Source organism: Fusarium poae, chromosome 1 (genome assembly GCF_019609905.1).
Source record: "Fusarium poae strain DAOMC 252244 chromosome 1, whole genome shotgun sequence".
Taxonomy (NCBI): domain Eukaryota; kingdom Fungi; phylum Ascomycota; class Sordariomycetes; order Hypocreales; family Nectriaceae; genus Fusarium; species Fusarium poae.
Window position 1 is genome coordinate 4316046 of NC_058399.1, and position 1089414 is coordinate 5405459.

The 1089414-nt window shown below is 48.3% G+C and overlaps 337 protein-coding genes and 14 non-coding genes across 351 annotated transcripts; 176 read left to right on the top strand and 175 right to left on the bottom strand.

The window, feature by feature from the left end:
- Positions 1-1261: 1261 nt before the first annotated feature.
- On the bottom strand, positions 1262-2938 carry FPOAC1_001400 (uncharacterized protein; the record flags this gene model as incomplete). The annotated part of the gene is made up of 2 exons (XM_044846004.1): positions 1262-1703; positions 1791-2938. The coding sequence occupies 2 exons, from the start codon at positions 2936-2938 to the stop codon at positions 1262-1264; spliced, it is 1590 nt and encodes a 529-aa protein (XP_044711920.1).
- A 2043-nt stretch (positions 2939-4981) lies between these two features.
- Positions 4982-5540, bottom strand: FPOAC1_001401 (uncharacterized protein; the record flags this gene model as incomplete). The annotated part of the gene is made up of 2 exons (XM_044846005.1): positions 4982-5399; positions 5464-5540. 2 exons carry the CDS (start codon positions 5538-5540, stop codon positions 4982-4984), a joined length of 495 nt encoding a protein of 164 aa, XP_044711921.1.
- Positions 5541-7273: 1733 nt separating this feature from the next.
- On the bottom strand, positions 7274-9666 carry FPOAC1_001402 (uncharacterized protein; the record flags this gene model as incomplete). The annotated part of the gene is made up of 2 exons (XM_044846006.1): positions 7274-8287; positions 8365-9666. 2 exons carry the CDS (start codon positions 9664-9666, stop codon positions 7274-7276), a joined length of 2316 nt encoding a protein of 771 aa, XP_044711922.1.
- A 3574-nt stretch (positions 9667-13240) lies between these two features.
- On the bottom strand, positions 13241-14260 carry FPOAC1_001403 (uncharacterized protein; the record flags this gene model as incomplete). The annotated part of the gene is made up of 4 exons (XM_044846007.1): positions 13241-13393; positions 13443-13593; positions 13766-13886; positions 14041-14260. The coding sequence occupies 4 exons, from the start codon at positions 14258-14260 to the stop codon at positions 13241-13243; spliced, it is 645 nt and encodes a 214-aa protein (XP_044711923.1).
- A 4942-nt stretch (positions 14261-19202) lies between these two features.
- Positions 19203-20771, top strand: FPOAC1_001404 (uncharacterized protein; the record flags this gene model as incomplete). The annotated part of the gene is made up of 1 exon (XM_044846008.1): positions 19203-20771. One exon carries the CDS (start codon positions 19203-19205, stop codon positions 20769-20771), a length of 1569 nt encoding a protein of 522 aa, XP_044711924.1.
- Positions 20772-21562: 791 nt separating this feature from the next.
- FPOAC1_001405 (uncharacterized protein) lies at positions 21563-23779 on the bottom strand (the record flags this gene model as incomplete). The annotated part of the gene is made up of 3 exons (XM_044846009.1): positions 21563-22496; positions 22545-22941; positions 22993-23779. The coding sequence occupies 3 exons, from the start codon at positions 23777-23779 to the stop codon at positions 21563-21565; spliced, it is 2118 nt and encodes a 705-aa protein (XP_044711925.1).
- Positions 23780-25998: 2219 nt separating this feature from the next.
- Positions 25999-27331, top strand: FPOAC1_001406 (uncharacterized protein; the record flags this gene model as incomplete). The annotated part of the gene is made up of 2 exons (XM_044846010.1): positions 25999-26778; positions 26834-27331. 2 exons carry the CDS (start codon positions 25999-26001, stop codon positions 27329-27331), a joined length of 1278 nt encoding a protein of 425 aa, XP_044711926.1.
- Positions 27332-31973: 4642 nt separating this feature from the next.
- On the top strand, positions 31974-35607 carry FPOAC1_001407 (uncharacterized protein; the record flags this gene model as incomplete). The annotated part of the gene is made up of 6 exons (XM_044846011.1): positions 31974-32196; positions 32301-32396; positions 33053-33114; positions 33171-33294; positions 33344-34267; positions 34430-35607. The coding sequence occupies 6 exons, from the start codon at positions 31974-31976 to the stop codon at positions 35605-35607; spliced, it is 2607 nt and encodes an 868-aa protein (XP_044711927.1).
- Positions 35608-36279: 672 nt separating this feature from the next.
- FPOAC1_001408 (uncharacterized protein) lies at positions 36280-38359 on the bottom strand (the record flags this gene model as incomplete). Its single annotated transcript, XM_044846012.1, has 2 exons — positions 36280-37776; positions 37850-38359. 2 exons carry the CDS (start codon positions 38357-38359, stop codon positions 36280-36282), a joined length of 2007 nt encoding a protein of 668 aa, XP_044711928.1.
- Positions 38360-41800: 3441 nt separating this feature from the next.
- On the bottom strand, positions 41801-47613 carry FPOAC1_001409 (uncharacterized protein; the record flags this gene model as incomplete). The annotated part of the gene is made up of 2 exons (XM_044846013.1): positions 41801-47080; positions 47131-47613. The coding sequence occupies 2 exons, from the start codon at positions 47611-47613 to the stop codon at positions 41801-41803; spliced, it is 5763 nt and encodes a 1920-aa protein (XP_044711929.1).
- Positions 47614-47783: 170 nt separating this feature from the next.
- Positions 47784-48242, bottom strand: FPOAC1_001410 (uncharacterized protein; the record flags this gene model as incomplete). Its single annotated transcript, XM_044846014.1, has 1 exon — positions 47784-48242. The coding sequence occupies one exon, from the start codon at positions 48240-48242 to the stop codon at positions 47784-47786; it is 459 nt and encodes a 152-aa protein (XP_044711930.1).
- A 4406-nt stretch (positions 48243-52648) lies between these two features.
- FPOAC1_001411 (uncharacterized protein) lies at positions 52649-54032 on the top strand (the record flags this gene model as incomplete). The annotated part of the gene is made up of 5 exons (XM_044846015.1): positions 52649-52805; positions 52869-52956; positions 53013-53399; positions 53532-53900; positions 53948-54032. The coding sequence occupies 5 exons, from the start codon at positions 52649-52651 to the stop codon at positions 54030-54032; spliced, it is 1086 nt and encodes a 361-aa protein (XP_044711931.1).
- A 436-nt stretch (positions 54033-54468) lies between these two features.
- On the top strand, positions 54469-56355 carry FPOAC1_001412 (uncharacterized protein; the record flags this gene model as incomplete). The annotated part of the gene is made up of 3 exons (XM_044846016.1): positions 54469-54679; positions 54780-56007; positions 56061-56355. 3 exons carry the CDS (start codon positions 54469-54471, stop codon positions 56353-56355), a joined length of 1734 nt encoding a protein of 577 aa, XP_044711932.1.
- Positions 56356-57694: 1339 nt separating this feature from the next.
- FPOAC1_001413 (uncharacterized protein) lies at positions 57695-58065 on the top strand (the record flags this gene model as incomplete). Its single annotated transcript, XM_044846017.1, has 2 exons — positions 57695-57760; positions 57823-58065. The coding sequence occupies 2 exons, from the start codon at positions 57695-57697 to the stop codon at positions 58063-58065; spliced, it is 309 nt and encodes a 102-aa protein (XP_044711933.1).
- A 616-nt stretch (positions 58066-58681) lies between these two features.
- FPOAC1_001414 (uncharacterized protein) lies at positions 58682-61296 on the bottom strand (the record flags this gene model as incomplete). The annotated part of the gene is made up of 3 exons (XM_044846018.1): positions 58682-58806; positions 58861-61044; positions 61101-61296. 3 exons carry the CDS (start codon positions 61294-61296, stop codon positions 58682-58684), a joined length of 2505 nt encoding a protein of 834 aa, XP_044711934.1.
- A 1129-nt stretch (positions 61297-62425) lies between these two features.
- Positions 62426-63238, top strand: FPOAC1_001415 (uncharacterized protein; the record flags this gene model as incomplete). Its single annotated transcript, XM_044846019.1, has 2 exons — positions 62426-63115; positions 63167-63238. The coding sequence occupies 2 exons, from the start codon at positions 62426-62428 to the stop codon at positions 63236-63238; spliced, it is 762 nt and encodes a 253-aa protein (XP_044711935.1).
- A 2334-nt stretch (positions 63239-65572) lies between these two features.
- On the top strand, positions 65573-68341 carry FPOAC1_001416 (uncharacterized protein; the record flags this gene model as incomplete). Its single annotated transcript, XM_044846020.1, has 4 exons — positions 65573-65694; positions 65811-66858; positions 66921-68099; positions 68153-68341. The coding sequence occupies 4 exons, from the start codon at positions 65573-65575 to the stop codon at positions 68339-68341; spliced, it is 2538 nt and encodes an 845-aa protein (XP_044711936.1).
- Positions 68342-69112: 771 nt separating this feature from the next.
- Positions 69113-73260, top strand: FPOAC1_001417 (uncharacterized protein; the record flags this gene model as incomplete). The annotated part of the gene is made up of 2 exons (XM_044846021.1): positions 69113-69748; positions 69802-73260. The coding sequence occupies 2 exons, from the start codon at positions 69113-69115 to the stop codon at positions 73258-73260; spliced, it is 4095 nt and encodes a 1364-aa protein (XP_044711937.1).
- Positions 73261-73981: 721 nt separating this feature from the next.
- On the bottom strand, positions 73982-76634 carry FPOAC1_001418 (uncharacterized protein; the record flags this gene model as incomplete). Its single annotated transcript, XM_044846022.1, has 4 exons — positions 73982-74293; positions 74360-76003; positions 76083-76469; positions 76536-76634. 4 exons carry the CDS (start codon positions 76632-76634, stop codon positions 73982-73984), a joined length of 2442 nt encoding a protein of 813 aa, XP_044711938.1.
- A 661-nt stretch (positions 76635-77295) lies between these two features.
- Positions 77296-77815, top strand: FPOAC1_001419 (uncharacterized protein; the record flags this gene model as incomplete). Its single annotated transcript, XM_044846023.1, has 4 exons — positions 77296-77345; positions 77408-77442; positions 77498-77612; positions 77710-77815. 4 exons carry the CDS (start codon positions 77296-77298, stop codon positions 77813-77815), a joined length of 306 nt encoding a protein of 101 aa, XP_044711939.1.
- Positions 77816-78454: 639 nt separating this feature from the next.
- On the top strand, positions 78455-80897 carry FPOAC1_001420 (uncharacterized protein; the record flags this gene model as incomplete). Its single annotated transcript, XM_044846024.1, has 2 exons — positions 78455-78539; positions 78604-80897. The coding sequence occupies 2 exons, from the start codon at positions 78455-78457 to the stop codon at positions 80895-80897; spliced, it is 2379 nt and encodes a 792-aa protein (XP_044711940.1).
- Positions 80898-81590: 693 nt separating this feature from the next.
- On the bottom strand, positions 81591-81985 carry FPOAC1_001421 (uncharacterized protein; the record flags this gene model as incomplete). Its single annotated transcript, XM_044846025.1, has 2 exons — positions 81591-81656; positions 81725-81985. The coding sequence occupies 2 exons, from the start codon at positions 81983-81985 to the stop codon at positions 81591-81593; spliced, it is 327 nt and encodes a 108-aa protein (XP_044711941.1).
- Positions 81986-83094: 1109 nt separating this feature from the next.
- Positions 83095-83509, top strand: FPOAC1_001422 (uncharacterized protein; the record flags this gene model as incomplete). Its single annotated transcript, XM_044846026.1, has 4 exons — positions 83095-83097; positions 83153-83200; positions 83261-83273; positions 83334-83509. 4 exons carry the CDS (start codon positions 83095-83097, stop codon positions 83507-83509), a joined length of 240 nt encoding a protein of 79 aa, XP_044711942.1.
- A 673-nt stretch (positions 83510-84182) lies between these two features.
- FPOAC1_001423 (uncharacterized protein) lies at positions 84183-88322 on the top strand (the record flags this gene model as incomplete). Its single annotated transcript, XM_044846027.1, has 6 exons — positions 84183-86193; positions 86244-86514; positions 86565-86674; positions 86726-87009; positions 87579-87766; positions 87821-88322. 6 exons carry the CDS (start codon positions 84183-84185, stop codon positions 88320-88322), a joined length of 3366 nt encoding a protein of 1121 aa, XP_044711943.1.
- A 314-nt stretch (positions 88323-88636) lies between these two features.
- FPOAC1_001424 (uncharacterized protein) lies at positions 88637-89821 on the bottom strand (the record flags this gene model as incomplete). Its single annotated transcript, XM_044846028.1, has 2 exons — positions 88637-88899; positions 88960-89821. 2 exons carry the CDS (start codon positions 89819-89821, stop codon positions 88637-88639), a joined length of 1125 nt encoding a protein of 374 aa, XP_044711944.1.
- A 5588-nt stretch (positions 89822-95409) lies between these two features.
- FPOAC1_001425 (uncharacterized protein) lies at positions 95410-97050 on the top strand (the record flags this gene model as incomplete). The annotated part of the gene is made up of 2 exons (XM_044846029.1): positions 95410-95753; positions 95811-97050. The coding sequence occupies 2 exons, from the start codon at positions 95410-95412 to the stop codon at positions 97048-97050; spliced, it is 1584 nt and encodes a 527-aa protein (XP_044711945.1).
- Positions 97051-98280: 1230 nt separating this feature from the next.
- Positions 98281-100667, bottom strand: FPOAC1_001426 (uncharacterized protein; the record flags this gene model as incomplete). The annotated part of the gene is made up of 2 exons (XM_044846030.1): positions 98281-100580; positions 100652-100667. The coding sequence occupies 2 exons, from the start codon at positions 100665-100667 to the stop codon at positions 98281-98283; spliced, it is 2316 nt and encodes a 771-aa protein (XP_044711946.1).
- An 837-nt stretch (positions 100668-101504) lies between these two features.
- On the top strand, positions 101505-102901 carry FPOAC1_001427 (uncharacterized protein; the record flags this gene model as incomplete). The annotated part of the gene is made up of 5 exons (XM_044846031.1): positions 101505-101799; positions 101852-101868; positions 101999-102090; positions 102152-102644; positions 102695-102901. 5 exons carry the CDS (start codon positions 101505-101507, stop codon positions 102899-102901), a joined length of 1104 nt encoding a protein of 367 aa, XP_044711947.1.
- Positions 102902-103096: 195 nt separating this feature from the next.
- Positions 103097-103908, bottom strand: FPOAC1_001428 (uncharacterized protein; the record flags this gene model as incomplete). Its single annotated transcript, XM_044846032.1, has 2 exons — positions 103097-103712; positions 103901-103908. The coding sequence occupies 2 exons, from the start codon at positions 103906-103908 to the stop codon at positions 103097-103099; spliced, it is 624 nt and encodes a 207-aa protein (XP_044711948.1).
- Positions 103909-104693: 785 nt separating this feature from the next.
- Positions 104694-106129, bottom strand: FPOAC1_001429 (uncharacterized protein; the record flags this gene model as incomplete). Its single annotated transcript, XM_044846033.1, has 3 exons — positions 104694-104714; positions 104775-105622; positions 106033-106129. 3 exons carry the CDS (start codon positions 106127-106129, stop codon positions 104694-104696), a joined length of 966 nt encoding a protein of 321 aa, XP_044711949.1.
- Positions 106130-106262: 133 nt separating this feature from the next.
- FPOAC1_001430 (uncharacterized protein) lies at positions 106263-106875 on the top strand (the record flags this gene model as incomplete). The annotated part of the gene is made up of 4 exons (XM_044846034.1): positions 106263-106265; positions 106329-106452; positions 106504-106532; positions 106588-106875. 4 exons carry the CDS (start codon positions 106263-106265, stop codon positions 106873-106875), a joined length of 444 nt encoding a protein of 147 aa, XP_044711950.1.
- A 162-nt stretch (positions 106876-107037) lies between these two features.
- On the bottom strand, positions 107038-110167 carry FPOAC1_001431 (uncharacterized protein; the record flags this gene model as incomplete). The annotated part of the gene is made up of 4 exons (XM_044846035.1): positions 107038-107802; positions 107859-108327; positions 108392-109566; positions 109619-110167. The coding sequence occupies 4 exons, from the start codon at positions 110165-110167 to the stop codon at positions 107038-107040; spliced, it is 2958 nt and encodes a 985-aa protein (XP_044711951.1).
- A 369-nt stretch (positions 110168-110536) lies between these two features.
- FPOAC1_001432 (uncharacterized protein) lies at positions 110537-112634 on the top strand (the record flags this gene model as incomplete). The annotated part of the gene is made up of 6 exons (XM_044846036.1): positions 110537-110723; positions 110781-110821; positions 110875-110965; positions 111023-111105; positions 111157-111286; positions 111337-112634. 6 exons carry the CDS (start codon positions 110537-110539, stop codon positions 112632-112634), a joined length of 1830 nt encoding a protein of 609 aa, XP_044711952.1.
- Positions 112635-112982: 348 nt separating this feature from the next.
- FPOAC1_001433 (uncharacterized protein) lies at positions 112983-113700 on the top strand (the record flags this gene model as incomplete). Its single annotated transcript, XM_044846037.1, has 5 exons — positions 112983-113004; positions 113065-113226; positions 113304-113413; positions 113465-113582; positions 113648-113700. The coding sequence occupies 5 exons, from the start codon at positions 112983-112985 to the stop codon at positions 113698-113700; spliced, it is 465 nt and encodes a 154-aa protein (XP_044711953.1).
- Positions 113701-113805: 105 nt separating this feature from the next.
- FPOAC1_001434 (uncharacterized protein) lies at positions 113806-115332 on the bottom strand (the record flags this gene model as incomplete). Its single annotated transcript, XM_044846038.1, has 4 exons — positions 113806-114298; positions 114353-114592; positions 114645-115189; positions 115246-115332. The coding sequence occupies 4 exons, from the start codon at positions 115330-115332 to the stop codon at positions 113806-113808; spliced, it is 1365 nt and encodes a 454-aa protein (XP_044711954.1).
- A 1313-nt stretch (positions 115333-116645) lies between these two features.
- FPOAC1_001435 (uncharacterized protein) lies at positions 116646-118966 on the top strand (the record flags this gene model as incomplete). The annotated part of the gene is made up of 4 exons (XM_044846039.1): positions 116646-117038; positions 117091-117521; positions 117574-118202; positions 118254-118966. The coding sequence occupies 4 exons, from the start codon at positions 116646-116648 to the stop codon at positions 118964-118966; spliced, it is 2166 nt and encodes a 721-aa protein (XP_044711955.1).
- A 76-nt stretch (positions 118967-119042) lies between these two features.
- Positions 119043-120520, bottom strand: PLRG1 (Pleiotropic regulator 1; the record flags this gene model as incomplete). The annotated part of the gene is made up of 3 exons (XM_044846040.1): positions 119043-119128; positions 119182-119346; positions 119398-120520. 3 exons carry the CDS (start codon positions 120518-120520, stop codon positions 119043-119045), a joined length of 1374 nt encoding a protein of 457 aa, XP_044711956.1.
- A 384-nt stretch (positions 120521-120904) lies between these two features.
- FPOAC1_001437 (uncharacterized protein) lies at positions 120905-122037 on the top strand (the record flags this gene model as incomplete). The annotated part of the gene is made up of 8 exons (XM_044846041.1): positions 120905-120956; positions 121014-121039; positions 121091-121219; positions 121279-121381; positions 121437-121450; positions 121519-121750; positions 121810-121904; positions 121981-122037. 8 exons carry the CDS (start codon positions 120905-120907, stop codon positions 122035-122037), a joined length of 708 nt encoding a protein of 235 aa, XP_044711957.1.
- Positions 122038-122162: 125 nt separating this feature from the next.
- On the bottom strand, positions 122163-124906 carry FPOAC1_001438 (uncharacterized protein; the record flags this gene model as incomplete). Its single annotated transcript, XM_044846042.1, has 3 exons — positions 122163-123110; positions 123166-124637; positions 124714-124906. The coding sequence occupies 3 exons, from the start codon at positions 124904-124906 to the stop codon at positions 122163-122165; spliced, it is 2613 nt and encodes an 870-aa protein (XP_044711958.1).
- A 1260-nt stretch (positions 124907-126166) lies between these two features.
- FPOAC1_001439 (uncharacterized protein) lies at positions 126167-136066 on the bottom strand (the record flags this gene model as incomplete). Its single annotated transcript, XM_044846043.1, has 3 exons — positions 126167-134421; positions 134590-134631; positions 134920-136066. The coding sequence occupies 3 exons, from the start codon at positions 136064-136066 to the stop codon at positions 126167-126169; spliced, it is 9444 nt and encodes a 3147-aa protein (XP_044711959.1).
- Positions 136067-142569: 6503 nt separating this feature from the next.
- Positions 142570-143163, top strand: FPOAC1_001440 (uncharacterized protein; the record flags this gene model as incomplete). The annotated part of the gene is made up of 1 exon (XM_044846044.1): positions 142570-143163. One exon carries the CDS (start codon positions 142570-142572, stop codon positions 143161-143163), a length of 594 nt encoding a protein of 197 aa, XP_044711960.1.
- An 836-nt stretch (positions 143164-143999) lies between these two features.
- On the bottom strand, positions 144000-146194 carry FPOAC1_001441 (uncharacterized protein; the record flags this gene model as incomplete). Its single annotated transcript, XM_044846045.1, has 2 exons — positions 144000-144967; positions 145018-146194. 2 exons carry the CDS (start codon positions 146192-146194, stop codon positions 144000-144002), a joined length of 2145 nt encoding a protein of 714 aa, XP_044711961.1.
- A 3162-nt stretch (positions 146195-149356) lies between these two features.
- On the bottom strand, positions 149357-150544 carry AOX1_1 (Alternative oxidase, mitochondrial precursor; the record flags this gene model as incomplete). The annotated part of the gene is made up of 3 exons (XM_044846046.1): positions 149357-149566; positions 149625-150023; positions 150092-150544. The coding sequence occupies 3 exons, from the start codon at positions 150542-150544 to the stop codon at positions 149357-149359; spliced, it is 1062 nt and encodes a 353-aa protein (XP_044711962.1).
- A 2033-nt stretch (positions 150545-152577) lies between these two features.
- Positions 152578-154090, top strand: FPOAC1_001443 (uncharacterized protein; the record flags this gene model as incomplete). The annotated part of the gene is made up of 4 exons (XM_044846047.1): positions 152578-152596; positions 152737-152840; positions 152947-153638; positions 153721-154090. 4 exons carry the CDS (start codon positions 152578-152580, stop codon positions 154088-154090), a joined length of 1185 nt encoding a protein of 394 aa, XP_044711963.1.
- A 448-nt stretch (positions 154091-154538) lies between these two features.
- FPOAC1_001444 (uncharacterized protein) lies at positions 154539-156215 on the bottom strand (the record flags this gene model as incomplete). Its single annotated transcript, XM_044846048.1, has 2 exons — positions 154539-155935; positions 155984-156215. 2 exons carry the CDS (start codon positions 156213-156215, stop codon positions 154539-154541), a joined length of 1629 nt encoding a protein of 542 aa, XP_044711964.1.
- A 1077-nt stretch (positions 156216-157292) lies between these two features.
- On the top strand, positions 157293-158176 carry PNO1 (pre-rRNA-processing protein pno1; the record flags this gene model as incomplete). Its single annotated transcript, XM_044846049.1, has 3 exons — positions 157293-157365; positions 157427-157563; positions 157619-158176. The coding sequence occupies 3 exons, from the start codon at positions 157293-157295 to the stop codon at positions 158174-158176; spliced, it is 768 nt and encodes a 255-aa protein (XP_044711965.1).
- A 2300-nt stretch (positions 158177-160476) lies between these two features.
- On the top strand, positions 160477-161968 carry EMP7 (Enolase; the record flags this gene model as incomplete). The annotated part of the gene is made up of 4 exons (XM_044846050.1): positions 160477-160600; positions 160662-160915; positions 160978-161120; positions 161173-161968. 4 exons carry the CDS (start codon positions 160477-160479, stop codon positions 161966-161968), a joined length of 1317 nt encoding a protein of 438 aa, XP_044711966.1.
- Positions 161969-162493: 525 nt separating this feature from the next.
- Positions 162494-166282, top strand: FPOAC1_001447 (uncharacterized protein; the record flags this gene model as incomplete). The annotated part of the gene is made up of 3 exons (XM_044846051.1): positions 162494-163471; positions 163557-164073; positions 164124-166282. The coding sequence occupies 3 exons, from the start codon at positions 162494-162496 to the stop codon at positions 166280-166282; spliced, it is 3654 nt and encodes a 1217-aa protein (XP_044711967.1).
- A 438-nt stretch (positions 166283-166720) lies between these two features.
- FPOAC1_001448 (uncharacterized protein) lies at positions 166721-168194 on the bottom strand (the record flags this gene model as incomplete). Its single annotated transcript, XM_044846052.1, has 3 exons — positions 166721-167127; positions 167177-167788; positions 167843-168194. 3 exons carry the CDS (start codon positions 168192-168194, stop codon positions 166721-166723), a joined length of 1371 nt encoding a protein of 456 aa, XP_044711968.1.
- Positions 168195-168719: 525 nt separating this feature from the next.
- On the bottom strand, positions 168720-170385 carry FPOAC1_001449 (uncharacterized protein; the record flags this gene model as incomplete). Its single annotated transcript, XM_044846053.1, has 3 exons — positions 168720-170081; positions 170150-170259; positions 170343-170385. 3 exons carry the CDS (start codon positions 170383-170385, stop codon positions 168720-168722), a joined length of 1515 nt encoding a protein of 504 aa, XP_044711969.1.
- Positions 170386-171573: 1188 nt separating this feature from the next.
- On the bottom strand, positions 171574-173418 carry FPOAC1_001450 (uncharacterized protein; the record flags this gene model as incomplete). The annotated part of the gene is made up of 1 exon (XM_044846054.1): positions 171574-173418. The coding sequence occupies one exon, from the start codon at positions 173416-173418 to the stop codon at positions 171574-171576; it is 1845 nt and encodes a 614-aa protein (XP_044711970.1).
- Positions 173419-181654: 8236 nt separating this feature from the next.
- Positions 181655-183021, top strand: FPOAC1_001451 (uncharacterized protein; the record flags this gene model as incomplete). Its single annotated transcript, XM_044846055.1, has 2 exons — positions 181655-182926; positions 182977-183021. 2 exons carry the CDS (start codon positions 181655-181657, stop codon positions 183019-183021), a joined length of 1317 nt encoding a protein of 438 aa, XP_044711971.1.
- A 1424-nt stretch (positions 183022-184445) lies between these two features.
- Positions 184446-186290, top strand: FPOAC1_001452 (uncharacterized protein; the record flags this gene model as incomplete). Its single annotated transcript, XM_044846056.1, has 3 exons — positions 184446-184665; positions 184720-184767; positions 184828-186290. 3 exons carry the CDS (start codon positions 184446-184448, stop codon positions 186288-186290), a joined length of 1731 nt encoding a protein of 576 aa, XP_044711972.1.
- Positions 186291-188094: 1804 nt separating this feature from the next.
- FPOAC1_001453 (uncharacterized protein) lies at positions 188095-189603 on the bottom strand (the record flags this gene model as incomplete). The annotated part of the gene is made up of 1 exon (XM_044846057.1): positions 188095-189603. The coding sequence occupies one exon, from the start codon at positions 189601-189603 to the stop codon at positions 188095-188097; it is 1509 nt and encodes a 502-aa protein (XP_044711973.1).
- Positions 189604-192472: 2869 nt separating this feature from the next.
- On the bottom strand, positions 192473-193612 carry FPOAC1_001454 (uncharacterized protein; the record flags this gene model as incomplete). The annotated part of the gene is made up of 2 exons (XM_044846058.1): positions 192473-193099; positions 193160-193612. The coding sequence occupies 2 exons, from the start codon at positions 193610-193612 to the stop codon at positions 192473-192475; spliced, it is 1080 nt and encodes a 359-aa protein (XP_044711974.1).
- Positions 193613-193920: 308 nt separating this feature from the next.
- FPOAC1_001455 (uncharacterized protein) lies at positions 193921-194424 on the top strand (the record flags this gene model as incomplete). Its single annotated transcript, XM_044846059.1, has 3 exons — positions 193921-194133; positions 194188-194287; positions 194345-194424. 3 exons carry the CDS (start codon positions 193921-193923, stop codon positions 194422-194424), a joined length of 393 nt encoding a protein of 130 aa, XP_044711975.1.
- Positions 194425-194686: 262 nt separating this feature from the next.
- Positions 194687-197032, bottom strand: FPOAC1_001456 (uncharacterized protein; the record flags this gene model as incomplete). Its single annotated transcript, XM_044846060.1, has 1 exon — positions 194687-197032. The coding sequence occupies one exon, from the start codon at positions 197030-197032 to the stop codon at positions 194687-194689; it is 2346 nt and encodes a 781-aa protein (XP_044711976.1).
- Positions 197033-197648: 616 nt separating this feature from the next.
- On the bottom strand, positions 197649-198890 carry FPOAC1_001457 (uncharacterized protein; the record flags this gene model as incomplete). The annotated part of the gene is made up of 1 exon (XM_044846061.1): positions 197649-198890. One exon carries the CDS (start codon positions 198888-198890, stop codon positions 197649-197651), a length of 1242 nt encoding a protein of 413 aa, XP_044711977.1.
- A 2298-nt stretch (positions 198891-201188) lies between these two features.
- On the top strand, positions 201189-203795 carry FPOAC1_001458 (uncharacterized protein; the record flags this gene model as incomplete). The annotated part of the gene is made up of 1 exon (XM_044846062.1): positions 201189-203795. The coding sequence occupies one exon, from the start codon at positions 201189-201191 to the stop codon at positions 203793-203795; it is 2607 nt and encodes an 868-aa protein (XP_044711978.1).
- A 206-nt stretch (positions 203796-204001) lies between these two features.
- Positions 204002-204427, bottom strand: FPOAC1_001459 (uncharacterized protein; the record flags this gene model as incomplete). The annotated part of the gene is made up of 2 exons (XM_044846063.1): positions 204002-204292; positions 204362-204427. The coding sequence occupies 2 exons, from the start codon at positions 204425-204427 to the stop codon at positions 204002-204004; spliced, it is 357 nt and encodes a 118-aa protein (XP_044711979.1).
- Positions 204428-204859: 432 nt separating this feature from the next.
- Positions 204860-206192, top strand: FPOAC1_001460 (uncharacterized protein; the record flags this gene model as incomplete). Its single annotated transcript, XM_044846064.1, has 5 exons — positions 204860-204914; positions 204983-205024; positions 205079-205614; positions 205674-206064; positions 206116-206192. 5 exons carry the CDS (start codon positions 204860-204862, stop codon positions 206190-206192), a joined length of 1101 nt encoding a protein of 366 aa, XP_044711980.1.
- Positions 206193-206651: 459 nt separating this feature from the next.
- Positions 206652-207135, bottom strand: FPOAC1_001461 (uncharacterized protein; the record flags this gene model as incomplete). The annotated part of the gene is made up of 2 exons (XM_044846065.1): positions 206652-206862; positions 206945-207135. 2 exons carry the CDS (start codon positions 207133-207135, stop codon positions 206652-206654), a joined length of 402 nt encoding a protein of 133 aa, XP_044711981.1.
- A 2043-nt stretch (positions 207136-209178) lies between these two features.
- On the bottom strand, positions 209179-210888 carry FPOAC1_001462 (uncharacterized protein; the record flags this gene model as incomplete). The annotated part of the gene is made up of 6 exons (XM_044846066.1): positions 209179-209431; positions 209501-209801; positions 209852-210114; positions 210174-210253; positions 210309-210363; positions 210425-210888. The coding sequence occupies 6 exons, from the start codon at positions 210886-210888 to the stop codon at positions 209179-209181; spliced, it is 1416 nt and encodes a 471-aa protein (XP_044711982.1).
- A 2321-nt stretch (positions 210889-213209) lies between these two features.
- FPOAC1_001463 (uncharacterized protein) lies at positions 213210-214402 on the top strand (the record flags this gene model as incomplete). The annotated part of the gene is made up of 4 exons (XM_044846067.1): positions 213210-213226; positions 213327-213361; positions 213420-213974; positions 214032-214402. 4 exons carry the CDS (start codon positions 213210-213212, stop codon positions 214400-214402), a joined length of 978 nt encoding a protein of 325 aa, XP_044711983.1.
- An 891-nt stretch (positions 214403-215293) lies between these two features.
- Positions 215294-215893, top strand: FPOAC1_001464 (uncharacterized protein; the record flags this gene model as incomplete). Its single annotated transcript, XM_044846068.1, has 2 exons — positions 215294-215359; positions 215498-215893. 2 exons carry the CDS (start codon positions 215294-215296, stop codon positions 215891-215893), a joined length of 462 nt encoding a protein of 153 aa, XP_044711984.1.
- An 803-nt stretch (positions 215894-216696) lies between these two features.
- On the bottom strand, positions 216697-216981 carry FPOAC1_001465 (uncharacterized protein; the record flags this gene model as incomplete). Its single annotated transcript, XM_044846069.1, has 1 exon — positions 216697-216981. One exon carries the CDS (start codon positions 216979-216981, stop codon positions 216697-216699), a length of 285 nt encoding a protein of 94 aa, XP_044711985.1.
- A 1044-nt stretch (positions 216982-218025) lies between these two features.
- FPOAC1_001466 (uncharacterized protein) lies at positions 218026-224557 on the bottom strand (the record flags this gene model as incomplete). Its single annotated transcript, XM_044846070.1, has 5 exons — positions 218026-218524; positions 218581-218670; positions 218726-220494; positions 220547-222913; positions 222968-224557. The coding sequence occupies 5 exons, from the start codon at positions 224555-224557 to the stop codon at positions 218026-218028; spliced, it is 6315 nt and encodes a 2104-aa protein (XP_044711986.1).
- Positions 224558-225069: 512 nt separating this feature from the next.
- Positions 225070-227457, top strand: FPOAC1_001467 (uncharacterized protein; the record flags this gene model as incomplete). Its single annotated transcript, XM_044846071.1, has 5 exons — positions 225070-225234; positions 225301-225395; positions 225447-225564; positions 225627-225720; positions 225782-227457. 5 exons carry the CDS (start codon positions 225070-225072, stop codon positions 227455-227457), a joined length of 2148 nt encoding a protein of 715 aa, XP_044711987.1.
- Positions 227458-229194: 1737 nt separating this feature from the next.
- On the top strand, positions 229195-230747 carry FPOAC1_001468 (uncharacterized protein; the record flags this gene model as incomplete). The annotated part of the gene is made up of 3 exons (XM_044846072.1): positions 229195-229356; positions 229411-229482; positions 229530-230747. 3 exons carry the CDS (start codon positions 229195-229197, stop codon positions 230745-230747), a joined length of 1452 nt encoding a protein of 483 aa, XP_044711988.1.
- A 433-nt stretch (positions 230748-231180) lies between these two features.
- FPOAC1_001469 (uncharacterized protein) lies at positions 231181-231644 on the top strand (the record flags this gene model as incomplete). Its single annotated transcript, XM_044846073.1, has 2 exons — positions 231181-231236; positions 231287-231644. 2 exons carry the CDS (start codon positions 231181-231183, stop codon positions 231642-231644), a joined length of 414 nt encoding a protein of 137 aa, XP_044711989.1.
- Positions 231645-232253: 609 nt separating this feature from the next.
- FPOAC1_001470 (uncharacterized protein) lies at positions 232254-235308 on the top strand (the record flags this gene model as incomplete). The annotated part of the gene is made up of 6 exons (XM_044846074.1): positions 232254-232729; positions 232807-233035; positions 233082-233212; positions 233276-233687; positions 233744-234173; positions 234221-235308. 6 exons carry the CDS (start codon positions 232254-232256, stop codon positions 235306-235308), a joined length of 2766 nt encoding a protein of 921 aa, XP_044711990.1.
- A 1079-nt stretch (positions 235309-236387) lies between these two features.
- FPOAC1_001471 (uncharacterized protein) lies at positions 236388-237190 on the bottom strand (the record flags this gene model as incomplete). Its single annotated transcript, XM_044846075.1, has 2 exons — positions 236388-236820; positions 236904-237190. The coding sequence occupies 2 exons, from the start codon at positions 237188-237190 to the stop codon at positions 236388-236390; spliced, it is 720 nt and encodes a 239-aa protein (XP_044711991.1).
- Positions 237191-237831: 641 nt separating this feature from the next.
- Positions 237832-238791, bottom strand: FPOAC1_001472 (uncharacterized protein; the record flags this gene model as incomplete). The annotated part of the gene is made up of 1 exon (XM_044846076.1): positions 237832-238791. One exon carries the CDS (start codon positions 238789-238791, stop codon positions 237832-237834), a length of 960 nt encoding a protein of 319 aa, XP_044711992.1.
- Positions 238792-241019: 2228 nt separating this feature from the next.
- PAB1_1 (Protein phosphatase PP2A regulatory subunit B) lies at positions 241020-242824 on the top strand (the record flags this gene model as incomplete). Its single annotated transcript, XM_044846077.1, has 6 exons — positions 241020-241063; positions 241140-241180; positions 241259-241356; positions 241445-242096; positions 242161-242741; positions 242801-242824. 6 exons carry the CDS (start codon positions 241020-241022, stop codon positions 242822-242824), a joined length of 1440 nt encoding a protein of 479 aa, XP_044711993.1.
- A 1161-nt stretch (positions 242825-243985) lies between these two features.
- FPOAC1_001474 (uncharacterized protein) lies at positions 243986-245484 on the top strand (the record flags this gene model as incomplete). Its single annotated transcript, XM_044846078.1, has 5 exons — positions 243986-244225; positions 244304-244329; positions 244406-244422; positions 244510-244850; positions 244915-245484. The coding sequence occupies 5 exons, from the start codon at positions 243986-243988 to the stop codon at positions 245482-245484; spliced, it is 1194 nt and encodes a 397-aa protein (XP_044711994.1).
- Positions 245485-247721: 2237 nt separating this feature from the next.
- FPOAC1_001475 (uncharacterized protein) lies at positions 247722-250945 on the top strand (the record flags this gene model as incomplete). The annotated part of the gene is made up of 4 exons (XM_044846079.1): positions 247722-247728; positions 247841-249309; positions 249374-250494; positions 250564-250945. 4 exons carry the CDS (start codon positions 247722-247724, stop codon positions 250943-250945), a joined length of 2979 nt encoding a protein of 992 aa, XP_044711995.1.
- Positions 250946-252008: 1063 nt separating this feature from the next.
- On the top strand, positions 252009-255577 carry FPOAC1_001476 (uncharacterized protein; the record flags this gene model as incomplete). The annotated part of the gene is made up of 4 exons (XM_044846080.1): positions 252009-252206; positions 252276-253668; positions 253752-255497; positions 255552-255577. The coding sequence occupies 4 exons, from the start codon at positions 252009-252011 to the stop codon at positions 255575-255577; spliced, it is 3363 nt and encodes a 1120-aa protein (XP_044711996.1).
- A 617-nt stretch (positions 255578-256194) lies between these two features.
- On the bottom strand, positions 256195-257242 carry FPOAC1_001477 (uncharacterized protein; the record flags this gene model as incomplete). The annotated part of the gene is made up of 2 exons (XM_044846081.1): positions 256195-256704; positions 256760-257242. 2 exons carry the CDS (start codon positions 257240-257242, stop codon positions 256195-256197), a joined length of 993 nt encoding a protein of 330 aa, XP_044711997.1.
- An 826-nt stretch (positions 257243-258068) lies between these two features.
- FPOAC1_001478 (uncharacterized protein) lies at positions 258069-259349 on the top strand (the record flags this gene model as incomplete). Its single annotated transcript, XM_044846082.1, has 1 exon — positions 258069-259349. The coding sequence occupies one exon, from the start codon at positions 258069-258071 to the stop codon at positions 259347-259349; it is 1281 nt and encodes a 426-aa protein (XP_044711998.1).
- A 232-nt stretch (positions 259350-259581) lies between these two features.
- On the top strand, positions 259582-260611 carry FPOAC1_001479 (uncharacterized protein; the record flags this gene model as incomplete). The annotated part of the gene is made up of 2 exons (XM_044846083.1): positions 259582-259618; positions 259716-260611. 2 exons carry the CDS (start codon positions 259582-259584, stop codon positions 260609-260611), a joined length of 933 nt encoding a protein of 310 aa, XP_044711999.1.
- Positions 260612-260728: 117 nt separating this feature from the next.
- Positions 260729-262478, bottom strand: FPOAC1_001480 (uncharacterized protein; the record flags this gene model as incomplete). Its single annotated transcript, XM_044846084.1, has 2 exons — positions 260729-260965; positions 261039-262478. 2 exons carry the CDS (start codon positions 262476-262478, stop codon positions 260729-260731), a joined length of 1677 nt encoding a protein of 558 aa, XP_044712000.1.
- Positions 262479-263381: 903 nt separating this feature from the next.
- On the bottom strand, positions 263382-263908 carry FPOAC1_001481 (uncharacterized protein; the record flags this gene model as incomplete). The annotated part of the gene is made up of 3 exons (XM_044846085.1): positions 263382-263541; positions 263619-263785; positions 263879-263908. The coding sequence occupies 3 exons, from the start codon at positions 263906-263908 to the stop codon at positions 263382-263384; spliced, it is 357 nt and encodes a 118-aa protein (XP_044712001.1).
- Positions 263909-264664: 756 nt separating this feature from the next.
- FPOAC1_001482 (uncharacterized protein) lies at positions 264665-264898 on the top strand (the record flags this gene model as incomplete). Its single annotated transcript, XM_044846086.1, has 2 exons — positions 264665-264752; positions 264804-264898. The coding sequence occupies 2 exons, from the start codon at positions 264665-264667 to the stop codon at positions 264896-264898; spliced, it is 183 nt and encodes a 60-aa protein (XP_044712002.1).
- Positions 264899-265729: 831 nt separating this feature from the next.
- FPOAC1_001483 (uncharacterized protein) lies at positions 265730-268852 on the top strand (the record flags this gene model as incomplete). The annotated part of the gene is made up of 3 exons (XM_044846087.1): positions 265730-266007; positions 266065-266945; positions 267003-268852. The coding sequence occupies 3 exons, from the start codon at positions 265730-265732 to the stop codon at positions 268850-268852; spliced, it is 3009 nt and encodes a 1002-aa protein (XP_044712003.1).
- Positions 268853-270156: 1304 nt separating this feature from the next.
- FPOAC1_001484 (uncharacterized protein) lies at positions 270157-270492 on the bottom strand (the record flags this gene model as incomplete). Its single annotated transcript, XM_044846088.1, has 1 exon — positions 270157-270492. One exon carries the CDS (start codon positions 270490-270492, stop codon positions 270157-270159), a length of 336 nt encoding a protein of 111 aa, XP_044712004.1.
- Positions 270493-274226: 3734 nt separating this feature from the next.
- Positions 274227-274553, bottom strand: FPOAC1_001485 (uncharacterized protein; the record flags this gene model as incomplete). Its single annotated transcript, XM_044846089.1, has 2 exons — positions 274227-274296; positions 274354-274553. 2 exons carry the CDS (start codon positions 274551-274553, stop codon positions 274227-274229), a joined length of 270 nt encoding a protein of 89 aa, XP_044712005.1.
- Positions 274554-275616: 1063 nt separating this feature from the next.
- On the top strand, positions 275617-277416 carry FPOAC1_001486 (uncharacterized protein; the record flags this gene model as incomplete). The annotated part of the gene is made up of 1 exon (XM_044846090.1): positions 275617-277416. The coding sequence occupies one exon, from the start codon at positions 275617-275619 to the stop codon at positions 277414-277416; it is 1800 nt and encodes a 599-aa protein (XP_044712006.1).
- Positions 277417-278280: 864 nt separating this feature from the next.
- On the bottom strand, positions 278281-278905 carry FPOAC1_001487 (uncharacterized protein; the record flags this gene model as incomplete). Its single annotated transcript, XM_044846091.1, has 2 exons — positions 278281-278693; positions 278749-278905. The coding sequence occupies 2 exons, from the start codon at positions 278903-278905 to the stop codon at positions 278281-278283; spliced, it is 570 nt and encodes a 189-aa protein (XP_044712007.1).
- A 658-nt stretch (positions 278906-279563) lies between these two features.
- On the bottom strand, positions 279564-280938 carry FPOAC1_001488 (uncharacterized protein; the record flags this gene model as incomplete). The annotated part of the gene is made up of 3 exons (XM_044846092.1): positions 279564-280597; positions 280672-280726; positions 280783-280938. The coding sequence occupies 3 exons, from the start codon at positions 280936-280938 to the stop codon at positions 279564-279566; spliced, it is 1245 nt and encodes a 414-aa protein (XP_044712008.1).
- Positions 280939-281777: 839 nt separating this feature from the next.
- FPOAC1_001489 (uncharacterized protein) lies at positions 281778-282809 on the top strand (the record flags this gene model as incomplete). The annotated part of the gene is made up of 3 exons (XM_044846093.1): positions 281778-282030; positions 282099-282227; positions 282286-282809. The coding sequence occupies 3 exons, from the start codon at positions 281778-281780 to the stop codon at positions 282807-282809; spliced, it is 906 nt and encodes a 301-aa protein (XP_044712009.1).
- Positions 282810-283259: 450 nt separating this feature from the next.
- On the top strand, positions 283260-283331 carry FPOAC1_001490. Its single transcript has one exon. It is a non-coding gene; the product is annotated as a tRNA-Thr (tRNA).
- Positions 283332-283414: 83 nt separating this feature from the next.
- On the top strand, positions 283415-283486 carry FPOAC1_001491. Its single transcript has one exon. It is a non-coding gene; the product is annotated as a tRNA-Thr (tRNA).
- A 629-nt stretch (positions 283487-284115) lies between these two features.
- NOG2 (GTPase required for pre-60S ribosomal subunit nuclear export and maturation) lies at positions 284116-286403 on the bottom strand (the record flags this gene model as incomplete). The annotated part of the gene is made up of 3 exons (XM_044846094.1): positions 284116-285138; positions 285483-286227; positions 286306-286403. 3 exons carry the CDS (start codon positions 286401-286403, stop codon positions 284116-284118), a joined length of 1866 nt encoding a protein of 621 aa, XP_044712010.1.
- A 328-nt stretch (positions 286404-286731) lies between these two features.
- Positions 286732-287640, top strand: FPOAC1_001493 (uncharacterized protein; the record flags this gene model as incomplete). The annotated part of the gene is made up of 1 exon (XM_044846095.1): positions 286732-287640. The coding sequence occupies one exon, from the start codon at positions 286732-286734 to the stop codon at positions 287638-287640; it is 909 nt and encodes a 302-aa protein (XP_044712011.1).
- Positions 287641-287970: 330 nt separating this feature from the next.
- On the bottom strand, positions 287971-291371 carry FPOAC1_001494 (uncharacterized protein; the record flags this gene model as incomplete). The annotated part of the gene is made up of 4 exons (XM_044846096.1): positions 287971-290645; positions 290700-290990; positions 291049-291161; positions 291220-291371. 4 exons carry the CDS (start codon positions 291369-291371, stop codon positions 287971-287973), a joined length of 3231 nt encoding a protein of 1076 aa, XP_044712012.1.
- A 1731-nt stretch (positions 291372-293102) lies between these two features.
- On the top strand, positions 293103-294406 carry FPOAC1_001495 (uncharacterized protein; the record flags this gene model as incomplete). The annotated part of the gene is made up of 3 exons (XM_044846097.1): positions 293103-293413; positions 293471-293639; positions 293690-294406. The coding sequence occupies 3 exons, from the start codon at positions 293103-293105 to the stop codon at positions 294404-294406; spliced, it is 1197 nt and encodes a 398-aa protein (XP_044712013.1).
- Positions 294407-296148: 1742 nt separating this feature from the next.
- FPOAC1_001496 (uncharacterized protein) lies at positions 296149-297683 on the top strand (the record flags this gene model as incomplete). Its single annotated transcript, XM_044846098.1, has 2 exons — positions 296149-296461; positions 296518-297683. 2 exons carry the CDS (start codon positions 296149-296151, stop codon positions 297681-297683), a joined length of 1479 nt encoding a protein of 492 aa, XP_044712014.1.
- Positions 297684-298219: 536 nt separating this feature from the next.
- MEF1 (Elongation factor G, mitochondrial) lies at positions 298220-300741 on the top strand (the record flags this gene model as incomplete). Its single annotated transcript, XM_044846099.1, has 4 exons — positions 298220-298386; positions 298445-298556; positions 298611-300637; positions 300687-300741. The coding sequence occupies 4 exons, from the start codon at positions 298220-298222 to the stop codon at positions 300739-300741; spliced, it is 2361 nt and encodes a 786-aa protein (XP_044712015.1).
- Positions 300742-301129: 388 nt separating this feature from the next.
- Positions 301130-302264, bottom strand: LYS12 (homoisocitrate dehydrogenase; the record flags this gene model as incomplete). The annotated part of the gene is made up of 2 exons (XM_044846100.1): positions 301130-302175; positions 302240-302264. 2 exons carry the CDS (start codon positions 302262-302264, stop codon positions 301130-301132), a joined length of 1071 nt encoding a protein of 356 aa, XP_044712016.1.
- Positions 302265-304302: 2038 nt separating this feature from the next.
- On the top strand, positions 304303-306604 carry FPOAC1_001499 (uncharacterized protein; the record flags this gene model as incomplete). The annotated part of the gene is made up of 2 exons (XM_044846101.1): positions 304303-304399; positions 304641-306604. The coding sequence occupies 2 exons, from the start codon at positions 304303-304305 to the stop codon at positions 306602-306604; spliced, it is 2061 nt and encodes a 686-aa protein (XP_044712017.1).
- Positions 306605-306987: 383 nt separating this feature from the next.
- On the bottom strand, positions 306988-307491 carry FPOAC1_001500 (uncharacterized protein; the record flags this gene model as incomplete). The annotated part of the gene is made up of 1 exon (XM_044846102.1): positions 306988-307491. One exon carries the CDS (start codon positions 307489-307491, stop codon positions 306988-306990), a length of 504 nt encoding a protein of 167 aa, XP_044712018.1.
- A 33-nt stretch (positions 307492-307524) lies between these two features.
- On the bottom strand, positions 307525-310112 carry NIC3 (Kynurenine 3-monooxygenase; the record flags this gene model as incomplete). Its single annotated transcript, XM_044846103.1, has 6 exons — positions 307525-307579; positions 307646-307675; positions 308363-309078; positions 309133-309555; positions 309609-309826; positions 310001-310112. 6 exons carry the CDS (start codon positions 310110-310112, stop codon positions 307525-307527), a joined length of 1554 nt encoding a protein of 517 aa, XP_044712019.1.
- Positions 310113-311214: 1102 nt separating this feature from the next.
- On the top strand, positions 311215-312595 carry FPOAC1_001502 (uncharacterized protein; the record flags this gene model as incomplete). The annotated part of the gene is made up of 5 exons (XM_044846104.1): positions 311215-311355; positions 311410-311440; positions 311492-311808; positions 311881-312427; positions 312480-312595. 5 exons carry the CDS (start codon positions 311215-311217, stop codon positions 312593-312595), a joined length of 1152 nt encoding a protein of 383 aa, XP_044712020.1.
- A 1072-nt stretch (positions 312596-313667) lies between these two features.
- ERV14 (COPII-coated vesicle protein) lies at positions 313668-314293 on the top strand (the record flags this gene model as incomplete). The annotated part of the gene is made up of 4 exons (XM_044846105.1): positions 313668-313771; positions 313881-314036; positions 314086-314152; positions 314201-314293. 4 exons carry the CDS (start codon positions 313668-313670, stop codon positions 314291-314293), a joined length of 420 nt encoding a protein of 139 aa, XP_044712021.1.
- Positions 314294-315188: 895 nt separating this feature from the next.
- On the top strand, positions 315189-316754 carry FPOAC1_001504 (uncharacterized protein; the record flags this gene model as incomplete). The annotated part of the gene is made up of 1 exon (XM_044846106.1): positions 315189-316754. The coding sequence occupies one exon, from the start codon at positions 315189-315191 to the stop codon at positions 316752-316754; it is 1566 nt and encodes a 521-aa protein (XP_044712022.1).
- An 855-nt stretch (positions 316755-317609) lies between these two features.
- On the bottom strand, positions 317610-318867 carry FPOAC1_001505 (uncharacterized protein; the record flags this gene model as incomplete). Its single annotated transcript, XM_044846107.1, has 4 exons — positions 317610-317916; positions 317974-318384; positions 318440-318657; positions 318709-318867. 4 exons carry the CDS (start codon positions 318865-318867, stop codon positions 317610-317612), a joined length of 1095 nt encoding a protein of 364 aa, XP_044712023.1.
- Positions 318868-323446: 4579 nt separating this feature from the next.
- On the top strand, positions 323447-324437 carry FPOAC1_001506 (uncharacterized protein; the record flags this gene model as incomplete). The annotated part of the gene is made up of 2 exons (XM_044846108.1): positions 323447-323527; positions 323583-324437. The coding sequence occupies 2 exons, from the start codon at positions 323447-323449 to the stop codon at positions 324435-324437; spliced, it is 936 nt and encodes a 311-aa protein (XP_044712024.1).
- A 694-nt stretch (positions 324438-325131) lies between these two features.
- Positions 325132-325676, top strand: FPOAC1_001507 (uncharacterized protein; the record flags this gene model as incomplete). The annotated part of the gene is made up of 2 exons (XM_044846109.1): positions 325132-325320; positions 325371-325676. The coding sequence occupies 2 exons, from the start codon at positions 325132-325134 to the stop codon at positions 325674-325676; spliced, it is 495 nt and encodes a 164-aa protein (XP_044712025.1).
- A 523-nt stretch (positions 325677-326199) lies between these two features.
- ALTA7 (Minor allergen Alt a 7) lies at positions 326200-327015 on the bottom strand (the record flags this gene model as incomplete). The annotated part of the gene is made up of 2 exons (XM_044846110.1): positions 326200-326787; positions 326989-327015. The coding sequence occupies 2 exons, from the start codon at positions 327013-327015 to the stop codon at positions 326200-326202; spliced, it is 615 nt and encodes a 204-aa protein (XP_044712026.1).
- A 1667-nt stretch (positions 327016-328682) lies between these two features.
- FPOAC1_001509 (uncharacterized protein) lies at positions 328683-330114 on the bottom strand (the record flags this gene model as incomplete). Its single annotated transcript, XM_044846111.1, has 3 exons — positions 328683-329679; positions 329830-329957; positions 330019-330114. 3 exons carry the CDS (start codon positions 330112-330114, stop codon positions 328683-328685), a joined length of 1221 nt encoding a protein of 406 aa, XP_044712027.1.
- Positions 330115-332014: 1900 nt separating this feature from the next.
- Positions 332015-333410, bottom strand: FPOAC1_001510 (uncharacterized protein; the record flags this gene model as incomplete). Its single annotated transcript, XM_044846112.1, has 3 exons — positions 332015-333084; positions 333146-333312; positions 333373-333410. 3 exons carry the CDS (start codon positions 333408-333410, stop codon positions 332015-332017), a joined length of 1275 nt encoding a protein of 424 aa, XP_044712028.1.
- Positions 333411-333996: 586 nt separating this feature from the next.
- On the top strand, positions 333997-335973 carry FPOAC1_001511 (uncharacterized protein; the record flags this gene model as incomplete). The annotated part of the gene is made up of 2 exons (XM_044846113.1): positions 333997-334194; positions 334252-335973. 2 exons carry the CDS (start codon positions 333997-333999, stop codon positions 335971-335973), a joined length of 1920 nt encoding a protein of 639 aa, XP_044712029.1.
- A 156-nt stretch (positions 335974-336129) lies between these two features.
- On the bottom strand, positions 336130-338464 carry FPOAC1_001512 (uncharacterized protein; the record flags this gene model as incomplete). The annotated part of the gene is made up of 2 exons (XM_044846114.1): positions 336130-336884; positions 336937-338464. 2 exons carry the CDS (start codon positions 338462-338464, stop codon positions 336130-336132), a joined length of 2283 nt encoding a protein of 760 aa, XP_044712030.1.
- A 2584-nt stretch (positions 338465-341048) lies between these two features.
- FPR2 (Peptidyl-prolyl cis-trans isomerase fpr2) lies at positions 341049-341885 on the bottom strand (the record flags this gene model as incomplete). The annotated part of the gene is made up of 5 exons (XM_044846115.1): positions 341049-341284; positions 341348-341421; positions 341481-341522; positions 341576-341633; positions 341708-341885. The coding sequence occupies 5 exons, from the start codon at positions 341883-341885 to the stop codon at positions 341049-341051; spliced, it is 588 nt and encodes a 195-aa protein (XP_044712031.1).
- A 3526-nt stretch (positions 341886-345411) lies between these two features.
- FPOAC1_001514 (uncharacterized protein) lies at positions 345412-345745 on the top strand (the record flags this gene model as incomplete). Its single annotated transcript, XM_044846116.1, has 2 exons — positions 345412-345562; positions 345627-345745. The coding sequence occupies 2 exons, from the start codon at positions 345412-345414 to the stop codon at positions 345743-345745; spliced, it is 270 nt and encodes an 89-aa protein (XP_044712032.1).
- Positions 345746-346925: 1180 nt separating this feature from the next.
- On the bottom strand, positions 346926-347423 carry FPOAC1_001515 (uncharacterized protein; the record flags this gene model as incomplete). Its single annotated transcript, XM_044846117.1, has 3 exons — positions 346926-347108; positions 347170-347225; positions 347291-347423. 3 exons carry the CDS (start codon positions 347421-347423, stop codon positions 346926-346928), a joined length of 372 nt encoding a protein of 123 aa, XP_044712033.1.
- A 1840-nt stretch (positions 347424-349263) lies between these two features.
- On the top strand, positions 349264-353013 carry MYO1 (class II myosin; the record flags this gene model as incomplete). Its single annotated transcript, XM_044846118.1, has 3 exons — positions 349264-349266; positions 349329-352629; positions 352682-353013. 3 exons carry the CDS (start codon positions 349264-349266, stop codon positions 353011-353013), a joined length of 3636 nt encoding a protein of 1211 aa, XP_044712034.1.
- A 399-nt stretch (positions 353014-353412) lies between these two features.
- PFA4 (Palmitoyltransferase) lies at positions 353413-354705 on the bottom strand (the record flags this gene model as incomplete). The annotated part of the gene is made up of 1 exon (XM_044846119.1): positions 353413-354705. The coding sequence occupies one exon, from the start codon at positions 354703-354705 to the stop codon at positions 353413-353415; it is 1293 nt and encodes a 430-aa protein (XP_044712035.1).
- Positions 354706-355955: 1250 nt separating this feature from the next.
- On the top strand, positions 355956-358289 carry FPOAC1_001518 (uncharacterized protein; the record flags this gene model as incomplete). The annotated part of the gene is made up of 1 exon (XM_044846120.1): positions 355956-358289. The coding sequence occupies one exon, from the start codon at positions 355956-355958 to the stop codon at positions 358287-358289; it is 2334 nt and encodes a 777-aa protein (XP_044712036.1).
- A 5107-nt stretch (positions 358290-363396) lies between these two features.
- FPOAC1_001519 (uncharacterized protein) lies at positions 363397-365391 on the top strand (the record flags this gene model as incomplete). Its single annotated transcript, XM_044846121.1, has 3 exons — positions 363397-364035; positions 364100-364749; positions 364797-365391. The coding sequence occupies 3 exons, from the start codon at positions 363397-363399 to the stop codon at positions 365389-365391; spliced, it is 1884 nt and encodes a 627-aa protein (XP_044712037.1).
- A 1963-nt stretch (positions 365392-367354) lies between these two features.
- FPOAC1_001520 (uncharacterized protein) lies at positions 367355-369688 on the top strand (the record flags this gene model as incomplete). The annotated part of the gene is made up of 2 exons (XM_044846122.1): positions 367355-368920; positions 368972-369688. The coding sequence occupies 2 exons, from the start codon at positions 367355-367357 to the stop codon at positions 369686-369688; spliced, it is 2283 nt and encodes a 760-aa protein (XP_044712038.1).
- Positions 369689-370378: 690 nt separating this feature from the next.
- Positions 370379-371236, top strand: FPOAC1_001521 (uncharacterized protein; the record flags this gene model as incomplete). The annotated part of the gene is made up of 3 exons (XM_044846123.1): positions 370379-370823; positions 370885-370977; positions 371031-371236. The coding sequence occupies 3 exons, from the start codon at positions 370379-370381 to the stop codon at positions 371234-371236; spliced, it is 744 nt and encodes a 247-aa protein (XP_044712039.1).
- A 321-nt stretch (positions 371237-371557) lies between these two features.
- Positions 371558-372636, bottom strand: FPOAC1_001522 (uncharacterized protein; the record flags this gene model as incomplete). Its single annotated transcript, XM_044846124.1, has 3 exons — positions 371558-371592; positions 371652-372478; positions 372539-372636. 3 exons carry the CDS (start codon positions 372634-372636, stop codon positions 371558-371560), a joined length of 960 nt encoding a protein of 319 aa, XP_044712040.1.
- A 1058-nt stretch (positions 372637-373694) lies between these two features.
- FPOAC1_001523 (uncharacterized protein) lies at positions 373695-375084 on the bottom strand (the record flags this gene model as incomplete). The annotated part of the gene is made up of 2 exons (XM_044846125.1): positions 373695-374875; positions 374931-375084. The coding sequence occupies 2 exons, from the start codon at positions 375082-375084 to the stop codon at positions 373695-373697; spliced, it is 1335 nt and encodes a 444-aa protein (XP_044712041.1).
- Positions 375085-376717: 1633 nt separating this feature from the next.
- FPOAC1_001524 (uncharacterized protein) lies at positions 376718-378454 on the bottom strand (the record flags this gene model as incomplete). The annotated part of the gene is made up of 6 exons (XM_044846126.1): positions 376718-376873; positions 376923-377582; positions 377637-377996; positions 378055-378138; positions 378203-378257; positions 378405-378454. 6 exons carry the CDS (start codon positions 378452-378454, stop codon positions 376718-376720), a joined length of 1365 nt encoding a protein of 454 aa, XP_044712042.1.
- A 1520-nt stretch (positions 378455-379974) lies between these two features.
- Positions 379975-380515, bottom strand: FPOAC1_001525 (uncharacterized protein; the record flags this gene model as incomplete). Its single annotated transcript, XM_044846127.1, has 2 exons — positions 379975-380369; positions 380434-380515. The coding sequence occupies 2 exons, from the start codon at positions 380513-380515 to the stop codon at positions 379975-379977; spliced, it is 477 nt and encodes a 158-aa protein (XP_044712043.1).
- A 2649-nt stretch (positions 380516-383164) lies between these two features.
- Positions 383165-385479, top strand: FPOAC1_001526 (uncharacterized protein; the record flags this gene model as incomplete). The annotated part of the gene is made up of 3 exons (XM_044846128.1): positions 383165-383597; positions 383720-385307; positions 385374-385479. 3 exons carry the CDS (start codon positions 383165-383167, stop codon positions 385477-385479), a joined length of 2127 nt encoding a protein of 708 aa, XP_044712044.1.
- A 993-nt stretch (positions 385480-386472) lies between these two features.
- Positions 386473-389894, top strand: FPOAC1_001527 (uncharacterized protein; the record flags this gene model as incomplete). Its single annotated transcript, XM_044846129.1, has 3 exons — positions 386473-386727; positions 386786-386920; positions 386976-389894. 3 exons carry the CDS (start codon positions 386473-386475, stop codon positions 389892-389894), a joined length of 3309 nt encoding a protein of 1102 aa, XP_044712045.1.
- A 605-nt stretch (positions 389895-390499) lies between these two features.
- Positions 390500-391620, bottom strand: YHM2 (Mitochondrial DNA replication protein yhm2; the record flags this gene model as incomplete). The annotated part of the gene is made up of 4 exons (XM_044846130.1): positions 390500-390554; positions 390611-391283; positions 391343-391439; positions 391492-391620. The coding sequence occupies 4 exons, from the start codon at positions 391618-391620 to the stop codon at positions 390500-390502; spliced, it is 954 nt and encodes a 317-aa protein (XP_044712046.1).
- Positions 391621-393501: 1881 nt separating this feature from the next.
- CIT1 (citrate (Si)-synthase) lies at positions 393502-395218 on the bottom strand (the record flags this gene model as incomplete). The annotated part of the gene is made up of 4 exons (XM_044846131.1): positions 393502-394544; positions 394602-394795; positions 394922-394986; positions 395108-395218. 4 exons carry the CDS (start codon positions 395216-395218, stop codon positions 393502-393504), a joined length of 1413 nt encoding a protein of 470 aa, XP_044712047.1.
- A 3536-nt stretch (positions 395219-398754) lies between these two features.
- On the top strand, positions 398755-401316 carry FPOAC1_001530 (uncharacterized protein; the record flags this gene model as incomplete). The annotated part of the gene is made up of 6 exons (XM_044846132.1): positions 398755-398874; positions 398967-399212; positions 399383-399482; positions 399586-400576; positions 400630-400798; positions 400849-401316. 6 exons carry the CDS (start codon positions 398755-398757, stop codon positions 401314-401316), a joined length of 2094 nt encoding a protein of 697 aa, XP_044712048.1.
- Positions 401317-411153: 9837 nt separating this feature from the next.
- Positions 411154-411487, top strand: FPOAC1_001531 (uncharacterized protein; the record flags this gene model as incomplete). Its single annotated transcript, XM_044846133.1, has 2 exons — positions 411154-411175; positions 411219-411487. The coding sequence occupies 2 exons, from the start codon at positions 411154-411156 to the stop codon at positions 411485-411487; spliced, it is 291 nt and encodes a 96-aa protein (XP_044712049.1).
- Positions 411488-415445: 3958 nt separating this feature from the next.
- PMA1 (plasma membrane H+-ATPase) lies at positions 415446-418641 on the top strand (the record flags this gene model as incomplete). Its single annotated transcript, XM_044846134.1, has 5 exons — positions 415446-415835; positions 416071-416179; positions 416272-416658; positions 416709-417888; positions 417939-418641. 5 exons carry the CDS (start codon positions 415446-415448, stop codon positions 418639-418641), a joined length of 2769 nt encoding a protein of 922 aa, XP_044712050.1.
- Positions 418642-418976: 335 nt separating this feature from the next.
- Positions 418977-420671, top strand: FPOAC1_001533 (uncharacterized protein; the record flags this gene model as incomplete). Its single annotated transcript, XM_044846135.1, has 7 exons — positions 418977-419007; positions 419063-419470; positions 419528-419582; positions 419631-419761; positions 419813-419854; positions 419905-420600; positions 420661-420671. The coding sequence occupies 7 exons, from the start codon at positions 418977-418979 to the stop codon at positions 420669-420671; spliced, it is 1374 nt and encodes a 457-aa protein (XP_044712051.1).
- Positions 420672-420877: 206 nt separating this feature from the next.
- FPOAC1_001534 (uncharacterized protein) lies at positions 420878-421278 on the bottom strand (the record flags this gene model as incomplete). The annotated part of the gene is made up of 3 exons (XM_044846136.1): positions 420878-420885; positions 420960-420989; positions 421041-421278. The coding sequence occupies 3 exons, from the start codon at positions 421276-421278 to the stop codon at positions 420878-420880; spliced, it is 276 nt and encodes a 91-aa protein (XP_044712052.1).
- A 100-nt stretch (positions 421279-421378) lies between these two features.
- FPOAC1_001535 (uncharacterized protein) lies at positions 421379-421786 on the bottom strand (the record flags this gene model as incomplete). Its single annotated transcript, XM_044846137.1, has 1 exon — positions 421379-421786. One exon carries the CDS (start codon positions 421784-421786, stop codon positions 421379-421381), a length of 408 nt encoding a protein of 135 aa, XP_044712053.1.
- A 1132-nt stretch (positions 421787-422918) lies between these two features.
- On the bottom strand, positions 422919-424902 carry FPOAC1_001536 (uncharacterized protein; the record flags this gene model as incomplete). Its single annotated transcript, XM_044846138.1, has 3 exons — positions 422919-424264; positions 424316-424522; positions 424779-424902. 3 exons carry the CDS (start codon positions 424900-424902, stop codon positions 422919-422921), a joined length of 1677 nt encoding a protein of 558 aa, XP_044712054.1.
- A 2452-nt stretch (positions 424903-427354) lies between these two features.
- On the bottom strand, positions 427355-430903 carry NIC96 (nuclear pore complex subunit; the record flags this gene model as incomplete). Its single annotated transcript, XM_044846139.1, has 2 exons — positions 427355-427675; positions 427730-430903. 2 exons carry the CDS (start codon positions 430901-430903, stop codon positions 427355-427357), a joined length of 3495 nt encoding a protein of 1164 aa, XP_044712055.1.
- Positions 430904-431419: 516 nt separating this feature from the next.
- On the bottom strand, positions 431420-433457 carry FPOAC1_001538 (uncharacterized protein; the record flags this gene model as incomplete). Its single annotated transcript, XM_044846140.1, has 4 exons — positions 431420-432520; positions 432599-433168; positions 433219-433344; positions 433434-433457. The coding sequence occupies 4 exons, from the start codon at positions 433455-433457 to the stop codon at positions 431420-431422; spliced, it is 1821 nt and encodes a 606-aa protein (XP_044712056.1).
- Positions 433458-435786: 2329 nt separating this feature from the next.
- FPOAC1_001539 (uncharacterized protein) lies at positions 435787-438593 on the bottom strand (the record flags this gene model as incomplete). The annotated part of the gene is made up of 5 exons (XM_044846141.1): positions 435787-435874; positions 435926-436857; positions 436919-437100; positions 437153-438314; positions 438513-438593. The coding sequence occupies 5 exons, from the start codon at positions 438591-438593 to the stop codon at positions 435787-435789; spliced, it is 2445 nt and encodes an 814-aa protein (XP_044712057.1).
- Positions 438594-439792: 1199 nt separating this feature from the next.
- Positions 439793-442211, bottom strand: FPOAC1_001540 (uncharacterized protein; the record flags this gene model as incomplete). The annotated part of the gene is made up of 3 exons (XM_044846142.1): positions 439793-439867; positions 439920-441499; positions 441557-442211. The coding sequence occupies 3 exons, from the start codon at positions 442209-442211 to the stop codon at positions 439793-439795; spliced, it is 2310 nt and encodes a 769-aa protein (XP_044712058.1).
- Positions 442212-445697: 3486 nt separating this feature from the next.
- On the top strand, positions 445698-447205 carry FPOAC1_001541 (uncharacterized protein; the record flags this gene model as incomplete). Its single annotated transcript, XM_044846143.1, has 3 exons — positions 445698-446085; positions 446163-446462; positions 446577-447205. The coding sequence occupies 3 exons, from the start codon at positions 445698-445700 to the stop codon at positions 447203-447205; spliced, it is 1317 nt and encodes a 438-aa protein (XP_044712059.1).
- A 723-nt stretch (positions 447206-447928) lies between these two features.
- GLT1 (glutamate synthase [NADH]) lies at positions 447929-454425 on the bottom strand (the record flags this gene model as incomplete). Its single annotated transcript, XM_044846144.1, has 4 exons — positions 447929-448064; positions 448119-450750; positions 450805-454199; positions 454247-454425. The coding sequence occupies 4 exons, from the start codon at positions 454423-454425 to the stop codon at positions 447929-447931; spliced, it is 6342 nt and encodes a 2113-aa protein (XP_044712060.1).
- A 6571-nt stretch (positions 454426-460996) lies between these two features.
- FPOAC1_001543 (uncharacterized protein) lies at positions 460997-462131 on the top strand (the record flags this gene model as incomplete). The annotated part of the gene is made up of 2 exons (XM_044846145.1): positions 460997-461032; positions 461079-462131. 2 exons carry the CDS (start codon positions 460997-460999, stop codon positions 462129-462131), a joined length of 1089 nt encoding a protein of 362 aa, XP_044712061.1.
- A 397-nt stretch (positions 462132-462528) lies between these two features.
- On the bottom strand, positions 462529-463203 carry FPOAC1_001544 (uncharacterized protein; the record flags this gene model as incomplete). The annotated part of the gene is made up of 3 exons (XM_044846146.1): positions 462529-462735; positions 462795-463101; positions 463193-463203. The coding sequence occupies 3 exons, from the start codon at positions 463201-463203 to the stop codon at positions 462529-462531; spliced, it is 525 nt and encodes a 174-aa protein (XP_044712062.1).
- A 777-nt stretch (positions 463204-463980) lies between these two features.
- Positions 463981-464450, bottom strand: FPOAC1_001545 (uncharacterized protein; the record flags this gene model as incomplete). Its single annotated transcript, XM_044846147.1, has 3 exons — positions 463981-464156; positions 464214-464226; positions 464289-464450. The coding sequence occupies 3 exons, from the start codon at positions 464448-464450 to the stop codon at positions 463981-463983; spliced, it is 351 nt and encodes a 116-aa protein (XP_044712063.1).
- A 798-nt stretch (positions 464451-465248) lies between these two features.
- Positions 465249-466012, bottom strand: FPOAC1_001546 (uncharacterized protein; the record flags this gene model as incomplete). The annotated part of the gene is made up of 2 exons (XM_044846148.1): positions 465249-465306; positions 465363-466012. 2 exons carry the CDS (start codon positions 466010-466012, stop codon positions 465249-465251), a joined length of 708 nt encoding a protein of 235 aa, XP_044712064.1.
- A 439-nt stretch (positions 466013-466451) lies between these two features.
- Positions 466452-467565, bottom strand: FPOAC1_001547 (uncharacterized protein; the record flags this gene model as incomplete). Its single annotated transcript, XM_044846149.1, has 2 exons — positions 466452-466905; positions 466958-467565. The coding sequence occupies 2 exons, from the start codon at positions 467563-467565 to the stop codon at positions 466452-466454; spliced, it is 1062 nt and encodes a 353-aa protein (XP_044712065.1).
- A 2689-nt stretch (positions 467566-470254) lies between these two features.
- FPOAC1_001548 (uncharacterized protein) lies at positions 470255-473360 on the top strand (the record flags this gene model as incomplete). Its single annotated transcript, XM_044846150.1, has 3 exons — positions 470255-470549; positions 470609-472344; positions 472395-473360. The coding sequence occupies 3 exons, from the start codon at positions 470255-470257 to the stop codon at positions 473358-473360; spliced, it is 2997 nt and encodes a 998-aa protein (XP_044712066.1).
- Positions 473361-475043: 1683 nt separating this feature from the next.
- FPOAC1_001549 (uncharacterized protein) lies at positions 475044-476062 on the top strand (the record flags this gene model as incomplete). Its single annotated transcript, XM_044846151.1, has 3 exons — positions 475044-475166; positions 475232-475524; positions 475591-476062. 3 exons carry the CDS (start codon positions 475044-475046, stop codon positions 476060-476062), a joined length of 888 nt encoding a protein of 295 aa, XP_044712067.1.
- A 5909-nt stretch (positions 476063-481971) lies between these two features.
- Positions 481972-484642, top strand: VEL1 (velum formation- protein; the record flags this gene model as incomplete). Its single annotated transcript, XM_044846152.1, has 4 exons — positions 481972-481974; positions 482722-482734; positions 482893-483114; positions 483171-484642. The coding sequence occupies 4 exons, from the start codon at positions 481972-481974 to the stop codon at positions 484640-484642; spliced, it is 1710 nt and encodes a 569-aa protein (XP_044712068.1).
- Positions 484643-486127: 1485 nt separating this feature from the next.
- FPOAC1_001551 (uncharacterized protein) lies at positions 486128-487561 on the top strand (the record flags this gene model as incomplete). The annotated part of the gene is made up of 1 exon (XM_044846153.1): positions 486128-487561. The coding sequence occupies one exon, from the start codon at positions 486128-486130 to the stop codon at positions 487559-487561; it is 1434 nt and encodes a 477-aa protein (XP_044712069.1).
- Positions 487562-488672: 1111 nt separating this feature from the next.
- On the bottom strand, positions 488673-492956 carry FPOAC1_001552 (uncharacterized protein; the record flags this gene model as incomplete). The annotated part of the gene is made up of 3 exons (XM_044846154.1): positions 488673-488843; positions 488897-492268; positions 492327-492956. The coding sequence occupies 3 exons, from the start codon at positions 492954-492956 to the stop codon at positions 488673-488675; spliced, it is 4173 nt and encodes a 1390-aa protein (XP_044712070.1).
- Positions 492957-498530: 5574 nt separating this feature from the next.
- On the bottom strand, positions 498531-500019 carry FPOAC1_001553 (uncharacterized protein; the record flags this gene model as incomplete). The annotated part of the gene is made up of 2 exons (XM_044846155.1): positions 498531-499801; positions 499863-500019. 2 exons carry the CDS (start codon positions 500017-500019, stop codon positions 498531-498533), a joined length of 1428 nt encoding a protein of 475 aa, XP_044712071.1.
- An 856-nt stretch (positions 500020-500875) lies between these two features.
- Positions 500876-502233, bottom strand: FPOAC1_001554 (uncharacterized protein; the record flags this gene model as incomplete). Its single annotated transcript, XM_044846156.1, has 2 exons — positions 500876-501911; positions 501983-502233. 2 exons carry the CDS (start codon positions 502231-502233, stop codon positions 500876-500878), a joined length of 1287 nt encoding a protein of 428 aa, XP_044712072.1.
- A 6726-nt stretch (positions 502234-508959) lies between these two features.
- On the top strand, positions 508960-511598 carry FPOAC1_001555 (uncharacterized protein; the record flags this gene model as incomplete). The annotated part of the gene is made up of 4 exons (XM_044846157.1): positions 508960-508990; positions 509345-509711; positions 509840-510674; positions 510726-511598. The coding sequence occupies 4 exons, from the start codon at positions 508960-508962 to the stop codon at positions 511596-511598; spliced, it is 2106 nt and encodes a 701-aa protein (XP_044712073.1).
- A 941-nt stretch (positions 511599-512539) lies between these two features.
- Positions 512540-513877, bottom strand: FPOAC1_001556 (uncharacterized protein; the record flags this gene model as incomplete). Its single annotated transcript, XM_044846158.1, has 1 exon — positions 512540-513877. One exon carries the CDS (start codon positions 513875-513877, stop codon positions 512540-512542), a length of 1338 nt encoding a protein of 445 aa, XP_044712074.1.
- Positions 513878-514333: 456 nt separating this feature from the next.
- On the top strand, positions 514334-515467 carry FPOAC1_001557 (uncharacterized protein; the record flags this gene model as incomplete). The annotated part of the gene is made up of 3 exons (XM_044846159.1): positions 514334-514396; positions 514466-515034; positions 515086-515467. 3 exons carry the CDS (start codon positions 514334-514336, stop codon positions 515465-515467), a joined length of 1014 nt encoding a protein of 337 aa, XP_044712075.1.
- Positions 515468-516109: 642 nt separating this feature from the next.
- FPOAC1_001558 (uncharacterized protein) lies at positions 516110-517102 on the bottom strand (the record flags this gene model as incomplete). The annotated part of the gene is made up of 2 exons (XM_044846160.1): positions 516110-516820; positions 516935-517102. 2 exons carry the CDS (start codon positions 517100-517102, stop codon positions 516110-516112), a joined length of 879 nt encoding a protein of 292 aa, XP_044712076.1.
- Positions 517103-517785: 683 nt separating this feature from the next.
- Positions 517786-519304, top strand: FPOAC1_001559 (uncharacterized protein; the record flags this gene model as incomplete). The annotated part of the gene is made up of 2 exons (XM_044846161.1): positions 517786-517903; positions 517968-519304. The coding sequence occupies 2 exons, from the start codon at positions 517786-517788 to the stop codon at positions 519302-519304; spliced, it is 1455 nt and encodes a 484-aa protein (XP_044712077.1).
- A 3016-nt stretch (positions 519305-522320) lies between these two features.
- Positions 522321-523088, top strand: FPOAC1_001560 (uncharacterized protein; the record flags this gene model as incomplete). Its single annotated transcript, XM_044846162.1, has 1 exon — positions 522321-523088. One exon carries the CDS (start codon positions 522321-522323, stop codon positions 523086-523088), a length of 768 nt encoding a protein of 255 aa, XP_044712078.1.
- A 384-nt stretch (positions 523089-523472) lies between these two features.
- FPOAC1_001561 (uncharacterized protein) lies at positions 523473-525093 on the bottom strand (the record flags this gene model as incomplete). Its single annotated transcript, XM_044846163.1, has 3 exons — positions 523473-523796; positions 523905-524663; positions 524722-525093. The coding sequence occupies 3 exons, from the start codon at positions 525091-525093 to the stop codon at positions 523473-523475; spliced, it is 1455 nt and encodes a 484-aa protein (XP_044712079.1).
- A 432-nt stretch (positions 525094-525525) lies between these two features.
- FPOAC1_001562 (uncharacterized protein) lies at positions 525526-525897 on the bottom strand (the record flags this gene model as incomplete). The annotated part of the gene is made up of 3 exons (XM_044846164.1): positions 525526-525530; positions 525578-525617; positions 525685-525897. 3 exons carry the CDS (start codon positions 525895-525897, stop codon positions 525526-525528), a joined length of 258 nt encoding a protein of 85 aa, XP_044712080.1.
- Positions 525898-526406: 509 nt separating this feature from the next.
- FPOAC1_001563 (uncharacterized protein) lies at positions 526407-527700 on the top strand (the record flags this gene model as incomplete). Its single annotated transcript, XM_044846165.1, has 2 exons — positions 526407-526409; positions 526681-527700. 2 exons carry the CDS (start codon positions 526407-526409, stop codon positions 527698-527700), a joined length of 1023 nt encoding a protein of 340 aa, XP_044712081.1.
- Positions 527701-528288: 588 nt separating this feature from the next.
- On the top strand, positions 528289-529404 carry FPOAC1_001564 (uncharacterized protein; the record flags this gene model as incomplete). Its single annotated transcript, XM_044846166.1, has 2 exons — positions 528289-528759; positions 528814-529404. The coding sequence occupies 2 exons, from the start codon at positions 528289-528291 to the stop codon at positions 529402-529404; spliced, it is 1062 nt and encodes a 353-aa protein (XP_044712082.1).
- Positions 529405-531702: 2298 nt separating this feature from the next.
- FPOAC1_001565 (uncharacterized protein) lies at positions 531703-533517 on the top strand (the record flags this gene model as incomplete). The annotated part of the gene is made up of 1 exon (XM_044846167.1): positions 531703-533517. One exon carries the CDS (start codon positions 531703-531705, stop codon positions 533515-533517), a length of 1815 nt encoding a protein of 604 aa, XP_044712083.1.
- A 2982-nt stretch (positions 533518-536499) lies between these two features.
- FPOAC1_001566 (uncharacterized protein) lies at positions 536500-537014 on the top strand (the record flags this gene model as incomplete). The annotated part of the gene is made up of 2 exons (XM_044846168.1): positions 536500-536605; positions 536671-537014. The coding sequence occupies 2 exons, from the start codon at positions 536500-536502 to the stop codon at positions 537012-537014; spliced, it is 450 nt and encodes a 149-aa protein (XP_044712084.1).
- A 544-nt stretch (positions 537015-537558) lies between these two features.
- FPOAC1_001567 (uncharacterized protein) lies at positions 537559-538365 on the bottom strand (the record flags this gene model as incomplete). The annotated part of the gene is made up of 3 exons (XM_044846169.1): positions 537559-537963; positions 538033-538194; positions 538243-538365. 3 exons carry the CDS (start codon positions 538363-538365, stop codon positions 537559-537561), a joined length of 690 nt encoding a protein of 229 aa, XP_044712085.1.
- Positions 538366-539883: 1518 nt separating this feature from the next.
- Positions 539884-542903, top strand: FPOAC1_001568 (uncharacterized protein; the record flags this gene model as incomplete). Its single annotated transcript, XM_044846170.1, has 5 exons — positions 539884-539932; positions 540036-540442; positions 540494-541043; positions 541095-541631; positions 541684-542903. The coding sequence occupies 5 exons, from the start codon at positions 539884-539886 to the stop codon at positions 542901-542903; spliced, it is 2763 nt and encodes a 920-aa protein (XP_044712086.1).
- A 1689-nt stretch (positions 542904-544592) lies between these two features.
- Positions 544593-545128, top strand: FPOAC1_001569 (uncharacterized protein; the record flags this gene model as incomplete). Its single annotated transcript, XM_044846171.1, has 2 exons — positions 544593-544727; positions 544787-545128. 2 exons carry the CDS (start codon positions 544593-544595, stop codon positions 545126-545128), a joined length of 477 nt encoding a protein of 158 aa, XP_044712087.1.
- Positions 545129-546856: 1728 nt separating this feature from the next.
- Positions 546857-547540, top strand: FPOAC1_001570 (uncharacterized protein; the record flags this gene model as incomplete). Its single annotated transcript, XM_044846172.1, has 1 exon — positions 546857-547540. One exon carries the CDS (start codon positions 546857-546859, stop codon positions 547538-547540), a length of 684 nt encoding a protein of 227 aa, XP_044712088.1.
- A 5369-nt stretch (positions 547541-552909) lies between these two features.
- Positions 552910-554247, top strand: FPOAC1_001571 (uncharacterized protein; the record flags this gene model as incomplete). The annotated part of the gene is made up of 2 exons (XM_044846173.1): positions 552910-553039; positions 553106-554247. 2 exons carry the CDS (start codon positions 552910-552912, stop codon positions 554245-554247), a joined length of 1272 nt encoding a protein of 423 aa, XP_044712089.1.
- Positions 554248-554732: 485 nt separating this feature from the next.
- FPOAC1_001572 (uncharacterized protein) lies at positions 554733-555542 on the top strand (the record flags this gene model as incomplete). The annotated part of the gene is made up of 1 exon (XM_044846174.1): positions 554733-555542. One exon carries the CDS (start codon positions 554733-554735, stop codon positions 555540-555542), a length of 810 nt encoding a protein of 269 aa, XP_044712090.1.
- Positions 555543-556576: 1034 nt separating this feature from the next.
- FPOAC1_001573 (uncharacterized protein) lies at positions 556577-558760 on the bottom strand (the record flags this gene model as incomplete). Its single annotated transcript, XM_044846175.1, has 4 exons — positions 556577-558233; positions 558287-558477; positions 558534-558614; positions 558674-558760. 4 exons carry the CDS (start codon positions 558758-558760, stop codon positions 556577-556579), a joined length of 2016 nt encoding a protein of 671 aa, XP_044712091.1.
- A 608-nt stretch (positions 558761-559368) lies between these two features.
- Positions 559369-560739, top strand: FPOAC1_001574 (uncharacterized protein; the record flags this gene model as incomplete). Its single annotated transcript, XM_044846176.1, has 4 exons — positions 559369-559519; positions 559583-560015; positions 560069-560498; positions 560548-560739. The coding sequence occupies 4 exons, from the start codon at positions 559369-559371 to the stop codon at positions 560737-560739; spliced, it is 1206 nt and encodes a 401-aa protein (XP_044712092.1).
- A 433-nt stretch (positions 560740-561172) lies between these two features.
- FPOAC1_001575 (uncharacterized protein) lies at positions 561173-562309 on the top strand (the record flags this gene model as incomplete). The annotated part of the gene is made up of 1 exon (XM_044846177.1): positions 561173-562309. The coding sequence occupies one exon, from the start codon at positions 561173-561175 to the stop codon at positions 562307-562309; it is 1137 nt and encodes a 378-aa protein (XP_044712093.1).
- A 161-nt stretch (positions 562310-562470) lies between these two features.
- Positions 562471-563123, bottom strand: FPOAC1_001576 (uncharacterized protein; the record flags this gene model as incomplete). Its single annotated transcript, XM_044846178.1, has 2 exons — positions 562471-562952; positions 563015-563123. The coding sequence occupies 2 exons, from the start codon at positions 563121-563123 to the stop codon at positions 562471-562473; spliced, it is 591 nt and encodes a 196-aa protein (XP_044712094.1).
- Positions 563124-563807: 684 nt separating this feature from the next.
- FPOAC1_001577 (uncharacterized protein) lies at positions 563808-565008 on the top strand (the record flags this gene model as incomplete). Its single annotated transcript, XM_044846179.1, has 2 exons — positions 563808-563989; positions 564039-565008. The coding sequence occupies 2 exons, from the start codon at positions 563808-563810 to the stop codon at positions 565006-565008; spliced, it is 1152 nt and encodes a 383-aa protein (XP_044712095.1).
- Positions 565009-565124: 116 nt separating this feature from the next.
- On the bottom strand, positions 565125-566366 carry FPOAC1_001578 (uncharacterized protein; the record flags this gene model as incomplete). Its single annotated transcript, XM_044846180.1, has 1 exon — positions 565125-566366. One exon carries the CDS (start codon positions 566364-566366, stop codon positions 565125-565127), a length of 1242 nt encoding a protein of 413 aa, XP_044712096.1.
- A 1669-nt stretch (positions 566367-568035) lies between these two features.
- FPOAC1_001579 (uncharacterized protein) lies at positions 568036-569074 on the bottom strand (the record flags this gene model as incomplete). The annotated part of the gene is made up of 3 exons (XM_044846181.1): positions 568036-568492; positions 568568-568898; positions 568954-569074. The coding sequence occupies 3 exons, from the start codon at positions 569072-569074 to the stop codon at positions 568036-568038; spliced, it is 909 nt and encodes a 302-aa protein (XP_044712097.1).
- A 560-nt stretch (positions 569075-569634) lies between these two features.
- Positions 569635-571144, bottom strand: FPOAC1_001580 (uncharacterized protein; the record flags this gene model as incomplete). The annotated part of the gene is made up of 2 exons (XM_044846182.1): positions 569635-570921; positions 570980-571144. The coding sequence occupies 2 exons, from the start codon at positions 571142-571144 to the stop codon at positions 569635-569637; spliced, it is 1452 nt and encodes a 483-aa protein (XP_044712098.1).
- Positions 571145-571454: 310 nt separating this feature from the next.
- Positions 571455-572009, bottom strand: FPOAC1_001581 (uncharacterized protein; the record flags this gene model as incomplete). The annotated part of the gene is made up of 1 exon (XM_044846183.1): positions 571455-572009. The coding sequence occupies one exon, from the start codon at positions 572007-572009 to the stop codon at positions 571455-571457; it is 555 nt and encodes a 184-aa protein (XP_044712099.1).
- Positions 572010-572403: 394 nt separating this feature from the next.
- Positions 572404-573115, bottom strand: FPOAC1_001582 (uncharacterized protein; the record flags this gene model as incomplete). Its single annotated transcript, XM_044846184.1, has 5 exons — positions 572404-572547; positions 572603-572725; positions 572781-572846; positions 572899-573013; positions 573081-573115. 5 exons carry the CDS (start codon positions 573113-573115, stop codon positions 572404-572406), a joined length of 483 nt encoding a protein of 160 aa, XP_044712100.1.
- A 346-nt stretch (positions 573116-573461) lies between these two features.
- On the top strand, positions 573462-575606 carry FPOAC1_001583 (uncharacterized protein; the record flags this gene model as incomplete). The annotated part of the gene is made up of 1 exon (XM_044846185.1): positions 573462-575606. The coding sequence occupies one exon, from the start codon at positions 573462-573464 to the stop codon at positions 575604-575606; it is 2145 nt and encodes a 714-aa protein (XP_044712101.1).
- A 1694-nt stretch (positions 575607-577300) lies between these two features.
- On the top strand, positions 577301-580996 carry FPOAC1_001584 (uncharacterized protein; the record flags this gene model as incomplete). The annotated part of the gene is made up of 4 exons (XM_044846186.1): positions 577301-577317; positions 577374-577492; positions 577556-580752; positions 580808-580996. The coding sequence occupies 4 exons, from the start codon at positions 577301-577303 to the stop codon at positions 580994-580996; spliced, it is 3522 nt and encodes a 1173-aa protein (XP_044712102.1).
- Positions 580997-594823: 13827 nt separating this feature from the next.
- On the top strand, positions 594824-596236 carry FPOAC1_001585 (uncharacterized protein; the record flags this gene model as incomplete). The annotated part of the gene is made up of 4 exons (XM_044846187.1): positions 594824-594898; positions 594951-595142; positions 595193-595272; positions 595324-596236. The coding sequence occupies 4 exons, from the start codon at positions 594824-594826 to the stop codon at positions 596234-596236; spliced, it is 1260 nt and encodes a 419-aa protein (XP_044712103.1).
- A 1293-nt stretch (positions 596237-597529) lies between these two features.
- FPOAC1_001586 (uncharacterized protein) lies at positions 597530-600156 on the top strand (the record flags this gene model as incomplete). The annotated part of the gene is made up of 4 exons (XM_044846188.1): positions 597530-597556; positions 597615-597761; positions 597812-599668; positions 599716-600156. 4 exons carry the CDS (start codon positions 597530-597532, stop codon positions 600154-600156), a joined length of 2472 nt encoding a protein of 823 aa, XP_044712104.1.
- An 823-nt stretch (positions 600157-600979) lies between these two features.
- FPOAC1_001587 (uncharacterized protein) lies at positions 600980-602180 on the top strand (the record flags this gene model as incomplete). Its single annotated transcript, XM_044846189.1, has 4 exons — positions 600980-601001; positions 601057-601077; positions 601136-601366; positions 601426-602180. The coding sequence occupies 4 exons, from the start codon at positions 600980-600982 to the stop codon at positions 602178-602180; spliced, it is 1029 nt and encodes a 342-aa protein (XP_044712105.1).
- Positions 602181-602400: 220 nt separating this feature from the next.
- FPOAC1_001588 (uncharacterized protein) lies at positions 602401-603788 on the bottom strand (the record flags this gene model as incomplete). Its single annotated transcript, XM_044846190.1, has 3 exons — positions 602401-603403; positions 603451-603484; positions 603542-603788. The coding sequence occupies 3 exons, from the start codon at positions 603786-603788 to the stop codon at positions 602401-602403; spliced, it is 1284 nt and encodes a 427-aa protein (XP_044712106.1).
- A 2525-nt stretch (positions 603789-606313) lies between these two features.
- Positions 606314-606395, bottom strand: FPOAC1_001589. Its single transcript has one exon. It is a non-coding gene; the product is annotated as a tRNA-His (tRNA).
- An 819-nt stretch (positions 606396-607214) lies between these two features.
- On the bottom strand, positions 607215-610766 carry FPOAC1_001590 (uncharacterized protein; the record flags this gene model as incomplete). The annotated part of the gene is made up of 2 exons (XM_044846191.1): positions 607215-609168; positions 610255-610766. 2 exons carry the CDS (start codon positions 610764-610766, stop codon positions 607215-607217), a joined length of 2466 nt encoding a protein of 821 aa, XP_044712107.1.
- Positions 610767-615027: 4261 nt separating this feature from the next.
- Positions 615028-616389, bottom strand: FPOAC1_001591 (uncharacterized protein; the record flags this gene model as incomplete). Its single annotated transcript, XM_044846192.1, has 1 exon — positions 615028-616389. The coding sequence occupies one exon, from the start codon at positions 616387-616389 to the stop codon at positions 615028-615030; it is 1362 nt and encodes a 453-aa protein (XP_044712108.1).
- A 239-nt stretch (positions 616390-616628) lies between these two features.
- Positions 616629-616726, top strand: FPOAC1_001592. The gene has a single exon. It is a non-coding gene; the product is annotated as a tRNA-Leu (tRNA).
- A 629-nt stretch (positions 616727-617355) lies between these two features.
- Positions 617356-618702, bottom strand: FPOAC1_001593 (uncharacterized protein; the record flags this gene model as incomplete). Its single annotated transcript, XM_044846193.1, has 3 exons — positions 617356-617598; positions 617646-618530; positions 618619-618702. 3 exons carry the CDS (start codon positions 618700-618702, stop codon positions 617356-617358), a joined length of 1212 nt encoding a protein of 403 aa, XP_044712109.1.
- Positions 618703-620631: 1929 nt separating this feature from the next.
- FPOAC1_001594 (uncharacterized protein) lies at positions 620632-622639 on the bottom strand (the record flags this gene model as incomplete). Its single annotated transcript, XM_044846194.1, has 2 exons — positions 620632-622015; positions 622065-622639. The coding sequence occupies 2 exons, from the start codon at positions 622637-622639 to the stop codon at positions 620632-620634; spliced, it is 1959 nt and encodes a 652-aa protein (XP_044712110.1).
- Positions 622640-623295: 656 nt separating this feature from the next.
- FPOAC1_001595 (uncharacterized protein) lies at positions 623296-627619 on the top strand (the record flags this gene model as incomplete). The annotated part of the gene is made up of 5 exons (XM_044846195.1): positions 623296-623434; positions 623485-623721; positions 623771-623899; positions 623949-627041; positions 627090-627619. 5 exons carry the CDS (start codon positions 623296-623298, stop codon positions 627617-627619), a joined length of 4128 nt encoding a protein of 1375 aa, XP_044712111.1.
- A 2740-nt stretch (positions 627620-630359) lies between these two features.
- On the top strand, positions 630360-632153 carry FPOAC1_001596 (uncharacterized protein; the record flags this gene model as incomplete). The annotated part of the gene is made up of 3 exons (XM_044846196.1): positions 630360-630450; positions 630534-631309; positions 631368-632153. The coding sequence occupies 3 exons, from the start codon at positions 630360-630362 to the stop codon at positions 632151-632153; spliced, it is 1653 nt and encodes a 550-aa protein (XP_044712112.1).
- Positions 632154-632907: 754 nt separating this feature from the next.
- Positions 632908-633957, top strand: FPOAC1_001597 (uncharacterized protein; the record flags this gene model as incomplete). Its single annotated transcript, XM_044846197.1, has 3 exons — positions 632908-633165; positions 633224-633532; positions 633583-633957. 3 exons carry the CDS (start codon positions 632908-632910, stop codon positions 633955-633957), a joined length of 942 nt encoding a protein of 313 aa, XP_044712113.1.
- A 370-nt stretch (positions 633958-634327) lies between these two features.
- Positions 634328-635737, bottom strand: ARO8 (Aromatic/aminoadipate aminotransferase 1; the record flags this gene model as incomplete). The annotated part of the gene is made up of 1 exon (XM_044846198.1): positions 634328-635737. One exon carries the CDS (start codon positions 635735-635737, stop codon positions 634328-634330), a length of 1410 nt encoding a protein of 469 aa, XP_044712114.1.
- A 1093-nt stretch (positions 635738-636830) lies between these two features.
- Positions 636831-637154, top strand: FPOAC1_001599 (uncharacterized protein; the record flags this gene model as incomplete). The annotated part of the gene is made up of 1 exon (XM_044846199.1): positions 636831-637154. The coding sequence occupies one exon, from the start codon at positions 636831-636833 to the stop codon at positions 637152-637154; it is 324 nt and encodes a 107-aa protein (XP_044712115.1).
- A 456-nt stretch (positions 637155-637610) lies between these two features.
- Positions 637611-641084, bottom strand: FPOAC1_001600 (uncharacterized protein; the record flags this gene model as incomplete). The annotated part of the gene is made up of 2 exons (XM_044846200.1): positions 637611-638178; positions 638230-641084. 2 exons carry the CDS (start codon positions 641082-641084, stop codon positions 637611-637613), a joined length of 3423 nt encoding a protein of 1140 aa, XP_044712116.1.
- A 1146-nt stretch (positions 641085-642230) lies between these two features.
- Positions 642231-642609, bottom strand: FPOAC1_001601 (uncharacterized protein; the record flags this gene model as incomplete). The annotated part of the gene is made up of 2 exons (XM_044846201.1): positions 642231-642413; positions 642466-642609. 2 exons carry the CDS (start codon positions 642607-642609, stop codon positions 642231-642233), a joined length of 327 nt encoding a protein of 108 aa, XP_044712117.1.
- Positions 642610-643590: 981 nt separating this feature from the next.
- On the top strand, positions 643591-644505 carry FPOAC1_001602 (uncharacterized protein; the record flags this gene model as incomplete). The annotated part of the gene is made up of 1 exon (XM_044846202.1): positions 643591-644505. One exon carries the CDS (start codon positions 643591-643593, stop codon positions 644503-644505), a length of 915 nt encoding a protein of 304 aa, XP_044712118.1.
- A 262-nt stretch (positions 644506-644767) lies between these two features.
- Positions 644768-646314, bottom strand: FPOAC1_001603 (uncharacterized protein; the record flags this gene model as incomplete). The annotated part of the gene is made up of 6 exons (XM_044846203.1): positions 644768-645520; positions 645568-645603; positions 645662-645763; positions 645819-646086; positions 646151-646215; positions 646273-646314. 6 exons carry the CDS (start codon positions 646312-646314, stop codon positions 644768-644770), a joined length of 1266 nt encoding a protein of 421 aa, XP_044712119.1.
- Positions 646315-647988: 1674 nt separating this feature from the next.
- On the bottom strand, positions 647989-648687 carry FPOAC1_001604 (uncharacterized protein; the record flags this gene model as incomplete). Its single annotated transcript, XM_044846204.1, has 4 exons — positions 647989-648252; positions 648324-648369; positions 648425-648457; positions 648512-648687. 4 exons carry the CDS (start codon positions 648685-648687, stop codon positions 647989-647991), a joined length of 519 nt encoding a protein of 172 aa, XP_044712120.1.
- Positions 648688-649306: 619 nt separating this feature from the next.
- Positions 649307-650227, bottom strand: FPOAC1_001605 (uncharacterized protein; the record flags this gene model as incomplete). Its single annotated transcript, XM_044846205.1, has 1 exon — positions 649307-650227. One exon carries the CDS (start codon positions 650225-650227, stop codon positions 649307-649309), a length of 921 nt encoding a protein of 306 aa, XP_044712121.1.
- Positions 650228-651203: 976 nt separating this feature from the next.
- On the bottom strand, positions 651204-652055 carry FPOAC1_001606 (uncharacterized protein; the record flags this gene model as incomplete). The annotated part of the gene is made up of 2 exons (XM_044846206.1): positions 651204-651864; positions 651925-652055. The coding sequence occupies 2 exons, from the start codon at positions 652053-652055 to the stop codon at positions 651204-651206; spliced, it is 792 nt and encodes a 263-aa protein (XP_044712122.1).
- A 1280-nt stretch (positions 652056-653335) lies between these two features.
- FPOAC1_001607 (uncharacterized protein) lies at positions 653336-655105 on the bottom strand (the record flags this gene model as incomplete). Its single annotated transcript, XM_044846207.1, has 2 exons — positions 653336-653447; positions 653553-655105. The coding sequence occupies 2 exons, from the start codon at positions 655103-655105 to the stop codon at positions 653336-653338; spliced, it is 1665 nt and encodes a 554-aa protein (XP_044712123.1).
- A 4937-nt stretch (positions 655106-660042) lies between these two features.
- Positions 660043-665372, bottom strand: FPOAC1_001608 (uncharacterized protein; the record flags this gene model as incomplete). The annotated part of the gene is made up of 2 exons (XM_044846208.1): positions 660043-660427; positions 660481-665372. 2 exons carry the CDS (start codon positions 665370-665372, stop codon positions 660043-660045), a joined length of 5277 nt encoding a protein of 1758 aa, XP_044712124.1.
- Positions 665373-667007: 1635 nt separating this feature from the next.
- On the top strand, positions 667008-668998 carry FPOAC1_001609 (uncharacterized protein; the record flags this gene model as incomplete). The annotated part of the gene is made up of 3 exons (XM_044846209.1): positions 667008-667037; positions 667090-668464; positions 668514-668998. The coding sequence occupies 3 exons, from the start codon at positions 667008-667010 to the stop codon at positions 668996-668998; spliced, it is 1890 nt and encodes a 629-aa protein (XP_044712125.1).
- Positions 668999-669638: 640 nt separating this feature from the next.
- Positions 669639-670862, bottom strand: FPOAC1_001610 (uncharacterized protein; the record flags this gene model as incomplete). The annotated part of the gene is made up of 3 exons (XM_044846210.1): positions 669639-670109; positions 670159-670557; positions 670626-670862. 3 exons carry the CDS (start codon positions 670860-670862, stop codon positions 669639-669641), a joined length of 1107 nt encoding a protein of 368 aa, XP_044712126.1.
- Positions 670863-674256: 3394 nt separating this feature from the next.
- On the bottom strand, positions 674257-677907 carry FPOAC1_001611 (uncharacterized protein; the record flags this gene model as incomplete). Its single annotated transcript, XM_044846211.1, has 2 exons — positions 674257-677638; positions 677786-677907. 2 exons carry the CDS (start codon positions 677905-677907, stop codon positions 674257-674259), a joined length of 3504 nt encoding a protein of 1167 aa, XP_044712127.1.
- Positions 677908-680315: 2408 nt separating this feature from the next.
- On the top strand, positions 680316-681200 carry FPOAC1_001612 (uncharacterized protein; the record flags this gene model as incomplete). The annotated part of the gene is made up of 2 exons (XM_044846212.1): positions 680316-680348; positions 680400-681200. The coding sequence occupies 2 exons, from the start codon at positions 680316-680318 to the stop codon at positions 681198-681200; spliced, it is 834 nt and encodes a 277-aa protein (XP_044712128.1).
- Positions 681201-681693: 493 nt separating this feature from the next.
- FPOAC1_001613 (uncharacterized protein) lies at positions 681694-682885 on the bottom strand (the record flags this gene model as incomplete). Its single annotated transcript, XM_044846213.1, has 3 exons — positions 681694-681930; positions 681980-682652; positions 682704-682885. 3 exons carry the CDS (start codon positions 682883-682885, stop codon positions 681694-681696), a joined length of 1092 nt encoding a protein of 363 aa, XP_044712129.1.
- Positions 682886-683744: 859 nt separating this feature from the next.
- RPL31 (60S ribosomal protein L31) lies at positions 683745-684291 on the top strand (the record flags this gene model as incomplete). Its single annotated transcript, XM_044846214.1, has 3 exons — positions 683745-683837; positions 683918-683992; positions 684088-684291. 3 exons carry the CDS (start codon positions 683745-683747, stop codon positions 684289-684291), a joined length of 372 nt encoding a protein of 123 aa, XP_044712130.1.
- A 445-nt stretch (positions 684292-684736) lies between these two features.
- Positions 684737-685377, bottom strand: FPOAC1_001615 (uncharacterized protein; the record flags this gene model as incomplete). Its single annotated transcript, XM_044846215.1, has 3 exons — positions 684737-684839; positions 684893-685225; positions 685280-685377. 3 exons carry the CDS (start codon positions 685375-685377, stop codon positions 684737-684739), a joined length of 534 nt encoding a protein of 177 aa, XP_044712131.1.
- Positions 685378-686096: 719 nt separating this feature from the next.
- On the top strand, positions 686097-687933 carry FPOAC1_001616 (uncharacterized protein; the record flags this gene model as incomplete). The annotated part of the gene is made up of 3 exons (XM_044846216.1): positions 686097-686103; positions 686307-686373; positions 686430-687933. The coding sequence occupies 3 exons, from the start codon at positions 686097-686099 to the stop codon at positions 687931-687933; spliced, it is 1578 nt and encodes a 525-aa protein (XP_044712132.1).
- Positions 687934-688461: 528 nt separating this feature from the next.
- On the bottom strand, positions 688462-690244 carry FPOAC1_001617 (uncharacterized protein; the record flags this gene model as incomplete). The annotated part of the gene is made up of 3 exons (XM_044846217.1): positions 688462-688832; positions 688909-689195; positions 689244-690244. The coding sequence occupies 3 exons, from the start codon at positions 690242-690244 to the stop codon at positions 688462-688464; spliced, it is 1659 nt and encodes a 552-aa protein (XP_044712133.1).
- Positions 690245-691182: 938 nt separating this feature from the next.
- FPOAC1_001618 (uncharacterized protein) lies at positions 691183-691661 on the bottom strand (the record flags this gene model as incomplete). The annotated part of the gene is made up of 2 exons (XM_044846218.1): positions 691183-691232; positions 691520-691661. The coding sequence occupies 2 exons, from the start codon at positions 691659-691661 to the stop codon at positions 691183-691185; spliced, it is 192 nt and encodes a 63-aa protein (XP_044712134.1).
- Positions 691662-692356: 695 nt separating this feature from the next.
- On the top strand, positions 692357-693428 carry FPOAC1_001619 (uncharacterized protein; the record flags this gene model as incomplete). The annotated part of the gene is made up of 2 exons (XM_044846219.1): positions 692357-693312; positions 693368-693428. The coding sequence occupies 2 exons, from the start codon at positions 692357-692359 to the stop codon at positions 693426-693428; spliced, it is 1017 nt and encodes a 338-aa protein (XP_044712135.1).
- A 651-nt stretch (positions 693429-694079) lies between these two features.
- Positions 694080-695118, top strand: RPS2 (40S ribosomal protein; the record flags this gene model as incomplete). Its single annotated transcript, XM_044846220.1, has 4 exons — positions 694080-694167; positions 694226-694395; positions 694532-694789; positions 694861-695118. 4 exons carry the CDS (start codon positions 694080-694082, stop codon positions 695116-695118), a joined length of 774 nt encoding a protein of 257 aa, XP_044712136.1.
- A 721-nt stretch (positions 695119-695839) lies between these two features.
- FPOAC1_001621 (uncharacterized protein) lies at positions 695840-701207 on the bottom strand (the record flags this gene model as incomplete). The annotated part of the gene is made up of 2 exons (XM_044846221.1): positions 695840-698125; positions 698172-701207. 2 exons carry the CDS (start codon positions 701205-701207, stop codon positions 695840-695842), a joined length of 5322 nt encoding a protein of 1773 aa, XP_044712137.1.
- Positions 701208-702221: 1014 nt separating this feature from the next.
- On the top strand, positions 702222-703785 carry FPOAC1_001622 (uncharacterized protein; the record flags this gene model as incomplete). The annotated part of the gene is made up of 4 exons (XM_044846222.1): positions 702222-702336; positions 702386-702462; positions 702539-703626; positions 703680-703785. The coding sequence occupies 4 exons, from the start codon at positions 702222-702224 to the stop codon at positions 703783-703785; spliced, it is 1386 nt and encodes a 461-aa protein (XP_044712138.1).
- Positions 703786-705433: 1648 nt separating this feature from the next.
- On the bottom strand, positions 705434-706011 carry FPOAC1_001623 (uncharacterized protein; the record flags this gene model as incomplete). Its single annotated transcript, XM_044846223.1, has 2 exons — positions 705434-705882; positions 705939-706011. The coding sequence occupies 2 exons, from the start codon at positions 706009-706011 to the stop codon at positions 705434-705436; spliced, it is 522 nt and encodes a 173-aa protein (XP_044712139.1).
- Positions 706012-706382: 371 nt separating this feature from the next.
- FPOAC1_001624 (uncharacterized protein) lies at positions 706383-707075 on the bottom strand (the record flags this gene model as incomplete). Its single annotated transcript, XM_044846224.1, has 1 exon — positions 706383-707075. One exon carries the CDS (start codon positions 707073-707075, stop codon positions 706383-706385), a length of 693 nt encoding a protein of 230 aa, XP_044712140.1.
- Positions 707076-707798: 723 nt separating this feature from the next.
- Positions 707799-709922, top strand: FPOAC1_001625 (uncharacterized protein; the record flags this gene model as incomplete). The annotated part of the gene is made up of 1 exon (XM_044846225.1): positions 707799-709922. One exon carries the CDS (start codon positions 707799-707801, stop codon positions 709920-709922), a length of 2124 nt encoding a protein of 707 aa, XP_044712141.1.
- Positions 709923-710109: 187 nt separating this feature from the next.
- RPL20A (60S ribosomal protein L20A) lies at positions 710110-711114 on the bottom strand (the record flags this gene model as incomplete). The annotated part of the gene is made up of 4 exons (XM_044846226.1): positions 710110-710268; positions 710330-710506; positions 710569-710753; positions 711111-711114. 4 exons carry the CDS (start codon positions 711112-711114, stop codon positions 710110-710112), a joined length of 525 nt encoding a protein of 174 aa, XP_044712142.1.
- A 608-nt stretch (positions 711115-711722) lies between these two features.
- Positions 711723-713531, top strand: CSN12 (COP9 signalosome (CSN) subunit; the record flags this gene model as incomplete). The annotated part of the gene is made up of 6 exons (XM_044846227.1): positions 711723-712007; positions 712054-712346; positions 712403-712634; positions 712683-712744; positions 712794-713205; positions 713448-713531. The coding sequence occupies 6 exons, from the start codon at positions 711723-711725 to the stop codon at positions 713529-713531; spliced, it is 1368 nt and encodes a 455-aa protein (XP_044712143.1).
- A 1151-nt stretch (positions 713532-714682) lies between these two features.
- On the bottom strand, positions 714683-715703 carry FPOAC1_001628 (uncharacterized protein; the record flags this gene model as incomplete). Its single annotated transcript, XM_044846228.1, has 4 exons — positions 714683-714716; positions 714769-715000; positions 715053-715462; positions 715516-715703. The coding sequence occupies 4 exons, from the start codon at positions 715701-715703 to the stop codon at positions 714683-714685; spliced, it is 864 nt and encodes a 287-aa protein (XP_044712144.1).
- A 1462-nt stretch (positions 715704-717165) lies between these two features.
- Positions 717166-718367, bottom strand: FPOAC1_001629 (uncharacterized protein; the record flags this gene model as incomplete). Its single annotated transcript, XM_044846229.1, has 2 exons — positions 717166-717869; positions 717923-718367. The coding sequence occupies 2 exons, from the start codon at positions 718365-718367 to the stop codon at positions 717166-717168; spliced, it is 1149 nt and encodes a 382-aa protein (XP_044712145.1).
- Positions 718368-719117: 750 nt separating this feature from the next.
- On the top strand, positions 719118-720336 carry FPOAC1_001630 (uncharacterized protein; the record flags this gene model as incomplete). Its single annotated transcript, XM_044846230.1, has 2 exons — positions 719118-719358; positions 719414-720336. The coding sequence occupies 2 exons, from the start codon at positions 719118-719120 to the stop codon at positions 720334-720336; spliced, it is 1164 nt and encodes a 387-aa protein (XP_044712146.1).
- Positions 720337-720780: 444 nt separating this feature from the next.
- On the bottom strand, positions 720781-722131 carry XYL1 (NAD(P)H-dependent D-xylose reductase (XR); the record flags this gene model as incomplete). The annotated part of the gene is made up of 3 exons (XM_044846231.1): positions 720781-720816; positions 720875-721668; positions 721987-722131. 3 exons carry the CDS (start codon positions 722129-722131, stop codon positions 720781-720783), a joined length of 975 nt encoding a protein of 324 aa, XP_044712147.1.
- A 2257-nt stretch (positions 722132-724388) lies between these two features.
- Positions 724389-726972, top strand: FPOAC1_001632 (uncharacterized protein; the record flags this gene model as incomplete). The annotated part of the gene is made up of 6 exons (XM_044846232.1): positions 724389-725139; positions 725193-725366; positions 725419-725465; positions 725518-725628; positions 725681-725830; positions 725884-726972. 6 exons carry the CDS (start codon positions 724389-724391, stop codon positions 726970-726972), a joined length of 2322 nt encoding a protein of 773 aa, XP_044712148.1.
- A 199-nt stretch (positions 726973-727171) lies between these two features.
- Positions 727172-728339, bottom strand: FPOAC1_001633 (uncharacterized protein; the record flags this gene model as incomplete). Its single annotated transcript, XM_044846233.1, has 3 exons — positions 727172-727206; positions 727268-727839; positions 727894-728339. 3 exons carry the CDS (start codon positions 728337-728339, stop codon positions 727172-727174), a joined length of 1053 nt encoding a protein of 350 aa, XP_044712149.1.
- Positions 728340-729353: 1014 nt separating this feature from the next.
- FPOAC1_001634 (uncharacterized protein) lies at positions 729354-731938 on the bottom strand (the record flags this gene model as incomplete). The annotated part of the gene is made up of 4 exons (XM_044846234.1): positions 729354-729646; positions 729699-730152; positions 730200-731255; positions 731309-731938. 4 exons carry the CDS (start codon positions 731936-731938, stop codon positions 729354-729356), a joined length of 2433 nt encoding a protein of 810 aa, XP_044712150.1.
- A 3808-nt stretch (positions 731939-735746) lies between these two features.
- On the top strand, positions 735747-737310 carry FPOAC1_001635 (uncharacterized protein; the record flags this gene model as incomplete). The annotated part of the gene is made up of 3 exons (XM_044846235.1): positions 735747-736745; positions 736800-736949; positions 736999-737310. 3 exons carry the CDS (start codon positions 735747-735749, stop codon positions 737308-737310), a joined length of 1461 nt encoding a protein of 486 aa, XP_044712151.1.
- A 1256-nt stretch (positions 737311-738566) lies between these two features.
- On the top strand, positions 738567-739192 carry SBH1 (Arf guanine nucleotide exchange factor sbh1; the record flags this gene model as incomplete). The annotated part of the gene is made up of 4 exons (XM_044846236.1): positions 738567-738569; positions 738730-738937; positions 738994-739089; positions 739158-739192. 4 exons carry the CDS (start codon positions 738567-738569, stop codon positions 739190-739192), a joined length of 342 nt encoding a protein of 113 aa, XP_044712152.1.
- Positions 739193-739898: 706 nt separating this feature from the next.
- On the bottom strand, positions 739899-741081 carry FPOAC1_001637 (uncharacterized protein; the record flags this gene model as incomplete). Its single annotated transcript, XM_044846237.1, has 4 exons — positions 739899-740393; positions 740455-740526; positions 740791-740964; positions 741028-741081. The coding sequence occupies 4 exons, from the start codon at positions 741079-741081 to the stop codon at positions 739899-739901; spliced, it is 795 nt and encodes a 264-aa protein (XP_044712153.1).
- A 618-nt stretch (positions 741082-741699) lies between these two features.
- Positions 741700-742474, bottom strand: FPOAC1_001638 (uncharacterized protein; the record flags this gene model as incomplete). The annotated part of the gene is made up of 3 exons (XM_044846238.1): positions 741700-742071; positions 742126-742206; positions 742259-742474. 3 exons carry the CDS (start codon positions 742472-742474, stop codon positions 741700-741702), a joined length of 669 nt encoding a protein of 222 aa, XP_044712154.1.
- A 354-nt stretch (positions 742475-742828) lies between these two features.
- FPOAC1_001639 (uncharacterized protein) lies at positions 742829-746881 on the bottom strand (the record flags this gene model as incomplete). The annotated part of the gene is made up of 6 exons (XM_044846239.1): positions 742829-743934; positions 743984-744792; positions 744841-745586; positions 745655-745895; positions 745947-746610; positions 746701-746881. 6 exons carry the CDS (start codon positions 746879-746881, stop codon positions 742829-742831), a joined length of 3747 nt encoding a protein of 1248 aa, XP_044712155.1.
- Positions 746882-747610: 729 nt separating this feature from the next.
- FPOAC1_001640 lies at positions 747611-747708 on the top strand. The gene has a single exon. It is a non-coding gene; the product is annotated as a tRNA-Ser (tRNA).
- A 473-nt stretch (positions 747709-748181) lies between these two features.
- On the top strand, positions 748182-748280 carry FPOAC1_001641. The gene has a single exon. It is a non-coding gene; the product is annotated as a tRNA-Ser (tRNA).
- A 2089-nt stretch (positions 748281-750369) lies between these two features.
- Positions 750370-751576, top strand: FPOAC1_001642 (uncharacterized protein; the record flags this gene model as incomplete). The annotated part of the gene is made up of 2 exons (XM_044846240.1): positions 750370-751488; positions 751544-751576. 2 exons carry the CDS (start codon positions 750370-750372, stop codon positions 751574-751576), a joined length of 1152 nt encoding a protein of 383 aa, XP_044712156.1.
- A 1122-nt stretch (positions 751577-752698) lies between these two features.
- Positions 752699-754180, top strand: FPOAC1_001643 (uncharacterized protein; the record flags this gene model as incomplete). Its single annotated transcript, XM_044846241.1, has 1 exon — positions 752699-754180. One exon carries the CDS (start codon positions 752699-752701, stop codon positions 754178-754180), a length of 1482 nt encoding a protein of 493 aa, XP_044712157.1.
- A 508-nt stretch (positions 754181-754688) lies between these two features.
- FPOAC1_001644 (uncharacterized protein) lies at positions 754689-757025 on the bottom strand (the record flags this gene model as incomplete). The annotated part of the gene is made up of 2 exons (XM_044846242.1): positions 754689-756958; positions 757013-757025. 2 exons carry the CDS (start codon positions 757023-757025, stop codon positions 754689-754691), a joined length of 2283 nt encoding a protein of 760 aa, XP_044712158.1.
- Positions 757026-758853: 1828 nt separating this feature from the next.
- FPOAC1_001645 (uncharacterized protein) lies at positions 758854-759621 on the top strand (the record flags this gene model as incomplete). The annotated part of the gene is made up of 1 exon (XM_044846243.1): positions 758854-759621. One exon carries the CDS (start codon positions 758854-758856, stop codon positions 759619-759621), a length of 768 nt encoding a protein of 255 aa, XP_044712159.1.
- A 483-nt stretch (positions 759622-760104) lies between these two features.
- On the bottom strand, positions 760105-762535 carry FPOAC1_001646 (uncharacterized protein; the record flags this gene model as incomplete). The annotated part of the gene is made up of 5 exons (XM_044846244.1): positions 760105-760748; positions 760798-761557; positions 761607-762159; positions 762213-762343; positions 762398-762535. 5 exons carry the CDS (start codon positions 762533-762535, stop codon positions 760105-760107), a joined length of 2226 nt encoding a protein of 741 aa, XP_044712160.1.
- A 649-nt stretch (positions 762536-763184) lies between these two features.
- On the top strand, positions 763185-763256 carry FPOAC1_001647. The gene has a single exon. It is a non-coding gene; the product is annotated as a tRNA-Arg (tRNA).
- An 8650-nt stretch (positions 763257-771906) lies between these two features.
- FPOAC1_001648 (uncharacterized protein) lies at positions 771907-773807 on the top strand (the record flags this gene model as incomplete). Its single annotated transcript, XM_044846245.1, has 3 exons — positions 771907-772676; positions 773213-773301; positions 773374-773807. The coding sequence occupies 3 exons, from the start codon at positions 771907-771909 to the stop codon at positions 773805-773807; spliced, it is 1293 nt and encodes a 430-aa protein (XP_044712161.1).
- Positions 773808-774220: 413 nt separating this feature from the next.
- FPOAC1_001649 (uncharacterized protein) lies at positions 774221-774565 on the bottom strand (the record flags this gene model as incomplete). The annotated part of the gene is made up of 3 exons (XM_044846246.1): positions 774221-774292; positions 774355-774432; positions 774494-774565. 3 exons carry the CDS (start codon positions 774563-774565, stop codon positions 774221-774223), a joined length of 222 nt encoding a protein of 73 aa, XP_044712162.1.
- A 434-nt stretch (positions 774566-774999) lies between these two features.
- On the bottom strand, positions 775000-775836 carry SPC25 (kinetochore-associated Ndc80 complex subunit spc25; the record flags this gene model as incomplete). Its single annotated transcript, XM_044846247.1, has 2 exons — positions 775000-775547; positions 775611-775836. 2 exons carry the CDS (start codon positions 775834-775836, stop codon positions 775000-775002), a joined length of 774 nt encoding a protein of 257 aa, XP_044712163.1.
- Positions 775837-776335: 499 nt separating this feature from the next.
- FPOAC1_001651 (uncharacterized protein) lies at positions 776336-779476 on the top strand (the record flags this gene model as incomplete). The annotated part of the gene is made up of 1 exon (XM_044846248.1): positions 776336-779476. The coding sequence occupies one exon, from the start codon at positions 776336-776338 to the stop codon at positions 779474-779476; it is 3141 nt and encodes a 1046-aa protein (XP_044712164.1).
- A 481-nt stretch (positions 779477-779957) lies between these two features.
- Positions 779958-780686, top strand: FPOAC1_001652 (uncharacterized protein; the record flags this gene model as incomplete). The annotated part of the gene is made up of 2 exons (XM_044846249.1): positions 779958-780211; positions 780263-780686. The coding sequence occupies 2 exons, from the start codon at positions 779958-779960 to the stop codon at positions 780684-780686; spliced, it is 678 nt and encodes a 225-aa protein (XP_044712165.1).
- A 359-nt stretch (positions 780687-781045) lies between these two features.
- Positions 781046-782047, top strand: FPOAC1_001653 (uncharacterized protein; the record flags this gene model as incomplete). Its single annotated transcript, XM_044846250.1, has 1 exon — positions 781046-782047. The coding sequence occupies one exon, from the start codon at positions 781046-781048 to the stop codon at positions 782045-782047; it is 1002 nt and encodes a 333-aa protein (XP_044712166.1).
- Positions 782048-782244: 197 nt separating this feature from the next.
- FPOAC1_001654 (uncharacterized protein) lies at positions 782245-782947 on the bottom strand (the record flags this gene model as incomplete). Its single annotated transcript, XM_044846251.1, has 2 exons — positions 782245-782729; positions 782782-782947. The coding sequence occupies 2 exons, from the start codon at positions 782945-782947 to the stop codon at positions 782245-782247; spliced, it is 651 nt and encodes a 216-aa protein (XP_044712167.1).
- Positions 782948-783280: 333 nt separating this feature from the next.
- On the top strand, positions 783281-784053 carry FPOAC1_001655 (uncharacterized protein; the record flags this gene model as incomplete). Its single annotated transcript, XM_044846252.1, has 2 exons — positions 783281-783380; positions 783431-784053. The coding sequence occupies 2 exons, from the start codon at positions 783281-783283 to the stop codon at positions 784051-784053; spliced, it is 723 nt and encodes a 240-aa protein (XP_044712168.1).
- Positions 784054-784205: 152 nt separating this feature from the next.
- NUC2 (anaphase-promoting complex subunit Apc3) lies at positions 784206-788325 on the bottom strand (the record flags this gene model as incomplete). The annotated part of the gene is made up of 7 exons (XM_044846253.1): positions 784206-784388; positions 784449-786238; positions 786293-787085; positions 787148-787198; positions 787264-787386; positions 787816-787900; positions 788267-788325. The coding sequence occupies 7 exons, from the start codon at positions 788323-788325 to the stop codon at positions 784206-784208; spliced, it is 3084 nt and encodes a 1027-aa protein (XP_044712169.1).
- Positions 788326-790705: 2380 nt separating this feature from the next.
- On the bottom strand, positions 790706-792063 carry FPOAC1_001657 (uncharacterized protein; the record flags this gene model as incomplete). Its single annotated transcript, XM_044846254.1, has 2 exons — positions 790706-791658; positions 791712-792063. 2 exons carry the CDS (start codon positions 792061-792063, stop codon positions 790706-790708), a joined length of 1305 nt encoding a protein of 434 aa, XP_044712170.1.
- Positions 792064-792599: 536 nt separating this feature from the next.
- FPOAC1_001658 (uncharacterized protein) lies at positions 792600-794685 on the top strand (the record flags this gene model as incomplete). Its single annotated transcript, XM_044846255.1, has 2 exons — positions 792600-792821; positions 792871-794685. The coding sequence occupies 2 exons, from the start codon at positions 792600-792602 to the stop codon at positions 794683-794685; spliced, it is 2037 nt and encodes a 678-aa protein (XP_044712171.1).
- Positions 794686-797666: 2981 nt separating this feature from the next.
- Positions 797667-799958, top strand: FPOAC1_001659 (uncharacterized protein; the record flags this gene model as incomplete). Its single annotated transcript, XM_044846256.1, has 3 exons — positions 797667-797857; positions 797931-799664; positions 799715-799958. The coding sequence occupies 3 exons, from the start codon at positions 797667-797669 to the stop codon at positions 799956-799958; spliced, it is 2169 nt and encodes a 722-aa protein (XP_044712172.1).
- A 3553-nt stretch (positions 799959-803511) lies between these two features.
- On the top strand, positions 803512-804918 carry FPOAC1_001660 (uncharacterized protein; the record flags this gene model as incomplete). Its single annotated transcript, XM_044846257.1, has 1 exon — positions 803512-804918. The coding sequence occupies one exon, from the start codon at positions 803512-803514 to the stop codon at positions 804916-804918; it is 1407 nt and encodes a 468-aa protein (XP_044712173.1).
- Positions 804919-805978: 1060 nt separating this feature from the next.
- On the bottom strand, positions 805979-808135 carry FPOAC1_001661 (uncharacterized protein; the record flags this gene model as incomplete). Its single annotated transcript, XM_044846258.1, has 2 exons — positions 805979-807639; positions 807730-808135. 2 exons carry the CDS (start codon positions 808133-808135, stop codon positions 805979-805981), a joined length of 2067 nt encoding a protein of 688 aa, XP_044712174.1.
- A 1679-nt stretch (positions 808136-809814) lies between these two features.
- FPOAC1_001662 (uncharacterized protein) lies at positions 809815-810345 on the bottom strand (the record flags this gene model as incomplete). Its single annotated transcript, XM_044846259.1, has 3 exons — positions 809815-809972; positions 810023-810082; positions 810132-810345. The coding sequence occupies 3 exons, from the start codon at positions 810343-810345 to the stop codon at positions 809815-809817; spliced, it is 432 nt and encodes a 143-aa protein (XP_044712175.1).
- Positions 810346-810660: 315 nt separating this feature from the next.
- On the top strand, positions 810661-812816 carry FPOAC1_001663 (uncharacterized protein; the record flags this gene model as incomplete). The annotated part of the gene is made up of 3 exons (XM_044846260.1): positions 810661-810709; positions 810788-811217; positions 811265-812816. The coding sequence occupies 3 exons, from the start codon at positions 810661-810663 to the stop codon at positions 812814-812816; spliced, it is 2031 nt and encodes a 676-aa protein (XP_044712176.1).
- Positions 812817-813191: 375 nt separating this feature from the next.
- FPOAC1_001664 (uncharacterized protein) lies at positions 813192-813914 on the bottom strand (the record flags this gene model as incomplete). The annotated part of the gene is made up of 3 exons (XM_044846261.1): positions 813192-813320; positions 813373-813783; positions 813846-813914. The coding sequence occupies 3 exons, from the start codon at positions 813912-813914 to the stop codon at positions 813192-813194; spliced, it is 609 nt and encodes a 202-aa protein (XP_044712177.1).
- Positions 813915-814287: 373 nt separating this feature from the next.
- Positions 814288-818075, top strand: FPOAC1_001665 (uncharacterized protein; the record flags this gene model as incomplete). The annotated part of the gene is made up of 2 exons (XM_044846262.1): positions 814288-814356; positions 814434-818075. 2 exons carry the CDS (start codon positions 814288-814290, stop codon positions 818073-818075), a joined length of 3711 nt encoding a protein of 1236 aa, XP_044712178.1.
- Positions 818076-818491: 416 nt separating this feature from the next.
- On the bottom strand, positions 818492-821130 carry FPOAC1_001666 (uncharacterized protein; the record flags this gene model as incomplete). Its single annotated transcript, XM_044846263.1, has 5 exons — positions 818492-818639; positions 818691-820363; positions 820420-820686; positions 820749-820868; positions 820924-821130. 5 exons carry the CDS (start codon positions 821128-821130, stop codon positions 818492-818494), a joined length of 2415 nt encoding a protein of 804 aa, XP_044712179.1.
- A 3447-nt stretch (positions 821131-824577) lies between these two features.
- MBZ1 (BZIP-type transcription factor mbz1) lies at positions 824578-826342 on the top strand (the record flags this gene model as incomplete). The annotated part of the gene is made up of 2 exons (XM_044846264.1): positions 824578-825469; positions 825522-826342. The coding sequence occupies 2 exons, from the start codon at positions 824578-824580 to the stop codon at positions 826340-826342; spliced, it is 1713 nt and encodes a 570-aa protein (XP_044712180.1).
- A 748-nt stretch (positions 826343-827090) lies between these two features.
- On the top strand, positions 827091-829174 carry FPOAC1_001668 (uncharacterized protein; the record flags this gene model as incomplete). The annotated part of the gene is made up of 3 exons (XM_044846265.1): positions 827091-827672; positions 827736-828816; positions 829155-829174. 3 exons carry the CDS (start codon positions 827091-827093, stop codon positions 829172-829174), a joined length of 1683 nt encoding a protein of 560 aa, XP_044712181.1.
- Positions 829175-829358: 184 nt separating this feature from the next.
- Positions 829359-831170, bottom strand: FPOAC1_001669 (uncharacterized protein; the record flags this gene model as incomplete). Its single annotated transcript, XM_044846266.1, has 2 exons — positions 829359-830610; positions 830665-831170. 2 exons carry the CDS (start codon positions 831168-831170, stop codon positions 829359-829361), a joined length of 1758 nt encoding a protein of 585 aa, XP_044712182.1.
- Positions 831171-834096: 2926 nt separating this feature from the next.
- On the top strand, positions 834097-838841 carry FPOAC1_001670 (uncharacterized protein; the record flags this gene model as incomplete). Its single annotated transcript, XM_044846267.1, has 5 exons — positions 834097-834489; positions 834539-836634; positions 836692-837666; positions 837718-838198; positions 838254-838841. 5 exons carry the CDS (start codon positions 834097-834099, stop codon positions 838839-838841), a joined length of 4533 nt encoding a protein of 1510 aa, XP_044712183.1.
- Positions 838842-839869: 1028 nt separating this feature from the next.
- Positions 839870-840520, top strand: FPOAC1_001671 (uncharacterized protein; the record flags this gene model as incomplete). The annotated part of the gene is made up of 2 exons (XM_044846268.1): positions 839870-840100; positions 840167-840520. 2 exons carry the CDS (start codon positions 839870-839872, stop codon positions 840518-840520), a joined length of 585 nt encoding a protein of 194 aa, XP_044712184.1.
- Positions 840521-841647: 1127 nt separating this feature from the next.
- On the top strand, positions 841648-843134 carry FPOAC1_001672 (uncharacterized protein; the record flags this gene model as incomplete). Its single annotated transcript, XM_044846269.1, has 5 exons — positions 841648-841712; positions 841769-842101; positions 842150-842319; positions 842369-842584; positions 842638-843134. The coding sequence occupies 5 exons, from the start codon at positions 841648-841650 to the stop codon at positions 843132-843134; spliced, it is 1281 nt and encodes a 426-aa protein (XP_044712185.1).
- Positions 843135-844025: 891 nt separating this feature from the next.
- Positions 844026-848234, top strand: FPOAC1_001673 (uncharacterized protein; the record flags this gene model as incomplete). The annotated part of the gene is made up of 3 exons (XM_044846270.1): positions 844026-844210; positions 844266-846464; positions 846512-848234. 3 exons carry the CDS (start codon positions 844026-844028, stop codon positions 848232-848234), a joined length of 4107 nt encoding a protein of 1368 aa, XP_044712186.1.
- A 2003-nt stretch (positions 848235-850237) lies between these two features.
- Positions 850238-852737, top strand: FPOAC1_001674 (uncharacterized protein; the record flags this gene model as incomplete). Its single annotated transcript, XM_044846271.1, has 7 exons — positions 850238-850394; positions 850670-850692; positions 850903-850920; positions 851058-851406; positions 851550-852328; positions 852430-852626; positions 852686-852737. The coding sequence occupies 7 exons, from the start codon at positions 850238-850240 to the stop codon at positions 852735-852737; spliced, it is 1575 nt and encodes a 524-aa protein (XP_044712187.1).
- A 536-nt stretch (positions 852738-853273) lies between these two features.
- FPOAC1_001675 (uncharacterized protein) lies at positions 853274-856435 on the top strand (the record flags this gene model as incomplete). Its single annotated transcript, XM_044846272.1, has 8 exons — positions 853274-853331; positions 853387-853913; positions 853959-854639; positions 854747-854787; positions 854845-855308; positions 855602-855919; positions 855972-856147; positions 856217-856435. The coding sequence occupies 8 exons, from the start codon at positions 853274-853276 to the stop codon at positions 856433-856435; spliced, it is 2484 nt and encodes an 827-aa protein (XP_044712188.1).
- Positions 856436-856919: 484 nt separating this feature from the next.
- On the bottom strand, positions 856920-858983 carry FPOAC1_001676 (uncharacterized protein; the record flags this gene model as incomplete). The annotated part of the gene is made up of 1 exon (XM_044846273.1): positions 856920-858983. One exon carries the CDS (start codon positions 858981-858983, stop codon positions 856920-856922), a length of 2064 nt encoding a protein of 687 aa, XP_044712189.1.
- An 8196-nt stretch (positions 858984-867179) lies between these two features.
- Positions 867180-868241, top strand: AAH1 (adenine deaminase; the record flags this gene model as incomplete). Its single annotated transcript, XM_044846274.1, has 1 exon — positions 867180-868241. The coding sequence occupies one exon, from the start codon at positions 867180-867182 to the stop codon at positions 868239-868241; it is 1062 nt and encodes a 353-aa protein (XP_044712190.1).
- A 347-nt stretch (positions 868242-868588) lies between these two features.
- On the bottom strand, positions 868589-872090 carry FPOAC1_001678 (uncharacterized protein; the record flags this gene model as incomplete). The annotated part of the gene is made up of 6 exons (XM_044846275.1): positions 868589-869480; positions 869533-869898; positions 869948-870040; positions 870087-871250; positions 871300-872003; positions 872058-872090. 6 exons carry the CDS (start codon positions 872088-872090, stop codon positions 868589-868591), a joined length of 3252 nt encoding a protein of 1083 aa, XP_044712191.1.
- Positions 872091-873078: 988 nt separating this feature from the next.
- On the bottom strand, positions 873079-874671 carry FPOAC1_001679 (uncharacterized protein; the record flags this gene model as incomplete). Its single annotated transcript, XM_044846276.1, has 1 exon — positions 873079-874671. The coding sequence occupies one exon, from the start codon at positions 874669-874671 to the stop codon at positions 873079-873081; it is 1593 nt and encodes a 530-aa protein (XP_044712192.1).
- A 2690-nt stretch (positions 874672-877361) lies between these two features.
- On the top strand, positions 877362-880297 carry FPOAC1_001680 (uncharacterized protein; the record flags this gene model as incomplete). Its single annotated transcript, XM_044846277.1, has 4 exons — positions 877362-878348; positions 878396-878697; positions 878745-879060; positions 879107-880297. The coding sequence occupies 4 exons, from the start codon at positions 877362-877364 to the stop codon at positions 880295-880297; spliced, it is 2796 nt and encodes a 931-aa protein (XP_044712193.1).
- A 1087-nt stretch (positions 880298-881384) lies between these two features.
- On the top strand, positions 881385-882864 carry FPOAC1_001681 (uncharacterized protein; the record flags this gene model as incomplete). The annotated part of the gene is made up of 3 exons (XM_044846278.1): positions 881385-882439; positions 882490-882647; positions 882701-882864. 3 exons carry the CDS (start codon positions 881385-881387, stop codon positions 882862-882864), a joined length of 1377 nt encoding a protein of 458 aa, XP_044712194.1.
- Positions 882865-883303: 439 nt separating this feature from the next.
- Positions 883304-883389, top strand: FPOAC1_001682. The gene has a single exon. It is a non-coding gene; the product is annotated as a tRNA-Ala (tRNA).
- Positions 883390-884664: 1275 nt separating this feature from the next.
- FPOAC1_001683 (uncharacterized protein) lies at positions 884665-886972 on the top strand (the record flags this gene model as incomplete). Its single annotated transcript, XM_044846279.1, has 2 exons — positions 884665-884756; positions 884809-886972. The coding sequence occupies 2 exons, from the start codon at positions 884665-884667 to the stop codon at positions 886970-886972; spliced, it is 2256 nt and encodes a 751-aa protein (XP_044712195.1).
- Positions 886973-889522: 2550 nt separating this feature from the next.
- FPOAC1_001684 (uncharacterized protein) lies at positions 889523-891566 on the top strand (the record flags this gene model as incomplete). Its single annotated transcript, XM_044846280.1, has 4 exons — positions 889523-889926; positions 889992-890019; positions 890234-891460; positions 891513-891566. 4 exons carry the CDS (start codon positions 889523-889525, stop codon positions 891564-891566), a joined length of 1713 nt encoding a protein of 570 aa, XP_044712196.1.
- A 365-nt stretch (positions 891567-891931) lies between these two features.
- On the bottom strand, positions 891932-893338 carry ARG8 (acetylornithine aminotransferase; the record flags this gene model as incomplete). Its single annotated transcript, XM_044846281.1, has 2 exons — positions 891932-892957; positions 893021-893338. 2 exons carry the CDS (start codon positions 893336-893338, stop codon positions 891932-891934), a joined length of 1344 nt encoding a protein of 447 aa, XP_044712197.1.
- Positions 893339-894094: 756 nt separating this feature from the next.
- ATG27 (type II membrane protein) lies at positions 894095-895243 on the bottom strand (the record flags this gene model as incomplete). The annotated part of the gene is made up of 3 exons (XM_044846282.1): positions 894095-894290; positions 894341-894929; positions 894982-895243. 3 exons carry the CDS (start codon positions 895241-895243, stop codon positions 894095-894097), a joined length of 1047 nt encoding a protein of 348 aa, XP_044712198.1.
- A 947-nt stretch (positions 895244-896190) lies between these two features.
- On the bottom strand, positions 896191-899352 carry FPOAC1_001687 (uncharacterized protein; the record flags this gene model as incomplete). Its single annotated transcript, XM_044846283.1, has 2 exons — positions 896191-898967; positions 899019-899352. The coding sequence occupies 2 exons, from the start codon at positions 899350-899352 to the stop codon at positions 896191-896193; spliced, it is 3111 nt and encodes a 1036-aa protein (XP_044712199.1).
- A 648-nt stretch (positions 899353-900000) lies between these two features.
- Positions 900001-901330, bottom strand: FPOAC1_001688 (uncharacterized protein; the record flags this gene model as incomplete). Its single annotated transcript, XM_044846284.1, has 3 exons — positions 900001-900400; positions 900449-900645; positions 900695-901330. 3 exons carry the CDS (start codon positions 901328-901330, stop codon positions 900001-900003), a joined length of 1233 nt encoding a protein of 410 aa, XP_044712200.1.
- A 622-nt stretch (positions 901331-901952) lies between these two features.
- On the top strand, positions 901953-903764 carry FPOAC1_001689 (uncharacterized protein; the record flags this gene model as incomplete). The annotated part of the gene is made up of 3 exons (XM_044846285.1): positions 901953-902133; positions 902235-903593; positions 903649-903764. 3 exons carry the CDS (start codon positions 901953-901955, stop codon positions 903762-903764), a joined length of 1656 nt encoding a protein of 551 aa, XP_044712201.1.
- Positions 903765-911124: 7360 nt separating this feature from the next.
- On the top strand, positions 911125-912269 carry FPOAC1_001690 (uncharacterized protein; the record flags this gene model as incomplete). Its single annotated transcript, XM_044846286.1, has 2 exons — positions 911125-911981; positions 912035-912269. The coding sequence occupies 2 exons, from the start codon at positions 911125-911127 to the stop codon at positions 912267-912269; spliced, it is 1092 nt and encodes a 363-aa protein (XP_044712202.1).
- Positions 912270-917464: 5195 nt separating this feature from the next.
- Positions 917465-919339, top strand: FPOAC1_001691 (uncharacterized protein; the record flags this gene model as incomplete). Its single annotated transcript, XM_044846287.1, has 1 exon — positions 917465-919339. One exon carries the CDS (start codon positions 917465-917467, stop codon positions 919337-919339), a length of 1875 nt encoding a protein of 624 aa, XP_044712203.1.
- A 3258-nt stretch (positions 919340-922597) lies between these two features.
- FPOAC1_001692 (uncharacterized protein) lies at positions 922598-923630 on the top strand (the record flags this gene model as incomplete). Its single annotated transcript, XM_044846288.1, has 2 exons — positions 922598-923329; positions 923379-923630. The coding sequence occupies 2 exons, from the start codon at positions 922598-922600 to the stop codon at positions 923628-923630; spliced, it is 984 nt and encodes a 327-aa protein (XP_044712204.1).
- A 933-nt stretch (positions 923631-924563) lies between these two features.
- Positions 924564-925008, bottom strand: FPOAC1_001693 (uncharacterized protein; the record flags this gene model as incomplete). The annotated part of the gene is made up of 2 exons (XM_044846289.1): positions 924564-924571; positions 924639-925008. 2 exons carry the CDS (start codon positions 925006-925008, stop codon positions 924564-924566), a joined length of 378 nt encoding a protein of 125 aa, XP_044712205.1.
- A 2131-nt stretch (positions 925009-927139) lies between these two features.
- Positions 927140-928226, top strand: FPOAC1_001694 (uncharacterized protein; the record flags this gene model as incomplete). Its single annotated transcript, XM_044846290.1, has 5 exons — positions 927140-927357; positions 927410-927499; positions 927554-927780; positions 927834-928018; positions 928074-928226. The coding sequence occupies 5 exons, from the start codon at positions 927140-927142 to the stop codon at positions 928224-928226; spliced, it is 873 nt and encodes a 290-aa protein (XP_044712206.1).
- Positions 928227-928797: 571 nt separating this feature from the next.
- FPOAC1_001695 lies at positions 928798-928879 on the bottom strand. The gene has a single exon. It is a non-coding gene; the product is annotated as a tRNA-Ser (tRNA).
- A 173-nt stretch (positions 928880-929052) lies between these two features.
- On the bottom strand, positions 929053-930657 carry FPOAC1_001696 (uncharacterized protein; the record flags this gene model as incomplete). Its single annotated transcript, XM_044846291.1, has 1 exon — positions 929053-930657. The coding sequence occupies one exon, from the start codon at positions 930655-930657 to the stop codon at positions 929053-929055; it is 1605 nt and encodes a 534-aa protein (XP_044712207.1).
- Positions 930658-931596: 939 nt separating this feature from the next.
- On the top strand, positions 931597-935524 carry FPOAC1_001697 (uncharacterized protein; the record flags this gene model as incomplete). The annotated part of the gene is made up of 3 exons (XM_044846292.1): positions 931597-934568; positions 934623-934940; positions 934990-935524. The coding sequence occupies 3 exons, from the start codon at positions 931597-931599 to the stop codon at positions 935522-935524; spliced, it is 3825 nt and encodes a 1274-aa protein (XP_044712208.1).
- A 213-nt stretch (positions 935525-935737) lies between these two features.
- On the top strand, positions 935738-936124 carry FPOAC1_001698 (uncharacterized protein; the record flags this gene model as incomplete). The annotated part of the gene is made up of 1 exon (XM_044846293.1): positions 935738-936124. One exon carries the CDS (start codon positions 935738-935740, stop codon positions 936122-936124), a length of 387 nt encoding a protein of 128 aa, XP_044712209.1.
- Positions 936125-938300: 2176 nt separating this feature from the next.
- On the top strand, positions 938301-939565 carry FPOAC1_001699 (uncharacterized protein; the record flags this gene model as incomplete). Its single annotated transcript, XM_044846294.1, has 2 exons — positions 938301-938644; positions 938707-939565. The coding sequence occupies 2 exons, from the start codon at positions 938301-938303 to the stop codon at positions 939563-939565; spliced, it is 1203 nt and encodes a 400-aa protein (XP_044712210.1).
- Positions 939566-939893: 328 nt separating this feature from the next.
- Positions 939894-940379, bottom strand: FPOAC1_001700 (uncharacterized protein; the record flags this gene model as incomplete). The annotated part of the gene is made up of 3 exons (XM_044846295.1): positions 939894-940166; positions 940219-940309; positions 940366-940379. 3 exons carry the CDS (start codon positions 940377-940379, stop codon positions 939894-939896), a joined length of 378 nt encoding a protein of 125 aa, XP_044712211.1.
- A 112-nt stretch (positions 940380-940491) lies between these two features.
- FPOAC1_001701 (uncharacterized protein) lies at positions 940492-942054 on the bottom strand (the record flags this gene model as incomplete). The annotated part of the gene is made up of 4 exons (XM_044846296.1): positions 940492-941183; positions 941592-941658; positions 941729-941925; positions 941982-942054. 4 exons carry the CDS (start codon positions 942052-942054, stop codon positions 940492-940494), a joined length of 1029 nt encoding a protein of 342 aa, XP_044712212.1.
- Positions 942055-943226: 1172 nt separating this feature from the next.
- Positions 943227-944618, top strand: FPOAC1_001702 (uncharacterized protein; the record flags this gene model as incomplete). The annotated part of the gene is made up of 2 exons (XM_044846297.1): positions 943227-944118; positions 944173-944618. The coding sequence occupies 2 exons, from the start codon at positions 943227-943229 to the stop codon at positions 944616-944618; spliced, it is 1338 nt and encodes a 445-aa protein (XP_044712213.1).
- Positions 944619-944901: 283 nt separating this feature from the next.
- FPOAC1_001703 (uncharacterized protein) lies at positions 944902-946098 on the bottom strand (the record flags this gene model as incomplete). Its single annotated transcript, XM_044846298.1, has 1 exon — positions 944902-946098. One exon carries the CDS (start codon positions 946096-946098, stop codon positions 944902-944904), a length of 1197 nt encoding a protein of 398 aa, XP_044712214.1.
- Positions 946099-948214: 2116 nt separating this feature from the next.
- FPOAC1_001704 (uncharacterized protein) lies at positions 948215-949484 on the bottom strand (the record flags this gene model as incomplete). The annotated part of the gene is made up of 4 exons (XM_044846299.1): positions 948215-948253; positions 948310-948655; positions 948711-949271; positions 949324-949484. 4 exons carry the CDS (start codon positions 949482-949484, stop codon positions 948215-948217), a joined length of 1107 nt encoding a protein of 368 aa, XP_044712215.1.
- Positions 949485-951152: 1668 nt separating this feature from the next.
- Positions 951153-952430, top strand: FPOAC1_001705 (uncharacterized protein; the record flags this gene model as incomplete). The annotated part of the gene is made up of 1 exon (XM_044846300.1): positions 951153-952430. One exon carries the CDS (start codon positions 951153-951155, stop codon positions 952428-952430), a length of 1278 nt encoding a protein of 425 aa, XP_044712216.1.
- A 2059-nt stretch (positions 952431-954489) lies between these two features.
- FPOAC1_001706 (uncharacterized protein) lies at positions 954490-955630 on the top strand (the record flags this gene model as incomplete). Its single annotated transcript, XM_044846301.1, has 4 exons — positions 954490-955026; positions 955076-955271; positions 955325-955438; positions 955488-955630. The coding sequence occupies 4 exons, from the start codon at positions 954490-954492 to the stop codon at positions 955628-955630; spliced, it is 990 nt and encodes a 329-aa protein (XP_044712217.1).
- Positions 955631-956123: 493 nt separating this feature from the next.
- Positions 956124-958355, bottom strand: FPOAC1_001707 (uncharacterized protein; the record flags this gene model as incomplete). Its single annotated transcript, XM_044846302.1, has 2 exons — positions 956124-958083; positions 958141-958355. 2 exons carry the CDS (start codon positions 958353-958355, stop codon positions 956124-956126), a joined length of 2175 nt encoding a protein of 724 aa, XP_044712218.1.
- A 2432-nt stretch (positions 958356-960787) lies between these two features.
- FPOAC1_001708 (uncharacterized protein) lies at positions 960788-962929 on the bottom strand (the record flags this gene model as incomplete). The annotated part of the gene is made up of 1 exon (XM_044846303.1): positions 960788-962929. One exon carries the CDS (start codon positions 962927-962929, stop codon positions 960788-960790), a length of 2142 nt encoding a protein of 713 aa, XP_044712219.1.
- Positions 962930-969686: 6757 nt separating this feature from the next.
- On the top strand, positions 969687-969993 carry FPOAC1_001709 (uncharacterized protein; the record flags this gene model as incomplete). Its single annotated transcript, XM_044846304.1, has 2 exons — positions 969687-969715; positions 969783-969993. 2 exons carry the CDS (start codon positions 969687-969689, stop codon positions 969991-969993), a joined length of 240 nt encoding a protein of 79 aa, XP_044712220.1.
- A 3204-nt stretch (positions 969994-973197) lies between these two features.
- SDA1 (Severe Depolymerization of Actin) lies at positions 973198-975479 on the top strand (the record flags this gene model as incomplete). Its single annotated transcript, XM_044846305.1, has 2 exons — positions 973198-973244; positions 973301-975479. 2 exons carry the CDS (start codon positions 973198-973200, stop codon positions 975477-975479), a joined length of 2226 nt encoding a protein of 741 aa, XP_044712221.1.
- Positions 975480-976520: 1041 nt separating this feature from the next.
- Positions 976521-977326, top strand: FPOAC1_001711 (uncharacterized protein; the record flags this gene model as incomplete). Its single annotated transcript, XM_044846306.1, has 3 exons — positions 976521-976753; positions 976804-977021; positions 977073-977326. 3 exons carry the CDS (start codon positions 976521-976523, stop codon positions 977324-977326), a joined length of 705 nt encoding a protein of 234 aa, XP_044712222.1.
- A 23-nt stretch (positions 977327-977349) lies between these two features.
- Positions 977350-978069, top strand: FPOAC1_001712 (uncharacterized protein; the record flags this gene model as incomplete). Its single annotated transcript, XM_044846307.1, has 1 exon — positions 977350-978069. One exon carries the CDS (start codon positions 977350-977352, stop codon positions 978067-978069), a length of 720 nt encoding a protein of 239 aa, XP_044712223.1.
- A 404-nt stretch (positions 978070-978473) lies between these two features.
- On the bottom strand, positions 978474-980253 carry PHO4_1 (phosphate-sensing transcription factor; the record flags this gene model as incomplete). Its single annotated transcript, XM_044846308.1, has 2 exons — positions 978474-979730; positions 979789-980253. The coding sequence occupies 2 exons, from the start codon at positions 980251-980253 to the stop codon at positions 978474-978476; spliced, it is 1722 nt and encodes a 573-aa protein (XP_044712224.1).
- Positions 980254-982875: 2622 nt separating this feature from the next.
- Positions 982876-982946, top strand: FPOAC1_001714. Its single transcript has one exon. It is a non-coding gene; the product is annotated as a tRNA-Gly (tRNA).
- Positions 982947-982992: 46 nt separating this feature from the next.
- FPOAC1_001715 lies at positions 982993-983074 on the top strand. Its single transcript has one exon. It is a non-coding gene; the product is annotated as a tRNA-Gly (tRNA).
- Positions 983075-983608: 534 nt separating this feature from the next.
- Positions 983609-988090, bottom strand: FPOAC1_001716 (uncharacterized protein; the record flags this gene model as incomplete). Its single annotated transcript, XM_044846309.1, has 3 exons — positions 983609-987194; positions 987248-987406; positions 987459-988090. The coding sequence occupies 3 exons, from the start codon at positions 988088-988090 to the stop codon at positions 983609-983611; spliced, it is 4377 nt and encodes a 1458-aa protein (XP_044712225.1).
- A 2962-nt stretch (positions 988091-991052) lies between these two features.
- FPOAC1_001717 (uncharacterized protein) lies at positions 991053-993509 on the top strand (the record flags this gene model as incomplete). The annotated part of the gene is made up of 7 exons (XM_044846310.1): positions 991053-991217; positions 991269-991748; positions 991795-992041; positions 992092-992469; positions 992518-992919; positions 992967-993105; positions 993464-993509. 7 exons carry the CDS (start codon positions 991053-991055, stop codon positions 993507-993509), a joined length of 1857 nt encoding a protein of 618 aa, XP_044712226.1.
- Positions 993510-994238: 729 nt separating this feature from the next.
- On the top strand, positions 994239-995991 carry FPOAC1_001718 (uncharacterized protein; the record flags this gene model as incomplete). Its single annotated transcript, XM_044846311.1, has 2 exons — positions 994239-994327; positions 994380-995991. 2 exons carry the CDS (start codon positions 994239-994241, stop codon positions 995989-995991), a joined length of 1701 nt encoding a protein of 566 aa, XP_044712227.1.
- A 958-nt stretch (positions 995992-996949) lies between these two features.
- FPOAC1_001719 (uncharacterized protein) lies at positions 996950-997717 on the bottom strand (the record flags this gene model as incomplete). Its single annotated transcript, XM_044846312.1, has 3 exons — positions 996950-997126; positions 997204-997599; positions 997712-997717. 3 exons carry the CDS (start codon positions 997715-997717, stop codon positions 996950-996952), a joined length of 579 nt encoding a protein of 192 aa, XP_044712228.1.
- A 1130-nt stretch (positions 997718-998847) lies between these two features.
- On the top strand, positions 998848-1000197 carry FPOAC1_001720 (uncharacterized protein; the record flags this gene model as incomplete). The annotated part of the gene is made up of 1 exon (XM_044846313.1): positions 998848-1000197. The coding sequence occupies one exon, from the start codon at positions 998848-998850 to the stop codon at positions 1000195-1000197; it is 1350 nt and encodes a 449-aa protein (XP_044712229.1).
- A 2127-nt stretch (positions 1000198-1002324) lies between these two features.
- FPOAC1_001721 (uncharacterized protein) lies at positions 1002325-1004094 on the top strand (the record flags this gene model as incomplete). The annotated part of the gene is made up of 1 exon (XM_044846314.1): positions 1002325-1004094. One exon carries the CDS (start codon positions 1002325-1002327, stop codon positions 1004092-1004094), a length of 1770 nt encoding a protein of 589 aa, XP_044712230.1.
- A 305-nt stretch (positions 1004095-1004399) lies between these two features.
- On the bottom strand, positions 1004400-1004490 carry FPOAC1_001722. The gene has a single exon. It is a non-coding gene; the product is annotated as a tRNA-Pro (tRNA).
- A 442-nt stretch (positions 1004491-1004932) lies between these two features.
- On the bottom strand, positions 1004933-1008370 carry FPOAC1_001723 (uncharacterized protein; the record flags this gene model as incomplete). Its single annotated transcript, XM_044846315.1, has 4 exons — positions 1004933-1005542; positions 1005590-1007518; positions 1007572-1007739; positions 1008132-1008370. The coding sequence occupies 4 exons, from the start codon at positions 1008368-1008370 to the stop codon at positions 1004933-1004935; spliced, it is 2946 nt and encodes a 981-aa protein (XP_044712231.1).
- Positions 1008371-1009164: 794 nt separating this feature from the next.
- FPOAC1_001724 (uncharacterized protein) lies at positions 1009165-1012194 on the bottom strand (the record flags this gene model as incomplete). Its single annotated transcript, XM_044846316.1, has 1 exon — positions 1009165-1012194. The coding sequence occupies one exon, from the start codon at positions 1012192-1012194 to the stop codon at positions 1009165-1009167; it is 3030 nt and encodes a 1009-aa protein (XP_044712232.1).
- Positions 1012195-1014562: 2368 nt separating this feature from the next.
- Positions 1014563-1017289, bottom strand: FPOAC1_001725 (uncharacterized protein; the record flags this gene model as incomplete). Its single annotated transcript, XM_044846317.1, has 2 exons — positions 1014563-1015585; positions 1015634-1017289. The coding sequence occupies 2 exons, from the start codon at positions 1017287-1017289 to the stop codon at positions 1014563-1014565; spliced, it is 2679 nt and encodes an 892-aa protein (XP_044712233.1).
- A 6937-nt stretch (positions 1017290-1024226) lies between these two features.
- PSMC5 (26S protease regulatory subunit 8) lies at positions 1024227-1025451 on the bottom strand (the record flags this gene model as incomplete). Its single annotated transcript, XM_044846318.1, has 2 exons — positions 1024227-1025161; positions 1025217-1025451. 2 exons carry the CDS (start codon positions 1025449-1025451, stop codon positions 1024227-1024229), a joined length of 1170 nt encoding a protein of 389 aa, XP_044712234.1.
- A 1965-nt stretch (positions 1025452-1027416) lies between these two features.
- FPOAC1_001727 (uncharacterized protein) lies at positions 1027417-1030890 on the top strand (the record flags this gene model as incomplete). Its single annotated transcript, XM_044846319.1, has 3 exons — positions 1027417-1027615; positions 1027672-1030412; positions 1030462-1030890. The coding sequence occupies 3 exons, from the start codon at positions 1027417-1027419 to the stop codon at positions 1030888-1030890; spliced, it is 3369 nt and encodes a 1122-aa protein (XP_044712235.1).
- A 512-nt stretch (positions 1030891-1031402) lies between these two features.
- On the bottom strand, positions 1031403-1032530 carry FPOAC1_001728 (uncharacterized protein; the record flags this gene model as incomplete). Its single annotated transcript, XM_044846320.1, has 1 exon — positions 1031403-1032530. One exon carries the CDS (start codon positions 1032528-1032530, stop codon positions 1031403-1031405), a length of 1128 nt encoding a protein of 375 aa, XP_044712236.1.
- A 1458-nt stretch (positions 1032531-1033988) lies between these two features.
- Positions 1033989-1035356, top strand: FPOAC1_001729 (uncharacterized protein; the record flags this gene model as incomplete). Its single annotated transcript, XM_044846321.1, has 1 exon — positions 1033989-1035356. The coding sequence occupies one exon, from the start codon at positions 1033989-1033991 to the stop codon at positions 1035354-1035356; it is 1368 nt and encodes a 455-aa protein (XP_044712237.1).
- An 800-nt stretch (positions 1035357-1036156) lies between these two features.
- On the top strand, positions 1036157-1037686 carry FPOAC1_001730 (uncharacterized protein; the record flags this gene model as incomplete). The annotated part of the gene is made up of 1 exon (XM_044846322.1): positions 1036157-1037686. The coding sequence occupies one exon, from the start codon at positions 1036157-1036159 to the stop codon at positions 1037684-1037686; it is 1530 nt and encodes a 509-aa protein (XP_044712238.1).
- Positions 1037687-1038447: 761 nt separating this feature from the next.
- On the top strand, positions 1038448-1039964 carry FPOAC1_001731 (uncharacterized protein; the record flags this gene model as incomplete). The annotated part of the gene is made up of 6 exons (XM_044846323.1): positions 1038448-1038648; positions 1038790-1038839; positions 1038895-1039121; positions 1039205-1039626; positions 1039675-1039759; positions 1039819-1039964. The coding sequence occupies 6 exons, from the start codon at positions 1038448-1038450 to the stop codon at positions 1039962-1039964; spliced, it is 1131 nt and encodes a 376-aa protein (XP_044712239.1).
- Positions 1039965-1041389: 1425 nt separating this feature from the next.
- Positions 1041390-1042262, bottom strand: FPOAC1_001732 (uncharacterized protein; the record flags this gene model as incomplete). Its single annotated transcript, XM_044846324.1, has 1 exon — positions 1041390-1042262. The coding sequence occupies one exon, from the start codon at positions 1042260-1042262 to the stop codon at positions 1041390-1041392; it is 873 nt and encodes a 290-aa protein (XP_044712240.1).
- Positions 1042263-1042682: 420 nt separating this feature from the next.
- FPOAC1_001733 (uncharacterized protein) lies at positions 1042683-1045958 on the bottom strand (the record flags this gene model as incomplete). The annotated part of the gene is made up of 7 exons (XM_044846325.1): positions 1042683-1044032; positions 1044079-1044414; positions 1044459-1044692; positions 1044738-1045385; positions 1045435-1045554; positions 1045609-1045860; positions 1045947-1045958. The coding sequence occupies 7 exons, from the start codon at positions 1045956-1045958 to the stop codon at positions 1042683-1042685; spliced, it is 2952 nt and encodes a 983-aa protein (XP_044712241.1).
- Positions 1045959-1046515: 557 nt separating this feature from the next.
- On the bottom strand, positions 1046516-1047780 carry FPOAC1_001734 (uncharacterized protein; the record flags this gene model as incomplete). Its single annotated transcript, XM_044846326.1, has 2 exons — positions 1046516-1047639; positions 1047747-1047780. 2 exons carry the CDS (start codon positions 1047778-1047780, stop codon positions 1046516-1046518), a joined length of 1158 nt encoding a protein of 385 aa, XP_044712242.1.
- A 710-nt stretch (positions 1047781-1048490) lies between these two features.
- FPOAC1_001735 (uncharacterized protein) lies at positions 1048491-1051164 on the top strand (the record flags this gene model as incomplete). Its single annotated transcript, XM_044846327.1, has 3 exons — positions 1048491-1048722; positions 1048775-1050904; positions 1050953-1051164. 3 exons carry the CDS (start codon positions 1048491-1048493, stop codon positions 1051162-1051164), a joined length of 2574 nt encoding a protein of 857 aa, XP_044712243.1.
- Positions 1051165-1051835: 671 nt separating this feature from the next.
- On the bottom strand, positions 1051836-1052851 carry FPOAC1_001736 (uncharacterized protein; the record flags this gene model as incomplete). Its single annotated transcript, XM_044846328.1, has 2 exons — positions 1051836-1051983; positions 1052061-1052851. 2 exons carry the CDS (start codon positions 1052849-1052851, stop codon positions 1051836-1051838), a joined length of 939 nt encoding a protein of 312 aa, XP_044712244.1.
- A 1312-nt stretch (positions 1052852-1054163) lies between these two features.
- FPOAC1_001737 lies at positions 1054164-1054235 on the bottom strand. The gene has a single exon. It is a non-coding gene; the product is annotated as a tRNA-Asp (tRNA).
- Positions 1054236-1054543: 308 nt separating this feature from the next.
- FPOAC1_001738 (uncharacterized protein) lies at positions 1054544-1056641 on the bottom strand (the record flags this gene model as incomplete). The annotated part of the gene is made up of 2 exons (XM_044846329.1): positions 1054544-1056429; positions 1056476-1056641. 2 exons carry the CDS (start codon positions 1056639-1056641, stop codon positions 1054544-1054546), a joined length of 2052 nt encoding a protein of 683 aa, XP_044712245.1.
- A 2965-nt stretch (positions 1056642-1059606) lies between these two features.
- On the top strand, positions 1059607-1059678 carry FPOAC1_001739. The gene has a single exon. It is a non-coding gene; the product is annotated as a tRNA-Asp (tRNA).
- A 308-nt stretch (positions 1059679-1059986) lies between these two features.
- FPOAC1_001740 (uncharacterized protein) lies at positions 1059987-1061696 on the bottom strand (the record flags this gene model as incomplete). Its single annotated transcript, XM_044846330.1, has 4 exons — positions 1059987-1060247; positions 1060301-1061331; positions 1061390-1061517; positions 1061575-1061696. The coding sequence occupies 4 exons, from the start codon at positions 1061694-1061696 to the stop codon at positions 1059987-1059989; spliced, it is 1542 nt and encodes a 513-aa protein (XP_044712246.1).
- Positions 1061697-1063255: 1559 nt separating this feature from the next.
- Positions 1063256-1064308, bottom strand: FPOAC1_001741 (uncharacterized protein; the record flags this gene model as incomplete). Its single annotated transcript, XM_044846331.1, has 3 exons — positions 1063256-1063849; positions 1063965-1064168; positions 1064225-1064308. The coding sequence occupies 3 exons, from the start codon at positions 1064306-1064308 to the stop codon at positions 1063256-1063258; spliced, it is 882 nt and encodes a 293-aa protein (XP_044712247.1).
- Positions 1064309-1064858: 550 nt separating this feature from the next.
- Positions 1064859-1067372, bottom strand: FPOAC1_001742 (uncharacterized protein; the record flags this gene model as incomplete). Its single annotated transcript, XM_044846332.1, has 1 exon — positions 1064859-1067372. The coding sequence occupies one exon, from the start codon at positions 1067370-1067372 to the stop codon at positions 1064859-1064861; it is 2514 nt and encodes an 837-aa protein (XP_044712248.1).
- Positions 1067373-1068745: 1373 nt separating this feature from the next.
- On the bottom strand, positions 1068746-1069871 carry FPOAC1_001743 (uncharacterized protein; the record flags this gene model as incomplete). Its single annotated transcript, XM_044846333.1, has 2 exons — positions 1068746-1069302; positions 1069352-1069871. 2 exons carry the CDS (start codon positions 1069869-1069871, stop codon positions 1068746-1068748), a joined length of 1077 nt encoding a protein of 358 aa, XP_044712249.1.
- A 673-nt stretch (positions 1069872-1070544) lies between these two features.
- Positions 1070545-1071646, bottom strand: FPOAC1_001744 (uncharacterized protein; the record flags this gene model as incomplete). The annotated part of the gene is made up of 3 exons (XM_044846334.1): positions 1070545-1071223; positions 1071273-1071409; positions 1071455-1071646. The coding sequence occupies 3 exons, from the start codon at positions 1071644-1071646 to the stop codon at positions 1070545-1070547; spliced, it is 1008 nt and encodes a 335-aa protein (XP_044712250.1).
- A 937-nt stretch (positions 1071647-1072583) lies between these two features.
- Positions 1072584-1073078, top strand: RSM19 (mitochondrial ribosomal small subunit component; the record flags this gene model as incomplete). Its single annotated transcript, XM_044846335.1, has 4 exons — positions 1072584-1072683; positions 1072737-1072752; positions 1072808-1072990; positions 1073045-1073078. The coding sequence occupies 4 exons, from the start codon at positions 1072584-1072586 to the stop codon at positions 1073076-1073078; spliced, it is 333 nt and encodes a 110-aa protein (XP_044712251.1).
- Positions 1073079-1073318: 240 nt separating this feature from the next.
- On the bottom strand, positions 1073319-1073937 carry FPOAC1_001746 (uncharacterized protein; the record flags this gene model as incomplete). Its single annotated transcript, XM_044846336.1, has 2 exons — positions 1073319-1073723; positions 1073770-1073937. The coding sequence occupies 2 exons, from the start codon at positions 1073935-1073937 to the stop codon at positions 1073319-1073321; spliced, it is 573 nt and encodes a 190-aa protein (XP_044712252.1).
- Positions 1073938-1074503: 566 nt separating this feature from the next.
- FPOAC1_001747 (uncharacterized protein) lies at positions 1074504-1075313 on the bottom strand (the record flags this gene model as incomplete). Its single annotated transcript, XM_044846337.1, has 4 exons — positions 1074504-1074997; positions 1075047-1075113; positions 1075165-1075223; positions 1075286-1075313. The coding sequence occupies 4 exons, from the start codon at positions 1075311-1075313 to the stop codon at positions 1074504-1074506; spliced, it is 648 nt and encodes a 215-aa protein (XP_044712253.1).
- A 3597-nt stretch (positions 1075314-1078910) lies between these two features.
- FPOAC1_001748 (uncharacterized protein) lies at positions 1078911-1079295 on the bottom strand (the record flags this gene model as incomplete). The annotated part of the gene is made up of 2 exons (XM_044846338.1): positions 1078911-1078918; positions 1078986-1079295. 2 exons carry the CDS (start codon positions 1079293-1079295, stop codon positions 1078911-1078913), a joined length of 318 nt encoding a protein of 105 aa, XP_044712254.1.
- A 1370-nt stretch (positions 1079296-1080665) lies between these two features.
- On the top strand, positions 1080666-1081619 carry FPOAC1_001749 (uncharacterized protein; the record flags this gene model as incomplete). The annotated part of the gene is made up of 1 exon (XM_044846339.1): positions 1080666-1081619. The coding sequence occupies one exon, from the start codon at positions 1080666-1080668 to the stop codon at positions 1081617-1081619; it is 954 nt and encodes a 317-aa protein (XP_044712255.1).
- A 538-nt stretch (positions 1081620-1082157) lies between these two features.
- HTZ1 (histone H2A.Z) lies at positions 1082158-1083029 on the bottom strand (the record flags this gene model as incomplete). Its single annotated transcript, XM_044846340.1, has 3 exons — positions 1082158-1082346; positions 1082408-1082539; positions 1082916-1083029. 3 exons carry the CDS (start codon positions 1083027-1083029, stop codon positions 1082158-1082160), a joined length of 435 nt encoding a protein of 144 aa, XP_044712256.1.
- Between the last annotated feature and the right edge of the window lie 6385 nt (positions 1083030-1089414).

Below are 1089414 nucleotides of genomic sequence, written 5' to 3' on the forward strand. Positions count from 1 at the left end.
GCACTCAGCACAGCCCGGGCAGGCAGTTTTGTTTCTTTGAATCTTTGATCGTTTCTGGGCTTTATCAGCAACTGCGCCACAGCTATTCGTGCCGGGCCCGCATTTATTCCACTTCAACCTCGCTACGACGGTCGGCAACACCGAACATGATGTGGTTGATAGAGTCTCTTCTCCGTTCTCTTGCGGTAGTTGACCTTGGCAATTGACTGAGCCACTGGACACTCCGTGTAGTATTTTGAGTTTAGCTCTGTCCTGCCGAGTCTCTCCCCAGCTATCACTCCTAGCAGTAAAGATCATCTTGAAACGAGGTTCACAGGCCGTTACCCGAAGTGATAGGCCACGATTCGTGCAACCTCGTACAAGGGAGGATATCTGCATGTTGACGATCCTCGATAAGGTGCTTGTCCTAGGTTTTGGAATCGAGTTTGCCACTTTTGATGAGTTGTCTGTTGGTTAGTCCGAGTTTCACAAAAGTGACAAGTGTTTCTAGAAGAGAACTATCTAGGAACTGACAAGACAAGACAAACCGGGCGGAAAGGTAGAGTACCCAATCATATATTCTCCTTTGTGCCACCAACTTGAGCTTCGACATGATGACATTCGCAACATGTGACGCAAGAAACGGTGCCTGCTGATGATAGTTCATGACCGTCTTAGCCACGTTTTCACCGCAGCAACCACATCGTTCTATCAAATAGGATGAAATAAAAATGCTGTCTCTGCATCCGAGTCTGACTATCTACCTACGTGATAATAGTGACATTCCTTGCGAGACTGAACCGAGGGTGGTTTCGGCGGGGTCACAAGGCAATCGTGCGATGGCTACCGACTCTACAATTCAGCCTTATGGTCACTATGACTTTGACAGTTACCCAATAATCGGGCACATAGTAGTTTGTATTTGTTTTAGTGGGTGCCCCCGATTTCGAATAGTTGGAGGCAAAGAACATTCGCAATTGCACTACACACTGATCTTCCACAGCGAGAACCATTCGTCTGAGTTGTGACATTGTAAGAATACAGATTACTTGAATAGCGTAAGATACTATACTACTTCATACCAACAAAGCCATAAAAATCGAATATGTGCCAACACAAGGCACTCTAGTCCAAATGTCTCATACATGGATGCTTTACAAGTGCCACATGAATAAACCCACAACTCCTTTCAAAACGAAATAACATCCATACAATTTCCAATCCCAGAGCAGCCATGGTTCGTAGAAGTCCAGTGACATAATTTGTGATGACTCTTGGTCCTTCACGCGCTATCAGAGCGCTTGTACTGAGGTTGGTCCATGTCACCCACGTGCTGACTTTCTTCGGCTTCGACGCCATAGTCGGTAGGATCAGCCTCCTCGTCCAGCTTCTCCATCTGATCAGGCTCAACAAGAGCGTACTTGCTCTTCTTTCGGATGCGAGCGCCATACCAAAAGAATATGAAGGGGATAAAAGCCAGTAGAGTTGCGACTCCTCCGATAAGAGAACCCCCGCCACCAACACCAAGAGCGGTAAACATCTGGGTTGTAAAGAGGGGAGCAGCAGCGCTACCAGCAGATCTAGCAACAGTGTTGGCGGCGATAACAGACGCTGCGTATGAGGCGTATGTGTCGGTAAGGTAGTTGATTATGGCGACATAAACAAGCATCAGGGCGGCAGAGAGGAATGTGCCCGCAAGAGTTGGGACGATCCAGGGGACGGCGCTTCCTTGTTGTTAGCTATCGCTTGCTATGTATATCCAAAGCGGGATAACCAGGAATAATAGAAAAACCTACTTATAATTGGCTGACCATGCAAGCCAGAACATGGTAATGGGGAAGGCAACGCCTCCAAACATGGCCATGAGAAGTCGGTCTTCAGGCAATAGAATCTTCCCTGCTGCATCTTTGCTTCGTCTTCGTTCGCTATCGACGAAGATGACAATAGTTCCGAGAACGGCCCCAACAACCTGGCCAAGCAAAGGCAGTTGAGAAACGCCAGCATTCCATCCTCTCATGTCTCTGAAAACAATAGGGTAGATACTAAAGAGCATGAACTGAAGAGTGAAGACGATACAAGTGTAGACAGAGCAGAGGAGGGAAATCAGGTCAAACATGAGAATCCAGGGTCGTGTAAGAGCTAGCTTGTAAACGTGGGCGAGGCCAGGCGCATCCTCTTCTCCCTCCGTGACGACGTGCTCGTATCCTTCGATGCCAGACTGCCGAGCTCGCTTGGACTTCTGGGTCAGAATAGTAGGCGTGTGTGTCTCGGGAATGAGAAACATCAGAAGAACCGTCACGCCTCCAAGCCATAGAACAGAGTACATGCCCCATCGCCAGTCCTTCTTCAGCTGAACAAAGCCCGAAACAATGGGTCCTAAAGAAGATCCCACCCAGGAAGCAAGACTGAATATTCCGGTAGCATTTCCTCGCTCGATAGGATCCCAGAGATCGACAAGAACTCCCGGGGTCGTGCTTAGTGGGGCAGAGATAAAGACTCCAGCCAAAAATCTTCCAACGAGGAGCGATCCGAAGTTTGTGGGGAAAGCGCAGAGAAAGTTGAAGGCCATGTAAGCGATGAAAGTGATGTAGAAGATCCATCGACGTCCATAAAACTCAGAGAGAGGTGCAAATACAAAGGGTCCAGCACAGAAACCGAGCAGGAAGATGGAAGTCGTCAAGCTTGCAGCAACTGTTGAGATACCAAACTCCTCCACGACAGAATCGACACTCCCTGAGAAAATGCTTGATGCAAAGTTTCCGTTCATGGCAAGGAAGACAGCAATACAAGTTATTCCCCATCTTCGTTTCTTGGACCAATTTCGTGGATTCTCCTTGTCATCTGGGGAAAAGTCGACATAACCTTGGTCGTTGATATAAGGACCATCGTGCCTGTCGTGGCTGGTATCGGGTTTGAATGTCATATAGGACATGGCCCTACCCGTAATCCGGGCAGCCATATTTGTGAGTTGTTCTGTTCACACAGATCTAGGAGATCTAGGAGATCTAGGAGGGTAAAGGAGACAAGCAGTGCAGTTGAAGGGGATATGTCTGTATCAATGGTGATCTCGAGAGCCCGTCCGTCTTATATTTATATAGATTCGTTTGTTTTCTAACCTTTTCAGCCTTGGCATCATTATGAAATCGTTTACTTTGCCATTGTGTATGAGTGAGGTGAGGCATCCCCACCATAGTGGCCTTGATTGTGTTAAGTTGACGTCAAGTTCTCCAGGTGAGGGTATACTTACTGTGAGCATTGGGCCCCCTTTCCCCAGACCAGCCGGAGGTAAGCTCCGGAATGTGTTTTGGATACCAGATTCAGCTGCTTGTCGGTTTCTTACCCCACGGATAAGTGTTGATCTATCCGAGCTGAATATTATATGGAAACTCGCCTCCCAAGCTTTCTAAGCCTGTATCCACAAAAGAATATATATCGAGCCGAGCAGCGGTTGCCAACTCGACGAATTTTGCACTTGGAAGGACAGGGCAAGTTTATGAGATGATCAGAATCGCACTCAGAGTACCACAGTTAGGAGGAAATCTTGTTTCATTGAACATCATGAGCTGGGGAGGCCGATAATCTGTCTGTGAAGTCCGGTGATGATGAAGCATTCGAGTTCAACCCCTGTATGTAGATCAGTCACTTTAGTCAGTGTCAAGGCCGGACCCACGCGGCTATGACATGGCGCTACTGCCAATGACGAATCAGGCGTGTTATATCGAGATTTAGAGTAGAATTTGTATAGAAGATTCGATGCTCTTGGCCCTTCTGTTGGAGGGCGCAGATGAAATTCTGTTGTTCACTTACATGGGAATGGAGCTAATCTGATCATATCGAGTCAACACAACACATGCCGATCATTTGTGTCCTTCGTTTTGTGAGGGCCGGAGGGTTCATTCCTTATCAAAATGAATACATTCATACAATTCTTTGGCTCTTTTTTCTGAATCTCTTCTTCTATTGTTAGCCCCCCCTCCCCGTACCAGGTAGGCACCGACTTCCCCGCAAGTCAATCCCGCAAAAACGTCCAGCACTGTACTGAAAATTTATTAGAGGTAGGTACCTACCTAGCCACGAGAAGAAGTGTCCACTGACGTTCACTTTAACTTAATAACTTTATAAGGATCCTTCTTCCCGCCATCTTTACTTTTACTCTCCGGATTGGCGCTTGACGTAATGCCATATTCGATGTCCAATGTTCAATGAGAGCACAGACGTCTGTCTGTTCGTTCTGCAGGTCTTGTTCTGGTGTTTCCTTTTCAGGCAATTTCTGGGGTCCCCTGCCCCGGCTTTAACACTCCTGCAAGGCACCCTCTGCTCGTTCTTTGGCCTTTGTTGATGCCCAGTTGCTGATCTATCAGTCTACCCTTAGAAGGCAGGTAGTACATGATAGCCATGTCTTCACGATAGCTTCACTTCTTCTCATTTTCTTCTTATCTCTCCCCAAAACGAGAGCAGTTGCGTCCTTGTACCCCACCATTCCCCTTGTATTCCAGTCAAGACCGAGTTGCATCGTGTGACACTGCTTCTCTAACTTGCCTTGACAATGTCTTGAAACCATAAATGTGAGATTGGTTCAGTAATTCACGATAGCCTTACACCCATGGCACGAGACAATATATCTCACGATTCACCATCGCGATGCTTTACTTGAAGCATGGGCTCACCATGACTCACCGGGACAGAACCTCCGTAGAAACCACAGTAGTACCTTAGTAGGTAAGGAAGGGTGTAGCAACTGTTCAAGGCAAAAGACATCTGTTCTCCACCATAAATGCGTTTTGCCAAGTCGGTCCCCGGTTTTGGCGAAGAAGTGGAAAAGGGAATACTCCGTGCTCTCCGGTAAAGGCCGGCACATATGTATTCCGGCCATTGTTCGAGGTCGAACTAAGATATCTCATTTCAATTTAATGTGTATTATCTTCTATGCGGACGTCGTTCACTTGCATTTTTTCAACAATTTGCCAGATACGCCGTCGATTCTGTAACCCTTGCAGAACCACTAACCGAACTCGAGTGTATGAGCTCTAGGTAACGGTGGCACCACATCCGGATCGACTACATCCATCGGCTTCAGTACTTGTCGCGTAAGCTTCTCCCAGTCATACTGCTTAGCAACCTTCTGGCCATCCGACGACTCGCCAGAGACTTTCGCGTGCACCATTGCGAGGTCAAGGTCCCACAGGAACGGAATTTGCACAAGTAGAGTGCACCAGTAGGACTGATCTAACAGGTATATGCATTCCAGAGGAATATCGTATGGCAGAAAATGCAGTATGAGGGCCTTGGTCTCTCGAGATAGCGCCTCAAGATGATGTTTGAAACTAGGTAGGCAAGAGGTTTGGTGTTGCTTCATACTCGTCGAGGTTTGAAAGGAGGCTGTGCGTTGGGTTGGGAATATGTTCCGGGTCGGAATTCCACTAAGACAATAATCAGTTTCGCAACAGTTGGTATAATATAGGCAGTATTAACTCATCCAGCTACCTGTAGATGGGTGGGCCATGAACGTCTTCCTCCCAATCACCATCAACAACCACGCTGTTGGTGTCACGAAAGCACATCTACACTAAATCATTCGGGTTTGGATATGATTATAATTTACGCCGAACACACGTATCATTTGAATTCACGTCTAGCCGGCATTCTAATCTCACAATCAATGGATATGTTCTCCCAGCACGACAAGCCACAGTTGTGTTTACGCATACCGACTTGAACCTACAAACATCCTTGTTGATAGAGATACAAGGCCAGATAACTAGAGATCAAGAAGTCGGTCCATGAGAGGGATTTTCTCCATCTATATACATCAAATTCCTCCAATTCAATCTATTCTGCCTGTTTCAGGCATCTTCTGCGTGTCTGGGCCTTTGTCATGCAATCAGACAATCCACCTGTTGTTTAGTAGGTGTTTTCCAGCATCATAGCCAAGTTACCCTACAGTCAAGTGGAGAACCCCTCAATTTAACCCCGCCAACATGATAGACAATCGTCATGACAGTTACAAACGCGCAAGGTCCAGCTAAACTCAGTCGACAGGAAATATCTTCTGCCGAGAGATAACTTCTCGTCCATGGCATATCTTATATACATCAGTGAGCCCTACTTACTTACATATGAGACACAGGGTAACTAGCTACACCAAATTGCATCTCCATTAACCCTTGTGCAATATCATAAAACAAAGTCAAATATGAGAAAGCAACCAGTGTTTTTTAACAAGTTTTTTTTTTATAAAATCGAAACTATTGTACATTTTTTTTTAAATGATAGCAAAACTCCGTATGTGTTTTTTTTTAGCAAAATTTGGAAGGTGTCCTCTAGTATCAGATCCTCTGTAAAGTAAAAGAAGAAAAAGATTCAACACCGAAATTGTAGCAAAACCATCCCTGAACCCCTTCAAATGCAGTGGAGAGTAAAAAAACAACACAAGAACCAAAGACGTCCGTGTACCGATGTTCATACAATGTGCATTTGCCTTTCTTCCACGTCTGATTTCGGAAGCTTCGAATCTGCTTGCCTTCGACATACCCCAATTCAACCATCAATTGAAATGCCTGTTGTTTGGTATTTGCAACCGTCCAGCTTCCCACTAGACTTGGTCAAATTTGATGGCGTGGGCATCTCGTGGCATGTCGTTTCCAATACGTCGCCGACGCCCTCCAATCAACAAAACACCTTCCCTGGATTACGCCACTAGAAATCAATACTTTTGAGACAATCATGTGTCGCCCATATGGACCCTCCTCAGTCATGCTGGCAATCGACTTTTGCATCGCTCAACAGGGTATCAAATGTCTGGATCGTATCCTCGCCTCCCTCTCTTTCCGTTCGTGGCATATGAAAACTCAAGTGTGGCCATTTCTGCGCCTCGGTGCCCCTATGACCATGGCTGGGTGAACCATAAACCACCTTGAGACCCATCAACCCAGTCGCTGCATATTTTATTGTAGTTGAAGGTCACACCTGTTAGAAGACCCGTCAAGTAGTAAACGCAACCGGACAGCTCCGGGCTCGTGAACCCCTCCCCCTTAGAAAAAAAAACAACAACAAAAAAACAAACCCAAACCGCGACCTGCAGAGTGTCGTGGCCAATGATGGGTTGGAAGCGAAAGAAAAGTTTTGTTCAGCAACTTGAAATCATAAAAAAGACATGTTAAAAGCTGGGACGCGTAAACTCGTATCGACCCAGATCAGGGTGTGGCGAAAACTGGGATATGCTTCATACTACAACGCAGGGAAATGCAGACCCAGTACCCCCATCGTAAGCGACGTCTCCATTTTGCAAAGCAGCTCAAGACTCAGTGACCTGAGATGCCTCAGCATGCACACCATTGGCAAGTGGGGTAGCATTCTCAGCATAACCGTTGGTGAGAGCTTCAACGCTGGTAACCTGGGTTTGACCATCGGGGCCAACGAGAGGAATTGTTCCAGAAGGTGAGAAATCTGGGACTGCAGCTGAAAGCTGGCTGGCACCGACGGGGGTATCTCCGTTGACGTCACGAGGCTGGAAGTGCTGGGGAGAGGGGTCATGATGATACATGGGTGTACCGTATGGCATGTGAACGGCAGCATTGTACTGGCCATTGGTAAAGTTGTAGTGTCTGTTTTTGAAAGTAACCTGGGGAGGACCTTCCCTACGGGCCATTTCATCTCGATCGCCGATTGGCAGAACAAAGGCTTGCCAGCCATCTCGACGACGAAGAAGTTCAATACCGTCGTCCGCAACAGCGTAGTCAATCTCAGTTGAATCTTCACAAGCAGCACGGACGAGGTTGATATCTTCAGTCATTTCCTGTAAGCGTCTGAATGAAAGGACGAAGTGTAGAGAGACAAAGCCGTGTGAATCCATGTGCCGCCTGAGAAAGGTATCCCTGATAAGGTTGTCGATAGAGAAGTAGTATTCGACTTGATGCTTTAGCGCGGGCAAAAGAAAATGACCGAACTGATTTTGCAGGAGAGCTGCATCCATAGGGACGCCCATAGAGTACTCGACGGGAGCGAACTGAGGCTGTACCACAGGCATGCGGTTACCACCGCTAGGCGCAGACATACGGTGGAAATTGTTAGCGCCATTGCGGCCACGGCCTCGCTGAGAAGAAGGCGTGAAGCTGCCGCCATGGCCACCTTGTCGCATAGGAGGACTGTAGCCCTGAGTTCGGGAAGCATTGGCACCTTGGCCGTGATACCCAGATCCAGAGATAGCATGCTGGGACTGGGAATGGCCGTGATGAGCACGTCCACGGTAGCCGCCGCGACCTCGCTCACCACGGCCTTCAGGACGATCGCGGGAAGCTTGAGGAGCTTCCTGTTTGAGAAAATTGTTAGCATACTGGAGACAAAGGGTAAAGATAAGAGTTTTGTTTCTCGATGCACGTTACTTACCGAAGTTTGAGCAGAAGGATCCTTGGCCTTATCAAAGTTTGCATTGGTTGAAGCCTTCTTCTGACCATTGGCAATATCGACAGATCCACGCTTGGTGCTTGGCTGTGATGCGGCGTTGTTAGAGGCGTCACGGGCCTTGTTGTCGCTGGCCCTGTTCGCAAGGGAGGCAGATGTCAATTTCTCAGCAACGCCATTGATTGAGGCTCGGTTGGTAGCATCACGACTACCACGAGCACCGCCGCGAGGCTTGGAGTTGCGAATTTGAGGAAGCTGAGTCTCGAAGTTGACTGTGGGAACGTAGTTGATGCTGACCCATCGACGAGCTTTCGACGAGCTACTATCCTCTTGGCTGTCCTTATCAGAGCGGTCGGATCTCTCAGGCGTTTTGTCGGTGGCCTTCTTCTTGCTATCCTCCTTAATGGTAGATATAGCTGTCTCGGGAGTAGGCCATGCCGTAGAGTCATCGACAGATGGGGGGACTTCGCTCTTGCCATCCTTTTCATTCATTCGCGAGCCCCGAGGACCATTTCGCTCTGCTCGGACAGTGCTGGCCTGCCTTTGATGAGACTTGACGCCATTTGTGAGAGGTGCAGGAGACGATTCCATCTTCTTCTCGTCCTTCTGGCTTGAAGTACCGTTTGTTGTAGCTTCCGCAGGTGTGGGGGAAGGCTTGGTGGACTTTGCTTGACGGGCCTCCTTTCGCTTGTGCCAAATGTTGACGCTAGGAATGGGTGCTTCGGCAAGTTCAACCTTTGGTTGTTCGGGTGCCGTCTCTTGTTCCTTGTCTGTCGCTTGTTCGCCAGCTTGTTTCTCGGAGGCCTTGCCCTTCTTACCTCGCCTAGCCTTTCGGGAGTCCTGCTCGTCGACAGACCTTGTAGCATTGCTTGATGACCTTGGCGTTTTGTCGTTACGTCGCCAGGGACGATCCAACCTTCCAGTATCATCCTCACGCCTTGACTCGGTTCGTCTGCTTTGTGTAGACTCGGAGCGGGCATCGCTCTCAGACCCAGGAACACTCTCGGTATCATGTTTTTCTGTCACTGCTGTCTGAGGCCCAACGGTTTCAGGAGCTTCGGAAGTCACCTGCTCAGCCAAAGGTGCGTCCGTTTGTGCGTCCCCTACGGGAGCGGCAGTGTCAGTATCAGCTGCAGGGGCCTGGTCATCTTGGATGGGAGCAACTGCGTCAGCAGAAGCAGCGTTATTTGAGGCAGTGATAGTGCCCTTGCCCTTCGCAGCCTGTGCGTAGGAAAAAGTTGATTGAGCGGCCATGTTGTTGGCCTCAACGATAGCTGAGGGACTCATTTCAAGGTGAGCCGTGTTGCAGAGGCTTATCGTCGTGGACCAGATGGCAGGAGTAAACAGAAGCTGCTAGATTCACCTAGAAGGTAGGAAGTAGAAAGAAATATTTATAGAGATAAGAAAAATCTCAGAATGTCTCAACCCCCTCCAGATGCTGGGAGAGACACAAAGCAGCTGTGTGCAATACAGTTGCTCGCTGTTCGTATGCCCCCAACTTTCAAGGGTGCCGGTCGTCGCGAAACTTCGAGAAAAGTCGAATATTGAGGGATGTAAATCGAAGAAATGATTTTCAAGATTGGTATTGAAGCGTCGGTTAAGTCGAGGGTCAGACCTAACGGAACAGCGGCTAAATCGAATTGTGCGCGGATGCTGGGTGTTTGGTGATTGAGATCCTCCAGATGGGAGAAGCAAACAATTTTGCAATGTTGGAAGGTGTTTGCTTGACTGGGATTGGAGGCCTGAAGAAGTAGGCGGCGGTGTCTCGACGAAGGAGGAAGAATGAGAAAGCACAGGTTTTGCTATTCCGGTCTTGTCGTGCTTCTTGCGTCAAGTACAAAACTTGTGAGAGTAGGCCTGATGGAACAAGTTGAGCACCAGTTATAAAAGGCTAATAAACCCCGATCGAAGCTGAGAGTATTTGCTCGTTCCGTTGCGATTTCTCGTCCGTCACGAGGGTACCAGGAGAAAGCCCAGAAATACCAGACAGGCGAGGCGGGGTGGTTATGATGATTGTGTTGATGACCAAAGAGGAAGAAAGGAATCGGATAAGTAGAGGTAGGTAAACCGTAAAACAAGGTTACGGAGTCCCAGCTTCAATTCCCTTTAAACAAAATTGGAATGGAGAGGAAGGTGTGGTTTACAGGAAGAGCGTACCGAGACCAGGCAGAGAAAGAGAAAATGTACGCCGGAGGTTATTTTTTGCGTTGTGTGAACAATAAATTTTTTCCCCATGCGTTGATTTCCCCCTCTCACACTTGCAGCGCGGGTAGGCTCTAGTAAGTTCAGTTAACGTGGGTTCTGTTTCTGATCCGCAGGCGGAAGGTACCACGCAAATGTACTGCGGCTAACTGATCGAGAAGGTACCGATGCGCCGAGTGAGGATCCTTGGTCACTGCCCATGTAGAACCAGATGATGGAAGGAATGAAGGAAGGATAGACAGATGGCTTTCCTTCCCACTCCAATTGAGTACTGGCTTTTACTTTTTTCTTCTTTTTTTTCACTTTTCTGAAATATCCTCGCACAGTGATATCGATATCTTACTTTCTGATAAGCTTTGTTGACAATTTCAAGGATTTTTATTTTGCTGAATACAACGATCTAGACAAAATTACGTAGTCGATCCATTTCTTCGATGCAGATGATTGATGCACAGCAGAGCTTGCAAGCCAATACTGGACTGCAGTTACCTACCTACTAATGTACCAAGAAGTACTAACCTGGGTGCTCAATCACTGAGTAGGTAGTTCGTTGTAACCTTGTATCGAGTTACATACAAAGATCAAGTGATTCCGTAAGAATCCCCAAGTACAGAGCGCCACCCTGCCTCTGACTCGAAGTCTGGAAATCCCTAACGAGCCAACTACCTAGGTACTAAAGGAGGTAGGTAGGCACGGATGAATTTGCAGAGTTAGCATGAGGTAGGGCCTTGAGTGGCCGAGTCCATCAGGGCAACTCGCAGATAATAAGCAACTTTATTATGTACTGTTAACCGAGCCCCACATGCACTTGCTCACTGCAAGGAGCCATCATGAATCCAACCTAAGATCCCGGAGTGAGAGGCCATCAGTCAACCGAACCCGAGCGACTGTGATAGGGTGGGGATGCGCGAATATAAATCGGCTTTTCCCAAGTAACCTACTGAGGTTATATCGCAACATGAGTTTGGAGTATTATCTTTCCACATTGTTTCCCTTCCCAAATTGACAACCAGAAAATACAGGCGTACTCAGCAAACTCCATTTACGTCGAGGTGACATGGATGCACAATATAGATACCTAGCTAGGTAGGTACCTGTAGTCAATTATTGTGTATTTCGTGCACGGCAATCTGGACATTCAGGCACGGATTTCAGGACAACAAAATTCCTTCATACCCCGATAAAGCCTGATCCATGCATGTAGTTGACCTGGAAGTCAGGAAATGGGGCGCCCGGTATGTATAGTACATACATACGAAGGGCTATACCTGTTGGGGCACAAATATCCAGTCAATCAAAGTCTATTACGTTCTCAAGCTTTCTTTCAGTTTAAATTTCGTCTTGTGGCAAGATATTCAACTACGACGAGTAGGCTTGGTTGTGTTGGGGAAAAAAAAACACAAAAAAAACCCATGCTCTGCCCTTTGCAACAGTAACAACAAGCATTGAACCCATCATCAGATCTGGGTTCCCTTGCTAACTACCTTAGTAGGCAGGTAGTAATAATTACTGTAACATCCATACCTACCTAGGTACCACCTAGGTACTATGTCTGTCCAGGTAGGTAGGTATCTCAAACATGTCAGGCAAAGAGTCAGGTGGATCAGCAATTCCAGTTCTAAAAAATTTGGGACAGCACTGATGAATGTGATACGGGCTGGTTAGTAGGCATGCATCTATTACGTGCCCCAAAAGAGGGCACAGCAACCCACAGCCTAAATACCAGTGTCACGATTATGGAGTAATTATAAAACCCCTTCGCCATTATAACGATGCGTACCCTGCCTACGTAGGTACTAAGGTATCGCTGGCTAATCGAGACTGTCAAGTCCGTTGAGTTCTTTCTCAGCCCAACGTAAATCTGCGGTGGCTTTGCTTCATTAGTACCTTGAGCACCGAAACAGAAGCTTTAATGAGGCGACGAGTCATTTCATCGTCGCAAGAAGAAACGAGATGCTCAAAACAATATTCTTCCAATAAATGAATAAATGAATAATATCATAAGGCCTCGAGGCTATGCTTTCAAACCAGATTCCAACAAAACTCTATATCACAATTAAAGTACGGAAGCTTTAATACACACTACATTGGCTGGATCTCGGATACTCAATCATGACAAGCTGAAATACCTACATTTAACATTTAATTTGGCCGCCATCATCGCAAATAGATAAGTAATCAACTTATAGGTAGGTAAGTTAGAAATACTGATTACCTTATATTGCCCAGGTGTCAGCCGAAGCCACCAGTCGTTCATTGGGCACGGCACATGATGGCCTACCATTTTGGGATAACAGAATTTGCAGTTCCTATCTTATCTTATCTCATTTAGTATTATGGGACGGTTGGAGGCTGGAGATAAATCATGTATCAGACTTCAGTGACAACCTGACTGATATTCAAACTGTCTTGGCGACCACCTATCTCAGTAACAGTGGCCAAGAATTTTTTACTCTATGTACACATAAGACACCACACCTAGCATGCTGCCAGAAGAGTCGAGAACTAAGGTCCCTGAGCTTTAATTTGAGCGAGGAGTGCTTGGTAGTGTGCATTATACTTCCTGTTATTCAAAAACGACAAATTTCCTTGCAAAAAGCAATCCACTTTTGTGCCACTCATTGCCAGTATTACATAAGATACGCAACAAAGCTACTCCCTACCCGGTCATCCAAGCTGTTGCTTGTCTCGCTCCAAATGATGTGGCAAAGCGCAAACCAGTAGATCCCATTGGGAAGTAACTGATCAAGTACCAGATCAAGCATGCAAGTTGGATGAGGGAAGAAAACAGGGTGAGAAGCGTACTATGAAGCTGACGGGCTGTCAGTATGCGTAGGACTACGAGGATATCTTAAACTCACTTTCAAAGCAAACACAAGTGTTAATGTGATGGAACCGAAGTAGGCCGCTGTGAATGGTAGTCGAGGGGTCGAAAGAAGATGATAGACGTAGTTCATAGGACCCATAACAGCGGCAAACGACGCCAGAAACATTAGAGATCCCACGGACCACCTGTGTAGCCCCATGTCAGCTTCTATGCGATTTCAAGATTCACCATGTCGGATCTACGACATCACAGCATGGGCAAAACAAGTCACACAATCAAAACGGCCTCGCAGTAGTATGGCCGCGTGACTGCGATCGGCAGGAAGAACAAGGGACGGTGCGGAAGCCCTCAACTTACAAGATGGCAAACTTGCGTGGTCTCAATGAGAGGACAGGGAATAGAGTGAAGCAGATGACGAAGCATGCCACAGCAGCGAGATTGCAAGCTCCAAAGATCAACAATCGATCCCATCGACTAACTGCCAGTCGGGTTAGTGTCTCCTAACCACAAGGCATGTCACCTTGTATCACATGCATATTCAGGACATGGCTCAGATGCAATGCACATGTCCCGCTGCAGGGGTGCTGAAATGCAATAGGTGAATGTGAGAAGACATTTCAAGGTTGACTTACGAACAAACCAGCCCTCCTCCTCCTCGCGTCGGCTGGGCGCAGGCAGAGGCGCACCGGCACTCTCGGTGGTGGGAAGGCGAACATAACCACTACTTCCCTGGAAAGGGTTCAGACTCTGGATGGAAGAGAGCAGGCCGCTTTGCTGCGAAGTGTTGACTGGCTCATCGCGACGACTCCAGCCAAGGGAGTTTATAGAGTCTCGAAAGGAAGAAGAAGCCATGGCGGTAGATCCAGAGGGGCGGGAACGTGAGGGACGGGTTGGACAACGACAGGACAGGGACGGAGCGGATACGTCGATCGTGCGGCGCAGGGTCAGGTTCGGGCTGAGATTCAGATACGGGCTCGAGCTCGTGGTAACGATAAGGGTGGGAGGGTCGTAGAGCAGCTAATAATGGGGGTTTCGTATCGACCCAAGTGTAGAACTTGGAAGAGTAACCTCCAATTTCTTGAAAGGTCTGGCATGGTGGTTATTACAGTCGTTCAACAGGTGCCGATAATATAGAGGCAAAGTCAGAGTAAAAGAAGCAGGCAAAATGGCTGCCTACTGCTATCTGTTACTTACAGAATCTGAACTGGGCGCTGACGACGCTGTCTTGCGCAAAACGGCGATGTAGAAACGGAGGACTACGAGTCGTCGGGGGCTTGGAGCCAACCTAAGGGGGTGCAGGTTCAGTTGCAGTCGCAACTAGCTGCAACCTGGCAACCGCGCGTGCCGCTGGAAAATAGCGGTAAGAGGTATGAGCAAGGCGGCCTGTAAGTTAGCCGATAAGAGCAACAACAGATATGCGACGAAACAAGCGGAGTATTTCGCGCGAGAAAGAGAACAAAACGGGTGCAGCTGGGGCGTTGGAGAGGAGTGAAGTTGATCGTTGATAGTGGAGGGCGACACTAAGCCAGGAAGTTGATGGGTTGGGGTTGGGTGTGTGGTTGCTTCCTTGGATTGAATCACATCAATTCCAAGCCTTGTCTGTTGTCGTCGTCCTGTTAGAAGTTGGGTAGATGAGGAGATTATATGATTGGCTCATTTAGAGGGGCCACTAGCTTGGGGTAGGTCTGGTGCCACCTGTGTTCTGTGGCTCACCTTTCCCAGCACGGCCCGTCCTTGATCGATGGAAGCCTCAGCGGGGACGGGAGGGATCATGCATGACAGAGAAGCATGGCATATCGCCAGGGAGTCATAGCTTGTATGTACAGTGCCTAGCTCATAGGACCTACCTTAGCAGATAGCTCAGGGCTGTTTCGGAGCTGAGCTGAGTTCGGAGCCTTGCAGGACCAGACCCTGAGGCGGGACAAGAAGGTTTCAGGACCTCGAGGCTGATCAACTACTGCCTACCTACCTCCCCAAGTGCTAAGGAGCCATATCGCACTCTATGCGGCGGTACCATATCGACATTATGTATCACTAAGGTTTTCACGCAGGAACCGTGTCCGACATGTCCCTTCTCCAAGGGACGGGGTAAAGACGGGAGAGGTCTTGAGCGGGTTCCATCCTACCTGATGTTAACCACTTGAGGAGCGGACCGTAGAGGGCCGGACACGATCCGTAGGGAACTAGGTAAGTCGGGAAACCGTGAGGACAATCTGACATACACCCTCCATTGGTGATGAGATGAGAAGCAAAGCACAGTGCAATTCAACATTATGCCACATCCTCGCTATGGAGCAGCCCAGCCTCACATTGGCACTGGCATCAGATTCAGATTCAGAGTCAGAGTCTCGTCAGGCTGACGAAGATTGATTCTCACTGACTCCGAAACATCCCGTACATAGCATTTGATGAGGCACAACCGTGTCGAGATATTCTGTAACAAGGTGGTGGTCTGTAGTTTGGGCGCGTGGACAGGGAAGACCAGGAAAGATGGGAAAACTTTCAGCGCATGACCGAGGGCAAGAGGAGGAAGCTAGGACGAGATAGTCGATTGCATGTAGCAATTCCCGATCAGCCCTTCGAGTCCAAACGGAGACTTGGGCTTGGTGTCTTAAACCTCAAGTCACGTTCAGCGTGGCGCCCACCCACACAGCAACATTCACACCCTCCTCCCTTGACTATCAGTTATCGAGGCTACTGAACACACTGCAAAACAGAACGGAGATAGCAAAAGACCATGGCGGCCACCATTACCGCCAACTTTCTCGATTCATGTCCAAGTCTAAGCCCAGTTTCCACACAACTTCAAGGGGCCAGTGACCGCTGCCTCCACGTTTCGTCTGAAATACTTGGTGTCAGGCGGGGCAAGGACGATGGAAGTTGTACATCTGACTTGATGGCCATGGCTAGTATTGTTTAGCTCGTTCTTGGAAGTATAAATTAGAGGATCTTTGTGCCCATTAGCATGCGTCAAACGATCGAAGATAGATCTTGCAGCCGTGGTAGAAAAAGACCTCATTCTTTGACTTGGCCTTTATAGTCATCAACAACTGGACCTGTATTCACTCACAATTGAAGTGGACATTTGAAGGAGTAAGCACAGCCAAAGGGGACGAAGAAAAGGACGAGCAAGGTCATTGTGATATAAAGAGCGAGGCTAAGAACAGAACAAGAAGATATTATCAATCTACCTACCTTACGAACCGAAGCTCCTCCTACCATTTGATCGTCATTCATACCTACCACGTTCGTGAGAGTAGCCACTGAGAAAGACGGGAGACCCTTACATTGGTGTACGGGCCTTGTTCGCATCGGATCTAATCAACCCCCCTTCAGCCACGGCCGAGCGTTTATTGTGTTAGACCCTTGACCGACTTATCGTCACCATTAAGTGGTCTGAATTACTTCCAACACCCTTCTCATTTCTGCCCTAGGCTATCAATCACCTGTCCTTGACCTCTAGGCCCCTCCAGTTCACTTGGGCGGCGCCAGAAATACAATAAAACCGCAGACCGCCTACCTTGGTCCGATAAATTGAGGACGCCCATCTTGCCTGACCTATCTCATCATTCCAAACTATCCGATCCTGCCGCCAGTCTTACGCCATACCTGTCACAGTGGAGGTCTACAACGGGCAAACCCTGGACATCAGACCGTTTTGATAAATTGAGACGTGCCCCCATCGAGAAGCCTTATTGTCCGGAGTTATTTTCTTTATACTTTCAATACTCGCAAGTAAACCCTGTGGGCACAACAAGATCTGTCTTCGCCTCTTTCTTCTGTTTTGGAGCCTCGATCACATCATCCCGAGGAACGACATCACCGTGCCTTACGGACCTGAACCCTGCATTTCGAAGCCCCGCCATTACCCTATTTCCTGATTAGGACTCTCACCCTCCCCAACCACAGCAGTACCTACAGTTCAGCTCAGCGTGAACAATACAAGACTTGGCTAAACTGCATCTCATACGCTCTTCAAGTACAATTCGGGTACTTCATCCAGCCGTGTCCGTTCTATTCGACCTGGCTCGTCATATCATCCTCTAACCTATTATAGAAATTAGTAGGCATTCTCGCAAGACAGATACTCTTCTCAAACCAACATCAGCCTTTACCAGCTCTATACCATCACACCAATACAAGTGCCAAAGCGCCTGTTTCCATGCCTTCTGCGCATCACAGTGCTTTTAGTATTTCTGGTGAGTCAAAACAAACCCAAAAATTAAACCTCCTTCGGTCTTCCCTCTCTTGTCTTTTTATCGACATGCATTATACCATATCTGCCTCTGGGCCCAGTCTCTTTTGCCCAGAGAAATAAATCCCCACCAACCATTGGGCCTTTTATGGCAGCATGTACGACGCATCATAACCTTCCGTCATTGTCTAAGCCCCTCCCTTGTTTGGTTGCTTCTTTGTCCCGCAGAATGTTTGCCGCACTGTTTTGTTCGCATTTCCTGCCCTTCTCATATTCTTCAATTTTCATCTTATTTTTGCGAGCGAGCGGTTCGGTTTGCCTCATCTTGTTTTATCATGAGCTTTACGAAGCCTCCAAATCGAGGTGCGCTTCGTTATTGGGAACCTTTCCCTGGCAAGCTTAGTACTAGCTGCGAAGGTACAAGGGACATCCAGTGGCCTGCCTGCTAGCCTAGTGCCCCCCCCCCCCTCTTTCTTATTCGGGTGGCACCCACATATCGCCTTTCACACTCTCATGCCCAGAATCAAAAGCACCATCATCATCATCTCTCATACCACGACTCAGACAATCGTATTTGAGAATTACATTGCTGACTGGTCATTTCACCATTCCAAGAACAGCCACTGCAACCTTGAAAAATATCTTTTCACCGCCTACCTCGACCGAGTACACGTTTCAAGTTACGACTCAGACAAGGACAAATAACAGGAATCAGAACCCCTCGACCGCTGCTCCGACCGCCGTGACCCCCGCACTGCACATTGTAAAGGACAGCATCTCCAGACTACTGCTCATAGTACTGGACTGGGGCTAGTACGCGCCTGAAGATAACTGGACCTTTCCGCCCGTGCGTTACCAAGTACTCCAGCCCAAGCGCCCAAGACCATACATACTCTCTGTTCTTTTGACCTGTGGAGTACCTACACGCCCAGGAAACGCCCTCAACACTTAACCCCTTCAAGGTACCTGTCATAGGTCTACCTGGAGGCCCTGCTCTGCGCACTCGGTACCCGCCATTTCAACCCCCTCCGACCCCGAACTTCTCCCTCCGACTCACAACTGCTATCTATCTCCCCTACAATTCAATCTTCTTTTGGTTTCCACCTATTCGACAAGCCGCCAAGTTGTCGTGTTTGACCACCTAATTACTCGGGACTGGCGATCCGTTCATGGACGGCAAATAGTGCTTGTTCCATCTCCATCTGCTCTGTTGCTTCCCGCAGCCAACACTCTCTGCCTATCTGGTGAGTCAGGTCTGCAAGCCTCAAACCCCCGGCTCTCCGCCCGCCACTTTTCTTCATCAGTGTAACCTCCGCGGCGGTGGGCACTCCATCCATATATGGATGCCGCTCCCCATCGCCGAGCCGGTCTCCCTTACTATTCCCCCGCTCTGTATTCCGCGCTGTTCTGACACGATACTGACTCGAACCCTCAACAGGCCAGTTCCAGCTTGATATCCAGATTCTGAACGTATCATCATCTATAACCGAACTGGTGGACGTCCACAATATTTCGCCCACATCCCCCCTTCGGCTAGGGCATCAACTTCCGACTCTACATCCTTGACACAACAAATTCACATTCGCCATCTTCGTCACAATGGCCCAACACGGTTTTAATCAGTTTAGTAACGGTCACAGCGGGGCGAGCATCGACCCAAATGATCTCGCCATGTCCGGTGGCTACTCACCCTCCTTCAACAACAACTTCAACAACAACTCTGGGAACGGCACCAACGGCTTCACAAACAGCTCCGCCATGTTTGATGATGATGAGCTTCTCGATGGCCTCAACGGCCCCCCCGTTACCCAGTCCGGCATGGCCGGCGGCCAGGACTTCTCAGGATTAAACATGGGTGGCTTTTCTCAAAATGCATTCTCCCACCGCAATTCCGGCTTGCAAATTGACCAGTCCCATATGAACGGATACTCAAGTACCCCCGATGGAGATCCCATGCAAAGCCCCTTCAACACTGGTTTTAACACTCAGTACCGACAAATGCCAAACCACTCCCTTGGAACCTCCCTACATTCGCCCTTGTCGTATTCTGAGTCTCCTCTGGCTGGTGCCATGAATGCTGACAGCAACGACCCTAACTACCTCAACGCCAAGGCCAGAGCTCGAATGTCCCAGCAGATGCAGCGAAAAACCTCCAACAATAGCCGTAGTCCCATGTCTCCAATGACCCCTAAGACCGCTACTCTCCATGGGATGACAATTGGATCGCAAGAATCGCCCGGTTTCGGCGGTCAAGCCATGAAGCCAACTAATGGCCAGTGGCTCAACACCCCTGCTGGAAGCATCCCTGCTTCTTACAACTCAGGCTTCTCCTCTCCCATGCAGCCAGGAATGAACCAGATCAGTGAGGTCATGATGAAAGGCGGTACCTCGATGCCTGCGAAGCTTGGCGTTGCCTCAAACGCTGTTTCGTCCCAGGAGATGAAGAGGAAACGCCGTCGAGAGTCTCATAATCTCGTCGAGCGTCGCCGACGAGACAACATCAACGAACGGATCCAGGATCTCAGCAGGCTTGTCCCCACACATCGTCTCGAAGACGAGAAGATCCGAAAGCTGATCCAGAATGGCACGCCCCTGTCACCTTCATTGACTGGAATCTCTAGCCCTCAGGCGACCTCAGGGCTTGCTGGACCAGGCGCTAGAAGAGCCACTGGAGCCACTGCAGGCAACATCACAACAGGTCTTCCTATTGAAGATAAGGACAAGGGCCCCAACAAGGGCGATATACTAAACGGCGCTGTCAGCTGGACCCGAGATTTGATGTGGATGCTCCATCTTAAGCTTCAACAGCAAGAGGAGATGATGAACACTATTGCTGACCTCGGTGGCCACTTCCCCTTTGAGATGACAGAGGATGAGCGACGTATGCAGACCGAGCTCATGGACGCTTTCAACAAGAGCGAGAATGGCACTTTCTCATACTCTCGCACAGCTGGGACTGGTCTGCGAGTGCCTCATCATACCGATTATCGCGGCGAGTCCCTGTCGGGTGGGGGTGGCAGCCTCGACCCTGTTGCTATCAGCCCAGACGACAACCTCGACCTGAACGATACAAATCAATTCTGGCATGACCCTGATGACAACAACAGTGGCCATGCTTCCGTCAATTTCAAGGAGGAAGACGAGTACGGCATGGATCTCACGCACTAAATTGTGGTATTGTCTGGCCAATCTTGTGTCTTCGGAAGCATGTCTCCTTGGACACATATTCGGACCCCTCTCAATGGACGGCCCTCACTTGTCGGCGTTCTCAATATCATTGGTGTTGTTGTTTCTATTATTGCATATCACTCTCCTCTTCTGCCTGACGTTCCCAATGCAGGCCTCTTGGAGATGTGAGTATTATGGTGTTTGGCATTACCCGGGTGTATTTTCATTTTGTTTTCTTTCTCTTTTTGGGGTGCACCCTTGGTGCGCGTAGGTATGGGTGGGATACATCATATAAGCTTACAGGGGCATGTCACTTCGTTCCACATTGTGCTGAGGGGTTTGCTACCCGGTTTGATATTGCTTGGGTCAGGTTGGTCAATGGCGTTATTGTTCTTCATGTTGCGATACCTCGAGGTGATTGAGTCACCGAGTTCGAAATGAATGACGGATGGATGGATGCAAGGTCAAATACCGATTGTCTTTGTTTTGGGAAACTTCACTTCTCTCTCCACTCTTGTTATCACCTGTACTTGCGATTTAATACGCACATTGCAGCGTTTCCAAGTTTCGTTCACCAGGCGGATGGGAAGTAGATCTTTTATTTGTCTGGCGGAGTGCCTGGCTCGATGTGTTCGCCACAATCCTGCGCCTTTTATTTCGTCGTTATTTACTGCCTAGATACCACCAGCGAGATTTCTATCATTACAAATTTGTCGTCCGTGGCTGTATCTGTATCCAGTGCCACAAACTACAAGCGCTATAATACCAGCCACATATGAAGTAAAATATGGTCACCAATGACGAGTGCAGAGAAGATACTCGCTCATGGCTGTTAGTGTGTTCCATACCAGCTTCCGCTTCATTTCCTCTTGTAATGCGATGCGTTCAAGCGCACAACGTCCATCGAAATACTTGCACATAACTTGCCAGCTGTTTGCTAACTTTTCGTCGTTGAAGCGACGCGCGATAGTCGACAGGTAGCGAGACTCTTTTCCAGTGGCCTTTTTGGCATCTAGTATGATGTATGGTACCAGTCCTTGAAGATGTGGATGGTCGTTAACGGATGGATGCGCAGTTGCAACTGGGATGGGTTTTCGGGCGTGCGCAGTAGCCTTTTCCGCGGCGTCACGCTGGGCTTTGGAAGCGATACGCTCCAGGCGGGCTTTTTCAGCAGCCTGCTCAGCAACAGTAGGTATATGGGAGCCATCAGTACCGGAGTGTCCTTCGGAAGACTCGGATGTGCGGGGGACCGAAGTGGCCGTGGAGGAGTCGTCTTCCTTGGAATCTTTGTCTTTGCTTGGATCTGCGGCAGCTCTGAGCTCCTCGGCCTCTATCTCGTACTCGACCTCATACAGAATCTCAGGCCAGACAACAACATAGGCATAGGTACATAATTGAGTAACCCAGCCGCGGCGCATGAGCCAGGCAAGCATAAGTAGATAAGTGGGACGATGGGCTTTGCTGGGTGAGAACTGCTTGTATGGCCGGGGCGCCTGAGATAGCTCGGCCAGGAAGTTGGGGAGTGGTGGAGCCAGGGGGAATGCCCGCTGCCATTCGAGAGTGTCAAGGGGAAGGCGAGAGAGGTCGCTATTGGGAGACAGGATGTACTGGTCCTTGGCATGAAGAGGAGGAATTGCGATTGCACGGCGCCAAAAGATAAAATGCTGGGCATACTTTCGAACTTGGCCTAAAGTGAGGATGTCGCTTTGACCAACCTGATAGAAGCTAGAAGTCTGTCAGAGGTGACCTGGGATTTAACAGTGGGCGACTCACGATTGTGTTGGTTTTGACAACCGCACAAACTCGACCATGGAGGCTGTAGTGGGATCCGGATCAGCTTGAAGCTCAGAAATGATCTTCTTCTCGTCGTCTGTCAGTAACAGAGCAAAGTTACGATCGAGGAAACCGGGCTCCTCGAGGGCATCTTGGCTGATGAAAGTGTTTGCTGTTGTCAGCCACAGGCCACGCTGAGTACCCTCTTCGCCTTGTGGGAGATCATCGATGTAGAAGGGCACAGGAATCTGAACGGAGGGGGTCAAAGCACCGGATGCAGTATCAAGATGCAGAGCTGCAATCCTGTTTTGTGAGACTGCCTCGTATATATCGTGCATGGCAGCGGCCAGTGACGAACTTTGTAATATCTCCTTCCAAAGGACACTCATCCGTTTGCCTAGTATTGTGGTTAATTTCTATTTATCGCAGGAGCCTCATGGTAACGTACGCTCCTCTCGCGCCTTGTCCTTTGCGACAAGTATCCGCTTCGATTCTTTCCAGACAAACTCGCTATGTTGTTGGCTGTACTTGAAAGCCTTGCTAACTTTCTTTATGATGTGATCGTATAAAGACTCGATAACATCCTTAACCTCGTTGCTGCTAGGATTGAGGATAAAGACAAGGTTGAACATGGTCATTGAGCTACGTTTCTCGTCGTCCTTGTCTTTGCCTTCATCTTTCTTGACCTCCTTCTCTTCGGCAGGCTGTTCAGTTGCCTTTCCTGTCGTTGCAGGACCAGCTTCATGTGGAGCTAGTTGTTCATCGTTGTAGGTAGAGCGCTTTTCGGCGCGTGATGCCTTCTTAGGCTTCTTCCACCTGCCGTTCTCAGGAACATGAATGGGATACGATACACAATACAGTGGATCTAATGATAATTGAAAGAGCCGTTTGTGGTATGAGCGGGCAGGCGTCAGAATACCGGCTAGATCGCGGGCAGGGAAACCCGCCACACGCTCCCAAGGTACGATCTGCGATCCCGACTCTGTGAAGGAGTGTTCATCTGGATTCCGTCCCTGCTTAGAAACAGGCGCGTCATCGGCAACATCTGAGAAGCTCTGCTGCGATAGGCGTTCGAGCAGGATGTCTTCGAGCTCGTTCCCGGTAACTGAACTCGACTTTGAGTGAGGCTCAACTTGCGCAGGATAATGAAACACGAAAGCTGGACCATCACGCGAACGGTTAACTACGAGGGCGACGGCGAGGAAGTTGTCGCTGGTGACACTGGGCACAGCCATGGTAGCGCTTGTTACATGATATGACGTGCTGGAATATAAGATGTCGTAGCCCCAGCGGTCGGTGATTACATGTGTACAATGTTGTTTATCGTTTATTGTTGTCTCAAACGTCGGATGAGGTTGGTCGTGATGAAGTCAGGCATTCAACAGCCAGAGCCTCATGTGGTTGTGGGGGGAATGAGCCTCAAGAGCGCCACATTTTTAACGATGGAGGGGTTCCATGGAAGGTACCTGAGGAAAGTGCCTACTACCTACTAGGAGGTAAGTAGAGTAGCACAGTACTGTAGCTTCGCATGGGCCGAGCGTAGGTTTAGAAGAAGACGCCTAATACCTACAGTGATGTGCCATTAAGTGTGGCGTCCATTATTTGTTTGATGACAGATCACTGTGCAAGCCGACGATTGATCAAGAAGGGTAGGCCAATTTTTATCGACTACTATTGAATTTAGTAACTACCAACATAGTTGATTACTACCTACTAGTTAATGTACTTCTCTCGTCGTTATCCGCGGTAGCGTAAAGTAGTAGTCCTGTCAATCTAAACAAGTCGGTGAAGGAAGCGGACAATAAAATGAGAGCAGAAAAAAAACGGAACTATTCCTCACAGCAAGCAATGTGCCGTTATCCAACATGATCTTTGGATGGATGTATAAGAATGCATTGGCTGTTTTATGAATTACTACCTCTGTCAAATAGTAGAGAGGTACCTAGGTAGGTAGGTTAGTAACCAATGCCTGTCTTGTGAGTGCAAATCGGTCAGAAGAAGTACACGACAACGCATACAGTAAAAAAGGGAAATGGAAATCGCATATCAGTGGCGGGGGGTCGTCGTTGTTGAGCCTAAAACGCAATTGACGTATCTTCTAAACAAAATCACTTCTCACTTTTCATTTACCATTTCACCTTACCTTAGTACCCATGTTATTTTCTCACTTCTGTTTGCCCTTTTCACCGACCGACACTTACAAGGCTGCTTTCTCCACCCAGTCATCAACACCATTTTAGTGGATAGTTTGAGCACCATAGGGGCGAATCAAATTAAAAAAAAACCAAAACCACAAACCACAAACGCAAGTGAATCAATCATTGGACATGTGATTTTTGGGTCAAGAAGCTGTTCCTGGATTAGTTATTATCATTTCTTTGTTGGAGAATTAGTTCTTTACTTTTCTTTAATAAAAGACACATATGGTGTTCAGGTAGTCCACCACCTTACACTTGGGTTTCCAATTTCTCAGGTCAACCAGCTGAATTGCTTTGCGCATGACACGAGACAAAGAGCCCTCGTATTGTCTGAAAACTCTGGCGGATAACGGCACTGAAATTCTTCACATGGAACCAATGACATAGGCCGTCCCACTCGAAACTCGTTCTTCCATTTCTGCTTGCCCACAAAATCAACACCGCTTCGTCCCGCCTGTCTTTAGCTCTACACTAGGTAGGTAGGTAATTATTCAATTATTACTGCCACCACACTATCCTACACGAGTTGAGGCGCGGTGTGCTCACTGTACCTAGTAGTAGTACCGCCGACGTTTGACTGGAAGGGCAAAAGGTCGTGTGCTTTCTTTCTCTTAAGCCCCCCATCACCGTCACCCTTCACTGTCACTGCCACAATATTCTTTATATCAACGAATACACTCCAGGCATATCCTTTTCTATCCTTCCGTGCTCGCCGACCTCTCCGTTTAGCTTCCGGCCGAAACTCTCTTCTTGAGCCTCCGATACCCCTTTCCCCACTGTCTTGCGGTACGACCTGACTGTCCAACTACACCGTCGCCGGCGCCGCCTTATCTTGGACATCCCCGGATTTCCATTCCGCCCCTGAACCCCTGGAAGAAATCAAGCACCCTTTTTCCCCCCCTTCCCCTCCATCTGGTTTCCCTCTACGACTACCCTCAAAAACTATCGTCAGCCTTGAGATCTGGCCTCGCTTGATTGTCAATTGGAGTAACAAGACCGACCGACTTTCCTCATCCGCTTGTCTATTCTCTCCTTCCTTTTCAGACCCGCTGCTCGACCCCACCATAGTTTGTGCCTCGACCTCTCGCCTCTGCATTTATCCCTATCCCCTCTTTCATCACTTATTTTGCCCCTTCCTCCTCAGTGCCCATCTATCTAGGGTACATACCTGGTGTCCGTACCTGCCTACCCTTTGCAATCCTGACAGTCTCACCACCCTACCTATTCTTCGCACAGCACACTGCGCTCGCGTGACCATGACATCCTCACCGGCCAGCCTCGATTTTGGCCATGTCCCTTTCTTGGACTTGACCTACGACAACAATGAATCACACGACTCGGCCCTCAAACTCATCTTAACTCTCATGCCGGATTGGGCTAGCGAAGACTCAAACATTGAATTTGTGCGCTTCACTGATGGTATCACCAACACTCTTTTAAAAGCCATCAACAGCCGTCCTGGCATGTCAAAGCTCGATGTTGACCGAGATGCCATTCTGCTGCGTGCTTATGGTCACGGAACTGCCGTTCTCATTGACCGTGAACGTGAGGCTGAGAACCATGAGCTACTCATGAAGCACGGCCTTGCTACTCAGTTGCTTGCTCGTTTCAAAAATGGCATGATGTACCGTTATATCCTGGGCAAGCCTGCCCGCGCCCAGGATCTCAGTGAACCTCTTATCCTATCTGCCATTGCCCGACGTCTCGCACACTGGCATGCGACTGTCCCTTGCCTACCAGACCCAAACCACACCCGGGATGATCAGCACGTAAACGGTAATGCCAGTACCAATGCTTCTACCAACGGTCATGCCAATGGCTGTGTGAATGGAGACAGCGACAAGTCCCGTCAAGAACAAATTGATAGTACTGCTCCGGGCAAGCCTCCGCCTAACATGTGGACTACCATTCAAAAATGGATCTTTGCTTTGCCAACTGATACGGATGCTCAGCGAGAAAGGCAAGCCCTTCTACAGGCCGAGTTGAAGGAGATGGTACACAAGTTGAGTCAACGGCCTGGCCTTGGCAAGAACGGGGTATGTAACGAGCTCCACACCTTGTGTAGCATCAAATAGCTGACAATTTTGGTAGCTTGTATTTGCACATTGCGATCTGCTATGTGCCAACGTTATCATCCACGAAGATGAAGATGCAGCACCTACAGTCGACTTCATCGACTACGAGTATGCTACTCCTTCGCCTGCCGCGTTTGATGTGGCGAACCATTTCGCAGAGTGGGCGGGATACGACTGCGATTACTCAGCCGTCCCTAGACAGGACCAGCGACTTGCTTTTGTGACAGAGTACATTAAGTCCTACTTTGCGTTAACAGGCGAGAGTGTCAACGAGGAAGAGGAAGTGCGCAAACTTATGGTTGAAGTCGATGCCTACCGAGGAGTGCCAGGCTTCTACTGGGGTATCTGGTCACAAATCCAAGCTGTCATCTCAAAGATTGACTTTGACTATGCTCAGTATGCTGAACTGCGCCTGGGCGAGTACTGGGCATACAAGGCTGAGGAGGATGGTAGCCGAAAAGCCTCAGGCCAAGATATGCCACTGAGGGAGCAGACGTGGTGGCGCAACGAGTAGATGAGTCCCACAGGACCCGTAGGCACGGCACGGCATGGCATGGAGACAATCGAAGTCAGGGATTGAAGTCGGTGACATATATGCTCACCCTTGAACGACAAGCGACGACAACGGCTTTAGCGGCCAATGCAGGCGGGGAGCCGATTAAATGGGTAGAAATGGGAACGGTCATAGGGAAGGCGAAATTTCCTCTTCGTCCTTCCCACGGATCCAGTTCTGGTTTCTTTACTCGGCAAGTGTGGCCTTGTCGTCTCCGTTCCAAGCCCGCATCTCCCATTTTGGCATCTCATCGTTTGATGGCATCCCCTTGACAGCTACCGAATTCCGATGCCCATTTCCGGTGCTGGTCACGCCTAGACCCCATCTTTCAATTTATTCTCTCATCTTTTTGGTACTTGTTTATTGGGTCACGACAATAGACAGAAGAAAGCTCAACAGCGGGATATGGAATGGCATAGAGGGGTAAAGCCATTCAACATGAGCTGCAGCTAGCTACGACGACTAAACAAACGGGCAGGAGTTCATGAACCAACTGTCCTGTCTTCATGACTAGTATGATTAAGCCATTATTTTAACTGCATTTTTTAATATAGACACAAATCTTGACGCACAAGTTGGCGATTCTTTAATAACTCAAGTACTTGTGTCCTTTCCCTCCTCATCTAGCTACCCACCTTGCCGTTGTTGATAATGAAGTTGTAATATCTACCGCATGACTCTGCCTTGCCTCTTCTCATTACCGAGACGTTTCAGACCGTGCCTGTCCACTTACTGTACATGTGTATCTTGAATCCATTGGCGAGAGTCCTCTTACCGGCGGCAGCACCCTTACAGGAGAAAGCACGAGGGACAGGTGCATCACCAGAAGCAGCATCTTGCGTCCATCACATCCGCTTGACCAACCGGGGCGTTATCCCAAGATGGCTAGAGACAACAGGCGGTTGTCTGCGGTGCGTTGCCTTGCCTTGGTCAGGTATAGTAGCAAGGTATATACTTGTATGGTGTGGCTTGTAGGAGGCAGACGTGGCTGGCTCAGGAGAGATGAGAGATAAAGGTACATACCTACCTACTGGTTTGTAGCAAGCCAGGTAAGGTACGACGTAGTGTTGCATCGAGCCTGGGGCAGGCTGGGGCAGGCTGGGGCCGTTAAATGTCTACCTACCTTAGTAGGTAGACAGCGTGCATGCACTCATGTACATACAGAGAGGTAGACACTTGTTGCATGAAGGTACCACGTACCTAGAAAGTAGGTACTAGGCAACATGTTGCTGAGATGTGAAGTCTACCTATCTACCTACCTACCTATCTACCCTTTTTCTAAGCTACCTACCCGACTACTAACCAACACATGCATCTGGCGGCCAGACTAGTTCTTCTACCTACCTATGTATCTAACAAGACAAGTATGCAGCAGGGGCTGGTTTTCGGATCAGCATACGCAGATTGTACATGTTCAATTGCAGGTTTGTTGTTTCTCTGAGGTCATCGAGATTAACTCAAACCGCATGGAGCTTTTCATTTGCTCTGAAGAGGACAAGGAAGGAGCTTGTAGAGCTTGATTATGACCCATGCTTGTTCGAGCCAGGCAGGGAACAGGTCCGGTAATAAGATAAGGAAGGGACGACTGAAATTATCTACCAGCGCAGAGCAGTCGATTGTCCAGTCCGTCCCAGGTGTAGGTAGACATGCAGCTGTTTGTAGGTAATATGTCGCACAAATCTAGACCTGGACTTCTTTTCTAGGTACTAACCTAGGCTAGGTACGGGCAAGTATCTAGTAGCTTCGAACATCAACGAGATGAAGGGTCAGCCGGGGTTATTTCCAAAACTCGTGGCTTTACGACGGACAGTTGAAGAAGCGGGGGCGCTTAGACATTACTGAGCTGGGCTGTGGCTTGCTTTCCCCCCCTTCTCACTTGGGTTCTTCATCTTCTTGGCTTGTCACTTTCCCTGTCCTGCACTTTCCACTCACGTTCGATTGCACTTGCACTTGCGATGCACGCGTGGCCGCTAAAATACTGACATCCTTGCAACTGCCTAAGAACCGTTGATGTGGGCGTCTCTTTGCAGGGTTCAAGAATCTGCTCTCCCATTGGTTGCTCCTGCCAGTTTCAAAACTTTGAGTTCCAGTTGGGAAGGAGTACGGCCCATTTCTTACAATTGAAGACTGGAATTGGAACATCCACATTGACTCGACTCGACTCAGCATCGACATCGACATCGACTTTTTGACATCCACAATTCCCACTTTACTCTATCTCCACAGTCTTGTTCCTGCTGCTGTTACCAGAATCCGAGCCAAATTCAGAGTCAGACAAAGCTTTTCATCAGCTCACTCACTGTGCTACACCGCAATGCACCTTTGTTTACCTAGGTATTCTCACCTGGACTTGGCGAGGGACGCTAAGAAATAATGGTAAGACCAGATGCCTGAGGGAATGCTGGCTCACTGGATGAAGGGGATGGTTAAGCCAGGCCCCTCCCGTTCCGATTGATTTATGACAACCTCTAAAAAGAGCTTGGGCCAGGGCCAGGGCCAGGGTATCTAAGCTACCCAGGCCCTCCTTAGTAGCATCCAGTATTATCTCCATCACTCACTCACCTAATTTTGTACCTGCTCTCTGCAGCACAATGGGCCAGCTCATTGCCATGGAGCTGGGTAAATTGTCCCGGCTATGTGCTGGACTCGGCCCAGGATGTGGCATGTCGCCTCAGCCCTCGCCTCTCAGCTTCAACTTTGTCATTTCGGCAACCAAATACTCAATCAATCCTCCCCAAGGACACAAATTTCCGTTGATCTCGCAACGTCGTAGCCGATCACTTATAGGCAGGGAAAGACCGTATCTTTGGAGACACATGACAGACCCAACACGCTACCGAGTTGCAGCATAGCACACCACAGCGTATCGCAGCCCAGCACAATTCATACCTACAGCACAAGCTCCAGAGCTGCAGTAGCGTTGATCGCAGGGGCGAACTGGGTGACACCATCAGAAGTAGCCATTACTGCTGTGTGGTATTCTTGTCGTCAAAAAACTCTCGCGTTGTCCATGTTGTTCCTCACTCGTCCCATTTCTGACCTTGCTTGCTTGCTTGCTTGCATTTGTTAGATGTGTTTGCTGAGTGTGAGTGTGCTAGTAGACTAGCCAACCCCGAAGGTTTCGGCCGGAACTTTTTAGACGCATTTGCCACATCATCCTGGTAATCTTTCTCCCTTGGACAATCTCAAACCCGGCCAAGCCCAGTCTAGAGCAGAACAGAGAAGACAAGAGTTCTATTTTGTCTGGCAAACTGGCCCTGTTCCCTCGCCAAAAGTTCTGTGATTCTTACCGCCATAATGAAAGACAACATCGGACCCACTAGGTGTTTTCAATGAGAGACGAGATGAAATAGAGGGCTGATTAAGCGCGTACTGAAGCTGTCCACGTTGCGACGAGACATGGCGCTGCGACTCAAATATGAAAAGAAGCAATATCAAACAAAGACAGGACCAGCGCTAGGGACCAACGTGCGTGTGCATGCACCTTACCTGCCATGACAAGAGCACTTGCTGCACGTACACAGCCACAGCAACGGCTTGAGCTACGCCTAGCTAGTCTCAGTTCCTGCAGCCTCTCTACTCTATTCGTAATAAACAATGGTATCGAGCAATAGAGAGCCACAGCTGGCTAGACCAAGCTCAGCTCTTGACCCTCTCATCAGCAAACGCTTTTGCATGGTTGCCATAGCTTGACCACCTTCCGAGACAAGGTTACGGCCGAGACGGTTGCTAATATCTCGACAAGGCTACCATGACAGGGTCGCTCTCTGTGATGGAGCACAGTTTACAGACGAGGGGCGAGCTGGACCAGCAGGGCGAACGGGACGAACAGCTCGCGCAGGGTTGTGGTGTTGGAATCGTCCTTATGCCTGGGCTCGTGGCTCTTGCCAGGACCCGGTTGGTGGGTGATTCCCCGCTGTCTGTCATTGAATTTGTCCTAAGAGTACTTCGAACAAGAATGATACGCTTATGTACGTACTGTGTTGCATTGAGACGAGGAGCCTGCAAGTTACTGTGCCAATTCCAGTCAAGTAGCACGGCCATATCTCACTATATCGTCCTGGGACACACAAGCACCTCCAAATGAAGTTCCAGCAACCTATTCAAGGTGCTGTACTGTATTGTACCCAGGCGCCCTTGCAACCTGCAGTTCATACCCGGTCTACTGTGGGCTCCAGCCGGATCCAGGCCTAGAGACCGCACCGCATCGTTGTCGGCACTATCTCCAAATCTGCCGCGACGGGGGAGCTCTGCCCCACCTGGCTCACTCTTTGCCCTCACTCCCTCGCTGTGCCTCACATGGCCGGGGCCATGGGGGGTGAGGGCCCAGCACAATGTAATGTCGTGCGCTCGTGCCGGGGGGCCTCATCTCTCGTCCTGTTGATTCTTCTTTTTCATCTCTTCTCGTCCACCTCCTACATCGGGCAACGGTTGCCCACCTTCTGTTGTGTACCACCGACAAATGGCTACTGGCATGTGTGAGCAGTAACAGGCCAGCGAACTTCTTGGGATAGCGACCAGTCATGCTCAACATCTCAAGCCGATATAACAGGAACTCATTAAAAAGTCGACTCTGGACGAGATGAGATGATCTGGTCTAGATATGAGCCGGGATGACTACACTCCACGGGGCCTATCCGACCTGGAGTCCCATCTTGATATTGCCGGCGAACGTCAGCGACCTCACTTTGATGTTGGCACTGGGTCGGAGCCAATTGCACCATCACCAAACCAGCAAGGCCAACATGTCACTCTCAATGCCGCTCTCGAGGTCGATATGCTGCGGCACAAACTCCGCACCCTCGAAAATCTTGTTGAACGTTACGGTACGTCTGATTTAGCCATCCCTTTCCGAGCGCTTTCAACATTACTTGTGTCTTGCACTTTGGGCGTCTGTTTTGAGATGTGTTCTGATTGCGTTCTGTTGTAGGAATTTCGCCACACGTTCCCTCTCTTTCTGAAGCTGAAGAAGCCCGAGCTCTTCAATATCGTTGCGAATGCCTCGAGTCCGCGTGCAGGCAACAGAGTAAGCCATTGACCCAGCCTTGCTTGATCCATCATGCGAGTCTAGTCTGCGATTAGAAGAGAGTAAAGCTAACAGAATAGACATGGACGTTGCGCGTACTCTAAAAAGTTCACCTACATTCCCGCCACCACAGGGATATTCATCATGGCTCGATCATCATCTCATGCATCATGACCGAGTGACTCGCTCTTTACCCTTGACAGATTCTACTTCATTGCCTACCCCCGCGAGGGCCTCTTTTAAGTGTGTGTATGAACAATGCGTTCACTATATTTATGGATTCTCGACCCAGTTGGAACGAGACAATCACCTTCGGTCACACTCGAAAAATAGCACGAGTGATTCGGAACTAACTATGCGAGCCGAGGGCTCTTCAAACACCTCCGAACTCCTAGGGAAAGGCGGCGGCCTTTTGCCTCGGGATCGATTACCGCCTATTCACCCGCCTGCCACACTTGTAACGGCTAACCTACCACCTCTCCCCTTTCCGACACCATCAACCGCCTCCACAGCGACGAGAAGGGACCACGGCTCGAGTTTTTCATTTTCGGAGCCTAAACCTGTCCTGCCGAGAAGTAACGAGGAAACGACTGCTGACCCTCAGCTGCCTCCTTTAAAAAGAGCTCGTGTGGGACATGATCGCCTAAAGTCTATAGGCGAGCTGAAGCTCATCCGCAATAACGATCCTTGTCTCCGGTGTCGAGCCTCGAACAGACCAGTAAGTACCTCTCCTCTGGCAGTTTTCCAGATAAAACTGGGTGCTTACCATCCTAGTGTGACGCAAACAACCCGTGTTCCCGCTGCTCGGGAGTGTCCTCGTCTGACTCGGAGATACATTGGAGCGTCCTTGGATGCTATCGTGGGTCTGTCACATCCCTTGTTGATGTTCTGCTCCAAGGTATGAGTTGTTTTCACCAGGCTCGTTGCTCTAGCTAATTTCAGAGTAGGGTCGTTTGCTTGGTCACAACCTCATACGCCGTTGACGCCCTCTAACCCCCGTCGCGGCAGCATTAATGATAAAATACTAGCACAGAACCCTGCTCTTTCAACTGTCACAAGGTCTGCCTGGAGAGTTGATTTCCAGGATACGTTCTGGTGGCAAGACGGAGAGCCTGGTCTTGGTGAAGGCGTTAACCATCCACCGGGACCAGGTTACCACGATCAAGGAGCTCCGCCGCCTGTTCTCCAGCTCATTTCTTCCAGCCCGAGTTTTCGGGGCGTTGCCTTCGACATTCTTGAGATATTGAGTCTGAGCGGTCAACTTTCTATTTCGCGAGAAGAAGAACAGGCGGTACATCCCGCTCTTTTCCGCGCAAAACAACTACTACGAGAGATTGTGTACTACGATGCATCTCAGCCGAAACCCCTCTTACGAATCGAAACCAGCTTTCCTCCCCGGACTCCTATTGATGTTCGTCCTTCGACTGAACGGAACGTGCTCTTGAGGGAATGCACACGGCGGTACCTAGTCTCATTGGATTTCGCAGCCTCAAACTTGCAAAGCATGAGTGCCAGGCAATGGCTAGGAGTTTTTATCTCCCTTTGCATTTTTAGTGCTGTGGACACTATTTTGGTAGATCTTGCTTGGTCCTTCCAGGGAAATGACCCGTCACAAGCAGGTACAACACCGACAGAAAGGCCTGACCAAGTTATCCGAAGCGTGTATCAGGTGCTAGTTTCTCTATTCAGTATTTCGAGCGATCCCTTGGCGAACAGCTCGGAATCCGACGACCCAATTGTCCGCAACATCGCTCGGATTATCAGGCGCGAATATTGGCCTCCTAGGCACCTTTTCTCAAGCATCGACTTTCTTATGAGCCTTGGTGCAGGCGAAACGCCTAATCATGGGTTTAACGGTTTTGTCATGCCGAGTAGGCATTCTCTCGGATTCAGAAGCTCAAGAGCCTTGTCTTCCGCGCAGTCAGAAAGTATGCTTCGGCAACCCTTTTCGAAACCTCCACTGTCGATGGGCTTGGCAAGTTCATCGTCGCAGTATATACCCCCTGGAATTAGGCCAGACTTTTCTTTACCAGGCCAATTTGCACTGCCGAACGATATAGCGGGACGTGCTCGCAGACACACAATAAGTGATGACATGTCGCCATATCCAGAATCGAGACGACCTTCAGGTGGCGAGCCCATCTCACCGTCGAGACTAAAATCTTCGTCCCGCCGAACCTCGTTACGGCGTGTCTATTGCGACAAGTGCAACGAGCATCCGGACGGGTTTCGGGGTGACCATGAACTGCGGCGCCATATAGATGCTAAGCATTCAGCCACAGTGAAACGATGGGTTTGTAAAGAGCCGAAAACCCTGCTACCTTCTTCACCGCAACCCGTCATACCATTGTCGAGGTGCAAGGCATGCCTAGCACAGAAGCGCTACGGGGCATACTACAATGCCGCCGCACATCTTCGCCGAGCGCATTTCCGGCCTCATAGGGTAGGCAAGGCCAGTGGCGATTGGCCATCCATGAGTGTTTTGAAGGATTGGATGCGGGAAGTACGCCAATCAGTTGATGTACCGGACGAGCATATTTCCAGTGGCGAAGACGATATGGACGAATTTCCTTCACCAGCCAACTACAGAGACTCAATGTCTCATCAAGCTCCCATGATTCCCGAAGCCCAACCGCCTGCCGCTGTACTAGGGCCACTTCTCTCCTCGAGTACTATTGACCAGTCGATACCGATTGAACGAGCTAGCCCATCTCGACGACCCGCCGAAAACCGAACGAGGTGTCCCCATCCAGACTGTGGTCGAGAATTCCGTGACTTGGCATCTCACATGCTCACACACCAAGAGGAGAGGCCCGAAAAGTGCCCGATTGTAACGTGCGAATACCATACGAAAGGATTTGCGCGCAAGTACGATAAGAACCGCCATGCCCTTACTCATTATCGTGGGTCAATGGTGTGCCCATTCTGCCCTGGAGTCGGAAGTCCTTTCGAGAAGGTGTTTACGCGTGCGGATGTCTTTAAACGACACTTGACTGCTGCTCATCAAGTTGATCAGACGGGTCATAGCAGTGGTCACAGACTACCTGGAGGTGACGATCCGGTAGGCACAAAAGCAAGGTGTTCCATATGCAAAAACGGGTTCAGTACTGCTCAAGACTTCTACGAGCATCTTGACGACTGTGTACTGGGCGTCATTGTGCCGTCTGGAAGTACGTCAAGTCAACAAACCCGTTTGCAGGGATCGCCATAATCACATTGATTCGTCGTCATACGGGTCGTTCAACGTAAAAAAATATAAACCGCTGGTGTCAATGAGAGCAGTTGCACGAATGAGATGGTATTGATAATTCTGATGGAACAGGACAGGACGCAACCTTTATACCACTTATTCTTTTATAACTTCTTGTTCCTTTTGTCGAATTTAACATCATATAGAGATCATGTGCCTGGCGCACGGGGAGACCGGACTTTCGATTCTAGATACCACCAGAGTTTTGGCGGCAGTCGCCGCGGTTTTGTCTTTTTTGTATTATGATCACGCAACCTTGGATATATAGTATATCGATATACAACAAGCAGTTTCGAGGCTGAGCGAACATCAACTACACAGCATTACTTCAACGAAAGCCATGTGACACTGGATAAGTTCTCAATCAGATATTAGTGGTACGGCACAGATTATTAGATAGGCATGAGTGAATACTGTTCTATTCTGGCTGCGTAGTTATTCTACAACCAGCTACCTATGAGTTTTGTATCAAAGCGATACAGATCGAACTTTTGGATTCTCCATTAAAACCAACAATGCATTGAATACCGTTAACGCCAAACCCATGCTATCAGCCGCACGCTCCAGTAAGATGACATATGTATGTGATAGTGATTCTTTCGAGTGCTATCCCGTAGAAAAGACGTAATGGAATTATTTCGTAATGGAATCATCAGAAGGCGCGGCCGTCTTCTCGTTCACTGAGTCTACCATGAGAGATTCATCTCGTCGACCAATGTGCTTGGGGCTAGAGCGCTTGAAGAACTCGTGGATCTCGGGAGAGAACTCGCCATCTTCGGGCATGGCGCCCTCAGTCTCCTTGGGGCCGCGGTTGGCCTGGACAAGCTCCCACTCGGTGCGCATGTCCTGAACCTTGGCGCGCCAGTCAGCCTCAGGATCGTAGTTCTTGCCAAGGCCTCGAAGACGCTCCCAGAGGGACAGATGGATAGGGTTAACAGCGACACCGTGGTACTCGCTCTCCTTGCCGTCGCGGATGTAGTGCCAGCGACGCTCCTGCTCCTTGAGGTCGAGACCAGTGGTGTCAGGGAGGAAAACCCAAGTAAGAAGCATGCCAGCAAGACCGAACCAAGGGACGAGGTAAAACTTGGTCTGGTCGTCGATGTAGTTGTAGAGAACGGAGGCAAGGAGAGCGCCAGATTTGCCGATGCAGGCAGAGAAACCGTGGGCTGTGGCGCGAATGGGTGTAGGGAAAACCTCACCGGCGACGAGGAAGGTAACTGAGTTGGGACCAAACTGGTTGAAGAAAGAGGAGATGAAGTACATGGCCTGGAAGGAGTGTATTCCGGCAGGGCTGGTGTAGTAGTCGTACTTGAAGGCGGGGATGACGAACATCAGGAAGCACATGAAGAAGCCAACCTGCTGCATCATTTTGCGGCCGTACATCTTGTTGTCAATAAGCAGGGAAGCGAGGTAGTAACCGGCCAGAGAGACGGTGATGTTGACAAGGTTCCAGGTCCAGGTGGTGAAAATGGAGTTGCTGTCGGGAGAAATGACCTTGATGAACTGGCCTTGGAAGAGCTTGTTGCCGTAGAAGAAGACATCGTTGCAAAACCAAGTACCAGAAGTAGCCAAAAGGCGGCCACCAAAGTTGGTGAAGCAGTGTCGAAGGGCGTTCAGATCGTAACCAGTGACGTTTGAGCGCTTCTTGGCCTCGGCGAGCTGCTTACCAGCGCTGCGCATGCGGTAGGTACGGTAATAGAGGAGCCAGAGCGTACCAATGGCGGGGAACGCAAAGGACAGGCGGAAGGTGTACTGTGCGGCAGAGGCGCTGTAGGGGGGCGAGCTTTTTCCGTTGTTGAAGATGGCGAGGAGAGCAATGAGGACGACCTGGTTGACGAACTGACCCCAACCCTGCATCAGGAAAGCTGTGGTGACACGGCGACCACGGTGCAGACGATCCTCACGAGTGGAAATTCTGCCACCGGAGGAAACACCCTCGAGAGACGAGGTAGCTGTAATGGGGTACTCGCCTCCAACACCGAAACCGTAGAAGAAGAGAGACCAAGCGTAGCAAATAACCCAGCCCTGAAGGGTAAGTCCCCAAGAAGCCGTGAGCATAAGGAGACCGATAAACATGATGGCGGCATCTTGAATAAGACCCCATCGGCGACCAACCCAGTCACCCATAACCTGCGGAGAGTCAGAATCGATTCATAAAAAACGATATTTGAAGTTGCCAGTGAGATGCTGGGGGAAAACTTACACCAACGACGGCCTGACCAACCATGATACCGATAATCTCAAGGTACGTCACAGAGGCAACCCAGTTGTGAGAGCAGGTAGTGGGCTCCTTGCCCCAGCAATCAGGCCAAACAGCCTTGAACAGAGGCTCGAGGTTACCAATGGAGAAGAGGACATAGCCCTCAAGACCAAGACCGGCACCGGGAATGACAGCATGGCGAAAGTACCAGGACAAAGGTGACAGAGGGTCTTCCTTGAACATTGCCCAGGCAGTTGCAGCCTCTTCCTTGGCAGCATCGTTATCGACCTTTGAGACGAAGCGATAGCGCTGTGACAAAGGCAGGTCGGCCCAGTAAACGCCATCCTCGTTGTAGGAATCATCTGGGCGTGTTACATGACTGAAGATGCGGCGCTCATCAGCAGTAGCATAAGCAATGGGCTCGTTTGAGATTTGCTCAGAGTCGCTGTCGGCAGGACCGTGCGGAACAGGGATCACTGCCGGCACCGCAGACTCGTGATGCCTGTGAACCATTGTGACAAAGGACGTAGTGAGCCTTTGGCTAGCTAACAAACTGTTTTGCTGATGATGCTTGATTAGAGATGTAGGAATTGGAATATGCCTGGAGTTTTGTAGGAAGGCAGCTATAGGAAGGAAGTAGGTAGGTAGGTATGTATAACTCAAGCCAGGCGCAAATACCTAGGTACTAAGTGGGAAAAGCACAAACCACCAGAGGGGGGAAAAGTTTTATACTGGAGGCAAAGAAGAGCCGAGGGGCCCAATTTTGATGGGGCAAGAAATGAATCGAGAGATTCAAAGACAGGGAAATATCTTGTCTTGGATATTTTGGGATCTGGGAGAGGAAAGACAAGAGACCAATTCCAACGATTTGAGAAGGCGAGGAAGGGCAGTATTTGAACTACATCAACTACTATGTAGAGCTCGGATATCCAAAACGACAGTGACGAGCATCGTGAGAAAAAGTTTAGCCAGTAAGAAGACGCAAATTAACCTCGTGGGAGAACGTGTGGACAAAAGTCGATCTCTGGGGTCGATTAGGAGAGGGTGTGCGCGTGTGTATAGTATAGCTCCCGTGCGCCATCTGTTGCTTGACCGAAAGAGCATGTCGCCGCCGCCTCGTTTCTAGCATGACCATTGTGCCGTTACCTTTTTTCTGGCATCAGGGACCAGGAGCTCCAACTTCCAATAAGAGAGAAACAAAGCGGGCTATGGGTTTAGCTCTGGAACTATGTAAGAAACGTCAGGGGTGGGTGACATGGCATTGGATGGTCAATGGGACACTGCATGCTTTTGATCCGTCAGAAGCAGAAGCAGAAGCAGAAGCAGATGCAGATGCGGATGCAGATGCGGATGGGGTGGGACCTTCCAAATGTCTGGATCATGTACCAAGATACGTACAGAGTACACAATCGTACCATGGCCATCAAACGCCGAGAGATCCTATCAATATACAGTACATTTTAACCGTAGCAACGTCTGGAACGGATGAGGCATGAAACATGATTTTGATTTAGATTCAGATTAGATAATCAAAACAATGACGAAATATCAATAAAATGGCTGACGTCTTCATTCTGCGCCGTTCCCGTTGAAAAAAAGTATGCTTCAAGGCGTATGTATTCAGACTTTAGATAAGGCACGTTTTTTCGACTCTGATCCGCAAGAGGCTGGACGGCCTCTGTATCTTTTTTTTTCTTTCTTTTTTTTTAATTCGGAGATGGAAAAACCTGGGGTTCGTTTATTCGCAATGGCAGTCGCACACGCGAGCAAAAGAGACAAAAAAAGATATTACATATGTATACAACAAACTCAGTCGAGTAGGAGCAACCCGGCTAAAACGGCATCTTCAAGACCCGCCTGACCTTGCTTCGGCCGACGCCGTTGGCAGGAGCAAGGCCGATCTCTGCTTAGAAAATCTCCATTCATGGCATTCTAAGGGACTATGACCCTCGATTAAAAATGGATCTGGATCCTTTTGTTGAGAGATAATTCGGCCATTGAGTTTTCTGTTACCATGCAACTGCAACTGCATCTGCAACACACACACCACAATGCGGCCCGTTTTCTATTTGTGGTGTCAACATATCTATTCTTCTTCTTCTTCTTCTTCTTCTTTAAACCTTCGGTATCCTAATTGAGACACCGGGAAATTGTCCTAGATTCTTGTCGGTTATTTTTATGCTTTGACAATTGTCGTTTCTTTTCTGCTGCCAAGATCTTTTGCTTTCTGCTATTCTCATCATCCCGGCTCGGCGCTGTCGGGAGCCGCAGATGGGTGGCTCGGCACTGGCGTTCTAAGCCTAAACAGGGCAGAATTATGAAAAATTCGATGCACGAGATAAAAGGTGGAACCGACTCTGTGGGGTCCTTCTCAACGACATCCGCCTAATGCGGAAAGAAGTCGTGTGATGTTGACAGAGAATTCATCCATCAACTCTAGGTACATAGGTATGTACTATTTATTAACTCTTTGACTCTTTCTCGCTTCACATGCTAAAGTATTGCCTATCAAACTTAAAATTATTCTTTTCTTAACAAGATCAACGCTAAAGAAAAGCTTAATCTAGCTGTGTTTTATGCTGGTTTTTAATCCATGTCAATCAATCCTACTCTACTTTTGTACTCTATCTTGATCCCCTCGCATAAACAGTTCATACCTACTCTCAAGTATGTAGCGTTTTTGCAAGGTCTAGCCCGTTGCCGACCCCGCTTGTCTTTTCAACACCGGGACCCTACCTTAGTAACTACCTCTAAGGTAGTAGGTACGATTAGTACTTACGTACAGGCTACCGTGTACCCTCAGCTCATGCCAACGTCAACTTGCTACTACTAAGGTAGCTTGCCATGCATGCAAGACGCCCGCCATCCGCATCTGAGGCGTGCTTTGGTGCTGAATTCTTACTCGTTCGCATCCAGCAATTGATCGTGTGCTCGCTCTCGATGCTCACTGAAAGATTGACTACCTCGTGCTAAATTTTGCATATCATCGTAAATAACCAACATCTCTCAAGTCTCAGCCCGTTCCGCCCCTCTTCGTCTTGTCTGGCCTTCCCCATCCCATAATAACCATAACAAATATGCATACTAAGTCGGTGGATAATACTCCAGCACCCCCAATCTCCAATCCCTTCTCCTCCCCTCCACATTCTAAACTGTCCTCCTGGCACTCTTGCAGATGGGGTTCATCATCTCTGATTTGCGCTTCATGCCACCTCGACCGAAACTTCAATCCCAGCCCCTCCATTCTCCAGAGTCTCGTTGTTGGTCCGGGGCAGGCCCCCTCCTTTCACCTCTGTTTTCCGAGAAATGATTGATTGCCGGTACATGTCACTGTTCTTGTTCACCAAGTCCTCTCAATGCGTAAATACTGCTATCAAGTTAAGTTACTAAGCTGACCGAGTGCGACTACATTACTGCGGGTGATAGATACACTCGTTTCAAGTTCACAAAGATGTGTTTGCATGGCCCCAGGACCGCCAAGGACATCTCAGCGCTCGCAGTTCCCGCCTCTTCTTCCTCTTTCACAACTGCGAAGTCGACACATCTGCATCTTGATGGTTTTGGTTTTTTTTTCTTCCCGCTGTCTCCAATTCCATAATCCACTTCTCGTGTTTATATGGCTCAGGGTCCCAGGGACTGTCGGATCAACTAGGGCGAGGCGAGGAGGCTCCAGTTTCTTTTACCGTGAAAAACTTGAAGCATCCTACGTTCAGTCTGTTCGCCGGACGGCATCTCTCTCCTTCCGCATTAGCACATCTGCGCTCAATGCTGCTCGTGTGCGACACCGTCATCCTCAGTGCAACTTGACTCAGTCTCCGCTCAAACGCCACGCTGCATTTCGTAGATACAAAGAAAAATGGACATGAAAATCAATAAAAAAAGAATGCTTCAAAACAGCTTCCCACATACAGTGGCCCGAAAGCTTTCTGGTGTTCGCCCAACTACGGGTTAATGTTATTTCCCGATCGGTCTTGGTGTTGCTTCCTCATCTTCACCGCAACCACCGTCTCTCATAATGACCGGGGGGCGGGGCGTTGCATCTACGCTGCCAGTCCCATCCTTGTCGGTTTTGGGTGTAATATCCTCAACTTTCATCTCTGAATCAGGAGGTGTACGCGCTGTAGTCTCAGTGACAATTTCGCCATCCAAGATTCCCGCTTCCATCTCCTTCGACGGCGTCGTCACAACTTGGGTCACAGCTTCAGGCGTGCTCTCCGAGCCCACCGTCAAACTGTCATGGCTGTTCGCTCGCATCATCTCTATGCCAAGCTTGGAGCTAGGTAGACTGGCTTTGCTCAGCATTTGCTGGCTATTGCGACCATGATGTTCGTGATGTTTCTCTCTGCCGCCCCCTAGCTCTTCATCCTCGTCATCGGCCGATTCAGTGCCTTCCAGCGTTCTTTGTTCAGAGCCTTCGCGCTTCACTTTCACCTTGTCATTGCCCCTAGGGCGGTGTTCCATCTGGGCTGGGGCGGACTGCTGGGCCACAAGTTGAGGAATTACCTTTTTTGTAGGCTCGTGGGCATCGTTATTTTCAGTAATGTTCAAACCCCCTTCGTCCCATTCGTTTGTGCCTTTGCGGCTTACGACGACCGGTAACTCGTCCGTCGTCACCGACTCTGAATCACCAAACAAAGACGACGTAATCGAATCTTCACGGCTGGACATCATCGCGGCTCCCAGGCGGCCAGCGAAAATGGACGAGCCCGATGTTGGGCTATCTTCAAGGCGAGAATTAGCCTTGCGAATTCCCAATGGAACCGGCCGTGGCATACCCGATGGATGTCCTGGTGACTCAGGCCGCCATCGACACAAGCCTTGCAGGACCTCAGTGAGCTTCGAGGAACTGATCGGCTTCTCGATTAGCGAGTCGAAGTAATGCGGTGCTTGTAGCTCCTTCAGGTAAGCCGTGATAGCCACAATGGGCGTGTGGGAATTGGCATTCTTAGTCTCACGGATCATCCGTGCTACGTCAGCACCGTTGATCTGAGGGAGCTGATATTCAAGGAAAATGACATCAAACTTGATTTCACTCATTGAATACCGAACAGCCTCGGATCCATTCGGCACAGAAATAGTTCGACATCTCAACTTCTCGAGCAGTTTTTCCATAACCATGCGAGATACTGGGTGATCCTCACATATCAGCACGTCCAATGGCCGGAAAGTAGGTCCTTCGTCAAAAGCAATCTGCGAAAGTCGTCTCGAGCTCTGCCTGCGCCTCTGCACTCGGAGAAGGGCGTTATGCTTCTCGCCTTCGTTATCTGATGAAGATGGGGACATATCAAACACTTGACTTCTCCTGTTCCGATGATGATGCATTATGTCAGAAGCAACAGGGCTGCCATCTTGAGACTGCGAACCAACAGTGAGTGACCTTGAACGCCCTGCGGATGAATTGCTCGATTGTCTTGGGGTCGAGATAGTCTTCTGAGGCGACAAAGACAAGGGAGGTGGTGCTGCGCTACGAGTCTGCACAGGAGACGATGCCGCGACTGTGGTGGCGGCCTTTTGTAGGCTCGGCGGCACCTTGGGTATTTCAAAAGCTGAACTTGGCTGCAGAGTCGCAGCAGCTGACTGATGTGACAGGCTGGATGAGTTGCTCGATGCCTTCCGTCGACCTTCGGCTCCTTGCCCCGCAACAAATGACACAAGCAGTGGTGACGAAGGCTGAGAGGCCCGGTTAGGGGATGCGCTTACATGACCAAAGCCAGAGGGCGATTGTGCTCGGTTCGTCGCTTTAGCATTGGAGATAGTTCGGGAAACAGGGTTGGATAAGACAGGACTGCCTTCGAGAGATGGTCCCGGTGACACAACGCTGTTTACCGCTCCGGGGCTGGTGGAGGTTCCTTTGCTCTGCGCAGCCAGCGCCTCAGCTCTTAGTTTTTGAATAACGTCTTTGTTAGCTTTCTCCAGCACAGGAAGGTTTTTGAACGAGAAGGAGCCAAAATCATCCATCGCAACGGGCTCGCTCAGACGTCTCGATTTCAAATCACGGACGTGAGGTGGGATGTGCAATGGCATGAGTTTCCGATTAATAGAGTTGACCTGAGACCGAACTCGAGAAAGAGCATCGTGTGGTCGCTCGGCATATTCAGAACCCGCCGCGGAGGATTGGGGAGACGCTTGGTCTTCCATTTCCTCAGCAAACGACTGCAGGACGGCTCCTCTAGCATCGAAATATTCTGTGTCTTCAGGATTTTCGGGCTGTGGCACAAATTGAGCCTCGTCTTCCAAAAGGGTGTCCCAGTTGACGTCCTGAAACCAAGGGTGGCTGCGAATCTCGTCACCTCCAGATGGGAACTTATCTTCCCGGTTGGAGCCCAGTCGCTGGTGAGGCTCCATGCACAGTAGCTTGTTGATTAAATCTTTGGCTTCCTCGGATATCGGTTCGCATTCGTTCTCATCTGGCCATTGGATCTTCCGTGCGAGAATATTCTCAAACACATGCTCAGCCTCACCAGCGTGAAAGGGAGGGACTCCGTAAAGAAATTCAAAGAGGATGCAGCCAACAGACCACCAATCACTTGTCTCATCTTGCTTGTCGCCCTTGATAGTTTCCGGAGCCAGATAGTCGGGTGTTCCCACAAAACGTCGGTTGGTGTCTTCGGGGTTGAACAGAGCCATTGGTGGGGGCATCATATTAGAGAGTGGTAAAGAGTTTCTGGCATGGCTATCCATACTCATCCTTGAGCCAACACTCATGGGCAGATCTGGTGATCCTTGTGTTATGACTTCCTCATCCAGCGGTGACTTAATACTGTTGGCTTGAGATGCCGTCTCAGTGTCATTCAAGGAAAAGTTGGTGACCATACGAGCCAGCGTCTCGCTACCGCCGCTATCACTTCGGTGAGTGCCTGATATTCGGCGAGGTTCCTGACCAAGGCTGAAATAGGACGGTTGGGCTAAGCTGCCAACCTCTGGAGTCATTTGAGGTGTCTGGCTGGGAGACTGAGCATGGCCATGCAAATCGAGAGATGCTGATCTCGAAGATGCAATAGATGCAGATCGAGCAAAAGGGCCTTGTTTGAGTAGGTCTGGTGTTCCGTCCGAGATCTCGCTGTTCAACGCGCGCTTCTGTCGGCCAACTAATCCTAGTCGCGAGAGACCAAAATCCGTGAGCTTCAGGTGACCCTTTTGATCAATGAGAAGGTTATCTGGTTTCAAGTCGCGATGGATAATGCCGCGACTATGAAGGTGCTCGACACCCAAGACGACCTCGCCAAGATACTTCTTTACCCATTCCTCGGGAAGTCCTCCAAGAACCTTGATCAGAGACGCGCAGTCACCGCCGTTGAGATACTCCATCACAAGATAGAGATAATCTTTGCTTGAGAACGTCCAGTAAAGCTTGGCAACGAAATCACTTTCTCCTTGCCACATCATGATGGCACGCTCCGCCTTGACGTTGCCAACTTGGTTCTTGGCCACCATGTCAGCTTTCTTAAGGACTTTGATTGCAAAGTATTCTCCCGTGGACTTTTTCTTTGATAGATATACACTGCCGAAAGCACCCTTGCTGATAGGCTTAATGATCTCGAAATCTTTAATCGACGGCTGAGTTGGCCGTTGTTGTGGAGGAGCTTGGTTGGCGCCCAGGCGAGGGGATGGCGGCGGCTTCATGACAAAGTCAGATATGGCTGCCGACGACTGTCTACGATGGTGCCTGTGGCTGTGGGCAGCAGGGGAGCTGAAATCACTACCTGGAAGCATGGGCGATGCTTCTGGGGACACCACACCCTCCTGGGACAACGGGAACCCCCTAGCTTTGATCCGTAAAGGGGAGGATGGTTGCCCAGGGCGGGAAGGCGACTCCTGGCGGTGAGGGGATGAAGTACCGGGCAAGATGAGACTTCTTCGGTGACGTCTCCTTGTACTAGCAGCACGTCGAAGGTCGCCAAACTCTGAGATGGGCGACTCGGTCCTGGGGGCATTACGAGACGTAACTGAAGACGACCTAAAGCCGCCTTCGCTATCCAGGAAGTCCCCTTCCATGTAGATGGAGTCTCTACGGGTATCACGAGCTTGAAATCCCAGATTACTCTGCCCACTAAAGTGCGACCGTGGTGTTGGGCACTCCTTTGGACTGCTAGATCTAGTAGAAGCCACAAAGGAGGTTGGTCGAGATCGGTCCCGGTTCTCGGACAGACTCATTTGGCGAAGAGCCGTGGCCAACACGGATGGACTGTTGAGGGGTCCCGCCAAGCTTTCGCTGTCCCGTTGCTCGAATTGCTGAGGCTCGGGCGCCAACGGTTCTGCAGGAATATCTTCATCTGCTTCAACCGCCTCGTCGCATGAATCGCACTGCTCGTAGTCAGAGTTCTGTCTTCCTTCTTCAGTTGAGTCTGTCAGCTCGCCATTGGCTATGCGAGCTGCCTTCCTCAATGCCTCGTCAATACAGTCTTGAACAAGGCATGCGAGCTCGATACGGATACGTTCGGCATATTCAATAATCTTCCTGTGGCGAAAAACGGCATCGACTTTGGTTCTGGCAACCTTTTCTGTATCAGCACACAGTAGAGCCAACCCTTGTTCTTGTTCAAGGGTGTTTGTGCTTGGTGACTGCCATTGTAGAACCTGTGATATTCGCGATTCAGATTGCGGCGATTGCGTTCTAAATTCGCCGTTGTTTTGTTGTGTTGTGGACTCCTTTATGGCAGGAGTGCTGACCTCAATGGCAGTGTCACAAAGATCCATTAGCAACTCCACGATTCGAGCTTGCGGTCGACGAATAGCGAACGAGCGTGCCCTAGTATGCCCAAATCCTCCAGAGCGTTCCCGAGATCGGGGTAGTGAGCTGCCAGGAGATGACTGTGTTGACGGCGGCGGTCCAATCGGTAAGCCCTTGTACTCAGCAACGGGTACAGGGGTTTGATCACCGGCTAGAGACCGGCTCTTACGGGCCTCCAGGGCATCGAGGACCTTGACGATCGAATGTCGATGTTCAGTCAGGTTTTCTTGGGCCATTTGGACGTCCATCTCAGCCCGATGTTCTTGAAGACATAAATCTGTGTGTTTCTCAAACCACCAGCGAGGAATTTGGCGCTCGCAAATCCGGCAGAGGACAGGCGGTGGGGGTTCTAATTGTTCAGGATCGTCGAGCCCGCTCTCGGCGAGTTGGGTCAAATAACTTGCCAAAACTTCAGCACCAGAGCCTAGCGAATCGACAATAACGCTGGGCAGATCGATCTTGATCTCTCGAGGAGCAACCCAGGGACGGATCATCCACATTGTCTGCGAAGAAGATCAGCGCTGTAGATAAAAGTAATGTTCAAAAATCTCACATGGCTCTCACCACCCGAAACACTATCATAGACCATAATTCCCTGAGCTTCGAGGTCCACAACATGGAACGGCTGGTCTTCGGGATCTTGTTCAAGGTCGTCAATAGGTAATAGCTTCGAAAGGGGTCCCAGTTGGACTGTAAATCGTACTCGATGACTTCGAGAGTCATCCTTCTTCATAGATTCGACAGCTTCAAAAAATACGTTCTTGTTGTCACTGACTATCAATTCTGAGATATGTACGCCATTGACAGTCTCAAACTGAGTGCCCACGACGTCAGTCCAGGAAGGACTGACCCATTTAATAGTTCCATCGAAATTGAGATCGACGATTGTATTGAGAGTCTGTTCAGCGGCTTCGCGAAGCTCCTCACGTTCTTCCCTGATGTCCTGACTCAAAGACCTCTCCATGGCAGTTGTTTGTTGTGCCCTGAGAGAGGTAACTGCTGGGGGCGCCAATGTGGCGCCGGACGGAGAGTCCATGAGTATCTCGAAGGTAGAAACCACTCAAGCTAGAGACGGGTGAAGTAAATCGATGTTTCGTAGATATCGTCGAATCGTGGTATAATGGGCCGGTGCCGGGGGTTAGAGTAGTTGCGGACTCTAGCAGAAGCACAAGTGGGGAGACTCGGGGTCTGGCAAGGGCGCCAGAACTATAAACCCGCGAGACTCGGAGACATGACTGAGGGTTCGACAGCGAAGAGGATCTCTAGCTGACGCTGTGCAAGTCGTGGGTGTAGGCTGTGAAGAGGAGTCGAGCAGACGGCCCTGAAGCCTAGAAGCCCAAAGTCGACTTGTACGAGCGAGATTTGAGGTGCAGCCGAGAACAAGCCAACCGTGATGGTACTGGACCGTGCCTTGACCGTGACCGTAGGAACCTGCTCGGTCGAGTCGAGTCGAGGCGAGGCGAGACGAAACGATGCGAGGTGAGGTAAAGTAAGGTGAGGGCTGTCGAGTCGAATTGACGGTACAGTTGATGGATCTTGTTCTTCCTCTTGTCGTTGAAATTGGTAGAACAGGGTGCAAGAATCGCCGTTAAGGGAAGAAAGACAAAGTTTGGCCCAGGTGAGCCATGGCGCCTTGGGGCCATCGTGAAGGCGCGTTCTTCTCATGATACAATAAGCGGGGGAAGGCATTTCTTGACCAATCACCGCCCACCATCTCCGGGAATCAAGCTCCTAGCCCTGCTAAGCTGCAGCGTTGCGGGTATGGATATCTTTTTTTTTCTTCCATCTTACAGCGCTCTAAGTCTAGGGAGAGCCTAGAGGGTTCCCATGGTACGGAAGCTACGTGCGGGCGGGCAGCCACCTAACTTAGGTACCTACTAGAGCGCGGGCACAGTGGGTGCCCGCTTTCCCATGCCCGTCTCTACTCTACCCAATCTAATACGCCTTATTGTTCCTGAACCCTGTTGATATCGGTTGAGTAGGTAAATAAGTGTTTTGCTTCTTTTCTCCTTCGTTCTAATATAATCCGTACTGAATCGGTCCACTATCGTTCGCTATGGTCGCCAAAACTCGAATTATGCACGACGCGAGTGATTTTCTATTGTCCCATGTTTCAGCCAAAGATCCATGGGATGGAACCATGTTCACGTCACTAGGAGCCTGCCCCTCTCTGCGCACCTACTATGTTACCTGAGTAGCGTCCTATGGTACCTGAGGGGTGGAGGGTTAGAATGCGCAATCCTCTTGTGAAAGAAGAAACGACTCGGTATCAACTATACCCTTGTATACATTTCTCTTTACAAGACATGAGTCATTGTACCGAAATTGGCTGTTTGTTGTCTATGAGAAAGGCGAGACAATTCTACTCGGAATTCCTGGTGTCCTCAAAACTAGATCTGACCCCCTACATGAGTCTACAGTATCTGGGTAAGTGAGTAGTTTAGTAGTAGGTAAGTGGGTATGTGACAATGGAAGCAAGGATGATGAAAGGGTGGAGGATGGTTGGTTTAGCTTCCGAGCTGTTATCAGTCTTTGTGAATAGGCTCTTCTCTATTCTCGTTTTTCATGGAGTATCGTCTCACTCTAAATGTATCAATGACCCCGCTTCCCGCTCATGTTTTATCACTTTCTCATCCAAGCTTGTATGCCATGTTAGAAAACAAAGCAACGTAGATGAGACCCATGTGTGACTGAGAAAAGCCCGGTGTTCATCCCCTCCCCCACGTGCCATGGGTGTACCGGTTGGTAGATTGAGTTGCTTGGTTGTCCTGTCTATACAGTAACTAGAAATCTAGAGGTAGATCGAGATTATTCCCAACCCATCATTCGCCTTTAGTAGAGGTAACCGAATGCCCTTGACTGTGTGTGCTATGAAAAGTGGAAGAGTTGAAAAGGGAAAACTATCCTTCGTCAGGTGCCTCTTTGGGGCTGCAGCACAAACACAGGTATTATGTACTAACCTAGAGAGAGTGCACCGCAGAACTGATGATCTCAGCCTGCTGTGGTCGCATCCCCAAATTCCTTCAACCAATCGATGTCATTTGATGTACGAGACGCAACTGTCTCACCCGACCTGAGGGGGGCGCAGACGGGGATGCAGGTGTAGAGAGGCGAATTTATTATTAATGTTACTTGCATCCTGTGCCTCGGTGATCAGATTGCCATTGGAACGAGCATGGAGGCTACAGCACAGCGGGCGTCGCGGAAACGGGCCGGGTTCGATGAAGCATTGACAGGTTGCAGAGCAACTTAAAGCAAAGCACTTGGTTCAATACACAGATAGACACAATGCTTATGCTGCTGTTTTGGCATTGTTCGCCAAGCCTTGGCTCTTGGTCTGCTATTGTAGATACGACTTTATTTCCACTGTCATCGCATGAAAACATGAATAAAATATCATCATTCTTACCTGCCTACCTACTAACCTATCAATGCATTGATCTTCAGCGACAACAGTGTTCCCTAAATGTATGTACCAGGCCTCAGGGTATCAGAAAAATTGGTCGTTGGAAGCATAAGGAGCAAAATCAGTATGTCACTTTCTGCTCTTTAGACTATAGCTCTTAGACTATTTATTTTTGTAACCTAAGACTTGGGAGGTCATTTTTTCTGCTACCCACTAGCCAGGCTGTATCTATCTACCTTGCTACTGTAGGTAGTTGGTGCACTGTCACTCGCATTATGTGGTTCCTATTTGCATGCCTAGTGTCGCAATGAGTTGTGGTTTGGGGTCATAAGTATTATCAAATTTATCGCTTGGTCACTTATCCATCCGCCCATCCATCCATCCGTTCATGGCTGCCTGTGTCCATGGGGAACAGCATGATGAATAGCACAGATCACATTGGCTTACTAAGTAGTATGTTTACTCTATGCATCCGCCAGGGCTTGGCTGCTTTGCTTTGTTTCCGTGTCTAAACGAGTCACGTTGTTGTTGCTGATGTTACTATTCACTCTATTTTGATCTCAGCCTGAGCTCCGGGGCAACAGCCTCATCTCACACTGCCCAGTGTGCATGTGACCAACAACATGATTCACTGCAGTAGTGACATGATCTTTGTATTGGTTGTATTGTAACTTGTTAGTGCAGTGCGATCCTATAGGCTCATTCGTTCGTCTAACAATTCGGTCGAGTGTTTCTACATACAAGGTAGGGAGTGGTGAGATAGGCACTCGAACGTCCAGCCTGACCACCTGGCTTAGTAGTGGTGGTGTACATACATACCGACCGCTTCACCCGACGCCATGACTGACGAATATTAGTCTCTTTCGGGGGCCTTGCATTCGCATCAACTGCCGGCATCCAGCTATCTTCTTAACACATGTTTTCGTTTGGCACATCTTACAGTAGGTACCTATACTTGGACGCCCGCAATAGATAGTCAGGGACACAGATATCAAGACACATGGGGCGGTATCATTCAGGATGCCTAGTTCGAAAGTGAGGCCTTTAAACCACCGCTACATCTCTCGGAAGTTCAGGCTTACGCTATGTTGTCCTACACAAACTTTCCCTACAACCCCTTTTCATGTGAGCGATTGTGCGATCGCCCTCGCTGAAACTGATCGGCTGCTGACCTCCGTCAATATGACTATACAGTAGGCTCATGTTTGAAAACGTTTCTCGCCATGGCGGCCATCCACGTCAATACCACTGTGATCTGAAGCAAATGGATGACGGAATCCTGTGGCCCGTTTGTCATTGACTTATTTAAATACGCTAGGTGTTTCACTCTTTGTCCCTTGAATGTGAGGATTTGGTGACAACGCAAGTAGCATCTCTCAGCTTCAATTTGTTCTACATGGTCTCAAGCCTTCTCGTTAGCACGCATGCTGTAGCAACGCTCAAACACAGATGGGTGTCTCCATAAATAGCCGAGAAATCCTCCATTCTTTGTGATGTAACAACATTGTCGGTCAACTACTTGTAGATATTATTCCAATCATATTGAATGGATGGTATGGGTCGGCTGACAAGAAGGGATATAAAAGAGACAAGTATCTAGAGTTAAGTTTGTTTGTATTTTGTCTTCAGTTGTGTACATGGTATATAATCAGTGATAGGAAGGAGTAATTGTTCAAAAGCCAATGCCCGAGACTGACAGCGGATCTACTCAAGACCCGAACTAACAACCGCATCGGGGTTTTTGGGGGGTCTAAGCGGAGAATGTGGGGCCGTCCACTATCAAAATCAAAGTTGGTTCTCATTTCTCGGTTTACGGACATGAGCACTGGGTCAAGAATTTAAATTCAATGATTAGGGTAGTTTATAGCATGAGAAAACACATGTTGATACTCTTCTAATTGTCTAACTTATGATACATGTTAACAATCTTTTTCGTTCTTATTCTTGTTCTTATTGTTGTTGACTTTGTCAAATACATGGTAGCTGATATGTGAGGTAATTTGGACTGTAGGCGTTCAATGGTTGTGACCCAACAATTCATCATTCCGAACCACTGCAGCTTCAGCTCACTTCGGTATCGTGGTATCTTACTTATCACATTAGTCAACTAGTGGTTTCCGTCGCAATAGCACAATATGTAAAGAAAGTACTCTAGACGGCAGATCGAGCGACACGATTCGGTCGTTACGACTCATACACAGTCATCCCAAGTCCTGACTAATCCATTGATGATTTGAGTTGCCCCGGTTCTAGTCTAGAATCGCGCCCTTCAGACATTCCCGTCTTACGAAGCAACCAGCCTCCGGCTTGTCCCTACAATTATCTCAAATCATTACCTCCAGCAAACTAACCACCTGCCCATACCTAGACCAGCGGCTGTGCACTGCGCTGCGCTAGTTTGGCGCGTCCTAATTATCGGGCCCTGCACAAATTATCTGGTCCGAATTGCCTACGAGCAAAGTGACGACACTCGCAGCTCCAGCATGTCCTGCTTCTAAGAGCGGCACGCTATAAGCTTCTTGACTTGACTTTTGCATATCATCATTCTGCATCTTTACACTTTCATCCGTCGGGAAGGCCTCATAACTGCCGGCCTATCTTGTGCCCAGTCATCGTAACACTGATACAGATAGGTGTACGGCAGGCAGGCGCCTAGTAGTCAGTCATGTCTGTCTTCAACAACCACCTTGCGGGCGCAACTGAGCGCTCCTTCTCGTCATCGCTATCACCAGACCGAATCATCGCAAGCTCAGAGGACGATAACACAGCAGCCCTCGACCCCGAAATCTACAAGAGTCTGACCGACAAGAGAACAACGCGTGGTATGGATCCCGCCTGACCTGGACTTGAACATTCCTGTTCAAAATGCTAATCCGTAGAATCAGATGGAAATCCACCCAAGAAGAGAGGTCCCAAACCCAATAGCAAACCTGCTTTGACTCGTCGTCAAGAATTGAATCGTCAGGCCCAGCGGTACGTCGTCTCAACTGAAGCAAGACCTTACTCTGACATAACATCTTATCTACCAGAACACACCGAGAGAGAAAAGAGCTCTACATCAAGGCCCTAGAAGATGAAGTCCTCCGCCTCAAGGAGGTTTTCAGTAATGTTTCTCTGGACAGGGAGAGACTGGCTGATGAGAACAAACGCTTGCGGGACACCTTGGTACAAGCTGGGCTTCAACACAGCAGCCCACATGTGGCGGGGAGTGCCACCAGTCGAGGCTTCGACTCTAACAACACGGGATCCTCTCCTCTAACCTCACAATCCACCGCTCCGTCGGTTGGCTCACCAATGCACCTTCCTCCTGCCGCAAACCAAGGCTTCATGCCCAGCCAACAACAACATGGCATGTCTCAGCCTCTTTACCGTGGAAATCCCGAGTTGGAACAGGCAGGCATTGATTTCGTTTTAACGTACGATAACTCCCACTCGAAAAATACCCAGTGATGCTTCTGTGCGATATATCGCGAATGGCCTATGCCATGGTGAGCATTGGCAAGGCAATTAATCGATCAAGCCGGCTAACAGATTTTAACTGCGTGTAGTCTTGAGCGGCCCTGCATGACACATATTCAGTTTATGGTCGAGAGAGCCTCTGAACCTGAGGGCGAGCCTTGTGGGCACGCGCTCATGGCATCCTGCCCGCCTGATCCATCCCCTGAATCGCGACCAGGCTTACCCTTTGGTAAAGCACACATTCCCGTGGATGGCGAACCCAGCCAGAAAACATGGGAAGTCCCCAAGGCAGATTTAGCCACCCTCTTAGACCTCAGTAAGAGCATCGACCTTGACGGAGAGGTAACTCCCATCATGTCATGGGGTATTCTCATGTCGCACCCAAGAGCGAATGAGCTTGAGGCGGCAGACTTTCGAAAGTTGAGCGAAGACCTCGTTCGCAAAGTGAGATGCTACGGGTAAGTGATAATGCCAGCACCATGTTACCAGTACTAACATGTAGAAGCTTCGGTGCTGTAATGGAGGAGTTTGAGGTGCGCGACGCAATTGACAATGTATTCAGTGGCAAAGATGGCATGATGTATGAGTGAACGAAGTCGCACACGTGTTGAACGTTGGTAGTTGTATTGATTTCAGCTTTATTGAATGATTTGGGTAGTATGTTTAGAACTGGACGCCGTTATCGCGTTGCGACATCTATACATAATATCATTCAACTTTGTATGGTCACATATAAGTTCATGATAGTTCAGCGGCCCAAGTATGTACCAGACAGATTACCCTAGGCCATCACTGTTATCTGTGGCTGAGTGGCTGAAAGCGCACAATCAACTACGCGGGGCTTGGTTTTTTTTCACGGCCCACTCCACCCCACCACAAATTCATCGTGTATGTCCAAATTCTAGCATCGCCTGTGAAGCGAGAGGTTGATTGACGCATCCCCCGCCTCCGATCCCGACGCCGAATACCTTTGATTTCTTCCCAAGCGCAACCGAACGCGCACAGAAATCATATAGATCGTTCAAAATGACGGATTCCCTCGACTACATCAAGATCTGCGAGAGCTGCCCCGCCGGTGACGGCTGGGGTCCCTCAGTCACCTTGGAGACTACCCTCAACGGCGTGCCCTATGCGCCCTTCTCCAAGGGAGACAAGCTGGGACGCATGGCCGACTGGACCGCTGAGGGCAAGGATAGAGATCGTGGTGGACGGGCACAGTTCAACAGAAACTTCCGAGGTAAGCTACGCTATATAATGGTTTTCTTTCGTTTTTGAGAAGGAAAGACCTTTTGTCATTTCTTTGGTGGACTCTTGGCTTATTTGAATTTCCTACGCAGACCAACAAGTCTACGGCTCCAGCCACGCTGTCACCTTTAACGCACCTCCCGCCGAGGACGAGTCTACCTTCTCCGTCGTTAGCAACGTACGAGATTCGACAAAGTCAAGATACGGTCGCGGCGCCGTCTTCACTCGTGGCCGTGGCCAGCGTGGAGGCCAGGCTGGTGCCCGAGGCGGACGAACCACACTCCAGAGGGGCGGTGCCAACACTGCTGGCCGGCAAGGCTACGACCGAGGTGGCCGCAACAACGCTGGTCGTGGAGGTCGTCGCTTCGGCTGGAAGGATTATGACAAGCCTGCTCGCAACCGCGATGCCAGTATCAACGTCAAGGCTGAGTGGAAGTTGCTCGAGGAGATCGACTTCAACCGTCTGGCTAAGCTGAACCTCGACACCGACGAGGGTGAGGACATCGACGACTACGGTTTCCTGTACCACTACGACCGCTCTTACGACAAGCAGCCCGTCAAGGGTGCTGAGAAGAAGCTCACCCCCATCGACCGCGCTGCCTACAATGTCACTACCTCATCCGATCCCGTCATCCAGGAGCTTGCCGAGAAGGACGAGGCCACCATCTTCGCTACCGACAGCATTCTCTCCATGCTCATGTGCTCCCCTCGATCCGTTTACCCCTGGGATATTGTCATCTCTCGACAGGGCAACAAGATCTTCCTCGACAAGCGTGATAACGCCGCTCTTGACATGGTCACAGTCAACGAGAACGCTGCCGACGCCCCTCTCGATGCCGCTGATGGCAGCAAGGACACCATCAACCAGCCCAACGCCCTCGCCGAGGAGGCTACATACATCAACCATAACTTCACCAACCAGGTCGTTGTTGAGAACGACTCCTCAAAGGTCAACATGGCCCACGGCAACCCCTTCTACAACTCCTCCGAGGACACCGATCCCCCTGCCAGTAAGGCCTACAAGTACCGACGTTTCGACCTGTCCACCAACGAGGAGGAGCCCGTTCACCTTATTGTTCGCACAGAAGTTGACGCTGTCCAAAAGAACGCTATCAGCGGCGAGGACCAGCACATCAGCATCCACGCCCTCAACGAGTTCGACAGCAAGGCTCAGGGAAGCGGTGGCGCTCTTGACTGGCGAAGCAAGCTCGTCACTCAGCGTGGTGCTGTTGTTGCTACCGAGATGAAGAACAACAGCTGCAAGCTCGCCCGATGGACAGTACAGAGCATCCTCGCTAGCGCTGACGTCATGAAGCTTGGGTGAGTCCCTTTGCAGGCACCGCATAAGTATCCTAGCTAATCTATTTTCACAGTTTCGTTTCTCGTGTGACTCCTCGTTCCAACGACAAGCACGTCGTGTTGGGCGTTATCGGCTGGAAGCCCCGAGACTTCGCCAACCAGATGAACCTGTCCCTTAACAACGGTTGGGGTATTGTCCGCACTATTGCCGACATGATCCTCAGCAGCGGCAGTCAGGACGCCAAGTTCGTCCTTGTTAAGGACCCCAACAAGTCCATTCTTCGATTGTATGAGGTGCCCACCGGCAGCTTCGACGATGAGGAGGAGGAGGAGGAGGCTGAGGAGCCCCAGGGCGAGGAGGAGCAATAGAGTAGATAGACTCGAAGACAAGCATTTCACGTTGTGCATATTTGGTAGTTTCAAGACCAGGGGTTGCGGGACAAGAGGAACGAGAGTTGCAGATAGTCCCATGCTCTAATGATTTGAAGCAGTGGATGCAATCTCTATCGGATCCTTCATTTTCAAGGGTACTGTACTTAGTTGCAGTGGCGGTCTGGAATAAAAAAGAATACTTGGTTTATTTGGTCACCTTGTGTTACCTTTCGGTGTTGAGTCACAAAAGCAGATATTTCGCTGGTGTTGATTCCATGACGGTCCTTGAATTGGCGTGAGCTTTAGATTCATATAGGAAAGATGGAATCGCTGTTGTGAGTCAGTTTAGGTTAAGGCAAGGCATATCTCACTTCTGGTAGAATTCAATACCTGACGTTGCCTCTCAGGGATACACGTGACTTTGATATGTGTTAACCCATGGCTATGTCCGCTAACTAACCCTTGGTTAAAATAGTCTAACAAGCAGGGGTAGCGGGAAACTCGTGGTATTGAGGTAAACTGTAGAGAAGCTGAATTCAGCTCGTATAACCGACCCGAAAATCATCTCCTCATAGAGTCCCTGAGGCCAGTCAATAAGTAGTACCTACCTAACTACTAACCTAGAGGTATCATTGAAAGTTAAAGTGGCGGTCGAGGAAGTGGCTCTTTCTCGGTAAGAACGGCACGGACGATCCGGGCGCAGTTTACGCGTATGTCGAGGCAAGAACTCGGCATGACTTGCAGCTTAGTACCTACCTACCTAGTTGAAAATACAGCTATCGAGCGAGACATGGTCCATGGAACGCTACTGAGGCTGTGGCTGGCCACGAAGATTGCGATGCTTCACTTCATTAAAAATAGGTAGCATCAATTGATTGATTATCATTGCCCTAGTGCATTCATGTACCTACCGGCTACCTACCTACCTAATATCCTTCCATGTATTTCGTACTGCGAACAGCGATGTCTCTCATTGAGTTGCCGTCTTACCGACCTTCGAGGACGGACTCCCCGCAGAAAGACCCTTAGCGCAGGAGGTGCTTGCAGCATTGTACATATGTACAGCTTTTCGCAACATCCTTGGAAATTCCTTGATTGGATGATTTGGTCTTGTGTGGCTGTTGTTGCAGTCTAGCTCCGTCGCCCGTGACCTCATTCTTCTACAGACCTACATAACATTTCGCGGGCGCAACACGCTTTCTCCTCTCATCCAACGCCTTTCCCTTCTTTTCTTTCCACTGCGGGCGGTTATCTCACCTTCTTCCCTATAGAACCGTTGACCACGACATTCAGCGCATCCCAATCGCATCAACAACAGCTCTTTCTTTTGATAATCATGTCTGCTCAAGATTACTACGGCGGCGGCGGTGGCGGCGGCGGCTACCCCCAGCAACCTCAACCTGTATGCCATCCAGGCGCAATCCCTCAAACTCAGTCGCAGTTGCTAATTGTTCTTTTCAACAGTCCTACGGCCCCCCTCAAGGCCAGTACGGCCCTCCCCAAGGCCAGTACGGTCCTCCTCAAGGACAATACGGTCCTCCACAAGGACAATACTATGGCCCACCTCAAGGCCAAGCTCCTATGCAATATCAACAAGCACCCCCTCAGCAGAGTGGTGGAAAGGGAGGCGGCGGCGGTTGCCTGGCAGGTTGCCTAGCAGCTCTGTGCTGCTGCTGTGTTGCTGAAGAAGGATGTGAATGCTGGTAAGTTATTGACAATAATCATTGGCGTCATCAGTGCTGCTCGCTAGCACCAATTCGGCGTTGCGCGCTGCCCATGTTGAAGTTATACACGTTACTAACAGGACTTTCTTTTTTCTTTTCTTTTTTAGCATGGAATGTTGTGATTGTCTCTGCTGAGCGTCCAACATCGATCACCCTGGATACGATTTTTACGATACGTTTGATAGGTCTACTCTAAAAGAGTTAAGACCAAGAATGAACCAAAAATAAACGACTCTTATTTACTGAAATTGAAAATGCCGTTATGAACACCCTGTTTGTTGGATTCTGTAATATGCATCGATATGAAAATGGATGGCGGATATGAGAGCCCATGGCCGTGATAGGTGAATGGTCGATATTCCACAAGGCCGATTGTCGGCTGTGTGTGATTTACTAATGCATGCAAACAAATATATCACAAATCAACTGTAAACGCAATCGAGATTTTGATGAAAATCCAATTTATATGGATATAGAACAATGAATCATCTGTTGAATCTGTACGCCAGCTGATTGCGTCAAGTCGTATCTACTGTCAAGTTTTGTAAGCTGAACCCAATCAATGCGCTCAACCATTGCTATAAAAAAAAGAGTTCGCTTTACTGGTTAAGCTGGACGTAGTTGGCCGGGAACAGGCCAGTCTGGCCGTTATATTGACCAAACCACCAATCCTCGTCAGGGAACTCCAGGTTGGTAATTGTGGCGTCTTCGGGGAAGCTTAGTTCTACAAGCCATAGTTAGTAATAGTTCATGACCAATTTTGGGTAGTTATTCTTACCGTTATCTTCCGCAGCCTCATAATCGTAAAGGGCAACGGCCGTGTGACCGGCATCTGCCTGAGCAGCGGCGGGAGCCTGGGGCTGAGGCTCGGGCTCGGGCTCGGCCGCAGGGACAGGGGGAGGAGGTGGTGCCGCAGCAGAAGCCGGTTGCTCAGTCTCGTCGTCTCCGATCAACTCGACGTAGTTACTAGGGAAGAGACCACTCTCGCCTCGGGAGTTGGTGCCCATCCACCAATCCTCATCCACCATCTCAATGTTGGTGACGATGTCACCCTCAACCAGTTCGATCTCATTGTCCTCGGCCTTCTCGTAGTCGTACTGAATCACAGCACGGTAACCGCCCTGAGTCTCTTGGGCTGACTGAGCAGCGGGTTGAGGAGCAGGTGAAGGAGCGCGTTCAGGCTCGGGCTCGGGTTCATGCTGGGGTTCGGGGCTGGGCTCACGATCGAAAGCACCAGCGGCGGCAGCGACTCCAACACCAGCAGCAGCTCCTACAGCAACACCGGCAGCTGCGCCACCAGCGAAGCGGGCCGTTGTGGAAACTTCTTTGTCATCAGCAAGTTCTGACTCTTTGGGCACATCGATTTGGCTAGGGGGGAGCGGAGGAGGAGCACGCTGCTCAGGATGGGTGCCAATGTCAGGCTCGGGTCCACGGCTGACAGGGACAGCGACGCGAGGGGGTGAAGGGGATCGTCCCCGTTCTGCTGCTGTCTCGTAGGCTGAGGGGTCCTCCCGCTCGTCATCCGACTGCTCATCTTTGGGCATGGGTCGGTTGGGCAGACCAGGGAGAGCAAAGCCCCCAGAAGGCCGGGAATCACCAGGAACTGGTGGCGGTGGTGAATCGTCTTCCGGTGCAGGACGGGCTGCAGGAGGGGGAGGAGCTCCAGCACTGATGGGCATAGTGTCCTTGAATCTGTCTCGCAGAGCAGACACCCCCGATGGTGATGCTGGCGTGTCCGCCTGTTCGCCCGTGTTCTCTTGACTTATCTGTCCAGGAATACCCCTTCCATAATCTCCAGTCTGAACAGGAGCCCAGCTCTTACCAGCGTATCCACTCTTCCACTCATTTCCGCTCTTTTGAGGCTGGACGGGAGAAGCACTTTCAGTCGAAGCCGGAGCGTTGTTGCTACCGACAGATTCTCCCCTCTCCCTAGCCTTTCGCTCAGCCCACAGCTGGGCTGGAGTCTTTCCACCTTGGTCCGCAAACGTGCGGCTCGCAGCACCGATAGGGGCGGATTTCTCAGGAGCAGGAGCTCCAAAGCCCAAGCCACCAGGTGTGGGAGCCTTGGTACCTGAAAAGCTTGCTGCACCTCCAAATTTGTTGGCAACTTTAGGTTTGGGGAGCGATGTCATGCGCTCAGATTGGGACGGTTGCGAGAAGGCAGTCATGCGCTGGGAAACGGGCCGTGGCTCACCCTCCTCGGGCTCTTCGGAAGCGGCGGGCTTCTTTGCCTGTGCCCGGATTGCCGCAATGTCGACCTTTCCAACAGGCTCGTAAGAACCCTTCACCGGAGTCGGTCTGTCGTCCTTATCCTTCTGAGCCTGAGCGCGAAGAGCGGCGATGTCGACCTTGCCAACGGGTTGGTAGCCGCCCTTAACCACATCGCCAGGTGTCTCATCACGGTTGATAGAGGTACTTCCACTGGTAGTCGCGGTCGGTTGTTTGCTGAGATCGGCAATATTGACCTTTGTGGGTTTGTAAGCGGACTCGACTTTTTCAATCTGAGTCCTTGTGACGGGAGGAGCGTCAGTACCCCAGCCATCTTCGTCCACGTTCTCATCCTTCTTGGATCGAGCCGCGACAATGGGGTTGGCTCGGCTGGATGTGGTGGGGGTGAAGACAGGCTTTGTCTTGACAGGAGGAGGAGCGCTGGAACGAGGACCGTCAGAGCTACCGGCCGAGTACTTGGCGCCTGAAGCATCGGCCACCTTTTGCATGATGGAGTCAACCTCAAGATCTCTGTCGGAACGAGCGGTAATCTGAACATGGTATCCGTGGAGGACCTTTGAAACCGCGGCAAGATGGCTGGTGAAATAGCCCTTGGTTCGTTCGGGAACACCCTCTCCGCACCATGCGATCAGTATGCTCTTGGGGAGGCCGCTGTTAGGGTCCTTGACTCTGGCAAAAGCGAATTGAATTCGGCCTTCGCTGAAGTCCTCGATCAGGTCTGCAAGCTCGCCATCTGTTGTACGTGTTAGCATGTGGTCGTTCCAAGAGATACTATCATGTCTTCCATACCGCCTGTGCTTTGGACCTTGAGAATGCTCTCCTTGGCACTGCTGTCTTGGAAAGCACTCATAAGAGGGGCCTGGACTGAGAAGAGTGCCCAATGAGCATAGGTGGGAGAGTCGGAGGATGGCGGGGGACCGTTAACGACGCCATTGTAGCTGCTCTTGATGGACGGGCCGTTTATGGAGAGATTGAGGGACGCCATCTTGAGGGAGCTTTGAGAGATGACAATTCAAAGTCAAGAAAGGAATGGGTAAAGAAGGATAAGGAGAGACGAAGCTGACGAAGGTCAGGTTTGATGACGGGGGTTGGGGGGTGACGTTGACACCGTTGCTATTGTTGCGGTGGCAGCTCCACAGGATATAAGTTCCGGAGGCGTAGCCGGAGATGGGTTTAGGCCTAAATAGCTTGGTATCGCCCAGCGTCACCTAATTTAGGTAAAGGAATTGCTGTACAGTGGGTGGTCTCGCCTCGTCTTTTCAGGGTTCAGGAGAAGCAGAAGTCGAAAATAGGTTAGTAGTAGGCAGGTAGGGAGTTAGAAGCTGAGAGCAAGCCAGAAGACGGTGGGAAGTTTGGGTACAACAGAAAGTGGGTTACTTTGAGTGTGTGGCTGATGATGCCCGCAGGTAGGTAGGTACCTACCTAGCTTTCGTGTGCACCCAGGCCCAGGCACCATAGTCTAGAAAGCTTGGAGATGCCCAACTTTGGGGCGGTCTAGGATCTAGCTGGTCTATGGTGGATTGAGCGGGGTTGAGCTGTGCTGTTCATGCTGTAGGTATGAGCTGTACTCTATCTCTAGTTAGGTACTGCACTGCTTGTTCCCCTCCCCTCCACATGTCTGATCCAATGCTGGAGTTTAGGAGGTACCTTAGCAGATGGTACCCAGTAGTCGTAGGCGGGCAGCATCTCCAATTTGGTTATAGCGATGTGAATTCCCAATAAAAGGTTAGATGTCAGCATGACAGATGCCAATTCACTTATTGAGTCGGATGCATCTATCCGGCCTCCGGCAGCGGAGTACTGCCGTCGCTGTCCACGCCGAGCCGACCGACAGCGAACGATGGAAAATTGAATGGAAGCCAAACGAAATGACGCAACATTGGCCAATTTTCCATTTGCATCAATTGTTGCCCCTCCCTCTTCTACCAGTATCACAATACCCCGCCAAACTTTGAGAGAGACGAACTTTGCCCCCCCAGTCGCGCGCGGATCTACGCCAATTTCTACCAAACGCAGACTATACCAACCTCAGAACTACTGTTTCTGTCTCTCTTTTCTCTTCTTCCTTCTTATCAGATCGAAACCCTGGCAGCACCATTCAATAACCAACAGAAATGCCGACCATCACAGAAATCACCAGCATCCCTGAGTGGGAGCAGATGCTCGCCTCTGTCCCCCCCACTACCCTCGTCGTCGTATCGTTCCACGCTCCTTGGGCTGCGCCATGCGCGCAAATGGCTACCGTCCTGTCGACACTCGCTTCCGAATACCCAGACACTGAGCCTCCTACCACTAAGTGGGTATCTATCAACGCAGAGGAGTTGAGCGACCTCAGCGAGACCTACGATGTTACTGCTGTCCCCTTCCTCGTTCTTTTGAGGAATGGCCAGGTTGTAGAGACAGTCAGTGGCAGTAGTGCTGTCAAGGTGCGCACGGCGATCGAAACACAGGCGAAGCAGTCGGGCGAAAACGCCGCAGCAAGCGGCCCTAATGGTGTTGGTGCGAACGATGCTGTCGCCGAGGAGGAGCAGGACCCAGAGAAGAAGAAAGAGGAGCTTTTCAAGCGTCTCGGAGACCTTGTCAAGGCCGCACCTGTCATGCTCTTTATGAAGGGCACGCCCAGTTCACCTCAGTGCGGTTTTTCTAGGCAGCTGGTTGGTTTGCTACGCGACAACTCAGTCAAGTATGGATTCTTCAACATTCTTGCCGACGACGAGGTCCGACAGGGACTCAAGGAGTTTGCGGATTGGCCAACATACCCTCAACTTTGGATTGATGGTGAGCTTGTTGGCGGCTTGGATATTGTAAGTTTTGCTTGATGTAGGGCTTTTAACCTCATGCTGACAAATCCCCAGGTCAAAGAGGAGATGAGCAACGATGCCGAATTTCTTACCAAGTACAGCGTGAGCGCTCCAGCAGCGCCTTGAAACGGAATATATGCATTGCAATGAGATTGATGATGCACGTTCTGTTTGCATGCGTGAATGTGGCCCTGCAGTCAGTTGTTTTCGAATGCCGTGCTGCCTAGCTATTAGTAGACTTTGGCCCTTCAAGTGGCGACGTTCAGCGGCGCGACGTCGAGTATCCATTTCTGAGGGCGATGGATTGGAGGGCGGTTTATGGGTGTATAGCCACAAGAAAATTCGAAGTTCTGGGGAGGCTTGGGTGTTGGCTGGTGAACAGGAATTGTTCAAGAATACCATGGCTATTCAAATAGAGGCGATGAGGTTTGAGCATACCCCCCGTATGGAAGTATCGGCTATCGACGAACGATCTGAATTACAGCCCTCAAACCTCATCGAATATGCTGTGGCGAGTAGCGAGCTGCGTGGAATAGGTATCAGAGATAATGGAAGGCACGATAAGTAACAAATGTAGAAAAGGCGAGCAATATAATGAGTCTACCGCACATCAATCGCACTCTTCTCGCTCTGGCTTCTGATGTGTTGTAGTCTTTGCATGTAAGTTAACACTTGTGCACCCCAGCATTGTCATAAAACCCAAGGTCTGGATTGTTGACAATCTAATGATCGACAAACCAGAGAAGATATACAGACAAATATTATTGGACAGATAACTATTATAGAGCGACCCGATTCATGAAGTAAAAAAGGGTGGAGTGGCTGAATATGACAAATATCGGTGATAATCAAGCTCCAGCTCCGAAGTCCGAAATATCCATATGATGAGCGAGAAAAAGAATGAGTCACAGGCCAACAGGCTAGAGCTATAGAGATAGATACGAAGTATACCTGCCTTTTTGCAGATTTTCGGCTCTTGTAGCAGTAGTTCTTTTGGTAGAGGAACTTGTTTTACGCCCGTTGAATGACGAGACTGCAAATGGCTAACGCCATCGGTCACTATACCCAGTCCAGCAACGAAAGTAGAAGCTCTTTGAATAACAGGGCTACGGTCTATCGTAGGATATGTAGAGGCGGGGTTTGGACTGTTGGATCTATTCATGAGAGCAGAAGGCAAAGGAGCGAAAAACATGAGTTTCCTCATCTATACAACCAACCCCACCATGATTAGCAGGTATATCGTCTAATCCCAATGCATGTTGGTGAGGAGTACGCAAACCTTGGCCCAACCATGGTGCCTAATTATTACAACAGGTACATGCTCGAGTAGGGGCATCAGTGCTCTAGGTAGCTCCTCTGATCCCGTCTACGGGTTAATAAGGCTGATGCTGACGTTTATACCACAAATTCAGACTTGGGTTCGTTCAATCAATATCTACTAAGGTATTACTACCTCCTAGCTAGCCCATTTTCTTTCATCTTTTGACTCAGAGACCTTCTCCTTTTTTTTTCTATAATAGAATTGAGGCACTCGGAGGCCCCGAAATCATCTGCATTACTGCACTACGCCTTTATTGTCAAATATTTTGACCTCCTGTGGTTGGGATTCGTCGTCTGTCCCTCGTCATCTGCTCTCTGCTGACTGAGCTTACGTCCATTAGTGAGGAACCCTGGCCCCAAAACATCCCGCCATTCTGCCTTACTATAGCCCCTCGCTTCTCTCTGTATTTTTCGCCTCTCGCTGCCCGTCTCCCCCAATAGAGAGACTCGCGCTTTTTTTTTTCGCTAGTCGCAGTCGTATACAGCGATTCCCGTCTCGCTCAGCATCGGGGGAGAAAGAAAGAGCTGACCGCACCACAACTTGGGAGTTTCTTTAGCCCCCGAACTCTACACGGATTGCCGCCGTCCTATCTAAGATATCACTGTCTTGTACTGTACTGCACTGGGGAAGAAGGCTGTTCCATACCGTGCTATTCCATCCTGCGTGTACCTACCTACCTACCAACCTACTCTTTGCCTTACTCTGTAGCTCTAAGGCGGCGCGGACGTGTCGGACTTGACTTGACCGACGCCACCTCCAGGTTCCTACCATAGGAGCTTAATTGGTGCGAAACGGCTCCAGTTACATTGGACTGGACTTTCTGTTCGGCCATCAACATTGGCCCATCCCGGTGTTTGACTGAATCTTGGAGCCGCAAGTCCCGGTCCGGTCTATTCTGGTCAGACGACGACAGTCTTCCCTGACCGGGTTGCCGTAGTTGCGGCAGTGTTCTGTTATCCAGCCATTCATAATAGCCTACTCTCTCTCTCGTGCAATCAACCGCTTGAGCCTCGATATATTGGTGCTGGTGCTCCCTCGACCTGAACAAGTCTTGTCTCAGATCTCTTGTTTCTCCGACACGAGACCAGATCCCCCACCTCATCCATCGAGACATATCGTCTCGTTTCCCCTTGTTCAGAATGACCCCAACACCTCCTTCGACCAACTCATCTCAGGGAGGCCGCTCTCCCGAGGAGCAGTTTCGTGTTGTGAGGAAGAGGAACCGTGTTCCTCTCAGCTGTTATCCTTGTAGGACACGAAAGTACGTTTGTCTTGATCCTATGATACCTACGTATGCTGGTATTCTCTACTAACCGTGCTGACAGATTGTGAGCTTGACAAGCCTCCCATGAGATTCTTATCACTAACACACAGTAGAAAATGTGACAGAAGTCATCCTTGCAGCAACTGTACAAAGCGTGAGGGCATGAACACGAGCTCTTGCTCTTACGCTACACCAGTCTCTCGCAAGAAGAATCAAAGTCAAGGAGACTCAAGTCCTGATGACATGCAGAATCGTATTGACCGTTTAGAAGGCCTAGTTTTATCCCTCATGCACGGAGGTGCTAACATAGATGCTGCGTCCGCCGCAGCTGCTGGAGCGGCAACACGTTCCGCCACAGACAGCGGGTCTTCCGCAAAGGTTGAGAGAGAGGACGAAAATGCAATGACGTATGACGAGGAGGAGAACAGTGACGAGGAGGACGGGCTGGCCACTTCTTTGGGTTTCCTCAAAGTCGATACAGACAAGGGGAAATCATTATACGTTGGCCAGGAACATTGGCACACCATCCTTGCCGATATCTCCGAAGTGAAAAATTACTTCACTTCCCATAAAAAGGAGCTGGAGTCGAGTTACGAGCGAGTCAAATCATCCAAGCCCCAGGCTGCGCGAGAAGGACCTACGCTGCTGCTGGGGGCCACGCCAGCATCTGAAATCGAAATACGAGCAGAACTCCCACCCAAATCAGCTGTCCTAACGCTCTGCAGTCGTTATTTTAATTCTATGGATAATGCCGTTAATATCATCCACGGACCAACCTTCCAGCAGCAGTTAAAAGATCACTGGCAAGATCCTAACAAGACGCCCATCATGTGGCTTGGTATGCTTTACTCAGTTCTCTGCCTGGCAATGTTGAGTTATCACAAGGTAGGCGATGAACCTCCCGAGTGGCGAGGCCGAACCCTGGAGCTGGCAAATGAATATCGGCTGCGGACAGTACAGTGTCTCGTCAAATCAGATTATACAAAGCCCAACGAGTATACAGTTGAGACCATGATTCTCTATGTATTTGGGGAATATTCGTCCAGATGGGATGCCGACTTGGGTCTATGGTTGATTGTCTCCTTGATTGTTCGAATCGCCTTTCGAATGGGCTATCATCGAGACGCCAAGTGGTTCCCGACAATTACACCATTTCAAGCTGTAGGTTCCATCCAATTAGACGCGCAGATGGAATAGAATGATTTGCTCACTGACCGTTGTAGGAAATGAGACGGCGAACGTGGGCTCTTGTGAGAATGTCGGATGTCATCTTCTCCCACCAAGTGTCTCTACCCAGCATGATTTATGAGAATGATTGCGACACTCAATTACCCAACAACATCTTCGACGACGAATTTTACCCCGACATCAAGGAATTGCCGCCTTCCCGGCCATCCACGGTAGCCACTCCAATAGCGTACATGATTGCCAAGTCGAGACTGTGTAACGAGCTTGGGAATATCCTCCAATCGACGGGTCAAGTGGGCAAGCATGTGCCTTACGATGAGGTTATCCGTTTTGATGCTAAGTTGCGTCAAATCATGCAAGAGTTGCCTCCACACTTGAAATTGACAACTCTGGAAGGGTCTCATGACCCAGTGACATTAATCATCGCCAGGTTCAATGTCGATATCCTCTACCAAAAGATTCTCTGTCTATTACACCGTAAGTATCTTCCTAGGGCAAGGCAAAGCCCGAGATACGCGCACTCTCGAAGGGCCGCAATCGAGGCGTCGTTGACAGCCCTTGACCACCTCGCGGTTCTGCACCGGGAGTCGCAGTCTAATGGGAGGTTGCGGTCAGTGGGTTGGTTTGTCAAATCCATTGCCACCAAGGACTTTACCCTGCCTGCCATGCTGGTTATTCTTGATCTACACTTTGACAACATCGCCGCGCAGTCCTCGGTTCGTCAAGACGACGAGGGCGCTGCAATGTGGAACGACGACCAGCGATCAAAGATGATTGGTAGTCTCGAAACCGCGAGGAAGATTTGGAACACGCTCGCCGACACGTCTATGGAAGCGTTCAAGGCAGCCAAAGTCATCGATATTATGCTGGAAAAGATCAAAGATCCTACCTCGAGTAACGCAGATATGCCAGGCGTGCCATCTCCAATGCCCGGCTTGATGCCAGGTCTTGGAGCTGACATATCGCCGCCTATGGCTCCCGGTTTTGTTTCACCCAACAGCCTCCCAGAGTTCAACGCGACAGCCAACCCCTTCTCTACGCCTAATCCAGCGGCATTCATGGGTATGGATTTCGGCATGCCTGGCCCCGAAGGTATAGATTTTCAGACAGATGGCTTCGCAGGGGCTGGCCCAGCTTCTCCTTTCTCGTCCATGTTCGGCAATCTGGGGGCCAGCAATAATTCTGGGATGGACATGGCCGCCAACTTTGACTGGGTAAGTGTCCTCATTGTACAACTAGAGAGGAAGATGTTCTAACTTTAAGGTAGAATGCCTTCGAGAATTATACGCAGATGGCCAATTGGGGAGCCGACCAAAGTTTCCAGATATATGGCTCCGGGGGAGATCAATCGTCCCCTGAACAGTCCTCGTCGATGGGCGGGCGTAGCGGGAGCACCTCACAAGGACAGGGACTGGGAGGAGGAGGAACGAATGGAGTAGATGCCAATATGAAATGATGATCAAGAGGGGGTCAATTTTGTAAGATAGAAGGTGTCAGCACCCTGTAGTACGACATGATAAGTGGGACAAATGCTAAAGGCAGGACTAAGCAACTCTACTTTGTTTTGAAATACTGGACACGACTCTGTATCATTTATCTCCGATAAAGTGATATTCGCATTCCCACCTACATTAGTACCTAGGTAGGTAGGTAGGTAGGTAGGTAGCTAATAAGTCTGGAGCCTGGTGTGATGCCGTTACAAGGTGGGCCCGTTCCCAAAGCGCTATCGATAACCTGCCCAACTTTTTAGTAGATAATAATGACCCACAGGTTCATTCATTCATTCATCTCATCCGTTATTCTTGCCACCGGACAAGTTACCTTCTTCCTTCACCTGGTCTTTAAAACACCAGACCACGTCGCGAATATCTTTCGCGCTTCCCGATATACGAGCAAGCTCCGGTTTGTATATAAAAAAGGAAAAGATACACGAGCATTTAATTCTTTGCTGCCTTTTATTGCACTGCAACGCAGAATTTCTACGTTGCCCCGTACTCCCTACGCGCAGACAAGTGTTTACTCCCCTATATCCCCAGGCTTGATGTTTATCAAGCCAATTCATTTCTTAAGCGTCTCCGAATCTTCCCTTGTCATACATCCTGTCGCTTTTCTGCGGCGCATTTGGTGAAGGATGTCTTTCATCAAAGATCAAGGGGCAGGACCCCCTAGCTTAACTCCGACTCAAGCAGCATCGACAACCAGTATTTCACAAAAGGACGACGTGCAGATGGCTGATGAACCCGATTATGAGCCCTCAGAAGCATCTAGCTATGATCCTGCGGCGGCTTTACTCGACAACATCTCCCAGCCTTCAAAGAAACGGCGCCAGTCGCTGGATTCTACGGATGCCCAGCAACCCAAGAAAGTGAGGCTTGGGGGAGCTGGAGCTGATCCTACTGTTCCCAAGGAGTACCACGAGCTGGCGGTGAACCGAGCCAAGCAGCTTCCAGGAGAGATATGGCAACATATCTTCACCCTTGTACCACCCAGGGACCTGGGTCGTTTGTTGATTGTCAACAAACTTTTTCATGTTTTTCTTAGCCCTTCTGCTGCTGGTTCTACCCAGCAACCCAGTGATGTGCCGTCCTCCCTTCCGCCCCTGAAGCCAGATGCCATATGGCAAGCTTCAAGGAGGCTTTTCTGGCCCCGCATGCCTGCTCCTCTAAAAGGGAAGTCCGAACTACAAATGTGGCGTCTTGTCTGCTCTACATCTTGTCAGTTGTGTGGTACCAAGGGCCAGAAGAACCCCCGATCTTCAAAGAGCGAAGCATGGCGTAGTGGTCCTGGCCCAACTGATGTTTGTCCCATTTTTCCATTTTGCATCTTCACCTGCGGCAACTGTCTGAAGAAGAATGGGGTCAGAGTAGGTGTTGCGAAATCCCTTTTGGTCAGATGTTTATCTGACGTGTGGTGCAGGAAATTGATCTCTTACTTTCTTCGATCTTCCCTTCCTTTCTTCTTCCTGCTCTTCCTCCTATTCTGGTGGATACAGATATGCATGTCATACTTCCCCGTGCCATGCAGATGGGAACACTCCCTCCCGACACTCAGGTCACTAAACTATTCTGGGCAGATCACGTTGAACAAGTCAAGGCAGAATTCACAAGCGTCAAGGCACTGGGTTCTGCTGCCGCTGAAGAGTGGATCAAGGGTTTAGAAATTCGTGGGAAGCAGGTTTTGGTAGACGCCTCTCGCTGGGAGAAGTGGGCTGGCGCCGGCGGAATTGCTCATATACGAGAAGAACATGTTGCAGCCGAGGTTGATATCTCAGCCTCTGCTACATTCTTCCCTGCCACTTCTTTTTCTGATAAGCCTTTGTTAAGTGTCACCCCGAAGACTGACAAGCAACAATCGCAAATATCCAACAATGTTGAGCGGAATGGTTCTTCGTTACTCCTGGAAGTAAACTCCCAACTACCACAGGCTCCAGCGCAACAAAAGCGGACCAAAGAAGAGGCTGCTCGGCTCAAGGCCCAAAGGCGAGCTGATATCGAACGTCGGGCCATGCTGCTTGACCCTCCACTGACTGCAGATGTCCTGACCCACATTCCATCTTTTCAAGCAGCTCTCCAGCTCATCACACCACTCGATGATGGCGCTTGGGAACTATTGAAGCCCCGCCTGCTTGCCCAGAGAGAGGAAGCTGAGCAGCGGGCAAAACAGACTAGCACAAGCACCCAGGGCCCTCAGGGGGGACCCGGCAAGAAGGAAATCGAGAAGAAACCTTCTAGGGAATCAAGGGAAGTTGCTGATGAGGAATGGGATGAAACCCAAGGTCCTGTTCGAACTCGCATATCAGAATATGCTGACGAAATCATCGAGAGTTGGAACAATGGTGCTAAGATCAAGAGGAAGATCTGCCCTCAATTTGCTGCAGATATCTTGCTCCATGTTCGCAAACGATTTTACGCCGAGGTTGCAAAAGACAGGGCCGCATTGGTCGCTGCCGGGAAAAGGCCAATCGTTGAGCCTCCAGAAGGTCCCTGGACTCAAAAATTAACTTTGGAAAATATGAAGTGGGTTTTTGACGTTAAGGTCAAGCCTCGTACCGAGTCGCTGCGTAAGGAGTTGTTCCTTTGCAATGGCTGCCCCGGTGGAACCGGAATGCTCAAGTTCTTCGGGTTCGAAGGCGTACTTCAACACTATGCAGCAAAACATACGACTGCTCTTAGTCTGGGCAATGTCGTAGTGCATTGGAGAGCAGAATGGCCAGAGGTGCCACCCTTCTGTCCTGACCCTCGAATGAAGGAAAAGACCTACTATGAGAAAGGTCCGTCCAACTCTCAGCAGTCTAAAGACATTCCGCTTCAACAAGCCTATCCGGGCTTCCAATCGGGTCCGCCAACAGGATATCTACCTCCTGTCTATGGTGCAGAAGCACCAACTATGCCACCTTACCTTGCTGAACCTCGTATGCCAATACCCCATGTGACTCCATACGGTCAAGCCGGAGCTCATGCGTACGGTGGGCCATACTTAGGTCAGCCTTACAATGATACTGCGACATATGGCTCCAATCCTCAGCGGTTCCCTCTAGAAATGCCCCACGGCTCCCATAACCACCCGAACGATTACTCTATGCCTGTGCCTCCAGTCTCTGGTCACCTTGATTATGAGCCATATCCTAGTCACAACGACATCAACGGTGCCACATCAACCAGCATGCCTCAGCAAACCCAGCCTGATACCATTACCAGATCTACTCATTCTGCATGGTCTACGGTCGGCCAGAACAAAAAGATACCTCCCCCAGTCAGAGCCCTTTCGGTGATCCACCACGCTGCCAAAACTTTCAGAGATACGCATCATGAGCCATTGTCATTGGGTATGTTCATCGATGCCATAGCGAAAAGTAGAAAGCTGCGTACGTTTCGATCGCTCAACGGAGTCGCATGTAGAGCGTGTGACAGTGATGTCTTTCATCTGCCCAAACTGGCCAGCCATTTCAAGGCAGTACACGAAGACCTACCCATAAGTCAAGGACTGGCATCAATGAACTGGCTAAAAGACATGATTAAACTGCCGGAAGAAGAGCGTTTGGCTGGGTTAGTGGGCATACTACGCGAGGACACGGCTGCATACTCTTTAGTAGAAGAGGCTATCCCCTGGGTATTTGAACAGGCTTTTGTGGACAAGTATGGTTCAAGGCCTTCGCAGACAAGGTCCAACAATACTCTTTCTGTCCAAGAGCCGAAACAGCTCCCTCCTCAAGCTACGGCTTTCGTTACAGACAATCCACCCCAGGAGGGGCGTTTACAGAACACTGCTGCGCAGGTAGACAACACGCAACAGCCTGACCATCTCCTTTCCTCAACCCAACCCCAGTCAGCAATGCCACCACCATTCACTGCGTCTTTACCCGCTCGGTTACAAGTTGAGTCTGGGCCAGATATAGCGCCTCTTCGCCCAGCTAGTGAAGTTTACGGTCGTAAAACACACCAAGCTTCAACAGTCAAGTCCAGGCCTGTTGATCCCGCAAAAATTGATGTTTCCAGAACGGATGACCACCCAAAGTCAGAGCTTGAACAACTACGCGAGTCAGCAAAGGAAAGAGGAAACCGTGGTGCCAGAGGCAAGACTGAACACAAGCTCGCAGCTCATCGCCCTTCCCACCATGCAAAACCCCGACATTGGCGTGACGAACTGTCATCTGATCACCGAGATGCACGAGAGCAACGATATTCGGGCACAGAGCCGGTCGGACATCGCGACAGGAGCGCCTCAGTAGGAAACCGGCCGCACGAAAGCCATCCTCCAGACAGTATGAGGGTGAATGCAACACTCGGTTACGTCGAGGTTGAAGAACTTCCACTCGTTCAAAAGCAACAAGCAGAAGAAGAGGAAGAGGAAGTTGTGTATGTGGATGAGTCTGGGCGCGAGATTGGTCGAGGCCGCAGAGCTCGAAATACCCTTCCCCGAGAACCTAGATACAGTGTTCCTGGCGAGCGAGGGTTCGGTGACTATGATCACCCTTTATGGTATGGTGATCACCTCCGCCATCAGGAGAGCAGTCCTCGGCCACGATACACACAGCCAGGGTATCACTATAGACCCGAGCCACCCAATGCCCCTCACCGAGCTTACTATGACCATCGCGACACCCGCCCTCCTACGGAGTACCCTGCAGAGGTATACGAGCTTGTCGAGGTTCGTCACCCTGACGGTGACTACTTTGTCAGACGTCCTATCCGACGGGATGATAGACCTTATTATGCCTTTGAATCTCAGCCGCCCCCAAGGGAGCAAAGCGTTTATCCCACACAGCGATATGTTGAGGGTCCACCCGGTTATAGGGTTGGTTCTCAAGGAAACGCTCCCATCCCTCCATCAGCACCGAGGCCCACATACGATGATTATGATCCGCGATATCCTTAATCTATTGCCAGAGAACCACCGGTCTATCGTGGAAATCAGTGATGATACCACCACTAAATTCTGGTGCTTTGCCACATTTCAAAAAAGAGAGGACACAGAAGATTGTTTAATGTATACTAGTTTAGTAAAATCTGGTGAAAGGGAGTTGCAGGTACATAGAGATTTCTGACTATATCTACGAGACCAATTTATGCACTTGTGTTTTTAATAAGTATGACGAAGTAGTACATAGTACACATTCTGCTAGACGAGCCGAGTTTGATTTACTTTTTTACATACATACATACATCCATCAATACATACGTACAAGCCCTCCTCTTATGTTCCTTCTTCTCGTGAGAGCCATCCATCATCAGGAACAAAGCTGAGTATGGCCGCAATTCCAATGCCGGTTGGTGATGTACAAGATGAGAGAAAAAATGATGAAATAAGAAGAACAAAAGTACAACGCTCTTTTCTTTCTTCTCTCTCTCTTCTCCTTCTTCTGCCTATTTGGCGAGCAGTCAAAAGTGATTCAAGAGCCCAAAGCCCTTTGCCAAAAGTGATCGACATTGGCCGGTCTCTCCAAGTTATGTTTCGCCGTTAAGTCTATCCATCCATCCATGTATGAGTGACTGTTGTCGATTGGTCTTCCTTTTCTTCATTATTGTCGGGTTCAACTCGGCACGGTCACGTAATGGTGTGACTTGTACCATAAACCAAGAGAAAATCATTGCTGGCTTTACAGCACTTCACCAATAATCTTGGCAGCCTCTCGGTAGGTCTGGAGCAGGCGCTCACACTTTTCACGCTCCTTCTTGACACCGTCGTCCTCGTAAAGTAGCTCCTCAAACAGAGTTTCCTTGTAGAGTTCGCTGACAAGGCGATTCTGGACGACATCCTTGCAGTGGTTGACGAGAAGATGCATGACAGCCTTAGGGACCTGGTCGGCAATGGACTCGCGAACAATGTTGAAGTAAGAAGAGATAAGAGCTCGGATGAGTTCTGTCTCCATAGCCTCACGCTCTGTCATGGCCGGCTCCGCGGATTCACCCTGGTGGTGGGGGTTAGTTTGGTGTGAAAAGAGGAGACCAGGCACCTGTAGATCCTCGGGACTTACCATCTGGGAGGCCAAACCGTAGTTCTTCCCTGTCCTATCGTACATGTCGTCCTCGGGAGCCATTGTCGTTGCCGTAGATGGCCGGCCAAACTCTCTCTCACGGCGTATAATGGGAAAACTGGTTTCCGAGTTCTGGCTGATATGTCGTCCATTGGGGATTGCGCCAGGGCTAGGGAGAGGAGCGCCAATGGTCTGGCCATCCTTACCGAAGAAGTAGTTAAGGAAAGAATCTCGAGCGCCGCCGAGTCCCTGTTGGTTAAGTCGAGCAGGTGAGGCCGATCGCAGACCATTGAGGTGTGTTGCGTTCATATGGGCAGCAAGGCTTGAGGTTCCGTTCTCTCGAACTGAGGCAGCAGGAGATATGCTGCGGTGAGGCTGCTTTGTGGGCCTAGTCCTTCCCCCTTTCGTCTTCTCAGGCTTCTCGGAGGGTCCGTTGACGCCGTCCTCGCCTTCTGGGCCATCACCCTCGACCTCAAGCTCCTGGAGGCGCCTCTTCTCCCGACGCTCACGCTCCTCTTGGATCAGCCTTTTCCGTTCTCGTTCCTGCTTAGCACTGACTACATTGCTCATGGCGGCGGCAGCGCCCAGGAAGTTAGGATGGTTAGTATTGATGTAGGCGCGCTGAATAGAGATGAGTGATTCGACATATGATGAAGCAGGGCCAAGTCGTTCTCGGAGTAAATCCGACACTGTCTCGATAAGCTTGGCCTGAAGTCGGGGATATCGTGAAAGCTCAGTTGAACCACAGGTGTGGCAGATCTTGATCAGCTCCTCATACACAAGCTCAACACAACGTTGGCTGGGAATTTCAAGAAGCTTGATCTGAGGCTTAACTAGGAGATCGAAAGCCATCTCAGGGACAAAAAGACTAGGTCGAGGACCAGTCGAGTTTCGGATCGCCGTCCGGATGTCAAGGGCGGACAGGTTGGAGGTAGGATCGATCGTGTCAAGAGAGCTACCAAAGACGGAGTTGAAGATATAGTAGATACGAGCACCGCCACAGAGCTCTTTTGTAGATATCTCGGTCGAGGTACCGTCGATGGAAGAAATGAAGGAGTTCGCGAAGCGTGTCATTTGCTGGAGGATGAGAGAGCCACGGTGCTCCTTTCCACTGAAATGCATGTCGCCATAGCTAGCCAACTCCTGCTGCGTTTGGCCCATGAGGGTGTTGAGCCGAGCCTTGATGTCGGGCAAACGCTCACGGATGTGGCCCATGAGAGTGGTGTTAAGGGTCTTGGCCAGGTAGTGAGTGCCGCATCGGGTGGAAATGTTGCGATAGGCAGGGTGGTGCTTGAAGAAGTCTGTCTCGGCCTGAAGAGCATCCTCCATGGGCTTGTTGCCTTGGATATCCTGCTGCGATCGGTTGACCACGCCGATGAAACCAAGCTTCAGAGGGTAAACCCGACCAGAGAGAATATCCAGAGCATTGGTGCCGTGGTCCATAAGATCAACCTTGGTCAGAACACCAATGGTCCTTCGGCCAAGAGGGTCGACATGACGGGCGAGCTTGAGGGCTTCAGAGTTGACGATATCGACGTTGGCGGGAGAGACCGCAAGGACGATACTGTTAGGCTTGGCGATATATTCGGATATGAGGTTTCGGGTCTGTTTCTCAATATCGGTGGGTTGATCGCCAATAGGGACCTGAGATAAACCACGATCAGTATGGATTATTAGAGACAAGCCAAGAGGCCAGCAAGATCGCCAACACAAGGATTCTCACTTTAGTTAGACCAGGAAGATCCACTAGGGTCAAGTTGAGGACGTGGGGAGAATAGATCTTGAGGTTGATGGGTTGTCGGTTAATACCCTTGTTGTTACCGGCAACCCGGGATGTCTCATTCTCAATCTCGCGCTTGACATCGCCAAAATCGTTGAATCTCCGGTTGGGGATATGGTGGAACTCTGCCCACTCAGAACGGCGAGCAGCGCCAGGGGATCGATAAGGATCGGCTGAAGGGTCGGGAGCATTTTCATCGTCGGTAACGTTGATGAGTTGGAGAATCAAAGGACGACGAGTACAGATACCGGCTCCGCGCGGTAAAAAGTCTCGACCGACGATGTTTTCGAGGACGGAAGATTTGCCCGCGGACTGGGAACCGACGACAACCTAAATATGCGGTCAGTCATGGCCAGAACGATCAATTCGTCTAGCAAGAAGAAGATAAAAGCATACAATCTGAGGGAGGTCCAAAGAGTCACTGCCGATGGTGTTAAACACCAAATCCTGCAGCTTGTTGACCGTAGTGAGCAGATCCTCGCCGAGAGCAGCCATGGTGGTTGGGAGGCCGAATTTGTGACAGGCGGTCGAAGCGAGCGAGATAGGGAGATACCAAAAACAACAGAACAGAACAGATGATTCAGAACTAAGATCTGTTCAGGAGTCCGTCACGAAACCCAGGACAAGGACGAGGAGACGGAGGAAGTCTTGAATAATGCGCGCGTCGTCGCTAAAATTCAAAAATTCGACGTCAATTCCGACAGTTCATGCGGTTCGGTCTGGGACTGGGACTGGTTCAGGCTCAGGCTCAGGCTCGGGTTGGTCTGAGGTGGCTTTGCTTTGCTTCTGCGCGGGCGGGCAGGGGAGACACTACTAAACTAACAGACGGACGGTGCTGCAGAACCCATGGTTTTACAATATTCACGTGTATTTGCATAATGGCCCCCCAAGCGTTTTTTCTTGGATAGGCCTTTGTGATGCCTGGTTCCAGGCGGCCTTTAGTGCACTGACCACTGTCGCAAGTCGTAATTGGCTAGTAAGTTCGGGGAGAGGCCGTGCCACGTCACTAGCCACACCTTAAAGCATGTTGTTATCCATCAGAGACGTCTCTATCGGGGTTTGCCACAAGTTGCCTGACTTTTCTTACTGTGTTGAAGGACATTAAGTGAAGTTGATATATGCTGTAGGAATCAGTCAAGAGTTACAATACAGAGACATGAGTACTTTTGGTAGTCCCGGCCCTTTGCCGACCACTAAGCCTACGCCGTGAGTCCTTGCATACCGTCCGTCGTTGGTAGGATCTGACTGAAATGTGTTCTTGTGACCAGACCGCAGCGTGGAAGCTTTCCTCTTGATCATGATGGTGAGGAACCTAAAAGAAAAAGCATATGGTTCACTCGATAGTTAACCAACCTCAGGCGAGTGCAAAACTGTCATGACAAAATACCTTTCATGCATGAAAAAGGTGCGAGGCATGAATGACGACGAATGCCGCGACCTAGCAAAAGCATATCTTTCATGCAGAATGGACAGGTGAGCTTCTACTCCAATCTTGAAGAAAAAAAGGCCCATGACGCAAATCTCTCGGTGTCGGACGGAGCAAAGGCGCTAACAACAACGGGTATTTTAGAAACCTGATGGCCAGGGACGATTTCAAGAACCTTGGCTTTGCACAATCTCCACCGCCTTCGACTGAAAAGGCAGCGCCTTCAACTGAAAAGGGTGTCAAGGAATGAGAGGCTGAGAAATAAAGCGCTCTCTCCCTGTCCGATATGTAACATATGCTTGGAATTTAAAAAATGAGACACCAACAACAGCGAGTGAGAGGCTGATTGTACATAGGTAGCGCGAATACCTTGCCTCTCATTACTAAGAAGGTTTTTGAACAAATAAGAGCAATACACATCAAAGCTCCCCGCTCGAAAACTATGTACCTGGGGTGCTAGCTGTCCCTCATAGTGGATGGGAACCTGACACAGATGGCGGTGGAACATTCTGTACAATAAATAGCGACTATCAATTCAATGGCCTCTCGCAACCAACTACAACGAACTCACCTGAAAGAGAAAATACCGGACCAAGTCTCGTATTCTTAGACAAAAGCATTTTGTTGCTGATGGTGATACTCTGACGCAACCCAACCACCATTCAACTTTCGTTGCCTGGTCAACCCCAGCCAGCTCGATTTGCGACCGCCCGTTAAAACTATCACGCTCGTATCTGCTAAACGACCTGTTATCGTTCCCTATACCTTGTCAAATACCTTGTTATTTACCATCTAACCTCAGTCTTGACCTCTTTTTCTCTGCCGGGCAGGATATTCTTCTTCAGCATTCATTAACTTTACCATCATTATCCCTTACGGCACGGCAAAGATGCCTACTACGGCGAGGGCGAACGAGCCCAAGCAGCGCAAGGTGACTCCTCCGTCGCCTTCTTACATGACGGATGATCAATTCGGTACGGTGTTTGAAATTTATGACAAAAGCAATCATGGTTGGCTAATTTGACCTCTGCTGGATAGCTACCTACCTCGCGGGTCTACGGTCAAATCGAGTGGCAAGACCTGGAGGTGCACGACCTCAACCAGCCGGTGCACGTCCAGTACCCAGCCGTTCAAGTTTGAATCGCAATAGCACAGGCCGATTCACACCTGATTTCGCTTCTCTTCCAGATAGCATACCGCATACTCTTGATCGCAAGGAGTCAATGAGCCCCAGCATCGCCGGCGGCAGTGTCGCCTCTCGGTTATCTATGATCAGCAGAAAGAGTCCCGACTATTATTCAACATCACCAGCAAACCCTTTGAAACCCTCCGATGTCGTTCCTTCAGCCACCTACATGGAGCGAGGCCAAAGATGGATGGAGAAGGAGGAAGCAAGCTCATTGCGTGACGCCATGGAGGAAATGGACATAAGGAAGGGTTCGAAATCGCCTGTTCAGGAGACGCCAGATGACGATACTCGACTATATAATGCTGCTCTCGACGAAGCTGCCGAGCTTGTCTGGCAGCACCAACATGGTACACCACCTCCCCGTCCCGATGGGCCCTATCGCTATAAGCCACACCTTCGAAAGAATAGCTACGCCCATGCTCGTACTGCTAGTATTGGTCCATCTGAGAGCAATCTTTCAGAGGGGGAAGGCGAGACTGAGAGTAGCATGCGTAACAGCCGTTGTGATCCAGAACAGAGAGAACCAGTGGAACGATCGGCCAGCAAAAGCAAAACCTACGGCAACATTGGCCGCAGAACACCTGAGCAGCGTCGTCACAGCCTGAAGAGGAACATTAGTGGGGAGGTCGGTCGACCCTTTTCCGAGGACCAGATATGGGAAGAGCCTGAATCTACGGTGCCTAATGACATTAGCTTCTCCGGTCGTGCATCTCCAGAAAAGCTCAGCAACCGAATCCAGACCTCGGCGAATCGTGTCCGCTTTGAGGCATCTCAAGAAGAGGTCGAAAAGCCCAAGCCTTTGGAACGGGTTGAAATATACCGCAACCCTCCGACGCGGTCCCGTAACCCGCTATACACCAGCAATCACTCGAGTGAGGGTATTGTCCCTGTTGAAGATAAAGTAGAGAGAAAGAACGGCATGGAAGTCAGAAGCAATGACATCCGTGCGGCTACAAGCATGCGTTTGAAAGATCGCAGTCCCAATCTACCGGAACCCACCGCCGTCAGTGACAGTCCGGGACGGCCCATTGTAAGCTTTGACGCCAACTGGCAAGCCCCGGACCAGTCCACTGATACCACCCCAGACCGGGCGCTCCCGGAAGCCCCCAGCAGATCCTCGTCCTCGTTCGCCCAGCCTGAGAAACCCATGGCGATACCTAGTATCGTTGTGGCGGCGGAAAGTACGCCGATGCCGCGAGCGTCGACGGCAGCGCAGATCCCGTCTATTTGCGTAGATGAGACGCAGAGCGATCCCCGAGGCTCGGTGCCTTCAATCAACGTCCCGAGCATCGCTGTAGAGGGCCCTCCTACCAACGGTGGAGGCATTCCCGCCATCGTCGCGCCTGAAAACGAATCGATCTCACGACCTCGCCCACTCCCTGATCCAAGAACTGCTGCGGCAGGCCCTCGAACCGCACAGAAGCCTCGCGGGCATTGGTCTCCAGCACCCGGCAGCACCAGGCGAGCTGTGACAATCTGTCACGAATGTGGTTATCCCATCGAAGGGCGATTCGTGGCTCTTGCGGGCGGTAACGAACGATTTCATCCGCAGTGCTTTAGGTGCTATACTTGTGGTACTAACCTACAGGCGATGGAAATCAGCCATGAGCCTGACCATCTCCGTCAAGAGCGGCTTGATCGCATCAAACGCCGCGCCGCTGGCGAGACTCTCGACGAGGAACCAGGCAAGACCATGGCTGAAGACGGAGATGAGCGTCTCCGGTTCTTTTGCCATCTTGATTGGCATGAGCTGTTCGCCCCGCGCTGTAAGCACTGCCAAACCCCTATTCTCGGTGAGCACATCGTCGCTCTCGGTGCTCACTGGCACTACGGCCATTTCTTCTGCGCCGAGTGTGGTGACCCGTTTGACCACGGCATGACGCACATTGAGAAGGACGGGTACGCATGGTGCATCAATTGCCAGACGAAGCGTACAGAGCGACGCGCACCAAAGTGCAGAAAGTGCCGTATAGCTGTTATTGGACAGTACATTCAAGCCTTGGGCGGAGAATGGCATGAGCATTGCTTCCGATGCGCTGAGTGTCAGGGCAGTTTCGACGACGGCCAAATCTTCACCAAGCATGTGCCCGAGGGCACCATTGTGCTCTGCACTGGCTGCCGAGCAATGGAACTCAAAGCGTAATGATGATGATGTGTGATTTTTTTTGGCGTGCGTGTTTTGATATTTACCAAGCATTGATTATTCTTCAGTAGTGTGCTTTAATGAACTTGGTATTTCGCTTCTCAATTTCGCAGGAGCAACAGTTCGGGTTGTATTTTTTTCGTTTATACTTTGAATGTTGTCTGCAATGTTGAAGATGAAAAGGAGTGTTGACCAAAATGAAGTCTCATTATAACGATTGCCCGGCGTAGTCAGTGGGAATAGGATGTGATTCCAGGCGCATATCGTCGGCGAACTTTAAATCGGAATACTATCAAATACATAGTCCAGATCAATATGCTTCATACCACTGGTCTTGGTTCTTTGGGCGTGGCGTAACATCGCGTGGATATGATAACCCCCAAGTCTTACGAAGGACAAGTCAATCATCGACGTTAGCACGGCACGTCGCTTGAACTTAACGGAAACACACACAAGCATATGGAAATCCACCGCGTCGAGAACCAAAGATGGGTAAGTTAATCAGGTTGTATTATCCCAGTCGTAAATAAGTTGTCGAGCTGGCCTTAGTCTCGCTATCATCAAAGGTACGAAAAGCCAATAAATCGAACCTGTAACAGTGGGAATCCAGTTTCAAGACCAGGCAGTTTGGCTAATTCGCCCATTTGATATACTCCGCTTGTAGTACATCCCTCGCCCAACTTCCTTTCCTCTTTAAAGTGAAGATCCTCCGACCTGTTCCTGGTGCACCTCGAGGGTATCGCCGTCTTGCATCTCGAGCTAGAAATAGTAACATGTCAGCGCGCTTAAGATCTTCCAAATGGCCTGCGCCATGTGTATGCAGGAACAGGCGTATGGTGGACAAAGGCATAACGAACCGCATCCGGTGTGTCTGTGGGCTGAACTCGCGTCCCATCAAAGAGGAATCGGACAGAGCTTGTGGTCTTGCCCTGGCGTTCGCAAAAGGCGGTCATCAGCTTCTCAAGCTTTGTAGTGCGCTTGATCTTAAAGAAGACCTCGTTGTTATTGTCGGTGACTTTGATGTTGAGGTGTTCCGAGTTGGCAGCAGCCTGCTCGCCGGGGGTACCGTTCGCGTTCTCGTCAGACATTGTGAGTGATCTGTTCTCGTGCTTGCGTCTATGGCGAAAATGTGAGCAGCGGCTCGGAGATGAAGTGGGAGATTGGCGGCGTGACAAGACGTCACGTAAATGGGACAGTACCTTTGCACGATGGTGGTTGACAGTGGTGGGTGAGGTCAAGCAAGTGGGGTTGACGACTTCGTCACGTTAAGTGCTTGGGGTGCTGGAAGCCTATTGTACTAAGCCACGCTGTTGGGTAGGTACCTAGTAGTAGTGACGAAAGATTGTGTGTGTAGTAGAGATGGGAGGATGGTGCAAGAGAAGAGATAGAAGAGAAGAGGCGTTGGCGGGAACTTGGGGGAAAAAAGATAATCGACTTGAGTGAGTGATGCGCCTCGACGAAGTGAATCTATGCAGCCTGCCCAGGCGCGGGACTCTTTCATTTCAGCTCTTTCAGCACTCTTCACGTAAATCCGGCACTGTAACTATAGGAGCTGTTCAGCGGGTGGAAGGTTCTTCGTAAAGGTAGGCCCCGGATGAGGTGGGGGGCAACAATTCTGATTGGTGCCTATGTCTCTGTCACTGCTAAGCCGTTGAAAGTCGAAAATTGGGCCTCCGCATACCCTATACTAGATAAATTATTGACACATCCATAAGACTTAAAGAGTCAACCCGTCGCTACTAACTACCTAGATAGACTAGGTAAATAAACATACCTTTTTTCAATTATCATATGTATTTTCAACTGTTTCCTTTTCTCGGTGTAACCTACTATGTATGTTCGTATATTCATAATGTGAAACTTGTCTCCTTTGGCCCCTGCCAGTCTCAGAGTCGATGATTTTTTTCGATAAGGACGATAGCGTGCATGACATCAGTCTTCCACGGCATCGGGTACACGACCAACTTTCTTGCTTTCATGTCCATGAGAGTAATTTAAACTTGTGCATTTTTTATCACGTACATATACGCATATCACACTGCTTCAGCCATCTGCTATATTCTCGCCTAGATAGGTGGACCAACAAGAGCCGTCATTGGGTACCTTCATACTGTCGACAACATTCGCCTACTGGTGTCTACTATCTAACTACCTAGTAGTCATTGCATATTTCTATCATCTTTGACACAGGACAAACATGGTAAGAATGTTGACTTATGATTTCGGCCAGAAACCGCTGATAAATATGAATCAAGGCTCCGAAAGACGATATTGAAGCCAAACCGGCCTGCCATCCTCGCGCAGTAAGTTGTAACATCCTAGAAGATTGCATCACAAGCTGAACTAATTTACCACTGTGGCAGTGTGCTATTCAGAGTATGGCCTCCATTTGAAGAAAAGCACAAAAACCTTGGTAGCTAACCTCGCTTATGCCAGACTGTCTCACTAGCAACGGATACAACGAGGCCAAATGCCAATCAGCAATCAACAAGCTCTATGAATGCTGCGAAGCCTTTTACAAACGCTACGGTGAAGAAGCATCTACTGTGAGCTGTCCAAAGCCCAATTTGCTGAAGCTCAAAATGAAGCAACTCCGGGAGGAAGGGAAGTGATATGTAACGCTCGTCTTGTGGTGTGTCCGCCGGTTTGGGTAACGCTGGCAACTGAAATGAAAAGCGCCGAATTTCTTCTAGGCGATCCTTGAGCACGCAAGAGGCCTCATGGACCTGAACAAGCATTGAGTGCTTATTCCGAGACTCTAATAGGAATGCCGATGACATTATGATAGAGAAGAAGAGAAAAAGAAATCAAATTTGCTGCTGAGTGGAGACGTACTTGAAGCATAACAGTGTCGCGTGCGAATATAATTATATACACTGTATAATACACACGCGCCCAATCGCGGCTGTTTTAGCGTGGAAGTTGGCTGCAGTGCAGCTGAGCTACTAAGGAGGTACGTACCGCCGAAAAGCTAGCTCTGAGCAACCGCGCCAGTGAAAGGAACGACCAAAACAATCTAGCAATTCTTTGCCTTGGAGCATCAAAGTTGCGCGAGCTTCCTCAACAACCATCGCGAGAACGTTATATATTCGATCTCGACAACTGGAATACACGCGCTATCTCCATACTTGCCCCCAATTTGGGTATGCACGCGACCTTGAACGATTAACATATTTGACCCGACGGCCAATCCAGCCGAGCAGGGTCGATTGCCGTCTTCCTTCAGTCTACGAACACTCATCTTCGATTTGATACCCCACGACAATAGAACCCAACCCTTTCAATATGGCGCCTATAGAACCCGAAAACTTTTTGTCGTACGAGGCTGGCCCTGAAGTTGAAGAGTTCGCCAACGCGCTTGATGACTGCCTCTCTCTCCCACTTTCCACCGAAGAGCGACGAGAACGGATTCTCGACCTCCCACGGCGGTACTATGAGAATTCCATCAGACGTCTAGCCCAAGTGCGGCCGCGCATGGCGCGCGATGGACAAGACGATATTGATATGGATGCGGATGAAATCGATCCTGTTAACAACAATCCTGCATCAGCAGAGCTTATCAAACGTCTTGAGAAGGAAGCACAGACATGGGATCTACTACGGCGGCTTCTTCCGCTTAGATATGCAAGCTCTGACATCGACGGAAAGACTCCCGGTACGAGAGATGGCCCCCGGGACCCAGAAGACCTGCTTGGGAATTTCCTCATGAGCGATTCCTCAGCGCGCGAACGACAAGCAGTTATACAATGGCTTCAGAACAATGCCGCTTCTGGCCCAGATATCGACGAACTTGCGCGCGAGCTTCAACAGAATGCCGACCGGGGAGATATTATCGCCCATGGTTGGCTTCATACTCGCTCGCAAATCAAGCTTCGAAAGAGTGTCACAGCTTGGCCACATCTTCTGGACCGTCAGTCACCAGCCATTGCGACCTCGTTTCACAACTCCGATGGCTCACCTCTAGTGACGCAATTGGATCCTGATGCTGCGACTCGCCAAGGACGCAAGCTAGAGCCTCAAGACGAGTATTTTGAGCGTGCTATCTGGCTCGGCTGCTTCGAGCATCTCCGACGGGGGTCTAGTCTAGAGACTATCCGTGAATGGTGCCAGGAGAGAACGGAGATGTGGCGAGCTATTTCCACATCTGCTGTGCTCATCTCGGCTGACGATACTCAGACGTTTTCTAACACGAACCCAGCATCGCTCGCCCTATGGAGGCGAATGTGTTTTAGTCTATCTCGATCCGGTGGTTGTGATGACTACGAACGTGCAGTATATGGTGTCCTTTCAGGAGATATTTCCACTGTCGAGAAGATTGCACTGACATGGGACGATTTCCTTTTTGCCAACTACAACGCTCTCCTGCGTACCCAATTAGACAACTACATCCTTGGACAATGCCCACCTGATCTGGCCTCGAACCTGACACAGTCTTTTCCCTCCTTCGACGCCGTTCAGTTCCATGGCGAGCCAGAGACAGTAGATAAACGTCTGATTCGGGCCTTGGAGTCCAACCCCCAGATACGGGCTGAAGCCCATGAGCCCAACAAGGCTTTGCAAGCATCGTTGGTCTCCAAAGAGATTGGTCAGCATCTTTATGAGCAAGGTGTGATCATATCTTCAAGCGCAGCCCAAAGCGAATCAAACCTGTTCAGATGGGAGCCTGAAAATATCGAGCTGAATAAGGAAAGGTTTTTCCAAGCTACTCAACACCACGGACTGAGAATCGTCGCACATATTTACCTTCTCATCAACCTACTGGACAAGTTGCACTCTAACGATGATTCACTCGCCCCCCCGTCCTCCCAGCCTGGAGTGAGACGTGCTCAGCAGAACCTACTTGCTGGTTATGCCAACTACCTGCGCCTCGCTCAACTCCAGGAGTTGATACCCCTTTACTGTTCGATTCTGGAGCCCCCTCGGTCATACGAGGTGCTGAGCTATAACCTCATTACCGAAAGCGACAACCAACAACGCCTGCTGCAGCTGAAACTTATCAAGAAGGCGGGTATCGACGTGCTTCAGTTTGTCAAGACTCAAGCGTGGCTGATGTATGATGACCTGGGCCCACCTCAGCACGGATGTCCAGCCAAGGGATCGTTCAGTATCATCGCACCCGGTCCACCCACGGCAAGACGAGGTCGACCCGTGAAAGCGGATTTCTTTGGCGATGACGAAAAGTTCATTGACACAGCACATGAAAACCTAATCCGATCACTAGAATGGCTCCTACTAGTGCAAGAAACATGGTCAAGTGTCTTCTCAATGGGAACTAGAATTTACAAGTTCTTCTTGCGTAAGTTTTTTCTATTGCACATAACGATATGGCCACTGATGGTGTGGTAGGAAACATGCACCTCAATGCCGCTCGCCAGTTGATGAAGCGGGTATCCTTTGCGGATGTTTTGCAGGCAGCCACAGAAGACAGCAGTGATGAGATGGATATATACGAAGACATCCCTGAGTTCTGGGCTAAGCAGCTTGAACGGAGAGATATTCGTGACGTGACACCTCAGCAAGCACTCTCGGACGCCCGCAAGTTCCGCGAACTGGAGAATCTAGTACGAGCTCTGGATAGCCTCGAGACAGTTGCATCATTGGCCGAGCTCACAAATGAGTAAGTTGATACCTCAAGATAAACGTGAATTTGATACTAACGAGGCGCAGGGAACAAAAGAAGAATGCTGGTTTCTGGCCTGCAATAGGAGAGGAGGTTAAGAACACTAGAGAGAACATGCAGCCCTTGCTCAAGGGCTGGCTCTTGGTGGGCATTGAGGGTAAGCCGGCTCATTTCACAAAGCCATTACTCAGATCTAACAATATTGTAGAAGGCGATCAAGAACTACGAGATCTTCGCCAGGCGTATCTCTCTGAGACAGTTCTGGCATACATCGGTACGCTGCACTTTGCAGGCACTGGCTTGTCTCGGGACAACCTTTTGGAATGCATGGAGCTCGCCTCCATTGTCGCAGAGCGCGACTCGGATCTCTCCACAGCATTCGTGGAAGCCAGGCGAATGAAGGAATTAGTGGAGGTCTTTGCGGCGTGTAGTAAGGCATTGGCTATTAGCACTACTGGCGAGCGAAGAACGACCGGTACCAGTAGCAAGAAGGTACGAGAGTTGGGTTGGTCCCGAGACTTATGGTCTGTCAAGCCATAAAGAGAGCTGTTGCTTCTTCTATTTCGCAATTGATTGTCCTTCGTCTGAGTGACAGTCGATCATTTTATTCGTTGGGCGTTGTATATTGATTGAATATGTCTTTTTGAAAGGTGGAGAGGGACATGGCTTGTAAAATATTCGGGGCGACGGGTTTCCATAGAATATGAGCCGGACGGCATTGACCTAATGAGAAAACTACTCACATGTTTGATACCTAGGAAGCTGGTGTCAAGACTGCTATGATTTCATAAATCCGTATCGACGATTGCGTTGCTGATGTTGAACTTATATGAGCTTCCCCAACCGGACCCCCACGTTCCGGGCCTGCAGACGTCCATCTAAAGCCACCCAAGTAGCTCCCCCACATTCGACTTGCATCCTTGACGTCTCAACAACCTCACAGAAGCAACAACGTCATCAGATACTTCCTCTCTCAATAGTTACCGTTTCTCGAGAAAATCTGTCACACGCACCGAAGACACGCAACAATATTAATGGCAAGCTTCGCGTCAGAGCTACAGGGTGCAACGCCTCCTGTTCTACCTCCTAAACCTGGCAGCCATGAGGCGAGTCGCATTGCGACCCCAACATCAGCCGGCGTTCCTCCACCATCTGAAGGCCGCGTTCCCTCTAGCAATGTGAATCCAGCGTCAGCATCTGTACCCGACCCAGGCGACCAATGGCTGCCTCAGATTCTACAGGACAAGTCGTACGCATTACCGATATAACGAACAAGTGCCGTTGCACTGACTACATGGAATAGAAAACAAGACCTGGCAGAGCTGCTCGCGAACCCAGATCTCCTCAACGCTCTTACACACTCTCCCGAGTCAATCCACCCATCTCTTCAAGTGTCACACCAGGCTCTATCCGCCGCACTCAACGAGAACATCGAGTTCGCGAACCAACTTATCGATATGGAAACACGATTATCGCATCAACGCGCATCAACACAGGCTCAACTTCTCGCAACACACACGCTTGAACGACAATGGCGGCAAAAGCAATCCAATATGGACCACGCGCTGGCACCGTTCTCGCCTTCGGCGCTATACCAACAATTAGGACAAGGTGTGCAAGAGCAAGCGTTGGTATGTGAGGCTATGGAGGAAAGCTTTCTTGAAGGAGAGGGAGAGGGTGTGGCAGCAACAGAAAGAGAGGTTACAGATTGGGTTCGCAGGTACCGAGAGGCTAAGGTTCAGTATTACCTACGGCAGGAGAGGAAACAGAGATGGGATGAGGGTCGTGTCGGAGGATGGAGATGAGAAACAAGATTTTGGTGCAAATCATAAGCTTAGCCTGCTGATCAAAACGTATCACGCCCAAGGAAATTAGAACTGAGGTTCTGGTATTGAAAGACACAGTTACTATGTACCGGTGTACGATTTATATCATTCATTGGGGTTTTATGGTTGCAGAACCAAATGATATATGTATCATTGTACTGGCAAGCGCCCTACTGGTACTATAATCAACGCTTGCTTCCATAACACGGGTATCGATCTCTTGTGCCCTAAAGCCGCTTAAAATCTCCAAAATCTCCATCGAATCTAGATGCAACGATAATCATGTCCTGGTATCACAAGGCGCTGAACGGACTCTTCTTCATGTCCGGGCTACGAGGGCTCATGGGTAGAGCAAATAGATCGTCGTCGTCATCTCGCCTTGTGGGCCTGGCAGGTGCCGAAGCAACTGTGGTGACGTCGCCATGAAGTGCAGCATTAAGTGAGATAGGGCCTGCAGACGCATCACTGGCCATGGCCTCATGGGAAGATACAGCGATATCACGCCCCCTGGGCTGAAATGGGTGAGACTGGCTTATTGGGCTCATAAAGGTGTTGGCTATAGGATATTGTTAGTTCAACTACTGCAATAAACACAAACAAAGGAACATGTTGGTACCTGTTGTACTGGGCGTTAAATCAGCAGGCGATGTAGCCAGCTTAAGACCCTTGAGCTTATCTCCCAAACGGCCCGTTGGGGAACGCGTGGCTGCCGGTCGAGAGAGCGAATCAGTAGGCAACTGCGGAGGGTTGATGAACGTATCAAGGATCCATTTCCTCTCCTCGAGCGCCATTTCGACACCCACACCCTCAGCATTGTTGCGCAACTCGTCTTCTACTTCGCGGTCTATTGCTGCCAGCCGCTGCCTGGCCCACAATGTATGCAGAACCCCTCGATTTCCTGGATCAGCGGCGAGCCCGGGAGGAAAGATAGCCGGCAGTGGCTTGAGGTTCAAACTGGGTGCGCCGGGCGGAGTGATGGTAATAGTAGAGGGAACAGTGGCATTGGCTGGTAGTAGAAAGAAGATACGGCGACGACGTTGACGAGTCGATGAGCTAGGAGTAGTTCCCGCCTCCGGCTCAGTCTCGAGATCAGCTGCAGGAAGATTAGTAGACTTCCCAGGCCATGACACTTGCCACGAGGTGCTGTCGGTAGTGCCTATCTTGACACCCGGATCAGAGACCGAAGCCGGCTCCGCTGCGGAGACTTGATCGGTAGTGGGAGCGGAGCGTTCACCGGAGGAGTCGGCGGAAGGATCGGCAGATACAGCGGGGCCTTGGACGGCATCGGGATACCATTCCACCATAAGAACCTTTGTGCCAGCATCACTGAACTCGAAGCGGGCCAAGTGCTGGATCTCCACAGTAGGAACGATAGGGACTTCCCCGGCCGATGACGATAAGTTTTCTGCCGGTGCTGTTGACTCTGATGCAGATAGAGTTGCAGGCCGAGAAGAGCCCGAAGACGGGGCCGTCGTCATGATTTAGGGCGACTCGTCGTTATCTGGTGTCTGGGATGGTGCTTTTTCTGGGGGTCACACGGCAGAACAGAAAACAACAAGCTCCAGAATAATCGCAAGTGGGAATTGCAATGGTGGCTCCGTATCTATGTAAGCGGTAAAGTGTTGAAGAAATAGTAGGTAGGGTATGAACCGTGAGGTAATAGTATGAATGGGTATGGAGATGAGTATGGGGATGGGGGTCAAAGATGGCGGAGACGCGATGACCAAAGGCTGGGGCACTTTTGATATTAGCCCGAAAGCTTTGTTTTGACTTCGTCTCCCTTGCTCTTTCTCCTTTCCTCTCTCACTCTCCTCAGTGCGTGTTGTGCTGTCCAGCAATAATAGTATCCGGATGCTTCTTCTCCTTGTTCTCCTTCTCCTTCTCCTTCTCCTTCTCGGGCTTTTGCGTTTTTGCGTTTCCAGGGTCCTGCTCCTTCTCGGGCCGAGACAGTTATTTTGGTCAACGTCAGAGAGTATTAGTTTAGTTACTGTTTAGTAGGTAGGTACTAAGTTAATGAGTTTAGGTCCAGGCAAGGCTATTGCTGTGCGAGAAGGAAACCCGGGCACGTTCCGCATTCAACCGGTGGGGGGACGGGACCTAGTACTGAGAGCTGTCTCTAAAGATTGATTTGAATGAGAATGCCCTAAAGGTGACAAGGTCGAGTCAGCCAAGTAAGGAAAGAATGCGACGGCGACAGTATCTACCTAGATGGTGGCGGGGGGAATTGCCAGTTTCGGGACATTTGAGAGAGAAAAGAACATAATTGAGTCGATCATCGGATGACATGATATTTGTTCTGACCGTTAATTACATCTGGCGTAGGAAGGAAAGAGGAGAAGCAGAGGGGAAAGAAGTGGACTGGGAAGCGGGATGAAACGGAATTAACCTGGGGAAGTGATCAGATATCTTGGTAATGAGACCGATACTAACGAATTTACAGGGAGATTTTCCAATCGGAGTACGCAGATGAGGAAATTGTTTGAGAAAAGAGTTTAATATCCAATCATCATCCAGGGTTTGATCTTCTTAACTGCTGTTGGAATTGAGGCAGTGCTACAACTACTGCGTAGACTACTAACTCACCTACTACTGTGTTGCCTTGGTACATAGTAGCAGTTGTGGGCATACAGAGCTTGGCTTCAATCGAGCTACGGATAGCATTTACGCTACGCCGCCATCCTTATCGGCCGATTCAAAGTGAGTGAGCTGATGCAATCACTGAAACTGGTCATGTCACCAACACATTATATAGCGTTCGGCCGCTGAAGCTCGAGCCAACCTGAGTTTGACATGTGCTGCTGATCCCTTCGCAAATGCCGTTGTGACGGATAAGAAATGATGTGCGATCGCATCAAAGTATCGATCAATACACGTCCTTTCTTTTTACCTGTACATACCTATCCATACCATTACTCTATACTGTATGTTCGAGATTGCCTCAGACCAACACGGGGCTCCATTGGAATAGAAGATTCTTAGAATCTTTAAACAAAGTAAAGAAACGTTGCAGATTCTACTGCCAAGGCGGCAGAGTTCCCAAAACGAAACACTCCAATCGGCCTTTCTATCTTTTCTGAGCAGTACTGCAGCTTCTACTAACTACATGCAATAAGTGCTGTCCATACTACCTTTCGAGTACACCATCTGTGAAACAAGACAGCCCGACTATTACTAACATTAACTGTTACTGCTCTGCTCATCGTTGCGCTGTACCGTGCTATAATGTTACTACTCGACTTATTACTGTACGGAACTCTCAGGCTCGTCTTGTTTTCTCAAACACAACAGCCAACCAGAGATAAGTGAATTCTCTTGATCGGCGTCGACGAGACACTGAATATTGAGCTTGTCACGGATGGGCCAGGTCTTCTGCCCAGAATCACCGCAGTAAGGCCGCGTCTAATAAGAACACGCCCCCTCCCCTGCTGACTAGGAAGACTAGGAAGAAAAAGAAGGGTGGTGTCTGTCTCGGGTCCATTCAGCTGGTCCTCGCATCCACAACCATATTCAGACAACTCCAGTTATTTGACTCTGCCTTACTCGCGAACTTATCAACTTTCAACTCTACTCTTTTTATGTCATGCAAGTGTATCAAAGATATCGATAACATCATTGTCCATTAAATGAGAATATTAAATTGTCGTGATCTGAATCTATCATCAACTAAAAGCCAGCCTGTTTTAGGATGATCAACCGACAATTACTAGAAATATATCCGTGACCTATACATAAATCTCGGTTCTTCACGGGGAGAACAAGAACTCTCAACTTACAGACTATATCGTCAACAAGTGCTATAGACTAACCTGTTGTATTCGAAAAAGAAACATACCAAAATCGCATTTACGAGCCTCTAGAGATATATAAGATAGGATAGGATAGGCACACTACACACATATGCCGTGACACCTTAGGGTTCCAATTTGTCGAAGGCCACGGCAATTAACAACACTGCATACGACATATATCAGGTTTGATGGAGTTATCTGCGTCTCAAGCTTATTCCACAAGCCACGCGATTCGCACGGCAAAAGCTCTCGCCCACTTGGACTGACTCTATCACACCTCACTTGATCTAGCTCTCGGCCGGGGAGAGGGTCCTCGGCTTCTTTCTGTGACAAGACACGGATCGGATCCACGCGACCCTGGGGGAGTCATGGCCAAAGCTCCGTGCCATATTATTGTCAAGCTGTGAATACTACCAAGACTTGTTGCTCACTTTGTCTTGGAGTGTTGACTTCTGGTTTGACCATCACGACAGTTCTGCATGAAAATCTATGCTAGGTCATATGAGTTGATATCTCGGGATCGGGGGGCACTAAGTGGCATCTCCTCCGTCCTATGTGTACTCCCCCAAGGCAAACAACAACAACAACATCATCATTCTTCAGCCTATCTGTTATCAATTGCAGTCTGATGTGATGTCATTCGTCAGTGAAACATAGACGTTGTAGATACATACTTCAACAAGTGACGACCAAGATATCACGAAATCTTTGGACGCTTGCCGATATCCGCGTTGGTTTTAAAGCGTTATCATCTGCCGTCGCTGCTATAGCGCAATCGAATCGACTGCTTCGAGGTTACAAGAGCCAATAAAACCTGACAACCTCTGTTTGGTCATAGACTCGGCCGACAGTTGAGTAGAACATGCGGATGACATGCAATTCGCTACTGACTCGGGCCTTGTCATCTCATATCTCTCGCTTGACCAGTTCTCGATAATGACAAACTTGATGAGCATGCCCACACAAAAAAATCTGCCACCTAATCTTGTATAGACCCATCTTGTTGGACCGGCTAAATGCAATTCAGGTTGAATAGACCGAGATATGAACGAGCGGCGGACCCGGGTCTTGGAGAAGAGCCAAGTCTCAGCCGGGTCAGCCAAGACAGCCTAACAAGAACGCTCTAGCCCCAAGCCTTCAAGGAGAAAAGAGAGCCATTATCCGTAGAAACGTAAGAAGGAACGAAAAAGAGGCTGTAGGGGCCGAGTAATTCTCCTTCTTTCTCTCCCCCGAGGAAGAGAGGTATTTACCGTCCAGTGCTATGCCCGGGCTTACTGTGCCTTGTTAGTGAGCGGCTGTAAAAGTTTGCTGGAAGATGGGATCTTTGTTGAAGGTATGTACATAACCTAGCTTGATTAGAGTGTCCATCGCCATGACAGCCAATGCAGAGGCGCTGCAACGTTGTCGATAAAACTTTCGGGAACAACTTCGGGAGAGCCTTTGATGGGATCGCGGCGGACGCCACAGAATATTACAGGCAACTCGAGATATAGCTGCAAGCCAACCGGTAGACGCCGCATGGTTATGTAGAATATGGCCGGCCAATTGGGCCGACTCGGGAATTTCATTGACGATCTTTGTGGTGACTTGCCGTGCAGCAACCGTACACTACACTCTCTCTGTATGTACATTATCTGCTACATAACTAGGTTGCTACTCAACGCACCAGCGGTTTTCTGGAGTGTTGGAGTGTTGGACGGATGCATCAACAACGTCAGCTGGTCACTAAAACTACTGGAGGATCGCGGGCATTTCAGGGTCAAGAGGAATACTGATGGTAATAGAAACTGCTGTTTGTCCAGACTGTGGGGAGATTTGCGTAAAGCAGTGGAGGGCTTTCATCGTCATTCTGGGTCCTTCCCTGACGGGACTGGGAGGAGTCTGGCTGCCCAGATTTTCTCTCCATGACGGGAAGCCCAAAGCGCTGGGGGAGGGTTCCATTTAGGTATGTACCTCACGCGGTTTCTCCAGAGCAAAAGGGGCCCCAAAGTCACCCCCACAACTGCCAGAAACTCTCCACAGTTTGGCCGGTCAAGCGCCGCGTGGTAGGTCCAAACCGAGCGTTGACATTGGGCGGCCATGAGGTGTCTAAAAGCTGCAAAACTGTTCCTTTGCTGTGATGTGCTGTAGCGTTAGTCTATAAGAATAACCTAGCCCAGACTAGGTAGCTTGTCCACTGCACACCCACAACCGGTCGGTCCGTCCCCCCCATGATGGTGGCCTGGCCTGCTGGTCGGCTCGGTGTTAAAATTTCTTTTCTTTCTTTCTTTCCTTCCTTCTGCGTGTATTATCCTACTATGTAACTAGTGGGCAGTACCTACCTGTCTTTAGAGGAATCCGCCTTAGTTTAGTAGTACTATGTACCTCCCAAGGTAAATGCCAGATGCTAAGGCAGGCAATCTCCATCTCCAGAAACGGAAAGTATCCAGATAACTGGGAGATTCTCGCCAACCAGCTGGTGTAATATCATCATCCATGGGTATATGCAGAGCAATGCTTCGTTCGTACTTTTATCCCAATTGTCTACTTTGTGCCTAAATTCATATCCAAAGTTCAGTGATCAATGGCTGTAACTGCAATTAAGAGAATGCGGTATCATACTAATATACTGACTGCATCTGTCTCTCTTCTCTTCTCATTAAATTCATTACCTATCGTCCCGTCTGTGGAGTTGCTATAAACACACGCCCCTTCTTCACTCCTGCCCGCCACTCAAGAAGCGCTTACACCCATGTCCTGCCCCTCCGTGCCTTTCCTTTCCCTCTTCCCCCGGATTCGTACCTCCTCTGCTCGGTACCCTTGTACCTGAAAGTCCCCTTCCTTCCTAGGTAGTCATCACTACGCTCGCTCGCTCTTTCTTTGTATTCCCACTTTCCCGTCACTTTGCCTGAACTCATCCCATCCTACCCCGTCTTGCTATCCTTTCCTATCCAAGCCAACTCGAAACACCACGACTTCGCATTCACGATATCGACCGACTCAGACTCAGACGTATACTTTTCCTTATCTTATTGTGCCTCTGACCTCGATTTCTTTGCGTCTCAAATCCTCGGCATTGGATCTCGGTATTACCGATCCCTCCGTCTCATCAAATCGCCCTCCCGCTCGCCATGTCCAGTTTATTCTCATTCAGTGCGCAATAGAGACGGACGTCTACAGCCATCTGGGCTCGCCCGACCAAGGCACTATCGTCCTATCGTTGATCTCGAAGGTTTCGCGCCGCAATCTCGCTCGGTAGCGTTCAACGTCGCTCATTTCTTCTTGGATAACCTATTACCATGGCGAACCATCCACCACGTACCATGGCGATGGACCCGCCACATATAACCGAATTCGCCTCAGAACGTTATTTCGAAAAGCTAAACCAGCTCAACGCGCATCAGCAACAACATCAGGCTCCCCCGACTCACACAGGTCTTGACGCTTCCACGCCATCGCCGTCAAGGTTCATTCTTCCATTACGAGAATCCAAAACCGTTGATACTGAACCCATCAAGCCGGGTGAAAAGCGTGACAAGTCTCGTTTTTTCGGTCTACGTTCCAGAGTTTCAATACTTCATTCCAAGTCCAACTCTCCTTCTGCCAGTGCACCTCGTGTTTCTGCCGAATCAACACGGAAAAGGTAATTGAATATATACTGACACCCGTACTCGTTCACCCAGCTGACTTGTAACACTAGTGCCAGTTTCGATCAACTTTTTCTTGGACTACCCAACGAGTTACAGATTCAAGTCATCTCTGCTTTACCTCTAACCGATATACTCAACCTCCGACTTGCTTCCAAGTCATGGCATACCCTCGTCACATTAAACGAAAACACCATTGCTCGATACCATCTTGAACACCACATCCCTGCTTATGCCACACGCCTATATCCTATTACCGATTCCAACCAGATCAACTTTCAACATTTATGTGGTCTGTGGCATCGATTGCATGTCGCTGCGAAGCTTGCCTTCCTGATGTGTGAATGGATTACCAAAGATATTTTTCTTCGCCAGACCGAAGCCCAACGAATTGCTTTTGCACCCCAAAACGAACGCATGCGACGACGACTGATTCCTCTTTTATTCACCATCTTCCACTTTTTTGAGACGTATCGGAACCTCTATCTCAAACGCATGGCCCAGAACGACGGTAAAGGTTTAAGACGAGAACCTTATACCATTAATCCCATCGAGGCCGAAATCATGAGCATGTATGACGACCAAACCTTATTACGGGTCCACGAAGTATTTCCGCTTGTGATATCATCGTTCTGTCGAAGACTACGTCCACCAACATACGTGGGTAGAGTTGAGAGATCGCTTCGTGGCTATATCCGGGAGAAACCGTCGGACGACGTGCATGTCGCCATCTTATGCATTGGTGGACTCCGACAAGTAGAGAGGCTTTGGGAAATCAAAGGATACAACAGTCGCCGTGGCGCCGTTGACACATGGTTTAATGCTCTTACCAAGGACGCGTTTTCTACTGAGTCGGCAACGTCGACATCGAAGCCTAAACGAAGTCTCTTTGGACGCAAGAAGTCTACAAGCGAAGCCCGGTCATCTGGTGCCGCATTAAACAAGGTTCGAAGCTCAGGCTCTATAGATGGGAACATGGACTGGGATGCTGGCCTTGTCTTCAACACGAGCTTATCTGCTGGTGCGCCCATGTCTGCTCTGAGTCCACAACAGGCTCAGGCTCTCCTCAACGACCTTCCTGTACTGCAACAAATATGGCTCACATCAGCTGAGGCTCTGGTTCTTCAGCGGCGAATCGTTGAACGCCCGCAGGACATCAAGCGCAATCAACAGGTCATGCTGGATTTGATCCGAGAGGATGGGCTTGACGAAGAGGACGAATGGTGGTACGGCCGCAGCATCCCCGATTCCGTGCGGCCTCCCGTCAGTGTCACTGATGACGATGCGGATTGATCACACCCAATGGGCATTTTTCGTTTCATATATTTGCTGTTGGCGAGCGTCCTTTCAGGAAGGTATACCATGACTATACTACTTTTACTTGGGTACATGCATGTGTCAAAGAAGGGGCTTTTGAGCATTTACACGGCGTTTTTCTTTTTCTTTTTATTGCTATTCGACTGCAGGGGAAAGGACTGCTGCGTTGTCGAGTATGGTACTGCATGGAGCATTGGCTGGCCATTACATATTGATACCGACTGTCTATACGACTATTTCTTTTTTATGTCACTTTACTATTTACCTTTTAACCTGGTGGTATTTGACCCAATTCAATATCAAAAGTTTCTTGGATCAACGGATTTTAATGCTTGTGCTGTTATGTTTTGGTATATATTTAAGCAAATATTAGCTCATAGCCGACAGATGACTCCTGGAGGCCTGGCTTAGACATCTTAAACTTATTTATCCATTGTCTCAGCTGTTGTAGCCAATTAGCATAGCAAGCTTTTATACATTTCAGTCGTAGGCGCGAAGTCTTTCTTTTTCTTCAAATCAAAAGAGAAGTGATATAATCACATTAATATATGAGATGTCCACTAATCATAACATGCGCTCCGTGAAGTGTGTGACCTTGCCTAATAAGATTTACCCGTTGAATTTTACGATGATCCATATTAGATGGCATGCCAGCCAGCGTGCAATACTCGCGTTACGTCCGTCTTTCCGTACAAACAAACATTCCACTCGCGCCGTTCTGAGCCGCAAAATATACAATCTCAGATCTACTTAAAGCCAATACACTAAATAGTTAGGCCACACGAATAGCTAAACGAAGCCAACCCTGCGCCTGTGTCCCGTCCCTCGTCTGTTTTCATTGTTATCTGCACATGGTGCGCTGTGTGTAATTGCACGTCGCTTTTGATAAGAAAAGCACGGTTGACCATCCGGTTCTCGGTATTGTGCTGGGAATCTCGATATTTTTATTTGTGCGAGTGCTTTGAATCGGACTGATCAGCTGGTTCGCCATCAGCTGTCGTGTTGTTTCTGCCTTTGCTTATTACCGTCTTTGACAGATGGCCACCATCGACATGTTTGGAGGCTTACCACCAGGAGCTCTGACGAGCCGATTATAGGGCATACATATTGTTGAAGCTTATGTGTTTCATCAGCTACTGGGATTTCCATCATTTTTGCCTCCAACACATATTAGCCAGAGGAAAAGACGTTTGCGATGAACAAACTTCATGTTCCAGATCCCGTATTTCGTGAAAGTTGCTGTGGATTTAACTGGTGCTGCAGGTGAGGGTGCAACGGAGATTGAGGTTGTTGCCCCTGGTAGAGGTGTTCTATATCCCAATTTTGAGTTTGATGCCGTGGCGCATATGGTGACGGACGAGACTGAGCTGATTGGAATCCCATGCTTGAGTTGCTCTCAAACACATCTGACAGCGCCCGTGACCCAGAAATGCTTGATACAGACAACACAGGATCTCTGTGAATTGTCTCGCGGGATAAACGACGCCGTTTTGCTTGTTGTGAACTGCTAGCTTGTGGTGCAGTCGAATCAGAGGCTTGAGGCAAGATTGTGGCTGGGCCTTCTCTTGGAGCTTGTTGCAAGGTCCTTTGTGAGTCGGGATCAACCTTCCTTCTCTTCTCTTTGATACTACCAAGTATGCCTAGTGCATTTGCCTGAGCTGTTCTTGACTCAACAGTATCTGAAGAGCCGCTATTTGGCTGGAGAGGCCACAATGTTCCAGATTGTGGCATTGAGTGGTTTGACTTGCCAGGTCGCAAATCCTGTTGGCCAGCCTTATCACTTTGTGTTTTGGATATCGACTTCGACTTGTTTTTCGATCCAGGTGGTCGACCGCGAGGCCTACCTGTAGGCTTCTTGCGCTGTACTGGTGTCGAGTTTGGCGCAGATACTTCTGGAGCTGGTGCCGTTGATGGAAAAATCGACCTCATTCGTGGAATAGCAACAGTCCGGCTTGAAATATCTGCTATGGGCTGTAGTGACAAGTCTTCCTGTCCCCGCGAGGTCGGTACAATGATAGCTGTAGGACTTTGAGCGGTCGGAACTGGCGACAACACTACTTCTGGCTCCTGGGCGCCTTCAACGGCCTGCTGTAACTTGCTCGATCCGTCTCTAGTCAATGTGATTTGCGTGCTCGTTGCTCCATACGGTCCAAGCGACCGAGGAATGAAAGCAGTACTCGCATTCTGCACTAAATTCGTCTGATTGTTGTAACTGGCGATGCTTCCCTTTGGCCTGCCTCGTGGCCTCCCTGTTGGAGGTTTCTTCATTTTATGCGATTCGAGAGGGATGGCAGGGAAAATTTCAGAAAGCCAGGAAACGAAGAGATTGCCGGGGCCATTGTTAGAAGCACTGTTAGTAAATAAAGCCATATCGTTCGGAGGCTCATCAGGTATTGTCCCAAAGTGAACCAGCGCTTCCACAAGCTGGTCCAAAATGAATCTTGGTTGGGCATATCGAAAGAGCGTGAGGATGCGGGCCTGTTCTGCCTTGACTACAGCAGGTGATAGAGATTGGGGCATAGATTGTTGCTCAGTTGTTTGACCTGCGTCGGCCCCTTGTGAATCAACTGTTATTTCTCTTGTTTGTTCCCGGTCGACTTCTCTTGTGACCTTTGTTATCCCACTCGTGCGTTCTGATCCGATTCTTTGTGAGTCTACTGTTATGAATGGTTCATCTGAGACTTCTAAATTTATGTCTTGCATAGGATCTTGGTCTGCGACTGTGCCATCTGCTTGTGCGACATTGCCCTCTCGTGTAGTGTCTACAGCGAATTGCCTGCGAGAATACTCTGGACTCATTGGATGCAGACCGTGTGATTCTGCACAAGAATCACTAACTTGATGTGAATCAATATTCAATGTAATGTCCGCTACCGCTACCGCCTGTTTCTCCAAGTATCGTTCTTGATATGTAGGTGAAGTGGTGATATGAGGTAGAGGATTTGGTCTAGGAGTGGGTGGAACGACAGATGGGAGTTGAGAACGAGGTGGTGAGAGCGTATGAGCGAGAGGTATCGCAACAGGAACAGAGGCCGGAGAGGTAGTGGCAGGTTGCAGCCGAAGTCTCCTTGGGTGACGATATCCTTGAGAACTCGCGAGCTTTGCAGCAGCAGCGGTTCTTTCACTTGTACGCTTGGCCGCAAGGTCACGCGCCGTCATCTCTGGCTTCTGAACTTGCATTTGCAGGACACTGAAGTTGCCTTGGTTCCCGATTGTCTTGCCCTTAAGCTTGCTCGGAACTGCAGTTCGTATGCGGCCATCATGATATGGGTTCAGGGTTCCGGGCAAGGTAGCCTCTTTCTGTACCAGAAACCCATCCAAGTTCTCTGGTTTATCTCCAGCTCCAATGTGTGAATTCATTTGTAGATCAAGCGAAGTTCTTGCTGAGGAGGGTGTGAGCTTCGCCGCGGTCCTTGATGTAGCTGTAGACAGGGTGTTGGCATTCGTAGAATGAGATACTCTTGGTGCATTTCTGTCAGGATTGGTCACGAGTGCGATGTGAGAAGCTTCGAGACGCTTGTTAGTTCATTTATTGATTCGGAAGGGTAAAGTACCAGCTGTTTCGGAAAATGCGTACGAGATTCAAAGGGCATGGCACGGGTGCAAGCCTGTGGCCACCACAACTACTAATACAGCGCCGTGCCCCTGGGCCTCGGGACTACGCTACCAGTGATCCGCAAAACGCGAGAACATATGCGCCAGGCTTTGCGATATCGATGATGAGCGGACCAATGGGTAGTAGGTAGGTAGCTTGTGGTTTTTGGTGTTGTCGCAAGTCGAATTCCCGTGTTAGTGGCTCGATCTTAGTGGATGACAACCATTTGAAGGCCCCTCCCCCGTCATTCATAGAGACTCAGAAACCTGACTTGGTGGGGCAGGGATTTAGCTATAGTGTAAGGGAAAGGGAATAGTTAGATGTGCTTATGGTATCCGTAGAGAGTTAAGGTACTTTAGTACTGAGGGAGGTACCTAGGTAACGGCCGAAGCTCAACAGCCACAGCATTCGTCATACTCTGGAGCCACTACCCACAAGCCACTTTGAGTGGTTCCAAGGTCAACTGCTGTCCAACCCAACAGCAATACCTACCTACCTCCTACTAAGCTCTAACTACTAACTAACCAGTGCTAGCAACTTCAGCGACGCTACGCTACCTATCTACAACACCTACCTACCTATACACCACACACGAGACAATACCGGCCGATATCATCTTAATTTCTTCCAACAGCGTGAATATCATCAAGCGCTGCTTGTAGATGAGCCTGTGAATTTCAGCCACCGTCATACGCCAAAGCTCTCACCGAGTTAGAGCTGTCCAAGTCCTCTACTGGCGTTCCTCCCGATCTACTCCGCAGCCCGTTTCAATAGACTACCTCAACAACCTTGACATAGCCGATCCTATCCAGCTTCTTTGCGTCAACTCGTAACCATGTCGACAAAGTACGCTTTCTTATCGTTGCCGCAAAGCGTCTTCGACTCGGGCAACCGCGATGATGCCGTCTCCTCTCTGCGCGGCACCATTTCCAACGACAATGGCTCCGTTCTGCCGTTCAACATCCCCGATTTCAAGATCGGCACCCTCGACGCTCTCGTGCAACAGGCAGACGAGCTCACGAAGCTTGAGGCTTCATGCGAGGCTGTTGTTTCCAAGGTCGCCGACTCTCTAAAGAACGTGCTTGAAGGCGACGAGGACCGCATCGCCCAGTACAAAATGGTCAATGATAGTTAGTCGCGCGCATTATACAAGATGGGCTAGCTGCTAATGACTCACAACAGAGCCGACAGACCAGTATGTGAGCACCTTCAGCTGGAACAAGATTCGATACCGAGCCGACAAGTCTCTCGCAGAGCTCATCAGCACCCTGCAGAAGGCATGCTATTCTACTGTCTGCCCCTCGCGCTTCAACTAACACATATCATTAGGAGCTTGCCAATGTTGATACCGACGTGAAAACAAAGTTCAATCAGTACAACACAGTCAAGACAAATCTTGCAGCGCTGCAGAGGCGCCAGACGTGAGTACCTGCTGTCCCTGGGGCCTTACACTGGCTTGTATTGTTGACATCTCGAACGTAGTGGTAACCTTTCTACGAAATCCCTGACCCCTATCGTTGATCCTGCTCTTCTTATTCAGGATTCTGAATACATAGAGACACACCTTATCGTTGTCCCTGGAAACGCGAAGAAGGACTTCCTTAAGGGCTATGAGACATTAGCCCCCATGGTCGTTCCTCGCTCGGCTGTTGAAGTCGCCAAAGATGACGAGTTTGTCCTCTATGCAGTTGCGACGTTTAAGAAGCACAGTGCCGAGTTCCTTGCCAAGTGCCGAGAGCAAAAGTGGACGCCTCGCCAGTTCAAGTATGTTGAAGGTGGTCGACAAGAAGAGCAAAGGGAGCTTGATCGAGTGACCAACGAGGAGCGCAAAGTCTGCGGAGAGGCATTGCGCATGGGACGCACAGGATGGAGCGAGAGTGTCATGATCTGGATCCATGTTATGACCCTACGAGTCTTTGTCGAAGCAGTTCTACGATACGGTCTGCCTCTGGATTACGTGACAGCACTGGTCAAGGTGAGTGATCCGATCTAGTGAACCCGAGACATCACTAATCGAATTTGTAGACGACATCCAAGTTGGCCCCCAAGGTCAAGACAGCACTTGACTCCAACTACTCGTACCTCGGCGGCAATGCTTTCGGAAGAGATAAGCGTGGAAAGATTACCAAGGACGACGCTGCGCTGAGCTCAGAGATGGCGGCGGCTGGTTTCCAGACCGGAGAGGGACACGAATACACGGCATACGTATACTACGAGATTGAGTTTCCTTAGCGACCTTCACTGGTAGAACTAGGACGAGGAGGAAAGCAAACTGGGAAGCAGAACGATAGAACGATTCGCATGCATGAAGAGACACCTGTACTCGATGCTTTGATCATATCTGCATGTGACGACGTCCGTAGTCGATATGACATTAATACCCTATCTATCTTGTTGAAACGCAAAACACAATCATCATTGACATATTTATTTCTTGTTGAGATAACCCTTCTCGTTGAGCCACTCGACGATCTGAGCTACACACTCCTCGACAGAGTTCTCGTGAGTCTTGATGGTGATCTCAGCTTTCTCAGGCTCCTCGTAAGGAGCAGAGATGCCAGTGAAATCCTTGATTTCTCCGGCACGAGCCTTCTTGTAGAGACCCTTGGGGTCGCGCTGCTCAGCAACCTCGAGGGGCACATCGACGTAGACCTCGATGAAGGGGATAGGCTCGTCACCACCTTGGGTAGCCTGCTCGTGTAGCTCACGGGCGACCTTGCGATCCGCTCGGTAGGGGGAGATGAAGGAGGTGATGGCGATGGTGGAAGAATCGGCAAACAGCTTAGCAACCTCGGAGATGCGGCGAATGTTTTCGTTTCGGTCAGCCTCGGAGAAGCCAAGATCCTTGTTTAAGCCGAAGCGGACGTTGTCGCCATCGAGACGGTAGGCGGCGACGCCCAGGTGAAGAAGGTGCTGCTCAAGAGCAGTGGCGACGGTGGACTTGCCAGAGGCAGAGAGACCGGTCAGCCAGATGGTGAGACCGCGCTGACCGCGAGTCTCGTTGCGCTCCTTGCGCGATAGAGAAGGGTGCCAGGTAATGTTGCTGTACAAGACATTGTTAGTAATTGGTGATGTTTACACGGGTGGGATTCTGAAATGATGGCGGGGTAGGTAGTAATGATTTTTTTTGGAGGGGGAAAAAGGGCGTTGAAGGCTTAGAGGGGGGTAGGTAGTGAATGCTTTTTCCCATTCATTTAACGTGTAAAGACAGGAAGAAGGACATGAACTTACGTAGCCATTGTGTAGGTATATATAAAGACAATATCGTTAGAAGATGAGGAATGAAAAGAGGAAAATCTTGTATAAGAGGATAGGATGTATCGGGCATCTACCAAGACCAACTTAGTACTAACAACTTCCCCACGACATGAGAGATAAAAACCTGTACCTTTGTTCCCTCCCGTAACAACGCCGCGCGATGTCGTGATCGGACCATCGGTCGGTAGTAGACTTTGCGACAGACTCCCCGATAGGTGCTCCAGTTTGGTGTTGTCAACCTATGAATGATCCTGTTCCTAGATGGCGACATCAGAGGCCTTCTTTCTATACAAGCTGATTCGTTGCGCAGCTGCTAGTCCCTGGCGTAGGCCCCGGCTTCTCCACGGTCTCTGTCCAACGCACCGGAAGTCGGCCTTTAATAAAGTGACCTGCTCCTACTGTAGAATCTGCAAGAACATTAATTACTAGGTACTAAGGTACCCCGTTTATATCCGGCGTAAATAGCATACACTGACTGAATTTGTCTATTACACTTGCAGTGGCCAACTCTATTCCGAGGCTCATCTTTGCTGGGGAAACGTGAGAAGTAGGTAGCTCATCAACATGTATTTATATCTAAACTCTGTCTATCAGCAAACCGTGGAAGCGTAACCATGCCCTTTATTATTACAAAACGTTCTTGTGAAGCCACATCATCCATCGCGCTCTATATGAATAAATACCACAACTCTAAACCGCTCACTTATATCCATCACTCGCTCGCTCTAAAAGGTCATCATTGGGAGTCATCTATTCTAATCTCATCTTAACCAATTTTGGGCATCACCTATCAAATCGGATTAGGGTATGGTTCTCGGACGATATCAAAAAGACGGGCATCACTTACCGCAGCATATTTGGGTGAGATAAAGAGCGCTTGCGCCTCTGCCAATATTGTTGGCTTCTCTCCGGGGTTGGCCAGCAATTCGATATGTCCTCTAACCCAGGCCTTGCGACCTTCCACCTTGTAGGTCTCTGCCCGCAGAACCAAGAAGCTTCCCGCTGGTGTCGGCTTGCGGTAGTCGACGTTCAGGTTTGCTGTCACGGCAATATTATGAGGAAGGGCGCCAAAAGAGCATCGTCCGAGACCTTCATCCAGCATCGTCGCTAGGAACCCGCCGTGCACGATACCAGGATGGCCGCACAGATCCTCTCCTACATATGCCACCGACACGAGCTGCTTGCCCTCTGGCGCAACCCACGCATAAGGTGGCACTGGCATCTTTCCTTCGCCAATGAGCGCTCCGCCAGTCAAGCTCCGACTTCGGTACGATCCAGGCATCTTCATGTGTGGTCGCGATTCGGTGAGTTCGGGGTTCGCGCGAAGCTCTGCGATCAGAGGGTGGTTGTTGATGGTCTCTTCCACCATTCTTGCTTCCTCGTGGTTAGCGACGAAGCGTCGCAGGCTCTCTTCGTCGGAGTGGAAACCCATGCCGTTCGAGTGCATCGTATACCAGGTCCCGACACCCCCAGCCGTGCTTGCACCTACGCCGGCAACCAACATGCCTGCTGCTCTCTTGAAGGCGCCGCCAGCTGCTGCTGAGGCTGCTATAACCCAGTTTATCAGCATGCCGTTGCTTGCACGTGTAAGTGCTTTTTGAGTAGTGAAGAGGGGGTTACAAACCTCCTGTCGCATAACCACGGAACGGTGTAGAGCGGGCAAACCGTTTGAAGGATTGCGCTGCAATACGTCCGCTACGACCAGCTTGTTGAGAAAACATGATCAAATGTCCTGCGGTGAATACCGAAATGAACAAACAAAGAAAAAAAGGGCGGAAAGGGAATCAGAGGAAAAGAAAGAAAGAAAAAAGTCGTTGTTGCGACGCCCCCGACTTTTGATAAGATTTAAAGGGTAAACTAAAGTTATCGGCGACGCCGCTTTGCCTCGGATAGGAAGTCGACCTCGGCGTTAATGCAATTAAACGGCGCTTCAGCCACAAACCGTTTTACTGTTCTACATACTGTTTAACTGTCTTACCTTAGTAGCTACCAAACACGGGCAGTGACTGGATTCAGTACTGTACACGCGCCAAGTGCGGATGACCCTGATAATCAACTGAAGATGCCATGGATATACTGAGTGCTAGGATTAGGATTCCCCGTACCTGTGACGTGGACGTCGCCCAACCAGAATGGCTCAACAAGGGCTGTGAGACTTGATCTGTGTGTCTGTACAGGTCGATCAGAGGCCGCTGACGACATATGTGCTTTATACTTGTATTGCCTTGTATCGAGTTGGCTTATACTGAATTGTATTTAAACAGTTGGATTGCCCTTCTTGTAGCTTCAACAACTTTTAACTCATTAATCAACTATAATCACCAACAACTCAACAATGGTATGGCAAATAAAGCAACGGTTGGACACGGAAACCATGAGTCCATATTAACATGCTGTACAGGCCACCGCTGAAACCGTCGATCTGGGCTCTGCTCACCCTCCCAAGGAGGATGCCATCATTGCCTTTCAGGAAATCCTGCCAGAGCTGAAGAAGAAGCTGGTCCACCTCCGACACGACTACAACAGTACGTGTTCAGGAATAATAATTGTGCAATGAAACTAACAATATGATTCAGAGCACGAACCAGAATACTTTGCTGCTGCTGTAAGCCATTCATCTTTATTGTTCTCATATGGCAAGCAACTGACAGGATGTTTAGGAACATCTTTCAGATCATGATCTGGTTGGTTTCAGTGCCGACGATTTCGAGTCCGTCCGTGTTGCTACTTCAGCCTATGGGATCCATCTCTTTGGCAAACTTCGAATCCCTGCCATGCCTGACCCTTCAGGTCCAGCTTACATTCATTTCCGCGTTTTTATCGGAGGCGGCGATGAGCCCCCCAAGCTTCATTGCATTCACACTGAAGAGCGCGATGATTCTAGTGGTGGAAAGGCGTACAGAGCCATCTTTACCAAGAACGATGAGCTAGAGTGGTTTGATACCTAGGTAATTAGAATAATAATGAGAATTTTGTTTGCGAGTGGCATAGTACTTTGCCAAATAGCGTATCTGCCAATTTGCCTTTTTGACTCCTGAACCAATGTGTGTTTAGTACAGTCATATTTATCAAAACAAATGCTCTGCCCATACCATCTTCGGCCAACTTGCCTACATGTCCTCCTCTCCAGCCAAGAGCTCCGCATAATCGTCGACCGAGGCGAACATGGGAAGATCCTTGAGCTTTCTGCGCTTGGACTTGGGCTTCTCGCTCACTGCCTCCTTAACTTCAAATCCTTCTTCATCCTCACTGATCAGGGCACCGCCCATCTCCTCATCGGATCCCTCGATATCCACGCTCATGTCATCATCATCCTCATCCAGCTCACCATCCAGGGACATCGCCGGTGAGTTATCATCATCATCCGAGGCCATATCCTCATCATCCAGATCGAAGCCAACATCAGAGCCATCATCATCAGGATCAACACCAGGCTGGGTTGATACAAGTGCCTTCCAAACCTCGTCCTCTTGCTCATCATCAGATTCAACATCCATGCCGGCCTTGGCCTTTTTCTTGGTCTCCTTGCCTTCCTTGTCAATCTGTTGGAAGTACTCATGGAAGAAGACATCCTCAGCGGCAACCTCCTCTGCCTTCTTCTTCCAGAAAGCAGAAGAGTTGACAGCAGTCGTGACTCCTCCTGCTGCGCGGCTGCCCAGCCAGATGTCGCCAACATCCTTGGCAACTCGGAGAGGCTGCATGATAGACATACCCTTGGATGAGTCGGTAGACTTGGCGTTTCGGTAAACAAACTTGTCCAAGAACCGAATGAGCGAGTGACTGTCTAGGTCCGGCTTCAGTGACTTCTTGTTTCGCTCCAATATGGCCGCTGCGTAAACTGTAACTGAAGGATGATAGTGACCTTGAAGGGGAATCTGATGATCATTAGCATTTCCGTCTCTATTCTCAGTTTGCAAGTGTCTGAACTCACCACCTCCCACAAGCAACTTCGGTTAGCGTTACTGTACTCGGGGTCTCGCTTTCGTCCATCGTATTTCTGGTTCTCATCCATAGCATCATCACCCTCCTCCGGTTCATCCATCAGTGTTGAAATATCGGGGAAAGTCTCACGCAAATGGTCAACAACGTAGAGTAGTCCACACGTGAATGAAGGCTGGTGAAGGCCGGTGATCTGAAGGATTCGTTTGGCGAATGCCTTGACCCGGCGGCCGTCTACGTCGTTCTTTAGCGCACGTAAAAGGAGGTTCAAGTAAAGCGCCTGTTTGGACGAGTTGACCAGTCGAGGGTCCAACAGAGACTCGTATAGGGTTCTGTAGAATCTGTCGTTTGCGATACTTCGCGAAGAGGATATTTGTTGGATCAGGAGGAGAGCCTGAATGCCCGTATTGAAGTTGCCAGAGTGAGCAATCTTGAAGAGGGTGTCAAGATGAGATTCCATGCTATCGTACAATGCAATGTTATTATCACGCTGGAGATAATTTTTGAAAGGGTGTTATCACTTACACAGTATCGTTGCCCACCATGAAAGGAGCTGCACGATTGACACCAGTCAAAATAGCAGACACGAGCTTGTCGGCGGCCTCGGTTTCTGGCTCTGAAGCAGCAGGCTTTGCGGGCTTGCCGCCTCGCGGCCTTGGAGGTCGTCTACTAGGATGCCTGTGATCATTCGGATCCTTCTCTTCAACCTTATCTTTGTCCGGTTTCGAGCCGGTCGGTGCACTGATACCTAGAGACCCAGTCTTCAGAATGATGGTGAAGAGATCAAAGAAGATTCGCATGAGAGCCTCAGCCACGGCGGGCTCCTTGCTGCTAAGAATCGTCTGGTTAAGAGTGTTGATGGCGTAGTACTTTGATCGATGGTCCTGGGACGGGTGCAGCAAAATCTGCTGTTCTATCATTCGGACAATAATTGGCTTCATACCAGGGTGCGAGTTTTGCAGCTGAAGAAGCAGGTATGATGCTCGCGAAGAGATCTTACGGTCTCGATCACCCAATTTGTTGACCAACAATCGAAGAAGATTGGATTCCTGCTCTGGCTTATCTTTAAGAAGTCCATAAACAAAGTCAAGTGCTCGAGTACGCGAATACTCAATCTCGTCTGAGCACAGCTGTTCGAGGACCTGAATGAGCTTGAAGTAAGTCGCCTTCAACCAATCTTCATAAGCCCAGACGATCAGATGAGCGGGTGTAATCTTTCCAGGCAGTGCGTTACCAGGGGCCCAAGGCTTCCCAGGGCTTCGCTGCAAAGTACCAATAAGGCCTGGCTGGTCGTGGAAAGCTCGAAGGCGACGATCGGAAGGCAGTAATGAACCGGGACCGAGCAAATCAACCAGAGCCCCGATAGCACTTAGTGCTTGTCCTCGACCCTTCTTCTTGGAGGCCAAACTCATGAGAGCATCGAAAGCTCGGGTGTTGTGGACTGGAGATTCCTGAACGGCGAGAGTGAGTGCCGAGACCTTATCACTGAGAGTACCACTGGACATGATTGTAGACAAGAACTTGTGAGAAGACTTCGCAAAGACACTGGTTTCGTAATTGGTAGCGTCGTTTGTCAGAAGTGTCTGGGCATGCTGCTTCAGGGCATCAAAGGCGAATCGGGGAGGGTTGGGCTCATCAGTGGTCGGGGTAGGCAATTTGCGCAATTCGGCAGAATGCCAGTCTGCTCTGGGCTCGAAGGCCTATATTACTGTTAGTGGTCAGAAAAGTCACTCTGAGACAAACTGAACCTACCATGTTGCCCTTCTTCAGCGCGATTTCCTTGTGAGCATCGTCCTCGTCCTCCTCCTCATCATCAACATCTTCGAGATCGTCCTCCTCGTTATCATCATCATCATCATCATCACCATCTTCTTCTTCTTCTTCTTCGCTTGCCTCGCTCATCTCAACTTCAGCAAAGCCAAGCTGTTTGGAAAAGGCAGCAAGTTCGTCCTTCAATCCCTTGTCAACAGCCTTGGAGTCCTTGGGGTTTTTGACGTCTTCCTCATCATCCGAGTCGATACCCTGGATGAGCGCCAGATCGCTTTCGTCGCCGCCGAGCGCTTTGATCTCCTCCAAGAGAGTCTTCTCGTCAATTTTCCCACTCTTCTTGTCGCCGGCTGTGTTGTCGGTGTTTCGTTGTCTCTTTTGGTGCTGGTCGCCAGCAGCCTTGGTTGGAGGCTGTTTTCGCTTTCCTAACTTTTTGTCTAGAGCAGAAGTCAGGTTCTCCAAGGCATTTTTGTCGAGATTCGGGCCTTTTGATGAGCTGCGAGGCGCTTTCCCTTTCTTTGTTGGCTTCGCCATCGTGCAAGTTTCCTTTGGGAGTTGAGAACCTCGAATGAAAATTCCCAATTCTTGATTTTGAAATGCAAATGCGCGCTTCAGGGACCTCGAACTTTTTTTTCTTTGGGCGGGCGGCGCATTTTTCTCAGTGCCCCACCTCCACTCTTCCGGGCGTCTAGCGCGTTACGGGCGCTAGGTAGTAGTAGGTCAGTAGGTAGTTGCCCGAGAACCTCCTACAGTACAGAATAAGGCTCTTAGGCGATGACTAAGCTCCACTGTTGTCAGTCAAGAGGGCCCTCCCGAACAGAACGTGGAAATTCATCAAACAGGGTCTTGAATCCATTATGATCGCTTAATTAGGTCGATTATTGGCCGGAAAAGCTTGAAATCATGGTACTCTTAGGACTCACCCGGACAAGTGGCAAAGATGTCTGTAGGAGATCTTTGGGTATGCAGTTGCGAGCTTTCTCTGTCTCAAGCATAACTCGAGCCGTCTCAACTCGAGCCGTCTCAACTCGCTCCACCCTCTCGACAACATGGGTGCCAACTGGTGGCCTCGCTGCCAACGACAATGAGTGTTAGAAGGCTTTTGATCATATTTTTTTACATTTCATATGAGCTAATTGAGTTGTAGTCGGTCATGGAAAGCTCATCCGGGGTGGTTTTCTTCGTCAAGTATTTTCAACCATGCTGCCCTATCAAGCAGACACTGATACGTCTAACGGCAGGCTCACTCCGGCATCTTTCAACTACTTCCTCTAGGTCTTCGAGTCCAGGACAAGATCGAAAAGTTAATCGACAAGCATATGCACTCAGTTGGTTCGTGCATTGTCATCAACTTGGCATACACTACTCTGTACTAAACTATCCATGCAGGCGCATCTCGCTTGTCACTCTCAACTATTTCATCGGAGGACCTTTGGCGAAGGAGCAATCGCCTTGACTCTGTTGCCCCCGAAGTAAGAATTGGAGGTATCCCTCAATAGACATAGACTGACTTGACGACTCAGCTCTTTCGACTCAAAGATCGTAAAGACACTCCATTAATCCTGTCTCCCACTCATGAGGAGGAAATCACAACACTTGTTGCCGGCATCGTCAACTCGTACAAGGATTTGCCCATCAGGCTATATCAAATAAGTCCGAATGCCTGTGATCGGTTCCAATTTCGGCCTGCTGACCGGTCGTAGCTCGGAAATATCGCGATGAGCGTCGTCCACGCCATGGCCTACTTCGTTCTCGAGAGTTCCTCATGAAAGATCTCTATACGTTTGATCTCACAACGAGCGAGGCTGTTGAGACCTATCGCCAGGTTTCTGCGGCCTATCGAGCCTTCTTTGCTGAACTCAAACTGCCATACCTCATCGCTGAGGCAAGCTCTGGTGACATGGGTGGTGATCTCAGCCACGAGTACCACCTCCCAAGTGCCGTTGGCGAAGATTCCGTTGTCAGCTGCGACTCTTGTGATTACACTGCTAACGATGAGGTCGCTACTGCACGAATACCACTTCCCACAGACAGTGCAGCGAGTGTTCCGGCATCCCAATTCCGTGTTTGGCGAGGCATTTCCAAAGACCGAAAAATCCTTGTCAATGCATGGTATCCTCAGCCGTCTGAAGGCTCTTCTGACAGCGGCCCAAGCCTTCATGCTATCAAATCAGTAGTACCGGAACTGGATACTGCCATTGAAAATCCACTATCATTATGGGGAGAAGAATTGAAGAGTGGCGATGTTCAGATGGTCAATGTCATCGATGGCAGCCTTGTTTCAAGCTTCGAAAGTGTCCGAAACGAGTTGCCATTATTGACCGAACCTCTCAAGTGTCACGAAGTGAGCTCTTCTACGATTGTAGGCTCAGACACTGGCGCGGGATTGAACCTAGTTCCTATTTCTGATGGTGACAGTTGTCCCCGGTGCGACAAGGGTACTCTAAAGATTCATAGGGCACTGGAATGTGGTCATACTTTTCAACTGGGCACTCGTTATTCGCTGCCTCTTGACGCCTGTGTTGATCTTCCACGATCAGGGCTGCCCGAGGTGGCTGTGCGAGAGGGCCTGACACCAGGGAGCCGTGTGCCCGTTCAGATGGGCTGCCACGGCGTCGGCGTTTCCAGGATCTTTGGCGCTGTAGCTGAAATTCTTGCCGATGAGCGAGGGCTCAACTGGCCTCGCGCTATCGCTCCTTTCGAGGTTGCGATCATACCCTCAACTAAATTGGCTGACGAACCTTTGGGCATCTACGACACTCTTTCCAATACTAATGGATCACAGTCTGGTTTTGACGTTGTCCTCGATGACCGCAACCGATCATTTGGCTGGAAGATGAAAGATGCCGACATGGTGGGATATCCCGTTTTAGTGATTCTAGGCAAATCTTTTAAGGAAAATGGTATTTGCGAGGTCCAATGTCGACGACTGTCAGTTAAAGATAACGTCAAGGTTGATGTATTGCCCGAATTCATCTCGAGTCTGTTGAACAAGCTATGAGCTGTTGGGTGTAGATTACTGTATCATTACTGAGGCTATAGGCACATGTAAACTGTGTACGAGAGGAGTTATCAAAATTATTGTAAAGAGTATTTTACGCGCCGAAGCCAAGTGAATTTTAATGTTGGGCTGACGTGGACAAACGTGAAGCTATGAATTGTGCTGGTTATTGCCTCGGTGCCTATTATCCCATAAACACTGGTGTATCACACCCCCGTTAGTAGAATTCAACAACCCCACGTCATAATATGTACAAAGTGAGACCATGGAGGGGGGGGCATCCAAACGAACAATCAATTTACGACTTCAACAACGACCTGTACCGTAATCGATCGATAACATACCAAAATGTCTGGAAAACAAGAACAAAGTAAGTTCTTATTACTTGACTGCATCTAACAGACTCGGTCACTAACCTGTCGCACCATAGTCAATCTGGATACCCTAGAGCCCCAGCAGCTCGCTCAAGTGAAGAAGCAACTCGATGAAGAGCTCGAACATCTGACGACGTCGTTTGCGCAACTTCACGCCGCCCAGAACAAGTTCAAGGATTGCCTCCGATGCGTAAAGAGCAGATCCGATGCTCCTGAAGGTGCGGCATGTTCCTATCTCATCGATTTCCTCGCCTAGCGCTCGACACCCACGACAACGACGACTAACGCATTCCAGGAGCCAACTCTGTGCTTGTCCCCCTGACCAATTCACTATATGTCCGTGGGGAATTATCAGATGCCGACACTGTTCTGGTCGATATAGGTACTGGTTTCTTGATTGAAAAGGTGCGCAATCCGCAACTCTGTTACCGTGCTCACTCACCGACCGCAATATAGAAACTCAAGTCCGCCGAAAAGTTTTACGAGTCTAAGGTCGAGGAGCTTGGGACCAATCTGAAAGATCTCGAAGTCATCGTGCAAAGAAAGCAGACAAATGCACGAACGATTGAGGAAGGTAGGTCACGATACGCATATATTCTTTCTTTCAGTCAACACATAGCTAACGCAAGCTTTACTCAGTCCTGAGACAAAAGATAATGGCTAGTCAAGGACAGGACGAACAACAAGCATAGGCGAAAATAAGTCAATGATACTGTCTTCCTGGATTCTGCAGAAAAACAAAATAGACAGGCCCACGGAAACGTCCCAGTCGACACAGCGTCGCCTTTGCGTGCCCACTACGGCGAGACGGCACCAGCACTGGCATCAGCTCTGTTCAGGAGGGCTTGGACCTCTAATATGGTCCGCATGAAGCATCCGAGCCTCGACTTGAGATCATTACCCTCCGTCCAAATATTCTCGAGTTCTTTCCCCCAATCTTTTCGTCCCCCACTAGCGTAATTCACACTTTCTTCCCAGTGAGGAGCGTACAGTTCGATACCCCAAGTGACTTCAGGCTCATTATCTTGAAGTCCCTTCAATTTCTTGGTGACATCGATTTTGATCGCATAGCTAGACTCCTTGAACGGGACTGTTGCCCAAGATCTTGTATAAATCTCGGTGATCTGCTCGCCCAAACTTGCAAGTTTAGCGGTATTGACGTTTGGAATGGGGAGAAAGCTGTCATCATCTAGATTGAGGCTGACTGATACCTTCTTCGCTAAATCCCCAAACTCGGGTGGCACTTCAACTTGGTCCCAAGCATCAATTCGAAAGTTCCAGTCGTACTGCCTGTAAGACAAAAATGTCAGCAGTTTATCCCCAGCCATTTTTCAGGTGACATACATGTCAGGGGCAGCAACCATCCAATTTAAAAGGGGGGATTGCTCTTGTCTAGTAGCCCGGACCATGGCAAGCTGCACGCCTTTCCCAGAGGTGTAGTCTCCTTCGGCCTTGATGTCGAGCCCGTCAGCTTTGACAACCACCTCGCAGCCTCGCTTCATGTCGTTTAAGTCGCTGCAAATCGCCTCTTCAGGCTGCACAAGGAAACGTATAAGCTGCTCTGGTTTTCCATCATCTTCAAGTCTGGTTCAAGTTAGGTATATTGGACAGATTCTGGGGTTTCAAGCCACCTCACCTAGAATAGAACATCGCGCCTCCACGTCGAGAATAGCCTTGCATGAGTTTGACGAAGTCGGCATAAGTGGACTCCTCTTGGGTGCCCTTCTTTCGCCTCATAGGGACCAGGAGACCAAAGTTGACACGTAACCCCATGGTTTTGTTGAGAGCCATGAGGCCTTCTGATAAAGAAGCAACATCCGAAGCTAACTGCGGCAAATGGTGGTCCATTGCGGTTGCATCACTGACACGTTTGGGACTTCGTGAGTGAAAGGAAAAGCGAATGCCAAGTCCAACCCGTATCATGTCGTTGATGTGAGCATCATTGGGTTTCTGAGAAAGGAAACAAACATCGGGAGTGCCTTGAGACAAACGCATATCGCGGATTGCCCAGTTGATTGCTTCAAGTGCTTTTTGGAGACGGACCATAGATTCGCAACGGATGTCGAGTATGTTGGGTACATCGCGGGTAATATAGACCCGGTACTGCCTTCGGATATCATTGAATACCCGTGAGTCTTCAAGCCCACGGGGGAGTGCTTTGCTTGGGAGTACGTGAGTTACCTAAAGCAACATGTCAATATTGGTTGCTTGAAGTGAGGCCCGTACTCTAATCCTACCTGGATCAGATCTTTGTCGGCCGGTGGGCGATCAAGATACTCTGTATTTTCAGCCTGTCGAATTCTCTCCTCCCTATCCTGTCTCATGGATTTGCTAGTTGGCAAATTGTCATTTTTTGTGGATGCGAACTTTGCAGTTCTAGGAGGCCCGACTGGGAGAGGAAGGTTTCCCCTGCCACGTCTGCCTCCTCCTCTGCCTTTTCCCCGATACATGCTGCAGTGTCAAAAGAGGCCCGTTGTGTTGACCTTTGAGCTTCGTCTTGATGAGAATCCCGTCGTTGATTGTTCGGGCTTCAAAGGTTGCGATGGGAAGATGGAATGAACAGGCGCCAAGAAAGGGGCGAGCAGGAGCATGATATAGCAGTGAATCACGCCCAGTTCCTGCCTCAAAATGTGCTTGGTACCTGCCTGCAGCTGTCCGTCTTAGCAGGAAATCTCTCCGTTTGCCATCTGCATGGCACTTGCACTGCTTTCGGGTACTTGCTTTCTTGATTGGAAAGTTCCCGCTCCAACTCAACAGTTTATTTCTTTTTGTTTTCTAGGTGCTTGTTAACGTATCATCGTCTCTTGTAGAAACGAAATATAAAAAAATAGCCCAACTACCACTATCTTCGGGGGTATGGGTTAAATAAACACCTTAGTATTTTGCTTGAGATATGTAGAGTAATACCATGTAGCTTGCAAAGACAATAGTTCTTATCCACTCACATTCTCACCAAGCTGCCTTCTTAAATACTTCGAGATGCGTATGTATCAACATACATAAACTCAGTTGGTTGGGCTTGTAAAGAAAAATGTTGCTGTTTGTTAGATCCAGTTGGCAAATAAACCGGTGCTGTTTTATTATCCAACAACTGGGTACATCAATATGGAAGACAGTTTCAATTATGGATTCAGAGCATCTTGACTTGGCTCGACAAACATAAAATGGTCGTAACAAATGAAGCTGATGGATATGCGCTTTTAAATTCTACCCAAGCCACATGATTCTGTTTATATATTTTGATATTGTTGATGTTTTAATATAGGGAGTGGTTAATACTGGATATAATTAATCACAGAACAAGGCAGTGATTTCACAACGATTAAGAAAGAAGAAAGAAATTAATCTCCCATCATAAAGTAAGTGCTAAATTTCAAAACATCATATGAAAAAAGGGTGAATACTAACGTCAGTGGAAAAGGGGTCGCATACATACTCTAGCGACCCTCATAAGTTAACATGTGGGTTAGATTAGTAGACTAGACTAGATAGTAGGTATATGTCTGGCACGACCCCCCGGTATGTGCATATTCCCTAGCAACCACTTTTATTCTTTACTTCCAAAGGTAGGGTTCGTCGCGTTTCCCACGACGCGTGCATCATTGCGACAGCATCTACCCTCAGCGACGGCTAGATAATGGCACGTATCACTTCAGCAGAAAAGGTGAAACGCCAGTTACCTCAAAACTCCCAAGAATTATCCGACGACGAACTTGCAGGCGACGAACCGAGCTGGGAATGGATCTATAACTCCACTCCAACGACCGAACGGAGTGAAGAGCCTCAGAGTGACAGAAAACGAAGAAAAGTGGTTGGTGATAAAATCGTCGGAGCTAGAATTGGCCAATTCGAGTGCCGTATCGGAGATGTTCTCATGCTCAAGGCCGATGGATCTAATGAAGCATGGGTCGCTCTGGTTTGCGATTTTGTCGAGGATGACGGAGAGGGTGAGAAAGCAGCCAACTTCATGTGGTTCTCAAGTGAAAGGGAGATTCGAAACACGGACAAGAAACGAACCGACTTCTATCCAGTAAGACATAATATTTGCAAGACTGCTGGGCTCAACTTAACCACCTCTCTAGAACGAACTCTACCTTTCCCCATCATGGGACATCAACCCCCTGGCGTCCGTCAATGGCAAAGCCAAGATCATGTCTCTCGATGCCTTCCTTTCCAGATATCCCCAGGGTCGAGTTCCCAAAAGCCACCCAGACTATGGTAAGGCCTTTGTCTGCCGAAGAGGCTGCAACACTCGTACTGCAACATATACGGACGAATTTATATGGGAAGAAATATATAGCGGCGAGGATGACCTCTTTGCTTTGATGGATAGGATCAAGGCCGGGACAAAAGCTACACGACGTCGCCGTAAAGCTCGTAGTCCATCGCCTACCGACGACACATATCTTCCTCCCCAGGCCCCACAAACTCCGACCAAGACCGGAAGGGGTTCCGTAGCAGCGACACCGACTTCTCGGAGAAGTCAAGCGACACCGGGCTCCCGTGTCAAAAGGTAGGCCGAATAGCTACATTTGTCGGTTTATATTACTAACAGCGCACTTTAGGAGTGCAAGCAAGAGACTTGAGTTTACACCATTGGCAACGCGTAAATTGTCGCCAAGTCAAGTCGAATCTTCGCCATTTCAAATAGCACGGTCTCGCCTACATGTCTCCTCAGTTCCTACCAGCCTTCCGTGTCGAGAAGGGGAATTTTCCCTCGTTTACTCTCATCTTGAGGCTGCTATCTCGGATGGTACTGGGAATTGTATTTACATCTCAGGTACGCCTGGAACAGGGAAAACAGCAACAGTCCGCGAGGTCGTCTCAAGACTCGAGGAATCTGTGGGGTCTGATGAGCTCGATGATTTCATTTTCGTCGAGATCAATGGTATGAAGATTACGGATCCTCATCAATCTTACACTCTCCTTTGGGAGGCCCTCAAGGGGGAACGAGCTAGTCCAGCTCAAGCTCTTGATCTCTTGGAGAGGGAGTTCAGTAATCCTAGTCCTCGCCGTATTCCTTGCGTAGTGCTCATGGATGAGCTTGACCAGCTGGTTACGAAGAACCAGGCTGTCATGTACAACTTCTTTAACTGGCCTACTCTACGCCACAGTCGTCTTATCGTCCTGGCAGTCGCCAACACTATGGACCTTCCGGAGCGAACGCTGAGTAACAAAATCAGCAGTCGTCTAGGTATGTCTCCAAATCCACCACATATGATATAGTTCTCACTCACATGCACAGGTCTCACACGTATCACTTTTCCTGGTTACAACCACGAGCAGCTCATGAGAATCATCCAGTCACGATTAGAAGGAGTACCTGGGAACATCGTAGACCCAGATGCCATTCAGTTTGCTAGCCGAAAGGTAGCCGCAGTCAGCGGTGACGCTCGAAGAGCCCTTGACATTTGTCGACGAGCCGTCGAGCTTGCCGAGGCGGACGCCCCCATAGATCCTACAACTCCAAGCAAGCGAGACCCCCAAACACAATCAAAGGGCTCGGGCCGCGTCACCATTGCAACAATTAAAAAGGCCATCAACGAGGCCACTACTAATCCTATTCAACAGCACCTTCGCAGTCTCCCCCTAATGTCCAAACTCGTCATGGCAGCTCTCTTGCTACGTATCCGAAGAACGGGGTTGGCCGAGACGACATTTGGCGAGACCCTCGACGAGATACACAGGGCCAGTCTTCGACCTCCCCCAGCCCTTCCTGGCGTTGCGGCAGTCCTCAACAGTGGTTTGAAGGGCACAATGGCGAGTGGACAACGCCCGATGATCCGCCCTGGACACATTCACACTGCGGCCCTCGAGTTAGTAGCGGCCGGTCTGATTAACCTCGAAGCTCAACGTGCCGAGCGATCGAGCAAGCTTCGCCTTTCCATTGCAGACGATGAAGTAAAATTGGCCCTCCGCGACGACGGGGACTTAAAGGCCTTGGGTATCGGTGTATAAAAAAACTGTAATATAGAGCCAACAAAGCAGCGTCTCGGGACAATACGTCATTAATTGAAATGCCACTTTATGCGCCTTAAAATTTCCTCCTAGCCAAAGTTGGCTTCCATTCGAGAGGATGCGATTCTTCTGTCGCTGTCTCATCCTGCTTCCAGATTTTGACTATACGTGTATTAGCAAGCGAACAATTAACATTTGAGAAACGTGGAGCATACTTGTTTTATCAGCTTCACCGCAAATCAGACGTAATCCGGAGCGGTCGAATGTTGAACTCATAATGCCTGCCTCAGCGTCTAAAGAGCCAGGCTGGGCTGTGGTATCGAGAGACTGAAATCGGTGTCCAGTCTTCCAGTCCCAGAAGCTCATGGATCCATTATCTCCTAGTTCCAAGGTTAGCTCATGAGTTACATTTCCCGAGACAAAACACTAACCTCCCGTGAAAAAGACATTCTGCTCATTGACGCTCATAGTGTTAATGATGGCATTGTGGCCCTCGAAGTTTTGCATGAAAGCTCCTTCAGGGCACTTCCATTGCTTCACGCTGCCAGTACTGCCGCTGGCAAATGTAAACTCTGAGGGATGTGTGGCCAGGGCTCGAACACCCTTTTTGTGGTGGGTGAGCACACCCATGGTCTTTCCGGCCGCGAGGTCCCAAAGTCGTACTGTTGAGTCCAGCGATCCGGTAATAACTTGAGGATCCGCCTCTTGGCAGACAAGATCGGAGACAGTCTGAGTGTGGCCCGAGAGGACATGAATGTTGCTCCTGGTCCGCATGTCCCAAACACGAGCAACACCATCTCGACCGCCAGTGACAAGAACATCAAGTGTAGGATGCAGAGCCAGGGTGTAGACACCACTCAAATGGCCATGGTAGTGGCGAATAACCTTGTTTGTCTCGAGATCCCAACATTTAACCATCTTATCTTCACCGCAAGAGAAAAGATAAGGGTGTCGGGGAGACACAGCCAGGCCACGTACTGTGCTAATGTGACCAGTGAGTGTCAATTTCAACGAGCCGGTTGCCAAATCCCAGATCTTGATTGTTCGATCGCCAGCACCGCTAGCAAACCACTTATTTCCAGGCTCGACGGCCAGACTGCGCACCCAACCCAAATGTCCTGATATGACTCTCATCAGCTTCCATGGTGCGTGCCATTCGGGCTTTTGTTGCACCATATTCTGAGTTCCCCGTGTCGTAAGCGACATATTCTGTGGTGTGCTCTCGTTCCTAGCTGCGGATGCAGACGCCTTGCCTGAGCCGGGCGCGCCCTCGAGGAGCTTCATGGCAGGTCGAGCCTGCGCTCCAGCTTTCGTCTTCTTTCCAGGTTGTTTAGTCGGAAGCTTCGCAGTGATTGAGGGCGGTAGGGTCTCAACATCGGCGTACTCGTTGCGAAAGCGCCGTTTCATGATGGGATCTTCAGACGCGTCGTCTAGTTTCTGGCGCTTTGTGTTGGTCGCTTGAGCGTGTGAGTATAGTGTTCTCGAAACGGTGGCATTTTGCGCAGCGAGTGCGCCAAGCTGCAGCGCATCTTGTGGTACTTCTGGTGTTTCCATTACGTATGTGCGGTGGTTCTTGCGACCGAGTGAAAATGTGAATGGTTGTTGGAAAAAGTTGTTGTTAAAGTCTAGAGATGTCAAAAGTTGCGACTGGAGCGTGTAAATGCTGGATTACCGCGTGTGGCGCAGTAAGATAAACGCCACGGTTTGTGGCTAACAGCTTTCCATAGCTCTGTACTCTCGCTCTTACAGCGACTGCCCAGGCCTGTGGTGTACGTAAGGTGTTGCACTGCGTAGGTATGTCTGTACCTTCCCTAGGTTAGTCGGTACTAATGAACAAGCTTTCTATTGAGCGATGTTTTTAAGTGAGATTTTTATCACACCACATACCTTTTATTAGTAAAACTTCTTTGCTTTTGGCTACCTATCAGAAACATCAAAATGGAAAGTGAAGATAAATACCCTCTCCATACAGCTGCTCGTGAGGGGCGAGGTGAGCTACAGCTCAGGTCCAAGGCCGAGATTGATCAACACTTACTGACAAGCACAGTCACTGTAGCTGAAGGATTGCTCAAGGTCAGCGTTCAAATGTTTACAGACGAGACATGATATTCATTTAATTGGTAGTCGGATCCCAAACTATCGCAACGCAAGGATAATGATGGTCGATATCCTATTCACTGGGCGGCCTCTTCCAACAACTTCGAAATTGTCCAATTACTAGCCAACCAACGCAGTTTCGATGCTGACGTACAGGTAAGTTATACACTGCGACATACTCGTCGTACAGCAGAAGGCAGAGTTGACGATCAAAGGACGGAAGTGGATGGTCTCCTCTTATGATTTCAGCCAGTGTTCCCGAAAGTGAAGCTGTTCTAAAGCTTATCATCTCCAAAGATGCCGACGTCAACCTCAAGAGTAGGACCCCGATCTGTGCTCCGTATTTGATATTGCAACTAACTGTACCTCGCAGATTATACTGGCCAGGTAAAGCCTCCAAACCTTCTAGTCTAAGCCATTTTGCCAAAGATCTAATGCATGTTGAATTCGTACAGACCGCCCTTCACTTCGTCGCCTCCAAAAAGAACCTCGATATTGCTCGTATTCTGATCGACAACGGCGCATCTACTCGGGTCCGCGACCAAAGGGGCCAGTATCCTATTCATCGTGCAGCCGCTGTTGGCTCTGTGCCAATGGTGACCCTCCTTCTTAAAAACAGAAGCCCACTGAATCCTACTGACAACGAGGGTTACACTCCTCTTCATCATGCTATTGCAGAAGGTCACGGTAAGTTGAAGCCTCACTGTTACCCGCGGCATAAAGCAACTTCTCACAAAACTCTCCAGGAGATACTGCAGTCGCCCTTCTCAAGGAAGGTGCAGACTTTACCCTCAAGAACAGCGCAGACGAGCTGGCCTTGGATCTTGCTCCTGACAAAGAAGTATGTAAGAAACAAAGTATTCCAGGCTTTTCTTCCGATAATATATCAAAATCCGCATCTAACATCTTGTCAACAGGTACGCCGATATATCCTGCAAGGTGCCGAACGTGAGGGTATCGAGATGTCAGGGTAGTTAGGAATTAATGTTGGAAAACGAAGGACAAGGCAGACACTACAACCAACGCAAGTTCAAATTGCGTTCCGAAGCACCAAGACCAGAAAAGAAGAAGAAAAGAAACAAAGGAGTCCACCTTTTTCTCATTTCATCACTGTCCGCTCTACCAGCTCGCGATACATATCCTTGACGTCCTGAACATCGGCCTTCAGCTCCTCTACAAGCTCGCTCTTCTCACCCAACATCTCCAAAGTTGTTTGGTATCGGGAATTGATGTTCTCCACCTCTGTTTCTAATTGTGTGACTCGTGCTGTGGCTCCCTTCTGTGTTTCCAACTCCGTCATGAGATTCACAATGTCAGACCGTGCCTCGTCTCGCTGACTGCACACACGAGCCATCTCTTCCTTGGCAGCTACCTTCTCGGCCTCTAGTCGTCGAATTGCCGCACTCATTCTCTCGACAAGCTGCACCGAAGGGCCAGCGCCAACCGTTGACACTGAGATCATGTCCTGCGCCATATTTCGAGGAGAAGAAGGATCGCCATCCTCGAGATCGTCGCGGTCTGGCGGTGGTGACGCTGCGCGAGGAGACTCACTAGGTGGCTCAAAGGGTGAGAAAGGAGGTGGTGGAGGCATCATGGGCCCAGTTGTGGACAAAGCACTTGGCCGAGGAGGCTGACTGGACATTCTTCGGCCAAAAAAGAAGCCTTCGCCTGCACTATCAGTTTGGCTTCCAGGGGTAGGTACCCGACGGGGCTGTCTGCCTGGCACAGGGAGGCCAATGAGGTCTGAGCTGAACGTCCGGGCTACCGAAAGTAACGGAGAGTCAGGTCTGCTTTGAGACTTGGGTGTACTTATGGCAACATCATCTGCCCATTGTCTTCGTTCAGCCTCAGCGGACACCTCTCTACTGGCAGCTCGCTGAAGCTTCTCGAGGTCGCTACGGGCCTGCTCGAGTGCTGTTTCGGCACTCTTGTACTGAGTTCTGAGGGTAGTGAGTTCCTCATGGCATGCCTCAAGCTCTTGTCTAGCAGTTGCAAGAGCCGGACTGACATCTTGCAATTCATCTTCAAGACGCTTGCAGCGGCTGGCCTACGGGTTGTTAGAACCATCACTCCTCGCTGTTCGAGCCTAACTTTCAACTTACCGAGTCGCGAGCCTTCTTCCGCATTTCCGACTCTCGCCGTTGCGCCTCGTCTCTCTCCTTTTCAAGATTGGCCGTCTTTGTCAGAAGTGATGTTTCAATGCCTTGCCAGTTCTCACTAGCTGAGGCATACTGTGACTGAAGGGTTTCAATATGTCGTATCAACTTGATGTCACCTCCGGATCCTGCAGAAGCCTCCTCCGCCGCCACTCGCATGGCCTCGAGTTTACTCTCAGCTGCTCGGAGTTCTAACTTTAATTCTTCCTCGACATTGCGGCCACGCTCTACTGCCCGATCAAGCTTCTCTTGCCACTCAACTTCTGTAAGGCGTAGCCTCTCAACCAACGCCTCCTTTTCTGAACGCAATGTAGCGATGCTACTTTCAAGTTCCTTCTGCCGTTTCTTTTCAACGTCTAGAGCCTTATTCAGGGTCTCAGTATGAGCGGCCTGGGCTTGTTCGGCCTTTGTTTTAGATTCCTGTTCCAAGCGTCGATAGGCTTCCTCTCCGGCCTTCTTGTCCCTTTTAAGTGTATCAATCTCTTTTTGAAGTACGGCACTGGCCTTCCGAACCTCCTCATTCCTCTTCTCTTGATCTTCCTTGCTGGTAATTTGGCCGCGTAGGTTGTCTGCCTCAATCACGGCTTTCTCCCTGTCCTTTTTAAGCTCATTGGCCTGCTTCTCGTTTTCGGCTATTTGCAGCCGCAGCTTACGGACGGTTGTGCGGAATTTCTGCTCCGAGGTAGAAAGCTTTTGTCCTTCGTCCATTAAGAGTGCGATCTTTTCGTCCTTTTCCGCCAACTTGCGCTCGGTGCTACCCGCAGCGGCCGAATTTGCAGCCTGCTTAGCTGCATCCGCAGCATTCTTGGAAAGGTATTGTAGCTTAGCCTGCAAGGAGTCGATCTGCTCGATATATTCTTGAATTTCTCCCGAGCGGGCTTTGTCAGTTTGGTTAGGCTCTGGTTCTTTTTGTGGTGGTTCCTCGGACGCAGCGGTAGTCTGTGTCGTCTCCGTAGCTTTAGGAACATTAGGTTCATGGTCCAGAGGCTGTGGTTGCGTTTCAGTCTTGTCTATGCCTTGCTGCGCCGAAAAAGTTTGAGGCTCTGTGTCGGACTGTGGTTCTATTATAGTTGGCGACGGCGTGATTTCTTGCTTAGCATCTTGTGCGTCTTGGTTCGTATTCGGGGTATCTTTGGAGTTTGTTGGTTGCGATTCTGCGGAAGTAGAGGATGGCTCGACGACGACGACAGGTGTCGGCTCAGCGACCGGGTTTTCGCGTTCAGTAGACTTCGGCTCTGGCGTATCTGTACTTTGTCCCGACACAACAAGCTCGGTGCTGGCAGGCCGTTCCTTGTCTACGGAGCCGCGAGCAGTGTCAACGGAGCTACGTGGAGAAGATTGTGAAGTTCGCGATGCGATTGCTTTGGCCAGCCTGGCCTGTAGTCGATCATTGGCTCGATTCGTCTTTGGAACTGCAGCTGGAGTTGTTGCCCAAGTCAGCATGCGACAATAGCTCTGGTGTTTGAAACAAGAATTCGAAGGGAATTGACGCACCATGGGTGGTAGGTTTGGGACTCGGTGATGGGACTGGCGGTGCGGCCTTCATTCCCTGTTGCTGTTCATATTGTTGCGACGACTGTGTGGCCTGTTGTTCCTCGTCGAGTAAGTTGTCAAGACGGTTCTCGACGCCTTCAAAGGCTGAGGAGAGGAAGGCACCCCAGCGCGACCCCTTGCCAGGCGCAGTCATGACGAGAATGGCCAAGTCGTTGGGCTACAGCTTGTCGTTCGTCAACTGACTGCGTATCTGCTAGTCGTCACCTCATCGATTGATTGGAGGCGTCTATATATGGGCGGGGTGAGCGCAAGTACTTGAAGGTAATTGTGATAGTCGGGCTGTATTTTGTTGTAGCTTTCACTGAGCGTGGATGTTCACAGGGAAGCGTTTGTACCAGGTTGAGGTGTCGTCAGCAGGAGTGTCATGTACTGGGTACCTAGGTAGGTAGGTAGGTACCTAGCGGGAGGATGGGGGGTCTAGGTTATGATTGCTGGATCATAAAGCTAGGCTGTTTTGGCCTCTTGTTGATTTTTTGGGTATACCTCTGACCTCTTTATGTATTATATACAAGCTTTTAAGAAAGAATAGGTTATAAGGTCTTTAGACTGTTATTATGATATTAAATCTGTTAATTGACTGTTCTTCTTGAAATCTGTTATCTATTAATATCGTTCCTTCCTAAGAGAGTGGTTTCATTATATCCAAAATCACCTCTGCTCCAGACCCCCCCTCCTCCCGGTAGGTAGGTAGTGGGTGGGTGGTGGGCGAGTGGAGTGAGTAAAATAGACAGACGACAAGGGAGGATGCCATTATAATTTGGATGAGACAAACAAATACCAACTAGGTACCTAGGTACTGTATAGCATGGTATCTGCGTTGCAGCACGCTATGTAGTAAAAAGTGATGTTGAGTGAATGATCCAATGCCACATTATCGTATAAGTCGGCAGCTGTCAACCGGGAATTGGATGGGTTTCGAAACTTAAAACTACTAAGCCTTGTTACACTCTATGCCTACAACGATATTAGGCGCTCTCACGTTTGGAACAGAAAACAATAGCATTGCAAAACACCAGTACGCTCTTTTCACTTTAGATAAACAAACTATTTTTCCAAATCCCTACTCTGCTTCTTGGGGTATACATGGGTCACTAAATACAACAAGATGGATAACAAAACCGAATACATACACCAACAGCTACATCGTACTTCCGCATAAATATCCAATATCCAATACCCAATATCCAATGCTGGGACATCCTCGATACTCCGTTCCCATGTGTCGCTAGTAAAACCACGCCAAACCCAAACACCAGTCGACCATGTTGGTGTTATATTTCGCATATAACGTGGTTGTGTTATTAACAAAGAGCAAAATAAATAGATAGAAACACGCTCGCTCGAAAATGACTCTCATGCAATGTTTGTTCGTTCAACCGTCATCCATCGTCCATCATCTCTTGATCTTCTTCCACCAACTCGTGCGGGGAGCCGCGGCCGTATCCACAACGTTCGACGGCCGGCGGGTATGGTGTCGTTCATCGCTGCCTTCAGATCGCCTGTCGCGATGGCGACCACCTCGATCCCGTTCTTCACGCCTTGCACGTCGCTTTCGCCTTTCTTCAGCCTCATCTGGCGTCTCGTCGGAGTATTTGGATCGGTGTTGAGCTCGTCGAGCTTCACGTCGTGCCATCTCGTCGTCCTCGTCTTGTCCTCCGCTGGCATCATCAGCTTGGGGAAGATCCGGCGGGGGCGGTGCATCAACGTGCTCTTGAACCCACGAAGAGGTTCCAAGATGTGGCCAAGCTGGCTGCTGCATCTCCTCATGTCGTCGTGGCCTTCGCTGATGACCTTCAGCTTCATCAGTAGCTCGAGCGGCTCTTTTGGCTTCTCGACGACGACGACGCTCATGCTCGTCTTCGGATGGACCGACCGGTCGAGGCCGCCGACGTTCGCGTCTTGCGGCTCGACGTGCTTCTTGTTCCTCTTGCTCTGCAGCAGCAGCAGCCTCTTGTTCTCTGCGCAAGCGCCTACGCTCTGATCTTTGGGCCTCCTTCGCTTCTTGTGCTCGCTGCAGTTCCTCATCTGCTTGCTGCTCCTCCTGGGCTCGTCTTTCCTCTTCGCCACGTTGTCGAGCAGCACGACGCTCGGCCCTGCGTTCATCTTGATCCTGCCTTTGAGTATCCGCCCCCTTCTCACGTTGTCGACGTCGCTCTCGGCGCGCCTCGTCCTTGGCCCTGCGCGCTTCTTCTTCAGGATCGGCTCGTTTAGCTTTGCGTGCAGCCCGTCTTGCTTCTCGGTCGGCATCGACGATTACTGCGTCACCATCCATTCTCGCAGTGCGCAGGGCTTCATCGTCAGTTGTCGCGTATGTACTGCGACGTCGGAGAGGGTCAGGGCGCTCGTTTTTGGGTGTTCTCAGGCCACTGAAGAGGCCAGCAAAGCCCTTCTTGGAACCTCGTGGCAGAGCATGGTCAGTGGGAACGTCGGGTTCCACCATAACAGGCTCCTCATCCCGAGATCTTCTATCTCGGCGGCGACGATCGCGCAAGCCAGGCGTGATTATATCATCCGCCATAACCATATCTTCGTCTTCGCGGGATCGTGTCTTATGAGACCGGCGGCGCTCGCGTCTATCATTTGCGAGGTCAGGATCAACCATGATGACATCGTCGTCTTCGCGCGATCGAGTCTTGTGTGAGTGGCGGCGCTCATATCTCTCTGGCACAGGGGCAGCGCCGGACATCATAGCACCATCGTCCTCACGGGATCGTGGTTTACGAGATTTGCGGCGACTGCCTGGCTCTTCGTGCACAAGCATCTCTTCAGGGGGCGGTGAAACAATTCCACGAGCGGTTTCAGAATGACGGCGCTTGCTGCTCACACCATCTCTTTTCTCGCGAGTTGAAGCTGAGCGTGAAAAATTCGGTTTGCCGAATGGAGCAGTCGGCCTAGAATTCTTCTCAACTTTGTCGGACGACGACCCCTTCGATGATGTCTTTTCCTCCCGCCTTCTGTGCCTGCTATACTTCTCCTGATAGTAATCGTCTGGTTCTTCACGCGGAGTCGCTTCCCATTTGCCCCATGGCGCCCCTTCGCGGGCAAGTTTTGGTCTTCGAGACTGCTTCGGCTCGGGCGGAGGCGTCAATGGAGGATCTGGAACTGGTGGCGGCGGAGGAGCATCGCGTCGGGATTTGCTCTTTCTGCTCCTTCTGTCCTTCTTTGGCGACAAGTCAATGACTTCAACAATCTCATCGTCCATAGGCGCTTCAGCTTCAACTTCTTCAGGGGCAGCCTCAACCTCTTCTTGGCCAGACTCTTCAGCAACGTCGTCATTTGCGACTTCAGTTGGCTTCTCAGCAGCGTCTTCTTCTTCATCTTCATCTTCATCTTCACCTTCATCTTCATCCTCATCGTCTTCCTCCTCTTCAGGTGCCTTGTCGGCTTCGGCTTCTGCTGTAGCGGCAGCCTCCTTTGCAGCAAGCTCTTCGGCCCTCTTTGCAGCGCTGTCTTCGAGAAATTTAAGTCGATCTGTATCCTTTCTGCTCAGCCTGCCTTTTCTCGACTTCTTGAACCGAAGAGAATCAAGCTCTGCTTCCTCGGCCTCGGCAATAGCGGCAGCCTCAGCGTCTCTTGCTGCAGCTTCTTCGGCCTCGCGAGCTGCAGCCTCTTCTGCTTCTCTAACCGCTTCTTCTTCTTCTTCTTCTTCTTCTTCATCATCATCATCATCATCATCAACGGCACCGTCTTCATCTTCTCCCTCTTCGCCGTCCTCCTTCTCTTCCTCCTCCTCCTCCTCCTCCTCTTCTTCTTCATCCACGTTGACTTCGGCCTCGGCCTCAGCGGCAGCAGCAGCGGCAGCCTCCCTAGTAGCACGTTCCTCAGCACGACGAGCTGCGTTCTCTTCCAGTATAACAAATCGCTCTGTGTCCTTTCTGCCTAATCTGCCTTTTCTGGCCCTTTTGGCTTTTAGTGACTCGAACTCGTCCTCTTCAGCCTCAGCAATGGCTGCTTCTTCTGCTTCTCTCGCTGCTGCTTCTTCTGCCTCTCTAGCTGCTGCTTCTTCTGCCTCTCTAGCTGCTTCTTCCTCCTCAACGGCAGCATTGTCTTCTTCCTCCTCCTCCTCCTCCTCCTCCTCTTCAACTCCATCTTCATCTTCATCCGGTTCGTCGTCTTCGGCAGGCTCATCGTCTTCGTCTTCCACAGCAGCAGCTTCCTTAGCAGCACGTTCTTCAGCGCGACGGGCCGCGTTTTCTTCCAAGACCGCGAACCGTTCTGTATCCTTTCTGCCAAGCCTGCCTTTTCTTACCCGCTTGGCTTTCAAGGACTCCAACTCCTCCTCTTCAGCATCGGCAATTGCGGCCTCTTCAGCTTCTCGAGCTGCCGCCTCGCCATCCTCAGCTTCAGCGAAATCCTCACCCCCTTCCTCATTAGCAGGCTCGTCGGCCTCTGCAATGGCATCAGCTTCAGGATCCCCTTCGGCAACTTCGAGTTCGGCTTCCGCAATGGCAGCAGCCGCCGCCGCAGCTTCTTTGGCAGCTCGCTCATCTTCGCGTCTAGCAGCGTTTTCTGTCAAGATCTCAAATCTTTCAGTATCTTTCCTACCCAGTTTACCCTTCTTGGCCTTTTTCTTGATCAACGCTGCTAGCTCTGCCTCTTCTTCAGCAATTGCGGCTTGTTCGGTTTCATCGATCTCATTTGAATCATCTTCAGGCTCTTGGTCGGCTTCAAGCTCAGGCTCAGGCTCAACTTCGGGCTCGGCTTCTGATTCAACTTCCGGTCCAGCTTCAGCTTCAGCTTCAGCTTCTGGGTCTGGTTCGACTTCGGCCGCTGCAGCTTCTTCAGCTTCTCGGGCTGCTGCTTCCTCAGCACGCCTAGCGGCATTGTCTGTCAAAAGCTGAAACCTTTCCGTGTCTTTGCGACCCAATTTGCCCTTCTTGATCTTCTTTTTACTTAGCGATGCCAACTCTGCCTCTTCTTCAGCAATAGCTGCTGCTTGTGCCTCTGCCTCCGCGGCGGCGACGGCGACATCCTCTTCATCGAGTTCAGCAGCTTCCTCAGCTTCAGGCTCATGCTCCTCAGCCAATTCATCCTCGCCATCTTCGGCATCGACAAATTCGTCATCCTCTTCCTCTGCTACCTCTGCTGCCTCTGCTGCCTCCTTAGCTGCTTGCATCTCAACACGTCTTGCTGCGTTATCTATCAGGATATTGAACCGTTCTGTATCTGAACGGCCTAGCCTGCCCTTCTTTGCCTTTTTCTTGTTCAAGGCAGCAAGCTCTGCTTCTTCCTCTGCAGCAATAGCTTGTGCCTCTGCCTCGGCGGCTTCTTCTGCAGCAGCATCCTCATCGCCGAGATTCTCCTCAGGCTCGGGTTCGGCAGTATCTTCAGTCTGTTCAAGAGCTGGTTCTTCCACCTCGGCCTCAGCTTCCTTAGCAGCCTGCTCCTCCTCACGCCTGGCTGCGTTCTCAGTCAGAACATCAAACCGCTCGGTATCCTTTCTACCAAGCTTGCCCTTTCTAGCCTTCTTAGCAACAAGCGCAGCTAATTCGGCTTCTTCTTCTGCAACAGCAGCGGCTTCAGCTTCGGCAGCCTCTCGTGCAGCAGCATCTTCATCATCGTCCTCGGCAGCATCTTCTAGTGCATCTTCAGCTGCAGCCTCTTCAGCTGCAGCCTCAGCTTCTGCTGCTGCCTGGGCTTCAGCTTCCTTAGCGGCTTGCTCTTCGGCGCGTTTCGCAAGATTCTCGGTTAAAAAGTTGAATCGTTGTGTATCCTTGTTCCCAAGTCTTCCTTTGCGCGCCTTCTTTGCTTCAAGAGACGCAAGCTCTGCCTCTTCTTCAGCAGCCATAGCAGCGGCTTCATCGTCGATATCCGGAGCTAGATCTTCAGGAGCCTCTTCAACAGGTTCCTCGACGTCAGGAGTTGGTTCTTCGGGTTCTTCTAGGGGTATTTCTTCGGTAGTGACCTCCTCGGCAACAGCCTCAGCTTGGCGAGCAGCTTGTTCTTCGGCTCGTTGGGCAGTATTTGATATTAGCTGATCAAATCGCTCCGTATCTTTACGTCCCAGCTTGCCCTTTCTTGCCTTTTTAGCAGTTAATGCAGCCAGTTCAGCTTCTTCTTCGGCAGCAATAGCAGCACTCTCGGCTTCAGCAGCCTCTCTTGAAGCTATCTCTTCAGCCTCTGCAGCTTCAGCAGCCTCTCTTGCAGCAGCTTCTTCAGCTTCTTGAGCTGCCTGCTCCTCGGCTTCTTTAGCTGCCTGCTCCTCAAAAGCCTGGGCATCTCTAGCGGCTTTACTGTCCATAAGAGCATTAAGGCGATCGGTATCCTTGCGTCCCAGTTTGCCCTTCCTTTCCTTTTTAGCTTTAAGCGCAGCTAGCTCCTCTTCTTCTTGCGCGATTGCCGCTTCAGCTTCAGCTTTTGCAGCCTCCTTTTCAGCCTCCTCGGCAGCCATAGCTGCACCGGCTTCTGCGGCTTCTCTTGTAGCTATCTCTTCGGCTTCCGCAGCAGCAGCAGCCTCTGTTGCAGCAATCTCGTTAGCTTCCGCAGCAGCCTGTTCCTCGGCCCGTTTGGTAGCATTTTCGGTCAGGACGTTGTAACGGTCGGTATCCTTTCTACCTAACTTGCCTTTCCTTGCCTTCTTTGCATCTAAGTCTGCCAACTCTTGTTCCTCAGCAGCAGCGGCAACATCATGTTCTTCGGGGGGCGCTTCCTCTTCTGGATATGCCTCTGGAGCACATTCAGGGGCTGGTTCTTCAATATCTGCGGGAGGGTCTTCAACGATTTCAAGTTCGCCCAAAGCAGCAGCCTCTTCCTGAGCAGCCTTCTCAGCTCTCTGGGCAGCATTGTCAGCCAGAATAGCCAGCCGGTCGCTATCCTTCTTGCCTAGTTTGCCCTTTTTATTTTTCTTGGCAATAAGAGCTTCCATCTCTTCCTCCTCCTCAGCGGCGATAGTAGCAGCGATAGCAGCAGCCTCAGCAGCAATGGCGGCTTCTTCATCATCAGCTTCAGAAGCAGCAGCGTCATCAAACTCATCCACAAGGGGGTCCTCAACTTCAGGAGGAGCCTCTTCCTCAGGTTCAGGTTCAGGTTCAGGCTCAGGCTCAGGCTCAGGCTCAAGCTCGGGTTCAGGTTCAACTTCGACCGCTTCAGCAGCCTTCTCAGCTCTTTGGGTAGCGTTCTCAGTAAGGACAGCAAATCTATCGCTATCCTTCTTGCCAAGCTTGCCTTTCTTGTTTTTCTTGGCGGTCAGAGCAGCCAGCTCAGCTTCCTCCTCAGCAATAACTGCAGCCTCCGCCTCTGCAGCCTCTCGAGCGGCGGCTTCCTCTATAGCAGCGGCCTCGGCGGCGGCTGCCTCTTCAGCTTCGGCAGCGGCGGCCTCGGCTGCCTGTGCGGCTGCTTCCTCCTCGGCTGCTTTCTCTGCCCGAGTGGTTGCGTTCGCAGTAAGAAGATTAAAGCGGTCAGTATCCTTCTTCCCAAGTTTGCCTTTTCTCTCTTTCTTAGCCACCAAAGCAGCAAGTTCACTTTCTTCTTCAGCAATAGCAGTAGCATTTGCATCAGGATCATCACCTTCAACAGGTAACTCATCCACTGGAGGTTCTGGGGGGGGTTCCTCGGCTTCTACTTCAGGTATAGTCGTTGGATCTTCAGGCTGTTCAGTGACTATTGCTGCTTCCTGAGCTCGCCGTTCTGCATTTTCAGTCAAGATTGCAAATCGTTCAGCATCTCTCTTGATAAGCTTGCCCTTCTTGGCCTTCTTTGTCGTTAATGCAGCTAACTCAGCTTCCTCTTCGGCAATAGCGATGGCCTCGGCTTCACGAGCCGCTAAGGCTTCTGCTTCGGCGGCTTCTGCTGCAGCAGCAGCTTCTGCGTCTTTAGCAGCCTCTGCCTCTGCCTCAGCTTCGGCGGCGGCGGCAACAGCTGCCTCTTCTGCATCTCTCGAGGCTTGTCGTTGTGTGGCGTTCTCCGTCAGAATATTAAATCGTTCCAGATCCTTCTTGATGAGCTTCCCTTTCTTAGCCTTTTTAGCAATAAGAGTGGCTAGCTCTGCCTCTTCGTCAGCGATAAGGACAGCCTCAGCTTCGCTTGCTGTTAAAGCTTCAGCTTCGGTAACTTGTGCTGCTGCTGCCTTGTCTGCAGCTGCAGCTGCAGCTTCCGCTTCAGCAGCCTCTCGTGCAGCTGTCTCCTCAGCTTCTTTGGCGGCCTGTCGCTGAAGGGCATTTTCGCTGAGAAGGTTATATCGATCTGTGTCTTTCTTGCCAAGCTTGCCCTTCTTCGCCTTCTTCGCCTCCAGACTCGCCAACTCTGCGTCTTCCGCTGCGATGACCGTGGCATCTGGCCCTGGTATAGGCTCTGGTTCTGCAGGTGCAGCATCAGCGTCCACTGGCGGATCTTCAGGGGCTGGCTCAGGGGCTGGTCCGGTTGGTTCATCTGAGATTTCGGGGGTTGCTTCTGCGTGCACCTCAGTAGCAGCAGCTTCAGCGTTCTTGGCTGCTCGTTCGGTGACTCTTTGAGTAAGGACGTTGTAACGATCTACATCCTTCTTCTTAATCAAATTACCACCTCGCTTAGTTTTTAAAGCATCTAACGCTGCAAGCTCCTTCTCTTCTTCGGCAGCGATGGCCGCATCAGCCTCACGGGTGGCTGCTTCTTCAGCTTCACGAGCAGCCTTCTCCTCAGCCTCACGGATTGCAGACTCCTCGGCTTCACGGACAGCCTGTGCCGCAGCAGCTTCTTCAGCCTCTTTAGCAGACTTTGCTTGGGCACGTTTGACCGAGCTCCCGACCAGAGCCATTAAGCGAGCTGTTTCAACTTTAGTGAGCTTCACCTTTTTAGCCTTTTTGGCTTTCAGAGCAGCCATTTCTTCCTCTTCCTTGGCTGCTTCTTCGGCCTCGGCTGCAGCTTGAGCTGCTGATTCGGCTTCAGCAGCCTCTATGGCGGCGGCGGCGGCGGCATCCTCAGCGTCCTTGGCTGCCTGTTCCTCTGCCTCTTTGGCTGCTGCTTGTTCGGCTCGCTTTGCTGCGTTATCTATAAGAATATTAAGTCGTTCTTGGTCCTTCTTTATTAGCTTGCCTTTCTTGGCCTTCTTTGACTTGAGGCTCTCTATTTCAGCCTCTTCCTGTGCTGTTTCAGAGGCCAGTGCTGCTTCTGCTTCTGTAGCTGCTTGTGCAGCTGCGTCTGGTTCAAAACACTCAGGGGGGGGTGCCTCGTCGAGAGGAATGTCGTTAATAACCTCGACTGCCGCCGCATCGGCAGCGGCAGCAGCAGCAGCCTCACGAGCAGCCTGAGCTTCAGCTCTTCGACGAACATTACCTTCAAGCAGAGTCAGGCGCTCCTGGTCCTTTTTCAGCAACTTCCCCCCTCGTTTCTGTTTTTTCGCTAGCAATAGCGCAATTTCTTCATTTTCCTTAGCTGCCTCAGCATCTTCTGCGGCTTGCAAAGCAGCAGCTTCGGCATCTGCAGCTGCCTGGGCGTCGGCCACTGCTTGCGCTTCTGCTTGGGCGGCCTCAGCAGCGGCAGCCGCTTCAGCTTCCCGGGCTGCCCGAGCTTCAGCTCTTCTAGCAGCATTGTCTTCGAGCAACGTAAGTCGTTCGCGATCTGACTTGAGAAGTCTCCCTCCTCTTTTAGCCTTCTTTTCTGCAAGACTCGCAATTTCCTCATCTTCGCGTGCAGCTTCAGCGTCTTCAGCTTCTCGGGCGGCTTGCTCCGGGTCTAATAATTGGCGTATTTATTCAGTAATGCTCAACAGATGGGAGCGTTGATGTTGGAGACAAAAGGTTAGTCAAGGCACCGATCAGACGTTGGCACAGTCCCAGTTGTCATCTCAATCGTGAAACTTTGACTTCCCATCTACTTCCACATCATCATAGATTATCTTACCGGTGGTATCGATAAGGAAATCGTGTGCGCCAGGCTTCGTGTCTATTGAACCCCAAAAAGCATGGTTAGGATCATTGGCGTCGGAAGTTTTAAAATCGAACGGGTCGGCGGCCGGTTTCTTGGGTTTTTTGCCAAACCCCCAAGAATCGAGGAAGTCGTTGGTACCAACAGCCTCGACGGGATCTGGGGCTGGGGGAGGAATCTCATCTTCTAATTGAATCAAGTCGCCAGCTTTCTTCTTTTTCTTACCTGTTCCCCAAAGATCCCGACCGTCGTCTTCTATCTTAGGCGGCTCTGGGATTCGATGAGCGTTATAGAAATTTGACTCACTTGTTATATCCTCACCTGTCTTACTGATTCCCCACGAACCCCATCCACCCGGGTTATCTTCCACAGGTTTTGCTTTGCCTGAGCCAAAAGTGCTCCAAAAGTCATCACCATCCTTATCCTCAAATGATGGAGGATCAGGAGCTGCAGGTATTGGGTCCTGGGCTCCCCAGAGGGAATTCTGTGGCGATTTGTCATTCTTGCCAGACCAACCACTACCCCATTGGTCGTCCATTGAGGGGGGATCTGGGGCAGCCGCCAAAGCAACCTCCTCCATGATGCCTTTCTTCTTCGCCCGATCTTTTTTAGATATTCCCCAAGTGTCCCATATATCCTTCTTTCCACCAGGGGGGCCTTCGGGTTCTGTGTCGAGGGCAAGTTCCTCCAAGATTCCACCGGGCTTCCCCTTCTTCTTTTGGTTACCCCAGCCCCAAGGATCGCCAGCATCTTTAGGTTCCTCCTCGGGCTCGGCACCCCATAGCGCTGATGGTTTCTTGTCCTTTTTGGTTCCGAATCCCCAAGCATCATCGTCGTCTTTCATCCCTAAGTTGCCTGTACTGCCCTTCGGTTTGTCCCAAGGATTGTCTTCGTCCTTCGGTTCTGGCGGCGGCGGCGCTGGTGCTGGTTGTGGTTCGTTCTTCGATCCCCCTCCCCAACCCCATCCACCACCACCGAATCCCAATTTTGCGCCCCAGCTAGATATGCTCTTGTTTTCTGGGGGGCTGAGTCCGAGATCCAATTTGCTCGCTCCGAGGCTGATATTATCGAAAGTCGTAGGAGGTTTCGGTGGTGCGCTTCCACCGTTACTGTCATTGCCATCACCTGCGCCGCCCGCGGCACTGCCTCCGCTTGCTCCTCCGCCATTCCCATTCATATCATCCTTTTGGCCGTCATCTGCCGGGGGAGCAGCAGGGGGTGGCGGCGGCGGAGGAGGAGCGGTCGGAGCCTTTGCCTTCTTGCTCTTCTTCGCTGCTTCGTGAAATCCTTCGCTCGAATTGAAGTCGATGAGAATGTCGGAAGCGGGATCGCTGAGGATTTTGTCGTTTGGTTGGCGACGCTCTTTCTGGGCATCTGAAGGCGGCAAAGGAGATGAAGTGAGCCACGATGGAAGCCGCCTATTGGCGTTACGGCCGGTGCCATTGGTAGGCATTGTGGTGTCTGTTGGAATAGGGGCGTCGCAGGATTTAGGTAAGCGCCGATACCATCGTGGAGAATGATCTGGGATAATCAATGGCCTCTCGGCCACTTTGCGATGTGGCAATGAAGAATAAGCCTAAGAAAAATAAATGACGTTAGATAAAACAGATTGATGGACAAACTTTCAGATGTGTTACGATTCCGGAGCAAGATCACTTGACAGGAATGGGTGGCAGCAGGTTTCCCCTCAAAGCTGGGGCCGGCGCCGATCGAGGGGCCGGCCGTTGAACGCCACCCATTAAACTTGCTAAGCTTTTTGCTCAGAAACATGGGAGAATAGTGACGAAAGAAAATAAAAAACAACGACGACATGTAAATTGCAGCTTCGTGATATGTCGGATGACAGTATAACATACATTTTGTTGTAATGTTTGTACGACCCAAGCACGAGCAACAAGACTCAATCGGCATCGTAGAGAATATTCAACCGGCGCATTTGACTGGCACCTCGTGGTTGGCAAACCAATCGCGCTTCTTGTCCAACTGTCTGTGGACGCCAGAATATAGGCTGTGGCCATTGTGGAAGACGAAGCTCGTGCGAAGACAGAGCGACGTCACACACATGGAAGCTATGACTTGAAAACAAGCGAGGACCAGAGGCGACAAGGTATCGATGAGTGAGCCTGGGCGCCAAAGTGATGAGCCAATACTGTGCTGAAGGTGGCTAAGATTCGGTATCAGACGGATTGGTGATATTGTGAGATATTTCGTGTAAGTAGTAACAGGAGCAGTATTGAAAACGAAAGGTGAGGGGTCTTGTTTGTTCCAAGGGTATCAAATGCGACGTCGTTGTGAGGATGGAAGTTATGGTCGGTCTTGTTGGGGGAAGTGACGATATGACGCGCTAGCAGAGAAGTGAAGAGGGCAAAAAAAAGTTGTTTCGTTGAAAGACGAAGAAGGATCGAGACGTTGTAGGTTCAAAGGAGCGTAGTCGAAAGATAGCTCATGGGGTAATTGATTGAAACCCTGGGTGACCGACTGTCCTGTCCTTATCCTGTCACTTTTTCACCAACCACCCCCAGTCGTTGGATGAATCGTCGTTGGGTCTTGTCCTTGAGCTGCGCGCTGCGTAAAATAAATAAGCTTCAGCTCAAAATACTCGACCAGAAGCCGCACTAGGCAAGGCTAAATACACAGACAAGATTCAGTGTAAAATGAAAGGAAAGGAGGGTGAGAGAGAGAATTCACGGTGATGAGGAAGTGAATGATTTGCAATGGCAATTGGACGAGAGAAGGGAAAAACACACGCATATGGATAACAAGTACAGTGCCTTTTGTGTACCTACCTAGGTACTAACCTTCCCTTCTGTTTGGACACTTCAGGCCAAGACAATGGAATGGCCAAGCTGGGGGAGCCAATGACGCTAGATTTGCTCCTTTGGATCGTCAGGCAGGCGAATTGCTCAGATGTTGTACTTGTTAATGCTTCAAGGCGACTGGTTAATATGTAGAGTGAGTCGATGGAATTGACAGGGAACAGCCCCATTAACAAGCATTCAGTTTACCAGTCAGGCAAAAGGCGGGCGGGCAAACGCGGGAGCAACGCAGGATCCATATCCATACCTAGGTGGTAGCTAATGGCCGTACAGCGGGAGTGAGTACGCTACAATGTATCAATGCAGGGGGACGTGCCCTCTAGGTTGGCAGTTGTCCATTGCACGTTGAAGCCAACCTAACGAAGTGCCATGGAATCTACCAATATCGCCGCCACCAGATGCAAGCCAGAACCAGAGGATTTAGAAAGGGCACGCACTACTGTAAGAACTTTGCAGAATTTTTAGGTTGCCCATGCCTAGATGGGCTGAAATGAACATGCGCGGATACACATAACAGACAATTTGATTTATACTGCAAACGCCAATATTGCCTGGTCGTCGTTCCATATCACTATCACTCAATATCACCAGACCACACGATCCATAACAAATGTGCACCCTCTCTATAGAGTCCCCCACACCCTCTCACAACTCCCTCGAGAACCCGCATCGCTTGAAGAGGGACATACTTTTAAATCTCGACCTTATTTTAGGTCACTCACTCACTTACCCGTGGTCTCAACCTCTATCTCGAGTTTGAAATCTCTCAATACAACTGTTTTCCTCGCATATACTGTACTCTGCAAAGTATATAATAAACACCATCCATCATCTATCGTGTTGTTGCACATGCACGTACGATCCACCCGATCCAGTTCAATCCAGCCAACCACACAAAAGCCCGTTGGTATTGATACAGGTCTGCAAGGTCAGGCCGCAGCGTGAGCGCGTGGTTGGATCAGATCCCTTCAAGGTACGTGTTGGTGAAGCCCAATGGAGTATCGAGCCCAGCCACCCTGAATCTCACATGCGCATCCCACTAATGGAAGCATAGGAAGGCTAGAAGGTCGCAATGCCTAAGCCATCCGCTATGCGCGCCCAATTCTTACAGTGAAGCAATAGGGAGAAGATATACGACTCATAAGTTTTCGTACAGAGAGTGATCCAGTATCCAGTATTGCACTATCCATTCCGCCTCATGGCTGCAGTAGACGATGATCCGGTGGTGCGATCCCCGTGACATCACAAGGGTTGTCTGGCTGTACCACGGCAGGCAAATGCCAACCTCGACTCTGAGACAAGGTGTGAGATTTTCTTCTTTTGTGCATTACCTCGACTCGAGGCTAGAGGGTGAAGGCGAGGGTGAAGGCGAGGGGCACCACGATGTGTCTCACTAGCACAACTCGGGGTTTCTCTACATGCTGTTATGCTGAGCTCTAGTTAGGTACCACTGTGAAGCACATGCAGAAGGGTACTCTGCTGCACCCTTCTTTTTGCTGCTAATACGGGAGGGTAAGGCAAGTTCTCTCTCAGCTTTCGAGAATGTCCTGGTAAAACGAACGATTCGTTCCCGTTCCCGTCCCCCACGTCTTCCGGGTTTGATGCCATATCTCAGCCTTGCGTAACTTTCCTACATAGCACATAGAACTTGTTATGACATTTGGTTCCCATAACGACCACTAAAACTAAGAACCATGTGATTGTAGAGATCACTAGGTTCTGCACAATGGCAATTAGGGGAGCGGGTATGGAATGGCCCGAAGGAGGCTAGAGTTGGACAAAAAGACCGCCAGGTGTTTAAAGTCGCAGCATGGAACGCACCACATAGTATGTAAACAACGTACTCTATACTTGGATCAGCAGTAACCACACGCCCTGTGCTAAGGTGTTTGCTACACCACCCCGGGGACACCCTTTCACCATAAGTACATTAGTACCTAGATACCTACCTCTCTACCTACCTCTAGGTACTAAGGTAAGAACCTCAATACACACAACATCAACTCTTCTCTTATTGCATTCCCAACTATTGGGGCAGATAATTGTAACGAGCTAACCACATCGATTCCTAGAAGTAAGTTTTGGTACGACTTAATGGGCAAAAAAACTCGCTGGACCTTGTCGACTCACTTCAAACTCTGCCGATGACCCTCCAACCCTTCAAGACCCTGCGCCTTAGCTCTGTGCATCATTCCAGGTCTTGACTCGAATAGGCATCGCCAAAACTCTCACCGCCTCCATCTTCCCGCACTTACATTGCCATGCGCCGAAACCTCGTTCAAAAAAAGCCCGCAAATTCAATGCAGTCGATGCCACCTGCTTCGGATGAACCAGGACTGACGACGACACCAGCAACGTGTACGTACGTGGGCCGCTGAACGACTTGATGGGGCCGCTTTTATGCACATACATGCGTACACACATATACCGGACATACGCCAAAGGTCTATCTAGTATATACAACTGGTAGGTAATAAACATTTCATGTATCCGCAGCAAGCAGCGAGGGAGAGAATCGTTCGTTCATCCAGCCCAACGCCCCCATGGCGGTCAGACCTAAGAATCAGAGCAAGAAAAGGGCGAGTATCGTGCAACGGTAGTTGCGTGAGGATTTCTACCCAAGATGAGCAATAGCGAAGTCGGCGATCGGCGAACGACTCATACTGAGGGTCGATAATTAGTTCCTGTTACCCCGATAACCGCAGCAAGTCAGTCATGACCGGAGACACTGCCATGCCATGCCATGCCATGCATAGGCGACTGATGTGATTTTATCTAATGCGAGCCTTGTCCGTAGATCACTGTTCCTGACTATGGTAGCTGCAGGCAAGTTGACCGAGATAGCCCTGCACTTTAACCTGCCGCAACCTAGGAGATTGTCTTAGACTTGGCCCTTGACTGCCGGTATAATGCAAAGAATGCCAGTTTACCTGTTCCAAGGCCTGCAACCTGCAAGGCGGGCCGCATCTCCATCACGGCTTTGCTAGTCTACACTACCTAGCTTTGTAATGAATGCCCTTACCATTTGATGTGGGTGTTTTTCGAAGTCATATATCGAAAAACACAACCTCGTCACGAAAAATAGGGCTCTTAGAGTAACCTTATATAATAATGCCCTTGCCATATAAGTAAACTGAGTGACAGATGCAACTTCACTCACTCGGACACCTACCGGATCGGGCCGTGGGGTTGGTCTCGGATATGAAAACTGACGCCGACCATTAATTAGCTTTATTTGTTCACAAGTGAAGCAGATCTTTTTAGCCTCGAGATTTGAATTTTCGAGGAGAGATGAATGCGACTCTGGTCAATTTTCAAACGCAAAGAAAGAAAGACTGTCTCTGTTTGTCCAAGCTCATAGTTTCCTTGGGAATTAATTGATAAACTCGCTACAACACAACTGCTAAGGTACATCGGATGGCAACAGCCGTGCTCATAACTTCTTCAACGGCAACCAGTCAGTTCCTTTGTCTTGGCCTCCTCATTTTCGGAGCACGCTCTCTTGTTCTGGCAGGTGGTTCCGCAGGTCTCGGAATCTCCCAGGCAGCCCTGATGGGCCGGACAAGCGACTCGACCTGGCGATAGATAACCTCCGGGCCTCCATAGCTGAGGGGACTGTAACTACGAATGCGACTGCGAATGTAACTGTGGCCGTCGCGAACTGGAATTGCATCCATAATAGTAGGCACGTCAGTGATAAAAGTGAACAATAAGAGTATCAAGGTATTCCAAATACCTGGATGAGTGAGTGATAAAAGGTTTAGCGCATGGTTAATCGACTTTATTGACCAAGTTAATTAAACCGTTTATCATTCGTATTTTAACCTTGTCCGGAGACATTGAAGCACACAGAGACTGTCCCCGCACAGGTTAGTAGTAATTAGCAGGCTTTACTAAACATTACAACCTGTCTTTCACTTTGATGATGATACAGAGTAAAGCGAGTCCAATTACAAGTAATAAAATTTTTTGATTGAAAGCCAGCGCTAGTCTTTCCATTCCACGACATTTGAAAGTACCCAGCTTGGCTAGGAGGTAGGTACCTACCTATCCCATTGTCTGGATCTTTTAAGCATCTCTTTGTTGGTCTAGACCGGGCCTCCATCTCCTCCTTTCCCGTCTCCATACACTCGCTGTAACAGTGCCCCATCAGCCACTACTATGGACATAATATCCTTCCGTCCCCGCCTACAGGGCTAGGTTAGGTAGCACTGTACGGTGCAGGTACAGCCTATACCCAGTATATGTATACCTGTGTATTTTTATCCCATCAGCCACCGTTTAGTTTAGCCTCAACTCATCTCAACTCAACCATCTCCAAAACGTAACCCAACCATACTCATCCAACACAATCCTTCATTATTCATCCTCCTGCTATCGCTCACATTCACACACCCTCAGCGTTCACCCAAGTGCAGCAAACGGGTAGAGGCAGAAGCAGAAAGGCGAGCTGTAGACTAAGTCTTCATAACCAAGTTGGCTGTCCTGTTCCTTTTCTGATACGCGCGGGCGCCTATTCGCTTCTCATCTCGTGCATGCATTAGAAGCGCAGTGCACATCCGCTTCCTTGTTTGCTCGCTCGGTCGCTCGCTCTGCTCCGCTTGTCGTCGGATTCACAAGCTTCCCCGGTTCAAGGAACAAAGGCGTAGAGCAAACTAAGCCAAGGGAAAAGGCCAAAAGAATTGAAACAGCAGTAGCAGCATCTGTGAGGCGCAGACTTTAGTCCTTCTCTTCTCGGCCGTTTACACTTTTCTTCCTTCGGATACTAGAACTCATTACACAACCAAACCATACAGTTCCCAACCTTTCAAGATAAAGCAAACTCTGGCGACGCCGTTCTTGAGGTCTCTCTATTTTTCTTTGGGTCCCTCCCTCTTCAACCACTCCGGATGGAATAGCTATCAGCAGCCTGTCGTCGACAATGATCATGTACGCCTTCGAATGTTACATCAAGATAAACTTGTCAACATTCCTGTTACTATCACCAATATCGACAACCTCTAATCGTTAGCCTTTGCCCAGTATCGTCTGACGAACCCATACACAATCGCACTTCCCTCTCGTCTTCTGTTCCCACATCAGCCGGAAGGAATTCAAAATCTCTCTACAGCGCCAAACCCCTCTGCCAACCTTATCAAAGATGCGCACAACTCAACTTCTCTCCATATCAGTCCCCGTCCCGGGCACTCTTCCTCCTGGCGCCGTGTTAGCTGCCCTGCAGGCCGTTGATCCATTCGTCGCTCATCACCGGACTGTGACAAAGTTGGAAGAAGTCCCAGCAAATCCGGCAGACACTGCGGAAGACCCCTTCTTCGGGCCCTTTGACGACACCTTCCGCGCCTTTGAGATGCAGGAGCTTGTCAACCTTGCTCCTGGTCTGGCTAAAACGATTACATATAGAGCCATTTTCCAAGTCATTCCTGATGGTCTACGTTCAAGGGCCAAAGCCCCTGTAGGCGTCATTGTCCGAGCTCAATGGCAGGTACGCCAGCAGCAGCGCGACCGATCAGCTACTGGACCAATATCACCGGCAGGCTCGGACAGCACGGCATCGGGCAGTACGACGACGGTAGAAGGGGACGAGTTTGAACTTCATGAACAAGTTCTTCTCGAGGCCAATTCGCTGCTGATGCCCTTCATTACAGAATCATGTGTATCGGTACATCGCGAGATTTGCGAGAATTTCATGGCGGCAACGTTCAAAGAATACTTTGGAACATTTCCAATACACTAACTGTCCCATGGCCAATCTGATATGGTTTATGACAAGCTGTAAATCACGAAAGCACGACTGGGCTTGCGATGACATGAATCAAGGAAATGGTTATAGGTGCTACTACATGGCGTTGGTACTGTCATTTTTTGGGTTTGGAGTCATATTCACAATTCTTTCCCTGGTTACTATTTTAGTATCATGATATCCAAAGAAAAGGCTTTCGATGCCACACCTAACCAGGAGGGGCTGGTGAGTTCAGCGCGACGGAACCTGGACGTCAATACTGGTTAACCATGGTTTCTATGAATGGCAACAAATAATCAAATTTTGAAACATATCTATACTTGTCTGTAATCCCTCCCAGCACATGTGTCGTTGTGACTGTAAAACTACTAATATAACTACATCTGTTCAGTCCATTGTCTATTCGATATAATTAAGGCAAACAAAATAAGCTCGCACGTTCGAAGCGAATCCCACCCTCTTATGCACCCTAAACAAATTGCATGAAAACAGACTCAGATTGGTATCTATACGCGTACCGTCTATACCGAACCACGACAACCCAAAATATACAAAAAATAAATAGAAAAAGCATAAGCCCCAACTAACACATACAGCTGTGGAGATGTAATAACCACATGCACACCATCTAGAAACGCTCGCAAGTTATCCATCATACCCAGAAAACATGAAGAGAAAAAGTTCGAATCCGCTTACAGGGCAAGACGGAAGAAGGAAAAGAAAAGCAGGCTGCTGGGGGGGGGGGGGGGGTCCCAAAAAGGTCGTAAATGCTGGGGCAGGAAAGACATTGATCGCGTTATGGAATATTCATTTCTTCATGCGAGACCGTATTACCGGCCACCGAAATCACTGGCATATCCCATCTCGCCGAAGCCTTGACCCATGCCGCCCTCGCCAAATCCTGTTCCAGGACCACTTACGTATCCGCCATCGTCGTTTTCGTCGTAGTCACTGGCGTCAAATGAGGAACGGCCACTGACTTCATCATCCATACCTGAATTTACATCAGGGGTTGACCAATTCAACTGAGCCAGCGCGGGGTATTGTGCGAGAAGAGCTGCTGGAAGCATGGGGTTGCCCGATGGGTCCATGGGATAGATAGGGCCATCCATGGGCATACTAGACGCAGCAGCCATACTTTGTGCCATGTTGTGTTGCATTCTTTGTTCTTGCCAGAGCCGTTGTCGCTCCATCATCTCTTCGTCCAATAAAGGCTTGATGCAGATACGGCCTGCTTCCGATCTGAAGTGACGGCCCAGGGCATCGGCGCGAGCAAACCTCCTACCGCAGCCCCACTGACCTCCGACTTTGAGATCACCTTTACATACAAACTTCTTCTCGCCAGAGTGCAGACTTTCGTGCCGTTTACGGTCGTGTTGTCTGGCAAAGGCCTTTCCACAAACAGTGCATACGAAGGGACGTTCATCGGTGTGAGTTCTCAAGTGAGAGCGCAGATTATAAGCACGCGTGAATCGCTTGGGGCACAGCGTGCACTGGAAAGTGGCTGGATGCTTCTGAACACGCTTAGTAGCGCCGTTGTCCGGGTTGTTCTGATACTCGGGATCCGCCAGTCTCAAAGCAATGACGTTGTTGGGCACTGCTGATGTGGACTGTCTTCTCCTAGAAGGCGAAGTGCCTGGTTGTCTATCAAGAGGCGACAAAGATCTGGAGTCTGAACGCGCTGACAAGTCGGCACCTAGAGAAGGCGACATCATGTTGACGTTGCCCTGACGACCCAGCAAACCGCCGCCGGGATGGAACGGGTCGGTCACGGCACGAGGACGGGATCTAGGACGGCCTGAGACGTGTCAGATGGCTTCAGCAAGTAGATGTTCATTCTTCACATACCTCTGTCTGGTGGGGTCAAGGAGTCTTGGTCCATACGTGACTTGGGTGTATCAAAAGCACCCTGCTTGGAATTGGTAGGCGCGAAATCAATGTTGATGGCAGGAGGAGCCATCGACGATAGATCGGCGCCTGAAGGCTGAAGGGTCGGGAAAGCCTCAACAGGCGCATTGACATCGGGGTAGGTAGAAGGAACTCCATATGGGTTGTGAGGAGTTGCTAAGCCAAAGCTGTTTTGATTCAACTGGTTCAAGTCGGGCATCTGCTGAGGAACGATGCGAGGACTAATCGCGGGACTGTGAGAAGGACTACGGCCCTGGTGTCCAGGACTACCACCGATCTGGGGGTCGGAAAGACTAAAGTTACCAATACTCAGCACCTCCTGGTATAAACCGCCATCCGAAGGACGATGAGCAGGCGAGTGCCCGCCAACATCGGTCTCGAAAGACTCGGCGCTAACAAGATTGGGTGATGGAGCGACGGACGATACATCTGAGTATTCAGATGGTGTACGACGGTGACCCTGGAACTGAGGTCGGTTCCAGTCCGCTATTTGATTTGGGAGCAGAGCATCTGCAGGGCCGAGAGAGGCGTGTCGCGAGTGACTGGGCGGGGACGAGAATTGATGCTGGTTAAAAGCAGGTGACTGGTGAGCGGAACCAGGCTGCTGAGCATCATGCTGGAACAAGTGAGGAGGGGTGGGCGAATGATGCCCTTGCGCCGTCATGGTATTCATATCGTTGGGGTTCAAGGTAGACTGGTCAAACAAGGGGGCGTTAAACCGGTCGCCCTGACCACTGGTATTCGGAAAGAGGGAGAAATCGTTATCGTTGAGGTTGGGCGACAGGTAAGCCGTCTGAGACTGGCTGTTAAAAGGCAGGGAGGTGCTATTGTGGTCGAGAATAGCGGGGTCAGATAAATTGGCCTGGCCGAAGGAGTTGTTCTGTTGATGATGGGCAGGAGGAAGAAACGAAGGCGACTGTTGAGGGCTCAAGAAACCAGAGTTGCTGAAGGACTCGTAGGACTGTTGTGCGGACTGATCGAGCGTGAGACCAAGACCAACGGATGGATCGTTATGCTGATAGGGCGCCGGCGACGGGGAGTGAGAGTGGTTTATATGAGGCTGTTGATGACCAGTCGAAAGCGACCGGCCCCGATGAGCCTGAGCTTGTTGATCCATGATGTTTCCGAGTTTAGAAGCAAAACGCAAGCAAAACGAAGCCAAGACGGAACGAAACGACGCAGACGAGGCAGACTTTGGCTGTCAGCCTTCAGGCACCGTGGCGATGCGATGCCGCGCGGGGGGGCTGTGCGCTCACAGGGTGATGCGATGGGCGGGGGAGCGTCCTATCACGACAGCCGACGCGTGGAAGAGTTGCGAAGCGCGCAGTAGAGGGACGAAATATCAATAAAGTAGCGTAGTCTTGAAAATAAAATGGTACGAATGCGACGCAAAGAAACAGCTTGTATGCAGATGGTTTGTTGGTGTTGTCGGGGGTATTGTTGTATTGGGTTGGGTCGACAGCGCAGAATGGTGGAGAGAGTCGGGTCAGGTTGTGGGCGGTGGGATGGATTTGTACCTATCGTACTTGTACGCGCTGTAGTGCACCAAGGTACCTTACCTACCTAGGTAGTAGTAGAGGCCGGTAAGGTAAGGTAATAATCGATGGAAGGTAAAAAGCCCAGTCCAGGGCGGGTAAGATTAAGGTGATTGGATTAGGTCGGTCAATGCTGGGGGGGTGTGTGTCTGGTAATAGCAGGTAGAGAAAGGTACCCAAAGTCAACCTATACCATGGCAATTTATTTGATTACGTAGTTTTGTGAGCCTTTTCTTTTCCCTTGTCGATACCTATAAGGATGAGGAGTAAGTCGGAATGGGGTACAAAAGGGAAGCGGGGAGAATAGAGATGAAAGTGGAAATGGCAATAGCGGGCATACAGTCAGATACAACAGATTACTACCAGCAGATACAAGGTCTGTTACTTGTCCGCTGGAACGGAAGGTTTCTAGGTCTGGTCTTGCATGTGGCTGGTCCCTTTTCGTCCAGAATTCCAATGGAAGCCCGCCCAAAGTCTAAGCTCAAGCTCAAGCTCATGCAAATTGGGGTCGGGTAGATCTACAACGCCTACATAAACGGACAAAAAAATGAATGGATGATTGGATTGGATTACTAACAGTATGTACAGTGCTGACACCTGACTAGTACCTACATGAGGCCAGGATAGTATGGAGGCTGTGCAGAGACACGTCGAGGGTCCTCGAAGTGTTGTATGATACAGAGTACTCTGCAATAACCCCCAGATACGGATACCCTCTATCAAATCAGTGAAACACATACACAGTTAGGTCAGACCAAGTTTTTCTAATTTTAAAACAATATCGGGGATGGTTTGATCTGTTGCAAGCAAGGCAGACTTACTTCGTGGAATTGTAGCAATCGTGATGTCGCTAAAGTCGCTCCTAGTATGTGACTGATTGACAAGCGAAAAGTAATACGGTGGATGCTGGAAAAGGCAACATTTTACCGAACGAACCTCTAGTTCTGCCGAATCAATATGAGGTAGAGGCCACATCACATGCCTGTCATTAAACTTCATCTTAATCATCTTTCGGGAGATACCAGAAAGAAACTCACTGGATCTTGAATCAATCGACTCGCTTTCTTAGATGATGTATCTCGCCCACTTGTTTTGGATTGGTGGCCCTTGGTAAATGAGCATCAGCACTATTCGAATACCGAATTTACTATTTTATTAGCGGTACTTTTGCATACCTACCTACCTGCACAGATGGCATTGATGAGTAGTACTCGGCTGTATTTTGTGTGCTATGATGATGGGCAGTTGAGGATATCCTTACCTGTAACTATCAACTCATGCAGTTGCAGCTATAGAAATCTCATGACTGTTTGTATCTCTCGATATTCATCCAACTGCACTGTGCACATGGCGGTAGGTAGAGAAATAAGGTAGAGTTTCCCACTAAGATTAACAGGAAACCGCCGGATTTAGTGGATCTTATTACCTATCAAACCAGAGAAATAGGTTTCAACGCTGTATTGATTGCTGCCAGGTTATTTAGGTAGGTCTGGTGCATATTGCAGTCCACAGTACAGATACGGTTTCTCATAGGTAGTTATCGATGTCAAGCGAATGCAGGGGACGATTTGAATCACATCAAACCCTGCGTCTCCATCACTTCTTTAGACAGTCGTGTCTATGTAGGTAGTCTTAAAATGATGTGTGTTATAATAATGAGACAAACTCACATCCCATTGACTAATACTGGAATCAGTCTAACCACAACCTACGTAGCACAATTTTCAGAGCTTATAATAGACATCCGTTGACCAACCGACTAAGTGGACGTTCCTGGATCGTCGTTTTGCACTGCCTCTGGAAAGTGTGATGCTTCTAGGGCGGCTTTAGCTACTAGATCACCACTTACAATGTGTTCATGGATGTCTAATACGTACTACATTGTAGTATTGAGTTACACTGCCCCCAGCCTTACACGCGGCCCACGATCTGATCCCACAATCTGAGGCTGTGCTTTTCTGTTCCCTAGTTAAAGGAAGATTAACTGATGAGGAGTCAGTGTTGTAATCATTGATTCAGTGACATCAGTTTCAGCTTACATGTCTACCCTTGTCACATACCCCTGTCCATGTCCCTGCTTTCTACTCCCGGTCGGTGACAACCGAGTTCTTCCTTTGGCGTTTGAAGATCCTCACAAGGCAGATTTCAGTTTCCGCATTAACTTCGGGGTTTGTTAGTTCTTCTTTTGGGTGACGCGGTCCGTATCGAAGAAATAAGCTTATACGATAATGGTAGGACCATGAAGTTGAGGAATTGGAGCAACGTTCGAACACCTGGGCTTTTCTTGTATTTTTTATTATTTTGCAAATCGTGTCTGCAAGGTGGTAGGAAGAGTGTGACTGGTTGTTCAAGTTTTTTCCTTTTTTTTCCTACTATTTCCAAGACTCAACAGTAAACTTGAATCAAACAATTTTGCTTTTTACTCGTCTTCGCATTTGCATGTGGATTCGATTGCAAGCTACCAAAATATTTGAAATTGTAAAAACTCCCAAGTTGGCTATCAACTTTTATCATATTTCGCCCGATACTCCATAAAGTGCATAAAGAGTAGAGTTTCTATACCCAAAACGCCAATAAATGCCAATAAACTCCGTCGTTGAATACAAATGTCGTTCGTACACGTAGTTTTCAATCTGTCTTTGAATCCTCTATTACCTACACAAAATGGCTTTTTTCTGGGAAATTTCAATACAACCTGCAACAGACCCTTAGGCATGTCGCTTTTGTTCCGGTATCGCTTGTCTTTAGATGACTTCAGCTCGGTCGTAACCGGCTGCCTTCAAAGCAGGTCTTGGTGGTTCGCGATCCTTGAATTCACTGACGAATGGGTTTGGGTCGTCGTTCTGGTTGAGGTTGCCTAGTGTATGGTTGACTCCTCGATGTGTTGCCTCATCGGCCCGGATGTACAGGATCAAGTCTTTCATCGTACGGTGCTCCTTTGGCATCTTCCAGTACTGAGGGATGTTGTTAGATATCCATGCCGTATACCAGCGCGTGTTATAGGTATCATACCTGAATAGCAATATCGGGGATTTCGAACTTGGGATCACTCCACTTGGGTAAGTTGCCGTCCTCAATCTCCTTGATACAGCGAGTATAAGTATGGACAGCCTCCTCCTCGAGATACCCAACAAATCGGTGGACAATCTTGGGCGAGATGAGGTACGAAACGAATAGGCTGTTGAAGAAAACACCCTGAGCACCGATGATCATCATCTTCATGAACCAACCAGGCTCGCACATCTTCATGAACGTCAAGAGATGCATTCGCTCGTTGTAGCTCTCTTCGAGCAGTGTTTCGATCCAACCGTTGTCGCGTTTCATCCTTCGAAGGCTACCGAGATGCCGTAGCATACCGCCGACCATTCCTGGGACACCAGCGACACTTTCCAAGAAGATAAATCGGATTAACTGGTTCATGTCAGGTTTGGTTCGAAACTTAAGTAGTGCCAAGAGTGCAAGATATCTGCATGACTTACCCATTGCGCCTCTGTCAGTGGCTTCTGGGCTACAATGGCGGTAGTTGGTTGACTCTTGTCTGACTTCTGGTCCCGGTCCATGCCTGTTACCTTATCCATACAATATCTGGCAACGCGGACAATCTTCCAGGCAGTCTTGTCGCCAAGGGTCTTAGGTACTCGGTGGGCAGGCTCAACTGCCATCATCTCTTCGTATGTGTAACCTTCGTGTGGCCATGCCGGTCTCGTTGTGTGGATGTGCGGTGTCTCTTTAACGGGGAAGAAGTCACGAAGATGGTTAGTTGGTGTCGATGAGAAGAGTCGGTGTTGCTGGGAAGCAGAATAGCTGGCTCGAATAACGGCGGGCGTTCTTGAGAGAGAATCGGGGGAGGATAAAGTTCGAACAAGACCAAGAGTTGCAGTCTTTACAGCCTGCCTCGAAGCCTGACTGTGCTGAAGTTGGATTGACAACATTTGGGATTTGTGAGACTCTTCTTAACTAGTGATCGTGTGGGAGCGCACTCTTATGAATGATAGAGGTGACTGTTTGATATGAAAGAGTTCATGATATGCAAAGCCTCTACTTGAGGAGATACAGTCTGACTTTTATACATTCTTGAGACGGAAGCCCTCGGAGAAGTATTCTCACCGAGGCCCCCTGTAGAATCCATCCAAGCTAAAGCCAGTCGATTATGCGTATGTACCACCTACGGGTAAGATTACTGACCAGTATGCATTCAGCTGAACAATTGCTGACGAGAGACGTTACAAAGATCACGAAGAGAGACCGGGAGAAGACGCCACAAGGTGAGTGAGTAGAGGTACCTTGAGCATGTAAGAGAGTGCGGCGTATGCGGCATGCCTTCTGCCGCCCACTAACAGGCCCAATTTGTTACAAGTCTAACCAAACCAAGCCCGAGAGACGAGCCAAAATCTTGGTCTTGTCATGATATCCGCAAAGACCCAGACAATCGGAAGCGCTAGAAAGACGTTCCGGATGATCTTGATGAGGCTCAAAAGTTGTGGCTGCCACGTGAGTAAAGTTGATCGGGAGGACTCGGGTCTTGACACCTGCACGGTCAGGAAGTCTGAGGAATCACTCACCGTTTGACATCAATCACTGTAATAATACAGGACAAAACTCGTAGTGCGTGCTACAAACGGGCCTATTCTTTAGTTGCCGTGATCTTACGCTATTCTATTTTTTCTTTCTCGTTTCCTCTCTACCGTACTCCTTTGAATCCCGATTTAATGCGGGCATAGACAGGATAACGAATCGGGATTCCTGGATATTATCCAAGTTGAGTTTTGGCCATGGTCTATTACCTCGTGACTCTGGATAAGAGGGTCGTTTTTCGGAATACTCAGGAAGCGAATATGATGGTCATCTGTTCCGTATGTATTTACATCATGGAATTGTCCAACGAGTTCGTGGTATAGGGTATGTGACAATCTAGCGGTACCTAATGAAAAGTTAATCCTTTTAAGTTGTGAAAATCATTACCAAGAGGCCTAGGCAGGTTTAAAAAACTGAATTGTTTAATGGTTTTGCACGATTTCCAAAGCCTAATAACCATTATCACTTGTCTCGAATAGTTAGCTTTTGTGATACCTTGAGGGAAGAGAGTATAAGCCTCTGCCATTATTTGTTATTGAATCGGTATTAAAATGGGTTTCGTGGTCAAGATCTCTGGCCTTCAGTGTAGGAAAAGCATATTCCAAAATACTAAGACAGGAAAGGAGATGTGTAAGATATGATATTGTGTTATCAGTGCTGGACATATGAATATGGTTTATTTGATATTTCTTATCCTGTCACCCGTGTAGGTGGTGCCAAAGGGTCCTTCCAGTTCGTCTGACGTCAATTGTCAAGTTTTACTATTGGTACCCATTTTTTACCAAGAGCACAAAAAAAAGTTGCCCCTCCTTGCCCGATTAAAGACCTCTCAGTAATACCCCTCCATCTTTATCGTGCCTGGTTGATCCGTTTTGTGCCTGACGTGTAGTTAATGCCTTTTGTATTTCAAATGGTCTATAGTATTCATTTTTGCACAAACACCTAAATCAGTACATCTAGAAGACCATGGTTAGGTTATATGAAAGCAACTGACTTTGGAATACAAATATATATACACACATGCCTACACGTACGCATATATGAACTTATAAAGCTTTTGAATGCAAAGTTAACAACAAACTTCCATGGGCGCATACCTACCTAATGACAAACTTAGTAGTCGTAAGCAGGGAACATAACAAGAGAATACTACTATGAATATTAATGCCTGGTAGGTACCTAGGTAGGTTGTTGGAAGATCCATCGACCCGTTTTGTACCGTAGCCAGCCCAACATCAACGCCCACCCACCATAGGCGCACAACTTGGGCACCGCACCACACAAAACCTCATTTCTCTCTACCACATTCGCGCGCCCTAAAACTCAACACGACTTCAATCTCCCGCAAAACCACCAAAACACAACCCGCCGTCAAAGACCAACCGACATCATGCCTCCTAAGAAGTGGGGTACGTAAATATTCTTGCCCGGACTATCGTGACGTCTTATCCAAAGATGGATGAACTTTTGCGGGGTCACTCTATATCCCTTCCTTTACGTATAGCATTATGAATGAGCAGGGTGTCTTTGCTAACAGACGTTTCTAAAGATGACGAGGAGAGCGACGACAGTTCCTCCTCCTCCGCCCCTGTCGTTGGTGCCGCTGCCATTGCTGCTCGCCGCAAGTTCGACGATGAAGAGGACGACGGAGATGTAAGTATTTGATCTTATATGGGTTTCTATCGTTACCTTACGTTACGACTCCCGTTACATCGGGCTGCCCACTCCCGCGCCTAACTAACATGGTCTTTCTCTACAGGTCCTAGATTCTTGGGATGCCGATGACTCCGAGGCCGAGCGTGAGAAGGAGCAAAAGGCCGCCGAGGCCAAGAAGAAGGCTGCCGCCGCCGCCGCTGCTGCTAAGAAGCCCAAGGGTCAGCGAATTGCCGAACATCAAGCTGAGCGCGCTCAGCAGAAGGCTGAAGCTGAGGAATCTGATGGATACGAGGAGACCGAGAGCGAGAAACGTGAGCGACTCCGACGTACCGAGCAGGAGGCCGACCTCGCACACGCTGCCGACATGTTTGGGGATATTGGAATCAGTGCTGGCCGTGCCAAGGCTCGTCCCGCTACCGTCGTCACCGACCCCAACGATCCTACCAAGACCGTTGACATCTCCAAGATGCCTCTCTTCCAGCCAAAGACCAAGCTCCAGTTCGAGACCCTCCGTACGAGCATCGCCCCTCTCATCGTGGCCAACGCAAAGAGCGCCCACTACTCTCTGTTTCTCCAAGACTTCACCAAGGCCCTTGCTAAGGAAATGAACAGCGAGCAGATCAAGAAACTCGCCAGCAGCATGACTGCCCTAGGCAATGAAAAGATGAGGGAGGAGAAGGCTGCCGACAAGGGCGGCAAGAAGTCAAAGGCTGCCAAGACGAAGACTTCCCTCGTCACCGGCCGTGCTAACGTCGCGGATACTGCCACCTACGACGATAACGATGACTTTGGAGAGTGAGTACTTGTTTCTGTGTCTCGAGGAAATCGGCAAACTAACTTTTCTTCCAGTGATGACTTTATGTGAACTGGTTCTCAGTAACACACGAAGGAGACCTATCGCCTCTGGGCTCCGACCCGCCGCTTCCAGCCTTGACTTGTACACTCCTGCCCCCGTCCAACTGTTTGCCAACTCGGCATGCCGTCGACGCAAAGACGATAACCAAGTCCCGCGGCGTCGCCTCGAAACCCTCTCGGTTACTCGAGCAGGACAGAAACAGGAGTATGGCGGCGGTGCTCCGCGAGGGAAAGGCAGCATGCATGTAACGGTGGTCAATGCCCAAAAGATTGAAAAGTATCAGGGGTCACATACGGGAAACATGGTGGCGAAATGCGCTCATGGAGGCAACTTTTTATGCTCTTGGTATATTAGATTTCCGCAGAAGGGCTTAATGTTAGTAGACAGGTAGACGAAGATTGGCTTCAAAAAATTATACTACATGGATCAGGTCCGGACTGTGGAATGCCTTGTTGCAAGAAGTTTTGTGCCTCATGCCTGCAGGAATGGGGAAGCCAAGTCGTTGAAGATAACTCATAGATCATGTTTATTCGTATGCAAGAGCCTATCTATGATATTTCATCTTTGGTGAACATTACTAATACTGCAAGGGCACTGCTTTGTTCCGTGAAAACATTAGGGAGTTGAGTAGAATCATGTGTGAAATCTTGTCGTGGATATATCAGAACCCGTCAACGCGGGTAACGGTAGTCATGTCATAAAATAACCCCAAACGCCTCTGTTGCCTTTTACAAAAATCGTTGCCTTCAAACAGCGCCTAGAAAAAATACAAGTCGCGCATGCGTCATTCCGAATCGTATGCCCCGAGAGATTGTGAACGGTGGCCTGTTTATAGTAGCTCACACTACGTTACCTGCCATGCCCATGAAGAGGGCATGGACAGCAACCGACAAGGTCCAAAAACCGACCTTCTTAAAGCGCCGGACACGGCTCTGCTGGTTTTCAACATCGTTTGCGAACGCATCGTATGTTTCTGCTGACATATCGTTCATGAGGCCACAGTCAAAGATGGACCAGCTGCCATCAAAATCGCCAGCTCGCTTCACGATGCGGCAGTTGATCGGGATGTACGTCTTCTTGGCGTTAATATACGCCACGATAGGTCGGACCAACGCCTGGTTGACATAGGACATATCCTTTGTGAAAAGAGGCACTGCTGCTTTGACGTCGTTCATGGAAATCCGCAGGTCCATGATTAGGTATCGACGCTCATCATCGCTTGTTTGTGGCTCCTCGACAGGCTCGTCACTGGACACATCTCTGGTAAAGGCTGAAAGGTGTCCTGATGTAAGAAGCGCAGGCCCCTGTTCTTGTATGTTGCGAATAAATCGATGTCTGTTTGTGTCGACGATCTCTTCGAGCTGGTCGTAGAAGTCGGCCATAACCTTAGTAATACTCTCGTCGGTGTCGGCAGGGAACATGACATCAGCGACAATGTCAACATTTCCCTCATAAATCCAGCCAAATGGACCCTCCACGCCGCGGTTGAGGTGGTCTATCCTCAAGCCATCGATACGAAGCCGGCTAAATTTCTTCCAAGCCTTAGGGTCGCCAAAGCCAACAGAGGCTTCTGGATCGCCATTACCGCTAGGTACCACGCCATGGACCTGTCGGGGATGGATTGTAAACAGGGAGCCATCGAAAGACCCTGACATGTGGTTGGCGGAGAGGAAATCGTAGAAGAGCCACTGTTTTCGAAGTTGAGGCAACTCGCAAGAGAATATACTGATAGAAAATGGCCTAAACCCACCCGGCTGATGGACCGTAAGGAGAAGATCCTCCATCTTGAACTTTTCGATTTCGAAGTCTCCCGGCTGGTGTTTATGGCGGTACGATAATGGATCAACCTCTTCGACGGGCCAGGTTACCGAAGTCCTGTCAAGAACACCGCGAACGCCTTTGATCTCGACATCCTTGAGCAAGCCTTTTCCGTTCCACCAGTTCAAAAATGAAAGTGTAACGTTGACTGTTGATAGCGTAACATCAAACTGAGTGTAATTCCCATCGTCCTCAACTTCAGGCGCTTCGGCTTTGCGGCCAGCGGCGGCCTCGGCGGCGGCATCTGACGAGCCCTTGCTCACGGACGAGACATTGCCCTGACCAGGCCGTCGCGAGACAAACACATTGCGGAAGGAGATAACATTGTCCCGCCACTTGGGAACGATGGCTGACTCGAAGACAATGGTAACACCGGCGGACTGAGTCAGATAATCACCTACCCATTGAGCGAGTGTTTCTGTTCTTCATTAGTAAGATGTAGATTTCACGCCAAACGTATTCGTACCTTGGGCTACCACAGTGTTGATGGACAAAATGATCAACGAGACGAACGTTGTTGTTCCGACAATAATCCAAGCGAGGTGGCCGAAAAGGAACCATGACACAAAAGCACCCCATTCGTCGATATTCCATGGCCTCATACTCCTGATCGATATCCATTTTAGACGGACCTTGAGTCGCTGCCAAAAACCATTGGCGGCCTCGAGCAGCTCATCCTTGGTTGGTCGGTGCGGCATCCTCGGCAAGTGTAGGTAGGACATGTAAGAAACCGGCTCAGAATCTGTTCCTGCGGTCCCTTGATCCCCAGGCTTGGTAGTTTGGTTCGAAGCATCTTTGCTCGTCTCACTCAGTGTCGATGGCTTCACCCTCTTCAAGTCTTCTGTGGTTCTTGTTGGTGTGGGGGGGATATCTGTGATATCCTTGCCGCAAGAACATTTCGGTCCATTTCCACTACTGTTGCCTCTGCCACTGTAGAATCGATGTTGCTTCCACGTAATCGCTGACCAAGCCAACAAGACGGATGGTTGAGAAATTAATGATCGTGCTGTAAGAGGAGTTGAGCGCTCGCGCATAAATTTTTGAGGCTTGATGGCATGACATAATGGCAATACCGGCGCTCCAGACACATCATTACTGGTGGTTTGCTTCCAAATCTGGGTTTGTCGCTGTGTATGATTCAACCGGACGCCGGAGGAAACAATGGAAGTCTTTGGCCATCTCGGACTGGGTTCTGTTACAGTTCGTATGGGTGTCGAAGCGAATATTGCTGGAGAATAGTTGGAGGAGGTCCCCAAGCAGCGCCCGATCACAGAAGAGGGGATACCCTTGGCCATCATTCCAGCATCATGGTGTCTGACTGAAGAACAAAAAGACACAACAAGAGCTGGTGTATGGCAAAAAAAAAAAGAGGAAAACCTAAACCAGGAAAAACTTTGGGTTGGAAGGTTTGGAATTGGAACAGGATGACGGACGGAGATACTAGTGAGCAACGGATTCCGTCACAATCTATTCATGCTAATCGCTAGGTATACGGGCACCTTTTCAAGGCCCTGCAGAAAAGTCACTCCATGACGCGCCTAGCCAACTGCAAACAGCGAGCCAATCGATAAGCTTTGATAAGCCACACAAATTTTTGTTCAGTGTGGCCGAAAGTCGAGAAACGCACCCCACCGAACAGACCTTCGGAAAGTCAGGTTGACCTCGACGATTTTTTTTACCCCGTTCGTGACAAACCCCAAACAATCATCCTTGAAGCACGTCTTTGGCATTTTGTTCATAAATATTTGTGGGATATCTATCAGATAAATTTGAAAATGCCTGCGCCAACAGCACTGAAGCAGGCTGAGAGTGCCCCTCTCGCCAATGATATCTCGCTCCCAGTCGAAGGTAAGTACAAAAAGTCTGAACGAAGTGTGGATTACGATGGATGTGTCTGACTTGGATCCAGGTGCCGACGAAGAGTTCCTGTTAGATGCGCCCGGCGCTGAGGCTGTCGATGCCAATGTTCTCGTGCCCGTAGAGGAGAGCAATGATATGCAAATTGACGAGGAAGGACGACCTCGGTTTGCGCCCGCCAGAGACATTGTGAGTGAGAACTTGCGCCATCAGATGCTATTCATTTTCCTAACCATCTCACTAGGATCCCGTCACCAGGGTCGAGACACGCAAGATTCCTATCCCCCCTCACCGAATGACACCTCTAAAACAGTCATGGACCTCCATTTACCCACCTCTGGTTGAGCACCTCAAATTGCAATGCCGAATGAACATTAAGCGAAAGACGGTCGAGTTGAGGTCATCAAAGCACACCACAGAGTCTGGAGCGCTTCAGAAGGGAGAAGATTTTGTCAAGGCCTTCACCTTGGGCTTTGATGTGGACGACGCTATCGCCCTGCTACGACTAGACGATCTTTACATTCAGAGCTTTGAGATCAAGGACGTGCGAACGATGCATGGCGACAGCCAAGCTCGTGCTATTGGACGAATTGCTGGAAAGGATGGAAAGACCAAGTTCGCCATCGAGAACGCTAGCAGAACACGTATTGTTCTGGCCGATAGCAAGATTCACATCCTGGGTGGATTCAAAAACATTCACCTTGCTCGCGAGTCAGTCGTGAGCCTCATTCTCGGAAAGCCGCCCGGCAAGGTATACGGTAACCTTCGAACGGTCGCAGCAAGAATGAAGGAACGTTTCTAAAGAATAAAATCTGGCGAAGGACTTGGGTTGCTACAAACGGCGTTTCGGGTGGGCAGCATTATGATCTTGAATTTGTGAACCAGGGATACTCAGTCAAATGGATGGATGGCATAGTATGTCGATAACGATAAACATGGAGATGAATCGATTAGTCGCTCTGTGGATACCCACCAACACCCATAGTCTACATACAATGCGTGATTATATCTAATTGTAGACACTGCCCTACAGTCAGATCATGTCTAATACATCGGGGTAAGGCCGCGCTCCTTGAATATCAAACCACATGCTCGGCGTTATAAACGATCAAAGATATTATCCCCTGGAGGCGAGGGGGGACATCTCGGGTCTATTGTTAGCCCGCAGTGCACCTTGTCATGAGATGATGATAGGCACGGACTCAGATCAGTCCATCAGCATCCATGTGTATCAGAAGACATCAATCTTGATCGACCGACATTGAAGGCTGACCGACAATTGAACGTAGCACAGGATATCGGTGTCATTTTTGTTGGAACATCATGTACCTACCTGAATGAGCGGCAGCAAAACGAGCCTTTGGCAATTCAATTAGACTAGACCACCGATGTAGGCCTTGCTATCATGCACCTTGTTGATATGCAGCCTTCCGGGAGCGCGAGGTACTTGCTGTTCTCATTATACATACCTTGTTGACTTGGCTCCCGATCGGGACGGGGCTGTCCAACCGGAAGACGTCCTCAAGCCGACACGGCGAGCCTGGGTCGCGATGAGGCGGGCAACGGGCAAGATGAGCCCGCAGCGCCGGGAATCAACGGGAGCAAAGCACGAATCTGATAATATTTGTATGTGGTTGAGTTTGGTACGTGGAGACAATGCTGTGCATATTGACACAGAGAAACAGCTTAAAGTATGGCATAGCATGACATATTCGTGCCTACGTGGAGACGCCAATGGTGGTGTTGAGACGACCTACGGCGTGCTGTCTTCCGTTCTGATTTTCTCGGTCTCTGTGCGGCGTTGCATCGGAGGGCGTGAAATATGCTAAGACGGCAATAGGTGATGAATATGCATTCTGTGACCCATGTATGGATCTGATGCTTGATATCCAAGTAAACATGCTCGTATGCCATATTCACTATTCAGTGTCCGCAGGCTACACCAGGATCCTGGCATTTCCTCTTGTCGGCCGTTATGCAATAAGCTATGGATCTCCAGATTGAGCAGCGAGCCATTGAGATGGCTTCTAGCGAGGTGGGCGTGGGATGGGTTGGATCTGAGCGATTGTGAAGCCTCGTAAGGTGGGGCCCACCAGTCCAGGGGAGCATCGGACCCCTCCTCTAGTCTCTGGTTGAATTGGCCAAGGGTGAGATATTGTGAGATCATTTTCACCCCTCCAACGTCAATCGATGCCCCACCTCGTAGGTAAATTTTGGTGAGAGACATGAGGAATGTGAGGGCGATAGGTACGTAGGAGGCAGGCAGTTTTTCTCGTGTCGGCCGTTGACTGGGTCAGAAAGAAGTGGTAGGGATTGGCTTCAACTTTTGTCAGTCCTGATCGACAGATTTCCTCTTGCTTCCAGGAACTATTCATAAACACTCTGCCCTCCCCTTCCTGTAGCTCGTCTTTTTCTCTCTCTTCTCTTCCCATCTTCATTCCACACATCATTATTTGCCTACCAGACTGGTTTCTGCTGGCTCCAATTGTGTCTAATACATAAACACTTTACCTAAGGTGAGCTTCAATCATGCATGATAAAACAGTCACAGCTATTATCAATACCCCTCATCTTTATTTCAAGCATCCATGTCTAGAGTACCTAGCAATCGATAGCACAATACAGCAGAGCAGACCACCTACCTCACCTACCTACCTACCTGACCTCAGCTTAGGTTGAGCTCCCCCCTCCAACCCCTCCTCCACCTTATACCACCCCTCCCTCACCGATTGGAAGAAAACCCCCACCAAAAATTCCTAAGAGCTGGTTCAATTTGGCTTGGGTTGGTTTTGGTTTTGGTTGTGATGAGCAACAACAACCAGCCAGCCGCTGGGCACTGTTGAGGCATATTCCACCAGTGCTGGGTGACGCGCACTGCTCAGCTCATCAGGCGTGGTTGCTACCTACTAACCTAGGTATTGACTGCCCGTTGAAGCGCCGGCCGTCCCATCGGTAGAACCTTCTACGCCCTGACTGCTATATAATTTCTTCCTCTTTTCCTTCTCCTCTTTTCCTTTCTCTTTCATCTCCATTCTTCACCTTTTATTCCTAAAGGCAAACACTGATCCAACAACTCACTTAGAAATATAACATAAAGTCAATATGGCTATCAAGAAGGTCTTCGCCCGCTCCGTCTACGACTCCCGTGGAAACCCCACCGTCGAGGTCGACGTCGTCACCGAGACTGGCCTCCACCGTGCCATCGTTCCCTCCGGCGCCTCTACCGGTTCGTCACGACCTTACCTGCCCGCCCTCCGTATGCATTAGCTAAGTTTATAATAATATAGGTCAGCACGAGGCTTGCGAGCTCCGAGATGGCGACAAGTCCAAGTGGAATGGCAAGGGTGTCACCAAGGCTGTCGAGAACGTCAACACTGTCATTGCTCCCGCTCTGATTGAGAAGAACCTCGATGTCAAGGACCAGTCTGCTGTTGATGCTTTCCTCAACGAGCTGGATGGTACCACCAACAAGACCAAGCTTGGTGCCAACGCCATCCTTGGTGTTTCTCTGGCCGTCGCCAAGGCCGGTGCCGCCGAGAAGGTAAGCTGCAGATACGCACCGTTCCGTTAACATTTTGAACCATTCCGCTAACATTACCACAGGGCGTTCCTCTGTACGCTCACGTCTCCGACCTCGCCGGAACCAAGAAGCCCTACGTCCTCCCCGTCCCCTTCATGAACGTCCTCAACGGTGGTTCCCACGCTGGTGGCCGTCTTGCCTTCCAGGAGTTCATGATTGTCCCCACGTACGTGACTGGGTTCTCCAATCCCGAGAATACATTACTGACTTGATTACAGTGACGCTCCTTCTTTCACTGAGGCTCTCCGCCAGGGTGCTGAGGTCTACCAGGCTCTTAAGGGTCTGGCCAAGAAGCGATACGGCCAGTCCGCCGGCAACGTCGGTGACGAGGGTGGTGTTGCCCCTGATATCCAGACTGCCGAGGAGGCTCTTGAGCTCATCACCGATGCCATCGAGCAGGCCGGCTACACCGGTCAGATGAAGATTGCCATGGATGTTGCCTCTAGCGAGTTCTACAAGGAGTCCGAGAAGAAGTACGATCTCGACTTCAAGAACCCCGAGTCCGATCCTACCAAGTGGATCACCTACGAGGAGCTCGCCAGCCTGTACTCTGAGCTCTGCAAGAAGTACCCCATCGTTTCCATTGAGGACCCCTTCGCTGAGGACGACTGGGAGGCTTGGAGCTACTTCTCCAAGACCCAGGACATCCAGGTCGTCGGTGATGACCTGACTGTCACCAACCCCCTCCGCATCAAGAAGGCTATTGAGCTCAAGTCTTGCAACGCTCTCCTTCTCAAGGTCAACCAGATTGGTACTCTGACCGAGTCCATCCAAGCTGCCAAGGACTCTTACGCCGACGGTTGGGGTGTCATGGTCTCTCACCGATCCGGTGAGACCGAGGATGTCACCATCGCCGACATTGCTGTCGGTCTCCGTGCTGGTGAGATCAAGACCGGTGCTCCTGCCCGATCTGAGCGTCTCGCCAAGCTCAACCAGATCCTCCGCATTGAGGAGGAGCTCGGTGACCAGGCTATCTACCCTGGTAAGGACTTCCGCAAGTCTGTTAACCTGTAAATGATGGTCACCGGATGTGTGCAACAAAAAAGCCTTGTGATGATTTTGATGCCTTTAGGTCTCCGGCCAGGACGCGTGAGACCATATACCAGGATGGCAAATTGAAAGTAATAGAGGCAAAAATAGTAAAAGCCAACTGATCAATTAATGAAACTTTGATTGAAGTTTAATATGTTGTTTTCCTTTGTGACTGCGTCTTCAATGATGATTGACCTCGTTCTCCGTGTGATCTCAACTATAAAAGTATAAACCAATGTGTTCTGAGACGTTTTTTAACCGGTCGATGGTTGTCTTCCGAGACTTCAACTATACATTAGTACCTAGGTAGGTAGGTATACATACTATTGTGGCTTTGTTCCGTGGTCACAGGTGGCTGTTTCTACAGCAACAAGCTCATTGGCGCATCGTTAAATCAACATTATGCGGCCATCCCACTTAAATCGTTAGCCTTTCAACAACAATCACACCGATTTCAAGAGTGTTTGACGCAAACGAACACCTCTTTTGAGGAGATACTAACTCATCATGTCAGGCTCAGGAGACCTCGTCGACTTCGACTTGATTGAAGGCCAGAAAGAAAATATCCAGTCCTTGCCAGGCGGTCGTTCAGCAAAGAAACTCGCCCAGCTTTACTCACCATCACCACTTCACAAGCAATCGACGCCTACCCCTTCGGACACACGCAATGTCAACGACTGTATTCGCGCCGAATTTGAACAGGAAGTTGAGAATATTGCCGAGTCAGATGATCCCCTCGACATCTTCGAACGTTATGTGCGGTGGACATTAGACGCCTACCCCTCAGCACAAGCAACACCAGAGTCACAACTTCATACTCTGCTTGAGCGCGCAACAAAGACTTTCATCGGCTCTGCACAATACAAAAACGATCCTCGATATCTTAAACTCTGGGTTCACTACATCCACTTCTTCTCTGAAACCCCGCGCGAGACATATATGTTCCTGTCCCGTCATGGAATAGGAGAGTCGCTTGCTCTTTTCTACGAGGAGTATGCTGCTTGGCTCGAGGGTGCCGGCCGATGGGCACAAGCCGAGGAGGTCTATAAGTTGGGCATCGAGCGTGAGGCTCGACCTGTGCCACGCCTCATGCGCAAATTCAAAGAATTCGAGGAACGTGTTGCGCAGCAGCCAGATCTTTTGAACGAGCCCTCATCTCCAGCACTGCCTGCCATGCGGCCAGCACTTGCTTCCAAAGTTGACCCTTTTGCTGCTGCTCGCGAGGCAGACCCTCAAGCACAACGGGCAACAAGTGGTGGGGCAGCAAAGCCTTCGAAGGCCAAAATGGCGATCTTCTCTGACGCCGATGCTCAACCCTCTGCCATGTCATCGATGGGCGCTGGATCAAAAGGTTGGGATAGCATTGGTTCACTAGCGGATCGAAAGAAAGAGAACACTATAGAGGCTAGACCTTGGGCTGGAGAGACGCTACACGCTGGTGGGAAGAAGAGTGCAGCCCCCAAGATGTCAGTGTTCAGGGATGCGGTAAGTTGATCTTCTTTCCCCTGACTCGTCCACATGTTGATGGTCATAGGACTAATTATGGTCATGGTTGGTTATGGTTGAATAGTCTCTTTCGCAAATACAGAATATCGTTGTTGTTCCGTCAAAGCATCAAATCTCCCTTCATCCACAAACCGGGAAGAAGGAGCGTGTTTTTGTTGACCTTGCAGCTATTTATCCAACCCCTGAAGAGATTGGCACCGAACTCAGCTTCGAGGAGATCATTGCTGCCAACCGAGGCTGGCTTGACCATTCCTGGGAGGATGAGGAGTTTGACCAAAACATCGTCCCTCAATCTCCTGTGCCTCTTGAAATTGAAGAAATCAGCAACGGTATGGGAGAAAAGCTGATGATTCACCAAGATGCTGTCGACAAGAATCCTGTCCACAAAGACTCTAGTGACAAGTTAATGATTCGCCCGGACCATGTGGATAAACTCGTTATCCATCAGGACTCGTCCGCTAAGCTACCAATCCATAGAGATAATGTACAATATGACGAGAACGGCAGGGCCATTGATCAACCTCGAGCACCACGGGGTAGTAAGAAGAAAAAGATGATGGAAGTTAACGAAACTCAAATCAGTAAGTCAGCCCATACAACCACGTCATGAGATAGCCTAACAATTCAATAGTCAAGGCAAAGCTCGATTCACCGTCCAGGCCGAAGCTTAAGAAGAAGAACACCTCTGAGCCCACAATGACACTCCATACCAAAGCTGCCACTGACGATATCTACGATATCTTCAACGCACCTCTGAAGCCTGCTGGTCAGGAGGAAGAGAGCGCCTGTGAAGACGACTACGAGAGTGATGACAACTACACGAGTGATGCGGAGAGCACTGAAACCACAAGGCAGATTGAACCCAGTGATGCTGGTGACGACGATAACGATGAAGATGCGAAAAGCCTCAGCGAATGGTCAGACTTTACAACCCAAAAACACATTCCCAGCCTTGATGTTGAAGAAAACGAGGACGGAGATACCCAGGCATCTGGTCTAGTCGACATCACTGCGGCAGAACGTGAACAGGACTCAACTGAAGCTCTTGACGACATGTATGACCAATCACAGAATGGAGATGAACAAAATGAAGATGAGGGAGATGTCGAAACGCCTGTTTCGGAGGACTTTCCTTCTCAGCCTCGAACAACATTCGTCCCAATCCCCCCTGAAGATTATGAACCTCCCACGAGACCATATAGGGATCCGGCCGAGGTGGCTAATAATCGACTACCCTTTATGACCCCTATCACGGAAAGGACGGAAGTGTCCCTGGATGTGACAATGGAACGCCACCAGTACAAGACCCCTTGTAAGAGAGAAAGTTCCATGACTATCGACGAAGAGGATGAGGAGAACTCGGATTTGGAACCTCTCAGCAGTCCTATTCGAGAGATAATCAACGGTGCCATCGCGGCGCCCAAGATATCCGCACCTTTGGCCCCAAAGTCTGCTGGTCCTCTGGGAAAGTCAATCCCTTCCAAGTTTCTCACACCTAAGGGACCTATCATTAGGGAACCGCAGTGCAACCCCGTGGATGAGGCGGTTCGCTCGGAGATCATTGCCAAGATGCTGCCCCCATTGAGCTCATACTCTGGGTTTTACGATCATCGAAGTGAGAAATACGAAAGAGGAGGCGAGATCCGCAGATTCGCCAAGGCTCTGTCCAAGGCCAACAAGACAGGCGATAAAATGGGGCCTATCGCCGCCCCTCTAATGATCGAGTTCCCTGATACCCAGTCTACTTACACGATCAAAAAGGAGTTGGGGGCTGGAGCTTTCGCCCCTGTCTACCTTGTTGAGAACTCCGCTCCGGACGCCGATGAACATGATGAGAACGCTATCCCTATGATGGGCAAAGACGCTTTCGCTACCAATCATCGAAGTGAGATTGAGGCTCTCAAGATGGAGAACCCCCCTACACCGTGGGAGTTCCACATGATGCGCCTGGCTCATACTCGCTTGGGTCCCCAGCATCGTGCTTCTGCTTCTTTATCTCATGCGCACGAAATGCACCTCTACCAAGATGAAGCATTCCTTTTCCTGCCCTATCATCCTCATGGCACTCTCCTAGATGTTGTCAACTTCTTCCGAGCTGAGCAATCTGCAGTTATGGACGAGCAGCTGGCCATGTTCTTCACCATCGAGCTTCTACGGACTGTCGAATCTCTACACTCCAAGAGTGTTTTGCATGGAGATCTCAAGGCTGACAATTGTCTCCTCCGCTTGGATGCACTGAAGGACGATGGGTCTCTGACAAGTCAGTGGAAGGCCGACGGAAGCGGTGGGTGGTCGTCTCGTGGCGTTGTGCTCATTGATTTCGGCCGCGGTATTGACATGCGTGCTTTTGTCCCTGAGGTTGAGTTCATCGCAGACTGGAAGACTAGCGCACAAGACTGCGCCGAAATGCGAGAGGGTCGACCCTGGACATGGCAGATTGACTATCATGGTCTGGCGGGTACAATCCACACACTTCTCTTTGGCAAATACATCGAAACTATGCGTTGCGATCAAGGCGGACTTGGCAAATCTCGACGCTACAAGATCCGTGAGAGCCTCAAACGCTATTGGCAGACTGATCTTTGGTCAGATTGCTTCGAGGTTCTGCTCAATCCAGTAGCGGCGGCAGCAGCGGGCGGGGAGGAGGGCGGCAAGATGCCTGTGCTGAAGTCCATGAGGAGTGTTCGAGAAAGGATGGAGATGTGGCTAGGAGCCAACTGCGAGAAGGGTGTTGGCCTCAAGAGCACTATGGGTAAGCTTGAGGCTGCCTTTGGCAAGAATCGCAAGTGAGGGTAGCGGCTTGATTGTCTGCCGTCGTTTCGTGATCTGGCGTTGAATATCAGTAGAGGGAGGCGTTGGTTATCTTGGCGCATGGTCTGCGTATTTTGAACTTCCTTTGTTTTAAGAGATGCATGATGAGCAATACCCCTTTGATGAAGAGGACTTTAGATCCGGATGAGCCTTATAATCATAGTTTATATCAATATAAACCATGTAACATATCAATCACAAACCGTAGGTTCAAGTGACATTTGGCCGTATTTGAACCAAGGGAAGCTCGGGTGAGTCCAATGATGATTCCTAGACATTTGATCCAGGTCACTTTACCGAGTGGTGGTTTCAAGGGACGACTATAATACATTTTACTGTACGACCACAAACCAACTATTACGTTGACTATCCTATAATAATATGAAACACGATCCTCACTATGCCTGAGTTTAACCTCTACTCGCTCTCATCATCCGACTCGTCCTTCTTCTTCTTCCTGCCACCTTTCTTCGTCCCCTTCTTGGAATCCTTGGCCATCTTACGATCGACCTGATCTTGTATCTTGTTGCGCTCTGATTCACCTTTAGATTGCAACTCTTTCTCGAGATCCTTGAACTCGTCGCTCTCGGCATCCATGCCAACAAGACGTTCTAGAAGCTTAATCTCATCAGCCCAAACCTTCTTGTCCTCAACGGACTTTCCATCGGAGCCGGGACGGTCGATGGGCGTTTCGAGAACCATGGGCATGCCGGCGAAAGGTGCGTGGTTCATGATGCTGTGGAAAGCACGGAGCCCAAGGAAACCCGTGCCAATGTTGGCGTGGAGATCTCTGTTGGAGTTGAATGGGGCTTTGCTATCGTTGACTAGAGTTTGTCAGTTTGTAGTTCAATAGATCAAGGAATAAGGACTTACGATGAAAAGCTTTGAGGTACTTGTGGCCAACGATCTCGTTGAAGGAATCAAAAGTTTTCTTGAACGCTTCTGGTGTTCTCAGATCATGCCCTGCAGCGAATGCGTGGCATGTGTCAATGCAGACGCCCACTCTTGACTTATCTTCAACCAGCTCAATGATATCCCTGAGATCCTCCCACGTTGAACCAATGACATTGCCACTACCAGCCATATTCTCAAGAACCGTGACTACCGTCTTGGTTGCCTTGTGAGATTTATTGAGCTGTGCCGCGATTCGTCCGATGGCTGCAGGCCTTGCATCGCCTCCTGTCGAACCTGGATGGAAGTTGTACAGACGAATGCCTAACTGCTCACAGCGCTGAAGATCATCGACAAAGGACGTATAAGCTTGATCCGCCTTATCATCGTCCGCTTGCGCCAAGTTGACTAGGTATGAGCCGTGAGGGAGAGCGTGCTCACTCGCGCTGTAGCTGTGGTCTTTACACAGCGAGATGAACTGGTTCTTTGCTTTGGGGTCGAGAGGTGGGTTTGCCCATTTTCGCTGCGATTTCAGAAAGAGAGCGAAAGCGTTTGCGCCAATGTGGATGGCATTCGTGACAGAGTTCTGAACTCCTGAAGAATAAATGTCAGTGAAGGGTATGGGATACAGAGATCAGTCGTATGTACCTCCTGCAGCACTAACGTGAGCACCGATATGCATAGCAGGCTTGAGCGTGGATATAGCAGTTCGGTCTGCCAGGGGTGTCGCATCTTCATCTTTAGCCTTGGTTTTGCGTTTCTTGGCCGCCTTCACTGCTGAAGCTTGAGCTGTGTTCTCGAGCTCGGCTTCAGGCTCAGCCTTCCGCTTCGTGATAGTCTTTGCGGGGACCGCTTTTGAGGCTACTCCATTGGCTTTCTCAATAATCTTGCTGGCAGTCGCAATAGCCCTGGCCGCGACTTTCGTTTGGGGCATCTTATCGTCGTTGTGATCTTCGTTGTAATTGACTGCCTGCTTATTACGCAGGGAAGTACGGGGCATCGTTAATTCAATCTCTTTGGTGAGAAACCCGTACGAGTGTTGTCTTGAGAAGAGATATCTGTTGGCTTGGATAGAAGATTGTAGGAAATCACCTTCTACTGTGTGACGCGATTGACGCGTTCTCCCTGAAATTGGCGCGCGAGGTCACGTGTAATGAATGAATCTCCTGCTACGACTTCAACAAGGATTGTGCCTACCAGAGTGGGCATGTCAGTAAGCACTTCATTGTGGTGCGTAGGTACCTACATCCTAATCTAAGTGGATATAGTTTAGAAATAGGGTGCACCGGTGGTAAAATATAGGTATCAAATAATACAAATCACAGTGTCACTATTAGCTTGGGCTGATAATAAACACACATCTAGCCCAGAGACAAATGAGATTAGAAAGCTGATGCACGAAGCCAATCTGCTCAGCTGTAAGTAAGTGTCCCGTTTCTTGCTGTTCGTTACCCACAGCTGAAACCATAACCTGCCTACATAGATAAAACCAATCCAGAATTTTTCCAATGAGTACATAGTAAAATTAGGCAATAATCTCCATTTCAGTCTTACGCTCAGCTGAAAACTGATCCTTATATGTTTCCCACAACTTCTCAACCTCTTGGACATAACGTTCGTGCAGCTCGTCGATATCCTTCTGAGCTGGCTGAGGTCCATGAGCCTTGTCAACCTGGATGGGTCGACCCATCACGATGTTGACTGGCCGGCGGTATGGCATAAGACCAACATCGTAATTCAGCACACCACGACCATGGAGAGCAGGAACAGTAAACTTGAAGACCTTGAGAAGGATCATTTGGATCCGGTGAACGATTGGGTGCGTCTTCGGGCTCAATTGGTCGTAAAGGTCGTTCTCGCCAAACCCGATAACAGGAACGAGGTCGGCCCCGGCCCGAAGAGCCATCTTGACAAATCCCTTACGGCTTTTGAGGATCAAACGAAGGCTGCCTGGTTGAGCTTCGAGCGACTCGCGGGCACCTCCAACAACGATGGTAACAGCACGGCCTCGGCCATCGTTCTTAGGTCCACCCTTGGAAAGGAGATTCCAGATCGACTCCTTCGAGACTGACTGCAGACCAAGAAGCATGATATAGTCGCGATAGAAGGGGAGGCGGAAGTTGGAGTCGAGAGTTAGTAACGTGTTTGTGATGCCAGGAAAGAGCTCACGGAACCCAAGGGCATTAGTACCGAAAGCGGCAAAGGCACCATGGGAAATAATACCATGGGGATGGTATCCGAAAATGTACTTCCTATCGGTAGGTAGGTCGTGCGTTTTGTGCAGCTTCATGGGGAAATATCCAGCAAAAAGCTTCCACACCTTTAGGTTTCGAACCCATTCTGAGCGGTATGTCAAGTTTCCATTAGTACCAGCAGTTGATAGAGCAAGATGAATTAGGTAAGGGATGATAATAGGCCAGGCAAGTGGGTTGGCGCAAATTAACCAAAAAGCCGAGACAAATGTGGCAATGGACATGCAATGAAACAAGACTGCTGCTGTCTGTGATCGTCGCCTCATGGGCACTCGTAGAGGCGCGAAGCGGATTCCTCCAGCGCGCCAGCTCGCAGTTTTGAGGTCCTTGGGTTGGGCGGTAATGGGCAGCTTGGGGTAAGTCCAATCATCGATTCCTCTGCTGTCTTTCGCGTCTCGGTTTGCAACAACATCGGCGTAACTTTTATCAAGATCGTCTGCATCTTGGTTTTTGCCACCGTTTTGTTCTCCTTTAGCAGCAACTGCGGCATAGCTTTTTGCCGAACCATTGGCATGTCCGTCGTGGACTCCATTGGGTTTACCATTAGAGACCATCAGATCATCAAAGTCGGCATTGCTGGTAGAGATGCTGGAATCAAAATCACGGTCTGGCATTTGAGGCCGCCCCTGGCTATTCTGCAACCGAATTGTCAGTTTGTATGATCTAGTTAATAGGTACCTAGCTGGCAATGCTTGATACGTACGTCCCCGTTAACTAGATCCTGCAATTGCGATTGCTCCGAAGCAGCCGCCTGGTCGTTTTCCGGGTTGGGAATTGTCGTCACCTTTTCATTTGACTCAGACGGGTGCACGCCTTTGGATCATTAGCATACAATTGTCGAAGCTTCAGGCACTGCATTCGCGCCACTGTCGGCCGATACAATGAACCAGACTTACCATTCAGGGTGGGAATACCACCATCGACAAGGGGGTTCGACATGTTGCGCAACGTACAGTAACCGGTGTGGTTAGCTTCCCTGTTACAGCACAGCGTCTATCCGTAGGGTTAAAGAAATACCGCGATATGGAGGTGTCGAGAAGAAAAGGAAGTCAGAGAAGGTATATGTTGAAGGTTAGGTGAAAAGTGGTTGCCCATACACAGAGCCACGTCACAGACTGATATAATGAAAGGGAATGACGAGACGAGGAAAAGGCAAAATCAGAAGAAGAGTCTTGAATCGGCGACAATGACACAGACTTTAAACGCCATGTTCTCGTCTTTGGTGGACCTGAGCCGCTTTCGCGTTGTGTTATGCAAAAGCTAAGCTATCAATGATGACGTCGTATCATAGGCAGTGTCATTACAGTAGGTATCTTGGTGGTTTGACACGTGAAATCAGAAGCTTCCATCTTCCATTATTAGGTAGGTAGGTAGGTAGGTAGAAACTGGTCAGGGGGGCCCAGTACCTAAGCAGGTTCGCTCACTCGGACAAAACGAGAGCTCCGCTTGCATAGGTAGTTACTGGTAGCCTGTCTCTTACACAGTGTATACCCACTCTTGTTACAAACAGTACATACGGCTTTAGCCCGTACCGTCTGGTAGTCTTAATGGCTGAAACTCCAAATTCCAGTTGAGCCTCGGCATCGACGGGTAGGTAGGTACCTACCTAGGTAGCGTAGGAAACCAGACTCACTTCTTCAAAAGCAATACCGAACACGTCAAATAACAACACAGGTAATCAACCCAATCTACTACATATTCTATTCAGCAACTTGCAGTGTGCACTTTGCACGGTTCCGTGGCCTTAAACCAGATAGATTATCTATATACAAAGGTCTACACTTTGCACAACTCTTCCCACCTATATTGGTAGACGAACGGTTCCAGCTGCCAAGGGGCACGCTATCTCAACAGGCAGGCAATAAAATATGATACACGGAAGAAGAGTGTGAAAAAGGTCCACAAGCCGGTCATAACAATCCCGTACCCTTTCTTTTGGCGTGGAGGTCCCTACCATCCACAGAGACAGACAATAACGGAGGAAAAAAAGAAAGAAAGCATGCTCCCATGTCCCATAAACGCCTCTTTGAGCACCGTGCCAAACACTTCCCAAGGCAAAAAAATAATGTGAAGGTCGTCTCAGTATACTTTGCTTTGCAACGACTAGATGCAATGGCGCTTGCTCCCCTAAACCTTGGCGACAGCCGCTGCCGCTGCGTCGCGCGTTTCAATCTGTTGTTTCAGGTCTGCAACCACATGGTCTAGAGTCGAAACCTTGTCTGTGAGCGCCTTAATCTTCTCTTCCAACGTCTGAACATATGCCCACACACTAGGATCACTTTGAGCAAACATGTTTCCGCTATCATTAGTAGACTGTGCGCCGCTCCCGCTCCGCGTGTGAGAGAACCCAGTCGAACTAGGAGCAGCGAATTCGGGGTGCGAGAGTCCAGGAAGCTTCGGCCGAGATTGAGAATTGTGTGGTGATTGTAGGTCCGATGCCCGACGTCCAAACTGTGCTTGTTGCAGCTGCTGGGTTAGGCTGGGTGAGCGTTGACGAGCCAAGTTGTTTACTTCATGTCCCTGTACTCCAGGGCTCAAAGGTTTGGGACTCTCGGTTATACCAGTCTGGGAATACATGTTCGCATTTGCCGCCGCAACTGACGAGATCCCAGCGTTGGCATTGTGCCCAGCAATATTGTTGGTGACAGGCTGCGACGAGTTGGAGTTCGTCTGGTTTTGGTTGACATTAGGGGGATACAGACCCCCAGTTCCAGGTCGGGGGCCCGGAGGTGGATAAGTTCGAGCATGTGCGCCATAGCCATCAGCTTGCGCTCCAGCAACATGCTGGGCCGTGATGCTCGGCAGGCTTTGACGCCTCAGCTCTTCTTCTTCAGCATTATCATATGCGAGTCCAGACATAGCTGAGTCGTCAGCTTCGGCGATACTGTTCTCCAAATCATTATCGTCGATAAAGCTACCCATGCTGGATCGCCGTCCAGCACAGCCACCAGCCCCTTTAGAATGACGAGCAAGAGCATCGCCCCGAGCAAACTTCCGATCGCACTTAGGGCAGACATGAGGCTTCTCGCCAGTGTGTAATTTACCGTGCCGCTTCAAGTCATGAAGACGGCGGAAGCGCATTTGGCATTCGGTGCAAACATAAGGTTTTTCTTGGCTGTGTGTCAACAAATGGCTCTTAAGATTGTGATGGCGCGTAAACTCGGTGTTGCAGTAGGGGCATTTGTGCTTCTTGGAACCTGATGAAGTAGGAGACGTCTGACCAGGTGTGGGCATTGGGAAGCTCATGCCTCTAGTCGGAGTTTCTGCCAGATTGCCAGTAGCCTGAAGAGAGCCGGGGTATGATAGTGATCCAGGCTGATGTCTCTCTTCCTGTCCGACTACTTGTTGCGATGATTGTTGATGTTGTTGTTGGTGCGGATCAACTTTGGTCGCGTCCACGTCCATTGGGGTCGGGCTCTCTGTGACAGGCACACCGACCAGGCTGTTTGTACTTTGTGGACTCGTCGCTCCATGCTCTTCAACCTGACTTGTGGCGGTTTGCGCCAGCGACACGGGATTCGATGCTTTTGGAGATGGGTCCATAGCTGCAGTTGTCGCCAGCTGAGGCGCGTCAACAGGGCGGCTCATAGCCTGAACACCTCCAGACATGAGTGAAGTTAAAACCCTGTGGCCAGGGTTGTCGCTTGTGGGCGCTGGGCCTCGTGTCCCGTCGTCGTTTTCGTTGGCTTCGCGTCGTCGGCGCTCGTCCTCAAGGGCAGCCGCTGCAGTCAAAGGCGTTGGGGAAAGACTGGACGCGAGAGCCAGGCGGGCAGACTTGGCAGGTGACCCAAGACCCAACAGACCCTGGGACTGCGCGGCGAGCGAGCGCGGCGATGAAGGAGACGGTGAGCGAGGCCGCTTGAGTAGCCTGATAGCTGCGTCGTCTGAAGGGATGATAGCAGGAGGGGTCGCCTCTGTGCGCGTTGAGGGCGGGGGATCGATCGCGGTAAAGGCGGAGGCGTCCGATGCCATAGAGGCAACTGTGAGCCAGGTAATTGGAAAATTCAAAAGTGAACTGGATCCAACATGCGATCAATTTCGAGGTTTCGTCGTCGCAACAGCCTTGGGTCAAAGGCACATATCGGGGCGTGATAGATTAATGTGTGGCTGGAGAACGTGGCGAGAGCTGATATTTTTTTCCCCCGGGTTGAAAGGTCAGAGAGGCGAGTGAGGCAGCAAAGCAAGCACTGGGTGGGCTGGACGGGTTTACGCAGTGGGCAGTGGGTGGCTTAGGCGAGGAATGCAGGAGACAGAATTGAGGCTCGACAAACCGGCTGTAGCGTGCAGAAGTAACAGTTTAAGTTAATTTGAAAGGGAAAAGTATACGGTAAATTGAACCGTGAGGATGGTCGACGGTAATGACGATGTAGTACCGGAGGAGAGTTGGTGCAAGGTAGACAGACGTAGACGTAGAGGGAGTTAAGTGAACAAGGCGACCGATGAGAGAGATGCGAGGCGAAGATGAGCGATGGGCGATAGTGAGGGCCTCTGAAAGTGGGCAAGTGGGTGATGGCAGTACATGATTGGCTCGCTGCGTAAAGAGTATGAGCGAGTGGGGTACGTAAGAGGGAAAGAGCAGTAGCGGAAGTGTGAGTGGGCGTGTGTCAGTGGATTGTTGACAGCTGCGGGCTGGTTCCTCCTAACAAGGCCTGTCCTCCACTGTCTCTCAGGTGGGATCGTGCCAGAAACCTGGTAGGCAAGTAGGTAACACCCTGCCACCTATCAAGGAGCTACTGGTATATTAGGAGGTATGTACAGAGCAGGTACGTAGTAGATACCTAGGTACTTGTTCATCAAAGCTGCCAGCTCAAGATTGATTGAAATAAGAGTTACCAGCAGGCATTTTACGAAAGTAAACCAGCAACCTGAAACCTAGGTACCTAACCTCATGAATACCTGTATATTGTTAAAAATAACGAAACAGACGTCTACATACATGGCACGGATTTATGACCATGATTCCGTTCCGAGAAACAAGCAAAATACATTAGTGACGCGACAGCCATTGATATTAAGAGGCAGTGAAAAGTGCATGCCTGGTTGGGAACGGAAGAGAAAACCACCACAGGTTCACAGCCCAAAGAAAGAAGCAGCGAGGGCAAAAACGGACAGAAGTGGAGAGATGCGATTACGTTTCTGGTATGAAGTGACGGGCTAGAAACGTGCTGGAGAGGTCTAACTGGAAATGACTGATTTTTGTTTCAAGGTACTTTGACGTCAGGTACCGTTGTTCCCTGCAGCCTGGGAAACATTGAAATGGTCAGCCAGCCAAGGGAGCTTTGTCTTTGGTTTATCAACAGCTTGTTTCGCTGTCCATCGTCGGAGATGTCTCAAACGGCGAGCCCTTTGCGCTCCCACGGTCAATAATTCTTGCTTGTCTGACTGGCTTCGTCGAAGCTGGGTTGTGAAATGTCGTTTTCATAGGGCAGACTGGGGGAGCATCATTAAATGTCTCCGCAAGGGATGGACGGGAAACGGGAGGAGGGTCAAGGAGTTAATACAGGCCCTGAGGCCCTCCTCCTCTCCCGCCATGGTGGAAATGACGACGGGTGCTTCTGTTCTAGTCTCTTCACAGGTCGACATGGGCATGCCGGTACTTTGTTGAAGAGTACATATCTAACCCTCGGATGACCCGCTGACTACCTTAGGGTCCTGTAGAATGACAAGGTACCTAAACAGGTTCCACGACGAGGCAGCATGTCACTGCTCTATCGTAGATTGAGAGGCGGATCGAGTGAACCTGAACGGTAGAAGCAGAGAATGGGAACAAAAACAAGAAATGTGTATTACTGTAGGATGTTATGTAAAGGCTTGCCCAACACCCATAATAACATTCGATTGTTCGCCAGTGGGAAGACATGAGCACCATGGCTCGAAATTACACAGTAAAGCTAGTACTCAGTTCTCATATCAACAGCCATTAATTAGTTCAACTATTTTCTCGGACTTTCTGAAGCTAACATGAGTGAGCCAGACGAACCATTACGGTTATTCCAGTCTATTGATACACCCCAGCTGAAGGCTCATCCACATTCTCTACATTCGTACAACTACGTAGCGACTACTTGGTATCCTAAGCCACGGCTCGCAGTTCTTCTTCGAGACCTTTTCAGGACCAGGGGCAACACAGCTGAACCAATCCTGGTTTAACTTCCCTCAGGTGAGTCGAGAGGTGGCGGTGCACTCAATCATTAGAAATGGGGCCTCAGATCCATGAACTCGACGGACGACCCATTAACTTTGTGGCACCCCGGTGATGCTTGGCTCAGGTGTCTAGGGTGTGGGTGAAAGACCAGGAGTTTCTATCACTGGTTGGTTTGTTTATTGAATAATGGTGTGGCTGATCCTAGCAGCTACCTAGGCCGTGCCCCCTGCTCCGCCACTTCCGTCGTCACTTACCTTTTCTGTTCTCCCAGACGACCTTTACAGCTCGTGTTCAAGAGGCTGATGAATGACAAAACTTGGAAGTCTGTATCAAAGCTTTTTGTCGGATCGAGATACGCCACGTTGTACGCCACTCCTATACAGAGGGCTCATGTATCAGGTTCTCGATCGAATCATAGACTCTGTCCCCTTCTTCTTCTTCTTCTTCTTCTTCTTCTTCTCATCATCATCATCATCATCATCATCATCGCGATTATATCGTAACAAGCCGCCTCATATCGAGCAACAAGTCAGTCAATATCCATGGCCAAGTCCAATATGCCTCGGAACGACTTCAGATTATGCGCTGATCTTACCAGCATTTCCCCAATTCTCGAGGCTTTAGCGCCATTTTCACCGTCAACGTCACAGTGATCACAACAATCCCGCCCACTTGTTGCTGTGGCTGTGAGACATTGAGCTTAGGTAGGTTCGGTTCACCGGAATTGACTGGATTCGCCCGACGCTCCTGGAGCTTCTTCCTCATCTTCTCTCCCACAATTTGCAATTTGAATATCAAACTCGTTGGCCGATAATCTCGTCAATGTTTGTTTGTCTTGCCTCATGCTTGTTAGCGGGAGTGAGGAATGAGTGGCCTACATTCGTTGATCTCATTTATTTTCAGTTGTATACAGCTACTCTGTACAGGCCCGGCACTTTGGTCTGGGCCTCTACCGATCTGCCTGCCTACATTGGATCTGCACGCCAGTTTGCTTTCATTGTTGTCTTTGAGACCTTTTTCTTTTCCTTTTACAAGGAGAGGGGAATATGTATGCCCACATCAGCCAGCCTTGTCATACTATTTGCATTGAGCGCATCGCATCACCTGTGTAAGCAAGGCGAGGATTTATTGGATTGTCCTCTTTATTTCAGCTGTTAAAGACATCAAGATCAGCCTATCAAGTTTTACAAATTGCCGTGGCGTTTTTTATAGTAGCTACAGGGTAATGAGCCAACGCGTTCACAGCTGTCATGTACTACTATAAACAAAGAACATGTCTAACTTAGTAGTTTATGTATTATCTACATAGTTGGTATCATTCATTTGCTGTCATTTCCAGCCCGTGATGTGGTCCAGTCTAGATGGCTTACATTGTTCTTCTCCTTCTCCCTTTCTTCTTCTTATGCAGAGCCGTTGTCCTAGTCGGCAGTTACTAGAGGTCATCTTAGTTGAAACACCATTGTGCCATCCACCAACTAGCTAGACGTATCACATTGTTTCCTCTGATTCAAATCAACGTCTTTGTGGCTGTTCGCCAGTTTATTACAGTAGTTTTGTCTATCTAATGAGAGCTTGTATTGTCAGTTTACTGAGATAATTCGTTGAATGTTTCGCATCTCCATTCGGTTGGCGATTGCTGACAAGCCTTGTACCTGTTATTGGGCGATCAGAAACATTCAGAGTAACTAGGATATTCAAATTGTTTGTGTTCGCTTCAGAGTTGAATATGTCCGGATCGGATTGCTAACATTTTGTCACGCAGTTCCTGCGTGTATAGGGTAGATATATTTGATGCCATCCCGAAAGTAAACTCATGTGGTCCAACAGTTAAACAACATATTCTTCACGTACTGCAAACTTATTAAATAAATACGTGGGGTTTGAAACGATCATGATTTATCTCTGCCAATTCGATCGTCAGAAAACATACAGGACCGACTGTTGTGTGCACAGTAGCTAGATCACTGTCAGCACTGCTGTAAGGCGAACAAGAAATATTACGATGTGTAATAAACAAATCGACAAGACCACCCTTCTTTGTCCCGCTATGTTCATAAAAGGAAGGGCTAAAAAACATCCCCAGATAGGGGACTCGTCGTATGACTAGACTATTTCTCCATCTCGACCATCACTCTACATTAGAGTAATATTCCGTAGCAGGAATGGACCCTTTAGATGAGTGTAAACTTGCAACACCAAAAACGACGCCGGACACGCTTTGTGCCCCCCAGATTGCCAACATTGTGTCCGTCGAACAATACTGGTCAATCCATCAATGGATGGTCCTAATATGTGAATATTAATAGGCGTATAGTCCGGTTATGCCATTCATGTTGAACAGAACATGGGAAATGAAGCGATTGATAGCATCACATGGCTATTTTCGTGTACGCTATGGTCTTGTATTCTGTTTTTCTACCGAAAGTATACTGTTCTAGAGCATCTCATTTCTCCATGAAATGATTGAAAGTCTCATCATATACATGGTCTTGTATTCTTACATAGTAGTCCACGCAGCATAGGATCAATTTCCTACTAACAGTAACAACTACTGCGATAAAACGAAACAACGTGGCGGCGGTCAAACCAACCACGGATAACATATTCAAAAGAACCGGCGTGTGCTACCGAGTCGGAAATATCAACCTAACGGATCGTGGCATGATAAAATTGAAATCTGATTTAGTTAATATAAGGGGAGTACATAAGAAAAGTGGAGAGAAGAGAAGAGAAAGGAGAACCGCAGATGAGGAACTTGTTGTGTTTGCTAATTGTTGAACAAAGAATCGTGTCTGTCTATAGCGCTGTAGCCGCCTGGCCGAGGCTCGAGCGACTGTCAAAAGATGGTACCACTGACGTGAAGGACAAAGAAGCAAAAAACAAAAACAAGCAAATAATTCCACGTAAGGAGGAATCATGAGCAAGAAACGGCAGTGTCGGCCGGCGTTGATGTTATGTCTGGAGTGGAGGCAGAATAGAAGCTTCTGATCTGAAGCCGGGAATGCGGTTGATCGTGGGCGAGCGAGTACGCGTCATGAGACTATCACGGATATGAATCTGAATCAAAACCATATTTAGATGTTTGAGCTTATCATCGAGCCTCATTAAACATTTGCCAATTGGGACAATGGAAGCAGGTATTATCAACGGTAATAGGAGGTGGGCATCCGTAGATCATACTAAAGCGAAGATCATGCTTATTGTTGGCGGCTATCAATCGAGATGACTCCGTCGGTACAATTCGCCACTATAATTGGCTTTTCTTTTCTTTTCGACCTTGAAACGGCTAACGACCGGACAGAAGAACTCTGTCCATTAGAGCTAACCACAACAAGGTAGCGCAGCTGTGCTGTGTACTGTAAATCAGTATTCTGTACTCTGTAGCGAGCTAATATCCGGAAACAAATGCAGCTGGGGGTTTTCGCTAATGTGAGTTCCCCTGAATAATGAAATATAATGTAACTGCTCTATATACTCTGTATAATAGGCAGAATTGGCGCAAGTCGAATCTCCGCACCTTGCTAAGGTTGGCTTGTATCAATATCACAGCCCAGTACCTGATGGATGTTCTTCCCTGCGATAGTTGTCTCCAGAGTCTGTGTCTGTGATGAAATGAAATTCGTAAGCAACATGAACTTGGACTAATGATTGATGTGACTCTTCTTAAGAACTGTCGATAGCTACGGGTTTTCATTTCGCCAGTGATGTACGGCAGATCAGATCTAACCGGCGCTCGATCGGATGGTACGCACACACACACACACACACACACACACACACATGAAAGACAACCGACTGAGCATAAGCTACTGGCCAAGACGCACCAGTTTTAAACTGGCTGAAAGCCAAGCATCTGACAATCCGCGCTTAGACAGTGGAAAAGGGGGCCTGTGCCTGATGCGTGGTAATCCCCACTGTTGTACGAAGCGCCGTATCGTGTGATTTTATTTGTTCAAAGGGCCGGTTACTGTGATGGAGATTAGAGTAGCGGTATAGGCTGTGTCGTCGTCGTCGTCGTCGTCGTCGCAAGCCATATTGGTAATAGATCCCTTCTAGCAAGGAGCTAATCTAGTCATGTCCAAAGCTAGAACCTAGGTGATCTAAAAGAGTTTGAAAGACGGGGATCTGCTCATCGCAATTTATGGCATGACGACGACTGGACGACAACGAGGCCAGGCAAATGAGGTGATGCAAATGACAATGCATTCACATCCACACACAAACAAACAAAGCCTTCAATATGTGCTCAGCCATGAGTGGTACGTAAGGCGTATGCAACCAGCGACGGGCCAAGGAACCAAAAAAGAGACTGGTTATCACCGAGAGGTACAATTGTCTCGGAAGATCTTGATATCGTCTCAGATGCAAGAAAGCGAGAGGTACAATTGTCTCGGAAGATCTTGATATCGTCTCAGATGCAAGAAAGCGAGAGTGAAATATGTACGTACTTTGAGAAACAGCTACCTACCTACATCGATCCCATTTCTGGAGTATTTCCCGTACTAACCAAGGCAGGTTTCTAGGTGTAAGCGACAAGGAATCAAATGAATGCATTGATCCTTCCTTCCTTTGTCTTTTTTAAGGTTATGTGCGATCTTTTGGCAGGAAGGGTGGCCTAGGTGACTTGTTTTGGCAGGTGTGTTTGACTAGGTACGCCTGGTTCCTGAAATTGAGATGGAAGCATTGTCCAACCGAAATCTGCCCAGGAAGGAACATCCGAATGTTCATGTTGTTTAGCGAAGGGGTAGGTACAGAGATGGACCTTGGTCAAGTCATCTCATCCAATCATAGCAAGTGCTGAACAAGTAATCTCCCTGTCATAAATTTAGCGGTCACTAGCACCAATAGCTGGCCTAGTATGAATTTCCATAACAGTAGCCTCGCATCAATCTCGTCAGTTACCTACCCCTGAATTGTCGTTGGTCTGCCGTCTTTACGACCTATTTCCCCTGGATATTCATAGGCCTCCCCTGGACATGGAAGACGGTTGCCCTCCACTGCTTGGACAACTCTCTAAATAGAAACTCCCTTGACTGAGCCAAGAAAACCATGATTCAACGTATCCGTACAGACGCTGGAACTGATGCTAGCCTAATTGAGGAACATGCTACTCTTTCTGGTATTCACACTTGGTATCATGTCTTACTTCTCAATGCCTCAGAGGGTCTGTTTGCATCCCAGGCCTTAATGCTTGACCGGTGCGCATTCATGACAATGGACGTCCCGACATGACCTGGCTTTTTCGGGTTTATGGATGGCAATCTCTTCTGGATCCTTGCTTTAGTTTCTCTTGGACTTAATCACCCCCTGCTCCTTACCTTACCTTAGTCTGCCCCCTTCTCCCCCAGTCCCTGGTCCCCCGTCAAGACTCTGGGTCTCTGTTCATTCTTATCCCCTTTCGTCTCCGTTGACCCCAGGCGCATTGTTCCTTTTGATTTCCTCGTGCGCTCTTTACTTGCCAACTGAGAGTTTCATCTTTACTCACTCTCTTCCACACTCATTTATACAATTGTTTTTGTGTTTCTGGCCTTTTTGCCTCACCACGTTCGCTTTTACAGCAGTCGCTCACTTTATTTGACGGATTTGATCTTGCTTTCAAGTCATTCTTCAGGAAAAGGTTAGTGTTTATCTTCTTCAAACCAGAAGGAGTTGTCAAGTTCCCATGGGCAACCGCCGTCGAACAAGGAACGTGATACCGGAAAGATGGAGACGAGAATAAGCACAAAACGTGAAAAAGAATGAACGAACCCGAACATGAGAGCCACCTAGGATGCTAGAAATGTCGGTGAACAAAAGTCAGAAAAGCAACCAACTTGACAGAATACGGCTGGCCATCAACAAAGGTTGATCAGAGAAGGGGCACAGATACCCAAAGAATCAAAAGCAAACCAAATCAACAACGGTCTCCTGGTCCGCTTGGCAGTCAAAATAGGGCGCATTTGTTTCAATCTGGCTATGGGAACTGCACGACGCATTGGAATTTACATACCCATTGTTGAATCTTTGAAAGCTAATCAAGATCCTAGATATTATAGTTGCATCACAACGCCATATACCGTTATCATGAAGAACATCATCACTTACACCCTTGCGGCCACGCTTGCCGCCGGCGCCACCGCCCAGCACCACAACCATCAGCACATGCACGCTCGTCGTCACGCTGGATCCAAGGTCGAGAAGCGCAGCCCCGATGTTATCACCGAGTACGTTGTCGGTGCCACTGAGACTGTTTACGAGCTTGCTGGCAAGGAAATCGACATCAACGCCGCCAAGGCCGGTCTAAACGGAGGTAACCTCGTCATTGTTGGCGAGTCTAACCCTACCTACGACGCTCCTGTTGCTCCCCAGACCCCCGCTGCTCAACCTGAGCAGGCTACCCAGCCCAAGAAGGAGGTCGGCGCCCAATTCTACGAATCCAAGACTGTTGAAGCTTCTACCGCCGCTGCTGAGCCTGCCTACTCTGCTCCCGCTGTCGTCAAGCCCACCAAGCCCAAGGCTGACAAGCCCAAGACTGGTGGCTCCACCTCTGGTTTCACCGGCACTGGCTCCGGCGTCGACAAGAAGTTCAAGAGCGGCGAGGTCGACTGCGACACCTTTCCCTCCGAGTACGGCGCTGTTGCCCTTGACTGGCTCGAGCTCGGTGGCTGGTCTGGTATCCAATACGTTCCTGACTTTACCCTCTCATCCACCAGCATTTTCAAGATTGCCACCGCTATCAAGGGCGAGGGCTGCACTCCCGGAGCTATGTGCTCTTACGCATGCCCCGCCGGTTACCAGAAGACCCAATGGCCCTCCGCTCAGGGTGCCGATAAGGAGTCTGTTGGTGGTCTTTACTGCAACGAGAACGGCAAGCTCGAGCTGACCCGGGAGGACTTCGACACCCTTTGCGATGCTGGTGTCGGTGGTGTTACCATCCAGAACGACCTCGACGAGGACGTCGTCACTTGCCGAACTGATTACCCCGGAACTGAGAACATGGTTATCCCCGCTCTTGCCAGCGCTGGTGGCTCCGTCAACATCTGTAACCCCGACCAGGAGAAGTACTATGTCTGGGATGGCTCCGGCACATCTGCTCAGTACTACGTCAACAAGAAGGGTTACAGCATCGAGGATGCTTGTGTTTGGGACAGCCCTAAGGGCAAGGACGCTGGCAACTGGTCCCCTGTTGTCCTCGGTGTCGGTCAAGCTGCCGATGGTAACACCTACATCTCTATCTTCCAGAACCTACCCACTAGCACTGCCCTGCTTGATTTCAACATTGAGATCAAGGGAGATGTCAACTCCAAGTGCTCTTACGTCAACGGAAAGTGGAGCGAGGGCGGATCTGGCTGCACTGTAAGTCACACTCTCAATGTGAAACTAGGTATATACTAACTGATTTTTAGACCACCATGCCCAAGGGTGGCAAGGCTGTTATCCGATACTTCTAAACAAAAATAATTCTTACTTGCCGAGTAGGATGTGCGTTTTGGAACTTCTTTGTCAATATTCTGGGTGGCAGAGCTCAGGGCCTTTCGGCTGCAGGTCACGGACGAGCCCGAGTAGCGGAGCATCCGGCCGCCCGCATGAGCGAGGCTCCCCCCTTTTGAGCTGGTTAAAATATTTTGAGTACTGTCTGGATAACGAAAAGGGCCGATGATTAATTTGATGACCGATCTCGGTGATCTCTTTGATGTCGGGCCTTTTGCCAGCCGTGCTTGTTTTTGCAATTTATTTCATATGTCAGCACGTACTTATACATTGCATTTTAGATTGTGTCTTGTATAAGTGCACTTGCCACGAACCGACTATGCCTTGAATCATTGTATGGCGACGAACGAGTATAGCCGGCGAATGCGATCAACTGCTGCATTGGGAGGAGCCCGCGCGGCGTTTTATACCCCGAAGAGAGGGCGGTGGGGGAATCTCTCGGAGCATCGACGATATCAAGTGGTTGACGCCGTTGGGTCCCGGAATATATGCCGCTCTTAAAGTTTAGCTTTGTCTATGTAATGTCTTTTGATTGGATAGTGTATAGTGTCTTTCTGATTGGGGTAATTGAAATCTTCTTTTGCCTTTACGGATTATGTCCATGGATGAACTGAGTTACACTTGATACATGTGGTTGTCGCCGGCCAGGATAGGCTTTGTCGTTCATTTATGTGTGCCATTCCCCAGACGCCACAGCCGATAGCTTGTTTTAGCCGGCTCTGCCGTGCTGCAAGTACAGCATACATACCTGCTAGTTAAACTCGGGCTGCCAATTAACATTGAGCATCTTGCATTGTTATTGCTGCATGTGACCTCCAATCGGACCAATCCCTCTTCAGTGTCATCCCAAATAGATGAAGGGTGGTATCATGGTTCCAGCATATAGCAATTCGCATTGTTGAGCTGTTGTTGGCCTAACACCTACCTGGGTATTGGACCCTCTGTCTCGTATCAGTCAACAGTTCTGGGTTGCTAAGACGATAAAAACGAGCAGAGGAAAGAAAACAGATGCGGCTAAAAGGTGTAGACGGTAATAACAGCAGAGTGGAGGCTGAACATGGAGATATTGGATGTACAGGGCTTGGCTGCAGCTCAGCGTCGTATTTGTTAGTGACAAAACAAGTCAATGGGTATCACCAAGCAATGAATGATAAAAGATAAGTTGACGGCGCCGCTAAAGAAGCGTTACTGCAGCCTGCCGTCTAGTAGCGCATCACGATCCCATGCCTCTATCGTCATCGACCCCACACAAGTTTTATCCGGCGCCCGTTTAAATACCTACACAGTCCAAGCCTTTCTTACTCGGCGTTGACTTGGAGCTGCCCGTTGGAGTTTCCTCTCTTCATCTACGGGTTTTTAAAACTTTCGACGTTTAAGATCGAGAATGTCGCTGAACCGAGTTCAAAGCATTGAGACGCTGACGGCTCCACCTGGTCATCATCATGGGGCTTCTATTGAGAGAAGGGGTAGCGATGCGAGTCTGAGGGTTCGGCGGTTGACATTTAATCCTGTACCGCAGGACTTTGAGACTGCATCGCTGAGGCCGGATGAGCAGCCTGCTGAGACTGTTGGTGCTTTTGAGGTCCCTTCATGGAAGAGATTGCGTAAGTTGCCACTTGAATGGTAGTAATACATTGAGCGCTAACGTGTAAGCCCAGTCCAGATTGCTGCTGCTGTTGTACATTGCCTCTTTGCAGCAGGCATAGGTCAGTGCCTTCTCAGGCCTGTAATCGAATTCTTCAAAGTGATTGACTGATACTGGGTAGTTTTTGGTTATGCTGCCATCAAACCCGTCCTCAAGCTCGAAGGCGCATATTCCGATATCTGCGAGGCCGCCATCCATCAACGCTCGACAAGTCATGTAGGCGCCATTTCTGACGATCCGCATAACACGTGTGTTGAGATTAGGCTGAACTTGATGTTCACAGTCGCCGCTGTCGGGACGAACCTTGCCGCTCTTCCTGTCGGAGCGCTCCTTGATAACTATGGTCCTCGTGTCTGTGGTATGTTAGGATGCCTCTTTTTGACCACAGGCGCATTACTCATGGCTTATGCCCGGTCTCTACCGTTTGATGGACTTCTACCAGGTTATCTATTTCTTGCTCTCGGAGGTCCATTCACCTACATCTCGTCTTTCCAGCTCTCAAACGCTTTCCCACGACACTCTGGATTCATCCTGGCACTTTTGACTGGCGCATTCGACTCCTCGAGCGCACTGTTTCTTGTTTACCGTCTTGTATATAACGCCACAGATGGAGCCTTTACTTTGCACCGCTTCTTCCTCCTTTATTTAGTTGTCCCATTGTTAATCTTCATCAGCCAGATTCTGATCATGCCAGGCCAATCTTACAAGACGGTTGGAGAACTTGTCGACCAAGCTGCTGAGGCGGATGACGATATCATCGTCCACTCAACTACAAGCACGCAGCAGGAAATTGACGAGCATACCGCCCTGCTGCGCGATGAGCGTCGTGAGGAAAGAGAGCGGCGCGAAGCCGTGGTACAAGACATCGAGAACCTATTGGGATCCGCCAAGGGTGATGACCAAGTTGAAGCCAGTGAACGAAAACATGTTGCTTCGGGAGTATGGGGAGTTCTTCACGACTGTACTGTCATCGAACAGATTCGGTCTCCTTGGTTCATACTCATCTGTCTTTTCACTGTTGTGCAAATGACGCGAATCAACTTCTTTGTCGCTACCATCCGACCACAGTACGAGGCTATTTTTGGCGACCGTGAAAGCGCAGTCAGGGTCAACACCTTCTTTGATGTGGCCCTCCCAGCTGGCGGGATCTTTGCGATTCCTTTTATTGGGACAGCTCTTGACCATGTCAGCACAGTTCTTGTGCTGTCAGCTCTTGTGGCATGCGGTACACTCATCGGCATTCTGGGCGTATTGCCTTTTGAGTGGGCAGCATACACTGGAATTATCCTTTTCGTTCTATATCGTCCGTTTTACTACACTGCAGTGTCTGACTACAGTGCCAAGGTGTTTGGTTTCCGAACGTTCGGAACTGTGTACGGTCTTATCATCTGCCTCTCTGGCCTGCTCAACTTTTCACAGTCTGGTCTCGATGTTCTCTTTCACCAGACCTTCAACGGCAACCCAGTGCCCGTCGATATCATGCTTCTGGTTATCGGCCTGGTTGTAGGGGTCTCACTTGTGGTCTTTGTAGCAATGGAGCTTCGTAAGATGCAGCAAAAGTCCAGGGCGGGTATATCTCAATGACGCAGGAGCGATGAATCGACAAAACCCCATTTTTGGATTGTGTTTCTACCGAAAATTTCCCTCTTGAGTGTTTCTAAGCTAAGGTATCCTGAGACCTAAGAGTTGGCCACTTGATTAACGCACTTACTCAGCACCTACGAGAGAGAAGCTTTGATTGGTAAAATATATCTTAGAATTGACCTATCTTGTGATGGCACTACCCTTCCTCTGTAGCAAGTGATGTGGCTGTGTCATGACAGTCCGTTCTAGTCATGCTCTGAGGGCCTTCAGCTCGCAGTATACCCCCTCCAACTTCAGATTTTGAATCTATATATGTCTCTCTCTGAATGTAAGATGGCTGTACTGAATGAAACCAGTTTGGCCGCAGATTTCACGAACGTTGGAACACTGGGATAGGATTAATGATTAGTTGAGAATTAATTCAAGATTCTGCATACTTCTGATGCTCCGCTTAAGGATAAGTATAAGAAAAAGTTGAATGACCTTAACAGTGGTACCTCAGATATTCACCAGACAATATCGCCATCTGTTATTCAACTGTTGGATATGTAATAACACCAATTTCAGAGGTCGCTCTAGCACTGCGTAAATGCTAGAGAGGAAGTAACAAGGCATATACACGTAGTCAAGAGGTTTGGATCATTGCAGCCAGTATCTTTTAAAGCTATCAGCCGTAAGGTTGAAGTTCCACAGGTATTGACTTAATCAAAAGGTCAGTTACAGATAGATAGTCTGATAATTGATCCACTGTTAAAATGTTATTGGCCCTATATTCCCCGCATCGTTTATATTATGGAACTATTAGTTAAGGGCCTGCTTCATAGAAAGTCTTTGACGCACGGTCACCAGCGCAAACCTGATGGATCTAGAACCCTGTAAAACTGATCGCTGAGATTAAAACACTTGCTGCTTCTATATCAGCCCTGAATTGTCTGACAAGGTTGCCATATATTACGTTTACCTGCCTTTGTTTTCACACGACTTGACGAGGGTAGCTGACGCAACAGCACTAGTTCATCTCCTCACATCCTGAATTTGGTCAACTTGCACGCTAATGATGGTTAATTTCCCATTCAATACTAAGCTTGGAGTGAGAGTCCATAGAGCCACCAACAGCCAAGGTGTGATTCGAGATATTCAGTTACGAGAGCACGAAGAAGGGCCTATGGGAAGTGAATGTTTCTAGATTGCTGATCCAAGTAAATAACGAAAACTATCTACCAAACATGCGATATGGATATCATGGGGGAGCGGGGGTTAAGGGAGACTAAACGAGGTAAATGAGATAGATATGAAGGCAAAAGCATAAATAGCGATGAACCAATCCTCAATATCCTCAAGTCACCATCGGTAATATCCTGATTCTCTCTGGTTGCAACCTGGCGCTGAGTTTCCTGCTTCAGATTGCCCATCACATGTGAGCCACTCTGGGATACAACTGAGAGCAATGGCAACTCAAAGGCATTGCCGGACCTCCAAGTATTACCCTTGATAGTTGTTCAGCGGCTATTAGTAAACAAGAATATAAGTTTTGGGCCAATATATAGCAAAATCAGAAAGATGTAAGTGGATGACAGCAAAACACTCTGCGGTAGGAGATTAGCTGAACCCTTATACAGGAACCACGTCCTTGGACAATGTAGCACCCGTCTTGATCGGTTCAGCTAGACGATCTACATAAGCTTCATCGGTACTGCAAAGGATTCGGCTCGTGCTTCTTCAGAGGCAGTGGAACGGCATTTTTAGTTGACCAGGACCGTCATATATTCTAGCCCTGACATATGGATTTTGATGTTGAAAAATCCTAGAGTTGCATTGCAGTTCCTACCGCCCCTACTGCAGCCTCTCGTGCTCTGCGGACCTCATCCCGCCTTTCTTCGTTCTCCTCCTTGATCCGTTCCTCAACATCATCTCTGACACCACCAAGGTCGGGAGGTATCGTCTGGAACTGAACGCTTGGTGCTGCCTCCACAAAGCGAAGTTGTTCTGTAACATGCTGCACAATCTCTTGCAAGCGTTTCGTTGGGTTTTTGTTCACTCGGGGTTCACCCAAAATTTGTTCTAGAGTAGGGAAGAGAGTATCCTGTCGGAAATGATCGCGCCAGGGGGCATGCTCTGGAAGGATGGGGTTGATCTTGTCCTGGGCGTTGATTGCGATACTAGTCTCATATGTCCATGCCCTGGCCACGTTTCGGGGAGTATACCCGCCACCTCCAAAAAGAATCATGGGAATGCCCATGTCCTTGCAGAACTTGACGCAAGCTCCGTGACCTTGAACTTGAAGGTTGAAGCGACCAAGACGGTCACCGGCTAGAGAGTCAGCACCGCATTGCAGCGCGATGGCACCCGGTCGGAACTTTTCGACGATCTTGCCAATCACGGTATTGAATAAATGGTCATATTGTTCGTCAGTGATACCATCATTCAAGGGCACATTGAAGGCATGGTGAGCACCGGGATTGTGCTCGCTCTTGGGGCCGTTGTCGTCAAGAGCGCCAGTACCAGGAAAGAAGTTGTTTGGGTCATATTTATGAAAAGAGACAGTCATGACTCTGTCAGTAGAGAAGAAGGCTTCTTCTACTCCGTCGCCGTGATGGACATCGATGTCGATGTACAAGACTCGGGGATAATGGCGAAGGAGTTGGAGGATAGCAATCACAATGTCATTGATGTAGCAGAACCCGGACGCTTCAGACCTCTTGGCATGATGAAGGCCACCACCCCAAGAGATGGCGATATCAGACTGCTTTGAGCAAATCTTTCTGGCTGCATCAAGGGACCCGCCAGCGGACAAAGAACAATAGTTGAATAGGCCGTCAAAGAGGGGACAGTCAGATCCACCTAGGTTGAACTTCAGGTCGACTCCTTGGTTTTCGAGATCTCGAGGTACTGGCTCAGGCAGTACTGTGCCGAGGAAGTCCAGGTAGTCTGAGGAGTGAAACTCGGCGAGTTCTTCATACGTGGCTGACCTGGAGATATAATTGTCCATCGCAAAAGACATGCCGTAAGAGTAAATGAGACTCTTGGAAAGAGTTAACCGCCAGGGTTTCATGGGATGAGTAACACCAAAGTGATGTTCCTCGATGTCCGGGTTACAGTGAAAGGATACATTGTACCCCTTGGGTCGGGAGATGCCGGACTCTTCGGCGAGACGTTTGCATTTGTTGTAGAATTTGGCATTTTCCATCTCACTGGCTAAGCCGAGCGGAGTGTTGGAGTACTCTTCCACGAGAGAGTTGTCGCGATCATCGTCTGGTATATGTGGAAGATAGTTTGGCTTTGGCACCCGGTACCTGTAGGCGTCTATATCCATTGCCACGGGTGTACAAGTGATCCCTGTTGGGAATCTTTTATGCAATATAGAATGCGACGCAGCTGGTTGACGGATGAGTGAGTGAGTGGGCGACTCTGAGCAGGTTAGTTTGTTAAGCCCAGTGAGTTTCAAAGAACAAGTCTTGCACTATGAGTTTGTGGTGGTTCAATAGAACAGAATACGCGAAGTACAGTGTTGCCAATAAACGACGCTCATGCAGGAAGTTGGCGGTTGAGCTGTGTGAGTTGAGTTGATGTAGCTGGTAAAATGAATGGCTTCAGATGTTCAAAGTCGAAAATGACAAATGCAATGGAGCGGCAACTGTTAGCTAGGTAGGTACCTACCTAGCAGCAGGCCTAGGCACTGAGGTAGGTGCACTAGGGAGTGCCTGCTATATTAGACTGATGAGTACCGCCCCCAGTGAAGTGAACTAACAATGTTCTGGCTCGGAAACCCTTGCTTTCTCAACTTTAGAGACTCGTTGTTGGATGGAAATTGCCAGGAACCACCTGCAGATTCCACCATCTTGATCTATCTATACCGTATAAAGTCTAGGCTAGGTATCTACCTACTAAGTCATTGGCAGCCCAGACTTGTGGCTGCAGCATGTGGCGGTGATTGAAAGGCTGGCACTGAAGGCGATTAAACGTCACTTGACCTCTTTAGGTTGCTTGCTGCCTCACAAAACTTACACCTCATGCCTCTCCACCTTTTCCCTATTCTTCATCCTGTCGTATTCAAAGAAAGCGCTCCTTCGAAAGAGAACAAACATCAATCCAAGGCTGCTTCTTGTATTCTCTTTGACTGGATTGAGCTGCGCTGACTGAGCACTGCAATCCACCTCAAAATCATCATCTCAAATAAAAGGAACAAGCGAGTGCAAGTGGGTATTGAGGTGAGCTGAGCCGAGTCATTCATGCTGATTCCTCTCTGCGTTCTTCTTTGAATCTTGTATCTTGAATCTTGGCTTGCTTTTGCTTTTGCTTTTGGCGTTGCTTGCGACAGCCAAAGTCTGCCCCCTGCACTTTCCTCTGTACTGTACGGGGACCGCTTGCCTTGCATTTTCCAAAAAAAAAAAAAAGTCACTCCTTGTCCTGCCTTTCGTCTTGATTTGACCGAGAACAGACCAATCCACTTGTCGGATTGTCTCATACTTCTTCTATTCTTCTTGATCTGCATCCGTTCACATATAAATACATACGTTCACTGGCCTGACGGTACAGCACTATCTGTCGAACGGTTTTTGAGAGCTTCGACTTTGTCGCAACCGCATTTCTCTGTTAGCTCTTATCGCGTCGCATTCTTATCGTTAATAATCATGCCTAGAGACGATTTGTCCATCGACTTCGTCAAGAGGATGCCTCAAGCCGAGCCCCTCGACCCCGGCATAATCCTCGAAGATTGGATCAATCGAGTCCAAAATCTCCCCGAAGAGATTCAATTCGTCCAAAGCGAGGTTGCCGACAAAGACCGCCAATACAACGAGTGCATCCGTATAATCGAGGATCGCGACGGAAAGATTCAAAAATGGATCAAGACCAACGGAAGCCACGAGCCAAACCCTAAGGAGGAGCTTCTTCGAGCCCAGGTTCGCGAGAACTATGCTCGAGCAGATCAGCTGTCCCAGGAAAAGATTGTTTTACACCAGAAGATGCAGCTCTTAATGGACAAGCACCTACGGAACTTGGACTCTCAGATCAAGCAGCTTTACGACAGAGCCGAACCTGGCTTCACTGACCCCGACGAGGTCCCGTCCTTGCTCCGACCAAGCGCCGCGAACCATACCGCTCCCTCGATTCGCGCCATTAACCCAGCGAGCCACATGACGACTACCGCTGGCCCATCTACCCCTCTCACTGCCGCCGCGCAAACCTCGTCAAACCCTACCCTCGCTCGACTTCCCAATCACCCAAATGTCCGACACGCACAGGCTCAGCAGCATGCCGCATCCGCTCCTGCAACACCTGCGGCCAGCATAATCCTGAATAGACAAAGAGAGGGATCAGCTGGGCCTGCAACGAAGCGGGCTCCTCGTATAAACCCTGCTTTGGGTACTCTGCCAAGTGCGTCTAGTGGTTTGGCAAGACACTCCTCGCTCGGTCCAGGCACCCCTAAGGGAGGTGCACCTGGAGGAGCAGGGCTGACAAGAGCAGGAAGTGCAGGTCCCAGAGCGGGTTCTGTCAAGTCAACAGGAACAGTGAGCGGGCGTCGAGGTACTCCAACTGGTGGAGCAAGAAAAAAGATGCCCAATAAGTCGAATCTATCGCGAGTAAAGAAGGCCTCGAACCGGAACTCCCCTGCGGCGACGAATGATAGCGAGCTTTCGGATGTTGACAGCGGTAGTGGGGAAGAAGAAGAGGGCGCCGACGGTCGATCAAGGGGTACGCCCGTGGCCGACGGTAAAGATATGGACGGCGATGACATAATAGGGGATGCTGATGAAGATGATGAAGAGGCTGGTGACGACAAGAAATATTGCCTGTGCCATAATGTTAGCTACGGCGATATGGTTGCATGCGACAATGACAATTGTCCTTACGAGTGGTTCCACTGGTCCTGCGTTGGTCTCAAAAGCGAGCCCAACGGGACGTGGTACTGCCCAGTGTGTGCTGAGAAGTTTAAGAAGAGCAAGTAGCCTTGGTTATATATGGGGTTTTGGATGGGACAAAATCGAGTGCTTTGGTAGCAAAGTAACACACACTCGGTAAGGTGGGAGAGCACCGGCGTTAACGGGATGGTATATACCCATACTGCTTCACGTAGCCAGTATCTGGCCCTTTGGTTGAAAGTTGAAAGAACAAAAACTAGGAATATACTCTGATTACTTTGACCGTTTAATTATCCTTCTATTTGACTTTCTTTTGAGACATTACGCAGGTCCGAGAACGCATTCGACGACACCACGTCTAACCCCCTCCGCCTCTTCTCGCAGTTGCTCTACCTTGGCACCTTTTTGACGTGCCTTGTCAATAAAATCATCGAGTGAACCGCCGACACCAAAGTACAAACGTTTTGCGCCGATATAGGCGCCCGCTTGGCTGCCCTCGGTACCTCGCTCCCTTTCCAGGATCAAGAAGAGGGTCTCAAGGAAAGCTTGGAGGGCAAACGGCGAATAGATTGTCTCGGCGCCCAGGACTAATGTAGCGCTTGGTTGACCATGCCCTGAAGGCAGAGTGTAGAGGAGATCCACAAACTCTTGTGACCATGCTCCGGAAACGAAAGAAAGTGTGATGTTTGATTCTTGAAGGAACTGCTGGAAAGCTGAAAGGACATCAGGGCCAAGCTCGACTTCACCCTCGATTGAGAAGGCTTCTTGGAGAGCAGGTAGCTGAGTGTTATTAAGAGCCCAGGAGAGGATGAAATTGGGGAGAGTGACCAGTTGGAGGACTGAAGGGTTGTAGTCCGCCAAGATGAGAGACAGAGGCTTCCTTTCTGAATTTGAGGTCATGGCCCATTGAAAGACAGCCAGAGATGGTAACGCAGTCCCGCATCCAAGCTATTGGTATAGAGTTAGACATACTATGCAAACTACACACATTGACCTCTCTCTACTTACCTCCATCACTCGAAAAGGTTTCTCTTCCAACGTCGATACAGCCTTGTTCGCGGCCAGAACTTTGACAAGGTCAACACTGCTCTCCCAACTCTTGAAGCCGCCCTCATAAACCCCCGTTTTTACATCATGACTGCCCAGACCCTCGGACTGCGCTCCTGCAACATCCTCCTCTTCAGCCATCAGCTGCACCCTCACATCCCACAACTCTCTGCGTGGCAACTGAATAGTAGTTCCATCGTCAAGCTCAACATCTAGAAGGCCATAGGCGATCTTGGACGGTTGCTGGGCGAGAAGATCAGACAGTTGGTGGAGAGTTGGTGGAAGCTGAGGTTTTCCTGCGACAGGAAATGCACTGTTGGTGGCTGCAGGAGTTGGGACTGTTGGCTTGACAGTTGAAGAGTTTTGCTCGTCATCAGAAATGTCGTCGCCTGCGAATCCAAATGAGAAAGACATGTCGAATGGTTTTTATTCGTATCTGTTTTCTCTTGAAGTGAAGGTAATGGCAAAAAGTTGTGAGTGTGTGCACTGTGTTATGTAGTGTAGTGGGGCGTAGGGGCGACAAAGTAGGTAGTGAGTGAGTGGTATGGAACTAATGCGCCGGACACTGTCTTTGAGAATCGCATCAACTCCCGCGATTCTATCCGTCGTCAATCTCGATAATTCATTCTTCCCCGTTGCGTAACATCACCACGATTGGGAGTTAAACTTATATTCTCATTATAAAAGGACATCAAAGGGGCCACCTCTACTGATTGTGCAAAATGCGTCCGTCCTTGTTGAGACTGGCATCAGCCACCACTCCTCAGCGTGGTCTGAAGCCAAACCCCATGGCTCTCCTCCCTCCTATTCCCTTGTATCGACGACTCCTACGTGCCCATCGCAAGCACCTACCACCCGAGATGAGACTTCTCGGGGATGAGTACATCAAGGCTGAGTTCAGAGCGCATAGAAAGGTGGATAACCCGGCTCATCTGGTATGTCAATTTGAAGAGGGATTCCGAGGAGAGATATATTGACCCCAAAAACAGATTGGGTTCTTGACAGAGTGGCAGATGTATGCGCAAAAGATTGAGGGTGACCAGTGGGTAGGTGATAAGCTAGATGAGCAGAAGCTCTCCAAGATGAGTGGTGAGCACCTATGACCCAATATCATCTTGCAGAGACCTGTTACTAATTCCATGAAAGATGAGCAAATACACCAACTATACGAGTTGATGCAGGCAATTCAAAACAGAGGCAAAGAGGGTGGTGAGCAGGAATCATAGGCGCCTGGATATTATACATGTTGTAGACATACATTGTACGAGTAGATCAAGCAAATCTTTCACATTGAATTTCGTTGTGCATAATCGATGTCATGATGGCACATAGCGATGTAGAGCTTACTAGATGGTCGTAATGAGCGAAAATATAGTATTAATGAATAAGGAGCTGGAAAGTCTTCTGGATACCTCCCTATGTCTTTGCAAAATGACACATAGCTATCTATCATGTATTTTTCTTGCCAGATTCCTCGCATCTGACTGCTCATTTCCCCTCCAATGCCTCTGCAATCCATACTGCCTGAATGGCGCTGACCTTTTTAGCATAATTCTTATTAGTATAAACATGCTCCAGGAACATGATGGCTTCTTTCTTTTGCCCATGTAGCACGCTAGCTGGGTGAATGGCCACAACGTGCTTGCCTTGAACAGTGACGTAACTGCTATCGGGAGCCAGCATTGCAGTCTTCAAAGCGAAGCCCCGCATGAAGCATTTGAGGACCTGCTCTGCGCGCTCTGGTGAGATGGGGATAAACGGCTGAGGATCGGCCGGTGGAGCTTCATCCAAAAGCTTCTCCTTGAGACACATGCCGCGAAGCTGCCTTCGAATGTTCAGAGCCTGTCTCATGTTTCGCATGTTGATCTTCCGTTGCTTGCACCAAACCACTCTGTCTGCATTCTCGGCCGTGTACTGCTGAATGGTGGTGAGATATGTAATAATGTCACCCTCCCGGCGCTGAAGCTCCTTTCTAAAGGTCTCGACCTCTTCCTGTGCCTCTTCAGATTGTATACTCAAAAAGATATCTTCGCCAGATGTGATGCAGGAGATAATGTCGATTGCTTCAACCACACAGTCAAATTCGGGATTAGCAGCAGCAAGTAGCACAGCTCCCAAAGGCGCAGATATGGGGAAACGGGCCATCGTTTCACCAGTCTTTGTGATGGTGCCATCATCGTTCAGAGCTCCAAGGAAATGCAAGTGAATCAGTGCCTTCTCAATTGCTTCTGTTTCTGGTGGATCCATAAGAGGAAACGTCAGAACATCTTGGATCCCGCGCGCCTTCATGGTCAATACCGCTCCTAGGACGTCATTGCGAAGAATTTCCGGAAGATCAGAATCTTGCAGTGTCTTGAAAGCCGTTTCAGGGTACAGGCGGAAACATTTACCTGGGCCTTCACGACCAGCTCGACCAGTTCGTTGAACAGCAGACGACTTCGAGATAGGCTTGGCGAGGAGAGATTCCATACCAAGACGAGCTCGGTATTGCTTCACCTTGGCTTTTCCACAGTCCACCACGTATCTGACTCCGGGTACAGTGACTGATGTCTCAGCAATGTTTGTTGCCAACACGATCTTTCGAGTAAATGATGCCTTGACGGGCAGGAACGCTTCGCGTTGCGCGTCCATCGATAATTGACCATACAACGGGAAGACCTTGATCTTGGGGATGTTCGATGCCAGTGTTGCCGCATATTCTTCGATTAATTTTTGCGCCGCCTCAATCTCTTCCTGACCTGTCAGGAAAGCAAGGATGTCTCCAGGAAGTTGCTCTTGTAGATGAATTTTGTATATCGTCTTGAGAAGTGCATCTTGAAGGTCAGCTACCGGTCGTGGCTCATGATGAACAGTCACCGGATATTGTCTTCCTTTGATCTTGAGAACTTGGAGCAAATTCTCGTCTTGTGTCTTGGGGCGAACATCTTTGAAGAACTCCTGGATACCCTCCACGTCTGCTGTGGCACTCATGATGACGACCTTGAGAGGAATGCCGCCGCGACCAGACAGATCGCTAGAGAGAATCTGCTTTAGAAACCCGACCAGGAGATCGACGTCAAGACTCCGCTCGTGGATTTCGTCAACCACAATAGCGCTGTAATTTTTGAGATTGGGGTCTCGCAGCAGTTCTTGGAGCAGCATGCCCTCAGTCAAGAACTTGATCCGCGAGCCCTTCGGCACTTGATGGTCGAATCGAACTGAATAACCAACCAAGCCATCCGGCCGGCCTTTTCCTAAAGGAGTTCCGGCTTCCTGGGCAACTCGATGGGCCAGTGTCGTTGCGGCGACTCGTCGAGGCTGTGTAATAGCAACCGTGCCCCCAACTGAAATTTCTTCGTCTGATCCAGCGAGCTTGATCTTTTGCCGCCTACACCAGGGCTCCTGGTAGAGAAACTGAGGGACTTGTGTACTTTTACCGGAACCTGTCTCACCCACTAGAACAAGAACATCGCTGTTGTTTCGCAGCGCCTGCTGAATGTCCTCGCGATACTGCCAGATGGGAAGCTGTTTGCGAGTTTTGAGCAGTTTCGGGTCTTCTCGACTTCGTGCCTTTTCATTGTAACGGTCTTTGATCTGATAGTCCTTGTGGTTTTTGGCTGGCCTTTGCTGCGTGTTATCCTTCTTCTTCTCTGGTACGGTGGTAGCTGTTATTGTTGTTGGGGTCTCGCTGTCTGTTGTTTCCGATGCCTTTGCATCGACTTCTTTAGGCTTGGGGGGCGCTGTAAGGTAACCCTCTAAAGAAATGACTTTTCCTCCGACGGTCAAAGCATTCAGATCCTTTGACTTGGTTTTCCTCTTCTTAGCTGGAGGTCCAGAATTATTGTCGGTTGCCATCGTGTTTGTAGTTGTTCGCGCTCTTACAGATAGATTCATTAAGCCTGTGTGTGGTAGCTTTTTACTCTCGAAAATTTCATGCATGTTTAAGTGAATCTACAGTGTCATGACAGATACACACTGTGCACGCTATCGCAGTACATCTATCTGCTCATCATGAATGCATGCTGTTTCGTTCAATTTATAGGCTTTATCATAAAACCTTATAAAAAGTTCTTTGGTCTTAGACATACAAGATTGACCGATTGCCATTTTATTTCACTGAAACTTTTGCGGTAAAGAAAAAGAAAAAAGAAAGAAGCCTCAACATTATCAGTCAAAGTCAGATATTAACGATGCCCAGTTCATTTGTATATTCACATCTCTTACACTGCTCCTAGAGCGCGGTTATGCGTGCTTGGCCTAGATTACAGCCCAAGACCAAATCAAAACTGGACCTGCCATCTTGTGATGTAGATACCTTGAATGGGCAAATCAAGTCATCGCTCATTCTTCCTAACCCAAAATCATTTCTATGTTTCATAATATTGTATGTGAGCCCCTTCTACTTGATACGGGCCAGACGTTCTCTGTTCATTCTCGTAGCATCATCAACATCATTGGTCTGTTCTCTAGGTTAGCAATGAATCCAGACTGGTTGGGGTGAGAAGCGACTTGCCTTATCCGTAATACGATCAATCTGCTTATTTTGCGCATCAACCTCCTTTCCAATAGCTCGGCCGACCATGTTCATCATGGATACCTGACCCTCGAGTTCGTTGATACCATCATCGATCTGGTCCTCGAGTTCGTCGGCTCCTTCTTCATCTTCCAAGTTGAACTTTCCGTAATCCTTTTTGCGTGGTTGTTGTCTTGGTCGGGCAGCAGCGTTCACTTCTCTGAAGTTGTTCTCCATGCGCTGATTGGCTGTGAAACCATCGCGGCGAGTAGCCTCCCGCTGTTCTCTTTCCGATCGATGGCGGTTCAGAACTTCCTCGTCCGCCCTGGCTTTACGCTGTTTGGAGGTGAAAGGGTTGCTCACATGAACGGCAAACATGCTGCCGTTGAGTGTCTTGAGCTCAGCAGCTCGATCCTGTGCAATCTTGTTCTGGTTGGCAGCCAAATCAAGATGCTTTTCAGTGTTGTTAAGACGTTCTCCCTGGGCTCCCAGACGAGCGAGAGTGGCACGACCAACTTCGTTGGCTTGACGAGCCATCTGCACTGAGCGGTTGACCGAAGAGGCACTCTCCTGCTGGAGTTGTCGCTTCTCCGCAAGGATAGATTGGTATTCAGCTTCTTCTTGTTCCTCAGCAGTCAATTCGCGTTCCTCGCCATAACCACCGTAGGAGCCACCGGCAGCCCCAGATTGTGGGCCGTTGTTGGCGGGTTGCTGGTTTTGGGCCTGTCGTTGCTGGGCGCCGGCAAAGAGGTCATCGCGGTTATTGTCAGGCTCGCTAGGCCCAAATCCACCATAACCACCCGGACCTCTTGCACCAGCAGATGGAGCAGGGCGGTTCTGCGAAGGAGTATCGCCATATCGGCTTCCACCATAACCACCTCCGGATCCGTATCGGTCAGCACCGTAACCACTTGGGGGCTGAGAGTTATGACCTCCTTGGGCAGGAGGAGGAGCACCATAAGGGTTGGCGGCTTGAGCACCGGGGCCAGGGGAAGGGCCATTGCTTAGACCAGCGCGGGCTTGCTGGTAAGGAGTGACGTTGGCGTACTTTGCATCATCGGCGTAGGGATCTTTGCCGCCTTGTTTGGCGTAGGGATTGTCGGAAGAGACAGACTGAGACGACTTTTTGCGACCGAATAAGGCGTGGCGGTTAGTGTCGTCGCCATCATCGCCTTTCTTTCCAAAGCCAAACTTCTTCATGGCGGATTTTGTTGAAGAGGTTAAATATGAAACGAAAGCGGGTTGTTGTCGAGATGAGTATTCGTGTCAGTAAGGAAAAAGAGAAGAAGAAAGGAGTATTATGGATGTCAGAAGCTGAAAGGAGACGAGAATGGATGGTAGCGCTGCCTGGGCTGCCTTGACTTATGAACGGCAGTTCCAAGGGTGCTAGCTTCTCATACCCATACCTGGCTGGGGACTACCTACCAAGGTACTAACCTAGGTAGGTCTCAGGGACCTACTAACCTCTGGTGGGGGGGAGGGCGGACCCTGGGGGCGGTGTCTAGGTTGTGTGTACCTGACTGCCCGCAATATGTACCCAGGCGACCTTTGGGTTTGACTGGATGTCATGGGTGGCGTGCCCATCCATTTAATTCTAGTATCGTTTTGGGGATGGATCAGGCGTTCGTTAGGTCTAGAATATGAGAAAGTTTGGATTTGCAGGGAATGTGTTTTCTTGTTATGTAGGTACCTTTCACTAGGTACACGATGGATGCGATGGGTGCAATGCAATAGACGCCCAATAAGCAAGCGCCTATCGCCTAAGAGGCATCCCAGGATCCATAGCGAGCCCCTGGTGTTACAGCCGCAATCTGGAACTGGGGGTCCCCTATGCAAGTATGTCAGTAACGGGTGGGAGTACAGTGATTCAGGTCTTTCAGTTGGCCATGTTGTGGGCACAGGAACCCAAAGTTTATACAGAACAAAACCTACCTACCTACAGTACTTAACTGCACGGATACTCTGATCGCGAATGCGAGCATGTACTAGTCTAAGTTATCGGGTAGGGTAGGTGGCTCAGCCTTTAATGCGTCAGCTTGTGGCGGCTTCTGCATCTGCATTTTGGTCAACCCTTATTATATGCTGTAGGATAGTCCATACGAACATGTCATAAAATGGATACAGATTTCGGTTGAAATGCTGCATTAATCAAAGCGATGTGAACCATTGTCTAACAGCACTTGTGGGGACCTAAGCTAAACTTCTGTATCAATATGGTTTCATATGGAGTGGCAGGTCTTATGCCACATTCCGTGTTCTAGAAGAGATCTGGAATGGAGATTCAGCCATCGCTTCAGAATTAATCATGAAGTTATGAACACCTAGTATTGAATTTAGCAAGAGAGTATGGTACTGTTTTCGACCGCCACATCTTTGAAATTATATATGCCTGGTATTAGCAACTTGGGGTCGTGAGCAGCGTATTGTATTACCTACCCGGTAGGTAGATTAGAGTCCAGCCTGGATGATTGAACCTGATACCGAGAACGAATGTGCGATGCCAACCTGGAATTCAAGTCAATGCTTATCTCCAGTGATCTTTTTGGGGCCTAAGTTGATGATCACTCTACACATCCGTTTATCACTTGTGTACTGAAGTAAAGAGTAAGCGGGCTAATTTGTACCTCTAGGTAGGCAGGAATCAGTCGATGATTCATCAAAAGAGTATCTGTAACAACTGAGCCCCGTGAGACAGGCTATGGGATAGCCTACCTACTACTAATCTATCTATCAGGTACCATCTAGTCTACTGAGGTACCTAGGTAGTTTCCTCTGAAGATGATGAACCTCTCTGCATGCGAGAGCAGCCTCCATTATTACCTACTAATATCCCACTGCTAGTGGAGGTCCTCAATGACTCCACCTGCCGTCCATAGCATTATTGAGACATGGATTCTCCGCACCTTCAGTGTGTACAACAGTAGTACACATGGCTCTGATTGGCCACTTCGCCGATGCGTCACCTCTGACTCGCTCCTCTCCGATTCAGTCAGCCTGTATGAGTGAGTAGGCCTACCTGCTATTGTTGGATATTTTGACTTTCAGTTCCATACATTTTTATCCCAGTCATTGTTTCAACTACAAAAAGCGCGTTGCGCTTTGTCACGTACTGTTTCGGGTTTTATCATTGACTTATTTCATCACACCCTACAGATAACTTCCACATTGGCTGATTTACGTCATGCTTTACATCTCCTGAGCTGGTAACTGACCGCCTCAACACAGCCCTCCCTAGAGTCGTGATCGTTTCATTATCACTGATCTCTTATTACGACTCACACCATTTCTCAGAAATACTAGCAAGATGATAACTCGAATACACCACGAACTCCCCTTTCTCGTTATTGGATATTCCGCCATATTATCACATCTATCACAGTGCCCATCATTATCAATATCTTGACTTAAAGGACTCAATTAAAAACCACTTTAATCCTGAACCTGGTCTGCTTTTCCTCTTCTTCGCCTTGGAAGCTGCTTTCCGCTATCGGAACAGCCATGTCTGTCTTCACCTATGATCCAGATCCTCCAAGGGTCTCATCTCCTTGGATGAAGCTCAATGATTCTGGCAAGGATGAATCCCGACATTTAGGCTCAGAAGTTTTTGAATCACCTCGGCAGCCAGGATCCGGATTGTTATCCGACTACGGAGTGACCAAACTTCACGCCGAGCCACAAGACGGCCCCACGGAATATAAACTTCATCTACTCCTTCGACCGCGGAGAGTGTTCATGCGCATGAGTACAACCAATAAGTCGCGCCATGGACGACTCAAGTCGTCAGTACCTTCTCCCGCTGCGTCCAGCCAGCCTCGACAACAGAGACTCGAGCACTTGACGACTCAACTCTTGTGGAGATTACAGCAGTCTTCCCCCTATCACTTGTCCAGCTCCAAAGAACTGGCACTCCCCAAGCTTCCAGACGACAACGTTGATCTTACTGCTCCTGTGAAGCTCAGTAAACTTGTCCCCGGTTTGGAAGAGTCCAGGGGGGCTTTGTACGAAATAGGCGTCGCCGACGATGGCACGCTTGTTGGCCTTACCAAGGACGAGATGGATGAGAGTATTACAACTTTGAGAGTCATGGCTGCAAGTTTGGGTTGCACTGTCGATGTTTGTCGGAGAGTTATCGTCGGTGATTGTGAATGGGCCGAGTTTACAGAACTAATTGACAGTAATGTGGTCCTGCCAGATGAAGTCATCAGAAGCGGCAAACTCTGGGTCGCCGAAGCACTCGTCATGCCTTACCTTGGGTTGATAAACGGAGGAAACAGAGAAAGCAGCACCACCTGCACCAAACATTCTGCGGCAGAGAACATTGCTATGCCTAGCCGTGGTAGTTCGTCCACGCCACAGTTGAGAGTCACCTTCACTGGGCCTACAACCTCCGGTAAATCGAGTCTGCTGGGAACATTATCAACGGGGATTCTGGACAATGGCCGTGGCAACAGTCGCCTTAATTTGCTCAAACATAGGCACGAAATGGTTACAGGAGTTACGAGCTCGATAGCTCAGGAACTCATCGGATACAAGGACCAGTCGATTCTCAACTGCAGCCATGGAAATATTGAGTCCTGGATAGATATCCACGACTGTTCTGAAGGTGGTCGCTTAGTATTTGTGTCAGACTCCGCGGGACATCCAAGGTATCGACGCACAGTCCTTCGTGGTTTGATGAACTGGGCTCCTCACTGGATCATCCTATGTTTGGCGGCCGACGATACAGAAATAGCGACGAAGAGCCAAGGAGTGTCAAATCACCTGGGTGTCTCAGCAGGCGGTGTTGATCTTGTCAAAGCACACCTGACCCTGTCACTGAAACTGGACATTCCTTTGGCAGTCGTCGTTACCAAAATGGATATTGCTTCCAAGATGAGTGCGCATAAAATCACCAACAAGGTTTTATCAGCTGTCAAAGAAGCTGGGCGTGTACCAAAAATCCTTCGGCCTGATCAGAATATAGGGGGAGATCTCACTAGAGTGCCCGATGACGACTCTGCCAAAGTGAAGGACTTATTGAAGGGGATCACTGAGGGTGGAAATCTGACTGAGATTGTTCCAATAGCCTTCTCGAGTGCAGTCAAGGGGAGTGGAATTGGCCTTTTGCATGCACTTTTGGAAAACCTACCACTGCCACCTACACCAACAGCGCGCGATTATATCGGCATGGCGTTGAATCCGGAACAGCCCAAGTGCCTCTTTCATATCGATGATACATTTTCTTTATCGGCATCTTATGGTAATTTGTCCAATGGCTCTGGAGAAATGGCTGGCCTCGATATTGTTGTATCTGGTCACCTCAGGTTTGGGCAATTTTCTGTTGGGGACAAGATCGTTGTTGGGCCTTTCCCGCCAGAGGATGACGAACCTCGCGAGTTAACTCCAGAGGGTAGACAATCTCCAAGTAGTTATGGACTGTCGATCTCGCACCCATCATCAGCAGAGCTGGCCCGCATTGCCATGAAGAACGCTGTATCTGCGTCGGCAATTGCAGGGGAGTGGCATGATGCTCAGATTGTAAGCATACGTAATCTGAGGCTTCCAGTCTCAACTCTTGAAGCCGGGCAAGCTGGGTCAATTGGCCTCAATATCCGACCACTAGCAACTCGTTCCCAGAACGGCAATATAAACCACACCGCTGTTGCCGAGATTCCTCGTATTCGCCGGGGCATGATCTTAGCAATACCGTCGAAACATATGGCAGATACTGGATTAAAGTTGCAAGCTGCAAGCGGATTCACGGCGGTTTTTGAAGACCCAGACATTCATACGCTGGCCGCTGGCTCTTTCGTAAACATATACATTGCTAGCATTCGAACGGTAGCGCGCATCCGCCGAATATCTCACCGAGACAACGGATGGGACGCTGGGGCGGAGTACACGGGTGAGATGGAGGAGATTTTCAACCTCAACGATGAATCTGATCTGAACAATGTTAGAAATGAGAGCGATCAGCGCAAGGGCGGAGTCGAGATGGGCCTGGAGCTTCTACATCACCGAGAATGGATAGAGATGGGTTCACGAGTTATACTGTTGGAGGGTGGGAGTCAGGATAAATCAGGGCTGGAGGGTTTTGTTGGTAAGGTCGTTGAGATCGTCGACTAACGGTTTGAGCGTGTTTGTTTTTCAGAATACTGTTGTATTATTGACGGTAGCATTTTCGGATTTCTTTTTGTCTTGTATACTTTCGTTATATAATAGTTACTTCATGGCACAGTTCGTTTCTTGGATGCCGCATTGCCATTTTAACAATTCTCTCATCATAACTCCAAAGACGCCAAAGGTAGATGCAGATTCCTGGTACTGTTGACCTATGCCCTAACCAATCCATAAAATAATGTCCACGTCAAGACGAAACCAGAGATGCCATTGAAGATGCCGCCGACCCAGAAATCGAAGAGTCCCCGGTAGAACCGCGAAGGATCGAGAGGAGCATGACCTTTAGGGAGCGATTCAGGAGCAACCTTGAGAACGTAAAAGAGGAGAGTGGTGATGAAAGAGAAGACGATGTAGACGAGGAAGCCGTAGTAGGACTCAAGACCGAGAACTCCAGCTGTGACTCCGAAGAGGGAAGCAGTAAGACTGTGGAGATTGGAAAGAGCCTGGGCGTAGAAAATGTCAGCAAATTCCATATCAGAGCCGATCGATATCATGGATGGGTAGCTACTGACCTTGGTGTTGTGGATCATGGACTCAGGGACGATTGGGTTGATCTGGAGTTCGCGTTCGGAAGGCATTGTTGCGAATATACAAGGATGGCCGTGCTCGTATTGATCGATCGCTTATAGTCGGTGAATATTTTCGGACAACAACAGGCAGAATTATGAATAGCTTCGTATCCTCGTAGGAAGCTATCAAGGCGCGACACTGACTGTGCCCATGATGACAGCGTGTCGGTCCGTCCTAAGCTCCGAGGACCGAAGAGTGAAGTGGAGTCGACCAACCAGTGTAACCAATCTAGAGCTCGGTCCAGCTACCGACATATGAAAAAGGGACCCCTCCATTGACATGATTCCAAATGGGCAATTGCTTGGTGGGGTTCTGTCTAACGTTAGTATGGGTAGCTTAACTGGAACTTCTTCTTAAAGATCCCATCTGATCTGTAACTTGCAGTTCTCTATTTCCTGAGCTGTAGTAACAACCTCTATTCGCGAATTCTGATAATCACAATGACGCAAGACTTTGCACCTCTCAAGAACGACCTGTTGCTTCGCACAGCATGGGGTGGGTTATCAGCGCTTCGTTACTAGAATCATGAGAGCTGTGCTGAGACTTTGTGCGTTGCAACTTAGGCCAGACCGTTGAGCGTCCTCCTATGTGGGTTATGCGACAAGGTAAAGAGACACTGCGATAAAGAACAAACATTATCAAACTGATCCAACTGATAGCTGGCCGTTACCTCCCCGAGTACCACGAAGCCAAGGGCAACCGAGACTTTTTCGAATGCTGCCGCGACCCTGAAGTTGCAACAGAAATCACCCTTCAGCCCGTCCGCCGATTCGCAGGCCTCATCGATGCCGCCATCATCTTTTCCGATATTCTGGTCATTCCGCAAGCCATGGGCATGACTGTCGAAATGGTTGACAAGAAGGGCCCACACTTCCCCAGCCCACTCAAGACTCCCGATGACGGACAGTACAGCCAGGTTCTCGCCAAGGATGTCGATGTTGCTGCTGAGCTCGGCTACGTTTATGATGCCATCACACTGACACGCCAGAAGCTCGATGGCCAGGTGCCTTTGATTGGATTCTGTGGTGCCCCTTGGACGCTGTTCTGTTATATGGTCGAGGGCGGAGGCACAAAGCTGTTTGCGCAGGTCAAGACATGGATCTACAAGTACCCCGAAGAGGCAAAGAAGCTTCTGTCCAAGATTGCTGATATTTGTGTCGAACATCTGGCTCTGCAAGTAAAGGCTGGTGCTCAGGTAAGGTCCCCAACAGCGTACGGGGTAGACAGTGTATCACTGACACAATTGCTTCTTAGTTAGTAATGGTCTTTGACTCGTGGGCAGGAGAGCTTGGCCCTTCCTCGTACCGCCAGTTCTCTGAGCCTTATCTGAAGCAAATTGCAGAGAAGCTCCCTGCTAAGATCCAGAGCCTTGGTCTGGAGAAGGTGCCCATGACCGTGTTCCCCAAGGGCGCTTGGTACGCACTCGACTCTGCCTGCGACCTGGGATACAATGTCGTTGGAATGGACTGGCTGCATGACCCCAAGGAAGCTGTCAAGATCCGAGGCGACCGCAACATCGTTTTCCAAGGCAACGCCGACCCTGGTGTACTTTATGGCACCAAGGAGGCTATCACCAAGGCTGTGGAGGAGATGGTCGAGGGCTTCTGGGTCGGAAACAAGGGCTGGATTGCCAACCTTGGTCACGGTATGTATTCAGCGATACGAAATCGATCGAGACGAGTGCTAACGAAAGCAGGAATCACCCCTGGCGTGAACCCCGATCACCTTAAGCACTACTTTGAGGAAATTCACCGCCTCACCAAGAAGAACTGATGGTAAAATGTGAACATGTTTTACATTCGCGCCATCTTGAAATACCTACTGTAGAGGAGCGGAAACAGGCGTGAGAATATGAGGGTTAGCATAAGACTAAGGACATCAAGAACTATGCCCTGAAAAAATGTAACATATTAAAACAGTACCTATATGAGCAAAATATTGAGAAAACTTATTCTTATTGCATGTAATTTATTTGATAATATGGTATCTCTGTGTTCCCTCCTTTTGGGTATTACATCTGCCTATCCTATGTCCTTCCGTTACCCCATTTTGTGTTGTGTATGGTCTACGTTATTTAGTAGCCAGAACCCCTCTTCTGAGTCCAATGCCAAAGGCGCCAAAACACCAAGCTGTGAAAAGAAACCCAGACGCAATGATAGTAGAACATGAAAACTTTTGTTTCGCTCTTGAGACTTGGAACGATGATGAGAGAGTTGAAGACGCTCTCGCTCGTTAAGCCTTCTTGCCGAAAAGCCAGTTCTTGCCTTTCTGAGCCAATGACTCGCCGGCATTAGGAGAAGTAGCAGAGCTGGGTTCCTCGTCGTCGGTGATGGCGGCTTCATTGCTGGCTTTGCGTGTAAGTTGCACATCCTTGTCCTTGAAGACATTGCCAGCGCCACCTCGACCCGAGTGCTGAGTACCGTAAGAAGGACGTCGGGGCACACTGTTGTCTGAAGTCAGTGAATGAGTTCAAATGAAGGGAGAGGCCCCCAGGAGGACTAGGATCAAGTGGGAAGGGAACATACGCTTCAACGTCTTGACGCTTGCGAGTCTCGCGAGGATCGTCGTTCTTGGCCATGTTGCCTGTACCACCTCGGCCGGTAGTAACGACGGAGCCCTTCAGGACAGGAGTCTGGAGCTTGCTGGGGTCTGTCTTTTCTGTGGTGGCTAAGTCGGCCATGTTGCCAGCGCCGCCGCGACCGTGAGAGGCAAGCATTTTGTTGGAGGTGATGTTTGTTGTTGAATATGTGAGAGAGAAAGCTGAGATGACTACTTGGAGTTGTGGTTGTCTTTGAGTGAGTGAGAGTGGGCCTTGATATAGTTGACTGGGTATGTAGTCAAGTTCTGGATCAGACCAACAACAAGACTATTTATTTATTGTTCTCAAAGGAATTGCAGTGGCAAAGAGTGTAATTCAGATGATCAAAGTACGAAAAACCAACATGAGTTCCAGGCGGCGGCGGTGACACTTTTAACTCAATGCCAAGTCTGTCCTCGTGATGTCGTTATTTGGTGCCAGAAATTTCCCCTGCCCTGTCTCTTACCTGTAAGACGTGTTCCCATGATCAACAAAACAGGGGAAAGAAAAAAATTCGATATGTACTTGGCCACTAATGTACTAAGTCGCCCTATTCCCACCCACCAAATGCCAGGAACCGCTGCGCCCAGCCAAAGAGTGTACAGACTATCCAATAGCCTAGCCTGGCCAGGCCCTGTGGTCACTACCTAAGTACGTTAGGCTGGTCCGAAGCTGGGCTGGAGGATTCTCAATGAGACGAGCTTCTGTAATTCACTGGGCGTAAACTGGGCTTGCTCTTGATATTTGTTTGGAGACGTATCAACCAGTGAGTGCCTTAATTTCCTTGAAAATCATAGGTAGACCAGAAACCCTTTTACTTTTAGCCCACCCATGTCCTTTAAAGAATGAGGCTCAGTTAAAGCTCAGCCAAGTCATCAAGTCTAGAACAAGTAGAAGCAAGTATCCGAATACCAGTTCCACTTAGTATCTGCACTAAGAAGCCACGTCCAGTCATACAAATTTGGTTGCGTAATGAAATTTGAAGACCTCGTGCTGCCCCAGATCTTGGCAGGATACCTGACATGTACGAGGTCAATACAAGCTTTTGCTCAGTCAAACTCGGTCACAAACACCAGCTGAAAGGAAGCGAGCAGTTTTAAGATCTGGATCCAGTACTGGCCGAACTAAGCTACCTACTGTGCACGTTGTTTAATGCGCTCTTGCAATCATTGGTCAGATTCACAAAAGACTTTCCCATTCCGTATCTGACTTTTTTCACGTAGGTACTAAGGTAAGCAGCTGTGAGGTACGTATGACAGAAATTCTTTCACCAAGTTTTTCAAAAGGGTTTCGGCCAAGAAAACAATGGGTTAGGTCAAGGTGAGATTGGGTTGAGTTGGCCGATGTTCCCTTCTACCCAGTTGCCAAGAGAACTCTCGGTGCATACAGTCCCACGATGAAGTCACCTCTCTTCGCTCTCGCCGGGCTCCGAGTTCTAAATAACTGGCCTGGAGACCCGAAGCCGCTTCTGGACTGGCGTGCACCGAGACAGTGGATGGAGTTAATTTGGTGGCTCACAACTTAGGTATGGAAAAGATCTGTAGTGCGAGCTTATCTTATTCAAAATATTGGCTCGCGTCGATTTCGGGTCTTCAGCAGGGTAGGGCTACTCCCATGCTGATCATCAAGACCCTGAAAATAGTGGCTAAGCTTGTCCAAGTATGATGACGTTTGCTCTTGGACCCTGGCTCGACCATGAGTTGTTGCGACTTGGACTACCTCTGGCTTTTCAGCTTGATCGATGCGCTCCATTGTTGGTCCTGCCAAAAACAAGAGCTTTTCTCAACCCTGAATCGCACATTGGCTTGTAGATATGTATTTGGCATTTTACATTGCAAACACAAAGCAGATCCAAGACAAAATTAATTGTATGGTAGAGTACCTAGTCATCAATCAATTCCAAACGCCGACACCGGTATGTCTCCCCAATTGCGCAACCCTTGACCCTTTTAGATCAGAGAGGTCTCCTGTATCTACTACATGTGCACCCGTTGGCAGTTCATCCTCAACACATAACTAAGAAGGACCATGCTTTAATCTCTTCTTTAAGTGTTGCTTACCATATATGCCTATCCTTCCAACTCTTGCGGGTATAATGCTTCCAAACGATTCGAACCTGACAGCTCAATTTTGACGCAGTCATCAGCGCCAAGGAATATTTCCAGCCACCAAATAGCCTTTTCAGTTCTGATCGTACATCATCTCATCATCGCCTTCACCTTTAATGTTTGTATCTTTCCGAATCGGGATCTTGATGCCTTGAAGCGCAAATGTTTTGCTCAAAGGTGTACTTTCACAAACACCAGGAAATTTCTTGGCCGAATACACACTGAAGTCCTGGCTGAAGCACGAGGCCAAGATTGGTGCTCGACCTTGGTTAACATTATTTGCCATACCAGGGCCGCCTCCAACATTGACAAACGAGAACCGTAATCTAAAAGCTCAAAATTAGCATTGAAAAATCGACACTCGCCTAGCCCAATAGCTATTTTCTCGCTCTTACCGGAATGTGCCTTCAGTGCGAACGCTCAGGTCCTGGAGGACAAACCAGATACCTGCTTTCTTTTCCGTGTCATTAAGACGAAATGCACTTGCAGCCAGGCTCCCGATCAGGTTCCTCGTGAACATTCCCTGGGGCTGACCTCCCACCACTGCCATTCGGGTAAGCGTGTTCTGATCCTGGCTGTAGCCATTGCGGAAAGGAGCACCAGCCGACGGAGCGGGAGGATCAGCACTGTAACCGCCATGTCGCGGGTAATATTGCTGAGGCGGGCCGTAGGAACTGCTCGACGGGTACGACGGCGCTAATAATCTGTCAGATATCCGTACATTTATCGCTTCTGTTTCAACCAACCTTGCCCATAGTTTTGTTGCACCGACGGGACATACTCCTGCCCGTACCCCAATCCCTGACTCTGCGAATAGCCAGACTCGCGGCTTGGAGGGAGAGCTTGTTGCTGATAAGAAGGGGTGCCAGGCTCGAGGGTTGAATAAGAATAATTGTTCGAAGATGCCACAGAGCCCGGCCCAGTTGAAGATCGGACAAGGTTCACTTCTTTGATACCGTCCTTATCCCAGAGATCGACCGACAGCACGAACATAGCATGATCGAGGGTACTACAGGTATCGTGTCAGTAAGAAAGCCAGTTTCTCGAGTTTGAGCATGTGCAACGCACTTGTAGTCAACCTCCTTCCCTGTCTCACTGTCGATTATAACAAGACGAACACACGGTGGCGGTGTGATTGGGCGGCGATCCTATACGGGAATTGTGAGAAGGACGGACAAAATCATGAACGGGAAGCAAGCGCACCTTGTCGCCAAAGCCGCACATGCGCGCACGTATGGGTTGCTGTTGCACATCGAGACTAGCGAGCTCGTTTAGCCAAAAGAACAAGATGACACTTTCAGAGGTTATATGTGACCAACCTATACTTCAAGCCTGTACTTTCTTCAATTTTGGAGAAAGACGGTGGTTCGTATTTGGCTTTCTCGTGCTGGTCGCTGGGAGATGGCTCTGAGGATGGCGGAGGAGGCTCATCATTACGTGAAGGAGGAAGTGGATGAGGTCGGGGATATTGGTTCGGATGAGGCTGCTGGTATTGAGTTGGAGGATATGGCGGAAGCTGAGAGTGGTGATGGGACGGCGGAGGAGCGTGGTGTTGATGCGAGGACAACGAGTGAGAAGATGGCGGAGGCGGCGGTGGTGGAGGAGGAGCATGAGAAGAATGGTGATGCTGAGTTGGCGGTGGAGGTGGAAGAGACGGCGGGGGGTGCTGGTGTTGTTGCTGCTGTTGGTATGCGTGAATAGGTGGCGGAACGGTGGACGAATAGCCAGAGCCAGGGCCAGGCATTCGCTGCGACATGTCGGGAGGGTGATAGGATGAGTTCATTGCAGATTGCGATTGCGACTGCGATCACGGTCGACGGTAGCGAGTATAAGTAGGTGTATATATATACAAATGGAAACAGATACTAGGTAAGAAGGTAGATATCCGAAGAAGATGGACGGACGATCTGTGGAGGACGAAGCGAAGAGGAGAAGAAAGTTGAGCGGACAAGGCGAGCTATAAGAGCAAGTGCTCTGATAGCTACTTCGCTTCGCTTTGCTGTGTAGGTAGGCTTTGTGCGTTGCGTTGCGTTGCGTTCGTCCGTTTCCCCGTTCGGTCCGTCCCTAGCGAAGCATGGAAAGTAAAGCAAGGACAAAAAAGCAAGGTAGTGAAAACGAAAACAAAAACAAAAAAAAAAGCTGCAATCAAGTAAGTGGCCAGAAGGAAGAAGGAAGAAGAAAGCGCCAAGACAGGAAAGTCACCGAATGGAGAGGCCGACGATTACGATGTCTCTTCCCAAACGCAGGTGTATCGGTACTGTACTGTGTTGCAATGGACGTTAGGTGCCCGAGGTGAGTGAGGTGAGATGAGTTAGTGGATGTAGATGGACTTGAAAATAAGTCAGCTGGTGGAGAACCCAGAAGCCCGGCTGAAGGTAAAGTGTAAATTGAAATTCTTAGCTCTCGAGTGGCGCGGGCCGGGAGCGCTAAAAAGGGTCTCAATCCCCTTGATTCATCCACTGGGTGGACTCCCAGGGCTCCCCAAGTCTTGGATCAGATATCACAAGAACTTTTTTATTACCGTAATGGTCGGGCGCGCTGAACTTTGTTCTCTACGCCACAAGGATTTCAGTTTATCCCAAGGCCATGGTTAAGGTATGGCATTCCGATCCATTATGGCATGGAGCAACTCCAAGGTAGGCATGTCCGAACACTAGACTGTTGCTGTACAAACTCACGCGATGTCATGGAAGGCTTAAGCCAATCCGGGAAACATGTCAGGGAAGAACTGACTCCAAGCTGAAAAGACTGAGACCTCGAACAAGGACTGGGTCCTCGGAGTTCAGCTAGCGTGCATTCTATCCTTAATAGCTGTAGCTGTAGCTGTAGCTACCTACCTACCTACCTAGGTACCTAGCTATGTGCTTACAGTACAATTCAGTACAGTGTTTTGAGGAGAGTACTTGTCAACTGGCTTGTCTACCTATACTTTGCACACCGTGTTGTAGGTATGTAAGAAGAGAAGAGAAGAGAAGAAAAAAAAAAAGAAAAGAAAAGTGCACGCACATGCGAACAAACGCAGCAAGCCACTTACCTTTCCCTCCAGTGCCACTTACATACTGACAGAGTAATGTGCTCACAAGACGGCCGCTGTCTCATGTGTGTAACACAAGGACGCACACTGGCACATAGGTACCTTTCAGTTTCCTCATCGTGACGAGGAACATGAGAATAAACAGAGTCTTGTGAAACAACAATAAGCCACTCTTTTTTACCACATGAGACCAGATATCTTTGTGATGGAGCTGAGGGTTGCCATGCTTGCTTGAGTACAAGTCTTTACTCACGTTTACCTACTATGGAAGGTATCTATCCTTCCTTCTAGTTGCATGGTATTCTATTGTACCTACTAACCTACTAGTTAACCTAGGAGGTAGGTACTAATTCATGGATCTCGACCCACCACGAAACAGACTCGAGCCTCGACTGCATTTGTTCGTCCCTGTCCCTGTCTCAATTGTAAAATGTCAAGGCGGGACAACTTCGGATGATTGAACCGACGGTCTTGCCTAACATCTACTTACCCAGGTACCTAGGTAGTATTGCATCTGTCTGGTGGAGGGGGGGGTTACTTGAGCAATTCAATGCTTCAATGCTGGGTAACTATAACCTGAATTAGACCCTGTCAAACAAACAAGAGTGTTTTTCTTCTTCTCAATCTTCCATAATACACGTTGCTGCATCAATCAATTGACTTGCTCTCGACTGCCGACTCAGGATGCTCCCCATCAAGTGCTCAACATCGTGTTATCTCTGTGTCTTACAATTGGTGGGCCTCCACTGTCTCTAGCCCCGATGGTCGGGCAGCCTGCGTCAGTGGTGGTTCGGTTCAGTGGTACCTGATTAAACCCCCAATCATGTCTCTTCAGCGTCCATCGACGCTTGGGGCCTCAATCAACGTTCTGAGCCCCGCCATCGTTTTGACATGAGAGCCCCGCAGTCGGAGTCATTGGCAGTCATAGCAGACAGTAATAAATTCCCCGACTGCTCTCTATGTACAGGCTCTACATTAACCATATTGTGATTTTTACCTAATTCAAACTCAAGTCCAACGGAAAACATATCCTGACCACTGCCTTGTCTGCCTATAATACCTAGCCCGCCATGGATCTCGTCAACAGGTTGGTTTGCCCCGTTTTGGACAGTTTGAATTGAGCACTCAATCCTTGACATCCCACTTTCCAAACACCCAGACACTAATTGATGTAAAATTCTCTCCAGTCTCGAAGGCCGTCTTTTGTTTGCTGTCCCCAAGAGTAAGTCGGTTCGATTTGTCCGACTGCAGATGTGACGGCCATGCTAATGTCCTGATAGAGGGCCGACTCAATGCTGCTACACTTAACCTCCTCGAGGGCGCCGACGTCCAATTCCGCCGCGAGAACCGCCTCGATATCGCTCTCGTAAAGAACCTCCCAATCGCTCTGATCTTTCTCCCCGCTGCCGACATTCCCACCTTTGTTGGCGAAGGCCGTTGCGATCTCGGAATCACTGGATGGGACCAAGTTCAGGAACACGATGCTTCGGTTCGCGCGTACAATCAGTTGCGACGCAGCTCAGTTGACCTGACTTCTACCGAGGACAAGGTTGCTGGTTCTGACATGGTCATGGAGCTGGGCTTTGGAAGCTGCAAGCTCCAGGTTCAGGTGCCCGAGAAGGGCCAGTACAAGACCCCCCAGGATCTTGTCGGCAAGACCATTGGGACCAGCTTTGTCAACCTTGCTGCCGACTACTTCCTCAAGCTCGAGCAGGGTGACAACGCCGATGGCGAATTGTCTCCCCGTAAGATGCGCACCAAGATTGTAGAATTGAGTGGCAGTGTCGAGGCCGCTTGTGCTCTTGGTGTTGCCGAGGGTATTGTTGATCTCGTTGGTATGTGACCGATCTTGTCTATGGTCAAGTAAAATGGCTGACAAGGAATTTTCTTAGAATCCGGAGAGACTATGAGGGCTGCTGGCCTCAAGGCCATTGATACCGTGGTTGACTCGACTGCTGTGCTGATCAAGTCGAGAACGCCCTCCAACCCCGAGCTTATTGACCTCATCACTTCACGTATCCGAGGCGTCATTACCGCAAAGAGCTACGTCCTTTGCCAATACAACATAGAGCGAAGCCGTCTGGTCGAGGCAACCAAGATCACTCCTGGGAAGCGATCAGCCACTGTTACGACTCTCGATGAGGAGGGCTGGGTCGCTGTCAGCTCCATGGTTGAGAAGAAGAAGATTGCTCTCGTGATGGACGATCTGACCCGGCTGGGCGCTGAGGACATTCTTGTACTTGATATTCACAACGCACGATAAATGGGGGCAATCCAAACTAAACCGCTGTACTGGATCAGACATGAGGGCGTTGGTATGCATAGGTCGGTACCGGTAGGCATGGGTCTTATATGGGCAAACGGCGCTTTGGAAATTCAATGGCTGACTGGATATGGGCTAAGACAAGTTAAAATAGATGGAGTGAAAAACGTATAGTAATCTAGGCTGCACGTGAACCGCCATGTTGCCTTTATTGTAATAGGATTTTCTAGTTGAAATCTTTGAAAGGTCTTCTTTTTTCTTTTCCCCAATGCAGATAGATGATGGAGTTGTGCCTGGGCTTAAGCTTGACTATGTAGAAGAGATCGGCGCTGCATACGCCGTACTATGATGAGGCTGATTGCTGTGAAATGGTGGCTTGGCAAAGAGCTGAGGCCGATAATACACTACTAACCTACCCTGCCTAGGTACCTATGCACGAGAAAGCTATGCCATGGCTGAGCATAAATGGTGCTGGTGCTTCTTTTTAGACCTTGAAGGCTTCTAGAGAGCTTCTTCACAGGCGCCTAGTTCTCTTGAAACAGGGATCTATGACTGAAAGCTACCTATGCTAATCCCAAGGGCCGGAATGAGGTTATGGTGATCGGGAGGCTCGGGAATCCTGTGGGTGTTGAGACAAGGCGATGACCTCACTCCTCACTAGGGCGACTACGTAACTGGAAATGAGCCACAGCCGCAACTCAGCTCATCAGATCTTTGTTTAATATTGCCTACCTACTTTTAGGTACCTGTCTATTCAGTTATTCACTGATTGACCTTGGCAAAAACACCCAAACAATCTTTTCTTTTTCTTTTTGCGCCTTTACATTTCAATTCTGCTCAATGCACCGTTGAGCTAGGGAAATCTTGACGTTTGTTACTACACGTTCCACCATGGCCAAGATCGGTCCTCCATCAGAAAATGCTGGTAATAACCACCAGCCTTCGACTCTTTACTCGGTGTGTATCCATTCCTATTAAAACTTCTTTCGACGTCGTACATTTTCATATTAAGACGAGAAACCTCATCCTTCCCACGCTGTCGGGATAAAACAACATGGAACGAACCAGCTGGTTAACAGAAATGCCCATCTTTAGCTTGTTATGACACCAATTAATATTACCGTTTTCCTGCTCTCGCTTCTGCTGGTTGATTTCCGTCATACTGCCAGTCGCAACAACTTCTACGCCACGGGTAGCGAGCAGGCAAGATGGATATCTCGATGGCTTCTTCAGCCCTATCAACACATTGGGCACAGCGACCACGATGCTCATGGTCGCTGGCATTATCACAGCAAGCAGAAAAAGCTCATGAAGATGGAAGCAGATGAGGCCTTTCAAATGAGGTCTACCGTGCTTGTCTTCATGGCAGTGGCTTTGGCTCTGGCCACGAGCGCCGTGTGGCTCGTGACAAGTAGTCTATATCATGGCGTCGCTGCTCTTGTTGAGCAACAAGTCAACAACCAAACCGCCCCGTTGCTTTCGATGGTGTGAACGACCGATCGCCCATCCATAACGGAGCCAAGCAGGCCAGCAATAATGGACACTCCCCTGCGTTTCGCGGGGTGCCATCAGGTCATTCATATCATGTCACTTCGCATTAATACCTTCCCATCACAAGCCGGCGGATCTATCGACTCCCGGACATTCCTCAGATGATCAATATCCTTTGGCTCTACGTCACTTTTTGATAATTTCCTTCGCGCTGCAACAGCAGATTTTTCTACTTGCATCATCGTCTTGTGGGCAGCCGTTTTAGCAGTACCATCACGCCACGATGCACTGACTCTGACTGGCTTTGGAGTGTCGATCAAAAGTGGCATCCGTGTTGCTACGAATGCTCATCGACACGGGTATTTCAGGGGTCTTTGTGGGCCGTGACATGCGTTTCGCACCCATGCATAGCTCACAAGCGAAGGAGAACATTGTCATGTGTTGGAAGTGTCAACAATTATCATGAAACCGGATGTTTTGGTCCTGCAGCACTAGAAGAGGGAGCAAAAAGTTTGAGTAGTTTTGAATCCGGATCCGAATTTGAATGTGGAATTGAAGCCCAGCAAGACTATGTCGGGATGCCATACCTAAGTAACTCGGCAAGAATTGAATAATAAGAAACCCATATATACCACAAACGCCTATCCTGTTCGATCCCGTTTCTGAATTGACCTGTCAGAGACTTGAGAGGCGAGGCCAAAACAACGTTAAATTCCCACACAAAAGTACATCTCTCTTAAACATTGAAACGTAAAATAGTATCCCTTCACATCGAATCGTCAACATAGTGAGTGAGTGACACACTATCTCATACGCTCCTCCACACCACCCCAGTAGACAATGGGTCTGGGTTCGAGAAGACTCAGCTCACTTCCGAAGCTCTTGCGCTCAGCTTCTAGACTCAAAAGAGAAGGCTGGCGGGAGATGACGCTGTTGATGGTAGCGGCAGCAGATGAACCCATCGTGTTGACAGACGAGTATGACGCTTGTGTCGAGGTGGAGGCTGAAGAGCTGCGGCGTAGGGAGTTACGCAGACGAGAGGGTGAGAAGCGAGAAGCCATGGTTTCAAAGCGGGTGTTGTGAGTCATTTTGTGTTGTCTTGATGATGGGGTTGAATGTAGTATTACGTCTCGTTATGTGAGACTGTATTGTCGTATTATTTGACGTTGATAATGTTGATGAGAATAGTGATGGTGATGATTCTTGGTAGTCGTGCAAAGTGCGTACTGTCCAGCAGTTGTCGTGTAACGTGATAAATCGGATTCTTCTTGAAAGAGTGAACGGGGTCAAAGGATAGAAAACAGAGGCACAGCCTTTGGTATGTTTCTACCGACGACTCTTTGTGTTTGTCAACGAAAGACTGAAAGATGTTTCTTTGGATGAATGCAAAGATAAAACAGACAAAGCAAAAGGGAAAGATGTCGTGCCTTTATCTAGCTTCAACAAAACACAAGACCCAAAAAAAAGGACCATCCTAGGCATACCGCACCGTCCTTGTCGTTTGTATCAGGATTGCCAAGGGTCGTTGAGGACGGGAATGTGGGTGCACGCACGGATGATTTCAACGTTGTGACTAGCAGCTGAAACAGTCGCTCACAAACTATTACTACGAAAGCAAGGATTCTTTGTCGCAGGCAGATACATAGCACACTCTTGGGTTGATCAAACAAGCCTCAGGGCCAGACCTGGTTGGATGGTTAATTGGATGTTACATGCCGTGGCACGGACTACGCATATACCGTCTTGTGCATAAAAAGCAGATGTCTATTTTTGATCGACCGAAACAAAGTCTCGTACCTAGCCAGGGACACCCTGCTTGCTTCCCCCTTTTGCTCTAAGCCTTTAACACTGACAGACCTGGAACGCCGTACCTAGCTTTGAATCATGCCACAAGATGAGTCCATCGTCCTGAATTTGCCTTCCATTTAATGCGTTGCCATATTGCTCCATTAGAATAGAAAGAAGAAGAAAGAAAGAAAGAAAGAAAGAAAGAAAGAAAGAAAGAAAGAAAGAAAGAAAACGCCTTGTAATATTCTCGTCTCCTCTCACCTGATGTGTATGGCATCTCGTCCCTATCCTCTCTTACATTACGCCTTCCGGTTTCGTCATCGGCGAAGGCCGTCGTGGTCGTTTTATGACCGGTTCTGTGTCTGCCTGACTGTAGCACTCCGGCGGATACTTTCGCCCCAAACCGAATCGTCAAGCATTCCCCGGACTTGCATGGGGCTGGTTGGATCCAAATGATTACTTTCATGTCCCGTGGGAGCCGATGTTCTCGCTTGCGTTGTAGGCTGCTGAGGCTCGTCCTCTTCAATCTCGAAACTGAAGGCCGAAGGTTGAGAAGGCACCGTTGGTGATGGAGGTGCAGCTCTGGGGAAGCTGAGAGGGTGACTCCATGATGTATCGTGCAACGACAGATCCACAGACGCCAACCAATTGCGTGGCTCTCCTGCATCGACACTCGATGGGCGTGAGTTGGGTGAAAGAGGAGATCTTGACCCTGCTCTGCCGGTCTCATCCTCGCTCAAATCGTTCTCGACCATGATCTCGGGGATATTGAGCTGTGGCACGGCAGTCATCCGCGCCGATTGCTTGCGCATTAAGTGCTTCTTGAATTGTCGTGTGTAATACCTGTAGCAGTGTTAGTGACTAACGAAGGCCCTCATAGCTCAGGTTCTGTAGCTTACAATGTGTCAAAGAAGCCCAAGACAACGCCACGTCGGACTTGGTCGTCAACTCGTTGGAGACGTGCTCGACGTCTCAGAAATTCTTCGAGTCTGTGCATTCGGTTAGAACTGAGACCAATGGTGCGGCCGAGATGGAAGAACTCACCTCAGACTCTTGTTGTCGCTGATAATATTATAGTGAGCCAGAATCATGAGCACGCTCGTAAAGGAAATACCCCTATCCGGGTCTGCGGAAACTAAGACTTCCTCATAGAAAGTATTGAATCGCCGACGTTGATAGCGAACTTTTTCCGAGTCAATGCGTCTCAATCTGGCGTTTAGTTTGTTCAAGTCGATCCCGCTAAATCCACTGGTTGTTGCAATCGATGAATGGTGCGTCAATTTCACATCATCCCTGATGTCCTCCAGGATGGAGTGAACACTGTCCTCAGGATCGTAAATACGCATCTGGAAGACGCCTGATAGCTCGCCCAGCAGCCGAGGGAAAGCTGCCTTGGTAATGTATCCAGTGCCGGCCGGGTCCACACTGCGCCAAGCTTCTTTGAACCGTCGTATCTCATCTCTATCCACAACTGCCATGCCACTTGAGCGTTGGAAAACATAACTGAAGCTTTCGTAAATGAGTGATACAAACAGGTTCACAAAGATATACATGCTGACAATGTTCCAGGCAATGAAGAGAATTCTTGCCCAAGATTTGCTGCCGCAATCACTGTTGAAGAAATTGCCTTCATCAATAACGCAAAGCGGCGGCTCGATATCGGCATAGTCTTCCATGACCGCATTCCATCCCTCGCCAAGACTCATCCTGTATAATAGAATCAAGGCCTTGGGAACGGTTCTGAAATTGATATTTCCATCTGTCTCCTCTCCGAACCGTGTCAAGCTGAAAGCCTGGGTCATTGCAATGGCAAAAACCAGGAAGAATACCAGCCAGGTCGCAAGCAAGTTGCCAATTACCGTCAGACTGGCTGCGGCAGTCTTGAAAAGCTGATCTAGCGCGTCGTTTCGGGGAATAAGCAATAGCACAATGGCTACCAAGAAAACCTTGTGAAGCTGGACGTATGCCTCGAGGTCGGTATCCGAAATCAACAGGGCAAAGGTCGAAACAAACGCGCCAAAGACAATGAAAAGCGAGTAGAGGTCCCATGAGCTTCGCCTGAACCGTACCCAGCCTAGACCAATGATGCGGATGGCAATGTTGATAGCATATGCCACAATGAAGGCGAAGAAAACAAAGTCACGGTATCTCGTCCACCACCACGGCTCATTGGCAAATTCTGAAACAAGAACAATCAAGTGCAGTACCAGAATGACTGTGATTGTCCGATACCACTTGCCCTTCTTCTCAATGGCTCTTTTGTGACACCACTTCTTCCAACTCTTTTCAGAATCATCATAAGAGCTTTTAGAAGGCGAAATCTGGCGCAGAATTTTCCGCAATTCGAGCCATGAGCGCTGCTCAGCCGTCAGATAAGCCACGCCAGTCTGCTCTGTATAGTTGCGCATGAACACGGAGATGAACAGTGTGAGCACGAAGACGGTCGCCAGCAGATTGAAAATGACAATAAAGACAGCATTCCCCTGCGAAGCCAGGTCAGAAGGTTGCTCCATCCGGCCGGTGATAGCCTGAACAGCGAAAGATACATCCGTCCATCCTTCCTGACTGACGATCTGGAAGAGGATGAACAAAGATGAACCAAAATCGTCAAAGCTGAAGAAAGGATTTGCAGCAACACGAGGGGCAAGCATCGGCCAATCATCACTGAATGGTGTGCTTTCAAACTCCCCGTAGCAGTTGTCCATAGTTTTGATTCCATCATCACCATCGTTGCAAGATAAAAGTAGGCCGTTAAATAGATTGAGGCCGTAAATGGCAGCCGGAATGAGCAAAGACAAGGAAACAAAAGCAGCCTATAAAAGTCGATTAGCAAAACTTAACTACAAATGATAGGATACTACTTACACCCAAGATCTTCCACCAACCAACGATAATTAGATCGTGGAAGGTGTTCCTAGCGCTATTGCTGACATTCAGCAGACGGAGGGCACGAAGGGCCTTGAATGCGCCGATGGCTCTGGAGATGGCGCCATCATTGATGAGAAGTGTAACAACATTGATCCAGAGGGTTACTAAGACAATAGAGTCCATGAACCCCCACGAGCTGCGCAAGAATGCGTTCGGGGTCCACAGGAGTCCGTCTGCGATTATTTTGATCCCAGCTTCCAGTGTGAAAACGATGGCAAAGGCCATATCAGTCCAGATGTACCAGTTCCTAATACTGAAATCATGCTGTTCTTGATATTCCTTCTGATAAAGAGGAGTGGTGATACATGCAAGAATGACCATGGCTGCGATCGCGGTGTAGACGAAGATCGTAAAACAGTACCAAAGCACAGTATCAGGTACCACACCATCGATTCGTTCGATACCACGAGAAGGACCAACAACCCGCTGACAAAGCCGTCGCAGGCTGTTGTTAGGCGTGAAAATATACAACGAGTTGTTGTAGTTGGGATATTTGGCAAGGTATTCTCTCTGGGCTCTTCTTCGAGTCATCGTTGCAGACATGGCCTGCTCGGCCATTTGTCGAGGGTCGGAGGTGTCATTCGCACCATCAAATCTTAAGCTCGAATAAAACGGGTTCGGCTCTCTATCGCTGAACCAGTCTTTAATTTTCCCCCAGACGGCAGAAATCCGCCCGGGCTTGATCTCACCACCCAAAAGCGTGGTTGCACTTCTAACAGGAGCATGGTGTTCTGGTTTCGGGTTCATCTGATCGTCCAAGAACTCACGAACAACCGCATCCTTAAGGAGCATCTCGACCGTCGCAGGCCCATAATCGAGAGGGTCTTTATTCTTGCGATATTTCGAAAAACCAAAGATAGTAGAGAGGGCCAAGTTACTGGATGAAGCACCAAGATCGCGCCTTTGAAGAAAAGCCTTGACTTGTTGAAGCCGCTTCTCATCCTCAGACACATCAAAATTCTCTTGAATGACAGCAATGAACATATTGACGAGAATGAAAAAGGCCACAATGAACCACCCAATCAATAGAACAGCTCCGATCCAAGCAGTGTTTTTGTGTCTTGTATATGATGTGACAGTATAGAGGATCTCTGTCCAGTTCTCGCTCGTCAAAATCTGGTACATACCTAGGAATGAGTTGTAGATGGTGTAGAACGATATGCGATTGAGATCGCCATCGTCATACAAAGGTATCTGGCCCCTGAATAGTTGCGCAGCAAAGATCGCAACCAAGAAGGTCATGAGGAAAACAAAGAACATTAGATTCCCAATACCAGCAGCATTTCCTAGAACAAGTAGAATGAGTTCTCGTGTCACGGGTATTGCCAAAACGATGCGATAGACCCGAAGAATTTGGAAGACTGTCAACCACCAGTACGCTCTTGTACGGCGAATTGGAGGTATTAATATGACAGAGGTAATAATTGCAAGCCCTAGGTCGAAAATATTCCGCCAGCTTTTGTGGAAATAGTTCCAATCGGTAACAATCCGAATGATCATTTCTATGTCAAGAAGGATGGTGACAATTATTTCTGCCGTGTCAATGATTCGTGCTCTTCTTGATGACATGGTTGCACTACGGCAAGCCTGGCATATTAACCCGAAGGTAATAACAAGAATCCAAACTGCCCTGGTCTTGTGGTAGACACGCTGCAACGATGATGTGCGGCGAAGTCTTTCATCAGAATGAGCTTGAACGGGTGGTTCTTCACTAACAGTGAATGCACTGGCCTTGCTCTCTTCTCTAATAACTTGGAAGGACGATGTGATGACGGCGATAAGCAAATTCGTAAGCCAAAGCATCATAATCATGGTTCCCGCGCCGAAAAACAGTGCGGCTTGGAAATAATCAGAGCGCATTGTCATATACATAAGATCGGTGAATGTATTGGCGCTCATGATAACGAATACTAATTCCAGGGAGTTGAATATATTGTCGAAGTTGACAGTCCCGTTGTATGGGTTGGACTGCTGGAGACAAATGGAACCTCGAGGGCACATAAATCCTTTCCCTTCTTTGGTCCCATTCATAAGATCTGTCAAGGACTCGGAGTTGTTGAACTTGAGCCAAGGCATGGTCTCCCCTGTCCGGTTGTTCAAGTAGCCGCCACAAAAGGCTTCGTCATTCGTGTACGAAGCCTCTAGATTTGTAGGTTCGAGCGGATCTAACCAGACACATTGCCGACTCAGACTGGCTTTGAAACTTTGCACACCAATGATGGCAAAAAGTAACCAGAAAAACGTGATGAGAAAAGCGACGCGGGCCAGTAACGGAGTCGCTTTCTTCAAACTCCGAAGAATAATCTAACAACTTGTAAGCTCGTTTTCACATCATCATCAATCAAACCATATACTTACTGCAGTACCATTTGTCAATGCCAGCAACCGCAGAATTCGCAAGCAACTCAACATTCGAAAGGCGTACATGTCATGTTTCGTTTCAAGTCCGGAAACGCTCAACCAGAAAGTGATCCAATACGAAACGACGGCGACGAAGTCAAACCGGTTGAAGGAATGTCGTAAAAATGCCCGGCGAGCAAGTTGAAACCTCTGGTGTTCTTCCAGAGTTCTTGGCAAGGCCTGCTGACCCTGCATGAAGGTCGTGAAGGAACGAGAGATAGCCGATGGTTCTGGGTTGTATTGTGACGCCTTTTTTACCGACTTGATTTTTTCGGGCTGGAAAACAGCACGGTATTGGTCTGCAATTGCAGCTCGGATACCACGCTTGCGATCAATCGTACTGTACTCTGGTGCATTGAGTATAAAACCGGAAACTATGATGCGCGAAATGATCTCGAGGGTGAAAATTATAAAAAGTGCGAGCATGGCCCAGTCGATAGCATGCTTGCCCCATCGCTCCGGACGGCCATTCTCGAAGACACTTGGGGCAGACTCGACTGCCAGAAGAATTGCCTGCAAGACAATCAAAAGCAAAAGGAAAGGCTCGGTATATGGGTTGACTAGAAGATCGCAAAGTCGCAGCCGCAATGGATTATTTGGAGAGAAAATACCCAAGGATTTTCCTTTCAGAGGATTTGGCAGAGGCGGCCTTGGTAGGTCTTGGTCTGCAGTTTCTTCCACGCCGAAGCGTGGCTGCGTGGACTTTTCACTGGATGAACGAACCAGTTGTGGTTGGTATGAAGTATCGGCGAATATTGAATTAACGGTATCCCGGTTCCTGTCTTGACTGTGCCCAACAGGCGAACGTGAGCGATGCCTGGACGCCCGATTATCGATTACCTCGGTCTCTCCACTGATATTGACGACACGTTGTGACATTGCCCGAACAATCGATCCGGCGCGCGACAAGGCACCTGATGCGGATGGTGATCTGGGTCTTCCGTACTCATTCGGATTGAGAGAAGCACCAAAGTTACGATTTCGAGTAGAGCCATAGCTGGCTCTCAAATCCTCGCCCAGGCTTCTTGTGCTGCGGCCGCGAGATGGGCTGTTCTCTACGCTTGATACAGTCTGAAAACTATCTCGATTCCGGCGATCCAGGTTGTTGGCGGACAAGGAACCGGAGATGGGCTCAACGCCCGCTGTTAAGGGCACTCGATCGGATTCGGCGTAATCGGTACTCGGCGCATCTTCGACATATGGAGCAGGAGGGTCGTAGGTACGGACAGGCGTAGAGGGCAGTGGTGGGCTTGGTTCATGATGGTCCATGCCAGGCGACAAAGCAGCTTGCAAGGCCATGGGATCTATGGGCGATCCTGGGCTAATATCATCGTTGAAGTGATCATAGGGCTGATCCCAATATGTTGAGATACCAGGGGCGTTAGCTGACATTTGAGGAGTATCGGAGAGGGAAGATGAGGCCGGCTGTTGGTAAAAGAGCCCGGCTTGGGTTTGGTGATTATCGACATGCGATCCATCTAGATCCTGCAACGGGATAGACTGACGGCGCGCAGGGCGCCCGTCTTGATCCCAAGAGTTCGAAGACATGGACCAGTAGACAAGGGACTAACAATTCGCCAACAAGGTCCAATGTCAAGAAAGATTGGGTATATGGAAGCCGTCGCGGCAATAAAGCATCGTCAATGCTTCAAAGAATAAGCAAGCGTATATACTATGGTTTGCATTGGAATAAGAAGAGTTGGCCAGTCTGCTGGGTTCTTGCACCCTTCTCTTCTCACTTCTCAGGAGTGCCAAGATGTACCTAGGAGGGTGACAGTACAGCAGCTCTAACGCACTGTACCTATGTACGACGGCCTCCTGCATCTTTTGTGGTGAAAAGCCGTTCTATGCTTTTTATAGAACTACCCGTTACAGTGTGGAGAACTTTAGTCCCCTGAAGTATGTATGTCGTAAGCTCTATCTATGGCATGTGGTTATGGCTGACTGCGCCACATTCGGTGGATAATTTCGCGACCTCGGAAACACCTAAACACGCTTCGAACATTTGTGACGCGACTGGATATCGTCCTTACATCGACATCACCAATTAATTTTCCACCATGCCCACTCGAAAACGCCCGCTCGCAGCCGTCGACGGAGATGACGGCGACAATGAGCCGTCTTTGCAACATCGCATTCGTAACATGTGGCAATTTGCGAATTTATGCCAATGGATCTATATCTTTGGCAAGGCTGCGAAAATCGACGAGGCCATTGACGTCGAGGTATGGCCATAGACAAACCCAGGTCCTCTTTTTATCATTTCCATCGTTGCTCATTTTAGTTCGCAGGAGATCGAGGCAGAGTGCCTGAAACCGAGCTCGATCATGCTGGCAGATATTGCCCTTGCTCTTCTCAAACTCGTTTCGTCGCATCGTGGTTTAACGTAAGTTCCACAACTTGATTAGCAAACATTATTGCTAACTTGCAATTATAGACACGAAATCTTCGACGATCAAGTGCGCAAGCAATTTGCGAACAGATCGCCGAATTACAACCCTTTTGGTTCTGCCGATGCACCCCTGAAATTCAACGATTTTGACATCTTCACAAAGGTTGACCCTTTTTCTATGCAATGCACTGTTGAGCATTGACGACTAACATTTCTTTCCTTAAGATCAAGGTCATGCAGCAGCTGACACAGTGGGTGATGATACACCCTGAGCGTATCCGCGATAAAATGGAAGAGCAAAAAGATGCCGAGCAAACAAGTTGGGCAAGTGAATTTTACTACGAGCCTGCGACACTTACTAACGCTGGTGCAGCGAATAGAACCCTACGGTTGGGATGCGAATGATCGAACGTATTTTGTCCTCGACGACAACCGAATATACCGACTTACAGAAGCCCCGCCAACAGTCAGAACAGCCAAACCCAAAAAGTCAAGAGTAACATATGGCAGCCGACGATTAAGTAAACGACGGCGCAGCAATATGAATGCCGAAGAAGAGGCGACCGAAACAGATCAGGAAACGAAGGATGAAATGCCTTCAGAAGACGATGGCCTCGGCGGGATGACATGGGAATGTCTTGCTGTAACTTTGGACGACGTACGAGCCGTTGTTCACGGCCTCCGTAAGACGCGCGACGAAAACGAAAAGATCCTACGGGACCAGCTAGAAGAGCATCTCGTTCCTATTTTAGAAAAGCAAGAACAATCTCGGCAGCGGAGGGAACAGCAGCGAGACCGCGAGCTGGCAAACGCAGCCAAGATGGCAAACGCGAAACGATCGAGTCGAATTGCTGGAAAAATCGAACAGCAGAGACATGACGAACATATCCGAGAAGAGGAGCGACAACGGAGAGAAGAAGAAGCAAATAAACAGCGGGAAGAGCTGGCACAGGCCAAGAAAGAAAAGGAGCGCGAGAAGCGCATGGTCTCGCGAGAACAGCGATTACGAGAACGAGAGACCCGACGCAATCAACACGAGGAAGAACTTGCGCAACTTTCCGAGGACAGCAAGAATCTTTCAAACAGTGGACGGGTTTCCGAGCGTCGTCTCAAGGTTGAGATCGAAAGAAACAAGCAAGCTTTGAAAGAGTTAGAGGATGAGGAAGACGACTGGATCTTCGACTGCACTTGTGGTCTCTACGGCCAAGTTGATGACGGAGCCCACAGCGTAGCCTGTGAGAGATGCAATGTATGGCAGCATAGCAAGTGTATGGGGATTAGCGAAAAAGCCGCCGACCAGCCAGAGTTTCATTACATTTGCACTTCTTGCACTCGCCGCGAGGAGGAGGCCAAGCGGCCCAGACCAACTATCAAACTAAAACTCAACCGCCCAACCAGTTCGGGCGCAGAGCCAGAGAGCCGTGGGTCGTTGGGTCACAGCGGATCTCTTATCAACGGGGAGCAGTCTCAAAGGGTTGACAAGACATCCGATGGAAGTCGCAATACAATCAAAGACAGCGTTGAAGATGGATTGACCTTCTTGACAGGTACTGCGCATGGCACTACTGTCAATGGCGCTGACTTCATCAATACAACGATTGACGCCCGTCCAGGACCGAGCAGGGGTTTGTTCGGCACACCAAAGATGACACCGGTGATCCCGGCACCTGTCAAGCTAGATGCTAGCTTTCAGGGCAGCCCTTCAGGCAGCGCGGCCGTGACCAGTCCAATGACGTCTTTCCGGACACCTAGCCCTTCTAAAGGCATGGACAGTTTTCAGGGGGATAAGACAGTTGAGTCAGCGTTGAGTACACCTCAGATCAGTCGCGAAATTTACAGAGCAGCACACGAGCAGAATGGAACACTACCCTCTACCGCTGGGCTCTCTCCGACAAAACACTCGCCCCCTCGTCCGTTAGATTCTGCCAAGTCAAACAGATTCAAGGTCGCTACTCCGATATTACCTCCTGTCGCACTATCGCCGTCCCCACAGCATCAGATTCTAACTCCGCCGACCAAGCACTCAGAGCCACCAAGACCGTTCGAAAACCGATGAGAACTCCAGACATAGAACTTTGGTAAGGCGTGGGTCCGCAAAACGCCACAGCTGCATCAATAAATTACCGAAACATCTTTTAGGCATGGCATGGATATTGTCAAAACCGTTCTAACAGTCGATCCTACAGCCAATACCAGGCAAACATTAACGAGAAAAGCCGACCCACCATTCTTATTGGAGAGACATAGTGGTATTCATAGACATCACTTGTCATGGGATCTCAAACGAGACTCATTTTAGCACAACAAAACACCACTTTGCCTTATCTGTATGAATTCTAATGTCATCCTCAAGATCAAATCAGGCAAGTGAGCGACCAACAGAAGTTGTGGTCAAGCGCACTGCAGCAACGCGAGACGCGAATGGCCGAACCCATACCGAAAATAGGGTGTATACTAGCAACACCATACCATTGAAACATGGTGGTCAGGAACAAATGGTCAAAGCTTGGAAGAAAGAGGCATGTTTCTCTTTTGGGCGTCAGGGCAGAATAGAAAAGAACAGTTCTGATGGAAGGAAATGATCTACCAAAACAGAACCAACAGACCAGGCTAGGGCAGGGATTGATGAGGCTGGCCAAGTATGGATTATGGTTGGTCAATTGTTCGGCTACCGCGACATCAGACAGACGTCTACCAGCAACACCGCTTTTGGCCGCGTGGTCCCAGCTATCCGGCACTTGAAGCAAACATACTGCAGCCCCCCATTCAACAAGCCTGAGGTAGGTAGCAACGTGTACAAGACAAAAAGAAAACGGTGATACACCAAGCAGGGATTGTAAGAATACCTCAGCAGACAATGACATACCTATGCTGCTAAACAAAAGAGCAGTTGTGGATAATAAATCAATCGATCAAAGCAGCCAAAGTCCATGTTTACATGTTTTACTATCGATATTAATAAAGTCTGAAGCTAAGTTGGGATGACAGATGACAGAGGGGGGCCTGGATGTGCACGTCAAAGGAATGCGCCATGGCTGAACTAGCGGCATGCGAATAGGGCGGCGCAGGGAAGCACAATCGAAAGCATGACATTCTTATTCTATTGAATGGATTGGGGCTTGACGCCAAGCGGGCCTATCTCTTAAACCCGTACGGTCTCTATTCTGACCTTGTCTGGCCGTGCTTCTTTGACCTGGCCCGGGCGTTGCGTGATGGATGGATGGTCGGCCAACGACACATGAAGATGCAGCTTGGAGAGATCAACCCTTGGGCAACGGTCTGCATTGCGGCCTGTTTCCTACCATCATGGTCGTCGTCTCCGCTTCTCTTTGAACCAAGACGTTGCTTGTCTATTTGTGGGCATGGTCCTGGCGTTGTAGACAAGTCTAGGGTATTAGAATGTCCCAGAGATGATGTATACAAAACCACATGCGGCGGCTCTCAAAGAAACACAACAAAGGGAACTCTACTCTGTCTGCTATCTTCAGGGCCGCATAAGACCAACATAGCTACTTTCAAAACACCAGAATTAAACTCTCCGACTACATTGTGCTTCATTGCGAGATAGGGTGCTTTTACCAAACTTGGTTCACACTGACATCTTCTCTTTCCCACCAAATCCGTCAACATCAACGCCATTAGCACTATCTTGACACTTTTACCCAAGCCTTATCAAGTTGTCTCTCGATCACAGTCGAACCGTAGACAGTGGAAGGAGCATTGCGATATGCAACAACACATACTACCGACGCCGCCATCGTCCTCTGACGGCTTCTCTCGACAGCCAACGGCCATGATGGACTCGCACACCTCGCACACTCAGGGCGCCATGAGTCCAGAACAAAGTTTTGCCGGCTATCCATATGCCACGCGATACACCACTCCCGTTCGCGAGGATGACTCTTCAGTGTACGAGCCATCTACAGTCTACTCTCAAAGAAGCGATGCCTCATTTGTAAGTGCAGCAGCTCTTAAAGGACATATCCGAAACTGACCTTGGATAAAAAAGACGGGGTACGCCAGTGGCCTAGGAATAACTAGTCATCCATATGGACCTTTGCCCGACGAGGTTGGCTACAATGTAAGTAAGAGAAGTAACATGTGACGAGCATCAGACTGACCCAACAGACTCATCTGCCATACACCCCCGAGGCATCGCCAACAGCGCCATGCCAAACAAGCGATGTCGTAACAACACGCAGTGGGCTCAACATCGCTAAGAAGCCGCTCACAACCAGATCAACAGCCGTGAAAAGCGGCCGAGTGCAGAAGAGAAGCCGTGCTGATAAGACCAAGAACACAACTAGCATCCTTTCGAAACCCCTTTCTGAATCTGCTAAACACCTTCCTGGAATCCACGTTGCTGACATCGAGACCTTTGTCAACCGGTCTACCGAGACGAGACTCTCCGAAACATCACGCAATAAAAAACCCGGTCAGATCAAACGCCCTATGAACGCATTCATGCTTTATCGGAAGGCATATCAGGAAGTTGCCAAGACGCAGTGTGCTCAAAACAACCACCAACATGTATCAAAAGTCTGTGGTGCAGCATGGGTATTGGAGCCAGTGCAAATCAAAGAGGCATTCGACCAGTGGGCTAGGATCGAGCGCGTGAACCACCAGCGAGCACACCCTGGATACAAGTTCACGCCTTCGAAGCCAAAAAAGACCAAACGTGATGAGGATGGAGATGAAGAGTATTCGGACAACGACTCAGACTGGAATGGCGGGCGTGGGCTTTCCAACGCAGCGCGGAAGTCCAGGTATCGGCAAGCCACACAACTGAACGAGCCTTCTTCCTCCGCCTTTGATGCCGTTAATAACTCGATGGTCGATCCATCAACTGCACCCTACCATGATGTGTACGCCTATTCCTACCATGGTAGACCTCATGTTCTCCCATATGATCAGATGGCGCCGAACCCATATGGTATGAGTATGCGCCAGTACAACGGCCTAGGCATCAACAGCGAGATGACCAGCAGAGCCGCTTCACCTGCAGAGTTGGAATACTCGATCCATGGCATGGATGGCTTCTCCCATGGCTACTATGGTGCCCCCCAATCAACTTTTGACAATGCGCCAGCTCCTCTATTTGGGCCAACTCCTTCGTACGACACATATGACGGGCTCCCTGCAGGCTCTACTCCCTTGGGACAAGAAGGTTGGATTCCCCATATGGAGAACGACCATGACATGATGCCTGTGGCGGCTGGCTATGAAGAAACTACAGCACAAGACGCTTATCTCAAAGGCAACAAAGACGATTGGAAGGTTGAAGTGATGGACGAACCTGGCCACTTCGAGGATTGGTATGCGCAGACTGAACAAGGTTTCCAGTGATCAGCATTTAAGAGTAAAATTTTGTAACAGATTTCCTTGAGTATGTTAACTTATTGGGCAGGCGGTTTTGGATACGATACAATGAATTGAGCGAGTTAGTTAGTTGGTAGTTATCTTAGACATGGGTTTCCTATTGGGTGTATTATTAGAAAGGAAAGGAATGCGAAAGTATCATTGAATATTGAATGGATCTTATTCGGTTTTGAACGCTTCTATGTTGAAGCTTCTGTTCTTTTTATTATGCCCTTTTATTGAGGTTGACATTGAGCATACGTGAAGTTGGTTGTTGTTGTGGGTATTAGCGGAGACTCCTTGACAGCTTAGTCATTTATCTTTGGTCGCCCATGTCATCGCAACTCTCTGGCCACGACTTGTCTTCAGGGTACCTACTATTCAAAACGTTGCCTCGGAGGTTACCCAGCTTCAGCACAGCATGACTTGGATCTCCAAAACCGTGACCGTAACTGGTCTTGTTCTTCTTGCGCACGCGTAAGTCTACCGTTACTTTTCCAGTATCCACAAGCTAATGATCGTCCAAGGTGCTACTCTGCGCAGGAGCATTCTGCCATCTCATCAGCAGCCGTGCACCATGGCCAGCCGCAACCGCTCGCAACACACTCCCTTCCAATCGATATCTCCATCGAAGCCTTGGTAGCAACCCTGGTAGTCGTTTTGGGTCTGGTAATGGGAACCCCGCAGCTTCGACCGATCAAGTGGCATGAGTGGGCTGGGAAGATTGAGCGTGAAGGAGAGGCTGGTTTTATGACTGGAGGTGGTGAGGTGGAAAAGGACTACCGTGGGAATCCCTTCAGTATTCTTGAGACGCGACCTGGATTCATCGATATTCGCAAACAACGACGCGAATTCACGAAGTGGGTTAAGGCTGAGGAGAAGTAAAGACAGCATTTGTATCTTGGGTACAATGTAAAGAGACACCTCCTTCTCCTACCATCGTGCAGCGTTAATGCCCCGACGGTGTCATCCGGCGACGCAGAGAATGATGTGGCCCTGGACTGCTCATAGAAACATGTATAGGTAATCGTCTCATAAGTCATGGAAACCAATTATCGACGCAAGCAACGCAATTTCCCACCTTCATGTGACTGTCTCAGGAACAATGGGCATACATCAGTCGCGGTGTACTGCTTGTGACCACTGAAAAGTGTGGCGATAATGGGCAACCGGGTACCTGTGAAGGAAGACGGTACCTGCACTGATGACTGTAGAAATATCCGAGCTCCTGCCATCATTGTGTCCTTCCTCATGACAAAACTGCCGGTTTTCCTGCCTCCTATAGAAAACATGGAGGCCCATATTATAGAAAATCCAAAAGCGTCAAGGGAAAGTGCCAACTGCAATCCGTCGAAAGACAGTTGTGTCGCTTTGACCTGTCGCGATTCGCACAACCGATTTCACCTTCTTTGTCATACTATATTCCTTTTCATCAACACCAAGCAATCCCTTTTTTCGTGCAGAGCTAGTAATATTCGCATTCAGGGGGTGGAAATGCCCAGAACATCAGGTTCCAGCGCTTCTAGCTCCAGCGGCCGAGGCCGTGGTTGGGGCCGAGTCCGCAGAGCTTGGGGAGGACATACTTTCATACGTAGGAATACCCGGAACTCATCTTCTCAATCTGGCTCCTCAGTACATTCGAGTCCCAATGCTTGCAATCTGCCTCGTCAATACTCAGCTACGCCCGAACCACCCATTTCCCATGAAGAACAAAATCCTCGAAGTAGCAGCGAGCCTGTCCAGCATGAAGTTGTCATGGCTATGGACATTAAGGACGATTTCACGATCGGGTGTGCATACTTTTCCACTACAGATGGAATTCTTCAAGTTTCAGAAGACATTTCTGCAGCTTCCTTGGACATCGCTGAGCAGTTCCTCACCCATGCTCAGCCGAATAGTCTCCTTATGTCGGCAAGAGCACCTGCGAGTTTTCGGGATCATCTTGAGAAACTCGTTAACCCAGGAGGCAAGTGACTTCGCATGGCATTCTCGGGTATCTACCTATGATAAGAACAGTAACTAACAGATTAGCTAAAGATAATATGAGGGGCATCATTCTTCGAGGCTTGCAGTCTTCCGAATTCTCGATTGATACGGCACACGAGCGGCTTGTGGGTTTGAACTCTCAAGCCTTATCATCTACCGGCATCATATTCTCGACTGGCATGGAAGATGATGCAGACGAAGAACCTGTACCAGGACATCCACTGCCCGAATCATGTGCCTTCCGGTCACTTCGATATGGAGGGTCTATAAACATGAACAGTCCTGTCTCAGTAAGTACAGCTTTGATGAGATTTTGACTGTATTGACCTTGCCTAGGTAGGATGTGCTGGCGCCTTACTGGGTGATATCCTTCATCGAAGGTCTGCTGGCTTTCTACCTGACGGGCAGGTAGCCGGTGTTCTATTCCGTGTTACTGACATCCGCATGTTCTCACTCTCGTCCTATATGTATGTCAGTAATGATACTCTTTTGTCATTACAAATTCTCCAAACTGAAATGCACCCCAATAGTCAAGCATTAGGGTCAAATACAAATCAAAGTAATGCAAAAGAGAGTCTTTCGGTCTATGGCCTTTTTCAAAATCTGGCTTCTACACCACAGGGCCGTACACATTTGCGTCGAATATTTCTCCGACCCCTGTTAAACATCAACATAATTTCAGAAAGGCAAAGGTCCATTGCAGCATTACTGCAACCTGAAAATGCCGATAAACTGCCACAACTGGCCTCGACTCTCCGCAAGATCCGGAACTTGCATACTACGTTCGCGCAGCTCCGCAAAGGTATCGAGTTTCCTTCTGCTGGGCAGTCTTTTGATAAGGGAGTATGGGGAACTATTCACAAATTCACCACTCACGCTCTGACACTCAGAGAACTAATAGCATCAATTAATGGTGGCTCTGATGTGGTTCTGTTCAAACAAGTAAGTTCTTTATATCACGAAAAATCCTTGGAGCTTTTGCTGAAGCTGTCTCTTAGGTAATTGACGATATACAGCCGCCTAGCCTGGTGGCTGTTAAAGAAATAATCGATAAAACAATCGACTTTGAACAATCCAAGGCACGCCATCGATCCTCAGTAAAGGCTGGGATCGATCCCAAACTAGACGAACTAAAAAGACAATACGACGGCATGGACAGTTTCTTGACAGAAGTCATCAACCACGTGCACCGCGAACTACCGGACTGGGCGCGCAAATATGTGCAATCATGCATTTTCTTACCTCAAATCGGTTTCCTCACAGTAGTGGAATCAAACCCTGCCACGGGGAATGGGCATTATGAGGGAGAAGGTACCACACTTGAAGCATGGGAGAAACTGTTCAATGCAGACGGTGCATCATGCTACAAGAACAGCTACATGCGAGAGTTGGATGAAGAATATGGAGACATGTACTGCCAAATCGGAGGTAACAAAGCCGTTCTCGCTTGAGTATCAGAGGCTGATCATTCATAGATCGAGAAGTGGAAATTATACATGGACTCGTCAGCAAAGTGTTGAAATATGAAGAGCTTTTGCTTTCCGCATCAGACATGTGCGGCGAGTTCGATGCAATACTTGCGCTTGCTCTTGGCGCTGAAAAGTACAACTGGCGGGGACCGCAGGTCGTGGAAGCAAGTGTCATCCATATCGAAGAAGGTCGTCACCCTTTACAGGAGCTTGTTGTGCCGGCTTTCGTCCCAAACTCCTGCCACCTTGTTGCAGGGTCACCAAGCGTATCAGGAGTGCAAGATGGCTCGCCCCAGGCTGTAATCCTCACCGGCCCAAACCACTCTGGAAAGAGTGTGTATCTGAAACAAACGGCTATTATAGTTTACCTTGCCCACATCGGCAGTTTTGTACCAGCCACTCAGGCCGTTATTGGGCTTACTGAGAGTATCCTCACCTGCATTTCACCTCGAGAAAGTATGTCTGGGGGCGAAAGTGCATTTGCCAGGGACATGAAACAAGCCGCTTTATCGATGAAGACTTCTTCGCCAAGAAGTCTCATCCTCGTCGACGAATTTGGAAAAGGAACAAACGGAGACGACGGTGCTGCATTACTGGCTGCACTGCTAGACCACTACCTATCACTCGGATCCGACTGTCCTCGTCTTCTGGCTGCCACACACTTCCATGAGGTATTCGAGAATAGTTATCTGGAACACCATAGCAGCTTCAGAATTGCGCATATGAACGTCAGACTGGAACGGGAGGCATCGCTTGTGGATGACCAAGTCATTTACCTGTTCAACCTCGAGTATGGCCACAATGCTTCCAGCTATGGAGGTAGGTGTGCAGCTCTGAATGGCGTGCCGAGTCCAGTTGTCGACCGTGCTGAGAACGTTTCCCAACTGCTTGCTCGTAATGAAGACTTGGGTGCGGTTTGTGCTCGTCTATCTCCAACAGATGAGGGCGTTTTAGAGAAAGCAGAGGTGACGGCGCGGATTTTCCTAGGCCAATCATTCGATTGTGAGGGTGAAGTTGAACCAGGAGAGGCGGAAGAAAATGTCAGAGATTCTGTCAGGGATATACTGGAAGCCATGCTTTCACCAAATATTTGAGCAAGCACCGCCAGAAATAATCCTGCATTTAACACAAAGAGAGTGGTTACTAGTAGGTGAAAGGAATTAGGACCAGTGATCGGTTTGTGGTCTTCTTGATGTCATTGCACTGCAGTGCCTGATATCAGTCAATCAATGGCTATATAACAGTTGATGTCGATGCAGTTGCAGTGAAAGCGTCAGCCATAGTACTTGGAACCTGAAGAAGCAAGCATACTTGAATTAGAGGGAAATATCAAAGGCAGGGATGTAGGTAGACAGACAGATGTCCGCCAGAAACTAACAACATTGTATGATAAATGCTTTTTATGTGCGCTCACCGGCTAGACCCTTCCTTATATAGTTATGTTCCATTGCGTCGCATGGTGCCAATTGGCCGTATCATTCGTTTACTCTGCACAGCAAGGTTAGGCTCCTCAGAAGTGTGGTTGAGGTGGTCTAAGTCAGCATTGTTTTCTTTTTGATCGACTTTGGATTGTGTTGACTTGGACAAAGCATTGATCACCGACTTATGCAGAATACGCCGTACATATTGAAGCTTGACAAGCCCGAGGATCGTATTCCCACCCTGTAGGTTCTGCTCGCCTCAATGTTTTATAGTCGATTCCATCGTGTGTGTTGAGAAATCAGCGGATGGAGGATGTTCTAGCTCCATTATGTGATAAACCAACGAACCAAGATCAAATCAATCTGATGAGTGTCATGGCCGACGAGCAATGCTACATACATGCGAGCTGAATCCAGGACTCATATAATAGGCCAGAAGAAAGACAATGTTCAAATATCTATAAATATATATATCAAGTGTCAAACGTTTAATGTAAACCAAATTGCAATCCTATATACAACATAAGCACGCTTCATAGCCCGCAGTACTTTACCCTGGGGCACTCATTATATGATTCATAAATTGGCCGTCAATCACTGTTACCGCCACGTCAGTGCCCTTCAGAGCATTTCTTCAAGCTTGCGTTGTTCCTGGAAGCATGAACCTGCAAAGTTGGGGATACAACCGAGCCTGTAGTTCATAGTCTACAAGCAATGGCCGTCCGCAATGGTAAACCTGCGTGTTCCTGGATTTAGACTAGGAAACTGAGGAGTGTGATGCCTGCACTGAGACCGGCAGCCCACAAGCCATGGTTGTTGGAGGTCGAAGCATGGTTTCCATAGTCCGAACAGTCATCGCTGGAAACATTTCCACAAGCACGTGAACTCAAACTTGAGCAGACAGCAGTCGCAGAGGAAGAACCCAAAGCCTGCCCACCACCCTCGACGGTGGTGCCTCCGCCGCCGGGTACAACAATGGTGACACCATATTGACCTCCATCACCAAGGAAGTTGACACATTGGTCATAGTTCTCCTCGCAAGCATCAACTGCCGAGGTGCATGCAGCCTCGTTCTCGAAGGTCGCCGCGGCGTAGGGAAATGCAAAATATGAGTTCGGAACATAGGACGGTGAAGCGGTTGCTGTGCCGGTCGCCGAAGCTGGAGCTGTGCCTGTACATATAGCCCTGCGAATCGTTAGTTAAGCTATTCAGCAAGGCGCATACGTAGGAAGTATGTCTAGAACACGGAGGATAAGATGAATACTCACCCAGAGGGGCAACAGGCCGGCTCGTCATCGGCGTCCACAGCGCATGTTTGGCCGTTTTGGCAGCAAATGTCGCGGAATCTCTCGCCAAGCTCCTCAGAGCACCGGAATGTGTTGGCGGGGCATGAATCGTCTCGCTTGAAGATGACTGATGCAGGTGGAATGTAGGCCGGGTAGTATGTCGCAGTCGCAGTGGCGGTTGCGGTCGCTATTGCTGGCACCTCTGGGATATCCTGTGCCGATGTTGAGGCTGCGACAAAAGCAAGCAAGAAGCAACTACTACCAAGCATGGTTGAGAGGAGGCTTGCCAGCACTGGCACGAAATGGGTGAGCACAAAGGCAGATAGTGAGTGAAGAAGCACGCTGGGTCGCAAAATCGAAACTTTTTACTACAGGTGGTGTCGTTAAGCAGTAAATGAAAGTCGGAATGTGAATTTGTAGAAAGGAAGCCCCAATAAAATCCTCGTGCTCTCACCTTTTTAGTTTACTCTTCCTCTTGTAATGCTTCCTTGTAAGCTTCCAGGCTTCTAGCAAGGGGTCTAGGATGCTATCCAGTGGGGTTCTCACCAAAGACTTGACCCATAACGTCAAAAGTGCAGCGACGGACCAGACAAGCCTGATCGATCACCTTGCAAGGTTATTTATGTCCTTGGCTGCTTGGGCAACACGGCCTAGGCGCACATAGAAGCAAGCATTGAGCTGACGGGGAGTCTAGTTCAGCGTTAGGATGATGTCATTGGTCAATTCAGGTAGTTCAGTTGGCTGAGCAACTAGATCGCTTCATCCATTTATCTCTGTACTAACATGAGTGCAATATAGGTAGGTAGGTGTATTCTGACCAGTGAATTAATAATGGTGGGATTATATACATACCAGTCTCAGGCTGGCTGTTAGGTATCTCACACAGACTATCTACTTCAACACAATCTCTTCAAACCCCCCGAATATGTGCAAGAACCTGCCGCAATCGATCCAGCGCCTTTGTCTCAGAAACTATCCCAGGGCCTTGAGCTTTGGACTCTTCAACTTCCCTCCGAGCCTCAATTATTAACGGTTCCAGGTCACCCCAGACGTGTTCAGTATATCCAGCAAGGACGTTGCCCCACTGCTGCAGCCAACTACTTCTCGCTTGGTCGGTATCTCTTGTGCCTAGGTAGAGCTGTCGTTCAAGCTCCGCTTCAGGTCCTGGTTGATCTAGGAACCCAGGGTTGAAGTTTAGTAGATCATCCAATCTGGGACCAGTGAACGCTGAGTTATCAGAAAAGAGAGCTTCTCGAAGTTTGGCTGCCGCTTCTGGTGTAAGGGCATCGTCATCGACCTCGGCAATCGGTTCATGAGATCCGACCAAAACAACATCGAGTTCATTCGAATGACCATCCAGCAGGCTAACAACGGCTGCACCGTCCAGTTTCTCTTGTTCACTAACATCATGCGATGTATATATAGCTTTTGAGTGGTATATCTTCTTCAGTGCTGCCTCATTGAGGTTGGCATTGTCATTGTCGATGTCCAGCGTGACGCTGGCACTAACAAAATCGTTGAATGCTTGCACGGACGGTCCAGAATTCAGATTTGACTTTGAGCGCAAGCTTTCCGCCTGAATTGATGAAAGCAATCTGTGTGAGGATATTTCCCCCGTGCTGGACGAGATCTTGCCAATGCTGTTGCTGTTGCTGTTGCTGCCACTTGGGTCAGCTTTTCTCGTTGGCTGTTGACCACTCAGCTCTGGGCCGCTTCCCAAAGCATCGAGAACTAGTCTCCCGGAAGCTTGAAGTCTGTCGGCGATGGGACTAGTATCCTCTTTCTTGGTTTGTTTTCCTTTGCCTTTCAAGTCCAGGGGAGCGCTGCCCTCTATATGGCTTTCTGGAACTTGTCGATTATCCTGGCTCATCTTTGTGTATCAACTCTCTTGAGACGGTTATCACCCAAACAGGTTACCTGGGCATTAGTGAAGTTCGTTGAAGTTTTTTTTTTTTGGAATTATTGTAGACTTTTGAATGAAAATTTGACGTATAGGTAGGTACGTACGTCAATGTTGATGAGGTAGTTGTATTTGAACCGGAGCACATGTCAAAAACGGCCCCGGACGGATGAGCGGGTGCCGATCGGCTCGGTGGGCATTGATTGGATCTGATGCCCGAGATACCTAGGTAGGTTAAGCCCCTCCTAGAAGTATATAAAGAAGGCAGTATATGTTTTGTTTGACGATTGCATCACGAGCAGATTAAGAGATTCATTTAAGGCAACAATATCTACAAAGTTAGGTACTCACGTACCTACTGCCCGTGGAGCGACTGAAAGAATTGGATGTATTTAAATCCATGGATAGATTAGGCAATATAGAGTGCCTGCAGCAACTCCGCTAGTACAGTATAGGTCGAGATTCAGGACAGGCAGACTTACCAATACGGAATCGATTTGGGCTTACACCTCCAAAGACAATTGTAGAGCAGATAGGTAGACTAGGTACTAAGGTTGAGCTCTTGGGATCGTAGGTTGTCTCCCCTCTCCTACGTGCTATATAAGCATGAAAATATCAAGTCATCGATTCTAGTATGCTGGTGGCGTTAAGCCTCCGAGCTGAAAGTACCTACTAGAACCTGTTGAATGGCGTTGTTACTTCATCTTTCTTTCGCTCTCGTCATATTATTTTGGGTATTACAATAAAATCACAGACTGGAATGAACTAAAGTCCAGGGTGACAACAGTTTGCTTTACGTGTGTTTCGAGTCCACCTATCCCCGCATCCATACATTCATCGATCAATCATCACCTGGTGGCAGCCAAGTTCAAATTCAAGGCCAGACCAAACTAGGCCAACCCAAAATCGAACCAAATCAAGAATTAAGGCTTGACTGAGCTTGACTGCCTAAGTCTAGGCTACTACCCAGGTAGGTAAGTTGTAGACATTCTAATGCGTCACTTTCTTCCCATTCCATCGTTGTTAATTACCAAAGAAATCTTGAGGTCAAGGTAAAGTTGGCAGCTATTATAACGCCTGCCCACCAGCCTGTCTTGATAGTATAAAGATATCTCGATCCATACGAATATTCGTAACAGTCAGGATTCACAGGCGAGACACATCGATTTCAGATACAATACCAAATGTATAATATATTTGATGCCTACCACTAGGTAGGTAAGCTCAGCTTGTATGGTAGGTTTAAAGAGGTTAATAGGAGAATAAACAGAAACCTATGCCAGCCAATTGGTTAGTACCTGACAGTACCTAGGTGGGCATGTTGACAAGTACATTGTTGTTCAGATTCCGCCTCAACAGTCCTTGAGAAGAAGAAAAAAGTCACAACTGGCTCATCAAGTATCTTCGTGCCTGGGTTCTATGTCGCCAGCTCAGCAGAGCATTGCATAGATACCCAGCTCAGCTAGGTCAGCTCGGGCAGCTCTGCGCATAGGTCCCTTGTAGCCTGGTACCTAAACAGCTCGCACAGCACAGCACACTCCAACCTAGTGCCTCTAGTATGGCGCTGGGCCATTCCCTCCACTCTCATCTCTTTGGCCCATCCGCCCCTCCACTCCGCCGCTTCTGCTCTGCTCCTTCTGTCGGTCACCCACGTCCACATCTCCATCCCGTCATTACCGCTAGGCATTCTATTCTCTTCAGCCTTGGACACCTGCCGACCCTTCAACATCACACATCCATCTATCGCTGCCCTGATCCGGGCCTTCTCTTCAGATTCTTTCCTGTCAGTTTAGCTCCACGCAACTCAGCAAGAAATATTTTTGGACCACCGTTCCTTTATAGATCACGGCGGACAATATCTTGCTAGACCCCACTGCGGCGCCGACAAAAAGACGATATCCAAAACGACACCACCACTGTCCTCCACCCACTCACTCACCACCTTGCATTGCCTTGCCTTGCCTTGCCTTGCCTGACGCTACCCGTCCACCGCAAGACTAGTCGTGTGCCGTTGCTCAATATCCCTTCGCGTCGTCTTTTCTGGTCTCGCTCAAATCAAGAGCTTTTATTGCCTCGAGACTTTCGACTCCCTCCCTCCGCCTTGGCCCCGCCATTCCCACAGCTATCGACTCTGACCTTTGCCTCCCTCGAACTCCAACCACAACCCCTCCTAATCCCCGCCCTCACTGCTCACCAAGATGGTCGATAGCGAAGCGAACTCGCCCACGTGGAAGTTCACACAGTATGTTGGCTATTTCATATGGCTTCCGGGCCTTTACTCCCATTTGAAGGATTGATTGCTGAGCTTTGTTTCATAGGTGTTTTGGTGACAAGGGCGATGTTGAGGATATCACTGAGGGTATGTCATCACCGCTTGCATCTTCCAAAACCAGTTCATCAACATCGTATTCTAACCGCTATACTTGCTCTGGTACAGCCGATATTATTTCGACAGTTGAGTTCGACCATACCGGAAACTACCTCGCTACTGGCGACAAGGGCGGTCGGGTGGTGCTCTTTGAACGAAACGAAACGGTACGTCACCATCCGGCAACATGCTCATGTACCGACCACGATCGGCTTGGCGATTCCGTAGCATCTTCTCTGATAATTACCTGCGCAGAAAAAAACCTGCGAGTACAAGTTCCACACCGAGTTCCAATCTCACGAGCCCGAATTCGACTATCTAAAGTCACTCGAGATCGAGGAAAAGATCAACAAGATAAAGTGGTGCAGACGACAGAACGCCTCGCACTATCTCCTGTCTACCAATGACAAGACGATCAAGTTATGGAAAGTCTTTGAGAAGTCGCTCAAGGTCGTAGCAGAGAACAACCTCTCTCACGATGTCACACCTGGGAGTATTGCTGGTGGTGGAGGTGCCCCCAAGCCTCTGCCTGCTCATCAGTTCAAGAACGCTGCCGACCTGAAGCTACCTAGACTCACACACCACGACACGGTCGTTGCCGCTGTGCCACGCCGAACATACGCCAACGCGCACGCCTATCACATTAACAGCATTTCAGTCAACAGTGATGGGGAAACCTTTATCAGCAGCGATGATTTGCGAATCAATCTTTGGAACCTCAATATTCAGGATCAGAGCTTCAACATTGTCGATATCAAGCCTGCCAACATGGAGGAACTCACTGAAGTAATCACAGCTGCCGAATTCCATCCCATGAGCTGCAACTGGTTCATGTATGCAAGCTCCAAGGGTACTATCAAACTTGCCGACATGCGAGAGAGTGCTCTATGTGACCAGCACGCCAAACGTTTGTGCACCATTCTTCGGCAATTTCGTTGCGTCTGGAGACTTTTGCTAACCCAGTGCTATAGTATTTGAACAAGAAGAAGACCCTTCTTCGCGGTCATTCTTCTCCGAAATCATTTCCTCCATTTCCGATGTGAGGTTTTCACATGATGGCCGATATATCCTATCTCGCGACTACCTGACTGTCAAGATTTGGGATATCAACATGGAGAGACAGCCTGTGAAGACGATACCAATCCACGAGCACCTTCGACCACGGTTGTGCGACACATACGAGAACGATAGTATATTCGACAAATTCGAAGTCGTCTTCTCTGGCGACGCCAAGAATGTCATGACAGGAAGCTACAACAACAACTTCATGATCTACCCTTCAGACCCTGACAAGGAGGTTGAGGTAGTCCTTCAGGCAGATAAGTCTGCCTTCAAGGCAAAGAAGGTTGGGGTGCCTACACCGATCAATTCGTCTACGAGCCCAACAGCAACCAACGGCAAGAAGGGCGGCTCTAGAGCTGGTAGCCCAGGTGGTCAGGGTCAGCGGATGCGTAAGGAAACAGACGCGGACCAGATCGATTTTAACAAAAAGATTCTGCACATGAGTTGGCATCCGTTCGAGGACAGTATTGCGATTGCGGCCACAAACAATGTAAGTGAAGCTAGGAGACATGCGATATTTCGACAGCCTTTACTAACACTATGGGATAGCTATTTGTCTTCTCAGCACTCTAGACCAAGATACCGGCGTTCATCTCGTGGGCATTTTAGCGAGGAAGGGAGTGGCAGGAGTCGAAGCAGCAAGAGCAGGGGTTGCCTCATTGTCATTAAAGGGACTGGCCCAGCTCTGCTCGGACACGTCATGGCATGCCAGTGGTGCAGGATACAGCGATGTGACTCGATGCAGCCTACTATATTTTGAAGCGACTTCAGAGAGCGTCGGCAGTGCATAGCGAATGCTTCGTGGAAAGAAAAAACGCTGGAGGATGCCCTTGGATGTGGCCGCTAAAGCAGTAGCAGGGCAATGAGCGAAGCTACCGACTACCTATCCATCTATGAAGCAAGCGAATGGACGAGCAGGAGAAGCCACATGGGATGGAGGTGGACAAGTGCCTGGGTTGGTGTTGAGTCGCCACGTGTAGCAGAAACCACAAAGACATTATTGAGAATCAAAGAAATGCCACTCGTGTTTGCGAAGTGACCAAACTGTCGGCTGAACCCGAGCGTGGCTGATAATTTTCCATGTAGAGTTAAAGGGAGAGTGGTGCACGAAAGGATTGGATGCTACAGAGCAAGACATGACCGTGCCATTGGTGCACAAGTAGTATATAGACGTCTTACTTCTTAGATCATCTTTGGGTAGGTTTATGGACAGAATTATGACGGCGAGACTGAACTTGAATCGTTTGCGCCCTCTCATAGTCCTATTGCTATTTTGATTTAAGTATCACGTTGCACCTTGAGTACTAAGGTAGTACTTAGGTATGTACCTGTCGGTGAGAGTGAGCTAAGGTTTGATAGAGGTCACTAACTAGCGCGGAGTATCCAGTACAGCTCGACTCGGCCGGATCTGGTGAGCATGCAGGTACAAAGGTACCCCTCAATTGATGCGGGTCGGCTCAGAGTCTTATCTGGTCTCTACCAAATACAGCTGTCTCTCTTATCCCTGTGCCTGTCTCGCCCGTTCTTGGCTCCTCTGCATTACCTGGCCTAACAATAGCAACGACACAAGGGCAATCGGTACAAGTAAACTCTTAGTTTGGTCTACCTGTTGTACAGTAACCACTCGACTCAGCCGCTCCTCTTTTGTCAGCTGAGCCGCTTGTCGAGGGATACGACTTGTCACTCCTTTTTCTGATTTTACTATTAACACGTCCCCCATCCCATCTTACAGCGATGGCGACCGAAACACCTTCTAATATCCTCCGCAAGAGGACAGCTGCCGATATGACGGTCGTCCAAAACTCGGTCCGTCGCGACAGTACCCCGCGAGAGTTGGCTAATGGAGATCTCGAACGCGGTTCGGGACCGTCAATAGCTCAGCACATTGCTAAACTAATGGCTCATGAGGTTGGGCCCTCGCTGCTTACAGTTGGGGTCATGTTGAGCTTAATCTTTGGAGGATGCTGTTCCAATGTAGGTTATGCTTACCAGCATCTGCCCCCAACCAATGAGTTGTCTCACACGGACCAAATCACATATTGACCGACTTAGGTGTATGCTCTTGAAGCAATCGTCAAGTGAGTTTTCTCTCTATGAATCGACTTACTACTTGTAATTCATCCAGGTTGTCCCATGCGACTAACATGATTGTAGTTTTGAACCCTCTAGCGGTACGAAACCACACCCAGTGCCATCTTTTTCTCAAGAAAACGGTACGGTGCATATAGTGGCCTTTCAGCTAACAAGGATATTTGCAGGAACCCTTTTGACATTTGTGCAATTTCTTTTCGTCGCCGTGACGGGATTCATCGCTCAATTTGATAAGAACAGTCGGTTCTTTCTTACACCAAACAAGGTCCCTATCAGCCGCTGGATCTTCAACATTGTCCTCTTCTTCACTATAAACCTCTTGAACAACCATGCATTCAGCTACGACATCTCCGTCCCAGTTCATATCATTCTTCGATCCGGTGGAAGTATCACGACCATGGCCGCAGGTTACCTCTATGGCAAACGATACACCCAAACCCAGGTTGTCGCAGTCTTTCTCTTAACACTCGGCGTGATCCTGGCTGCATGGTCTGATGCTCAAGCCAAGGTATGTTTTCCTTTTTTACTCGAATGCCAATCTCATTACGATACTGACGCAAGTCAAACGATAGGGCACAAGCGAAAGTAGTGGCCGCCCAGCCTTTAGCACTGGACTCTTGATCCTCTTCGTAGCTCAGGTACTCTCTGCTATCATGGGTCTTTACACTGAGGCAACTTACGCCCAATACGGACCTCAGTGGAAGGAGAATCTGTTTTATTCCCATGCCTTGTCTCTGCCATTGTTTCTGCCTTTTGCCCCCTCAATGGCTCGAACGTTCTCTCATCTCATGACAAGCACTCCGATACAACTTCCAGGGATACTTGGTTCTGTATTCACCAAAGTCACGATGCCTAGCCAAATTATCTTCCTCATTACCAATGTATTAACACAGTATGCTTGCATTCGCGGCGTCAATCTCTTGGCCGCGGCGTCAACAGCCCTCACCGTCACTATTGTTCTCAATATCCGAAAACTCGTCAGTCTGCTTCTGAGCATCTGGTTGTTTGGCAACCAGCTTGCTTCTGGTACATTGCTTGGCGCTGTCATAGTATTTAGTGCCGGTGGACTATACACAGTCGGATCGCGGAAGAAAGCACCAACGGAGAAAGAGGTTCCGGCTAGGGACCAAAAGGCGAGTTGAGCAATTTACATTTTATCGTTTCAAGGCATCAATCTGTCGGGTGGACTATAAAGGGGCTTAGAAGGCATATCTGGTCCGAAAAGTTATAAGGAAAAGAGAGACGGTACCTAATCAGTTGTGGTAGACTTTTGGCTGGGGTCAACATGCTGGAGCAACAACTTCTGTCAAACAGCAGCAAGTAAAGAGAAGCTGGCAAGCTTGTGAAGACAGGACGTTAAAGGACTCCCTTTCGACAGCCTTTGAGATGCTAGACAATGCTCCATAGAGACCATTGGCCGACGTTGCCAATGATAATAAACAAAGCCTATAGAACTTTCAATTCGAAATTAAGGCAAGAGTGACTTCTAGGGATACTAGATGTATTCGAATTCGCTATAAACATAACAGAAAACGCTGGTGGCCCTGCCCGTCTTTGGAAGTGCTATATCAATGAACATCCGTCAAAGCGCTTGTCATTAAGTTTCTGTCGCAACAACAGGTGAATTTCCTACAAACTCAAGTAAGTTTCTGAGCCTGCGCTATGTTTTTCTACCTGTCTAGATCAGGGAACAATAGAATGAGACAAGAATAGCCACAGCAGTACTAAACCTAGACAGATTCCCCAGGAACCACAGGCAGGGTGTTCCATCAAAGACCAGGGACCTGGGTAGGTTGACCCAATGGTCTGGGTAACAAAAATGACATTAACACGGAACGATATACCGGATTCCAAGGAGTGGAGCTGAACAATCGGGGAAATAAAACGTTCGCGTTACATCGTCTACATCATGAACTTTGAACTGAAGGTAATAGCTTTTACAGATGACCCTTGATATAGGTATCCCTCGAAGTCTAATGCGAAATCGATAGATATAGCTTTATTATAAAAAATAGGGCTCTTAAAGTAACCTTAATCTTATATAAATATAAAAGTACTGCTTTATAACCTATTTATCTTTCCTTTAATATAAAGACTTAAAAAGACTATTTTTAAACTCTTTAAATATAAAAGACTAAGTATTTACTTATTAATTAATTTACTTTAATTTTAATTCTTATTATTAATTAATTTTAATTATAATAATAAAATAATAAATAAAAAACTATTTAAATATAAAAATATATAAAGATTTTATTATTTATATTATAAATATAAATTTACCTTTTTAAATAATATTATTTATATAGCTATTAATATAATTAAAAATAAAAATAAAACTAATATTTATATAAAAATAAAAGCTATAATAAATATTAATAAGTTTAATATTATTAAGCTAATTAAAATAGCTTTTTTTAATTATTATTTAATTAAGCTAATTAAATAAATTAAAAATATTAAAAGGCTTAAAAAAGCTAAAAAAAAAATAAGAAATTAATTAATTAATTAAAAAGTAAAAAAAAGGCTTTTAAAACCTTTAAAAATACCCTCTGTAAAGGTAATAACCTTCTATTAAATAAAGAAAAGGAATTTCTAGAGGCCTTAAGAGATAGGTTACTGTATATAGTATAGCTTAAAGAGCTGTTTTAGGAGGCTATAGCGGTAGTTAAGATACTATAGTGATTAGAAAGGGTTATTTAGGTAATTTTATGGGTTCTAGGTTGAAGGAAGGTTTTGTGGGTTATGTAAGGTTTCGGTTACTCTGTGTGAGCAATAAACAAGTAATTGTATACAGATGACCCTATTACTTGTGCTTAGTCCGTCTGTGTACAAGATGCCGTCTTCGACGACTGGTTTTTGTCACATATCGCTTGATAGGTACTAGTATGTGCACTTCCCCGCTTATTATAGGTAGACCTTAGACTATCTGGGTGATATGGGTAACTTGGTGGCTTTTTCAGCTATCGCGCAGAGCTTCAATTCAATACCTCTCTCTGGGTAGGTAGTAGGTATCTACCTACACTTGCTTTTGTAGATAGGTGCCTTAAAGGGTTTAGCCCACTGGAACTTTAGAGGCAGGTCAGTTCCACCAACGCATTGTCCCACCATGGCCCGCTGGAAACCCTGGTGCGTCACACCGTCATACCTTTGTAGAGGTAGTTAGTATCATTTTCACAGGATCCTCAGGTCCCATTGCCTTTACCTTTCTCACTGCGGGCACGCTCTTTCTGGCATTTTGACAAACAGTAGCCCATTGTGAATACCTGGACTCTGTGGAACCAAAGAGCACAAGACCTTATTCCTATACGGTCGGGCCTTTGATTATAGCTTTGACGTTCAATTAAAAAGAAGAAAGATATTTGATCGAGGAACGGCCATGCCTGGTACGTAACTCACTGCCCGACCTGCCCCTCCTCTGCTACGCCAATCCGATATCACGGTCCTTGATAACGAATGCAGTAACTGGAAAGTCTGCTGACCAAACGAATATTGCAGGCGGTCCTATCTTCGAAGAAAGCGAATCAACCGCGCTCGATGTACGAGCACGGGAGTCAGATGAGGAGGTAGACGAGACCAGAGATGGTGGTGCAGCTGGCCATGGCGCCTCGCACAAAGACGCCGTATCTGATGCGGGCTCGCACAACGGGGACGATGCCGAGGAGCTCGAAGATGGAATGCTTCTTCGCGACCTGCCAAAGCGAACCACGTTTTATGATCCTGTCGCCGAGCGTCAGATGAGCCAGACGGACGCAAAATACTTCTACCACCGAAACAAGGCCGATGTACGAGGCGCTGGTGGGGCTGGCATCCAGTCTATACCTCAGAGCCCTTTCCTCAATTCTGGTTCTCGCCCTGCGACTGAGTATGGTGCCGATTCTTTGGTGCTAGACTCGAGTGGTCGCCGAGTTGATTCCTTCCCCCCAGGCTTGGAGATGCCGAATCCTGCCATTGACCCCACGGGTTTCACTCAATCGCCTACAAAGGTGGAAGAAGCGCAGCCTGCCTCATTTCCACCAAATGATTCTTCTGCTTTCTCTCATGCACCTCAGGCGGCTCAAGACCCGCGGCTTCCTGATGGCTCCAGTAACGGCCTACCTTCTGGTGGTCTTTTCGACACTGAACCTCATATCACATCGGAACTGAGTGCCATCTCGAAAAACATCCAGAGAATCCTGGATCTCAGGCGTAAATACATCTCACTTTCTAACCAGGGTCCAGACGACAACCCGAGAGATGATCCAAATTGGGAAATCTATCCCCCTCCACCTGAGCCCGCGTGGCGACAATCTTCAAGACAAGCAACAAGCACCACGGAGCATGTGCCTGGTCAGGAGAATACTGGTACTAATGGAGCGAAGGAAGCATCTGGATCTGCACCCAAAGATGTGCCTCAAGATCACCACGAGGGCAAACGATCAGCAAGAAGGCGGAAGCCGGGTCAAGATATTGGAGAAGATTTTGACATGGCAGATGTATTACCTCTACCCGGAAACGATGGGCGTTCGTACAAGCTGGATGACAGCGGAGTCTATCAAGTCTTTGAAAACGATGATGCACATGCACCTGCGATTCAGGTTCCCACCATCAGAGAATTTTACATGGATCTGGATGACATCCTGGACGTGTCTTCTGATGGACCCAGCAAGAGCTTTGCATTTCGACGTCTTCAATATCTCGAGGGTAAATTCAACCTGTACGTCCTCTTGAATGAATATCAAGAAACAGCCGACAGCAAGAAGGTTCCTCATAGAGATTTCTATAATGTCCGAAAGGTCGACACTCACGTGCATCATTCTGCATGCATGAACCAGAAGCATCTGCTACGCTTCATCAAGAGCAAGATGAAGAAGTTCCCCAACGAAGTTGTCCTATTCCGTGATGGGAGGCATCTGACTTTGGCTGAGGTCTTCGCCAGTATTAATTTGACTGCTTACGATCTGAGTATCGATACTTTGGATATGCATGTAAGACTTCCTTCTAAATCGAGAAAAGTAGACTCTTTGAGAGACTCGCAACTGACAACTTCAGGCTCACACTGATTCATTCCATCGTTTCGACAAGTTTAACCTTAAATACAACCCAGTTGGAGAGTCTCGTCTCCGAACTATCTTCCTCAAGACGGATAATTTCATTCATGGCCGTTACCTTGCGGAGATTACCAAAGAGGTCATTTCAGATCTGGAATCGAGCAAGTACCAAATGGTGGAGTGGCGCATCTCCATCTACGGTAAATCTATAGATGAATGGGACAAGCTCGCCGCCTGGGTGGTTGACAACAAACTCTTCTCCCACAACGTTCGATGGCTCATCCAGATCCCTCGTCTGTACGATGTTTATAAAGCCAGCGGTTTGATGGAGACATTTGAACAGGTAGTTAAGAACGTCTTCCAGCCGCTCTTCGAAGTTACCAAGGACCCGTCCAGTCACCCAAAACTTCACATCTTTCTTCAACGAGTAATCGGATTTGACAGTGTCGATGATGAAAGCAAGGTCGAGCGTCGTTTGTTTAAGAAATTTCCTGTGCCAAAGGTCTGGGATACCAAGCAGAACCCCCCTTACAGCTACTGGATTTACTACCTCTACTCTAACCTGGTATCCTTGAACTACTGGCGAAAGAAGCGCGGGTTCAACACACTTGTTTTACGGCCTCACTGCGGAGAAGCTGGCGACAGTGAACACTTGGCTGTTGCCGCCTTGTGTTGCCATAGCATTAGTCACGGACTTCTCCTTCGGAAAGTGCCTCTTCTCCAGTACATCTTCTATTTGGACCAGATTGGCATCGCCATGTCGCCGTTGAGTAACAATGCTCTGTTCCTGGCTTATGAACGGAACCCTTTTCACCAGTACTTCAAGAGAGGCCTCAACGTCTCATTGTCAACAGATGACCCTTTGCAGTTTGCTTTCACGAAGGAACCACTGATCGAGGAATATGCTGTTGCGGCGCAAATCTATAAGCTTAACTCGGTCGACATGTGTGAGTTGGCCAAGAATTCTGTCAAGCAAAGTGGCTACGAGCTGTCCATCAAAGAGCATTGGTTGGGACGTGGCTGCAATAAGCCAGGAAAAGAAGGAAACGCTATGGTCAAGACAAATGTTCCTGACCGGCGAGAAGAATTCCGTTACTTTACCCTGATGCAAGAGCGAGATGTGTAAGTTACAACACTTGAACTCCCCCTTTTGTAGTTTGAGTGACATGGTACTGATCTATACGGCTGCAGGCTGTCAAAATATGTCACTTATAACGCTACAAACGAACCCCCGACTCAAGCTACTGGCAACGAAAATAAATTGTCAGAGTCGGTAGCGTCCATAACTGGACAGGTTTCTAGTATGGGCTTGTCAGCGGGCAACGAAACTGCCGATCCCGAGATGTCTCCTCCAGCTGGGATCACGAAAGTCGCATCACAGATTGGATTGTCAGCTACTCGAGAACAGACATGGCCCAGTGATGGTATGGCAGATCACCATCTTTCTGGAAGCGACCCAAGAATGTTCCCGGGAATTTTCACCCGAGGCCACCGCACTGGTAGCATACGGAACCTGGCCCAAGCTAGTGATGACAGGGACACTGCAGATGATGTTTTCGGCCCAGAGACTTAATCTTGATCTGCCACGACTATGTTTTAATTCTGAAGGGCACAGAATATAACGAATATATTACTGGCGTTGGATAGATTGATGAATAAACATCCCAGGCTTCACAAGGGCACTGTATAGATGGTCATACCTGTAAATCGGCACTACTGCCATGCCGAACTTATTCCTACCTGTTTGGCACTTGGTTGAAGGGGTGGTAAGCAACATTAATGGAGGCGTGGGCAGTTCCAGCGATGGACAAATCAGAAACAAGCCCTGGACTGTAAAAAGGAACCCTTTAAAGTACAAGACATATACTGAGAAAAGGCCTTGGTTGTTGTCGTCTGTGTCCCTCACTAAAGCTTGAGTCTGATACAGGGCACAGGGTAGCATCGCCCAATTTTGCACCCACTTCCCAGATAGTTGACGTTATTTAGCAGGGTACTATCCGTACTTCTGGGGATATTTTAAGCCCAACCTGCTTGTCCGTTGTATGACTTAGTAGGATAAAGGAGACATTGTTCTGTTAGCCAGTTTACTTTGTACCAAGTCTGGAACCATTTGTGGTCTCCTCTATTCGATTAGGTACCAAGAGGATTTATTCAAGTATCATCTAAATGTAAAACCACCTGGGTCGAGTTTTTCCAGGTGAGCATCCCATCACAATAAAATATTATATACCTGTATAAATCAAAATCGTCGTACCTGTTGTACAATCTATGATGGAATTTTATGTATGCCGGCCCCATACGGTAACGTCGGTTGCTGTTCCACTGTTTTTGGACCCCAACTGCTCCAGTGCAATTAACACATAGTGGAGCTATGGGTTATTAGGCTTAACTTAGTAGGGAGACAGGACGGTAGGTATACCTGCCTCGATCTAGTCGTTACTTGCTTGCTCCTCAGACAAACGACGCACTGCGTCACTTCGCATCGCATCGCATCGCATCGCCGCCGCGTTTTGTTTTCAACCAGCCCCTTCCCCATTCCCCTCAATCCTTCCCTATAGCTACCTAACTTCAAGGAACCTGTATCGAAGCCTATACGTAACGGTGCAGCCGTCACAGTCAATTCACCACTTTTCGACATGGGGTTCCTGGGAGTGTACCGGGCTCTCTACGACTACGTGCCCCAAGCCGAGGGTGAGCTCGCCATCAACGATGGGGACTTGCTTTATATTCTAGACAAGAATGGCGACGATGGTTGGTGGAAAGCAAAGAAGAAGGCCGGGGCGGACGACGAGGAAGAGCCAACCGGCCTCATTCCTGGTAATTATGTCGAGGAGGTAAGCTATCTCGAATAGCCCGTGGACATCTACAGCAATGGTACTAAACTGTCTTCTTTAATTTTCAAGGCCCAACCCGTAGAGCATGCTCGAGCTCTCTTCGATTATACGCGTCAGACTGACGAGGAGCTGTCATTCCACGAGGATGCCATTCTGAACGTCTACGATACGTCGGATCCTGACTGGATCCTGACCGGTCTAGACGGCGAGTATGGCTTCGTCCCTTCAAACTACATTGAGATGGGAGCAGCTGCCGAACCTGCTCAACCTCCTTTGCCGTCGCCACCACCGGCACTTCCCTCCAGACCGCCAGCACCTTCAGTCTCTGAGCCCGAACCAGAGGCGGCATCTCCGGATCTACCGAACGAAACTGCGTCTCCTCCCCCGAACCCTGCCGCTGCTATTGCGGGTGTAATGCACAACCGGTCGGTTTCTCAACAATCTCAGCCACCCGCAGCTCCGCGACAGCCACCTCGCGCATCCGTCAGCTTCAGCGAACCCCCTGAAGCTGAGGATGAGCCTGTCCGATCGCCAACCCTGCCCGCCCGACCAAGGGTTCCCGCTCCGCCATCGCCTTCTTATGACGAACCTCCTTCTCCCGCATACACCCGTAGCTTCCAACAGAGCCATATAGACCCAGACCGGCGCCAAGATGTCGAGCGAACCCCTGGTGGTTTCCACATGTACAACATCAACGAAATGATCTCTATTATGGGCAAGAAGAAGAAAATGCCGACAACTCTCGGAATCAATCTCCTGACAGGTATGATATTGGTTGCTCCTGAACATGCCTCCGATGGGCCTTCTCAAGAATGGACTGCCGACCGCATGACACATTACTCTCGAGAGGGAAAGCATGTTTTTATGGAGCTTGTACGCCCAAGTAAGAGTGTGGATTTTCATGCCGGAGCAAAAGATACCGCAGAGGAGATTGTTAGTATGCTGGGTGAGTTGGCTGGTGCCGTGCGTTTCGGAGATCTGCGTGAAACAATCATAGGAAATCAAGGTAGCAGTGGGGGCAGTGGTTTGAAGAAGGGGCAGATTCTATATGATTTCATGGCGCAAGGCGAAGACGAGGTCACTGTTGCAGTTGGAGACGATGTGTTCGTTCTTGATGATACCAAGAGCGAAGAATGGTGGCAAGTTCGCCGGCTCAAGAATGGTAAAGAAGGAGTGGTTCCCAGCAGCTATATTGAAATTACAGGCTCCGTCGCCTCGCCCTCGTCTGGCGGCATCAACTCGGCCAAGTCACTCGTCGAACAAAACCGCCTCGAAGAAATCAGATTGACAAAGGCAGCCATACAGGCTGGCAAAGAACCTCAGCAGGTAGGACCGGGAATGCCTCTTCCTGAAAGGGGCAGTAGCCTCACAGCACGAGAAACTGATAGTAATTCGGGACAACAGCGGAGTCGCCGAGAAAACGAACGAAATGAGGGCGGTAATCAAAGCCGATCAAAATCCAGTAAGTGATAATCCATCGCATCGTGCTCTACACACGGTACCGAATCCCTCGACTTGGATCATATTTCTGACTTGACTCCTTAGAGCCGGACTCGTCCAAGGTTCGCACCTGGACCGACCGATCCCGATCTTTCAGCGTGGAAGCCCAATTCCTTGGACTAAAGGATGGCAAGATTCATTTGCACAAAATGAACGGTGTCAAGATTGCTGTTCCTATCACAAAGATGTCACGCGAAGATCTAGAGTATGTTGAAAACTTCACAGGTATATCCTTGGAAGACGACAAGCCACTGGCCGACGTCAAGCGAGCCAGGTCTGCCGAAAAGAAATCACCGGAGCGAAGTCCCACAGCTGGTGCGACTATAGACAAAGATCCGAAGTCCGACTACGATTGGTTTCAATTCTTCCTCTCCTGCGAGGTTGCTGTGGGCTTGTGTGAGCGTTATGCACAAGCCTTTGTTAAGGACTCTATGGACGAGAGCGTGCTTCCCGATGTTGATGCCACCTCGCTGAGAACCCTCGGGATTCGCGAGGGTGACATTATCAAGGTCATGCGTACTTTGGATGCGAAGTATGGCCGTAACCGCGCTGGGAAGAGAGGAGCAGCTGATGCGGCTGATGGCGAAGGGGGCTTGTTCTCTGGTCCTGGTGGTGCATTGCGAAATAACACTCGCAAGGGCCGTCCTGCACCAGCAGTACAAACAAGCGATGTTGTTGACGCCAGTGCTTTCTCTCGAGGCGACTCATCCAAGACTGGCGAAGACGGTGCTAAATCGCCCTCACCAGCAAGCCCCTCCAACAAGAATTCCGAGCCTCGTCAACCACCCAGTACCGGTTTCGATGATGACGCTTGGGATGTCAAGCCGAGCAAGCAACAATCGCCACAGCCTCCTGCTGAAACAACCCAAAAGCCTGCCCCTGAGCCAGCACCCGCATCACCACTTCCTCCAGCACTGACTGGTTCCATGCAAGAGCTATCTCTGCTGTCAACACCTCTCGAACCCACAAGGACAGAACCAGCACCGGCACCAGCACCGGCACCAGCACCCCCACAGGCACCTGTCATCTCTGCGCAGCCGACCTCCTCAGCACCCACTGGGGCTACCCCGTCGTTCTTCACATCTGTCGCGCAAGCAAGGCAACGCCCTACCCCGCCACAAGCGTCTTCCGGCCAGGGCTCTCTAGTCCCGCCCCCACCTCAGCGGCCTCTCTCAGCACCACTGTCAGCTCAGCCAAGCGGTTTCGCGCCCCCTCCCATGATGCCCCAGATGACAGGTGCCCTGCAGGGTCAAGTTGCTCCTCCTGGCCAGAGTCTGAGTGATCTTACACAAGCTCGCTTGCAACAGCAATACACGGCTCAAATGCAGCAACAGCAACCCCTTCAGCAAATGCAGCCCAGCATGACTGGATTCCCCGGACAGCAAGCCCCTGGACAGATGCCTTTCCAAACTGGCCCCGGACAGTTCATGCAACCGATGATGACAGGGATGCAGGGGCAGAACCAGTTCATGCCGATGCAAGCTCAACCCACTGGTTTCCAACAATCGTTCCCTGCCACGCAGTCGATGTACGGTGCTCCTACTGGAGGCATTAACAGCTACTTGCCGCCCGCTCTTGAACCACAGCGAACTGGTATGCCTGGTCTGCTTCCCCAAGCAACTGGAATGTCGAACATGGGTAATATGGGCGGCATGAACAACGCGCCAACCCCCCAGCCCCTACAACCACAGCAAACTGGACCACCTCCTCCTGTTCGATTTGGCGTGACGAATGACGCTAAGAAACTGGCTCCTCAAGCGACGGGGCGAAGGGCCAACCTGTCGCAAGCGAGTAAGTCGATGTTCCTAGCTACTTTGTGCTGCACAATACTGACATTATCCATAGCTCCCCAAAATCCTTTTGGATTCTGATTCAATAATCGCCTGTAACAATTTGACGTTAGGGGCCACGTCGTTTTGCAATCTGGCGAATACTCTGGACACATCTCTTCATATCTTGTATGCGTGCGTCGACTTTATCAGGCAGGACCGCCTTAGAGTCGAGCGCGGAATAATAGTACTATATTCATGACTGCTCCCGGCTAACCTGGATCAGTTTGTTCTCATATCTTAATCTATAAGTCTATGCAAAACCATGCGTTGGTATCCAAACATGTGACAATCCCCAACATAATATCGTTGCCCTTTAATATATCGATGAAACAATTAAATGCAAGCATAAAGTAAAGAACATGAATGCAAAAACCACTCTACACTTCGCACCCTGCCAAAAGACTTGCCGTAAGCTTCAAGATCACCTGTAAGCCCATAGTGACTGCAAGTCTAGCTAGGTCCGGCAAGGCTTTTGTTGTCATTTATGTTTCCTTCCCAGCATGTGAAATCATGGCGAATATTGACCAGCTGATGAACAAACCCGTTGACCAGGACTGTGGCAGAAGAAGATCAAAGCAGGCGTAGGTACCCGGATAGTGGGAAAACGGACGCTAGACTATGCGCAGATATATGTTGTCATGTTACTCTCAACTCGTTCAAGCCTTTCGTCGACGACCGCCACTGGCCTTGGATGGCCCTGTTGCCACAGAAGAGAAGTCAATCTCGGCCTCGGTAATAGGGCTTTCCTCAACCTTTTCGTGTGATTCGGAAGCCGGATCGAAGCGCTTCCGGACGGCGCGAACCATCATGAAGAACCAGTAAAAGTTGAGACTATTCAGCGTAACGTTGCTTGCCAAATACGCAACGCCAATCCACATAGGTACCGTAGAGTCTGGATGAGCGAAAGACATGGTGGGCATCATGAGAGCCTTCGTATCAGGGTTTACGTTGATGGCAGACCACACGTCGCGGTAGACACGGAAGGAAGAATATGTTCCGTATACAAGGCGGCAGGAGAAGAAAGTGAACAAGAGGGCGATACCGTTATACAGCTGCGCCTTTGTACCAGTCATGTTGAGCTTGTCCATGAACCAATGCACGTTGAGGAACGGGGTAGAAAGTTCCCAAAGGATGAAGACACATGCGTAGTGGTTGAGAAAGGGGCGCTATGGAAGATAAAAGTCAGTGTCTACGGTTCCATGAAAAACCAAGCGGACGTACAAATCCCAGTGAGTACACAAGCAGCGCAGCAATCGCATGCGCGAGTGTTCCTATGCCAAAGACATCGAAGTTCAGACTGGTAACGACGAGATCCCAGAGAAAGTACCCAGCGGCAAGGGCTTGGATGAAGCCAGCACCACCAGTGTAACCCCAAATGCGCTCCTCCCAGCTCATGTTGCTCATCTCGGTATCAACAAACATGACCCATATAGCCAAGGCGTTAATCAAGCAGCTCTGGACCATGGAAACAACGTGGGCATCCCAGTTGAGACGTCGCTTGCGGGACAGCTTGGAGTAGTGCTCCGGAGCTAGAAGATTTGAGATCCATGGCGAGATTGGCCAAAATATGACGGAGTATAGCAGCGCGGCAGCGAGGACTTCGTGAACGTGTAATGGCAGAGTCGGAAGATCGAAATAGTCGGCAAAAGGCTGTACCTTCTCGGACAGCCATGCAATCGGCGGCACAGGAAATGGATCTTTCATGATGGATTGCGTGAGCTGCTTCAATGGTTGGTGCAGGGAAGATCGAGGCCAATCTTAGACTTGCCGGAAGAGAGGATGAAGATGTAAAAGGAGAAAGAGACCGAGGCAATGCGGTGCGAACAAAGTTATGTTTCCATTGCAGTAACTTAAGTGCCCGTAGTCTAGGCAGGTTAGCAGGTATCACGTCTGTTGGGGGAAGCTCACGTGGGACAACCACGGGTAAGGGTCCGCTGGGAGGGTCTGTCTTAGATCTACGAAGTACTATCTCACTCAGTGCTTACCTTAGTACCTACTATGTATCTCTCTATCCTTGTAGCTTTAATCTTTAATTCGTACCGTACCGCAACCTTTTGAGGAAGAATCAATGTATAATGGCCATTCTGATAGGTTTGAATTGATCTACGGCTTACCTAGGCGTTGGGATCGGGGTAAGCAATCCATCACCTGTGAGGATTTAGGTACTAACTTGTAGCGAGTTACTTGACGTACCATTATTCTGCAGTACCTACAACCTACCCCACCACATTCAATCAGCTCCCTTTAGTATAGTCTAGTCTACTAAGGTACTGCAGTCCAGCTGCCACATCATTCATAAGAACACCCGATCATCCTCGACGTCGACCAAGTCCAGTCACCACCTGCCACTGGGTCTTGTGCAGAAGCTTGATAAAAAAAAGGCATATACATTGCTTATTTTCGCATGACTCGGGTCTAACACAGCTCGTGTCTAGTAACATATTTGTATCCTTATTGGCGCGAAACCAACTCGAACGTCGGTCGCATCGCATCTCATCGTGTCACGTACCCATTCGACTTACCATCCATCATGGCCGAAGCTCTGAGGGAGTTGCTGGCCCCTGAACAGACAAACGACCCAGCTGCTCTGGAGTATCTTACATACCTTGCCGAGCAACAGTCCAGCTTTTTGCAAACATCAGAGCCCCAAGTCCTATCCCAGACGTCGCATTCCCTACTCCTCGCTATACAAGCTCTTTCGAAAAGATCCCATAAACCTATCGTCGATTCAGCAGCCAGTCATGCCTCTTTAAAAGACTCCCTTCCGACTCTAGCCCAGCGAGCTTCCGATCTCGTGCAAGCAGTACCTCGTCTAGATGCTCAGGCTGAACACTTCTCGTCGGCCTTTGGCAAGGCTAGCGACAACAAGCTGCTTGCACGAAGAAAACAGGCTCTGCTGCTGCTTCGAAACTCCGAACGACTAGTCGATGTCATGGAGATGCCTCTACTTCTCTCGTCTGCTGTTTCAACCGCCCCAGTCAATCATTCCACAACCCTCGAGCTCTACGCCCATGTCCGTCGCCTTGCTTCCCTCTACCCAGATTCACCGCTCGTGGCATCGGTAATGGAAGAGGCAGATGCTGCTATTCGGCAAATGGCAGCAGACCTTATTGGAACACTCAGGGCGCCAAACCTCAAGCTCGCTGCAGCTGTCAGAACCATGGGCTGGTTGAAACGCATCGTCCCCGACCTTGTCACCGACGCCTCGACAGAGGACGCACTTCCAGCTGTATTTTTGGTCTGCCGTCTATCTACACTTTTGGAAACTTTGGAAGCACTGGAGCCTTTACGAGATTTAGCAGACGAGGAACGACTTAGGAAGGACAAGGCTACAACCACATGGTCGGGCGGCCAACAAACGGAGCGCTACCTAAAGCGGTTCATTGAAATATTTCGCGAGCAGAGCTTCAGCATTGTCTCTGTTTTTAAGAGTATAAACTCAAGCTTCTCGTCCCAGGCGGCCAGCAGTGAGGACCCTCTGGGAGCCTTGCCGTCTCCAATGGCCAATTTCCCTTTGCACATGGTTGAGATGCTTGTGGAAACCCTGCGCACCTACCTTCCCACCGTCAAAGACCAGACATCGAGAGAGAGCATCTTGACACAAGTGCTCTACTGCGCTGGAAGCTTAGGAAGACTAGGCGCTGACTTTGGCCTTCTCCTCGCCTCGATCGGCGGCGTTGAATGGGTTGAGCTTGTCAAACGCCATCGCCTCTTGGCCGGACGTCTCGAATCTGTCATAGGCGATTACCATCGGGGCAGTCAGGCTGGTGTTGGCACCGGGACAAGTGGCGTTGGTGCTGGCGTGAACTGAGTATGTCATCCAGTAACTACTAGGTACACATGGCCATTCTCTACCAACACGTGCTAGATGCACCAAAGCGGGGCCGATTCCTTCAACGGGGTCTGCCCTTTTTAGTCCGATTTTATCTCGTCATGTCACTCACTCAATCCCTTCGACGTGTGGCTCGAGTCTGTGACTGGCCATGGGTATTTCAATTGCTAGCTCCTCAGCTCAACATAACGATGCGGCTGTATCGTCCCCAATGACCGAAAAAAGAGCTTCGCGGCCGGCCAATTCAGGTATGCCATGTCCCCACCGTCTGGTTCTAAGGACCGGGCCTCTCGGCGCGGACCGGCCTTGATCGACGTCGGGATTCACAATCTGACACTTTCATAGCCCGTCACTTTGTATCTGGTCTTGGCTCTGGTGTAACTTCAGCCGTCCTATTGCAGCCGTTGGATCTTCTCAAAACACGAGTGCAGCAGTCTAGAAGTTCATCACTTGTTGCTACTTTGCGCGAACTAAGGAAATCCTCAAGCCTGGTGCAGTCGCTCTGGAGAGGCACCGTCCCCTCAGCACTAAGGACTGGGTTTGGTTCAGCTCTCTATTTCACGACACTGAACGCCATACGTCAACATGCGCATCAGACGGGTATTCTTGGTCGCCGTCTCCAGACACAAGGCCGCTCATCAGTGCTGCCGTCGTTGACGAACTCAGGCAACCTGATATCGGGCGCAGTCGCAAGGACTTTTGCTGGCTTTGTCCTGATGCCACTTACTGTGATCAAAGTTCGGTTCGAGTCCAGCCTTTACTCTTATCCCTCCATCATGTCTGCCGCGGTTGACATCCGCCGGACTCATGGCTTGCGTGGTTTCTTTTCTGGATTCGGAGCCACTGCGCTGCGAGATGCACCATATGCCGGCATGTACGTGCTTTTTTACGAGATGCTAAAGTCACAGCTTGGAGCTCTGGCCTCCAAGCCTGTCGCTTCTGGTGACGGGCAGACTAGGATGCAAGCTACGCTGGCTAGCTCAGTCAACTTCACCTCTGCGATGCTCGCAGGCGCAGCATGCTCTATAGTTTCGAACCCCTTTGATGCGGTCAAAACTCGTATCCAGTTACAGCCGCTGGAGTACAGGAATATATGGCACGCATGGTATAAAATGGTGACGCAAGAGGGCGCTCGATCGTTGTGGGATGGTCTTGCGTTACGGATGAGTCGCAAAGCCATGAGTTCAGCATTGGCCTGGACTGTTTACGAAGAGTTGATCCGTCGAGCTGGAGCGAAGTAACTGCATATTGTGTACCATAACTGTATCAAAACCTCACCACTAAAGTACTAGAGCATTGCCACTTAGTCAATATAATATAAAAGGTTCCGCTCAGGGTCAACGTCTAGTCTTCTGATCTTACGCCGGGCGTACACCAGCCAAGTACATTAGAAGCGAAGGCGATTTGCTTCTGCGACGGCTGTGCTTATCTGACTTTTTGCGCACCCACTCAAACTCTGGCTCATCTCTTCCGTGTCTCTTCTCCTCGACCATAAGCATCTTGCTCCGCTTCTCGCGGATTAGCTTGGTATGTTTCCATAGTCGGTCCTGTTCCCATTCGGGAACCCAACGTCGGATGAGTACGTAGTCGGGATCCTAGAAGTAAAGTAAGCTCATTGTGTCATAAGTGGATTACTTGGACGGTGTCGTCCATCGTATGGTTACGTACCGCATCAAAGTCGAATTCAACACCAAACTCACGCAATGACTCGATAGACAAGTGACGACGAGCCATGCGTGTATAAGTTGGGCGAGCAACCTGGCCAGCTGGGTGAGGAGGGACGTTAGCAATCTGGTTGACAGGAGCGTATTGACCGGCTGGATGAGGAGAGATGGTGGCAATTTGGTTGACTGGGGCGTATTGGTGGGCTGGACCAGGCATCCCGTGCGGCAGAGGCTGTTGTTGAGGCCGAGGATTAGACTGTTCTTTCCTGATCTTTTCCTTCTTCATGATAGCCTCAATAGCTTTGTCATCGAGCCCGGACTTGATGAGGTCTTCTTTCAGACGTTTTTGGTACTCCCTGTCTTTGGCCTCTCTCTCGGCCTTCTCCTTTGCTATACGATCCTTTTCCGCTTGTTTGTAGCGTTCAACGGCTTCGGCAGCCTCCTTCTCCTTCTGGTCTTTAAGTTTCTTCTCTTTTGTAATACGTTCGAGTTCCCTCCGTTTATAATCCTCAACCGCAGAATTGGCCTCCTTCTCGCGACGTTGCCTCTCTTCTGCGGCCTCGTCTTCTTCCTTGAGCCGCCTTAGCTCAATGTCTTTTTTAATGCGATCCTCCTCTTCTGCACGAGCTTTGCGGCCCTTGATCTTTTCTAGCTCGCGCTTGGCCTGCTTGAGTTCTTCCTCTTCTCGAATCTCTCTCAGGCGTCGCCGCTCTTCCTCCTCTCGAGTATGAGTAAGATGCATCTTCTCAAGCTCTTTGCGGGACTGTTCCGCTTCCCACTCTTCGCGATATCCCTTGACTAGCTTCCGCTCGTCTTTTTCACGCTGTCGCTCGTCTCTTTCACGGGAACTAGCGAGCCGGTTCTTCTCAAGGTCCTTACGCGCTTGTTCGGCCTCCCACTCATCACGGAACTGCTTAACTAATTTCCGCTCATCCTTCTCACGCGCTGTGGCAAGTCGCAAGTCCTCGAGCTCTTTGCGAGCTCTCTCAGCTTCCCATGCTTCTCGAGTCATATATGCAGATGACCGAGACCGAGACCGAGAACGGGATGACGACGATGATGATGAGGACGACGAGCGAGAGCGCCGCCGACGAGACGATCGCGAGACTTGTTTCTTGCGACGGTCATCCTCATCATCAGAAGACAAATCATTGTAGATTTTGTTGGTGATGATCACAGGAGCTGGAACTGGCGGGCTGCTCGTTCGACGTTCTCGTGTTCGAGAGACGTCCCGGGAACGGGAGCGAGAATTAGATCGGTGTATGCTTGTTATATTGAGACGATCAGCTCCGAGGTAGCTGGGCCCCGGAGGTGCGTTGAAATAGTTTTGTGGACGTTGGGGACTTGCGACATAACGAACGCCCGCGGCCGGAGATGGTCCACGTTTCTGGTAGCGAACGTTGTAGTCATCCTCGTCTTCATAGCTGTAGCTACTTCGGCTCATTTTGGCAAATAGACGGTAGCTAGCCGTGAAGTCGAGTCAGCTCGGTCTGTACGCAGGATAGTCGATATGCTGAGGCTGGAGTCTCGTAAGAGCAGCAGCGATTGTCAGCAAAGATACGAAGGATAGTGGAGAGCAAGAAAAAGAAGTAAGCAGAAGAGGAGCAGGAGGAGCGACAGCGGCTGATATAGAAGAGCCACAACCCACAGATAACAAGGATCATCCGTCGTTCGGAGGGAACCGCTCACCAGGCTATTTGCTGTAGGGCTGGCGTTAAGAGAAGAAGAGGGGTGGGGGCTGAAACTTAGCGGGGGCTAAGAAATCCATCTGAACATGGTCCCTTGTTCCTCGGATCGTCAGCAACATGATGTGGTTTTAGGTAGATACGTCGCACAACTTGGCGGCCCCATTGTAGAAGCGGCGGTGAGATTTGAGAGGTCAAGGACTGATGAAATGTGGTGACAGTGATGTGCTGTACTCTAACAACTGGTCTAAGTGTGAGGTGTCAATACTCGGTGGGTTTCTCGAGCTGAAGGCAACAAAATGTTCGTCTTTCGAGCTACTGTGCTTCCTCAACCCCGACCCTCCTCATTAGGATTGGCGTCACGCCTCGGGTCTTACAGGCGCGAGACGATCTCATCCTAAAGCAGCGTTACGTCTGCCCGTGACCACGGCCTCCCTCGGTGGTTACATCAACGTTGAGAGGTAAATAAATGGTGGGTTAGTTAAGGCGCAGTTGTAGGGTTAACAAGATGGATGACAAGGCGGCAAACTGGCGCTTGATGAAACCAAGCCGCCGAGATATTGTAGGTAGGAAAACTTGGCATAGTCAACAAGTAATCGAGGTAGGGCAACGATGAAACTGAATCTGTGATTCATGCATGTTGCAAGCCTTTTATTGCTAACTTATTTGGCGCGAAGCATTTGCTCAATATGCTCGCGGCTATTCTTGTGTGTAGTTTCCAGATACAGCAACCGCTGACTGAGCTTGTCCACCTCTCCCTCCAAAGTTTGCGTCTGACCCTCGAGCTTCTTTCGAAGAGAGTCTACGGGCAGTGAGACGAACCTAGAACATGTTGCAACAGCAGTCAGACATCAGACCAGGGGCTACATTGGACAGACCAGTAGGAGAAGGGTACATACATCTTTCCAACACCTTCATACACCACCGCATCAGAAGGAAGAGTAGCCATTTCATTCATAGTCAGCTTGACAAGGCGCTGTTCGCGCTGCTTTGAAGTCATTTGTGTACGGGCAAGGCTAATCTGCTGCTGGGCCACCAAGGCCTGGCTTTCGATCTCCCGCACCAACTAAATGTCCAAATGTCGTCAGCAGACTCTACATCGGACGATGCTGGACATGTGAAGTATAGTAGGTAAAGGGGGTTACCAGGGATAAAATACCTTTTGAAGAGCTTCGTTTGGGATTGACATTGTGTTAAATGATGTGTGGAGGGATAATAGTGTGGTGTATAGAATGAATGCCAGTATTGGAGAGGTAACTACGGATATGGAGTACAAAATAGTGGCCTAGTCGGGCACAGGTGATAAGATAAGATAGAAATGATAAGCGTATAAGCAAACGGGCTTGGGATTTTTTTTTTCAATTTTTTACCAAGAAATAAGTACAACTGATGTGCAAGAAGCTACTACTTTAATAATTAAGTAAATAATGAACAGTTAATGGTATAAGTTTACATTCAAGTAGCTAGCAATATAAAACGCAGGCGGCTCAGGGGTTTAGTATCTCGGTTGGTGGATGAAGCGACGAGTAATGTCAGGCGCAGAGAGCACCCAGCTACCTAGTGTAGTACGTATTTTTTCCATCTTCCTTCAGGAAAATACTGTTATAGGTAGGCATTTCTTTTTAGAACCAAGAAAAAATTAAGTATCTCGCCAAGCACCTTTCTATCTTTTGGTTGAAGAGGTAACATGTAGATTGATGTCTAAACTTTAGGTTACCATAAAGGGACCAGCCTAGGCCAGCCACCCATGCCTCTGAACAACTGACCATTTTCTGCCTTGGCTGCAAAATCAAAGAATCAATACCTATGCTTTTGAATATAGAAATAAATAGATCAAAGGTCCAGTCTAAGTAGCCTAAAGTTATCCACCTAGGTACCAACCTAATTATCCCATAATCTCTGCGCCTGACATCCAGCCCACTCCCCTTTGAACATCGCCATCATCATGTCAGCTGTTGACATTCACAAGAAGGAGATTATGAGCATGTTCTCGAGTATTCTAACAAAACGTGGAACCATACACGCTTTCGTCGGTGGGTCTGTTCGGAATTTGTTGGGCAGCGAACGAGACACCTTCGATATAGGTGTTGGTGTCGCTGTGGACAGCAAAGCTATGGGGGGCATTGAACACCAGACAATGATGTATGGGGATTTGCCAAGTACGGAAGACAATAAGTGATGGATTTTGTTTATACCAACTAAAGCTGGCGGCACCTGTGCTATCGGCAATGAGAGGAGGAAATCCAGAAAGAAAAGGCTGTTGTGTGTACCAAACTAGATACAATAAACATCCCGATTCATCAAAAAGCACCCACTTAGAAGGACGATACATTTTGTATCAGTCCATCACAAAGAGGAATTTGAATCTAATCAACACCTTTGAAATACCTTCCTCTTCAGAGCACAGGATATCAGCATTTGGATTTGCTTTTATGGCCAAGCTGAAATTTTGACAAAACATCATCAACCACTCTTGTCATGGAGCAGGACCCGACTTATCTATCCAACGTGATATCTACAGACTTGCCTTTAAAACTCAATGATGGAGATCCGTTGCTACTAGTATCATCAATTTTCTAGTCAGTGTTGTATATTTATGTACATTAGACGGAAGACTAATCAACTTTTCCATATCAAAAACCTGCATATCAATTATGGTTTTGAGACTCATGTCAGTCTACTGGTCGTTGTATATATTTTATTATTACATGTGTTTTGAAGATATGCAACGTCTTAAAATCCCTGGGTTCAGCTCTCTAGCACTGTCTCTTTTAGTAGTATTAACGTGGGGAAGGTCCAAGCTCCAGCACGCGCTAAGTAAAGAAGCAGGGACAGCTCCTTATTTTCCATCTCCGCTTCCTCCTGGGACTAAAAACTTCCCCCTTATCAACCACTTGCCCAGACCTATCCGAAGCCAAATCCGGTTATCCGAGACCCATCAGCCTCGTGAAACGTGAGCCGCTTCTGGGAGGGACTCACTGCCCCGAGGTTCTGCGCAGTTTGCCTCGCCATGGCTCTTTCGGCCAATGCGAAAGATGCCCCTAACCTGGAAGCGAGCCAGAAGGACGTCTCACCAAAGGCCCCCGCAGCCGCAGCCGCAGCCGTAACCGCAACCGCCGCAGGGCGCCAGGCGAGCAAGCAGCAAGTGCGGCATCGCGCATCCGTCGCTTGTGCATCCTGTCGCGATCGAAGAATTCGATGCGTTGTCCCCAAGAATCAAAATGAATGTACCGCTTGTGCCAAGTCTGGTGCAGAATGCATCATCAAGAATGACGATGAGCGCAGAAGGTATGCGCTCAAGCTCACCTGTCTTATTCTCATTTCAGTCTAATGGAGTCATGTTAGACCTATTTCTAAAGCGTACATGTCATCATTGTCAGATCGAATCTCTCTGCTCGAAGGTATGCTCTTAGAAAAGGGTGTCGTGCCACCGCCTGCGACCTACCCCCCAAAGACGAGGCATGATTTTCAAGAGGGTATGGCGACTGCATCAGGCAACTCAGATCCATCGCCACAGGCTGATCCAAAGTCTCCCGGAAGCGATGGTCGTTCGCCACTCGACTCGCATGCTGACGATATGGTGGGAAATGAAAATGATTCTGCAGCTGGAAGTCATTCTGAAAACCCACAGCTTAGTCGTCCATCAAACGAAGGATCACCTTTTCGCATGTTTGATCCCAAGCATGAAGATGTTATTCATCGTCTGCTTTCTACCAAGGGTAATCTGTCGTTCGATCAAATCTCTGGGCGGCTACGGTTCTTCGGTCCCACTGCCAACAGCCATGTTTATGCTGAATCGACAAGTCTATCTGATAGCCATGAGCCCTCAGAGCAGATCCGCAGAGCCGTGAAAACCATTCAATCGTTGAGTCAAGAAACACATGATTACCTCATTGACGGTTTCTTTCACTACTACAATTCCGTCATACAGATCATTGATCGAGCCGCTTTTGAAGCTGACCGCAGCTCCAAATCGTCCAAGTTTTACTCCCATTTCCTTCACATAACAGTCCTGGCTATGGGGTACCGTGCAGCAGATATGGATAGAGATGACATGCGCAGAATCACGTTGAATCCGCGAGAAAGCACACTCCACCGAGAGGCCAAGCACATGCTTGATATTGAGCTTGAACGGCCAGGTGGCATCCCAAGTGTTCAAGCCTTGCTACTTCTTGGTGACCTGGAATGTGGTGTCGGCAGAGATAACACCGGTTGGATGTATTCTGGTGAGGTTTTTTCAAACCCTTTGGGATCTGATCTGTCTCAAACTAACAAAAAAATAGGAATGGCGAATCGCCTCGCCTTTGATATTGGGTTGCATCTCGACTGTACTAGTAACATGTCTGAACAGGATACCAAAATTCGCAACATGGTAATGCAAGCATGTGTTATCTACGACAGATACTGGGGCTTATTCCTAGGACGTCCACTAGCTATCAAGAGTCAAGATGTCGATCTCCTATCAAACCGGTTTTCACAACTAGCAGCATTTGGTCTTGACAATACTAAAACAGATCTAACAACAGAGATTTATGAGCAACTCATTGAGTTGATGGAATTGGCAGGCCGCATTGTAGAGATACGAGATTTGACAAGTTCCAACAGGGCTGCAGAACATGCTGGAATGTTTGCCGCAAACGAGGCCGAGGAAAATAAATACCTGCAGGTGATAAATCTCGACAGGCAACTTCAAAATTGGTATAGACGCTTGCCAGACCGTATGGCATGGAGACCAAGCAACGTCAAGACAGCTCCCTACAGCTTCTTCTTGTTACATCAGCAATACCACGTCACCATGATTTTGCTGCACCGGCCATGGGCCAAGTATGGTGCTATTACTGGCGACAACTCAAGCACTGGTTCTTACCCCAGTCCTGAGAATGACATGATGGCAGATTCTGAGAGCCCGGGGCAGCCATTTGGGCACAACCCAGAAACTCCCTCAACTACATCAGATGATCGTCAGCGTGCTGTTCATGGCAGTCGTACATCTTTAGCCCGCAGCATTTGCACCCAACAAGCAATACGTGTTGCCCGAATCTTCTGGCAACATCGTCAAAGGTTTGACGGACGCAAGATATTTATAACGGGTATTCAACACGCTGGTACAGCTTCTATTGCACTAATCGCTGCACTCGCCTATCAACGCAACGAACCCAGCCGTCAAACTTATACCGGCTATCTCGAGATTCTCTCGGATGCTGTTGGAGACATGAGTTCTACATACCACCCAGCCATGAGGATGGATGATTTACTTAAAGCTGTCCTGGAGCAGATCAGGAGCAGCATGGGCGATGCACCACGATCACGCAGTGGTAGTGCAGGCCATACCGTTAGTGCGGGCGTCGGAAATGCGAAAGGTGGTTTGCCTTTTGACAGCACTTCATGTGTTCCCGTTGTTCCAGTCAGACGAGAAGCGGATGCCGAATTTAGTCAGCCTGTTAAAAAGAGACGGCCCTCTATTCACCGACAGACGTCGGACTTTGCTTCGTCAAAACCATCGTTCGTGGAGATGACGGCGCAGGCTGCGCCGTCTCTTACTGACAAAGCCTATCCTTTGCCGTATGGTCAGCACAGCCAGCCGCCACTTGGCTCGATTATGTTTCCAATGAACGTGCATAGCCAGGCAGATCAGCTTGGTCTTAATTTGGTTGGAAACACAGTCAATGTGCATCATTCAGACATCCCTTCGACACACATGATGGGAGCAATGAACACCACGAATCTCCCCAACCCACTACCCGATAATTGGGGTCTGCACCAGATGCAGCCTCCTTTTGCACAGGGCCACTTTCATGGTGCTATCGACTGGACATCTGGAACTGCTGGCCTTAGTGCAAGTTCAGTTCTGAACCAGAGCGCTGCCATGTCTACTGGTATAATGTCAGGGATGGCTGCCTTTGGCTCGACTAAGGATTCGGACAAGTTTACGAACAATGAGAGAGGCATGAACGAGCAAGTGCCAAATAAGCTCTCTCAGATCGGAGCAACTTGGACCGGTGAAACTATTGAATCAGCAGGCTCGGGGCATGTTGATGGGTATGGTTCGGGAATGGGAAAGCCCATGCATGCAGATGACGAAAGTAATGACGAGCAGAGAAATTATTCTCTCGACTTCTTTCATTTTGCGTAGTCAAGCACGAGTGCTCAGTTTCTTGTTTCTTGTGCAAGGTGTTTAAGGGTGCTCATGCTTGTTCTGTTTTGGATTTCTCTTTGGACCTTTGGACTTGATATGCAATTATTTCTCGAGAAGTGTGAGAAGTCTGCGTTTGCTGGGCTTTCAATATTGAATATCACGAAACAAATTGTAACATTGACCAAACCTACAGGCTACAAGGCCGTGAAGAAGGTTATGTGACATACTAGGTTTCTCTTCATCACACCCAACTTGGCTATTGTTACATAGTTGTTGGACACGAGAAAAGGAATTGTAGTGCAGACATGAAAATCAAAATCCGATTCAGTCCGGCTGTGTGTGCCTACCTAGTCTAGCTATTTGCACGGCCTTGAATGAGCGTCTGCAAAGAAATGCAAACATTGGCTACAACGGATTACATATGAAAGCCTCAAGAATTGTCATTTATGGAGTTTTAGCAACTCTGTTTGATGGGCAGAATCCCCGGACGTTGAAGACGTATCGTCTGCTGAATAATCAGCGAGGTAAGGCATCAGATGATGGTCGGATCAGCAGTTGAGAACCATCAAAAGACCAGGAACTAAAAGACGTAGCTTCAAGCCCGTCTCGTCTATGGCGCCAAACGAAATGCGGGGTGGGAATTATTTGATGTGATTGACAAATCGCGGGGCTTGCCGGAGGTTAGGTCAGTCATGAAAGCGGATCCACGAAGCCAAGTTCTGGTTATCAGTAGGTGTGTATGGCATCTTGAGGAGACCAGATTGACAGGCACAAAGACAATGGCTCGACCATATTTCAATAGAAACAGGCAGAATACAAACGCAAATATACTTACGTAGCAACTGATTGAGAGCGATTGAGCCTGGTTGTTTGCACAAGCAGTTATCCTTGGGCAAAACCCCGAGTGATTGATTATCCATAACCAAGGGTTCAGTCTCCACACAGATTCTTAGATTGAAGCTATCGAGCCAGGATGTGTCGTAGCCGGGTTCCACTCATCACGACATTGTTTGAGCCTCAAACATGTGTTATATTCTAGTGAGTTGACGCTGGGTTTGCTAGCACCGGGGCCAGGCACCGGTGGCTGTTGTTTTATATGAGGCAATCACGAAACGGTCGAGGGGAAGGGACAAGAGATAGAAATTCATTCCATTCGTATATGGGCCGTTGCGAACAATAAGTCATCTATCCGTACCCAGGGTATGCTACGATAATTTACAAAGGAAAGACGCATGCCTAGAAACAAGTTGTGGGCAGGGTCAAGGTACAAACATGACGAAGTTGACAGGAGAGGTATGTCTTTAAGGTTTGTTCTCGCCATTGAATCGGGCGATACCGCTTCGGATACCCTTATCAACGGACTTTGCCATCCTCTCAAGAGGGAGGCGATCCTCAACACGCTGGACCATCTTGGATACTGGAGGCTCGATGCGCTGAACACCCTTCTCCATGGGAGGGATGAAGTAGCTGACATTTCTCTCCCATCGTGGAGCCCACTTGTTGGTTTGATTGGAAAGACGCTCCTCGGCGCCAGGCATGACGAGGTACAAAGGTGTCAAAACGCCAACACCAGCTGCGCCCATGAAGAAGATCTCTGAGGGCTTGGCAGCAGGAAGTCTAGGAACGCGGACGGGCATGTTGATGTTGTTATTGAAGGAAGTTGGAGATGTCTGTCTGAATGATGCATGTTAGGGGAGTGTGAGAGATGGTTTTCAAAGGGTATTTCTCACTATTTGATGATCCAATCGTTGGGTCGACTGGACTTGATATGGTATTGCTTGTGGTTGGAAGGAGAAGGGGAAGCTGAGTTGCACGGGTTCAAATCGATGGACTGTTAAAATAGGTTCATTGGTATGAAAGAAAAAGGAATCAAATCTGGATGAAAATGGGCACCTCCTTCCGTTATATATGTGCAACCATGCTGTATGCTTTAGGAAGATCGAGCGGGGTAAGAGCACAGCGCTTGGATGATCAGCTTTGGTAAGGGCAAGAGCAAGAAGGAGGCTACGACAGGGAGGCAAAGGCGACGAGGATTACGATTGAGCTGAAAGGTACTTGGGCACGTAAGCGTGCATCAGTGCAGGCACTGGTACATAGTGAGTCAGATACTGTGTTGGTCTACAAGGTTACACTTGGTCGACGGATGGCTTTCAATCCCCCCTAAACTCAAACTCTCCCGCAGGCCGAGACAGGTGGTGATTCGTCGTTGGTTAGGTTAATGCCCTCCATCGCGTAGACTCTAGTCCTCGTGATCTGGTCGCTCGCTGCTCGCGGTTGGTCCAAATCATTCTGAAAACAGTACAGCATTATGATGCGGTGCCCTGATGAGATCAAGGGGCGTGCCGACCGTGTAAAGATTCAAGGGAAGGTTGCCACGCCAGCGACGCCTCAGAGTCATTACCATTTTTAGGGGATGCAGCCGATATCCTGTAGACTGCAGTGGACAGGAACAGGCCAGGTGATGCTTCCTGTCCAGTGCAGCGGAACTCGAAGCGAGATGGTGGCGTAGGTGTCTGGCCAGGTACCTTTCAACAAAGGTTTGTTCCGGATCCAGTGACAAACAGGATTCACTCATGTCAAATCACTCAGCCTAATATTCCGGGCGTCACAATGGTAAACAAGCCCCGAAGACCTCTTGTTGTGTTTTGTGCGAAACTTGAATGATAATTGAATTCATGGTATCGAAAAAGGGCCAAGCAGTCATTCAGGGGTCCAAATAATACATTCGGGTACAAGGAAATTGATGAAGTGTACTGCAGTCTCAACCCTGGAACCCATGCTACTTGGACGGTTGGGTTGGTGGGAGGATGAAACAGTGAAATGCAAGTGTCAGCCCAGTTGAGGAGCCGATTGACGAGAAAGGGATACTATCTGATGTTGATTGCATTGCAATCGTCGGTTGTATGTTCAGAATTCGAATGGACATGACAAATTCAAAAACAATCGAGATTCCCCAAAGGGCGGCATGAAGCACAGGCTTGAGAGAAATGGTAGAATTGAGATTCACGGGGCAATGTGTTCCAGACAGAGTCCCTCCCTGTTATTGCCCCGTGCAGACCAAGGCTTCAGTGACATTCCACTCGAGTACTTTTGTCACAAATTCAATGGCTGGACGTACAAATTGCAGCGCCTTACTCGCTACGATTTCAAAAGTCGAGTGCTGTTCAAGTATCGCTGCCGCTAGCATGCGGGAGGTCTCTGGGGACCCCGCTATAACGTACCCACTGAGTCCTCTAGGAGACCCGCTTACCCCAGATTTACGGCACTTAAAACGGCGGGCCCCAGCATCCCCGTTCCCCGCTCTCAAACACTCAAGGGCTACCTGAGGCCCCCGCCAGTTGTTGCCTGATATTTCGAGTCTGGATTCTTGCCGTAGTGTTAGATGAATGAATGGTCGTTTCCAGTACCTGTATCGCTCAACGCCCAAACACAGAGCTATACCCCAAGAGAAACCAGACAGTATAGGTTTCAGTTATCTTTTCGAGTCTCACTTCCATTTTGTGAATTCTGGACGGACATAAGCTCAGACGACATTTGGTTTAAAGCTTTTATGTGGTCAACGGACGATCTGTACTCGGTCTATTCAGCATGATAAAATGCCAATAGAAAATGACAGGCCAAGGATTGGGATTTAAACCCAAGCATCTTTCAATACTATAAACGTAGTCAATAAGGCAAGAGGGTGCAGCACCTTGGTGACCAGCCGTCTTGCCATTAATTGATAATTATTTTGCTCGGTTTAAGGTACTTAATCCATACCTATTCAGTCGAAGAAGGCTGATAAATATTCAGTTTCTTTCTTGAAAAGGACAACAAGAGGCAATCATTTCACTACTTGGTTCTTCTTTTAACGTAAGGTTCTAATTTATTTAATCGTACGGCTTGTCTGTACCCAATATATCAGCTAAGTGTAAGTAAATAAACTCAATGTGGTTATTACTTCTTGATGAAGAACGTCTTTTTTTAAATTTGTTGTAACTCAAGGTCTTAGCAAATAGACATGTAGTCCCAGTCGAAAGTCATGAGTATATAATTTCAATGTTCTATCACAGATAACCACAATAGCTATCCTGTTCCAACATAAAGAGATAAATAGGCCGAAAGCTGTATCCTGCAACCTGGTTTAGCCGTTTGTGGTAATGAACAAAGAACAGTCTGTTGAGATAACCTCAGTAGAGCAATATACTTAGGATCCGTATTTTCTATATAGTAATCGATCAGTTGCCTACGTTGGGTTTTACCTCATAGTACGTAGCCAAGTTTCATAAATAGTTAACTCGTTACGAAAGTATAGGCTTCTATACCAATCGTCTTCCTAAAAAAAAGGAATGCGATACAAAGGACTTCCTATAAGTTTTCAAGATATTTTATAGGTTGACTTATCAGGAATATGAGTAACTGGCTACCACTATGAACAGTCTTCTTCAGTTAGATCTATCACTCATTGGGAGCAAGACGTATGTTAATGCGAGTGCCTTTATTAGGAATCCAGACACAGAAATCTTAGAAACCCAAAGCACGGGATGGAGGTCTTTCTGTTGACCAAGGTTCCTCCCCATGACATGTTTTCAAGTTTCAAGAAAGACAACGCGTTCCAGACCTGTGAATGGCATTGGCATCGATACCGGCCACTACTTCTTATCTCGTCAGAAACAGATAGGGTCGTGTTGCAGGCTTTGTCCTGCAGTGAGGTCAACTAGTTGCGAGGGGACGCTTCATTTTCAAACCCAACCAGTAGGTCACAATGGTAAGACAGTGCCTTTACTTCGTGGAAACTCAACAGCGTTGCACCAACTGATTTCGCAGTCAACCTATCAGTCGGGTGAGGCCTGAGGATTTCAAATATTGGTTTCCCTGTAATCGGGGTTCATAAAAATCCAGTTCCATCATCCAGTCTTGGCTCAGAGACAGCTGTTGATTTTTTCTGAGAAGTGTCACCGACAGAGCAGTTCACCGCCCAGGTCTCTGGTCCTTCAATATCGCATATATAACCAGTATGAGGCTGAGTGAAAGCTCTTGGTCGGGAGCCTTACACGTCAACGAGGAGAAATTTGGTCTTGTTCAGAAGTTGAAATGAGAATTAAGACCCCGCAAGCCTGCCGTTCTGAAAGGCTGCTTGGATCGTCCGCCTGGAATTCATATCTAAATTTTGAAATAATTCGACAATTGCAGCGTCGCGATGAAGTGTCCGTGAGTACATGAACCCAGCTTCGGGTGTAGTTTTTGGTGGTTGAAAAAAGCGGTGTCGCGTTAGGTCAGGCCCCGGATGCAGGGCTCATACTAGAATAAATCTCTGCGTTGTCGAGAGCGCCGTATCCTCCTCTCTATCCCTTAGATCAGACAGTCCCATCGCCTTCCATAGAGACCAAGGCTAACCAGACATGGCAGCATCCGCGTCGCTTCCTGCGTCAGCTGCGCGCACCCATAGCACGTTGTTGCACCTAAGAGTCTAATTAGCATCAAATATCTTACAGACTGTACACGGAGAGAGCCCATACCGGATCAGTACTTGTCCCAAAGAACCAGTGGGCTTATCGTCGATGTACTCTTCGGTGCCGGAAAGTTGGATGTTCATATAACTGTCTATCGAGACCAGAGTGCCCTTGTATTCAGTCTCGCCCCATTTTAGGCGAACCAGAACCTGCTTGCTGACGAGCTCCTCAAGCATAGGGCGAGGGTTGATGGGTGCGAAGCTCATATTGACGGTTGTGTCGGGTTGGAGTCGGGATGAGCTGAGCTGGGATTAGGTGAATGAGATTGAGCGTCGAATTTGAGGTTGATGAGTGAGCTTTCTGGTGGCTGCGAAAGGACAGGCGCGTCAAACGTATTGGGTTTAGTTCCTCACCGCGTGCCTGAGGAGAAAATTTGCCCAGTTCGGGCGGCTTTTCTCCGGTTAAACATACCTAAGCTTCTGTTCCATGAATAAGAGCATCGGCCATTTGTTTTTCGAGACTTTTGACGATGATGATAGGAAGAGTGTCAACTGGCGTGAAAGTTACACGTTTATTTGTATTACGAATGCGTGACGTAGTCTATCGTTTTGAGTGTTACAGTGCTGCTGATTTGATCTCGTTGGTCTACCGTCATGAGGCTGTATTTTTTCTTTTGATAACTTTCGTCGGGTCATTTCTTGATTCCTCCCTCTGTGTACTCTCAGTGCTTGCTCTGTCTCGTTCTGGAAGTTTCGATTTGATCAAATAGGGAAGTGTGAATACTGGATATGGTGTTCATCGGTGTCACCACCACATGTGCACATGCAAGAAGCAGACATGTAGCAAGAACTTATGCACTCAGGTAGCGAATACCTTCTCAATTGCTTCTCAATTGCACCTCGTCCTCCCAACTCCCACACTCGCAAGGTACTGAATACCTCCCATCGTCGTTCGTTCTGCTGCACCATGGGTCACACTCCCCGCTGATCCAGGCCTTAAAAGGCTAGCCTGTTTGATCGGGAGAGACATTCACCGACCCCGGGTGGTTGTCGTACAACAAGAGACCCAGGCCCAACCTTGCGAATTGCCGTTCGCAGGGCTTCAATGTTTACTTCTCTTTTCTTTTGAATCCATTGTTGCTCATTTTCCTACTGTCATCAGAAGATAGTTGACGCTTACAGTGACGGCTAACCCAGCTGGCTGATAATATCCCATCTATTTGTGATTTCAAGCATTGTTAAAACATCCGTTATCTTCATTTCCACCGCCACTACTGAAATACCTACCTATACTACGTCACTGTCAATCTCTTCTGTGACAACCCCAGCAATGGCCGACTTTGCCAATTTCGACGGAACTCCCAGCAGCCTGGGCAGCGACACAAACAATAGAAAGGCTGCTATCCTCGAAAGACATCTCCCAGATGGATACTCAGCCGACCCGGATGTTGCCTTTGGGCCCGCCAACCCCTCGGGTTCAGCCTCTGCTTCGGCCACAAACGTCAACGATGACTCTCAAGCAGAACCGGTCGAATCCTCGCTCCTTCTACAGGGTGGTGATATGCATCGCGACATGTTCAAGATAAAGGCTCGCGCGAGTTCTCTCCGCCGCGCTGCCACCTTCTCCCATCATGCAATTCCTCGTTTGGCGTCCGAAGACGACCTGAGTCACTCTGAGCAGCGTGAGCCGGGAGGCTTCCGACGATACCACATCCAGCGACGTGCCCGGCAAAGACGCATGAGCGGTTACACAATTGTAGCCAAGAACTTTGTCGACTTCCTCGACCTGTATGGGAGCTTTGCAGGCGAAGATCTTGAGGACAACGATAGCGAAGACGAATCTGCCATTGACGACCGAGAGGACGGTGATGTCGAGCAGCCGCCTGAGCTCCGGCCATTACTTGGGCGGAGACGAAGCTCCAAGAGACTGAGGAAGACGGGCGATGCGACAACTACAAAGACATTCTTTACCCTCATCAAAGCTTTCATTGGAACTGGAATCATGTTCCTGCCGAAAGCCTTTCGCAACGGTGGAATTTTGTTCTCGTCAATCACACTAATTGTACTTTCTTTGGTCAATTGTGGATGCTTTCGGCTCCTTCTTGACTGCCGTCAAATCTACGGAGGTGGTTACGGAGAACTTGGCGAGGCCATCATTGGTCCCCGGTTCAGAAGTCTGGTTCTTGCTTCAATTGCCATCTCCCAGCTTGGATTCGTCTGTGCCGGTCTCATCTTCACAGCCGAGAATCTCTATGCCTTTCTTGACGCTGTGACCGCCAATCATCGCGAGCTGATGTTCAGTGTGCCCAGTTTGATTGCTCTACAGTTGGTCGCTCTTGTTCCCCTTGCACTAATTCGAAACATCTCCAAGCTTGGACCTGCTGCCCTTCTCGCTGATGTTTTTATCCTAATTGGTATTGTCTACATCTGGTATTATGACATTGCTGCACTGTCCCAGCATGGCATGGACTCAACCGTGAAGCTGTTTAATCCCAAAGACTTCACTTTGACCATCGGCTCAGGAATCTTCACCTTTGAAGGCATCGGACTTATTTTGCCCATTCAGTCAAGCATGAAGAGACCGGAGCACTTCCCAGGCCTCCTCTATTTGGTCATGTTCATCATCACTATTATTTTTACATCAGTTGGAGCGCTTTGCTACGCAACGTTTGGTGAGGATACCAAGATTCAGGTCATCTCCAACTTCCCCCAGGATTCTCCCCTCGTCAATGCTGTCCAGTTTCTTTATTCCATTGCGGTCCTGGCAGGAGACCCAGTTCAGCTGTTCCCAGCCGCTCGTATCATTGAGACATCCATCTTCGGAGAGCGGGCAACTGGCAAGAAGAGCATTGCCATCAAGTGGAAGAAGAATGCTCTCAGAACTTTTATTGCAGGTGTGTGCGTAGGTGTCAGTATCCTCGGCGCCAGTGATTTGGACAAGTTTGTGGCATTGATTGGAAGCTTTGCTTGCGTCCCTCTGGTCTACATCTACCCTGCCTTGTTACATTACAAGGGAGCAGCCCAAACCACTAGGGCCAAAGTTATCGACGTCATCGTCATGGTTGTTGGCTTCATCGCCATGGTGTACACTACCCTGGTCACTGTGTACCAGTGGATTGATAGCGTATGAGCAGGCCCCAGCTACGTTGACTATCTACGGAAGAGGGACTAAGAAACAAGACTGGAAGAAAGGCAACTTTTAAAAGGGGAGACACTGGATCGGGCCTTACAGGTTTTGGTAGGGCGTATCATATCTTTGTTGTTTTATTCATCATTACCATGGTATTGACGGTTGGCCTAGGGCTCGATCCGAGCCGGTCTCAGAGGGTGTATCTAGGCAACAAAACGAGACGAAGCATAGCATAATCTCACGTGTAATGTTTGTAGGTTTGGTAGAAGGCGTTGATGTATCTCATTCTTAAGCTATAGGCAAATTATTTTAGCTCTCATTATATTTCTACGCCAGGCCCTCGCGAAATTGAAAGATCCATGTCCCATTTATGCGGTGTATGCAACATTGACTTCGATCTTGAGTGAAGTTTGATTCTAGTGATAAGAAATGTCATGGCCTGGAAATGAGAATTTTCTGATTCACTTGCGACTGTGTCAGGGTTATAACTTGCCATATGATGATGAGACCAAAACCTTTGTCTGTGCAATTAACCTGAAGCACCGCAACACATATTGTTCAAGTATCATTAAATTGCAACCCCTTCCTACTTCGCGGTCTTTAGCTCGACATCGAGAACAGACGAAATGAAAGAGATTCTCGTGTTTACTGCCTCACAGAAGCTGTGCTGCAGCAAGGCCTTGGTCAAGCCTACTGGGGACCCGACTTTTACCAGCCTAACCAATATGGTTTCTTTTGATGTTTGCCTCAGCCTGCGTGGCCGGGTCATGAATGTTTCTTTGTTTTATACACGCCTTCAAAACTATTTGTGCATTTTTTGAGCTCCTATGCAACTCAAACATCCATTATTCTCATGGATATCCTTCAATTGGGACTTGTCACATGCGAGAATGTCTTTTTCTGGCCAAGCTTACTCAATAACCCAGGCTGTATCCGTAGCTTCGCCTCAATATCCTTTTCAGGGATACCTCGATCACGAAACTTCATGGCATCTACCATTGTCCTCATGTCGAGAAAGCGTCGGCCACCACGTCCCATGTTTGCGAAGTCTTCCTCCGCCTCGTCTTGTAGTCGGTCTCGGGCTCCAAGCGCAACCAGCGTTGTGTTTTTTTGACTCGGTGCAAAGTGAGGACCCGAAGGCGCTGTTGATCCGAGGGGTGTCGCAGCAGTAGATGAGGGTGAGTAGGTAGGGTTCGAATCGGCAATGCCCATCTGGTGTAGACGGCGCGAGAAGTCACCAGTAGGGAGATCTGGGTCTGTAGCATCAGCTCGAATAGCTGCAAGAACCAGTCAGTGGAAATGAAGAGAGACGAAACAACCCAGTGCACCAACCTTCATCTTTTTCGCTGCTCCTTAGAGTCTTAGACTGGGCTTTCGGGGCCTCTGCCCTTGGTTGGCGTGCCACCACCTGGGGAACTGCAGCTCCCGGTGCTCGAGCAGGGTACTTTCGCGCTGCGCCTTTGGCGACTTTGGAAGAAGAAGAGCCCATTTTGAGTATGCGAAATGAGGATACTAGAGAAGAGGAGAAGAAGGATGCCAGAAGCTAATACTACACAGCGCAATTGGAGGATCAACGATGGTCAAGCCCAGTGGCGGGCCTTTTCGATGATGTTATCGATATCCAGTCATCGGTGCGGAATTTTTCCGTACCTAATCATCAATTCATAGGTAGGGACTAACGATTAAGGAGACAAAACCACTTTACTCGCTTCATTATAGCCTTCCTAATGGTAGCATTTTTGTTAATCTGGTATCCTCAACCGCGGTATGAACATTCTTACCAAAGGTACCCTCACAATCTACGAGTCATCGAAGCACCATCATTACAGCCGTTATTCTCAACATCTATCCTTTTAAACAGCAAACACCATGAACAATCAAGGTGACATAGAGCAGATGGCACTATTTCCGATACCAACGCTACACTGCTTGTCCTAATATAGAATACATGGGTATCTTTCGCTGTAAATCAATTCAAACAAAGACAATACCAAGGTTGTCGAAATCCAAAATGGCCTCTAATCCCAACCTCGAAACAAGCGCCTACGTACGGGCCGAAGGGAAGCTCAACTGAGTTGACACACAGGGATTGGTCCGACAATAATACACTCAGCTAACTCTTTCTCTGCACAGAAAACCACCACTTATCACCACAATGTGGGGTTGTTACTAGACCGTAGGCCAGGATACTGCTGCTGCAGTGGCGTGTTTGAGGGAAACTCGGTGACTTCAGGCTCAAAGAACAAATCGTGAGGCTCAGTGAATGACCACTCAGGGGGTATGATATTTTCTTTTTCGTCTTCCATCCAGAACAGCGCCCCGTTAGCCATTGCGACAGGCCTGCCTGTCACCTTTGATCCATCCTGCGAGTGTACCCGCTTTCCTGTCATCATATAGCACCAGAATGATTGACCATAGGTGTCGATGGTAAGGCTAGCGATCTTAACAAACTTGGCATCTGCAAGGTGGAGATCGCAAAGGTATTCGCCAACCCGATATGGCCCAGAGACGCCATTGTAAGCCAGATGACGAGCTATATCGATCTGGTAGGAGAGGTATGTTTTCGAGTCACACATTCCAGCTGGCGTCGGTGGTTTGGGACAAGTAGCGATCAGATCCGGACTGCAGTATGGAATCATTTGATTTGCAATATCAAGGTCGAAGAGGCCATAATTGACGGGGTCCCCGTTCGCGACAAAGGGGTTGTTTGTACCACTACATGCTTGTTTCTCGGCTCGCTTTCTCCGGTTAGTTGACTTCTTGGATGCTCGGGCGCTTCTTATAACGTCCAGGTCTTTTTGTTTGTCCTGCTTGGAGTTTTTGGTTTGGATTGAATCAAGGCGAGGGCGCCCTCGACGCTCGATGCGATTTTGGTTACCGGCGGAGGCGTTGGGTGAGAGGTCGCAGGGTGCCTTGCAGGATGGTGGCACGACAGCCGGTACATGAGTTGGCTGGGGGAGAGCCATGAGGTCGTAGGACGGATCCTCATCTTCCTGTCTCGATTTGGCAGAGTATCGCCTGTTCAGTACCTTGGGACGCTGAGGAGAAAGTCTCGCGGTATCCGTGTGCGCATCTATACTCGAGTGGTCGGTTGTGATTGTCTTGGAAACCATAGACGAGCTGGTGGCAACTGTGATACTGTCCTCAATCTTTTCTGGGAGGGGGCGGCTTGACACTCCTCCTGTAAGCTCTCGTCAGTCTTATTTCTTTCAACATTAACAGAAACAGTTTTATGCACACCCTAAGGAGCTTCACTGCCGCTATTGACTGTCAACTTGTTGGCTCTTAGATTGTGGGTGACGTTGTCCTTCTTCGAGACGGTAAGTGAGTGTTGCTGCAGTGTTGATATTGTGTCATGGTGCGCACCTGATCAGAAGATGGGGCGCTGTATATATCTTCACAAAGAGGATCGGGGGATGCGCGGGCAAATCGGCTTGCGATGCTCACTCTAGTCTTGGGTCGGGAAGCCGACCTAGAGCGCGAACGCACTTTTTCTTCGGTTGCAGCGGCGGTGGTACTCATTTTTAACTCTGCTTGGGGCTGAAAGTGAAAATGTTGTATAGGTAGGTAGGTAGTAAATTCAGGTTGAAGAGGTTTAAGTCAAGGTCGAAATTTAATTTCAGGGGACGAAGCGCAGGAAAACAAACACTGGACAGGGTAACGGGGTAACGGGCAGGAGTGATGCAGTGATCAGGTACAAGTATGGACCAATAATATGGCAACAATCGTCTGATCGGGTGAGTCCAAATTGATGGCAAAGTATAGGTGATGGGTAAAGGCGGCAGTGGCAATGACAGCTGTCTGCACTTGCCTTGAGGTTTGTCGAAACACTCAACAATAATACCGCCCAGCAACTCAACATTATTCAACCAAGCTTTCAATATGTCAAGACTTTAGTTCTACGATATCGGTTAGGCATACCTATTGGCTTCATTGCTAAGAAAGACAACTTTCGATACATTGTAGTGACTTAGTTAGCCCTGACGAACAGGAGGCAAGTTGCTGTGCAACTCAAGTGGCAACACCCTTAAGATTTGAAGTCCTCATGAATGAAATAACGCATTTGTAGGATGTGACTGAGACCATCTACTTATTAGGTACTGTTTAATACCTAGAGTATTCATCGCACTATTACTGACATCATGTAAGAGGTAGGCCCAACATCCAGGCCACACTGAATGGGGAATAGGGGCTTCACCAGAACAGATTGCATTTGTGAGTTGCGCAAGTTACGTTGATGCACCCTTCGCCGCCTGGATATTCCGTTTCCGGTTGTTCCGCTATAGTAGCCTATCATGGCTTACCTGCTCTGAGCTATTTAGAACTTGGAACTTGCAGTCACAGTCTTCAGAAATGACAATATGGACATATCTCGAGAAACTACATTGAAAGCAGCATCGGCTGCCAACATCGTCTCAGAGTTTGTAGCTCATGAGCAAATACAAACTCTCTCAGATCTATACGATGCCTTGTTCAAACCTCTTGCTTCCCAGAAACAAGGATCTCTCCAGCCAGATGCTAGTCGCACTTCTGCGGTAGTGCTATGTCCGTCCGCAGTCCTTTCCACGTCAGAGACAGTCTTCTCAATGGTAAAAGAGCTGATTGAGACGACACGTAAGTGATTGATAAGTGATATGACATCCAGTTGTCAAAAACAATAACATATGCTAAACTCTGAACAGAGTCTGGATCACTCGTACTCGTTCTCTGTGGGGGCATTGGCCACTCAACCCAGTTGATGCATGATGCTATAGCTTGTCATCCCAAGTACAGCCGCATCACTGATCGAGTCCGCATGTTACCAGAGGCTCGTATGCTCGAGACTATCGCAGAACAACTGGAAATTGAGGGTCAATACTGACGCCCAAGATTCCATGGGAACCGACAAAAGAGACAGGCTCGCGGTTTTGGTTGAAGACACGTCGACTAATTGTGCACTCAATGCCGTGAACGCGAGAAAGGTGCTAGACGCCAACGGTTACACATCACCGCTTTCCATTGTGGTTGCCCAGGATCCTACTATGTGTCGACGCACTGTTGCTGCATTTGAGCAAGTCTATGCTGATAAAGTCGATGAGGCTCCTACATTCAGTAGCTGGCCTACATTTGTACCAAGAGTGGCACCTGCAGATTCTCCGCCACTAGAAAAGGTCGGGAGTCTCACGTCACTCCTGTCCTATGATTTCTCAGGTTTCGAGGATAATCGCAAGACTGACCTTTGGAGCATGGAGCGGTTCATGTCTCTACTGATAGGAGAAATCCCACGAATGAGGGACGATGAAGATGGGTATGGGCCACGAGGCAAAGGGTCGATTGTGCATGTTGATATTCCACAGCGAGTCGAGGACGCCTGGAAGTTACTTCACAATTTGCTTGGTCAGAGCGTGCGATAACTATACTGGGTATGCATAAAATACTAGGCCCTTGTTGGGACATGTCAGAAACCATAACTGCCTTTTACTGTCAACCACCTGTTGAGTTCAGCCACCATTGTCCCCAGATTCTTCTTAGAAGGGTGCATTGTCTGCGCAACAGGGTCCAGATCGTATATCAACGCCCATAATTTCCATCCCAAGTCTCATGTTAAGCCCAGAAGCTCCACAGACTTACACAAGAAGGCTCTTGGGGCAGTATAAATGAAAACATTTATGCGACTGGCAAGGAAATGGGCGCTCTGTTAAGTGATAGAAAGAAACCTGGAAGACAATGGAAAATTCGTAGTATTTGTGAGGACTACCCAAAGTATGCGATGATGCTTGTACGTACTGCGGTTTCATTCCGAGAAGGAGTTTGCTTTGGATGTGGGTATATATTTTTTAACATGGTGCCAGTGTGTAATAAGCGCCCTTGTAGCTCAGTGGTAGAGCGTTGCACTTGTAATGCAAAGGTCCATTGTTCAATCCAGTGCGGGGGCATTATAATCTTTCTTTTTGCCTTTTGCCTGTTCTGTGTCTCCGTAAGTGTATAGGGACATGAATGAAACCGCTGCTTTGAATACGCCTTTATAGCTCAGTGGTAGAGCGTTGCACTTGTAATGCAAAGGTCCATAGTTCAATCCTGTGTGGAGGCATGTCTCCCAGTTATTATTTTTGTGTCATCTTCCTACTGAAATATACTGCTGACTGCACTTACCTTAGTAGGTACTCGCTATTTGCACAAGTTTATTGCTCGGAATGATCTTAATGAGAAGTAACAGTGCGAGTAAACAAGTAATGTACTCAATCATTGCTTTCATAAATTTAAATCCATTCGTGGCGGCTCGCTGTCAATCTAGAAAGAGATTCAAACAGAAGGTAAAAGATAGTAGCTAGAGTCAATCAGACCTTGGCGCTCAACATCAGACCAAAACTTATAGCAAAATATAAGCTCTGAACAGGAAGAGTCTTCCCTCTTCTTAAATAAAATCTCAATTTGAACCCATTGATGCGTTAACTTGAAAGATCTCAGACTATACCCCCACTTTAGGTAGGTATATACGTGAGGCCAATATCTATCAGTTAAATCTCAGTACCCAATGAGAAAAGAGAGAAAAAGTTAGGACTAATCTTTATGGAGTAATAGTAAGGGTGGCATTGATACACAATATACAAGGGAGTAGCTTCAAGGATACGAAAACATCAACGTGGGTATCATTAAGTTATTGAGGATGCTTAAGCAGGTGCCTCAGATGAATATAGAGATTTTCTGACTCCAGACCAATTATGCCCTCCTTTTTTTACTCGGCGGGCCACCCTTTGTCTTCTTTCCTTTACTTTTAGCTGCCGGTGCAGGCGCTTTTTGTTCCTCTTCCTCGACCTCCTGTACGTCTTGGGAGCCGCCTACCGATATCACATCATCTTCGGCGCTCTCGACTTCGCTCTCGCCATCTACTGTAGCTCCAAAGGACGGCTTTCTTGATCGCGCTTCCTCTGTGTCACTGCCGAACCCCTCAAAATCTGACTCTTCATCAGCACCAGAGCTCATACCCCCAGCCTTCTCCAGCGCTGCTTCGGCCTCTTGCTGAAGTTGTGCCTCGGCCGAGGCATCTTCATCATCCACTGCCTCCTCTTGCTTTCGCTTGCGGGGCATCTCTCCAAGTCTACCCTCACGATTCCCCACCTTTGTATCATCTTCGCCATCAGATTTTGGCGGAGGTGTGAACCAAGGAATTTTGCCGCGCATGAAATCATTGAGGACCATTTTAGCCACACCATCCAAATCAGGTTCGCCTCCACGGAGAAGGCGGCCAGCCTTTCGTGCGAGAAGCTCCAGGAACTCCGTGGAGTTTGTCCACCCCTTAAGCTCATAGGTCTTCTCCATATGGTGTTGCTTGACACGGTTTAATAGGGGTTGAATGTATTGCTCAGGATGTTCAACCTTCTCGACTCGAACGACACCCCGCAGCACCAAATCTGTGGGGGTATCAGTGCTCGAGGGAGGAACGATACCAGGACAGTCGATCAAGTAAATGCGCTTCATCAAACTGATATATTGCCATACTTTGGTCTCACCAGGGATAGGTGCAACAGTGCAAACCTTCTTCTTCATCAGGGTATTGATGATAGAGGATTTTCCGGTGTTGGGACCACCGATCAGCCCGACAGAAATTTGTTTTCGGTCAGAGTGTAGTGAGGAAAATTGTCGAAGTAGTTGAATGAGTGAGCCCTTTCCGAATGAGTTGTTGATTGAGGCGTGAAAAGCAAGAGTAGGGTGCTCTTTGGAGAGAGTGCGGACCCACGCAGCCTACATCGAGTTAGTATTTGAACTCATAATGTACACGATAAGTATTCAAAGGTATGATATGTTTGTGTCATCACTAAGAAGTATGCAATCGATGCCCCGTAATTGGTAAATGGCATAGGCAGACTTCAACTCAATCGGACACTTGGCCTGTCTCATGATGGTAACCAAAACGGCACACATCAGCCTAACAACAAAACGTTGACGACAGTCGAGACAGGCAGTTATTCTCCCAACGTTATAACAGACAAGTTCCATGGTACATAAGGGAACAAATCCTGACAAAGAACATTGGGGTATATGGACGTAGATGCAAAGGATGGTGAGGAGAGGAAGGATAAACTTACTGCGACACTTGTAGGAACCAGATCGACCTTATTGAGCAATAAAATACATGCTTTATGGCTTGCCTCTTCCTTCAGATACTTCTCGACACTTAAACAGCGAGTGCCGATAGGATCTCGAGCATCAAGTACGTGAATGATCACATCCGAAGAGTCGATAACCTTGTAGAGTTCGTTCCAAATTCGCTTGCTTTGTCCCTTGTCGAACACAGGCTCAATGGACATGGTGAGAGGCTTGCCAGCCTCATCAAGATCCTCAGCGTCACCAGAGGCGCCGGATAGAAGCTTTTGTTGCTCCAAGCGATCATGATAGGTGTCCATACTCTTCTCGGTATCGCCGACCATGTCGTCCAGACTGCTGACGCCAAGCTTAACTCGCTTACGCTGCGCCTTGGGACCGAAGACTTCGGCGAATGGTGATGTCTCGACGGTCATCTTGGCCTTGTGCTGTTTGATTCCATTCTGAGTATCCTTCCCATCCTTGATAAGGGTCATGGGCAGCTTGTTTGTCTTCAGCAGAACCTGGTACGGATCACGAGATTGCTCATCCATTGCCTCGCGAAAGGCATTTAGGGAGTCCTGAGAGATCACTCGAGTGTTTGTAAACCACTTGCGGTTCGGCTCGATACGAGCGTTGGGGATGTCGCGCGACTGGTATGAGGCAGCCTTGGTAATCTCTCCAATTGCGTTTCTCTGCACCTTTCCTCCATCGCGAAGCATGTTAAGGTGCTTCACCTTTTTCGCATCGCTGTGATAATGGTCAGCCTTGCTTGGCCAGTGGTCGCTTCTCCAGTGGTTGCAATTAACAGCAATGCAATGCACTTACCGATAAAAGTTCTCGCCCTTGGTCTTGACATTGTTAAGACCATCTCCTCCTTTGCCTTGGCGCTCGCGCCGGGTGGCTTCTTTCTTTCCAGTACCCATGGTGAAAAAGTTGGTCGAGGATACTGGCGACAAAAATGAAAAGAGAAGATGGGCGATTCAGAAATTTATTTGAACTTTTTTTTTCTCCGTTCTTAGTAGCGAATGAGCCCCACTTACTTCCCTCGGGGGCTGGTGGCGGGGCTAAATGGCAAGGGGCCGGCGCTAGGTGTCGGACCAAGATAATCCGGCAGACTTCATCCGACGTCGATTTTCTCAGTCGGTCAATGAGGTAAAAGTCGAGAAGCGAATTCAACGACAGGGTCACAACCTCAATTGCAATCCTAGCCTGAGCCCTTCAGCGCTAAAATCGGCGCTGGCTCCTTTCACGATGTCTTTTGGTCTCGCAACTTCCGGCTCAAGGGTGGCTGCCCGCCAGCTCCTCACAGCTTCAAGAGCCTTTTCGACTTCGGCTGCTACTCTCGAACAAGTCCCTCCAGAGTCCCCATCATACATTCGTTTGCCCACACCACCCCAGTCCGACGAAAAGAAGCTTCCTCGTGTCAGAGGTCATCTCCCAGTGCCTCGCGAGGTTTTCCCTCGCGTTGGGGGCGAAAGCAAGGTTGGGCTCAACTATCTCAATAAGACCACTCCACCACCAGTTTCATATCGAAAGCCCATAAACGATAGTCAAGTATGGAGGAAAAAAATGGCAATAACCCGTCGAGGTAATCTTGGTGATGGTCTGAAAGAGCTTTGGCGGCGACGAAATGAACGCCTAGAGTTGCACAACGAGCGTGTGAGCCGCAAGTTTGAGGAGAACCACGAGGCTGTCAAGGCACCCGAACGAGCAGACGACGCCCTCACCCGGAGCACAGTGTTGAAAGATGTGCTAGATACCAAAACACGTGTCGATCCTGAGCGTTTCGAACGTGCAGAGCAGAGCCGTGCCAATAATGAACGAACTCTGTCAGCAAAACGCGAGGCTCGCCGAGATGCTTTGATGGAGCTCTACATCAATGCGTCCAAGTTCATCGTCAGTGAGAGTGAGCTCAAGACTGAGATTGACACAATTTTCGCCGAGGACTTCTTCCACAAGCAAGGATTCGATGTTGGTCGATATGGCTCCGCCGAAAACACATGGGACGTGTGGGGCAAGCCAACCTCAATCAACGACATGTTGGAAACTACGACGGGTGTGTCTACGAAGATTATGGACTTTTACGAAACCGAGTATGATCGCTCGGTGAAGCGACAGAAGAGAATTGCCGAGGAGTTTACTGGTGGCAAGATGGAGTAAACTATACCTAATGGCTTGTACAATATTTTGTATCCCATATTACTGTAACTATTCCAGACATCGCATTTTGAAGCGACCCAAACGACGTCTGAACGAATTCCACCCAAAGTGTTTCTAAATTGATGTGGTGTTCCCACATGTCTCGGCTAGCTAAAATGAAAATCGACACAACAATTACCCAAAAACGACAGGGGAAAACATATCCATAGTCCAACGCCAATAGTGTTCAGCTCAACATATACCCACGTGCACCACTGCGAAGTACGGCAACGTCCTCCTTCATTTCTCATATATACGTCTTCGGTGATGCTCCAAATCCAACTGTACTGTCTATCGTCTCTCAACAAGCAGAATGTGCATGGCAGCATAAGACAAGACGATGAATACAGCAGCGAATATTCCCAGGTTTCTAATGTCAGGCCACATGGCGTCATTGTTGAACCCGAAAGAGCTAAGGATCGCTGCGCCGGGGACAGTAATGTCGAGGCCGTACTTGCTGTCCACAAGTGTAAGATGGAGAACCTCGTTAACAATAAGTGATTCAAAGCCGTAGTGGAATATGGATAGCGTCTGGAGCCAGAGCGCGCCCTTTGGAGTGGCCTTGTGGTTGAGCAGGAAACCGGCAAAAAGAAGACTGAAGAGCATGACAAGACTGCCAATCAGGTTTGCCACACTGCCATCCTTACAAACAATGCCGATGAACAGGCACACGGCGGCTGCGGCCATATTGAACAATACTAGCACGAGGATGAAGTTGAAGAAATGCGTCGAGTCGGCCACCAGTCCTGTCATGGGATATATGATGGAGCCCATGAGGATTGGGGGGATGATCCGAAGTGGAATAATATCGAAAAGTACCTTGGCCGCAAAGTATGTGGCGGGTGCATAATAGCCATTAGCACGCTCCCGAACAAAAAGGAGACGTTCGGTAGCGAAAACATTGAGACTCGTGAGGGTGCTGAACCCAAAGAGCGCGAGTAAGAAAAAGAAGAGACCAAGTCGGTTTTGAAAGCCAGGGATATCATCAGTGAGTCCATAGAAGAGATAACCCGAGAAAACAGCCAAGACGATGGCAATAGCGTAGTGGGTGAGCATGAGCATTGGATTTCGGTACAGGTTTTTCCATGTCCTCTGGGACAGAATGATGAACTGGCGCAGGTATCCGACACGAGCATATCCTTTTCCTACGGCACTGACATGAATGTTCGGCCCCTCGGTGGTATAGCCATTTGAATTGGTGCCGTTGGCGTTCTCTGCGGTGTGGATGGCTTGCTGGATCTCTTCATGGGTTGAGCGGGCGATCTCTGAGTGAATAAATGACTGAGTCATGATGTCGAGATCGGTTCCAGTGGCAGCTGCTGGAGGCAGATCATGAGGGTCCTCAAGAAGAGGGGCAGCTAGAGAGTCAACAGGGTTTTGATGAAGTCGATAGGCGCCATTATCCTCGCCACCAGCATCTGAGGATGCTGCAGTATCGACAGTCTTTCTGCGAGTAAACAGCTGACGCTCCTGGCGAACCTTGACAGAATGTTTACGGTGATTCTTGGGTCTGCTCGAGCTAGCATCGTCATCTCCAGAGGTGGTACCAGAAATGCTTGCGACAGACTTGATTGCACGAGTGCTGCTGGGGCCAACACTACTGTTGTCGAGGCCGACAGTTCCATCGTCAATCGACTGGGTACTACCAGCATGCATGGTAAGATCGACAAGATAATCTGCGATATTGAATCCAGGAGGACATTCATAGCCGATTTCGTCAAAGTAGCTCTGACATTGGTTAAAGGGGCCTGAATAAACAGTTCGTCCTCGCGCCAACAGCACCAGTCTGTCGAAAAGAGCAACAATATTGGAGCGCGGCTGGTGAATTGTGAAAATGACAGTACGCTGGTAGGTCTTCGCGAGGGTCACGAGACACTCAATAACGTTGTAGGCGTTGTAGGCATCGAGGCCACTGGTGGGTTCATCCAGGAACAAGATCGAGGGGCTGGTCACCAGTTCGCAGGCAATTCCAACACGTCTCTTCTCGCCACCCGAGATACCACGGCCCTTACCTTCTTCAGAACCGATAAGGGAATCACGAATGTGGTGAATGCCAAGTTCCTTCTCGACCTCGAGTACTCGTTGCTCCTTGGCAGCACGTCCCATGTCGCGGGGAAGTCGAAGTAGGGCACTGGTAAGAATCGTCTCATGAACGGTAAGAGTAGGGAGCATGGTATCCTCCTGATCCACGAATCCAACAACATTCTTGTAGTCGCTATCGTCGACCTTTTCTCCATTGACGTAGAAATTACCATGAACCTGTCCGCGCTTATTCTTTCGGGCTAGTATGTCGAGGAATGTTGTCTTTCCTGCTCCAGAAGCACCCATAATGGCAGTTACTTCTCCTGGTTTGCAAATACCACGAATTCCTGTGAGAATCTGTTTACCATTGAGATTGTAAGCGACGTCGTCGAAATAAAGTGACGCGGGCTTGTGATCCGCCATCAATTTAGTGCTCTCGTCGTCGGAGTCCTCCAAGCGAATCGCCCCATAGTTCAACTTTCGCCTCGACAGATACCATGTCAGGATGATGACAGCAACCAGAAACAGCGAGCAACCGGCGATGACGCCAGCAATAAGGGGTGTGTTAATCTTTTTCACTGGTCGCTTCCATCCTGGCACCTCTGTCTCGTAGAGGCACTCGCCAGCATGACAGTCGAGGAAGATGCTGGAATCGCCGATCAATGCGAGAATCAACGCATCCATCTCAGGTTCTTTGAAGGCGCAGTCGTGGGTGCCACCGTGTTTCTGAGTACACTCAAACCGACCCGGGCCTTGAATAGACTGATCGAGGAAGTCGGTAAGATCAATCGATCCATCCTTACCACACAGCATCCTGTCAGGAATACAGCTGCAGCTGATCTTGTTGCATTTGTAGGAAGTGGTGTTCTTGGTCTCCTCCCAATCGGCGGACGAGTCACATTCGGAAAGGTGACAGTAGAAAGACTCGACGGCATCAACCCAAACTAAAACAGACATTAGCACTGCTCACAGCGAACGAGTCGAAACTTGTGACTGACATTGAAAGTCGCAGGTCTGGTCTTCTTGTTTGCAGGTAAACGTGACCTCGGGGCGCTGTTTGCCAAGCAAGGATGTAATCTTCTGGTTCGTGACATCGCAAATCTGGTAGTTATGGTTTACGACTTCTCCGTTTTGGTAACATACGCCGCCTTCACCTTTCTCCATAAGAGCGTTGCAGGCTTTGTTGTCTGTACAGACATTGCAGTTAATGCCGGTCCAACCCTCGTCGCATTCGCATGTTGAGCCGGAACGCATTGGGCGATCCTTTCCTTTGGGGAGTGAGCCGCATACTAGCAAAACGATCAGTCTATGTTCCATATATATCAGGAGGATGGAGGGTGGTCGTACGTGGCTCGAGACAATCGTCACCGCCAAATCCCTCAGGACAGGCGCATTTCCCATTAAACTCGTTGCAGCCGGCGTATTGCGCACAAGTATGTGCTGGGAGGAGACAATTAAAGCTATGTTCAGGTCAGCAAAAAGAATCGTGATTGTATCGATAGCAGTGTAATGACACACCATGGAGGACAGCCGTCTGGACGATCGCCCATCAGAGCTAACTGTGCGCGTAGTTGATCGGCCTGCGAATACGTTGCGTTTTGTGAGGCCATCGCGATGCCAGGCCAAAAGGCCACAGCACCTATTAGGAGGCTCCTTAATGTAGGAGCCATAACTGCAGCGATACGAGTATGATGCAGTTTTGGTGATGGAACAATGGATGTTAATGGGAGGTGAAGCCTGGTCAGTTTAAACGATGGCCGGCTAGGGAACGAGTACCTCTCCGTATCAGCGCGACAAGGATAAGCTGTTTGGCTGAGGAGTGGCGCCCCCGCGTTACTCTGCCATTTAGGCAACCGGAGGCAGGTACGGAGGGTGCGTCTGTCCCCAACATCGGCCAGATGTCAAAGGCTATATTTATGATTGGTTGGCACAGCCACTAACTATGGGTCTCATGACTCGATATGGTCCAGTGTATCTTTAGCAACCAGCACCATGAAACTATGACAGCTTCAACTTCCAAGCATGCACAGGCCAATGGAAATCGCTGTTTCACCCACGTAACGCATTTTCTTGATAGAGAGTCTCTTTATTTGATAGATTCGAAATGACAATACTCTGCAAACTCTTTATCATGGGCTGAAATCGCGTACAGGTAGACGGTCAAGTTTCATATAGTACTGACGTCATTAATATCGACGCGATTCTCCATTTTAAGCACGATAAGATTATGCACTACATGATAATGTCTAAATGCCACTAAGGAACTGTTTAAGGCGCATGAACTTCTCATGATCATGACTCTGTCAATGATAACCCTTGATTCGCTGTTTCCAAGTAGACCTAAAATTCCCGCATGTAACGTCAATGGTTTCGCCATACCGTTCCTGGTCGGGCAAACTTCATACTTTATTTGTCTCCTAGTACAGCTACCCTGAACTTGATATGCTCATGCTCATGCTGATGTACAACATGCCTGTCTTTCTAGATATGCAGTACCTTGATTATATTAATTAATAATAAATAGTACTAAGGGTTTTTTATGTATCATTTGGTCGGGTGTTGGTCTGCTTTATGGCTAAGACTGCCTTGTACTCTCTCAAACGATTTGCGCGACATTTATACACATGTACGAACAAGCAAGTGCGTTACCAAAGCAAACTATTCCAAATATTACCAAGGATACGCTACTGCGTTGTTTGTCTTCAGAGCCTATAATGCTCATATTATTACAAGCCCTGTTAAAATTCTGAAGCATATGGTGACAGTATGGTAGAACAATACTCTTCATACCAGCGTATCTTGGTGTTTTCTTACCCAAGTATCAACAAACCATAGCAGTAATATAGCAGAACGGTCGCTCATACCTAGGTACCTTACGCATGATAACCACGAACAGCATGGGGCAAACCCAGTTAATTATGTACATAGGCAGACAGTGGTTGTGTTCCCCCCCGGATTTTATCCCTGTCAATTAGCCTAACAAATACAACTAAGCTTTGTGGGGGAAGATTAAACAGGCAAGTTATGGCTAAGTTATCAGACAATCCCTTACTTCAGAGGCCAAGCTGGGGTATCAAAATGCCAGCTCAAGCACACAAGACCAGACAAGATAACAGCCTCAATTAGCAACCTGGGTAGACATCCAAAACAGTTCACTGTCGAAGTAGTCGAAAGGCATTGGAAGGACGTACTAGGGTGGACCAGTAGTCCACTGTCAAAGTACCTAACTAGAGGGCGTCAAAACTCAAAAGACATTGGAAAGGCGCACTAGGGCGGGTCAGTAGCCCCCTCTTATTTATACAAGTACTCAATCTTGAACTACAGGTACTCACTCGATATCGAAGTGTTTAATTCCAAAACGAAAGTATCTAAACGCAGGGTGATTTTCCGAGATCGCAAATATGGTTAGAATCGCCCCCTTCGCCGTTGAGCAATGGATGGATGACTACGAGACAACGGCTGGAGTCCTGAACGTTGCCGAGACGTGTGCTGCGTCTGTATCCATAGATGATTTGGTTGGCATGTGCAGAGACACGCAGACTTCAGGCCCTATCGACACAAGCATCAAACTCACCTATGGCAGTATCCCTGGCTCATATATACTGCGGGAACGAATTGCAGCTCATTGTAGTGGCGAGGGTGCTCGATTTGCCGCCGAGGATATTATCGTTACCCAAGGTGCAATTGGTGCCAACTTCTTGGCTTTGTATAGGTAAGCAAAAGCTCGCAATCGTTTCATTTTCGTTGTCTTATTGATCTTTCGATGAAGCCTCCTAGAGCCTGGAGACCATGTCGTTTGCGTCTACCCGACATACCAGCAGCTATATGATGTTCCTCGCAGCATTGGGGCAGAAGTCACGTTGTGGAAGTTGAAAGAAGAAGAAAACTTCGTGCCCAATACGGATGACCTGGTGGATTTAATCCAAAACAACACAAAGGTGCGGTCGAAAGCAACATGGAGAGAACTGCCACTTACAATGAATACCAGATGATCATAATCAACAACCCAAACAACCCGACCGGCGCGCCTATTCCGGACAGTATACTGAAACGCATTGCCCAGATAGCAAAGGAGAAAGACGTGATTCTTTTCTCAGATGAGGTTTACCGGCCGCTGTTCCACGGAGGAGCATTTGGTCAGATCCAAGTACCACAGCCAGCGACAGCTTTGGGCCACGAGAAGTCGATGGTGACCGGGTCTATGTCGAAAGGGTATGCTCTGGCTGGCATCAGAGTTGGTTGGATTGCCAGTAGGGATAAATCTATCATATCCACCATAATGGCGGCACGAGACTACACCACCATCAGCGTTTCGCAAATAGACGACCAAATTGCGAGATACGCTCTGTCGCCAGAAGTATCGCCATCTCTCGTTGATCGCAACTTGACTTTGGCAAGAACTAATTCGCGACTGGTCAAGGAGTTCATTGAAGGCTACAAATCGGTATGCTCATGGGTGGAACCCACTGCCGGTACGACCGCTTTCGTTCGATTCAACAATAAGAATGGCGAACCTGTTAACGACGTCGACTTTTGCTTGGACCTGTTGCGCAAGAACAACGTGTTGCTTGTGGCGGGTTCGAAGTGTTTTGGTGATGACAAGGACTTCAAAGGCTATGTAAGAATGGGATACGTTTGTGAGACTGATGTTTTAGTAGAGGGATTGAAGCGATTGGGAGCCTATATCGACTCAAACCTGTTGTAACTAATAAGCGCAAAGGTCAGTAAATACCTTGCAAAGTAACTTAGTGCCCATATCGCGCAAATGGCGCGACTGGTTCTTGCATATCGTTGTCGATTTTTGCGTGCCCCCGTATTCACGCCACGGTGATTTAGTACTAAGTTAGTATGTACATCCCACAACTGCGCGGATCAACGGCACTGCAGCTGGACTTGGCCGAAGCGTCGTCGTCAGCTGTTAATGTCCAACACTCGCACGGCTATACGGAAAGTGGGAGAAAATGCATGAAAAGACAAGGGTCGAATCCAACCATTTTATGAGTTGGATCATCCATTTGTTTTTGGGAAACTCAATTATTGATCTGCCAGGTACCGCGCTTTAATTCGATGGCGCTGATGATCACTTCTTGGCAGTCTCATCTGAGTTTACGAACCACTTTACCACTGTACAAATCTCGTATACCTTGGTAGGTAAGAGTTGGGTACCTATACCGAGATTCAATAGGTAAACCAAGAATGATTATATGCGCTATAATAGAAGCCAAATGTGTGTATTATGAGCATTTCTCTCTTACCAGGTATCCCAACAAACAGAAATCCGACGATAACCAGGGAGAAAGGAGCAGGCTTTAACAACGGGCACGATACCCTTAGCTTCCGATCTTGCTTTCTGTACTCTGTACTCGGCCCATACGAAACAATTAGCACAAGGCTTCGTAAGCCCCAAACGACTAGACCATCTATACCCGGTCAGCCAGTCTAGTCAGTACCCGCCCATTTAGCTGCTAAGATACAACTGCAAGTACAGTAAAGTATCTGATGGTGATGAGAAACAGAAAGCACAAGACAATAGTTAACGTCTGTTTTGTGTCTTCCATCCGTTGGTCTACTGAGGTAAAGGGGATTTCTCTCTTCCAACCAAGCACCCTTTTTCTACTTTAGTACCTAGTGCAGGGCAAAGACCAAGTCAAGTACTGCTAAGCTAAGGCAAGGGTCAACAAGACAAGACATCCATCCGCCTTGGCGCTATTATTAACTTCTGCACATAGGTACTACGTTATGGGATACTAGACACAGCACGTCCAGCTGCTAGCAACGTACCTTACTCCAGGTACTAAAGGTTAGTAGGTACCCGTACCCGTACCCGTACCAGTACTGGTTGGTACGGGACTGACAACTTGGTGGTAATAGTCGTCGTCCAACAAGGAAAGTCCCGACTCACAGCTTGCGTGGCCCCCCCCGTGCCGTTTCTTCCACTTCGACCATCCATTTCTGATTTCTCCTGTCAATCGATACCTTCTAATCAACCAATTGCTCATCTTCATTCGTTTTTTGTTGCATTCCTCACCCTTGTCCTTTTTTATATTCTCCAGAATTCCCCTCACTGCACTTGTCAAAGTCTCCACCTCCCACGTCCTGTCTTTGACACTGTCCTGTCTGTACCCTGCCTCTTACGTTCATTGCGCATCCATTCTTTAACAGACGCCTCGTTAGTGCCACTGGACTGGAACTCACTTAACTGGGAAGCGCTCCTGCATCACACGTCGCTTGACCCGATACCCTACAATTCTTCTTTTTGCATCATACATATCCCACTTGGAATTGCAGAACAATACGACATTCTTTGTTATTGTATTTCCTTATACTGGCTGGCTGGCTGGCCTCGCGCCCATTCACCCTATGGAGGAGGGTGGCGTTACCCCGTTGCAACGCCATTCCTAAACTCATCTCTCTCTGGCTTCCAACTGCTCATTCTCGGTGGCTGCAATGAAGTCGTGGCTCTGGGGCGCTTCACTGGTTTCGACATGGGGCCTTGTGTACGCTCAAACTGTCCAGTGGAGCATTGAAGGTCGCCATCCTCAACCACATCTGGCCCGCCGCACCAAAACAACATATGAGGAAGTCATCAGTAATGACAGATCCGAAGGAGGCTACTTTACGGAAGTTACAATCGGAAGTCCGCCCCAGAAAATCACCCTCCAGCTCGATACTGGGAGTAGCGATGTCTGGGTACCTTGGAATTGCGCAGACGTATGTACAGACAACGACGACAGGAAAGGCGGATGCCCTCTTGGAAGCTGTAAGAACATACACTGCCAGTGTTGGATATTCTCTGTTACTAACAATTCTTGCCAGTTGACCCAGATAAGTCCAAGTCCTTCAAGCATGTTGCACCCGGCATGTTCGGCATCACCTTTGTAGATGACAGCTACGTCAAGGGTGACTATTTCGAAGATCACTTTGAATTGGATGGTGCAGTCATCAATAACTTGACCATGGGCCTGGCTGTAAAGACAAACATCTCATATGGACTTATCGGTGTTGGTTACGCCAAGAATGAGGCCTCGGGCAGCACGACGGATGTCATCTATCCCAACCTTCCCGTTGCAATGTATGAAGCAGGCTATGTCAACACAATCGCCTACAGCGTTTGGCTCAACGATTTGGATGCTAAAGCCGGCACGGTTCTCTTTGGAGGCGTAGATACAGCAAAATATGTCGGTGACATGCATCGAATTGACATTCAACCGTTGGATGGTCATTACTATCACTTCGTAGTGGCACTGACTTCACTGGTCGCCACCAGCTCCAGCGGGAGTGACAACCTCACTTCAGAATGCTTCCCAATCAAAGCAGTCCTCGACTCTGGAACCACACTGAGCTATCTACCCCACGACTTGGCGACCGAGATTTGGAAAGAGGTTGGTGCTGTTTGGTCACCATACTATGGTGTTGCTGTTCTTCCCTGCGCTTACGGTAGGAACGACGGGAATTTCACCTTTGGCTTTGCTGGCCCTGATGGCCCTGTTATCAGTGTAGGAATGGATGAGCTTGTTCTCACCATGACCAGTGACAGGGCCAACATGCCTGTTTTTGAGTCGGGGCCCTACAAGGGCCATACAATGTGCTCTTTTGGCATACAAAACGATACCAGCGACCTTTACCTACTTGGAAACACCTTTCTTCGATCTGCATATGTTGTCTACGATCTTGTCAATAATGAGGTTGGAATTGCTGCCACCGACTTCAACTCCACGGCAACTAAACGAGTTGCGTTCAAAAGTTATGGAGCAAGCATCCCATCCGCAACGACAGTGCCAAATCAGCACAAGGCGACTGAGAACCCTTCTGTTTCAGGCCATAATTTTACTGCTGCGGATGGGTTCCAGGAGTCAGACTGGGATTCGGATGACGAGGATAACGCAGCATCATCTCTGACACCCTCTGGAACGCCCTTGGTGATGGCTGTCGCCACAATGGGCTTTGTACTTTTAGGTGGAGGGATTTTCCACACTTTTTGACGATGATGTCCGAGGAGTTTTGCCAGCATGGTATAGAGAGCCATACCCTTTTAGAGGCCATGGATTCATGACGCTGGCGTTATTCAAGGGTTTGTTGATGTGGACATGAGCTGATTTTGGCGTTAACGGCGGGCATAGTCGTGGGTTATGAGGACAAAAGGGCGCAACGGGTGATGGGACGAATACCGCACATGATACCACTATAAGAATGGCATGAATGAGCCTAAATGATATTCACTACTTGGAAATACCAATTGTAACAGATTTTATTGGAAACGTCAAGTCCTGCTGTTGGAAATGGAATGGAGGTTTGAAGCCAACTGCTGTGCTGCCAGCTTTAGATTCACCCAAAATTACAGGGAGGTGTAGGACCGTTTCTGGCGAAAATTAAGCGCTGAGCGAATCAGAGACGTAGACGCACGTGGCACAGCGCCTCCATCCTGTTAATCCCGACTCTAGAGAAAAAAGTTTCTAAAGGGCCGTCCTTCATTGGCAACCCTCTCCTCAACTTCTTCACTGAAGTCCAAGTTTGCACAATGAGGGCAACAAGGGCTGCCAGATGGCTCAATAGCCGTCTGATATTGGGCGCCCAGCAGTCAAGCTGCGGTAGCCATTCTTTTACTATATCTGCTGCTGCCCCCGCCTGGGAGAGCCGACGTGCTTTTAGCCAGACCAAGCGTGCCTGCAATGCTGCGCAAGAAGCGTGAGTTCAATTGAAACCCCAATTCGTTGTGAAACACCTCACTTATACCGTGAACCAGTCTCAAGAAAGCCCAAGAAGACGCTGCCAGTCTGACGCCTGAATATGTCGCCGCAAACATGTCCACCGAGGAGGCCAAGCGTCTATCTCGAGTGCGCAACATTGGTATTGCTGTACGATCATGACACCCCACCAACTCTTCACATCTGCTAATGAGGACCTAATAGGCACATATCGACAGCGGAAAGACAACCGTCAGCGAACGAGTCTTGTTCTACACCGGCCGAATCAACTCGATCCATGAGGTTCGAGGTAAAGACTCTGTCGGCGCCAAGATGGACTCTATGGAACTCGAAAGGGAAAAAGGCATCACCATCCAGTCTGCGGCTACGTTCGCTGATTGGAAGAAAACGGAAAACGGCAAAGAGGAAACCTACCACTTCAACCTGATTGATACACCCGGTCACATTGATTTCACTATCGAAGTCGAGCGAGCTCTCCGAGTCCTCGACGGTGCTGTCATGATTCTGTGCGCTGTTTCTGGCGTCCAGTCTCAAACTATCACCGTCGACCGTCAAATGAAGCGTTACAATGTCCCCCGAATCTCCTTCGTCAACAAGATGGACCGAATGGGTGCCAACCCCTGGAAGGCCGTCGAGCAGATCAACACCAAGCTCAAGATTCCCGCTGCTGCTATTCAGATTCCTATTGGTGCCGAAGATGAGTTCCTGGGCGTTGTCGACTTGATCAACATGCAGGCTATGTACTTTGAAGGTCCCCGTGGTACCAAGGTTCGCATCACCGACCAGATTCCTGGCCCGCTTCAGGAGTTTGCCAAGGAGAAGCGCCAGGCCCTGATTGAAAAGCTCGCCGATGTCGATGACGAAATTGCCGAACTGTTCCTTGACGAGCAGGAGCCTTCCAATGCTCAGATCAAGGCTGCTATCCGCCGTGCCACTATCGCTCGAACTTTCACTCCTGTTATGATGGGTTCCGCCCTTGCTGACAAGGGTGTTCAACCCATGCTCGACGCCGTCTGTGACTACCTGCCTAACCCCTCCGAGATTGAAAACACTGGTCTGGATAAGTCTCAGGGAGAGAAGACTGTCAAGCTGGTCCCCTATGACTCTCTTCCTTTTGTCGGTCTTGCCTTCAAGCTCGAAGAGAACAATTATGGTCAGCTCACCTATATCCGAGTCTACCAGGGCAAACTGAGCAAGGGTACCTACCTCTTCAACTCCCGAACTGATAAGAAGGTTCGAATTCCTCGAATTGTCCGCATGCATTCCAACGAGATGGAGGATGTATCCGAGGTTGGTGCCGGTGAGATCTGCGCTGTCTTTGGTGTTGACTGTGCTTCTGGTGACACTTTCACTGACGGTGGCCTCCCCTACACTATGTCTTCTATGTTCGTCCCCGACGCTGTCATGTCTCTGTCCATCAAGCCAAAGCGAACTGGAGATGCCGACAACTTCAGTAAGGCCATGAACCGTTTCCAGCGTGAGGATCCTACTTTCCGTGTTCACGTCGACGCAGAGAGTGAGGAGACCATCATTTCTGGTATGGGTGAATTGCATCTCGAAGTTTACGTTGAGCGTCTGCGACGTGAGTACAAGACCGATTGTGTCACTGGCCAGCCTCGTGTTGCCTACCGAGAGACTATTGCCCGCCGAGCCGACTATGATTTCCTTTTCAAGCGACAGAGTGGTGGTCCAGGTGACTTTGCTCGTGTTGCTGGATGGATCGAGCCTAATGATGAGCCCGACAAGAACCACTATGAGAGCCAGGTCGTCGGTGGCAACATTCCTGATAAGTTTCTGTCTGCTTGTGCCAAGGGTTTCGAGGCTGTTTGCGAAAAGGGTCCTCTCCTGGGCCACAAGGTTATTGGCGCCAGGATGGTTGTCAACGATGGCGCCACTCACGTTACTGATTCCTCCGATCACGCTTTCAACCTGGCCACACAGATGGCTTTCAAGAAGTCTTTCCCCGAAGCTGGCGGTCAGGTTCTGGAGCCTTTGATGAAGACCACCATCACTGCCCCCAACGAGTTCCAGGGTAACATTCTGATGCTTATGAACAAGCGTAATGCTACCATTCACGATACCGATATTGGCAGCGAGGACTTCACTCTTATCTGTGACTGCAGTTTGAATGCCATGTTTGGCTTCAGCTCCCAGCTTCGTGCCGCTACCCAGGGCAAGGGCGAGTTCAGCATGGAATTCAGCCACTACGCTCCCGCCCCCCCTCATCTCCAGTATGTATAACCCCATATGTAAGAGCTACAATCACTAACGGCTGTTTAGGAAAGAGTTAGTCGCCAAGCACCAGGCTGAGATTGAGGCCAAGCGAACCAAATAAACAAGTCCCAGGACTTGGAAGAGAATTGCCAGACACGTCAGAGATGTGATGGCTGAGGCGCAATCCACATTGCGCCAATGTACAATACAAATGATGATCTTGTAATATAATGTCACAACAACTCCTTGCCAGGGGTTTAGAAGTCCACGACAGATAGATGAGTAGAAGAATCTGGATGAGGGTGCCATTGTCATACAAGGCGTTGGAAAAGATGGACAAATAAAAGGGATAAAATATACAATCCTCTCTAGATCATCCTATGATTGTTCGTCATGACGTAAAATTTTGAGCCATTTCTAAATACTAGCTACATTGTTACAATGTCCAATGGCATGATAAATCTGAAATAGCTACCGACTTTTGGGATTTATCCTTTTCCTCAATATTCTTACAGGCGTCGGAGAATGTCGGCAACAACCTCCTCAGTACTGGCCTTTCCACCCAGGTCAGGGCTGAGCAGCTTGCCATCCTCAAGGTTACCATCGACAGCAGCGTAGATCTTGGCAGCAGCTTCCTCCTCGTTGAGGAATTCGAGCATCAGCGCGGTAGACCGGAGAGTAGCAATGGGGTTGGCAATGTTCTGGCCCTGGATATCAGGAGCGCTGCCGTGGCAAGGCTCACCAATAGCGAAGCCCTCGCCAACGTTGGCACTGGGGACAAGACCCAAGCTACCGACAAGAGCAGCAGCGCCATCGGAGAGAATGTCACCGTACAGGTTGGGGGCGACAATCACATCGTAGTCCTCAGGCTGACGGAAGAGCTTGTAAACCATGGAGTCGACGATCTGCTCCTCAACGGCGACGGAGGAGAACTTGGGGTCGGCAAGGGCCCTCTTGGAGGTGGCACGGAAGAGACCATCAGTCTGAGACAGGACGTTGGACTTGTGGGTGATGGTGACGAGAGGAGACTTGTGGATGCTGGAGGCACCGGCATCTCGGATCTTCTGTCGGCGTAGAGCAATGTCACCAGCCATGGTAGCAATTCGGAACGAAGCCTTCTCGGAAATGCGCTTGATAGCCTCGGCGACCTTACCCTCAGGAGTGTCGTGGGTCTGCTCCTGCTTGACATAGAGATCCTCGGTGTTCTCACGGACAATGACCATGTCGATAGGCTTAGCGGCGGTCATGACAGTCTTGACAGGTCGGACGTTGGCGTAGAGGTCGAGCTTCTTGCGCAGGGCGACGATGGGTGATGAGTAACCCTTGACGGGCTGGGTAGGAGAGCTCACGGCTCCAAAGAGCGCACCATCACACTCATTCTTGAGTATCTCGACAGTCTTGTCGGGGAGGGCAGCACCGGTCTGCTCAAAGGTCTCGAAGCCAGCCTTGAGGTCGACAAAGTCGAACTTGAGGCCGAGAGACGAGGGCAGGGCTTCGAGAATGCGGCGACCAGCAGGAATGACTTCCTTGCCGATACCGTCACCAGGGATAAGACCTGCAAACAGGAAAACAATTAGCTACCTAGAGATTCATCTCGAGTCAGTGATGCTATGCCGTACCAATTCTGAGAGTGCGGAAAGACATAATGGGCGCAATTGGAGTTGAGAACAAGATCAAGTTCTTTGTCGTCCGAAGACCGGAGACAGTAAAGAAAATGAACCGCTGGATTTTTGATAGTTATCGGGTAAAAAGTGGCCTGGCCGAAAAGCGCCAAGAGGGGACAAGGTTTATGTTGATCGCTTCAACGCTCTCCGGTGATGATCAGAAAGGCTAATTCTTATTCATTGGGTTGGTTCTATAGTGTCATATATCCATCATGAACCAAGAAAATGTCAATTGGATACCTATTTGATGTGACATTTACTGCTAGTAAATCTCTTGATATGGTTCAACAATGTAAAGCCGACCGACCATCGGCTCTCTGGTATGAGGGACATAGGTACATATTTGAAAAGACTAGACCAATGCCCTTTTGACTGCACATAAAGAATCTAATGATTAAAATCCTTGAATGCAAAATGGCCCACTGGTAATAATTTATCTGGGACAAGAGCTTGATCGGTGGATGTGGGGAGAGAGAGCAACATGAGACAAAGATATCCCCACACAAGCTCATGCAATCCCACGTCAACATCAAAGCTCGCTTCACCCAACCAAAGTTGATGGTAGAGCTTCTAGACGTTTGGGTAGAACAATGTTAAATTATCTTGCTTGAAAAATCCTTGCAGGTCATTGAAGAAATCACTGGAGCACAGAGCCGAGGTGAATGAGAATAGGCGGGAGCTCTCAGTTTGGGCGCTGATGGAAAAGGGGTAATTAGAAGAACGAGGTGACACGGTATATTGCCTCTCTCTCTCTCTCTATGTGTCCGGATGCGTATTTGTAGTCTGGACTGCTAGCTTGTACTGCCAGTCCGTCTCACTTTGTAAGGTCGGTTTTCGTGTTCTTTCATTAATTCCTCGTCTCTTTCTCAGGACGCCTGTGTAGTAAGTAGTCTAGGTAGGTAGTTTGAGCTGTTCTATATTCGGTTTCCTCTCATATGTACAGGAATCTTCAGACGTCGTAGCTCCTTTTGGTTTCAAGTTCAATTGTCAAAGCGGCTCTCCGCAACGGACAAAGAGACTTTTAGTCAATTGTTTGATTGCATAGAGTACTGTCCCTGGGTTGTGATGGGTGGGAAATGCAAACTTTCCTTTAACAATGGTAATTTACTTGGTCCCTGGCTAAGCCTGAATTGAACGAGATCCATTTGGTGCCTCATTTCGACTGGATCCTTGCTCCTACCATTTACACGGCTCCATCAGTCTATTACCGACCCAGTCCAAAGTCACCGGGCAACCTCGATATTGAGGACGAAAGCGTCGCATGGGTAATTACACGATGTATTAACTGGCGTCTTTTTGCCGAGCGACCATCAGCGTTATTCACGTGGAATGCATCGGTTGGTTGCTGAGCTTCGTTGGGTTGCCTGGTTAGATAGAACACCAAATATAGACCATGCGTATGTTCTCAATCCTACATCTTATTCCAGTAGATTCTGAATAACCAAAACCATCTTGTAATCTCGACCCCTATTATCCGCTGCAGCCCAGCCCAGCAGAACCGAAGCTCTACTGTATAGTCAGTCCAGTCCAGTGCCTGATCCCTCCACCCTTCTCCTTCGCCTTCGCCTCCACCTCCACCTACCGAGCCATCCTGGTCCCCCGAGAGGAGAGCTATTGTACATCCACTGGAGAGTATCCAGCGAGCCTTGAAACGCCTCCTGTAGTACTTCACTAAGCCAGCTCCAGTAGGTACCCCTGGGCTGTCCGGGCTTAGGTTGTTTGACGGCTCGCCCCTCAATCCACTAACGGCCTGTGCCTGACCTGAGCGAGTCCGTCTGTCTGATGTACCTCAGGGAGTAACCTAAAGTACAACCCTGTCTCCTTGTGCGACGCCGTTCATAACCAGCCAGACGACACCTCGACTCATCCCATCTAATCTAGTCTTTCGTTTGTCCCAACCTACACGTCCAACTCCAGCCCTGCCGAACAGCTCGAATCCTACCCAAAAAGACCTCGAGGTCTCTCGACCAAAACCGCACCCTGCTCGGCTCGTTTCGCTCTGAGAGCCCTCAGCAACCATGAGTCAGGTTAAGAACCTCCGCGCCATGTTCGAGAACAAGGGCGACACGAGCCCCGAAAGAGGTCGATCGTCTGGCGCCTCTACTCCCGTCCAAGGTACGATCGATATTCAAGCCATGGCAAGAATGAGCGTGTACAATATTCCTCACTGGTAGAAGAAGCACTTTAGAGTTGCTGCGCCGCGCCGCTTTTAAAGTTGAGCTTGATCTACTTGCGGTTCTACCTGCCCTGGAACTGTCCACACTAGCTCCCAGCGTCATTCTTGCCGCGTCCTTACATTCTTCTCTCTTCTCCCTTTAACCCTTTGCTAACTAACATCTGTTTTATTTCTTAACAGGCACCAGTGTCGTATCTGAATCGCCTCGACCTCTGTCAAAAGTCAGAACCAACTTTGTTGCTATTGAGAAGGACGGAAGGATAGGCCTCCAAAGAGATCCCAGCCACGAGTCCAGTGTCTCTCGCCGCCGGTTAAGCATGGATACCGACGCAGAATCCGTTTCGACCATCCCCGATAGGCCCTCTGCATCTCTGGAAGATGCGCCACGAGGAAACAAGCCATTTTTCCAAGAGGACATTCCCGAATCACCTCGTCTCCCAATTGACCCCCCAAAGACACCCACGGAGCAGATGGGAGCCGTTACCGATGAACCCAGTGTCAACCCAGACAAGCAAATTGACAAGGAGGAGGAGTCGCCTTCATTGCTGCCAGCAGAGCCTGCTCTTGCAGAACCTGTTTCACAAGAACCCGCCCCAGAAGAACCCGCTCCAGCTTCGCCAAAGAATGAGAACAAGGAGGAAAAGCCCGAAGCAGTTTCTGCAGCTCCCGCAACCACTAATGGCAAGCCCAAGGCTACCACTCCTAAGGAGCTGGCCCCTGCAGCAATTGTAAAGGCTGCCACCCCGAAGAAGACGACTACCGCTCGACCCAGTGCCGTTTCGACTAAGGCTACCAGCACCAAGCCTTCAGCAAAATCCCCCTCTGCCGCAAAGCCTCCTGGCACCACTCATAAACCTGAGACTAAGCCAACGGCCAGGACTGCCCAGGTAGCTAAGAAGGAACCCAGACAAGCTTCAGTCGCCACTTCCACAGCCACTCGGCCTACCGCGACTACAGCCAGCAAAAAACCGCAACCATTGAAGCCTACTACTAGCGATACTGGCTTTGTGAAGCCAAAGCCCAAATCTCCCACGAAACCTGTGCAACTTCCTGCATCTCTAATGGCGCCAACTGCGGCATCTGGAGCCAAGACAGGCCGTCAAGCTCAACCAGCAAGCTCGCAAAACCTCAACGTTCCTGCTCGACCCGGTAGCCGGGCCAGCGCAACAGGAACCAGCGCCAGCACTGGCAAGACAGTCAAACGCCAGCCCTCAAATGTCGGCCGTCCACGACCAAGCCTTGGCCCTCCTCCCAAAAAGCCCTCCGACCCAACTCATGCCAGGAAGGAAGCACCCGTTGACGAAGGCTTTTTGGCTCGCATGATGCGACCAACCCAGGCCTCATCTTCAAAGACAGCCGAGAAGGTGCCCACCACGCCACCAAAGAAGACAGCGAAACGATCTTCATCGTCAGGAACCGATCCTACGCGCCGCGAGTTTGGCGTCAAGACCCCAGGAAGTGCCAGAAAACAGATCAGAAAACCCGTTGAGTCGAAGCCTTCCGCAGGATCAGTAGCTTCGGATGAAGCGCCAATAATTGAGATTGTTTCGGATGAACAGACCCCTGGCCACACCAAGCCAGAGCACTTAACGGAGGAGACCAAGGTAAACGACGCACAAAAAGACGCGAAGAAGCCCGAGTTGGCTGCCGCTGAGGAGGCTCCCAAGGAAGTTGAGTCTGCAGGGAGAGAAAGCCAGGCTCAAGAGGTTGTCAAGTCGCCAATTGAGGAGAAGCAGGAAGCAGCCCGACCTATCACCCCCCAAGAAGAGAAACCTGTCGAAGTTTCTGAGAAAACAGAGACACCGCCCCAAAAGTCTCCCGCCGACCAGCCTGCCGAGTCTGTTGTCGACTCTGAGAAGCCCACCGAGAACTCTGACATTGTCCCCTTGGCGGATGAGAGCTCTTCTCAACCCCCTGTTGTTGTAGAGGAGACAGCTGAGACCTCTGGCAACGAGCCAGAACAAGAGACCAAGCTAGAAGTTGTCCCTCTGCTGGAGAAGGACTCTGAGCCTGATGCCGCTAAGAAGCAAAACACTGAGATTGAAACTGCAACCGGGGACGATAAGATGGTTGATGTCGAGACCACCGACGCCGCTGAAGAGAAGGATACCACAGGACAACAGATGGAGGAAGTGAAGAATTGAGAGTCGGAAGGCGTTATTGCAGCGAATTACAATCAGGGATAGATGGTGGAAGCTACGAGATTGCTGCTTTGACCATGGAGGAGAAGAGTTTGTACTTTTGAGCTGTTGTATAGATACCTGTTTTAAGCGAAGGCGAATGGTGATTTTCCCGCATACCAGTAAAGGAGAGACGCAAGAGAAAAAACCAAACAAAACACAGCGGAATAGCAAGATACTTGTAAAGCGACGGACAGCCGCCCACGTTGAGATTGATTTTTGATACACAAACAGTCCTGGCAAGGGACATTTAATCTAGTTGTACAATACATTCTTCCTTATTTATCGCATCATGACAGCATGTATGCTCCCCCGACCACCCAAGCAAATATTTTTCATATTCACGCTCATGATGATACCCTGCACATTAACAGACCGCCTTGTTTCTTCGCGAGGGCCTCCCGCACCTCCAAAACACCCTGGGACGTCGAAACAAAGAGACATTCTCCGAGATTTAGACCCGTGACAACACCACCGTCCACCTTGGTTGGAAACCCTCTTGTAAGTCTGGCCAGCTCTCTGATGTTGGCCGTCATAAGACGCTTCGGCGTACTGATAGGACTGGCATTGCCGAGGACAGGCTTACCATCCCAGTATTTAAGGCCCAGCCACAGGCGCATCTTGGCAACGTTTTCGTTTGTGACTGTCTCGGGCACCTTGGAGATCATGTCTTCCATTGAAGGAGGGTGGGGGCCGGCACGGTAGACGGCTGAGAAGAAACCAGATCGGTGTAATGCGAGAGCGAGTTGCAGGTTGTACTTGCAGTTTTTGACGGATGTTATACCAAGACGGGCTTTGGAGGCGTTCTGGAGGTGCGAACACATGTGCGCAATGTTGGTGATGGAGGGCATGGAGGGCGGTTTGATCTGTCGAGAGATCTCGACTCAACTCGAAGGAGGTTGAATTCGGGTGACAGTCGTCGATTCGGTCTTTTGAATCCTGTCGTGAACAATCTTTGTTAGCATTTTTCTTCGAGACGTCCTAGATGGAGGTTGCCAAACTTACCTTTGCGTATACGCAATCGAGACCAGGCAACTTGAGATTAAGATGATCAGTCGACTGATACCAATACTCTCACCTATGATAGTCGTGGGCTTGAAGCGACGGTATATCGGCCTACTCGCTGGGGTCCTGAGGCGTTGTAGGACCAAAAATTCAAAGTTCCAGGAGGATGACTAATAATTTACTCCGGTAAGCGCATATACTCGTGTTGATGCATCGAGAACTATTCAGTGGTAGAGTTTAATACTGATGAACAGAACAACATGTAAAACAATACGATTGTATATGTGTTATTTCGTCCTCTTCGAATTAATGGAGTAGCTTATATGTAGAATAAAACCCTATTTTGTTGTACAAGGTCATTGTGATAACTGAAAACTCAACACCAAGAGAAATGTCCCAGTTTCAATACCTGGGTAAGCACAGTACTCGTACTAATGTAGAAACCAGGCCAAAAATTCTAGTTATACTTACTTATGTAGGTAAAATGATATGAAAGTAAAATGATGGAACGAGTTGTCTTTTTTAATTATGATTTTGTTCTATATACCTAGGTAGTACAACTTGACCTTGAGGAGCCAATGTCTTTCTGCAAGTGAGCAGTAATAAATAGTTTCTATAAACAGCGTGAGGAGAGCTTGTGTAAAGACGAATGGAAACCCGATGTAGTCTCTGGGTTAGGGTAATTGTCGAATTGCTTTGAACATGGCGGATATCGACCGCCGATAACGGTAGCAAAACATTGCCGCTGATACAATGAAGGGACTGGCAAGCAATCCTAAGAAGCCTTGCAGTAATATTTTCCCCTGTGTGTCACTCTTATTGATGACATCCAGATAACCCTCATTGCTGAAGCTGACACGGGAGTACTTTGTTTGCCATCCCAGTCGAGGGAAGTATACACTCATCCACTCCTCAAGGTATTTACGCAATCTGTAGCGCTTTGACAGAACAGATGATCGCATTTCGACATAGTTCTGTAAAGCAAGATCGTTGATTGCGTGCGCATCCGGTGGACGGACGGCCGAGTACTCTGCCAACGCGAGTGATCGTTGAAAGGCGGGTCCTGATGCAGAGGAGGATTCACTAGAAGGGTCATTGGATTCATCAATATGACTATGCTTGTCCAAGATGGAGAAGAGGATCCGGACATCCTCCATTCCCGCATTCATGCCTTGGCCATAGAATGGTACCATGGCGTGGGCGGCGTCTCCAACAATGACACAAGAAGAGCCATGGTGGTAGGGTTTACACTTGAGACTAACAAGTGGCAGGTGAGGGTTTGTGTTGAAAGATTCAACCAGCTCATCGCCAGGTATTAGATCTGTAACACCCGGGAAGTGGCTGTCGAAAAAGGCTGGCACACTAGCTGGGTTGTTCTCAAGGTCTGAGAAATCCTTGCTGGGCATGAAGAGCGTGCATGTGAAAGAACCGTCCTAGGTGAGTGTTAACCAAATGTGGAGAAAGGGTGGGAAGTGAGTATGGCGCACATCACTGGGAATGGCAATGAACATAAAATCCTTGCCAGGCCAAATATGCAAGTGATTAGGCGACATCCGGAACTTGGCCATTGGATCGGCTGTGTTGGTTGTTTGAACAGGCTTGAGATGGAACTCACACCACAGAGTGTCAATGTACTCTTGGTGGTAGTTCATCCGGGTAAACTTCATAAGGTGGTAGCGAACAGCAGAATGGGCACCGTCAGCGCCAATCATGAGATCAAAGGATATGTCAATCTCCTTGAAACGAGACTCTTTGGACGCTTTTCCGTCAGTGACCTCGAACCAAGCCTTGCAAGCGCGATAGTCTGCGCCTGTGAGCTTGTGGTTGAAGAACAGCTTGACATTGGGCATGTTGTCCAGAATATCGAGCAGTCGCTTATTCAAGCCTGCACGATCAATGGCATGGATTGCCTGCCACGAGAGCGTCAGCTTCATATCTTGAGCGTTGCGGTAATTTTGCATACCCGTCCCTTAACATCGTAGTCTTGAGACTGCTCAAAAAGAGCTCCGGTTGGACTCCTGCCATGAATCATGCGCCCTCTCATGGGGATTGTTGTGGACATGACATGATCGAGAAGTCCCGGCTGGCCAGCATGGCGCATAGCATTGATCCCACGCTCAGAGATGGCGAGGTTGATGGATTTGGTGAAGTTGAGCGGGATAGTGCTGGGATCTCGGAGGTCTAGACCAGTAAGTGAATGCGCCTACGAGTATAATAACCGGACGAGAAGATTTCTCATCGACAAAACTCAGAGAAAATGAGGATAAAGCGAGACAGTTTCGTGGAAGCTGATTCGGGCTTGCGGAAGTTGATCGACTCGACAAATAAATATGATATAGCATGAAAGTCACTTACCAGGTCGCAACTCATAAACTTCAACTTCATGTCCTCGTTGAGCAGCATATAAAGCTGCCAAAGAACCGACAGGACCAGCCCCAACAACAACAATCTTCTGAGGTTTCTCCATCTTTGCTCACGAGAAGTTGCCTTTCAAGGACGAACGGATATAGAGAGGGAGAAGAAAAAAAGTTCAAGTCCTGGGCCGGCGAGACATTGAGGTCGTCATACCTAGTAAGTACTAAAGAGAAACCGATTTAAGCCCCCGATAGGACCGGCTGCTCAGGTTGCATCAAAGCGATAGCGGCCGGCCGGAAGCGGGGATCCACTATATCCATCAGAAGACATTTCGGCATTGTTATAGAGAGTGTCCAGTAGTCTACAAAGGTGGACATGTGCATAATTACCGCAAATTGAATGCTAGAGAGAAAAGGGTCCAGAATGGTATTTAAGGTTTTACTATGATCCAATAGAGAGACTGTAGAGAAAGAGAAACTGTTGTAATGAATATCCCTAGTACCAGATAGTTCAGGCTTCACTAGTAACAAGACACAAGACACAGGCCTGCAGCCTACCTACTAAGCAGGTAATAACTTAACGCGTATTACTCTAACACCCTGAGCTCTGCCTGGTAGGTATATAGTTATACCTATATATAAACAACTCTGTATCAATAGTGTATTGGATATCATTGCAATTCCCTTGTTATATGCTATGCTTATGCCTTATTTTATCTCTTTGTATGTTAGCCGGTAGAGCTCTCTACCGCAGGACAGAGTAAAATATGTCTTTGTGTTGAACTTGTAATAATTGAGCTCTTCAAACTTGTTACAAGATTGCCCATTGCTAGACAGTTATACCCCCGTTACGCTACTGTCCGTTTTGTCAAGATCCCCCACCTTCCAAAAGCAGTACCGTTTCAACATGACGCTGTTAGTGCTCATAAAATGCATAAAACCGTTCAAGTCCCCGTCCAGTGCCAAGCGTCTCTGGTCCTGTAAGTGACTACCTAGGTACCCTTATCGAGGCTTATCAAGTCGCCGCAAATGGGGCCGAGTCGATCTTTTGCTCCCCTCTAAAAGTTGCACCACAAGAGAGACAATTGTGAGATTGCATTACTTGGCGCTTCGTGGTCGCATATAGTCGTTACATAGAAAACTCACTTCTTGTTTGTACCTTAGTTCACCAGCACACTCCTTTGCACAACCTACTCGAGCATCAACACTCACACGATGGCCGCTGATACCCCCGCCAAGCAGTGCATGGGCGCCGACTGCTCCAACGATGCCGGATCGCTACAGTGCCCGACTTGCCTGAAGCTCGGAATCAAGGACAGTTTCTTCTGTTCTCAGGAGTGCTTCAAGCGTAACTGGGTACGTCGTCCAACTGGACTGTATGCGACAAGGACACAACTGACAATATCGTAGGGCATCCACAAGACAATGCACAAATCGCAAAGTAATATCCTCCACCACCTTTTAGCCCCGAAAGCAATCTCACCAGATCCAGCTACCGGTTACTACAACCCATTCCCCAACTTTCCCTACTCTGGCTCTCTGCGACCCGTCTACCCTCTATCGCCGCACCGAACCCTGCCTCAATCGATCCCCCACCCCGTGTGGTGGCAAGACGGCAACCCTAGGTATAGCCGCTCTCTCACCAACCGTAACAAGATCGAAATTCTCGACAAGGCGGGCCAGGATGCTATGCGAAAGAGCTGCAGACTTGCGCGAGAGGTACTCGACATTGCTGCTGCCGCTGCCAAGCCTGGCGTAACCACCGACTACATCGACGAGATCGTTCACAAGGCCTGCATTGAGAGAAACGTATGTATTTTGGAATACCTGGCGTTGGTTCCAGCTGTTTGTGTCGCCCCGCGAATACTGATCATAGTATAGTCTTATCCATCTCCTTTGAACTACAACAACTTTCCCAAGTCTTGTTGTACATCCGTTAACGAAGTAATCTGTCACGGCATTCCAGACCAGCGTGTTCTCCTCGACGGCGATATCCTCAACATTGATGTTTCTTTGTACCACGAGGGATACCACGCCGATTTGAACGAGACCTACTATATTGGTGACAAGGCCAAGGCTGATCCTGATACTGTTCGCGTGGTTGAAACAGCGCGACAATGCTTGGACGAGTCCATCAAGGCTGTGAAGCCCGGTACATTGATCCGAGAGTTCGGCAACATTATCGAGAAGCACGCCAAGAAGCAAAACTGCAGTGTTATTCGAACCTACTGTGGCCATGGAGTTGGCAAGCTTTTTCACTGCCCTCCTAACGTTCCTCACTACGCCAAGAACAAGACCGTCGGCGAGTGCAAGCCTGGCATGACTTTCACTATTGAGCCCATGATCGCTCTAGGAAAGTACCGAGATATTACCTGGCCTGATAACTGGACCAGCACCACCATTGATGGCAAGATGACTGCCCAGTTTGGTAAGTTGAGCTTTGGGTGTGTGGAAGCGACGTGAGCTAACGTGAATTACAGAGCATACTCTTCTCGTTACGGAAGATGGGGTCGAGATTCTCACAGCGCGACAGGAGAATTCTCCCGGCGGTGCTCTACCGATGCCCAGCACCGAGAATGGTGATGCAAAGGTGTAGAGTGTCATAAAAAGCCTTCCAGTAAAAAGAAGATGTGTTTTTGGCATTGTCACATTGATATATGGGTTTGGGGATGATGAGCGGGTTGAATGAAAATGATGACGGTAGTGGTGCTGTCAAAGTGAGCGGCGAGGTTTGAAACCAAATTGATATATTTATTATAGATACTAAACGTTTGGACATAAATTATTGGCATCCCAAAATCCAGGTCTACTCGCAATACACATGCGATGCTGTGATATTATATCCAGACTGATATTGTTACCGATCAGTCTTACTTGTTTATTTGTTCATCAAGCCAGATACATATCTACTACCTAAAAGTGTAGATCATCCATCGTTACATCATCAGGGTCGCAGTCCAAGTTCCCTGTGCACGGGTTTACCAGGTAGTTTACAATACCTGTCTGTGGAGTGACGAAATGGCACTCGCTGTCAAGTTTCGAAGCACAGAGATGGATGCCCGGCTCTCAGCCACACGCAGGCGTCCATCGGCCACGCCATCCGCCGTCAAGGGCGTTTCCAGTGCAGGGGATCCGGTAGGGCCCGCCAGGATCAGTTTATCTACAGGGGATTTGGAGATTTTTTAGCTCCATGTTCCCAATTCAAAAGTTGTGCCCTGTGAGCTCGTCGCCGCTTCCATCATCGCTCCTAGCTTTAAACCTGCCTAAGCCTAATGCTGTATCTAACCTCTCCAGGTCCCTCCCCACCTCCACCATCTCCACCAGAAGTCACCACCGCTGCCACTACACTACCACCATAATCCCCATCCATTGCCCGCCACCAAGATTTCTCCTCTTCACTACAGTATTCCCCTCACGTTCTGACATCTGAATCCCTTCTCTGTAAGGCACTGTCGATACCAGAAGCTATCCACTTGCGATTCAACTCTTACCCCGAGGCCTTATCATCCCTCGCTTCGCCCCTCGCCAGACCCTCAACTTCCAGCTTGTGACAGAGCTTGCTTGACAAACGGCTAGCTGTCCTTGTCCTCGACTAACATCGTCATCCCCAACTTGACTCGACCACCCACCTGCAACGTCAACGTCGTTCGTGCACACTTTAGCCCAAGATGATGTCTGGAGAAGCTTGGTTGTTCCTGCTGTCGGTGCTTATCAACGCCGTCAACCTCTTCTTGCAGGTCTTTTTCACTATTATGTACAGTGACTTGGAATGGTATGTTGGCAGCAGCCCTTTTCCGTACCGCTTCGGTGGTCAAACTTTGCGCCCCAGATGCGCGTATCTGAAATGCCATATGGGATGAAGACTGATCGTCCAATTACAGTGACTACATTAACCCTATTGACCTCTGCAACCGACTCAACACCTACATCATCCCAGAGGCTGCCGTACACGGTTTCTTGACATTCCTCTTCCTTATCAATGGATACTGGGTGCCTCTTATCCTCAACCTGCCTCTCCTTGGCTGGAACGTCAAGAAGTAAGTTGCCCGCTCTTAAAACTCGAGACGAAATACTAAAAAGAACTAGGATCGTTGACAACACTCACCTCCTCGATGCGACTGAGATCTTCCGCAAGCTTAACGTCCACAAGAAGGTATGAAAACAGCTGGACATACAAAAGCACAGCGTTAACTCGAAATAGGAATCTTTCTTCAAGCTGGGCTTCCACTTGATCATGTTCTTCTTCTACCTCTACAGCATGATTGTTGCTCTTATCCGAGACGAGTCTTCCTAAGTGGTTACCCTCTTAACCGAGCCGTGATCCGATTATTTCCGATGTTGGGCATTGTCTACGTCAGATAGAAGATATCGCAATGTTTATCCAGCTAGTCGAACTCGGCTGACACCCAGGGCCGAGTCGATTAGTCACGCGACGAGAAAACATGAACCTGCCACGGCAGCACATAACGAGTGGAAGATGGTATGGTATAGAATGATGTCGGATTTTTTTTATAAAGAGGCGGGCTTGGCGTATATATCCTGGTACCATGCCAGCTGGCGATCTGGTTTATTACTTGACGAAGGCGGTGCATGGCGTGTTCTGTTGGAGACTGAGGCATCCCGATTCGGTGGTCTTATCCGTCGTCCTTCAGCTTATAGCCAGTGAGATAATTGATTAATGACCGAATAAAAATAGCCAGTTTTTATGCTTTGGAACAGCCTGTAAATTTTACCTAGCGTTTTGTTCTGGTAGCTGTTATCAAATGAAAGAATCAAAGTCTGGCATAACCTTTATTAAAGTATGAATAAGTTTGTTGGATATTATATATAATATAAATTTCCTCGAAACCCGCTCTCAAACCTTGATAACCTGCGATGTCGCTCGCTCATGCGCGAGGTATGCGACCATGATCACGTGACCTTTAATTTGGAACTCAGTTCCAAGCTGTCGCGCCTCAATGAAGTTTGACTATTCATTGCGCATCCATCAAAATTATCACCAATACCTCTCTATCTCCCCACGAAGTCGCGGAAAACTCGTCTATTTTCCCAGGGGATCAAATCATTTGATCACTTTGTTGTGATCTGAGATCCACTCCAAGGCCATTGATCTTCTATATCCTTGGCTCAGATCTTGTGTTTTCTTCACTAAATCCATCATGGCGGACTTTGGGGAATACCCGCCAAATATGGCGCCTCAGGATGCGCTCATTGTTCGGGAGCAAGCTGAACCCGATCACGCGGTGGTGCCTTTTACAGCCGAAGACCTGTCGCGTCCCAAGGCCGGCCCTCTTAACCCGTTCAAAGACGAGAGCAATACTTTGAAGCGCAAGACCGTCCCAACCGGACATGCAGAAGAAACTTTCTTGAGCGAACACACATTCCGAAGCAAACATCGTGCTATTGAGCGACAAGGAGGACGAGGAGGTCCAGAGCGACAGTATCAGACAAACGCAGAACTGAAAGCGGAAGCGGCGAGAATACGAGCTGGACGTGAAGACAAGGGCAGCGCAACCATTGCGGAAGGTCCCGGCTCCTACGTTGGACCCTGGGCGCGATACAAGAAGTCCGAGTATGAGATCGTGGCAGAGGACGAGGAACTGGCGAGCGATGAAGAATATGAGATTGTAGAAGAGGAAGAAGAGGTCGTTGAGAGTGGCACAGTTGTCAGGGCGCCAACCAAGGCGCTAGAACAACGAAAAGAGGCGGAAAAGATGGGAGACGAGAGAACCGAGTTCCATGGGTCTGCCGAAACCGACTACCAAGGCAGGACTTATATGCACGTTCCTCAGGACCTGGATATCGACCTTCGAAAGGAAGTGGGAAGCGTTACCAATTACATCCCAAAGAAGCAAATCCATTCTTGGAAGAACCACAACAAGGCGGTTACTGCACTACGATTCTTCCCTACTTCAGGACATTTGCTTCTATCAGCCAGTGCCGATACCACCGTCAAGATATTCGATGTGTACCACGACCGGGAACTACTGCGAAGCTATCACGGCCATTCAAAGGCTTTGTCGGATATTTGCTTCAACACATCAGGCACTCAATTCTTATCTTCATCATATGATCGCATGATCAAGCTTTGGGACACAGAGACAGGTGTGTGTGTCAGCAAATTCACAACTGGCAAGACCCCCCACGTTATCAAGTTCAACCCTGGCCCCGAGCATGCCAACGAGTTTCTGGCTGGTATGTCAGACAAGAAGATTGTCCAGTTCGATATCCGAACCAAAGAAGTTGTGCAAGAATATGACCATCACTTGGCGGCTATCAACACCATTACCTTTGTCGATGACAACCGACGCTTCATGACAACCTCGGACGACAAATCTCTCCGAGCCTGGGATTACGGCATTCCCGTCCCCATCAAGTACATTGCTGAGCCAGACATGTATCCCATGACCCGCGCGGCTCCTCACCCAAGTGGTAAATATGTTGCATACCAAAGCTCCGATAATCAAATCTTGGTCTATGGCGCAAACGACAAGTTCCGTCAAAATAGAAAGAAGAGTTACCGCGGCCACAACAACGCCGGTTTGGGCATCGACCTGGACTGCAGTCCCGACGGACAGTTCCTTGCTTCGGGTGACTCTGGCGGTTACGTGTGCTTCTGGGACTGGAAGACATGCAAGATGTATCACAAGCTCAAGGCCGGCAACCAGGCCATCACCAGCGTTAAGTGGCACCCTCAAGAGACGAGCAAGGTAGTCACAGCGGGTATGGATGGCGAAATTCGATACTGGGATTAGAGGTTGTCAGGGTTAAGATTAATGGATGTTGGTTGCATGGCACGGCGTTTAGGACAGACATTAGATAAAGACAAAGATAATCTGCTAAAATGGTATTTGATACTTTATTATATATAACAGTTACTATAATGTTATTTCAGCGAGAGTGCAGTCTTCTGATACTGATATATTATTAACCCCTTATATATGAGGATCTAGTTAATCTTGCAGTGTGTCTTTATATTGCGCTATAAGTTGTTACTTTATTTAGTTATATTTTCAACGCGCATACTTAACAGCTTTCTACTTCTTTTCCATTTCGTTTCATAATCCGATGTCTAGCCTCAGAGTTTATATCGAGAGCCCAATACAGCAGGTATTATATCGCTCACTATAAACGACATATTTGGATACTTTGCCATCGCAAGATATGCAGTTTTAATTCAAATGTTATAGACAAAACTACTTAATCCCAGCGTAATATAGGCGGCTTAAACTCGTAAAGCAATCCCACGATACGAGTGATATCGACAAGAGTTGTCTAAAAACTGAAGTAGTCCCGTCATTATAAGACTGTCTGTAATTATTATGTTTCACAGTAGTAGTCAACAATTCAAGAGAATACCAAGTATCACCAGCAATTATAAGACCAAGTCGAGAAAGGACCAGTAGCATCTTGTATAAGTCAAAAGCAATATGGCTTTCTCCAAGTTTTAGACACCAGTAGATATCACTTCCCGGAACCTGAAGCGCCTCTTCGGCCGTAGTTATTATAGGACTGACTGGAAGGGCAATTTATAATTCAAGTCAGTGTATCAAGACTGCCCAAAGCAGTAACTCCCCCGTGATACAAAAAGCAGGTCGAGCACCTAGATCCTACCACCACTGATACTCCTCCCTCTCTGCCAATTCCTGGTCCGATACTCCTCGACATCCGCCGCAACTACACTGGAAACCATACCGGTTATACAGCGCCATGGGACTCAGTGCATCGTATGAAATGGTAAGTTCCTGACCAACTTTGACACTTTTGGCCTGGACTGTCATCTCGAGAGTGTCGTCGATGTAGCTGTAATGCCACTTGACACTGTTAATCGGCTCACAGGCGTGATTGAATCGAGATGCGATCGGGAACAGACCTGCCTCGTCGTAGTTGTATGTTGAGGGGTTGGCGGTTGAGAAACTAGTAGTTGGATTAGCATGTGTGTAGTCCACACTCAATGCTCATGACTCAACTCACGCGTTCGTCTTCCAAATCAGTAATTCCACTGGATAACCTTCTTTGAAGTTACTGTTGGCGTGAAGACTGTGAGCAACATCACGCAGCGGTTTGTCCAAGTTGGCGAATCCGTCAAAGAGTGTAAGGTTGGTAGCTGTGAATAGTGGCTTTTCCACAAGAATCTGATCTCCCTCCTTGAGCTCTCGAACTGCAAAAGCTCCCCAGCCTGCAAGTGGCGATCTTTTAACTTGGAAATACTCGTTCTCAAAGATGACGAAAGTTGTCTCAGTAGGCTTTAGGGGTAGCGAAGCTATTTTCGTGTGACTGGACTGATAGGCATCAGGAGTATCCATGTCGCCAGCTCCAAGGTCGCAAGTAGTAATACCATTCTTGTTGGGAGGTTTGCGGTAGTTTGTGGCTTTGGGAATAAAACTGAGGAAGACAAGTTAGCCTTCTCTATCACCATGCTAATAAGAAGTAATCGTACTCCTCGGTTGTCTCGTGCTCACAGTCCTCATCGTCGGTAGAGAACTCCAGATCAGAAGTAGAGTCAAGTTCAGATCCCGAAGTCCCACCATATTCAACCGCGACCGTATTGAGTGAAGCAGAGAGTTGGTGTTCCAGCAATTCGCTTTGTCGAGTAGCTGCGACCTCGTGTAAGGCAATCTGAGATGTAACTTCTAACTTTTGTTGATTGTTGGAGGACTGTGAGTGTTGGTTAATTGCCGTTGGAGTTGATTAGAATGAAGTTTGCACCTTTGTCTGCTGATTGTCATCAGAAGCAATGTGATTGTAGCCCTCTTTCGGCTGCGCATCTAGCAGGAGATCAAGTGGTGGAATACTGTTGATTGCTGCGCTCGCTGAGACCGGAGTAAGAACCAGCTCTTCAGGAGGAGGTCCATCTCTTTCGTCCATCTTGATCGGCTTTAAGACGTTTAGCGACGATGACGACACTAATAGATATCCGAAAGCTTCATGAGATGACTAAGAGATGATTAGATGGATGATGATGCAGAAAGGAAAGGAAGTTGTTGCTTGGAGCAGAGTTTTGATTGGACTTATAGATATTCTTGACGGCGACTGTGAATCACCATCACACCAAGTGACTGTCCGATAGTTATGATTAGATTGACTACAGCGGCCTATATATAATAAATAATAATAATAATAATAATAATAGGCGATGCTTCAAATAATCTGGGCTGCTGATTCTGACAAATGCCACTGTCTGGCAAATAGTTATAAAGCAATTAATAAAGTACACTAAACCTACACCCCTGACTATCCTTGCCGGCGAAACTTTTGGTCTTTTGTTACACTACAAACAATAACTTACATCAGCTCGTCTAGATGCCAGGTGTAAAGGATAAGGGTGAGGCATGAGCGATATGATTTGTATCTAAGGATGCGCAAGCTGAGATAATGATAAATAGCTTCTGATACATCCGTGACCGGCCTCTTGAATGATAGTATATAGTTAAAGAGAAAGATATATTTATTATCAAACTGCCGGGTGGAAGCGAAAATATAAATAACAACAACATTATACTCATTAGGATTACAGGACTGCACTGTTTTATAATGCGAGAACATCCCCAATTCCTCTTTATATCTCCGTAATGTTATGTCTAAATATAAACTCAGGCCCTTACAATCACCTCACGTAAATGAGAAAGCAGATTGAATCAAATTTGTCAACTAGCACCTCAACAATTAACCCATTTCACTGATTCCAATACAGACATCATTGTACTCCTCCATCCCTGGCCAAACTGGCGCCCATGCTTCTTCAACAAGCTGCCGGATTCGTTCGGTGCATGGTCGGTGTCTCCATAGACATGCATAATCGTGTCGTCCAAGTGTCTACATCGCCCAGATGCCCTAATGCAAAAATGCACAGACAATAACTATCTGGTCAAGTCACTACCACTTCTTCTTTGGTCGTAACGGACATGTGGATGAACAGTCGGGGCAACGCAAGCACTCGGGTTTCTGCCACACTCTTCGACAACTACAGACCCAGAGACTTTGGCCTGTCTTTGTTTCAAGACAGTCAGAAGGTTGATGAAATCCAGTCCTGATCCCGCATTCTATACAGAACCGGCGCAGCTCCGCAGGCTTGTCATCAGGTCTCGGTAGTCGACCTGATACCACTCGGCCTTGTGGGTCGAAATATTCTATTGTAGCCTGAAGAACATCGAAGTGTTCCGGAGCTCTAACACGGAAGCAGTAGTAGCATTCGGAGTTTCCGGGTTGGTGTTTGTTTCTTTTCTCGCTGGGCCGATGCTGTGAGAAGTCCTTCGCTGCTCTCATAATAAATGAAAACTTGTCCAGCGGACTTGCTATTTGCTGGGGGATTACTGAGCGATGAAAGTGTCGATTCACCATAGAAAGGAAGATCAGAGACTGGTAATCCAGATGGGATAGGATGATGTCCCTGACTTCTGTGGGAAGACGCTCTATCATTGAAACTCTGGCGACAGGCGGAGGCCTAAGTTGCCAGCTTGGTCGACTCGCGGAGCATTCTAGAGTTTGATACGGGAACCGGTCCCTTTCAAGACCCAACGCTGGGCCAACTAGGCCAGCATGATGCCTGGGAATTAAAAGCATGGTGGATGAAATGATTGTGAATGGGAGTGTGGGTAATCGATAACCTCATGTGGGAGCGATGTGGTTTGTATAGTGGCCAGCCAAGAACGGAGAAGGGACAAAGGAGTGCATGGCATCCTTCCGTTCTTATACCAGTCTAAACCATGCATGCCTCCAAGAGCAAACAACTGCTACGACACCCGCACTCTCACGGCCGACATAAGTTGAGGGACAAGGATGATCTAGTGTGCCCTTGACCTAGCCGGTATCATTTCAACTACTGTAGCTGTTGGTTCCTTCAAGGCTGAGACAGGCAAGACAGCCCGTCCGTCCGTCCGTCCGTTGGTTGGGCACAAGTAATCTTTCCCTTAAATCCCCATGATCATTACCTGCCAACACCGTTGGCCGTCGATCAGTGTTGGAAGGAAGGAATATCAACCATTGCCCCAGCCAAGGCTGTTTCCACATGGATTGAGATGTCGGGTCCGCCTTTATGTTTGCTTGTCTCGAATGTGTGAGCTGAAGCAAGCCACTTTCTGCAAGGAAACTAGGCATGCTTCTCTTCGAACGGCTGCAGAAAAAGTGCATGATGCGTGCGGCCCAACATATTGCAGACTATATATCCCACACACCCTCGCTGTTGTCTGGCCGAACGAACCCGGTCGACACCTCTCTATATGTGATTTGGTGACAAGACGACTCGGTTAGTCAGTGTATTCATGCTGTAGAGATCGATTTAACCCTGATAAAAAAAGAATAGGCGAGGCGACAAGCAAAGGCAAACAACAAACGAGGGCCGGGGCGACGACGAGAGATGGGAAAACGATTGGGTTGGGTGGGCGGCCGAATCCTGTCCAAGTCTTTGATTGGCAACTGCCCACATAGCTGCAGCGGAAAAGGTCCCCGTATGAAGCCTCTCTGTCATGTGAATGGAAGGCTCTGCAGCACTATCACCACGATACCAGACTGTCGGGTCCAAGCTAGTACCATTGAGGCCTTGTTCGCCTGCGGGTGCGTCCAACACACGGTGAGAATCATCCTCTTCCCTGCAAGTCGCAATTTTGGGAGTCTCGCCTGCAATCCTTCAGTCCCTTCCTTGCCATGATGACAACCCAAAAACCCGCAGATCATTGCCTTTGCACCGCAAATCCGACTGTCGAATCTGTGTTGCATACTGGGATCAAGCATCGACTTTGCTTGTTTGATAGATCACTTTATGTCAGCCACAACTCACTCTGGACCGAGCTATCTCTCAACTCCTGTTGAATAGAACTGAAAACAACGGCCTTGGCATACCACAAGTTGTTCTCTCTCTGCCCAGTGATGTGGGTACGAAGGAGGACCTTCAGTGTGCGCCATTCACCGTCTCGCTGTTTGAATGGGTTGGACCACAAAGCAGTGTTGCTTTGCATTTTTGTGTTGCTTCGCATGAGAGAATTCTTGCAAGATCGTCATCTATTTTCGCGCCACTCTGTGCTTCATATCACAAACAGTATTTTGAGATAAGATGTAAGCAGGTCAAAGTCAATGGCTTTTTAAGAATCTAGGTGCTTTCTCCTAGGATACCAAACACTTCCATGGGCCGGAAAACAACCAAACATCCCGTCCTTCCCTTTACAGGCGCACCTGTGCCGCTGGGTTCGTCTGTGGGCAAACAACGTGCACGAAAGGGCAAGGCATGTTCGGAAAGCTGTCCTATTAGGGCCTGCTTGTCGAGATCAAATTTCATACGTTGTTAGCAAATTATCAACTGAAGGTGTTATAATTCAGTTATTTTGTTGATCAGCGCCTGGTGCTTAATGGTGTTCCGATTTGAAACCTTGCATAAAGGTCGATCCGTTGGTCTTCTTTCAGCTGGCTGATGTGACGGGTGTATCTGATGGTTGAAACCAGGCCTCATAGGCACGTCTGATGAGTATAAATATAAATAGGCTGACTCAAAACTCGTTCATCGTCAAACAGAAATGGCCATCGTCTTTTTTTTTTTTTTTCAGCCATCGATAACGAAGGATTTAAACCTAAGCTCGTGGAAAATGCTTGATGCCGCCCATTTCAATTTGATGAGAATGAGTGATCATCAAGGTATTAGGGAAACTAACCGCTAGGAGTATAAGAGACGAAATTAGTCGATCATCTTATGCTAATTAGACCAGACGTTTTTGGCTGTTTATTTTGTACCCTTAACCTCAGAAGTAAATATTTCTGATGTTTACTACCTAGGAGAGGCGTTGCAGTACTCCCAAACAACCGCATACAGAAGACGCTTGTTGGGCTTTGGCTAGTAGAACAAAGTTGATGCTGATCGTCGATTGTTTCATTTCCTAGTACCACTTTGATGAACCAAATCTATTCTATGCGGGGCCAAGGAGATTGGACAAGGCATTCGATCTGAGAAATTCGACAAAATCGTAAGTTCCACTGGTAGTTTGACTTTGATTACCAATTGTCTCCGTATTTGAGGTGAAAAACAATTGCTAAAGACCATCACGTTGGGGGCTATATGATGAGTCTCTGAATGTTTGCTGGATAGTGGTGCCTGAAGTAAAGCCTGCCCATGCGAGACGGCTGGAAACTGCTCTTTGTGGCAATCAAGCATCATTAACACGAAAAGAGTTTGTCTGATTATGCGCTGGCAGGATTTGGCCCAAACTTCTTCAACACAGCCTCAATGCCAACTTGGAATGCCATCCAGTGACTCCGCAATTTCACCCGTAGATCCCGACAAAGACCCTGTTTCAGGAACCACCGCGACCAGGGGTTCCGCGCTTAAACGTCATAATACTAATTCCTTTGAGTCCCAGTCATTCTTTGAACCCTTGATTTGACTTCTTCTGCTTTTTGGTGATGCCTTCCGTCTATTCTCTGCTTATACCAGACGTTCATTAAATTTGTTTTTGTTTTCATCATGGCGTTGTTTGAAGAGGCCAACTGCGATCGAAACGCGACCGCTCCTATAGCCAGCGACGCGGGCGTCGCAGGTGCTGGTGTAAGCTTGAACTTGAGAAACCAGAGAGGCGCAGGCAGCTAACGGAAGTCAACAGATCCTATTGTCCTTCATGATCACGGCGTTGCTTGCCGTCATCTTATCGAGCAGTGTCATCTTCGCGGAGATGCGAGGCAAGGAGTCTGTCATCCGACGAAAGCTACTCAACGGCTACAGCGACTCTCAGATTATGCAGGGAATTGGTATCCAGAGTGTTGGGCTCGCCAAAATGAACAGCCTCGTGCCGTATCATTTCTTTCTCATATGGATGCTGTCGCTTCTTTCCATGGCGACCCACAACACGACACTGCTGGCCCTTAAGCAAGATTACCGCCGCGATTGGGTGATTCGATGGATGCGACAATTCCTCATGTTCGTTAACTTGGCACTGTCTTGTGTCTCTGGTGTCTTTGTTCTCGAGGGAGTTTCGAAAGGCTTGGACGATAAGACTCTGCCAGTTTCATGTGTTTGGAAAGTTGACAGTAAAGGGGCTGCGTCCATGGCTGGGCTGTCTTATGTTGGGACAATCGTCGTTATTGCCGGTAACTGCATCGTCTTCGGTCTGGCTACCTGGTATCTCCACAGCAAGCAGCAGCGGTTCTACAAAGCCATACAGATTGCTGGGTTGGTTTTGATGACAGCCATTGCTATTGGCGCCGCTATTCGAATTATTCTGCTGTCCCAGGCATTTGGCAACCCATCGATCGAGCTGAAAGACCAGGGCGAGACTGACTGGAGTTTCGGGCAGCTTCTCTCCATGCTCCTTCTCATCCTTCCACTGGTAAACGTCATTGAGATTTACCGAGGAGAAATGCAAATGGCAGCGCCTGTCCGAGATGAGCGAGCAAAAGTCTACGACGGCGAGCTACAGGACAACCCACAGGGGTCGAGAACAAATCTTTTCCAAAAATAGAGAGCAAAGATTGATACATAGGTAGATATGAGTTTTGCACGGAAATATGAGCTAATGTGGTGATGTTTTTTTTTTTCAGATATCCATACTAAGGTTGGGTGGCACTAAGCTAAAAATATTCTTGTTCTTTCTCTTGATCTTTCCTCTAGGTTATCTAGGCTTAGGTAGTACTTAGAAGCCAAACTGTCGTTCCCATATTGCAGACATGGAAAGAACGGGCCGCCCACCCTGGACGTGACTACTTGTTTAACCTGCCTTCGCTACTACCTAACTACTAAGGTAAGTTGTTAGGTACCTGCCATTAAAGATGTGAAATGAAATTCACCAAGCCATGGATAGTACCTACCTACCTATCCTCTAATACACACTATCCATATATATCCCGTCCTCCCTTCGAAAACCTGGGACATTTAATCACCAGCACACCATAACTTCATATCGCTTCACTGCATTGCGTTCAATCACGGCATCACTTACATCATCACTCACGGCGCCATATCTTTGCCTTTATATCCAACTCTTCCAAGAATTCATCAACATCATGCCTTGGATACAGCATAGGAATGTTGGCCAATTGTGTCACAGCTTGCTCTAGGCATGTATCAAAGTGGTGATGCTGGTCATCCTCCTATACCCAATCGATAGCCGTCAGGTCCTGCGTGCTGAAGTACCATACACTACAACACCACCCGCAATGGCAACCACGGGAACACACTTCACGAAGGCTCCGCTGAACATCAAATCTGATTTTGCAAGTATTGCTCGCGAGTATGGGGTCTATGAAACCGCTATCGGAGACCACGAATTAGTGGTCAAACAGTACACTCAACCCCCTCAAGACTCTCCCATTAAAGTGCTTGAGCTCGGGATGGGCTGCCGTCGGGTAATTACTTCGTTTCTCTGCGCATATGCTGTGCTAACAAGTAATGATAGACCCCTGCGATCAGAAATTTGTACAGAGCATGTCAAGAATATTTGCCCCAAACGTCTGAGCTTTATGCGATCGAGAGCAATTCGGTTTGCACAGATTTAGTTGCAGGTCCCCAGGACCATTTTGATCCGGAAGTCTTCGACAACCTGGTCTATATATGGGAGGCAATGGCTCCTACTCGCGTTCCACCACGAGACGGTTCTTATTATGGTGTCGAGGCAGACAGGTTGGGAGAAGAATTCGAAATTATAATCGACAGTGGCTTTCATGCATTGGAGTATCAGATCCAGGTTCTTAAAGCTTTTTAGAAGCAAGTTGCACCAGGTGGTATCTATGTGTTAATGCAAACGACCCCACCGGCTTCGAAGTATTTGCACACTCTTCTCAGCAATCTGGTTTCGACTCTGCCAGAGCGAAGTATCAGTTCTGAACTGAAAAGCATCAATTGTGGAGAGAGGGTTTGTATCCTGACGAAGAACACAGTGGAAGGGTTGTTCGAGTCTAGTTCTGGGTTAGGTTGGGAATGATCTTGTAGTCGGATGATCAGCTCCTAGTCATGTATAATTTGGCACAGCAACAGCGCACCACAGTCAGCGTTTCAAATGAATGATTAACATGTTTGTATTGATTCTAAGCATCGCATTGCATTATCGTTGAAATCATCTATTGGACAACACACTTGGCGGGCAGACCGCAGGGACCCTCTTTGACCTCCTTGAGCTCTTGTGGTCCCTTGTTGTCCGCCTTTGGTGCAACATCTTTCTCAGCCTCAGCAGGCTTGGTGTTCTCAGACACCGGCGGCGCAGCCTTGGCTTGGCTGCTGCCATGCAGTCAACCGGAGAACTTGGCCACGGTATGGTAGAAGTGCTCTCCCTGGACCTGAGCGAGCTCGAGCTCCTTGGCCGAGGGTTGACGAGAACCGTCACCACCAGCGAAGGTACCGGCACCCCAGGCGCTACCACCGCGAACCTCAGAGAGGTCAGTCAGGGTACCAAAAGCCTTGGCGTAACCGAAGGGAACGTAGATGATGCCGTGGTGAGTGAGGGTAGAGATGGCGTTCTGAGCAGTGGTCTCCTGACCACCACCCTGGGAGGCGGTAGAGACGAAGATGCCGGCCATCTTGCCCCAGAAACCACCGGAAGCCCACTGCTTGCCAGTCTGGTCCCAGAAAGCCTTCCACTGGGCGGGGAAGTTTCCGTAACGGGTGGGGATACCGAGGAGGAAGGCATCGTAACCCTCAAGGACGGAAGGGTCGTTTAGGGTAGGGACGTCGGTGGGCTTGGGAGGAGCGTGCATCTTGGCGAGGACCTCCTCGGGGAGGGTCTCGGGGACCTGGAAAAGGTCGGCGGTACCGCCGGCCTTCTCAATGCCGGCCTTCTCAGCCTCGGCCATCTGCTTGATGTGGCCGTACATGGAGTACTAGGGATGATGTTAGTGATTGTTCTGTTGTGGTCATGACTAATGGCGATTTGAGTAAGGAGAATACACAACAGAGATTCTTTAGTAGAAAAATCACTGGGGCGTATGGCAAAGTCCAACGTCTCACATGAGTAACAGAGGATATCATGTAGAGACAACGATGGCGGGGCTGGGAATAACAAGTTGGAGGGGTAAACATACGTAGACGATAGCGATCTTGGGAGCCATTGTGAATGATTTCGGGGGGGTATCTTGGGGGTATCAAAGTAAAGAAGCAAAGACAAGTAGTTTGATGAGGATGGAATAGAGGAAAAGGAGATGGGAACACAAGACGAGGGAAGCTCGTCTTATAGCTAGAGGGGACCTTGTGAGCTTTTGACCCGGACCTGGGGATGGAAGCTTCTACATGGAGGACGGTCTTTGATATCCACTGTAGGTACGTATACGTGTTAGTTTGAATAGGAAAGGAACCGGCCGGTCATGATATCATTGGTGCAACTCTACCGTGTTACCAGTTCCGGAATCTCCATTGAGACAAGATACATACAGTACATTGTACATTAGCAGATCGAACTGCAAGAGAGAGCTTGGGTGGCAGGTGGGAAAAAGTGGAGTTGAAGCTTGGGGATGTATCATGTCACTGAATCATGACACGGGAATTGTCTTCTTTATGCGCTTAGGTCAATACGCTCGATTCTTATTTTAGTTACAGTACAGAAGCTATAGAATTCCAATTGATATAAAATGATTTGTCTGGCTTTATTTTTTTTTTCAACTCACGTACAAAAAAAAGCAAATCGATTCTATTCTCCCCGTCAAACTTAATCGTTGTCGAATGGTTAGCAAAAAAAAAACCAAAAAAAAACCAAGTTCCAATAACGCTGCCCCACTTCCATCATCCACGGTACAAGTTGCATAGTGCATAGACTACAGGCCACCCACCATTTTTTTCTGCTGAGTCAAGGCTGATAAGTGCTTAGGAGACGATGCTTAGCTTTTATTACACGAGCCTGACAAAACATTGCGGGGACAGATTTCCACTCGGTTTCCTCCGACTGCGCGCGCGGCTATTGACAATCAACAATCCTCCTTCTTGTTCGGTCCCATTTCACCTTAGCTAACGATTTGATAAGCCAATGTCTCAATATTTGCTACCTACTAAGGTACCTAGTAGACAACGTGAAATAAACTCTCATAATGCTTACAGCTTCAGCTCTAGTGGATAGTTCCTGCATTCGTCATCCTAACCTGATTGATATATCCGCTTTCGTTCTCCTCTCCTCTCATCTCGCATTATATCGTACCTACTGATAGTCGAGGTCTCTCTCACCGACATCAGTACACGTTTGCATAAATCATTCACCGTTCCTGTGGATCTTCAAAGCAACCAACAACAGCTGTTAGTTACACTAAGCTGCTTACTGTATATTATCTGAGCTTCGCTTAACCATGATTATCCACCCTCTCGTTATCATGGAACGACTTCTCGTGCAAATCTCATACCCAGGCCAGCTCTGAAGCTGATACGGCTATGAAACCTGTCTCGAGACTAACGACTAACTCGCAATGGCCGGACTAGAACACACTATCATGATCATCATCACATGATAACCCCAAACGCATATCAAAATGTAGCTTTCTATCGCTGCAAAGGCGCACGGTGGCTCCTCATCACATGCCAGCACTGGACATCCACTAACAGAAACAACACAGTGTAATGGACGCATTTCACAAAGTATAAAGAGACATGTGCTGCCGCTGAAGCTTAAACTTAATCAACGCTGACGAACCAGTCATTCCTGGTAGTAAACAAAATACAACAAGCCATACCAAACTCCATGCTCAAAAAAGGATGAAACAAGACGCTACTAAAAGGAAAGGCTTCCATATGTATATCATCGCTGTGGTGTCCGTTCGCCGTCTCGTGGGTGTGCGCTCGATGGTTCAATAACGATTTCAGGCAACTGGGGTATGCTTAAACTTGGTAGTTGCGGAGCTTCGCCATTGCCTTCACCGTTGCGAGAACTGTTTCTGTGATGTCTGCTAATGGCTGGTGCGTCAGCCATTTGCCAATCCGATCCCAGATCTTGCTCTGCAGTTTGCTGCGTTCCCTGCGGTGCAGACTGGTCAGGGCCGGGATAGTTGGGCGGGGGACCGTGAATTGAAGATTGGTCGTCGTTAAGCGGTATGTCCTCGTACTCTGGAGGAGGCATCGCTTCGTCACCAAGATCTGCTTCTACCAGCTCGGGGCTCGACCCAGCTCTACCATCTGCGCTGCCTGATCGGATAGAAGCTCCCCGCGAGCGCGCAGGGGCAAGACTCGAAAAGTCGTCGTCGTGGCTAGCGGCAGAACTAAAGCTTCGCCCGCGTTGGTGTCCTGATTGCATACTCGCAGCATCAGATAGCAAACCAACACGTTCGCTCTCGGTACTATTGGCTCTGATTCTCGTTCCATCGTGACGTGCAACGCCCACGTCTGCGTATGACACACTTGATACGGATCTCTGCCGGTTGTCTTTGAGCTGGTCCACAGTCGTTCGCAGTTCACTAATGGTGTTGTCCTCATTCGCAGCCCGGGTTTCGGCTCTAATGGCTTCCAGCTCGCGATAGTCGTTTCGAAGTCGTGCCTCTCTGCGGCGTTCTCTCCGCTCCTCTCGCTCTGCAATGGCCTGTCTTCTGGCCAATCTTATTTGGTACATTGTCTCCATCTCTTCATTTCGTGCTTCCTCCTCTGCTTCTGCAGTTGGCAAGTCGATAATAACGTCAACGCCATCTCGCTCGCCCTCTCTTCCCAAGACTTGCTCGTTGTGGTTAGCACTCTGTCGGTATGCGGGTAGAGTAAGCACGGAGCGGATCGAAGTGTTCCTATCGATGGTTGCGCCGGCAGTATTGCTGCCGTTGTTGTTGTTGTTATTGCGGGTGCTGTTGTGATTTTGTCGGTTGCTCGTTGACGAGGTATTGGAATCAAGCTGATGTGACTGCCTCGCGCTTTCCCCGCCATCTTCGCTTGGTGTCTGTGAATAATGCCCTTGCCTTCTATACAGCCACTTAAGAATGCCTCCCTTATTTGCCTCTTGTGTGCCCTTGAGCTTCTTCTTGTCCGCACGGGACTTTCTTATGCAGATAACCAAGGTCCCCGCCAAGACTATAGCAGCGAGACTACCAAGAATCTATATATTGGGGAATAGCTGTTAGAGATGTGTCGAGCCAGCGTCGCTCAATCAAACTTACAACAAATACCATGTTCTGGCCAGCTCCCGGTGATTGCCGGCGTTGTAGTAAGCTCCCAGGCTTCCGGCCACGCGGTATTGGAGCGTCCAGGTGCATTTTGAACCGAGCTGTATTTTCAGGCACTGGTAGAAGCGTCTTGCAACAGTAATTTTAGGTTAAGAGGCGATAGGATGTTGGAAGAAGCGGGAGGAACGGAGACCACGGAAAAGCAGGCCCGAGTTGGAGACGTAGTCTGTAGGTTGATACGAGACGGGAGTACAGACAGGGTTTTGTATACAAGCTTGAGTAACGGAACAGGATGATGATATTTCTGAATCAATGTTTGATAGAAGAAGCAAAACCACAGGGAAGACAGAAAGAAAGAAGAAAAGTCTTGTCTCCAATTCCAGGAAAAGCGCAGCGCAAATGCAGCACAGCACAGCCGCGATATGTCGGGCGGTCCTCCTCGCGCCTCCTCGCGAGGTTGGTCGGATTGGATTGGATTGGGACGGGTGTCCCATTGACTTGGCCCAGGGCTGAGTCTGAATTGGAGCCAACAGGGATCTTTCGGGGTCCTTTTCCCTTCAGGGCTCTTCAATACGCGCCTGTGTGTTTCAAAGATAAAATATTGATAAAAAAGAATAATAAACAAGATGGTTAATACATGGAGCAAATTGTTTTGAGATCACAAGATGACGAAGACCAATTCTTCTTGTGCTGTCAGATCAGATCAAGAGTTACCAAGTGCCTAACTTAACTTAGTACTTACCTGCCCTCTACATCAGCGACTACCTATGACTATGACTGCTGGACGATCATGACTTGTCAGGCCGTTAGATGGTGACATCAGCTAAGCGACTACGTGAACTTCCCTTCCACTGGTTCCCTCCATTAGGGCCAAGTTCTGACCTCTGGCATCTTTAGCCTCTGCTTACTGCCCCATACCTCAGAGACATCTCACGGGTATCTATCAAATCCGAACCAAATGGCTCTTCAAGGATGATCATTGATAAAACGAGAAGACATTGTGGCTGGTGTAGACCAGGAACCCGTTCTTCTCTTTATCTAACCGTTGTGATAAGTCCCACAACTGACAGCGTAGCTCCATCGCTAACAGGATAAGCATCATCTTGCGCAATCCCTCAGATCTGCGGGGGCACGAGGCATACTCTACTGTCAATCATTGAGGCGCCTCTACGTAAAAACAGAAAATACCTTTTTCCAAAACTTGATCTTGGTCTTGGTTCATCCACCAAATTACGTTTCATGATGCTCGCCACGTAAAACTTGTGACTAGGTACTGAATTCCATGTATCCACTCGATACCAACGGCCTCTCACTAAACAAAAGATCAACAAAAACAGCTACGTTCCTGAAGCTGACATTTCAAGGTTGTGGCGTGGCTGGTGGCTTGGCTGGGATGATCTCTCACTGACTGTGTCTAACCCCCCCGGTCAAACTCAGCCTCCCCGCACCTTTGAACTGGTCTGTCTGGCGCAATCATGATGACACTGGTCCTTGTCCTTGTCCTTATCCTGAGCATCGTGGGATATCGGAAATCCGAGAAAGAACTTGTTGCTGTTTGCTCCATTGATCAATTGTTGGCAGCATTGTTTCATTCAGGCATTCTCCGGAAGCTATGACCACAATGTGCTTGCATTATTCCTTAATGTTTGCTTTATAGGCTTCGCAGGGGTTGACTTAAATCTATTCTCTTAATTGATGCACCTTGTCGGCTTATCCCGTGACAACCAACCCTTCCCATAACTTCCTCCATCTCTCTTCTTTGGTCTGCTTTACTACTACCATAATTCTCAATTCACTTCTAAGTACTTCGGTAGGTTCCTATCCAGAGAACTTTGAAATATGCATGGCGTTCTTATTCCTAGACAGTTGAGCCCACTTGAAACAAGCCATACAAAACAAAGGATGAAACTGTATCATGAAATTAACTATGATAATTAAGATTAAATGCAACAAACTAAACTCCCGCTCCTCTTGCACAGCCACATACCATCTATCCAAACTTCTTCTCAAACTTTCTCAACATGCCCGTTACACCACGTTCTAAACGTCCCGCATTCTCCTCAAGTTTACCTCGTGGCTCCGATGTTTTGGGCTGGAAGCCATGTATTTCCGAGTTTGCCAGTTCTGTTTGCGTAGGGCGATAGAGTTGCTGATGAATGCTGTATTCTGATCCTGCTTGGGCTGGTGCCTGCTGCTGTTGCTGGGTGTATGTGTACTGCGCAAAGCCCCCTGGTGGTGGTGGAGGCAATCCTGAGTTAGTCGCAGGTGGTGTCGGTTGTGCGTGGGGTTGGGCTTGTGCTGGAGGTTGAGTTTGTGGAGGTGGTGGCGGAGATACAAATCCAGGCGAGCCTGGGAAGGTTGCGCCGTATGGACTTCCCAGAGCTTGAGCAGGCATTGTGGCAGCTCTTTGGAGTCCAGGGTGCTGACCGAACTGTGGTGGAGGCAACCCTGGGCTTGTTACGCCTCCAGGAGGGAATTGAGACGGCGGTGGCATACCCGGTGTGAAGGGCTGCTTGTGATAATCGTATGCGACAGCAACCGCAAGCGGGTTAAGGGGGTCCTCATCCGGAGGGGGTGTCTTTTCTCGATGCTGGATTGTCTCCGGAGCGGCTGGAGCGGCCGGGTTGTAGGCCATCGGGACAAAACTGGCAGGAGCTGATGGGGCTTCAGAGGATGGAGCCGGGGCCGGGGCCGGGGCAGTAGGAGGAGGCGCAAAGTTCGGAGCGGCAGATCCGTATTGAGGATCTGAGATGGCAACGTTTTCCAGTTGCTGAACGACGGCGCTCATGGGCGCAGGTTGAGGAGGTGGGCCTGGTTCGTCCAAGACCTCAACGTGTGAGGGTGGAACGACTCTCCGGACGCCATTAACAAACTGGAGTGCATCTTGTTGCGTCCAAAAATAGATGTCGAGCGAGTGGAGTTGGTAGTGGTATTTGTTTTGGTTATGAGGATCATATGTCGGTAGGTGCCATTCGTTTTGGTCAGCAACAGCTTCAGGGCCGGTCAAGGTGACAGCGCAGTGTTGCTTGTAGGAATATCGAACGTGCGCTTGGTCGAGATCTGCAGATTGTGTTGTCAGAGTCCTTGACTTCATTAAATCTTTATTGTCGGTAAACCTTACATCCTTCGAAAGCATCCTGATCTTCAGTACCCGGCTGGTTGGCAATCTCGATGCGACATCGGCGCTCGTTCGCATTCTCAAAGAGATAGACATAAGAACCCTTGTCGAACCTGTGATGCCTGGGCTTTACATGCTCTGGACCATAAAAGTAATGAATGTCTGCAAAACTTGATGGGGAATGCAAGTCAGCAATTGTAAGCTCGGCAAGCTTCTGCGTCACAACTTACAGTGTCGCAACATTCTCCTCTCCTTGTCGCGTTGCCATTTTAATGACTTGTCTCTCTAAAGGTCTCGATCGTTCAGAAGCAAACAGTCACAGACTCAAGACACTCGTCCTGGGGGAAAGAGAAGCATGACAAAAGCTCCCACAACTTGCGGGTTTCTTCGGCTTTTGTACCCTCCCCTTCCACCTCCAACCCTCATGCTGGGCGTTATTCGACTCGCCGGCTACAGAGCGACTGATCGACTTTTGTGTTTCCAAGAGACGACATAATGCATGTAAGTTGTCAGTGTCGGCGCTTAACCACCTGTTCTTGGGGAGGGGAAGCACATCGGTTGGCCAATTGAGATCGAAGGACCCTTGGTGTCGTTGAAGCTGCCCCATTTCCAAAATAGCGCCCCCCACTAAAGACAGACAGCACCTGCAGCGAGTCAAAGCTGCCCGCTGTGCCATGTACTGCTCCATGTATCTGTAAGTCACATGATCTCGTGCTTACAGAACGCGTTCTAGTTTTCCGAAGTCACGTCACCCCTGGCATTTAGCACTCAGACGCGACGACATCGTATGGGCTCCATGATGCCTTCAATAGTCCATGTCCATGATATCAAGGCACCACTACTGATTTCTTGATATGGTAACGACTGATATCTCGGAGGAGCAGCCTCCATTACAGACTGTAAAGGAAACCACAGTGACTGAGAATGAGAACAAAGACGTCAGCGAAGTTGTTTCTCAGAATGGCGAAGACGGTGCCTTCAAAACACTCAAGTATTCCCTTCTAGGGCCGTCTCTCCTCAAGGCGGGACAGGATAAGGTCGACCAAACCAAGGTATACATTCTTCGCATTTAGGTGCTGACTGAACTATTACTGAGACGAGTTATGTAGGTTTCTGAAATCATCTATAATGCATCAAAGGGCTCCAAATTCTTCAATCGCGAAGAAGAAAGAGATAAGACTTTAACCCAAAAGATCGAACAAATCATTGCTCGCAAGGCCCAATTGGAGAAAAGAGACCTTACCCGCGACTTGCGCAACGCTGATCGTTTCATTGCCGAGCTTGAGCTTACCCGTGACCTGACCCAGCATATAGTACATGTTGATTGCGACGCCTTTTATGCAGCGGTTGAGCAGCTCGATCGCCCTGAGATAAAGGATCTACCGTTTGCTGTCGGTGGTGGTGTCTTGACTACATGCAATTATGTTGCCCGCAAGTTTGGTTGTCGATCAGGTATGGCTGGCTTCGTAGCCAAGAAGCTATGTCCGAACTTGATCCTCCTCAAACCCAACTTTCAAAAGTACACCGCCAAAGCACATGAGGTCCGGGAAGTTCTTGTCAACTACGATCCACGCTTCGAGAGTGCTTCGATCGATGAGGCATATCTGAACATCACAGAGTACTGCCAGGAACACCAAATGGGCCCAGCGGAAGTTGTCGAACAGATGAGGAGAGAAGTTCACCAAAGAACAAACATCACTGTCTCGGCCGGTATCGCGGCCAATGCAAAACTTGCAAAGATTTGCTCGAATATGAACAAGCCCAATGGACAATACGTTCTACCCAGCGACAGACCCACCATCTTGGCCTTCATGCGCGACCTTCCAACGCGGAAAGTAAATGGCATAGGCCGAGTGCTTGAAAGAGAACTTTTAGAAATCGGCATCAAGACTTGTGGTGATCTTTACGAGCATCGACAATACTTGAACCCGCTGTTTGGTGAGAAAACTTCCGAGTTTCTATTCACATGCTATCTGGGACTTGGCCGCAACAAAATCCAACCCGCGGAAGAATATGAGCGCAAGAGTGTGGGTACTGAAAGTACGTTCCGCGACATGTCTGATCCAACGCAACTTCGTGAAAAGCTACGATCCACAGCCGAAGATTTAGAGCAGGATATGAAGCGTGCCGAGTGCAAGGGTCGAACCTTATGCCTCAAGGTGAAGCTTCATACTTTTGAAGTTTTCACCCGCCAGGCCGTCCTTCCTAGGGCCATATGGCTCGCTGATGACCTGTATAACTATGCCCTCCCTATTCTCGCTAAGCTGGAGCAAGATATGCCCGGTATGAGGCTGCGATTGATGGGTCTGCGCTGCACGCATCTCGTCAAAACAAAGAAGCCCGACACTATGGCTTTCTTTGGCTTCAAGCCTCGACGTACAAATTCTGAAGAACGGAAAGCGGAAGGAGCCCTGAAAAGGAAAGCAGATGACGATGGAGAATGGGAACAATGGCCAGATGCCGATTTTCAACTTGACGACGCAGATGGTCTTCTTGAAGGTTCTTCCAGTAACCAGGACACTCCTGAGCAGTCGCCAGGTCGCAGACATGGCAAGGAGATTGCTCCCAATCCCACCAAAGAGGATATTGTCGAAGAGCAATGGTGGGATTGCCCTATATGCAGTAGGCCGCAGCCTGCCAATGAACGTCAATTCAATGAACATATCGACCATTGCTTGTCGAGGCAGACGATTCGCGAGGCTATCCAAGCGGATGGTTCATCAATAAGGCGCGACCCGACACCAGAAAGTAAAAGGCCACGAACGATAGACAAGAAGAAGGGAAAGTCAAAGGCACCAGATCCCAAACAGAAACAGCTGTTCTTTGGATAGGAAATGAATTTGACGACCGAACGATGCAAAGACGGTTTTATCAAATAATTGTGTATAGATCCTTACATTTTTTAGCTTCTAACTCGACTGTCACGCTCAAATCTATTGTAGTTCAAATCCTTCAACGCCTAGACCATATCCATTCTATGTGCGAACTTAGACCGCCCTAGTCTCTCGACTGGCCATCCTGAACATTGTGTTTGTTCTTCTAATTTTTGAGTCTTCTTCCTCTTCACGAGCCAGCTTCTCACCTGGTAGCCGGACAGCCTTATCCAACGCAACAGGAAGACCGCGGTGTCGACCTCGAAGGATGACCAAACAGAGCACGAATTTACTGCCCCTGTGCATGCCTCCTGCCAGGCTGTAGCTTTGACCTGGGGCTCCGACAGACAATCCAACACAACCATAGGCAGAAATAACCTCGAACAGCACGTTAAAGATGCTGTAAGCAAGAGGCTGTTCGATAAAGTTGTCGGTTTCGATAATCATGATGATAAGGACAGGGAGAATAAGCCACCACAGATCGTGCGCAAGCTGTCCACGCATCTGCTGGGCAATGAATGAAATACGAGAATTGTCGTCCGGTCCTTTAGGCGGGGGCCGCACACCAACACCATGGAAGGTCATGGATTTCTTTACTGTTTTCTGAGCTGCAGCTGTGACTCTTCGTCGCAGCGCCGGTTTTTCTGGAACTTCTGAGATTGGGGGAAGATGACCTGTTCCGTTTTCTGCTTCCAAGACTTGCGGGTCATCCTCGTAGATGCCGAGAGATCGCTCTTCATAGACATTGGAGTGACGCATCGTGATCGAAACGGGATACACGGAAACATACATCATGATCATGTACAGCAGCTGAACAGCAGGGTAAAGACTTCCAATGGAAACAACAGCGAAGCCAGCAGCGCGAACAGCTTGACACGGTTGTTAGCACGATGTCCGATTATACAGGGATTTGTCACTTACCGATTGCTTGGAACCATCCAGCAATGATGCGGTCAGATACAGGCATGCTCTCCACGACCTTATTACCAATATTCAAAACTTCAAAAGCCACCCAGTCGATTGTGTTGATGACAAAAATGACAAGGAACAACCACCAGGTTGCACCCGATGGGAAAAGGGTCGTGTAAACTCGACGGGGGTACTTGAGAATGAATTCGATGGTCTCCTTCCATGGCCCAAGTGTCTTGGGCTGAGTCGTCAATTGTAACAGTCGGAGACTGCACCAGAGGGAAAATCTTAGAAGCAGAGGGTAGGCTGTGTTACCAGCTAAGATCAAGATACCAACAACAATCAAGACAAAGTAACCGTCTTGAAAAGCCGACATGCCTGCGTCGTTGAGTGACATGCCTGCATTGTTGAATGCCGAAGCAGAAAGGAAGATGCCACACCACCAAGGATTCTGGCCATTCACTGTCGCCGCGGACGGCCGATTGTTGTTTATCCAAGCACCCAAGGCAATACCGCATATGGCCTGCCATGCAAAGCCATAAAGAGGGACAGTGACAGACATGACCTTGAGCGCACGGTACTCACAACCACCCAAGGCTTCACGCTCATCGGACGAAAGGTCGTAGAACTGTCCTCTCTTGCTTGTGTTGTGGCTGCCAAGGATCTTCTTCCAGTGTAAAAGAAAGTCTTCTGATTCGTCGCTATCGGCTACAGATGCTGCTGAGGGATGTCGGTCGAGTTCGTTGTCGTCATTTCGTCTGTAAATAGAGATACTGTCTCTGTCGCCATTTCGGGGTGATAAGTTATCAGCAAACTGTATATGATCACCGGAACCAGAAGTTGGAGGAGGTATACGTGATGATGCTGCCACGTGTGTTCTGTTGCTGTCATTGTCATCTGAGTCGGAGGATCTAGAATCCTCGGGAGCTGTCACTGCTCGGCGTATAGGTTTAGTCGTGGTAAACAGATCGTTTGCGTTTGTGTCATTTTTCTCGGTCACGCTTTTCTGTTTGGTGCCCAGTCCTGGTAGCACAGTAGAGGCTCCTGTAGATGCAGGCGATGATTTGTACTTGTCGAATGTGAGGAATTTCCCAAGTGGTTTGGAGCGCCTCAATGCAGCGCGTCGCTTCCTCGCCTCTCGTTCCGCCCTAACGATATCCTCGAAACGTTTCTCAAAGGCATGTTTTCGTGCCATAACAGTCCAAAACGAGACCCAAAGTGCACTTCCGATGATGAACAGAATGTATAGCAGAACCTGCTGCCATGTTGTGAGTTCGGAAAGGTTAACTGTGTTCAAGCCTGTATCACAAAAGGAGGACACGACGAGGAATAGACAATCGATATAGGGAATGCTTTGACTTGGATGACTCGATCCCCAGAAAATAACAGAGAATATGAGTGAGCCGAAAATGAAATAGGCGTAGTGAATGGTGATGAAGTTGATGGGCGGAACTATCATCCAGACCTTTGTGGCTACCGCATCAAGGCGCGGATGCTCGTCGCGGAGGTCCTGCCAACGATTCTTAATGAATTCAAACATTAAGACTGATAGATATTGGGTGGTAGAGGTGAGACGCCAAGATACGTAACCCGGCTGGTTGGGTCGGCTCCCAAGAAACAGGCGCAGAGCCTCAGGAAAGCCTATGAGTTTAATTCAACGGTGTTATTGAAAGAAATATGACATTGCGTTTGCAAGCGAGATTGTTTGTGTATCATGAGCACGCAATGGTAGGTGAGTCTGAAGGAAGGGAAACAGGTTGAATGGCCGGGTAAGAAAGTCGGGCAGTGGACAAACAGGAATAAAAGAGTGCAACAGAAAGGGGGGAAAGAAGCTCTCTCAATGGGGAGATGATGAGAAGTGACAACTGTCGGTGCATTAATTGGATTGAAGGGGGACAAGATGAGAGGCAGCTTGAAGATGGGACAAAATGCCCGCCCCTGGAATACGGTGCAAGGGGTCAGTCGTCACTGCCACTGCGACGAGCCTAGAATAACGGGAGGAAGTCATGGAGCGGGCGCTAAGAAGTTACCGCGTCCCAATCCTAATTGAAACGGTAAGCATAAGTAATTTCGAATTGATCCTAGTAGCAGATACATAGTGCAACGTTTTACAAGGTTGAGCATCATGCAGTGGAAGGGAATATTAAGTACGAGAGAACCCATGAGCCTATAAATCAACAATCAATCATGTTCGTAAATGATAGCTTCGACCGAGCTATCGACAGCTAGAGCAACTCTAACCGGCTATCCGTAGTTTCCGTCCATCCCTCTCACCAGAAAAGCTTCTTTTAAATTAGCTCCCGAGCTCATGGGGCTACCGGGTTTCTGTTCCGCCAGCGGGATAATATCCATACGGGTATTATTGGTTCCACCGTAAAACCTTCATTATTGTCTGTTGAGATGATACGTGTTTCACATCTCTTTACTCAATTACCAGTACTTAATCATGCTACGTATCCCTCTTCTCCCTGGGCAGGTAGTGAAGCCTTTGTTCAAAGACTCGCGTCATCTTTGTAGTGAATATCAGGTCACGTAATCACAGCCTTTAATTTGACTTCTCCTGTAACAGAGTCATACTTGTTTAGATGCAGTGGCCCAACGTGTAGGCCCCTCGAACGCCACAAGTTTATATCCCGATAAGCGTAGCATTGAGTGGCTTTTGCGTAGTCAAAACGTGTCAAATCTTGAATTGCTGGAACTAAATGTCGTTGGTCTCCCCCATGCGCTGTAGAACAAGCGAAAGAAGATACATTCAATATGAGTGGCCAGACACTCATCATCTAGACTACTCCGTACAATGGATGCATTATCGGGTCTTGAATCAGGCCCATTAAAACGACACGTATCTCTCAATGACACCTAACTGAGTATTCATTATCGAAAATATGTTTGGGTGTATGAAACGGCAAATCAGGGTTTGGACAAAAAGTACATACATGTCACTCAATACAGCTTGACATGTGCTCCTGCATTAACAATCACCTCAGACTGATCAGGTAATACAAAAGTACTTGCACATATTCAATGAAATGTAATATATTCTTGCCTTTTAGTATTGTACGCTGTCGATCAACTTGAGCTTTGGAAGTATTAGTTTCAACTCGCTCGCATACCCTGCACCTCCATCCAGAATATTCGCGATAGTATCAGAATGATCACCACCAGTAAATGTTTATTGCCTCTTGATTGACATTGTCCTCGTGGCAACAGCTGAGAACACAACCTGATCGGTTACATTTGTAGATCACCAAGGCCTAACACTGTTACTATAGCCAAGCCTAATTCATATGGAGTTTGTAGCAAATATTGTAAATCCATCTGATATAGATACTCTTGATGGCGATGATCAACGATACACTTCAAATTCTGTACAGGATCCATGCTCATAGTTTTTCTCTGTTAGCATCCTACCATGCATTAATGACGCAGCTGTCGGATGCTGCAAACCTTGGCCACTGAATATGAGATGGACCTCTCGTCACCCCACTGTCGATTGGGGAAAAGTAACCATTCACAGATACAGAGCGATTAAATGGCCTCTATAATGGGCCTGGCACTAAGATTTTGTAGCTAAAGATCAGATGGTCCATAATCCACCTGAAAACTCTCCTCTCCTATGGCTTCCCATCGTACATCGAAACAATTTTTTTTTCATCAGCGGAGGTCCCTACAGGATCAAAACACAATGTCCCTTGTAGGCATGACTCGAACAGCATGCATACATGTCTGCCCAGTGACCCAGATCATCACATGGATGCGGGGTGAAAAAGAATGTTGGCAGAAACAACCATCATGACTGGTACACCAGTGACACTAGAAGCGATTCTTTTCTGGAGAAAAGAATAAAGAAGAAGAATAGTATCGATAATGACGTCGAGATCGACTAAATGAACCCTTAATCGCACTTCAGGCAGATGGCAAACCCTCCCTACATCTACAGTCATGCATCTACAGCCAACAAGTCACTCAAGGACAACGTGGGGCCCTACTCAGTCGAATTGCACACGATATGACATCAATGACGACGGAATTTGTTATCCAGTCTAATGTTATGTATAGTGGATGATATGATATGTCATGGCGCTTCGCGGTGTGCACAAAGTAAATCGTTATACATCATGTCTTTACAGCTCCTCGTGCTCGGGAGCGTCATCGGTATCAGCGATAATGGTCTTGGCAGCTTTAGCAGCATCGATAATGGCCTCAGCAACCTTGCCGGCAACCTTCTCAGAAGCTGTCGCGGCAGCCTCGGTAGCCTCGCTGATGGCCTCGGCGGCAGACTCGGCGCCTTCGACGACCTTGGTCTCGATCTTCTCGGGTTTGGGGACGCCGTCAATTCCGACGAGCTCTGTCTCGAAAACTGTAGTTTCACAGTGTCAGGCGGTGAAAGTAAGGCGAAAAAGGAGAGCTGGAAATAACATACCTAGGGTAGAGCCGGCGGGGATAGGGCCAATGGCTCGCTGGCCGTAGCCGAACTCAGGGGGGATGGTGAGGACTCTAATTCAAGAGTCAGCAATGTGATATCCTAGTTGTTGTTATGTGTATCCTTGACGTACCGCTTCTCACCAATACACATGTCAAGAAGACCCTCGTCCCATCTGTTTCTATTGTCAGCATCGCCCGAATGCATCGTAACGAGGATGTTACATACCCCTTGATAACCTGGCCAGAACCGACCTTGAAGGAAAGGGGAGTACCGCGATCGTAGCCTTGTATCCCAATTAGCATTTGACTTGCTCTGCTGCAAGCAAGATTGCAGATGCAGGGCGTCGTAGTGACTTACTAGCATCGAACTGCTTGCCCGAGTCCTTGAGGGTTCCACGGTAGTGCATGTGGACCTTGTCTCCCCTCTGTGTCTTGCGCTCGCAAACAACGGGAAGAGTAACATCGATCTTGAGCTCCTCAGCAACAACGCCAACGGCGGCTGAGGCGAGAGCGGAAAGGAAGAGAGCAGCCTTCATGATGGTGGTCGGGGCGGAGACAGGGACGTAGAGTATGCTGTAGGTGTCGTAGAATTGGAAGTCACAACGGCTGAGAAAACGTTGGGGAGCTTGGAATTCTAAGGGTGTGACGTCGATAAGTGAGGCAGTGTGATGCGAGATTGTCGATGTATGGTGGATGGGTTGGGTTGTCCCTAGAAATTAGAGCTTTGGGGTTGGTTCTCAGATGGCGACGTGGCCGTTTAGCGGGGAGCGGTAGCGGTACAGCCAGACGAAACAGCGCGTCATAACTTCCCTTCCTGGTGCATAATGCTATTGGCCAATGGGATGCAACCCGTTCAATGACTCTTTCCGTTTGGATCTGATACTGGGTTGTCACATCTTGCATCTCCATTTGGAAACCGGGGGGCTGCGCTACCAAATATGGATGAACAGAACCGATGTCAACAGGGTCCATCCATGAAGACGGAATTATTACTTACCAGATTTAACCCCGACCACGCGATCACGTTGTCCCTTCAACCCTTACACTGCGGATATCTACGTACCTCAATATGTAGTTAGCATGAGGCATGGATGGAGTACTCTGAACCTGTGGATAACATCTGCTCATTACTAAACAAACATGCTATCACTGTCTGCCAGGGCGAAATCTCACCATGTGACTCATGACGAGATTACACAACGCTTCACTATTAGCTGAAATCAGCTACAGCTACGCAAGGCGCAACAAGTGAAACAATACATACATAGGTACTTATCGGTCCCTGATTCATATGTGTGTACATACATAAACAAGGCCATTGAAAAGCAGGGTACCACATCACCACAAACGTCACTGGATGGTCATGTTTCGCATCGCAGAATCATGAACGAAAGTGACAGACAATCGACCATTACCGGGTTCACCCGCCTATCCATTCACCCTTCAGGAAGCTGCAGCTATGAGTCGTCTGTTGCGGCGGCTGGGGCGCCGATATGCTCACGCGTGACAGTTCCCAAGCATGAGATGGTGTAGAGCTTCAGTAATTGACATGTTTACAGCCGAACAGGCGCAACAGTTCCTGCAGCTGGAGATGCAGAGATGCAACCCAGATGGGGACATCCTAGGCTCCTAGCCTAGGTAGCCTGCAGGTGTCAGATCCACCGAGCCGAAGAGCCCTGGGCCAAGCGTTGTAGACGCTAATGCGCTTCACGATCGCTATCGCTTCCTGCTTGTCATGATGGTCTTTCTTTAGAAGAAGCGACATGACGATCACCTTTAAACCCCTTTTCGTCATGGCGGGGCGCATCGAAAGCTTCGGTTGTTTGGATCGGCTGTGATGCATGCTGTGAAAGATTCATATCGTGATTATCAACAGACATCAGAACCTGTCGTGCAAGGGTCATCATGCCAATCACGACAAACGCAGCCGAAAAGGGGTCGAAGAAGGAAAAGAATGTCTGAGACAGAAATAGGAATGTGGGATAGACAAAGCGAGGCCTCAATCTTGCTTACCTCTTACCCAGTCAAGACCAGCGTTGGATATTTTTATCTGGTTACTCATTCGGCTCCACGATCCCAGGGCAATGGTACATGTTACTGGCGTTGGTGCCTGTTGTGCCTGGGCTCTAACCTCTATCAGGACGGCTACTGCGAGTGTTTCATGCATTCACTCAAGGCGGTTGTATCGTGAAAGATATCCCTGGCCTAGCGATCAATTTGTCAGTCAACTCATGCTGCGCTTTGGTTTTCGATAACGCAGCACAGATCGAGCGCAACGGGCGATTTGTGGCCCCCATTTGCAGGCAACAACGACATTTCTGTTTCGTCTATTTTCTATCAGTCTCCTTTGCTTTGTGGACTGCACACCTGTATGCCATGGCGTCCCTATCAAACCTTGTCTTGGTTCCCTCGCTCACACCGTGGGGCTTGGTTTTTGCCTTGCCCATCCCTGCATTGATGGATGCTCATTCGCCCTGTGTTGCTACGGCTCCGCCCTACCCGGGGCAGCGTCACCATGGCATGGGAGCTTCACTCGATGGCCTTTTCGCCACCGAAGCCCAGCCCAGCCCAGCCCAGCCCAGCGCAGTGCTGTCATTTCGTGGCCTCGTGCCCAGTCTAACTTGATGCTCTGCAATTGCTGCGATTACTTGTTTATTGCTCACACAGAGTAACCGAAACCTTACATAAGAACCCACAAAACCTTCCTTTAACTAACCTATAAAATCACCTAACTGACCCTTTCTAATTAACAGCTATATTTATAGACTAACCTAGCCTAATATCCTAGTTTATCCTACTAGGCCTTATATATCTTATTATTTAGCTTCTATAAAAATAGCTCCTCTATTAGGTTTAAGTCCTTATAACTATCTAAGATAGCTTTAAAAGCCTTTAGTAGCTATTTTTCTTTTATAAGCTAAATAGTATATTTAGTAATAAATTTAAAAAGGCTATATAAAAGAAAAAGGCTATAGCTAAAGAAGGCTATTTTAACCCTTTAGTTATTAAATAATATATCTAGAGTATTTATAATAATCTTAGCTTAATCTTTAATAAAGATAAATAGCTTATTTTCTAGAGCCTTAATAGCTTTTTTAATATTCTTCTTTATTAGCTTAAACTAAAAGGAATATTTATTATATTATCTTTATAGGCCTAGTCTAATAATTATATTAATATAGCTATAGTTAGTTAATTATAGGGATTAAGGTATATAAGATAAGCTAGGTAAATTAACTGATATAGATACTTAGTCTTTATATTTAAGGGGTCTAAAAGTGGTCTTATCTTTATATTAAAGGAAGGATAAGTAGGTTATATAGTAGGTATTACTTTTATATTTATATAAGATTAAGGTTACTCTAAGAGCCCTATTTCTTATGATAAAGCTGCATCTATCGATTTCATATTAGACTTCGAGGGATACCCATATCAAAAAAAAAAAAGCTCTGCAATTGCAATTGCGAAGCCAGACCGGGATGATTTCTTGAAAGTCTGGTCTCTTGCCCCCTCCCCTATTGCTTTTGAGCACGATGCCCAATGATCTGGCTACGCCCCACCAAACTACACTGCACCCCGTGTTAGCAATCTATTTACGACCCAGCACGTACACCATCGCTAGCCCTCCCGCGTCGTGCCTTAGATGGCCCGTCTGCCGTGCCGGGCATGGGGAACCAATGCGCGTGCTCGGTTCTTCGTCTGGTCTCTCCTTGACTCACTCCCCTGAAGTTGATGGAATTCATTAAGCCCCCCATATCAGAGGCTACCTAGTGTGCCAAGATGCCTTGTGCTGGGGGCAGGGCAATCCTGGTTCTCTAGGCAGTCAAGCCTTGGGTTAACCCACACTTGCAATTATAGAGTACGTACTATCGTTTCGCATCACCAAGCTTCGAATACATATAGACCCCCTTCGTCGCTCGAAGCCATTCTCCTTTTCACTCTCACCAAACACTCTCATACAAAGACTTGACTACCCAGTTCTACTCAACCATCAACACTACCAACAACCCTTTACAACTCAACTTATAAACAACCACTATTCAACCTCTTACAACCACAACCATGAGCTCCCCTTATACCGTCCAGATTCACCAGAGCACCAAGGAGCCTTCAATCTCTAGCTCATACAGCTACTCTTCTGGTTCGTACAGTTCTTCAACCAGCACAACACCTCGATCTCTTTCTCCTGGCGAGTACCGCGAGTACGGGGCTGGTAAGTCGCCTGCCACCGAGTCTCCGGGCTCAGTCTTTTAAACTTATTCTAACAGTTGATGCAGATAAGCACACTACACAAGTCGCCAAATCTGGTCGCAACCTGGTTATCAACCACAATAAAGTTTCTTACGAGAAGGACTCGCCGGCGCCGACATACGCAGGTGCATATACACGAACCTGAGCGACCCTTTCAACTTGTAATATTTCCTTTTGTTTAATGGAATTGAACAGCGATATACAGCGGATATGGGTTAGAACATGGACTGGCGTTTTTTATTTCGAAGATTATGAAGCATAATCATTTTGCCTACCGAGGCGATGTATAATGGACAACTAGAGAGTGGATTTTGCAGCGCTCAAGATTGATAGACGTGGCGAGAAGCTGGATGGGGAGACTGATTTCCTTTTTTCTTTCACTTGCTGGCTGTCTGTTGTATTTTTATTACTCTCTAAGCGCTGGTCACCTCTTGGTCCGCGCTGGCTTTCTAGAAGGGTCAAATACCCAGTCTTGACCTCTTACAAGACAAAACGGCTGGATGGGATTTGGGACGGCCCGTCGGACTGGTCCGATGATTATTATTAGGTAGTGAACCAAATTTCACATACGTGTTGGAAGAAATTTTCCAGCACACACACACACACACACACACACACACACACACACACACACACACACACCACTCTGACCTGTTTCATCCCCCTCCCTTACTTAATTTACCTTGTGCCTTATTCCTTGATTTTTGGAAACTTGCCAAAAAATAAGGGTCCAAATGAAGTTGATGGTGTGGCGGGTTGGGCTCTGTTCTTAGAGGTAGGCTAGACGGGGACTTTGGTTTGGGTTCCCTCCCGCTCGGTACCTGCAGCCCGACTTGTCGCAGGGATTGTTTGGAGCTTCTCGTCTGCAGGTTTCCTCCACTACACAGCTGGAAGAGAATCCCCACGTTGCGAGGCGCCATTAAAAAGGCTTAGACAGTGAAACCTGAAGTGGAATTCCACCTGGAATGGGTCATTCTTTTGTTCACTGCCCAACCGGTGTGTGTTGATGAATTGTATCGTCACACCCCAATCTCCGTGTTAGTCAGTGCATGCACGAGACACAGAAATAGATGGCAGAACTCAATATTTAAACGATTCATAAATACAAAGACCGGATACAAGACCCCGGCCTGTTTGTTGGTTGTACGTTGCCAACATGTGCTTAATACCAAAGCCATGAACAGTCAATTCATTTCACACATTTCAAAAAAAAACTAAAAACTAAAAAAAACTCCACATTTAGCATCATGAGTACAGTTTCCGGACCGAGGCTCTCATGACCCTGGGCCAAGTAAAGTACCCTGTCCTGTCGCATGACATCATGATCAGGCGCCACCCTCACGCTTGGCATACTCGTCTTCAATGGCCTCGTCGTACTTCTTCGCAGCCTCGTCCTGAGCCACAGAGCGCGGGTCGTCGTGGAGAACACCCTCCTTGATGAGAGACTCGGGGTCTGGGCGGTGCGAGATCTTGTCGTTGAGCTTATCCTCGAGCATGTGCTTCTCGAGCTGCGAGGTCTCGTCAGCAAGCACGGATCTATATGCCACCGCTATGGGGGGGAGAACTCACCTCCTTCTGGTGTGCTTGGAGGCCTGGTGCTGCGGTAGAAGCCGGAAGGATGTTCTCTGTTTTGGGGGCAGGATGGTAAGTAATGTGTACATAGTGATTGAAGTAAGGGGGAGCTGCTCACTCTCGACGAGCTCGGAGCGTTCGGGACGGTGCTTGAGATGGGCCTCCAACGAGTTCCGTCGTTCGACAGGGGAGATGGGAGAGTCATCAACGAGCTTGGGCTGCTGCTGCTGCTGCTCGGTAGTGTCGGCCATTGTGACTGTATTCGTGAGGTTTATGTGTATAACGGTTTACTAAGAGCCCAGGTGTAAAGCACAAATGCGAACTGATTGATTTGATGCAAGTGATTTGTTGCGACAAGGTTTGAGGTTATAGAGGAAGAAGGTGAAGAAGGGAAGGGGTCTCAGAACGAATGCGGCGATGTTTAGGTTTATATCTATCAACTAACAACTCAAACGGAGCTAAGGTCAGGTCTATGAAATGGGCCGTTGATGCGGCAGCGCAAGACCATGTTTATCATGCGCAGGCATCGCATTGCATGCTTGGACGGGCACAGGCTTGGTCTGGTTGGCTTGTTCGGCGAGCATGCCATGCCACCTTGGAGAGCTGCTACCCCGCAACCGAGAAGCTGACCTGCGTCAGAAGACAGGGGATTGGTCGATCATTTGTTATTGCAGTAGGGGAAGATTGAACGTAGCTCACTTGTTGTGCCTGAACGGATGTGGAGGTGTTATTACTCGGATGACGATAGAACTGATGTTGAAGATCGGCTTGGAGCTTGTTTGGCGGGGAACGGGCGGGATGCAAGCCAAGACTCAGGCTGTTCAGATCTGAGGGATGTTGGGTTGGGGATAGTTAGTTAATGGGTACGGAGCAGTTTGAATGTGGGCCACCTTATCTGGTTCCTGGTAATCAATTGCATTACATAGTAAATTGCAGTAAAAGTTGTTTGCATGAGTTTGGTTGTTTCCAAACCATGATGACCCTTCTCATGCTTCAGGCCATACGTCCTTCGGTCCAAGCTTTATATGGAGAACAGCGACTATAACAAACCTGAAGCAACGTGTTTACAAATATAGGGGGTAAGGGAAATTTAGTAGCCAAAGCTGAAGCTTAAACAGCAGTTCTTCTGCACGTCAGCAACCTTGGCTTACCAAACACGACATACCTAGGTAGGTAGTCTGATGAATCCATTGTTGGCAAGTTCTTCAGGCTCTATCAATGACCAAACCCCCTGCAGAAGTCAACTCTTACATAGGTACAGTAGAAACCAGTCCTCATTGCTATTGACAGCAATGATTAAACCCCAAAAGCATTTAGTCAAGTTATCGCTAGATCCATCTTCAAGGCAACGGCAGCCAGTTGAGATGGGTTTTATTCCTGGAATAAGTCAACTATCCCACGCGCAATGACGCCACATCGTCGGCTTGGGCGAGTAAAAACCAAGGCGCCAGTCTTTAATACAGGGATACCTACAATGTACTACAGTACCTAAATCAGAATGGGTTAGGAGCACAGAAATGGCACAAATAGTGAACCTACCTAGGTACTCTAAGAAACCCTCTTATTGTTAATAACCACGAAATATTCCGTTGCCTAAAGCAAACTTTTTAAAGACGCGCGTATTGATAACAATACCTACTAGGTATCTAGGTACCTAGCCAGATATTTGCAGGTCTGCTTCCCTCTCCGCCACTTTATTGCGTAAGGCTGCCAGTAATCCAGGGGGGCTGTGCTGGGCGGAAAATTGTCGGCGTTTCGTCACTCCCAGTCTCACTCCCCGTCAGGCACCACTGGAACATTACTGAGCATGGCCGACCGACCTCAATTCCAGCCACACCACACCAAATCCAAACTAAAGCTTCCAGAGTTGCCTTTGGATTAAACATCGCATTTTTTTCTTAACTTCCTCCGACTCGTGATAACCAAGTACTGCAATACCTTCTTCATTCGTTTCCACGGGTTAGAGCTTGATTGACCTTGCTTGGCCTTTAGATGCTCGTTTAAATAAACATCACGTATAGCAGCTACCTACCTATCTATCTATCCACCTTTCCTCCCCCTCCTCCCCCTCTTCTACAACAGTCGCACACCATGGTACTGTATAAACGCTCCTATGTTGGTGTATACTTCACTGACAACTCTCGTCCGATATGTAGGGAATATCAAGACGCCCGAAGAACAAGGGCGCCGGTGCAGCCGCCGACGGCGCAAGCGGAGGCGCGAAGCCCAAGAAGGCCACCTTTGAGACAACCAAGAAGAAGGAAATTGGTGTTTCCGATCTGACTCTACTGAGCAAAGTATCTAACGAAGCCATCAACGAGAATCTGAAGAAGCGGTTCGAAGGGCGCGAGATTTATACCTACATTGGCCATGTGTTGGTCTCTGTTAACCCTTTTCGAGACTTGGGCATCTACACCGATGAAGTCCTTCAGAGTTATATGGGCAAGAATCGACTAGAGATGCCTCCCCACGTTTTCGCCATTGCTGAGGCCGCATATTACAACATGAAGGCGTACAGCGACAACCAGTGTGTCATTATTTCAGGAGAGTCCGGTGCCGGCAAGACGGAGGCGGCAAAGCGCATTATGCAGTACATCGCTAGTGTGTCTGGTGGAGAATCAGGAGATATCAAGCAGATCAAGGACATGGTGCTGGCAACCAACCCCCTACTCGAATCCTTCGGAAACGCAAAAACGCTACGAAACAACAACTCGTCAAGATTCGGAAAGTACCTGCAAATTTACTTCAACACACAGGGTGAGCCTGTGGGTGCCGACATCACAAACTACCTCCTCGAAAAATCGCGAGTGGTGGGCCAGATTACAAACGAACGAAACTTCCATATCTTCTACCAATTTGCCAAGGGTGCCTCGCAACAATACCGGGAGACGTTTGGTGTTCAAAAGCCCGAGACCTACGTCTACACCAGCAGGTCAAAATGCTTGGACGTCGACGGCATCGACGACCTTGCCGAGTTCGAAGATACGCTCAATGCAATGAAGGTTATTGGCCTTTCCCAGCCTGAGCAAGATCAGATCTTCCGAATGCTCTCAGCTATCCTATGGATTGGAAACATTCAGTTCCAAGAGGACCAGGGCGGTTACGCTGAAGTCACAGATAGGTCTGTGGTTGATTTCGCCGCTTATCTGATGGAGGTTACCCCCGATCAGCTTATCAAGGGCATCACAATCCGCATATTGACACCTCGAAACGGTGAGGTTATCGAGTCCCCTGCCAACCCCGCCCAAGCGCAGGCTACTCGAGACGCCTTGGCAATGGCCATCTACAGCAACCTCTTCGATTGGATCGTCGAACGTATCAATAAGTCTCTCAAAGCTCGGCAACCAACCACCAACACCATTGGTATTCTAGATATCTATGGATTTGAGATCTTCGAGAAGAATAGTTTTGAACAGCTATGCATCAACTACGTCAACGAGAAGTTGCAGCAAATCTTCATCCAGCTAACTCTAAAGGCCGAGCAGGAGGAGTACGCCAGGGAACAGATTCAATGGACCCCCATCAAGTATTTCGATAACAAGGTTGTTTGTGATCTCATTGAGCAGATTCGACCTGTCGGTATCTTTTCCGCCATGAAGGATGCCACCAAGACTGCGCACGCTGATCCTGCTGCCTGTGATCGTACCTTCATGCAGAGTATCAATGGCATGTCGCACGCTCATCTCACCCCACGACAAGGAAACTTCATTATCAAGCATTACGCCGGTGATGTCACATACACTGTTGAAGGTATCACGGATAAGAACAAGGATCAGCTTCTGAAGGGTCTACTGGCCCTTTTCCAACACAGTGGAAACGAATTCGTCCACACCCTGTTCCCCCGTCCTGTCGATACAGATAACCGAAAGCAACCTCCCTCTGCAGGCGACCGTATCCGAGCGTCCGCTAATGCTCTTGTTGATACTCTGATGAAATGTCAGCCTTCTTACATCCGTACCATCAAGCCAAACGAGAACAAGTCGCCAACAGAATACAACGGTCCCAACGTTCTCCATCAGATCAAGTACCTTGGTCTGCAGGAAAACGTCCGCATCAGACGAGCTGGTTTCGCATACCGTCAGGACTTCGACAAGTTTGTCGACAGATTCTTCCTTTTATCACCTGCTACTTCTTATGCTGGTGAATTTACTTGGGAGGGCACTACAGAGGCTGCCGTGAAGCAAATCCTTAAGGACACTAGCATTCCCAAGGAAGAATGGCAGATGGGTGTCACAAAGGCGTTTATCAAGGCTCCCGAGACGTTGTTCGCTTTAGAACATATGCGAGACAGATACTGGCATAATATGGCTACTAGAATCCAGCGAATGTGGAGGGCGTATCTCGCCTACCGAGCCGAATCCGCCACGCGAATCCAGCGATTCTGGCGCAAGAAGCGAACTGGAGCTGAATATCTCCAGCTCCGTGACCATGGTCACCAGGTACTTGGAGGCCGCAAGGAAAGGCGCCGTATGAGTCTGCTGGGTTCTCGACGTTTCCTAGGTGATTACCTGGGTGTCAACGCAAGCACTGGCCCTGGCGCTCAGATCCGTGGTGCCGCTGGCATTGGTTCCAACGAGAAGGCGGTATTCTCATGCCGTGGTGAAATTTTGGAGGCGAAGTTTGGTCGTTCCAGTAAAGCCAGCCCTCGCATTATCGTTATATCCAACAGCAAATTCTATATCATTGCTCAGATGCTTGTCAATGGCCAGCCGCAAATCACCGTGGAGAAATCAGTTCCTCTGGGAGCCATCAAGTTTATTGGTGTCTCATCAGCTCGCGACGACTGGTTCTCTCTGGGTATAGGATCGCCGCAAGAGGCTGACCCCCTGATGAACTGCATCTTCAAGACTGAGATGTTTACTCAGATGCAGCGAGTGATGCCGGGTGGTTTCAACCTCAAGATCGCTGAGACGATCGAATACGCCAAGAAGCCTGGCAAGCTGCAGCAAGTCAAGGTGCTAAAGGACTCACAAGTCCCAGCCGATTACTACAAGAGTGGTGCCGTGCACACTCAGCCTGGCGAGCCACCAAGCTCGGTCTCGAAGCCCACGCCTAAGGGCAAGCCTGTGCCTCCTCGTCCTATTACTCGCGGTAAGCTTATCAAGCCCGGAGGACCGAATGGTAGACCATCTCGCATCCAGGGCAACCGAGCCGCCAAGCCCCGTCCAGGGGGTGCGCGGGCTGTTCCTCCGCCGCCAGCTGCTGTTTCTGCCGCTGCTTCTATTCCTGCTGCAGCTCCAGCTCCTGCTGCACACAATCCTCTCCCAAGCCATGCCAAAGCGGCCAGCGCTGCTGGACGCGCACCGCCTCCGCCCCCGCCTCCTGCCGCCCCAGCACGACCACCAAGTCCACCTAAGGTGATGGCCAAGGTCCTGTACGACTTTGCTGGTCAACGAGAGAATGAGCTCTCGATCACCGCGGGTCAGATAGTCGAGATTGTGCAGAAGGAGAGCAATGGTGAGTACAGTCAATTTTATTCAAATATACAGCTCAACTGACACGTTTCTAGGATGGTGGTTAGCTAAGAACCCCCAGACCGCACAGCAGGCTTGGGTTCCTGCTGCATATGTCGAGGAACAGGCTCCCCCAGCACCTCGAGCACCTCCTGCTCCTCCACGATCCAAGCCAACACCACCTGCGCCCCCAGCCAAGCGCCCTGCTGCCGGCCGTAAGCCGGCCGAGCTCCAGCAGCGCGATTCTGGCATGAGTCTTAATACGCCTAATGGATCCGACAGCCGCAGTAGCACCCCTACACCTAGTTTGGGTGGCAGTTTGGCCGACGCTCTGCTAGCCAGGAAGAACGCTATGCAAAAGGAGAAGGAAGATGACGACGACTGGTAGTCGACATAACGAGTTTATGCTTCACGATATTAACAAGGAGTCGGAAAACAAGAAACTTGACGGTAGGGCACAGGCAAATCGTTTGCACCTGCACGCATGATATACATATACACACAGCGCGCTAGAGCGAAACGGAAGAGAAGGAGACATGGCATGTTGCTTTTTTTTCTGTTGTATACAAACGAGACTGAACTGGGCAACCGAGGTGTAGAAGCCGCAAGGAATTCATGGCCGAGTTTGGTTTTTATTCTTGATGCTTGAGGGCAAGCATATGCAAAAGCGTCGTTCTAGATGATTGCAGGACGGGGACATTCATATTCATAACCAGGACATTACAGATTCTTAGAAGGGATAAATGCTTTTTGACTTAAAGTTTTAATGTGTTATTGTTGTGGCATCTCAATCGTCTGAGCCGCCCTTTTTCAGCACTTTTCTTCTCCGTATCAGCTCCGCTAGTGGCACATCATCATCATCAGCTTCTCCAACCTCTGACTCTTCCTCGTCAACACCGTAATCTCGCAGTCGATCACCATCCGCATTGACCCATCCAAGGCCTTGATTGAGCTCGCGATCATACTCTTCATCATTATACATATCGAAATCGTCAACCTCTTCCAGCTCCGCCATGAGCTGCCTCTTACGCCTCTCATCATTGGCCTGGCGCTTGAGAAACCCGGCCTTGTACTCGCTGGAGCTCATGTTTGCTTGGCGCAATTCTTCAGCATAATCGCGATTTCCAGCTGGCCAGCCTCGTGCGGCTCGACGGAGTTTGTCCGGGTCCGGTGGCGGCCAGAGGCCTTCAACGCGGTTGAAGCCGTTCTCTTCCCATGCCCAGCCTTGGCCGGTGCCATCCTTCGAGATTTTGGGGTTTCCCGCAAGAGGGAAGAACCACCAAAGGATATTGCGGGAGCCCATTGCCTGTGACATGTTGGAAAAGAAGCCGATGTCGTATGGAAACTCGAGTTTCTCGAAACGGACTTTTTCACCGTCAGGTCCCATTATATCCCACCACTCCTTGGGACCTTTGTCCATCAAAGCCTCATGGCGCTCTTGTTCCCATCCTTCGATCATAGTCTGGTTGAAAACCCACGACTTAACAGTGTTGATGAGCATGATCCCTAACGCAACGGTGGTGACAAAGTTAACGATGGAAATAAGAGACACGCAAATTAGTCCGTAGAAACTAGGGCCCAAGTATGCAGGCAGGTGACGGTGTTCCCAGATCTTGGAGAAGCGCTGCCACAGGAAGTAGCCCAGCATCCACAGCGATATGTTCGTGTAGATCAAGAAGCGCAGGAAATGGGGAAACGTGGTCATGGACACGCAATTCCTCGTCCAGGGACAGTGATGATCCATTCTGGGTACACATCTTGCACAGTGACGACAATGATGCGCCCTAGCAGGCTTAGGAGCCGCGCATTTGTTGCACCATCGTTGGCCATCAGCCTCAATGACACGGTCTTTGAATATATAACGGCCCGGATCGGTGGTAACGGCGCGATAGTACGTTATCCAAAGGATAAGGAGGAGACTGTTGAAAGTGATGGTTTCGCGACGTGAGGGAGGACCGGGTTCGAGGGTGGTTGAGTAATGGAATAGGAGCTGGGAGAAGTAGCCGAGAAATACGATAAGGGCACAAACAGAAGGCACGGCGAGGCTCTTGATGAAGGGCACGTCGTTGAGGCCGGCCATGATATACCTAGGCAATGAGGCGTCCAAGCAGTTACATCACAAGAAAGCTAAATTTAACATGTAGCTTATCGAGATAGGGAGGGGACCCCTAAGAGGTAGTGGACCGTTTAAGTCTTGGAGGCACTGTAAGTAGAACGTCCAGCGAATAAACGTCAGCTTAGGTAATTCCCAGGGTGGAAGGAAAGAGTCGTCAGCCTATCCCCTGATATTAGTCAAAATTGACCAGGGGGGGTTTTCAGTTCAACTTTAAGCTTCTTTTTCTTTATCACGACTTGACAAAGACGACCATGCCATAAACAGTTCATTGACGTGTATATCAAATTGAAAGCTTGTTCTCCGCTTGTTTTCGAGAACGTTTATATGATTGCGACGACATGAGTAATTTGAAGGCGTCCTTGAGCTTTCATATCTACTGTTTAAGTCTATCTTGGCTTTGAAAGCCACTATCATCATCATGGCTGGCGATACGGTGGTACAGTTATTTGCGATATGGTATACTTTTTCATCTCTTATTCATCAGGTAATGCTAATACTAATTCGATTGGTAGTGCTGTATCTTCATTTTTTTACATATCTCAAACTTTCGAACGTCATTCTCTAACTGGTTAGTCTCAACTTTCTGTCTCTTAACTACCTATATAACCAGAAACTAAACAAGATTACTTAGAGAGCCCGAGACTTTCGTCATTTCTTGTGTTTCTTCTTTCCGGCTTAGTTTGCTACGGAGTCAGTTGCATCACCAAGTGGTTTCCTGGTGCAGATGGACGCTTCACATCACACCGTCGTCAAGGCTCATTGCTCGACGGTGTACCTGATGCTGCATCCAAGAATGAAAATTCTCATCTACCAGGACGACCACGAAGGCTGTCACTTCCCGTACTTATACTGTGCATTGTTTTGAGGCTCGAAATTTTTCACCGTGTAAATTATCAGCAGCAATGTGCAACTCCCGGCCTCGAGGTAAGCCCGAGCTATGCTGATACACAAAGATCAAGAACCTAACAACTATCCAGTCATTCCTCTGTGTCCTTTTGTTCGCCTATGAAATATTCACTTCCCGAAAGAAATGGGGATTTCCACCTCCAGAAGATCCAGATGATCCTTGGCGCTCATGCTTTGATGACTTGATCGACTGGTTCAGTGGCCCCAGAGTGATACTTACTATGGCAGTTTTCAGCATCCTGGTTTTCTCTACAGGCACCTATCATGCTATCAGTCAGATCACACGCTCTACGTATTACTGTTTCGATATGGTTGAGAGTAGGCGAATGACCCTTGCTCTGCAGTGTATGGGACTTGTGCTCGATGTTATCATCGTCGTCCTCCTCTGGCGTTTGCTAGCTTGGTCACGAACCGCTAAGCTTCGTTTGCGAACTCTGGGGACAGTTTTGACACTCTCGTCGCTGTCGATGAGTCTTGTGTGGGTTGGGAGCCGAATCTTCAGAGGCTCATCTGTGTTACATGCTGGATTTGGCTTCTTGTATGGGTTTGATATCATTGTTGATAGTGTCGCATTCGCGGCCCTCATGATATCGGCCACTTTCTGGGTATGCGAAACATCGCCGCTCACACCAGCCAGTATTATTACGTTTCTTGTGGGAACGGCGAAGGCGTGCCAGAATATATTCCACTATGGGGACTACCTTCACCCCAAGCGGCTTCCTGAGATCATGCCGCTTTACTTGATTGCGTTTGGAATGATTGTCTTTACCTACACCCATGGTATTCGCTCAGTCGTGTTCATCCGGCGCTTCTTCCTCCTGGCTCTTCTAGTTGGTCTTGCCATGGGAACTACCGTGTTTATCATCAAAACAAAACCACAGACATTTGTGCGCCACCCTATCAATGACTTCATCTACAGGGCCAACATCAGACAGGGTCGCTGGATGCAGGAGGCAACAACAAGTAACAGTCTTCCCATCGCCCACAAGATCTACAAGGAGCGTCACGATGACCGTGACCCTCCTCCAGCCTTTACAGACTGGTACGAACTTGCAAAACATACTGTTGTAATTGATCGGTTTGATCAGATTGACCGAGACTTGGCTCCGTTCAAATCTATTTCTCCACGAAAGCTGCGTCAACGCACCTCCTTGGTATCTCAAATTCCTGGTGTTCATGTTATTGGAATTAAAAACGGCAACGCATCAAGACTCCCTGAAGTCAGCGGGCATGATGCAGAGTTGCTAGATAGCTTGGTGGCTTCCATAAATAAGTTTTCAAAGTTTCTGCCTGACATGCTCGTCCCCGTCAACCTGAGCCCTTCTCCACGAGTCATCCCATCGTGGGATACTGCCAATGGGCAGAGTAGGGCGGATTTGACTCCTATAGTCAACCTCATCTCAAAGAGGTCGGTTGAACGAAATGGCCCTGATGACAGTGAGGGAGCGAAACCTGCGGAGACCCCTGTTCCCAAGCCATTGCCCGCATTGCCCAAATCTCCCCAGATGGATCAGAAATCCATGGTATCTCCAGCCAACTATCGCCAAATGCAAGTCGAAGGATGCCCTCCACGTTCAAGAACCCGAACCAGCCCTCACTGGAATATCGGCGAGTTTTGTGCTGACTGCGTGCGACGACATTCGAAGGCGCAGGTAATGGTCAATTGGGAGAGGTCCCTAGAGTACTGTTCTCAGCCTGATCTCAAGTATCTTCATGGGATGTCCCTCTCAAGCCCTCACGCAGAGCCCATTAGGGACCTGCTGCCCCTCTTTGGACCATACAAGTCAGAGCCCTTCCAGGACATCTTAATTCCCCTGCCACAGCCTGAGGACGACAAAACTGACATCAGCTGGAACTTCAATCGCCGGTACGATTCTATGTTTTGGCGAGGTCAAACCGGCGATGGATATATTTCGGACCAAGCTTTGCGAGGCAATCATAAGTTTCGACTCCTTCACATGATGGGTAACAGGAACCCAGGAGACAAGGTCTCGGTGATTCTCCCATCGGCCAAGGATCCGTCTACTTACTGGCATGAGAAAGTCCCTATTGCAGAAGCGAACCTGGTCGCACCTACAAGCATCGGGATGAACGACTACACAGGCTGCAAAGGCCCTAACTGCGAAATCCTCCGCCAAACATATCCCATTGTCGAAGAATCCAAGGATCAAGAGCCTCTTGAATACCGTTACGTTCTTCTCTTGGATCAGGATAATGGACCCTCGCCAGACCTCCTTCGCGTGCTCCGCTCAAAGAGTGTACCTCTCATCTCCACCCTCTTTCGGACGTGGTATAGCGATCGCCTGATCCCGTGGCTACACTTTGTGCCCATTGACACGCGTTATCAGGGTCTGCACACCACTTTGATGTACTTTACTGGGACGCACAAGAAAGCGTACATTAACGGTCGCGACACCGACATGAAAGGGCAGACAAAGGATGCAGCATGGATCGGTCAGCAAGGTGCCAAATGGGCAAAGGAAGCCCTAGGCGAAAAGGACAGGGAGGTGTATCTCTTCAGGCTGATGCTCGAATGGGCGAGATTGGTAGATGATAAGCGTGATGATATTGGGACCTTCAAAGATGACAAGGGCGAGTTTCAAAGCTCGCCTTGGACAAAAGACCAGAACTGGCAACTGTAATGATTTAATTTAATACAGGAGCTTCATTATGTTCTGTTTCTATCTCCTGCAGCTTTGTTGTTTTGTCCCATTAGTCGACGGATGTGATGAACACAAGGTGAGATCTGTCTATTTATGGGTACTAATAAATAACCATTGACTGATTAATTGCTTATCTTTTCACAATTTCATATGAACTATACTTCACTGATTTTCTAGAAAACTGAGTAGACTCGTTAAAATAAGAGTGGTGAAGATCACATGAGCGGCATATTGTAAAGAGGCCGATCGACTTATATCGTCTCCGTCCTCATGCCAGGGTGCATAGCTATATAGTGCATGTATTCCGGCTCGAGTGACTGGTTCGATTGTATGCAAAACCCTCACATCTCTGCATGTGCTGGGATCGGTTAACTGAGATACAAGTGCTGTGATCTATCAAAACAAATACACCGCAATAATCCCACACTCCACAAAACGGCACCGAGACGGTCGACTCGGTCCGTGATAGCCCGACCAACCAAAAAGTGACCCAATCCCGTATGGGTTTTGGCTCCGGTCCGGCCGGCAAGTGTCTCTTGAACATCGGAAGCCGATGGCGGAGATGAGTCCGGGATCAAGAACCAACACATCGATTCATGGTAAGAGAGGTCGGGCACGGGTATGCATTTCCATCTCTTAGGTAATATGCACTCTTCCAGTTGACTTGAATATATCTTGAATTATAAAGCCAGGAAACAGCAGAGCAGTCCCCGGTCAGTTAGGTTAGTCTCGTCTTGCTTTTTCGGCTGAAGACGCCTTGTGTCGGTGAAAAGTCCAACTTCATCAGTGGAGCTTGGAATACCGATTGGTCGACGTCGTCGATACGTACTGAACTGAGAGTTACGTCGGTAGGTCGGCTCGATTGTTTAATGAGATGTACATGTCGTTGAGCTTGGACCAACAAAGAGAACCGAAGAGTGGATCAGATCTGGTGATGTCTCACGAGAGGATCTCGGTGAAGACCCGGCACCAGGCTCTCATGGGGCAAAGGAAAGTTTGGTGTGTATCCGTACATACCATTGACACCCTCATCCGCCTAAAAGTTTTATGTGGCATTGCATTGCATTGCAGAAATGCTGAAGCGCCAGAGGATTCAACGGCATGAAAGTGGCCTCATGTACGGGTTTTGTGGTATAGACACCTAAAATGATGCATTACAACCAGTAGCCAGACGTAGTGTCTTTAAGCTCGCGATACCGTGTGTGTGCATATCCATCATATCGAGGAAAACGAGAGCTAGTCTACGGATACTCGGTCCTTGATCGTTGGTGTCCTTAACCTCGGTGAATCCGTTCTGACCTGCCTACGTGCCTGCCACCAGATCGCTCACACAGAAGAAAGAAGGAAAGACAAACGGAGTGGAGAGCCGAACCCCGACTTGAACCAGTGAGAACCCCTGAGCATAACGATGGGTCTTTGGCATGTAGGTCCCTAGCTGCCCATGCTTTTTTCCCTCTGTAAAATCTGGGGTGAGGAGGACAAGGTGAGCTGATTGATACAGCATGCTTGTGAAGCCACCCTGGCCTGGTGTAACCAGGCAGAACATTGGGGAAAAAACAAGGCGATTTACTATGTAGAACACAACGTCTTTTCTGCTTTGAATTCAGGAAACGCAACAGCTCTGTTGTGTATTATCCACACGTGTTGTTAATAAAAACAGCGCTGCCGCTGGTCAGCCACCATGAACGGAATGGTACGTGCCCAATTGAGTGTACAATCTTCTTCACTTCCCGAGGTCAGAGCCGAACAAATTTGTGGTTACGTGACCGTACGTCCTTCTCACCGAGCCGTGGTGGAGTCCAACGGCAGGGCGGGGAATGTACGGCAATGCTTGTTACGGTTGGACTTGGAGTAGTTATTATTTCTTCTTAGGATGTCAAGCACTGCTCAGGCGCGCCTATAACAGCATAGGAAGCACCGTGTCAATTTTGGCGTACGTGATGAATTAAGAAGCCAAACTGAGTGGCGCGATAGGACAGTGATAGTAGGCACGTCGAGCTGGTCTTTAGTGTAAGTACTAATAACGGGGACGCAGTTTTGATATCAAATCCGTACTGAGGATGGGTCATGCCAGTTGGTCCTAAATCATTGCGACTTTCCGCCCGAGTGAGAAGAGAAGGCTCTATGAAACCTCTATGTTATTGACAAGGTACTGCTAGCCAGACTGACCTTGTCGAGACCAATAACCAATGTTGTGGATGACACCCTAGACCCCATCGCATCCAAGAGAGGAAGCCCAGGCTGCGGGTGCGAGCCTGTGACACATTCGAGTTGTACCGTCTGCACTCGGTGTTGCACTTCCGGTCAAACACCATAGTCGCAGCATATCAGACGGGCCCTTGCACGGCTCTTTTCGCAGGGTGCTATGGACCGCGAACATGCCATGCGGCGGACAAGGTTTAGACATCCATCAGCCCGTAGTCCGGGTTGTACACACAGGTTAATGGGAGTAGGCGACTGTGCACGAACTTCACACATATATTGCAGTACGAATCTGCAGATCGGCCATTTCAGTAAACTTGTTTCTTTTTTCTTTTCTTTTCTTTTTTTTGTTGTTCACGGACTCGGAAGTGCAGGTGGGAGGCGTAAACTAGCGGGCATCATCTTGTCAGATGTAGTCAGGGCCGGATCAAGATGAACACGAGCGTTCGACAGTTAGAAAGGTGATCTTTAATAACTGGGTTGAGCTATGTCGAGATGCGATTCTATAGAGATGCACTGTTGTCGTTGTCGTTCGACACGTTACTTGACCTCCAGTACCAATGGACGATATGTGGTTCAACATATCTTGTCTACAACGAAGCAAGGAAATACGGATCACTTTAGAAATCTACCTTAGTAGTCGCTTGAAAAGAAGGTTAAAATTCGAAGTGGAGACTAATACTGTACATGCTCGCTCCTTCCTTAAAAAAGAAAGCAATGCCGAGGAAAGTCCTTGTCAGTTCGTTGTCATTTTATCTATCTAGAAATTAGAACGGCAGCCGAAGCAAGAGCCAGCTCCTGCCGCCGGAGCCGCGCATGATTAACCGAGCATCTCACGTTCCATTTTGGTGTCACCTCGACCTCGACCCGACTAGTGGGATATAGATTTGATTAATTGGACCATTCAAGGTCCTGATAATTAGTTACAAACTCGAGTTTCTTCTGTTATAACACGCCGGCGGTAGTGCCAGCAAGGTGTTGGTTTGGGGGACGGGAGTGTGTGCAAAAGGTATGGTCCACCTTGGCCAGGTTCTGCGATTGACCCTAACCTATTCTGTCTCACCTGTCTTGTTCCATGAACTTCATCCCACGACAGCTCGTTTGTCAAAAAGTACTTTCAAGAATGTGGTTGGATATTCAAGGCTCTGACCAAGACAAACCACCTTGTCTGAGACTCATATCCAAGGGCCCTCAACAACTTTGTAGGGCTTCCTCTTACCAAGACGGCTACACAAAGTCGACCTCAACAACTTGATGTACTTTGTTCATGTTCAATATCACCGATGATTGTCAACGTCGACTGACCGTGATCCCAGCTCAAGAGGTCCAAAACTTCCCAATGACTACTCCATCACACAGTAATCTCGTGCCATTTCAACCCATTCTAGGTTCCTCGAATGTGTTCCCGGGCCGGTCCCTGATACTGGACTCAGGTACCATTTCCAGGTAATCCTACAGAAAGCTACTTGCATGGACAACAATAATAGTCACTAAACTTGTCTAGTCCCTAACCTACTAGGTACCAACCGGGGAAATCCACTTCCCCTCTGACGGGCATCTTCACCAACAGTGTTCCTCTCCGCCGTGGAGGACCTGAGGAGCCCCAGGGATTGTTCCCGCCCACGCCCCTCCCTTCCCATTTTTACGCTGTGAGACTCCCCGAACGACGCTCTGGTTGGCTGCAAAACTCGCGACGTCTATTGCCCACGCCCTTCTTGTCCGATTCTTTCTGTCTCTCCACGCCACTCCATTCACCTCAGGTTGGTCTTGGTGAAGACGGAACACCCTCGGTCTCTTTCCACAGCATAAACTCGAGCTTTCTTTTCTTCTTTTCTTGCTCTTAATCTTTCTCTTGCCTGATTTTTTTTTTTTCTGATTGACGAACCCTGAACGGCTCTTGTCATCTCACCATTACGCTTCTACTCACCTTGACAATCTCGTCAAGAGTTACGACCCATTTTACATGGTACGTGCCTACATCATAGGCCGGCTCTTCGTATATACGACTCCCGTCTCGCCCTCCAGAGCTTGATCCGATCAGACCCTTCTTCAACTACCACAAGCTGGAAATTAACTGCGCGTCTCTTGGGTTGTAGGGAATTGAACTGCCTTTCGCCAGTACTATTCAACCACATACTTTGCGCTGCGCATCCACCCCCAATGCCGCTCAATTATTCGTTTGATTCAAGCTCCAATTGTTAAGCTGTTGCCGGCTTTAATTTCACGAAATCATTACTATTTCCGTTCCACATATCCATATCCGTACTCTCTTAGTACCACTGCCCAGTTGCCTCTCAGGACCCGGCTGCAATCAATTGAATTATCTATCTCCCTGAGGATTGTCCTGCACTTATCCCAGTTTCCCTCGACTCGCCCCAGGGTGTATCATTCTGCCCTGTCAACTCAAAAACGATACCCACTAAGAAACCCCTTGTCGGTAGACCGTCCCTCACCACGTTCTCGGCACACAGCTTATATACATACTTCGAATCCTCTTCAGAAACCCCCAAGGTCGGACCAGAGCACGCCAAAAATTTGCAGCAGTTTTTTGCTTTGCTCACAACCTACTCTTATACTTGAGTCTGAGAACGTCGTGGCGAGGTTAAAATACCACTCACGCGCGCAACACGTCACGTCAATAAACCCATCGTACTTGCAACCTGCCTATGCTATCTACTTGGGTTTGCGCCTACACAATTAATATACTTGCGCACGGCAGATTGATAAAGACAGCCTATCACGTCGCGTACTTCAATTGTTTGATGATAGGCAACCTATTCCAACACCTGCGAATCGTGTTGCCCTCAAAACGTCGTTCCTTCTGATTTGAGATAATGGTTGTTTGATTGTTTCCAGCGCCGATTACATTTCTCGATTTATCAACATGGACTCTGTCTCCCACAGTATGGCCGAGGCTTCTCCAGCTCCCACGACTGCGTCCATCAACCAACACCAACCGCCGCTGTCCCCGTCACCTTCTCAACCGACCTCCATATCCGAAACCGCCCCGACCCCTTCTTTGCCTTCAATTTCATCGCCCTCTGCTCAGTCTGCATCTCTGCCTGCGGTTCTTGCAGCTGCAACAGCAGTCGCATCAGTCTCCGCTCACTCGCTCCCGCAAAATCCAGACGAGCTCCCCCCCCTCCGTCAGCCGTCACCAACTTCGCCAGCGCATTACACGTTTGAGCAGCATCAACAGCAGCATCAGCATCACCACCATCATACCCACCACCACCTTCATCCCGTTACGCCGCCTCTTAGAAAAGACACATGCTCTTCCATCTCGACGCAGGCGACGACTGCCACCTTGGCCTCTACGGAGACCAATAACACATCGTACAGTGCCGAAACCTCTCCTAACTTGCACCAGTCTATTTTTTCTATAAAGGATGGTTCCGACGTCTCTAACAGCCGCCGCACGAGCAGGAGACGGACCGGACCCCTTTCCCAACAGTCCAGAGAGCGCGCTGCACTTATTCGAAAGCTCGGCGCATGCATTGATTGCAGGAGGCGGAGAGTTGCTGTAAGTTGTTATATCACTATCAAGTTCTCGCAAATGAACTCGTACCAACGTTTTACCACTGCAGTGCCACCCAAGTCATCACAATATGACCTGGGAGGATGTCGTTTCCAAATTTCACCGATCGCACAGCCCAACTATCCAGGATATTGCACCTTCGCTCGCCGCGGCTGGTCGGCCATTGAGCCCCGCTGCTATTACCAATGTCCAGGCCTTGTTCACACACGACACGCAGGAGATGGACATTGATTCCAGCACTCCCGGTTCCAACCAGCCAGGTCGACCTCCACTAAGCGACGCTCGAATCCGAACCCCTCTACCTTCGGGCCCCCGCCTCGAAAAGTCATTGTCGTTGCCCGGCATTGAGAGTTTCAAGAACGATCTCCAGACCAACGTAGGGCGTATGCTTTCAACACCCAGCCGAGACCGATACACCTCTGTACAGGTTATGTTCCTGTTCTGGCAAGACGATGAAGATGTTCCCACGATTCAGTCCGCTGTTCGAGAACTTGCCGAGGTGTTCGATAAGTACTATCGCTACAACTTTCAGGTTCAAGCCATCCCATCATCGTCTGAAGGATGCAAAAGTTCATGGCGATGGCTCTCAAGACAATTGAACGAGTTTGTCGAGGATCGCGACGAGCGTGATGTGTTGAAAATAGTGTATTATGCGGGACACACATATCTTGATAGTAACCGTGAGATGGTTTTGGCTAGGTAAATGCCTATCCACAACAAAAAAAAACCGTTACTGACTATGGCAGCTCTCGGGATCCAGAACAAGCCTCAACAATCCGATGGGGTGGTATCCAACAAACATTGGAGGAGGCATGTGCAGATACACTGATCATCATGGATGCGGCATATTACCCGTCAACTAGGATGATTCGCCAACAGGGTGTCTTGGAGCTTCTTGCGGCATCAGTATCAGAAGAGCATTTCTACGATATCGATCGGTGCGCGTTTACACGCGCATTAGCTGAACAATTGAGGATCAGAGCGGCGCGCTTGAGTCCTCTGTCAGCGGCGGAGCTACATGCCAATCTTTTCTCCCACTACTCCAAGATGGTACAGGATAAGCACCCAGAGAAGGAAGTTCTAACCAGCTTCCCGTCGCCACTGCATATGATGATGTCTGGCAACTCGAGGCTCCCTTCCATCTTTCTCTCGCCTGTATACGAAAACAACCATATGCGAAATAGCTTCTCGTCATACGAGAATAGCCCGCAACTGCATCTGTCAATTCGACTAGATGATGACAACGTGGACATCGAAAGTTGGAACGAGTGGTTGCGCCTGATGCCTGAAGGTATCAAGGATATAAAAGTCGAAGGTCCGTTCCGAGCTGCCTTTAGATGAGCAGCATCGGGCTCCCGAAAGCTTCGTTTTGAAGATGCTGAAAAACATCGATCGCCAGTTTTCCGCACGTCAACTTCCAGAAACGGAGGTTGCCGGTCCTCCTGAAACAAGGGAAATCTGTTGGGTTTTCCTGAAAATGGAAAACATTAACAGCCTTGATCCTGGGCATTCTAGCAACAATAAGCACTGCTATTTGGTGTAAGGGACAAAACCTCCCTAACGAAACACCCCAAAACTCACAACTCCCCTCTCATGACGACAATGACATTATTTCATTATACTATGTAAGTTTTTTGACCTGGATGGGACATTGGACCACGGAGTTTCTGGTGGAGAAAAAGGCAATGGAGGTCCCAGCTTGATTTGCATAAACTCGTGCTACTTAACGGTTAAGCTGATGGGCTCAGACCTAGCACTAAGATCGGGGAAAGAAATGGGATGGTCTGCACTGGATCGAAACGGTGAGGATGGTAAAAAGTGAGTCAGAAATCTACGAGAGCGAGCATGAGAGACACGTTATATATATATCCGTATGCATGAACAGCGAAGCAACCTGCAGGTGGTGTTTCAGCAAAGCCGTTTAACCTTTTGTCTCAAAAAAATAAAAAACTCAGTTTTCCGATTTTGTTTCAGTCGTATCTACAAGAATGGCGTGCAGGCATGTGACAAGACAGTAGGCAGGGTCTTGGTAAATGCAAGTGATAATGACGACAGCAATACAGCATCTGGAAGCAAACAATAAACATCCGTGCAATGTGATGCATGAAAGAAAGAGGTCGGGCCACATGAGTCGGGTGGTAGATAGTACAATTGTTATGGATTAGATGGTAGATTGGGCGGGGACCATATTAACCATGACCATGTTGAGGACGGACCATCCATATTCCATGCTCATGGAGGGGTTGGGTCTTTGATTTGACATGGGAAGAGATGAGGGGAGGGGAGGGGGATGGAGGGGAAAAAGAATTGGGCTTCAAAAAAAAAAAAAAGAGTAGTACTATAGACAGAACATCTGACCGAACAGGGAACTCAGGTACGCTACGCTGCAGTAGGTAGAGTTGCCAGCGAGACAAAAGAAAGCAATGCGACATTTGTTATGCAAATGATAGGCGGTAAAGCATGCCACATCATGAGCGCGTCCAAGTCCACCCACCATGACCACTTTGAGAGAGATGTCGTTGGAAATTTTGGGCTTTGTACGGGTACTGACTGGACTAGACCGGGGTGATATGTCGTTCACAAACCACCCCACCAAACGACAAAAAGCTGCTTTGATATTGGACGACAACAAACAATTCAGACCCGAAAGATCCCATGCTAAAGTGCGGTAAGGCCGTCAATTGTAGTCTACCTTGGCATGTCTGGGTACAAACAGTACAGGTAACTATCTACCTAGGTAGTAGGTACTAGGATAGATGTACAGTTATCCTTTGTAAATGCTCAGTAACCATGATACGGCACGGCCCAGCCATTCATTTTATCACCGTAGTGACGACCTAAAGAACGAACGGGAGGGACGGGGAAAGAAAATTACTTACTAGACCATCCCATCAGAGCCTTGTCTGCTAAAAAAAAAAATAGGTTGGTTGGTTAGATTGGGTCGAGTTCTGATTTTGGTAGGTAGGTAGGTAGGTATGGACAGTATCCGTGGGTCTGGGGCCTGATACGATTTTTTTTTGTCTCCATCACTCATCACTCGTCTCCGTAGCCGCTGCCGCTACTGCACATGCTTCCTGCACCTGCTCCTCCTGCTCCTACTCTTACCTGCTCCTCCAAGCTCGATCCATTTCATACTTGAACAACGACATCTGCAACCTGGACCAACCTCTTGTCTCTTTTTTTCTTCTAAAAAAGTCTTGAGATTCCCCTCAAACTACCCGACTACTTTCCTTTTTTCTCTCTTCTCCCCTCTCTTCTCAATTCCCCCTCCCAAACACCCCACATACCCCATTACTGATTCGATATGGGCGGCGTTGTCTCTGCATTCTCTAGTACTAGCGGTGAAGACCCCATCGCCGCGCGACAAGCTCTCGAGAAGCAACTTGCCGACAGAGAAGAAACCATCGCGGTCCTCGAGGAAGACCTTTCCAAGAAAGAGAAGGAATGCACAACAGTTTCCAAGGATGCTGAGGACTTGAGGGAAAAGATCAAGGAGCTCGAGGCCCAGTCCTCTCTCGCTCTCGACGAGACCCATGCCCGAATTGCCATCCTCCAGGATGAGTTGAAGAAGGGAGGTGACTCAAACTCTGAGGAGCTCCGCTCCACCAAGGAGTCCGCTGAGAAGAATGCCAAGGAGCTCGAGGATGCCAAGGCATCTCTTACTGCCACCGAGCAGAAGCTCAAGGAGCTCGAGCAGGAGAGGCAATCCATTGCCGACGAGCTCTCCGCCCTCAAGTCTGAGCTTGCTGAGGTCAAGGAGGCCCGCGAGGCCCTCGAAGCTGCTCTGACAAAGGAGATCGCCACCCTCAAGGCCCAAGTTTCTGAGGCTGAGCAGAAGCACCAGGCTCTTACCAAGGCCCACAGTACACTCGAGGAAGAGCTGGCTGCCGCTTCCAGCGCTGCCGACGAGGGCAAACAGGCTCTGACCGGATCCGAGGACAAGTTCACAACCCTACAATCCAGCCACGACAAGCTTGAGTCCGAACTCAAGGCCGCAGCCACTGCCCTTGACGAGCAGAAGAAGGCTTTGGCCGGTTCAGAGGAGAAGTACGCTGCCCTCCAAGAGACTCTCGACAATGTCAAAGAACAGTCCGAGTCACAGATCGCCACCGCAAAGAAGGACCTCGCCGAGGCCCAGGAGAAGACCAACACCCTCCAAGAAACACACAACAAGCACAAGGCCGACTCTGAGAACGAGTTGTCTGAGCTCAAGAAGCAGCTGGCAGAACTGTCTGATCTCCAGACCAAGTACGCCGCTCTTGAGGAGACCAACAAGTCTCTTGAGAACGAGCTTGCAGAGCTCAAGGAGAAGTTCGCCGACCTCGAGAAGACCAACGAGTCTCTCAAGAGCGACTCCTCTTCCGAGCTCGTGGCCGCCCAGAAGGATGCTGCCGAGTGGAAGGAGAAGCACGGCTCTCTCCAGACAACCCAAGATGGTCTGACCCAGGACCTCGAGGCTGCCAAGAAGGATCTTGCTGCTTCCGAGGAGGCCCAGAAGAAGCTTGCCGAGGAGCACGCCACTGCCTTGACCAAGGCTCAGGGCGACTCTTCCGCTGAGCTCGAGCAGGTCAAGAAGGAAGCCGCTGACCTTGAGGCTAAGCTCAAGTCCACTGCCGACGAGCATGAGGCTCTCAAGAAGGAGCGTGACGAGCAGGCTGAGAAGCTCAAGACTGTTACTAGCGACCACGAAACATCTCAGAAGAAGCAGGACGAGACCGAGGCTAAGCTCAAGGCCGCCACTGAGGAGCGCGAGTCCATTGAGAAGGAGCTCAACGAGAAGTCAACAAAGCTTGCCGACCTCGAGCAACAGATTGAGGAGGCTCAGTCTAAGGCCGCCAAGGCTGAAGAGGACCTCAACGCTTCCCAAACAGTAAGCAAACAACACAGTCCAATACTCGCTCGTGCACTAACACTCGCATAGGAGAAGACGGAACTTGAGTCCAAGATTGCCGATCTTGAATCCAATGCTGCAAACTCCAAGGAGTCTGAGTCTGGCCTTACCACCAAACTTCAGGAAGCCGAGGACAAGGTCAAGAACCTCGAGTCTGAGGCCGCAGAGGCCAAGGAGTCCGAGTCCGAGCTGAAGGCCAAGGCCGAAGATGCCGAGGCCAAGGTTGCCGCCCTCGAGGCTGACGCCAAGAAGGCTCAGGATTCTGAGGCTGAGCTGAAGACCAAGGTCGACGAAGCTGAGGCTAAGATCGAGAGCCTTGAGGCCGAGGCTGCCAAGGCTAAGGAAGCAGAGGCCAAGGTTGCCGCCCTCGAGGCTGAAGCCAAGAAGGCCCAAGACTCCGAGGCTGAGCTGAAGAAGCAGCTTGAGGAAGCTCAAGCCACTGCTGAAGCCGAGAAGAAGGAGTCTGCTGACAAGACAAAGTCTCTCGAGGACGAGCTCAAGGAGCTCAAGGAGAAGTTCGCCAAGGCTGAGGAGGCAGCCCAGAAGGTCGAGTCTCTGGAGAAGGAAAAGACTGATGCCGAGGAGAAGACCAAGGCAGCACAGTCTGCCTTCAGCAGTGCCCTCGAGAAGGTCAAGGCCATACAGGGTGAGAAGAAGGAAGCCCTTGAGAAGGTCACAGTTCTCGAGGCCGAGCTCAAAGAGCTCAAGGAGAAGAGTGCCAACACCAACGGCACTGCCGAGGCTTAAGCGGAGGATTTTGAATTGGGATAATGCTGCTGATGAAACCAAAAAAGTGTTTGTTATACGATCTGTGACGCCGGATGAACTGAAATGTCTGATTCATATCATGGGAAACGAAGGAGTGGACTCATGCGTCTTTGATGAACTCGATACCCAAATAAATAGTTTTTAGAAGAGCGTAATTTAGATGAGCGTCTATGCCACTCTTTTCATGTCATGCTGAGACTTTATTCTTTGTGATTGTGCTTTTGCATTCTTCTTCCAATAGTGATGAGTAGTAAGGTAGCCCCTTATGCTGGCATGTCTCAAAAATCTGTTCTGGAACGAGACACGCAAGGATAGCAGAGGTGAAAGAGGCTTTGCTAACCATGACAATTTTTCTTTCAAAATTCAACTGGAGGAGAAAACATTCAGATTGTCCTCTACTTAAAAGACCAATGCACTTAATGGTAGCTGGCTGGATATTTCTGCTTGTACTGTTTGTCTGCACTCAATATTAAAATGATTGATATTGATTGTGGCTGCATCAGCTCCAAGCCACAACCGCAGCTTTAGCATCTCTGATTGGCCCACTTGGTCTCTACAGCTCAACACCAGAAACGTCACAACTTGCCAATATCAACATCCATCATCACCGTCATCTCCACCTCTCGTCCTCTCCCTCTGCCTTGTCGGTTCTAACGCCAATACGCCAAGATGCGATTCACAGCTTTCGATACAAGCGCCATCTTCGCCGCGCTTCTCGCTCTACCCGCCGCTCTCGCCTCCGACTCTCTCACGCTCTACCTCCCCGCAAAGCCCAACCCCTTCACCCTTCCCGCCTCGACGCACGCAACGCTCTCCTCAGCAGGCGTTCACATCACGGCTCCTTTATCTGCTGCCAATACATTTGTCTTTCACAACGTTACGCCTGGATCGTACCTCGCTGACATACACTGCCCAACGGACGCGTTCCACCCGGTGAGAATCGATGTGCAGCCTGAGGAAGGTAGCGAGGGCATTGTGCGTGCGTGGGAAACCTTTAGAGGCAATGATTGGAACAACAAAGGAGAGGTTGTGCCTGTAAAGGAGGGGACAAAGGGGAGGGGATTTGAGGTTAGGGCTATTGGAGGGAAGAATTACTTTATGGAGAGGCCTCAATGTAAGTCACCATCACTATGGGATGAACGATCGACTTTATGGCAATACTAACATGGTCCCAGTTTCCGTCTTTTCTATCCTCAAGAACCCCATGATTCTTATGGCTGTCGTCAGTCTGGGTCTCATGGTTGGCATGCCAAAGCTCATGGACAGCAGTATGTCTTTCCATCCCCTTTCTGCGTCCAGTTTATACTAACAAAAGTCACAGTGGACCCCGAAATGCGTGCCGAATTCGAAGAACAGCGAAAGAACAGCGCCTTGAGCGGTGTCATGAGTGGCCAGGCTTCTAGTGACAACCCTCTTACCAACTTCGACATGGCTGCTTACCTTGCTGGTTCCAAGCCCAAGGAGGGCGGCAGCCCAGTCGCATCCAACAATGGTGGGAATGTTAAGAACCAGGGCGTGAGACGGTAAAGATTTCACAACTGGTAAAGTATATAACAGTGGCAAAAGATGGATATTCAGTTGTAGGACATATCAGCAGGTAACAGAGAGGCAATATCATAAGCGATGGCATCATATGCTTTTAGATGGATATTATTATTCGATTGATTTATTTGTCTCGATTCTGATATTCTGGTCGAGGCCTGACTGATAATTCAATGTAGTGGTACGCTTGTTTATCCAAAACCCAATTCCTTGTCATTCCAAAAGTCGTAAAGCGTAGCAAACTTATCCCAATCTAGCATGATACTAAGCATCCCTTAATCAAAAGTGTACAGTTTGATTCGGTGTTTATTCGTCACCGCCGTCGAAATCAGCACCGTCCTCTGTATAAACAGTTAATATACCACTTTAGACGCATACGGATTTTGGGCCAGACACTTACCGAAACCGTCTTGATAAGCCTCTTGCTCATCGTTGTCGAATGAGTTCATGAGCATGGCACCACCGAGCAGACCGGCACCGGCACCGAGAGCAGCGCCTCCTGCCATGCCCATACCTCCACCTCCCGGCCTGCGACCACCTCCCATACCGCCGCCGCCGAAACCGCCGCCAGGTTGGCCGTAGCCGGGGCCACCTCCATATCCGCCATAGCCACCTGGGGCGCCGTACCCACCACCATAATGGGGTTGAGCGCCATAGCCCATAGGGGGGCCATGTCCTGGGTAGCCACCCTGAGGTTGCTGAGGATAGTACTGCTGCTGAGGGTAGCCACCACCACCCATGCTGCCATGAGCTCCGCCATATCCACCATGAGCACCTTGTTGTTGATGCTTGTCAGCCATCTGCTTGCCTTTGCCGAGCAACTTTCCGAGGAAACCGCCACTCTTAGCACCACGATCCCTAGGAGGTAGTTCTGTGGGGTAACTGCTGCCGCTTTGTTGTTGAGGGTAAGGGCTGTTGCTCTGGGGAAATGGGCTATTTGAGCCGCCATATCCTGCAGGAACATCTGGACCGCCAGGGCCACTGCGCGCGCGCGCATCTTCTTCGGCTTGAAGCCGAGCGGCTAACTTGGCGTCTTCATCCTGAGATGAACCACCGGCGCTAGCTGTGACATCTTCATAAGGGTTCTTCTTAGTGTCTGTAACTACAGGCGTGTTGCCTGGCTCGTATCCGGGAGGAGGGCCGGCAGGCGCACCGTCATCATTAGGGAAGACGGGGGCAGTAGGTTTATCCCATTGGGACTGTTTCGTGTATACGTTGACGTAGAACCTAGAGCGCAAATGTTAGTGACAATGATGCGCTGGTAGACGAAGATGCGCGCGATCTTACCATTCCTTGTACTGGTCGTTCCATCGCACGGCCCATCCGGCAGGGACCTCGGGGGCCTTGGGAGGAGGCGGGCCAGCTGGGGGAGCGAAATCGGCCATGGAAGTAGGATTTGAAAGTGTATGCGATGAGGAGATAAGCAGTTTCTAGAATGCGACGATAGAATTGTGCGAAATGTTTGTTGGTAGGTTGAGAAATACCAAGAGTTGGCAGTTGATGATGTAGTAGGTGGGTATAAATAAGTAGTTACCTACTGGAAGTAGAGTAAAGAGGGGAAATGTAATTCAAGGAGACAAGAGGTATTAAGGTTAGAATAAAGGCTACTAAGCAGGTCTCTTTCAAGGATGGTCAGGCTATTTAAGTGTCCTCTTTAGGTCCCTGACAATCCGGCACACCTCCCACTTGTGACCTTGAGTGTTTCGCAGCTTCCTTTCAGTTTTCGTCACTCACGGTTCACGCCACCCGGTGATGTGATGGATTGGAGGGGCAATTACCCAAAACCCCGGTAGCCCTTGGACCAGGTGACGCCATTGGTGCAGAAGCTACTACCTTAGTACCTAGGTACCTAGGTATCGTCTACTTGGTACTAAGATACCTAGGTTAGTACCTAGCACAGCCACCTTTTCTTTTGATTGACAGTTTCTGTCTGAGTCTATTCTCTATTTTGTTCTTTTCTATTCGGTCTGTATTAACCAATATTCAATCTCTAGAGATCAAATGTTTCTCCAATGTTGACTGAAATCATCCAAGACCAAACTCCCTTCTCTTCAACAACAGAACGAATCGTAGAGAAAGTGAGTGACATGCGCCAAGATTGTCCGGGGTAAATTGGACCAGTCCAGAGCTGCAGGTTAATGGTTTGAAGCTTCTTGCTTGCGCATGCACTGCTAATCCTGGACTAGTTCACAGTCACAGTTCAGATCCATGGGTTTCAGACAGCGGCGTAGGGATGAGTATTCTTTAGTCGGCTGCCTCTCGTCTTATTCTTCCGATACAAAATTACAATCACAACCAAATTGGAGCCCAGAGATCCGCGGACAACGAGAGCCACATTCACGCTAACAGCATGCGTCATACATACATGGTGATCCATCCCTGTGGCGGTGCTGTTCGAATCGATATTCCAAAGCTTCCATCCACAGGTACGTAATGACAACTACTAACTAGCCAAGCCTTCTCTGTCATCCTCCTCTGGCGGCGGATGCCTATCCGTCCATGGCTCAAAGAGCTTTGATGTCTTGGACAACCCTCCCAAAGTCTCCCATATCAAGAGAAACGCAAACAAAGCCATGACAACAAACATGAAGTCCTCGGCATCGAGATGATTATGTGACTCGGGTATTATAATGAGAACGATGGCGATGACCAATCTCATACCAATCCGTAGAGTCTGGCCCATTAGTAGCGTGCACTCGCCCTCTACTCGGTACAGCATCCCATATACCCAAAGGCAAAACATGCCAACCCCAAGACCTCCACCGAGCAGCCAGCGCTGTCCATCTTCAAACTCCTCTATCGCCGTACTCGCAGCCGCGACGTGTCCTCCGATTAGGAACGACGCTGCGAGTGGGAGGTGCAGGAGGAAAAAGCCAAAGGCTGTCCAAGCTGATCGCCGGATCGGATGTATGGCTTGCACGCTGCCATCACCGCTCGAGTAGATCCAGTTAAGCACGAACGCTATCACCAGTGTGCAGACGGCCTTGGCATAACCAGAAGTCAAGCCGATGCCCGTCTTGTTTCCAACAATGATGCTGTACACGAATTCACCGAGGATGATGATGAAAAAAGCGCCCATGCGATCAATCTCGTGCGCAATGTCCACAGCTGTGCTGTAGGTCAACTTCAGCTTGCCTTTGATCCAGGGGCTCAAAGTAAGCGCCCATGTTGCTTCCTGGTAGAATATTGCCACAGCGACAATGGCGGCTTTTGCGTGAATACTGATGTCCTCCAAGAAGAGGGGGATGGTGATGAGCAGACCGACAAACATGAACCCAGCCATGATTCGAGCTTGAGTGCGATGCTGATACGCTGCGAACGAGGTGATGAGGAAGACAGTGAGTGTAGTGAAGCGCGCCACAAGATACGCTCCAGCTGTCGTGCGCATCGCCGAAATATCCACATCCGCGTCGTTGGCATTGTTGGCATAAAGTACAAGAAGAGCCATGACCCAGAGGATAACCAGACGCTGTAGGAGATCATCAGTGTAGTACGAGTTCATGATTTCGCGAAGATCGGCCCAGATATGCCAGGCCGGCGCAAAGATGAGTATGTACTTTGCCAAATGAGCTCCGTCAGGATGTTCAGCGAGCTCATCGCTAAAGTTCGCAACAATGGCAACATCTCAAAACATAAGTTAACACTAATTCACCCGAAACAAAAGAAGGGGCCGTCTTACATAGAAGGTCAAGGAATAGCTCAAACCGTCCTGCCTGACGCTCCTCTTCCTTTTCCTTTTGGAGCTCTCCCTTGTAGAACCATTGCAGCGCCCTTGGTTTCTTGACAAGGAAGCAATCTGCTCTAGCGTGTTCCTGAAGCTCGTTGCAATTCATGTTGTGCTTCTTGAGGTTGGAAGTGAGGAGTAGAGATGAAATTGGGGTGGACGTTTAGGTCCTGTTAAGCATTTCTACCCTTTCCCGTCTTGGGCGAAAACGGAGAGCTGAACTGAGCTGACTGGACTATTACCAAGCCATGTACATGCACATGCAGCTATAATATCATGGTGGTTGGCTGAAACTCTACTGGTATACTACACTGCTTTGGTTGTGAACGTTAGAGGCTATCGCGTTCTTACACAACACTGGATTCCTTGTTACATAAACTACAATATTCTTTAGAATCCTTCTTCTCTATAATTCACAAATACTGGACATTCTCTTTTATCTTCTTACGAGTTCTCCTTCAAGTGGCTTTAAGCTTGTGCCACTAATATCCAGGGTCGGCCGCTCTGATGTTGATCCCCCGCCTTGTTGTGTTCTACCAACCACCACCAACTCACCTCTATCCCATCTAGCCTATACACGAAGCCAAAATTATTTGTTTAACCTGCTATCGACATGACAAAGCAAATACGAACTACATACGGAACAGCGTTGTTGAACCTCGTATCATATTCTATAGCCTACCCTAGGTATGCTGTATCTGCTAAAGTATCTCAAAAGGAACGGCGTTTTCTGAACCTTTCTTGAACAAATCTTCCATAAGAGTAATATATTTTAGATACTTTCCGTGTTGGTATATATACAGCGTTATTTTGGTGTTGGATGCACAATTGAGTACAATGGTGAATAGCTAGCATGTGCGTACGTACAGCTGGGATCGTGAGTAGTTGCAAATATTGCTGGCCGACTGTAGATTTGCCGATTGCAATGGATTATACTTTAGAGGCTTTGAGAGTTCAATACAACCACAAAGAGACTCTGCATGAGACTTCACATAACGTGAGCTGCTGCCCAGTGTCAAGGGTTGGAATGTTCTTATTGTCATTAACAACAATTTTAACTTACGAGTGATGCGAATCAAGAAAATTTAAATAATGTATCAGTTCGGAACCTTTTTCTTGCGTCTATATAATCAACCGAAAGCCCTCGAGTCCCTCCAGACCTCTCATCATGAATATGTTATTCTTTCGACCATCGGATATAGTGGTTCTACCTTGTATACTCGCAACGAAGTAGAATCCATCAAAGAGGTACTGCACGTCACCTTTTAAAGCGGACTGAAGATCTATAGGATTTTACGTGAGCAGTCTAACTTTTATCTTTTGAATGGAGAGGAATCAGAGTTATTCCTCTTCACGTTTGCCACCAGGAGGAGCGAGTGAGATCCCCAGGGATGGTTGTTGTTAGCCGCCAAGACAAATGGAGTAGCGCTCAAGATTTAAAGGTCAATAATGATTGCGCTGAGATTGTTAATGCTTACCTACGTGCGTTGGATATACATCCTACAGCGCTGAGACTTACAGCAACTAAGCTTGTGACGTATTAATAACACGTACAAAGTTTAACATAGTAGTCAAGTTCGTGGGACAAATGGAAGCTCAATGCGACTTGGCATGTCAAAAAATATGTTCAAACAAACTAATTGGTAGAACAATCATCCTTTCTTATTTCTCGAAGCCTAAGTGGGTATTTCATCAAAATCATTCCAAAACCACCCTTCTTTGCCTACACGTCAAGCCTCTATTCAAGGGGCAAGAGGAGCCTCGGCTTCCTTATCGCCAAGGGGGATCTCCTTCTTCTCGCCCTTGGTGGTAGCATCTGAAGCAGCCTTGAAAGATTGCTCAAAGTCGGCAATAATGTCATCAATATGCTCGATACCAACAGAGATTCGAATAAGATCCTGCTTACTGTTAGCTAGATATGGGTGGGTTAGGGATTAGGCAACATACCTCAGTGACACCAGAGCTTCGCTTCTCATCATCGGAGAGTTGCTCGTGAGTGGTGCTCCAGGGGTGGATAGCCAATGTCTTGGCGTCACCGACATTGGCAAGGTTAGAAATAAGCTTGAAGCCATCGACAACTTCGCTGCCAGCACCACCACCCTTGACGCCAAAGCTGAGAACACCACCAAAGCCTCTCTTCAGGTATTTCTTAGCCGTCTCGTGGTACGGGTGGCTCTCAAGACCAGGGTACGAAACCCAGCTGACATAGGGACTCTTCTCGAGGTGCTGTGCCAGAGCCAGAGCGTTCTGAGCATGTCGCTCGGCTCGCAAGCTGAGAGTCTCAATACCCAGAAGCAGTTGCTGGGCGGCGAAGGGGTTGAGCGCTGAGCCGAGATCACGGAGGATCTCAACACGGGCACGGATAATGAAAGTAATGTTGCCAAAGGTCTCGTAGAACTTGAGGCCGTGGTAGCCTTCTGAGGGCTCGTGGAATTGGGGGAAACGAGCGGCGTTCTTGCCCCAGTCAAACTTTCCAGAGTCGACAACGACGCCTCCGATGGTAGTTCCGTGGCCGCCAATCCATTTGGTGGCAGAGTGGACAACAATATCAGCGCCGTGGTCGATAGGACGGATGAAGTAACCTCCGGCACCAAAGGTGTTGTCAACCTGATAATGAATTAGAACATCCCATGTGCCAGGCTATTTTGTTTAACAACTTACAATAACAGGAACGCCCTTCTCGTGAGCAGCCTTGGAAATAGCCTCAAGGTCAGGGATGTTATACTTGGGGTTACCGATACTCTCAACATAGACAGCCTTTGTCTTGTCATCAATAGCAGCGGCGATATCCTCGGGCTTATCACCGTCTACAAACTTGGTGTTGATGCCGAGACGAGGGAAGAAGACCTTGAATTGGTTATAAGTACCGCCATAGAGGTTGGAAGTAGAAACAATGTTGTCGCCAGCCTGAGCAAGGGTGCTGATGGCGAGGAATTGGGCTGCCTGGCCTGAAGAGGCAGCGAGGGCAGCGACACCACCTTCAAGAGCGGCTATTCTCTTTTCGAAGACGTCAACTGTGGGCTGGAAAGGTGTCAGAGTAATGTTTTTGTATTGGCCTGTCCAAAGTGGGTTGACTGACGTTCATGATACGACTGTAGATATTGCCAAACTCCTTGAGACCAAAGAGTCTGGCGCCGTGGGCAGAGTCCTTGAAGGCATAGCTCTGTGAGTGCTATTAGTAAATGATCCATGTATTTGAGCTTTATGGTAGTGTTGCCAAAACATACAGTTGTGGCGTAGATTGGGACAGCTCGAGAGCGAGTAGTGGGATCAATCTCGGCTCTAGTAGACTTCAGTTAGTCCAATTGTGGTCTATACAGTTTATTATCCGGCATTGTATTGCTCAATTGCAGCTACACTGCTGTGTAGATAGCTTAGATAGCTTCAGTATTGAACAACACTCCGTGATCGGAGCCGAGGCAGACGTACCCCGCGTGGAGCTGCAATGTCTCAAAGTTCTTGCTAAGTTCCTCCGACATGATGAAGACAAGGCAATAAAAGGAGAGGTAATGAGGCAATGAAATTCAAGATGATCAGTCTATGGAGTCAAGAAAGAGGAGGGAAGGAAGGAGTGTAAGTTTGTGGCAGATTGTGCCTTGCTCTTTATATACCTTTTTGTCGATTCTCCTCTTCTCTCAGCTCATAGGTAGCCCAGACTGCTACTACCAAAGTGACGTGATACCATACCACAGGATCTAAGTGGCATAGCACACCTTCAACAAACACCTCTTAGACCCTTTTTCAAGCTCTCCTTAGGGATCCCGGGCCTTTTTAGGCATGGGCTCGTAGTGGCCAGAGACCCCGCGTAGCACGCCATTTCCGCTTCCCCACGCTGTTGAGTTGTCATGACCATTTCTACGTACCGTGCCCAAAGCTTAATCATCGTTCTTTTGTTTAAACGCCTGCATTGGCATTGGCATTGGATCTTTGATATTGAGCTATATCCGATAACCGCCGATAACCGTTTATTCCTTGTCTAATTTCTATCGGTGGGGATTCTTTAGGTTTTTATTAGGCAATGCCGTTATTAGAGCTGACATCAAGTAATTGTAGGTAGGTTTTGAGAGAAGCTTTTGATTTGCGGGGTTGATCAGGAACAAAACGAAAATGGCAGAGACTTTATAGTTTATAGCCGCTTACTGTTTACCTGTTACCTACAAAGCCTCTGGACAGATGTAAGAACTAAATTATACCGATATGATTTGAACCCATCACTTCTCAAGCAGTTCACCGGCCTAGAAGAGCATGAACTTGTGGCTATTATAATACAAATCCCCCAAAGCCTGGGTTTAATGATGCAATTCCCGCACAGTAGCACAAGGAAAGATACCCAAAGCTATACCGAGAAACAGAAAAGGCTCCTGTCTAAAAGCTGCTAGCTGGCCCGTTCATCCGGCGCCGACTATAAACCCGAGTAACTAAGGTCGAGGTCCCAGCTGTTTGTTCAGACTCTCACCTGACATGTTCTCTCGTACAACATTAGTGCTTCCTATTCGATTCTGATATGCCACCAGTTCTCGAGTCTTGTCGATTGTCGGTTCTACGGTCGTTTTACACGCTTCGTGCTATACCTCGCGCGAAGGGAGTTAAGAGAAGTAGCCAACATGTTGAATGAACCAGAAGCCAGTCTGGCCCAACTTTTCTTCTGGTCTACGTTCGAGTAATTCGATCTAGCCGAGATTCCAGATGACTAAAAGATAGAACAGAAAACGCCAGAGTTTCCAATTACCCCCGATATATAATATAATATGTTCCCATCTCAGACAGGAGGCTGGGTTGGGTATCCACGCCGATATACTCCTTTGACAGCATGGCCAGGCCGTCCAATCGATAAAGGCACTGCCAGTATCCCTTTCCTGAAGAAACAAAATAAAAAAATGCCCAGACGCCTGTCGTAAAAAGCCTTCCTCTAGTCTTATCCTTTCCTGTATCCTAGGTTTATTTCATCACTAAAACATGTATAATTTGTGCCGTTTCTCAAGGCGCCCGTCATGCTCATTTATGCCTGGCCCATTTCTCGGCTGTCGATGTCCTTTTTGGGTTCCTGGAAAGTCCTTTGGAACAGCTCTTTGGCTGTGAAGGCCGTTGTCGTAATCCACGCTGTGAACTGGCCAGCAGCAACAACGGCATCGGCGCGTGCACATGAGCAAACGGTTCCCTCACACATGATGAGCGACCCGATGAATACAGCAATGGCGATGAAACCGGCGAAGTAAAGAGCAGCATTGATGGCCTCGACGACAACGGCGGCGTATTGGTGATAGAGGCGCGGGACAAACAGAGGAGCGATCGTGAGGTAGACGACGGAGACGATGGAAACGATGGACGAGGTCAAGAGGTAGGAAAATGGTGAAGGCGCTGAGCCTCGACTTCTGCGGTCATAATCGTGGACAACTTGAAGATAGTTAGCTTTCCCATTCATTCACGGATCCATCCCAAGTCGATTGTGGGGACGCACCATATGAGCTCAAGCCGATGCTCGCTATAGATAGGGCCAGCTGCAGGACTCGCAGAGATATAAAAGCGACGCGACCCATCATGATAATATTGTAGGGGAGCGAGAGTAAGAGAATGTGAGTTGTATAAGAGTTTTAGCAATAGATACCAATGCAGCAGATAATCAATATGCGCAAAGTTGAAATCACAAAAGAACAAGAAAGAAAAAAGTACCCTGAGGATAAGCCAGATCAGAAATGGGATGAAAAAAGAGAGGAATAAGAGGTCTTCGTGTGGAATAGGCCCGATGGGCAAAGCGTGGGAAACTGCCCATAGACTACTAATATAAATCAAAAGAGGCCTGTGGGGGCATGGACGATCCAGAGGAGATGCCCCCGAGAAAGAGACCGCCTGTGGACCCGGTCAGGGAAGGGGCCACTAAGAGAAACAGCAAATCAACAGAAACAGAAGGATGATCTTTTTTTAGATGATCCAAAACTTTACTGCAGAAGGTCAAAGCAAAGCCTTATTTCTTGCACTCTTTCTTAAACTATAGACAAGGGAAACACTGTTGCAATGTTGCATCAGGTAACGTTTGGACGACGGGGGCCCTGAGACAAGGCGAGCACGTTCAAAATATGAAACAGTCGTTGCTTCCCAAACCAAAACCAATTAAGAAACCAGGGGTAGGCTCCTCTTTTTTTCGTTATGCGTTGAGAGAGTCGATAGTAACATTTTGGCGGCTATTTTCAGAGCAAGTTGAGTTATGCGAAGAAGTGCCGGTGCTGTAACTAAAACATCCGTAATTTTAACAACACCAACGGATTTACCGTATGAAGATCTCGGAAGATCTTCGTTTATGCATTGCGTTGAGTACAAAAAGTTTATTCTTGAATGGTAAATGATGGATACCGGTTAGATCAATACCGTTAAAAAGTTTAATAATTTATTGACCATTAATGTCATTTTTTTTTGATCCGGCTATATATGACTGCTTGAACCACAATCAAAGAAACGACTCAACCAAAGGGAAGTAAGTCATTGCTGAAACGAGTGTTGATTGCGACGCTCGTGATATGCAGCATAGGCGATTCAGTTCTGAGACACGATGACTCTCTATGATGACGAAGGTACATGCATGATGGTGATCGGCATGGCTCAGACTGCCAATAACGCTGTACTATCTGTCTACCTGTCTGCCTGTCTACCTGGACCGTTGCTGTAATACTGTACAGGTGCACGTGTCGCTGAAAAAGAAAAGTCATCAAAAATTGACATTGACTGTATCCAACAACTGGACCTCTGTATAAATAGTAAGCAGAAAATGACTCGGTCGGATACGGAATTATACGTGGGCCATGCATTATTACCAGTGTAGAGATGAGACTCTGAATAGGGAAACTACCAAGCAAAAACATAGAAAACATGCTACCATTGGAATGGTCAGCTACCGATAAAAACTAGTCATATAGAAGAGGTCACAAGAACTTGTCACTAGGCAATTTTTTGTACTAATCATTCTCTGTCCCTTTCCTCTCATTCACCTTTTCTGTGCTGGTATCGTTATCGGTTGATGCGAATTCACATGTAACCGAAAAAAATCGACCCGAGCAAACCGGACTTGCTCTCAAAGGGGGGGCAAAGACATGTTTTGTTTGGACAGATGGACCCAAGGTAAAGAAGAGATCTCCAGGTCTTCGGGAGGACCTTCTTAGCGTCTTGACCTGTGGCCAGTCATGAAATGGATTGGGGTTAACAAGGTGCTGACGAGTTCAGCGGATGATGGGAGGTATGGACATATTACTGCATGTGCCGTACGGTATTACCACTCAGCCGTACCTATTATTCTTGGCTGCTGATAATATTGAGCATAATGACTTTGGTGCATGTGAGTCCAGACCCATGAGGACAAAATGTTGATGAGCTGAAAAAAGGACAAACTTTGAATGTCACACAAGAAAAGACGTTCACATTTCTCTTCCCCCCGCATATTAAAGTAGAGGTAGTACGGAGTAGCCTTTAACAAGGATCTAATCCAACGAACTGCATACGGACAACTGCATTTCTCAATATCAAACATCCTCGGCTCACTTGACTGAACAAAGTCCATGTCCCGCAACCAACTTCTCCCTAATCAACTATCGCGGGGAATCAGGGATACAAGAAATTCCCCCAGGTGACGCTACTCCTTATTCTGCAGTGCTACTCCACGAAATCTGGGGCTGCCGAGGCACAAGCACTTTACGTGACTCTGTGTCGCGGCGCGCCTCGGTCCCCCATCATCCACTTTCCCTTCCCTCAGCCAGTGGGACTTCTTCTTCAAAGCCTATGGCGTAGACAGCTCTACTCTCTACCAGGTATTCTACCTACTACCTAAGGTAGTAATTCAATCTTTGCCAATCCCTCAAAAGCTAAACCTGTTCCTCTTTGACTCCTCGTCATCTTTTCCCTTTTATACTTTTCCTACTCCTTCGTCTTTTGCGCCTCGTGATATCCAACAGTCCGTCCACCCGTCTGCAAGGGACTCGCTCATCCTTACTTTTGTGCTTGTGTTCCTCCGAATACCTGCATTCCACGTCCCTTTTCCGCCTCCTGCTCTCTCGCTTGGCCAACAGCTTCAACCATCTTCCCCGCCTCTCCAAGCGACTCGGCATCTTTCTTGTGCCACTTATCTCTTTGTCTTGACCTTGTCTTGCCTCGCTTCGCTCGACTGTAACCATTCACTTTACCAAAGGAAACCAACATCATCCACGATGGCGCTCCAAACACAAAAAGACTACGATATTCAGTACAAGAAACTCACTACAGTTCCTCCTCCTGGTCGTCCCTACGGCGTGCCAGTCGCCGGAACCGAAAGGCCCAACCGAACCGCCGCCTATCGGCACTGGGCTGTTGGCGATGGCCCTCTTGTTACTTCCCTCGAGCCTGATATCAACTCGACACACGACATCTTGAACAGGAGTGCGCGCAAGTGGCCCAATTCCAAATGTCTCGGAACCCGCCATTGGAACCAGGCGACTCAGCAGTGGGAGGACAAGTACGACTGGATCACCTACGCCGATTTTGACGTCCGAAGGAAGAACTTTGGTGCTGGTCTTGTTGAGATTCACAAGGGCATTGGTTATGCGCCCGAGAAGTACGGTGTCGGTTTGTGGTCGCAGAACAGAGCCGAGTGGCAGATCGCTGGTAAGGCTGCCCCTACCCCTCGTGGTCACGGCGTCGCATCATGGATCTAGGATCATACGCCTTGAACCTGCATACAAAAAGGTGATTTGAGGTTGCAATTGCTAACACATGCCCTTATATAGATTTCGGCGCTGCTTCTCAATCCCTGTATTCAGTCTCACTCTACGAGACTCTCGGTCCCGACACAACAGAATACATCATCAACCATGCCGAAGTCGCCTGCGTTGTCTGCTCTCTTCCCCATATCCCTGTTCTTCTCAAGATGTCGCCTCGGCTTCCAGGCCTGAAACTCATCGTGTCTCTCGATCCCCTTGAGCAGGGTGAGTTGGCTTCTCACACCAAAGCATCGGTCCTGAATGAGATTGCTTCTCATCATGGAATTCAGATCTTTTCCATGGCTCAGGTTGAGGAAATTGGCGCCAAGTCTGGACGTGCGCCTCAGCCCCCTACCCGAGAGGATATCTGCACCATCAACTACACCTCTGGTACTACCGGTAACCCAAAGGGTGTTTTGATCACCCACGGAAACGCCGTTTCTGCTATCGCAGGTGGCCGAACAAACGGCAACGTGAGCCCCAAGGACGTTCACATGTCGTATTTGCCTCTTGCCCACATTTACGGCCGACTCATTGATCAGATTGCTGTCGCTGAGGGTGCTGCGCTTGGTTTCTTCCGAGGTGACATCCTGGGCCTAGTTGACGATATGAAGATCCTCAAGCCCACTGGTTTCATCTCTGTTCCCCGACTCTTCAACCGTTTCAATTCGGCCATTCGTACCGCTACTATCGAAGCCGATGGTGTCCGTGGCGCTCTCTCCCGACGTGTTATCGATACCAAGAAAGCCAATATGCGACTACCGCCCGGAAAGGCTTCCAACACCCACTTCTTGTACGACCGAATTTGGACTCCCAAGGTCAAGGCCGCTGTGGGCATGGACAAAGTTCACAGCATGGTCAGTGGCAGTGCCCAGCTTGATCCCGATGTTCAGCAGTTCCTGCGTGCCGCCTTTGCCAACCACTTCGCACAGGGCTTTGGCATGACCGAGACATACGCTGTCGGCTCCATCCAGGCCCGGGGCGACTTCACTACTGGAAACATCGGCGGTCCCATGTGCTGTGTGGAACTCTGCCTCGAGTCCGTTCCCGAGTTCGATTACACTGTGGATGACAAGCCAAACCCTCGTGGCGAGCTTCTCCTCCGCGGTCCTGTTATTTTCCGCGAGTACTACAAGAATGATGAGGAGACCCGCAAGACCCTTGATGCTGACGGCTGGTTCCACAGCGGTGACATCTGCGAGGTGGACAAGATGGGCCGCTTCAAGATCATCGACCGCAAGAAGAACGTCCTCAAGCTCGCCCAGGGCGAGTACATCTCCCCTGAGCGTATCGAGAACGTTTACATGGGTAGCACCAGCCTGGTCAACGCGGCTTTCGTTCACGGTGACGGCACTCAATCCTCGTTGGTCGCGATTTTCGGCATCGATGTAGAGAGCTTTGCTCCATTCGCTAGCAAAATCCTGCAGGAGACTATCACCCCCAACCAGGTCGCGGATCTGCGTGTTGCAGCCAATAACCCTAAGGTGAAGGCCAAGTTCCTCAAGGTCCTCGACGACATTGGCAAGAAGCACAAATTTAACAGCTTTGAGAGAGTGCGCAATGTCCATCTTGATATTGATCCTTTCACCATTGACAACGGCATATTTACTCCTACGTAAGTTTTCCAACCCGTTTCAACTCCCCTATAAGAACGTATCAGCTAACATTGTAACCCTGCCAGACTGAAGCTGAAGCGTCCCCAGGCCGCCAAGGCCTATCGAGAGCATATCGACCGCATGTACGAGGAGCTTGCAGCTCAGGAGCCAATTGGAAAGAACAAGCTATAAAAGATCTTAGCATAGCTCGAATATGTGATTTTTTTTGGCGTTGTAGCTGCATGGAATGCTTTACGTATGTGTTCAAGGGTTACTGAGCGGCTTGAACTTGTATATAATTAGTATAGTATAACTATAATGCAAAGTAGACAACTGTTTAAGATTGCTATGCCAGAAAAACTTGATTCCTGTAAGGATATAGGGGCAGGACGCTCTTATAGCCCTTATATATCAATGTGAAAACTGTTGCATTATTATTAGTCTTTACAATTAAGCTTGTATCTCCTTTGGGATTGCCAGTAAGTTTCTATTCATGTTAATGCAAAAGGCCATTCAATCAGTTGTGATTGAATTGGTTAACACAGCGGCACCTTTCTTAATGTCTTGCACTCTATCCGGTTTGTCAAGCTATCGTTCTATTGTACGCTATAATAGACCCAAAAGCCAACCAATTCAATCACAACTGATTGAATTGCCTTTCACATTGATAGATAAGGCTCTGAGGAACTACAGTGACCTATCTTCTACATCCTCATATCTATGTCAGGCTTGTATTTGCAAATAAATCTTAATAACTGTATTTCAATTTCCCTTCCTATTGCACTTAATTATAATATTCAATTCTTAATTTGATATTTATCTTATATTCAGTATAAAATGATAAAGTATATATCTTTATTAAAAACTTTTAATTTGTCTTGTTTATTTTTAATTTATAAGTTATTCAATATATTTTCACTATATCTAAGCTTTAAAGTAGTTATAACTTATATTATTACTAATCTTCTTACTTTTGACTATAGATAGCAGTCTGGATTATTTTTATTCCGCGCCTTAGGCCTACTACGCTCCTTTTTATGCCTTTTAATTACCTTATCACCGCAACAACGCTAAATGGGGCAATGGGGTAAGTTATATATCCCCGTCATCTTTCTATACTACGCGTTAAACGTCATCTCGTTTGATTTGCCCTTTATCTATCCATGATCTTGGGCTTATTTCCTCATGAGCTTTGGGCTGACTACAACGGTCTCCAGATCGTTGCTTAACCATGGCCAGGTGCCGACAGCGCCTCTGCCTTTGCTAAACACCCTTAGGCAAACCGACGAGCCGCCATCAAAACGTCAACGCGTCGAGCAGCCCTTGCCGCGTAAACGCAGCGTAAAGGAATGTCTCCGTGAACAGGTGTATCCTCTCGTCCAAAATGCAATCTCAGGCCTTAAGCGTGATGATTACCATCTTCATGCGCTCACGATTAAGGTAAATAAATGAAGTTTCCTACTGCAACGTGCTTAAACGCTAATCGCAAGCCATTAAGGCAGTTACAGTACTCAGTATAAGCAAGTTCTTCCGTAGACGATGGGATGAAACCTGTGGTTATCTGAGCGAGACGGATCTGGGTATTCTCAGGTCTCAGGCGCGCAGTATTGTTGCAGAGCTTGTAGAGGGCTCGGTGAGTAGTCCGATTCCAAGATCAGGCCATTTTTTTCATTAACACGTCGCTAAAGGAGTTCCGTGTATCCCCTACACCCTTTTTGACACCTCAGCCGAGGTTGCCACAGCGAGCAATACAGCCGATCGTCTCACAACGTCGTGAACTCGAAGATTCAGAGGCATCAGACGAGTCAGAAGACTCTGAGGGGTCGGAAGACTCAGAAGGTTCAGAAGAGCCGGACGACTTGCCAGAACTAGAGGCAGTTGGAGAGCCAGAAGGGCTGCCACAATTTCGAGCACCTGCAGTGCCAGAAGAGTCCCCGGAGCTGGAAGTGATTGAACTGTCGGAAGACTCGGACGAGTTGCCGGAGCTGGAAGAAGCGGAAGCTTTAAGAGAGTACCCCGAGCTTGTTGAAGAGTCAAGAACATTTAGGGAGCCGCATGCTCTGACTTTCACCACGTACGAACCACCGCGAGTGCCGGAACCAGAGATTCCAGATTATATCAACCGACAGCCATGCAAGTCTCGAGAGCGCCGAGAACCGAACCCCCAAAATCGGTTCTATCAAATTGTCGAGAAGCCTTATCTTACGGCGGAACATCGCAAAGCAATCGAGGCAGGTACAAGATTTCCAGTTGATGCTAGCATTGCCAGTATAGCGACACAGCCAATCGTATACCATGTCGACTTTACACCCCAAGAGATCGCCGAGATCACAGAAAAGCTTTCGCGATCTAGGAACGAGCGCTTGGAGCCCACTCTCGAAACCCTGATGCAATGGGTCAGGCTAGAAGGCCAATCTCTACCTGCACCAAACGGACGGTCTCTGCGTGATATGAATGCTTTTGGGGCGGATCTTTGGGAAGGACGAGTAGTTGAAGTTCCACGAGTTCTGTCGTTAACTGGTGAACCTATGAACCAACAGACTGAGAAGCGCCAAGGGCAGTTGAGAAGGGCGAGCAGGTTCTCGTCTCTGCTGATGGCTCGAGAGATGTCAGGAAATCAAGGATTCCAGCGGACCCGCCAATACCTGAACTTTCAGCAAGAATTCAAGACGCTGCGTGAAGATGATTTGGAGGTGGTAGCGGAGTTTACGAATTGCGCTGGAGATGTCACTACAGGCACTTGGATCTCTAACGAAAGCTTCTTGTGCGGCACGACAACCCACTCTGACACGCACAACCAACAATATAATAAACCGGGAAATTTGCTCCTCTGTTCGACAAGCAAAGGCACGCTGCGTGCATTTCCCGACCATCGAATACCTCGTCCCCGGGTCGAAAAAGGAGAAAATTCGACAGAGGCCATGCGGCAGAGCCAAGACCCCTGGCTATACTCTTCAGTCGTCTCATCTGACTATAATGCGGAGGATGATTTAGCCTATACCTCAAGTTTTGATAAAACGGTCAAGATTTGGAGGGTCGACTCTCGGGGAGTGCACATGGAGGTCATTGCTACATGGCAACACACTGGCAACGTTAACTTTGTCGCTGCCGCAAAGGATCAGTCTGGCCGGGTAGCGACGGCAGCAGACTCCCCAACTGATGCTGTACGAATATATACGGTCGAAAGAGGGGACGAGGGAAACAGCAGGTATCAGACCTTCTCTTGCTCAAGAACCGATGCTGAAGGGTCAGACAAGTGGGCGTACTTCCCAGCAACGATGCAATGGGGGAGGGCTCCGGGTTGCCAACACTTGCTCTTGGTCGGATACTCTCCTCGAAGCTTCAGCGGGGATGATATGGAAATTCCAGAAGACAAAAGGACGTCAGGAGAGATAATCTTGTGGGATGCGGAACAAGGCATGCGAATTAATGTGTTTACAGCCTCAACGGCCAACGTCTTCGAGGTTGCCTGGCACCCGAAATTACAGAGTTTTATCGCTGCAACAACACCCAACGGCTTAAGCATTACCGCTCACAAAGTCAAGACGCTAGTTCACATCTTCCAGCGCGATAAGGAACGTCTGGGTGGTGGTGGATATGCCCAGTATCAGTCGCTTGACTGCTACGCTTCCGACATTAACGAGCTTACATTTGTTCCTAACTCATGTGGACACGCTTATGTGAGTGCCGCGTGCACTGACGGCAAGGTTTATATCTGGGATACGGCGCAGGGTGATAAGCCCATCCACACGCTCTCGCATGGAAAACCTATCGAAGAGTACTATGGAGATCGTGAGAAGGAGGACACAGGCGTCAAGTTTACAGCATGGAACACAAGTCTTGACCGTTTTTATACAGGTTCCAGTGATGGTGTAGTCAAGGTGTGGAACGTACGTAGGCTGAAGGAGCCTTTCGTGCGAAACATCCTTACAGCACCAGGTCCTATTGCTTGGGGCGGTTTCTCTCCTGATACCTCAAAATTAGCGATAGGTGATGCCACTGGTCGTTGTTTTATCCTCTCTATAGATGAGCGCGATGCGCCAGAGTCCCACTTTATGACTCTGCCCGGCACTAAACGGCGACTTCGCCGTCCACAACCACTAATTCCACATCCGGAGCCGGACCCACCCGGCACGGAACACGGAGACGATATGGACATCGACTCGGAGCTTGAGGATGCCATATATGCCCGCCGTACCTATCTCGACACCCAATACATTAAACTCACTAATAACCCTGTCATCGGTGCCGTTCAAGGTCCTCGGTATTCTGAAACTAACCTCTTTTGTCGCGATGCCCATCTTAACCAGGACCCCGGCGCTCCCCTCCTTGCCGAGTTCGAGCGCTTTCAAAAGAATAGCGAGGCCGATAGTATCGGTAAGCGACGGCGTTCTGTACGTCGAGTCAAGATTCCTGCACCGCCAGACGAGCGTCTTAAAGCCGTACACGCAGAGAATAAGAAGCGGGACTTTAATCTGGAACAGCTGGAGAGGAGTGAAATACATAGTCTTGTGAAGGCCGGGGCATTGCTGAGTATCGAGGAAGATTGGGGTTTTATATATGAAGAACTCATAAGCCCAGACACGAATGCTCTGCAAAAAAGTTAATCTTGAAGTTCAAGAAGTAAAGAGTATAATTAAGACACTGCAGCATATAATTAACTAAATACAACTATAGTCCTTTCGTTTTAGGTGACGCTATAGAATAAATATAGAATATATAATAAGGGAATAAGTTACTTTTAACCCTACTTTATAAGAAACCTTTAAATTAAATGTGTAAAATAAAATAAAATACTTAAATATTTAATACTTTACTTAACTAAATATTTTACTTTAACTTAATAAGGAAATTAATAATAATAACGTAATATATATATAATAATCAGTTTAACTATTATAAAAGTTATATGATAGTGATTTATAGTTATATATACTGGACTCGAGGGGTATTTTAACTTACGGTGGCTAACGATCTATCATATTGGATTTCAATTTACGCCCTTGTTACTAATTGGGATAGATCATAATAGATTGCGCAATTATTTTCATCTATCTCAAGTGCAAATAATTGGTCGTCTCAAATACGTGATATGCGCGACCCTTAACACAAGCCATTTTACAAGCTCATGTTATCATTTCGAACCAAAGGCAATCCATGCATCGAGCTCACCACGAGCAAAATTTTGAAACCAAATTTCCCAAAACGCCTTCTAATGCTTAGCGGTAACGGTCTCGCCAGTCACCTTCTCAACATAAGCCTTGGCCCTGCAGTGGATGCGGTTAGTATCGGTAGAAAAGTGAGCGATGTGGGCGGCACTTACATATCGCCAAATGCAACCATACAGACAGTCTGCCAAACTCCCAGAGAAATACGGGGAGCAATGCCACGGTACAAACCCTTGATACCGTTGGTCTCGTAAATGTACTTGAAGGTGTTGCCAACAGTCATCTTCTTGGGACGGTTGGGGTCCTCCTTCTTACTCTGCATCTCAACACGGATAACCTCAATGGGTTGGTTCCAAGCACTGAGACCACCACCGAGAGCACTGGCAATGATCTTCTCACTAGTGGCGAGCTTCTCATGCTCCTTCTTACCAGTGAGGGACTTCATCCAACCCTCCGCGAGACGGCTGAGACCGAAACGGCTACCCCAGTTGGTCATCTGGCGGATAGCGACGGCGTTGACACCCTTGTTGATACCACGAATACCCTCCTTGCGGTAGATCTCCGCGAAGGTCTGGAAGGTGGACTGAGGCTTGACACCAGAGGCAGCGAGCTTGTGCTTAGTGATCTCGACTGTCTTCATACAGGTGCAGAAACCCATAGTGGCATAAGCCTGGGCAACACCACCTGTGACACCACCGATGATACCACCACCAAACTCGGAAGCACCGGCGGCACGGGCGTAGTATTCGGCCTCGGAAGCGACGAAAAGGAGGACAGCACCCTTGGTGGAGGCTTCAATCCAAGCCCAGGGGATAAGACCTTGGAAGACTGCAGGCTGTGTGTTAGCAAGATGTCAGGAAGGTGTTGGTCTGGGGATCGTCGCTTACAGCCCAGAGGACCACCACGGGCCCATACGCGTCCCAAAGCCGTAGCCATGCTGTCACCTCTGTTGGCTGCCATAGTGGTCTTGACTACTTCCAAAGGCTGCCGGGGCGTAAGCAAATAATCTTTACATTTTGTATTGAGTTGAGCCTACCTGACCGAGTGTGGTCACCTCGAAAAGGTTGAGACCAGCGCCCAGAAGCAAGTTGGAGAACTTGATGGGCTTCTTCTCCAGCTTCTTCTCCCCGATGGGACCTGGAAGATCGGTACGAATGGTAGCCATGACTTTGGGAGTGTCGTAAAATAAGGGGCCCTGACCAAGGGATTAGGGTGCTTCTTCGCTGAGGGGATTGAAAGTTGATGGATGCTTCGCAAGAGGTTGTAGAAGGGAAGAAAGGGGAGGAGAAGGGGAGAGGAGATAAAGCTATAGGTGTGTGCTGGGAAGATGGTCTGCGTGGGGGGGGTACGTACTGTAGATTCGATGGATGCTGAGTCAGATCCAATAAAAATAGTTGAATGGCCAGGGAAAAGTGCTGAGCTAAAAGCTGAGCAGAGAAAAATAAGCTTGGGGAGGGGGGAGAAGCCACCTGGAGAAGTACCCGATAAACGGAAGGGAAATATGTACGAACAATGGGGATGGACCTATGGATTTGCGGAGGTCAATGGCCGAGGTTCAAATGGGTATGGACATGCGCATGCGCGAGAAGACCCGAATCAAGAATTGAGTTATTCTCAGTAAGTTTTAGGCACATAGTCAGTCACATATTGTTTTGCATGTGTTTCGGCTGCCATTCCGGTGCTGACGAGGGGAAGGGAAAGCTATAACTAGACAGCACGTTTATAAGGCTGCCGACGTTATTCAACCGCTGGAAGCCAGTACAGCTTACACCGCACTACCTACCAATTCTTGATACATGGGAGAAAACGCCAATGGAAGCAATGATTACAATCAATTGCTGATGTATCTGTAATGCTGACCTTTGTCTCACATATAACTTGAATGACGCTGTACGGAACTTTTCGCCTGTTGTGCACCATTATTCCAAGCCGACAGCTCGTAAAACCGAGATAAGATCGGTTTTGGGCTGGATCACTCATGTGAAATTAAAATCAAAATCAAAATCCGGGGGTGGATGTCCTGGGGTTCAATGACCGGCAAAAAGAAGACCGACGGAAGTAGAAGACGGGAGAGGAAGAATTGCTTGTGATTATGGATATATCTAGGGTGTAACGAACATGTTTTTTACTCTGTTGCTCAAAAGATTTGTTACAGCTATCACACCACTCTCTCTACGTCTGCAGTAGCAAGGTTCAGTCACAATGCTTACATTTACAAGCGCATTTCGAGCTCAACAGCTTTCATTCACTACCAACCTTTAAAGAAGCACACAAACAACACCTTAAAAACATGCAATTCCAACAAAGAATTCCATCCAGCCTCACCCGAATCCTTCTAGCTCCTCATTCGACAATATCAGCCACCCCCCGAAGATCGCAGCTCTCACCTCCATTTCTATTCGAGTTATCCCCTGTGGCGCCAAATCGGAAGAGCTCTCAACGCCCCTCCTCCACTCAACTGTTGAGAGCTCGCGTCCCTGTCTGCATGGAGATTTTGTCGGCGTAATCTCTCACCGAGAGTTTACCTACGTAACTTGACCTACCTGTGAGTGGACAACTCTTCTCGTATTCTGTGATGTAGGATTTGGGTCCTATTGCAGAGCAAAACAGAGTTTATGCTTGGGTGTTCAATAAGGACCAAGGATATCCTGCTGGTGAATTGAATGCTAGAGTGAGACAGGTACAGTGATTTTTCTTCTTCTTTTTTCATGGGGTCAACGAACCCCATCCAAAGAGGCTTTAGAACAAACTATCGCGATTCGAGGAAAGGTTGGCCACCAACGATGACAACGAGACCAATTAACAGTTGCAAGATTCTCAATTGTAAGACCCAACACAGACAAGGAATTCATAGAGAAGATAGATATTGCAGATTAACTGTCAAATCATTTCATTTCAATCGGCGCTCCAGCGACGACTTGCTCATTACTAAACTAAAACAGTCCCATTGTGTTGTACAAATGCCATTGACTCGGCAATCCATTCTGTCCAAGAAATGGACAGAACCCTTCCATCACCTGCTTTTTCCCTTTTGCTTTTAAATCCTTTACAGCTTCTTGACGAGCTCAGCCCACTTGTCAGTGGAGAAAGACTTGGGTCGCTCAATGGGGGCACCGAGAGCGCGGTCAATGATGAGCTGGGGAAGGACACCAATGGCACGGGAGACACCGAAGAGGACGGTGTAGTAGTTAGCCTCAGTGAGACCGTAGTACTGGAGGAGGACACCGGAGTGGGCGTCAACATTGGGGTACGGGTTCTTGGTCTTGCCGTGCTCAGTGAGGACACCAGGGGCGATCTTGTAGACCTGAGAGACGAGCTTGAACATGGGGTCGTTGGGCATCTTCTCTTGAGCAAAAGTGCGCTGAGCCATGTAACGGGGGTCAGTCTTTCGGAGAACAGCGTGGCCGTAACCGGGGACGACACGGCCGGCGTTGAGGGTAGACCAGAGATAGTCAGTGATGGCCTTGTCGCTAAGGTCATCGCCGACAGACTTCTTGAACTCGGTGAGCCAGTTGAGGACCTCCTGGTTAGCAAGACCGTGGAGGGGACCGGCAAGACCGTTAAGACCAGCGGCGAGAGAGAGGAAGGGGGAGCTGAGAGCAGAGCCAACAAGGTGAGTGGTGTGGGCAGAGACGTTGCCACCCTCGTGGTCAGTGTGGATGGTCAGGTAAAGACGCATGAGCTCAACGAAGTCGGCGTTGTCGGCGAAGCCAAGCTGGTTGGCGAAGTTGAAGGAGTAATCCTTGTCCTTCTGGATGGGGGCGACCTTTCCGCCCTTGAAGACGTTCTGATAGATGCGAGAAGCGATGTTGGGGAGCTTAGCAATGAGGTCCATGGAGTCCTCAAAGGTGTAGCCCCAGTACTCCTTCTTGTTGATACCCTTGGCGTAGGCCTTGGCGAAGCTGGAGGTGTGCTCGAGAGCAGTAACGGCTAGGGAGAACTGAGCCATGGGGTGGAGGTCGGTAGGGCAGTGGTCGATGAGCTCCTCGACGAACTTGGGGAGATCGGAGCGGGCAGCCCACTCAGCGGAGAGGTCGCGGACCTGCTGCTCAGTAGGGACCTCACCGGTCAGGAGAAGCCAAAAGAGACCTGCGCAATTCTCGTTAGCATTGATAGCGCACATCTCGGCTAACAAGTTCTACTTACCCTCAGGAAGAGGCTCCTTGCCACCGGGAGCCTTGGGGAGAAGCTCCTGGCACTCGGGGATGGTCTTGCCACGGAATCGGATACCCTCCTCAGAGTCGAGAACGGAACCCTCCCAAACGAGGGCCTTAATACCACGAGCACCACCATAGACCTGGTCAAGAGTGACCTTGTCAACGACCTTGGAACCATGCTCCCTGCGAGAACGTTAGTCTAAGTTCAATTGACTGTAGGTTTGCCCTCGATTCGCAAAGTAGGCATGAGGCTCAGGGTGGATCCAAGCTTCGGCCAACAATGAACCGAGAGGAAAGAATGCGACTGACTTTCGGAGGGCCTTGACCTGCTCAATCTTCTCGGGCAAAAGCTCGGCGAATCGCTCCTTCAAGGTCTATGAGGTTGACAATGGTTAGCATGTTGTTCTTGTATCGTGTCCTGGCTGCCCTTGTCATGACGTTCGTGGGTAGCAGGATTTTGGGACTCGACTTTATCCGAGGTTAAACAAAACGTACCTGGGTCTTGGCGGAGTAGCATCGAATGGCGTTGAAGGCAGAGCCATTGATGGGAGAAGAGCGGAGGGAAGCCCGGAGGGCAGCGTTGCTGAGACGAGCGACTGAAGCCATTGTGAAGGGAGGATGGATATGCAGACGAAGAGACAAGAAACAGGCGGGTGTGCCGGAGGGAAGGAGAGAGGTATATGAAGGATGTGGAGGGGAGAAAAGTTATGGGGAAGAAGAAGAAGTTCAGGCAAGGTAAGCCAATACAGGACAATAGGTCAAAAAAAGGCGCAGGCAGGCACCTCAGAACGGGACTTGATTGAGGGATGCACAAAAATTACCTTACTGTGACATTGCCTCTCACCTTGGCTCTACCTTGGCTGCGAGTACCTTTACCTCTTTGCCTTAACCGTCCAGGCCCAGGCTAGGTCTCATTCTGAACTTCGGGGACCGGGGGTACGGGGGGTCATGGATGGATGAAGCATCAAGCGGAGCGGGACTTATGGGGCAGATAGCCCAGTTTTCCCTCTACATTGACGGATTTACAAGGGGTCGCCTAACACATTTTTTCTCTCTTTGTGTATGCCTGTGCCTCACTTGTCAGGGGGCGTTGTGTCGTTTCTGGGGACAACCGTTGTTGTTTTCTTTTCTTTGGCTTCTGTCATAAAGGCGACATTTCAACAGCTAGTAGCTATAGCTTCTATGGTGTAACTCTGCGGGGCAGCTTCAGACTACCATAGTACTTTTCTTAGGTAGCTGACCTAGGTCACTGCGTGTTTGAGAGCTGACTTTTGGTTCAGTGCAATGCAAACTAATCTGAGCGATGATACAGTACTAAGGTTAGTTGTCTCGATCACATTACATCACATCAGAGCTCGCTACAGCAAAGCACAGCACCCTCTTTTTAACGTGCCCAGCTATCATTCCGTCATCAATTGCTTGCTGAGAATAAGTTTTTGTTATCGAAACCCATCACGTGCAGGCTCTCCAAAGCAACTCGGAGTACCTCATTGGATACCTACTATATACACATGTACAACAAAGCTTAGTACCTACCAAGGTACAAGAGTACTATCGGATGGATCCATTCATTGCCATGCTGTCCTCTTCTTTTGATGAGGTTGCACAGGCCAGGAAAAATTACTGAGCTACTGCTGAAGAGGAGCATCTACCGCGGGGCCACCCCAACCTAAGGAGCCCCAAAATTTCAGTCCAATCCTTGTCCCTCCTCTCCCGCTGCCCACCTCCTCCAATTCGATACACTTCAAGTTCAAGCCCTCCTGTTCCCCCCAAATGACCGAACAAGAAATAAAAAGGATGGGGCCCAACCAATCTACAGGTCTGGTTCCCCGTAGCTTCGATCTGATCCAAACCAAAAGAGATGGCTTACGGCTGCATCTCGGCACCAGATTCAGTGTCTCTATACCATAGATGTCTACAAGTGAGTATCAGAACCTAACTTAAATCAAATTAGCGCAAATGTCAATTCGACCTCTATCCAGCAAGGTTCTATTCCTGTTTTCCATTGTTTATTTACATTTTCTGTCGAGCCCAGGTCCATCATGACAACTCCGGAGCTATTACGCTGCTGTTCGCTTACTCGCTTGTTTTCCGGTTATCCCGTTCATGATAATGCACCGTAGAAATATTGCTTGACTCCACCGAACAAGTGGGGATAGCATCCCAATGAATCCCTCTCTTTGGCTCATGCTTCGGGGGGCCTCGGTCATGCTGGCAGTTGTCAAAATTTGACGTCAGACCCTGAGATGGGTTGTTGAACATTGACACTCGATGCAACTGATAGGGCCAGATAGAGCCTATTACCTAGGGTGTGATGGAGGATATTCGGGAACTACCTATACTCATTCGTGTCTAGTCTCATTTCAGCGGTCAGTAAGTTAGCATAACCAACTTCTCAGCAAAGACGCCCGGCAACTATGGTGCCCCATCGCCGGGCCTCCGAGTTGAGCGCCGCAGAACTTCGGAGTCCCGAAGCTCCCATTCCACCGGGTAACCGATGGTTTCATTTACCGTACTGATCATCCGAAAGTTTTTGATAGCCACCGATGAGTTCGAGAGAAGGAAAATGATTTCCACACCTGGACTGTGAGGTCTTGTTTATGCCCTGTTTCATTCAAGCACTCAACTCGAATCAGTATTTCCGATCGCCCGGTCACCTCGGCTGGTTGCGAACCACCCAACATCGGTTACTTGACTTATGATCTCCTTTGTAATACCGTCTTTTGGGGATCAAGTAGCTTGGCATTTCTTGTCAGTTTCTGTCATGTGTTTTAAAAATCATGTACCGTGGGCCCTTGGGATTCTATTATTAATAATTAGCTATCTGTTTCACCAACCGCTTCCAAAGTCCCGGCGCCTACGACGTGCATGGTGCATTTGATACCAGAAAGACTCCTTTATTGCAGCCGCGTTTAGACCAGGCTCGTGCTTTTAACTTTTTACGTACATTATGTGTAAACTGAACTTGAAATCGAGCTATTGCGGGATTGCCTTCCATTTGAGAGTGGTCTTTGACCATGTTTGTTTCTGTTTGTCAAGGCTCTATCACACACTAACACAGAACTTGATGCGGATTCAGCACGGATATAATACATCAGACAAGGGAAGGTAACAGCTATCACCTTGAGTAGGGGCTATTGTAAGAGCTAAACAAAGACGCACTCGAAATTTGAAGAATGTTAGCAAACCAATAACACTGACTGTCTTTTGAGAAGTGAAGTCTCTATGTTCAGCAGGCTATTTTCACGTGACTTTGATTCCTCTGACACCGGATAAACTAACAGCGGAACAGGAGCTGCAAGGAAGTGTTAAAAGGGCTGCCCCACCTGTTGCGGTCACTCGCCTCAGCTTTTCTCCTCCCACTTCACCATTCACTCATCATCGTCCTCCGGTCGCGACATTCATCATATCATCCCATCGGAGTGAACTCTCGACGACGACGACGACAACTACAACAACGACGTCTCTGTGCTGCTAGGCCAGAAATTGTTTCAGTGCTTTCTTTCATTTATTTCTCGACTTTTTGTCTCCCAAGACTGACAAATTCCGCTCTGACCAACAGGATAAGACAGGACAGTCTTATCTCTCTGCCTATTAGGTCTGGCTTGGCTCTTTTCGCTGCTGCACAATCTTGTGACTCGCTCGTCGCGCTTCTGACGCAAACAAACAAACAGTAGAAGAGCTTTTTATCGCACAAGTCGTACCGTATCGTACTCTTGAGGTCTGCCTCCGCTTGTATTATTTTGCGCCGCAGATCTTCAGCTGATAACCTACGTACCTACCTTATCTGTTGGGCTGCTCTCGTACTACTTCTCCGCCGGTCGCGACTGCGTAAAAAAAGAAATCTCTACCCGCCCACCTAAGAAAGGACCCGCTTAAGCTTTTTCTTCGTACCTGAACATCAGCAAAGAAATTTTACGTTGGGGGATATATTCTGCTTCTACTATCTCGCTTTGCTCCTCTTTCGTTCTGCAAGCATTTTATCGCAAGTGGTGACGCCCACTTCTGGATTTTCGCTCTCTCGGACCTATCTGGAGTTCAGTGCATTTTGAGGCATCGCGCGTAGTTCGTGGACTACTGCAGTCTACCGCAAACAACATCCCTATACTGCGTCACAGCAATCCAATCCAATCCAAATCATTATGGCTTCCGCTGTCGCGGACTTAGAGGCTGGCCTTCAGGCCATGCTCAACCTTAAACCACCAGGCGTATCTGGATCTCGCATCACCAGTTTGACTTCGCTTTGCGTTTCCAACATTCAGGTAAGATTCCACCAAGCACCCATTGCATTGTTGCACTTGCTGGGTTACTTGCCAAGCCAATCAAATCGAATACTAATTGTTTCTCCTTGCAGTCTGAATCAGTTCTTATTCAGAAAATCTTTACGCATTTCAAAAAGGCACCTGGAACACACAAGTTGGGGGTACTCTACGTCGTAGACTCTGTAACCCGAAAATGGCTCGAGCAAGCCAAGGCGCAGGCGCAGGCAATAGACAGCTCTGCTCCGGATGGAACCTATGCCGCTGGCGTCAACCGAGTGACAGAACTCATGCCTGTTTTGATGAATGACATTCTGCAATCCGCCCCCAAAGAGCAAAAGGTACGCATATTTGACAATTACCCTTGTAGCTGGCAATTCGCGAGTGCTGTGCATATACCAGGCATCGTGGAGCACCTTGCAAATCGCGCTTACTGGAATCCGTCTCGCTTCTTGACATATTTGACCCGTGCTATTATTTTGGATCGTAACTCACATATAGTTCACTGTAGGACAAGATTAAGAAACTCCTTGACATCTGGGAGAAGGGTCAGACATTCCCTACACCAATGCTCGAGTCTTTCAAAGAAAAGCTCAATGCACCACCGCAAAGTACGTTTTCCACGAAAGTAGCATCCTGTTTGGCGTTTTACGCTCATACACAATGCTTCGTTGTCTGGTATGAGCATGTAGTCTAACACATGTGATATTATAGATGAGTCGACAACACCTCCTGGTAGCCCACCTGCAAACGCTCTCGGTTCAGCTCGAGGCAGCGCTTCTGCTACTCCTGCTCCTTCAGCGCTCGCTGCTCCTCCGGCCGCTAGTGGTACATCTATTCTCGAGGCTCTAGCTAACATCGCTCGTCAAAACACGAGTGCTCCTCCGGCTAACCCCCCTATGCCGGCTCCTACAACCCCGTATAATATGCCTGCTTCTGGGACACCTCAGCCCGTGTCATCTGCTATGCCGCCCGTATCGTATCCCTCGGCATCTCAGCCTATAAGCATGCCTCCTATGCCTTCTATGCCCTACGGTATCCCGCATATGACGGCCCAAAATGGATATGGAGGCTCGCCAATAAACAATCCGAGTAACCCGCCTCCTAACCCGCTCAACGGGGCCTTGGCTGGAGCCGCTGCTGCAGCCCCTGGTCTAGGCCTTGATCCAAAAGCCCAGCAGCAGATCATGTTGATCAAGGCGCTGGCTGACCAAGGTGTTCCATTTGATAAAATTCCTGCTCTGATCCAGAGCATGACTGGCGTTGCCGTAGGTGGTGCCGCTCCCCCGGCTCAACAATCTATGCCATATGCTCAGAACCCTGCCGTTCCTGCTCAGCCTGCATGGGGTGCTCTTGTAGGCAAGCCAGACGATTCGCATATGCCAGGTTACGGCCATACAAGGTCTCCTCCTAGATATAATGGACGCTCTCGCTCGCGATCCCCCGATCGTGGCTGGGGTGCTCGCGACTCGCCTCGAAATGGACGTGATCGCCTAGACTACGGCCGTGATTCTCCTAACCGCGGCCGCCAGGATGATCGCCGTGGAGCTGATTATCGCCAGCGTAGCCCTCACGGCCACCGAGGCCGAAGTGAAACTCCCCTTCACGACCAAGGCCCAGCTGAGAAGTGGGTTGAGTACGATGCAAACCTCCCATCCGGGCACATCAAAGTTTATAGTCGAACACTTTTTGTCGGCGGTGTCACGTAGGTGTTTCTCGATTCTGCAATATGTGAAGTACACTAACCATAGAAACTAGTTGCTCTGAGAGTGAACTACGTGGTATCTTTGGTCGTTTTGGTACTGTGCAAACGTGCATCGTAAATAAAGACAAGCGACATGCATTCGTCAAGATGCTAAGCCGGCAGGACGCTGTCGCCGCTAAGCAAGGCACTGAAGATTCCCGTAACTTGGAAGTGCCTCTCCGTGTAAGTGCCTCTTTTTTGTCTTGTATTGTAACATGGGCTAATTTTGTCAGACTCGCTGGGGTGTTGGCTTTGGTCCTCGGGATTGCAGCGACTATTCGACGGGGGTCAGCATTATCCCTATCCACAAATTGACGGAAGCCGATCGCAAATGGATGTTGACTGCGCCCTATGGTGGTAGCGGTGGACGACCGATTGAGAGTGGTCTGTCCGTGGAGGAGCCCGACATTGAGATCGGAGCAGGAGTGTCATCCAAGGCCATTAGCCGGCGCATGCAGACAGACAAGGGTGGTAGCAACGGGCCCAAGTCAACTCGCAACCGGGACGAGGACCTCTCTCGATGGCGCCGAAGCCGAGATAACGGCAGCAACAACGGTAGCCACCATCGCCGAGACGATCACCGTGACCTTCCGCAAGAAGGACAGGGCTTGAATTCTTCGTTTCCCTTTGGTATTGGCACGTTACCCAACGGCATGCCCAACTTTCCTGCTGGCTTCTCATTCCCCGACCCAACCAACTAAAAACGCTGTTTCGTGGGAGGGATATGCAGTTAGTTAAATGATACCCCGGGCACGGAAATGGGAGGGTGGTTCTCGATTTATTACTTGTTTATATGTTTGCTCTCGTCCATGGGGATAATGGCGTTGGCAATTTGTTTCCAAAATTCCCGTCCAAGGAGATTGACTCTGCGGTACGGTTTCTTGCATTGCATTGCATTGAGCAGGCAACCAGCCGGCTTTGCATAGGCGCAGTGTTGATCAAACGTGTTTTATTAGTTAATGAGGGTCAGACGATTGCGTAGCTTCGGCAGCTCCGCAAATGAAAAGTTATTTGATGTTTCACATAGTTTCCCAATGGTGAAGATATTTTTATCCCAGTAATTCATCTGATGTTTGTCACTGAAGCTCGACACTTGTATGCTTAGCCACTTGTTAAAAGAGCGAGTGTCATGAATCTAATCCAAGGCTTTACGGGCACGGAGATACTTTTGTCGTGTGATGCCTTATAAACTACAACTTAGGCAGAGTTTGCCATAAACCGATATGCAACTTTGCAATCTATCCTGACTAAATGCGCAAACTCAATCGCTTCCTTTTGTCTCTCTGCCTTTGTCAACTTGAGCTTCGGCAAGAGCACCCCAACTGTTGATTTGACGACAGGAAAGGAAAATCAGTTCGGTAGTGTTCGTTCACACAAGTGATGGTTTGGGTTGGAGTTTTCAACTAGGCAGGCCTTATACAGGTTGAACATGACTAAGTTACTTTCTGCTTGCTCTCATTTTATCATAGTATCCTGTATCAGTTACATGAGCACGGCTACGACATTGTGTTCACGTTGGGTTTTCTCACGTCCGTCTCCAGGGTAGCCGGTATTGCACTCGCCTCTGAGCCGGTTCAGAGTGTGTACAAAGGATGTCTTCCTTAGAAATCTCCTTGTTTCAATGGAGGACTAATATAAACTGCTTGTGTTTCTATAGACTGTTGCGAGGTAAGGAACGAGGACTAAGTAACGTATTTTGGGCTTGGTTGTGGACTGGGCGGCGAATTTCTCGTGACAGATCATAATTCAACCGCTCCCCCTATTTCTTGTTATCTTTGTCGGATATCCTTATATGTTTCTTTATATATTGTCCTGCCGCCGATGCATATTCGAGTTCGATGTTGATTGCCGGCTTGATAAGCTTGAGAATGAGGCCATAAAGAGATGAGGTGACTTGTGGGAACTCGATCACTGCACAAGATGAGGAGGTTATAGAGCTCCCCTTAATTGCTTGCACATCTAGCTATAATACCTCATGTGTTTCCCTTTCATTTCAATTGAATACAGTGAGAAACGTTGTTCGCTTGTGCCTTTCTACAGTGTTGTATGATTCGTTCTGGACGTGGTGATAATCTTTCTGGGCTCTGCGCATTCTCTGCTGGCGACGATAAGATGAACTGAGTGGTTTCAATTCGTTACGTACATTATACAACTACATATAACAATAAATTCGGTATACAATGGAATATTGTTGACCAACATGAGTTTCCTATGTGGGCGTGAGCTGAGTTGGCAACATATATCACCTAGCCAAATTTCTTACCTGTGAGCATCCGACCAAGCCACAGTATTGACATGTTTACAGAAACTGATTTTGAAGTAAACGATTCATCTATAGCTACACCCTCTACACTCTACCTCGACAGGTCAACTAAAGCATATATTATGTATTCACCATACCACCCGCTTTAACACAACTCAAACCCATCGAGTTATCTACCCTGCAGCAACAATCACAATCATCAACCTCGAACTAGAAATCAGCCACGACATTAATCTCATCAGTTCTTGGACGGGCTCTCATCTCCCTGCATTCCCAATCTCAGCTGACCTTATTGGCATCACATCAATACGATACAGATCGTCGCACCGCCTCTTGTGATAAGACCTAGAGACAGTCCAGCCTTTCCTGATTCTCCGAACCATGACCAAACTGGGACATGCCAAGATGGGCTATTGATCATTCACGGCGGTTCGAGTCTTGAACTAATCACCACCCAGTGACATATAGAATGAAAGCGACGATCGACAATACCACCACCATCACCACCGTCGGTAGTTGAGCTGAGCGCGCTTTCAATGCATGGCATTGTTACTCTGGTTGTTTCAACACAAGGATCGACAGGCAGGCAACGGAATTCCTCCCCAGATCCCATTTGAGGGGAGTCATGGCACCTGGTGGTCCTGACTAGCAATTGACCGAGAGATTTCCCATTGAGATGTAATCCAATACATATTGGTATTACCTTATTATCTCACGGGTTTGGCCAACGCATCGCAACAAGGTTACGCTAGGTTCTCGAACCCCCATGGGGGTCGTTTGGGGTATAGTGCGAGCCTTCTTTTCCCCTGACTAGGTAGGTATCCGTAGGTAAGTTAGGTATGGATGTTGATATGGATACCTACAGAGGCTGATGTAGTAGTGGTAGTCGTTATTCGGGAGATGTAGTTTAGCTTTGGTCTGGTTCATTGCCTTCATGCTATTGGCGTTTAAGACATGGTACGTAAAGTGACTCAGTTGTTGACCTGGGTACCTTTTTTTTCAACCTCGAAATTACCAATATATGCACGTAGGTGATAGCCCCTAGGGGATGGAGGATAGACGGAATAGACAGTACCTATTCATGATCCACAACACATGCATCCAAGGCGGTCCTGTCTTGACTGGACTTATAGTAAAAGACAGATATCATAGTCGGTAAGTTAGCTTACCGTTGCAATCTGCCACCTGTATTCGTATGGACGTACCTGGACATTATCTCGATACCCTAAAATTAGTACTAGAAAGATATGTCGGTCAGTCTTTTTGTCTGTTGTCTCTTGTTCAATGCAGGTACATTTCAGGCTAAGCCGTTTAAGCAGGAACTAATTGTGATGCGGATCCCTTCATCCACAGTTTGGATCCAGCGTAATATCCCGCTGCATACCAATCAGGAGCCCATTAAAACGTATCAGTTTACAGTAAAGACTCCGAGCTGGAATCAGAACGATATGCCGTCCTGCTATAGCTTGGTTGGAGGGAAACCCACGCCCAAGGCACGCGCTGTAATCTTACTCCATACCCGCCGATTTTCCTTCAATCGCGGTCACGATACGGAAAACAATTGTGAAATTAACGGAGCCACAATCTGGTCAGCCCCTTGAATGTGCATGCAGGTCATCCATAATTACTACACACTAGTTACTGTATAGCGTAGTTCTATAATAGCAAGAGGAGTTTGCGCAAGTACAGCGCACAATTCAAAAAGCAAATGCGCTGAAGAATGACGGACCCTATTACTACTAGCCGTGTCCAATTGCAACACCATTTGATAACGGTCTAGACAATGAGAAATGCGATCGCCCAGACTCAACATGCATATACACATGTATCTTTGAGGCATGGGCAAATTCTCAAATTCTTCCGTCAGTCTAGATCATGTGAAGTATCATGAGCCAAGCGCCCAGAGTCTTGGAAGTAAATAGCCGTGCCAAGCAGCCAAGCAGCCAAGACGATTGATGGTCATATTATGGAAAATCGGTAGTCGCCGTCTTGGTATCTCGGATGATCCACGCATCGTCTTGGCTATAGGAGAAAAAAAATGCACGTTCGTTTACATGCGTCGCAAACGCATGCAATCGCCATCGCAGTCGGAATCCGAATAAACCTTCATCATAAAATAATTGAATATAGATCGTCTCGAGAAATCCAAGTTTGGATGGGACACGTCGTCAGCCATTGAGGCGCATTTAGTCCTGGAAATACAGGTACATCAGCAATCCAAGTTCAATATGACCACCGGCACTCTTTTGTGCGACGGAACACAGGCATAGACAGATAGAGATCTGCTGCGACGACAGCTTTCTTGTAGCAAGACATGTAACGAGCAAGACAAAGAAAACAGACGGGTAAGCCAAGACAACACGCGTAATACCACGCATGGCCGCGCAAGTATTGCGCAACGCTCACAAGATAGACTATAGCGATCCGTGCCATACTCATGATGAACAATGACGACCTCCGATCATATGGAAAGTTGCACTATGTGTGTAGGCAGCGTCGTGCAGCGCAAAAAGAGTATCGTCGCATGGTAGACAGGCAGGCATATTCTCTGTTCTCTCTGTTCTCCCCCATGCGTATGCGCACGCCCATCTTGGCCCGTATCACAATGTTTGTAGCAGAGTAGCAGAAACGAAACATCTTGGTGACATCGTGGTTGCGATAGTTCGTTTAATGACCGGAAATATGTTTCATCAACCGGTCACTCTTGACTTTGGCAATCTTGGCATGCTCGGAGCGATGGGAGGCCGAATTGACTGGGCACCAGGTATTCTGCATTCTGCAACATCTCAAAGATGGTAAACCGAGATAATAATAATAATAATAAAAAACATGCACTGATGTTGGGGGCAGCTGATGCCTTGCGACTCTGTAAGCCGGGTATTGAACTGAGCATGACCCGGGCGCAACGAAAGCCCTGAAGACTGACGGTCAAGACAGCTTCAAGGATACCCACACACTTGCTTGGCGATATGCTTGGCTTTTACACACGTCCATCTATGTATGTCTTCGGCTCCGTGGTACTGCTTGCTAGTCAGTCGGTCACACAAGTCAAACTTAGCCTTTGCAACTGCTATGATGGTGTTTCAGCATGGATGCAGCGTGGTAGTACGCAGACATCCGCTACAACTTGAGCGATATCATATCCTGCTCTTTTGATCCATACATTGTTTGGAATTGGTTGTATGAGTGAATTTGTTGTTGGGATGGGATGGGATGTAGGGTCCTCTGGCAAACTCGGATCCGTGCATCCACGGTTGAATAGCAGGCTCCAATTTTCTGCTCTTAACTAGGCTAGCCAAATGTCCTATGAAGCCAGCGAGAATGGATTCTTCTCCATCGAACATCGCGCCAACCTTTGGAGACTCGTGGAGCTTTTCTGAAATGGAGCCTCCTTTTTGACAGACACATATTAGATATTCTTACATATGATATCTAAAAGAAAGGTACGGAGTACTATCGGAAGCTGACCGCTAAAGTCTCGTCCATCGTCGATCACTAACGGACTGATCCCGGTCTGTCTCGTACTGTACTGTGCTGTACTGTACAGGACTAGGTATATGTGTATTGATTAACCATGCTCTGTTACGGTCTGAAGAAGGGGCACGTAGTGATGTGTTATTCAAGTCGCGACAGGGCTTCGATACTACATTTCCTCTGCGACTTGATGAAATATGTGGATGTCTCTTGCGCTGACAGGGTCATTGGCTTGTCTCAGGATCATAAGAGAGAGAGAGAGGTAGACAGCATACCAGGACCAGCAATTTTAACATGCCTCTCGATATTACTGTAACGTGGGCGCCATTCCCGATTGTACCAAAGGCGGACACACCATTGTTGGATATCCGACCGATTCGTTTCAGGCCAGATGTACTGTGGTAGCACTACTAATCTACCTTGAGGTAACATAACATGCCAGTGCTGTGTCCCCCAGCCGTTGAACAGCTTCTCCAGTCTAATTTCCTTTCAGAGCCCCAGACTCTGAACAGCACTGACATCATATTCAAAACGCCTAGTGCATTCGCCGATTCGCGATTATACAGGCATCAAGTAGGTGAAGGTGCAATTCGGGAATGACGGCACGGATAGATAGGATAATACCAGATGTATACGGGGGCAGTCGTGGGGACTGCCATGGGGAGCTGGCTCCTAAGACGATGCATGCGAGAGCCTCATTTGCTGGCGCAAGCCAACGACGAGGCAATTTGACACTCGCAAGTGATAACAGGTGGGTTGCTGGCGAAGCCAACCAAGCGACACGTAAAAGAAACCAAGAAAAACCGCGCCTGGAGCCTCTATCTCCTAGCTTGGGGCGCCTAGTGTTTCTCTGCTTTGAGGGAAGTAATGTCCGACAATGACAGGGCCTGCCTGGGCTTTCTAAGAGGTACATACTCGACTCCGTGGAACTTGGGACCTTGGAGACATGGCACGGCCAGTCGCGGCTACTAAGTAAGTGAACTAAGTTTATTGCTACTAGTGGAAGGGAAAAGAAGTGGATATCAGAAACGAGCGTCCAAATAGTGGAGCATGGGTGCGAGAGCACCGTGCCAGTTTTCCACCAGACCAGAGTTATCGGTCCTACCTAGCCACGTCGCCGTCTCCGGTGAGGCTTCGATAACAGTCTATGCTATCATATGCTAGAATATACCCAGCTTTCATGGATCACGGCAGCCGCAACTTCCGTGGGAATATGTCTTGTCATCATGTGAATCCTGACATTACACGGTGTAGTTGAGAGCAAAACGCAATCTTTATCGTGAAGCCACTCAGACAGCGTGGGATATCATTCGAGACTAGCCAATGGTACAGTAGCGGTTCCATGAGTGCCGAAGGTCTTGTGCAAGCCAAATCGCTTGGATCGGTACAAGCGGGTCTTCTAATGCAGGCTGGAGGAAATCCCTGCATTTTATTTGGGGTTGTTGTTGGGGTTTGGATTTGGATTTGGAGAAGAAGCCACTCTTTGAAGGTCTCAAAGACAAGAAACATGTGTGAGACATGCAGAGAAGCGACATGTGCCATCATGAACAGATTGGGACTTTGACGAAGCAATTACGAAGTATCTCAGCGCAGTGACGTATGTGTATCATGCTGGGCCTCCGTTATTCCTCAGCTTCGATTTACCCATGTATTAATTAAATAGGCCAACTTATACTCGGAAGGGTTCTGTCAGTGGAGTTGAAGGGACAATGGTATGGCGTTGGCATTTACTGTCGATGCTCAGGAGTCTGTTGTTTTCCTATGTGTCAAATATGACAGATCAAGACACAAAGCGGTGCAGGGTCAAGGAGTGAGTAGCACGTCCATGCTTTCATGAAGAGTCGTACCCCAGACTATTATGGCGGAGTGAGTTTCCGTACGTGTGTACGAATAAAGCTGGAGCGGAGGCTGGGACTTCAGGCCAGCACAGCGTATCCGTAGCTGAGGTACAGAGTAGCACCGCGATTGCTCCATATGTCCGTACGTAGGTCCCTGAATCGACTAAGCAGAAAGCTTGGCTGTTCAAGGAAGGATTTCTCCGCAATCGTGCACTGTTGCCAAGGGAATGGGGTGAAGGTCGAAGCAATATCGTTGATAGCGCGGTTGGATTATGTCTGAGGTAGGTATGTATGAAGAAGAGTGAGGCGAGTGGAAGAGGATATGAGAGCCAATGCCACAGATTATCTCCCGCGGGATGGAAGGCACTTTGTGCTAGGGGAAGGAACTGGAGAGGACAGCTCACAATATGAAAGGTGCAGCCAATAGAACGGTGTTGATACTTCCAGATTTGATATTAAGCTCCCGTCACCAATATCCCGCATGCTACCTACTAAGGTAGGTCGGGAGGAAATCAGCGCCAGTCTAATAATAAGCTCATTGGCATTACCCGTAAATGGCTAATCTCAATGCATTGATTGAGTCAACAAGTGAATGACTACCTAGTTTAGATGGCTCTGGACTCTTGGTGCGCCTGGCGGGAACATCCAGCAGGTTGAGCGATATAGCAGTGCAGCAGCAGAAAGAGTCTGGGTCGAGTCTATTTGCTTGGTACAGTTTCATGGTTGTCAATTCCCTCATCGGATCAGTGGCCAATTGTCATGTCCTGTTTTTCTTCATAGACAAATTTCAGAATGTCCACCAACCTCCTAGACTGAACGCCTCCCGGGCAACCCCGGATCCGCCCAGAACCGGGCAAAGATGGGGAAGATGCACGAATATGCAGTCAAGAAATGCCTCGTTACTTGGCGTCAACCGTGAAAGGGGATTGGGTAGAGTTCGATCCAATGCGACGCGATGAGACAGGCCAGGTCCTTCTGGAAGCACATAGCTACAGGGCAGTAATGACAGCAAAACAACATACACACAGTCAGCTAGTCAGTCGCATGGTAAGCAGGGCGCATGATGCAAATATTTCAGAAAGTTACATCGAACCTGAACTGGCTTGTCGGCGGTTTAGTGGGAACAGCGGATTAGAAACTGTAGTGCTGAATCCGATATCCCCGTTTGTAATACCGGCTGTGTCCCGTTGCGCTGAAATTGTAGATGCACAGTACATGGATACAATATAGTAGTATCGTATTAAGATGTAGGGTAATGGATGTGTCAAATAAACAAAAGTGGCGGCATATTGAAACAACAAGGTAGGCATCGGATATTAATTCAGTAACGATAGACTCTTGCTACATGCACATGAACATGAGGCTTACGGTACGTTAGTGAGCTTCACCATACAGTGACCGCTTCTTGGAGAACCCTGCAGGAGAAAGCTTTGGCTGTGATGCTGAACCTGGAATGAACAGGAGGTCCAAGGAGAGATAGTAACAGTAGGAGTAACAGCAACAGCAACAGCAACAGCCATAACGGAGCGCGGCAAATAGTGCGGTGAAGGGGACTTTCTGGAGAACAGACAGACCCGCCATCAGCGATTCAAGATATCTCAAGCTTGACAAGTTCATGACCAGAAAAGGACTTACCGAGCCCCCCGTCTTCGGTAGTCGATGGCCCAGTTGGGATTGACCGAAAGAGTGGCTGGTAAAAGACTGTACACCGCGAGTTGTCCGTGGGGACTCACCAGTAGACACACCGAGGCAACGGCGCCAACGAAAACCGAAGCCGACCAATGTGAGGTGGCTATTGGTTTTGCTGGAGAACGGAAATCGCGGACAAGAACCGCCGACTGAGATAAACTGTCAAAAAGCCGCGGAAGAAAGCGAACCTAAGCGACCATGACCATGACCATGACCATGACCATCACGTCCCCCAGTTTAAACACAAACAGGCCCCCCCACATCAAACCCGATGGAGAGTGGATGTGACTGACCCAGAAAAACAATACACGCAAAAAGGGCAAGAGGCTGACCTGAAATGCGACTTGGATTAGGCCATGCCAGACACAAGTACCGTGTTTTATTGGCCACCAACTGTCTCACCTTTTTCTTTCTTTCGTTTAGGCGTTTTACTCTGTTTCGCTGGGCTAAAGAGAGAAAGATATTCCAATGACGTATAGAGTCCGAGTGTTTATTGACGACTCTGGGGCGCGACCTGGGGTGCCCTGAAGCTGACGGGGTTCGCAGGGTCCTCTTTTTTTCTTTTTTCGCTTTCTTGTCGTTACAAGCTCGAAAGCGAGCGACAAGGAAAACACGGACCTAGAAACTTGCTTGGCTGCTTGCCGAGAAGGCGACAAGACTTTTCCCCCGATCGCTGGCAGCGGAGGCCAAGTCCCACGAAGTCATGGACCTGAAAAGGTATTGGATGAACAGTTGCAGATTGAGGAGGGTCAGCATGGAAACACCGGCTTCCAGAAAAATTCCTAGAAGCGCGGCTTCTGCACCAGGATCCATAATTTTATGCACACCTGCATGAGAGAACAACCAGCTGCGAAGCTCCCAAATAATACCTCACATGGCCAAGCCTGACAGAAACAATCAACAGAAACCCTGCATTGCGGGGGTTCATTGGCATCGTGGTATTTGTGTCAAGCATTTTTGATGTGCGCATTTTTGTACGCTAATGCTTGGCAGGGCTCGGTCGTTGGGACAGGGCTTGGAGACAGAGGCTAGGCTGCCGTTTTGGCTGGAGATCCAAGGGTGGCTTGTCTAACGTAAAGTAAAGTAAGGTAAGGTAATCAAGTAAAGTTCACCAGCATCGTACAAACTGTCACCCCAATCTCAATTCCAACCTATCGTCTCGCCTCGTCTCGCCTCGCCCGCGTTCACCCGCACGATAGATCGAGGACGCTAACTACTGCGCTGTAATAGCGGCGCTTCATGCGCGTGTATCGCACTGCACTGCACTGTACGAGATGGCTCATTTACAGAGCACCAGTGCGAACCTCATCTCCTCGGTGTTGTTTACAGACAGGCCCAGGTCAGCCAAGCCGATCCAGCCCAGGCGAGGCCCTGCAGGAGCTTACCCATGTCGTGAATCAGACCGTATGCGCTCTGCATCTCATTGTAATAGCCTGCACTGTACTACACCCTAGCCTTCGAGACCGGGCTGCCAAGGCTGGCAGTGGCAGAGCTTCACCAGCTGCCGATAACGCGATAGGCAGGCCATGGCTGTCACGGTCACTCAGCGGTCACAGTTTGCGTTTGCGCCTTGGCGAACGATGGATGCCGGACGATGTCCTTACTTGATATGAACCTGGAACTGTTCCGTCATAACAGGCCATTGCGCGACTGGGAGCGCAGCGCGCTCTCCTCTCTGTCCTCTTGGCCTTGCATGACTAAAAAGCTTGTCGCACACGATACGTGCGATTGCCTGTCATAGAATGGCAACTATCATGACCACCTATCGAGACACGGCGATCCCGTTCTCGGCCCTGCCTTGACTGAGACCCTTTTCTAAAAGAATGGTACAATTTGAAAATAGCCTCATGATTCCTCGTGTCAGCACCAACCCAACAAGACCTCGGATGATTGATAGGCCAAATACGAGCGAATCTAGATCGAGTATGATAATGATGCAGAGTAACCGACAAGCATAATCGTCATCGAGTGGGATCTGTGAAGCTACCCATTGGAGATTGTCAGACAAAGTTCCCAGTCTGTTCAGTTCCGAGGCCGATCGCGTGGGGCAGGTCTCAAATATGCTGCAATTAGAGTTGAGTATGGTTAATATGTATGCACTTTATTGCGTGTTTCTTGCACAGACTGGACGGCTTTTAATGTCACATCTTCAGCGCGCTTCGTTATTTACTACTACTTGTTTCAAAGGTGGAAATTGGGAAATTAGGAAATTGAACGACATGCTTGGGGCGCAAATCGCAACGTGTGTCGATTCTACGCCGTTCACGCGAGTTAACAACTGGGATAAAATTGATCATAGGCAGCTAATGCAATGCAATTGTGCAATCCAAGCAGGTTACTATGCAGTACGAGGCAATTATGAACGCTCATCGATCGAGTCATGGTATCCGTACTTCCTCACATCACGCATCAACAACACCTTAAGTCACAGTGTATAGTCTCGAGGGTAACCTCAATGGATAGGTAAAATAATTAAGGGTCTTTAGCCAGCAGCTCAAAAACAAGGCTGGCGAGATACAGTATTTTTTTACATAAACGGTAATCCGTTCTTTGGCCTATCGCTCAACAAGCGGAGCCCGTGATTGCCATCCTTCTCCAGTATCTTGAGTCGCGATTTTGCTGACCGCCAGGGATGGGCAAGTCAGTGTCGTCATCCTTTCCTGGACAGTAGTTTACAGCGCACAGCGGAGCGGGAAAAAGAAGCAGCCTAGAGCGTATGGGGGAGGGGAGGAAGTTCTCCCCATAGAGGAAAATCCCTCAGCGGGTTTGGGGGACCTCGACTCCAGGTACAACTACAGCCAGCAATGACATACAGCAGAGGTACCCGAGCCCCAGCGTGGAGCAGGCGCCACAAGACACCAAAATGCTTTGTACTCTTCATGTTCATACGATGTCAGGCAGGGGCCTGTAACTGTACATCTTGTATGAGGCAAAATCTGGCAGTGAGGCAATACCAAACAATCAAGGGACCGAGACTGATGTGCATCCCACATTGTACAACGGGGGCCTTGTCTTGAATGGGATTTAGCATCTGCTACACAGTGTTTTACAGTTTCCATATGAGTACAATAAGACTCTGCTGGTTTTTTGTAGGAGCGCATAATGTGCTGAGAAGATATGGAAGTTTGGATAATGGAAAGTAAAATTACTCGCTCCGTGGTGGACACTTTTTTGGTGTAAATGCTAAGATCAGGGAGTACATAGTACAATCCGCGGACATTCCCCAACCCATGTAACATCGAACCTCTGCTTGATGTGTTTGGAAATGTCCTCCATGCATCAAATTGCATCAAGATCGAGGCAAATCGCCTCTATCGCGTACGACATGGATTAATTCGTGATCCTTTTGGTATCATGGTAGTCGTCATTGTCAGCCATCAGCTGTCAGCCGAGCAGGCGGTTTGAGCTATGAGAGACAAAGACAACCAATTGCATTAGCCTAGTTGATTCATGCTCTGAATTGACTTTTTTTTTTCTTTCGGATTTTCTACTATGTATGTTATCCTTCCATCTTTATTGTTTACACTTTGTGTTATGCCCCCCCCCCTTGTGCTGTATCCCAGGGCAATTTTAGATTCCGAGTCTACATCTGAGTCTAGTGTAGCTGCATGTTGGTCCTCTCAATCTCTTTTTTTTTTTACCCTCTGTCACTGCACTTGCGATGCAATGCAATGCTCAACCCTTTTGCACCTCCACTGCTGAGATTACCGTCTTGTTTCCATTCCCCACGCTCGGCGCCGCCACACACTGTGCTCTGCTCCTGCATGGAAGGACCTAGGCTGGACCGAGGAAAAGCTCGACAAGAGAAAGGCTGTCTTTACTGGACAAGGATAAGGGCAGGTCGATTTCGATGGGGCATCAGCGACCGACGTTTCATACTTTCACACCCCCGCACGGTCTTTCCCCAATTGACACACCCTAGCAAAAAAAATTGTAATAGCGACTGAGGAAAAAAACATCGATTCTGACGAGAGAACGAGAGGAAAAAATCGATCCAACCGACGCTACCGGGTACGGCAAGGGTAGCTTCTTCGCTGGCGTGATAGCTGGTGCAGACGCTACACACTATTTTGTCTTTAGTCTCTCGGTGGACGCTGATGCTACGGTACTGTAGTTACTGCGTTGTTTACTGCTATTAGTATGAAGTTGATTGTTGATCTGCAATGTTGTTGTACTTGTGATTGTGCTTGTGGTTTGGTTGTTACGGGCTACGCTACCTATGGTTTGTATATCGTACCCATCTCCCATTGACTTTTGCATCGTATGAGAGTGATAGAGTTTCGGCGTCCATATATGCATAAGCCAGACGACTTAAACTATGATAGAACGCAACCGCATCATTAAGCTTAGGTTCCTTCATGTGCATGCGATATCTACGTTTAGGGTAGAGTTGGTTTACAGCACTATCACGTCGCACCCTACTTTCCCCCAAGCCAATAACACGAGAAGACTAAGGTAGGTGAGGGTGTAGCTAAACTGTAAAGAGGGTGTGATGAAGCTTCCTTCCTTTGTCAAAGTCTGTTGTAGATACGTAGTTGCTCTCTGCCAGTCTCGAGTCGTGTCGTGCGGACATTAATCGGCAACATATAAACTGGGAGAAGAAGGGGAGAGAATTGAGCGCGTAATGGGCAGGCATGTGGCACTAGCATAATGTCAAATCAATTTCAGTACTTATCAACCACAAAGGTACAATTATTACAGACAGATTCTATACGGAGGGATTCGACTGGACTGGACTGAACTGGGGCTGGGTCGGCAGGGCCGTGAGAGGTTGGTACAATTCGTACAGTGAGAGAAAAAAGCGGTTGTTTGTTGCTAGCTTGTATCTCAAGGGCCTTCCGGTCGTACCTGGAGACGGCATGGAGCTCATAACCTGGGGCATATTGGGATTCGCGAGGGACCATGCCAGGAACCTGCGTGAGACTCGTGGGAAGTGACTGATGGGCTCCATCCTAATCCACCCGTCCCGGCTTGGAAAGACCCATCCAGTTCTTTGCGCGGTGGAGCTCTGCGTCGCCGTAGGACCCGTTTGACAGACCCCGGTCCATTTTGTTCTGTCTCTTGTGAAGGGGGGGCCACAAAAGACAGAGGTCAGCGAGTAGGGGCGCCCATGCAGCAAAGTGAGAGACAATCAGTCTTGGAGAAATATGCAGGCATTGAGGGTGGGGCCCACTTCATGACCGGGTCTCCATCATTTTGATCAGGGCCGAAGTCTGTTGGCAGGGGTATGCAAGAGCGTGGGCCGGCAAGCTCGCCGGGAAAGAACCAAGCTCACGCATCTTTCTCTGAATTCAAAAAGAAGCTCTCGCCCGACCTCAACTCTCTCTCTTCTTTCCTTTCCTCTTCACCCACGAATGCTTCATACATAAGCGTCCCTAACTTCGTGCGGTGCTTAGACACTTTCTTCCTTTTTCCCCTCCCCCCAAAACCTTGTTCCTCTGTTTCTCTCAACAACAGAAGACAGCAGCACCCAACCTCAGCTATTATTCTCCCAATACCTGCTGCATACCTATAGCCGCATTCTTCAATACCTAAGAATCGACATTCTCTTTCAACGTCACCTACCATGGCCGAAGAGAAGGCAGTCGGCGCGCCTGCGCTCGACACCAACATCGAGACTGGCGGCTTCGATGAGAAGCGAGGACAAGCTCCCGCTACCCACAACCCCAAGGCTCCCGTCGCCGAGGATGAGGAGCCCGATGAGGACATGGACGCCCTAATTGAGGACCTCGAGTCCGAGGACGGCCACGAGATCGACGACGAAGAGGAGGCCACTCCTGGCGGTGGACGTGTCGTTCCTGAAGACCAGCTCCAGACTGACTCTCGAGTTGGTTTAACTGAAGCAGAGGTTCTCGCACGCCGAAAGAAGTGGGGCCTCAACGCAATGAAAGAAGAGAGAGAGAACATGATCCTCAAGTTCCTCATGTTCTTCGTTGGTCCCATCCAATTTGTTATGGTGCGAACCCCCCCTATCAATTTTATTTCCCATGTTTTTGCACCCACCCCCATTGTCTTTTCAGATTCGATTTTCGTGGAGTTTAGAGGCTCTAACGATTCGAGTCCGAATAAAAGCCCCACTTTTATTCATTTCTGCCCCACTTTCGTCTTCTAACCACCACCATCTTCTCAATTCTCAACACCATCATATCTTCAAACACCGTCATATCTTCACTCACTAACACCTCAAATAGGAAGCCGCTGCTGTTTTGGCTGCTGGACTGGAGGACTGGATCGACTTTGGCGTCATTTGCGCTCTTCTCCTTCTCAACGCGTGTGTGGGTTTTGTGCAGGAGTATCAAGGTCAGTTTCTCACCCTCAGCGTATAGATGATAGTCACCACATCATCCTCACTGTACATGATATCGCCTCAGTCCATACTAACTCTCATATAGCTGGTAGTATTGTGGAAGAGCTAAAGAAGACCCTTGCTCTCAAGGCTGTTGTCCTACGTGACGGCACTCTCAAGGAGATTGAGGCCCCTGAGGTCGTTCCCGGTGACATTTTGCAGGTAGAAGAGGGTACCATCATTCCTGCTGATGGTCGTTTCGTCACCGAGGGCTGCTTCTGCCAGGTTGATCAGTCTGCCATCACCGGAGAGTCTCTCGCTGTCGACAAGCACCACGGTGACAGCTGTTACGCTTCTTCCGCTGTCAAGCGTGGTGAGGCTTTCGTTATCGTTACTGCCACTGGTGACAACACCTTCGTCGGTCGTGCCGCTGCTCTCGTTTCTCAGTCTGCTGGTGGCACCGGTCACTTCACTGAGGTTCTCAACGGAATCGGTAGGTTTTTAAACGCAGGGATTTCAGATCACCAAGCTGACAATTTAAAGGAACGATTTTGCTGGTTCTTGTCGTCGCCACTCTCCTGATCGTTTGGGTCTCTTCCTTCTACAGGTCTAACAACATCGTGGAAATCCTCCGTTTCACTCTTGCTATCACTATCGTCGGTGTCCCTGTCGGTCTTCCCGCTGTCGTCACTACAACCATGGCTGTCGGTGCCGCCTACCTCGCCAAGAAGCAGGCCATCGTCCAGAAGCTCTCCGCCATTGAGTCCCTTGCTGGTGTCGAGATTCTCTGCTCTGACAAGACTGGTACTCTGACCAAGAACAAGCTGTCTCTCGCTGAGCCTTTCTGTGTCGCTGGTGTTGAGCCCGATGACCTGATGCTTACTGCTTGTTTGGCTGCTTCCCGCAAGAAGAAGGGTATTGATGCTATCGACAAGGCTTTCCTCAAGGCCCTCAAGTTCTACCCCCGCGCTAAGGGTGTTCTGTCCAAGTACAAGGTTCTTGACTTCCACCCCTTTGACCCCGTCTCCAAGAAGGTCCAGGCTGTTGTCGAGTCCCCCCAGGGCGAGCGTATTATCTGTGTCAAGGGTGCCCCTCTTTTCGTGTTGAAGACCGTCGAGGAGGATCACCCCATCCCCGAAGAAGTTGATACTGCCTACAAGAACACTGTGGCCGAGTTCGCCACTCGTGGCTTCCGATCTCTTGGTGTTGCTCGCAAGCGAGGTGAGGGTGCTTGGGAGATCCTCGGAATCATGCCTTGCTCTGACCCCCCTCGTCACGACACTGCCCGCACTATCAATGAAGCCAAGCGCCTCGGTCTCTCCATCAAGATGCTTACTGGTGACGCTGTCGGTATTGCTCGTGAGACTTCTCGTCAGCTCGGTCTCGGTACCAACGTTTACAACGCTGAGCGCCTTGGTCTTGGTGGTGGTGGTGACATGCCCGGTTCTGAGGTCTACGATTTCGTTGAGGCTGCCGATGGTTTCGCCGAGGTCTTTCCCCAGCACAAGTACAACGTCGTCGAGATTCTCCAGCAGCGTGGTTACCTTGTTGCTATGACTGGTGACGGTGTCAACGATGCTCCCTCTCTGAAGAAGGCCGATACCGGTATTGCTGTCGAGGGTGCCTCCGATGCCGCCCGATCTGCTTCCGACATTGTTTTCCTTGCTCCTGGTCTTGGTGCTATCATTGACGCTTTGAAGACTTCAAGACAGATTTTCCATCGGTTAGTTGCCTTTCTCTGTGTTTTGGAATCTTTTACTGACCATGTTTTAGTATGTACGCCTACGTTGTCTACCGTATCGCTCTTTCTCTGCATATGGAGATCTTCCTTGGTCTTTGGATCGCTATCCTTAACCGATCTCTCAACATTGAGCTTGTTGTCTTCATTGCTATCTTCGCCGATATCGCCACCCTTGCCATTGCCTACGACAACGCTCCCTTCTCCCAGACACCCGTCAAGTGGAACCTTCCCAAGCTCTGGGGTATGTCCGTTCTTCTCGGTGTTGTCCTGGCTGTTGGTACCTGGATCGCCCTTACTACCATGTACGCCAACTCTGAGGACGGTGGTATTGTCCAGAACTTCGGTAAGATCGACGAGGTTCTCTTCCTCGAGATCTCTCTTACTGAGAACTGGCTGATCTTCATCACCCGTGCCAACGGTCCCTTCTGGTCTTCTATCCCCTCTTGGCAGCTTTCCGGCGCCATCCTTGTCGTCGATATCCTTGCCACCCTCTTCTGTATCTTTGGTTGGTTCGTTGGTGGCCAGACCAGCATTGTCGCTGTCGTCCGTATCTGGATTTTCTCCTTCGGTGTCTTCTGTGTCATGGGTGGTCTCTACTACTTCATGCAGGGCAGCACTGGCTTTGACAACCTTATGCACGGCAAGTCTCCCAAGCAGAACCAGAAGCAGCGATCCCTTGAGGACTTCGTTGTCTCTCTTCAGCGTGTTTCTACCCAGCACGAGAAGTCTCAGTAAACAGATGGTATATACCCGGACCACCATCGACCGGACTTTCGCTTTCACTACGTCCAAATTTGACCTGTAATACTCGCACCAGAGTACTGAGACTCCTGGAGTGGTTGAGCAATCTTTCATACCCCTAGATCGTCTATTAGACACTTAATAATACAAAGTAAAATAAATAATTTGCACCAATCTTTTGTGATCTTCTAATCTCGTGTACAAGTTTAACTGTTGTTTGGGTAAGCTTTTACTTGAGCACGTGATTTATTATGAATTCAATCATGCCAAACCTACACCTTTGTTCCCTCCATGTGACATCTATTCTAACTTCAACAAAATTCACTAACATGAATTGTGAAATTCCTGGTTATTACTTTGGTGCGTTACTGCACGGTTGACTGAAAAATCTTTTAGGTGATTAACTCTGATATAGACGAGGAGAAAAAGAAGTATTTTAAGATCGAGAAAACACAGACAGCACCGTCGTCATCTGCATGGTCCTCAGACGCTATCAAACGACGCAAGGTCGAGAAGAAAACCCAGAAAGCTATTCAACGTCGAGCACACCTGGTCAGAAATCATATTAAACGCCACTTTATTGCTAAAGATGCAGTTGCCTCTGCTCTTCTTGCTCGGGAAATTGGCGTACCATATGCTGCGGAGCGTGGCCGCGGTAGATTAGAAGATGGAGATCTTGGTGCCGCGACCTGGGCAGGTGGTTTGGTAGCCAAAGGCAATGTCCCCTTTGCACCGAGCTTTGCAAGACAGCGATATCCGAACATGCCATGCTTTTATGTCTCCGGTGAAGATGAAAAGACGGGCTTGGGTGTTGCCTATGCTAGTAAGTTTAGGTGTCGATGCAATATGTTGTCTGAATGTTAGCTGACTTAGCGTAAAGCTTTGGACGAGGAAACTCTGGTAGGGAGCTATATTCCCACAGACAAGAATGATTCGTAAGTTTCGAGTTACCCTAATCTGCAATACCTGCTAATCCGATCCAGAATTCGCTTCTCGCGGGAAGAAACCAGATCTTCTAGCAGGGTCCTGTCATTCCGAAATGAGATGGTACGATGCCCTCAGATGTCGTCCATCAAGTACCACCGACCCTCACACAAGATGCTCTTAACCTCTCGTGAGCCGGACCACAGCTGTGGCCTTTACTTGTTTTCACCACTGCTATCAGACCCTGAGGATGTGGCTTGCCCGCAGTGGCTTCTCGGTGAAAGTACGCTTCGACTCTCCCCAATTGCTATATAGACTTTACTGACAATATAGCAAATCACTACCAAAGGCTATCGGCTCGTCTTGGATTGCATAACGAATGGATGGTCCACAGCAGCACACCAGCCCCCCCTTCCTCAGACCTAGTCTGCGTCCTTGGCTCTAACAACGGTTTGCTGCAAGTACGCTCAAATGAGACGCTTTCGGCCATTTCACCAAGAGTTGCCCCAAAGGGCACGAAACTTCCGCAAGAGATATTCGCACAAGATTTCCAAGAGGGGAATCATAATGTCTTGCTTGCTGGTGGCCGACAACCCAGGCTGTGGGTAACAGACCTTCGTGCTCCAGAGCCACAGTGGTCTTTTGCTAAACATGCAAGTTCCATCACGCATATAAAGAGCGTCAATCCGCATCAGGTTCTCGTATCAGGATTACAGAGCTCAATGGCTCTCTACGATGTACGATTTCTTTCGCGAAATCTCCGCGGAACGAAACCACTTTTGCGCTTCTCGGGGCATTGTAATGAGGCACACATCAACATTGGATGGGATGTATGCCCAGAGCTAAACGTTGTCGCTGCGGCGCAGGACAATGGGACCATGAAGCTCTTCTCGTTAAGATCGGGGCGGCAGTTACGGTGCGCAGCGGTTGAAGGTATCCGTGCAAGCGCGCCAATCAAGGCGCTGATGTTCCAGAGAATGCCAAGGGAGAGAACGGCGAGTTTGTTTATTGGTGAAGGGCCTTTGCTCTGTAAGTTTTTGTTTGGAGCAATAGAGTGGAAAGATGAGGTTTGAACAAGCCTACTCATAGCGAGCCGTTAAGTTCTGTACGATGCATAGAACTCGAATTCGTATCGATGAATGAGACAATTAGTCTTAGTAGAACAGGCTTGAAATATATTAAAGCTCTCGTAATAAGCAAGTTACTGGTTACTTACAGCTCTCCCTAATACCAACTGTGTCATCCTTTATGTTATGTATCTATCTCAGGAGTTTTGTTCCAACCGTTGGGGCGGAGGCAAATTCGATTATTGGCCTCGCAATAAGGCTGGCATCGGCCAAGGCACCTGTGCTTTCTTGGTTGGATCTGTTGTGCGTCGCAGAACTCACAATCTTTCTTGGGTCTGTACTGGGCGACCTCTACTGTGTGGGAGATAACTTCAAGTAGATCCGGACCCTATTGCGGCTGACCTAAACGATACTGGAGGTAGAGTGGTACAGCTGAGGGGTGGGTGAGTATATCGACCAGGCGCTGTCTCGATCTAGCCTCGTCGTTGCTGACGAAGCCCAGCAGCCATCCTCTTGACTTCGCAAGACAGCCATGACGCGAACCAATGGCGAGCATGAGGATGATTAGGTTATCCAGTGTTTCGGATACCAGTCGCTTGTATCTCTGGACACAGTCTTTCATGTCCTTATCGTTGGCCATGGTGTCTAGACATCCATAGTTCGTTTTTAGACAATGAAGAAAGGGTCTTCTGCTGTTCGGCATTACTGAAAATCAGTGAACTGTATTCGAGGACCGTCAATCAAATCTTTGACTCTTTTTTCACCTCGAGACCAATGCTTTCCATTTTCTTCGCTATGCTTGCCACATTGAAATTGTCGAATGTTGGACCCGGCTTCGTCTCGGACTCTGCCTCCGCCTCCGTTCCAAGGTGGGATTTTAAAGCTGCTTCCAGCCCCAGGTCTTCCTCTTCCTCAGCGTAGTTATCGCTGCCGAGCCCGAGGGAATCCGTGGGCTGACGGACGGACGACTCATGATGTCTGGCTGCGTCTGTACTGTAGTATGCCGTTGCTCTCTCATTATCGTCGTCACTCTCGTCTTGGAAAACGCTGCATCGGCTGGCATCGTAGACGTACCGCTTCATAGCCTCGTCTGGATCTGGGTAGAAAACTTTGGGTCTGTATGACTCGCTTGATTTTTCTGATGCCATCTGTACTCTCGTTAGTAAACTGGAACACTTTGAATAGAACCCATGCTTGCAGTTGACTAGGCTATAACTTCCCTTTGGGATACTTTCACATCATCTGATGGATCTCCTTTAAGAATTATGAAAAGAAGAAATCGGTGTAGTTAGTGGCCTAGCACAACCGAATTTCCACAGAGAAATTATGATAGGCAAGCGGTTAGCTGTTCCTGCCAGTGTCATGGATTGCCAACTGTAATTCATTATACTATCAGTGCCAGTTTTTCATTTACTAATACCATTTTTATCGACAAATCTGCCTGCTGAATGAAATGACTTACGTAAGAGTTTAGGTAGGCGAATTAATAGAGGTGACGGCTTCTCGGTGTAAGAGAGAGGAACTGGACATAGACAATACAGCTCCATAGATCTCCTTCTATCTGCTTCGAAAGTAGCATATATATATATATATACGAAAGTAGGTAGGTACGTAGTTGGATATAGGTGCTTAAAGCATTAACAGACTGGCAAACATCGTAAAGAGCGGAGATTGATCTAACAATCCACCTGAATATGCCGTGCACGCCGAGGGGTATGATACCTATGCCAGAGAAAAGAAGCAGGGATAAATAAGAAATCTAGAAAAAACAGAACTTAGGAGCAACGTAATCAATGGAAATGGTGCTGAGCATCGAGGGCCGTCGACTAAATATTTCACATGCCAGATGATGGTTCCTAGTTTAATTGTAGTTATAATACAGGACTCTACGAAAATCGAGTTTCGAATTACAAGTTGTATAAAAAGGTAGCAATAGGGAGAAGTCTGTAGGATGACCCTACTTGTCAAGGAATGCGATATTGAACATGGTGTTGAGGGTGCTGCCGAATGAACTCGATCCACACGGTGTTTCGCTACATAAGCATTGTGCCATGTTTGAGAGTGATTACGCGCATACAAAAAAGCACACGCGCCCACAATACCCGCTATACGTAGCATAACATCGATTGGCTGATAAAGCGATACAGAGATTGGCCAGAAATACCAGAAGCCCGATGCCGTTACCCTTATGGACCGAGAAAATAATATACAAGAAGCGCCAGACAAACAATAATGTACGAAGCAATCTACCCATGCTGTATTAAATTTCCAGCTGGTCCGTCATCGGCTGCCCGACGAAGATGGCCGCGGGGAGGTGGATTCTTTGAGGTTGAATGTCCCAGCCAAGTTAGGGAACGCTTTGGCAAAAGCATCGCCCAGCTTCCAGTTATCCAAGTTCCGCAGATGGCGTTCAAATACAGGATTGATCATAAGTTCGTCGCTCTCTGGATCCTGGAGCAACGTGTCCGTCTCTTCGTAAGGCCAAGATAGTGAAAGAGTCGTGGTAAACGGAACAAAAAAGTTATCAAAAGGATACAACGAGGGGTTGTGGTCAAGAATGAGGCGTTCACGCATTTTGGGGAAAGGAATATGATCGAGCCAAGCAGAATGTGAGATGCTTGTTTGACAGGGAAGTGGTACCATCCACTCTGGGAGGCGATCATAATTCTCCTGGGTAGGTTCGATCTGCCAGCGCATGACAAGAAACATCATGTAGAGTACCGCCACACGCTCAGGAAGGGTCGAGATGTCGGGAAAGGTAGCGAGAATATCGGTGAAGACTTTAGAAAGGGGGTGACTATATGCGCTATTGGCAGGATTGAGGAGTGACGATACAGAAGGGTAACGGGGACCAACGACGTCCTGAGTGGGAAGACCATCTGCAGCACGTTGACGGCGCTCACTGAGAAAGTCAAGTAACAAAGAGTCGAGGGGACATGTTGGTGGGCAGTTCTTTATAGGAGCTGCAGAGCCGATAGTGTTGGGATCGCTGCGAGGAGGAATTGAACGACCAGCTGTGCTTAAAGCAGGGCTGTAGCCAGGACTATGGGTGCTTTCAGGCGTGTGGGCGGCTGACAGGCTTTGATGAGGTTGGACTTGGTGCTGGCATTGATGTTCTTGTGAATGGTGGCCTGGCTTTCCTTGGGAGCCCCAACTAGCTGAGCGACTATGTAAGGCGCGCTCCTGATTCACGCCTGTCCAGTCGTGCTTCATTGGTACGTGGTGGAACTGAGGCGTGTCTTGGGCACCATTGACTCCGTTCTGGATACGATTGACCCGCTGCGAGGGCTCGAGAAGAAACTCCAGCCCAAGTCGTTCAGGGCCCATATCGAGTCCGTGTTGGAGACTACGGCGCTGTTGGGTTAATTGACTCGCAGCCTGGGTTTCAGTATTGGTTGTGCCGCCAGTGGATGTGTGAGGGGAGTGTTGTTGTTGCTGCTGCTGCTGGAGCAGGTGCCAATGGGCTTGACTGGGAGGTTCATGACTAGGAGGGGACGCAGCACTGCCAGGAGTAGAAGCGGCATGTGCGTTGTTATGATGGCTGTTGTGAATGCTGAGGGTGGTAGTGTGTTGCACCGGAGGCGCATATGTCTGAGCAGGTGATACGTAAGCTTGCTCAATAGCAGCTATGTCTCCTCGTTAGTCCTGGGCGTATATAGAAAGAATAGTAAACCAACATTGTCCAATGATAGGCTGTAGCATGGCAACAATGCCAGCTAAACGACGCTTGATGTCGGCATTCTCTTGCTCAACAGCCTCCTTGGCGCGCAGGACGCTCTGGAGTTCTTGATATGGCTGCTGGTTGGTGAGCTCCTGAATGCGACGCTCAAGAGTATCGATCTGATTCTTGGTCCGCTCACGAATGGCTCGTTGGGCTTCACGATCTTGGAGGGCGTTAGTGAGTGTGTCTTTCGTTAGATTTGCCTTATCAGACGCGATGAGAAGAATGGAGCAAGTCTAAAGATAGAAAAGGGTATACAAGAAGAAACCAATAGCTTAATCAATAGCAAGGGGTAACAACAATGTAAAAGAAAATAGATCTGCGTCAGTAGTTAACTGGCTCGACAAGCTGATAGGTGGTTGATATGCTACCAGCATAGAGTGGAACAGAAAGAAACAACAAGTAAAAACTGCACTTACCATTCGCTCTCTTCTTGGCCAATTGTTCTGGCGTTAGATTGGCAACTCCCCTACTTCCAGGACCAGACTTTTTTCTCCTTTTGGCGCTCTCATCATTGGTAGCTGGGGAAGACGGGTTGACCATGTCGGCGTCGCGCTTGAGAGACATCGAATCATCATCGGGACCGGGACCGAGACCTTGGCCAGCAGGACTATGAACTGTCCCCGGCGTATCGGGGCCTTGGCCTTGGCCTGGACCGGGACCGGGACCGGAACCTTGACCGGAGGCCATTGGAGCACAACAGAACTAGCCCCCGTCTCGGAGTGGAGTAGATTAACTACTTCTCTGAGGGAAGAACACGGAAGACGGGAAGTGAGTGAGACGGATGTATCCCGTGCCTGTCAGGTGCCTGAGAGTGTGGGGGTAAAAGAAAAAAGAAAGACGGGGATGAGTTGCTATTAGTATCCACCTTTACCCAAAAGGAAAGTAAAACAAGGTATGTAGGTATCCGTGGTACCTGTAGACAAAAGGGAAGGGAAGCAGCAGAATGCTCTTCTTTCCTTTTTGGATCTGTTTTAGCAGGTACTGGATAGTCTCTCAATCGTTCCTGCAGTGGTGGACCTTGATCGATACAACTCTGCGAGTCAGGAACAAGCGATGCAAAGCAAAGAAGGGAAAAGGGAAACAAAGGGAAATAGTACGGGTATGAGAGTTTTTACAAACTTTCTTGGCCAATAATATGATTAAAACTGTGGAGTTCCCTTTCTCCGTCAATTTGATCTCCTCTGAGGTCTCAACACAACAAACAAGCAAGGACAAGGGGAAGGAAATAGACTCTCATCAGTCAGCCAGCCAGTCCAGTCGAGGCGAGGCGGGACTGGATCAGATCTAGCTAGGGCTAAGACAGCCAGCTACAGCAAGATCGCGTTGTCGCGTCGCACGAGTGATCTACTTACAGTACGCACACATGTGCTGTAGACTACCCGGGTCTGTGGGAACAATTGTGACTGGAAAAAGACAGGTTGGGGTCTTGAGATGGGGGGATTGTTGACTCATAAAGCCCGCTGCTGGAAAATGCGACCGAGTCATGGACCCCTGACACTCAAAGGTGGATACACAGATCTGTTCGGCTCTTGATCATGTGATGCCGATGATTTGACGAATTGGGCCTCAGGGTATCAGAAAAATTGGCCGCTGGAAGCATAAGAGACGTAATTAGTGGGTCACTTTATGCTCCTTAGCCTATAGCTCTTAGACTAGTTATTTTTGTAACCTTAGACTTGGGAGGTCATTTTTTCTGCTACCCACTAGACGGGTTAACCTCTGTGAATAGTTACACTAGTCTTCCATGATGCCTGTCAGGTTTTCTCATCGAGCAACCTCAGTACAAGGCAACTAGGGATCAGGAGTCTGTGAATTATGGAGGGTGTCGGGTATCTTCCTGGTAAAGACAGTGTGTTTTCGAGCCATATCACTCGCACGCAACTGCTTAGCGACGGAGAATACAGGATCTGACGCATAACGAGGGGAACCAAGCATGAGCTAATATATCCCTGGGTGAGTCTCATTGTCCCCAAAAAGATGTCTGATACGCTTGTTCTGTAGTGTTATTTGACAATAGACGTCTCGGATGCCTTCACGAATATCCAAGCAGAGGATTTCTTCCTGCAATGGCACGGTTTTAATGAATGATCTCGGAACACCGTCTGCACATACTAGGTTAGCTCTCGGTTTCCAATAGAAAGAAGGACCAAAGTTTGATAGTCTATAAGAACAACTCACGACACATGAGGCTCTAGTTAGGCTTAATGAAAGGAAAGAAAAGTCTTTGAACTCGCCAGACTAAGGTCACCAGACTGCTCATAAGATTGACCTGTAGCTCGAGAAGTATACTGACCTACTTGTCACTGGTACTATCACTGAGCAAATCTGCGCAGGAGATCATTAGCCAGATCTAGGTCGAGTCTTATATGGAAACTACACGCTTTTCAGTTATTATGTTTTGGTCGTTGGGGCAAAAGGGAAAAAGAGCCAGTTACTCTGCTTTGGGATAATAAAAACCTTGATAACGTAGCTTAGGGCACCTAAAATTATCAAGCAGATCAATTGTTTTGATCTAAATCACTTATAAATTAATTCGGCCATATCGTCTCTTATGATATGAAAGTGTTCTGCTCCAATGTCAGGCATTAGGTGCATTGGAAATGGAATTCTACCTAACGAGATCCGTTTCAACTTAGTAGGTAGTAAAACGCATTAGATATCAGATGATTACTCAAAGGAGCATCGTATAGCTTCCGTCCATTGTTGTCAAAGACTTATCTTTTGCTCTCCATCACAAATAAGCAAAAGTGCACAGGTACAATGTGATCTTACAATTACTATAAAGCCGTAAACAACAAAAGATCGCCCCCTTTCTCCTTCAAAAGCTCTCTTACTCAATTAATGTTAGCTTCTATCACGAAATATCCCCATTCTTTGCCTAATCCTTTTGTGCTTGGCCTCTTATCTTAAAACTTGTGCGTTCCTTCATCCTAGCCGTACAGCGTTGCCTATATTCAATGAACCCAACATATGATATCCACACGCCAAACTTTTATTCCGCCGATGCCCTTGCAAGAGCCTCGTGAAGATGAGGCGGGAACCTGTATCGAAGCTGGCTGGTATATGTTGTCAAGTCCAGCGTCATTTGCTTCAATTGGTCGACCATCAGGCGTCGAGTTCCCTCGTTGCCACTGAACTGGCCGCTTGTCAACTGCTCTCGTTGGCGAACACAGCAGATAATGGTCCACATCAACAAGTTGGGCACGTTGATGGACACGGGCTGCGAGAGACCGGAGAATTTAGAGGCGTAGGCTCGGATGGTGCTACCATCGCCCGCCGCGTCCAGGGGTAGAATCTCGAGGCTTCGAATTTTCTGTTCCCAGGTTAGCATCATTCCACTGTATTACATGGTTAGGTTATGACTTACGTCGAGGCACTGTGCCCATTGTCCAGCTTCCACCAATCCCTTGATACTGCTCATCTCCAGCAGCACTCGGCAGGCCACCTTGTTTTGGTCCTGGATTCTCCTGTAAAACATGGCATCGCGCTCATACATGCTCATCATAGTCTTGGCCAATTCGACAGGGTCATCAATGGCTGCCAAGCTAAGACTGCTGCCAGCATCAGCCTCCTGTCCACCAGCCCGGGGCTTGACAGGCATGAGACGCATGGGGTCCTCGCCAATCTCGAGAGAAACAGCCTCACTTAGCGCGCGGCTAACAATAGCGACAACCGTGTCGTATTCGCCGGCGAGGTGGTACAGCAACACCGAGTCTGTGGTGCGGCCGTTCTCATCCGCGAAGCTGGCAGCCTGAAGGGTGACTGTGTTGACAAAGTCATCCTCAGCATCAAGACCAATAAGAGGGCCGCGCTCCTCAATAATACCACGGATGCGTCGGCCATCTGGTCGGATATCACCAATCAACTTGCTGAATTCGCGTGTCTCAAGCACCAACTCGCGGAGAGCCTCGTGACACAGGCTGCTGTGTCGCTGGCCAGCCTCGCCCTCAAGGTCCTGGTTGAGGCAGATAAGTGTCAGGTAGTCAACAGCAGAGACGACATCCGCAGCTCTGAAGTCACGGGTGTAGTATCCAATCATGCGGCCAAAGTTGACCTGTGGTAAGTTCTTGGTGCTGTAGCTGCGTAGGTCGTTGGACGGCGACATGGCATCGCTTGGTCGGAGCAGACCGTAAAACTCGAGCGCCAAACCAAAGTGCACAGCGTCGACATATGAGAAGGGGTAAAGATAGGCGATAGCGTCCTCGAACATACCCGACAAGATTTGCAGGTAGAAAAACATCCCAAAGCTGCCGTTGCTATCTTCCGAGTTGGTCTTGGGAAAGTGCTTCAGACCGATCTCTCGGATGCTGGACTGCAACTCAGCCAAACCATACGACTCGCCAGCCATTTCAATTGTCTTGTCACCCTCTCTTGCCAGGTTGAACTGTAGCCAAATCCAGTCATTGATATCTGTATTAAGTCCGTCCAAGTTACGGTTACCGAGCTCGATACGCCCAATAACCTTGTAACAAGCCATACGGAAAGGATCGATAGAGTTTTCGGGGGCGTTGCGTGATCGCTGTATGTACTCGTTGGTGCAACGGTCCAGGAGCTTTCTGTTGGTAAGGCGCCGATCCTCACTGGCAGCGTAGTTGTTGAGGTATGTCGCAAAGGTTCTATCAATGCCTCGGAATTGGTTGGTGTTGTCGTTGACATACTTGGCAGCCTCGCTAACATGTCCAGAGCGGAGCAGATAGAAGACAATGGCCCAGACATACTCACCCTGAACTTGCTGGAGCTCAGTGTTATCGGGAACCAAATCCTTTCGTGCAGACCGTAATCTGATGTACGCCTTGACCTTACTGACAATGTCAGGCAGCCCACCAAGTTTCGCTTCGTGAGGGTGCTTGGCGATAAGGGACTCGACTTCACGCAAAAACTGCTTCTCCAGGAAACTGTTTGTACCAGTAAGAATACGCTTTCGCATCTCAACCGATTTGGAGGAATTGGGGTTGTCGTTCAGATACATATCGGCAAACTCGCGTTCCTTGGCTGTCGCGTTGTTGAGGGTCGTCTCGGCATCAGGGTCCTCGCCCACGATCTCCATGACGGCCAAGTATGCCTCCACAACATGGGGTGCATGAGGTTCGTGGGACTTTTGCTCGACAGCCGCGAGCTCAGAAAGAATGGGATAAGGTCGCTTGAGCAGACGAGCAGTGTTAAGATTGCGAATCTTCTCCGACAGACGTCCCTGTCGCTCACGGAGTACTCTATCATCAGAAGAGACGCGCCCGTCGAGACCTCCAGACTCGGAAGAACGATCTACATCTGAGAAATCGGTCTGATGGGCTCCAATCCGGCTGGGTGTTCCGATGACAGATTTCTGAAGTGTCGATCTGCCAAGAACACTGGCCCTGCCAGACTTGGCAGCTGGCGCCTGGCTCTTACGCCTGGAGCGACCGAAAGCACTCTGAGATTCGCGTCCAGTGGTAGATGTTTCCTCGCGGGGTGTGATTCCAAAGTGCTGGTAGATGCGCTTTCGTTGCGCCTCCCATTCCATTGTAACATTGTCTTCAAGGAAGTTATCAAAGTCGCGAACCGATCGATCGATTCCGTCAGCAATCATGCTAAGAGTCGTTTTGGTTTGGAGGTTCGAGAGGTATGTTTCGACATCGAGTTCGCTAGGGGCGTAGCCATGTGTGGCCCGCTCAGTACGGCCGGGCTGCACATCAAGAAGTCCGAGATCCTTTGCTGCAACACCAGGATCGACGCCAGAAGCTGCAAGAAGGTAGTGAGCCTTTCCGCCAAGAGGTTTGTCGCTAGGCTTGGACTGAAGCTTTCGCAATCGATGTCGTAGGTCGCCCAGACCGAGTTCAAGGCTAGGGAGATCCTCCATGTTGGCTTTACCATCAGCTTTCTGGCTTTTGGCAAAGAGACTGTCGAAGTAGGCGCCCGCTGGTTGTGATTGTGCTTGGGTTTGTCCATTGGGAGCCTGGCTAGCGAAAAGGCTTCCGCCGAATGTGCTTGCACCGAATGTGCTTCCGCCTAGCATGGAAGGCGCGTTCTGTTGAGGTTGCTGCTGCTGGGTCTGCGGCTGGCCGAAGAGTGATGGCTTCGCAGCTGCCGCGGGTTGCGCTAGGGAAGAGCCAAACAGAGAGGGTTTCTGTTGTTGCTGCTGTTGCTGCTGCTGATTGCCAAACAGACCGCCACCTGTAGTTCCGCTTTGCTGAGTCTGCGCTTGCTGTCCAAAGAGTCCAGTACCCGTGGTCGTGCTTGGCTGCTGTGTAGTTGACTGGCCAAAGAGGCCACCGCCCGTAGTAGTTCCCGTCTGCTGTTGCTGTTGTTGCGGCTGCCCGAACAAACCACCACCCGCCGCGGGCTTGTTTGCGCCAAGTCCTCCAAACAAGCCACCACCCGTTGTGCCGGTCTGTTGTTGCTGTTGATTCTGGGCCGGTTGGCCAAACAGACCACCACCAGTGGCTCCGCTCTGCTGATTCTGTGTTGTCGACTGTCCAAACAGTCCTCCGCCTGTCGTGCCACCAGTATTGCCTCCGAACAGCGAGCTGCCGCCCGTGTTGGCAGTCTGTCCAAAGAGAGACATGGGTGCTCAATAATCGAAAAGTCCTGGGGAAAATATACAGTAGGGGTTCCTCAGATCTATGGATGAAGGGTTAGCGAGTTGATGACAGACGAGCTGTCGTGATGCGTGGATGAGGAAATATTAAAAAAAAAGCCTGGTCAACAAGAGACAAAGTCGGCGCGCGTTTGTTTCTACAAATTTAGGAGTGGGTCATGACTGATGCTTGGAGGTGAAGCTTTGGCCAATCACAGGGAGCATCTGCTCCTAGGCAACGCTGGGTCTAAGTAGATGAATGGACTTGAATTATTAGGAGACAGCTTTGAGATACAAAAATTAAAGAAAATATCAAATGAGGACTTCAATTACTCTAATTCATTCATCCTTTTAGGATTTACTTCGTGTCGGTCGGCCCATTTACACGCATGCGCTCAATCATTATTGGCCTTTGTACCAAATACCCAACGCCCCATTACCTAGACTAAACCAAACGCTCATCAAGTTTATGTTCCTCAACGTTCATGCACATCAGCTCGGCCTTTATGCTCCGTTAACAGTGCCATTGGCAGTGCCATTCATTCGAGCCTTTTTGGAAGCCGTGGCCTTATCGATCTTACTTCGATACTCCTGCTGAGTCTTGCACATGTCCAAGAAGATTTCATACTTGGCATCTAGCAGCGTCTTCTCATCCTCGTCAGTACTGGGATCGACTAGTCGACCTCGCTTACTCATGCGATCCATGATGCTCCAGAGAGACTCGGGCTCACTGCCATCCTCCTTGCTATGGCTTGCTGCCTTTGCGCCGAGCATGGCAGCGCCGTGAACGACAGCTGCGTTGACGTATCGTGGGATCAGGACAGGCATGCCACAGGCAGTAGCCAAAAGATTCATGAGGACAGGGTTTTGGCACTGAGAACCAGACATGAAGATCGACGAAATCTCATGGCCAGAGTTGTTCATCTGCTCGATGATCTGGCGAGTCTGCATAGCGATAAACTCCATGGTGGCATAGTACCACAGAGCCATGTTGTCGGTGCTCTTGTCGCTGTCTAACCCGACCATGCTACCCTTCATGTTGGGATCGGCAATGGGCGAGCGGTTACCCCACAGATCACCATAGAAGAAGTGATGGCGTCCCAAGTAGGAAATTGAGGGGGCGTCGTGCTTTTCCTTCATGAGTTCAAGGTGAGTGTTGAGGAAGTCATAGATGTGCTTGTCCTCAGCCTTGGCCAAGGCACAGGTTTCGTTATAAGCAGGGTGAATGTCAAGCATGTGTCGTAGAAGCTCCCCAGTTGCAGACTGGCCACCTTCAGCCATCCAGAACTCGGGAAGAAGAACATCACGGTAAGGGCCCCAAACACCAGGAACAAACACAGGTTCCTTGGAGAGAGCCAAGTGGCATGTTGAGGTTCCTGCGACGGCAGCCAGACGAGTAAAGGCTTGGGCGAGATCATTATGCGGCACAGCTGCGTTGAGTTCATCGTCGCCAAGGTCGACCTTAGCGCCCACGGTTCCAATCCAGCCCGCATATGCGTCAATGACACCGCTTCCCACAGGGATGCCCATTGGGAGGCCGAGTTGGTTGGCTGCCAGTCGACTCAAGGTGCCCACAGGCTCGCCAGCACTGACATAGGTACCGTTCTGCAAACATCTTGGTTAGCCAGGTGTATTGAGAAACGGCGCATCAGAACCAAAGGGAGAAAATATGAAAAGGCTCACCACCCCGTTAACACCACCCATCTGCTTGAAATCATCCTTGGTAAGGTCGCCGAGACCAATATCATGGTAAAAATCCTCTTGCCAACCCTTGACGCTGCCGTCGACGCCAACAGGAACATAGCCTTGCTTGCAAACGACACTGCAATAGCTGCGAGTCTCGTTGCCAGTAGCCAAGTGGGTAAGAGCATCTGCAAGATCGTAGAACTTGGCACGCTCAAACACTTCCGGAGGCATATGGTTCTTGAGCCAGAGGACCTTGGGCATCTCCATCTCGATGCTCATCTTTCCACCAACGTACTTGAGGAGCTTGTGGTTGGTGTTGTTTATCTTTTCGGTCTCTTCGACCGGTCGGTGGTCGAGCCACAAGATGACGTTGCGGTCATTGCCATCGTTTGTAAAGTCAGGGCCTGTGACAGGGAGTGGCTCGTCGGTGTCGTGAGTGAAGACGGCAAGAGAGCATGTAGCGTCGAAGCCAATGCCCTTGATGCTGGAGGGGTTGACTGTAGACTCGCTGACAACACGACGGACACACTCGCAGATGCATTGCCAGATATCTGTAGTGGATTGTTCCTGAGAGAGTCAGTTAATGTAGGACATGAAGGATCAAAAGTGCCGCATACATAGTAGCCAGTTTCAGGCTGCCATAGTTTGATGTTCTCAGAAGCCAGAGCCTTGATATCACCAGTCTCATCAATGATACAGGCGCGAGCAGAGCCGGTACCCACATCGACACCGATGTAGTGATCCTGTAACAGAAGTTAGTTTGTATTCAATGTTGACCTGCCACTACCGCAGCCACCATAAACGGCTGGAGATTGATTCAATGACTGCATACCAAAACTTGAGGAGGTCTATCCATTGTGAAAGAAAAAGTGGTCAGCCAGGATCTCGAAATGATAGAAAGACGAGAGTACTAGGGAACTCACTCCATGACTTTAATGGGTTTGTGGTTGCTATACATATTAAAGGGATCAAATCTCGGCGCAAGAGTGACTGTTGTGCTTTATTGCCTGATGGATAAGCTTAGGCTCGTGTCAAAGACAGTCCCAATGTGGAAGACGATGAGGGGAAGAGGTCGGGTGTGAGGCGAGACGAGGCGTCACCCCGCGTAAAAAAGCAATCCCAATGATGGAATAGAGTCTGGAACTTTGAGGAGCAAAGGAGATGGTGGTGTGTGTGTGTGGAAGCCCAAGATAGTAATTGAGTGGTCAGCTAAACGTTGGAATGTCTTAGCTTTGGAGATGTCAGTTTTGCGTAATACGCTTTGTGAATTAACATAGCTCATATATATATATATATATATATATATAATATTCTCTCTATCTATTTATTGTAATTACCTATATACAGTAATTGGAATGATTAAATTATGTGGAACCTCGGAGAAAATAAGCTCGTGGACACTTTTATTATGGACTCTTGTCGTCGGCCGTCTCTCACTCTCTCACCATGAAAAAGGCCAGTCATGATGGGGAGACAGAGCTCCATCATGGCAAACAATGGAGCTTTGACGGGCAGTGAATCCTGGGGGAACCGGGAACCCCCACCCCCTCTGCCCCTGCAAGCCCATGGACTACTAAGTTATATTAGCGGGTGCTAGATAGGGTGGGGGAGGCGACAAGAGGTCCATGGCACGGATATGGATGGCACTTCCAAGAGCTCTAGAAGCTGAATAGACAAATGCAATGCAACTTCAAATGCAGTAGCATCAACTCTCCCTTGAATCCTTTGTCCACGAATGGGAAAGGAAAAAGAAAAAAGTACACTTCCTTCTTCATGTTTCGCTTCCCATCCACTAACAACCCTCAGCGCCCTGAAAAGTTTCCCCCAACTCGTATCGGCTTTTCCGTTTTCAATTTCTTTGTCTCATAACCTAAAAAAGAAATGCTGTTGCCTGCGGGAGTGGAGATGGTCCATCAGTCCATTCACCAATAAAGCTAGGCTAGGTTAGTGGGAGAGAGGGATTCCATGATCTGCTCTGAGAGCTCATGATGAGTAGCTCGAGGTGTGCATTTACGAAATACCCTGGCAGGGAAACAATGTTGGAAAAAAGCAGAATTGCACTTGTACACCGAACAAGAAAAGACTTTTGAGTATCATGTCTCCGAACACCGGATATCATCCTAGAATTTGTTGATAATGTTACGCAACTCAACAAACACTCCCCCAAACGACTGCCTAGACTACCTAGCAATTGACACAACATTTGGACTCTCCTACTGCACTCGACTCAACTGATATCTCACCTTGATCGGCATCCGCATGCATTTCTTCCCCACATCATCCCTCGTCTCGTCTCATCCCAAGCATCACCGGCATCACCAGGCCAAATCCAAACACACCGCCGCTGACTCAATTGTATCTGTACACAATAGCAGAGAATATAACACGAAATGATATGATGTGGCGTTGTCTTGCCATCCCCGTTCCTCTCGGCCGTCAGCGGAGTCTCCCCTCACAATGCAACACGAAAAAAAGGAAGAAAAGAAAAGAAAAGTTTTAGTGTCCGATGACCTCTCAATATGCATCTCGAGGGGTCGGTTTATTACAACAGTCAACGTTGTAACACACCAGACAACCTTGCTCGGGATGCTGGAACTGTCCCAGACATCCGGGATTCCAGATCCGGCTCATCCGTGATGCCTGTCTCCTGCAGCTGTAGTCAATTGGCCAATGGCCAGCTTGATCACCATTCACCGAGATCTTGTGACTTGCTTGGCCATGTCTTGTTGTGCGGTGAATCATGAATGTCACTAGATACAGTTGAACTGTCATCATGCTACTGTACTGTCCCGTACTGCAACATCCCTTTTGTTCTCCCAATGCATGCTATTATTATCTTACAGTACAGCTCATGAGCTGATACCCATCCAACTAACATGCATATGCAGTGAACGAGATATCACATGAGACAGTATTCGTCCTAAGTATGTACGGGAACTGATCTGCTAAGCTCGAGCAGTGCGCTCAAGAACCTTCTACAACCACCATCATGCCAGATCAATACTCAGTCAATATCTATTACCCTGCGGCACACCGCTCTCATCCAATTGCATCTTGTCAACCTCCGGCTGCTTTTCCTGGTCTGAAACACAAACTCCCCTGACCATGCCTGTATCACTTTCGCCAGCCCATCCCACAGCCCATTGCTAAGCGTGGAACCAAATATGTACATAATCATAAATTCATCACTCATTATTAGGATACTCCTGGCCCTTTACCAGGATCACCACTGTCAGCGTTGCCGCGTACGCTTCACGAATAGCACATGCCATGCTGTATCCCTCGTTAGCAACCGTCGCCATTTCCGTCATATATCAAACTTACCATGTTCTTTCGACATCGGCCACCACGGCACTGAGGCCCCAGTGTGAACACCAAGCTCGTGCCAAGACCTCGTTGTCGCGTACTCCGAACGCTTCAACCACGAGGACCTTTTCGTCGTCGTTTTCATCTTCTTCTTCGGGTCCACCGGGTTGAACAAACCCATTCAACGGGGTGTGGCTGTGATTGAAGCTCTGACCAAACCTGTCTTTGTATGGCCCTCCCATCATACCTGGTCCAGGGCTCGATCGCACGCTATGCAACTGCGGACCTCCATACAGATTTCCCCAGTCTCGTACCCCGATGATGGAATCTACACGAATTGACGTATAGATGTAGTCAAAGAAGAGCGGATGTGGGCCCTCAGAACATGGCCAAGCTGCCAAGAACGAAACGTCATACATGAGGTTGAGTGGCCATGATACTCCGTTAATGGCAAATTGGATTGTTGCGTCGAAACGGTTCGAAACTTTTGTTGAAGAGGGTGTATCTTCAGGTCCGTCTGCCGGCTTGAGAGTTAGCAGCTCTACCCGTACTGTATCAACGGCATCTTCAGGGCCACCACTCGGGGCAACTGGTTGATAATCGTCTACTGGGTAAGTGTCGGCGGCAGGACCAAGGGGATCAGAACGCTCTGCCATGGACTCGACATCCTCAGGGGTCATTCGTTGCTTCGGTTTTCGACTTCGGATTCTTGCAATCTGAGTCGGCTCAAGATCTGTCGTTGGTCGTGCGGGACCAATCCAGCCACCAACAGCATGGCACGTGGGTGCCAGCACTTTACCCACGATCGAGCTAGCTGACCAATATGTGTAACTGTTCTTGTACTGGAAACCACAGTGGGGATGCAAGTGAGAGAGAAGTGCAAGGTTGTCCGTCTCACTATCAGGGTCAAGGTCCAGCAGAGTATTCATCATCAGGAACGGAAAGGTTTGCTGGCCCCAGTCAGTTTCTGTATACGTCTTTGATAAAAGGGTAAAGGAAAAGCAAACTTACACCAGGCAGCACGAGACCACTGAAAAAGGCAAATGCGTCAGAACTGACCTCATCCAAGGCCAATTCCGAATCCTTCTGTTTCATATTATCGAGGGTATCAGTCAAGTTTGGCCATCTCATCATTTGAGCAAAACGCCTCAGCATTCTGATCTGACGTTTCTTTAGTTTATATCGTAGAAGAACTAAACCGGCGGTTAGGATGTCCGTTGGAAACAGGGTCATAATTGCACTTACTCTCTTCAGGTGTCCTGCCAACATCATCGACACGCACAAAATCCTGCCATCGTCTGGCTAGAGCCAGATTCCACTGAATTGATGGAGGTATTTGTGAAGTTAACTTCTCCTTTGCCCAGTCGCTATGTTGTTCCGATTGAATGCGCAACTCAAGCTCAAGACTGAGAAGAAGCTGGTGAAAGAATTTATGGAATTGCTCCTGATTTTCTGGGCCTCTTTCAAAGATGAATCGGGTAGCAACCTGGTTCCGGGGATTGCTAAAGTCGATCCAGTCCGGGCGCGAAAGAACAAGAATCAGATCGGTGATCTGCTTATCAAGAGTTCGATGAGGATGGAGAAACTTGTCAGGGTCTCTCAAAATGCGTTTGTATAGAATTCGATAGAGTAAGGTCTCGTCATCGTCCTCAATACCATGCCGTAGTTCCTGCAAACGTTCGAAAATACTCTCCAGACTCATCGTCCGAGGCATGACGCCGGCGTCACGAAGGGCAATGGCGGGTGGAAGAACGCTGGATATGGATGCCCATTCATTAAGCGTGATAGTTCCTGGTAAATGGCCAAAGTGGAAAGCGTAACTGGGTTGCTCGAGTGTCTCCCATGGTTTGTCTGCATATCCGTGCCCCAACAGACGCAAGGTCATGAGCTGGGTCATAGAATCGTGTAAGTTGGCGACATCGGTGTGGTCAGAAACCTTGCCATCAGCTCGATTGCCACTTGATGTTGTGTGAAGAGAGTAGAACTCGTCAGGCTGATGCGCAACAGGCCGTTTATGACCTTTGTGTGAAGGAGCACCGCGGGCGACGATCTCAAGCGCGTGTTTCTGGGGTAATTCATCTTCGATGGAGATGCCGTAAGGCGGCCACGTTACTGTGGGGGGCTCGCGAGGGCGAACTGGCCGTCCGTTGGATATACGAGCCTTATTCAAGAAGCCAGAGGATTTGGACCTGATCGGGGAAGACCGGGGTTCTGGTTCTGGTTCGGGTTGCCCTCTTTTCTGCCTGCGGCGCATGTTGGAAGACTCGTCTTCGGCGGTCATGGGGCGGTTATTGTCATATGTAAGATCGGGAGCCGAACCGATGCTTTGGCGGTAGGGTGAATGGCCCGCGTCACCATTGCTGGCACGCCGAGGACGATGATACTCTCTAGGTTCGAGGTCCTTCGGCTAAAACGCAAAAAGTCGAGTTAGTAAGATGTTGAATGCGTAAATGAGCGAAATCGGAGCCGGAGCTATAGCCATAGCCTATACGCGACGCAGCTGGGGAGCTCGAGCTTGGGAGATCAAAGGATCTTAAAGTGAGACAAGAAGTTTTTGTCGAGCTCCTGAAATATCCAGACGTCACTGTAGTCGCTGTTTACGTACCGGAGGCTTGGATGAATGTCTCCTAGAACTAGCCCTTCGGATCATGCTCCAGATACCCTTCTTTTCGCCCTGGTCCGCCATGATGTCATCAGGCACAGCGCGAGTCTGACGTGACTATCGATAGTTACGGAAAGAGTAGAATTGTCGGGAGAGACGTCAAGGTCAGAATGAATGCCGAGAGGAAGGTGAAATGGCTCCGTGTCGCAAGTCGTGTTCGCGACGCCCAGCTGGCGCGCGGCCTGGGCTAGACCTTAAAGACGACAGGGAACCTGCAGTCCAGGCTATGAGAGAGCCTGACTGACAATGGAGAAAGTCGGTAAATAAGAGTAAAGATATGGACAAATTTTCTTGTTAGCAATCGAGTTTGACGTTGCACATGATTGACGGTATTCCCCCACTCTTGGAACGCGAAACAAAGAGAAGCAAGAAGAGAGGAAGCAAGGAAAAATAGTTAGAACGCCCTCGTTTGAGGCAATACGTTGCGTTGCGCGACAACAGGGGGATTGGGCTGGACCCCACGCCTTTTCCCTTTTTTAGTGGCGCAACAAAGAGCCGTCCCGTAGATTCGCAATGCTTGATACGTGGAGCAGTGTCCGAGGTGGTCGGTAGAGACAAGCAGGGGTGGTAGGTAATGTCGAGTACTACCTACGTATTTAGACTATTTTTTACCTATACCGTGGTACGGCTACCTGCACAATAACAAAGGAATGGCATGTGGTACAGATTAGTCGAGACGTTATTGTAAAGACGTTGAATCAAAACCAGTTGTTCGACGAGGATTTTGATAACAAAGTCACTGTAGAAACTATCAAGATTGACTTAAACGGAAGGTGTTTGTTTAATCAGATGCACAGCCGAGGGACGCGCAGTGGTTAAGTTCAGACACCACTCAGCTCTGCATGCATGCAGTAAGCAGGTACTTTGCATTGCATGTATCATTTTATTCGTTCATAGCTATTCGTATTTTCAACAAATTCTCACAATAAAAGAGGGTGTTCATGTAAAGATGTCTCGCAAGTCAAGTCTAGTATATCTCTACTGACTGACATCATCTAACAGATACTCGCTGCCAATACAAGCTTATACATTGATGTTTGAGAACACCGGACGGCCCATGGTGAACCTGATCCTCCAGCTCTCTCGCAACATATGCCTATTAAACCTCTGTACTGGTAATGAAACCACCATCCGTTCTTTAACAAACTATGTGAAACACCAAAGGTATGCATCCAACACCCATCCTATACCACATACTTCTTTCATCCAGCTTTTTCTCACGTTTACCTGAGTTCTTCCGACAGAAGGTCTCCCGCATCATTATTACCATTGTTGAATCGTCCATAAGCTTCTCGCCACTATCAAACATGATTAGTTTCCGTTGACCACAGCGGGAATAACAAGACTTACCGCAAAGAAAAAGTTGAGAATAAGCACAAGCATCAGCGAGGCACTGATAACCATGGGCCCAATCATGTTATCAAAGTCCTTGCCACTCCGTTCTACAATCATCGTTCGTCGAATTCTTAGCATAGTATAGCCCCAAGCGCCGGCAAATATGGCAATGAGAACGAACAAGAAACCGATGATAGATGCGAGTGTGTTTTCACCTGCAGCCGTGTATAGACCAACAGCCAGACCACCCTGGAGAATGGAAATGTGCTGCCATTTGAGGAACGTTCGCTCGTTAGCAAGCCAAACCTTCGGTTCCACCTTAAGTTCGCCCATGTTCTTGATCCATTGTGTCGGCGCTACCACGCCTTCCGGCAATGGCTGCTGAGACGCTCGTTTGGCCCGAGAGTACTTGGATAACGAAAAACCGGGAATGACAGACGACAGAGTCCCGTAGGACCTTTCCTGTTCTTCCTGGCGTTGGCCACTGCTTTCCCCGACCTCTTCTCCGTTCCCAGATGTCGAGGTCTGCTTGTTGAGCTTTTGGGTATTCGAATCCTTAGACATGCGGTCCGCTAGATATGACTTGCTCACTGGTGAGCTCTGTGTAGGTTTGTAAGATCCCGATTTTGCGCCGGCTCCTATGAGACTGCCCACAGCCATGACATCCTCGTGTCGCTGGGCACGTCGTTGCTCCTCTTCCTCAAAAGTTTTTTGAGGGTCTTTGCGGATATCGGAATCAAGATCACTGAGCCAAAAGGGCAAACTGTTGACGTAGTCTTCAAAAAGGACCGCAATACCATGCACAAACTTGGAGAAGTGTGGGGTTGGGTGAACCAAGTGAGACGCCATCAAGTCCTGGACCCAGGTAGGTCGCTTTCGCTGGCCGTCCTCCTTCAACTTGATTTCAAGGAGGGCATACGGAAACCTGTTGACCTCGCTCTGGTTAATATTTTTAAAGGGATATGTCATTTCGCTATCGTCAATATCCAGGCGGTGCCACTCCTTCGGGTCACGGCAGGGGCGGCTACGATCAAGCGTATCTTCTCGGATAAACGCCACATTGGTATCGATAGCAATACGGATCCGGTCATCAGCAGGCTTCTGGAAGGCCGTGCGGACATAGTTGGCCCTTAGAACAGGGCCGAGATCCTTTTCCTTGAGATGTTTCTGGATTGTGCCAACCGTCTGTTCGAACTCCTGTATCTTTTCGGGAGCAAAACTCTGTCTCTTAAGCTTTTGAACAGCCTTCTCTGTCTTGTATTCTCCATCAACAAATGACTTGGCGTACTTGTCTTTGATGGAGAACTTGAGATCCTGGCTGCCACCCTTTTCATCGACAGTCTTCTCCTCAACAAAAATTTCAGGTCGGGTGGCCAACTGGCCATACCAACGAAGGCGCAGCGAGGTTGCTTCAGACTTGTGGTTAACCTTTTCTCCGTAAAGCTCAAACTTTTTGTTATCAAAATAAAGGGAGGTAATGGATGGCGAATCGCTACCATCAAGCTCCTTGGCAGACTTTTCGCTGTAGACGAGAGCAGGCAGATGTCGCAAAATAACTGTCTTGACTTCGAGTAGGTTATCGGGATGAACCCAGTCTGGAGTTGAGTTAGTACTTGCACAAGCCCAATTGCATACTACTTGGATTTACTTACACTTATGAGCTTTGTAACGTTCACCGTTGTACATCTCTCCCTGAGACTCAAAATCCAAGGGTGGGAGTTGATCTCCGGTTTCCTCCTCTAGCTGTTGCCGGATAGCAAAGTACATTATAGAAAGTTTGTTGAGGAGAGGGGAATAGCCAGTCTCGGAATTGAAAGGTCGTCGCGACAAGCTCAACTGCATCACAGGCCGGACCTTGTAGCGGTCTCCTCTCTTACGATCGTGCTTCTTAATGATCTTGAGGAAGCCAGTGTAGTTGATCTGGCTGTACTTCTTGAGTTCGCGAACCTCATTGGTGATCTCGTCAAGCTCCGACTCCAGAGCCCGCAGTCGGGTAGCCGAGATGTCACCTTTAGAAGGACCTCCATCCTCCTCTGACTCAACAGGAGCCAGTTCCTTGAGCTTGTCAAAAGAAGAGTCGACCCGGTCCTTGAGGGCATTAAAACGCTGCTCTTGGAACTGAGCAACCTTTTCGAGTTGGTTGTTGAAGATCTCTTCGGAGAAACGAGACTCATCTTCGTCAGTCCACGGCTGGTTATCGTCGTCGGCCACATCCTCCCGCAGCAAGCTCTTAAGCTTTGCGTACTCGATGTACTTGTCCTTCCATGGCGGGTAGACGGACTCGCGAAGGGTTCGGCCGAAGCGCATTGTGGGTGGAGAGGGATTGGACCTTGGGGCCAATTATTTCAAGGTGAGCGACCAGCCGGAGGCTGTGTAATGTAGAATGAACAGCCGGTAGAAAAGATTTGGGACAATCGATAATACTGCAACAGGCTACTGTTGATGGGTTTTGATGGAGTTGTATGGTACACCAACGATGGACTTCGTCAAGAGCGAATTGGATGGGCAAGCTTTGAAACGCGGAACGGAGTCGAGGCGAACCGGAGGGAGACGGATGTTATGATGATGGATGCTGGACTCGACAGGAAGCGAGGCACAGCACAGCACAATACGGCACGGCACGATGTATGACAGTTGCCGTTGATTGTTGTACAGAGTACAATGAATGATATTGAGAAATAAACCGAGTTACATAGAGTTTCAAGAAGTTGAACGGGAAAAAAGCTGGGCGATAACTACTATGCATAAGGTAGAACCTTGTACTGCATCAACTTGGTTTGGGTTAGGTTAGTAGGCTGGCGCTGGGCTGGACTTGACGCGAAGACCCCACCAACATCAAGCAAGGCAGGGAAGGTACCTGGCACCTCCCGGTCCTGCTAACCCAAACAAACTCTCCAGTCCATTGTGGTAGGAACCTTGTACGAACCAGGTCTCCAGCGGCTCTTCGGTGTCCAAAACAGCTGCTGAAACTAACCTTTTACGAGGAAGAAAAGCCCACAGCAGCATCAGACCCCATTGAAATCTGTTGCGCCTCGGTTCTTCTATCGTCCTTTGCTTGTTTCCAATTGCCCTATCAACGCCCGCGACTTACACACGTGTTGCTATGGATGCAGCTAAAACCTAGTTGCATGTCATTCCCGTAGTAGACCTCCGATCCCTGTCGTTGCGTGCATTCAGGTGCATACATTTATTTATACACGTGAAGAGACATTAAATGTCTATCTCTACATATTATTCAGTAAGGAAGACGACTGGTTTGTTTCTTTTTAGTGTAAAATTCTTCAATGATTATCGCAGCAAGGTTCGTGTGGCCTGCCATTTTCTTTTTTTACTAGGGCTTGGCTTTTGGCGAAGCTTTTTTCTTTTGTTTTTATGTACCTAGCTAGAACAGATACAAGTAAGTATAGATCATCACCCAAGCAACTACATCAACACGTGAGTGATAGATAAGTGCCTTTGCTCAAACCTCAAGCCTTACTATTCCAATAAGCCATGGAATACTTGTTATAACAAAAGCTACGCTCTGATCTCATGTTTCAATGCATCAGCTACTTATAAAACCTGACTGAGCAAATAGGTATTTTGACCTGTAAGGTTTATGGTACATAAATGAACAGCCTAAGAATTCTGGTCTAAACAGCATAAGTTGACCTAGTGATCTCGTGTCTTTTGTCCCTAACAGTCAAACGATACGGATGTGTTTGATGTAATAACAACAAAAAGATCAAGCTTCAAGGAAGAGCATAAGAGACTAAACAAGTAAATTGAATCAATGAATTAACACGATAGTTCCATTTCTTACGTCGTTAAGTCGGGCTGATGCCTCATGGTGAGCAGCAAAAAGCTCTCAAACACCAAAAATAGAAGAACATACAACAGCGGGGATTCGCTGGTCGTCACCGACCCAACTACTAATCCGCCCCTTACCAGCTTGACTAAGGGAGAGCAGACGGGATCCCGTATTTTCTGGTAGGTATGGTCGTATGTGTTTATTCAAGGAACAAATTAAGTCTATAGTCAGAGGCGTTGCAGTCACTGAACTGCAGAGTGTCAAACAGACGTACTACAAATAATATAGACACCATACAAGTTTGCCACCCACCTAAGTCCATGCAAACTGTAGTGTTACATTGACTTGGCTAATCCTCTTATGAGAGCCGAAAAAGAAAGAAAAAATCCATACGTCCTTCATGATACTATCTCCCCAAAGCTGCGGCGAAAAAGCCATTATCCTTTGGGTCCAAACCATCAAACTTCCGAACTGTTGCTCCCAAACTGGATTAGTAACGTTGGCTCAAGTCGAAATTTTAGTTCTGGGCAGCAAAAAGAAGCTGCAGATACCTTCAATGCCAATATCAAAGTAAGAAATATTCAGACAAGAGACATGGAACAAGGGTGGAAGAGTTGTCGAATCAGTTGGCTAGATTGGTGAGAAATGTACTGCTATATCTCATTGTACCGAGACAAAAGGTTTTCTGGACATCTACACAGAATGAATGGGGCATCAGGGAAGGATGACGACAATGTGCGCAATTACTCTACCTGAATATCATTTGATCATGCAACTTCTTTCACTCTACCTTGGTTCACCGATCAATCCAGAAAGGTTTGATTATGGGTACCAGCTTCACCATCACGGCTTGCAACATCACATTTATCAAAGAACCCCTGGCAATAACGACTGCTCACAAAATCACAGCTCTGATTGAAACAACTCAAAGAAAAAGGGCAGCCAAATAAAATTCATGGAACATAAAAGGCTGAAAGAATTGCCACGCAGAACAATGAAACCCATTTTTGTCCGTTAAGTAACAAGGGACATAGTCAACCCCTTTTCTGGTGTTTCTCATCCAGAGGCGATCATCCATCAACATGAAGCTTCAGATAACTTCATTGAAGAATTCTATACTTATTTACCACTCTACCCAATCTTTATCTTATTTCCCAATGTAGGCTCTGGTCTTGGAGCTCATCAGTGATGGAGTAAACCCGCCACGGCATCTTCAAGCATGAAATCACTTAATCATAGCACCAGAGCGAACTTTCGAATCAATCTACAGTCTCTGAATTAAACTGAATCTGATAGCTCACATTCAACAGGACTCATGACTCTTGTTCTTTTTGTCTTGAAGGTTCATTTCGCAAGATAGTCGCTACTGGTTCCACCTCTTCTTTGACATCTGTTGAACCCTCTCAAAGAAGTTGGAATCATCCCGAACCATGGCTGTATAGATCCTACCATTCATCAGGTTTTTATCCTGGTCATTCGTTGTATGATTCTTTGTACGTGGCAGTTTGTTTTCTCAAGTTATCCCTATTTCGACAGCGTGCCTTTCACTTCCACAAGTAGAAAGCACCATGAAACGACATAGACTCACTTATATTCAGACACTTCCTTGTATCATTTATAATAGACTTGTAGTAAAATAGCTATATGTACCTGAATCTTGCCTTCCATTTGCAGCTGCGGCAACTTCATTCGGTTGTGGTATCGCATCCTTGACCTTCAGTATCATTGATTCCATTCGGTGTTCGGTATATCAAGATATCAGCAGAAACAATGGTATGAAAGTTACACTCGTGGGATCAACATATACTAACTTGCGGAAAGGGAAAGGTTAAACCTAAACCTCAGCAATGTCCATATTGCGATAAAAAGGTCGTTGTCCTAAAGAGACATATAAAAGATGTTCATGACGATAAGAGACCCTTCATATGCAACTTCACAAATTGCGACGCCGCATACATGGCTCTGATAAGGTCCTTTATGCATGCCCCCTTCCAAATTGCCGCATGGCGGTAACTGGGAAAGTCTTCTTGAAAGTTAAATTGGAAAAGCATTGGAAAGTCCATCTGGATAACGGTCACATTTCGTCTGACGCTATATTGGAGTTTAATCAAGCGAGACTCCCTCGATTCTTCAGGAGCCCCTTATCCGACGCCATCTTCACCTATCAGCGCCGAAATGACGTCGGCAGGACTGTTGCAAGCGATATCGCGGACTCTGATGATATCGAACAACAGGCGATTAATGGTGATGGAGACTACTCCATGGAAGATCATTTCATCCAAGACGGCCTCACAGACGATGACTCCGAAGACGATGACCTTGAGGAAGAGGGAGGAGACCCCTTCCCTCAAGGCAGGATTGATATCCTCAAGGAGAATGAGAAAGACTGGGGTATGTGCTGCATTGAACCCCTCAACTATTCTTGTTACACCCAGAGACTAACCATTATTGATTTGTTGCAAATAGAGATGTTCAGAGACTGTCTGGCTTTATCTTTGTGCTCAAGAGGGTACACTTGCATTGGGTTATGTGGCGTACTCCTTATGAGAATCGTGTCAGACGGCCTGTTGCTCATATACAACGCAACATGGAGATGCAGCCTGTCTATCGAACAGCGGTTGTCATCGATTGCGAATGGGATTCGAGCGACCTACGTCTGTGGGAGGTTGCTATCATAGATCGAGCTACTGGGAAGGTGTTGATAAACACCTTGATAAAGGGTTCGAAGCCTGCCAAAGCTGCTCCTCTCCCTAAAGGCAGGTTAAAAAGTAATCCGGCACTGGAAGCAGGCAATTGAGCCAAACGCAGAGAACTCTTTTCCAAGGCAACGACATCGGAGATTATGGATGCGCATGAAGTCGCCTAAGTTCTGCAACAAGTAGGCATTACGCTTAAGACGGTGTTCATTGCCTGGCATAGGAACAAAACCGACCTTCGCATATTCCGAGAATTCTTGGAACAAGGAGGGCACAAGGGTATCTTACCTGGGGATGATAATTGCATACATGTGATCCATTATCTCCGACGCAACGTACCCGCATCCATTTCACTTAGCCTTCCTATAATCTTCGAGATTCTCTATCCGGACCATGAGCTTATCGGTCTCAATCATCGCGCTCTACCTGATTGTCAGCAGACCATGCTGGTCTTGGACGCCTTCGAGCAGCTCTGTAAACCCTCAGAGGAACGGAGCATTAGATGGAAGATAGAGACCCTCCAGAGCCTCTACAATCCGGGTAAGTTACAGCAGGATGCGCAGCAAGATGCTTCGGTCTCCGTCAAGCGGAAGAGCAGCTTGACTGAGCAAAGCATCGAAGGACCTTCAAAGCCCAAGCGTGCGAAACTATCATCCAACCCACGATTCTATCTGGGGAGGCATCAGAATACCGGAAGAGCCGCCGAGAGCCAAAAAAGACGAAACAATTTAGTCATTTTATATCGGTTTAGACCAGCATTTGAGCTAGTTTGTTTTGGCGTCCTAAACATCGGAGGACAATTATGCCACTATTAAGCAGAGGCTTTCTCGCGGTGCCTTCTCAGAAGTAGGCAAAATGTCTTTCTACAATCGGAGAGTGTCAGAGTTTGTATTATGTTGGAGATGGTGGTCAAGCTTATTTGGTTGTTGATTCTGCTTACTGTCTTTTTCTTGGTTGTACGGTTATTGTATTTCCTTGCTTGCGCTAAACATAGAAGGGGCTAGACGGGGTATGGCAAAGGAGTTAATCAAAATTGATGTTGAATTTCTTCAAGAGAGAAGAGTGATTGTAATCCAAGGCTTAGAGAATCCAAAGGGGGAAAAAGCTTAACAGTATAAAGTTATATATCAAATTCTCATATTATCTCGTCCCTTATGCTCTCGATGGTTGACCTAGTCAAAGTCAATATCCTGATGTATGTATACAATAGCTACCTACCTAGTGGGTAGCAGAAAAGATGACCTCCTAAGTCTTAGGTTACAAAAATAAGTAGTCTAAGAGCTATAGTCTAAGCAGCATAAAGTGGCCCACTAATTTCGTCTCTTATGCTTCCAGCGGCCAATTTTTCTGACACCCTGAGGCATAGGTCGCAGCACAAGTTACCGATATTCTAACAGCAAGACCTCTCAAATTGGTATAAAAAGTTAACTATATCCTTAGCCACGCCTTCAACACAACCGAATGCACGATCGTGGTATCATCCTGTATCCTTCTGCTCCAATCCTAAAAAGCAAAACGGACTGAAACATAATTTATATCTAAGCCTCAACCTGGATCTGGCTGAAGATTTCCTGTGCAGTGCGCTTTGTAATACCGCCAGTAACGGGAAGATTGGTGTACTTCTCAAGGTACAGATCAATCTCACGAGCAGCCTGGCGACCTTCGTTGATACCCCTGCGCAGATGTTAGTATTTTGTTTTCAAATGAATGACAATTGCGTTAACTTACCAGACAATCAGAGATTGGCCACGACGGGCGTCACCAGCAGCGAAGACGCCCTCAAGGTTGGTGCTATATTTGCCGGGGGCGGTCTTGACGTTCTTGCGAGCGTCCTTCTCAATTTCATCACCAAGAACACGAGCCTCGGGTCCGAGGAAACCCATTGCAAGCAGGACGAGGTCAGCAGGGAAGAACTGCTGAGAGCCCTCGACCTTCTTCATGTCCCAACCACCGCTGGGAGACTTGGTCCACTCGACACGGATGGTGTTAATGCCCTTGACCTTGCCAGAACCATCGTCCATGAATTCCTCGGACATGATGCAGTACTCACGAGGGTCCTTGCCAGTGTGCTGGCGAACCTCAGTGTGACCGTAGTCAACACGGTAAATGCGAGGCCACTGAGGCCAAGGGTTGTCGTTGGCACGCTCGGGAGGAGGTTGAGGCAGAAGCTCGAAGTTGGTGACAGACTTGGCGCCGTGACGGAGAGAGGTTCCGATACAATCGTTACCAGTGTCACCACCACCAATGACAACAACGTGCTTGTCCTTGGCACTAATGTAAGCGTTGTCACCAAGCTCAGAGTCGAGAAGAGACTTGGTGTTTTTGTGCAGGAACTCCATAGCGTAGTGAATGCCCTCGAGTTGACGACCCTTGATAGGGAGGTCGCGAGCGACAGTAGCACCAGTTGCAATAACAACAACATTGTGGCTAGCTCGGAGGTCCTGAAGAGATGGATGACCCTCCTCGCCAACTGCAACACCAGTCTTGAAGACGATGCCCTCGTCCGCCATGAAATCGGTACGACGCTTGACAATACGCTTATCGAGCTTCATGTTAGGAATACCGTACATGAGGAGGCCACCAAGACGGTCAGCTCGCTCGTAGACGGTAACAAGGTGGCCAGCACGATTGAGCTGATCAGCAGCAGCCAGACCAGCAGGGCCGGATCCGATGATCGCAACAGTCTTGCCAGTGCGGACCTTGGGAGGATTAGGAACCATCCAACCCATCTCAAAACCTCGATCGATGATGGCACACTCGATAGACTTGATACCGACAGGATCTTCGTTAATACCCAGAACACAAGCACCCTCACAAGGAGCAGGGCAGACACGGCCTGTGAATTCAGGGAAGTTGTTGGTCATGAGGAGACGGTTGAGGGCATCTTTCCATTGCGATTGGAAAATTAATTCATTCCATTTGGGAATGATGTTAGAGATAGGACATCCTGTCTCAGACTGACAGAAAGGGACACCGCAATCCATGCAGCGGGCGGCCTGATATTTCAACTGATCCTCCTCAAGACGGGAACTCAGCTCAGCCCAGTCCTTGAGACGGGCATTAACAGGTCGATACTTCTCCTGGCGACGTTTGTACATCTTAAAGCCTCGGGTCTTGTCGAGGACAAGAGCACGCTTCTTCTCTGCGGCGTTGTCGCCAACAGCCTCCTCGAGATCCTGGAGCTTGGCAACCTTGTCGGACTTCTTGTGCTGGACACCAGAGACGGCAGGCAGGTTATACTCAGCGCGCTTAGCCTCGGCTGCCTTGGCTGCTTCCTCCATGAGAACACGCTTGTAGTCGACGGGAAGAATCTTGACGAATCGGGGAAGAGCTCGGTTGAAGTCGACGAGAATGCGGGCGGCACGCTCGGAGCCAGTGTAGTGATGGTGATCCTCAACGAGACCGCGAACGAAAGCGATCTCAGCAGGGTCCTCGAGGCCGCTGGTCTCGACCATCTCACCGTTGAGCTTGGAGTGGAAGTCGCCATGTACATCTAGGACGTAGGCAATACCACCAGACATACCAGCTGCAAAGTTGCGACCAGTAGATCCGAGAACAACGACGCGGCCACCAGTCATGTACTCACAGCCGTGGTCACCAACACCCTCGACAACAGCGGTGGCACCGGAGTTTCGGACGGCGAAACGCTCGGCAGCCACACCACGGAAGAAACAAGTACCAGTAGTAGCACCGTACAAGCAAGTGTTTCCAATGAGGATATTCTCCTCGGACTTGAAGACTGCAGAACGGGGAGGATAGATGATCAATCGACCGCCAGACAAGCCCTTGCCAACGTAATCGTTGGCATCACCCTCAAGCTCCAGTGTGACACCAGGAGCGAGGAAAGCACCAAAAGACTGACCAGCAGAGCCCTTGATATTAACATGGACGGTGTCCATGGGCAGTCCAGCCTCGCCATACCGCTTTGAGATGTGATATGAGAGCGAGGTACCCATCGCTCGGTCAGTGTTCACAATGTCACACTCGATTCTCGAAGGAAGACCCTTATCAAGAGTCAATTCAGACTCGGAGATCAGCTTGTTGTCGAGTCGGACATGGAGCTTGTGATCCTGCTTTCGGACGTTGAAGGTGGCAACGCCAGGTCGGAGCTTGTGGGCGGGGGTCAAGAGAAGAGACAAGTCGATGTTGGCTGTCTTGTTGGTACGAAGGTCGTCACGCATTTTAAGGACCTCCACATGTCCAACCATCTCATTGATGGTTCGGAAACCAAGCTGGGCCATGATAGCTCGAAGCTCGTTGGCGACATAGTAGAAGAAGTTGATAACATGCTCAGGGGTACCAGTGAACTTCTTTCGGAGCTCAGGGTCCTGAGTAGCGATACCAACAGGGCAGGTGTTCACTATTTACAAGTTAGCAATGCCAATTTGGTTCAAAGGGTGAGAAAACCACTCACGGTGACACTTTCGCATAAAGACACAGCCCATGGCAATAAGAGGAGCAGTGGCAAATCCCCATTCCTCAGCACCAAGCAGACAAGCAAGGGCAACATCACGACCAGTCTTGAGCTGTCCATCAGTTTGGACAACGACACGACCACGAAGATCGTTGAGGACCAGAGTCTGATGAGTCTCAGCCAGACCCAACTCCCAAGGAAGACCAGCATACTTGATGCCAGTCCATCGAGAAGCACCGGTACCACCATCGTGACCAGAGATCAGGATGTGGTCGGCCTTCGCCTTAGCAACACCAGAGGCGACAATACCAACACCGACCTCAGAGACAAGCTTGACAGAGACTCTAGATCGGGGGCTAGAGCACTTCAGATCGTAGATCAGCTGCTTGAGATCCTCAATGGAATAAATATCGTGATGAGGAGGAGGCGAGATAAGACCGACACCAGGGGTTGAGTGGCGGGTGCGAGCAATGGACTTGGACACTTTGTGACCAGGAAGCTCACCACCCTCACCGGGCTTGGCACCCTGAGCCATCTTGATCTGAAGCTCATCAGAGTCAGCAAGATAGGCAGAAGTGACACCGAAACGACCAGAAGCGACCTGCTTGATGGCAGAACGCATGGTGTCACCGTTGGGCATACGCTGAGATCGCTCGGGATCCTCACCACCCTCACCCGTGTTGGACTTTCCACCAAGTCGGTTCATGGCAACAGCAAGCGTAGAGTGAGACTCCATGGAGATGGAACCGTACGACATAGCACCGGTACAGAATCGGCGGACGATATCAGTCCAAGGCTCAACCTGGTCAATGGGGACAGGAGTGCAGTCCTCAAACTTGAAATCAAGGAGACCACGAAGAGTACAGTTCTTGATCTGCTCATACTCGGATCGGGAGTAGGCCTCGTAAGACTTGTCGTTTTTGGTGCGGACAGCGTCCTGGATATTGGCAATCGAGGTAGGGTCATTGACATGGGGCTCACCACCATCACGCCAGTGGTACTCGCCAGACTCGGGGAGGCCGGGGGGGCCAATGCTGGCTCTGGAAGGGAAACCTCGCTCATGGAATCGGAAGGCATCCTCAGCAATGAGCTCAAAGGTCATGCCCTGAATACGAGAGGCAGTACCCCTGAAGCATCGTTCAACGACAGGTTCGTCGAGACCGAGAATCTCAAAAATCTGAGCACCCTTGTAAGAGGCGAGGGTTGAAATACCCATCTTACTCATGACCTTGAGGATACCGCCATCACAAGAGTGCTTGTAGTTGCGGATGAGAGTCTCGTTGGTGCTCTTCTTCTTGATGAGACCCTCACGATTCAACTTGAGAATACACTCCATAGCAAGGTAGGGGTTAATGGCATCAGCACCGTAACCGAGAAGGACACACATATGGTGAACCTCACGAGCCTCGGCAGTCTCGACAACAAGAGCAACCATGGATCGCCATTTGTTGCTGACAAGGTGATGGTGAACCATGGCAGAAGCCAGAACAGCAGAGACGGGTACTCGGTCAGCCGAGGTGTTGCGATCAGACAGGACAATGACACGGTCCCGAGCCTCAATGGCGGCTGAAGCCTCGTTGCAGATCTCATCAAGGTGCTTGATGTAGCCCTGAACTCCCTGGTTCTTAGGGAAAGTCAAATCAATAGTCTTGACGGTCCACTCAGAGTACTTGTTGGACATGTTCTTGATGGCATTAAACTCCTCGATAGAGAGGATAGGGCTAGGAAGTAGAAGGCGACCGCATTGGGAGGCATCCATCTCGAGCAGGTTACCTTGGGGACCAACATAACATTCAAGAGACATGACAATAGACTCTCGAATAGGGTCGATGGGAGGGTTGGTAACCTGGGCGAACAGCTGTCGAAAGTAGTCATAAAGAAGACGAGGGGCCTGGGTCAGACAAGCCAAAGGAGCATCATTACCCATGGAACCCAGAGCCTCCTTCTCATCAGCCGCCATGGGAGCGAGTAGCAAGCTGACTTGCTCATGAGTGTAGCCGTAGGAGTGGAGCAGAGGGTCGGACTGGATAGTTTTGTCATCAAGCTTGGGCGCAAGATCCAGAGCCTGCTCCATGATCTCAACGACCTTGGGCAGAGTAATCAATTCACTGTCGAGCCATGCTCGGAAGTCATATCGGCTCGAAACAGCCTCCTTCAGCTCCTTGTCATCGATGATACGGCCAGCTTGTGTGTCGACCAACAGCATGCGACCAGGCTGAAGACGACCCTTCTGGATTACAGTCTCAGGCTCAACGGGAATGGTTCCAACCTCGGAAGCGCAGATGATACGGTCGTCGTCCATGACGTAGAAACGGCAAGGTCGGAGACCATTTCGGTCAAGGTTAGCACCACAGTATCGACCATCGGCGAATGTGAATAGAGCAGGACCGTCCCAAGGTTCCATCTGACAAGCAGCCCACTCGTAGAATGCAGCCTTCTTGGGATCCATGTGTTGGTTACCCTGCCAAGCCTCAGGAACCATGAGCATAACAGCCTCAGGAAGAGAGAGGACACCGTTGATGGTCAAAAGCTCGAGAACGTTGTCAAAAGCAGCGGAATCGGAACCACCATCCTCAACAACAGGATACATCTGCTCAAGCTCCTCCTTGAAGACATCGGACTGCATGACACCCTCACGGGCACGCATCCAGTTCTTGTTACCTCGGAGTGTGTTGATCTCACCGTTGTGAGCAGCCCATCGCAAGGGCTGGGCACGGTCCCATGAGGGGAAAGTGTTTGTAGAGAAGCGAGAGTGCACCAGAGCAAAGTGAGCCTCGTAGTCGGCGTTGACAAGATCGTGGTAGTAAGAGTAAACCTGGACAGGAGCAAGCTGCCCCTTGTAGACAATGTTCTTGTTTGAAAGGGAGCAGAGATAGAACCAGTTGTGTAGACCAATGCTCTGAGTAGCACGCTTTCGCAAGATGTACAGCTGTCGCTCGAACAGACGCTCATCAAACTTCTCAGGGTCAGTCATCTCGGGGGCATTGCCAGTGCCGTAAGCAGAGGCAAGAACAACAAAAGGCTGAGCGATGATGGGCTCACGCGATTTGGCAGCAGGTCCAAGAAGTGTCGAGTCGACGGGAGGCCTTCGCCATCCCAGAACTCGGAGGCCCAGCGACTCGGCAACATCTTCCAGCTGCCTCTTGGACTCTTGAAGAGTCTCCTCGTCGGGCTTAAAGAACAGGTTTCCCACGGCGTACTGGCCAAGGGGAGGCAGCTTAATGTCCTCCTCCTTCTCAAAGTTCTTGATGAAGAACCGGTGGGGGATGGATGTCATGACACCAGCACCATCACCATCTCGTGCATCGGATCCCACAGCACCACGGTGGGTCATGTTGCAGAGCAGGTTACGGGCATCACTGACAATTTTGTGGCTAGGCTTGCCCTTGATATGACTGTGAATGAGTTAGCGACGGCTGTACAAGCCAATTGATGAACTCACCAAGCAAAACCGACACCACAAGCATCCTTCTCATAAGAAGGGTCATAGAGACCCTGCTTCACCGGCAAGGCACCAGCCCACGAGTCATTGTTCTCAGTCTGATACTCATAAGGTATGTATGGTTGTTGCTCGGCTTCGGTTTGGATCTGTCGGTCGTCGAAGTCCTCGTTTAGGCCCATGCTAGGCAAGGATACGATCCAACTAGAGTGGGGTTGTGGGGGAATTCGGGGTGGGGGATGTAGGACGGATCGCGGGGCGCGTTGGCTTGGTAAAAGCAGTGGAGATCTAGGATTTAGTAGTATTAGCACGGGTAAATGGAAGTATGTATGGCAACCGATCAATTGCGTTGCGTATAATAGGCTGAAGCATGTAGTGTCTCGATATCTTCAAAGTGCTCCGAAAGGTGGCCGAGTAGATCCGAGGCTGCTGGAAATGGCACTGAGGGGTCGTCCCAGAAAAATGGTTGTGGCTCCGGCATCGGGCAAGATAAGGAAATCTGACGATAAACTCAAAGTCACCACAAGAGATGTGCCCCGCCAATTGCGCCCGCAGCTGTCGCTATGAGTGACATGTGCTGCGGTTTCTCTTCTTTTTTCGCCTTTGGCAATGGCTTTGGAACGTCATTCTTGGGCATACAACCAGCATCATGGCAGTTTCGTAGTGGTATCCAGTTCAGATAGCGACCACTTCAAAGACAATAGACCGAAGCAGGTTTACAACCAAGCTTCTGAAATGTCGTATTCAAGCCAGCAGCGAACCTATCCCATCGACCCACCAGATTTACAGTGGTCTTCCGGGCGGGTCCCCTCGTCCTCAGCTGCATAGAGTGGGATGTTGTAAAGAAGCAGAACCAATAGTGGACTGCGCAATGCTAACATTCCATGCAACCATGCGGCTAAGACAAGGGGGTCCCAAGAGGCGCCTGGGGATGGACGTCACTGCAGCGATGCCGCCAGCTGTCGCACATGCAACGCAACGCAATGCAATCTCAATGTCAGAGAAGTGCGACTGAACAAATTTCTGTACTTAGAGCTAGCGCACCAGAAAGAGATATTACTGGCTCTATTCGAATGGATCGTGAGACATGCGAATCTCGGTGTATCGCCAGTTCAGGTCGTGCCGTTTCCAGTGGTGGCAGCGATGACCCGTGCGTGGCTCTCAGGTCTTTTCAACTGTCGAGAAGCTGCGGCCATTGTCGTGGGTGTTGTTGAAATCGAGGTCAAAGCCAATTCCAGTCCAGGGTCCAGATATACAATTGATGTTGTTTTCGAATGGGAATGCACAATACGACTTACCGGGAGTGGTCCTCTTCACCAAGAGGTTGTTTATTCGTAAAGCGAAAGGGTATCAAAAGGCGACTGGCTTGCAGTGGCTAGCAGGATGGCACGTTAGATTCTAAGGAGAGGCGAACGCGAGAGGACAGAACATTGGCAGTAGGAGGAAGAGATCAAGAGGGAAGAAAGTTTGGATGGGAGGAGGGCAACGGCTCTGCTTTTATGAAGGAGAGAGGAGGGGATGGGGGTAGTGGAAAGGGAATTGATGTCCGAAGCCGTCAAACAGTACAACACAGCAAAAGAAAGCAGCGTAGTGCACAGCCAGTCCGTATCGGAAGCTCTTGAGTCGCTTTCGCTTCGGTGTCTCTCGAGAGTCAATCCACTTGGCTCCAGCTCCGGAGCAAGCTGCTTGCTTTGAGCCAAGCCCCACGAAAGAAAATGGGCAACCGAACAAAAAAAAATCCAATGGAGCGGCTACGGCGTGCGTGGAGGATGGAGGGGAAGGGGACAGCAGGGGAGGCGTGCAGATGAGGAGAAGCTAGAAGTGGGAGGGAGGGGTGTGTCTCTGGAGTAGAGTCGGTAGGGCTTGCGGTTTGCTCTGCAGACGGTCGAGGCAGAGCAGGATATTGAATATGGGGGTTGTTCATAGTAATAAACATCTACTGAAGTAGAGTGGGGGACCCGAGATGATCCAATGTCAATGACTGCGATTCTATTCGAGGTTTGGTGCAACGGATAGACTCTCATCCACCCGTGGAGGTTGTCGAAAGATGGTATTTCACATGACAACTTGCGAGAACTCTACAAGCCCAAACCAAAACCATATATTTATTCAATCGAACCTTCAATTTGAACCTCGTTTCCTCAATGACAACTCGACTCTTTACCAAAAAAAAATATAGACCTCATCGACAATACTAATAATATATGTCATAGCTCACTCTTACTTACACCTATCTACGTCTTCGGCGTACTGGCTCCGAACCCCAAGTGGGTTGCACTGCACTGCACGCATGGACCCTGCCGTGGCCCCGTTTGCTAGGTACCGTTTCCCCCATGCAGCCAAAAAATCAACGGAATTAAAGTGAATTAATTGGGGGAGCGGAAAAGACGAAAATCAAGGTAGTCTACCTATGCCAAAACAACTAACCGCAAGCAAATGAGAATACAGGCATTTATTTGTACGATGCCTTCCTCTCATCATACCATAGACATGCCACTTTCTGGGGGTAAGCGAAAAGAAAGAGGAAGTTCAATAATTTTCGATAAAGATACCCTGCACCGAACAAACATACAAATATAGTATCACGTTGTTAATAACATGTTTCCCAGGCATCCTCTGGTAACACTTTTCTCCAGTACAATTGATGCCCGACATATCATCCTACAAACTTCTCAATCTCGCCCTTCGGAATTTCCTCCGAAACCAAAATTGAAGCCTCACAGTCTGACGCTCCGCCCCGTCTCATCTCATAGGCTTCGAGGGCTATTCCGTTCACCCTCCTCCGTAGATCGGTACCTCCCGAACCAGGGCATCCTCCCTCAGCGGCACAATCCTCGTTGGAGGCGAAAACGCGCATCTTTGCTTATCACTTTTGCTCTGTAGCAAGCCCAAGTGGAAGTGCATAGACTAGACCGACGAGTCAAATTAAGTGATGCATTACTGCTGGGTGTTAGAAAAATGGGCCACCGGAAGCACAGGAGACGAAATTAGTAGGTCAATTCATGCCACTTCAATTACACTTCTTAGGCTATTTATTTTTGTACCTTGAACCTTCGAGGTCAACTTTTCTGTTACTCGCACTCTGTCGGTACATTATATTGGATCTGCACATCTGGAGGGTTGAGATCTACCAGTGGCTACGTCTTCGAAAATAAAGACAGTCCAAGCAGTTTGCTGCTTGTTCCAACAGTGGCGATATATATACATTCCGAAATCGTAGCAGGGTCCTCTAAATCCCCATGGATCCCCTCATGATGCTACCAAACTAGGCTGCCTGCTCCCCGCGATGACCGTCAATCAATCCACTCGACGGCGTTACCTGACTCTTTATTGTCCCTCTTTATTGTCATCGATCTAGCTTGGCGATTCGGAAGTGTCTCATCGAGACAAGATGCGGTCAATGAAATTGATCAGTGTGTTGGCGTTGTTATTACATACCTAGTACAAACATACCTAGTATTTACGAATAACCTCATTTTGCCGCTCTTATTTTCCGCTGGGATCACCTCGCTCCTCTCCTCTCCTCTCCGCCCTCTCCCTACGCCGTACTCCGCTCTCCGCATTCATCTCAAGCCTAATCTGTTTTAACCGGCGTGGAGAGCTACTGAGACTCGAGGCTGAGAGCTGTCCAATCAATCACAAAGCACCACTGCTATTATCGCATATCTATCGCCTATCCGCTGCCAAGCTGTCAATCTGCGAATAGGTTTGCAACATGGTTTCGTGTAAGAGAAATTGTGGTCAAGGGATGGATTGCTTTGCCGCTAGCCACGAGCCAACCACTTACGACCGCACTCTGACTCCCGTCGAGCGCCTTGCCAGCCTGCCTCGGAGCTAGGATTAGGACAAGACAAGGATAGGCCCCAGGGTCCGTTCAAGATGGCGCCGAATGGCTGGAAGATGGAAAGATGCTGCTAACTCGTGCGGCGCCGGCTGGAACGTTAAACCTCTCTGTACAGGGATCATCTCGACTTTTCAACTTGCGACGCCAATCATGGCTTGCCATTTTCAAAGCCGATGTCGCGCCCACGTTGTCTTTTTTCTCTTGGGGCAGGGTAAGGCAAGATGAAAAGGGCCTTTGACGTATTATCCTACAGTGTACGGGGGACCTCAGTGCGGTTCTAATTCGCCTACTACATACGAAACCCCCATCCTTCACCACAGGCTACTAAGGTACTAATGTATGCCACACTACAGTACACCTCCGAGGAACTGGGTGTTGCATCTGTTGTGCTGTGCGAGATTTGAGATGTGATTCCGCGATGACTGAGATGCTCTTCGCGTCCCTACGTTACAGTGTTGAACATGCAAATGCAAGCGCGAGATTTGTCGCAACGTTATGCTTGTGTGTTGTCATTTGGTGTGGCACGTAAAATATGTAAACTATTTGTGTTTGGTGTTCACGCAGAGGTAGGCTGGCTTTGATCTTGAAGATTGTATGTGTTAAAGTATGCCACGTCGACATAAGCATGAGACCCTTTTCCCTGCTTCATTTATTTGCCTCAGCAATGCCAATTGCTACCAGACCGGACATGAGTAACAAATATCCCTCCTGTTGCATAGTACACTGGCGTGGAAGCAGACTATACTGCATATGTAGTGGAGGTTTTCGGAGTGTTGTTTTGAGAATCGCCGAGCGCATCCCAGAGCCAAAGCAAGAGTTAGACTTGCCAGCCGAGGTCCTAAACCCCATCTTGAGGTTCCGAATGTAAGAGTTCAAGACCAGCGCCTCGCCTTGAATCATCATAGATGCACTTGAACGTGTGATATTCATCGCCGTCACCCCATTATCTACACTTGACAGTCAAAAGATGGACAACATAAAATCAAAAGAGACGACCAATCAACTTCCCCAGATTCATGCAGTTTTCTTATCTCTGGCTGTAGCCGCTAAAACAGAACAAGCACAAGCTCGTGCCGTGCATGTTGTACACACACCACACGGCAGCTATTAGTGTGCGCCAAGGCCAGAAGAAGATCGTCTACTTTACCTTACTGGACCTTAGTCGACGCCATCGCGCAGTCTGTGTCGCTGTCTCACCATGCTTCGGGAGTCCCTGCGGGGACCCTGGCCTGTCTTCGTCTGCTAATGTTACAATTGGGCTTGCATTAAAGACGTCACTGCCTTTGGCAACTCGAACCGGTATAGGACCTGTAGCCAATGGCGAAGAGACAGACACTTTTTGACTCCCGTTGGTGGTGAAGAAGCACATGTCTGGGGAAAGACGGCATCTGAACATTTTCAAGGATCCCATTCGTCGATGTCTCTGATACATGGCCAGAGAGGGCATTGATTTCCGTGGATGACTCCTACATAGTAAAGTACTACTGGCCATTGAAGCCACCAGTGTGCCTGCGCAGACGAACGACCTTTACTCGGTCACATTTCAAGCAATACAGCCAGGCCTCTCTGTACTGTATTCTAGCGGGTGAGCCACAATTGCTTATCTTTCGGCCTTGATACTATAATAGGTACGTATTTGTAGAACATGCTAAACGTTGAATGGATACCTTTCTACGGATATCGACAACAGCTTAAATTGAGAGTGAAGAGATTATAAATAACAAAGCAAGCAGCGCAATTGGCCTATTTTGCGGAGCTTATTCTACCTATGTGGACCATACCTGCTAATGTATGTGTGTAGCAAGTTCGGCCTGTCCTCCATCGTGTCTATTCTCACGGTCTAGCGGAGCCGTCAATCCGAGTCTCATTCAGCCTGTCCGCCTGTGAACTCCAAGTTCCCGATCACCGAACTACCCCATAAAAATCATGCCCGGGGTGAAAAGACCTCAATTCACGGAGAGACACCGACAGTCTTCACGGCCAAACCCCGGACTTGCTCTAGTCTATGTCTCCGCCCAGTCTTATTACCTCTCCCTCTCACCTCTTCATTCCGACTTCTTCCGATGTCCGTCCAGCTCCAAAGTGTCGCGCCAGGGCAAATTACGAGGTAGCTCCTCTAGACTCTACTGCCTGTACTTATTAACAAGGTGTCGACTACCTATCCGCAGTTGTCCAGGTATTATTCTTTGCATGAAGCCAGGCAAGGGTTTTAGCGCAGAAACGCAAGTGACGCTGCAGGAGTTTGTCTAGATGCTATCCATCCATGCCGTCCATGTCAAGCAAGGCACACCAACGATCGATGTTTCAGTTACCTCACAAAATTAATAAACCACCAGTCCTTTGATGATCGGATCATAAAAGGCCGAATGGGAATTATACAGCGAATAGGCTTGTCTTGATGACTTCGGTAGGTGGTGAGTTGTACTTCAATTCTAGATCGACAGAGTTGCAGTCGCTCTCTGAGGGTTCCATTTCCCAGACATCGAGTTGCATGAGTCTAGAACCATGGGAAATATGCTGCGAACCGCTCATACCAAGCCGACATAGCCGCTGAGAGATATTGTGTTGATGCTTGAGGGGGTAGGACAAGCTGACCGATTCACGTCTCTGACCACCCTCGCTGTAGCTTGAATCTCATCGATCCAGCCAAAAAAAACTGCCGAATTGCCGTTTAATTGATAGCCAGTAAATCTTTCTTTCTGACGTTGCATTGTTTTGGCAACGTGTTTCCACCATGGCGGCTACTAAACGCGCCGCCGCGTCTATGGCGTGAACTGCCCCGCCATTAGGTTGACAAGTACGGAGTAGTAACTTTGTGTTGGCCTGGAAATCAAATGCAAATACAACCTCACAAATAGCAACAACTGCACTTAATAGCTCGACACGAGCGGGTTCTGCAATTAATACTCATGTTCACCACACTACCAGACTTCACACCACGAGACGTAAGTGTTCTCCATTTCAAGCCACGCTTACGGTCTAACAATTCAGTCGCATTCTCTGTGGTACAGATCCTCACGCAGTCCTTACATCCCACCTGGGCCTCTCGACGACTTTAACGAAGGCGCGCAAAACCAACAACATGGCGCAAACCAAGCGCGACAACGAACCAAAATCATCGAGCGATCAGCTCTCGCTCGACTTGCTGCTGATGAGCAATACATTCAGCGACGACGATTGAATGTCCAGAACTATGGAAGCGGCTGGCTCAAACCTCCAGGTGTTCCAAAGACACTCCATCAAATGCGCGAGGAGAAGCGAGAGCAAGAGGAACACCAAGAAGCAATGCGCCGAGAACAGCTGGCACAAGAGCTGGCCGAAGCCGGGGTCGAAGGCGCGCCTGGAGAAGAAGGGACGATGGACGATGTGCAGCTTGACGGAGCGCAGGACCTAGATGATGAAATCCCGGACGCTGATGAAGGGTTTGGCTATGATCATGACGACGACGAAGATGAAGAGGAAGAGGAAGAGGAGGAGGAGGAGGAGGACGGAGAAGAAGAGGAGGACGGAGATGGCGAAGAGACAGATGACGAAGCCCTGAGGGCAGAGCGTCAGAATAATCTCATGGCTGCACACATGCGAATGGGCGACGACGCTTTCCGCGAAGCACTTGTACGCGGCGAGCCAGATGCTAATGACATGTACGATGAAGCGGAAGAATACGAAGAAGAGGAGACTAATGGCCAACTTCTCGACGAGGAAGATTTCGTCCAGGATGATGACCTTGGCATGGACATGGACGCTGATCTTGACGAGGACATTCCCGAGGCAGAGAGTCAGGGTTATGAGCACACCGACTCTGAAGCCGAACTTTCGAGCAGTGAACAGCGGTCCAGCAGCGACGAGGAAGAGGAGGATGATGACATTGACACCAGCTTCCAGCCTCGCTCTACGACTCTCCCACCGCCGCTATCACCCACGTTTCACGGCGGTCGGTCACTCATGTCACACCCTCGCGCCAGTATGGACCTGAGCAACTTGCTCTCCCAAGACGGTAGCAGCTTCATGCACAGCAGTCCCGTCGGACGACGACCCCGTCAATGATAGCAATCACAGTTACGACTAATGCGACACGACCACAACCGAAGGATAGATTTAGTTTAGACAGCATTGTTATATACCCATTCATTGTTCATTACCAAACCAGAATTTAAGAATTGAGCGCTTTCTGCTTTATCGCAGCTTGCTTGCCACAGGCTTGCCCAGAAGTGTGTGATTACAATCTTTGTAAGAGGGGCAACTTTTTGGTCGTTGCGGTGATGTGATGCGATGCTTCTTATCCCGAATCGTCATGCAGTACTTGTAAAATGTCAGAACGCCCAGCCAAACGCCATTCCACAAATGAAATTACAGCCTCCTTTTCCTACTTTTTCGCAACCAAACGGCCAAGGTCGCCGCAAGTCGATCGCTGAGTCTCATCGGGTGATTGGAGTGTACTTCATCAAAACAGCCACACGTAAATGAAGAGCATGGTAACGGCGGCGAAAAAGATAAGCCAGACCTTCCACCCTACACCAGTGCGCTGAGCCATGACAAGCATGCGGTTCATAGTGCCCCTAAGACGCAAGCGAGTCGAGTCGAAAGTATCGTTCATCTTCTCCGCCAACGCTGAGGACTCGCGAATCTCATCTCCGATAGCGACAGTCATCTAAAAAATCACATGTTAGTCGTCCAGCCGGACACAACCTGGAAAAAGGGAAAACCCACATCCTTGAGCACCTTAACCTTGCCCAGAATACCCTCCACCTGCGCATCGTTCTGGCTCTCAAGCTCGTTGAGAACCGCATCGCTGTACTGGCCCCTCTTATTCGGTGTCGCAGAACGAAATGAAGCGGGCCTTGAACTGTCGAAACCACCCTGTCCTAGAGGAGAGGGAGAAGGGGCGCCGTATCCGCCGTAGCCATATCCTCGGTTCGGGCTTGCGCTGACAGGTCGTCGCGAGGCTGCGTCACCATTGTATCCCTCGAAGAGAGCGCTGCGCGAGTCACGCTGATGAAGCGACGAAGCGCCGAATCTAAAGATGCCCTGTCAGTTGATTGTCCTTCGAATCCCATCATAAGTTTGTGGTAGTGTGGGTTTGCCACATATGATTGAGGGCATCGTACCGTTGCGCCATGGCTATTTAGTCGAACTTCGCAGCTAGTATGAAAAAACCAAGAGGTGGTTTGTGAGTTTAGGGGATGAAGTGTTAAAAAAATGATCGAGGGGTTCGCGAATCTTGGTATCTACCCCCTACGATACCCTGGTTGTTTTTCTTAGGTGTTCTCTAGGCCGATCCGATGACAGCGGTCTGGCTATGGCTCATTGGGGGAGCACGGATGATACGTACCGAGGGGCTGTCCAATCCCGTGTCATGGGATGTTTTCTTCTCAGGGACAAGGACCAAATGTTAATTCTTGAGGACAGTATTTGTCAATGTGTTCTTGGTTAAAGGCAGGTATTTATTTATACACAAAGTTAGGAAACTTTCGTGATTAGGAAGCACTTAAGATTGATACGCCTGAATCCAAGACACAGCGACAGCGCATGCCAGTTGGGATCTCAAGCGCAGCTACGACATCCACTACTAAAGCTAGTGAGAAACAACACAAACTCCTCATGTTGACACCGAGTTTTTGACTGTATTAATGCCATTCCGCGTCACTCTTCCTATACGTGAATTGTAGGCGTACAGAATATATGCAAAGCAGGTGAATGCTAAAGGTGGCCGATGCTATCCACGACTCCATGCCGCCTAGACCCCCGGAGTATGTGTCTGGGGGTCATGGGTAAAACAGGTATAATCATCCACGCTCCATCCCTTTTGTTTATTGCTCAGTTCCAAAATCATAACATCGTACCCATCCCACCCTGTATAGACCGGTCCGTCAGGAGCGAGAATCGCGATGTGCATTTAGTCGGACATCTTGGTATCCTTGTCCTCGGCGGGTTGGAAGTCCTCGTCGTCTTCCTCGTCCTCGTCCTCAGCGGGGTGTTGCTCCGCGGCTTTGGCGAAGTCGATCTGGGCACCGCGAGTGCGGCGGCCCTGGACAATGTTGCTGGGGTCAATCTCCTCCAAGCCGTCCTCGTCTGTACACGTTGGTTAGCTTGGTTCACGATCTAAGTAATGTACGTGGGCGCAATTACCAGCCTCAGCGACCTAAGAAAGCCATGTTAGCATTGTTTTGAAAAGCAAACAGCAGAATAGTATTAAAAACATACCTCGTCCTCTTCGTCGCTCTCGTCATCATCATCATCCTCGTCCATGGCAGTGTCCTCAGTGACCTGCTCAGCAAGAGCCTTGCCCTTTCCCTTAGTCTCGGCCATGGTCTGGTCCTGAACCTGGGTAGGGTCCTGGGGAATGGTAGCGCTGTTGTCGGACATTTTTGCTTTGGAGAATTTTATTGGGAGTGTTGATGAAGTGAAAGTGTTGTGGTCTTTTTTGGTAGCGGTGTGAATCGAAGTAAAGAAGAAGATGGGTTGGAGGGTTGAAATGCGGCGTAGGAGCTCTGAGTGGATTGGGTCTGGGCGCGCGTGCAGTTGCGACAAGCAGATTCAAAGCACCTAGTAAGGTACGAGGCTCCATGGTATCCAACCAAAGGCACCAGCCTAGCAACCAGAATATGCTAGTCCAGATATGGCTTAGCCTGACCACAGCTCAGCTTCACTCAGATTCCATACTACTGGCCTCAACTACCACCAAAAGTCAATAGCTGGGTTTCTTTTGTTGCATAACGAACTCTCATTTTATATAAAAAACTTAAGCAGGGACTCGAGTTGGCCCATAAAACATATTCCATATAGGTCAACAAACCTAAGCTCTATATATTGAGATTAGAACATATTGCTCGTGGACTAGAGTTTATCCCAACCTTCATTCTGATGGCCAAGCACGCTGAGGTTTCAACTGCTAAATGAGTTCAATACTCCAAATAAAGCCCGTGGACATATGGCATAGCGGCGCAGGGATACCATTGGGTTGTCTTTCCGTATCTTTGTAAGATTCGACCTGATGCTCCAGATAGTTACTGGGTACTGCAGACTCCTATAGTAGGTACCTATGAAAGGCTCATTTCTACGCCTCCAACTCCGACGAAGTCACCCATCAAAAGTCTCTACGGTAATGCATTGTAATAATCGAGTTTGGTAACGTGTCCTTCATTGTACGTATAAATAAATACTCTATTTCTCGCCTCCAGCCAAAGACATAACCACCACAATGGCGATGAGCCACCAGTACCTAGTTGGATATTAGCACCTCGCTCTATGATATATCCTCTTGTCAAAGCGACTTACTTTTGCAAAAATGATTTGGGCTCCTCCTCGGCAGCCTTTCTACCACCAGGTGACAGTACAACCGGCTTGTTCAGCTCAGGCTGACTGCCCTTCTTATCCGCAATCACAATCGCCTTGGGCCCAAAGTCCCTCGTCTGCCCAGCATCAACTCTGACACCCTTGAGCGTCACGCTGCGCACATCACCGCTCTCGTCTACGGAGAGCAATATTGTAGGTGCGTAACCACGGTCAAAGTTTTCCGTCGAGGCAGCGGTGGTGCCGGCAATCCATTTCTCAGACTTAGGATCATAGATACCAACGCGGACAAGCGTCGCCGTCTCGGGTAGCTCAGGAGCCTCGTAGGAAACAACCTCGGTGGAGATGAGGGAGGCGGCGTCGTAGGCGATCTCGGCTAGGGGTTGAGGTAGTGAGGGTGAGGATTGGATGGGCTGGACATAGATTTGGGCGCTGCGCTGCTCGGCTACGACAAGCACGGCAGCGTAGATTGTGGAGAAAAAGCTCGTGATCCTCATTGTCAGTGGCGATTTGGAATTCCCCTTGATATTGGGGAGATGATGATGAGGAAGAGGGACAGTATAGCTATCGGAGCTTAGAAACGACACCTGGGTAGCTTCACACTGCGGCGGGTAATCGTCGGTTAAGTCAGACATCAGGAAACCACCACTCTACCTACCTTCATCTCATGAACGATGCTTGTAGATGTACAGAGTACAGGACTTAAAAAATAGCTTGAGTTACCCCTTTTTAACTGCACGAAAATAATTGAGAAATCCTGGTGCCGTATAGTTACCTATGTTCAAAAACGTTTGAATCTAGAGTATGGCTTCCTGCCTCTGAAGTATTTACTTAAAACATCCGTTGCCTTTCCTTCCCTATAAACTATCATGATACAATCGAGTAAATCGCCTGACCCAAACGCCTGCAAATGTTGTGCTATGCATAAACATCTTTTGATCTTCTCATCATTCCCATGCTCCCGTTTGTGACGTGATGCTCACTGAAGCACGGTACCCTCTCGTTTTCCTGTTCGATCCGCGGAAACAGATCATCTGTGTCTCAGTATCGTATGAGAGCCAATCATTTCACGCTTTAGCCTTCTGAGGCAGCGTTCTCGCCGTCCTCGATATCGTCGTCGTCCTCCTCTTCGTCCTCGTCGTCGGAACCATCCGACTCTAGGACGTATCCGGGTGTTCGCTCCACAAGACCCTTGTAATATGCAACGAGAACCTCGGGATTTGGAACAATTTTCCAATCCACGCGGTAAAGGAATTCCAATTCTAGTAATTTGAGTTCGGCAACTCGAACTCCACCAACTCGGGCATAAGTGGTGTTATTCCAAAAAGAGTCTGATAATCCTTTGGCTGCAACTGTAGCTGCGGTTATCAGAAACCGATGCACGGTCAACGTATTAATAGTGAATTCTTGATACATAGCGCAAAGCCGATCAATATAGTAGACCATCGCTAATAGAAGCGGTGGTGTCAAGGTCGCATGGCGAGCCAAACGGTGCAGATAATCTCGAACTGATATGCCAGGCGCAGTTCTAAAAAAAATGTTAGTTCTTAATCGCAAATTCTGTCGAGGAGTCATCGCACCTTGAGTGAAAGCGTGTCAACCCGCCATTTGATATTCGAATGGCGTCATTTGTAGTAATTAGTTCTGAAAGCATATGCGCAACCAGTTCTACCATGTCCTCAATGGCACAGAATTCATAGCGGTCCGGCAGCACTTTTGACGGTGGCGTATCTGGTTTTGGACGTTTGCTCGTTTGTGGTGATGAGTTTGCAGCGACGATAGCTTGGGGATCAATCGGAGCGGGTGAGCTTCGACGTTTAGTTGGCGAAACCCCGCTTAGAGGTTGACCTGGTTGCACAGGTTGGTCCTGGGAGGATCGTGAGGGGGGAGCAGGATGGGGCGATTGTGAAGGTTGTGCAGAGGCCTTCTGGGAGAGCGAGGATGGTGGCCGTTGGGCTTCGTTAGGGGAGCCATGTATGCCTGGATCATTTGCGACGTATTGTCTCGGGCGTTGTATCGGAGAGGACTTCATGGCGTCGGCGGAAGACGAAGTGTTGGAGCGGGTAGAAGGCCGTCGCCGGAGAGCTGGCGAAGGCTTGGAGGAGTGCTGAGGAGACGAGGTCGCATATCGAAAAGCGGTAGGTGAGGCATTGGCGGAAGCGGACAAAGCTGGCGACGTCTTCAGCATGATTTGCGGCGCATCGTCGAGTTGTCGGTTCGTCGGGGTCGTTTTGGGGGTCGAGGGGTTTTGCAGTAGTTGAAATGTGCGATTGGCCTTTGCCAAACAGGTTGTCTTTGGTAGGGCTGAAGGAAGGATCCGATGTTGAAAGTCGGTAAAGCAAAGACAAGGATTGGATTTGCAAGATGTTGGCAAGTGGCAACGGACACGACGAGTAAGTGAAAGTCACTGTCGAGGGTTCAAGCCGGGGATAAGTTAGCTGGAGTAGAGCCAAATCGCGAATTAGATCATGGCGTTGTGTCGATTCCCCCCATGTGGGCGCGGCGCTGGTGCTGGCGCAATCTGAAAGTCAGGCACTGCGCTATGTACCAGAACGCTCACCGAGAGAGACCAAACTAAAAGACTACTAAGCCAGAGGTCCCAAAATGGCCTGGGCTGCTATGTTGGTACGGTAGGTAGGTAGATAATGGTCGGCACGCGGACAAAGAGTTTGGCTCTGGGATGACGATGGGTGGACTTCAATGCATTGGGGTGAGAGAGTATGAGTGGGTGTGGATAAAGATCAGGTCCAGTAACTTGCTGAAAGAAGAAGGCTACGGACAAGCCCGGGGCCGGGGTGCCGGGGGGCTCAATTCTCTTCTTTCTAGGGGACTCTGGGCTTGTAATGAAAGGCCGGAACGCGCTGAGAAGTGAGGTGACAGCCCCCCGCAGGACAGATGCAGAATTTCTCGCCAGTGGAGACCCGGTGAGAAGTCACTCTATCTCGTAAATGCCATAGGTTGCTCATTTGACGAGATCCCCATTCATCTTGGCAACCCGAACTTGGCACAATGACTCGGGTAGAACAACGAATCCTACCTACTTCTGCAAGCCCTAACATGAAGTTAGATGAGTTTTATTCTCTTTCCCTCGAGAACGGAAACATTTCCTCTTCAAGAAGGCTCGATAAAGGCGGCAAAAGAGAGAAAGAAAAAGGCCCTTTCCCCTCTCTAATCGTGATTGGATAATAGTGAGTTGGAGATGGCGTCAGAGTGTGTCTTCACAAGGCACACTCACACGCTTAAGATCAGTTGTTATGACAGGTCATTCTACATGAATTGGCGATGGCTTCGTAGATGGATTTTCTGAGCATATTGTTTCACTATTAGTGTTGTCCTGTATGCTCGAGCGAGCCGTTTCATGAGAAATGCAATACAGACACGATATCGGACTGGAATGAGGATGGTTCAACACTATAGTTACCCCCTTGGTATTGGACGTTTAGGTTACCCCAGACGGGATGCACGTTCATTCCCCAGAAAGAGCCTCGTACATGTTGGCTACTATTATTATTATCATCGACGTTCGTGAGCCACTCGATACGCAACGTGGAGTGAACGACGCTCCGCTAAAGGTCAGAGGATAACTGACGGCCCCGGCACCTTGAGAGCCAATTTTATTTGCCGATGCGGATCATCCCAAGTTAGGAGCTCGGTGAATGATTAGAGTATCGTGGAAGAGATTGATGCTGCGGAGCGATAATGTTGAAACAGTTGGCTAGACCCAAGTTGACTCAACTCCACAGACCTAAATAAGAGACATATCTACGGATACAAGAGAAAGGTTCACCTCCGATGAGCCGCCGATGTATCGCACATCGAATAGAGGCATGAGGCGTGCATGGTGTTGGTTTTATCAACACCCATATACTTCAATCAAATTTAGACGTATGACTACCTATCTTGGCTTTTTCAGGTCACTAGGTATGTTTTACTACTATTATCAAATGAATTTAGATATTGCAGAGCATTCCCTTGACTATATTCAAAGCTACCTATTAAATGAACATCCCAAAAGTACCTATGGTCTAGGAACAATATGTTGCCAGAAGCCATAACTGCGAAAGCTCCACAATAAATGTGTTGTCGGCCGTTTTGTTTTGATTTCTTGGTAGTATTCTCAAAGAGACCTTTTTAACATGATCAGAAACCAGTCACTTGACAAGAACTCATCACAACGTCAAAGTACTTGATGGATGGGGGTTTTCTCAAACTTTATGATTAATATGGGTGTTCCTCGAAGTTTAATGTGATGTCGGAAGATGCAGCTTCGTCACGAAAAATAGGACTCTTAGAGAGACATGGAACGTCAAAGTACACAATTCATATCCTCCCGTTTCTCAGTACCTACCTACCTAATAGCTAGGTAGTGGCTGATGAAAAGTAACGCCACAGTGGTTACTCTTATCAGTTCGATAAGGCAGTAAGTAGTAGCACGTGCCGCATGCCGGAATCCGCTTTGCTTTGCTTGACGTGATCTACCTACGACACCATGTTTCCCCAGACTAGCTTTGATACAGTAACAAACTCGCGTGTTTAATGGTTTTGAGATTTGATTCTAACAGCAAAAGGAATCAATCACATCGAATTTGTACCTTCTTGAATCATTCGTACCCTTAATTTGTTGCTTTCTTGTTCTTCTCTTCGTCAGGAGAGTGTCGGAAGTTACCAGAGCACCGACCTTCATTGGATAGGAAGGCGTCAAACAGCATCATTTGCATTGTCCTTTGACTTTTTAAATTCATACTCCTCAAAACACAAAACTTCCTACCTCGTTATCATATTTCTCCTTCATCGACATACGACCCAGCTGCTTAGTATAAATCGCCTCCGACTACGATACTATCAACGATTCTTATAATAATAAATAAACCGTCGTCATGGCTCCAGCGCAAAGCCACCCGATACTGGCTCAGTTACAGGACGCTAGGAGCTTGACTGAGCGTACCACGGCTCTACGAGCCCTCAAGAACGAGATCATCGGCCACGTACAAAGAAAGGAGCAATGGATTGGCCTGGGTGTACTCGAGCCTATCGTCAGAACATTGATCGAGGCTACCTCATCTTCCAAGCCGACTGGCAAGGATTCTCGATCCCCTCAGGCGCAAAGGCCCTTGTCGGAAGATGAGCGCATGCGGCTACAAGCAATACAACTAATAGCCTGCTTTGCGAATGGTATACTCTCAAGAAAATCGCTTGTATAGGTTGTGGTAGTTGCTGATGGACATCAATAGGAGGTCCTACTTTCCTTGCGCCCCTCAGTGCCGCGCAGGCAATCCCTGCTCTCATAGCCAACATATCGCCGTTTACCAACCCGCCACAACTTGTCGTAGCGGCACTCAAAGCACTGACTGACGTTGCCGATGCTTGCGCCCTGGCTGCGCCGTCTTCAGATCTTAATATCGAAACACTTGCGGCTACTGTTCTCTCTACCGAATACCTCGACTCATTTGGGTCAATGCTATCTATTACCTCCGCGGATAACATCCTACAATCTCAAGTCACGCTTGCGGCGGGCTTGATATCTAAGCTTTGCCACCAAGAGCATCACCAACAAGCCCTGGCGACTTCTGGAATCCTGGATGCGTTAGCGACACGGCTGGCCAGCGTTGCTGTTCTTCGTGGAGAAGTTATCCCTGGTGCTGATTCTCTAGCGCGTGACGATGGTCTTTTTGAAGCTTTCCCAGACCCGGCTCCTAGGACTCTACGGCTCAGCTCGATACTAGAGGCCATCACTGCTATCTTGGGAGATTCGAAATATCGGGCAAACAGATTAGCCCACTCGCCGTCCATCCTTGCTATTTTCCCTCCGATCAAATTCGAGCCCGCCAAGATTTTGGACGTGGAACAGGCAGGGCCTAATAGCCGTCAGCAACCTGTGACGGCCATGGAATACATGCTTCCCATCAATCTACCTCGAAGCACGTCGGCGTCATCTCAAAGTGCACTGCAAAGTGGCTCGTCAGATTCACAATCGTCTGGTAGATCATCTTTGAGCAAGTTTAGCTCGTCGGCTTTGTGGGAAGCTTCTCGTTACTCGCCGGTGGGATCTAACGGAGGAAGTACTGGTGAGATTGAGAGCCCCTTTATCCCTTGGCTGGTGAATCTGGTGAGGCGCTCGGATGAATACGAACGTCTTCTTGCCACGTCTGTTCTCGCTGCACTTATTAAGGGCGGCGTTACAAGCAAAGGCTCAAGGGAAGCAAGTCTGGGTCTCCTTGTGGTCCCCCTACTAGTTGAATTAATCGCAAAGAACGACAAAGAGGTTTCAGACGTTAAAGAGGTCGATACCGCTACTAAACGCATCATTCTCGAGCGAACGCCAGTTGTTCTAGCTCGCATGATTACAGACAGCGAGTACCTTCAAAAGGCAGCTTTCGAATGTCAGGGTGTGCCTGTTCTTACCAAACTTCTCAAGCATGCTTACCAGCCCATCAAGGAAAGCGAGCAGTCTCATTATTGGTCACCGCAATCAGACGTCGAAATGGATATTGAGAACAACTCTCCGATGGCTCGGCTTGGAAAGGAGGGTCAGAACGAGCTTTTGGCTCACCGGCTCAAAGTGCGCGAAAGCACGTTGAAGGCCATCGCCGCTCTCGCAGGGGGTAAGGAAGACTTTAGAAAAGACTTCGCATCCAACAGTTTGGTTGAATTTGTTGTTGAGTCACTCTGGGAGTATCCAAGAAAACCACAGACCCCAAAGGAGCGTACCCCAGAAAGGACAGGTACCGATTCTAGCAGGAATGAAGAAACCCCCGGATACGGCACTAATCCTGCCTCCGTGATCGCTGCCGGATGCCATGTTCTTAGGATGCTGTCTCGTTCGGTGAGCATCTTGCGGACATTACTTGTCGATTATGGAGTTGCAATCCCTGTTTTGAGTCTCATGAAGCATCCAGATGTTAACGTCCAAGTCGCTGCGACTTCTGCTGTCTGTAATCTAGTTCTGGAAGTAAGCCCAGTACGCGAGGTGAGTCTGAAGGTTATCTACTTGCAAGAGGGAACCACTAATTCTTGCAGCTTCTTGAGGAAAGGGGAGTTGTACCCATTCTTTGCGACCACGCCCACTCGGAAAACCCAGCTCTTCGCCTCAATGCACTATGGGCACTCAAACATGTTGTGGATGCCGCCGGGCCCGACTTGAAGAAGGAGTGCTTGGCAAGGCTTGGATCACAGTGGTTACTGCAGCTCATACGCGACGATACCGAAGATATGGCTTTGCATGAGGGGAGAGACGATGTGGATATGCAAACACTTGACGAGCGACATGGGTGGATATACGGCTCAAACGGAATACTCCGAGAACTTGACTCGGTCAACTCTTCAAGGCTTCGTCAGGCAGAAGACAAGCTAGCAGCGGTGCGAGAATCTGAGTTGAATCCGGCCAAGAGAGCACGGAACGATGACTTGGCGATTCAGGAACAAGGCCTGCATATGATTAGGAACCTGATTGGAAGACCTAGGAGTGGCCAGTCGCCAGAGACGGCAAACGAAACATCGGAAATGATCGATTTTCTGTTGCAGGAATTTGAGTCTACCGAATTCTTCAACGTTTTGACATCAAAACTACGGGCCAAGGTGTATCGGCCTTTTAGCCACCGAGGTATGGCGACGGGGCGAGATACTAGGGTATTCCATCCCCATGCCAAGCTTGTGGTGGCCGTGTTATACATCCTGTCGCATATCGCGGCGAGCATCCCACGCCATCAACAGATGATGATCGCGCAAACAGATTTGATGAAGCTGCTTGCGCAGCAGGCTAACAGCAAAGATCGAGAAGTGAGAGTAGCTTTGTGTCACGTTATTATCAATCTCACATACAAAGACGACGACAGTGAGGCTCAGGCGTGTGCTCTCCGAGCGCTGGAACTACGAAAGCTTGGCTTTTCTAGCAAAATGGAAGCTCTTACTAAGGGTGATGGGGATTTGGACGTGCGAGAACGTGCCAAGACAGCAGTGTATCAGATGGAGCAGGCCAGTTACTGAGAATATTGAGTACTGCCCCGTCAAAAAGTAGTGGGTGTTGAGGAAGCGTTGTATGTGACACCAATATGGGCAGAGCATGGTGATGGTGATTGTAACATAGGCATATTGTATTTTACTCAATAGCGTGTGCATCATTTGAATAATGAATGATATTGATGGAGTACTGCATTCACCTTCTGAGTATATTGTGAGCTGACAATAACAAAGAAATGCATGCAGTCGTAATCACAGTCGCAACAACGGATGGCAGGGTGATATCATGAAAACAGCGGTAGACAAGGGCCATCTGCCGGTGCTAAAATATGTATATATATATATGACTGCAGGGATGTTGGTGGATGCTTGTGACTGATAGGAGATGTAATAGACGCAGGCAGGGGGTTTGGTGAATGGACCGAAGCAAATTCATGACGAAAGGTCAGAATGCAATGAGACGTGGAATGACACGGTGAAGAGAGAATGACGGCAACGATGCGGCAGTATTGACGCTTTGTTTACAGTGTAATATCAGCCATTGATATGTCCAAGACCTTAAGGTCTATGTCACTAAATACAGGCCAAGTCACACATACATACAAGCTATAAGGGTACGTAGCGTTTTGACTTTGAGCGCGTGGTATTGAAATAACCTTGAAAGTTAATCGTTTTTAGACATGCAGTCACGTTGACGTCAAAACTATATTAGTCCTCACTGTGCCATGTTGAAGGGGAAGATGCTCCGGATAGAAATGGACAGTCTGCTCTTCATTTGATTTCTGCAGAGTCTATACAACCATCACATCATGTAACGTACATATGTACCATGTACAATACCCTCTTCAGAAAGGAAGATCGACCGTAGGGTTGATATGTATCAGGACCACATGATATTTTTGGAAGTTACGCCATCATAATCAGATACAACGACATGACATTTCACTCAGTGTTTTAGTTTTTCATATTGGTTGTATGTAGGTAGTTCTTACTGGATGATTAGAAGATTTGACGCTTTATCTGACTGACGTGGATTTACTAGTCCGTGATGTAAACATACAATTGCTTTTTCCTTCTTATTAGTTTCAATGCAATTCGATATGCCACGTCAGTAAGAGATAGAGAAAGGGAAAGAAAGAAAAGTAAAACATGAAAAACTCTTGGCTTACAAACTCACCTTGTCATGGGTATCGCCAAGGATGTTTTCACATGAACCCAGCAACAATCACACAAGAGCCTAGTGTATGTACCCGATACTCACTGCAACTCCTTCACGTCATTCCAACGCGAAAGCAAGTGCAACTCTTCACTTCTTGGTTTTCCTTTTTGGATGTTCCAAGATGAGGGCGACCAATTGGATGCAGTGGAAGTGTCGTGTAGAGTATACCTGAACTTGGCAGCCCAACTGGGTGTAGGTTGTGTGAGACGTTTCTGGAGAGTTCTCACTGGGAATGAGTGCCTCTTCTGCTTCGGGAAGGGAAACGTCGAGATGGTTGTATGTATGTAGGTGTGTGTGTGTTTGGTTGCAACTACCTACCTATATAAGAGTCTCTCCCTCCTCCTCCCTCCTAACAATCTATTCTCACTTCTTTAATAAAAGTGATCACCGTGCAGAACTTGGCATCATCTATTGACTTGGGGCATCTTTTCTCAGACTTAGACATCAACACTACCCAGTACCTATTTCGAAATATCGACAACACCTTGGAGATGCCTGCCATCTTCGACCGGAACGATGCTCTCGACGTTAACCCCCAAGTGGGTGACGCTCGTCTCTCGGATGCTGGTTCAGACTGGCTCTGGGCCGTAACAGCTATCTTCCTTGTCAGCTTCGTACGTACATGGATGGTTCCGTCACCTTCATGGATACATATATAGCATACTTACATTACCTCTAGCTCGCCTACTTTGCCCTTAGCCTCAAGCCCAGAAACAACGAGAGAATCTTCCACTACCTCTTCACCATTGCCCTCTTCGTCGGCACTATCACCTACTTTTCCATGGCTTCCGGCATTGCCTACTCGGTTATTCCCACACAGCGTAACATCGGTCGCGCCGCCTCCTATCAGATATACTATGCAAAGTACATCAACTGGGTTGTTGCGTTCCCTGTTGTTCTGCTCGCTTTGGGTCTCATGAGTGGTGTAAGCTGGGCTACTATTCTGTTCAACATCTTTCTTTCCTGGATCTGGTGAGTCTCTCTCTCCATCTGTTCTTCTACATATTCATAAACGCAATGATGTTAACATGTGTATAGGATTATCTCGTACCTCTGCTCCGCATACACTACCACCTCATACAAATGGGGGTTCTTTGCCTTTGGTACCTTTGCCTATCTTCTGCTTGCCTACCAAACCCTTCACCCAGGCCGCAAGTCAGCCACTCGCCTCAGTCTGTCACGAGACTACCTCATCCTCGCAGGCTGGACGAACCTCCTTTGGCTTCTGTACCCTATCGCCTTTGGTCTTTCCGACGGCGGTAACGAGATTGGCGTCACGCAGATGTTCATCTTCTTCGGCATCTTAGATTTGCTCTTGATTGCTGGCTTGGCATTTGCATTCATGTTCCTTTCCAAGCGATGGGACTATGGTGCTTTGAACTTACATTTCACCCAGTACGGTCGTGTTCATGCCGGACATGGTGGTGTCTTCCCTGAGAAGAGGGCACCAGGTGCTGACAATACTGTGCCTGGAACAGTTCCCGCCACGCATGCTACCCCAGCTGTCTAGGAAATGGTTGTTGTCGAGCACACTTGACTTTGATTGGGGTGGACATTGCTCCTTTTGAGGCGCAAGGACAGTTTGATACATGGACATTCTTGAGATAGTGGTTGAAGTAATGGATCGAATGGAGCTGACTGAGTGTCGTTCAGGACGGGTTATGTTTTGAGATACCCTTACTCTCTTTGAATTGTAGTTTGATAATCACAATTTGCTAGATGCTACTTATGTTAAGATAATTTAATCGACCATATTAATACTAGGCCTTCAATCTTTTCCATTCAATAGTGATTGATGTTACTGGTTGCTACTTGAAGTCAAACTTACCCTGTACCTCAAAGCCATTCCTGACCGATGTCTCACAACAGAACTTCTCACACGAGCGTGCATATCTTGAACGCATGCTGTCCATATAAAATCAATCAAACTAAGACAAGTCTCTCTCTGCAGAGCAGAATCAACGTCATACCCCAGATCCAACAACTGACTCATTCACCTCGCTCTCTCGCGCTCTCGCCGTGGTGAGCCGACAGCCTTGGCTTGAATATATCATGGCTCACCGACACTTACCAAGACCAGAATTGAAAACGACAATAGGCGCCGTTGAAGCACTAACTTAGCCTTATTCTATTGTTCAAGAACTTTAAACAAGAAGTTGAGATGGGTTACATCGGTCGACATGTTGTGGCTTGCGCTACGGCAGCGAGGCCCAAGGGAAAGATGCGTCACGCAGCTTTTTGAGACATTCTCTCCGAGGAGAGGGACGCTCGTCATATCATGTCAAGTCCACGTGGAAAAGGGCACACTAGAAACCAAGTTTAAACGCATCCTCCAGGAACTGAAAATTGAGTTGGGAATCATGAATCGGTTTCTCGTGAGACGAGCTGAAGCCGAAGGCGTTCCGAGTGAGGATGGATTAGAGACGTCATTCGACCATGAATTATTAGAACATGATCAATGCAAGGTAATTCTAAGCTTGCTTCTAGGTTGCTTACAAGTTACAGAGTTACAGCAAACATAGCTGGGAAATTGCTTGGGGATGGAGAGACAAGTTACCAAACAGCTCTGTACCACCTGTCAAGCTTGATGTCTCCTAATAACTATACGGGTAGATGCAGTACAAGTACCGTGCTCATCGGCCCATTCTCATGTCGTAGTCTCACAGTGTGCAACATGCCGTGCCTGTCAGTTAGACTAGCTCTCTAGAGTGTATTCAAGCTAGAGTGCTCAACTCGTGGGAGGACCGCCCCCGGCCTTGTGGAACGCTATGCAACAGTCGAACACGGCCTTGAGTACTGCTTTTGCAACTTGACAATCATTAAGAACATGGTGGTTAAGAGGATTGATTGCCGAACAACGTCTTGCAGATTGGCAAATATGTAGCAAGCCGCAGACAAGCAGACACAAGAGTCTTTCAACGTATTGAGACCAGACACGACACAGGAAAGACGAGTCGAGAAGCGGGAGAAAAGCAAAGCATGCCAGACGCAAGGAGTGTTGCACTAGACTGTTTCAGCCCGATTCCTTAAATTGCCAGGTCAGGTTTTTGTCTCGTCATAAGAAGCAAAACCAGGCTGGGCCTCGAAGCCATACAGGAGAGTCTTCTACCTTGACACTAGTCAAGATTTCCTTGGAACCGAATGGCTGTCAGACGGCCATGACATTCGGGTCAATAGCGGACGCCACAGGTTTGAATGGCGTCCTGCCATTAACATGGCACCGGTATGTGTAGGATAGAGTTCCTGGTCGTCAGTTGGCTATTGCAAATGGTGGGGAGGGACATGTCCGGGGTAGCACGTGGCGTTTTGATGTTGTCAAAGTCGAAGCCAAAGCCAAAGCCAAAGCCAAAGCCAAAGCCAAAGCCGAAGATCAAGATCAAGATCGAGCTTAAGCCACCCATTCGTGGCCATGCATTCACACACTGTATGTAAGCACACACAGTACACAGGGAGTGTATGTGAGGAGGCGGGCTGGGAGTTGTCAACGGCCGCCGCAAGACATTGTGGTTCAGAGATGACGCGAGTTGGACCAAGCCCCTCGTCTCTTCTCTCCCTTGTGTTTCCCACGAGAGGGGTAAACATCTGTACAGTAAAGTACCGTATCGTGAAGGAGAGAGAGAGAGAGAGAGAGAGAGAGTGTGTGTGTGTCGTCTGTCTCACAAGGGCTTCCGATAGATGTGGATTGTGAGACAGAGACTGGATTGTGGCGTGTAATGGGAAGTCGTAGACGAAGCAGACACAAGAGTTGGTCTGTGTGCAGCCTTTACAGTAACCAACCAGACAACTAGATGGATGCAAGGGCTGTAGGATATCAATAGCCTCCAGCATTACGATAGTTGCAGCTCAGTCTTGGAAGGGCAGGCAGTCCAACGGTGGAGACGACCAGTTGGGTTAACCTGTAACGTTTGTCTCGGAGATGTCAATCTTGTCTGATTCAAAGTTTACGTACAGTTGGAATAAGTGAGTGCAGTTACATTATACCTGTACTTGGGCAGTGATGGTCCTCGCAATGGCACGGATATAACTATCCAACCTTGATTGACCCAAGCAAAAGAAAAAGGCTGGGGAGACGCTTACTACTGTGATGAGAGACACAATGTGTTGGTGGCGTACGTACAGTAAGCAGATCAAGGCAAACAATCATGCATCTCTGTCTCTGTGTACATAGTATAAGCAGCTGAGAATTTGCGGGCGTTGAAGATGCATACCCATGTAGATAGTAAAGGTACATACCTGATAGTAATTAATTCCACTTTCTCAACGATAGATTAGTAGATATCGTTAGACGAATGGATATTCTATAATGATAAATGCTACTAGCAAGGCATCATCTATTCGTCCCGCTCGGGCCGGTCCCCAGATCAGATGTAGAAAAATCTCCTAACGGCAACTCAAACCCCATTGTAAACGTGATTGAGTTGAGAGTGTCTGTGCGGTCAGAAAGAGAATTATTTGGGACTGTAATATCCGACTTTTTTGATTACAGGCTCTGGAGCTATGAACCAACAAAGACGCACAGACTAGAAGCTGAGACTTTTTTTTTTGCCCCTACTACAGTGAGTACATTACAGTACAGGGCAGTAGGTAGGTACCTAGTGCTGGAACGCTGCCCGCGATGCGAAAGACATGCTCCGTGGCCAAGGACTCGGTATTTTCTTTTTCTCTTTCTTTTTCGTCTTCTTCTTCTTTTTCTCCTTGTTCTTTGACTGAACAAGCCTAGCAAGCCCTATAATAGATTTTGAATTTAGAATAAGTTGGTGGCTAAAATGAATGAGTGGCTGACTGACGTATTTTCTTTGCCCATCCATCAAGGAGTTAACAAAACAAAACATGACTTGTGAAATGTCCACCTTGGCAGGGAACATGACTCTCTTGTTCATGTCGGAGGCCATCTCCGGTCAAATGCAACCCTGGACATGGTGTCTGGTTAAGCGATCAGTTAGGCGATCAAGGTATGTAAAGTAGATGGGCCGAACCTTGGATGACCAGTCGGCTTTGGAATTTGACTGAAACAGCTGCTGCCCGGGTCAAGGTTCAGCGGTTACAGGGCTTACGAGGGCTGGTGATAGGCGTGTTGGTGGGTGTTGAGGACTTGAAACAAGGATCCAAGGCCTGTCGTAATTCGGCCATGCTGAACCAAACATTTGGTTCTTGGGATGTGGAACAGGATTCATCTTTGCAAATGCCGTGTCGTGTCCACCTAGTTGGGCATACACATCGTGCCATGTACCTTTCCAGCTGTCATTCAACGTGTCGAGACTTTAACGGGTGAGATGGATGAATGGATTGATTACCCCTGCTACTGTTTTTTGTTCTTTGGCCTTCCTACAGTAGCTTGTTGCATCAGCGCTTGTGCATGCATACATGTAATATGCACTGCAGGAGGATGGGGTCAAGGTTGTTCGTCCAATGTTTGGTACCAGAGTTGTAGTACGAATGCCGTTGATTACCTATGTTTGACCGAAATATTACAGTGGGCAGACACAAACAGCACAGTAAAAAGTGAACAGCACGAGGAAACATGGGTTCTTTCCTCCATTCATTTTTCCTTTCCCAACACAAAACCTCGAGACGGAAAAGGTATAGTGTAATCTAATCCTTGAGGGTTCCCGTGCACCGGGTCCTGCATCCCGCATGTCTAGTCCAGCACTAATGCAATATTGCGGAGACCCTTTGTTGATCTAGAACTAAAAAAGATAAGCCTTGATTTTGGAGTGAATGAGTGAACCCTCAGACTCTCCATTTTCCCTCGGGATGACGTTCAGAAATGAATGAGTGAGTGTGGACAGATATAGATAGTTATTAGCTTGAAATCCTAAAACCAAGCGAAATGACAAAGTGAATGAACGAGTCTACAAAAACATATCATCCTTTGAAGTTTGTCGTATAGTGAGACATGGCGCAACCAAATACTAATGTATGTACCTAATAGTAAACTCTTCATAACTCGGCTCCCGTCTATCTATCTACCTATCCAAAGACGTGCATAACACAACGCGCCCGCAGGATCTATTATGCAGATAGATATCCGTACATAGACTCGCAATTAGTAGTCATGTAAATGCGCACTCCTTGAGCAATAAAGACTTGCAGCATGGTTTCTTCTTTGCTACCCATCATTACCTAGAAAAAAGATCCTTTCCTTTTATTACCAAACTTGCTTTCTTCTAGCCCGTGTCTTGTCCCCCCACTCCTGTTGGCTGACCTGACCTGACCTGGCCTGACCTCGCCCCTCTCTCCTCTTCCACCTCACAATCAAAAGCACCAGTCATATCCAGTCTTGGCGATACCAATGCAGTCTTCGCTTAACTGGGCTGGCAGGCTGGGGACATGCCGTCCCCATCGATGCAACTGTGATAGGCCAACCGACATAAGAGACAAGTGCTGAGAATGACATGTTTTTTTGTTGTCGGCTCCGGAGCACTTGGCCTTTTGGGGTACGTATACCCGTTGCCGAAGGCAGGCTGCAACGCTGCGGCAGTACTTTTGTCTAATATATACCTACATATCCGTGAATGTATGTGTGTTGGATCTTGAATAGGAGCAAAGGGAAAAGGAACATGCTTCAATCCGAATTCCGTATGTCATTTCCCTCATGCTGTATTGATGTTACTACCGCTGCGCCTTAGTACCTACCTAGACAGACAGTGCAGTACTGTCAATATGTGCCTACTTGAAAGTTGAAACTGGATGGAATGCCGCTGATTGTCCCCCTTCTCAGCTGAGTTAGACTTGGCACTTTTTGAATTGAACTTTAAAATTGAAATGAATTGCCTAATAAAACAAAAAGTCCCTACAGTGTACTGTGCCACGAGGAGATCAGCGGTGATTAATGACAAGCCAAAAATAAATAAAAATAAAAAGGATTCCAACGCTATTTTGTTTTCAACTTGCAGAAACAGTTGTCGTCCCCATTGTTATCTTGGTTAGTGCTCAGGTCCAAGTTTCGACTTTATTCTCGGATCCTGGGACTTCCCGTCCCGTCTTGTCGTCTCCATTCTCTTTTTTCCCAACCCAAATTCCAATCCCAATTCTAACCCCAATCCCAGGGCGGCCGCGATCGAAGGAACCAACAGATACATCCTATTGGCTCGATCTTCCTTGTCCCGTCTCCTTGGCTGTGGACGAACACCCCCCCTCGAAACCGAATGGACCCCGAAACTTAGGCCACTCAGGACACTAAGATGGCCTTTTTAACAGGGCGTTCCAGCGGTAGCTTAGCTTTGGGTCTTGTGGGAGCCCCCCCCCGAGTCAGCTGGCATGAGCTGGCTGGCTGGCTGAGCTGTACAGTACCAAAGCCAGGCTCCTGGGCCAGGCTTAGTCTGCCTGGGTATCCATCTTCCACCAAAGCATTCAGCCACTCATCACTAGATATCCTTTCCTAATCCCTGCCCTTGCGCATCCATCCCAGCTTTATGAATGGTGAGGATCATCATCTTGCTTGTCGCTCTCTCGCGTTTTTTGAACTGTCCGAATGCTTAGACTATGTACCTGACCCAAGTACGGATAGGTAGCCATCCTGTCATCGTATTTAGAAACATCTCCGCCGTTGTATATCTTGAATTTCTTATTTGCCATCAACAACAATAACAACAGCGGCAACATCTGTATCCGCTGTATCCTCGTACTCTCGCACCGCATCGTCTCGCCTCGCCTCGCATAGAAATCTGCACAGTACCGACGGGAATTGCGCTGTACCTTCGGATATCTTTTGCCAGTCTCAAGTCTCCACTCCCCCAAGTTCGACAGGGCTTGTGCTTGTCCTGAGTCCTGGGCTGTTTCTCTTTTCCCTTTTCCCTGCCCGAACTCTTACCCTGCTAAGAGCTAGCGACATACGCTATTTGTCTCGCCTACGGGCCTTATCCTATTTCTCTTCAACGGCCTCCGCCCCCGGTCTCTCGCTTCCACTCTTTCTTCCCCTTCTCTTTCTTCCCGTCTATTATCCCCCCTACTCCTCCTCTGCTGCTACTCTTACTTACTGCTACTTCACTACACCCAATTCTCGTATGTCGCGCTGAAGACGTTTCCCTCCCTCTTTCGTCTCTTCAACTCGCCTCTCTTCAATTACGGTCGTCGCCCTCCGTCCGTTCCTGAATTGACAATATAGCCACTAAATTCGATTCGTCGACAATTCTTTTTTCTTTTCTTTTTAATTAACCAACGTCTCAGTCTCATATTAAGGGTAAGTTTGCGAATCAGATATTAGATATAAAGATTCAACGTCCCCAAACCCTTTCTCTTCCAACCGCTTGGTGATTTGATTGGATTTTTGCTCTGTACCAACCAACTGGGGTTTCGCTTCGCATGCACGACCGTTGCTGACAACGTTTGACTTCAAAGGCCTTACTCAATTTCACTTCTCAACCGTTCTTTATACCGGCGCACTTTCAAGCGCCTCATTAATATTCAAGATGGCGACTCCTTCCTCGATTCCCACAGATTCCAAACGCGACTCCACCGCCCAGTTTCACAGAGTTACAAGAGGAAATCGCAGCCTCTGGTACCAGCTGACTGTCCTGCAACAACCAGAGCGAGCCCGAGCATGCGGTTCTGGTATGAAGGGTGTGTTGGCTCTTGTCTTCAACGATGCGTTTGACTTTAGTACTGATTTTCTGTAGCCAACAGCGATCGCCGACCCGTTGATCCTCCGCCCGTTGTCGAACTTCGAATTGTTGAAGGCCCCACGCTAGAAGAGGGCAAGGACGTCACTTTCGATTACAACGCCAACTTCTTCCTCTATGCCAGTCTCGAGCATGCACGCACCATAGCCACTGGCCGTGTCTCAAATTCCGCTGCCAACAACCCACCTATTCTGACTGGTGTTCCCGCCTCCGGTATGGCCTATCTGGACCGCCCATCCGAAGCCGGCTACTTCATCTTCCCCGATCTTTCTGTGCGCCATGAGGGTCTCTACCGCTTGACCTTTAGCTTGTTCGAGACTACAAAGGAAGAGCAGGATTTCGACATGCAGCCTGCCGATGGCGATCTTCCACCTGGCGTTGACTTCCGAATGGAAATTAAGACAAAGCCTTTCGCAGTTTTCAGCGCCAAGAGGTTCCCCGGTCTCATGGAGAGCACACAGCTTAGCAAGACAGTCGCTGACCAGGGCTGCCGAGTTCGAATTCGTCGCGATGTTCGTATGAGGAAGCGTGACACCAAGGCGGGTGGTGGCAACAACAACAGCAACAACAGCAACAACAACAACAATAACGCTGCTAACAATGGTGGAAATAACGCCTTTGAGCGTCGCGAGGAAGATTTTGGTCGCAGAAGGACTGTTACTCCTGCCGCAGAGGATCCACATGGAATCAGGAACCGATCTCAAAGCAACTCGAGCGAACACCGAGCTTCCTACTCCGACGCTTCTCGACGACCTTCGATAGTGGACTCGTACCCTCCTCCACCTCCGCCTCCCCCCTCTTACAGTTCGGCTCCTTCAGCTCCTCGTCACCTTGCCTTTGGCGAGTCATCTGGTCCCAATTACTCGGCACCTCGACAATACGCCCACCAGCCTGGTCTGCAAATAACGCCCGTCTCCGCCAACGGCTCATATCCTTCCACCGCTCAGTCGCCATACAACAAGACCGATGCGCCCTACGGATACACCAGCCGCCATCTCCCACCATCATGCCCTTCGCCCGCTCCATCTGTCAACCGCGATTTGTATGATCGTAGACACTCCACCAGCACCTACGTTCCTCCTTCTCCGTCAGTCTACTCTACTGAAGGCCACTATCGTCGAGACTCGCAAGCATCATACCCACCTACACCTGCTGCTGCTCCTCTTCCTCGTGTGAACACGGAGTCATCTCGCGGATCTATCAAGATTTCTGCTCTAGTCGAACCTATGCCTGTTATTGAGCCTCAGGTCGAACCTCTCCCTGAACTCCCCCCCGTTAACGTTGGTGGTAAGCGCAAGCACGAGAGTGTCTTTGCCCAAAACACTAGACCGCTTTTCAACGGTCAACGACAAATGGATCCTCACTACGGCCGATCTCACCGTGGTTACAGCCCCGACCACGACCAAGGCTCTTACTCTCGAGCTGACGGCCAGATCAGCGTTATCCAATTCAACAAATACGAGTATTAAAATATCGACATCCATACTACTTGACTAGAAAGGCACACCGGCGTTCTTGTGTATGTTATGTATTCCTATCTACAGGAGGACGGTGGGATGATGGAAGATACACATGAGCGACAATGTTTAGGAGTTCAGGCGCAATTGATGTGGATAAAGTCATGGAAATGAAGACTTATCTTGGCACCAGATTTTGGTTATCTTGGACATCAAAGATATTTTGCATCGTCATTCATGTTAGATCACAGAAAGGTTTTTGGTTCCTATGATCACAAAAATGACATTCACATACGACATCGTTTTTCTTTATTTATTTTGTCTACATGTCTGTCTAGTTTACTTGATATACATCGGTTCATCGATTGTTTCATTCAACACTTTTCAGGTTCTGAGCTTTCGCCTCGGTCAATCAAATACTTCGCATTAGCGTGAGACAGTGTGCTTCGTGTAATGGATCATGTGGCCAGGATAAAGCCCAACCAATACGAGTGTTTATCCGGAATCAAGGGTAGAGTCATGTCAGACTCTATGTTATTCGAGCTATTTTACTAGGGGCGAGTTGAGATTTCGTCACGATACACAGAGTGACAGAGTATGAACCTGCTTCCTGCCTACAGGCAGCAACTATCTATCAACATATCGCCCGTGCATTTACATTGTTTTGAGTCACATGAGACAACTCTATGAAACTAGTGATTGTAATTTCATACACAAAAACAACGACGTAAAGCGTCTCAAACCCTCGACCAGATATCCATGTCGAGTACGAATATTGGGATCAATATAACTTGTGCAAGGTTCACTGGTAGACTCTTTCTTCCAACATTGACCACAACCGGAGCAGAATCGAGGCCGTATGGTGGGTGGAATTTAGATAGCTTGACGGGAATAAGAATTGTTATTCTACTTTCGCACATCAACATTATGTATGCCAGGTAGATAATTTTCACAACCAACATGTATAGCCAAGCCTGAAATCGACGATTCAAGCTATTGCCTTGCTCTGTCTAAAACCAAAGGGAATTTAATCTCCGTTTTTGTACTGTAGACTTCGATTTTATTTCCACTTTAGGGAATCAAGCGATTCGAGTATCCTTGTACTCCTTCCCATTCCAAGGTCAATGCTTCACTAACGCTGCAGGTACGTTGCATCCCCCGCTCCTGCCTCGTTGCCGTGGTGAAATCACGTGCGCGAGCCAGATTCAATATCAACAAACCGACCGCCTCCAGGTCCGAGTCCCAGGTCCCAGCGCCGCTATCACTTTTGCAGATGCAATCATCACACAACGTTCTGTTTACTATAATCAGCCACATTTTTCTTTCCAAAGCCGTTATGTCCTGTTGACTTTTGAACCCCCATTGTCCAACGCTTCCCGCACCCGATCGTTGTTAAAGTCAACGTAATCGTGCTGCTTTAAGCTCTTACAACGCCCCCCAACTTAGACGCAATTACACATTCATACACATACGTGCACAACCACAAAAACCTTCTTTATGGGTCGGCCGAAGCCTCGCCGCGCTGTGAGCGCGAGCCGGTTTCAGGAGGGCTCCATGAACGACAGGACTTCTGCTGCACCTCCCGTTCAGTTTCTGGGCCCTGATGAGCTCGCCGCTCTTGAGCGACCTGCTCTGACATGTGTCAAATCCAACAATGCCCGGCCGATGAGTGACGACTTCTCCGATAAGCAGGTCAAGAAGGGGAGGCTTCTAGGTCAAGTTTGGGATGAAGTTCGAGGTCGATTGGGATTTAGGAAAGACAACGAAGATGACAGAGGGTTGAGGAAGAGGTCGCGGAGTCGCAAGAGGGACCAAGATGACCAGCGCGGGAGGGATAGAGAAAGAGAAGACGTCCAAATGACGGACATGCCAGACCCCAAGAATAACGTTGATCCTCCAAGAGACGACATGCCCAGTCGAGAAGAGATATTGGCCAATTATCACCATTTGATGGCCTCCGGCTTCTTCACTTCTCACGCTATCCAGTCTACTCGCCAGCCACCACCCGGCGCTGTCCAACAAGCAGCTCAGCAAATCGCCGCACCTCCGGCCAATCTTATGGATGCTCTATCTCGAGCCCCCATGCCTCAAGATGCAGTTCCTCCACCACCCACACCACCTGCAGAGCCCAAGTCACCCTTGAGAGCCAAGTTTCCCCTCAAGCTGCAATCGCCTCCTGGCAATCCAGGAGCTGCCACATACGATGAGCTTGTTGCATCTGGATTCTTCACACCTCCACTTTCCGCGGGCGCCATACCGCCAACGCCGTTCAGTGCCGCCCCAGCCCCAGCAGTACCTACTGGCATAATGTCAAGGGATTACCTTCAACTGCCTCGACAGACTAGAAACTCACGAACGGGAACTCCTTCGGCTTCTTGCGTGGCCTCTCCTATTCAATCGCCAGCGAGTGTCTCATCTAGAGGAACTAAGCGAGCTGCAGCAGATTCCAACTCGGACGAAGAAGCAGGAGCTCGCGATCCCCCTACCCCGAAGAAGAAGTTGCGCAAGTCTTCTTCTCGAGATATTGGCCTGCCTAGCCTACGAAACGTTGCATCTCGCCGTAGCCTTTTATCCTCACGGCGTAGTGTGTCGGGGCCCCATGGAGCTGGTGCTGGTAAAGACTATAACAAGCTTGCCCGCCGCGTCCTTGGACGACTGCCTGGCGCTGGCGGTCGAAGCTCTTTCGACTCAGACCGCCGGGCAGGTTCTCGGCCTAGCTCTGCTGCTAGAAACAGCACCGAGGAATACAGATCGCCATTGCAGGAGGTTCAATACTCTCGGGTTCTGCGTTCGCGCAAGATCGCCGCAGAAGAGCTTCACATGACACCAGATAGTAACAAAGGCACCCCCATGGTGCCCGATATTCCCGAGAAGTTCGCCTTGCACGACAACGCCGAGAACCTTGTCCCAGCAATGCGGTCTCGCTATTAGTTGAACGGTGACGGGCAGCTTTTTCATCTTTCAGCATCGAAGATTGATATTCAACAGAACGCAGGATACCTACGACAGCACAGCGGATAATGGCAGTGGTGAGATGCAAAGTAACCAAGCTTTTTGCGCTCTGCAAGCTACGGGCGTTTGTACAACTCTATAATGACGCGGCCACGACCTTGTTTTTTGTTTCTGGTTCTTCTTTCATGGTGGAATTGTTGTTGAGATATCCACGATGGCATGCGACATGACTGAACTTATTTTCTATGACGTCTCCTATTATCCTTGTTTGTTGGATAGGGTGGGCTTTTCGTGTTTTCTTTTCTTCATGCTTTGGGTTTACGTACTTGAACGAGTAAGAGGGAAGAGATAGTCTTGAAGAAGGAGAGGAATGGTGATGGAAAACGTTCATTGTTTTTGCGGGTTGGATGAATGGCTGTATGGGCATATGGGCGTCCAGGGTTTCATTGACATTATGGCATTAACGACGATTTCCCCCTCCATATATTGAGTTTGTCTTGCATACATATAGTGTGATACGTGTTGGTGGTGAATTTTGACATGTCTAATAATTACAACACGAAGTTCATACCGGTTCGTTCAACCACAGCAAACCACAGCATTGAGATTATGTTGTGGTGTTGGCTGGTCACGAGAAATGTGCAGTCACCAAGATAATGTCAAGGTTATTCATTCCGTCTCTGAACCTATATATACAGCTATCCCGTGCATACCCCGATGTCTGCCTAACTGCAGTCCAAAACCAACAAATACATAAACACCTCCTCATCTCCCAGCATTCCCAAATGTCTGGTTACCAAAAAAAAGGCCAAAAATCCCGTTCAGCTCCTCTATTGCCCATTCGTGTTCATCCCAGGAAACACCATCCCAACGTTGACTTGTCTGCATGTTAAGCCTTCTTTCCGGAATGCTTCATGCACGCTCAGCCTCGACCAAGGTCCAAACGAATGTCAAAAGTGAAAAGAGTAAAAAAATATATCGGTCGTCGAATGTAAAACAGATAATGGACGCCGACTCTGTACAAGTAAAACAAAGAAGTACGCTAAGGATTTTGTGTGTGAATTGACAAGAAACAACGTCGTAAAGTCGTTCAAACTTCAATGACCCGTTCAATTTGGTCTGGAAGGTTGTTCTGGATAAGCTGCTGAGTCTTGCTAAGCCCATTGTGGTACAGTGATCGAACAAATGCCCAAGCAAAGGTGAAGAGCCAGGGGAAGTAGCTGTATAGCATTGCGCAAATCATGACGAGAAGGAGAGGAATCTATTGGTTGGTTAGCTTGAGGTCGGCTGAAGGTTGTGTGCAAGGCGACTTACCCAGATGAAGAATAGATTGTGATCACTGCTAATCCTCTTCATCTTGACTTCATGTGCTCGACGGAATTGCTCTTGCTGCTCCTTAGTAATAGCGTTCTTGCGGCCGATTTTGAGAACCTCTGGCTCTGCTGCCTTGGCCCCAGCGATCTCAGCGACCTCAGTAACTTCGGCAACCTCGGCCGACTCTGTCTCAACCTCCGTAGTCGTAGGCAGGTCGAATAAAGCCGCGCACTTCTGGTCAGCCTCGGCCTCCACAGCGGCTCGGGCAGCAGAGGCTTGCTTTCGGTCAAGTTCTTCGCGAGGATAAATCTCCTCATAGGGTGGGGGTGCGGCCGCACTCGCCTTGGGTGCTAATTCCCACCAACGTTGTGGCTGTTCGCCTTCAGTTCGAGGCCCTACCATGCCTGGCATAAATTGCTGAACGCGTCGCATAAAAGGTGCTTGGTAATCGGGCATGTTAGGCAATGCGGGCATTTGAGGGAAGTGTGGTAAATTCTGGAACTGCAAAGCAATTGACTGCTGGAGCTGATGAATTTGTTGTTGGAATTGTTCCTTCAGTGCAGCTGGCGTAGCCGCCATTGCTGTTGCAGGAGGGATGAGTTCTTCCTCCAATTCACCAGTCATTTGGCGGCGAAGGTTGGGCCTTTCGCGGTCTTGCCGGAAGCCACTAGGTCTTCTCATGCTCAGATGATCATTCTCATCAGAATCTTCATCCTCGAAATCCCCTGAAGTGTATTCGGGGCTTTCTTCGCTTGAGTCTGGTGAAATGGGTTCATCGTGAGTGTGGACCGTAGTCATGGGCTCCCATAACGATCGTAGCGATGTGGCACTACTAGCTCGGCTATGTAGAGAACCGCCGCTACTACGAGAGCGAATGTGACGTTCGGAGCGGCGGATGGTACGCAAGACGGCACGAGACTGCGCGACATCGGCTGCAGCAAGGCCAGAGACGCTTCGAAGCGTGGGGTCAGCACCGTGCAGCATCAGTCTTCTCACAATCTCTGCGTGGTTATGGATCGCAGCGATATGTAGAGGCGAGAAGCCACCCTTGTCCTGGGCATTAGGACTGGCGCCTCTGGCCAGCAAAGCAGCGACAAATCTATGGTAACCCAAGGAGCAAGCGTGGTGAAGCATGGTGTGGCCTGTGGATCTCTTGAGATCCAGGCGGGTTCTGTGCGTGCTGTCATCCAGGTCAATAAGGTCCAAGCATTTCAGGAGCTGGGATTCGAGATGAGCGTAGGGAGCGTGGCTAAACATTTGGCCACCGGACGAGGGACCACCAGAGGGGCCACCAGACCACGCTGACGGACTATCGTCCAGGATCCTTCTAGCCAGATCTTGAATATCCATCATGTTACCAGACATCTTATTTCCGAGTACAGATAGAGCGAGTCTAATAAGCTTTTCCTCGTTGTCGTCAACATATTTGAAGTAAGGAGTCTGTTTACTCATGGCGAAACTTTGTGAGGCTTGTGGGTTCGCATGCTTGAAATGAACAGGAACAGGTCCTACCACAGGCGAAGGAGGCAACAAGCACACTAGCGAGGATTCACCCCAGAATGTAGTAGTTGTGGCCTTCTGGTTACCAAACCAGACCTCAAGTCCCTGGGAAAAGGCAGCACCCAAGACAGTAACCTCAACGCCTCCAATCTTTGGGCCTTGATTAGGAATTATTTTGTGAATTACAGGAGGTGACCTCGTCTCGTTCACGCCTATAGGCAAGGGGAACATGCTGCTGCTGCTGCTCATGTCCTGGGAGAATTGGTTCTGGGGGTTGGAAATGACGGCAGCTCTGAATCCACTCGGGCTAGGAGCCCGACTTGGGTGACCGGAAGCAGGTGCAGAGTAGAGCTGGGAAACCACCATGTTGTCCATACTAGAAGAACGGTTGGTGTTGGTGTTGAAGAATGCATCGTTGCTGCCAGGCGTAGGGGGGCCAGCATTAGGGAATAGAATTGATTGTTGTCCGAATAATGGCTCAGCCTGAGAGAAACCACCGAGTCCAGGGGTAAAGGGAGACGTAGCATTAGGCAGCTGAGCTGTCTGCGAACCTGGTGAGGGCGTGGTGTCCATGCGGGTCATGGTCAGCCCATTGGGTACTCTAGAAGCACTCGATTTTCTCTTCTTAGTCATTGGGCCACCCAGAGTAGGGGAAGCAGGACGAGAAAGCATCCTGCCGCCGGCACCAGTCGGTGTCACGCTGGACATGGACGATTGATATGGAGCCTGGCTGTTCCTGGACATGTTGGGAAGGTCACCGTTGGTTGGTGACATGCTGAAAGCCCCATTGGGAGTGGGTGGTATAAGAGCGCTGGTGTCCATCGCTGCTTGAGTGACAGGTCCTGGTATAGACACTTCGGAGACGCCTGGCTGTTGTTGAGCCGCAACCTGAGCCGGGGGATGTGTTTTATGATCATCAGTAATCATAATCGGTTTTGACATTGCTTGAGCAATGACTCTGTCCTCAAAGTCCTTGATGGTGAAGATGACATTGAATCCAGACTTTTCGCCGTGATGTCGACAGTAGCAAGCAATACGCATTGGGGCATCGACTTGCATGGTACCAGGAGTCGCCATGGGTCCGTTGAATGGTTGCCATTCCTTTACTTCCTGGGTGTTGAAGACAATCACACGGTGTTGCTCATCCTGCTGCCAAACCTCTTCCTCCTCAGGCTTCTTGACCTTTTTCCTGGCGGCGCGCTTACGCTCACGGGTTATGCAGCCTCCGCAAATACGCACATCGCCGCCCTTTGAAGGAGTATTCTCGTCATCATTGTCAGGAGGGAGGTAGCGTTGAGGATGAGAAGCAGCACGCTCGAGTGCGTTCTCAATCCTGCCAGGTTCATCCATGGCACTCGTGCATACCAAGGACACGAATAATTCAAGCATATCCGGAGACTTTTTAGGCGCTGGTTTTGCCAGTAGCTTGGGCTTCGAGATAGTGTGGGGTGGCAGGTGTAGCTTGGTAATCCCAGGTGGCATTGGAGACAATGCCATCTTGATGGGGATTTGGGTTTCAACCCGCGATTTAAACGGCGTTGGCAAGATGGTCAGGCTGTATTGTCTAGTGAAGTTGAATGGCGTGGCCATGCTTAACGGCTGAGGGATGGGCATAGGCTGGTTTATCTGACCGCCAAAATGCAAAGGCGAGACACCGGGTGCAGATTGTGCCGCCACATCGTTTCTGCTTGGCCATCCTGATCCCGCTCCATTTAAAGCCCTTGAGAAATCAACTGGATTGCGGGGTGAGGGCGAATTGAACATGGCCGCTGGAGAAGGATCATGGCTCATGGCCATGTTATTAGACATTGGCGATACTTCACGCGATGTTGTTGTTTTTAGTGCATTCATTGCTGACGAGACCGAGTATTGCTTTAGTTTTGTTAGTTGACAATTGATTCTCGCTGGGAATTTAACGGGAAACACATACTGATGAAGCTTTTTGATGGCCTTGTGATTTTTTCCTCTTTGGCGTTGCATCCTTGGTAAAGTTATGTGGATTAATCGTGGGCATTGGAGGCGATGTGACTGAGTTTTCGCCATTTGGACTGCTAGACGCGGTATCAAAAGCATAAGGGTGGTCGACAAAAGTATCGTGGTGATCGGCAAATGTGTACATGCTTTCCAAGGCCGTATCCGCATCGTTGCGGCCAAATGCATAGGCAGAGTCGTCTTCATATGTTGAAAAACTAGGGTTTCCCCATTCCATCTTGACATCGTCCTCATCCGCCATGATGTCAGCCGTGTTCATAGCCGCTTTGGAAGATGTCCGACTGGTGGTGTGTTTAGAGGAAGCCGACTCGGATGACGAATCTTGGTAGGAAGAGCCGTTTGGAGAGTCGGGAAAAGTTGCTGTTGAGGTCAGGTCTTGAGGCGCCAGAAATCCTTTAGTGTCTGATCCGCCTAGTGTTTCCATCGTCTGAAGGGTATCTGGGCTATTAGAATTGAAGTCGAGAAACTCTGCCAAATCCCCATCGGAGGGAAAATTGTTGTAATCGCTGCCCGACATAGCATCACCTACGATGACAGGGCTGCGGCGGCCAGTAGGAGCGGGTGTCATGACCAGCGAGTGAAGGCTGGATCGTCCCGTAGGCGCCGGAGGACGATGGGGACAAAGTGGTGATCGGGCGGGTGCGGTTGAGTTTGGTGTCGCAAATTGGGTAGGTATCGCGCGGGGGTAGTAGTGAGGAACCTTCAAGGCATTGACATGGGCAGTTTCAATTGAATTTTGTATTCGTATGTTGACGCTGGTCGCTGGTGGCAATCCGAAGGTTTTGATATATATATTTTTGGGCCGGGAAAGATTGTGTTGCTGAAGAATACAGGTTTCGAGTCGATATCCTTTAGAAATGCGTAGGTTGATAGTTGTTGGGGCAGGAGATCAATATGGATGGGAGAACCCCTAGAGCACGCGAACACAAACGAAACACAACGGCGGGCAGATGTGTAGGCAGGTCCCGGTCGGTCAGTGCAAAAAACCCAGACGGGGACGGTCAGGGTCGTCTGCTGTCAGATGCGTTACCCCTGGTCGGGTCGAGGTGCGTGTTCGCAGGAGGAAGGGTGTGTATGGCGAACGGTCCAGTGTAACGAGGTGATTACAATATTCGTATATGTTGATAGAGATAGAGGGGTTTGGGCAGGAAACAGATGGGGGAGAATCGGATAGAAAACGGGCCTCACTCGATGAGACGAGAGGCAAAGAGATGATTGATTGATTGATGGATGGATGCGCCAGACGGTCTGGGCTAGTTAGACTAGAGGCTGGCTTGTCGCTTGTCTTGGTTGTCTTGTCTCTTGGGTAAGGGAAAGTGGATTGGCTAGGAAGAGGTGCCTTAGCTTCGTGGGTTATGGGTACTAAGGTAGGTAGGTAGGTTGTTATGGAAGTCTGTGGGCCGCTGTGGCTGCATATCGCCTACCTACCTGCTAGTAGTACCTACCTAGGTACTGAATGTGAAAAGTTGGACTTTCTATCTAATCCCCTCTTTCCAAGATGAGAGTTTGCGCGTACGTGGTCCAAGGCAATAAACGTGGAGTCCATCTTGGGTCGGAAAGGGTGGCCTGGTTTACTTGGTTGCTGCATTAGTAGGTACTAAGTACTGTAGCAGTAATAGGTCGTGTGGCGGGGATGATGCTATGCTGTAGGTACCATAGGTACCTACCACCTTCAGGACCACAGTGTTAGATGGAGCCGTTGTCGGCGCGAGACAGTGCGGTTGAGGAAAGTTTCGCACACGTCGGAAGCCTGTTGTTGTATACTTGATACAGTACAAAATTCGGTCTCGCACATATCGGGGCTAACGCACTTCAGCATCCCGTTTCTACTATGTAGTAGACCGGTCAATCTCTACAAGCAAGGTAAAGAAATACGGACAGACATCTGGAACTGGGCCGTCGATTTTGATGCGATGCACAAGTAACTACCGTTGTAGATCTACCCGGCTCTGGGGATCATATAAACACACCGACATTGATTGGCATAGTTTGACAGCAAGGCGGCAAATAGAGATAAATGATGATGCAACTTTAATCAGTTTCACGACTGAATTCGATTCTCAAATTAACCCACATCCACTGACTTTGGTGCTTTATTTACCACTACCAGCTCTAACAATGCAGTGCTTACTGGGGGCGGGGGGATGAGATGTACTCCCATAAATCCTCATTATGGAGTCAATTCAAGAAGTGAAAGACTATCAAGACAAAAGAGGCCTCGCGTATTACGCAAGCTGTGACTCTTGAGATGAACATGCTATGTGTATTGATTGCGCCATGGGTTTAAAATTACTTAGAAGCTCCCAGAAGGGCCAGGCTGGCTTCATCAGCTACGAATACGGACCACAAAGAATAAGGACCGAGTTCAATCCAAGGCCATGACAATGTTTGACTGCGCACCACGCCATCCAATGATGTAGCTAAGAATCAGCAAAGTAAATAAGCAGTACTGGTCTCTGATGAACGACTACCAAGTTAGTGGGCACCGACATGTCCTCACGGGGCTTTATCATGGGACGCCCAGGTGTCCATGCGCTTCTAGTCCAGAGTCAAGCCAGAGGGAATTGGCATTTGGCATTGGGAAGGCTACCTACCTAGTATCTCATATGTATCTCATACCCAGACAGCCAACAAGGTGCGCTGCAGTTAACAGTCACTAAAGCTACAGCTTTTTTCTTCCCCCGGAAACAACACAAAACAACAAACTCTTTGCAAAGTGGAGCTCAAGACATTTGGTCAAGGTGGCCACTGAGAAAAGGACCCTGTAGATCCAATCCAATCCAATCCAATCCAATTCCCCTGGGTTTCGGCCAACCAACAAGCGAATCGTCATGTTTCAAGCCCCAATTGCAACAAGAAGATATTTCTTAGGGTGAGGCTTACCCTCCCGTGCGGTACGTATATTTTACATGACAACGGTACTACCTACCTATGTACTAATGTACCTGTGTTCTAATCTGTGATGTGACGCATCTCTGTAAAACTGGCCGGGCCTGTACTCGTCCCGGCCTCCGCGGCCAAGCTTTCCCCAGGCTATTTTTGCCTGGCAATCCCAAAAAGGAAACCCAAACAAGTAGAAACTCAACAAACGGCGCTGGTCCTCCTATTTCCCAGCTTGGCTGCCTTGGCCCCGTAGTAGCCGTGAGATGGAAGCAGTAAAGCCATGACGACGATAGACGCAGGGAAACAGGATTGATTGAGCCTCCATTGAGAGAAATCTACTTGGTTTGTTGCATCTATGGAACCTTGCATTCATTATCAAAAAGGTTTCAGTTGCCCAAGACAAAGGAAGAGACAACACGTCGTTCCAAGCAATCATGTAACTATCTTCCCATAGACATACTTTTATAACTCCAGATGTGGTAAAGCCAACGCTGCAAAGTCAAGCCACACATTGCGTGTTGGTCAAGGGAGATAAGGAAATAGATAGATGTTGGAGATAACCTCGATCCGGTTCCCTTTTGTCTTGGGCTTGCATTTCTTCATTCTGAATTTCTTAGACCGCCACGTTGATCCTGTTTCTCATCCCTTACCTATAGCCTCATTGGACTCGGCATCGACGCGACAGCTTTTATAGTCTCTGACAACAGTGCTCAGCAGAGACATGCATTGATGACCACTCAAAGCAGCAAGCTGGTTATCTGTCTTCGATGTCTTACAAAGCGTACGATGGCCAATCAAACCTCGGCCGCATTTCCAAGTCCAGCCTCAGAGTCATCACAACTTCAATATTCATCCTGCCATCCCACAACGTGCGGGCGTTGGCTTGCCGCGGTGCGGTGCCCTTGCCTTGGCCTCGAGGCGTCTCAGTGTTATTGCTACGTATTCTGAGTCTCTATAGGCGCCTGAGTCACAGGAAATGCGTTTGTATTGGACAAAAGGACAACCGTTGTCCCGTGGCGTGTATAGGAGCCAATGCTTGTGTCCGGAAAACGACTCCGAAGTAAGACAGAAGCTATTAGACCCTTTTATTTCTTGTCAATATCGACGACTTATCAAGCCCCAAGACACGCGGTAAATTCCATACGAAACAGGGGTCTTTGGAGTGGTGTAGACTATTTTTATACTGCATGTAAACGTTGATAACCTCAGTCTTGAACCTCAGATAACAAACTCGGTCAATCCCGTACCCTTGTTCAAGAACTCACTTTTTTCCAGGCCATTCCACAGAATAATACCCTTGAACTTGTTTCTGAGTAAAATAACTTTGTTTACTTTTCATTACTTCACCACATAACTCGGTATGTTCCCGTACAGCAAAGTAACATATTTGTTAGTTCATTATGTAGTAGTATACATATGCGAGATTGCGGCTGCATCTCTACCAATTGGGTCATGTTAGACACCACAACCAACCTCCAAAGGCGAAAAACAGTGAGAGATAATGTGGTGGTGCCAACCACCCAACCACAGAAACTCCCTGCTGCGTTCTACAGCAACATTCGGTTACGAGAATGCGACATCGGCTCCTTTGTATCCGTATGTATGTAAGGATTGTGCTGATGCAGTATCGTGGTCTGTCTTATGTGCTTTTGCAGCTCCCAATCATCATCTAAGTAACTCACCAGCAAGAGACTCGGGATACCATTAAACATTTATACAGTAAATCAGATCCTCAGATCTCTACTACGGTCCACCTGAGGCAAAACCTTGGCTAGGAAAAACACCGCAAGTATTCGATTGTGTTGCAACGAGGCATTTCTCGAAATCATTCTGACATCACCAATCCCAAGTTGCCGTTTACTTTTCCAATCACCTCACTGCTGTTGCTGTTGCTGCAACTGTCTTACTTTACACTTTACTGCCTTGGGCCATTAATTTACTTGATAAATGTCTCTTAGTCTTTTGTACCAAGTCAATCCATGACACTGGTTAGGACTGGATCATTGCCTATTTCAACGGCCCGATCTGAGTTGAGTACTCGGGCCGCTTCTAGTCGGATCTAGCTAGCACTACGAATAAGGAAACATGCGTGTTTGATCATAGCCTATTCAATTGCATTAATAGGTCGTTGCTTTCTTATATATCGTAACAAGAACTCAATTTGGGGGGGGGGGGATAAAATATCTCATTGTCGTTCCGACTACTCCCTTCAGAAATCGCAACACAACCACGATACAACCACCATCACTACAGACATAGCACAGAGTTTAATTCCAACCCCTTCCATGTAGCCCGCAGAGCTACGCTTTTCCCCGAGCCCTAGATACCTGCAAACCCAAGCCACCTGGTACGATTCCTTTCACATCCACGGAGTAATGGATGGCAGCCACGCTCCTCATCAGGGCACAACATACCGTATTTCTCATTCCAGTATCCCGCTTCTATACTTCATGCAGTAAAGTCGAAGCTAGGGATTTGTATGCGTCCCCCCTCAACGGTTTCTCCGCCAAGCTTGAACCTTGAACCACCAAGCGCCCGTTGTCAACCTCCATCAGAGTCAAAGGACCCCTAGTCCCCCACGTCGGGGCGTAATCTGAGATCTACAGCACAGTGTCTTCCTTGACCAGCTCATGTACATGTGGTAGTAGCACATTTCCCCTTCTCGCTGATTATGAGCCGCTCGCTAGGTCCCGGCTACTCTTCCCGATGAAATAAGAAACCAGGGCTAAACACGGACAGACTCACTCATGTTGTGCAGATTCAAACGTCCCCGACTCCCTGTAGCATGCTTTTCAAAGTGATAGGTCATGAAAGCCATTTACGCAAGGGCGCCTTGTCTGGTAGCAGTGGATGTGCATATTACCTTGCATCAACAAATCTCGCCTTACAAGCAATGCCTTGGAAGTTCTTATCAGTGACTTTGATAGCCAAGAATCACGCCACCATAGTTCAATGATCCGAAGGGGTTCTTTTGTTTGCACGCAACCTGATAATACAATTGTCACAGCAGATAACCTTCCTTGATAGTTAATAGAACAGACAAAACACTATTATGTCAGAGGGGGTCGAAATCACCGGATAACCTCAGCTAGTTGAATTATTGTTCCCTTTCTATAGCCTAAATTTAAGAAGTTTCGGATGTAGTAAATAGGTAGTATTACAAAACGTATTAAGGAAAACTTTACAAGCTGAACATTCCTCACAACGTTATCCCAAGCCCCTCCAGAAAGCGTTCACCTGTTCAGTCTAAGAATACAGTTTAGGCGACTTCTGGCATTCGGGATCCCATGTTGGCCAGGCGATCGGCTTCGTGGTTGCCTGGATCTGATGCATGCCCTTTAACCCATTGGAACTTTGTGACTGCTCCGGCAGCTTCTCTCTCTTTCATCTTGGCTCGTATCTCGCGTATGATGTCCTTGTTCGCGACAGGCTTCTTTTTAGAGGACATCCAATTATTCCTCTCCCAGTTGATAGACCACACCTGTGAACAATTGATAGAGTACTGACTGTCAGTCCAAATTTCTATTCCCTGAGTCAGAGGCGCAATCTCCATTGCTCTGAGAATAGCCATTAGTTCAGCTCGCTGGTTTGTCTGGGGCAGGCCAGGGAGTCTCTCAGCGAGGTTACGCTCATCGTCGTGGCCAAAGAAGACACCAAGACCAGCCCGGCTGTCAGCGGATCCGTTTCCAAGACTGCTGCCATCGGTATAGATCCTGATCGTATCTCCGTCTACTCCAGTTCCTGCGTGCGCATATGCTTGACGTTGACGCTCTGCTTGACGTTGACGCTCTGCTTGACGTTGACGCTCTGCTTGACGTTGACGCTCTGCTTGACGTTTACGCTCTTCTTGACGTTCCCGCTCTTCTTGCTGTGCCTGCTGTAGTTTCCGTTCGTCCTCTAATTTCCGTTCATGTTGTGCTTTCCGCGCTTCACGTTCTGCTTGGACTTGCTCTGCTGCGCTTGCATATTGCGTTTGCTGAGATTGGTGTGCTGCAGGCCTTGCTGCGCTTGCATATTGCGTTTGCTGAGATTGGTGTGCTGCAGGCCTTGCTTCTGCTGCGCTTGCATATTGCGTTTGCTGATATTGGCGTGCTGCAGGCCTTGCTTCTGCTGCGCTTGCATACTGTTTTTGCTGTAGGTCATATGCCGCTGGCTTTGCTTCTCGTATTTGTTCTGCTGGTATTTGCCTTGGTTCTTGTCGTGACTGCCGTGCTTGTCCTGGACCGGGTGCTATACCAAGTCTCTGGCATGTCTCCGGTGCTCCATATTGTCTGATGTAGTCCTTCGCCTCTCCCAGCGTGTTAAACTTCTTATGTTTTGCTCCACTTACGCCTTGGATGCGTTGACTGGTCTCCTCCCATGTATTATAGATGCCCGGCTGAATACCAATTGCGACAGCATAATATTTCATAGAGTTGTTGGCCTTAGCGACGCTGGCTGGGGGGATTCCAGCAGCAGGGTCTCTGGTCGATGTATCCCCTGAGCCATCCATATATTCTCGAGCTTCTTCTGCCGTTACGAATCCTTTATCTGCAAGCGCGAGGTTAGCATCTCCTGAGTCACGCATGTTTTTGTTCCTGTTTCTACTCACAAACTGCGCCTGGGAATCGGTCTACTTGTTCCTTACATTCGTCCCAGGAATAGTAGATACCGGGCGTTTTCCCAACTTTGACCACATATAAACTCTTCTTGCCCTTCTTCCTTGCCGAACCTCCTCCAAACCCGCCGCTAGGTGCGTTTCGCTTCATGTCGACGTTTTGGTGATCGTCTGGATCAGTTATCTGTATTCTCCTCCAAGTGATAAAATCGAAAAGTGAAAATTCGGCAGGTCCTCTTGCCTCGGCACGCGGTAGCGAAGCGCTGATAGATCGATCGTGACAGCCCAGTGATCCTTCGATGGAGCTTGCGAAGCTGCGTACAGCTGTGAAAGCTGAACAACAACGGTAAATAACGACACGGGGGTGGTACCGATATCCAACTAGTCAGCCGGCGCGCATAGTGGTAGAGAATTAGGAAGAGAAACCAATTCAGTCACGAAACTTGTACTTGCTCGTCAGATTTGGTGGAATACAAGGAGAGCCTTCAATTAAAGGTTGAGAAGGGTTCATGTGCATCATACAGTGGGGCTCGCGGGAGGCTGGGGCCAGGGTCCTCCACCTACACGCACTGTACAAGTCCATAGCAACAATCAATGTCAACAAACAAAAAGTCAATTGATACAATGTCATATTGTGATAGTGCAGATAGGATACAATGGTTACCGCGTCCAATTCCTTCCAATGTTATCTCGTCCATTCCCAAGCTATTTTTACAAGACCATGGCCAATGTCTGCAAATCGACTTCTCACCTTGGATATAAAGGACTATCTAAACCCTTTGTTTGTTTTCCAGCCAATGAACCAGCTGCAAGTAAGTCCATAAAACGCACCGCAATAGGTATTTGTAGATAATCATGTCGCTGGCCTTGATTGATGTTGGTCTTGGCCAGTGCTGTATAGCGAATATTACTTCATCATTGCTCTCTAGGAGCTTCGTTGTCGCTGCAGTCTCGCGTGCATGGCAACGGAGCCGATGAGTCTCACATCGACCTCGGGGGTGGTAATCCTAAACATGAGTGATGGGATCAAGAGGAGGCAGGTCGGGCACGCCGTCACGTTCCCATTCCCAAGCCATCAAGCTCCAGTTGAGCTCTCGTCTCCAGAAGAGTCCCAGTCCTCTTCCACCCCCATCTGGACGATCATCTGAGCTCAATCCTCCACTGCGAGGCATGTGCGTAGCAAAGACAGCTTTACCCATTCGAGAATGGAGTATTCCCATAGAGCATGATACGCAGGGCTCATGAGTGACATAAAGCTCAAGGCCGTGGCAAAGATAGCCATCCTTGTTCGGATGCTCTTGTACAAAGCACTTCTTCTCAATCTCAAGGAGTGGTTTGTCTTGGAATGCGTCGTAATCGAGATTAGGCGGGCTGAAAGGTAGGCCAGCAGCTCGTCGCTCATGTCGAACGAGCTTCTGGGCCACCATGCTGATAGCACGGACAACGCAGTGCGTCATAGGGTTGCTAGTACCCCCCAGCGGGCCGCACTCCTGGTGCCAGCGAGCGTCTCCTGCAACCCCGACAAGTTCGACTTTTCCGCCGTCTCTCTGGACGATCACCGCTCCGATAGCTTCGCCGATCCCGGTTTCTTTAGCTTGTAAAGCAACACGATGGGCTAGTGCCATCCAAACAGAGCTGTCGTCCTTGATATCTTCAGTGCCCCGGGCTACTATGCTAGGGTGTGGTCCCAAGGGGTTGTTCTTCCGATATACGGTGGGCCAAAACTGAGAAGACCACATGGCTGCTTGTACTTGTGATGTTGGCGCAAGCAGGGGAATGGGGATCTTTTCAATAAAGAGCTCGCCCTCATCGCCCTCGATAATGGACAAAACTTCGGTGAGCTCCTCTCGCGTGAAGTCCTTGACTTCTCCGATGATGATGTAAATCCAAGTCGACTTCGCCGTGTGAATCTGACGGCCTACAGCAGTGTCGTTCATGAACTGAGTTTTGAGGTGGGCAGGCAAATCGCCAGGCTTAGAACACCGTCGCAGATGAGGTAGGGGGTTAGCGCTATTGTCATCTGGTCGCATGTTACGCAAGGCCCTATAGAACTATCAGTAAACAGTGCTTTCGATCACTTCAACGAGTGCAGTTGTATTCTGAGAGGAGCGTACGTAATGACATCGTTGGCCTGCCTGGTAGGCGCTCGTGTGATGTATGCATGGGTGATGGTGTGGTCCTGCCGGACCTCCTGCGTCGTCTTGAGGGGTATCAAGACACCGCGCCGAATATATTTCTCCTTGAAATCATCGATCAAAGGATTTGGCACGATCTCAGAGGGACCGCGATGCTCAGGCTTAGCTGGCTGAGCTGCCTCCGCCGGATCAGGGGTGAGGGATACCTCTGGAGCCAGTTCGGTTGACATTTTGTCTGAAGTGCAAAATGAGTGGCCTTGATCTCGATCTGGAGATAACAGTCAGCTGGAGACGACAGTATATCTTGAGATTGTGCAGGGCATACTAGATGCGACGATTCCGCTTCAAACTCTAGTAAGACGTAGTGTGTCGACGTGGTGGGATGCGGTGACGTGGTAGAGAGATAGCCGGGTTTCCAAGATGAGTCGTCTTGTTGAGAAGAGAGAGTTGAGGATGATATATTTGGATGTGATGAAAACAATGCGCCTGTTGCTACCGGGAGATGAAAACGTGGAAGGTGCAGGTTTGGGATGAATTCAGGCAGGAGCGGATCACTCTCAGGTCCTGCTTTTCAGGCTCTCTTTCTGCCTTTGGTGCTTTTGTTAACAGTCGTCTCTTATTCATAGTGTTGGCTTTCGAGAAAGGCGCTTACTCTTTTCTTAAGCCTCTAAGGAGAGACTTTTTGATATAAGAATATCAAGTGCAATAAAGCATACTTGGCAATTGGCTGAGCGAGGTCCGAATAAATTCCCCTGCGGGGCTTTAGTGCTTTGAGGTGAACGAAGCTGCAGTCTACTCTGGCAGTGTCAAAGACTGGCAAGAAGCTGTCAGTGAAAACCTCTGCAATGACGCTAAACGGCGGCAGTTGCTTCGATGTTCTTTCTAAATTCCCGTCATAGACCAGGGAAGTGGCTCTTATCTGCCTTGTTCGGTCTTCTGCTGTGAATGAATGACCTTTTCCGCTTCTGCTTTCCAGATTGTTCAACTCTTCACTGCGTTGGCAGGATCTTCAAAAGGCCTGCTACAAACAGAGCCTTTTTGCGACCGCGAGCAGTTTTGATTAAGCTTTCACAGCTAAGACCTCGTTGGAATTTAAGGATACATCAAAATTGAAGTCTATGCATCCAGATGAATCATCCACTTGGACTATGTCTTCTCGAAATCTTGTATTCCCTCCAACTGGTTAGCAATGAAGTTGACGATGAGTTCTGCCAACTTGGTGGATCAACTGTGGCGGGGACCTGCATATGTGGCTGTGCATCGACAAGCCTCTTCTATTGGCGTACCCTAGTAGGTACACATCTGGCTCGAGTTTCACCACCATAAATTGTCAAGAACAAGACAAAGAGAATACAACAACACATATTGTGCATATGCACCCGCGCTTATGGTCAACACTTTCAGACTTAATCTATATAGTCGTGCTCTGGCTTGGAATACCGAGACAAAAATCTGCCTTTTCATCGTGAGGTTCACCTACCAGAAGCTACAGGCATGGTCTATTATAACAAAATCATGAAATGCAACATCCGACTTTCTTGAAAAGGCCAGCAATCAGGCGCCATCAGACTCATCTAGGAACGCCTTGAATTTCTTTGTTATAAGACAAAGGCGTTACTTTTTACCCTTGACCTTTCCACCAAACACCATGATAAGACCAGGCAGTTTGCTTGGTCTCTGTACTTCACAACATCACAGTCAAGTGCCATTTGACTTTGTCAAGGTAGTATTCTCCCTGTGAAACTTTGCCTTTGGTCGTATCTGAACTTGTGGAAGGTTGTTCCACGTCAAGCTTCTCATGCCGATGCGCTGGCGCTGTCGAATCGTCATGATTGCTTGAGTAGGGGCATATGGCATGTGAAAGACCTCCACAGACTCCGTGTATACTGGACAGTAACAAGTGGGAACTACACAAAGGAACATGACAGACGGTTGCCTGCATAGTTAGTCTGAATGGAGGTGGGCTTGGCACCCATTAATCAACCGAGATGGTATTGCTAGGATATCGCAGTGTGCCATAAAGGGTAACATGCTGTGTAGCCCCAAAGCACTGAGTATCTTCAAAATAATCGTTCCATCTGCCGTTGAGATAGGATTTATACCTGAAATGGTACGATTTGGAGCTGACATCTTGGCACTCGAACGACATCACGTTGGAAAGCGAACAAAAAAGCCGGTTCTTTGAAACAGCGCGCATTGACAACGTCAGGTAGACCTCAACAAACAGAACAGAAACACGAGTGTATGATGATCATACCATAGTCACAACTCAATACATTGTTTCAGAAGCCATAGAAAATATCTTAGTTGGGGCAAGCATTGATATGGGTATCCCTCGAAGTCTAATGCGAAATCGATAGATGCAGCTTCGTCACGAAAAATAGGGCTCTTGGAGCAACCTTAATCTCACACAAATACAAAAGCAATACCTGCTATGCAACCCACTTATCCTTCCTTTAACACAAAGACCCGAAACACAAAAGACCAAGCATCCACTTGTCAGTCAATTTGCGTTGGGGCAAGCATAAAGGCCAAAGGGCTTACATGTTTGGCATGGGGTATCGTGCAACAGCGTCAAAATGTCCACGCATTGCTGACAGCGGCTCACCGAGAACTGGGGTAAGGCGCTATGGCATAACTTATGGGTGATCAGACAACTGAACAGAAGAAACATTAATTAACAAACAGCCTATCGGGACCATCCCCGCCTGACTTGTGCTGTGCTGTAACTTGTCAGACAACCGATAAAGTTAGGGACAAGGTCTTATTGCTTCAGCTGTCATGCCAGGGTCATGGTATAACGAAGATGAATCAATAAATACAACCAAGGAGAGGCAGCCAGCAGAGCCACGAGCGTGTGATAGCCGTATGATTGATAAGAGTGACACGCCGATTTGTGTCAAGCAGTGAGCGGACAAGGACATGAAATCGGTTGTATTCTATGATCATTAAGGCTTTCTCGGACAATAATCCATGACCAATACGTACACTGGGACCCCATGGGCGAATGTAGGACGCTTGAGCGCCCACGGGGTAGGTATGATTTGTACTGGAGTGAAAAGGGATGCGAGATGACCGTGACCGGGCGACGAGCGAAAGGACACGAGTAAGGAGTGAAATCAGGTGTAAGGGTGACAGTGGCCTTGATGTGACGGCTCGGTTACGAATCTCACATCTGTACGGGGAAAAGCGAAGCGCCTCGTTGTGCCTCTCTTCCACTGTAATTCTTACGCATATCATGAGGGTAATTTCTGGTCTCTGTATCAACCACAGCCTGGGCAAAAGATAACGGTGGGGTTTAAGTAAGTTCCCCCTCATCCACATGCAATGCAGCTGCAAGTGCAAGCGCATTCTGCTGTTGCTAATTGCTTGTTCCCCGCGGCGAGATCGGAGAAAGCTAAGCGATGACTCCTTTTTGGGATCCGCGGTGAGAGGAGCAAGGATCTTTGGAGTCTTGTACCTTGTCTGAGAGCTTCCATAACTGGAGAAGAAGGTCTTGGTGCAGGAGCAAGACCTGTTAGCGCGGTGTTTCTTTGGAGAGAACTCGGTCCATTTGGAGCTTGACTCGATATGGCGTTAAAGACTGCACAGACAGACAGGTTAGTAGGTACTAAGGTATGGACCTTAGTAGGCTACCTAGGTAGTACTAAGGTACTAACCTAGCAAATGCTTAGGTACTATGTACAGGTATCTGTATTCCTTGGCCACGAACAAAACACCAACGCGAGACAGAAATTTAAGCTTGAAAATCACAATTTTACTAGGCTTCTCAACAAAATGGGACACGTCTTTGTTTTTACCGCGTATATCCCAACTTGAACAAAATTGTTTATAAGAGAGCCTTGCAGTATTATGTGCTGTACAATTCCCAATGTTCATGTGTTATATTAATACTAAAGCTGGGCTGTTCTAAGAAAGGTCGACTGACAGCCCCGTGTCATGTGTTGAAATTTTGAATGGCACAGGCACTGTAATGCAAAGAACGGCGATGAAGATCAATTTCCTGGTTTTCATCCCTTTCCTTTCTCAACAGCTTCAAGCGAGACTAGCGGATTGGAGAAAGAGGACTTGCACGCCACTGTTCCATTTAAAGTTACAGCATAAAGGCTCTATGCAAATCCAAAATGATTGATATAGGTATCCCTCGAAGTCTAATATAAAATCGATAGATATAGCTTCATTATGAAAAATAGGGCTCTTAGAGTAACCTTAATCTTATATAAATATAAAAGCACTGCTATATAACCTACTTATCCTTCTTTTAATATAAAGATATATAAAAAACTAAGTATTTATATTAGTTAATTTGCTTAGATTTTAATCCTTATTATTAATTAACCTTAGCTATAATAATAGAATAATAAATAAACTAAAGCCTATTATATATAAAAGCTTATAAAGGTCTTATTATTATTATTATAAGTAAAGATTAGCTTATTTTAATTATATTATTTACTTAACTATTAATATAGCTATAAATAATAATAATATTTATATAAAGATAAAAGCTATAGTAAATATTAATAAGTTTAATACTATTTAATTAATTAAAGTAGCTTTTTTTAATTATTATTTAATTAGGCTAATTAGACTTATTAATTTAATTAAAAAAGCTAAAAAAAATAAAATATTAATTAATTAACTAAAGGTTAAAAAAAAAGCTTTTAAAACCCTAGATAAGGCCTTTAGTAATAATAAATATCTATTTTACTAATAGAAAGAATTCCTAAAGGCCTTAAAAGATAGGTTATATATAGCCTAGCTTAAAGATATATAGTAGGAGGCTATAGTAATAGTTAAGATGCCACTGTGATTTAAAAGGGTTAGTTAGGTGATTTTATGGGTTAATTGAAGGAAGGTTTTGTGGGTTCTTATGTAAGGTTTTGGTTACTCTGTGTGAGCAATAAACAAGTAATCGCATAAATCCAAAATGATAACAAAATTGCTCAGAGTCCGCGACAGCACCCAAAAACGGCCACGGAGTCACGAATCCGAAGGTCTTGAAACTCGGCATCTAGGGTTCCCCCAAAAAAGGGTGAAATCCAATGAGTGCGCCGCAAAGAGAATCTAACCATCTCTCGGACATGAGATACCGCGAATTGTCGTAGATTGAGTTGGACGCGCAAGGCTATGTATGACCTGCCGCCCTATGTATTTTATATTTTTATTACACCCTCTAACATACTAGGTTGGTCTAAGAGCCCTATTTTTCGTGACGAAGCTGCATCTTCCGATATCACATTAAACTTCGAGGAACACCTATATCAACTATGTACATCTTGATAGGAGACCCCAGCTGGAAGGTATAAATGGTTATGGATCCCGGGACCCGGGGATATTACATGTGGCCTGAACCAGCCTATCTTGTTGAGAATGATACTATTATCACAGAACGTGCATTTATTCGTATGCCATCTAAAAGGGGCATGACAATGACTTGAGCAAAACATGGAAAGCAAAGGATTAGGGTGTGCTGCATATAGTGCAGTACAGTACCTGAACGTCCATACCTTAGTAGCGTACCAGGGTCGGTCGGTGCCCGCAGACACAGGCCGCTGAGTTAATGTACTAAGGTACTTAGTACCTACCTGTACTGTACAATGATGTAAGTCGGTGCAAACCAGGCCGAGGGGTCTATTCAATGCGCACTTGCACTTGCACGCACACACACACACACACACACAGGCGCAGCGCCACCCTGAAGGGTGATGAGTCTCACGAGCCATTGATCTGGGGACCAGCAGACACACCTTGGCGGGGTACTTTAGCTTTTCTTATCTCACCTTGGGTTTTCACCTTGCCGGCAACATACACGTACATACTAGCATTAAAAGTTAGCTGCAATGCATTTCTGTGGACAGCCTGTAAGGTTTTTGCGGCGGCCAGTTACTCGGGGCTCCTTTGGCTGTTGATAAACCGCCCCGGACCCAGCGAACTGGTTCGCATCACCTCACATCGTCCTGTCTCTCTCCTGATATCCCCCCTTGGTGGAAGGAGGAGCAATACCCAAGCAACGACATCTCGCGGCTGGCCAACGAGCCAAGTATAATTATCGCAACCTGTCGCGTTCTCTCTTGCTCTTGATCTGCAAGACCCTCTGATGAGCATAGCCTAATTCAGAGTGACGTATCGCAAAACAGGCAAAAAGCAGCAGAGAGAGACAAGAAAAAGAGGACAGCGCCAAGAGTTTACGAAGTAACAAGCCTCATCTTAGATCACGAGGTAACGAACGAGGCAGACAGCGCAGAACAACACAGCAAAGCACATCCCAACGCAACATAACACAGGAGAAGAGGAAGTGGGATCGACTCATTCGAAAACGAGTACGTACAGTACAGAGTTTGGACGGTAGGGCAAGGGCTTTGACGAGTCTTTACCTCTTCACCTTGCCTCACCTCAACAGAACCCCCAAAGAGGAAAGATCTTTATCAACCCAGACCTCAACTTCATTTCAACTTTTGCCAGGGCCTGGCCCAGCTCTTCTAATCCTTTTCACTTACAAAAACACTCATCATTTCCCGCGGGAAGCTAAAAAAGACTTTGTGCTGTGCATACTGCAAACGCAAACAACCTACTAACCTACGCCACTACCGCAGGTTTTTAGGGTCCTGCATTGTCAGGTCTCCACTCAGGCCTACCTGACTGCCTGGCCAGGACGGACCAGTGTTAGACGCGGCGCGGCACCACCGAAAAGTCAAGAGTCAGCCTCCAACTGCACTGGGATTGGTCTCTTCACTCTCACCTACACCTACGCTCAACCTACCGACGCACCCTGACAGAATAACGCCACCCAGCTCAACCCATCCTTACCTTACTGAAAGGGACCGCCCACTGAGGACCCCCTGTGGACCATTGTGCCGGGCCTTGTCAGGACGGCTTTCAATCTTGATTGGTTGCTATCACCTTCAAGACCAAGAAAGTCCGATTTGGAGGAGCCTAGTCTCCCTCTTTACTCGATGCCTTCAGCGATTGCGGCGACCCCTGCTGGTACGTATCGCGATTCCTTGTTCTTGTTTTACAGCTCACTGTTCATACTACGTATTTGCCCTACCTTCCTTCCATCTGCTCCGTTGGGGGTGCTTTGCTTTATTAGCCATTCAACTGCTGCTACCTTGCTTGACTCGTCCTTTCTTATTGTTATTTTTTCTTCTCCTTATACAAAATACCAAATCTCCAAACGATCTTCGATATCCATTGCTACCTACGCTGCAACAAACGACTTGATCAATCAGAGTCAAACTTTGCCTCGCATCCTTTCGTCTCTACTTGAGACCCCTTTGCACTACTTTGCGCCATCGCTTATACAACCACAATACACAACTCATACTCATACATACCTAGACGCAGGTCGCCGACAATCAAAATCTACAGGACTTCTTAAATCTGTGATGCATAATCTTCTCGGAGCCTCACCACCTTCCCCAGCGCTGCCAGCGCAAAACTCATCTTCAGCACCAAGATCTTCAGAATCCCTACCACCTACATCGAATCCAACCTCGAACCCAACTTCAGACCCTTCTTCGCACCCGAATAATCCGAACAACTACGCAGTCCTTCCTCCTCCCCCAGACGGTGACCATGGCCATCTTCCTCCACCAGCAAACGCACCTTCTTCTTTGGCTGTGGCTCTCCGATCGCTAAACGATTTGACCGAAACCCCCACATATGCGCGAAGTGTCACTTCGACAGCGCCGAGCTCGCCACGCATGTAAGTGCCGTCATTTTTTTTCACTGCTCCTCCACAGTTGGGGTCGCCAACCACAAATCCACCACCTTCGGTCCTTTTAGCACTGGCGATCCCGCTTTTGGAAATCCTCAATTGACGTATGGAAATAGTCCTCCATTGCGACAAAATTCGGGTGGCCACACACCACGAGTGCGACCTCATGCTACGACGCTCAACATCCCGGGCATGACCCGGTCCAGAGTCTCGCCCGACGGAAAGATTTCTTCTCGCGATGTCGCTGCCAAGCTTGTTATCGTCATGGTTGGCTTGCCAGCCCGAGGAAAGTCGTACATCACCAAGAAGCTTCAAAGATATCTTTCTTGGCAACAGCACGACTCTCGCATTTTTAACGTTGGAAACCGAAGACGTGTGGCTGCTGGGCGCAGAGTTTCTGTGCACCCCAAGCTGCAGCCAGAGGGAGAGCACCTGGACCCTCCTGTACACGCCGCCTCCATTTTGTTAAATGGTAATCCCACGCCATTTGGCCCCGATCAGTCAGAGCCGGAGAAGCTTGACCTTAACGATGCTGCTCAGTCAGAGGTGGATCAGTCTGCCACATTCTTCGACCCAAAGAACCAAACAGCTGCCGCCATGCGCGAGCAATGTGCAATGGATACTTTGGACGAGCTGTTGGATTATCTGTTGGATCAGGGAGGTGCTGTCGGCATCCTCGATGCAACAAATAGTACCATTGAGCGAAGGATGAACATTGCTAAGCGTGTCAAGCAACGGGAGCCTAAGCTGGGTATCCTCTTCATTGAGAGTATCTGCCAGGACCCCAATCTTCTCGAGGCAAACATGCGGTTGAAGCTATCAGGCCCTGATTATCGCGACAAGGATCCCCAGAAATCATTGGCAGATTTCAAGAAGCGAGTCGCCGCCTATGAGAGTGCATATGTTCCCCTGGGCGAGTACGAAGAGAAGAACGACTTGCAATACATCCAGGTTTGTCAATTCCCAACCATCCTGATGGAGCACGCACTGACTATTCTGTAGATGGTTGATGTGGGACGAAAACTCATTCAGCATCGATTGAAGGGTTTCCTCAGCAGCGGAATCAGCACTTACCTTGCCAGCTTTAACCTTGCTCCTCGGCAGATTTGGATTACCCGACATGGCCAGAGTGTCGACAACGAGATCGGAAGACTGGGTGGAAACTCCGCCCTAACTGAGCGCGGACATTGTTACGGCCAGGCTCTTCATAACTTTATCACTTACCAGCGCAAGCAATGGTGTATGGAGCAAAAGAGCAAGAAGGCCCAAGCTTCCTTCCCTCCTATCCCAGGCGACAACACACCTCCTTATCCTGAACTGAACCGAGAAATCGAAGACAAGAATTTCTGTGTTTGGACTTCGATGCTCGACCGTAGTGTGGAAACGGCCGAGTATTTTGAAGCTGACGACGACTACGACGTCAAGAATTGGGAGATGCTCAATGAGATGAACTCGGGTCAGTTCGAGGGCTGGACATATGCCGAGATCGCGAAGAAGGAGCCCGAGGAGTTTGCAAAGCGAGCGCACGATAAGCTTAACTATATCTATCCTGGAGTTGGTGGCGAAGGCTACCTTCAGGTTGTTAGCCGTCTGCGTGATATGGTTCGAGAAGTTGAGCGTATCGAGGATCATCTTCTCATCATTGGACATCGCTCTGTTTGCCGAGTCTTGATGGCTTATTTCATGGATTTGTCCCTGGCAGATATCACAGATATGGACATTCCTCTGGGAATGCTCTACTCTATTGAGCCCAAGCCTTACGGTCTCGATTTCCATGCCTACCGATACAACGAGGACCAGGGCTGGTTTGAGGAGCTTCCGAACTACAAGCCCCAAAAGACTGCTCGCAACAGTATCATCAAGCCGCAGCATTAAATATTTCTGACACTTACGGCATTGATCGCTATGTATAACAATTTTATTCGGAGTTCGACGAGTTGGTATTTTGTAAGGATTTTATTTTATACGGCGTTTAGCGGGGGTACGGTATTTGACGATTGATGCGCATAGAGGAGTCATCCGCACTATCAATGGAACAGAAGGGCATATATAAAGACGAAGGCAATGGCGGCGGCGTTCTCTGTTCGACTGATAAGCCGATATGCCTTTGATGGCGCGACGCAATTCCTCGCATCGGTAATTTGATTTGGGCGTTTCTCGGGGATCTCCTCATTTTTATGGTTGAGACGATGGATTCGGGTGGTTACGGTATCAGAGTAGTGTACAAGCCCATGTTGTGTGTTGGGTTTTATTCCTGTTGTCTCTTAGCCACGGGCGATGAAGGAATAACCAGAAGTTAGATGGGATAGTTGTGTGATGGATAGATACACAGCATGACGCTCACGCCACGGATGGACCACTCAGTAAAAAGTATGAGTGCCAGTTCAATAAAAATCTTAGCTGTCTAGATTCATGGTTACGAAATTTACATTTCTATACAAGATTACCACCAAACGATGCTTCAAGACAGTTCATGCATAAACTGACGCTGATAACAGATGCAAGGGGGGAGAGTTAAGGTCAACCAAGAATGGGGCATCCCCTCCTTCTGTCTCACCTTCGCCTTGTTGGGTCAAGTTGTCTGTGGTCGTCAGTAGGCATTCACTCGACTCGTCCTCACCCAAAAGTGCCTACTCACAAAGAGTGCGAAACAGCAAGATGGTAAGTTAAAGTAATGAATCGTGAATGGTATATTCTCAAGTTAGGCATTTATTTATCTAAATTACCCATTAATCAACGACCTGAACGCCATGCAATGCCCTTCCATTCCTTTTGTAACCCCATTGAAGTTTTCTCTAAGATCTTGCCACGCATTTTTATTTCTCTGTTGCCAAAACCATCTTCTCTCTCTCTCCTCGGCGCCTCTCAAATTGCTTCTTGGAATGGCGGCGTTCGTTCTCCTCACGGCGCTTAATGCTCTTGAGCTCCTCAGCCTTAATCTCACCAGCCTTCTTGAGCACCTTGGGTACGTGACGGTGACGGTGAATACGACGGACTTCGGGCATATGCTGGTATCGCTCGATAAGAGCATCGTTGTACTCCAGAGCCTGGCGCTGACGGGCAGACTTGACACCCTCGCGGCGCGAGGCGTTGGCACGCCAAAGTCGCACGTTACCGTCGTCGGAGCCAGAGAGAACGTATCGAGCATCAGGGGTCCAGCAAGCAGCTGTCACACGCTGCATGCGCTTGGTGTGGTAGATATCTCGAGAGTGACCACGGTCACGGTTCCAGAGACGTACGGTTCGGTCCCAGGAGGCAGACACAAGCTCTTCACCTGTTGGGGACCACTCTAGGTCCATCACTGCTGCCACATGATCCTTGAGAACATTGAGAGCGCGATCGAAGCGACGCATGTCGAAGAGGTAAATATTGTGATCTTCTGACGCAACAGCCAGGTTGAAGGCCTCCATAGGCGACCAAGAAAGGCGGTTATTGGAAAATTTCATAACGGTCTTTGTGACAGGGGTAGAAGTGCGGAGGTCGTAAATCACAACTGAGCGGTCGTTAGAGCAAGATCCCAAGACTGAAGTCTCGACTTGGTTGAAGGCAACGTCAGTAATGGTGTCGACGGACGTCGGCCATTTGAGCACTTCGGGCGCGGCAGTATGTCGTTCAAGATCGTAGATGTTGATGACACTCGAAGAAGCAGCAAATGAGTTCTTGGAACGGTGATGCGACAGACTGGTGAAAGCACCGGATCCGAGCCAGGAAGATATAGGCGCCGCATTGCTGGGTGTGTTGTAAGGATCAAAAAGCTTGACCGTTCTATCGGCGGCACAAGTCAAAAGCTTTTGGTCGCGTGTCCATGCCATTCCCTTGACGATATTCTCATGCGCCGAGGCATGCCAGATCTCATCTCGATCGGCCAGATTCCACACCTTGACAATGCCATCACCAGCGCCGGAGGCGACATGTTCCAACGAGTTGGGATCCTTTGCCATAGAGTAAACACCATCGACATGGCCTTTTCCTAGCTGACCAACGAAAGGCTGGGCATGCATTCGCTCAAGTTTGACGGCATTGAGGGCTCTCTGGTATTCTCGTGCGCGTTCGAAAGGGTGCAGAGCGGAATCGAGGTTGCGTGGTTGTTTGGTTACATCTGAGCCGGCGACCTGTTGTGTCGAGGCGGAGCGAGTGAGGGCCTTGATTTTCATTTTGGATGACCCCGCAAAGTTCTGTATTTCCTACTTTTGGGGTTGTGACTTTTGGCGGGGAGGGATATCCTATCGATTTTTGTAAGGGAAAGGGATCAGAGTGATCAGTAGTATTAGCCCAGAAGTGAAGCTATCGATATTTTTTTCTGTTATCGCTAGAGTATCCTTGTCCATGCAGGCCGATAAGAGCGGGATTATCAATGTTCCGCAACCGAGCCAGGTACAACAGTTCAGTACCTAGATCGCATATGCAACTCTTAAGGTCTTCAGCGCATTGTTGCGAAAACTCACCCTCTTTGTTTACCTCCGCCCATTTTCTCATCCTCCAGAATTCAGCTCTGAAGCACCCAGCACACGTCTATTCTTAATTCCAGTTCCTATACCACGCGAATTTTCAACGATCTTGACTCATCGTAAATCCTTTTTGGCGTGCAGTCGCCTAGTAATATGGACGGGATGGATTACGATCCCATGGTGATGGACGGGGAGCCCGAACAGCCCCAAGTGAAGATCTCTGCGGTATGGGAAGACTTGCGAGTCTTGTTTCTTTCGCGGGACACTCAACTGATGTAACTTGATGCGACTCAGGCCGACCACATACATGTCGATTTCGAGCTTTCTAAGACGAATCTCTCTTTCGCCAACTCTGTGCGGCGAATCATCCAGGCAGAGGTGCCTACAATCGCCATCGATCTGGTCGAGATTGAGACCAACAGCTCCGTGTTAGCTGACGAGTTCATTGCCCACCGCCTGGGTCTTATCCCCCTCGATTCAAAAGGAGTTGCCGAGCTCAATTACTCACGAGACTGTGAATGCGAGCAATACTGCGAACAATGCAGCGTGACTCTTACGCTACACGCCAAGTGCACGTCCGATGAGATTATGAAGGTTTATGCGCGCGATCTAGTAGTCGATGGACGACATGGAAACTCGGTGGGAAGCCCTGTGATTATGGACCCTGAGGGGTATGGCTGTCTGATTGCGAAGCTACGCAAGGACCAGGAGCTGAAGATTAGTTGCATTGCGAAGAAGGGAATTGCAAAGGAGCACGCCAAGTGGATGCCCACGTCCGCTGTCGGCTTTGAGTATGATCCTCACAACAAGCTGAACCACATTGATTGGTGGTTCGAGAACGACACAGATCCGGCTGTTGAATGGTAAGTACACCGGTCAATCTATATGATGCAAGATTAACATAACGGTCCTAGGCCCAAGAGCAAATACGCTCAGTGGGAGGATGCTCCCCAGGAGGGCGAGCCTTTTGATTATGATGCTGTCCCCAACCGATTCTACTTCGAGGTCGAGTCGTCAGGGAGCATGGAACCTGACCAGATTGTGCGGGAGGGTATTAGAGTCCTACAGCAAAAGATTGGCGGCCTGCTCAAGGGACTAGATCCCAGAAAGTACGGCGGCGACGAGGCCGACTTTGACGGGCCCCGAAGTCCAGACATGAACATGGAAGGGGGAACCACACCCTGGCAGGATGGAGGCTACACTACACCGTATGGCGGTGGCGGCCAGACGGCGTACGGAGGCGGTGGTATGACAGCTTACGGAACAACGCCATACGGAGGATCTTCTTGGCAGTAAGGGCGATGGGCGTTAACGGATAGAGCCATTCGTAATTGAAGATGAAGATGGTTCGGCGGTGTAAAGATCAATCGGGGTTACAACAATATCAAAACGACTAAGCATAGCACAGTCATAGAATGGGTTAATTTCAAAAAGCAATAATGTCGTTACACGCCCCGTTCTAGTATTCTGTGTATGCAGGAAATGATAGCCTGTCCACCCTAGTCGGTAGCAGAAGAGTCGACCTTTAGGCTTTAGGATACAAAACAAAAAGCCTAAGAAGTATAGTCTAATAGCATAAAGTGGTCTACTAATTTCGTCTCTTATATCTGTAACGGCCAACTCCTTTGGTACCCTGATGCCACCCTATCCCCTTCTATATATTGAGTTGTATGGTATACAAAACATTTCTCTCGTAAGAGATGCTATTGGGAAATCTCGAATTCCAAAGCAGAAATGACACAGTCACCGCTCTTGAGTGACAAAGTGACAAAAACACAACGCCGAAATATGCCTTTCTTCTCCATGGTCTATAGGTTCGCGTCTAAGCCTTGCACCTTGCGGTATGCCTTGCGGTGCATTTCTAAGAAGACAAATGTACAGATGGTTTGGCTAGCAAGTATTAGCTGGAAGAAAGTCTGACTATGGGAAAAGTTTAGCTTACGGTCCAAGTCTAAGGAAACTGGGCACCCAGCCCTTGAATATCCACATGAGGCCGTCAGTTCGATGAATATCGCGGATTAAATGCAGAACTCCGTGGTCATGCGCCGAAGACATGACACGAGTTTTAATGACATCAACAGGACTTGTAATGGTAGCAGCAACAAAACCAGCGATGAACGAAGCGGTGAAGTGAGTCTTGAGGTTATCCTCCATGGGCGTGTACTTGAGAAGCAGACTCTTTGAAATATCGTAACTGGCGAGTTGACCGGCTGTCATGAACATGGCACGAGTACTGTTAGGTAGCCAGCCACGGAACATGCTCTTAGGTCCTTCTTCACGCGCCATGCGAACCATGCCGTCAAAAGCATGACGGTAGTTTCGACGTTCGGCCTGGGGAAGCGCAGCGTCGTGCTGCATGCGCACATTGAGTACATCGGCAAAGTTTCCAGCGATACCGCCTACAAAACCAGATGCAGCGGCAAGACCAACAAGAGTCGCAAATGATGGGTCACGGCCTCCATTACGGCGTGTAATGCGCGTCTTTATTTCTTCGTAGACGCCGAATCGGACGGTGGAATACGACATCTGGCGCAATAGCGAGGCTGATATACCACTATAGAGACCGAGGGGGCCGTCATTGCGGATGATGTGGACGAATGTGCCGACCATGTTCTTGGGCGCATTGCCAGTGCGCATCTGAAGACGAACCTAGAGAGGGTGTGAGGAGTTGATATACGCCTAGGAGTCATCTAGCTTTACCTTGACTATCAGAGACCCAATGTCAGCTCATGTTGATCATCATGATAAGCAAGCGCAGCACACTCGAAACATACCTAGATCCAAAGGATGGGTTACGCAGGCAGCCATACTACTGGCACTTCCTCCGAACCAAAAGGGATATCGTATCGTCGCCTTCTTCGCATCAGCCGTCGCCTTTGCAGGCGTCGCCGCCGCTCTGGGCTTGCTCATGGTCTCTTGAGCGGTGGCCATGACGTGCTGGGACTTGTTTAAGAGACCAAGTCCGATCTAGGCTTGGACGGGGGAGGGAAGCGAATTTTTTAAACTTGGACTATATAAAGTCAAGCTCTTGGATCAGCGTCGATCGATTGCGGGTGCCATAGTACGGTGACCGGCTGTCAAGATTGTGACAAAATGTGGGAACAAGAATGTTAAATACATACAATCCAGGATAAGACGGTGCAAAAAAAAAAAAAAGTTCGGTTATTCTGACAACAAGGGTGTATGTACTTTGTACTACTCTACAACTCCGTGATCCTCAGCCATCTCTACTTCTCATCGCTGTAAAACTTATCAATTGGCCCGGTGTTTAGCTATTGTAGCCGCTGTATCGGAGCGGTATCGGCTGTCAAGTCACTGAGAGCAGGGGATATCATATCGTGGAGTTCTGCTTTGCGCTAGTTGGTAGCTGAGCTGAGACTTTGGAGAAGTTGGAGTCTTGTCTGTATTGTCCCATTTGAATTATTTCCGGAGGAGCTGTAAGGCCGAGACCCGAACTTTTTTTTTGCAGTTGTGGTGATACTGTGCGACCTCTGGTGGAAACATTCGGAACTTAGTCTTTCAGCTCCCCAAGACCTGTTAAATTAGCCATTGGCATCTTTTGCGTGGCCCGATCGGCCTGTAATGTAATTGTCGAGCTTAAAGGGCTTTCAAAAATGAGACTCTACGTCCAAGGCATGCGCTGCTTGGGGGCGTCTGCCCCACGAACCGTCCAGCTTCCCCGGAGCTCCGTACTGCTGCGAACAGCTTGCGCTGCGAGAGCCTACTCGTCGGGTCGGTTGTGTTCCATTCAATCACTCGCATGGACGCCTCGCTGACTGGCTTGACCGTGTTGCAGTACCCCCGACGGGATCTTCAGGCTCCGTGGCTATCCGTGGACAAACTGTAAAGACTGAACCGGAGTGGTTCAATGTGCCCAACAACGTTCTCGAGGCCACATCAAGAAAACTTCACCTACTCAAAGACCACCCAGTGTCTATCACTCGTCAGATCATTCAGTCCAACTTCCCCGAGCCAACCTTCAAGTATCACAATGAGTTCAGTCCGGTTGTGTCGACTCAGCAGAATTTCGACTCTCTAGGATTTCCTGTAAACCACCCTGGCCGCGCCCTGTCCGATACATATTATCTCAACAGCGAAACACTCCTACGAACACATACGAGCGCCCACCAGGCCGAAACTTTCCGGGGCAACGAAAGCGCTGGCTACCTCATCTCGGCCGATGTGTATAGACGAGATGCTATTGACCGAAGCCACTACCCTGTTTTCCACCAGATGGAGGGTGCCATGTCTTGGGACCGTACCAAGGTTCCAAACGGCGATGTTGCTGCGGCTGTATGGAAAGACTTTGAGAAGCTGCCCGTTCATGGGGTCAAGGTGGACGACCCTAACCCTGCTATGCACCCTGAGCGCAATCCTCTCCAATATGCGCACCACACGGCTGCTGAGGCCGAGGCTATTGGTGCTCATCTCAAGAGGTCGTTGGAAAACATGGTCGTCGACATCTTTTCTCGAGCCAAGGCTACTGCACTCAAGGAAGACCCCAACTTCGTGAATGAGCCACTCCAGATGAGATGGGTTGAGGCTTACTTCCCCTTCACCAGTCCCTCTTGGGAGCTTGAAGTCTATTATGCTGGAGACTGGCTTGAAGTTCTAGGATGTGGTGTTGTAAATCAGGATATCTACATCAACGCTGGCGTGCCAAACCAGTTGGGTTGGGCGTTTGGTATTGGAATTGACCGCATTGCGATGCTGTTGTTCAAGATCCCAGATATTCGCTTATTCTGGTCAAAGGACAAGCGCTTCCTGTCACAGTTTGAAGGTGTCACCGACAACCTGGACAACCTCAAGCGTTTTGTGCCATTTTCCAAGTACCCTCCCTGCCCCAAGGATGTATCTTTCTGGCTTAGCTCGACGACGGCGGCGGGTGGCAACACTAAAGGGACATTCCATGAAAACGACGTGATGGAAATCGTCCGCAACGTGGCAGGTGACGTGGTTGAGGATGTTCGGCTGATTGACGAGTTCACTCACCCAAAAACGGGACGCAAGAGTATGGCGTATCGCATCGTATACCGTAGTCTGGAGCGGACTCTGACTAACGATGAGGCTGTGGCTTTCCATGAAGATGTTCGTCAAGCTCTGGTCAAGAAGCTGGGTGTTGAGCTTCGATAGACTAAGCTCGAAGTGAGCGTAGATCAGTCAGGCTGATCTAAGGTGTGGAGTTCATGATCAGCTTGACATGGTAGCTTGGATCTAGACCCTTGACGGGACTTGAGGCTGTATAATATATTGATGTATACTAGTCATATTGCGTAGTACCTTGAATGGGCTCTCGGACGTACTAAGTTAAATTACATTACCATCGGCTGTACCTAATAGCGTCGGCTCGCAAGCAAGTTGTGATAGTGTATGAGAGCTGCTGCGCCATCAGTCAAATGATAATTCCGATTCCCGCAATGGAGCATGAGACAATTTCAATAACTAAGCCACATGGCATCATGCTGGGAGAATCTTTCAATGGCTTTGCTCGAGTGACGTTGTTTTTCATCTGAGCCACGTTTGACCCTTGCGTTAACGTGAGCTGCCTCCCGATGGGGCGGTATCGAAATGAGACGAGACAGGACAAGGGTGATATAAGTGGCTTGTTCATTGTGGCGTTAACTTCATACGTGGCGTTAACTTCTGGTTATTTTCTTTTGAACACAAATTTTATACAGAGTGACCTCGGTAAATAGAATTTATTATCGCTATAGGGATTAACTGACGAATTGGAATATAATCTGGCTTTATTGTTGACCTACATTAAGTCTAAGTACCTATTCTCTATAGTGAGTATACACTGTAGAAAGATGGGCTTTCGATGTATTACAGTACATACTGCCTACCTATATTCAACGGTTAATGCTAAATGTTAGACCCAAATATGAAAAAAAAAAAAAGAATGGAAAAAATTACAGATTATCTAGATAACAGTTGATAAGTCGAATATTGTCAAAAAGTACTTTGCAATGCCAATTACTGACTTCCGCATAAGGAAGGTATAGCATGACTATTCCGACTCTAGTTGGTGTTTATCTTGCAGGGTTTCTGTTTTCTGCATGTCACTGCAAAAGGCAGGGGGTATAGGTATGTAGAGCGTGGCAATGCTGTGCCGCTGGGGTCGATTAGGGTAGGTCCATTGTTACGATTCAGGATATCTTGAATGATACCAAGGCGAGCGTCGCCATGTTGGCTTGAGGCGCATTGTGTTCACTTGGCCAAAGGCAAATCTCCCGGCCTGAATAGTAGGTCTCACAATTCAAAGTCTAGACAAGTTGCCTCTTTCGCCCGTATCAAGATGTGGGTAGTTGTAGAGTTGGCAAAAGTGACGACATTGATGATAGTCACGAAGGATAGCCAAGGCCTCGCTCACAAGGACCCGCTCGGTAAAGAATACTCCATATTCCGAAGCTGGGGCTATCGTTAGTCTATCGGCTTCGGGAAGACCCAATCCCCCAATACTACTCTCCTAGTTTGGTCTAGTACGAGGGCGGGTGTCTATGTACCATAATCTCGTCAAAGAGGATACGGCTGTATAGCCACTGAACAGAAATTGAAGCTTTTGATACAGCCCGGAAAGAGATTAAAGGCTTAGAAACTGACACGGACATCGGATAAGCTTAGGATATCACAGGACAGCGAAACGCAAGCTAGGTTAGGTATTCGGGAGTCTCGGACGTAGAAGGACTAAGCTTGTTCGGAGGCGGCAGGATGAGAATGTTTTGTTATTGTTTCTCTCATCTCCTCTTTGCACAGCCCCCTTCGGAGTTTAGAGAGTGTTTGTGAGCTGTGACTGGCTGCGCCTGATTTGTAGTTGTGGGGGATCCTTGCGGTTAGATAGGAATCCTGGAAGAGTCTGTCTATCTGGACAGTTGGGACAGATAGTATTCTCAGTAGAATTGTGTTAATTGATGTTCATTCCGACTTGAAAAAGTTCTGTCAAAGCCAGGAGGCATAGGCAATGGGTACATATTAAAGACACAAATAACAAGAATAAGTGTGTCCTTCCAAAAGAAAAAAAAAGAAAAAGAGAGAAGAAGAAGAAGAAAGACATGCAGTCCCTTTGGTAGCAAAGTCTATGGACGTTGATACATTGCATTAGTGTCATGCAGCTTCACCAGGGTGGGTGTGTCAAACCTCAATAAGGGATTGGTTCTTGATGGACGATCTATGAGCGGTAAAACAGTAAATGGCTTGAATCGGGTTTGAAGATGAGATTTTGAGACATGCCAAATTTGATACACCAAGGCTGTGTGCCAGCATGACAAGTCAGAGTTGATACTCTCTCCGTCTTGCCTCCAAAACATGACTTGATGATAGAGTTTACTCAGCCAAGGTACGGGTACCTTGGCAGTAGTCGAGAGCTGTTCCTGGCATAACAACTTAGGTAACTATAATATTATGGAGACGGAACATGAGTCGAGAACGGCATTGGCATTTTTGAACCCCTTGGATTATCAAACACAGCCTTCCTAAATCTCCTAAATCTCCTCAACAAAAAATGTAGTCCGAGGTCATCGTAAAACAGTAAGAAGAGGGATTAAAAAAAAAAGCTTAACGTTCTGGCCTCGGACCAAGGACCCAAGGAATCGCCATCGCCATATCCGTGTAGGGAGGTTTCCAATCAATAGATGACACTTCATTCGCTGACGAAACAAAAGAATGGGGACCTTGCAGATGCACTGCCCCGGGCCTCCAAGAACAAGTGGAGTGAGACCCCCTGTTCTAGGTACCGCTAGCCCTGTTTGGGGCCCGCTCTGCTCTGTACGTGGCCACTGGATCATAGTGCACGAGTCCATAGCAAAGTCCCCAGCCGCCGAGAGGCTTAGTTAGTAGTCGTCGTGTTGCAGCGCTTGGAGAATATGATGGAAATGCTTCTAGTACATAATAGCCACCCAGTTCGCACATTTTGTTTCTATCATCCCAACTCACTCAGTCACAGACAACAAGAAACAAGCAGCTATACAGTCTTCTCTCACGAATAATATCCTAAACAACAAAAAGATCGACAGGATCACACGGCAGGTCCTACACTTTCATAATACCTACACTCCTACTCTTTTAGAGCCAGCCAACAACTGCTGCTCTACTCACCTTCCATTGTACAATCACAACCACAACCACAACCACAACCACAACCACATTCAAAATGGAGACCTCACCGCAACACTCGCGATCTGCCTCTTCCGCCTCGCGCCGGTCAAACCGTTCAAACCTCTCTCTCGACCTCTCTAACCTTCCCGCCATGACCCCGCCTACGCCTCCATCAAACACTCTTCTCTTCACCAACCTCACCGACCCGGCCATCTTCCTCCCCGAGAACCTCGAGGTCATCCGCGACCTCATCACCCACTCCGCTCCCATCCACGCTTTTGCGCCCCTAAAATCTTTCCGTCGCATCGTCGTCTCTTTCTTTGACGAGCAGGCCGCCATTGCCGTCCGCCAGGTCTGGGACAACGAGGCTATCATGGGCCAACAGTGCCGTGTATACTTTGGCATGTCTACTCCCGTCGACAAGCGCGATGAGCATCTCGCCCTCCCTGATGCTGGCAAGCTCTTCTTCATCTCTCCTCCACCTAGCCCTCCCCATGGTTGGGAGATGCGCATGGAGGATGCGCCCAACAAGCTGGTTCACGCAGAGGACCTCGCCGAAGCCCTCGCTAAGTTGCACCACCGCCCTGGACCTATGGACGAGGGCCAGGACTCCCCTGTGACTCCCCACGACTCTGCTCTACCAGGTCGCACACGCTCTCGCTCTTCCACCCTGATTTACAAGCCCGAAGACAAGAGCAGTATGCCTGCTGTCATTGTTGATGACATGACAGATGAGCCTATCGAGTATAGTCCTGTGGAGCAGTCCAAGCCCATCATGGCGCATACTGCTCGACCTCCTGTCGAGCTGATGCACCACGCCTAAGCTGAACACACATGAACGAACATTGTTGTTTTTACTTTGGCGTTTAAGGGTACACATTACGGGATTATAGGGTTGGTGATGACATGATTGAACTGTCTGTCTACCTGGGACTACAAAGGAGCATTTCATCCTCTTAAGCATGGACTGGACACTACAGGAGTTGGTAAAATACATTTTTCATCGGTTTATTATTATGGAGACACATCGAGGTAAATGCGCCATATAAATGGCATTCGCACGGCTGGCACAGTTGTATACTATAGCTAGTTGATTAATACTAGTTCTGAACACAGAATTGCACCATAACGCATCCAACTTGACAATTTTCCATCGTGGGTTGAATGAACTAAACAGGATCGCGAGTCAAGCGATCAACATCTGATACTAATCAGCCCAGATGAGGCTTTGCTGCGCCAATATAGCCGACAACAAATGGCGCGGTACACTCGATACGCCTACGAATCTGACGAGGCTCACCGCCGCCACGGCTCCAGCAACTGACCCAACTACAAGCACTGCCTTCTTTAAGGCGATTGAGAGTTTTGAGCCTTTATCTGAACTCGACAGTTTCGCCTCTTGTTCCGCGCCTATGCCCAGCTCTGTAAGCATGCCGATACGTGGCAGGTACTGAAATTCAAAGACGCTTGATTTTTCCAGACCGCCCGCTTTTGTGTTGTGAATCATAAAGTTGGCAATATATTTGAATTTCTGTTGAGTGTGTTAGTCGGATGCTCTATGGCCACAATTGGGAATGAGGCTGAGTGAGTACAACATCAAAGCAGGCTGACTGATCAATGACTTGGAAGGCATACGTACTCGCTCTCGTTCTTTTTGCATATGAGTCGGCAGCCAGGGATAACTGTAACTCAGGAAGAAGAAGAAAACACACTGAAGCCACACGACAGCACGGAAGCGCCAGTCCGGCTTTTCAATTCCAAGTGCGCCAGCCAGCTGATCCCCATTAAGCCTATACGCGTGAGCTGCGAGAACTTCTCGGGGTAGATTCAGTGGTGGAGCTCGAGCTTCTGCTGTTAGGATATTGTTTGCGAGAATCCGTGAGTTTGCTGACGGGGCCACTTCAGATACTGCGATGGACTCCCATAGAACCTTGGCTCGTTCTGGTGTGGCCATCCAATCCGTCGGTGTTCCTAGAAGATACCCGACATATCTCCATAAAGCGATGTAATCAGCGGTTTGCTGATTGTTCAGATGGATGCCTTGTCGAGGAAGGGCAACGAAGACAATGGCCACCGAGTACACTGCAATAGTACCGATTGTGTGTAAGTCGTTGATAGGTACTCCCCACTTCTCCATATCAAAGTACCCTGGATTTTGTTGTTCGAGTTGCATAAGTCGTCTTCTGACTGAGGCGTGCAAGAGCCTCACTCGCACTGAGGAGATGTAGCCCTTGCCGCCAGGTTTTATTGAGTCAATGTCTTCGACAACTTCCATAAAATGCTGTAGAGTTTCCAAGAGACGGCGTCTAGTGACGTTGACACCGAAACCTCCTGTTCGAGAAAGAGTCTCAACGACTCGGTATGCGCCCATTCCGCCCAAAAGTGACTGATACAAGAGCTTGAAAAGTGTTAGTGAGATTTCGTATCATCAAGAATAATAAATAGTCATAGCTGACCCCAAAGAGAATCTGGCCGCTAAACTGATACACCACCTGCTGCCCTCGCTCAATCTGCTCCCAGTCAACCCATTCAGGAACTGTAGAGGCTTCCCTCCATAGCTGACCCAACACTTGATCTGAATTGGCATGTTTCTTCAAAAGCTCATAAAGGTCTCTTTGTCCTGGGCCTGAGCCATGGGGACACTTCCACCCTTTGGAGCTTGGTGGAGAGAAGTAGTCCAACTGATCCAAGGCATCGGTAGCTAGCTTGTCGTATGAATACAACAGATGATTAATTTCTGGCCCAGTTTGATGATTGTGAGTCCAGTCAAATTTGTGACCCCAGACGTCTCTCGCGTCGACGAAGTCTTGGGAGTAGTAATGGTCCATGATATCGATGTGAGTATATTGAGCAAAACAAGGATTGGAACCTGCAGAAAAGGACAGACGGGCTCTCAAGAGCAAGATTCTCTTCTATAAGAGAGATACTTTGACAGCCTGATGACGAACATGATCTGATACATGACGATGGAGACTTGTTGGTAGTGAACACTCTGAGCAATCTAACTCCTTGACGAATAGTGGCACAGCATCATGAACTACTTCCCTGTCACTTGAATTGACATGCTGTTGGTGCATGAAAAAGCGGAACAAAGAAACCGACAATTCATCACTATTGCTCTCAAATAGTTGCAACCAGTATAAATCACATGCAGATAAGTTTCAACGAAACCATTCCTGAGGGTTGGCGAACAAAGACTAGAGGTAGTGTGGAGGATCATGAATCACCTATCATGACAACTTTCGAGTCCCGCACATGCATTACGCTCATCTCAGCTTGAGCACCACGTAGACGTGGTTTACTAATACTAACCAAAAATAAAAATCTCATCCTCTTGTCTATGTGTTTGAAACTGGGATCGTGATGAGAAAATGGTACCTGGACGTTCAACTCCTCGTGGGTGGTTACTAACCACTTACCTTTTTGTGACCCTGCTGTTTAGCGAGCTGGGTAGACTCTTCCGAACCAATACCATAAATAAAAGTCTGACACGCCAGCTTGGCATTTGTAGTCTTCCAGGGAAGGTATCGGCGTGGTCGAGAAAAGGTATATTCGACTTCCATATGGTGCACAATCCTGCCCTCTGACGGCTGTTCAATGACTTGCAATTCGAAGCGGATATACTTTTCCATTGTGGACTAATAGAACACTAACAAAACAATTATGCAATCTCCAAAATTTAGCGTACCCGGGGTAGATTTCCGAGTTGCGTAGAGGATCGATGACCACGACATCGAAACGACATCGTTTATGTAGATCAATGGTGACGAGGTGTGGCTATCAGAACTAAAATTCCAAACCAGTGGCAATGCCAGCATGAATAGTATCGTCCTTTAAAAGATATTGACAACTATATTGTTAATAGGGTGTGTATTATTATAGATGAATGACAGCTGTAACAGGTAGTATGCGTATTTGTCTAGTACTCATACGAAACTTGAATCTTCAGAAGCGATACCAATAAACATTCTTTAGATCTCCGACGTGTAGAAAGGAAAAAGATATCAACGATTTAGACTTAGATTTGTCAAGATTCATTAAAGTATTTCACGATATGTACACACCGAGTCTAGTGCCATGATTTTTGTATAGAACAATGGAAGATCTTATAGTCCATTGTGTTTCAACTCATCGTTAATCAATGGTAATTTGTTTTGCAGAGTATCATATCTTTGGTGCTGGTACCGGGTAGCTGGTGCATCTTAGAGCGGCTCAATGAAAATCCGGACAATCTCCGATTTTCACGGCCCCACCTTCGGACCCTTGATCCATCATGGAAAGCCTCTTTTGCTTGTGGCTCAAATTTGGTTCAACTTTTCTTAGTATTTGTCCATTCTCTTGATCTGCGGCTGCCGGCTCACTTTGTCATGATGAGTTGCACATGTCGAGTCACGCCCTTGAAAATATTCGTCCAGGGGCTGTCCCAAGTCCACAGACTTGAGGCTTCACCCTCGCTTGTTCGCCTTCCAATCCGTACCCGTCCGGCACTTCAACAGAACAACTTCGCCTTTGCACGACAAGCTCGATCTCTACACTTTTCGAAAATCCTTAGTCAAGATGCTTCTGGCGCAGAAGCTGTTAAGGAAACAGAGGCGGTGGATGACAACTCTTCCAAAGATCTAGACGAGACACCTCAAGTGAGAGAAGAACAATCTACTGCCACTGTAGAGGTTCCAGATACTTGGAAAGCTATACCAAGCACTAGCGAAAGGGCTCCAAAGCGAAGAGAGGACAGACCGGAAAGAAAAGCACGAACGGCATATAATCGTGGGGAGAATAATTTCAATGCTCCAGGCACTTCCGGCGCATTCGACAAGGCGGCAGAATCCAAGAAACCACGTATCAAAGGCCCTTCCTCCAACCAACCACAACCAGGAGCAGCATACTGGAAAGCTCAAAAGGCAGCTCTCAAGGAAAAGTTTCCCGAGGGCTGGAGACCGCGAAAGCGTCTCTCACCCGACGCCCTGGCCGGCATTCGGGCTCTCAACGCTCAATTTCCCGACGTCTACACAACAGAGGCCCTCGCAGAAAAGTTTGAGGTGACGCCAGAGGCTATTCGTCGTATCTTGAGGAGTAAATGGCAGCCCAACGCCATAGAGGAGGAGTCACGACAGGAGCGTTGGTTTCGTCGCGGAAAGGACGTTTGGGAGTCGCGAGCTGCCTTGGGTATTAAGCCTCCGCAGAAATGGCGACGTGAGGGTATTGTGCGAGATCCTAGTTACCATGACTGGAAGAAGGAGGCGGTTCAGAGGAACAAGACCCTGGCTGAAAATGATGATTGGGAGATCAAGCGAGGTTATAGCCCTCGAGTCAAGCGGACTTCGGCCCCTGAGGGTACTTACACCCCGCGAGTTGCACGAGAGAGGAAAGGTACCTATACTCCCCGATCCGAGGGTACTTATACTCCTCGAACTGGACGAGGAGGGGATGCTTAAAATGGCCAACGTACGACGAGCATGATGATGATAATTGCATATAGACAGGCGCCGGTGGACTGTACCATAGTTGTAATTACTCTACTATTCAAATGTAACATGATGAGTTTGAGCCAAGCCTCTAGGCGAATCTCCATTACAGACTTCAAGAAGTACCTGGATTGAGCTTCAGACGAATTTTCCGGTCTTATAAACAAATCTGAAACGACTTGACTAGTCTAAAATCACATTCCAAGTGTTTCTACCAATAGTCTGGCTCATCGCCTGTTGTCGATTTTACCCTTTTGCCAATGGAGGCTCTTGACTTGACGTGGGTTCATGGTGATAAATGTGACAGGGATTTGTTTGGAGGGGGGCGCTTAGAGACGCATATGGTTTCACTGCCACATGCTAACTAACTACCTACCTAACTACTAAACGTAGAATTCAACTCTCACCACTCTGGCCTTTTTATTTTTCTTCCTCTTTTGCTTGAATTTAAAAACTTTGATCTTTACTTTCACGTTCTTTCAATTGCTCTATAAACACTCAACTTAATCATCTAGTTTGCGTCTGCTCAACGATACGACATCCCTCTAATCTCACATCATGCCCGCTCAATACCCGCGGCCTCCGCAGCGCGAATCATGGTTTGCGCCGCTATCCATTGACCTCGTCCTCAAGGTCCTCAACACAACTATTCTGCACCCTTTTGTCTGCTGGATTATTCCATTGTGCTTCCGCGCGCAGACGGTGAAGTGGGAGGCCCCGCCTATGGTGGCCGCCATTGCGTGGGCTACTATTATCACGCTTTTCTGGATGGCCAACGTGATTAACCAGCGCATCGCTCATGGTATCCCACGGGAGGTGGATCTGAGTGAAGAGGTTATCGTCATCACCGGAGGTGCTAGCGGACTGGGACTGCTAATTGCTGAGGTGTATGGCATGCGAGGCGCGACAGTGGCGGTGTTGGACGTGAATGAGATGGAGAACACGGAGTCCAGAGGTGTTACGTACTACAAGTGTGATGTCGGCGACAAGGAGCAGGTCGCCAAAGTTGCCCTCCAGATCGAGAAGGATGTGAGTTGGCAAATTCATCCAGACGTCGCAATCGTTTACTAACCCATTCCTCAGCTTGGTACGCCAACTGTACTTATCAACAACGCTGCTATTGTTATTGGCAAGACTCTGTTGGATCTTTCCATGGACGAAATCGACAAGAGTCTCACTACCAACCTTCTTGGACCCTTCTACTGCCTAAAGATTTTCTTACCTGCTATCATCCGCGGTGGAAACGGTGGTACTATTGTCAACGTTTCCTCAGTCATTGGGACCGTTGGCGCTGCACAATTGACCGACTACGCCGCCGCAAAGGCCGGTCTTACAGCTCTGCACCGCTCCCTAACGGCCGAGCTGCGAGAAAGCCATCCTGAAATCCGAACTGTGCTTGTAACTCCTGGCCAAGTGAGCACGCCGCTATTCTATGGGGTCCAGACGCCCAACTCCTTTATTGCACCTGTCGTTGAGCCCGTAGATGTTACAAAGGAGATTGTCGCGGCTATCGATAGCGGAAAGGGTGTTACTGTTGCGATGCCTTTGTATGCTCGATGGGTAGACTGGCTTAATGTTTTACCAGTTGGAGTGCAAACTCTTGCACGTTGGGCTGCGGGCGTGGATCGGGGAATGAAGACGTTTGTCGGGAGACAGGGACAAAAGCTGGATTGAACTTGACGCCGGCGTCTGGTTGAGATGAAAGTGGGAAGAGGTGAAATAAAATAGAAACGATAATGTGATTTTAGATGGCGTGTGCCTATTGGAGCATTAATACAAAGTCAACACATGTGTACGTGGGGATGACAAGAAACACAGCCTATCTAGATGTACTAGATGTAGAATTCACAAAAGAGCTTTTAGCCATAGTCTGTCTCTTCGCCTCCTAGGGTCGTATATCATGGTATGTATGGTATAGATACGACGTGCTTGAACATTTCATTGGCGCATAAATAAGTCTGACCTGTCTTGTGCAGCTCTTCAATCGTGCTACCTGAGAAATCATATCCCAGGCCACAGATGCATCATGTGTGGCAGGAAAACTACACAATAGGCTGCACAGTTCGGAGTTCGCATATGATGTACCCGACTGGACAGGAATATGACCAGGAGTAGAAACCCACCAAGGGTTTGAAGGATGGAATAGGATATGTGCAGCTCTGCGGGCGCTGTCTAAGGGTCAAATGGCTGTTGGTCATGCCCGGTCTCTTAGCTTTGCCAGTAAAGGGTTTGAAAGATCGAAGGGATAAACGAGTCTGCAAAGCATTGGTTGCACCAAGGACACATGTTTATACATAGTAGCCTTTGACTTTGCGAGACACGAGTGATGAATGTCTCAGAGTCTGGGGTTTTGACCGTTTTGTTGCCACAGTCAGGTGAAAGCATTGACATTACGCCCGTTGTTCGGTGAGTTGTCATGTCAAGCCGTCTGAGGTTTCATAGAATGACCCGAGAGACTGGAAAGTTTGGCTGGTTCCAATTCTCTGCTACAAAGCAACCTAAGCTAAGCGTAAATTTACTGTTTCTGATGAGAGTTTGTAGATTTAGTAACCGAGCTAGAACCTGGAAGGCACCTCTTGGTTGGAGGCTGGAAGCTGTGATGGGGAAGAGGTGGGGCTCTGGACCCCTTGTTTGGCTGGGGAAACAGCCCCGGAACGTCATGTCACTTGCTGTTACCCTTCTCTATAGGTTCCTACGCCCGCTGAGCTGCAAAGAATGATGGAATTTGTGAATCCGCCAACATCCAACATCCAACATCCAACATCCAACATCCAACAAACGACCGCTTTGAGCGTCTAAGCGAGGATCCGGACCCCCTTAATACTTTGTCGCGAGCTTACAAGCCATCAACAACAACTATCTAGATACACAGGTAGGGGGGATATCAAAGATGCTACTGATTTGATGCAATAGAAGAAAGGAACAGAACAGAGAATATCATTAAACCAATGCAACATGAGCACGCGACATTTAAACATAAGCGACCCTCTTCTTCTACTGCACGATTAATTATAAATCGAGGCCGGCCTCGGTACCGATGACCCGTTGCAATCCATTTATACGCCCGCTGATGCCGTTACGCCCGCTATTGGACCGACTGTAGTACCAACAGACCAGAGTCCAAGTGTTTACGAACTGATTGATAATTCATCATCAATCGAATCAACTCGAATCAGACGGGTAGGAAAGACGGCAACAATACAACCACTCGTACTCTCATTTCTACGATATTCAAAGCCAAGTCAAATTCATCCCAAGTCGATCTCGAACAGAGCCCGAGCAAGCGGCAGGCCTTATCTGCGCCCGTCCTTCAAGACTCCTCCCCACCAATCACGCTGCCATCACATCCTGCACCAGCCCGCAGCCACGAGCCGACAATCCCACACTGTTGCAGAGATAAGCGTTCTTGGGGGGTTTCCACGCCCTTTTTTACTGCTACTCTACCTTACTTTATTCGCTTGCTACTGCAACTGCATTTATCATCGCAACTCTACCTCTACTTTCGACCTCAGCTCGCAACTTCCTGACCTCCTCCAATCCTGTCAGTTTCGTTCTGGACCTAGTCTAGCCATGCCATGCCACGAATCATGAAGCGAGCCCTGATCCTTGGACATCCATCCTTTTTCCCACATACACTACTAACATTGAACTGAACTGAACTTAATCATATGAAACTACTCATGTCCCCTGTTCCCGAGCTGTCAACTGTCTCGCTAAACCCTTTGACTTCCCGTCCGTGGACATTGCAACCTAAGACTTGAACTCGACTCAACCCCAGCTTGGTTTTACTTGAGCTTTGGTCACTGAGACATACGCCTGGCCGTGTCTTAGAGTAGCTTCGACCTCAACCACATATAACCCTGCGCCCAAGCTCTGTTCTCACGGCTACAGATGCAGGTCTAAACTACGAACACCGCACCGAAAGGGGCTTCCTTCTATTCATAATCTGAAATCAAGTGAGCCGAATTGAAAATGGGCCAGTGGTGGGTTGATTCCCGCATCGAAGCTACCGTCACTCGGTCCTACGTTGTTAGTCAACTTCTTCCTGATGAGGTTGAGCGCTTAGATCGCCCTGTTGCCTTTGGTGGTGAGGATCTAACTGAGCGCACATATTGGGAAAGTATTCGGAACGATGCGCCTCGTCTGTTCCTCATCCTTGTCGATCTCGGCGTTCCTGATCAGATCTTCGGTGTCGTTGACGATGGTTGGGACGATGCTGAGCTTCCGATTGCCCTTGAAGACGTGGACCGACTGTTGTTGACCGCCACCCGTGACGAAAAGGTAGAGAAGAAGTTTTACCAGCGCCAATTCCACTTCCTCTTGAAGCCTCTGCAACGTGGCAATCATGTAGCATATAAGGACAATGAGGTAGTGCCGCTAGACGTCGTTGAAAAACCTTCGCTACCCACGCACAAGTCAAACGGCCACGACAAGGTCAGACTTCCCAATGTTCCAGGGGAAACATTCTCTAGACGCCGGTACGTGCTGGGTAACGGGCCCGGGGCCATTCCAATGCAGGACTTTCTTGATGCGGTACATGGAATCAAGGGTCTACAAAACGAACACATGATCTCGTACTGGGCGTCTTACACACAGCACGGATATGGATACGTTCTCTTCACGCCTTCGAGTGACTTTACCCTCAAGTCGTTTCTGGCCACAACGCCTTCACAATTCAAGAATCTCGCCAAAGCTCGTCGAAGAGAGCTCATCATGAATTGGATACTTTGTCTCGTCGATACACTCTGCGACTTTCACAGCAAGAACCAGTCCCATGGATACATCAAGCCTTCGACCATCTTCTTCACCAACCAAAATCACGTTTTCTTTTCCGATTCGACTCGACTCACACCTGACAGCGTGATTCTTCACACTGATAAATCGTCATTCGATCGCGAACGGTACGACTATGCAGCACCAGAACTATGGTCTCGACCTGCTGGGGCAACAAGCCCGTCGAACAGATACCCGCCGGTGGATGAGAGCCACTTCGGAATGATACAGACATACGACCCGAATGGCTCACCGAATACCATGTTCATCGCCCCAAGTCCTCAATTTAGCGGCCAACAAGCCGACATCTTCTCAGTCGGCTGCATCATATTGGAATTGCTATCATATTTAATTAAACGAACATCAAGCAAGTTTGCGAGCTTCCGATCAGCTAAACATAAGACAGCTGGTCGTGGCGGCGCAGTACTTGATACATCTTTTCACAAGAACCTTGGACAGGTTGAACTGTGGATGTCAGGTCTTGCAAAAGACGCAACTCGAAAGTCGACGTCAACTAAGGATGGCGCCAACATTCTCAAAGGTGTTCACCCTCTGTTGCATGTTGTCACGGGCATGTTGGCGACGAACCCATATGATCGGCCACCCGCCATTGAAGTACAGCAGCGTGTCTATCAGATTTTGACCGATGTTTGCAACATTTCAGAACCACACTGCGTGCATCAATATTCGCAGGATCTCGAAGCCTCATTTGGCGGATTGCAGATTCATCCCATGGGTGATGGCACGGTCGGCAGCCTGCCAGGCGGGTCGAATACCACGTACGGAACACCAAGAACATATCAACACAGTCGAAATGGTAGCAGCGGGGGATATTCGCAAGTGAGTCGCACGACAGGCAGTAGCGAGGCCGACATGGAAGCAATACACCAAGTAGGATCGGTCGGTCTACACCAAGTACGAACGCAAAGCTCATGGCCGCGCAATGTGGCATATTCACAATACGCAGGAGTATCGCAATACTCGGCAGGTCAATGGGACAGTCATACTGCATGACAGTGATGAGCAATTGCGATGAGCGAGTGGGGAGCAACTTTTTATTAGGATCGGACGCGAAACAAGATAGTTTATTAGGAACTACAGATGTCTGTTACATTCTGTATGCACAAGCCGCATGCGGATTGGGTTCATCTTTTTGAGGCAGGGGTAGTCATTTGACAGCCAACACTTGGAGCTGGCATGCTTATTACATGAATGGTTTTATTTGCTGAAGCAGGGGCAGGGACAGGATATGAAAAGTAAAAGTAAAAGTCAGTTACAATCAGCTTCGGATTACATTTGGTGCTTCAAGGTATATTGATGGAATCTATGGAATTATGTACGATTCATGATTGAATGAAATCTCAAGTTCAAGTTCAAGTTCAATTCCGATTCCGATTCCGATTCCGATTACAATATCACTTACTATGTATTGGTATGTGTTGAGCCAATTGCCTCATGTTGGTTGGACGAGTGTTTGAGAGATTAACAAGCGGGAGTATGAAACATGGGAAGAATGATTCGAGGCCTTTACGATCTGACTAATAGGAAACAGCAGCTAATTACCAGCGTGACAACGTCAAGGGGATGGAGCCCTGTTATATGTACTACGTAGAATCGCGCATGATAGTCTGGAAATTGTGATAATACTACTCATACTCATAGGTACATGACAAAGGCAGAATCGTTTCGGGCCCTACCGATTTAAGGGATCATGCAAGGCCGTTTCAAGACATGGATAGGACCCTGAGGAGTCAGCAAGAGAAGAAGAACTGACGTTAGAAGATGCCAAGACAAATGATGCAAGCCGCGCACTGCACTTTTCTGACATATTACCAAATGCAGATGAAGATCAACATATAACTACAACTCTGTTTCTTTCCTTTCTTTTTCCCCGATGCATTAGTCAAGTCACTCAGTGTTGTACATAGTAGTTATCTGCCGCGTAGAAAAGAAAAGTTCCCTGGATATTCTCGACGAATCGGCGTAATAGTGGAACTCGCCAAAGTTTTCCTAGGAGCGTACGTCATGGGTACCCGGGAATGTGGGGGAAAAGACCGTGGTCCAGATGGAAGAGGAGTAGAAGGAAAAATACATGTTTAGGAGAGGAGAAAGAGGAGAAAAATATCTTGGACAGAGGAGAAGATCAAGAACGTGCGGTTATCGCGGAGACACGGGGAATCCACTACTTTGGTAGAGAAACAAGAAAAAGACGATGAGGGGTTTTGTTTTCCCTTGCTACCTATATTAGTATTTTGGACCCCATCCTGGGTTTCTTCTCGACGGGTAGGTAGTAACTGTCGGTCCGTAGAAGTACTAAGTGACCTCTAGCTGTGTACGGTAATCCGTTCAGGGGCATTGTGGCAAGATCTAGTGCCAGCTGGACCTGATTGTGCCTCAGCATGAGTCAACCGACGAGGCTTTCAGAAAGGAGACCATAACTAGAAGCTGGCTGCCTTGATCTAGATCGCGATGAATTGAACGCATGTCACGATAAAGACAACAAAAAGATGTAAGACAGATGGAGAAACGCCCGAACATTGAGTGTGTCGTCAATACGTATCCAATGCAACTCAGCGTTGCATTGGAGTAACCCCTGCCCTGCTTGAGCCCCTGTAAATTGTAAGCTCTTTGCAGTCACTGCCCATGCAAGGCTACCCGCAGAAACAGAGACCCAAGAAGACTACAGAGTATCAAGCTTGACAACAAGAAGAGGAGGGGAATGGAGCTCAACGAGATGCGACTAACAAAGCTCTGCGTTTCCCCGATGGAAAATACCTTTTTACTTTTAGGGGGTGGCAAGAACAAAGTTTCCAGGTTTCTCCCTCACACCAAATCGGTTTTCGAAGGGGCTTTTGGGCCAATAGCCAATCGGTGAGTGCTGATTTATCGGGAAGACCTAACCAAAGGGCGAGGCAGAAGAGAAAGGAAACTTGCCTTGTACATATTCTCCACTTGAGCTAAAGTTGCTGCAATGCAGCGCAGCGGGTGCAGCGCGTTTTCAGTGGATGCATGTGCAGGTTTTGTACCAGTACGTATTGAAGGTATTCCCCGAATCAAGGAATTGGATCCATCGAGGTTCTAAGGAAGGGGAAGAAAAAGGTGGGCACTAGCAGGATCGACTCGGATGGACTTGCAGGGGTTTGTGATAATGAGCTTAAGGGAAAGGGACAAGGCAAAGGCAAGGCAAGGCAAGGCAAGACAAGGCCATGTCGATTTGATAAACAGGAGGTAATAAAGCTTTGAGCTTTTTGTTACCAACATCCATGTCTTGAAAAGAAATAAACAACCTAGACCATCTCCCGTCAGTTCAAAACCCATTTCATCCATTCATCTTCACTCTGCTGCTCGTCAACGTCAACGTCAACGTCAACTCTTGTTCTCTTATCAGTTTCAAGAAGGAATCAAGCCAAACAACCCCCCACGATTGAGATCACAGTCACACACACACACAAACAAGCACACCCACCTTCAAAAAAGCACACTTGACGCGTGGCCGACCGGGCCGCTACTGCAAACTTGTACTCGCACTACGCCAATCGTCGTCCTTTTGGCGTGCTATTTACGGCTTTTCCCTTTTTTTTGTCGTTCTTCTCCTTCTCAGCTTGGGCTTTGTTGGAGAGGGGTGTGCAACAAACGAAACGAGGCTGCCTCTACCTGAGCCTAAAAGCCGACAAGGACGAAAAACAACAAGAACCGCTTAAGCTTAACTACAACTCTACAACCCTCTTTTCTTCTTGTCTTTTCTCTCTCATTCCCACAATCCAGTCGCTTCTCTATTTTTTTCTGGTATCTATCGAGAGGATCGAACCAACCTGGGAGGAAAGGAAAATAATAAGAGAACAAAGTTAATCGTTGGCTGCGTCGATCGATCGTTTGCGACGAGACTTTGAAAAAGGGAAAGAAAGAGAAAACTCTCTTATCGAATTTGCTTTTATACAACGCCATAAGTCACTTTTCTGGAAGAAAGAGAAACGTTTGAGTTTGTTCTTCATCAAGATGCGCTCGCCACTTTTCTTGCTCTGCGCATTCATGTCTTTAGCAATCGCTGCTGAAGTGCACATGTCTGGCAACAGAGCTCCCACATCTCAATTCGCAACACATGGTAAGTTTTGACGCATTGTTCTTTGTGAATCACTGCGAGACCGTCCAAGTACTTACAACTACAAGGTGTTGCATCCCAATTACCCTGTCGCGACCAGGCCATCCACACCCAAGACCGCGTCCGCGCTCGACAAGCCGCGCTATCGCAAATGCTCGGCCACAGCGCAAAGGCATCAATCGTCGAGACCGCATCTGTCAACGTCAAGGCATTTGCCAACGGCGGCATGAGCTTCCTCTTCGGCTTGGCATCCTCATCCAACGACGTTCTCGACTATATCAATAACGGTACCACTGTATTCTCGAGAAGCGTCACCGGCGAGGAAGGTAGCGCGGCTTCAGGGCGCAAGCATGTTGCTTATACCAGCATCGCTCTCGTCCTCGTCATGCTCTTTTTCGCTGTGTGGATGTGAACGAATTGAGGCTAGGAACTCTTCGACTGACGGTTCTACGACACGATCCTTTCTGCTACTCTTTTTCGCGCGCAACCTTTTATGATACCCCTACCGGATTTGGCGTTTTATCTGGGTCGGCCTTTTATTTGCTTTTTGCATCGGTACATACACAATACTTTCTACTTTTCTGAGGGGATGCTGGTTCATAGGTTTTTGGAGAAAACCGTTCCTTTGTGGGGAAGAAGCTCGCAGCTGTGCTGCATCTGCATACGTCGAGATGGATACATGGATGGATGAACGATTACGGTTTTGATAAATAATGACGGCTACGTAATGACGTGTTTGGCATACGGGATGGGACAAACAATGCATCAATTGTTGGAATACATTCGAGGAATATACTCATAGACATGGATAAGGCACTAATCGAGTAGGGAGCTGCATCCAGTTCTTGATTGTTTTTGGATAATAGAGTTTGAAGGCTGAGGTCAATTCTCATTGCAGACAATATCGATAATGCATTCTGAATTAGCTCGATCTGGCCATCTCATGTCACTATGGCCTAAGTCATGATAACAACAGCCACGAACATGATAAACAAGCTTGGACCGAAGAATGCATGACACGCACTTGACTTGACTACTCCGACTTCTCCAAACTTGATCCCTGTATGGACCGCTTCGCCGGTCTTATCGCCGTGAAACAACCCGGTGATCATCGCTCTTGGCACAGAGGGCTTGCGCAATGATGTCTGTACATTGAGACAGCCATCTGCAGCACACATCGTACCATCTGGGCAACATCCTCCACCGAGGTCTCTGCCACACTGCGTCGTGTTGACCGCGCACGCTGCGGGGTGCTCATCGTCGACGATGCATTCGTCACTCTGAGCGCAGCAGTAAATGCCCGAGGGCGAGAAACGCGTCTGCGTGTGGTGGCAGACTTTTAGCGGCGAGCAGCATATGTCCTAAACTAGGTAGTCAGTCTCTCTCTGCTAGCCTCGAAGCTTGTGTTTGAGGACGAAGATGAAACGTACCGGCCGAGAGAAAGCTTGGCAATCTTGAAGCTGGGCACAACGGGTCTGAGAGGGCGGGTGGTAAGGTTCCTCTTCTTTGTTCATCTTGTTGTCATGAGTCGTCTGTAGAAAAACCTGCTCTTGCGTTGAAGCCAGGTTTGGCAGATTTTCGGACGAGTGTTCCTAGTGCCCGTTTGTAGTCTCGAACACAACTATCACGGCGACTATGACCACGACGATGAAGAAGATGGAAAAGGCAACCATCAAGGCATATCGGATTCTGTGGTCGAGGCGGTGTTCCGATGTACCCCAGGGAGTTCGGGTGTGAGTTCGGCACTGGTTTCTGTCAACCATTAGGATCGTTGGGTATAGCGATTGAGAGAGATGGTTTCTAGGATACATAGGACAAGGATATTCTTCATTATGTGATGATGGGTTTAAATCAGTGACGGGGTTGTGTAAATGAATCATCTCTACAGGTGCATCGACGCAGAAGACTCCTTCCATCAACTGCAGACAATCTTAGACTTCAATCGTAGGTGGAACCTGCCTGAGTATGACAACGAAACAGAACAGTTTGAGCTTTATGAGATAAAGAGTGCAGACTCGTGTAATCGAGTCAATTGATATCAGCATCTTGTTCAGTGAGTAGATGGTGTATAAATTATCAGCGCGTTATACAACCATCATAACTAGACAATGTATGATATGCGAGAGACATGAATGAGATACTGTTATAACTAGAAAATATTGCACTACATCCTCATACGAATAGAAGAGGAATATCGTCATCTTCTGAATTGTGAATTCGGGCCAAGTGGCGTTTTATATAACGGCCGATGAATACATGATACTTACGAACCAATAGCATCCATCTAAAAGCTGATAGCCATTCCCGGACAGTACCTTAGTAGTGAACGAGTTTGTCTACAATTTGCTTTGTTACTGTGACAATATTGTCAAGCGGAGAAGGTTTCCATGTGATAAACTTACTCATGTTTGAGCAAAGGAGAGTCCTTCCTCTTGAGCCAAGCAAGATGATGGCTTTTTATATCATTTCCCTCTTATTGTGTAGTATTGAGGACAATGTAGGTAGTTTTATTGACCATTTCTGCATTGCAATCTATCTAATCCCTGTGTTGATAGGTACACTACTGTAGAATTTATTCACGGTTTTAACTGACAATTATCGAGTATTTTCTCCCTTGTAATATAGCTTCTATAGGATATGCCTACTAGTATGCTTGTTTTAAATGGATGCTCAATCATGCCAAGTTTTTTTTTCCTGATGAAAAGAGAGACTGTGATTCGCTGGTAAATTCTGACACGGCTTTTCTCTAAGGTACGCAGTAAGAGAGCACTAAACACTCCACTCTAACTTTTTTACCAATCAAAACAAACAACTAATTCTCCCCCAGCCATTGCATCAAGTCGGTCCAGATAATCACCGGTCCCCCGCGATAAAGATCAAGCCTTGGATTAAGAAAAGTACTTGTCTGGCTTCAAGGTACCTCCCCAAGAAAGAAAATTAACTAAAAGCCAAAGAAAATTATACGAATCAACTCTAGGAGACTCTGCGAAACAAACAATCGGCATCAAGCTCGACTCGGCTCACGACACTTGTCCTATCCAACCTCGTTCTGTTTTGAAGAGACTTACTCGATTTCTCCCGACCCAATTTTCTTCTGTGTATCGATAGAAGAGGGCCGTTTCTGAGGGCAAAATCTTTCCAAGATACAACCATCAACCGCCGCCTCAACGACCACGCCGTCGCGCCCAACAGCACCACGCCACGAGCTGACGTGCTAGAGATACGATTGAACTGCCTACAGGCTTTTCTTCCATTGCTTATGCTTTAATAAAGCCGTCATGATGGCTGAGCCTGCCCAGCCTGAGCTCAGCGCGGCCATGTCCCCGACGGGTGCGTAGAAAGCTTTCCTGCCAGACTTGAACGGGACCATCTTTTGCTTTGCCAAACTAAAAACCAAAACCAAAACATGCAATGCTGACTGCCGTGACCGTAGGGATCAAGCAAGAGCCCAGCCATGAGGCTGATATCCTCGAGGGCCTTGATCTTGACATTGAATCCATCATGCAAGCCGCGACCAAGCGGCCTTTTGAAGATCATTCTAACGACGACGATTCGAACAAGCGAGTCAAGTCTGAAACCGAACCTGCCCAACAAAACACGCTCGAACTCGACCAAGGCGCTGAAGAGTCGCTAGAAGATGGTCTTGCGCTTCTCGTGCATAATGCGCTCAACAATGCCAACGACTTCATGTTCGATCCTACGAGCGATCAGATGGACATTGATGGTATTACCGATCACCAGCTTCCACCGCCTCCGCCGCCATCTTCGCCTTCCGTCACCTTCTTTTCTGACCCTCAGAAGTACTTGCGCAAAGCCAGTCGGCATGCGCTTGGTAATATGGTAGGTCGCGCGACCGCAAGAGACGCCGCAGCGCTTACATAGGTGGGATAGGCACTCTCCGTTCTTTTGTTGTTCTCGCAATCCTTCGACGATTCCATCAAACCCATCCAAGATGCCGATTCGCAACACGCCAAGTCTTTTCACGATCTTCAATCGTCTTTCGCGCAAATCAAACAGATCTATTCTTCGAGCCCTGTCCTATCTGCAGACGAGCCAGACCTTCAAGACCACGAATCTCGCACCATTCTCGACTTAGCGAATCTTGCTCAATTCTGCATATGGCTACTGCAAACTACACCCTCATACAGCGAAGCCCATCAGCATTTCCACGCGATCTTTCGAGGCCAGGTATCCGATCTTGGTTCTGATGCACTCGATCTGTATCTCTCTCTCAAGACGCAAGTGGCCATCGATGCGCTTGTTTCAAAAACAACAGAACAATCGAGCGAGCAAGTATTGGAGGAGGTTCTGATCAATGGGATGGACGATAAGCTACGTGGGCTTCACAATGGTTTCGATCTGACACATGCCGACTCCGAATTTATCACTTCGGTGCGATCAAGGAAGACGTCGCTTGAAGGCGAGACGTCAACCGAGTCTGGTGAGCATTGTTCTCCTTGAAGGAGATTGGCTTTTTGCTGACAGGCTTTAGCGGTTCTGCGAGAAAAATACAAGGTGGATGATCTGCTGCGACAGGTTTCAACATGTGTCAAGACCCGACTTGCATTGATGTCAGATCTTGGGTCAAGACTGGGCCATCCTATGCGATCCAGTGAAGAAACTGCCGTCGATCTCTTGGGCGACACAAGCTGCGATCCAACTCTCGATATGGAAGACCTTTCCTCATTCTTCGAAAAGACAACTTCAGGCCTTGTCCAGGACGCCTTAGCTGGCTTGACTGACGATACTACAACGACCACCAACCCTAATCCCGAGCCCAATCCCAACCCCAACCCCGAACCAGTACCTGCCGTCGCTGAAACCATTGAACCGACGCCAACAGCTGAGCCTACCAAGACTCCAGAAAAAGAGCCTTCTTCTACACCCCAGACTAATGGCAAGCCGGAATTGATAACAGATTATAAGGAACTGGAGGCACTGGTAGCCGAGAGCACGTCTAATTATGTCAAGACCACATTGCATGGACTGTCGCCCGTTCCCTACCAACCTACAGTTCCGACAAGTACCAGTAAGTTTCTAGGTCAGGGTTTCTCAGAGATTATAGGCTCACTAGATCATAGCGCAATCGTACTTGAACCAACTCCAACAGCAACAGGCTCACAATACATACTACTCGTCGTATACACAGAGCGTACCCGAACCACCACCACCACCACCTGAACCAGGACACAACCTGCCACCAAATCAGACATTTCCTAGTGCAATACTGTATGACAAGGCCCGACAGGCGGCTCTTTCTAAAAATTCGTCGCATACTAGGAGAGAGGGTCTTCACTCGACACGTCGACCTTGGACCCAGGAGGAAGAAAAGGCGCTCATGGCAGGGTTGGACATGGTCAAGGGACCTCATTGGAGCCAAATATTAACCTTGTTTGGACAAAATGGCACAATATCAGATATACTAAAAGATCGGACACAAGTGCAACTCAAAGACAAAGCCCGAAACCTCAAGTTGTTTTTCCTTAAGACCAACTCAGAGATGCCATACTATCTTCAAGCAGTTACGGGTGAGCTTAAAACACGCGCTCCTACACAGGCGGCCAGAAAAGAGGCCGAGGAACGCGCGAGATTGAGTTCGGAAGAGCAGCGTGCGACGCTCAACGGGATAATGACCTTAGCAGGAGGTCTGCATAACCCGCAACAGGGGCAAGGAAGAGCAGCGGGAACCCCAACCTCAGCCGTCGGCTCGGGAGTTATGACGCCTGCTCAGGCTGCGAGCGCCGCTCAGGCTGCGTCTTCGCAACAAGGCCAGGCGCACAATCAAGCGACTGTTCACTCATACAACCCCGCTACCTCATCTGGGTATCCCCCATCGACGCTTCCGCAGTCCAGACCAAGCGTCATGTCACCACCTCAGCAGTCGCCTCATCAAGCAGCTCGTCCGCAATCCTCTCAGGTGTCCATGTCTCCCCAAACACCGCGGTCGCAACTCCCTCAGCAAACCCACAGTGCCATGCATTCTCCTGTCCACGCCCAGGCGGCTGCCCAAATGCGTTCCCATACATCGACGCCCGTCGGCCAGCTGCATCACTCCCCACCGCCGCAACACACACCAACTCCTCAGCCTGCGGCCCAACATCAGACTCAGACTCACTACGCGCCTGTTCCACATACTCAGCTCACTTACCCATCCCCTACCTCTACTAGCGCCACACCGGACATGCATTCGCATACTCACGCACCGGCACCAGAAACGCAGATGGACCAGCATATGCACGATAACGCCGCAGAGGCAGCTTTGTTGCAAGGTCTGCAGGCGGCGGTGGCAGAGTCTTTGTAATGCATCGTTACGCAAAAAAAAAAAAAGCGGAGCCGTGTCTATTTTATTCTTCTCGGTGTTCTTTTCTTTTCAAGCTTTATTTTATATCGAATTCGCGATGAATCAGTTTGTTGGCCCTATAGCGAGCCAGGGCAACTAGATTGATGCTCATCAGGGCGCAGCGAAGGCGCAGTTGGCTATTTCGTTTCTGCGCAAAAAAAAAGTTTTTTTCTCTTATAGATCCGAAACGCCTCAAAGGCCGATTTTTTTTAAGTAGGAGAGGAGGTTGTTAGAAGAAGAAAAATACACAGGAGGTATGGAAGTCTGACTTGGAATGATACCACGAATAAGGAGTACAGTATGATGGGCATGGAAAGGAAACAACTGGTAATAATTTATTGAATATCTCATTCACCAGATCAATTGTCTGGTCTCTTTTCCTGTCTTACACTGTGATGTTGCTTAATTTATGTTCAATGAAGCTTGACACGCCTGAAAGAGTCCTGGCTCTGATGCCAGGACTGTCCTGGGACTTGTTAATGGTTATGTTTCACTGGAACTCGGGTTCTCCTTAATGGTTCGTTACTTCATGCATCTCGCCGTCCTGTAGCGAAGGGTAACACTATTTCAACCCGGACGGCTCATGATCTCGAGGTTGCACTTGTGAGACGTATCATTGATTTTTCAACGACAGAGCCGCAGGTGTACTAAACAAATGTATAAATATTGCTTCATTATATAGTTGTAAAATCTCGCGAATTAGTTCTGACATGACAAAGACAGCTTGTTCTCTCAAAAGTGTCGAGAAGTAGAACTTTCAGCAAGCATGTTCAATCCTCGGTATCGGAAAAGACGCAGTCGTGAAATAACCTGCGCGGCAACAGGGACCATATGCCGCAATACTACGACTACTCTTAGAATCGATGACCATGCATTCTTGTCACTATATTGCCAGTTCCATGCCTGTAGACAGATCGAAGCAGGCCAGGCATGTACAGTCGCGAAACTACCGAGTGCTATAGTCTGCAGTCAACGTATGTTGAGAATCACACCTTTTTACTACGGGGATGGCTAATGTTGAGAAGATAGTCGATGTCAAGCTGTTGACAACGGGATGAGATGTGCTCTAGACGCCAAGGATGGGAATACGGCAATGCATAAATACTGCATACAGCTCCGTAAGTCGAACTTTGCTTGTGTTGTCCATGCGAAACTAATCGCAGGCTTCAGATTTATGTGGTTTTCCGGAATGCGAGAATGAAAGATCAAAACGGAATGAGCAATATATTCCATTCTGCGTTGATCACAGATGCGAGCAAGACAACTGTCGTAATTCCAAAGACGTTGGGATCTTTTGCAGGCCTCACACTTGTGACGGCCAATATTGTGTTGCCTTTGCTCCCGGCATTGACGTGGATGATCCAGAGCGGTTTTGTGAGCGCCATCGTCAGTGCCAGAGGCCTCACTGCCCGCGTCTCTGCCATACCCGTGATAACGGTCAACCTTCGCCATTCTGTGGCGCACATTACTGCCAGGCACCTGACTGTGAAGATGGTCGCGAAGCAGGGTTGTTCTGCCCCGCTCACACCTGTACTGATCCAGGTTGTTTGAAGGGTAGGGAATCTTTCAAGACCGAGTACTGCAAAAGTCACAAGTGCAGGACAAAACACTGCCGGTTGAGGAGGCTGGACGGTGATTATTGTCCGTACCATGAATGTGTGTATGATGGCTGTGGAGCTGAAGTGGTGGAGGGCCGGCTTTGTGAAAGTCACCGACGGCGCATGGAGTCGAGCTTCGGAAGAAGACTATCGACTCAAGGGGTGGGTTACGCCATGTATGCAGATGGTGAGTTTCCATGATCTGTCTAAACTCCAAACTGTTGGTTCAATGCTAAGAGATGGTAGAGCTCCTTGATTCATGCCGAGGCGTCAACGATAGAAGAGGCTGTGGCCGAAGAGTCGAACATGGCACTCAGTTCTGTCAACACCATGTGTGTCAGATCCACAATTGCCAGGCTCCAAGGACTAGATCATCAGACTTCTGCATTGATCACGGGTGCCCTGCAGTGGGATGCCATCAACCCAGACAGACACATCCCCAAGAATGGCTTCGAGGTGATGCCGAAGAGGTGTTCTGTGGAGAGCACGCCTGTAGCTATGGTGGTTGTCGAAACCAGAATGCTGAAGATTCAAATCGATGCCTGCGGCACGGAGGAGGCGGCATGTCGAGGCTCAGACCAGGAGTGAATCCAGAAGATGAGAGGCCAGCTCGAGTTCTTCGAGGAGATGTGGGGGATTCCAATGGCTATCGGCGTAATGGGCGAGACGGTCAGAGACAACTAGGCTGGGCTGAAGTTAGTCGTAGAGATCCCTGGGCAGCATGGGGTATGGCGATGTGATCCAAGTTGGAGTATCAGAAAGTGTAAATGAGATGAGTCAATTCAGGATTTCCGACCAAGCCACACTCGCGTCATTGGGGGCCGACTACCCTTAACTACTAAATTAAGAGGACAAGATGGTGTCGTTGTTAGGTACCTATAAATTGAGGGTATTCCCAATATACAAGGTGGGGTCGAGTGTGGCTTGGAAGGCGGACCTGGGCCGAGCCGAGAAGACAGATAAAGAGCTTGCATTCGGGTTCTGCAAGGGCCAGGACAAGTGCAAGGGGTCCCGTGGTGGCGATTCCTCTTTTTGAAATTGATGGTGTTGAGTAAGAGAATGGAGGAGGCCGCTTGAGCAAGCCATGGTGTACCTGTCATGCGGCTAGTGGGCAGTAAGCTTTGACTATAACACTGTGCTCTCCACCTGTATTAGGGTGATCGAATACAGTGCCAACAGTCGAAATTCACAGCCTCGGGTCGCTTGACATGACCCAACCCACGCGATGTCCCGCTCTGGCTCATCAGGGACGAACACCTGCCAACATGCACGTCACTCAGCTAAATAGGCAAGGTAATGCACGACACATGGCAACTTCCATCTTTAATAGGTGCATTTTAATTTTAATTTAGTAAAGTAGCATTAACCCGTCATCTAATCTATTAGCCGCAGCCTTCATGACCCTTCCTTTGCTGATCTTCTCAGACGCGCTTGGACATGTCGTGTACCTGCATAGATACCCAAATGTTACTATATTGGCTTATAACCATGTTTACCAACAACAAAGAATTATACAGAAAGCATCAGCCAATTTATGATCATTGCATCGTTTATTATTATAACATTGATGTATTACTTTTCTTCATGTCTTTCTCCTTCTTCTTTGTCTGCCTGCCTCAGCACATAGTCTTCTCTGTCTAGATGACCACATCAATGAGACACAAACTCAAACATCATGGCCACGCGCCACTCTACAGACTCAAGTATACCATAGTTATTTTCAACCGCACTAACTAGACTCCAAAGTACCATCATTTAACCATCTTCTCATTCTGTACTTACCCTGCCACAATCTCCCGACTGCTAACCCAAGTCCTACAATCCAGACCAAGACACTCACTTACACTTTCTTCTATCATCTGCCCCTATGAGCCATGATAGCCAAAGCATGATTCTCTTATATTCCATTTCCGAGCACGCGTGGTGTCAAAGTGGAACACTTCGAGTCCGAGCCTTGGAGAGTGCTTATGAAAAAAAGACCATAGCAATGCGGCTTGGGCATAATTCCCTTGTTCAAAAACCTCTGACCTTCTTTGATCACCTGCATTAGCCCAACTGTCTTTTTCAAACAGTCATTCTTTATCCGTAGGATCTATTTTCAAGACAATACTAGGTCACTTGTTGAAACTCGACAAGACGCGTTTACAAGTCCCGAGTCCTAGACACTTCCTTTATATCTGTCATCGCTTGCCCAACTCTCCTGCCCCTACCCGAGTCAACTAACTACCCATCACTAACACTGGCGAAACTCCTGACTGCACCGACTATAGTAAACAAGCACTACGAAACTAAACAATAACTAAGGATTAACTCAACATGTCTCGACGCTGTTATGTCGAAACCAGCCCTGATGGCCGTCCGCAGCTCGTGACCATCAAGCGTTCGCGGTCCTACCATCACACTCATCGACACCAATGCGACTACTACAAAGTCAGTCGTGAGGAATGGAAAACTCTTATCCGTCAGAACGAACTCCTCGATGAGGCGAACCAAGCCTATGCAGTACAAAACGAAACTCTCCGATCAAGACTCCATGCCTCCGAGGCCGAGACTCACCGACTCTGCCACGTCGTTATTCCCTCTCTCAATGACCAGGTTGCCAAACTCTCGCGGGAGAATGAATGCCTTCGTCGTGCCGCTGAGAAGCCATGCGACCCCCCTGTTCATATACTTCCCATCTCCACTCATCACCATAGCGAGCTCGAGAGGCTACGCGAAAAGGTGTGCAAGCTTGAAAAGGAGAACAAGGTGCTCAGAGACGACAATGGTGACCTTCGCTTCAGACTACGTGAGCTGTCAAAGCAAGTCGACCAGAGTCTCAGTCGCAGGGTGGCGGACTTGACCAAGCAGATTGAGTACTGGACCAACCAATCTGGCTTCTGGAAGAAGAAGTACGACGACCTACGGGAGAGACATCTAGGTCTGATTACAATCGTCGAGTCCAAGACGGAGAAGACGGAGTACTACGACGACGTGCTGAAGCGGCGGCGCGTCTGTTAATCCTGAATTTGATCTTTTGATCCAGCAAGCGTTTGGGTTTATTTCTTTGGACGGGTAATGCATGATATTATTGGGATAGAACAACGAATAAGGCTCAGGCGTATCCATTATTTCCGCCTCTTTCAGCACAGCCACCAGGAGGCATTATTCCCTTACACACGTCCCTTCTTTCAGCACAATTTCCTTCCTTTGTCTTCAAGGTAAGAAAGATCAATCTTCAACATACTGCAGTAACTTATTAAAAATCACAGTTGATACCCCATTTATGCGTGGAGGTCGTATCTTGGATGTTACCCAAGACTCTACGATCCATGTTCTATGCCGTTTTGTTTTTGTTATGACTTGCACATGTTAGGGGGTTAACGTCAAGACTCAAGAGCATTCTGTGGGGATTTTTATAGCACATAAGTATTCTAGTGGTCGAGCAAATTGAACATCCCACTTGCCCATGGTCCCTCCATCACTACCTATGTCAAGAGAGTCTCATGAAACAAGAAGTTGCCTACTGCCATGTGTTAACAACTGTGTGCAAATTACCGCGTGATGTATGAAGTTTTATCGCAACCACTAGGAAGGAAAAGTCATGCGTATGCGTATGATTGACATTAGGGTAGCATCCAAGTATTATAATGTCTTGAAAATACGGTATGGCGGCCACCTCAGACCCCATACAACAAACCAGAAACACCAAACTGTCGTCGCAGACTTGCAAGTTTTTTCCCTCCCCCCTTTTTTTTTTGTAAAAAAAAAAAAAAAAGCTGCTGGAAACCGTAGGAACAATATGGATTCTGCTTATCTGTGCATTATGCACTGCCTTGTCATGAAGTGGCATGATGGCAGTGTATTTGAGCCGCAACAATCTCACGCTTCATCGCGTTGGCATTACTGAAGTCTGCAGATGCATGCTGGTGCCTTGCGTTCCCGGGCGAACTGTCCAAACATCTATACGTTATCGATATGTAGGTATGAGCCAGATCTACACAATGCAACACGACGTCCCGTGGTTTCGCGCATCTTTACCCGGAACCTGTGGGGTATGTTCAAGATAACGACGTGAAAAGGAGGGGCCGACGAGGCAACCAAGGAGGACGGACACTGAGTAAATGGCCAATAGAGGCGGCCTCAAAACTGGAAAAAGGCGCAAGGCGTTGGGAGAAAAGGTCCTATTCTAGGCAGAAGGGGACTTTGGGGACATGAGTATTGGTTGCTTGGTATAGGTGGGAAGGGAAGACAAGGATATGGGCTTAGGGGGCCGGCCAAAAATGCATGGAACCAGTGGAGGTGTTGTGTTTGAGAACGCGGATGCAGACGGGCAGTGCCTTGATCCACGAAGGAACCATTTGAGAGGGATGAGGGTGTGGTAACAAAGGTAAAATGGTTACACACCGAGCTGCGATCAGACTTTGAGGGACCTCCCAAGGGTGTGGAGCAGACGGGAGGGAGCCGTAGTGGTGGTATTGTGACGGTTGTGGATGAGAACGAGCATGACATGAAGCTGCCAAGAGGTGTAGTACGGAAGCGGGTGACCACTGCGAAGAGGTTGCGAAGTCTAGGATCAAGGTTGCCTGGGGTATTTGGTGTCCTCACATGACTGACTGTACTAACAAGTATTGTCCTATTGACTCACACGGAAGGCCTCAAAGAAAGTCGACGCGCTTATCGAAACAGGCTGTGTACGTAAATAGCAGTATTCTGATCAATGAGATTGATGAGAATGGCATTTCATCAGTCTGAAGATTGCGTGTCAAAAAGGAGAAGAGGACAAAAAAAAAGAGGCGATGACAAAATGCCATAAACTTATGACAAAACGTTGCCAGCGGGTAGATCCGCAATTTAATTAGCGACAGAAGGACAACATCAACGTTTACTTTCCACCTTGGGAAATACCATAGAAGGTTATCTGTCGTCCGTTGTATTCCCGTCCACAATTTAGCGACCGTTGGACCAAACGTGGAGTGGAGGGTGGAGGCGGGAGCGTCCCGTTTGCCCATCCCATGCTGCCGGGTTAGTACGTAGGTATTGGTTGGGGTTGGGGCTGAAGACCTCTGCGATCGGTACACAAAATTCCAGACCCGAAATTGGTCAACAAAGAGCAAAATCAGGGGGTGGCAGACCGAAACGCACGCAATAAAGTGTATTAGTATACATATGTAGAGCTAGGGCTGGAAACGTGGTGACTGGGGCCATCTTGGCATGGAATGCGGGAATGCAAGGAGAGCCATGATAATGACGGAGCTCATCTCTTCCAAAATCCACAACAACTCAAACAGTCAAGCCCTTAAATGCCAGCAGGAACCCAGCTAGACCGAGGCCACCTCATGAGCCGGGTAACAAAAGGGGGGTAGTTGATGTAGCCCCAGCAGAACATTAAAACACTCCATTCCGGCCGAGTCAGAATTTTCTAAAGCGCCCCGATTTTGTTTGACAAGCGGGAAGGGGAGAAAGCCCAAGCGTTTAAGTTATCAAGCCCCAGGAGCGGGAGGCCCTCCCGGCGGATATCCCCCGGGTCCGGGTCTAGGCGACCGGCGACGGGCTGATGGCTCCTTGAGTGCTGAAGCATGGATCTTGGCCTGGATTGGGACTTCTCTCCACAAAAAAAAGCCCATTCCAACTCGCACAAGATTTATAACGGAAGTACAAGAATCCTAGTTCTTAGTGTTGTGTAATGTATGTAAATCATCTTCACTATCCACGATGCGCATGATGTATTATGATGATTTTAGCAGCTGCATACATACATCATGGACGACCAACAGAAGCCTTGCTGTCACTCATCTGCTCCCGTATGCAAGAAAGACGGACAGAAAAGGTTGGAGGACCAGAGACAACCGGACAAGGGGTTTCACACACACGCAGAGAGAAAGAGAGAGACAATCTATGCTCCGGCTGAGAACAGTGCACCACCGACGGGAGTTGAAGGTGCATGTCGCTCACATGTGCGCAGCTGCGAAATACAACTCTCTAATGTGCCGAATAACTTGCATTGACGACAAGGGTAGTGGCGCAAAAAGAGCCAACGATACGACGAGACTTGATATAGAGTGAATCCTTCTTTCCCGCCAACCCGATGAGTCACTCTTCTAAAGTCTCCGTCCAAAACGGACTCTTCTGGGTGATTTGTGGGCGGCGGCGGCGCTTCAGGGGCGGCGTAAAAATTAACTTGGTCGCTGAGATGGCGGTGTCCGCACCGGTGACAATACTTAGCCACGAGGCGGCATGAAGCGGAGTCAGCCAGCAGACGGTCAACAACGCGCCTTTTTTTCTTCTTCGACTCTTGGTGAGCGCTGAGGTTGGCGAACGATTTGCGTAAAAGCTGTGGTGGATGTTGAATCACATTTCTCCCTCTTCTTGGAAGGAGGGTAGGTTGCGGGACAAAGTGCAACATGTTCGTGGATATCATGACAATCAACGGAGCCAAACTGGCTGTTTCCTGAACCCCTGTCTGTCATCCGGGGTGTCTGGAAGGTGACTGGGGGTGGCTTTTCAATGATGGTGTAGGTGTTGTTAGCAACACAACACTTGCTCCAAGCCTCCTCGTGTCTTTGGCATTGCTTTTCTCTTTGTATGTATGTAATTACCGTGTTTCCTTCTGCTTTGGCTAGGTTACGGCGTAGCACAGCCTTAGCAGAGTCAATATTATGGTACCCCTTTTGCAGAAGTTGAGGGATTCAGGAATTATCGCTCAGACAAAGGACCCAGGGCGTTGAGCGTAGTGAGAACAGAGCGCAAAAAAGACCAGGAGCACGCCGGCAAAGAAACATCAAGACCCCGGCTTTGGCAGGGGTTTAACGTTTGGAGGTGTGGGCAAAGTGGGCATTGGGCTCTGGTCGACTCCCCTTGGGCACTGAAGTTTGGTTTCGGTCCCTGATGTTGGCGTCACAACGCTTTTGGTTTTGGACTTTGCGCATACCGCACTGGCGGATTTAATGTGCTGAGAAAGGATCCAAGGGTGTATGAAAGCGCAAATGCGAGTCTGAGTGTGTGCGCCAGGCCCAGTTTCCATTTACCATGTCTCTGATGTTCCAATCACGAGGTTGCAAAAAAAAAAAAAGTTCGGCTTTACTCCTTCACACCCTCAACTCCCTTTAATTCTTGCGGTTCAAGCAGGGGCTGATGCAGCTTTGTGCTGAAAATTGTGGTGAGAAATAAGAAGATGCAGAGGAAGAGAGTGCCTGCCTGCCTGCTTGCCTGCCTGCCTGCCTGCCTAGGTAGTAGGTATGTATTATTACTACTAAACTCTCCCTCAAACCAAACCCGGGGTGTGTCTGTGTGTGCCATGCCCCCTTCTTGTGCATCCGTCTCTCTCCGCGTTTGCGACCAACTCTGCATGGACATACAGGAAGGACTTTACCGTATTCCGTTGAATAGAATAGGCATCGAACGGTTAACTTTTTATCTGCATTTTGTCGTCATTTATCCGTCTTGAGCGTAGAGTAGAGGGGACAGACAGACAGCGTGTGTAAGACGATAGGCAGATGGGTGGAATAGATAGGTAGGTAGTAGTAGTACAGCCTCAAAACAGACACAAGGCATATTTCTTCTATCCTTGTCTTTCGGAAGCAATACCTCACCTCGTTCAACTCAATTTCCTTCCATACTAACTATCCCCTGCCTAATAGGACTTTTACCTGCCTTGCTTTGTTTTAGGCCTGGCCCTTTTCTTCCCATCCGATCCCATCCCATCCCATCATTGCGCCCCCCTCCCATTGCCCACCCCCCATTCCAGACGCCTCAGACATGGGCTGGAGTGTAGGTAGGCAGGCCTTTCTTTCTTAATTTTCCCTCCCACACCCGAGTTTGGCAAAACCCATATCAACCCGAATATTCTGCTTTTTTCCCTCGTCTGCTTGCACCCAAACTTATCTCCCTTCTCACCACACAAAGGTGTATTTCGACTTTTTATCCTCGGATATTTTATCGTGCTTCGTTCTGTTCTGTATTGTATTACAGAAAGAAAACACATCATATTGTTTTACTACTAAGCTGGTAAAGCAATAGTCGTTAACAACTGTCTAACTCGAGTTTTAAAATAAACTCACCGTCAACTTTCTAAACCGACGTCACTGTTTTTTTCTCTTTGCCTTTGTGGCCCCAAAGCTTCCGCTACCGACCGCTACCTACCGCTACCGCTGCCGTTACAAGCCCCCTAGTAGAGCGCTCTCCGCCCAAATCGCCCGCGCTCTTCTATCCGCCTGCCAGACCATTTACACCGCTGGTCGTTGGGCAGAGCTGCACCGCAGCGAAACAGAGTTAACATTGAAAAATCGCAAAGAATCGCAGCATCGAGACGACTTCAGCGTCGTTCTTCTCCTCTTCTCCATTTTCTCTTTTTGTTGTGTAGGCGATCGTGAACAATACAAACCGACGCCATGCCTTTGCACCAGCGAACCTCTGCTAGCCCTACCAAGAGGAGCAGCTCCTCCGTCAGGAGCTCTTCCTCGGTTAGGAGCACTACATCTTCATCATCTTCCTCTAATAATAAGTCAAGGGCCTTGACTGGTACGTTCAATGGCTGCCACTTGCCTCAATCATTCCCTGCGACTAACGTGAATTTACCTATAATAGTTCAAGACCATGATTACGAATATGAATTCGATATGGAATCCGAGCTCCGCGACGATCTCCAAAAGGCAAACACAGAACTTAACAAGGCCAATGCCGAAAACGATAAACTCAGCGCCCAGAACGATAAGCTCAAGGCCACCATCGAGCAGCTTACCCGCAAGCTGAACGAGTCCAAGACATCCCTCGAAGAAACCACTCGCAAGCTCAACGAGTCCACTGTCTCATGCCGTGAACTCAAGGCCCAAGTCGAGGGTGCACGATCCGAGGCCGATGTCCTTCGAGAAGACAACCGTCGTCTCAACACCGACTTCGAGGAACTCAAGGGCGACAAGCGCCGCCTCAACAGCGAGTGCGACGAGCTCAAAGAGGTTAAGGAATCTCTTGAAAAGGAGAATGAGCGCGTCAAGTTCGAGCACCATGACCTCGAGCAACGCTTCATCGGCCTTCAGGCCAAGCATGAGAATCTCACCATGCGCCACAACGCTGTGAGTAGCCAGGCTGGCTCGTCTGCCCTGACAAGCCCCATGACAAGCCCCATGCCTAGCCCCCTTCCTGCCCCTCTCCCCGAGGCTCGCAAGAACCCTTCTCGCCCTTCCAGCAAGGCCTCGAGCAAGGCTTCCAGCAAGGTTTCCTCCAAGTCTGTAAGCAAGCGTGAACCTCGTGAGGATCGCCACCGTGAACAAGAGGATCGCCACCAGTCTGAACGGGAAGAGAGCACTCGTGATGAGCAACCTCGTGAGCGACGTCACCGAGAGGATCGCGAACGTCGCACCCACGACCGCGACGATCGAGGTCGCCAGCGTAGCGAAAAGCCCAAGGATAAGGACAGATTTGAGGCCAAGGAGCGCTTGTCGAAGCGGTTTGATGAGCGACCCTCCGTGGCACCTCGTCAGACCAGCTTCATCGAGCCATGGGGTCCCGGAGGTTGGTCTCCTCGCTATGAAGCCCCCCCGACCGACCTTGACGCTTACGGCCAAATGATAATAGGACGCAAGGCCGCCAGTGTTGTGTCTAGCGGGGCGTACTCCAATGTCCCTCGCACGACCAGCATTGTCAATGGTCACTTCAGCAGCGACAGCAGCGCATACGATGATGAGCGGTACGAGGACGGTTCTTACCATCCCTACCCCATCCCCAACTAATTATAATCTGGGCTTGTTTGATCTGCCGTCTTGAGTACCTCTCTTTTTTGAGCTGTGCTACTCAGAAGAATGGGTCGCAGATCAAAACAAGATGTTCATGAGGACCTCGTTGTGGTTCACATGCGCACACTCCCTCCTTGAGACACCCTCGAGGAGTGAGATCCCAGCAGGTAGGGCTTTGCATGAAGCTCCACCTTGTATCTATACGCAATGTTCCCGATGATCGAGTTGGGCCAGGCTACCTTCTTATTATGACTCAATCTCAACGGTGAGATGTGCATCTAGGCCTAGTCTCACCACCACCCCCGCATGGGTCGGTTCACCGACACTGGCCGAGATGTTCAAAACCCCACCCGGTTATCTCACCCGCAGCATTCCAACCTAGACTTGCATTATTTTTCTTGTTGGTTTTTGCAGCTATACTTAGACCCCGATCGAGTTGATCAGGATCTCTGCTTTTCATATCATACGTTTACATCACCGCAATGAAGCTCTACTCTTCCATTTCCGAGGACCTGGCCGCCTGGGTGCAACAGCAGCCTGTCTTCTTCACAGGCTCGGCTCCTACACATGGCTCTCATATCAACGTCTCCCCCAAAGGCCTTGCAGATTCACACTTCGCCATCCTCGGACCCAATCAGTGTGCGTACATCGACCGCACTGGTTCTGGATGTGAGACGATTGCCCATTCATATGACAACGGCCGCCTGTGTTTAATGTTTATGAGTTTCGGTCCCGCACCTCGGATTGTTCGTTTCTTCTGTCGTTCCAAGATTGTTGAATGGGATGACCCAGCCTTCCCTGATTTGGTCCGACGTATTTCCAAGGGGAAACGATCTACATTCGACGGTGCTAGAGCCGTCATTGTGGCGGATGTGTTTGAAGCCCAGACAAGCTGCGGCTTTGGTGTTCCCCGGGTGAAGAGGGGTATTTATGCACCTGAAGAGATCTCGAAGAACTTGACTCTTGATCAAGTCCTTCGAGAGGGTGTTGATGGCAAGGTCAATGAACTGGCTGTGTTTGAGGAGCGGCCCACCATGGATATGTGGATGGAAAAGCAAGTTGAAAATAATACGTTGTTGGACTACCATAAGGAAACCAATGTGTTCAGCATGGATGGTTTGCCTGGGCTCAGAGCCGCTCGTCGGAGCATAGGAGAGACGTTGTGGTTTACAGACGCAAAGGCGCATGCCAAGAAGGTTTTGGCTCAAAGCGAGGCGATTGCAGTTGGATTTGTTCTAGCATTGTTGTTGTACGTTGTCATGGTTTTTGTTGGAGCGGTTTCAGCGACATAGCCAAGATTTAGGCTTGAAGGGTATAGGAACGGCGCAATCTTGGGTTTTTGGATACCAAAAAGTACAGTGTTGTTTGGATTTCAAAAGGGTGTTCCCTCAAAGGGATTGGGTTGCTTGGATTTCTTTATTTTCTGTTATTTTTCTATCTTCTTCTCTTCTCGTTTCTCTTCTTTTCTTTTCTTTTCTTTTGTTATTACGATACACATTTTGTTTTGCAGATAGATATGTAACGCGTTTACTACGGGATGCAGGTCCAACAGCCTGTGTAGGAACGATACCCCCAATGTTAGGATAGCCATTAGTATTAGCAGCGATAGATTTTTTTTCATGAATATTATGTATGTTAAGACACTTATCAGTTCCTTTGCCTTTCATGTGCTGAATATGTATTCTCTTTTCTCAACGAGTCATGATTTACACTCTGTACTGGATGGAAACTTGATTCAGGAGTCGTAGCTTGCGTGCGTGTACTACGCATGCTCAAACGACTGGCTGCGCCCAACATTCAAAAGCCAATCAGGGGGTTCCTTTTAGATCTCACGTTTCTTTTTTCTTTCTTTTTTCTACCTTCTTCTCATTCTTTTCTGTCATGAGACCTACAAAGCAAACATCAACACTCACTCGGCAGATGAACAATGCAAGTTCATATCGTAGTGCTTCGATTCTAATCCTAGCATAATGCTGGCAAAATCATCTCCCCTCGTAACTAGATTTAGTCCCGCTTCCTCAATCGCTTTCATCCACCAAAGCCATTATCTACGGAAGACCGGCTGTAGTGAATTCCTGGTGGGATATTTGCTCTTGAGTTAACCCCTGAGGCAAAGGCACAGACAGATACCATAGCTCGGTCGTGCTCTTGTATGCCTTCAGATGGCCGCTATTCTGACCTTGACTTCCTGCCTATGTCTTGTCCTTCAAATGTGATGAAATGGACTTAGCAACAGAGGCTAAAGTTCGGACAGTGGCGCAGCCGGGATATCATGCTACGCACTGGAATAGTGCGTCCAAGGAAAATTTGTAAGCCTCGATTGCCCTCAACCGCCGCCGTTCGATGGGTTGGGGTTGGAGTTGGCGGCGGCAGCAACGCCCTGGTTATTGCCGCCAGAATCCTTTGCCTTGTTGCCCCCACCTCGCCCACGTCTACCTCTGCCAGACGTCTTCTCTGGCGCAGGGGGTCCAGCAGCCGGTGTCGTCGTAGACGCAGGCGCAGGCGCGTTTGCATTAGTAGGCTTTTTATCCTTGCGTTCCAGAACTTGAACAGTGCCCTGTGCCACGGTAATGGGGCTTGCTGTGATGGCCTTTACGAGACTGTCATGCTCAACAAAGTCAACATAGGCAAACCCTTTGCGCTTGTCAATCTCAACGAATGTGATGGTTCCGAATGTCGAAAGTGTTTGCTTGAGCAGCGCCTCGGTGACTCCCTGAGAAGGGTTGGCATGCTTGACGAAGCCACGAGTAGCACCAGGAGAAACAGCAGGGGCTTTCTTCTGAGCGCTGGCTCCCTTGCCAGGAGCACCTTTGGAGCTCCCAGCCGTATTGTCGGCCTTCGATCTACCCCCCTGAGTGGTCGATGTCTGAGGTGTGCTGGCTGCTGGCTTCGCTGGCTGACTGGATTCGGCTTCATTGCCTTTCTTCTTGAGAAGAACGATCGGGGGATTGGATGCGGCTTGATTTTGTCCTGAAGGCCCTCCTTTGTTCTTGTCCTTCTCTCTGGTGTTGTCCTTCTCATTATCCCTTTCCTTGTTCTTGTCTGCGTTCTTACCACCACGTGTTCTGCGGTTCGTTTGTTGCTGTTTGTTGGAGTTCGCAGTGGCGCCCCTGCCCTTTGCAGCCGAAGCCTCAGTCTCGTTCGCTTTGACTGGCGAAGCTGGGGGCTCAGAATTGCTAGCTTTGGCATCTGCGGGGGCTGAGTTATCCTTTTCTGGTGTCGTCTTCGAATCCGCATCTGCTTTGGCAGCGTCTTGGCGTGCTTTCCTGTGCGCGCTTCCAGGACTGAGACCAAGGTCTCGTTGCAGAATCCTCGCAGCAGCCAAGATTCCCGCGCGTCGGCTCTTAGGTGCTGCCTCCTGTGCGCTGGCGTCGTTGGCCTGGCTTTTGGAGTTGGCTTTTGAAGTCTCCACATTCTGTTCGGAAGCTGCCTTCTTAGTAAGAATCTTAACAGTCTCCTTGGGCGTTCTGTCTGCCTTGTCTGCTTTGGAGTCTTTGCCTCTCTTCTTTGCGGGTTCATCCTCCTTGGACGCACTCTTGCCCTTTCCACTTCTCGAGTCTCCTTGCCCGTGCTTAGAGTTTTTAGAAGATGTACCATCCTTAACGTTCTTTGCCTTTTTTTCCTTGAGATATTCGATAAGTGGTGTCGTCGTAACTTTATTCTCTGCCTTTCCGAGATCATCACCCTCTTCGCCTTCGACGGTTTCCTTTGGCGGTGTTGGGTTTGCAAGTTCTTCCAAGAAAGCCATGAAATCGGGATCTTGGTCGATGGTCCCCTGACGAGCATCGGTTCGCTTTTTGGCGCTTGGGACCTTCTTATAGATTGCAAAGTCAAGTACGGGGGGGCCGATCAGGGACGGGCTGTTGAATGACACCTTTGCATCTTCCCAGACAGCATTCCGTACTGCTTCGCTCAGTGGGAGAATATCATCTTTTCTCATAACATGAACGTAAGCGCGACCTGGTCGAGAAGGTTTTGAGGGGCTCCAAGGCAAGTCAGCATCACGATTGTTTTGTAGAAATATTGCGCCACGTACTCTGTAGAGATCTTTCCTTCTGCGAAACAAAACCAATCAACCTTGCCTTTGCCCGCCTCCCATTCACTTCCGAGTATGGATGTGAATTCTACCTCCGTCATTCCAGGGGGCAAACGGCGTATCGTGAGTTTCTCACCCTCATTATGCGCTTTAGTCTTGGTGGGCTTGGGAGTCTCGCCTTCATTCAAAGGCTTTCATCATGGTCAGCCAGGGTCTCATCTTTTATTGTGAAATGGAGTGATGTCACCTTGTTCGTCTCGGCAGATCTCGCGTTAGAACCTCTTCCCCTGCCCTTTCCATGAGAACTGTTCTCTTGCGGTCCCTTACCCTGAGGTAGGTCAGATATGCCAGTCACTTAATCATTGATTGGCAAGGATCACGGTATACCTTTGTTGATTCAGAATTCTGATTCGTTGATGCTTGGGAGCCCCCATTTGCCCGTCTAGACAAGACTTGCGGTGTCTGAGCTGACATTTTGCATGCCGCAAATGTCTATTCGGCTGTTGTCGCAGCACAGTTGATACTGCGAGAAGGCTTGAGTGAGTTGGTGAGTGAACGAGTACTGTGAGTGAGGCTCGATGAGTCGCGGCCTTGCTGCCCCGCCAGTGGCAGTGGGGCCTTCTTGTTCCTGTTCTTATAGAGATGAGATATGCGATTATCCACCAGATGGTGAAACTTTCTCATGCGGCCAGTGTCTACTTTGTGTGTTGTGTACGCGTGCGAGTAGAGTTTGAAAGAATTCCAAGTCTAACATCAAAGTCATAAGAAGCTCAAATGATTCAGCACAAAGAAGTTAATAGTTTCTCTACCTAAATGTCACGGCCGAAGAATTCCCGGTGTTTCACTATCGCACCCCTCCATCCATCCATCTACTACTAATCCATAGGAGGTATGTACCAAGGTAGGTCTTGCCCATACCTATTCAAGCCCCACCCCATTCGCCGCATGTGTACCACTACACTACCACTTACGTTAGTAACCTAACCTGCTGCCATCATTCGCAATACAGTCAACGCTGGGCTGATAGATCCTTCCCCCGCTGTCATCTTCCTCCTTCTACGTTCGACTGGGCATGCTTGATCATGGCTTCAAGCGTACCTCGACCGGGCCCTGCGAACTTGGGGCCCAATGCTGGTCTTGATGAATGGCTCGAGGAGGCCAAGCAGTGCCACTATCTGCCTGAGCGTGTTATGAAGGAATTGTGCGAGAAGGTGAAAGAGATATTGATGGAAGGTGAAGACCGCCAGACTCGAGCTCGCCGCTGACCTGCAGCTTTTTGCTGACTTGGTATCTCAGAATCCAATATTCAGCCAGTCTGTACTCCCGTCACTGTTTGCGGCGATATCCACGGCCAATTCTACGATCTTCTCGAGCTCTTCCGGGTATCTGGCGGTATGCCGGGCGAGTCCAACGTGCAGGCGCCAAAGACATCCACCACCGTCATCACCTCGGACGATATCGAGCCACCGACAGAGATTACAAACCCTAAGTTGAGGAAGAAGATAAAAGCTTCGGGCGAAAATGCGACGTCCAGTGGCGCAGAAGAGACTGAGGCAGGCGAGGCTGACGAAGATCCCGATGCGACCATGGCGGACCGTCTGGAATCTGGCGTCACGGTGAACTCGTCAAGTCAAAGTGCCGATAATCGATATATTTTCTTGGGAGATTTCGTGGATCGAGGGTACTTCAGCCTGGAAACTTTCACATTATTAATGTGCCTGAAAGCGAAGTAAGCATTCCTGAATGCCATTTCTGTTTTACGTGGCTGACTATGTTCCACAGATACCCTGACAGAATAGTGCTCGTCCGTGGTAACCACGAATCTCGTCAGATTACACAGGTGTACGGCTTCTATGAAGAGTGTCAGATGAAGTATGGCAACGCTTCAGTCTGGAAAGCTTGTTGTCATGTGTTCGATTTCCTGGTTCTTGCTGCCATCATCGATGGCGAGATTCTCTGCGTCCACGGAGGTTTGAGTCCAGAGATCAGGACAATCGATCAGATTCGAGTTGTTGCCCGTGCGCAGGAGATTCCTCACGAGGGTGCATTCTGTGACTTGGTATGGTCAGATCCAGAAGACGTTGAAACGTGGGCTATCAGCCCTCGTGGAGCCGGATGGTTATTTGGAGACAAGGTTGCAACTGAATTCAACCATGTAAATGGACTGAAGTTGATTGCCCGAGCTCATCAGCTTGTCAACGAAGGTTACAAGGTATTAAATGTCCCCCCAGCGATGCAAAGGTTACACTAACAATTACCAGTATCATTTTCCCGAGAACTCGGTAGTGACTGTATGGTCGGCACCCAACTACTGCTACCGTTGCGGTAATGTTGCTTCTATCATGGCTGTGGATAAAGACTTGAATCCCAAGTTCAGCATCTTTTCTGCTGTTCCTGATGATCAGAGACATGTCCCAGCGCTCAAGAGGGGTCCTGGTGATTACTTCTTGTGATGAAGGATATTGTACGGATAACGGACTTAATGGCATAAGTTGCATGTAGAATAGCATAGGGTCAAAATACCCGTGGTTTCGAGTTGAATTTTGTGGGAAAGGGAATGGATACTCACGGTTTTGGTAGAGTTGTTATAACAAATTACGGTCAATGTGAATGCTTGTTTCATTACATGCGTATTTGCTGTGCCATGTGGCTAAGGTGCGTGAACGAATGTTTGTTTGGGATTTTGCAATTTCATTTCAGATCAGATAAAATACTCTCGGTGCAACATAGTTGGGTCAGTACGAAAATAAATGAATAGCCGTAAATCGGTTTGACTTTATACCGGCCGTATTTGAGATTTTTCTCTGAGGATTGTCAATCTCTATCTATTTGCATCAAAACTCTCAAGTCTGTGGATAATATTTGCAAACTCCACCTACCATCATCATGTCAAAACTAAAAGCTTCCAAGGGAAACCCTATCCACAATGCAATCAGCGAGTGGTTGGATTCGATTACAACTGAAAACGCAGGGTCAGACTTGACACGGAGAGCCGACCTATTGGCCAGTGCACCGAAGCGATTCACAGTCTATGAGCCCATGGCTCTTCTGCCGACAGGGAGCTTCACATCTCCATCTTGGACAACGCTTTTACAAAATCTTGGCAAAGATGCATGTCAACAACTTTGGTCCGGAATTCTGAAGCGAATTTCAATGCAGGGAAAAGATACACTGACTCATCTTGCCGTGAATGAGGGTATTCCTTTGCACAAAGCGGGAGAGGAGGCTGATGAGAACGTACGAAGAAGCCCAAGTGGGCTACGCACTCTTTATGGAGATTTCGGCCCTCAAGATGCCCCAGCCGAGGAACCTTCCCAAAACGATTTCGACAAGACACTGTGGGCTTCGACGAAACAGAATGGAATATTCCAAACTTGGGCGCCGAGATGGACCATGTTCAGTCGAGGCAATGTCAAAGAGAAAGCAAGACTGCTGGATATGGGAGAAAAGACACTCAAAGGCACATGGGCCGTTGATCTCTATGCCGGCATTGGCTATTTTGTCTTTTCGTATGCTCGGCTTGGGATGAGGGTCCTATGCTGGGAGATTAACCCATGGAGTGTTGAAGGATTAAGGCGCGGCGCCGTAGCAAATCGATGGAGCGTGCGGATTGTTCAAGGGGAAGACCTCGCCTTACCAACTAAGGAGATTGTTTACGGAGGAGAGCAAATCATCGTGTTCCTCGAAAGCAACGAGAAAGCCCTGAGAAGGATCCGGTCACTGCAAGGTAGTGATATTGCGCGAGACGTGCGACACATCAACTGCGGCTTTCTTCCTACAAGCGAGCCGACTTGGCGAGATACGTGGGATATCTCTGGCCCAGCTGGTGAAACATGGCTTCATCTCCACGAAAATGTCGGTGCCAATGACACAGAGACAAGGTGTGAGGAAATCCAGCGCAAATTCGATGATTGGTGTCAAGGAACAGATCGAGTGGCCAATGTTGAACATATAGAGCAGGTCAAGACATTTGCGCCAGGCGTCTGGCATTGCGTCTTTGACGTTCGTGTTCACAAAACCTAGATATATCATGTATGATCATGACTACTATCTCAATATTAAGCTTCAGTACATATATTCGCATCCATCATGATGTCATATAACACTATCGCACCCGAGTCCCTGCTCCAGCCATGGTATTCTATGTAAAATATAGTCCAAGTCCGTCATCTATCGTCTATTATCTATTGTCGTCGGAACTTTTGAGGAATGTTGGCCTCAACAATGGAGAGCTTCTGCATCGCCTCGAGGCGGTCTTGGGCATCCTCCATCTCGTCGTGCTTCTTAAAGTGCTCAATGTCCTCGGGATGTGTCAGGTCCTCAAGCTTGGTATTGTCGTCGTGGTACTTTTCCCAGTGATGAATCTCGTACTCATACTCGTCGTCACCGTGATGCCCAGGACCAGTGTTTAAGTCGGGGAGTGTCTTGCCCGAGTTGATAAAGTCCATCCATTCCTTGCGACTGACTGAAGAGTCGGCATCCTTGTCGAGCAGGCCTAGTAGGATATCGCGAACCTCGTCCTTTCGTTTCTCGGCCATGCCTTTGTTTGACTCGTCGAACAGACCGTATGTTCGCATAAGCTCAGCAGCTTGCCACCAGCCATCGCCGTTGTAGTCGTGGAGGGTGAAGAAGGAGTCGGCGTCCCAACCCTGTACATGGTGCTCCTCTGGAAGAAAAAGATGTCAGCATAATTTTCAAGACTCCAGGACAAAGCACAAAACAACACACCCGCCATATGTTTGGTCATCCAGTCGGCATTAGCGTCCACGACAGGTTTCTGCGAGTGAGCAAACACTGTGGTCGCAAAAGCGACGCTGAGGAAGATACCACTGCGCATTATATCGGATATGTGGAGGAGGTGATACGGAAGAAGAGAAGAGTACCCAAACTGGCGCGATGGGTATTAAAATACAATTGATGGTTGGACAAGCTGGTCACAATAAAGGAGTGAGGTTCAATGGACACCTCCGGGTGAACGTGGTCGGTAGGTCCATCTGGATTTGGAGGCTGCCAGGGGTTCCTGGGCCGCTAGAACAGAACCGCCAAAGCTTAAGTGCCAGGGACCTAAGCCGCTGGGCAGTATTGTTTGTTTCTCCAACAAATGGGTCATTGGCCATTGGATATCATGGCTTTGGTTGATATTCTATGACCGTTAAAGGTACTAAGGTATGCAAACCTAAACTTAAAAAGGCTTCCACAAAAGGGCCTCGAACAGGAACGATTTCTCTATGTACAGTAGTATACTGCGATCCTACTCTAGGTCGACCTTTAGTCCATCTTGCGATTTTCTCCAATCCCAACAAACTCATCTCCATACCCTGCCTTATCAAGGCGATCGACAATAAAGTCAATTGGCGGGGTGATCAATTAAGCTATGGCCAGTATCTCGTGACCAGGCGTCAAAAGTTAGTTGCTACGTAACGCGTCCTCTCTTGACCGCGTTATCAACTTCCAAATATTGGTTCTTCCCCTCACAAGCTACGGCGCAACCTCACCGCCACAAGAAGCCAAATCCATCACCATGAGTCGTCAAATTGAGCAGGCGTTGCTCTCATTAATGCCAACATATGGCTCTGATTTACCACCATCGCTTGTAGAGCTTGCAGGTTCATTGCTTGCCCAGTCTCGACATCGAGCGAGTGCTCTCAAGGCAGAAGAGGAGATAGCAAGGTTATATGCTTGTGCAAACATTGCTTGCGATCGGTATGTTACCCCTACGACATGTTCGAGCCATGTAAGCTTACCGTATTAGTTTAAAAATTACTCTTGATCTTCCACCTATCGAGCCTCGACCGCCAATTCCACCCCGTATTTACCAACGTCTCTACACTCATCTTGACAACATCCTACCAAATAGCGCTTCAACCCCTGGCCGAGCCGCTGCAGGAAGGAGAACACCAAGTTCAAGGTTTCGCAATGCTGGCGAGTCACCTGCTGATGGGTCACGGCCACTACCATCAAGAGGAACACCCACGAAAGAACAAAGCCTCGCAAAATTCAGAACACCTTCAAAGGGGGCAAGTGGAACCCCGGCAAAATCCACAAGCAAGACACAGCAAACCTTTAGGGGTGTCAATCTTCATGGATGGATTCAGCCAGTGACAAGATGGATATGCGAAGAAACAGGCCACAAGAAACTCGCCCCTACGATCCTTGCTGGTCTGGAAGCTATAGTTACACCAGGAGGTCGTAGAACAGAAGATGAATGGGTGCTGCAGAATGTCACAGCCTTGTTCGCCGCAATCTACTTCTTCGTAACCATGCGCGTCAAGGCTCTTGCATCAGGAGAAGGTATTGACCGACAAGGATATGTACCTCTAAGAAAAGAGATTCTTACTCTACTCACCAGAGCACGGCAGGAAGTCGACGTTAAGGGATTATCAGAAGAGGATGCTTGGGAAGATTGGGCAAATATCAAGTCGAAGAGTTTCGATGATGCAGTTGCCAAAGTCAACGAGCGATCATGGCTCACTGGCGATTGGTATCAAGGGATCGCAGATGTCGTCAAGCTGAGCCAAAGAGGCTATCTTGAGGATGTTGCGATGCTTGACGAAGAGACTATGCCTAAGATGCAAGTCAAGAAGGCAGACACCATGTTTCAGGGCAAATACGACTTTCTCAGCGATGCAAGACGAACAGAATACATGCACTGGGAGAAGGGTATTTACGCCAAAATTGCTCTATCAACAACGGGCGCTGCTATGGAAGTAGATACACAATGAAGGGCCAAAAGACCTGCTTTATACCCAACACAACGTTGGAATACGAATGTTTCCTTTTTTCATTTTTTTCAACATAGGAGATCCAACACATCGCTGTCTAGTTGTACATGAAGATCTTAAGAGCGACGAGCGCGCCTTTGAAGGCCGCTGTTCTGACCCCTGCGGCCAAGGCCCTTACCGGGGCCAGCAACGAAAGTGGGAATGTTGGAGTCAGTCTGGCTTCCGCTTCCGGGTTGAAGCAGGCCATCAAGGAGGCCTCCTCTGCCGCTGCCGCGACCTGGAGTCTCGGGAGCATCGTTGGAGTCATCGTTGCCGCCGCCGAGTCCAGATCCAGGTGTAGCAGGCGCATTGCCACCCTCGCCGAAGCCGTTACCTGGTCCAGCAACAAAGGTGGGAATAGCACCACTGGGTGCAGCCAGATCACCGCCAGGTCGAGTTCCGCTGCCACTGCCAGGTGTCTGGGTGGGGGTGTCAGAAGTGTTGTCGCTATCGTTGCCGTTGCCGTTGCCAGATCCAGGTGTAGTAGGGGCGTTGCCACCCTCGCCGAAGCCGTTACCTGGTCCAGCAACAAAGGTAGGGATAGCACCGCTAGGAGCGGCCAGGCCATCGGTAGGCAGAGTGCCACTGCCGCTACCAGGTGTCTGCGTAGGGGTTTGGGGAGCATCAGAAGCGTTGTCGTTGCTGTTACCAGCACCAGTCCCGGGCGTGGGGGTCTCACCGTCTCCGAAGCCTTGACCGGGTCCAGCAACAAACGTGGGAATAACAGCGCCAGGAGCAGTGCCAGGGCCATCAAGACCACTGCCCGGAGAAGGGATGAGAGTAGGGGCAACAGGATCTTCAGAGGTATTATCGTTTCCACCGTTTCCGAAACCTGCGCCAGGTCCAGCAACGAAAGTAGGAATGGCACCACCGGCGTTATTTCTGCCAGGGGTCAAGAGAGGAGGCTTGTCGGCTCCAGCATCGCCGCTGCCGGGGGTGGCGACAGGAGTAGCAGTGCTGGCACCGTCGCCGGCTCCGCCTGTTGGGGCGGCGGCAGGAGGGTCAGCGTTATTGTCACCACCTCCGAGAAGATCGGTAAGGAATTTTTCGATCTTGTCGCGTATGGTCTCACCGTCCGGAGCGGCACCACCGGCACCAGGCAACAAACCGCCGAGACCACCAGTGGGAAGGGCACCGCCGAGACCACCACCAGCGGTCTCAGTAGCACCGGCACCAGGGAGGACAGTAGGGATGAGACCACCGCCCAAACCAGCACCGGGTGTTTGAGCATCACCTCCATTGTTGAATTGTGGGCGAGGCCGGGCCATGGCCGGGGAAGAAAGGGCCAGAGCCACTGTGAGAAGAGAAAGAACAGCCATGTTTGATTTTGGACTGAAGAGTAAAATGAAAATACCAAGAATAGGGAATGACTAGAAGAAAAGACTGACCACAGATGCCTGCAACTGGTAGTCTTGAAGAGTTTAAAAAAAGAGCAAAGAGAAAAAGTGGCGATGGAGAGACTCAAAGGCCCATGAGAAAGGTTAGGGGCTTGGGCTTTTATTTATATTATAAAGTAGCTGTAAAACATGGGACGGACGTTGTCTGTCATCTCCCTACTCCCCGTTAACGAACAGAGATTCGAGGCTCAAAGCTACTCCGCGTTACAAGTTGACGCCAGCAAATCCCACCTCGAATGGCAAGCTAATGGGTTTCAAACTGCAAAAGCTCCGACAATCCTGGGCAGGGAATTGATTAACACCATCAAGTCTGACCCCTGGCGATCATTACGCAGGCTAAGCGAAAGATCGGGTGGATTGATTATGTACAGAAGAGCCAATGCACGAGGTATGTAATTGAGCTAGCGGCCAGATCTGGGTCGAATTAAAGCATGGGAATTTATCACGGTACGATGTACATATATGAGCGATGGACTATATGGGTGTATGAGGAAGCCCATAGTTGGTGCTCTATTATTATGTCTTTTTTGTTTTCGAGGTGACGCGGCTTCATGTTTATCAGGGCATGTTTTCGGTAATGTTTCCCTTGTATTGCATGGTTATGGAGCGTTTTCCTAGGATCAACAACTTGTTCTCCGTCGTTGGGCGTTTCAGAAGACCTTCAAGGGGTTGAGACTTGATACTGGGTTCCTTGAGTCAGGATCGGGTTTTGGTTGGTGTTTCGTGCTATGGATCTCTCAAATCGACTCTGTGCCCCATAATCTCTCTTTACGGCGAATGAAATGGCTTCCTTTTCTTTAACGGTTCAAGGTATTATATCATCGTCCGCACTATTCGAAGCCGGTAATCAACTGCCTTACTTTTCAGTAATAGCGTGATGACATGCTAGTTCCTTGAGGGAGACGCTTCCTCCTGGATCATGCATTTGAAAGTGGGATGGTGTCGTTGACCTACAGTACTGTACCGTGTTAGCGCGTCTCTTTGACATGGCAGACAATCTAGCATTGATCATCTTATCTTGATATTACTTGTTCCCGCAAAAGACTGTGCGCAATAATTTCTTTGACTCGTTGTACGAAACTTGGACCGAAATTTTCTTCATCTTTGCAAGCACCGTCATGATGAATTTTACTAAACACACGGCGTAGCAACTACCAATACGATTGGTTCCCAAACGAAGATGCGATTGGAGATGCCAAGTCAAAACGTGAGAGAAGAATAAAGATAGAACCTGTTTCGTGACATCGTATCGCGATTCTTACTCTTGGCTTCTCGGCTGATGCTTGTTGATGCGATTGGCGCGAGGATCGTGTTTCGTGGTTCTGATACTCTATGGGTTGCGGATGGGTATATCAGAGGTGGTATTTTGAAACTAATAAGAATGGACTAACCCTCGGAAACGCGGATGAGCTGATTAATTCTTATAGCTGAGACTCGGTTTTCGCTCTTTCTGGTCGAAGCCAGCATCGCTTCCGATAAATTGAAAAAGTTTGATGATGTATTTTGCAATATCGCTAATAACATTGAAATATATATGACAGAAGATATCATAAGAGTTCCATAGGATAGTATAGTGTTGCAGTCGCAAGATTTACCCGAGCCTTCCTGGAACAAAAGGGTGTCCAGCGCTTAACCCACCATCAACAGCCCAAGCCTGTCCATTGACATAGCTGCTCTCGTCACTTCCCAGGAACAAGGCAACGCGGGCAATCTCATCAGCTCTGCCACCTCTCTTCAAAGGATTGAGCTGGCCAATCTTGTTCTCACTACCACGAGCTCTAGCAGCCTCATATACGGGTGCCGTCATGCCGGTCTCGATCAGGCCAGGGCAAATGGCGTTCACGCGCACGCCAGTCCCGGCAAGCTGATACGATATTGTCTGCGCCAGCGACACAACCGCAGCTTTGGAGGCTGAGTATGGCGTGGAACCGGCATTGGATCGGATACCGGCTACTGAGGCTGTGCCTATGATACTGCCCCCGGAATGAGGCTTGTCTGGGGAGGTCTCCATCATAGCGGGTGCCGCATACTTTGCTGCTAGAAAGACACTGGGATGTGTTATTTAGGTGATGCAGGACAAAAGCGTGGATGGAATGGAAAGCTGAGCAAGAGATTGTGCATACCTTGACGTGTTGGTATTCAGTATCGACATAAACTCATCTTTGCTGAAATCAGAAAACAGCGTGGTTCGTCCTACAATACCGGCATTGGCAAAGAAGACATCCAATCGGCCGTAGCGCTGGATAGCATCGTCAACTATCTCCTTAACCTTGTCCTCATCCGCAGCGTCAAAGCATCTCGTGTGGATTTCCACACTTGGAAACGCAGCGTTGATCTCCTTCTTGTGCGTTTCAAGATGAGTATCGTCAAAGTCGCAGAGATACAGAGCTCTCGCGCCGCTTTCCGCGTACTGATGGGCAGTGGCACGGCCGATACCCAATGGCGAGTTTGTACCTACGGAGGAGTAAGAGGAGATATGGTGAAGGTTTGAAGTATAATTGTCAAGTACCTGTTATGATGACGACTTTTCCCTCGACGCGAAGCTTGCTTGATCCTGGAGCTACCTTGTTGATTGGTGGAAGAAGCTGGTTGCCAATGGCGTTAATACGATCCTGTGCCTTGTCAGACATGATTGTGATATTATTTGGCTCCTGGAGAGTTTAATAGACAGGGTAGAAAATACAAGAGATGAGAAATTATGAAGCTCTCTTTTATCATAAACCGAGGCCTACTGTGGACTAAGTCAGTCTGGGGAGCTCATCTGGGGAAATCCCCTTGTTGCTTTAGTTGGAGTGTCCCCCGGTTAGAGTGGAGTCATGAGGGGAGCGCCCTGAACCGAGGCTCGGGGAATCGACGACACATATCCTGAATATCAACTCCAAGCGTCACGTGGTTACCCGGTACCATACAATAAGTGGTCAAATATTAGTAGGTACCTAGGTAGGTACCTTGATAAAGGAAGGCAGATAGGTACTAAGTTAAACAACTCATCAACCTAGGTTTGTCTGACTACTAGAGCTTAATGGAACTTCAAGTTCATAACGACTTAGAGTGAGATTCTGTGAGGCACAAGTCAACAGCTGATGGTCGGGAAAACTATATGGGTCATAAACTTAATAATCATTGCTTCATCTATGGGCTTAACTTTTAATCAGACAAACAGAAATGAGGAACCAAAGCCATTCTAGTACTATGACTCAGTGGCAGCCTCAGTCTTCTCCTCGCCATCCTTCTTCTCCTCCTCATCGTCCTCTCCGTAGTTCTCCAGCTTCATGTCCTTGAGACCAAGTTCCTCCTCTTCCTCGTCTGTACGGGTATAGCTCTCGCGGTGGATACTGGGGTCAGGAGCAGGGGGGTCCACGAGGGGCTGAACGTAGCTGCTCGCGAAAGGATCGGTGAGCTTGATTGTGAAAGGCTTGTCGCCTCGGATAGCAGCATCGAGACCGTCGAAGAAAGCGGTCCACTGGTTCTTCTCGTCGCTGGCGAGAGAGTCACCACCTTGGCCGGGGCCACTAGCCTCGAAGATCTGGGAGTGAAGATCGCCACGGACCTGAGTGAGGAGACCCTCAACAGTGGTGAAGCGACCACCAAGTGTACCGGGGTTGACCTGCAGCTTAAGTTCAGGGCACTCCAGAGCACAGGTCTCGCTCTTGAGAATGTCACGAGCCAAATCGGTACTATCCTTGACCTCGAGAGTAATCTTCTCACCCTTCTCGGGAATCTCACCACCAGTCTTGACATCGTTGGAGCGGTATCCACAGTCATCACAAACAGTAGACATGAGAACGACTTGCTTAAAGTGAGGAATATCGACCATCTTCATGTGGGTGATGCAAGGACGCATGCAGCCAGGGCATGTGGCGGGGAAGCTGTATACTTCGTTGGCGATGATTTCGCCGTCGGCGTTCAAACCGGGGTTCTGCATCTGATGATCATCGGCGTTGGTGTCGGAGATACCAAGAGCAGCGTTCTGCTCGTCAGTTCGGGCATACTCATGCTTCTCCCACTTGCCAACACCGTCCTTCAGATCGGGAGCAATGAACGAGTTTCCAGCAGGGTCGTCAACCCAGACACGGAAGGGGAACGAGTCACCATTGAGCATAGCGCGACCCTTGGCGATGATCTCAGCAATCTTGACGTGGACCTCAGGAGACTGCTCCTTTCGCGCCTCTTGTCCCAGCTCGAGGTCATCGATCACGGTAGTCAAAAGACCCTCAACGTTTGTCAGCTGGCCGCGGCCTTCAGGAATCTCGAGGTCAAGCTCAATAAACTTGACGGTCGCAGTATCGGACTTGATGACCTGGCGAGAGAAGTCGGCAAGTTCTGTCAAGCGCAGCTCGTAGTGTGTTCCCTTGGGCTGGACAGTTCCAGCCGCCTGGATCTCGTTGTTCTGGAGGTTGCAGTGCTCGCAGGAGAAAGACATGATAACGACTTCGCGAAAGTACGGGATCGCGGTGAGAAGAAGACGAGTAACTCCCTTGGCGAGTTTGTTAGATATTTTGGTGTGCGACTTGTCAGGCGATGATTCAACTCACGTTCTTGCCGCAGTTCATGCAAAGAGACTCGATCTCTTCGACAGCGCGCTCGTCGTCATCGTTCTGAGCATCAGCAGCAGCAGCAGGCGCAAGGTTCTTGACCTTGTCGCCAATGCTCTGGAAAAACTCCTCGGGATTCTGCTTGTTGACTTCTTCGGTAGTCATTTTTGTGTGGTGAGATCGAATCGATAAAATGGTCGTTTTGGTGGTTTGGAATCCGATGTAATGGAGGGGCAGAGGGGTCATGAAATTTTTGGAGGGGCAATCAAGTCTAGACCTAGTTATGTCATGGGGTCCAGGGTGCAGAGTTTGGCAGATGCAGGCTGGCGCTAGAATGTTCGGGATACAGTAAATGGTAGCAGCCTGAGATGACTCAGATCGCTCGTTCCATTTGCCCAATAAATTTGAATTATGTGACCAATTAAAGACGGATATGCCTGACATCCGATAGAAGCGAACGCAAACAATTGCGGTCTCATTTCATAAAATGAGAAAGGCTGAGAGGATTTGCGGCTTGCTGCTTTTGACCTGAAAGCAAAGCTTGGAGTCCGGCCTTTCGATTTCTAGCGCGTTTCTTACTGCTGGCATTTGAAGTTTGCTTAGGCGGTTCGACAGGCGCAGAAGTCTTCTTAACTTTATTTTGTGCTGCTTTGCGTCTTGCAGCAGGAACGGGAGCTGAGAGGACAATCTTTGTGTCCCGTTGACAGTTGTCGCAGTGAAGGATCTTGCATGACCCTGTTTTGTTGTCTTTGGGTGTTGAGCTGATGCCAGACTTTTTGCCCTTTGTCTTGGCTCGCATGTTTTTTCGAGCCTCCAGTTTCAGCACAGCTTCTTGGCCTGGGATCATTATGAGACCGCAGCCTCCGCATACGTGTTGTCGTTGAACATCAGACGGTGAGATACCAAATTGTGAAAGAAGGCTGTCGCGGTAGTTCATGAGATGAGCTGAAGTCTCTGGGGCTGTCGTGCGTAGTAGGTGTGCTGCATCGGTGAGAAAGTTGGTCGTTCCTGGAAGCTCCGGCAGTGACATTGTGACAGGCTTGAGAGATTGTTGATGCTTCTTGGTTTTATTGTAGTCAGCTTTGAAGTCGAGTTCCAGTCCAGTTGCTCACATTCGAGTTCAGAACCTTGACGGCCACAGTCGCGAAAAGGTGGGTCTGATTAGATATAAGCTGCTGCACGATTGGTTGGTCTGGCTCTTGTCTGATGAGCTTCTACTTCACCAGCCTCACTGAACAACTTACATCTTTCACAATAAGTACATTATGTGAACAGTAAAGGTTTCTTACGGTATTTGTGGCGGTCTTTTATTTATATAAACCAAGTATTTTTTTTGTATGCTCTTTTTACTCCTGCTATACAACCTCTCTGTTATTGAGCCCCAACCATTCAGACGCCAACTCAATATCGACTTCAGGAGAGCTCTACGAACGGCGGACCTCCCACTTAATCTCGTTAATGCTCACTTCCTCGTTGGACTTCTCGTCATACTCAAACCATTCGCCCTCCTCCAAATCGATGGCTGTAAACTTGGTACCAGTCTCAGCACCCTCGGCAAGCCACTCGCCCTAGCATCGTGTCAGCATATATCCAAACCTGGGCGATTGGTAACTCGTGATGTACCTCTGCCTTGAATTCGACAAACTCGAGACCTCGGCAGTCAAATTCGATAATCTTCTGGGCCTTAGCTGGCTCGGTCTGTTCATAAGCAGCAGGTCCGGACTTGACAGATGCAGAAGACTCTCGCTTAAATTAACACTTTGTTAGCAAACATACTCGGTTCGGTTTCAGAAACACTAACCTTGCAGTTCTTGCATTTCCATACAAAGTTGGCTTCTCCTCGGCTTCCACTCATTTCATTTGTCTCCTGAACGAATGCTTTAGTAAACGAATTACTACCTAGACTGACCAGCACGTACGAAACGGTTGACTCCAACATAGTTTGAGTGAGTCTCTCGGCAAGAGGTACACTGAACCTTGAACATGTACCAAAAAGGGTTGTCTTGAGTATCATCAGGACGTAAGTTGGTGACCCTGTCAAATTGGGATTGCCCCTCACGTCAATGAAGCCCAAGATAGCGAAAACCGAATTATGGCATACCCTTGCAAGTCGGCTGTCAGATAGAGAGCGAACATGGTTGTTTGTGTGACAATTGAGAAACTGAAGATGATGCTGCAAAGACAAGTAGGTATTATCTGTGAAGTGTTGTGAATCAAACAGAATACAACTGGTTCAGAGCTACTATCAACTGGTGTTGGAATGTGGGTGGTGGGGTGTGAGAATAGCGCCTACCAGCTACCACTACATACCTAACCTCACGATGAACGTAATACCCACGTGACTTTAAGAATCGAACCATCTGTGACTGGCCAATTTCGTGGTTCCAACGACTCCACGAAACACCTCAATTGAGCGATTGCCGTCAACGACAACCCTCAATCGCCCTAGAGCTATGTCCTAGACATCTGATCGGCGCCGAAAATGCAGGCTTTGTGGTCGAGAGCCGGCCGGGCTCATCGATGTGGTTGCCGCGCCTGCGAAACAGTTGTGAGCACTCTCGGCCGCCGAGTGACAACCGCGACTCGACCACGTAAAGTCGCCATTGCCGATATCTTTACAGCATGCTACAGTTCCATGTTTGCGACCGCCGCCATTATTGATGCCGTACGAAAGGAAGAACGACGACAGGAAATAGACCGACTATTGGAGGAGACACGGCGGGAATTGGCCCAACTCCGAAATCACGAGGCGAGCCAAAGTACGACAGGCAGCAGTTCTGCCCACAGCGACATCTCTCTTGGTCAAATGCACCACTTATGGGAGTCTATGAAGGAGATATACACGAATCGACCATATATGAAGGAGGCGTATAAGCCTGCTACTATCCGAATCGATGAGTTTCTCAACCGGGTACACACCAAACAATACCAATGTCCAGACAAGGCAACGATGGATGCTTACCGACGAACGGACTACGAACATCTCGAGCAAGCCATCGCTCACGAGGAGATAGATGACAGCATCCCTCATAGAAGGCCAACGAACTCTAAGCAGGTCCACAACGCTGGACGTACGCTCAACCACCTTATCCAGCAATTACTCAAACGAGCTGATGCTCACGACAAATCCAACTCACCAAGCCCCAGCTTTGACGAAGCTGTCAAGATTGCAGACCTAAATCCTTCTTACAAATTTCTTGTAGAGTCAAATTCTGAATTGATGAAGAAGAACCGGGCTACCTTGAATCTCGGCCTCCGCAAGGTTGTTGCCTCATCACTGAGTCTCAAGGAAAAAGTTGGCAGAGTGTGTTACAATCTGCTTGTCTCTGCTTATCCGGCTGACATGCACACGTACAACACACTCATCGTGGCTTTCGACAAGCACGGTTACAAGTTTTTGGCAGAATCAGTAGTCAATTCCTTCTACTACTATCGACGGCTAAGGCCAACTCCATCGACATTTGTAGCCATTTTGAATCATTACCAAACCTCAGGCAACTACGGTCGGTTCTTACGTAGCCTTGCTTGTATCACTGGGCTTGACGGCGAGACAGGGGCCAAGGTGAGACGCAGGTTAGTAGAAGGGTTTGACGCTTCAAGAAGCAGACGCCACAAGATCCAGACATGGACGCAAACGGGCGACTATTTCTGGCAGCACGCATTACTAAACAAACCTGTCGTTGAGGCTGCTATTCGAGGTCTTCTTCGTATGAATCTTTTTGAACAAGCCGCCATGTTCTTCGTGTCTTGTATGAAAGTCAAGGTTATCCTTAGCACACAAATCATCAAGCAGTTGTTCGATGAGTGTATTATCGCTCTCGACTGGAGGTCTGCCGTGCGTCTGATACAGGGTTTTGCGGATTGTGCCCATACATGGCCCTCTATGCTGCTCGACAGGGATCAGGATACGGCCTACCTTATCAGCCGACTACGAGTCTTGCTTGACCTGGCCGGTTTACAAACCTCAAACGGTGAAGTATCCGCGTCAGTTCTCAGCAACTTGTCAATATCTAATCACGGATTCCGAAGATTCCTGAGCGACCTGGCGACAGTAGACTCAACTTCCCAGCTCGAGATACAAGACGCGACAACTGAGTTTATCAGCTCTTCAGAGAGGAGGTTGCTTCAGATTGAGGCACTGTGGAAAGAACAAGATTTTGTGGCAAAAACCACCCGTTCTATCGAGAGTAAACTACTCTACCCAGACTTTTCTCAATATTTTCGCGAGTCTATGGCCTCTCATATAGGAAACGCAGCAGCCAACGATGTTGTGGAGCTGAATAGGGAGATTATGGAGGCCTTCGCGCGACTTCCCCGTTCAGACCGGGTCGAGAAAGGCATTGCGTCGTGCAAGATATTCGAAGACGCTTCTGTCGCTTGTTCTAAGAGCAGCGTTGCTGAGAAGATGGTACAATCAAGACGGACAACGACAGGTGAGCAAGCAGGCAAAGAGATTGAGATGTTGTTACGAGAGGATGAGCCACACATGCCCTTGACACAGGGGACAACGGCAAATAAGCAAATGAATGCAGGGCGTAAGCCACTGCGGGCGAGACCAATGAGGCTGACCACATGGCCAGTGACAGATCAGCGGGTGGGATATTCGGAGAGACCAAGTTTCGGTTAGCTCTGGAAAGCAATGAGCCTCATGTAAACATGAGTGTTTCACTTACATGCATTCCAATGTTTTGCAACTGTACTATACGTTACCTATACACACGCATAAAGGATAGACACAGCGTTTGCATGAAGTATAAAGATATATGAATGAAATAATCCAAACTACATATACATACGCAGCAAAAATTGCCCTTGTTCAAGATTTGAGCATATGTTTTTATACAAGTTATAATCATAAGCATTTGTTTCCTCCAACTCCCTTGTCAGGGTACTGTACCTTGGCCGGCCCTCTATCTCTTTAAGACCCAAAAGTGCACATTTTAGCGTGTGGCTGAGGCTTCCAATCAAAACTGGCTGATCAGCTATATACATATAGGCTACAATTACAGGATATCCTCTTGCCGGACATCTCCAGTATATCTTAAGACAGAGCGCGTACCTCTTAAGTATATGGGTACATCGCTTTATATGACATTTTCAGTCGCGCCACAAGTCTCTATACGTACCCTCTACGTACCTTCTTATTGATTGGTTCAATCGCAAAATACGCTAAAATGTGCACTTTTGGGTCCTAAAGAGATACAAATTTGACCAGGCTTGCAGCCAAAAGCGCCGCCACTAAGCGTTTCCGTTCGTCATCGTGGGCTATCCCCTGTCATGAGTTGATTGTTGGTGTTGATCGCACAGTATATTAGCACTCCTGTAGATGGTAACCAACATGGCGGTCAAAAGTTGTTCTCATAGTGAGCTCTCCTTTCAGCTTGCACTGTATTCAAGTAACGGCGTGATCTGACAGGTTCAAGGGTCACGATGCAACTTTTCCGAATGGGTGCGCTCTGAATCGTGCCGGCCAGTCACGAGGTCGTACAGGGTCCACGGGGCTAATTGGATTGGTAGGCTCGACCTTAACTAAGGGTCCTTCCAAGAAAACGGTAAAGGTACCTGAGAGAGAACAGCCCGGTACTTGCTATACTTTGAGCTACTCCAAAGACAGGGCAGGTGCACAGGTACTGTACATTGACTGGGTTGCTCATGAATGGAATTCTCTCCACTGATGGGATGGATCGCATCAACAAGTTCGTCTCAAGGCTCCATCATCCATTGAATCCGCGAATGCTATTTCGGCAAAGAAACGACCTTGTTCTTTTTTTGTTCGCTGGGCTTGTTTATTAGTAAAATCGGTTCCCGAGCGGGATCCAGGTCTCAGTACCCATAGCATTACATACATATCTCCAGCGGCACCGTCATTATTCACTCCTCCCCTTTCTCATTTCTTCTTTTTTTCTCTTTCTCATTCTACTGACGCTATCTTTATCATACTCACCTTTGTGAGAATTGGATTGTCGTATCTGATTTGTGAATACATGATTTATTCACTACTCGCTCTATCGCCACTTGTTCAAGACAACGGACACTCTGGATTGTTTGCGCAAAGTTGATTTGACGTCACTAGCCCGCGATCGACTAGTTATCGTGTCGCATTACATTGCAGCTGCAGAACATTGTTGAAAACTCTCTTTTTTTCAGTTGACTGGGTTGCGATTGTGCGCCAAAGCCAACTTTGTCAACAACTATAAATTATCTGAGGGGTTGAAACGCGGTGTGCCTCTCTCACTATCTATCTATCTTTACCACGCTACAGTCGTACCGCCCAACGATTCTGCTTTCTTCTTTGTTTAGTTATCGGGAAGGCTACGCAGCATGAAATTCGGAAGAAAGTGAGCACTCCCACAATCTGTTCTACTAAGCACATCTGACTCAATATTTTCCCCAGTCTACCGCGCAACCAGGTCCCTGAGTGGGCGGCCTCATACATCAACTACAAAGGCCTTAAGAAACTTGTGAAAGCAGCAGCAGAGAAAGCAAAGAATGGAGAAAAGGTGGATCCTGCAGGTGGGCGGCTTTGAACGACTCTTTGTGTCGCACACTGAGCCTTTCCCCTAACTCCTGATGCAGAATTCTTTTTCGCTCTTGACCGAAACCTCGAAGATGTCGACTTTTTCTACAACAAGAAACTCGCCGAGTTCTGTCGCCGGCTGAACCTCCTCCAAAACCGATATGGACGAACCTCCGATGTTGTCGCTACCCTGGACCAGGATGAAGTCGAAGAAGTCATGGGCGCTCTGCTTGAGCTGAGAAGCCAGTTTAGAAACTTGCAATGGTTTGGTGAGATTAACCGCAGGGGTTTTGTCAAGATTACAAAGAAACTTGACAAAAAAGTCCCAGACCTTGTCACACAGCGTCCCTACATTACAACAAAGGTCGACGTCAAGCCTTTCGCAAAGGAAGCAAACACAACGAGACTTCTTAATGAGATCAACAGGTGGATGTCTGTGCTTTCAGAGGCTCAGACATTTAATGATACCATGTCTGAGCATTCGACCCGTTCTCTAGGCCGGGCTTCAGCCAAAGGCATGCTAAGTTTACCCCAAGCTCAGCTCGATGCGCTTGACCAAGCTGTGCGTAACGACGACGTTTCTGCTCTCGAGGATGGTCTCAAGGAATGCAACGCCATTGAGGAAGGTGCCCATCCACTTCTACTGGGTCTCCTCCAGCGGTCAATTTCTGCGCGCTCCAAGACATGCATAGCTTTTCTCATTTCCAACACAAAGACTCTGGATGAGCCGGACGACATCAACGGTCGCAACTGTATTCACCGTCTAGTTATTCACATTGGACGCACAAAAGCCACCAATGGTGAGCAAGATTCAAAGTCTCGCCCTGTACCTGCCGGCTCGCAGTTCAGTAACAGGCACCTCGAGCCAGGCTTAACTACCTCGAAGGCTGCGAAGTCTTTAAATCAAACCGAGTCCTTGCTCTTGAACAAGGATGACGAGGCGGTTCAGCTCTTCATATTCCTGCTCGAGCAGCTGCGCCCGGAACAGAGGATTGCGCTCAAGAGTCGCGATTCCTTCGGTCGTATGCCACTTCATTACGCAGCTCAGTTTGGCATTGTAGTTATCTGCCAGATAATCATGTCAAAGATGCAAGAATGGGACCAATTCCATGTAAAGGATGGCATTGACACACCCGAGTGGCAGGATAATGACGGCTATGCGCCCCTTCACCTCAGTGTTGTGGGAGGCCATCCTCTTACCACTCGAGCACTCTTGCAGGGCGAGAACTGGGAAGGAAGCAGCAAAGGCAAGGCTGATATACGGAAGTCAATCGCCAAATCAGGTGCCGTACTGGCCATTGCTACCAAGTCGAACTACAGTGTCATTGTACAGCTCCTGATAGAAGCTGGCGTTGATATCAACTGGAGAGACAAGACCGGCGAGACTGCGCTTCATGTTGCAGCTCGTTTCGGGCATGTTGAATGTGCTCAGACTATCCTCAAAGGAACCCAAGATCAAAAAGCAGACCTTGAGGCCACAGAGGTTACTTACTCCTGGACCCCTCTTCATGTCGCCGCTGTTGACGGAAGATTCAGCGTGGCAGAGCTTCTGGTTGAAGCCGGGGCAGATATTACGCGCCTCGACTCGTCGGGATGGACTGCACGGGAGCATGCTGCGCTTCGAGGCCATATGGATATTGCACGACTGCTTGAAACCGACACGCTCGAGGCTGATTCCCCCCCAGTGAGACCAGTTGACACGCTGCAGCCAACTCCATCGGATATGTCATCCATCGACGAGCGACGCTCGAACGGTAACGGAACAAATAATATCTCGCGCTCTCAGGATGCCATCAAGAGTTTCGGACATCGATATCTTACCGATGAGAGTCTCGTCCTTGTCAGTCTTGGGTCCATGGACATGCGAAAGAACGTTGAGCCGGTCAGCTTGGACCGCGTTCCACTCACCGAAGCTCACAATACGCAACTTGACACGGCTCTCTCCATTGTTGTGTCTGCTACAGGTGCTCATGGCGAGCCCACCATCATCGATCTTCCTGTGCATGATAGCATCTCGACTGAGCCCATAGTTTTCATGACGTCCGCTGCGGAAAAGGTAAAACTTCTTTTCGACATTGTTCCGACGTACTCAGGCAACGACAAGAACAAAGTTGGACGTGCTGTTGCCCTCCTGTCTTCTGTAAAGCCAACCCTGGGATCTCGTCGTATGAACCTACAGGGAGACGTCTGCGTTCCTATCATGTCAAGCAACTTTGATGTCATTGGTACCGTCAACTTCAACTTCTTGGTCATCACCCCATTTCACCACCCCAACATGGAAGTCACGTCACGACAGACATATTGGAAGAAATTGGAATCTACCATGCTAATTGGTCATCGAGGACTCGGCAAGAATTTGACGAGCAACAAGTCCCTCCAGCTGGGAGAGAACACGCTGCCATCTTTCATCGCAGCGGCTAACCTCGGAGCTCATTACGTCGAGTTTGATGTGCAACTGACCAAAGACCACGTCCCTGTTATTTATCATGACTTCCTTGTCAGTGAAACAGGCATTGATGCCCCTGTTCATACTTTGACATTGGAACAATTTCTACACATCAACTCGGACAAGAGTCGAGATGCGCAACAGCAATCAAAGAAAAAGCCCCCTCGCTCAGGAGAACCGGGCGATTTCCGAGCCCGCAGCAACAGTGTGGCACCAAAACGCTCACAATCTATGGGATTTGCTGGCAGCGGGCCTGACGACTTGGATGAACGTATGAAGCACACAAAAGACTTCAAAGAGCAGGGCTTCAAGGGTAACACGAGGGGAAACTTCATTCAAGCCCCCTTTGCCACCCTGGAGGATCTCTTCCGGGAACTACCTGAACATGTTGGCTTCAACATCGAGATGAAATACCCCATGCTGCACGAGAGTGAGGAGCACGAGATGGACACGTATGCAGTTGAGCTCAACTCTTTCTGTGATACTGTCCTCTCGAAAGTCTACGATCTTGCTGGACAACGTCACATTATTTTCAGCTCTTTTAACCCAGATATCTGCCTGTGCCTGAGCTACAAGCAGCCTTCTATTCCCATTCTCTTCCTAACAGACGCGGGCTGTTGTGATGTCTGTGACATTCGGGCTTCATCGCTTCAGGAAGCTATTCGTTTCGCCAGTCGCTGGAACCTTTTGGGTATCGTTGCCGCTGCGGAGCCTTTCATCAACAGCCCCCGTCTGATCAAGATTGTAAAGGAGAACGGTATTGTATGCTTCAGCTATGGCGTGCTAAATAACGATCCTATCATGGTTCAGGTAAGCCTTATTAAACATGATAGAAACAACGTGAATTCGCTGACATTTGTTACAGCGTCAGGTCAAGCAGGGCATCGATGCTGTCATTGTCGACAGTGTTCTCGCTATCAGAAAGGGATTGACGAACGGAGAGACGCCTGCCGAGCTTATGGACGGAGAGGCTGAAACAAATGGCACTCTCAAATCAACTCACGAGCTTAAGGAGAAGTTGGGGGAGTTGACAATCAACGGTGTAGGTCTTTGAGAATGACCGGCTTTGTGGTGACCCATACCGGACAGGCTGGAGCGATCATGGGCCTAATCTTGACACTTAACTCACGCAGATAGATTTGCCCAGACGTTTCGGCAGTGAGAATAGACAACATCTATGATGAGGATATGACACGGACTTGTTCAGTATCAGGGTCAGCAAGTGGCATTTGGCGCTGTTGATTCGCCTGCCGGGATAGCACCATGCTGGTGATCACGATTATGTGACTCTGATCACCATAACGTGCTTCATATGCAGTGAGGGTAGTATTGTGATCAAAACGGTCAAACACCATAACCGCTCCTTTGATAAGAATGTGTGCAACCGATGAGCGAGCGTCCTAGTCGTCGTACGATTCTGCAGTCCCATAAAGCCATGTCTCAGAACAAGCCTATCGAGCTACAGTTAGAACGAGATCTACAGCTGTGCCGCATCCTTGGGAAATGCTACAAGGACCAGGGCATGACGCCAGGATACGTACGGGTACTTGCCGTGGTGATCTTCAAGGTTTCCCTCTAATACTGGGGGGCTGTGCATGTTTCGAAGGCAGGGGGTAAGAGGCGGAAATAGTCAACCGACTGTTCCAAGCCATAGTCTAGAGGTCAAATGTTTTGTGCCATACTTGGATGCACGGGGTCACCGTGTGTGCTAGCCTATAGTATCCGGAAAGGGAAACGGGGTTCCCTCCTAGGACGGCTTTGTTTCAACCGTCTACCCGATACCGTTTATGAACGAGAACTGTCGTTATGTCTCGGCGGTATAGACACGCAGGAGACATGTCTCAGCGTTTTCTTACCTTGTTGTGAGTGTCGGTCCTCGTCAAGGAAGAGCGTGATGACGGCTGGGCATGTCGCATAACGAGGTGAGGACAACCAGTAAACATGACTTGCTCGCTTCAGTCAGCCAACTAACCTACATCAGTAATAGCCTGTCTGATCGCATGCCACCAGCTACGCATCGAGATATGTCTCTCAAAATCTCTCTGTAATCCTGGCCAACTCAAGTTGGGGCAGGAAAAAGAAGGCTCTTATTCGTGGAAGCTCTAGTCCGAGTCAATGGGAGCAGAAAACCTGTTCATTTAAAAGCATTGTTTTATGGCGATCCTTCAGATTGGCTATGCAACTGCCGATAGCTTTCATGAGAAAAGAAACCAGAGTTGATAGAAAACCGGGAAAGTTGCATTTTGGTGATTGACGATTGACAAGTCAAACTGTCAGATGCGGGAGATTGTGACATGATCGCCCTCTGGTGGGGTTCAGTTAGATAATTGGCAGCTGAACACAAGAGCTAAAGCTCGCGATGTAACTTTAGAGAGGCCACTTCTTGAACTGTAGTGCCATGACCGACAGCTCAAGTGGTGGCTTCTCGTGAGGCTTGATTCAGATGTGTGTTACTCAGCAACAACAGTAGCCCTCCTGTTTTCCCCCCCAGTTAAACAAGATGACCATTGCGTTGCAGCCGCCTTTTCTTTTTGACTGTTGATGATGGGACAGATATTGTAGTGTGGGTCTGTAGACATTGATTGGCAAGGAAACCCCGGGTTGGCAAAGAACAATGTCAACTTTAACATGTAAGCAAGGTACGGATACATGAGGCACAGTACAGTGAGGTTTGCGAGACGGGCATGTCCTCTTGCAATAGGCGAGAGCCGTTGTGCATGATAGACACCGACATGACGGTCAGCACAAAGGGTAGCTAACCACAAGCTGCCTAATACACACCATGCGATGCGACACAAGGGATGTCCATTGAGAGATCCGCGTCCAGGATGTAATGCACATTGGCAGTATTGCAACCTCCAGGGTAATATGGCGGGCGTGTAGTGGAGGGCGGGAAATGACGCCTCGTGTCTTGGTGAATTAAATCCACTGAAGTAGGCCTGATTTCGTTCGTTTTTTCTTTTTCCTTTCTCCTCGGTCCCATTGCCTGTTCTCAGTATGTCTGAAGTTCTCGTATCGGGATACCCATGTAATACTGTTGGTATTCTGTGGTCAGTTGAAAAGATCCGGGGAGTACGACAGGGCATGGTTTATCATATGTCACATTTTGTGGGGTAAGTAAGGTACGTAACTCATTGTGAGACAAAACCAAAGAAGAAGAAGAAAACAAAAATTAAATGCGGAGTGGTATGCACTGCAGCTGGTTTATTGAGTCATGCCGGTGATGTGAAGCGATAGTACGGGTACATTGCTAGTAGGTTAGAAGTCTGGCTATCGAACAGCGAGCGGTAGAGCAGGTGGTTAGAATTGAGGCTCGCTAGGGCTGGTCGAGGCTGTCTATACAATAGGAAACCATGTCTATATCATCAGGCACCTATGATAAGGCTCGCAAAGACGAAGCACACTCCAAGGGCCTCTGGGCAGTGGTTGATATGTATTGTATAGATCAGCAATACGACTTGGGGAATCGCCTAGTTGATGGTAAAAGCGTTCTGCCTGGGTTGATGACAGATGCAAGGGATCTTTTGAAAATTGTATCATCTTCAGAGCACCACGGACTCTCTCTCTTCGGTAAACCCGTGTAATTTTGTCGTGCAGTAACGTGGTGTTATTCTGTTCATGTGATTTGCTGGTCAATTGTGTACACATGAAAAACATTTGGCTCCCACGGTTTGTACCCCAGTAGGCATTTGCTTTGGCGTATTCAAACAAAGTAGATGGCCTGGCTGATATTTCGTCATGATATGGTGATGTTGAGCTGCCCAGAAATCGAACAGCCGGCTGGCAAGTTTACTACAGAATGTCAGCCCCATGCCAACAAAGCAACGGCAGAAGCAAATATCAAGTCCTCCACCGTTGGCACTACTGCGGTGCCGTTGCCGTTGGCAAACTCAATACTATTCTAGTATTCCCTTTACCAGTTCCTATCTGGAAGGTGGCAGATAGCCAACAGTGGGCAGGATGTTCCATTCTTAGTGATAGCAACATGTCAAACCGATCTACATCTCGCAGACAAACACAAACATTCGGACCCAGACATGGCCGTGGTGGATTCATGGTGCAAGACGAAGCCTTGGTGGGGGGCTCTATCAGCTACGACCTGACAAGAAGGAGTCATCCCAGCCATCCCAACCACTCCATGACTCGCTGCATCAGAATCAGTTTGAGTTACAAGGGTAGAGCGTAATGTTTTCCGCTTCAAGCTCCCCCCCCCCCCCCAGCGACACTTGTTTGGACTCATGATTTGAATGCTCATCTCAATACAGTAAAACAGAGATCCGTCAAGGTTAATGGGAAATGGCCCATACATTCCCGCAGATCAAATAAACCATGTTCAGCGAAACTTGGTCGACCCAGTCTTCGACCGCCATCCCCATGTTGTGGATGCTTCAGACATATTGGGGCTCGGGGCTTCACAACGTCCCCAACGCAGCGAAACAATGAGTATTGAGCACACAGTGTTTTTGAAGGTAACATAAAGGGTTGGCGAATAACAAATAACAGTTTGGATTCATCATCAGAATTGATTTGATGATTGACCGGCATATAGATTAACCACCGGGTCTCCGTATCTGTCGAGATCCCATGCCAGGGCTATGTAGCTGCCGGTAATGCCGTAGAGCAGAAGAGTCTGTGAAAGGCTGGAGAGAAACGGTCCAGTGTTTTCTAATCTGCAGCTCCAACACGCATCCTCTGACAGGAGTAGAACCTCCCATGGCACCGTCCAATTGGTGCTGTGACGGTCCGCTCCGCTACTTCGGATTGTTCCATCGTAGAACATTCTGCGGTACTGGCGCCGGCCGCTTTGAACCTGCCATGCTTTCAAGTTATTCCCAAGCTCGATTTGGTATATAGACCCCAGTCACTAACTATGTCTTAGTGTGTTTTCATTTATTCCCCTGACTCGAGTTACATTGTGTCCCGAGTTTTCGAAGCACTAGGGGCATGACAAAGCCGGTTTTTTTCGACAAAGAAACGACAAGAGTAGTAACGTCAACTTTGTTCCGAGGTCACCGATCGGATACTTTCCCTGTTCCAGAGCACCACGTGCGGTGTTCCAACGGCAAGGCTCAAAAAGATGCCTACGCAATAACTAACCAGTGCCGGCACTGGCCTTGCCACACATAGTTACGTGCATCATCTAACGGACGGCAGTTGTGACATGTTCCTGCGCCAGAACTCCTCTGTTTGTGTACTAGCAACGGCACCTGAATGCCTCTGCAGGAGGTGCACTTCCGGGTTCGTTGGAGCCGAAGCGGACAAAAGCCTGGCACAGCATGGACGCAATTTTGTTATCCAATTGCCTCCACAGGAAGGCCATGTGTGCTTGGCCAATTGTTTCTCAGCATTGATCCAGCAGTGGCTCTATAAACATATTCAGTTAGATGTGAGGCTGCGACGATGTAAAATCGCATTTCCAGTATTCAATCTGGCAAGTGCAATATGCTGTAGCCTGGTAGTACAAGCCGGCAGTCGTCCATGAAGATTTTCGACAAGGACCTGAAACCTTTGCCGATCTCAAGGATTGTGCCCCTGGTGCATATGCAACATCCCAACCTGATTGGATGATACCCGAAATAGACCTAGTTTGCGAGCTGGTGTCACATTCGTGGCTGTATTCGGCTTATGGCTTATGGCTTACGGGCATTCATTGCAAGTCGAAGATCATCCGAATCACATCAGGAGTCATTTCGAAGAGCCGAAGCCCAGAATGTCGCCCCGCCTGTCAGTTCGGTTAGGACCGCTAGCTCAGCTGAAACCCTGCCGTAACAAGGGATATCCCGTCAGGCGGACTCTAATAAGCACAATCAGTTTATGACAATGTCGCGCTCTTATGATGGCGAGAATCGTTTGACCTGAGTTGGGGGCTCAAATAGCACAAAGTATCGCATGAGACTTGCCGTTCTTATCGGTATTGGCGCAGGGCTTTGTTGTAGTCCACAGTTCCAATTTGGCTTGTTTTCAATTGCGTTGTCGGTACGGGGGCCAATTCTAATAACCGGCAATCGAGGGCCGTCGGCGTAATTATGTCATTGGTGAATGGTAGTAAAAACATTACTGCTTGCTTTGAGATATGTTGTCTCCACATTAGATCAACTGGCTGTAGCTCGTAAAGGCAAGTCAATCGCTGCCGAAGCCAGACGAAGCCCTTGTTCGCTTGGCAGGAGCTGACTCTGGCTCTCCAGAATAAACTCATTTGTTTTAGTACATATAGGGGTCTTGGAGGGTAAGAAAACAAGGACAGGTAGCCGCATAAATTGTATGGGAGCATCGCCCTAGTTTTTCTTTCCCGGGGAGGTCATAACCTAGTCTACCTAGTTGTGATCCGCTGGCGGACCTCATAGCCCGGACAGGACGAGTCATGCCGGGACAAATTCCATGGCCATTCCGCAATTTTACTAACGGATAAACATCGAGATCGAGATCGTTGAAGAAACATAATCAACGCTTCTTTTTAGTGGCGGTCAGGGGTAATTGGCCCAAGCTAATAGCTTCAAGTACGGTTCTCCAACTGAGCACGGTGTTTGCAATGCAGTAGCTTTGACGTCCTGGGCTGCCTGGTTCAGAAAACCTGAGACGATTCAGAACGAGTGGTCCGTGCCTTGCCGGTCGCTGTTTGTGGCTGTCTAACGGTAAATTAGTATAAGTGAACGTTAAAAGAGGATTCTTTCGAGGCGTGACAAATACTTGAACCCTGAAATCATGGGAATTGACTTGGGCGTATTCTAAAAAGGCACTGGCCAAACCTTTGAGGCTGGCGAGGTATTGGCATCACAGTGGATTGAGCCCATGAAATGAAGAGTCGTTTTGACATTCTTCTCCTGATTCTTTCAAGGTGAACAGACTGACCCGTCTAAAATTTCATTCTGATTGGCATGGCCACTTTACATGGCACGTGGCGGGCAATGCTAATTTGACGGTTGTTTTGAAGTGGTCTCGGTGCTCTTAGACCAGTTCATGAGCTGCAGTCTGGAGCTTGCAGGGCTACGATTTGACGCAAGCTGGCTAAGGGAGGACTGAAAATATGAGACGTACAGGTGATTAAACAGCAAGTTTTGGTGACGGTGGGTCTCATGATTTCTGACCCCAGAGAGTGACTGGGTTGTGTGGCGGTTCAACTTGTTTCTAGTATTTCAGGTCTTGCCTGGCCTGCAAAGAACGCTGCATGTTTCGTGAGATGTATTATAGTGGTACGGATCGACGTGAGATGCGAGATGCACGTTCGGTCTGTGCCCAGCCCAGTGGGCGTGCTGAATCCAAGTGGTGTATCAATATCTTGTCCACTGTTTGAAGCACTTCCAAGCGCTGTAGGGGCATGTAGAATGATGACGGCAAGAGCAGATTGCTTGCTTTTGTTGGTGACGAGGGTCGCAGGTTTGGCGGAAATTCTTCATCTGCATCAAGACTGAACAGCGCCTATTTACTTGACGCAGATACCAAACGTGTCCCGAGTTACTAAGTGTGGCAGGAAGGGGTCAGCAGGCCTGATTGTTCCTTCCATGCACTTGGAGAGCCATTGTTGGGCCAAAATCTTGAGGTAGGTACGGTTCAACAGTCACGCTCGAGTGTACAATAAATTCCAGGGGAGATGGTTATTTGATCCAACCTACTACCTAGGTACCTTGGTACTGATGCTACTATGTTTATTTTCGTCCGCTCTATACCACAATGTCAATGCATTCGTTGGCACAGGCATAGATAGACGTGATTTTGCACGAGGGACGACAAAGTGCAACGTAACTCACGGACGATTAGCACAGCACCATGCACTGCAAATCAATTCAACGTCTGTCAGAGCGTCCCGTTCATCCCGCGCTTATCGGAATAAGGAGATCTCAGTAACAGACATCTCAATGCCGTGCGTTAGTGGGTGTTGAGGTTGAGTGTTTTGAAGTCAATTTGGTGGTGACGGTTGAAAGAAACGGTTGGATTATTGGGGCTAACAACACGCCACACGACTGAATTAGTACCTCCGAACTCAGGCACATAAAGGTATATGCACCGAAATTCTCTTAACTGAAACCACTAACCATGCTTATTATTATCAACACCAGCCTACTTTTCAAGCCCGTCTGCCGTGAACAAGCGCTCAGAGCGAGATGAAGGAAGGGTCTGGAGTCAGGTTGCCATGCAGGCCCGTCACATCATCACGACTACTTGCCTAGTCACGCACCATATGTTTAATGCAAAATGAATTTCCACGAGCCCGTGATTCCGGGCTTGTCGCCTGCAAGGGTTTTCACCCTCCAACACGTACTATGTAAGTACATACAAATTGCAGTATCAATTTCTCTACGTATTTTGATGACCCACCTTGCAGTCAAGTAGTTTGATGCTACCTAGTCAGCTTGAGTCGCGTTGGATAGACCCTGGACTAGCGTGGTGAGAATGCATGGGCTCATTCCCGTAGTACAGCAGCCAGCATCATCGAGCTCAAGACAAGGAACGGCGCTGACAATGTCTCGGATTGTGCAGGATCTCGAGCATTCATGCAGGCTCCAATAGGACGTTATTTGGAGGCGGTGAGTCGTGCATCATGAAATCATGGAACTCAATGGAGTAAGCGACCCAGGGTGTTTTATTGTGTTTTACTTTTTTTCTTCAGACTTCCCCAAGTCTAATCGCAACCGTTACATTGGACGATCAGCCATTCAGGGTTATGCTTCGCAAATCTGGCAGGGTGATGCTTGTCGCTAGTGATCTTCGCGGGCATCCAGGATAGCCCCCCACTATTTCGTTTCGAATGCAACGCAGCACAGAAGTTCCCAGGCGGAAACAATCTCGGCCGAAGCAGGGCTATGGTAGAATAAGAGCAGGAGCGGGAACAAGAACAGGAGACAGACCAGGGTTCCCGAGTGTGACTCTGCGAGCCTCACAGCGCCATACGGATGATCAGCGCGTGCAACCCCTGGGTTAATCCTGGAATAATAACCAAAGAACCGATCCAGACCTTCAGTGTTGGTTCTGTAGAACTCTATACCCGCAATACAAGCCGACTGGACAACCTTGTGTGGGGAGTAGAGATATCTATGCAACCGTAGCCAGCCTCCCACCGAATCCTAAACTCTAATCGCAAAGAAGTAACCCAAAAAGGGAATGTTCATTCAATTCATTGGGTGCAGTTTAGGAGAGCGTTGGCAATCATTATCCGTCATTATGGTAACTCGGAGATATTTGTAGCACAGCATGTGGAGAATCGTAAACTGCGTGAATAACGCGTTTTGGCATCTCACGTCTCGTTAACTTGCGTTATCTATCCCATGTACATCTTCATTGGAATAATAACATAACCCATGGTACAGGTTAGGGAGTGTTTGTTTCGTTTTGGGCCCTTGTTTTAAAAGAGCAAGGTACTGTCACAGGAGTGGCGCATTTATATGAGAAAGCCTCCATCCAAGCCTGCAATCATCAATCAGTATTGAGTATGACGACTTCGTAAAGCGAATTTAACCGTACTTGGCCCAATGACGGTAACACGAGCTTGAAAGTCTCGACTGGCCTTCTACTAATACTGTTCAGAAACACTAGCACGCACTCTGTAGAATCGTTGCAATAATGCCGCCTACTGTGTTAACCTAGACCACAGCCTTGGCGTCAGGGGATTGAATAAGGCGGTGCGTGTCTGGTCAGCGGATCGACCGAGACTAGGTAGAATCCATCAGCCACGTGATGGGTACAAATACAGATGCAGATATATATATGAGCACAATAAGATGAATATCTCTTTATTCTGGGTCCGTTGCTGATCGTCTTGGTGTACTCGCGAGAATTGATATGGGTATCCCTCGAAGTCTAATGCGTACTCGCGAGAATAAAGGGTTGCATTGATGATTTTCTATCAACAGCCGCCTCAGCCCTGGATAACAAAAGAGCCACATCCAGGCGACAGGTCAGCTGTCTAAACCCTGCTGCGTGTCAATGGGACACAATGGGTACTGTACTCTGTAGCTTCTGTTAAATCTTGGCTAGGGATCGACGGCCTTTGTTCAATCTCCAGTTGCTTGCTGAGCGATGTGGAGAAGCTGGTTGAAACGTTGCGGTCTCATGCTAATTCCGCAAATCAACATTAACAAACCCACTTGTGACTCGAGCTTGAGAGTGCAGTGTCTAATACCATTATCTGCCGAGTTCCAGCAGGTTCGAGTAACTTGTGACATGGTGAAAACCATAACCCTGACGCGAGATTGCAGTTGGTGGCTAGTGTGGCCTAGTACCTTTGCATTGACACTGATATGAAGATAAACCACAGGCTGTAGGGCTTGGTCTGTAAAGGATGTTCCTGGGAATGCATGAGGTACGTACCTATCTGCTTCCTCACCGGCACGGGGATAATTCATGGGAGCCCCCTGTTATCCTCTTACCTTGAACCCCGGAGCATGGGGCAGGACAAGGTGGAACAGGGACATAGACTGTACATGGCCATGGCTTGGAGTCCAAGACAAGGGTTAACGTCCACCGTAGCAGCAGCCAAGTCAGGAACGGCATGGGCAATCGGTAGGGATCGACAAGGGTTCTAACTGTGGGCAGTGGAGTAGAGATCTTGGTAATGTTGGGTACCTACAGACTAGTATTTACTCTGTAATAGGTAGTATGTATGTACTAAGCTATGCGGCTTGACTGACACCTGGTCATCCATTACAGGAAAACAAGGGACGGACGTCTTCAGCACGTCATGGTTCCTCATCAATTTAATGCGACACCAATAGCGCGTTGGGGAAGCGTCCGAAGAATGCCACAGTAACAATTGCCCAGCTCAAGAGAAGAGAAAGAGTCTGCAAAGTTGTTCGAAACTCTCAAATGCTGTTCTGTCAAATGAATCCGTTTTTGAGAAGCATTGCCCTTTTGGGATCTTTGTCAAATTCATCCGAGCCAGAACCGGACGTAACGCGACTGTTGAGGTTCGGCACGAGCCTTAGGCCCGTGTTGGTGAAGTGCTGGTGTTGGTTCGCGGGCAGTGACCTATCTTAATTCCATGGCGTGAACCCCGCCGTTTACCTAGTTGCACTCCCGTCTCGTCCAACGTTCAACTTGCCGCCAAAAGCATAACTAAGTCATAGTCGTAGTAAGCTGTCAAACTTGGGTCCAAGTCGCTTTGTGGTAGTGACTTGTCTGAATAGGTACAAGTAAATGATCGTATCAAGAGCTCGGCATATGGGCAACTTGTCGCGATAGTTTGTAGGTGTTAAGTGACGCATTATAAGAACTTATGGCGGGGCATACGTAACAGATGGGAACCCCTGTTCGGTTTCCAACAGCTTGCACATCAGATAAGAGGCTGTATCCATATTACTGTGCTTGCTTTTGAAATACATTTTGTGAGGGCGATGAGCAGTCCGTAAGTAGATTAGCCTATTGAAGTTATGCAGTGTACAAATATGCTTCGGAAATAAAACTTCCGAGTTATGAAAACCCCACCAGGAATGTGTGATCGACAGTCATTGATTACACTGGAAAGGTTACTAATGTACAGGCGGCAGGTACGGTACTGTGCTCCTGCGTGGTTTGACCAGCACCTGCCTTCCACTAAAGTGCGGATAGACGGGCATCATTAGTTGAGACCCACTCTACATGTCCAACAAATGGATAGTCCCATCCCGTCCTTGTCTATCATCGCAGCTTAGTCCTTATCCTAAACAACTACGGCGTGCAACAACTGCCTCGATGCTCGGGCTCTGTTCATTGCACGATTGGAAAAAACTTACCCAGATGCAGAGCCCGTACAGTCCGCAGGGGTTACAAATGTAAAGTTAGTACATTGCCACTGAGAATACTTCTATAAGTAAATAATTATTTATACTATATTTAATAAAAATAAAAATACTATATTATTCCTCTCTCTTAGGTCTATTACTATATAATAGTAGTTTTTATTTTATTATAATAGTATTAAGATAGTTATTTTAATAATAAAATATATAGTTACAAAATAAAAGTGGAAATTTACATTTGTAACCCCTGCGGACTGTACCAAACGGCGGCATCATTTCCACCGCCATCAACAACAACAAGAATCTCCCTCCACTGATGTCCATGGACCCAGCGGGCTGAATCAGACCCCAGTCGCGGCGCTCCCCAAAGCCAAGCCAACGCCAACGCCCTGAGCCCCCAGTCTCTCACTCTTAGTGGAGTTGCAGAAGCAGTTTTAGGTGAGCCCGCCAGCCCGTCAAGTCCTCAAGGTGTCTGGTCTGGTCTGGTCTGCGTGCCAGGTGCCAGGTGCCATGGCTTACCTTGGTCGGTCCACTTTGGATCTTCGTCTCCAAGCACATCCACCCACCCATTCTTGGAACCCGCGATGCTAGGATACCCATATTTTCTCTCAGACAATACCTCATCTGGTACCTGAGGTGTAGCAACAAAAATAGCTGTTACAGATTGAGCAGCTCTCGGCTCTTGCCGGAGATGCCGCGTTTTGCTATCTTGAAGGCAGTTTCAACTTTCGACATTGGTTCCCTCTCAAGTCAAGCCCAAGCTGGTCCGTGAATGTGGTGGTTGTGGCTGTCCCCTCTTTCTCCGCCAACCTGGGTTTCCCAGGCCGCTGGCGCACTACCAACCATCTGAACATTGGCTCCAGTATCGTCTGTATTTCCCATGAACCCTGATCCAAGGGTTCTCGAGAGAAACAAGCTGACTAGCGTTAGGCCACTTCATGCAGCTGGTCAGTCAGTCGGTCAATGGCGGCATCATCCAGCAGTGAACATTATGTGTGCATTTTCGAGGGATCTGTCATCCATATCCACGTCCATCCCTTGCTTTAGCACATCATAACTCAACGCCATCAACTAACTGGATTACATCCATCACTGATTAGACTCGTCGGCTTGTGTGCCCCCTGTCCCCGTGGCAGGCTGGCTCAACGTCCTGGAATATGCAGTGTGCATTTAGTGCGTGCCAGAATTTATGTCCCTCCACCTCAAAGATTCCCTCTAACCTTGATAGGGTTAAACTGGTCTATTATTTGGAAAAGCCATCCAATCATCGTATTACAAAAGTCTTGGAACATGGGGCTGCAATTATACCTACCTCCCCGACGGCAAGTCTCTCTACGTTAGTGCTCAGTGACGAAGGCAATGGCAGTCAGTACAGCGCATTGAGCACAGTGAAGCAGTTAGTAGGTAGGCGATGAAGCCATTCAACAGAGAGGTTTAGCTAGCTAACATGGGTACCTTTTGTACGCACTAGTAATGGATATTGGATGTTGGCCCGCGCTGCACCACCAATTCGGATAATAATTGCCCTCCGTATACTTGGTCAATACCCTTTCAGAGCCTATAGTTGGTAATAGTTTCGCCTTGAGTCCTGACGCACTTTTAACCCACTTCACACAGGCGACGCAGCTACCTGGCTGACTAGCTGCTGCATGCCGCCATCAACGCAAGCCCAAGGTGGTTTAGCTGAGCAGTTGGAGACGTTGTACTCGGTATGCGACCCGAGCTCGTCTCCTCTGAGTCTGTTGTTAGCGGCAGCCGTCGTCTCTATTTTTGCCTTACCTTTACCTTGCATTGCCCTGCCTTTATCATCCCCTGACCTAACTAATTGACCCTTGATGGATGCATCTCTTCATCTCCCTCTCTAACAGCCTCCCTCCACTTCCTTTTCTCTTTACCTGATGTGCCGTCACGCTTTCTCACCCTTGGCTCACTCCCCCATTCCCCATCTTAACTCTTTCTCAATTTCCTCTTATGGTATTCACACCCCCCGTCACTTGTTGCCGGACGTGACCCACTGAAGCCCGCTGTTGCAGGGCAGGGATCCCTTGACTTCTTTGATCTCCTGCGTGGTTCATTGTTAGCCCCGGCGTATGGATATAGGTATACGGATACCAGACCATGCTCGCCGTACACCTATGAACTAAGTCAGATTTGCGACGGCCCATCTTTCCAGCTTGAGGTGGCTACTGTCCTCGTCCTGGTATTTAGCATCTGCGTGGCCCTGGCTAATGTACTGATACGGTACTCGATTCTGCACTACCTCACCTCACACCAAACACTCCTGTACTGAACCCCACTGCCCTTACCTAGCGGGACTAGAGCAGACCAGAGTAGAACCTGGTGGTTGTTCGTTCATATCTGTTGCCGTGCCCTCATTATAGTCTTATATGGGGCTTTATCGAACGTCTAGTCTACCTGACTCGAATCAACTCAACTAGGTGCTGCATGGTCCGTTCTGGCGACTCGATACTTGTGGTTGACTTGGTAGACTGCGTTACGTTGCGTTAGTCATATTCTTGAGTGTTCATCGCTCCGAACCCAATCAGTTGTTACCCTGGTATTCCCTTGTCCTTCCTTCTGGACCTTTTCCATCATCCCTCAGAGTACAACCGTCTGTAGCGGCGTCCCTCTTTTCAGGTGCACAACCCTCCCCGGCCCCAGCCAAATTTCTTCTCTGCGATCCACTGGCCAATCCTGGGTAGTGCCTGCATTAACACGAGACGTTTAAGCACTCAGCTCCCACTCAACCTGGACCCTCAGCTTCACCCATCTTTTATATCTATCCCATTCTCAACCGCTTCTTTACCACCGCCAATATTATATATATTCACCACCATCCAACCTCTTCAAGTCATCCATACTATAACCGTTTCTCGATTGTCAGATCCGGGCTTGTTCACGTTATCTTATGAGCGCTGCTTTATCTACGATTGACCCTATCGCCGCCTACTATACCCTAATTACAGGCAAAGTCTAACAGTTACTCATCGGCCTTTCTCGGCGACGGTAGTACGCACCTACTGTACTGCGTCTGCAACTGCCAATTCGCGAACGCTTGAAAAGAATTATGCTGTAGCTTGTCAGCGATTTACCCAACTTCTATCTACTACCATACTGAGCACTGTTTTGCACGCATTGCCTCGAAGAAATATCGATACCTGGCAAACATAATCATGGAACTCATGGAATTAGTTGAGAACGAGCCTACTGCCCGTCCGTTCCAGTGCGACTGGCAGTCTTGCACAAAGGTTTGTTGCTCCAGAGTCTGCCACGCCAACCTTTGTTGCTAACCTCTGACAGAGCTTTAATCGAAAATCTGATTTACAAAGACATTATCGTATACATACTAATGAACGGCCTTATTCTTGCTCTATCCCTGGATGCGGAAAGAGTTTTATTCAGCGTAGTGCGTTGACGGTTCATATTCGAACACATACAGGGGAAAAGCCCCATCAATGCCAACATATTGGCTGTGGCAAACGGTTCTCTGATGTAGGTGAAAACAACTCAAGCGGCTGGCAAGAAACCACTAACACACGTAGTCTTCAAGTCTTGCGCGGCACCGACGCATACACACTGGAAAGCGCCCATACAAATGTGCCCATGATGGCTGTTCTAAGAGGTAGGTTCTGTCAGCCCCATCAAAGGAACCGCTTGCTAACACGAAACTCAGCTTTTGCAGAAAAACCACCATGGTCAAGCATCAACGGAGATCGCACCAGCAAGGGATGAACCCCAACGATATCGACGATTGCTCCTCGGATTCTGATGATGACGAGTCTCCCTCTACTCCCCAGCACTCCTCCATGACCTGGTCGCCTCACGACATGGTGTCTATGGGTCAAACAGCACCAAACGGTTCGCTCCATCGTGCATCCTCTTATGCCGACTTCGAATCTCAGGTTCATGGTCACCATATGCCACCTCATTATGCCCACAGGCATGGAATCCCCACCACGGTTCCCCATGAGTATCACGGGCATACAGTGCCTGATCAACACGCCCATGTTCAACTTGTCCATCGAGCCGCAGCCATACCGCGTCAGGCATACTATGTAACCGAGCAAGGGAACCCTGGTGTTGCCACGATGACTAGTTCTTTGCCTGCTCATTACCACTTGTCACAACACGTGGAGCGACCTGCCATGGAGATGCCATATTCGGCCCCCGGAATTCCGACGTCAATTCAGAGCAGCCCCAGCACCTTCTCTGCCACTTCGGTCCCAAGCCCCATGGTTCAAGATGGCTTCTATGCTCACCAGCCAACAACCCAGTCAGCATACACAACAGCGGAAACTCAACCAGCTATGGTTCAGTACCACCAGCCTATTCAGCACCATATGGCACAGCCCCAGCAGCCGGTTGTATCCCAGCCACAGCATATGCCTGCCACGACCGAGCACTACCCTCCCCCATCAGCGCATCCGCAACAAGAGCAGTGGCCCCATTACGACCCGCCGATTGAGGTTACAACCATTGGGCAGCTGCCCGCGTACGGGAGCGCAGTATATGATATCTACGCGCCAAAGATGGAGTTCGATGATCCTTCACTGCAACTCCCCAGCAGCAGACTGGCGAGCATGTGATCAGTCTGCTCTTAACGCCATTCTATAATTTACGAATATTGTCTTTAGCACACGACAAGACATCGCCCTGTTTCTTCACGATAGTTACCTGTAACATTACGATCATACCACGGCTGGACCACGCAACGATCTCTATTTCATGAAATTTATTTCTGCTCTTGAAGAGGATATACCCATCGGAACGTTATTGGAAGAGAACAGGATACAGCGTTACTCGAAAACCGTCAATCTTTCTCTAGATCTTATGAAAGATGTCAACCACGATTCGGAACACCGTCATTGTTTTTTTCTTCTCTTTCCGTTTAACATTGTGTAATTCGAGCTGAGGAAGGGGTTATTTTATTTTTGCCAATTGTTTTTCTTTTTTATCTGAGTAACTGTGACTTTGGATCAAGGACGTTGCAGCGGCTCATTCTTGCTGTTCGGATCCTCTATACCTTGGATTATTCGAATGGCAGCCTATTGCACTTGGATACCTTCTCTGATCTTGTCCTCGTTTGTTTTCTTGTCTTTTGCAGCATTGAGTAGCACCAATACCCTATACAAGGCTTTCATGTTGAGATTTCGTTAGGCGGATAATTTACCTGGAGGGAGGTGGATGGACGGATAGCGGGAGGGGCTTGTGGAAACATACGGATCAACACCAGCATCAAATGTTTGAAGACTTGGGGATAGAGGCTTATGTCCACACCTAATAAACATATATTTTCTTGTTACCAACCCGCTTTCAACTCTTTGCCTCACATAATTCTTGGATAAGTAAATAGGCAGTCAGAGCACTACATAGCACCACAGCACTATAGAACAGACACGCACCATCTGCACACTACTCTATCGTGGTATTAACGGCTCTGATGAATAGAAATTATCAAATATGTCCAGAGGTAGATTCAAATGTTGTGGTCGGGAGACGGAAGATCTGATGGCCGGGTTGGGATGACTCAGCGACTTCCCGAAGAGGAAAGGCTATACCTGTGATGTGATGCCGAATCGCGGACCAGAGTGGCAAGCAGTCCGAACTCCCCCCATCGATTACATACCGATGATGCCTGCGCGCGATTCACTATGAGTGCATCCCGGTAAACTATTGTTTCGTCTCTTTGAGCAGACTTACCGTACGACATACCTGGTCAACAATAGACGTTTCTGTCCTGAGAAACTTTAGACGCGGCGGGAGGCGCAGATCAAGCCACCCATTACACGTCATTGAAACGGTTTATCATCATCTTTTCCTCCATTATCAGCTTACAAACATCATTTCGAAAGCACTTCTGGTGCAAGAAAACTCCTAGCATGGCCTATAACGCCATGGTGCTGCCAGTAAGTTGTTCCGGGGTCCAGGTATAGTCATAACCGAACAGCACTGACGAAACTTCAGAATGTGGCAGCGACAACTACGGAGCTATGGCCCTCGATTTCGAACACCCTTATGTCCCCTTGGAAACATACGACTTCACTCCCGGCCCGTCGACCAGTTTCTCCGAACGAAACTGTCAAACAAACCAAAACGGCTGAACCCCACCAAGTGAGTTGCAGCTCAGTGGTATTCAAACATTATACTCATTCCAATTGTAGGCAGCCGAACTTCGGCTCCCCGAGTTTCTTCAAAGGGTTGACCTGGCCTCCTTCTCTCGTTCACAATTTCCTGCGATGGCACCGGTAACTGCCCAGGCTACTATCTCGAATATGGGTCGTGTTGGCCTTCAAGCGGCCAACCCCATTCTGCGACACCCCTACTTTCAACCCCGCGCATCGACTCCGTCGTCTTTCATGCACTCGTTCTCAACTCCTTCCGGTCTTCTGTCTTCTCGTGGTATCTCAACTCTCGGTCAATTTCCTGTTCAGCGCAGAGCATTCGGCAGCTCCAATGGAATCTCCCGCAACCAGCTCGCAACGTTGGAGGAATCTGCCAACCGAAACCCTGGTAATGCAAACGCCCAGAATGCTTTTTACCAGCTTCTTCTCCGAGCCAACATGCCTGCTATTCTTGTGGAACGATATCAATCCGGACGCTTCGCCACCAGCCCTGCTACCAATGACGCCTACCAGCGAGCTCTCGCTATGCTTGGTGCTAGTGCTACTCAAGCTGCAAATGCGCCTGGCACTATGAACGGAAACTTTGGACGTACTCAGTGGCCCACTTATGAGCAAGGCATCGCTAACGCTGCTGTGGCTGGATCTGCAAATGCTGGCAACCCTATGGGTCATAAGGGAGAACCCATCCATGTCATCGTTCAAGAGTCAACTCGGTCTACTATTTTCCGCTGGTTCAAGTTTTTGGCAATCTTCATCGTCACTACCTATCTGTGTTTTGCACTTGTTACTATTGCTATTGAGGCATTCAGCACTTTCCGTCGCGGAGGTCCGAACAGCAAACAGGACTCTGAGGTCAAGGCCGAGAAGCAAAACACCCGGTTCCAAGATGTCCACGGTTGCGATGAAGCCAAGGAAGAACTCCAGGAAGTCGTCGAGTTTTTGAAGAACCCTGAGAAGTTTAGCGACCTCGGTGCCAAACTTCCCAAGGGCGTCCTCCTCGTTGGCCCTCCCGGTACTGGTAAGACGCTTCTTGCTCGAGCCGTTGCCGGCGAAGCCGGTGTTCCTTTCTTCTATATGTCTGGTAGTGAGTTCGACGAGATTTTTGTTGGTGTTGGTGCCAAGCGAGTCCGCGAACTCTTTACTGCCGCCAAGAACAAGTCCCCTGCCATTGTCTTTATCGATGAACTTGACGCCATTGGAGGCAAGCGTAACCCTAGAGACCAAGCCCACGCCAAACAGACACTGAATCAGCTGCTTACCGAATTGGACGGTTTTGATCAAGACAGCAAGATCATTATCATCGGAGCCACCAACCTGCCCAAGATGCTGGACAAGGCCCTTACTCGTCCTGGACGCTTCGATCGACATGTCAATGTTGACTTGCCCGATGTTAGAGGCCGAATCGCCATTCTTAAGCACCATGCCAAGAAGATCAAGGTTTCCCCCGACGTCGACCTCGAAGCTATTGCTGCCCGTTGCCCCGGTCAATCAGGTGCCGAGCTAGAAAATATGCTTAACGTTGCTGCTCTTCGAGCCAGTCGAGCCAAGGCCAGCTTTGTTTCCAAGCAGGACATGGAGTGGGCATACGACCGAGTCACAATGGGTTCCGAGCGCAAGTCAATGGTAGTCACCGAGAAAGAGAAGGAAATGACGGCTTATCATGAGGCCGGTCACGCGCTTGTTCAGCTTTTCGACAAGGAGAGCTCCAACACTCTATACAAGGTCACGATTCTCCCCAAGGGGCCATCACTAGGGCACACCGCCCAGCTTCCTCAGATGGATAAGTATTCCTACACAGCTGCGGAATATATGTCGAACATTCGTGTGGCACTTGGAGGCAAGATGGCCGAGGAACTGCGATACGGCGGCGATAAAGTAACCTCGGGTGTTTCGTCGGTAAGCACTATTATCAAATCATTCGTACCATATGCTAAATCCTTTAGGATCTTGAGAGGGCCACTGACCTGGGCTTCATGATGGTGACCCTTTTCGGCATGTCCACCGTACTGGGACCCGTTGAATACGGTCGAAGATACGAGAACCTAAGCTCCGAAACCAAGGCAGCCATCGAAGGCGAAGTCCGAAAAACGATTGGAAAGTCGTATGAGGATGTGCGAAAGCTATTGACCGAAAAGCGAAGCGAGTTGGACTTGTTAGCCAAGGCTCTCGTGCAGTATGAGACCTTGGATAAGTCCGAGGTAGAGAAAGTAATTCGAGGCGAGAGTCTTCCCGGACGTATCACTGCACCTAAGGGGCCGATGAGATTACCTATTCCTCAACAAGCTCCAACACCACCCGGTCTCGGGGGTGTTCATCAGCCTCAACCACCAGAGACACCTGCGCCGCCAGCAGCAGCAGCAGACACATCTAGAACTGATGGTTGAGGTTGGAGGCTTAAAAGGCCAGTATCACGCCGTCGTGGAGTAAAGATGAGGTAAAAAAGGAAGCCCGGCGTAGTTCGCGCCGCGTATGACGTATGTGGTGTTGGAAAACAGACAGGGTGAGGATCCATATCGAACGCATATTTCTACAGCGAGCATTGTGTGAAATTGGATGAATTACCTTTGCGAGACGCGAAAGAGAACGGGGTTCAAGCGAGGACGACTGGCCTGTGCCTAGGCTTAGCGATTTATGTCCATATGGATTTTTATTTTGTTCAAGCGATAGCAGCATAAGCAGGAAGTCAGGTTGAGCAAAAGGGGCTGAGAAACGCCACTACTATCAACCAGAATAGGATGAAGTGGTGGGTTGAATCTCTGGCGTGAGCCTGCACTACACCAAGCGTGTATAGATAATCCCTCTCGATCTTAAGTCTCGATTGTAATAAGCTATTGTACACTATCTATTGTTTTGTTGAGATGATGTGGTAGTACTTTACTTTGACTGATTTGAATATGTAGCGTAGCATGCCCTCCCTCACTGCGTGTAGGTGTGGGCAAAGTGATGGTGTCCGGTAACGGAGAAATACAGTCGAGATTTATAGTGTTCGGGTTGCAACAAAAGAGGAGGAAAGCGTGGGGGAGGGGAGTTGCATTGCATTGCATTGCATTGCATTACTGCGACATGTCGAATCCCCCAACTTGAATGACGAATGCGGGTCCAGCCAGTTCCCCGACCTCTATCCGAGGTATATAAGAGACCATTGACGTCAAACAATGAGACATTGTTCCTTCAATCAAGAACAATTGCGACTGATATACTCTCACCATGACCAAAGTTCTCCTCACTGGTAAGTTTTCACGCCCAAGACACATTGAATCAACCATCTAACAATATACTCCCAGGTGGTTCGGGCTTCATCGCCGGTATGTATAGATTACCACAGAATAAAGCCCATTCATGACACAGCCTAACATAATCCAGCTCATACTCTAGAGCAGCTTCTTGAAAAGGATTACAGCATCGTCACAACTGTCCGTTCAGAGGACAAGGCCCAGAAGATCCGCAACGCATTCCCTGACAAGATCAAGGATGACAAGTTGGAAATTGTCATTGTACCCGATATTGCAAAGCCCAATGCTTTTGATCAAGTGGCCAAGACTCCCGGTCTCGAGGCTGTTGTTCACGTTGCAAGCCCCTTTCACTTCAACATTAGTAAGTTTTGAGGAAACATTGAGCAAGTTGGCGCAGTAACTGACCCAAGAACTACACAGCCGACCCCAAGAAGGACCTTATAGATCCAGCTGTCATTGGTACAACGGGTATCCTCAAGGCTCTTCATGCTTCAGCACACAATGTCAAGCGCGTCGTCATCACTTCATCATTCGCTGCCATCATTGACGAGGCCAAATTTACGGATGGATCTCACGTATTCTCCGAAAAGACATGGAACCCTGTCACCATTGACGACATCACTCGTTCCGACGCAACTGCTTACCGCGCCTCAAAAACTCTCGCCGAACGTGCGGCCTGGGACTTTGTCGCCGAGAAGAAGCCCTCTTTCGATCTTGTGACGGTTTGTCCACCCCTGGTTCTGGGTCCTGTATCAAAGCACCTTGCTACCTTGGAGAGCATCAACACGTCCAACGAGCGTATCGTGAAGCTTTTACAAGGCGGATGGAAGGAAGAGATTCCTCCCTGTACCCCCGTTCCTCTCTGGATTGATGTGAGAGATGCTGCACGTGCCCACGTTCGAGGTCTTGAGGAGCCCAGCGCCGGAGGGAAGCGACTCTTTACCACGGCTGGATTATTCTCGCACCGCGAAATCATCGACATTGTTGCTAAGAAATTCCCCGAGTTCAAGGATAGGCTCCCTGGACCTGAAGTCAAGGGCGGCGAACTTCCTCCCAAGGACCAGATTTTTGGAATCGATAACAAGGAGACCAACGAGTTGCTCAAGATTAACTGGATTACCGTTGAGAAGAGCATAACTGATCTTGTTCAGTCACTCAAGGAGATTGGCATCTAGAAAATGGTATTTTAAACATATTCTACAGGTGAATAAAAGTAAATGCAGTGATGACCATGGAATTAACTAATACATATTTGTGTCGTGAAACTCATCGTGACCCTTCGTTGATATGTAATCATACATGCATGCATGCAGCGTGTACTATCCATCTTATCTCAGCAATCTCTCATTTTCTACATACTCTTCAGATCAAAGATTGACCGTATGTCTCCCTACATCAACTCACGCCCTTATGAGGGGGGTTTGTAGGAGTAGCAGGCCTGTTGGGAGGTGTTGAGGGAAGAGCTCTTGTGGGTGGCGGTCCCGGACTGGCAAGCATATTAAACGAAGCATCGCGAGATCGTGGGGGGCGAGGAGGAGAAGTATTTCCGCTGAGACCAAAAGGGTCTATGAGGGCAGAAGGCGGAGGGGTGATGATGCCATCGCTGATGCTTGCCGAGTGGTCGTTATCTCTCATGTTGCACCCATCTGGCGCCGTCATGACTATCATAGGGACTTGGTTTGCGCTGTAGATTCTAGGTGTCCTTTCATGTCGAGGCGATAGCTTCCTCCCCGTAGGTGAGAAGAGGGGAGAAGTTGGGAAAATGTCCGGCTGATCACCTGTGGTGGGAAGATATCTCCGTTCACGAAGCCGCGCCGGTGGTGTAAGCGGGACAGCCTCGGCATCAACATGAGAAGCAGAAAAAGAGATAGCTGGAGAGACGAGAGGGGTTGGTGAGTCTGCTACTGGAGGCGGCGATGTGGGATGCTTGATGAGTCTTCGGATGTCGTTCTTGCGAGAGCGTCTTCTTCGAAGGAGGCAGAATATCAAAGCGCCGATGGCAAGGAGGCCCACGACGGAGATGATGGCGATGGTGACTTTCACGCCTAGCGGCATTCCTTTGTTGTCTTTGGTGTCATTTTGATCGCTGTTGGAAGGGTCGGAAGTTGCTTGAGTTGAGGAATCTTTGCTTGTGGAATAACTCGTTTGTGGTACTGAGCTTTGTAGTGGTACTGAGCTTATGGTTTCTTTAGTTGTCGGTTTTGTATAGACTGTGTTTTCTGTCGTTGTTATTGATTTTGCCGATGATGGTCTTGATGTGGTTTGAGAAGATTCATCTTGAATTCCATCGGCTGAGTTGGCGTCTTGACAGTGTTTGTCATTTCCATTGACAGACTCAGAATCGCATATGTGATAGGGTTGAGGAGGGCCTGGATCTAACACGGAGTGGTAACCAATACTGCCAACATCTTAGAGTCTATTTCATCTTGTGTTCTGTGTCCTTACTCTTGACAGGCATTGATGAGCCAGTTGACATTTGCTATCAATCTGTCAGCATCATGATCAATCATGTCAATATGGGCGAGATGTCACATACGATCTCTGCCACGCTCACCAAGGTTGTCCACGCCACAAGCCTGAGCATCGCAACAATACAAAGCCTGGAAAGGCTGGTCCCTCTCCATGCGTTCCCTGTCTTGCAGAGCCTCGCACACTCGGTCGAATGTCTCATCCTCGGGCAACAGTTCTTTGAGGAATCTCTCCCTACACAAGGCGATACATTGTGGCGGATCTTGCACGTCTGGCGCAACGAAGCCCCAGCTACGCCCTGTGCAGCCCGTCATGGCAAGGGAGTACGAGTAAGATCAAATTAGAGTATAAGAGGGTTGTCTTCTCTCACTATAGGCATGCATGGCACGCTATGTTCTCTGTTTGGAGAAGAAATGAGGAGTAATTGATGGGGAGTGGGCAAGTCTCAGCTGAGATTTCAACGGCAACTCGAGACGAGACGAGACGAAAAGGAAAGGAAAGGAAAGAGAAAGGGGAAGGAAAAGAAGCGAAAGCGAACGGGAACGAGGATGAAAATAAACAGAAATTGGTAGAGGACAAAACGGGACCAAGAGCGAGAAAAGGGGCGGAGGAAAAGAGGAATGGTAACTATAACAACCTAGGTATGACTACCATTCGCACTTTCACTTATACTCACTCAGCTATACTTGGTTGGATCCATATCCAATGGCGATTGGAATCTTTGGAAGCACAACCCCGGTGATAGTCCAGTTGGTACAGCACAGGACCGGTAGCATGGACAAGATCAGGCTGGTGCGTCCGTCCGTCCGTCAAACTCCAATTCCAATGCAGTCGATCCCAGCTGGTCTCTATAGGGAGGCAAGTTTGTTCGCTAGTTACACAACGTATGCTGTGCTGTAGTCACCCGCGTCCGACGAGAATAACCTCGTATGTTATGTGTATATACGTATTTCCCTTTCAACTCCAACGCCCTGTTTGCTTGCTTCCAAGTCCTGCGTACACATGAGGAGGCTTGCATGATGGCGGAGGCGGAGAATTAACCTCGTGAGGTCCATCACTTTCTTTTTCGAGGCCTTCTGTCTTGTTTGTTCTTCAACGGCAACTAGTTTGTTCTCTTTTAGGTGTGGCTGCCACGATGGAAACGAAAAGGACACCGGAAACTCTGGAAGCCGGCGTATGTATGACATTGTTGATGGGACCAGTAGAAATAATTAAAGGGCAAGCTGAGCCGGGAGACAGGGACAGGAACAGGGACAGGAACAGGAACAGAGACATGTTCAGCTGCGTTGCATGCGATACACCAAGTCACATAAACGGTCACTGTTTGGCAGGCCAAGCGAGTGATTTGGCCAGGGTCTTGTATTCTGGTAACCAATTATAATCATTTTTTCGCGAGTATCTATGTATTATATTGTATCAATGACTCTCCAACATTCGGCAATAGTTGTCTTGATCAGCTTAACTGTATAGAGACCCTACATATTCATTTATTTATACGTATTCATAATATTGACTTCTAGTATCCATCTAGACTTGAACTTGACTGTTTTGTGCGTTTGCCTGTTGGTTACACACAAGTACTTTGCCATGCTTTCCTCCCCTGTTGCATGCTCCCCGTTCAAACTACACATCTCCATCTGGATTAAATATGCGCGTCATGCGCTGCAGATTTCCATTCTTTGCCTTGAGTAGTTTGTTGGTAATTGATCATGTCATGCCATAAATCGGTATCTTGCAGCACCCTTGATCTCACTACGTGGTGGTTTGCATAACTCAATTGGCTAACACAACCACAATCAGAGACATATGTTCTACTCTTGCATAACAATTGTTCCAAAATATGCACCTCAACTTTGCGGTGAAGACGAGACATGAATGACTGCCTACAGCTATGAATAGTCAGTCAGTCAGTTACGGATATTCAAATCTGGTTTCGCCAGGACAAAAAGTGCACATACAACACCGAGACTGGGCTCCGAGCTGAGCTGAGGCTGAATGTGACTCGGCACAACGCATTAGATCCAAAGTCGACCTTTCAGTCTATTCCCTTCCCTTCTCTTTTCTCTGTTCCTGATAGCTTGTGCAACAGAACCTCTGCAAGCAAGACATTCTCCGTCACCCACACAAGGCGTAAACACCATCAAACCTCTCACCGCAGAAAAGCGAGGGCGTGCAAGCTCACGTGGGAAAGCGTGCCTCGAGTCAGAATCTGAGTCCAGACAAGAATATTTACCCTAAATAGAAACCTCTCTCCTTCTGGGGGCTGAGATAGTACACGATTGGACGGATAGACTGCGTATGTACTTGCACAACCTCGTATTTATATTATCTTCTCCTGAAGAGCTGATGGAAACCCTTGTATGCGTCCAGCGAACCGTTGACGTTCTACGTAAAGAACCGGCATGAACAACTCAACTCAACCATCTCAACGGGCCTCGTAGACGTCATAAGTATAGAGTTTCCCTTCGGCTGGGTCATATCCCGTATATCTGATCATCGTGACGGGGGAAGACCATCCTCTTTCAATTCATCCATCGGATTACGGATACACAAGTTGAGATTACTCCGAGCCCGTCTGGTTTGATCTCCTGCTTGGTGACTGCAGCTTCCCCAAGATAGTGGATTACACACTCGAGTATATTTCCGCAACAGGAACCATCTCCTTGAGGACGTGTGACATGATAGCCAAAGGACCGATAGCTGTTCCGTACAGTCTCAAAGTATGGTGAACCGTGTTAGTTGGCCAAGCCTCATTTCAACTACAACACAAAAAAAAATCCTATATGCTTAATCAAAACTAACCACGATAGTCGCAAAAAATGGCAAAAGATTAATAGATTGCCGTCAGCAAGACTCGAACTTGCGTTTTCAGTGCTTCGAAGAGCCACAAACTGATGTACTGACCCCTATACGATGACGGCTGAATGGGTTTTTGATGGAAGATAAGTGCTCAATTTTAGTATATGTATCTATGAGGACAAGCCCCACTAAACCCCAATTCAATCCTTAGGATATCAGAAAAATTGGCCGCTGGAAGTACAAGGGACGAAATTAGAAGGTTACTTTATGCTCCTTAGACTATGGCTCTTAGACTACTTATTTTTATGATCTAAGACTTGGGAGGTCCATTTTTTCTGCTACCCGTTAGCCAATTCATTGGTTCTGATCAGAGTACTAAAAAATCGGCCTCGAGGTATAAGACATGAAATCAGCGAGTTAGTTTGTGCCATTTACGTAGGTACTGCTCTTTGTTTATTCACCATTGTAGCCTAAAGCTCTAAGGTCAACTTCTCTACTACCCACCAGGTTCCGCGAGTCACAGCTTGCAAGTCGCCAAGAGATAATGCGGTTGCTTCCAGAGCATTAGGATTAACGTTGAAGAAAAAGGAAACGCTGTCTAGCTCGCACAAAAACACTGAAAATTACCAACTGCCTGCCTGTACCGGGTATAATCACGCAACCTCTGACCTCAAACTCCATCCCCTGTCCGCGAGGTCTAGTATCTACTAGATCCGTCATCCCTTTCATCCGTTGCCTTCTCCGCCCGAGTATGTATGACTGGGGACGACAAGGCAGCAAATAACAATCAAAACACAAAGAAACAACGCGAAATCATTCTAGTGTATTCGTATGCAGATGTGATCCTTTTATGTGTGTCTTGATTAAAGGGTGATTTGTTCATTCATGCGTCCAAAACACTCCGTAGTAGTGTTATGTTTATCGAATGCGTTGTGCTGGTATTAGAAGAATGACGGCTTTGTAAGCACGCGATATTCGACGTAATCCTCGCCGTCAATGTTGATGATGGTTCCCTGTGAGACAAGTTTTCCCGTAAAGGGACCATTGGCCTTACGCTCGTACTTCACTCCCCCATACATTTTGGCGTCGTCGGTACTTGCTCTCGAGAATCGCAAGCTTTCCTGGCTGGCCCAAACCTTGTTGAGGCGCTGCATCTCATGGCTTTCATGGAACTGCTGTCGGCCGTTGGTGGCCACGCCAGGGATCTTAGCGGCCGCGGCCGCGGTTGCTTGGGCGGCTGCTGCTGCTGCTCGCTCGCGGTTAGCAGCCTGCAGGTGAGCACGCTCTTGAGCCTGTTCCACACGGATGATCTCACGCTCGGCCAGAGCTGAGGTCCGCTCGAGCGCATTGGTGCTTTGCTGTGTTCTGCCTGAGATGGGACGAGTCGTTGTGGTCGATTTGGCAGCTTCAAAATCGGTGATGGGTGCTTGGCGCGTTAAACGTCCTTCGGCTCTGGCTGCTTCCATGCGACGACTTTGGCGAAGTTCCTGGCGAATCTCGTTGCCAGTCCAGCTTAATTTTGGTGGCTGGTCCTGTTCTTCTCCAAACTCTCCAGGAAGACGAGGCAGAGCGGGAGCGATTGACAAGGGGGCAGGAGCCTTGTAGTTAGTGCCTGCAGCCCTAGCTTGTGCGTCGAATACAGCTTTGATCTCGTTTTGTGATCTTTCCCCCGCTGTCTCTCCGCGATCAAGCTGCCATTGACGTACACGGCAGTACTCTTTGATTTCATGTCGAGCAAGAGGTGTCAGGTGTTTTTCGAAATCAACATCCTCATAAGGAATCCAAAGAGCGCCTGCTCCAGCGGGAAAGTTGCCATCGACAAACCGTCCGTCTCGTGTTTCTCGTACTAGCTTGACTCTGAACATGTCGTTTTGCCCCAAAATACCGTAGACCGCATGACGATCCTTGGGATTGGACTCTGCAGACTTGGTCCATGTGCCAAGAAGAATTCGGGTCGGTCTAGTACCAGGGAGCGGGTCAACAACGTTTCGTACAGGCTGTGGTCCGCCGGGTGCTGGTTGAATAGGAGTATGCTCAACCACGGGGCCATTCGATGACGCAGCATTAATAGGTGCGAAGCCTCCGCTGGTCCTGCGCCTTTTTGCATCGCGATTGCTTTGCAAATGCTCGGGAAGTTCGACGCCGTAAGCGATCTGGGGTGGGTTGGAGTTGTTTTCAGTAGTTGGAATCAGCTTGGCACGGCGAATAGCTTCCTTGGTATCTTCTAATTCGCCAGCAGTGTGTTCGGCCTGGTTCTTTTCGGTTGCTATATTCTTGGTGCGTAGCCTGACATACTCCTTGATCTGAAGGTGATCCAGACCCACGAGGTGATCGAGGAAGACAATCCTCTCAAACGTTACCCAACTTCCACCAGGTCCGGGAGGCAGTGGATATTCGGTTACAGTGTCTCCGGCTCTTGTTAGTGATTGTATACGTGTGCGTAGACGCTCTCTAACATCTATAAAGCCAATGACAGCATGTTTGAGTTCCTCTGTAGGAGCTTCTGAATCCCGCCAGTAGCCTACTGTCACTCCTTTAACATTCCCTGTGCTTGAGCGAGAGGGTTTAGCTCTTGTGCTGGCTGCCGAGGTTTGACGGTCATCCGCAATGATTTTGCTTTCACTCAAGTCATTAAAGATAGACGTCCGCTTCCGTTTGGGGTAATGGGAAACAACTGGCTCTTCGTCGCCATTGGTCATGGTCTCATCTTCGGCATCAGATGCAGGCCGCGGGGGCGATGACTTTCGGGTACCGTTAGTGCGAGCCCCCACGATAATCTCGTCCTCGAATTCGTTAAAGTCCGCCCCCGAAGGGGAGTGCACGGTGCTTGCTGGATCGCTAAGCTCGCTTTCAAGGTCCCCATCTCCAATCGAGACCTTGCGGCCGTTCGAGTGTCTGCAAAGGTATGTTAGTGTTGTTGTGACTATCAATATTACCAAGCCATGAAGTAATAGAAGGCTTGCATCGAGAAAATGTCAATGGGCAAGAAGCAAATATGGCCAGTCTGCATGTTTAAGCCAATGTCATGAAAATAAGAGAAGCTGTCACGGCTAGACCAGGATAACATTTCAAAGAAATAATACACCCAAAGCCATTTTAAGCAGGGATGAACATATAATAGCCAGTCCGAGTCTTCAGGGGCCAAGATATGAGACTCAATGGGAAATGGGAAAGGGAGCTGAGGTACCTAAGAACTCTTAGAGAACGCATATTTGGATGGCAGAGGCGTGCTGTGCTGTACGATTGGTCCACTTCTGAGGGGTGTATAAGGCAGTTGGCACACACACAGAAATCCTTTTCGTCGATCTCGTGTCGAGAGTAACATGCAGTTTGGGAAACTCGATAAGAACAGTTGTGAAATGACAACGTGAAGAATGCATGCATATAGCAAGTGGGCAGGAAACAGTTTGCGAGATAAGATGAAAGTATGATGAAGGAAGGAAAAGAAGAAGTGAAAGGCAAGAAATCGCTACTGCCACTTATCATTGAATACATGGATAGATGGATGGATGAATGAATGAATAGAACAGCAGTAAAAGTTGCAGTGTAGCGCAGGTGTAGATACGGCCGCAACTGCAGTGACAATGGCACTGACAATAGAAATGACTGCGATTCAGCTTTTCATGCAGGCAACAATTGCTTGACAGCGCCAGTGTAATTTGAAATCAACTTTTCCCCTCTCAATTTGTAGGCGCTGATTGATAGTGACCGTCTCGTCATGCTGAGATTCAGATACAGTCGGGCCATGCGGTCAACAACAACACAACATAAGATGGCGGCAGAGACCTCCCCAGTAGGTATTGACAAACCAGGTAATGCCAGCCAACTTTGGGTTGTAATCCTTGTCAAAGCCACGCCACTCGTTCATTTATTATTCACACCATCACTTGACTGGTCGAGAACACGAATACATCATGGCGAAGCTATTGAGTACGACAAGATTGTGTTGATGAGATATTGAATAAAAAAAATATGGAAAACGGGAAATGAAACCATGATTTAACTTGCCTTGGAGATGGACTTCTGACAGCGACAGCAGCGGAGCCGGCGGCGGCGACGACGGTAGCAGGACTTGCAGCGGCAATTACCGGTGATTTTCCATTCACAGTACTTGTCGAGGGTACAGATGGTGACGGTGTGTGGTCCTTGGTAACCAAAGCTGAATCCAATGCCGTTGCTGCTGCTGCTGCTGCTGATGATGATTGTAGTGGTGACTGCGGCATGGTTGGCGTTGCGGCTCGGGGTTCAGACGCCGAGGGGGCAGCAGGAGGAGGATCAGTCGCAATTGAAATCGCACTATCAGGAGCTGCTGGACTCTTTATCTCAACAGCAATAGCACGGGTGGAAGTAGAATCTGGAGTTGGTGCATGATGTGGTGATGCAGCCCTCGAAGTAGAAGGCTTGGGAGCAGCAGCCGATGAGAGCGCTGGCGATATGGGCTCCAGCTCTGGTGGCGCAACCGGCCTGGGCTTGTCGTCGTCGACAGTTTCCATGACGCGACTTGAATAATACCTGAGCTACTGATGCTGGAACGCGAAATAAGTCTTTGTTAGGCTAGTCGAGTTTAGCTGATGAAGACGAAGATGTAGACTCTGATAGTTGGGGAGAAAGAGAAAAAAAATTGTATGGCGCGTTTCCGATTAGGTAGGTAGTAGGTAGCAGGCAGTTGAGGTAAAGTAGGTAAGGCAAGTAGAGTACAAGATTAAAAAAAAAGTTGCGCGTAGATTGTCGGTCGCAAGTTCCCAGTTGATGAATTATTATCCCGTCGTCTTTTAGTCAACTAGTGCAACTGCGCAGCACTGTAACTTACTTTTAGTACTGTATGTATGTACCTGGTCAAAGACAGACACAGTCGACAAGGTGGGAAGACCAAGGGAAAGTGAAGTAGCAGTATGGCCACCTTTTTAGTCAACTTAGTAATACCAAACACAGGGAAATAAATAGTCATAAATAAGGTCAGACCAAGTAGGTCAGATCAGGTAATAAGTTCAAAGTGGATGGTCGGTACAAAATCAGGAATGGGAGTAGTCAAGGTCTGGCACCCTGGTTGGTTGAACATATGAATTCTGGAATCTTAAGCCGGGGGAGAACCAGGGCTAAAATCAATAAGCGCAATTCTTCAACTCCGCAAGATAGGTAGAGAGAAGGATACAGTTGATGAGTAAGGGGAGAGAGGAGAACAGTACAGTATCAGACACGTAGTCTAGTTGCGCAATTAACGAGGCTGGATAACTTATAAGCCTCTCGATCAACCGAAATAAAAGCCAAAGGGCAAACCCACCAACGAGGAAATAGTTTGAAGACAACGAACCATAGGAAAGAAAAGGGTTAAAGTACCTCGAAAGAGCAACAGGATACCTAGGATAGGGTGGGATGGGGCTTGTGGGGGCATGTGAAAAGCTAACTAAGGCAAAAGTCAACTACGTAGTAGTAATTGCAACTAATTGCCAGGGAAGATGAGGGAGAGAAAATTTAAGATATTGGATTGTGTGAGTTAAGGAAACAATGAACTTGGAGAAACACGTCGGATTGGATATAATAGCCAATAACAAAAATAAAAACTTATGACACATGTGCATATGCTCAATGTATAGGTACCTCGGAGTATCAGTGTTAATGACATCGGCACTGAGTGTTTTAGTTACCAAGGGAGAGCAATTACTGAGAGATTGCCTATTTCACTTTCTCGCCCGCTCCGTGCTATCAAGTACAGTAACTCTCCTGTAAATTTCCATCGTTCATTGGATGTTGTAGTGATAGGGATTTGCAGAGTCAACCTGGCCGATCCTAATTGGCTCATGTCACTTATTAACCTTGATTCAATAATTAAGCTCAGTCGTAAATTGACGAGCTTCCACCAAATGCCGCTTTTTATTCAGTTATGTTGATTCACGTTACCTGACATCTACGGATACTAAGTTATCCTTTTCAGTTTCCCCTTTCCTGCCGTTAACGTTGTTAGTAATGGTCAGTTATGGAATATCCCATGCAATACTGTATACACACCCTGACAGCTCTATACACACCCCTATAGGTCTACGGTTCCCTTTTATCCTTTCATGGGAAAACCTCAGATAAGGTGTTGTCAAGGTGCATACTCGATGCAACTTGATGTGCCGGTACAACTCTAAAACAGTAATAAATCCTTGCCACTTTTCATGTGTTGTTTTTATGTCTTTTTTTTTTTTACTCTTTGTCGCGTCCCCTCTCAGTTGAGTCTTTTCTGACTCCAAACCTCCCCTCACACTTACCATCGACTTGTGCATCAGACTAACTTACTTGGCTGTCAACTTGACCGACACCGCCTTAGTAACTCGATTACGGTGATCAACACAAGGTGAGAAAGGCGGGACAATGTTCCAAATTAAGTAGTCGTGACACAATCTGCTCGTTCTTCTGCCACTCGGTTCTCTGCAATCGCTTAACTTTGATTCACCTTTCTTGTCACTGACTGACTGACTGATCGCCTCAAGCCCAACACCGCCCCTTAGCAGCAGCGCCAAGAACTTATTGGGCTTGATAGCGACCATGATGCCACTATGGACGGATTAAATCAATAGTCACAAGCCTCAGCCCAGTTGATCACCCCCTCTGCGTATAATCGCCAATCTTTCTCTTTTCTTTCACTACCTGCTCTGACTATAAGCACACGGATTCCGGTGATGCAGGGAACCGCTCTCAATTCGGCACTTATTAAACTGAAACCTTGAGCTGTGGCTATACTGAAAGTCAAAGCATTGATCCAAGAACTCTGATGCTCTTCTGTTACAATGCCGGAAAAGTATGACACGCCAACACAGACAGATACACGATACGTGATGACATATTCCTCATATTGTGGCCAATCATGCACCGCTACTGTCTTCCAGTTGTCTTGAGTGACCAATTAAGGCTGTTCGTCTTTTCCAAGGGAAAACTGCAATCTCGTTCGCAACTTCATGGTTCCAAAATAACCATCCCATCCCGTGCCTAAACGCACGCCCTATCTAAACACAAATACATGCACACCCTTGATTCCGTTCTCCTTCCGGAGTTGCAATTCACCTCGAGCTTTACTATGTAGCTTTTTGCTCAGGACTTTGACTTTTGTATATCGTATACTATTCACTATTCTTTGTGTAGGGCTATCCCTGAACTTGAACTACTGAACTCAGTGATCATGTAGTTGGCAGTGACAACTCTGAGAATACGCACATTTCTTCGTATCAAGTCATTTCACCGCGAAAATGCCGACAATGAAACTAGGAAAACGATACTATCAATACTCGAAACTCATGCGTTGACAACGTAGCTCGGTTTGGTCAACACTGCAGTGCACATTATGCCCAGGGCTAAAAACGGATAAATAACTCCATGGCGCTAGAGCGCCCGTTCCTATATCTTGTTTTCATCAACCCACCCGATGTTAAACGATCGAGTAGATTGTTGTCAGCGCCATATCGGGAGGTCACCGCAACAATGAACCAAGTCATCTATCTCACAAGCGCTTACGGGAGAGATTGAATACTAAGAGGCCCTGGTCAGACACTTGACGAACAGCATACCATCCTCTCTTCAACGACATGCCTCAGGTAACAATCTGCTAGTCAACACTAAACTCAACAGTTTGCAACAATAATCCTGCACAAAAATTCAAGGTGAATTACATGACTCGGTTGTCATCAGATTTAGCCATCAAAGTTCCCATGTCCATTTTAACTTATTCATAACCCTGACGCCAACTGACTTTGAGTCCCCGCGATCGGCCCATCTTTTTTATACTGACAGTGGAACAATCCCTGCTCAAATTATAATTAAAGAAATTTTCTCAGGTTTCGAGAGAGCAGCCGACATAACCCGCTGTGACGTTAGCTTCCCGCGATACTCAACTACCAAGGTATTCATTCGTACTGCAAGTCGTCAACTCGTGGCTATATCAGTTGCTATCTTGCATTGAATGTCATCATTACGCTTGTCCGAGTTTCAAGATATCCGTGTGGTGTGTTGTAAAATGCTTCTATCTAACGACACAGTTGCGCTGAGCTGTGAACCTGCACAGAGGCGTGTCTCGGAATACTTGTCCGCAACTCGCCTATTGTCAGAACAAACATGCAAACTCTCGGCCGCGGGAGCAAAATCAACGGACTTATTTCCCCCAACAGTATTTGTGGCCCGAATATTGGATTGTATCAACTACAACATTTGGAATTGTGTTAGAATTGTGTTGTTTGTGGAACGTGTCCCGGGTAGCACATAGTTGCGACTGGCTGGACTCGAAACATGTGAACCATTCGGTTTTCACCAGTGACTTTTGCCTCATTGGTGTAGAAAACATTGTAATCCAATGTTCAGACTACACGTTGCTAGTGAATCGTTTTGGCAATAGTTTTCGATAATAAACCCTGCTATACCCGACCACAACTTTCAATACAGAAGTGAGATACCACGGTACCAGATTCAACCCTTTCCCAATTGGACATTGCGTGAACTTCGTAATCATTGCTAGAATCTTCTTCTTGGCGCAGGACAATAGTTGAAGATAGCTAGCTACATGTATTATATATATCACTTAGGTAGTTTACCGAAGCAGCATACTCTGTAAGCCAACCAGACCACTGTGACTATACCTTAACATCGGACACAACACACGTCAGCGTAACTGCGTGATCCACTTCCCCAGAAACACACATGTAATCTACTCAAACATCTCCTGACGTCAATCATCATTCATACTATAGTACAGAGTATTGGTTCCCCCATCGTCTATCTGACACATCATCGTCCTCGTCCGCGACCACGACCTCTGCCCCTACCTCGTCCCCTGCCTCCACCACGGCCCGTTTTCTTGCCGCCCCTCTGCCCGCCCCTATTGTCAAACCTCTCAAACAGTCTTTCCTCCCCAAACGCCCCCTCGCCAAATCTCATAAAGTTCACGAGACCGCGATCCACAATCGCAACCAGGACGTTGCGGTGACCGTGCTTTAATCGCTGGTACATTCGACCAGGACCCTCCCAGCTCTCGTTGGGTGGGTCGTGAGGTGTTGATTCTAAAAGCGCCTCGATCTCCTCGAGTGTAGGTACACATGTGTCGCCGGCATCGACAACTGCGATGCGGAAGTTGGGCGGCGGGGGGTTCTTCTTGGAGAAGGGAGGACCGCCTGATTTCCATACGTGGAAGAAGACTCTGTACGGATCCTCGGCAGGATGGACCACGGGAGGTGAAGGCAATGGCTTGTGCCTGGGGAGCAGGGCAAGCTGGTCGTAGATAGGTCTGTACGCGCGGTATAGTCCCGGCTGAACAAGAGGTCCAGAAGGATTTCGTTTTGTTATCTGTGTCTCTGAGCCAAAGAAAGAAAACATCCATTGCCATAGCGTCTTGGACTGGGGTGTTGGCGTGTGTGCTTCATAAGGGGGCGCGCGAAGAACGTAGAAGCCCGCGCGCTTGAGGTGCGAGTAGACTTGATATTGAGGCAAAGTGAGTTTGCCTCTCTCGCCTTCATTGCCGATAAAAAGTGAGTATGCTGCTTCGAGACTCAGAGGAAGCCCGACGTCGTAGTCATCAGGACCCATGCCTGTCTTGATTTTACCATCGGCATTAGGGAGTATGTCTTCCAACTGTCGATTGGGCCACCATAGATCCATGGTCCCTCTTTCAACCAGATAAATAGCCTCTTCGGGCAACAGCCAAAGTCGTCCCGTACCCAGACGCTCGATCTTGCCCGGTATCGCTCTTCCGATGTCCTTTTGCCAAGTGCCGCGCTCATGCTCGATCATGACAACTCTGTCGTGCAGCCATAGTCCCTCTTTCTCACCAGCCTGATCCATCTCAGCCCACCAGTCTGGAAAACACCACCCTCGAACCCAAGCATCTTCACGATGTATTCTCGTGTAGCCAAGGACATTATCCATGACCTGACGACTCGCCTCGAGAAGACCATCCTGCGCACGGGTGCCATGCGACTCAAAATCCTTCTCGCCCTTACGAATAGCTTTACTTGAGACGCCATGTTTGTCGAACATGGACAGGAACAGCTTGTAGTCGGGCGCGTCTTCGTCGGCATCTTCTGTCGCAGCTCCGTTGGCACCACCAGCTGGTTGTGCTAAGGCATGGGGATTATCGTCGTCGTCAAAAGCCATTGTTGAAAATTTGGGTATCGTGATTTTTGCTGAATACAGATTGTGCTATCGGCTTGATTTATTCTGTACGGCAGCCGGGACAACTGGGCATATTCTGAGGCGATTGACGAGAATTGATGTTGAAAGATAATTTTCTTCAAGCTGCCTGTGAAGCTTTGAGCTTGATACTTCTTACCCCGCTAATTCCATATCTATCTATATAGAAATTGGGTAGATATCTATAACAACGAATCAACATCGCTAACTTGGCCGAGTGGTTAAGGCGCTGTGTTTAGGTTCTCATCAGAAACCAAACCCGCAGTGGGAAACCGCGGAGGTTCGAACCCTCCAGTTAGCATAAAGCGATTCAATTCATCTTTTTAAATACTTTTTGACCTACCTTACTTACCATGTAGGTTTATGTTTAACATCTGAGATTGGCTTCTTCATAGATAGATGGTTCCTGGGTTTTGTCTACGCAGACATTCTCCCAGAAGGCTAGAAATTACTGCTGCGCAGAGCTATAAAGAATTCCAACAATACCTAAGAAATTGATCAATAGCTCATCAATATATTTCTTTATTTCATCACAATATTACATGTTGAACATATCGATCGTGCACTTGCCTACTGCCTGTGCCCCTTCCTGTACCTAAGTCCCCTGGAACGCCGTGAACTATGCCCGTTATTACAAAAGCGCTATCCTGTCTTCGCCGTCTCCCAAAATGCAAACACCCCTGGGTATACTTCAACTAGAGGGGTAACTTCGAGCAATTCAGTTCCGTTCTCTTCAGGCCCATGCACCTTCACAGTGTGACCAAATCGTATTCCGGAGTACTCTCACGCTCTATCCTGGTATGGGAGTTTCTCCCGACGCGGCTCCGGGAGCAGCACGTTGACGCTGCGAGCATCGTGTTACCGCAAAATGGGCGCGGCGTAATGATGATAAAAAGTTGCTTGGAAACCATATCTTGATCTTTCTGCTCATCACTCAATGAATGGTTTCTTCTGCCCTCCCACCATACAGAGCCCTAATGCTCGTAGCGAATCACGGTCGTTAGCGAGGATAACAGTCGGTGCCGGGAGCATTGGGTTGTTGGGGTCAACATGGGAGGCGTCTTTTGCGGCTTGTTCAATGGCATCCATTTCCTCCTTACAGGCTTGTTGATCGAGTGGACAAATAACAATTGGCTGGCGTATCGTGACATCTCGAGCACCACTTAGATTAACCTGGAGACGTTAGCGCAAATGACATGCAGCGATGGTGTGAGTCGTACCTTGATGACCAAGTAGAATTCGATTTTGTAGAGCGTCGAAGTCGTAGTAAAAGACGTAACTTCATAAAGGGGGAATTGAGGTTTGCCTCGCTTGACAACGCCATCCGGATCCCGTAAATCTTTAGAAGGGAACACCAGTCCAACGTTGGTAGCGTATCCGGCCTCTGGCATTTTCGTCTTGACCACTTGCACTTGTCTTGAGATCTTGTTGATCTTCTTTGAGGGCTCATCACCTTCGGGATTATACGTGATTTCCTCCTCAACAGTCAAAGTGATCTTGTCGATTGTCACGCGCTTGGCTTTACTTAGCCAGTCAAGGTTGGGTGATAATTTGATATATACTGTAATAGGGTCGCTAGGCCCGTAGCTCCATCGTGGTAGGTTGATGCCGAGGTGTACGATATTGTCGTTGGTGACAAGCTTGGATTCGGGCTTGTTGTACATACCGAATGTTGAAAGGGTATCGTAGCGTTGTAACGGTATCGGGAAAGTATATTTGTACTGATTGCTGTGACCTTGTTGAACCGTGACGACGAGCTCGTAGTATGTTTCGGCGGTTCGACTAGGTAGCTGAAGGGACGCAGGAGGAATCCGTCGATTTGACTCCTCGCCACCACGGCCATAAGGTATAAAGAGAACGAAGGGCAAATCCATAGCGATAATTCTCTCGGCCTCTTTCCCAGAAGAACACCGAAAAAGAAGCTGCTCTTTGCCGACCAGGTCCGTCGTTTCGCGGCGAGGAGCGCCTAAATGTCGTTTCGCAATGCTGTCGGCATCAGGATGTATCGTTTCTCGGCGCTGTAGACATATTCGAACGAGAGAGACGGGCACAGGCATTGAAAAGCCCTGGCCAGGGCGTATTTCGACTTTCCCTTCGATGCGCGGCTATAGAAACCCGTAATGTCAGCATAATGGAGTTGGGCGCACTCAAGGTAAGTGAGGCGTAAGCAAAGAAGAGCTGAGATTGACGCACCAGAGTCGCTGAAATACCAGGATAGCCCACGAGAAAGCTACTATTTGGGGGCCCCGAGACCCTCACACTCGCAGGAGCTGCCATGATTGCGCTTTTGTTTTGCAGAGTACTATAGAGCCGAGCGTTCTGATTGAGGTACAGTGCAGTCGGTACCTAGAGCAATTGTGTCGAGTGGGGGAGATGACGGCGATGAAGTGGGAGCGGCAACGGAGGGGGCGGCTGGCTGAGCCCCAAAGGCGACGAAAGCGTCGGGCTACGCCAGAGCCGGGGTTCGTAGAGCGTTTTTGATGCCAGAATTGCACACAAATGTCGAGAAATGGGCGATGTAGTGGTGTTCATGAATCCAAGCGTTGTTGACAGCAGTGTATTGCAATCGGGTGCAGTGTAGGTGGCTATGATGGGGGAAAGCTTAGGTATGAGGACGAGCCCAGAGCAGCGAAATACGGCGGCGGGTGTTCGTGTTAGGCCCTGTCCTAGGCTCCAACTCCCACTAAAGCACGGTTATCCGTATTACTCTAGTTGCCCTGCAGCTGCACTATTCCCAGCGTACGGGTTGTTTTTGGAGCAGTGCGTCGACGTTGCCAAGACAGTGGGGGCCAGTGACAGTGTTTTGGTCAATAATTCGAGTGCGCAAAATATGCATGAATAAATGCGATGCGTTGGAGAGTCAAGATTCAAAGATGTTGTGCTGTCGAGAATGGCGAAACGATGACCATGATGACGTCCGAAATGAAAGAGGGGTTACGATAGGCACAGATTGAGTCTGGCCAAACAGCCGGAAGGAGCAGATCGGTTAATTAAAAGTGCAAAGGATCTCGCATGTAGGTAGCTGGAGAACAGATGGATGAGAAGCTGGACTGGCCCAAAAGAAAAGAGCAGACAAGAGTAAGTACGTAGATGGGGGCCGAATGGAAGGAAGGGATGGAGGCTCACTCTAACGTGGAGTGCAGAGTGGAGTTTATGCAGGTAATGGAAGGGAAGGGAAGAGAAGCTGAAGCTGTGGAGGATTGCAATGCAACGCTCACTTAAACGAGACCTATAGTAAAGCAAGATGGGATCATGTAAATGGGTCAACAATATGTATGTTTTTTTTATCGTTTGCAATACTACAAAGGAGTATGGACTTGCATCATTGATCAAACCCTTAACAATTTTTGCAGTGTGGTGTAATCACTACTACTACTACTAAGCTAGGATCAGGGTCCTGTCAGCATCCAAAAGTGCTTCTATCAAATCAGAGCGTTTCCGAAATCCCATCTCATGTGTGTGTGGTAAGGCAGCTTTGAAAGCCCTGAGGCTGACTACAGTCAATAGGTAGGTAGTAATTACTAGACCAAAAAAATATTGCTATTAGTAGACCGAAAACGGAGTATTCGTTCTTTTCTTTACAAATGGTACTCGATTTCTTGGTACCTACGATAAATAAGGTTAATCATTAGCCAATACTGGCTCCTGTTCCTCTCGAGCTGCACCGTGGTTGCTGGGGCACCAACTTATTATGCAGTCATCAAATATCATTGGATCCTCAGATCCATGTGATCGGTCATTCATTGCCTCGCGTGTAACCAGGTACCTACCTAACAGCCCTGTTTTCGCTACTTACGTATGGGTGTCTTATAATCCCCATATGTATCTATCTTGCCGAGATACTCATTATTTCACAAAGGATGACCTTTCACTAAACTTGGATTAAAAAGGCTCGGAATTGATGTAAAAATTAAGTGCTTCAGTTCCTGCCAAGCATTGACTTTCCCATTCAGATCGTGGCTACCGGGAACAAGCATCGTTATCCCCGTTGTCGTAGATCTGGATCGGCAGGTAGCCACTTGTGGCTGGACCCTGTTGCGCCTACCTATCCCGAAAGACTGATAATTCATTCGGAGACTGCCCAGGGAGTACCTATACACTGATATTTTCCTACTGACTTGACTACTAAATCATCTATCTAATCCTCGTGCTATTCTACCAAGACACAAACCCACTCCCAATGCAATCTAATCTTCTGTTTGACGATCACTTCTTCGTTCTTTTTCTCTGTGTTGGTGTATCCGTCGACGAGTTAGGTCGAATCTTTCTTTTAGGAGTCTTCTGAAGCACAGTTTCTTCTGGATCTTTTCCCGTCTTCATCAACACTCGTCTTTTGCCCGCTGCATCATCAATAATCAAGACGCTGGCCATTGAGTCTGCTGCAAAATCCGTATCGAGAAGTTTCAGCCCATCCTTTTGGTGATCAAAGACGACTGTCGGGCGATTCAAGTCGGAAACTTCTTTCGGACGTTGCACGCCTTTGGGCTTTAAATGTCGCTCCCACCGTTGCTGTCCTGGCATACGGTCTGCCCCAAGAACGTCTCGCCGGTCCTCACCAAACCAAAAAAGCGATTGCCCAGGAGCTCCAGCAAAGTAACAAACCTGAAACGGGAGCATACCTGATAGCCGTGATTCCTGGGACCCTTTGTACCGCTGTGCCATTGCTTCTTCCGACACGTCGTTGCCATTCTTCAGAGCCTCTTCATACCACTCTGACAGCGGCTCACTCTCATCTGACGTGGATTCGACCAGGACCATGACCGGTGCGATACCGCCCAGCTCCCGACGTTCATTGGGGAAGACGGGGTCGTCTCCCACGAGTGACTCTCCATTGTGCCGGCAGACGTCGACGCGCATCTCGTAAACTCTGGCCACTGCAGTTGAACTTTCGGCAGTAGAAACAGAGATGTGCGTCTGTGCTGGGTATGTCCTTCGGTCGATACCGATATACTTCAGATCAGTATCATGCAGAGAGGGATGAGTGGCCCCACTGTCAAGCAACATCTTGAAGCACACACGAGGTGCTGCATCATCGTTGTCATCCTCGACAAAACAGGGGCCCCTCTCGTTCGACCCAATCTCTCTGAGTTTCGTCTGATACAACAAGACCTTTCCATTCTTTGAACGGCCAGGTTTGCCCAGCCTTTGGGTGAAGCGGCTATGGAAGCCCTTTACGCGTTTAAAACCCATAGATATTTCCCAGTTGTAGGGCTTGTATCCTGTCAATAATCCCGAGTCATCAGAAGGCTGCGCCCAAGTGGCAGCCATAAGTTGTTCAGTCTGGTGGTTCCCTCTTGGAGCGAGGGGGGGCTCATACCACAGCCAGCCTTCGCCGTACTGACTATGATACCGGTCGAGTCTCTCTTCTCGATCTAGGGTGAAAGACTCATATGAGGGACAGAAATCTGCTAGCTGTCCAGCATAAATGAGAGTCCACCTGTCCCAACACTTGATTTGCCCGGCTTGATAAGCTTTTATTGCGGCACGGATGTTCGTGTCACCAGTTGGACACTCACCACGCTCGAGTGATGCTGTGAGAAGGTCTATTCGTTTTCGGATACGATGCCGTTTGGTAGATTCGAGCTCGTTACTAAAAAAAAAGTCAGTCCATCCTTCTGCGACTAATCGAGATAACTTACAAAGGCATCAAGTTATCGTCTGACTCTTCCATTTGTTCAAATTCTCGTCTTGCCTTGTCTCGTTGGTTTTCAAGGCCCGACAGGTCTGCCAGTGGCTGCTTTTCGCGGGTATTGGCGATAATGGCTTCCCACTGTAGTAAAGACCGCTCTGCGTTTTCCAGGCGACTGAGGTTCGTACCGAGTGATGCACCGATTACCAGTGGTGGTTCCCAATCAGGAGGGACTGGCCGCCGCTCCCTATTAGTGATCGCATGAATACCAGATGATGTCTGGGAAGCTATCTTGAAGGAACTGGGCGTTGTTGCCCGTTGTTCTCCTGATAGATTCGCTTCATCCGCCGAAGTGGACCGAGTTGGTCCCTCGTCTGTTTGAGGAGGTGCATCTTCAGAGGGCTCGTCTTGCATTGCCCGAAGCCTCTGGCTTCGTCTGGGTCCAAGGTTGATTTCTATATTGGCTGGATCACGCCCGGGACGCCAGCCTGGCGCGAGAGTACGAGGCTCATCGCTTGTGGTTTGTCGCCAAGAATCAAGATTTTCTGCGTTTTTTCCGGTGTCTGCTCTGCGCTTGCCCTCCATGGTTATGATGACCTCTGCTGTCCCCAGATGAATGTTGAACGAGCAGATTGTACTTGATTCCTTCAGTCAATTTCTACCTGAAGTCTCACATAATAGATGGGCCTTGGATCAACAATGTTGTTCCTTGCATTCTTTGTCCTATCAGCCAGTAGGCAATACCACCATCATGAATGGTGGCGTTTTGTTGGTGAACAAAGAAACATTGGATTGCCAACCCCGCCCTTCATTGAGATTTGGAACGTGATTATGGCTTGGTTTCTTTCACTTTGTGGTAAGTGTATTTTTGGCCCATTCAAAAGATAAGAGCTCTGTGCTCAATGCGGAGCGGGATGGCCGACCCCTTTGTTGTACTTATTGTGAGCGAGAACCTGGAAGATGTCCATGCTCGAGGTTTGTACCTAAATGAACTTCTTTGTTTAGTCGGGACAGAAGGCAGAAGTCTTTGAGCCGCGACCAACCAGATGAATGAGTTTACTCACAAGTTTCTCTTCCATTTCAACATTTGTCCCCTTCTATTCCATCATTCTTGTGTTCTCCTCCTCCTCCTCCTTCTTCTCCTACTTCTCTGAACACTTCGCTTGACAACTGCTTTTACCCACGTACCCATTTCCCTGATACTAGACACCTATTGTTGGCAAAACTGGGAGAACTGCACAATGGAGGAGTCTATCGACAATGATAACACCTTGCGATCTTCTGAATTGAACCCGAGCTATGGTACCTCAGAGTTTACACCAGCCGCTTCTGGCGGGACACGAAGCCGCCGTCGTTCTGACAGAATTGTGAAAGTGTTGGGTGAGTTGAATAGTTAAAATTAGTTAGAGAAATATGCTGACAATTACAAGAAACAGTATTGATATCCTTCAGCCTTGGATTTGAGGACCTCCCATCTGAGGCACAACAAGCCTATATACGCTTTCAGCAGAATCGGGATTTCCGCGAGTTTGGTGCTGCCCTCAGGCACTTACTTTTAGAAGAAAGGCTAGATGAATTAATGCAAGAATCGCCTGCCTTCTTGCACGCAGCCGTCGAATTGGTTGGTAGTAGATATCCCCATCTGAACCTCCAAGAACGTCTTGATGGTATGGTCATTCCTACCTGTAGAAACTGTGTACTAACTATCTACCCAAGAGCTTGAGGACAGTAAGAGAAAAGACTCGTCGAAGAGACGGTCCAACCGCTCGGATAAATCCCGACGTCGTGCGAAGAAGGAGGCTCGGCGCGGCGATGAGCCTATGTCGGGTGATGACAATTCCGATCGTATGTTTCTTACCTTGTTGTGACCAGATCAGATATTGATACTTGCTAGGTCCTTCGAATGTAAGGTTAGCAAAAACAATTACTGCAAAGCCTCGAACTCGCCAGAAGAAAGACCGGAAGGGCCAGACAGTATATCGGACTCAACTCGAGACACGCGCTCAACCCGGCTCGTCCGGAGTTCCTACTATCAACGTTGTGTCAGATGAAACCGCAGGTAATGATGGAGGCAATAATGCTCCGGTCAATACACCTGTGCTACCAGGTTTTGTCATCAGCACCAGGACAAGCCCAAGAAATCAAGAAGGGGCTACATCCAGAATTGAAGAGCTGCGGAGTAGACAGAGCCAGAAAACAACTCGACCCAAAAACCTGACGCAGCCTCCCAAACCTGACATTTATCTTTATCCTTACAAGGGATGGAAGATCGAACAACCGGCAGTTCTTCTTCATCGAGCCAGGAATTTTCTCGCTGACGAGGACATCGACCGAACCTTGGACTGGAGCCAGAAGTTCGCGGAACTAACTGAGTATTTCTCGTACCTCCTTTACAATTGGCAAGGCGAGGAATGGGGCGCTGAGTTACATGAGGTCATTGAAATGCTTCACACGCATTGGATATTTGAGCAATACCATTACGGCATGCCCAAGCTGAACCTCAATTTAGATAACGCGTGGCCGAAGCAAAGTAAGAGGCTACCGCCTATTCCCGGCACAGATCACTCTGTCGAGATGTCGGACGGGGCAAATGGTGACGACTTGGGCGAGAGGAAGCTGCTTCTCAACAAAATCCGTCCAGCCATTGATGTTCATTACAAGATGCCTTCGAAAGCACTTTTGAAGTACATCAAACTTTACACTGCCGATGCCCCTCAAACTTGGAAGGTTCCATTTGAAACCGTCTCTTCTGATCGGGGACTGATGAATCTGGAGAATGAGATTTATGAAGAGTGCGTCTTCTCGAACATGTCGGACACCTGCAAGCGCCTCGAAGCAGCCGAAGCCGATTTCAAGTCAGAGTACAACAAAGAGACCTTTGGCTTCGAGGCACTTCAAGCGTTTGCCACGCTTCGTGGAACTCGACGTGCGGCTCTTCAACAGACCTTGAGCCCCCTGAACAATGCCGAGAACCTTGCCGTCTGCAATATCTTCCGCACACTTATCCTACCTCAAGCCAAGATTCCAGAAAAACCAGATGCAGGTATTATTATTCCTACTATGCAGGTTGCTGAGGTCCCTCAGAAGGAATCTCGGGACCCCTTTGGCTACACTCTAGCGCATAGGTGGTACATGAGAGCAGACCAGCACTGGGGAGACTGGGCGCATGAGCACGCCATCAAAGAATGCCATGGTCACAAGTTGTGGCAAAAACGCAAAGAGCCTATCATGGATCTTCCTAAGAACTTCAAAGGACCTTACGTTCACGACTATTTGGATCATGAAATGAAAAAGGCCGTGTCACTCCTGAAAATGTGTGAAGTCCTACGGGATCGTCTATTATTGCAGATAGAACGAACGCCGCGGGATTTCTTGACAGAAGTCGCTAAGTGCCTGGATGATGGACTGACAGGAAAACACTGGGGAGATGCCGGCCTAGAGTTCTCTGAAGAGGATGTCGTACCTGGTTCCCAAGACTTGGCTCACATCAGACCCGAGGAGGAAGACTTTTTGCGATTACTGGGCCAGAATTCTATCAACAAAAAGACAGTGGACTCCAGAAATAAGGGTTTCAATGTCGGTCATCGTTCTGGACTATTTGAAAAGAGAGTCAAAAACATGTTCTATGGAGAAGGCACGACGAACGTCTACAGGCTTGGCTTCGACGAGTTCATGAAAGAGCTCAACCGGGATTGTGATGGCCCAGTAAAGTGTTGGAGATTTTCGGAAGATGAGGCTTGGAATGAAGCTTCTAAACTTCAGAAGAAAGGAGTCATCGTATTACATGGACAAACAGTGTTCCGTGCTGAGGCTGATCTTCACCCTGAGCAACTTGTCAGATGGCTCGGTACAGACAAAGACCTGGATGCATTCGTACAAGACCGGGACCCAGTCAGCCGCCAGGAACCCACAGAGAATGCCGAGGTCAGTCACGAAAACGATGAGATCGAAACAATCTCGACGGTTATCAGTATCCCCGAGTCAGATAACCCTGGAGATTACCTATTCGGACTACCCAGAAGTGAACATCTTCGCGACTATGAAGATCTTGCACAGCTTGTTTCTGATATTGGCAATGACACGCTTAAGCAAGATATGCGAAAGACCAAAAGATTCTATACCCGCCTTTGCTTTCGCCTTGGAAGGACTATCCGCGATCTCCGAGCCAAGCAGGAAACATACAAGCGACAACTCACCTTGGATCAGCGAGAACAAAACCGCGAGTTCTTGGATTTCGTCGTGAGACTGTGGGATTCCGATGCCAATGTACGACCAAACAAAAGAGATAAGAACCCAAAGAGGGGCGATAGCAAGCGGGTTACACCGGGATACCAAGATATCATCAAGATGGTTGAGCCAGAGGCTTACAGCACAAGCTGGGATCAGGGCAGCCTCAGCAAGGGTCAGCCCGAAGACCGTGTGAACCGGGAGAAAATTCGAAAAGGAATCATTCGTGAGGCATACGAGAACAAGAGCATGATTTTCCCAAGCCGTATTGACCGTTACACTGACGAGAACGGCCTCACGGTTGAACTACCTCGTCGCCATGAACCGGTATGGTCTTTTGCACACCCTGGACGAAAAGTCAAAGCACCACGATACTGGGACATGAATCGCTGGCCACTTCATCTTCAAAGCGAATCGACAGCTGAGAGAATCAGATCAGGAAACTTTCATGCGGGCACTCGGGAGAACCCGCCATTCTTACCCACTATTGTAACTCCTCCTGTTACTCCAAGTAGACAGCAGACAAGACGAGAAGTAGACGAAGAAGTGGATGAAGATACTGAGCTATCGCCTACCTCAGCAGAAGGGATAGACACATACGAAAACGAGACCCAAATCATTCCCGGACTTGGGAAAGATTTTGTTGTGACGTATGGAGATGTGGCAGAGTCTCGTCGCACTTTCACGCCTGGGCCACCCCAATATCTCCTCGGCAGTACTCCCCTGCAGAAGAAATATGTTGAGAACTTCATTAAGAGAGGTGAGTTATGGGTTATGTTAGCTTGGGATTTCTTCTAACAGTTGATAGGAATTGCATCAGTGGAGCCGCCTACCTTTACCTGGCGTCAGCGCTTGGGAGCTCTGTTTGGTCGTAGAATCGTTGATGACCCGACGGCTCTGCCAAAAGTCAACCCTCGCGACATCCCTCAGAGCAGGCCGCGAAGTAAAACTTCCGACGACGAAGATTCCGATGAGGATATGCCTGGTGTCATGGAAAATGACGATATTGACGTCGTGATGGAAGAATTGGTGACACAGAAGCCACGCAATGATGAGCAAGAGCCTCTAGAAACACCCTCACCAATGGTACCGTCCTTCCCTCATACCTCCGGGGCACCTGAGGAGTCTACTCCTGTAGCTGTTCAGGGTGGAAGTCGTTTAGCTGGGCAGGAAAGTGAGCGACAAAACCCTAGGTCATGGTCACGACGACGATCCCGTCATTTGGAATCCCAACGGCTCCACTTGACGATAGAACAGCCAAGCTCAGAGTCCTCTGTTGAGTACACAGAGGAAGAAATGCCAAAGTCAAGCCGTAGGGTTGTTTATGGTTCAGACTGACGAGGGTGAATGGAGCGTGGTGTGGTCAAACTCTCGGTTACTAAATGATCAGGGAACTGAGTGGCTGTAAGATATGGGATTTGATGGGCCCTCATGTCATATGATCTTGGAGACTGGACATAAGATCTTGGAGCTTTCAATATTGTAAGGTTTATGGTTGCTATTACATAACTAGGTAGTTTAGTACTTGTAGAGTAATTTAACGTTAGAGTTGGGTTGTCTTTGCAGTTAATCTCATACACCTACCCATCGTGGTAGTTTCGTTTCCCTGCAGGTGGGTCACAATAAAATAGAGACACCAAAGCAGGTTGACAGAATTATCTGGTGTGGCAGTAGCGCTGATGTGATCGACAATTCTTTCAGTAATTGCTCTTTCAGTGTGGTAAACTGGCTTTGGTGTCTCTATTTTATTGTGACCCACCTGCCCTGCTACCTGATGGCATTACCAGGTTCATGGTTCATCCAAGGTCTGAGCCATCGATTCCCTCAATAGCTAGCAGGCAGTGAGTATCTTGCGGTCTTTGAATGGTTTGTTCTTGACAAGTCTTCTCCACGAGTCTCCATTTTTTATTCCCCAAACATCAGGGAAGCTGCTTGACACTACCTTTGGCAAAACAAAAATAGGTAAGATTTGCGAGTTTGTGGACAGGGCGGCATACATAGGTGGTAGGTAGCAAGATCGATGACCGTTTCTTCGATCTTGAAAAGTGTGACTTTGCTGGAAAACATTTCATGTTTGTATGCCAAGATTGCTATGGGTAAGATCCAACACTGATACCACAGGGTTCTGGGTATATGTTTGAGAGTTGACGTTACATGCTGTGCTCAGAGAGGAATGGCCCAGCTGGTGAGAGTTTATGAGACGGATGGCTTGCATTGAGGAATTTGCAGTAGGTCTCTTGGGATCAGCGCCAGAACAGTATAATTCAAGAATCTAACGTTGGCTTACTTGGTTTCCACGGAACCTTTACTTTGGCCATCGAGTATATGTGTGCCTTTGTTATAGCATAGTACAGTGGCCATCTCTTATAAGTTATACTCGACTTTTAATTACGTCGAGTCAAAGATTGCCAAAAGTACCTAGTTAGATGGATCATAAATTCCCCGACTTGACGGCCAGTCAAAGGGGCCTGACGACATATTAAACAGTCTCAAAGATCGAAAGAAAACATTAAAGACAACATACTGCCACATGTGGGATTTCTCCTTTGATGGCGTCCAGCATATTTCCATATAATTTTTTTTCATCGATCTGCAGTTGAATCGATCGATGAAAGGCGTTAATATCAACATGGTCTAGTTAGTTAAAGGGAGAAGAAGGCTGTGCCTGGCCGCCTGGATACCGGTTAACCCTTGTAGGTAACCCGAAATAAGCTCATATGTATCCGCTCAGGACAAACTATGGTTCTCTATCCGTATCACAACGATAATTTTGTCTTGATCAGGCCCGCTAAAAACCCAGTGACGTCAAAAGGTCATGGTTTATAGAAACCTGGGGTTGAGGTTGAGCGACATAAGTATGTAAGATTTCATCCACGAGATCGGCCGTGGGGAAGCTGAGAGGGTCTTTTGCAAAAACGGTCTGACGGTTTATCTTTTAGAGGTGAATTTCTATAGTTGATTGGTTAGTTGAGAGTACAGCGGATACTCAATGCAAGTTGAATCTTGGCATCAACAGCGACAGGGACTAAAGCGTAGTAATAGTACGTTTTTGACTGTCCGAGAGTCCGGTCAAGTTGACGGTATTACTGTATCATACTGTGTAGAGAAGTCGTGTTTTGCCAGTCATACAAGAGAACAATTGAACGACGAGTTGCTTTCATAATAATAGAATCTTTTGATTGATGTTGACAACTAATAAGAGACGGTAAAGTTGAGCCTCAGTTCTAGACCTAGATAGGCTATGCCAGTACTATTCCAAGACATTGGCAAGACGGGAAGGAACAGTATCGTGCACGAATATTCACATATCACGTGTGGAGCAACAACTTACTTTCTTCTATATCCAGGAACATTGAGAGTCTAGTTTATCCTGTCAATGAACATCATGCCCTGAAGAACCCTCACTTAAAGAATGCCGAATGCTATGACGTCGTATTCCCCACGCTCCAGCCTTCTCCAGGACCCCCCGATGTTTAGTTTACTTCCCCAACTCTCCACCTAATTTGGGCCCTGGGCCAGAGTTTACACTTCTCCACGATCCAAGTGTGGAGGATGACACTGTGTAAATCATGATAATTTCACAGAAAGCAATCATTCGCTGAGGAGGAACTTTTCCCGGCTATCTATTGTTCGTTCAGATCTTCAGAAGCGTTAAGGTACCAATAACACCCGTTCACTCTTAGAGATTTTCTACAACTTTTACCCTGGTACAGGGATCATGGACATGCCGATCATAGCCTCACAAGTGCAGAAGACAGAGAGTCAGTACATACCTTACTGCATGCACAGTATGGTCCTGTCCTTGGCCGATGGGTCCATCATAGACAGCCAAGACCGATGACCATGGATGTAACCAAGGTCCGTCTGAGAGACCAGCTTCGGTGGAGATGTCATGAGAGGCCCATTAGCAAGTCCTACATGACTCTGCGGTACAAAACGAGAACACCCTCGGTCTCTGTTTTCTTTATAAACCCAAATGGCTCCTCCTTGACTGCCCATGTTTACCGCATAAACTTCATTCGTTTGTCTCTCGGTGCAGAGTTTGGGTGTCAGCTTTCTGCTTTGACACACCTTCATCATGTTCAAAAAGTACTTTGGCCTTCAAGGCCAGTCCCTCAACTATGCTATCAGTGCTATCGCAGGAACTGATTTCCTGCTCTTTGGTTACGGTAAGATTGACCTTGGCACCTGCAAATAAAACAAAAGGTTGGATATGGGCTCTCCATTGAACCTGAACTAACAATTGCTGCAGACCAAGGTGTCATGGGCGGTATTCTAACAATGGCTCCGTTCATGGAACAGTTCCCTGATATGCATAGCGAGGATCCTAGCGTGTCCGCAGCGGTTCGAAAAGATCGCTCAAACTACCAAGGCATTGCTGTATCTTCTTACAACCTGGGCTGTTTCTTTGGCGCTATTATCACCATCTTCCTCGGAAACAAACTTGGCCGTAGAAAGATGATCATGCTTGGAACTACAATCATGGTTATTGGCGCCGCTCTTCAGGCCTCTGCATACTCTCTGGAACACTTCATCATCGGACGAATCATTACTGGCCTCGGCAACGGTGGTAACACCTCTACCGTCCCCATGTGGCAATCCGAAACCTGCTCGGCTCATAAGCGTGGTAAACTGGTCATGATCGAAGGTGCTCTGATCACGCTTGGTATCACTATTTCCTACTGGGTCGACTATGGCATGTACTTTGCGCAGGACACTTCTGCTTGTTGGCGATTCCCAATGGCTTTTCAAATCGTCTTCTGTCTCATTATCATGGCCTTTGTTATGAACCTGCCCGAATCTCCCCGCTGGCTTGTGCTTAAGGGTCGTGATGATGATGCCAAGGAAGTCATTGCTGCCATCGCTGGTCAGGATGTTCAGAGCAAGTACGTCGACAACGAGTTCCGGGCTATGAAGGATACTACCACAGAGATGAGCAAGGGCGCCTTCTCAGATTTGTTCTCTCGTAACCACAACAAGAACTTTCACCGTACTATCCTCGCCTTTGTCAACCAAATGTTCCAACAGGTAAGACAGCGAGCGTCCTTTAGTGCTGGGTCAAATTATGCTAATTTTGTAACAACAGATTTCTGGTATCAATCTAATCACTTACTATGCCGCTTCCATTTACTCCGGACTCGGCATGACGGGACATATGCCACTTCTCATGGCTGCTCTGAATGGTACCGAATACTTTTTGGCTTCTCTTCCTGCAATATGGCTAGTAGAGCGTGTTGGTCGACGAAAGCTCATGCTCTTTGGTGCAGCTGGGCAATGTGCATCCATGGCTATCCTCGCCGGTGTAGGCTCTAGCGACGCGAGGGCATGTCAGATTGTGGGCATCGTGTTCTTGTTTGTCTTTAACTCATTCTTCGCTGTTGGCTGGCTTGGAATGACGTGGCTATACCCAGCTGAGATTACACCTCTGCGAATCCGTGCTCCTGCCAACGCTCTATCGACTTCAAGTAATTGGATCTTCAACTGGTTGGTTGTCATGATCACTCCTCCAGCATTTGAGAACATTGGATCCAACACGTACATCATATTCGCCGTCATCAACGCCATCATGGTCCCCTCGGTTTACTTCTTCTTCCCAGAGACAGCATATCGATCCTTGGAGGAAATGGATACCATCTTCCAAAAGGTGGAGCATGGGTTGAAAGGCGCTCTCGGCGTTGTTAAGCAGGCCAAGATCGAGCCTAGAAGATACGATAACAACGGAAACCTTTTGATAGCTGTCGAAGAAGTGGATGACAAGGCTCATGTTGAGCACCGAAGTGGACGTGGAAGCTCGAGTGGACAAAGTGGCGAGCATAACAACGCCGCCATTTTCACGTCGCACGATGAGGAAAACCAGCGCCGTGAAGCTTGAAGAGATGTTATTGGTTAAATGTGGTCTTCTTTTGGAGGAGTTGTCATTAGTAGTTTAAGATGGATGAAAGATGGCAATGAGGCTGAGTATACTAGAACTGACATCATGCTTGATGCTTCATATACTATACCATAGATACCCGTTTCGATAGAAGAAGTCTGTCTGCATAATGAAGCCCCATGAATAAAGAATTGGATTTCTTAGTTAACTGCATGTTTCAACAAGCCATTGAAAATGGCATATTTCCTAAAGCGATGCCTAATACGTCCTGGAAGAAAGAGTTGGCGGATTGGTTCATGTATCATAAGCCAACATCTGAGACGTGTTTCAGCTCTGAATATGACCGGTAACAACTCTAACTATAGCAGCTGATACCCACTAAACAGCTTTACAGCTTTGCTCTATTGGTTCCTCTTGAGCTACCCCGCCATTGTTGACATGCTTGTCCTCCCAGACATGAAGCAACCACGGATCTTAGACAAGACCGCATTAAGTATCAAACTACAGGGGATAAGAGGCTATCAGCTTTGCGAGGTCCTATTTAACCTCTTTGATCACTTTTCTTCTAAATTACTTATTTAGTGCTCTTCCATCCTTTGTCCCCCTCCTCCTCCTCATCCTCCTCCACTTGAACGGACCCTTCCAAACCCCACTTCAGCATCCCGCCCGCCACGACGTTACCTCACCTTTCTACCTCCAACTCCCTTCACTTACTCAAAGTCTTAAACATTTCTTATACATAAAATCCTTCACAATGGTCGACCGTCCTAACAAGCCTTCGGCACTCGCCTCAACTCCCGCAGCTCCTCCCCAAGCTGTTGCCGACATTACTCACGACAACTCCCGCGTCAAGGCCGTTCTTCCCTCGGGCGAGAGTGTCGAGGTCCTCCTTCATGGCGCTACCGTAATCAGCTGGAAGGATGCTTCGGGGGCCGAGAAGCTCTGGGTCAGCGAGACTGCTGCTCTCGATGGCAGTGCCCCTGTTCGAGGAGGTATTCCCATCGTCTTCCCTGTATGACTCCCTCCAAACCACAACCTCCCATTGCTGTCTCTAATCCAAATTTCTGCAGGTCTTTGGTACCGCTCCCGACCACGAACCCGTAGCCAAGCTTCCCCAGCACGGATTTGCTCGCAACTCACGATGGGAGTTCCTCGGAAAGTCCACCAGCGAGGGCTCCAGCTCTAGCGTCAAGCTCGACTTTGGCCTGTCCTCTGAGAGCATCAGCGACGACTTCAAGGCACTCTGGCCCTACAAGTTTGCTCTTATCTACAGTGTTTCTCTCGACAGCGAGAGCCTCGGCACCACAATCGTTATCACCAACGACGGCGAGGATGCATTTGACTTCCAGACTCTTCTTCACACTTACTTCAAGATTAGTGTATGTTTATACTCGTCCATGTTGAATGACCGCGAACTAACTATCCCAAGGATATTGCCTCTACAGAGGTCACCGGTCTCGAGGACTCTGTCTACTTCTCCAAGGTTTCCAGCTCAGAAGCCACTCAATCCGGCGCCATCACCTTTTCTGGTGAGACTGACTCCGTTTACACGCCCGCCAACGGTCCCAAGCACCCCGTCGTCATCTCCGAGTCCGGCAGCCCCCGCTACCGTATCGTCCGTGACAACCTCGACCAGGTCGTTGTTTGGAACCCCTGGGTCGACAAGTCCGCTGGCATCAAGGACTTTTCTCCCAAGGACGGTTGGAAGAACATGCTGTGTGTTGAGCCTGGTTCCGTCAAGGGCTGGCAGAAGCTGGAGAAGGGCGACGCTTTCGAGGCAGCGCAAACCATCACACTGGCTTGATGGTGCGACAGTCCTGTAAAGAGCGGCGGGGGAGCGATCAAATTCAAGATATGACAGTTTTTACGTAACGACGACACAATAATTTCAGATGGACATGATATCTACATCTATTTTGACAACTGAACAGACAGCAGTACCAAATATTAAGTCCATATCTATGCTTAGAGCTGAGTGAGAAGCAAGCAATGCATTGAATAAATAAAGGACATCAATACATTGTGCCCAACACTGTTCATGAATGAATTACTACTCGTATTCACATCTGGTTTTTGTCAATCTTATCTTGGTGCTCAACGCCATATATGCTATTCTTTTTGTTGGATATACCCGTTTTCATCCTCTGAAACTTTTACAAATCTCACTCTCCCATTCAAACTGCCTTTTCTTCTCTGGAGAAATGATCCGCCACCAAGAAAGCCAGCTCGAGAGCTTGTTTCTCATTGAGTCTCGGGTCGCAGAAACTAGTGTAGTTCGTCGACAAATCATCCTCACCCAAGTCCTCGCTGCCACCCAAACACTCTGTAACAGCATCACCAGTGAGCTCAAGGTGCATACCGCCAAGATTGCTGCCCTGCTCCTTGTGAATACGCAGTGTCTCTTGAAGCTCACGGTAGATATCGCCGAAACGACGTGTCTTGATGCCTGTGGGTGTGGACAGTGTGTTGCCGTGCATGGGGTCACATTGCCAGACCACAGTGCGGCGGTACTCTGAGTCTTCGACGGCACGAATATGCGTAGGTAGGAGATCGCCCACTTTGGCGGCGCCGTAACGCGTGATAAGAGTGATTTTGCCGGGCTCGCAAGATGGGTTTAGGGTGCGGAGGAGAGAGAGGAGGTCTGAGGCCGGTGTTGTAGGACCGACCTTGATACCAATGGGGTTGGCAATGCCTCGGAAGAATTCAACGTGGGCATGGTCAATCTGGCGTGTGCGATCACCGATCCAGATAAAGTGCGCAGAGGTATCATAATATTCTTTATTCTCACCGTCACCACTGGGGGCCGTGGGGCTTACGGTCCGGGCAGCAGGCTTGTCAAGCAGACGGGTTAAAGGCTGCTCATAATCAAGCAGGAGACCCTCGTGGCTGGTGAAGAGCTCAACAGAGTCCAGCTCGCCAGGTCGAGCGTTAATGACTTGGAGGAAACGCAGTGTCTGCTGAATGCTCGAAGCAATAGTTGAGTACTTCTCCTTGAGCTCCGGGTCCCGCACATGGCCGAGGCCCCAGTCAAGCGGCCGGTGGAGATCAGCGATACCCGAGGCGAGGGCGGCACGGATGTAGTTCAGGGTCGCAGCAGAGTGGTGGTAGGCCTTGACAAGGCGGTTGGGATCAATCTCGCGATCCTCAAGACGAAAGCCGTTGATGATGTCGCCCTTGAAACTGGGAACTTCCTTTCCTTCAACTATCTCAGTAGGACTCGATCGCGGCTTCGCATACTGTCCAGCCATTCGACCAATGCGCACGACTCGCTTGTTGGTTCCCCAGATGAGAACGACACTCATTTGTAGCAGCAGCTTGATCTTGCTCTCGATAGGGCCCTGGCGGCAGTAGTCAAAGAGCTCTGCGCAGTCGCCGCCCTGGAGAAGAAAGGCGTTGCCTTGTGCGACATCCCGAAGATGAGCCTTCAAAGCAATGATTTCATTGGGATGCACCAGAGGAGGAAGGTCTGTGAGTTCCTGGACCGCTTTAGCGAGAGGCTCCGGGTCAGGGTAATTGGGGGATTGCTTGATGGGCTTTGAGCGCCAAGAGGAGGGATCCCAGGCGGCGGAGGAGGGTGAAGCCATATTGAAAGCTGGGTTGTGCGTGTAAGAGTGGAATGAGATTCCAAATTCAACGAGTAGAACCACACAAAGGTGACAAACTCAAATAACCAGACTTGATCAATCCGGTTCTCCTGGGACACTCTCGAGTTAGTTGAAAAAGTGGTGGAGGATTTGAATTGAATTGGTGTTGGAGAAATGAGTCACAGTGAACAAAGAAAGATGCTCAAGATGCAGCAGACCCCGGAAAATGAAGTTGGACGACAAGGCCAATTAACAAAGAAATGTGGCGTAACCGAATAAAAACTCGGTCATTTTATTTCCACACATTGATTGGATTTATTATGTGGCGTCAACAAACATGGACGAATAATGCTCAAAAGGATAAATGGAAAATACACTACAGCCTGATATGAACCATTCATAACACGTTTAATGATTTTTATTGAGACTGAATAGAGATAAAGCATGGTTTTTGAAGCCGAATCGAGATATTGGCTTGTACAATAGATGCCCTGTAAGTTTGGGATTTCTTGACTAATGTCTAAGACACTTCAGTAAAATTGCTTAAATATTCTGCTAATTTAAGAGATAGATATTTAGATATCTATTTTTTATTAAAAAATAGGTAATTTCTTTTTTTCCTGCTTTTTTTCTGCTTTAAAAGGCCTCTTTTATAAGAAATACTGTAAATTGTTGAAATTTCAAGGCGTTATAAGACAGAAGTAGCTTAGTCCTAAACATACAGGGGGTCGATTGTATATTCACAGTACTTGTACCTACCTGTACAGCAGACCCCAGCTTTGGACTCCAGATACCCATTAGAGCACGAAAGTGCCTAGGTAGGTTTTAGTACTACCTTAGTAGGTAAATAATGAGAGGTGAAATTCCATAGCCTATGGATGGCATCCAACATATCCAGAGCTTCCTCATACCTCGTTCTCCCATTCTTCTCCCACCTAGAACTGCCCCTCCAAACCCCACCATAGCTTCCATTGCCTCCACTATAATTCCAATAACCTGAAGCCAAGCTACTAAGCTTCACCTTGACCTTTTACTTCACTATTACTTCTATCTAAATCCAGACTGCCACAAACAAAAACACAACAGAAGCAAAATGACCGACGAAACCCCTTCCCAGACAGCAAAGTCTGCCGAGGACCGCAAAGCCGCCTCTGCCCTTGAGAACCTCGACGCTGCCGACTCTCCTTCGACACCACAAAACGTTGACGCCGACGCGGCCAACAAAGCCATCAAGAGTCTTGGCGGCGCCAGCAAGGCCTCAGCCGCTGCCGCCTCCAACAAGAACGTCAAAGTTGATGCTGCCGACGTCGCTCTTCTCGTCGAGGAGCTCGAATTGCCCAGGCCAAAGGCTACCGAGCTGCTAAAGAGCAATGAGGGTGATGCTGTCAAGGCTATGAGGGCGTTTGTCAAGGCTTAAAGACAATGCCACAACAAGCCGTCACGGTTTCGTCTATCTCTGCCAAGAGCTGGTGGGAAAATGGTGCGACAATTAGAAAAAGGCCTTCATGGTTCTGGAGTTTAGCGAGCATGTAGCAAGACATATTACCAACGATATGAGACACTACCAACTTCAAATCTACCCGTCTCGAGCCTTCTACAGTCACACAAGCACGAGTCGGAAATTTCGCAAATCAATCATCATACTGAATTCTTAGTGTACCAGCTCCCCAAATATGTGTACAACTATCCAGTCAATGCCATTCCACCAAACGCCTAGTCGGAGGTCCTGTCTGTTCCCGTGGTATCCCCTCCTATGGCAAAATGAGTGATTGTTACCAGCCATGCCGTGTGACAGCAAAATCTAATGAACCCATAAACTCCGGATCAAAACCTGTCCATGTACAATTATTCCGCCTTGACCATATTCGATCTATTACTGCCAGGTCCTTGCTAAAGGACTACCGATCTTGGGGGCAAACTGCAGACTCTTGCGTCGTGCAGCCATGAGTCGCATAAGAACACCATCATCCTTGGTCTGGCTGAGAAGTCCAACACCCATTTCACGGATGGACTTCTTTGGGGGGCACGTTCGCATCAGGAGAGCATCCTTCGTAGGTGACTCGTCCAGATCGTCATCGTCATCATCATCAGCGGAAGCCGACTCAAGATCGAGATTGGCTGCGTATCGTGCAATAGCCTCTGGAGCAGGTGTCTTGGGGACAGGTGTAAGAATAGCTTCAGACCATTCAAAGTCCTCCATCTCCTCGTCTTCGTCTTGCTCCGAGGGAGTGTACATCCATTGTGTACTCTGGCGACGATTGCTTGGGGTAGAAGGAGTAGTACGAGAGCCTCCCTTGGTAGGGCTAGTGACAAGAGTGCCGTTCATGTTGGCCAAAGCCTTGGGCTCCATACTCTTGCGACGGCGAGCTCCACCGCGGGGGATATTACTTGTGTCAATCTTGTAGGGGCTTTCCTCGACCCAGTCGTTCAAACGCTCGCAACTAGCACATGTTAGCTCTGGTCATCAAAATTAAAGAATATGTTTAACTTACTCAAGCACCCAACTAACCCCAACACACTGAACGACTCCGTTGCTTTCTCGGACCTTTTCCAGTGTGCGTTTGCTGCCATCCTTGAAAACAACATGTGTGATTCCAACCTTGGTTGAAGTCATATCGTTTTCAGAACCACTAGGGTTCCAGCTCCATGACTTCATGCACTTGGCGCCCATCTGACTGAGCAAATCCACAAAGATGCTACTAGCATCAGCTCCTTCGCTGGTATATACATCGACAAAGACGACAGCACCTCGAAGAATGGCTGGGTTCAGATCGCGACGGGGTGTTCGCGCAGGTGTTCCCAGTGAAGACCAAAGGTCTGACTTTGAGGGAGTGGCTGGAGGGGGGGTTGAGGGACTCTCAGGAATGGTAGCGGGCATGCTCTTCCTTCCTTTGGGAGAATATGGGAGTGCACTTGAGTTCCTTGTTGATCCGGAGGGACGCTTTGGTGGGACGCGCGAGGCGCTGAAGCTACGTTTCTTAAGAGGGGATGGTGAGGAGTCGTCCGCAGGCTTTAATGGTACCTTGGTAGTGGTATTGAAGGTCTTCATAACAGGGCGAACAGGGGTTGTGGGGACCATTGAGGAAGGAATCTCGTTCTCGTCGCCATACTCCTGGCTAGCCTCAGAGAGTGTATCGTCAAACGCATTAGTGTTGACAACCTCGTCAATGACGTCGGGCTCCATCAGAGACATCTCGTTGGCCTCCTGAGCCAGTTCAACGTCTTCCTCGGTGACATCCATGTCGTCGAAATCGGGATCAACAATCTCTGCAGTGTTATCCGCCTGTAGATCTTCCATGCCTGCTCGGACAGTCATTTCATCATCAAAGAAATGAGTCGAGGCTGGCGAATCCATAGACTTGGGGGTAGCAACGCGTTCGGAAAGCACACCGGCCTTGTTCTCTCCAGAAGTCAGAGGTGCTATTTTGACTGGAGTGCTAGCCTTCCAAGAACCCAGACGATCGGCAAGAGCGCTGAATCCGCCTATAGAAGCTCGAGAGGTCTTCGGTGTCTTGCGAACAAATGGTGTTGGAGTGACAGGCACTGTGTTGGTAGGTGCAGCGTCCTCGTCGTCTGATTCCGAATCTGTATCGTGAGGTTCTAGATCCTTTTCTCGAAGCTGGTACATGGGATTCTGTTCCTGCACGGGAGAGTGTGTGGGGGCATCGCTTTCGGATTCGGTCTCTTGGAGAGTGTCTGCCTTGACAACCTGCTCGTCGGCAGCATCCTCATCGACAACCATGCTGTCCTCCTCGTCTTCGGTAAGATCAGCCGCATCTGTAGTTGATTCGGGTTCGACAAGAGCCTCCTCCTGAACGTCTTCGACAATCTCTGGCTTGACCTGGGGCTCTTCCGCGTCTTCGGTCTCCTCTCGAGGCTGATTGACAATACCCATATCCTTCTTCCAGGCAGGATCAGCATGACGGGGGAGGACAGCAGATAGACGACCGGGGAACTCCAAGTTTTCCAATGGCTGGTCGAAGACGTCTGCCTCGACTGTGTCGAGATCCAACTCGGCTTGCTCCTCCGACATGAGCTTATCAGAAGGTCGGATGGAGGGAGCACGAGAAGGAGTGCCAAGAACCAAAGGCTTCATGATTGGTGGTTCGCCAAGGGCACGAACATCTTGAGGTCGAGGTTCTGTAACTGGTTTCAGCCCAGGCATGGCCCGTTTAGGTGGTGAAAGGAGAAGAGAGGCCTTCATTGCTGATTGGGATTGCTGAGGCTGTAAGGAAACTCCAAAGTTCAACCCCTTGATGGGTGACTGGGGCCTCTTGGCCGCAGACTGAAGTAGGGAGTTCTTGGAAGAAAATTCATCTTCAGCCTGGTTGTCGCCTTCCTGTGACTTCTTCATAGTCGATCCAGGGAGAGCAATAGGACCAATGCGGCGAGCTGGTGATCTCAAGGTGTCCTTGTCGGGTGAAGCAGGTTGCCTCTTGGCAGGAGATCTCAACATGTGCGCGCCGAGGCTAGGAGGGTTGCTAATGCTTTCCGGAGCACTTATCGACTCGGTGGGTTCTTCGTTGTGCTCCGGTTGGGTCTTGAGAGTGTTGGTAGGGGGCTTGATCGGGCTCTTCATCATGGGTTTGACAGGTGGCATGTCACCAGCAAGTTCATCCTCGGATTCGTCGTCCTTCGAGACAGGTATCTGGGTAATCTTCTTAGGACTTAATGGTTTATTGTCTGTCGACTCAGCGGATCTTACCGCCGCTCTGGTTGTTCGACTTCCAGCTGCTCCTCCACGCTTGGCCGGCCGGCCTCTGATTCCAGTTCGAGCAGGCTCCTTTGCCTCGACGGCAGGCTCGATATTCTCCTTATCAGGCTCTTGGAACTTGACAGATTTCTTCAGAGGAGGCTTGGCCAATGTTGTTGGCTTCGTGGCTGTCGATGATGTTGTAGTGCGGGTGCGTATTGTGGTAGCCTTCTTAAGTGGCGCTGGGGCAGGTTCCTCAGTAGCAACTACTTTCCTTGGCCGTCCTCGCATAGGTTTGGCAGTGGCGGCGGCGGTGGTGGTCGACTTGGGAGCTTCGGTAGCAGTCTTCTTTACTATACGACCCCGTGTGGGCTTTGCAGGCGCTTCAAGTTCAGCTTCAGGCTCTTCAACATCCCCAGCTTTCCTTGGTCGACCACGCGTTCTTCTAACAACGGCAACTTCGCGCTGCTGCTCCTCATCTTCGTCATTTTCATCTGCTCTTGTCTTTCTCTTGGCGGCTGTGCTCTTGGTGCCCGCTGTTGCAGTGCTTCTCGCCCTTGCAGCAGCTGTGACAATCTTTGTGGTTTTCACGGAGGGCTCTGTGGCCTTGGCAGCGGCTCTGGCCCGTGTCATTCTCTTGGGTGGTGAATCCATGATTGTGGATTTTTGCTGTGTTTGTTGTATGGTTAGTATAAAGAAGGTGGGAAAGAATTAATGTCAGGATCAAATCATCATGCACGATGAAATTGTTGATTTCAAGTTGGTGTCTGTTTCTGGCCGAAGGGTCTTATGTCTATGTCCGTGTTTGGTGCCGTTGCTGGGCAACGGCTCGCTTCAACCAGCATGGATGCAGATCGTAGCTGCCAACCGTGAATGACCGCCCCGCAACCGGGACTATATCCCCTGTCAACAACGCGTACTAAACATATGTTTTGCAGGGTAGCGTGCTGCCAGATGATAATACGGAATATTTCTTTTTTACCTGCAGCGCGAGTAGAATGTTTCACTTGGCTGCTGTTTATCTATCCAGTAGTGTTTCCTAATGATTCATATATCAAATATGGGCAAAACAATTACCTGCAAATGAAGATGAGCTTATACCAATTCCTCTTTCAGCCATTGCATCATCAAGGTTTCTCCAAGTTAGACATCAAAAGCTACTAGACATGAAAACGGAGAACGATGGGCACTAATTACCAATGAGAGAAGATGGATCAAGCCGTTTGAACTCAATTGCATGCTCAAATGCGTGCACAGAACACGGGGAAACATGGCCTGGAAGCTTTTCGATGCGAAAAATCAACAGTATGGGGACTAGGTACTCCGTAGGTAGTTTGAGATAGTGTACTGAGTAAACTGCCTCATTAATTTCGTCTCTTGGTCTCAGGAGTTAAAGCTGCAAAAGCCCCTTTCCCCAAAACTACCATCCAACAAGTCAGGCTAATTACTATCAAGCAAATTTGTACATCACCACTCAAATGCTTCTCAACCAGACCCATCGGCTTTGAAAAATTGCATGTCTTCTTTCCAGTCCGTATTTGTTTTCAGGCCGAGATGACAGTAAATCGATAGGCTCGGCAAAGTAACACGGAAATAAATTGGCCGTTGGAACCAGAGTCAACCTAGTCGTCATCCCCACTGTGGTATCCCAATTTCGCCCTAACACCAGGCTGTACCGCCTCGTCAAATAACATTAAAATCCAAAACTAAAGAAACGTAGTATCAAATATGTCAGGCGTGCCGAAAGCCACTGCTCGTTTGCAAACTCGCACAACAAGGGGAGTAATCGCCCGCCCCATCTTAGCCGTATCGCATAGGCTGTTGCCCTTGGGGTGCGCCTTGAGGAGGTCCCCATTGCTGCTGTGGTGGTCCTCCGCCGTTGGCCATAGCCTTGACATCGGGGCGATTCTCTAGCGGTTGATGGAAGTTGCAGATTCGGCATGCGACATCGGTATAGCCGGAGATGGACAAAGGAATAAGCGGCTGCAATAGCTGTTAGCTGACTGAAGGAAGAGTTAGAGGAGATCAGTCCTACAATCCAGCAGAATGTAAACCAAGGATTGCTCTTTTGGACATGCGCAGCCATGTTACCACAGTGGTGACATTGGCATACCATTCCCTCATAGCCTGGGACTTCCTTGCGGAAGGTGTGCTCGCCGCACACGAAGAAGAAGAACATTGTTTGAAGAGGTTCTTGAGCGGAGAGTGTTTGCGATGAGTGTGCTATTGGCGGGTATTTGTCTCAATTAAGTACGGTGTTGTGTGTGTGTGTTTGTGTCGAAACGAAGTTGATCGTCGCTGGCCCAGGAGTTGAGGTGGCGCGTCGTCGTCGTTAATTAGGCGGCGCAGTTCTTGGCAAGCTTAAGTTGTGGTCACAGGTCGGTCAGGTGTCAGTGTAGTTGGTAGGTATATAAGTGAGTTGAAGCTGTATCTATCTCGGTGCTGGAAATGACTCAAGAATATGTGAATGCGATATACCAAAACCAAGGGTATTTCCTGAAAATACAGAGAGTGGAGATAATGTCGTTGTACTGCTGAAAGTGACAAGAGTCGATGCTGATGCTGATAGAGTCAGGCACAGGAACAAGGTGATGACGAACGGTAGGGGCGCTTTCTTAGTGAAAAGGCTCCAGCTGCACGGACCACAGCTTCTTACAACTGAGTTTCTGTCTCTGCAGGTCATATCTAGGTATATCCGACAAGTACTAAGAAAAGGAAAGCTGGATGAGAGATGAACTGATATTTCTTAACATACCTAGGTACCTCTAAGAATTACCAACCGAATACACAATTTTGTCTATTTTACTTGTACATTTTCCTAAGTTGTTATATCAACATTTGCAATTGACGAGCCAATCATGCCTGAGGGCGCAGAGTTATGCGTCATGGTACTGTCTCTACAGTACTAAGTTAATTCGTGGGGAAACTTTAACAACTTAGCAGAAAAAAAAAGCCAGCTTCCAACCATCACCACCAGCATCATTTTCGCATCGCCTACAACAACAGCTACAACTCTCGCGCAGTTACCCTTTCCTCGTGGATCCCAGTAAAATCCCCAGGCCTCGACAATACATTTTCGAATTCTCCCCTCATAAACAGATAATGCTCTACTAGGACCATAGCGAAACCTTTGAACAAAGCCCCAACTGCGCTGCCAGCCATGCTTTACGACCTCAACATCGCCTGGTCGCCTTCCATGACCGAGGAACAGCTTCTACAAACCCTCACTCTATCTTCATCTCTCGGATACTCAACCGTCGCTCTCAATCACACGCTCACGCTCCCGTTCGCTCCCAACCACACCGCGCCATTCCCGTCGATTTCATCATCGCCAACCTCAAAGCTTCCAAATGTCCTCCACCGCGCGACCCTTCCTCTATCAGACCCTTCGGCCAATAATTACCGAATTCCGTTCCTCACTTCCACATACGACATCATCGCCGCCCGTCCGCTCACGGACAAGGCCTTTCAAAACGCCTGCCTAACGCTTGACGTACCCATAATATCGGTGGACTTTACAAAGTATTTGGAGTTCCACTTCAAACCGAAACCATGCATGGCGGCTGTTTCGCGGGGTATTCGCTTTGAGGTCTGTTACAGCCAAGCTCTGACCGCCGATGCTCGAGGGCGTGCAAACTTCATCTCAAACGTCACAGGTCTCATCCGGGCCACACGTGGTAGAGGCATAATACTCAGCAGCGAAGCAAAGGATGCGCTTTCACTGAGGGCGCCCGCGGATGTGGTCAATCTACTGAGCGTATGGGGCTTGGGCAGCGAAAAGGGCATGCAAGGTCTTGGTGAGATACCGCGTTCTATCGTTGTAAACGAAGGCATCAAGAGGAACGGTTTCAGGGGTGTTATTAACATCGTCGAAGTTGCCGAACAAGAAAAAGGGTCAAACGATAATGCGGATGGCAAAAACACAGGGAACGATTCCGGAAAGAAGAACAAAAACAAGGGACTGAATCAGAATCAAAAGCGCAAGAAGGGCGAGGATGACAATCAGCAAATCAGTAAACGACAGGCCAAAAAGATGAAGCTGGCCCAGAGAAATGCAACAACGGAGAAGAAGTGAGAAGTTTGGAATGAGCATTTCGATATTCGGACTTGATCGAGTACAAGAGCCATGGCATCATGATACCCACACAATAGACAGATGCAAAATAAAACAAAATCATTGATCTGCTCTGGAGACTTGCTCACATGTATTATAAGACTACCTAGCTACAATATTACGAGCACGAGTGCTCTTCTCTTCGAAAGAAACCCAGAGTCTACCTCAAACACTACATCTTACAATCCCCGAATTTAACGCAATCCAGTCAAATGCCACATTCTCACGGGGCACCTGTGGCACGAGCCTTGAGAGGTCCTGCTCCCCCACCCAAGTTGCCCAAGTCGAGGACGCTGCTAAGCTTTGACGGGTCGGAGAGGTCGATGGGAGATCGGGTCTGTGAAGGAGCATTTCCAACATTGGCGGTTGTGGGTCTGGTTCCGTCTAGGACAGGTGCAGCGATAGCTCCTGTAGTGTCAGGTCCCACGTTGCCGAGATCCATCGAAGGAGACATGGTAGGGGTGGCGCCCTCAGATTCCTCCTGGGTAGGCGTCGGTTCCGTAGTAGGCTCTGCTTGGCTGGAGGTGGCTTCAGCTTCGGGCTCTTCAACGGCTGTAGTAGAGGGCTGGGTCGTAGTCTCTTCGATAGCAGTGGTAGAAGGCTGTGCTACAGGTGCCTCGGTAGCCACGGTGGAAGGCTGTGACACAGGCTCGTTGACAGCACTGGTAGAGGGCTGTGCCACGGGCTCCTCGGCAGCGGTAGTAGGAGGCGCTGGGGCAGGCTGTTCGACAGGTTGTTCAACGGGGCTGGTGGAAGGCCCAGTCGCAGGTGCTTCGAGGGCACTGGTAGGGAGCTTGGGAGTGATACTCTGGGTTATGATAGGCCCAACAACGGCATAGGGGTCTGATGCAAGTGTCGTCCTCGGTAGAGAGCTTTCGGGAATCGGGATCGTGGTGACGCCTGGTCCTGGGACTTGTCCAACAGGGGCGCTGGGTTCCTGAGGGGCCTGCACGGTGTGGATGATAGTAATCGGCTCCTTTACTGATTTAGTACGTGGTCATTTTAGGGATCACAACGACTTACGGGTCCTTCTCCAGGGACAGTTATAGTAACAGGAGCCTTTGGCGAGTTAGTGCCTAATGCCAATTGAAGATGGAAACAAAGCTTGAGAACTTACTGGTGCTTCTCCAGGGATGTGCACTGTCTCGGTGATGACCTGGTTAACGGTGACGGGCTCGACCTCGATGATAGTAATAGGCTCCTTGATGGTGACAGCAGGCTATAGAGCAGTCAGCGGGCGAGTTCTGGTATATCCTAGATTTGAACAAACTTACAGGAGCCGGAGCCACCTCGGTGACAATCTGAACGTCGACCTGAGTAACGTATTGAGTCTCAACCTGAACCTGGGTAACAAACTGAGTCTCGACTTGGTTGATAACCTCGGTCTTGGTCTCGTAGACAGTCACCGGCTCTGCGTTGATGGTAACAGTAACAGGCTCAGCAGCGACCGGGGCCACGGCTGCAGGAGTCTGCAGAATGGTCCTGAGCTGTGTCATGGTCACCCTTTCCGTGGTGGTTTCGGTGATATAAGACAGCCTCAGTCTGAAGACATGTTAGTAAGTGTCGATGCCGTCTCTTGGAATTCCCGTAGACTTGCCCTTCAAACTTGGCTGCGTTGACAGCTCCCTCAATCTCTTGCCTCTTCTTCATCCTCCCATGTCTTCCCGCGGCCTACTTTGTGGTCAATATTGGTTTTGTCGTGTTTTGGTATAAGTCGAGTCCACCTACCTGCGCAACATGGGCGGCAGTAAGCCAGTACAGCAACTTCATGATGCTTTCTCAACTCTCTCTCCCAATAAACTATTGATTCCTTTCGTGATCTGATGTAAAAAAGAGCGGTATAACACAACAGTCCAGCCGTTGGTGACAGAGTTTTCGGTTTTGTGGTGAATGAGCGACAGATGTACCGAGATGGTATTAAGAAAAGGTGCCTCAACCAACAAAATTGGTCAAGTTAAGAAGTAATAGCTGCACAGGGCAGAGCAAGAATTGAAGGCGTGACAGCGAACCAACCAGTGAAAGAGCGAGCGATTGATTGATTGACTGGACGTCACGAGAAAGAAACAACAAGAAGAACACAACGCATAGTAGAAACAGAATCAGATCAGAGAAGGGACGAGAGGAGGGGGGGGAGGACAATGGGATGATACTAGTTTATTCGCTATAGGTAGTGTAATAACTGAGGAAGCTCAACGTGCCGCACGCCGCCGTTCACACCGTTAGAGGCGAGGCATGGCAGGCCAGGTGATAATGCAAGGCACAGCCGTTTGAACAGGGGCTCATTCTGGTGCATTTCGATTCCAGAATCTGAGGCTCAAACGGAGACTGCGACGATTGAGGTTAGGATGTGCTAGGGGTGTAAGTTTTGGAGACTCACTATTGTAGGTTAAGAAACAGGGAACAGGGGTTGGAAAGTGGTTCCTGAGACGTTATGGCGACTATCCATACTCTGTAGGGAACATAACATCTTCAAAAAGTGATGAGCCTTGCTAGTAGATAACTTTAATTCAAAGGTATAAGAAGGCATCCGGTCAGCAACATCTTGGCAATTCAATAACTCACCTCAATCTCGATATTTTATACACACGTATATCCTGGACCTTGGCAAGTCTGGGGATGTCTTCCTAACCTATGGCAATATATTACCTATTAGCTAAAAAGGAGGCTAATACGGGCACCATGGTTTGACAGGACTTGGCAAAGACAAGACACGGTCATTGAGTTTTGTTTAGCGCTGTTGCTGCACATAATCACATCTGAAAAGGCCATCTTGGCGACCAAAGAGGCAAACGAAAGCACACGATAATCGGTCTATTCCGTTGGGTCATGGCCTCGAAATTGAAGAAAAAAGGACGATTTGAATTGGCCGACGGGGAAAAGAGAGAAAGAGAGAAAAGACGCCCAGAATTCTCCGTCAATAGCGAGACGTAACTGAAGCACCCCTTGTTCATCCGAGGTTTCGGAAGGGGCCGACTCCGCTCCTTTGAGTGTTTTGCCCGATGCGCCAAGAACCTTGAGTCTCTGCCTTTTGATTAGAAATTCAGGTCATTTAATAAATGTCATTGTTTCGGATTAACAAGAGTTTCTAAATCATGACGAGGAATAAGGCTGAGTCTGAAAGGCACTTGGACTGTATATGCATGCACGTAGTATAGATTGACAACCAACTTGGTTCTACAAGGGTATTTATCGCCGTAGTAAATACTACGCCAGGCTAAAAGAATTTCCAGTATCAGAACATATGTGGTCCCATGGTTAAAGAAACAAGAAACTAGACGACTCGGATCATTGTTTCAAAAGAGACTCCAAATCATCCTTCGCAGCTTCATTCGTCCTAGTCGTATATTGCGCCTAATCCCCCATGATATAACTCCTGGAATACAAACTACCTTTGATCACTCAAGGGCATGCATTCATGCGTCAACACCAAAAACCAAGACTCCATCAGTTTTCACCCCCATTCACCTCGACAGAACTCGAGCCAGTCTGTTCGCTGGGAGGCACGTTGCATCCGGCGCTTCCCACCAAATCTCCAGGCTGGTCCAGCTCCTCCTGGGTTGAACCGTAATCCGTATATCCCGATTCCTCCGAATGAGTTTCAGAACCCTCGGGGATAGGTACCATGGCCGTCTTGGTCCAGATGTGCACCGCACGTTTCCAGTCCAATCCGTCGAGACAGCCTCCCTTGACGGATATAACATTCTTGGACTGTGGGCATGATGAGTTTGAGTTTCGGTCAAAGTAAGAGGGTACGAGCGAGGGGACTGTTTGTCACTTACAGGAGTTGAGTGGATGAGACGCGTTCCACATTTGCGACAGAAGTAACTATTCAGGCAATAGTAAGCGGTCAAGTCATAATTAGAGGACTTAAGAAACATACCAGTAGAGTTGATGTCCCGAAGCCGTGGGTCGACTAGATGCCAGTTAGTGACAGCTGTTCGTTTGACCTGATAGCCATTTCCCCTACCTATACACGCTTAAAAGATCCGTATCAGGCAGCTCGAAGCGAGGAAAGATGGCCGAAGTGCCAAAAGCTGAACCCGTTTGTCGTCTACAAGCATCGCAGTGACAAATGTAGAGAGCAAGAGGTTGAGGCAGGGGAGTTTTAAAAGTCACGGAACCACATTGACACCGAGCCTCCATGATTGCTGTAGAGAAACAAGAAAGACTTTTGAGAGTTGTCGTTATTTGTGAGCCGATTATTGTTCCAGAAATGACATTCCTTGTCTATTCGTACAAGGTGGAGGGAAAGGTGCTTTGTGAAGGCGGGGTTGAATCATCAATCACCAATTAAGTAACCATACACACATTTGATGTTGAACAACAGCAACGAGATAACAATTCTGGAGAATCAAACTTTTAAGAGAGAAAAGAAACAAGTTATCGCTAACCAATCCCCGTTATCGCTAAAAACCAAGAGAAAAAGAGAGCTAATTAACTTGACTCCGCGTTTGACGTGACTCATGCGGCACAGTTTGGCGAGAGTCGCGCGAAGTCACATGGCATTGAATTATCCCGACCAAGATGCATGCTTACTATACACAGTATGATAGACTAGATAGATAGTAGATAAGTAGTAATAAAATAAGGTCATTCTTTTCTTCTTATGGGCATTCATCACTCTCATAATTCATATTCTCAATCTTGCAGTGCGCCAAAGAACCTTCCTCCGGTATTATACAAATAGGTACTCAAGATATCCATCCGACTCATCCTATATCTCCATGAAAAGAGTCACCATATCTTGGTGATACGCCAATAACTATTGCCTCTGCTTAGTAGGCACTTCCACCGTAGACTCTTCCGTCGTAGTGTTCGCAGTAGTACCAGCTTCTGCCTCACGGTTCCTCCATCTAATGTCAGTCTTGATCCACTCCATCTTCTCCTGTGACTTTTCAGTACACACGACCACAACATTTTTCAACTCTCCCTCTCTCAACTCTCTCTGCAGCGTCTCGCACCACATGAGTTTATCTGCATCACTCATCTCCCTCGCAACAACCTCCATTTCAACCCTCTCCAGCCTCTTCATATATCCAAGTCCCTCGCCGACCCATTGCCGTGCCGCTTCCGCTCTGCGCTCCACTCCGCCTCCGTACGCCGGCCCGGTCACGACCGAGGTGCTCGCCCCAAGAACCATTTTCATCCGCAGTCCTCGGACACCTGGTGCCCATTCCCGGCATAGAGCACGCCATTCCTCGCGGCCTGCGCCTCCAACCACCACGTCTCTTGCAAGAACTTCTAGTCTTACGTAGCGTAGGGCAGCACGTTGCCAAGGAGCGAGGGCTCGGGTGAAGGCGCGTGCTGCCCAGAGTCCCGAAGCGAACCAATTGACAAAAACGAACTCATTCCGTTCAAAAGGTATAAGACGAGCTTCGCTGTAGATTTGTCTACTAGTGCGTAAAATATTTGTGGGCAGGCCTGAAAGAGGCCGGTATGGTGAGAGCAGTCCTTGGTCTGGTTCTGTGTGGCTTTTTGATGCAGCGCTCCCAGACTCAGCTTTCAAACCAACGGGCTGTAGAATGTATTGGCAGTGAACTGGAGTCGGATACCATGGCGCGAGCTGCGCATGGCGAACAGGGCACATAAGATGAAGCCAATGGTAGATATGAAGTCGAATCTCGGGCGGCAGTGTCATGAATGTGACTTTGTTCTCGGGTTTCACAAGCATCGAGTCTGACATGATGCGCGGTATTTCATCGTGGCTCGATACAATATCAATACGTGGTGCCAAGGATTGCGATGTGCTGTTGTATGAACTCGGGTGCATGCCAGCGCCATGGCAGCACAATTGATATGAAGATATCATGATGGATCACCCACTGGGTAGACGGTAACAGTTGAGTGACTTGATTGAAGAAGAAAGAAAGAAAGAAAGAATATAAACTTTGTTCAAGCTTCTGTTCAAAGCTGTATAAGTAGGGAGGTAAGCGGCCATGCATGGCGTGCTGTCTGTCTTGGAAGCTGCCAGAAAAGCAAGTCTGCATCGTCTGCATAATTTGCCGTATTATTTTCTTCACATCCCCCGCCTGTCAGTCCCGTGAGCACTAATACCCAACGTTGGCATCCCAGCCATGATCTAAACGCGGGGAACGGAAGCTTTGGCGTACCACGGACGTTTGAGTGACGACATTGGGAGGCCATGACGACGAATGGCATTGAATAACGACCTCCGATCAGCATATCGGTCTTGGCGGAGGAAAGCTTCGTGTTGAAGCTAAGAGATGGTCGAGGAAGAAGGATTGTAAGTTAGCTTACAATATCAAATTGCTATCTCGGGCTTGCTGCTTCGGATTTCCAAGGGAGCTAGCTATAAGTCATGATGGGCGTAGTTGATACTTCATACAAGTCGGACATAGACTGGTGCACATGGCATAGTCGCGATAAACCCGGGCGCATCGCCTCATTGAAATATTTCCATCAATTCTCGTCAATAAGCGCGACAGATATCACGAGTCATGCCAATCCATCGACTAAATAATGCTTTTACCATTGCTTTAGACCTACACATTCGTCAGCTTACCTCGCAATTATCTGGGTATCAAAACCAAACCACTCACTCACTGCAAACCATTCCCAAACGCCTCCATCCAAATCAGTCTAGTAAAAAGGCTACAACGCATCAGAACGCTTAATACCAAGAGCAACTTGCACCACGTTTATAAAGAAGCAGAGTCCTGCTGCATCTGCGGTGGCGGCTGAATGGTAGATGGTATGCCAACACCTTGAAGTCCCTTGTAGACGTAGATGCCCTTAAAGGTATCTTCCTTGCGTTCATACTCGACATTGCGCGGAACCTCAAAGTCTCCTCTTGCCGCAAACCAGAGCAATGTCTCTGGCTCGGGTCCTCTGACTTGCACTGGGGCCGCAGCTGGCTGTTCCTCTTCCTCTTCCTCTTCTTCGTCATCCTCATCATCATCATCATCGTCCTCGATCCCTTTCCGTAGACCAGTGCGCACGTTCTCGGTTCCGTTTGCGCGCTCCTCCGCTGTATACGGATCATTATTCTCGTTGGCAGCAAAATAACCGATCCGGTCTGAAAGCCAGGCCCGCAGTTCCTTCCATATGTTTTCTAAAGATTCCAGACCAGCTGGTGTGGCGAGACGAGATGTTTCGAGACCTTGGCTGACGAGTTCCTCGATGTCGGGTTCGAGCTTCTTGCGGAGGAGCTGGAGGAGGACGTTTTCGTGGACGCGGCCAGGATAGTTCGTCGAAGGATGAATGGCCATACGGTTGAAGAGGTCTGCATTTTCGTTTGTGCTCTCGAGAAGGGATCTGAGGTTCTTCTGTAGAATTTTTGCCGACGCTTGGATTGATTTTCTGATGAACCAGGTCAGCTACTGCGATTCGACGGCGCATATGCGGTGAAGGACAACATACGGCGGTGGTAGGGGGTTACTCTTGAGAAGATCTTGTCTGAAGCTCTGGACACTACTGGATAGCTGTGCTACCTTACTCAGTGTCTGTTCAAGAGCCTTGAGCTCGTCGTCTTCCAGGTTGAGGGTGGCCATGATGATAGTTTTCAGGTAGTAGAGTGCAATGCTGATCGCTGGGTCTTTTGGTAATTGACCTTCTGCAGCTTATAAATAGAACTGAAATGATATAACAAGCAGTTATTTCTTCTAGTTGGATAATTGTTTGGATAAAGGAAATTTAGTTGCGGCGCGGGGCATTTCAGAGTTTCCAGATCAAAGCGCGTTATCGCGTAGAATGACCGACGCCAGTGTCGGGTAGGTATAAACCATAACTACCTACTAATCAACAGCATAAATATCAAAAGTCCTCGAAATCTAGCACACCATACTAGTAACCAATGGTTAAGTAATAATTACTTTCTCAATGTGATTGAGATATACCTTTGGCTGGTCGGTAATGTCGAAGTTGAGAATATCCATACTCTCCATCACTTACAGACTTTGTGTAACTCTTGCTTCTGCCTCAACACCTGCTACAAGAATATCAAAACAAGCCGAAATCCTTCTCTATCACCACCCTCTTGAAACCTCTAAAATAACGCCTAACTCGCACACGGATGCCTAGACCCTGAGTAGAGCGGGCCTTCTCTCCACTCACCCCAGATTCTCAACGTCATGGCTCCCTTTGCGACATATACGCCAAAATCACACAATCTGCGCTTATAATGAGGAATTCTTACATGCCGGAGCGACGTTCCTATGAAATTCGAGCGATCGACCGCTTCGGGCCCGGAAGATGACACAGCCGATCTTCCAGAGTGGTGCCATATGTGTTATGCAAGGTACTTATTGATGTTGAAAATTGATATTGGTTTGTCAAAGCCAATGCATTGCCGCTTATCCTAAATTGGGATGATGACATGGGATCTTGGATAGGTAATAACAATCACGACTGTTATCATCCCTTGGTTTGATACTCAGCTACAATATCCAGACCGTCTGGCTTGTTAATGTAGACTTTCTGCAAAGCTTATAGTTGGCGAGACACTGTCAATCCTGCCGAAAAAAGAGTAAACAAAGTGTGTGTGTGATAATCAATAGATTTGTTGTAGACCAGAAAAATGCAAAATTAATCATGTTCATCTCTTATGTCGACTATGTCATAAAAACCAAGACTTTTTACTATAACATACAAAAAAACCATGGCTAGCTATGCTTGATGCGGGAAAAACAAGTATCAAAATCCAATACTGCTTGCGAAGTGCAGTTGTACATCAAGAATAACCGCTGAACAGAACCTTAAAATCACCAGCCAAATAAAATGAACAATGTCTTTCTGTCATGTCTCATAAAGTTCCCATCAAGTACAGGCAACCTCAGCCGCTACGGACGTGTGATACGGCCTTACTCTCATATCCGTGAGCATCGACGATTGGGAAGCGAGCTCGGCGCTCAAGATCGTCGAGATCCATGTATGAGCGGATATACCTGCGAAGAATGGCGTTAGCATGTTATGAACTCTGTATATTGTGACGTCGTGGCTTGAGTAATTCGAATATACCCGGGGTTAGCGAGGGTGAACTATCCACTTACTTCTTCCTGCCATCGTCATCGGGGTTGTGGTCCCAGCTTGTAAACTCGCCCTCCTTCAGCGCATCCCACACGACCCGACGTGTACGCTGAGAGAGCAACACTTTTTCTGTAATGGTATCAAAGTCCCACCGAGCGTGTGCTTCGGCCTCAAACTTATGGAAAACCTCCTTGGCCTCCTCCTCCTCGGCTGTCTGAGGTGCAATCTTTCTGAACCGGGCAAGATTGTCCAACTCCTTAGGGTCACGGGTGAGATTGTAGAGTTGAGGCTCGTCAGCTGGGCAAGTGATGTATTTCCAGGCGCCTCGTCGAATCATCATCATTGGGCGAATAGTGCCCTCACCAGTGTATTCGGCAATGACAGTGTCGTGACCCTCTCGGCCTTCGAGGTGAGGCAGCATACTGATTCCGTCCATCGGGAGGTAAGGGGATGGCTTAGTTCCGACCAAATCGCAGATGGTAGGAAGCAGGTCAAGAGTCGAAACATTTTGAGTAACACGGTGAGGAGTGAATCGCTTGGGATAGTTGATCAACATGGGGACACGGACGGACGACTCAAAGTAGCTCATCTTGTACCAAAGTCCGCGCTCACCCAGCATGTCACCATGGTCACCGCTGAAGATGACAATCGTGTTTTCAGCCAGGCCGGCATCCTCAAGTGTCTCGAGAAGACGTCCAATACAGTCGTCTACATAGCTGACTGAGCCATAGTATGCTCGTTTCGCCCGCTTGATCTGTTCCTCTGTAAAGTCTTGGTCCCAAAGGTCACAGACCTTGAGAAGTCGCTTGCTATGAGCATCAAGATCTTCCTTATTCATCTTGACTTCGGGTAGTTTGATATCGACATCCTCGTATAAGTTCCAGTACTTCTTCGTAATGGTGTAGGGGTCGTGGGGGTGAGTGAGTGAAACAGTAAGAGCGAAGGGGCGCTTGTTGGGGCCCTCCCGGACGTGGTCCCAAAGATACTGAGTGCTCTTGAACATGACCTCCTCATCGTAGTCCAACTGGTTGCTTCGTCCACAGGGACCGGCCTGAAGGATAGAGCTAGCATTGTGGTACCACTCAAGACGGGTGTCAGGCTCATCCCAGTTCACAGCCCAGCCAAAGTCACCAGGATAAATGTCGCTAGTAAGTCGTTGCTCGTACCCGTGGAGTTGATCGCCGATGAAGTGCATCTTGCCAGCAAGAGAGGTATGGTAGCCCTTGGAGCGAAGGTAATGAGCGTAGGTTGGCACATCAGATCCAATCTGGGCAGCATTGTCATAAGCACCGATCTTCATGGGAAGTTGGCCACTGATCAGACTCATGCGTGAAGGGGCACAAAGAGGTGAGGGGCAGTAGGCAGAGTCAAACTGGACTGAGGTTGAGGCAAGACGGTCGAGGTTTGGTGTCTTGATCTGGGAGTCAGGGTTGTACATCTTGAGTTGAGGGGCAGCCAATTGATCGGCCATGATGAAGAGGATGTTTGGTCTGTCCGTCTCTGAAACGAGCTGAGGAGCAGGAGTAGTAGAGGTCTCCCCATGGGAGGTGGGGAGAGAGTTGAGGTCAGGAGCCATTGTGAATCTCGAGTGAATAACGTATAATAGACAAAAGTTGAGTGAAGAGCTCCAAACACTAGGGATGAATATCTAGGTAGGTGTTTGAGGAGGAAGAGTGTCTAGTGAGTATAGATGTCGGTCGAGAACAAGAGGAAGGCGAGTGACTTAAATAAATACTTCTAGAGCCAGGTCAAGCACACAGGAGTGGGAACGGAGAGGGTTATGGAATCCGAATCACTGCTTCGAGCGAACCACAACCCAACGTCCCGTGATGCGGAGAGCTTAGTCTGTTATCCCGTCCGTGTCGTGGGATCCCTGTTAGGGCTGTGATTCAGATTGACGATCCAAATGATTGATGCAGAGACGTCAGGTGTATGTATGTTTGGCGCACGGAGTAGCTGCGTATAAGCATAAGAATACGCATACCCAACATACAGGCAGGCAGGCAGAAGGGATAGCTACAGGGACAGACAGACACTCAAGCAGGGGTCTTTTGTGCCAAGAGAAACATTGACTTGGAGTGGAGGAAGCTGGAGAATAAGTAGATCTGCACGGGGAAGTCGGTAAGAAATATGAAAGTAGGTAGGTAGGTACTATGTAGTAGGTAAGAACGGAAGGTAATAGTAACCGAATCCTCCGATTTGTCAGGTCGAAAAGGGGAAAGGAGCCGGTGAGGTGATTTACGCCACAACATTTGCAATCAACGGGGAAGTGACGTGAGAATAATGAGTTGTCTTGTTGTGTCCTCGGAGGCAAATCAACGTCTATGAGATGGGCAGTTCAAAGTTGAGTCGGGGTGTCTCTCAGTCTCATTCTCAGTCCTCCTTTGGTGGGCTTAGGCTTTGGCTTGGCCGCAGGTCCACAGGAGCTTAGCTTACATGCTAGTAGGGGTGCGTCGACTGCCTGAGAGAGAGTAGCCAGGGGTTATTCCAATAAGCCATCCCGAGAATCTTGTCCGGAGAAGGGGGGCGTATACCTCGATAATAGATCCTTGTTTGTTCGAGAACACGGGGGAAAAACTAACACCAAGACTGCTTTATGCAACAAACCGATCTTGTCCTAGACTAGTTCTTGAGCAACTCTTCTCTACGTTGACCTTTTTTTCCCAGGAGGAATTGAGTCACGGGGCCAAGATCAACACACACATACTCGCACACGCACACATTGTTGTTAGATAACCTTTTTCGTGACGGTTTTTGTGTTTGTGCAATTTGAACTGTGCTCCTCCGTAGGAAAACAGGCAGTAAATGCCTGGCTAATAGACTACACCACCATTTTTGTTTTGGTTCAATGGTGCAGTCCTTTAGAGAAATCCATCATCACATGCTCATTCTTACTACCCAGCCTGTCATCTTCATCACCCTTGCCTCCTACCTGTGGTTCTCGTTTACAACCGCCTCAGGTGCCTTTGAAATGCGGCGGTATGTAGATATCCATCTTCAATCCCGCTAAGTTACGGACTTAGGTAGCGCATATTTCGCATCAACCAGAATCAGAGTCAGTCAGAGTCATGCAATCCACATTAATTCCCAGATAATCTCCTCAGGCGTTACATGGAACCGAATCATATGACATTATCTTGGTAGTTCCCCAGATAAGGTGTACGTTAGTTGGCAGACTTAGTAGTATCTACTAAGGTATCAACCCATCAGTCTGGATTAGTAGCTGTAGCTCAGGCTGATTCCTTCCTCTTTTTACACAATCAAATGCCTTCCTTCCTTCCTTCCTTCCTTCCTTACGTACTACTTTGCTTTATGCAAGTACAAGGAAGGCGCCGGGGTTTGCACCTTCACCCTCTTGGTTGCGCAGGGGTTTCAAGCGACTACTCGATTTGGCCAGCAGCCAACCACCATTGGTCCATGTGTTCTTGCCCAACCCTTCCCTGGTCAAGTCCATAAAGGTTGACAGCTCTAGATTTACACCGGCCGAGTCCCGTAGTTCACCATCTGCTTCTGCCAGCCGCACAGCGTATCCAAATTCAAAATGTAAAGCCAGTTCTTCTCCACTGAACCAGACGCAGCGTCATCATCCATTCTTTATGACTTCAACTTGACAATGATGATTGATAACATGTTTATTTTTACAGCTCAGCAATCTATCTCGACTTTTGCTGGGCCCAATCGACAGCAGGAGTTGACTTCTGAATTTGATGCAGTTAATCAAACCACAACGTCTGGCCCAAATGATGGTATTGTCCCGAGTTGTCAAACGTTCATGTGCGGCTCATCAGCCATAAACTCATGCTACGTTACCATTCAAATAGAAACTGCATGGATCGCGATTTCCACTGGCCACCATCTTGGCGCTTCGATTCATAAACCTCGTCACGATGTACAGCTTCATCAACACGCAATACCTCCCTATCTTTTCTCTTCCCCACATGCGTCTCTCGAAGTTGTCGTCCCCCGTTTCGTGCAAACCCGACGATGCAGCATGCAAGCGGCTGGCTTGTCCCACCACCAACTTTCAGCCAGGCTTAGCTCTGGTGAGCATCAAGATTGTTCAACAAAGCACCATGGTCGGGGGGGGGGTTGACGACGCACAGGCCCTCTTACGCCATTAGCCGGTCCCTGCATCCTTTATCTACACTTCCTCTCACCTCCAAAGCCTTGAAAGACTCAACCTCCAAGAATTGTCTATACGGTGCATGGATATCCTATACCACACTGTAGTTGCTACCACGCCGCCTCCTTACTTCACCGTGTCAATTTACTGTATAGGCAATATTCACAACCCTCACGCGATCCACAAGATGGCAATCCCCTCCCGTTGCATTCATCAGGTTGCCATTCCGCCGTCCGCCACGTCCTGCGACTGTACGCATCCGAAATGTCCGCTATCGCTCTGACACGCACTTCGTATCTCCTCCCCCCTCCGAGTCTTAACGCTGCCCATCTGATCACAGGTGTCTCGCCAGACCGGCAGAAAACGAACATGGAAAGCGCAAAAACAAAAGAGATGAAGCAATAAAGAATGTTGAACAGTAAAATATTGAAAGCATAATTTCCATGACCACTCGATGGTTTTTCTCGAGGCTACGGGGTTCCCAAAGTATGCACCATTGACTGGGTACACACCAAACGTCTCGCCTTTGTTATTAGTGTCATAACGCCTTGTCAGCTTGCGATGGTGCAATCTGGAGTCGCCAAACCTTTTTCTGCAATTTGGCCACAACAAGACCAAGTCGACGACCTTCGGCACTTCTCAAGTCGATTGATTGGAACGATTTTATTTTCATTTTTGGATTGACCGGGTGAGGAGGCAATCACATCTTTTATAATACCGATGTCGACATTGAAACATGGAGCTACCACCTGCTTCTCGACTCTTTTCAGCCTTTGAAACATCACGCCTGATCGATCGGGGTCACTGATTCCTTTACTTTAATATGACGGATATTAACTATTGTTTAGATCAGTCCGTGTGCTCCGGCCTGGGCAAAAATCAACTTGTCCTGTAAAGTTGAGGCTTTGGCAGAGTTCGGTATTGCTGATCTTCACTTTACGTACCCCGTCAACACCACCAATAACCCGAACACGGAACATTCTGTGTCGCACAACGCCAGAACAACTCATTATCTGCCACGCATGCGAACTTAAAACGGTCAAGTTTCTTTTCATTTGCATTGTTTACCTGAGAAATCAGTCAACTCAACTGCCTGATGAGCCACGCCAAGTGTTGTACTCAACTGGCACACGTTCTAAACCGGAGCCCAGGAGAACAAGCACCCAAACAGAGGCGAATTGAGTTTGTCGCTTATTTCCTTGTTGCAGTTCAACTAGGTATACTTGTCCGAAGTTAATATTCTCAGTTCATTATTATGCCAAGAGTCGAGGTTGATCAATGTCTTTCACTACTGGCGGTCATGACTGAAGCGCTCGTACCCTTGCCAGCCTGCCATTCCTGCTTGTCCTAAAACCTTGACCGAAGTCATGCTTATCTTTCTCACTATCTTACAGCAAGCTGCTAACTGGCACATACCGCTAATAAACATCCTTGGTCGGTGTCACTTTTCGGCATTTGACAACCAGAGCTCACGCGACCACCACTAACAAACCAATTTCATTCTGGTGTTCTGTGCACTTGGCCTGGACCCTGATGCAACACCGGATCCTCCTTCACCTTGGTCGATTCATCTATCCCCTAGTAAGTTTATCTGCTGCCTAACAAGCCGAACTCCAAACACCTGCCTATTAGATTGGCTTGGATTTTGTTGGCCTCGACTCAAACAGACCCTCCCTGTTAGCTTGCTCGCTTCTCCACCAAGCTCTGGTTCTCTCTGGCCTTTTGCGCGAGTATTCATGGAACCAATGTTAGCTGGCCAATCATGACTTAGCCTCACCGATAACCGATGACCGACAACCTCTTCTCTCAAGGACACAACTCTCAGTATGTATAAGCAACTCAGGATCACGAGGACTTTAAGCGAACACCTATATATTCAATCCGGAACTTGTTGGAAGTCGTCATATATTATTTTCATTCATAATTACAATACTTTGATGATATAAAACTTCAAACGTTAATGACATTTTGTAACATTATGCCAATCAAACTGATATCCTAACAATTCAGCAATCGCACCAGGCTCACCTGCTCGCTCACTAGCAATCATGAAGCCGCAATAAAAACACAATGCAAAAACACAGTTCCCCTTCCCTACTTTCACTCCCAATAACGTCCTAATATTCCGTCATGAATTGCCATATTTTACCGTCGTTGCATAATGCACCCTGTGCGTTGCAACGCACCTCCCACAAAGCAGCCTGAAAAACACCAATTGTTTGTCACACGAACACCCCTTTCCCATCGCGCCGGTTGCAATGCTCATCCAGTATCCCCCTTCTTATTTGGAACATAGGTATCATCTGTCATATATCTCCTCTTTGAAAGTGGTTTTTGGGGCCGTCCCTCCAGGGGCCAGCCCGTCAAAGTATAAATTGCGGCACTGCCTCTTACTGGGTTCTGTAGAACTTCTTGTAGAGGAGATGCAGCAACAGATTAACGTTGAGCTTGAGGTTGCCCTCGAACAAAGTCATGAATTGGTGGGCCTCGAACTGTGCCTGCAGGAGGTCCTCAATAGGCATCAAGGCACTGGCTCCAGGGATCTGGATGTGTCCTCGAGAACCCTCAAGACTGAAGACACCCACTTCGTCACATGAGAGTGTCAAGTTGATCTTCTCAAAGTCAGTGATCCCACTCCACGAGACTAGTACGCCCTTCTCTGAGAGAGCACGAGCGCTGTACTTGTAGCTGCCGAATTTGGGGACACGGCCGCTTCGCTCCAATTCACGTTGGTGGTTATATTGCTTGGTGAAAGGGAGCAAAAACCTCTTGCGACTGTTCAAAAACGTTAGTCTTCGTATCACTGTGGGCACGGAAGTGTAACTTACCCCTTCTTATTCTGCAGGGTCGCCATTGCTGACTCGATGTAGTCGTCGTAACTCTTGCGCTGTTGCTCAAGATACTTGGCCTTTTCGTGCAAGTTGTTCAACGTCAGACGGACACCCTCCAACTCACGCTGCCGCTGAACCCTTCTACGGCTCTTGGTACGGATATCAAGAGCAATAGCATTAAGTACATCCTGGTAGTAGTTGTGCTTGGTGATACGACCCAGCTTCTCAAGACGCATGATGTTCTCCAGAGCTGTGCGCTTGAGTTCTTGGTACGACATTCGTGTTACGTCGATCATGTTAGAATCAGAGTAAGCGCCACGAGTGTTGCTTCCGACAGAGAACTCATCGTGGAGAAGCATACGCCACTTGTGGTCATCCTCTGGACTGATGGGCTTGACAAGAATTTCTAAAAGATTGGCGCCGGTCTGCACACGAATAATGTACAGTACACATCGCTTTGTCTCCATGAACAGCGCCTTCACGTCAGCCTCAGGGTCATCAGTCTCGTGAAGCTTGGGTGTCAAGAACATGTGAATATCTGAAGAGCCGGCAGCATTCATCTCGCTCTCGTTGCTCTTGGCGCTTCCAAGTTCGTGCATGATTTCCCGTAGGATATCATCACGGCTGGGACACATTGTCTGAAGCTCAGCGGCTACCAAGTTGTGAATCGCGAAGACATCTGTCATCTTGATATACAAAGTCGGCTTGTTCTTGGCATAAAGGTCGTTGAACTCGTCAATGTCGAATGTTCTTTCGGCATCGGGCACCGCAATAAGATCGCTAGTGATTTGAAGGAGACGCTCGACGGACTCAGCAACAAAGGCATTGAGAGGCTGCAAGTACACGTTGTCTCCACCGAATGGTCGACCAGTAGCAATCTGGCTGATGACCTTTGCAACTTCGCTGAGGTTTCGTTTTTGAAGAGGGCTAAGAGACTTCTCAATCACGCCAACGTTCTCAGGGGCAATAACAGCTGGTTGCAAATAGAACCGCCAAAGCCAGTTAGCAACTACTTGCAGCAGGTTCTCCGGAGACTCTCGCTTGAACTGTTGTCGGAGATTTTCGAAGATCTGGTTGCATACAAATCGAAGACCATATGGCATCTTGTGTAAGAAGTCTTCGAGAGCCAGGAAAAATTGGTCACAAATATCTCGAAGGTCACGCAAATGGTCGATGAACAGCTGTCTTGTCTCGGGGTCGCGGATAGCAACTTCACGAGGGACATCAAGTGGTCTTTGATCAGGTCGGCCAGTGGCCAGCTCGGTGTTGTTGATGGCTGATCGGTAGATCTGCATGGGGTCACTCTCGAGATCGAGAGCGGGGTCCTCGACAATGTTGTCACGGATCAGAGGGCCGAGGAGATCTCGAAGATACTTACGGTCTCGAGGTGAGCGAGTGTAATTGTTGAGTAGCTTGGACCAGAAGAAGTTACCGCGGATGAAGTCTTGGACATCTCGAGCACAGGAGATCTCCTCGCGAACCGATCGGGAGATCAACTTCAGCAGATAGTACTCCTCTCGTCGCTTTTGGGCATAACCGAAGAGGCCCATCATCAACAACTCGATGCGCTTGCACTCCTTCTCAGCAGTTCCTTGCTCGCGAATGCGCTTGAAGAGCCGGGCGAGGTATTGTGGTTGTGTCTGCAAATTGAAGAAGAGCTGCTGGTAAGATTCGAGCTTCTTGCGTGAGCTCTTGTTGAGCGCCTTCAGGTCGAACTGATTGGCCGAGGACATGGAGCTGTTGGCGATGAAGTGCATGGAGTTGCCTCCATAGTTGTGTTGATGTCTAACAACCTCATCCAGCGTGATCTTGTTCTTGACCAAAAGGGCAATTTTGATGTCAAGTTGATCAATATAGTTCTCGAGCATCTCGTTTTGTCGAACCTGCTGGACAACGGTCTTTCGAATACGTTCAAACTCAATTTCCTCGTTAAAGTCGAAGTCGCTATCGTTGAGAAGGTGGACAAAGTTCTTGACAGCATTTACAGGAGGGTTCTTTCCGGTGGTCAAGCTCTTGTAGGCTTCACCCTGAACCTTGGCGCGAACGAAACTTTGGATCTTGATAACCTTTTGCATGTTTTCGTTGTAGAAGCGCTTCTTCTCCTCGAAACGGGCCCTGACGATGAAGCCATTGGCTGCAGCTTGGAAAGCGACGATGCTTTCCTCCTCTTGCTCTAGCTCGGCCATAATATCTTCAACTCTGGCGCGTTCCATCATGGCTCGGAGAATGCTTTGAAGATCCACGATTTGGGGAGTGTGAGATTCGAGCTCCTCAAGGAAAGCCTCGTGCTGCTTGCGGTACAGATACCCTCGGATGTGGCTTTGAAGAGTGGTGACTTCAGGCACTTGCTCTTCGAGCTGCTCCAGGATAGCTCCAACTCGTTGTCGTTCAAGCATAGCTCTAATAAGAGCTTGAAGACCAATAACTGCCGATTCATTCTCCTTGAGTGCATCAAGAGTAATCGCTACATCTCTCCTCACAGCAGCGGCACGAGCGAAGGCCTGCAGTTGCTCTACATCAGTAGTGTGCTTGTTGAGCTCCGATCTCAAGGTCTTGTCCTCTTGGCGAGCGCGGAGTCCACGAGCAAAAGCTTGGAGTCGCTCCACAGCAGGAGCGTGCTCGTGGAGTTCAGCTCGTAGTGCTTGGTCGTTCTGACGTGTCGCAAGTCCACGTGCAAGAGCCTGGAGCTGCTCGATATCGGGAATATGCTTGTTGAGCTCAGACCTTAAAGCTTTGTCATCCTGTCGAGCGCGGAAGCCACGAGCGAAAGCCTGAAGCTTTTCCCACTTAGGCCCGGAGGACTTCAGATGGTGAAGCTCGCGGTTGACCTGATTTCTAGTCAGCAATGCCCTTGCCGCCGCCTGAAGGTCAACAATCGCTGGGGTTTGCATTTCTAGATCTCCAAGGTCCTGGCCGACTTTGCCTCGCAGCAATGCTCCACGGACTGCTGCTTGCAACTTCTCGACCATACCAGACGACTCCTTCGTCTCTTCATATTGTGCAACATGGCTCTTGCGGGCTAAAAAGCCCCTGGAGATTGCCTGAATCTCCCGAATGGGTCCTCTACATCTCGCAAGCTGAGCAGACGTGTCTCGGACCTGGTTTCGGACCTTGTTGGCCCTGATCATGGTCTGCAACTCGAGAACATCAGGCTCGAGCGCCTCCAAGATCTGTTCGCGACGGTTTACTCTCCTTCGAACCAAGAATCCACGTGCTGAGCTCTGTAGCTGGATAGCAAAGCGCTTCATCTGTAGTCGGTAATCCATGATCTGTCTGGTGAAGTCACCCCGAATGCGAGATTGCAGATCCATCAGCCACTCTTCCTCATCCCAGAGTTGCTGCATTGTGTCGCCAAGCTTGACCCGAAGTAGAGCACCTCGGATTTGGGCTTGCATGTCGACGATAGACTCTTCATTCTCCTTTAATTCCCTGTCTATCCTTTCTTCCTCGGTCTCCTCTGGCTCTGGCTCCGGTTCAGGAACACCAAAGTCGGCGCTCATGTTCCCGAAGCTAGGCATTGTCACGCCGAGTTTATCGAGACCCTTTTGCATAGCTTCCAGTTCATGGTGTTCGAACTCGAGCTGGCCAACAAGGTTGCCTATGCGGAAGTCGACTATTCCTTTGCGGAAAAGAAGCCAACTCAGAGCATGGATACAGTAAATGACTTTGGGGATGTTCTTCTTCTCGTATAGATCGATCAGCTCAAAGCGAAACAGATCGGGCAGTTCTACTTCGTCCAAGTAACGGAAGAAGATGGCGATATTGTCAGAGTGTCTGTACTGGAGCTTGGGATGCTGAAAGATTCGGTACCGCCTGTCAGGATTAAGAGACTCTACTACTTCGGCAAGTGTGACACCGTCGCGAAGTGCTTCTTCGAGTTCAACGATAGGCGGTATGTTTTTGTGGATGACATCCTCTATCCATTCCTTAGCTTCACCAATATGACAAAGGTACTCGTAGGCTTGGAGGAATTGGCGCTGCTTGTCCATCCAATTGCGGCCTTCCCAGCTGTAACCAGTGTTCTTTTGGCTCTGACCGGTATTGCTTCTGTCTGCTCGTTGCAATCTGCGCCGACCGCGCAACCCAACAACTTCCTGCGTAGGTGAAGTGATGGTGAAGTCTTCGGGAGAATCAGACGAAACAAGACGTGAAAGTGTTCTCAATTGACTTGTTGAGGACTTGCCTAACCCTTCTAGCTCATCTCGAGCGATGTGCGTGCTATGCACATGATGAGGTGATAAAGGAGACAGTGTAGTTTCTTGAGGGAGAAACGAGTCAGATCGGGTGAGAAGCATGGAGTTTGGCCGCATCGGTAGAGGGCGAGAAGGTGATGAAGTCTTTACTGGTGACGTCTTGGTCGGCGATCCTTTTGTCGGCGAGATCTGACCATCCATGTGGGACATGGACAGCTTGCCAACGTCGACACTTTTAGTGCGATCATGGCGAGCATGTGGTGGCGTGCCAGGCGGCGTGCCTGCAGGAGCTTGTGGGAGCGGGCGGAGAGAGTGTCGAGCTGAGTTATAAATGCTGTCTGGGGTTTTCTTTGAGGTCATATTTTCCCCGGTCTCAAAGGTCTTGGCTCTTGCTCTGACATCGCTCTGTGCTCGTTTATGGCCATGCACTGTTGCGCCGTAGCCAGCCGAGCTAGATGCAGAGGTGTATTGACTGTTGAAGCTATGGTCTGAACCGTGAGAGTAGCCCGATGAGGCAGAGGATGATGTTGTCGAAGGAAAGCGGTTGATGAGGGCGGGTGAGATGTTGGAATTGGAAGCGAAGTCGATGGTGTGTGACTGGCGGAGGGGTCGCAGATGCTGGTGAGGAAGCGGTTGCGACGGCGCTTGGCTCTGAGTTTGGTGTTGAGTTTGAAAGTAATGAGTACGGGACGACATTATGAGCTCTTAAGAGGGGAGTCGCTGGCCAAGCCGCGAGCTCTCGTTTATGTTTCTGATTTTCGATCTTTTTTGTCTCTGCTTAGGAACGTAGTAAAATCCACCTTTGTCGGCGACGTTAACGCATTGTTTCGAGCGTTGCTCGGGTCGTCAAAAGAGAATATGCTGGATCAAGAATGGCGTGGCGCTTGGAATCTTTTATGATCCAAGGCAAGACAGTAAAAAGGCGGAGGAGAAATTATGTATTGTACCTAGACAAACACGACAGTCAAGTGCGTTGTCGAAAGACAAAAAAAAATGCCAAAGTAGGTAGGTAATGAAGTGATGCGATGTGCTGTGCTGTGCTGTGCCGTTGCAGTGCAAAATATCGTCGGTCACTATAAATCATTAATATGGAAGATTATGCCCAAGAAAGCGAACAAATGGGAGTCCCATAGTACAGTTAAGGTACGATGAATGGCGGGGCGTTGGATTTACCGTAGTAAACAAAACAACTGGCAACCGCCCAGCAACCGCTTCCCGTGTCTAGTCCCGATTGGCGATGCGAGGCAATGACCCGCTTTTATGCCTGCCTCGTCCGTGTAAAGTCTGTCTCTCATGTGTTCAATATCGTTAGATTTATGCAGGTAAGAAGCAAGAGACAGTGACTATAGACGCATTACCTATGCAGTATTATTCTATACTGTTGTTTCTTCGTTTGTGGTTGGTAGAAAATAACGAGGTTTTAGGTCACTTGTTTATTTACATCCAAACCCAGATACCTCTTTCTCCCTGCAGATCTTGATCGAATAGCTCTCCAGATTATCGTCGGCTATCAATCAAAACATAAAATATTGTGGATGCTTTGGGCTCATCACAAGGCTAGTCATCGTCTAACATTAGATCAGAATCGCATGAATCCACTCTTGCCTTCAATTCATCTTGTCAACACTCCGTACCTTGGCCAGTAGATGGTATACGCAATAAAAGACTAGGTCGAAGCGGAAGTTAGATATACGGCAGATCATGCTCGGATTGCAACGTTGGAGTAACATGAAAATACAGACACACACAAATAACGGTGCTGTGTAATGGAACAAACGGTTGACTACCTACCAATCTTATTTAACAGCTTTGACAGCTCAACATATTAACAATAGCACTACGCTGCACTGCAAATCGCTAAACTCAAATCCCAATAGTAAACAAGAGGTGTTTGCTTCTCGTATTTTTTGTTAGCCAACGACGTTCACAAGTTCATCCCCGATAAGAAAAAGAGTTTATTTATTTAGCTTAGTAGCTTGTGCTACAGTACCCAGTACCTTAATGGAAGTAAAACATTCTACAAAGCTTTAGTACGCCATGTTTCAGTGGGGCTATATGAGGTCATCATCAGAAAAGCCAAATCCATCTAGACCCAGACTCAAAGCGACTGGCCCGAGCTGCCACTGCCACTGCCACTGGAACTGACCCATCGGCCCAGAATCATTCGAATCTTTTTGAGGCTTCGACCCTTGTAGACCGACCTTGATTTATTTTGTCCATTTTTCGACCGCGACTAATCACCAATTGGGCTCAATTACTTCTTCTCATCCATTTCACTGTTTAATCTCATCTACCCAGTCGCATAAGTACTTTAGTCCAGTACTAGCCGTTATGAGCTCCAAACGAGGTCCATCCGTTCTGGTATTTGCCATCATGTACCTGCGCGTCACCTAATCATGCTAATGCCGTCTAGGTCACAGATGCGAGACAGAGACAACCTCAAAGAAGGACCCTTCAACGACAAGATACCGGTACAGGCGCTCCCGGCTCCCAGGCACCAATGCGATTTATGACCGTCGACAATGTTCTCCAGTACAATTCACAGATCCCGTCAGGCCAACCACGCGGCCCTCCAGGTCCAGCAGCCTTACCTTCAGGACGACATCCAGGACCTCCGGGCAGCGCCCTTAGTCGCCGAGTCTCATCAGGCGGTTTACCAAATGGCCAGTCACGTACGGGCCAACAAATTCCATCAAGAACAACAAAGATCAGCGAGAAACTGGTCCTTCTTCCCGAAGCAGAGGACAATGACGATGACGTCGACGAGGAAATTGAGAGTGAATCAATACTTGCGCGCCGCGTACAAGACGACGAGAATCGCCCATTAAAGGATGAGGAACTGGATGTACTCAAGAAACGGGGTGGTGTCCGTGGCAAGAGTTTTGCTGAGAGGTTATCCAAGACGCAAAGAACCGACAAGGTCAGCAGATTGACAGCATACTGCACCGCGCAGGCTTATAAAATAAAGCCTACTGCCGAATTTTTGCGCAAGAAGCACGAGGCCAAGACCAAAATCTACGACGACTGTCTCTACGTCATCTACGCTCTGCCACTTCTCAACGGTAATGACGGCACCCGCATACGAAGTCGACCTATTCTTAAGACTCCCGGTACTGGCAAGACGGTACTTGATCTAGAAATTGAGCGCAGCGAGCAGCGGGATCACCACGAGGGCTACTTTGACGATGATGCGTACGAGCACCCCAGTCCTGAGCGTGGTCATGAGATGCCTTCCCACTTCACTGAACGTCCTTCAACACCTGAGCGCAGCAACCCCTTCCATCATGATGACGATGTTTCATCAATGAATCGACTCGCTCCCGATGCAAAGAACTTTGCAGAGATGTTCGTCTATTCTTATGGCGTGGTTGTCTTCTGGAACTTTACCGAACACCAAGAGAAGGATATCCTCGCTGATTTGACATTTGCCGACGCTGATGCCGTAGAAAACGGTGCCACAAGCCTTCTCACCCGACCTCTTGACCAGGAGGACTACGAGACAGAGGAGTTTCACTTCGAATACAGCGCCGACATAAAACGTCCGCGCATCTTCAATGATATGATCACTCTGTTGCCCAAATCTGACCACATGATCAAGCTCACGATTAGCCATGCCATTGCGCAAAGCACGCGCTTGTGTTTCTTCGAAGAACGCATGAGTGAGACTATGTTGGATGCGCAGCATGTACCCAAGACGCTCGCCTTGACCGGAGAGCTTAAAATGACTCGCACTGAAATTGTGCGTATGCTCGGCAAACTTTTTAGAAGCCGCGTCGACATCAACCTCTGTAAGTCACCCCCATTAACTGATTTCATACAATTCTAACATCCACGCAGCGTCCAATATTCTCGACGTCCCTAATTTCTTCTGGGATTCTGAACCAACTCTACACCCTCTTTACGCCGCCATCCGTGAATATCTTGAGATTGACCCACGTATCAAGGTCCTCAATGAACGTTGTCGCGTCTTCCTGGATCTTGCCGAGATATTATCCGACTCTGTCGCTGACGCCAAGATGAGCTACATTACGTGGATCATTATTGTCCTGATCATTTTGAGTATCATGGTTACCACAGCTGAAGTAGGCATCCGATTTGGTATGCTCAACAAGGCCAAAGGCACCAGTATCAGCCATATCATTACCGCACCAGTTCTTGGTGATGGCATGGAGCAGGCTGTACTGCCACCGAGTGATCTCGAAATCCTTGCGCAAACCCTTGGACTGCAAGCCAATGCGTCTTTCGAGGATGTTCACAAGAGCATTTGGGCATTACAGAGAAAGGATATGCCCGATGCTTCCATCTTGCATGAGGATATCTGAAGCAAGAGCATGTTTTCGACTCTACTAACATAGCACGGCGTTTGATGGACTTTTTTTTTTGGTGGTTCTTGTCGAGACTGAATTATGCTTTGACATAAAGAGGGTGTTGGGTAGTTGTATTTTAGACTGGACATCTAATCCACGAGGGCTCGCAGCCGTTCAACTAGCGAAAACCAGACTTCATAATGAATAAAAAGTCTTCTTCTTTAAATTGTTACACATAATAGACATTTCTACAGACACAATGACGCAGGTATTAACATAGAGCATCTATTCTTACTCTGGAAATGCAAACCCTATTCAAGAAAACTGAAACAACAAACGTTGTATAGAAAAGGCCGCAGCAAACCTGGACCTGCATATTTTCGAAACACCCATAGCCCATGATCATGATAGTAATAACATCTCTTGTTCTCCAATCCTCTCCCTTTCTTGCTTCCTTGAGTAAACCTGTGGAGCGTCTGACTATCAAGTACAGCAGAACTTTGGCAGATATTGGTCCACACTAACCCAAGAAACAAAGCAAGACGTCAAGTAAATAAAAAGTTCGCCTTTGCCTGTCTCAACTCGCCCGGTCGTCTATAGAATGTTCATGTATAAAAAACGACAACGTCAGATTCTCAGCGGAGCAGCACCCATTTTACCGGGCCTGCTGCTCAACGGGCTTGTAGGCAGCGGCAGTTTGTTGGCTCTTTCGGTTCTTGTTATCAAGCTCGGCCTTGCTGTAGATAGCAGCTCCAAGCATAGTGACGGCCATACCAGCACCGTTAAGCAGGTCGACGGTCACATCGAAGAGAAAGATACCGAGGGCGACGGTCAAGCATTGCTTAAGGTTACCGCAAACAGTCATGGTCAAGGCACCGGCAAGCTTGTTGGTGTTGAACGACGAGATGTTGAGGAGCAGAGCGAGGAAACCGTTGCCGAAGAGCGAGGCGAAAGCGGGAGGGAGAGCAACGTCTCCGGAGGTGATGAGCTTGTGGAAGCCGCTGACTTCACCGGTGGCAGTGGCGCAAGCCAGAGCCTGTAGGGCGGCGAGAGGAGACATGCGGAGGAGGAACTCAATTGGGGGGAGAGCGAGAGAGCCAGTCATGAATCGGTTGGTAACAACAGTCTGTATGTGGTCAGTATTAATTGGATTTATGTAATGGTTACGAGCATACCTTGAGAGCGGCGAGAACAACTCCGAGAATGGTGAGAAGGAAACCGGCATCAGTGAAGCTCATCTCACCGAGAGTGGTCATCGCAGCACCGATGATAAGAGGAAGGAGGGAAAGGTAGGTCATGTAGCTGTAGGTACGGCCGTAGTAGACACGGTAGATGAGAATGGTGAAGATCGGGCACAGCATGCGCATGGTCTGGTAGAAGGGAACGGAAACCATGGCCAAAGACAGGTTGGAGACAGCGATGTTGGCAGTAAAGAGAGCACTGAAAGCGACGAGAGCGAGGTTCTCACGGCGTCCCAGTCGAGAGAGCTTGAAGTAACCCATCTGCATCATGATATAGGTGCCGGTACTGGCGAAAGAGGCGTGGAGGAAAGTCAGGAGCCATGGGAAGTGGAACTAAAGGAATCGCATGTTAGCACGGGTTCTTTGATGAACGACATCTGTTGTTGAGGTCGACAACTTACCATTCCGAGGACCAGCTTGTTGTAGAGAGTCAAGAGCAGGGAGAAGAAGAAGTAGGTTCCGAGCCATGCGAACTTGACGGTACTGGGAATGGAGTACTCGTGCTCGAGGTTGTTGTTCTTGGGAGGCTCAGCGCGACCAGCAGCGCCCTCGACATCGAGTTCGCCCTTCATATCACGGTCTCTCTCCTCGGCGGAGAGGAGCGGGAGAGGCTCCTCGTTATGCGGACGAGAAGACATAGTTGACGTTGCGGTATGCGCCGGTTTTCGTTTTCGCGGGGATGGTATTGTGGATCGAAGATAACAAGAGATGTCGCAACAGATGCTACCGTCAGGTCTCAAGCATAACCCAGAACCGAGTCGAGGTAGATAACAGCGAGTCGACTGATTAGTTCGCAAGCAATCGATTATCGACGGGATGCGATGCAAATAAAGACTGCGGGTGAGTCGTGGTTGAAGTGGTAATTGTAGTTGCAAAGTGGAAATGTAACACGGAGAGTGGGAAGCGAAGAAAATACAGGGGCCAACCGAAGGGCGAAGGGGGCGGAGGCGCGCGTAATAAGTTTAGTGATGGGTAAGGTATGGATTGGATGAAAGCGAGCGATTGGACCCAGACGAGGAGATGAAGATGGAGACCAGACGGGAATGACCAAACAAGGCACAGACAAAATTGTACCTGGATCCAAGCACTGATAAACTGTGGGAAATGCGTCAGTTACGCAATACAAAAAAAAAAGAGAAGAAGGTAGAATAGGGAGAGAAGGAGGTTTTCGATTGAAAAAAAGGAGGACAAGCGGGTTAAGTTTAAAAGGATATGATCCAAGTACGAGATTTATCTGACGCCAAAAAAAGGGAGGATTAATTTAGGGAGGAAGCAAGCCAAAAAAGGACAACGGCTTACTGTACATGCATAGTCGGTACCTTCCTTCCTCATGGATAGGCCGAAGATTGCATTAGAAGCAATCATCATTTGGTAGGTACGGGCACTTTCGGACTTCAGTGGTTCAATGGCGGGGAGCCTTGGCCTGGAAAGTGGAGGTGGGGCTGAACAGCCGGCAGGCGGGAGATACCTAAGATACACTGTATCGAGGTACCTGTGGCATGGAGGTGTGTCAAGACTTTAGTAGTGAACAACTGTCAGCATTGGCAGACCCTACCAGCGGCTTGAAGTTGACAGCTGAGTCAATAAATCACAGTGTTCCTGCATAGAATAACTAATTCTTTCTCAATCTATAGAGAATTCAACCTAACACTAAAGCACTATTTACTAAATTGAGGTCGAAACTAGGAGGTACCTACAACATAGGCCTTTTCATGACCGTCATCAATACAGCTTACTGCAAGGCATCTCAGCCCACTATTCAACCGTTGTAGATCGATCAACTCATATCCCCTATAGAACTAACACATCATAAACTCAATTCACTCGTCGACAACAACACATTCTCAAAGGAGGTTGAAGCCTAATTATCGAGGCTTGATAGAATGTGTCATTTGCCCTTTTTCCTAGTTACTTCCTCTGGAACGCGATCTTTTTTGTCTCGTTTGTTCAAGTTTGGTCAAGTCCAGGGGTTCTAAAGAGCTGAAGGACCGCAATCAAAAAAGGGGGCGGGGGTATCCCTCCAACTTTGACAGCCAACAGCACACTAGGAATACTACTACATTACAAGCCAATCATATCGACTCGTCTTGACAATTCTAGCAAGTCTCTGGATTGGACAACAGTAGGGCAGACTGTACATAAAGACTAACGAAGGAGGCGTCGATAAACTGAACTGAAGCCCAACTCCAGTAGACAGACCGAGATTTGGCAGGGTAAACTGTTATTAACTCTCAAAGCCTGACATTAATGTGGAAAACTCGGGTACAGGTGGATATCGAGACTCCGGCGTAATCAGCTACACCAAGGTTCTGCCAGGTACAGAGTAGATAGATTGTTCGTACATGCAAGTACCGGTAGCATTCTTGACACCCGCCTTACAGCACGGATCTCATGTGGACTCAACTCAATCTCTAGTACAGTATTACAAGCGAGAAAAGGCACGTCATTCCTGTTTAGCTTAGTTGGACTTGTAGCCACACAAGCTGTACCGTACCGTACCGTACGTGTAGAGCCGCGTTGTCGTGAAACGAGCCAAGAGCCGGGTATGGAACCTATCGCCTATCACAGAATACGCAATACATACTAAGTTACGTAGGCCAACGGGAAACTGCACAGTTCTTTAGTATGTAATAATAAGTCACTTGGCAATGCTTCTTTCTTCGAGAGTCTGTTTATAGAACACAAGGTTACGTTACGCATCTGACACAAGTCGTCTGGGCAAGTGTGTCGTTTCGTATCGCATCGCTTTGACAACAACGGTATTGAGCACCTCATCAGGCAACAGATTCAGCAAGCACGCACATGGACTCAAAGAAAGGAGAAAATAAGGCGGTTACTCAAAAAGATGGCGCGTCGTTTGAAACCCAAACGCCCTCAACAGGTTTTGAATAGTCTTGGCGAATACATACATAGCAAACTGGCTGGAATGATCCGCGCCGTTATCCATTTTTCATATCCTACAAGCTCCATCAACCAGCGACGCCTGGCGGATCAAATAGACAAGTTGCAAAACCCGCCAAAGTCGATAGTCCATCTAAACTTGGGCTGTATCAGAATTCCAGTGGAACAATAATCAAGCCCCTGAGCATTGGTGAGCCTTTCACAACAATTCGGACAAGGAGCTATCCGAATTTGTTTAACAAAAAAAATCAGACTTAAAGTCAGTTTCTGGGTGCAAGGGTCCTTGAGACAACTCAGACAACTCGTCCTTTTTTGAGGCGTCATGCCCTTGCAGAATTCCTCAAGACCCTTGCTTAACTGTGCATTTGACGGGTTGTGTGGCGCGACTTACATACTGTTGTAGCCTTTTTGAGAGAAGCATGACTATCTACGTAACATAGTCTATTTACTAAATCTCAGCTGTGGCTGGTAATAATCTATCTAGTCTAGACTACCAAGTTAGATGACAGAGTGACAATCTAACAGCGTTGCTTTGTGTTGTCAATTCTATTGCAACATCAATCTCGTCTAGTTTGGGAATTGCCGATGCTCATTTTTTCCTTAAACACATGGTGTTGTAAAACCCTGCTGCATAACTTCATTGCTGAACCCTTCATGCTTCTATTCATTCTCCTTGTCTACAGCTGGCTCATCGTCTCTGAAACATCTCCATTCCATTTGCTCTTCGCCCTTCCTTCAAACCTCAGACTGGCTAGGCGTGCTCATTCATGTGGGCGGCCCCTTGAAGTTCACTACATGAGTGACTTCCCTCCCTTTGATAGGATATTCAAACTACAGACACCTCGATTATGTTGGGTTCGGTAGTTTGTATAGCCATTGCGCTTTAACACGTAAGAGTGCAGACGATCAAGTGCAATCACTAGACATGATTAGGTACATTTCAACTCACATACAGACAATCTCAAGAACTGCAAACCCATTCGCAACTAATGAACAGGTGAATCCTTAACTCCATAAGCGTTAATGAATATATATGCCAATACGCTCTTATTTTCACTCTAGGATATCATTGACAAATGAATCAACATATATACTACACCATCATTACTCCGTCGCTAGACAAAACAAAACTTATGCTTCCGAATCCAAATTTTGCAGGGGTACGTATCCCTCCTCCTTCTTAACCCTCCGCCTACCAAGCATCTCTCGCATCCAGCCAATAATACCTCTTCCGCTCTTCCAGTGAAGACCGCCACGTTGTTCTGCAGCAGCCTCGTCCATCCATCGAGGTCGCTTCCAGAACTTGAGCATAATACTGCTCACAACGACGCTGACACTGCTACTCGCCATGGCGAAGCCAGCCATCATGGGATGCATATGGAAGCCGACGGGAAGGAAGAAACCCATAGCGATGGGTAGACCAATAACGTTGTACATGCACGCCCAAGCCAAGTTCAGCTTGATGCGGCGGAAGATATAACGGGTGAGGTGCAGCGCTGATGGAATATCCATCAGGTCCGTTGGGCGCATAAGCACCATGTCGGCAGCTTCCATGGCAACGTCTGTACCGCTCGCCATGGCGATACCGATATCTGCAGTTGCAAGCGCAGGGGAATCGTTGATACCGTCGCCTACCATGGCGACGACCTCGCCTTGTGACTGGATTTCCTTAACAATAGCCTGCTTCTGGTCGGGGCTCACGCTGGCGTAAACATTTTCTGGTGAGATTCCTACGGCGGCAGCAACACTGAGGGCAGTAGAGCGCTGATCGCCGGTGATGATTGCGGTCTTAATACCCATCTTATGGAGGACAAAGACGGTAGCTGCTGCGCCCTCCTTGATGGAATCGGCCAAGGCGATATGGCCGCTATATTTGCCATCAATGGCCACAAAGATGTAGGTGGTGCCAGTTGCGGGTGTACCGGCCTTGTTCGCGCCCGAGTCGACACGCTCAGACGCTTCAATGACATCTTCAGGAACCTCAATACCGTTGTTCTGCAAAAATGTCACATTGCCAATCAGCGCACGATAACGATTACGATCAACAGCTGACGCAGGCTCGACCAGAGCGTTGATACCCTTGCCAACAGTGACCTTGAACTCGCCAACGCTTCCTTCGACAACACCGTCAACCTCAATATCGAGCTCGCGACGGGCTCCAGCGACAATAGCTTTGCCAATAGGGTGTTCACTGCCCATCTCGGAAAGGCCAACAATGGCCCACCATAGCCGACGACGCCACTCACTATCAGACCAGCCAGCTTCAAGGACCGACTCAACAACGCTCATCTTGCCATGGGTAATAGTACCGGTCTTGTCGAAAACGACCTGTGTCACTTTTGTGGCTCTTTCGAGAGCAGCACCACCCTTGATCAGAATACCATTTTCGGCACCAACGCCAGTGCCAACCATAACGGCTGTGGGTGTGGCTAGACCCAGGGCGCAAGGGCATGCAAAAACAATGACGGAGATGCAAAGTTTAACGCAAACCATGATCTTGCCGCCACTTGAATCCTGGAGGAAAATCTTAGGTGGGTTCGAGAGCACATGGCTAAGAACCATCCAGCAGAAGAAGGTAGAGAAACCGAGGATAAGAATCATGGGGACGAAATAACCAGCAAGGGTGTCGGCGAGTCGCTGAATAGGCGCACGCGTGGTCTGCGCATCCTGCACAAGCTTGACGATCTGACTGAGCTGAGTATCACGACCAGCCCGAGTGACTCGGAAGTCTACTCGACCATCGCCATTGACCGTTCCACCAATGACGTTATCGCCAACTCGTTTTTGAACGGGCATCGCCTCACCAGTAACCATACTCTCATCGACAAAGGTCTCGCCTCGAACCAGAACACCGTCGGCGGGGAGCTTATCACCGGGCCGAAGGATGACAATATCACCTACTTGCAAGAGTTCGGTAGGGACACACTTCTCCTCTTGAGCTGAACCGCCCAACCTGGGGGTCTTTGGGGTACTCGGGTCCTTGTCCCATGCTTCGGCAGCCTTCTCGGCAGCGATCGGGTCAACGTATATCGTAGCCATAGAGGGAGCAAGCGACATCAGACGCGAAAGGGCTCTTGAGGTCTGACCTTTAGCACTGCTTTCGAGGTAGCGACCAAGAGTGACAAAGGTAAGAAGCATGGTACTGGTATCGAAGATGGTGCCAGGCCTGCTGTGGGGGGGCATTATTAGTGAAACCAGCATTGTCAAAATACTGTAAAAGAAAGCGCAGGATGTGCCGAGGATGACGAGAACGTCCATTGTTGGAGAGCGGTGTTTGAGTGACTTCCATGCTGAGATGTAAAAGCGCTTTCCAATACCGAATTGAACAGGGATTGTAAGGACCAAACAGATAGTATCGCCAAGAAACAAGCCGGGGATTAACTCAAGCTTTCCGAAATCTAGAGCCGGTGTGCACATGGGCAAAATCATGCCGATGATAAGAACAGGAAGGGCGAAAGCCAACGATACTCGGAAAGCCGTTCGCCATTCACCAATCTCTCTCGTCTTGGCTAGGGACTCGAGCTGTGCGCTGTTATCCTGATTGTCGGCAACAAGCGCATTGTATCCCTTGGCCTCGACGGCTTCAGCGATGGCGCGCAGACCAATGACACCCGACTGGTGGGTGACCGTGAGGCGTGAAGAAGCAAGGCGTAGCGAAACGGTATCTACGCCATGCATGGCCGCTAACGCAGCCTCCAGATTTTCTGCTGCTGCTGCATCGGGCACGCCATAGACTCGAAACTGTACAGTAGATGACGACCCACTTTGGTGATCGGTTGCAGCCTGAGTAGAAAGGACCTCGGGATCAAAGCCTCGATCGTCGATTATGTCTGCTATTTGTTCCGGGGAGAGCTTGGTGACGTCGTGTGTAATAACGGCTCTTTCCGCGAGCAGACTGATGTTGAATTTCAGGACGCCATCTACGCCTTTGAATCCACCCTCGACAGCTGCTGTGCAAGCACCACATGTCATGCCTTCGATAGCGACGGTCGTTACAGCGATGTTTCCAACGCCTCCAGCATCCGTTCCAGCCTTGTCGGCTGCCACCTTGCCAGATTCAATGATTGTAGCTTCAAATCCGCGGTCGTCAATAATTTCGGCAATTTGTTCTGCTGTAAGGAGATCGGGATCGTGCTCGATAACAGCTCTTTCGGAGAGCAAAGAGATGCTGAATGATTTAATACCAGGAACATCCTTGAATCCACCCTCAATAGCCGATGTACAGGCGCCGCATGTCATGCCTTCGATAGCGATGGTTGTCGTAATAAAGTCATTGTCATCGTCGTTGACATTTTGGTCGACAAAGCGCTTAGCAACAGGGCTCGGGAGGTCGGTAGTAAGCACCTCGGCGTCGAAACCGCGGTCTTCGATAATTTCTCTAATGTCATCGGCTGAGATGACTTGAGGGTCGTGCATGATGACTGCGCGTTCCATAACCAGACTGACTGAGACGTTTCCGACACCATCAACACCTTTGAAGCCGGCTTCAACAGCAGAAGTACAGGCACCGCACCTGTAGAAGAATAAATGTTAATATCATATCCTTGGCCGTGGTCCGTACGCATTTCTAAAATCGGGGCCGCAAAGACCGAGCACGACTGCATAAATGGGTCTCGGGATACCCGGAGACATTCGAAGATAGGACTATAGTTGTACTCACGTCATGCCGTCCACGCGGAGTGTTGTTGTAGCGAAATGGGCGCCGGCGCCTGGGCTTCTGGGTACAGAGAGTGCGACATTGTCGCTGTCCTTGGAAGGGACTTGAATATATGCAGGAGCCATGGCGATAGGCTATGGCTCATGAGCCTCGTCTCGAGGATGGTGAATATGTTGCGCGCCGATCCAGAAGTTGATGGATTTTTGTTGTTGAAGGTTGTTAATACAGCGCAGAGCGGGAGACACGGCAGTTGGGCTAGGTAGGTAGGTAGGCCTTCGGCTCACTCTCACGACTAGACTAGTTTGGTGGTTGGGTCGGTTGCTAATAATGGAATGAATGCTTCTCTAGCTTGATCGTCCAACCACAAGCATGTCGAGCCCGTATAATGAATTGAGTATCAAGAAGAAGCGAACAACAGCTCAATAGAACAAAATAAAGAGAAGAGGGAAAAAAAGATAAGGATGCTACAAAAAAGCTGAAAAGGGAAGTCGGAAGCACCTCGACCGGAAAGGTGGGAGTAGCAGCTGATACCAGTTGATAGTGAACGTGCCGCTAAGACCACGAAGACCTGCTTCAGTTGATTGATGAATACGTAGTAGGTAGGTGAATCGATGGTCTTTCGTATTCTGCTTGGCGTTTAGTCAGACGAAATAAAGGAAAAGAGAAAATGAACTACCACTTGGGTACGAGAAAATAAAAATGACACCAGTGCCAGAATAGAAGGGCATGACATGAGCAAGATTCCACAAGACGGCGTCTCAAGGCTTTATCTACCTTTCAAGGATATAATGATTCAGGGGGAAAAGAAACGGAAACACTCACTCTCTGTCATTTAGCGAGAGAAACACCTTGAAAACTTGCGCAAAACGAAAGGCATCGCATCCGCAACACTTCTTGGCTCGGCGGCTGCAACGGTCAGATTCCAGTTTGGGGTCGGTTTCCGGAGGCACCCAAGTCGGCAATTGCTGCTCTCGTTGGTGGGATTTCGAGAAAGCTGCGACTCATCAAGCACCAGAAATTCTTGCTTGCAAGGATGTTTCAGAAGGGTCCGAACAATGGAGATGAATAGGGTGCTGAAACCTGAGACACTGTCAGGATTAGCCTAGATGGATAGCTCAGGGGTGGATAACGCTCCGCTCTCAAAGAGGTCCGACTTTGTCTGTCACTTCAAAGGTAATCGAAGAAGTGAGATCCGTGCAAACACTGCATTGAGGCGTAAGTTGCTGATGCTTATACTTATTAGTCTCTGTTTCTATCCCTGCTTTCTTTCTCATCTTGCTCCGGATCAAGCCGTCAAAGGGTGACCAGCTGTAAAACAAGTCTCTTATCAGCTGGCCCTTCAGCTTCTAGACTAATGGCGCCTCTCGTGTCCTCAAAAGGTGCAAGTGTCGATCATATGAGGGACACACTACTATTAGCACATAGTTACTGTCCAACCAGCTTTCATCCTCAGAGCCCTATGTGAATAGTAGCATTTCAACAACTTCAGCTTGTCCTACTACGTACAACTGGCTATCAAATCTACCAAAGTCTCTTCAATTTGCTTGGGCTACCTATCCCAACCTCCGCATGGGCTTCTTGTCTATTTCTAGTATAGTCTCAGCCTCTGTTTTACACAGCCAGCCATGTCTTGCTATTCTGTGACCTGGTGACATGCATTGTAAGGTGCTGCGGTTGACATTCATTCGTTGCATCGAAACAGCAAAAAATCGTGTTGGGGTAATGCTAAAGACTTTGGTTGCAATGTTCTGACAACCCATCAGCACTCCAATGCTAGATCTCGTCAGCGGGATCCGTGGCTAAACTTAGATGTTTGCTGACGATATATCCTACACCAATTATCTTTGTGTTCTTTGGTGGCTGGACTAAGCAAGCATTGAGACTTCATAGGGCCTGTGGCTGTCAACAAACTTGCTCATTTAGAAACTTGCTCCATCGTTGGCATTTCTCAGGGATTGGTGAATAGTTCCTCATTTGTCTATACATAGTTCGTGTAAATAAATAATGAGCAGGTTATTGTGTTTCTTTTCTGACACAGTTGACAGGGTCAATGAATCAATCCATTGAAACAGCGTCAAAGCCAAGTTTGGCACAAGTGTCACAAGTTACGTACTGTATTAATAGTTTTAATAAAATGGACATTGACATTTTATCAACAAGCAGAGTCATCCAGCCGAGCACTCAATGTCAATCATCAGGAGGATTACGATGTAAAGATACAGGGTAAGTATATTTGAAAGAATGTCACAAGTTGACCCCACAATGCCCCGCGCCCGACATATGCTGCCTGCTCCAGCCATAGCGAACTGCATGTAGGTAGCTCCAACAAACCCCATCTTAGACTACCTCTATCTTACTTTCTTTGACGACTTGTGATCGGCAATTCCACAACTTCCCTTCCACCTGTAGCAAGAACTTCAAGGTCATCACAGCCATCCCGCCCTGTTCGCTTCGCATCGTGACGTACTACGTACTTAGCTCGCTACATCCATCGAATCACCCCACGAGGCTGTAGCCTCAATCACGACTCATCATGGAACAGACAAAGGCTCTCAATGCGCTAGAGGTACTACTTCCAGTGAGAACGTATCATTGAAAGACTAACAATCAACGAAAGCCCTTCCTTGCTCTATCCAAGTCAGCAACCTCTCCTCGCGCCGCCGCCGACCTCGTCACCAGAGCTACATCAGCACCCAACACATTTCTCTTTAGCGAGCTCATCCAGACACCTGCCATCCAGAATCTCGCCGACTCCGAGTTTGCTTCACACCTCACCCTACTCAAGACCTTTGCCTTTGGGACATATACTTCTTACAAAAGCACACCGGGCCTGCCAGAGCTTGCAGAAGCACAGGCCACCAAACTGCGCCAACTCTCACTACTGTCTCTGGCCAGAGACCGACAAAATCTTTCGTATACAGCGCTACAGGGCTCATTGGACCTCCCAGGTTCCCGTGAGGTTGAGAATCTGGTCATCTCGGCGGTCTACGCTGGCCTACTCCATGCCACGCTTGACGCAGCTCGCGCTACTGTGCAAGTCTCAAGTGTTGCGCCCCTACGTGATCTCGCACCTGGAGCGATACCCGATATGACAGCCGCTCTCAAGACATGGTCTGATCGCTGTACCACCACCCTGAGCGGTGTCGAACTTCAAATTAAAGAGATCCGAACGACAGCAGCTGCGAGACAACGCGAACAGCGCGCTGCCGACGAAAAGCTGCAGCAGGCGGTGTCTGATCAGCAAGATGGAACTGGAGGACGCAAGTACGACCTACCAAACATGAGCCGGGACATGACAGCTAGAAGGGCCTTCAACAAGCGTTCTGTAATGGACGTGGGCAACTTGGTGGACAATGACAGCATGGACGTGGATGAGTCAGAGGAGGAGAAGAAACGGGCGAGCAAGCGCAAGCTATGAAAACACAATGCATTACCCAAGTCCTGGGACTTGAGTGTCAGAACTCATAAATATCTATCACGAAGAACTACGACATAATAGATGACACGACGCCTTTTATTAGCCCCCGGAATCCCTAAACAATGCCGCGGACTCCCAGCCCTGTGGCAGCCCTATTGACCTGACATGGTCTGAAATGAAAGAAAAACGCATGGCTAGAAACGAAAACGATCAGTGGTCTGGACCGGGAATAGCTAAACTACAAATAACCCTCGATGAATAAACAGTAGATTTCCGTACGCCGATCCTCCAGAAAGCAACGCCCGTGCTCAATCAAGAGACTGGACTCAAATCGCCGCCTAATCAAAGGCTCCCTAATCATTACAGTCGTGAATATTGATATAATGTCCAAATTAGATCCCGCGGAAATGACTTCTTCGGATGCAAAGAAATCAGAGTGGCACAGTAATGGCCGGCATTAGTGACCGCGAAGTTGTACGAAGAAGAATGATACTCAAAGACGCTTTCCGGGAACGAGAATGAAGAGAACACAGAGTGCGGCATCGACGAGAAAAGTCACCGCCAAGACCATCAGGGCACGCTTAGCGATGAGCTTGCGGACGTAGGGCTCACGGATGCGAGAGAAGTTGAATGGAGTGTACTCGCTGTAACCAATCAGGGCCATGATAGGATCTAGTGAGTATTGATAAGACGCAAGGAAATAAACACCGATAGTGAATGGTAGGATGAGCTACTCAAGTCAGTGTGTGCTCAAAGGAATAGTATGATAAGGTACGTACCCAGCATCTGGTAGTTCGGGAATAGTCAAGGAAAATGAGTACAAATGAGGCCCAAAGAGCGGCAAACATGGAGATGAGTCCAAGGATGAGTCGCATGATGAGAGTAGGTGGGATGAGATTGCCAAGAGCCTTCATTCGGAGAAAACCTGGGAAGGCATCTCGCTCCATGGCCTGGAAAACATAGTCCTTGGCAACATCAAACACTTCAGGATCGTCACGGCCATACTCTTCAATGGCAGCAGTGACCTCCTGGGTGATGGAACCAGGGAGGGTGATTTCTCGTTCAGCACCAGGTAGAAGGAAAGTGTAGAGAATCTTCTCAGCTGAGGCTCGGATATCCTGTCGCGCAACAGTATGGGCAGGCGAGTTGGATTCGGTGGTGATATCGTGGGAGTTGCTGAACTGGGGGCTTGGTCGCATAGGCCCGGTAGCACTCTGGGGTGAATCGTGGCTTTGGTCCTCTCTAAGGAAAGCTGACATCTGTGCATCCTGGTTCTTTTCCTTCTCAGTTGCGTACATGGATGGGCCGGCAGCTCTGGGTTCCAAGTCGCCAATGTTTTCTAGAATAGCTGAAGATCGCTTGGACTGCGCCTCAGGAGTGCCAATAAGCACGGATCGTCGAAGTTCGCGAACATAATGTCGGCATAGTGACATGTGCTGGGCGACGTCGAGCCTGGTCATGTCAGACAAAATCCACATGAAACAAAGCTCGAAACAAACCTACCAAAAATCAAGGTAATCAACGGATCGCTGTTGATCGCGCATGTAGATATAGAAGGAGAAGAGGTCAACAGGAGGCAGAGTGCGACGACTCAAGACCTCAAAGAGTGTAGGCAATCGATTTCTCGTCATGTCAGGTTGAGGCGAAGGCGATGCCATCGGGTTCACAGGCTCGTGTTCGGCCATGTCGGGCGACGTCTTATGGATGTGTTGAGGTTGGGAGGAAACGTTAAATAAAAGAGGCGTTCAGTTTGGCGCGCAGATGAACCACTGAAGGGTCGAATACGCGAAATTCCCCTTATTATGCCGACGACAGGCCGCTAGATTTCGGATAAGCAACCGCAGCACTGTCCTGAGAAAAAGCGATCCCTAAGGAGTGAGAGAGAAGCGCTTAAATGCAAAGAAGGTGAGATATGCGGTGCTTTGAAATGGATTATCCGAGTAGTATGGAATGAGGAAGTCGTTATGCAGTTCGAAGCTAACGGCCAAGATTAGATGGATCCAACGCAATGCTTCGCGATAAACAGCCACCAGGGTAGGCTTGACGTGGACCATGCGATTAGTTAAGCCGAAATTACAAGAATCGAGATCAGCACGTGATCTGTGAGCATTTCCTTCAGTTCTGGCAGCAGCGACGACACCAACCCTGGCGGCGGCAGCAACTAAAACTACTGGAAAAGGTCCTTAGTTTAAACCTAAGCTTAGCTATCTTTTTTTATTTTTTAGGGATACATAGAAAAGAGAGAGATTTCCTATTGTAAGTTCCAGAAAAGAGTGTCTCCACTTTTCCGTTCCTGCCCTAATTGCCTCATTGGCTGCTTGTTCGCCCCACAAATTCGAGGGCTGTTCTACGCACAATTTACCAAAGATTTCGCCCATTGATAGAACATCACAAACCTCTCAACGACCGACCTTGAAGAGACGAGCCGCAGGTACGATAGACCCCGACAACTTCTCCTCCGCAGTCCTACCTCTTCTTGAGACTACGAGCGCTTCGACTTTTCACATACTCGTCGATTGAAGGACTAACATTCACATTTCAGCCATGTCGTCGACCAAGAAGCCCTCCGGCAAGACTCAGCGCTCCGCCATTGCGGATGTCGTCGCCCGCGAGTACACCATCCACATGCACAAGCGAGTATGTTGCTTCGCCCAAAAAATGAATAGCTCGAGCACCGGAGCTTGATTATCAGGATTGAATGCTAATGGGTTAAAAAGCTCCATGGTGTTACCTTCAAGAAGAGGGCTCCCAAGGCCATCAAGGAGATCAAGGCCTTTGCCTACAAGTCTATGGTACGACCGCCCACACCAAGAAACCTGCTACCGAACGCGAAGCAAACGCACAAGGCAGAGGTGTTCAACGTCATATGTGCTAACCATCACCACAGGGTACCTCCGATGTCCGCATCGACCCCCAGCTCAACAAGAAGGTCTGGGAGCAGGGTATCAAGGGTGTCGACTACCGAATCCGCGTGCGAATTTCCCGACGACGAAACGACGAGGAGGGTGCCAAGGAGAAGCTGTACAGCTACGTCCAGGCCGTGAACGTCAAGGACCCCAAGGGCCTCCCCACGGTTGTTGTTGAGGAATAAATATAAAAAATTTCTCTTGGGACAAGGTTCTAGGGTGGCATGGCTTTAGGAGTTGCATTCGTCATTCTGGCTTTCGACGCTGAAAATACACAAAAGGGAAAAATGTGATCAAAGCTTGAAGTCAAACAAACTAAACGACAATCGGTGCCCCGGCGTGAAGTGGTCTCTGGTCAAGCAAGGCTTTTTTTTATGAGGGCGAAAAAAATCATTCACGTTCCGACGTGGTGAACACTGGATGTTATGAACTGTCGAGTAGGGTCTGCTATCGACAATGGTCTATTTATTTCTGACCCCATCAATGCCTCCCTTTCATTGCTGTTTGTCCAGCTGTAGAAATGTCGTGCAATCCTGTAATCCTAACGAGTCATCAAACCAAATTCCATACACCTGGTACTCCTGTTCCCATATTCAAGTATCAAAGCACCGAAACCCCAGTAACAACTATCTACTCGTCCTCAACATCTACGTGACGTGCCAGCACCTTCTTTTGGAACTCCTCGGCGTCCTTGTCCCACAACTCAGCAGCCTCGCCGTTGAGGGGAGAGGCACTAGTTAATATGTTAGTCATTTGTTTATCATGGGGTTTGATCTTTATACGTACTTGTTGGGCTCACCAAGCAAGCTCTGCAGACTGAGGAGAACAGTCTGGATGTTGTAAGCGGCAGTCCACTTGTCCTTGAGGATGTCCAAGCAGATTCGGCCGGAGAAGTCGACATTAGGGTGGTAGATGGGTGTCTTGAAGAGTACCGTGGGTGCCGCGTAGGGATAGTTGGAGGGGAAAGCAAAGCTGAGCTTGAAAGTCAGACCAGAGTAAGGGGTATCTTCAGGACCCTCGATAGTGGCAATCCAAGATAGGAGGTTGCCGTCTGCAGAGGGAAAGGCAGAAACACCAGGGGCGGGCGATGTCATGAGCTGCATCAACTCGGTCTGGAGTCTGGGTCAAGTTAGTATATCGAATGGCTTTTAATGTCTCAGGGCGTGTATTCACCTCTTGGTGGTGCTCTGAGAGTCAGGATTTTTGGAACCAGAGTTAAGCTTGGCAGCCTGGGGAGCAGGGTTCTGGCTGTCTTCCATATTGTACTCCATTGTATGACTGATGGTGATGTTTACTCGGGGTACCAAGAGAAGTTGATAAACAAGAGAACACCAGAAGAGAGATGCTACCGTAGGAGCAGAGGGACGAGTAGGAAGTTGTTTATGTACAGACAACGATTCCGCAACTGGCAAGAGGTGAAGTTTGACGGATGCAGGGGCGACTGGGGGAGATAAAGACCCTTTGGCAGTAGCGTATATGAGAAAAGACCTAAAGATGAAAGCGGGAAGAAGGGTCTCGGACTGAAATGGCTTTGCCCAAGACGAAATGACGAATGATTTGCTTGCTTGATTGTTTTTTTGTTTTGGGTTGTGACAGAATTGTATGGAGGTGAACGACTTCTCTAGATCCAGGCTCCAATTGTTTACCGCAGCAACCGACCCGACACGACTAGGGTCCAGGCAATGTCTATCACTGACCCCAAACAGACCTAGAGATTCACAGCCAATAGAACCACACAGAGGGAGCCAGCGCTGAAGCCATAGAGGATGACACGCTGTGAACTGCACAGGGCGCCAAGTGCCGCCGTCTTTAGGGGACTAGGGTCTTGCAGCAACAAAAAGTACTTTACGCGGTGGATAGAGGTAGTAAACGCGATGGGAAATAACGCGTTCATAACCATACATACCCTAATTCAATCAATTGGACAGATTCAGTATTTTGAAGGGAACAACAGCACCAACATCTGTCTAGGATACATCAGAGTTTCGTTATGGTGCGTCAGATATTCACTGCTTGATTCTTGATAAATCCCATCTGTCATGTCCTTCTCTCTCGGTAGCTTCTAGCGAGCGTTGAGCACGGATCGTGAATCAATGATTCACTCGTACTCTCTATGACAGCTATCACAGATGAATCTCTTATACAATCTTACCAGAGGATTCACTAACTAACGCTGCTTCCAATGTATAGTCACAATTAGATCCTTTACCAAATGATCTTCCCTTTCGGATTGTCTCCAAGACCGTGGGTCGAGGAGCATATGCCTCGTTAGATACCCCATTACCAGGCATTCATGGTTGAAATCGCACTGACTTAGACGTAGTATCAAGAAAGCCATTCCACTCGAAACAACAACACCAATATTCGCCGTCAAGCTTATTCACAAAGGCTACGCTACTAAACATGGTCGCATCTCAGCCAAGCAGCTTGCCATGGAGGTGTCTCTTCATTCACATATCGGCCAGCATCCCAACATCATTGAGTGGTTTGCTTCGGGCGAAGACGATATATGGCGATGGATTGCCATGGAGTACGCAGAAGGCGGTGATCTCTTCGACAAGATTGAGGCTGATGTCGGCGTGCGAGAGGATATCGCTCAAGTCTACTTTGTTCAACTCATCAGCGGCGTGAGCTTCATGCACTCCAAGGGCGTGGCACATCGTGACCTCAAGCCGGAGAATATCCTTCTCTCATCCGACGGATCTTTAAAACTTGCCGATTTTGGAATGGCTACCATGTTTGAGTACAAGGGCCAACGAAAGCTGAGCTCAACATTATGTGGCAGCCCCCCCTATATTGCCCCCGAGATCCTCGCCTGCGGACGTGGAGACAAGAAGGCACCGGATGCTGCCAAGTACTCCCCAGACCTGGTTGATGTATGGTCTTGTGGTGTCATTCTGTTCGTCTTGCTCATTGGTAACACACCCTGGGATGAGCCCTCACCGGGAAGCTGGGAGTTCCAAGAATACGTTCGCACATCTGGTCGAAGTACCGACGCACTTTGGGGAAGGATACCCGCGGAAGCTCTTTCGTTACTCCGAGGAATGATGAGCATTGACGCTTCAAAACGATTTAACTTCACCCAAGTACGCCAACATCCCTGGTATACGAGACATAACGCTCTCCTTAGTGCGGACGGTCGAGTCACAGATCCCATCAACCTGGCGACGCAGATGTTGGAGAACCTCCGCATCGACTTTACTCATCAGCCAACATCGCAGCCTTCTTCCAGCGACAATATGGACCTCGACACTGGTTTAAATGCTGGAAAGTTCTCCTCCACCCAACCCGAGACGCCCATCGCCGACAAGGAATGGGATTGGGAACGCACACCACTCAAGTCCGTGGCTTCTCCAGCATCCTCATTACCGCATTCTCGTCGCGCCATGATTGATATCCTCGCTGATGAGCCTTCCATGTCGCAATTCTCGCAAACTCCCGGCCCCTCCATGACTCTTACCCAGCAAGCCCGTCGATTTCGTGATATCTGCCCCCCAGAATCTCTCACCCGTTTCTTCTCTGCTGTCCCGCCGGCTCATATCGTCCAAATGCTCAGTGATGCTCTCCATCACCTCAACATTCCATCAGCACCTGTTTCACCAAATCTGTACGGCAGTCCGGTCGCGCACATGAAAGTCAGAGCTTTAGATGGACGCCAGCAGAATCTCCATGGTGAGATTCAGATCGACCGACAACCTCTACAAGACGACACCGAGATTCTCGATATACGCTTCGTCAAGGTTAAAGGAGACCCTCTTGAATGGAGACGGTTCTTCAAGAAGGTAGTTGTTTTGTGTAAGGACGGAGTCTACATCCCAGAATCTTAGGGAGGACAGGGACCGCCTTGTCATGTAAAGGCAAGACGCACAAAGTGCTCCAGTGCCTCAACTTTTGGATTATGAAAGTCATGCTTGGGAAACGATTATACACGGTGGATTGGCATTATAGTTGCTTGAATTCTGGTAGATCAGATATTCGTGGGAAACCTCGCGATATGCATATTGGGCTATTCGCTTTGTTAAGGAGATTATGCGACTGTATTGAAATGACCTTGGCTGAATGCCTACTGGGGGTAGTTCGACCCGAGAGAATATTAATAACTATCAAAATCGACCAAATTTCACAGTCTCAATATTTTTTCGATATGCTTCTGTCCTGAAAACTCAATAGAGATATATGGAGGCTCTCCGTATTACTAGAAACTCTCAACAGTACTGGGGTAGAATGTCCTAAATCCAAAACGCCGGCTTCACACGTCTACCTATGTCGTGAATTGTCTATCATGACCTGCATGGCAATAAAAAACAACAGGGACCCAAAACTCAAGACAATTTGGTATATCCGCCCTTTCAAAATCATAAAGTATTCCAGAAACCTGCCTGGCTAATACCAAAAGCAGGATCGGATAAAATCTGTGCCACTGACTGCTCGTTGAGTTCCAACATCTCGTTGCTAATACCTGGCAACTGCGATCCTACAAATAGACTCGGCTGCGACAGCTGGGGTTGGGCAGCAGTCAACTGGGAACACTGACTGTTGGAATTCTCATCGCCCAGTTGACAAGACCGCACACTCTCCTGGAGCACATTGCGAGTCATTGCGAGGATCTTAGTCAGAAGAGACGGCTGTATGCCCAAACAGCCCGCTCTAGCTGATAGACGTTGGTCGAAATCATCCATAATGTTTCTTCCAAATTCATCAATCGTTAGCTGAGCGCGAGTGTAGTCTGCATTGGTTACCGTTAGCATTCCCGTCAGTATCGAGCTTAGTTGGTGCCAGTGGTTGAACACTTCAGCACTTACACGGCGAGGCGGGCTGCTCCTCATTTGGAAAGATGATTTTGTACATGTCGCTCCATCTTTGCTCTTCGACCCTTTTAAGATGAGAAGTGGCGCTATTCTTCTTGGCTCTGACGTGCAGCAGCTTCTCTTGAGTTGCGTTGATACCTTCTTCCTGAGCAGCGCCGCTCTGGACTTGGCATCGATCAGACGACCTCGAATGATCAGAAAGGGCTTTGGCGGACTCAAATGCTTTGAAACAGCGAAGGCATTGATGCTCAGGAAGCTTATGATTACGAAACACGTGCTCCCTATGAGATGTTAGTTGACCTCTATATATATCAGGGAATATGCCTTACTTGACCCTGTGGACTGACGTCCACCCAGGACCGACACAGCTTCTTGAAGTTCCAAATTTGACTGGGTCATGTTTGAAGAACGGGCATGCAAAACGTGGTGCAGTCGAAGACCCTTTAGGCCGCTTCTTATCCTTGAGCCCCTCGTCGGTGTCGTCGTCTGAAGATCCTTCAATGTCCATGCACTCAAATGGACGCTTTTTGGACTGCTTGGAGTTGGAGATTTTTCGCTGAGTCTGTGCCTTAGCATTTCCAGATGCATTAGGCTTAATCGTTAAATCGGGCAGCCCGCGCTGTATAGGAGGGGCCCCATCTTCCTCATGAAGTTCTGTTACCTTCCGAGGTATACGTTCTTGTAGCGGCAACGGTAGATTGTCGCTACTGCTCAGTATACCTAAGGCATTGTCCGTCCATGCAGCGGTGGGGTAGCTGCAGTCGGGATAAAACCAGTTGGCTTGGAGTTCATTTGATAGGTTATCCAAGACGGCAGTGTCTGAACATGATGTATTTAGAGTAGGACCTGCATAGCTGACGTTTTTAGGACCAGTAGCCCATGGGGGGCAATCCGAAGCGCTGTGTCGCCGGTTCTTTTGGCGAACGTTCCGCAGTATCAACCTGGTACTGAGAAACAGGTGGATGCAAGTCCGTAACTTGGCAAGAACCTCCCTAGCTTGGGGAGTACCTGTGGGAACAAGCAATTGCGAAGATGACCCATGTTGTGTGTCTGGCCATGGCCATTCAGCGGCTGTTGTGAAGCTGAGTTGGGGGTTGAAGTTGGATCGACTCAGAAGGGCGAGGTCTGAGCTTGGGTAGCCATTGGACGAGGCACTCATGACCAAAGGCGATTCTGAAGTGTATCCATACTGTGAGAGGTTGTTGGTATTGATGGCGTTGAGACCTCCAGGCACAGCCCAGGCAAAGTTGGCCACCGGCTTATTATAGGGAGTGCCCTGAAATTGGAATTGGTTGTTAATGTCGGGCGCTGGCGTAGGATAGGGAAACATTGCAACGCTTTGTTAATATGAGGAAATCGCCGCGGTTGATCTGTGGCGCAGCTTTACTATTCTCGGCTGGGAATGTCTTGTTTAGACTATTGGTATTTGTGTGGAACGAAACTGTAGCTAGACAGATAGATAGGCAGTTGTTGAGACTAAATGAAGTATCTTTCGAAGCTAGACCTAGCAAAAGAAAGGATAGATGGGAATAAGTTGCCGCAAAACGATGCCGGGTATTGAAACGAAGGCGAAGGTGAAAGCCATGAATGGGGGCCAGGCATGCATTTATGTTGGAGGCCTGTTCTGCGCAGGTGCGCCGTTGCCTTAATTGGTTGCGAACCACAGAGCTGAGATGCAAGTATTTAAGGCGACGACCGCCCCCAAAAGTGCAACTCGGCGGATCCAAAGTTGCATTTTACGAAACCATTTCAACTTGGAATTCGTATCTTGCATACTTGGCAGAAGATCCTTTGTGAAGACGGGAGATTGTGCACAGGCTTGACAGCAAACAGCAGACGGCATACGAGCAACTCGGGCCAGAGTTAGTTGACCAATCGTGGCTGAAGAGAACTCGAGGAAACTAGGTACTCACCATTTAACAATTACCATTCAAGAATTGTTCAATTCTGAAACTAAATTAACAACTCATATCGTGTGCTCTCTCGAGGTTCATCAGTTACGAAAAATCGTCTGGGAATAAAATCAACTTGGAGGCTCAACTGTTGACTGATACAGTCAGCTTGTCGAGTGAGGCTGTGTAAGTTGTTTCACACTGCCCGCTGAGTTGTGCATGGCTCAGCAATCAAGGCACAAGTCACACGTAGTAAACCAGCCAGTAGGTGGCCGAGAAAGATGTGCACATTTTCCCTACCGACCATGTCTGACAGGATTCTTTGAACGCCCTGGGAAACGCCTGACACCTTGCATAATGTAACTGATAATGGCCTTTACTCGGCTTGCGCGACCGTCTCTTTCACTTGACCATTCCACTCAAAATCTGTATATCATGTCAGCTTGAGTACCACAAGCACGGGCACTATTTTGTTTTCAAGGGAAGTTGTACGTTGACGACACATGGGGCATTGCCCCCTGGACGAATCTTGCTTGATCCATTCCATGATACAGTGCTGAACAAAAGGCAAACCTAGTCAGCAGTGCCCATGGTAACAAGAGAGATAAGGTTGGATTAGCTCGAACCATGTGGAAGTTGTGTCCGCATTTCCCTGACACTAATACTGCATCAGTAGAGTTCGTTTCAATGGAACTGGGTCAATGTTTACTTACACAAGCTGCAGTCATCACCTGGATATTTACAAGTCGGACACGTCCCGTCAAAGTGGACCTGGCAGATACCACAAACATCGTCTTCCGGCAAGTCCCAGCGCCAGGTAGCGACGGAATTCCACTTCTTGATGGTGACCTTCATGTTGTTTTGCCTCTTTGTCTGTATACCTAGGGAAGAGGTTGAATTCTTGGGGTTGAGGAAAAGTTTAAGCGCCAAAGCCAAAGCGAGAATGGCCATGTAACCTTTGGAGTGAAGGAAGGGTCAAGGTTTGAAGCACTAACGCAGGGAGAGAGGTCCAGATGGATAGAGTGGATTCATAGGTCCACTAGATTTTATGGTAGGTGCGCAGTCCGGGCAGCCTATGGTGGCAGGGTGGGCGCCTGTCGAAAAAAGGCTTCAGTGACCTCATCCCACTGATAAACCTGCAACCCACTGTAAAACCCTCTACCAATTCGTCATAATTCAACGTCTGAAATGACTGATGGTGGTGGTCCAAGCTCCAACCCGCTACAATTCGATTATCGCCCGCATCACCATTCAAAGTTGACTCGATTGGTCGTTAACCTCCCGTCATCAACTTTACCTCGCTTCAACTTTACACTTCCTTAGAATTTTAGTTCTCACGGATTAATGTGGACGCAGACGGACAGTTAAGCCTTTTGCTAACTGTCTTATCTTCCTCTCGACACCCGACTTGCTATTTTTATAGCTCGCCCGCCTGACTCTGACTCTGACTCTGACTCTTATCATCCACTCAGGAATTTGCCCTACGTCAGGTAACTGAGCGTCCGCAACACCAATTCCCTCTTCACAACTCGACACACGTCATATCCGAGATGGCGTCCGTCGCATTCAGCCGCTCAACAAGAGCAGGCATTTACCAATGGAGTTCCAAGGTTTCCCAACCTATCCTCCACACACGCCGAAACCTCTCATCATACCTTGTCTCTCCGAAAGAGCTTCACGAAGCCCTTCAAAAAAACCCTCCGTCAACGATCAGCACCGATCCTCGAGTTATTCCCCTCTGCGCATCATGGTTCCTGCCAAATGACGGGCGATCTGGAATCGAGACATTTCGCGAGCAGCGAATCCCCAAGGCCCGATTCTTCGACCTCGACAAGCATATTGACAGGCGCAGTCCCTACCCTCACATGCTTCCCAACCCCAAGACCTTCGCCGCTGCCATGAGTGGGCTAGGAATCCGAAAAGAGGACACAGTCGTGGTCTATGACAGCAAGGAGCTCGGCATCTTCAGCGCTCCTCGCGTGGGCTGGACATTGAAGGTTTTCGGTCACAACAACGTTCATGTGCTGAACAACTTCAAGCTCTGGGTGGAACAGGGTCTACCAACAGAGTCAGGAGAGATCTACACTGTTGAGTGCCGCCCTTACCAGATTCCTGGCATGGATGAGGACAGTGTCGCAAGTTTCGAGCAGATAAAGGAAATTGCTCAGGATCACAACAAGGAGGGCGCTGAGGGCGTTCAGGTCATTGATGCCCGACCTCAAAATCGCTTCACTGGTGAAGCCCCCGAGCCCCGCGAAGGTCTCTCTTCTGGTCACATGCCTGGATCTATCAACATTCCCTTCAGTTCTGTGCTGGATCCCAAGACCAAAGCTTTCCTTCCCAAGGATGAACTCAAGAAGCTTTTTACTGAGAAGGGTGTGGATTCGCAACATCCTATTGTCTCAAGTTGTGGTACCGGTGTGACAGCTTGCGTTATTGACACTGCCCTTGAAGAGGCTGGCGTTGGATCACCCGAGTCCAGGAAGGTCTACGATGGTAGCTGGACGTAAGTATCCAACTCGGACATTGCCTGATATGAATTGCGCTAACTGATACAACAGCGAGTGGGCTCAACGGGTGCAACCTTCAGAAAATCTGATCATCAAGACAGCAAAAGAGTAATGTGACATGCTGGTTTGTCTGGAAGAAGTCGGAATACGTGGTAGTTGAGCTGCGATACCCTCATTAATGATGGCCTGGAGTTGCTAGGCGCGTACGAAGAACATGCATACCCCATTCCCCTCTATGGTTCAAGTCACTCTGTTGCGCAACGACTTGTGTTTTCTGCGATGGAAGTGAAAAAATGGCTTCTGTTAGTTACTCTGTATTCCGCCGCTCTGTGTAGTTTCTGAGTATAGTGTGTATACGACGAAACGAATGGTTGATGGAGTTGTTCATGTATAGTAGTGTGTACGATACTTTAAGTGATGTTTATTTCGGACCAGGATGTGTTGAAGTTTGCCGATCAGTTATGACAGGCGGGTTGGCGGGGTGGCTTCTTTGACCGACTCACCGAGAAGTAAGATCCCTGTCAATTTCGGTGAGCCACAAGCTGAATATATCCCCACCTTTTCTCACCTCCACGATAATGTTTTGTTGGCCTAAAGTCTCAGGCAGATCCACTCATTAGGGCTCGCTAAATTCCCAAAAATTGTGCGCCGGACCCCCGCCAGCGAAAAAGATACCATTGAACGCCAACACCAACACTTTGCTCTTGTGCAGCACCTAACTTCTCCCTCCCACCCCCCAGCTCAATCAACACAATCAGACACAATGGCTGACCGAGGAACTTCTCGCGGTGGAGGCTTCGCTTCCCGAGGTGGTGACCGTGGACGTGGACGCGGTCGTGGCCGTGGCCGTGGTGAGTTCAAAGTCTTGTGTTAATTCGTTTTTGGGGTTATTTTCTGATTTTTGAAAAGGTCGCGGTAAGAACGAGGAGAAGGAGTGGCAGCCCGTCACCAAGCTCGGCCGTCTCGTCAAGGCCGGCAAGATCAACAGCATGGAGGAGATCTACCTTCACTCTCTGCCCATCAAGGAGTACCAGATCGTCGACAACTTCCTGCCCAAGCTCAAGGATGAGGTCATGAAGGTGCGAACAACAAAACCCCCTCCGAATTATTTTGCGATTATCTCCGAAGAACGAAATCGAACGAGACGCTCGGAAAGACAAACGAAGACGAGACGGAATAGTTTTGCTAACTTGTGTCTCTTCCCTCGAATTATAGATCAAGCCCGTCCAGAAGCAGACCCGTGCCGGTCAGCGAACCCGATTCAAGGCCATTGTCATCATTGGTGACTCCGAGGGCCACGTCGGTCTCGGTATCAAGACCTCCAAGGAGGTTGCCACCGCCATCCGTGCCGCCATCATCATCGCTAAGCTCAGCGTCATCCCCGTCCGACGTGGTTACTGGGGTACCAACCTTGGTTCCGTCCACTCTCTCCCCACCAAGGAGAGCGGCAAGTGCGGTTCCGTCACCGTTCGTGTATGTACAACCCGAGCGAAAAAGCGACCGTTCCGTTTAGAAGAAGTGAAGAAAACTGACAATATATACAGCTCATCCCCGCTCCCCGTGGTACTGGCCTCGTTGCCTCTCCCGCTGTCAAGCGATTCCTCCAGCTCGCCGGTGTCGAGGACGCCTACACATCCTCTGCTGGTTCCACCAAGACCCTCGAGAACACCCTCAAGGCCACTTTCGTTGCCGTCTCCAACACCTACGGTTTCCTCACCCCTAACCTCTGGAAGGAGACCAAGCTCATCCGAAGTCCTCTGGACGAGTTCGCCGATACTCTGCGCGAGGGCAAGCGATACTAGAGCGGGAATGTTTTATGAACTGATGGGAGCTGGAAACTGGTGCCGCGGAGTCACGAATCCATTGTGTTTCATTGCATAGGTTGGCCGGTTAGGACACTTCAGATCGTATAGGCTATGGTGATTGATGGCTTAACGGTCTGAAATGAAAAAGAAATTTCATCCTTCACGTTGCGTTTTAACGATTCAAAATTATTGCTCTCCTATTATATTTTGCCGTATGATAACATGTGAAGACAAGTGATTGCTAATTCGAGAAGATATGACATAGGTACTTGAACATGAAAATCAATAGAGAGATGCCCTAATGGCCAACTGACAAAGTAATTGACCAAAAGAACTTGAAGCGGTACTCAATTTGAATTACTCATTTACATAATTCGAGCATCCCCTTGACGATCCTCAACATCATCTTCCTATAATCGTTCTTAAGAACGAGCACGCTACGGAGGTGATGGATCTGCGAATTGGGCCATGCACCTGTATATAGAAGTCACAAATGTTCAATGAGACTAGCTTGTACTTCTCATATGATCATTTATTTGATTGATCCTCATCTATGTAATGATATCTATGCTTTATGCATCGCTAAGAGACGTTACGCGACAGCATCCAAGACAGATAACTCTGTACAGGAAGGTATTATATATAATACAAGCAAAACCCAAATCAAATCTCCAAACACCCCATAAACAATGCTTTCAGTCGCTAAGTCATGCATGCCTCAAAGTCTTCCTCGTCGTTCGGCTTCGAAGAGTTCTCTCTTCATATCCATCAACATATCTTCCAATCGGTATACTTCATCACGGGATAGTGCTGCCCCTTGCAGTTGTTTCAGTCCACCGCGCAATGTCTCCATGATCAAATCTGGTTTGACTTCAGACGAGACTTCCTCCTTTGTTTCGCCTTGCGCAGCCACTGCGTCTTGGGTCTCTTCCACCGAGCCCTCGCGGTTCTCTGCTGCAAGCTCTTCCGTGGGCGCTGCTTCCTCGACTTCCAGAACTTCCATAGAGTCTTCAACAACCGCATCGGGGATTTTGACATCCAACTCCTGACTCTGCGAAGCTGCAATGGACTCTGTCACGAGCTGTGACATCAATTCCTCGTCCGTATCTCCGCCATCCCGCGTATCGGTATGGGTTGATCTTGTTTGTGGCGCCTGGGACACGGACGATCGTTTTGATTTCTTGGTTGGTGACGCCTCGGTCTTTTGATTTCGCAGTTCCTTGTCTTTTAGCCCTGCGTTTCGTCTTGAGGAGCGTCGTACGGTTGGTATAGGCGAATTTGGTTCTTGAGACGTTGGCTGGCTGTTCCCAACCTGCTCTTGCCCTGATAGTTTGGTAGACCGTCTCCTTTTGCTGCGAGTCTCAACGGAATGAGTACTTCGTTTCCTCTTCCTCTCGCTTCCTCGGGGATTTGTAGTTGGTAGCTCGGAGATTTCTGAAGCTACATCTACAGGTGTAGAGGGAATGACTTCGGCTGGCGAGGGTTGTTTCGTGATCACCTGTTCTTCCTCAGATGAGGTGTCGCCCTGCACTTCGATACATGCCGGAGGAGATCCACGTTTCTTATTCTCAGGAGAAACAGAGACAGATTTGAACTGTTCACGGTCATGCTGTGGCCTCGATTCAAGCTCCACCACGAACCGCATGAAGCTACTCTCGTCTCCCTCGCTAAGTGCAAAAGAGGATTCAAGGTTCTGGTTGGGCGCCTGCTTCTGGGCGACTGTGAGCGCTGCATTGTCTGGCACATCAATAGGGCTTGTTTGGGCATCCACAAACTCATCCTCTCCAGATTTTGGTGTTCCCCGAAGCTGCTGAGGATCTCCCGCTTGGTTACGGGTTGGCGTTACGGCCTTGTCTTCTTCCGCATCTTCCATATTCTGCGTCAGGTGCGTGTCCGATAATACGCTCACCTCTTCCGTCAAGTCTTGATCCACAGGACTAGAGGATGCGTTATCACGCTTCCATGAAGATCTCGACTTTCTTCCGCGTCGCTTAGAGCGCTTGTTCTTAGCCGATGAGTTGCTCTTCGTTGGGGTTTCTGCTTCTGGTTGAGTCTTTGTGGCCTGCAGATCAATAGAAGGCGATCCTGGCGGCGATGAGAATTGCCAGCTCTCCATTGAATCCCTAGCTTTCGACCGAGTCTGTATTTCAGATAAGAGTGGGTTGCGTCTTGGCTCTGGAGGCGACGAAGGCGGGTCGTTGATGCCCTCAAGATGTAGAGCCAGACCTCGTCGGGGAGTTGGCGTTGAAGTAATAAACTCTTCATATGACGCTTTTCGCTCAGGGGTAGTCTCGAGATTTCCGGGTTTCTGGGCTGCGGAATCTTTGGGCCCCTCTTCAGTAGCAGCTCGTGATCCTGGTCGGGGACTGGACCGAATATCAGAATAGAGGCCAGCATTCTCCTCTTGCCGCTGACGAACTTCCATCTGTCTTTCTGTGAGATGCTGAGACTCTCCAGCCAGCGGTGATGAAACGATTGGAGCAAACTGAATCTGAGAGTTGTCATGGCGGAGACGAGGGGTGGTGGTTCGTTTGGCCGATCTCGTCTTCACTGCCGACTCAGGAGTAGCATCTCTGCGACGCTTTCGTGTTATTGGACCTCTCATGCTTATTGGTGTCATCGATGGTGCTGGTGAAATTGCTTTCGCGACATCTGGTCCAGTTGACTTGGCCGATGAGAGCGCCACGAAACTTAAGTCGTCTTGCGAGTCCACAAATGACTGGACCTGAGCTCCAAAGTCACCACTGGGCTCTTCCAAGCCAGGGTAGAGGACATCAACAGTCGGACGAAGAGAGGCTATGATTGACTTGAGACTCTCGGAGCAGTCCAAACTCTCCTCATCCTTCACTAAAGCATTCCATGTTTCTGCCATTTTATTTACAACATGGCGATGCCTACTCCTGAAAGCAGCAGAAATAAGTGGCTCGATGGCGTCAAGATCCTTCTTCTCCAGACTTCCAAGCGTCGAAAGTTGGGTACAGATATTGTCCCAGAGGGATCGTACCTATGAGTAATTAGCATCTGTGAAATGTTGGTATCATCAAACATACTGGTTCAGAAACAGGGGAATCACTGCGCAAACTTTTGTGCGCTTTTTCATCCTGAATCCAGAAAGAAAGCCCTACTTGAAGCTTTGGTAGAATTTTCATGCCGTTTTGTGAAAAGCCTGTGACGATAAAAGTGTCGACGGCTTTGAAATAAGCCACCATTTTCTCATCTATGCCCTCAGTCTCATTATCATAGAAGAATTTCATGCTTTGGCCTTGAAGCTGGTAAAGATACTGGAATGGGTCGAATGAAGATGATCGTGATGCAGTTGGGGGTGCACCCCAAAGCCGTCGCCTGGCAGCCTCAACAGCTTGGCGATTACGGGGCAGCTTTGCAGCGGTGAATAACGCGATTGCTACAGATAAGGCCGTTTCGTTTGATCTGCCGGAGCCTTCAAAGAAATTATCAGTAATGATCTTGGCCAGCGGCTCAATAAGACCAAGTGCTCGACCAGCATCTCCACACTCTTGAACAATGTGATGCGATATAAGATTGTAAAGGGAAAACCACCGTTCTTCTGGGAGACTGGGGTGCGAAACAAGTCCTCGTTCCAGGAGAGAGACAATTTCTCGGTATTCGGGTCCCAGGAGTTTGTCACTACTCGGTGGGTGGGAGCTAGATGAGATCGTGTTCTGATCCAAAAGGGAGCCAATGTTCTGAGCAGTGAGAATCCAGGGACCGTAAGGCGAGAGAGTGTCCCGCGGCAGAAGCCGAAGCATTTCTCTTGAAAGTTCAATACGAGCTCTAGTAGGCTTGTCGTGAAAGAATGGCGCAAAGACAGACAAGAAACACTCAGCAAGGTTGTCATCGTCAGCTATGCCTGGAGGTTTGGAGCTGAGCATCGAGAAGAGGTGCAGTAGTGGAATTTGAACCATGCCACCTGACTTGTCTGTGCGATCAAGCCGGGTCGAGAGTGTTACAACAGCTTCAAACGTATTGGCAACATACATAGATAGCTTTTTTTCTGTAAATGAAAGCAAGCCAAGATTGCGAACGAGGATTTCGACAAAGTGCTGAACGCTGGAAAGGAACTTTGCGCCAGATGACTCGGATTCCTTGGAGACCCCCTTGGTCCAGATGTCGGATAGCAAATCAAAAGAATAAGCTATGAAACGCCCGGTCTCGTCTGCCACCTTGATATCCTTTGCTGAGGCGACAGCGATGGACCCAGCGAATGCTTTCCAAAGCCTGTAAGTCAAGCTTTCGGGATTAGCTAAATCAGTGAATTTTCTCTTCAAAATTGGACCAACGAGACCAAAGACTCTTTCCGAATTTCGGCGAGTCCACCTTGAATCGATCGAGGGTAGCTCGTCAGGGCTGATTAGGGCACTATCTCTGATGCGATCATCTTTCCAACTTCTTGGGGTAGAGATATCTAGTAGTCCGGCCACGATGCGCGACGCTTGGGTTACTGAATCTGCGAGCGGCTCACTTGTACCGTCAAGGCTAAGGAGTTGTCCTACAAGAGGTTGAAGAACGAGATCCCATGCTGAGTCAATCCACTGCATATCGTTGCTAGGTCGAAAAGCGTAGTAACAGAGGTTGCAGACACCACCTAAGACTGTTCTTCGGAGCTTCAATGCTTCCTCCGATTGCTTCGAGGTGATCTTGCGGCGCAATTGGCTTGTTAAAGGCTGTCCGAGGGGAGCCAGAGATTTGGCCACCATTTTGTTGCTAGTGATGGACAGATATACATATCTATTCCAGGCGTGGTTGGCCTCCTGCTTGGTATGTAAATCGGCTGCGTTGAAGGAGTCCTGTGCAAGCTTGAACCACGGTGCAAAATACACCCATCGACTGATAGGACATTGCAGATAAAGCGTTACGACACTCCATATCTGCGGGACTATAGATGCGCTCTCCTTTTCCTTAAACATCTCTTCGAGCTTGCGGATGTAGAATTGGATATAGGTTGTCTTGTCGTCCGGTGATTGTAGAATCTCTGTCACCTTGCGCATCACATTCTTCTCGTTGCGTAGCGCAAAGCCTGCTTCTGTTCCCAGGCTGATGGCCTGAGCTCTAATGTCTCGAACTGTACTGAGCATGTCTGTGAACATATCCTCTAGCCAGTCTGTGTAGACGGCCATGTGGATTCTAGATTGTTTTACAAGTCGCTTGTATATTTGAATGCGGCCCATAATGATACTCTTTCCAGTCAAGTGGTCTTCGATGTTGTGCAAGGAGGTGATCAACCGGCCAACTCGATCAGAGGACATTACTTTGGAAGAGAAGGACTGGAAAGCAGCTACTTGCATAAGATGGCGTGCCAGATCTTTCGTGAGGGCTGGGTCAGAGAAGGATCGAATGCAATGGTCGATTATAAAGATGCCAAAGTCGGATGTAAGAGTCGATGCAATGGCAGGAAAATGCAAAAAGGTCGTTAAAAGGTTGAGGGCGTGGTTGACAAGAGAAGAGTCGGCTGTTCCCTTTTCGTTCTTGGATTTAACATCGCGCTCGATAAAAGACATAAACAGGCTCATCTTCCCTTGTAGAGCAACTCTGTCAGGCAAGTTATTGGAGGCCTTGAGCGCACGAGAGAGCATCATATAAGCATCGAGCCGCGAGTCCCGGTCGGAGCCAGCGAGTTGCTTTATAGTCGAGTCCAACATTTCGGCGATACTAGCTTGGTGTGAAAGGCCGTTGGGCTGACCATTAAGAGAGGATACCAGAGGATTCGGCGACGGTGACGGCTTGAGGATACCCTTGATGGGCCTCAAGGAAGCGGCAGAAGGGGTGGTGATGGGTGATGACTTGAAGAACCTCGAAGCTTCGAGATCGGGGGGATCTTTGTATTCGGTATGGCTTGACCATTCGACCTTCTTTCTTGACCGTCTGGAAGTCGAACCTGAGTTGGTTGCCCCGGTCGACGTAGGGGTATTAGCACCTGGCGGTGTCTGAAGGCTCAGTCTCGGGTCGAATGGGCGATTGGCGGAGGCCTTCATGAGGTCTGCCTTGTCCGTGAGGGATTCTCGAGGAGGAGTTGGAGGTCGGGCTGGAAGTTCGTCGAGAGTGGTGGAGGCCTGGGCTGAAGATGCCATGGCTGCTAGGCAGCTTCGGCGATCTAGACAGCAGTAGTTTGGCCGAAGGACCGCGAAAAACGCATATGACTGTTTATTATCGGCGATTAAAACAAACGAAACGAAACGAAACAATGGTGTATATAGACTCAATGATGGCAATTGATTAGAGTAGCTGGAACATGAGAGAAAATGTGTTTTTATTAGCTGGTGGTATGCGCAGCTTTCAAGTCTGAGTCGCTGGAATCCATAAGTCGAGGAAGCATCCGTACATGAATATGAGTACGAAAGTAAATGCTTGACAGGTCCGCGCTTCTGTTCTCCGGGCCAACGCGCGAGACAAACGCGATTCAGCACGTTAAAAAGCGCGATTCAATTAAAACTTTAGCAACTTCAGGGTCCGTGCCTACCATAGTAGGGGGGCCGAATTGAGGCCCGGGCGGTACGTACCAATCTACAGCAGCACTCCCGTCTGTAGGAGGTAGGTACCTCTCAATGCCAGAAAACATGTCCTAAAAACTTAACCTTAGAAACCATTACATCCATCGCTTCTTAAAGATTTATAGAGCAGACTTTCAGCTAACTCATTTCTATATATCAACGCTCAGAGGTCGACTCTTCTGCTACTCCCCTGTATCTGTATCTGAGATTTTAGGTAAGCGAGACCGCCTTTGTACCCGCTACAGATTAAGCACGGGCGCTATCGTGGCAATTACAGGTACTCGGAACTCTTCAGTTTCGAATTAGAGAGGACAGAATCAGAATAGCAGTCAATATTCGGCAAGATCAATGAACCGAAAATTGTCTATCTGTACCTTCCATTTCAAGTTCAGATAGTCAGGATAGAATGAGTGATGGTGTAAACAGACTCCTTAATTGTCAGACCCTTAAGTCTTCAGCTAGCAATACATACCTACCTACCTCCTGCCGCTTGTTAGTGGCTCAAGTGAATTTCATACCATCCATCTTCTCCCCGCTCATCTCAAACCACACTTAAACATCATTCAGGAGCGCATACGCTGTACAACATTGATAATGGCCACTCTTCCACCTGCTGGCTTGCCCACAGGGACTGACAAGCTGGAATATATCAAGGAACTGATCAATGACCTTACTGAAGATCTCAAAGAGGAGCTATATCTCCCAGATGGTGTGTACCTCGAAAGGAACAGATGAAACCCTGCTAATATTAATGTTAGATCGCGCTGCAGCTTTAGACCAACTAAAAGTACTCACTCGAGACCCTACTAACGCTGATCCCCTCTACACAGAAGAGGTCCGTAAACCCCCTGTCCTCCCCACAGAGGACTGAGAATGTGTGGTCTTGCCGTATCGCTGACCATCTTCAATAGGGCGTTTCTATGCTCCTTCGGCATGCCTATGACAAGCCATCTACTAAGAGTGCTGATGCCGCACGGCGAGTGTTGGCCAATGCTATGGTTCTCAAACCCGTTACTCGGGAGATATTTGTCAACAAAGGCTTTGCTCCCAATGCCTGCCAGGGGCTCAATGGAGGCAGTTTTGATGATGAGTTCCTCAACTCGCGCATCTTGTTCCTTTCAACTTACGGTACCAACGTTGATCTGAAGAAACTCATAGATGATGGGAAGTTGGCGGATCGCATCTCCGAGAACCTTGGTCGACATGCAAAGGAGTCAAAGGCCAATAGTGACCCAATGCAAGACATGGCACTGGTTGAAAGCGCCAAGCTCTTGTTCAACGTCACCCATTTCTGTCCCGACAAATCGTCTTCATTCACTTCAGCGATACCTCACTTGGCGACTTTGCTTCTCCGTCAAGACATTTCGCAGACGAAGCCGCTTGACCCACCCGTTGGGTTCATAATCAACGCCCTTGCCAACCTTGACGTAGGATCATCAGATTGTCAAAAGTTTATCCACCCAGAGGAAGATCCCGAAAAGGTCGTATCTCGATTGATCAGTATCCTGGATGCCGCAATGAAGAACGTCCCTGACAATCAACTGGACGCTACCGTAACACCACTAGTTGGTGTCATAAAGAGCATACACGAGCATGCCCCCGACTCCAGTAAAAAGTACATGCGAGAAAATCTTTTGCCTACTGAGGGGGACCGAAAAGAAGTCCTTGGCAAAGGAGATGCATTGTCTGCCAAGCTACTTCAAAACTTCAACAATCCTTTGGCCCCATCCATCGGAACAGTCATCCAGTTCCTCCTTTACGACCTCTCAGATAACGATGCCAACAAGTTTGTGGAAAACGTTGGCTACGGCTTTGCATCAGGCTTCCTTTTCCAAAACAACATACCGATCCCTCCTTCAGCTTCGGACCCTGGTTCGCAGAAACCAGTCAATCCCGTCACTGGTCAGCACGTTGATGCAGAAAAGCCTGTCGACGAGCCAGAAATGACAGAAGAGGAAAAGGAACGGGAAGCTGAAAGACTCTTTGTTTTGTTTGAAAGGTATGGTTGTAATCAAACTGTCGTCTCTGTGCAAAAGACTAACCGACTCGTAGATTGAAAAAGACAGGCATTGTTGATATTCAGAATCCAGTGGAAGCTGCTGTTAGGGAGGGCCGTTACAGGGAGCTCAAAGACGATGAAGTGGAGGAAATTGAATGAGCTGCTTAACCACTAATTCATTCTTTTATCGGTTTTTTGATGAGTCGCAAAGTAGTTTGTTCTGTTTATAACCCCCAATTGTAGATAAACCAACTGGACCTTGTAGATCAATAAGGACAAAGACGAGCGTTAGTGTTTGATGAACTAGCATAACAATATCGTTTTCGTGGCTGCCTTCAGAAACAAAGCCGGTTTAAATCTAAATCACGGTACTGATTTGTGACAAGGCAGGCAGACCATGTTAGCTGGCCCTCTTGAAAATAAATACTTCGAGAGTCACCTCAACATCATCAGGCTCTTTCTCGCACCTTGATTGCACATCAACTCACTCCATTCAACAGAAGCGACAGGTGTACCTGTGATCTCTTCTTCCATTCATTATCTACCTCTCTTATTATATTATTTGTCACCCCTAAGTACTTTTCTTCTTTTAAACACTTTGCGCTGCGTTGACATCAACCAGTAGCTACTATCGGCATACCACTTTATTTCATTTCCCCCCCTTTCACACAGGACCGACTCTGCGTCTCATCCGCTTCTTACGTTTGCGTATAAAGGCCCAAACAAAGGCGCATTCGTACTCGAATTCCTATCAGCGGTCATAAAAAGCTGTTCTTCAGGATCCAGAGAGCTAGGCTCAAGGCTTACACTACAATACCAGCAACTGACATTGGTTCTCTCACAAGAGCACCCTCAAAATCAGTTCCGAACAAAAACACAACCATATTTCTCCTGTCTTTTTATCTTATCCTTACCTTCGCCACTCGGCAAGATGTCTGCTCCCAAGCGTACGCCTACTGTTTTCTATGCTCGTGATAAGTCGCCGCTGGGAGAGTCTGACGAGTAAGTATTGATTAACCTTCTGTTCAAGAACATAGTGTACTAATCTTGGAACATTATCAGGCCTCTCAGAAGCATTGAGGACGATGAGCCGCCTCGAGCGAACATTGAATCCGACATCGTCGGATATGGAAGAAACAATGAGGAATCTGTAACCCCTCCGCTTGACGGTAATACAGAAAAGACTGCACCTACAAAGCGACCCCTCTCGCCGAAGGAGGAGGTTCCTGCTGAGCCCCCAAAGAGAAAGGCCGGTCGTCCGCCCAAGCGTCAGCGTCGCGCCGATGTGAATGAGAATGTGCCTACAAGGCGCTCTCAGCGAATGGCCTCCGTTGCTTCTTCAGTCGGCGAGGGGAATCCCACACCAGCCGATACCCCAGCTAAGCGAGGCCGTGGACGCCCTCCAAGGGAAAAGAAAGCTGTAACTATTAAGGTCCCACGAGCCAGCACTCCTACGCAGAGAAGATCTAACCGTATTCTTGATAAGCCCACGACGGCTAATGCTGATTCTGAGATCGAATGGGAGGTAGAAAGGATTTTGGATTCAGGAATTGACGGTCCTACTGGCGTGCATCTTTACCTGGTCAAGTGGAAGGGGTTTTCTAGCAAAGAAAACACATGGGAGCCAAAGAAGAATTTGGGCAACTGCCACAAGCTCCTTCAGGAGTTCGAAAAAAATCATTAAGGATGGGCGAAGGTCATTAGGGGTAGGAGAATGAGTGAATTCGAGGGTATTGTGAGCTGGAACGGAGAAACGACTGGACATATTATCACCAAGCTCATATCATTCATGAAGCGTATCGAAATGTCATTTTAAATTCTTGCCTCCTCTGTCCGATGCAGTTATAGACTGAAGCAATGCAGAGAAACCAGCGACAGCTCCAGCAAGTGGGATCAAGCTTCGCACCAGATTCAAAAATCCCCATCTTCCGATCAACTTGGCGACATCCTCCTGCGAAGCCTCCAAAGTCCCGGCCACCGCCTTAAACAAGAGCTCGTTGGTCGATTTCATGAAGAGAATTGTGAATGGAATGATAGAAACCGTCGAAACTGCACCGACAACCAATCCCTTCCAGGCATGGCCTTGTTTCTGGGCTGTGTATGCTGCGTAGAAATAGGCCGCGATTGTTGTTACAGCAAACTTGGGCATGAGAGCGAAGCCGCTGTTGAAGAGGCTATGCCATACAATTGCGCTGGAGGGCGCTGAGAGTTGGAGAGCGGCTGGAACGCCGGCAAGAGATAAAGAGGCTATGAAGCCTGTTGGTTGCTATGAGTATGGGCAATGGAGATGAGATCACGGATATGGGTCTTACCTGAAGCCCAAGCCGAGCCTGCGATGCCTGTGGCCGAGGCCAGAAGTGATGGGAGGGGGATTGAAACTGGCATTGTGATATTTGATGCTTTATTTAATTAATGAGTTTGTATGTATGTTCACTCTGTGAGTTGATTGATTTTAGGATCGAATACAACATCACTGGCTTTAATCTCTGTAAATAATGACGACTATGATAATTATAAAGTTTGGCTAGTAGTGTAAGTACTTGACAAAATAAACATCTCCGGAGTCTACTTGAGTCTAGAGTCTCTTGTTTGAATTATTGTTTCATTGTGGCCGGATCTAAAAGTGGAACATCCGGCTTGGAAACTATCACGGACTTCTGGAATGTCCGATCACGGCCGATCAAATCATCAGCATCCGATCGGTTGGAGGCCGATTGGTCAACATGGATATTGTATAGCCCTTTTCGGTCGTCGACTCACTGCGAGTTACCAACTTTTCCCTTGCGCGCGAAAAAACCATGTATCGTGGTTCCCTCAGAGTGGCCCTTGGCATCAGGTTCCGTCCATGATGATGCAAACTCCATCCCAGACTTCTTGAGGACATTTTGGCTGGCAACGTGATCACCTACTGTCATGGCTGAGATACACTCGTCTTGAACCGCACTGTCGCCTAGGGTGGTATTCTTATCCACCGAGATTTCAACCTCATTCCTTGGCAACGACCACCAATGATCAAGGTAGCCTTTGACAAACTCGGAAGCGTAACCCTTGCCCCAATGCACCTTTAAGAACTGATATCCTATGGCCGGCCAGCCAAGTTCAGCGGACCATACGCAAGAACCTCCTATCCCGACAAACTCGCCAGTCTCGGTGAGACAGATAAGCCAGTCGAAGCCTTTGACATCGTTTGGGGGTAGACGACGATCGAGACTTTTTTGTGTTTCTTCCATCTCTATATCAGGACGACCTTGTGTTGACCAGATCATGCCTTCGGGTTCTGTACGAACGGCGCGGACATATTTGAAGTCATCCTGCGTCATAGGTCGCATTGTCAACCGTTCTGTTTGGAATGGTTTTCGCTCGCTATTGGGAGGAAGAGGATAGACAGGAAGTGTTGTCTTGACCTTGACATAGTCAAGAGGTGGCTTCGGGAGAGGATCCATTGCCATTGTTGTTCTAGGGTAAGGTGAGCGCGAAATGCGAGATGAGTGAAAGTAGGTGAGCGAGCGAAGGTGATTGATTGATTGAGATCGTTATGAATAAGAGAGTTTTTGTGCTTCATGTGTCTTTTGTACTACTGCTATGTCTCCGAAGTCGTCTACCATGGAGGGAAAGATTGTGAGTCATGGGTCTATTTTCTTATTGAATAAGAGTCGGATGAATATCCATCAGCACTTACGAAGCGCAGGAACGTTACTACAAAAGTTCCACCTATCTAGTACCCTACAGCTACAGCATCAAATTTCGCAAATGAACGATAACAAGTGCTTTAGTGAGTCAAAGACCCTTGAAAAGATAAAAATGATCAAATGAGGTTAGCTTCAGCCCTAGGAGTGAATCCTTCACACGTCTTGAAAGTTAATAGGCACAAAGACAAAGACCCAGCCAACCCAGGCCAGGCAAAGACAGATACGACCTGAGTAAGATCGATTTGGGCGTAAAGTCTACCCCCAAAAATCGAGACGTCACGACCTAATAAACCGACATGGGGGTGGGGCTGTTTTCCGGCACTTCTTTTCGTTGAAGACAGTCTTTATTAAACTCTATGAGCCCCAACGGCGAGATCACCTCATTGTCAAAGAAGAGTTGACTGTTTTCGCAACCGTTTAACGTTAGAAACCTTACCTAGTTACTAACTGGCCGTGTCGCTCACATCTGCTCAAGTCCTCAAAATGAGTACCCGCGAAGGCCGTCCGGCCAAAGTACTCAGTTGCTCCAATTGTCGCACACGCAAAATAAAATGCGACAAGATACAACCGTTTTGCGGTCAATGTTCTCGATTTGGCCTGGATTGCGTATTTCCTTCGAGGAAACCAACTAGGCGTGCGCCAAGACCGCGTCAAAGTGAACTCCTCGATAGGATCAGCCGTCTTGAAAACATCGTCAATCAGGCTGACCCCGCCAAGTTGAAGCAGCTGGATGAGGAGGATATCAACTCACAACCTGGTACAACGTCGCTGGCCGCCACTTTGAACGATCGCTGTGATGAGTCTCAGGCGGTAGCTGCTCAAGCCGCCAATGCAGAAGTCAGCGAGCAGTATCTCAGCTCAGGATTCTGGGGACACTTATGTGCGGAGGTAGAAGGCATTCGACAAGCGTTGAATCAACCTTCTGAGGAGGATGACGACGATGAAGAGGGGGAGAGTCCAGAGTCTATGGATATGCACTCATCAGCCCCATCTGGCTACTTGCTTGGAAACTCCAACTACAGCTCGCGACAACCATTGGCTCACCCTCATCCGAATATGATGATACGGCTTTGGACAATCTACTCGCGCAACGTCGATCCTCTCATGAAAATCATACACCGCCCAACCATGAATAGACATTTCCAAGCCTACATTGAATCACCAACGACGCACCGGTTCACCCCAGAGATTAACGCCGTCATGTTTGCCATATACTTCTGCGCAGCTGCTTGCCTGACACCAGAATCTTGTTTCAAGCAGCTAGGAGAGAGCAAGGAGGTCATTACAAAACGATATCGCGTGGCTGTGGAACGGGCGCTCGCAGAGGCAGATTATCTCAGTACTACCAAGCTTGAAACCCTGCAAGCCCTGACGCTTTACACCAGCATGATGCGTGTGCATTTACACGACCGGACGTCCTGGGTTCTCACATCACTTGTTGTCCGCATCGCCCAAGGTCTAAACCTACACCGGGACGGCGACGGTCACCGGTTCACACCGTTCGTGGCTGAAATGAGACGACGTGTGTGGTACTTCATTGTTGTTATCGATATACGCGGCTCTGAAGATAGAGGCTCAGACTCAACGCTTGTTCGATCGAGTTGGGACACTGCAGAGCCCACACCGATCGACGACGTCGACTTTGGTCCTGACTCACCAGGGCCTCTAATCCCCAAAACGACGCCTGCAGACAACGTCGTCTGCATGTGTACAGCTATGTGTTCGAGCATATTTGGCTTCCTGTCGCACCCACAGTACAGTGCCAAAGGCGAACCCGAGCACTTCTTGTATACGGAAGATGAGCTCATATCTCATATTCGTCGACTAGAAAACACATTCATCCACACTGCCAGACCCTCTCATCTTCCTTCTCTTTACGCATCCGAGATCGCCCGTATCGTTATTCTCAAGCTTTGGTTGAACATACAGTATCCATTCAATGGAGGTCCAGCCCCGGACCGACCTCGTGTATCGAAAGAAACTATGCTACGTACGGCAATATCTATCATTGAGCTACGCGAGCGCATGACGAAGAGTCAATGGGAGGACCGCTTCGCTTGGTGGACAGACACATATGTGCAGTGGCATCCTTTGGCAGTTGCATTGGCTGAACTTTGCGTACAAACCGAGGGGGAGCTGGTGGAAAAGGCCTGGGTGGTTGTCGAGAGAACCTTTCCTTCATCACGCGAACACATCGCCGACACAGCCAAAGGTTCACTTTGGCGGCCTATCAAGAAGTTGTTGAAAAAAGCAAGAGCCGCGAGAACTGAAGCGCTGCTGAAGCGAATGGATCTTAACAGCAGCTTGAACCTGGACCCCGCGTCTTTCATATCCCCAGCCATGGACATGCCTCAACAGCTACAGTTCGATCCGACCCAGCAGATGACAAACATCCCCGTGTCTGGACCAGGCCTCACGCAACAGTACGACACAAGCAGTATGAATCCTTCAATACTGTTCGACCCACCAGAAGTGTTGAATCTTGACTTTGGCATGGGATTGGAGCAAGGTGTGCCTATGGAGTGGTCATACTGGACAGAGTTTTTCAATGATACACAAATGGAGACATCTCCTGGAGGAGGAAGCGGGACAGGGGAATCGTCGTAACAGTTCACAATCGGTAGTCATTGCTAGTTTATAAACCCAATCAATTGTGCATCACACCGGCCAGCATCCTGTATGCCCAGAATTTTTTGGTTCATTCATTGCCCATTTTATTGAGCAAAGTCAGTTGATATTTCCATGATCCCGTTTAACACCCGCAGAACCTAACCATCCTCTAAACCGAAATCATTTAAGCGAAAGTGGAAGGTCGCTTCGCGCTGAAGAGCTTCTGGGTGTTCTCCTTGGTGATACGGTGGGGGAGGGGGAAGCTCAGGTTCTTCTGGGTGAGCTGGCGGATGTAAGGTCGCTTGATGTCCTCGGTCTTCTCGATCTCGACGACGCGGAGGATCTGGGTGGTCATGTTAGTAATTGCGACGTGGGGTGTGCGACTAGATGTGAGTTCGACGTACGTGGATGGACCTGAAACGGGCACGGTGGCGGGCGGCCATGTCGGAGTAGAGGGACTCGACGGCATCTGTTCGGGACAGCTCACGGTACTCCTTGTACATGTTGTGGGTGCCGGAACGAGAGTCGTATCGGATCCAGATACCGAAGTTCTTGACCTTGAGGGGGTGCTTCTCGTGAACCTATAGTATCCAAGTTAGCCTTGTCCGCTGGTTTGGTTGAGTGGAAATTTGCTGTTACGTACCGACTTGACGCTGACGATCTCACCAGTGGCCTTCTTGACCTTCTTGAGACCACGCAAGAAGTACCAGTATCGGGACTTAGCGACCGTCTCGTTAGGGGCGAAGATGGTCATGCGGTAGAGGGCGGGTGTAGGGTCAACCTCGGTGGGCAAGTGGCGCCCGATGACCTCGTATTCCTGAAGACGGCCTGAATGCATTGTCAGTATCTGATGTTCTTGATGTTAATTGATCTGATGCCGCAAGCCGGAGGATAAATGTCGAATTTCGAAAACGTGCTGTGTGTGGTGGGTAGGTCGAATTCTTTATGCTGAAATTCGAAACAAGGTTTCCTCGCCAAAATTTGCTGGACCCCGCCTCAACGAGCAATCGAAAGCTGGGCGAGCGAATATCGAGGTTGCTGTGGTTCTTGGTCCTTGGTCGTCGCTCCCCTCCTAATCGAGTTGAAGAAGTATCGAAATTGTTTTTTTCCTTCTTCTTTCGTTGTCTTTATCCTCCGGCTGGCGACATCGGTATGATCGAGCGCATAAAACAGAAAATTGCTTACCCATCTGTAATGCTGGTTAGTTATTTCCCTTGGTGAGTCTGTATTGTCGACTTACTGTGACGTTGGTCAATTCCGACTGCGAAGGTTAGTGAAGATGACCGAAGTTGAAAAATACCAAGCGATCGATGGGCGAAACTTGGAAAATTGTGCGTGGGGAGTTAAGGGCACAGATGACTAATTCGGGTAAACTACGGATCGGGCAATCGATTTACCCGACGATGGTGCATTGCGCTTGCTAAAAAATAGGGACACCAAAATAGCTTGACAAAAACACCATGGGTGACAACCGCTCGTATCCTTGCAGCTATTTTGTCAGGTAACCTGGGTGGGTCTTATGACCAATCAGATATACCAACGACGTTGTGATGGGAAAGGACGTGCGTGAGTGGAAGGTGACTTCAACGATTGAGCGAGGCTGGTAACGACTTGAATACCTACTAGGTACCTAGGTAACTTAGTACAACTTTGGCATTCCACCAGCACATTCTACTGATGCTGCGACCTACTGCAGATACCACACGCTTTTTTCTCTCGGATTTTATGTCAATACGTAAGATCAATTCTGGCTGAAATTCTCACTCAAAGAACAGCTCGTGCCTAATACCAATAACTATGAACACTACTTTCCAACAATTCGCCGAGGCTCACTCACTACGCAATGGTTATAAACTGGCGCAAACACTATCGCCTGTTCCTCCAGCTGATGACCCTCAGAGACTGATGGCTGTATGGCGTAGCACGAATTCTCACAGTGTCAAAGGCGACATCAAGCACTTTATCAAATCCAGCACAGCTCACAAACGGAAACTAGACCATGATGAGACCACAGGCTGGGTTGAGGTATACACTTCATACTGGAAAGCTGTCTCTGAGATCCTAGCAGGAGAAAGCGGAAAGGTAAGAAACGAGTCGATTGTGAGACCCCTACTAATTTGGAACGTAGTCTACATGGACGAAAGTGTACGAGGCATGGAAGGAACTGACCTCAGTACTCATCCGCGGATATAACTCTCACGGATTCGAAGCGTGGACTATCCCATCTCTTTATATGGTGGGCAAGTATCTGCGGTTATTCGCGATTAAATCCGATGAGGAGCGTCGAGCCAAAGCCTTTGACAATGGCCCGGGAGCTTCGTTGATATCGGATGATTTTGATCCTGAAACAGATAAACAACTTCAACTGAGGGACTGCGAAGGGCATCTCAAGCGTATTTTCTCACTATGTTTGAATGATAGGTATGTTTCTTCCCTCTACGAGTAAATGTACTATGGCTGATTAGAATTGCAATCAGAGCGCCACTCGAAGAATCACGAAAATGGGGAATCTACTTTGTTATCAATCTCCTCTTCAAGACTTACTTTAAGTTGAATTCCGCCTCTCTGTCAAGAACCATTCTCAAGACGCTGGCTGTGTACAATGACAAAGGAGACATGCCACCTCTGGAGATGTTCCCCAAATCTCAGCGAGTGACCTTTAAGTTCTACGAGGGTGTCCTTCTCTTCTTGGAGGAGAACTATATCAAGGTCAGTATGTCTCTACCTTATGGACAGAACAATCTAACATTATTTCAGGCTGAATCATACCTTAACGAAGCATGGCAACTGTGCCATAAAGACGCCCACGCGCAATCTGAGTAAGCATACATCACTGCCGTCTGGCGATGTTTACTGACTTGGCGACAGGCGAATCCTTACCTACCTCATTCCCTGCCGTCTTCTCACCAGCCATGTCCTTCCTACTAAAGCCCTCCTTGAGAATTATCCGCGATTACAGGACCTCTTCCTCCCTCTAGCTACCTGTATCAAGACTGGCAACCTACAGGCTTTCGATCAGGCACTACAGCGTGGGGAGGCTGAGTTTGTCAAGCGACGCATCTACCTAACCCTCGAGAGAGGCCGAGACATTGCATTGCGTAACCTGCTACGCAAGGTTTTCATCGCCGGCGGGTTTGATGAACCGAAAGAGGGAGACGCAGCCCCGGTACGTCGTACCAGAATTCCTGTAGCCGAGTTCCAGGCCGCTGTTAGTATGGGCAGTGGTCATTTGGTTGATCCGGATGAGGTCGAGTGTTTGTTGGCCAACATGATTTATAAAGTAAGTTATCAGCTCTCTTTTGCTCAACAAGGCGCTGGCTGCCTCTTGAGCCCGCGTTATTTCTTTGGTTGAAAATACGGAAGTGGTTACTTGGGCATCCGCGTGGCAGTCATTTGACTATATACTTGTCACCAAAATGTTGCCTCGGTCGATTGCCTGCCTGGTATTCACTACGCTTGCGCACACTCCCCTCCACCACAACCTTACAAATATCTGAGTCACTAACATGCATGCTTCTTTAGGATCTTATGAAAGGTTATATCGCACGGGAACGAGGCATCGTGGTGCTATCTAAAAAGGGAGCCTTCCCCGGGACGGGACTATGATATGAGGTTATCGAAGGAAGTTATTGGGCGACAAGCGTAAAAGCTTAGCATCGTTTCTTTAGACTTACTATTGCTGCTATGAAGTCACTCAGTAGATAGTGGAGAGATATCACGACAGTCAGGATGACGCCTGTGTCGACAAATCACGAACCAGTTTCCACAATGTCTATTGCATTTTCTTCTACAGTCAAAGCTCAGAAATGAGCCCGCTCGGCGTTTTTACTTATTGATGTGATTTTTTGCACCATATTCACGGCCAAGTACAGCAGCGTGCGCCACCCTTGCGTATTGCAGCTTCGCGGCTGCACCTCATATCTCTCTGCCCCCAACTGTTGATACGTTGCAAACAAGCATGGACTAGCAGGTATTTATTTCTTTTTGATGGCGTTTTGAGATTCTTAGACTAGGTTTTCTGTCGAATCCGAAGTCATGTTGATACCCCCGTAGTGCACGCTTGTAGTTTGCATGGTTCGCTGCCTCTCACTCGCATGTTTTAGATCGCACCTTATCCCCTAACGTGAATCACAGCCGGGGATCTCTTCCGTTGTGAGCAACCTAGTCACACATACCACAGGATTTGATTGGACACGCATGATAAATCTTGTGGGGTTAAGTTTGTTGTTTGTATCGGGAACTTTTGGTTCTCATTCAATTTACGATACTGGGAAAGGCGTGGTGTGAAGGCATGAAGTTTATTTGAAGGCTCGCTCTTTTCGAAATAGCTCGTCCAAAAGAGCGTCGTGAATAATAATACAGTTTTTCATCCATATCACAGACGACAATATTGGTGTCTTTAATCAAAAGTCATCGTGAAAAATACCAACCAACCCAACTTGCTCTTCTTCAGCGAGACCAAGTATCCAAAAGAAAGAATAAAAAACCCCATGCACCAAGAAATAGAGCCCTCTGGGGGCTAGTAAGAAGGGTATTCGTACAGGGAAAAAAAATTGACGCCAGATTAAAGCCGTTGAAACTCTGTGAATAAGCAAGTAAAACACCAAACTCCAAACGCAGGTATTCTCTTTAGTTTTATGGTATCGGCCAATCCTGTAAAGCCAGCATCTCGCGTTAGGAAAGCGGAAGGAAAATCGTGTTTCATTAAAGTCCGACAAAAGAAAAGGATAGAACGCCACGTGTTGAGGGAATGGGGATTAGGAGAAGTGGCGGTTTGAGCGAGGAGTGTTTCTATGGCGTGTTAGTTTAATGACCAAGGTTCAATATCAAGGCCGAAACTCACTGTGCAGTCGAGATGTCGTCGACATGGTTGCAGAGGGCGACAAAAAGATCAAAGAAGAGCTGAGTGCCACCGTTATACATCTCTAGTTGCATAGTTCCACTTCTCTTAAAGGTGCTGCGTGAGCGAATAATGAGAGCGAGATAGTGGGCTCGAAGCTTCGAGTCTGTGTCTGGAGTGTTGGCGTAGGCGTATCTGGCTGATGCCAGGATAGTACTACACTGGATTCCAGATTCTGAGAATCTTTGTAAGTAAGAGAATGAAAATGCGAGGAGGGGGAAACATACGAAGTCCCTGCTTTCGTAGAGACAGCTTCTTAAGCTCATCAAGGCCATATTTTTCCGCTGCGCAGTAGATGACCGTGTCCTTGAGAAGATCACCGTCGATACCACGATGGTAGACGGTACTTTCAACAGCAGCGCGCTGTTCTTCACTTGCCGCCTCGAGTTCATAAGAGTTTCGACGCTTATTGTGAACGAGACGAGGCGTGTAGTCACCTTTGTACAAGAACTCGAGAACAGAGCTAAAGATCTCGGGCTCTTCGTCGGGAAGAGAAATACGTTTGCTAGCGGGGTCCATGTATCCATTTCGTAGAGCGTGGCTAAAGAACGGACTGTTGGAGAGAACATCTTCATGGGCGGCAAAGAGACGTTGTTCGCTACCGACGACAAGAGTGACGATGGGTGAAGCCATGTTGCTGCGGTTTTTGTAAGAAATTGTTACTGAGATGGACGATAGCGGTACACTTACTCTCCCATTGTGGTATCGCCACTGTTGCTGGTCATGGAAGTCATAGTTGGCCGGCGTTGGTGGCGAGACTCATGTTTTCGCTTAGAGATACCACTATCCTTGCTGAATGAAGCACTGTTTTTGCTGGCCTTGTGACCTTTTGAGAAGCTCTTGCTTGAGCTCTCGTGTCGCCTGGAAGTAGAGAACATGTTGATGGGTCGTAAAGAAGATTTCGAATAAAAAGTCGAGATTTTGTATTATTAAAATGATAGGATTGTCTGTTGCTTTTATACTTGCTGGCTGATAATGTGGTGGGTGGCAGAGCAGGCAGAGATGGAACGAGGCAACAATAAAAAGAATGAGGCAGACGATGATGATAAAACGCCCGGAAAAAGATGGCCTCGGATAAAAATTGAAACCTACCTCAGGTTCAAATAGTGATTTTTGAAAAAGTGACCACTCTTCTGATTCGTCTCAGGATACGAGGAAAAGGCTACGGAATGGGAGAAATGAGAGCATCTTTATAACCTACGAGGCTTGCCCCGTGCGACTATGGGCTGCCTGATGTAGAGATACCCCCGCTGATAGAACATGCCTAATCATCCTTCGCATAAAGACGAGTCAGCCCTTGTTTGGTCTTGGTGATAAGTCGTAGCCCGACGCGATGCCGATGGGTATTACGCGTAGGGGAGGGGTGCGATATTGACACGCGTGCACGTGATCGTTGGATACGCATTTTAATTGACTCCAGGCGTCTGTCGTTGGAACTTTACAGGGGATGTCCAGTCACAAAAAGGGGCTGGGACAAAAAGAAACAAAAGCATGGACTGAATAAGTAAGGGGGCCTTATTAGTGAGTTTGACTTATGCCTCTTTAATTGAAGCCTTGACGCCTTTGTACACGGTACGTAACAAATTACAGCGGACGAAGAGTGTCATGGTTCGCCTCTGCAATTAGCAACTGTGGGGCTCTACGTGCTGAATGGGTCCTCTCAAGGCAGAAGCCTTCAAGCTCAGGGACTGCATGATAACGCATGCTCAATGATGGAGCTGCAAGGCCCTGAAATAATGGCCGAGCCTCGTCATTTTTTACATCATTCGAATCGCAAGTTTAAGTAGACTCAATTGGTTTCAATTGAGACTCGTATCTAGATGCATCAATCATGCATGGCTGATGAAGCTTCCAGCCATCTATCTAATCCTCACGACTTCACATCATGGCTTCTCGCCTCTGAGCACACTCTCAACCGCAAACAACTTTTTTCCTTTTTCCCCATGCTTCTTTAATTGATAGTGGGCCATTTAGCCTTGTTCCATGGTCCGTGGGTATGATTTAGCAAGGGGCACCAAGGCAAGGTACCTGGCATAGCTCTCCCAACACCTCCACACTCGGTACAGTCTGCTGGGTTTTAGTGACCCTTTAGTTCAAGTCTGGGATGAGATTTGAGGGTATCGACGGTGATATTGCCCGTTGTATGGGATCAGTTCCTTGAGCGTGACGGCATTTGGCAGTCACACACACTGTACATCCCTGTACATCCACGACTTGCAGATGACCGACAAGTTCCGAATTCACGCCAGAAGAATTTGAGACGACGTTACTCGCCCCTCTGACTGACCAGTTTCAAGTCAATTCCTTCCTTCCTTGTAGTATCCGAAGCTGCCCCCTTTCTCAACCCTCATATCGCCGTGCTTGTGTAACAGCCGTGACGATGGAGTGCGCGAGTGCTTGTTTGCCCGCTACTCTCACCATGGCTTCATTGTGCAGTGCCCCGCGTACCTTTTGTCGCTCCACCGGAAGCCCAAGCCGTTGACATCGCTGGAACAGCTCTTCGCCGTGATTGGCAGGCACAAGCTCGTCCTTTCCCGCTTCCACAATGAAGATCCCGGGCGGCGTGTCTGGAAACCTCTTTGCTATCATGCCGAGGTTGGCCCAGGTATCCAGATGGTTTCGGAGAAATGGCCAAAGATATTGGTACGGGAGCCAGGTCTGTGGATATAACGCTTGAAGCATAGCTCGAACATTTGTGAATGGTGTTTCGAGTATGAGACCACCTATTGTTAGATTGTGAGGGAATTCGCCTTTGGCAGCTAGATTGGTTGCAAAGCCACAACCAATGCTCTGCCCCCAAAGAAGCACTGTTGGCTTTGTTTTGTCGCTTTTCTCCGACTTGCTCTCATGTACTCCAGCTATCCATCGCAGTGCTGCCTGTGAATCAAGGTCTATCCCTGGTTCTGAAGGCCGATCATGAGACGTCCAGAACCCTCGGTAACTCAGGCCAGCAATAGTATACTGGATTGACGGTTCACTCTCGTGAGCTCGACGCATTATCCAGGAAAGATCTGGCAGTCGGGGCGGTAGTGATGATGCGTTTCCTGGGGCTTTCGGTAAGTTACCATGAGATATACGATCAGTGAGAACGGCCAACCTTGAAAGTATAGGATATAAACAGGGGTCTTTGTCTTGGCCTTGACAAGACTTGGTTCAGATACTGAAGGTACATCTGCTACACACAAGGCAATCTCAGTACCATCCAGCGACTTGATTCTCTCTTCCCTCCACTTTAGACGCCCACAGTCACGGGAAACCTCATCAATGGTCATACTGCGGGCATTGGGCGGTAAAAATGGATTGTAGATAATGGTATTCTGGAACAAGACCATCATTGCACACTTCCAGCACCATAATCCCACGAATAGGCCAGTGAACAGCAGCGGCGGCACGAGAAAAGGCGCAACATGCAAGGGTCTCATGCAGCCTGGCGAAGGCCTCAAGAATGCAAGTCTCTCTGCGCTGGAGCGGATACGCGGCCTTGTTCCTACGCAAGCAGCTCGAAAGTGCGGGAATGCGACGGCGACAGCGCGCAAGGTCATTGCATCACATGGCATTTGTGGTTGACGACGGAAGAAAAAAACATCTGACAAGGGATATAGAAACGTGGGATGCTGTAGTTAGGCACAAGGGGTACAGGGTTTATGACATGTTCGCTTGTCACTGGATCTGAAGAGGATGCAAGTGTGTGGATTGGGGATGTGATAGTCGAAGAAGATGATGGAGGGACGGGTAATAGACTTGATGGTTGATGTCTTTATCAGCACATGTCTATGAGGTAGTAATACATGCAGGTATAAGACAGATGGGTCTTTCGTTTTTTCAAAATCTTCATCGATTTAATTGAGTCTTTTTATTGATATTTTTCAACCTCCAACGAGATATCAAAGCAATTGTCTGATCAATTGTCTTATGTGTTCCGTGGTGTGATTGCTGATATCATAGCGATACAGTTACAACGATCAACATTTCTGCCCCACCAAATTATCTTGTTTCAGCCACCTCAGGAACCAACTCTACCTAAACGGTCTATACTCTTTGTCTTTTACCGTGTATTAATTTCTCAGCTTTTAATCAGCAATTCTCTTCTTCACATTTTCCCATCAGCCTTCTTCCTTCACGTCGCGCCTAACCCCCACCACAAGTTCCCATCGCAAAAGTCGCTTACAAACTTGCATCTGCCCCGCTATCCATTACTCTAGTACCGACTTCAACATATACCTTGATACCTACATCATCGCCCACTTCGTCTTTTGTTTTGACAAAACCCCACCAAAGATAAACTCGCAACCATGCCTGCCTCCGAAAAAGACAACGACGTTCATGCCCACATCGAAATCCCCGAGGGTGATGATCAGCCATCTCCGCGCGCAGATGGCGACTCCAGCCCTGGCCTCAGGAACAGCAAGGGCTGGGACGGCAAGCTTCGTGTCCCAAAGTCGCTGTCCATGGCAAACCCTGAGGCTTTGACCGACTCCGAGTACTCTGACGAAGAGAATATTATGAAGGGGGAGAAGATTGACGCTGATGAGGGTATGTTCATTGTTTCGTAGGCAGCAATGAGATACTGACCAATACTCCCGTGCAGACCTTCTCGACGATGAAGACCCCGAGACTGACGAAATCATGTGTTCTCACTCCCGCATCGCCTCAATTTCCTCCCTGCGTCTCGAGCGCTTCAAGAATGTCTCGAGAATTTGCCTCCGCCAGAACAGTATCGAGCAGATCGACGGTCTTTCTGCCCTCGCCGAAACCCTCGAAGACCTTGACCTTTACGATAATCTCATCTCTCACATCCGCGGCTTGGACGAGCTGACAAACCTTACGAGTCTCGACTTGAGTTTCAACAAGATCAAGCATGTCAAGCATATCAACCATTTGACGAAACTCAAGGAATTATACCTTGTCGCCAACAAGATCAGTAAAATCGAGGGGCTCGAGGGACTCGACAAGTTGACGTCTCTTGAGCTCGGATCAAACCGTATTCGCGAAATCAAAAATCTTGATTCTCTGAAGGCGATCGAGGAGCTCTGGCTAGCAAAGAACAAAATCACTGACCTCACTGGTCTCGGTGGTATGCCTAATCTGCGCCTCCTCAGTATCCAGTCCAACCGTATAAGCGATCTATCACCACTCAAGGATGTTCCCACACTTGAGGAGCTTTACATCTCACACAATATGCTGGAGTCGCTGGAGGGTCTAGAGCACAACCCCAAACTGCATGTGCTGGACATTTCGAATAACAAGATCACCAGTATCAAGGGTCTCGAGTTGCTTTCGGAGCTGGAGGAGTTGTGGGCCAGCTACAACCTCATCGGCGACTACAAGGAGGTGGCCAAGTATCTCGCCGACAAGAAGAGCTTGACAACAGTATACTTTGAGGGGAATCCGTTGCAACTGCAAGAGCCGGTGGCATATAGGAACAGGATCCGGTTAACATTACCACAAGTCAAACAGATTGATGCCAGTAAGTTCACTCCTGGAGAGCGCACCAAAGCGTGGTTTGGCTAATTTGTCTTGTAGCTTTTGTGAGAACATAAGAATTCGATTTCGGAAGGCATCAACATAGAAAGCAAGGCGTTTAAGGAAGGAGTTTTGTCTATCTATACTCGAAGACGGTATCAACGGAGCATAGAAATACATGATTCGATCGAAGCCAGTTGACCTGATTTACTTGATTCACTTGCCAGACAGATTTTGTCATCGAGACGTTGAGCATTGAGTATCACATGACAGCTTTCACTGCTAACTCTATGTCTCGATGTCACAAATGAAGACATTGGTCAAAACGACGCACATCTTATACAGCATTGTGTGGAAGGGTTAACTGTCTTTTGTAATCTATGAGAGCGGTTCTACAAAATGCAGCCCATCGTCATTTAACGCCTGATATCCCAAAAAATAGCCATGTTCCTATGCTTCTTTCTTTTTACTCATCAAATGTCATATCATTGTTTAACCAAAGATCCAGAGCTTGTCACTGGGGAAATACTGCAAGAAGAGTCAGCATTGGCACTTGGATGTTTTTAGAAGCAAAGTGAGAACTTACGTTGGTGGGCTTGTTGAACTTGAGGTTGAGGTTCATCTTGGAGATGCGCTTCATGTCCTCCTCATCAATGCTCCAGTCGAAGCAGTCAAAGTTCTGCTCCATGTACTTGGGAGTGGTGCTCTTGGGGATGACAGCAAGACCCTGCTGAGTAGCCCATCGGAGAAGGACCTGGGCGGAAGTCTTGTTGTACTTGCTGCCGAGGCTGGTGAAAACCTCGTGCTGCATGAGAGGAGAGGCAGACTTGGCAATGTCCATGTCGAGCTCAATGAAGCCGGTAGGGCCGAAAGAAGAGTAGGCAGTCAGAGCAATACCCTCAGCCTTGGCGAGACTGACAAGTTCAGCCTGCTGGTGGTAGGGGTGAAGCTCAACCTGGAGGGTAGCAGGGCGGATCTTGGCGTACTTGAGCAAGTCGTAGATGGCCTGAGCCTGGAAGTTGGAGATACCAATGGACTTGGCGAGACCCTTCTCAACGAGGTTCTCCATGCCCTCCCAGGTCTCCTGGTTGGTGGCCTTGCTCCAGCGGATCTCAGTGCCGGCATCATCGTAGTGCCAGCCAGGGGGGTAGCGGACCTCGGGGTCGACGTACTCGAGGGCGACGGGGAAGTGGATGAGGAAAAGATCAAAGTAGTCGATCTGCCAGTCGGCGAGCTGGCGGCGGGTGATAGGCTCGACGTTCTCCTTGTCGTGGTAAGTCTGCCAGAGCTTGGAGACGATGAAGAGGTCCTCTCGCTTCACGATGCCCTCTTTGATGGCGCGGGCGACACCCTCACCACAAGCCTTCTCATTGCCGTAGTCTGTTGCGAAATCGTGTCAGTCAGATTCTGGATGGTCTTGGCTTGGCCAAGTTGGCTTGTCCGGGTAAAAGAGAGCTTCATGAAGCTCCCACCCCACATTGTAAAGCAGCTCCCCGTGTGGTGGAGGGGTAGTTTTGCAGGGGTATTGTGGCTGTTTTCTCGGGCAATTGGCAGGTGAATTGAGGGGCAATGAGCAGGGGTTGAGCTGGAGAGGAGGGGCAGACAGATTGTTTTGTAAGAGACAGATCGATCCGTGAGGTGACCAGACGGGTAGTGTTGATTGTGATTGTGATTATGCTCAATAGGGGAAAGACATACCGCAAGCACCATCGAGCAGACGGTAACCAGCCTTGATAGCGTTGTAGACAACCTCGGCGCAGTTGTCATCGACCTTCCAGAGGCCGAAGCCAATCTGGGGCATGTCGAAGCCGCTGTTAAGCTTGATGTTTGGAACGTTGACCATTGCCACGGTGTTTGATGAGGTTGTGTATGAAAGAAGAGATTGGTGATACAATAGAAGAATGGGGAAAGAAAGGAAGTAGGAATGGCAACACAGAGGAGGGGAGAGGAGTATTTATGTTGGTAGAGAGGGAAACGTATGTTGTCTGTCTGCTGTTCTAGAGTGTATGATACAAGTCCTCATGGCTGCAGCATGACAACAAAAGTAGTAGCTTATAGTAGGGATTAAATTGATAAAGACACTCCTTTTAAAATCCGAGGATGCGAAACTGCATTAGTTTTGATCTCCTTCTTGCCTCGCCGGTCATAGAATGTCACTCTGCATCATGGTTACTGTGTGGTATATCATGGGACTGACTTCTCTCCATGCATAGTACCATCCGGGGTGTGAAAGAGGTGTGTAGGCAATGCACTGGGTATAACTAACGGCGGCAAATCTCCAAGCTCCATCATGCGAGGCGAGGAATTGTCCGTCTGGCTTCTTTCTGCCTTGAAAGATAATGCCGCCTTTGGTGGGGCATTAGGGAATTCATCCGGCGGGTGGTGGGCATAGTCCCAGGATCTTGTCACTCTTGTTGTGTCTACAGAATTCATTTCTCTGGGCATGTATTTTGTACTGGCAAGATATGGAGAATTCTCATGGTTAAATAGAATTTGATTGCTTATCGTTGGCGTTGAGCTGGATAAAGTGTTGTGAACAGGGCGGCTCAACTAAGATTTACAGTAGCGCCATCATGGTCAACAGCCGGATTAAGCTATGGATGTTTATTACAGCAGACAAACAATTGATCAAGTTGGCCGAGGATCCGCGAGTAATAATATTAATAATAACTCATTGCTCGTCCGAGGAACCAATCTTGTCCAGGGTATATCACCCCGCAAAACCAAGCCACGCACCAAGACTGACCCCAGTTCAACATGTATGTATGTAAGAGGTGATGAAGCAAGTGACAAGAAGCAGAAAAAAAGAAGGGTACATCCCCTCGCAAGTCAGTAGGTAGGTAGGTACCTACTATATTGTTTCATGACGATGCAGGTCCCCCTTCCTTGTCTCAGAGCTGGCTGCGAATGACCTCTTTACTCATTCGTGCGTTTATTTGAGCTGCAGTGCCGCGACTAGAAGCAAAGATTGACAGCTTTGATGCTTGTCAAGTCAGTTTTACTCGCGCGGATACTTTTATAGTTGATGCATATACATACATGAGTTGCCTGAATACATGCCTAGGTTAGTAGGTACTGATACACTGAAGTTGAATCAAATGATCATTGCAATCTTCCAGTGACGTGGTAAATTGCCCCGGCTCGGCGTAATTCTGGATTCCTTATCCTAGGTAGTTAGTCCATGAAACTCTTGACGTTGTGGATTTTATGCGGATGAATACAAACAAATGTTGGTTCTTCAAGTCATGATGGATAAGAAAATGAGCCTCTCTGAGGGTCCTTCCCGTCGGTAAAAGACAGCAATTTAGCCTAAAGACTTGTGCCCCACGCCTTCCTCGCCTTGGCCAAAGTTAGTCGCCCATTAGCCTGTCCCTCGTTCCACAGAAACGGGTAAAATCTCATGGAGAAAAGCTCCACCAAAAAGATTACATACTCTGCAAACACACCCTGGCCCCTGGTCCATCAAGTTGGGTCCCATGATGAAGAAAGGAAAAAAGAAGAACTGACATGACATGGTCGATATGAAATCGTCTCGATGGCGTCTAATTCATTGTTGATCGACGAGTGTCCATCATCCAGCTTCGATTTTAATGCGACAAAGAAGACGCATCCAAGACTATTCAGTATTCTTAGTACCATGATTAACTCACCACCAATACACTCATTCGATCTAATCATGACAACGAAACTTTCAACTTTCAAAGAACCTTTCAAGCTGTCACACAGTCATCCTAACGACCATGGCACCAAGAGACCGAAATAGACCACCATGGACGTCAAAGACATCACCAGGTTGCCAGACAAAGAACCTCAAAAAGCACCACCACGAATCGCCTCCCCTCTTTGTCCTAGACGGTCCAAATCCAGATCGATCCTCTCACAATGCCGCCATCGAACACTACCCTAGAAGACAATATTCTCCTATTTTCCCAGTATGACTTATGTGAGGACTCGCGAGTTGAGCAAGGCCTAGACAGTTGTGTCTTGCGTCTTTGTTCTGCCTGACAAGCTTATTACCGTCCAACCGTCCACCTCCAATATCGCATGTTCCCTCTAGATCTCTATTTTCGACAACAATAACTCGACACAAATCGCCTAACATGAAAGGTCGTGATATTCAAATCCATGCTGTACAGCAGCCCGAGTCGGCAACAATACCAGTGTCCCAAGCCCAGAGGAACCAATGGGTCCGTCTTCATGAGCGAAACATGTTCGCTGTCAAGTCAGCTCTTCTCCGCGGAGATACCAGCGTTACCCTTTTTAATTGCAAGCGCCTTTCCAGCAGATCGTGGAACTTTTTTGCACTTGCCAATCAAGAAATCGACGAACTCCAAATCGAAGCTTATCCGCTTGTTCCCAGGCCCGTCCGTGACCCGGATCCAAACGGCGACCTAACATCAGATGCTCGAAAAGACATTGAGTCAAGAATTTGGTACGGTCTAAAGTTCAAATTCGTCAAAGTACTTGCCAAGGGAGGGCAAGGATATGTTTCATTGTGGGATATCGGCTTTGACGATGGCTCGACCAGGAAAGTGGTCATCAAGAAGGCTCTGGGGCCCTCATTCGAACCCGAAAAGGAAGTTGAATTCCACCTGCGATACAACCATGCGGAACACACAACTCAGGTTGTCAATCTACGCCAGGAAGCTCTAGCCATACAGGAAGAGATGTTGAAAAAGGACCCATCGTGCCGCCCACGGTTCAGAAGAGGAGATATCTGGGATGCCGAACGCATGGGATGCGCTGTCTTTGAGTATGCTCCCTATCGCGACGTATGGAAGTACATGCAGGCCATTGTTCCGGGGAAAAAGGAGTTCCCGAATCAAGTTCTTTGGGGGATAATGGAGTGTTGTAAGCTGTCTTGTCGAATTCATCGTCTCCTCCTGGCTGACTTGTATGTTTAGATGCCCTGGGACTTGCCACTGTTTCATATACACCGACTTTTGAAACGGGTAGTACGTTTGAACAGGAGTACAGAAGAGCCCAAGAACTGGATAAGGTGGAGGATCTTTTGGACCATGCCGAGACTGCATGGTATTCGACCCATGATATCCATCTGGATCTGGAAGCACTAAACGGTAAGTATTCCAATCCATTTCTCTGGTTTTATTCTAACTTTCACGAACTCAGTACTCATGGGTGAAGATCCGTCTCATGAATACCAGCCTGTTTTCAAGGTAACCCTGCTTGACTCCTGTTATTGACGCCAATATACTGACTAGGACTCAGTTGCATGATTTGGGGGCGTTTAGTGAGTGTATGCGCGCTCAATGGAGAACAACAAACGAAGCCAAGATTTGGGACCTACGGCATTATCCTAAGGACCACGCTGTGACGCCGGTATGTGCATTACATCTTGGGGTTCCCGGCATTACTAACAGGGCATCGCTAGGAACAAATAAGCAAAGAATGGGACGACCTTCCTATCCGATTGCCGCCAAAAGATGCTCGGAGACAATTTTGTGGTGATAATTTTGAGAAGGGGACCAAGTGTGCTGGGCGCTTTGGAACATGGACCAATGTCTTTCTCATTGCCAGAGTGGTGAGTTTTAATCTCTTCTCTTCGAAGTACCACATTTATCTAAATGCTTGCAGATGGAGTCCATGATTACCCGGCAGATTATGAGGTATCCCTTCAGGCCTGCACCTCATAAGAAGGCTGATGGTTCGGAGGGACCACAAACATATGGCTGGACGTTGCAGGAACAACAGTATGCTTGGGTCGACCCAGAGCTACGCGATCTCATCTGCATGTGTCTCTACGAGAACCCTGGCGATAGACCCAGCCCACTGGCTATACTGAGAGCCATCAATAAATGGAAGGACTCGGGGCACCATGATCCCACGGAGCTTGTTGAATGGTGGAAAGACGTTCGAGGTCCTCGGCCGGTAGCGCATCACGAGCCAAAGGCACCAAACGCAAACTTCAATGCCACTCAACAGGGCGTGATAGATCAGATGGGAGTTCTAGCATTGTATTCTGTCGGGCAGCCACGTCCAAGGAATCAACCTCCTGCTGTCATTCAGCCCGCTCAACCTGCTGTTGGGTGGAGGGCTCCGAACCAGCTCCAACTTCAAGGTCCTGTGCAAAGAACCCAAGGAGGCGCCAACCCTCGGCAGGTACCTCCCACGCGGCCGCAACAACCAGAGCGCCCGGCTAACCCTCACGTTCCTGCGAAGGTTGCTACGACACGCAACAAAAACAAGAGACCAGTAAATATCCAGGTACAATCAAAGAAACGTCCCTCAGCTGCCATTGAGTCAGGCGAAGCCATGGATATTGAGCGCGAGGAGGCGGCTTACCGATTTAGTGTCGATCCTGGCAACTTCGCTGTACCGATTGTCCCTTCTGCACAAGTTCAAAACAATGCCCAGCCTGGAGGCCCTTCTGGCAAGTCTATAATGAGCATCAGGCGCGCTACTCAGCACCCTGCCAGGCGTATCAGGTTCGAGGATCCTCTGAAACCCTCCAAAAAGTTCAAAGTTCACAAGAACCTCCTCTCACCAAAGATTCAAAAGATGGTTCGCAGACCAGGTGCAAAGAAGTCCGAGGCTCTTTATGCACTTGTCCGAGGGGTTACTTCGCATATGCCTGCGACTATTCAAAACCTCATGTCCCGAGTAACAGAGGTCGAGGCACGGCTCGACATTGGTGCTGTTCCTATTTATGCTTATCTGAAGTGAGGGCAAGTTTTAGAGGTCTATGGTTTATCAAAACCGGTTGTTATGCTTGGTTTATAGTTGTATTTTGAAGGATGGTGCAAAGTGTGTTTCCACGGGAGTTGTAGTTTTTGTTCATTTGTGTTGCCGTTGAATAGTGTTTTTTTGCTACATGTTATTGATATTTTAAGCAATATATTATAGAAAGTTTTGTTCCTGGGTATCACTGACTCCTCTCCTTCTCCTGTTTTCCTTGCCCTGAATACAGTTACATTCCAATTTCCACGCATAAATAATTAGTTAGCATAGCGACACTCACAGGTGCCGTTACTGGATTTTATATCACCCACGATACCTCCCTGGCTATCCACACACTCGGGCGATCCACCTCTGAACATCTTACGCTGAACAATCTCGACATTGCCTGGCCATTCGGCAAAATTGTCACCATCAGACCCATCAACATCGTCACTATTTCTTTGCGTCCAAAGTGTAGCTTCAAAGAGCGTGTCGTCGAACGTACACTTGGCAGCAACGTTACTCGACGAGAGCATGTCGTCTGGGACGACTGTCTTGGTCATTGAGAAGGAGAACTGTAATCGTTCTTGCGATGTGTTCTCGTCTAGACGCTTGAGAGTCAGGTTTGAGAAAGACGGGGCAAAGGGGTTCGCGGTGGAAGAGATGTTGTACGAGCTATCGTCGTCGTTGGACGTGATTATCCAAAAGAATGTCGCCGAAGAACCTTGGGTATAAGGATAGCAACGCCATGTTGATGGGTTGGAGGTACAATCTGTAGATGTGGTTTGGAGATCTGCTCTGAAGGCATAAGATCCAGCTGGGAATTTAGCTGTTGGTTCTGGAGTTGAGGATTGCTGTGGTATATCCTTGCTGCTGTTGTCCGTGTGTCAGTCTCCATCCATCTCATACATCTCGACTATAACTTACGCATTATCCAAACCTATCGATAATCCAACACCCAAAGCAATCGCAACAATGGCAGCACCCACCATGAAAATGGCCAACAAGCAACATCCCCTCCTCTTATCCACGCCGCAAAACCTCCGCTCCCTAAAACTGCCACTGTCTGTCATGTCGGGCTCTATGAACTTGCCCTTGGTCTCGTGGTAGCCATAGCTATAGCTCGGCGGAGAGTAATGCGCCGGGGGTGGAGCGCGGTAGGATCTTGCCGGTGGGAGATAGGCTGGCGGCGGGATTCCATGATTGCGAATAGCGCGACGGGGAGATTTCCTGGGGATGCGTAGGGGAGCTGGAGGAGTGGCAGGGCTGGGAGGTGAGGGTGTAGAAGCGATTTCATTTTCGTCAATGGAGGGAAGATGGGGACGGGAGATGGAGGTGAAAGATGATGCTCTGTGGGTGTGACCTCTGATCATCTTGGGAAGATTCACTTATGTGATAGTAATTCTGAATAGGTGGTTCGGTCAAGTGTCGTTGCCGTCAAGTCGATGATGCTGATAGAGATCTTGACTAACTCAATAGTAGACCATAGACAAAGATCAATCAAAGGAAGAAGACAGTATAATCGAGAGATAAAAGACTCAATAGTCAGGCTGTGAGTATGCGTCCTCGGACCGGGATAGAGGCAACCTTGATATATTCAGCTCAGCCTGGTGCAACAATCTTGCAGTTCAGGCGTATATTCTGTCGATGGTGGGAATACGATGCATTTAGTTGTCTCTCAATCAAGAGGAAATTCGTCCAGTTTTCAATTCGTAAAAATAAAAGATAACTAACAAACAGACATAATCAATGATGTTATCGCTTTAAATCATCCCTCCTCCTCCTTCGGAACAAACTATCGATTTCAGCTTTTGATCTGCCCTTTACCCTGTATTTTTTTTCGCCTCCCCCCCCTCCGACCGTTATAACTACTAGATAAAAGGCAACTAAAAAGCCGTTCAGAAATGCAATTAACAATTCAAGACCCGCCCGCGCGGGATCATGGTTATCCGAAGGGGGGGCGTTGTTTTACTTTAGCCTCCCGCTAACAGTGACCTCGTGATTGGGGATGTGCCTGAAAATGTGGCGTTGAGCTGCGAAGCTTGGCTTGCGAAATATTGGTTGGGCCAAGGGAAAGAGGTAAAGCTTGAGGGGGATCTGCATATTGGATCTGGAATTCCTTTGTAGTCAGGGTCGGTCGATATTGTGACTTTAGAATGTTATGTATATGCAACTATCGTCTTATTGAACCCTTGGATTCTATCCCTCTCTTTACTTTACCCTTCTACCAATATTCCTCTCTTACTGTGATAGATCGTCTGTGTAGATCCCTGATGCTCTCAAGTATACAACAACTGTTACTGGTTTACTCCATGCTGAACAAAACTCTCATCAGCTGCAGTTTGGGTATTTCTCTTCCACGTCACACCGTATCAACCACCCTTCATCTACTCCTGCACCTCTGCTGCCTTCTCAGCATATGTAGGAGCCTCCAAAACCTCACCCTTGTCAGTCCAAACCGCCGATAACTCTGTCTCAATCTCGTCTCGGCGTTTCTTCCACTCTTCGACTTGCGCCAGTCGCTCGCGTAGTTCCTGCAACTCTTTCTCGACCTGCATCTTCTCACGCTCGGTGCCAATTCGCTCAAATTCCCATTCATCTCCTCGGTCACCCATACCAAGGACCAAGTTATATTCGTGGTACTTCTTGAGAGATGCTCGAGTTGAGATAGTAATAAGTGCTGTGTGTATTAGTTGAATGTTATCATAACCATAAACAGAGCTGAGACTTACTGATGCCCCTCTCCTTGCACGTCTCGTACAGCAATCCCTCGACATCACTCGACACGGCGCTTGTACCTTCATCCACGATAGCATACTGAGGCTCGTGGTAGAGTAGGCGAGCGAAGCCCATGCGCTGCTTCTCGCCTCCACTAAGAATATCCTTCCACTCTTTTCGGGTATCCCATCCACCCTCTCGGTCAGGTAGGTACCCCAGTCGCGCAGCTTCAAGAACTTTAATAAGATCATCTTCGGATTTGCGCTTCTCCTTCATATCAACATGGCCATCAGGGTAGATGACTTGGTCACGTAGGGTTCCTGGGCTCAAGTACGGTCGCTGAGGAAGGAACATGACGCCATCTTGGCCGATATCCTTCGGGCGACTGACCAATCCTCGGTAGACCGGCCACAAGCCAGCGAGGATTCTTGAAATTGCGGTTTTACCCACTCCATTTGGTCCAGAAATCTGGATGCTGTCAGAACACATACGGGTCGCGATGCAGATAGACTTACAAGTAGATGTTCACCCCTTCGCACAATGATAGATAATGACTCAAGCAACTCCTCTCCTCCCTGTGGCCACAGACCAGGTGCGACAACTGGCACATGCTCGAATCGAACGCCGTCAAATCCCTTCTGAATAGTTCCTGAAACATCGGACAGAGAATATAGTTCGCTCTGTCCAGCTCGAACCTGGTAAGCATCGGCGTTTACCCGGTGTAGGGTCGAGATGAGGGTGTAGACGCGGCTGGTATATCCTGCCAGTTCTGACAAATCTTTGATCGAGTACATCATACGGCCACCTGCATCTGCGAGTGAAAGCATAAGTCTCTTGTTTGTGATAAACTCCTTCATGCGGTTACGTTCTCGTCCTCCCCGTACAGCATTCTCAATCATCTCAGCCCGGCCTCCGACACCACCCCACGCCGGCAGGAAGACAGGTAGCGATGCCAGCAAGTAGCCATAAGCACTCCAACTGTATTTGAGGATGAAATCTTCCAGAATATTGTAACGGATCTTGAGCATGTAAATGCCTTCCATCCAAGTCTTTAGCGACTTAAACTCGCGGTTCAAAAAGGTCTTTTCAGTCTCAGCGCCACCATAAAATGCGACTTCCTCAGCGTTGGCAATCAGACGGGCATGCAAACTTCGGAAATCACCCTCTTTTCGACCCTCGACAGCCTTTAGTTTTCCAAACGGTGGTGAAAGCCGTCGCAGAATGCTAGCAGTCAGGAAATAATTGCTCATAAGACCAGTGATGGCGAGAGGACCCAAGGACCTGTAAAGCTGGTAGTTGAATACACACAAGTCGACAAAAGGTTTGCCGAGTGATGAATAGATGTTGGCTGCCGCAGCACAGAATAGCGTCAGATCTTGGGTGATAAACTGGTCGGCACTTTGACCGACACCTCCATCCAGATTGGAAAGCTTGTAATAGTTAAGATTGTCGTTGAGGTAGAGGTCATGGATATATCGCGTCAGTCGCGTCCGGAAGGCGATGGAGACCTTTGATTCAAGGAACTTGATCGTGGCGTTTGTGTATGAGGCAAAGCCTCCAATTCCGCACCACTAGGATGTGTAAGTCTCTAATACTCATATGTTGTTATAAGTCGATCACTTACCTTGAGTATGCCCCATAAGAACGCTCTCCCGTTGCCAGCAACTAAATCGCGTACAATCTCACCATCTAGGCGAGCAACAACCAATGAAAGGTATGTTCTCAGCATCAGGAATGCACCGTGACTAACCAGTAAGCCGGCTTCTTTGCTGGACCACCGTGGGATCATGATGCTCATCAAGCTCAGGAACTGATTCAGAAAAGCAATATTAAGACCGGGCTTTGTTTGCGCTGCCGGTACAGTGCCCTCCCGCAGGCCAGATACACGGGGAGGGTTTAGAAATAAGCGGCGATGCGCATCGAAAGTGAGAGGCTTGGTGGTGTTGATTACCACTTTCGATGTGCTGTCTTTATATGGGACATAGATGGTTCGCGATCCGTCCTTGTTGTGAAGCCATGAGTTTGTGCGCACGAGTTTTCGACCTTGCTCTCGCTCATGTCGTCGGTTCTTCCACCATCGACGCCCTCCAACTCCACCAAGGATGATTGAGATAGCAAGGGCCAACGTCGCGAGTAGACGGGTTGTGCGAGTTGTCCCGCGCAATCTTGTCTTGATCTTGCCGGTCCATTTGTCGAGAAAGGCGGCTAACTGCTCCTCGGCAGCAGTATGCCGGAGCGTTGATTGTCCAGCCATAGTATCGGGCGCAGGCTTTGTGATGACGCTGAATGTTGTATACAGTACTATGGTATTTGGAGTAGCTTCCCCACAACAACAATAACGACCGAGTCTCTGGAGAGGCTCAGGACGCTTGCTTTACTTGTCCATTAGCAAAGTGTGGTATGTATGATGTGAAGTTGGTAATATGGAAAATGTGTGGTAGTTAGGTAGTCTAGATCCTTCTAAGACAAAATGTGGTTGAGGTTGTCCTTTGTCGAGATGGTCATGAGCATGTGAAATACGGGTACCCGAGGCAAGTGGCACATGGGATCGGCCTGCGCCTGCCTTCTGTTGCGACTTTCCTTAATTCACCTCACCTAAGCTGCAGCCGACGGATGCGGCGAGCGGGAATGACGACAATGTGTCCAATCACATGATTAAAGAAAAGCTGGGGAAATGGGGAAGGCAGTTGGCTATGGTTAATTGATGGAGTCAGCATATCATTGGTTCGGTTGAGGTTGTAAGTGGATATCACCTACCCTGTATATGATGATGAATCTATCAACAAATCTTGATATTGACTCGCATCTCTTGATCAGGTGCATTTTATATTGTCGTAAGTTTAGTTTATTATTTCTTCATCTTCCCAATTCACCTCTACTAGACGTTCATATTGTGATGGCTTCCACTGATTACCAGTGCAATGATTACTGTGGAGGATATTTACAGAGCAACATGTGTCACCACTGTCCGAGATTGTATACGAGATTGTGTACGAGAATCGTAAATCGGGAAGAGATGGTGGAACCATCATGTATCTGCTGTTAGAAGCCTAATTTAAGAACAAAAATCGAATATTTGTCTGCAGTTTCACGCATCCATAATGAAAGACGTTATTGGGTAGCAAAGTATTAAAAAATGACACGACTCAGCATCGACACGCTAATCAAAGGGGTCAGCTCACCATTTGGAGTTCTTACAGGCTTTGGAGTCAACCGATGACACTTCTCCCTAGACTCACTTGTTAAGAGAGTCGGCCTCACCTGGAGAACAAGGTGACGGTGTGATTGCTATAGATACATGCTCAAGAAGGGTAAGCTGATAGCTCTCTAAGAGTGAATAATTAATTTATTACGGCAAACGAGATCGATATGATGATGATATCCTAGGTCAAACAGAAACACCAACTGCAAGGTCTCTCTAACCGGACCGCAGCGACAGCGGGTATGCAGGTCTCTTAAGTGGTCGAGTCTGAAGGTCCCACGATGCATGGAGACATCACTGATCCGGGCGCCAACGGGGCCAATCATGCTATTAGAGCAAGGGTAGTGGTCCCGGTCCGACAGGGATAAGGGCTCTTTCCGTGTCTCAGTATTGAAAGAGAAGATGGAATTTGAATTGGGACTGGAACTGGAGCTGGAGCTGGTGAAATGAATGACCCCAACAAGGGATTTGAGAGTAAATCTGATGATTGGTACGGAGGAAAATGTTGTCGACAATGCACGTGAAGGAACTCGTATGGAAGGTTTGGAAGCTAAGGGACTGGCGACTCAGGTAAAGCTACATACCTGCTACCTGCATCTGCTGAATCAATGGAGGATGGAGGAGCATGGGCCAAGGAGTAGTATCTCTTGTCAAACTCAACGACATCCAGTACATACATAGTTCAAACCTGGCAACCAGGGTATTCATCATGACAACAAGATACGACAGAGAATATAGCTAGGTACCGTACCTGTTAACAAATACCTACATTCAGGTTGCATGACATGAGGAAACATCGAAAGAGCGTGCATCTCATCCCGTACGTCAGTGGTCATGTAGCAGTAGCACACGGATGTGAGTGACATGGTGGCAGCCTCAAATCCAAGACCAAGGAAGAAGCTTGAAAAAGCTGGGGTGAGAGCTTGGGCCCTTGGCAACAAGAGAGAAAACCAGAACGACTGACTGACTGACTGAGTGATGACTGGCAACTCAACTCTCGTTTGTTTATCGTTACAGACCCGAAATTAAACTCCCCTCTTCTGCAGATATGGGCATCATGTTAAAAGGAGAGACCCTCTCCTCAGCGCTCTGCTGAAAGATCGCGGGCATGGATGGTATGTATTAGAGCAGAACGGATACATACCCATCCCTTGTTGGTGTACTAAGGTGGGCATCAGTGCTACCAGCATCTGGTGATGGCAGCCCGACCAAGTGGCTTTCTGATTGACCGAAACTTTCCAGTACCACTATGAAAGCTAGAGATATGCAGCTTATAATGATTGCAGTAATTGCAATTTATCGAGACTGCATGTAATCAATCAAAATAATTGCTTTTTATGTTCTGATGATCCGACTTCTTGCATAGGAATACTTCCAACCGACAAAAAGTGTAATGAATGTAGGTACATGTGCAGAGCCAGGACAGGGGTTCTTAGGCGCCGCACCAAGCCATGGGCGGACCTAAACCAGCCATAAGACAGGGTGGTTAAGATGAGCTTGGCGGACACCATTATTAGCGGAGATGAGAGACAAGGGATGGTCTTTTTGACTATCAAAAGATACCAAAGGTTAATCAAGTGACACTGTACAGCACCCCGATGATACCCAACCAACAGACAGTGTTATTTGTGTCTCTCTCAACAGTGTACGATAGTACTTTTTCATGATGGATGCTCCCGGAGGGTTAATCTCAAGCCCAACTCCACTCACACCTCCCTCTACCACCCACCCCAGTCAAGCCCAGTCGAGCCCCATCCTGCTCGACGTCTCTCAGTCTATCCTTTGGCCTCTCACAGGCTCACAGTCTCCCACTGTCCCTAGCGACCCTGCTGCTCACTGTTTCTAGCGGATGCACCCCCGGGCTAGGCTTCCCTTCCAGCACGTCTCCCACTGTCGCTGCACCAGCACCCTCACACACTGCATCGCGTCCAGTCCAGTCCCGTCCAGCCCTTCCAAATCGAAAATCGGCCTTGACTTTTACCTCTCTCATCCTCATCTGCATCTATCTAATAAACAACACCCCAGGGAGAGCGAGCGAAAGAGAAGCCCCCTGGCCTGCTCTGTTTTCCTAATCTCTCCTCTTCGAGCCAAGACCAAGTTCATCTCTTAAAGGCAATCATTTCGCTTGCGCGCCAGGTCTTTTTCAGCCTCCGATCCGCCCGCCTTACCTCTCTCTGGTCCCCGTCACCCGTCGCCAGCTGGTCCTCCGTCTTTTCTCATTCTCACTGAGCTCCATCTCCCGAACAACGCAATCCCCGATCAGGTTTCCTGTTGACGGCATCTGTCTCGAGGATTGAGACGAATCGTCCATCCATTCATTCATTTTCGTGACCGTTTTTGCTCGGTTCTACAGTTTCGATTCTTGTACGATTCTTGATCCAGGCCGACGTCTAGCCTCCCCTGCCTTGGCCCAAACGCGCCTTAATTTCCCACCGCTCGCCCTTTTACTTTCTGCGCCGACAAAACTTCATCAACTGTTTGTACTTTGCCATATCCATTGGCTTCGTTTCTTGTCACGCTCTAGGCCTTGATAGGCCCTATTTGAAGAGTTAGGGTGATATATCAGCCGGATTTGTTTGTTTGCGGTCAACGACGTGAGTACCTACCGCTCCTTTAATATGCACAAGATCTTGTGCGATGGTCTGGACAGTATGGCAATGCCAAGGTTCAACTGGCAAGCTCCATTGCAGATGTACTCTTTTTCTGGAACCAACTTTTGTATCAGCGCAGGAGTCTGGTGTCAGCGCCCCTGATACATTGTTGCCTTGCCAGAACTATCACTTTCACGATTGCTTCTTGTTTCTCAGTTCCCCAAAGACAGTAGCTGACCGATATTTAGATTCAAGATACAAAAGCAAAAATGTCAACCACAAACGACGAGATTCAACCTCAGGCAACCTCAGCCGATGCTGAGATGTCGAACAGGGGTCAGTCATCTCGAGAGGAGGGAACAAGCTCCAAAAAGGGTCGCGGCCTCCTCAAGGTTCCTTCGAGATCATCGTCACAGCGGAACTCATCGTCACCAACATCGACAGGGTTGAGTGGGGCGACAGTCAGCGATTCCCGGAACAGTATCGGAAGCCGATCGAAGGAGTCCAAAGGAAGTCTTCGGGCGCGACGACGGAATGGAAGCACCTCAAGCAACCGGACCGGAGGTGAAACTGAACCCACAAACACTGCCGCGAACTCTCAGCAAAACTCTCCCCTCGCTCCCCCTCAAAAGAAGAAGCGCGGTGGTCTTTTCGCCTTTCTGGGATGCTGCGGTACTCCCGAAGGTCCAGCTGGCAACGAGGAAACCAACGAAAACGTACACAAGCTCGACGTCCTACCTCAGCGCCCGACATCCGCAAGGTCGCGAACCAATACTCCCCAGGAGCAACCCAGACCAGTTGTTGAGAGAGAGTCTCAAGTCACTGTTCCTGGCCCGGAGCCCAAGGATGAGGCTACTTCATCAGGCCACGCCCACGACGAAATCACAACCACAGAGCGAGAAAACCGGGAATCGAAACAATCGGTTCCCCCTTCTGTCACGGTGGAGCCTCCCAAGCCTACCCCCACAGAAGATGAGCCTCAGGTGACAGACAAGACGCCCAACAGCGGTGACGTGGATATGCGAGATGCTGCCACCGAGGAGCTAGAAGAAGAGGCCCCTGTAGCCCCTGCAGTCGAAGATCCAACCCAAAGGACGATACCGCCTCCCCCACCCCCGGCTGTCGTGGCACCCAGCCAATTCACAGATGCCGGCCCATCAGCGCCTGAGCCGCAAAAGTGGTTGCTGCCCCCGATTGCACCAGAGCATAAGGGCAGGAAATGTCTGGTTCTCGATTTGGATGAGACTCTGGTTCACAGTTCCTTCAAGGTAAGTTTTGTCATCGACATGGATATTGTGGATACGCGCTAATTACTGCCATAGATCCTTCACCAAGCCGACTTTACGATTCCTGTTGAGATCGAGGGTAACTACCACAATGTGTATGTGATCAAGCGACCAGGCGTCGACGAGTTCATGAAGCGAGTTGGTGAGCTCTATGAAGTTGTAGTCTTTACAGCTTCCGTCTCCAAGGTGAGTTTTGCTTGAATATTTTGTCGACTAGGAAACTGACAATATGTAGTATGGAGATCCGCTATTGGACCAGCTTGATATCCACAAGGTTGTCCACCATAGACTCTTCCGCGAGAGTTGCTACAACCACCAAGGAAATTACGTCAAGGACTTGTCCCAAGTTGGCCGAGACCTGAAGGATACCATCATTATCGATAACTCGCCCACCTCGTACATCTTCCACCCACAGCATGCCGTGCCCATCAGCAGTTGGTTCTCTGATGCCCACGACAACGAGCTACTAGATCTCATACCCGTCCTCGAAGATTTGGCAGGACCTAATGTCGCCGACGTCAGCCTTGTTCTCGACGTCACACTCTGAAGCATGACCGTTTCTTAACAACATTTTTTACTTTGTCAAACATTTTTCCACGATTCGAACTACAACCGTTGATCTGCAGAGTTGCCATCATAGCGGAAGGCGTTTGGTTGAGAGCTTTCGTTTCCTGGTGTAGATGTACTATTGTCTAATCATACATAATTGAGCGGTCGAAACGGAACGAAATGAAACGAACCTCGCCAACACGCTTATACTTCCTTTACAAAGATACCTAGCGGCCTTTAGCACGGAGGCTTTTTACAGCAGGCATTGCCATTACATCTCACAAGATTCGGAGCGAAAAAAGGTGGATCAGCATCAGGAGAGGCACGGAACATACCCGGGTTCTTTATCTCCAGAGACGATGAGGCGTGATGTTGAGTGTGCAGTACAGGCTGGGCTGAAGAAACAGAGATAGGGCCTGTTGAGAGGCATTTTGGGAACGTTTGATACCATCTCATCCCATGGGGATGAAGAAAAGAGCTGGAGGAGGACTCGCCAAGTGCATGGATGATGCGCCATCGATGCGCGAATGTTTTTTTGTTGTCTTGATTCCCTTTGTCTTACGGTTTCTTGTGTTTGATACTGCTACTACTGCTTCTTCTCTCTTCTTCCTCATTGTTGTTTCATCTTTTTTTGAGTATACACCACCCCTGATACATTCATGCCGAGTCTGCGAGCAGCCTCGGAAGCGAGCACGAGAGCATTTGTTGTTGATGTCCAATCCGCCTGACTTTGTCGATGGGATCAACAGGTGTAGAGGCTACAGCGATCTCTCCCAATACATAGTCTCATTAAATTGTAAAATTTCTTTTAAAGAATTAATGGGCTTGAATGAATTAATCACAAGTTTCCTTTTTTGGGGGTGAATAGACTGGACTACCTACTTGAATTGGTGAACTGTTGCACTACAGTAACGAATGTGGAGCTATTACTTACCTATTGTGGGGAGCTGTATCTTGGTGGAAGTCCCTTGGAGTTGTAGAGCTCCAAGACGCCACCGGAAAATTATAGCACCGCCTCCCTTCTTTTTGGTGAATGTGGCCTCAACTCCCTAACTGGTCTGGTCCCCCATTTTACGGGGGGGAGTAGCACAACCACCCAAACCATTAATTTAGACCCCATCTCTCGTCTGGATCTTTGGTTTCCATCAACGTTTATTATCTATTCCTTCCTTTCTTTTCTCCATTTCGCGCTCTCTAAGAATCCTGCTGTGATTCTTTTGTCAAATCTCCTTCTCCGGGTTTAATTCTTCAACAATGGTACGTCTCAACCTTTGTATCGAGAGCAATTGGCGATGCAAGCCGTGGAGCTAGTGTCGCATTGCGACTGAGCTCTACTTCTCTTCTCTTAAGCTCAGATCGATATGAAGCTTGTTATATATGATCGACATGAATTCGCTAACATGTTGTTCCTCTATAGTCTTCTCCTCGTCCTTCTTCCCCCGTCAACGGCGGCGCTGCTGCCAGCGGTGCCAACATCGGCCGACCCTCATCCCCTGCTATCCCTGGTGGTCCCCGTACTGCCATCCGACGACGCGCTGCCGCCGACCAGAAGGAGAAGATTGCCAATGCTCGACCAAGCAGCACTCGCGCCGCTGGCGCCGGTGGTTCCAGCAGCACCATGCTGCGTACGTTGTACCATCTAATACCGAGCTTGAAGTTCATACTAATACCCCCTTTACAGGACTTTACACCGATGAGTCGCCCGGTCTCAAGGTCGACCCCGTCGTTGTCCTTGTTCTCTCTCTTGTCTTCATTTTCAGCGTTGTTGCTCTTCACAGTACGCTTTCCCCCATCCTTTGTTACGAAGATGTGTCCTCCAAACCGTGTTTCTAACTCTATTTCTAGTTATCGCCAAGATCACCCGAAAGTTCTCCAGCTAAACGGTTGCGAAAAAACCATCAAATCTCACGACGAAGCTCGGAGAGAAAGGGAAATGATGATATCTTGGGGATGCTGCTATTTCTTGTTATAACCATGAATGTGGCTGGCGTAGGGCCTCTTTTCCACACATGAAGTTATGTGATGTGAACAACGCGCCACCACCCGCCGACTGGGAGAAGGGTTAGGTTAATACGGCCACACCGGGAATTTTGTTTGTTTGGAATTGCGGTTTATGAGGGGAGCCTTTGTATTATATCTCGGGAAAAGAAGGGTCCAAACCGACAATCTGGACTTTGATTGCTTTGACGCACGAATATGGAATCTCTGTCGACTGCGAATGTGACATGCAAGTGATCAAAGCAAAACAAAGAGTCCATTTCCACAAGTTACGTTGTTGTCCTGTACTCCATCCACGTAGGAACCCAGGCCGTTCAATTCTCACCAACACTCGATTCTCTGTTCCTCCCTTGCCAGGCTCGCACTCATACGTACGTGTCTTGTCCATACCCCTTGAGCAAACCTGGAAAGGAGTCAACATACAAAATGCCCTTGTGTCCCATGTACCATGTGTCAACATGCCTTTACTCAGTCGGGTACCCAATATTCTTCTCTTGGGTAGACCTAGCCCAAGCATCAAGAAAGGAGCTTGTACAAGATAAGCCCTGGCTTGTGTCCGACATACACCCCTGGCGGAACCTGTCAGGATTAGGGGGCGAAAGAGGGCAAGTCTGCATTTCCATTAACACGACGCATCTCATTGTGCATCTGTCGGAGCTCCATTGTTTGCTGGTTGGAGACATCCCCAAGTTGGCAAGTGATGGCAGTCAGTCGCTTAATGCCTTCGTTGGCCTGAGTAATACCGTCACTGACGGTAGTGAAACCACTCTCCTGGATTTGAAGGGATCGCTGCAAGAGTTGAATGATGATGTCTAGTTTGTGATTATGAGCCCGGGCTTCCTGCAAAAGTTGAGCCTGGCAATCGGGATCCACAAGCCGAGGGACGGTAGGAGTCACTATAGCGTCATGTGGAAGACGCTGGGGGTTGGCCCTGGTAGTTGTCTGCCCAAAACTCAGAGAGCCTGGGCCGGCTTGAGGAGCAGCAGTTTGAGGAGCAGCAGTTTGGGGAGCAGCAGTTTGGGGAGCAGCGCGTCCTTCAATGGCCTGCTTGAACTGCGCAACAAGTTGATTCCAGTTGTTGACCTTTTGTTTTGAAAGTATTATTAATAATGGCAAGACGTTCAATAAATGTGATATGGCTTACTGTTTGGCCGTTGTAGACAAGAACGGCGGCCTCTTGAAGGCGCTGTCCAGGTGCAATAGCAGGAGCAGGAACCTGAGAAGCCATACCGTTAGTATTAATGCATTCTGTATAAAGGATAAGGACTCAAGTGTACTTTATCACAGCGACGCCTAGACAGAGCACAAGCGTAACAATTGGAAGCCAGTGGCGCTGGCGATGAATATTAGCAAAAGGTTCACCTTTATATGCACAGAAGGTAGACAAACAATCTTGAGAACAGCAAAGGAATCCCGGTCCCTGTTCGACCATCTTGACAAGGCATATAAGGCAAGGATCCTTACGAGGAGTACCTTTGACAGGGGCCCGACGGGCCCTTTTCTTAGGGAGAGATTTGTCGTTATCGTCGACCTCATCTTCGTCGGACTTGTCGTTCAAGCCGCTCTCTCCAGATCCGCTTTCATCCGACATGCTTCCCGGGATGTAATCACTCTGGGAATGTTGAGGAAGGGCGACGTGGATGGTGCTAAACTCCTAATACTTATGTTAGTCTTGTAGGGAAGCCTTGAAGGGAATATATTGTGTAATCTAACTCACAGAACTGCTGCGCGTCGAAGGCATTTGATTCCTAGAATGAAAACGGCGATCCATTATGAAAGCTCTAGGAACATATGTCCTAAGACGATCAAATGGTAATACGCAGTTTGGGGTGCTGGATGCTTGTCCTTGTCTACTGGGTTGATGGCGAGGATAATGTGAAGGAGGACAGTTCCTTCACAAAAGGTAAAAGTGAAGGAGAAGGAATTTATGACCTGCAGAGGGGTAGGCGATAATAATTTACTTACTACTTGGTCAAATATTTAGCAGTGCTGGAGTGTGAATGAAGTTGCCTGGTTCCACCATATGTATCAATTCTTTACTTTGCCGCCTGATAATACCTGTCAAGTAGAAGAAAAATTAGCTCAGTAGTTAATAACGTAGACGTATCTAGAATAACACCTTGAATTTTCTATCTATTCAATATTACGGCATTTCACTTGAACATATCTGAGCTGATAGTTTAAGCCGTATGTAGAAATAATAGACTGCGATTTTGATCATGGCACTGAACAGAGAAGAATGATTGCTTAGGTTAGTGAGAAGTCTCTGTGAATTTACCTTCTATCTGTTAATCTAAACTTAGTGATGCCTAGACGGGAGTACTCTAGTATCGGTGTAGTAAAGATTTGACTGGACCAACGTTCTCTTGAACCTCCTGAGTCTGAGCCTCTACATATTCTCCAACCCACGCTGGAAACCTTTAACAACAGACATCAAATTTTCGTTCTTGGCTACCATAGCATTTACCATCATAGTCTGCTGCTTGACCAAGGCACTAATCATGGCCTTCTGTTGCATCACGACAACCTCCAAATTGTTGGCCACGCCTTGAGGGACAGCATCAAGCTTGGTTTCCTCAGAGGGGAAAACTTCGACAATCTTGGTTGCATTTTCGAAAGGTACCTTGAAAGTGATAGCGGACACTGCCCGTTCCGAAGCAGGTATGAGAGGGCGCCCAGCCAACATGTTTGGAGCTGAGGACGATGCCTCGGCCTTCACAACAATCTTAGCCTTCTCAACCGCATCATCCCACTGGCTGATCTATTCTCAAGTCAGTCAAACACCGAAGCTATGTGATGTGTTTGGGATACTCACTGAGTGTCCGTAGAAAAAATGTTCCACAGCTGCCTTAATAAGTTGGTGTGAAGCCTCGGCCTTGGCCTTGGAGAGGGGCTTCTGAGGACATTTTGTTAGCTAATAACGAAACAGAGAAAACGATGATACTTACGCATCTGTGCTCCTGGCTCTTGCACTGAAAGCAGTCGTGCTCGCCTTGATGAGTCGACGCCTGCTCATCAGACATTTGTCGAGGGTATTGACCACGAAGGATCATCTGGATCTCGCATTTACGACATGGGTTCGAAAAAGTACAAGGAGGCTTGTCTGTTGCGCCATGACTGCTTGGGGGGTCACCAGCGTTGGTGGGAGTAATCGGTATCTGCATACTTCAGAATAGTTGAGAAGAAACGATGGCGAATATGTTTTGGGAGGAGAGATGGAGTTGGTGAACGGATGGTTCAAGTCGGGATATGTTGGGCTAAGTAGGAATGTGTAGCTGCACTTCAACTAGATAGATAGGCAGATAGAAAGACGGGAAGAGGCTTCCGTCTTATATGCACGTTGGCACTATGCTTGTGATGGCAGACAAGTGATCATTCGCGTATCGGATTTGGCTGCGGCTGCAGCTTGCCGCCTATATGACCCTTGCGTATCAAACGATAGAAATCATGTATTACTGTATAATATGGGTATCCTAGCACTTGCATTTGGCTATAGTGAAATCATATGGTCTACCACCTTAGATCCCCGACGGGCCTGATGCGTCACCTCTATTCATCTTCAGACTCTCCTCCATTGCTCTTCTTAGTTCCTCGTCGTCATCGTCATCTGTGTTTGTTGAGGACTTGCCCTTGCTCATCTTCTTTCTGTACTCTTCTTCTGCCAGGCTCTGTTTTTTGACGTACTCCATCACAATATCTTCTTCTGTTTGCTGACTGCTTTCCTTTTCCATGGCTTCTTTTGACGCTGCTATCGCACGCTCAAACTCGTCATCGTTTACATCTCTAGGCGGTAGTGGTGGCGGTGATTGCCTCTTAGAGGCTTCAATGGCTTGCTGCAGCTCTTTGTCGTCATCGTTGCCGAATGATGTATGTGACTGAGCTGCAGCGTCCGTCCCACTGAGCTCTGGCATTTCAGAATACTGAGGCAGAGATACATCGTTTCCCAGGCTCTGCTGAATGGCCTGCTCAACAAGAGCTTGGTACTCCTCATCGGTGATCTGGTATTCAGAATCTTTGAAAATGGATGGGTCTTTCAGAGGAAGCGGTGCAGCTTCACCTGCTTCGGCTCTCTGGCGGACAACGTTGATGCTTTCGCGCATAGCGGCTTCCACCTTTGCATCTTCCTCGGCGTTGCCACGTGAAGTCTCTTGAATCGACGCTCGAATAGCCCTCTCAAGCTCTTCGTCCTCGGAAGAGTGCATCTGTATAGCCGAAGCACCACTCGATTTTGATTGTGGAATCGGGGTGCCTGAATTAGCTCTCTCCCATGCTTCCTTATCAGCATGTAGTTTCTTTCGTCCTTCAAAAGATAGGTTCCTTGTATGAAACCATCCGGTTTGAGGACGTTCAAGCGCGGCCTCTGAGCTGTCTTGTCTAGACCCCTCTGGACGCTTTCCTGCGACCTTCTCCTTCTTCTTCCATCGATAAAATTTATCAAGATCAGATGCGAAGTTGTTCCATCGTTGAACAACATCATTTCTTTCGCCAGGTGTTGCCTCTTGCATTTCATGCTGGCCCTGGACAGCTCGTGAGGAAACGATATAGTTCAGAACGCTCTTGGAGAAATACCTGGTAATCTCAGCATCCACGCCCTGCATGGTGTAAGCTGGGATAGACCAAAAACCTGCAGTATAATTAGCAACGCGCAAAGGTCCACCTTCTGGCAAACTTACCTGCCGCTGGCTTTGCCACCACACCTCCAATACCCTTACCAAACCCTTTGATCAAACCTTGCATGCCCTCTTTCTCGGCACCTTTTAGGGGCTGTGTAACAAGACCAGTGATGCCGTCAAACAGGCCATAACCAAACTCTTTACCTGCTACCATAATGCCAGAGCCAACCCCTGTTACTTTATCAACAGGACGAACAGTCTCGTCGTTGTAAAGTTTTGGCATGTTTCTGAAACCTCTGGCTAGTCCAAGGCAAAAGTTCATGGGCGTTCTGGCACCCGTGGTAACTACACGACCAACTCCCCTGCCTGTACCAACAGCTGCGTCCACGTAGTTGACAGGTGATGCACCCCGATCTTGTTTGGCAGCGTTAGCCGCTTGCTTCATCTGCTCCTTCCAAGATTTCTGATTGGCTGATGCTTGGGCGCTTGGCCTATCGGGGGATGATAGACCAGAAGTGCTGGATGCTGTGTCACTTATAGTAGGATGCGATGTGTTGGAGTGGGAGGTTGTGAGGGCTGCAGAGTTTAGTGTTTCGGTGTCCACAATGCTCGCTGCGGAAGTTGATTTCTGATCCGAATCGGCGCCTTGAGGTTTGGTCAGTGAGGCATCACTCTCAGTGGCACCAGGATTCGCAGTGTCTGATAGTGTCTGATCTTTCTTTTTCGGGTTAGACATGCTCTTGAAGAGTTCTCTGGGCATATCAGCGATTGCCATGCCAATGCCTCCTATATCAGTGACAAGCGACAACGTGCAAGCAGAAATCGGATCAGGCGGTTGCTCTTCCGTGTTATACTCCCTCATTCGATACCTGCTTCTGTCAGCTCAGCTTTGGCACAGTCTCGATGTCGTGACTTACAGCTTCAAGTCAGACCATTGGAGAATTCCCTGCTCCACCAGTACTGCAGCAGCAAAGGCACTGAGTCGTACTTGGGTTCTTCTCACACGCCAAGCGGCGGCTCTGCTCGGTGCCAGAGTGCAGCGCAACTTGTCCACCTCTAGATGATCGTGGAAGCTCTTCCCTCCAACGTCGGTACCTTTTTCTTCTCTAATCTTCTGACCCATAGCCTTGGCCTGCTCCAGAGTCTCGGGCTTGACGCAATACTTGATGGCTTCGGCCAGCTTCTCTGCAGTCAGCTGCTTATACGGGATCGGGTCAGGGCCAGCCTTAGCTCTAGCTATCATGGCACCCCAGAATGGCTGATCGCCAAAGAAAGGCACAACAAGAGTAGGTTTGCCAGCTTTGATACCCGCAGCGGTAGTGCCAGCACCACCGTGATGTACCACGCAGGAGACATGCTCAAACAACCAGTCATGAGGAACATTGCCCAACATATATACTCCATCCGGCTTGCCGAGGTCGTCAGCACCCAGACCACCCCAGCCTTTCGAAACCAGGGCCCTGACACCCGAAAGCCTAACTGCCTCAAAGATCATTTCGGTCATAGCATTGGGATCATCAACCACAATGGAACCGAATCCGATATAGACCGGAGGAGGACCATCACGCAAGAAAGCTGCCAACTCGGGATCGGGAGTAAATGAAGAAGCCAGGTTGAGAAAATAAAAGCCAGAAATATCAATGTGTCGACCCCAATCGTTGGGCTTTGGAATCAAGGCTGGTGACCTGCAACCAGTTGGTTAGTGATAATCCAGTAGTAATCGGCAAGTACTTGCCAGCAGTATGTCCAGGAGATTTTGAGTCTTGAAAGAAGTCCAGGTGCCCAGATCAACGAGAGCGGAGGAAGGTCGAGCGCTTTTTTACGAAACCTGTTGATAACATCTCCCAGCCCCTGCCATGTCATCATTTCTACTAGAGTATAAGACATGTAATTCGTCATCACATCGTCGGTATTTGACGATTGAATGTTGGCCAGAGGGTGGGGGAAAGCTCGCGTTGGCGACCAAGGCATGCTGGAGGATCATCAGTATACAACTTTTCTTACAGCGAAGCGGATCACTCACGTAAACATCATATGCACAGGGATACCTAATTTCTCAGCAATGTGAACATGGGCGAAACTAGGAGGGTTTGCGATGATAGCATCAGCAACAAAGGGCTCTTGACCTGAGTTGCTTGATACCAACGAAACGTCCAAGGGCGCGTTGGAGGCATGAGGTTTAGGAGCAGGGCCAAGACCATCGCCTCCTTCAATACATGATCGCCAACAGCCCATGAGTATCTCTTCGATACCCTTTCGACGCTTAGTGATTTCACCGCTTGTGATGGCATCAAAGCCGGGCATTAGACCGGGGTGCTTGACCATAAAGGCCATCAGCTCGGCAGGGTCGCCTCCAATGTTGAAGAACTCGAGACCATTCTCTTCGACAAATGTACGGAAGGTAGGATGAGTAGCTATTCGTACTCTATGTCCATATGTGTCTTTCAAAACCTTTGCTAGGGCGACAAAAGGTTGAACGTCGCCTCGGGATCCAACGATTTGTACGACGACATTGAGTTTTGGTGGCGGAGTTTGTCCAGGTCTACCCCCCAGGCTTGGAGGGATATATGCAGGAGGGAGATCAGGTTGTGCAGGTTCGGGGGCAAGTTGATCTTGTAGAGTTGGTGCGAGAAGGTCGGCAAGGCGTCTGTTCTTGGCATTGATGTTGATGTTGACTCGACCATCACCTAAGATAAGATGTCACTGGTTAGTATAAGCGCCGAGACAGGTATATTTCTGCGACTGAGGAAATGTTTACTTGCCTGTTACTTTTGCACCGGCATCAAAGCCAGGTTGCGAGAAATGGACCTGACCATGGTCCTCTCCATAAGGAGGAGGAGCTGCATCGCTATCAGCGATGTGAATATCTGGTAATTGCAGGTTGTTTGAGCTATCGTCATCGCGGGGTTGTTGTTGCTGCCGACCCGCAGCAGTTTTATCGTCAATGATACCAGCCATAACTTAATAAGTAGCGAATGAATCGCAGAGATTGGCGAGTGAGATGATCAAGTTGCGCTTATCATGGGAAAACAAAACTTTGAAAGGGATAATCGTTATGAATTTAAAGAATATTGTTGAGGGTGTTTAAAGGGTCTCTTGATAGTGGGGGAGGGAAGTTGAAACCAACGACGTCAGTGGATAAACTTACGAATCAGAAACGCGGTAGGAATTCAAACTAAAACTAAGCCACATCCAACGAATATTATGTAGTTTCCCTTTTGGGTATATTCAACGATGACATTCTCGGTCTTTCATTTCTTATTCACGACATTTTCTCTCTTGCTCGGTCTTACCGACGATCTGTTTGTCATGTCTTGACGTGGCTGGATTACATTACGAGTCTTGATAACTCTCGTCACTAATAGAAAGCCATGTTACACGTGGTTACCTTAGGTGGTGTTTAACAAATACGACGGAAATAAGATGCTGACGAGCTACTACTCCAACCTAAGCCTCAGGTCCTTAGGTCCTTGGGTATAGCATAGTAACTTGTTCCCGGGCATGCTTACTCGGTCTTGACAACCGAGTTGATGATTAGATGGCTGTACGCGTATAGAGATGACCAAGCTTAGTTATGTGCAGCTTATACTCGAACAGAGCCTTTCTGCTGTGTTACCCCAACTACACTGCCACTCTCACGCTGCGGGACGTGTTGTTTCGTGATAGTGACACACTTACTAACAACAAGACAACGTGGCCGAGTGGTTAAGGCGATGCCCTGCTATCTCTACGAGACATCATAGGCATTGTGTTCGCACGCGTAGGTTCGAATCCTGCCGTTGTCGACTTTCTTTTTGTATACTGTCATTAGGGTTGTCCGAGTTGATCCACAAGTTGTGATGCTGAAATAGCTAGATATGGCGGATGAGATATGTAGAATGAATGGATGTTACTTGAGTGAAGACAACTTCACTGTACTTACTACTAGCGTAGAGAAACAGAGAGTAAAGTCGGATACGTAGAAATCCCTGCTTAATTATGCTCTTATCTACATGTAGGTTGTAGGTCACACTGGCCGTTATAGCTGATACCCGAGTTTCAATATGAAGAACAAGGTTTCGATAGTATGCAATGCTACTCAATCGTAGATCAACTGTTAACCCACTCAATAATAACTGTAATTCTCATCCGCCATTAATCATACAGTCGAAGATTGACACTGGCCTGGACTTGACTCGCTTGGATATTGTTTATATCTAATAGCTAAAACACTAAGAATCATATATATCTAGATCTGAGTTGGCTCTTTTATCCCTGAGACAACGTGGCCGAGTGGTTAAGGCGATGCCCTGCTATCTCTTTAGAGACATCATAGGCATTGTATTCGTACGCGTAGGTTCGAATCCTGCCGTTGTCGGATATTTTTGCTCTAGAGATAAATGGTTTCTCTCTTTTTGTTATGCATTCTCATGGAGTGCGTGAAAGAAAGTTCATCTAATCGCTAGTTCCGACGGGTTTATTATATTTTTTTTGGAGATGGTTTATTCCTATGGACTACAACATTAATGAAAAGAATAAAGGACAAGGCAAATCCAAAGTAGGAAGGTCAATTGTTGTTCATGCTCCTCACTCAGTTTTTGAGTCTATGAGGTTCCTCGATCTAATCAGAGATTGATAAGAACAAGCGGCGGGAGCTTATTTCTTAGGCATGAATGGAATGAAAGATCCCGGCCGGCAATTACATTACGGACAGAGACGGAACATTTGTAAGATAATCTTGCCCTTGACTAATCGGTAACGAAAACCGGAACTAATTCCAACTGACCGACATGGAACTGTTGCCGAGATGAAAGGGACCATATTGGAAATCCCCCGCCGAGAATGTCACCGTGATTCCTATCTCGATAGTCGTTGGCTGGAACGGGAAGTCCGGAAGGACTTGTCATATTCCTTGTTTAGAAGGATTCTAGAAGTTGGATTTACATCGCGTCATGTATACAGTCTGTTTGATCATCTACAAACTCAACTTGAGTGTAGACTGACCTCAGCTTGACTGTGCCTCAATGACTACGTAATGTCGTATCTGTTAAACTCAAATAAACACCTGACAGCCTCAAGCAAAACTTTAATAAATGGGATCTTGAGTTGTATCCGAGTGGGATAGTGACTACACAGACCAGAAGCTAGAGCAGCAGAGTGATCTCTTTTTTCTCTCTTTCTCATTTAGATAAAAAAAAAAGAGGATCCCAAAATGGTGAAACAGGCACATTTTTCGCTGCAATCCAAGGACGAGGACACAAGCACAGACAATTTAGGTGCAACAGTGGGTTTGCCTCATGACATGGGTTTGTTATGTGAGCATTAGTGATCAAAGGTTAGAGACTCGGTTTGGGGTGACGGCCGCGACTCACTTGGCAAATAGAGGGAGGGAATGACGTTGTTCTAAGCTTAAAACATGGCCAAACTATCAAGAGTCCAAGGGGTAAATGAATGTTTTGTTTATGCGAAGCAAAGCTGAGAAACGCTCCATGGCTTGTATAGAGTAAACGAGGCGTTGGTTTATTGCCCGGCTAAACGTTGACAACGGCCTCTCCCGTCTTTAAACTTATTTAATACTGACTACTGTATTTAGGTTATTAATTAACTCATCCACTGTAGGTAGGTGCTGTCGTAAATTATAATACATAATATCAACAATCGTTGTCCATGCGTACCCAGGGAACTATCACCCTGGCATGTCTAGAATAGGTAAGTAGGTAGTTAGCATTGCTACTGTACTCCATCTTGCCCAGCCAAGATTGGGGTATCGGATGAATTCATAACCGATGGTATTAAGATGCCAAGATGTGACAAAGTAACGTCTGCCAACTACTAGTACTACCTACTTGATTCTGCCAAAGGAACAAGACATAACAGGAATGTGCTAAATGATAACTAACTACTAGGTAGTATAGTATCATCTTTTTCCAAGTGTCATACGGATACTGTGGGTTCCATTCCATCTCCAAAGGATCATATCCACCATACATGATCCAACTTTGATCCTTTACACCTGTTACTGAAACAGAGCAGACAGATAACAAGAGTCCATAACGGAAGAAAAAGTAAAATGCCAAAGAAACAAATTATCCAGTGGATACAAGCCCTATCTTTTCTTGCCTTACCATGGCATTAAACTTTACCAGGAGGTCTTGCCAATGTCGCACTAACAAACATCATCCATCAATCCCATCGCACCCAAGACCCAGGGAACCAACTTGGCTACCTACAACCTTGTAAAACCCGTTTTACGGTCCGATTTGACTTGAATGAACTAGATATGGGAAGACGTCCCTAGAAAGTGGTAAACTTAAAAAGAGCCGCTTCGCCCGCTTGATCAGCACTTGTACTACTCTCCAGCCAAGACAAATACATTCGTTTCTCCCACTTTATACACTCCTTCTTTTCTCTCTTTACATAACAAGCACTCTCTTTTACTCATATACCCATTTTGAACACGTCCCACTATGCGTAGCCAAATCCTCGCCTCCGCCCTCATCTCGGGGGCCATGGCTGCTCGTCCTTTCCTTGAGCAGCCCGATACTGGCCTCGAGATGGTCCTTGGAGATCTCCCCAAGGGCGAACTCCCTAAGCTCGACCAGATGGTCGGCCTCCCCGACTTCGAGTGGGCTGCCCAGAACTACCTCCCCATCGAGAACTACACCTACTACCGCAACGGTGCCGCTGGCGAGTGGTCCTACCGCAATAACCTCGAGGTCTTTCAGCGTTACCGCTTCAAGCCCCGTACTATGGTTGATATCACAAACATCGAGAACACTCTGCCTACCACCATTCTAGGCCACAACTTCTCTGCTCCCTTCTTCATCAGCCCCTGCGCCAAGGGTGGCAATGCTCACCCTGATGCTGAGAAGAACTTCGTCAAGGGTGCCGCCGAGGGTGACATCCTTTACATGCCCGCTCTCTACGCCTCTCTCTCCATTGAGGAGATTGCCAAGGCCAAGGCTGAGGGCCAGGTTGTCTTCCAGCAGCTCTACCTGTCTTCCAACGACACTGAGACCCAGGAGCTCCTCGACCGCTCCGAGAAGGCCGGCGCTGCCGCCATCATTTTCACCGTCGACTCTGCCGCTGACGGAAACCGTCACCGCGCTGCTCGCTTCGGTGTTGGTTCTGCCGACTCCGAATACTCCTACATCACCTGGGACTACTACAAGAAGCTCCAGAAGATGACCAAGCTTCCCGTCATCATCAAGGGTATTGGCTCTGCCGAGGATGCCAAGCTCGCTGTCCAGCACGGTGCTCCCGCCATCATCCTCTCCAACCACGGTGGTCGTCAGCTCGACGGCAGCCCTTCAGGTCTCGAGGTCGCTCTTGAGATTCACGAGGAGGCCCCCGAGGTCTTCAAGAAGATCGAGGTTTACGCTGATGGTGGTGTACGTTACGGTGCTGATGTCCTGAAGCTCCTGTCTCTTGGTGTTAAGGCTGTTGGTCTCGGCCGCCCCTTCATGTACGCCAACATCTTTGGTGTTGACGGTGTCAAGAAGGTCATCGACATTCTTAAGCACGAGATTGCCATTGATGCCGGTAACTTGGGCGTCCCTGATCTCCACAAGATCAACCCCAGCTATGTAAGTTATCCTTTTAATCCATGTTGCCGTATCAATTGCTAACATCCTTTTCCAGGTCAAGTGGAAGTACAACAACTGGGGCCAGTAAATATTGCATAGCGCTGGGCGTTGAGCAGTGATACCTGTATATACAAATTATCTTGATTCAAGTGTTTATATTTTTACTTCATATAGAGAACAAAGAACAAGGCACAAAGCCTATTGATGACCTAAGTCTTGACGAATTAGCCTATGCAATAATACAGGTGATGTCTGTTTTGTATCATTGTTGTGATAATTTCACAGTGACAGCCGACCTCTCCTGCATGTTATCAGTGGCTCTCGGGCGAAGGGAACAGTTATAAGAGGGATATAAGATGTAACTCTTGACAACTGGCAACCTTAATAACACGAATATTGCACAAGCTGATCGAACTGCCTTATTCGTCGAAATGCAGAACATGCATCATGCAGGCTCAGCTTTGAAACATGCAAGGCGTCGTCTGTTCTGCAACAAGATGGAGCCATTCATCCTCCCGTCTTGGCGAAAACAAAGATATATCCTACTCTATCTCAGCTCAATTGACTGGGAGAATGTTGGAACGTTAAGCAGAGTTCAGTTAAGTGTCTCTGAATTAATGGCTTGATTGATCTTTTGAGCTGAAATAAACTGTGTTGAAAATGACAAGTCTTTAGTATTGCTTCTTACATCTACTATCATCTTATCCCGGCTCCGATCCGGCTGACCCCGGTCCTCTCCCGACTCCAGCCGGAGCGGATGCCCGGGATCAACGATACTCCCTGTTGCTTCAACACCAAAAAGTAAACATAACATGCTTTCAGCTGAGGATATAGACGTGTATCCTGGTCTGTTTTCACTCACAGCTCCAATCTCTTGCATCTACCCATGCCCCAAGAGCCAATACTCATGATTCAGGCGGAACAAAAGGACTCTCAGCTGTCATGTCTTGCAGCTGTTCAACATGGACCACCTATACAATTCATCTGGCGGGGGATGTCTCCAGCTGTTGTCTGGTAGGATTGTCTATACAAAAATGAGTTATAAATACTCATGTCTGTTCCAAGACCAGGACCAGCTGTATTCTTTTTCTTTAGTTCAGGTTCTGTCACTCACTTCCTCTCTTCATATTCTTGTTCAGATCACTTATAATACCCCTGCCGACTGTGCTTGACCGATAAACCTCCACAAGTACCACACATCGACCTCACCATGCCTGGCTCAATCAAATCTATCAAGCGCAAGCCTACAGCCAAGTCGGCTGCCAAACGCATCGGTCGAATGTTCAAGCGTACAAACAGCGAAGACCCTGAGATGACCGCTGCTATGGACACTGGCTCTCCCAAAGCCTCCTTCGATGCACCACGGCCTTCCACATCTTCTCGGTTCTCCATAAGCTCGCGTATGACCTCAAGAGACGACGCTGAAGCAACCCCCCGAGGATCCAAGGATCAGTCTCGAATCTTTGCATCGTGGTCTGATCCTACTACGCCCAAGAAAGAAAAGGGACCTGAAATAATGGCTCCGCCACCTCTGGTTTCTGCCTACTCTGAGCCTATACTCGAACATGTCAAACCACTCGAGCCTATTATGCCAGTTGAGCCAACTGAGACGCTCCAGACTGAAGGATATCCCTTTCCTGCACCTCCGCAGAATAGTAAAGAGACGATCGACAACGTTCCCGAGAAGCAGACCGAGCCTCCGCGGCGGCCGGAGAACCCCAATAAGAAGTTTGAGGAACAACCCACTACGACGCCTGCTCCCTCACAGGCGACTCGACCTTTGCCATCTCCGCCCGTAACAAAACCTGTGATGTACGAGCCCGAGTCCCCGATTCTTCCGGCAGTATCCAAAGAGGAGCCTAAGCAGAAGCCTAGTCCCACCCCTACAGATGAATCAAAGATCATCTCCGAGGCAAAATTTAAACACGAACAAGAGAATATTGCTCGAACTAATCCGGCTGCTGAAATCAGACCCAAGGCCGAGCCAGCCGAGCAGCGAGATGTCCTACCTCCGAAGAAGAGACGTACCTCAAAGCCCCCGGCTCTCCCAGTACAGGTTCCAGAGTCAAGCACCACTCGTGCCAAGAAGACTTCGATGCCTCGGCCCACGGTAGAAGATGAGCCGGAACCTGTGAAGTCAGTCGAAGCACGTAAAGAACATCCCAGGAAAGATCACAAGACTGGCCCAAAGACTGCACCCAAGACAGAATTAAGAAACCTGTCGTCAAAGCCCCTAAAGAAAGAAACAAAGGCAAAGGCTCAGCTCCCAGTCATTTCAGAGCAAGTCCCCGCCTCTATTGTACCTGAGGCCATTCGCAAGCACGCAGAACTGAAGAGTGTTCCCAAAGCTGCAGCTACACCAATCATCCCACCTGCGGCCAAGATATCTTCCATCCCAGCACCGGCTCCTTCATCTGTCCCAAAAGCAGCAACTTACACTGCAAAACATTCTTTCGCCCCCAGCATATCATTCCAACCCTCACGAATAGTGTACTACCCTGGCACTGCCCCAGCTCCCAAGACAGCTCGTCCTCCTATTACTGCACGAGCCCCGGTCATTGCCTCGAGGCCTGAAGTAGTCGTTTCTATGCTCACTCGTGCAGCTCCCAAGTCTGCGCCAGCTCCAAGCATTGCTTCGACTCCAGTTCGGGCTCATTCTCCGTTGACCTCGTGGATCATGTCATCTGCATAGTGGCGATTCTCTAGGAGGAATTGTATTTGTTTCATTTGTATTATGATATGATGAACGATTGGATTATACGGCTCATGTAATTATGTCAAGACTGATACAGAATGGATACCATTATCAGCTATAGACTTTGTTTCGGTGGGATATGTGGAAGTGCGGCGTCTTGTAACTGAGTGATGCTGAGCCACAATGGTAGTAACCCCTATGGTTATTAAGCCGCATATGATCTTGCTTGCTACGTGACGAGAGCGAAAGAAGCTCCATCCCATGATTCATGAGACTGTTCGGACACAGGTTTGTCGAGTCACTTGCAGTTGAATGGCCATCAACATCGTCGAATTCAAACCTGTATCAACCCTAGGACTGACCTATCACACCTCTGGCCACCCCCCGGAACCAAAATGATCGATTGAGTATATTCCTGAATCCTCCGTGGCGTGGGTCTATTTCTCCCATAGCCCTCGCTCATAAACGCCAGCTGTAAAGAAATCATACCAAGGAAAATACATATCTAAGCATACTCCAGCGCATCACCTCCTCGACGTTCTCCAAACAGATATGCTGCTTCGAGGCAGAAACGACCATGTCCTCTTTCCATGCGTCTCTCGCTACCGTAACAGATCAGAACTGCATCCACAATGCCGCTCAAGATGCCTTCCATCGCTCCCATGACAGAATATCCAATAAAACTTGCCATCATACCAACAACATAGGCGTAAGCAGAACCTCGCATGCCGACGCCGTCTGGTAGTTGGATCTTGAGCTGCTTGGCGGTTATCACCCATCCTGCAAAACCAAGGCCGGTAGCCATAATAAGTCGGGTCGCTACAAGAAGCAATTTGGCTAGTCGGTATGGCAAAAGACCGTTGGGCTGTCCACGGTTGCGCAAAACACGAGGTGTCAACGTTGTCGTTGGTACTGTGGGGGAAACCAATTCCATCTGATCCAGTCCTCTGGCGGAAGTTGCAAGGTTTTGGGAGTGGATGGCAGAGTAAGTAATGGTCAAAGGATTCATCAGGGCAATGACAGGGGTAGGGATCCAAAACGAGGCGATGTTGGTCACAGCAGCACCGAGCTTCCTGGGCAGAAAGATCAGTGGAGCCCGAATCAGGAGAGACAAAAGAGTCGACTCGCAAAGACTTCCGAATATCGTCGTAAGTGCGTGATTGAGAGCAGCCGAAACAATCTCTCGCGATGGCGTGGCAGGACCAGCATTGCGGTGGAAGTACCATTGTGATACAGTGGCAGCCGTCGTCGCGCGATGAACAGCGTTAATGACAGAAACAGTCCACATATACAAGAAGATGAAGGCAGCCCCAAGCCACCAACTGGAGAACTGAATCACGAATTTCACGAGACTCTTGGAGAAATAACCACCCATGAAGACCCTGGTGAACATGGCAAGCCATGCCCAAGTCCAGAGTACAATCAAGGCCAAACACCCAAATCCAACGAACAGCAGCGCCGAATTCTGGGCCAGGATGCGGCTTGAAAACTGGAGGATCTCAATCGCCTGCTGGATAGCTCGTCGCCCTCGCACCACAAGCCAAACCCAGAGTATGCATGAAGCAGCGGGGACGATCGAAGCCCATCTCATGACGGAATCTTGAATGCTGGTTCCGTGGGTACGACCCTTGAAGGATGACACAAAGGAGTAGAGCGAAAAGGAGAACAGAATGACGGGCACCGCAACCAAGATGACGCTGACCAGAGGTCGCACAAAGGAGCGGAGGGCCGCCAACCAAACGAACGATACAAGCACAGCCACTACTGTATCTACTGCAAGCATGTGAAATGACTTCTGTAGTGTTATGTAAATCGTATCACCAACAGGGCTTTTTCGTGGTGATGTATGAAGCCAGACCAAAAAGTATGTCGACATCATGCCAGCAAGAGCGATAAGGAAAATCCAGGCGAAGAAGGGATCGTGTCGAAATATTTCGCCTTCGATGTATTGGATAGTTGTCTGTGCATGCTCCTCTTGAGGAGGGGCATCTCGTCGCATGCTGGCTTCAGTCTCCGCAGTAGATTCCCGTCTTGCCATAAAAGGTGTTCGTTCCGTGTCTGCGCCTTTGAATCGTTGGAAAGCAGGAGGACTGCTGTCGCGAGGAGTTTCTCCTCCTAGTAATGAAGCCGGAGGATCCTCATCTGGGTCTTCTTGCGACTCGAGTCCAACGTCGACCATCCTGCCTTTGGTATCTGCTCGACTGCTTGTCCGCTCATCGCTTGAACGGGGTTCATCCTCGGCTTCTTCCACCAAGGTATCTCTTGCCAAACCGCGACGATGGGTACTTCTAGTTCCATTCCAGCTGCTTCGAATACCGCGGCGCATGCTCATATCTTGATAAGGGTCCTCGCGGTTCAAACTGTCTTCCATAGATCCCCGGCTGTGAGCGTCTGATTCAACACTATCGGCAAGTTTGCTCGCTGCTGCTACTCGTCTTGACCTCTGGAGAGCGAACATGTCGGCCCTTTCCCTTTCCTCCTCATCGTCATCTTCCCGGTACTCGTCCAAAGTGCTGTGAAATAAAGGTGCATCCTGTGCAGCTGATATCCGCGATGCAAAGGCTAGTTGACCGAATCGAGAGCCGGCACCGGTTTGTTGATACGGATTCCCTCGACCTAAGAAAGACCTGCTGCCGGGACCATTGCCTCGTCCTGTATCGCGCTGATTCCGTGTAGACCGCGGCGGCCAGTCTGATTGTCGTGGTGGGTTCTCGGTGTTGTCCTGGCCAAAGTTGGATAATCTGGACTGCGACTGGGCCAGGAACCTTGATGCATCTGAACATCATGTCAGTATCGCAAAACGCGGTAGATAAATAGAATAATACATACACTCCGAGAACATCTCGCCCTTTCGACTCCTTCCACCTCACGTGCGCGTAAGCCCTCGATTTCCAAACCCCGTTGTTGGTGTGAGATTATTGACGTGACGTAAAAGCTATAGCAGGCAACCAGCGATATTCGTCGTGTAAGCTACACCGTATAGATGACGACTATTCGATTTGTCGTGTCGCAAGAGATGGAGCGGGGGAAATACAAAGAAGGGTTGTGAGGAGATGAAAAACTTGAAGTTAATGCTAAGGTAAAAAAATCACGGCTGAGTTGCAGATGAATGAATGGCTGGGCTCGGCTGGGTTGGATTGGACGTTTAGGTTCGAGGTACCGTATTGTACTGTCCTGCCTGCGCTGGTCATGAGGCGAGGCGGCAGATGGCAGTAGATGAATGGGGCTTATCAGCCAGCGAATGAGTCGCTGACCGATTGCGTCCCCAGGCAGATCCGCTGGAGGACCCTTGTTTGTGGAGGTCGCGCCCACCTATATTTTCCAATCGATGTTAGGCCACCCCACTGAAGACTAACCTTGGAACCAGACGCCACAGGCAACCGTATGGCCGTGAAAGAGGCACACGACATGCATCAAAGTATTGACTCTGCTCAAAGAGCGCCTGAGATACTTTCACGTGAGTTACAAATGATGGATGTCTATTACTGTTTCATCAAGACTCAGGTAGTTCATCACTCATGCCCGAGGTAGTACATCTGAATTGCCACAAGAGTTATAACAACAGACTGATTTCTCTTTAACGAGTAATCAATATCTCGCGTTGTCATGGATTTTCATTTAGCAGACTCTCTTGACTCGCATCTTGCCTATCGAGCAAACTGACTTTGCCTAGGTAGTCTTGTGACACTTGACGATCCTTCCCAGCCCTCACGCGCAAATGTTTCATCGTCGATATCAGACAAAGTCACGGATGACTTCCACAACAAGACTTTACCTAGATCAAACGATAACCCTTCCTTACCTAAATAAAGAACCTCAAGAACAAGACAAGAGTCATCAACTGACCAAAGTCCTAATTCGCAAGGCTAACAAGGGCCCTGCTTGTGCCTTATCGCTTGATGCCCCTTGCGTCACCGATGCTAAAAAATCTCCTAAACCCTATTCGGAGACGAGCTTCTTGTAGGCATGGCATGGGGTTTACTCGTACTGATATGATGCTGCTGCTTGTATCCGAGAGATTAGTTATTCAGCCATTGACTTGATCTTGTTGAGGTTTGACCGTCGCGTTGTACAAATCATACCTGTCCATCCAGTCTGGCCAGTCCTAGTCCAGCATGTGAAGTGGCTTGTGACAGCTCATCGTCCGTCCAGAACCTCAAAACCACCAGTCGAGTCGTTCGTCTTGTCTCTCCAACACCTGACCTCCTTTATTCCCTTCAACCGTCTGGAATACTCGGCCATATCTGACTATAGTTTGAGTTTCGAAGTCTTTGGTAAAGTTGTTTTTCTTAAACTTCGTCCCAATTTTACGCTTCGTATTTCACATCGCCATTCAACTCTATCCCTGTCCTTTCGCAGCTTAAAAAGCCAGCCCACTCGAATCACCTCGCAGATCAAGCTTACCAGGCCTGCGTCAACTCTAAATTCTACCATTTATAAACCCATTATCTCCATTGCCTGTCCCATTTGAAAAACGTCAGCACCACGAAACCCATCATTTCTTGCACCCAGAGAATACCTCGGTCTTCGCCTTGTACAACCCCAAAGGACAGCTAGCACGTGCTTGACTTGTCTTAGCTTGAGCAAATCGAACCCGCTCGCTTTCTCCTGTCAACGAACTTCTTACTACTACCACCCAATTTCCGTTGAAACCCATTCAGTCTCTTCCCATGTCGACCACACCGTGGGATTACATCGCCAAACTCGTCTGCATTGGCGACTCAGGATGCGGCAAGTCCAGTCTCACCATTCGCCTCTGTGAAGGTCGCTTTTCGCCCCATCACGACGTCACTATCGGTGTTGAATTCGGCTCGCGCATCGTCCCCGTCGGTCCTCCTCACTCGAAACCCGGTGCCCTCGCTGCCTCAGATGGTGAAGATAAAGATCAGGAAACATCGGATGGACTCCCCGAACCTCCACGGGACGCCTCAAGCACACCCCAGAAGCATATGAAGCTTAGTCTCTGGGACACAGCGGGGCAAGAAACATACAAGTCTGTTACCCGGTCATACTTCCGCGGCGCAAGTGGCGCGTTGCTCGTCTTTGATCTTTCCCGCAAGCAGACCTTTCAACACGTCACCGACTGGCTCAATGACCTGCGACAGATCGCAGAGCCAGACATTGTAGTTATTCTGGTTGGCAACAAGGCCGATCTCACACAACAGGAGGACAACAAGCGGGAGGTCACGCGTGAGGAGGCAGAGGAGTGGGCCAAGCGCAATGGCGTTATGGAGTACGTCGAGACGAGCGCGAAGAGTGGCGAGAATGTCGAAAAGGCTTTTATGCGTGTCGCAGAGAGAATATATAACAATATCCAGGCTGGCAAGTACGATCTCAACGACAGGAGATCCGGAGTCAAGGGCGCAGGGGCTGGTGGAAATCGCCAGGTCAAGTTGTCGGGCGATGCCAGCAAATCAACAGGAGGCATGTGCTGCTAAAAGTACAGATTGAGGCAAACTAAAGAGGAGGGAGACAACAATCTACAGAAGCACGACGGATCATGATACCCAGTCAGCCAGCAACGTCGTCACGTCATTATCAATCAAGTGTACGAAAAAGCTCAATATGGATTGTACACAATAATGCATAATACATCGTCGGCCTTATCTTATATTAGGCCACCTTGATTAAGAACCCCAGAAATGAAACTCATATTGCATTACCGACGCAAAGTCCACTTCGTAGCTGTGTTATCTCTTCTGACTTTGTTTCGTCTTTTCTTTTCTCCATGCTTCGCTTGGCCAGCCGGCCCATGCGAGTTATCCTTTCCATGAACCCCCCAATTCTATATCCTCGCAAACATTCCCGAAACCGAATAATACAAACAGGCCTACATGGTGGTCCATAAGGCATTCTGTCTAGATCACACACATGCGATCGAGAAAAAGCGATTGCTCAAATCAACAGAAATGATTAATCCCTTAGTCTGTGACTCGCCAGTTGTCGAACCACTTCATGTACTTGTACTCCTTGTGGGGGCCAGTCATGCCCCAGCAGATAGGGATGAAGTAGATGTAGAGGCCAATGATGACAGTGTACAGGACGCCATACACAATGGATTTGACCGTGTTGTTGCGGTTGCGTGTGAACCAATCAATAAGGAAACCAAAGTTGAGGATGGCGAAGTAAAGAGCAGGGTAGTAGTGGTGCACGTAAGTAACACGAGCCATGATAACAAAAGGAAGGTAGTGCAAGAACCACCCAGCCAGAGGATACAAGGCTGCGTAGTGAATGTGGTCGATTTCCTTCTCAGAGAGGTCGTTAACACCTCGTTGCCATCGAAGGATGTACCAAACGATGACCAGGCCAGCAATACCAAGAGAGGCAGTAGAACCCCAGTAGATGAGTGGGTTGCCGAGAAGGAAGTACTTGACGATGTCATCGCCCCAACCGCACATTCGAAGACCAACATGGAGGAAAGGCCACTGCCACCACTTGGAAGCAAGGTCATCTTGCTTGTCAGGATCGGGAACCAGAGCGTTGTTGGAGGTCATCATGGCGACGTTCAGGTGAACAAAGTCGTGGAAGAAAGGAGACTTGTAAACACCAGCCTCGGCAGGGGGGACTATGTCGAATTAGTATTCATCAACAGACTCATCACAATAAAAACTTACGCTTATCGTTCCAGTGAGCCTCAACATTCCAGTGGGTGTAGGTGTCGCGAGGGTTGTTCTCCTTGGTGCAAGTAACCTCGATCTGCTTGAAACCCCACTGAGGCAGGTTCACGTTGCCGGCTCGGAGATAACAGCCAAGAACCTCATGCTTGAGACGGAAAGCGGTGGTGAGAGTTCGGATCTTGCTACGGTCACGAGAGGCAGAGTCGCGAATAACCTCGACCTTCCAGTGGTCCTTTTCGTCACCAACAGTCAGGTTACCGTAGCTGGAAACCTCCTTGTGGCCTCGTGTGATGGGAGCAGCAATGTCGTGGGAGTGCAGGTTGCGCCCGGTCTGAGCATGGATAAGTCGAATAACAGAGTTGTCGCCAATGAATCGGAGATCGCCCTCGGGGCTATAATCCTCCTCCCGACGGTTAGGGTAAAAGAACCAGTCGTTGTTGGTGTCCTTGTGGTGGTAGCAAGTAACCTGCTGCTGCTTGGAGCCCTCAGGGTAAGTCTGAACGTGAGAGTGAAGAAGGCCACCACCATAACCCATGTTCTTAATTGTTGCGCGGGAACCAATTGCAATTTCCAGAGGGCTGTCCTTTCCGACCTGGGTACCCTTGAGATTGGCCTGGAAAAGAGAGCTCATCTGAGCGTCACCAGGACCACTGCGGTCGAGAATGGCGAAGTGCAGAGCAAAAGACAAGAGGTAGATCAGGAAAGGAATGACGATAAGACCGACAACACGGGTGACGACGTGCGCACCAAGAGTTGTCTAAAAATTTGTCAGCGATAGAAAACAGATGGATTACGAAAACACTTACAACAGGCATCTTGGTGTCACCAAACTTTCGCCAGAGGTCCTCGATGGTGTAGAGACCAACGAGAGCAGTAACGAAGAGACCGACAAGCTTAACACTGCAGACACAACCAATGCTGAGACCAGTCATGAACAGCCAGAAGAACCACTCAGGGTCGAAGCTGTTGTTACGCTGGTTGTGGAACTTGGACCAGCAGAACACGGTGGCTACAGTACCGCAGAGAAGCATAGAATCAAGCAGGATGAATCGGCTGATGGTGGTGTATGAGTTCTCACAAAGGACCATGAGAGTCACCAGCCAGACAGCAGGACGTCGAAGCTTTAGCTCGCGAGCAGTGAAGTAGGCCAGAGGAATGCAGAGAATACCGAAAGCAGCGTTGAAGATACGCATGATGGTGTAGTTGACTTCGGCGGGGTATTTCTCGCCAGACTTGAATTCGAAGGTTCCGTTGTAGCCAGCGAGGACTCCGGAGAGACCAACAAGCATCTTGCCAAGAGGAGGGTGGACATCGAAGTAGTACTCATGCTTGATATAGTAAGAACCGAACTTGCCGAAACTGCAGGATGTCAATACAAGTTTTCGAGACGTGGGGAAGTTGATTCGACATACTGAGCTTCGTCCCATGTCACAATGTTGCTGATACCAATCTTGTATAGTCGAGTGAAAAGAGCCAGGAGTGTAAAGATCAGCGGGGCAATGACGACCTCCCATCGATCGAGGGTCTGGAGAAACGAAGACTCCTACGTGGCAGTTAGTATTGACAAAGCTCAATTCGCTGGTGGTGGTAACAGTACCTTCTTAACCAGCTTCTTGTTGTCCTCGGGCTGAGGAGTTGGGGGCTGCAAGTTGGCTTGTCCAGCAACTGGACGCTGTCTGAGACCATCGCCCAGATCAGCGCCTGAGGCGACGGCAGCCTTGTCGGCGGCGGCCATGATTGATTATCGTATATAATGTCGGCTCGAGGTCGAAGTCGAGGTCGTGGTGTTTGTAGAAATGATGTAAGATGGAAACCAAAAGGGGCGTGGTTGGCGAAGCTCGCCGAGAGGGAGAGGGAAAAAGATTGGACGAGCTGTCGAGACTCAAGGGAGAAACACCAGCTTCAACCAAGGAGCTGCTGCCAATTCGGAGAGGGGAAAGCCTGATTGGCAAAAATCTGTGAATGAAAAGAACAACACAGATTAGAAAAACGAATAGGAGTCAGAAAAAAAAGAGACAAAAAAAGAATATCTTGAGCCAAGGGAACTGGCGTTTGGTGGTTCTAAGAATATTGCTACACGAACGAACGATTGTCTGTCCCCTGAAATGCCACATATGCTCTACTGATCACGCTAAACAGCTGCTCCCGTACATTCTTCCCCGTGGCGTCAGCTACGGGCCAGTCGATAGTACCCCACTTCAGCCTAGCTCAAGCCCAGGCCCTTCAGCTCCCATGTCCGTTTTCGATAGCGGCGTTGCACCAAATGTTTTAGGGGCAATCACCAGCAAGGATCGTTCCAGTAAACAGTCCATGGCATCTGCTATAACTTGCAGCCATTCAGCAACATGTATTCATCGTGTGCAAAAAACTTTATCAAAAACCAAGGTCGCGTGGCCCAATGGCAAGGCGTCTGACTACGAATCAGAAGATTCTGGGTTCGATCCCCAGCGTGATCATTTCTTTTTGCCTATTGACGATCTCTTTTGGTTTCGAAGTTGATGTTGTTTCAGGTTCGCCAATGTTTCCACTATATGGGGTATCATCAATGTTCTAAAAAGTAGCCATGTAAGTATTGAGTCGATTCGTACACAAACCGACATGTAGGTGGGATCACATCCAGACGATATCATTTTCAAGGGCCCTCAATTTGGAACCCAGCCACCAAGCCAATGGTTATTGCGTATGCTGTTGATAGTAGAGACACATGCCAATGTCTAAAAGCCATGGACCCACGGGTTTTGGCATGTATAACCACGTGGTAGTAGTAGTGGTCTTTATTTAATGCCGGGGCGTCTATAATAGCGGCAAAGGGTATTTACTATAGATATCCTAGCTAGAATTAATATATAATTTCTAATATAAATAGATCTATTAAAGTAAATATAAAGTAAAGGCTTAAATATATAAAGAAGATATATATAAAAATCTAAAAGTAAATTAAATTAAATATTAATATCTATTATATTATAAGCCTATTAATTTAATATATTAATTAATATTAATATAAAGCTAGTTTATTTTAATATATATATTATCTTAAACTAGATATAAAATATAAGTAAATAAAATAAAAATAAAGTAAATTAAAAGATTAATATTTATAGATATTAATAAAAATAAGCCTTAATTAAAAGTATTAAAGATATTAATATAATATTATAACTTTATTTAAAAAGTAAGACTTTTAGGCTAGATTTATTTAATTAAATAGTAATTAATATAAAAAGAATATAATAAAATTAAGCTAAAGTATATAAATAAAGAGAAAATCTTTATAGTTTAATATTATTAATATTTATAGCTTTAGCTTTTAAAGAAAATATATATTTATTAATATAGATTCTTATTTTATATTAATATATAAAATTTTATATATTACTTTATAAAAAAGTTATTTTTAATAATTATTTTTATATATATTTCTTATTATAATTCTAGGTTATATAGTAATTAAATAAAAATAAAAAAGTAAGTAAATACTTAAAAAGAATAAATCCTTTAATATTAAAATATATATAGTAAAGATTTAAGCTAATTATATTAGTATTTAATTATAGTATTATTATATTTAAATTATTTATAATAATAAGTAAAATTACTATAATTACTATAGATTATAAGTAAATAATATAAAATATATTTATTAAAGGCTAGTTCTTTAGTAAGTTTAATTAAAATAAATAGGTTATATATTATATATAATTTATATCTTTTTACTATTTACTATTTTATTAATATAGCTTAGTATTTTTTTTATATTTTATATTTATAAAATATATATATAGGGATTAAGGCTTATTTAATAAGGGGTTTTATTTTAATACTTTATTTAATAAGTTTATTAGCTAATTTATTACCTAGGACTTTTATATACTTAGGATATTAATAAATATATATTTATAAGTCTTTATTTATTAAGCTTTAAATCTTAATAATTTCTTTATATAAAAAAAGTAATATTTTACTATAAATTAAAGTAATTATAGCTTAATTATCTAGGTATACTATAATATTAGTAATATTATTATTTTATAATTTAAAGGCAATTTAAAGTCCTTTTAAAGTACTTATAGCCTTAGTATTATATACTTCTATATTCTATAGTAATTAAGTAACCTTAGTTTAAGGAAATAGCCTATAATATATAGTATATTTATATCTAGTCTTATAGTATCTATTAATAGTAAATTATAATTTATTAAAATAGATAGTAATTTAAGTATAAGTATAATTAAATACTTAAGTATTAAAAATAGTAATTTTATCTTTTTTATTTATATAAAAAAGAAAAAAGAAATAAAGTTCTTTTATAGAAACTAAGTATATAAAGTTTAAGGTAAAGGTTATATATATAAGCAGTATAATAAGCTTAACTTTATTCTTATATATTAATATATATTTACTTTTAATTCTCTTAATAAAAGAGTAATTTATATTTAATATACCTAGCCTTAGAATTATTTTATTTTATTATTAATTAAATATCTATTTAATTAATAATATATTAGCTTCTCTAGTTAGGATATTAATTAAAGTTATTTTTTATATAGAAATATATATATAAAAAGCAGTATTTAAGGTAATTTATATATAATTAAGCTTTCCCTTAATATTAAAGCTAGTTTTAAGCTATTATAAACTTATTCTTTTTTAGCCTAGCTTTATAGGGCCTTAGTATTATAATTTATATTTAAAAGTAAGTTTTAATAAAAATATTATAATAATAGCTTTATAGACTATAGTAAAAGGGATACTTTATATTACTTTATAAAGTCTTTAAATATAATTAATAACCTATTTTATTAGTTTAATTCTATATTTAATATATACTATAAAAATAAGTTTATAATTAAAATAAATCCTTAGCTATTTTATAATATTCTTTAAGTAAATAGTATATATTTTATATATTATTATATAATTAAAGTTAAGCTTAGTATTTACTTATATTAAGTAAAATATTTTAATTTTCTCTAGGGAATATAAAATACTATTATTTAACCCCTAGGAAATAGATTTATTAAAGAGTTTTTATATACTTTTAATAATTTCCTTTAATATATTTCTAATAACTAGAATAGCTTAATTATTAATATAGCTATATTAATTACTAGTTAGCTTATTAATTAATTCTTTATATAATAAATATAAAATTAATAAGATAAGTAAGCCTTATAAAAATAAACTATTTAAAAGTAAAGTAAAAATAATAATATAGGTTTTATACTTTATATAAGCTTTTTAATTTCTTATAAAAAAGTTAATTTAATTAATTATATATTAAGGCTAGCTTTATTTTTAAAGTCTCTTAATTAAGATATAGTAAATAATAGTATTAAAAATACTTTATATATTAAAGATAATTAAAATATAAACTTTCTTTTTTATAAAGGCTTTTTTAATATTATAAGTTAAAGCTATTATAATATCTATTAATAAGTATTTATTAAGAGTATTTACTATATTAAGGGCTAAGACTTATTAAAAGATTATTATTTTTATTATTTTATAGATAAGTAAGTAATAGACTCTTTTAATAATAATAAATAAAAAAGAAATTAATTTTTATTTTTTAATAATAAAGCTATCTTATTTTACTTTAAAAATTATAATAATTTTAATTAATTTAAATTCCTTAAGCTTATAGTTAAGCTTAATATAAATATATATAATACTATAAAAAACTAGCTTAATAGTATTTTAGATTATTTTAATTATTTTTATTATTATTTTATTAATATTAAAAATAATATTACTTATTATTAAAGCTTATTAAATTTCTTTATTAATAATTAAGTTATTTTAAAAAAGTAATTTCTTAAGGATAATAAAGAGTTTATTTAATAGATTACTTATATATAAGGATTATTCTAGTAATTTAATATAAAGGAATTATACCTTAGTATTAAGCTTTAAGATAGTTTTATTATTATTTCCTTAAAGAAGAAGGTTAATAAACTAAGATTTAAGGAATCTTTATTTAAATATTTAATATAAGTCTTTATTAAATTTAATATTATTAATAAAATAAATAAAATAATTATTTTTAGCTTTATATATTACTTAAATAAATATATTATAAATATTTTCTTTATTTTATATACTAAGGTAAATACTTTAATATACTATAAGCTAATAAAAGTAAGCTTTACTTATTTCTTTAGTCTATTAATTTATAATCTTTTTATTTATTTAATATAAGGTTTTAATTAATTCCTTAGCTATAAAGAAGACTAATATAAAGTCTTAATAGGCTTATTATAGCTTTATCTTTATTTAAGGGTAAATATTTATTAAGTAAATATTTATTATAATTTATTTAGTAAAATCTAATAATTTTATCTTTAGAATATTATACTTAAAGAGGTAAAAGTAAGGCTATTAAGTAAAAGAAATAATTATAAAGATTATTTTATAATTTAATATAATATAAAGTTTATATATAACTTAGGATTATATACCTAGGGTATTAAATATTATTAAGTTAATTATATTACTTTAATATATTAATTCCCTAGGCTTATTTAATAAAGTAAAATTAATTAAATTAAGCTAGTTAATAACTTTAATCCTTATTAAATCCTTTATATAGCCTAGCTCTTATAATTAATAATAAGTATTAAAGTCTTTTATAATTATTATATATATATAAATATTAAAGTTTTTAAGGATTTATAATACTTTATAATTACCTTAAGATTAATATATATTAATAATAATTTAATTAAATATATATAAGGTAATTATATTATAATATAATTTAATAAAAAGGTTAAAAGTCTTATAATTCCTAGTAAGATCTTTTTATATATATATAATAGCTTATAAATAATTAAAATCTCCTTATTATTATTATATAAAGGAGTAAAGAAAGTAAATAAAGTATTATTTTATTTTAAAGAAGCTATTTTTAATATAAAATAGTTCTTAAATAAGAATAATATTTATCTTAATTTAATTAGTAAGATTAAAAGTAATTATTTAAGCTAGGCTAGATTTATTTATATTAATAGATATAATATATAGTTTAAATCTTTTATTTAATTTTAAACTTTTATTTATATTAATAAAGGAGGCTATTTATATTTTATATAGGTAATAAGAAATTCTATTTAATATTAATTATAATAGCTAATATATTTATTTAATATTTAATTTCCTTAAGGGTATTATCCTTAAGTATATCTTTATTAATAGCTACTATTATAATAATAGCTAAGGTTATATTAAAGTCTATAATATTCTTATTTATTATATATAAAGTATCTTTAAAAAGATAGCTTTAAGTAGCCCTAGTTTATATAGTTTTATCTTTAATAAGATAAGTAATTTTATTCTTTATAAAATAAAGCTAAAAGGGATAGTCTAGTAAATTATTAATATAAAGGCTATAATAAACTAGGTATTTATAGTTAATTATAATATAATTATTATTATAACTATATTTTTTATTATAATTTTAATAGAAGATTTTATAATAGAGGTTTAAGTTATATTAATTTTAATATTTCTAGTATTATATAAGTTTAAATTTATTAATAAGTTTAATTATAAGCTTATTATTAAAGATATAAAAAGGTTTAATATAAATTAAATCTTTAAAACTAATATATTAAGATTAATATATAAGATTAATCTTAAACTTAAGGCTAACTTTAATTATATAAGGTTATAAGCTAATAACTTAAAGGATTTCTTTTATTATAACTTTTTTAAAGATTTTAATATTATTAATAAAGTATATATTTTTATTAATTTATAATTATAATAATACCTTAAGTATATTATATATTTATATTATATATTAAATTTTAAAGATATTAAGGTAATCTATAGTAAAGTATTAATATAGCTTAATATTACTTTTAAATAGAGCTTTTTTTACCTCTTTATTCTATATAGTAATAATAAAGCTAGAGGTAATTTTAATAATATAGCTAATTTTATACTTTTTAAAAGTATTAATACTTATAATAGTAAGCTTAAGTCCCTTAAGTTTAAGTTTCTAAGTAAAAAAGTCTATAAAATATTAAAAGAATAATTAATTATTACTTTTAAAAGTAATAAAAATTTAATTTTATATTTATTTTTAATTATTTTAAGCCTATTTAATAAAATATTAGCTTAAATTTAATTAAATTATTAAAGTAATTAATTTAATAAATAAGGCTTATTAAGTCTTAAGAGCCTTATAGGCTATTAAGGTAATAAAGATAAAAGGCTTTAAAGGAAAAGTATTAAGCTTATATTTTATTATTTTCTTTCTAGAGATATTTTATTATATATTTACTAAATTAAATTTAAAGATATAAAGTAAAACTAAGGAAATAATAAAAATAAAGGCTTTAGTTTATATTTATAGTATTATTATTAAGGTATTTAAAGTAGATTATTAAAGTTTAAAGGCTTTAAAAGTAAAGGCACTTTATATAAGGCTAATTATTAAGGTTTATTAAATCTTTTTTCTTTTTAAATATAATTCTTAAAGTATATTATTAAAAATTTAAATAATAATATTAAAAAGGTATTTAATAGCTAGAAATTAATATAATTTAATAGCTATTTAAATAAAAAAGTTTTTAATATAAATTAAAAAAGACTTATAAAGTATAATATAAAAGTCTTTATTAAAAATAAGTTAATCTAAGGTATATAAAGGTAAATATAAATAAAAAATAGAAAAAGAAAAAAAGGTAATAATTATACTTCTTAAAGTAATAATAAAGGCAAGGTTACTTAAGGCTTAAAAAGAGATAAAGAGATTATTTATATAAAAATACTTCTTTTAAGAAAAATTACTTTAATATTAAATACCTTTAATAAAAATAATAAATATATTTAATTTATTTATAAAAGTAAATATTTATTTAATATTCTTTTATTACTTTATAAGTAATAAGCTAGAGATATTAAGGCCTATAGTACCTAGCCTTTAATTAAATATAGTAATAAATATAATTATTAGTATTATTAAGGTTTTTATTATATATAACTGAGATTTTAATTATTTTATAAAGAAATAAAATACTTAAAAATAGTAAACTTTAGTAATAAAATAATATTATAAGGCTATAAGGCTATACTTTTTAATAAGATTTAATAAAGTTAACTCTATATTAAAGAATAAAAGCTTTATTAAAATTATAATAATATTATATATTTTTTTTTTCTTTACTTAATAAGATTACTAGAAAAAAAAATATAAATTATTTTACCTTAACTATCTATATAATATACTAAATTAATTTAAATTATAATTATAATATTAATTATATATTACCTTATAATCTAGCTAAAAGATAATAGCTTAATAGCTAGGTAATATATATAGTATTTTTAATATACTTATAGCTAGATTATTAAAGCCTTATATATAATCTTAATTTAATTCTAAGGTCTATATATCTTTATAATAAAAAAGTTAAAATATATCTTTATAGAATAATTACTATTAATTAAAGATAATATAGTATTAACTATATTTAACTATAAAATTCTATAACTCTCTAGCCTTTTATCCCTTAAGGAGATTTATAATAAATTTAATAAGAAATATAATAACTTAATATAATATATTATTATATTAAAGATAAAATTAGCTTTATAGAAAAATAAATTACTTTTTAAAATATAATAAATTAATATATATTATAATTTATAGAATTAAAAGTTCTTATTTAAACTATTAAAAATAAATATAAATATTCTAAGTAATAGCTTTTTAATATATTCTAGCTATAATAGCTTAAATAAGAAACTCTATTTAAGTTAAAGTCTATAGATAAAGAAATTTATATATATAGTTAAGAGTTTAATATAAAATTAAAAAGCTAAAGTAAAAGCTTTATTAATATTATAAATAATTAAACTTAATTATATATTTAACCTCTTACTATATTATATAATCGCTATAATCTCTTGTGATTACAAGTATTAGTAGTTTTAATAAAGATTAAAGTTTTTATATATATATAGCGTAAGGCATTAATAGCCCTACTTAGGAAAAATTTTTAAAGGAGAGAGTGGCATATATAACCACGAAACCGGATCATCGGGTATATGACGTTTTTCGTGGCATATTAGCTAAAATCTGTTTTTTATCACCAGTATTGCTTATATCACAATGCTTCACAATATTGTCATTGCCCTTTTACGAATAATCTACCAAACTTGGATTCAGAAAAGATATTCTAGCGAAGCAAAGGCCTGGCCTCTAAAAAGACCCTGCCTGCCTGCCTGCTCATACTGCGCCGTACTTGTACAGCTGGCTCGAGCGATCATTCAAATCTTGACCGCCAATTTCGATAGATATTCTCATTTTGGGTTTGTTTTTTTCTATTGCCCATGTCGATACCTTTGCTCCCCATATCTATGTGCTGTGTGTCGTTCAGGTTCCCCACCAATGTCACTCTATATCCGAATCCTCGACTGATTCAGGTTGCGACAACATGCGGTTTTGGTCGCTCCCGTGATCGGAGCTAGGAAACTTGGTGGCTTCACTGCAAACAATGTGTATTTCGCATTGGGTTTGCTTGACTGTATTCGAGTCTATTGCAAATGTAACAACCTCTTTCTATTGATCAACCATCATCATCATATGACCCCGGGTTCAACACAGTCACATGCAAAAAGCGGTCCCTTCCACTCCCATTTTCGCTTCCCCCTTCTCAGCATCACGGGCTCCGCTATCCGGGAAACTCCACTACATCAATGTCACTGGCGACGGAATCGCCTTATGTCATCCACTCAAGCCGTGTTCAAAGCTCAAGCTAGACCAGAGACGCCGGTAGAGACTCTTTGCTTTCTCCAGTCTCTCGTCATCCCGAGGCGTTAGACCTGTGTGTACCGTTACTCCTCTTTGGTTCCAATATTACGACAACTTGACTCTGGCATTCTCAGGTTACCTCTTCTTTCGCTGTCGTTCCTACCCTCCGTTTGGCTGTACTGTACCAACTTCGGCGCAATAATCAATACGTCTACTTTAGTGCGCCCGTACAGTATCGCTACCTAGGTACTATCTATCGGATCTGACTGCCGCTCAGGCCCTCCCCTCCTCTTGGTTTAACCTTTTAAGCCTCCAGTGCTACCTACCTACCTACCTGCTTGATGTCTTCCCTCGTCTCCGACTTTCTCATCAATCCTGTCCTGCGCCAAGCTCGTCGATTCTCCGAAATCTCACGATCTACCTTCATTGGCAATGGAGGCGACTCGACCGAACATGCCGACGCAGTAAGCGATTCTAGTCACGCCGACAGTCCTGTCTCTTCGCCTGTATCTATATCCGCGCCCGACCCGGCACCCGTGCCGATCGTTGACTCTCCCCTCACTCGACCCCTCAGCGTCTCGACCTTAGAAACAAGAGTTGAAGAACCCGAGCCAGTGCCAATCATGTCTCAAGATTCACCCCCGCGCGATCACATCGGAATAGCTTTGAGCCCGCTCAGCTCCCGTCGAATTCCGGAAGATGATGGCATGCGAGAGTTGCGCTCTCGTATACATATAATCAATGGCAAGGATATACCTCAGTCTGAAAAGGCGAGGTTAATCCACGATGTTCTGTTGGAAGGATATACGTCTTCAAAGGCCGTTCCCATTGTCAAAAAGATTCTTGAGAATGGCGGCAACTTAGATCAGCCACTCTCGCAATCTCCATCGTCACGCCCGTCCATGTTCTGGCAGAACCAACCCGAGGAAGAGACATTCGTCTTGACAGAGGAGGATAAAACCCCAACATTCGTACCAGTGAAGCCGCCGAAGCGACATGGCAGTGAGACACCAGTGGAGCCTTTTGATGTGCTACAAGAATCGGAACAGCCTCTTGGATGCCAACACTATGAACGAAACGTCAAGCTCCAATGTTTTACTTGCAAGAAATGGTATACGTGCCGTTTCTGTCACGATGCGAACGAGGACCATAATCTCATTCGTACAGAGACCAAAAACATGCTCTGTATGCTCTGTACAACGCCGCAGAAGGCATCAGATATGTGCATTAAATGCGGTGAATTATCCGCTTATTATTATTGTGATATCTGCCACTTGTGGGAAAATCGCCAAAGCAAGCCCATCTATCATTGTAACGACTGTGGCATTTGCCGTCGGGGCATGGGTCTCGGCAAGGACTTTTTCCATTGCAAGGTGAGAAGGCAGCTACGGCCTATATGATACAGATTGCTGACACTGATTAGACTTGTCGTGCATGTATTTCTACCTCGATTGAGGGCTCCCACAAGTGTATTGAGCGGTCAACAGAATGTGACTGTCCTATCTGTGGTGAATATCTCTTTACTTCTCCACGGCCTGTAGTCTTCATGCCTTGTGGTCATAGTATCCATAAGAAGTGCTATGAACAACACATGAAAGTATCATACAAATGCCCGATTTGCAACAAGAGCCTTACGAATATGGAAAGCCAGTTCCGAAATCTGGATGTTGCCATCCAGACTCAGCCGATGCCGCCAGAATTCCGGGATACCACCGCCGTTATATTGTGCAATGACTGTTCTGGAAGAAGCACAGTTAGGTATCACTGGTTAGGTCTGAAATGCTCCATATGTCGGTCATATAATACAGTGGAGCTGAATATTATTGGGGGTGATCGGTCGACAGCACAACCATCTATGAATGACGAGGGGCAGCCCGTGGTGGAAAGTGGACGAGAGCCTTCTGGTTCAATTAGCGGCAACCGAGGTGTCGCAGTAGGAAATAGGCGAAGGCACTCATCTCATGCAGCCGAGACCCAATTCCGTGCGCCTGACAGAGTCGCAAGATCGGTATCACCAGGCAATTTGGGCTTTGATTCCATCATGTCGCATCTGCCACCTAACGAAGAAGACGAGGATGACATTCTGGGGCTCTGGAGAAGCCGAAACCGTGCCAATGCGTCGGATAATGACGAGGATTCTGAGTTGGACGACCTCAGTGACGCGCTATCTGATGCTGAAGAAGAGGAGGATGATGAAGACGAAGACGATGATAACGATATCGTTCTTTTTGGACATCGATGAGTGCTCCTTGGTATCACAGTTTGATGCCGTCACACAACTATGCAACCGGACTGTGTTGAATTTCTGCAAGGCGTTTTGGGAGAATGGGTGCATCAACCTGGGCATGAGATACCAGTTGGAGACCGCTTGACTACGTGTTTATGAGGGGACATGGAACAGGTGGCTTGCATCTTGGGCGCTCAGTTTTTTGGTGATCTCCGTGATTGAAATTGGATCCAACGGGTAGCATGGCTTTTTGTATACATAAACGCATATGAATTCTGTACCAAGCTCTCTATTCACACCGATTGTGACTTTGTCTGTGACTATAAAGTGAAATACAATATCTCGTGAACGCCTACCATAACCGTGTTTCCATGTGTCTCGTGTCCAGCCGTTGCCAAACCCATTTCAAGCCCATAACCTTGAGCGCATCAGCGTCTTCTCGCTGCAGCGGCAGGTTGTTCTAGCCGCTGTCCCTCTTGTCTAAGTTCTTTGATAACTTGCTATATGCGCACAACACTCATCAGTATGAACTGCGGTCTAATCGATTACGATTGTAACATACCGCCAAAGCCTCCGGGTTCACACCGCGCTCAATCATGGAGATGCAGATAGACAAAGTGCGACGATCAAGATGGCAGTTCTGCAATAACACCAATTAGTAGTCTAATAATAATGGTTATATAATTAGCAAGCTATCGTACTAGAATCGTAGATATCTCATGAAGAATATCTACAGCCTGTTGCGCGGCAGCGTGTTTGTCGGGTTCGGGCATGATAGCTGTTGACGGGAGTTTGAATTATGGAGTGTGAAAGAGAGGGAAGTGGATGTGGAGATTTACATTCCCTTAGTAGCTACTAACTAAGACGATCATGGCGGGGAGACGCGGACGCGTGCATATCATGAAACATTCACCATAGAAATTGTGACTTGTAAAAAGACAACGCTTTAGAAGGAAGTATACACATTCCTAGATGAAGCACTGCCTTGATGGGTTTTTAATGATCTCTTTTAGTGCACCGACTCTATGTTCACTGTTGTGTATAGATTGGCAATTCTGCAGACTTATGATATATAGGTACTTCATTGCCAAGTAAATAATGAATGGTATGCAAAATGATCAACTTCATATATGGGTATAATTATCGTTTTTACAAAGCATTATCGCACATAAACGGTCATAACAGTATAATCCAATCGTTCAGTTCGTCAAGACTTCATCGCCTCCACAAACAACTCTCTCATCCCCTTGAGTAAAACCACCAACTCCCTCGTTTCATTGAGCTTATCAAGAACCTTTTCAACCTTTTCTCTCTCTATCTTGGGTCGGCAGTGCTTCACATCGTAGTCGCGCGAGCTGGTCACTAATTCAAACCAAGCCTCCCGCTCCCAGTCCTTCTCGTCGATATGCGTATACACAAACTTGAGCCGGTCATCGTGGCCGGCGCCCTCGATCTTGAGACACAGGTTGGTGATCCAAAAATCCAGCTCGGGTACATTGAAGCGCGATTGGGACTGCTGATGCTGGGCGTACTCGCGCTGGGCTGCAAGTCGGGCATCGATCTCGGCTTGTGTCTGGGCAATTTCCGCCTTGAGGCTGTCGCGAGTGGAGAGATGGTTGTCGCGCTGAGAGGCGAGGGAGTTGATGGCGCTCTCCATTTCGCGGGTCTCGGCCTCTTCCTTCTCGATTGTCTGCTGGTGCGTTGCGGTCTTGGTCTGAACAATTTCGATATCTCGCTTTTTCATGCGTTGATCCTCTGTGTCGCGGTTAGCAGATATTCGATGCGCTGTTGAACATGGTTAAAGTTGGAGCGTAATACCTTGAAGCTCAGCAACATTCATGCGAAATTGGTTGCGCTCATCCAATACCCGCTTACGGCCCTCTTCGATAAAAGCATCGAACCGGGCCGTAAACTTTGCCATGCGATCGCGGAGGTCATCAAAACCAAAGTTGATATTGGGTAATTGGTTTGCGACAGAGGGGCCGACAGGTGGTATGCTCTGTCGCATACTTGCGGAAAAGGAGGAACGAAAGTCGGTAGCCATTGTGAGTGATTCGAATAACGATGAAATGTTTTGAGAGATTGAGCAATACGGTATTCGAAGAAATGGTTGTCATAAAAAAAGGTAGCCTTGATTATGCGAATCGGGCATTAATCTAATGCATGTGTTTGGTTGTAGGTATTTACAGCGTGAAATTCCGTTGCTCGGTCGACTACCAAAGTGTGGCGCAAACAAGATGGCACCGCCACGTGGGGCCGTCGAAAGCTTCAATTCATATCGCATCGCGTAAAATGCAGAACAACTAACTCTCTTCCCAGAATTCAATTTTACTCACCGCTATCGCTATCATATTTATGCTTTTCTGCCTGCGCTCCAGTCACATTTCTTCTGTTTGCATATGTGAATTAGGATGCCTTTTTAGTGCTCCAAATACAATAAACTCCCGCTCGAGACTCTCTTGCGCCTATACCAGTCCATCTCGCGATGAAGAAAGGAATATCGACCAAATTTTTAATACATTGGAAATCGATACTCGGACCAAATGGCTGAGACAAGACGACTCACGGACCTGATTCACGGTCACGTAGGAAGACTTACTTATTTACCTCCAGAAAAGGCGACAACTCAAATTGGCACTTTTCATACCAGTCGCATTACATCTGAAGGTGAGTTTTCAGAACAACCACTTGCGCCCACCCAAAATATTGACCAAGTCTCTTCAGCACCGCACTTTAAAGTCATTGGGTCTTCAGCACAGCTGTATCCGCCTTCGAAGTCTCCATCTCCAGAGGTCTCTTCCAATCTCTGGCAAGAACGGAGAATTCAGAAACGATGGCTTCTTCAGGCTCATCCTGAAGCCTTCATGGGCAATTCAGCCGTCTCGACACTACTGGAAGAGAACATGAACCGCTACTCCAGGGTCGAGGGGGAGATCAGCGACCGACCCCTGCTCTCCATCGGCCAGATGACGAATGTGTCTGATCAGTGGAGAGTTGCAGGATCACCGATGCTCGCAGCTGCTACAGGGGAATCGGGAGAACTACTAAGACTGGCCCGAGTTGATCAATCAAAGTGGCAGTGGGGGAATGACAAGCACACGACACTTCAACCCTCTGTGATTGACCCCGATGATCCCGAGGAAGAAGCCATTTGGGCCAGTGATGGCCTACCGATTTCCCAAGTCAAATTCGCAACCAGCATGTCACGATACGATGCCATCCGCTGGCTCATTGTTCAGAAGCAGACTTCGACCACTATCCTCAACCCGGAGTATCACAAAATTCCGGTGGCCCAGTCATCTACCGCCGACCTTAATATTCAGCATCCTCGACTATCAAGAATTGATCCCAACCCAATCATGACCATCTCACATAAGATGACCGGCGGTAATGCGCAGATGGATGTCGCCTTCAACCCGAATTCCAAAGGTCAATCACCTCAGATTGCTATCGTCGACGAGTGCGGATATTGGTCCATATGGGACACCCTGGGAGGCAGAACGAGAATTCGACTATCGTCTTGTAAGTTCGGGCACATTTCAGACGGGCTGCTAGACGAAATTCCCTCCACGACAGAGCATAATGCAGAAAAGCACGGGATTCTTTTTGTCGGTGCTGCCGAAGTGGACAGTTTCTGGGAGGATGAATCGCAGAATGCCGACGAGTTTGAAGAGTCGGCAAAGCGGTCAAGTCATTTGTTGATATGGAACAGAGAAAAGTATGAAGTGATCGATCTTGAATCGCACATAGCTCTACCACAGCTATCGCTTTTAGCTCGTCCAAAGTCCAAGCCTGACGCCATTCTTGATATCAAGATCAGTCCCGCAAACCAAAATCACATCTTTGTCTTGACTATGCGGACCCTTTACTGGATTGACTTATTTGCGACGAGAAGAGAAGAGGATTCATCGTCGAAAAAACCGACCATCTTGATTTCTTGCCCCCGACTGCTGGACAGAGAGGCGTTGCGTATGACAACCTGCCTTACTACCGAGGGCAAACAACAAGCTGTTATGGTGTTTGTCTTTTCTCCGACCCATAGACAGCTTCAAACATATTGGTTTGGGCATTCAAAGCAAAATGGCCTTCCATACTGGCATCGCGATGTTCTTAGTCTGCCCAGTCGGGGTAATGCTGTTCAAGGGGATATCCAGTCGGTAGAGATCAACCCCGCCAAGCTCAGTCAAGATGGAAAGCCGTCCTCTGGCCCAGGAGCTGATTATTATCGTGCAGGTGTTCAATTCTATCAAGGGAGCATTTTGAGCAAGGATCTAGGGGTACAGTATTGCATTTGTGTTTCTGTCAAAGACCGCAAAATGCAAATTACGCTACCCACTGGACGTCTCGTGCGGTCCAAGACGGACCAAGCGCAGCGATGGCGGAAAAAACGCAAGCAATTTCTCCGACATATGGGCAACGCGTTTGTACTTCCAGATGGCATGGCTGACAACATCAATGAGGTCGTAAAGCGCCACGATCGATCTAACGAAATAGATATCATGAAGAATGAGGCATCTGCAGTCTTGGGGCCTGTACACCTCAAACTGGATTTTATGTGTCAACATCTTCAGCGAACTCTTATTGCTATCTCTGAGAACGTTCACGACATTCCTCCTGTTCTTCTTTATGCTATTCAGGAGAACATTGCAGAAGGCACAGCGGAAGGACGGCTCCCCCTAAAAACTTGGAAAGAGATTGGTGACCAAACAGGGTCCATGGATCTTTCTAGTTACAACAAAGCAGAGCTCCCGGACATACTTGACTTGTTCTTGGACGATGATGGGCAAACAGTGGTCACACAGCTAGGAAGACAAACTTCGGAGGAGTGGATTCGAGAACTTGTCAGTTTGTCACATCTCAACCAAACGTATGTCGATCTCTGGCTTGACCCTGTAGAAGGGAGGCTGCCTGAAGAAGAAGAGGAAATAAGGAGAGGTTGGATAGCAGACTTGGCCAAGGATATGTTTCTAGCAACAGCTGGTGTTATGGTTCAAGATATACCGCTTCTAGGGGCAGCAAGCCAAGAGGGGAACGAGCAACCACAGCCTATACAATCGAGTGCGATGCGAATAAGGTCATCACAATCATCGGATGGTGGCATTCCTTCCTCGCCTCCAAGCACGACATCTAACATCACCAGCGATGCAGCGATCAGGCGATTGCAGCTTCTCGCACCCTCGTTACAGTTGGACAAGATGGAAACTGCCAAACAATCAAGTGTTTTGTCGCGCTGGCCAACCGAGCGTGGTGTCACAACAGATGGCTACATTTCTAGCGTTGCCATTGCCAGCGATAGAAAGTTTGAGGATGCAAAGTTACGACTACAGAGGATTGAAAGCAAGCGAAGGGCACACGCAGAAAAGTACAGACTACCACCAACTATGCGACAAAGCGGCGAATCCACACCCAAGTCCAAGAAGTCGTCGAAAATTCGGACAGGAGGACTCGGTGCACCACCACGATCCTCTCAAATGCGTCCACAGAGAGAAGATCCCGCAGAGTTGCCGCCTATGCCAGCTCCACCAATGCCTGCGCAGTTCATGTCGAGCCAGCAGGGAATACCAAGCTCATCTCAGAGCCAAGGCATATTCGGGCCTTCGATTGCCATGAGCCAGCCGGTATCAGGTATTTTCGGGGACAGGAAGAAGGCCAAAAAGCCCAAGAGGAAGAGTGGATTCAGATAAATCAACACAAACGGCCCATTCATTATTGGGGTTTGGACTAAGCTCATTGCCACTATATATCAAATCTCTAGTTACTATCATATAATTGTCATACTGGAAACATGGCTTAATTAATTGGTGGATATGATTTTGGACTGTCCGACTTTGCCTTTGTTGCCGTGGTTCAACATAATTCTAAAAGTTAAAAACAAACTCCGTCCCTCACAATACAATAGAGCTGGCGCAGTAACCTTGTTCTTACGCAAAACCTGTGAGACGTGATGTTTGATGTTTGTTCACGATATGGATCCAATCGCTGTGGCAGAGGTAGGTAGGACCCAGTGCTAAAAACGTCATTGTACTCGCTATTGGATGAGTTAACTTGACTTACAAGTTACATCAACTCAACTTTCAACCACGACTTGAAGCTGAACCATAAAGTCTGTAAGCCTTGACATCTTTTGGAGAATTACACATTTACAATAAATCACAGCTACAAATCATGTCTCACTGCCACGATGAACACTCCGGCCACGGCCATGGTCACGACCATCATGAACACGATCACTCAGACGACATCGCTCCCGCCGTGCAGTTTTCCCTCTACAGTCAAATCAACTTTGATCACATCGTGACTCTTAACGAGGCCAGCCGCGATGTTGGGCAGCAAATTGTCAAGAAGACCTGGCAGGAAAGACTGAGCACTGAGCCTGAGTTGGCGAGTGAAGTCGATGAGCAACTTCTCATGACAGTACCGTAAGTGTAGCTTCTTAATGCCACACTGTACATATTACTGACTTATATCAGTTTCACTGCCCAGATCAAGCTCCACTCGATCCTCATCCGTACATCCCCCTCCGCCTCTGCGCCCAAGACTCTGCATCTCTTCGTCAACCGTGACGACCTCGACTTTGCTGCCGCTGAGGAATCAGACCCCGTTCAAACCCTCGAACTCTCTCAAACAAGCGACCTCCAAGAGATCCCTGTGAAGCGAGCGTTATTTGGCAAGGTGCAGCAGCTTGTGCTTTTCTTCGCTGACAATTTTGGTGATGGCGACGAGGATGTCACACGCATTTCCTACATCGGTTTCAAAGGCGAATGGACACAACTTGGAAGAGCGCCTGCAAACATTATCTACGAGGCTGCTGCTAACCCGGGTGACCATAAACTCAAGGGCACGAATGTGAATCAGATGGGAAGTGAGATTGGAGGTAGAGGGCCTGGAATGTAGACGAGCAGACACTTGAGTCCACAAACCACCATCAAAATTAGAAATGAAAGTAAACAAAAAATACCATCAATAGAGCCAAAGATCAACTTTTTCTCTGAAAGAATTATATGATCAAATTTTATTAAATCACTGTAACTTGCACTGGTCGTTCTCATTCATGCCCGGTATTATAGTGCTCAATCGTGCTAGCCGGGAATTCTCCGGGCCTTGCAAAAGCTCTCCAGTATCTCAACTTGGCCCAAAATCTTTCACCACTATCAACCGATCCAACGCCATTCGATCGGCCACCATATTACCCTAACCCACGGCGGCATCAATTCCCTTCTCGACACTTGTCGACCTCGCCGCCAGCAAACAAAATGCCTCCCCGACTGCCAATTCGTCTGGCCCTCCCTCGGCCATGCGCCGTCGCCGCCCGTCCTCTCCTCCTCCCGCTCACAGCCACCCGAGGTGTAAAGAACGGATGGACTACGGCTCCTCCTCGTAACAAGCACAAGCGATTCAATCAGCCTTCTTCCGGTCTTCCTGCCCTCACCACCGGTCCCGCTGCTGCTCTGAAGCGACGAGAGAACACTACGCCACTACGATCTGGAGTTCTCGCTGTTAAGAAGGGCATGACGAGTATGTTTGTTGGAAAGACTCGTGTACCTTGCACTGTTCTCCAGCTCGATCAGGTCCAGGTTGTCGCCAACAAGACTCGAGAGAAGAACGGTTACTGGGCTGTGCAGATTGGTCAGGGTGCGCGTGACGGTCGAAACGTTACCAGCCCATTGCTGGGTTACTACGAGGCCAAGGGCATTGCACCCAAGGCTGAGCTCGCCGAGTTCAAGGTCCGAGACAAGGATGGTCTGCTGCCCGTCGGTGTTCAAATTCTGCCCGATTGGTTCAAGAAGGGACAGTATGTCGACGTCAAGGGCCGATCGCGGGGTATGGGTTTCGCTGGTGGTATGAAGCGCCACGGCTTCTCCGGTCAAGAAGCTTCCCACGGTAACTCCAAGAACCACCGAACAATCGGTACAACAGGTCCTTCGCAGGGCAGTGGTAGTCGAGTCATGCCCGGCAAGAAGATGCCTGGTCGCATGGGTAACGAGTTCGTGACGGTCCAGAACCTCAAGGTCATGATGGTGGATAACGAATTGGGAATTGTATTGGTTGGTGGACCTATTGCCGGTCCCAAGGGCCGTGTCGTCCGTATCCAGGACTCCAAGAAGCGAAAGGCGCCTCCCCAGCCTCATCGTGAGGCTGCTCTCAAGACCCTTATAGAGCGACACCCCGATCACGAGGCGAAACTCCAGGCGGCACGGGAGAAGCATCTCCAACTCAAGAACAAGAGAGAAGAGGCACAGCTAAGAGATCAATGATTGTACCATGGAATGTATGAGACGTTTTGTACTACGTATGACAAAAGGGGGGAGATCATAAGCGGGCTTTTTGTATTATACACACACACCATCTACTACTGTACAGATTCGACTACAACCGGAGTACCCAGGGTTATCAAATTCATTTTTACAATAATGCCTTCCTCCTATATTCGCCACGGGTGTCTCGATATGCCTCACTTGTATTCAACTTGCTTTCGGAATCCTCTTGTAGGAGCATCATCCTCTAGCGGAGGCAAGTCATCCCCTCCACCACCGACAAGCGCCCTGAAAGGATCGCCGCTGTCCAGAAGATCCAGCCTTGTGCCGTCTGCCATAGTGAGACTCCACTCTGTAGTCGAGAAGAATCCCTTGCTAGTAGGTCGGTTGCTGGCAAAGCGCATAACACCCTCGCCCTTTGTGCCGCGCACAGAGAACCAGATATCAATGCGGCCGTGCAACTGGTTCATCTCGCCATGGATCCAAGGAATCTGATGTCGGAAGTAGATCTCGTCTCCGAGAAGAGCTCGGGCCTCGGAATTGGTTCGCAGGGCGTAGAGAGTCGATGAGACGACGGGTGATGACATCTTTTGGTAGTTGAAGATGGCGACCGACGAAGCGGCCACGATGAGGAGGAAGATGGGGAATGTGCGGCGCCAGCGAAATGTCACATCAGAGATATCTAGAGAAAATTAGCATAAATCCTGTCTTATGTCCATGTTAATTTTTCGTACCCGGGAGCTCTCTGTCTGCCCTCCTCGACATCATAGGCCCATCGCCAGGCTTGGGCGCGGGAGTTGACCATCTTCTTTGAGCAGGTCTCAATGTGACAGTCCTGGTTTTTAAGACAGCCGCAAGTCTCCTACGGACAAGCCGAGGAAGCGCTAGTTGTTGCGACATGTTGATTTCGCTGTAGGTTTCTCGTGATCGAATCAATTAATCCTAATGGTGGTCGATCAGCTGAGGCTCAATTCGATTGGATTGGCATCGGCCAAATTTTGCTGCCGGTCGCCGACCCTCGATGTTCTCAAAAGAGAAGGTGGGGCAAGGGCCATTCCCATCTCTTGTGGCGTCATGACGCTGAGCCTCACTTCGAACCCGTGGACATTGTGTTCTTGTGACGACGACGTCTCATACCACAAACAGTGCCCTTTCTTCGCCAGTAGTCGTGTTATTCTTCTATTATTTGTTTCTTCATATCCTATAAGATACTTCTCACTAATAGACACCGTAATGCCGAATCAGCACGGCACAACCGCCCGTTTGAGGCGTACATTTCATTATCCAGAGGAGGACTCTACAGATTCACAGCCAGAAGCTCTTGATGAGCAAGGTACAGTGGCAATCCCAACATACTTTGATCACAACTGATGTAATCTACAGAGCAAGAGGACTTTATCAACCAACTGGCCGCCGAGAATGCTGCCCGTGATCTTCAGTTCCGTCGCTTCCTTCTGGCCATCCCCCTACTTGCCACCATCCCCTACCTTCCAGCTCTCATAAACCCCCCTACAACGATGCTAGCTCTTCTCAGCTTAACATCTCTATTCTCAACGGCATACTTACTACACCACCATCCGCCCGCATCTTCAGGGATTCCTTTCCTCGATAACTGGGCACGGCCCAAAACTCCGCGACCCACACGCCCACCATCGCTGTCAACAAGAGACTCTTCCGGTGTCTTTGACGACGACGAGGAGGACGAGGTAGACGATGTTCCTTATGTTCCTCGTGGGCGACCGCGACAGCGCAGAAGCTCATTCAGCTACGTCGAGACGCGATCGCCGCTTGAAACTTACCTACCTTTCCTAAATATAGGTCTAGGTGTTGTTTTGATTTTGATGGCTTGGGTAATAGGCAGAACAAAAAGTGAAGCTGTGTGGCCCGGAATGGGGTACTTGCCATTGGTGGTCTATGCGATTATTTTGATTTCAAAGATGGTCATGGGCAGTGTCGACCCGGAGAAGGAGCTGGTGTCGCTCAAGTATGATTACAAGGGCGCTTAACAACCCTCAACTTATTAACTCGCTTTAAATTGCGCACACAGTTACTGGGGTAATTCTATCATTTTTATGACTGCCTTTTCTTTCTTTTCTCCTTCTATGTTCAAACCAGGCCATCGCAATCGTTACACGGGCATGTCTCATTATAACCCCATCTACATGTCTATCGAATCGTTGAAACGCAGAATGCCGTGGCTCTTCAAAACTCCGTCAACTCCCTTGGGCGGTCGCGGAAAAGGATCTGTCATAGGGCTTGCGTTGGGTGAGTCTGACGATTTGTCCGTCACCAATGCCAGTCCATGAGACTTGATAGCATCCACAAGGGCCGGTACCATTTCCTATTGTTGGTCAGCCTTAGCTAGTAAACAGATTATCAATATTAGCGAGCTCAGACATACCAATAGTGGGGAATAACATATCAATCCCATAAAGTTGTTGCTCTGAGCAATTCGCACGACTTCCTTGATCGAGGCGCTGCGCCTTCCGCTACTCAACGCCATGTCGTTACCTCCCGAGTTCTCCTCTCGGCCCAGGTCGTTGCACAAGAAGACAGGGAAGTTTGGCTGTTTCCAGTTCAATGCTGTGCACAATCGGGGGCTGTAGCTGCTGAAGACGATCGACCGCACAACATCAGGTGACTGCGCGCGTTGTGTTCGGGCATGTTCAAACACAATATTGAGGATTGAATCAACAAAAATGTTGGCATCCAACGCAGGTCCAAGAGAAAATGCTTTTTCTTCTTCCGATGTAGGATACAGGACCTGAAGGTTGACGTGCGTGCCAGGGTTGAGAAGTGCAAGGGCTTCTTGAAGCGTCACGCCAGCAGTAGCCAGAATGTGGTATACCTCGGCGATGCTCTCAGATGATTTGTTTATCAAACTGGGTAAATCTGCCCGACTGTTGCTCCTGATGGTCATAGATCCGAACTGTTCCAGCGTCAATCGACAAACAGGAATATCAAGACCAGCGCAGGTTATAGTCCATCGAGGCCAAAGTACAGGAACGCCATCACTTGTGTATTGAACAAAGAGTCGCACATAGTCGCCAGAGAGGCTCGAGCCTGTTACGATAGCGTTCGTCGGTTGGTTGAATTGGCTGGTTGCTTTCCAATACGTCTCAAAGTCGGTGATCTCCAAAGGCTTGCCCTGGAACGGCTTGATAACCTGCACCGTAAAGCTGATTTGGCCAATGGCACGAAGACGGGGGTCGAATAAAGGCAAACAGCATACAGAAGTGCCCTGCAGTCCCTTGAAAATACTCGATAGAGCAACTGTCTTGGCAATAACCTTTGCGCCATAGGTAGGGAACACGTCAATATCCAGGCTGAAAGTTTCCAAGTTGTCAACCTGGAAGGAAACAATGCGGGTGTCTTCTTGGAACGGCAAGATAATGTTCTTGGGTATGAGATCCGAAACTTTGGAAGAAATGGTGAGACGAGCGGCAGGGTACTTGCCATCCTGGAAGAAAACAAGGGGTTGCTCATCCACATCCCCGAACGAGATTTGGACGACAGTCTTGGTGTCGAGGAAATTGTGACCATATCTGCGTAATGGTATGATCGGGGGAGGAAGCTCGAGCTCGGGGATCGCATCAGGGTCAAGTGACATGGGTAGTGGTGCAGTACTTGAATCCATAGGACCCAAGGCAGGCTGCACCATAAAGGGGCTGGCTCGTGGGCGTGTGTTAAAAGGAGTTAGCAGTTTCATACATGCAAGATGTCCTTCCCAAGCAGCGTAATACATCGCAGGAAGGTCCTTCTCGTCCACAATACTGGCGTCAACTCCAACCTTGAGAAGTGCTTGAAGACAGTCGACGTTTCCTTCGCTTGCAGAATGGACCAAAGGTGTCCATCCATACAGCTTGTCAATTTGGTCCAAATCAGCGCCAAACTCTTTGAGAAGGAGAAGGAGCTCCGATGTTTGGCCTGCCCTTGCTACGAGATGCTGGGGATATAGGCCTTCAGCATCAGGCAAGATATTGGCCCCGTGCTTCAAAAGCATTTCGACAACAGCGACAGAGCCATGTTCGCAAGCGAGGTTGAGTGGTACGTGATCGGCGTCAGAAACTGGGTCAATGCGTGCGGATCTAGCAAGGAGAAGTTCGATACAGCTGAGATGGCCGTGGATGATAGAATGGATCAAGGGGGTGAAGTTATCGTGGTCTGTAAGATCGATCGTCCGTTGGTTTGCTAAACAGTTGTCAGCCCAAGTAATTTTATGGGTGCTATTGTCTTCCAACTTACCATCAAGAAGGACCTTCAGCATCTCCAATCTCCCATGAAGGCTGGCATAATGCAGAGGGACTCGGCCATAGACATCTGTCCTGTCCACAACGACATTGACAGACAACCCCCATTCCAATACATACTGCTTCCCATAGATGGCGGCCTGGTGCAAGCAATTCCTTTCGTTGATGTCATCGTAAGAATGGAGATCAACGAGACCTGTGTCAAGAAGTACTCGTAGAGACTCTTGCGGGGCTTCGGATATAGCTGCCAAAAAGGTGCGTGTGATCCTCTCCATCAACGAACTATCACCATCGACAGCCTCGTTTGCAGAGCGCATCCGTAAGAGGAGATCCTTCAATGATTCAAGGTTTCCTGTGATGACAGTGTCAAGAAGCAATGTATCGGCGTCTCCCTCATCAGTACCAACGAAGTGCTGCGATGTTACAACATGCCCAGACTGGAAATTTACCTGGATACCGTCTGACCAAGCACCGAGTTCTTGTAGACTCGTGGTGGCTTGGTCAGACAGTTCGCTTATGACTGTTGCATTGAAGAAAGGTTGAACCTCGACAGCCCTTGATAGGTATAGCTCCTTGGTCTTGGATTTCGATGTCTTGTCCCACTTCTTCAAGATCTTAGAAAAGGCGGTACCATTGATCTCAACAAACTGCTGCAGCTTGTTCAAGTCTGTAGCAAACTGTTGGAAGCCTTCCTCGAGGGTTGTGAATTTGGCAGAGCGCCTGGAGATGCCTTGACGGGACTGCAACACTTTCTTCTTGTCTAGGAGTGTCTTGAGGCGAATTTTGAGCTGTTATATGTAAGATAGTGATATCGATGATGAGAGGGCTTTGAAGCGGATGTCCCACGAACCTCGGCTTCTTTCTGCATGTAAAAGGCATTGACCTTGTCGAGTTCTCGTTCCTGTTTATCGTTTAGCAGCCATACCGGGATGTTCATGGCGGAAGCGTAACAACAAACGGACTTACCAGTTGGAAGAAGAAGGTCGCCTTGTTGGCTTGAAGAGCGGCCTGGGAGTCCACGGGGGTGGCTGAGCGGAGAACATCGTTTTGTGATGTTAGGGTAGGGGTTGCAGACAGCTTCTTGATGAGCTATACATCAGTGTGTTAGTGGAAGTTGAGCCAAGTTTGCCACATCAGATGTTGGCAGCGATCGAAGAAACGTGCTTGAAAATAGTAGAAAGAATGAATAAACAAGGACTCGTAAGCCACTGTTACACACAACGTGATACTTCCTGTCGTGATGAGATTGGCACCAGTGACTGAAACAGGGCAGAGACGGGGAAGTTGGGCCTGGAACGGCAAGTAGGGTAAGGGTAAGGCACGAAGATGAACCGAAACAATTTTGGCAGACCGAGCTGAACAATGTAATTCAGACCGAGCAACGCAACTGGAATAGGGAAAATGATGCAGTGGACCAGGCGCTTATGGGAGATGACAGCGGAGACGGCAAACGGGAGACGGGGGTTTCTCGGTGGCGGGAAGGGAAAGGTTGCCGGGGCGGAGATGGCAAGGGCATACCTTTTTGAGGGCCTTGTAGTTGACAAAGCTGGCAGCATATTCGGGCACCTCGAGCTGACGTTTCTGGATCTGCTTGCCAAACTTCCTAGAAGAGAGCGTGAGCAAAGTTGTGTACCCAGGGTGTATGCTATGGTCATATAGTAGCTATTATTCTTTGACGAGCTTCCAGCCAAGGGTGGATTCTCAAAGAGTTGCCGAACCACTGTGGGCTAAGCAAACTCCGAAGATAGAACAAGGTCAAGGGCGTATATAGCTTACATGTTGCGGCGTGGGCGCCCTCGGGGGCTACTGGCGACTTAAAGAAGAGCAGACAAGGAATGAGTAAGGAAGAAAGGTGGTTACTGCCAGTTCCCTGTTTGGAGGGGAGATGAGCGAGTATGTGTGGCTGAAGATATGCGAGTCTCAGTGTCAGTTACAGTGTCTGGGTGGTATCTTTGTGTGTCTTTTGTACGTGTGTGCAGCAGGGAGGGGATAGGTAGATAGCGTTATAGGGTCCAGCGGCGGAGACATGACCAGGGAAAGGCGAAGTAAAGTAAAGCAAGGAATGGGTCTCAGAAATGCTCCATAGAGATCAGTAAACCCGGAAGTCAAGTCATGGCGATAATAGCTGAATCCGAGTCGTAGAGCCAGGTTTGATCGAAGCAGGGTGGAGTAGTGTTCAAGTGTGAGTTGAGACCCTGTGGATGCGTGTATCCTCTTCTTCACAACAACCACAACCACTTTCTTCCAAGTTATCCCGCTTGTCCTTTCCTCTCTGGCATAAGCTCGTGATATAAAGAGTCAGACGATAAACGCCCGGTTTCTCAGGGTCTTGCTCGACCCATCACCGACAGCCCGGTTCGTTCACAGAACCTGCGAGATCAACTCCTGGAGGGCACGTGGGGGGGTAGCGTAACCAACGTCTATGCTCTTGACTCCAGTCCAGCCAAAGGCAAAGGGCGTAAGATTTGGAAAGCCTGGCCAGGGAAAAATAAAGGGCTTCAATTAATTCGTTCTTGACTTGACGTATGACATCCAAATATATGCAGGTATACTCAAGTAAGGATCCAGTGTAGATTTGAAGCAATTGACAGGTATGATTCGATTGGATGTTGGAGATCATCACTCACCAAAAAAAAGCCGAGGCACTTCTCAAGCAGTCAAGCAATGCAATATAAAGCACAGACCGACAATATGAGAACAAAATACGAAGCAGTCTCCTCTTGGCCGAAATATGCCGAGTAAAGAGTCCAGACCTGTTAGGATCTCCGTCGAGTCGATGCGAAATTGGCCGAGTTTGAGTTACTTAAATTGAGAAGAGATGAGGCTGGCTAAGATTGTGTTGAGTCGAGTCGAGTCGAGTCGAATTGACGTGACGTGGATCTGAAGGCGTTATCAAAAACGACAACAACAACGATCTCTTTTTCTGTCAAACAGAATTTTGCAGAAGTACAACAAGTGCCTTTTTAGATACTTGAGAGTCCGAAAAAGAACATAAACGAAATAACGGTGCTCAGTTTTTTTTTCCTCTTAATTAGTATGACAAGAGGTCATGACAGGAAGCCAAAAACCTGAGGTCCCCCTCTGGATACGTTACTAGGGGCCTTTTTTAGTAGGTAACGTTAGGTAAAGTTATGGAAGGCAAATACGGTGGACGTCCACTTTGACGCTCTCAAACTCAGCCCAGTGGCTCTTTCCCATCTACTAACGAGACCTACGGTCAACCGCGAATGGTAGTCGAAAAGAAGCGGAGACAGCCAATGATAGGTCGAACTCATGAGTATAATATACTTGGATCATACCAATTGACATATAAATTGAAGCAATAATTGGCCTCGTGGTCTTGAATTGTCTCCCCCTCTTTCTCTAGACGACTTCCATGCTTTCTCACTGTGACCTCCATAGTCCCACGACGTCGCGAACAATAGCGGGGCAGTCAAGAGGCTCGAGTTGGCGTCTCTATCCATCGAGCTAGTTCCTTAACAGAACCGCATGCATTTGACACTGATGACAGATATATCTTTAGCACTCACAGGGCCCAGTAACAAGCATCCGCTAATCTCACCCGGTGGTTGCACGATTTACGCATCCAATAGCCATCCCGTATCTGACCCCGTGCTTGAGCGACAGGTCCGGCTTGCAACTCCGGGGATGCGATACTACATAGTACTGTATCTCCATTTAGCTATAGATTGTGGATGCATCACAACGGAGCCTCTTTGGTGCTTCTCCGCGCGGTCAACACGCAACATCACTCAACTTATCGCCAAATCCAATAACCTGCTGTGTTTCTATTGATAACCCCAAGAAGAAACGTCATGAACCAGGGGGTCAAGAGGATATGGGCCCATCTCTTAAACTAAACCCTGCGGTTGGTGTCCAACTTCAGCCCTTTCGAGATGAACATCTCAGTCCTAGTCTTGTATAATTACATCATTCTTTCCTATTCGATTCCGTCGTGATCACTTGCACGACTCGGCGTGTGCCTCTGCTTTCTTAGTTTCTGAGTAATGAGATTTGTGCCATATCATCACAATCAGCAAGGGCCAGTCAAGCAGAAACATCGTGAGCATTGTTGTCCTCTGCAGACTAACTCCATTACGCCAAGTCTATACAATATGAACTTCTCTCGGTCAAGCCCCTACCCAGATAATTGCAACTGTATATAATACGCGATGCATAAGTACAAGTTATTGTGGTGAAATACCGAAAGAAAGGCTTTACTATGCTACATATTGAAAACTACGACGCAGGGTTATACCCAGAGTCTGACCACCCATGTTATCGATACAGTTGATGCCAACAGCAGCCTCTTCAATGCGGCCGTTGTTGGTTCTCAGTTATTTCCGAAAAACCTATCAACCACCTCCGGGACCGCGTGGCGATCGTATAGTGATTCCACACCATATATCTAATTCTTCTTTGCGTCTGTCTCTTTTGACTCGGCTAGACTGTCAGCCATGGCTTCAGCAGTCGCCTTCTTCAGGCGCTCGCTATCGTCAGTCTTATCATCCTTGGACTTCTGATGTGTCTCCCTCTCATCTTCACTATCTCCCAAGCTGAATGGATCGTTCTCTACGATGGGACTTGGCTCAACGGCGGACATAGGTTGCCACTTGCTTCCTCTTGTACCGCTGCTGGGGGCCGCATCCTTGGGTGGCACTCTTGGTGATGAGTCGTACATGTTGATTTCTTCTGTCTCCTCCTTGAATCCAACTCGTCGGCCGTTGCTAGGCTTGGGTGAAGTTGATGGAGGCGGGGGCTTGTACATGCCAGTGTTGGCCATGGGCCGGTTCATGGGTGCTAAAATCGTCAATATTTGCTTTGGCGCATTGTGTTTGCGATACTCACTTCCATCAGATGAGAACTTCATACCAGCGAAGTCATCGCTGAGCACTTGAGGGTCCGCATCATATCGATCATAATCACCGCTCCGGCGGCTAGACTCTCCAGGACGACGGAAAGGCTGTCCTTGTCTTTGTGCCTGCTCCTCGCTTTCATCGAAATTCTCCTCAATCTTTTTTTTCAGGTTTGTGATCCATCCGTTGACCTTTTCCTGTGTCTCAAAGAACCCTTTTCGAAGGTTTTCGCGAATGACGGGGAGGTCGTCGTCGAGGAAGCTGTGCTCGCGATCGTCGCCCCATTCTGGACCTTGTTGTCCCTGTCTTTGTCGTCCATCGTTGGCTCCACGGTTGGCAGTTCGGTTCTCGTAGGCACCGACATTGTCATAGTGCTCCGCGAGCTGGCGCGCATATAGTTCATCGGCCTCCATTTGCGACATCTGAGATCGGTTCTGGGGCCTGGGGGGCTGAGGAGGTGGGACATCGGCAGGTTCGTTTTGAGCAGCATCGGGGTCAGTCAACTCTATGCGCATGTTAGTCTACTTTGTCTTCAGAGTATGGTTCATTGGAACGAACCCAGCAAAGCGTTGAACGCAGGCTCAACGCGACCACCGCTGGCTCTCAGCACAGCCTTGATGACACTAATCTCTACACTAGGGAAAGCTTCCTTGAGTATGGCCTCATTCTGTTGAGTTTCAGAGACAGGACGGGGAGGTTTAGGAGGCGCTGCCTCGTTTGGAGAAGTCGGGGCCTGGGCCTGGGCAGGAGCCTTGGACTGGGAGGTGTTTGTGGCGACAGCAGTAGTTGTGGTGTTGCCATCGTCACCTCCTAAGACGCCGGATTCCTGGACATCGTCATCGTCGAGATCAAGGGGTCGGGCAGTAGTAGGCGACTCAGGGCCACTCTCGGTGGTGGCCTTGTTCTTCATCGAAAGGGATGTTAGCGCTCGTCCTCTGGTCGCAGCTGTACTAAGACGGCTCTTGATAGGAGTACTATACCGTTTCTCCAGGGGCTGACATCGTGATCGCACTTCTCTTTGGCACAACTTGAGTTGGAGCTCAAAATGTCACGATTATATAGACGAAATTTGATTGAGGTTGGCTGAAATATGGGCAATGTCGAGGGAAATTGGGGGATTTCGCTTCAGCCTGGCCTTGCTCGTGATACTAATGTCAAGTGAGGCGCGAGGGGTCAATTAGCCTACACGAAGCTGATGACGTTGACCCACTCGCCACAATGCACCCTTATACGATTCACCTTCTTTAATTGGTTGGCACACTCTTGCGACACAGCTCGTCTCAACTCTAGGGTAACTTCAATGCGCAGAAGTTGGCTTCGCATAACGTTGACTGTAAGTAAACAGAGTAATTTTCATGAAGCTATAGTGCAAACTCATACGCGTGTTTGAAAGTCTCATGCCTTTTTCGGCTTCAGGGTTGTACAAGCCAATCTGATCGTGTCAAAATGACCGACTTGGACCTGGATGCATCTTTTATTCCAGCTCTTCACAAACCAGCAGCATTACTTCCTATCGCAAAACACCGCGAAAGCCTTTTGTATGTCATTGAGAAACACCCTGTCACTATTGTTATAGGCCAGACAGGCTCTGGAAAAACGACGCAGATACCACAATTCCTAGAGCAAGCAGGCTGGTGTTCAGATGGAAAAATTATCGGCGTCACTCAGGTTAGTACGAAGCTATATCCATATCTACAAAGTTACTGACATCCACCAGCCTCGTCGTGTCGCGGCAACTACGGTAGCGGTACGTGTTGCGGAAGAAGTTGGCTGTGAACTAGGCAAAGAGGTTGGGTACTCAATACGCTTTGAGGATGTGACCTCGGCCTCAACCAAGATAAAGTTTCTCACAGACGGCCTCCTCATCAGGGAGGCTCTCGTTGACCCGCTGTTGACGCGCTACTCAGTCGTCATGGTAGATGAGGCACATGAGAGATCTATCAGTACCGATGTCTTGCTAGGCCTTCTAAAAAAGATTCGCCGGAAGCGACCTGAGTTGCGTATCATCATCAGCAGTGCTACCCTACAAGCCAAGGAGTTTTTAAACTTTTTCACATCAAACAGCGACGACCAAACTAATAGCAAGAACAGCGACAAGGAGAAGAAAGACGAGGTTGGTGCCATCGTGAGTCTTGAGGGAAGGACATACCCCATAGATATACTATATCTAGAGTCACCAGCAGAAAACTATGTCGAGAAGGCTATCGATGTCATTTTCGACATACATACCCAAGAGGGTGAAGGAGACATCCTAGTCTTCCTGACTGGTCGAGAGGAGATTGACAATGCAATACAGGCAGTCAGTGAGCGGATGATGGATCTCAATTCCAAACACAGCCCATTGATGCCACTGCCACTATATGCTGGCTTGTCAACAGAACAGCAGATGTATGTGTTTGACAAGCCATCTGAGGGCACTCGAAAGGTCGTTTTCTCAACGAATATCGCAGAAGCTTCAGTCACGATCGATGGAATCGTTTTCGTGGTGGATAGTGGCTTCGTGAAATTAAGGGCATATGACCCAAGGACAGGTATAGAGTCCCTCACTGCCACACCTGTTTCCAAGGCGGCTGCATCCCAACGTGCCGGACGAGCTGGACGAACAAAACCTGGGAAATGCTTTCGGTTATATACCGAGCAGAGCTATCAATCACTGGAAGATGCCAATATTCCTGAGCTACAACGATCGAATCTGGCACCTGTTGTTCTCCAGCTTAAAGCGTTGGGTATAGACAACATTGTGCGGTTCGATTTTCTCTCTCCACCACCGTCTGAACTCATGGCAAAGGCTCTCGAGTTACTATACGCCCTTGGAGCCCTGGATGAATATGCCAAGCTCACTCGACCTATGGGTTCCAGGATGGCTGAGTTGGCTGTTGAGCCGATGATGGCCAAAACGCTCCTAGCAGCATCATCATTTGGATGTTTGAGCGAGATGCTAACCATTGCTGCTATGACAAGCCTTGGAGGTAGTGTATGGTTCTCTCACGAGGGCGAAAGAAAGAAAATGGAAACATCACGCAGAAAGTTTGCTGTTGAGGAGGGCGACCATTTGACATTGCTCAACGCCTACCAAGCCTTTGTCACCAAGGGTCGGAAAGAAGCAAAGTTCTGTCATGATAATAACCTCAACTACAAGTCGATGAGTCGAGCGATCAGCATTCGAGCACAGCTAAAGCGGTATCTTGAACGATTCAGTATTAATGTGGATGAAACTCTCACCGGTCAAGCGTCATCGGAAGACAACGCCAAAAAGGCAGAACAGATCCGCCGTTGTCTTACATCGGGTTATTTTGCCCAGGCAGCAAGGATGCAGCCAGACGGGACATTTCGCAACGTGGAGGGCAACATGGTTCTTCACGCGCATCCCACTTCACTCATGTTCAACCGCAAGGCAGACTGGGTCATCTTCCACGAAGCGATGGAAACTGGCAGCAAGATATTCATCAAGGATGTCACCAAGATCGAGAAGACCTGGCTCCTAGAGTATGCACCAGAGTTCTACAAGATCACGACCGATCGACGGGGATGAGAAGAGAGACGGATACAAATGGAGACGGGGCCGGTGACAGCCAGGTGAAACAGCCAGGAAGGCCAAGACAGGAAATAGCTAGGTTGTCAGATGAATGGCGGTTTCAGAACTTCGGCATTAAGCACAATAAATGTTAGCTACTCTGTACGGTGTGAGGCATTTCGCTATTTCTCCACAAGCGACAAAGAAAATGCCAACTGCTTGATTTGCAGTCAGATGGCATGACAGGGCCATAGCTTGATTTCTCAGGGCATTGCCTTGATCTGACGAGTTTGGTTATGAGATATTATAGGGATACCCATGGACGTTAACGATCTAGCTTGCTTGTCAGCAGTCAGACTACGGGATAATTAATTTGTCACTGACCGCCATCAGACGGAACTCAAATATCAACGTGGACGTAATGGTAATACAATGAGAGTCTCGCCAAAGAAGCAAAACAAGCTTCAAAACAACCTTATGGGGTTTCCATCCAGCACATAAGGTAACAGCGGCAATAGCTTCGTCTCAAGATATCAGGGAGCCTCATCAAATCTGAGACCAAAATAAGCATCCGGTTTCCCCGGCGGATCGGTGAAGTATGCCGCGAAGACGGCTCTACGAGGCCATCGGTTCAAATTACAAGCTCCGTCTTGACGTCGTCTATTAATTCTTAGTTCATGTACTCTGTAATTTGGTGTAATCAAGACCCCCCCGCCCGCTGACTATCTGTGTGTGCGTTGTGTGTGAGCTAGTAGGCAAGCGATACAACTGCTAATATCGAGTAACAAAAGCACAAAAACGAGCACCAAGCTGCATTGCACTAAAAACAGCGCATTGTGGGCAATTGTTAAAATTATGACCCACGGCAACTAGAAGAATCTAATGCAATAACATGCTGTCGGAACGACTCAGCCTTTAAATAATTGGTGATATGCATCTTGATATGAGGGAGTTGACGATCTCTTGTAGCCACCTGCAGCTAGTTATTCAGCCAGGGGTAGAAACCGGGAAATCGACAGTATGAGATGGTAGAGATTGACTGTGTTTTCGCGAGTGAAGTTTTTGTCGCTTTCGGATGTAATGTCTTACACAGCGTCGCCCAGTTAGCTGGTAACGGGAGACTACAGAACGTCTTCGGTCATTTGTAACGGATACTGCCTTGAGGTCTCAAGTGCCGAGACGAGTTCGTCCAAAAGAGCTTCGAGGCCTTTAATGTCTGCCAACTATGCAGTGCACATGTACCTGCAGCAGCCACCATGATTGACTTGACCTACTTAACTAGCATGCGCCCCTGACGCCACTGTGTTGCGGACAGGCGGGGATAGAAACTTCTCCCCCTTTATTTACTTTCCTTTTCAAGGCTTGGTGTTGTCCAAGCAAACCAGTTCCACGGCATTCGTTGGCTCAGTGCCTGTTCCCTGATCGGTTGCTCCACATAATAACCGGGATTAGTCTGATCCTAGACTCGTGCCTTGCATGAAGCGCTCATAACTCATTGCATTCTTGTGATTTGACTGGCCAGGGGCCGATTGTGCATGTTGACTCGTCGCTTTGTGCGAGATTGTGCCTGGTTGTGCACCCATAAGCAGCTTCTGAAGCTTCTTCTTGGTTATCCATGGCTGTTGTGACTGGTGGTTTGATGCGGGCGCTAACGGGGTGGCGAGGCAAGAGAGTCTTTTTGGAAATTAAACGGTTCTTTTATTTCCTGTCTTCGGTCGGCTTGGGGAAAGGTTTGCGAAAGAGGCTTGAATATCCGCACATTGGTATCTGCGCTTGTCGTTGATGACTGCTTATAGAGATACGGTCAATGGCTGGCCCAAGCAACACAACGCAATCAATCTTCCATCTGTCGTTGTGCACCTGGCAAGGCTTCCATGACGATTTGGAGCCTTGACCGGTCCTTGTTGCAAACTCTCCATGGATCCGTGAATAGGATGCGCTGAGAAAGCTGTTCCAAGGTCCACCTTAATCTCTCTTGGAGGAGTCCTTGGAAGGGGTCGAAAAAGACCAGGGTTCAAGAGCCAATCCGATGGTTTGACCTGGTGTCACTCCATTTCGCTCCGCCGTGTCTCCCCTGATTGGGATATCGTTTAACAACTAGTTTGACCAAAGCACAGGCGCATTGTCTGGGATGGACGGGATCCATGAACGGCCTTTATCCCCTGTCTCTGCTGCGTTGGCGGCCCTCCCGACGATTATGGCTCTGTGAAAAATAAGAGAAACTCGCTGTGGCAGGGCATTTCGGCCAGTGAAGCAGGGGAATACATGGCGTTCTCAGCTACTGAGGCCGTCTCTTGTATCGTGTTGTCCAGGTTATCTTTGGTGGAGAGGTTCGCTTCCCTATTTACCTGCACCTGCCTCTCCTAAGCTACTCCTGTGCCTCTCCCGTAGTGCTCCACTCACGTCAAGCTCCACCACCTCCTCTTCCTCTTTACCTACTCTCCTTCTCTCACTCATTCGTCGTTTCTTTCTTTCGTTCTCCAACTGTTCTTCGGTTGACGACGACAGCATCATTCTGTATTTTTTGCCAAAGCTGTGCGCCAGCGGGCTTCCACTCTTTTATAACTGCTTAATTCTAGAGCCAACAAGCTCAAGTCATTCGTTCTGTTTGGTCTATTGTTTAGTGACCGCGACCTTCTTTCACAACATCACAATCGCTAAATAGCTTCTGCTCGCTAGCTTTTGGCATTTCAGTCTCGTCCTTTCCGATCATACTGTGCTCAGTACCCGTTTCTACGCTTCTTGCAATCCTTGAACGAACCGATTTCAGCTTCTCATTCATTCGACTGCCGTATCGACAACATTCACACTGATACTATCACCTACATCTCAACTGTATAATTCCGACAGTTGTGTTTTCGGACGTTAATTTTCGACAACTCTTAATATTCTTATATGCCACCTGACGAATTTTCTTTGGAGGAACCAAAACAACTTTGACGATCGACATCTTGTTATAGAGTCTATGCGCTAGCAACGACGAAAACATCAACAACACCATGGGGCTTACTCACTATCGAGGCCAGCGCGCCGATACTGGCCAGCATGCTTCGTCGATTTCACAAAAGACAGCCTCTTCGTCATCAACCATCTTTCGCCGACTAGTCGCCAGAGAAAGCTGCAAGGATGACAACACCTGTGCAGCAGCAAGTGCAAGCAGCTTGGTTGTCCCTATCGTAGTCGCCATCATGTATGCTCAAACCGCGCATTTGATTGAAATCAGTCGTCGACTGGATCGTGTTTGCTAATATTTGTTTGTTTAGTGTGCCCATTGTTCTTATCATCGGCTTCCTGTACTACCTTCATCGTAGAAACATGAAGAAGCAGTTGATGGAGGATGCCCACGACCCCCACAAGAGCCTGGACTTCGGACTGGACGATGGCGGCGCAAAGAAGTCTGCCCGTCGAAGTATCTTTATGGGAGGGGGTGAGAAGACCCTCGCCCATAAACCCAGTCAGCTGTCAATGGATATGAACCTCTCATCGCCTTACTTGTTGCCTCCAGGCCTCCAGGAATCGCGCGAGTCACTCAACTCTCTGGCTAAGTCGTTGGGAAATGATAATCAGGACCCTTACCAGTACGTTGCAGCCATTACGCAAAGCGAGACCGGCTCATTGCGGTCCTTCAAACCCAAGGATTCCCTCGCGCACAATACTAAATTTAACAGTCCCCGTAACTCGGGTAAACCTGGAAGTCTCAAGATGCCTCCCTCGCGCATGAACTCCTTGCCCGAGACACCAGTCTCCGCAACTGAATCTAGAGTCGATCCTTTCGGCACTCCCAAGATGCCTGCGCCAGCTCACCAAGCCAAGTCTCCTTTTGATTCTGACAAGGATGGTTTCCATCCTGCTCCTATCGTGCCTGAGATCGGAGTCGTTTCCAATTTCGATGAGAAGCATGCTGTTCCGTCTGTCCAACAACCTCCTGTTGCGCGATCCAAGACTCCTGATTTCGAGTTGCCCAACTTCTCACAGGAACCTGCCACCGACTTTCCTCTGCCTCCTGCTCGTGAGCATGAGGCAACTGGTCTGGGTTTGAACTTCTCTCTTCCTCAGCCCAAGTCTCCTACCGTGTCTTCTCCCGATGCTCCAAAATCCGCCCCTCTTGCTCAGAACCGACAGAGTGAAGGTTCCAACTATGCTGCCGCTGACATTTCAAGTTACTATGAGGACCATGATGACGACGCCCGTGGTCGTTCCATGCAGCGAGGATCATTTGTCGAAGCCGCGCCTCAACAGAATGGTCTCGGAGTTCCTCAGCAAGACAACAAGCGCCTTTCAGTTGGATTCCGACCTCTTCCCCCGGATGATATTAACGAGTCTGAGGATCCTGAGTACCGTGCCAACCGTATCCGTTCTTTCTACAAGGAGTACTTTGGAGAGAGCGAGGAGGCGCCTCCACCAATGCCTCCCATGCCTGCTATGGCACAAGGTGGTGCTCCTGCTCCTCGTGCCGCCGCCGCCGCTCAGTACTATGAGGATTATGATCAAGGTTATATGGGTGGTGACCAAGCCTACTTTGACCCCGAGACAAACACATTTGTCATGCCTTATGCCCAGCCCGTCACTCGCCGTGCCATGACACCTCCTCCGGCTGGCCGCCGTCCTGGCCCCGGTCGCCCAGGCCCCCGCCCTCGTGGTCCTAATGGCTCTATCGGTGGCATGAGCTTCCACAGTGGTCCTGGAGGACGATCCCGCGCTGGCTCTGCTCTTGGCCCTCGACCTGACTCTTCAGCCTCAGCCAGGATGCGACAGCCTCCCATGAAGAGGATGCCCCCTCCTGCGCCTCTGGCCACCTTGCCCACTCCTTCAAAGCTTCGAGACGATAACTCTTTCCTCATCAACGCTGCCGACTTTGCCCCTCCCAGCACCATTCGTGATACAGCAGCCGGCCGTTCTCAAAGTCCCTTCGGCGAGAGACGACCTTACTCCCCATCTGTCCCTGCTGCTCAAACTTTGGCCTCGCCCTTTGAGGAGCTCGCCGCCCTTCCTAGCCCGTAAGTTCTCCCTACCAATTGACACTATGGCTCTTGCTAACCATTCACAGTCATCTTCTCCGCAAGTCCGGTACATTCACTGGTCTCGACTTTGCGCCCCCCAAGAAGTTCAAGGATTCCGACAACATGAGTGATGCTGGAAGTATCAGGAGTAACCGTAGTGGCATGTCTCAAGCTCAGCTTGGAGCCATCCGCAACGGAGCCGGACGTGTCAGCCGACTGCCTGGTGACCAAGTGTTCACTGCTGATGCACTACAAGACACGCTGAAGCCATCTTGGGGCATTCGACCTTGATAAATCAAAAAGCAGCGCAAACATTGTTGTGAATAATCCGAGATTTCGGTCATCACAGACGTGTGAAAAATTCTCTTAGCGTTGTCCTTTTGGCATTCATTACACAGCGTGCGCGGGTGTTGTCCACTTTGCACATTTTTCTCTTCTCAGGCGCATTTTAGGGTTATGATGTCTTGCGATATTATTCTTCATACTGGGAACCTGCTGGCTTGCATATTATAGACGGTCTTGGAAAACCACACGACAAACTAGATGACGACTGTCGGCTTGGATGACGTCCAGCCGTTGTACATAGGTCAATTGGATCTGCCGTTGATCACTTCAACTTTGGCATCTTGTTTCTATACTCTTTTTTCGTTTCATAACGTTACCTTGCGATTTCTCCACTGTAACTACGACACATAACCTTGAATTTCCGGGCTGTGAAGATGCAGTCACGACATTTCTCGTATCCTTTTCACTATCGCAATACCTAACCGATGCCGCATTCATTGTTCATTTAATGACATTGGATGCTGGGCCATGCACAAGTAAGGCACGTAACGATTGGCAGGTTTAGTAAATCATTTGGGCATCGTGGATTATGGCGATCACTATCTAGTCTCCGTCGAATCAAGGCCGTGTTCCTGGAGCAATACGACGACACGCGATCAGATTCTATTTTTGGGCTCTGTTGTGCTTTAGCTGTGGAGGTCAACGCCTCAGTGGAGCTGACAACAAATCTTCCTGGCATCAAGGAACAGGAAGGAAAATTTCGATAGTGTTTGCATTCTATCTCTTTAGTCTGACTCGATAATGGCAAATGATGAGTGTAAATTCTTGGACTATTCTGCGTGATACGACCCTGGGCTATACTCCGTGGTATGATTTATAGGATACATGCTATTAGATGTATGTATATTTAGGCCCCGATAAGTATCAGGTTGTGATCTCAGCAACATAATCTGGGGTGGCTGTCATAGGTCTGGTTTGTACAGAGTATAGACAAAGCCCATAATGACGATGAACAAAGGCCATTTCAATCCTTTGATGAGGCTGCCAAGCGACATGCTTCGGCTGTCGAGTTGCCAATAGTCTAGGCCACCAAAGTATAGGGATCCTCGCAGTGGTGGATCGTGTCATTTAACGTTCAGGTCAGCTTGTGTACATAGTAGGTAGGTAGGCCTCTTTGAACATTCAATTTGAAAGGGCGACCATGTCTCAGCTCTGACATTCCAATTTATAGACAAGCTTTTCGATACGGAGTGCAATTTAATCGTGGATGAGTGGTTATCACCCACTTGACCGTGGAGCGTCAGGTCTTACATACATAAAAGCTAGGGTCGCATTGCATCGACATTTCTGGTCATGGCGCCGAGATTACATATATGCTCTGAATTAAGATTGATGGCACGTGAGGTTGGAAGATATCAGGTTTTCGGTATCAGGCTCGAATCTAATAGAGGATTTTGACAAAGAACGATGTCATGTTTCTGTTGTTCCTTTTGCGTGCGGAATAATGACATTCCATTGCAGCAACAATTAAATTAAAGGGTTTCTGACACGCCATACATGTGATTGAATGCCAGCCACCTCGGCGATAAATTTGATTAGATGTGTTAATATCCCGCAGTCTCCCTCGTGCTTTTGCGAGAATTATTAGGTTCGAAAGATAGGATCCTGCAAGGTATGCATTTCATAATGAATGATCATCACAGGGTCTGTCTCTATCCCTAGAAGCTGAAGTTCAGTGGCGGATTCTCTTGAGGGTTTTGTCGCTGGGCCTCATCATCATGACGTGATAACCCCATTTAGTGAAACGAAGATGGCGAGGGCCTGTAGAGGGAACTTTTCTGCACCATTGCCCGGTGTTGATGTTGTCGTTGGTTGTGGTGTTGGCGTTGTGGTTGCTGTTCTGCTGCAGAGGAAATTAGAGTCTCCAGGCCGATGTAAGGGAGAGTTCTTTTCTTCTTCTTTCGGGGTAAAGCTTAAATAATTGCTTGCTTCTTGCTTCTTCAGTAACTACAGCGATGAATAAAATGTCAACAAATAAGATAACGATGGCAGCAATTCAATTTTAATATCGATAGGACAGGCCCACGGAGCGTCTGCTCGTGTCGCTCCATTGATCGTCCCGAGAACATCAGAAAAGCAGACCAAGTTCAAGGAGTATCTAAAAGTATCAGAAACACACAGCCTCATTGAGGTGGGAGGGGCGGCTCGTATCCATAGCATCGTCCTTGGGGGCTCTGTGCCAAGAAGACCCCGAATGAAGCCAGCAAACCAGATCGGGACAGACCAATTGTCAACTTTGTGGCTGACGAGCCCCGAGTCTTAGGTTTTTGAACGTGTGCGAATGGCAGTGTCGAGCCAAAAAGAAAGGCCCGATGCTGGTTTTAATCATTATGTGCCACACTCGTCTCAGCTTGTGATAATTCCTCGACATTTCCATCGTCCGGTTGAGTGTTCTGTTCTGCTTACAACTTCTTTATTGGTACTCACTCCTGTCTCTTGTCCAAGAACGAACAAGTGAACCGGGATAACATAGCGCAATACGCCTCTTTCCATTCCCGAAAGCAAACCGGCACCCGTTTTCTCTTAGCTGCCGTTCGCATCGCTGTAAATTGCTTAGCTGAACGGCTCAGGACACCTATATTCGTTACCCGGACAGGTATCTGAAAATTGAGCTCTGGTTTGTCAGTTCAGTCTGGGCTCAAAAGAACAAGGCGGCGTTTTCCTATGTACAGAGACTACTCAAGCAAGGTACGTTACATTACGTTACGTTGGATCTCAATCTGGAATCCAAAGCCTTCTTGGCCTTGAACGGGAAAAGGAAAGCAAAAAAGAATTGGAGCTCGAGCATTGTTCGCTCCAGGTCCTGGTCTGTCCTGGCACAAGTTGGTGGAGCTGCGAGGTCATTTACTGGGCCTCCTGCTCCTTCCACCTCCAGCGGCCGCTAAGACCTCCATTTGAGTTCCTGCCCGTTACGTTAGGGTGGGTGCGGTCTTTCCAGGCTATTACTCTCTCTGTTTTTACCCGACTTGCCATCCCCATACCATACCATACCACACCATCCATACCCAGACCCAACTTCACTTTCGCTTCTTACTCTCATTCTCACGCATCAACAGGTTCAATCGCAAACTGTTGCCTTTTCGTCTTTGACGCGTCCCTGGCGAATACTTTCGTTTCTTTCTTATTTTTGAAACGGATCAACAGTTGCTCAACAGCTCCAAAGGTACGTTGTGTTACGATGCATCTATGCATATGTGCATTTGCATCTCATCCTCCTATTGCTTGAGCATTCGCTACATTACAATGATATCTCAATCCCAATCTCATTCTCCCTCAAACCCCCATGCTCGCGCCCTCAAATCTAGACTTCCGATCTGGAGAAATTTGATCGCCAATATTTCTTCATCCCGTTACAACGTTATCGCGTCTAATATCAACGCCCCCTTCTGTTGATTGACTTTACCCGCTGCTGCACCGTCTCCCTTAGACGCATGTTCCCAAACTCTACCTCTTTCTGAACCTCGAGATTCTCAATGCGAGGGCCCGACAATTAACTAACATGTTTCTCGATATCAGACAACTCCTCAGCGTGAGCGCGCCTGCCTTCGCCATGTCCACACCAGGTCAACCTGCTCAGCCCACCGCTGCGCAACCTTCGGCTGCCAACCCATCTTCTCCTGCCGACGACAGCAGTAACAGCGACGCCGCCAACCAGCCTTCCTCGGCCGTGGATAATTCTTCTCCTGCTGCCCCAGCTACCTCGGACCCAGCTTCGGCCCAACCCTCCAACAACAGCCCTTCAGCTACTCAGAACCAGCCAAGTGCTGCCCCGACTGATAACGAACAACCAACGAGCAATCCTGCAGAAGCATCTGATGATGCCAGTCCTACCAACTCACCTCCTGCCGAGGAAACATCCGCTGCGGATGCGTCACCTTCGTCTGATGACCCTTCACCTTCCACAAGACCTAACAGTGCTACTCAAGCCAACCCTACCACCGAAGTCGCAAACCCATCCTCTACCGATGACAGCAACAACGATCCTAGTTCAACCGAAGAAGCTGCCGCATCTGAGATAACTACGTCCGAGGTTCTGTCGACTGTCATCACAGTAACAGGTAGCTCAGGGCCTGAAACGAGCATTGTTTTGGTTACCGCCATCCGTACCCAAAAGGTCACAGCTACCGAGGACTCTACGTCGGCCACTGGTACGGACGATGCTGATGCAATTGGCAGTGGTGGCAGCGGTGGTGGAGGCGAAGGTTTGAGTCAGAAGAGCAAGGTTGCCATAGGTGTTGCCGTACCAATTGCGGCTATTATCATTTTTGCTCTCCTGGGCCTGTTCTGGTGGAAGAAGAGAAAGACCAGAAGGCAGGCCGAGGAGGAGCGAAGAAAGGAAGTCGAAGACTACGCCTACAACCCGAACGCCGACCCTACGATCCCTGCTGTCGGAATGGCAGACAGTGGTTACGAGATGAGGGAAGATGGTTCTTCAGGTTATCGAGGCTGGGGCAACACGACTATCGGATCTACTGGTCGCAAGGCCTCCACTACCCTGTCTGGTGGTGTCACTGGCGCCTACTCAGACATTACTTCACCAACCCGAGGAAATATGTCGGATGCTCGCTCTGGCGAGCCTCTTATGGACGGATCGCATTCCCCAGAAGGCGAGATCCTTGGAGCCATGGGTCCTTCTGCTGCCAACAACCGCGGTGCTGATGTGCACCGTGGTCCCTCTAACGCTTCCTCTTCATACAGTGCTGCTGGCCGATCTGATGCATCAGACCCCGTAGGAGTACCATATGGTGCCGGCGGGTCATACTATGACCAATACTCGCAAAACCCTTATAGTGACAACGGGCCTCAACAGGCCATTATTCGAGATAACCCTGCACGCCGAAACACACGCATTGAGAATCCCTCTCATTATCCACAGCAGAGTGCAGGTATCTCACAAAACTTTTAAAATCAGCTTGTTTTTCTCCTTTTACGCTGCCATAATCGGTCGCTACGAAATTTCATATGTCTCTAGAAAGATACCCACGTCCTTCGATATTTCTCGCTAGGAGGTGGAATGTGCACTCAAACGGCGTTTCACACTTCACGGCGTCTACTTTGTTCTTTTAAATCCAGCCATTTCCTAAGAGTAGGCTGCATCTTAATCACTCTTTAACATCTTGAGCATCATCTCGAGAGCAACCTTTTTTTCAACTATAACATTTCAGAACCGGTGCTTTCCTGGTTTCTTTTTCCTTTTTATTTTGGCTTCAAATTCAACAACGACAGGGTGGCTACCCTTTTGAGTACGTTTACATTACGAGGTGGAACTTGTATATACGAGGGATGGCGGAGTTTTGTCAGGCTCTGTCCGGCACGATTGAAAGGGCTATTTTCTTTCACAGCCTTGTAATACTCTATTGAAAGGGGAGTGAAAAGTTATTCTGAGTCGAGGTGTTTCAGCTGTATCAGGTGGACTTGGTATGGTTTTAGAAGCCGGTGGACGAACGATGTTGAGAGACGGATTTATAGAAGTGTATAGCAAACGAATTGATGAGTTGCTATGCAATACTTCTGTTATCGACTGTGCGTTAAGATGCAAATGCCACACTAGTCTACAGTCCCGTGTACTTTTTTATTTACAAGTGCATCTAGCTCCGTCTTGAGGTTCCTATGTCTGTGTTTCCGAACTTTGTCAGCACATGAAGTCACGGGAGGATGCCCAAGTAACGGTCTTTTAACTGCAAAATCTAGTAGTCTCAATTCTGAATCTAAGTTTGCAACTGTGTATAATCTCTAGCTGTATAGAGACTTTCAATACGCCAGTTCCACAGAAAGTCAATGTACACTCAATCACCCAAACGTCAAAACATCAAGATCTGAATAAGAAAACAAAAGCATGAGAGAAGTGCCAAAAAAAACGTCCCTTCCAAACTCCCGGCTCAGGAAATACAAATATTAGGGACTATAAGATGCCCTAGTTCTACCTGACCTGAATATCAGGAAAGTAGACACGGAAGCTTGACAAATCACAAAGTGTTCACTGTCCCCTGATGGACTGTAGCAGAGCGAGCGAGCTCCTTAAGGCGTTTCTTTTCTGCCCATTCCCGACTCGCAATTCTAGAGCGTTCTGCAGCCTGTTCTCGGGCTAGCCGCGTCGCTTCCTCACGCTCGCGCCTCTCACGCTCCCTGTCTTGCACGTAAGCGTTGTTGTCTCGCTGGAAAATCTCCCGGCCTCGCATTTTGAGTTGGTATGCCTCTTCGGCAGAAAGGGCAGCTCGCTTTCCAATACCGCCGCCAGTAGATGAAGAGGTTCCCCGATTGAGATTCTCATGTGACGTGGCGGTAGACAGTCGACCTCGACTCTGGGAAATCTGGTTTTGGGAGCTAGGAGCTGACCGCGGTCCCAAACTGGACATCCGCTTTGACTTGACGTTGGTCGGTTGCTTCGCGGTGTCCTCTTGCGGCGGCAACTTTCCTCGACGGGCAAGACTTGCAATAGTCTCTCGTGGGATGCTACCCGGTGTAATACTGTTCCGCATAGGTCTGGCCTTGAACTCCCGCTTGCGTTGTTCCTCTTCTTCTTGTGCCTTCAGGCGGGCCTCACGCTCTTCACGCTTACGACGGGAAATGGCTTCTCCCGGAAGCTCAAAGGTGGGCTTAGTGAGTGGCTTACTAGACTTCGGTCTCGGTGGAGGTACATAAGCTTTCTGAGCCTCTGTCTTCTGGGCCTTGCGGGCTTCACGCTGTTCCTTCAGGCGGCGAGCTACAGCCTCTCCAGGAAGTTCGAACTTGGGAACGGTGGGCGGCTTCCCGGATTTGACAGGTGTCTTCGAGATTGTATATTGAGAGCTGGTCAACTTCCCACGTGAGAATTGCGGCTTTGCTTTGGGAGTATTGTCCGAGTCGTCCTGTTTCTTGTCACGAAATACAAGAGAGGTTGACCGACGAAGAGGAGGCTCTGCCTTTTCAGTAGGTTTGATGCGCAATGTCGAAGACATGCCGATTACTGATGCTCTCTTAGAGATAGCCGGTCTTCTTGCTGGAGAGGGCGGCTCTAGATGTTTACTGCTCAGGGTAGCGTTTTCAGGCAAGGCAATTTGTCGTGCCTGCGTGACAGCATCAATAGCCTCGAGCTCATCTTCAAGCTTGTCGAGTTCTTCAAAAGAGTCCTCGATTCGGGGCACTGAAAAGGAACCACGTCGTGACAACTCCCCATAACTGCTACTTCGATCGCTGATCAATGTAAGAGAAGGCGAAAGAGCCGCCTGCTCTACCACCTCCGCTACCTCGGGTACCTTGAGTGGAACAGTCGGATAATCTTGGTACGCTGGGGGTGGTGCCAGGGCCATGCTGGCTGTACTATAGGGCATATGCGAAGGCTCAAAACCTAAAGCCAGGTAATCTTCGGCTGCTAACGGGGTCGCTAGAAAATTGTAGCTGTCAGTATGACTGCGAAGACCAAGGCCATTGTGTCGTGGCATGCGTTCCAGCAGGGTACAACCATAAACCTTGGCCTCGGTATTGCGACGGTCGTTGCCGTCATTGTTAAGAGTGCCACGGTCGTTGGCTTCGCCATGTGGCTCCGGGAACGAAACCAACCATTCGAAGTGACCTGCTCGGTGGGAGAAATAGGGTTTTTTACTCAAGGGTTCTGCATCAGCCAATGGGTGCGATTTGAAAGTGTATGCTTCATGAATTGTGTTAGTATTGGTACATGAAGTAGATGAGTTCTAGGCTTCAGTTGACTTGGGAATCAGGGATTGTAAAAGAAACAAACCTTCAAGTGACAGTTGATCAACAGAATGATTGCTATCCGCAATCAAACTGGCGCTGGTCAACATTGATTCTTCTTCCTCTACTACCTCGAGGGGTTCGAAGGTCTCGGTCTCGGTAGATGAGTGCTGTATTCGACGAAAAGGTAGTGGAGTCCTGACGGGCCCAGGTCTGAGAAACAACTTTTGGTTTCGATGTTGTTGAGGTGAGCTCTCAACGAGATTTTGATTTTGGACCTGACCCGGTGAAAGCTCCTTAAGTGTCTCTCGGGTTGGCAAAGAGGAAGAGTGATACGAAGTAGAATTAGGTTCCAAGTAATGAAGATCCCGGCAGGTCGTGCACCCAGAAGAGACCGGGGCCTCGTTAGCGTCACTGTGGACTTGGGGTTGATGAGCCATCATGTTAGCCATGGTTGATTTTAGGATAACGAGATGAGCCGAGGGAGACCCCTAAGGCCAGAATGCCAGGGTGCATAGAGGCTCTAGAGAGACAATAAGTGAAAACGGGGCGCCACCAGGTTTCTCGTAGGTCGAATCTCAAGTGATAATAATCAGGGATCTGAATGTAATTTTACAAACAACAGGGGTAAGGCTATCAAGACGACGGCCAACAGCGGGGCCTTGTCTGAGTCTAGACTTGGGTAATGTAAAACACAGATGGTGTTGTAGAAGTGATGAAAGTGATGAAAACGGAACGACCAAAATACCTAAGCAATGGCGAATGGGTTTATGGGAAATGTTGGTGAATGGAGAGGAGAAGAAGATGGCTACACATAGAGTGACGTGAATAAAAACAATAACAATAAACCATGGCAACCGCAAAGGTGCATATTACTATCCATACCACCTTCCCATTTACTGTCGCGGACCTTCTGTTTCTTTTTGACATATGGAGTAGCTTCAATCGAGGCTTCCTTCCTTGATAATCGTAAATAACTAAACTATAGCACACTAGGTAATAACCATAGATTAACCAACAACTCTCCTACAAAACATTCTCTGATAATTCACAAGTCATGACTGGTAGTTTGAAGTACCTTGATCTACATATAGCTTCGACTTTATGAAAGCAATTGCCGTATTTCATTGGCCCGCTGAGCTCCAGAGCGGGAGTCCCACTCTTGTGCAGAAGTATGATGACATGCGCAAACGAGATCCACATCAGTAAATTGTAAATTGTTTACATACAAGTACTGGTCAAGATTGTCTGCCTACCAAAGTACCTACCTATGCTTAGAGATTGTTCAAGTGCTATATATAGAATATCATACAGTGAATGGATTTTGTGGCATACAAAACAAGACAATGTTAGTCATTGACAAAATGAGATGGACTAGGATATGATTTCAATCATAATTAACCATGTCAGAGTAAGTTGCCAAGACTAACTTGAATGAGAATTCAGGCGCTAATGGCTCTTCATATGAACATCTTTGAATAATAATTTCATGAATTTTGGTAGCCGCTCAAAGTCGGCAGATGTCTTCTGCCTTCTTGTCCTTGATGGCTTGAGGTACCCAGCGAAAGAAGTCTTCTCAGCTTAGATGAATACTATAAGATCTTCCTCGGCTCTATAATGATAATTGACCAGACCAAAAAGGTTCGCTTGTCGAGTCGATTGCTGACTCCCTGGAATATGACCATGGCCGCCACTCATGTCAAGCGACCAGAAACCCCCTTTCGAAGCCACCTGGTAGTCATCCTCAACTCTTGCTAAGATTTCGACTCAGAGCCATTCCATAAAAGAGCCGTTCGTGCCGCGCGCGGTTATCGTACCGCATCGATGTGCCTTCTCTCTCTCGTGTATCGCTTTGTGATGTCACGCCAAGCTGTATACCCAAGGCTAGTAGAGCTCTAGAGGACAATAGGCCGGTGACGACCTAACGCTGCAACTTCGGTTGTTGTATCGTAAGTCAATTTGATGCGAATACTAACAACCATGCGTTTGGATCGGTTTCTTCGATGTAACATTCGGCAAACGAGGACTGAAATGCTAGATCCATGGGTATCGGCTATCTTGACTTGAAGATATCACAAAAAATGGTTGTGTGTTTGTCTGAAATGTTTTCATCTGGAAAGGCTCTGTAAATTCATGATTGTTCTTCCTCGGCCGCTGCTTCTGCTGCTTCTGCTTGGGCTTGTAATGCTGGCGCATGCTCTGTTGGGATCCGGACCAGAGTTTGAGGAAGGGGTCCCGTCGCTTGTTCGGGTGTTTGTGTGTGATCTGCTGCTGTCTTTGAAAGCTTGGCTACGAGGTTGTTAGCCAAATTCCTACCGTTATAGGGTTCTGGGACATACAAGAAGCCATGTTGATGGCACGTAGCACATTATGCCAGTTTCCAACGACTGCTGCAATTGCTATTCGAGGTCAGCACGAGCACTTCAAAATCAGTCGAGTCTTCTTCACCTTCTGTCCCGTCCGACAATGTTGAAAGCCTTTGCTCCAATGCCTCCATTTGGGTTGCGACTGCAGCACTGAGCTCTCGAAGCTCTTTAAGATTTTCGAGTTCAGCCTTCTTTTCTTCAATACGCGCTAGTAATGCTGGTGACTGTCCGGTCGACGATGCCGAGGCGCTCGGTGCGCGCATGTGCGAGGAAATAGGTCGCGTCGGGTAGGACATGATGAAGGATGTTGTGATGGAATTAACCTTTGTACTGGTTGACAACGCCTTAGCAGTTAACTAAACTGTCACCGCGTTGCTTCCATCGATACCGATGGTGGGGTTCAACGTGGGGTTTACACAGAGGCCGTATCCTAGGCAACCGACAGCCAAGCGCTATGACAAAAACAGCTATAGTCAATATATACAACCAAAAAAAATCCCTTTTCCATTGGCATGCAATAACAGTGTGACTCGGACAAAAGCACACATCATCGCTCGACTAACCTCAGGAAACCTCGAATCCAACATCACCAAGCCACCCCATTATGAACTATGGCTAGACTGAACGAACCCCCTGTGTCTACAGACAGTCTTGAAACGCGTGAGTCCCAGATCAGCTCCTTGATCTTCAACTGCTGTACTATGTTCACGCGAACTGACAATGTCTTGTGATTTCCAGTTCGAAAGAAGCTTCTACGTCAAAACCGTGACCTCGCCAAATCAAATAATATTCGTGCTCTTCGCATCCGAGAGCTCGAGAATGATTGCGCTTGCATGCTGTCCGAGAACCTAGAGCTTCGAGGTCGTATCTTGGAGCTAGAAAAGGAGCTCGAAGACAACAACTCTCGAAGAATTGCCGATCATGCACTCGCGATTAAGGCCAAGATGGAATCCCAGCTTACTGAATGGGGCGCCCTTCTCGCTGGTCTAGGTCTTGAGCCCCCTATGAAACGACACTCTCCACGCCCACGAAAGTCAACAAAGCCAAGATTGAGCTTCAGCTCTGCTAGGCCTAGCCCTTCCCAGCGACGATTACGTGATATTGCTCGGGAAATTGAGGAGTTGGGACACATTTCGGAGACCAAATCCTACCCAAGACAGTCCATGAAGTAAGTCGGCTCACCAACTCAGACAGAAGCCTTCTAACAACAAACAGCCCTGAGCAAATCTTGGCCCTTCGATCAGAAGCTCATTCGGACGACATGGCAGATGCATCTCAGTCACCCGAACTTGGACCCCCGCCCGTATCACAATTTATCGAAACAGAGGACCAAGATCCAGTAAAGATAGACTCACCTTCTCCTTCCCGATCTGCTCCCTCGCCTGTACATGTACAAGAAAGCCCCAGAACAAAACTTGCGCCACCCGAAACTTTCACATCACCACAGACTACCAAGATGCTGCCCCGATCAACTTCACCTGAGAAGAAGCGAACAGAGGAGACTGCCAAGCATCAGCAACCGAGATTAATGGAGACTAACACCCTGGCTACTAAGTCCATCGAAATCACGGCCGAGAAACCAGCTATGGAACCACCTGCGGTCGAATTCCAGCAAATTAAGATAGGATCAAAGAGGAAGCTTGCCGCTAGAGACGACATGGTTACCATTAGATCACAGAGGAACAACGATGAGAACGAGAACCCCCAGACTTCCAACGAGAAACGATCGATTCGCGAAAAAGCAGGAGATCGAATAGTGAAAGATATTTCCGGCATGAAGAAGGATTCGCGTGAGAAGGCGAGCGCCACGGGTACAAGGAAGCCTCTGTCAGCAAAGAGCACAAATGATGATATGACCTCACCCAAGAAGGTTTTCAAGCCAGTCAGCACCGACGAGATCGCTGCAGCCAAAGCCGATCTTGTGAGATCCAAAACTTCCCAAGATCGGCCCAAATCCAGGTCCAGATCTTTGGCCCCTATTACCATTGAGCCTGTCCAAGACCTTGAGCATACAGCTCCTGAAGTTGTAGATGTGCAGTGTGGGCTTGCAACACCTTACACAGAACCCTCGCTCCTCTCCCTACATTCACCAGATACCACCGCTTCAAAAAACGCAGGGCGAGGAGGAACTCCACCACCTGGCGATGTCAACGCCAGCCGAGAGCCTGCAAGACCTAGCCGACGAAATAGGACTGCAGTCAGCTATGCTGAGCCTAACCTCAGAGACAAAATGCGAAGACCCACAAAGGAGATGCTTGATGCCGTCGCAGGAGAGGGTAAATATGCCCGACGTTCCAGCGCAACTGAACAGGCTCCAGAAGCCGGTAAAGTGAAGCGTGAGAGTGGAACAGAAGACTCGTGGAAGCAACTGTCCAGCGACAATGCGACAAGCCCAGAGAATGGACCTGGCAGTATTCCTGCTAGTCCTTTGGCCGGAAAGTGCTTAAGCCCCGAGATCGCTAAGAACATGGCCATCCGAAGCGGTAGGCGCAGCTCTATGACGATCCAGGATTTAGTTGCAGGCAGCGAAACCTCACACGAGGATGGCAGGGATGAAACGGCATCCGACACGACCGGACTGAGTGAAGTCGACATTTATGAATTCACGCCCTCATCACCGCAGTATGAAGAACATGCCCCTGTCAGAAATAAGAGGAAGACCACCAGTCGCCAAACCTCACGGCGCGTCTCATCTGCTGTTCATGATGAAGAGGGTTCCGAAGCTAGGGAACGTGCCTCATCGAGACGAAGGAGTATGATGCTGTAATGATTGCATATTGCGATTGGAGTTTGGTAGAACATTTTGGGGCGTTTTTTGTCTTTCTTGTTTCTTCAAAAGGAGTTTGTTGTTGCCTGTCAGCGTTGGTGCTGCTTGGACGGGAATTATCCAGACTGGTTATATGCCCATGATACCTCTACAAAGCGATGGATAGTTGTTTGCATTTTTTCAATATCTGTATTTGCAGTTATAATGCCCTTTGACAAGCACCCGATTGATTAATTGATGCTTTATTGGATCTGAGAATGATTCTCTTTCTTTTGTGAGAACCCTGCGTGATGGTTTAATGTGTGACTGGGTATAGATTCTGCTGCTGGTCTTGAAGAAGTCGCTGAATGTAAACTCCCTCTATCTATATGAAAATCATGATGATGCTCCCCCTGAAGGCTCTACTGGTTTTGTGTATGTCACCTTCTCAACTGCCACGTTCTCATTGCCCTTGTCGTCCTTTCGTAATTGGTAGACGTATAGGGTGAGCGAGATGCCTTGGACCTAGGGTAGGGTCAGTAAGCGCATTTACAAAAACAGATGGAAAACATCATACATCCATAAGACAGAAGCTCGGCGTAGGCTCTTCGGCCTCTTGGCTGAAACCCTCCATGAAAGCGCCGGTCGCACTGCCAGGGTTTACGAAGAACTTGTCCATATACTCAAAGGCGTCAAAGCGGTGAGTACCACCCCAACACAGAACATCCACATCCAATTTGTTCGCCTCGGCCAGAAGAAGGTCTGGTTCGTTAGAGACGAGTGTGAAACCCTCCAGGAAACCAATGCGAAGGCTTCCATGGGTGACGACCTGGGTCAATGGGAGGGAGGTGGCCTCGACGTCATAGCGGCCTCTCACAATTTTGAGATCGGGGGAGACGGATCGCAAGTACTCGTACGTGTGCTTATCGGTCAAGTTTCCAAGGCAAAGCGTCTGGCTGATCTTTCCGGGGGAGAGAAGCTTCTTGAACTATAACGATAGCCATGTTAGCGATGCGCGCGACCTAGAAAGCACCGCGGGCTGGATCGTACCTTGGCGGGGATGTCAAGCGCCCGATCCGGGATGTGGAGGTCTCCTATAACAAGAATGAGGAAGGCCATCTTTTCTCTGTGACAATGGAAGAGAAAGGAGGCTGAAGGTGGTATTTGCGATTGAGTAACGAGAGGCGCGAGCTGCCAGCACCTTAACTTAGAGATCAGCTACGAGGGGCACAGCTACTAATAGTATGAACAGTACAGCCCATAACATACGTAGGACGCTCGGATACAGCGGTAGAGTTGGCGCCGCATCTTCATAACGGGGAGGTTGGCAGATGTGGCGCAATAAAGCACTAGCCACCCACATCCTTATCGATTCGGCGGGGTGCGATAAGCAAGTAAAAATTTAGGAATTTTTGGCTGGGATCTTGACTTTCACCGAACAGAGACAATTCAGTTCAGTTGGTGGTTGCGGATTGAATTGCTCAAAATCAACATGTCGACCCCTTCTCTGGCTGAAAAGCTGGACAAGATCAAATCCCCAGGTCTTCAAAGCCAAAAGAAGGTAAGTTTTTCTTAATGCGCTCTCGTCTTTATGCGTCCACGGTCTCGAGTCGCACACTGACATCTTTTTTTTTGTAGACTGTCGTCGTTCTTCAGGCTGTCGAGTCCACACTCAAGGAGCAGAACACAGATCCTACGCCCACAGGATACTTTGCGTCTCTTCTAGCCCTTCTTCAGCAAGCGAACAGCAATGACAATGTGAATCTAGAATTGGCGACTCCCGTCGTCTACCTTCTCGACGTCGTTACACCTTATGCCCCGCAGCCTCTTCTCCGATCAAAGTTCACGCAGATTCTTACTCTTCTGGCGCCCTTACTTTTATTGCAGGATGCGGAGGCTATGCTTCTGCGATCATCCATAGGATGTCTTGAGTCGCTTCTTCTCGCACAGGACGCCGCATCATGGGAGCTTTCCGTTTCCCAGATTGGCCCTCGACGAGCCGTGGCGGGACTCTTGAACATGTCTCTCGACCACCGACCGAAAGTGCGTCGAAGGTCGCAGGAGGCCTTGAAGAAGGTCCTTCGAAACCCGCCCCCGAGCCCTTCTCTGGATCACCCTGCTGCCGACATGTGTGCCCAGACTGCCACCAAGAACCTGGAGAATCTCGCTAGCCAGATTGCGCAGGCGCGCAAGGGAAAGAAGGCCGACGGCACTCACGATCCTGCTATGATCCACGCCCTTCAACTAGTCAAGACTGTTGCGGCCGCGAGTGGTGGCTGGCCCAGCAAGAAGATCGAGTCATTGTGCGAGTTGCTACTGGGTATCGCCAAGAGTGGAAACGAGTACATGACCATGGCGTCCTTCGAAATTTTCGAGATGATTTTCGAGGGCATGACTGATGAAGTTTCATCGGCTAAACTCCCACGACTTATGGAGATCATCTCTGAATTGAGACCTGCCGCCAACGACACGCAGCTTGTCCCCCCGTGGCTCGCTATATTGTCTCGAGGATACGATGTTTCAGCGCAAGTCGAGCCTGACGAGACTTTCCAGAACCTTCCCCAGCTGTTCGATATGGTTGCCCAGTTCCTTGGGGCTCCCTCTGAGAACATTCGAATTTCTGCCTCAGAATGTTTGGTTTCTTTCATGGCCAACTGTATTCCTCAGCAGGTCATCCTCGAGCCCTCAATTTACGATGAGAAGATTCTTGAGAAGCTTGCAAAATCAGCAGAATCCCTTTTGACTGTCCAGTACCAGGCTGCTTGGCTACAGACCTTCAATGTCCTCGGCGCTATCTTCGACACATTGAGATGGAGGTCTTATCCTATTATGATGAACGTTACCAAGACGATTGGTGAGATTCGCGAGAACGGCTCCTTCCGTAACAAGAAGGATGCTGATGAAGTGATTGGAAAGGCGATTCGAGCCATGGGTCCCGAGTCTGTTCTATCAATTCTTCCTTTGAACCTTGCCAAGCCCGCAAAGGGCCAGCCGGGTCGTGCTTGGATGTTCCCTATCCTCCGTGATTACACAAGCAACACAAATCTGGCTCATTTCAAGAGCGAGATGATCCCCCTCAGTGAATTCATGTTCCAAAGGGTTATCGACCACGGAGAGGCTGAGAAGACAATGGAGATCAAGATCTACGAGACAGTTGTTCAGCAGATCTGGTCTATTCTCCCTGGTTATTGCGACCTTCCTCTGGATCTTACCGAGGCTTTTGACCAGGGCTTTGCGGAGATCCTGGCCAACCTTCTGTACAAGCAGGTTGAGCTGCGACTGGATGTTTGCAGAGCTCTCAAGACCCTTATCGAGTCCAACCAGGCTATTGCTGATATCGAGGAGGAGGAAGAGAACCTTGTTCTTCAGAGCCGAATCAGCCGCGCTGATGCCAAGAAGAACCTCGAATATCTTTCCCAATTCGCAGGCAATATGCTAGCCGTCTTGTTCAACGTGTACACACAGACTCTTCCCCAAAGCCGCGGTCCCATTCTGCAGACCATCAACACTTTCCTCAGCATCACACCCAACGCTGAGCTTATGGAGACTTTTGACCGCGTGAGCAAGATGCTTGCTACTGAGTTGCAACAGGAGAAACCAGCGGAAAAGAAGAAGGAGAACCAACAAAAGTCAAAGGATCACATGCCTTCGACAGCCCAGACTTTGATGGACCTCGTTATCACAATGTCTGTGTACCTTCCCCGGGAAAGCTTTGCCGCCCTTTTCGAGATCGCTGCTGTCATTATCAACAAGGGGGATGAGCCTCAACTTCAAAAGAAAGCATACAAGCTCATCCCCCGTCTGGCGGATTCCGAAATCGGCAAGGCTGCTCTTCAGGAGCGAACTGCTGAGCTCCAGAACCTCATCGTCACTAGTACCGAGAAGGTCTCAGCACCCGCTCGACGAGAGCGTCTCGCTGCAATCATCGCCCTCCTCCCCTTCATCTCCGATGCCTCTCTTCACTTCATTCCTTCCGTGCTCAGCGAAGTTGTTATCTCGTGCAAGGAGAACAACGAGCGTGCGCGTGAAACAGCATACGATCTTCTGGTTCGCATGGGTCAGCGTATGGTCGAGGCTAACGGCGCAGCTATCGACAACAGCAAGGTCCCTCACATGCCCGATGACGCCCCTGCTGGAACTGCCAATATTGAGGAATTTATCACCATGGTTAGTGCTGGTCTGGCCGGTAGCACACCCCATATGATTTCTGCTTCTATCACAGCCATTAGCCGACTTCTATATGAGTTCCGAAGTGCTTTGAGCGATTCTACTCTGTCCGACTTGGTTCAAACTATGGACCTTTTCCTTACTTCCAACAACCGAGAGATCGTCAAGAGCTGCCTGGGATTCGTTAAGGTTTGCGTTATTGGTCTGCCCGTCGACCTGATGCTTCCTCGTCTTTCAACCCTTGTTCCTAACCTTATTGTTTGGAGCCACGAGCACAAGGGTCATTTCAAGGCCAAGGTAAAGCACATCATCGAGCGCATGGTTCGTCGCTTTGGCTACGAAAACATCTATAAGAACTGTCCCGATGACGACAAGAAGTTGATGGTCAACATCCGAAAGACTAAGGAGCGTGCCAAGAAGAAGAAGGATGCAGCCAAGGGCGATAACGATGGAGAGGAGAGTGACGATGACGAGGATGGCCCATCTAAGCGCCAATTCGAGAACGAATACGACCAAGCTCTTTATAGCAGTGATTCTGACGACGGAGACGACTCAGACGACGAGGTTAGGCCAACAAAGAAGGCGCAGAAGGGCGGTAGGACATACATTGTCGAGGATGACGACGAGCCCCTCGATCTTCTCGACAAGAAGGCCCTGGCCAACATCTCATCCACCAAGCCCGTCAAGATGCGCAAGCCTACACGCACCAAGGCTAAGGTCGATCTCGACGGCAAGCTCATCCTTGGCAAGGATGACGACGACGAGATGGAAGTGGATGATAACCCTGAAGCCTCAGGCGTGGGCGCCTATGTCGCTGCTCTTAAGGGCAAGGACGTGGCCAAGCGCGGTCGTGGAGGCAAGCTTAAGTTCTCCAACAGACGCACGAAGGACGACGACGACGAGATGGAAATGGATGACGACGATGTTGCCGCAGTCAAGAACAGGATCAGTCCTGGACGGGATCGTGGCAACCGTGGAAACTTCCGCGGTGGCCGAGGAGGTCGTGGTGGAAAGAGTGGAAGGGGAGGCATCGCTGCTGGACGAAAGGGATTAGGCGTCGAGAAGAGACATGGAGCGTCTGGCGTAGGAAAGCCTAGGAGAGGACGCAACTAGATGCCATAGCTATACCCATTCGATGCGTCATGTCTGGTTCGGGCATTCATTTCATTTTATACGTTCGTCATTATTTAGATCATGGGTTATTTCTGGGTAAATAAAAGTCAAGCAAGTTTGAAATCCGATTGTAACAATTCTGTCATATTCCTATATTGCTCAGTTGATGCGATGACCAGGATTTGAAGCCAATATCTGTGCAGTATAATATGGAACGATTCCAACGTCAAACCTGAGCCTCCAATGGGGTATCATCCGATGTTGCCAGCTCCCAAAATCCATTCCTTTCGTGGATCCACAACATCCACAATCAAACTCTCGACGCTTATGTTCAATGCGCGTAACACCTTTATGTACCAGCCAGCGAGAGAAAACAACAACTGCGCTTATGCTTCATGCCACCATTCGATATATCATTACTCAAGAACAACAACATCCTCCGGCCGACGCGATTGCGAGGGTGGAGGTCGCCTGCGGTCTTCTGTGATAGGAGGCGCATCCCGGTAGTATCTGTGTACTGGCTCCCATTGCTGGAGGGTTTCGGGTACTCGCTCTTCATGACGACTAGACTGTGTAAGTTCAAGTTCTAAATTATCATCTTTGTAGTTTGCTTACATCTCGCGTACTGTTTCGTATCGTGGTGCCATGGGATCATTTATGATTGCACGAGGCTCTGGTGCAGGCGGGGGGTTGTAGCGAACGAGATGCGGCCCAGGCTCAAAGTATGATCTTATGTCACTTTGGGCTCTTGGTGCAGATACGGGGTAAGGTATGGCCCGATGTTCCGTTACGACGGGGCGTTGCCGGCTTTCCAGAGGCACACGGCTGATCGGAATCATGTCAATATCTGCGTTGCTCCGGCCGGCCCGCAATAATCGGGGTTCTTCTTGCCAGGTAGCCCGATGGTCGTCTGGGACGACAGGTACTTCGGGAACATCCCTCCTATACTCTGGAACTCTTTCATCACGGGTTGACATCACGATGTCTCCACTAGAGCGTACTGGAACTCGCTCGAAGAACCCACCACGATCTTCCATTACAACGGGAGTATCACGGTCGCCAAACCTTTGCGCCTCATCATATGGTCGACGACTTACTAGAATCCTTGCAGGATGCTGCACTCCACGAGACCGTGTATCATAGTGATGCGAGGACGCACTAGGAATGCCAACCCTCGGTTGAGGAGAAGGGGCTCGTACAGGAAAGTCATAGGGTCTTTGTCCATAGGCCAAGCGTTCAATTGGTATTGGACGCGAGACTTGCGGAGGCTCATCTCTCATATCCATACGCCGTGATGGAGAGGTTATGATGGCCGGACGCTGGATACTAGAACTCTGAGGCGGCTCGTTCCTGAAACCTTGTCCTCGAGGTGGTACTGCACGCACAAATGAAGGTTTCATAGTGTTAGGGGACACTGGTTCGATTGATTGCACCAACATATCTTGTAACCGGTCTGCCACCGTGGATGCAGACTGACGCGTGGAAGGTTGAGGCTCATAAAATGGAGACTTTACCTTACGGGCAACTTGTGGCCCAGAGCTTATAAAATGGCCATTTGCAGGATACTGAGGTTTGCCAACGTAGCCATTCTCATAAGGGGCAGGTCCGGCACCTGACACAAGCCTCAGCTGAGAGGCTGGTGGCAAGGGATCATCCATAGAAACCAGAGCAGCAGGCGGTGGGCCATGTGTGCGTTGGGTGGCAGGCACTCGAGGTGATTCTGGAGCAGAATCTGGAGCATTGCGGTTTCGGTCGATGGCATCTTGCCATGCTTGATATCTCTTGAAACCACGTTGACCTTTCTTCTCGGCCGAAGTCTTACGCTTGACTTTCTTCACCTTTGCTTTCGGCTTAGGGGTGACAGGTCCTTTTGCGCCGAGGCTGAGCCTAGGAGATTGGTGATGACCAGGGCCGGCCTGGCCAGAAATGTGTTGCACAGGTCTGCTGGAAATGGGATTTGCAGGCTGGTAAAACACCTCTTCGATGGACGAGTCGGACTCATTACCAGATTCCTCACCCTCGGAATCAGATATCACGACGACTTCTCGCAAGATCTCATCTAGCTGATCCCGACCACTCTCCTCATCTCCTCGCCACTTGACGAGGGTATCAAGGCATAAATTCTCGACGACTTTGCGAGCGTTCTGCCAGCTAGTCTCTCTTAGTAGGGTATCATACCTCGTGTGAGTATGACGAATATGAGCAAGCACTGCCAGTTGAACTCGTCGGGCCAGTGTGATATCTTCTGAAAAGCCTACTTTCTCTTTCTCGTTTTTGTTGGTGGGGTCCTATCATCATAAATATCCATTACCTTGGGAAAGTTGTCAGGGGAGGGAGTACAAACCCGTCTGAAAGCGTGCTCGATAATCATCTGACGGTCGGTGTTTGGAATTCTCGGAAATAAGTCGCGTAGAGCGGCGTCAACTTGTGCATCATATTCCGCTTGAGACTCAGGAATAGGTTCAGGGGCACCGCGAGTGGCCGGTAACATGTCTTCTATGGACTGTCCCAAGCTGGCACGCGCTTCGTCGACTATCGTTTCTCGGACATGATGCCCAATGCGATGAACTTGGTGTGATAGGACGTTCGAAGTAGAAGTATCCTTTGCGTTCTTCATGCAGTTGGGTTAGCGTTAGGTAGTGAGAGAGTCGGCCGTGATGACATATGGCATACCGAAACTATAAAGATCATGGCATCTTTCTCGCGAGATAGTTCTTTGCATGCTGTCGTTAGTTCAGGATTGCCGGCGGGAACAAACTCAAAACCAGGAGGGGGTGTTTTCTTTGTGGTAATCTATATGTGTTGGTGAGTGCTGTGACATCCTCGGCGCGCAACAGTCGCATTATACCTGAAATTCAAGCTTCTTCTTCTTGTCCTTGTTTTCAACAAACTCGAAGTACGAGTGGTGTTTGGTTGTTTTTGGCAGAGCTGGCTTGGCAACAAATCCTGCGGGCACAGGTGCTGCGTGATCAAACTGAGATCTTTGGGCTCGTCTATGCCTCTCTTTTGGGCCACCTGCCACAGCCGCGGGCAGGTTTCGTTTTTCTCTCCCCATTTATGTTTGCACGGCTGTGGTCAGCTTACCATAGTGGCGAGTACAATAAACTCAATTCAGTTGGCACAAAATGGCCTCAATAGCAAGTCAGAAGGGATCTTCTGATGCCGAGCAGTAACGCAAAGTGCTCGGCGAGCACGTTCCTCTCTGGATTCTCTGTATGTAGTGCAGTGCAAGGGTGGTATCCTCGGAGCTGGCTGGAGATGCGATATGTAGAGTATAGAGTCGCAAAGCGATGCAAACAACTAACAGAACGAAGCGAAACGGCTGAAGCTGTATCAAACCTTCACGAGTCGCATCAAGGCACAAAACACGGTATATACAAACCGACAACGCGTCCCAGGCGACACTATGACCGGGCGAGAAAATAGTATGTCAGACAATTTAGGCGCGAGTGCAGTGACAGTTGGGCGCGCACGGCTGTAGGGCGTAAGGCTCCGATGAGTTTCCGCAGATGCAATGCAGATGCAGGCGAATGGGGCCGTTGATGGATGGCCTCAAGAAGGCTGAAACCACGATCAGGCTGTCTGTCATACAACGTCACCACGTGACTTTTTGTCTTATCACGTGACATATCATGTGACTTTATACGGTTGACAATAGCCAGGCGCAGTTAACGCCAGCCCAGAGATATTTACAGTACGCTCTGCCTCTGGTTAACAAGGCTGTGAGATCAATAACAGTGGCTATGCCGCTTAGTTTTGAGTCGTGGAGTGGCTTTGATAGAAGGTTCAGGTGTTCAGGGAATATGAAATAGGTAGTTTATGCAATGGATGGCTAGCGATGTGCTTAATTTGCATGGGCTATGTCGTCTCCCGAACAAGGGAAGGATACTGCACCCTATCATATACCTGGATTCAATATGGGAATCCATCTTTATTCCGGTAGATTTTTTCTTTTCATATGCACTCCCGAACTTCCAAAAGAGGTAATTTGGAGGGAGAGGGAGGTTATAAATTCCCATGTTTCATATCTGGTTTAGACAGCCAGTCAATTGGTGAAGAATTGAGACTCTTGTGTCGGCACGAGATGTTAGCTAAAGCTTGTTTAGTTAGAAGCTAACCTTCGCTTCGAGATGTGGGAGAATATCCGTGAAGAAATCACCTCACTCGTGGTCGTAAGGGATAGGGCTAATTATCTTGTGAAACAGTTCTAAGTCGATGCATGACAGAGCGTTGGGTATGGGACTGATGATCACGGCATTTGCCGCATCGTCTTGTGTCATTGTCCATCATCGTCAGGGGCAGTGGAGAAGATAATCAGGGCGGCAGTTGGCAGTTGTGTCTTTGTCAAGCAAGTCGAGTTCTATTTTTGTCGACACTGCCGATCACTGGAATGTTGGTGCCGTGAGTAAGAAAACATTGGTTGAGAGTGGCAAAACAACAGCCAACTTGTGAGGCTTGGATATCGGCACGAATGCATTAATACGGACATCAGCAGAGGCGCTCAAGGCGCCAAACATTCTAGTTAGTTACCGGTACTTTCGACGAGCTGGGACCCGACAACGGCCTGCCGGCGTTTCATTGCTACCGACGTGATTTCTTTGTAGAACAAGCGAGTGATCGAGGCGAGTGCAAGATGGACGATCAATGAGCTTACTTGCGAGCCAAGACTCAACCTTGAAAGCACAGCCTCATGGATGTTCGCTGTTGTTACCGTTTGTGTTTATGTTATCAATCCAGCGTGGCACAGTAAAGAGGTGCCATGGAATCAACAAAAAGTAAGCAGGCCGCATACAAAAACAGTCTAAAAGAAAGCGGTGGCCTTGATAATGGACTGTGCTTGACGGTAGGACATGATGGTGGTGGCAGTGCAATCGTTAGTGGTGATGATGGTGATAGTCTCTCTGCAATGTCTTTCATGACAAGGCTTGACCTTGTTTGTTCATTTCTTTGGTGGGAAATGAACCAAGACCGCCCCTAACAGACGAAATGAATTAATCGCCATTCTGTGGCACCCTGGGTCTGAATGAGAACAATCATCACCATAGTACCAGTACTCTGTAAGCTTTGGGAGCATGCCAATTACAATTCATTTGGTGGTCGTACAGCCACGCTCGGGACAGACGGATGTCAAGTTTCACCACCCGCCAACGCTGATCAGTCAATCCGCTCCTGGCATGATTTTTTGCTTCAGAGCCGAGTTGGCGAATCGCTGTGCACAATTCTCTGACAGATAAACGCTCCGGACGCTGATGGTTTGTTTTGGGGCATTTTAACCATAATAAACATGGACTGCCGCTTTGCCGTGAGGCAGCCAACTGTCCTGTCCTGTCGTTTCTTTATCACATCCATCCAGTCTTATCTAGACGATTGGACGGAGGAATTATCCGTCCGTGATTTATCTGTATCGCATCTCAAACAACAAGAGTGATGTGATGGCATTGCAGGCAACAGAATAATCAACCTGAGGCTTGACCAGATTGAGCCCAGGCCACGAAGCCCCAAAGGCAGAGAGACGTAAGCTCGTGCTGTAGCTGCAGCTGCAGGTGAGGTCGACCATGATAGCTGGCAGCGTCTACCATAGCCAGAAGCGCAGTGTAGTAGAGAGATATTATGGGCTCCATCTGGCCCAAAAGGGCAGTAAAGCGTCGTCATCCTCAGGCCGCAGACGTCTCTGCTGGTTCGTTTCGCTTTCTCTCTTCCCTTCTGAGCAAGTCAACCAAGTCTCGTCTTTCGCACCCCTCGGATAGCGAAGCAGGGATAAGTTCAGGGTGGGCACTCTGTGCTGTTTCTAAGAGGCTCGGTCGTCAATGCCAGTCTTTGATTCGTTGATAGGTGTCTGGCGCTGCCTCGATGAGTTATCCACATCCTTGGCCCTTGGCTCCAACTCCTTGGCTTGCACCACCAAGAAAAGAGCTGACGCGTCCTCTCTCCTCACTAGTCGGCTCCCCGACCGCCGATCCTGGTAACGGGCGGCGTTACTTGACAGCCAGTCTCCGGGACTCCAGACAGCCCCAGTTCAGCGACTCACAGCGCTCGCCCAAGTTCTTCCAATGGTCTTTTACCTGGATTTAGGGATTTGGAGCGTTGTTATAGTGGGCTCTTGTTGTGGATTACAGTGGCTTACAGCGGTCCCCATCGTCCAGTCCCTGACATGTCGGGGATCTTGCTGTCAGACCCGGTTGATGCGGTACGTACCGTCCTTTACAGACCATGGAAGCACCCATCCACACCATTCATAGAACACGGTCCCCCCCAGTTCCCGACTTTTTGCCCGGTTCCATCTTTCCCCTTCTCAACTTCCAAACATTCGTTTCTGTTACAGAACTTCCATCCAACATCAACAACTAGGTACCGACCATCTTTGCCAACTTCTAAGCATACAAGTTTTACAACCGACAAACTTTGACATTATAACGACTGGGCAATCGGCCTTCTACTTGACAACTACAAACTCGATTCGATTCCTTGGTATCGCCAATAACGATACCTCTACATAAACACTATGTCGGCTCCCGGCCAGAATAATGTCGATTTCGACGCTCTCCTAGATCTCACCGAGTACGATGGCTTCCAATCTCCTTCTCTCTCACCAGCTGGCACATCAAAGGCTACCTTTACAAGCCCTGTGACCGCTGCCGTTGCTGCTCCCATCACAACAACTGCCCAGAGCTTGAGCGGTCCCAGTCACAACTATGACATGTACAGACAACAGACAGGCTTCGTCCCCGGAGCCATCGCTAGTACCATGGCGGTTAACCAGACCAACAACACTGGTTACCAAGACTTCCGAAGCCTGGACTACTCTACATTCAGCCCCGAGGCTGATCTCTTCGACTTCAACACCTCTCCTTCACAGGGCACCATGGGCGCATCAGAAATGGACATGGATTTCGAGTCACAGACCGAGACGCAACAGTTCTTCACTGTTGACCCCAGCAGTATCGAGCAGGAAATCGATGGCCTTCCATCGCCACCCGTCTTGCCCACTCAGACCAACAACGTCGGTCGACTTTGGCCCGGTGCTCACTCTCAAGCCGCCCTCGCCAAGGCCCAGGCTCAACAGCGACAGCAGCAGCAGATCATTCAGCAGCAACAGCAGGCTCAACGCCAGGGATCTCAGCCCAAGTCTCGCGGCAAGGCTCCTCCTCCTGCCGATCCTCTTGTTGAGCAGAAGATCACCCAACTCTTGAACTCGATGCGAGCCAAGCCTTCAATGCCTGAAAACCAGGCCACAAGCCCCATGACCAACCTCCCCCGGTCCAAGAAGGATGAAGAGGAGATGGATGAGGACGAGCGACTGCTGGCCAGTGAAGAGGGCAAGAAGCTCAGCAGCAAGGAACGACGACAGCTGCGAAACAAGGTTTCTGCCCGTGCCTTCCGTTCGCGTAGAAAGGGTAAGATAACTAGATTCAATCAATTCCGTACATTATGCTAACTCACAAACAGAATACATCACTCAACTTGAGACTGAGATTGCCAACAAAGTCAGCGAGAACGGTGATCTCCGAGCTCAGAACCGAGCCCTCATGGATGAGAACAAGCGCCTCACAGACCTCACTCGCATGCTCCTCTCTTCGCCTTCTTTCTCCAACTTTTTGGACAACCTCAGCAGCAACCCAGCCGCCGCTCAGCAGACTCCTCAGCTCAAGGTCGAGCCCCAGCCCGAACAGCGACAGGTTCCCAAGGACATCAACCCATACAACGCTCAGCAGTCTTCTCAACAGCAGATTGGCATGGCCATGATCCCTGAGCAGAACATGGATTTCTCAATGCTCACCCTTGATGGTTTCAACTTCCAACCCCAGGTCTTTGTTGTCGACACACCCGAGGTTCCCGAGGTTATTGACGCTGCTGTTCTCTCCGGCAAGTCATCTAACTTTGTCGAGCCCATCTTTGATTCTGAGGAGGAGAAGCTCGAGGTTCCTGCCATCGAGCGCCCTGTTGCCAACCTTGAGATTTCTGAACCTGTCGACGCTGCCGCTGCCCCTATCGATGCTGAGTTTGAGTCTGACCCCGATTTTGCCCTGTTCCACACTGAAGCTGCTACCACCGCCACTGAAACACCCAAGGAGTTCGACTCTGAAGGTTTGTCGCATATTGACATCTTTGGTGGTGTCGAGTCTGAGAAGGTCCTTGCTCGCTTGGAACTCGTCGATGCCGGTGAACAGGAATGCACTGCTGCCCTTGCTATGGCTCGCGTGCAACGTCTCAGTGCCAGTTGTGACGCTGTGGCATCAAGGCTAGAGTTGCTTACCATGGACCTGTAAGACTTGGTACAATAGTCTGTTGGGGAGGGCAAAACGGCATACACTAAGCGCTTTATATTTCTTTTTTATTTTCTTTAGTGAATTTTGGAGATCCTACGGCTTATTAGGATGGGACTCGGCGTTTGGGGCACATAGGATGGACCACCCATGAGCGGTGCTACTGCATAACATGCATGGTTTTCTTTGATTTAGTTTCAGGACGAATGATGACACAGGAAACTTGTGTAGCTAGATAGAAAGGTTTGTCGCCGCTCGACACCACAAATACAATATTTGAAGAATACATTTTCGTTACATTTCCTTTTGACTGAGTGATTGGTGGTTTCAATGATGATGCAAGCGATTTCTGTCCTTCCAGCGTAATGTTAGTTAGTGCTTACCTCGGCCTGACAGTTAACTGGCAAGGGTAACACTCCATTGCGACCCTCCATTTCTACTGGAGTGTATGTATGTCGTTCCATATCCATTCGGCACTCAATATTCTTCGACTCAATACTTTCAGGAAGTTTTACATGTTTGGCTCTATTCCATAGCTGATGTGATGGGAAAACCAGTTCGCATTGTGAATCTCGAAATCTCAAGACGATATAGTTTCTACCCGGGTTGGTCGTCGGTTCACTAAAAGGGACTAAAAGAATCGGGCCTTTGGATTATTGGCCTACACGGCACATTTCATATCATTCGTATTCCACTTCCATCCGTCAGAAGCGTCTGAAAAGGAGTTTTCGATATTGTTCATTTGGTATCCATGGCTGATGCCAATTCAAAAGATTTGTCAGCATTAGAGCGATACAAGTATACGCCGATTGAGGATAACTACTCGGTTCGCATTTTAACATTGGAACCCGGCGCTGGCGATGAGCCATTAGTCGGTCATCTAGGCTTCGAGAACCTTGGTCTGAGTCCGCGGTATGAAGCGATTTCTTACTGCTGGGGTACCGATGGTCGTTCGTCAGAGATCATCTGCGATGGAGAATCTCTTGCGTTGACAAAAAGCATTGAGGGGGCACTTCGTCGTATGAGACATGCCACCTCTCAGCGTCGTCTCTGGGCAGACCAAGTCTGTATCAACCAATACGATATTGCGGAGCGCAGTCAGCAAGTCGGTCTCATGAATGCCATATACAAAGGAGCAGATCATGTCTTGGTCTGGCTGGGCGATGACCACGAGGGTGTCGCGCATGATGCCGTGACTATGATACACTACCTCGACGGCGTATTTAATAATGAGGAGATACATAATGAATTCAAAAGGGTTCACTCGGAGGAGCTTTTGAAACAAGACAGAACACCCTGGGTGCCTTTTTCCAATCTGACGAGGCTACCGTGGGTGAGTGATTTCCAAGAGACAGCAGCAACAGCTCGCAAGAGGCTTTTTTGCTAATGGGAATAGTTCAGTCGAATGTGGATTGTCCAAGAAATTGGCACGAGTGCACCGGCCACGCTGTACTGGGGAGATGCTGAGATTGACTGGGAGATTCTCTCGTCAGTTGCAGGTGTCTTGAATACCCAGTACCACTATTTGCGCTCAAGGTTTTCAATATTCACTCCCAATATCAGGTATCTGTATCAGAGGTTCGTCGAGCCTGAAGAACAGTACGACTTCAATCACAACCGCGCTGCATTCATCTACGAGCTGCATCGCGCACGGCACTTGCTGGCAAAGGACCCTCGAGACCACGTATACGCCTTTCTGGGCCACTTCTCTCTCAGCACGGGAAGTCAAAGCCTCAAAGAGCTTGTGCCCGATTACAGCAGGCCCATCGAGGACATCTTCTACGATGTAGCGGCCCGAGAACTCTCCGGCTGTGAAACCCTTCTTGTCTTGTCTGCCTGCCATGCAGTGCCCGCGACGTATCGACGCAGACTCATGGAGAGAGGCAATATTCCCACATGGGCTCCAGACTGGCGTATTGTACCTCTTCATCTCATGGGAACACCTGGTTCTCCACACCGAGCATCAGGTAATTTGCTACCAAAGCTGCACATCGATGACAAGAGACGGGCCCTGCATATCCGTGGCGTTCGCTTGGATCACCTGCACCGACCTTCATGGATCTTCTGGCACAATGCTTTCCACTTCCATCGCAACCACAAGAACCCCCGCCGTCTCCCTATCGAAGCTGTGTGGCGCGATATCTGTCGTGGCAACGAGCCATTCAATCTACAAAAGCGCTATCGCAATGGAGAGTCTGCCTTCTTCGCACTTGTGCAGAGTCTCACAAATGCCTGCATCGGAGTGGATCGTTCGCGACCATATGAGAGCGTGCCGAAGGAAGAGTGGCTTGCCAATGGCGCAGCATATCTTGTTCGTGCTCTAAATAGCACTGATGCTGTCAGTCAAGAGATCCAAGACCTTGCACATACAGGCGATGGGTTCAAATGGAGCCATGAGGCGACGTTGATCACGAGGTATCGTGGCTTTGCTATTACTGCTGGGGGGTGGTTTGTGGTTGGTCCTGATATCATGCAAGGTGGGGATGTGGTTGTTATATTATATGGGGGCAAGATGCCGTTCTTAATGAGGAGGCGAGAAGGGGGGACTTGGATGCTTGTTGGGGAGTGCTATGTTCATGGGATGATGGATGGGGAGGTGTTGGGATTTAAGGGGTTGCGAGAAGAAGAGTTTGTTGTTCTGTAGATGCTGCTGGATGGAGATACCCCGTTGGATGGTTATGAATATGACACCAGTGAATGATCAAAAGGCATGTTTGTATAGTCACTTTGTCTTTCGTATATATTACAAGAATAAGATAATGTTCATATGACAGTCTCATTTGCCGAATCAAGCTATCGTGCTACATAACAACAGGTATTCCATATGTGCCTTGAAAATGTCCTGGGTATTTCCTAGGGAGTGTGTAAATGTACCAATTCGCCCACCAAAACGCCTACTCAAAATAATTCCCAGCATGTTACAAAATCTCATAACGATCGTAAGAAGCAAAGGGTATAGCCCATACACCAACCATCCTTGATCAATCTCGATTCCACAGTATACCTCCCTTCAGACTACTCAAATACTCTCCCGCGCATTGACTGGTGCTGCTCCAATGACGCTGATATCGTCGTCACTGTCGTCCATTGGTCGATGTCGAGGTGCGTCGAAATCTTTGGTTATAACACCAGACATTTGTGGCTGAGAGGGTATCTCATTCGGACTTCGGAGTTCCCAGCTGCCAACACGTTCATGGTGGACTCCCTGCTTCGTCACAACCACATCTGCGTCGCCGTCTTTCTTCTCTGGTCCTTTAAAACCTCCCGCAGCGCCTCCTACGGCGGCAGCAGTGCTTGGAGGTGCATCTGGAGCCTGCTTACGCCGAATTCGGAGACCTCCACAGACGAACAAGCACGCTACCACGAGAGCCACGGCAGTGAATGCGATGACTGCGCCGATGATGCCTGCTATAACCGGGCCCAACGAGGAAGAATCATCGCCCAAGATATCGTCGTCCGAGTTAGAATCTATGCACCAGGGAGCTAGTGGTGGGCCACAGATATCGCACCATTGACTAGGTGACGTTCCAAGCTGAGCCATGATCTGGATGAAGCGGGTGTATGCGATACCATCAGGGCCAGACTTGAAAATTGGCTGGTTGCGGAAAGGCTCGTCAGCATCTGCGGAAGCACGATATGACATTCTGACTCTCAGGGTGTCTATTGAAGGCATTCGGCCAGGGGAGTCCGTATCATCACCGAATAACTCGAAGATAAGTGCTGCACCGGGCTCGGGGAGAGATGACCATGGTTGCTGTTCTTCATTGTCTTTCGTGAGAAGACCCGAGAGAGAGATGAAGCTGACTATGGGCTCGATTGAGCCGAACATGAATGTGAGTTTGTTGTAGCTACTTCCCCAGCGGATGTTGTTCCTGAACTGTGACATGATTTTGTACGCCAAGGTGCGTCCGGCGATGGAATAGAGGACACCTAGTGGGCTGTCATCGTCAGGCCTGTCAGAGTAACTATTCGCTGCGCGCTCTACTTTAGTAGCGTAATAGTTCAGAAGAGTCAATGTCCCATTTGCGTTGCCTAGCTCCTCGTGAACAGTTTCGTTGTGACGATATTGATAATCGACAAATTGCCAAAGATTGTAGGCGTTCTTGAGGTTGACTGACTTCATGTCGAATGTACCCTTGAGCGGCGGAGTAGAGAAGAGGTCTTGGTAGAAGTTCTGGCTTGATTCGTAAATGTTGTCGAGGGATTCGTGCTCTGTCAGGTTTGCTGATATTTCTGCATACCAGGCTGGACATCTCGAGGTACCTTGTACGCTGTGCGGTGTTAGTCAGAGTTACAGTTTTATATAATTGAGTCTGGCGGCATACGATGTATATTCTGGGTCATTGATACTTGGAATGCGAACATTGGGATACTGATATCCGTTGAGAGGATATTCTGTCTTGTTGTCACTGGATTCCAAATTCACGGCTATTTCTTCACCTCCGGTATTGTCGTCAAAGGCGTTGGGCGCGGGTGGATAAAAGCCTTGCATGAAAGCCAAAGCACTGCCAGATACCCATTCATCTGTTTGCGAGATGATTTCAAGCTCTTGGTTGTCAATCACATCAGGTTTAAGATCCTGAAGATATGCTGTCTGTATGTTCTCATAGTCTGAATCATTCACACCATTTGGAATATAGCGAGCACGGAACGCAGTCCCTTGTCGCCATAATTGCTGCGCGCCCTCGGGAGTGAGGACAGTACGTAGTTGAGTTTCTGGAGTGATTTCGCCATGGTTGACGAATGCGACAGCAGCCCAGACCTTGTTTGACTGCGCAGAGACAACAGATGTGAGAGGTAAGACTGCGATGAGCTTCTTGAGAAGAGCCATGTTAGGCAATGCGCAATGCAGCAGCAAGAAATTTACTTGGAACAATGGTAGAGAAACCTCTTCCGGTACCGTTGAGCTGGTGAGGTGAGACAAAGTAAAGAAGAGATAAGAGAGAGAAAGAAAGGCTCAGCTCGAAGAGGTGAGGGCCATAGATAGCTTATTGAATGAACAAGCTGCAGCTGCAATAGATCGTCATGTACCAACACCTGATTGAGTTACAGCATAAGCCGAGCAAGTATCGTGTACATGCTTCCAACGTGCAGCTACCGCGGCACGCGAACTCCCTCGCAACATGGCAATGGCGTTGGTTTCAACAAGGCTACAAATGATGTGCTCATGCTCGAAGCGGGGAGACCAAAAGCAAGCGCATGGAGGGCCAGAAAGCCACAAGATAGGTCAGCACTTGGTGATACGATCCAATAGGCTGGGTTAAGAGTGGTCGAAATGGCTGCAGCCCAACTTGTTTAAGAAGAGTTTAAGTTGGAGGGATGTTACGGTATTGGTGCGGGGTGAAAGAGGAAGAAGAATAACTACCTAGTCTGCTAGTAAAGGTGGCTGGGACAAGAACGATAAGCCCGGCTTTGGTATGTTGTTGGTTGAAATAGAGTTGGAGTTCTGGAAATGGACAAGATCTCGATACTCGATACTCGACTTTACAAGCCATATATTCGATTGATTAGGTATGGTCCTAAAGCCCCAGGTTATACATGAAGAGAATTCTTATGGTAGGGTTTCTCCAATTGACTTGTACCTCTGGTGAATTGATTGACAATTTAGCCTTTTGATACGAACAAAAAGGCTTTGGTCTAAAGATGTTGACGTCAGTTGTTTCTGGGTCTAAATGTTTGGGAGAGCTAAACTATCACTGGAATCATTCGCTTCAGCAGATGAACTACCGATGGTATCAAAAGCCTTTAACACCAGACATCCTTGAAATTTACCCAAAACTTTTTACCAACTTTTCCCTATAGTAATTCATCAGTTTTGTCTTTGATGCAACTCCAAGGTAGTGAATACCTGCCTACCTACTAAGGTATCTACCTACCTAGGTTAGTAGTTGAATTAGCCAGCAATTGTGAAATACTAAGTTCTTTGCTACTAACCCTATAGTTATTCCATATGACACCGTCTTCTACAGGTAAAGCGATTTTAAGCTATCAACAAGATAGTTTTAGAGGATCTATTTATTCTTAAAGTATGAGCGGTCAAGTGACATGATTTGCCTGTTGATGCGAGATTTTCATTATGTGGTTTGGTAAAGACAAATGTCCGCATAATGGGACACTTCGATTCAAGACGAGTCTGTCACTAAGCAATAACATGCGAGATCATAGGACTGTCACTTTGAAAAACATAGCAAAACGCTAGAGAGTGTCACGATCCACTATCACTGATAAATTTACCAGCCAAAAATGCTTGTTGGAGAGAATCGAAAAGTGACAAATCTTGTTGTCGACAGGGAGTTATTCTTGAATATGGTTTATAAGTTCTACGTATCGGCCACTTTTCGACTTTAAAATTTCTTCATGATATATCAAGATAGCATGCCCATAGTTCTTAACATGTATATCCATGAGTCTTGCTGATAGACTCATGGATGCTAGACTTATTATATGCACATTTACAAGCTGCCACCCGTTAGGGATCCACCAGAATCCTGCCATTTTCGACTTGAACAAGTCGCTGCTTAACAAACAACATGCCTGGATAGGGTTTGAAGCATCTTTCGTTTGAGCACGCGTTCCGTTACCAACATGCCCTTATGCGTTGTCACGCTGGTGAGAGAGAGGTTCGACTGATGAGACACCTTTGTAGCTGGGCTAGTAACTGGTCGCCCTACTGCCCCGCCTGAGCCGTCAACAGGGACTAGGTAGGTAGGTATCTATTCCACAGGTAAGGCACCAGAATCGTTGAGATACATGGAGTAATATGTACTCTGTTAGTTCAAGGAGGGATAGAACACGACTGGGACAGTCAGTCTGCGACGATAACTTGAGAAGTAAATACGGGGTCCCAAGATAGAGAAGCAAAGGAAGGGTGACCACAGGACGATAATGAACCCTTTTGTCAATGTAATATGAGAGGTAGTGGTTTGCGTCACCAGGTTCGGAAGGACAAGACACTGCCCCTAGCTTTTCGGTCCCAGGTTCCAGAAGACAAGCATTCTTATCAATCTAATCAAGCTGCATCAGATTAACATCTTTAAAATGCGCCGACAGCCACTTGACTTGCATGTCGTATTTTTATTCAAAGTTTTACATCAATGCTATTTGACAACAAACATTCCCACGAGTCTTATAGTCACCATAACATGTTTAAGCAGGACATCAAAGGGGACATTGATGTAAATGATTAAATGAATCGCCCTGCTTACGTCTATTCCTAAAGTAACTGATTTCTTTGTTAAAAGGGGGCCATCTTTGTCGCCATGATAATGGAAACCTCCGAAATCGAATCATGTTTTTTTTTTTAGTGACCTTTTGGGCAATACCTCCCTGCCCTGTTTCTTCCGCATGCATTTTACGGGGGAACACAAGGTTGTAGCCTTAGCACGCTACCTCCCTTACAGGTACCCGCTAAACTCAAGGTGGTAGTATACCTTTAAGCGAGTGAATCTATTCGCCTGTTAACAATTTCTCCACATCACCTGCCCTTCTGACCACCAACTTTGACATACTGCGCTGGCTGTCCGTACCTACCTCTCGTCTCCAGTTTCAGGTTCTCACCCACTATACCACCTTCCCAAGCCCAAGCACTCTTTTTCGATCGTTTACTCTCAGCGCAAACTCAGCCGCACAACATATTCTCTAATATTCGTCCCATCAGTATTTTCAATCGCACGTCAAACGCCGTAGCGATAAGCGACACGAACTTCGGATTTATTCCTTCAATGGCACCGTCGCCGATTGCGACGTGATCGCCCACCATGTCGGAGTCGACGTCAAAGTCGATCGACGCTGGCGCTGCTGTCGCCAATGCCCTGGATTCTCGCGATCCTGTTGTCGCAACTGCGCCCGCCGATAGTAATCCCAACAATACCGCGACTGCCAAAACCGACCCAGCCTTCTTGCATTCGCCCCCCGACAGTAACAACACGGCCAAGTCAGATGGCTCGGATTCTGAATTAAGCGACCTTGAGGACGAGCCTATTCTCAGCGACCCTCCGCAGCCGGTAGATCCTAGCGACAAAAACACCAGTGATGAAGACAAGGACAAGCCTAGCCATGAAGACATTGGAGAAGTGCTGCCAGATGACTGGTCTGGCGCTGTTCCCATCTTCAAGCCAACCATGCACCAGTTTAGAGACTTTAAACGATTCGTATGTCACCTGCAAGTCCCTCGCCCTCCTCTGCTAATGACCATTATAGATGGAAGCCGTCAACAGCTATGGTATGAAGTCTGGTATCATCAAGGTTATTCCACCACAAGAATGGATAGACAGTCTTCCCAAGCTTGATGACCTCGTCAAACAGGTCAAAGTTCGAGAACCAATCAAGCAAGATATCATGGGCTCCAACGGCACCTACCGCCAAGTCAACATTGTACACGGTCGATCTTACAACCTTCCGCAGTGGCGTCAACTCTGTGACCAAAGCGAACATCAGCCCCCAGCTAGACGTGGCGAGCGACGCGCCAATGCTGAAAAGCCAAAACCACGAACACGAACGACAGCACCTGCACCCAAGCCCGTTGATCCTTCAGTTCCCAAGAAGAGAGGCAGAGGACGACCGGCTAAGCGCGGTGGCAGAGGAAGACGGGCCAACCCAGAGCCAGCAGAAGACGCAGAGGATCGACCTATGACCCCGATCTCTCCTAAACCTGATGCAACTGAGATGGATGACAAGCCCGTCGAGTCCGTCGAGCAAGATCCAGGCGAGGAGGTTGAGGATGACTATGAGCCCAAGGTTGGCCGTATGGGCGTCTCTCGACCAGCCAGGACCAAAACCCAGACAGTCTCGGCTCGTCGTAAATACAGCCGCCGGGAGGGATCTGCTATGATCGACGAAGCTGCTTTCAAGGACTGGGATTACAAGATGGAAACATCCGAATATACACCTGAACGATGTGAGGAACTTGAGAGGGCATATTGGAAAACCCTCACATATGCGCCCCCTCTTTACGGCGCGGATCTGATGGGTACGCTCTTTGATGAATCGACCGAGGAGTGGAACCTGAACAAGCTGCCCAACCTTTTGGATGTTTTGGGAACAAAAGTTCCGGGAGTCAACACTGCCTATCTATACTTGGGCATGTGGAAAGCAACGTTCGCATGGCATCTTGAAGATGTTGATCTCTATAGTATCAACTACCTTCACTTCGGTGCCCCGAAGCAGTGGTATAGTATCTCCCAAGCTGATGCTCGTCGTTTCGAAGCTGCGATGAAGAATATTTGGCCCACCGACGCAAAAGCCTGCGACCAGTTCCTCCGACACAAGGGATTTCTTATTTCTCCCCAGCACTTGAAATCACACTACAATATCACCGTCAACAAAGTCGTGTCGTATCCTGGAGAATTTGTCGTTACATACCCATATGGATACCATTCCGGCTATAATCTTGGCTACAACTGTGCTGAGGCTGTCAATTTTGCACTGGACTCTTGGCTCGAAATTGGCAAGATTGCTAAAAAGTGCGAATGCGCTCAAGCTCAGGACAGCGTCTGGGTTAATGTCTACGAGATCGAACGTAAGCTGCGCGGTGAGGAAACCGAATATGAAGAAACCGAAGAGGAGGAGGAAGATGATGAGGAAGATGACGACGATGAACAGTCTGGAATGCCGACACCACCGTCCATCTCGGGCGTCAAGATTAAGGAACCTCGTCGCAAACGAAAGCGTGGACCCGGTGATAAGAGTGGCAAGGTCAAGGTCAAGAAGATCAGGCTTCGGCTCAAGGCCAAGGCCGAGCCCCCTTGCTGTCTCTGCCCCAATGATACACCATCAGCAGACTTGTTACCCACAGATGACGGTAGGAAGGCGCACCGTCTCTGTGCGCACTATCTGCCAGAGACATATATTGAAACTATTGACAATCAGGAAACCGTTGTCAACGTGTCGGAAATTCAAAAAGATCGACTCGACCTCAAGTGTCTTTACTGTCGCTCAAAACGTGGCGCATGCTTCCAATGTTCCCAGAAGAAGTGCGCCCGGGCGTATCATGCGACTTGTGCGGCGGCTGCTGGCGTTTTTGTCGAAGAAGAAGAAGTGCCAGTTTTTGGTGAAGATGGCACCGAGTACAAGGAGCAAGCTTTCGAATTTAGTTGTCGATTCCATCGGACCAAGCGTGATAAGAAACTCGACGGAGAGCTATTGGACATGGACACGCGTATCCAAACGTCAGCCTCAAAGATCCAGCCAGGCGAGACTTGCCAGTTCCAATACCACAAGGGTGATATTTTTGCTGGTGTTGTGATTGAGAACCGGGCTGACGAGCAAACACTTCTGGTTGATATTTTGCCTAACGGGTATGGACGACTTCTGAAACAAGATGAATTATCAGAGATCAAACTAACTTCTTGCAGTGATCGTCTCGAGGTTCAATGGAAGTGGTTGCTGGTACCCGATCCAGCTGATTACCGACTTCCAAAGGCATCGGCAAATGCTATTCCCATGCCCGCTTCACAAAAGGCCAAGGACAAGCTGAAGACCAGGCGACTTCATGACGGAAAGCCACAGAAAGACGATCCGTTCGTCGAAGGCTGCACATGGGCCGAGTTCCAGCTTCATCCTGTTTCAAACAAGGAACAGGTCAACATTGACTTTTCCAAACCCGACCAAATTTGGCATTACTTACCAAAGACATCGACTGATGCTCGCGCCCAATTCACTGAAGATCCTGCCAAGCAACGCCATAACCCTCAAGGCAATTTCCTTTCTACGGTTCCTAAGCCAGTGAAGCCAGTAAGACCACCAAGGGCAGTTCCACCCTACGCTCAGCAACGACCCTACCAGCCTGGGACTCCTTATAATACTGGTCGACTGGAGAGACCGTATGTGTACAAACCACGAATTCCTGCCGAGAGCAACTTGCCTACAATGGGTAGCTTCACCACGCAGAGGTTCGCACCGACTGCCCCTTTACCTGTCCCAATTCAACATCATCACACGCAGTACCCATCATATGCGCAGCCAGTACCCCCTGGACACCAGTCTCCTCATCCCGCATACTCTGCTCAGAGGTTTGAGGTTAGATCATCTCCAGCACCCATACCGCCTGGAAGCACTCCCACAATGCACAATCCCTTGAACGCACCTGTGCATTCTCAGCACACGCAATGGCCAAGGGTGACTAACGCTTCTCATCCTTCTCCCGTGCCTGCAGCTGCTGCTGGCGTAACGTATTTTCATAAGGGTGTTCACCAAAGCCCATATCAAGCACCGGCACACCATCAGCAGGCTCATCCTGTCCAACAACAAAATCATCACATGAAAGCATCCTGGCAGGTACATCAATCGATCTACCAGAGGTATCCCTTCTTCCAGGTCAACTACAACAGGTTCGTGTGGTAGACCCCCGTTCAACGGGGGCCTTGTTAACTCTTTCTTAGGGACTCAAATAAATACCGAACGCCATATGCTACTCAGGGAGGCTTCACAAACGGGTACGAAGGTAATATGAGAGCGCATATCATGGCCAATCCGGACGCCTTCCTGAGAGGTCAACCAAGCAATTATAACCACGGTGCCCACAGCTCTCCGTATCAGCGGCCATCTGCAGTTCCACCGCCAGCACCGTCCCCTTCACAGATGCCTCCCAGTGGGCATGAGTTCAGACAACAGTCTTTCCCGAAAGGAGTACCGGCGCCATCGCCAATGCCGACCCATCCGACCTCTGGACAATTTCCTCGCCCCGCCCTCAAAGCGCAGTATTTGCCCCCGATACAGTCACAGACACAGGCGCAGGGGCATCCGCAACAGTGCCAGCAACCCCAGCCGAACCCTCAACAAATGCGGAATCCCCAGGACACTACTCAAACCCCTAACCAAAACAGTAAACTCAAGACTGCAACAGTCTTCAAGCCGTACAAGGTAAGTACCTGGAATTCTCGATAGGAAGGACGGGTCGGCTGAACAGCCAATCCAGATACCACCCAAAGAGTCGCCAGTGCCATTGCCGGCAAACTTTTTGGCGGCAATGACATCGACGCCGAATACTATGGCTGCTGCCGGTCAACTGGCTCTGCAGCAGCCCTCGAACAAGGGTTCACCCGTTGAGCCCAAGCCTGTGCGAAAGGTGCAAGCAACGCAACAGTCGCCATCGGGGGCATCCACTCCAGGCAAACAGCCGCTTGGTGCTAAAATCTCCGAGACGCCTGTGCCAATTCCACGACTGCCGGGTTTCGTGCCCGTCTCGACATCTAGAGAACAAGCTGCTTCGCCACAGACGCATGTGTTAAATCACAATCAGTCAAGTCGACTTTTGCCTTCGCATCAGGGCAGTCCAGTGACGCCTGTAGCCACAAAAGAGCAGATGACACCGTCTGTTCGGGATGGCAAGCTTGCACTTACCAACGTGAACCCAGGGAATGCGCCTCAGACCGTATTGGCGGAGCAAGCCAATCTTTTCCAGCCACATGACTTCCCCGACGTTCCTGGAAGCGGATCTATGAAATTCATGGACAGTCTCTTGGAGAATATCCGTACCATTGCACGTCGCGACGAGAAGCCCTAGGCTGTTGCCAGCACAGCGCACCTCTGGACTTTACATATAGATACCCTTATATAACGGCAATTGTTTTTTATTGGACTCATGGGACGGCGTTTATGGAACACGTGCAGTGAATGGGGTCTAAGGAACATGGAGCGATACGGATGAGATGAAATGAATAGCCCTCATGAGGAATGAAAATAGCCTTGTGTAGTGTTATATTAAATCCAAGGTGAAACTATCTCCGTCATCTTTAGTCTAAAATACAATTTTACGATTTTGTGAAGGCAAACAACACGAAGCCTTTCAAATTTAGAGGATAAAGATACTTGTGGAGAATGAGCGAAGATGGCGTTAGGATAACCTCAACTTCGCTTCGGATACATACTTCTTGTGTGCTACGTAAATCAAAACACTCGGATGTTTGCTGATTGATTGTGGTGAAGAATTATACTAAAGTAATAACTAGGTACTGTATGTTGGTTGAGGTTGCATAACGGCCTGCGACTTGCTCTAACTGAACAGAGAGGTCTATCTCACCCGAGATTTGTTCCTAAGGGTAGTAGAAACAGATCGCTGAGCTTTCAGGTATAATAATAGCGAACGACGAAAGGGTCTACTCTAGGTAAAATGGCATAATTGTTAAATACTTACTAGGTACCTACCTAGGTAAGTACCTACCTAGGTACCTAAGTACTGGGGTGTCTGGATTTGTCTCTGGCATGTTTTCTGACAACCTGTGGCTCCCTCTCCTTCCTCATGACTTGGTATTTTGGGATATGACCACAAGGTACTTCTGGGCACGGGTGACAAAGTTGAAGCTGACGCCAAGGGGCATGGCTTTGTGAAACAAACGGCCGGCGGGCAAGTCAAAGCATGGAACCTGTCAGCTGGGTGCCACTGCGCAATACTGTTCGGGCACTTGGTGTCACTGCAGCGCTTCGCCGGGCTTGGGCATAATTCCAGACTCATATTTTCTTCAATAAATCAAAATCTTTTCCCTTTCTCTTCTTTTTCTTCATTCTGCCCATTCTCTCCAACACTCTGTCAACATGGCAAACTCATCAGCCTGGACAGACGAGGATAAACGAATTTCAGCTGTCCGAGATCCCGACTTTCCTCGATGCTCTTACACTCGTGGATGCCACCTGGGACAAGGAGGCTACGCAAGAGTCTATAAAGTTCTCGATCGCCGGACTGGACGTGTCTTTGCCGGCAAGACTTCCCCTGAAGCAGTTAAGCACTTGCGAAAGGAGGCCAGGATCTTGAGGAGCCTTCACCATGTAAGTTCTTTTTTTTCTTCGGCCTACTTACCTATTCTTCTGCGTTGAAAACTGATCGCGTAACAGCCCAACATTGTCAAGTATATTGAATACTTTGAAGAGGAGAATGACCCGTCTGCCAACATCCTCGTCATCGAGCTCTGCGCTGGTGGGAGTCTGCAGGATATAAACAACAACCATTCTGACGGTTTAGCAAGAACGGATGCTCTCCGGGTCATGCTTCAAGTCTCGCAGGCCGTCGAATATCTCCACGGGCTAAACCGCTTCCACGGAGATCTCAAGCCGCGGAACATCCTCATCCGTACATGGGATCCTGTCGAAGTCGTTGTCGCCGATTGCGCAGAGATTATGTCGATCAATCACATGCACCACCACAAGAGGCCTCACGGAACGCACTCATACTGGTCACCCTATATCTAGAGGCATCATGGGCACGCCGGAAAGAGCGACGACATCTGGGCTCTTGGCATTTCGTTGCTGGGCATGATGGGGCAGTCTCCTCATTTCTACAAAAAGGAGGAACGTATGTATCCACGTATATGCGCTACGCACGCTCGCAACTTGGATAGGCTGAACCCTGGACACGAAATCATCCAGATCCTGCTACGACTCCTTGAATGGAATCACAAAACAAGAATCACTGCGTCAGAGCTTGTGAAGTTGACGGCTGAGCTGATGGAAGCGAGACGCACTCAGAACGACCCCAAGGAAACGATGGACTTGGAGGTCCCCGAAGGAACTCGGGTGGTTGAGTTCTGGTAGATACCTGGGTGGTAGATCGATGAGGATATGGGCCGGCTTGCTACGCCTAGCGAATTGGATGAGTTAGTCATTTCAGGGACTGGTAACGGCCATGAAATTGGTTAACCGGATAAACAAATTTGCTAGGTTCTAAGCTTTAGACTAGAATTCGGATTGAATGTAATGAACTAGCCTGCTATTTCGTCTCCTGTGGCAGTCTGATTGATGTGCCTGAAGTTATTTAGCTTTTGAAGCTCCGATCATGTTATGCTGAAACTGCGGTTCATGCGATGAGATGAGTGAAATAGGTAATAATCGGAAGGAAACCCGACATATGTATCCTGTTAACTGCCGGGAGTCAAGCCTTGATTTGATATTGTTTCAACTTCCAGGGCATGTAAGTTGTCGAACCAATCCTGACAGAACAACTCCAACTATAATGCTCATGATTGGAGCTAGGTAATGACGCGATCAGCAGCAGGACACTTTTGGAACATTAGTCATCACAATATTCTCCGGTCACGGCGATGTCGCAACCTCTGCGACTTGTCAAAAGAAATAACTAAACTAAGTGAGAAAAAAAGCAGACCTGATTCGCCTTTGCTGAAAGATTCAAGCGTAGGTAACCTCTAAGGGCCTTTCTACAAACGTCCCCATTGGACTAACACGGAAAAGCTTCCTTGTTGATATTGCGCTCCATATTAACCCCGAGCCGCCCCTCCTCCCAGCCAATGCTCCGTACTACGCTCCGGAGCAGTATTATCCCTCTTCACTTCTCAAGACAATTTTCGAGCAGTATCAGAATCATGAGCAATCAAACTCAAAAACTCCAGCCCGCGGCCCGTGTCCAGGGTCAGAAGAAAGATGTCTGGTAAGGTCCCTCTAAACCATCGTGTTGAAACTGTGGCTCCTAACTCGGCCGAATAGGTCCATGATCAATGAAGCCGCTGCGTCTTCACCCATCCAGCCTATTGTGAACCTAGGTCAAGGTTTCTTTGGATACAATCCTCCCAACTTTATTCTCAACGCCGCCAAGGAGGCTTTGGATCGTGTTGAGTGCAATCAGTATGCTCCTGCTAAAGGACGGCCCCGTTTGAGGAAGGCTTTGGCGGATGCATACTCTCCTGGTTGGGGACGCCAGTTGGATCCTGAAACTGAGATTATTATCACCACAGGTGCCAATGAGGGAATGCTGAGTGCTTTTATGGGCTTTATCGAACCCGGCGATGAAGTTATTGTCTTTGAGCCGTTCTTTGACCAGTAAGTGCTTTCCATTCCATGCCGAAACATTCTCTAATCTCAGTTCAGGTACATCAGCAACATTCAGATGCCCGGAGGCAAGGTCGTCTATGTGCCTCTGCATCCTCCCAAGACTGGAGCCACCAAGGACTCATCAGCTGCAGACTGGACGATTGACTTTGAGGAGCTCGAAAAGGCTTTCACACCCCGCACCAAGATGATTGTCATCAACACTCCCCGTGAGTAGTGCCAATGATTCGCGCTGACCTCAGCGCTGACACTTAGCAGACAACCCCGTTGGCAAGGTCTTTTCCAAGAAGGAGCTACAAGGTATTGCAGATCTTGCTGTTAAGAACCAAACCATTATCCTCTCCGATGAAGTTTACGACAAACTCTACTATGTACCATTTACTCGAATCGCCAACCTTTCTCCTGAAGTGGAAAAGTTGACGCTCACTGTCGGCTCTGCTGGAAAGAACTTTTATGCCACAGGTTGGCGTGTTGGTGCGTTCGATCTGTTCTCACTTGATAAAATAATTCGTGCTTACAATTTACAGGCTGGTTGATTGGACCCCAAGAACTCATTCAATATGTGACTGCCGCCCATACACGAATTTGTTTCTCTACGCCCGCCCCTTTCCAAGAAGCCTCGGCTATCGGTTTCGAGCAGGCCGGCAAGAATGGTTTCTGGAAGGAAACGATCAAGGAGATGAAGGGAAAGATAGACCGCCTCAAGGAAGTGTTTGAGGAGCTGAGATTGCCCGTGACCTACCCCGAGGGTGGTTACTTCCTTCTCGTCAATATGGCCAAGGTCAAGCTCCCGGAAGACTACCCCTTTCCTCCTCATGTAGCAAGCCGCCCACGAGACTTCAAGCTGGCGTGGTTCTTGATTCAGGAGATCGGTGTTGCGGCCATCCCACCAACAGAGTTCTATACTCCGGGCAATGCGCACTTGGCAGAGGATTATATCCGATTTGCTGTGTGTAAGAATGATGATGTTTTGGAGCAGGCCAAGGAGAGGCTAAGGGGGCTGAAGAAGTATATTCAAGAATAGATATATCAGTAGGCAAATGAAGGAGAAATGAATAAATCCGTCAAAGAGGGTGGATTAGATTTTAGATGGATGATTATATGATATGTACTTGCATTTGAGACTGTTTCTAGAGATATAAATGGGACAAACCAGGGTGTGTAGCAACTCTCATGTTAGCTTGCATGTATTACGGTGTAGATACTAGAATATGACTAAAGTGACATGTACTCAAATATCTCAGTTTTTTCTTCAGTATACATTCACCGCTATACATTTATTTATTATGTATTAATTATCTGCATCTCTCGACTCCGATATCAAAAGTGGAGGATCCCGATCGTGGAAATGGCCTATCGTAGGCGCGGAGCCGGCCGTTAGCGAGGTGCATCGTGGGGAAGAAAGAGGCTCCTTGCTTGGTCCTTTCCTTCCCCGCACGAGCATTGACTGCGGAAGGTCGGGTGTAAATCTGTATTAGGCTTATCAGTGGCAATTAGTTAACGTTTACACGTCCTAGACAAACAATTCGTGATCCCTCATTCGCCCAGTATTCGTGACAAAAAAACATCTTGTTAAGGAAAGGGAAGGTGCCGATGCATAAGGACCGACTGCTCTGCTCCTACCAAATACCATGCAGAAGCGGATGCTATCTTTTACCCGCTGGCTAACCTGTGACGGCCACGTCTCGTGAACTTCCCCCTCTTACAGTACAACCTGAAGTGCTACTGTACAACGCCTCGGTTCGTCTATTGATAAGAGTGCTTTAAAAGGGTCCTTGCCTCTTAATTCAACCGTTTTTCTGTCCTTTCCCATTCTGATTTTTGTTCTTCTTTCTCTTCTACAGCCCAGGCACTTCCTAGAGGTTATTTTACACCCTTCCATAGGTACCTACATAATACCTCCACTAAAGAAGTCATGGCGCCTAGCGCTGTATCGCCCGTGAGGGACACCAACCCTGAACCGCTGGCAACCTTGACTTCCAAATTTGACGATACTCTACGATTCTACCTTAATGGAACCAAAGTCGTCCTGGATGAGATAGACCCAGAAGTGACAGTCTTGGAATATCTAAGGGGAATCGGTCTCACAGGAACAAAACTGTAAGAGTTCGCCCCATGGTCGCCGAAAGCTTCCCCAATGATGCTAACAACTCAGTGGCTGTGGCGAAGGTGGTTGCGGAGCCTGCACAATCGTGGTCAGCCAGTATAACCCGACTACCAAACAGATTTACCATGCCAGTGTCAATGCCTGTTTGGCTCCCCTGGTCAGTTTGGACGGTAAACATGTCGTTACCGTTGAAGGTATCGGCAGTTCCCAGAAACCCCACCCTACTCAGGAGCGTATCGCCAAATCAAATGGCAGCCAATGTGGCTTTTGTACTCCCGGTATCGTGATGAGCTTGTATGCCTTACTACGCAATAACAACTCTCCCTCTAAAGATGATATCGAAGAGGCGTTCGATGGCAACTTGTGCAGATGTACTGGCTATCGGTCCATTCTAGATGCGGCTCAAACCTTCAGCGTTGATAAGCCCGGTAGCAAGTTTAAAAAAGCAGGTGGCAGCGGGTGTTGCATGGAAAATGGCAACGGACCACCCAGCGGAGGCTGCTGCATGGACAAGGCAAATCTGGACGACAAACCTATCAAGCGATTCACACCACCGGGTTTCATTGAGTACAACCCCGATACGGAGCTTATCTTCCCGCCCGCTCTGAAGCGACATGAACTACGGCCTCTGGCCTTCGGCAACAAGAGGCGTAGATGGTATCGCCCCGTCACTACAGAGCAACTCTTGCAGATCAAGAGCGCTCATCCCCAGGCCAAGATTATTGGTGGAAGTACGGAAACTCAAATCGAAACCAAGTTCAAGGCACTGGAGTATCCTGTGTCCGTCTATGTAGGCGATATCGCTGAGCTGCGTCAGTACAGTTTCAAGGATGACCACCTCGAGGTTGGCGGTAATGTTGTCCTGACTGACCTGGAAAGCATCTGTGAACATGCTATCCCGCATTACGGACGTGATCGTGCCCAGGTTTTCGAGGCTATGCTCAAGCAGCTCAAGTACTTTGCTGGCCGACAAATCCGAAATGTTGGTACTCCAGCAGGAAACCTTGTTACAGCTTCACCAATCTCGGATCTCAACCCCGTTTTATGGGCGGCGAACGCTGTGTTGGTTGCAAAGTCTTCGACTAAGGAAATAGAGATCCCTGTCTCCCAATTTTTTACTGGCTATCGAAAGACAGCACTTGCTCAGGATGCGATCATTGCTTCAATACGCATTCCTGTCACCCATGACAAGGGCGAATTCTTCAGAGCATACAAGCAGGCCAAAAGGAAGGATGATGACATTGCCATTGTCACTGGAGCACTGAGAGTTCGTCTGGATGATGAAGGTATCGTTCAAGAAGCAAACCTCATCTATGGCGGTATGGCTGCTATGACGGTAGCTGCCAAAACAGCCGGAGAATACTTGGTAGGACGACGTTTCGCCGACTTGGAAACGCTAGAGGGAACAATGAATGCACTAGGTCGAGATTTCGACTTGCAATTCAGTGTTCCAGGTGGCATGGCGTCCTATCGAAAGTCTTTGGCATTTGGATTCTTCTACCGGTTCTATCATGACGTCCTGACGGTTACCAACGGAAGTTCCGAACAGGTTGACAAGGAAGCTATTGACGAGATCGAGCGAGATATATCCAATGGCGAGGTAGATGAATATGCCGCAGTCGCTTACGAAAAAGAAGTGACTGGAAAGGCCAATCCCCACCTGGCAGCCCTCAAACAGACGACCGGCGAAGCGCAATACACCGACGATATGCCTGCATTGAAGAATGAGCTGCATGCTTGCTATGTTCTCTCGAAACGAGCACACGCCAAACTCCTCTCTGTCGATTACTCGGCTGCTCTTGACATACCTGGAGTTGTAGATGTTGTTGACAAGGATGACATGCCCTCTCCAGAGGCCAACAAGTTTGGTGCTCCTCATTTTGACGAGGTATTCTTTGCAGAAGATGAGGTTTTGACAGTGGGCCAGCCAATTGCTCTGATTCTAGCGACATCTCCTCAGAGGGCGCAGGAGGCAGCGCGAGCAGTCAAGATTGAGTACGAAGATCTTCCAACAGTGCTTTCGATCGAAGATGCTATCGCCGCTGACAGCTATCACAACTTCTACCGGGAGATCAAGAAAGGAGATGTGGAGGAGGCCTTCGAAAAGTGCGACCATGTCTTCACTGGAACAGTGAGAATGGGTGGACAAGAACACTTTTACTTGGAGACAAATGCTTGTTTGGTTGTCCCCAAGCCTGAGGACGGAGAGATAGAGATCTTCGCCAGTACACAGAACGCCAACGAAACGTGAGTTTGCCCACAGTCTTTCCGGTTACATACTGACAGCCCGCCAGGCAGGTTTTTGCTTCACGAGTGTGTGATGTACAATCGAACAAGGTTGTCGTCCGCGTGAAGCGACTGGGGGGTGGTTTTGGTGGAAAAGAATCGCGATCTGTAGTACTCAGCTCCGCCTTGGCACTTGCAGCAAAGAAGACCAAAAGGCCGGTCCGATACATGCTAACTCGAGAGGAAGATATGGTAATCAGTGGCCAACGACATCCTTTTCTTGGTCGGTACAAAGTTGGTGTGAACAAGGATGGTAAGCTCCAAGCCCTGGAGTGTGACGTCTTCAACAATGCAGGATGGACTTTCGATCTCAGCGCGGCCGTATGCGAGCGAGCCATGACCCATATTGACGGGTGCTACGACATACCAAATGTCCACATTCGTGGACGCCTATGCAAGACGAACACAATGTCCAATACAGCTTTCCGTGGGTTTGGTGGTCCTCAGGGCATGTTCATCGCAGAGTCGTATATGGAAGAAGTGGCTGATCGACTGGGAATGCCTGTCGAGACACTGCGACAGGTTAACTTGTACGAGAGTGATGGAGTGACTCATATTGGACAAGGCTTGGGAGATTGGCATGTACCACTCATGTACAAGCAGGTGCAAGATGAGGCTATGTACACCGCACGCCGACATTTTATCACCGAGTTCAACGAGACCAACAAGTGGCGGAAGAGAGGCTTAGCACTGATCCCAACCAAGTTCGGTATCTCTTTCACCGCTTTGTTTCTGAACCAGGCCGGAGCATTGGTACACATTTATCACGATGGCTCTGTTCTAGTAGCTCATGGTGGTACGGAGATGGGACAAGGCTTGCACACTAAGCTCACTCAAATTGCTGCACAAGCATTGGGTGTACCACTGGACAACGTCTTCATCTCAGAAACTTCGACAAATACGGTGGCCAACGCATCCGCAACGGCTGCGTCGGCTTCGTCAGACCTGAACGGATATGCCATCTTCAATGCATGCGAAATGTTGAACGAGCGATTGGCACCGTACCGAAAGAAGCTTGGCCCTGAGGCGACGATGAAAGACCTCGCCCACGCCGCTTATTTTGATCGCGTTAACCTTTCAGCGCAGGGCTTCTACAAGACGCCTGAAATTGGATATGATTGGACCACCGGCAAGGGCAAGATGTTCTTCTACTTCACTCAAGGAGTTGCGGCAGCTGAGGTGGAGGTCGATCTACTGACTGGAACCTGGACATGCATTCGGGCAGACATCAAGATGGACGTTGGCCAGTCCATAAATCCAGCAATCGACTATGGCCAAATTCAAGGTGCTTTTATCCAAGGTCTCGGTCTCTTCACAATGGAAGAATCACTCTGGTTGCGCAACGGCCCAATGGCAGGCCACCTCTTTACGCGGGGACCTGGAGCATACAAGATCCCCGGCTTCCGAGATATTCCCCAGACGTTCAATGTGTCGCTTCTCAAGGATGTGGAATGGAAGGAACTGCGCACGATTCAGAGAAGTCGTGGTGTAGGTGAACCGCCGTTCTTTATGGGCAGCTCTGTCTTCTTTGCCATTCGAGATGCACTCAAGGCAGCTCGGGCACAGTCCGGAGTCAAAGCCACGGTTGGCGAGAACAACTCTGAGGGACTTCTCAGGCTTGAGAGTCCAGCAACGCCTGAGAGAATCAGACTGGCTTGTGAGGACGAAATTATGCGCAAGGCCAGGGTTGTGCCTAAGGAAGGAGAAAAGAGCTTCTTTGTGGCGATCTGAAGTACATGATCTATATCCTGCTCAGTTTGTGATGATGATATGATTGGTCATGAAGGTGTTTGGGAATACTTTGTACATATGAAATAAGGGTTGGCTTTACCTAATGGATTCGTAGCGTGTACATACACACGGAATAGCATGAATCATGAATTCGCATTGAGCCTACGGGACTGCGTGCTGTCTCGTTATGATCCATTGTCGAGGAATATTTGATTCCGTACTTGAGCCTAAGGTTTAGGAACGACTGGGCTGGCAACTCAGTATAGACACAGGTAACTGGTCTACATATTAAAGGTGTAGACTATTATGTAGACCAGTCGTTGAAGACATAATAAATTCTGTCGCGAATAGCATCGCAGGGAAATAATACAACGCAAAAATATGTCCCAGACGAGCAATTGCCGAATGCGGAAAGGTGTTTCATGCATGCGAGTTTATTTAGCGCCAATATCTTCACCGAGGGTCAGGGTAGTTAGACTTATTGGACCACAGTGCCTAGGAACAAATCCTACAAAGGCAGTCAGGCAAATCTTGAGGGATATGGAAGCTTTGCCTACCTAGATATAATGATGATAGATTAGGGACGACGGCTGAACAGACATGAAAATTTGAAGCTTCTATGAAAGTAAAAGTTGAGCAACCGCATTGTAGCTACTATTCCAAACTTGAATATACTACCTGGCGTATTCTATACGTTATTTAAAACCTATCACAATTAAGACGCGATATATGTTTTGCTATAGGTAAGTAGTAGGACCAGTGGTGTGAACAAGCACAGTCTACAGCTAATTCAGCACTGTACATGTCCCCGTTTTAGTTCAGTTGGTTATAGGGGTAATGAGGTGCTTACGTGCTCCTCAAAGTCTGTATTGAGTTTAATTTTTTAACACATAGGAAAAAGGTTGAGATGTTACGTCGGGAACTTTTAAAGTGCAATTAAGTCATAAGGAATGCTCTGTTCATGACAAGTCCTGGGAAATTATGTATAATAACTGCAATCCGGCGCTACGGACTGTCATCCGGACCCCCGTCCCGGCCGTCTCGGGCACCTTCCATTGCTTGTTCACCGTGCTTGTGACTGAGGGAACCGCTGGCACCTTCCCTTGCCCCCACTGCCGTTGATCTGGCTGTCGGGCAGGCAGGCAGACAGGCCTAGGTACCTGTTAGCTTGCCCCAGGAAGTAAAAAGCAGAAGTGAGGAAGGCAGGTGAAATAATAACTCAGCTTAAGCTCTAGCCAGGTTCTCATTTCTCAAGGTTCTAAAGACTTCCCAACTTGTTCTCGAGTCTACCTAAGTTATTAAACCAAAGATATCCGAATATTTCACATTTCCACCAATAATTAACTACCGACAACTCTTGCTTTAGTATTACAATAGTCACCATAAACTGGCTGACCGACGGCCCACTTCGTTCATCACTTGTGCTGCTGCTTGCTTCTAGCTCCACCCGCAGTCACTGCTAACTTAGGTGGTTATACCAAGCCCGGCCTATTTTGGCCCCAAGCCTTGGCCAAGGCCAAACTTCACCGTCCAGGTCCTCTTCAGTCTTTTTGTCTTCTTCGACCAGACTGCTTCTCGCATCTGGTATCCCTTGTTCTGAACTCTTCCTCAGGCCAGCCACGGCTGCTGAGCTGTCAATTAATCCTTTGCGTTTCGTCACAGTTAATGTTCATCAACAATTATCCTTTCAACCGTTTCGGCTCACACCACCTGCGCAGCCACTTTCCATCTCCCCTCCCCCTCCACGGGACCACCTCACGCGCGCGCAAGACTCTACCAAAGAGAATCGGCAAACCGAAACACCAACGAACCTGCACAGGAACCCGCGCATATAACCGCGAGAATCGTAATCGCATCAACGTGCCGCAGATAAACGTGCGAATGGACCGTGTCGCTTCGGCTGAGCTGTAGACCATACAAAACTGCTGCAGCGAGCCGCAGATGATCTACGAACCCGAAGCCGCTCTGCGTAACCTCAAGATCCAATGGGAGTATAGGACAAAATGACAGACCGGAATCCTGCTACCGCGGCCAAGAGTGCCAAACAGGAGCCTGCTAAAGGCGACGATGGCAAAACCGTGAATCGCGACAAGAGCTCCAATGCTGCCGCTTCAGGCAATCAAAAGACACCTGCTAAAAAGAGACGCAAGGTCAACCATGGTACGTCTCTTCAATATTTCCCTCCCCTTGCTTCAAAGTTTCTTGTTGTTTTCCACCATGCGCTTGTGGATGAAAGCACATTATGGATAGGGAGTGAGCATCCTGATGCTAGAATTCCCCGTTGTAGTTGTGCTTCAAAGAATCTTAGCCCGCGACCAATCAATTCGCCAGCCTATCAATCTGTTAGCTCCCAATCCTGGCAACAAGACTCATCGTGGCGCATATGCCTATTTCAAACAAGAATCATTTGGGCTGACTGTGGCATTTTATCACAGCATGCGTATATTGTCGAAGATCTGTAAGTTAACCCCAAAGTCAACGACGCGCGTTCGTATTGGCTTCATCTGAGCTTTGAGCAGCCTTGGGCGCTCCAAGAAGCCATTTCATTTGCCAAATGGACTCTTGTGTGACGACACGGCACCCAGGAGTTAACTTTGCGTCTTGTTGACCCTTGCCTTGGATACGCGAGCGTTGAGGGAATCGTAGCTGACACTTTACTGTTTCTTAGCACATGACTTGCGATCTTGTAAGTATGATTCTAGGCTCTTCTTGCTACCTCTTCTGAAACTGTACTGGGACACTTGAGACACAGCTGCTGTGCTTTGGTTCCAGGGGGACTCTCTACACCATCAAAAGCCATGCATGTACTGATGCTATGAATAGGAGAGACCATGTACTAGATGTATCAAGCGCAATATTGGTCATCTTTGTCACGATGAGCCTCGCGATGCAGATTCTAAAAAGGCAAAAAGTGTCCAAAGCAGCCAGAGCATACAGACCCCTTCTGTAGTCGATGAATCTGATGCACAGTCCGACATGGCTCGTAGCTCCATCTCTAGCACCATGGGCCCACCTCCCCCAACATTTGACACGACGAGGCAGCGAGGTTCGAAGTCATTTGGCAGTGGAGTGTTGGGTCAAGGCAGCCCGCTGGGCATGGTGCAACCCGGCCAGGTCTCGGGGCTGCAGGGCAATGAGTTAAACAACGGCGGTAGTAGTAACGCAAACCAATGTACGTGTTGTGTTCCTTTGTCCTGCCCTAGGAGGGGCCTACCCCTTGTTCCGTTTTTTCCTCACGAGCGGAGCAAGGGTGGGCTGAGCTTGGGGGTGCCCAGGAATCTGTTCCTGATCTGAGATCGCTGACACGCCACTTAGTCGTAGGTTTCCAAGATGCGTGGGTGACAGCACAAAACCATTTTCATGATATGCACAGCTACCATCCCAACTACCTGATTGCCCCAGAAGTCACTCACGAGTTCAACCTTCTCAACGACTTCCTCCATACCAGCCTACTCGATGACGGCGGGGTTTCATCAGAGGATCAACAAAGCTCGGCATTCAAAAGGTCAAGCCAGAGCCAGTCGGAGATGCTACCCAGGTTTGGAAACAGCAGCAACCCCATGACCGCCGGTAGTTCAAATAGCATGACAAATATGTCAGGATCAATGCTGCCACCCCCTCCGAATAAAGAAGGCAAGAACATTCCACGACCGGGAAGCGCTGTGCCCGTCGACAAGGCCCGCGAATATTATCTACAAGCTGCCGATCCATCGGGCAATGATACGCCCGAGGAGCGTATGGGACGTGTGCTCAGGGCCAAGTACGACGCCGGACTACTCAAACCGTTCAATTATATCAACGGCTACACTCGCTTGAGCACATACCTGGAATCCCACATCGCGGCATCGTCCAAACACAAGATCATAAAAACCATCAACTCGTTCCGGCCCAAGTTCCGAGAAAAGGCGCAAGCTTTGACGGATATGGAGCTTGTGTACGTTGAGATGTGGTTTGAGAAACAGCTCATGGATTACGACCGGGTCTTTGCCAGTATGGCCGTTCCTGCGTGCTGCTGGCGAAGAACTGGTGAAATTTTCAGGGGAAACAAGGAAATGGCAGAATTGATTGGCGTGTCGGTAGCGCAACTGAGAGATGTGAGTCCTGCTTCGCCTGCACCTCGTGACTCTGTGCTTGGGTGCCAACAAAAGCACAGGGGGACCGACTGAGATGGATAGCTAATACTCACTTACTCTAGGGCAAGATTGCGTTGCACGAGATACTTACAGAGGAATCTATGGTACGATACTGGGAAGAGTTTGGCACGATTGCTTTTGATCCAGCGCACGAGACCCTCTTAACTGCATGTTCTCTAAAGAACCCCAGTCCGGAGTCAACGCATCCTATTGTGAAATGTTGTTTCTCGTTCATGATAAGACGCGATGACCACAAGCTGTACGTACTACCCAACTTGTTCTTTTTGCTGTGAACCTCTCACTGACTGCTACGATCAGACCGGCTCTGATTGTTGGCAATTTCCTGCCGCATGACCCACCAGCACAATAACAATGAATTCATTGATGTTTTGGTGCGCAGGTACTGTAGTCTGTCAGATGGGGGGAAACACCCATAACCAACCACTTTTACATGTACTGTTTCGATTGTAGTAAAAAAGACAATCATTGGAATAGGGACTGGCGCATGGATACGCAGGTATGAACTGGAAGGATATATGTTCATCTGCTGCAATTAAGACAGAAATTAACACTTGAAGTACGATAAAGCTTTGTTGTTAGGTCTAGATAACGGATTACTGGTGAGATGTCTGTGACATACTGATGCTGTCGATGGCCCCTTTTATGGTCTGGTGAGAGGGGGTGGGCGACAGTCATGGATGGAAGGAGCGTCCCCTATGCTCCTACCCTACCAATGTATTCTGCCAGATTCACATGACTTAGTACCTACCTGCTAAGGTGGGCACCAAAATCATATCAGCGTGAAAGGGCATTTCATCTTGACAACTCATCCTTCCACTCTTTAATTCTCATGCAAGCCCATACTTGACCACATGAATCACATACTTTGCTCTGTCTATGTCCAGTATGGCGCCGGCTAATGTATTCACTGCAGGACAGATCAGGAAACTTGAGGGGATTATAGGTATCAAGACAATGTTCGAGAGGTTGGAGCCTACTAACTAAAACCCCCCGTACAGAGTTTGCTACAGATCTTCTTTCCAGACTACCGATCCCCCATGACTCGAGCTCGAGCGAGGTTCTTCTTTCCGATCTGAATCACCATATATCCTCGGCCAATGCTTTGACTAAGAAACAAGCAGTACCGCCGACTGATATTGCAGAAGGATTGAGAGATGTTGGCAGGAGACTATGGAACGAGTGTATCAGAGAGAGAAGAAAAAATGACGGCATTCTGTCATCATCCTCGAGGATCCAGCTGCAAGCACGCGCACGTGTTCTGGCCTTTCTTATCCATGCTTTGGCAAAAGAACCTCGGAGCGATAATGAGGGAAGCCGCGTCCAAGAGATTGCAAGTATGATAGAGTTGTCACTTGCGCTGGCTAGAGTTTGCGTTGAATCATCCGATCTGAATGGCGCGCTTTTAAGCATGACAAAGGCCACCGACTACATCGACCGACTGAAGATGGCGGATGATACAACTGCAGAAGACCAAGAACAGATACAAAGGATTGAGGCGGAATACTTTGCGATGCGATGCGCCTTGGTAAGTTCAGAACATTATACCGCAATGACTTGCTAATCCGTCAAGTCGTGGAAACAAGGTTGTCTCGATGTTGCCGAGCACATGTACGCAAAAGCAGATAGTCTCTTACGACATGTTGATTCATCGTCCGCCGAAAGGCTGGCTGATACGTTTCACTGCATTGGAAGCGAACTCTTGTCCAGGGAAGATCACAGCATGGCTTTGAAATGGCTGCGGCGGGCGCTCAATATCATCAAAACACAGGAGCTGGAAAGACTATCGACGGAAGGACTTGAACTTCGAATGTCCATCCATCACGAACTCATTCAAGCATTGCTTGCTATAGATTCCGAAGAGCATTTAGAAGAAGCGGACAATCTCGTGTCGCAAGTGGAATCCGAGATGGGAGATAAACCAATTGTTCTCCATTGGAAACTGGAAATTATTCAACGATTTCCTGGGGAGCTTTTCGATGCTGATGAGTACGCAAGTATTTTGCGACGTATGATCCGATCGCTTACCCTTTCGGATCCCGGGCTCGGACTTCTGCTACATGGCATTGAAGAATTGCGCACAAGGGGACCTCGACTGGCAGTAGGTTTGATGGAAGAGCTGATAGCCAAGAAGCTGATACCATGTGGTAATGTGGAATGGGTAGGAAAAGCTGTAGTCCGACGTGTTTGGATGGGCACAATGGAAGCAGATACGTCCAAGGGAGTGGGGGATTTGGTCCGCCTGCTGGATCAAGTCATTCAAGAGATTGGTCAGTGTAATGTGGAGGCTTCAACTGCTGTGTTTTCGGCAAGTCCTTTAACAATTTCTCTACACTCTTGCGTGTTACTAACATGTAAAAGCTCATTTGGAAGAGAGTCGATGCAAGCTATGCCAAAAAGCAGTACGAAGAATGTCAACTCTGGTGTCAAACAGCGCTTCATCCTGTTTTTTTTCATAGCTGCGAAGCTACTCAGGGAAAGTTTGGTCGAAGAATGATGCGCTGTGCTATCTTATGTGAGAATGCAGATTCTGCATACACTGCTTTCAATGCTATGCCAACGAGTATCCAGGATGAACCTCTTACGAGATATCTCATGTTCAAGGTGGCTCTAATGAGCTGGAACCATGAACTAGGACATCAATGTATCAAGTATCTGAGTGAGATGCCAGACAAATCCCAATGTCAAGACATCATATATGCATGTGTCAGGGATGCACAGAATGCCGGCGACAAACTAATGACACTGGAGACTTTGAAAGCAGCGGTCGAAACATTTGATATGGAGGGCTCTTCAACTGCGAATTTGCCTTCGATATTCAGATGTGCGATACGACTGATACACATGATTGATGCCCCGCAGGATGAACATATGGATGGGGTTCCTGACCTTGCAGAAGATACTTGTTGCATGTTTGAGAGAGGTGCGTTTTATTGTAAAGCCTTGGAAACCTGCTAATACAAGTAGCCGCCGAACACGCAAAGCTGGACCCAAAAGATGAAGAAGGCGCCAAGCTCTTCACAGTTCCAGAGCTACACTGGTTTCGGAAAAATGCTTACAACATTGGCGTAACAAAGTGCCATGTTTAGGAGCCGTGGCATCTGGTTCGTATCTTTCGCGTCTGCCTCATCTTCGCATCCTGCTACCCTTCCGATCTCTCGTCGGAAGACGTCTCTGGTATGAGACTTATGACAGCCCGTTGTCATTTTGTCATAGCAGCAGCATTGATCTCGCAAGCACGTACTGAGGACAAAGTAGATGAGCAACTTCAGCGATATCTTGAAGCAAGATCGCATATTTCAGAATTTGACGCATTCTTCAGTGATCATATTCGGAGTGACCCAAAGTCTGGTATTTACCTAGACTTACTGGCCAAAATGTCAACGCTTTTTGTCTTTGATTTTGAGAGTGCTATCTGTCTGAAGCAGTGGGACGATTCGAGCGAAATCATCAGAAAGGCCACAATCTGCAAAGATGAGACAATGTACAAGGCTATGGCAGACTGCCTGTTGAGGAGTGAAGCTCCGGGCAATGGTAAGCATTAACTGATATTTGACAACTCAATTAGAAACGCTAACACCTCTAGTTGTGTACGGAGCAATGCGTCTTATTATCAACGAAATATACCTACTAGAAGGTTTCGACAACACACGGCTGGCAAAGTACATACGCTGCTTATTCAAGGCTATTTTGCCCCTGAACGATGGTTTGGCCTTGCAAGTTGTCGAACAAGCAGTCAAGCTCGCACGAGAAGGAAGTCAAGTTAGTGAGCCCCTGCATCGCCAATATTCTTCTGGCAGTATGTTCCCCCAAGTTAACATCGTGACATAGGTACAAACTCCTTTCCCGGCAGACGACTTGGACTACATCGTCGCAGCAACTTTCAATCATGCCGTTGATATCTCTGGGAGGGGTGACGAAGGGCTATGCCAACAATGGGTTCTGAAAGCTCTGGAACTCGCAGAGTACATGGATGACGAGGGCGATATGAGAGATAGTTTGCGCGAGAGAGCCGCTGAAATGGGATTAGGTAAGGAAGCTGTACTCTAAAGTTGTATACAGCGTCAACGGAGAAAGTCCCCAGTGGTTCGTAGAACAATAACCTGCTACTAAGACTCTTTTGGTAGATATGACCAAGCTGAAACTTGTCTCGCACCCACGTGCTATACACAAACGGTCAAGTCTTGTTTCCATTATAACCGTTACAAAAAGGGATAAAGATCTATGGGTCCCTGCCCAACGCCAAGTTCGCCTAGATGCTATGCAAAATCCTGTACCCGTCTCATGCAACACATGGTATCTTTGTATGGATATTCCTCAAGTGATGCTGCTTGTAAGAAGCTGTACACAACAATATATCGAGACGCCTTGACGAAAACACAATGCAACCAAAAAAATGCAAATTATATATGTATGCGCCTTGCTCCTTCAACTTTTTCTTTCCGAAAGAGCCAGCTTCCAGCACTAAACGAGGAAGACACGTCTCATAACTAAACATTAATAATTCGCTTCATGACACCTGCTGCCAAACTCTCTAAATGATGTTGGCAATGCTTAATCGTTCTTTGCTCGTCGCTGGGTTGGGCGCGCTTCCGCTTGGCGTCCTGCTACCACCTGTGGCAGGGCTCATCACTCTGCTAGACTCTCCCAACTTTGGCATCTCGGAGCTGAAACGAGGGACGTCACTTAACCTTGGGAGTTCCACCCCTGGGCCAGGTGTTTCGCTCTTGATAGGAGGAGGTAGCGTCCAAGTCGCACTCGAGGATGTCAGTGCCGTGGCTGGTATAGCCTCCAACCCACGTACGGCTGTCTCAAGTCTTCCCCACCCACCCCATTCTTTGCTCTCGGGTTCTTTCAGACCTGTACGAGCCTCGGGGCTGAACAGCCCGCTACTTGATGTTGCAGTCGAATAATGGAATGGCGAAGTTGTTTGAGGCAACGGTATCTCACGCTCTGCGCCAATCCAAAGCCATGAAGCATCAGGTGAGGCTTGAAGATCAGCAGTCGCGTACACCAGCAGGTCTTCGTCGCGCGAAAGCATCTGAAGGAGGGCCGTTTGATCGATCGATGGCCTCGAAGAACTATATGCTGGCGGAGCAGCCCTTGCCAAATAGTTCGTGTACTCGACTCGCTTCGCTGCCAAGGTGGCAACGAAAAACGACAAATATCTTCCACAAGCCATCGTGACATCCCTTCGTCGGTCAATGGAAGCGAGTGCTCTCACAGCTGACAATGAGTGATCCAAGTAACCTGTAAGAAGAAGAAAAAGTGCACAGCGGAAGATGTGAGTGGTCAGCAAGGAAGTTGCACCGTCTGCCAAGAGGGCCGGGTTAGACCGATGGAGAAGGGATGAAGTTTCAAGAGAGACATGCGTGCAGCTTTCGAGGGATGCCATACGGGCCTCAAGGGGATACTCGGGATGAAGGTGATGCCTATGTAGAAGCAATCGAGCATGAAAAAGATATGCTAGAGGCGCGAGGAAGTGAGGTGCAAGCGGCACAGTGCTCGACGGATCGCAAGCTGGAGGAAATGTATTCAGACACTTCTTGAAATGAGTGTCAAGACTCGAAAGATGGGCCGTGGTCAAAGCACCGGGCGATAGAGCGTCCATAAGTGATGAGTACGATCGCACGACATGGATGACAGCGAGTAGAGAATGTGTCAAAGGTTCCGCTCCTGTAGGTACCATCATTCCTCCCTCATGGATGAACTGATCGTCAACCCCCGCTGGCAACGATACATCACAATCATTGTCGCTGATGGAGACTGGCCGACAAAGCTCAGTGGCCAAGGTCCTGTCTAGTATATAGATCATCCACCAGGTTCTACGCCGCATCTCTCCTTCGATAACTGGCCACGGCCCTGACTCGATGTGCAATCCCAGGTCTTGGGAAACACGTATAGCTCTTCCTAGCCATGTCCAGGCCGCTGACTTGAGATTCATTTCATTGAGACAGAGTGTTACTAAAGTTAGTGACCTCGCGTGGTCTAACGTGAAGTCGTCTGCCCAAGGATCGAACATCTTGTTGGCTGTCTCGAGAAATTCGGCTGGTTCGTAAAACGAATTCGGCTGAGAGTTTGATGTTTGGCTGAATAGGCTTCCTGTCGCAAGTACCGCGAAAAACAACGAAAGCCAGGCTGGAGACGCTCGGGTGACACCGTTATTGTTGTAAAGATCGTTGACAGATGCTCGAAAGGTAGGGAAGTGTATGATCGGGAACATGGAATGAGAAGATGTGTAGTAGGCGTGTAACAACTGATCAACCAAATGCCTTGCCGGTAACTCCGGCCTTTGAGGGTCAAAAAAGACGGGTGCACGTTCGCGGTATTGGGCCGGAACTTTCCAAATACCTCTCGAAAGGTCTCGTATGTTAGATCTTACTCTAGACAGATCAGGTCCTTGTCCAGGGGCCGCTCGTTTTCGTCGTTTCGGTTCGGATCCAATGGCTGGTAAGTTAAAGGCGTTTTCATTACCCCCTTCAGCGTCGAGTTCCATTGGCCCTTCTCGATCCTGAAGCATGCGCCGTAATCCACTGTTCTCTCTCTTTACTCGTTCCATTTGCTTTTCCAGATCCTGCACCTGTTTAATGGATGACATGCGCCGGTTCGTCTCTTTTGTAAATTGACATTTGACGTTACGGCTAGAGCACTCGGAGCAGCTTGCTGTCTCTGTTGCATCACACTTCACCTTTCTTTCACGACAAGCATCGCAGCTTGGGTCCTTTCTTCTCTGGCGATAGGCTCTCTTTTGCCCTTGAGAGCCGGGTAGTCCTGCTAGCTGAGCATTTGACGGGCCTGGTGTACTGGTGACTGATTCATTCGAAGCGAGCGATTCATGGCCAAGAGACGATGATGTATTCATTGGACCATAAGGTTGGAAACCTTGGCTGACTGGGGGCAAAGGGGGGATGCCGATGGGTTGGGGCGTTGCCGGTACATTTAGACGTGGGTTGGTATTCATGGCCCCTGGCGCGAACTGGGACAAAGACTTGGGCGAGGTTGCGGAAGAGACTGATGAGGAGTCGTAGGACCTGTTTGAGGGATTGGGCGAGCGAGTATAGATGTTCTGTGGTGTTGACATAGCTGATAACCCTCTTGGTACCCCACCTCTACTGGGATTGGTCGAGGAAGCCTCAAAGGGTCCCCCAACGGAAAGGACGTTAGGGGGGCGTCGGTCAACGAGCATAAAGGAGACTCTGTTGAACAAAAGCCGCAAGTCGTCAAGTACAGAGCGGGCAAACTCCCGCTTCTCGCCTTGCTCGGAAAGAAGAAGCTAGGATGTACTATTGTTTGTCAATCAACCTTGCAACGGAACCTCCAAACTCTGCCGCCGGTCTCCTATCTTGTGATGAACAGTGTGAATCCGTCTCTGCGAAATGGATATCTCGAATGTTGCGAGGCTGTGTAACCCAATACCGTTCTTTTCCGAAGTGGTTGTTCGGCTCATCACCTTGTTCAACACTAGGAACAGATCGCAGGTTTCCCAAACCACAAGCCTTAGACAATAGCCAAGCAAAAACCCAAACGTGGTACTCGGCAGTACCTCCCCAGCGGGCGTATGCTCGAGTGTAGATTTCCAGTGGTAGGCAAGCGTATCTGAGGCTGGACGCACTTGAGGAGAGTTAGAACGAGTGACGAAGTCAAGTCGTAGCCTTAAACATCCGGGTGTCAGTTGTTCTGGAAGGACCTGCGAAGAAGAAAAGAAAAGGCGAGGCCACGAGGCCAGAGCTGACGTCGTTAAGTTTGGCTCACGACGACTAGGCTGAGAAGAGAGAAAATGTACCGTTAGAAAGAAGAGGCGCCTGCAAGTAGGTATATCGTTGCTCGTTACCAGTTGGGCACAGCAGCAGCACCGTGTTAGTGGCGCTGGTCCGTGATCCGGGGCTCTCCGCGCGTTAACGCAGATTCGGAAATATTATCTGGGCCAGGCGATAGTAAATTGGGGGGAGGGGTGGCCGGACCCTAAACAACTTGGCTGAGCAGGGCTGTTGAGAGATCAGCCATGGCCGCTAATGTGTTTCAAGCGGAGACTGGCATCCTGGAATACATATGTTGCCAGTCATAATCCTGGATCCTGGACCTATCCGTCGGTTCAACAAGTCAAGTGCTTGTTTGCCAGTCTATTCTGCCACCTTCGGTTGCCAGAAGTCAGACCCGTGATGCGATCTGGGCGTATTTAGCGACTGCATGGCTTAGCTATTGACTGTTTGCTAACAGTTCTTTCAGGACCATGATCGACTTTGCTTCATGATCGGAATAGAACGCAGAAGCCGGCGTTATTTACTGGGCCATTTTCTGGCGCTATGCTGACCGACATGTTACCACGAACCTAGATTTTCTCGGCAGCTTGATCGCCAGAAAAAGACTGATACTTCCGGAAATGCTATGAACAGCGAGCCGGTCGATATTCGGCCATCTTTGTATTTTGCTACCCGCGATGCCATGTGTTACCCCCGCGCCTAGATCGGCGTGCCTTGTTACAGTTAGTTGGGTAGCATGTATTCGTCCCAGGACATGAGAAATTCGCCGAATCCAAAACATCAGTCTCGTATGTTGTATTGGCTGCGTTTTGGGTACGAAAAGCCATTGAGGATCCGTATCAATGGCAATCAGCATGGGATTCGACAACTTGCCATTAAACTGACAGTTCGGCTGGTAGGTTGATGACCGGAATAACTAACATGACATCCGTAGTGACATGTTTGCATCCGATAATACACATCAGGGTGTAGTCTCAGAACTGAAACGTATTGTCTGTGCGGACAGCATGGTTCAGTAGTATCCGATGCTACTATCTGACTGCTTGACCTGTGGAGCTCAACGAGGACTGGTCAGCTTCAACCTTACTGACTCCTGATTCATGGTTGTCATGCCAGATATGTGGCGTCAGCAGTCGATAACTCGAGGTCAGGGATAGATAGCACCAGTGATGCGGACGGGAGCTAATTGCCCTCACGTTGCAGTTCTAAAATGCTGATTGTAATGGCCCTTGGCCGATTTGAGGGTTTGCGCCGAGCTGGTGGACTGTACAGGTAGCCATATGGTTGCCAATTTGGAAAACTGCAAGCTGCCGTTGGACACACGGCCTGCCGGAGAGCATGGATTCGGCCTTGGTGGTTTCCGAGGGTGCCACCTTGTCCAGGTGTTCGCCAATGGGACGGTTATATCCGTCGCCGTGGGTGGGAAGCGGATGACGAATCCCCAGTCAGGGTCGCAGTGGGGATTCGGGCTAGAGCCGAATGAACCGCCGGGAAGGGAAGGGTTGGGCGGATGGCGCGCCCGGGCCTTGGGTATGAACAGACAGAATCTAGCTATTTGATCAGTACAAGGAATGCGGATTAAATTAAAACACTTCGTACCAGATGATCATAGTCTACCTAGGCCGCTAGATACAGCCCGTGGTTCGGAATACCTGCACTGTCCAAGATATCTGAGAGTTGGGGAAAACTCTCACGAGACCGCAAAATAGTATGTATATACGCGCACCATGACCCGCCTTGTATGTAACGGAAGGCAGGGGCATACAGTGAAGGCGCAGGATGAGGAGCAACTGATGCACCAGGTTCGCATGGCTTATTTTCTTCTTGGAAGCGCCTATAGAGTCAAATGAAATACTGCCCCTGTAACATTCGGTACATTGCAGAGCGCCGAAACCGCAGTTGATTCTATCAATGTAGAGTTGAGACGAGACGAATCTACCAGCCAAGTATGTATGTGCCTGATTGGCATGCAAGTAAGTCCTGGCGGCGTAGGGAACCGACAGCATGGTTATGGATTTTAACACGAATTCACTGTTTTTGGGGCGGTAGAGGCGCTTCGTTTTGAATGAACTGACACGCTCCGTTACGGCGTTGTTAACGGCCGGTAAAGAAGTGGGAACAGAAAGCCCGTCAGCGGAGGCAGCGGGGCCGACTTGGTGAAATATACCCAGTATTATGATGCGTATTTTGCCAGGCTGGCATGGAGGTCAAGGAGCTTTGGCTCAGACTAAGCCTTTCTTGTAGTTGTATTCAAGTTTTGGCATGCCGTCTGTCTAATGCTTGGTATCGCGGCCGTATCATTGCGAATTAGGGGATGGAGGCAGAAGGATGTCTTCCCAATTTCCATTCGCTCCTTGGCGGTGGATGTGTGGCCCTTGTCAAGATCGAGGGGGGCGGGGGTCCTGGGGGCCGTGTGGGCTGAGATTCGAGCTGGCGGGTTGAGGTTTCGGATGCTGACTACCGTGGAAGGGGGTTGCTGTGAGTTGTCAAGTTGTCTTTTGGAGCAGGCAGGGGGGGCACGATCTTGGACATGGACAGTTCATGTTAGGCGGGACAAAGGATAACTATTGTTAGCCACCGCCATACTGTACTACGCTACTGATACAGCACAGTGGAAATATACATACGCGAGTAGCAGGCGGAGACGGAACTGAAGCTGAAGCATACCTAGAATTGGAGCATGCTCTGTTGTACGTATGTACAGTACGATGTCACAAATAGGAGTTGAGAAGAACCAAAGATTGGCGGGGTGGTGCAAAGGTACTAAGGTACCGATTCGAGTTAGGCGAGCCTCAGGTCAGTGCAGACAAGGCAGGCCTTAGACATGGAAGGTTAAATTTACCTGTTGGTTTACTTACAGGGCAGCAGGGGTCTCAGAGTAGTAGCACTTGCCATCTACTATCCATTATCGTAGGTACAACGGGCTCCTACATGACTTCGTCTTAGTGCGGATGTCCACGGAAAGAACAACACGGTTCGGGTGCCTTCCTAGGTAACCAATCTGAACACTACCTTCTCCGTTGATTGCCAATTCCGTTTGCGAGGTTCATCTTGCCCAGGTGAACCACTACGATACCCAAGAGGTAGGTAGATAGAGTTCGAGATTGGCTCCTTCCTTTCAAGTGGTCCACACCAAGGCTTAGTGGTACCTGTCTTCAGCACTTGCCCGGCATGGTGTCAGGGTAGGTACCTTAGTAGGTAGGTACAGTACTGTTTTTAGGCAGGTACGGTGCCTAGGTAGGTTCCTACCTAGGTAGCTTCACCTACTAGGTACCTACATACATGTCGTTGTTCAACATTTCTCGTCCGATTACTTATCAACTCCACCACTCTGAGGCTTTGTCTTGTTCTTTCATTTCTCCGTCTGACTTGGGACCTGGACTAGGTACGGAGTATGTACCTCTGCCCTGGGCTCGCCTATGATCTGTCGGGTTGGGGCATCTTATTAGTTAGGTGCCCTGTTAATAACAGCCACCTGAGAACAGACAGATGGCGATCAAACACGCCCAAGGCCACGGCTCAAAATCAAGCCTCCGTTTCATCGGCCCGTCACTCGTTTACGGGTCATGTTACGTATGTGCCTCGCGACTCGCTCTCGAGTATCGAGCCAATGCACGTCACCCCCAAGCAGTACATGTCCGGTACAGTACTCCGTATGTATTTGTCGATATACACCTATATACAAACTCGGCGCCATTTCTGGCTCTAATCAGATCATTTACCTAAAAAATTTATGGGGGATCTAGATGTCGATCCATCCTACTGTAATTGCTGATGACGAAAGTCTATTCGTCTTCGAGAACAATAGAAAAAAGTCGTCTCGGCATTGCCTCCGATGGGCCTCGTGGGCCTTTCGTCAGGGTTTACAAATGATTGGAACCCGCCAAGTTCAAATTCGGTTGCATCCATCCGTCATTGCTGATTTGTCTAGGCTGCCAACCGCTTACCTTGCCGCTGCTTACTATGGAACGCAAAGAGAAGGGATAGACACACTACACACAATCCCATATTTGTGCCTTGATCCTATTCTCGAATTGCTTCTGTTGGTCTCGGCACTTCACTTTTCCTATTAGAGACGCGCCGTTCGAGACAAAGCGACAATCATGGGCAAGCAGGCCAATGATTGGAAGCGAATCTGTTGCGCCTTGCACCACAGACCCATGGAGAACCGGGCTGGCAAGATTAGTCGCGTTATCTTGATTCAAGCACGACCCGCATCTTGTCATACCAGTGAAGCCACAAGACCTCACAACAATGGACGTTACTATCCAACAACCTGGTTTTCGGACCAACAAATACCTTCGTCCGTCGTGGGATATATAAGTATTGTCCTCGAAATCCAGCCGCGTTTGCTTGTATGCACTTCCCCTTATTAAATTCTGGCCTGCACAAAACATCGAGAACATGGGAGTGCATATGGAATATTCATGTTAGTACGGATACGATTGGTTGTTATTTTGGACAGGCATTTAGACAGATGTGCGGCACATCAGCCGCAATGTCAATTTCAACCAAGCCTAACGTGGGAACGCCACGAACTTGACAGAAACTAGCTGCTTTGATCGCTCGGGATGAATCTAACAGAGAATATTCCTTTGGCAATCCGCATTCTTCGCATTGTTCTGAACAATTTTCCGCATCTCTCAACCAGACCCAGCACCTAACTAACTGCTATCCTATCAACATATTTGCCTGGTTCAAATGCCGATCCAGAGCTGGTCTAATTAACTCGTGACTACAGAGTACTCCGCTGGATGTTTGCTTACTAGTCGGTTCTTGAGACATTCTAGCCGTCCGCGACTGGGATGCCTCACCCCTTCACTCCACTTGTTCGGCGAACAGGCTTATTCTCAACTCAACGCCCTCTTCCCGTATGGCTCCGGAAGCTTACGTACCCTGTTCCACATGGCCCAGGCGCTTCAGGATCAGCTCCATCGTGCTTGACTAGAGCTACATGAGGAAAGCAAAGCGACTATCATTTGGCTTCGGCCAAGAAGAAATCTTTGTCGACAGATAGCTTAGGGAATTTGATGTGAAGACCGACTTTGTTAGTCCAGTTTCCACATTGACGAAGAAGCGCCCAAGAACAGGAGTAGTATAAGCTAAGATATAACTAGCAACGGGTTGCCCATGCTCCGATGCACATCTACCAATGGTATTAGCTACCGAGCGGAATGGCGCCACCAGCCTGTTTCGCGGCTAGTCACCAAAGTGGAATTCTTGATTATCAGTCTATCCGACAGATTTGACTGTTTTTTCGTTTATCACTTCTGACGAGTCAAGGTTGCCAATCACTGCATTCTTGTAACTAGGTGTCTGATACTATGTACCAGCACACTCATGAGACGAACGTGTGTTGGGATAGAACAGAACGTGATGCATTCGGCGTACACGGTGAGTTGGCCATCAGCTGCAGCCAGCAATGCTTGATAGCGCAACCAACTGGAGCGACATTCCAGGGTCTGCTTGCCGGAACACTACCAAGCCTGGCACGCATCTCTTTCTTCTTATTCACTACGGGGGCACTAATATGATTAAATCCCCGCAGTGTCTGAAACTGAACCATGTACATAGTATCCTCACTAGACGGGGAGCCGGCCATTTACACTTTGACAGGCAACACACCATCGACATTTGACCGCCAATCCGAATATCCAGTCGCAAAGGAAAGATATTTCTCGCTGCCTCTCTCTGAGCAGGGAGCTGAAGAAACCACACATTCATGCCATGTAACAATGTACTGAGACGTCGTGATCTATCATGCACAGATGTTATATATCATGGGAACCGTTCCGATTCGTGTTGCACCGGGCAATAGCCGGGTTGAGACCAGATGTACTGTACCTGCATGAGTCGCTCACGATAGGAGTGTGATGATGGCTCTATTCAAAACCGAGTCAAATACCAATTCAAGTTAGCAAACACGCATGAAGAGCCAAGAGGGACGAAGAGCTGCCCTCACAATAGTATCACGGAATAGAGAACGAGGCAGGGAAGATATAATTAACTTGAGGAGAGTATATCCTGGAACTCTTCCTTGTCATTTCCAAAATGCTGAGATGTGGATTCAAGATAACCAACCACATGTACTGTTTCCGTGCCTGTGAGTTTATTTCTATGTACTTGATGTTGAGAGAGATTTCTTTGCTTTTGACGCGGGAATCGGAACGGAAGCTTCATTCCTTGTTCTTGAACCAACATCAGACCCCGGGCGTGACAGGATAAGCTGCCGCCGACGACTCTAAGTGGCTAGAAGGAGGAGAAGGAGGAGGAAATGAGGGAAATCTTGGGAAAAGTCCTAGGTTGTGGTTTGTACCGAGAGTGATTCAGTTCAGCCAGTTTTCGCATGTGCCCCCATTATCCATCCAGCTTAGCACATGTACTAATTGAATACTAAGTCGGGTCTAGTACCCGTAGTCAGCACTTGATGTGATGATCAGTGGGCGCGTCTATCAAAAATCAAGTGTTAAGCGTAAAGAGGTCAGGAGGCAGAGGATTTCGGCACTGCTTCTCAGCTCCTTAATTCAAGCCACAATGACAAGGTCCTTCGCTGACAGGTTTCCATCGACCTAGGCCTGACACTGACAGGCAGAGCCTTGCCAAGCAATATACATACCCTATTTCTGTTGCCAAGTCAATCAATATACATCATACACCGTATTCACAAAACTCTATACAATGGACGGACATGCATAATACTCTACTATGTAACTACTATTTGACTGTTTAAACTTTGAATATACATAATTACAAGTTTATAACGGACGGGACCGGGCGCTCCCGCAATTATGACCGCTTTCTATTGGACAAGGACTTCAATGATTCGGCCTCGGACCTATTGAATTTCTTATCAATACCTAAATCAGCGCAAATTCTTTCTCCATATCAGCAAATGTCTACTATTACAGATCTAATAAAGCAGACACTCACTCATAAAATATAATCCTAACACTCTTCAAGTGATTTTGCTTATACGTGATAAAACTCATCTTCTCAGTTAACATTGGACCAGAATTATTAGCCAAAGAACCAACATGTGCAAGTCTCGGGTCCACAACTTCCTCCAAGCTCTGCCAAAGGTTGAGCAGCATCTTCACATTGAAGGAACTCTTGAGCCAGAGCTCCTCTTCTCTCTCGCTGAGAAGAACGGCATCGAGCTTCCAAACGACCCTGTATACCAGTCTGCTGACAAGCTGCGGGAGCGCTATGGGCGATTCACATGCCTGGATGACTTCCTGCACTACTACTACCTCGGAATGAGCGTGCTCATCACCGAAAACGACTTCGAAACTTTGGCGTACCAGTACTTCCAGAGAGCAGCGAGTGAGAACGTTCGACATGCAGAGATCTTCTTTGATCCCCAGGCACATATTGCCCGGGGTGTCAGCTACGACACCGTCGTTGCAGGTCTCACTGCCGCCAAGCTACGTGCCCAGAACGATCTGGGCATCACTGTCGAGCTCATCGTCTGCATCCTTCGCCATCTCCCTGTCCCCGAGTCTCATGCACTCGTTGACACTCTGCTTGATCGGGGACACTTCAACGACGGTACTCTCACAGGCTTCGGCATGGTATCCAGCGAAAAGGCCTTCCCTCCTGAGCTATTCACCGAGGTGTATGCCCGTGTCGCAAAGACGGGTACTCACCTCACCACCCATGCTGGAGAGGAAGCACCCCCTTCGTTCATTACCGCGTCACTCGAGCATCTCAAGGTCTCGCGTATTGACCACGGCCTCGCAGCTGCGCAGGATCTTGAACTTCTCAAGAGACTGGCGGCCAACCGTACCCTTTTAACTTTCTGCCCCTGGTCCAATGTTGCACTCTGCAACCTTCCCGAGTTAGCCGACGCCCCTGTTCGCAAATTCCTTGACGCCGGGGTTCTGTTCAGTGTCAACAGCGATGACCCTGCTTACTTTGGTGCTTACGTTCAGGAGGTGTACTGTCGTGTCCAGGACACCTTCGACCTTTCTGTCAAGGACTGGGCGTGGATTGTTCGTGGGGCCATCGAGGAGAGCTGGTGTTCTGAGGAGCGCAAGAAGGAGATTCTGAAGGAGCTTGAACAGGTTCTCGAGGAGTACAAGGATTTGAATGCATAATTCGACATACATCAAGTCAAGGCGTTGGGGATAGGGGATATAGGAGGTAGTAGAGATACCCCGGTTTGCATGAGTGTAGGGATAGGACTTGCTGATATTTACGGGATAACCTTGATCATATAAAAGGAAATGTGCTACAACTCGTGGTTCGCAGCTTACTATTGTGTCTGATCTGTTGTTTTATGTGGATTCCCCCGACTCTCTCATCTAGCAGTCCTCCGTAAACCTGCTGTGAATAGACCAAAGTACAAGTGCACCACCTCGCTATATCAGACACAGCCGCCGAGCACATCTGACAAAACATATCCTTTTTTCCCCTTCTGAAAAAGTAAACGCTGGATAAACCCCTATCCTTCTGTAGTGTCCATAGCTTCGCTCTTGATCTTGTCTTTGGCAGCCTGTACCCGCTCCTCACGCCATTGCTCAATCTTCTCCTTGAGCTCCGTTTGTGGAATAGCATCATCAATTGTCATAGCCTGTCGAGTGAAAGGGTCTTTGGGATCGCTCAGTAAATGCTGAACAATGGTGGATCGGTCAACAATGTGCTTGCTGGGCAATAGGACAGGGTCCTTCATCAGGTCTCCCATAATAGGGTCCTCGAACTCGGCCGGGATATCGCCAAGGTCCAGCTCGGCTTGATCTAGGATTGTCTTTGCCTCCTCAAACTTGACTTTTAGCTTGTCCCAGCGAGCAATAACAGCCGGGTCCTTCTGGTTCTTTGATGTGAGGATGCGTGAGACACGCTCAAGCACTTCGGGCTTGTAAGAACGGCCATCCGCAGCTACAGCGTCGATAAAGACAGACGAGGTACCAAGATTGAGGTAAATATCCACGATATCCGAGATGATCTGAATAGGGCGGAAGTGGTACTTATCCCTGTTGCTGACACTGAGTTCGGCTGCGGCCTTCTTGCCTGCAAGTGTCTCCAGGTTGTAGTTAAGCATACTCGCGAGACGAGACACAATCTCAGGCATAGTAAAAGCCTCGCTCATGGCCTCAGTGAAAAGCTTCATCATTTCGAGTGTCTCATTAGCAAGTTGCATAAAGGACGTGGCCTGGTTGGCCAATTGCTGCAGCTCTTCGTCCTTCTTTTGGCGGTCCTCAGTGTTTAGAGCTGGGTTGTCGAGCTCTCTCTCGATAGCTCTAATTTTAGGGAATTTAGAAAGGGCCTCGTCCAAGACATATGTAGCGTCGTTTAGCAACATGTTTACAAACTGGACAAAGAATTGTTTGTTGACACTGAACAGATGTTAGCGATTTGTCCATATTCGTAAAGTTGGACATTACACACCGGCTCTCTCGTGTGAGCTGTCGCTTGTAGTGATCATTAACCCAGACACATTTGATGACCTGGAAGATCTCATATCGTATGTTGAATTTGTCGTAGAATGCAGAGTCAGCACCGGTGGACTCGCACTCGATGTAAAACTTCATCAAGCCCTTCAGGAGATGGTCATTGGCAAACTGACTACCAACAAGCTGGTCGCCCAAGACTCCTCGCTTGAGATGCATCAACGGCCAAGTAGCCGAGAAAAGCAGTGAAACCAATGAAGACTTGAGATAAGGATTCTTGATGTAATCTGTTGAGCGAAGGAATGTCACACAGAGCGCAATCATCTCGTCGCCGACAGCACTAGGGAGGATTTTAGGTAACCACCTATTCGTTTGTTAGTTATGAAACCTTTGAGACAGACTGTGAGACCGACCGAAAGATGAATTTGAAGTTATCCACGATGTTTTGTAGTGTGTATTCGGGGAGGCATGAGAAAACATCTGACTTTTCCGCGGGAAGGGGTAATCTAAAATTGTTAGCACGTCAACTACAATTCGTATCAAGTTACACACTGTATCTCCTTTGACTCTTGACCAGGCTTGTACTCTGATCTAGTCACCAAACGAAGTAGCCAAACAGCCACAATTCGCATGAAGCGCAACGATGTGCTCTGCATTCGCTCATCGAGCAAAACGCCCTCGATCGATAGCTTGACGCCAATGCTCTTTTCGAGCACATCGACATGTCTCTTAACCGCCTTTTCGTATTGCTCAAGTTGTACGGGAGCATTGAGGAACTTGATACGTTCTGCTTCCATAGCCTGAACTCGCTTCTCCAGATACTTGATATCTCTATCCAAGTTTTTCAACTGGGAGTTGCAGGCTTCACTTCCATAGTGATGAGCCGCCAGAGTCAAGAAAAAAGCCTCAGAGATGAAGTTGGTTTCGCCGGGTAGTTTGTTTTCGTAGAATGATTCTGAGTAGGATTGGTCGGCGTTCAGCTTTGTCTCGTCCGTGATGTCTATCCGTGGTTGCTTCCTGAAATAGTTGTCATCGATCTTGTTGACCTTGCTGAAATCCATATCCATAAAAGGTTCGCAGAATCGGTCGAGAATCGCGGTCACATTAATCATGAATCCATTAGAAGAAACCTCGCGTGGGTCCACCTGAATTGCCCTCCTCTTGTGGTTTGTGTTCATGATGTAGGCAAACCAATCCAACGTTCGGGATCTTGTGTCCTGACCTGCCCGGATAAATGCGTTTGTGATTGCAAAGAGGTCGTCTTGATGTGTCCTCAGCACCATTCGCAGCGCGTCTTGGGCGGTTACGACTCTGCTCTTGTCCAGGGTGCGAGCTCCTGGAAAGTAACTCTTGATAACCTCGCTCTGGAGTGGTGAGATTCGGAAGAAAGGTCCGAGAATGGTATGCTTCTCAATGCCAGCAGCAGACTGAGCCATTTTGAAGCAAGAGTGCTTGGCCAAGTTGACAATCAGAGGCGGGAACCTCGTGTAAGTCAACATAGCCTGAATGTACGGCTTGTAGTCCTGGTCCATGGTCATTTCACCTAGCCTGCTGCTGATTTGGACCATGGCGTCGTTGAAAAGCGCAGGGATGGCCTCGTCATCGTCGAATCTCTTAATAGCCTCCTGAATGAAGGTGAAGCAAATGCCTCCCTCGTCCTGCACGCCTTTTAGGAGATATGGCATGAGTGAATCATGCTTGGGGTTGGGTTGTCTCCTGCATTTGGGTGTTAGAGTTATGATTCTAGTGCAGTGGAATCACTTACCCGTAAAGGTCCGGCATAGTCAGTGCGAAAAGACAACCACTCATACACAAACGTTTCGCCTCTTCGTGTACTTCAAATTTGATTCCTTCTGTTGCCTTGTGCTGGACAGACGCCTTTACAGCACGCTTCCAGCATGGTAGGAAGTAGCTCATGAGAGGCTTATCCTGGGGATAGCCGCTGGCCGCCTCCATGAGAGCTTGGTCCAGTGTGTTGAGAGAAAGCTTCAGGGACTCTGCCGACTCGTTCAGCTCTTCGTTTAGGTTCGGAAGGAACGTCAACCGTTGACCATGGCTGTTGATCATGTTATGCGGGTTCACGCTGATGCGAAAGATCTGTGAAAGTACTCGGTCGGCGTAGTCGGCATCAGACTCGGGCTGAGTGTTGACAGGTTTCGGGGAGGGTCGATCCGCTGGAGCAGCGTCGTCAATCTCAGATGCCAATCTTTTGCGATTCACACGGGGGCTACCTGTTGGTTTCGGCGCTTCTGCCTTAACGCCTAGCTTGTTGAAAGGGTTCTGGCTAGAAGATGCCGCCGGAGCAGAGGAAGTGATATTAATCTTGGGCCTTGAATCGGCCTCGGCCTGGGGCTTTGGCGTTGACGTTCGCGAGGGGTTGGACGATTCGGAATCGGGTTTTTTATTCTCATCCGACTTGTTAGACACGGGTGTCGATGTACCCAGCTTAGCAAGACGTCTTGCGCGAATCTGGTAACCATAGCTCAGCATACTCTCCCCATCATGAGTTCATCTGAAAGCAACTTGCCTGCTCCATCTTTTCCTTGTCTGGGGCATCGCCTCCCGTCCAGGATGGTTGCTCGTTGGGATCCATCGTCGAAGTATACGGATCTAGAATGCGACGGTAATGGAAGGAGACGTGAAAAGAGTAAAAGGGTGTCAAAAGCAAGAAGTTCGAGATGGATGACAAGGCTGAGACGGAGTTGGGATATCTATGAGGTGTGGACCCAAGCCTCACAAGTAGTACGTAGATATGGAGATGGATGATGAGCTTGAGGGACCTGAGGGTGGGGGGATCCCAGGCAGAACAGAGCCCTGTGCGTAACTTTTGGTGGGCGAGGTGGGGCGGTGAGGATGCCTGTTAACGTTATACTTTAGTGGCTGCACACAGCTGTGGCGTTTCTGCGATAGAGGTTGTCTTTATTAATAGAAGGACCTGGAAGATTTGAAGTTCGCTTTACGGTTAATGGCAATGGCACAATGTGGAATATGTCATTATACAAAGAAATACAGCGGAACTTCGGACAATCTAGCTTAAAGATTTGGGTCAACATAATCAGCTATACCCAAACTCCGCAATCCTTTGCTAAACTCCGCTCGCTACGGCAACTGACGACGGCTCGATGTGTTGGTTGTGATACAGTCATGTATAAGTGGGTTGCGGTCCAGACAGATACTTCAAGAATTGCACTCAATTGGGTCATCTGTTGATTAAGAAAGAAGTCTGTTTTGTTCGTTTGTCTTTATTACACTTCAACCAAAAGGTTCGCTTTGCTGTTTTTTGTCAAGTGTCCGTGGTAAACCGTAAGCCACTATGTGATCAAATCGACAATATCAAACTTAAATTGTCTGATTAAAAGATTCTATATAAAATGAGACTATCAACGTAACGCTTGACCGTACCAGGTGGTAATGATTTTCCGCCCAAGCCTGTATGTTGATGCCAGGGTATCCCATGAACCGTAATGCGCCAGAAAGACAATATAATTATAACGAAAGAAGCTCGGGGACAACAGCAATATTCGATGTATTAAAGACCAGCTCGTCACAGACGGGGCAGGTCTGTTCCCTCGACACTAGCTGAGCGACGGCGTTCCGAGAGACGAGGGCCTTCTACCGACCTGTCCCTCTGGAGAGTCGCTGTTGACCCGGAGCTCGCAGCCGCTCTTATGCGACCTTCTTCGCGGCTTCGGTTCAGGAGCCAGTTAACATGCATTCGGATCATGTTGATATTGTTTCGTAGTTCCGTCACCTCTTCGCGAATGGGCATGATTTGATTTATAGTCCACATGCTCTGTCGTGCTTCGAGGTGTGTTAGGTTTTGGTGAACTTCTTCAAAGCCAGCGTCAAGGTCCTGAATGGTACGGTTGTCTCCTACGACAGACTCGCCCACACCTCGGCGGCTGAGAGTTGAGTTGAATTCGGTTATGCGCTCGTTGGTCTCGTCCTGGCGGTTTTGTAATTGCTGGACTTGTTGACCCAAGTCGGTATAAGTCTGGATGATTTCTCGTTGAGATCTGATGATCATCCCTGATGGTGTTTCTGGGTGGAATGCGCAGCCCATGGTATGTGAGTCCATTTGCCAACGCATGACACGAGCCGGGCAGCCAAACTCGCTATATATGCAGTTCACAATAGCCCCTTCGCATTCCAGCTCGTCATGGGCCTTGGTCTGACTGCGATAGACAAGCTTCCAGCAGGTCTCGCATCGGGTCTTGCTCATGGGGCAAGATAATAAATGGAGCTCGCGGTCGGGAGCGTCGAAAGACGCCTGGCAGTGTTGGCATTCATCTTCTTTATGTGGACAGGTTTCGTCCGTAGGCTTAGATCGTAACCTCTTATCACAATCAACGCCGGGACATGTAAAGTCCTTGAAACGGCATTGCGTAGTAGCATGTACCTCGACAACCTCTCGGCGTACTTCCGACTTGCATCCTCGTGCGTGATAAGGGCACTTGACCTTTAAGTTGTTAAGCTGCGTACGGATAAGTCGTGGCGCACTGAAGCAATTGGGCCATGCTAGGGGTTCCCGGTCGATGGGACAAGCTGTCCCTGATGGACTAGAATCAATGCTTTGCCGTAAACATCGGTAGCAGAATGTGTGGTCGCAAGGAGTTGTAACGGGATCCACGAGAGGGTCGTGGCAAATGGGACACAGTAGGTTTGGGTCAGGTTCCGTGACGTATGTTAGAGAGTACAAGTCAAAGACGCAGTTTCCTCCGTAGCGTTTAGGGATTCCAAGAGAAGAAAGGTGAGGAGAAGTCATGGGTCCGGTCCGACGGTCCGAGTTAACATTCGGGATCAATAGACCTGAAGAATATGTAGGATCGATACGGCCTCTAACATCCTGCCTGCCCTGATGAGGGAGCTGTGCTCCAACGTAGAAAGTATCTGGGGATGGTGGTCTGACGAGGCTAGTAACAAGGTCGGGAGTTGGAGATTGGCGGCGTAGGTTGCGGCGGGCGAATCGACGAGCTGCGGCCGGACTTAGGTGGATTCCATCATCGCTAGACTCAGAAGCTGATGTTAAAAGTGCAGGAGGAGCAGCTGAAGATGATGACGGCGTAGGGGTCGGTTGTTGAGAATCTTGAAGAGCGGCAGTGGAGGTAGAAGCCGCCGTTGGAGGAGTTGTCGCCATGGTCGGTTAGGCGTTTCGTTTCGGTCGGTGCTCGAATCCGAATCGACAAGACAACTACCTCTAGGCTAAACAGCAACAGAGCAGAGCAGATGGGGTTCGAATTTTGAGGGCTCGAGGTCAAGACATGTATGCGTATTTAGTGTGCGACGTCGCGATGACGCTCAATAAGCGGGGGTTTGTTTGTCTTGATAGAATTGGGATGGGAGAACAGAAATAAAGATCTCGATGTGCACATCAGGTCCGTAATAGGTGGGAGGTAAAGCCGAGGAGAACGAGTGACAACGCCATAACATGATGGTTTGAACTAAGAATCTTAGCGAGCGAGTCTACTAAGTACCTCCTAGGTTGCATTTTGGCGGGGTCGACAAAAGAAGCGGATCAGGAGAGAGAGAGAAATGCAGGGGTCGCATTCTGGAAAACCCGAGATAATCATGATCAATTGGGGGACGAGAATCCGGAGAGGATTATGGGGAATTGATGGGTCTATTGTGCTGTACATGTTCTATGCGCATTCTATTTTGAAAGCCTATAATTGATATTTCCCTTTCAGTAGGTACTGTCAAATATGTCTTTCAAAACATCACCTACATCTCACCCTTCCAGTCTCAAAAATGCATTCGTACCTGTCAGGGTCCTTGCTTAGCCTTTTTTGTCGATTACATCATTTCTCAATCATTTCGCCTTACTTCTTTTCTTGTCCCCGCCCACCTATACTACGCACTCAAGGTAAGGTATGCTTGTGTTGTCAGGTCTTGGGCTGGAGGACATACATAAACTCTTCCTCCTTAGGCTTGGCCTCACCGTTTATGACAGTTTTCAAAAACAGGGTCTTTCCACATTCCTTTCCAAAAGGAACAAGCTTCATCCACTTTGAACCCGTTGTTTTGTTGGTTTAATAACGCCTTGGTTCAATCTCTCTGCTTGACTCGTGAGAGCCCTGGTTGTTTTTATTTATCGACGGCGACAATGCGAACGCCTTGTCTTGTCTTGTCTAGTCTAGTTCAGATACGCTAGAGCTGCAGTGTCAGGTTTGACAGCTCTCGATGTGTCCCCGATACTTCCGTCTGTTGAGTCACCTTGAACGCTCTCTGTGTTTGTTTTTGGTCCCTACAACTACCGCTTGTTTATGCGGTTCCGTAACTACCGGCATCCATGAACAGGCTAGACAAATAGGCCCGGGATCTACGGCTCCGCAATGGAGTTTAGAGTTTGCCAAATCATGGAAAACGGTCTTGTCATGTCAGAAAGAGGTTAAAAAGGGTTGATAACCGACGGAACAATGGTATAATTGGAAATATTTATTCCAGAGATTAGTCACTGAGTCGTATGCTTTATTTTAAACATGGTTAGGCTATTCTTGCTGGCAGTCGAATGTTCCAGCATCAGGTTTTGCTTGTTTGAAGCTTTCAAGACAAGGCATAACTAAATCATGGATGACTTGGCAAAGACAATTCTTCCTTGTTACCCAAGAGTAACGATCCATTCGACTCTTTGACTGCCATGATAAACACACAAGAATTTGTTCTTATCTCTTGTTGGATCGGGGATCCGGTGTTCGATGCAAATCTTGAAGAAATTCAACTGACTATAGGGTACGAGCTGGATGAACAAGGGTCTTGCCTACAAACTCAGCCTCCATTCTGAATTCTGCCTCTTGTTGAGCCTCACTTTCTCTTCACTACCTACTACCTAGGCTTCCGCGAGGCATCTGGCGCAGCTGACGTGGCAGACATAGAACCGAGTATGATTCGATTCTCGTGGCTGCAATACAACGTCAGATGATGAGCCAAGATGTCGTTACTGCTGCAGATGATGAAAGAGTGAATGAATATACAGCCTCAAACTGAACAAAAGAGCGGATCGGATCAGCTAAACTGTCAACTTGCGGCTTAAAAAACCAAGTTATTCACTCACTCCTGCTCTTCTGGGCATGCAATTGCTCCTCTAGTTCTGACTGAATTTTGGCCCCCATTCGCTGCTTTAGAGATATTGACAGCCTTATTTCACACCAAGAACCATCGGATTTGGCCGGATGATCATGATCAGTGACAATCTATTCACAATGATATCCAACAACAAATTCCTGAAGAATAACAATGTGACAAACTAATGTATCGATAAAGTGCATTGATACACAGCCACATAAAAAAGAGCCCCTTTCACAACCAACCCAAATTCTATCTAGACCAAGCCACTAACATGGAAGACTCAAAGAGGTATCATCCTGCAGCACAGCATCGCCAAAACCGATTTCCCTTGTTGTTGCCTAATCACCCTCTTTATGCACTGCACCCTACCTCTTTCAACCAAAAGATACCAACACAGCCTTGTGCACCGCATGAGCGGGTTCTTTGTACGCTATGATGGTCTGGTAAAAGCGGCGGCTCACAAAAGGCCAAGGCAGATGGATGGATGGACTGCATGCCATGCTACACTTACAGTACGCTTCGCGCAATCGTATGTACGACGCGGAGATGAATTAATGTTACCCTGATCAGCAGACAAGCGGACCGTTCTCCAGGTATCTGAGTAACAAAGGTCCTCAACCAATGACTGTTAATAACTGGCTATGGCTGAGTATATAGAGTTCGGATGCCTATCCTCCCAGGAGATTTCATCTTTAAATATTCAAAAAATCACTACTCAGCTTTCATCCCCAGATTTACAAAATTACCTTTCGATCTACAACTATGAAACCTCCACAACCGTCTCCCAATGGCCAACCAGCCCCAGACTCTCCTGCCAAACCCAAACGCAAGAACCTTAACCCTCAAGCTCTTGTCTCAAAGTTCTGGAAAAAGTATCACTCCAGAACTCCCGGCAAGGTAACCTCTATTTTCCCTCAGAGTCTATACGACTCTCTCCTTACAGATGCGGACTCGTCCGAGCCCCAAACTCGAAACGCGGCGCAGAGCTACGAGGCTGCTGCTAAGAACTGCCGTGCTCGAGTTCGTGCCATAGTCAAAGAGTGCGAGCGTACCAATTCCAAGTTCAGCGATCCGGACTTTGATGTCGAGTCCGATTTTGCGTCGCACCAAGATAACTGTCTCTTTGGCCTCGTCAGGAATACCTGCCATATCTGCGGAAGCGATAGCGAAGATGACGAGGATATAGAGTACGGCTCCACGAGCGATGCTCGACGAACCAAGAAACCACGCGATCGTAAAGCCGTTGATAATCCAAGAAGCAAGAAGCGTGATCGTAACATGGACAACCTGCGGGGAGACGGCCCTTACCACGGGGGCTTTTTCTGCCGGCAAAAAAGGCCTGGTTCAGTTCACCGTATCCCTTGGATCTTTGAAAACCCCCAGTTCACTATCGACGGCTTTTCCAGCTCAGACATCAAGCAGGGTGCGACCGGTAACTGCTGGTGGCTGGCTGCTCTCGCAACCATCGCCCATCGCAAAGACCTGATGAAAAAGATATGCGTTGCCCGGGATGAAGAATGCGGCGTCTATGGTTTCGTCATCTACCGTGATGGAGAGTGGATATCGACTGTCGTGGACGACAACCTGTATTTGAAGCACAGGGACTTTGGAGAGGACAGCCAAGTCTACGACGCAACCCTCAAGAAGGCGCGTCAGTACAAAAAGCAGAAGCAAACAGGTTCCGAAGCTTTGTACTTTGCCAAATGCGAGGACCCCAACGAGACCTGGTTGCCCCTGCTGGAGAAAGCAGTGAGTTAACGAATGTACTTATGCGAGACAGAAGCTAACGCTCATAGTTTGCCAAAGTTCATGGCGATTACCAGTCCATGGAAGGCGGATGGGCTGGAACAGCTGTCGAGGATCTCACAGGCGGTGTAGCCACAGTAGTCGCGGGAAATAGAGTTCTTCGCAAAGAGAGACTGTGGCGAGAAATGCTTGGATCAGATGGCGAAGATGGAGAGTTTGTCTTTGGTCTGTCTGCTGGTGGACCAGGAGACGAACATAAGAACGGGATTGTCCTACAGCATGCTTATTCAGTGCTCAGAGTCGCCGAGGTGCAGAACGAAGACGGTACTAAGTTTCGCCTGGTCAAGATTCGGTAAGTATTTCTTCATCGGTATTGAGCCATCCTTCTAAAATTTCTAGAAACCCCTGGGGACAGAGGTCCGAAGCCGGTCAAGGCGAGTGGCATGGTCCATGGTCAGATGGCTCCAAAGAGTGGACTCCGTACATGATCAAGAAGCTCAAGCACGAGTTCGGCGACGACGGAGTCTTTTGGATGTCGTTTAATGATATGCTCGACAACTTCAAATGGATGTACAGAACCCGACTCTTTGATGAGCGATGGACTGTGGCTCAGCAGTGGTTGAGTGTCAGTATCTCGTGGCTTACCGGCTACCTTAAGAAGAAGTTTGTTATTGAGGTCAAGGAAGAGGGCATGGTGGTTATTGTTCTTTCACAGGTATGATCCGTCCCTGAGAGACAAGCCTAATACTAATATCTTGAAGCTTGACGAACGCTACTTTACCGACCTTAAGGGACAGTACGAGTTTACTCTAAATTTTCTCATCAAGTCCTCGGAAAGTAAGGACACCATCTGCGCCGTGCGTCCAGTGCACCAATGGGATCGACGTTCGATCAACTGCGAAGTCGAACTAGAGCCGGGCACCTATGAAGTCATTCCCAAGATCATGGCGGAACGACTCGTTTGGCGGCCAAGAGTGGAAAAAATGGTCAAAAGAGCTGCAGATGAGAACCCGAAGAAGCTACGACAGATCGGTCTACAGTACGATCTAGCCCACGCAAAGGGTGGAATCTTAGATGAGGACGAAGCTCTTCGCAAGAAACGTGAGGCTAAGAAGAAGAAGGAACTCAAGGGTAAGGAGCAAGAGGTCAAGAAGAAGCACATGGCTGAGGCGATGGCACGGATGGAGGAGGCGATGGTGGCTATGAGGAACGAGTACAATCAGTACCTCAACGAGAGAGAGAACGAAAAGGACAAGGAGAATGAAGAAGAGCCTGCTGTGGAGGAGGAAGAGAAGAAGAATGACGACGACGAACCTGAGCCCAAGGAACCTGCAGTCGAGACTAAAGACAAAGCGGACCAGGCGCCTCCAGGGTTTTGGCCAGATGATTCTCCCAGCAAGGACGACCTGGACGTTTCGAAACATCCCGAAACATCAGTCGAGCCAAGGAAGGCGTCGTCTTCCCATGATACGAATGAGGCGAAGGATGAAAGGAAACGAATGCCTTTCCGAGCCCCATCTTCTCGTGGTAACCGTCAGGGTATCTCGCCACCACCGATCCCGTATCAATACCAGTATCAAGACCAGAGTCCTCTTCGCAACAACAGGCGAATGACCATGACTGACTACAGCATGGACCCATACCCTGTGTTTACACCACCCACAGAACCAACGTCGGAGTCGGATCTTGACAACTCAGCTTCTGGTTCTGGTTCCGACACGACGTCTGACGACAACGATTCGTCGAGCTCGGACAGCGATGATATGGGCCTCTACCCGCGTCGAAAGTTTCGCTCGCGCAAGAAGCAACCCTGGAATGCCGTGTGCGTGATCGGCCTTCGTGTCTATGCGCAGCACGCAGGCATCAAGGTATGTCTCGCTGACCAGAAGCATGACGAGGCTACTGAGCTTGTCGCACCAGAGGCAAGCAGCGCGGCTGGTCCGACCGAGTAGACTAACTACTGAGCTTGAAACTGGTCAAGATGGATACGGAGATGAGATGAATTTTGGGAGTGGATGTTACTCTACAGGGCCGGTAGTAAAGTTGAGTTTGGACCTGTGGAGGATGATCGGTATTTCGACATAGCTCTACTCAATTATCCTTTAACGCACATAGCGACGTTTATTATTTTGTTTTTCTAGTTAATAATACAAAGAATGGTACTACATATCATTTCTCACATTATGTATGATGGGTGGATGTGGATATCTCTCTGCCCCATCCTTGACTTGGGGTTATGATCCGAGGTGCAATTTAACGTCGACGCGACTCGAGTCATTCAACCTTGAATGATGTGACAGAATGCAATTGACTACATGATATTGCTTTGTTTAGGTAATATATCATTTACCGTTTGCAGCCGTGTTATCCCCACGTTTTGCATTGACTGATCGACATAAATCTTGGCTTCAATATACAAAGAAACATTGCCCTTTTTATTTATTATTTATTGGTGGAATAGAATATCCGGATCAACGTTAGAGATTGAAATAGAAAAAAGAAAACAATAGCGTATATCATTTCTGGAAGATTTCACCGTTTGATGTTTGAACCATCCCATCTCATTCTTCCATGACCTGTTTCGATGCGCACGGCCTCTGAGCGACTGTTTCATCTTGATTTCATCTTTTGGTAGAAGCGTTCTCGTTTCATCATCCTCGTCAGCCTCCTCGGGATCTACCAGAATGATCGACCACAATCGTTTCTCTTGACGTGCACGGAGCAGAAAGTTATCAATCCAGGGCGCGAGATTGATGGGCACCTCGGAAGAATCTCCCAAGTTGGGAAAGGTTTGCGGTTGGACAACATCTAGGTAGATTGAATCTATCGTGATGACTACCATTATGAGTAGGTTGGAAAAGAGGTTCAAGCGTCAGGAACAATGTGTATATAATCTAGACCCGAGCTCGTCTTCAACATTTCGAAATCAGATTCATCTCAACTCAGCAGCCTCTTCTACATTCTTTATACCTATTCCCTTTTACATTCGCTTCTCATACAATCAACCTCTTTCGTTTCAACAGCTTGAACACCTTCATCATGCTTTACACATCTATCATCGTTGCTCTTGTTCCTTTCGCAGTGGCTGGTCCCATTGCTCCCCGAACCGGCCTTGGCAGCGGACTTCCTGGCCTCGGAGGTGGTTCTGGCTCTGGTCTCCCCAGTCTCCCCAGTCTTGGAGGTGGCTCTGGCTCCGGTCTGCCCAAGCTTCCCGGCCTAGGAGGTGACTCTGATTCTGATTCTGGTTCGGGTCTTCCTAGTCTCCCCGGCCTTGGAGGTGGTTCCGGTTCTGGTGGTCTTCCTAGCCTTCCCAGTCTTGGTGGCGGTTCTGGATCTGGTGGTTTGCCTAGCCTCCCAGGCCTTGGAGGCGACTCTGGCTCTGGCTCCGGCCTTCCCAGTCTCCCTGGACTTGGAGGTGGCTCCGACTCCGGCTCCGGCCTACCTAGTCTTCCTGGACTTGGAGGTGGCTCTGGCGGTCTCCCCAGCATCCCCGGACTTGGAGGAGATGACTCCTCAGATGAGTCTCCCAGCGCTACTGCTCCCAGCGTTGTGGCTCCTACTGCTTCTCCTCAGACCTCCCCTACTCCTCTCACTGGCTCTACCGGAGGATCTGCTGGTACGGGTGGCACTGCCTCTCGCCGCGGCTTCTTTGATGGAGGTTCATCCGGAGGTGCATCTGGCTCTCCCCTCTCTGGCTTCCTGGGATCCGGCGGCTCTTCTTCTGGCGGTTCTTCTGGCGGTTCTTCTGGCGGTTCTTCTGGTGGCTCTTCCGGTGGCTCTTCCGGTGGCTCTTCCGGAGACTCTTCTTCCGGAGGTGCGTCTAGCTCTCCCTTTGGCAGTTTCCTAGGATCCGGTGCCGGCGGACTTGGTGGTTCTACTAAGAACGACCTCAGCGGCGAGTGCAAGGACGTCACTGTCATCTTTGCCCGTGGTACCACCGAGGCCGGCAACGTCGGTACGGCTGCCGGACCTCCCTTCTTCAAGGCCCTTGGTGAGAAGATTGGCCAGGACAAGCTCGCCGTTCAGGGTGTAGACTACAGCGCCAGCGTTGCTGGTATCATGCAGATGGGCGATAAGGCCGGCTCTGAAAAGATGTAAGTCAAATTCGCCATACTAAGAAAGACACGATACTAATAGAAAATAGGGCGAGCCTTGTCACGGAGGCTGCTAAGAAGTGCCCCAAGACCAAGATTGTCATGTCTGGATACTCCCAGGGAGCTATGCTTGTGCACAACGCGGCCAGGGCTCTTCCTGCTGAGACCACTGCCAAGGTTGCTGCCGTTCTCAACTTCGGCGACCCTTGTAAGTTCAATATGTCAATGAGAACAAGTATCAAAAGGCTAACAATGTTATAGTCCAGAAGCAGGCCATCCAGGGCGTCTCGGCTGACAAGGTCAAGATCATCTGCCACGCTGGCGATGGCGTCTGCGCCGGTACTGCTGCCATCACTCCCGATCACCTCACCTACAGCAAGGATGCTGCTGCTGCTGCTGAGTTTGTTGCCAGCAAGGTGCAATAAGCGACACCTTGTGTGAATAACACATTGGTGTAATGATGAAGGACTGCTGGGGCCGGGCCCCCGGTGGTGAAGGACGAACTTCTTATGACTTGTTTATACTTTTAGCTACTATATATTCCCAAACTGTTGCTTTGTATGTCAACTGGCTTTGATTGTTAAATATGACTAGTGAATGATGAGTTGTGGGGTAAAGTCAAAGGTTTTGACTGCCATGGTGAGATTTTATAAGGTTAGCATTTTAAAACATGTCTATATGATAGTTAGGCAGTGTAGTGTAAGTAAAAATGATACGATTGACTTAACACTGAGGAAATGATGCAGGCTTATCTCTATGAACGATAGTCAGCGTCTTGTCTTTGGAGAAGATAGAAACTGAGGGCGTAGCATCGGAAGTTTGTGTATATATATGCAAACAGACAGAGTTCCTTCAACAAAAACTGGGGATATGGTGTAGGGGTATCACGTTCGCTTTGCATTGTTTCGAATGCTTGCGAAAGGCCGGGGGTTCAAATCCCTCTGTCTCCAAAACTTTTGCTGTTCTGACAGCGGTCTTCTTCTTTTTTTGGTGCAGAAGTGGACATCCATTGCAACTCTATTTTTAGTCTTGACAGCCCCAGACAAGTACCGAGGTACAAGGAAAGGCATGCTGTTGTCCTATTTAAAAGGCTGTAGAAGTGTTGTCTTTTGTCTTGTCTGTTTGTTATTCACAATATTGATCAAAGATGGAGACAACTCATAAACCCATGAGTAACCGAAAGGAACCGCATCAAGTTATGACATCCAATCACTACAAATTCAATTTGTCCTGTCAGCCAAGATGCAGCATGTGATGTTTGACTTGTCAGGGGTGCTGCATTAATTGATTACTGGGTCGATTTCACATTAGACTTCGAGGGATACCCATATCAATCAATCAATTGATTACTGGGTACTAGTGGGTAGGTATGTATGTACACGTGCCGCCACAAGCCATGAATCATGTGAACCGCATGGGAACAAAGCTTGCATTCCTTTTTAGCTTTTGGATTCTAAGTTTCGGGGCATTTCTTCCAGATGATTGATATTTCTTAGTGGAAGAAGCAGAGGCTTGAAGTGTTGTGAGAAGAAGAAAAGATGTCAAGTTGTTTGTCTCACGTGCATAAATTTGACATAAGATATTGTCCTTGTCTTTAGAAATAACAGTCGAATTGTTACTATTTCCGAGAACACCGTATCTACGTCATGTCCTCCCCCACAGAATTACCCCCCCGCGTGTCTCTTTTTAACCAGATTCCGGGGGAAACTTTCACATGTCAACAAGCTTGGAAATGTCGATGCGATATTCTAACGAGAACCAAGTTGTCACGAGTCACGAGTCAGTCCGAATTGAGCTTGGGATCATCATTTGTTTGTAATGATTGAGCCTTACTTTTGTGTTCTACACTGCCTCCTTAGTAGTTAGAAGTCTATACTGGAATTTGACTTTTCTCCTTCCTCTTTCTCTTGTTTCATTCGTATCGATCGTCTGCCTTGTTAATAGGTAGTAGCTTAGGTGAGAGTTTCTACCTGTCCAAGACCGTTACAACGTTTCAATTAGCGATATCCCACAACCCTTGTCCTGTCCTATACCATAACCTCCGAGGGTGTTCGAGTCGTGTTTCTTTCATGTGAACGGCTGTCAATTTACCCGAAAAGACTAACGACACCATGTGCTTGCTTGAATCCTAACTACCTAGTTTCTCTTTGTTTGTTCCTCAACTTTATTCACATTTCTATCTCAAACTGTTCAAATAATACACAATCAGACCTGATCTGGTCATCATGATAGATCACGTCTTGGGACGACCCTCGGTCAAGTCTCGAAGGCTTCAAGTCCTAGCAGTCCTGACATTTTGGTCCGCCTATCTAGTCAAGTAAGATCTCCCATATCCTCTTTTTTCTTTGATGTACTTACGCATACCATAGAGGCCACAAACATGGTCCTCCTGGCGCTCAGTTCTTCTCGAGACTCTTCTCCAGGCGTCTCACACCATGGCAAACCGTCGTCATAACCATGATCTACTTATACGCCGCTCGCAACTTCAGTACCCTCGTCGGTCTCGCCAGTCCAGAGCCCTTGGCCAACATGTATGACGCCACCTACTACCGGGCCACATGGGTTTTGACCGCGCTGGACGCTGGCTTCTGGACAGCTATGAAGATAAAGACAAAGTGGCTGCGCGACATGGCTAGCATCGTCTTTTCGCTCTTCTACCTCGTCGCTGCTGAAAAGGCCGACGAGAAAGTTCGCAAGGTCAGAGGTACGATCACGGTCGAGCATCTGCGCGTGTCCTGGAATAAAGGCACCTCGCCGTATTTGAGTTTCTTCCAAGGACTGATGCGACCGCGTTTTATGCGGTGGCCCCCGAGGCAAATTCGGATCCCCAGGCCTTCCGATAGCGATTATAAAGAGCCTGTCCTTGCATGGCTGTATTACGATGGACCTTTGTCGGACCTCGAGCGTCATGATAGGATAATTCTGGATATACCGGGTGGTGGTTTTGTTGCTATGGACCCTCGCTGCAACGATGACAAGTTATTCTCGTGGGCGGCTAAATCAGGACTACCTATTCTGAGTCTCGACTACAAAAAGGCACCCGAGTTCCCATATCCGTATGCGCTTAACGAGTGCTTCGACGTTTACAGGACTATCATCAACACCAAGGGTCGATGTGTTGGACTACCAGGAACGGAAGTCCCCCGAGTCATCGTCACGGGTGATAGTGCTGGGGGTAATCTTGCAGTTGCGGCAACTTTGATGATTATGGAAACAAGACATCCGGAATTCCGAAGACCAGGACAGGCAGACCTGCCAGCTCCGGATGGGCTCATCTGCTTCTACCCTGCGCTGGACATGAACATTGGTAACTGGATGACTGACGAACAAATGTCACTCATCAAAGATCGCAAGATGAGAAAGACAAATCGCAGAATCATGCGACGAAAAAGTATGCAATACAACGAGTTGGTGGGAACTCCTCACCACTCTGATGACGAAGAAGAGGGATCGCCACCACCCGACACGAAGTTGAATGGAAAGTTGAAAGGCTTGACGACAAAAGAGGCTCTAATTGCGGCTTCTCAAGGACCCAAGAGCCCGCATCCAGAGTTCTCGCACGTTGGACCTCGATCTTTGAGCTTTCCAAAGGAAGCCCCAGAAGCCAACGGAAAGAATTCATCTCACCATGTTGAACCGATGAAGACAAGACTGGCCACATCGTCAATGATCTCCTACTTTAACGATCGAGTGCTCACACCAGAAATGATGAGAGCAATGATCATCTTGTATATCGGTGCACACAACCGCCCTGATTTCAGCCAAGACTATCTACTAAGCCCTGTTCTTGCACCCGAAGCCTTGCTAGTTGACTTCCCCAAGACATCCTTCATGACGGGAGAACGAGACCCTCTTGTCGATGACACAGTCATTTTTGCAGGAAGACTTCGCCGCGCGAAAGAAGCTGCGTTCGCACAGGATCAAGCAGGAAACAACGGAGCAGAGTTCAACGACCGTGATGCTGCTGAAGTGATGCTGATCCCTGGAACGTCTCATGGCTTTATGCAGTTCCCGACTGTATACCCTCCTGCTTGGAGACACTTTGAACGATGCGTTGAATGGTTTGATCAGCTTTTTGAACACGCACATGTCATGCGCGTGCGGAAAGATAGACAATCCCGAGCTGCAAAATCGCAGACTAATGGTTTCGGTGTGAACGGTGATGGACGACATCACCAACGCACAGAGTCCAGCGGAGAAGAAGATAAGCCGCTAGAGATTAGCATGACAAAGATGAATCAGCGACGAAGTTCGAACCAACCCTCGCCGCCTATACAGAAACAAGACTCTGTGTCGTCGGAAGTGAACGACGGCAGTGGGAGCGGAGACACGACACCGCGAGCGTACACAAATGGATATCCTCTTGCGAATGGCAATAAGAAGAACGCATCTCGACGGAAGAGCGTGGGTTTGAACAAAAGTAAGAATAGAAACAAGAGTCTTGTCAAGCTCAAAAGCTCTGATGATCTGCTTGGCCGACGTATGCAGGGTCTTGCAAGTGGATTGACAGGGATGGTAGGTGATGATGATTGATTGAGGGATGCATCATTGGTGTTTGTTGTACTGCATAGTGATTTTTGCCGATGAGATGCATTGGATATATGGAGGAATGATACAGGGGATGAGCTTGGAAGGGCATATATTTCTGCATAGTTGGACTTACGAAGATATGATGACTGTCTGTAGATACACAAAGGACACCCTTAGAATAACTGACGACTTGAATCAACATATGTACTATGAACTGATAAAATGCCCAATGTATGAAAGATGGGACATAGGATTGTTTTTGCTTATTTATTATTTCTGCTGATGTCTTCATCCTACCATTATGCTGACCAAGGCCTCAAAAACAGCCTCGCCAGCACAACCATCCCAAGTCGCCGTTGAAGCAGTAGTTCACGGACGGTGTCCGAGAGCAATGCTATGATGGAGGCATCGAGAGCATAAAAGGGGGCGGACGGACCGTGTTTGCGTCAGTATTTCTCGGTGAGTAAAAACACGCAACTCATGATGAGAGAACAAGCGGGAATTGGGCCGATTGGATATTGATAACCCTTGATGATTTTTTGATACGGGGAGCCTTGGTTGGGCTGAACAGGACACGCCACTTGGATCGGGTCATTATTTCAGAAGGAACAGGAAGGCTTCAAGGTACTGTAAGACAGTACCTGACGAGGAGAGTAACATGGTTGACCCCTTTAGTCGTTGACCTTTGATGGCATCGTGTCATGGTCCATCTTGTAATGAGTGGTGGTACCTAAGTTAGTGTGTTTCTCAGCGCTATTCTCCTGTTCAGCGCTGTAATTTGGCTGTTAAAACCATTAATAGCTGAAAGACGGCCGGGGATGTGGATCAGAGAGCCCCGTTTTACCGATCGGCAGCCTCCGTGATTGGGCCGCTCATGTTGCCCGGGGCTTCCGGCATTACTACATATTGCTTTCAGCCCTGTAAACAACTAAATTCATATTGATAATAAACACAACTATTTATTCCTTAGGGCAGATCTTGTTCAAAGAAGGTGATAGAATTGATGTCGGGAAACAGTAATACGTAGCATGACGCCCACCTGGTTCTAGAGTAATCAAAGCACACCGACTTTACTTAGGAAATACTCTCACAACCATGCAACGTTGTTTGTTAGACAGACAGACAAAAAAAATCAGCAAATAGGATCCCATTCCATAACTCAGGTTAGGTAGTTGGCTGCACCCCAATAGAACAAGGATTCCATCTCTGGTCCGATACGATTGCTTCATCTTTTATCCGTGTTCTACCCCTTTGTTGGATAATACCATGTTTTATGAGGCGAGAAGAAAAACATCAGGTGCTTTTCACCCCCAATTTGACCCCAATTTTGACCTTATCCATGCCCAAGGTCCAGAACCCCAATAACCGCGTGTTCTCATAAGAAATATCCCTTTTTTTACTTGCGGCTTTATGTCACTGAAACAAGACACGTAACTGACCGAGAGTTTCCTAATCAAGTAAGTGCAAGGTGAAGGGAAGTGAGAAGCAAGGTGAGCTGATCTGCCCCAACCTGGCATGGCCTTTGAAAGGACAAGCAAGACCCAAAGTTGTGGGCTTTCTAACGAAACACGAATATTACCACTCATTTCCTTATTAAGACCAAAACCCTGAGGCCGCCCATACTAAGCCTGAAGAAAGTAAATAATTTGGTAGAATTATATGAGGGATATACAAAAGAACCAATACTATCACAGAGACAGAAAGGTCGCTCATCACTCCCTAGTAGTATCACCAAAGACAAGGGGAGCGAGCCACCGTAATCGTCATCGTCATGCTGAGAAAGACAAAAGCACAGACAAAGCGGACGTAAACGGAGGTTTACTTGGTTGGTACAGATGAGGTAGTTGTCAGGTATTTTTTGTGTCTGTATTCATTGACTCTGTACCGCTTACAATACGTTTTCGGATGTAAACAACTGGGCTGTGCTTCGTTCCCAAGCTCATACAAGCAAGATTCAGGTACCGTAATACCGCTTTAGGGGCCTCACTCAATGGATAGGTTAGTACCTAGACAGGATGGATATCTTATGCACCCCCCGTGCCGTATTTCCATGCTCTTATTTTGGAGGCATTTATTTATTCACGTACTTTTGGTAGAATGCTTTAAAAAGTCGGTGTCTCTGCCTCTGTCGTCTTGTAAATCTATCTGGTTTTATTTCACTCGTCTCACTCCTAGTATCAACACATATATTTACCACTCAACTCTACTCTTGTGTTCCAAGAAATATCATTGATATCCATCACATTATCTCTTCATACCTTGTGTATTACACGTCCTTCTACCACCCAAACTTTTTATATTGCCGACCTTTCCGTTTTACCCCTCAACTGAACTCTTGCTACTCTGTACTAAGCAGAACAAATCTGCAACATACCGTCATTGCCAAAAGAGTCAACCAACTAGACAAGCCATATTCAAGCTATAGTTAGTACATAGCTACACGAAACCGGCTGCTCCCGTTTTCCGTATTAGGCCTATCGCATCAAACTTTCTTGTCTCAATTGTTTACATACAAAAGAGCTATCCCTCTTGTTCAATTACCCCTCCTTCATCATGAGTCTCGCTCAGCAATCTGAAAGTGCGTCGCCTGTTCCAATTATCGAAACTGACGACCACGGCAATCCCATAAAGTCAAGTATAACAAACGGATATTTCCCTTCCAAAGGCAAATCTTCATCGCTTGTTGAGGACATGGCTCATCTCTCTGTTGTCGGTGGTGCTCATGGCGGAGACGACTCTGATGCCGCATCCGTCCGCTCAACCAGCTCCCGGGCATCGCGGAAGCCTCAGATGAAGCTGGCAAGCTATCAGGATGAGTTCACCACCAGCGTCTACGGATCTCGCTTTGCGGGCATGGATCTTCCAAGGCATCACATGCCAGAGAATGAAATGCCCCGCGATATTGCCTATCGCATGATCAAGGATGATCTCAGTCTTGACAACAATCCCATGCTCAAGTATGTTTTCTCCCAGTCATGACGCTTTATTTACGACGAAATCACGTACTAATTGCTGTTTTCAGTTTGGCTTCATTCGTCACAACCTACATGGTACGTACAACAAATACTAAATCAACTAATTCCTTGACTTTTCTGGTTCCGGTCAAGTCCATTCAATGCCAAGCCATCACCATCAGATCTGATCCTCGCACCCGCCCCATAGCGGAGACGGAACCATTTCTTGGCGATGTTGACAGGACGTTACAGCACTAAACTACCCCGCCATAACTCTTCTGAATAGCTTCACTAACACCACCACTTACAGGAAGATGAAGCCGAGAAGCTCATGGCAGAGTCCTTCTCCAAAAACTTTATCGATTATGAAGAATACCCTCAATCCGCCGACATCCAGAACCGATGTGTTAACATGATCGGTGATCTTTTCCACGCGCCTCCCGGTTCTTCAGTCGGTACATCAACCGTCGGTTCCTCAGAAGCCATCATGCTCGGTGTTTTGGCCATGAAGAGGCGCTGGAAGAACCGCAGACAGGCAGAGGGCAAGAGCACTGAGCATCCCAATATTGTCATGTCTTCTGCCGTCCAGGTCTGCTGGGAAAAGGCCACTCGTTACTTTGAGATTGATGAGAAGCTCGTTTACTGCACGCCTGATCGGTTTGTTATGGATCCCGAACAGGCCGTTGACCTGTGCGACGAAAACACCATTGGTATGTGTGCCATTCTCGGAACAACCTATACCGGCGAGTACGAGGATATCAAGGCTATCAATGATCTCCTCGTTGAGCGCGATCTTGATATCCCAATTCACGTCGATGCTGCTAGTGGAGGCTTCGTGGCTCCTTTTGTGGTTCCTGACCTAGAGTGGGATTTCCGATGTGAAAAGGTCGTCTCTATCAACGTCTCGGGTCACAAGTACGGTCTCGTCTATCCTGGTGTTGGCTGGGTCATCTGGCGATCCCCCGAGTATCTTCCCCAGGAACTTGTTTTCAACATCAACTATCTCGGCGCCGATCAATCCTCCTTTACCCTCAATTTCTCTAAGGGTGCATCACAAGTCATCGGCCAATACTACCAGCTCATCCGTCTCGGCAAGCACGGTTACCGCGCCATCATGAGTAACCTCACCCGAACAGCAGACTACCTGACAGAAACCCTAGAGAATCTAGGTTTCGTCATCATGTCAGAACGTTCAGGTGCTGGTCTCCCCCTCGTTGCTTTCCGCTTCAAGACCACCGACGAGGGTGGCGACCCTGACCGTTACTACGACGAGTTCGCCCTTGCCCACCACCTACGTTCTCGAGGCTGGGTTGTTCCTGCTTATACCATGGCTCCCAACTCTGGCGTAAAGATGTTGCGTGTCGTTGTCCGAGAGGACTTTACAAAGAGTCGATGTGACCAGCTTATCTGTGATGTCAAGCTATGCCATGGTCTTCTTAAGGAGACAGATCAGGATTCGATCAAGAAGCGTGAAGAGTACATCAAGAACCATATTGTTGCCATGGGGCGTGGGAAGCACGCTCATCCCGTTTACAAGGTAAGTTATCAACCGATACACCACCTAAAATTCCACGACTAACGATTTTTAGGACGAGCAACATTCTCTCCAGGGCAAGCATGGCAAGACACACGCTATTTGCTAGGGTGGCATAGAAAGTATGGGTTATTTGTGAAGGATTTGGCGTTGAGCGTTGTGATGAGGCGTACTATGTGTATGGATGAACTGTGCATCGATTTTGAATAAGACCATATTAGCGAAGCTCCCATATTTCCATTGCAGGTCAGAAGGACTGAAACTTTGAATCGCCATTCTAACTCAACTAGATTTCATCTTCTTATTTCCTAGTAGAGTATGCAGCACCTTCCAGGACATGTAGAATACGGCGTGAAATGTAAATCAGTATATGCATGGTATCTAGCCTTTATCTAGCTTCGCTCTCGTCAAAATTCTACTTTTAACCCTTAAATAATAAACACCACATAGCCCGAATAGTAAGTACACACTCTCTTATCGAGTAGCAGCAATAGCAGCCTCCACGATATCCAGTCCCTGGTTAATCTCCTCATCCGTCACAGTCAGACTAGGCACAAATCGCAATGTGTTGGTACCGGCGGTAATGATGAGCAGACCACGCTCACGAGCAGCCTTGATGATAGGCGAAGGATCCTCAGACAATTGGAGACCGAGAATCAAACCTCGACCACGGACCTCCTTGACGAGATCGGGATATTGGTTCTGTAGCTTGGCGAAGCGCTTCTTGAAAATTTCTGACTTGGCCTTGACATCAGCTTGGAGCTGCTTGTCGGCAAGGCGGCCAACGATGTAGTGTGCAAGTCGGCAGGCTAGAGGGTTTCCGCCAAAGGTGGTGCCGTGGTCACCAACCTTCATCTTATCAGCGACATCCTGTGTCACCAGAACAGCACCGATGGGGAATCCGTTGCCGAGAGCCTTGGCTGTTGTGAGGATATCGGGGTGAGCCTCCTTGGGCAAGTTGCCGTGAGCCCAGAATGTGCCTGTACGACCGAGACCGCACTGAATCTCGTCGTAGATGAGAACAGCACCAACATCGCGACATCGCTTAGCGAGCGCAACGAGGAACTCCTCCTTCGCAGGTGTAACACCACCCTCACCCTGGATAGGCTCCACGATAACACCGCACGTCTTCTCAGTGACCAGCGCATCGATACCCGAAATGTCGTTGTAATCGCCAGTCTTGAAGCCAGGGACCATGGGAGAGAAGGGCTTCTGGTACTTGGGGTTCGGGGTCGCGGACAAACTGCCCATTGTTCGGCCGTGGAAGCCATTGTTGAAGGAGACAATCTCGACTTTCTCGCCTGAAGGGTCGACAATCTTACCGGCTTTTCGGGCGAACTTGATGGCGGCTTCGTTGGCTTCGGATCCGGAGTTGCACACAAACACTGAGGCGACGTTGTGCATGGCGCCAGACTCAAGGGTCTTTTCGACGAGGAGCTTCGATAGAGCGCCGGTCCATGGGTTGTAGTAGAGGTTGGAAGCGTGAACGAGGGTTTGAGCCTATAAATAGCAAATTGCATTAGAAAAGGCCCAACTATATTTCAAGCGCAATGAATGACTTACCTGCTCGGTCATGATGCGAGTAAACTCGGGATCGCAGTGGCCAAGACCATTGACAGCGATGCCGGCAGTAAAATCAAGAAACTTGCGATCCTCCGCATCCCAAAGCCATGAGCCCTTTCCCTTGATAAATACAGGCGGGGGACGAGCATATGTGGCAACCATATAAGGCGCATGCTCGCCCACCATGGCAGCGCTCTTGGAATCGGACGCGACGTCGGCATTTGGCAGCGAAGCAAGGCCTCGACGAACGATACGAGGACGGGCGACGGCCGCACAGGAGCTGGCCAATCGAGCTCGGAGGGGGAGTCGCATAGCCATTGTTATTACGTATTTTCCGATTTTATGAATTACAAGCAGAAAAAAAAGGAAAAACAGAGAGGAAAATGCGAGAATTGCAGAATTGTTGTGTTGATCTGGAGGGGTTCTACGAGAGAATATTTGTGGCTTTATCTTATCAATCGCCTCCGCTATCGCAGGTCAATTTGTGACGCTACTTAACTCTATTTGGGCAAGTTACTCACGATTGGGAGCCACTCGAGCTGCCATGACAAGGAAGGGTCTTGATTATGGAGACTTTTTTGACTCAGGGTATGGAATCATTCATGCTGTCTGTAGTGTTCCTCACCCCTGTAAGTAAGTGATTTTCAGGTCTTCTAAGGTGCGCCCTGATCTGGACAGTTATTGCACTACGCTTCCATTGCAACCTCTCACTGATCAGTTAGTTCTACTGACTCTGACTCTGACTCACATTGTAGGTACTCATCCAGAAGCCAATTTATTCCAACTTGTGACCATCAAAGACACCATTCGATTCCTAGTAAGAACGCAGCACAACAAAATTGTATTAATAACCCCAACGCTGACTCCATAGTACTGCGTATTCGCGACTTACTCTAAACACCCGATTGCATGATAAGAGACCAAGAGCCTGATAGTCCCAACCTATGTATACAAGCCAGTCAAAATGAACTGCTAGCATGAGCGCTGCCATAGCCCCTTGCGCACAATCAAACCTAGAAAGGCTCAGAATTGACTTCGAACCAACAGAAAACGATATACACTTCTCAGGCCGTTTTAAACAGCACTGTATCCGCCTCGGCTGCCCGTTCCTTGCACAGTGTTTAGGATCCGGCGAATAAAGTCCTTGAGTAGGTAAGGAATGTCGCGAATGGTGTCACTGTGAGGGAGAAGATCCCAACCTCTAGCGCCGTAGCGGGTGAAGTTGATCCAGGACGAGAAGATGAGGTAACCAGCGATGAGTAAGAAAGCGCTAGATATGTTAGAAAAATGTTGCAAAAGTCAAAGGCTGGGTATACTCACATGAGGACAAACCAGGTGAAGAATCCCCAGTGGGAGCTGGAGTTACCTCCGTTATCGTCGCTGCCACCGCCACCGCTCTCCTCTCGCTTTTCACAAGCATATTTGGTATGCCATGTCAAGCGCAGAATTCTGGCGTCCTTCTCATTTTCAAAACCATCCCAGATAAGGGAAGCATTTTCATGCTTGAGCTGATGCTCGAGAGTAGATTCGCCCTCGTCCTTGTCACCGCCATCTTCTTTCTTATCGTCGTCCTTCTTCTCATCGGCTCGTTTCTCGTACTTTTCTTCGGAAACCCACTCGCCTTCTGTTCCTTCCTTGTCAGGGTCGCAAAGAAATTCAACGATGGCCTTTTGATCGGTCTTCTCCTTTGAAGGGCCTGATAAAGGATCCTTGCCTCCCGTGAGAACAAGTCGTAAACCCTCCTTCTTCTTGTCCGAGTCCGACTCGGCCGTGCTAAGTCTCGTAGGGGTCCATTCGAATCGAGATCCACCAGCATTCTCGAGGTTTCCTGCAATCGCGACGATGTCCGTGACCTCGTCCTCTTCTTTCTTGTCACCGTCAGACTTGAGAAGATGTGTGATGGCGCAAACTAAAGCTGGTCAGTTGAAGCTTTACATGATCTTAGTAAACCCTAGACATACCTCGAGTGCCGTTTGGGCATTCCGACTTGCTTCCTCCGCTTTTTTTCAATGGCTTGCAAATATCTAATGTATAAGTTGTGTTATAATGCCCCGCTGGGTTGGGCTTGTACCGCGTCGTCACAACTGAATGCGGTCCACCAAGCTTAGAAAGATCGAATGTGTGTCCATCAGCACGAATCTTTGCACAGTCAAGGGTTTCTGCAGCGATAGCTGGCACAGCCAGGAGAGGCAGTAAAACTGCCAGTAGATCCGGCCGATACATTGAGAAGGCGTGGGAAGAACAGGGAAGCCGAGATAGGGATAGACGTTAAGCGATGATACCGGGAGGATGGGATTGCGGATTCGAGAATAGGAGATGCTGGGAAGCCGTTGCGATGCTTGAACGAAAGAAAAGACTCGACCAGGTAGATTCTCCTGTATGCCTTGTGATAGAAAATGCGTGATGAAATGGTCACGTTGCCTTGAGCTGCTGTATCGCGGATTTATTGAGAAGGTCAACGATTGGATGAGGTAAACCAAGAGCTCCTTCAGTCTTGGCGGTTGTGTCATTCCGCGTCGCAAGCTGCGTGCACGTGACAGCTCTCGAGCCACCCAACCGTGAGGTACCTAGGTAGGCACAGTGCTGATCTGCTATCTTAGTACTAAGATTAAGCTAGGAGGATTAGTACTAATCTATCAAGTGAGTGCATGAAGCATACGAGACGAAAGGCGAATAGACAGATTCATGCAGGTGGAGTTGTCTATTTCTATACATTCAACAACCTAAAAAGTTAACTTGTGTTCTATTACCCGTTCTCAATAGACGACTGAAATAGAATACTTCTTTTTTGTTCACAGTCAAATTCGTTCCTTTACGCTGACTTTGAAACTTGTCTGTATCGCAGAAGATGATCTCGAATGAATTCTTCAATAATCCAATTGCTCCTAGTGTATGCCCGTGCCATCACAGACGGCCTGACTTCTTTACCGCTGTATCTATTACATGTCATGTCCGGTAGCATGGGCAACCTTAAAGACAGTTACAAGGCCTTGACAAAAACCCTTGATCCGATTCGAACGCTTTCCGTGGGGTATATCTGCCCAAACTCGTAAACCATACCAAAAACAATAAAAATAATAGATCATCCTGAACTCCAGGGTCACTGGTCCCTTCCCTGTTTTGCGGTAACATTAACTCTGTCCGTCATCTTTGGAGTCCCTTTTAGACCATCACATCCCCCCTTGGCCACCCATCATGCCATTCATCCCTTGCATCTGCTGCTGTTGTTGCAGATGTTGTTGCTGCATCTGTTGTTGCATCTGCTGCTGTTGCATCTGTTGCTGCTGCATCTGCTGTTGCTGCATTTGCTGCATCTGATGCTGTTGTTGATGCTGTTGTTGATGCATCATCATTTGCTGCTGCTGCTGTTGTTGGGCCTGCTGCCTACGCTGAAAGTTTTGCTGGACAAGACCCGTAGCTTGAGTCATACTAGCACTCTTTATTTTCTGCAACAGATCGGGCGGAAATTTGTCAGGAGACCCATGCTTAATGACCGCCTGACTCATCATCCTTTGATACGCTATTCTGGCCTGCTGCTGAATTTGGGCCTGAATAGATTGTCCCATTTGTCCCATTTGGTGTTGGTTCTGTTGCTGCTGCTGCTGCTGCTGCTGCTGTTGCTGCTGTTGCTGCTGGGCTTGTTGTTGCTGAGCCTGTTGCATTGCTTGGAAAGCTTGCATGTTGATGTTGTTTCCATTCATCATCTGCTCGCTGACTTGACGTTGCATTGGACTGTTGCCCACCTGGCCATTCATCTGGTTCATACGCATCATTTGTTGCAACTGTGCTTGCATTTGCGGCGGGAATTGCCGCATCTGGTTGCCCGACATGTTCTGCATTTGCTGAGCATACTGTGCGGCAATCTGCTGTTGCTGCTGTTGCTGCTGAGGGCTCATCATATTACCTTGCTGCTGCTGTTGCTGCTGCTGAGCAATGAGCTGCCTCTGCATGAGCTGCATCATTTGTTGCTGCTGTTGTGGGCTCATCTGAGACATGTTACCATTGCTGATGCTATTTTGCATTGCCGCCAACTGCTGCTGTTGTTGCTGCTGCTGCTGCAGGGCACGTTGCTGCGCCAGCTGCTGAGCAAATTGTGGATTTTGCTGGTTCATGCCCTGGTTATTCATCATGATGCCTTGGCCTGGCTGCGAGTTCTGGGCCATCATAGCTGGTGGGGGGCTGACCTGCGTCATGCGGGGAGTAGCTATCATAGCAGACCTGTTGATAGGCGTGCCTTGGGTCATGTTAGGCGTTGAATGAGGCATTCTAGGGGTACCAGAGGGGTGGCTCTGCTGGCTGCCCCTTGAAGACATGTTATGCGCCATAGGAACGGACATAGCGGCTGGGTTCTGAACAACAGAAGACGGTCGTGGGGGGCTGTTCGCCATGCCAGAGTTGGTCTGCTGCATGGGAACGCTTCCCACCATTGGAGATGACATGTGCTGAGGGGTGCCCTGTCGAGCCACTGGGGAAGACGCTGGCGGTTGTGAGATCTGAGCCTGAAAGCGAGGCTGAACTTGCGAGGGCATGTTGTTGGCCATCTGAGGCGTTCCCACACTTGCAGTATTGACTGCATTTGTGATGGCATTGTTCTGAGGATGGGCGTGCTGTTGTTGATTCCCGTTGAGCCGCTGACCATTTTGATTGGCCTGAGTTGTCTGGCTTGCGGCTTGCGCACGAGCTTGTTGTGCTTGGGCCTGTGCTTGTGCTTGTGCTTGGGCCTGTCGTTGCTGTTCAGCTTGTCGCATCGAGGCCTCTCTCGCTGCAGCCTCGCGACGATTTCGATCCTCCTGGGCTTGCTTCTGAGCGTTCTGGGCGTTCTGAACAGCCTCATTCTGCTGCGCTCTCTGTTGCTGCAGCTTCCGATCCGCCTCTTGCTGCTTGGCCTTCTCTTGCTCCTTCTTTTCGTTGTGTTTCGCTTTGATCTCGTCGAGAACCTTGAAGCGCTCAAATCTGGGCTCAAATGTGGATGCACCAGTTGAAGCGTCCACGTCCGCTGTGCCACCGTTCTGGGCCCCATTCGCACTGGATGCTGCACGCGGGTCCGCAACAAGCATAAATCGTTCTGCACCTGCGGCCTGAGCTTCGTATGCGGCCAGCTCAGCACGAGTTCGCTTCCTTGTCTTTGGCTGTGGAGGAGCATGTGAGTGTTTGGGATGACTCATTGCTTCAAGCAGAATGATGTTCTCCTCTATTGTCCTTGTGGGCTCAAGTGTCAAGGGCGCGTTTGTGGCCAACAGAATCTGACCCTCTGCCTCGTGTATATTACTACCGTCAAGTTCTGTCTTTTCGCGCTTCTGGCGCTTGGCCGGTGGTGGCATGCTGGTAGCAGTTGGTGTTGGTGGAATCAGAGACATAGGCGTTGGAGGTGGTTGACCTGACACGTCACTCGTTCCGTGAGGGGTAGACGCTTTTATGAATAAATCCGTCTGTAAACTTTCCGGTGTTTGATGAAGAACCACAGTGTAGACAGCAGGCTTTTTAGACTTTTCTTTTTGGTCCTCGGGTGGCGGCATAGGAGAGTTTTCCTTCTCTGCCGTGCTGCCCGCCTTTGCCTTCCCGTCTGTGGTGGACAAGTTTTCCTGAGGAAAAGGAACATTAGGGGACGGTGTAAGCCATTGATTGTAGTTATGGATGGATGATAGCATCGCAGATCCCTTTGCTGATTTTGGTTTGGCAACATCCTTGGCTTGGGCAAGAGATTTATGATCGTGGATTTGAACTATGAGGCACCCATCATAAAACAACACACCAGCTTCATTAAAGTATGGGAGAAGGTCATGCGGGACAGTCCGGGCCCTGATATGCTCGATGAATAGTTTCATAGGCGATTTGTATGAGAACATGCCATCCTGGTTATCGAATCGAAAATGCGTGGGATGTAAATGGATGATTAGGGAAGGAGGTTGGCCGGCGAACTTATTCAAGATATATGAGTCTGTGACCACTTCACAATCGTTAGCGCGCAAGCGACAAGCAATGCCTAACATAAACGTACCATATGGTCGGGGTTGTGCGTCGTGGGCTATTTGATCCGCCACCATGGACGCCGACCGCAAACCAGCACTGTTCCTAGAGTGTCGGCCTTGCAGTTGCGATGCTGTTTCTCGTCGGGCTCGGTTGACAGGTCGGACGGATGATGCAGTGATCGCCCTGTCGCTGGCCGAGTGCGGTGGCTGCTTCGCACTCGGCGGCGGCTTCTTGGCGGACATTGATGGTGATGGAGATGATTTTGAAGGTGTCATCGCGCCGTTCGTCTGAATTCCAGGAGGTATGGGTCGCTTCACTTTGTGGGCGACATTTTGCTGAACGACGGGTCCAACAGGCGCCATCGTGACGAAGTCGCGCTGCGCCGCGGGGCCTGGCGATTATGACGATATCCCACCCGTACCTATCGGTTCGATGCTGTTTTGATGGTTACTCAATGCGAAAACATTGATGTTCCAATCGTAACGGCACAATGCCGGGTTCGGGATAGATTTCGAATGATACGGGTTCGTTGTATGTCGTCTGAGTGATGTGGAGTCGGCTGTCGGATCGCGGGAGAGGAACGCGAGTCTTTCAAAGAAGCGCAAGTCAAATATGACGGGTGGGATGTAAAAAGACAGTAAGTATTAACATGAGGAACACTATACTCCTGAGAAATTCGTTGCGTTGTATTGAAAGTTGGATATCATTCGATGATGTTGAACACCTGGTCGCCGTATCACGGGTGGGTTTCCTTGGGGTGATGTTGGGATTACGGAAGGAGATCAGGTCACGTGCAAGAAGTTTGAAACCAGTGCAAGAATGTTTACAAAGAATGGATATTTGGCGAGTATAAATACCTCCCAGAAAAACAAAGTGCTTAATTGAATAAATCTTAATTTAGAAAGTAAAAACGCGTGCTCGTCTGTGTAAAAATTCAGACATATACCGAAACTTAAATACATATCGATAGGTTCATGGTATCTCGTGCTATGTCGCAAGACGCGTTTGCCTCACTCACGTCCTTGAACTCGACGCGCCCAATCGTCGTTTAGCCTCATACTATCAACAACCACAACTCCACGTCCCCTTCCGACTCGTTCGGATCGCTGCCACCACTCTTTACTATTGCTAGATCGCTCAGCCTCAGATTCACTATCTGCCAAACCTCCAGAACCACCATCTGCACCAACAACCAAAATGACGTCATGTCGAAGCCAGGTCTGAAGAGTCGTGATGATGCTGCCATCCTGACCAGAAAGGGCTTTTTGAAGATAGATCACTTCTGGTTGAAGGTGTCGCAGGATGTGGACATGGCCGTTTGAAGTCGTGAAAGGGAGAACCATGGTTTCCTTCTCAACCAAACCCAATGCCTGCGAATAGATCGAGTTGAAAGCAGGGCTTGCGGATTCACTACAACTTGTCAGCATATAGTGTGGCTCCAAAGCACGAAAAGCATACAGCTGGTTCTTTGACTCTTCAGCAGGCGTTTGAACTTGATCGTGTCCAATGTTAGAAAATGAAGAGCTTAGCGAAGGTGGCGGAAGGTTACTATTAGCAGTATCCAAAGCGGATTCCTTCAAACCAGGGGCGTAGATCAGAACGAATAGCTTGACCTTGGAGTGATCGATGTGTCGAGGGATGTGGGAGAGGATAGACTGATGCACGTTAGAGAAAGAAACTCGAATAATCGCCATGTCAACTTACAGCGTGCTCATGGAAAGGATCCTCCTCTTCAGGCACGGCGCCTGTCTCGGCAGACACCACAATCGCAACCGTCTTGCGTCGCCTACTGCCGCCGATGTGTTGGGACGACGTATCGGCGGGCGCTCGTTCATTCTTAGCTTCTTCTTCTTCCTCTTGCCAGGGGTTGGTATCGTCAAAGGGGCTCTTGTCCTCCTCGCGAATGGAGGCTAAAGCCTTGCCCATAGCTGCGCTTGCAGCTGCGACACCAGCCGCCACAGTCTTACCTGTCGAGTCGAAGAACTGCTGCGGGCTCGGTGTTCGTCGCAGAGCACCAGTCACACGCGAACCCCAGCCTCCGCCGGTTTCTTCTTCATTCGCATGCGCAATTCCGTGGCTTTGACCATCAGGTCGTGGTGGCTTCTCCGGTCCTTGAATGTCGCGCGAGCCGACATCGCGGGAGCCATATGGTTGATTGTTACCTCCACGGGCATGGTCACTGTAATCAAGGCCATTGTCGTCTTCTTCGTCGGCGTCCTTTCGTTGACTCCATACCCAAGCAGCCACACCTACAGTTGCGACAGTAAGTGTAACTGCGAGAGGCACCCAGTGGCTCCAAACTCCTCGTCGCGAGCGCGACGATCCATGGTCGGGCGACATTTAAGCAGCGCGCTGTCGCATTGCTAGCTGGAGGGAGTAGTGCCAATGGCAGTAGGCGCAAGGGGCCGTTTTATATGAACAAACAAATCTTCAATAGTGCGTCGTTTCAAAGCAATTGCGTCAGGATGCACCGTTTAATGTAGCGACCCTCGAGGCGATTCTTCAAGATACGCGGTGGTTGGTGTAATCAGGGTCAATAACACAGTGGAGCGAGCTGCAAGCTGAGGCCATCTACCCCAGCAACAACAGGTCAGCAGGTAACCCGCCCGAGGGCCGACAATGAGCTCAGCTTCCAGGGGCTGAATTGCGGGGGACTATCCAATTAATCCGTCCATACCGAGGTCGGAAGAAACCGTCCACGTGAAGCAGGCGGAAGTCTGTGGCAGTGCGAAAATCACGAGCCACATGCGGGACACCACCACCCCACGTACGTACATTTTTGATGTCTTGGCGATGATTGAGTGACTCTTCACTGCCTTCACTTCATATTGACTGCAAACAACTTACGTTTGAATAATCAGACAGAGTCGCACACAAAATCCACGATACTGGTCTGTAAGATCCCAGAAATTTAGCCCAAGCTGCCAGCTTGATCGTCACCAGCAGAGATTACCCTGGCGAAATGCCCCACGCTGTTTCGATGCCTTCAACTGGGCTTCAAGCCCTGATCCTTTGCGGACCTGGCTCATCGTTCCCGACCTTCACCTCCAACCCCGATGAGAGTCCAAAGGCCCTTCTTCCTATTGCCAACCGACCTATGGTCTGGTATGCGCTTGACTTTTGCTATAGAACTGGCATCACAGGTAAGTCGGATTGTGGTGATTGACTCATCCGAAATCCGCATGGCTACAAGCGCCTTCGTTCACCCCCAACTGGCTGAAAGCTTGGAGCTGACAACTTTCAGATATAAATCTTATCTGTCCACCCACAGCTTCTGCTGCTATCTCAACAGCTCTTAACACTAACCCTCACCTTACTGCTCTGCCTCTGCCACGACCTGACATCCTCTCACCGGCAGACTTGGATCAAAACACAGGCACCGCCGAGATCCTCCGACTACCCGAGGTCAGGTCGATTATCACTGGTGATTTTGTGGTTCTGCCTTGTGACTTGGTTTGTGAGCTCGGAGGAGAGAAGCTTCTTCAGTCATGGATGGTCAAGTCAGCCAGCCTGACAGACATGTTGGGAACATCTAGACTTTCCAACGGCCATCGATCAGTTCACAGCGGTGCTCTTGGTGTCTGGTATGACACAAAGGCGGTTGCGCCAGTCAAAAAGGAGGAGACAGACTTTATTGCAACAACTCCATTGCCCACAACTCCTGTTACCCCACCCAGGGGGTCACTCTTCTCAAACCTGTCCAAGCTTGTTTACTCTATGCCAACTGACTCTTTGAGAGATCTAACTGGAGAAAGAAACTCACTTCCTGTCCGTCACGGCTTGTTGCGTAACCATACTCGCGTGCGAATGTTTACGACACATCGAGATGCTCACATCTACATCTTCCCTCGGTGGGTTCTCGATTTCGTCAAGGACAACGAGCGAATGGAGAGCATCGGAGAAGACGTTATTGGATGGTGGGCAAAGGCTGGCTGGCAGTCAGGTCTTGCCGAGAAGCTCAATCTGGAAAGTGCCTGCAGCCAAGGTCGGGTCGAGGAGTCAGAAGAGGACGAAGGTTCATCGTCTCCCAGAGATCCCAGCCCAGACAACAAACCCAGCTTAGGGAACCCAGTTTCCAGCGACGAGAGCACCGGTGGAAAGACACCCAAGATTACAGTGGACGACAAGTCGAACTCGTTTGAAGTGCCACCGATCGTTGCTTACGTCCATCCCGGTGGGGGTTCCGCACCCTTGATTCGGCGTGTCGATACTGCACAACTGTTGCTCGCCATCTCGCTTCAACTGGCCAAGCTCCCGTCACTCGAGGAGACTGGCGGAGAAGCCAGTTCGCCTTACGTTCACGCAAGGAAGATCGCCTACCCCGAAGGTGTAAAACCTCGCACGACCATCACCCAGAAGGACAGTCTCATTGCCGAAAACGTGACTGTTGAGGAGAAAACGTCTATCAAAGAGACTGTGATCGGCGCCGGCTCGCAGATCAATGAGGGTGCCAAGCTTTCTCAATGTTTACTGATGGAAGGTGTAGTTGTTGGCAAAGCCTGCAAGCTGACTCGTTGCATTATTGGAAAGAGAGCCGTTATTGGAGATGGATCTGTTTTAACAGACTGTGAAGTCCAAGAGAATCTACTTGTTGAGGCTCGAAGTAAGTTTCCTAATCACCATGCCTTTCCATCCGCTAATCAACAATCCCTGCACAGCTGAGGACAAAGACAACAAACTCATGAGCTCTGAGGGGCTCGAGGCCACAGAAGCCGAGATGGACGAGGTGCTCCAGGATATGGAAGATGACGCTGAACAGGCAGTGATGGACTAGATGTAACCTAAACAAAAATGGGGTGCGATACAATAGAGTTGACAATACGGTACTTCTGTTAAAGACAACTTGCCCTGCCGTCCGCTTGGACATTGTCATGGTCTTCGTCGTCACTTCCAAATCATAGAATTGTTAAGCATACAGACAACGTTGTGCTGACCCTTGCAACTCTGACTCGAATACAACATTCAATATGAGTCAGAAAAAATGATAAGTAGGAATTACCACTGCCAAGAGGGATACGCAACCGAAAAGACTGAACATTGCCTACTTTGCTTCGATCAAAGCTTAGTATTCTTGAGATCAGCTCTCTTGATCATTCGATTCAAAGACATGATGCATCGTTCACTCAGCATTGCAAGGGTCAACCAACAGGACCTGCACTGCGTCTGTCAGACCGCGCATCAGTAACAGATACGGTATGGTCGAATCAAATTGTCATAAGCGAGACCCGCGATGTAACAGCTACGGGCCAAAATCCGTTGCGACTATCCAACGTTAGCATCTGGTATCCATCCAGTCAACCTCCCTTACTTTTGCTATCGAACAATAATGCGCTGTGACTCTAAAGTGCACGGTTGATTCTTTACCCGGGCCTGTTACCCAAGATGAAGAATTCTTCATCGCCGACCCCCTCCTGGACATTGATATTCAACGGCATACTTGACGAGGGCGTTACTGAACTGAACTAATGCACTGCGGCTGTGATCAGACCATACAGGGTGTTTCAATAGTAAGTATTTGCGCTCTGATGAAATAGCGGCTTTCTTAGTCTTGGAGAGTTCTATATGGATTTTGCTCCGTGGCCGCAAGATGCGCAAATAGCAAGTTCATTGACAAAAGTGCCATATTCTCACAGTGACAATTTTTCGGCACTTGGGTTGTAGTCCCTTACGCCACTTTGGAAGTCACTGCAGGATAAACGTAACTACCTATCTTCATGGCTCCAGGCTTATTCTGCTTTTATTGTTGAGCTGGCAGACACAAAGAAGGACTTAGACTCTTGTAGGGTAGAACTTCAGGTGACATAACAGCGGAGAGGGATTTCTGCCAATATAAGAGGGAAATAGTATGGTACTAACTGTTTCTCTGTGCTGTTATTGTGCATAGACAACCAAAAACTACTTCCAGAGTTAGAGGCCCGTTGCTGAACGGCCCGTGTCACGGGTGGCTAGTTGGTTCATACCAACCAGCACATCGTTTTGAGCATTTCTGACCGTATCTTCTCGTTCTAGACCACGGAATTGTAATATTGGCTCAGGTGGAAATGCCGGGTCAGATGGAAGACGTACTTGGTGACTAGAGGCTCTGGCGTATGGTTGAAGAAGAGGCGCTGATACCTTTCCGTGACCATGACAGACAATATTGTACTAGAATATTCCTCAACCATGCCCTGTAACTCTGTAAGTCTATTCAAGAAACTTGAACTTTAATTGTCCCGTTGAAAATCGCCTGCTTAGGGTCGTGATTCATTGCAAAGACAAACCTTGGTTATGTGCTTACCCTGTACTTGTATTCGTCAAATACCAGAAAACTCGTGCTTGCAAAAGTACAAAATAAAAAAAAAAGTTTCAAGATCGGCGATCGCGTACATGAAGAATTATTTGAACTAAATGCTTTCCAATTGCACGCTCAAGCTGAGGCTCCATGATGGCGCAACGTGTCAATGGGATCTGACTCTTCTAAACTCTAAATAGGGATGTCGAGACTAATTTGGCAAAGAAAAACAGCCCTCTCGCTTTTTTAGTCCAGGGCTGTTTCCTTAGTAGTGGACAGATCGCCAGGGCCTTCTTTACAGTTTACACCAGCCATTTTAGCTGCCGGATCCGATGTATGTCAATTAATGCCACTACTAACAACGGTCAAACGGTCAATTTGAGCCAACATTCCGATGCTATTGAAACGCGAATGTCATCGTGGTTTAAGCGTCTACGAAGTAAAAGCCCATGAGAATCGATAGAGCAATCTCGACGGCCTTGAAGGGTATCACCCCAATGGGGAAAGGGCCCAACTGTCTGCCGTCAACGGTCGAGTTCCGTGAAAATGCAGCGGAAAGAAAGATAGTACCTACAAGAGGCAGATGACGTACAGCCCAGGTTTCGGATGGCTGCTGCATCGAACAAGCACACAATCAAGCCAACACAAGCCTTAATCACGTATCTAGGCGCAGATTGGAGCAGGGAATGCTTCGGACCCCTGACTATCCCCAGTCGGGTCCCATCTTCTTGGGCGGGAGATTCACAGCGGATGTAACAGCGGCTGCAGTGTAACCCCGATCTTTGGGGAGCACCAAAACTGCCAGATGTCATTTCAATCTCCAAGGAGGAGCACATCGGCGATCCAAAGCCACCCCAATTACATCAAAAGAAAGAGCCGGCATCGGTCGGTATAGATTGGAATGGAATCGCGACCGAGGTAGGCGGGCTGCAAAAATGGAACCCAGGTAATCGCGGAGCCGTCTAACACTTGAATGGACTTGAATAACCTCCCTAGCCCTCGGCGTGAGGATATGTCAGACCATAAGAGGCTAAGATACTTGCCTGAACAGGTGAACATCATTGGACCGAATGATTTCGGCGGGAACTAACTGTACCTCAGCCCTGAGAGTCTTAAAAGAGCCCTGGCCAGAAGTCGTAGACCCCGGATGACTCTCAGGGCTCTTGTGATGGTGAGGAAACGAGCTAAGGAGTCCACTGCTAAAGCCGATCGCCTTCCCGCGGCAACACGAACTAACGAACAGTAAGTTATCCATTCGTGTATCATATCTCAGCCCAGGCAAGTGAAATGCTGGGCCGCCATGCAGACACCAGTTGTATTAACTTGTCGCAGTCTTGTCTGTCATAGTTGGCTGCGCCTGAACAAAACAAAAAAAAGCCACGGTGGGAGCCACAAGTAGCGGTTCCCATGAAATGTCACCAAGTCATCAGCATTAACCCGCTTCTGACTTGAGGTACAGTAGTATGGACGGCAAGCTGTTAAAACTGCACGAAAGCTAACAAGATAGCAAATCGATCAACGCCGAGGGCGAGGGAGAGTAATAGTCTATGGGTTTTGCAAAGAGGGAGAGAGACCGAATTGGTAATAAATGGGACGCCGGACTGCCCAGTAGTTATGGGGCAAAGGGACACGTTTGAGCCATGGTGATAGTCCAAAGTCAGTTCGACAACGTTGGGCTTTTTGGGGGAGAGGGAGCACAGTTGGGGAGATCCCCCAGCTGGCATTACCAAAAAGCAGCCAGTCCTCCCATCCATTATTAGCGAGACTACCTATCTAGATTCAGAAAAAGCAAAAAACGGTTGTGGAGAATTGTCGCAGGCCATTTTTGTTTGATTAGGCCATCCTCAGCACTGTGGAGTACTGTGCAGAACATCATTCATTAATGGCATAGTACTCAGTGGTAGGCCAGGCCGTCAGAGAATATGACTGATCATCTTTAGAGTCTCGAAATCCGACACAGAAATTCAGTTGACGTTGGGGACTGATGGCGTTTTGATGTGAGACCAAGACTCTGATTGGAAGAGGAGCTCTGCGGATGAGAGGCCAAATCTCTGGTGAGACTATAGACAGAGAGGTTATAAGTCTATGATGACATGATGAACGCAAGAGAGGAAGTGGAACTCCGAAAGAATATCTACTTCTCAGGTTTACGACGATCAAGTTGTCAAGCAGCTGAATGTGATCGGCACGTCACATGTACTAACCTCTTGGCATAAATATTCATCTTTCTCGTCAGGTAACTCGTATGCGTACGTGTACTTGGACTGAGCGGCACCAACGGCGCTGGAGAAGCAGGCCGCATTATGGGCCTCGATTTCAGTCCTGCCAGGAAAAGGAAACATGGTATGACCTGGTGTAAGTGCTCGGAGTGGGCGGTATTGCAAAGTGCTTGTTGTCGAGCCTGGGCCTGGCTACAATAGGTAGTAAGCGCATTGCGATGGTACGGGAAGTGGATATGATGAGAAGCAAATCGGGCCCGGCGGAGGAACCCATTTCAGCCCTGGGCTGTATGAAGCGTCCATAACTTTGCTATCTAGAATATGGGATGACAAGGGATTGCAGATGCTGAGTATGCAGTTGAATTGCAATGGCTATGGCTCAACATCATCAATTAAATGAGATATTGCCACATATGGAAAGAGGCTGAAGCTATCATATTTACTTGGGAATAGGTACCTATGCTGCACGGGATTGAACAATTATGACAAATTACACTGCTTCCCAAATTGTTGGTAGGTAGGTAGTTTCCATTTGTGACTGCCCGTACATTAGGTAAGTACGATAGAGGTGGGCGGCCATCCTCAGGCCCATTCAGTTGAGTCCTGTGTTCGCAACTTCATCAGCTTCAGCTTCAGCTACTAGTATTCTGCGCATTGCTCTATCCAAAGAAAAAAAAACTGATATATCACCCATAATCCCTGTCCCACCCACCTTGGGTGTCTTGCCAGCCATCAACAGCCAAGCCAAGACGGAGGCGTGAGAATTCGTACCGTCCGATAGCGACTTTTGTGGAGCACCAGATCTACGAACGCCTCTCCCTGTCCTTGCAAGAACCCTGTCTTCGTTCCTAGATTTCTCGAGGATCGCTGGGTCGCTCCCCCGGAAGATCGCCCGGCACTAGGCACGACAGACAGGCTGAACAGTGTCATTCATAGCTGACAACTAGGTAGATCATATGATGCGCTGGCGCGATTCGTCAACGTACGACACCTCCAGGACTCTTATCTAGTGGCCGCACTACCGTCCCGAGCCTCGCGTTAGTGCTTGCACCAGACACTCACGCAATCTGCTAACTAACGTGGTGTCTCCATCTGTCCCTTTGTTATGTCCTCACCCTTATCACAGACCGAGCGCGTTCGCGTTCGCAGGGAGCGTAGCAATTAATTAGCCAAGAATCGGGACGATAACCCCTCAACCCCTCCTTCGAATGTCCAATACAGACTGAATAGAGTTGGAGATATTGGCAAACATGAGCACACGAGAAATGACAAACTCGAGGGCAGTCCACACTATTGACCTGACCACAACTCGGTTGAAGAGAGCATTGAGATCGAATTGTCAGCACAATTAAGCACTAACAACAATTTTGTCTGACCTTCGGTCGAACACATACTGCCATAGTTGTCCATCGGCAATCCTTACAGTTCATTATAATGCCAGTTGAGGTCGGGTTTTGTACTGTGCTGTCATAACGCGCTCCGTGCGTGCAGCCACAACAGGGCCTTCCAGAGGAATAAGTCGAGCCAGCTACGTTAAACGAAACAAGGGTCTAAACCAGGCTGACACGCTTTCCAACTGTCAGTATGAACCTAATCTCTTCACTCTACAGAGTAGCCAGCACGCACTACAGATGCTACCTAGGTTGTTCATTGATTTCGCCCCGCACAACCATCCAGGCGACTTTGCTCCTGTCACATCCACGAATTTAGCCGTTTTAGCGTCGGACTGTCCTGCCCTCGTTCATACGCGTTTCCCAACTTTCGGGAATTCTTGACAAACAATCACCGACGACATCCATCCCCGAAGCGCACAAGAACCCAGTAGTTCCGGTATGTTATCCGAGGGGAAAAGTTGTGTCACTGACAAAGAGGTGGCGTGTCATCCAATGGCACCAGCCTATGCTCTCTTGGAAGACTCCAACCTGCAGTTTGATTTCAACGCTCTGAGACGTTTCGTCGGATCAGGGTCCACGCCGATCTATAGAGGAGTAGTAGATTGTTCTTGTGTGTTCGGATAGGAGTCTACCACTTCATTATCCCTCCATTGATGATGCGCCGCCAGGAACAGGCGCAGGTCCCTTTCGTTTTGGGTGAGACCTGCATCGCGTATTGCTTTTCGTGCATAGGATCACATTGCTGTTCTGTGTTGGCTGACTTTTCAAACTCCACATCTTCACCTACCCGGAGACATTGCAACATCTTACCCTTTTGCCTTCAACCCAAGGGAGTCTAATATGGAATAACAAAAACCACGGTACGGGGCATGTTTCTCTAAAGAAGCTACAGATCCAGGCACGGTCAGGAACAGCAACTTTACGTCCTCTCAGCACGAGTAGACCTGTCTCACTTCAAGGTCTTTCTGAACGTGGATTTCACTTGCCCCATTCCAGGCCTTGACCATTCCTCGACAAGCTATCCATTGCAGTCGGAGGCAAGTAAGCTAACGAAGGATCTACTATGTATGTACAATAGACTTGGGTCACCCACATAACCTTTTACAATCGGATTTTCAGGATTTTGACTAGAGTGGGCGTGCCCGACATCTTGTCAAGCCCAGTGGCTGATGCGCGGATGTACGAGATGGAGGGTTGGCGTCAGTTCTAACCATCCACCCCTGGGGTTATGTTCGTCCATTTCATGCAGGAACCGAATCTGTCACCTCTTTGACTTCGAGTCTTTTTCATCTCTCAGTGCTGGGGTCGACACATCGCACACCACCCCCGTTCTTGTCAGGATCCGCAACATGGTTCAGGGCTTCAGCACAACAGGGGCAGGGTTCGTCAAGGGGGGGTGGTCCCAAGCCCAGGCGAGGAACCACCCCAGTGTCAGGGATGTGGTCTGGGCACGCCCCCCTTAATCCATATCTCAACGCTTAGTCAAGTCGACTCTCGCAACTACACTATGCGTCTTTGTTCTTGAACAAGCACTTTGTTATTTTCCGAGTAGCTGCCATGCTTAAGGTTGACTTGATCTTTGGCTAACTGCTTAGAGAAAGCAAGTTCCTAGCTTATCATAAGTTGTTTTCTTAATTGCCCTTTTGTCGTTTAGTTCAACTATTCGACAGCTAGTCTGGCCTAGGTGAGGGCGTTGAGATCCTGGCGAAACATACTCAGGGACGGTTTATCTCAACTGACACATCCTCACCCAAAACATTTCTTCTCTCTATGCGAGCAATAAACCCACTTGTCCATGGTGGATCACGCCTCTCCCGCCCTGCCTGTCTAAACAGAGATCTCGATCTGAGCTTGAACCAAGACTGTTGACCCTGGCTAGCATTCTTGCCCTTGATTTACTTTTATCATAGTAGTGTCTCGCGGGTCCCCTACTAGTTGCACCGGCTGTGATCAGGGATCTGCGGGTGGTTGAGCTTACAGTCTTGTCTGTCTCAAGACCACAGGTCGACTCAGTGTACTTCATTCCGCCGGATGTCTATATCTTCAAGGGCGTCCGTCCCCAAAGACGAAAAAAACATTCCCGTTCAGACTCACCAGACAATTGAACTCATCCAACCTTTCAATTGTTCTACTCAACTCTTACACGAACGTTGAACACTTTCACCCTTCTTCAACTCAAGACATATTCACACACATCCTTAAACATCTCTCACCTCTTGACCCCTTCTACCAAAACTCCTTCGTATCAAGATGCAGTACGAGGCGGATTTTCGGTTTGACATGGACGACAGCTTCAACCTTTGCAGCCAGCCCATGTCCTGCCCCTCGACCACAACAAGCTTCTCTTCAGCTTCATCAGCTTACGATCCTTTCACTCCTACATCACGACGCTCAACCCCTCATGAATTCGGCAACATGGACTTTGACAGTCCTTACAACCCAGTCTCTCATCGAGCTGAACTGACTCCTCCTTCCTCGGCAATGGGCAAATACATGCCCGTCCCCATCAAGTCTGAGTCTGAGCACATGCCATTCTCCGACGCTCTGCCCAATACACCCATGAAGCGAGAGGGACTAGGCTTCGAATATGACCACATGATGGACATGAATATGGCTCACCATGGTTCGATGGGATCTGTCACACCATCAAACTCCTTTGGCATGTACTACTCCCCGGATGCCTCCATTGGACCTGCCTCTTTCATGATGACACCAACCCAAAGCATCTCAGGATCTGAGGCTGCAGAGACTGGCTCATCGTGGTCTTGCGCCAACGATAGCCCAATTGCATTTTTCACCAACCGACAACTTTTCAACGACTCTGACTCATTTGATCTTGACCGACATTCGCAGTCTCCCCTGGGATACCCCCTTCATGAGATCAACTCGCCAAACTGCATGAAACTCCAGAGATCGATGATGATACACGAGTGTCAGCAAAAGTCCAATGAGCTGCAGCGAGCTCAGATCCGAGCATCAAAGAAGCGATCCATCAAGCCTGACCCTTCGCAAGTTGACGTCGTTCGAAGAGCCATGTGTAAGTGTGATTACCCTGGTTGCAACAAGGCGTTCCGACGAAACGAGCACCTGAAGCGTCACAAGCAAACGTAAGTTTATCGCAGTCACTTCATGCCCGAGTATAGTGGCTAACACTGAATAGCTTTCACGGTGAAGGACCTAATCGTTTCTCGTGCGAGTTCTGCGGTAAGGACCAGTTCAACCGCCAAGACAACCTCAACAACCACCGCAAGTTGCACGCACGACCTAACAGCCGCAACCGCGGCGTGGAGTTTATCCCTGCCGCAGTCCCAGTGATAGAGCAAGAAGAGCGAAGCAGGAAGCGACGAGCCCCATCAAAATCCAAGACTGGTGAAAAGCGGAGCTCAGACTACTGAGTTTGTCTTCCTGGTTCCTCTTGGCCGGGTACCTTACTTCAAGGACAGTGCCAGTTGCCACTGAAGAGAAGAGAGAAGAGTTGAGGGCGCCACATACATACATACATATGAGACATCAGCGCCCGACCCGCTTTCTTTTCTCGATCGGGGATCCACGCATAACACACACACACACACACACACACACACACTTACATATTTGTCCACACACAATTCACGTTTACACACCACGATACATAAAAACGGAGCCAGGAAAAAGAAAGACACTGCGACATATGCAGTCCGGCCGCTATCTTGACGCCTCCGCGTCAAAGACTCAGGTACGAGAACAATATCAGGAAAGATAGTGGAACAGCCCTTTCCAAAGCAAGACGGTGTAATGGCATGTACGATTAAGAGACGGCGCAAAAGGATGTATCTGGTTGGCCTTACTTTTGCATGGCTACGTTGTTACCACACAACTATGGTGTTTATGGCGTTTACTTGGTGGTATTTTGAGTTCTTGGCGCTGTGGAAATTTCTTGTATTTACTTGTTCTTTTCGATTATATTACCATTTTATTTATCCTGAGAATCAAACCTGTGGCTCAAGATGCCACAGGTCAGACTCACTAATGGAACAAATTACTCAAACACAAAATCTTTCCACGCATTTGCTCTTGAGAACAACATCGATAAGAGCTAGCGCCATAGCTGGCACGAGGAGGACGTGGGCAGCGTGTTCCATTTGCTGCATCTGCGGAGGAGAAACTCCAGCTCAAATTACTACATACATACAATGTTTGATCATCGAGGCATGTATGTATTGGACGATTGGTCGATATACGCAAGGTCCAAATTAACCAATGGACGTGGTCCTACTTGTTCATACAGCATCTGAGGGTGGAACACATGACGGACCATGGCCCAAAGAAAAGACTTGAAGGAGTCATTACGCATCAGACGTCCAGGTTGCGTTTTTAGTCGACACATCTCATGAATTAGCAGCAATAGCTGGACAGAAGGATCCCATAGTATATGTCTCAGATCTCTGGGTACAGCAGCCTGCCGATCCGCAAGTTACCTTTTTAATTCGGAGAGCGAGGACCCCAGTCCCGGACCGAGGAGCATTGACCTTGCTTCCTATTGCTTCTGACGAGGAGATTCCGATTCAGTGTAACATCCCTTCCCACTGCGCTGGGACGGTCCTGGGTTTGCTTTTGAGGCTGGGAACAGGGGTTTTGAGATACGTACCCATACACGAGCCCCCGATGGCTTTCGGATATGATATATGACAGAGCGGGATTGGAAGGAGGCTCAATTTGATGTGGCTGATGGACAAGCCTGACACAATTAGTGGCACCAGATGCCGAGTCAATGTATAATTGGCTGTTCGTGTCTCAGCATTAAGATTGATCTGGATCGCGGGAGCTCAGTAAAGACACATGTCAAACGGTTTCTGATTTGCAAATCGCGAGGCAAATGAGACCGGGGGAATGTCAACGGTCTTTGCTACCTTTCCAAGGAATGTTGATCTGACGAGATGACAGGGCCAATACTAAACTATTACATTGCATAGGTACGCCGCACAACGAAACTTTAGTTACTCGCTAATGCAGTCCACTGAGATTATGTAGGCTGAATTACTCTCATCAACAATCCAAATCGGGAACGAACTCCCTCGAACTAAAAATGCCCGGCTTGTAGGCTTCACTGCCGGTGGTGGGGAGAGAAAGCTCCTTCCTACCTGTTGGGGAAAATCAACGAGTTTGCTGGCCATTCACAAGTTGTCTCTGTTCCACGATTGTCCAGGGGCATGGGTCTTGAGCGGAAACACGATCCTGCATAAATAGTGCCGTTACATAAAATGGATTAGGAAGCACAAGGCCTGATTCAGTAGGGCTACAGGGAGAGGTATGCAGCCCGCCTCATCATAGCGGCTGGGAAGTTTCCACTCTGGGGAAGAGGAAGAGTGCTAGTTTGTGATAAGATATGAAATGACAAAATATGACGGCACGTTGATGACTTGAGTTGCTGTGATATGATATGATGTGATGTGATGTTGTAGGTACATAATCTGTGACCATGATGTGATCCTTGTTGGTGCAAAACAGCCGAGCGTCGACTCAGGGATCCAAGTCACGTCAAAGCTCATACACAGAAGGGATCGTCCAAGTTAGTGCTTTACTTGGTTGAGCCGTTTAAGGGTCATTTGCATAGCGTAGAGTAGTGCAAACTTGTGTTGTGATTCATATCCACTCTAACACAAGAGTCTAGTTGGCTGCCCTGGATGCCATGGCTGAGATGGAGGCTGACACAAAACCCTTGGACCCTTTATTTTACTCTCGTAATGGTTTGCAGCACCGGTTAAGGTTTCCCAGCCTGTTGCACAAACCCTTTCCCCCTCTTGAATAACTGTAAAGTGAACGAGGTTCGCATGAGGATGAGACCTGGCGTCGATCAGGGACCGTGATGGTCCAATTGGTATTTGTCTTTGTGGAATGAGCTGAGATGAGACTCTACGAGACTGAGAGGGGAAAAACTTACTAGAACCTGACACAGCATGATATGATCCACTTGGACTCGAGATGGTCTCTTTTGCACATTGAGGGTATGAGGCTTTACCTATTCTGGATCTTGGAATATTTGTTCATTACATAGTACGGCTCTTGCACAGAAGGATTGATATTGTCAATTTACCCAACCTCGAGCTGAGGGAAAAGGAGAATCTGACAAGTAATATGTTTTAGATGTCACTCCCAGACCAAGTTTTCACATCATCTCGTGATACATTAACTCTGTCACAAAAAACAGAAGTATGTAGATGACTGCAAATCTTGGTTAGTCACATGTCACTTGCCTGCCTGTCAAAAAACCCTGCAAAGATCAAAATGTTGGTAAGCCGGAAATAAAGGAAAGCCCGGCAAAACCCATGTGTACATACTAAAAGAAGACCGGCGTTGAAGCTAATCGGGACAGGGGGGCAAGGGGACACGGGGATAGGACTAAAGTGCTAGTTATTATTGAGTTGCGGGAAAGGCTTCACTTCGTGGGGGGCGTTGTTTTCTTGTCCCTTTAGCGGGCGCCCGCAGCTTTGACCTGACCGTCGAGAAGTCTGTGTGCTCCGGCATTTGGTCAAACAGAGTTTGAGCGGACTTTGAGTCTATCGCACAAACATAGAAATTTGACGAATTGCATATGGCGGTTTAGTTTTTTGGCTACTGTGCCGTATGTGAGGGAATATTCGGTGCAGTTGTGGCAGATTTTAGAATATATTTAGTTTCAGTCAGAGTTACCAAGTATGGAAATACATATTGACACACCGACAACCTATGTATGTACTATAGATTCGATAACTTAGCCAAAGCCGACAGATGGATAACCTTACAGTAGAATAAATGATGTGTATCATATCAAACTGATCTACGCCGGGTTCTTCGCCCTCCGAACTTGGAAAACTTGGTCGACGTAGGACTTGTTGGTCAACAAAAAGGACTAGAGCTGACCAAACTATTACGGTTGGGGATGCATGATCCGAGGCCATGGTTAATCATATTTCATCTTTTCTTCTTTTACGGTCGTCCCAGGAATGCAAATATGTATGTATGCTGGTCGTGCAGCTACTAGGTAATTAAAACAAATGAGTTGTGATAGTGTTCTATGATGCGTTTATACAGAAAGAGACGAAGAAGGAAAAAACAAATAAAATGCTAACTAAAATAGGCACCACATTTGCCCACGATCCCTGTATTGTTGTCTGTATGTAGAAAGTTCAGTGGAGTGTTTATCGTGTTACTGTGGAGGGGGTGTCTTGGTTGTATGTAGCTGATTCTGTGCAGTAGCAGCAATAGATTGCATATGCATTGCATTGCATTGCATTGCATATGAACTACTAATTGCGACTTGACAAAACGGAAGCCGGGATATGGGTTCCGTCATCTAGTCGACCTCGTGGATGTTTTGTTTTACAAAATGTGATAGATCGCGGGGAAAGAATGCGTAGAATTGGTTGGGCTTTGGTGATGAGAGACAGGGGACATTACCCGCATTATTACGAATACATGTGATTGTAATGCAAGATACAGTACATGGTAGAATGGAGTAAGAAATGTGAGAATGATAGCTCTCTTGTCTATTACCCGAGTCTGTCAAACTCGCAGCGTTACATTGACCTCGGTGACAGAATGACAGGAGCTTGTTAGTCTAGGTAGACTAGGTACCTCTACCCAACACCCCTCTATAAAAACAGGTACTCATCAGTGGGATTACTGTCAAGCTTGGGCAGTACAGTACCCTGTTTATCCGACCACACAGTAGACTGATGGCTGATTTACCCCTGTAACTCAATCATAATCTAGGTAGTATAGCTAGGTTCTGATCTTGGCAGCTTGGCACCGTTTTGTAGTGGCTTGTGCCTGCCGTGACCTTCCATAGGTGCCCGTATTTTCCATCGGCCACAGCGTCAGAGGCGGCCTGAGCGGACGCAGCGCCCGTCAGCCAATAGGGACAACCAGGATGACGGCCTTCTTCCGATCGCCATTAATCAATCTCCACCTCACCTCTTCTCTCACATCATCAGCTGAGGAACGGAGCCTCTTTTATCAGCCTTTGTCTGAGTGGCCTACCTTTGAACTTCAAAGACCCTTTTACTGGAGTCCAACTATACCGTTTTGGTACTATCCTGCCTGCCCGTCTGTCCAGTTCGCCGAACACTGGTTGCTTTCCTACGGCGGTCCAATGTCAATCAGTGTAAGCTGCTGCACTGGGTCGTGATGGCTTCGCTTCCATCCTACCAAGACGCAGTGTCTCCAGACTGGGTCCGCCTTGTGATTACCTACCTCTCACCAAATGATTTTGTCGCCCTTTGCCGTGTAAACCGTCGATTCTGGGAGATATTCGCCCCACGAATATGGGGACGTCTGCCGGGCACGAGCTCAGACAGAATTGCAGGCTGTGATTCAGAACATGGTAAGGCCGCGCGAGCCGAGCAGTGCGACAAGTCAACGTAGTCTTCTTTTCTCAATCAATTTCTCACTGATTTTACCAGATCTAGACTGGCTGGTCGGTATAGTCTTGGGCCAGCTGGACCGGATACGATCCGAAACAGCAAGCCTTGTTCGAGTCTTGGACACTCGCTCCATTAGGGGCAATTGCTCTCTCAGCATGGCTAACATACTAAATGCCAGCTTGAGAAATGCTATCAGATCCTTTCCCAACATGAATTGCGTTCTTATCAATGGCCACGAGGATCTTGACCCTTCCGAGTTCCTGTCTGAAGCTGGCCGGCAAGTTCAGTTATTGAGCATGCCGGACTGTTCTCTCTCGATATCCACAAAACTCATATCCTCTCTTCAGGGATTGGTGTATCTCGACCTCTCTCGTACCTTAGGTTCTATTCGGCCCCTTTTTCAGAACGGCACTCTACCGGAACTCCGCGTGCTCAAACTTCAAGGCAAGGAGGTTGACGATGCGGCGGTCGAGAATTTGGCCAATTGCTTTAGCACTCGTCTTTGGAGCTTAGATCTGGAAGACAACAAACTAACAGATGGATCGCTTTACCATCTAGGGGCTCGCTGTGTGTGCCCGTCCGATTTACGGTCAAATGTTCACTTTGATGTCGAGGGCAAACTGGAATTCGGAAGCCCGTCCCCTATTTTCGGAACATCTATACGCATCATTGAGTCTGAGTGGAGTGGTTCTTTCAGTCATCCCAATTTACACCTGGCTGATGCACCGTCATATGACCTTCATGATACGTTGCCACGAGAACATTTGCTCAAGAGACTTGATGGACGAGATCGCATCAAGTGCGACTCGGCAGACGCCGTCTGCCGAGGTCTGCAAGGCGAGGACCCCTACCTCCCACCATCCAGTTTCCAGGGTTCCCAGGGGCTGACGCATCTGAACTTGTCTGGTAACCAGATCTCGTCCCTTGGAGCTGTGGAGCTGTTGACCCATTCTCGCGGACATCTACAGAGCTTCAGCTGCGATTCTATGCTACTTGCTCCCTCCAAGGCAATCGCCACGGCATGGCCGAAAATGGCAAAACTACACGGCTTTTGTGCTGCATGGACCCTGCGACCCTTGTTCTCATCCAACCTCAAGATCGTAAAACTACATCATTCTATCGTCACAAGGATTCCTACTCTGGAGATTGACGAGTTGTCAGCTCTTGCTCGTCTATACGTATGCGAGAACTCGATACTCCCTCGGGTCAAAAAGGCTTTCCCCGAAGCTTTCATCCCTGACATGAATCCACGTATAGAATCCTTGACCCTTACCTGTATTCCGCGGCGCTCAAGTGGCCCATTGATAGATAGCTTGATATCTTTCTTGAAACTACTGGCCGATCAAGAGCGTGCAATTTTCGATATGTCTTCGCGGCGGGGTCCTGGCGTCTTGGCTGGCCTCCGTCACTTCCGGCTCGAGTTCGAGCCAGACCCCCACGGACATGATTCGTACCATGGAGAGGATATAGATGCTCAGCAACTGCTCAATTCGGGCGAGACGGGATTCAGCTTCTTCGAGGACGAAGCTAAGCAGGGACGTCCACAAATTGTTTCACCCGCAAACTCAATTTACAACTTACTACCAAAAGACTCCTCCCCTCCTCTAAACGACTTAGATCAACCTGAAGCTAGCCACTTGGACATTGACATATGGATGAACGGGAAGTCAACGAGCATCCAAGTCTGGATTGGCCCCAAGGATGGCAAGAACCCTGTATTCCGTGATTATAGGAAGCTGGCCCTGCATCACAAAGTGCGCGATCATATCGGCCCCGCTTCCCCTGCTCAGGTACAAGCGGGCGTGCCCTCGACGGAGTTGGTCTTTCACACAGCGTGGTGTATGGCGATGATGCCCCATGAGATCAAGGAACCTTCAAGGGTTGAGCTGGAAGGGATGAGAGATGTGCTAACTGAGCTAAAACGTTTTCGCTTAGAGGGGAGGGCAGAATATCTTGAGTTGCAAAAGAGGTTTGGTAGCAAGATAGTGTCCCCTGGCCCACCACACGGATTCTGGTTAGGAAAGCTTGAGGTTTCGACCCGGCAAGTGACGTTGCGGAGAAAGAAAGGAAGCTATTGGCGATAGTGCGGCAGAACATGTGCCGTGCTCACTACCGTGGTCACTTGTATTTGAATCGGAGAGTTTGGTCTCGCTACGGAGAGTCGAGATTTATTTGGTGGAGGATATACCCATGAGTCCGATGTGATCTCTTGAATTCAAACTTCAATAGGCCGATGTTACAAGCGTTCTTCAATCACCCTCGAGGCCCTGGCAGGCTTTGTCAGATACGGATAGAATGGTGGTGTTCCAAACACGGACATGGACCTGAATCAAACAACGGTTTCTTGACCCAAACTCGACGGGGAAGCTTAGGGTGTGCAATACAGGATATGCCCCTGGGCAGTGAATTTATTAGCTTGATGGCCCATACATGTTGCCGTGCTTGAGCGCTTTGATGCTATTGAGCTTGTTCATTAAGGTTGACTAACGTGCCAGTATCGGGCGTGTTTACGTAGTATTCTCTCAACAACCTCCATCTCACTAGGGCGAATATCGACGTTCGCTTGCTAGCCGAGGTATGTAGACCAAGACATTGACTATGGAGAAAGAGAAATAATCTTGGTTGTGGCAAATTGGCGATGCATTGCTCTCTCTAACAAGTCTAACAAGGCAAAGGTGGAGTCCCACTATCTATCTGACCCTGCATTAAACTGGTTATTGAGTCTGGAACGTGAGCTGAACAAATTCGCCTATTTACACTTGGACCCTTTTGCATGTTTTACTTTGGCTCTGACATTATCAAGTCATTCTGATGCGTAGCATTGTCTTGTCTTGGAATGGGTTGCGTGGACGTTGATAGAGTTTGTGGCACTTCTAGCGGGACGGCAGATGCGGACGATCATACTAAAAAACGGTAAGCAATGGCTACCTACTAAAAGGACGTTGGATGTCTATCAACGACGACGTTTAGAGCTGAACTAGCCGATTGTCAGTCTAGAGCCAAACTCTACAGTGGACTAAACTTTACTAATTCGATATCCCTCCCGTCTTCATGATGGTGTTGAATGTATTCGTACCCGAGATGTTCAAGCCAGGGTGTCATATTATGAGATAACAAACTACTAACCTACATATCATGATCCGTACCCTCTTTCTCTTGAAGCTAGCGTTCAGCGACCCGAGCCGTTTCTTTAGCTTGGAAAACGGCTTCCCGAGCCCGAAAAGGGTGAAACCCCGAGCAGAGCTGGGCTTTGACCTTTTTCAAGTGCCTGATCAATTCTCATTCGCGGAAAAGGTTCCTGAGCCTGGACCTTTTAGTCATTCTGGGTGCGAACAGTTATGCTGGTGGTCTTATTTGGAGGATAGTCAATAAGAAAGGGCATCTTGTTGGAAACGCTCACGATCTAGCCTCGTCCCATGTCCCACCAGTCTGGATACTTTACGAGATTGCATGCATGATGCAAAGACTAGGTAGTCTAGACTGGACGAAGGAGGAACAGAAAAATGGTTGTAAGTGAGAAGTAGTAAGTTGAAAAAAGGGCGTGTTGGGCTGCTATGACAATATTTAGCCCTTGTGATAATAATTATCTCATAACTAACGACTAGGACAGAATGCCGCTTCCCTCTGGCTATATTTACACCCACAACACACCATTAATTTACCTTACATTTATGAAGGTTAGATTCTTCGAGGTGGCATGAGAGTAGTTGTGCCTGATTGCCCTCGGATGTGTGCAACGGCAGGTCCCAAGAGGTTGGGTTGGGTTGGGCTCGGCCACTCCCGTTCCTTGCCTTGCATGGCGTTTTTTAGTGATCCAGGCTCTCGGGTTTCTCTTATTTTCCTGGGGGTCACGAACCAACAGAGTCTTTCCATGTTTTCTCCATGGGCCGTTTTCCGAGTAAAGGTATCATTTATTTCCACACTAACTACTTGCTGTACATTGGTTACATCTAGATGCTCAAAGATCTGGGCCCGCCGGTTTTAGATTTAGTTGCTTTTTCTCATGTATCCTTGCCCGTCGAAACAAGAAAATTATGTCTATAATGGGTCAAGAACAATGTTTGCTTTGGCCACGTTTTGAACAAACCTGCAGAGTGCCATGAAAATACTAGTGTATCCGTACAGCCGGAAAAGTTTGGATAGTCTAGATGATGGAAAAGGATCTATTGAATTACCAGCATGCGTACCCTGGCTTGGTGTAGCCTGAGTGCCGAGCAGGCTGCAAAGTCGGGCAGAAATGGGAGGTGACGCCATGTCTGCCAGTCATTTTTCTCATTTTACAAACAAAACTTACTAGACTTAGGCTAGCTTTTATTGTTTATGCTAACTAGAATCGTAGAAACAAGCAGCTCTAGTGATATTTCACAAATTGTCCTTCAGCCGGGTGGAGCTGTACCTCAAAACGGGCCGTGGCGGATTATTAGTTACAGGGCACGGACTGCTCTGTAGAACGCTAATGAAGTAGGGACGTTTCCATACCAGACGTGTTGACAATCTGGACGAGTATAGGGTAATCTGGCAGACTTGGAGTTTTGCCTGTTCATGAAGTTATACACTCCTTATAGATAACAACTATGATGATGGGTTCAATTGTGATTTATATTGTGATGCTTCAGGGTTAACTCTTGTCTGGTGGTGAGTTCTGAGTCGCACACAAAATTATTCCGATACGTCGCACAACAATCGGAGCATGGGACTACTGGTCAGCATGAGTTTGGATGTCCACGAGAAGAACAACCTGGTGTTTTCACCACGATACAAATATCCAACCAGTAACACGTCTTAAAGACCGAGTGTCATACTCAAGATCTATGCGGCGCACTCGTCAAAATAAGCAAGATTTACCTGTAGTCATGCTGAACCCCAATAAACACTAACAAAATTATCTTGGCCAGCATGACTGCACAGAAGACATGTCAGCACTAAGTAACTCTACATCGACAAAATGTCCATTTTTGAACAAAACGTCAAGATTTGGGTCGTAAGCGCGTAGCTGACTGTATTCACCACGTACAATGCCCATTACAGTCTGCATCTCACAGGTATCCTATAGGCTGTTGCTTACGCGTGTGTTGGCTCGACCAACAGCCCCAGCAATCAGCCTGTTGGGCTTCGGTTTTCCCGAACAACCGGTTGTCACCTGGCAATTTGAGGGCTTCACGATAAGAGATGGGTTGGCCAAGAGCTGACAACACGTCGTTGATGATGATGGACATGAATCTTACGTATGATCACAACTTATAGATATGCCTTGTTCTGGCACCCTATTCAATATCTTACAGCTGGGACATACCCGAGAGGCAACTACCAGTGAACAACTCGGTTTTTCAAGAACTGTAAACATGCAGTCTGTTGTCAAAGTGGCCGAAGATGTCCTACTTCAAGTTTGTTGCGAGGTATGGGTTTTTGATGATGACTATCCCCAGACGTGTCCAGTGAGTCAGGATGTAGCAAAGAATACTCGGGAACAGAAAGAACCTCCCTCAGTTCAAAAGACACCACACAGCGACTCTAGGGGGGCTGATCCCAACATGAGAAACTCTCTCCTTCGCCTGCCAGCAGAGCTGCAAGTCATGATTCTACAACACCTCACGTTTGGCCAAGTCGAGTCCCTCAGACGGACATGCAGAGCTCTACGATTCAACTTCAGCAAGCCAGTCATACGTTTCGTCTTCCCGAGTATCAAGTCTGAGCTGCTGTCGACATGTCACCAATGTCTTGCATACGATCCCGAAAGAGAAAGTCTCATCAAAGCAGATGAATCTGACGCACGGTACCCGCTGGCTAACGAGTGTATTGACTGTGTCGCTGCCAGGGGAGGATTCTCTGTGGGACACTCGTACACGCTTGCATCGCGTTCGACGGTCTGCGTGTGTCGATACTGTGGATTTCCAGTGACTTCGGATGCTGCGTGGAAGGAGTACGAGTTTCATAGGAAGTGTTATAAGCAGTATCGTATGATACTGTTATACTACTTTCTGTCCGGGTTCGCGCAGGGAACGATTACGATCGTTGCGTCGGCGATGTGTTGGAGGTATTATAAGGGGAGAAGCATGATCATTATACCGACCATTGTAAGTAAACAACATTCGCCAAGAGGAAAAGATGTACTGACTGATTTAGATCAACTTTCTGATGAGTGGTTGGGTATTCAGTCTCAACATGGTACGAGGTGTCGAATTGAGGACGTATCACTGGTCTCTGCTCCTTGAGACGAGCATTCTAGGACTTTGGATACCTCCCCTGAGCGACGTGATCAGAATAACGACAGAGAGAGGTGAAGGACTGCAAAGCTCAGATATAGCGACGGTATTCTTTATTGGCTCGAACATGCAAGTCTTCAAAACTGCTACGGAAAAGGAGTTCAGTCACTAACCAGCGCAGAATCTTCCGATCCCTCAACATCCTTGGAAATGTGTTTTTAACGTTTGAGTATCCGCTTTGGCGTCGCTTGCAGCCGAAACAGTCGAAGCTACGTTATATGCTCAACAAAGTGGCTGCTTTTGTGATAATGTGGACATATCCGCCGAGTATCGAGCAGAAGTTTCCGGGGAAATGGTTCAGGAGTAGGTCGCCACCTCCATCACCACCGGTATGCGGATGAATCAGAGAACGAGGCAGTGGATATTTGACATGCACAATAAGTTTGGTCTGGTGTGTAGGATGGAACGCGGACAACGGGAGTTGAACTCTGGGGTCATCTCGGAGACACGGAGGTATCTATTGACGAGTGACCATGCACTGTCTCTCGTTTCTCAACACTCTTCCCAGCTCTAAATTAGACTCCAGATCTCTTTTCGCATTTTGGTACACGAGACGATGCGATTTATCAACTCTGGGGTAAGGTTTGGTCATGCAGGTCATACCAGCAACGCAGATCAGCTTCAACTTCAGCTCAACAAACTCGCCCATGAGTCTGCAGGAGATTGATCTCCGTTCTAAATACAGTTCCGACGGCTCTGACTGGTCTAGCCATCCTGAAGATTAAGTTGGAGTACCTGCTTCACCGTCACAACTGGCACTCGGACCCTTCTCATCGGAAATTGGTGTTTTCAAGACACGCTCGGGAAGTATCATTACTAATTTTCATAAACTCCGCTATGATTACTTGGTACAATCCGCAGTCAATAGGGCCCCTCGTGGCAGCCGTTTCAGTATGATTGCTCGCAACCCTGGGATCGCGGAACCCTTGGTTCTGGTCACCCTTCTCAGCAACGTTGGCTCCCCCCTGCTTGTTGATATTTGTTGTGGTATATTGCATCTTTGTTGGAAGGCGTGCCGTCGAGGTTGCTGGCGACGAGGGTATCTTTAGGCTCCTATACATTTCCACCATGATCAGTATTGGGTACGCCAGTACAAATAATCCATCTGGGAAGCCAGTACCTGACCTGGAGGGACTGTTCTCCTTGGCCGTCATCTCGACTGAGGTTCGGACGTTGGAACCTCCGCCGCCAACGCCACCTCCTACTCCGCCGCTGGGGAGCTTCTCGAGAGGCGCTGTGGTCTTCTCCTTGCTTCTTGAGTTCTTGGCGTGGCTCAGCTCATGACCGCCCGTAACGGCGTTTCCTCCAATGCCTGCACCGCTAAGGCCTTCTGCCTTTTTGGCCTCGGCGCGTGATTTGCGATCTTGTTCAGGGGTGGTGTCGGGCTTGGATCTACCCATGTAGAATACTCCTGCTCCTAGAGCAGCTATACCAGCTGTGATGGGGACAGCGAGAGAGCCTTGTTGACCGGCACCGAATACTTGCTTCATGTTTGATGTTTTGGTAGATTAGATGAGAATTAATTGAGTAAAGATTTGAGACGATGAGATCAATTGAGCAATTGTTGTTTTTACAAGATTGAATTCTTTTTCGAGTCCTAATGTTTTCTATGTCTGTCTCTGATCATAACTCAACTGTGACGTCGTTGATATTGTCATGACGGATTAGGTACTCATGATGACAACATAGACTAGACGTATAAGTGACAGCCATACATAGTAGAGCTGAGCTTGAAGTCTGAAGGACCGGAACAAGCCAAGACCCGACGATATCTTATTGATCGGTTAGAGCTTACAAGGAAAACAGGTGAAGCCATTGGGTTTTATAATTGCGATGAAGCAATTGAAATGCGATTGAGTCGAGTTTGTGGAGTCGAATAGTTGTCGATGACGGCTTGAGTTGGAGGTTACAGTGCACCCAATCATAAACGAGACGGATATTCTATTAATCCGTACCCCCGGATCAGCTCAACCCTTCAATCTCCAAGTACCGATCACAGACGCTTTTTAGTGCAGGTCTAAAAGGCGGAGCCGCGATTTGGCGTCAGCTAGAAGAACACGGAACCGCAGTCAAAGCATTCGTTTCCAACGAATTGCTTCCCCTCATTAAACAAGGGACAAGGGTTGATTGGTTTGGGGGAAGGGAGAAGGGGTTAACAGAATCTGGGGGAGCGGAATTGACCTTGATAGAGAGGGAAAGTAGGTACTTTTGTTGGAGAACATTATTGACATGCCATTTTGTAGATGAATCGCCGTTTAGTATATCGACGACATTTATACATTCATCGAATCGACAAGTCGTTTTCTCGTGTCGTCATCACGTAGAGCTATGTTACTGTCGTATCAGCAACACACACCAACTAGAAAGCTAAAGAATATGATACTCTACAAACTTCAACTCTATAATCTACATCCTTTGTACATCAAATATCCACTCTCATGACAGCGGATCCGAAGTACATACTACCAACCACCCCTCACTCAACTCCCATGCGGGACCAATACAATCCCGGGGCCCCGGCGATCTTCAATACGGATACAGACACTTTGATGGTGTTCCCCAGATTCGTCCTCTAATTTTCAAGGTCATGTGCTTTATATTTGTCTGTGTGTTGCATCTAGTTTTGCTTCCCCTCAGTCTGAGCACACTCGGTTATCCGGAGAATATTGTCAATTAGCAAATATCTTTCAACCTCTTTGGTCAAGCCTAGACTTATCCAGCAATTGATGTACAGAAAATCCCCAACGAATTCTTTCAAAATCTTCTGTATAATAAACGGTGAGTCTTGCCTCCCCTGTATTCCTCACCCGGGCGAAGGGATCCTGTGGAGTTGTTGGAAGGGATCTGAACCCCAAAGTCTCCCCCGCAACCTAGCTGCTGCAATCGTACAATAATGAATGCAACGGTCTGCATGGCAACGCAACCTGGGGTAGCAGACGTTTCTTTCTTTAGCTATGAGTGGCTAAAGTTTAATAGTCCTGGAGGAATGTGTCGAATCAGATACTCGGGAACCAGCGTTAGTACGGTCTAAGCTAAGACAAGGAATGCCCTTGGCTTCTCGAGCACTCGCATGCATAGCTTGTCCGTCGTGTTGTTTTCCAACACTAGTAGAGCTCCGTAGATTAATGCTAGAGAAACCACGTTCTTGACTCTGCCGGGTGGCACGGCGCCAAAGTAGACATTTGTTATTACACGGACAGGCGGCTGATCGTCCCCTCCTTCAGACTAGCACATTATACAGCACAGCATTCTGATGCATACCTTGCCTCTACCGTTCTTCTCCTCTCCTCCTAGTGGTGGAGATCTCCAAGACCTGGGGAAACTGTTGCATGGCGCCGGATCAAAGGGTGGCGCGCCCCTGGTCTGGGGGAGAAACAGGTCCAGGGTTTGAATCTCCAAGCTTATTCCTACAATGACTATATAGGGGAAGCTATGGCCTGATTGTAATTTGAAAGTCCGTCCCTGTTCCATGTCTATCTAACCAAGCATTGACTTGTCTTATCTTCCTCTTAACTCATCCAAGGATATACCCCTAGCATCTGACTTCGCTTTTGATCTTCTCTTCTTTTACCTCTTCGATCAATACACAACACGTCAGCCACCCTGGACGATATCATCACAATGGCCGCTACCACCGAGCATAGCGAGCAGTTGAGCGAGAAGCACGATGGTCTCAACGGCAACTTTGACCCTGAGGCTCAACGTCTCGAGGCATTGAGCAAATTCCGAACGGCACAGAGTGTTCAGATGAGCCCTGAGCTGTTTGAGAAGCTGTACCTTTCGCCAATGACCAAGGTCAAGGGTGATCTTCGACAGACGTTTGCAAACCCGACACCAATGTAAGATATCTCCTCTGCTGCTGTCAAGTGATGTTACTAACAATGTTTCAAGTGCTCTTGTCGGCTTCTTGCTTGCCTTTACACCCCTGTCCTGTGATCTTATGGGCTGGCGAGGTGCCGGTGGCAGTGGTGCTGCTTCAAAGTATGTCCCCAACTGACGAATATCCATGGTGAATACATCTAACAACATTTACAGCGCTGTCTACATGTTTATGGGCGGCCTTCTCATGATTATCGGCGGTGTTCTCGAATGGGTTCTCGGCAACAGTTTCCCAGCTTGTGTCTTTTGCTCTTTCGGTGGCTTCTGGTTTTCTTATGGTGGCACTCTCATCCCGGCCTTTGCTACATATGCCTCTTATGCTCCCGCCGATGCCCAATCCTCCGCTGAAGGCCTTGCTACCCAAGGTTTCAACGCTAGTCTTGGTGAGTTCAACACCAACAACCCCAGGACACGCTGTACTAACGAGGTGCTATAGGATTCTGGCTCCTCTTCATGGGTGTTCTATCTTTCATCTTCTTCCTGTGCGCCCTCCGAACCAACGTTGTCTTTGTCATGATCTTCTTCAGCCTGACATTCTGCTTCCTGCTCATCACTGCTGGTTTCTGGGCTCTTGCTGAGGACTTTACTGGTAATGCTCTGCTCGCACAAAAGCTTCTCAAGGTAAGACTCTTGATCTGGTCATCCCAATACGAGTACATAATTAACCTTAAAACAGGCTGGTGGTGCCTTTGGTTTCGTCACATGCATGTCAGGCTGGTACATTCTCGTCGCTGTTCTCTTCGCCATCGTCGACTTTCCTATCCAAATCCCTGTCGGCGACTTGTCTACTGTTATCAAGGGACACAGCGAGAAGGCCCGTCGCGCATAGTTTGATGAGAATCTGAGCTGTATGATGGAAATAATGCGGAAAGGGGGATGAAAGGATGATAAAGATACTTGAGCATCTCCTTCCCGGCGTTGGTCACGGCGTTGAGTTGGTCAACAATTGGTTATGGGTGGTCTCTAGCCTGATGTTCTGCTCATGGGATATGAACTTCATTTAGTTAGTTTGTTGGTCTGGAGAATCTGAAAGATTCATCGACTGAAAAAATACCACGTTTGTTTCAATGTCTTGTAGATTCATGAGGTCCTGCTGTGATCAACTGCTATTGCCAATACTTACCTAGGGATGTCACAACGACTGGGGACACAGAACACAGCCAAGCCAGGTAGAAATATGAATCAATCAGAGATAATATCACGAGCACAGTGCCCATTCAAGATAGCCAGGATTTAATAAGTGCAGAGTTGTAAATTGGTAAAACATTGTAATAGCTTTAAGTTAGGCGACGACTCGGATGGTACATTGATCACGTACACAACTCTAAAATAAAACATGTGCAGCCTTCCACGAGATTCGAGACACTCTTTCTAGCAGAGAAGAACAAAAAGAAAACCAACGACGCAGGCCTGATTCGAACAGACGCCTCCGAAGAGAATAGATTTCTAGTCTATCGCGTTAGACCACTCCGCCACTGCGCCTTATCATTGGATGAAGATGTTGGATTTCCAGAAGCTCAAGTACTCAGTGTCAAAGCAAGCGACAGAGTCTAGCTATTTCATTCTTGAACCAATGTCCGTCTTTCACACGGCAACCCTTTCGAATCTATATTCTTTTGTTTATTTGTGATAAGTTCCCTATCAAGTAGTTTAGATTACAGAAATCCTCGAATGGCTTCCCAGAAAGCTTGGGGGTCCTCAGACATGGGTAGGTGACCCGTTTGAGGAACGAGCTTCAGCTCTGCGCCCTTGTCTCCAAGGAGTCCCTTGCTCGCGTCCATGGCCTTGGGTAGTGCACCCTTCGCATCCTCCTCTCCAGCCACAAACAAGCCGCGAACCTTGCAGCTGCCCATCTTGGGCTTGAGGTCGTAATCCCAGAGGACTGTATTGCTATATCTGAATCCCTCAACATCGTTAGCAGCCACCATCTCAGTCATCCACTTAACCGCCTCGGCGTTTGTAGAGGGGTGGAACCAGCGCTGAACAGTCTGCCCAGCAAGCTTCTTAATTCCATTGCCGCCGTCCTCTTCAGCTATAGCAGTGCGGTCCTTCCAAGCTTGTGTGTTTGCTTCGCTTGAAGTGGGGTTGAAGTCACAGGCAATGAACTGCTCTAGGCGCTCAGGATACTTGATGGCAAAGTTGAGGGTGGTGACACCTCCCATGGAAACACCAATAAGAGTATGCAGTTTTGTAATGCGGAAAGCATCGAGCACAGTCTTGAGGTCGTCGGCCACTTGATCAATAGTGGCGGCGACGGGAGGCTGCGGTATGGCATGTCGGCCGCGGGTATCATATCGTAGGATTCGTAGGTCAGGACGCTCGCGCTTTAGGATTTCCACAAAAGGATCCCACATGTGCAGAGACGTCAACAGCGAATTGCAGAATGCGACAGTAGGAGCCTTGGGATCCGGGTTGCCCTCCAATCGGAAAGGAATGTTCAGAGAGTCTGGAGTTGTAACAAATGAGTTGATAGCAGCATTGGGACCGGCCACGGTTGACTGCTTGGAGTCGGGCGAGGTAAATGCAGCTGTCGATGGGAGCTTTGACAGGGAATGCAACTCTCGAGGAGCAGGTCCAAAGACGTAGAAGAGAGAATACGTCCTTCGGCCCTTGGACGCGACATACTTGTCAAAGACTTGAGTACGCCAAGGGGTATCCATAGATGCCTTGTGCGCCTCCCCACCTTGGCCATTCTCCTTAGCATATTCATGCAGCGCAAGGAAAGTTGTCTTGCCCTGGCCCTCAAGGTACGACGTCTTGAAGGCACGCGAGCGCAACCACCCAGGGATCTTGGCCAGCATGGGAATATGCTCCTCGACCAACCACTTTTGGTATTCTTCCTCAGCGCCCTCAGCGTCCTTGAGGTCAATCGTGACAGCAGTAAGTTGGTGACCCTCAGCTTCGTCGTCACTGAGCTTCTCCAATGGTGTGAACTGATCAGACTCCTTGGTGTGAACCAAATCCCAGAAATACCGTTTCACGTCGACTTGTCCAATTGTCTCAGCTTCTCGGGGAGATCGATTTGCGCGCAGAGTGAGGTACGTCTCGGTTTCGAGCAAGGGCATATCCGTCACGTCGTACGCGGCAAGGTATTCGGGCTCCTGGCCGTCGGTCGCCTTATAACGAAGACCGTTGCTGAAGATCTGAGGGATACGGAGACGAGTTGGGCCGTGCTCGTTGTTATACCACTCATGGAATTGATCAATAGACAGCCCCGGCTTGGGCTGCATTGTGACGTAGAGGGAACCAGGAGGAGACATGATGGGTGATGATGCGGAACTGGTAGCTTGAATTGGAGAAAGAAGCTTAATGAGTGGTATTTTAATTGTTTTAAAGCGGCCTCATGGCCTCCGGAAGAATGATTTACATGATAGCAGGTGGAGCGATAATCGGCTGCGAACTCGAAACCAATCCGGCTCGGCAAATGGAATCGGGAACGTAGAAATGCGGGAGCTGGTGTAAACATTTACCCCGCCACTCACCGAAGCTCACCGAAACGTCACCGAATTCAAGGGTCCACACCGAGACCTGACCTGGTGGTGGGGAAGGAGCAATCCAGGGTCTTAACTTGTTATCAAATGGCAAATGGCCTGTGCTAACATGGGGACCGCCACAGTGCAGATACTGTAAAAATTGCAGTAAACAATATTGAGCCAAGCCAAGATTGCTGCATGACACAGTGCGTCACCTATCAATTACAGTGTCATGATTGGCAGTGAAAGTGAAGCAAGCCGCAATTACATGCCAAATAGGCAGGCAGCTTTCTTTATTCTCCTCTGCAACTGCCCTCCGCTTCTATCTTAAGTTTCCGCAAATTCACCTGCTTGCATATGAAATGGCCCTTTCTTCGTAACCGTACCCAGTCACCCCACAGCGGTCGGCCTCCTGCATGAAGCCTTCTTACATTCAACTAGCCGCACATAAAGAAATACCACTGTTTGGATTCATCATTCTCGGCTGGTCACGGAAGGGGCAAATCATACGAATTATTGCTCCCAGGCCGATCGTCAAATCGGAAATGTAATAGAACGACATAGATTATGTGGGATCGGAGCGACATCAAATCATGCCATCTGAACTAACGGCTTTTAGATCTTTATTATATCCTCTCAAATCTACAACACTGTGCTTTCCCTTCTGCCTGTTGAGGGTAGTCGTACCAACTTTCTTGAGGCTTTCGGTCTTGCCCCGCCTCAACGATGGAAGTCATCTGCCGAAATGTCCCTCCGGATTTATCAGAGGATACTTTCAGGCGGGAACTTCTTCCCTTCATGAAAGCCCTCAGCATTTCAGAATTCTACTGCGAAAAGCCCAAACGTAGAAATCAAGCATGGATCAAGTTTCTCAACCCTCAAGATGGTTGTGCATTTCTCGCCCGGCATGGCAAGCAAAGACGCCACGACGACTACGGCAAAGAGAACATCAAACCAAGTAATATGTTCAAGTCGTTGCCAAGTCATATGTCTCGGCCCCCTCCAAGGGATATAGCCCGTCTTCACATTCTCAAGACCGCCGTGTACGTGGAGCAAAACGCAAGGCCTATGGACAAACATGCCATTGCGCACCTTAAACATGAACTCGAAAAGAAGAAAAAGGCGACTGCAGCTGTGGAAAGTAAAGAAAGTCGCGTCCCAGATATGGCTTTCAGCATTGCGGGTATTAGCTGTGGTGGAAATACATTCTGTGGCCAAAATGAAGTGGTGACATTTGTTAACCACAAGGAATTATTTCTACCCAAACACCTCATCGCAAAGTTCACATCCCAATGGCTCACAGTCAAGGCCGAGGGAGAAAACCGGATGGACTTTCATAACGAGACTATCCAGGACCTTATTGCCACTCGTCGCGATATGTCCGTTACATTGGTTTTGACAGAACCACCAAAGATGTACAATTATCGCCCATCTCTAGGAGAGCATTCAACTCAGGAATGGAGTCGAGTTCAGGAAATAGCGGCTTGGGGTTTGCCTCGCGATTACTCTTCGTCTTGTCTTGTCTATCGCATCTATTTTTATGATGTCAATTCGTTCGACGAAGTCCTGAGATTGAAGAACAAGGACATTACCAACCATTACTTACCAACTATTGGATGGAATCACATGGGAATACAAAGCAATCACGTTCTTGGACGACAAACATTTATCGAGAAGTCTGAGAATCTTCTCACGTCCGGCAGGGTGCACTTCGCTTTTCTATTCCAGGTTCAGGCTCTCGTCTGGAACAATTTCATCAACCCAGCCAGTGGTATAAAGCTTCTCGACTTGTTGGATCGCGTCATCGAGGATCACACAGAGCGTAAAGTAGCAATCCCTGTCACGACAGATGCTATGAAGAAACTCTTCCAGGCAATTCCGTACCCTTGTCCTGGTACGGATCCCAAGGAGCTAGACGTGCTGAGTATCATGACCAACATCATGGAAGCCGAATTCGAAGCTCGTAAAGACAATCCAGAAAGAGACCGGATTTATGGAGGCACGTTGCCACCCAACCAAATTTGGGTCTTTAAAGCTCTGGTTACACCGACACGATTGCTTCTCGCTGGCCCAGAAGCGGAGAGTAAAAACAGAGTGTTGCGAAAGTATTCCGACTACAACGATCACTTCTTACGCGTCATGTTTTGCGAAGAAGATGGCCAGGAGTTGAGATTCCATCCGAAAGTGGACAACGAGCCAATCTATTCTCACTTCCGACGCATGATGGATAGCGGTATTCAAATCGCGGGACGGAAGTATCAGTTTCTTGGATTCTCTCACTCGTCTCTTCGATCACACTCTTGCTGGTTCTCGGCACCTTTTATCGATCAAGACTATCAATTTCAGAGCCCAGAAGTCATCTTACAAGCTCTTGGAGACTTCGGAGAGATTCGAGTTCCAGCAAAATGTGCGGCACGTATTGGCCAAGCCTTCTCGGAGACACCATACGCAGTGCCAATAGACAAGAACAACATCGTCCCACACTTGATCCGCGATGTCAAATCTGCAGATAAATCCCGTGTTTTCAGTGACGGAGTGGGGACAATCTCTCAGGAAGCTCTGGAAGAGATTTGGCCTTATCTTCCTATGACTTCTGCAGCACCAACATGTCTTCAGATTCGATGGGGCGGTTGCAAGGGTATGCTCTCTTTGGATACCAGACTTCAGGGCAAGGTATTCTGCATTCGCGAGGAGTCCATGATGAAATTCAAGAGTGAAGATACTGAGGAGCTCGGTATTTGCGACACTGCATCCAAACCATTACGACTCGTTCTTAATCGCCAAATGATCAAAATCCTAGAGGACATGGGCACAATGGATGAATGGTTTTTCAAACTCCAGAACAAAGCGCTTGACATCCTTCGCAATGTCACAGCTGACGCAACCAACACGAGCTCCTTTCTGGAACATCAGGCAATCGGTATAAACATGGGTCTTCCCAGGCTAGTCAAGCAACTGGAGACAATGGATATCGACTATCGCCGCGACAAGTTTCTTAAGGCAGCCGTTGAGCATGTTGTGTTGCGAGAGCTTCGCTTACTCAAGCACAAGGCCCGAATCCCTGTCGAAAACGGAGTTACGCTGTTCGGTATCATGGATGAGACGGGGTTTCTCAACGAGGGCGAAGTCTATGTCACATACGACAAGACTTATGGCAGAAGTCACGGTCGGGGCATGAACTCTACTTTGCGTGATGGTAGAGTTATAGTCACTCGCTCGCCAGCTCTTCATCCTGGAGATATTCAGATTGCCAAGCAAGTCACTCCACCACAGGGACACCCCTTGCGAAGTCTTCAGAACTGCATCGTATTCAACCAGAAGGGGAAGCGTGACTTGCCAAGTATGCTGAGCGGAGGAGACCTCGATGGAGACATCTACAACATTATATGGGATCCCGAAGCAAATCCGCTGAGAATCTTTTCACCGGCGGATTATCCAAGAGTTAGCCCCAGACCTCTGGATCGTCGAGTCGAACCTCAGGATATTGCCGATTTCTTTATCAACTTCATGCGAACTGATATTTTAGGAGTGATTGCAACTAGACACGTCATCTTGGCTGATTATCACGATTTGGGAACTGCTCACCCTGACTGTGTCGCCTTGGCAGGACTGCACTCCACGGCTGTTGACTTTTCCAAGACGGGTATCCCAGTCGATATCAAAGTCTTACCCAGAAACCCGCGTTTTCGTCCTGACTTGTGAGTCAACCATTCTCCCATAATGACATGGCATCAGACTGATATATTGTAAAGTCTCGCCGCAGCACCACCTCTGAAATTGTATGACAAGGGACAGTTGGCGCACATTGGAGAAGACGATGAGCTCGATGACGATGATGTTATGGCTCGTTCTGTGCCCAAATACTACCAATCTGACAAGATCCTTGGTCATCTTTACCGAAACGTTGACGAGAAAAAGATCTGGGACGAGGACATTCACCGCAAAATCAACACTGCTGGACCATCGGTTTGGGATCAGTTATTGACTATTGTGGAAAACGAAGTCGCCAAGTACGAACTCGATATCAAGTGGACGCGCCAGTCAAAAGAAGCTTGGAAGATACGCGGCCTGTGAGTTCCATCGTCTACTTTTCTCATATTGCGTACTAATTTAACATAGCTATGAATCTGCCATCATTGACAAGATGTGGCACTTTTCGGAAAATCCCCGTGTACCCTTGACAGAAGTCGAGGTATTTTGCGGCTTTATCCTCAACAAGAGAGGTGCCCAGACCCGCCGTCAAGGGGATGCCTCTATTAAGCTCAAAGAGGAGATCGACCGCACAATGACATGGATTGTCAAACAAATTCGGGACCGAAGCGTAGGCGATGGAGCAGAGACCCTCAGTACAGTCACCGAAACGGACGCTGTCAAATCGCGGTGGAGAGAAGATGTTGTCGAGCTATGCTGGGCGTGTGTGGCTGTTTCCTGTATCAAAAAGGAAAATGCACCTGATGTATACCAGGGAGACGGCGAGCTAGAGAGTTTCCGTATTGTGGCTGCCAGCTGCCTGGTTAAAGAGCTCAACAACCTAGCTCGGAAGATGGAAACCGTCGCCGGAGGGGGATTTGTCGGTGTTGGACGTGGTGGACGAAGTGGGCGGGGGGGACGGGGCGGACGGGGCGGAAAGAATATGACGCTTCCGATACGATGATTTGAGTGCAGTTTGCTGCAGTTATCTGTAAGATTTAGGGGGTACTGGACTGTTGTGTCAGCTGACCTGGACTGGGCGTTGACGATGATTTGTACAGAAGATGGTATGCATACCTTGTTGATGAGATAAATCGACGGTACTTGGCCTAAGGGTCATGTAGTAGAATACACTATTCCATAATTTCCATTCGTAACGCAGTGCAGAGGTTTGTGCATGCGTTCGAAGCTTCTTCCACCAGGAGTACCACGAAAGATGCTTGAAGTAATGGTAAAACACATGGACATTGACATATCTTCTGAAGGTGTTTGTGTTACTGTTGACTTGCAGCAGGTGATTGGCATTACAATAATGCATCAATTTTGGGTGTGCACCTCATGGCATGTGCAGACCTTCTCTCTTGTCCAACTCGTCGGTGCAACATGCAAGTACGAAGAATCAGCACAGGTCACTGACGGAATCATGGATAAACTATGGATCGTGTGTTGGACGCCAGATAGCGAGTCAGTCTCGATCAAGTTCACCTTTATGTCTAGTCATATAGAACCGAAATTCGTTGACTGTCAAGCGCATATGCCCACCTCTGCTCAACTCGGCATCTAGCTACCGCATCTCCGTGTCGAGAAAGTCAACCAAGAAATATAAGAGACAAACTACCAACTGCGCAGATCCATATTCTTCAGCTGTGACGTGGGTCCCCGATAAAGATCGGAATCAGCAAATCAAGCAGGGCTATCTTGGCGATTTTGACCTGTTACTTTCACCACGAGACGTAGCATCGGCGTACATGCTAGGGCCAACCAATTGGAGAAAATCCGCGTTCCAGGCATGTGGAAAAATGTCGATCAGCAGGGACCTCTGGCAAGTGGAGGTTAGTTACACAAGAATAGCGCCGTTGGAGATGAACCACTTTGCGCCACTGTTGTTGGTTGTGACAATGATGACTATCTCCGACGAGTTGTCTGCATGAAAATGATTCTGATACGTCGATAGGTATAAGTATTATCCACTAGAGATACTAAATAATGACTTGGCTGTGGTACTTGTTCCGCGACGACTACGCAGAAGCCTAGTTTCTTGATATACGCATAACTCAACGCTTACAGTTAAGCACAGGAAATGGCGATTGGAAAAGATTTTCCTGGATTATCTTGACTCTATGCTTGTTATCAAGAAGGCCTTTGCATATGGACCGTGCAAGCCAGAACAATGTCTTCAATAGTTTACACTGAACCAACAACATCTCGCTAGCACTAACCACTTGGCAACAAATCTATAGACATCGATCGTAACCCTACCATTTCCGGACAGCAGCACGTCAATATGCAATGCGGTTTGCACGATATATCGCTCTAGATCTTGATAAGCTGGGAAACACTTGCATGAAAGATTCCTGGCCCAATCGGTGAGGACATGAGGTTCTATAAGTGGACATTCAACCCAACAGGACAGCCTTGTTACAGAAACCCAATGCTGGTAGAATAAGGAAGCTAAATTCTTGATGGGCTGAAGCTTCAGTGGACAACATTGTTGCTTCATCTCTTTGTTCTCCAGAAAGGCTATGCGTGATGAGGTGATGACACCTAACAAGCTTTCTTCACCTTCTGCTTCTAGTTAATAAACCATCAACACCTTGCAATTCCTGAGATTTTGTGAAACCTGAGATCTTCTACAAGCTTTTCCGTATGAGACATTTCTGCTGCAGCTTGCTATGCTGTTCGCTCCAGCGATCACCCAGTTTAGAAGCAGCGACGCCACCAACTTGTTGTTCCCACGATGTGACAAGAACTCAGCTGTGGTATTACGGCATAATTGGGATAATAATGGGCTGATAAGTGAGATATTGAATCATTTAGTGGTTGCTTCCAAGGCATTGTGGAGTCTAGGCTGGTGCTCATCAGTGAAGATATCACCACACACCCTCTCCCAAGACCCTCTTAAGCAGACAACAACAAGCTGCATATGTGATATCTCAAAAACGTCTTCCATTATGAGGAAAGTTCAAACATAGCAAACAAATATGAATCACAATAACACAGACGTGATTGGGTATAGGGTCTATCTTCTGCCCCCATTTGACCCAAAATGTATGATTGTGGACTCATATATGCTTCGAGTACAAGTTAGATCTGGATTCTGTACTGTGATGAGATGCAGCTTCATTCGCAAATGGTTAGAGTCAGTGATCAAGAGATTTTGATCACTTCATCGATGAGGGGAATCAGTTGAACTTGTGTGATGAGGCTTGCAGTTAATAACGATGAGATCGTCAACACTTGATGAAGGCTCTCTTGATGAAGCTGTATAAGATGCAAGACGTTATCGCTCAAAACAAGAGGTTCATCGGACAAGACAGTTCATATTCACTTCAATTACTCACAAACTGTTATCATTCTGTTGATCAGTTGTATCTGATCTCCTACCTCACCTCATCATGTCTCATCATGCCCGAGCTTTTGATCACGTCTCTTCGTTCTCTGCCAATCTTATACCAACTCTCATACTCTTCTATATAGCTGCTTATATACTTCCAATCTTGACTCGTCGTCTGCTTCGACACATTGCATCCCCAACCTCATTCAATGAGAAAACATTCAGCAATGGCAGCCCTTCCATCTCACATCTCCCCCGCCTCTCGGGTGTAGTTCCATGGTTGGGCCATCTCATGGGTCTGACTATCGACAGCACTCGCTACATCAACAGCCTCATTGCCTCTACGACTGCCCCCATTTTCACTATTAATATCCCCTTTGCACGCATCACAGTCTGTCATCCAAGCATGGATCGAGTTCTCTCGCGTCATGTTAACGACACTGGTCTTGCTCAAGTACTCGTCTATGTTGGTCCTCGTCTTTTTGGACTCAAGAAGGATACTATTGACGCTGTGTTTGGGTATAACCCCCAGCCTCTGCATAAGCAAAAGTTTGGTCACGCCGAGAACATTGTGTCTTTGAACCAGCGCTCGAGCACCAACATTAGAGACCGGGTGGCGCTGATGCCTGAGCTAAATGAGCTTCAAATCGGCCGCTGGGTCTTTGAGTTGACCGTTTCTGCTACGGCAAGTGCAGTATGGGGAGTCAAGAATCCTTGGAGCATGGATCAAGAGTTCTCTAATGAGTTCATGTAAGTCTTTTCTTTACTGGAATTGTGTCAATTCCTAGACTGACGACGCGAAGGAAACTCAGTGAGACGTTTGACACCCTTGGAAGACCCTTTTCGTGGCTCACAGCTCACTCGGCCTGGAATTCTCGCAAGTTTCTCCTCAAAAGACTTCGCGAATTCCATCTCCAGCACCGTGAAGCTCGTGTTCAAACCACTGGTCACAGCATCAATGTTGTGGCTCACAGTGACCCCAATTGGGAGACCAACCCAGACTACTACCACATCGAGATGGTGTCAGCCCTGGGTCTTCTGGCTACTACCAGTACCCTCGCAGTCTGGCTTACTCGTCACCTCTTGACAGACCCTGAACTTATCCAAGTCATCCTCAAGGAAGTCCAGCAGGTCAAATACGTTGAAGGAGAGGATGAGGATAAGCCACGATTGGACTTTGCCAACGTTCGTTCTGAATGTCCCTGGCTCATGGCCTCATGGTACGAGACTCTCCGTCTTCACATGACAGGCGTCGCCAGAATCGCTCGTCACGACTTCATGCTCAACATGCCCGGGTCTGAACCCATTGCCGTTCCCCAAGGAGAGATTTTTATGCTTCCCATGTGCGCATCTAACTTGGATGTTGAGAACTGGGGCCCTGATGCTGCAGTCTTCAAAGCGTCGCGCTTCATCGACAAGGAAGGTCAAGTTTCTGGCAGCGCTGTACGCAAGGTCAGGGCCTTTGGAGTCGCGGGAAACATGTGCCCCGGTCGTGTGTTTGGAACGGACATCATCTTTTCTGTGATCGGGACGATGCTTCGGACGTTTGACATTGAGGCTGCGCCTGGGGAGGAGTTTAGGGTTCCTACTCTGCGAGGAGGATTCAATGTTGGCTTTGAGAGGTATGGAGATGATGTGAAAGTCTTGCTGAAGAGGAAACATACTGCTTAGTTTTCTGGGTGCTGGCAGATTGGGTGACAAGGACTTGGGTTGTATCTACTCTGAGGTGAGGAGATGTCATATGGAAGTAAACGAAGCAAATGAATCATTTTACTCTTTTCTGCACTTTGTGTATTCGATCTAGGCTGCTATCAACCTGTTCTCAAGATTGCTTCCACGCGGGTATCAACATAATATTGATGCCACAGTCCTTCAATGGATTGTACCTGACCTCGCCTTGTATCCTCAGCGAATTTCCCCCCTAAAAAAAAATCATAGACCGCAGGCTTCTTGCCCAAGTATAGGTATATAACCTTGATCATCCATCCGGCAGTCGTCATCATGTTTGAAAATGGACCGTGTTCAAACCGGCGCGGTAGAGGCTAGCGCGGCGGGCATACTCCTGGCTCATTGTACAAGCAACACGGACTGTCAGGCGAAGAGACCCTTCCTCGGGAAACAGGCCGTTCATTGTGTAGCAATTTGTGAGAAAGGAAGCGAGCTCTGACTGTGGGAACAGCTGGCCGAGTGTGTGCTGGCCGTCTGTTTCACTACACATAATCTCGTGAATGGCTCGAATGGTTTCAGGATCCAATTTGAGTTGTACCTGTGGCTTGACTTGCTGTCAGTTTATATCTTCTATCAATCTGAAGGCAGGTGCTTACCTCGATCTCCTTGATCAAACTGGCGATGTCTCCATCAGTGAGGCTTCGGTCGAAGGCTAGAAATGCCGCTTTGCCGTTGCTCTCGGTAGCACTGTGATTAAAAAATGGTTGGTACTCCGTTTGGACGTCCTCTAAATGATCTGTTACAGCAGCGTCGTCATTGTTGGGAATATTGGACTTGGGCTCTGTTTCTTTGATGTCGGCTGCATAGAATCTGACTGCTCTTGAGACGATAGCTCTTCTGGTCTTGACGATCTTCTCAAGGGAATCTCCCTAGAATTCCTTGTAGAAGAAGATGCTGTCGATTTTGATCTTCAAAGCGCAAAGGCGACCGTCCAAAAGCATGCAGCCAATGAATGTCTTCGCCTGTGGTTGAATGTAGTCGCTTGCCTTGATATAGGCTCTGAATACGTTTGAATTGCGAGTGAGGATGCCTCGCTCCTTTCGTTGTTGCTCTCGATACTTGTTTCGTGAATGGCCTCTGTCTACGTACAGATCTGGTTCGTCCGCAATGACCAAGCCAATCTCCAGCATACGGACAGCTACATCATTTGGTTCCAGTTCCATACCCGATGGTAATAGAGACTGTGTCGAGTGTGATGGACCATGTGTTTGGACGTTGTAGGCTGGCGTCATTTCCTTGTGGTAACTTGCAGGCCAGAGCCAGACCTCCTGGAATTGCCTTCTCCCAGCGGCGCCCACGTGCATGCGTACACCGCCAGAAGTTGTTGCAACATCTTCCTCTCCGGGCTGAACAATGTGTCTCAATGCAGGTGGGTATTCTGTGGTGTTGTTTCCTGGCATGATGGAGGATGTTCGAATTGCCGAATGTGCCAGATGGAGGATGTTCGAATTGCCGAATGTGCCAGATGGAGGATGTTCGAATTGCCAAATGTGCCAGATGGAAGATATTCGAATTGCCGAATGTGCCAAAGGGAAGATGCGATATAATGAGACAATGATATCTGAAGCGTAGTGTGTTAGCATTGGACATAGGAAAGTAACAAGGAATCAATAAGGTAGTGAGATAACAAACCGTAGCTATTGTGCAAAGAACGATGTCTAAAGCAGGGTAAGAACTGCCGCCATAAGAGGTGAGGTGAGGAGTAGGAATAGTCAGTCCTAGATAACTGTGCTAGAGTTGAAAAGGGACATGAAGTAAGTGAAGTATAAAGAGAGAAGAGATGAGTAGGGCAGATAAAGAGGCAGCTGATGTAGTACCGATGGAAAGGAATGCCAGTTCAGTCAGAGGAGGTTGATGAGAAGGGAAGTTTGAGAAGTGGAGAAGAGTTGTAACATGCTACTTTTATAGCCAGATTCTCATCAGCTATGAATCACTGTCTGTTTTTCGAACCCGTTTTACCATTGCTTACCAGTGATATCCGTCTGTTGATACTGCAAAGTTCTATCTACTTGCTTATTGGATCCTTCTCTTCTCTTCTAGACCATAATGTCTATTAATGGTTAGTACTATAGAAATCACCAAAAAGTTGTGGGTTGTCAATTATACCCGAGATGTTCTCTTGGAATATCTCTCTTGCCGAGAGGTCATGTTGTTCTCATGGGGTTTACTACAAGGACGTTCCTTCGCTGTCCTGTCTTCCCTATCATGAGAATGAATAATCATATCATCCAATATCTCATACATGTTAAGGCTCTTGAATTTGGCCATGCAATGAACGCCGAGGCCCTTCTTGAGCTTATTATCTATGAAGAATGATTAGTATTTTACCTGGAGAAAGCAGTAGAATCGTAATACTGACCAGGATTATCAACTTGGTTGTCCCCTGGTAGAGGGTACCTATTGACAAGTTCCGCTTCTCTGTTGATAATCATCCTGTGAAGCCTTCTCCAGGGGCGCTGAAGTGTTGGTCTTGTCGTTTTCCATTCCAGCCTGACTTTTGAACTGAAGTCAGGATTGTTTTCGAAGTACTTTGGCTCTTTATAGAACTTCTTCAGGGTTTCTCCGGTATACTCGAACTCATGGGGTTCATTAGCATAATATCGATCAGTAAATCATTCAAATACGTGTTTACGTGTTGTCTGATATCCTCATGCCTTTTTTGTTGGGTTCTATGAGACAGGGTTTTGATAGTGTATACCTTAGTAGATTGGCGTATAAAATGGCGGCGCAGTAGAGTACCCTACACCTTGACATGTTACCTACTAACTTAGGGACTATGCATGAGACAACCCTGGTTTTCCGGGACAAAAGCCAAATAAAAAACAATGCTGGCAAAGTCTAACTCTGCAGGTCAAGCCTTTGACAGCTCAGAATGACCCATCAATAGTTTGATCCTTGTTGTCAAGTCAAGCCCGAATCACTTGAAATCAGGTCGTGTAGAAAGTCGATTCAACCACAAAACAAATTGGACTTTGGATATCAGGGTAATTTGATCGCTCTAGAAATCAGGGAATCATAAATTAGACGAGTTTAGCGATGTCGCTAGCTCAATTCACAATGCGCCTTTATCAGTTGCAAAGGCTAATGCGGTGAAGCTGTCCACGCATGATGAGATCGGCAGATGACCAGTCAAAGTATGGAGTGATAGTTATGACGGCCCAGACCCTTCTTTTCTACACAATTGCTAATAGAGAATAATGTTTCAAAAGTCATATTATTGATTCGCTGCCATATTAAGCCAACACGAACAACAGCTGTGTTTTGGCGTTTGGCAGGGCAAAGGTGCCTGCCACTTTCTTCCTCTCGGCGGCTCTTTCTCCAAGCGCTGTTAGTTACCTATTCACGCCGCCTGCCGATGTGTTGTGTTGTACTGTGCAACGCAACGCAACCCATCCAGCGACTTCCACTACTTCTCCAACTTGACTCTATCAACTATTCGAGACCATCAATACTCTGCATCCTCACACACTCACTCACTCAACCGTTCGTCCAATTTCTGTGATTGTTTCCGCCTTCTTTCGCTGTCGCTTCTGATTTCTGCCTCTGATCTTTACCCCTCCTTCATGACCACGAGACACTGATAAGCTCATGGCCCACAGCTATCATGACTACTCCCACCCTTGATAGCGAAGCCCAAGCTCGCAGCCCTGATCGACACATTTCCTCACCAGACTCGCCAATACAGACGATAGAAACCCCCCTCAAATTTGAGATACCCGAAGACTGTCGTACTTTCTCTCCATTTGCCCGCCTACCGCCAGAAATACGCACCCAGATATGGCAAAGTACCCTGGACACCCCCGGTATGCACTTTCTCAAGATCGACACCGACTGGCATCCATCCACAGGCATCGGAAGATGGTGGATGAAGGAGTCGACCCTCCTCCATATGTCCTCGGATGACGATGATGAACACGGCGATCCTATGGCCCTCGAAGTCAGAAGGGAAAGGCGGCCAACACACAAGATAGATGGTGCTTTGAAACCTCTCTACCCCACTTCACAAGCCGACATTTCCTACTACACCAACCTGCACAAGCAACTCGCCAAACTCTCTGTTACATGCAATGAAGCTGCCACTGTTGCTAAAAGCCTCGTGAAACGATCAACCGCCTTTCGTTTGGATACTGGCCGGCTCGTTAGCCTCAACTCCTCCTCAGATGTTATTTACCTAGATTTCATCCCTCCCGATTACTATGAAGACAACATACGTTTTACCAAAGCTCTCAACTGCTCAGGATTGGATCAGATCCGCAAGGTTGCCATGAGATACTGCCACAAATGGCATGACCGGAAATCACCACTGCGGTGCCCGAATTGCGGCCAAATTCATGACCTGCCTGATAGACTCAGGTATCCAAAGCATCTGTACCGGTTTCTAGCACAATATCTTCCCAATTTGGAGGAATTCTACTTTGTTGACTACCTGATCCTACGCAAGTCACCTGGTACCGAATCCTGTACCGATACACAAGGATCCTTAAATGGCCAAAGTGGTATGTGATAAACAACGAGAAATGATCCCAATGCAACCACTGACTGGCTATAAGCTACAGCAGGAAAATCTAGGATGTCCAGGTTTGAAGGCGGAAACAGAAGCTTCTTTGAGGTGGACGAGCCGGACTGGAAGATTACCTCACATGTACTTGAGGTCAAATCCTGGCTACAAGAACAATTTGTGAAATACTCCAAATTGAGTAAACTCAGCAAACACAAAAATCCGGAGCAGGTCAAATTCGGCGTCCTCGCATGTGAATGGCGCGTCGAACCTCCTGCGACACCAAAGAAGTCATCCGTGACGCCAGTTAAGAAGGGAAGAAACAAGAGAGCTCATAGCGAGGAGCACTCTTTGTCAAGGGCCCGACAGATATCCCCGCGCCAGAGACCAGTTTCCCCCATTGAATATCTACCCTACGAAGCGACGGTCCGCTATCCGTTTGTTTTTGACGCTTGCGGTAGCAACAAGTATGATTTCACTTTTTCAATGTCCCTTTAAGGGAGTTTTCAGCATCGGGCTTGGGCTCGGGCTCGGGCTCGCGGACTTTGGCGAGGAGTTTCGGTTCGAATTAGGAGTTTGGGATCACTGCAATTCACCTTTTGATGTTTATACAGGCTGAGAGTGGCGGATTGGCATTATTGTTATAAAGACTAGAATAACTTAGAGTATACACCTTACAGATCACATCAGCATCTTGACTCTAGCCTACGATTCACACGCCCTTCCCTATAACAAGAAAAGTCATTGATTAATTTTGGCGGTTAACAGCACACATTTGTGTTTAGTATACTCCCACCATGGAAAGCTCATCAAGCATCCCTTTGGTTATTCTGTTCAACTCCATTAACTTACTCGGCCGTGTTGTCCACCCATCTTCCACAAGGCCCAACTCAGAATTCAGCATATCCTTGTATCTTTGACACGTCATCAAACCTGTCCAAGCACTCTTGCTGGACCAAGGGCTAGGAAACCCGACCAACAAATTAATCTGACTCATAACATGCCGAAGCAGCTCGGAGAAGAGAACAAATTGGGTCGATGGCTCAATCAGTGGTACCTCAGCAAACGCCATGGGAGCTGAATCAATCAGATCCCGCTGTGGGTCCGATATTGAGTTGAAGATTAATTTGAGGACAAATTCAAGATGTTTGACGAGTTGGACGTAACACGATATGATGAGAAACATGGTTGGTGAATCAAAAACGGGAGAAAGCCGCGGAACAGAGCTTCCGGATATTGGCGTTGTACCACCAGATGAGAGAGAGGGTGGCGACGAAGCGGAAGATGTTGGCGTGTCTGCCGCAAGTGCCATTATCGTTTTGTTTGTATATGGTTGTCGACCATAGCAGGAGACATGGCGCGTGCCAAGCTGCCGATGTAGCGTTTTCAGGACAACGAGAAAGTCCTGTGCCGTCCTCAAGGCCATCTGTACATTCTCATAGCCATTCATGGTATTGTGAACCTTGCAAATAAACTCGTGCAAATCGAAATTGCTCACAAATTGAGCAGCAAATTCCCTTCCCCGGTGGATATCCGCATTCAGCCTTGATAATTTCTCAAACAACTGCTCACTAGGTCTAATGACGGGTTGCTCAATATCCGGGGCATCGAGAGTCTGCACAGCAGGCCATGTTTCCATGGGAAACGGAAGACTCTCTGGTGAATAGCCGCAGAATGGGTCAAGATTCCATGTCGAATCGTCCAGTAGACCTTGGATAAATTGCATGCCATCATCCGTTGGCTGCGGCGAATCGGGACCGCTACGAAGTACGATCTCCACAGCTTCAACCACGTCGTCCTTTTTGGGTGGTCGCCCGACGCGACGCTGCAGACCAGCCTGACAGTGTAGGTTGAGACGGGAACAACGAGCGCATGTGGCGCCAGGGCCGACGGGACGAGAGCATCGGAGCTTTTGACGACGACAGCGCTCACAGGCGGAGCGGATTTGGTTTGGATGTGTTGATGGGGCTGTATGCATTTTCTTGCCCTCTCTCAAGTTTGTTTGAAACGATGAGATTTTGTTTCTAATGTTTGAGGTGAGATAAGAGTGAGATGTGAGTAAGACGGATGGAGTAGAATTGGTTGGATGTTATGCGGGGCTCCGCTCGGAGGCTTTAGTGGGTCGACCGGAGGGTTTTGGACGGGGCCGTGCGGGAAGGAGACGGGGAATGGAAAGTCTGAAATATGGAACACGCCGACTACATCGGAGACTATCTCTTACTAAGGCATTTCAGTATGGTTGTGCTTAAAATGATGACTTTATGCTGGGAATTGCCTCTAGAACTAATTGGTTGACTGACTACAGTTTCTGAAAATGACCAACCCTACTGAGCACAAGGCATGGGGAGTTGGATGCGATCTGTGACATTGGTTGATCTGATGAGTAAGAAAATGGCTGGCTGGGCTACAGGCTATTCGCATGTGCACTGTCACTGTCACTATCACTTTCACTGTTACTATCCGGCCGACCTGACCTGGTCTGATCATCAAGGGTAGATTTGGATTCTTGTTTTTTGAGCACCGGTATAGTACGCGGTATCGTTTTCTCTTCTCTCTTCTACAAGATACAAATTGCGAGTGACTGAAGTTGGTCGATTTCGCATCTTCCTTCTTGTATAACTAGCCCCATTGCCCCTTCCTCTTCCAAACTCCATTCTTGCTCTTTAGGGTTTTTGCTCCAGGCTTGTCTGACGGCTTGCATTCTTTTATTCCCTGACAATCAACACGACTTGGTTTCATATCTCTCTTCATTAATGGATAGTCCAACACCACCTATCCTGTCCTTCCCAGTTTCCAACCATCTTGCACAGAGAAGCACCGAGGATTATCTAGTGCCAAGGAACGACCATGCCCAAGGCCTGAACACGTTCAACGTCAAAGACACCAAGTACATCCTGCACAGAATAGCGACCCAAAGGATAGCCATGGAATGGCATCTGCATTCTCCTTCAGCACCTTAAATCTCCAGTATCGAAGCATGCTCGACATGAGGCCACAAGAAGACAGCGATTGCATTAAGCCAAAGTCTACATTCCAAAGAAGGGCTTCAGGCCGACTATTCATTATTTTAATACATAATCGATTGCGTCTTTCGTGTTTATGCTTGTAAGTATTTGCAAATTGTGTATACTGAGACTCTACTAACGCGATAATGACAGTTGAAGCTTCAAGGAAGACCTGCCATGTTACCACCCCTGGGCTGCTGATGATCTTGCGAAAAAGATCATCACGTCTTGAATCTCTACGCCAACGAGTGAGGTCTGTAAGGACCACACTCACTGGAAGTGTCACGCCAGCCCATGTTAACAATCGAGAAGGACAGCGAGGATCCAGAACCGTCAGCACGTGCTATGTACTCATCAACCGGACTCTACTATAAACCATCTATGTATCATATACGCATCTGGGAGGAAAATGCCTATGTTAGTATTCCTAACAAGAAGCACGCTTGGCATCACAAAATAGCCGCGGGAGCTGCAAAATGATATATATGCGCATAGAGGGATACCATGGCCTGCCTAGGTTATGGAATCTGGATACCAGATGAGAACAAACCATTCCGGGCCTCGGATGCCAAATTCCTTGAGAAATTCAAAGTCTGGCGACTATGGCATGGGTTGTGGCTACTTCTTACAATCTTTACCAGATTAGCTGGAGGTTGAAGTATTGGAGATTCTTCTCTGCGAGGCGAGATCACGTTCTAGAAATCAGTGCCAAGAGGTGCATTGCATGAAATGCAGAAGGCAAGTAGATACTAATTCACTGATGATGCTGGTGTTGGTCAAAGATGATCACATTATAAAACACGTCTTCACTGGTACAGAACAGTTTCTGGATATGATTTAAAAAGACTTGAGGGAAAAGTATATCGTAAAAGGCATCCCTGCGCCTTGAGTTGAACATTAATCTATCATGGTGTTTTACAAAAATGGCTCGAAAAGTGCAATCAAGAGCTTGGAAGCGGCTATTTACCCCTTCATCCTTTGCACCTAGTAACTGGCAGGAACAAGTTAGTTGGATGTTTCTGGTTTCGATTTAAGGTTTTTAATGACTAACCTTTTCCCCGCAATTATCCGAAATGTGATTCAAGTCGTTTAAGCAGCGATCTCAACACCACCAGTGGCACCCATGGCCTAGGAAAATCGTCAGCCATGATAACTTCAACGCAAGGGCTATTAAATGAACTTACTTTCTTCAAGTCGCCATAGATTGCAAATTGGCCTGCAGTGAGAGTACCGACCATGAAGAGACGGGCACCGATACCAGAGTAAGATCCACGGATACCGAGCTCCTTACCGATCTTGACGAGACGAGAAACAGTGCCCTCACCGGGAAGACCCTTGGTCTTGTTGATCTTGGAGAGCATGGTATCGGCAGGCTGAGAGACAATGGCGGCGGCGAAACCGGCAATCAGACCAGAGCCAAGGTTGGCAACAGTCTGCATACCGTCGGAGAGGTCCTTCTTGGGGAAAGTTCGGAAGACAGCCTCAGAGACCTTCTCGAAGACGACGAACTTGGCCATGGTGTAGGGGATCCTGGGGCACATGTCAGTTTATGGGGGATGTGCGATTCAACAACGGGAAGACTCACTGCTTGAAGAGAATGGGTCCGAAACCAGCGTAGAGAGCACCGAAACCCTCGTTCTTGACAATCTTGCCGAAGCCAGAGACGAGACCGCTGGCGTAGGTGGGCTCAGAGACGAGACGGATACGGGTAGCCTCAAGAGGGCAGAGAGCGATATCGGCGAAGAACTCAGCAGTGGCGGAAGAGGCCAGGTAGACAGCAGTTCGGTTCTTGGAGGCGGTCTCGTAACCGAGAGCGTCAATCCACTGCTGCTTGAAGAATTCGTAACCACCGAACTTCAGAGCACCCTGGAGGAAGTAACCGGCAAAGGTAGGGCCGACACCAGTGAGGAGAGCACCAGCACCCTCATTCTTGACGACCTGGCGGAAACCACCGACGAGACCGCGGTTGTAGGTAGCGGGGTCGAGCTGGATACGGGTCTTGACGCTGTAGACGTTGTTAGTTGCTTGTTTTCGGATAATGCGGTGCGCGAATGCCTGTCGGTTGTTGCTTTCAAGGTTTGCTGCGTGGTAGAGTGGCCGTAGCAAGGCAATTGTGTCTCGCAGTCCCGGCGCACCGAACCACCACCTCTGAAGCAATTGACGACGCAAGACACATCGCATGGGCGATTGGAACATACACATCGACGGGGGTAAGACCACCGTGGGTGACGGAACAGCAGACAGCACCGGCAAGGGCGAATCGGGAGTAGAGGGCAAGGCCAGACTTCTTCTCGGGAGTCTCAGCCTTGATGTTCTGGACGACAGCGTCGACCTTGGTGGATCCGGTAGAGGCAGCCATTGTGAAGATGGTTATTCAGACGACAAAGGACTGAGGGCGATTGTTGGGTGGAGTGAAGAAGAGAAAGGAAGAAGGGGGGAAAACCTTTTTGGTGTTTGAGGTTTGAGGTCTTTTTTTTTTCTGGTCCCAGTCTCCCAGCTCGGGAAGACTCGGATAATCGGCGCCGGTGACTGCACGGACCGGGCCAAGGGGGTTCTACAGTGGCATTTCTGGTTTTACAGTGGTCAACACCCACTGAAGCTTCCCCACTGTTGAGCAGGACCCGGGGTAAGCAGGACAAATTGGGGGGGATCTCCCCTGTTAGCCGCAACAAAGAAGCTGGACTGTGACGTTATCTTTTTGAGAAAAGGCCGCTCTTTGAATTTTTTGCAGAGACTCTCTAACTGGCCAACAGGTGAGTTTCAGTATCAATACATGATAACTCACTGATATCACTCCTTCAACGCCAAGCCTTGAATAGGTAGGTAATCTCAAACATCAGTCACTTTTTTCTATACCGTCTCTATTCTCTCAAAATGCCAGATCTTAGGTACTGCCCGAGAATTCCTCGGACAGACCCACCATTCACTAACCGCTCTTCGCCAACGTGTTCATGGCATTGGCCAGATACTTGAGACAGGGCAGGTTTTTTTTCTTCCCCCTTGGTTGCGTGCTCTGCTTGTTTATTTTATTACCGGCCCGACCAATGGATACTAAGCGATAAGCATGACTTTTCAGACCTTGACTCGGTGTCGGAGTTTAACTGACTTTGCGATGCTAGCGTTTCCTTATAGTTCGACGTCATATCTTTATGTTTGTTTTCTTGACTGAATCATTCAAATATTCTTTGACTCAGTGATGTTGTTTCTGCTTTTCAATGCTGCACATGGATTTTTATCGCAAACTTGTGACTGGTAACCACTTTGATATGCCAGATTTGTGATATGCAACCCTCACAGACACATCTCAGATCAATCGCCGATTTATCACCCTAATAAAGCCAACACTGAACTATAAACCCTGTCGTTCTGGTTGGCCAAGCATCCATGGACCTTGCATTAGGTGCCTATTCTGGCTCGTCTTATCTTATCACCGATAAACTCGATCATGTTTATCGACCAAGAATAATTGGCCAATGTCACATAACTTCCTCCTACCACACTTTAGGCATCATCTGTCATTAAAGTTCTGGAGAGACTCAGAGTTACAACAAGTCACGATATGTTACTACGTATTCAAAGTCACAATAGCCATAGATCTGAGTGTTAGGAATCTCAAGTTACAAATGAAAACGAACTCGTGCAAGATTCAAGTCAAGGGTTCAACCATGTCATGAGGTTACTACTAATCCCAATATAACAAGAATATGTCTTTCTCATGTTTCAAGAATGGGATTAGTTGAACGGAAACTAATACTATAGAACATCTCAATTGATGATGCAGCATATGTGCGTGATCTGTTATGGGATCGTGAGTAGAATCATCTACTTAGCTCAGCCTTAATAACTAAAACAAACAGATACTTTTACTTTTTGCTTTACAAACTATATTCAATTACAGCTCTTAGCTACAAAGTCAGAGACAAAGTTAGTGACAAGCTTTGGAAATTGCGTATAAATACAAATAATCTCACCCTCGTGGCCTCGTTTCTTTTGCTCCTCACTTCTCACCATTCTAATACTCGACAGTATGCCTCAGACTGGTATTTCATGCTCCTCATCCCTGGGCATCCGCCTTGATGGGAATCAGCGATATGCTCCAGGCGACACAATCACCGGACACGTCTATCGAAGGAATCACACCATAAACACCAATGCTTCCATCTTCATCTCAGTGTCGGGCAGGTCCAAGACCAAGATCAGAGTCAACCATTCAGACGACATCAAGCGAGGCCGTTTCAACTTCATCTCCGCCAAAACTCGACTGAAGATCTTTCAGGGCCCTATCCATATTGGAGCGAGTGGCGAAGAGCAGGTCTGGCCCTTTTCTATTATCTTACCGAAATACGTCAATCCGAGATCCCTTAGAAACGACAAGCAGCGCGAGAGCTTCTTGCCCTTGCACAGGGAAGAGCATGTTCTCCCGTCAACGTTTATGTATTCCGTTGAGGGGGAAACTCAGGCTTTCATCGAGTACTATTTGACAGCTACACTGAAATTGGGTGGGAGAAACAAACCCGTTGAAGCTACGCTTCCGATCACAGTGATGAGCACTCTGAGCCATCCCATCACGGACTTTCGACTTCACAGGGCGCGGAGTTATCACAAGATTGCGGCCTATCGTCTGCTCCCGGGGAATGAAGATGCTAAGCTCTCGTTCTCTCAACATCTCAAGCAGATGTTCCAAACAACGAGCGTCCCCGTATTTGCCTTTGACCTGTTTTTTGGCCTCCCAACCATTATCCAACTCGACAATCCAGACCTTCTGCCTGTGCAGTTGCATATCTTTCCAAACAGAAGTGCCACGAGCAAAGCCATCCGCGATTTGCCGCAAAGGGTTGAACTGTCATTTATTTCTATCAAGATTGTCAGGACCACAAAACTCCTCTGCGGAGGGATCTTGTCTTCCCATTCGAAGGAGAGCTCCACAGAACTCGACCTAGATGTCATGGATTCTCTTTCCAAATACAAAGGCGGCATATACATACCCTGTGCGAACGGCAGCCCTCCCATCGATCTTAAGGGAATGATTGATTTGCGTCTCGGACGCCACGGCCGTCAATATTACAGGTCTCCAACCTTTACCACATACAACATTCGCCAAACCCACAGTTTTAAATGGGAGTTCAGAGGGGCGATAGCTGGACAGTACTTCAGAGTGAACGGGATCTCTCCAGTAACATTGATGGCCCCAAGTGGCGAGCACAATCCAGGACCGGTTCAACAGGATGAAAAGGCCCCTATCGCAAACCATGAAACAGAGAACGAACCCTTTGTTGGACCCTCTCAAATAATACGGAACGACTAATAGGTCCAGCCTCCAGCTAAAGATGTAGCTTCACTTGAGTATTTCAAGAAGATGCAGAAACGCTCCCGCCATAGAAGCTTGGTGCTTGGACCTCAGGGTATCAGAAAGGTTGACTGCTGAAAGCAGAAAGGACGATGTTGGCAAACCAGTCTACACTGTTCAGACTGGGCTTCTAGTTTGTTCATTTTGAAACCCTAAATCTTGGTGTAAAGGAAGTTGGATGATCGAGAACAACACCAAGAGAAGTAAAGGATACCATAGTGTAGTCCCTCAGCTAAGCTTCGTTGTAGTTTTATCAAAAACCTATTAAAATCCCAAAACATCGTCAAGTGCCTCCAAAATGCTTGTAATCATACAATATCGATGCCTCTCTTTTGCGTATGCGCCCTGCTATACCGTATAGGTAGGATGCCTCATCTCTAGCTATCTCTTACGATCGGACTCAACGAGATCACCAGGTTAGGAGCAGCTGTAGTCGAGCTTGAGCAGCCATATGGAGCTCATGCAAAGGTTGAAACTTTGCATCATGATGCTGGGCATGCCTTTGGGTACTTCGTGGTTGGATGTCTATGTGCTCTTCTTAATGCTCAGGGCCGTGGTTTCAACCACTTCGCTTTCTCGGGGCCTTGTTCTGCACTGTTCTGTACAGCTCTGCTGGTTTAAAGTTGGTTATATAAAAATAACATTGACAGAGACAGCCCTGCCCTAGGGTTGCCTATTTTTCTTTGCCTTTTGCTTCTTGAGAGATGTACCCAATCTTCCCAGTACCTAGTGTCAAAACCATCAACGCGACTTTTACTTCAACATTCCACAGTAACGCAAAAGTAAAAACTTCATTATACCTCAGCACAGCATCATGCTACCTCGATTAACTTTATTAGTAATGTTTACTATGCAACCATCTGACTATTACAGTGCATAATACAGTGATATTGTATCATCGTTACTATGTTATCATATAAATCGTAAGGTCTTTCCATTCCTTTACTGCTCTTTTTCCTGATTATTATTCTCGGGTGACCTATGATGAACACTTCGCATCAGAGAGCAGTTAGTGCCTTCTTATGGTTTCTACACTTGATAATGATGCAATTTACGAGCTGAGGTCTCTAGAACCATGTCTGAAAGCGTCCGAAGCCGTGGGAAGTCCCAGAGCCAAATGAGCAAACTCTCGTTAGTAGAGTTACCTTGGTAGTTTTGACTCCGTAGAGGTCAAGCGACAGGATCTACCGCGCAGATGGAACAATGAAGACAGGAGAACAGTCAGCCGAATCGATATTTTAGCGTTATCACTTACTCTTGTTATTTTGTGGTCTGAGGTTTCGAAGGGAAGCAAACAAGACATATCAAGATTTGGACGCTGACGTCCCAAAGACATGGCAAGCGATTTGACTATTCGTCCCCTCGAGATGGTGAGGCATTACTTGTCGAATAATAATAGATGAAATGGTTAAGTCACTATATCAAAGTTTAGATTACCTCTTAGACTATTTTTTTTATTTTTATTCATAAGCCCAGACCTCAAGTTGTTGACTCTGTCGTGTATAGCTAATAGAAACCAATAATCTGAGTTCCCTTAATCCCATGAATATCTTTCAAAACCACCGGATTATGAGATATGGCATGCGGTATCTCTTCATGTGCTACAATGCAAACTCATGTGGTGATTGGATATCGGGCTTCTTGGTAATCCCGTCACACACCACCCTCAGAGTCATAAGAGACGAAATTAGTGGGCCACTTTATGCTCCTTAGACTATAGCTCTTAGACTATTTATTTTTGTAACCTAAACTTAGGACCAGACCACTTCATAACACCGAAATGGCTGACGCCAGCAGCCTGGGATGCGCTTACACAACCCTTGTTTTTTTCGCTGTAAATCCGAATATCTCAATTATTACGTAGAGACATATTCGGACTTTAAAGATGAAGAATACTATAAGTATCGTGGGATATTCTCACTAAATGAGAATTATCATACTCATCAATCCACTCAAAACAGCAACTCAACATCTACAATAACATCTTGGAATTATTCCTCTCTTTGTATCAATCACAATGTCTCCTCATTCTGCTTCAACCACCGTCAATGAGCTCGTCAACGAGTACGCCGACATCATAAAGGGCAAAGTCATCCTCACCACTGGCGTCACACTCAACAGTCTCGGTGGCATCTTCATCCAGGAAACCGCCTCCAAGTCCCCAGAACTTCTCATCCTGGCCGGTCGCAATGCCTCCAAGCTCCAAGAGCTCGCTGATGCCGTCGCCAAAGACTTCCCCAACGTCAAGACTCGCAACTTGATCGTAGATCTCAGCTCTCTGGCTTCAGTGCGCAAGGCTGCTGAAGAGGTCAACAGTTGGAACGACGTGCCCAACATTGACGTCCTGGTCAACAATGCTGGTATCATGGCTGTTCCCTACTCAAAGAGTGTTGATGGTTTCGAGTCGCAATTCGCAATTTGTCATCTTGGTCATTTCCTTCTGACAAACTTGATCATGGAAAAGATTCTCGCATCCAAGTCACCCCGAATTGTCAACATCTCAAGCAACGGTCACACTCTTGGCCCTGTCCATTTTGCGGATCCTCACTTCAGTGTAAGAAGTCATTCCCATCCTTCACGTCAACACATGCTAACTTTATAAGAACGGCGAGACTTATAATAACTGGGCCGCCTATGGTCAAGCCAAAACTTCCAATGCTCTCTTTTCTGTATCCCTTGCTCAGAAACTGGGAGGTCGCGGCCTGCAATCTTACAGTTTGCACCCAGGCATGATCATGTCGACTGGTCTGGGAACTCACTTGGACTTTGCCAGCATGGACGGTGACCTCGGAGCTCTTAGTAAGTCATTTATGTCGTCTTGAATTTATTGTGTCAAACTAATAATCACAAAGTCCAGGCTCATCGCGAACGAGGAAACACCGAAGGTTGGAACTTTCTCACCCCTGTTCCTGTTGAAGTTGGCGCTGCTACCCACGCATTTGCTGCTTTTGACCCTAATCTTAGAGGTAAGAAGAGATCTTAGTCTGAATAAAGCTCCATACTAATAACACATAGCAAACAATGGTGCTTATCTCTTGGAAACCAGAGTCTCGGACCCTTTTGTCGACTCATACAAGTCTTGGGCTCGAGACCCTGTCGAAGCCGAGAAGCTTTGGAGGCTGAGTGAAGAGCTTGTCGGGCAGAAGTTTGGATACTAAACAGTGGTGTCTGTGTTTCAGTTTATGTATTACAGAGTGCGAATAGACAGTGAATGAGTTCCTTCTTTTACTCATACCACGTCTCTCATCTATATTATTCTTCGGACTTCTTGAACATGCAGGTCGTATACCATTGCAGCATTTTCTAACTCTCTTTATATTTTTCTCTCGATTGGTTCTTGTAACTCTCTAGTCTATATATCACCAAAGTGTCCAGTCTAGTGGGTCGCAGGAAAATTGACCTCCTAAGTCTTAGGTTATAAAAATAAATAGTCTAAGAGCTATAGTCTAAGGAGCATAAAGTGGCCTGCTAATTTCGTCTCTTATGCTTCCAGTGGCCAATTTTTCTGATACCCTGAGATCAGTTTGTATATCCCTAATTCTGTCTATAAACGCCTGGGTATCCGGTTCCAGCCCGACGCCAACGCCAAGATAACAAAAGTCCCATATCCAAATATATAAAATCTTCCCATCATAAATGTCAAAACTCCTTCTAGTTCTCTCCCTTTGCACAATATTCCCACTCTTGTATCACTGTAGGTTCCTGTACAGCACCACCCGATGTCCCACTTAACCACGCCCGGCAGGCCTCAAGATGTGCATACTCGGCCTCATCTTGGCCCCTCAGACTCCTCATCTTCACATCAGCGACTTCCAAAACACTTCTACCTGCCGCGTCGCGAGCGTGTACATTCGCGCCACTGTTGACGAGTTGCTTAGCAGCTAGTTTGTGACCACAGCGGACAGCAATGTGCAGCGCCGTTTCACCTGCTCTATTGCGCGCGTTGACACGTGCACCGGCTTTGATGAGATTCTTGATGATATCTGGACCGTTTGTGTAGTCGTCGTCTTCGGGGAGTTGGGCGGCAAAGGTCATAAGAGGTGTGTTGCCGTAGATATCGTAGTGATTTGGATCAACACCTGCTGCTAAAAGGCTTTCCAGCAGCGTTCGGCGGAACTCCAAGCGGCTAGTGCTTGAATCAGAGTGTTTGGTGGCCTTGTCTCTTTTATTCTTCTGATAGTTTGGCATGCCTTCCTTGTCGAGATTGTATTTTTGCGTGACACTGACTGAGCTTAGTGTAGCCGCGGCGAGACATTGTAGTCCATTTCGACCTTGTGAGTCTTCGAGTAGTGGGTCGTTCACTGCGTCCCTAATCGATTTGAGGGTGCGTGCTTCTTGTTGAAGATCGGTTATGTGGTAAGGGTCGGTGTTGTCCTGTCGCGACGTTGGTACTGGTGGGTCGATATCCATAGCCTGAGTATATGTTCTGTTGATTCCGATAATGGGCTCAGGGACCACTGCGTTGGTTGGCGTCATGTTGAATGCATCCCTTTTTTGGTAGCTTGTAGGACCACAAAGCTGAAGTAGGTGGTTCCGGAGACTAACTGATGCGTCTCTAAGAAGGAGGATATGGGAAAAGGAACGGCCGTAGTGATCGCGTGCACTAAAGTCGAAACCCTTCCCAGCGAGTATATCCAGAAGGTGTTGTAGATAAAGCCCACTGTGAAACCAGGAAATGTGCAGCACGTGTAAAAGTGTTTGTCCAGCTGTGTTTTGCTCGTTGAGAATAGCTACGTCTTGAACAGATCGGATTGCTTCGAAAAGCTCGTCTCCCATGAATCTCGCCGCCATGAGATGGAAAACGGTGTGACCAAATTGGTCGCGTTCCTCGAACGAGGAGTTGTTGACAGCAAGGGTCAGGGCATCGTAACCAGTTCCGGAGAAGCCCTGCACTGTTATCCATGCTGGTTCCCTGAGTTCCTGCATAGGCCGGCAGAAACATGACTTTTTCATATGCTCCTCAGTTCCGTCAAAACATGTATAGTTGTTCTGGGCGACGTCGTCGATGCATAGAAAGTTGCCGGGCATGTAGTAAGGGCCGTTGGGTAGACAGACAGGAGCATCTCGGTCTTCTAGCCAAGAAGTCATGGTGGGTTCCTCGTCCGAAATGGGCGAAAGACTGGATCCTCGTCGACTCAAAGGTGCTGTGTAACGTTTAATGAGACGCTTTACTGTCTTGACATATGGGTGATCATAGCCTTTGAGCAGACTTTGGAATGTCCCTGTTGTGCAATCTGTCGAGGTAGTCATAAATGTTGGTCGTCGCAAGAAAGTCTTGAAATGGCTGTTTTCTTCTTGCTCCCGTGCTTGAGCGGTAGATCTGCTTGTGTTATGCCGTTGAGGCTGGGAGTATTGGTTGAAAGGTGGAACTTCAAGTGAAGCCCTGGTGGGATTTCTAACAAGATGTGGGGTTGGAACAGCGTTGAGGGCAGGTATTGGTCTTGAGGCATCCTGCATGGGAGACGAAACTGAATTATATGTTGAGTTGGTTCGTGTGGGGGAAAGCGACAACTCTTCTAGTCGCCGTGCCATGTCACCCTCATTCCTTGGGTGAAGCCATCGTGGCTGCTTGTTGAGCATAGCGTTGAGTGTCTTGTGGGCCGAGTCCTGGCTGTACACATAACATAATGAGCATCAATCCAAGCATAAAAAACCAGGAATCGCATACCCAGGTACTGTATCAGGTGACTTTGCATGTACAACAGCCACTATTTTATCCAAAGGAAGTGTGGTGTAGAGATATAGACGTGACATTTTGCGCCGTGAAGATGAGTTCCATAGTGGTGGCCTGCCTGTTGTGGTGTTGTTCGAGCCGCTGGGGGAGGCGGACGATATAGGCACTTGCAGGCCAGGTCCAAAGGGCGAGGTTGCGCTGTTGTTCATGGTGGGCTCTTTGATGGCTGTCAAAACAACAATATTGATGTTGGCCTGTAGATGTAGCCTTGCAATATCAAAAAAGTACACGAGGCTCTCATGATACAAAGTAAAGGAAGACACAAGCTTATAAGTCAGCACCCTCTTGTGCTACGGGTCAAGATGTTGGTCGGCCAGAGGCAGTGGAAGCGTTGAAGATGTGTAATGGGTGGTGAAAGTGCATCTCGGCTGGCCTCCAAAACAGGCCGGAACCAGGGCACAAATAGCCAGCATGATCCGTACAGAAGAGGAGAGAATATGGATCTGGAGGGCTGAGCTGACAACGTTGGAATGCAACGGGAATAGGTGGTTTGCGGCCCGCTGCCGTAGGTGTGTTGCTGCGCCCCATGGCTCGCAGGAGGCCTGATGAGAAATGCCAAAATGGGTGGTTATGTGAGACAAGATGTGTTGTAACTGGATAATATGGAAAGCCTAGTCTCTACGAAGGGAACCCAAGTGCCGCTTTCGTTGCATTGACGTGATGCAAGTTGTTAAAGATGCAGATTGATCAATATTCCTGATGAGCTTTGAACATAATAATAGTGCTTTACAGTGGGAGCCCTCCAGTTACAGTACAGTATAGTTAGTGCTTAACCGCCCAAGCTACTGCGACCATTGGCCATTTCAACATCAGGTAACGATTGTGAGTTTCAAAACAACTACCTACCCAAACAAAACAAGAGATATTTCTATGGTAACTCTGGAGGAATAAACTATTCTCTCGTCAATATCCAACTACATTCCAACTTTTGAAAGACTTTGGTCATCGGCCTGATGTCAGTGAATGCACAGAGAGGCGCAGCTTCATAGGTGACGGCTGTGCGCCTAACTGTGGCTCCAAAAGCCCAGTATTGCGCCACACCACATCAACAAGGCTTTTCGGCGACACCATCTTGCCAAGTCCTCATGCACATCTTCAAAGTGTCCATCTCTTTTGATATATATATAGATATATAATATTAAAAGAATGATGTAAATATAGGTCTCTTCTCATATCCTGTACTGTAGTCATGCTGTTTGCACTCGACTTCTGTCTAATCATTGAGAGCTTATACTACCACAAGCAATTCTTCAACTATCAGAGGGAGCTACAATTCTTTAAACTCTCGCTCATCACTACTCCGATTCAAATGGTCTAGAATGTCGCTAATCAATGACCCTCAATTCTGTCATCATGCTGTTTCGAAACATCGAGCCCCCATGTATGTCATTAGCCCTTGCATGCGCCGCCTTATTAGTGAAACAGCCGCGCCTAAGAATTTTTACGGTGCCATCCGACTTCAAGCAAGTATTCATGACTCCGATATCCAACAATTTAGTTGCTAAACAGTTGCAAGTCGGTGAGCATCATTCGTTTTCTTTCCTTCCACTGATCATGGCGTCATTTCTTCCACTTCTGGGGCGTTGGAAGCTTGGAGCCATCAACGGCACTACACTCGTCCTCGTGAGAGTCTGACTGACTACCTACTCATAGAACAACAAACTTGAAAGGAAAATGCCAGAGCTAAGCAACACTACCTTGTAATCTACTAGGTGGATAGAACAATATGAATGCAGTATCGTCACCCTTTGTTTCTATCAGAGGGGGCAATCAAGCTCAAAACTGACTACTTACCTAGATACCTAAGCTCCATGCCATCCCACCACACCCTTCCATCTCCTTTGAACAAAGCTCATCGTGGACTATTATCCCAAGATGACACCAAAACTCTCAATACAGTCGTCTTTTCCTTTGTGTTCATATATTCTTGAATTGACTCACTCACCGCCAGCAAGCCACTTCCCATTTAAAACGAGCCATCTTCTAGAACTCGCTCAGAGACATATATTCACACGCCCCTCTGTCATCCCGCATTCCAGTCAGAAAAAGGCTTGTCGTCACCACAACGGCCACAAGCCACCTGTTTGACTTTGCCTTGCCGAGTGTCCCCAAAGTTTTCCAACGATCTGGGTCAAACGGCCCCCTTAGTCTCTTCCTGTCTCAAGCATCTTCTTTGTTCTAGCGTCATTCCACATTGAACAAAACGTCGAGGACATAAAGTTTGGAACTGTTGTCACATGCAGGCCATAACACCACAAAGGAAAAATAATGTAGTTCGTGCAAAAGCGTCTGGTCCAAGATTGATCTGGCATTCGGGTGTATTCCAGTGGTCCGTGGGTAAACAGAAAACACAATTGACACTTTGACTTCACATTTCAGGGACGGTTTATTAAGGTCATATCATTAATGAAATGGTATCTCCAATAAAACAAGACAATGTTATATCCAACTTCATAACAATTCTTCTACCACTACTTGGCAAGCGCTCAAGTCGTCTAAATCATACTATATACATAGTGAAGCTTATTATGTTGTAATAAATAATGAACAGCAAGGGAAGATTTTATGTTCCATGATGCATTTACAGAAGAATGGCAAAGATACCAGCGGCAGCGACAGCCATCTCGACACCGAAGCGAGAGGCACCAGCGGTGACCTCGACGGCGGGAGCGGTGCCAGTAGGCTGGTGGTAGGGGACGGTGGCAGAAGGCTGGCTGGGAGCGGGAGCCTTGTAGCCGCTGCCGGTGGTCTCGGCAGCAGGAGGAGCAGGGTAGTGAGGCTTCTCGGGCTGAGCAGGAGCCTCGGGGTGCTCAGGCTTAGCAGGCTGCTCGGGCTGGGCAGGGTGCTCAGGAGCAGGGTACTCAGGGTGCTCGGGCTTGGCGGGGTGCTCCTCGGAGGGAGTCTCGGGGTGCTCAGGAGTGGGGTGCTCAGGCTTGCCGGGAATGACGACGGTAGGGTAAGAAGGAATCTCCTTGGTACCGGTGGCGTAGACAGTGGTGCAAGGAACAGTCTCAGTCTTGACGGATCCGTAAGGGCAGTCCTTAACCTCGGGGCCGCACTCAGTGACAGTGTAGACCTTGGTGGAGTAGGTGGTCTTGGTAGTGTAGAGAGTGCTGGTGTTGGGAGGAGCGTAACCGGTAGGCTTGGAGGGGTGGCCCTCAGTGACGGGAGCGTAACCAGTGGGCTTGGAGGGGTGCTCCTCGGTGACAGGGCAGACAGTGGTAGAGACGGGGTAGGTCTTGGTGGTGACGGATCCGTAGGGGCAGTCCTTGACGGAAGGAGGGCACTTGGTGACGGTGTAGACCTCAGTAGAGTAGATGGTCTTGGTGGTGTACTTCTCAGGGTTCTCAGGAGAGTAACCAGTAGGCTTGGAGGGGTGCTCCTCGGTCACAGGGCAGACAGTGGTAGAAACAGCAATGGTCTCAGTAACGGTGTAAGGGTCGTGGCTACCAGCGGGGCAGTCCTTGACGTAGTCAGGGCACTTGGTGTAGGTGTTGGTAGCAGTGGTGTAGACAGTCTTGGTGGTGTAAGGGACGGTAGCACCAGTGGTGGAGACACCGTTGGCACCAGTCTGGGTGGTGTCGACGGGAGCAGTCTCGGTGCCGGTAGGGATAGAGTCAGTCTTGGTGTCGACGGGAGCAGTCTCAGTGCCGGTAGGGATAGAGTCAGTCTTGGTGTCGACGGGAGCAGTCTCAGTGCCGGTAGGGATAGAGTCAGTCTTAGTATCGACGGGAGCAGTCTCAGTGCCGGTAGGGGCGGACTCAGTAGCAGTGTCAACAGGGGCAGTCTCAGTGCCAGTAGGAACAGAGTCAGTCTTGGTGTCAACAGGGGCGGTCTCAGTACCGGTAGGAGCAGACTCGGTAGCAGTGTCAACGGGAGCAGTCTCAGTACCGGTAGGAGCAGACTCGGTAGCAGTGTCAACGGGAGCAGTCTCAGTACCGGTAGGAGCAGACTCGGTAGCAGTGTCAACGGGAGCAGTCTCAGTGCCGGTAGGGGCGGACTCAGTAGCGGTGTCGACGGGAGCAGTCTCAGTGCCGGTAGGGGCGGACTCAGTAGCAGTGTCGACAGGGGCGGACTCGGTACCAGTGGGAGCAGACTCGGTGGCAGTGTCAACAGGGACAGTGGCGGTCTCAGTGCCAGTGACAACGGTAGCAGGGGCAGTGGCCTCCTCAGTGGTGGTCTCGTCGTCACAGTCCTCCTCGGTGGTGGTGGGAACAGAGGTCTCGGTGGTGGCACCAGTGGCGGCGTCAGTGGTGACATCGGTAGCAACATCGGTGGTCTCAGTACCGATCTCAGTGCCGGTGGTCGCAGTACCGGCCTCAGTGGTAGCGATACCAGCCTCGGTGGAAGCGGTACCAGCCTCGGTAGTAGCAGTGCCAGCCTCAGTGGTAGCAGTGCCAGCCTCAGTGGTAGCAGTGCCGGCCTCAGTGGTAGCAGTCTCGGTGCTGGCGACGGTGCCGGTAGTGGTGGTTGGGATGATGCAAGTGCAGGCCTCGTTGACAGCCTCACGACGCTCTTCATCAGTGGAGCCAGTGCACTCGGCAGGGATTTGGCTGATCTCGCAGTTGAGGAAGACATTGGCGCCACAGAGAGCGAGCCTGTTGTCATTGACAGCCATGTAGCAAGGGTCTTCGAGCTCACAGTCGCAAGGCTCGGTGTCGGGAAGAGTCTCAAGGGCAGAGACCAGGCCAAAGGCCATGGCCATGTAAGTAGCGGTCTTCATGTTGGGAACAAATGTACAAAAACTGTAATGAACGAATGGACTGCGGTGAACTCGAAGAGTTACTTATTATCCGCGAAGACTGGTTTGTAAGTGAGTGACAAGAAGTGAAGAGTGGGAGAAAGGCATGGAGGTCGGAAGCGGCTGTTTATATGCAAGACAGGCCTTCTTTGCTCCGGTCCATCCTTTCCCCTTGTTTGTTTGGCCCCGAGTTCCCTCGCGTGGGCTGTTGGGTGTGGGCTACCACCATCCCGGACATTTGCTGTGGCTATTCTCGACTTGATAGTGTGCCTGAGCTTGCGTTAGTTCGAAGCGCTATTGATGGAGATGGGGCACAGAAACTTGGGCAGATGGATCTAAGCCTGATAGAGAGCCAAGCTACATGTGCTTGGTGCCGTATGGCCGGGTTGGCCGCTGATTGCAAGAGTGTCCATAGCGTTAGGTTAGTAGGAAGGAGGTAGGTTGGAAAAGCAAAGGATGCCTGGATGAAAGAGAAACTCGTTAGCCACTTGGGTAATGGCGCGCTGAAGTTGAACTGACCAAGACCCACTTCGTCCGAACGGGGGTGTACCCTGGCCCCTGACTAAATCGTGGCTTCTCTAGCCTTATCTAGCTACTTTAGCGGGTGTCGCGTACAAGCGCTCGCCGAAGCTACGGTGGAGCAACAACGGGCTGGGCTTAAACACATCCAATGGACCGCTTGCTCTGCTGAAGCCTGGGGAGATGTTTCTATCCTGTTGGCAGGTCATTAAGAATGAATCGCTGTACAGTAGTTTCTTCTCGGCTGTCGCACCAAAGACGCCGGTTCTGCACACTATTGCAGTATATGGGCAGTTTATCCACCTTCAGCTGCGTCTAGATAATCGATAACTCAGATACGAATAACCTTCATTTGCATCCTGGCTGGTCTATCGTTCCATGAAGCGTAGTAGTCTTCTTTCGCAATAGGGGCAGTTCATTTCCTGGAGAACCTTACAGAGTCAGTCTGTGCAATTTCCTTTGTTGTGGCAGTCATGTTGCTCTCATTGTACATCGCTTTGTTCATTTCTATTTTCAGTGGTCTATCTTCAGTAGACGACTTGAATTTTGGTAAATTAAGAGCCCATTTTAGTTTTGTTAGTGGTTAATGTAACAAGATACGATATATTACCCCGTAGAGCAAGAAACGAGCCCCAGAGAGGACCACAACTTGCAAGTTTTGACAGTCAACGAACGGATCACTGATCGACATGATGACCATCATATATGATCGACGAAAAAGATGTCTGGATAAGAATTAAATCGATCGTGATGGTACTTTCGGAACCGTTGGAATCGGCAGCTTAGGTCCATCCATAGGAGCCACTTTAATGAAAGATCTGCTTGAAAGAAACCGCTCATGTTGGTTCACTAGGAATTGACTGACGTCTTGAATGGGAAACCCCTCTGTTCCTTGTTGTAGGGTACGTCAGAAAATACCATTGTTCAACTGCTCGGATGTTATCCTGCTCTGTGCAGCTTATTTTGAGAACATACAATATGCCCTGTATAGCATCACAGTCTTCGCTGTCAATCTGCAGAGCATCTGTTGTGATACCCAACGGGTCCGGGCCACTAATCGCCACTCCGAGAGATCAACAGTGAGAGTTCGGGTACCTGACAGCATGCATATGTTAGCGTCCAGTCTCCGTAGCACGAGAAAATAGAGGGAAACCGGACAACACAACCAAAAGATGTAGCGCGTCATTGACACAGACATGTGCACACTACATGGACGGACGGTTTTTGGAGGCTTGCATTAATCCAAGGGGGAGATTAAAGAAGGGTAAAAACTCAGCCGCCACAAAAGAAACGGGTATCGAAAGATGGGCTGAAAGGAAGAATCAGATAGTACTGTAATTTGCATCATTCGCGCTGTGGCGTTTTGTAGAGCCCAATCACGTTTGTGCATGTCAACGCTTCGCCCACTTGGCTCCAAGCCATTCATCCGCACCTGACAAAGCAATCAGCAGGTAAAGGAGGGTGTGATTTTATGCATTTGCACAATTGGACAGTAAAAGGAGAGAGAGAGTAAGAAGGCGTCTTCTAGAAACTGGCACATCACAACGTATGGCTTGTTGGTATTCGGCACTTGCCAACCGGGTGAATCTGTATCAACAGGTGCCATTAATTGACGGGACCCTTTGAAGATCTCGGAAACGTCAAGTTTCGACATGATCCGGCCCAGTTGTCAAATTGAAACTTCTTTTGTGTGATGGATGTAAAGGGCAGTCAGTGCTTTAATCCTTGACTATCTTTTTGGGGTTTGTATAATATCATTGGCCCATATTGTATCCACATCCCTACTCTTCGAATTGTGCTTTCTCTGTGCACACAATGCAATTATATCAAAACTGACCTGACTGCTCACAAAGTCGCAATGCAAGGCAAACCCTGACGTGGGTCTCCAAAGTGGTTATTGCAACCTTCAGGACACACATAAATCGCAAAGATCTAACGAATCCTTGCCCATGATAACTACGATGGTCTAGATTCAATTCAGCTTGACTCAGCACTCGGAACCGAATCATTTGAACTCGCTCTCCTCAACTGAAGTTAACTCAGTTGCTCTTCAGCCTCAAAAAAGGAGCTCCTTGTAGCTCCCGCTCTGAGACGAAACAAAACAGTGTCTCCCGCGAAGCCGCATTCCAGTCTGGTTTTCCCACGTTTCCACTGCCAAGTGAATCAATCGTACCGTTTTCTCTTCTTCTGTAAGGGGCATCCACTTTCTCGTTCATATAACCCCTGTCACCGTACACAGGTCAATTAGCGCTGTGCACCAACAGCGATAGCTCCATGCGGGCGTTGTCACTCTCAAACCGCCCAATTCGGGGTGCTTTTTCCCTTTTTGGAGAATTGTTGTGTTGTTCATGGATGATAGAGGTAGGTTGCAGTAAAAGGGGAATATTTACATAGTGCAATGTCAGTCTTGGAAGGGCATGTGATTTGTCTACACATTCATGTTTTGAGCCATCTCATCTCTAGTGTTCGTTCGTCCGTTTTTGCATCAGCCAACATATGTCATTGGTATCCGCTCAGACCCATCAATCATCGTATAACCCAAAAAGCAATATCATTTTCAAGTCGTTGTTCTCGCCTGCCTAGTGGGTAGCAGAAAAAATAACCTCCTAAGTCTTAGGTTACAAAAATAAATAGTCTAAGAGCTATAGTCTAAGGAGCATAAAGTGGTATACTAATTTTATCTCTTAGGCTTCCAGTGGCCAATTATTCTGATACCCTGAGGTCTGCTCCGGTGCCTTGCCACAACTGGGCCCTAAAGATCCATTATCTCCAGTCGTCCCAATGCCTGTCCTCGCTGCAGATCTCCCCCCTGTCTTTGCACTCCGCTCTCGGGGCATCGACAGGGTTGCCAGTATCCCCTGTCAAATGACGAGTTCCAGGCCCAGATGAGGCAGAGCTGAAGACAGGGTATTGACGATCTATCGAATTTGGTTTTGATAGTCTCGTCGACTACTTTTCTTGGCCAAGTACACGTCTGTTCCGAGAATTTGCGCTTCCAAAGCGTCTTGAGCGTTCCGGTGAAAGTTCTTCGGGGAAGGAAATGAGGCAATAGCATTGACAATCTTGCTCATTACTTGGGATGTTGATGGTGGTGTTGCATCTCTAACATAAAGGAATGGCGAGCCCACGAAGGTTGTATATTTGATGTTTCATGACACTGCGGAACCTCCACAAATTGCTGACATCTTCTGCCCTGTTCATCCTTTGTTTATGCTCAATTTTCAAGCTATACTATATTCATCGCGAGTGCTTCGTCCTGTATGCTAATTGTCACTTGCCAACTGAACAGTCTAGACTAGTTGGTAGCAGAAAAGTTGGTCTCCTAAGTCTTAGAGTATAAAAATAAATAGTCTAAAAACTATAGCCTAAGGAGCATAAAGTGACCTACTATTTCGTCTCTTATGCTTCCTGTGGCCAATTATTCTGCTACCCTGAGGCATGGAATGCCAATTGAACTGTGTTGACATTGTCGGAATGCATACCAAAACGGTCTTCTGTTAAGCACAAGCTGTATCTCTTACCTATACGCCGTTGCCGAATATTACTAGACTTATCCTGTCAGCCGGGAATGCCGTTGAAAAAGTCGTATACCTCTAACACCATATACCCACAAACTCGTCATTTTAGTGGTCCATGACCTCTCTATCGTCCGTGAGAGGCATTCCGAAACGTCGTCGAAAAATAAACACGAGTAACGATATCCACCTTGCGGCGTGTTTTTTGAACATTGATCACTCTCTACTTACTCAAGCTCAGAGAGGGCTCTAGTGGGTAGCAGAAAAAATAACCTCCTAAGTCTTAGGTTACAAAATAAATAGTCTAAGAGCTATAGTCTAAAGAGCATAAAGTAGTCTACTAATTTTGTCTCTTAGGCTTATAACGGCTAATTTTTCTAATACCCTAAGGGGGCTCTAAGTAAACTTTCGGTACTTATTGCTGCACTGGAATGTTGGATCTGGAGTACCGAGACATTGGGATGCAAGATGGAGACCAAGGTTTATAGTACCTGCGGGGCATAATGAGGCTCTCAGATCTCATGATATGGCCACTCGTTAGAAGCCTTGATCAACTCATATTGCAGAAAAGGCACTGATAGCCTTGATATATTCGTAAGAGATGTTGTTAAATTTGACTCGGACTACTCATTCATAGTCAATTGGTAATTAAGATTGAAGAATTTTATTGATCTGGCTTGTGTAGGTTGCGATTGAGTGTTTGTCTGGTCTACAGGGTAACTACTTCGTTCGTCATGTTATTGTTCAGTACCTTGTTCAGTCTTGTAATAAGACTAGAGTCAATTAGTTATTCCCATAAACTTGAATACGAGAAAGAAGTTTTGATGTTTAGTGAAAATGGTTGTTTTCTTTGTGATTTTGGTGCGTAACGTAGTTATCTTGTGGATGTTCGAATTATTGTTTCATTTCACAAACTATTTCGCAGTGGCTCAGACCTCACAAGGCTAGCCCTACGCACGTTCCTTAAGATCACTGAACTGACAAACTGTTTTTCTATTACACCATTCGCAATGTTTTGGATGCTACTTGCTCTGCCCAAGTGTTCTGGTTGTCTCCAGAGCCTCGTTCACACCCGTTGGTTGCCTCAACGTGGGGCTGACATAGGCACTGAAAGATTCCCTCTCCTACGAGATACTGGTTGAGTTATATCCTTATCGTGATGAGCAGGGTCCAAGGTTCCAACAATTCCCGGCAAGAGAAAAGGTAGTACTTACACGGCCGGCGAGAGCGGTAGCCGAGAGAACTTTGGTGGCTAGGATTTATCTAGCTGCTCATGGCGGCCATCATGGAGTTACATCTGTCATAATGGTTTGTGGGGCCTCCCGAGCTTCCATGATGAGAAATACCTAATTTCTACCCAATGTACTGACTAAGGATTAAGAAGTTAGCTGTCAGAATTATAAAAGACGAAACTAGTAAGTCAGCTTATGATGCTTGGGCTCTACATGTCCCTTGATCGGTTGCCTCATCCACCTATGCAGCCTCGTTACAGATAATCTTTCCCAACCTTATATCACCGTCTATGATCTGGGATAAGGATATAGATCCTAAAAGGCCATTGGGAATGAATCACTACAGAAGAAAAGGAGCCGCTTGTCTTGGTTAATATTGAGACAGGCAGTGATTATAGGAAAATTCCATAGCCTATCAGGGTTGAGCTGAAACTTGCCGTAAGACATGCTGTTAATTGATTGGCTAATTAGCCATTGAGTTGTCATGATGGCCATCTCCAACTTGGAGAGCCGAGGATATGTCTGTACAACAACAAAGCCCTTTTACCACGATGAGTAAAGGCGCAAAAACAGGCTGCTGAATTACATCGAACTATCTCCCAACAAGTGAGTCTTGAGAATAATTTAATGGAATGCCGCCATATTGAGCATTCATGATCTCTTGATGCTTGTTTATACTTCAGTGGGGGCCGGCTGAGCCATCATCCTGGTAGCCTGCCTGGCACCTGGTTGCCTCTTGTGGCTTGTTCCCACTAGTGTATTAAGATCGAAAGCGAGTTTCTGTCACTGTAATTCTGCGCGTTTGCGAAGGAAACCAATTGTACAATCTGCGCCAACAGAATTATTCTACTTTTGAGAGCGAAAAACGAAACTAATCAGTTGTTTATTACTGACTCAGTTCTTCTTCTCTGCGGCGCAGTGTCCGTTTCATGTATCTCGCCACCATCCAATTGAAGCCTTTACGGTGGTGACGATGATGGGGATTGTTTAAGGCTGTCGTTTGGCTTACCCTTTTTTTTCTCGACTTTTCCGCTTTCGCGCACACATGTGGTAGGTGATTCCCATCATGGATGTTTCGAAACTAGGGAGGCTTGTTATCTATGTCACTATTCCCAATTGCGCGCCATAATGGGGGCCGTTTTGCTCGAGGGTGTTTTCAAGAGTTTACTCATGGTGGTATTTTTCCATTTTTCCATTGCCCGCTTTGATGTCTGTCTACGGCTTTGCGAAGGCTTTGGTGTTTCTGAATTAAGATAAATAAAGCTGTAGCCCTCTTCCTAAGGCTGGAATTTTCTTTGATATCATCATCAGTTTCTCAACGATTGAGTCAAGTTTCCAGTCTCAACTATCTGCTATCCTAGTGACAACAATCTTGGATCAAACCAACTACTATCAAATTGCATATAACCAACTGCACACAACCAACCAACCAAACCACCAAGTCTCTAAACCCAACAACTTATAACCAACAATATGCCTTCCTCTTCACCTGCTACCAACCCGTAAGTAAATAAGTTACCAACCCACTCAATTCGCAATAACTAATCATCAACTAACCAGGTCTTACAGCAGCAATGGATACAGCAACAGCAACAGCTCTGGTGGCTCGACTTACACGGGTGGTCAGGGCACCTCTAATGGTGCTATGCTGAGCCAGTGGGCCACAACTCGAGACAGAACAGAGAATTTTTACGTCACAGGTGAAAGAACAGGCCGAGGAGCCATGGCAGGCATCGATGTGACTCAAAAATTTGATGCCTACTTCAACAGAAGTAGATAAATTGTTTTGGTATCGGCTGGATTGGCACTGTAACATATGATTGTGGCTGTGGAATTAGCGTGGCGTCGATCGGGTATAGAATTGGAGTCCTCTTTGAGGTATCGCTCTTGGCTTTGTATAACAGAACTTTGGTGTTAATTTTTCTTTTCTTTTCTTTTTTTACCTATAGAAAAGGCTCTTTTCAATATCATTCTCATTATTTACTCAGGTACTACTTTATGGTAAACAGGATTGATTCAATTCTAGAATATCCTTGAAACCCCACATGATTTCCATAACCCATAACAAGACCTGCACTTCAAATCTTAGGGTACAAAAATAAAAAGCCTAAACAGTCTGGTCTAAGTAGCACAAAATAACCTAATAATTTTGTCTCTTATTCTTCCAGCGGCTCGTTTCCCTGGTATGATAGGAGAAGCCGCGCTGATGTGTAGGCAGGTTTCCATTGTTCATACACAACAGGCATAGACAGGGGATAATTGCGTCTGAAGCGTCGGTGTATCCGACAATTGAAATAAAAGGTTTGGCATCCTCTGAATGTTGTTGGTCATGGAGCTGCCACTCGCATGGCTCGATAAGCTAGACCTAAAAAAGGGACAAAAGGTAGCTTCGGGTGTTTTTGTCTTTTACTGCCTTGAGCAGTCCACATATGAGCAAGTTGCTCGTTTTCATCTTTGAACTCTGGTCCATCGCGGTTGATCCGGCCCCCTTCAGTGTGACTTGCATATCCCTGGAAGAAACAACACAGTACCCATTGACCCATACTGTCCTTTTTTCTCATTGTACGCACATGAGATATCATATGCTCACCTTCTTCCTTCATGGTGTTGAAGGTCTTATTGCATGAAACGAACTGGTGGAATTCATCGCCAGGTCCACATAATTGATACTCGTAAGACCGATGAAGGGGAGAAAGCCCTTGTCAAAGCTCCAGCGCTCTTTGTAGTAATTCCTTTCTAGCATGCTTGTGTATGATAATACTTGCGATGCGCTCTGTTTAGATCCTCACAAAGTAACCTACAAGTGTAGGTGCCACTCAAGTGTTCCTGTCCGGGGGTAAACTGATCAATAGGATAGGTGATACCGAACCACTTACCCATACCTAGGCTGAATGCGTTTATGAGTCGTTGTATAGGAGCTCGAGTGCAGGTGTCAATATATGACGGTCGAAGTGCATGAACATTATTGTGCTGTGCGACTAGGAGTCACTATGTTCTCGAGCTTTAACAATACTTGGGTATGTCTGGAGGATATATTGACGAATAGGCACGCGTCTTGCGTCCTCTCTTCAGAATCCTGCTTCATTATACACATCACGCCATCTGAGGACAGTGATGGACCTGTGGGTAACAGAAAAGTTGACCTCCTAAACCTTAGGGTACAAAAATAAATAACCTAAGAAGAATGGACTAAGTAGCCTAAGTAGCATAAACTGACCTATTGATTTAGTCTCTAGTGCTTGCTTCTAGCGGCCAGTTCCTCCGTTCCCTTGAGGAAAGGGGAGCATCGCCACTACGGTTCAGAGGGACACTTCCGGCCGATGTTCAATCTGAACCATGGAAGATAGATGGGAAGTCGATGTAGAAGTTTTCGACTGGTAGTGCTTTGCATAAGCATTGATTCCGGGGTTGTGATCCATGAGGAAAGTCGCATGTCGTCACTGACATTCATTGCAAGAACGTATATGGCACCACAGCGTAAGCAGTAACCCTTGGTTTCTATTTTATAGTGCTGGCCCAGTCGGGTAATCTGAGGGGACAATCAAGCTATGTTGGACTATCCTTCTGAGGGAAGAGACTTGAAGCATGTCTTGGTTGAGTTGGATACGGCGGGCTAGTCTTGGCCAGATCGGGGGGTAACCTGGGTTTCAATAGATCTCCCCGCGTCTTGATGCCCTCATCAAGGGCATTTACATGTAGCACAGTGTTTTTTAGGAGACACAGTGTGTCATCTAGTGCCGTAAGCCATCAATGACTGTTAAACGTTGGTTTTATGGCCCACGTAGCATGCTCCTGAGGGTGCTGGGGTGTGACGTCCGGTCCAGGATCCGAGATGTCGCCGATTGGTGATACAAGTTATTTGTAAGGTTGTTTCGAAATCGCCAAATGGCATGCTCATGTCGATTGCTCATGTCGAATCGAGTATGAGATCAAGGCGGCCTCAGAGGCAGGGTATGGCACATGATCGTAGCCATGGGGAGAACGACGGTGTGAAATGGAGTAAAGAAACGGGATGTGGCACGCATGAAATCATTCTTGGAAGAATGTAGATTTGGTCCGCGGTGTAGGCATACGGCGCTTGAATGTTTAAGAAAGAAGAATTGGCGGAATGTGGAGAGATCGAAGGTGAAAGACAGTAGAGAGAGGGTACGGGATACTTGCCTACTACTACCTACCTACCTAATGCCTTGATTTCTTTATGCAGGTAGGTAGGTAGAGGTAGGTATTAAACGAAAAAAATCATCTTAGGGTCATTCACCATCAAATAACTGTCAACTTCTGACTTCATTTTCCATCACTAATGCATATTTGTGTATCCTCACGCTACAATTTCAGCCAGCTTTGTTCTTCACTGCAACGTCCAGATCCTGCCTTGATAGGGGCAAGGTAGGAAGGGAAGCACTTCATCTATACCATTTCGTCCATGGCCGACTTTGTCTAATCGGTATGCAGATATTGATGGTTTTGTCTATTTCATGACTAAGAGCTTCTGAAGCAGCATACTATTATGGTGTTTAATACATACTATGCCTTTCATAGGAGCAGAACGCAAGGAAACAGCCATATATTATTGCCATCCATCATTGCAGCGCTTACAAAAAAATGATTCGATCTTTAGTTTATTGTCCTTAGGTAGGTTGTCTAAAGATGATGCTTTAGACAATGAGCTTTAGCTATGCCTTAGGGTATCAGAAAAATTGGCCGCTGTAAGCCTAAGAGACGAAATTAGTGGGCCACTTTATGCTCCTTAGACTATAGCTCTTAGACTATTTATTTTTGTAACCTAAGACTTACGAGGTCATTTTTTCTGCTACCCACTGGGCTATAGACTAAAAGCGGATCAATTCCGCTAGTGGATGATCTTATCTTATCAGCTCAGAAAATCTCCCAAATTTTCTCTTTTTCCTAGGTAGACAAAGTTCAAAGGGACCAACCTTCCCAATCCCCCACCCTCCCGCTTAAACACCACATAACATCAGGCGCAATGGTCAAACGAAAGGTCGCTGCGCTCGAGAAGATCGATGCTGATTTGTATGCTAATCGATATTCTATCTTGACTTTTTACGGCAGAAGCTAACAATTCATAGCGCTGCTCTTCAGCAGAAAATCCGTCGCGATCCCAGATCTTACAAGGAAGAGTTCTTGAAACAATGGGAACAATATGAGGCCCAGCGCGAAATCTTTCTCGTCTCTCCCTCCACCGCAAGCGCCGATTCCGTCGAGTCTTTTCACAACATTATCGATCTAATTGCTCACGTCGCCGATTGCTACAAGGAAGAGACCGCAACCTTCCCCGACGATCTCAAGGAGATTCTTACCCAGCATCATGTTGTTCTACACCCTGATTTGCGCGAGAAGATTGTCGGAAGTTTGGTCCTGCTCCGAAGAAAGGAAGTTATCGACTCAACGGACGTTCTTACCACTCTCTTTCCCATTCTCGTATCTTCGCCGTCCAAGACTCTTCGTGAGACTCTTTTCCAGAAAATTCTGGCCGATCTCCGAAACTCAAACAACAAATCGATTAACCACCCTCTCAACCGTACCGTACAGACCGTCCTTTATAACCTCGTCACCGCCGACCGAGATTCTCCCAGAGCCATCTGGGCCATCAAGCTCACTCGTGAGATGTGGAAGCGACAGTTCTGGACCGATGCGAAGCCTGTAGATGTTATGAAGGAAGCCTGTCTATCGAATAATGAAAAGGTCGTCATTGGCGCTGTTCGCTTTTTCCTCGGTGGAGATAAGGAAAGAGAAGAGCTCGAGGACGAGAGCAGTGATGAAGAGGTTGATCTGAGCCAGGTCAAGCATCAAATGGGCATCAACAAGAAGACCAAGAAGTCGAAGAAGGCTTACGACAAGGCCGTCGACAAGGTCAAGCGTTCTGAGCGTAAGAAGAACAAGCCTCATCCCCTCAACTTTTCAGCTCTACATCTCCTTCACGATCCTCAGAGCTTTGCTGAGGAGCTCTTCTCAAAACATCTACAAAACACAAAGGCGAAGCTGTCTCTCGACACAAAGATCCTAGTGACGCAATTAGTTACCCGACTTGTTGGTCTGCACAAGTTGACTATCGTGGCGCTCTACTCCTGGTTCATCAAGTTCCTTACTCCCAAGCAACACTCTGTCACATCATTCCTGGCTTCTTTGGCGCAGGCTGTTCACAACCTTGTGCCTCCGGATGTTCTGGAGCCTTTGATCACAAAGATTGCAAACGAGTTCGTCTCTGAAGCTGCAGCTGCCGAGGTTGCGGCTGCTGGTCTCAACTCGATTCGCGAGATTTGTGCCCGTCAACCCCTAGCCATGACTGATACGTTATTGCAAGACTTGGTTCAATACCGAAAGAGTAAGGATAAGGGTGTCATGATGGCTGCCAAGGGTCTTTTGTCGCTGTACCGAGAGGTTGGTGCCGAGCTTTTGAAGAAGCGAGACCGTGGTAAGAATGCCACCATTAACCTGAAGGCTGGTATTCAGGCTCAGCGCAAGTTCGGTGAGGAGGATGCCGGCGGCATCGAGGGTCTGGATCTTTTGGAGAAGTGGAAGGAGGAGGAAAAGAAGAAGAAACGACTCGCTATGGGTCTTCCTGAGGATGCTGCGACTGACGAAGAGGAGGAGGAAAACAAAGACGACGAATGGGAGGTCGGCTCTGACGACAGCAGTGACTCTGGCGAGTGGATCAACGTCTATCACTCATCCGATGAGGAGGACGATGATGATGAACCCGCATCAAAGAAGCAAAAGACAGAGGCAGATATCGCTGCGGACGAAAAGGCCAAGAAGGCTCTTGAGGAGAAGGAAGCTGAGATTGATCGCATCTCCAAGCTCGCCACAACAACCATCCTTACACCCGCTGATCTTGCCAAGCTTCAAGAACTTCGCATGACCTCTCAACTCGACAAAGCTCTTGGCAGTCGCCGCAAGCGCCAGAAGGAGCTTGAAGACCGCCATCGCGACGACGGTCTCACAGCTGAGCAGATCGAGGCGCCTGCTCGCCTACGCAAGCTGACCAAGGAGGAGCGTGCAGAGCTCGCCAAGGAGGGCAAGCCCGACAGAGACGAGCACAAGTCTACACAGGCGATCCGCAAGTCCAAGATGCAGGCTCAGGGCAAGAGTACCAGCAACAGAGAAAAGGCACGCAACAAGAACATCTTTATGACGATGGGCAAGGCGAAGAGCAAGAATAAGAGGAGTTTGGTCGAGACGAGAAAGGTTCTTACGAGGCACATTACCAGAAGTACTAGAGGTGGAAGGAGAGCGAACGGAACTTGAGGGGTTTTTGAGTATGGAGAATTATTTAGAGATGGAACTACTTGTGCTATCGACACGGCGTATCAAAATACAAACAAGGCTTTATTTTCGCTTTTACATATTTTGGTTTCCCGCATTTCATTCAACAGCTTGGTGTCTTGTTTTTACTTTATGATTCCTCCTGCAGTGTATGTTAATCCATCTCCACTACGAAAGGATATGTAGATAATAGTGAAATGCTACGTAGTAGTGATTGGCACAGAAATTACCCGAATAAGCAGGCGGATTCGATTATCATGCATGCAATTGAAGGGATCAAAAGCGTGCCTATCACGAGGTTGCTTTGATGCGTTTAGGTTTCACTCGCTGTTTCAATTCCCCCGCATATAAAGTAGTTAAACGTCAACTCTGTTGGTTCTGGAAGTTTGAAAGGAGTCGAGTTTAATTGCCGAGGTGTAGTACCGATTTACAATGCATTTGCCGTCTTGAGCTCGTAAAGACTGAGTCAGGCATGGATGGATATCCTGGTCAAAGGTGAAAGCTAAAAGGTTTGACCAAAGTCAGAGATAAGCCATTATTGAAGTTAATCTCACTGCATATTTATCATAGTTACCCTCCTATTCGGCTTATCATTGCAGCGATAGTCAGTACATACATAGCTAAACTAGAAAACTTGATTCATGTTCTTATATAGATCGTCAATCTTCTAACCCAAGTCAGGTTCGCTTCCCCGCAATCCCCAGGTTTCTTCTTCTCCAACCTTTTTATCCCCCATGGGGTTACAGCGGGAAGGGAAGGATTGACAATCGTTTGTTGCTTCTATGACGGTCAAAGTGTCACCCCTTAGGTCTTGGTCCTGGTCCTGGTCTTGCCTCGGGTCGGGTTTGCACCAACCGAATGGTAACTTGACTTTGATGAGGGGACTGGCCGAACAAATAACAGTTTCTCTTTCCCATTTCCCTTGCTCTGACTTGTGTTTTCCTCCTTTCCCCCTCAGCTTGTTCCCAAACTCAACTCTCACCAAAACACATGATACACTCAACCTCATCATAATCCTTCATCATGGGCGTTAAACAGTTCTTTAAAGACCGCCCTCTCAAGGTCAAAGATAATAAAGTTACTAAAGCAGCTGAACTCACCTTGCGAGAATCCATCTGGCCCATCGCTCTCGTCACAGTTCTCTTCTTCCTCTGGGGTTTTAGTTATGGCCTCCTCGACACGCTGAACAAGCATTTCCAAAAGGTCCTCGATATCGATCGTGCTCGATCTGCTGGTCTTCAAGCTGCGTATTTCGGGTATGTTTTATATGTTACGTCTGTTATATTTATACTAATTGATACCCAAGTGCTTACCCTCTTGCTTCGCTGGGACACGCTGCGTGGATTCTTCGACATTACTCGTACAAGGCTGTTTTCATCTGGGGCCTCAGCTTATACGCCATCGGCGCCCTGATCGCTATCCCTTGTATCAAAGCCAAGTCTTTTGCTGGCTTTTGCATGTCCATCTTCATCATTGGTAACGGTCTTGGCTCGCTCGAGACAGCCGCGAACCCTTTTATCACTGGTACGTAGAGCCACTGCGCTCAAATCATATACAAATCTCTAACATACATAGTCTGCGGTCCTCCCCGATACTCGGAAATTCGCATCAACATCTCCCAAGCATTCAATGGTATCGGCACCGTCATAGCTCCTGTGCTAGGCTCATATGTCTTCTTCAACAACCTCGACGATGAAGAAGCATTGGCCAATGTGCAGTGGGTGTATCTGTCTATCGCCGTCTTCGTCCTGATCCTGGCGTGTCTCTTTTACGTATCCAAGATCCCTGAAATCACCGATGCTGGCAAGTCTACACCCAATTACCTATAAGGTCATACTAACAACTCCCAGATATGGCGTTCCAAGCCCAAGAGACTCACTCAAAGGCCGACGAGAAACCGTTCATCAAGCAATACAAGCTCTTCCATGCATCTTTCGCTCAGTTCTGCTATACTGGTGCTCAAGTCGCCATTGCGAGTTTCTTCATCAACTACGCCGTCGAGTTGCGTCCCAACACGTCAGAATCTGTAGGAGCAAAGCTCTTTGCCGGTGCGCAAGCAGCCTTCACAGTTGGTCGATTTTTTGGAACATTTCTCATGAAGTTCATCAAGCCCAGAAAGGTGTTTCTGGTGTTCCTGACCATGTGTATCGTCTTCATCGGCCCGCCTATTGTTCATCACGGTAACGCCGGTATCGCATGTCTCTACATCGTTCTCTTTTTCGAGTCCATCTGTTTCCCTACTATTGTGGCGCTAGGTATGAGAGGTCTTGGACGACACACCAAGAGAGGTAGTGGTTTCATCATTGCTGGTGTTATCGGCGGTGCTTGTGTTCCTCCTCTGACAGGAGCTGTGGCTGATATGCATGATATGGGAATCTCCATGGTTGTTCCCATGATCTTTTTCGTGGTGGCTTTGTCGTATCCCATTGCCGTCAACTTTGTTCCCGCTTACAAGAACGTTGTGGATGTCTTTTACGAGGCGGATATTGGTATTGGCGATCGAACTATCGACGAGGAGAAGATTCAAGGTGGGCACGTCGAAGAGAAGGGCGAATTGCCAGCTGCTCGTTAATTTACATCATGTTAGTAGTGACAGTATATACTTAGTATAATTAGTACCACGTTACAGAAGCAATTATGTCTGACAATAAGGCCGAATGAACTTGTACAAGTCGAACTTGACTCACAAGTAGAATTTCTTCTATGTCTATTATATCACTTTTAGTGTTGCATATTGGAAGGTACTTGGTATTCCTGGATTGGGATTTTATTCAGATTATCATCACATGCGATCGCATCCAGTAGCAAGTTCATATATGTATAATTCTTGAATCCTACCTATGGAAACAGACATCACATGACTCGTTGGTTGGTTGGTCAAGTAAATGAAATCATCAAGTTGGTATATTATCTATCATATCTTTCCAAACGCCTTTTGTTCGTCAAATCAATCATAACATTTCTATCGCATAACATTTAGCTCCAGTTGGGAGCGTTGGTGATGAAGGCCATCAGAATTCCTGAAATCAGACCAGCTGTAGGAACAGTGATGAACCAACCCATGTAGATCCAGGCGACCATGCGCCAGTTGATAGCTCGCCAGTCACCGTTGCAGAGACCAACACCGACAATAGCACCAGTAATGCACTGAGTAGTGGAAACAGGGAGCTTGAGACGTGTGGCGAGGACGACAGTAATGACAGAGCCGAGCTCAATAGAGAAACCACGGGCAGGAGACATGAGGGTGACTCGGTTACCCAAGTTGCGCATGATGTTGTATCCATATGTCCAGAGACCGAGGACAATACCGGCACCACCGAAAGCGAGAATCCAGACAGGGACCTCGGACTTGTCGGGGATGACACCCTCTTGCCAGATCTGGTAGATGGTGGCGTAAGGACCGATAGCGTTGGCAATATCGTTGGCACCGTGGACGAAAGAGGCAGAAGCAGCAGTCATGATCTGGAGGAAAGTGTAGAGGAACTCGGTTCGGTTGTCAAAGTGCTCGGCGCGAGCGTGGATCTCCTCGACGTCACCAGCGACAACAGACTTTTCACCCTGAGAACCGACAATGTCCTTGTCAACACCGTGGAGGATAGCGAACTTGAAAGCCCACCACATAAAGGCACCAGTGTACCAGGGCTTGTTGGGCTTGGGGCCGATCATGGACTTGTGCGCATAGGGGTTCTCAACCTCGGGCTCCTCAGTGGCACTGTCGGTAGCGACCTTCTTGCCGTTGCCAGTCTCGAGATCCTCACCAAGGGCAGCAGCGCGGGCATTGCGACGCTCCTCAAGCTCCTCGCGGGTAAGATGGCCCTCGTAGAAGTTGCGGACGACACCTTGGAAGTTGTCAGGGGTAGGAGGAACAGGGCCTCGGCGGAGGAGGAAAGGACCCTGAAGGATATGGTAGGACTTGAGCTGCCAGTCCTCCTTGATGACGATACGGTACAGCCAAGGAACAAGGAAGATGGCCATGAGAAGACCCCAACCAGCACCCGTGGCGACGATGACACCAGGAATCTGTTCCTCAGTGAGGTTGACCTCGTAAGAGCCACCCTTCCAGAGGAGAAGCATGACAATGAGTGAGGCAGTGAGCCAGAAGTAGAAGGGGACAAGAATAAGACCCTTGATGGCGGGACTCTTTCGGAGGAGGACGGCGTATTTGGTGAAGAGGAAGATGGCGGCACCGAAGATACCAGAGAGCATAGGAGCGATGATCCAAGCGAGGAAGACCTGTGAGAATGCATGTTAGTGAGTTGATTTAGAGGTGAGATACAACGTGGATACTAACCTGGACAACACCCTTCTGGATGTCAACGCTACCTTGTTCGTTGTAACCGACCCAGGTAATACCCTTGCCACCAAGAGCACCAATACCCATACCGAGGACACCACCAAGGATAGAGTGAGTGGTGGAAACGGGGAAACCAAGACGGGTAGCCATAGTGAGGTAACTAGCAGAAGCGATGACAGCACAAACCATGCCCAGCATGAGAAGAGCAGGACTGTCATCGAAAGCCGAGACATCGACAATCTGTGTTCGGATGGTGTCGGCGACTCGACCACCAACACCGAGAGCACCAGTGAACTCCATGATACTGGCACCGATCATGGCCTGGAAATAGCTGATGGACCGCGAGGACACGGACGATGCCCAAGAGTTGGCGACATCGTTGGCACCGATGTTCCAGGCGTCAAGGAAGGCAAAGATTGTGCCTACCGCAAACAGGTAGTCGTACTGAGCGAAGACTGCCATTGTTGCGTTTGGGTGCAAGACTTTGCAATAATGGAGTATTCAAAAGAAGAGGAGGGAGAATGTGTTTGTGAGAGGGATCTGAAGAGAAGAAGAGAGCATGGCTAGGCGAGAAGATGGGATAGTTATATACGAGGCAGAAGCGTGGGTTAAAGCGGTATAATCGGTATGCTATCTTTGAACTACTCACACGCCCCTCCGAGGAAGACCCAAAAAAGAGAGAAAAAAGTGCCATCGCCAAGAAACTGAAGAAAAAGAGGTGCCGGGATGGAGCTTGACAGGGAGTTGCCACAGAGTCGTTGAACGCCAAGAGGTTGGATCAACAGGGACTGGACCGAGTATCTAAATAGGCATCTCGGTTGAGCAATATGCATAGGTCATAGTCATAGAGTATAGGATAAATCATGGTCGTCTTGATGGAGTTCCAAGTGCCATGAAGCCGTTTACTACCATCTCGATGCATTCTCGCCATGTCTCGCCTCGGCGAAAACGTCGTCCACAAGCGGATACCAGAAAACGGATTAAGCTTGTTATTGCTCCGCCTAAAGACGCAAGTCAAGTTAACCTTGTTTCCGTTCTCCACGGCTAGAACCACATAGACTAAGCGTCGCAGTTCTGTAACTCGGGGGCTGTCGATCACGTTTTCCGTTGGGCTGTTCTCAGTGGCACAAGGGAGTTTATCAACAACCGTTTGGGGATATGGAGCACGCGACACTCGGAGGGAATAACAGGGGGAGACTAAGAGGGAAGCACGACACATTTCCTTAGTTGGTCACCGAAAGGAAAGGGAAAATATGATCAAGGCGGCGGTGCTGATGTTACTAGGATTAGGGCTGCTGTATGCCAAGCTGCAAGTGCAAGTCTGGCCTGTCTAGCCAAGCCAAGCTGTTGACCAAGAGCTTGTCTGTCTTGCAGTCTTCGCTAGAGAGCCGAGAGAGAGAGGGTCTGGTCGTTTCTCTGTTTATTATTTAGGAACTCAAACTGAATATCTTGACTAATTTACAGAGTTAGCATGATGATATCACCACGGACCAACTGTACTGAAACCTCCTCCTGTAGATCAACTCACCGAGCAGAGAGACACGCGAGCAATACCCCCCTTCGGCCAAAGCTTCCAACAGATAAAAAAAAAACTGACCAATCAAACAGGTACCATGCGTTCAAAACACTCGACGTTTGTAGCAGGGATAAAACAAAAAAGAAAGAAAGAAAGATGGAGAAGAAGTGACCCGCAACTCTATCGTGGATAAAGCCAAGGAGCTTATCCCCTTTTGTTTTGGAGGTGCGGGTATTGTCCGAGAGATGTGACGCTTTCAACCAATAAGATAAATAGATCTCTACACGTGTGAGACGTCAATGCAAGATTGGCTACTGGAGCCTCAAAAGTCTGTTTCCGAGGGTTGGGGAGGAGTACGTACTGTCAGCTTCTGGAGGGCGTGGGGGATGAACGTCTTTTCGTCGGTAACCTAAAAGAGTTTTATTACCCTCGGATATATGGTCTGTGAGACAACTTTTGATGATTATAATTACAAAGATTCCAATGGTAATAGCTATGCATATATAGAAGTATAACAGACGAAATAATTGAGTCAGTTTATGCTTTTTATGTGAGACTTTTATGTGAGACTCTTGGGTTGTGTATCTTTGTCTCTTTGAAACTTGGAGGCTAATTCTCCTATCGCCTGCCAGATATCCTGGCATATTCTCCTTCATTTACAGCCAACAGCATCTATCTATTATCAATGATCATCAATGGCGACAACAAGAAACCCCCGACTTGCCACGCCCCATAATGAAGAATCCATTCGAGGCAATTGCCATCCAATGACCCACTCGTGATCTTCAAGGTGAGGCAAAGGTTCTGTATCAACATGCAACACCAATTACTTCACGAGAAACTTCCAAACTTGTGATAACTCACTGATGACATTTCAAAGCGCAAAACGACCAATCGCGATGCCTCTCGATGTCTGAGCGTGAATCAGGAGGTGATATCCCAGTCGATAAACATGTCGGCACTTAACCGTCCCGGCCGAGATATAGGGTAAAGATCTTCAAGTTTTAGAGTTAGAAATAAGGATAAAAATAAAGGTGAAACGTTTGATGAGCGATATGTCACTGTTTATATAGTAGACGTTATTATTATTATCCAATATTATCGTCAACCTCAAACATTTGGAATCAACGTCTGTTGCTCAGTGACATGCTGACTCGTGTTTCATTAGACATCACAAACGCTGTGTGAGATTTGACTCGGGCTGAGGCAATACCCCCAGTAACTGACAAATTCAGTCAAGGGTTGAGATCGACAGAGTTTAATTATAGCGGCCAAGGCTGTTTCAAGTCGCGACAATGAAGCTTAATTATTATCCGAAATATCTTGGATTTTCTATTGACAGTTGACAGTTGACAGTTATCAATGTCAAGTCTAATTGCACACGTGACACGCTTCTGTACTTGAACTAGCGTCATGCGGAAGCGTTGTGATTGAATGCATATAATTGGCTCGGTTAACGGTCTGGCCCGCTTTACCCGCTCCGCCGAGTAAAATTATTCACTCCACCAAGTTTCAGCATCGCGAGAATTATATTCGCTACTTCTGGGACTCATTTCAACAAAGAACAAGCGTAATTGGTTTAGTGGTAAAATTCTCCGTTGCCATCGGGGAGCCCTGGGTTCGATTCCCAGATTACGCATTCACCTCGATTCCCGTCGAGTGAATAACCTCTTCTCTCTTTTCCAGCGTAATTGGTTTAGTGGTAAAATTCTCCGTTGCCATTCAGGTAACTTCGGGGAGCCCTGGGTTCGATTCCCAGATTACGCAAATCCAGCGCCTCGCGGCGTTGATATCCTTTTGCCGATGCCGTCTTTTTGTTCTGGCGATATCGAGGCTGCTGACGGGTTTGATTGGGTTGGTGTTGTTGGATGTGGCCCTGTTGAACCAGTACTTGTCACGCAAGGTCAATGTTGATTGAGTCTGACTGGAAGGGGTAAACTTGGAAACCCTACAATGAACTTGTGGTTGACCAACATGACATCTCACTGATACAGGTCTTGGTTTCTCATCAGACTCAGAGTGTGTCAGACAAATCGAGAGAGGCAAGCTCTGCAAAGGCAAGATCCATCCTCTCTGCTCTGGTACACCTTCACAGAAATTGATGACATGGGCTCATGTATAGAGACAGGTTATTTGTATTAAAAGAATGACTATCTGAAAAAACACTTTTCAACAGATTAAAACATTGTACCTGGTCCCTTCTCAACCCGCTGGGACACTGTACAAGTACTGCGCCTGGATCAACCCCGGGTTAAACAACTATCCAAATCCGTAATGCTCCTTCAGTCGATATACTCTGACTTATGAAGAGTACTTGTTGTCGCAAAAATCAACGACAATGGAAATGAAGTACTCGTTGCACTGGTACGTGTCGGGGATGGCAAAGACAAACTCGTTAAGTCCCTTCTCAGCAACAGACAGGTAAGGATATGTCTTCTCGAAGCAGATGTTCGCATCCCACTCGTTGTCGGGACCTGGATCGCAGCCGACAAACACCTTTGCCTCAGTAGCTTCATACTGGTACTTATCTGAGACATCGAGTGAGACAATAATATCGTCGCCGTAGCCGTCGCGGGACTTGACCAACTCGATGAAGAAGTTGCCGAACTTGGTATCGCCACCGTGAGACTCGAAGATCTTGCCGTAGACGGTGTGCAGGAGCTCCTCGTAGCTGTAGAGAATGTAGTCACCCTGGTGGTTCTTGCATGTTTTGGGATGCGAGTCAACACTAAGATCCTTCAAGGGAGCAGAGTGTAGACCATCGATGCCGTAAGCCTTGACGACCTTACCTTTGCACTCGGGAACGTATCCGTTGTAGAACTTGGCACGCTTCGATTTCGCACTGAGCTTGTCTTCCTCATTGATCTTCTTAATGAGCTTGTCGGCAGCCTTCTCAGCAGCCTTTTCCACCACCTTCTCAATCTTTGAATCACTGTAGACCTCAGTACGCTTAGTGTTCTGAGCCTGGGTGACGTTGACAGCTTGAGAGGTAGTGTTGAGAGCTTGGTTGACATCGGCGACGGCTTGTGCGGTGGCATTGACTGCGGCATCGGTAGAGTTCTGAGAATCCTGGCGCATAAACAGTCTCATGAACCGGTTGGCAGCCTTTGTTGCGGTAGCAGTAGTAGCCTGAGCAGTGGCATTGGTAGCGGTGGTGTTGCTAGCGGATGCTGTAGCATTCTGAGCGTTGGCCACCTGGCGCTTGTCGTACTTCTCATACTCGCCATAAGAATTCTCAGTCACATATTCCAGATCAAAGATTTCAACGATAGCCTCTCGGACGTACTTGTCGACAACCCTGGCGAGAAGCTTCTCAACCTTGGCGACAGCATACTCAACCTCCTTCTCAGTAGGGTCCTCACCGAGAGCGTCAATGCCCTTTGTGAAGATCTTGTCAGCAGCCTCGAGAATATGCTTGACAGCCTTGTAGATGGACTTGACAACGTCATCAGCAGCGGGCTCCTTGACACCGTCGATTTCAGCAACGTGTTTAACAGCCTTCTTGAGGTTCTTGGAGATGATGTACTTGATGGCAGCCTCAACCTTGTTGTAAAACTTGATGATGGTGCCAGTAGAGGGATCGTCGCCAGCAGAGTTGATACCCTTGTAGATAGCCTTGCTGATACCTTCGTTGATTCTGTACTCAGCCTTCTCAATGTACTTCTCGACCTTGGCAGTGTCAATCTCTACTACCTCGTCTCCGTGGTAGGAATTGGGTAAAGCTGCGCGCTTGAATTTGTAGAAAGAATCGTGCTTGTCAACATGAACCTCGTAAGCCTTTTGCTTGTGCTTCTTCTCCTCGATCTTGGCCTTGTAGAGCTTCTCCCAAACGGTATGAATGTTCTCGCCATCGTATTTGTAATTCTTCAGGAACTCCTTCTTGTCGCGGTAGACGTCTGACTCGTGATGAGGCTTCTTGTACCCATGCTCCTTGGGCTTGTAATGACCGTGGTTGTACTTCTCAGGCTCGTACTCCTTGTACTCGTCGTGGTTCTTGTGCTTGTTCTCGTGTCCGTACTTGTTGTGCTCGTAGTACACCTTGGGGCCATATTGCTTGTGCTCATAGACAGAATGGTCGTGCTTCTTGCGTTCATACTCCTTGTGCTCGAGGTACTTCTTCTCAGCCTCGTGAGTCTTGTGCTCAAAGTCCTTCTGCTCGTAATACTCTTCTTTAGGCTCGTAAACCTTGTGCTCATGGTGGCCGTAGTGGTGCTTCTCCTTGGGCTCAATCTTCTGGAAGTAGTGGTTGAAATGATGCTTCACCTTAGGCTTGTGCTCCTTGTGTTCGTGGTGACCATGGTGCTTCTCAGGCTTGTGCTCCTTGTGTTCGTGGTGACCATGGTGCTTCTCAGGCTTGTAGTACTTGTTCTTGTAGTTCTCATGCTGATACTTCTTGTACTTGTGCTCGTTGTGCTGCTTCCCATAGTGAAGCTCGTGGTACTCCTTGATGGCCTTTGAGAGCCTGGCTTCGGCGAGCTTCTTCTGGTAGTACTGCTCCTCGGCATCCTTGTGATCATCATGGCCATACTTGTGCTCATGGTCGTACTTGTGCTCATGACCATGCTTATGCTTATGCTCATGCTCATGATCATAGTGATGCTTCTTGGCTTCCGCAAGCTTCTTGTAGATATGAGCAGGGATCTCGTGCTTTTGGACCTTCTCGTAAATCACATGGTTCGCCTTGGCATTGACATCCTCAGCCTTTTCCTTATAGTAGACGGTGACAGGCTCTTCGTAATGCTTATCGTGGTGCTTGTCGTGGTGCTTGTCATGGTACTCCTCGGATCGCTTGGGGTGGTGCTTGTAATTGCCATACTTGTCACCATGGTGATGCTCGTAGTGCTTGTGGTGCTCATGATGGTAACTAGGATCGTGATGCTCGTAGTGCTTGTGATGTTCATGATGATGACCATAGTGCTTGTTATCGTGGTGCTTATCATCGTAGTGCTTGTCATCGTAGTGCTTGCCATCATGCTTGTACTCATGGTGCTTGTGATCATAATGGTTGTAGTCCTTGTGATCGTCGTTCTTGTACTCGTGGTGCTTGTGATCGTAGTGCTTGCCATCATGCTTGTACTCGTGATGCTTATCATCGTAGTGCTTATCATCGTAGTGCTTGCCATCATGCTTGTAATCGTGGTGCTTGTGATCATAATGGTTGTTGTAGTCCTTGTGATCGTAGTTCTTGTACTCATGATGGTAGCCAGGATCGTAATGCTCGTAGTGGTGATAATCATGATGACTGTGACGATGCTTGTGGTGATGATCATGGTCATGGTCGTGGTGGTGACCATGCTTGTGCTTGTGCTCGTCATGCTTGTATTCACCCTTTTCACTCTTCTTTACCGACTCATCCTTTGTCTCATCACCAGCTAGATCACGAGCATGGTGGTGATGATATCCATCGTGATGCTCATAATGGTGCTTTCCATGGTTATAATCGTAGTGTCCGTACTTCTTGAAGAAATCGTTTAAGAAGCTATCGTGATCATGGTGACGGCTGGGGTCGTAGTACTCGTGATGCTTGTAGTCATCATGGTGGTGGTAGTGGCCGGGATCGTAGTGATTATAATGCTTGTGCTCATTGTAGTGATGACCATGGTCGCCATGCTTGTAATCCTTATGTTCGTGAAGGTAGTGGGGATCATGATGCTCGTGCTCGTAGTACTTGTGCTCATGATCCTTACCGTGGCCGTGATGCTTGTCATGATGATTGTAGTGATGCTCCTTGTGAAGGTGACCATGAAGATGACCGTGCTTGTGGCCGTGCTTGTGCTCATGCTCGTGACCATGGTGGTGGTGATGCTTGTGATGATGCTCATGGCGGAATTCCTTCTCCTCCTCCTTGTACTCCTTGTCATCCTTCTCCTCGGCTCCGCGCTTGTACCTGGAATATAAGTTAGCGCTTGTGAAGCCAAGCTTTGTGTTGGGAAGTAGTACTTCTCCTTTCCTTCCTCCTCATAATCATCGTACTTCTTCTCTTCCTTGTGCTTGTACTCGTCGTACTTCTTCTCCTCCTTCTTGTACTTGTACTCGTCGTACTTCTTCTCCTCGGGATAGTCCTCAATCACCTCGTACTTACCTTCCTTGTGCTTGTAACTGAGTAGTGTCAACACCAGGTTTAGAGAGAATGGCCGTGAAAGATACTTACTCCTTGCACTCAGCACAAGTGTAGCTGAGAGTGAAGTACTTCTCGTGGATGTCGCCGGCACGGCTGTAGAGGCCGAATTTCTTGTAACCGTGGGAAATCTTGGCCTTGATCTTGATGTAAAGCCTCCAGCCGCCGTTGTCCTTGATGGGGCAAAGTTCGTCATAGGAGCCACCATCAGTCAGCGAGAAGTAGGGAATGTGACACTTGGCCTTCTTGTAGTCATCAACGATCTTGCAGTGGTCGCTCTCCTTACTGTACTTCTGGGAGTAGTCTGTAGGAGGCTTACCACGCTCGACATAGACGACTACATCTTCGTACTTGTAGTGCTCGATGTGCTTGAAGTTGAAGACGATGGCGTTGTCCTTGAAATCAAAGGTGACCTTGCTCAAAGCCTCGTGAGGGGCACAATGAGCCGAGTCAACACAGAGATCCCAAGACTTTCCAGGCTTGTAATCGTTCTGGGGAAAAACAAATGTGGAAGGGTCAGGAACCCACTTGTGCTTGCCATACTTTTCACAACCGTCAAGGGAGCGATGCTCTTCCTTTCCGGACTCGATCTTGAAGTAGGCAAGCGACTCGTGGGCTACTGCCCCAAGAGCGCCGTTAAGGGCGTAAAAGAGGGACGTTCTCATCTCTGCTTTCTGGTAGATAGCAGATTAGAGAGGTAACGAATGAGGTGCGAACTTGGTCGGTTTGGGATGAGACATTCTTCGGGATGGTCTTGGTCTTTTGTATCTATGATTCTCGAGATTGATCCTGCCCACATCACCCGGTGAACATTTTGAGAGGAGGCTGGAGCCAAGGAAGTGCCCATGGCTGCGTTCAAAGTTTCCAGGTTCGGAGGATAACAAGCCATGCTTTGGGAAGAGGGGGAAATTGGGATATCATGACATCGACGATGCTCAGGTCAGAATCCATTGTGAGCTCAGAGCAGCAGCTTCAACAAAGGAACGGCTTGAGAGAGGAGTTCGTATGATCAGCACGCAAGAGCCTTTGATGACTGTAATGATGCAAAAGGTCAAGGCAGAGCCAATGATATGCAGACAGGCCCAAAGTTCTTCGCTGGAAGATAGCCGCTGGGTCCTTGAGAATATCGTACCACGCCAGGAGATAGACTTTGGAAGCTCTCTCAAGCTTTCTCAAAAGGCCCAGTCAACGTCTTTCAGCTCCTATCCTAATGAAGGTCAAACGGTAAGCGGCGTAGGTGAGCTTCATGGAATCAAGGTGTTGGACCTTTGACAGTAAATGCAGGGGATTGTTGGGGCGAACTGCAAGTCGGTCAATGAGGGGGGGATTTCTGATGCGCGATGAACTTGACCTCGTCCGATGGCGTCTTCGGTCCGGTTCAAGACTTTATTTTGAGAGGAGGAGCATGAGGTGCTCTTTGTTTGTAAAAGATGAACCACTAGAATTCCAACGATATTGGATGAGGTTTGAGGCGGACGGCTCCTTCTCTTCGGATGCATCCCAGCCTTGATTCCTGAGGCTGCAACGCGGGCTGAACATCACAATATGCATGCCTGCCTACAGATACGAAGTTGGAAGATGATGAAAAGTTCTGGCCAATTGAGTTCAAACGGTAATCACCGATACAGCGGCGTCGAAAGGGTCAAAGTAACGCCGAAGTGAGGCATACACGCGCATGGCGTTGAGATGTCGTTGCAACAAGAATCTTATACGCGAACTCAAGAACTAGGACATTTTTCTATCACGATACCAAGGCTAATGAGAAGCGGGAGTTCTTTAGCAGGAGAATTGACACGATATAGGAACAAATGAGAATAGGGAAGAAAGGGGCTACGACTGAATAGGAGCTAGAGTTGTTGGTGATATGATAGTAAATCCGGGTCAAAATGCTCCACCATCAGAGGAGGTTAATATGCTTCATAACAGGCGCAAAACGCACGTGGCTCTTTGACTAACCCCTCATATCAGACCTTAGGCCTGCAGGATAGATAATCGAAGGCCATGACGAGCACGATATTATAGGACCGAAATGGAACGCCACCGCAGAGTACAGTTGGACAAATGGATCGATTATTGCGCAGAATCAGCATGTTCCACCCGCCAAAAGTCTCAGCCAGTTCACGAAATGTAGCGTGATCTTAATACAGAAACGGGGCGAGTCATTGCGTTTCTAAGCGTATAATGAGGAAAGGGAGTTGTACGGGTGAAGAAACGCCCGAGTCTTTGCGCGACTGTTTGGTTGACACTAAACATGCTTATCTTAACCGTCATGGTATCAAGTTCCAAGATGGCAATGATGAACAAACTCACAGGTGGACTTTTTAGTCTCATTACAACCAAGATGCTGGAGGTTCGTTCGAACCATGATGTACAAGACTCAGCTTAGTTGGTCTTTCCTCCTGACGAACAGACGAGTAATTGATGAAGCCGTTGGAATAATGAGAAGAATCATGAGTTTTTGGTTGGTCAGAGTTAAAGCTTCATAAATTTCCTGTATTTTTGCTTCAGAAAGTATTGTTATTCTGCTTGAGCTCTCCACATCCTTCTCTCAAGACCCTGGGCTACCAATCCCCAAAACAATTACCGGTAAATAAAATCTAGGTAAGTTATCGACTGGGAACTGAAAACCACTGCAGATAAAAAATAAACATGTCAACATGGTATTTGAAGTGGCTGACTGGTCGGTATACCAAATTTATCATCTGGTAGTGTACTACGAAGAATTGGCGACCCGGGCTCTCAAGACGTTACTATAGGTATGTCGTGGACTTGCGATTATAGAAATCTCAACGCTACTTGCACGAGGGATAGTCACTTTGTGTCATTTTATACCCCATCTCAGGGTATTTTTTTGTTTCTGTACCCTAAGCCTAGACCTCTTTCTGATATTCCAGAACTACAGCGCAAATGATGGGCGTGGTGTGCAATTGGTCTTCCATACTCGAGAGCATGGAAAGTTTGTTCATTGTCACAGAGATTGGATATACCAGATACCAGATAATTGCGACTTGTTTTCTTTCGATTAACTACCTTAAATATGAGCCTCGTAGAAGTACCTATGGACAGATAGATTGATGCATGCCATCAAGGCCTTATGCCATGCTAATCCACACTGTTCCCAAGAATTGACGATAGCCTCACTTTTGTATGATGTGACTGCGCAATCTTTTGTCAACTGCCGACCTTGGTTACAAAACATCAAAACAACAGACTAACTATTACGGGGTGCATCTTACGGCTGCGGCTTACTATTTACTGCTCAGCTCGATGGAACGTCAGAGTAGCAGTGCATGCTCCTTATTCTGTCAGCTGCCAAAGCAGTGCCAAAGCAGTGCCAGCATCTGCATTCACTTTGATGACTAGGCACCCGTTTGTTTACACGCTAACCGTGTGCTGGTATATTTCTTCTCTTGTTATTTTTATTTTTCTTTCTTCTTCACATCATCATACTTACTTCTTTCTTGGTGATTTAATATTTCTTGATTATCAGCCGACTCTTTTCTTGCAACTCTTTTCTTGCAACTCCTTTCTTGGTGATTTAATATTTCTTGATTATCAGCCAACTCCTTTCTTGCAACTCCTTTCTTGGAACCCTTTTGATTATTACTAGCGACGATCGAGGACATCATGAAAGTCGCCGTAATCGGCGGTGGTCCAGCTGGCCTGGCCACTCTTCGATTCCTCGCTCATGCTCACGAGTATTTCCCTATCCCACCTATCGAGGTCCGCCTTTTTGAAGCTGAAGCCCAGATCGGAGGCACTTTCGCCTATCGCGTGTATGAGGATGCCGAGGTAAGTTCTTGATCTCATCTGGTAATCATGCAGCTGCTAACTGCCTACCAGCTGGTATCATCAAAGTACCTGACTGCATTTTCTGATTTCCGCCTCCCAAAAGATGCCCCTGACTTCGTCACTCCGGAAGTCTATGTCAAGTATCTCAAGGACTACGCTACTCACTTTGATCTTTGGCCCATGATCGAGTGCAAAACCAAGGTCGGCAAAGTTCACCGTGGGAAGGGCAACATCGGACACGTTCTCGACCTGACTCAGGAGTCTGGCCCCTTCCAGTGGAAGTGCGACGCCGTAGCTGTCTGTAGTGGCATCAACGTCAACCCAGTCATGCCCTACATTGAAGGTATTGAGCGGGTGGAAACTGTCCTCCACTCATCTCGACTCAAGACTCGAGCCCAGTTCGGCGAAAACACCAATGTTTACATCATGGGCGCCGGCGAAACTGGTATGGATCTTGCATATCTTGCAGTGACCTCGGCCGCCAAAACTGTCACCCTTTGTCACCGCGATGGTTTCTTTTGTGCACCCAAAGTATGTTCCATCCTCACTCCTCAAACAACGTACTAAAGTCATATAGATAATTCCGATCCCCCGGGTTAGGGGTAGCTCACCTTCGTCTACTGTCCCGAACAAGCCTGTCGACACTTCGGTTGCAAGCTTGTTTGACACAGCCTACGTTCACCCCAGGCTTCAGAACAGCCAACTTCTTTGGAACTACTACGACACTTGGATAAAGAACATGCATACTTTTATTTCTGGTACCGAGGAGGGACCTGACCAGTGGGTGGGCCAAATGTGTCCTTCCCGAAAGCACGCAGACTCCAGTAAGTTTTCATCTTCCCCACCAAACGAATGCGATAGTTAACATGGATAGTTCTTCTTTGCAAGAGCGACAAAGCTCTTCCTTACATGAATGTCGGCAAGAGATCCACGTCCTGGGCCAACCGTGTTCGATCCGCCTACATAAATGTTGAGATCAAGGACACAGAAGGCAAGAAGATTGACGTTGTGAGCTGGCCCGAGAAAATTGACAGCGATGGCTTGATGAGCTTCGGTAAGACGCTCCCAAGTGACTCGGTCATCCCAACAGAGCAGCGCAAGCCCGACGTGTTGATTTTTGCTACTGGCTTTACCCGCGATTTTCCGTTTTTGGATAAGGAATACCCGAGTGTCTCGCAGACCAACGTCCGAGGTATCTACAAGGAAGGGGATGTGACGATTGGCTACATTGGATTCATTCGACCTGCAATTGGTAAGCCCCCTGAATACTGCCATGAAGTGCCTAGACTAAAATGTATAGGTGCTATCCCTCCCCTGGCAGAACTGCAAGCCCAGCTTTGGGTTTTGCGTTTGCTCCAGGACCGCTATCCCAGAGAAGTGCCGTCCACTCGCGACTCTGACGCTCTTGAGCCCTACGAACTTGATTACCAGCTTCATGCCCGCGGCAACTACAGCTTTTGGGATACCAAGCGAGGCGTTGACCATGAGAGCTATGCCTACCAGCTGGCGCTCGACATGGGTTCTGCTCCCCGCGCGTGGACCGTAATGAAGAAGGGTTTCAAGGTCTTTTACACATGGGCCATGGGGTCCAATTTCAACACCAAATTCCGATTCGTCGGTCCTTGGAAGTGGAATGACGGCGCTGAAAGCATCATGCGCAACGAGTTGTTCAACGTGGTCAAGCGCTCTGGTGGTTTTGTTTGTGAGTGATACGGTTCCTCTACTGAGACAATTCTAACTGACTTATAGATCTTGCAACGTACACTCTTGTACCTTTTTTCATTTTTGGAACCATGAGCCTCACCCTCTATGCTTGGTACGCCATCTGCGACTTTTTTGCAACATTTTTTGGTCGACGGTCTGAGGCTGGTACCTCGAAGACCCGCAAGTAAGCGACTTTGTAGTCTCGCTACATTTTTTGACTCTAGTGATGAGCACATACTTTTTTTGGTCCAGTATCGGAGGTCGATTCCAGAGGTATATCCTACGCGGAACTCGAAAAGGGTACTGAGGTTTTGGGCTACAGTTTGTATTCCTTGGAGGTAGGAAAACAAGCATTGTAATTACGTAGCTTTGACAATTTGGCAATTTTGGAACCTTTGGTAGCATGGATTTCTACACTATTGAAAGTGTAAATAGTTCTGCTATAATTTATATATAATTTTTTTTGGTATACGTCCGCAAGATTGCTTTCGCCCTTTTCAGTTTTATCAAAGGTTATTGACAATGCTTAACTGTCCACGCAGATTGAAGAAATTGTATACGGCTCCTCTCAAGACAAAGTTCCTCTAACATAAACGTGACAGGCCTCAGGGTATCAGAAAAATTGGCCGCTGTAAGCCTAAGAGACGAAATCAATAGGTCACTTTATGCTCTTTAGACTATAGCTCTTAGACTACTTATTTTTGTAACCTAAAACTTAGGAGGATATTTTTTCTGCTACCCATTAGACAGGGCAGCTATGATGGTATAAAAAGAAGAGGTCTCTTACTTACTTGGCCAATTCTTATCCGAGTTCAGACGGACAGGACCATCACTCCTCGAGACGTTTTCACTTCCGTCTGTGAGAAGCTCATCAATCAACTCGAGATACTGCACCAGGAGTTCACACGAAAGTAGGAATTAAGACAAATCACAACGGCCGGAGAGCAAGGCAACATGCAGAACGGTCACTAAATTGTCTTTCTTCATCCATTATGTTCTTCACGACATTCAATTATAGCCTTGTTTTTCCTTAACTATAAAGTAAAGAAGGTATCAGAAAAATTGGCCGTTGGGAGCATAAGAGGCAGAATTAGTGGGACCTCATGCTCCTTAGACAATGGCTCTTGGACTATTTAGGTATTTTTGTAACCTAAGATTTATCTAGATAGGATGTTAGGTCTAAGATTTCGGTGAAGATCGGAGTGTGGGGGCCGTGGCGGGGCTCACCGAGGTGAGTGGCTCAACCTTAGTTTTTTCTTTTTAAAGAATCGCAAACCAGACTTTAATCCCAACCTGCGCATACATAATTATCGCAAGATGGATAAAGAGACGGTACAGGCCAACTCATGGATCGCCGTACGGCTTCCAAATGAGACATACAAAGTATTCCAAGTTGTACCAAATACGTAAGCCAATTCAGTCTCTTGCACTTTGCGCAGCAACTGACCTTTGCGACAGTACCATTTCCCTGGGCAAATACGGCTCGTTCCCCACGAATCTGATCATCAATCGCCCGTTCCACTTTACCTACGAAGTCCAAGATAGGATCGAAGGCGAGACATTCTCGCGACTCCGCGTTGTTCCTGCCAAGGAGCTCAACGCCGACGATTTGGCCGACGCCAACAAAGAAGCGACAGAGCCAGCCGAAGGCGACGATGTTATTGCCGCTGCAGACGGAGAGGAGCTTACCCTCGTCGACGAGAGCGGCAAGGTCCTTATTCGATCGAATCGTGAGATCATTGACGACTCGGCGCGACAGACGCTCAAGCCCGAAGAGATTGAGGAACTCAAGCGCAAGGGCGCATCGGCTGGCAAGGAGCTGATCGCCAAGCTACTCCTCTCGCATACAGCGATTGACCAAAAGACGGCATATTCTTTGGCCAAGTATAAGCTGCTCAAGACGAAAAAGTACATTCGACGATTTACTGTGCTACCTCTCGACGTACCGATGCTGGCGCAGTGGCTATTAGAGGATCGCGATGCTTCCAAGATTCTCGAGATGAGGCAAGAAATGATGGCGCTGGTGGGATGCTGGGCAGACGTTCACTTCAGTGGCGTTCCCTCGGAAGATCCCAACGCGTCGCAGGGTGGAAGATGGTTAGTTGTTGACGACACGGGTGGCCTGCTCGTTGCTTCTCTGGCTGAGAGAATGGATATTCTCCATCCCAAGCCCGAGCCAGAGGCAATCGAGGACACCGCTACTACAAATGTGACGGAGAAGGACCAAGCCCAAACATCAGAAGCTACAAACCCCACAGAGCAAAAGCCGGAGAGGAAGCGTCACCCCAAACGAAGCGATTTCAACGTCCCCTACGTCAACAAGAACACCCTCACTATGATCCACGGCCAGACCCAGCCCAACCTCGCTCTTCTCCGATACTTCAACTATGACGCCGCCAATGCCAACCCTTCACCCCCTTACCACCCACTCGATACCAACCTCATGGACATTTCTTGGCTACAGCTACTAGCCCCTGAGGAAGACGACGCTTATAACAACAAGCCCCCGGAGGCGACTCCCGAAGAGATCGCTAGCTGGAAGACGAACCGTAGAGGAAACTACCACCGCAAAAGAAGAAGATGGGCCCGTATTCGTCATGTCGTCGACACAACGCGTGCTGGAGGTTTCTCGGGTCTCGCAGTCACAAGCAGCATGGACCCTATCTCCATTGTTCGCAGCACCGTACCCCTATTATCAGGTGGCGCCCCCATCGCTATCTACTCCCCCAGCATTGAGCCTCTGACGGAACTCGCCGACTGCTTCAGCGTCGCCCGCCGAGCCGCATGGGTATCATCACCCCCGGCAGAGGTGGAATCCAAGACTGCAGAGGAGCTCGAGCGCTGGGAGGGTTCTGAAGAATTCCCCATCAACCCCACACTTCTGCTCGGCGTGACTATCCAGAGCAGCAGGGCACGACGATGGCAAGTTCTCCCTGGTCGAACACACCCCTTTATGACTGGACGTGGCGGTGCAGACGGGTTCTTGTTGACGGCATGGAGAGCGGTGCCAGTGGAGGGCAAAATTGAAGCAAGAGGCAGATTTAAGCGAAGAAAGGTAGAAACATCTTGAAGTGATGGCATTTTCAATAAGGATAGTCTCATAGCGCAATTGTTGAATAATAACCCACTACCGAGTCTGCTCTCATAAACTTGGCTATAAAGGTCCTGATCAACTCGATGCGTGCGTTTCCCATAATTTATGGGTTTTCCCTCTGTCTTTAGGATAGACTTGGCTTCCATTTAGACTAATATTTCCGCCTCTTAGGCCATGATCATAAAACATCTTGAGCCGTAGCCTAATATCCGTTCAATTACACCCGCTTCTGGTCTGCTTGTGCGATGGAACATATCCTCCTCCCCCAAATCCTTCAACGTAATTTGACAGATCTCTATTGACGTGGACATCTTGCGGGGGCTTTGCATAAATGAGGTTTGCTGTGAATGTTTGTGCTGAGGGAATACGGAAGATGGAAGAGTGAGGTCCTGGATCTACTACTGTATCTGCCTCGTTATTCAATAGCGTTCTACCTGCCTGCCCTTGGGGCCAAGCTTGGGACAGCTAGTGGGTAGCAGAAAAAATGACCTCCTAAGTCTTAGGTTACAAAAATAAATAGTCTAAGAGCTATAGTCTAAGGAGCATAAAGTGGCCCACTAATTTCGTCTCTTAGGCTTACAGCGGCCAATTTTTCTGATACCCTGAGGGGACAGGCAAGTACCTACAGAACATGCCTGGATAACCTAAGAGGGTGTTGAAAGTGGCATAAAGTGGGTAAATTGCCGTCTCTTGGGTTCAGGTAAGTGGTCCTGCTGAACCCATCTCGACTTCCGGTTCCTTTTATCTCCTTCTCATCGGGTCAATTGGACCTTTTCTGTCATTCTCTTACTCACCTCCCCCTTTCCTTACACACAGAGACTAAGAAATAGGTGTAAGTACTGGATAATATATTTTGTATAGCGCCAGCTCCTTGACGTTTGAATCATGGTTGTTTTCTAAATATGTTCACTTCGCCGCAATCGTTGTCAACATGTTACAGCGACTTGCCCATAAACTTTCTCTTGGTAAAGCTCAACCACCACTTGCTGGGCTTGGTCTCATCCCCATCGTATACCCTAGCGAGTAATCGAGCAGCGAGCTCCTGTCGAACCTGCGACATGTATTGCTTGAGCTGCTCCGCCTCTTGTCTGTCCTTGGGGGCCTCGTACATCTGGTACAAAGTGTTAGCAATGCAAGCCATGCCTTGTTGTTTTCCACCATGGTTCCAGGTAGCTTTGTCGCACATACCTGGTTAAGAGGCCATCCTGGGTCACCGGGAATGGCAAAGTTAAGGTCAAGCGCCAGGTTCATGACATCCTTCTGGGCATCACGTAGAGAAGCGTGAGGGCGGATCTTGGTCAGACAATCGCTGACGAACCAGATTCCATAGACGAGCAGACGGTCGGCGGGACCTTGAATCTCGAAGTTTCGGAAGAACGTGTTGGCTCGGAAGAGGGCGAGGACCTCGTCAAGGATATCGTAGCTGTCGCTATCGGGGTCGGGTGACTCGTGAGCCGGCAGAGGCGGCGAAGGGGCAGGCAGGGTGTAGGCAGGTCCACGGGTCTTGGTTCGGAGAGGAAGAAGGGGGAAGTTTCCGATTATACGGGGGACATTGGGGTCCGAGTTAAAGACGGAGTTGTATGCCTGGAGGGAAGCATGGTTAGCTTGATTGATATCGTGAGATTGGAGGCGGTGGTGATGCAATAGGAGAACGAGTGTGTGGTTGCTTGTGATGATAGTAGAGTAATAGACATACCGGCATTTTGAATAGCAATTAATTTTCCAATGTCAATATATCAAAGCAGGTGCCTATTTTGGAGGAGAAATAGACAAATCGGCGCAATGTAGCTCTGAGGGTGAGTGTTGCGCTTGCTTCGTCACCGGCGGGGCTGCATCGAGCTGCTGCTTGCTGGTCAGGAAGCTGTCCAATTGCATGTGGGGCAAGCAAGGCCAGGCTGATAAAAAAGTTGATGCCTTGTTTTTGATCAGGCCACACCGCTATCATGTGGCGCAGCTATCATGTACTGCCACGTCTGACTCTGACTCTGACTGATCATGGTTGCCTAAGATCTCACGTGAACTCGCTACTCATTCGCGCCGATTCTATCCACGACGAATCACGGTGGCAACGCGCTTTTACCCTCGTCCTCGTGCAGAAGCTTTGCTACACCTCCATTTCGTATCCACTATCTTTGCTGTACTCAGCCTAAGAGAGTGAAGCCTTGCTCAGAGAAAAAAGGCAGAACCGGAATCTGACCCGCTCTGGGTTTAAGTGTGTGTCATTCAGTGTCACCGATAGTTCTTTTTCTTTTCCTCTTTCCCCCTCACTCTTTGTTACCCTTGGTTTGCTTTTTCCCATCCTCCCACAGTAAAAAGGCAAACACTTTCTGCAGTCGCCTTTTTTCAGTTGCCTTTCTCTTCTTCCAGCTGGCTTCTTATTGGTCACTGCCCAGAAGACGCTTGGCCTCTAAGAACCCCTTTTTTTACTTTTTTCGTCCATCATTGACAAGGGCGACGCTCGTGCCATCCGCTAGCGAGAGCTTGTCTTCAAACTTATTAAACAGGGCATCATTACAATCAGGGCAGTCGCGTCCAAGACCAGTTCCCTGGGAAAGAAACATCTGGGTTCAGGCAACCAAACCAAAAACAAAACCCAAACAACAAAGAGTCATCCACGGGAGGCAAATCTGAACTCAACACAAATCAATCAATCACATATATTGAGTGACTTGCATTTGACTGAATTTTCATTTCATTATTCTTACTCTTACATCAACCACCGAGACAAAGAACACCCCCACTAAATCAATCCTCTTTTATTTTTTTTTGGCGCGACAGTTCTTCTCTTTTTGGAAAAGGGAGCTTCATCGACAGCTTCACAGTTTGGTGGACATGGCCATGTCACAACACTCTATTACGACGACGCCGTCGCGAAACGGCAACAAAGACCATGCTTCGTCCGACACAACGCCTTGCACATCGCAGCCGCCTGTGGTCACCCCACGCAAAAGGCGTCCGCAGCGCATCTACCGACCAGCCAAGAACTCCCTCTACGACATCTTCCAGCAGCACGCAGGTACAATGCTTTTCGTGAGACCTATTTGCTGGACCGATCAACATGCCCAACTTCTCGGTGCGCGATGGGAGGAACTACCACCATGCGATACCCCTCAGCCTGCAGCCGCCCCAGGCACGCCACCATCGCGAGGTCATCTTAGCCCATCGAATACCATCATGACCATCAGCAGCGCGCTTACGCAGATTCTTTTGCCCGATTCGATGCATCCCATCCTTTCCTCCAATGCGGTCAAGACGGTTCTGACGATAATGTGGCCCAACGCCTTCAGTAAGACGCAGTTTCTACCCGAACTAAATCTATACTTTGGTGGTCGCGTTTATCGTGATGCTGTGCGTGCACAAATACTATGGAACTTCCCTGCCGGCGAGACAAAGTCCCCATACACGTCTTTCAAAACAGTCTCAACGCGACCTGCTGAGTCGTTCAACATCTCAACACAGTCATCACCCAACCAGAGCCCCGCTAATATGCCCATGATCTGCTACATTGGTAAGAGCCAACTGGCGTCAGTGCGAAACAACCTTTTCCGCATCCCATCTGGTCCGGGAAGGTCATGGAACGAGCCCGTGTTTCGCCTCCAACAGCTCCGAGGTCGCATGCTTGTTCCATCAAATTCGGATCATGATGCGCATTTTGTGGGTGTTTTTTTGGGGATGGCGCAGAAGCACTTTTACCCTTCCCCACCTCTTAATGGCAGACGCGACTCGCGCATGTCACCGGAACAAGGCATCCCGCCATGCCCCAAATTCCACGATTTGAAGTTGAAAATCCTCACTCAGGATATCGAGACGGCTGAGTTCATTGTCCACACTGGTTACATAACCAAGGAATTTTTGGAAAAGTTTCATGATCCTTTCAAGGCTCCGCTCAACGACGACAACGCAGCTGTTTCGGGCATCAAGATTGAATACACAAGAGTTCCCGTCTGGCCAATTCTGGGTCTAAGGGAACGGCTTGGTAAGGCTTTGGGTCAAGAGATTGTTGGTCCTTTCAACCCAGATGAGATAGAGACTTGGGAGAAAGATCCCGAGAAACCCGGCGGTGAAAAGCGCAAGCGAGAGGCTTATGTCAACAGCAGCTTTGAAGAAGAGACGACGGAGGAAATGACTCCACCAAAGAAGCGATGCCTGAAAGAAGGCAAACCGGTGGGCATGGTGATGTGAGAGATGATTACAAGCAATGCATGATTTGAATCGGTATTAGATACCCATTTTTGGTGTTTGGGAGCAACAGGACACGCATACACTATTATACATTGGTCGGGCGGTCTAGGGAATTTCATCAAGACTCCATCTGCCTCTGAGGCATACATGGTAGCTGGCAACGGCGCAATAGGTTACTGGGTAATGAGCGAGATCATTGGGCTTCACTTTTGATGACGGGAATCATGCGGGGTTTGTAAGACAGCGTGTAGTTATCACCTTGTTGAATTTTGGCCTGAAGAGGCAAATAGCTAGAAACTTGACGAATTGACGAACAACTTACTTTCACTTGACTTGACTTGGTTTGATATAGTTTTGATGGTGCCTGTTGACTACCTATGGATCAATATGTGGTTATTACCATAACTAGGTTGATCTCAATAGGATATCTCTTATGAGAAACACATGTCTAGTTATTATCTTTACAACTTGGATGGATATTGTCCGAACCTCGGGATACGCCACGACTACACCATCTTTACAGATGCGTTACTTGCGGGAAGCGGAGATGATAGAGTTCAGCGTAAGCAACTTGATCTGGTCTGTTTTCACCTGCATGAAGCACAAACATGATCAAATCACTTTAGGGAATCCAATCGTAACAACTTCCTATTATGGATGACGGAGAGTTTGTTTATACGTGAGGGTGACAACACGGAACAAGCTGAGAGGTCTGAGGGTTGCTTCTACTTCTTGGCTGTGCGATCATCCGCGTATTGGGTCTAGAGAGAGGGGAAGTTCAGGTACGAGTGTTTAGTTTGGTTTAGTTATCAATCTTGGCCTTGACAATCTCACTTTGGTTAAGTTGAAATGTCATGAGGTTTCCATCTCTTTTGTTGTTGTAATAGACAACGGTATCGCAAAACATTACTTACTCTCTTCGTCTTTCTTTTGATAATTGATGAATCAGGTAAACAAGGCTGAACTGAACCTCTTTGTCTTTCTGTACAGATCAGGAATATTGCCCGTTGTCACCGGGTGTTTTCTGTTGCAGGGATTGCTTTGTTTCTACCGCTTGGAAAGCTGGGGTATACCTGTATAATGACGTTGCTAAATCTGGACAAGACTCGATTATCTATCTATTTGCAATGCTTACAATTCACTCATTTACCTTGATAATAAGAGACAAGATATTATATTTCTGGACCGACATTTAGGTATCAACCCCGCGTTGTTTTTATTATTATTATTATTATTATTTATGTACAGAAATGTCGTCTCGGGTGTTGCGGACCTAAAAATATGGTCCTGTGAACGGCAGACCAGGGCAAGGACCGTCCGTGAACAGGACAGGGTCAGGGTCAAGGAAGGTTGCTGAAGAACCAAGAAGTGAAGCATACTCTGTACAGTACATACATATCCATAGAATACTTCGGTAAATAAAAAATATTCCCCCACCATCTTCTTTATCCCATGTAACCTTTTTAATTACATCTCCACCAACCAGAACAAAATGCCATCCCGTCCAGCTGATCGTTTCCCGTCCCCTCCATCACAGACTATCTACATATTCCCACGTGTGATTCTCCCAGGCAGGGTTTCCTAAGAAAAAACAGAAACTCTCTTTTCCTTGCCTCGGTCAGTCGATCAATCTCGTCAATACTATGCCCCAGGTTAAGCGACGGCATCTGATATCTCCTCCCCGTGGGGAAGCGGGGAAGGGAAAAGGAACTCTTTGGGTATAGATCAAAACCATCAACGGCGATGGCTTCCTCTTCTGAAAGTAGAGTATGCTGAGAACAATGGTCGAAAGTCGACGTCGCCCAAGGGTTATTGGGAAAGCCCGAACATTAATGTCAAAGCTCTTCCTATCTACCATGTCAATGCGGTAGTGTAATGCGGATGGGGAATGCGGGACTGTCAAAATGAGATGGGAAAAAATACGAGTTCAAATTGAGCTCGTCTCCCACCTTGTCATGAGAGACAATGGTCTACAGTCTCGACTGAGACATTGAGAACTATCTCAGCAGACAAGACTTGTACTTTTGGTGTCTGTCATCGAATCTCAGTTGATCACTTGGCTCAGTCTTTGTTACTCCTCAACATCATCAAGTTTAAGTCGATATCTCGACTCGACTCAACTTGACAATGAAGTTCTCTCGTCTTGTCTCTGGCCTCACCCTTGGTCTTTTGACTGCTGTATCTGCCAGCCCAGCTGCCTTTCCTGCTCCGGCCTCGATACCTGACCCTATACCTGCTGCACCTGTCTCACCTGCTTCACCTGCTATTGAAGAACGAGCAGCCAAGGTCACAGTTGCTGTTCCTTCAGGCACAGTTATTGGCTCCAGCTCTGGAAAGGTTGATTCTTTCAGAGCCATTCCTTTCGCCGATCCACCAACTGGCTCTCTACGTCTCAGACCTCCCAAGAGACTATCCAAGCCTCTGGGAACTTTCGATGCTTCGGGACTTAGTTCTCCGGCATGTCCTCAGATGTTCATCTCTAGTGGTGGTCAGGATGTCATCTCGGAGTTTCTCTCTGACTTCCTGGCCATCCCCTTCCTCACACCCATCACCGGCCAAGAGGACTGCCTTACCATTACCGTTCAGCGTCCTGCTGGTACAAAAGCCGGTGACAAGCTGCCTGTTCTCTTCTGGATCTTTGGTGGTGGCTTTGAGTTGGGCTCAAGTGCTATGTATGACGGCACAAGCCTCTTGTCCACAGCCATAGACCAGAAGCAGCCTTTTATCTATGTTGCTGTTAACTACCGAGTCGCCGGCTTTGGGTTCATGCCCGGTGCTGAGATAAAGAAGGATGGAAGCTCCAACTTGGGTCTCCTCGATCAGCGCATGGGACTTGAGTGGGTTGCTGATAATATCGCTTCCTTTGGTGGTGATCCTGAAAAGGTCACTATCTGGGGAGAATCTGCGGGTTCCATCTCTGTGCTTGATCAGATGGCTCTCTACGGTGGTGATGCCAACTACAAGGGCAAGTCTCTTTTCCGAGGCGCAATCATGAACTCTGGCACTATTGTCCCGGCTGAACCTGTGGACAGTGACAAGGCACAGGCCATCTACGACACTGTTGTCAAGACAGGAGGTTGCTCTGATGCTTCCGACACTCTGGAATGTCTTCGTGGCCTGAGTTATGACAAGTTCCTGAACGCTGCAAACTCTGTCCCAGGACTGCTGTCATACAACTCCCTGGCTTTATCCTATCTTCCTCGACCAGATGGCAAGGTTCTACCTGATAGCCCTGATGTGCTTATCTCAACAGGACAATACCACGCAGTGCCCATGATCACTGGATGTCAGGAGGACGAGGGAACACTTTTCGCACTGTTCCAGCCCAACGTGACTACTACATCCAGGTTGGTTGACTACTTGCAGAAGTTGTACTTTGGCAAAGCCACAAAGCAGCAGGTGACTGCTCTGGTAAACACATATCCCACCACCCTCAGCACAGGCAGTCCCTACCGCACAGCCCTTCTCAATGAGATCTTCCCCGGCTTCAAGCGCCGCGCAGCCATCCTAGGCGATCTGGTCGTCTCCCTGACCCGCCGCATCTTCCTCCAAGCCGCTGCCAACAGCAACCCGGATGTCCCATCATGGTCGTACCTCGCCAGTTACAATTATGGCACACCTGTTCTCGGGACATTCCACGCGTCTGACCTTTTGCAAGTCTTCTACGGTCTCTTGCCCAACAACGCTATGCGAAGTGTTCGAACATATTACTTCAACTTTTTATACAATCTTGATCCCAACAAGGGTATCACCACGTATGCCAAGTGGCCCGAGTGGAAGGAGAGCAAGAAGCTCATGTGGTTCGAGACGGCGAACAAGAACAGCATTATCAACGATGACTTTAGACAGGATTCGTACAAGTTTATTTCGGAGAATGCGAATGTCTTGGTTGTATAAGTTGTGGGCAGTTGGAGTGTTTATGATTTAATTTTATTGGATACCAATGCTTGCACTCTATTTATGCCAAACAAAGTGACTTTCCCATAGTTAATTGCATCTAAAAATGAAACAATATACCACACACAAACTGACGGATTTCATCTCTCAGGTGTCTTATGGCTGACTACTCTGCTCAATACTCAGCTTCACAAATCAACGAAACTCAATCAGCCAATTGTCCACCAGCGCGTGGGTGCGATTTCAATAGCAAAAAGAACATGGATGCTCCGTAGTCACTTAGACGTGTCTCGGAGCAAAAGGAAGGGTCTGGCCGGGGATTGAACCCGGGACCTCTCGCAAGCAATGCTATAGGGTTTTCCCTAAGCGAGAATCATACCACTAGACCACCAGACCGGGTCAATCGAATCTGAAGATTCGCTCGAGTTGTTGTTGGAAGCAGGGAATCAAAACATGTCTTATATTGTCTTGGTTGTTGGTTGTTCAGGTTGGCTGAGGAGGGTTCTGCATAGGATGGTAGTTGCATCTGTTAGGCTTTAGGACTTTAGTTCTTGACTCAAAGAAACTGAACTAACGTTTACCTGCAAAGATTGTCTGACTCATCTTTCAAAGTTCAGAAGAGTTTTAGGGCCTCTTTCCTGAGTAAGTACCAAGTTGTAGAAGCATCTCGAATCCTATTACGTTGATCGTCAGTTGAAAGTGATTGTGTATGATCACAAGCTCAGAATCCTAAATCACCAGATGCAACTTCCATGTGTTGAGGAATTTAACTTTTATTTAAACAGAAATTCTTGTGAAATAGTCACCGCTCATTTTGTAATATTTATAGTTTACACAGTCAAGCGTATCCGTGGGCGCTGAGCCACTCCTTGAGCTTTTCAGAGTCACGCTCGCGGTAAGCAGCACGTCCACGAATCTTGTCCTTGACAGTACCAAGAGTACGGTTGAAGCTGCTGGTGTCCTTGTCGGCCATGAACTTCTCGATATCCTCGACAGCAGACACATCGGTGAAGCGGCTCAGACTGAGGTTCATGTATCGGTCGACAACGACAGGGTTGCCGAGCTTGGTGATGACAGCATCCCAGTTGTCCTTCATGAATTGCCACTGGACGGGACGGCCAACGACATTGTTAGCAATGGAGCCACCCAGAACATGCATGTCTCCGGCAGGGACAGCGTTAGACGGAGGAGACTGGTTAAAGTTGAAGGGAATGACGTCCTTCTTGAGGATCTCGGTGTCCTTGACCGTGCCGAGAACGCTAAGGGAGAGGAGCTTGCCATCGATAGACTTGGTGTTGAGCCACTCCTTCTTGAGGATTTCAACAGTGCGGGTAGGCTCCTTGATAATGGCAGCGCGCCAGACAGCAACACGGAGAGGAGCGGGAATGGGGTTGGCCTCAGGGTCCTCAACCCAGGCGTTGAAACGCTTCAGGGCCTCCTCAGTAACACTGTATCTGTTAGTACAACCATAAATACAAAGGTATACAGGACTTACGCAGGGTGGCCGCTGGCAACAGCAACGCCGATAATCTCCTTTCGGAGGATGCCAGTGAGGTAGTCCTCACCCTCAGGGAACTCCCATCCAACCTCCTTGACTTTCTCGCCAATGAGCTTCAGGGTGAAGTTGTCAAGGGCCTTCTTGATGGACTCGTCCTCACCAAAGACGGACTTGACGCCACCAATGGAGTCAAGGACCTGACGCCAGACTAGAGTGTGGGTCTCCTTACCGAAGCCCTCGAGGAAGGTCAGCAGAGCAGGGGTGGTGCCGTTACCAGCAAAGGCAAGATCAGCAGTAGAACCAATAATGGAAATCTTGTCCTCAGTGCTAAGCTTGTCGAGCTGAGTGCTCAGCTTGGCAAGACGCTCAGGGGGGTAGTTAACACGGTAGAAACCAGTGGCGCCGCTGTTGAGCTTGTAAAAGTCCTCGTCAACATCACGGATGGTGTCCTCCTTGCTGGTGAGAGATAGAGAGGCGACACCAGCGTGATCCTTCTTGCCTTCTAGACCAAGAGGAACCCACCAAGTAGTGGTGTCATCCTCAGGCTTGACATCGCCAGTGGACAGGAATCGGGACTGCTTGACAGAGATCTGGCCAGGCTCCTCAGCCACAGTAAGAACGGGATGACCAATCTTGGAGATCCAAGGGTGCATAAGCTCGGTCACGTTCTTGCCTGAAGCCTCACCAAGAGCATCCCACAAGGCAGTGGTCTTGGCGTTACCGTAGGCGTGAGACTTCAGGTAGTTTGACACACCCTTGAGGAAAGTCTCGACACCAAGGTGGTTGGCAAGCATGCGAATGGCAGAGCAACCCTTCAGGTAGCTGATAGAGTCAAAGATTTGGTTGACATCGAGAGCGTCACGGACAGGAACGTGGATAGGGTGACTAGCGCGAATGCCATCGAGACGGAAAGCAGCTTCCATACCCTCGTTAACAAACTGAGCCCAAACCTGCCAGTCAGGGTGCAGGTGGTCAACAGCGTGCCAACCAACCCAGGTAGCAAAACCCTCGTTGAGCCAGAGCTCGTCCCACCAGTCCATGGTGACGAGGTTACCGAACCATTGGTGAGCAAGCTCGTGTGCGACAACATAGGCAACAGCGTTCTTGAATCGGGGGTCAGAGGTCTTCTCATCGTAAAGGACCTGGGTAGTACGGTAGGTCACAAGACCCCAGTTCTCCATGGCACCATGAGTAAACTCGTGGACAGCGATCAAGTCGGACTTGGGCAGAGGGTAGTCGATGTCAAAGATCTCGGAGAAGAAGTCGATGATCTTGGGAGCGTGCTGGAGAGCCCATTGACCCTGCTCCTTGAGACCACGTGTGGTGTAGACACGGACGGGAATCTGCTTGCCGTTGTACTTGCGATCGGTGAAAGCCTCGATATACTCAAAGTCACCAACAGCCCAGGCCAAAAGGTAGGTGCTCATGACGGGAGAGGTCTCGAATGACACAATGTTCCAGCCATCTTTGGATGGACGAGTCTCCTTGACAGGCATGTTGCTCAGGGCAACCTGGTCGGAAGGAATCTCAATATCCAAGTCAAATGTGGCCTTGAGGTTGGGTTCGTCGAAGCAGGGGAAAGCTCGGCGAGCGTCGCATGCCTCGAACTGGGTGCTGAACATGTAGTGCCATTCGCCATCGTTGGGGACAGAAGCGGAAGGAGTCTCAGCAGGCTTGTACTTGCTGCGGTAGAAACCAGCCATTTCATTGTTGATGATACCCTCAAACTCGATGGTGAGGACAGCCTTGGAAGCGACGGGGAGCTCCTCATCAAAAGTGATGGTAGAACGTTGGGCCTTGGCGTCATAGTCAAACTTTGTCGATTCGACCAACTTGGAGTCGACGAAGACCTTGGCGTGAGAGAGCTTGAGTTCGAGAGTGTTTACGATGATTTCTTTGGTTGGCTTGGTGATTTCCGAGTCGATTCTGGGAAGCTGTTAGAGCTAGCTTAGCGGGTGAGGGGTAGATGTAAGACGTACGTGACGGTTCCCTTGTAAGTCCAGTTGGTGAACTCGAGGTCCCTCAAGGACAGCTGGTAGTGCTTGGGCTTGACATAGTCGGGGAGAACGTCGCGGTCAGTCATTGTTTCGTTGCGGGCGAGTCTTGCGTGGGCGGAGCAAGCTCGATCAGAGATCTTGGGGACAAGACTGTAGAGTAGATAGGTAGGTTAGCAAGCTGTAGCTCTGAGCTTTAGCTTAGCAGGAGACACAAGAGGTCCAGCTTTTGTGATAAGGAGTTGTCCAGAAAACAGTGGGTATAAAGAGGATGAAAGATGATGGGATGAAAGGAACAAAATTGAAATATCAAGAGAGAAAATGGAGGGTAGGACAGGTTGAAGTTAGACAACAGCGTGATGATGCATGACTGTGGGCATGGCTGAAGGCAAAAGGACCCCGCGGTTGGTGGGGTGTGGGCCGGGTCCAAGATCCATCGTCCCAGCATTTGGTGATGTGAGGGGCAATCAATCTGCACTGCAGCAGGAAGGTGCAATTCAACCCTTCCTTTGCTGCAAGATCGGGCAACCACGGGAGTAACGTACCTCCGGATACCGATCGGCATAGGCCGTCCATTATCTCGACGATTGTTCAACGGCTGAACACCGTTTACCAGCGAAGTCAAGCCTCTTGCAAAGCCAAAACCAATTCCATTAAAGATACCTTGAGAAGCAGAAGCAGCCGAGGCTGACGTCTGCCGTGTAATCACCGATAGTGGGCTACAACAGCTCCACAGGCGTTGCTGCTGAGCCAAATGTCGCAAAAGGCCCTTGGACGACGACATTTTCAGCCCCGCGGTCGTCTGCGATGCGATGCGCCGTCGCAATTGGGCAGGTCGTTTGACGAGGGCTCTTGTGAGATTTAGGATGGCAATATTATCCTCTTTTAGACCCCCATTGATGGCACTTTTGTAGCTGCCCCAGATGTAAATGGGATACGATGTTGAAATTTTCGGGTCAACGTGAGGCTCAAAGCCGCATTGCCGGTGACAAGCGAGATGATGGATAGGGCCGTGTGTATTGTGTCATGACACTCATCTGCACTGTGCATCATGAGTTTGAGATACCCTATGGTATTAGAAAGGGCCGCCAAAAGCATAAGGGATGAAATTAGCAGGTCAGCTTATGCTACTCAGACTATTTATTTTTATGTCCTAAGATTTAGGATGAGTAATATAGTACTTTCACTTGGTAACAAATCCAAATCAGTTCATTCAGTGAAGATTGGCTCTGAGAATTGAATTCTTGTCAAATATAACGAATCGACCTATATCTATCTATACGTCCAGTTGAAAACATCGTTGTAGCCGCTGTTACCGCAAAAGAAAAAAAAAAAAAAAAAACCCCTGCCAATTTCCATGACCTCTTACAAGGCACGCTTGAATCAGATCCCACCGAGTAAGCCATTGACTGTCCATACCAATACGCCATGAAAGCCATAATCAAGTAACGCTTCCCAACAAGGTATTGCCAAGATAAAATGCCAAACGCTAATCTCCAAATATCATGCATCCATGTATTGCTCATCATGCCTTTCTTGTCCTTCTTATCAAAACAGTCCAACTCATTATACTGTGCTCTAAGCTGACATCTCGTCTTGCTCAACCTTCGTTGCTACTGCGTCCCACCAAGGTCCATGGGCAGCCCTGTCCACGTTTCCAATCTTCTCTAATAGATTCGATATCTCTCTTACTCGGTCGACGAACTCGGAGAGACCCAGGCTGGCAAGCTTCTCGCCTGCATTGTTGGCAGCCTTGACCTTCTCGCTTGCCGATCCAGCAGCCAAACGGGCAAGGATATTGCCACGAAGGCGAGTAAGTAAAAGTCGAAGGACAGGTTCTCTTGGTTCATTGCCATGTTGTGCCATATCTTGGCTGGCATTCAGAACCTTTGTGACAAGGGCACGAAGATGACCCTTAGTCGCTGTTGGCATCGATCTACCAGACTCGAGAGCAGCCATTACGCCATCCACAGTAGTTTGAAGAGGGTGACCAGCTTCGAGCACGGCCATGATGCGGGATGCCTCCATCTTCCATGAGGATCGAACGTCACGCTTCAGGATATTTTTGCATTGGAGCAAAACTGCACCTGCAGTAATGATCCGCTGAATAGTGGTTGAAATCTGACCGATACGGTTGTAATCCAGACGAAGCATCTCTGGTATCTCTTCAACAGGAGACGGCGAGATCTGAGTAAAAATATCGACGAGCATCTGCGCGTAAAACCGCCCAGCTGTTGGCCGGGACCTTGGGTGGTTGATTTTCTCGGGGTCCCTTTTGAGAACTTCTGCCAAAACCTTTGCTCGCGAGGCTTTCCAGACTGCCTCAGCTGCTGAGAGGCCAAGTTGGTTTTTCTCAACATCTTCGGCAAATCTCTTGGCCTCGTACGGGGCTGCAGACTCAATAAGCTGAGGTGCAGCTATTCTCATCAGATAATTTATATAATCGCAAAGCATCAGGTCAATGAAGCCATTTAGAGCCTCGACTCGGTCAATGATGTTGCCGTCTGCAAGCTTGTTTTGAATCAAATCTTTGACCTCTTCGTCTCGGAAAGGAGCACACAATTTAGGCAAAAGAGACGCCATAGCAGTAAAGAATTTCTCATATGAGAAGTTGCCCAATGCAAATTGCCTTTCTGCCATTTCTGGGTCCAGAATCTCGCCAATGAGGTTGTACATGGAGTTACCAGGTTTCAACAGACGTTGAAGCTTGTCCTTGATGTTGCCAGCCACGAGTGCGAAGAACTGGAAATTAATGGCACTGTCGTCTCCATCCATAGTGGCACGCATCTGTGTATACATGGGCTGCGATCGGGTTGACTGCTGCTCCTTGTACTCCTCCGGAGAGAGCTGGTATTCTTTGTTGATGGCCAACTCGTGTACCACGATCCTGTTGTTAGGCAATAGACCATTGAGGCCAGTCTTAGGGGCGGGAGCCTTCTCCTGGGGTTTGCTGGCAGGTGTTGCAGGAGGCGTGAGTGTCTGTGAATCCGGCGAGACTAGACTCTTAGCTGTCTCGGATGCCTCTCCGGGCGCATTTTCAGCCACGCGGGGCTTTGTATCGCCAGTCTTCTTCTTGGCAGTACGGGCCTTTCGGGCTTCGGCCACCGCGTTGAATATCAACTTCTTGCCTTTTTCTGGACCAGCCAGCTTTTTGATACGCACAATAATCATCAGCTGGTTGTCCTGAATGCTTTTCTTGTAAAGGGCCGTGGCGGAGTCGTCGGTTGTATCCTTAACTGTTTGATAAATCGCATCAAGTTCTACAAATTGCATGAGCATAACTTCGATCAAGGCGTTAGAATCTCGAGATTTCCATGCAATAAATGCATTGTGAAAAGTGGCGTATGCTTCGGGAAGTGTGTTCTTGAGCGCCGGTGGCATTGTGTATTTGTTGGCGGATGTAAGACGAGAGAGAATGTTCTCGAATGAGATAAGAACATCTCGTGCCTTGCCGACCAAGCCCTGTAGTTGAGGATTGGCAAGGTCTGCCGAAGGCAAGCGGTGAGAAGCCAAAATATCAACGACTTCCTGGTTACCATCATCATTCTTATTGCTTAGGACCTGATTGGGATGGCCAAGGATCAGGAAAGCACTCAGAAATGTGCGTACAGCAACCATCTCCTCAACTGAGCCCGTCTCGCCCTCTTCAAGGCCACATAGTCGAAGGAGTCGTGCCGTGATGACAAGAACCCTCTCTTGGGCCAGAAGCTGTACAACAGTATCAAAGTGGGTGTCTCTGATCCCATCTACAGTCAGGCCGAGATCGTTGAATTCGACAATAAATTTCCTGCGAAGGTAGCCACGCCACCACCATTGAATGGTGGCTGCTGCTTCCTCTGGGGTAAGCTGGCGTCTCTCCAGCTCGTGATCGTGATCGGGTAAGGAGTCAGTGGTCTTCCTAGACATGACACTGTGTCCACGGCTTCGCTTGGACGTGTGCTTTGTCCGTAGCTCCTCCCTCCGTCTTTCAGCTTCAGCCATTCTCTCTTCGATTTGAGCTTTGATCCTAGCCATGTCTTGTTCTCGCTTCTCTTTCATAAACTCGGCAACTTGTTTTGCCTTTTTGACTTCATCCGCACAGTTGGCAACAATCTCTGCCAAGTTGCGTTCCCTAGCTTGCTGTGCAGCAATAGCACGCTCTTCGGAAAGTGAAGGATCGCGATGAGTGGCTTTTGCGAGGGCTGCCCGAAGACGAACCTTTTCAGCATGCGCCGCTCGATCGGCAAGTCGAGCCCTGCGATCCTCGAGAAACGAAGCACGGCGGAGATGTTGAGCGATGTGCTTGCTTTGTTCACCTCCACGGTGACTTGACGGTTGGATAGAAGAGCATCGCGAGTGTGCGGATGAGACTGAGTTGCGGCGCGACGAGGCAGCCGAATCTCTGCGACGAGCCTGCGACGGGCGATAAAATCGAGCAGCAATGTGAGGAGGTGGCGTATAAATTCTTGAGTCGTCGTCTTCTAGATCGTCTTCCTCGTATTCAACTTCTGGCGGAGGCATCGATAAATCGAGGCCGTCCTCCATCTTTTGGTCGTCGGAGAGTGGGTTGTTGGGTGTTTCTTCGACATTGCGCGGCGTCTCCGCTAGATCGTAGGAGGGGCGGTGCATTGTGTCAGCGGCTGGTGGTATTTGTGGCATGACTGCCGGAGTAAGAATTATGTAGGTTGATCTAACAGAGATCAGATATGATGTGAGAAACGCGATCCCAAGTTGGGTGCCGAAAGCGTTTTAATAGAGGCTAGTGGATAGGTGTAGAAAAGTTGACCCCTACGCTTTAGGTATAAGAATAAAAAAACAAAACGTATGGTCTGAGTGGCATACTGACTCTGTAATTCCCTCTTATGCAGTCAACTTTTCTGATACCCAGGTGCCGTTTCGGCAGGGCAACTCGAAAAAGTAAAATGAAAGTAAAAAAGAAGTACGAGGTTGGAGGCGGCGAGAAGATACCAGATGAAGGCGGGGAGGGATGAGTAAATCCTTATCGCTTCTGTCGTTTATGCGCACTGGGACTTGGACTGCAAAGTAAGTGGCTTGCAGATAGGTAGGTAGTCGAAGTGCCGCTCTTTCCTTTCCACTCCGTAAGCAAGTACCTCTTTGTTTGCGACGACGATGTCGACTGCGACTGACAGATAAGAAAATGTTGATGAAAAAGAAGGCGAGGTACTGTCTCAAGGGTCCTATACTAAGAGCACGTAAAGTGGAGTTTAATCAGATCAAAGGAAGGTTCCAGTTGTTATTTTTTGCAGCTCTATTGTATCCCTTTTTTCCTGGGAACCTCGTCTGGGTCTGTGAAACTTTGGCGCCCAAGGTTTGTGAACATGGAAGACAAGACAAAAGATGACAGGGCATGTGTCAGAATCCTTCCAGGGCGCTCCCCACTAAGGGGGACCTACCCAGCCTGGTCTGGGGGCTTCAATCCATAACGGAAGACTCCCGTCCAGTCCCCGAGCACGACATGCTGTGCTTGATGAGTGCTTACAGCGGATGCTGAGCACTTTAGTTGGGCTAGCTTATAGTTAAGATGAGCTCTATCCATTCAAGAGAAGCCACCAGAACTATGTCTCCACGGATTAGCAATCACTCCAAATTTCAATCTAACCATATCCGTTTCTGCCATGACTGGTGTAAGTCAAGTCCAACAAGAGGCAGTGAAACGAGGCCCTCCTCGACGGGTCACGCCCATTTCCTCGTGCCCAAACGTACCCCAGTCCATGGCATTTCTATCTTTGTTTCACTGGCCCAGAAGTCCCCAGAGTCAAATTCATGCATTTTAACGACGTCATCACACGTGTTCCCCTCTTGAGTGCCCCCATAAGTCAAGGTTATGCATTGAATGTATACTCTTTTGGTGCTACTGTTGACATGGCCGTTCCCTGCAATTGGACATCTCCCGTGACACTATACAGAGAGGAGATGCAGAGACCAACGAGAGCTTGAGATCTTGAGTAAGAGTACAGCACAATGTTTCCACGACTCAAGTTACCGACCTTTTGAAGAAACATCTGCAACATTGTACCAGGTCCAGGGTGTAAGTCCAAAACGTGAGACCCAACACTAGTGGGTAGCAGAAAGATTGACCTCCTAAGTCTTAGGTTACAAAAATAAATAGTCTAAGAGCTATAGTCTAAGGATCATAAAGTGGCCCACTAATTTCGTCTCTTAAGCTTCCAGCGGCCAATTTTTCTAATTGATATGGGTATCCCTCGAAGTCTAATGCGAAATCGATAGATGCAGCTTCGTCACGAAAAATAGGGCTCTTAGAGCAACCTTAATCTCACACAAATACAAAAGCAAGACCTGCTATGCAACCCACTTATCCTTCCTTTAACACAAAGACACACAAAAGACCAAGCATCCACTTGTCAGTCAATTTGCCCAGCTTATCCTACCCTGATCTTTCTAATACTAATACGGGCCCTGAGGCCCAACATTCGAATACCTATAAAAAAAACAAGTGGCCCAAGAGCGGGTCAGATCCCATTACCAGGTCCTCCAGACTGGTTGATATAATACTTGCATCGACAATAACAAAACGTATGCTCTGTGACAATCACCGGGTAGGCTTATATTTTCAACTCAACAATGACCACTTCATCAAACAAACACAATGCAAATGACGATGCAATCAGCGCACACAATGCAACCTTTTTGGTCCTACTATGCAAGTCCTATGTTTCCTGCAAGGCTATTCCCTTCATATTTTTGATTCTACTATACAGAAACCAAGAACTTGATCCCACCACTTTCATAGTAAGTATCACGCAAGGTATTCCCCTCCGTGAAGTCTTTTTTTATATATGTTCTCATTCGTAAGCATCGCATGCGCTGTGCTGGCATCTTGGTCGGAATTATGCGCAGCTGAACCAATGAACGCCTGTAACCCATTCACCCATATACCGTTTGTTGCATTATCCCACATGCCTATGCAGTTGCTTGTGCTCCATATAACCGTTACTTATTCATGATGCTTCTGGTTTTAATGACGAAGGCTTCCGCTTCGAAGTCGACCATTGGGAGCATGTGACACTCGCTCGTTCATTCTCGTTACCCATTCAAGGACTGTTTCGTAGCAGAGGACGTACTGTCTGAGACTTTGTACCATGCTGAGTCTCTGTCCTCGGAAATCCTCCACTGTCTTCTGAATCAGATCGACACTATCATCGTGCACCCAGTCGGTGTCAATGTTGGCGGCGCCTCGAGCTGCCTTTCTCTCCATGTTCGATCTCTGACCAGGGGTATAAAAGTTGACGTGTTTTACAGATCGGGGTGATGTATCCACATTCTCGCCCATAGCAATATCCCCATCGTTATCACGTGCCCGTACTGAGTCCATCTTGGCTTGTCTCTGACGCTTCAACATGTCAATAACACTGTCGACAGTGCAGAACGTACCAGTGCGACCGCATCCGGCAGAGCAGTGCACCAGCATTGGTCGCGCACGAGAATCAACCTCCGGCTCATCGTACCAGGTGATAGCAGGTGGCTCCAAGGCTGAGATCTTGGAAATTTGAGAAGTCTCAACTGGAAGAGCTGATCGCTGCATCACGTTCGCCAACTCAACGAGTGCCAGCAAATGGGATGGCTGAGCCGGTGTGCCAAAGTCAGGCCATGAAGGGAAGTGCAGATGCGTAATCTCTCGGATGGGCGCAAACGGATGGGACGTGTGCGAAAGCGCAAACTTTCTGACAATGACGTAGGGTGGTTCTGCCGGAGCGCCCTGTGCCCCTCGAGGTGCCTGGTTCGAAGATTCCAACGTAGTCGTGGTATTAGCACGCTTCCTTCCCGCCTCACTAGCCGAGACGGAGGAAGTGTGGTTGGAGTCGGACTTGTGCTTATCGATGTCGAGCGATACCCTCTTTTCCGACAGGAGCTTGAGTCGAATGGCCCCAAAATCTCTGCCCTTCCAGTAAGGGTGACACTTCAACTGGCCTCCCTCAGTCTCGGCAGTCAACATAACTACGACGCGCACATCCTCCTGCCAGATGACAGACCAAAAGTCCTAAACAAAAGTTAGTAAACTACTTAATGCTGTAAGTGGCTTACATACCTCGAAAGTGGCGGGGAGGGGTCCCTGGGTGGCGATATACTGCTTATTGCTTCGAGATGCCTTCAGATGGCTAGCGTTGATGTAATCACATGTTCCATCGGGCCTCTCTTGCAGCTTGACTCGGGCGTGCTCGAAAGGCAGAATGTCCTTGTACCTGTTCTTGACTCCCTTTTCAACACCACAAAGCTGTACCTGACTTCGCTTGTCCTTGTTGTGGGGGTTAAAGGCCGCGTACGCCGCTTTCATTCGAGATTGCTCATCAACCTCGATGTGCAAAAACTTATCTGAAACCTTCTTTCCGTGATCGGGCTGGGCAGCCGCCTCTCGGAGCCAGCGAGGCAGGGAGGGCGAATCCAGGGCGGTAGGTCTTGAAACATCCAATTGGCCTACACCGTCTGCAAGATCCATGTTTTGTCGAATGTTTGAAAAGAACGGGTTCACGTCATTGCCGGCGTTGGGAAGCATAACTCCACCAATGACAGGGGCAATTCCTCCATGGCCGGGACCAGGCTTCCCGGGTGCTCCAGTTGCCGACTGATGGTCGACATAGTCAGGGAAATGTTGCTGGAACGAGTTGAATCCACCCTTGAGGATGCATGTACCACCTGTGTAACCTTCGTTGGTAAATTTCTTTACCATGTTCTGCGCAGTAACCGCATCTCGCTTATCGGAAGCATGAGCATCATAAACGATGATGTAGTCTGTGTCGTTCCATGTGTCAAACTTGTCTGAATCAGCGCTACTCTGGAAAGTCTGCTTCAGCCTCTGAATGTTGAAAGTGGCTCGCTTGAGAAGAGTGGTAGGGATGCAAAGATTAAGAGCGCCCTCAATCCTTGACTGAGCGTAGTTCTGCGAAGATCGAAGGTCGAGAATAAGAAATCGTTCCTTCTTTACAGTTTGAAGCATGTCTCGAAGTTGCTGTCCAGTGATCATGTGTGGCTGTCCAGGTTCGAGGGTTGCTGGTAAAGTGGCAGAGCGCTGGCTATCCCGAGCGTCAGGAGGCTCCGGGCGATGTTCCATTACAGACAACCGCGGGTCGCGGTCTTCAGACCGTGTTAGACTCGTACGGTGCTGGGGAGGATCCATCGGTAGAGGAGACTCGAATCGTGGTAAATTAAGGGCAGGAACATGGTGGTGAAAAGACGATTCGGAATTACGCTTCGAGTCTGATGAAACATAGGCCGAGTCCTGCATGCTGTCCTGATCGACGTCCATTCGGCTGGCTGGTCGAACATTGGCAGAGCTCAAACCACGACTGAACGGGGATGGTCCGCCAGTATCACTTCCATGAGTATGCCATCTGGGAGGTCGAGGGCGTACTGGTGCAACGCCATTTGATGTCACGGAAGGCTGAGCATAATGACTTGTAGAAAGTGCAAAGGACTTGCCCCGATTAAAATCTGCCTGTCTCCTGAAAGCCTCGAATTCGGGATTGGCATCTAGAGAGACCTGCTTAGGGATGGCGGCCTGAAAGGATTTCACTGATGATGATGGGCTCCAGTTATCGTTAGGGAGCCCTGAGGAGGAGCCGCCACCCTGCTCATTGGCCGATTCGACAATTAGACCAAAATAATTAGGGCTTGGTGATCGATTGTCGGAAACAACTCGAGGTGATGACTTGGGCGGCGGGTGGTTTTGGTTAACCGAGTATGGCATTCGTGGAGAGGCGAGAGGAGTCGAGGCTTTTGGTTGCTTGTTTGGGCGAAGCGACTGGGAGTGAGAGTGAGAATGGGAGTGTGAGTGTGAGTGGTTGATGTTGTATGAGTTTGAGCGAGAGTGGGAAATAGAATTAGAATGAGACTGCCCAGCAGGGGAATATTGTGCAGGAGTCTTCATTGTATAGTGCAAAGGCGTTCGGTCGCCAGTTCTAGTGTCATGCATAGCGAAGGCGGTGATCGGGGTAGTCGACGTCATCTCTGAGGACGCAGGGGGTAGGAGAGGTTGAGCGATGCTCATAAAGCCATGGTGAACAGAGGCTGGTTGATTGATAATTAGTTTAAAAGAGTTGATGTGGTAAAATATTTTGAGTTGAGAGAGAAATGGAAGGTTATTTGAAGCAATAACAACCAAAGTCACGCTTCAACTAAAAAAGGTCAGTGTCTCTTTTTGGAGGGCGAGAAACCTATGTAGAGCCAAGAAGGGGTTGAGTGCGGCAGGTAGGTAGGTAGATTAAGAAATGCAGTGCCCAGTGTACAGATGCAGTACTATGTACACCTCAGATAAAGATGGGTGACGAGAAGAAGCGGGCAGTGGCAGAATACAGGTAGTTAGATGGTGGGGTCTGGTTCTCGTTCTGATTCTGATTCTGGTCTTGAATCCCTGGAAGAGACTTGACTTGGAAACAAGCTAAAGGGGAGGGGTACAAGTATATGAGGAGGGGGCGTTTGCAAGGGTTGCGCTGCGCTGTAGGAAGAGTAGGGGTCGGGTCATGTCAGGTCAAGACAGGGGATATTCAGTGGCTGGCTGTGTCATGATTAGACGGTAGCCGAATTGGATCAAGGGTCCTGACGTGACGTACCTACGTTGAGCTTAGGACAGTATTATACGGAGGTGATTAGGCTGAGGAGAGCCCAGTCATTTGATAGTGTGCTAAGTGGTATAGGTAGTGTATACTGCATGCACCGTACTAGATGACAGAACAAGGTGGTGTTGAGAAAAATGCAGGCTGTTCTATTTGAACAAACTCCAACCAGAATATCGCACTGCAGCTGTATGTATGTAAAATGGTGATGAACGGTGGCAAGATGGGGGGCTGCAGTAAGTCGAAATAACGCCGTTACCGTCGGATCCAGTGGGATGGCGACGGTGGCGTCTGACGGACGATTGATGACGTGGGGTGGGGACGTAAAAGAAAAAGAAAAGTTGAGTTGATGAGGAGAAAGGGAAATATAACAGATGGAAGTTGGATTCTTTTTTGCCTTCCCATTCTCTGGTTATAGTAATGATTAGAATGCCTCTATTCTAGAAGAAAGCAGTAGAGGGATTAGTAAAGCGGACAGTTATTCAGTGCATTCATCAGTGGCGGCGTTAATAACGTCCGGATCTAGAACATGTTTGTAATCATCCACCAACCAACCTCGCTAGAATTATACACACCCGAGACCGAGATACACTGCAGCTATCATTACTGTACTGTAATTGTCCACCGTATTGTATTGCTTCTCCTCGCATTTCATTGCTCATCAAAAGCCAAGACTGCGTCAGTTCGGGATGGGGTGGGCAAAGTGGACCAAAGTCGAGTCGTAGGGTGGGGAGACGAGACGAGGACAGGCGAGGCGATCCCCCATCCACTGCAATTCATCAATTTAATCCCATGTTGTGCCCTCCCTGTAGGTAAACTGTTGTACAACCAAGACCCAGAAACTTGGAGGTTGTTGGTCAAATCATGCCATTTTTACCGGTTAATAGGACTCAGGCTTCTTCATGCAGGAAGGGACTTTTTCGCTATTCTTACTTCTTTTGAAAGCACAAAGGAAAAACAGTAACAGCCCATGTTCATCACCAACGGCTGTACAGGTACAGTACAGTACAGTCGTATCAGCCATAATTTAGGTAGTCTAAGCTTTTTAAGAGCTCGATCGTTACAGTAGTGACGTCGATCACAGTTGCTCATGTTACATTGAAAGTGTCCAGGTGCAATGTTCTCCTCTCTCGTGTTAGTTCAGATACCAAAGTGGCATGTTTTGAGCATAAAGTGTGGTGGATGACAGAACTGACAATCATCAATCGACAATGCTGCAGAACCAGCTCCAGGTGAAAACGGTCGTTGGGGGTTTGGGATGGTCGCGTGTAGTAAAGATCATCCAAGCGAATGGACGCTTGCTCTGCTAGAAAAGAGGGAGACCGGTCCGGAACTGCGTCTTGTGTCTTGTGTCTTGTGCGTGCGTGTGGGATCACTAACTTAGTACCTACTAAGGTACCTAGAGTCATATGTGCAGGACCCCTTGAAGATCACCATGTTTGCATTTGCACGCCATTGATTGCTCCAACTCTTGATGGGCAGGTGGTTCAACATTGCTTGTCTGACAGTGGAAGGAGACTTGTCTATCTTTGAAGTACAGCTTAGCTTATGAATAAGGTGCTATAGATACCTACAAGTAAGGATGAGGCTCATTCCAGGAGGGGGCATGCAGCAAGTGCATGTTTCTAGGGGCAATGGTGAACCAAGTCTGCTACAGTATCAAAGTTAAAATTGAATAATGGACAAAGCCCCTGGTATAATAGCAGAGGTCTATTGATAATACAAGAGGCTCTCGTCTCCACTGTTCTATAACATATATTCCCTAATCCTTTGTATTCTAGGGAAAATACTTTGATAAAGTTCAGTTTAATATTTTTAAACACCATTATCTTGGTATTTTCTTCTCATCTTCTTAAAAACTAAAGTTCTTTCTACCTTCCCCTCCTCCTCCCCTCCCTCGAGGCTGTCTGAATGGAACTACAGGGGAGTGTGCAGCTATTTTGTGTTTCCCCTCTGTGTTTTGTCCAACCAGAATCTCGCGTGGCTGCATCGTCAACGTCACTGACCCGCATATAGCTAAGCTAAATAAGAAAAGTTGGTCTTTTTCTTTCTCTTTCTCCCATTCTTATTCTCCGCCTTTTTGTTCAAATACCCGTCCCACCGTTTCTACTATATCTTGCCCAGCCCTTCGCTTAAACAAAAACAAGATCGATAAGAGTCTAGAACGATCATGTTGGAGAAGACCGCGTGTACAAACCGTAATTCATGCTTCCTCCAAGGCAGTAATTCATTTGTTGTATCTCCAAAGATTAATCGCTCAGCCTCAACTTCCGCTCTATCGATCGAGGTTCTGGACCGGTTACCAATATTATTATTACACAAACATGCTCCTGCGGGATGACGTAGTTGATGATATATCCCAATTCATCCACCGTTTTAAGCACAGATGTCACCGTTATTTCGATGGGTAATTTCAACGGAGTCTCAGCTGAGAAAAAGCCCGCCAGAAGCAAAGCTGAATCAGACCCGAATCCTCATTCCGCTACTGTCAGAAAACGGCTGCTCTCCGCTAGCCTAGCGCTGTGATCTGTGTAATGGTTTTGTTTCAAGGCTGGGCGGCTTATGCCGTGACCCCTAGCCACCTCCAGCTATCACCTTCCAAGATGAGTTCAACGACCTCCGCTTAGAAAGACATTAAGACAGGGCTGACTTGGCGATGGATTGCTAATCGCGGAGCATAACCTAATCACCTATTGATCTCAACTTAATAACAAGGGGGTTCATCATGCAAGAATCTTATCACAACCAAATAGACGGCACGCTATGTCCGTCACCCCTGTCCTCGCCTACGCTCGAGTCACGACGGTATTCCAACGGCCGAAGCTTAGCAAGCCCTGTCCCCCAAATCCGAGTCAATCTGCCAGCAGTTCTTTACGGTTTCCGTTTCTGGACCCTAGATCGGCACTAATTTTACACCCTTTCTGACGGAAGCCTCTGACATTTCTCACCGTCACCTCTGTCCCATCCACTTCGAAGGGCCTGGACCCTGAGATCATCCCCCCTTGACGGGTAGATTCTCAAATCAAACACTCAACTGGGGTTGCACGCGGGTACAGCAACTCATCCTCTGTGATCAGCGGCGCCTGCTATCCCAAAGGGCCCTTTCCTTTTTCGAACCCGAGCAGCAGAACACCAGCATCCCGAGATCCAAAGTCAAGCTGGGCCTGGAGCTAACTAGTCTAGTCGGGCTTCCTCAAAGAAGCGCATGATCGAGTTTCGACAGTTACGGGAAAATGCTCAAAGTGGAACTGTTCGAGGCGAAAGAAGTTCATCCCCTTACCGCTAGTTGTTCCCAAGAAACATGGCGTTCTGATTTCCAGCTTCTAACGTCAGTCGGTTTAGCCAAGGTCCAGAGGCCTGGTGCCACGAGAGGGCTGCCGCCTCACCTGCTCAGGACTAGTTTATCGCAGCAAGGCGGACCCTTGAAAATCTGACTTTAGCATCTAAAACGCGAGGGGCACGAGACAAGACAGAGCAGACAACACAGCATTGTAACATGACCAGGATATACCTGGATAGCCTTTCCCTTTAGGTTTCGTCCGATATATGGGTTTTCCAACAAACCTGCATCGTATCCCCTCCACGTGGAGATTGAATTTCGACACAGCACATGGCATATACCGACTGACAATTGACAGCCGCATTTCCACAAGTCCCCAGCGCCCGGTACTGCCCAAGGCGTATTTGTCTACTATGCGACTTCAATGACGTACGACGGACCGTTCTAGATTCATCAGGCTATACTTCAGCCGCGGACAACGCATAAGTCAATGTGTTCTAGACATTGATTATGACATCGTCGACTCGGGTCGAACTTTGTGATCTATGGACAGTTCGCGTTTGCAGCCGTTGATGTATCAGTTGGGGTTCAGTTCCCTGCCGTAGAAGAGTCGAGGCATGTCGATCATGCAACAAGAGTCGTCTTTCTAAATACGGTATGCGGAATAGATGCACATTTAATTGATTACATGCCCAATGTAGCAAAATGGGGTGTGATATTGAAACGACATGTCCTCACTCCCGACTGGTTGGGTGCGTCTCATAATGGTTGCTACCCTGATCTCCCAACGTTCTCCAATGGCATGAGTTGTCAACGGAAGTTTTGTTCCTTGTCATTCAACGCCAGGGTCTTTCGTTGACTGGCTGTCCATCTTTTCAGCGTTACCAATTCCCGGGTTATTTCGAATTCATTGCACTTGGCTAGTAGGTGGAAATTATGGTATCCTATGTCTTAGAGTACAAGAACAAATAGCCTAAAAAATGCGGTCTAAGTAGCATAAACTGACCTTAATTTCGTCTCTTATGCTTCCAGCAGCCAATTTTCTGGTACCCTCAGACTTGGGTTTAGTTGTGTAAAGCCGGTGTCTGTATTACAATATCATAATCAATCAATCACGTACTTCATCTTGATCTTGAAGGAGCTATCTCAGACCATCAAATCCAGGCCACCTGGTCCTTGTCAAAACTTCACAACTATCAGAGCTTCACTGACTCGCAATAGAAAAAAGCCTGTTATAAGCACATCACCAACTAATCTCGAAGACAACATCACGATCATTTTCAGATCTGTCAACCCAAGAGACCTGGTCCCTGTACACCGCCAGAGAATCAGCTCATTCCCGTGAGCCTAATGCTCATGTCCGTACTTCCTATAAGCTCAAAAACAAAGATCAGGCTTCACCGGTATAGTAATCAGTTGACCATATCACTTGTTTATTGTTTACACGTATGAGAAATACCTGTTTCTTATCGCACTTCAGGGATGAGCAGTTCTCCCTATTCAGCGTGGTTTGTTCCCGTGAAGCATATAGCTATCTGTGGTGCTTCTTTAGCGTGCACACGACTCGAGGCCTTGAAACCTGTACGGTTAGTCCGGGCGCCCGGACGGCATCAAATATAGCTTCTGCATGAGTTGTGGGACTTGTCGAGGGAGGACTAGGGGGACTGGTGGGTTAGAAAAAGATCACGGCTACCTGGCAGCGATTGACTAACACAGCGACGTGAAAAAGTCCGATCCTATAATGTTGCTATAACTAGAGAGGAGATTTGGCAACTCGATTTCGAGACTACTTCCAGGAAAAGTAATCAACTTGTGACAAGGAGGCTTGGGTTCAGGTGAACGGCCTCAACGCTTGATAGTCGTAATTAACTTGGACCATCAAGGAATTTGACAGCTGAAGAGCACTAATACAATCGACCTGGTTCATATCTAACAACGGCCCATTTCATCTCTTAGTCAAGCTGGATATATGTAAAACACCACTAATTGACATCTACTTGAGTCAAAGAACAGCATAAGCCATGGTAATTGTCTTCCCTTACTAACAAGGGCAATAGAAAAGTCAACCCCTAAGCTTCAAGACGTATTCTCGTATCGTAAAAGCCCTCTTAGATTAGGTAGTATAAATGAACTTACTAATTTCGTCTCTTATGCTGTCAATGGCCAGGTCTTCTGTTCCTCGGTAACTCTTCCCCAGTTCTTCGGCCTTGAACCTCGTCCGATGTCTCAGCCTCTCCTGACTTTCACAAATTCCTCGGCCTCAATGGGAATAGCTTGTTTTAAATTGGTGTCTCAGCTGACACTTCACGAGGTCATGTCTCAGATCCCAGCGGAGCGGCCGCTCCGGTGCGAGGGCATCTATGGCTTTGAGGCTTGAAGGGGGAGAAAGGTAAATGATCCAGGTGATGCAATTCGAGACAGATTTCCATGTTATTGTTTACTGTTTACCATGAACAAGTTATGCGGATTCAGAAGCCACTCACACTGTCTGCCGGGCACGCAAGGGCGTCTTTTTGATAAACTCGAACGAGCATGAGATACCATCACGTGGTCAAGGGTACGCCGGGCAGATCACAAGGCAAAGTCACAATTATAGATAGAATTGCTCGTGTAGCTTCATATGATTGTTTCCGCTATTGGTACAAATTGCTATCCTTACAACTCCACTCCCGCTGTTATAACCCAACCCATCTATGAACGAACCAGGCTCTATTACGAACCCAGGAGGCGTACCAACAGCAGAGACGATATGAAGATGAATGCATAAAAGAACGCCCCTTGCCGCAGTTTTCTCACTTCCAAAGTTTTCCAAGAGAAACTTCCTTGTCGTCGTGCTTGTTGAGAATCTTTGCTGTAGCAAGCTCAAAGTCTTCTTGTGTCACATGCACTCTTCGCTCACGTAGAGCGTACATACCGGCTTCTGTGCACACACCCTTGAGCTCAGCACCAGAGCACCCGTTCATCTTCTCGGCAATCTTGGTCAGGTTGATGCCACGGGTCAAGTTCATCTTTCGGCTGTGAATACGAAGAATATCCGCTCGGGCCTCGACACTAGGCGGGGGGAACTCGATCTTTCGGTCGATACGTCCTGGTCGCAAGAGAGCGGGGTCGAGAATGTCGAGACGGTTGGTGGCCATGATGACCTTGATGTTCTTGGTAGGCTCGAAACCATCAAGCTGGTTCAGCAACTCCAGCATGGTTCGTTGCACTTCGGAATCTCCACCCGAAGAGCCCTCCACTCGTGAGGATCCAATGCTGTCGATTTCATCCATGAAGATGATTGATGGGGCGTGTTCTCGAGCCATAACGAAGAGCTCTCGGACCATTCGACTACCCTCACCGATATACTTCTGCACCAGCTCAGAACCCGACACTCGGATAAATTTACAGGCAGTATGGTGGGCAACAGCTCTTGCAAGTAGTGTCTTTCCTGTACCGGGAGGACCGTATAGCAAAACACCCTTGGGCTGTGCGATACCAAGAGACTCAAAGAGCTCAGGGTGCTTGAGACCCAGTTCGATAACTTCCTTGATTTCCTTGATTTGCTGGTCGAGACCACCAATCATGTCGTATGTGCTGTCGGGAACCTTCTCTACCATCATGAGAGAGACGAGGGGATCGACGGATGAAGGTAGCATCTTTTCAAGTTTGTAGCTATCCGACAGTAGAGTAACTCGCTTTCCGGGTGTGAGTTTGGCGACATCGACGCTATCCGACACATCGACAACTATTGAACTGTGAGTATACGTCTTTTTGATTTTGCGGTGGCAGGTTTATCGTACCATATTTGCCTTCTGGGTGTACCTTGACGAGAATCTTCTTGGTGCTCATGACCTTGACGACCTCGCCAACATAGGATCCAGGCTGTTGCAACAGACCCAGCTCTTCTCTCAACAATCGTACTCGGGAGTTGTAGTCGTTTCTCTGAGCTTCAAGACGACGAAGCGCAGCTTGACCCTTAAGAATCTCGAGCTTCATCGCCTCGATCTTGTTGTGGTAGTACTCGTCGAGCGCCATCTTGGCGTAGCTCCCTTGACGTCAGGGAAACGAGCTGCTAAACGTGGTTCGGAAGGTAAAGGTCGAAAGGTTTGCGGGAATTGCTCAGTTTGCTAATTGAAGACGGAGCGTGGGGTTGTGATAGGGTCGTGTATTGAGAATGCTGTCGGTGTTGGTATGCGATGTGGTTGAAGCTCGATGACAAGGCTACAGCTTGTCTCGTAATCCTCCTCCAAGGCGAGTGAAAGCACAGACCAACCAAGGTGGGAGCTACCCAGAGTCCAGCTCGGTGTTATGTTGGGCCGTCGTCCGGACAATGACAGGTGTAGGGTAAGCTGGAAACCAATCGAGTTCTGATGACTGACCATCCAAGGCTTGGTTACTCCACTATCGGCGAGCTCTCTGCCGCGCTGCCCCCACTGAGACATGCTAGACCGCTTCAGTACCTATGCATAAGGTTATGGGGCTACACTTCCGGTCACGGTGCAAAACCTTCGGGTCACGGTGTGGGCCTGACCGATAAGGCCGATAATAGCTGATAAGGCCGATAAGGCTAAATTATGCCTATTTTAGCTAGATCTCTTTATTTTCTTTAAAAATTAATTATCTCTTTACTTTTTAATAAAGGATAGATAAATATATATAAATAAATTCTTTTCTCTCTTTTCTTTCTTTTCCTTTTTCTTTTTTTTAGAATATCTTTTTTCTTTACTTATTATATATATTTTTCTAATTTTTTAAACTGAAAAATAAACTTATTAGGATTTAAAGAGACTAAAGAGAAAAAGTAATATAATTGGCTATTCGCTGCCCCACACCGTGATATGAAGGTTTTACACCGTGACCGGAAGTGTAGCCAGGTTATGGATCGAAGATTCATGAAGCTGACGAGAGCTTTTGTTGTGCATAGAGAGACATTGTTCACAGCACGTCAGCTACCGTGGAGCCTTTTGATACCCATATTCCATCACTCCTCATGACTCGTCACATCTTGCAAAAGCGACAATACTCTCTTACCCCCTCTGTTTATCAAGCATCGAGGTCGTGCAAAGAGCCGCCCGATGGTACCAACCAAGACCCTGAGGATGCAGAATGACGTTAGTACATTGGACAAGGGTGAACACGCGCGAGGTGCGGCAAGACACACTAATCTGTCATGGGGAAAGTTGGCTGATCACGAGCAACGAGCTTGGTTACTGTGGATCAGATAGGTAGCCTAGACTAGGAAGATTCATGTTTGAATTCGATGCGATGTCGATTGCCTACTTGAACTAGCAGCACTATACATATCGTATATGTACATAGGTTGATGTGTGAGCAATATATTGAGTTGGATACAGTACTCAAAAGTCTCTTTACGCCCAAAAGTTCCGACGACTTTTTTTTAGTTGGGTCCATTCCTCTCTTTACTTACTTACAAAGTACTTGCCCAACCTCGTCAGAAGTGTTTGTTTTGGCAACTGCCTTGCCTTGATCATCTTTCCTCCTTCTTCCAAGGAATCCCTAGTGGATGTTACCTTTGGAAAGCTCTCTGTAACTCGAGTAACACCAGCCATACCTTTGTACTCTCTCGGACACGCCGTCGGTCTCCAACCGTCATCTTTGTTTCCTCCTTTCTGCCCAAGGTAGTAAGTAGAGAGATATAGAGACTCGACTCGGCCGAGTTTATTTCAGACCCAACGATCCCCATCTCGCATCATCGCGATTTGCAGCCGCTCAGGCCGCTTCCATCATCGCAACGCATTGATTGTACGACTTTCTAGGCACTGCATCGTAACATTGGCATGCCCGTCATTCCCAGTTTCTTCAGTTGTCCAGTTACTTCGAGAACAGAGACGGTGACATTTTGCGACTGATCGCATTCTTGTTGTACTCGAGCCTTGTCCATTGTTTTTCTTTTTGATTGTTCATCTAACGACAAACATCGAGTTTCTTGTGACAGAGTCGTGTATTCTTGACTGTTGATTGCAGCGTTACTCCTCCACTATGGATCCTCCCCCAAGACGAGAGAACTCGTCGCCTGGGCGCCATCTTGGCGAGTCCTCGTCCGGCACTGCATCTCCCGCAGACACGCGTCACCAGCCTGCCCAGACCGAGTCTGCCGTATCTCCTGTTACTCATGTTGACAACCTGCCCGAGAATCTCCAGTCGGCAGACACAGTGCGCCCTAGAACAGAGGGTTATGGTAGGTTTCATGCCCATGTTGTCAAATTGACCAGGGTTAATTCTATTTACTTTTAGGTTCGATAAGCGGCCCAGCTGGCTCTGCCCAACAATCAAAGGAAACGTCCCAAGAGCGCGGTTTAGTTCGCTCAGCCCAGTCCTCACGTCCTTCTCGAGGCCCTCAGAGAATGCGATCTGCTACCCGATTGCGAAAACCACCAATGCCTCGACGACCCTCTTCAAATACCCCTTATCGCGGCGGAGTATTCTCCGTCGACGACGAAGTTCACGAAGTAGAAGCTGATGCTGCTGTGCGTCAACAATCATACCGTCGCAGACCAGGGCTGCCGACCCAACTTTCCCGCGTCCAATCGCGTCCAGACGACGACAACGACGATGACAATGACCGAAGCGACCAGCCCACAGAAACTCCTACTGAAACCCCGCAGGAGGATGAGGAAGAGACTCCTCTCGACGAACACGACGATTCGGATAGCGATGTCAGTGAGGCAGAGAGCTTTACCCTAAAGGATAGGCAGCAGGCCATCAACCAGACTCACCCCTTCGGTATTCGAGTATGGAAACCCGCCTTGTACAAGAAGGATCGTTCGATTCAAAAATTCGCCCAAGCAGATATTCACTCTGCCCCAGGAGGTCGCGTTAACAACTGGCTTCTTACATTTAATTTGCTTTGGACGCTCCTATTTGGATGGTGGTTGGCTACGTTAGCAGCCCTTGGCGCCATTGTATGTCTGCTTTTTGCTGCTGCTCCTAGCGGGAGAGAGTATGGCAGAGTTCTCTGGGGTCTTGCCGGGTATATTTTCTATCCTTTTGGCAAGTTTGTCCGCCTGGAAAAGGATGAGACTTACATGCACGAGGACCAAGACGAGGGACGCAGTATCTCAGAATACGAACAATGGCAAAGTGGCGACATTGAACACGGGCGACTATTCTTTGGACCTGATAGCGAACACAATCGCTCGATTGTTGGACGGTCGAGACGAAGCATCGACTCAGAGCCCAGCGAGACCCAAAGTCTTCTGGGCCGAGGCCGACGTGGTGAGCATGTTGAAACCGACATGTCTTATCAGCACAAGAGACGACTTTTTGGCCGCGGCGAGTGGAATGTTGGCCGTGTCATCTTTTTCGTCTTCTTCTACTGCCTCATCTCACCCTCGCTTCTATTCGTTTCTGCCATTTGTTGGTTCTTGGTCTTCTGGATCCCTATGGGCAAGACCACATTTCTGCTCTTTGACCACCTTCGACGACATCCCCTGGCTTTGTCCTTCGAGAGTGATATAAGATACATTCGCGAGGATGGCGGCCCGAGCTCGTCTGTTCTCCTCTGCACATATCGCGCCGTTGGCTCAAGATACTGGAAGTACACCGTAGATGGAACCAACATCTTCCTCATCAACCTGATGGTAGTTGTTATATTCGTCATCTTTGACTGGCTTGTGATTGAGGGTGTTTTCCATGTCGAGGGCTTTATTACGTCTCCCGCCTTTCTCTTTTGCGCCGGCCTTCTATCTATCATTCCTCTTGCCTACTTCATCGGTCAAGCTGTTGCTTCTATTTCAGCACAGTCATCGATGGGTGTGGGCGCTGCCATTAATGCCTTCTTCGCAACTGTTGTGGAAGTGTTCCTTTACTGTGTTGCTCTTAGTCAGGGCAAAGGTCAACTCGTCGAGGGCAGTATCGTTGGCAGTATTTTCGCCGGTATCCTATTTTTGCCCGGAATTTCCATGTGCTTTGGTGCCATCAAACGAAAGACGCAGCGCTTCAATGCGCGGTCTGCAGGTGTAACGTCAACAATGTTGCTCTTCGCAATTGTCGGAGCTTTTGGTCCAACCCTGTTTTACCAGATTTACGGAACTCACGAGCTCAACTGCATGGACTGCGAGGACTACAACGCTGGCGAGAACAGTAGGGACTGCCGCCGTTGCTACTTCAGCCAGGCTCCATCGCTCAACGACAGATTCTACCTGGAGGCGGTGCGTCCTTACTGCTACATGGCAGCGACCACACTGTTCTTCTCGTACTTGATCGGGTTGTGGTTCACTCTTCGAACGCACGCTGCCGTCATTTGGAACGCCGAGGTTGATGAAAAGCGACACGAAGACCACATGCATTCTTCGAGCCTCCGAACTTCTCAAGTTCATGGCCATATCCACCCCCATACTCACAACCCGGCAACTGCCGAGACCAGTGGTGCAGATGTTCGTGACTCTCAGCTTTACAAGCGCATTCTGGGTCAGTCTCTGAAGCAATCTGGGTTTGGAGAGGAACTTTCCCGCCAAAATTCTACCGCTGGGCAATCAGTTGGCGCCAACGGCTCAGCTTCTACCCTTCATGTCGTGCCCCCCAAGTCTAGTGGTGGTGAGCCATCGCACTCCGCTCTCCATGTCCCAAGCCTCAGCGATGCCGACAACAAGATGCTTGTACGTGAGGTCGCCGAGATTGCCGCCACAGCTGCTACCATTGCCTCGCGTGAACGAATGTCAAGAAAGCCTTCAGCTATGCCCGCTAATCACGGAGCAGGCGCTCGTCCCACGCCGAGCCGTCAGCATACCCATGGCGATGTCGCTGAGACTGAGGGACCCGCTACTGAGGCTCACCAAGCACATGGTGGCCATGATGCCCCCAACTGGAGTCGCGCCAAGAGTTCCATCATCCTTCTTGGGGCAACTGTTCTGTATGCCATCATTGCCGAAATCCTAGTTGACACTGTGGATGTTGTCTTGGAAAGCTTCGCGATTGATCAAAAGTTCCTCGGTATCACCTTGTTTGCTCTTGTGCCCAACACAACTGAATTTCTGGTAAGGATACCTCTCGATTGCCTTGGATCAATATACTAACCGCACATAGAACGCCATCTCCTTCGCTATGAACGGAAATATTGCGCTGTCCATGGAGATTGGTTCAGCTTACGCTCTGCAAGTGTGCCTTCTTCAAATTCCTGCCCTCGTGTTCTACTCGGCCTTCTGGCCTGGGGTGCCTGAAGGTGGTGATCCGGCGCTATACACCTTCTCGCTCCTGTTCCCACAATGGGACCTTGTCATGACCGTTCTCTGCGTGTTCTTGCTGAGTTATATGTATGGTGAAGGAAAGAGCAACTACTTTAAGGGAAGCATTCTCATGCTGACCTACTTGGTTGTCATCATTGGCTACTACTTCAGTGGCTATTCGTCCGATGCTATGGGCATGCAGCGTTTTGATGTCATGGGAGCTGATGGAAACTACCAGAGCTACAAGACGATCGGAAGATCGATAAAGGGCGCGGCGTTTCCAGCTTAAGTGTTAATTGATGAGAAAGGGGTTGAAGATTGTTAGAATAATGCATTTACGTGAGTTGTTAATACCGGACATACACTACATCATACATATAACATCGGGGGAGTCTGTTGCATGAGAACCGGTATATATCGGGTTTACATTGTTACGGGGGATGGCTGTTTTTTTTTCACGGATCCACGAGCTACTAGCATTGGAGTGGTTATAATGATATTTTGTTGAGAGGTCAATCATTTCAAGGTGTTAACCATCATTCCATTTACCTTAATGTTGTTACGAGATAACTCTTAGGGCCTTGCAGGCATGCGTTTCAAGAGTCTGCTCAAGTATTATAAAATGAGTCACTGTGTTCACCTCTCATGCTTTGGCAGCCAAGTTTACTAATGCCTCAAGGACAAATATGTGCGATTGTTATGAACAAAGGCCTCTAATGAGAACCAGATGCTAAAGTGTAGTATGTACAGAGAATGTGTAGAGATGTCAATCCCAACTCAGGCAAGTCAAGTTGACAACATTTAAGCCATGCCGAAACCAGCGGAGGTCATGACGCTCTTGGCGCTGTTGTAGTCAGAGGCAGAAGCAATGGTCTTGCCCTTGAAGTTGTTGAGGAAACCAGTGCTGGTACCACCGAGAGTTCCAGAGCTGCCAAAGCCGTTGACCTGGCAGTTTCGGCCGAGAGCAGCAGCACAAGCACTGCCACCGTTGGGAACACCGAAAAGTTGACCCTGAATGCCCTTGGAGTTGACGGGGTACTTGACGTTCTGGAAGACATTACCCTCAACGAGAGCAGAGCCAGAGTCGATCTCGAAGGCGTGGTCAGGCACATCGTGGAAGAAGTTGTTAACGGCGTGGAGGAGAGTGTTACCGGCGACCTTGGGGCCACGGCCAGAGACACGGTAGACGTAGTTGTTCTTGAAGGTGACCAGATCGTTGGAGCCGGCAAAGTAGAGACCCCAGTAGTGGTAGGTGTTGCAGCTGGCGGACCAGTTGGTGGTACCATCGATCTTGCTGTTGGAGATGGTGACACGGTTGCAGGCCTTGTTGCCTAGAACAATGTGCTGACGGCCGATGAGAGAGGTCGTAACGTGGTCGATCCAAACGTTGTCAGTGTCGTCGAGAGTGATGGCATCACCACCCCAGACGAGCTGAGGGTTCAGCTCGGTGATGTGAACGTTCTGGATGATGACGTTCTTGGCTCCGATGATGCGGAGACCCTTTCCACGGATGACACCCTTGTTGCCAACACCGATCAAGGACTTGTTGGAGCCAACTGTGATGCCCAGAACACCGGCCTTGTCGTACTTGACGTTGACCTTGGGGGCGTTGGGCTGGTAGTTATTGCACCAGCCGTTCTGGTTGATGGCGAGCTGGCACTGGGAGCCGGTTCCCCAAGGAGCGCAGCCGGTCTCTGAGGCGGTACCCTCGGTGCCGATGAAGTTGATAGTGCGGTCAAGCATAATACGGCGAGGCTGAGAGTCACCGAGGTAGCTGATGAGTTCCTGGGCGTTCTTGGGGTAGACGGCGGCGGCACTACCACCACCGGTTGTGCTGGAAGCAAAACCCTCGGCCTTGGTAGGGAGAGCAGCAAATGCTGAGGGAAGGAGAGCGGCGACCGCGAACAGGGTCTTGAAGAGAGAAGGCATCTTGAAGTTGTGACTAACGTAGGAGTATGTGTGTATGTATTCGAGAACCAGAGACCCAGCTACTGGTGTGTATGTATATATATATATATATATATATATGAAAGAGAGAATGGATAGACAGAACAAGACAAGTCGAAAGAGAGAGGATATCGTGAAGCTCATATAAACATATCCATGTAAGCTAGACGAGACTATCTGACTGACTATTTGCACAGCACTGGGGGTCCCATGCCGAAGGAGGAAGCTATGAACTCATGCAGGATAGCTTCATCCCTTGGCAAACGGCACTTCGGCGTTGAAAGAGATTGACGCTTCACTCATGATAGCCTTATCCGAATCTTCAAGAGTGATTCTCGGGCATAGATACTGAAAAGAGACACGGACCATTGACGGACGCCGTTACCATATCGGGCATTGCCGGGGTTCCTGATTCGTGGGATCTCTTTTGTATCCACGGCCGAATGTTTCGCACGAGTGGGTTATCAGTAGAGAGACGCCCCCTTGCCAATATAAGGGAAATCACTTTCTACTATTTGTGCCTAGTTAAAGGCGGATAAGACATAAGACGCTATTCCTTACCACTTTCTGGAACACGATATCGAAATGATTTTCATGGATATCATCGGCGTATTCCCATCGGTAGATGCTCTCCGAAACCCGATGAGATGGTTTGCTATAATTACGCCAAGCATCATTCAACAACTGATTAACATGGATACCAATTCCCCCACCAATTGCTCCTCTATTCTATCTAGTTGTCTACCACGTTGTTGCTACTATGTACTATCAAAAATTTGTGTGGAGAATCGAGCTGTCAAAATGTTACCCTTACATACTACTACCATAGCTAATCCATTAGCGGATATAAAGCATTCAAAAACCGGGATATGTAAAATGAACGTCCTTGGCTGTTTGCCTACAACCTGCCAGGTTTTGGAGTTGAGCCTGTCAGTCTGTGTACATACATATGGTGAGGTGAGAAAAGGTCAGAAAATCAGGTGAAAGGGGTAGTATTCTTCAAAGCGGCAGAATACGAGGTGCAGATGATGAGCAGTGACTTACCTTTTAGAGCCTGGCTTGTGATCTGAGCTGCATTGTTAAACATGACTAGACTAGACAGACAGCAAGCTAGTTTAGTTTAGTTTCCATTTTTGGCCTTTGCAGCATGTCTAAACTGATGCTTTGTCTGAATATCTCTTTGGCGTATTGTTCTTTGTCTGTCTTCACCATAAAAATAGCTGGCTTTCATTGCGACTGGATATTTGCTTTGTTGTGTGGAGCTTTGAGTATTGAGATGGTTATCAAAGACTACAAGTGGTCAGTAGCCATTGGCCATGAATAGCTTGTTGGGATCTTCAGTATATAGAGCGCTGGTAATAGACTACAACAAGTTCAGCCAAAATTAACAACTTACACAACATAACAATCGCCATATACAAACAAAATTTGAACGACAGTATGGCCGTTGCACGAGTCCAACCCAGAAGGACTAGCAATCCTTCAACAAGAGGCATCATCAAGAAAAGCGCCACCAAAACCAAAACCCTCGCTCTGAGGCAACAAAAGACACCTGGCGGAGAAACTAAATCTCAAAAGTGTTTCCTGCCCTTCCTACCAACAGAACTTCTAGAGATGATCATCAACCAAGACTGTCTAGAGACCGAAGACCACTGGAATCTCCGCCGCGTATCGTCCCGTCTATTCTACACGACTGCAAACATCATCTTCAAGGGTGGGGACTTTCGCATGTTCCGTTACGCCCTCAGACATGCAGACATAGACATGATGAACAGATGCAAAGAGCTGAACCCCCCACCAACAGACATCACATGGGCTTACGAGGACTACAGAATCGAGGTACTTAAGGGAGACCGTCTCAATCTCCGGGATCCGCCCCCACAAGCCGAAGACAGTATACCCCAAGGCCCAGGTTATTTCCTCCTCGAGGGCTTCAAATCGAAACACTTCTCGGCAGACCAGTACATCAAAGCGTCTGAGTGGCTCATGGATAATGACTTCAAAGTCTTTAATCCTGCCGAAGAGAGTATCTGGAATGCCGGCTTGAACGGAGACTTCATCTCGTACAGACTGCTCGATGTGTTGACAGCTGCAAGCAGTAAGAAGGAACAAGACGACATCTGCCGCATCATTGAGTTTCTTCGTTGCAAAGGCTACGAGTTCCTATTGCGCAGCCGTGTAGAAGACACTGGCCATTACAGAACCGAAGCAGAGACGCTTCTCCACGACAACTCTTTCGGGGCGTTTCGTCGCTGCTACGATAGACCTTCCTTGATGCTGGTCATGATGAAGTCTGGATGTCCACCCTCTGTTCTCAAGCTTTACCTCGAGCAGCTCGCGAAACACGGCATGTACCTAAAAGGTCTTGCGACGCGGTACCACGAGGAGAAACAGACCGGGAACGGGAACCTGCATCGGTTCTCCCGTACTGAAGTGGCTCAGCTCATCGACGTCTATCTTGATGAGCTTTTCGGCCTCTGGACCTGGTGGTGGGAAACGCCCGACCAGATGGGCGACACTCTCGAGGCCAAGATAGATCTGCTGATTCAGTATGAAGGTATCGATGAGGAGGAAGAGAAGTTGCTCAACGACATTCTCACAGCATTACGTCGGATCGAGCTTAAGATACAGAACCAAGGAAGTCTCGACTACGAACGTGATGCCTCCTGGTGCTGGACCGAGCTGATCATGTCTGTCACTGATATCACGAGAAAGAAAAACCGTGCATTAGATCAGTATGATGAGTACATGACCTATTCAAAGCCGTGGAAGTGCTTACATGAGTTCTTCCATACTATTCACTGGTGATGGTACAGCGAGACATATTTGCAAGGGAAAGCACTAATTGTAACAGAGATAGCTTTGGAATGCGAGATAGAGTCGATGAGGAACTGGATTTTTGGCTGTAACGAAAAAGATAGATGGGATAGGGGTTAGGGAGCGGACTCGAGAGAGCTGCCATAAAAACTAGAGGCAGATGAAATAGTAAATACTAGACTAGGATTGTGAACTTGAAAAACTTGTCACTCTTGATACGTTAGCTCATATTGTTCCATTAGCCAAAAGTCATATGCCATTGTACCAGAAATTGTGTATAGAAAATTGTATTACCTTGGTATACCTACTAAAAAACAGCCATGTTAAAGTATTGGAACATATGCCTTCAGGCCCTCTGCATACACCATAACCTAGGACCAGGCATATCTTTCCAGCACATTGAGTCTGAAGTAAGTTGTCGAGAAGAACAGATACTTGTGTTGAGCATTCTGTAAAACAACGAGAAGCACGGGAATGTTCCTTTCTTGCCTATCCATGTTCAGGCTTGAGCTGTGAAAGTGTTGGTCCGAGACACAAATAACAGACGAACACTGAACTGAGCGGCGGAAGACCTTTGTTGAGGTTGACCGTGAGCAATGTAGAACCAACTGAACAATATTTATTGTTCAAATACCACAACTCCATGCAAGTAGTCTTTATCGGTATAAAAACCTTACTGAGAGCCCTCTGGTAACTCAACAGAACTCACATCAAAACAACTTGCATCATATGCAACAGCTCACACCACAACAACTTACGCTAAACAAAACCACACCGCAACAACCGACATCATGTCTCTCCAACCGTCTAACAACCAGTCGCGCCCTGTGCAGACTAGCATGCTGGCCATGTGTCCCACAGAGCTCCTATTGGAAATCATTGGCTTAATCAACGACAACCCCGACGGTTACGAAGCAGCAAAAAGCCTCGATAACTTGAGCCAGACATGTTCTCGCATGTGCGACCTCGCCCGACCCTTTTTCTTCCGTGCTAACAACTTCAAACAGTTCTTCCTGTCTGTCCGTGTGGCCAATGTGGCCATGATGGATCGCTGTGAGTATTACAACGCAGCGCCCATCGACATGATGTGGCGTTGCCATTCTCGAAAGATTATGCAACTTCCTCGGCTGCAGACGGCTGTGGACATTCTCCTGAATGGCATGAACGAGAAGGGCATTGGCTCGGAAGATGAGCACCAAACGAGAATTCGCGATAAGAAGCGCGACATGATCTTCAACGCTCTGAAATGGCTTCTTGAGAGAGGCGCGAATGGCGAAACCACCAGGGGGGTCGAGACCACAATCTGGGCTCACGAGGTCCCAAAGCTGCTCGGCCACATGAGTACGGATCTGCTGAATCAGATGCAACGAGGTATCAGCAAGCGCGCCATGGAAGTCATCTTCAACATGATGAAGATATTGAGCAGCCACGGGTTTCCTATCCCAACTCGCAGGGACACCTTTTCTAGTGAGAGATTGGCAAAAACACCACGGTGGGGTACCGATCGCCGGCGTTATTACTTTTATATGACACCGCTGACTACAACGCTCAAGTCACATGTGATCCCTGCTGTTCTGGAACTCATGTTGAGTGAGCATGCTGGTCGGGGCATCAAGCTGAGGGATTGGTACGATGAGTGCCCAGCTAGCCTTGCCAGGCTTGCAACACGAGGATATAACTTCGATGTTCAATGGACCGAATTTACCTCGATCGACAAGCTCATCGACATCCTGTACGCTGATCTGCACAAAGAACACACTGGGTGGGAAGAAAGCTACTTTGGTGAGGTCGCAGACATTTTCCAGGAGAAGCTCAAGCTGATGATTGAGTACGAAATGATCGACGCTTCGGAGGAGGCTCTTCTCAAGAGCATTGGAGCAGCTCTCTACTCCATCGCCGCAGATGGCATGCAGGCAGGTCTTTATGACCAAGAGCAGGTCAAAACATCTTGGGAGAAACTCGGCGATGCTGTAAAGCCATTCGTTACCGATGCCAACCTTGTTATCGATCCTGACATGCAGCTTACAAGCGACCTACATCGCGTTCACAGATTCTACATTGACCCGGAATGGAATCCGTGGAAGTCGTGGTTCGATCGACAAAACTATGTTCGATATACTCGATCTGGAAGAGAGTGGGCAAACGGGTATGTGGGTGGCGGCAACCTCACCATCACCACGTCAGACTGGTATGAGTGGTATCCCATGGAATATGAACAGGCCTCCAGCCTTGGAGTTCCAGAGTGGTACACGGTCGGTTTGGACGAGTGGCATGCTTACTTCCCGCAGCTCCCTTCCTACTTAAGTGACTTGTCTGGGTGAGTGTGTACTAGGTAGGAGTCAGTGTATGAGTATGTCGATGTTCGAGGTGTTGGTATTTCCAAGCGCTGGTCGCTTGAGAGTAAGGTCCTCTTTAGTAAATGGGAAATTGATTTTTGATTTGATCAGATGATTTATTGAAGCCACAGTGATGTTGAAGTTTCGAGATTTGGTGAATGTAGGAAGAAGGTTTGTACTAACTAAAAGCAGATCCCTCGTTGTCGATAAACATTCGAGAGTATTCGAGTCAAAATAAATCGGATGAATAATCGGTGTTTTATAGGCACAATCTGCTCGCTTATTTTTAGCAACCTCGAGCCACTATAACCACCATCCGCTTACGGGAGGGCGGGAACTAAATAAGAGGCCTTAGTAGTGAAGATTAATGACAGAGGACTAAGGCAGAGAGAGAGAGAATGAGGGGTTCTTTCATGCTGTCCTTGATATGGAACTCTCTAGCTTTCTCGCTCTTAATAGCTTAGTTTGACATCTTATTTTGGGTGGTCAAAGATAAACTTGGCCTCCTCACATTCCATTCCTTTTTTTATTCTTTTTTATTTTTATTTTTATTTTTCTTACTCCATTAATCAAGTAACGAGGGGGAAACCTTCAACATCATCATCATCATCAAACGTCCTCAGTACAAAGAAAGACTACTACTAGCACTACTAATTTATCAAACTGTGCCGTACCACCTACAACCACGTAACGGTAACTTGGCTGTTGGGTCGACCGCGCGGATGGATGGATGGATATCAACAACCATGACGAGCCAACAAGACACCCCCACAGCTCTAACTCCTACTGCTTCCACTTCTCGTACTTGTCTTGTTCCCCCCGCTCAATCCGATTCAGCTTCAGCTTCAATCCCAGCTTCCGCTTCCGCTTCCGCTTCCGCTTCCACTTCTGCTGCTCCATCTTCCCCCACGCCTCAAGCTGAACTCATCCCCGCAGAGGACCCCAGAGTATGTCATACCTTGCCCACAACCACCAACCAACCAACCAACACAGAATTTGTAGAGTCCATTTTACTTTATTTTATTCATAATTGTCTTTGATATGTTTATTCTCTAACACTTTGTCCTTTTTTTTTTCGTATTTTGTAGGATAACGTCGATGATAACTTTGACATTGACTCGGCCCTCGGGTCAGACGCGTGAGTTCTTTGCTATCCCAGTTCATACACATATATACTCATCGTCTGTCTTCAGTGCCAGCTTTCTATATCCCGAATCAATAGCAGCAAGTATCCTCGAATATAGAACCATCCAAGGCCGTACATATCACAGTGATCGGTATGCTGCCGATTACTTTGCTCCCAACGACGAGCAGCAGCTCCAATCCGTCGATATCACCCATCACTACCTCACCATACTCCTCGACAACAAGCTCTTCTTAGCTCCCATATCGCCTCACATCCAGACAGTTCTAGACGTCGGTACAGGATCCGGAATATGGGCAATGCAAGTCCCTCATTCCCTCTATTTCTTCTACTAACCATATATTCCAGAGATTTTGCAGACGCACATCCCAGTGCCCAAGTCGTCGGCTCAGACCTCTCGCCATGCCAGCCCGAATGGGTCCCTCCAAACGTACGCTTCGAGATCGCAGACGCTACTCTCGAGTGGCCCTGGAAAGATGACTATTTCGACTTTGTCCACATACGTTACCTGTTTGGCTCCATCCAAGACTGGCCAGCACTCTTCCGCGAAGCGTACCGTTGTTGCGCACCTGGAGGATGGGTCCAATCATGCGAAGCCGACATTCATTTCTACTCCGACGACGGGACAACCGATAATGAACCCGTCCTCAAGACATGGAATGACCTGTACGAGAGCGGTGGGCTCGAGACAGGGAGGCCATTCTTTCTCCAAAGAGAGGCAATACAAGAGCGGAGTATCACCGAGGCTGGCTTCACCGACGTCAGGATATTTGACTACAAGGTAAGCTCAACGTCACGTTGTTCAAGACAGCGCTAACTCCAGCGACAGCTACCTGTTGGCGGCTGGCCAAATAATCGCAAACTCGCCGAGACGGGTGAGTATGTCAGGTTGACCATGGAGAATGATCTTGAGGGTACGTATCCATCACCTAAATGCCCTTCCTTGCCTGTATGTTCTGACGAGCCTTGACAGGGTACACATTTTACACTTGGCATCATGTTCTCAACTGGTCCCGGGAAGAGTACAAGCAGTTCGTTGCTTCCATGCTCAAGGCGCTGTCTAACCGCAGATTGCACGGGTATATGATGGTGCGGTACGTATACGGTCGGAAGCCATAGATGGATAGCAATAAACGTTGGCGGCATCGCATGCGAATGATAAATATCTGAATGCCCGGGATAATCGTGTATCGATCACAAGATTAGGTCGCAGTCGATCGAGTAGGAAGACTGTCTGTCGGGTTCTATTATTCGTGACAAGAAACCGAGGCACATCGGGTTCTGTCTTCACGATGACCACCATCAACGATGGGCTTTGCCGACCACAGCGTTGCAGGCATACCTCCAGCCTGTCACTCACGACACATTGCACGAAGCACACCTCGACGCATGTCAACATTCCCACTTCGCCCAGCAACCAATGTTTAGTAGTCAAAACTTCTTCCTCACAACCAGGGCAAGCCCCAGACAGTAATGAAAAAGAGAAAAAGAAACACGCCTGTCAGACGTCCATCAACACCCACCCCGAACGCGCGCCCGAAGGCAAGACCGCAATCAGGGTCGAGATCATCAAGAGGAAAAAGCAACTCTCTATACAGCAGAAGCCTAGAAGGCAACTACCGCCATCCTTGCGGACAGATCGAGAGGACCAAAAGGTATTCACTCTAGGGTGTCGAGGATATACACTCATCAACCAGGGTGGGATCTGTGGCTCTTTTAGGGAACCAAGAGAAGGTCGAATACTATAGAAATGATTCTCTGAAGTATTGTCGACATGAAGAAGAAAAGAAAAAAAAAATCCAAAAGCTCGGAGGGAAGCTCTGTATTTATAGGTAGTATGTGGGGCTCCCAATCACTCACAGCTCACCGCCTAAAAGTTGAGCGGCAGAATAATTTGGAGCCGCAGCGCAGAGAAGGAAAAGAAATAGTGGGGCTTTCACATTTTGGCAGGTGCGCCGAGAAGTGAGGCTCCACTATCAACGACTTCATCCAAGCAGCGTCAGAAGAAATCCTTTCACTGTGGATTGTGTAACTAACCTCTTTTTTTTCTTGACTGACCATTTTGCTTCACTTTTTGCAGTGGATCATTGGCTAGCGGTCTGCTTTGCGCCGAGATTACATGCCAAGTGCCGGAGCAAAATGTAACTACACGAATCGTTTGCTCCGAATCTTGAGTAAAGGCTCCGAGCTAGATGGTCAAGACTGTCTGTTATCAATATGTGGCTGGTGACGGATGTCGGGTGCTCTCTATGTTCTTCTGCCGAGTGAGTTATGCATAGCATTACTCTGGCATGTGTCATGATGGTGAATGTGCAATTTGCTACCTGCGTGAGGTGTCATGATACACAATTTCTCATTAGCCATTCTCACTTATTTTTTGACACTTTCATCAGGAACGATATTCTCAACCGTTCTAGACGTAAGAATATCGGGGAGTTAAACCCTACTATTCTCTAGAATAAAAAATCTACTCTGCAGTTTAATGATTAGTCTTCTTAAACTCGCCAAGCACAATCACAATAGTCCTACCCTGCAGTAGGCAGACTAGGTAGCTTCACTTTCTTTGTACAGAGCTTCCCTTTCAATCCATCCTTGAATCTCATCTCCAACCAACCCATCGAGACTCCCCTGTCCACTCCTGATGACATCTCTCACCCGCGAACTACTGACATCCTCATCTCCCTCTCGTCCCTCAATCATCTCAACTCTGTCAACCCAAGCACCATCACCTCCAACATCATCCACCCTTTCCTTGGTCAACCATGCCCTCTGCTCCTCCACCCCTCCCCACGTCTCATCCGGTCTCGTAGTGACTCTCACCTTGCAACCCTCAAAGAACGGCCGTAGCGCATTCTGGATTCCCTCATTGTAGTACTTCGGATTAAAAATGCGAACTATCGTGTCAAAACCCGCCAGGAAGGTTTGCGTAGGCTGCTCCCTAGTTTCCGCGGCATAAAAACCAGACTCAGTTATCGCTTTTGCCTTGTCATGGAAAAAGGGCATCGTAGTAACGGCGACATCAATCTCGACTCCCTCATCGAGCAACTCCCGTCCCATGGCTTCCATCATGCTCAACCTGATGGGAAAACTCGCCGGTTTCGGCGCTTTATCGGCGTTGTTGACTGAGAGCAGTAACATCAATCTCTGCTGGCCCTCTGATTTCAACGTGGTACGAGCCATATTAGCATGCGCCAGCGTCGGCGGGTTGAAGCTCGAGTCGAGGACTACGAGATGTCGGACTGGGCGGCCAGGACGCCGCGGCGCGGGGACATTGGAGGTGTGGGGTAGAGTGCACAGAACACGGAATGCATCTGAGGATGATTGGAAGGAAGTGAGGGCTCGAGAAAATGACGAGACGAGAGTTTTTGGGTCTATCGAAGGCATATTGGATGGTGTTGAGTTTTTGTCGCTCATCATGTGTCGGTGAAGTTGACTTGAGGCGCTTATGATGGACATGGATTAACGTAGTACTAGATAGATCGATGACTTGACGGATTACAGAAAAGTTGACCTCAAGCTTTAGGATACGAAAATAAAAAACCCAAGAGTCTGGCCCAAGCATCATGGACTGACTGACTAATTTTGACTCTTATGGTTCCAGTCAGCGACTCTAATATCCTGGGGATGGCATGAGGAGACGTGGGGCAGGTTTAGTACTGACAAGGGAGCAGAGTCACACAACATCAGGATACGAGAAGACATTTTTGACCATATAAAACCATTGGTTATTTCTTGATTATATATAGCAAGGCCCAGCACAGTAAAACAAGGCCGAGACCATATAATAAACCCAAACTCCTCTAGACACCATGCATCTCACGCCTGCGGCTTTATTCATTATGTTGACTCAGCACTCTGCCCATCCATGACTCCCCGTGAGAACCACTCTGCCAATGTACTGAAGCGATCCTCGCTATTTTCTAGGTCGCTCTTGAACAGATCATGCTTACCCGCCCTCTCACGCTGTCCTTCTCGCATCTTGCGGATCATGTCATTCTCGGACGCGCACTTGGGACACTCCGAATCACCCTCGTTACCTCCGTTTCGCACGCAACGTTGATGGAAGCTGTGCTTGCAAAGGAAGTGGACAGCAGGTAAATCTAGTCGTTGACTGCAGTCAGAACACCATGTCGCCTGGAACACAGCTGGCTTGGATCCCAAGTCGGCAAGCTCCTCGCGACGCTTTTCCGTATCCCCCCGGAGTGTGTTGATTCGGTTGCGGTTAGAGGCGATTTCCTTGCGCTCTCTTGTGATCGTTTCGTGCAGGTATGGTTTGATCATGCCCATGGTAGCGACACCACCACCTGACGACTGTCCAACAAGAGTCTGGATAACTTGCAAAGGCGCCATGAGCCCATCCTTGTCAATCTTGTTCAGAACACTGGCTAGCTCATCTGGTCCAGCCTCCTCTAGCACTTTCGGGTCTGAGGTGAGATATGCCAGTGCAGCTGGGTATAGCTGCGGCTCCTCTGGGCCGTATTTTCTGAGAGCTTTCATGGCACCTCGAGTGTCCTTGGCTGACGTGTAAGATCTGAAGATGTCAAAAAGAAGCTTTGCCTGCTCCTTGACAAGGACTGTTCCGTCCTGGAAGTCGGCGAGATGTGATAAAAGTAATACGTTTGAGCTTTCCATGGGTACATGCTCGCCTTCAATAAGCTTCTTGGCCTTTGCCTCCCATTCCTCCTTATGATGCTGACCCTTCTTCTCGTTGGCCTTGTACAAGTACATCTCAAAAAGAGTAGTGTACAAATCTGTCCTGTCGCTCGACTTGAGGTGCTTCTCCTCAAGACATGCTTCGAGAAAAACAATGAACTCATCAGGATGATCGATGAATGAAGAGAATGCTGTTCTTGGTGGAGGCGGGGTGTATTTAGGTGCAGGGACATCGTCGTTGTCTACAACAATGGTGCTGTCGCTCACTACCGCCCGTGTATTCCCAATAGTGCCAGGAGATGCGACTGAAGATGTATTCATATAAGGCAGTGGGAGAAGATTAGAAAGGTTCTGAACAGCACTGGCGGCTCCGGCCGCAAACCCGCCACTAGCAGGTGTGTCGATGTCGTGCTGTACTGTCAAAGTTCGTCGGGGTCTGTAGTTGCCGGTATAGTAGTCCACGAATAGCTTTGTAGCATCTTGGGGGCAGTTCTCGATCAACACTCGTGCGTACTTTTGTAGACAAGGATACGCCTAAACTGTTAGCAGGCATTCGGCTCTGAGGTTGATTCATACGTACAATATCGGGATCTTGACGCCAGACGTAATCGAGTGCTTCGATATAGTTCTTGGAGTCTTCAATCAATATGTCCACCACTAGATCAGTCTCGCCATGCTTCTTGGCTAGGTACGCTGCCTGTTCATAATATCCACCCTGACGACACATGGCGATTGCCGTATCAAGGTCGAACTTGAGGTCACCAGGAGACTTGATGAATTTCTCAAGCTTGTTGATATCCTTGAGCTTCGCATAGCAGTTTAGGAGAAGAGTAGTGTGATCAGCGGTTGCTTTTCGATGTTCATGAAGCTGCTCCAAATATTGGATAAGATTGTGAATACGTTGTGTATCGAGGTACTGGGAACGTTAGCATTGATCGCATATCATGATGAATTACGTACCTTGCGAATGACTTGTGATGGCTCGGTCGTATCGATTGCTCGAATGTACTGAACCATAGCTCCGTCATAATCAGCTTTCTGATATAAGTGATCACCGAATCGGCGGTAAATAAGGCTTTGCTGTTCGTTATCCAGTCCAGACTTTTGCGCAAGCTCGATAGCTAGGGGAAACATGTTCCTCTGGTACAACATTTCTAGCCGTTGCTGCAAGCTCTTCTCATGATATCGATAAACCTGACAAAGTTAGCGTGAGAAAAGATTTCATCAAAACCAACGTACCTTGCCATCTTGAAGGATTGTGTAAAAGTCGCCCCAGATATCAACAAAATGTCCCACTGGAGACATCAACGTCTCAGTATGGCCAATAACCCGAAGGTCCATATCCAGCAACACAAAAGATGACGCATTGAACAGAGAATTAGCAGTCGTACTGCCGAATCGCCGTCTCATAGCCTCAGAGTCTTTTGCCGTACTGCTTGCTGGCGGGCATGCAACCGCAACGTATTCATGGTAAACATCAATCTTGCTCTTGGGCGACTCATACGCCTTAGGGGGCCCTCGGCCTTCCTGAGTGTATGTATAAATGGCATCGTCTCGCGCAATAATGACACCGTCCGTGTTTTGGTCACGCGTCATGCAACCCACTGCACATCCAGCATCCTCAACGGTCTTGGGCGGCATCCCATGTCCCTTCTTCGAGAGGCCTAGTTTCAAAATCCGCGAGGTTGTGGAGACAAACAATGTGGTGAGTTTTTGTGTATCGTCCCATGCTAGCTCAACACCCGTGACTGGTTCTTCTGATTCGAAAACGATGCGCTGCTTTGTGCCGAGGTCGTGGACTAATTCGCCCCGAATTACGGTGACCGCACCGTTGGTGAATCCCACCGCGATCTGTGTAAGATCATCCGTAGCCGCGAACGCCGATATCTTCTAGTAGTCAGTTTTTGTATCATGATGAAACCCTGAAGCGTCTTACAGGAAATTGTCGTCGGTTGTTGTTGATCGTCACCGTACTTAGACATGTCGGTGTGTTGGTTTTCTTGACGAGCTTATCGAGCGCCCACACCTTGAGAACAGGCTCACTACTCATATCCTCCTATAATCATCATCAGTATATCTGCCGCTCGATCGAACAGTAAACAAGCCGTACCGCAACTGTCAACAAGAGACTCGTTTGCTCAACCTGGCGCATATGCGTGATGCTCCCAGCCTCGTAAGCCTGGAAGCGCTTGACGACCTTCCATGACTTGTTTATTATGCTGACATATCCATCGAATGATCCAAGGAAGAGGCTATCGGAGCCTGCGCAAACGCTCGAGATCTCGTTGCCTTCGAAGAGCTGTCGGGTTTCGTCTTCAGCAAGCGTGATTTGGGCGACATCGAAGAAGTCAAACGACTTCCACTATAATTGAGTGTTAGCATGCTGAAAACCTATATATGAACCGGTCGATGAGGCTTGTCTGCGAAGAACAAAAGGGTCGTTCTTACTGAAATGGCCATCTTGAAGCATCTGAGAATGTCGGGTCTTGAATTAGGGAAGATCCATATGCTGGGGCGCGATGACGATGGTGGGACACTTGAGCTAGGGAGCTACAGTGGAAGCTTGCCTAGCGCCACAGTGGCTGTTACTTCTTGCATATGATCAAACATAATAGTCATTTCATGCCATATTTGACCTGCTTTAAGGCTATTTCTTATGTATCATGAGCTTAGAATTGAGATAATAAGAAGTATTGGAATATTACCAGACAATATTGTATTCGACCATCTTGATCACAACCTGGTTACGCATTTTTGTCAGTCTAAATGGTAGAATAAATCATGCCAATAACGACAAGCTCACCCTCACTCACTGGACTCTGTAAATCAATCTCAGGGTATCATTGATGGTATTAAGGGAAACCATTCCCTAACTGCCTATAGTAAAAGTATCAGACCAGACTCTATATAAAAACCAATCAAAACACCAAATACGCTCGTATACCCGCCAAACCCAACTTCCAGTAACCGATATAACAAAGTAAAGCATAACTCATTCGTGCGAAAATACAGCATCTTCATCCCTCCTTAGTCCTGGAAGCCATAGGGGTAATCTCACGTTCCTCTTTCTCATATTCGACATTCTCGTTGTACACCTCACGAGGAGTAGCCAACGGACTACTCAGACCACCAATACTACCACTCACGCTCTCGGCTCGCCCATGACCAAGCAATCCACTTCGAATACTGGCAGCGTCTCCTTGTTTGGCATAGTAACTGTTGCGATCACCCGAAATGGCAGGTCCAACGCCCGTGGCCGAGTATATGCTCGTTCGCTCGGTTCCCAACCGAGGGTTACCGTGAATACCAGGAGTAGGAGGCATGCCCATTGGATCAATATTTGCGCTAAGAACGCTAAGCGGTAGACTTTCACGACTGCCACCCCAAAGAGATGAGGGAGCGAGAGCACGGACAGACGCATCGGTATCCAGAGAACGTCGGCGTCGGCGCTTGCTTGATGACGCCAACGTGAGGATGGATGCATTGTCGGTCAAGAGATTGTTGGCTGTCGCAGAGGTGTAGGTAGTTGGATTGCCGCTAGGAGCAAGATGAGCTGGGATGGCAGATGCAGGCGCCCCCGTAGTGGGGAAGGGTTGGCTGAACTGAATAGACTGCGAGGTTCCTTGGTTCTGCGAGGTATGATGATGAGGCTGCCCTGGGCCGTTGGGTGCCATGGACTGAATCGTGGTCAAAGTTGTTGTCAAAGATCGGACAGATGGCGCTGGACTTGAAAATGTGCTGTCTCCCCCCCTCCTGGAATCGACTCCTCCACCGATGGTCCGGCTTGTGCCAGCGACAGAGCTTGCTCTATGGCTCGGAGCCATAAGCGAACGTGAGGCTTCGTGGTCGGTCAAGACGGTGCCAGCACAACTCCTGCCCCCAATTGTCGGTGGGGCCTGGTCTTCTCGGGATGTTCGGGCGGATTGGTTCGCGCTGGTGTTACTTGTGCCCGTAGTGGTGGTGAATGTGCATGCACTTGTCCCGTTGGTGACACCATTGCCAATCTGACCAGATTCTGGATATGGGTTGTTTTTCTTGTGACTGCGCTTCTTTTGTCTCTTTTGGCGTTCACCATCGGATTTGAAGTTGGTAAGCTTCTTTACCCATGTTGAGAATGGTCTCCTGCGTTGACCTTGACGGTCTTGGTAATGTTAGCCTCAGTTGTGCTTGTTTCAATGATATTTCAAGGTGGCGATATTGCGTGATCGCAAATGTGCCTCTGGAACCCCCAGAAGTTCAATCACTCACCCTGCTCTGGAGATATCGCGTCGGTTGTCGCCATCAAATTGAGAAGTCGTTTCAAGTGTGAAGCGTCGAGTCGAGGCCGCTGATACAGCGTCGTTGGGCAGCGGCCGGAGGCGGGGAGACAATAGCAACAAAAGGAAAGAAGATTGCTAGAGTAAATACTCGCTAGGAGCAGAAAGGGTAAGTAGATTGGTGCGACAATCTACGATGAAGGACAGTGAACAAAAGCAGATAACTAAGTAGGAAATGAGGCTCGAAAAGACGTCGTCAGCAGGTTAAAGTGTGTGGTATGGGCGGCAACGAAGGCTGAAAGCGGCGAAGCATGATGGTGCAGTACTTATTGTCATCACGTGATGTTTCAATATCGAGACAAAGGGATCACGGACCAGAATGTTCTTGCACTGTTCTTATCCGTTGTGCTATAACGCATCTGTCCTAGATCAACGGAAAAATAGGCAGAAATTCTCCCATCCACTTTCTCATCTTGGACGGGTATTCTCTTCATGTCTCCTGTGACTACAAACTTCGACTGAGGTCTCGACTCAGGTGCATCGCTCTTGGCGCCACCTCCACTATGCGGGACCCTGGATTTGGGGGACGTTACCCACTGCGCCTTAAATAGATCGCCCCAAACCAGGTGCCCCTAGCTCCAGCTTCGACGTCATTTCCCCTTTGAACTTTTTGCAGATTCAACAACATCACAGCCAGCAAAGACTTGAAGCTAACAAGCATGATCCCTCATAGAGTATGATCATCCGACAACTTCCACAGGATGTCGTCGATAAGATCAAATCATCGGTTAACATCACGTCCCTGAATGGAGTAATCTGCGGTCTCATCGCCAACTCTTTGGATGCTGGCGCTTCCAAGGTCAACATCTCGATCGATTACGCCAGGGGAAATTGTACCGTTGAGGATAACGGGTCCGGAATCCCACCTGAAGAATTTAAAGATGGCGGGGGACTCGGGAAGCTCCACCGTGAGTGAAACGCTTGTGCTTTAACATATTGACTAACCCTCGCTTGCTTCAGATACATCCAAATTCCCTACGAGGTCATCGGTTCATGGGAAACACGGTGATTTCTTAGCCTCCCTTGCAACATTCTCTCTTTTGACCATCACGTCTCATCATGAAAGACACATCTCTCATAACACCATCGCAGTCCACAACTCTCGGGTTCTGGCTAGACAGTTGCCTGCACCCCCTGAGTCACGACTTGTCAACTTTGACCATGGAACTCGCACTACAATCCGAGATCTATTCGGCAATATGCCAGTCAGGGTCAAGCAAAGAGCTGTCTTCAGTGAAAAGCCTGCTCTGGATAAAGAATGGTCAAAGTTGACTCGAGCTGTTGTGGGCATGCTTCTTGCATGGCCGTCGAGTATAACTGTGTCACTAAGACATGCAGCTACACAACGTGAACTTCGATTCCGACCTCCCGAAAAACTCGACATAACATCGAGAACCTCTCGTCTCCTTACCCAAGCCGGGTTTGCAGACTCAAGTGATGTCGATGCTTGGGTACCTATTTCAGCATCATGTGGGCCGATTTCTGTCAAGGGATGCATTTGCACTAATCCTGTTGCCACGCGTCGTTCTCAATTTATCAGCTTGGGAATTTCTCCAATTACCAACGAGTTTGGTACTGATGTACTTTACGAAGAGGTCAACAGGATCTTTAGTAACTCTAGCTTTGGCGTCATTGACGGTGAAGATGTTGATCGTGGTGCTTCGCCAAAGCTAGATGAGTTTACTGGTAGAGAGCTACGAAGTCACAAAGGCATTGAGAGGTGGCCCATGTTCTATCTGAAGATTACAACGTCTTCTTTGGAAGGAATTAGCAATCCAGACCAGCTGGGAAGTCATGGCCAGACGTTGTCTGCGATCATTGACCTCTTGAAGGCGACATGTTATGGGTTTCTCAAGAAGCATCAATTCAGACCGCGGAAAGTCCAAATAAGGACTGATGAATCTTTGTTCTCGACGGCGAGGACGCTGGGCCGGTCTAAGAAACCGACATCGTCGAATAGCTCCAGAGCCAGCTCCGTTGCCTCGGTATCTAGATCCAAATCAGTCGCAGCACGAATAGACAGCCCCTTTGAAGGATGGCACCGAGTGAAAGTCGGAAGAGCAACGCCGCTTAGTTCCACTTCAAAGGCGACGGATGTTTGCACAAAGACGCGAGAACCCCATTCCTCTGACCGCCTTGTTGGTGAGGGTGGAAAGTTGCTGCGTAAACCGTTCGACATATCCTCCCCTGAACCAGAAGACGAGCCAAGTGGCTTTTCCAAAACAACCAGTACCTTCAGATCTGACATCCGCACTGTCAACTCTGAAACAAGTGACAGTAACACAAGCAGCGGTAATGCCGGTCGAGTTATACAGAAGCAAGACAAACAGCCCAGCAAATGGCTCCAGGGTGTAATCGACTCTTGGGAAAATCCCGTTTTTCAATCTGTGCAAGCATTAATACCATGCATCGATGGCTCGACGTCAGATCAACTCCATGCGTGCAGCAGGAATAACCATAATGGCAGTCATGTTAGGCTTGGCGCTGGATCTATGAACCTCAATGGGAAGATTTCCCGTCACGCACTCACTCATGCTACTACGATAGCGCAGGTTGACCGCAAATTTATCTTGGTCAAGCTCTCTTTGGAAAGTGTGAAACCCGGGAGTTCTATACTCGAAAGGCAGAGCTCAGCACTAGTCATGCTCGATCAGCACGCGGTCGATGAACGATGTCAACTCGAGGGACTCATGCTGGAGTATTTCACCACCGACCCTTTGACTAATCAAGCATTGCCCCGGATAGAACCTTTGGGCCGGCCCATTGTCTTTGAGGTTCCACAAGAGGAGTGGTCTTTGCTAGAACAGCATCGCGGATACTTTGCTGCTTGGGGCATTGCATACCAGACGCCCCCATCCTCGCATCGCCACAGAGTCGTGGTTATCGGGCTTCCGCCAAGCATCATCGAGCGCTGCCGTCTAGAACCTCGATTGCTGATTGAACTTCTGCGCACGGAAGCTTGGCGCAGTGTTGATAGCAGCATTCCACTAGTGCGGCCAGCAACAGCTGCTCCCGACAAGCCCCTGATATCACGTTTCAACGGGTGCCCAAGAGGTATCTTGGAGTTGTTACACTCCAGAGCCTGCAGAAGTATGATATTATCCTCTCATTGCTCAACGTTTCGCTAACTTGTGTCAGGTGCCATTATGTTCAATGACATTCTCACAATTCAACAGTGCGAGGAACTTGTCGCTCGCCTCTCACGTTGCGCATTCCCGTTCCAATGTGCACATGGCCGACCCAGTATGGCACCGTTGGTTGATCTTGGAAATGGAGGGACGTTTGGTGGTTGGCAAGAGACGGAAAAGCAGAAAAATGTATCATGGAAGAGCTGGCTAGAGGCATCGTGATGGGCTGTGGTCGACCGACCACCGTCACTGCTTGAGATATCGGGGATTCCCAATAGACATATTGATGTCTCAAGACGTTAGAAAATTCAACTGCAAAAGGTTCAAAGACGGAATAGTCTATGCCACTTTAGAGCAAGTCGTTTGTTTTTATAATGCCCTTTGGCTACTACGTCAACCTCTGTGTAGCTGGGTTCCTGTCAGGGGTCAAGACAAAACCCAAACCTGGATTCACGCTGCAAATAATGATAGGAATGATTTGATTATATCGTTCACTACCCTAAGACGTCCTCTATAGACAAGCAATTCAAAACGATGTTGATTCCAAAATGGTCGCGCAGAGCAAATATGCAAGCAACCGGGATATCTCTAACTTCATTTACAACCATCCTACAGACTTGAACAAAGTATCCAGCAATGCAAATTCGACGCCCAAGTGGCGTGCAGCCAACTTGACCCAACGGCTATGCTGAAATCCGCTCTCCAACGCCATTAATCCACATTCAACGCCTCGGGTGTAGCAAAGGCTCGACAGCCTCTGCATGATTCGTGGTAAACAAGAGGGAAAAAAAACGGGTGCTATTAATACAGTGCAGGTCGTGATTCGTTTATCATTCGCGGGTCGTGTATGCGAATTTTGAGAATTGTGAGGGAAATTGTTTGAAAAGGGAATCTCAAGGAGCTGGCTCAGCTGTCTCTTTTTTGGGGGTTGGGTTAGCAGCAGCCTCGGCCAGGTGACGATCAACGGCACCGAGCTTGCGCTGCTTTGCTTCCTCTTCATTCTCCTTGACCCAAATCTTGTTATCGTGATCCCATCGGTGGCTGTAACTCAGTTAGCACATGTAGACTCCACAACGGCTGCTGCAACGGCGCAACAGGAAAGACTGATGAAAACTCACCCTGCCCAGCTCTCGGTGACCAAACTCTTGGTATCATATTCATCAACCAAAATCTTATTGAAGTTGAAGGGCACACGGGCTTTGACACCTTCAAACTCGGTGATGCGCATAGGCCATAGATCCTGGCTTCTGTATCTATGCTTGTTCTTGCAGCTCCAGATGCCTGGTCGATCCACCTCGCGCTCGCGCAGGCCGGTAATATCAACGTACATGCCGTTCTGCATGTCAATCCAACGAGCATCGATGATGTTTCGCCCATCAGAACGGTCAATGTCGACGTGGTGGGGGTTGACGTCCAGTAGGTATTTCTTGGATATGAACTCCCCTGAAGCAGAATCGGTATAGTTCCAGCTGTGTTCGGTACGGTTGAGGTTATCGCCAATCCACTGCATAGTGCTGTTTGAGATTTGAACGTCAAGATCATAGTCCCAGGGCATGATTTGGCCGTTCCACCACCAACCAAGTAAAGTTCCGTGAGCGATCCATGTTTCGACGCCGAAACTATTCATAGTAAATAGGTAGCTTCGAATCAGGTCTCGGAGAACAAAGCGATGCTCTTCGTATGAGACTTTTGATTGGAAAAAACGGCCGTCATAGTGACCGAGTTCAATATTGCGACCAGCTTCGACAAAGTATTTTGGTGTCTTTGGTTTATCGGCGGCGCGTTTTGCGAGAGACGAAGTATCTTGGACTTGTCGAGCTTCATGGAATAGTGGGGGAAATGCGAGGGCAGCGGCTGGCGCAGAGAAGGAAGCAAGACTCCAAAGGAGTAACGACTTTACGGAGCGCATATTTGCAGCGCAGTTGTGTTGTATTGTGTCGGCAGTGTAGGGATGGTATTAGAGTTGTATATAGGGCGATTGTTGAATGATATGCACCGGGAGGTGGGTAGCGATCGGCTCGGATCGTCGTATGTATTGTATTAGATCGGGGATGGCGTAGCAATGCAATGCAAAAGAGAGGAGTTAATTAACAATGCTTTGTTTGGTCAATGGGATTCGAAGTGAAACCGTGTTTTAGGTCGTAGGAGAATGAGGTATCAAACAAGATTGGGTACTTGGAATTGAAAGTGAAGAGAGGGAGAGGGAGGGAGAGAATCAGTGATAAGAAGTAACTAGTAGCTCCAATGGACTCCAAATGAAAGAATGACGGAAGATGTGGATAAGGACCTAAGCAGGGGAGGAAAATAGAGGCTGAGAGAGGGAAGTGGGCGGGCGGCGCCGCGACAACGTCAGGGGGGGAAGAGACAGAGACAGCCCGAGCACGCGCCTCCTTGCCTAGACGGGGAATCCCAGTTGACAGTGAATGTAAGTACCTGTTAACTTAATGTGGTACAAGTCTGACAGAAATGTCAATTTGTATTCATAATATCGTCATGGAATATGCTTCTTTTTAAAGCCGCATATTGCTAAGTCCGAGAGAGAGATCTAGATTTATACATGTCGATATTAAACTTTGGCTTCCAACGCCCTGTTGACGATTTTGTTTTCAGTTCCAGTTAGTAAACGTGCAAAGTAAACGGTTGAGGCTCAAATCTAACCGCCCAGGAATTCCACGGCAACTAAACGCCGAACAAGGTGACGTTTTGTCTGTTGGATCAAAGAACTCTTACGCGTATAACGTTGGCATTTCTCGGCGCATAGGTAATCATATTCACAGCACAGTTTTAGTGGATTGATTGATTGCTTGCTTATATCTCGGCAGCGCTAAGCCCCGCAGAGCAGGCGGTCGTGTGCTAAACCGCCCGTTAAATCACGGATGCCAAGTCAATCCAAGATGAAGCCAAGACTGGGCTGCCAACTGTAAAACCAGTTTCTTAAACAATACTGCAATTTCTTCCCGTCAACTCCGAGCAGCTATCAATTGGCAAAACTACAACTCTAGAACAAAGATTGCAGCCACAAACTGTTTATAGATTTTCTACTTGGACTACGGAGAAAGCGATATCTCATCGGTAGCCGCAAATGGCATGGTTCAGATGCGTCGTCATCAACTCTCCGATGCGGCGTTGACACTAGACTAGCTTCTGCATATGCAATGTTATCTTCGATAGTCGACAAAAAACATAAAAAGTTAAATTCATGAGTATTCTCATGTGGCGATCTCTCCCGCCGGGAATTGAACCCGGGTCTCAAGCGTGACAAGCTTGCATACTGACCACTATACTACGGAAGATGAAACAATCTGAAGATTGCTGTAGCTGGGGGGTTGTTGACGGTCGGCGAGATATTACTCACTAATACTTTCCCGCAGAAAGTGAAGGATATCTTCAGACCAACTCAGTCATAGTCAAGTGAGTTAACAACAACTTTAGGTCACTATTGTACTTCTAAAAAGATACTATTATGAGTTCTTCTTTTTCTCTGATTATTTTCTTGTAAAGATTAATACTAACACAGGGTATCTGTTAAGTAACTAAGCCGCTTGCTTCATATACAAGATCGAGAACATCATTTACAAAGACAGTACTGAATAAATGAATTCTAAGAGTAATTTCGCTCCCATTCCAATTTCGAGCTGTTCAGTTCCGTTGTCAAAGCAATCCTTCCAACCTCCCTCTCCGGATAAACATCACAAATCCGAACACTGACATTCTTAATCGTTGCCAGTTGATCAGAACCACTCTTCCCACTGCCGCTATCAGGTAAATCAATAAATTGAGAATCCCTTGTAAGACCGGCAATATTATCCAGAAAGTCGGGTGCCTTGATGCGTTGACGAATAATAATGTTGGCAACAGCGCAAATTATCATTATCAATGTCGAAATTATTGTCGTGATAAACCACGGTTTGTCCAACACGTAGATATCCCGGTCGAATTCTGTCCACAATGCAGTCGTTTCCTGCCACTGTTGAAAAGATTGGTCCTCCCCACCAGTCAACGTACGAAACGGATATGAGGCCATGATGATGGTGTTTAGTGCAGCTGCAAGTCTTTTTTCGAAAATCTCTGGTGGAAGAGAGGTGAAACATCCGCCTTGGTTTGTCGTGTCATAATCAATAGAAAATCCCCCATTAGAGCGTTGAAATATTCCTAGAGGATCCCTCAAATACATCTCTAGAATGGTGGGCCTTTTTATACCTTGCCTTGCACCCATATATGTCAGTTCGATTAGGATTTGTTCAGATAACCTGATATTTGAAAGTGCCGTCAAGTTGCCCTTGATCGGATACGAAGGCGCATGTCGAACCCGATTAGCCTGACATACCAAGTCAGCATCGACTGCTAATCTGCTGCAAACAACTTCCATGTCGACATATGTAGTGCTCATGTCACAGACTCTGAGCGTTGAGGTACTTTCTGTATCTAGTTGCTCCAGACCAGGCTTTTTATGCCAGCATTCGCCACCCATGACAAGTTGCAACTTGGACTGTGGCTCAACATCTACTGCGACATTGAAATGCTCCATAGTCGTTGAACTATTCGGGAGATCAAGCCAGATGTTCCGGTCTCCCATACCTGCATCCTGGTATTGCTCGTACAAAGGAACATGAGAACTGGTATTATGATACCATAGCGCTTTCGAGTCCTTGCTGACCCATTGGCTACCATTAAAAGCTTTCCCACACGAAAGAGTTATATAATGGAAATGGACCACCATGGTTGAGTTTCCTGCCCCTTCGAGTGAGCCATTTCTGATGGGGAGTCCTACTAACGAAGCGTGCGGGACGATTTCATCGTTAGGAACTGGTATCCAGGCATTTGGGTCATCGCTCCTATATGCTGGCAATAGTTCGATGAAAGGGATGCGGACGTTCCGCCAGAGATCTCTGCGTCCACTGCGCGAAGCTTCCCATTTTCCGCCAAGATCAACAATGGTATCGTTGTATCGAGGACTACTGCTATTGGCGTGAGAAATCAGAACGTCTTGTGTTGAGAACGAGGCAGAAAAAACGGTTTCCATATCGGAAGTACTGGATTGCGTGCCAGATAAGCCATCGTACGTACTCAGCCCATCGCGATAATACTGGAAGATCTCACTTTTGTTGTTACCAAGATGGTATGCTGCTGGAGTTTTTTTCCATATAGGATTCTGCTGACGATGCAATGAACGGAGCGCGGCTTGGCCTCCTAAAGGGCTAAGGGACCATACTGTAAGCACAACCATAGCCCAGCTACCGATCCAACCCATAGTTACAAAGTTCTTCAGAGCAGATGCTGTAGTCTGACTAGTCAATAGGAATTCCAGGGAGCCTAGTGTTGACCCTCGTTCGGCACGGAATAGTGCGACAGTCTTGAGCAGTGGACCGAGGACTGCGGCGAATAAGATAGGCCATAACGTAGAAGCGATACTGACAACCTCGAGTATCGTATCACCGAAAGAGGACTGTTTCGTTCTATGGACATGACCCATCATGGCGAGGAGAACTATGGTCCTGTCAGTGCTTATACTTCTCTGCCTTGGGTGACATACTGGTATATGCAATTGGAATAATGAGAAGGGGTATGGCGAAACCTACTCTCCTAAGCCACGATGGCGAAGACTGCTGAAGTGAGTCCCCGGATTTATCGCAATGAAGGTCAGAGACGCTTTCAGACCCCATGAGGTTTCGCAGCTCAGGCTGAGTAGTTTCTTTCATGGTGAAGGTGAGGTGGAATGCTGAGGAATGCGAAAGGTACAGGTTGGCCCAAAAACAAGAGATCTGAGGATCTCGATTGAAGGTAATAAAGGCAGACTTGAGCTGACTTTATCACGCCCAGGAGAACCAAGGGTTACCTTGGCGCTTCAGCTCGATGTCGATCAACGGAGTGATTTCAGGCTCCATAGCCATTCAAAGTCCATCGGCACAGACGGTAGAATCATCCAAAAACCAAAGTTAAACAAACTCAACCCTACAATATCAACACCGATGATCCTTCATCAGTTACTTGAAGCTTAGCGATAATCACCCAACGGATACGAATATTCAATGGCTACAGTAGGAAGTAAGCTTAAAACAAGGCTATGTCGCGAAGGGATATGAGGCCTATGGGCCTGGTACTACCAAAAAACGAAGGCCCCGTTATAAAGAACAAGGGTATCAATCAATATCTGTTTCTTCACAGGTTGTAGTCTAACCGCCGTCCCGCTAACGCATTATCAATCCACCTCGGGCAATGTTTCAATATAGCTAGTAGTTAATGGAAACATTAACCCCGAGGCTTCAGGATATAAAGTAACAGTATAAACTGGTGACTTTTATGTTAACAGACCGCTATGCCAAAAGCGAAGGTACCTCCTTGACATCTAAGGCAAGTACATTGGTTATATCTCTTAACATTTTATCTCTAATACCCTAAAGTCTAGGCAGTTGTAAATTGTGGTTGGCTTTGGAGGAGGTTGAAGAATCGAATCTTGAAATGAATTCTTCAACTGCCCTCAATTGCCTTGGTTTTAAAGAGTCTCAGAATAAAAGGCTTCTTTAAACCAGCTGTCATCCTCCGATCATACCATTAGGTACAAGATTATCTCTAATGCTGGATACAGTACCAAAGGCAACAGGTGTATCTGATCCAGCTCCCTGGACAGGAGAGAATTTTTCTAAAGAGGGAAAGCTAAGGCCAAGATTACCTGAATCGACCAGAGAAGAACCAGTGTCCTCAGGAATGGCAGCTCCTACGAGATGTTGTTTCAAATGTCGGTTGCATCAGCTCTTGTATCTCTGGTCGGAGTGTTGATGCAGGAAAGTCAGATCAGACTTGTCCCATGATAGTAACATATACGATCGGCACATAAAGAGCAAGTATATCCTAAGCAAGTCACAGTGCCGATTCATAGACCTCGAGAAGTGTATAATCTCTACACTGCGTACGCCGCGAGAAGTAAGGGCAACGCTCAGTAGATTAGCAGGATCTTTGTCCAAGATATGCCCGGTTCATTAGGGAAGTTGAGGCGAGAAAGTCATCAGTGATGAGATATAGCTGCGTATATCGAACCGAGCTGAGGCTTGGCGATGAAGCAACAGCGTACATTCTTCTGAGATGATGCCAATAAGATGAGATGGCAGAGCACAGGTACAACGGCAAGTAGTTACTCTGCACAAACCAGCTGGGAGGAAAAGAACTAAAAAGAACTAACAAGAATAAATCAAGGTTTCCTTTAATATCTAATACTTGGCATACTTTTGAGAATGCAGTCACAGCAAAGTTTATTTTATTTAGCGTATATATAATGCGATGCCCTCGCCAAAGGGCTGACAGAACTTCCCATCCCCATCCTCCAACATGCATCCCCTTCACAAACAGTTCTACTATCCCAACCCAAGATGGCTCAGCATCTCCACAGAAGTCACTACATCAAGGGCAAAGGTAGGTAGGTATTTCTTCTTCTTCACACCACTGGCAAGCCGGTGAATGTAATGAAAAAGATAGAGTGTGCATCACCTGGAGGTAGTGTAATACCAGGGACACGATAAACAAAATCAAAAATTGTGCCGGGTGATTACTCCACATCACCACTACGTCTCTGGGGGGTTAGCGCAAAGGGTCCCAGAAGACGCAGCACGCCTGCCAACCATGCCTTGACACTGGTTCCTAACTGGACCTCAGGCGTACGGCTATTACCTTCTTCGAAAGTGGTGAAGAGAAAGAAAAAAGAAGACGAAGATGAGGGGGGCGGACGGGGTTCTTATAGACGTCCCATGAACGATTTCGACAAGAGCACCGAGGCAAGTACGACAACGAATTTGTGGAAAGAGAAAGATCTCGGAGACTGACTTGGGCAGGCGATATCGAACGGACGACGAGAACAAATAAACGAGGATGGAACCCCATGGGTATTGCACCTACCCTCGATACCTTACCTTTGTCGGGAAAGCACACAGGATGGTCAACACTTATAGGAAAACCCCACTAACATATGACTCAATTCAAGGACTCCATTCTATTGATACTAAACTCAAAGATACTGACCTCTAGATATACACCTTAGACGAAAGCGCCAACAAGAGGCGATGGCATAACACCTTTCAGGCAACTACTACCACCGAGACGAGACGGCTTTCAGCAGGCATAAGGGAAGCAGTCCCTTCGTGTATCGAGGCTACGATTGAGAACGCGCGATATCGCCTCAAGGAGGAAGGATCTGGAACGAGACGAGATGGAGGGGGCATGTCTGCAGAACAGAGGCAGCGTGAGGAGGGATTCGACGAATGTCTGGAGTTGATGAGCCTCTATGACTGCATATATATGCTAAATAGACAATGCAACATAGAGTTTAATTCATAAGCTTAATTCCAATTCATGACTTCTACTTCGGGGACACAGCAACTGTGGTAGTAGCGGAGGACCCATATCGGCCATTACTAAGATACAACATGCTGCCATCATATCTGACTTAGTACCTTTTAACTTGCTTCGTCTTTGGTATCGTGACTTGAGAGTCTTTTAAACCCAAAGGACTTACCATCGAGAGCCTAAAAGACGAAATACTTTGAGCAGGTTTAGGCCGGCTCTTATGCCATTACTTTTGTCTATACTTGCTGAGTTGAAGCTATGTACATATATCAAGGTACTCGCCTCAATCTACATCAGAATTCCTTGCTACAGCCGGCTTCAGCCGTCTTATCTTCCGTAGTATAGTGGTCAGTATGCAAGCTTGTCACGCTTGAGACCCGGGTTCAATTCCCGGCGGGAGAGATCCAGCCATCTGCAATATGCAGATCTTCTTTTTGCATTTTTTTGCCTTTTCTTTATGACCGATCGCGTAGTTGTTTGTGTGTTGTTTGTCTTTGGGTTTCTGGAGGGTTATAGGAGTAGTCAGTCATGTAACAAATAGAACATACATCATTAGAGCAAGTTGGTAGAGAATCGATACACTATTCATTGTTTGCAAATTCTCCGACAATTCCTTCTTGGTTAGTATCCAAGAATAAAAACTAATAACACAAAGATCCTATCCGCTAATAACCAAAACAGTAACATATGCATGCATGCAAAGCACATTCTTAGCTGTGCCATCTGTGTCCAGGGTGCTTCCAGTCGAGGTTAGCAATCTCCTCAGGAGACAGGCCGGCCAACTCTTGCTCGACGTTCTTCTTGTCGCGTCGTCGGTTATCCCACTTCATCCACAAGTATCCAGAGATACTGACAATGAAGATGATACATCCAGCAGCGCAGTTAAGGCCGTTACCGATAGGGTAGTTGTCCTTATCCTTTTCGAGGTAGGACCAAGTAGCGATCAGGCCACCAATGTTACCAAACATGACCTGCGATACAGTTTTAGCAAAGTTTAGAGACAGGTTGTTGAGGATATACTTACGTTGAGACCAATTGCACTGCTTCGAGCGGTATCACTGACAACGTTGGCACTGATATGAGCGTTTGTCATGGTACCTAGAACCATACAAGTGCTGGCAATCAGGAAACAAGCACCGTATCGAACATTGGCAGTCTCGGATCCCAAAAACATAGCGTAGCCGATGATGACGGTGGGAGCAGACATGATGATAAAGATCTGTCGCCTGTCAACCCACCAACTAATGGCAGGGAAGACGAGAGCGAATACGGCACCGACGGCGTAAGGAGGAACACTGTGAAGCTGCTTCTGGACAATGCTGTAGTCGGGGTAGATGGTGCCGACAATGGTGGGGAGGAAGAAGGCGAGACCCTGGACGGTGATGTTGTTGAAAAGGAAGATGAAGGCAATCTGGATAGTGATGGGGTTGGAGACACCGCGCCAGAGCTTGATTCGGTCAATACCGTCGACGACTTCGGTCTGGGCGAGACGCTCAGACTTTACACGGGCGATGCAAAGTTCCTTCTCCTCCTGTGAGAGCCAGCGGGCGGTCTCAGGTCGGTCGGTGAGGGTGACAAAGGAAATGAGACTAAGACCGATGGTGATGACACCCTCGATAGCAAAGATCATTCGCCACTCGTGAAGACCACCAAAGTGGTTGAGCTTGAGAATAGCGCTGGCCAAGAGACCACCAAAGGCACCAGCCAGAGGAGCCATGACCATGTAGAGCGACAGGCGGAAAGTCAGCTCAGAGCGCTTGTACCATCGAGACAAGTAGTAGGCGATACCGGGAAGCATGCCAGCCTCAAAGATACCGAGAAGGAAGCGAACACCGCAGAGAGCAGCCTGGGTTTTGCAAAAGGCCGTGGCAACACTGACGATACCGAAAGCGAGAGAAGTGGCCGGGAGGAACCAGCCGGGACCCATCCATTTACAAGTGACGGTGGCTGGAATTTCGCAGAGAATGTATGAGATGTAAAAGACGGAGAGGATCTTGTTGTAATCGTAGCCCTGGAGGCCGAGATCGGCTCCCATACCAGCAATGCGAGCGTTACCTGGATAGAATGGGTTAGAAGGTTTGAGCTGAGATGAACGAGGATGAAAGAGACGTACCGATGTTGGCACGATCGATGAAGCAAAATAGGTACAAGACGGCGACGGTGGGAACAGTGTACAAGTCGAGTTTCCATCGTAGTCGACGCTCAGCAGCTGGATCAAACTGAACTAGAGCGTTGCCGTAGCTGTGGTATATCAGTATGAGTTTAGACTGAGATGAGATGAGATGAGATGAAACTCACGCATCAGTGGCAGTGTGACCATGACCAGCAGCATCATGAACAGTGTTGCCACCAGAGATGTCCTTCATCTCAGACCTCTCATCAAACCCCTTCTCCTGGTCTCTATCAGAAGAGGTAGCCATGGTTGACTGTTGAGAGCGTGTATGTACAGCAGACCAAGATTAGAAAAAAAAAAAAGACAGGACTTAAGCTTATTATAAGAAAATAGAATTAAAAAAACAAAGCTAGTCTGTGTTCTGAATTGAACTGCAGATCAGAATGGAAGGGGTCAAGCTTGATTGATATAGCAAAAGCCAAGGGAATTGATAGCACCTCGGGCTACCGTGTCGGGATAAGTGCTATATAGAAAAGGGTAGCGAACCCCTCTTGTTGGAAGTGAATTGGAGGGTGTGTCTATTTTTTCCAAAATCTGGTGTGTATTTCCCCTCACGGGGGATCCTAGAAAAAAGAGAGGAGAGAAGGCGAGAAAGAAAGAGAGAGAGAGAAAATGTGAGTGCTTTGGCCCTAGTTACAGTCGAGGAGGAGTCTAGCCAAGGGTCTTGTGTTGCATTTGGCATGGCTTCCCCCGCAATATTGGATATTTTTTCATTTTCTTTTACCTTTTCAGCCGTTGATGGAACCCTCTCTTTTGCATAAAGAGAAAAAGAAGGTGTGTGTATTGGTTATCTCGGCTAATTCCTTGCCTGTCTGTCTCTGTCTCTTGTCTAACAGTCATCTATTATCAATCCTTGATGGAATTTAGTCTAGTCAATGAGTCTGAGTGACTGACTATAAGTCAAGTCAAGTTAAGCTACGTGATTGACAGATAGTAGCGTAAAAGATGCGGGGAATTAATCCAACTCAACTAAAAGTTAAACACTCATTGTTGGAGAATGGCTCATCATTACTGTACAGAGTAACTGTGTATGCACAAAGATTCGCACTTGTCATAAATCACCACGTGGAGAAAAAACGGTCGAATGCAGCCAATCTCTTGTCAGTCTGGTATCATATTCGGCAAGACGGTTAAAGAGTGACTCCAATTAAAAACAATATGTACATACAATATGTACATGCATGAATACCAAACAATTGACGATTCTCACCCCAGATCCAACAACAGGCCTTCCCCAGATCTTGATCTATCCATCACCCGTTTCCCCAGATTCTTACGAGTCCACAAATCAATCATGAATTACCTAGCAAATCGTAAGATTAATTATCTTACTAGTTCTCGACTCTCTTCTTTTCCCCGGATTTCTGGGGTAATTTTCATCGTCTGAATGGTCCGTCTTTCCACTGAATGCGGAGTTGGAGGGTCACTTTGGTCCGTGCCAAGTAACACTCGGCAATTGGAGTCGGCAAGTCTCCAACAATACATGTACATGTACATGTATACCTATACTCCATATATCCGTAAACACATAGTCAATAGATAAAACGGTAAATGTCAAATTACATCTACCGGATTAAACCAAAAACTCTATTTCATCATTCATCATTTATACCTTCGGCTGCTCTCTTTCGGCTCTTACCATCGGTTCTTGTTATGCTTATATCAAATCCATCATACAATAGTCTTTTACATAGTATTCATGCATAATATGCTTATTCACAAAACACCACACTAACCTCAACTCAACCCTTCATGTCAATCTAGCATAACCATACATACATACATACCTACACCTAGCTAGCTAGCTCACCAAACTCCCGGGATAACTGCCCACTTCTTCCCAACCTTGTCCTCTCCAAACCTCTCCACGTACCATCTCTTTCCCCTCACTGCCCGAGGGAACATTGAAAACAGCTCGTTCACGAGAAACGCCCTCGCAGGCCCGCATCCCCAACCCGCTGCCATCCAGAACCCAGCCCACTCTACCCACTCGCACAGGTAGTGTGGAAACAGCACGTACCGGAACAGGCCCGCCTGCGGAATCTGGTAATGCTTCTCCGCTCCCTTGCTATACTGGTTTCCATTGCCGTTCTGCTCCAGCTTGATGCGCTCCTGCCGCTGCATCTCCCGGCGCCGGATATCACGGAGCTCTTCATCGTGAAAAAAGTTTCCAGACAGGCCAAGATAGAATATTAGAATGCCTGCCGAGAACTGCAGAATGGATGACTGCGATGACCACTCTGCTTCAGTGACAGGTCCGTAAGCTGCAAGCCATGACCCCAAGCATGTCGCGTTAAACATCTGAAAACTGAAAGCTAATGACCACACCGCAATGTGCAAGGGCGACATGGACGGCTGGAGAAAGGGGAACATGACCGCGCGGTAAGAGTAGTGAATCACCTAAATTCCCGAGCGTGTTAGTCTCCTTTTCTCCTCATGAGGGCGCTACCTCGGTAGCAAACATTCCCCCTCAACGGCAAGATGAACGGGTAGTCTAGACAAAACATAAACTTACAAACAAACCCGCAAGGACCTTGTTCTGCCATGGCAGATCGTCGATTCCATGTTGTTCAGGAAGAACTTTCATCAGGTACATCAGTGTCAAGGCACCCGGGGCCTCCATAGTCAACCAGCCTATGCGGCCTGGCAGGTTAAGACGACTGGAGACTGAAGTTTTGCCCATGCCATACCACTTGGTAAGCCATTGCATTGAACCAATCTATTCGTGCATGTCAGACGTAATGTTTTGCATGATTTCAGGGGCCCTTTTCTTACCACCGGATAAGCGATCTGCCAAACAGTAAGGATGGTATTGTAGTTTTCCCGTGTGGGTGGTAGCCACCCTTCAATAATAGCCATGATGACAACACGCTACCTAATAAGGGGGTATGCGTCTCAACAACACAACTGCGGAGATCCAAGGGTCGAATTGAACGTTGCGCCGAGTGAAGCAGCAGTTGAATTTCTTGTAGGAACAAAATTGATGAATGGCTTGAATTGGTTTATCCTTCCTTCCATGATGTCAATCAAGTTCGAGCGGTAACTGTGCAACCATTATTCTGACATTCTCCACCGCCTGCTATTTTAGGTGACATATTAATAAATATCAGTATTACAGGAACTATGAGCTGTAGTAATAAAACTTTACATATCAAGGTCGAAATATCATCATCAGGCGTCTTAGAAACCACATGTATGGTACAGAGACCTCCAGTGTCGTGAAACAGAGTTGAATCTTGACTATCAGAATAGCTCCCTCATTCTATTCGAACTCTTATTACAGATCAACAACTCCATCAATACTCGACTACAAGTGAAGCATAAAATATGCCATCTCAGAGAAACGCCGTGCTTCAATTACCCATTAAATATCCTCCACTATCATAGTTCATTTCTCATATCCTGCTCCTCACATCACAATGCAGTCCCTCTCCTTCTGCACACCACCATTCACCCCAACCCCCGGACCCGGCGGTCGTCTGCCTGCAGACTGAACAAAAGGTCTCTGCATCGGCATCGGCGGGTTCGTACTCGTAGCCGTTGTCTGTCTTGATATCGTGGGGCTGCTGCCAGCATGAGAAGGGTGTCCCACTGGTGGTTGGTACGTTCTATCGTGTGCCGATTGCTCGTAAGACGGCGGGGCATCGTCTGCTGCTTCATCTGCCGGTCGCGACACTGCCGGCCGAGGTGGCTGATTCGGGATAAGTGATCGCACCCTTTGCGTGGGTATTCTGGGCTGTGCGTTGATCGTATTTGTCGTAGGTGCGCTGACAGAACTGTTGCGCCCAGGGACGAGACCACTGGCTCCTCGAGTGACACCTCCGCCTCGCGGGGCTCCTCTTCCAACTTGACCTCCTCCACGACCTCCTCTACCTCCACGATTTCCACGTGTTGCATTCGGCGGTTGAAGAGCTTGCTGCTCAATAAACTGTTCAGAAAGCATGCTCTCTCTCCGTCTTCGCGCCTCCTCTGCTCTATGCCTTTCCTCTTCCTCCTCTTGTAATTGTAACGCAAGGGCCAAGTCCCGATCTTCTTGCTCGGCGCTTGCGCTCATCGGGGCTTCGCCAGCCTCCGGCGCTTTTCCCCGTCTATTCTGCACTGTCGTCCACTCCCCACCGTCATTGCTGGAGTAGTTTCCTGCGCTTGTCGAGGGACCAGCACCGCCTGAGCCTACAACCCGGAAGTCGCCAGAAAGATATTCGGTGTTCCCGCCATTGATATCCGATAGTGTCTCCCACACAATCTCATCATGGGATTTGAAACCCGCGTCTGTCACTAACGTAATGAGCTGCATGGATTGCGGGTGGCAGTACAACGTGCTGAAGTGGTCATTTCGGAAGAGAATGGCAAAAGTACCAGGTCTAATGGCCTTGCCAATAACTTCGATGCCCCAGGGCGTAAGTTGAGTGGCCGAACTTTCCAGAAACTCCTTGATGATTATGATGTCTTGGTATAGCTGCTGCTCAGACTCGCTAAGTCCGCCTTCAGGATCTGACAACTTTTGTTCAAGCTCTTCCTCTCGGAAAAGGAGGTTTTGGGCATCCTCATATGATGCAGCTTGTCGTTCCAGCGCATCATGCGCATGTTCATTCTTTGGTGGCAGCCATCCATGGATCAGTGGAATGGAAAACGTAGCATACAAGCCCATTTCAGCCGTATTCTCAAAAGTTCCCGGGATCAGATCTCCTCGTTCGGCAGGATGCAGATGCGTCAATGACGTACGCTTGTAAGCTTCTCTGATACTTTCTGATGGGATGAAGCGTGGGTTGACATTCATGCCAGTATGCAAGCTTTGTAAAAACGCATACAAGTCACCGACGTCTGGCAGAGCATCCTCGGAGCTAGTTCGGCGTGGTGACATGAGCTCATCAAAAACAGCGTCCAGAAGCAAATTCAAGCTTACTTGCTCCCTTGATCGAAGGGTCTGTACAAGGGCAGTGTCTTCGATATCGGCAGGCGTTGTCAACGTAAGTGCGTTGACCAGAGCAACAAGGGGACAGGGTCCGTTTGCATTCTGGATCAAGATTGGGGATATGCGTGGGTTCTTTGACGAGCTTGAGTCATGCCAGTGTATGTTTTTGATTTGATACGTCTCAGTCTTTCCATCAATTGGGTCTCTAGAGGGTCTCCAAGATGATGCATCTGTTGGCAGCGTTGGTTGTCTAGGTGGCAATGGGGGCTTTTCAGTTGAGGTCTCTTTGATGGGGCTTGTTGAAGGTTCTGATTCTATCAGATTCCAATCATCGGGCGATCCTGACCTCGCCTCTCCCATGGCTTTGGCTTTGCCTTTTTCAGCACTACCTGCATCATCCCATATACTTGTATCCCCGGTGATCTCTTCAGAGAGCTTCATAGGTGGCACGGGTGGTTTCTCGTTTTTCCCTAATGGGTCGTCATCCCAAGCGGAAGATCCTCTGTCTGATAGTAGCGAGACCATACCTGGTGATCCGGCAGGTAATGGTTCTGGCGTGGGTGTCCATCTATCTCTGGGGATGTTATCGTCCAAAAGGTTTGGAATTGGTTGCGCAGGTGCTTGTGGTTGTTGTGAAGCACTTTGCGCATCAATTGCCGGCTGCCATGGGTTTGTGTTGGGCTCATCGAGACCCAATTTCGCGAAAGTATCGGTCGGCGGCTCTTCCTGTCTTTGGGGGACCTTTTTTCGTAGAAAAGGATTTGTTCCTGTTCTGCCCGGTTTTAGTGCATCTGGCGTTTCTTGGGGGATTCGCTGGTCGCTCGGCTGTCCTATGGCTTCCCCCCAAGCCTGTTGTTCGTCCTGATTATCAAAGGCGCCGCCGGGTCTTAGGATTGTAGGGACGGTTTGAGGGTTTGTTGTGTCTGTTGCTGCGGGCTGCCCATTGCGACGGGGACCAACATCCTCCCATCCATTATCATTCCCTCCTTCGGCCCAAGGATTATTCGACATCTTTTCGTATACAGTTTCAATTGATGCAATTTCGAGGTGGAAAGTTCAAGTGTCAAAGGAACATGTCAATACCATGTGAATGAACCGAACTGGGGCCCTTGTCGTTGCGACCTGATGCTGATGCACTGTCGCAAGCAATTGCGGGGGAGCGGTTCGCAGTTGTTGTAGAAGCGTTACACACTGTATGCATAAAATCGAAAGATATCTGTACTAGAGCCAGAGCAATGTTGTCATAGAAATGGACTTGTTCACATGAACAAACCAATGTTGCGGCTCTCCTTCTCTTAACCAGCTCGTTCAACCTTGCTTGTCGCAGCAATAGCTCGTGTGGGGAGATGTGTCGTCACTGGATCCTCTGATGGCGGGTGCAGCGTGAAAGGAAACAATTTGTTTAGAGTAGAAGCTGTTGTGAAGCGATAATCAAATGGTTAAAGATGAGTAGTTTTCTCTTTATTTTCAGAAGTAAATAAGGGGAAAAGGTTGGCATGCGCGGAGCTGAATTGTATCTTTGGCTGGTGCTGATTGATGCTGGTGGTGTCTTGGCTTATCGGATGCCTCCACCCGAGCTGTAGCCTGTAGTCTTCACTGTACACATACGTCTGCCCCGCCACTTGATGACCACCCACGGGCCGTAACGGGAGCGATGACGTGGGCCTCCTTGTTCTTGTTCTTGTTGCTTTACCAAAGGACTTCCATTGCAATGTACAAGGAAATACCATGTATTTTCAGTGGATGGATGCCTAACTCACCGCTTGTGAGGCAGGATTAGCAGGTTTATGATGGCAGCTGAAGGCTCTTTCGGCTGCTATTATCCCTTGGTCTAGACTGACCATAAAGGTAGAGAACGGTTGGACAGTTGAAGGAAAATGAGACATTCTGAAACATGAACGACTTACACAAACACCGAGTCACCAGCATTGAAGGGGAGGTAGTCAAACCAAAGTACAGATATACAGCAAAGAATAAGCAGGCAGACACGATAGTAATAGATCTACTTTTGACCCTCCACTTCAGAAACGACCTAATCATTAGCCCCATCCACCGTTCAATAGTCTCAAACTGCCAAAACGCTCAGGCCAAGGGTCCAAATTCCTCATGACTACTACCTGACAATCGATTGGAGTACAACAAGTCTATCTCAAATCACAAACTTTCCATAGGAAATACACCCTTAAGCATTACACGCTGAATGATACATAATCGATTATGGGCGTCGTTCTTTCCCCTTCCCTTGCGCGTTAGTTAGGTCCGGTTTCCTTCGTCGCCATGCAGTCCCAGAAATGCCACAACGCCGACTCCTATTCAAGAAAGGTACATATATGTCTCCACTTCCATTCGCTCCTATCATCAACTTTGTCTACACACTCACTCCCTTAAAACTTGACTCCAAGGTTGCGCAATCGTTCACAAGACGGCTTCGAGTACGACTGTGCGAGCGCCATCTTGTCGGGATCCTGGTAGAACCATCCCGAAGCGGCATCCTCCAACCTCCGTTGGTAAATCAACTCATTCTCGCATTCATTCTTGAGATGCCTCAGCAGCTGATGTTCGGCCGTGCGATCGAGTTTGTTGAGTTTGGTTGGTGAATACTTTGCCACGTCGTCGGGGTTCACGTAGTAGGGAGTGTTCAAATTCGGCATCGTACGCTCCTGGGTGTAAGGATGTAGAGGATTGTCGTAAACCATGCGGGGATTCGATGCCGCTGATGTACCAGATTCGCCCGAGAAGAATGAGGTGATGATGGGCAGGATAAAGAATAGGATAATGGGCAACAGACCCAGGAGGGTTTGGAAAGCGTTGCCTTCCTCCTGTCGAGCACCTCCAGCAGCTTCTCGAGGTCGCGTTCTTGGCCTTCCTCCACCAAACTGATGCACCCTGATTCCGGGACCTCCGCCGAAGTTAAAGACAAATTGAGGACCTGTATCAAAAGCTGTTATATTAGTACGAGTCTCACAACTTGGACAATCGGTCCTGCTTACCTCCGAATGGACCACCACCGCCAAAGCCACCGTTTCCTCCTCCAAAGAAACGAGCAAACATCTCCTCTGGAGTCAGATCATCCTGGAACATTGGGCCACCTCTCATGCCACCACCGGCTCGCTGGTTGAAGAAAGGGTTGTTTGCCTGAGCGCTGGCAAATCGACTATCAGGATCTCCGCCAAACTTATCAAACTTTTCCCTCTTTTCCTTGTCGCCCAAGATTCCAAAAGCCCTGCTGACCATCTTGAAAGCCTCATCGGCATGGGGATGTCCATTCTTGTCGGGGTGGGTCAGAAGCGATTGCTTCCTGTAAGCCTTCTTGATCTCGGATTCGGTACATGTTGTCTTGACGCTCTCGAGGTTCAAGACATCATAAAAGGCAGTGGGCTCGCATTTTCGGATACGGATAACTGCTGCTTCCTGGTCCGGTGTAAAGGTTCGTCCCTGGTTACCCTGCTTGTGATCGCGAGATCGAGCCGAACCACCCGTATCAGCTCCGGAAGCTGCTGCGCTGGGCATCGAATTTTATTATTGTTCTGAGGTCGCTAGGTGTAGGTAATAGTCGTAAAGTACGAAGGATCAATCGTACGTCAAGCGTTGAGGTTGAAAGCGGGTTTTTGTTCGTTAAAGATTAGCGAAGAGCGAAGGTGTCTTCTTTCCAGGAGATAGTAGCCCGTAGGCAAGGGCGTCGTGGAAGAGGCGTACGCCGTTTGTTGCGGCTTCGTATTATCTTTATTCGAATCGCATGAGTTTGTAAGAACAAACAATTTTCTGTTAAAACGGTGATGTAAAAGGGATGCCAGAAATTTGCTGTTTTTAAACCGGACAATCCCTAATTGCTCTTTTGGGGACGCCCGCTCACCATTCCCATCCATCGCAAGGTCTCGACTCCACGTGATACCCCACCATAAATGGCGTTTCCAATCAGCTTACCCTGTATCACTTACACGAATACCATAGGGGAGTTGTCTTTTACCACAAGTAGCTAATTTTACTGTCATCGTCTTTGTATGATCCAACAATGAGTTTCTTTTTTCGGTTACGATAACAATCAAGATTGCCCAACTGAAGCACGTTAACAAGTAAGTGATAAATTGTGTTCAAGGAACTATGTACGTCAAACAAGTATATACTGTAACAATAGTGGAAACTCTCCCCATTCCTGGACCAACAGTGCTTGAAGGCAAATTGCTTAGGCACCGATGAACTTCTTGATCTCAGGAAGAACCTTCTTGTAAGAGGTACCAGTCTCAGGCTCCATGCTGTACATGTAGTCGCCCCACCAAGGTCCAGCAGCCCAGTACAACCAACCAGTCCAGACATCAGAGTTGTCGTGCAAGTACTGGAGCTCACCCTTAAGAGCCTCAATGCACTTAGTGTTAGGTCCAGCAGCAGTCTCGCCAATAATACCCCTCTTCTTGTTATCCTTGAGCCACTTAGTAGCCTCCTTGACACGCTCAACACCAATGGTAGTGCTGACGCAGTCCTCGTGAGTACCAGAGCTGTCAGAGTCGAGGTACTGGTGCATCTGGTAGATGATCTTGTTCTGGGGATCCTTGAGGTTCTTAAGAGCCTCGCCGTTGCCGCTGGAGACCCAGCTGTGGGCACCAGTGTAAGAGTTACCCTCGACAAAGATGTACTGAGAGGTGGCGCCGGCCTTGCGGATGGCGTTGATAGCGGCCTGGTTAAGGCTGGCAACGAGAGAGTTCTCCATGTCGTGGTACTCGTTGTTGGTGTCGAAGATGACGTTCTTGTTGTTGGCGAAACGCTTGGCAACCTTTGACCACCAAACACCAAAGTCGGCGGAGCTCTGGATGATTTGGTTGTTGAAGCGGCCATAGTTGTGAGGGTCAATCACAGCAAAGTTACCCCTGTAATTGTTAGACAAGTTTTGGTATAGTGTAAGTGACGGTAACTTACTTGCTGGTGATGTGGTTGACAACACTCTCAAGACCCTTGAAGTAGGTCTCGTCAATAGCACCAGTGATACCACTGGGAGTCATGCGCTCCATACGGAAACCAACACGGAAGGTGTTCATACCAGTGCTGGCAAGGGTCTAACTCAGTCAGTATGAATCACAGTGACGAGGAAGGGTTCTCACATCGATGGACTTGGTGGTCGGCCATGTGTAGTCCTTGCCGAGCGTTCCAGGAAGGTTGCCCTCACCAAACTCGCCACCAGCTTCATTGGAACCGGTGAAGAGAAACTTGCCCGCAGCGCGCTTCTCGGTAGGAGGGGCAGCCAGAGCAAGTGTAGCGCCGGCGCTGGCGAGAAGAAGATCGGTGAAACGCATGTTTGCTATAGGGAGAGAGAGACTGTGAAGTTTCTTTTAATGTTTTGAAGGGTTGTCAGAGGATCAGTCAACGAGCCACACAAAGCGAGAAACAGCTCAGGATCCATGGCGACCTTATATACACCTCCATCTTCTGTCCAACTTTTGCAACTCGGCATGGCATAGTTGCAGGGCTTTCATTAAGATGAGATATGACATGGGTCAATCAATCCACTCATTCGCGATGATTCTTCCGTGTGCCCACATGGCCTAGACTCGGGTGATCTGTTCCAAGTTTCGATCGGACTCTGGAGAAGAATAGGAACATGTCCTTCCATGACCCATTTTGGGTGGACAAGTATTCCCTGTTTGCTCGTCTGAAACAGAAGCTAATGCCCCCTGATATTTAAACAAGACGCCGGATTACCGACGGGAAGCAGCCGCGAGCACAGCTGCAGTCGTTGGCAGCTGAATAGTAGAAACATATTTCACTTTGTGATTGTCGACTCGAGGTTGTACGATAATAGTGACAGTCTTGGCTGTTACGGGTCACTTGGCTTGGCATCAATAAGACTTGTTCTGTCTTGAATCCAGCTCCAAATCAGACACCAAAGTTGACACAATTAATTGCACTATGTCTTGGAAACACCGTCTGTGATTGAACAAGCCTTCATCTCGTTGGTGGGAATCATTTTCCGTTTATACAAACTTCGAGATTCAGGTTGACGAGCCACAAGATGCCGAGAGCCGTCTATTCAGGAGTACTCCGATGAAGACTGGGGTAAAAGCGACTACCGGCAGGAGGGGGGACATAATTATTTGATCAGCACAGTAGGAAGTAGAACATATATCTGTTTGCTTATTTTCTGCACGAGAACAACGAAGCCTATGCATTTAGAGTCACGTGCATCTCTCCGGACTAATCATCCGGAAAAACACCCCCGGTTTAAGCCGTCGCATGGTGAAGCTTGGTGATGCCGACCTGAAATTTCGAGAACGAAATGTGCAAGCGATAATGCACGCGACACGGGTTCTTCTAAAGCGTTCCGTGTGGAAGGGTATATTGAATTTGCGTCTCAAGGGTTTGTCAATTGCTAACATTCGTCGACAGGGCCGCATTTGGTGCCGTAAGCCTTCCGACCGATATCGATTGACCTGCCCACCGTTTCTAACATGCGATAGCCTCCCCATTGTCTGGCCCAAGTCCACAAGCGACAAGGTGCCTCCTGTACGAACACAAGCCCGATCAGCTACAATCCTTCCCAACTTTGTCGGTCTCAAGTTCGAGGTGCACAATGGAAAGGATTATCACGAGGTGACCATTACTGAGGATATGGTTGGACACAAGCTTGGCGAGTTCGCACCGTACGCTAGACATTTCAAAACGAAGTAGCAAGACATACTGATGTGTTTTTACAGTACACGAAAGCCCAACATTTGGGACAAGAGGTAGTCTAGATGCATAAGATGAGAACTGGAATCTGGGTATACCCATGTACAAAAAGAAAACTACATGTAACATCACTAGAGCAATGATTTCAACGAAGGGATCGATACGCATTGAAAAAGGCGATCTATTGTAACCAGTTCTGATTCTGCTGGTGGTGATGTTGATATCATTCATGGACCCAAGTCCTTCCGTGAACGCCATACCGTAACGCCTTGCAATCAAGTATCCATGCATTTTAAAATCCTAGCGATAGAATTCGCTTCGCTTGACATTAACGCCGTACTCTCCAACAGCCATGCCGAGATCTTCCATAGTCAGGACGGTTCTGTTCTGGCTGCCGCCTTGGCCACCACCGCCGTAGCCGGGTCGCTGAATGCCGAGGGGCGCGCCTTTGGTCTGGTCCTTACTTCCAGGCTGACCCGTTTGTTGTCCAGGAATGGGGAATCCAGCAGCGGCACCAAGAGAGCCCATGGGATTATTGGTGTTGGATGATGCGCGGATCCGGCTATACTGGTAAGCGTCTGCGGCAATGTCTGCAATGAACTTCTGTGTCGCGAGGGCGAGTAGTCGTGCGAGACGGGGATCAGTCTGTGGAGGTGGTGGAAGACCAGCTTTGGTCATGTAGTAGTTGGTGACTGCATCAGGAATCTACGTGGTGTTAGTTTGTTAAAATTGAACAGGATGAAAAGCGTACAATAGGTGCATAGTCGTCCATCTTGTTCAAGAACTCTCGGAGGGAGACATCCTTGCGGGTCGGCAATCGCGACTCAGGGACTGTTTGTGCTGGAGGCGCTTCCTCAGAAGGAACCTCTGGCGCAGGAGGGGTCTGCTCTGCTGTCTTTTCTGGCGCATCACTAGCCATATTGACGGTTTTGATGAATGCGATAATGTGGTTTTGATGTTGAAGTTGAAGGCTGGGTATAGCTAACGCGTTAATGGGATATTGTCACGTGATTTGATTAGATGTCATGGATGCTCATGAGTTGCAAAGCGCCAAGACCTTTAATGCGACTAATTAACAGAGGCTAAAAACAACAAGCACTATGAGTTTCTCATGTGAATTCCTTCTCTCAATTATTCATAAACTGCTCTATTGTGTCACTCGAAAGGCGTTTGCCTTGTCGAGTTATATCAACTGATAGCAGTTTTCAACAAATACAACTCTCTATTTTGACTTGTTACAACATTGAAATCAACGATCATTTTCATCAAATCTCCAAGCCAAACGGCGACGCCTTTGTGATTACCGCCTTGTTGACCTCCCAAACCAACGCCGTGCATGCATCTCCTGAAGCCGGAGTTGTCGTGACCAAAACTGCGGTCTTGTCTTGCCTTTTAAGCTACTTCATCGTTACTGTGTCAGCGAACATGGGACACGTTTCGAGAGTTTTGTTTGCCCTATTTGTACAGGTATCTCGGTGTTGTCGCTTAGACGGGGAGCTTGAACTTCTTGCCCTTCATGACCTTGGTGTAGTAGATGTAGAAGAAGTCGCTGTACAGGACGGTCTGAACGATACCGGCGATAATGGCAATGGTGTCGACCTTGTGGTGTGTCTCAGAAAAGTATCGGTAGATCCAGTTGGGAATGTAGAGAGCGCGGTAGCTGCCGAGGGCGAAGAGGTAGTGGGTGGTGATGGTCTCGGCCTCACCAGTTCGCTGAAGCATAAAGAGCTGGGGAAGAATGGCCACAGACTCGAGCCAGATGGAAAAGGCCCACAGAATCTCGGAAAAGGTATAGTGGTAGGGGAAGACGACAGCAAGGACAGCGGCTCCAGCAAGGAGGTACTGGACGCGGAAGGTGTCGACATTGGGATCGTTGGTAGGCTTGTAGGCGTTGGTCATGAGGTAGATGATGTAACCTTGCGAGCCAAGGAAGAGGATTTTGAAGATGAAGTTGTAGATGCTGTCGGTCGAGAAAAGATCTAACAAATGGTTAGGGTGCGTAGACAATGTTTTTATCGTGGAACATACCGAGATAGCGAGTGATGTAGACAAGCATGTAGAGGGTCTGAGACTTGAAGGAGATACCTGAGCAGCTCTGGTGATTGTTAGAATTGCTGATCAGTCAAATTGACAAGGGGGGTCTAACGTTAAGCTGCACCATCTTGTGAAGCAAAATGAAGATGGAGCCGAGATGCGAAAAATCCGCTGGAAAAAAACATGTTAGATAATTTCTGATGGACTTGTCGAGTCGAAGTATCGAAACGTACCAGCGACTCGGAAGACGTTCAAAGGCATTGTTGCGGTGGTGTTGTTGCTGTCGCAAAGCTAAGATAAGAAAATGGAGGTTGTTGCTGATAGTAGCTGCTAGGAGCGCAGCGAAGCGAAGGGAAAGCGAGCGACAGCCTGTCAAAGGTGGTTTGGGTCGGGGGTAGAAACGCAATTGAGATCGTCCGGATGGGAGGTTGATGTTGATGGCTCGAGGTTTGGCAAGGGAGCTTGAACGAGGATCATGAATCTTGAAACTCAGCTTCGGCCGGAAAAAGGACACGACGCGATTGCAAGCTTATTGGGTCGTCCAGCTACGTAATACCTCAAGCAGGCATGGCATGTGCCTTAGTATTGCTGTGATCTTTTGCACCGCCACGTGTGGCTTTGATTACCCCTGCATTCAATCCAGGAACAAGAACCCGGGAATAACAACATCACAAAGCTTCTTTATTTTAGCTTGGATATAACCTCTAATAACGAAGAGTCTATTCTACAATGTCGAAAAATTAATCTTTCGCTTCACTTATTATACTTTAAAACAAGGTTCCCGGTGCCACGAGGGACAGAGTTTGGGTGAAACACCGTTATAGAAAACTTATTCATCACCACTCACAACACTAAACACTACACATCGTTTCTCTATGTACGTTCATGTTTATTTACTCATATATACTTGCAGTCTATGTCAAAGAACATTATGTACAATTATTTGGTCCCTTCATCATCTTGCTCAAAACCAGGCTGCCATCACCGTAAAAAGATGCACCATTCCATATTCCTTTAAACTCCACCTCTGCCTAAGATGTCTTCTCTTGGAGAAGACTCTACTGTAGACATGTTTTCGTTTCCAGGAAGTCGTTTTCTTCTTTATTTCCTCCTCTTTTTCTGCGTAGAACCATGCTGAATAAACAAAAATACCAAGAATACAGCAGAAATATACATCTAGTTCTCTCATAGGAAAACCCATTAATTCCGAAGCACGAGAAAAATTCCTAAATAGGAATTCGTATGCAAAGATTCGAGAACTTAAAAACAAATGCCACGGCCTTACCGACCCTGAACCATGCTGCACGAGCTGGTGAAGTCCAGATCTAGCTCGAATATTCTCGATTGACTCTCAGGGGGTGAAAGACCATCTCAAGCCTGAGGGCTTTGCATCTTCCCCTGCAAGTTGGTCAAAGATATTTGAGGTGCAACCCGTTTTGGATCAAACAAACGGTGCGGCGAAAACAGAGTCGTATCAGACCGTATGAATATCACTTCTGTTCCAATATCCATAGGAGGCTCCCTGAAAGCCAACAAATAGAATCGGAAAAAGTGAGAGGGCATGATAAGGGGAGAGTCCCCGGGTGACCAACTCTTCCAAATGTGTTTGGAGAGTAAAACATGACTGACATTCGTGAGTCCCTGAAAATCAGGGACTTGTAATTGTCGATAACATGATATGATGATATGCCCATCTCCTCAAGTTGTATCAAACCTGGGATCGGCGACTGGTCTATCAAGATGGAGAGTATCCATTATGATGCCAGATTAACGCCCTTAGGTGCAATACATAAAAAAGATGAAAATGCTTTTCGTTTTTTTTTTTTTTTTTTTGAGACTGAACCTGAAGATTCACATCCAAAGATGCAAACGAAACCTACATTTACATCCTTAGATGCGAAAACAACTCGTAGATTTACACCCTTAGGTGCAAAAGAAATTTGTAGGTTGACATAGTCAAATGCCAACCAAAGGCCCTTCAATTGAGACCATGGGACAGTCCGTTGCGTCTCGTCCATAGTATGATGCCGTATGCGATCTCCGCGACGTATGACCCCAGAGTATGTTGTCAATCAACACAAAAATGAGCGCATGCAAGAATGAATTTGTGCATGAATAATAGATCAGATTTTCAGTGTCTGTAGAATGCGCGTATTTTTTTTGTCTTTTTTGGATCTGTGGATGTTGATGAATGGATGTGCCTTTAAGGAAGCGAGTGAAGTATGAATTGAAGGAACCTTGGCGAGAAAGGTTTCGAACAAAAAAGAGCGTCTCATGGACAGCAGATCCATAATGATATTGTGTGTTGTGTGAGAATGTGATAATAGATACTGAAAGTCCCAAACAACACGGTGAGATGTCAGCTCACGCCTCTGGCGAACCGCATGTTGTAGATTGTCTGTTTCTGCGGGTGATCAGGCGCGAAGCTAACATCTCCATGCCAGGGCTCTTTGACTCCATGACAATGTATGTTAAATTCTGCCTGTGTAAAGAGGAGAGAGTGTACGAAAGAAAGAATGAGTTTGCGTAAGAGGGATATGTTGGTAAAGATGTTGGTGTATGTTGGTAGTCCCTGTATGTACTAGAGTCGTATGTACTGGAGTTGTATTTGATGAAAAGAAGAAAGAAAGGAGCTTTATAAGGAGAAGATTACCCTTTAAATACAAAGAATCCTCGAGCTGCCCTAGCCCTGCGTTCACGGGAGCAAGTCATGAGTGTTGAGGAAGGCAAAGCATGCAACAAGCTTGTCCGAGCACGAAACACCGAAATCTGAAGTAACAATTCAAATCAGTCCAATTACAACACATAGAAAACTGTAAATAGCAAATTTAAAAAAACAAACAGAAAACTGCTATCTGTCGGCAAGGGGATATCCGCTTTATTGAGTATCGATGACCCCTTTAAACGAATGTGTATCAGCACGGCATCATGACCGAAAGTCAGTCACAAGTAAAGCCAAAGGGCAAGTCTATTTTTGGCGCAGAAACCAGGATAAATATTACGGGAAAGCATGGCAAACAGAGGGAGTTGATTACAAGGTTTAACGTAAATATTCTGGAGGCCATACACAATGCATCTATATTCACAAAGAAATGCTGCTGATATTATCACATGAAGTTATTAATTTGAGTGAGGAAACACACTGTTGAATTAAAGTTCATGTCTCATTCATCTTGAGTAACGTCTAGGCGGTATCGGAGGGGGTTTGACCAAGTGATGAACAAAGGTTCCCAATAGTATTCTGCCCCCAGTCGTCATGACAAAAGTCTCTAGTACTTGAAGATGTCTCTAGACTAGTACTGGGCACAATAGAATACGATTGTGCACCAGATACAACGTTTTGAATACAATATCATACGTACCTTGGTACATGACATCCAAGAACTGTTGATTTAACTTTGAAGAACAATTTTACACAAGCCATGGCCTGCTCTGCCCCATAACGCATAGCAAACTTTTGCTGGCATCGCATATGTGTTATCGCTCACCTGGATCTCACCTGGATCTCACCTGATTTGGTGTAATTCATTACGTTCATCTCATGATCTAAATTCAAGCCACCATTTCACCCGACCGAGATTCTCTTCAGCAGATCCACTCAACTTCGACAGACTTTAGATTCGTGGGGACAGCAAGTATTTGGGTTATGCACTGCCACTGGCCGGCAGCCGATGATTTCTCGATCCGTCATATGAAATTCATCTCATCCCTCAAGACACCAAAACTTAAAAGGTACTTGCACGCAATCACAACTGCCAACATCGCAAGTTCGAAACATCGACCCCACGTTTTTTCCACCCCGAAACCAAGATAAAAATACACATACACATTGAACAAACCCAAAAAAAGAGGGCCCGATTACAGAGCTATCCGGGGCACCGAATGGGCGGAGAATGCTTGAGGTGCGCTCTGCGCTGTGCTGCCAGTCCGTACTGCCGCCTCTTCGAGGGGTTCCCAATACTGGCAGCGGTGGAAGATCCATGTACCTCGCCAGGTCGGGTGTCTTCAGCGAATCTCTGCCCGTCAGGCCACCGGACTGCTTCTGCGTTGTTAAGGATAGAGATGCTTTCACAGTTGATAAAGCTTTAGCGGAGTAGACGGTTGTCTGGCACCTGACAGACGGCCGGGTGGTTTTGGAAGCACCAAGATCTTGGCTAATGGGGTTTCCGCCATTTGTAAAATAAGGGAGTGGTGTCTTTCGCAGAAGATGAAGACTCGCCCAGGATTTATCATCGAGTGTCATCCCGATATTCAGGGGTATAGAGTCCTGTCCTCTATAGCATGTCGAGACTGAGCCATCACATGGGTACATCAACGAGTATATAATATATTCTCACAGTTTATACATATGTTAGCCTGAATGAAAACGATTAGCGCTATGGATCAAAGGGGTAGAGGGACCACGACTGACTGACTGTGTAATATGTTGGTATTGGCACGATTTTGGTAGATTGATGATTACAGAAGGAAGAAACAGCTGCTATACATACGGCTTAAAAGCTTGTTCTATACATCCCTCATTATAGAGTTGAGTTATTGCCTTGATACAGCGTATATTCTTGGTGGGAAAGTAAATTATTGAGAGAACCTTGATTTAACATATTGAGTTTTTAATTTATATGGATATTCTATTGAAAGTTGGTTATTAAGAGGCTTGGACTAGTATTTACTAGTAAAGTACAGAGAATCAAATTAGCCTGAATCAAAACTCATGACTTTAATCCGGACACCCTGAGTTAAGTATGTGTCCTTCACCAAGTGACAGCTCAATCACTAAATGCGATAGTGACCCCTGAGTTTACAACAACCAACTGTCAAAATCGGGCACTCACGATCCTCATTCTATCAGAGATATCGGACGCCCAATGCATATAGATGAAATCATTACTTCAGTCTATGCTACTTGGAAGATACTATGTGGCCATTGATGTTTATACTCAAGATCAAAGGTCAACTTTTCAATTACCCGCTAAAAGTCTGATTACATAGAATGATGATAATAATAATATAATATACTTTTCATTCGACTGTTCCATTTGGAACGGAACAAACTGAGATATTGATGTTTCGTTCCGGTAGTACTCCTACTTACTTGATGTTGTGTTAGTATACGAACTGGCCAAGCGAGAGACGGAGGGGCGCAAAGATTTCAACGACTCTCATACATACCTTTCGTGAAAGTGCAAAAATGAGACTCAAAATAACCTCTCTTCTTTGACACTGCTTTGCCACTGTTCAATAAACTTACGTTGTTCACACCTCAGCTTTCATTCCTCCTCCCTCGCTCATTGTGCCTGTTGACAAAGAGTAGACTAAATCTTCACAAAGCAGATTTTTGAACAACAGGAGTGTTCTTCCAATCTTTTTGGCCCGTTTGTGCAAGACCGCTCTATATGCAGAAGAGCCATTATACTCTGAACAATAGCTCCCTCGTTTGTTGGTCTGCGTTTGTAGGCCCCCTCTCACACTTACAGGAAACAACTAATAAATAATTATTCCAATCGCTCAGGGAATCAGTTTCTCTTCTTCACCACATACAACATTGATTTGCAATCATTTCGATCAAAAGCAGTTCTTCATTTGTGATTCAACACTGTATATCTACCTACCGCAATGAGAGTTACCACAACTATTCTCGAAACACCACCTCCCAACATGTTATCCTACTCATCCAACCCCCCTGCATCTCCTCCTCCTGGGAAGCCCGCCTCTTGGACATGGACATGCCGCCACTGCAGATCGACCTGGAAGCTCGCCGTCACCCGACGCTGCCTCCGCTGCATAAAGACCAAGACCCTCGGCGGCAGCAAAATGATCGGTCGTTCTCGCACAAGCCCGGAAAGACGCCAGCATAGCATTAAGAAGCATCGCGGCACCCGACCAGCTGAGAACCACGACTACGACTACTGGACCGTCCATAACGACTGGAGACGTTTTCGATCCGCATACAATACCGATCCTGAAGAATGGAGACACCAGAACAAGCGCGAACTCGCTACTCTGAGAGGCGAGAAGCGTCGAGTGATGAAAGCACAGATTGAGACCAGGCGACGTACCGATATGACGCAACAGCGCCTGGCGCGAATGCTGAGCAACACACACAATTGTGAGATTGACTGCGACTATCCAAGCCAGTGCCACTCGGAGAGATTCGAGGCCATGATGAACAGACCTGATGAAGTGGTCACTGGAACCATGTCCATGGGGATCCCAGTGTACGGTGAAGACGGCAGGAATATCGGCAAACTTCCTCTATGCGGCCTTATCCCAGAATTTGATCAACAAATGACGGAACCAGAGGAACTTGATAACGAAGATGAGATTCTTGCAGCCTATGAAGATGACGAAAAAGACGATTGGTTTGCGACATCACAATTTTCTCCTGACAGCAGCGATGAGGAGGATGAGGACCAGGAGAAACAAGAAGAGAATGACGAGGAACAGGAAGAGCATGACGAGGAGCACAAAGAGGGGCAAGGCGAGGAACACGATGAACACGAAAAAGGTGAGGACGACGAAGAGGACGAAGAGGAAGGGTTTTCGGGCCTGCAACTTGTATACCCATGAACCGCTAAAGAGGAAATAATGAATTGGGAGCATATAATGAACAATGATGTCTTTGAAGCGACTGCATCATGAGGGGAGATAATAGCTTCATTTCAGTTACCTGCGTATACAGAAATAATATGAAAACACATCTCGGCGACTCAACCAGGAACTCGTATTTTCCGTGTCTACCTAATCCAGTCCCATCAGCACAGCGGTCCCGTGTCGCATCCCGTACCAGGCACCAAAGGTGAAAACACAATTGTTGTACACCGCTCGCGCAGCAAAAATAGCACATGGCGTTTCGTCATAATGAGAACCCTCTCGTTGTTGCACCGGCTTTCTCGAGCCGACGCGAGAGCTCGTCGTGTGCCTCTTTCCAAAGCGCAGGCGCCTTCAGCTAAAACTTAAAGCTGTGGTCGTGCGGACGTCCGTTCATTCTCGCGGCGCGGCGCCACCGTCGAATTCGAATTTCTGCATTACCGTCCCATAAACTAGTATACCACAAGACCCAAGGAAGCAAAAAAGCAAAACTAAACCCCGAAACGAGACCTGTTCTTTAACCTTCAAGCGCCTTGGCCTTCTTCTTCTGCTCAACCTTGAGCAGCAGAGCGCGGTTGATGTGTGGCAACACACCACCGTAGGCGATTGTGGCACGAATCAGAGTGTCGAGCTCCTCGTCGCCACGAATGGCAAGCTGAAGGTGGCGGGGTGTAATACGCTTGACCTTGAGATCCTTGGCAGCGTTCTGTCATGAAAGTCAGCATGAACACTAGGCGCCAGTAGTGACTGAGCGGGGATGAACTTACGCCTGCCAACTCCAGGACTTCAGCAGTCAGGTATTCGAGAACAGCAGTAACGTAGACGGCAGCCTTGGCTCCCACACGCATCTTTTGCTGGGTGTTCTGCTTGAGGAAACGCTTGACACGACCGCAAGGGAACTGGAAATAACAATGTCAGTAAGATTCTGGACAGGTCAGCAGTCTCCGATGAGTTCTGCTTTCCGAGCCGTCTTCGCTTGCGCATTCCGTCTTGTCCCGCATTGACCCATCGTGAATCCAAGTTACGTCGGTAGTCGTCCAAGAATATCGGTGAACTGATGCAAAGTTGTCGCCCCGGTCAAAATGCGCGGGTGGGTTGAAAGAAATGATGCGCTGTCGTTTTGGAAAAAGGTTTTCTTGTCGTGCGGAGATGGTCGACGCGTCGGAAGTATATCGTGGAACTTGAAATACGTGGGATGCGGGACACAGGATTGCGCGCAAATCGGTGGACAAAGCGAGCTCAACCTCCCCTGCTAGCTCTCGAGTCGAAACTCACCTGAAGACCAGCACGAGCAGAGTGACTCTGCTGCTTCTTGTTGGCGCCCTCAGTACCGCTCGTCTTGCCGCCGGAGCTCTTTCCGCCAGAAGATTTTCCCTTTCCACCAGGCATTGTCGATGTAGTCGCGTTAAAAAAGTCGTAAGATAAAAGTATCAAAAATCTTGGGATGGGTGAACAAGGACTCGAACGCGGTAACCAAACGTCGAATAATCGATTGATGTTGTTGATGATAAAAAACGCGGGATCGAGGAATCGAGTGGCAGAAATTTAGTGGGTGTGATGGTTTCGGTGGTGCGGTGCTGATGTACTGCAGCTAGGTTGTTCCTTCAGGCAGACAAACAGCAGGCTGGGCTCTGGCAAGAACGACCTGATCTGTAGTTTTGGCGGTACGTACATGGTAGCTCTGGCTTTTTGCCCGCAGCTGGGAGCTGCAAGATCCGAAGTAAATCCGGGTGAGAAGCTGGGCTACCAAAGGATGTGGGAGAGAAGAGACTTGGGATATCACAACCACTGCAACATGGTTTTGAGTGCCTCCAAGTCTTTGTAAAAGACAAATAAGATAGAACAGAGGACGTACGTTCCAGGAAGACTTCTTCCAAGTTTCCAAAGGTGGTGGTGAAAGAGCTGTGTTGATACTCACTCAAGCTCATCTCATCTCTGTTCGCTGTCATGCCAGCAACGGCTTGCCGCATATTGATGGCTCTGCCTTACCTATGGGTCATTGATTGCCTTTTTGATCATATAGCATATATCAGCATTTCTGCCGGTACAGAGGCGTCAACTTTGCGGTTTGCAGCAAGGTTGAGCATCTTGATATATGATTGAGGGCATCGTTGTTGGCATTGAACAGTTGAAACCAAGGCTCGGCCTGGAGATGATCATGTCCCGCTGTGGCTAAATGTGGCGGCCATGGCTGTTGTTAGCCGAGCATTTGCCTGCATTTTCTTGGCCAATCACGTTGCATGCTGCGGCTAACCTGTACCTTAACTGCTAATACCATACACAGACTGGCCTCAGGATATCAGAAAATTTAGTCGCTGGAAGCATAAGAGATTAGATTATTATTAGTTTTCTGGTCGAGGACGTCTATAAACATATTACATCAGAAATACAAACAGAATTGCTGTCAAAAACTGGTAGTATTAAGCTGAAGTGTACTACAAGGTGGTTAAAACTGATATCAAGGATTGTTAGATTAGATGTACTAATTATCTGTTAAGTTGAGCATATTTGGTAAATTGGCTTCAACTAGCCAGCCAATACATATAATTTGTAGTTGTGATTTAAACCTGGAGAAAATAAATAGAGATTAAGATCACAAAGTCAACTGGCCAGCGTTACTTCATGATCCAAAATAAACTCGAGCTAAGAAGCATACTGATGCACTCTATTTGTACGTATATTATTTAGAGGGAATGGCGACCCCAGAGAGAAGAGACTGGGATGTATCGGCCATGTACTTTTGTTTGTGGATCTATTTAAGTGTTGAGGAGTTTATGAACGCAATGAGAAAGGAATGACCAAAGTATATCATGATATAGCTCGTCATATTAATTGTTATATCTTTTTGGTCAGGGTCATAGGTTGTTCTTGATGTTGATCTCGCAGACTCAAGGGTAGCCCAATATAGACGAAGATGGTGAAGATGAGTTGCTCAAGCGAGGACGAATCTCAGGCTCAGTACCATATCAATGCAAAATCATGTTTTCCAATGCCAAATGAGTTCCAGTGTCTCATATTGCCGTCTTGTCGCGTTCCTCATTTACAATGTTTAACAAGAAAACTAGGTCGTTAACTAGTAATGTAGCGAATACATCTTGACACAATTGTCAAAAATGGATTGCTAAGATCAAATGATACAATATAATAACCCTAGGAAAGACTCAAGCCCTACCATAGTCTATTCACCTTATCAATCGGCAAATTTATGATCTCTTTAGGCGCCGGAAGCTTGAATCAATACCAACATGACCATGTTGATATTGTCGAGCATCCTTGATCTGGGATTTGAGAGGCTTTTACACCCCTGCTCTGATGGTTAATCGACTTCAGCTGAAATGACATCTCATTTTTAATCCAGGTGTATCAAAGAGGCTGTGAAGAACGAGTACACTGCACAGTGTTTGTCGCAAGGACTTTGCAAACATCGTTTGGGTGTCCTCACCCCCGACTTCACATGAACTGGTGACAACTGTCTTGCCTTGCTTGTGAGGTCGTGGCTTGCTGCCTCGTGGTTGGATCGGTGTCAGCTGGTTCCGAAGAGGCGATGTTGCTTGACGAGGCTCGACAACAGCTCCGTAGCATGTCCCAGAAGAGACGAGACGTTCTGTATGGCTCAAGTCACATTTACTAGCTCGAACTGCAGCTGCAGCTGTGCCTGTGCCTGTAATAGCTGCAGGCGAGAGGCGAGGGCGGAGGCCTGCATGACGGATGCCGATGGACTGGCACTTTGGGGACGATTTCCATTATGGGTCGCGGGTTATTAGATGTTACCTCGTGTTGGTGCCTGATCTCCATTCAAGTCATCAAATCATATCTGTTTGTTTCTGTTTTTTATGGTGGCGATATCATGGAAGAAAGCCGTGAGGCTCGTCGAGATGGAAATGGGGCGTCACTGCGGCTGACGACGATCCCCCACTAACCCAAGCTAGTATGCAAGTTTGGTTGATGACAACATGCGAACAAGACATCAATTACGGTTGGTGATGTAGGTTTCTGATATTTGAGACAAGAAAATACTGTAGCTGGGCCAACTTGCGACCTGTGGGTGTAGTAAAAGACGGTCTCATGACTGTTTGTTCTTGTGAATCAAGTTCAAGTGAGACACGTGCTTCTATAAATGGTTGCAACCAAAAGGTTGGACATGTTGACGAGAGAGGTGAAGCGAAAGACGAGAGAAGTAATTGTGCATCTTCATCTTGATGCCTAGTAATGCAATACCTCAAGGATTCCTCCATATCCATATGCATGTCCGTAGATCGGTGAGCAAACACATGTCAACAGAGACCGGGGAGTAGATCCGTCTGCCGGAGCTTCTAGAGCATTTTGACGAGTTTCTGTCATCTTATTTTTTCGCCAGGGGTGGAGAGAACATGGCCGCGTGATCTATGAGCCGCCATCTCCGGGGGTAATGACAAGCGAGCGACGACGAGATGAGGCTAAGCTGGGATGTTCGCTTGGCTTAGGCGTTCTTCGGTTCCTTAACCTCAGGGATCTGGTTCAACAGCTTCGGGGATCAATTTAGTTTGTACGGATACAAAGTACAGAGTAGCCTTCACCTCTTTCTTCTTGCCTTGAGTATTTTCTATTGTTAGCGAGGCGAAATAAGGTAAAAGAATACGCTAGTAGGGCTTCTCGAACATTTTAATGACATATGAAAATTAAGAAACACGAGGCGAGCCGGACGAAACGAACCGAGCAAGAGAGAAATAGAGAAGAAAAAGGAGAGGAGGGTCCAGAAGATGAAGGCGACATGCTTCACCTACCAGTCGGGACTTTTGGACAAGGGAATTCTGCGACATAGGACATGAGCCTCATTAGAAAGAGATCCACCACGGATTGATATACTGAGTATCAAACAGAATGGACGTTGTAGTGAGCCGAACAGCAGCAGCAACAAGAACAACAACAATAACAACAACCCCTCAGCCCATCAGTGGACAATTTCCAGGGACCCGGGTCCCCTCGTTTCTCATCCCGGGGCTTACGGATACAGCGATACATACGGTCAACGAACGGCGACCCAAAGACTGGGGAGTCCCCTGAGATCAGGCAGACCAGGCCAGGCCCCCTGATATCGGCCCAGGTGGGCGGGTTAGGATGACCCTGGCTTCGTCATGGTGGACAAAGCAGTTCTCTGGTTCTGGAAAAGCAAAAGGGGCTTCTCGAGTATAACCGTCACTCACTATCATTGCCGTTGATGTGCATGTCTTGCGGCAGTGTCATGACGTGGATATACAGCAAGATGAGAGAAATGGCGTCTCCTAGGCGATGTTTGTTGATAGAACCCCCATCAATAATTCCTTTTCCCTCTGTTTTTCTGAGCAAAGTTTATTGTTGCTAACGTTAGTCGTTAGGCAGGTTTAGTGCTGATAGTTTCACACTGTAGACATCTTGTACTCCACTACATCCATTGATTAGGTGGCTTCCCGCCCGACGGGCCGTTGACATGTACTGCGGTACTTGGACGAAATCTTGTTGTATGGCAAGAGAAAAAAAGGCAAAATTTATTCTTAATCGGATTAGTCCCGGTTTGAGCAAAGGCAAAATCATGTTGTTAATTAATTAGACTTGGACTCATCTCCCACTGCACAGCCGCTCGGATACAATACTACGTCGTCAATGTTGAAGACGCTGTTGCATGGTCAAATATCATGGATGCTAATTATAAAGTCGGTGCCAAAAAGAAAGCCCAAAACGGCTTGTCAACAAAGAGCCGCAGATGGATGGATGCACGTGGCTTTTGGTCATGGTTTATGAGCATCTCAAAATACATACTAACCGACTGTCAAATCTCGCATGGAAGTACCGTCTAATTGAAGCCTCGCAAATCTTCTTGGCAGCCCTCCTGGGGACGATACGACATGATGGGCATCTCACAATAACCCAGTGCTACCATTCAGAACCGATACACAGGTTAAAAGCGAGACAAAGGAAAAAGCAATCAAACAACATGTCAGTCCGAGCGCGAACACGACAGTGAAAATAGGTTCATGAGGTCTTTGTCTTTGTGCAAGGTGATCACAACACGATGGATTGTAACCTACGCTATGGCATCGGGACCGTACAGTGGCCGCCAGTCTCTACTGTATCTTTACTAGCATCATCCGGGGAGACAGGCCGGCCATGTCATAATAGGGGTGTTGGAGCTAAACAAGACCAAGTAATTACTTTCCATCCTGCGTCCGTACATACTGTAGACAAACTCCAAGATGATACGCGGGTTACAGTACGATACCGACGGTCAAGATTTTCCGGCGGTAATGACAATCGACTTGCGGGACTGTTTCTCGACTCCCTATTATTATCTATTCTAGACTACCCCTTGGGAATTGTAATCAAAGTATTGGAACAGTACTACCTAATAGTGCAGGCAAGCTGAAAGGGTTCGAGGTTGTGCTCCAACGCTGGCTACCTTGTTCATACACAGCATGTCAACTAAGAATTGTACAATAATACAATGCAATGCAATTACAGTGTGTGCTTCACTTGAGTCAACAGTAGGTTTCATGCATCCTATCGAGTCAGGCTCTGACGATAAAGGCTTGTATTGTAACTCGCACTGCATAAGGATGCCCACCAAAACCTGATTTGAATGCATGTAATACCAGATCTGAATGCAGAGTGATATGCACAACATAAATTCGCTAGAGAACAATCCTTTAGTTAGAGACATAAACATAGATTGTAACGACAACAAACACAACAATTGGCGTGCCCAATGTTATGCGGTCCACTGAGCTAACTCGAACGCTGGACCTAGCCCAGATGACGTTGCTGATCTCGCACTGTTGTTGTGTCTGCCACAGTTGAATATTTGAATAAAGCACCTGATTTGTCCAGTGAATATCTACAAGATGGGATTATGATGTTTCGATTCGATAACCCTTCTAGAAAGACACCAACTTTGATATCCAATACGGGCAGTCAGCCTCTTCCAAAAAGGCTGACAATGCCAAGTAAAGAGGTGGCTTGTGACTTGCGGTAGAGCCTCGACAGGCCAGCCTCCCAGGCTCATCGTCACTTTTTTTCACAAGCCCCCACATTGAGCTAAAGTTGAGAAATGCATTTTATTTTTTCTTAGCATGGAGCCTAATGTTAAGCACAGTGCTGTGATGCATAGATAAGTGATTAAGTATCTTGCAATCGAATGAAGAGGCAAAGTCATAGCATTATATACTTTATGACCATGCTGTATATCTCAATATGCATCCATTCAATCTCAAGCTTTCAAGGGCATCTCAGGGGATGCTGATCCACAGTGGGCTTCCCAGCAGGAGGTAATTGAACAGCGCTGAAGACCCCACCAATTTACGCCATGGGTAGGTACCTCTTGCGGGTGGCTTATCACTGTACGCGCACTGTCAGGACTCTCCATCTCATCATCTCTCATGGGTCCCAGGCTCTTGGGGATCAGAAAAGTTGGCTGCTTAAATGGGAAGAGACAAAAATAGTGAGTTATACTGTCTTTATCTGGGGGTGGATTATCATAGCAATTATTTTGTTATCTTGAACTTCAAAAGTCATCTTTTCTGTTCCCCCCCTAGCAAGACCAGACCAGACAAGGCAAGGTCAATACAAGACAGGAGGGAAAAATTAAGGGCCTCCACTCCTACTACCTGGCCCGACTCTTGACTTTGGAGAACAGAACCTAAGAAGAGCAGGAAGTAAGAAAAAAAAGGGCACCAGGTAACGAGAAAGCGCTGTCACCTCCCCAACCACAATCCATCCACCTTCTTCCAAACCCCCGTCTCCCGTCTCCCGTCCGCCGTTTTCC